This window comes from Triturus cristatus, chromosome 2_2 (genome assembly GCF_964204655.1).
Source record: "Triturus cristatus chromosome 2_2, aTriCri1.1, whole genome shotgun sequence".
Classification (NCBI taxonomy): Eukaryota; Metazoa; Chordata; class Amphibia; order Caudata; family Salamandridae; genus Triturus; species Triturus cristatus.
In genome coordinates, this window is record NC_140582.1 from 628115279 (window position 1) to 629150772 (window position 1035494).

The following is a 1035494-nucleotide window of genomic DNA, read 5'->3' on the forward strand; positions in this document are numbered from 1 at the left end:
TCTTACCCTGGTAAGACAAGCAATACTACATGTTAAGGAAAGTAAGTTATAATTAGATAAATTGAAAAGTAAAGTTACATTACATATGTGTTTTAGCACTACAAGAACACTACAAAGAAGAAAAGAAGATTGGCAGAACAAGCAGAGTGTTGGGAGCTGTCTCTTCTCTGTCCCATTCCCCTTTCCCCCCTTGGTACTTACCTACAATGGTTTATTGAGATACTAGCAGGGAGGTTCCGAGAGGGGCATTGGAAACTAGCGTCGTTCTGCTCCTGTGCCATTAAAACCATAGTTGCTAGCCTTGACAGAGTGAAGTGCCCACGTTGGTACTAGCACCTGAGCAGAATGGCGGAAGGATTTGAGTTAAATGACTTAGGAGACATTTTAGGTAATATACAAAGAGACTTAACGGCAGTCCGAGAGGAAAATAAAATTCTGAGTCAGGAAATAATTGGTTTAAAATCAGGAGACTCAGTTTTGGGGTCTTGTCAAGGAACCTCCTCCTTTGAAACTCAAAGGCCTAACACCAGTACCTAATCCTTTGCCCCAACACAAGTCATTCATTCATTATCCCCTGTAATCCCTCTCGCCCCTCCTGAGTGATTCAATGGAGACCCGCAGAAGGCGCAATTCTTTTTAATGCAATGCTTTCTACATTTCATGTGCTGACCAACGATTTTCCCCGATGCACAGTCCCGCGTAGCCTTCATTTTATCTTACCTAAGTGGTGACGCCGCCTCATGGTCCATGCCATTAGCAACTAAAGATGATCCTAACCTGTATAATCTAGATGACTTCAAAAAATAATTTCTCCACATTTTCGACAGAAGAACTGAATCTCAGGCCTCAGACAAAGAATTGTTAAAATTGAAACAGGGCAAACGAGAACGAGTGGCCTACCTAGCCCAATTCAATGAACTGGTGGTAGAAACAGACTGGCCTGAGAATAAAAGAGCGGCAGTATTCTGCAGAGGGTTGAGAGACGAACTGAAGGATGCGCTGTCACAGATTCCAAATCGTCCTACTGATATTTCAGCACTGGTGGGTCTAACCTTGGAGATTGCTTATCGCAAAATGAGAGGAAGGGAGAACGAAGAAGAGATTTTAGACCCAGTATTCCCCGGTTTGATCGAGCCAAATCGGAATCCACGCAGACGATAGAAGGAACTTCGGGAGTTGAACCTATGCAGATGGGTGTTATCCGAGGACCCCTCTCAAAAGAGGAAAAAGGAAAGAGAAGACTAAATAAGTTGTGCATGCATTGTGGAGGCAGTGGACGTTTCGTCAAAACATGCTTCAAGCGACCCAAAATTCCAGCCAAGGAGAAGGAAAACTAGCAGCACCACCAGTCAACAGAGTTGGATCGGAGGATGCTAACAAAGAAACAACTCCAATAAATCACCAACTGGCGAACACCCTACAAGTCTCCTCACCGCACTTTGTTATGTCTGTAAAGTTAAAATTCAGGGAGGTAGTTCTCACAGATATTATGGTCATGGTTGACTCTGGAGCAACCGGTAATTTTTGCGACCACAAATTTGCTAATCGAATTGGACTGCAAGCTATCAGAAAAGAGAAAAGTGGAGGAGCCAAGATTGCGACCGAGACGGCAGCGTAGACTCCCGGCTCCGTGAACCTCCGCATCCCGCACGGATATCCTGCCTGAGATCCTCAACCTGTGCTACGTGGTCGTGTTTCTGAAGGAGAGGGGCTCCCGACTGTGTGACTCCGAGGTTTCTAGCCGTGCTATCGCCGGAGAAAACTGCATCGGAACTTTACGGCCTGTGCGACCCTGGAGCCGGGACATCGAGTGGACGCCGTGGCCGGGTGGCAGTGCGACAACAGCGGCCGGTGGTGACTGGGTGGAGTCGGCCCACCGGAGCGGTGCCAAACTCGGCCTACATTTCAGCGTGGTCGCTTCTACTGCCCAGTGTAGCTGACCGAGTGCATGACCGGGGGTGCAAATCTTAGATCCTCCGGTGACTGCCCCTGCCTTGCTGGTGAGCTGCCCGGCCGCCGTCCGAATCCTGCCCCGATCATTGCGGGCCGCCCCCGGATTTCTACGGGAGCTGGTCCGTGGTGGGGACGACTGTTGCCCGTGACCACGGATAGTTTTTTGCCTGCCCCCGGAACCCGGTCACCCGCGACGTGGCCATCGCGACGCTTGTCCCGGGGTCCCGGCCCCGGTGAGGGTCGGGCATACTTGGCGGCCATCTTGGGTCGATGAAGCCTACCATCCTGTCCGCTGGGCCGCAGCGGGCCTGTGAGCGTACGATTATTGGGAGTGTGGCGGCGAGATCACAGAGAGCTGAGCTGGGGTACGGCGACCTCCTCGAGGCTCTTGGTACTCTTCACTCCTCCTTGGTTCATGGTTTCGTGATCTTGGGGAGTAAGCTCGATGGTGTGGCGTCGGAGTTGGGGCAGTGGCGGCCCGCCTGTCCGCACGAACACAGAGTCTACCCACACTGCGCGCAGGAGGACGCTGTGGCGGCCACCCCTGAGGTTAGTACGCAACTGGACGCCCCGGCCAGTGTGCTACAGTGTGTTCGACCTTCTGAGGGCCTGATCTGTCCCGGAGGCGTTGGACCTGAGTGGGATGTGGTGGCCTCATCCCGTGCATGCCCTCCTGCGACCCAGAGACAACTCCAGCAACTAATGTCTGCTTTGGCTGCTTCTGCCTTCCTGAACCTTGCGTGCAGTGCAGATCCTGGGGCAGCACTGGGAAGCCTGTTTCCTCACGCGGCGGACTGTGTTGATGCTCAGGGACTTCCACCCCGCCTGTGTGCGTCGCTTCTCTGTCGTTGTTGGACATTCCTCTGCCTAGAAACATTGGGTATGGTGCTGGGTCAAGGGGTTGGCATGGGCAGAATTCCACAGAGTGGTCAGGGATGAGGCTGGCCCCTCGGGGTGGTCGCCTAGTGGACGGGCGGGCTTGGGGTGGTGTGCTCTCCTGACATGGCTACTGGCACAATAGGTGCATAATGCTCCCCATCGTGGTTTGAGAAGATTGTTTTTGTGCTGTTCCTTGTTCATTTTAGGGGAACCTTACCGTGCGGGAGGGAGAAGCCGGGGGTCTGTTATGAAGGCCCTCCTCCAGTTTATAAATACTTTCTCTACCCCCCCGTCTGGTGGGGGTCCTTTCCTACTTCTTTTTCCCTATTCTCCTACATTTCGGGTCTGGTTCCAGGGCGACAGGCACACTGCTGGGGGGGGGGGCCGTACTCATCTGCAGAGGTGCAGGGTGGGGGGTTGGGGGAGGGGATTCTGTATTCTTTCATCTTTTTTCCATGGCCTCCTTTTTCTTCTCTGATTCTTTTTGTTTTTCTTTTTCTGGGATCAGCGTGATACACCTCCCTTTGCTATGCCTCGTTGCCGTTCCATGTGTTCACAACTTCAGGGGTGTTCTTGGGGAGTTCTGGCGGGGGACTGCGGGCGCAACTGTATACTATGTTTTTTCCCATCCTGATGTTCTTGTGTTTGCGCCATTGACCGAATAGATTGCTGTAAATCGCTAACGTTCATTACTCTGCATAACCGTGATCGTTGTTTTTTAAAATTGCTTGTCACCTGATCTTTCTGCTTTGTTTCATCATAAAATGAAAACCTCTTTCTCCTGGTGCCCTACTCACGCTGTTCACAGTATTAGCAGTATGATTTTGCTCCCCGAAGTGCTGCCTGTGTTTATACTTGTCGTTATTGCTATGATTGCTTAGCGGCCGGCCCTGGGGGGTTGTAGGCCCATACTTGTTCTTATTGAACTGTTAATAAAGGTTTTCAAAAAAAAAAAAGAGAAAAGTGAGACGGTCAGAGCCGTAGACGGTACTGATTTAAACTCTGGACCCATAACCAGTCACACAGAAGTTGTGCAAATGACTACCGCCCAAGGAGATCGAGAAACCCTACAATTTAATTTAATTGATGCTCCCCAATTTGAATTGATTTTAGGTTTACCGTGGCTAACTGAACACAATCTGTTGATGGATTGGGGAGCTCGTACTATTCAATTAAATTCTGCCTACTGCACCAGGAATTGTTTTCATAACTCGACTAAATTTTCTGAGCCCAGTGCAGCTGCTCAGCTGTGTGAAAATGGTAGTTCGGTATGTGTGATCCAAACCACTATGATCCCAGAAGAATATCAAGACTTTGCTGACATTTTTGACGGAGTTAAGGCTGAAACTCTACCTCCTCACAGGCCCTACGACTATAAAATTGATCTTGAACCTGGGGCAAACTTGCCGTGCAGTCGGATCTATGTCTTAACGGAAAAAGAAAACGTCCATTTGAAATAATATTTAGCCAAGAATTTGGAGAATGGGTTTATTAGACCATCTCAATCTCCAGTCTCTTCCCGCCTTTTTTTTGTGCCGAAAAAAGGGGGAGATCTCACAACGTGTCACGTTGGCCGGAAAATTCTCTCCTCAGGATGACGCTGAAGATAATGGGGTCCACCTCCCATCCGTCCCCAGTCCGGAGAACGTGTAACACACACGGACTATGGAGACAGGTGGGCGAGGGAAGGAAGGGAAGGAACAGCTGGGAGAGGGATCTGGAACGAAACAAGCACACCGTCAGACACCCGTCAAAATAGTGACCCACGTGTTGCCTCCTCCCTCCCGCTTTGCAGTGGTTTCTCACCTGTCACCTTCCCACCCGGGGTTTTTGAGGGTTCTCTGGCCTGGCCTGCGTGTCGTTCAGTTGAGGTTCGCACTGACGAGTCACCGCAGAGCCAGGGCGGATTCGTGGGATGAATCCGGAAGGGCAGAGGGACGCTGCCCACTGGGAGCAAAGGCCAGCACTTGAAGGTCAGTGCTTGATGCCCCCCAGAGCGCGTCCTGGATCAGGGTCACTCCTAAAAGAACGAGGAAATCGCCTCCCTGAAGGCTAAAGGAAAGAACAGGAACGGGCGCTGCTACTCTAAGCCCGGAACTCCATGGGCCGAGGAGCGCCCCAGTTCGCGCTTCCACTCTGGACCCGGTTCTCCGTGGGCAGAGGAGCGCAATAGTCCGCGCTACAACTCTGTACCCGGAACTCCGTGGGCAGAGGAGCGCGTGAAATGGATGAGGGAAGAAAACAGGAACGTGGAAGCGTCGGAGCTCACCGACGAGGTTTTCACCTTCGCGCTACCACTCTGGACCCGGTATCCTTGGGCAGAGGAGCGCTGATGTAGTGTTTCCTGGAGACTGGATACAAGGACTAGGGCAAGGCCGAGGATGCAGGGCTGGAACGTTGTTTCTGGAACAAGAGTACGAACAGGACTGGCTGGAATCATCGGCACCGCTTGGTGTTTGTTGGCGGTTTTAACCGCTGTCGCGCTCGGCGCCGAACACGTGGGGCGTGTTCTGCCGGGCGTTCTGGGAAACGTAGTTCCCCCACATGGCGGGGATGCGAGCGGTGTACTACCGGTTCTCGCCACCTGACAGTACACCCCCCCTCCCCACCGAGTCAAGCGCCGCGAGGAGCCCCAGGCTTCCCGGGGCAGCGGCGGTGGAAGGCAGCCACCAGGCGGGGGGCGTGGATCGCCGACGCCGGCTCCCAGGAATGTTCCTCCGGCCCATACCCCTTCCACGCCAGGAGGTACCACACCCTGCCCCGCACCAGCTTGGAGTCCAGCACCTTCTCCACCACGTACTCCCGCTCATGCTGCACCCACACTGGAGGAGGGACACGTTTCACAGGACACAAAGAGGGTTTGAGCAACGAGACGTGGAACACGGGGTGTATGCGCATGTGAGGTGGGAGACGGAGCTGTACGGCCACGGGGTTGACGTGGCGAACTACCGCATAGGGGCCTATAAACTTGGGATTGAACACACTGGGTTTCTTGAAGGAAATGTGTTTTGTGGACAACCATACTTTATCTCCCTTACGGTACACGGGATTGGGCCTACGGTGTTTGTCGGCCTGCGCCTTGTACCTGTTCTTTGCTATGCGGAGGTTTTCGCGGGCCGTTGTGAGGGTCGAGCGTATCAGCGCGAGTCGGTGTTGGAGATCGGGCAGAGTGACGCCAGAACGTGGGAGCAAAAAAGGGGTGAAACGAGGGTGATACCCAGAGGAGAGGTAGAAGGGAGTGTGTTTTGTGGATGCATGAACGGTGCTATTATAAGCTATCTCCGCCACCCATAACCACTCCACCCAGGCTTCTGAGGCTTTGTCCACATAGCAACGGAGGTACTGCTTCAGGGTTTGGTTGAGGCGCTCGGTTTGACCATCGGATTGGGGATGGAAGCTGGTGGACAGGGATGATTGAATCCCCAGCTCGGTGCACCAGACCTTCCAGAAGCGGGCTGTGAATTGGGACCCCCTATCAGACACGATCTCCAACGGAAGGCCGTGGAGCCGTACGATGTCCTTCAACATGAGCTTCGCCAACGGCCCCGCCGTGGGTATCTGCCTGCACGGGATGAAGTGCCCCATCTTGGTGAGGTAATCGATGACGACCACAATAGCCGTGCAGTTTTGATCTTTCGGCAGTCCCACTATGAAATCAGTGGAGATCTTTTCCCACGGAGTCATAGGGGTCGGTAGTGGACGCAGGAGGCCTTGTTGCTTGCAGTGGTCCGTTTTCATCTGGGCGCAGACGGTGCATTGCTTGACCCATCGTAGGACATCCGGTCAAACCGACGGCCACCAGAATTGTCGCAGTACTTTTTCCAGGGTCTTGGAGCCACCCATGTGACCGGCGCAGGGGGCGTCGTGGCACCAGCTGAACACGAGCTTTCGGAGGCGGAGTGTAGGAACCAGAACTCGGGAGCCACACAAGGGGATGCCTTGCAACAAACGCCACTCCTTGTGGCTGCGCAACCAGGACGACCAGGCGAACGATTTGATACCCCGTTTCACTCCGTCGAGGAACGATCCGGTTTCCACTCTCCCCACCACGTTGTCGGGGGTAACGATGGCTCGTTCGGCATCTGCTAAGGGGAGACAGGTCATACCCTGGCGGGATAAGGTATCCGCCTTTTGGTTCTGGGTTCCTGGTCGGAACGTGACGAGGAAGTGGTACTCCGCGAAGAAGAGCATCCACCGTTGTTGTCTGGGGGTGAGATGCCTAGCAGATCGCAAAAACTGGAGGTTGCGATGGTCGGTATAGACCGTGACCTGGTGTTGTGCCCCCTTCAGCCAGTGTCTCCATTCCAGGAAGGCTTCCCGAATCGCTAGCAGCTCCTTCTCGGCGATCGTGTAGTTCTTTTCGGCGGGGTTGAGTTTCCTGGACAAGTAGGCCACTGGATGGAGGTGGCCGGTGTCTGGATGCCGCTGTGACAGAACCGCCCCAACTGCGATGTCCGAAGCGTCCGCCTCCACTATGAACGGGAGTTCAGGTTTGGCATGGCGTAGGACCGGAGCGGTGGTGAAAGCGGTCTTGAGCTGCTCGAACGCCCTCTGTGTTTCGGGTTGCCAGGAAAACGGAACGCCTTTGCGAGTTAGTTTCGTAAGAGGTGCCACCAGTTGGGAGAAATGATGGATAAAGCGCCGGTAGAAATTGGAGAAGCCGAGGAAGCTTTGCACTTCCTTGACAGTCGTAGGAGGCGGCCACTTCACCACGGCTTGCACCTTCCGATCCGACATGACTTGTCCGGCGGGAGTCAGGAGAACACCCAGGAATTCCACTGTCGTCACGTGGAATTCGCACTTCGTGAGCTTGCAGTATAAACGGTGCGCGCGGAGGGCTTGTAAGACCTGTCTCACGTGGACGACGTGCTCCTTCGCGTTGGCCGAATAGATCAGGATGTCGTCGATGTAGACTATAACGGACTTATCCAGGTAATCCCTTAAGGCCTCGTTGAGGAAGAACTGGAAGGCGGCGGGGGCGTTGCAGAGCCCAAAGGGCATCACGAGGTACTCGAATAACCCATACCGCGTCTTGAACGCCGTCTTCCATTCGTCCCCTTCTCTCATTCGAACCAGGTGGTATGCCCCACGGAGGTCCAGCTTGGTGTACAGGGCTGCCTCCCGGACCTGCTCGAGCAGCACGGGGATCAATGGCAAGGGGTATTGGTTCTTTACGGTCACTGCGTTGAGCGCGCGATAGTCAATGCAGCAACGCAACTCGCCGTTGGCCTTTGGGATGAAGAAGAGCGGAGAGGCTGCGGGCGAACGAGAGGGGCGAATGAAGCCCAATGCGAGGTATGTGTCCAGATACTCTCGGAGGTGACTCGTTTCGGGTCCTGTGAGAGCATAGACACGGCAACAGGGGATGACAGCTCCAGGTTCCAGGTCGATGCGGCAGTCATATGTCCGATGGGGTGGCAGCTCTTCGGCCTTCCGTTTGTCGAAGACGTCCGCATAGGCGCTATACCAAGCCGGGAGCACTACGTCTTTCTCCGCCGCCGTGGCGATATGTTGCTGAGAGACCAACGGAGGGGGTGGAGGTGAGTCAGGCACCGTACAGTGTTGACGGCAAAAGGTGGAGCAAAAGGAAATGGTGTTCGCGGACCACTCTATGGTTGGTTCGTGTTTCCTTAACCAGGGTAGCCCCAGAATGAGTTTGCACCGGGGAGCTTTGATGATGTTTAAGGCCAACCATTCGCCGTGGGTCTTCCCGATGGTCATCCAGAGGGCTGGGGTGACATAACGGATGGGCCCCGAGTCCAACTCCTTCCCATCTACCGCATAGACGAGTTCAGGTGTATGTTTGGGGAGGAGAGTGACCCCCAGCTTCTGGGCTTCGGTCTCGTCCAGAAAGCATCCTGTGGCCCCAGAATCAATCATGGCCCGAATGGTCCGAGTGGTATGGTCTATCACGACTTGAAGCGTGAGGAAGAAGTGGTCCGGCTCTGCCTCAGCATCGGCTTCTACCGAAGGGATAGAGTGGTAGCTTGAAGGCTTCCCTTCGAGGTCCTTCAAGCCTGGGCGTTTCCCGCCTCCCCTTCTCCCGTCACTGCCGCGGCTTGGCCTGCGCGAGGCCTCCCGACCTTAGGACGGACGGGACATTCTCTGAGGTAATGGCCTTTCTTGCCGCAGTACAGACAGAGGCCCTGCTTCCGGCGGTAATCCTTCTCACTCGAGGTGAGGGACGCTCTCACGGCCCCTATCTCCATGGGTTCGGGCCGGGCCGGTCCGTGATCGGGTGCTCGTGCCAGATCCGAGGACGGAGGTGTTCTTTCCTTTTTTCTATGGTATCCTTTCCTTTCTCGGAGGCGGTATTCCAACCGCGAGGCAAGTTCCATCATCGCGACACAGGAGCGTGGTTGGGGATCTATTTGTGCTATGACGTCTTTCAAATCTTCCGTCAGCCCCCGGTAAAATATGGCTGACTGCTTTGCTTCAGGCCAGTCAGTTTCCGCTACCAGCCTCCTGAAACTGTTGAGGTATCCGAGAAAATCGGAACTGCTCTGTTTGAGGTCAAGGAGATCACGATCCGCGGAGAAGGTATCGGCTCTTCGGTCGAAGGTTTTCTCGAACTCTTCGCGGAACGTATCCCAATCATAGAGCAGGGCGTCGTCTCTCCTGACGATAGGCACCGCCCATTGGGCTGCGTCTCCTGACAGGTACGAGATGAGGAAAGCTACCCTAGCCTGGTTAGTAGCGAACAGCTTGGGTTTACAATGGAAGTTGAGGAGGACCTGAGTCATGAAGACCTGTACTTTCTGCATATCCCCATGGAATCGTTCAGGAGGGGCCAGGGGAACATGCGCGGGCATCTCTACCACTACCTGGGGCGTGGAGGCTGGGCCAATACTCCCGGCATCAAAGGGATTCCGTTGGATACGGTCCATCCGGGAGTGGAGGGCAGCGGTTTCTTGACGTGAGGCGGCTAGTTCCCCCTGGACAAGAGCCAAGGCTGCCACCACGTCCTCTAAGGAGGTCATCCCCTATGACAGCGTGATCGGGAGGAGCGATAATTCGTGGGCCGATGATTCTGTCACGTTGGCCGGAAAATTCTCTCCTCAGGATGACGCTGAAGATAATGGGGTCCACCTCCCATCCGTCCCCAGTCCGGAGAACGTGTAACACACACGGACTATGGAGACAGGTGGGCGAGGGAAGGAAGGGAAGGAACAGCTGGGAGAGGGATCTGGAACGAAACAAGCACACCGTCAGACACCCGTCAAAATAGTGACCCACGTGTTGCCTCCTCCCTCCCGCTTTGCAGTGGTTTCTCACCTGTCACCTTCCCACCCGGGGTTTTTGAGGGTTCTCTGGCCTGGCCTGCGTGTCGTTCAGTTGAGGTTCGCACTGACGAGTCACCGCAGAGCCAGGGCGGATTCGTGGGATGAATCCGGAAGGGCAGAGGGACGCTGCCCACTGGGAGCAAAGGCCAGCACTTGAAGGTCAGTGCTTGATGCCCCCCAGAGCGCGTCCTGGATCAGGGTCACTCCTAAAAGAACGAGGAAATCGCCTCCCTGAAGGCTAAAGGAAAGAACAGGAACGGGCGCTGCTACTCTAAGCCCGGAACTCCATGGGCCGAGGAGCGCCCCAGTTCGCGCTTCCACTCTGGACCCGGTTCTCCGTGGGCAGAGGAGCGCAATAGTCCGCGCTACAACTCCGTACCCGGAACTCCGTGGGCAGAGGAGCGCGTGAAATGGATGAGGGAAGAAAACAGGAACGTGGAAGCGTCGGAGCTCACCGACGAGGTTTTCACCTTCGCGCTACCACTCTGGACCCGGTATCCTTGGGCAGAGGAGCGCTGATGTAGTGTTTCCTGGAGACTGGATACAAGGACTAGGGCAAGGCCGAGGATGCAGGGCTGGAACGTTGTTTCTGGAACAAGAGTACGAACAGGACTGGCTGGAATCATCGGCACCGCTTGGTGTTTGTTGGCGGTTTTAACCGCTGTCGCGCTCGGCGCCGAACACGTGGGGCGTGTTCTGCCGGGCGTTCTGGGAAACGTAGTTCCCCCACATGGCGGGGATGCGAGCGGTGTACTACCGGTTCTCGCCACCTGACACAACGTGCATTGACTTCGGGCAATCAACATTTGACTTCGGGCAATCAACAGGATAACAATTAAAATTCGCTACCCATTGCCCCTCATTTCGGTCTTGATTGATCAGGTCAAAGAAGCAAAAATCTACAGTCGTTTAGGTCTACGAGGAGCTTATCACCTGATTAGACTCTGGGAAGGCGATGAATGCAAGACGGCGTTTAGGACCAAATACGGCCTTTACGAGTACCTAGTAATGCCGTATGGTCTTTGTAATGCGCCAGCGGCCTTTCAGTACTTTATTAACAATGTTTTGAGTGACTTTATCGACCAATGTGCCATCGTGTACATTGATGACATTCTTATTTATTCCAACTCTGTAGAAGAACATCAAGATCAAGTACGAGCTGTTCTACAATGTTTACAAGAGAATTCCCTATACGTCAAGTTAGAGAAATGCTTGTTCAACACTGATACAGTGGAATTTTTAGGATTCCTATTGTGACCCGCAGGTGTAAAAATGGACGAACAGAAAGCGAATGCGATTACAGACTGGAAATCTCCTACCTCTATCAAAGAGGTTCAAAGTTTTATCGGATTCTCTAACTTTTTTAGGCGATTAATTCATGGATTTCCCCAAAAATCCTTCCTCTTACTCGTCTTCTCAAAAGAGGTGTTCCATTCAAATGGTCCGATGAAGCGGAAGAGGCCTTTAACTTGATGAAAGAAAGCTTCACCACTGCACCAGTGTTGCTTCATGCAGATCCCTCCAAACCTTTTTACCTGGAGACAGACGCTTCAGATCTGGCCAGCTGAGGAATACTTTCACAAATACACAAGGACACAGGACAGTTACATTCAGTGACTTATCGTTCTCGCAAACTCAACCCTGCGGAATGTAATTATACAATTACAGAGAAAGAACTTCTGGCCATTAAAGATGCCTTCAAAGATGGAGGCATTATCTGATGGGAGCTAAACACACGGTCACGGTGTTTACTGATCACCGCAATTTGAGATTTCTAAGATCTGCTCGTACCCTTACTCCGCGTCAGCTTCGTTGGTCGCTCTATTTTGCAGACTTTGATTTTGTAATTACCTTTCGCCCAGGTTCTAAGAATGGAAAGCTGATGTTTTCTCCAGGCTAGACACAGAAAATCAAGCTCCTGTCATTGAGGATCTACAAATCATTCCTAAAGATAAGATTGTTGGTGTGATCTCTGTGGAGCCTTTAGAGACTCGTATTCGGGAAGTTATGACTGATCTAGACATGGAGAAATGGGCAACTGAAGATCTACATCGTTCTATTCAGAATGGTCTACCCTATCAAGGAACCACCCTATTTCTACCTACAAAGGAACTTCCACTGAAGGCGATGCAAGAATGTCATGACAGCCCTCTGGCTGGCCATAAAGACTGAAGACTTACTTAAACGGCGTTTCTGGTGGCCACCCATGTGTCGAGATGTTTGTCAATATGTTTTGGGATGTGGACTTTGTGCACAGGGAAAACCAGACAGGCAGGCCCCTAAAGGTCTCTTACAACCCATGCCAACCTCTCCCTATCCCTGGCACACTGTCTCCCTAGATTTAATTGTTGATTTGCCCTCCTATCATGGGTACAACACCATCCTTGTCTGTGATGACACATTTAGTAAGATGGCACATTTTGTACCCTTCAAAGGCACACCCACTGCCAAACATCTGTCCATACTTTTCAATCAACCTGTTATTCGTCTCCATGGTATTCCTAAAATCCTAATCTCAGATAGAGACTCTCAGTTTCTGTCGCGATTTTGGAAAGACTACATCAAAGGTCTTAACATTGACCAATGCTACTCCACCAGTTTCCATCCGGAGACTGATGGTCAGACTGAGCGCATTAATCAGGAACTAGAACAACATCTTCGACTTTACTTGTTAGATGAAGAGGGTGATTGGCCTGACCATCTGTGGACTGCTGAGTATGCTCATAATAACGCTTTAAATGTGTCCAATGGTTATTCCCCTTTCTTTGTAAATTCAGGCACACATCCTAATTCCCATGTTAATTTTGAGAATGTAGAAGTTCCTGCTGTACAAGACATTGCCCGACAGATAGCTAAAATCCCCCAATCTACAACTCAAAATTTGTCGATCCCTAAAGATCGTTACAAACACTTCGCTGATCGGAAGCGTAAAAAAGAACCTCATCTTCAGGTAGGGGACTTAGTTTGGCTTTGTACAAAAAATCTCAGACTCAAAGGCTCCCGTAAATTCCAACCCAGTTTCAGGGGCCCCTATCCAGTTGAGAAGGTCATTAACCCAGTAACTTACAGACTATCACTGCCTGACACAACTAGGATTCATCCAATCTTTCACATCTCTCTCCTTAAACCAGTCCAACCAGGTTTGCGGAGTGCTCCCCCTCCTGATCCTCTGATCCTTGATGGTGAGGTGGAGTACGAGGTGAAATGAATCTTAGATTCAAAAAAGATTCAAAACAAACTTTTCTACCTCATTGATTGGAAGCGTTATGGGCCTGATGAGCGTTCATGGGAAAAAAGTACTAATGTCCATGCCCCTTGATTAATCAGAGCCTTCCATGCTAAATTCCCTGCCAAACCACGATTGGAGTAAACCCCATTGGGAGGGGGTACTGTCAGGGCTCACGGTAGGTTTCCTCCTTATTTAACTCTGGCCACCATTTCCCCCTCACAAAACCATCAAAAAACATTAGATCCCTGGAGTTGGAGAGCAAGTTGGCATCGTAGAAATTCCAAGCAGTGGCGTAACGAAACTTGAGGGGGCCCCCCTGCAAGGTATGTAGAGGGGCCCCCTCCGGTCTCAACCAGGAGCTCCCGGGCTGGAGCACTGTGCTGAGGGGGCCGCTTGGAGCTTGGAGCCCCCCTGCACCGCGGGGGCCTGTGTTACGCCCCTGATTCCAGCATGGCCACCAACATTCCAACACTGCTGCAGCATATCGCTGTGTAGCAGTCTAGTCATTTAGGTTAATCACACTCTGGGAAGCATTCTCCAAGATTCCAATGTGCACTTCACCAAAGTACCTCAAGGAAGAGCAACGAATTTACATGGGCGTCGTGGAAGGCAGTCAGGGTGCTTTGCGTGCACACCAGGTTTAGATTCGACTGTTGGTAACATTTCCAGAGTCAAGGTCAGTGAACTGTTTAGTTCTTGTCATGTAAAAACGAAATACTTTGTGAAAAGCTAATAGCCTAGATTCTAAATATCACCGGGAGGATAGAGGTTAAATAAAAGTATTTAAAACTGCTTCCTCAGTTCCCCTCTAAATCCTTCGGTGAATTTTCTAATGCTTTCATTAGACAATTTCTGTCAGAACTGTCGTGTCCCCACAAAGACAAAGGACATAGTTAAGGGTTATCTCTCTTCTTTATTTCGTGCCTACGCAGCGCTGCTTGTGCCCACGTCTGCCCACGCTCCCTCGTCCGCTCGACTGCCCCTTCCCCACACCCTTGACCGGATGTGGTGTCCGGTTATCCTTGAGTCCACATTGTCCACTGCAGGGTCCTAGTGCCCGGTCCCAGGTCACTACATCTCCCCCCGTGTCACAAAGAATGACGAGAAAGTGACAATACACAGATGTGTCGGTAGGTGATAGATGCAGGTCTGTCATGGCATAGGTCAGTATGCTCCCCATCACTACAGTTCTTCTATTAGTCTCTTTGGGTGCCGGCACGTTCTTCGCGGGCCGGCCTCCATCCGTTGCTCTTCCTCTAGCCCCTCTCTATTTCTTGTTTCCTCCTTGTCGTGCTCCTGCTTTCCTTGTTCTGCTGTCTCCGTGTCATCTTCCTTTAGTCCTATGAAGTAGGAGCTATTTCTTGTTATCCTCTGATGCTCTGACTCTGCCGTGATCATTGGGCCATTCACTCTTGTTACTGTTAGCGGGTCTTTGGAGAACATGCTGTCGGATTTTCTTTGTTGCCGTTGACGCATAACTACCGTGTCTCCTTCCTTTATGTTCGACGGGATGGCGTGTCGCTTGGCATCTGCATATCTTTTCATTTTTTCTTTTGCCTCTCGGTCCATGTCTGCAATGCTGCTGTGATCGGGTGGCACTGTTGCTTCTATCTGCGGTAGCCTCGTCCGACTCTTTCTTCCCAGTACTAGTTCTGCTGGGCACCTTCCTGTGGAGTTGTGGGGTGTGTTTCTGTAATCACGTAGTACTTGGCACAGTGCTTGACTAAGTGATATCTGTGCTATCTTTGCCCTTTGAACTGCCTTTTTGATGTTCCCCATGAACCTCTCCACCATTCCATTCGCTTGAGGCCATAGCGGTGTTATTTTCCTGTGGCTTATCCCTAGATAGACCATGAATCGGCGGAACTCTTCTCCTGAGAATGGCGGGCCATTTTCTGTTTTTAGTGTTTCTGGTGAGCCCCATGCTGCAAAGATGTCATCCAATATCGGTAGTGTTGTTGTGGCTGACGTTGATGAGACCTGGCGTACTATCGGGAACCGTGAGTATTCGTCGATGACTACAAGCAGGTAGTTGCCTGTGTCTAGGGGCCCAAAGAAATCAGTTGCTAGTGTTGTCCATACCGCTCTTGGAAGATCCGACATTTGTAGTGGCTCATGCTTAGCCGGTGGTCATATCACTTGAAAGAGGTGGCATGTCGCTATAGTCTCTTCTACCATGCGATCCAGGCCGGGGAACCATACTTTCTCTCTTAGTAGTTTCTTGGTGGCTACCACGCCTCGGTGTGACTCATGAGCCAGATTGACCAGTTGTCTCCGGAGTGAGTTTGGTATCACGATTCTCGTCCCTCTCATCATGATCCCTGTGTCTGTTTCAGACAGTTCCTCATGGATCTTCTTGAGAGCCAGCACTTCTTCTTTGCATACTCCTGTTCCCCAGGTGCAGTTGTTGTTGACGTTCTTCCACCTCTGCTTTCTTGTTATGTCCATTGCTGTTTGCAGTGTGGCATCGCCCTTGCTCTCCTTTGCTAGTTCGAGTAGTATTATCGGCGCTGGGGTGTTTTGTTTCAGTATGAAGTTGAGGTATTCTTCCGCCATTGATGTTGTCTCGTGGACCTGCGGCAAGGGGTGTCTCGACATGTAGTCTGCCGGATTGTGTTCTTTTCCTGGCTTGTGCACAATCTTGAAATAATAGTCCATCAGTCTTATGCCCCAGCGTTCAATCCGGGGTGGCATTTTCGCTGATGGGCAGCCGTAGATCGTCACTAGTGCCTGATGATCAGTTATTATTGTAAATGATTTTCCATAAATAAACATGTGGTAGTGTTCACATGCCCATACCACTGCTAAGCTCTCCTTCTCTGGTTGCGAGTATGCTTTTTCAATGTCTGTTAAGCTTTTGCTTGCATACGCAACAATCTTCCTCTGTGAGTCTCTCCCTGGCAGGTGCTGCGCTAGAATTGCTCCTAGTCCTACTGGGCTGGCATCGACCATCAGTTCAGTGCATAGTAGCGGGTCGAAGTAGGCCAGGTGTTCCACCGTCATCACTGCTTTTCTTATTTCTTCGAATGCCTTGTGACATTCCTGGGACCAGATGAACTTCTGCCCTTGTTTGGTCAGTTCTCTTAGTAGTGTGCTCACTGTGGCGAAATCCTGTTTGTATCGCGCACAGTAGCTAGCGAGGCCCAGGAATGATCTTACTTCCGCAACATCTGTCGGAGGAGTTGCGTTCTTCAGTGTTTCAACCTTGCTGGGATCTGGCCTCATCCCTTGTTTGGAGAAAATGTGTCCGAAGAACACTAGTTCCCCTCTCCCCAGCTCACATTTCTCTCCATTTAATGTTAGGCCTGCTTGCTCAAGTTGTGTGCACACTTGACACAACGCTGCGTCATGCTCTTTGTCTGTTTTTCCAAATACCAAGATGTCATCACTGTAGTTGAGGCTGTTCCGCACTGGCCTTATCACTTGCCGTATTGTTTCCTGGAATATCTCCGCTGCCGATGAGATTCCGACGCTTAGCTGCTTATATCTGAACAGGCCCAGATGCGTGGAGAATGTTGTGATGTATCTGGACTGGTGATCTAGTTCTAGCTGATGGTATCTGTTGGACTCGGCCCTTCTGGTAGGTTCACCCCTGAAACTTTTTGCTTTTTATTGTGACCTGGTGTTAGTGATTTTTGGCTTCTGCGCACTTTACCACTGTGTCCCAGGGTAAAGTGCGTGCGTGTAGTGAGGTTGGCCTGCCCTCCCATAGGAATGCATGGGGGAATGTATGTGTCCCTGGTAGTTCCTGATGCGTGGGGAGTGCAGGTGCGAGTTTGGTATGTGCGGACTCGTGTGATGAAATGCTGCGCGATGATGTGTGCGGCGTCAATGTACCTAGTGTGGAAGTGCCACTTCTAGAAGTTGGCATTTCTGTGTGCAGTGTGAGATAAATGCCTTGTCTGGCGATTGGCTGGCTGAGGTCATGTGATGGGCTAGGGAATCCCCAGAGTCAGGATGAGTCACCCAGTGGTGAATGAGGAGATCAGCATCCAGATGGGTGGGAGGAGTACACCTGGGAATAGGGCTGGGCTTTCCCCACACAATGCGGGCTCCGCCCCCTGTGGTGCGACTGATGACCCTGGCCTGTTCTGTGAATAGGGAGAGGGGCTGAGCAAAACAAAGTGCTCAAGAACCAGTTGCATCTGGTTCGCCCCTTCCCTGCACCTTGAAACAAAGGTAACCTGTGTATAAAAAGGGGCTGTGACCCCATGTAAAATGTTCTTCTTTGAATCCTAATTGGAGGGGGGGGCCTGCTGCTGCTGCTGGGCGCCAGGAGAGACTGCCACTGGGGACTGCCTCCCTGCCTGGAGGGCCCTGTGAGCTGGCCCCTGGGCCCAGCCCTTGCCCCCTGCCTTCATCCCAAGACTTTCTCTGGACCTTGCCTTATGGGGAGGAGCGCCTTGTCTTCCCTTACCAAGGAGGGCTTTATTTTTATGGCTGGAGGAGCGCCTGTCCGTCCTGAGGAGCAGCGCTTCCAATTTTAGCTGCAGCACGAAGCTGCACCGTGTGGGATTCCTCCCCCCCAGTGGCTAATTAGCGAGCAGGTGCCCACCCTGCATCTCGACGCTAAGAAAACCAAGCGGGAGCCCACCCCGCAACGGCACCTTGGAAGCGGGTGCCCACCCCGTGTCCTGCCGCTTTATTGTAATTTCGGCGGGTGCCCACCCCGCTACTGAAGTGGTTTTATAGAACGCGGGAGCCTACCCCGCAATTGCCGATACCTCCAGCGGGTGCCCACCCCGCGCTATATTTTTAATCTTGAACGGGAGCCTACCCCGCGTCTAGCCGGAGATCACCGCCGCGACCCGGAAGTGGGAGAAGTCCCGCCTGGTGGTGGGCGGAGTATTGTGACTCGCGGCTTGCCCGGAGCCTCGTGGGTTTCCGGTCCGCCTTCCCCCGTAACTGGAGGAGAGGGGGGAGGCAAGCGCCGAACAAAGTCCTGGTCCCGAGGACGGGGACCGGGTGAAGCCAGGCGTGAGTGCGGTGTGGGGCTCCCAGGCTCGCAGAGAGCCCCACGAGTGGTGCCGCCGACTGAGGAGGCCACAAAACAAGCCCGCAGGGTAGTTCTTTACGGTCTTTCACCGCGCAGGATAGAGGAGCGGCGAGGAGCAGAAACGATCCGGGTGAGTGAAGGCTCAGGATAGGGCCAGTGTGGGGGCTTGGCGGCATTTCCCTGCACTCTCCTGAGTAGTGCACAGTGTCTGAGCGGCCCCACATGGCAGAGGGCCGCTCCAACATCTTGGGCATATGTTGATTTAAAGCGCCAGTGCTCTCCAAGAGGGGCTTACCTTGTCTCTGGGGCCAGAGGGGCTGGTGCTGTTCCCCGTGCCCCTACCAATTTGGGTGATTTTCCCAGCTGCCCCACCTGACAGTGGGCAGCTGCGCCGATGGGGGCAATATTGTGTAAGAAGCCCCAGTGAGGCCCCGAAGGCACAGATGTGCCAGGGCCCCTTTACTGTATTATCAGCTGCGCCGCACCAGCGCGGGCAGCTGCAACATTGTGCATATGTGTTCTAAGGGCACCGGGAGTGTCCAGGTCGCAGTTTAATATTCACAGCTGCCCAGCAAGTAGTGGGCAGCTGCAACGTTTAGGCCTGATCTTTGCACCCTGTGCGTTGCTGAATTTGCAGCTAGCCCTGACTCTGCTGGACAAAGGGCGTTTGAGCCCCTGAGAGGCCAGGTTGGCCTAGGGGACAGGTCTAAGTGATCTGTGCACGATTTGTCATTATTGCCTAATGTGATTTATGCAATGCTTTGTGTATCCCTCGAGATGTATTTTTATACCTAGGAGGTTGTGTTACCTAGTATAGTGATACTAGTGAGTTCATGGTTCCCTGCGTAATATTTTCCTAAGGTGGTTAGGGTTGCGTAGGTGGTACTTACCTGTTACCAGTGGTTACTGGTTGTGCGCTACATTTTCTAATTGGTGCTACAGTGATTATATGTGCTATGTTCTAAAGTGTTATTCTACAAAGTGCTAGTTCTAAAAGTGCTTATTCCTGACAGTGGTCCATGAGGCCCTCTCCCATGTAGATAATTCCCCTGTAAATTCTGCCCGTGCCAGTGGCACATTGTAAAGTGTGTATTTATTATCTAATGTGTTTGGTATAATACAAAGGCTATTTTTATATATAACCTTGTGAGGAGTTTCTTTTGTGGTGGGCCTTGGATGTGGACGCTTTACACATTGCCTCCGGAATAAGCCTGACTGCTCGTGCCAAGCTACCAAGGGGGTGAGCAGGGGTTATCTTTGGCGTGTAACTCCCCAGCCCTGACTAGAGTGGTGGTTTCTGCCTGGCTTTGGCGCAAGCCCTAGCCAACCAGAAATCCCATTTCTAACAGTATCCTTTGCACAAATCCAGCTTTGAGAACCGGCACGCTCCAGTGAGGCAGCTTATCATGTCATTTAGATGTGGCCCCGGGTGACGTTCCCTTGCGATTGCTGTATTTGGGATCCTCATGTCCACGCAGATGCGGATCATTGAGGTGTTTTTCTTGGGAACCGCCATGATCGGAGACACCCACGGCGTTGGTCCTTCCGCTGGTTCAATTATGTCTTGTAAAGTAACAACAAAAGAGGAAGGGTAATAACACGACTGATCCCCTCGAGGGAAATTGTGTAAACCAACGAAGTCAGTGTAATCTCAAGGATGCACTCACCATCCGTAGAAGCACTGGTCTCCAAGGTCAGAGCCTACCCAATCAATTACAGGGAGGAAAACAGACCTGCGGAGGTAATACAGATTTTGTATGAAAAGCCCTCACTCACCAACCTGGTTGGTGACATGCTTCATCATCGGGCCCCACCGGGCATGGCCGAGTGCCATCCCAGTGTGCTGCAACGCCAGGTTACTGCGGAGCGGGATTGTGTGTGGTGAAAGTGAATTTAAAATTCCCAATTGAGTCAAAAAAGTATTTTATTCGTTTTGCTAATTGGAAAATTAAAACATAATAAAAGGAGTGATGGTCAAAAAAATAACAGACCGGGTTCACTCCGTGGCGGTCAACATGTTTCTGCCTTTATGTGTAGTTTACAGGCTTTCTTCAGGACCAGAGTGGAAGTGTGGGTGCCCCGGTGGTGTGAACGCCCTAAGGTTCACCCTCCCGGATCCCGGGGGAGAGGTGCGAGCAAGTATGGCACACCGCCCTCGCTGCTCGGCACCCGTTAGGAACCTACACCGCCTCAAGCCACCGGGTCCGGTCCCTGAGGCGACGAACAGTCTAGCCTCACAAGTAAACTCGTTTCTCTCCACCATTATAGTTTTTGGCGGATTTTTCCCTGTGTTTCATATTATTTTTCACACAGCAGCCCACGGGAGGGTGAACCTTAGGGCGTTCACACCACCGGGGCACCCACACTTCCACTCTGGTCCTGAAGAAAGCCTGTAAACTACACATAAAGGCAGAAACATGTTGACCGCCACGGAGTGAACCCGGTCTGTTATTTTTTTGACCATCACTCCTTTTATTATGTTTTAATTTTCCAATTAGCAAAACGAATAAAATACTTTTTTGACTCAATTGGGAATTTTAAATTCACTTTCACCACACACAATCCCGCTCCGCAGTAACCTGGCGTTGCAGCACACTGGGATGGCACTCGGCCATGCCCGGTGGGGCCCGATGATGAAGCATGTCACCAACCAGGTTGGTGAGTGAGGGCTTTTCATACAAAATCTGTATTACCTCCGCAGGTCTGTTTTCCTCCCTGTAATTGATTGGGTAGGCTCTGACCTTGGAGACCAGTGCTTCTACGGATGGTGAGTGCATTCTTGAGATTACACTGACTTCGTCAATTATGTCTTGTGCCAGTAAGCTAGTTATTTCATCTTCAACTTGTGGTTGGAGATGTATTGGTACTCGTCTATGATGCTGAGCTACCGGCTTGATCGCTTCATTGATGTGCAATGTTATTTGTTTCCCTTTCAGCTTACCAAGACCTTTTAGTATGGCAGGGTATTCTTGTAGAATGTTTTTCGTTTTCGACATGTGGTATGTCATTGCTAGTAGCCCCATCATCTGTGCCGTCACATTGCTGAGCAGGCATGGTGCTGGGATGTCTCCTTTGAGCACATGTATTTCTTCTTGGTAGCATCTGTCTTTGTACGTCAATATCTCCGTGAATTTTCCCATGTTTTCTACTGGCCTTTTGGAACCCCAAGTGAACACATCTACTGTTGACGGTGATAGTTGTGGTTTCACTCTCATTTTCTGGTATTCTGACAAGCACACGATGTTGCATGTTCCTCCACTGTCAAGTACAAACTTAGCTTGGTGGCTCCCTTTGCCAATGTCCACCGTGGCAGTCTTCTTTAATTGTTGTTTTTCCACAAGATGAATGTGTTCTGTCTCTTTTCCTTCTCTTGGTGCATCTGACATGAGATATAGTCTTGCCTCCGACGCAGGAGTTGCCGTTTCTTCTGCTTCGTCGGAGGAGCTGCGATTTGCTGTTTCCATGTGTCGTGCGTACCTGTTACTGGTCGTCCTTGGTCTCATTGTTCTGCCTCTTTCACTTCTGAATTGTCTAGTCATGCACGTGCTTGAAAAATGGTTGTCCCTGTTGCACTTCCTGCACTTTTGACCCATAGCAGGGCAGGCACCGACATGTGGGAATTCGAGGCCGCATCGGTAGCATGTTTGTTTGCCCTTCTTTGGTACAGTCTGCGCCTGGAATTCCTTCTTTTTTAAGTTCCCAGTGACGCGATGTGCAACCGCTACTTTCTTCTCTTTTCCTAGCTCCATCTGCTTGGCGTGCTCTGTGGCCCTTGCTTCTGTGCGAGCCATCGTTAATATTTTTTTTAGCGTCGTTGGTTCCTTCAGAATGCGTGCTCTGAACTCCACCGATTGACAACCTTCGATGATGCGCAGTCTTATTGCTTGCTCATTGTCAAATTTGTCAAACTCGCAGTACGTGACCAATTTTCTTAGTCTTGTTGCAAAATCATCTAGACTCTCTTCTCCTTGTTGGCATGCGGCGTTGAATGTGTACCTCTCGAAATCAACATTTCGTTGGGGGTAAAAATTTTGGGTGAGACACTTTATCACTCCTTTATAATCCGCCGTTTGATCGGCGGGGAATGTTAACAATAAATCCTCTATTTCATCCCATGCAAGATTCAGAAGCAGATGTAGTTGCTTGCTGTCCGGGACATCAGTGGCACTCATGTAGCGCTCACATTTCCTGATCCATCTTTCCCACCGGATGTCCGCTTGTGGCTCCGATAGACTGAACGGTAGAGGCCTGCGGAATATGGCTTGCGTGCTCATCTTGTTATCATTTTCGCTCATTTTCCTTCTCTTGTCGTTCTTTTATTTATATTTATTTGTGTTTATTTATTTATTTATTTATTTTCTTTCTTTATCCTTTTGTTGCCACTGTATCCTGCTTGCTTTCGCATTTTTTTTTCTTCTTTTATGCCTTTTTTCCTCTCTTTTTCAGTTTTTTCTATTGACTCCAATGGCTGCCTGACTTCAAAATGGCCACTGCGCTGTTCTTTGTTCCTATTGGCCCGTTTTGCATGACTTCAAAATGGCCGCCGTAGTTTCACGATGTTTCTGTCTTCTCCCAGTGTGCCTGACCTTTCAAAATGGCCGCCGCACTGTTCTTTGTTCCTATTGGCCCGTTTTGCCTGACTTAAAGATGGCCACCTCTCTCGCGAGAGTTCCTTTGAATCACGCGCGGTAATCGCTAATTCTCTTTTAACACACCGAGTTTCCTCTCAGCTAAATAAAAAGGGAATATTCTTTAAACCAAATACTTTTCAGCCAGAGTCAGAGTTATTCGAGTGTGAGGATTAGCACACCATAAATCAAGACTCTTTTCAAGGACATGAAGAGCTAATTAAAACTAACATAAAAACGACATCCCTTAAACAAATAACTCCCTACCAGAGTCAGAGATATTAATGTGTAATAATTAGAGCTCCAGACGCTTTCCAAGCACAGGAAGAGCTTAAGGGAAAATACATTTTAAAAAAACACATTACTGCAAATTTATACTACGAAGCTAAAAAGCCTTTACTAAATCTGTGTTACAAAAAGGAAAGGCAGAGACGTGAGTTCCCAGAACCCCATTTAATACAGCCAGTTCAGTTCAACTCACTGTAAGTACACTAATAGAAATTAGAGGCACACCATTACAGAATTAAATAAATGAAACTGAGACTTACCTGTATCAATTCTTGTGAAGGAAGCTGAAACAGAATAGGCGCTGTCATCCCTAAAAAAGAAGAAAGAAGATTACTGAACTGCACTTCTCTTTATAAATAAAGAAGAAAACAAAAAAAGAAGTACGAAGGGAAGTAGGCTCCCAATCTTATCCTGGTAAGACAAGCAACACTAAATGTTAAGGAAAGTAAGTTATAATTAGATAAATGGAAAAGTAAAGTTACATTACATATGTGTTTTAGCACTACAAGAACACTATGAAGAAGAAAAGAAGATTGGCAGAACAAGCAGAGTGTTGGGAGCTGTCTCTTCTCTGTCCCATTCCCCTTTCCCTCCTTGGTACTTACCTGCAATGGTTTATTGAGATACTAGCAGGGAGGTTCCGAGAGGGGCATTGGAAACTAGCGCCGCTCTGCTCCCGTGCCATTAGAACCATAGTTTCTAGCCTTGACACCCATCAAATAGAACTAGATTTCTGTAGAAAGACCTCACAAATATACCATATTAATCTCCTCAAGAAATGGGAAGGTCATTTACCCGTATTGACAGGATTAAAAGCTGAAAGTACTCCCCTCTTCCTACAAAGTATAGACCCGGGCTTAAACAGGATTTGATAAAGTATCTACAACCCCGGACCAAGGTCTTTTCTCTTACCCCAGTAACACAACAGCAGTTGAACATGCTATTCATACCCCACCCCCCCCGGAAAACAATGAGACTAAAACCATATCGTATAACCGGAGACCTGTAGGGAGGTTATAAAAACAGAATTACGACTAATGTTACAGATGGGGAGTCATTGAGCCCTCCACTAGTGAGTGGAGTTCTCCAATTGTGTTAGTGCTAAAACCAGACGGATCCGTCCGATTTTGCATAGATTTCAGAGAAGTATATGCAATCTCACAATTCTATGCATATCCCCTTCCCTCGATAGATAAAATGGTGGAATGATTGGAAGAAGAGCAGTACATCAGTACCCTTGACATATGTAAAGGGTATTGGCAGGTGCCCCTCCGAACCCAAGATAAAGAAAAAAATGCCTTTTTGACCCCTGAAGGCATGTTCCAATTTAAAGTATTGCTCTTTGGGCTACACGGTGCTCCTGCCACGTTCCAACGACTTATGAATCGGTTCTTCGACCCTATACTCAATATTCCACTGCGTATTTTGACGATATCATCATATACAGCCATACCTGGAGCCAACACATAGAACATCTACAAGCAGTCTTAGACATCTTGAACTCCTATGGGTTAAAGATCAATCCCAAGAGGAGTTTATTAGCTGCTAAATCAGTTAAATATCTGGAGTATTTCCTGGGTGGCACAACACATAAGGCCACAAGCTGAAAAGGTGACATCTATTTAAAAAATTCCCATGTCCAAAGCAAAAAGAGAATTGTGAGCCTTATTAGGGCCTCTTGGCGTTTCATACCTTATTTTTCGCAATTAGCTACCCCTTTGACTGACCTTCTAAAAACGTCCAGCAAGATGGAAGCAGAGTTACAGCACCCCTCGCCTACTCTGATCAATACTTTTAATTCTCTCAAACATGCACTGTTGTCTCAACCAGTCCTCATCAGCCCAAACTATGACAAGCCTTTTATAGTTCAAATGGATGCTTGAAATACAGGGCTAGGGACAGTGCTATCCCAACAAGGTGAACATGGGGAAGAGCGCCCTATAACATATAGTAGTAGGAAGCTCTTCCCCAGAGAAAGAAAGTATGCAGCCAGTGAAAAAGAAGCCTTGGCCATTAAGTTGGCCATTAACACATTGCAATATTATTTAGAGGGCCGTGAGTTCACCCTCTTTACTGACAATGCCCCGTTAGAATGGATGGCACACAAAAAAAGTGATAATGATCGCATCCTCAGGTAGTTTTTGGCCTCCAACCATTTTGCTTCCAAACCCTCCATCGAAAGGGAAGTTAGCAAACCAATGCAGTTTACCTGTCCTGATATCCCCATGATAAATTTCTCGGTACCAAAAAAGATAAGGGAGATGTAAGGGGTTGTATCCCTGGGGGTCCTCAAAAAGATAAGGGAGATGTAAGGGGTTGTATCCCTGGGGGTCCTCACTTGCCTGTCCTTCACCTTGTCCTCCTCCTGATGGACTCCCTCGGCGTTGCAGGACCTGGAAGGAAAAAGAAAGAAAGGTCACCCAGACTCTCAACATGGTAACGCAAGCAGTAAAAGGGGGCTATCTCTAAAAACAGGCCAGAGGAGTTAACCGAAGGAGACTGCGGGGAGAATGCGGACCCGTGAACACCGGAAGAAGAGAGGAGGAACGAGGATGCGAACACCTGTGGAATCAAGACTGAGGCCGAGGAGGAAGAAAGCACTGCCGCTTGAACTTCTGCAGAGAAGGCAAAAGAACCTGACTGTACCGGAGACCGCCACAGTAGCCTCTGAACCAGAGAAACCTGAAGGACCTAATCTAGGAGAAGGCGAAGATAAGTCCAGCATGGAAGAGTGGCGAATTGCCCTAGAGGACGCTGGTCAGCCGCCGCAACTCTGGAGAGTTGTGGCATAGCGAGTGAGTACCTGGGGTCAAATTGTTGGTTTTACCAAGACAGGAAGACGGGGCATCGGTGGTGTTGGTGAAGGGTCGAGTGATTTAGCCCATTCTTTTCCCTTATAAACAGGAAGCTTCCTAAAACAAAAGTACACATGCATAATAAAAATACGAATCGCACAAGGGATTGGGGAAAAATATAGAAAAACAGAGATTTTAATCCGTATTACTTGTCAAAACCAAAAGGGACTATGTCAAGCGCGTGAATCGGATATTTAATTTAAACCCTTCCATGTTTATAATTCCTGAATAGCCCAAGGACTAGGGTATCTATTTCTCTTTTTTATATCTCAGCTAATGAAGAGAGGAATTGAGAGGAAAACGTATTAAATTTTACCAATATCAAGAGAATATTGAATGATAATTCAGTCACTGTATTCTTTAATTTTCCTTCACTTGTACATGCCTTCTTTTTCCCATTTTCTCACCAAAGGTATTGGTGACGGAATATCATTGTTTTGGAATATAAAGCGCTACTTACTGCTAATTTTTTTTTTGCCAAGAATACTGGGAGCCTAATTTTCCCTGCAATTTAGCTATGTCTTTTGGGTCGAAAATTAACGGAATAAAGTTAAATAAAAAGGTGATTTTCGGTAAAATAGTCATTTTTATAAGGTTTTTTATTTAACTCTATTCCGTTAATTTTCGACCCAAAAGACATAGCTAAATTGCAGGGAAAATTAGGTTCATTTATTTGGAACACTAAGTCACCGAGAATATCATGGAAAAAATTGACGAGGAAATTAAAAATTGGGGGTCTTGCCCTTCCAGATTTACTTATCTACTGTCATTCGTTCCAACTAAAAAACTTTAGACGAATGGCAGATAAGGCAGATACTACTGTTTTAGGCTCCCTATTTCAGGCTTTGCTACATAGTCTACCCCAGGGCCAGGAATATTTTCTGTTTAAATTTGGAGATCCCAGGTTTTTAAAAAAAGTCAGATTAAAGATTCTGATAGCTGCCCAAAAATTATTTTTCAGGAAAAAGCTGGGAATTCCCTATTACGCTCCCCAGGCCCCGATCTGGGACTCACCAGGGACCCCTGAGTGTTTAAAGGATCAGCTAGCTCGCCCTTTGAGGTTGGCCGGTATTACACACTGGGGAGATCTTCTAAAGGATACACAGCTTATTGACTGGGATTCTCTCTATACTTTGACGGAGGGTTCACTCACCAGGTTTAAGTATTATCAACTATCAGGTTGGTGGGCTACTCTCGCACCGGCGTCCTGTGCATCTAATCCAAGTTTCGACCTTGTAAATAGGAAAGGGACCTGGAAAAGAGAGCTGGCATTTTGGTATTGGGCTATGATGGGAGAAGAAGAAGTTCCGGAGATCGAACTCCTAAAAATATGGGGTGAGCAGGTTGAATTAGATCACAATAATCTTCAGGAGTTGTGGGTGGATTTCTTCACAATGCTACATACTGTGGTTAAGCCAGCTGCACTTAAAAGGAACCATCTGTTTACCCTGTATAGAGTATATATCTCGCCCAAGAAACTTGTAAGAATCACCAACCTAGAACATCGATGCCCTCGTTGCAGGCGAGAAATATGTAGGGCGTGGAAAAACGAGAAGGCACCTACTTTTTCAGACTGCTTGAAACACATTATTTACACATGTGAGTCAGATATCGCCTGTGATCCCTCAAGTGAAGTAAAGGTATGGGCACCCTTAATGGCCTGGCGGAACAGATGATGAAAGTATTCCGATGATTTCACCTGGGCACTGTTGGGGCTCAATCTCTAACATCGTCAAGGGACCTCTCAGTTAGTAAACGTTGGAGTGGACAGAGCAAACAGTAAATGCTAGAGGGGTTAGACTCTTCTCTCTCTCCCCCAGGGTCTTAACATCGGAATCGCATCTTATCTAATGGGGGTTGAGGGGAGGGGGCTTCCCCATCTAGATCGCCCTTCCCATCTGGTGGTATATGAGGAATAAAAAAAAAAATTTTTAAAAAAGAATACTGGGAGCCCAGCCACGCCTGAAAACCTATATGGAAAAGAGAAGAAGACTGTAATAATTTCAGAAGATATACTCATTGACACTTATGCATGTTGATATCGGATAAATCTGAATAAAAGACACTATTGTGAAAATATTAAGCCTCCTCACCTATTCATCTGGTCTAGTTTCCCACACCCAGTTTCCTACACAAGCGCCCCCCCCCCCCCTCTAGCCAACAGGCCAGGAGGCTCAGCCACAACCTGGGAGAGTCTTCCTAGTCTGTCAGGCTAGGAAGAGTAATGAAACAGGCGGGATTGTTTCAGTACCTACTCTGCCTTGCATTCTCCTGTAGGGCCACTCCTTCTGGGGGGCTGACCTATCTCAACAGTGTTGGGACTCAACATAAAATGCACCTTGTCTTCTTCATTGCCCAGTTTATTTTCTTTGTGATGAGAGGTGTCTATCTCTGCTAACCCTATCTTAGCCAGGCCAAACCCCAGCTTACCCAAAGCGGTCACCCACAACTTGAGTAACCCCATGTAACGCCCTGAACGTCTCAGGATCGTTTAACAGACACGACAATGAGGACGCAACCACTTGTGAAGGGTTAGTTCTTTTAATGAAGGCAAATAAAATACAAAGAACAAACAAAAGTTATAGTCACTGGAATCCTCCAGGCTAAGTACGTTACCAGCCCACAGCACGGATGGTCCTAACCGTCCTCTGCATATACGCCGATCCCGGCGTATGCCAACAGAGGGCAGAAATGAAATGGCCGACAATGCCAATCGGTAGGCTGTGAGGGGCACGAAGAGTGTTGGGGAGAATCGAGGAGTCAGGGAAACACCCAGCCGGGGTCTCTACCTGAAGGGAGCAGCCGCTCAACCTCTTCCTCAGACTGCACCGGGACGCGGAGTCACCTCCTGGTGATGCGTCACCGATACCCCAATCACAAGCAAGAAGACTGAACCGAGAGCAGCCGCTCGATCGATCCTGTGGACTTCCGAGTCTGTAACGCGGCAAACACCTCCTGGTGTGCGTTACAGCTGGCAGTCCCTGTGTCTCTGGTCGGGCTGGGAGTTACGACTCCAACCAGCAAAAGCGCCACTGCGCTTGGACTCAGCCGAGTCAAAAAGCGAAGCTCAATGGTTGACCGGTAGAGCTTCCGGGTCCTTCACAGGTGACGATGGGGCAAGACACGGCCCAGGGAGTAACGACTCGACCTACCTCCGTTCTTGCCTTACTGGAGCACCACTCCGGAACACTGCTCTTCACGAAGCAGGTACGTCGGTGTAAACACAATATCCGACAGCCTTGTACCTCCCGGTTCCTCCCTTTATAGGGCGTGTTTTCCTTGAGTTATGTAACAGCTCTCCTGTTTACATAAGGGCGTGTTTCCCTTGAGTTATGTAACAGCTCTCCTGTTTACATAAGGGCGTGTTTCCCTTGAGTTATGTAACAGCTCTCCTGTTTACATAAGGGCGTGTTTCCCTTGAGTTATGTAACAGCTCTCCTGTTTACATAAGGGCGTGTTTCCCTTGTATGACAGGAATTCTTGACAGTACATCCTCCCTCTCAGCGGCTCCCCACGGGTCCAGCGCTGGCAGGAAAACACCGATGGAACAAGGAGACCAAGCGCGGAGCATGAACCCCTTCAGCCGGTTCCCATGAATGCTCCTCCGGGCCATAGCCTTTCCACGCAACCAGGTACCACAGCTTCCCCCTGCGCCATTTGGACGCCCGTATGCCCGACACTTCATACTCCACCTCCGACTCCACGCATACCGGCCTAGGTGTCCCAGACGGCTTGGAGGGTGCTGGTTTGAGCAATGATACATGAAAGACAGGGTGTATCCGCAATGACTGGGGCAAGCACACCTTCACGTTCACGGGACCCATACACTTGGTTATTCGATAGGGGCCCATGTACTTGGGATGGAACACACTGTTCTTTCGAAACCTCATGTTTCTTGTGGATATCCAGACGTAGTCTCCAGTGCGGTACAGTGGCCCGGGCCTTCTCTTCCTATCTGCCGCAGCCTTGTATCTTCTCTTGGCCTCTATTAGGACAGCCCTTGAGCGCATCAACGTGTCTTTTATGTGTGCCACCCTGTCCGCTGTGGCGGGAATCCTGTCCTCTCTGAACGGATGTAGAAATGGCAAGAACCTGGGATGTTGGCCATAGTTGCTATAGAACGGAGATGACTGTGTGGAGCTGTGAGTGGCGTTGTTATAGGCTATCTCTGCAACCCATAGCAAGTCGACCCATTCTTCCCTGCCCTGGTCCACAAAACATCGCAGATACTGTTTGAGCGTTTGGTTCAGGCGCTCGGTTTGGCCGTCCGTTTGAGGGTGGTAGCTGGTGGACAGGGCGGTCTTAACATGCAGCGCAGTGCACCAAGTCTTCCAGAATTGCGCAGTAAACTGCGACCCCCGGTCCGACACGATCACCCCAGGTAATCCATGCAGTCGTACCACATTCTTTAGGAGTAGTGACGCCAATTCCCCGGCCGTAGGGACTCTCTTGCAGGGGATGAAGTGCCCCATTTTCGTCAAGTAATCCACCACCACCAGTATTGCCGTCATCCCCTGGTCTACCGGTAGGCCCACCACGAAGTCCAGTGATATGCTATCCCATGGTCTATCCGGGGTCGGAAGTGGATGTAAGAGCCCTTGGGTTCGGCCATGGTCGGCCTTCATGGTAGCACACGTAGGACACTCCTGTCCCCACCTCCTGACATCCACTCTCATGGTTGGCCACCAGAAATGCCGTCCCATGCTAGCCACCGTTTTTTCAAAGCCCAAATGACCTGCGCATGGAGAGTCATGGCACCAGATGAATGCTTGTTTCCTTAGCCTAGGCGTGGGTATCAATAGGCACCTGCCCTTCAGGGGTATCCCGTCCTTCAGCTGCCATTCTCTGTGACTGAGGAGCCACCTCCGCCATGCGAATGACCTGATCCCTCTCTTTATTCCCCTCAGGAAAGTATCCGGTTGGATAACCCCCAATACCATCCTCGGGGAAATGATGGAACGCTCGGTTGCAGGCAATGGTTCCTTAACTGCAGATTGACGGGACAGGGCGTCCGCCTTCCGGTTTTCCGTCCCCGGCCGATATGTGATGCGGAAGTTGAACCCCGCAAAGAAGATCATCCACCGCAGCTGCCTGGGAGAAAGGTGTCTAGTGGCCGTCATGAACTGTAGGTTCCGATGGTCCGTGTACACCGATACCACATGTCTTGCCCCCATCAACCAATGCCTCCATTCGGTGAAGGCGTCCTTGATTGCGAGAAGCTCCTTCTCCGCAATATGGTAGTTGCGTTCGGCGTCGTTGAGTTTGCGGGACATGTACGCAACGGGATGAAGCACCCCTGTGTCGTGGTTGCGTTGGGACAAGATAGCCCCCAGCGCCACATCCGACGCGTCCGCTTCCACCACGTAGGGGAGATCCGGATCGGGGTGAGCCAACACCGGCGCCTTACCAAAGGCGCTTTTCAGGGCCTCAAAGGCTTTGTTCGCTTCAGGGGACCAGACAAACTCCTTGGACTTCCTCAGTAGCTGTGTGATTGGGGCCACCACTCCTGAAAATCCATCTATAAACCGCCTGTAAAAGTTGGCGAAGCCAATGAAACTTTGGACGTCCTTCACGCTTTGGGGCACCGGCCATTCTTTCACCGCCTTGATCTTTCGTTCTGCCATCTCCTGTCCCTCTGGACTCAGCATCACTCCGAGGAATTCCACGGATGTGACGTGGAAGTCACACTTGCTGAGTTTACAAAACAGCATGTTTTCCCTCAGCTTTTGGAGCACAGCTTTGACGTGGTGTACGTGCTCCTCCACACTGGACGAATAGATGAGGATGTCGTCGATATATACGACCACGTAGATATCCAACTCCTCTCTGAATACCTCATTCAAAAAGTACTGAAAGGCTGCCGGGGCGTTGCACAGACCGAACGGCATGACGAGGTACTCAAAAAGGCCGAACCTGGTCTTAAAGGCGGTCTTCCACTCGTCTCCGTCCCTCATGCGCACCAGATGGTATGCCCCTTTCAAATCCAACTTGGTGTAGATACGAGCTTTCTTGACCTGTTCCAGAAGTACACTGATGAGAGGCAAGGGGTACCGATTTTTTATGGTTATCGCATTCAATGCCCTAAAGTCCACACAGGCTCTCAGCTCCCCATTAGCCTTCGGGATGAAGAAGAGTGGCGAGGCGGCCGGAGACTTGGACGGGCGGATGAATCCTAGCTTGAGGAGTTTATCCAGGTACCCCCGGAGATGCACGTTTTCAGGCTCCGTCAGGGCATACAGCCTGCCGCTGGGAACGCTGGCCCCTGGCACCAGGTCGATCTGGCAGTCAAACTGTCTATGTGGTGGTAGCACTTCCGCCTTCACCTCATCAAATACATCCTCAAAACTGTGATAAGCCTGGGGGAGAGCCACATCTTTTTCTGCCGCTGTAGCCACCGTCTGACTCCCGCTCTCATCTGCGTCAAGGGATTCCGTTCTTATTCCACAATGCAGGATGCAATACGGTGACGTCATTTCGATGCGATGTGTTGGCCAATCCACAAAGGGGTTGTGTTTCTGTAGCCACGGCAATCCCAATATGACGCCATATTGGGGCGCTCGGATGATGTTAAAATCGATTTGTTCCAAATGGTTCCTCCCATATCTCATCGGAAGGACCCCCGTGTGCTGTCCGATGGGCCCCGTCACCAATCGCCTTCCGTCTACCGCATAGACGTCTTCGGGTACTGCTTTGGGAAGAAGCACTAGCCCTAGCCTGCATGCCTCGTTGTGGTCCATAAACATGCCAGTGGCCCCTGAATCCACCATGGCCACAACGGGTATCCACTGGTCATGCACTCCCACGTGCACCGTGATAAACAGGTGTCGTTGTCCCTTAGTGACCGAGTTGGAAAGTGAAGGGATGGATGAGTGACTCCGAGATGCCCCTTCTCTGGTCTTGGAGTCCTCTAGTTTTCCGCCGGTATGTCCACCACGGCTGTTACCGACCGGTTGGCCCGATAACGTGACGTCTTCGGTTTGGCAGGGCATTCACGTACGTAGTGGCCTTTTTTGCCACAATATAGGCACAATCCTTGTTTACGGCGTGACTCTTTCTCCGTGGCTGTGAGGCTCGCTCGTATTGCGCTGATGTCCATGGGTTCTCCCTTGGATGCGGTGGAAGTTTCAGGACTTCCCACCGTCACATAGGATGGAAGGGATTTTCCTTTTCTCCCATGATCCCCCTTTCTTTCACTTAGCCTATGTTCCAGCCGTAATACCAGGTTGATAAGGCCCTCACATGTCTTGGGTTGAGGGTCAATATGAGCCACGGCGTCCTTGAGCTCATCGCACAGCCCTTGATGGAAGAGCGCCGTCTGTTTAGCAACAGGCCACTTGGTTTCCGCAACCAGCCTTCGGAACGCGTTGAGATACTGCACCAGGTCGTTGGATCCCTGTCTCAACTCAAGCATTTCACGGTCCGCCGTGTACGAGTCAGCCCTTCTGTCGAATACCTTCAGGAATTCTTCGCGAAAAGCACCCCAATCACATAAGAGGGGGTCGTCCCTGCTCACCAGAGGTACGGCCCATTGTGCCGCGTTTCCAGCCAAATAGGATATAAGGAAAGCCACACGAGCCTGACTCGTGGGGAACGCCTTTGGTTTGCACGATAAATGTAGCGCCACTTGTGTGAGGAATACCTGCACTGTGTTAGGATCCCCACTGTACCTCTCTGGTGTTGCCAAGGGGATGGCTACCGGCATTTCCACTACTACCGCAGGGGTCTGGTTCGTGAGGGAGGTGCTGGGCGTGAGCGGGTCCAATTGGATAGCATCCAGTCTGGCTTTTACATCGGCTGTTTCTTGCCTAGAGGCAGCCACTTCAACTTGCATGGCCGCTAAAGCAGCCAGCACATCATCAAGTGTTGCCATGTCTGTTATCGACCGGGAGACAGTTAGTGTTATTAAGGTCGGATATTTTGTAACGCCCTGAACGTCTCAGGATCGTTTAACAGACACGACAATGAGGACGCAACCACTTGTGAAGGGTTAGTTCTTTTAATGAAGGCAAATAAAATACAAAGAACAAACAAAAGTTATAGTCACTGGAATCCTCCAGGCTAAGTACGTTACCAGCCCACAGCACGGATGGTCCTAACCGTCCTCTGCATATACGCCGATCCCGGCGTATGCCAACAGAGGGCAGAAATGAAATGGCCGACAATGCCAATCGGTAGGCTGTGAGGGGCACGAAGAGTGTTGGGGAGAATCGAGGAGTCAGGGAAACACCCAGCCGGGGTCTCTACCTGAAGGGAGCAGCCGCTCAACCTCTTCCTCAGACTGCACCGGGACGCGGAGTCACCTCCTGGTGATGCGTCACCGATACCCCAATCACAAGCAAGAAGACTGAACCGAGAGCAGCCGCTCGATCGATCCTGTGGACTTCCGAGTCTGTAACGCGGCAAACACCTCCTGGTGTGCGTTACAGCTGGCAGTCCCTGTGTCTCTGGTCGGGCTGGGAGTTACGACTCCAACCAGCAAAAGCGCCACTGCGCTTGGACTCAGCCGAGTCAAAAAGCGAAGCTCAATGGTTGACCGGTAGAGCTTCCGGGTCCTTCACAGGTGACGATGGGGCAAGACACGGCCCAGGGAGTAACGACTCGACCTACCTCCGTTCTTGCCTTACTGGAGCACCACTCCGGAACACTGCTCTTCACGAAGCAGGTACGTCGGTGTAAACACAATATCCGACAGCCTTGTACCTCCCGGTTCCTCCCTTTATAGGGCGTGTTTTCCTTGAGTTATGTAACAGCTCTCCTGTTTACATAAGGGCGTGTTTCCCTTGAGTTATGTAACAGCTCTCCTGTTTACATAAGGGCGTGTTTCCCTTGAGTTATGTAACAGCTCTCCTGTTTACATAAGGGCGTGTTTCCCTTGAGTTATGTAACAGCTCTCCTGTTTACATAAGGGCGTGTTTCCCTTGTATGACAGGAATTCTTGACACCCCACCATGACCAACAGGGTCATGGGGCCTGGCTTGCCTTTTGACATGGGGTCAGACCACCATGCCAAGGACAGTGAAGCCATAAAGGCTAACACTCAGCAAAGGCTACTGACAGCTGTCAATGCCCAGCACCACACCTTTAGCTCTTCACTGGCAGGTGAAGGGGTTAGCTTAGAGGCTTCTTTGGGGTTTGGGTTGCCTGTCTGCTGCTTTAGAGTGGGGAGTTACAACACCCTGTAGCAAACACCTTCCTTCCACTCTCTCTTCTGTAAGCTGAGGAGCCCCCATCTCATACTTAACAGCTGTCTGACTTTACCAGAGCCAACTTTGGAGTTCTCCCCATTATTGGTATAGAACCTTTTTGGCTTACTGTAACTTTGGCTAAAAGTTGGTCACCTTTCATACACTCTCTGTTTCTTCTTTTCTATTGAGACCTACTTGTACTAACTGCAGGTTTAGCACCTCAAGAATCCGTGGGTGAGGACTGGCACTGGACCACTGCCTCACTTTGGCTCAGACTAGCCACTGGTTGGTCACTTCCAAGAAGACAGTCAAGGGGGAAGTCGGTACTGACTACTATCCTTCTCCAATTGAGGGACTCAGATATTTCTAGGGGTACTGAAGCCACAGGCCTAATAGTAACCTCCTCTGGGATAGCCCTTACTCTTCTATTCACACCAGGGATGTACTGGTTGGAGAACACCAACCAGTCATGCACAATTGTTTGACTGGCACAGGTATCTCTCTGGGCTGTGGTTAGGATTCAATTCACCAGTAGGTGATGGAAGTGTCTACTCCCTTTTGGAATCTCCAACTCACCTTTTGTTCCCACTTTCCAGTTGAAAGCTACAAGGACTTCCTCATCTGAGGAATCACCCTCAAAAGCTACACTGGCAACCCCTGGGGGTACACTAATGGGTTTGTTGTAGGACTGGAAGACAATGGCCTGGTTCCCTATCTGTTTACAGTTAAGGCACCAAACTTTTTTGAGGTCCCAGTTCTTACCCTGGTACCCACTTTTGTTTCGAGAGGTGTTTTGGTGCCCACCCTCCTGGACAGGTTTTTGGGAGCCTATAAGGGACTCCTTACTTTTATCTTTGTCTTCAGAATGGTCCACATTTTTCTCTTGAGGGGTTGAGGGCGGGGGCTTCACAATCCCTTTCCTTTGCTCACCCCCTCCGTGACTTGTCTTGGACACACTAGTGCTAACCAGGTATTGATGCAACTTTTCAGAAACACAGTTACTCAATAGATGTTCTTTCATAATCAAATTATACAGCCCATCATAGTCTTGCACCTGGCTTCCTTTTAACCAACCACCTAGTGTCTTTTCTGAAAAATCTACAAAATCAACCCTGGACTGACTCTGGGTTTTTAGAGTTTATCTTGCATTCGTCTCTCAGATAATACAGAATCTTCCACACGGTAGCTCAAACCCACAGGGCGAACCAGGAGACATAACACAGCACCTTAAGAAAGGGGTTTTATTTTACAAAATGCAAAGGCTCTCTTTATTTGAATAAGGCTTGGGGTTTTATTTTACACAATGCTCTCTAACAGTAAGCCTTTCCTAGATGCCAAATGCACAACATTCAAATACACAAAGAGATATATATGTTTATATGCAAGGAATAATAACACACTTGGTAAATGTAACAGTTAAATGCATGAGTAATATCATGAATAAACAAGCAGCAAATAATATGCGATAGGACTCAAGCAAATATACTGGGCGTCCTGCAAGAGATCAGAAACATATATACACTGAATACATCAAACTATTATTTTGGAGGTGCACCCTGACTCATTCACACATCACGAAGAAAACACATCAAATGATCAAAACCACTGGCCAAACATCACAATGGCAATAATCAAAACTCAACACTTCAAATGATCAAAGCCACTGGCCAAATATCACAATGGCAATAATCAAAACTCAACACTTCACCTGGTGCAAACACTGTATCTGCATCTTAGCCCACTCCTGACCAGGGGATTCAAAGCTGGGGATAAGAGCTCAGCAACCAGGTTCTGTACCGAAGTAAACGTGTCCGTCCCCATTCGGATTCCAAAATCCCAGTTTCAAAGTCAACAACCCTTAGCTTTATAATCTCAAAACACACTAGAAGGTTCAAGAGGAAACCTCCCCCCATGCCAGAGGAATCTTACTAGAACTGGCCAGCTTCCAAGCAAGCCTTCCAATGCAGGAAGGAGTTCCCACGTTCCCTTCTCGAATCTCGCATGTTCCAGCCTTTATCTTGACGAAGCTCACAAAGCCTTCCGGGTACATTAAACAATCTCTCACAAAAACAATCCTTGAACGTGATTAACCCAAACAACTTGCAAGCACTGCTGTGCACGAAGATAAAGCTCAAGCAAGGCAGAGTCAGAAAACAGGATGACATGAGGCCATGTCAAAGCCAATAGTAAGAAATTCATAATTCTACCAATGTATAACACAATGCACATTTGTGCACACACTGCTTATAGCATCACATACTTCATCTCTCAATGTCCTATAGCATCACATACTTCATCTCTCAATGTACAACACCGAGCACATTTGTGCATCACTGCTCTCTACACTGCACTTCGAGACCAAAAAGTACATTCCACACCTCTCTCTCCCTCTCAAGCTTTCAAATGAACATCCCACACATTCCGTTCTTGGCAAGGCTGTCCTGCTCCGTGACACCTTCCACTGAAAGACAGCAAGATTAAAAGAAAGAAACTTTTAAGAGAAGCAAGAATATGCAGGACGTTGTACATTCAGGCTAGGATAAAATAACACACCAAAGTCAGTTAAAATAATGGTAGTCAAAGGTCATCACAGGGTGTCAGACCACAAGAGTGCCTCTAGCAGTATAGAGTCCCCTTGAACTTAATTTGATACTCTTCATTGGTGAGACCAAAGGGTAGACATGGGTGCTAAACCCATGTCTACCCTTTCCCTTTCTGTAGCTAGTATCCTGTCCTCCAGGGCTATTCTGCGGACCAACCTTTCAAGAAGAACCTCCTCCTCTGAGAGTTCTTCATTGTACCTTGGCACATTGGGTTGGTTGCTGGGTACAGGTACCACAACCTCTCCTTCGAGTGGGTAATATCTGGATCATCCTCCTCACTTACTCCGCCCTGACCATCAGGGTAGGTGGCCTCATCTGCAGTATGGGCCAGCTCATACTCTGCCAACAGCTTCTGAAGTGTTGCAGTGGTAGGGTGTGTGAGAAGTTGGCCTGGTATATGATGTTCACTAATTAAAGTGACCACCTTGTACCATGCCAAGCAACCCCTATGGTGTGGTTGTAAGTCAACCTTTTCGGACCAGCTGCCCTAGTGGTAGCGTAGGCTAAGCAGTCTTTGAGGCTAAACTCGTTTAGGCATGTTAAGCAAGCTGTTTTACCATATGTAACCCCCCTTTATACCAATGAAAGGACACCACACAGATATATATTCAAAATATATATGTATTTATTACTCAAAGTATCCCCTACACTCTTTATGAGCACAGGAGCACAAATCGTTAAACAAGAAAGTATCACAATATACGAAAGTTGCACTTTATATGGATAGGCCCTGGTGGCCGCTCAAACCATATACTAAAATAGGGGTATAAGTACCACGAACAGGAAAGGGAGAAGGCCTAGGGCCTCTAGAATCACTGGGCCTACAAGGAGCTAACTTTAGTTAGTGACCAGGAGGTCCACGGGTCGCGTGTGCAGTGAGGAAAGTTACACGCGGGCGCCCATAGGTTTTCAATGGGTGCGTAAATGTTCAAAAGTTACTGCTAGAAGGGTCTTCTGGTTGGACTACGAATTCAAGACTTCAACCCTAGACATTAGAGATGTTACTCTACACTTGTGCACCGGAGTGCCAGCTTTACCTCACCCACAGGAAGCGGGTGCATAGGGCTCGAAGTACGTCGGGTTTCGTCTATCTGTTCAAAGGAGCCTGATGACAGAGATGCTGCAGGCGGTCGGTCCAGAAGAGATGCGGTGGATCCAAGGATGGATCGGAAGTGTAGAAGACCTGTAAGCAGAGGGGACAGTGTTCACAGTCACTAGCCCGTGAACGGCGTGGCACCAGGTAGGTACCAGGCGATGTCGGGTGCAAACAGGTGAAGAGGTGTAGCTTGTCTCTGCAGCCACGTGGTCCCTGAAGGTCGACGACATCCAGGCGTCGGTTCACGAGCTGTCCCACGCAGGCTCTCGCTGTCGGCGGTGTCGGCGACTCAGAAGAAGCAAACAAGCCTTGGCAAAAGCAGGAGTCGCAGGAATCGAAGAAAGCTGTTAGCTCTGACCAGCAAGGTCAGAGGGGCTGCTCCTTTGGAGGGAAGCAGGGGCCAGTCTGGAGCAACCAGACCAGCATCGTAGTTTTCAAAAAGGTTCAGCAAGATGGCCACTAGCCAACGGGCCAGGGCCGGGTAGGCGCGTCGAGTCGCAAAGTGCAGAGGGGCCCCACGCCGATCGTGGAGATGCTAGGGGGCTCACCTTTGGTGCAGATGCTGCTCGGATGTTGGGCTTCTCAGGACCCAAAGCACAACTCGGAGGGAGCCTCTGTTGTCGCGCTTGCAGCTTGTCAAGTGTCTTCCAAGATGGCTGGCTCCACGTGTCTCGGTGCCTCCACGGGTTCCTTCTTTGCAGGGACTGTGGATCGGGCTGTGAGAGGTCTGGAGGTCCAGTTCTTGTCGGTCTCTGGGCTTGGGCTCCGGCGGGAGGCGGCGGCAAAGCAGACGTCGATTCGCTGGTTGGTGCTTCCGTTAGCAAGATGGTCACTCCCTGACCATAGGGGAGATTTCCTTCAGTCTTCTGTGCAGCAGAACGTCGAAGTTCCCGTCTTCTTCTTAGTGTTAAGTTGATTCCAGGATGTCTAAAGTCTTTGGACACAGCTCCTACCTTTAAACGGATTCTAGGGGCCGGACTACCTGCTAGGTCCCTCCCTAAGGGTGGGACCAGGAAGGGGGGTGGTTACACCCCCAATCCTTTGTCCAGCTCGCCCCAGGTCTGGGGCTGGTGTGCCCCAGGACCGGTTTGAACTGGCATATGCACCGAGGCTCCTTGTGAGCCTCAGGCATGTCTGTTTCCTTTCAAGCCCTACCTGACCAATACACAAAATCCTGTCTGGGGTGGTGCTCGCACCTCCCCTGGCAGGAAACCCTTTGTCCATGTCTCCCAAGCTGGAAGGACTCCCAGCAGCAGGAGGGCAGACTTTTGTCTGTGGTGGCAGCGTCCATTTTGTGGAGCTGAGGCTATGTCTGATTTTACCCGAGTTTCAGGTTCTGTACATGTCGTGTCCCTCTACGAGGGTGGAATGCTAACCCCGTCGCCAGAATTGGCGAGGGGTTAGTATTCAAATTCGTATGACACCTTACTCGACATGTTTTGATAAAGCCAAACCAAAGATAGCATTTAACCGCGAGGTTCATAATGCACTTAAGAGTATATAGTATGGCGATATCTGGAAACGGTAGAAGGAAGTTGTTCCGACTACTGCAGACAGGCTCAGCTCATGCTAGAGCACCATCTCACATGAAACCAAGCACTCTGCCTTCAGGATTGTTAAGGCCTGCCATAGGAGTGACTTATAGGTTAACATGTGTCCCATTTAAGGTTAGGTATAGGCATACTACACCTAAGTAAGAGGTGGATACACCAACTTACCCCAGCTGAGTGATCAGCCAGTTGTGTCAAATTGTTAGGCCAGGCCAGGGGTGGCACAATACATGCTTCAGCCCCTGGTAGGCCTTAGATACACCAATGCCCTGGGTACCTAGTGTACACTGGTACAGGGGCTCACAGGGTGATCCAGTTCCAATGGGTCATGCACCTAAAGTGCATATTGTCAATTTAGCAGAGAGAACAGCAGGCTGGGGGTCTGATTAGCAGGCCCACAGCCTCAATACGTCAAAAACCAGTGAAGCAAAAAGCAAAAATTTGGGGTGACCATAGGATAGCAGACCCTACTCTCCTACACAACCCCCCCCAAACGCAGGGACATTAAACTAGCCTTGACCAGTCGCGTCTTCATGTCCTAAGTGGAAGTACCTGGAGAGACCATCTGCATTCCCATGGTCTGTACCTGGCCTGTGCTCCACTGTAAAGTCCATCCCCTGTAGGGAAATGGACCACCTAAGCAGTTTGGGGTTTTCACCCTTCATCTGATTTAGCCACAAGAGGGGCTTATGGTCGGTCTGAATCTTGAAGTGAGTGCCAAACAAGTATTGCCTCAACTTCTTCAGGGCCAACACCACAGCAAAGGCCTCCCTCTCAATAGCTGACCAATTCTTCTCTCTGGGGGTCACCCTTCTGCTAATAAAAGCAATGGGTTGGTCTTGACCATCTACATTAAGTTGTGACAGCACAGCTCCCACACCCAACTCAGAAGCATCTGTTTGGACAATAAACTCTTTGGAGTAGTCAGGACTTTTCAGGATAGGTGCAGAGCACATGGCCTTCTTCAGGTCATCAAATGCCTTTTGACAGCTTACTGTCCACTGAACCTTTTTGGGCATCTTTTTGGATGTCAGATCATTAAGAGGAGTCACAATGGACCCATAGTTCTTAACAAACTTCCTGTAGTACCCAGTCAAGCCCAAGAAAGCTCTGACTTGAGTCTGGGTGGTGGGAGGAGACCAGTCCTTGATGGAGTGTATCTTACTCTCCAGTGGTTGAACTTGGCCTCCACCTACAAGGTGGCCCAGGTACACAACCTTACTCTGCCCTATCTGGCACTTAGTAGCCTTGATAGTGAGGCCTGCCTTTTGCAGAGCCTCAAGTACCTTCTTCAGGTGGATCAGGTGATCCTCCCAGGTGGAGCTAAAGACAGCAATGTCATCAAGATATGCTGCGCAAAAGTCATCCAACCCAGTAAGGACTTGATTCACCAACCTTTGGAAGGTGGCAGGTGCATTCTTCAGACCAAAGGGCATCACCAAAAATTGGTAGTGCCCTCCTGGGGTTGAAAATGCTGTTTTGGCCTTAGACTCCTCAGCTAACCTGATTTGCCAATAGCCAGCTGTCAAATCAAATGTGCTCAAAAACTTAGCAGAAGCCAGTTTATTTATGAGCTCATCTGCCCTTGGAATAGGATGTGCATCTGTCCTAGTGACAGCATTGAGTCCTCTGTAATCCACACAGAACCTCATCTCTCTCTTGCCATCTTTGGTGTGAGGTTTGGGGACCAGAACCACTGGGCTAGCCCAGGGGCTCTCTGAGGGCTCAATGACACCCAGTTCCAGCATCTTTTGTACCTCAGTCTTTATACAGTCCCTGACATGGTCAGGTTGACTGTAAAGTTTGTTCTTCACAGGAAGACTGTCACCGGTGTCCACCACATGGGTACACCAATCAGTTTGACTAGTTATCAGTGAGAACATATGCTGAAATGATTGTAGAACTTGTCTACATTCAATTTGCTGATGCTCAGTGAGGTTGCCACCAAGGGTCACTCCTTCAACTGAACCATCTTCAGGGTTCTGAGACAACAGGTCTGGGAGAGGGTCACTCTCTTCCTCCTGTCCCTCGTCTGTAGCCATGAGCAAGCCCATGTCTGCCCTGTCAACATATGCTTTTAACCTGTTAACATGGAGTACCCTGTGGGGACTCCTGGGAGTGCCTAGGTCCACCAAGTAGGTAACCTCTCCCTTCTTTTCCAGGATTGTATGGGGTCTAGACCATTTGTCTTGGAGTGCTGCTGGGGCCACTGGCTCCAACACCCATACCTTCTGTCCTGGCTGAAACTCAACCAAGACAGCCTTTTGGTCATGCCAAGCTTTCTGTAAGGCCTGGCTTGCCTCAAGGTTTTTAGATGCCTTCTCCATGTACTCAGCCATCCGGGAGCGGAGACCAAGTACATAGTCCACTATGTCTTGCTTAGACTTTTTGAGAGGTAACTCCCATCCTTCCATCACCAGACATAGGGGGCCTCTTACAGGGTGCCCAAATAACAATTCAAAGGGGCTGTAGCCAACTCCTTTTTGTGGGACCTCTCTGTAAGCAAACAGAAGGCAGGGTAGAAGGATGTCCCATCTTCGCCTGAGCTTTTCAGGTAATCCTTTGATCATACCCTTTAGGGTCTTGTTGAATCTCTCAATAAGCCCATTGCATTGTGGGTGATAAGGAAAGGTGAACTTGTAGTTGACACCACATTCCTTCCACATAGCTGTCAAGTATCCTGACATGAAGTTGGTACCTCTGTCAGAAACTACCTCCTTAGGAAACCCCACTCTGGAGAAGACTCCCAGTAAGGCCCTGGCCACAACAGGAGCTGTTGTGGTCCTAAGGGGAATTGCCTCTGGATACCTGGTGGCATGATCCACTACCACCAGTATAAATCTGTGCCCAGATGCAGTGGGGGGATCCATGGGACCCACTATATCTATTCCCACTCTTTCAAAGGGAACCCCCACCACAGGTAGTGGTATTAGGGGGGCCTTTGTTGTGCCACCTGATTTGCCACTGGCTTGGCAGGTCACACAGGAGCGACAAAACTCCTTGGTATCTTCATTCATGTGAGGCCAGTGAAAGTGAGGGACAAGCCTGTCCCAAGTCTTGTTCTGGCCTAAGTGTCCTGCTAGAGGAATATCATGGGCCAAGGTAAGAAGGAAGCCTCTAAATTGCAAAGGTATAACCAACCTCCTGGTTGCACCAGGTTTTGGGTCTCTAGCCTCTGAATAAAGGAGCCCATCATCCCAATACACTTTATGGGTACCTTGAGCATTCCCAGCAGCCTCAGCAGCAGCCAGCTGTCTGAGGGGTTCAAGAGATGGACAGGATAACTGAGCCTGCCCCAAGTCAGCCCTAGAGGGTCTCCCTGTCCCCAGAAACTCAACCTGGTCAGGTTCAAGCTCTTCAGGGACAGTTCCCTCAAGGTTCTCAAGTTCATCTTCCTGGGAAGACTGATCATCACTTGGAGGCAGGGGGGAAGGCACAGCCTTAACCCTCCTGTTCTTCTTCTCGGAAGGTGCTTGGTCCATTGTTCCAGGATCCAAGACCTGAGGTTCAGTAAGGCACTTTTTGGCCTGTGACCTGGTCACAGCAAGGACATGTGGTGATATACCTAACATCTCTGCATGTGTCCTGTACTCCACTTCTGACCATAGAGAACTCTCTAGGTCATTGCCCAACAAACATTCTACTGGGAGGACTGCACTAACCACAACCCTTTTGAGGCCAGTTACCCCTCCCCACGAGAAGTTAACAATAGCCACACTATGGGAAGTAGTGGTATTGCTGGCATTGGTCACCAGGTAATTATCACCTGGTATGTACTGTCCAGGATCCACAAAGCCTGGTGTCACCATAGTGACACTGGCACATGTGTCCCTGTAGGCTTGAGCCACTTTTGTATTTATCAATGGAGTCTGTCTGTACTTGCCCAGATTACTGGGGCTCACAGTCAGGGACAAATCCATGTCCCCATCACAGATGAAGACTGCCTGTGTAAGGGTTCTGTCTAGGTCAGAATCTCCTTCAGTTCCCATAGTGATTCCCACTACACCCTTTGTCTGGGGACCAACACTGCTAACAGTACTACTGGGAGCAGGTGCCTTAGGGGCAACAGTGTTGGGGGCTCCACCCTTCTTACAATCACTAGTCCAGTGAGTTGTATTCTTGCAAGACTTGCACCAGGGTTTCTTTGGACCTTCTTTCTTCTTTCCTTTAGATTGTTGGGACCCACCCTCATTAGTACTAATTTGGGGCCCTGTTGAAGACTTCTGGTCTTTGGATTTCTGGTCATTACCTTTTTGGTCTGTTTTCTTCTGATCACCCCCTTGGCCCTGGTTCTGGTTCTTTTGCTTAACCCTGGTTCTGACCCATTTGTCTGCCTTCTTTCCCAATTCTTGGGGAGAGGTCAGATCCGAGTCAACCAAGTGTTGATGCAGTGGCTGTTTTTGACAGTTATTTAAAATCTGTTCTCTCATCATCAAATTGTACAATCCTGTATAATCTGAAACCTTACTTCCCAGCAACCAACCCTCCAAAGCCTTAGTGGCACATTCAATATATTCAGACCAGTCCTGAGTCTGTGTCTTCTGGGTATCTCTGAACATTAACCTGTACTGTTCAGTGGTTAAGCCTAACCCATTAACCAGGACACTCTTCAGGGCTCTGTAGTTTCTTACATCCTCCTCCCTAACAGTGAGGAGTCTATCTCTGCCTCTACCTTCAAAGGAGAGCCATAAGATTGCTGCCCACTGGTCCTCAGGAACCTGCTGTACTTTGCAGGCTCTCTCAAGAGCAGTCATCCACTTGTGGATATCATCCCCACTTTTGTAGGGGGGCACAACCTTGGACAGGTTCCTATTATCAAAGACCCTATCTTTGTCCCTCGGGACAATGCTGCCACCAGTGGGTATAGACCCACTCTCTCTAGGTTGCCTAGCCTTGTTCAGTTTCTCTTCCATCAGGGCTACTTCTAGCTCCTGTTTCCTGATCCTCAGCTGAGCTTCCTGCATTCTGGCCTCATGCTCCCTCCTCTGAGGGCTGGTCATCCTTCTTCTGGACTGACCCTGAGAGCCTCTAGAGGCATGAGAGGCATTAGAGTCACCTGAGTGATTCCTCTGTCTCCCAAGCCCCTGGTTAAGTCCACTGGGGAAACTCGATGGGGGGAACCCATTGTCATTCCCAAATAGTCTTAAGTTAGCTGGGCCAAGTATAACACTTGGCACTGGGCTATTTCTCCCATCAGAACCACTACTATTATCAGACTCATCCCCCTTGTCATCCTGGTCCCTATGCTGATCCTCATCATCTGTAGTCTGATTCTCACCTAAGGGGCGACTGTTAGGAAGGGGTGCTTCAGTAGCATCTTCAGAAGGAGGGCCTCCTGTTCCAGTCCCTGAGGGGCCTAACTGGGAGGCTTTCTTGAGAGCTCTCTGATCTTCATCAGTTTGAAAGAGTTCTCTGAGTTCAGCAGAGGTAGGGTTCCTGGGCTGTTTAAGGCCCCTGGAATTAGCCAACTGCCTGAGCTCATTCTGGTTTAGGGTAGCAAAGATGGATGGTGCTCTCTGGGGGTCACTCTCGACAGAGATGGGTACCTTGGACCCCTCTGCCCCAGCCATTGCTCTTAAGTGTGGGTGGAAGTGTTGCAACTACCTACACTTGGGTTTTCCTACTAAACCTATCTAGTAGTTGTAGTCAGGGTGTGCTACTCCCTTTTCTCTACGACAACTAAGTTCAGTAGAACTTAAGTATATAACTAACTTGTTTTATATGTACCTACAGGTACCTGTATGATCTTTCAATTGGTAACAAAGAGATTACAGAGGTAAAACAACAGCAAGCTCAAATCCCAACCGCTGCTCACCAATGTGAGAAGTTGGCTTGGTATATGATGTTCACTAATTAAAGTGACCACCTTGTACCATGCCAAGCAACCCCTATGGTGTGGTTGTAAGTCAACCTTTTCGGACCAGCTGCCCTAGTGGTAGCGTAGGCTAAGCAGTCTTTGAGGCTAAACTCGTTTAGGCATGTTAAGCAAGCTGTTTTACCATATGTAACCCCCCTTTATACCAATGAAAGGACACCACACAGATATATATTCAAAATATATATGTATTTATTACTCAAAGTATCCCCTAGACTCTTTATGAGTACAGGAGCACAAATCGTTAAACAAGAAAGTATCACAATATACGAAAGTTGCACTTTATATGGATAGGCCCTGGTGGCCGCTCAAACCATATACTAAAATAGTGGTATAAGTACCACGAACAGGAAAGGGAGAAGGCCTAGGGCCTCTAGAATCGCTGGACCTACAAGGAGCTAACTTTAGTTAGTGACCAGGAGGTCCACGGGTCGCGTGTGCAGTGAGGAAAGTTACACGCGGGCGCCCATAGGTTTTCAATGGGTGCGTAAATGTTCAAAAGTTACTGCTAGAAGGGTCTTCTGGTTGGACTACGAATTCAAGACTTCAACCCTAGACATTAGAGATGTTACTCTACACTTGTGCACCGGAGTGCCAGCTTTACCTCACCCACAGGAAGCGGGTGCATAGGGCTCGAAGTACGTCGGGTTTCGTCTATCTGTTCAATGGAGCCTGATGACAGAGATGCTGCAGGCGGTCGGTCCAGAAGAGATGCGGTGGATCCAAGGATGGATCGGAAGTGTAGAAGATCTGTAAGCAGAGGGGACAGTGTTCACAGTCACTAGCCTGTGACCGGCGTGGCACCAGGTAGGTACCAGGCGATGTCGGGTGCAAACAGGTGAAGAGGTGTAGCTTGTCTCTGCAGCCACGTGGTCTCTGAAGGTCGACGATGTCCAGGAGTCGGTTCACGAGCTGTCCCACGCAGGCTCTCGCTGTCGGCGGTGTCGGCGACTCAGAAGAAGCAAACAAGCCTTGGCAAAAGCAGGAGTTGCAGGAATCAAAGAAAGCTGTTAGCTCTGACCAGCAAGGTCAGAGGGGCTGCTCCTTTGGAGGGAAGCAGGGGCCAGTCTGGAGCAACCAGACCAGTGTCGTAGTTTTCAAAAAGGTTCGCCAAGATGGCCACTAGCCAACGGGCCAGGGACCGGGTAGGCGCGTCGAGTCGCAAAGTGCAGAGGGGCCCCACGCCGATCGTGGAGATGCTGGGGGGCTCACCTTTGGTGCAGATGCTGCTCGGATGTTGGGCTTCTCAGGACCCAAAGCACAACTCGGAGGGAGCCTCTGTTGTCGCGCTTGCAGCTTGTCGAGTGTCTTCCAAGATGGCTGGCTCCACGTGTCTCGGTGCCTCCATGGGTTCCTTCTTTGCAGGGACTGTGGATCGGGCTGTGAGAGGTCTGGAGGTCCAGTTCTTGTCGGTCTCTGGGCTCGGGCTCCGGCGGGAGGCGGCGGCAAAGCAGACGTCGATTCGCTGGTTGGTGCTTGCGTTAGCAAGATGGTCACTCCCTGACCATAGGGGAGATTTCCTTCAGTCTTCTGTGCAGCAGAACGTCGAAGTTCCCGTCTTCTTCTTAGTGTTAAGTTCATTCCAGGATGTCTAAAGTCTTTGGACACAGCTCCTACCTTTAAGCGGATTCTAGGGGCCGGACTACCTGCTAGGTCCCTCCCTAAGGGTGGGACCAGGAAGGGGGGTGGTTACACCCCCAATCCTTTGTCCAGCTCGCCCCAGGTCTGGGGCTGGTGTGCCCCAGGACCGGTTTGAACTGGCATATGCACCGAGGCTCCTTGTGAGCCTCAGGCATGTCTGTTTCCTTTCAAGCCCTACCTGACCAATACACAAAATCCTGTCTGGGGTGGTGCTCGCACCTCCCCTGGCAGGAAACCCTTTGTCCACGTCTCCCAAGCTGGAAGGACTCCCAGCAGCAGGAGGGCAGACTTGTGTCTGTGGTGGCAGCGTCCATTTTGTGGAGCTGAGGCTATGTCTGAATTTACCCGGGTTTCAGGTTCTGTACATGTTGTGTCCCTCTAGGAGGGTGGAATGCTAACCCCGTCACCTGAATTGGCGAGAGGTTAGTATTCCAATTCGTATGACACCTTACTCGACATGTTTTGATAAAGCCAAACCAAAGATAGCATTTAACCGCGAGGTTAATAATGCACTTAAGAGTATATGGTATGGCGATATCTGGAAACGGTAGAAGGAAGTTGTTCCGACTACTGCAGACAGGCTCAGCTCATGCCAGAGCACCATCTCACATGAAACCAAGCACTCTGCCTTCAGGATTGTTAAGGCCTGCCATAGGAGTGACTTATAGGTTAACATGTGTCCCATTTAAGGTTAGGTATAGGCATACTACACCTAAGTAAGAGGTGGATACACCAACTTACCCCAGCTGAGTGATCAGCCAGTTGTGTCAAATTGTTAGGCCAGGCCAGGGGTGGCACAATACATGCTTCAGCCCCTGGTAGGCCTTAGATACACCAATGCCCTGGGTACCTAGTGTACACTGGTACAGGGGCTCACAGGGTGATCCAGTTCCAATGGGTTATGCACCTAAAGTGCATAGTGTCAATTTAGCAGAGAGAACAGCAGGCTGGGGGTCTGATTAGCAGGCCCACAGCCTCAATACGTCAAAAACCAGTGAAGCAAAAAGCAAAAATTTGGGGTGACCATAGGATAGCAGACCCTACTCTCCTACAGGGTGTAAGCCAGTTTTTATCTTGTACCCTTTACAGAGTGTCCTCAACTGCAAGTATTTAAGCTGCAGATAAGGGGTATGGTCGAGCTCCTTCTCCTTTATCACACTAAAGTTGGGACCCTTTTAGAGCTGTTCAGTCCTAACAATAGTGAGTTTTAATTTCTAAACAGTTTTTTTTAATTAAATGTTTTTATTATTTTTAGCAAAGGTACAGCATATCCATTTACACATTGAATACAGTTTTAACCATGCGTATTTATCAGGAAACCTTGTTACATATATTACATTCGTACCATAGTATTTTGTACTTTCTCTTACTCTGCCCCTCCCCTCTATTCATCTGCATTGCTTTGCCTTTCATCCTGGGTGTCCCCTTGTGTAAATTCTAAACAGTTTTGAACTTCAGCAACTTAACCAAGGCCCTAACAGTTAATTTTAAGAATTTTGAAAAAAATCGACCAATCAAGAAAAATGCAATTTTAACTAATGGTGATTTTTCTGATTTGCTCATGTGTTCACTTATTGACCAAGTGGTATCAGTAAATGCAGTTTACTGATACCACTGATGCCACCAATGTAGTAAGCTGGCTCTCTATGTAGTGCACTAAAAAGACGTACACTGTGAGGAGAGTCCTGAGGATCCCCAATTGGCTTACAGAGGCTAAAGTAAATAATATTAACACTCTCTTTTGTGGTAGTGTGAGTGAGACATGAACATCACTGAGACCCACTTCATGAGTGGCCCAACTATTCTGATTTTGTCCCTACCAGCTGTTTGCCTCGTACTGCAAGGAGAACCTTTGCGCACCAGCCCAACCGTTCTAACCACTCTGCACCTGAGCCTCCTGGCCCTGTTACCAAAAAAACAGCTGTGCCCCCTTACTCCAAGACCCCTTGCGACTTAAGCCCCCTTTTGGGAGTTCTCGGACTTGTCCCCAAGTCCCCCTTAGCACCAGGTGACCCCTTTTCCACTGTAGCGCTCCCAGCTACAACCTCACAAGCACCCTGTTCCCAGTAAAACCCAGGCAGTGCCAGAAAAACTGCTGGTATTACTTTGGACCTTGCCTCGCTACAACTCCGAACCCTCCCCTGAAACCGACTGTACCTACCTTTATGCATCTCTGACTTTTCCTCCCATAGGATTGCATTGTGCGTAAAAGCACACAGGTTTGAATGATTTACTTACCTGTGAACATTTCTAACTAAAACACTACTTGCTTATGAACAAAGTTGTTCATTTACAAAATATATAAAAAGAAGTGTTATTTTTTAAATTTGGTCTCTGATTTATTGTTTGAGTGTGTCTCATTTATTGCCTCTGTGAGTACAACAAATGCTTAGTACTACCCTCTGATAAGATTAACTGCTCCCTTGATGGCTGCTCGGTCGTGGTGCAGTGGGAATCCAGATTTGACTCTCACTGTGGGTGTTTGGGGTTGGGTGTCCGGTACGCCAAGGGTTGGTGCTACATGGCTTTGGTTAGTCCTAGTGTCTTCACACACAGTGGGGTAACAGATCTGACCTTCTAGAGCATAAGAACCTTCTCAGCAGCATCGGTTGGGCCAGGGAGTGGCAAGGCAGTGGACCGAACTCTGCATGTTGGTGCCTGCGGACTGCAGTGGAGTAGCTCCTCTACTCCAAGGGAGACTGTAGGTGATTTTCAAAGTGCTGGCAAGTTACCTAAGGTTTTGGTAGTTCTTTAGCTTGCAGGACGAGTCCCTCTGGCATGATTGCTGAGAGAGTTGCGAGCAAGCAGGATTTCATGTTAAAAGTTCTCAGCTCTTCTGCTGTTCTCGCCAGGCAGTGACTCTTCTGTATCCTTCATCTTTTGATCCATCAAATCTAAGTTCCTGGGTTCAAGGACGCCACCCTAATACACAATTTAGAGGCGTTAAGGGGAGTGACAGGTAGTAGCCAATGGGCTACCTATCTTTAAGGTGTCTACACCCTCTATATGACCACTCCCTGTGGGAAGTGGACATAACCCTGACCCTAGAATACTAATCCTGCCCAAATCAAGATGGGGGGATCTGAAAAGTGGGGTCCAGATCAGCTGGTCCAGCTTAGGGGTGGTGCCAGCTGAAGGTGGCACACCTCCTGATCCCGACTGTCTTGCTGCCACAAAGTGGGGTCTGGACAGGGTGGTTGGCACCTCCACTCTCTGGAGAGACCTGGGTCACATAACAAAGGCGGCAGGGCCTTTGATGCTTCCCGCCCTGGAAAGGGTCATCCTGCAGGGAGGAGGTGTAAACACTTCCGCCCAGAACAGGCTTTGTTCCTGACCTCCGAGAGCGAAGGATCTTCCCTCAGGGGGGCAGAAACTTGTCTAGGCTGGCTAGCTGGCCGGGACCAGTCAGTGAACACACTAGTAGTCGGTAGGTTTTCAGGGGGCACCTCTAAAGTGCCCTCTGGGAGCCTTTCTTAATAAATCCAACACTGGTATCAGTGTGGGTTTATTAAGACTAGACACCTTGAGGTACAGTAAGTCCATCATGTAGCAGGAAAACTCATATTGACGAGTAACCAGTTGTAATCTACAGGCAGTTACACATTGTGAGATTGTGTATTGACCATTTACTCCATTCTTCTTTAACTACATATGTGAGCATGGTTTCATCTTGTGTCTGTCTGACCCTGACTTTCAGCTGCGAATGCAGGCAGGCCCAGGTTACTTGCGCACACACAGATTGTTTGTTTTCTCACTTCAACGAGCGAGAGAGATAAGAATAGATGGTGTGGGAAGTGTACAGTGTCTAAGGATGAGAATGTGAAGACATCTGCCTCAGCTCTCATCGGAGCCTGGCCAGCTCCATTGAGTGACCTCATCGCAGTGAGTGTAGCCAGCACCTACAGTGCAGATGAAAGGAGGGGGAGTTTCTAGAAGTCTCTCTCTGTGTTAGTAAAGAGTATGAAGACGGAGACCTCTTGGCACTTTGACAAGAACTCTCCTGGGAGTGGACCCACTGCCCATTGCTATTGTGCCCAGTTGAGACTCTCCTGCCTGAGACTGCCAACGGGTTCCCCAGTCATGCTGGCAAGGATGATGAAGCTAAACAGACTGCCGGTGAAGTATTCCAAGTTCTAATTACTAATTTCTGTTTATCTTTCTATGCATTTATTCTTGTATATATCCATTCACTATTTGCACTTATTTTACATGTGCATTATTGCCATTTCACATATGAGAACTTGCTGCAATAAATATTCTCCTTTACTTGGCAAATGAGTGTTGAGCCTTGTTCATGTTGTATTTTGGTATTCTAAAGTGTGTAGAGTCCTATTTTGAAGAGTGTTCGCATTGTGCCCTAGTATTTTGAAGTCTTGCTCAGGTGTTCTGATAAGAAAGCAAGACATTTGGACTCATTTGGGCAATAATCTACCAAGAAGAATATAAGAGGGTGTGAGAGGGGGTAGAGGGGTCACCGCTCCCCAGAATATAAGGACCAGGATACAGTAGTTAGGCCACCAGATATCAGCTTTATTGAAACAAGTTCCCAGGGTTATGAGGAGTCAGAGCACCAATGTAACAGTCTATGAGGAAGACGGAGTACTCGGGATTCAGTCGCTGTTCCTGTATGTTTGTTCTTGGTCACAGCTCGGTACTTCTTCCGTCTTGCGGATGACAAGGGTTCAGAGGTGTCTCTCGGATGGAAAGAAAACAGAACCCGGGGTTATTTACAACATCGGGATTTACGATGGTGAAAGGAAGGGGAGGGGAAGTGACGGGATCACCAGGGACCTTTTCCGTGCAACAATACGTTCGTGCCGGGGAGGTGTATTCTTATTGGAAGGTGAACAAACCCACCCAAACGTCTTGTGACTACCGTCACCCACCCCTACCGGTTCCCTCCCTGTGAGAAAACGAGTCCCCTTAATCGGGCTCGTACCTTGTGGTGCCACACTTCTCCAGAAGTGTGGCGGGGCGGAGCGTGGTCTCGTTGGCCTCCTGGCTTTTTCGTCTCCTGGTACGCCAACGTCTCCGGATCGTCTCTCCTCTCCTGCTCCGACGGCTCTGCTCCAACTACCTCCGTCTCCTTATTCACGAACACTTCGGCAACTGCTCCTTCCGGCTTCTCCTCTCCTGGCTGTGTCGCCCCGTGTACGTCCTGACGTCGTTCTTTTAACGGCAACCGGCCATCTGATTGGTGGACGGTCGGTGAAGTCAGAGGCAGCGCTCCTCCCTCCGATAATGGTCCGTCCCTCTTAAAGGGACCAGGGCTGTCCTGCAAGCGGGGCGGAAACGAACAGGAGTGAAAGTCCTCCCCCGGCTCGTGGCAAACAGGGACCCCCTGACACATCCCTCCCCCGAGATTTCCCCGATCGGGGGAAAAAGGGAACCGAGACAAATAATCCGCGTTCCCCTGCTCTAGTCCCTTCCGATGCCGAACCTCTATCTGAAAGGGTTGCAGAGCCAAGAACCATCGAAGAACGCGATCATTGTGACCCCTGTTCCGTTGAAGCCAGGTTAACGGGGCATGGTCCGTATACAAAACAAACGGTCGTCCCTCCAGGTAATACCGAAGTTTGTCCACTCCCCAACGAACCGCCAAGCACTCCTTTTCTATAGTGGAATACGCCATTTCCCTAGGGAACAGTTTACGACTGATGAATAGTATCGGCCGTTCCGAGCCCTCCGGATCCTCCTGTGACAGGACCGCCCCAATACCCACTCCTGAGGCATCCGTCTGGAGGATGAAGGGTTTCGAGAAATCCGGGGAGATCAACACTGGTGCAGTGGTGAGGATTGTTTTTAACGCCTCAAATGCACGAGTTTCTCTGGGGGTAGGAGCAGGTAGTCTAGGTGATGACTGAGTTTTCTTTAAAAGGTCTGTAAGAGGGCCAGCCAAGTCAGCAAATTGAGCAATAAACCTCCTATAATAGCCCACTAGCCCCGGGAAAGCTCGTAGGTCTCTTTTGGTCTTGGGATAGGGAACTGCAAGGATAGCCTTGACTTTCTCGAGCTGTGGTTCTATCCTACCATTTCCCAAGACGTACCCCAGATATTTCACCTTTCTGAAGGCTACTCTGGTCTTTTTAGCATTTATGTGGAAGCCTGTTGTCCTTAAACTGCTGAGTATGTTTTTCAGATGTGTTATATGGTCCCCCCACGTTTTACTGTAGACGACAATATCATCTAGGTACGCAGAAGAATAGAGAGTATGGGAAGACAATACCATATCCATAGCTCTTTGAAACGTTGCCGGAGCACCGTGCTGTCCAAATGGTAGGACTGTGAACTGATAATGGCCCGACGGGGTAGAGAAAGCTGTTTTCTCCTGATCCGCAGGGTTAAGGGGAATCTGCCAGTACCCCTTGGTGAGGTCTATAGTGGTGATATAACGAGCCTCCCCAAGGCGTTCTAGCAATTCATCCACCCTAGGAAGGGGGTATGCATCTTGTTTAGACACCCTATTCACTGCCCTGAAGTCGATACAAAATCGAATACTGCCGTCCGGTTTGGGGACGAGTACAACTGGAGAACACCAGTTACTGCGAGAGGGCACTATCGCCCCAGAGCGTAACATTTGAGTCACCTCTTCTTGGAAGGCCTGCCTCCTAGCTTCGGGGATACGGTAGGGCTTTTGTTTGCCCACCGTCCCCGGAGACGTAGGGATGGAGTGCATTGCTATGTTGGTTTTCCCTGGTTGATCAGAAAAGACGTCTGCATACTGGAGAAGAAGGGCTAGTATTTCTTCCCGTTGGTCCAGGGATAGATCAGGGTCGATAGGGGTGTCAAACACAGTATGTTCGGCTAAGGTAATAGAATGGACCGCTTGAGGAGGTGTTCCCAGCCATTTTTTTAGCAAGTTTATATGGCACATTTGTGTTTTGTTGCCTTGGACTTGTAGGAGGTATGTGGTTTTACCGATTTTCCTAACAATTTTAAAAGGGCCCTTCCATTCTTTCCTCATTTTGTGTGTTGACGAGGGCAGCAGAACCAAGGCCCATTCCCCAACATCCATCTCCCTCCACTTCTTACCCCTGTCATAAAACGTTTTCTGTTTTGTCTGGGCTATGGCTAGGTGCTCATGTGCCATAGTCCTCAGTTTGTGTAACCGGGTTTGGAGCTGTCGGGTGTAATCTAGCAAGGTTTCTGCTTCCTGTGCCCCTTCCTTTTCCCAACTTTCTTTTGTTATTTCCAACAGGGTTCTTGGGGTTCTGCCAAACAACAACTCGAAAGGAGATGTGTCTAAGCTAGCTTGTTTTTGGCTCCGAAGGACAAAAAGAGCCAATGGTAACAGTTGGTCCCAATTTTTACCATCCCCAGAGAGGAGTTTCTTCAGGGTGAGTTTTAAGCTCCCATTATACCGTTCGACCAAACCATCCGTCTGGGGATGGTAAACAGATGTTTTTATGTGAGTTATTTGGAGTTGTTTACAGACTTGTGTCATTAAGCGGGAGACAAAAGGGGTCCCTTGGTCAGTGATGATTTCGCGAGGAAAACCCATCCTGGCGAACACCTCAACGAGTTTTTGGGCGATGGCTGTTGTTGTAGCGGCCCGGAGTGGAAAAGCCTCGGGGTATCGAGTGGCATAGTCGTCTAAGACCAGGGCATACAGGTGGCCCCTAGCCGACTTAGGCAAGGGTCCGATAAGGTCCATGCCTATTCTATCAAACGGCTTGCCTATGATCGGTAACGGGTTCAAGGGTTAAGCCTGCATGTTGTTTCAGCCACCGTTGTGTCCCATACGGCAATGCTTCTAAAAACTGTTCAAGATATATTTTCTCCATTACTTCGGCCATATTTCCTTCCTGGGGTTTGAGCCAGAGGTCAGCGGCTGCCTTCAATTTGAAGAACAAAGTCTTTGGAAGGTCTCATGGGGAACCGCGTTCTTGGCGAAACTTGAGTCGATGGGTCTCTTCATCTACCCCTAGCCGGTCGAGTATGTACTGTTTAATTAAAGCATAACCGGAAGTACCGTCCTTATTCACTATCTGATAAGCGGCTTGCGCCTCCCCTGTTAAAAGAGGGGCAAGATAAAAAGGCCACCTCTCACCAGGCCAAGCGCTGGCCCTAGCGGCCCTTTCGAAATTCAAAAAGAAGGCCAAGGGATCATCCCCTTGAGTGAACTTTTGTAACTGGACTACTGTTCCTGGGAGAGGGGCACTGGTTCTCCCTTGTCCTAGTGCTGCCACACCCTCTGCCAGCTTCAGTAGGCTAGCAGACTGTGTCTGTATGGCAGAAGTAAACGCTGTGCGGTCAGCTTCCGCTTGAGTGGCTGTTTGTCCGATTGCCCACTCGAGTTTTTCCTGTCCTTCCTTCATTTGTTGGATAATGGTGTCCATCTTGTATCAGAGGAGGGTCTTAAGCTCCTATCTGGCTCGCCACTTGTGAGAGGGGGTAGAGGGGTCACCGCTCCCCAGAATATAAGGACCAGGATACAGTAGTTAGGCCACCAGATATCAGCTTTATTGAAACAAGTTCCCAGTGTTATGAGGAGTCAGAGCACCAATGTAACAGTCTATGAGGAAGACGGAGTACTCGGGATTCAGTCGCTGTTCCTGTATGTTTGTTCTTGGTCACAGCTCGGTACTTCTTCCGTCTTGCGGATGACAAGGGTTCAGAGGTGTCTCTCGGATGGAAAGAAAACAGAACCCGGGGTTATTTACAACATCGGGATTTACGATGGTGAAAGGAAGGGGAGGGGAAGTGACGGGATCACCAGGGACCTTTTCCGTGCAACAATACGTTCGTGCCGGGGAGGTGTATTCTTATTGGAAGGTGAACAAACCCACCCAAACGTCTTGTGACTACCGTCACCCACCCCTACCGGTTCCCTCCCTGTGAGAAAACGAGTCCCCTTAATCGGGCTCGTACCTTGTGGTGCCACACTTCTCCAGAAGTGTGGCGGGGCGGAGCGTGGTCTCGTTGGCCTCCTGGCTTTTTCGTCTCCTGGTACGCCAACGTCTCCGGATCGTCTCTCCTCTCCTGCTCCGACGGCTCTGCTCCAACTACCTCCGTCTCCTTATTCACGAACACTTCGGCAACTGCTCCTTCCGGCTTCTCCTCTCCTGGCTGTGTCGCCCTGTGTACGTCCTGACGTCGTTCTTTTAACGGCAACCGGCCATCTGATTGGTGGACGGTCGGTGAAGTCAGAGGCAGCGCTCCTCCCTCCGATAATGGTCCGTCCCTCTTAAAGGGACCAGGGCTGTCCTGCAAGCGGGGCGGAAACGAACAGGAGTGAAAGTCCTCCCCCGGCTCGTGGCAAACAGGGACCCCCTGACACATCCCTCCCCCGAGATTTCCCCGATCGGGGGAAAAAGGGAACCGAGACAAATAATCCGCGTTCCCCTGCTCTAGTCCCTTCCGATGCCGAACCTCTATCTGAAAGGGTTGCAGAGCCAAGAACCATCGAAGAACGCGATCATTGTGACCCCTGTTCCGTTGAAGCCAGGTTAACGGGGCATGGTCCGTATACAAAACAAACGGTCGTCCCTCCAGGTAATACCGAAGTTTGTCCACTCCCCAACGAACCGCCAAGCACTCCTTTTCTATAGTGGAATACGCCATTTCCCTAGGGAACAGTTTACGACTGATGAATAGTATCGGCCGTTCCGAGCCCTCCGGATCCTCCTGTGACAGGACCGCCCCAATACCCACTCCTGAGGCATCCGTCTGGAGGATGAAGGGTTTCGAGAAATCCGGGGAGATCAACACTGGTGCAGTGGTGAGGATTGTTTTTAACGCCTCAAATGCACGAGTTTCTCTGGGGGTAGGAGCAGGTAGTCTAGGTGATGACTGAGTTTTCTTTAAAAGGTCTGTAAGAGGGCCAGCCAAGTCAGCAAATTGAGCAATAAACCTCCTATAATAGCCCACTAGCCCCGGGAAAGCTCGTAGGTCTCTTTTGGTCTTGGGATAGGGAACTGCAAGGATAGCCTTGACTTTCTCGAGCTGTGGTTCTATCCTACCATTTCCCAAGACGTACCCCAGATATTTCACCTTTCTGAAGGCTACTCTGGTCTTTTTAGCATTTATGTGGAAGCCTGTTGTCCTTAAACTGCTGAGTATGTTTTTCAGATGTGTTATATGGTCCCCCCACGTTTTACTGTAGACGACAATATCATCTAGGTACGCAGAAGAATAGAGAGTATGGGAAGACAATACCATATCCATAGCTCTTTGAAATGTTGCCGGAGCACCGTGCTGTCCAAATGGTAGGACTGTGAACTGATAATGGCCCGACGGGGTAGAGAAAGCTGTTTTCTCCTGATCCGCAGGGTTAAGGGGAATCTGCCAGTACCCCTTGGTGAGGTCTATAGTGGTGATATAACGAGCCTCCCCAAGGCGTTCTAGCAATTCATCCACCCTAGGAAGGGGGTATGCATCTTGTTTAGACACCCTATTCACTGCCCTGAAGTCGATACAAAATCGAATACTGCCGTCCGGTTTGGGGACGAGTACAACTGGAGAACACCAGTTACTGCGAGAGGGCACTATCGCCCCAGAGCGTAACATTTGAGTCACCTCTTCTTGGAAGGCCTGCCTCCTAGCTTCGGGGATACGGTAGGGCTTTTGTTTGCCCACCGTCCCCGGAGACGTAGGGATGGAGTGCATTGCTATGTTGGTTTTCCCTGGTTGATCAGAAAAGACGTCTGCATACTGGAGAAGAAGGGCTAGTATTTCTTCCCGTTGGTCCAGGGATAGATCAGGGTCGATAGGGGTGTCAAACACAGTATGTTCGGCTAAGGTAATAGAATGGACCGCTTGAGGAGGTGTTCCCAGCCATTTTTTTAGCAAGTTTATATGGCACATTTGTGTTTTGTTGCCTTGGACTTGTAGGAGGTATGTGGTTTTACCGATTTTCCTAACAATTTTAAAAGGGCCCTTCCATTCTTTCCTCATTTTGTGTGTTGACGAGGGCAGCAGAACCAAGGCCCATTCCCCAACATCCATCTCCCTCCACTTCTTACCCCTGTCATAAAACGTTTTCTGTTTTGTCTGGGCTATGGCTAGGTGCTCATGTGCCATAGTCCTCAGTTTGTGTAACCGGGTTTGGAGCTGTCGGGTGTAATCTAGCAAGGTTTCTGCTTCCTGTGCCCCTTCCTTTTCCCAACTTTCTTTTGTTATTTCCAACAGGGTTCTTGGGGTTCTGCCAAACAACAACTCGAAAGGAGATGTGTCTAAGCTAGCTTGTTTTTGGCTCCGAAGGACAAAAAGAGCCAATGGTAACAGTTGGTCCCAATTTTTACCATCCCCAGAGAGGAGTTTCTTCAGGGTGAGTTTTAAGCTCCCATTATACCGTTCGACCAAACCATCCGTCTGGGGATGGTAAACAGATGTTTTTATGTGAGTTATTTGGAGTTGTTTACAGACTTGTGTCATTAAGCGGGAGACAAAAGGGGTCCCTTGGTCAGTGATGATTTCGCGAGGAAAACCCATCCTGGCGAACACCTCAACGAGTTTTTGGGCGATGGCTGTTGTTGTAGCGGCCCGGAGTGGAAAAGCCTCGGGGTATCGAGTGGCATAGTCGTCTAAGACCAGGGCATACAGGTGGCCCCTAGCCGACTTAGGCAAGGGTCCGATAAGGTCCATGCCTATTCTATCAAACGGCTTGCCTATGATCGGTAACGGGTTCAAGGGTTAAGCCTGCATGTTGTTTCAGCCACCGTTGTGTCCCATACGGCAATGCTTCTAAAAACTGTTCAAGATATATTTTCTCCATTACTTCGGCCATATTTCCTTCCTGGGGTTTGAGCCAGAGGTCAGCGGCTGCCTTCAATTTGAAGAACAAAGTCTTTGGAAGGTCTCATGGGGAACCGCGTTCTTGGCGAAACTTGAGTCGATGGGTCTCTTCATCTACCCCTAGCCGGTCGAGTATGTACTGTTTAATTAAAGCATAACCGGAAGTACCGTCCTTATTCACTATCTGATAAGCGGCTTGCGCCTCCCCTGTTAAAAGAGGGGCAAGATAAAAAGGCCACCTCTCACCAGGCCAAGCGCTGGCCCTAGCGGCCCTTTCGAAATTCAAAAAGAAGGCCAAGGGATCATCCCCTTGAGTGAACTTTTGTAACTGGACTACTGTTCCTGGGAGAGGGGCACTGGTTCTCCCTTGTCCTAGTGCTGCCACACCCTCTGCCAGCTTCAGTAGGCTAGCAGACTGTGTCTGTATGGCAGAAGTAAACGCTGTGCGGTCAGCTTCCGCTTGAGTGGCTGTTTGTCCGATTGCCCACTCGAGTTTTTCCTGTCCTTCCTTCATTTGTTGGATAATGGTGTCCATCTTGTATCAGAGGAGGGTCTTAAGCTCCTATCTGGCTCGCCACTTGTGAGAGGGGGTAGAGGGGTCACCGCTCCCCAGAATATAAGGACCAGGATACAGTAGTTAGGCCACCAGATATCAGCTTTATTGAAACAAGTTCCCAGTGTTATGAGGAGTCAGAGCACCAATGTAACAGTCTATGAGGAAGACGGAGTACTCGGGATTCAGTCGCTGTTCCTGTATGTTTGTTCTTGGTCACAGCTCGGTACTTCTTCCGTCTTGCGGATGACAAGGGTTCAGAGGTGTCTCTCGGATGGAAAGAAAACAGAACCCGGGGTTATTTACAACATCGGGATTTACGATGGTGAAAGGAAGGGGAGGGGAAGTGACGGGATCACCAGGGACCTTTTCCGTGCAACAATACGTTCGTGCCGGGGAGGTGTATTCTTATTGGAAGGTGAACAAACCCACCCAAACGTCTTGTGACTACCGTCACCCACCCCTACCGGTTCCCTCCCTGTGAGAAAACGAGTCCCCTTAATCGGGCTCGTACCTTGTGGTGCCACACTTCTCCAGAAGTGTGGCGGGGCGGAGCGTGGTCTCGTTGGCCTCCTGGCTTTTTCGTCTCCTGGTACGCCAACGTCTCCGGATCGTCTCTCCTCTCCTGCTCCGACGGCTCTGCTCCAACTACCTCCGTCTCCTTATTCACGAACACTTCGGCAACTGCTCCTTCCGGCTTCTCCTCTCCTGGCTGTGTCGCCCTGTGTACGTCCTGACGTCGTTCTTTTAACGGCAACCGGCCATCTGATTGGTGGACGGTCGGTGAAGTCAGAGGCAGCGCTCCTCCCTCCGATAATGGTCCGTCCCTTTTAAAGGGACCAGGGCTGTCCTGCAAGCGGGGCGGAAACGAACAGGAGTGAAAGTCCTCCCCCGGCTCGTGGCAAACAGGGACCCCCTGACAGAGGGTTTTCGCGTTTCCGTCTGAGACTGTTACTTGGCGAAACGCGCTTACCCATACTTCCTGTTCCTTGGAATCCAATTGGATGAGGGATTGAGGGGAGATGCTGGGGGCTCCAATCCCATTCCATGGATCCGGGAATTGTTGCAGAATTGCTTAATCAATGAAATAAACAAAGTGGGCAAGTCCTTTAGTAGGTATTAAGGTCGTAGTTCTTGACCTGTACCTTCGAAAAAGGAGCGCTAACAAGAGATTGTTGTTTAAGGAAACCCCTCACCCACCTACCTAGTAGGTGGCATGCTTCATCATCAGGGCCCAGCTGGATTACCGAGTGCAATCCAGCTGTGCTTCAACGCCTGAAGTACAGCGGAGCGGGTTGTCATATGAAAAGTGCAAAGTGCTATGTGAAGTGAAATTATGTGCTAAAAATATCTCTAGGAAGTACCCTTATAAAAGTTTTAATGGAAGGGTCCTAGGATATGGGTAAAAAACATCGTCGAGATACACATGAGGTTTTAAAATGAACCTCTGTATCCCTTTAAATATTACAGGTCTACTAGTTTCAGCCTTCATATGTGTTCAGGAGGCTTTCGTCAGGACCAGCTGAAAGTGCGTGCCCAAAGAAAAGGGGGCACTGTGGTGTGAATATCAGCATACAACCCTAAAGTGTGCTGTAAGTGTGGTGGGATCTTGTTACTCACAGATCCTATGCAGCGAGTACCTGTGAAGGAAAGAAGTTCCGGGAAACTGGAGGAGCAGCTGGGAGGCGGGAGGCGAGGGACGGGAGCGGCGAGTGGGCGTGGAGGGGGCGGGGGCCGCAGGGGAGGCAGCGGCAGGGACGGGGGACAGGAGACCGGCGAGGTGGTACAGAAGTGAAAACGGGGCAAAAATCAGGGTCACAGGCACAAAAAAGCACAAATTAAGGGCGCGGACGGCGAGGTGGTACAGAAATGAAAACGGGGCGAAAATCAGGGTCACAGGCACAAAAAAGCACAAATTAAGGGCGCGGACGGCGAGGTGGTACAGAAATGAAAACGGGGCACAAAGGGTCACAGGCACAAATTGAGGACGCGGACAGCGAGGTGGTACAAAATGAAAGTGGGCACAGAACAGGGCCACAGGCACAAAAAAGCACAAATTGAGGGCGCGGACGGCGAGGTGGTACAGAAATGAAAGCGGCAATGCAGCGGAGCGCCGAGCGAGGGGCAGGGGGCGCGGCAGATATAGGCACAAAACAGGGTCACAGAGGCGAGAAGGCGAGAGACAGCACAAGGCAAATGAACGAACCTAAGGCCACCACTGGCCAACAGGGATGAGGCGCAGGTGGAGGCCTGCGAGTGGTGGAGGGCCTCGACTTCTCTGGCGATAGCGGCGACAGCGGGGGTGCAGGCGGAGCTGCGGCGGGGGGAGGAGCGACCTACCAGAAGATCTCTGGTCTACCCTGCCAGACAGTTGCTAATCTCACTGCGGACGATATGACCCTATCTATCAAAAAACCTCACGAGAATCTTAACCCAGTGTTGCGGGTGATAACCAAATTTGGCGCCATTTCGGGAATACAAATAAATTGGACTAAATCCTCTGTATTCCCCCTCATGTCTAACACCCAGCAGCACAAATTGGACTATCCCCTGGTTTGGGAGAGTGATGAGTTAAAATATCCAGGGGTACATATAACCAGGGACAGGGACGCACTGATGCGCGCAAACTATGGTGTGGCTATTGATAAGACAGCTGATAGCATCACCAAATAGATCCATCTCCCATTGTCAATGGCAGGGAGGATATCCCTCATTAAGATGGTCCTACTTCCAAAGTTCTTGTATCTCTTCCTCAATATCCCCTATCATCCCGGGAGGTACTTGTTTAATACACTGAAAACACAGCTTATACGACTTATTTGGGGCAGGAAACAAGCGCGACTTAGCCTAGCCACACTGATGTTGCCGTACCAGCAGGGGGGGGGTACGATGTTCCCAATTTTGAACACTATTACTACTGTGCACAGGCACATTTAGCAGTTTACTGGTTCCACCCGCCTCCCTTCATGCCGCATCTGGCAGTGGAAGACGGCTATATGCCCCGACGCCCCCAGAAGGCTACTTATTCACTAAGGTGACGGGACGGGAGCGGGACCCCTCCACAGTGGATTGTACTCTTGCTGTGTGGGGCCATATAGCGTGTAGGTTAGGAGCACCCATGATGTACTCCCCTAGAATGCATCTGCTATGTAACCCCTTATTACAAGTCACATATGAAGGGATCTGCCTCAAACTACTTGATAGTTTGCAATACACCACCTGGGGGGACCTCTTTGTAGGGGGACAATTTCGATCTAAGACACAATTTTTTGACGGACATGAACCCACAACCATGGACACTTTCATGTATATTAGGCTCAGACAAAGTGTGAAAGCGATAACCCCAGCATTTCCTGATGAGCCGGATACGCTTGCTCCCCTCCATGACCTGTTACAGGCGGACATGTCATATCACTATTATATAAACACATTCGGAAGGCGCCACTTCCCCGGATTCCACAGGCCAGACGGGAATGGGACAATGACCTGGATGAACCACTGACAGACGAGCAATGGGAGCTTAGTTGCAGGCAGACGGAGGAAGTCACCGGTAACAGTAGGCTTCGCCTTATACACTTTAAGTTTCTGCCTAGATTATACTCCTGTCAAATTACACAAACTCCTACTGAGGGATCAGGATAACTGTGCACGATGTGGACAGCAGGGAGCGGATTTTATACATTTCGCATGGAACTGCTCTCAAGTGGCAACATACTGGACACAGGTCTTTGAAGGGATGTCCACAATGATAGGAATACAAATAGCCCTGGACCCACTCATGGCTCTATTAGGACTCACTCAGGACATAAAAATGTATTTATTATTATTTATTTAAAATATTTATAGAGCGCGGCTGTCACCTGGCAGGTATCCTGGCGCTGGTAACTAACTCCTGGGTTTTTAGACGGGGGGGTTGAACTATGGCTGGCGGGCTTAGAGGGGTGGAGGAAAGAGCCATGTTTTGATTCGTTTCCTGAAGGGTAGGAGATGGGGGATTTGGCGAATATCGGCAGGCAGACTGTTCCACAGCTTGGCTGCAGCTACTCTGAACGATCTTCCCCCAGTCCTGGCCTTCTTACATCTAGGTACTTTCACAAGGCAGGCGGTTGTAGACCTAAGTGTTCTGGTGGGGATGTACCACGAGAACAGACGTTGAAGAGGTCTGGGTCCTGCGCCGTGTAGTGCCTTAAAGACCAAGCAAAGGGCTTTGAAGGCAATGCGTTGCTTCAAAGGCAGCCAGTGCAGCTCGGCCAAGGCAGCGGTGGCCGAGGATCTCCTGGTCCAACCAAGAGCCAGTTTGGCTGCTGCCGACTGAACTCGTTGGAGTCTGTCCAGCAGTGTCGCTAGGGATTCAAACAGAAGGGCATTACAGTAGTCAAGGCAACTAAGAATAGTGCACCTGACTATCAATGCTCAGGCAGAAGGTGGTAGTAGAGGCCGGACTTTGCGCAGTGAGCGCATAAGGGCTCAAGAAATACTTGGCTATGGGTTTGCTCTTGGCAAAACGGCAGGTAGCATGCAATTGGGGACCGGGGTGGGCCCCTAAGTTCAAGGACTGGATAAATACCATGACTACGTGGCAAGATCGCATGAACTATTATGCTGAACTTTTACCCACGAACTCTCGACCGAAAAATATTTGGGGGCCACTGACTGCCTATCTTCTGGGGAATGCGGCAGTCCAGGGAGAGGGCCCGGGAGGGGAAGGGGGGGATCCGCAAAGGGGGACAGTACTGGCAAACACTTGGAACCCCCACAAAAAGACTTTGAGCCCTAATTGGGTTGCAATGAAAAGGATGCACATGGCTATTGATGCTGGCAAGGGACACGGGTGAGATTTTAGGTACCTGCCACAGTCGCGGAAGACCAAGCCAACCTGGCTGATGTCAACCGTAAATAGGAGGTCTGCATGCCGCTGAATCCAGAAGCCCCGTATTCTATGGAACGTTATACTCTCTGTAAGCTGTATTCCTGTGCTAACCTATGACCGGTGGGTGGAGTATTATATAGGCTGGGTAACGGGGGGGATGTTGATCCTATGTAATTAATTTGTACAGGAAGGTGTAAGATACAGACGCACTATTAATGCAACAACATTGTTGACTGACATTACACTGATGTACTGTGCAAATTATCAATAAAGGTTTTTGGAAAAATACAAAATAAAAAATCTTCCTCTCTCGGGTGACACAATCCAAGTAGTCGGAGTCTCAAATAGACAGATAAAAACTTATCTTACTGATCCTATAAGAGTCAAAATAAGGAAATTCACTGATATGCATCGATTTGTTGTGTGCGATACTAGCCATGTGAATTTGTTAGGGAGAGATCTGTTGTGTAAGATGAACTGTACGATTTTCTGTACCCCTGACGGCATAGCTTTTGAAACCCTTGATGAGGATGTACTATATAGAATGACAATAGCTAATCTGGAACCTGAAATTACTGAGGCATTTGCTGTATTTGACCCAGAGGAACTGCCTCAGGAATTAAAGAAAACAGTTAGACCTGAGGTGTGGGATTTCATGGTAGAAGATATGGGATTAATGAAAAGAGTAGACCCTGTGAAGATAACTGTAAAAGAAGGAGTAAGCTACCCGAATATTCCCCAGTATAAGTTGCCACCAGAAATAATTGCAGGAGTGACTCCTGTAATAGACAAAATGATTGAGCAGGGAATTTTGAGAGAGATAATGAGTAGTCCATGTAATTCACCAATCATGGGTTTGAAGAACCCTAACGAAACTTTCAGGATAGTGCAAGATTTGAGAAAAGTGAATAAAATTTTTGTACTTTGTTGTCCCATTGTACCAAATCCTTAAGTGATTCTATATCAGATTCCCCATGATGCAGAATAGTACACAGTCATTGACCTGTGTCATGCTTTCTTTTATATCCCATTGCACCCTGACAGCCAACAAGTTTTTGCGTTCCGGTTCGGCGAACGTACTTTGGCATGGTGCTGAATCCCACAGGGGTAGACGGAAAGTCCATCGATATTTAATCAGATATTAAAGAAATCTTTGGAAGATTTAAAAATGCCTGAAAGTTCAGTACTAGTGCAGTACATCGATGACCTATTGGTGGCATCGAAAACGCGAGAGGCATGTGTGGTGGACACAGTTGCATTGTTGAATCATTTGGCGGATGGAGGACTTATGGTATCCCCATCGAAATTACAATTTTGTAAGAAAGATGTACAATATTTGGGTCATAAGATTGAGAAAGGCCTGAGGAAAGTGACTGCAGACAGAATCAGAATAATCAAGGGAATGAGAGCACCAATGACTCAAAGAGAGGTGAGAATGTTTCTTGGAATGGTGGGATATTGTCGTCAGTGGATCAGCAACTTCTCGCTGATTGCAAAAACTCTGGTACGCTTGACAAAGAGTGATGTGAAAGACCCCCTTGAACTGAACAAGGAGGAGATGAAGGCATTTAGACAATTGAGAGACAGTTTGTGTGAAGCACCGGCACTAGGAATGCCTGACTATGAGAAGGAATTTGAGCTCTACTGTAGCGAGAGAGATGGGTGTGCAGTTTCTGTGTTAGTACAAAAGCATGGAAAACTGAGACGACCAATTGCATACTTTTCAGCTGTACTAGATCCTGTAGCTATAGCATTGCCTGGTTGTTTGAAAGCAGTGGCTGCTACCTGTAAGAGTTTGGAACAGAGTGAAGGAATCGTGATGGAATATCCTGTGAGAGTGTTTGTACCCCATGATGTTGCAATCCTATTAACAAGGAGCCGTACACAGTTCATGATGCATAGTTGTCTAACTAAATATGAGAAAGTCATTCTGGGGGCTACAAATGTAAGCCTTGTGAGGTGTCTGAATGTAAACCCCTCGACATTGTTACCTGATGCTGTGAATGTGGAAGTGAAGGATGACGTGGATCATGATTGTTTGGAAGTGCTTGATTTTTGCACGAAGCCACGTCCGGACATAAAAGATGTGCTTTTGAATGAAAGTGACTATGTGATGTTCGTGGATGGGTCATAAGTGAGAACGGAAGAAGGAATTTTGAGTGCAGCGTATGCAGTCTGTACTGTGGCGGCTGTGTTGGAAGTGTCTTGCCTTAAAGGAGTGAGATCAGCTCAAGTTGCTGAATTGTTTGCATTAACCAGAGCATGCAAGTTGGGAAAGAATCTGCGAGTCACTGTGATTACTGATAGTCAGTATGGATTTGGAGTGGTGCATGACTCTGGGCAGATTTGGTCCCAAAGAGGGTTCTTGACGTCGAGTGGAACTCCTATAAGGAATGCCGAAGTGGTTGGCAAGTTGCTTGAGGCGATACAGCTGCCTAAGCAAATCGCAGTGGTAAAATTTGCAGCCCACTCCAGGGGTACTGACTATGTGTCAGTGGGTAACGAATTTGCAAATGACAAAGTGCAGTACTGTGCGCGAAACCAAAACTCTGTCAATCGGAATCGGGAAAAGGAAATGAACTCATGTCCCTTACTCTTTACTAACACTGTGAGTACCTGGGAGGAAGTGAGACAGTTACAGGAAGAAGCAGGAGAAGAGGAAAGGAAACAGTGGATAAAATCAGGATGTGCACCACGTGAGATAGACAAAGTCTGGGTTTATCGTAATGGAAGACCAGTGATGCCTGATAGCATGATCTCTACCATGGCACGGATGTACCATGGACAAGCACACGTAGGTAGGGATACCATGATCAGACTTTTCAAACAAACTTGGTATTTTTTTTCTTTTACAGATTTTATTAAAACACCTCAGCCATAGTACAATAGGGTGTTGGAAACCGGGCAACCGGGTTAGCAGTCACCAGGCTCCCAGCACAGTGGTAGTTTGGCTCGAGCGGTTGGGGGTCAGGCACCGTGTTAAGCGTACGTCACACCCTCACAATAACCATGCGTTCATCCGTTCCAAAAACGACACTACACCGTAAAAATTATGAAAGAAAGTAGTTTGTCTTTATCTTATTTTCTCTTAGTTGCAGGGTTCATAAAATAAACACAGTACCATAAGATTTTTCTTGAAAATAGCAGGTCAAATAAATAATACCACAGTGGGGTTTCAATAAATAGGATCAGGTCATAAATAAGCAAGGAATAAATAGGGGTGCAATAAATACAGAGGGCAAATAAATACTGTCAGACAATAAATACAATGCAGGAATAAATACAGTCAGACAATAAATAAAGCACCTTCAATAAATAATATAAGCAATCAATAACAATTGCAAATCAGATCACATTTATGAGGTAGTTTGGTTTTACTATGCCCAAGTACAGCTTGTGGTCACTGGGGTGGCCTGGGACAGTCCCACCTAGAGTGGTCAAGGCTGGGGCCTAAGCTGAGGTAGAATGAGGGTAACCTAAGGTTCTGGCTCTCCCAACTTACACAGTCCCTACACAGGTCCCTGCACCAGTCTCAGTTCACCCCCTAGCATTCCCAGGCGGGTCCTAACACCCCTCTAGCCCCTAGAATGGTCTTTTAGGGCTCCACAGGGCCTCAGATGCCCTTTCTACCACTTACTGTCCCTTCTGCGAATATCGGCTCCGCTGGCGCCGAGTCGACGCCGTGAGACGGTTCCGGTTCGATGTTGCGTCGATCTGTTCCACTTGACGCCGTGTCGATGCCGTCTGGCGGTTCCGGTTCGATGTCGCTGGGCGGCCTCGGTTCGATGTCACGTCGATCTGCTTTACCTGACGCCGGGTCGGTGCCGTGAGGCGGCTCCGGATCGATGTCGCTGGGCGGTCTTGGCTTGATGTCGTGTTCCGGCGTCACAGGGTCACGGTCTCCCCGCTTCCGGGTGTCTCCGGAGTGCGATCTCCACTCCCGACCTCCTGCGCGCTTCACCTCGGGTTCCGGCGACTCCAGAGTGTGACCTCCACTCCCGACCTCCTGCGCGGTTCACCTCGACCTCAGGCGATTCCGGAGTGCGACCTCCACTCCCGACCTCCTGCGCGCTTCACCTTGGTTTCCGGCGACTCCGGAGGGCGGACTTCACTCCCCTGTCGACGCCTCACCTCGACCTCAGGTGACTTCCTACTCGACCTCCGGTGACTCTCCACGACCTCCGTCGGCGCCCTCTCTCGACCTCTGGCGGCTCCGGGTACGACGTCTGCTTTCTGTCAGCGCCGCTTCTCCACCTCGGGCTCCAGGTCTCCAGGCTTCTCGACGTCAGGACTCCAGGAGGACACTGCTAAACAGGTCAGGAACTTGCTGTTCTTCTTCTTTAAGGCCTCTTCACAATATTTAGGTCCTTAAGATGGTTTTTCTGGTCTTGATCCCACACAGGGCTCTAGGCTGGTCTTGGTCAGTAGGGACTAGCATCAAGGGTGGGTTTCTGGACCCCACTCCAAGCACTGGTTTCCACCCCTGCTGCCTTACTCCGACCTCCTTCTGAACTGCTCCTCTCTCCTCTCTAGTCAGATGCCAACTGCCACTCTGAGATGGCCTCCCAACATTCTAAACTGCCTCCCTCTGTCCCAGGGTTCTAGAATGTTGCGGAAGGTTCTGGAAGCCTCCAGCGGGTTCTGGTGATGTCACAGGTGACAATGGGTGGCCACCATTTTGTGTCTCAGGCCCTCAGACAGAAGTTCCAGGGGTAGGGAAAATGGCTCCCTGACCCTGCATCAACACTAAAAAGTCTGGTGGTTCCCAAAAAGGAAAAATTCTAACAGGGTTTGAGGCAAAAGTGGGACAAAATAAATAATGATGAGGAGGGACCACCCAAAGGGCTGACAGGTCTAACATAGGGACATTAGCGATACATATGGTGTTTTGTTTTTGATTTTCACAACTTATACATTGTACGTATTCAACAAGAGAATGAGTACTACTTTACAACATACTTCGTCATTCTTCCACCTTGCAGTAATGAAGTTGTTCTCACATTTCAAACAAACCTGGTATAATGCAAAGTTCCGGCTTGTAGCTGAGAGCCTTTGTCAGAGATGCCTTATATGTCAGCAATACAATCCAGGAAGAAAAACAGTGGTGAGTTTGGGAACCATAGGACAGGAGGGAGGTCCTTGCACCAGAATACAGATTGATTTCATTGAAATGCCCCCATGTAATCGGCTAAGGTATGTTCTAGTAGTTGTTTGTCTGTTTTCACGCTGGGTGGAAGCGTACCCGACCAGAAGGAGTGACGGGGTTACAGTAGCAAAACTCCTATTGAGAGAATTCATTCCTAGGTTTGGTTTTCCAGTGACTATTGAATCAGATAGAAGAAAGCATTGTCAGAATGAAATAATAAAATTGATTTGTGAAGCATTGAATGTACAACAGAATCTACATTGTGCCTATCGTCCAGAGGCTTCTTGAGTAGTGGAACAGATGAATGGCACCATTAAAAACAGATTGGGAAAAACGTGTTTGGCCACCGGTTTAAAATTGCCTGATGTCTTGCCTCTAGTGCTCATGACTATTAGATTGATTCCTGATAGGAATACTGGCCTGAGCCCCCATGAAATTGTTATGGGTAGAGCGATGAGACATGTTTTCATTCCTGTCAGCAAACTAATGCCTATATCTGATGACTTTGTGTTGGATTATTGCAAGGGGTTGGCTGATTCCGTTCATTCTGTATTTCATCAGGTTGGATCGGATGCAACCACCCTTGAAAAGAAGCCAGCTCATGATTTGAGTCCAGGAGACTGGGTGAGGATCAAAGTGCATAGAAGGAGAAATTGTCTGGTCTCACGTTGGGGAAAACCACGTCAAGTGATTCTGACCACGACGACTGCTGTGAAATGTGACAGGGTAAAGAATTGGATTCATGCCAGTCACACTCTCCGAATCCCTAGTGCCATAAACAGACCTGAGGAAGAGTATTTGGGAGAGTCTGATACCAGTTCGGAGTCAGAATCAGAAAAAACAAGAGCAAGACAAACTCCAAGAATGGGAGAATTGGAGCCGAGTCAGGTTGCGGAGCCAGAGAATTTACCATTAAGGAGACGACTGGAAATTTCCGATACTAGCTCCGAGTCAGATACTGAACCGGTGGGAATACAAGAAAAGGTAAAAGGGAACATTGAGGAAACTGACAAGGAAATTCTTGATAAAGAAGCCCCACATGCAAGCACAAGAGAAATTCCACCTGAGGTCATAGAACTAGAAGGTTAGGAATTAGATACAGAGAGTGAGGGTAAGATTGTTGCGGAAGACCCCTGAGGAGGTGTAGGGACTACACACATCCAGGTAGAAGAAGGGACAGTTAGTCAGCAGGAAGATTGCGTGGAAGAAACATGAGGAGGGAAAACTGTAGATAGGGAACCTGGGGTCTCGAAGGAAAAATCCAAAGAAGGCAAGGGTCACACAGATACAGAATCTGAAGAGAGTGAAGGAGAAGATCAAGGACGAGTTTTGAGGAAGAGGGCTTGGAAAACTGAACGGGGTGAGAAGGGAAATAAATTGAAACGACCGTCGAAAGGAGAAATTTGGCCCAATAAAATAAAAAGATTGAGATACCGATTGACGAGAGTAAAATTAACTAAAGCTGAACAAGTGAATGAAGTGTCTAGTCAAGAAAAATCAGAAGACACTGATCAGACACACTTGAAGAAAGACAAGAGAATCAAGAAACCCAACCAGAAGTTTAAGTCACCGGAATGGACGTATGTGGCATTTCCTGATATACAAGAGAAAGCTGACAGCCAGGAAAGTCTAGAGGTGACTGTACCGGAAGTGGTTGAAGAAGAAGAAGATTCGGAAATCCTGAGAGTTATCTTATCTGATATCAGAGAAGAGACGGATGATCAGGAAGTTCTGAAACAAGACTGTGAAAACAAGGACGAAAACGATCACATGCCAAATTGAAGTAACAGGAGAAAAATGCAGAGTGATTGAAATACCGGATGAGACATATAACCAAAAGAACCAAGTAGGCGCTTAGAGCCTTGGGTTTAGACAAAATCGTAGTTGTGAATAAAAGAGGCTAAGTCAAAAGACACTGATCATTTCCGAAATGGCAAACACAGAGGATAGAAAACCTACATGTGGGTTTCTCCGAAGATGGTGCAAGGTGTGTTGTTGTTGCACAGGATTACTAATGCTTCTATGGATCGTATTAGCTATAATAATTTCATTTAGAGTAACATTTGAAAGAATAGAGAACCACACTGAGAATTAGACTAATAGAGGAGAGGTTTATGACCCTCATGCGACTAAACTGGTAGATAGAACTGATTTACATAAGGATAGGTCTATAACTGATTTTTCTAATAATGTTTTTTCAAAGTTATTGTATGAATATGTAAAGATTATGGACGTTAGAGATTGCTATTTTTTATGAAGTTACCTGCATCAGTGTCAGAGGGTGTTACCTATCACCATCTTCCTGTGACATATGGAATAACATGTAGTGTATTAGCAAGTTTGTTCTATAAAACAGGGAAATTAGAATATTATTACTCGGATGTAGATAATGTTTTCGCACAGGTCCCTGTAGTCCCTGAACTAAATAAGATAAAACCTGGTAAATCTTTAGGTGAATATTTCTTAGAAACTAGAGAATTAACTTTAGAAGAAGTGTTTAAGAACAATCTTACTTGTAGTTTGAGAAAGGAAGAGAAGACCTTCTTAGACATGGTAGAAGAGAGAAGAATTAAGATGCAAAGAAAGGAACCTGAGGGAAAAAGGGAGACAACAGTTTGGGATGTTAAGAAAGAAAACCATTTAAAGGGAGAAACGAATCCTGCAATGGCTTTGGATTGGCCTCAGAGAGGGAAATTGTGCATTAGAAGAAATAAAACTGTTTATGATAATTATTTTGTAGGTGCAAGTGAGTGCCATGAAGTATATAGAATCATGGGAGGATGGGGATTTAAAGGCGGAAAAGATCCGGTATTCCCTGGACTATATTTCATCTGTGGATACAGGGCTTATTATCGGTTACCGGACCATTGATATGGTACATGCTACCTAGGCCTGGTCTTCCCAAAAATATTTCATGTGGGAAGGGGAGAAGACGGTGTGCACAAAATAGACAGACAACTAACCCGTAGAAGGAGGGGAAGCTGGTCAGAAATTGTAGGGGATATTTTTGGAGCACTGATACCAGCCATTGGAATATCTCTGAATGCACATAAGATTAGAAAATTGTCAACAGTAGTGGATCTTGATTTATGCAGGGCTGTCGGGTTTTCTGGAAATGGTCACCGGTGTCAACATTTTAAGTGAATATAATTGTATGTAAATTTGTGCCAAAGATATTCATTGAAAATACTGATTTGATAAAAATTCTGACTATGCCAATGAAAGTGAATTAATTAGATAAACCAAGCATTGATTAACAAAATGAGTCTGTGATTCTTTCAATAAGGTATTGATTAATCGAAAGGTTCCGAAGCTTTACATGTGTTTTAGCTGGTTCTAAATCACCATCAACCAGTCCAACTAATTGGTCCATCGACCAAGTGGTCAAGTGCCATGATGTTAAAGTTAGGATTCTATAGGTACTAATGTACATAATGTATATAATGTAAAGATTTTCCTCCAATAGGTAACAAGGTAACCCCCCACATGTCCAGCGCTCCTTTCCTCCTGTGTGCAGATTCGAAGTGAGACGTATGAGTGTTGGTGTAATGGGCCCCACCAATGAATGCGTGTGTGAATGAGTTAGTGTGACGACGGTTCTGTGACGCAGGGAGGATATGTCAATTTGCCCCTTTCCGCTGGAGCATGTACAGTGTATTTTATGTTTATAAAACCAGAGGCAGTCTCTGGGCAGCAGTGCTGGCGCTGCCCGAGATGTTCGTTTTAGGGTGCGGGCCACTTAAATTCAGCCTCGTAAAGTGCACCTCGTTGGGATATCTCAGGGCGCTTTAATGCGTGACTAATGCAGTTTAGTGTGGTGATGCGGATACCACAAGAGGATGTGTCAATTTGCCCCTTTCCGCTGGAGCATGTACAGTGTATTTTATGTTTATAAAACCAGAGGCAGTCTCTGGGCAGCAATGCTGGCGCTGCCCGAGATGTTCGTTTTAGGGTGCTGGCCACTTAAATTCAGCCTCGTAAAGTGCACCTCGTTGGGATATCTCAGGGCGCTTTAATGCGTGGTTAATGCAGTTTAGTGTGGTGATGCGGATACCACAAGAGGATGTGGTCCATGGGCTAGAATGCCGACTTTGGTGCTGGAAACCAGGGTTTGAGCCTCAGGGTCGCGTCCACATCCTGTGATTTTAGACAAATCACTTAATCTCCCCGTGCCTGAATATGTAAGTAACCGGTGCTCATGTAAAGAGCTCTAATATCTTCGGGTAGAGTTCGCACTATATAAATCTGCAATTAAAAAAAAAGCACTAAAATGTATTAGTCCAATCCCTAATGCGTGTTACTGGGCAGATCGGTGTGGGTACTGTTATTTATATGTTTCCCTCGAATGTATTGCTCGATTTTTCTCGTGACTAAGTGTCACTCATAGTCGTTGAAACGTCACTCATAATTACACTGAAATTATGAAACTGTCACATAGCAATCTGAAACCTTGACAGCTATGGATTGCACTGTGGCAAACATTGGCCTCGTGACGCGGTAACCCTCCTCGCCACAAGTCATTTTGGGAAGAAAAAACATTCGACAGCGGCCACAACTTCTGTGCGCCTCGTAGACTAATAGCAAAGCGCTGGGGTAGCACTCATCACCCCAGCAACCGTATAGCTGCTTTAGCTCCTGACGCCATCACAGCTGCGACAGTCGCCGCCCCTGTGTGCAGACGGGGAGGAGCTCTGGGTAGGCCCGCCTCCTGCCGCTGCCGGGGTGTCAGATGATGAGACCTTCGGCGACAAATCCACCAGTAGCCACGCCCCCAACAGCAGCAGCGGCCCGAGCTGGATGCTGGCGCCGCTTCCTGCAGGCAGCCCAAGGGAGCAGGAGGATGTGGGATTACCTGCTTACGGCAGAGCAGGCGGCGCCACGGCACAGGTGAGACCATGATGGGGCGGGAGGGGCGTGCAGAAGACGCCCCTATCCAGGGCACTCTGACAGGTAAGTGAGGAGATGTATACCATACCTTCTAGCTAAGGCACATCCGTGCGGCAGTGGGAGGAGGCGGGGTGCTCTTCAAAGCTGCCGACGGGCCCTTCGTCATAGAGAGGACCAGTGGTACATCCTGTCTGACCCCGCGCCCCATAGATCGCTCGTATTTGTGCCCTTGTGGAAAAAGCAGATTATTTCAACCTTTCTCCCATGGCCTGCTTGTTTATCGCTAGTTTTTCATTAGTACTAATTTTGAGTCTATTATTGTTTTTTTTGTTCATCTGAAACGACTGTCTTTAGTGGGAATATTGCGTCATCAGTCTGGTACTGTTGTAGTCGCTATAGCATAACGTTGTACCCTATACATTTGTGATGCCCATTCTTGTTTTATCTATCCATTTGTCACATCATTACTATCGGTTTCGGCGAATTAGATCACATTGATCAAGTCCTAAAATATTCCTTTATTAAACTTAAGACACAATCTCACGTCTTACTGTACACATGATCGTGTTTTTTCAAGTATCATCCCTTCCCTTGGAGGCATAATGTGGTTTACTACAGCTCTCATAGAGAATTGTTTCACGTGGTTGGGTATTAGGTATGAATAGCGACTCTTGTTTAGCTTATTTTATTGGCTTTCGGGTACTGGAGGCCTGCTTTAAAGCAGGAAAACAAAACCAAGTACAAGACTGCAAAAACATGACGATGAGCTGGGCGTAAATCGGAGCTCGACAGCTAAGGACATCAGGCTGTTAGTTGCAGTTTTCTTCAAGGTGCTACATTGAAACTCTGCTCTTTCTTGTCGTGATTTTTCCAAATCTTCCAAAGCCCTTTCTGTTCTCTAAAGAGCAGCTGATTCGTTTATATTTTGTGTGTTACATCTAGCCGCATATCAAACCTTAAAATCTTTATAGTAGTAGTAAAAACCTTATTTCGGCCAAGAGGCAATACAAGTACAACATTAAATGTAAAATGCACAAATTAACAGAAGTTGCTTAGACAAATAATAACACAATATATAAACGCTACAGGTTGCAATTATGGTAATGCATTTAGAGCAAAGGCAAATAAAATATATAATGATGTGACATCGTGTAGCAATAAAATATTATTGTCAAAATAACACCGTACAATCAAATACACACTGAGCCTAAATGTACAGTTAGTCCCCAAAAGGAATCTAAAACATTTATTAAACCAGTAGAATAAGTAATATCGTTGCAGCAGTTGGAAACATCGTGAACAAAGTGCCAGAATTAAGTAAATTGCATGTTTGAGAATAAGTCCCAGAAGGGAAAAGGGAAGGAGGACAAAAACCTCAGGTAGGGTGCTTTATTTGCTCTGACCGTTATAGTAGTTGGGACTAACTATCCTACACTTGGAGAGGAATTCAAACGTGGCAGCTAAGAAAACAAGCAGGATTATTGTGTTGTTTGCGACCTGAAGATGCAAACCACGACACGAAGATGAATGCCAAGCTGTCCCCCCTGCTTTGCTAACGATGAGGTGGAACTCACTAAGCTAAGGTAAGCAGTGAGAGTGTCAAGGAACTAAACTGCAGCAGTGCGCAGATGACCGGTTGATTAAAGGTATAGAATGGACAAACACACATCTACCATTATGGGATTAAATAAAGTGCTTAAAGGTCAAGTACAAAATCCAGCAATTCGTTTAAAAGAACACATTAAAAAAAGTCCAGTAAATTTGTAGGGATTAGATGGAGTTTGAGTTAGCAGAAGAAAGGAGTCTAGAACGTGTAGACCAGGCTGTAAATAGATATCTACTGATGGTAAGTATTCGGATCCTAGAAGGATCAGATATCGAAATAATATGAGCCACCAGGAGTCTATAAATGCCCAAATTGAGGCAAAGAGGACGAATATAAGCTTTTTGATAAGGAAGGAGTAATCTTGTCAAGGTAAGCCTCGAAATTAGGTGCAGGTTTTGAGGTTAAAAGCTGAAGTGAAAGGTAGCCCAAATAAGATGTTCGGGGCTACTGGGCTACTAAAAAGTCCAAGTAAGTTTTCTTTAGAATGGCCTTCGAATAGAAAAGTAATATGCTCTGGAAAGATGTAAAGGGGCCGCAGACCTACTTCTGTGAACCAATCTTATAAGTGGCAGAAGTCCTAAAAAATTTATTTAGTAGAATTTATAACCCAGATGGGGTTTGAGAGAGGAGAAGCGTGTTGTGTAGAAGAGGAGTGCAGGGATCTTAACTCTGGTCATCTTCGAGACATCAGCCTTCTCAACATCAGAATTAATGAAGCGAAAAAGTAGAGTGGGTGCATTGGGTAGGGGGGGTCTCCCGCATTTATCGCACCCTAGTTAACATCACCCCCACGTCCCTAGATGTATTGAGGGGTCAATGGGTGGATTGGGCGGGCCTCCTTGATGAGGTGGATTGGCGTGATGCCCTCATGGACCCCAGAACAGTCACCGTCTCTGCGAAACTCAAGCTGATGCAGCTCTACTACTTACGCGCTGCGTACCTCACCCCCTTACACCTGTATCGAGCGGGTTTGCGCCAAGATGTGTCATGTGCGAGATGTAACCAAGCAGCGGCCAACTTCCTACACATGGTTTGGTTGTGCCCCTGCTTAGGACAGTTTTCGGGATCTATTGAAGTGGAGTTAACAGAGGTACTGGGCTGGGAGGTCCCCCATGATCCACGTCACTCTTTGCTGGAGATCACGATGGGCTGGACGGATCCAGGAGTGACAATTTATTTTTTAATATAGCTATTATGGTGGCCAAGCGGGACATAGCGGTGGCCTGGAAAAGCCCTGACCCACCGGCCATGATGAGGTGGCGTAGAGGGGTGGATTGGTGCGCAACCCAAGAGAGAGCCCTTTATAAAGCCAAGGGGTGCGTCAAGAAATACCACCGAGTGTGGGGGAAGTGGTTGGGGAATGTGAAGGGTCTTGATTAACTTGGTCCCAGATCCTGTCTATGTAATTTTTATGGGGTTCGTGATTGGGGGTTATGTCGCTTTTGTGAATGGATTCAACTTCGTGATTTCCGTGTATTGGCTGAATTGTTTTATGTGTTGTAAAATCAATAAAAATTTGCTTATCAAAAAAAAAGAGTGGGTGCAAATACACACCCTTGGTGAACTCGAGGCCTCCCTCCCCTAAGATCAACATATGCCACGTAAAGGTGTTTTTTAGATAGGATCATGTATTCCCATACAATAAGCAGAAATCAAGCACTTGTCCTAGGGTGCTGATCTTGTGTCGAAACCCAGCCTGGAAAGGAGGCAGAATTTTGGCGTTATCCAGCCAGTTCTGGCGTTTGAGACTAGTTGGCCTAACTAATTTTGGATCGCTCCTGTCACCCTTTTTAAAGATGGGTAAGATGTGATCCCTAGCCCTGGTGGCAGGTAAATCAGCACCTTTGAAGTTTTCATTTGAAAGTTAATTGATATAGGTGGCCCAGATGTCAATATCGGATTTGTATAGATTGTCAGGAATGCCGTTGGCTACAGGGGCTTTACCTTGATGTAAAAGGTTAATAGCCAGTCTCGTGTCTACCATGGAAAAAGACTACTCATTGCACACATGAGTAGCGAACTGAGCAGTGGCAAGACCAGTGTTAGCAAATGAAGAATCGTCGTAAAGAGTTGAAAAATTGTCAACACAGGCTACTGGTGGTAAGAAGTGATCGGTTTGTGTGATGGATCGAGCATGGCTATGGGAGATAAATTGCCAGAAGATGGTCTCTTGCCTACTCTGAATAACGTCAAACAGGTCCTGTCAAGCAGATTCATCCCATTTACATTGCTTGGCTTTCTGAATATGCTTGTAAGATTGACGAGTGGGTCGGACAGAATCTGGGTTGTGTGCCTTGATCTACCTCAAGAGGTGCCTCTTGGCCCTACGGCAGTCTTGGTCATGCCAAGGGGTTGATTTAAGAGGTTTATTCTGCCATAATTTGTGCGTCCTAGATAGGAGAGCTTGCAGAGACTGAAAAAAGGAAGAATGATAAGCTAATATCAGCTTATGAGGGCAAGAAGAATTTTCATTGACCAGAAAATGAGTTTATATTTCGTCTAGCAATTTAGGGTTATTTGCTATGGGGGGCCATTTAATTCCCCATCCGTTATTAGAAACGAAAGGAGAAGGTAGGAGCTGTGCTGTCGGGACTGATAGATCGTGAAGGAAGTCACCTGAAAAGGTTAGTTCTATAGCATTATGGTCCCGGTCGTCTCTAGGAATGATTTTAAAATCACTTAGGTTATTCCAGAGTTTGATGTCAAGAATACAATAGTCTATAAAAAATCTTTATATTTTCCACTCTCTTTTCCATGCCTGCCACCAAGGTTCAGTGAGTCCTAATGCAAACAATAAAAAAATGGGTCCTTCGGGTCTGTAACTCAAACCCACAGACACCCACTTCAGCACCACTCATAAAACTCCCCAAGCATAATTTGATAGAGGTGGGCGAGCCAACAGATTTACAAGGAGAGCCGAGCAGGAGGCGAGCCGAGGGTCTGGCTAGGATCTTAAAGCCCGTGCATGAGCTGAGCCCTGAAAATGTTTGGTATGTAAATCCTACAACATACATCACATAAACTATGAAAATGTCTCTTCACAATTAAAACAGTATTTCCCTAACACGTGAAGCTTTGACATTAATGAATCCCATTACAGCGCTGCGCCGAGAAGTGCTTATTAAAAATGATCATATTTAAACATAAACCATTAGTGCACAAAAAAGAAAGACAGTTGTCATGTAAACACTGTATGTGACCTAGATTATTATAGAGCAACATTACAGTCTATTAAATCAAGCACAGTAGGTGTGTATACAACCGGTATTCTGAACTTGCTTAGTTGAAAGGGCTTTCATACGCAAAAATGGAAAAATAAAATATTTGACTAAGAAAACACAATTTAAGCAAGGAAGTCACAATTTATCCAGGTTTTCTGATTTCACTTTGTAAATATCAGCCAGAAAATAGATATCTATAGTTCTTTCCTAATGTTAAAGCGTTATTTTTAGCTCTCTGTGCATTTTTCTGCAGTTTTTATGTAGCAGGAACCTGACCCTTAGTTATTGGAGCGTTTTACATCAGCGTTAGCTCACATTCATTGTTTATGGGCACTGTGAGATTAAGTGATTTGCTAAGAAACACATAATGTTTAAGTCTAACCTCGTCGGCAGCTCTGGCCTTAATACCACATCCTGGGTAGAGGGATGGAGGCAGGAGCCATATAAAAGCTCAGCTTGTTATAGGCTCGAGGTTCCAATGGGACCTCGAGCTGGTCCAGAGCCAGGCTCGAGCCTTGCTCCAGCTTTCAGTGGCTCGCCTACCTCTATAAGCTGACATGGGAAATATGTTAAAAAGAGGATTTTGGCCGAGGTGAAAACTTTAAAATGATAATTAGCACTGCTTTCTCTTTGCTCAGCCAGATCATGCATCACTGTGGGTCTCCCCACGTTTGGGTAAGTACAGTGGCTTAAAGAGGATGTACACTTTTATTATGGTTGGGATAGATTTGCCAGCATTTTCTATAATGTGAGATCAGCGAACCTGGTTTTGGAATCTCTCTATGCTGCCATTTCATTTTACTGTTTTATTGGTGTCAGTATCCTAACTGCTAACGCAGTGCTAAAGTTTTAACACGTGCATCACTGTTTTTGTAATTGGATAGTTCATTGTTGTGTTTCCTGGATACTTACACCCACTCTGGCTCATTCTTCAAGCTTGTCACTACCGCACGAAAAGGCAACTACTGAGGTACACCACTGTCGACCAAGGACCAAATTGACAAAGTCAAAAAAGTAAGAGGGTTGATTATTGTAATGCTTGACTCTAATTCCTAAAACAGACTTCCAGAACACCGGAACCAATGCAACCTAGTACCATAACTCAAGCATCACATGCCAATACCTACCTACCTACCTACCTACCCCCTTGAGACCGCTATTCGACTCGCCTGTTTTTCCTACTCTAGCTCCATAGCCATTCTTTTTTTTTGTTAATATTTTTTATTGAACTTTTGATTAAATAAAGTAGAAAATAAAATAAAAAATTAACAAGCAGTACAAACCATAAGAACAAAGCATAGATACAGTCCAAACATAAACAGCCTCCTGTAACAGGTCCTATACATACATACATACAAAGCATATGCCATAGATTTAATCAAGCAATAATAGATAAAAAGAATTTAGAATGGAAACAAAAGAGTGGTCCCACCAGCTAAGCAAGCCGTAGCGCCCTATCCTGTGTATAGCTTCATAGCCATTCTACCAGAACTCAAGACCTAGCTGTACCCCATCCTACTCTACTTTAGAAAACAGTCTAAGGCTTCTTCTCCAAATTCCTCAAAAGACAGAGCTAAACTGAAACTTTCCGTGAAGATAGAGAAGTGTATTTGAAATTATAACACAACCTTCCACTCTGGGCAGTTTCCTCCTGTAGGGTGTCTGGGAGGCTGTTGTCTTCTGGTTTGAAGTATGTTCTCCAGTAGTAACAGAATAGAAAGTTATATTGAAAAGCTCATGAGGATTGCAAAATATTTTAAATGTACCATTGTTAAAATAATATTTCATGAGCACAAGGAAAGTTCAGAGCAGCTTATGTCAATAATAATCATTGATTACAAGGAGAATTGGTTGAATGAAACTATCTTTTTACGAAAAAGCCAAGATCACAATATACCAAGCAGAATAAAATATGCCACCAAATAGTTGTCTTTTATAAACAAACACATTCTAAATGTAACAGGATTGAGTGAAAGTGTATCCAAGTTGCTTTGTGTGGTAACTGTGCTGCCCTGCTGCAAAATATTCAATGTTATAAGTGTTGTCAAGTTGGTAGAAGAATATTTAATACCCAAGAAAGAGTAGGATTTTCCTTATGGTTTGGAATGCACTCTGAAGATGTGGCCCCTATACTCTCAATCCAGCACAGTGCACATGCACTAAAGGCTGACAACCAGCATATGCGAAGAAATGACTGGTTTCATCTGCCTCAGTGTTTCCCTTGTACTTATTTTCTTTCTGTGGGGTTTCTTTATTGCTTATTTCTGTACATTTCTCTTTCACATTTTCCACTCTTTTACATAATTTTGATTTTTTTCTGAAGCTTTCTTCCCTTTCCCTCTCTCTGTGTCTCTCTTTTAATTCTTCAGTCTGGGTAGGCGTCTTCCACCTATTTCCTATGTGGGCTTTGTACATGCTTTCTTTGTGGGGTAATTTCACTCTTTCTTTCTCTTTTTGCAAGCACTATTGTTTACTTCCTCTCTCTGGGCTTGTTCAGTATTTCTTGGTCTGAATGTTTCATTGATAATATTAAGCCTTGAGGATGGTGCATTAGTGGTTTCACCACTTTCTGCTCCCCTGTGGCTCTACCACAATTATTATCTGGGGCCTTGCTTCATCCCTCCCAGAGGCTTTTATTCACTTTTCTTTCATGGTCTATTTCAAGGGATTTCTTTCACTCCTGTAGGTTTTCTACCATTGCCCCACACTCGCTCTCTCAAGCACCATTCCACTGAACAACAACTAGCATCTCTGGCCTCTTTAATTTCCTCTGCGGGACATATATTGATTCTTGGTACAAGAAAACATTATTTCATTGCATTTCTTTTTACAATGCTCAACATTCATAAGCTCTCTTTCCATGGCTTATTTGTCCTTTTTTCCTCCCTCTCAAGGAGCACTCGTTTGATTTGAGTGTCTCTTTAACTCTTTATTCAGCTTTCTTTTACTCGTTCTCTTGATTTCTGAAGTCCCTTTCACATTTTCTTGTTGTTGCTCTCTTCCAACCTGTTGGCTTTGTCAATGCTTATTTTAATCTTTGTGTGTTCTTCTCTATGTATACATATATATTTATTGCATATGCCAGTGCTGGCTCTAGTGTAGTTATAGTTAGGTCTGACTGTCCACTTCATTGCTGCTCAATGAATCTGAATGCAACTTTCCCATAAAAAGTGCACTTACTTTGGCGCCCTTATGGAAAGTTTTGCACTGATTCGTCAAACAGAAAGCAAGAAAAAGGTGAGTCCCAAAACCTCGATTTTCCCATTGAAAACTTTTCTCTCATGTATAGAAAAAATAGCTGAATGCAATTACACCTAATGTAGCAGAAAGTTAGAACTTTGCTAAATAAAACATGCTTTTCGGTATTTGGTGTAAATCCATTCAATAGATTTTAGGTTAAAGTGTTTTCTAACAACATCTTGGTGACATTCGGAAAGCTTTCCTGGGAATGCATTCTGCCCTTTGTTTACCATTGGCTTTACGCTTTGTGACTACGACACTAGCACTCTACGACGCTGCACTCAATGCCATTGCCCTCTACTCTGAAACATTTTACTCTACACCGCTGCACTATATGTCACCCTATTCCACTCTGTGCCATTCCACTGTACACCACTGTAATCTACCCTGTGCCACTCCACGGCACACTGTACTATGCCGCTGCACACTTCACCCCACGCCAATGCACTCAACACCACTTTACTAAAAACCAATACACTCTTTGTCACTGCACTCTATGCGAATCTACTCTGCACCACTGCATTGTACGCCATTTTATTTCTGCCAACGACAATATCCAGAGTAAGTCTTTATTTCATAAGCCAAAACCCATAATATTGTGGTAATTCTGCACCTTGTAATTATCAAACCTGTCCTATTTTTAATTCTGGGTATTTCTGCATCAGTTTTCCACAACACCTCACAAGGAGGACCTAAATAGGAAATTTTAAAGAACACAATCCTGTTTTGAGTCCATTGTCTTGGATATCTATGATACATCAATATACTTTTTTGTCTAGATCCCTGTCTGAAGTACAAGCTCTCCCAAATCTCCTGTTGTGACATTGATCATCTCTGAAGATGCTCTCCTACTCCAAATGCAAAAAGAACTGATGATGGACGGAATGCTGAATTAATTAAACATTCACCACCAGTTACAGATCTGGGTTAAATCCATCATTATTTTTGCAAGCCACTCCAGTTTAGACACAGCCATATGCAAATAAGTCTTGACCCTGTTCCCCATGTGAACAGTCCAACCTGAACTGCCAGTCCAACTCCAAATAGACTCTGATCTAAGCAGAAAAAAACTTTCTTTTGACCTAAAAACCCCTTAGCCCTTGGATGACTCCCAATCCGTGTACACTATAATAATGCTATGGCGCTTTAGTAATTACAAGTGACTCTGTGGCTGAGGAACCGATAGAGTGAAAGTGTCCTGGAAAGCAGTATTTACAATTGTTCAGAAACAAGCTATAGTCTTGGTTCCAGATGTGGAGTAGGCATACACATTTTATTCAGTAATCTATGTAGCAGAAAATAATTAATTTCTCGGGAACATCAATTAGGAATGCAAACCTTATGTTACCAGGCAAAGCGAAGTTGCAACCGCTGGTTGTCTTTACTACTAGGGCCATGGCTTTGAAATAAGGCAGCTTTTAAATTTTTTGCTCCAGTTATATGCTAGCTATGGTCAGTGCTGGACCTGGCCATTTGTACAGGGTTATCCCCAAACTTTTTTCCTTCTTCCTCCTATTTTTCTGACATTTCTTGTTGGCTTAGGACTCTGGGCACGTTAACACTGCTAACCAGTGCTAAAGTTCATATGCTTTCTGTCTAAGTTATATTGGTGATTGGTTTATCCATGATTGGCATATTTGATTTATTAGTATGTCTCTAGTAAAGTGCACCAGATGTGCCCAGGGCCTTTAAATCAAACGCTAGTAGGAGGCCCTTAGCACTGAGTGTGCCACCCAACTGAGTAGCCCTGCAAACATGTCTCGGACCTGCTACTGCAGTGTCTGTGAGTGCAGTGGTAAACTCCCATTTTAACCTGGCAAGTGCACCCACTTGCCAGGCCTAAACCTTTTCTTTTACTTCATGTAAGTCACCCCTAAGGTCGAGGTAAGTCAGCCCCATGGGCAGGGTGCAGTGCATTTAAAAGATAGGACATGCACTGATGTCTTTTACATGTCCTCATAATGAAATACTGCTTACTTAGTTTTTCACTCTTGAAAGGACAATCTCTCCCATGGGGTAACATGGGGAATTGCCTTGAAATATCTTTTAAGTGTAATTTCCCATTGGGAGCAGATGGAGATTTGCAGTTTGGGCTTTCTGAACTCACAATATAAAAATACATCTTTTAGTGAAGTTGGTTTTTCAATTGTGTATTTGCAAATGCCACGTTTCAGGCCTCCTAAAAATGTTACTAGACCTGCAGGTCTAGTGACTTATATAATCTACTTGACCTAATTATAATGCTCTTGACCCATAAACTGGTTTCAAAGTTTGTGATCCTGGGCAAGTATTTTAATTCAATGAGACACCATTTTCTTCTTTTTCACATATGAGAGCACCTTCAAATATGTGAGTTCAGCACATCTGCTGTACAGAAAACTCTTTTGTTTGATTTAATAGACTAAACATTAGCTCCATATAGAATACAAATCTAGCCACATATAGGATACACATGGCCGCTGTCTTGCCTCTTAGTTCATTGACTACATTGTCATCAGGACGGGGGCAGGAATGTTTCTCAAATCACGTTTAAAAACAATCACTTTTAATAAATACATAACTAAAGCATAAAGTAGCAACACACTGTCATTTGCAATCAGCAGATTTTACATTGAAATGGCCACAGAATTTGTCACTGACATGTGGTTTTACAACTACAAGTGTACATTGTTTGGAAATAAAGTTAAATATTTGTCATTTCCACATCACCAAGATTTGAAGGCGTCTTAATTGCTCATTCACTTTCCGAATGAACAGAACACCTGTTTCTTCCAGCTTAAGTTTACTCGCCAGCACGAGTAAGTACTAAAAATAGCTAGTGGATTTTTCGAGGCAGCTTTTAGAAAGTGGGCATTTTCTTGCTTAGCCATTCTGTGCCTCTGCCTGTCTGTAGAATGCACAACTGGGTTGGCTGACAGTTGGGCTCTTGTGCATTCACTCTAGACGGTCACACAAAGGGAGCCGAGGTGTGCCTTGCATATCCTGATGGGCCGTCACCAGGTTGATGGGCCTTCCTGAGCTAGAGTGGTGGGAGGAGTTGTCACTGACACCTGAATACGTCTGTACCTGTCCTCACACACAGTTGTCTGCACCCCATGTAGTGTGTCTGGAGCCAGGTCATGGAAAGGCAGAGTCTTGTGCACTACAAAGATTTTCCTTTGAAGTTTGCTTTCTTCAATGACAGAAAGGGGTATAAGTATTGGACCTCTGACAACCCAAAACCAGAACACTTCTGGACTGCGGACATTCTGCCAAGAAGAGGAGCTGGATGATGTAGGAGGGACTGCCACTCTGCTGTTGCCTTGTTTTGCTGGCCTGCTGCTTGCTGCCTCTGTCCTGGGAGTGAAAGGGCTGGACTTTGCTTTCTACATCCTGCTTTCAAGGTTCTCCTAGGGCTTGTGGATGGTTGTCTCCTGTTAAGAAGTCTCAGGGCCATCAAAGACTTCACCTACCAGTGCCTGGGCTCTTCTGCTGAGATCCCTGACACGCCAAATTGTGTGCCACATCTGGAAGTACAGAGGAGGAGGTACCTGGTCAAGTACTGTTTTATTATCTAGATTTAATCATATCAATTAGCAATAGGCATCATCACTGCAAAACTGGTAAATAATATAGTTAAGAACTAATTGTTTCTCCAAGTTTTATTTGTAGTCTTTTATGCTCATTACAAAACAATCATGTTGCGCAGCACAGCCAACAAACATGTGCCTCGCCCCCTGTGGCTTTTTCAAGGCTGAGATAAAAGCAGTGAACAGACAGCATACAAAAAATACCAAAGAAGTAAAATCGAAAACCAAAAGTATGCTAGTTTTGGAGATATCATACATTTAACATAACCATTGTAACATTGTGCATTGGAAAAAACCCTGTGTCTTATTCAGCAATAAATGACATTTACATGAGAATAAGGTAACGAAAGAAAATAAAATAGACAAGAATAAAGAAAAAAGATTTGAGAGTGACAATTATAGATAGGAGGGATAAAGTCCATACCAGGCATCCATATATATAATATTAGTGATCGTAATAAGCAACGCACAAATAGCAGGAAATATTTAGAAGAAAATTAGAAAAAATAGATGGCAGGAATTATTTGAAAATAAAACATTATTAGATAATGTGCATAAAGGTAAAATATTAAAGTCAATACGGTGATTATAGCGTAGAACGAAATCCCAGCATTGAAATTCAAGTGAAACAGAGCAACGTACTTTTTCAACATTTAGCACAGCCAACCAGAGACAATTCCCGATTTGAGTACAAGAATGACCATTTTTCCGTACAGCAATTCAAGTATGGTGACCGTATACATACGTACAGTGATGCAATGCAAGTTTCGTCAATCATCAGTACAGTCGAAGGGGTCCAATATAAAACAGAATAAGAGGAGGACATATGACATTAGGGTTTTGCAATTTCAATCAGAAAGATCAATAGCAATCCATCACCATAGGCACCTTATAGCTTCTATGTATGCTATAAAGAGTCCTTACACTATTAGGACATGTTCCATTATCATATATCTCATGTTATAATTGCAAGTCGGTATGTAGGGCATTAAGCACTAAGAGGCACATGTAGGCCCTTGACTATTAGCACCACGTGACTTTGTGTGAAGTTGTAGACAAAGGGTGAAAAATGTACGTCCCCTTATATTGGTAGGCAAGAGCTCTTACCGGATGGTCCGAAGGACTATTAATTCTAAGTACGTGTGAGGTCGAGCGTCTAATAGCGAGCTGCAAGGGGATCAGAATGCAGAAAATCACATTCGTGCAAGTTAGACCAGTCTCTGAATTTATAGCGCCTAAGACACAATGTACTCGATATTAACCCCTTCCATGCGGGGCGGATTCCCCCGCTGTGCTGAGCGCCGCTTGCGCGGGCGTGGTCATGACGGAACGGTTCCGTCATGAGCACAGCTCAACCGACGCTCATGACGGAACCGTTCCGTCATGAGCGTCGAAGGGGTTAAATTAGAGTTTACAAAAATCTCTATCGTGTCCTACCTAAAATGATTCGATATTCGTGGGACTAAGAAGCAGAGGGAAAAATCCGAAGATACACAAATGTGTTCCGGAGGCAATTATCTACAGAAGAGAGTACAATAAGGTGACTGTCGTAGATAAACGTCTAAGAAAGTAACACATCTCTAAGGGGATCACGTCTCACCTACAAAACCTAAGCATCCTCTCCCATGTCCAGATCATTTGGCATTTGCAGGGATTGCTAGTTCCCGGTCGGGTTTAAAGATGCAGCGTGGAAGTGAGGGTTCTACTTCCGGGTGCGAAAGTCTGAGTCCGGACGCCACTCTCCTAGCATGGTGTGGATACGCCGTCTTGAAAAGGGTTCTGACCTACTCTTGCGTATGTATCGTCTCAGTGGTGAGATAAACAAAGATATCATAATTAAAGATGGAAAGAAATCAAACTAAAGCAGTCTCTAGGATTATTATTGCATGAGCAAAGCTCTTCTAAAAAATAATTGGTTTGGGCTCTGTTAATACAAATTATGTCGCTAAAGGTAGAATAAAATAAAATGGAAACTATCGGAAGTTGGAGTGTGCCAATAGATTTCTTTGTTTTTAAGCTGGAGAAAGGTCCAGCTACTATCAGGTTCGAATATAACATTTGGATTGCGAAGGGTTAGTGGGATAGTTTTTTTTTTTTTAAATTTCTTTTTATTTGCATTTCAACAACAGTACAAACACAATACACTGCAGAATGTATAGAATCCAGTATAGACGAGACAGTCACCTCCATATACAACGATGTCCATAATGCCAATAGGTATCCACACAATAGTGCCAGAGCGAGACACAAGAGCAGAATCTCCCCTCGTCTCAGCCCCCAATACCCCCCCAACATCTCCCACATCTTCAGCGTCAGCCGCTGCAACCCCTCAGCAATCTCGACATCTGTCTCCCCCCGGTCATCCGGCTCGAGGGTCAGCGCCCTACAACGGATCGAGCGGTGTTTGAAGCAACCACTGTGAGAAAGGGCCCCATATGTCCCGCGGGCGCGTGCGTGGTGGCAGGAGCTCCCAGAAGAGGGTGAGCTGCGTCTGGCAGTATACAACACTCTTAAGCCACTCCCTGATAGTAGGCGTTGTGGTAGCCCCCCAGTGTATCGCAACCTGGCGCTTAGCAAGTAGGAGGAGCATGGCCGGCAGTCGGCGATGTTTAGGCTTGACCATATGTAGGATCCCCAGCAGTGCAGTCTGAGGGGTACATGGAATCGGAAGCTCCGTAATGAGACACACCAGCCGCAGCACCTCTTCCCAAAAGGGGGCGATCATGGGACACTCCCACGCCATATGCAAGAAGTCAGCGCCACGCGCAGTGCATTTCCAACAATTGTCCGTGTCTCGTAAGCCAATACGATGAAGTCTGCGTGGGGTGCGATATATCATATGTATGTACTTGAAATGGATAAGCCGGAGTCTGTAGTTAGGGGATAATGTCTCAAGCATTCTGCAGCATAGGTCCCAGTGGGTATCGAGAATTTCAGTTCCCAACGCAGCGCTCCACAGATCGCGCGCCGCCGGGGTCACCACTGGATGATCGCTTTGCATGCGGCTATATAGACGAGAAATCAGCTTGCGCCCCGATTCCACCTTCAGGACATTTTCCAGAGCCATCAGACTGGGCGGCGGCTCCGGGAATGTCGGGAACAGTGCTCTACATGTGTGGCGAAGCTGGTGATGAAGCAGGGCGTCCAGCGCCGTCGGGGCCTCCGCAGCGCACATCTGCGGTAACGTGATGAAGACACCATCAGGAAAGACGTCTCCCGCCGTATGGAGACCCCGAGACGCTGCGCGTTCTCCCGTTTTCATGCTCTGTAGCGGGGGCCACATGGGGTTCCCGCGCAGAGGGATTGCCGACGTATAGAGAAGATCTAACTTGGCCCGGCGGCGCAGTCCGTCCCAGGCCCACTGAAGCGCACGCACCGTATCGATTTCGTTCCGCCTGCTCTTGTGCGGCGCATATAGGGCAGTGCGGAGCGGGAGCGGGTCAACCATGTCCGCCTCTATCGCCACATGTGGCTGATACGGCGTGGGGTGTACCCAATAGTGCAGGAACTGCGCCTGTGCACAATACGCATACAGCGCGAAGTCTGGCGCCGCCATACCTCCCTGTCTTTGTGGGAGGGTGAGCGTCTCCCATGCTACCCTCGGCTGTCTACCCCCCCACACCAGTTCGATCATGAGCGATCGTATCTTGTTCAAGAAGTGTTTAGGCAAGGGGAGGGGGATATTAACAAAGAGGTAGAGGAGCTTGGGCAGTATGACCATTTTGGTCACAGCTATCTTACCCGCCAGGGACAGGGGCAGGTGTTTCCATCGGCCTACCCTTTCCTCTATCCACTGCACAGCCCTCCCGTAGTTCTCCGTCCACAGTTCCTGCATGTCCGTGCTAATCCATACGCCCAGGTATCGCACCGGCCCGTCCGCCCACTTCAGCGGGCAATCCGGCGCGAAGCGGGGTGTCGCCTCCGTTAAGGGCAGGAGGACCGATTTCTCCCAATTAATAGTCACCCCTGAAAGCAGACCATACCTCATCAGTTCACTCGTCATTGGGGAGAGGTTAACCTGCGGGTCAGTCACATAAAGGGTGATATCATCCGCGTACAGTGAAATGGTCAGCGCACGGGATGAAAATCCAATTCCCCTGTTCGCATGATGTTGCCTGATCCGGGCTGCCAAGGGCTCGGTTGCAATCGCGAATAGTAGGGGCGACAGAGGGCAACCCTGTCTCGTGCCCCTACCGATGCCAAAGGGCTCTGAGACCAGCCCGTTCACCCTCACACGGGCAGTGATGTTGGTATAGAGCAGGCGAATATATCGGATGAACGCGACGCTTACTCCCATTCGCTGCAGCAGGGTGAACAGAAACGCCCATTCCAGGGAATCGAACGCTTTCGTGGCGTCCAAGAGTACCACTGCGGCCTTGACATGAGGAGCCAAGTAGTGTAGCACTCCGAACAGGGTCCGTAAGTTGTGGGTCGTGGAACGGCCCGGCACGAACCCCGATTGATCTGGGCGGATCATTAGTGGCATCACCGGTTGTAATCGCAAAGCGAGCATTTTCGCAAATATCTTTGCGTCTGTATTTATAAGGGACAACGGTCGATAAGAGTCACAGCTCTGGGCGGCCTTCTCGGGTTTTAAGAGGGCAATAATGAGGGCCTCTCTCATGGACGCGGGGAGTATCCCAGACTCAGCCGCCTCATCGTATACAGCCAGCAGCCGGGGGGCGAGGATGTCAGCGTATTCCTTGTAGAACTGTGCCGGAAGACCGTCCGGTCCAGGCGCCTTGCCAGGGGCCAAGGACCCCAACGCCTCCTTCACATCGTCAATGTCAAAGGGGCGATCGAAATAACCTTGTTGATGCGCATTAAACCAGATCAACTGAACCGTGTCTAAGTAATCAGCAACGTCTGCCGCGTCAGTCCCACCCCGGGAGCGGTATAACTTTTTATAGAAGGACCTGAACGTATCCAGTATCTCTGGAGGGGAGTGCACGGTGTCGCCCTGCGCCGTTTCTATAGAAGGAATGTAAGAGGAACCTCTTTGCGAGCGCAGCAGCCGGGCCAATGTTCTACCCGGGCGATCCCCTTCGCCATATCTGCGCGCCGTTGCGTGTCTGTGGAGAAATTTAAGCTCCCTGTCTGCCTCCGCCTGGTATTCCGTTAGGGCGGCGCGTGTTTCCGCTAGAGTGGTCGCTGAGGGGTGCGAGCTATATTGTACTTCTAGATTATGTAAGCGGTCCTCCAGTCTCTGGAGTGTATTTCTAATGGACTTCAGCACTCTAGCCTGTCCCGCAATGCAATGGCCCCGGATTACCACCTTGAACGCGTCCCATAGGGTGCCAGCCGACGCCACTGAGTTTGTGTTGAGTTCAAAGTAATCAAGTATATGTTGGTGTACCTCCTCGCGGAATACCGGATCTAGCAGGGCCTGCGTAGGTAGCTGCCACGTGAACGGGGCGATGTATGGTTTGGGGACCCGTAGCACCAGTTCAACCGGACAGTGGTCCGATAGAGTACGCGCTCTGTGTTGCACGTCAGACGTCCAGGCCTGAATATGTGGAGTTGTTAGCCAAAAATCTAATCTAGACCACGCCTTTCTGTGTGGGGTGAAGCATGTGCCCTCACGCGGCCGGGGTGCAGGATTCTCCACGAGTCCAACAGGTTATATTCTTCCATTAGACCGCGAAGAAGATTTGCTGTTTGCGGATGATGCGTGCGCGCCGCACCTTCCCTGTCATTTTCCAGCGAGAGTACGGCATTAAAGTCCCCTCCCCATATGTACTCCCCCGCGCCAAGGGATTGTGCCTTTAGCCAGACTGTCCGGAAAAAATCCGGGTCATCCGTGTTGGGACCGTAAGTGTTAATTAGGATTATCTGTTTATGGAACAATTTCCCCAGTATGATTAAATATCTGCCCTCCGAGTCGGCAGTTACTTTAAAGGTTTGCCATGGTAACCCTTTGCGTATTAAGGTGGCCACCCCACGAGAGTAACTGGAGCATCCAGACGTGTGCACCTCACCCCACCTAGCATGTCGCAATCGGTCTCCCGCTTTCTGTAACAGGTGGGTCTCTTGTAGAAGACATATGTCGATGTGGTGTCTGGCCAAGTGCGCATGCGTCAACCTAACCTTGCGATGGTCATTAAGACCACGTATGTTCCAAGTCAGACAGCGTAACTCGGTCAATGGAGCAGTGGATAATAGTCCCTACGCAGCAGTGTGCCAATGTGCGGGGCTAGGGGCAGGGCGAGCAGCCGGGTATCCAGTGTACCAGTCCCGACACTTAGCAAGAGAGCGTGGATGTGTAGAGGCAACACCGAGTCGTCCATCAAAAGTGTATGACATTTCTGCAGGTTAACAACAACAAACAAAACAGTCCCCCCCACCCAACCTCCCACTCCAACCCCCCAATTAGGTTGAGATGCCGTACCCCTCCCCGATTTAACCCATAAAGAAGTCAGTTTCACGGGAATCATCCCTTTGAGGGCGTGGGGTTACCTGCACACTCCCCCATCGGTGAACAATGGGGTGGCCGAACATTCCACCTACCAAAGCCCCAAGCAGATCATACACAACAGGCAACGACTTATGCATCACCCTCAGTATTAACGGTGTCACCCGTGGAATCTATGTCCAAACATGAGTCTGTGGGATCCCAGATGCAGCTAGTCTGTTCTACCGTCACCACCCACCACAGGCAGCAAGATATAAACATTCAAGTAAGTTATGGGTACTCATCCGCCGATTGACCTGACGCCATGCTGCACAGTAGTATAACAGGGGTCACAGAAAAGTCCGGCAGTTCATTCCACGTCGCTCAGCTTGTCCACCGGGGAGGTCGCACGACTTGCGCGCTGTTCCCCAGTCGTTCGCTCCGCTCTCCTGGCAAATTTCAGCGCCTCCTTCGCCTCCGTGAAGATCAGCTGCTTCCCTTTGTGGTGAATTTTTAACTTGGCAGGGTACAACATGGCATATTTGGTCCCCACTTTTTGAAAGAGTTTTTTGGCAGGTATGAATTCGCGCCTCGCTGCCTGCACCGCCTGTGTGAAATCGGGATATAGGGAAATGGCCATGTTCTGGAAAGTGAGGGCTCCCTTTTCCCGGGATAGCCGTAGTATAGTGTCTCGGTCACGGTAATTGAGAACGCGAGCCAGGATCGGTCTCGGTGGTGCCCCAGGCACCGGGCGAGGACCAAGTGTTCGATGTGCACGCTCAATCAAGAACATTGCCGACAGGTCTGCCCCAAATAAATCGCGGAACATGCCTTCCACAAATTGCTCCATGTTGCCGATATTTGTGGACTCCGCAATTCCGAGAATGCGCACGTTGTTTCTGCGAGAGCGGGCTTCCAAATCCTCATTGCGCCCACGTATTATATCCAAGACTTTGTCCATGTGCAGCAAACGTTCCCGGGTTTCCCCCAGGCCTTCCTCGCAGTCCGCAATACGCGTCTCAGCCGCCGTTAGCCTTTCCCCATGTTGATCGACTGTGCGCGACAGGCCCTCCATTCGCTGTGCCATTGTGTCAAGTTTGGAGTCAATTTCCCTCAAACAGCCCTTTAGGTCACGGAACATACCCTTTATGTCGTCTTCTTGTGAGGGCTCCATCTGTGTCTCAGGGACCACTGTCTGCGATGCCGGCCCCATTTCCACGTTACGGGCGGATTTTCGCTCGAACTGTAGCCGCGGCTGTTTATTGTCCGGCTTGCCCATGATCCCGCAGGGGAGATCAGCCAGGGGGATCCGATGTTGGGGGCGATCACAGGCAAACACACCTCGCAGTCAAGTGCCGCTTCCTCGGGAGGTCTCCCCTTGCAATTCCCAGGCCAGCGGCCGCGACGAGCGGCCCACCGCGCCGACAGAGCAGGACTAGGCCAGCCCCACCCCACGGAGAGCGCAGCTCGGGGCCGCCGCGTGGGCAGGCAGATACGTCGACACAAGGTATTAGAGGGAGCGGCCCATCATCCTCGACCAGCCCTACAGCCGGATCGCCAAGTCTCCCTGTCCAGTGGCGTGCGCCAACTCCACTTGGGCGCGAGGTACAAGGAGAGTGCCGCCCTCAGTGGTACACCGATCTTCGGCCGCGTCGCCACCAGGCCTGTCGCGAGTGTTCCTCCGGTAGCAGTAGGCAACAGCCCCAACCCCATACAGGGCCGGGAGAGCGAAGGACAGGCGACCCCCTCCAGCAGCCAGGCCAGCGCCGATCACTCAGGCTCCCCGGAGCGCTCAGGTCCTACCGGAGTCATCGTGGTGTCCTCGGGTCTCGAATTGCTTCCAGGAGCGGTCCGCACGCAATCTCCCCAGGCTTCCGATGCGGCTCACCGGCCCCACGGGCCACGATCTCAACAGCGCCGCAAGTCCTCTCCGCCTGGTCTCCCCACGTGTCCGAGCGAGGGCCCAAGCCGGGGACTCGCGCTACAGCGATAGCCGACCCTCGGCTCGCGGGTTTTCCGGCAGCACAGCGCAGGGCCAGCGCGGCCGCAATACTGCACCGATTTCCTCAGCGGAAACTGCCGCCAGGTCCCCAGGTCGTCAACACCACGTTCCAACCGCTCTGGCTGCTCGGGCAATGAGGCAAACACGGATGGGTTGACGGATGATGTGTTCGGCCGGCAGAGCCCCGTTAAACGGCGGCCATCTTGCGGCTCGGCCACGCCCCCCCCGGGTTAGTGGGATAGTTAGATTAGAGACAATCAGGAAATGGATTGTGCCAATAGACAACTGTATGTACATGTTCTATTTAAGGGCGACCATGAACTCTTGGACAAGGGTATCCAAGTCGTTTAGTAACCATTAACGGTCGAGTGTCATCAGGGAGGTCTTATGGCCATGTCTACGATCTAATGACAGTTGTTAAGTATCATCATGATGGAGGAAGGTATTGACTTGTCTCGTTAAGACATATTGACCCTGGTGGATGACCTTGATTACGGTATCAGCTACGTGTAGACGGTGTCAGCCAACCAAATTGGTGTTGTCGGAACAGTACAGGGAAATGGTCCTAATAGAAGAAGAAATTCGATGATCAAGACCGATTCGGAACAGTCCCAAATGCTGTGGATAGTAGATGAGGCCAAAGAAGAGTCAAGAATAGTCAAGGGGACCCAGAAAGGGGCCATCTTTGTAATTCACAGTCAAAAAACGATACCATCTTCTAGGTTTTGATGTAATAAATTAATGGCATCAATTTGGGGAAATTTGGGTACTTAGAAAGGAGGAAACATGAAGACACCATCGGAGTAAGGGGTCAGATCGGTCTTGGGGCAAATGTGAGTGAAGGCATCTATAAAAAGGCCATTCAGTTACCCAATTTGAACTCATAATGTTCTAGACAAAAGATAAAGTCCTATTACTAACGGAATCTCAAAGAATATATAATAGGTGTCCTCTCCAAGCATTTGAAAGATTTAATGCAGATGTATAAGTAGGGTTTATTATGTCCATTTTATGATTAAAGGTATCATGGACCTCTACTCTGTGTATAATCAAAACATAGAGGTAAGGTGTTAAAGGTCCATTTTTTTTCTTTGCGAGGGATATTAGGCTTCTGTCAATAGAGTCTTATTCTTGATCCATCCAGTATTGGAGTTCTGCATCTTTATTTAGTCCGCGCTTGGTAGCCCTATATAGTATGATTAGTTCATTCTCTCTCCTCCAGAGTCTGAGTTCCCGATTTCCTCCTCGTCTTTGTTTATGTATTACTTCAATGTCCATGAAGGTAAATATTTTATTATGAGGATGCGTTTCGTGGAAACGGTCAGTCAAGGGATGGCCTGTAGTGAGTTTATTGATGTTTCTGTAATGCACTTGAATCCTAGTTCTCAAAGGGCAAATTGTGCTCCCAAAGTAAGGGCCATTGCAAGAACAGAAGATTATGCAGACCACAAATTTGCTGTTGCAATCGATCCATTCTTTAATTGTTATGGGTGGACCTGAATTCATAGTAATATGTCTTGTATTGTTTTTGCCCAGTTTACAAATATTGCAGTTATGACAAGTGTGAGATCTGGCTGGTTTATTCAGAAAAGTTCTAACCGTTTTCCTTTTGTCAACAAATTCTGGAGAGAGTGAGAGAGATTGATTTTTCTTTACACATTGCCTCTGAGATCAGCCTAATTGCTCAGGCCAAGCTATCAAGGGGGTGTGCAGGGGTTATCTTAAATGTGTGACGCCCTTACCATGACTAAAGTGAGGGTCCCTACTTGGACAAGGTACAAGCCAGAAGTCACAGTGCTGATCTGAATAGATATGTATTCACATCATCCTATGGTTGGATAATCTCTTCTGCTCTTTCAGTTTGTGCTCAGTCCCAGATCCTCTGTTCTAGGAATAGAACGCTCTGGCAATTTCTTGTCTTCTCCTGCAGGGGTTACTCAATATACCTCATCACCTCCACACCTGTTCCACTCATGAATGAATTGAATTGAACTTATAAGGTACTGTGGCTACAGAGAGGATGTACTGGCACTAAAGACGCAGAAGGACACTACAGGATATCAGCAGATCATACTGCCACTTGAAAAAGCCAGGTTTTTATATTTTTCCTAAATAATTTTAGGTTAGAAAATTAGCGGAAATGAAATGTAAGAACTACAAAATTCTGCTGATGGGTAGGAAAAGGATCTACCTCCTTGTCTGCAAAGCTTGGTTTTTGGTACCACCACTTTGTACAGCGAAGTAGAATGCAGTTTACGGACAGGAATATAGAATAAACTTTTTTTCTTAATGTAGACCGTGCCAATGTTATGTAGGACTTTGTAGGTGAAACAAAGGTCCTTAATCATGATGTGTTAGCTTACAGAAAGCGTAATGCATTTAGGTGGGTTTACTTTGGGGCTGTAAGAAATTGGGCTGTTAGTTAACAAACAATCCATGTGTACGTGAGCTACTAAAGTGACTAAATTAACCTAAGCCCTGTGGTAGCAATGGCACAGAGCAGACCGGCTTAATTTAGAGGCAATGTGTAAAGTATGTACGCTGTACCACAATAGTAATAAAGTCTAAACACGACACAAGAAAAACCCCAAACCAATTTAGAAAAATTTAGTACATTTTAGTAAATAAAATGACACCACAGCAACAAAAATCCAATAAGATGAACTGGAGTTTGAATTTTTGAAGTTTCAAGTGCAAATATGTCCAAAAAGTATTAAGCACCAACAGTGGTCTAGGGGTCACTGTAGACTGTGACCTAGGCGTGATTTGAGGCCAATCACGATGGAGTGCAGGTTGAATGCAGAAAACTTGTTTGAAGTTTTACCATGAGATTTAGTCTCAAATTTAATTTGGAAATCTTCAGCGGGACAAGGCAACAGGCTGTAGCCGAGGAAGGCTCCACGAAGTTGGATACCCATCGGACGAGGTCCTGGTGAAGCTGTTGGTTTTTGGTGGGAAACCTCTGAGCAGGAGAAATTTTAATTTCATGCCCATGGAAGGTCCCTCTCTGGCCGGATATTTTTGGGGCGTTCACCTGGTCACGGTTTCTTGGTGCACACTTAGTCACTTTTATGGAACTTTTATTCCTTCAGTGGGGCAAAGCTGCAGGCTGGATACATAATCTATGAGGTCCTGCTGAATCAAACTTATTGCTGTGGGCAAGCTTTGAGCGGAAGGAACCTGAATGTTAAGCTCAGTGGCAAGGCACTGTGGTCAGATCTGCTTGGCAGATTTGTCCAGGTCCTCCGGTGGTCTCTGGAGCTAAACGTTTCTATGTCCCAGGTTTTTAGCGGGGGTAGGAGACTTCCAGCCAGACACAGTGAAGGGTTACAGGATCTCCGGAACAGTACTTGGGTGTGAGGACTCATTCGAGCAGAGGCCAACAGCAGGGTCCAGGATAGGTCAAGTTGGAACTGGTCAGATGGAAATCTTCGGGAAAGGCTTCTTGTAGCTTGTTGTGTCCCAGTAGTTTTACCAAAAGGGTCAGCCTTATGACCCTTGGAGCCTTTTGACCCTTGAGGTAGTAGGCACCAGGCATAAACATGCCATCCCCAGTACGCTCCTCAGAACACTACTGGACCTGGGGAAGAACAGAAGAGGACTGCACCTGCTACCGGTGACCTGAGAGGCGCTCTGAAAGACTGAACCAGCTCCCTCTTGTACCCTAGGTCTGGGTCTACAGCAACCATGGTCTATAATTGGCAGTTTGTGCTTCTTGGTGCTAATTCAACATAACACTTTTTTAAAATCATATCTCTGGTTCCCCTTATTGGATGTTTGTCGTTTTGGTGTCACTTTGTTGGTTAAATGTTACTCTTATCTTTATAATTTGGTTTGGGATTTATATTGTTTTGCATTGTGACATTATTGATGTTTTGGTACTGCATAAATACTTGACACATTGCCCTTAGTTAAGCCTGTCTACTCTGTGCCATAGCTACCAGGGAGTTGATCTCAGGTTCATGTACTGACTTTGAGGGTTTACCCTAACAAGGATTATGATTGTTCCTTGAGGAGGGTAGTCGCCCACCGCAAATAATAAAAACAATTTCTTACACATATGATTGAGTTTCGTTCCAGTTATGGTGCTTACCGGAAGTTGTTGACTCATTCTCTTATTTTCTCCCCAAGTATCTAAAAGACGTTAGCAGTCCGTATTATGAAAGCCCAGCAGCTGTGGTATTAAACCTTTGAGGTCTTCTCCTCAGTGGCTAGAGTTGTTGGAATCCGTAGTTCTGTGTTTACTGGAAGGTTCTCTGATTCTTAATCTGTTAAGCAATTGATAGTATTCATGCATGTCTTGCCGATTATGTGGTTTTGCTTAGTGGAGACATCATCAGATTTATTGTCATATAAAGTTTTGTCCCTTGTTGTGGTAACTTCCGTTTGCTGATTGAAAAATAATGCATCACAGGTCTAAGACCGACCATGCTTCTAAGCTTTCAAGATACTCTGATGTTCTGATCAGGCCTTTCTTTTCTATTAAATATGATACTTTTACTGTGTGTTCAGTTGCTGTTTCAAGCATCTTTAGGTTTGGCTGGTAAAGCAAGTTCATTAAATCAAACAGTGCTTTGTGCAGGTTTGTAATGCTGATTCAGTTTGTCCTATGTTTACTTTGCTTCCTAACCTTGAAAATGACAGGGAGCATCACCATGCATCCTATCCACTAGACAAAAAATAAAAAAATACTCTCTTTACTACATGTTGTTAGTTTTAGAAGAGAAATTGTCATGGGCCCCAGTGCATGTGCACAACAATGTGTACATACAAACTGGACACTTAAAAGTGTTTTCCTCCCAGTCTTCATGAAATATTGGGTGATAATAGTAAAAAATAAAAAGCAAACAATATAATAAACAAATAAAATGGGACAGGCTTGGAGACCCAATGCTGCATTATTCATAACGGGGCAGTTAAGGCCGCCCATTTATGAATGTATTTGTCTGGCCTGTTTGATAGTACAGGGAGGGATTTAAAAAAAAAAAGACAAGGACTTGCTCAGATACCCCAACACTTGCTAGGCCTAGGTGGTTATTAACACTCTTTCCCCTGCCTTGCCCAAGAGCTGGGGGGGTTAACTTACTTCCCCCGCTTTAGAGGGAATGGGGTCTATGTCTGCTCACTTCGCCCAAAGGCTGGAGGGCTTTCTGCAAGCCTGGGGAAGGGTCTAAACCCAAAGCATCCCTACAGCGTCCCCTAGATTAAAGTGGAGAACTTGCTCCTCACTCTCTACCGACACTGGTTTAGAGCAGATGCCACTCTGTTTTACACTCTTCCTCATTTTGCTCTAGTGTAAAAGAAGGATATTGGCCTTTTCTCCCCTCATCTTGCACCAGTTGCTGGCCATTTGGAAGCAGTTTCAGGAGCATCTGTCATCCACCACTGTACCCTAAACCATTTGCCAAAGAAGGACTGCAAGGGGTGGGAGGCCCGCACATAGCTAGCAAGTGATGGCAGATCACTATGTAGGGGCTACAATGAGGACAGGGACACACACAAGACACACAAATACATAGAGGGAGGCGAGGAATTCAGAGAAGATCTGCAGGATGCTGGGGGGCACAAAGAGGAGCTGCTAGGGCAGGTTGACACACAGCCTCCATAAGGGGTAATGGGCCAGGTGCACCTAGGGGGTCTGGAGGAGCGTTCATTGGCACACACAGGGCCTGCCGGGTGGCGAAAGGGGCCACATGAAGACACAGATAGTCAACAGGAGCAGGACCAGGAGTCACCAAGGGGCTGCAGGGGAACAGGAGCACACACAGGCACTGCAGGTGTGACAGGGTCTCAAAGCGGGGAGGTTGGGGGACACACAAGGCTACATGGCAGGACAGGACAGGGCAGTTCATGGTGAGAATGGACTGGAAGTACACAGGAGCTGCAGGGGACCTGAGGCACATTGTGGGTAGGTGGACAGGCACAGAGAGAGCCTGCGGTGTGGGCACATAAAAGGTCTGGATGGAGACTGAAAGGCACACAAATGGCCAGCAAGGGCAGTATAGGGCGGCACACAAAGGCCCCAGTGTTTACTGGGGTGCATATAATTAAGGTTTATTTTTTTATGCATGTGCTTTATATAGCCCAAAGCACCGAAAGGTGTAAGAGCGCTTTAGATAGAACATCAAGCTGTGTAGTTAACAGAGAACATACTGATTCTGTCAAACACATCTCCTTTTAAGCTTTCTAAGGTAATAACTGGGTGGGAGCTAAGGTTGACGTATGTCAGAATTGTGACACAAGGTTAAAATACATTTTTTGTTTAAAAAATTTTGGAGTTAAAAAAATTAAATGAAGTTGAAATGGCGTTAAGAATGACGTGGCTTTGCTATAAAAATCTTAAAGTTAAGATGCTATACTCACCTTGTGTTCATACCACTCCTTAATTAATTCCAGCCTTTGCATATAGCATTTGGCACATCGCACACTTATTTACACAAATAAACACCCTACATGATAAAAAAAATATCGGTATCATATCCGTGTCGTAATTTATACACCAACAACCCACCATCACACAGTTCACTCAATATATGACAGCACAACCACATTCATACTTCTATAAGCCCAACATCATACAAGGCTTCAGAAGGAACATTGTATGTGCACACTAAAAGCTATATATGACGACGTACTCCCTATTAAACAACCACACTGTTATGGTCATACACCTACTTCCACCAACATGGATCTTTATAACCAACATCACTTATCCACACAGTCATCAGCTTATACTAGCACACTCACCATTATACTCCAACACAACTACCTGCATATATCAACACATACTAGTTCGTACAACAACCTTAATTCTATAGAGTGTGACTTTAAGGCCTGACTAGGAGTTTATCAGTCTTACCGTCATACCACAGCGGCAGCGGTCCTAAGAAGACTGCCGCGGTCTCCCGCCCACTGTATTACGATGTCACTGCTGGGTGTTTCTAGCGGCGGGCAGTATTTTTTGATGTGTGGATGCAGGCGTGCATATTTTGATTGCGCACATGTTAATTGTACACATATGCACGACATTTGTGAAAAAATAACTACTACGAGTGCTTTTCCATTGATGGAGTCCGGATCATATGTGCCCAGTCCAGTCAGTGGGTAAATAGTGCAGAACAGACTTACCTGTATTTCGGTGCCAAGAGGATCTTTTTCTTCAGGAGTCAAGATGCTGCTGTGAAGGGGGCCCTGGAGGAAGGGGTCCAAGTGGGAGGTTGAAGGGAGGAAAAGGAAATGGGGGCGTATGCACCCCAATTCCTTCAAGTCTGCCGACTCGAAGCAGGCGGTCCTCCTGCCACAGTCTGCTCGATGGAAAGACAACTCATAATTCCGATGGCGGTAATCTTGTCTGTACCGCCCTCCGATAGCTGCATTCCCCCTACCGCTGTTGCAGTGGTCTGCGAATGGCTGGTGGTTTTGGGTGGACTTCGGCAGTCTTTCCTTCAACAGACCACCAACATCGTAATTTGGCGGGCAACTGTGCACCAGGGAATCAGACGCTGCTTTGATGGTGGTTCCCTTAATGCAGAACTCGTAATCAGACCCTTATTCGTATGTAATTTTACGCTCTTAAAAACATTTTAAACAATTGGTTCAGTCACATCATTTTGCATGTTTACGCAAGGCATAACAGAGGTGAGACAGTTGCAACATATACTCAGACAGTTGCAATAATGCCTCAACACAATTCCAAACACAGACACCATTCACATACGCACAACTAATTGCATATACCGGAGTTGCAACCATTATATACTATTGCATTAACCTCCGTTTTACAGTGCTGAACAGTGTCACTTTAAAAAATGTTATGATGCCATCATTTAATCTTTCACACAGTTAAAACACAGACTTTATCATGTAATAACTGGGGTGAGACTTCAGGCTGACTTAGTAATCGAGACAGGAGGTGAAGGTAGCCCTTTAACATGTGAATGTACCTTTTTTTTTAATGGCGCAGCCCATATTAAAACTTAGCTACCTTTTAACTTTTTCAAGAGAATATGTATAAATAATGCAGCAGCAGTAGTAGTATTTTAATCCATTTGAGCAAGAATGATTTTTTTTTGGGAACTCTGCAAATTATACTGCAAGTTGTGTGGCTAGTGTAGTAAAGCCATAATTATGCAGCTACAGAATTGCATATTATACTGGCCTTGACCATTGGCAAGGCTTTACAAAACGTCATCATGAATGGCATACAAAACCTTAAGATTCTGATTCCAATCGCTGACCATTGTAATGTGCAGCATGAAACGAACCACTTCAAAAATCTTTCTTTTGCAAACAAAGTGTTTTTTTTTACTTTTTAAAAGTCTATATTTTTAACTGCATAATTAAGTGTTGCTCTTTTTGTTACAGCAGATAACCAAACCAAGTAGTCCAGCATTTCACATACTATTTTCAATAGACATTTTCATTTCTTAAAAACACCTTTTGCAAACTAACGACAAAATAAGTATCTGCTATAAACAATATATAACTGGTAACATGTAATAATGGTCTTATATTGCCATCTCGTGTTCTAGTGACATTTACAAATCACCATGACTTCAGCCTCAAGTTTATGATGTCTTCCGAACCCATCTGTAGCAGTATTGGTCCATATTATGTGGTTACCTCGCTCATATATTGAAAAAAATGTAAAGAAAAGGAATGGTTAGGATTGGTTACACCCACGGTCAAACTGCAGTTCCGATTGTGAATTAAACTTGAAAGCCACTGAAAATAGAAAGTCATGGTTAGATGCGCACTCCATAACTCAAACAGCCAAGTAAACCATAACATCAGAGCAATGCTCATGACCGCACCCTTGATATGCATATGCAATTACAAATGTCATAAATAATCATACCGGTGAGATTACATATCCTATTATGTTTATTACTATGAGAAAGAGACGACTATGAATGTAATATTATTTATTGGTTTGAGTAGTTATTTAACTACTTTGACCTATTAGATGGTATTACTTATTGGTATAATTGTTGTGAGGTTCTCCGCATTGAGTGTGTTCTAGTTGTAGGAGAGTAGGATCTGCTTCTTATAGTTACCCCCACTTTTTGCTGACGTTTCACTTTTTTTCTACCTTAGTCTGGCTGGGGCCCTGCTAACCAGGACCCCAGCCTAGCTGCTTCCTCTCTAAATTGATTACCAGTACTTTAGGTACACTCCAGTCTCTTCGGCGGCATGGGTTCGGATCCCACCGCTGCCACCAGTGTGAGAAGTTGGCCTGGTATATGCTGTCCACTAGTTATAGTGGGCACCTTGTACCAGTCCAAACAACCCATAGCTACCACTAGGATAGCTTTCAATAAAGGTTGTCTTTAAACCTATCATCAATAAGGGTTGTTTGGACCGGTACAAGGTGCCCACTATAACTAGTGGACAGCATATACCAGGCCAACTTCTCACACTAGTTATGGTTTACATGGCTGTGGTGGGAATGATTGAATTGTGTAGCTGACGACTTGAAAATGTCAGTGGTTTTCCAGGTTAATTTCCAAACATAACTACTGTAATTACGCTTAATTACTCTGTTACCAGTCCTAGCCATAGCTTTACTTTAGTTTTAGTTTTCAGTGTATTGTTTTTCTTTTTTTTTAAATCATATACTGCATCCAACTTCTATAAAAATATTCCCTAATACTTTGAGCACAACATTTGACTGTTGGCAGCAGGAATTGGCTGCTTCACCTGGCCTGCTTTCAGGCTCTTCGCTGAACTGTCTGCACCAATCCTGTTAAAGCTGTGTTGGCGTTTTAGAAGAAAATCTTCCTATCCAGTGAAAACTCTACCTTCTTCTGTCCCAAATTCTTAAGTAAATGCGAGATTTGGCTTGCCCGTTACTGTTGTTTTTAGGATTTAGTGCAAGGAGGTTATTTACTGGAACCCAGTGGCCTTTTACAAGTCAACAACTTTTGAAAACTAAGGTTTGCCCACTGCATGTGAATGCAGTTCCAGCAGGTAATGCAATGGCATGAGCATGTGGAGCGGGATAGAAAATGAGCATTTGGAAAACCCCCTACCATTTGGGAGAGATGGACACTGTCTGGCATAAAACCATATGGAATTTCCATTGGTTACTTTTGAGAATCCTTGTGTTTGTTCATGCATAAGATTTTTTTCGTACACGAATATGCTGTGCATCAAAAATGCATAACGCTTTCTGATAGCCGTGTCCCATACCTGTGATATCACGCTGACGTAGAACTATTTTAATGAATTAATCCTTTCTGTCTTTTTTTTATGCTGGGCCCCCTCGCTTATAGGCCTCGTTACCTGTAGTCTGTTGTGTGGTACAGGGTTACTCTTCAACTGGAATCTCCAATTACAGTTGGTATTCCTGCACCAATTTAGAGGCATTTCAAGTTATTGTCCCTAGAATGGGGACTAATATGTGGCCCGTTGGTACTAGGGCCTTTTCCACGTGGCCTTCCTTATTCCAGGCTCAATAACTGGTCATTTAGTGCTGGTGAGAAGGGACAGGGATGGGTGAGGGCACAACGAGGCAGGGCATTGCTGGGGGAACGTTATCTGCTCTCACGTTGTGCAGGAGGGTGGCTGGCAGGGCCAGGGAGAGCGTTGTCCCGGAGTCATCCTGAATTTCAGTAAGTGCGGATTCCCTCCTGTTAAAACCAGGTCGTATGCTTCCGGACCCAAGATTGCGTGGTCGAACACACCTGGTCTCTCGTAGTTGGCCTGAGTGGTGTCCCCACCCAAGGGATGCTGGTCTGGGCTCTGGTGCTAAGACCCTACTTGAGCACATCTCAGTTAAGAGATCCAAGCACACCATTGGGTCAGTTGCTGTAAGTGTACTTCTGCCTCAGTTCTGTTATTTGTATATTTTCTGTCTAACTTGGCTCCTTACTCCCCTGGAAACCCCTTTCTTCTTTAGTTTTAACCTCCTTTTTTGTGTGCCGTCCTTTGCTGCACTAGTATCCATCATCAGCATGTCACCAGCAATCCCTCCTTCTCGACTATATTTTGGAATTACACCATCTATTTCGTTTGATCTTGTTAATGTATTACTTCTGTGTATACGTTTGTTGTCTTGGCAGAGCTCTCTTAGCACAGCTCCATTAAAGGCTTTGCAACACTTTGATACTTAGCCACCTTGGTGCTAAATTATTCACCAGTGACTAAAATAGGAGCAAAGAACACTTTCCATGAGAGCCTTTCTCTCTCCGTCGTATCACTGCTACGCCGGAGACGCCCGCCCGCTTCAAACATGCAAAAGGGGTTTCTTTCTTATGCTCTCATTAAACACCGATCCTTGTGGGCTGTACAATTCGTTCATTACTCTGAGCGAAGAGGGACTTTTTGTGTATGACTGCTTTGTGTGTAACAAGTGACACCACACAGCAAGCAGAAATCTTTGTTTTAACCCACCCACTCGTCAGCAGACGCACATGGATTGACTGGTTTATTTTTGAACAGCCTCGTGTTAAGACTTCCTCGTACTCTGCCTTGCCATAAGAATGCAGCGATTTTCTCTCTGATGTGGTTGCAGTTCAATGAATGTAATCTCGTGATGAGAACTGAGGTCATGCAACGAATCACGTGGGTCCAACGACCATTATTCCTTAACAAGAAGCTGGCAAATCTACCTCTCGAAAAGTATTTAATGGCTCAGGGCACGTATAGTTTCTGTTTAGTACTTAGTAGTTTAATGATTTCCAATACTATGTATTTCATCCGGGCAGTTGATTTGCTTTTATTAGTTCCGGAAAGGCATTAGGGGAGAGTTGGGGGCGTTGCGGTCAGAGCTGCCGATTTTGAAACTGGGGAACAGGTTCGAATCTCGGTGTCAGCTCCAACATCCTGCGGTTCTTGTTGCAAATCAGTTAATCGTCCTGTGCGTCAAAAATAGATGTGACCTTGTGTAATAAATGTAACTCCGGTGCTGGTGTAAAGTGCTCTGTAACTACGGGTCGAGTTCACGCTATATAAAACTGGGGAAAAAGGGCACAGTTTGGCTCTTATTTCACTTGTGCTACTAAAGATACATATGCACGGCACAAGCATTACATCTGGAAGCCGTGCAAGGCAATGGCCTATGTGATGAAAGCACCAAAATCGGGATAAGCCCCAGGACCCTGTAGGATATCGGGAGGAACGACCACATTTGATCTACTTGAGGCCCCTTTCTTACTCTAAGTATTTTGATCGAAACACCGTCATTTCAGATACCAGAATCATGGAAGAATGCTTTTGAGGTTATACTGTTTTAAATGGGTGATCGCAAAGATCCAACCTTTTTTCGCCAAAAATCTTTAATAACCATGATGGTATTTTTAGCAAATGTTTCATGACCGTTTCAATGAATGGGGGAAATAGAGAAAAATCACTGAACTTTGTCAATATAAGTTTCAAAGAGATCGATGCATTACATTTTTCTTGATAGCTTCACGAATGGGCCACAGTAGAATGTCTTTGTAGTGTATATAGATTTGAGTAAAGTTCTTCACTCTGTTATTAGAGCCAAATATACATAGAGAGCCTGAGTTGCCGAATTACACAATGATTCCTCAAAGTGATAACAGGCCAAGGTAAAGATATTGCCCCAATATACACTCCGCAAATGATATATATTTTTTTTTTATTCCACTCAGTGGTGTAGATCAGGGCTGCGTCCGTGTCTCACTACTGTTCATATTAAATTTAAATGATCTGGCAGAATGCGTTAGGCTAGTGTTTTCAGATGCTTCAATGGTAAGTGATATGAGAATTCCACGGCTATTTGTAGACCCTGCTGTGATCTTTGTTACAGAAATTACTGTTTTCTTTTGCAGAAGTAGGTATTTCGTATTAATGGTTATTTGGCAGAAAGAAAAAAAGGTTGGTAAGATGCTGTTGATGGATGGACAGCTTGAGACGTTTGAATTATAAGATTACTTCAACTCTGAATTGGAGTGGGGAAGGGGCTCTGATGAGTAGCGTGGCATATGCTTTTAGTAGAACTTCAGCTGTATCCTCACTGTCACAGTGCAAAACATCTTCAGTACTCTACCAGTCCACAACGGGTGGGTCAAGTGGGCAACTCATTCCCCCTCTGTCCACTGCCAGATGCCTTGAATCTGAGGAGGGGGCTGCATGGAAAACCTGGAGGTAGCTAAGAGGGTGTTGGGACAGTCACCCCCTACCAGCACCACAGTCAGAGATCCAATTTTCAGGTCTCGCTAGAGCCAGCGCATGTGCTGGTCTGGCGAGACATTTAGTAAGTGGGTTTTTCAAGTGCTACCATTTTCCCCGGCCACCAGCTTGCTATTACGCGCACAAGCGCCTCGCTCCGCCTCTTGACGCAATCACTTTCGGCCAATGCTTGTTCTGTTTTAGGCTCAGGAAATCACTTGCGCACACGCTTGCTCCCTCTCCTCGATATGTGCTCTCACTCCCCCTCCTTGGCTACAGCTGCTGCCTCTTCCTTCCTCCTGCTTGTTTTCTATTAACAGAAAGTAATCGCGGCACGCTACAATGTTGCGCTTTATCTTTAAATATAGTGGCAGCACCTTTTATTTGTTTATTTTTACTATGAATGTGCACTTATGTGGGTGCTTGTGTAGCAGCTTTATATGAACAAAAAGCTCTTGCGGCATGCCGCGATGTCACGCTTTAGCTCTAAATATTGTGGCAGCACAGTTTTTTTACAATTTACTACGGACAAACACTCTATGGTTTTTTTAGACTGCACAACACCTCGCTTTATCTTTAACATGGCGGCTGCTCGCATTTCATTTGTGCTGCGTGGATCACCCAGCTCCACTTTTAAAACATTATTTATTTTATGTTTGGCAGCACGCCATGCCGTGCTTTAACTTAAACAATGGCAGCCGCGCGACTTTTGTCAGCAGCTCACCGTCCCTTTAACATGCATGATTTCCTCCTAACCCACTCCTCCAATTGGCCAGTGCCTGTGCCTTTAAATCCTGACTTACGTCCTGCTGCAAAGACCACACACAGCACTTACAGCACGGGCTTCGAGCAGCCTGAGGACCCAAGAGTGCGGGAGGAGACGGGCGAGGGCCAACTCTTCCAGGCCTACTGCAGCTGGTAACGCTGGTGTGGCCTGTGAAGGGGCCAAATACAGAGCTGCGCACTTCGCTGCGCACTTCGCTGCATCAGTGAGTACAGCACCATGAGGGGCATCCATACAGCATTGATTTAGAGCCCACCCCAGCTTTTCTCATCTTACTTTAATCACTGCTCTCCGAAGCCCCTACCCCACCCACAGCCCCTTTGACTCATTCCCTAGTGGCACTTTTTAGCTCGGTAGTCCACCGTAGTCTACAAGCAGTCATGAAGCACAAACACAGCCTACACCCAGAGGGAACTTCTCTGGAGTACCTCGTTTGTCATTTTTATAATTTTCCTCAATTGAGTTGTTTGGATGATGTCATATTCAATAATTGATATTTATTTTTCATTTTAAAAAAATTTCAACAGTGAGACCGCAGTTCGTTTTGTGGCACTCTTAGCCAGTGACTTGGACCAAGGCATAAAATTCGAACCCAATGAGAGAGGCCCTGATTTAATGAGTAATGAGGTCCGTAAGTTCGACAGCAGCCAAGGACAGAGGCTTTATTTGGTCCCCCTTTGCTGTCTTTCATCTAGTACATCCATCCACTTCCATGTCCCTTCCAAGCAGTCTTCCTATGGTAGACTTCTGTTTCTGGGAAAGGCTTCAGAAGACCAGTAACAGAACACTGTCAAACAGGTTTATATAGATTTAAAGTTCTCGTTTTGTATGTACTTGAGTATTGTTTTTCTTCTCCCAAAATTGTTACATTCTATTTTGCAACTTTATTTTCTTTGTTGCTTTCTCTTTCTGTGCTTCAGCTGTGTATTCTTTGTACCTGCCAGGGTCTGGTTTTCACCCTGCTTTTGCGAACTTCCAAATGAGGGTGTTCTTTGGCTCCTCAGTGGCATTTTCTTATCCCATGCTCACCCAATATTTTTTGTTCTGACGGGTTGTCGTTTTTGCTTGCCTCATGTTATTTGGTCTGGAACACAAGCAACCCAGGATCAGTTTCACCCTAGCTAGGGCTCTACAGCCAGGTATAGCTTGGTTCCAGTGACAATGTGCGAGACTAGGACATAACCGGTTCCTGGGTTGCTTGGGCTCCGGTTCAGGGGGTGGGCTAGATGGTTCCAGTTGGAGCATGGTCAAGACTGATTTTCATATGGCTGGGTCCAAACTGAGGTGGCATGGTGTGCACAATAACCATGGACTGGGATGCGGCCCTGAGTGATTACAAGTGGCTGATATTAATTCAAGCATTCCATCTAAAACCTTTTGTATACTTTAGGCGGTCCTATTTTGGGCATTTTTAATCAGTCTTATTTTGAGAATTCTAGAAACTGACTTCACATCATGGATTTGTTGGTTTGATTTCCTTAATTCCCAGTGCTTTTACATACTGTAGTGTCTTCCTGAAGGATTTGTGCCTTCAGGCTCATGTGGTTTGTTACATTTTACCCTGAAAAGTGCAACTCTGGTAAGATTATGCTTCTATTCTTTTTGGGGTTGATGTAATTCTTTTCAGATGGTACTAAACTTGATTGTGGACATGTTCTTCATCAGTTGCTATCCTGTTTTCCACGATCTTAAAATGTATATCTTAGTTTTTAGTTGGCTGGATACATTTATATAGCATACATTACTGCGTGGTGACTCCTGGCGCTGTGATGCCAAGTTTCCTTCTATATCTTGGAGCGTAGTTGTCGAGTCTAACACCCGTATTAAGAAAAATCCTCATCTCATCTTATGCTTCCGCCATCTTTTGTTTGCCAGCAATTATTTTTACAGCTGATTGACGTTGTGTAGTGTGTCCTTGAGGACGGATTTTAAAAGCCACATACCCTGGCCCATTTCCTTTGTAAAGTTACATGTACCAAATTGGATCTTTGACTCCAGTGTAATCTTAAGCTACAAACTTGTGCTATGATCTATTTCCTATGTATTGTGAGATATGGGCATGTTATAGATGCCTGTTATTAAAGCGACCCCTGCATTTTGGACCATTTATAGTTTAATAAAAGGGAGTCCACCCAAAAGGCTAACAAAGCTAACTATTGCTCCAACCACAAACTGGCGGGAATGGACTGAGGGAAAGTGATTACTCTTCCACAGTACATACATATTGAGGAATATAGTTATTCAAACTCACGATTTCATGTAGTGCCCGACCAAGCGTGATCCCTGTTCTGACTGCTATAAAATCATTCATGGGGACAATCCCTTCATCTTGAACTGTTTGATCTTAAATTTAAAACTGCAGAATTTGTTTCTGTTACATCTCAAATCGTTCTGTTTGTGCTCCTGATTTCTATGTAAACTAATAATGCATCTTGAGTTAGTGGATTTAATTCAGTGGTTTTTTTTTTAACTGCCTTTGGCGAGTGATGTGCATTTTCACCTTCCGCATCTTTTCGCTTTCTCTTGCTGTTTGTGTTGTACTTTTCAACATTCTATTTGTTTCTTCTCAAATGTAATAACAATTCTGTTCACTGATAGCAAGTGGACGAAACAAAGGTAATTGATCATCTTGCACTTGTTTACTCTCCTCTTTAAGCTTTAAAGAGGAAGATTTTGCCCAGATAGCAGTAATACTGACAGTTAATGTAAGGTGGGAAGGGCGTTCGTTTATAAGAATAAACAAAGTCCATACTTGTTTAGGCCTAATTCAGACATGTTTGAATGACGGGGCCCGTCTCTATTACAAAATAGTTTTTTTTTTGTAATCCACGTTTTCATCAGACACTGTTCTCAAAGTTCAAAATGACTCCAAGCACTCAGTCAAGAAAACGAGTATGATTGTATGTAGAAGTGTCCAGTGTCTTTTATTCATACATAAGACTTTCTTTCAGGAATTACAATCCGCCGTACATGTTATTCAAAAGTTAAACCCATCTCCAAAGTATATCACCCGAGTTGTGCCATGGTGAGCTCTGATTTTGTCGCGTGGCCTATTACTCTTGGCCCATACTTATAAGTATGAAATAACCAAACACAGCAAGGGGACAGACTTGGAATACACTGGTTCTAGCGATGACTCAACACACAAGGGTGACCTATACCTATGGTTCTCTCGCTTGTTTACTCTATTTTCTTCGTTTCCTCCGCCATTTTACATCGGTAGCCATACCTTCCTGTTAATTTGAGTGGCTAACCGATAATCGCTACCATTTCACAAATAACGAAATACTGTGCATGGCACAACTCGGTTGATATACTTTGGAGATAGGTTTAACTTTTGATCCCATTACTTCCCACATTCCTTATGATGCCATTATTTTATTTTTCAGCCCTTATAAAGTCCAGTTATATTTAACTGACGTTGGCAAGAATCTGTAGTGATGTCAAGGAATAACCTTCTGGCGGATTGTAATTCCTGAAAGAGAGCCTGATGTCTGAATAAAAGACACTGGACACTTCTACATACAATCATACTCGTTTTCTTGACTTTGAGTGCTTGGATTCGTTTTGAACAAATTGAGGAGAAGTTTCTTTTCCAGTTGAGGAAGATTTGGTGGCTCTCCCTCATCCTTAGCACCAACTGAAATATATGTGTATTGAACCACGGACTTCCTACTGTACCAGTATTGAGTGTGCACCGTTTCCCCAGCCATCAATTGTAAAGTGTACTGTTCTCAAAGTAACAGTTCTTTGAAGAATGGTATTCAGGGCTTAAAAGAACCCTAAGCATTTGTAATCTTTATGTCTTAGTAAGAGACTTGCATAGAAGATTAGTGTACAGTACTGTTCTGTAAGGCTGTTTGTCGATCACATCTTGGTCAGCCCTGAAGTATTTCTCACCTGATGCTGTTTCTGCTGTTTGAGTGCATCTTTCCTAATCAGATGGAGTATGTACATTTCGTGCTTTACAACTGCAATCTGTGTCTCTTGAATCAAGTTGCTGAACTTTCCTCTTCCCCTCTTGTAAATGATTTTGATTACTACTACCTCCAACCCTCTCCCACTTTCTTGTCTCTTCTCATTCATCTAGCTCCTGATTCCATCTTGTTCCTTCTCTTTCTCCCACCACCCAGCGCCTTCCTCCATTTTGCTCCTCACTATCTCCCTGTCATCCCATCTTGCCCCTGACTGCCCCAAGAACGCCTTCTCATTAGTGTCAGCAGGACCTAGTAGCGTTCGTTTAGATCTGGTGTAAGTCAATTTTTTTATTTGAAAACATGTTTTATTTGTCAGTTTGCATATATTGCGCAGGGCTCTGCACGCCAGAATCATCTGCCAAATCAGACCTAATACAACCATGACAGCAATCGACTTTTGCAGGATCAGCAATACAGTATGAGAAAACATTAAATGATGTTGAACCCTTCCCCCCAACACCCTCCCTCTCCCCCCCCCCTAAAGATCGCACTCAGTCTATACAGTCTCGTCCACAGCATTTAATAAGAGATCAAAGAGTTCTAATCAAGGCACGCACACCCTCCCTGCTCCCCCACTCCCCCTCCAGCTATACAGGCCCAGAAACCTAATCCGGCAACGGAGGCTCCACCATCGCTGGCGGCTCCAGCCATAGGCCCTGATACTCTGCCCATCGTTTCCATATTTTATAGTGTTTGCGCGGGCAACCCCTGGCCACAAAGATAGGCTGCTCCAGCCCCATGCAAAAGTCCAGACCATTTTTCCAGGCGGCCACCGAGGGGGCCCGTGTCGCCTTCCACGCATTAGCAATGTCTTGTTTCGCCAGTGTAAGGCCTAAGAACAAGAGATGCTGTTTGTGGGCATTGCCACCCACCCCCTCCATGACATGAAGCAGAGCCAGCTGCGGTGTACGTGTAAGCTCCCAGCCCAGGACCTCGGAGAGACATGCGAATACCCCCCTCCAGAAGCGATCTAGTGATGTGCACTGCCAAACCGTGTGTATAAATGTACCCTCTTCCCGACCACAACGAAGGCACTCTGGGGAAACGATCAGCCCCGCCCGCCACAGCCGTGTCCTAGTAAAGTAGACCATGTGGAGGTATTTGAATTGGACTAGGCGGAGCCGTATGGCTATGGCAGCCGCCCACGGGGCTGCCAGGGCCTTCGTCCAATCCTCCTCCTCCAGCCAGTGTTAGCCAATTTTGACTAAAATTATACTTATGATATACTTGCATATAGTGACTTAAACCCAATCCTATTAATTTATTGGTCTTTTATTGTCAGTCTCATTTTGCTTTTACCCACTGCCGCGTGCGGCAGTGGGTCTGCCAACTTAAGTCATTGGATAACTTCGTTGTGAATGATGTCATTCCACTCTTATACAAAGATCACATCTACATACACAACAGTTCCCTACATTGCCAGGACTGCTGTGTCAAATATGTGCTTTTTGAGTACAAATATTTTTGGTTTTAGCCAAACATTGAGCGAGCCAAAAAGCTGGTAGCAATACCAGACACAATGGTTTTGATTTAATTGTTTTATTGAGGGTGGCACGGAAGCCCCTTGCCATCGTGTTGTCTTTTTCTTTTCTTTTTTATTATTTTAAAGTTAAAACAAGCAGTCTCTAATTCAGGCTTAATTAGATCTGTTTCTTTAACTGAGGTTTTTGTGGCAAAGGACCTTTCATTATTATCCTTTGTTTATTTCTATACCAAAGAAATGAAGGGACTAAAGTGGATTCTCCCTTGCCATTCGACCTTCATTCCACATGGAAACAAAAACTGGACTGTAACCAAGGAAAGGCAGACTTTGATGTAGAATGTCTTTCCTACATGAGTCTGGCTTTAACATGCTAAGTTTCTTTTCCGGGGCTAGCACATTGAATGTAGGCTGGTTAGCGTCTCCAATGCTGGTCTCTTTGTAGTAGAGTTTTCCTGTTAATTAGTATACTAGCCGTGGTCATATTACCATTAACTGGTGAGATTTTGCAACATAATTGAATTTTAGTCGCATATACCTCATAACCTTTGGTTAACTCTCCACCCCCTCCCCCCGCACCTCTTAACTTTTTTATTTTGCTGTATAGACTAGCACAAAAGTTGGCATGCCAAAATGCTAGGCAAGCGACATGTTTCTGAGGATTCATCAATAGGGGCCAAACCCCTAGGCAAAAGAAAAAGCCCTTAAAATTGTAATGGATCCTAAACCGTAAGTAGTGTTTCTGTTATTGTATTAAATATATATTACACCCGTTCAGTCATACCCGTGTGCTTGCCAATCTCTTAATGGATTTCGAGGGCACAGAAGTAGTTTCTGCATACCAGTCTCTGAACATGTTTGCAGAGGTGCTAGTGAAGGATCTTGGTGTGAGCTGCACAATCTATTTCTGTAAGTCTAATGACTTTGGCATGGCATTGAGCTCGCAGCAGCACTTGTTGCACAATCATAGTTTTAAAAGGGAGGCAGTAGAATTTTTAAGTAAAATGCTAAAGGCCATGAATAATTAACAGGCATTGAAAATGGCTGTAGATATGGCTTTAAAGGAATGTTATGTGGTAATGTGAAGTAATACAAGTAGAGAGCATGGGTCTGGATATGCATTTGTGTGGAAGCAAAGACCTGAAGAATAATACTAGCATAGGTTAAAATTTTAGGCGACAATTGCACTGTCAAGCTAGACCTAAAAACCTATGTGGGTTAATGACTGCCCTCCTCCAATCAGTGCTGTTGTTGGAAAAAACACAGTAACTTATTTAGTTATCTAAGGCACTTCAATAGCATTACAATGTCATGTGTGTGCCCCTGAAAGTTCAACCTCAGGCAGGGAAAGCTATTTTTTTGTGGAAGCACAACTTCTACACAGTCTAAACACATGCTCTTGGCTCCCAACATGAGGGCGGAGCCAAAGCCCCTCTCCTATGATGCTCACAAATTTGTCTGGCAACAGCTGCGCTGTCAGGTCAGACCATAAAAACTCAATACGGTCTCTGGATGTTAACATGCTGCATAACTAAATACTTCTAAGATCCCAAAAGCGAGACCTATTGGCTATGCCAATGCTTGTCCTCCAATGATAGAGTGCCCTAGTACGCTAATAGCGAGAGACCCATGTAGAAGATGTGGACAGAATTTGGCACCCCCTGAGGGTGATTGCATGATAAATCCTTTTGTGAGCCTGCGCTGGTGCTCCAGCATTGATGCTGAAAGTGCCTTCTCCTGCTCTTACACCATAACCGTGAGGCTGCCTGGGCTTTTAAGGCTTGCTGTCGGACCTCTGGCTTTGTCCTCTACTTTACGATTGACAGTCACATCTGGAAATCAGGCAGTCGCTGTCCTTTTTTGAGTGTCCATCTTTTGAGATGGTTGGCTACCACACAGATTTGCCAAAACTCAAAGAGCTGTATTAGTTGGTCCCATAGCAAGTTCTAACTCCGTGGAGAGACACATTGTACCTGAGCAAATCTACAGACACCTCAGGTGCAAGATTTTTACATACGAGTGTGGGTCAGAGCATACCAGGTGGGAAAGTTTGATAAAGCAATCCAATGGCTATTCTCTTTGCCAGTACTAATGCCTGCTCGGGCATATATGCATATTTATGCTTTGGTTTAGTAATGATATCCAGCAAGCCGCTTCCTGGAGAAAGTGCAATGTTTGCACCAGTAGCTATATGTAGTTTCTTGGACACCTCCCTCTGATAATCTGAAACTGTATCACATGTGCGGTGGAAGAAGGAGGCACACACCTTTCCTACATCTAGGGCATGCATTCGATCTACCAGGGTGGATTCTACCTAGCTGTATCAGAGTTATGTTATGTTTTGATGTGTTATGTTGATTTGTGGAGTGTGCACTTATCACCCATGAGGGTAATCGGGCGATTGAGGGTGTGTAGGGGTGTGGCCCCTGTGGATTTATTCAAAGAGTGAGGGGGAGGCTCTTATGAGGTGCGGGAGGTCATTCCATATTTTGGGTGCGATTTAGGAAAACAAGCTGCCTCCTGCTCTAGTTTTGTGGATGCAGGGTGTATGCAAATGAGAGTGAGGCTGAGCGTAGGTGTCGGGGAGGATTGTGGGATTGTATACGGCTGTTCAGGTATGTTGGTCCAGTGTTGTGCAGGGCTTTGTACGTGTGCATGAGGAGTTTTAATTGGCTGCCTTTGTGAATGGGAAGTCAGTGGAGCTCTCTCAGTGAGGTGAGATGTGTGTGCGGTGAGGGAGGTTGAGGAGGGGTCTTACAACAGTGTTCCGGATGGTCTGAAGTCTGTGCAAGAGATGCTTGGAGATTCTGGCGTAGGGTGCGTTACTGTAGTCGAGTCTGCTTGTGATGAGAGATTGCTTGAGGGTATGTCTAGTATACTGTGGCAGCCACTTTAAGATTTCCACTGTATTCACAGGGTGTGGAAGCAGGGAGAGCTCACTGCGTTGATTTGTGCTGCCATGTTCAACTTATCGTCCAGGATGATCCCTAGGATTTTGGCCTGGTCAGTAGGTGTTGGCCCTAGTTCTGTTGGCCACCAGGTGGCGTCCCACAGGGAGTTCCTATTTGCAAAGACTAGTACTTCTGTCTTGTCGGAGTTCAGTTTCAAGCAGTTGGTTCTCTTCCGTTCTGGAACACACACAGAGAAGAGTAGTGTGTTTGGTTCTATTTGACATAGGTGGCATGTGCTCTGTGGAAAAATGCTGCACTCACAAAATTGTGATATGCTTCATCATCGGGCTTGCTTCAATACACCCCTGTGCAGACCAATGCCTGGGGTGGAGCAAAAGGGAGGGGAAGACAATACAAACTTGAAAATAATGTAGGTAATGGATTCTGGGATAACCGAAAGATAGTCCTACGTGGCGGGTACAGGACAAGAGGTCCGGCGGAGCACCACCCTTAAAGTAAGTGTGACTACAGGGGGTCTCCATGCTTATACTCGCCAGTTTAAGCATACGCATATGTAAACTCGATTAACAGAAGTGTGTTACTGAGTGGATCCCCCTCTCTCTGCGAGCGACTGGTTCTGGGGACTCCAAACTCTGGGTACAGAGGGATCGTATGACACTGGATTCTGAGAGGTCTTGAGGAATGCTGTTGTGACCTTAAATTGTGGGCACGTGTCAAGCAGCAGAAACATGTCGACAATCTGGCAGTAAGGAGGGGTGAAGGAAGTCCTAATACATCCTGTGACCACCATCCTTCACGTTTTTAATCCTAGTCCGTGGTTCTAGGAATTAATTGTTTAACAGAGATACAACTGAACTAGTTTTAACCTTTACTGCACTTTTTCTTTCGGTGATCCCAGGATCCATTACCTACATTATTTTCATGTTTGTATTGTCTTCCCCTCCCTTTTGTTCTACCCCAGTTGTTGGTCTGCGCAGGATTGTATTGAAGCAAGGCTGATGATAAAGCATGTCACAATTTTGTGAGTGAGGGCAGTATTTTTCCACAGAGCACGTGCCACAACTCTCAAAGAGAACCCGACACACTACTCCCCTCTGTGTGTGTTAGTTGTGAATGGGGAGGCTGGAGGAGTGGGTTTGTTTTTCCTATCCCCCCTTCTTTTGTGTGATCTCTTCCATTCTGCTACCATGGGCATGCAGTTAGTGAAGTTTGTCCTGGTGGTGGTTGTCATGCCTGTCAGGGAGAGGATGCGTTCAGTGTCATCTGCGTAGGAGATGATGGTGATGCCTTGCGATTGGATGGTGCTGGTGAGCGTGATCATGTAGACGCTGAACAGGGTTCAGCTTACTCGCAAAAGTACCTTAAACAGCTTCGAAAGAAAAAAATTTACACTCTTGAATGTGTACTTATTTGCTGGCATTTCTAAAATTAATTTTGAGCGCATCTTTATTAAATGTGACTAACTACTTAATGATCAGATGATGGCAAGGGTTTGAATAAACGTGGTATTACCTCGTCTCTTTCCCATTGTGTGAGGTACTCACCAAGTATCAGTCTGGTCTACCATGAGACTTGGTCTGTAATCTTCATGTGAGATCGGCACAAAACTTTAATTTAACCCTTTGAATCTAGCAGGCTGATGATGGAGGGGCCTGCCTGGCGCAGAGGTACCCATGGACAACAGGGTAGCGCTGCACAATTTTGTAGAGCAAAGCAAATGTAACTTTCCAATAAAGACAAATGCTCTCAGAAGTTCACAGTAAACAGATCACTTTTATTTGAGCTTAAAGAGCAGTGGGGCCAACGTCAAATCTATTCCTATGGTACACAAGTTCCAGCTTTTAATTTATGTGAAGGACAACCCTCTCGGACTCCCCTTCCTTTACCCCCCCTCCAGATTTCGACTTAATAATGACCTTTTACTAGGCTATGTGGAGCTGAAATTTCAAACCTGTTAGGATAAAGTATTGAAATTGCAAGGTTTGTGGAATAATCAAGAGGTTGATAATTGTATCAGGTTTGTCCATCGTTGTTCAAGTGCAGTCATCTGTTACTATTGTTCTGCGAGGCAGTATGTGTTTTGGCAGACTCTGTTTTCTTATCTCATTTACTGCTCCAGGTGATGGGAGGGGAAGTGTTTCAGAGGCTGGGGTTACAGCTGAGATCTGACACCTGACTTGGTGTCTTTACATTATCTGTAAAGCTAACAGTAACAGTACATTTGCTTGAGCAGGAGCTCATGCTGGGATACGTCATATGAATTTGCAGTCACATCAGTTGACCCTTGGATTAGAAATAAAGCTACAGTGAAAATAAAAATGGCAATAAACATGAAATGGAGTACTATCTGCTCGTAGGGCACATTCAGTGTGGCCTTTACGTATGTTGAAGTCCATTTTAAACATATAACCACATGGCAGGTGTCCGTCTATCATCTCAACTTTTTGCTGTGGCAATTGAGTCATTTGCAGAATGGATCAGAAAGGACGCTCTGGTTCATGGGTTCTGATAGGCCCCAAAGTTAAACATCGCTTCTTGCTGTGCTGTATGGGTCAGGAAGCTTCTGTTTATTAACCCCTTCCCCGCTCATGACGGAACCACTCTGTAATGAGCCACGGTTGCGCTGTGCTCATGACGGAGTGGTTCCGTCATGCTGCGGCCGTTGGCGGCCGCTCCTCCCACGCGGCGCTAATTCCCCGCCTGTGCGGGCGATTAGCGCAGTGGGTGGAGTCATGATGGAACCACGCCGTCATGAGCACAGCTCACCCGTGACTCATGATGGCGTGGCTCCGTCATGAGCACAGTGGCACCGTCAACCCCCCAAACCCCCCCCAGCGCTGCGGCGGAATTCGCGCCACAGCGAAGGGGTTAAATAAACTTAGTGGTCTGGCCCCAGGGTGGTTAAGTACTCAATGTATTTTGGACATTTTTTGGTCTCCGCATTTGCTGACCGAAATCAATCTTTACCCATCTAGGGATGAGTCAGGGTTTGCCTGTCAATTGAAGTTTGATACCTACCAGATTGAAAGATCTAGGATCTGGGTATGTTTATTTCTGTGGATGAGGACACATACATTATTGAAATTGCTGTAAAGGGACCAGAACAACTGGAACAAGTTGCTTATTTTGATTGTCTTCATAATGGTTGCCCTTCACTGGATTGTATTCCTACTCCAGAACAATTTATACCTCCTAACTAGGCAGTTTTTCTAGCCACTGAAAAACTTCTTTCCACCCTTTGGGTGAGAGATGTGCCAATATTGTCTTAAGCAAAAGGCTTCTGCCGTATGTTTGATGGGGGTGGGGAAACTTGGCATGGCTAGTCATATAAGTAGGCAGCGAACCTTATTGCCCTTAATTATTGACTGATTGAAACCAGCGATTCAGGTTGAGCTCTGGGCCTTCAAGAGCACCAACTCATTACACTCTTTGCGTGATTGGCAGATTCTGGATGTACCCCCTCGGGTGACATAGACCTTGTTTTATTGCCGGCATTTAATTTTTGAGCAGTTGGGTTGTAGCTTAGCTCTGTCAGGTCTTTGATTTAAAAAATTTCATGGGGTGGCATTATATTGGTATTTCCAGATTGGCTGATGTGGTGGGTCTTTCAGGTCAGCTAGTCATGTGTACTTAATTGCCGAGCCATATTTTTTAAAAAGAGATTTTATTAATCACAGATCAGAAAAAAAGCCATCCTATAACATTTCCAGTAATTATGCAGAGTCAGAACTTTGGTGAATCATATTCTTATATTCCGTATCCCACAAAACATCCCCACTAACTCACCCCTTCCAAGAGTGAATCGCACACAAAGCACAGTAGCATTGTCTAATCATGAATTCTAACTTAGTGTCTCCCCAAAACCACCATCTTACGTTTTTTTGAAAGTCAAGCACTAGAATCCTGTGTAGTTGGATAAGGGTATTGCCAGATGCAATAATCTTAATGGGTGCCAGAGTTTCTCAATTTATCCTCTCATTTATTTTCCAAGTCAGTTTTTCCATGGCCAACAAGATCCACACTTTCCCTGTTCATTCTTGTTTAGTTGGAATCATTGTTGACTTCCACTTCTGTGCAAGCAGTTGCTTGGCTGCCTGCTGGCATTCTTCCCCAAAGGTCAATTCCTTAATGTTTGGGTGCTGTTGTACCATTGCTTCCCATGGTTCAGCAACAGTGGCAAAGAAGAGGCTGCGGCCAAGCTTTTGAAGATTTTGGTCGCAGCTTGTTGAGCTCTGCCATCCACTCCTCAGTCATCGGATACAATCTGGGTACAAGCAGGCTGTGGGGCCCCAAAGGGATGGGGCCTCTGTGGTGGAGCGTACCTGCTGCCGTGCTCAGACTGTGGCTCAGTGAAATACTAAGTTTGGCAGCGTGGCATTCCTCTTCAGCCTTCCCAACTGCTAATGGGGAGGCCATTTGCTGAGCCACACAATTGTATAATACTATGGTATCCCAGAAAGCATTCATGCTGCAATGCAGGATGGATCTCCCCTGCCAAAGAATGATCCAGGGTCCGCCCTGAAGCCATTTAGCAGAATTTTAAAGGGGCTTGGCATAGACCAGGAGGCCAGAGTGCACCAGCTGCAGGGCAGGCCTGGAGGCACTTGATAAGGTGCATCAGACCTAAACGATGTTGACTGACGTTGAGTGTACGCAGCCGGGGCCTCTTGGAGATGAGGACTGCCCTGACTGATCAGCACATGGGAGGAACGCAGCACAGAGCCGTGGGGCTGTTTGAACCTGATTGCTGTGGAAGAAGTGTGGACCCGCGTAGGAGACTGCTCTGGGGTCTTCTGGAGCTCTGAGGTTGAGTGGTGATGTGGATCCCAGTTGGAGCTCCAAGGAGCATTTGGTTGTAACTGGGTCCAGTGAATAGCAGAGTGACTGGGGGTGCAGCACATTGCCCGACCGGCTGTCAGATGCAAGTATTCGAAAGGGATTGGTTGTTGGTGGTACATGAAGCGCAAAAGATGCATGGAATTGAGATCAGCATCCCAGTCTGACCATTTGTTCAGTGGTCAATGCTGCTGAACTTGCCATACCTCCCCAAACCGAAACAGCACAGGGTACAGTGGCGCTAGGAGAAGACTGTGGTTGTGCATGGGCGAGCATGAAGAGAGGTATATCCTGTGACCTTGAGACAGAGCAGTGATACCTAACAATCTCTGTTGTGGGGTAGGGACCCCCTTGCCCTCCAGGCCTCCGAAGGCCTTGGATTTTGCTCATCTTGCACTTTCATGCTCTACCTTGAGGTCCCCTCCTGCCTGGCATTGATAGCCGCTCTGTTGGTGCCCACTAAGGGGCCGTAGTGGAGGACATGATTAGCTGTATCCTGAGGACAGCTCAGAGACCAAGGCTTTTTCTTGGTAATACACAAGAGCCTCTGACTCTCCTTGTGGGGGAAGATAAGCAGACATCCCAGCCCATGCAGGGGCGGATTGAAAGATTCACTTGGCCTGCACGGACCCCGGACAGAGATTTACTGGAGATGGCAACAGCATCCAAAGACCCACCCTCTGACCACTCAGCTTTAATCATACAAGCGATCCAAGATTCGAGGGCTTCCTTGGAAAGGAAGATCCGGAAACTCAGTCTTGACCTCACTCTTCTCCGACAAGACCCTTGGAGCACTGTTTATAGGCTCACAGAGGCTGAGAGACATAACTTGGGAGCAGAGAACTCCATTCAAGGGTTCTAGACTTTTTTGCTAGTCTCCAAAAACAGTATGACGACTGGAAACCCGTGTGGAAGATGGCAAGAAAAACTCCTGGTGTAGCAATATGGGGTTCATGGTTATTGCGGAGGGGTCAGAGGGTGCTGCTCCCATACAATTGATCATGCAGTAGATGAAGTCTTGGGTGCTGACAGAAAAGGTCTTGGTGTGCTTCCCAGTCGAACACGCCCACAGATCACTGGCCTCTTGTTTCCCACTGGGGGCACACTCCTGGCCCTTTATTGCTCTCATTTTTAATTTTTTCCAACAGGGGTGTGAACCTGCGGGCCCCCCCAAACTGGGCATTCTTATGTGTAGTTCCTCAGGAGTTATGGTGTTCCCCGATTACACACTCAAGTGTTGCTCCGTCCTTGAGGTTAAACAAAATATGAGGGCCGTACAAATCATATACTTGTTACTTTTCCCTGCCTGCCTTAAGGTATTCTTTGAAAACTTTATTTTTCGACACATCAGAGTGCTTGGGTTTGGGTAGAGGAACGTACTGGCTGGGGGGGACTAAATTCCCCTGCCCCTACCATTCCACAACAGTAGGCATCGGAGAGAGAAAGAGAGGAAGGACTTCCAGGACGACTTGCAGACAAATGTAATGCATGAGGCGCAGAAACAGACTTTGGCATCGCTCTGCAGAGGTGGCCATGAGAAGTCCTGAGCACCAATGTCCAGCCTCTAAATTTTGATGATTTGGGGGATGCCAGACTTGATACTCCCAAGCCTCAGATCTTGAAAGCATGCCTACTTTCTTGCTTGATTCAGTTAGCGCCTTTTCATTACCTTCTTTGTTTTAGATGTGGGGTAAGTTCTATTGGCTGGGGCTTGCTCCCAGTGAACTTCTTAGTGGGTTGAGTTATGGGACAGAGTTTTGTGATTTTGGATCAAGGGGACTTGCTCGTAGTTCAGTTGCCCAGTTGGCAATTGTCCCAAGGTAAATCTGTGACAGGTACCTCCTGTTTCAGCAGTAAGAAGTGGTGGGGAGTGTAAGCTATACATGTTATTTAGAGAGAGGCTACAACAAGCAGGACATTGTGCAGACACCTGATACCCATGACACATACCTATGACACATGGGACACCCACAGCTGCTCATCAGTTCTATGTGAGGACCAGAGTCGAAGATTATGCTCTGCTTTCTTCCTTTATTCTCACTCCAGCAGACTTCAACATGTTCGGATAAACTACCTATCCCATCAAGCAACGGAAAAGAAACTACAAACCTTTCAACCTGTCAACAGTATTTCTTGTAACTCATAACGATCGTACCCTTGTAGGACTTCTTCTTTCTTTCCTGCTCCAGCAGGCAGATAAGAGTTTCTTTTTCACTCTATTTATTGTGTGAAAATTGTATACTAATAAGTGGTTTTCCCCTGTGAATTGCTGCAGCGGAAGTGCGTGTCAGAGCTCCTTTCGCAGCGATTTAAATTGACGATACAGGGATGCATAAGTGTGATGAGCATGGCAGCCCACTGGGGGCGTACGGACTTGAGCAGATGCTTGTCTTGTTGCTCTGAGGGGTGCACGCTCATTATCAGACGTCCTCTGACGAGCCTTACGCCTGGAAGCCAGACTGCTCAGCAAGGATGGTATAATAATATTAAACTTAGAGCGGCACGATGCCCAATTGCATTCGGGTCTGTATTCAGGGAAAAGCTTTGATCAGTGTGTGCGACTGCGCTTTGTGCTTTGCCGCTAGAGGCTGGGTTCAGGCTGTTGACTTAACCCTATATAAATCTAACAGGGCGTGGAGTCCACAGGGCTTGACCCACTGCGCATTATCTAGCACGACCACAGTAACTTGTCTTTGTCCAGTGCCATATTGCAGCCCCAAGAAGCAAGAATGGAGGGTGAGTACGTGGAGGAGCTGTCCATCTCGGTCCTTCCTCTTGATGAATTCTGCGAGGCAGTGGACGCTGCAATTCACCAGGCGGTGGCCTCTGCTGTCAAGCCCCTAGAATGGCACCTACTTCAGCTAGTTCATTCCTGCCCCCTTCCCCTGAATAGGACTCTAGACTACCCCCATCACCGGGGTTCCCTCCCAGCATCTAGCCAAAATATGCAGCGCCCTCCTAAGTGTAAGGCAGACTCAGGGGTTGATCTGAGTGCGTTTGAAAAGTTAAAAAAGTTGTTCCTTTATAAGTCTTTCTCTAGTGGTCTTGATGGAGATCTGGCAGAGGTACTGGGCTCCCCTCCCGACATTATGACCTTTGCCCCCTCCTTCCCAGATGGGGATGACTATTCCCATGGAGATTCGAATGATGAGGCGGGCCCCTCTAGGCCCTGGAACCCATTCCCTATCGCTGCTCCTACCGTGCCCTCACGTGGCGCTCACGAGCCTGATGACCACTCAGTCATCTTAGATCCTGATGATCTGGTCCATCCCTGCTCTATGAATGGTCCCTCCTCCACCAAAGTGGCCAGGTATGTGGCGAATCGCCTCAGGAAAGTTCTAGAGAAAGGGGTGTGAGCGTGTCTCTGGGCTGAATGTCCGCATCTGTCTCCGGGCTGAATGTTTGTACCCATCTCCAGTGGGGAAAGTGGCCCTCACGCTAGACATAGGCAGAAGGATGGCCATGTTTCTGGCAAAATACAGACCTGACCATAAGAAGGGCATAAATAGATGATGGAGATCCTGCCATGATATGCTCCTGGATGTCATTGGGCCCCTAACAAAAAGCTTAGATCTGGTAGAAGGGAAGTCCTCGGGCACTCCAATTTCCTCATAGGTCCTTTCAGGAAGTGCCTAACATGCAGTGATATTTCTTGGTAATGGCAACTGAGCTCTGTCTACCGAGAGGTGCTGATTTCTCCTGATCAAAGTAGACCCCAAGCTGGGGATTTGTCTTCCGCCAAAGAGAACTGTTTGGGGAGCTTTCTCTAAATGAGTTGGTGAAATTTGTTATCACTTTCATGTCCCTCTATTAAGCACAAGATTCAACGAAGAAGATCTTCCAATCCTGAGTTTGTGTCGGAGCTGGCCGTAACAGTGGGCGCTCAGCCAGCCGTCTCTTCTCCCAAGGCCCTCTTCGAGGTTAAGGCTACCGTAAGGGCTCCTGGCAGGAATAGTCCCGCTCCAGAGAATTCTCCTCCTCCAGGAGAGGACCGAGAGGTCGAGGGGCACGAGGTTCCTTCAGAGATAGTGTCACTGGAACCAGTCAGATGAGTGTCGCCCTTCTTCCAGACAAAAGGCAGGAGGTCGGCTGGCATGGTTTCTACGCAATTGAGAGGTGTTAACTTGAGACTCGTGGGTCCTGCAGACGATTCAGGGTTTCTTCACATGGAGTTGTACTGCTCCTCAGTACAATGTCTCTGTCCATTGTTTTTTTCTGAGGAACATGTTACCTTGGTAGACCCAGAAGTGGCGATCTTGATACGCAAAAACACTATTGCCCCATCTTATCTCCGCCCAAGGGGTTTTCTCAACAACATCTTTTTAGTGGAGAAGTGAGATGGTGGTCAGCGACCTGTGATAAATCTCAGAGTTCAACGGTTGAGTGTTTACCACCATCTCAAGATGGAAGGCATCCATCTCTTGCAAGCTCTGTTGTGGTTGGACGATTGGATGGTACGCTTAGATCTCAAGGACTCGTATCTGACGGTTCCCATCTTTGCGCCCCATAGCAGATTTCTGCAATTCCTATGGAGGGTTCAAATATACAAATTCAAGACCCTACCTTTCACACTTACTTCGGCACTGTGGTGCTTCACCAAGGTGCTGAAGCCGGCCATGGAGGTCCTCCGTGCTCAGGGATACCGTCTCATCTTCTTGGACAGCCTTCTTCTGATGGATCTGTGTCCCAACAGATTGAGGGAGCAGTTGCAAACGACAATTCACCTGCTGGAAGGATTGGGTTTTGTCATCAACGAGATAAAATCTCTCTTGGCCCCATCCAAACAGATAACTTTCCTCGGTTTTGTCATCAACTCAGCAGAGAAGACCCTAAGTCTGCCCTCTTGGAAGATGGCCTTTCACCTTCGCAGGGGGCTCCAATATTCGAAGTCAATTCCTTTGGCCGAGGGAGTCTAGGACAAGATGAGGTAGTGGCTGGCTCACATAGAGGCGTGGAATGGCAGGGCCATCTTCTGATCTGACCCGGTTATTATAATAGAGTCTGATGCCAGCAAGTCTGGATGGGGACCACGATGTGGGGACTCCTTCACAGGAGGAAAGTGGTCTGCAGGAGAACAATGAATCTACACAGATTGTCTGCATTTGATGGGGGGACACTTTTCCGTCCAACGTTGATCCAAAGAGAGATTGAGTTGCTGCGTCCTCCTAAAATGGACAACATGTTGGCTGTCCGTTACATCAACCACCTGGGTGGACCCAGATTTAAAATTTAGTGGACCTAGCTAAGGAATTCTGGATGTTCTGTCTGTCCAACAATTTCTGGGTCACAGCGGAGTACATCCCGGGAGTCTCTAATGAAGTAGCAGATTGGTGCTCGAGAGAATGGTCGAACATGAGCCGATGGCAACTCGACCCGCAGATTTTCAAGCGGATCGACAGTGGGGTCTGTTCTCAGTGAATCTTTTTGCATCACGCCTGGCTCACCGAGTGGACAAATCTTTCATTTAGAAGCCAAACCCTCTGGCTGCGGCAACGGATGCCTTTCTACAGGACTGGTTTGTTGAGTGGGGATAAGACCCCCCCCCCCCCTCCCCCCCCCCCCCCCCCTTTCGATGATGGTGAGGGGACTCTGGTGCGGCAGTAAGCGAGGTTAGTCCTCATCACACTGTTTTGGATGTCACAAGTGTGGTTTCCAGTTCTTATTTTCTCCGTATAATCTCTTCTTTTCCCTCTGATAACTTTTTTTGTACTCCTGAATAGTACTTCTGTATTTAGTTTATTCATCTTCCCTATAAGTGGATCTCCAGATTTTTTCTTGTCTGCAGCATTTCTGCTTCAATCCTATTAACTTTTGAGTAAACCAAAGAACAGATGGGCTGTTTCTACATGATTTTATTGTTTTCTCTGGGACCTCAATGGAGGCTGCATCAAGTAGCTGCTTATTGTACACTGCCACAACATTATCTATATTTCCTGGGAGCGACGACCTTGAGGCCGTGAGGTGCTCTTCCATGTCTTCAAGATTCAACATGTTCCAAACAAAAAATATATTTGGTATGCCGGCTGGGTTGGCTGAGTGTTTGTGTGCTGTTAGGATTAGTCTAAAGTGAATTACGCTACGTTCAGACCAGGCAATGGAAGTACAGCTTCCACCTTTAGGATAGAGTAGTTGGAAAAAATACAGTCTAAAATATGGCCTGTGTTGTGTGTAGCAGAGATCACTAGCTGGTTTATATTGAAAAATCCAAAAGTTTCTAATAAGAGTGGTGAGTCTTTGTTTATTAGCTTCTTCTAAATGATAGTTGAAGTCACTTAATAGTATATACTAGACTCTATAAAAGTGCTTAGTGCATTTAAAAACGGAGCCTTGGGACCAGGTGGCCTATAAATTAACACTCCATGAAAAGTTTCTTGGTCATTTCAATTGTATTTAAATGATAATGCCTCGCTGTCTTCAAGTTTTAAAGGTTCACAAGTACCTTTAAAAGATTTTAGGTAGATTTTCCGCAATATCCCCGTTTGCCGATGCAATCTAACCTATTAACTTCATAACCGGCTGGAAGTGCGGCATTTAAGTCTTTCACAAGAGTCTGAGCGGATGTTGGCCACAGCATGGGCCGAAGGTACCACCAAATGATACAAACCAGTATGGTCGCGATGCCTTCATTGGTGTGTACAAAAAGGTGAGAATCTCTTGGAGTCCAGTTCATGAATTTCTTGGCTTCTCTGGCATTGCAGTGCCTAGCCTATACGACGATTAATACCTTTAGGTTGGCTATTTCCACAGGGCACGTTCTGATGCAAGGTTACCAGGTAGGTGAACGTCCACTGGTCAGTAAGATGATGAGGGGTATACGTCTGGCATTGCCCCAGAACCCAGATATTCCTCCTTATGGAAAGTCAATAAAGTCCAAATCTCTTCAGATCTTGGCAAAAAACAAATTTTTATCCCTCAAAGTGATTACGGGGTAACTTGCCATGCTGATATGTCTGGTTTCCTGCCACAGAAGCTCGGATGTATGGGCTCTTGATTGTCATCGGCAGAGTTTTTACCCCGAGGGAATTACTTTCCACATTTCCCGTAGAACAAAATCTAATACAGTGGTGGTCTGTTGCTGTTCGATAAATTCCCGAAACTTTGTGTGCTGAGGAACCTAAAGGCGTATGAGAGTATGACAGAGGAGTGAAGGCCTCCAGGTGAGAGGCAACTACTTATGTCCCTGAAGAAACCTTTCAAAGCAGTCTATTCTCCCATCATAGATTGGTGGATCATGCAAGAAGCGGGCATTGATGTGTTGCAATTTGGCGCTCACTCGGTTTGAGTAGCTATGGCTTCTAAAGCTTTTACTCTGAGTGCAAGGTTGGAAAACATCCTTAATGTGGCAGATTGGTCTTTGGACTCCATGTTTAAGAGGTTTTATTTTAAGCCTATCTTAGATATGACGTCCTTGGTGGGGAACAAGCATTGAACAAGCATAATTCTCGACATAGAATGAACAATTTCCTAGCATTTGTAACAGAAAGTTTCAATTCTTTTAAGGACACAGAGGCGATAATTATTCCCACCCAAGGTTTCGGGGAACCCTTCTCACACTTTTGGAGAAACTGGTTAAATATGATTTCTGGTCAATGATGAGCTTCTATGTACGGTATAAGTATTATGTCATTCTTATTTGCTGGGACTGCTGTATTTGTTGCCATAATGTTTCTTAAGATGCTAAGTTAAGAGTATGTTTCTCTGCTGCAGCTGTTTTTCTTTTTTGGAAGGAAGGAAGTAATATGTTCCGAATGTCAGTCTCCTTAAGTTATCCTGTGTTTACGGTTCTGACACTGCCAAAGGAGAATAAATAAATTGTCTTGAAAAGCTACTGGCACATGAAAGAAAGAGGAAGTCCTAGAAGGGGACGCTCATTATGAGGGACAAGAAAGACTGTTGATTCGTCAAACGTTGTGTAGTTCCTTTCTCGTTGCTTGTTGAGAAAGGTAGTTTATGTGAATATGTTGAAGTCTGCTTGAGTAAGAATAAAGGAAGAAGGCAGAGCATAATCCTTGCCTCCGATTCCTTAATAGTATTGAAACTTTCAGTTACGAATGCTAAGAAATTTTTCATTCCCCTCCTCATGGCAGAGCACGGTGAGTCCAATGTCCAGGGCCTGTCGGGTTTAGAACCTGGAATAAAGCGATAAAGCGATGAAGCCAGCCTGGCGAGCCGTCCAGACATACTTCTCCAGGTGACTCATTTGGTCTCCAATCGGGGATGTATGATGGAACCACTCATGCCTTTACCATGCATGCCTTTACCAGGCATGCCTTTACAACATGTGCCTTTACCATGCATAGACCATTCCATGCATGTATTTACCACAAATATACATATGGGTACATTATAAGTACAATTACTACATGTACTTTTACCACGCATACCATCACCGTGCCATGTTTTTGAAAAATATAAAGCTTTGCTTATAAATATGGTTAAAACAGTGTAAATGATATTTACATAAAAATAAATAATTATGGGGTGAAATACTTTAAAAAAAAAAAAAAATGTTATGATTAAACCACTTGTGAAGCATATCTGCACGCAACTGAACACTATGTAACGCAATGCAAATCGACGCAATGCATCTGAACCCTATGTAAATGTTTTAAATATAATACTCCAACGCAACTGATCGCAAAAGAACGGAACACAACGCAAAATTGTAAAACATCATTATATGATGATGCAACACAATGTAAAATGTATCAGTCCTTTAAATAATTTATCCCCACATCCCAATAAAAAAGTACATATCAACATGGTCTAGACATTTTATAGAACAGTTGAACTAGTTAAACATGGGTCTTTCTTTAATTTCTAAATATGCAGAGATCTATGTCCCCAACCAAGATGACTGTTACATAGTGCAAAGAAGGTCAAAAATTCGTTATTTTACACAGATCTAATAAATATACATCTTTCGTCACGATTTAATTCACAGGAAAAATTTACTTTCCAACGCTTATTTTAGTTTGAATGATCTATTGTCCCATAAAAACATATCTAAACAGCCCTCCACCATTTTGTCTTCAGTAGAACACTGCCTTCTGGCGTAACCACATGCACCACAGAGACCAGGAGAGTGAAGCCAGTTCCAAACACTGCCATCTACTTACATAAGTAAGTATAACCTTAACATTTAATGCCCTCTTAAACTATTTTCAGAAATTGTCAAGGTTATCTACAACCTACAGTTTTGGTAGAGCTTCAACTATTGCAACAATGCAAGTAAAAAAAATCAGCCTTTTTTTTGAGGCAAAAAAATAATAGCAATATTTTATTAAAAGAAATAAAACGGTATGACCTGCGTAGGTTTGGTGCTGCTCAGTATCTGAGATGGCAAAATGAGTATTATAACTCCGCCATGTACTTTCCTCAGGAAGGTGCTGGACAGTGACTGGGGTCAAAATTACTATTCTTACTCTGCCAAGTACTTACCTCAGGGAAGGTTTTGGACGGTGTCTGGGGGACATAATTTCAATTCTAACTCCTCCAAGTGCTTACCTTATAGAAGTTGCAGGAGAAGGGCTTGGGGTCAAAATTACTAATGTAGCTCTGCCAAGTACTTCTTTTTCTTGTCCTTAGAACTTAAAAAACAAAGTACACACCTTCTAAAAATTGAAGAATTCCAGTGAACCAAAACTAGATGCTACAAATTGAACAATCTTTGCAGAAAGAAATCAGCAGTATAAAAGTAAGTAATTGGGGTAAAAAAAGCCACTGGAAATGCAAAGATATCTGATACGCATGAAAAGCAGAAAATATTTTACAGTTTTCTTTCTAACCATAAATAGATATCCAACAAACAGACGCGAATACCTGCCCAATTCAAGCAATACCACTCAGAAATTTGTTTTACCTCACATTTTTTTTACCGTTAATATTTTTAAAACAAATATATACATTGCCAATGCTAACCACTTTCTTTTCACAGAGCACAACCCTAACCAGACTTTAATTTTTCTCCTTTCCAATGGCATAACTAAGCATTATTTCCTCTCAACAGACCTCATACATTTAGCCATAAATTTATTTTTTCTTATCGGGCAGAATTACCTCAACAAAATTAAACAACCTCATTATTACATTGCACTCATGTATTTTTTTTTCTCTTTTTTTTTCAACAGATCTTTGAAGCATGGAAAATTCTAAGCAAGCGATCTATATTCACTCCAGACGTGGCAATATTCTCCTAAAGTGTGGTGGCTACATTTATTGTAAGGAGAAATTAACTGAGCCCAGGAGTTGCTGGAGGTGTGTTGAGTATTTTTCATCGCATTTCAAACGCAGAGCTGTTACCTTTGGTGAAACCGTGGAAAGAACCGCAGATCATAACCTCTCTGCCTCTGCAATGGAGATTGAAATAGGAGAAAACATTCACCAAATAAAAATACTAGCAGCCACCTCCAGTGAATCCTGTGGCTACGTTTGAGGAAGGTAGCCCAAAACATCCCCATGCATGTTGGCAGTAATATGCCCAAAATACCAAATTTAAGGAGGATGGTTCAAAGACAAAAAACAGATGAGTAATCTCCAAAGAATACCTCAACAGTCATACTCTGACATTATCACTCCCTGAACCTTTCCTGTTATATGATAACGAGAACCCTCTCAAATGATTACTAATCTTTAGCACAACCCATAACTTAGTATTCCTGGAGAATAGTGAGATTTGGATGGTGGATGGATCTTTTAAGTCAACTCCCCATCCATTCACCCAAACGTACACTATTCATGCTAACATTAGCAACACTATAATCCCATTAGTACACAGTTTACTCCCTTTTAAGCAATCTTCAACTTGCACAGAATTTTTATCAGTAAAAAAAAAAACTGAAAAAAAGTCCTAGGAAAATTAAAATTGACTTCTAATTGCAAATGATTAATACAATTAGTGAAATGTATGCTATTACACAAATTCAAGGGTGTTTTTGTTCACTCTTTCCAGACGTATTGGCGATAAATTAAAAAAACATCCCTAGCTGAGGATTACATGTCAAGTAGTAAGCTGCAGTAAGAATTTAAAAACACAAAAAGCTTTGTGTTTTGTACCGCCTGAGTTTGAAATGAAAAAAAATTGTCTCCACTCCTAAATTATTTCTAAGACACTTGGATTGGCCATCTAAGCGGGTCAGGTCACAGAAGAAAGTCAGTGTTCGCCACTGACTGGTGGAACTGTTACTCGACCTGCTTAGAGGGATGTGCAAAAACAAATCATGCCGCTGAGTGTTGACATAATTTTTTCACCTTGTCCAAAGGCAAAACAAAGCCTAATTTCTTGGAAATTTTGAATAAGGAACGTTTACAGGAAATGAGAATGGTGAAATCATTGTCAGGTAGTCTGAATCCTTGTACATCTTAAAAAAAGAAAAAAGTAAAGAGCTGTCTGAAGGCTACTGGCAAAGATCCTTCAATTTCCAATGATGGGAGCTTCAGACTGCCTAGACAATATTGCATACATTTTAGACTACTAACATCAATCAATACCCTCTAAAATTACTCTCCTGTTTTGACCTCCTAATCAAATTCATTTGCCATTTAAAACATTTTTTAACAAAATTAAATGCTTGTGTTCCTACCTGTAGTTGCCTTCTTTCTTCGACTCTTGGTGATATTTTATAAAACCTGTCAATAAGAGTCTCAAGTATTCCAACAATTCAAATAGTTTACTCCAAAGCCAGATAAAACCTAAGACTCGTATCTTTAAAAAAAACAAAAAAACTCCTATGTCCCGTTTTTCGGAATTCCTTCAAAAATCAAATTCCGGAAAAAGTTCAGTTGCAAAAAAACTGTGAAAAAGCATCCAATTAGCAAAATAATAACCCCCAAAAAAGTCCAAAAGCTATCTATCGAGGAATTCCGAGATTTTCCTCTGGACGAGGTCTTTTTCATGTAAATTAGCAAAACGATAAAAAACGTGATGCAGAAATTGTTTAAAATACTGCTTTTTAAAAAAATCGGTTTAAAAAGTTGTATACTTGATTTTTTACCCAACTTTTTTAACCTAACTTGGAAGAAAAAAGTCCCGATGTGCTCATACGAGCACAACCTGCATTGAGAGAAAAAGTGGTTAAAACAACAAAAACATATTTTCTTTTAACTTACACCATCTACCTTCCCTCATCCCTTCTTACAATAAATTTAGGCACCAATGTATTTAAAACAGTACAGAACAATTTTCTAATCTGACGCAGCTTCTCTGTGCATCTTATCATGACTGCGACACTCCACTAACTGTAGAAACAGATGCAAAACCATTTGCATAAAGCCGGAAAGTAAAAACAAAAAAAAGACAATTTTTCAAGTTGAAGTCAATGGGAAACCGTGGAAAAATGTTAAAAAAAAATACAAATATGTATGTTATTTATACTTAAAAATTGTTTTTATTTTTATGAAATAAGTTATCTTTGTTAGTATTTTTACAAATTTTCTCAGATTTTAAAAAACTAGTTTAATTAAAAAAATTATTATTAAACTTGCAGTAGTTTTTTCATTTACTATAAAATTCTTATAATACTTTTTCTATATTTAAAAATTAATGTTAATAGTGTACTATTACCTAAAATGTTTAGCATGTTCTGTATATATCCCAAAGTTGCCCTGTTAGTAGAGACACACTCACAGTGGATGAATCGCCAGGATACTTTTATTCAAAATCGGCATTCCTTCCCCAATGTAATTCCGTTGCCTGACGCGTTTCGGAGCGGGCTGCTCCTTCCTCATAGGCTCTGAGATGCAAACCACAGTTCAAGTGAATCAACCCTTTCTTCCTTTTCTGCATGCTCGCGGTAATTGCCCTCTGGTTGGCCTCTCAGGTGAGTGATGCCTTTGCATGCTGGGAATTGGAGTCCGCTTCACTTCAATTCATCTCCTCGATTGGAGTCCGTGATTTTGCCACAGTCTTTGTTTCTTTAATTTGAACCCTCCAGTGGGCCCCAGGGAAAGACGGCCGATTCCAATTATGCATCCACTGCGCTGCCTTGGCTCCGACATTCAAAACCAGCAGCCCCAGACTCCATTCTCCCGGCGGTGCAGTCTCCCACGGCCGGACTGCCGTGCGTTATATATCTCAAAGTTGCCCTGTTAGTAGAGACACACTCACAGTGGATGAATCGCCAGGATACTTTTATGTTCTGTATATATATGTCTCCTGCTTGTATATTAGGTATGCGTTGAAATAAATCTTAAAATGAATACTCTGGTATTAGAATTAATACACTCCCCACCCATTACCCCTATATTCCTTGATCCCATCCCTAAAACTGTATTATTATTTTTCTAAAAAGAATTTAGGATTGTAAACCCTATAATTAGTTGTATTATGAATGAATACTCATGTATTAAAGTTAATACCTGAGTATTCATGCACATCCCCACCCAATACCCTTATATCCCTTGCATCCTTTCCCTAAAACTATTACGTTTAAAAATATATATTAAAAAGTTACTTAAGGATTGTAAATACAACATTTCATTTATTTATTTATTTATTTATTACTTACTGGCGGTCGCCAGTAGGTAGTTCTAGTTAGGTCCTAGTTTCCATAGGAAACATGTTTTTTGACATGCCTATATCCTTGACACCGTTTGACAAATCTTCACGAAGGTTTCCAAAAACAGTGTGCTGTTGACTCTAATTGTGCATGGAAAGTTTCAGGGTGATTCGTCAAGCAGGGGCTGAGATGTTATTCCCCATAGGGACTTTAGATACGACTACACCCCGAACCGCTGAATGGAATTGCACCAAATTTGGTTAAAAGGTAGACCTTGGCCCAGAAAGCAACCTTTTTGTGATTTGGTGAAATCCATTCAGTAGTTGTCGATATATTAACCGAAATCCAAATTTTTATATCTAGGGACGGGGATCCTCCTTGGATTCGCAAAGCCACATGCCAACAGCAATGCCATGATTGGCTGGCTACAGGAATAGTTATCTCAAGTAACGATGACTTGTGCTCTAAGGTAACTATAACTCCTGCTCTCGCCATGCACTGCTAATTACCCCACATAATTCATCATTTCACTTATGACATCATTGATAATATCAATACAGCATTTGCAGGGAAATTATTGCTAAGAAGACTGTGCATGGCGGGGGCGTGAGTTTTAGTTACCTTAGGGCACGAGTTATTGTTACGTAATTGCTAAAGTTATATGGTTTTGTGTGCATAAAACCTGAACCTAACGATAACGTCCCTGTAACTGTTTTTTTTCAGTATATATATTCACTGAAATAAATTAAGGTTACAGGGACGTTATAATATTTATATATATATCAGTCAAGCAAAACATAAAATAAAATTGAAATTGGAGATTACCGGTGTCTGTGCGTGGTCCCTTGGTGCATGAAAAAAGCGAAATTTGGAGAGAACGATATATATGTGTGTACAATAAAAAAAAAAAAAACATCTGACAAAAAAAACTGCCCATACTTAACTTTATTTACCTATATAGTTAAGCAAAAAATGTGTGCTAAAGGCATATGCGTGGTAAAGGCACATACATTGTAAAGGCTGCATAGTAAGTGTAATGCATGGTTAAAGTCTGCGTGGTAAAGTTTGTTTTCCCAATTGATGCTCCTTTCTTGCTCAGATGAAGTTTCAACAGGTATTCCTGACAGGTTTCTCTAGGGGTCAAAGAGGGATGCCATTGTGTTTCGTAGTCACATCTCCTTTAAAGCCTCATAAATCTGGCATGACAACTTGGGCAAATGCATAGCTGTTCCTGGATTTCTGCAGGGCACTTATATCCCTAATTAGCCTGGATATCCCATCCCCTTGTCCGCAGAACTTCTTAGTACCTTGAGCAATTTATTGTTGCAACTCCCTCAGAGGCTTTTACGTATAGGGGACACTTGAACGGTGTTGGAGATCTGTTGACGGGCAGATCCACTGATACATCGGGGAGGCATATGGGCCCAACCATAAGTTTCACAGATGCCTGGTGGCTTCTCCATCCTGGGTAGAAGGTACATTTTTCTCGGGGGCACACAAGGTGTTCTCTTGGCTGGATTACCTTATTTTTCCTAATCATGAGGCCGCCAGAGTGGTGGACACCCATACCCTACCCCGCAGTCTGTGTAATCACTCCCCAGTAATAATCACAATGAGGCTTGGACTGCAACGTGATGGGACCGGTTTGCGCTTAGTGCATGGCTGCTCTCAGAAACTGTAAGCAGAGCCATGTAAAGAAGGCTATTGACTTCTACCTAATAGTTAACAAGGGGTCAGTCGACTCACTGGAGGTGCTTTGGGAGGTGATCAAGGTCATATTGAGAAGGTAAATCATTAATTGCCATGCAGGTGGGAGGCAGTTAGCAGCAACAAGAAATCACTAATCTGGAGGCATGCATCTTAGCCTTTGAAACGCAATACTTGAGAACCTCAGAGCCAAGCTTCCTTGGGTACTATCTATATCGGCACAATGCTGTAGTTTCTTTTTCCCAAATATCAGCAGACCTCGGACAGCTTGATGCTTTCAGGCGTTGATTTTTATTCAGCAAAAACGCTGAGTTGGTCGGTGTTTTTGTTGAATAAAAATCAGCGCCTGAAAGCATCAAGTTGTCCGCGGTCTGCTGTTATTTGGGAAAAAGAAACTATAGCATTGTGCCGATGTGAAGAGGGTTGCCTCCTCACCGTGGACCACCATCACAAGTGGTAAGGCATTTATGGTGTGGTTGCACTGTTCTGCAGTGTGTGTGTGTGTGTGTGTGTATATATATATATATATATATAATCTACTGGCGGTCGCCAGTAGATAGTTATAGTTAGGACCGAGTTTCCATAGGAAATCTCAAAATTCTATTTTGAATAACTTTGGCGCCGATTGACGAATCCTCGCGAAATTTTCAAAACTAATGGGGCGCTCCGCTCCGCTCCGCTCCTACACTGAAAGTCTCGGGGTGATTCGTCAAGCGGGGGCCGAGAAAAAGGGGGGTTCCCAAAACGCGTTTTCCCCATGGATTTTTCCATAGGGACTTTAGTCGCAGCTACAGCCCGAACGGCTGAACAGAATTACGTGAAATTTGGCAGAGAGGTAGCCATAAGGTCCATGAAGTGCCTTTTGCAGGTTTGGTGTAAATCTGCTCAGTATTGAGGCTTGAGCCGAGAGCAGGATAGCGCTTCTCTATTAATCTTTGAACTACTGAATTACTGAACTGTATGCTTTGTGGTGACTGCCTGTATTTCTGTGCCATTTTTTAACTGTTTTACCGTTTACACGCGTATTTTGCACTCCTGCTGTATTTGCACATAAGTATCTTAAGATTGCCATTTTTAACCATTGGGTCAGTTACATAAATTTCAGTCTCCTACTAACCTGCCCGCAGCCATCCCAGTCCCGAGCAGGCGCTTTCCTGTGGATCGGGCTCTCGGGGTCACGGCGGCCATTTGTGGTGGGAGGTCAGGTGGGCGGTCTGTCTAGGCTGAAGACTATTTCTATGGCACTGAAGCGGTCGCGCAGCGTCCACTCGCTCTTGAGGCTTGAGCCGAGAGCAGGATAGCGCTTCTCTATTAATCTTTGAACTACTGAATTACTGAACTGTATGCTTTGTGGTGACTGCCTGTATTTCTGTGCCATTTTTTAACTGTTTTACCGTTTACACGCGTATTTTGCACTCCTGCTGTATTTGCACATACGTATCTTAAGATTGCCTTTTTTAACCATTGGGTCAGTTACATAAATTTTAGTCTCCTACTAACCTGCCCGCAGCCATCCCAGTCCCGAGCAGGCGCTTTCCTGTGGATCGGGCTCTCGGGGTCACGGCGGCCATTTTGGTGGGAGGTCAGGTGGGCGGTCTGTCTAGGCTGAAGACTATTTCTATGGCACTGAAGCGGTCGCGCAGCGTCCACTCGCTCTTGAGGCTTGAGCCGAGAGCAGGATAGCGCTTCTCTATTAATCTTTGAACTACTGAATTACTGAACTGTATGCTTTGTGGTGACTGCCTGTATTTCTGTGCCATTTTTTAACTGTTTTACCGTTTACACGCGTATTTTGCACTCCTGCTGTATTTGCACATAAGTATCTTAAGATTGCCATTTTTAACCATTGGGTCAGTTACATACATTTTAGTCTCCTACTAACCTGCCCGCAGCCATCCCAGTCCCGAGCAGGCGCTTTCCTGTGGATCGGGCTCTCGGGGTCACGGCGGCCATTTGTGGTGGGAGGTCAGGTGGGCGGTCTGTCTAGGCTGAAGACTATTTCTATGGCACTGAAGCGGTCGCGCCGCTGGCGTGCCTAAGGCAAGCCCGTCTGCGCCCGTCCGCGCTCGACCCGTGCTCAGTGCCAGTCATGCTGCTCGACAGCCCTCCCAACCGATTAGGCCCTGGACTCGTAACCAGCTGCTCGCCTTGTCAATGCCTCAATGTTCCGCGCCTATGCGCTGCGCTCTAGACACCATATCATTTACAGGCAGAGGACAGGTAGAGTTTCATTGTGAGTCTTGCAATTTTAAGTTTGATAGAGGTGTGGAGGCCAGGACACGTGACAGGGATATGGGGCCATCTCGTGTTGTCTTTCCACACAATCGGAAGGACGATCAGCAGATTAGGGCCGGTCTGATCAACTGCAGATCTCTCCCTAAACATGCTGCAGACATCTGGCTACTATTGAAGACCCACGATTGGGACATACTGTTTGTGACAGAAACGTGGCTAAGAGAATGCTCCAACCCGGATATTAGCTTAGCGGTCCCTATGGGCTATAGGCTGTGCAATGTAAATAGGAGAGACAATAGGTTGGGAGGAGGGCTCGCTATAATCCTAAGGGAAGAGTGGGATATGAACTACATGGAAACTGAAGGCCTGGGACCTATTGAAGCCTTGGCCTTTCACATCAAATTCTCCAACAAATCCTCAATGGCGGGACTATTGGTTTACAGACCCCCTAATACACTGGCCATGTATTGGCAAGTGTTATTTGACTGTATTGCCAACCTATCTATACGCTATTCTAATTTCACCGTTCTTGGTTATTTTAATGTCCATATGGACAATGTGAGCTGCCCTCTAGCCAACCAATTAGAAGAATCCCTAAGTAGTCTTAACTTAGCGCAAAAAATATCCTCTCCTACTCACGCAGCTGGTCATACCTTAGACCTTCTCTTCACTAATGATCCCCTTCTTACAGTTGAAGAGTTGCTTCCGGTTACATGGTCTGACCACATGGTGGTCCGGTTCAGCCTGAGTTATAGGTGTGCGAACAATCTCAGCAAACCTATGATAGAAAACCGGAGGAACTGGAAGAAAGTTACGCTGCAATCCATGAGAGAAGTACTCGACAAGACCTCCCCTACTTTGTCTGGGAATCCGGATCTGGACACCTCACTTGTCACTACATGGGTCAGGGAAGCCTTAGACTTATTGGCCCCGATTAAACCTTGTAAGGTGGTGAGGAATAAACCATCTGCACCCTGGTTCAATACGGAGCTTCGTTGCGAAAAGAGTCATTGTAAGAGACTTGAGCGTATTTGGAGAAAGAATTATGACTCCACTGCAAAAGAAGTTTATAAGATAGCCCTAAAAAAATTCCATACATTAAAACGTAAGGTTATGAGAGATTACATGGCTAAACAAATCATGAACACAGATAATCCTTCCAGAGAGATTTTCAGGATAGTGGAGGGCTTTCTGAAACCTATAGCCATTAAGAGTTCTATCACACCTTCCCTGGATCTATGTGAGCAACTGGCCACTTTTTTTCAGGACAAAATTCTGACGATCTATTCCACCTTTCCTTCAACCGGTATTCGTGATCTACCTTTGACTAGTACGGCAGCCAACTGGACATCTTTTCGCAGATTTGAGAAGGCAGCCTCTCTGAAGGAACTTCAGGAAATTAAGTCTGGCTCCCCTCTGGACCCCTGCCCGGCCAGAGTGTTTAAACTCCTAGCTCCTCTTCTTAATGATTCCTTGAATTCACTTTGGAATTCTTCCTTGGAAACGGGTATCGTCCCATCGGAATGGAAAAAGGCTCTAGTCCGACCAATTCTTAAAAAAGAAGGCGCTGACCCTTCGGAACTTAAACATTTCAGGCCCATATCACTATTGCCAGCCCCTGCAAAAATCCTTGAAAAAGAAGTCCAGAGACAACTCTCGGACTTCCTTGAATCCAATAATCACCTCCATGATTCACAATCAGGATTTAGGGCGGGTTATAGCACGGAAACTGCTCTACTGGAAGTCACCGAGTCGATCCGTGAAACCCTGGATCAAGGCAGATGTGCAATGCTGGTTTTGTTGGACCTATCCGCAGCGTTCGACACGGTTTCCCATGAGATTCTCCTACATAGATTACACCAAATAGGAGTGACGGGGACCGTGTTGAATTGGTTTCAGTCTTTCTTGGAGGGGAGGTCACAACAGGTTGCTATACACCCTCATGTTTCCAGTTCTAGATCCTTGGCGCAGGGGGTGCCACAGGGCTCGGCATTGAGTCCGACGCTCTTCAATGTCTATCTCGCACCCCTTGCTGACATCATTGAGAAATGGGGGGTACGAGTTGTCTCGTATGCAGACGACACGCAGCTGATCTTCTCCTTTAAGGAAAATAGTGACATAGCTTGTATCAACTTTAAGCAATGCCTATTAATCATCTCCTCCTGGATGACTGAAAATTGTCTTAAGCTAAATGCTGATAAGACAGAGGTACTATTCTTCAACCAACCTTCTCCTCCCCGGACGGAGCTGTGGTGGCCAGCAGAACTGAACCCGCCCCTAACGGCGGCTAGGAATCTAGGGGTCAGGTTTGACTCGCAACTGTCTGGCAAGGCTCAAGTCATGCATATCTCCTCCCAATGCTTTTGGAGATTGAAGACACTTAGAAGATTCCTACGCTTCCTTCCTATGAACTGTAGGAAGGCAGTGGTGCATGCCCTTATCACTTCCCAACTCGACTACGCCAACAGTTTGTATATTGGCCTTCCGGATTACTTGATGGGTAGACTGCAGCGTATCCAAAACGCTGCAGCCAGGCTGTTGAGGAATGTGCCTTTACGGTATCATATCTCGCCTCATCTGCAAAGCCTGCACTGGCTGCCGGTAAGGAAAAGAGTGCAGTTTAAGGCCCTTGTCTTGGCTCACAAAGCAACGAGAGGGGTTGGACCCTACTACCTGAGACAGAGACTTCAGAAATATCTTCCCTCAAGAACTCTCAGATCCTGCAACCAAAATCTTTTAATCATTCCGAGGTTTAGAAAGGCTAGGACAGGTGGGCGGGCTTTCTCAGTGAAAACTACAATGTTATGGAACACCCTACCCAATGATCTCAGACAGCTGGACAGGGAACTGCCATTCAGAAAGGCCCTCAAGACTTGGTTGTTCAGAATGCCTTAGAGATCGTTGCTATTCTCTTCCTGCTCTATCCCTTGCACCTGTAGAACGCTAGCGCCGGGACACTTCCGTCGGAAGTAGCTGTCGCGCTCTATAAATAAAAAAAAAATATATATATATATATATTTCCAGAGAAAATAGCATTTAAATCAATATATATATCTGTACGCGCGCAGCGTGCGCGGTGGGTACGCGCACCTTGCCGTGCGCGAGCGCAATTCTGATTGGTTGTTAGATCTTTGTAAACATTCGAATCGGTCGAAACCAGGAAGTGTCGGCCGCCATTTTGTCTCTCGCACTCTGAGGGGGTGAAAAACAAATGTGGAGAACGTGAAAAGGGGGCAGGGTGGACAGTTCCTGACCCCCTAGCCGTGGTCAGGGGGTCCCAGAAGGACCCCCAAGGGCAAAAATTTTTTTTATTTTTTTTTCGAAAAATCGCCAAAACGGAAAAAATTTGGCGAAGTTCGCGCAGCGTGCGCGCACTCCGCGATTTTTCGAAAAAAAAATGTATTTGGCCCTTGGGGGCGGAGCGCTCCGTGCCCACCGCGTGCGCACGGCACGAACTGCGTAAAGTGTGCGCGAAGCGCACCGCGTGCCCACCGTGCGCGCGCCGTGAAAAAGGTTTGTTTAAAAAAATATATTCATAAATACATAACTTAGCATTTAAAAAAACCGTACAAATTCACTGAAAAAACCATAGGTTTCACACACGTTATAGTTAGGAATTAGCATTTAAAAAACCTTGCAAATTCACTTAAAAAACCATAGGTTTCACACATGTTATAGTTAGCTGGGCATTTCCCTCGTAAAAAACCAATGAAATTCCCCCGTTATAGTTAGTGTAGGCAACTATAACTCACGCGACCGCAATCCGCTGCTGATGACGTCAGATATTACATCACTGATGACATATGTGTCTTTCTGAAAAAAAACCAAATGAAATATATGTATAGCTAAAGATGAATGGAAGAAGACATGGGTAAATAAGTGTCTAAATACAGTGATGTAATATCTGACGTCATCAGCAGCGGATTGCGGTCGCGTGAGTTATAGTTGCCTGCACTTACTATAACGGGGGAATTTCATTGGTTTTTTACGAGGGAAATGCCCAGCTAACTATAACGTGTGAAACCTATGGTTTTTTAAGTGAATATATATATATTACCTACTGGCGGTCGCCAGTAGGTAGTTATAGTTAGGACCACGTTTCCATAGGAAAACCTCAACATTCTATTTTGAATAACTTTGGCGCCGGTCGACGAATCCTCGCGAATTTCTCAAAATAGGTGGGGCGCTACGCTCCGCTCCTACCCTGAAAGTCTCGGGGGGATTCGTCAAGCGGGGGCTGAGATAAAAGGGGGGTCCCAAAACGCGTTTTTCCCATGCATTTTTCCATAGGACCTTTAGAACGAGCTACAGCCCGAACGGCTGAACAGAATTACTAGAAATTTGGCAGAGAGGTAGTCCCTAGGTCAAGGAAGTGCCTTTTGTAGGTTTGGTGTAAATCTGTTCAGTAGATTCTGAGAAAATAGCCTTTAAATCAATATATATATCTGAGCCCGCTTACGGTACGCTTACCGTACGCTTACCGTACGCTTACCGTAAGCTTACGGTGGCGTGCGCGATTCTGATTGGCTCTTAGATCTTAGTAAACATTCGAATCGGCCGAAACCAGGAAGCGGCGTCCGCCATTTTGTCTCTCGCACTGAGTGTTGTTTATCAAACATGATGGCCAAAAACATGTTATGGGGCTGTTTTGACAACTCCCTCCCACATAGTCATGTTGAGGGAGTCCCCAAACATCCCCCAAGAGCAAAAACGGTTTTATTTTTTTTTCGGCAATTTCGCGGGGTACGCTTACCGTACGCTTACCGTACGCTTACCGTAAGCTTACCGTACGCTTACGGTAAAAAAATAAAAATAAAAAAAACACTATCCACACTTACCCCACCCCCTGTGCTTTTGGTGGCCGCAGGCCACCAAATGTGCAGGGCTTATTAATAGAGAAAAAAAACGTAATTTTGGCAACATGAAATTATAAAATCGAAATAAAAAAAACACTATCCACATTGACCTCACCCCCTGTGCTTTTGGTGGCCGAAGGCCACCAAATGTACAGGGCTTATTAAAGTTGATAAAAACCGTGCACGGAACGAACTGCGTTAAGTGGGCGCGCACGCCACAAATGGCGTAAAGTAACTTAGCATTTAAAAAACCGTACAAATTCACTGAAAAAACCATAGGTTTCACACACGTTATAGTTAGGAAATAGCATTTAAAAAACCTTGCTAATTCACTGAAAAAACCATAGGTTTCACACATGTTATAGTTAGCTGGACATTTTACTGATAAAAAACCAATGAAATTCCCCCGTTATAGTTACTGAAGGCAACTATAACTCACGCGACCGTAATCCTCTGCTGATGACATATGTGTCTTTATGAAAAAAAAATATTTGTAATATATGTATAGCTAAAATTTAATGGAAGAAGATATGGGCAAATAAGTGTCTAAATACAGTATTAGCATCAGCAGAGGATTGCGGTCGCGTGAGTTATAGTTGCCAACAGTAACTATAACGGGGGAATTTCATTGGTTTTTTATCAGTAAAATGTCCAGCTAACTATAACATGTGTGAAACCTATGGTTTTTTCAGTGAATATATATATATACACACCCAATGCTAATCTTCATAAAAATTAGCGAGACACTTGCTCCGGGCAAAACAAAGGATTTAATGAGCAAATTCAGTGCTGTCCTTACAGTCCGTGAAACGCTTGCGCAGACGCGTTTCTAGCCGGAAATGGCCGTCATCAGTGCCGGTCTCACAGGCAGGTTCGTAGTCCCGGAACTCAAAGACCACTCCCTTTAAAATGGTTTCTCGACTCCTGCTCCCATAGACAGGTATTTTGAATGCGCTAAAGGCTCCAGGCATAATGCATGATGGTACATGCAGTCTTTCGAGGTTCCTCATTACAGTGAAGTGGAACTCTAAACATCAATGATGCTCCCAAATATTTGGCGTTGGACTGCATACCACCACAGAATTCCTGGATATGATAGTCCCGCTCACACCTTTGTTTAAACCCTTATCAGACAGCTCACTGCTGCCTCCTCTCTCCCCTTGCGAAAATAATCACCCAATGGTAATGTCATCAGTGATGTCGTGAGTGATGTCACTGACCATGTCATGAGTGATGCAATATGTGACGTCATCAGCAGTGCATTGCCAGCGCGCGAGTTATAGTTAGCTGAACTAACTGTAACGGGGGAATTTCAATGGTTTTGTACGACTGACAAGTCCAGCTAACTATAACGCCCCTGAAACCTATGGCTTTTTCAGTGAATATAAATAATATAAATATATATATATTCACTTAATAGACCATAGGTTTCACACATGTTATAGTTAGGTGGACATTTCACTCGTAAAAAACCAATGAAATGCCCCCGTTATAGTTAGTTCAGATAACTATAACCCGCGCGCCCGCGATCCACTGCTCATGACGTCACATATTACATCACTCATGACTTGGTCAGTGGCATCACTCATGACATCATCCTTGTAATAGAGTGGCGGTCGCGCGAGTTATAGTTATCTGAACTAAGTATAACGGGGGAATTTCATTGGTTTTTTACGAGTGAAATGTCCACCTAACTATAACATGTGTGAAACCTATGGTTTTTTTAAGTGAATTTGCAAGGTTTTTTAAATGCTAATTCCTAACTATAACGTGTGTGAAACCTATGGTTTTTTCAGTGAATTTGTACGTTTTTTTAAATGCTAAGTTATGTATGTATTATTATATTTTTTATATATTTATTTTACAATAAACTACGTATTAAAAAGTTTTTTTTTATTTTATTTTTTTAGGGTTTTTTCCCCCGCGATTTTTTGAAAAAAATTTAAATGTTTTTTTCTGCCTTCAGGGTCCTTCAGGGACCCCCTGACAAAGGCTAGGGGGTCAGGAACTCTCTACCCTGCCCCTTTTCACATTCGCCACCTTCCTTTTTCACTCTCGCACTCAAAACAAACAAAATGGCGGCCGACACTTCCTGATTTCGAACGTTGGCTGACATTTAACCACCAATCAGAATTACGCTCGCGCACGTTATGGTGCGCGCACATAGATATTTATGTCCTTTTAACTCAATTTTCTCAGGAACTACTGAACAGATTGACTCCATATATGTAAAAGGCACTTCCCTGACCTGAGGACTACCTCTTTGCCAAATTTCAAGTAATTCTGTTCAGCCGTTCGGGCTGGAACTTCGACTAAAGGTCCTATGGGAAAATGCACGGGGAAAACGCGTTTTGGGACCCCCTTTTTTCTCGGCCCCCGCTTGATGAATCCCCCCGAGACTTTCAGGGTAGGAGCTGAGCGGAGCGCCCCATTAGTTTTGAAACTTTTGCGAAGATTCATCAACCGGCGCCAAAGTTATTCAAAATAGAATTTTGAGATTTCCTATGGAAACACGGTCCTAACTATAACTATCTACTGGCGACCGCCAGTAGATAATAGATAGATAGATAGATAGATATCTATATAGATATATAGATAGGTATAGATCTATATATACACACTCACACACACACTCTCTATTCTCTCTCTCTATTTTCTCAATTTTCTCTCTTTTTTTCTCCTTTTTTTTCTCTCCATTCTCTCTCTTTTTTCCTCTCTTCTCTCTCTCCATTGTCTCGTAAACCTGATGAACAGAGTACGGACAGCATGGCTAGCAAATCTTGTTTACCAATGGGGAGACAAAACAATTAGAACCTTAAATCAGCTCTGCTCGAACATCTCTACCCGGAAACCCATTACCTATGTTGTAGTTGATCAGGAAATTAAAATTAGCAGGCTTTGGCAAATCCTTTGCTTAAAATGGTGGGCTTCTTGATTCATCCAGATAAGTCGGGCTTTATGCCCAACCGAGCTACCATGCACAACATCTGGCGAGTGCAAAATGCCATGGCAGTGTCTGCCAGACTACCTGGTGATCGAGAGTTGCTTCCGGTTGACTTCCACAAAGCTTTTGATTCATTGGGGTGGGGTTTTTTGTTCTCTTTTCGGGTCAGCTGCTTCCTCTTGGTAAATATTAATGTAAAGAGCATGAATCGCTTTAAGTTTATCCTCAATTTTTCCATGGGTGGTGCCTTTTTGGTGTAGGAGTGTAATGATTCGTCTCTTCAATGTCTGTAATCGTAGGCGTTTGGACATGAGTGACCCCGTTCTATTTGTATGCTCATATAACTTCTGCTTAAGCAATAAAAGTGCTTTTTCCAATCTCTCCGTGGCCAGAAGACCAATTTGTCCCCTACATCTCACATAATCTGCACCCTTCCCTTGGGGGTACTTTGGGCCTACTTTAGGGGTGCCTGACATGTAGCAAAAGGGAAGGTTTGGGCCTGGCAAGTGGGTAAACTTGCCTGGTCGACATGGCAGTTTAAACCTGCACTTGCAGACACTACAATGGCAGGCCTGACACATGTTTACAGGGCTACTCATGTGCTTGGCACAACCAGTGATGCAGGCCTACTAGTAGCATTTGATTCACAGGCCTTAGGCGCTCACACACAGTGTTAGGCACACACACAGTGCACTTTACTAGGGACGTCTCAGTCAATCAAATATGCCAATCATGGGGAACCACACAAGGAGCACTTACACGTTAGATACTGATCAGCATGTGGATCGAGCTCTGTCCTGGATACACCTCCTCATGACCTGCAAGGCTTACCCATTCAAAATGAATATTAAAGGAGAAGTCTCCCATCGGTAAAACAACTTCGGCCAATCAACCCAAATAAATCTGTAATAAACGATTTTGAGTTTAAGGCTGATCACCACATTCAGACGGTCATCTTCAGAAAAAGGCAGACTCTCATTGTGGGTCTTCGTTCACCAAATCTCGATTACCCTTAGCAAGGAAACAGCTTTGGACACGGGAAATAAATTCAAATTTAGTTGGTCGTCCTTGTGATCATCACTCGGGTTCCTTGAGCAGTGAGTGCTTTAGCAAGAGGGTCTGTGTTTGGTTTGATTGTTGTGACAATCCAGCCTTTTCTCATTTTCCTTTTGGCCGCCAACCGGGTTGCTTTCCTCTTTAGGTGGGGAGGACTGAAGTTCCTGGGACAGACTTAGGATTTCCTGAGCTTTTTCAACAGATGGGATTGCATATGATTTTGAATCTATTTGGGAGCAGAGAGCAAAGGGGAATACCCACCTATAGCGTATCTTCCTTCTATGTAGCTCCACTGTTACTGATGCTAGCATTTATCACTTATTCACTACTATTTGTGACAGATCTTGGTATATTTCAAGAGATAAATCCTGCAATGTTATATCCCAACCTTCCTAGTATCCCATATAATCCTGTCTTTTAGTTGGGAGGAACCCAACTTGGCTATTATGTCTGTTCGGCAGATACCCCCACCATTTCTCTGATCACCCACCCTGTGCGTATGTATTATGGGGATGTTGAATGTTCCTCCTTCAAGTCATACCGTAATAAGGTCTTGCAGTAATCCCTTTATCATCAGTCTTCCAAGTCTGTACATTTCTCCCTCAACGCCTTGGTGTCCTAATTCATGTTTGCTTGGGTTTCCTGCATCTTTTCGGAGTCTTGACTTATTGCCATGATGTTGTCGTTGCTAGTCACCATTTTTTTCCATTAAGTCAGAAAAGCCCCATGCCCAATCCACTTTTAAAGGTTGCATTTGTTTAGTGATCATGCTTGTGATCCTATCATGAATGTCCGCTAGGCAAGTCTGTAGATCTTCCTTCGTGATAGCTGCCCCCTTTTCTCCTTTTTGTGACGCCAAATCAGTCTACGCTTGAGCTGGTGATGCTGCAGTCTGTCCCCAGAGCTTGTTGAGTCCTTTCTGTATTTTAGGATGTTTTACATTGGGCAATCTGAAAGTATTGGGTTGTTTCAACTTGTAGTAAAAGCACTTCACTCAGCCTCCTATTCTGTGACAACAGAGCTCATCCAGGGTTGGGCAAGCTTGAACAGTATTCAGGCGGGACCACAATGAGACCCTTTGTCTCAATCATCATACGCCTTTTAATGCTTCTTGTCCGCGTCTATCAAGCGTGTGAGAGTGATTTGCATTCATCACCCTTGGATTGCTAATTACAAAACAAAATGTTGCCAGGAACAAATGGCCCAGTGAGGCATTGAAAGCTGGTGAGTGCATCAGGTGTATGGACAGATTCATGGATTATGGGGGCCCCATCTTGAACAAGAGGCTCCCCACAGAAGCTTGACCGATTATGGGGCCCAGAAATGTCGGAGCTTTAGGTTTAAATGTGTTTATTATCCGAATCAACATAAAGAAAAAAATCTGAAGAATAATTCCGAACAACTCTGCAGGTGAATACTCTCATAGGTTCCTGCCAAATAGTCCTTGCGGGCACCCAAACAAGGACAGAACTGGTATGAATTGAAATGATCAAATAAGAAGAGTTACCTCCTTCTGCCCTCGGGTCCATCCAGTCACCAGGCCCGGTAACACTGCAAAATGAACTAGCACACCAGTCTTTGGGACACAGCAAGGCATCCTGTGGACAGTATCATTTCAGGTCTTCCTCGATCTCCTGCCAGGTTCCGCAAAATGGATTCTATATCCGGACCGGAGGCTCAGATTATGCTTTTCCTTCTTCGCTTACTATATAACTTTTTTAGCAGCCAGAAAAGCAGTATTAATGATATTTCTTCCAACGCATACAGAAAAAGATGATTTAACAACATGAAAAAAAAAACAAGTCTGCGATCAGACTACAACTCCCATGAGTCCATAGGACACAACCAATAACAGTCCGTTCATAGTGTCCACAGCATGTAGAAGGTTCCTCCATCTTAGGTGTACTTCCTCTTTCTTTGCTGCTTCGCAGCCAGCTAAGTCACGTTTTTTTCTCTCTCTCATACTTGAGGATTGTATTGTATTGTATTGGTTTATTTGCGTTGTGTTCTAGCCCCGAAGCACAAGTTCCTTAATAGGACTGTGCCGGGGGAGATTGCCGTGTTTACTTTATTTTTTCCCCTTTAGATTCCTCACGGCCGCGAGAGCAGTTCAAAGTCCTACCCTTCGGCCTGCGTTCAGCCCTAAGAGTCTTTAACAAAATTCCTGGCCCCGGTGACGGCTCATCTCAGACTTCAAGGCATACAATTATACCCTTATCTGGACGATTGGCTAATAAAGGATCCTTCGTTTCAACAGGCTTCTCGAGCAACGTCCACTTTCATTCAACTATTTCAATCCCTGGGACTTTCCCATACCAATCAAATAATCCAATTTCTAGGGGCAACGTTGGACACTATTCAGGACAAAGCATTCTTGTCAAAAGAAAGGCAATCACGTCTGATTTCTCTGGCATCAGACCTCTTAAAAAGAAGGTTCGCTTCTGTGAGACTCATCAAGTCATTCCTAGGAATACTGTCTTCAGCAATTCTGTTAGTGCCTCACACCCATCTAAGGATGAGGCCAATCCAAGAGGAATTAGACAGTCAGTGGCTACAGATCTCAGGTTCGTTGGACGACCTAGTGAAGATAACTCCACTTATGCAAGAAGCGTATCTTTGGTGGCTGCGCTCCAAGAATGTCTCAATCGGGCTCACTTTTCTTCCTTCCGTACCGGAGTTCATCCTCAATTCAAATGCTTCCCTAGAAGGGTGGGGTGCACACCTTCAGGATCTTTGCATAAGAGGAAGGTGGTCTGCTGCAATGGAAAACATGCATTTCAATTTCCTGGAGCTTCGGGACATTTTCCTGGCGTTGCAATCTTTTCTCCCAAGGCTTCAAGGGTCATCAGTCCTCATCAGAACCCACAACACCACTTGCATGCATTACTTAAACAAGCAAGGAGGGACCTGTTCGCACATACTGTCTCGAGAAGCTCAAAACATTTGGGAATGGCTGCTGTCTCACAACATCAAGATAAAAGTGGAACTTTTGCCCTGAATCCACAACACTTTAGTAGACACTCTGAGCAGGACGTCAAAGTCATGTCACGAGTGGGAGTTGGACCAGTCCGTTGTGGATCACATTTTTCAGATGTGGGGCAAACCAAATCTGGATCTCTTTGCTTCCAAGAACAATCGGAAGTGCCAATTCTTTGCAAGTTGGGAACCGGAGAAGGGCTCGTGGGGGAACGCCTTCATGATGAGGTGGACAGGGATCTGTGCTTACGCATTTCCCCCCTTTCCGTTGATCCCAAGACTTGTACGCAAGCTCAAGATGGAACCATGTTGCATGATTCTCATTGCTCCGCGGTGGCCGCGTCAGCATTGGTTTACGGAGCTTCTCCTGCTATCCAAACGCAGACCATTCCGCCTGCCTGCAGTTCCGACCCTGCTATCAATGAGCAAGGGCCAGATTCTTCATCCTCGTCCAGTCCAATTGCATCTTCATGCATGGTTTCTGGATTCACAGAATTTAAGGAGATAGATCTGCCTCAGGATTGTAGAGATATCCTTGCTAGGGCTAGAGCTCATTCTACTTTAAAGACTTATGCTTTGAAATGGAAACAATTCTGTGCCTGGTGCACTGACAAGGATCTACATCCTGTTCACTGTTCTCCAGATAAAGTTCTGCCTTCTCTCCTTTCACTATCTAAGTCTGGTCTTATGTTTACTTCGGTCAAATTACATTTAGCTGCTATTTCAACATACAGACGATCTGCAGGAGCTGTATCCCTTTGCTCTAATCGATTGGTCAAACAATTTCTTAAAGGACTGTTCAGAACTTTTCCACCTGTCAATGCTCCTCCTCCAGAATGGAGTATTAATCTGGTGTTACAACAACTTATGACACATCCCTTTGAGCCTGTTCACAAGGCTGACCTAAAATACCTCTCTTGGAAAATGGCACTGTTAATAGCACTCACTTCTTCTCGGAGGGTCAGTGAGATCCAGGCCTTCACTATTAAACAACCTTACTTGAAATTCACCAACAATTATGTCCTCCTCAGGCCTAATCCAACGTTTATTCCGAAGGTTCCTTCTACATTCCATCTTAACGAGCCTGTTATTCTGCGTACGTTCTTTCCCAATCTGTCTTCTTCTGCTGAAAAGACGTTGCATACTCTGGATGTTAAAAGGTGTCTGGAATTCTATATTTCACGTACTGTGTCCATCAGAAAGTCGGATCAACTGTTCATTTCTTATGGTGGTCAAAAGCCAGGAACAGAGGTTACGAAATCCACAATTGCAAGGTGGATTGCATCCACTATCCAATTCTGTCATAATAAAGCCGGACATGCTTTATCTGCAAAACCCAAGGCCCATTCCACAAGGGCAGTGTCCTCGTCTACTGCTCTTTTTGCTAGAGTACTTATAGAGAACATTGTTTATTCGGTTTTCATGCTGTGCTTTTATAATATATATGATATTTTAACTAACTGAAAAAACCATAGGTTTCAGGCCTGATATAGTTAGGAATTAGCATTAAAAAAAACGTAGAAATTCACTGAAAAAGCAATAGGTTTTAGGGGTGTTATAGTTAGCTGGACATTTCACTCGAACAAAACCATTGAAATTCCTCCGATATAGTTAGTTGTACTAACTACATCTCGCGCGCCCGCAATCCACTGCTGATGATGTCACATATTACATCATTCATGACATGGTCAGTGACATCACTGATGACATCTCAAATGACATCACTGATGACATCATCCAGTGAATGTGGTTTGGTTCGTTATCTATATATATATATATATATATATATATATATATATATATATATATTACCTACTGGCAGTCGCCAGTAGGTAGTTATAGTTAGGACCACGTTTCCATAGGAAAACCTCAACATTCTATTTTGAATAACTTTGGCGCCGGTCGACGAATCCTCGCGAATTTCTCAAAATAGGTGGGGCGCTACGCTCCGCTCCTACCCTGAAAGTCTCGGGGGGATTCGTCAAGCGGGGGCTGAGATAAAAGGGGGGTCCCAAAACGCGTTTTTCCCATGCATTTTTCCATAGGACCTTTAGAACGAGCTACAGCCCGAACGGCTGAACAGAATTACTAGAAATTTGGCAGAGAGGCAGTCCCTAGGTCAAGGAAGTGCCTTTTGTAGGTTTGGTGTAAATCTGTTCAGTAGATTCAGAGAAAATAGCCTTTAAATCAATATATATATCTGAGCCCGCTTACGGTACGCTTACCGTACGCTTACCGTACGCTTACCGTAAGCTTACGGTGGCGTGCGCGAGCGCGATTCTGATTGGCTCTTAGATCTTAGTAAACATTCGAATCGGCCGAAACCAGGAAGCGGCGTCCGCCATTTTGTCTCTCGCACTGAGTGTTGTTTATCAAACATGATGGCCAAAAACATGTTACGGGGCTGTTTTGACAACTCCCTCCCACATAGTCATGTTGAGGGAGTCCCCAAACATCCCCCAAGAGCAAAAACGGTTTTATTTTTTTTTCGGCAATTTCGCGGGGTACGCTTACCGTACGCTTACCGTAAGCTTACCGTACGCTTACGGTAAAAAAATAAAAATAAAAAAAACACTATCCACACTTACCCCACCCCCTGTGCTTTTGGTGGCCGCAGGCCACCAAATGTGCAGGGCTTATTAATAGAGAAAAAAAACGTAATTTTGGCAACATGAAATTATAAAATCGAAATAAAAAAAACACTATCCACATTGACCTCACCCCCTGTGCTTTTGGTGGCCGAAGGCCACCAAATGTACAGGGCTTATTAAAGTTGATAAAAACCGTGCACGGAACGAACTGCGTTAAGTGGGCGCGCACGCCACAAATGGCGTAAAGTAACTTAGCATTTAAAAAACCGTACAAATTCACTGAAAAAACCATAGGTTTCACACACGTTATAGTTAGGAAATAGCATTTAAAAAACCTTGCTAATTCACTGAAAAAACCATAGGTTTCACACATGTTATAGTTAGCTGGACATTTTACTGATAAAAAACCAATGAAATTCCCCCGTTATAGTTACTGTAGGCAACTATAACTCACGCGACCGTAATCCTCTGCTGATGACATATGTGTCTTTATGAAAAAAAAATATTTGTAATATATGTATAGCTAAAATTTAATGGAAGAAGATATGGGCAAATAAGTGTCTAAATACAGTATTAGCATCAGCAGAGGATTGCGGTCGCGTGAGTTATAGTTGCCTACAGTAACTATAACGGGGGAATTTCATTGGTTTTTTATCAGTAAAATGTCCAGCTAACTATAACATGTGTGAAACCTATGGTTTTTTCAGTGAATATATATATATGTATTATCTACTGGCGGTCGCCAGTAGATAATTATAGTTAGGACCGAGTTTCCATAGGAAATCTGAAAATTCTATTTTGAATAACTTTGGCGCCGGTTGACGAATCCTCGCAAAATTTTCAAAACTAATGGGGCGCTCCGCTCAGCTCCCGGCCTGAAAATCTCGGGGTGATTCGTCAAGCGGGGGCTGAGAAAAAAGGGGGGTCCCAAAACGCGTTTTCCCCATGCATTTTCCCATAGGACCTTTAGGCGAAGGTACAGCCCGAACGGCTGAACAGAATTACTTGAAATTTGGCAAAGAGGTAGTCCTCAGGTCAAGCATGTGCCTTTTGCATATATGGTGTCAATCTGTTCAGTAGTTCCTGAGAAAATTGCAGTTAAAAGTACATAAATATCTATAGGCGCGCACCATAACGTGCGCGAGCGTAATTCTGATTGGTGGTTACATGTCAGTCAACATTCGAATCGGTCGAAATCAGGAAGTGTCGGCCGCCATTTTGTTTGTTTTGTGTGCGACAGTGAAAAAGAAAGGTGGAGAACGTGAAAAGGGGGCAGGGTAGAGAGTTCCTGACCCCCTAGCCTTTGTCAGGGGGTCCCTGAAGGACCCCGAAGGGTGAAAAAAACATTTTACTTTTTTTTCCAAAAAAATGCGGGGTGCGCGCACGGTAAAAAAAACCTTAAAAAAAAAAAAACATTTTAAACGAGCCATTCCATATTACAGGATACAGTCCATCTATAACTATATACATAGGTAGCTTATTGTAAAATAAATATATAAAAAATATAATAAAACATACTTAACTTGGAGGGGCGTGGCCAGCAGCATGGCCGGGTAGCTGCGTTTGTTGCGAGCTCCGCTGGCCCCACACTTAATCCTGTAAATATCCTGTTTCTCCTTGCTCCCTCCTACCTGTGCCGGTGGTCCGAGGGTGAGTTGAAGCTGCGGCAAAGAGTCCGGAGGTGTTTCCCTGGTCGAGGCGGAGATTTCCCTGGCGCAGCGGCCGACGTGTCCAAGATGGCGACCGGGACGGACTGATCGCGGCTGAAGGCTGTGGCTGTGGAGTCTCTGTCTGCTGTGCTGTTGGCGAGACTGGATTCCTGTCCATTGCGATGCGGAGAGACGCTGCCGCAATTTGATTGAGCTCCCTGCTCCGAGACGCCTGGCTGATGGTTAGTGGCTGCCCTGGGGGAGCGGTGAGGTGGCTCCGAGGCAGAGAAGAAAGGAAGCCGCTGAGGGATTGGGAGACCTTCCCCTCCCCACCCCCCATTGAGGTGCGACAGAGGTTGGCGGCTGCGGCGCCCGCTTTTGGAATTTGCGGGTGCCGCCTGTGAAGAGAAGAGAGTCCCGAGGTGCGGCCTTCCCCCCCCCCCCCCCCCAGTGCAGTGTGACGGAGGATGGCGGCTGTGTCGCCCCGGCTTTTGAGATATGCGGGCGCCGCTTGTGAAGAGAAGAGAGACCCACGAAACCTTACTTCCGTGGGCTGGTGGTGGACCCGAGTGAGTGCCAGTTGCGGTGAGGGTGCTTCGTGCCGCGACCCGGCCGGGTCCTCCGCTGGGGAGAGCTACACGGAGGCTCGTGGCGACTAGACGGCTCCAACGGCTGGTGCGGCGGTGCCCGCCACTGGGACTTGTAAACGCCGGTGGCAGAGTGGAGGAGCCCCCGGAGTGAGCCTCATGCTTTCCTGCGGCAGTGCATGGTGATGCAGAGCCTTCTCCCGGAGACTCGAGTTGCCCTGGCTGGGGTGGGAGAGCTTGGCATATGAGGCTGCTATGTTTATTTATCAAAGTGGGAAGCGATTGACAGTGGCAGTCGAATACCCTACATGTGCTGAGAGAGGAGAGGGGGACACCTGCGTAGTGCAGCGCCCAGATCCTTGAGCCTCTTGCTTCGCCCCAGACAAACACAAAGGTGCTGACACACGCCTGAGGGGTAACAAAAAATACAACAAAGTAGTGAGGCTGGACGTCCCTGGCGCCTCGACGGGCCACAACCGTGACATCCTGTGATCGGACAGTGGTGGGCTGGCACAGGAGGCATCTGCGGTGCGGAAAGGGCTGCGGGAGACCTGTGGTGAATCTCGATTACTCTGGGATAGCGGCGGGACCCCGGTGAAACCGACAGGCCGCACGTGGACGATCCAGTGGCAGGCGGCGGATCACCGCTGCACCCCTCCCCCCCAGTCTCCGGCGAACTCGGGTCGACAGAAGAACCCACCCGCACTGGCCACTATGGGAGGTAAGGGGCACCGTGGAACCGTGGAGGGACGCAAGCCAAACTAGAAAAGTTTGCATTCCAGAAGGAACAGGCGGGCTGCACCCCCCCCCCCCCCACCCCCCCGACAAGCCGAAGGAGATCATGTCCCAGATGCAGGTCTCAATAGGGACGATCTCCACAGACATCACGCTACTGAGAGCCGATTTCGCGAAAATGACTACGAGACTGTCGGAGGTGGAATCGACTGCGGCGACCCTTGTCAGCGAAACGGCGGACAGTAAAAAGAGGATACAGGCACTGGAACTAGTCCAAAAGCAGCTACTGGACAAGCTTGATGACCAGGAAGGCAGGTCCAGACGGAACAATGTCCGACTCGTGGGTGTGCCGGAGAGCGAACGGGGGCCGGCGCTGGACCTCTTCGTAGAAAAACTTGTCACGGACCAGCTGCAGCCACGTGGGCTGTCAAACTTTTTCTCCGTGGAAAGAGCGCATCGGGTGCCCGGGGGAAGGCCAAAACCTGGGGCTCCCCCACGCCCGATCCTGGCGCGCATTTTCAATTTCCGCGACAGAGACACAATCCTGCAGGCGGCGCGTACCGCCCCCCCTCGCTTAAGGTGGACAACTGCACGGTAACCCTCTACCCGGACTACACCACAGCAGTGATGAAGCAACGGCGCGACTTCCTGGCGGTCAAGAAGGAGCTGCGCGCTCGTGAACTTAAGTATGCGATGCTTTATCCGGCAAAACTAAGGGTGGAGGCGGAGGGACGCACGTAGTTCTTCACCACGCCGACGGAGGCCACGGAATGGCTGGAGGGATGGCGCCCGACGAGGGATACAGGCCGCACAGGAGGCGCTCGTCGGAATCATGCTGGATCCCCCGGGACTCGGGAAGACGCCGGCTCGGACGACAGGGAGCACGGGCCACTGGACTGAAGCAGAACAGGAGCGACTGGACGTTGTTGAATAAGGTGGAGTGGGGCGACTAATGCGCCTCGGCGGTCATTGGAGACCCGGACACCACAGGGGAGCTGCATGTCTGAACTTTGTTGTCTTCAATCACTGGTTTCTCACGCATGGACACACACATGGTGCAGGGAGCAGGCGAGGGGCAGCGAGCGGCTACTCCCCCACACGCAAGTACCAAGTTATGGGATCGAAGCACTCTGCTAAGTTGGGGTGGCGGGTAGTTCAAAATCCGCTGGGCAGGGAGGCAGGGCGGGGGGTGGGGGGACGGGGGTACCTTGGGACAGTTGTTTTATGTTATGTTATAAGTGTTGCACGTACACATTGGCGATTTCAGCGAGCTAGGCCTGTTATAGACTGGGGGAGGAGTACACAGGTTCGGTCACTTTGCTACTACCCTACATGACCGGGGAAACACTAGAACCCACCTTAGAGGCCACCGCTAGCTCAACTCAGGGGCATACGCAATCACCCGGCCCCATGTTCAGCAATGTGAACGGATTGGGAGACAAGATTAAACGGGGGCTGGTCCTACAATACCTCAAGCGCAAGGGGCTGGCGGTGGCACTCTTGCAAGAAACGCATTTGGTGGGCACGACTACGAAGGCACTGGATAGATGGGGTTTTAAAATGGCAGTACACTCTGAATTCACGTCTGGTTCCCGCGGGGTGGGCATACTAGTCAATAAACGCCTCCCCCTGATTATTACAGATTCCCGATGTCGCGGCGCTGACATGCCAGTGGGAAGGGAAAATGTATAACTTAGTGACGGTGTGCATCCCCCCGACACTCCATCATGATACTTTCCGGGCATTGGGAGAGTTCCTGTTGTCGCTACCGCACGGGGAGCTCATCATAGGTGGGGACTTTAATGCGACGATGGATCCATCACTGGACAGGTCGTCCTCCAAAGACCACGGCAGTGCCGCTCCCAAACTGCGTGAATTTACGGAGGCATTTGGCCTCATAGACGCCTGGAGAACTCTCTATCCGGAGGACAGGCAATACACATTTCGCTCGGGGGTCCATAACACACTCTCTCGTATAGACTACATCTTTGCACCTGCCACAGGGTTGAGGGGAATGAAGGAAGTAGCACACTTGCCCAGAGGCATTTCAGACCACTCTCCAGTACTCATTACATTTGCAACCTTCATCCCACAGAGACGTAGAATATTCCCGATTCACCCAGGCTATCTCAAGGTACCCAAAATTAGTAAAGCCCTTCAGGTGACAACCAAACAGTACTTCGCAGACAACAAGGACTCGGTGAACAGTCTGACGACGTTGTGGGTGGCGTACAAAACGGTCCTCCGCGGACAGGCGATCTCGATGGTAGCTGACCACAAGAAAACCCAACGATTAGAGATACTCCAGCTTGAGCAAGGGGTGACTGAGGCAGAAGCCGACCATGCCGTACATGCGAATGACGACACGGCACATGGGGTACTCATGGCGCAGCGAGAGTACAAGTCCTATCTTTGGGAGGCGGCGCGAGCTAGACAGGTCACAACGCAACATACGATCTACGAACTGGGGGATAAGGCGGGTAGATTGCTAGCATGGCTTGAGAAGGGGGAGCGTGCGGCGAGATGGGTGGCGCGGATTCAGTTGGACACGGGCGAGTTCACGTCGGAGCCGCGACAAATCGCAGAGTCCCTGTCGGCCCACTACAAAAAGATTTACACACCGGAGGCCTCGTCCACCATTGTGGACAATCTGGCTTTCCTTAAAGACATAGCTATGCCGGTGTTGGCCCCGTCCGAGGTGGCGGCCCTGGAAGCAGACCTGACGGCGGAGGAGCTCGCACATGCAATAGGCGCCCTTCACACTGGGAAGGCGCTGGGGCCCAACGGAATCCCGGTAGAATTCTATAAGAGAACCGCTACTCTTGTCGTCCCGCACCTTCTGAATATGTATGCGGACAGCCTGACGAAAGGGATTCTACCCCGGGACCAAAGAATGGCCACCATAGTGACTATCCCCAACCCTAACAAACCACCGCACGAATGAGCCTCCTATCGCCCAATCTCGTTGCTTAACGCCGAGGCAAAGATTCTGGCAAAGGTCTTAGCGACACTGCTGCAACCTCACCTTACTGCCTTGATACACCCGGACCAGTCCGGGTTTATGCCTAATCCCAATACCGCCCTGAATATAAGGCGATTGCACGGGGTCCTCGCGCACCGTTCATCGATAGAAGAGGATGCGGCCATCCTCTCGCTGGACGCCCGGATGGCGTTCGACCTGGTGGAGTGGCCGTTCCTCTTTGCCATTCTGCGACACGTGGGCTTTGGCCCCAAGCTATGCGCATGGATCCAGCTTCTGTATACCAAGCCTCTGGCACAGGTAGTCGTGAATGGACATATCTCAGAAGCCTTTCCGTTGGGGCGGGGGACGCGACAGGGCTGCCCCCTTTCCTCGCTCCTATTTGCCCTGGCATTGGAGCCGCTCGCGGCCTGGGTGCGGCAGGACCCGGTGATTTGTGGCCTCAAGTGGACTATGGGATGGGAGGACCGCATCTCCCTGTATGCGGATGACGTCCTGCTGTACTTAGCCTCGCCAGCGCGCTCGATAAATTGTCTCCTGGACATCTGTCCATCGTACGGGAGGGTGTCCGGGTATACGATCAACTGGGAAAAATCCTATTTGTATATGCTTCGGGGTTCCCCGCCGCGGCTCCCGAGGGGGTGTGAAATCCGAGTGGTAGAAGACCGATTCAAATACTTAGGCATCTATGTGACAGCAGACAGGGCGAAATTTGTTGCCGAAAACCTGGCGAAGCCCCTGATCAGGTTTCGTAGCGACGTCAAACACTGGCGTTCGCTACCCCTGACACTACTGGGAAGGGCCGCCCTATTTAAAATGATGGCTCTCCCTAGATTTCTCTACCTGCATCAGAATACACCCTTCCCGGTCGCTCCTACATACTTCGCCGCCATAAACGCAGAGGTGACTAGTCTGCTTTGGGAAGATAAGGCGCCACGGATAGCGCTCCACAAGCTGACCAGAGGCTGGTATGACGGAGGTATCGCCCTCCCCTATATAAAGCTATACTACTGGGCATCTCAGCTTATGGTAATAAATCAGTGGCTTCACGTGCCCGGGGATGACCCGGCGTATCGGATGGACCGACAATTGCTAGGGGCCGGGGGGGTCCTGGGAGCGCTCTACAACCATACTAGGGGCCTCTGTCCCATGGGTCCCACGGCACATACTTTGCGGATATGGTTTGAGGCGCTGCGTGCTCTTGGCTGGGCCGGGAAGATAACACAGGCCACACCACTGTGGGAAACGAAACAGTTGGGGGTGCTACGCACCACTAAAGGGTTCCTGCAGTGGGATCTGATTGGCATATTCAGGGTCGGCGATCTCTGGGGGAAAAAAGGTGACATTGTCACATTCGCCCAATTACAAGCGGACTATGACCTGGCTGACACTGAACGATTCCGGTACATGCAAATCCGACACGCACTCCGGGCGGCGGTCCCGCACGGGACCCGGCTGGCGGAGTCCTCGCCATTGGAAGGCCGACTCCTCACGGAGCATCTGACCAAGAAAGCGACGTCCCTGACATACCGAAAGATGATAAACAACCAGCCGGACCCATTGTCGGCGCTCAAGGCTAGATGGGAGACGGAGCTGGGGGTGGAATTTGACGAGACGGACTGGCAGGCGGCGCTTTCCTCCCCTAAGGAGGTGGGAATATCGTCCAAATTGAGGTTGGTACAACTAAAGATCCTACACCGCACATACTACACCTGCACGCTCTTATTTAAGCTTAAACGGGCTGACTCCCCGCTATGTCTTAGACAGTGTGGGTTGGAAGGTAGTTTTTTACATACCCTCTGGGAATGCCCCGTAATTGCCCAATACTGGAAGGCGATAATGCGCACAATCTCCCAGGTGACTAAGGTTCCGACACTCCCGGAGCCAAGGAGATGCCTCCTCAATGTATGGGAGCCCACAGATCACAGCCGTGTGGCGCAACTCTGGGTGACACTGGGAATCCTGCTGGTGAAGCGCAATATAGCCCAAAGATGGGGATCTAGTCAGACACCTACCCTCGCCCAGTGGTGCCGGGACATGGACACCACAATGGTTGTCGAAAAAACAGTATATATTCACAGAGGCTGCCCCAAAAAGTGGACCCAGATTTGGGGAGGGTGGAATGCCTACAGAGGGAGTGTATGTGAGCCCCCGAGCTCCAGAATCGGATGTGAGCGACTGAGACTATATGGCTTATTCATTGCTTGCTGATTAATGCCTCTGTTACTGTCTATACCATTACTGTGCCACTGCTTTGTGAAGATGTTTCCTGAGCTGGATACACACTCAAACGGTTGCTACGCTGATGTACACAATGCCAATGTACGTGGTTTTTTTCTGTTTGAATTTCACAATAAAAAGATTATTTTTTTTTAAAACCTACTTAACTTAGCATTTAAAAAACCTTACAAATTCACTTAAAAAACCATAGGTTTCACACACGTTATAGTTAGGAATTAGCATTTAAAAACCTTGCAAATTCACTTAAAAAACCATAGGTTTCACACATGTTATAGTTAGCTGGATGTTTCACTCGTAAAAAACCATTGAAATTCCCCCGTTATAGTTAGTTCAGATAACTATAACTCGCGCGACCGCCACTCTATCACAAGGATGATGTTATCAGTGATGTCATGAGGGATGCCACTGACCATGTCATGAATGATGTAATATGTGACGTCATCAGCAGTGGATTGCGGGCGCGCGAGTTATAGTTATCTGAACTAACTATAACGGGGGAATTTCAATGGTTTTTTACGAGTGAAATGTCCAGCTAACTATAACATGTGTGAAACCTATGGGTTTTTAAGTGAATATATATATATATATATTTATATTCACTGAAAAAGCCATAGGTTTCAGGGGCGTTATAGTTAGCTGGACTTTTCACTCGTGCAAAACCATTGAAATTCCCCTGTTACAGTTAGTTCAGCTAACTATAACTCGCGCGCTGGCAATGCACTGCTGATGACGTCACATATTACATCACTCATGACATGGTCAGTGACATCACTCACGACATCACTGATGATATCTCAAATGACATCACTGATGACATCATCCAGTGAATGTGTGTTTTTCTGAAAATTACATATGTTTTATATATGTATATCTCAAGGTCGATGGAAGAATAAATGGGTATATAAGTGTCTAAATGGATGATTTGTTTTTGAAAAATTGATTGTATAACTGACTGATTAAGTGTATCTTAGTGAATACATGGCTTAGTGAGTAATGTTTAAATATGTAAATATCTGTATCAGTCTCTCACTTTGTGTGTAAGTGGCTGCATGGGTTGGTGAGTAGCTACATGAGTGTCTATATAGGTTATTAGTTGTTTTTTTGAGTATCAGTATGAGTGTCTGAGTGTATGGTTCGGTGGGGGTATTACGTAGTGCATAGGTGCATGAATGAGTGACTCACTGTTTGTATGTGTTGAAGACAGCATGTGTGCAGGACTGTATGGGTGGATGAGTGTGTGCATGGGTGTGTTAGTGAGTGAATTACTGTCTCAATAGTGTCTTTATGAGTATCTACATATGTCTTAAACTAGTATATGTGACTATTGGTGAGTATATGTGAGAGTGAGAGATTGAAAGAGTTCCTGTATGAATAAGTATGTGTTTTGTATAAGTGATTGTTTAAAAGACTTAAGTATGTGTAAGTTTCTGTAGAAGTAAGTGTGGTGGTGTGTGTATAACTGTATATGCAAGTAAATGGATGTTTGATTCTTTATTAGCATGAGTGACTATGTGTGTGAGTAACTCTATGGATGAGTGGCATTGTGTAACAGGATGTATAGGTGTATGAGTACATATGATGAGTGAGTTTATGTATGAGTGACTGTATAGGACTGTTGGTGAATGAGTGGATGTGTATGTGGATCTTAGAATTACTGAATAGGTTGTTGTAACTGATATTGGTACGTCCATTGTTTGGAAAAGGTTAGTTTCTCTTTTTGAATGTGTGTATCAAAGGTTATATTAGGGGGAGAGGAGGTCTGCCACTCTATCACAAGGTTGATGTAATCAGTGATGTCATTTGAGATGTCATCAGTGATGTCATGAGTGATGTCACTGACCATGTCATGAGTGATGTAATATGTGACGTCATCAGCAGTGCATTGCGGGCGCGCGAGTTATAGTTAGCTGAATTAACTGTAACGGGGGAATTTCAATAGTTTTGTACGAGTGAAAAGTCCAGCTAACTATAACGCCCCTGAAACCTATGGTTTTTTCAGTGAATTTCTAAGGTTTTTTTTAAATGCTAATTCCTAACTATGCCTACAGAGATGGGACATGTGAAGAAGGGAGAAAAAACGCACAGAAAGAAAAAAAAAGAAATGCAGAAAGAAGCAACAGAAGTCCTCAAAGATGAAGAAAAGTGCAGGAAGAAGGATAACGTGCAGAAAGAACAAACAGAAGAGCAGAAAGAAGCCTTGTTGCAAAATCATCCTGTACCCTCAACTTTTTCAGACGGATAATGGTGGTAACTGAGTCTGACTAACCAGTCCTAGAGCCAGTGCTATGTTAAAAGACACTCAGAATACAGTGAAAACACCTACATACACTAGGGAACACTATGCGTGGGGTCCCCCTGTGATCAGCATGACCTCCTCTGTAAACCCCTAGTATATAATAGGGCAGGGGATTAAAAGTACCTCTTAAAACGTGCCACAGGGCGTGTTTGCACACGTCACAACAGGCCCCGTTCCCTCACTTCCCCACTGTGTAAACACGCCCTGTGGCCGTTTTAAGTTGGGAGATTAAGTCCCCTTGAAGCCTGAGGGTCCCTAGGGTCCAACTAGACCACTAGGTACCTCCAGTAAGCGCCACAGAGCTGCGTTGCAGAGAGATGTAAAAAGGGGCACGGCCTAGACCACCTCTGCAACGCAGCGCAGTGGCGCTTACTGGAAGCACCTGGTGGGCTAGTTGGCCCCCAGGGTCCCTCAGGATTGAAGGGGAATTATTTCCCCAACTTAAAACGCGCCACAGGGCTTGTTTGCACACGTTAACTCAGGCCCCGTCCCCTCCCTTCACCACTGTGTAAACACGCCCTGTGGCCGTTTTTAGTTGGGAGATTAAGTTCATTTGAATCCTGAGGGTCCCTAGTAGCAAAATAGCCCACTAGGTACGTCCAGTAAGCGCCATTGCAGAGAGGTGTAAAAAGGGGCACGGCCTGCACCACCTCTCTGCAACGCAGAGCAGTGGCGCTTACTGGAAGGACCTGGTGGGCTAGTTGGCCCCCAGGGCCCCTCAGGATTGAAAAGGAATTATTTCCCCAACTTAAAACGCGCCACAGGGCATGTTTGTACACGTCATCCCAGGCCCCGTCCCCTCCCTTCACCACTGTGTAAATGCGCCCTGTGGCTGTTCTAAGTTGAGTGATTAAGTCCCCTTGAATCCTAAGGGTCCCTAGGGTCAAACTAGCCCACTAGGTACCTCCAGTAAGCGCCACAGAGCTGCGTTGCATAGAGGTGTAAAAAGGGGCGTGGCCTCAGAACACCTGTCTGCAACGCAGCTCCCTGGCGCATACTGGAGATACCTGTTGGGCTAGTTGGCCCTCAGGGACCCTCAGTATTGAAGGGGAATTAATTCCCCAACTTACAACTGGCCAGGGGGCGTGTTTGCAGAGTGCTGCAAGGAGGGGGCGTGGCCTCCAGCATGATGCCGGTCTTTTATTTATTTAATTTTTTTAAGAAAGAGGGCTGTGAGGCCTCCCTTCTTTTTCTAATATACTGGCCCTGGGGACCCCATCGCCCAGGGCCTGCACCCTCATTTTTGTTGTTGAAAAAAATTAATTTGGCCCTCACAAGGCCTTAATCGGCCCCGGGGACCCCAACCCCCGGGTCATGGCCTTTTTAAAAAAAAATCTTTAGGAGGGGGCTGCGTTGCCCCCCTCCTCAGGCCACTTATGGCCCCGGGGACCCCATCGCCCGGGGGCGGCCTCTGTTTTTTATTATTTTAAAAAAATATATATTTATAGAAACACCTAGGACATGCTGGACAAACCATATGTACCTATCACCATGACGATTTGCGTGATATTCATTAAAAGGCGACTATGCATAGAATGAATCCACATGGAATGTATTTACACCGCTAGTGAAGCTCTGACGTGTCTGACGCCCTACTGTGCCTAATCCCGGCGCCCCCGCCAGTGGGTACTCTCCAAGTAGACACTTTTGTTGTTTATTTATACAAACATGGGTAGCTATTGACGGGCACGTTTAATATACACGCACACCAAGCCATTCAAATGGGATTTGACAAAAATTCGACCAAACTATGCAAGAAACCCCTCTCACGGTTAATAAAACACACATCCACTGCCGGATGTGTAATACTTTTTATTTTACTCTCTGGAAAGGAGACGAACCTCACTTGAGAGTCACAGCGTGCTCCTGGCTGAGCCCAATGCTGTGTTACACCCACCAGTGCCCGCCGAGTGCCTCACACCTCTGTGTTGTATTCCACCAGCTAGTGCGTATGCTATGACACTCTCTAGCCCATGTGCACTGTAACACCACCCCGTGAATATGTCATGCCACACTTGCCTTCGCACGGGTTATATTGCCCCATCTAACATGCCTTCCTCGATGCCTATGTTATAACGCACCAACAAACAAATGATGGACGGAATGCTGAAAATGCAGACATTCTCCCCCAGTCAAGAGATCTGGGTTAAATCCATCGTTCTTTTGCCCACTACACCACCCCAGTTTAGACATGGCCATATGCAAATCAGTCTTGACCCTGTGCCTCATGGGAACAGTCCAGCCCGAACTGCCAAGCCATGTCTTCCCTGGACCGGAATCAAGCATCCTAGGACCGGTTTCTGGCTATCAGCCGTCATCAGCCAGGATAGCTTGACTCCAGTGGCGTAGTGAGCACGGGTCCCACGTCTGGGAATACCCATCCCACTTAGGGTGAAAAGCGTTCCAACAAACAAATGATGGACGGAATGCTGATAGCCAGAAACCGGTCCTAGGATGTTTGATTCCGGTCCAGGGAAGACATGGCTTGGCAGTTCGGGCTGGACTGTTCCCATGAGGCACAGGGTCAAGACTGATTTGCATATGGCCATGTCTGAACTGGGGTGGCGTAGTGGGCAAAAGAACGATGGATTTAACCCAGATCTCTTGACTGGGGGAGAATGTCTGCATTGTCAGCATTCCGTCCATCATTTGTTTGTTGTAACGCTTTTCGCCCTAAGTGGGATGGGTATGCCCAGACGTGGGTCCCGTGCTCACTACGCCACTGGAGTCAAGCTATCCTGGCTGATGACGGCTGATAGCCAGAAACCGGTCCTAGGATGTTTGATTCCGGTCCAGGGAAGACATGGCTTGGCAGTTCGGGCTGGACTGTTCCCATGAGGCACAGGGTCAAGACTGATTTGCATATGGCCATGTCTGAACTGGGGTGGCGTAGTGGGCAAAAGAACGATGGATTTAACCCAGATCTCTTGACTGGGGGAGAATGTCTGCATTGTCAGCATTCCGTCCATCATTTGTTTGTTGTATGTTATAACGCACAGCGCTATGCCATACATATTACAATCTGGGATCCATATCTTTGTCACAGTGCATATGCAACGTTACACTCCCAGCACATATTTTATATTACAACGTTAGGTTACACAACACTGCCCTGTGCATATTACACTCCATGGCACATATCGCATAGCACGCGCTAGTGCCTGTGCTATCTTGCGCTCTCCAATGAATGTCATTGCGCACAATGTATTGCATATTATATTTCACACCCCGGTTCATCTTATATCACACTTTTTGGTGCATAGTTTATACCATATACTATATCTAGTTTTCATTTTCAATCGTGCTCTCAGGACTATGTTCTATATAACACTGCGTCCACCTACCCTTTTCACGGGCATTACATTTTGCGATGGGGGTGGAGGGTCAGGGGGTGTTTCTGCCAAGTGAGCTCGGAGTCACAGTCACAAACGTCCTCTTCTTCCTGAATAAAAGTGAGATTATGCTGCATACTTGTTCATATTTTAAGTAGTTCGCACAGGCACACATTTTAAAAACAATAAAGTTCCTAATACCCACCTTCTCTGAACAGTTAACTTGCTGCCCCATCCACCTCCTCCCTATCCTCTGTTGTCTGAATCCATGGACTAGCCTCCTCCCTCCTGCCATGCATGATCTGATGTGCTGTCACTGCCCTCCATTTAGCATGATGTACCAGTCCACTCCTCCTGCCCTCCATTGCGCAATTCTATGGCCCATCATTGACCTCCTGCTTAGCCTCTGTGCTTCTCCTTCCCGCTGCCCTCCGATGTCTTTGTGCATGCCCCTGCTCCATCCTTTTTGCCCACCATGTTACATGGACCTGCCACTCCTATCTACTCTGAGTGTTCTGTTGAGCTGCCACTCCCCTCCCACCTGCCTAGCATTGTCAGATGACTGTAACCTGTCCCTGCCACCTCCACCCTGCCTGTCCACATGCCATGCCCCTATCCCCTTCCTCCTGTCCTCCATGGTCCATTTTACTGCCACACCCTTCTGCTCTCCCTGGTCTGTTGTGCTGCAACTGCTCCTCCTTCCTGCCCCGCACGGTCTGTTGTGAGGCCCCTTCCCCTGAACTCTCTTTTCTGTGCCCAGGTCCTGACCCTCCCTTCTATCCTCCATGGTCCTTTGTGCATGCCCCTGCACCCTCCTTCTTGCCCATCATAGCCATTGTGCTGCCACTAACCCTCCCGCTTGCCATGCATTGTCTTCTGTGCTGCCATGGCCCCTCCCACCTTCCCTGTGTGGTCTGTGTGTATGCCATCATAGTCTCATTGTTGCTCTCCATGGTGTGTCTTGTTTCTAGTGCCCATCCTGCCTGACCTCCATGGTCATCTTGCTGCTCCTGCCCTGCCCCCTTGCCCCCAGCCCTCTGTTTCCATGTGCAGACCCCTATTCCCTCCCTCCTGGCTTGTCTGTTCCATTGTAATGCCCCTGATCCGTCCCTCCTGCCCTTTATGGTCTGTTATGCTGCAGCTTTCTCTCCTGTCTGTCCATTATGGTCAGCTAGCTACCATTGCCTCTTTCCCCTCTGTTCTCTGTTGTCCATGTGCATGGTCCTGTCCCCTCCCTATTGCTTTCTATGGATTGTTGTGCTGCACTCCCGTCCCGCATGCGCTGTGTGGTGTATTGTGCTGCTGCAAATCCTGATGCCTGCCCTGTAGGGTCAGTTTGGTGCACCTCTCCATGTCCCTCCTGTCCTCTGTTATCCGAGGAGTCCATGTCCCTACCCCAATTACTCCTGCCTACCATGATCCAATGTACCATACTTGCGAACATTTTGAACTTGGTATGAGGGAGATTTTGAAAAAAAACTGGGGTATTGATTTTCTCCTTTGAGTTATATTGAAAAAGAGGAGATTGTAGACAGATCAAATAAAGCCCATTTGAGCTTAAAAACATTGGACGTTTCCTGGCTGAAACGGGTCTGTTGGCATGTATGGTTGTACTACCACTGCCTCTTCCTTCTGCCCACAATGGTCTATTATATTGCCACAGCCTCTCTTGCCAGTCCTGTATTGGTTTGTTGCCCCTGCCCCCCTTTCCACTGCCCTCCATAGTCTGTAGTGCTGCCACTGCCCTTCCTGCCTGCCTAGTGTGGTCAAATTGTTGCCTCTGCACTCTCCTACCTGCCTTCAATTTTCAGAGTCCGTGCCCCTGGCCTATGCCTCTCAACAGTATCCCAATGAACAAGTAGATTGCTAACATTCTATATTTATTACAAAAGTGTGGAACGCCTGACGTCATCTTGATGTAATCAAAACTGGAATACCTAGAGTATTTCCTTTAGAAATTACATATATGAGAGGGTCTTATTTGCATCACAATTATGGTTAGTGCTCTAAAAAACTAAAATAAGGACATATTTTCTGAGTTTTCAAATAGCGACAAAGAACTTTTAAACTATTTGTAATCTTTGTTTTTTTATCCAGTTGACCACTTGATTAAATGTTGCACCTAGGGGAGAGGATGTGGTGTTACTTCTAGAGCTGCAGACTTTGCAACTGGGGAACCAGGTTGGAGTTTCTGCTTCAGCTCAACATTCTGTGATTCTGGTCAAATCACTTCATCTCCCCATGTCTACAACCAAAATGAATTGTATCTTGTGTGATGTAACCAATGCTCATGTAAAGCACTCCAATACCTGACAAGTCTGCACAATAGAAAACTACAAATACACAAAAAATAAGTGTTTTGCACACTTCTGTCATTAAGCTACATGTGGGCTACATCTGGGTGATATTTGTGATGCATTTGGGATCTTTTGTCTCTGGTGGCCATCTTGGGAGATGTATTTGTTATAAAGTTTCCTAATTTACTGCAGTCTCCTCAGTAGGAAATGCTTTCAGTTTTTTACTTTGATTCCATCAAGAAGGTATTCAGATATGTCACACATTTGCCATCAATTCTGAATGTTAGCACTCTAGTTGCTCATTAGATCACTGTAGTAAAGCTACTGCTCACCACAGAAGTCTGCTGCTGGTATTAAAAGTGCATTTTTCAGTCTGCATATCAGAATTTTTTAATGAAATAGAAGAGGATTTGAGAAGTCACTCAAAATGTGCCCTAATTTTTCTTTCTTCAGCACTAATCATAATTTCTTTCGCAAAATGAACCCCCTCATTGTGTTCCTTTTTAAATTAAATGTTTTAAGTGTTACCAGTTTATTCCAATCAAGATGGATTCAGGTGTGCCATACTTTTGTCATAAGTAAGACTGTTAGCGCTCTAGTTGTTCTTTAGAACACTCTGGGAAGCTGCAGTAGAACACAAAGGAATCAAATGACAGTCTCTGCCCTTGTTGGATGTACATGTTTTACTGAGAATGTCGGACTTCATTCTCACATGACTGAGAAAGATAATGTGAATTTACAGAAAATATGCTCTCCGTTTAGCTTCTAGATCACCTTCCAAACCTCTGTGGGAAAAGCATGAGAAAATAGTTTTCTCTCAAACATGATTCATGATATCACAGCAGAAAGCTTTTTCACATGGTAAAATCACCTTAGAACACACCACAATTCCTAAAATGAGTATGGTACCATCAACAAACGATTTATAATGTAACTAAAGTCTTAAAACCTTCTATTAACTGCAATGCTTTTTAATGAGGTGCTATCATGTATATTGGTCCCAAGATGGCTGCCAACACTTCTTGGATTAAGCCAATCAGATCTCACGATGAGATGTGTGGTTAGGCTCCGCCCGGATATATATATGTGATTTTACTTTTGATTTTCTCAGGAACTACTGAACGGATTTACACCATTTAAGCAAAAGGCACGAGTCTGAACTGAGGACTACCTCTTTGCCACATTTGGTGTAATTCCGTTCAGCACTTCGGGCTGTAGCTGCGTCAACAGGCCCTATGGGAAAATGCATGGGGAAAACGCGTTTTGGGACATCCCTTTTTTCTCGGCCCCCGCTTGACGAATCACAGGATAGGAGCGGACCGGAGCTGGCCAAAAGTTTTGAAAATTTCGCGAAGATTCATCAATCGACGCCAACGTTATTCCAAATAGAATGTTGCGGATTTCCTATGGAAATATATATATATATATATATCACTCACTTTGTCGGTTGTTGTGTAAACTGCTGCACCAGTTGGTTACTAGCTACGTGAAAGTCTATATTATTTATTGATTAGTTAACTGAGTATTTGTATGGGAGAGTGAATCTGTGTGTGGTTCGGTGGTGGTTGTGTGACTGCCCAAAGATGTGTGAATAGTTGATCCAATAGGTATCTGAAGTTAAACCTACATGTTATAACAGTTGTTTGGGTGAGTGAATATCTTTATGGGTGTGGCGATGAGCCAATATATGTCTCAATGGTACATGTCCAACAAACTAGAAAAATAAAAGCCAGTGTATGTGTCAGTTGTATATAAATAAGTATACATAAGACTCAGTGACTGTATGGATACCTGTATAGTTGTAATAGTGTTTTTATAACACACTAAGGATGAGTTATTATCTATATGAATCAATGAAGTGGTGTTTTTATAAGTGTATAGCTAAGTAAAAGTAAGTATGATCCATTGTTTGCATAAGTGAGTAGGATGACTTCATAAGTGATTAGGATGTGTGTTGGTGTGTATTGTCGATTTATAGGTGTATAGGTTTATAAGTATATTTGATAGTGTTCTATTGATCATTGACAGCATGTATGAGTGAATCTATAGGTAAATGATTAGATGTGTGTATAGATCTAGGAATCACTGAGTGGGTATTTAGAAACTTGTATTGGTGTGTCAATGGTTTTAAATCTGGCACTCTCTATTTTACAGTGAGTGATGAAAGGTTATACTAGTGTATGATGAGGTGTATCTGATTGTCACGTGGATGATGTCATCAGTGATGTCATTTGAGATGTCATCAGTGATGTCACTGACCATGTCATGAATGATGTAATATGTGACATCAGCAGTGGATTGCGGGCACGCGAGATGTAGTTAGTACAACTAACTATATCGGAGGAATTTCAATGGTTTTGTTAGAGTGAAATGTCCAGCTAACTATAACACCCCTAAAACCTATTGTTTTTTCAGTGAATTTCTAAGGGTTTTTAAATGCTAATTCCTAACTATATCGAGCCTGAAACCTATGGTTTTTTCGGCGAATTTCAAAGGTTTTGTAAATGACAATTTTTAATGTATTAATTGGTATACTGATTTTTTTATACTGATTTACTACATTGTTTAAACTGTTTATTTTTAGATATTTTATTTTTTTATTTACATTATACATTACAATACAAAATATACTTTCTCAGAATGAATTACTTTAGTTTAAATACTTTGCAAATAGGCAATAGACTTTCAAGTACAGTAGTTACAGTTGTTGCAATGGGCAACACAATTTCAAACACAAAGCAACATTGAGCTCAATGTGAATTTTTAGTCAAATGCAATTAGTTACTTTATGGATTACTTTTCTAACCACAGGACTGGATGCTAGATTCAGTCCTTGGACATCTCCTGTAAACAGTTGAGTAAAAGCGTTTTGGTTACAGTAGTGATTTTTAAGGATTATTATTGTATTTTAAAAGTTGACACTTAGAACATTTTTCACATAGAATCACCAATGTTATCCTATGGCAGAAAATTCACTTCGCAGGTAAGTAGTGTTATCGTTACTTTTTCTTACTCAGTGGTGGATCCTGGATCCAGCACAGGTGAATCTCTTGTAAACAGTTGAAAGAATGTGTTTAAGTCATACAAATGATTTTTTAGGAATATTGTTAGTTTGTGAAGATAGACACTTAGAAACTTTTCTACTTAAAAGCACACAATGGATTCCTATGGAAGGAAATACAAGTTACTGGTAAGTACGCTTAGAATTACTTTTCAGGGTCAGTGCTGGGCTAAAAGATGCAGCCCTGGGTTCTCTCCTGAGAACAGGTGAGTAAATCGGAATTCGTAGTTCGGCTGATTTTAGAGGAATATTTGTACGTTTCAAAAATGGACACTTCGAAACGTTTCTGCTGAAAACCACATAATGGATTCCTATGGAAGGAAATACAAGTTACTGGTAAGTACGCTTAGAATTATTTTTCAGGGTCAGTGCTGGGCTAAAAGATGCAGCACTGGGTTCTCTCCTGAGAACAGGTGAGTAAATCGGAATTCGTAGTTCGGCTGATTTTAGAGGAATATTTGTACAATGGTAAAGGAAGGGGACGGGGCCTGAGGTGACCTGTGCAAACACGCCCTGTGGCGCGTTTTAAGTTGGGGGATTAAGTCCCCTTGAATCCTGAGGTCCCCTAGCAGCCAACTAGGCCACCAGGTACCTCCAGTAAGCGCCACGGAGCTGTGTTGCAGAGAGGTGTAAAAAGGGGTGTGGCCTCATTACTCCTCTCTGCAACGCAGCCCCCTGGCGCATACTGTAGGTTACTGGTGGGCTAATTGGCCCCCGGGGACACCCAATATTCAAGGGGAATTAGTTCCCCCTCTGCAAACGCGCCAGGGGGAGCGTTTGCAGAGTGGTGTAAGAAGGGGGCGTGGCCTCTGTCCCGATCTTTTGTATTTTTTAGAAGGGGGGCTGTGGAGCCACCCTTCTTTTTCCATTTTTTTTGGCCCTGGGGACCCCATCCCCCAGGGCCTGCCCCCAATTTTTGTTGAAAAAAAAAAATGGGGCCATAATTTGCTCCGGGGACCCCATCCCCCGGGGCATAGCCCTTTTTTTAAAATTTTTATTTTTTTTAATTGAGGGGGGCTGCGTAACCCCCTGTCAAGAATTCCTGTCATACGAGGGGAGGAAAACGGTAACCAGCGAAAACGGACTACATCTCCCAGGATGCTTAGCGGTTGAGAGGTTATGTAAACAGGAGAGCTGTTACATAACTCAAGGGAAACACGCCCTTATGTAAACCGGAGAGCTGTTACATAACTCAAGGGAAATTCGCCCTTATGTAAACAGGAGAGCTGTTACATAACTCAAGGGAAACACGCCCTTATGTAAACAGGAGAGCTGTTACATAACTCAAGGAAAACACGCCCTATAAAGGGAGGAACCGGGAGGTACAAGGCTGTCGGATATTGTGTTTACACCGACGTACCTGCTTCGTGAAGAGCAGTGTTCCGGAGTGGTGCTCCAGTAAGGCAAGAACGGAGGTAGGTCGAGTCGTTACTCCCTGGGCCGTGTCTTGCCCCATCGTCACCTGTGAAGGACCCGGAAGCTCTACCGGTCAACCATTGAGCTTCGCTTTTTGACTCGGCTGAGTCCAAGCGCAGTGGCGCTTTTGCTGGTTGGAGTCGTAACTCCCAGCCCGACCAGAGACACAGGGACTGCCAGCTGTAACGCACACCAGGAGGTGTTTGCCGCGTTACAGACTCGGAAGTCCACAGGATCGATCGAGCGGCTGCTCTCGGTTCAGTCTTCTTGCTTGTGATTGGGGTATCGGTGACGCATCACCAGAAGGTGACTCCGCGTCCCGGTGCAGTCTGAGGAAGAGGTTGAGCGGCTGCTCCCTTCAGGTAGAGACCCCAGCTGGGTGTTTCCCTGACTCCACGATTCTCCCCAACACTCTTCGTGCCCCTCACAGCCTACCGATTGGCATTGTCGGCCATTTCATTTCTGCCCTCTGTTGGCATACGCCGGGATCGGCGTATATGCAGAGGACGGTTAGGACCATCCGTGCTGTGGGCTGGTAACGTACTTAGCCTGGAGGATTCCAGTGACTATAACTTTTGTTTGTTCTTTGTATTTTATTTGCCTTCATTAAAAGAACTAACCCTTCACAAGTGGTTGCGTCCTCATTGTCGTGTCTGTTAAACGATCCTGAGACGTTCAGGGCGTTACAAAATATCCGACCTTAATAACACTAACTGTCTCCCGGTCGATAACAGACATGGCAACACTTGATGATGTGCTGGCTGCTTTAGCGGCCATGCAAGTTGAAGTGGCTGCCTCTAGGCAAGAAACAGCCGATGTAAAAGCCAGACTGGATGCTATCCAATTGGACCCGCTCACGCCCAGCACCTCCCTCACGAACCAGACACCTGCGGTAGTAGTGGAAATGCCGGTAGCCATCCCCTTGGCAACACCAGAGAGGTACAGTGGGGATCCTAACACAGTGCAGGTATTCCTCACACAAGTGGCGCTACATTTATCGTGCAAACCAAAGGCGTTCCCCACGAGTCAGGCTCGTGTGGCTTTCCTTATATCCTATTTGGCTGGAAACGCGGCACAATGGGCCGTACCTCTGGTGAGCAGGGACGACCCCCTCTTATGTGATTGGGGTGCTTTTCGCGAGGAATTCCTGAAGGTATTCGACAGAAGGGCTGACTCGTACACGGCGGACCGTGAAATGCTTGAGTTGAGACAGGGATCCAACGACCTGGTGCAGTATCTCAACGCGTTCCAAAGGCTGGTTGCGGAAACCAAGTGGCCTGTTGCTAAACAGACGGCGCTCTTCCATCAAGGGCTGTGCGATGAGCTCAAGGACGCCGTGGCTCATATTGACCCTCAACCCAAGACATGTGATGGCCTTATCAACCTGGTATTACGGCTGGAACATAGGCTAAGTGAAAGAAAGGGGGATCATGGGAGAAAAGGAAAATCCCTTCCATCCTATGTGACGGTGGGAAGTCCTGAAACTTCCACCGCATCCAAGGGAGAACCCATGGACATCAGCGCAATACGAGCGAGCCTCACAGCCACGGAGAAAGAGTCACGCCGTAAACAAGGATTGTGCCTATATTGTGGCAAAAAAGGCCACTACGTACGTGAATGCCCTGCCAAACCGAAGACGTCACGTTATCGGGCCAACCGGTCGGTAACAGCCGTGGTGGACATACCGGCGGAAAACTAGAGGACTCCAAGACCAGAGAAGGGGCATCTCGGAGTCACTCATCCATCCCTTCACTTTCCAACTCGGTCACTAAGGGACAACGACACCTGTTTATCACGGTGCACGTGGGAGTGCATGACCAGTGGATACCCGTTGTGGCCATGGTGGATTCAGGGGCCACTGGCATGTTTATGGACCACAACGAGGCATGCAGGCTAGGGCTAGTGCTTCTTCCCAAAGCAGTACCCGAAGACGTCTATGCGGTAGACGGAAGGCGATTGGTGACGGGGCCCATCGGACAGCACACGGGGGTCCTTCCGATGAGATATGGGAGGAACCATTTGGAACAAATCGATTTTAACATCATCCGAGCTCCCCAATATGGCGTCATATTGGGATTGCCGTGGCTACAGAAACACAACCCCTTTGTGGATTGGCCAACACATCGCATCGAAATGACGTCACCGTATTGCATCCTGCATTGTGGAATAAGAACGGAATCCCTTGACGCAGATGAGAGCAGGAGTCAGACGGTGGCTACAGCGGCAGAAAAAGATGTGGCTCTCCCCCAGGCTTATCACAGTTTTGAGGATGTATTTGATGAGGTGAAGGCGGAAGTGCTACCACCACATAGACAGTTTGACTGCCAGATCGACCTGGTGCCAGGGGCCAGCGTTCCCAGCGGCAGGCTGTATGCCCTGACGGAGCCTGAAAACGTGCATCTCCGGGGGTACCTGGATAAACTCCTCAAGCTAGGATTCATCCGCCCGTCCAAGTCTCCGGCCGCCTCGCCACTCTTCTTCATCCCGAAGGCTAATGGGGAGCTGAGAGCCTGTGTGGACTTTAGGGCATTGAATGCGATAACCATAAAAAATCGGTACCCCTTGCCTCTCATCAGTGTACTTCTGGAACAGGTCAAGAAAGCTCGTATCTACACCAAGTTGGATTTGAAAGGGGCATACCATCTGGTGCGCATGAGGGACGGAGACGAGTGGAAGACCGCCTTTAAGACCAGGTTCGGCCTTTTTGAGTACCTCGTCATGCCGTTCGGTCTGTGCAACGCCCCGGCAGCCTTTCAGTACTTTTTGAATGAGGTATTCAGAGAGGAGTTGGATATCTACGTGGTCGTATATATCGACGACATCCTCATCTATTCGTCCAGTGTGGAGGAGCACGTACACCACGTCAAAGCTGTGCTCCAAAAGCTGAGGGAAAACATGCTGTTTTGTAAACTCAGCAAGTGTGACTTCCACGTCACATCCGTGGAATTCCTCGGAGTGATGCTGAGTCCAGAGGGACAGGAGATGGCAGAACGAAAGATCAAGGCGGTGAAAGAATGGCCGGTGCCCCAAAGCGTGAAGGACGTCCAAAGTTTCATTGGCTTCGCCAACTTTTACAGGCGGTTTATAGATGGATTTTCAGGAGTGGTGGCCCCAATCACACAGCTACTGAGGAAGTCCAAGGAGTTTGTCTGGTCCCCTGAAGCGAACAAAGCCTTTGAGGCCCTGAAAAGCGCCTTTGGTAAGGCGCCGGTGTTGGCTCACCCCGATCCAGATCTCCCCTACGTGGTGGAAGCGGACGCGTCGGATGTGGCGCTGGGGGCTATCTTGTCCCAACGCAACCACGACACAGGGGTGCTTCATCCCGTTGCGTACATGTCCCGCAAACTCAACGACGCCGAACGCAACTACCATATTGCGGAGAAGGAGCTTCTCGCAATCAAGGACGCCTTCACCGAATGGAGGCATTGGTTGATGGGGGCAAGACATGTGGTATCGGTGTACACGGACCATCGGAACCTACAGTTCATGACGGCCACTAGACACCTTTCTCCCAGGCAGCTGCGGTGGATGATCTTCTTTGCGGGGTTCAACTTCCGCATCACATATCGGCCGGGGACGGAAAACCGGAAGGCAGACGCCCTGTCCCGTCAATCTGCAGTTAAGGAACCATTGCCTGCAACCGAGCGTTCCATCATTTCCCCGAGGATGGTATTGGGGGTTATCCAACCGGATACTTTCCTGAGGGGAATAAAGAGAGGGATCAGGTCATTCGCATGGCGGAGGTGGCTCCTCAGTCACAGAGAATGGCAGCTGAAGGACGGGATACCCCTGAAGGGCAGGTGCCTATTGATACCCACGCCTAGGCTAAGGAAACAAGCATTCATCTGGTGCCATGACTCTCCATGCGCAGGTCATTTGGGCTTTGAAAAAACGGTGGCTAGCATGGGACGGCATTTCTGGTGGCCAACCATGAGAGTGGATGTCAGGAGGTGGGGACAGGAGTGTCCTACGTGTGCTACCATGAAGGCCGACCATGGCCGAACCCAAGGGCTCTTACATCCACTTCCGACCCCGGATAGACCATGGGATAGCATATCACTGGACTTCGTGGTGGGCCTACCGGTAGACCAGGGGATGACGGCAATACTGGTGGTGGTGGATTACTTGACGAAAATGGGGCACTTCATCCCCTGCAAGAGAGTCCCTACGGCCGGGGAATTGGCGTCACTACTCCTAAAGAATGTGGTACGACTGCATGGATTACCTGGGGTGATCGTGTCGGACCGGGGGTCGCAGTTTACTGCGCAATTCTGGAAGACTTGGTGCACTGCGCTGCATGTTAAGACCGCCCTGTCCACCAGCTACCACCCTCAAACGGACGGCCAAACCGAGCGCCTGAACCAAACGCTCAAACAGTATCTGCGATGTTTTGTGGACCAGGGCAGGGAAGAATGGGTCGACTTGCTATGGGTTGCAGAGATAGCCTATAACAACGCCACTCACAGCTCCACACAGTCATCTCCGTTCTATAGCAACTATGGCCAACATCCCAGGTTCTTGCCATTTCTACATCCGTTCAGAGAGGACAGGATTCCCGCCACAGCGGACAGGGTGGCACACATAAAAGACACGTTGATGCGCTCAAGGGCTGTCCTAATAGAGGCCAAGAGAAGATACAAGGCTGCGGCAGATAGGAAGAGAAGGCCCGGGCCACTGTACTGCACTGGAGACTACGTCTGGATATCCACAAGAAACATGAGGTTTCGAAAGAACAGTGTGTTCCATCCCAAGTACATGGGCCCCTATCGAATTACCAAGTGTATGGGTCCCGTGAACATGAAGGTGTGCTTGCCCCAGTCATTGCGGATACACCCTGTCTTTCATGTATCATTGCTCAAACCAGCACCCTCCAAGCCGTCTGGGACACCTAGGCCGGTATGCGTGGAGTCGGAGGTGGAGTATGAAGTGTCGGGCATACGGGCGTCCAAATGGCGCAGGGGGAAGCTGTGGTACCTGGTTGCGTGGAAAGGCTATGGCCCGGAGGAGCATTCATGGGAACCGGCTGAAGGGGTTCATGCTCCGCGCTTGGTCTCCTTGTTCCATCGGTGTTTTCCTGCCAGCGCTGGACCCGTGGGGAGCCGCTGAGAGGGAGGATGTACTGTCAAGAATTCCTGTCATACGAGGGGAGGAAAACGGTAACCAGCGAAAACGGACTACATCTCCCAGGATGCTTAGCGGTTGAGAGGTTATGTAAACAGGAGAGCTGTTACATAACTCAAGGGAAACACGCCCTTATGTAAACAGGAGAGCTGTTACATAACTCAAGGGAAACACGCCCTTATGTAAACAGGAGAGCTGTTACATAACTCAAGGGAAACACGCCCTTATGTAAACAGGAGAGCTGTTACATAACTCAAGGAAAACACGCCCTATAAAGGGAGGAACCGGGAGGTACAAGGCTGTCTGATATTGTGTTTACACCGACGTACCTGCTTCGTGAAGAGCAGTGTTCCGGAGTGGTGCTCCAGTAAGGCAAGAACGGAGGTAGGTCGAGTCGTTACTCCCTGGGCCGTGTCTTGCCCCATCGTCACCTGTGAAGGACCCGGAAGCTCTACCGGTCAACCATTGAGCTTCGCTTTTTGACTCGGCTGAGTCCAAGCGCAGTGGCGCTTTTGCTGGTTGGAGTCGTAACTCCCAGCCCGACCAGAGACACAGGGACTGCCAGCTGTAACGCACACCAGGAGGTGTTTGCCGCGTTACAGACTCGGAAGTCCACAGGATCGATCGAGCGGCTGCTCTCGGTTCAGTCTTCTTGCTTGTGATTGGGGTATCGGTGACGCATCACCAGAAGGTGACTCCGCGTCCCGGTGCAGTCTGAGGAAGAGGTTGAGCGGCTGCTCCCTTCAGGTAGAGACCCCGGCTGGGTGTTTCCCTGACTCCACGATTCTCCCCAACACTCTTCGTGCCCCTCACAGCCTACCGATTGGCATTGTCGGCCATTTCATTTCTGCCCTCTGTTGGCATACGCCGGGATCGGCGTATATGCAGAGGACGGTTAGGACCATCCGTGCTGTGGGCTGGTAACGTACTTAGCCTGGAGGATTCCAGTGACTATAACTTTTGTTTGTTCTTTGTATTTTATTTGCCTTCATTAAAAGAACTAACCCTTCACAAGTGGTTGCGTCCTCATTGTCGTGTCTGTTAAACGATCCTGAGACGTTCAGGGCGTTACACCCCCCTCCTCTGGCCACTTTAAGGTCCCTGGGACCTCATCCCCCGGGGCCGGCCATTGTTTTTTACAAAATGTATTTATTTTTTAATTGGGGAGGGGGTGCCGCGTGGCCCCCCTCCCAGGCCTCTTATGTCCCCAGGGACCCCATTCCCTGGGGCCTGGCCTCTGTTGGGGGCCGCGGGGGGGTCCCCAATCCCCCCACGGTCCCAGCCGGCTCCCCGCGTCCTGCGGGAGCCGGCATTGATTTTCCACATGGGGAGCAGTTAACATGCTGCTCCCCATGTGGAAAAGCAATCAGCTTTGCTTCATTGAAGCGAGAGCAGGTTTGCCTCCCTCCCTGTCATTGCAAACTACAGTGTCCCGGGGGTGGGCACCCCGGGACACTGCAGGAGCCGGCCCTGGGAGGTGGCGGTCCCCAGGGCCTATTCAAGGCTCCAGGAGGGGGGCCGCGTAGCCCCCCACCCACACTGACCAGTTGTCCCCAGGGCTGGGGGGGCTGCGAGCTCCCCCACCAATTTTCAATAAGCCCTGGGGTGGCGGTCCCCGGGGCTGCAAGGGGGCCGTGAGCCCCCCGCATATAGTATCTTTGAGCCCGGGGGGGGGGGATTGGGAACCCCACCCTATTTTTTAATTCTACCCCTGGGATTTGCCCCCCCCATTTACCAAAAATGTTTTTTTTTGGCCCTGGGCGTCCTTGTGGGACCTCCTGAGCAGGCCTAGGAGGTCAGGGTGTTTCTACCCTGCCTCCTTGTCGCGTTTTTCGTGTTTTTTTTATAGATTTCTTGTGCCTTGGTTCTACCGAAGCGGTACAAAAGGGGGTGGTTCTACCGAGGCACAAGATGGCTGCCAACACTTCCTGATCTGGAGTTCTGACAGCCAATTAGAATACAGCTTGTGCACGGCAGGGTACGCACTGGGTGTGGGGAGGGTGCGTGGATCCTCCGAGGCCATAGATATATCTATCTTTTTAACTCTAATTTTCTCAGGAACTACTGAACGGATTTACACCATTTAAGCAAAAGGTACGAGTCTGAACTGAGGACTACCTTTTTGCCAAATTTGGTGTAGTTCCGTTCAGCAGTTCGGGCTGTAGCTGCGTCGACAGGTCCTATGGGAAAATGCATGGGGAAAACGCGTTTTGGGTCCACCCTTTTATCTCGGCCCCCGCTTGACGAATCACCGTGAAATTGTCAGGATAGGAGCGGACCGGAGCTGGCCAAAAGTTTGGAAAATTTCGCGAAGATTCGTCAATCGGGGCCAACGTTATTCCAAATAGAATGTTGCGGATTTCCTATGGAAAATAGGTCCTAACAATAACTACCTACTGGCGACTGCCAGTAGGTAAAATATATATATATATACACGTTATACGTTATAGTTAGGAATTATCATTTACAAAACCTTGCAAATTCACTTAAAAAACCATAGGTTTCACACATGTTATAGTTAGCTGTACATTTCACTCGTAAAAAACCAATGAAATTCCACATTATAGTTAGATCAGGTAACTATAACTTGCGCGACCGCAATCCACAATGTGTAATTTCAGATGTCATCATTGATGTCATGAGTGATGTCACTGACCATGTCATGAGTGATGTACTATGTGACGTCATCAGCAGTTTATTGTGGGCGCGCAAGTTATAGTTACCTGATCTAACTATAACGTGGAATTTCATTGGTTTTTTACGAGTGAAATGTACAGCTAACTATAACATGTGTGAAACCTATGGTTTTTTAAGTGAATATATATATATGTGTGTGTATATATATATATGTGTGTGTATTACCTACTGGCGGTCGCCAGTAGGTAGTTATAGTTAGGACCACGTTTCCATAGGAAATCCGCAACATTCTATTTTGAATAACTTTGGCGCCGGTCGACGAATCCTCGCGAATTTTTCAAAATAGGTGGGGCGCTACGCTCCGCTCCTACCCTGAAAGTCTTGGGGGGATTCGTCAAGCGGGGGCTGAGATAATAGGGGGGGTCCCAAAACGGGTTTTTCGCATGCATTTTTCCATAGGACCTTTAGACACAGCTACAGCCCGAACGGCTGAACAGAATTACTTGAAATTTGGCAGAGAGGTAGTCCTCAGGTCAAGGAAGTGCCTTTTGTAGGTTTGGTGTAAATCTGTTCAGTAGATTCAGAGAAAATAGCCTTTAAATCAATATATATATCTGAGCCAGCTTACGGTGCGCTTACGGTGCGCTTACCGTACGCGTACGGTGGCGTGCGCGAGCGCGATTTTGATTGGCTGTTAGATCTTAGTAAACATTCGAATCGGTCGAAACCAGGAAGCGGCGGCCGCCATTTTCTCTCTCGCTCTCTGAGTTGGGCAGCAAAAACGATGCCAAAAAATGTCTAAAGAGGCAGTTTCTTGAGATCCAAACCACCCAGCATTGATATAGGGGTCCCCAAACAACCCCCAAGCCCAAATAAAAAATGTTTTTTTTTCCGGAAAATCGCCGATTATGCTTACCGTACGCGTACGGTAAAAATTAAAAAAAAAAAAACATTTCCACACCCTCCCCACCCCGTGTGCAAATGGTGCCCGAAGGGCACCATTTGTGCATGGCTTATTAATGGTAAAAAATAAACAAAGAATAAATTTCACAAAGATGCGCATAATATGTCCCCCATGTGCGCACGGTGCACGAAGCGCATCGTGCGTACATGGCCCATCCCGCATAACGTGGGCACCGCGTGACCACCGTGCGTGCACGGCACTAACTGCGTAAAGTGGGCGCTTCGCGCACCGCGTGCTCACTGTGCGCGCACGGTGCGCGAAGCGAACCGTGCGCACGGAACGAACTGCGTTAACTGGGCGCGCACGCCACGAATGGCGTAAAGTAACTTAGCATTTAAAAAAACGTACAAATTCACTGAAAAAACCATAGGTTTCACACACGTTATAGTTAGGAATTAGCATTTAAAAAACCTTGCAAATTCACTGAAAAAACCATAGGTTTCACACATGTTATAGTTAGCTGTACATTTCACTCGTAAAAAACCAATGAAATTCCCCCGTTATAGTTAGTGCAGGCAACTATAACTCACGCGACCGCAATCTTCTGCTGATGACATATGTGTCTTTATGAAAAAAAAATATTTGTAATATATGTATAGCTAAAATTTAATGGAAGAAGACATGGGCAAATAAGTGTCTAAATACAGTATTAGCATCAGCAGAGGATTGCGGTCGCGTGAGTTATAGTTGCCTGCACTAACTATAACGGGGGAATTTCATTGGTTTTTTACGAGTGAAATGTACAGCTAACTATAACATGTGTGAAACCTATGGTTTTTTCAGTGAATATATATATATGTGTGTGTGTATATATATATATATATATATATATATATGTGTGTGTGTGTGTATATATATATATATATATATATATGTGTGTGTGTGTATATATGTGTGTGTATATATATATATATATATATATATATATATGTGTGTGTGTATATATGTGTGTGTATGTTTATGTTTTTATTCATGCATATGTTATAATGCTTTCCCTTATTTGGGTTAGAATGTATTGGTATTATGAGGTATCTATTGTTTTTTCTAATGATACCCACCATCCACTATGCAAAAGGATTTTTTACTGCTAACTATTCTGATTCTAAGCATGTGAATCTATGAAAGATACCCCAATACTGGATAAGAAAACGAGTTACTGACCTGTAACTTTAGTTATCCAGTATTGGTATCTTTCATAGATTCACTTGCGACCCACCCTCCTACCCGGAGAGGCTTACCTTATTGTTATTACATACTACTGTCACTTGTGCTACCAAAATCTGAGGGTTTGCCTCTCTGTGGAAGGGTTCTAAGAGGGTGCTGCAGCCTGATTGGCTGTGTTCCAAGTTTGGTTCGTTTTACTAAAAGACTGAGATAGGCTAATGTAGTGACCTTACTGTCCATAGTAGCCTATGATATAATGTTTTTTATGACTTATTATGTATATATTTTATTGTACCGCGAGACTCCCACCTCGTCGGCGGGGATGATTCTAAGCATGTGAATCTATGAAAGATACCAATACTGGATAACTAAAGTTACAGGTAAGTAACTCGTTTTCTTATCCATCCATAATAAAACAGAGACACAAATAGAACACAAGAAGTTCCAATCAGATAGCTGCTGAATTCCATTGGTGTATTAGGGGTACAGTGTTATCCCGCTAGTAGTTTTTTAACAGCTTTCAAGTAATCATGAAACGTAGACTCTTGTTGTAGCGTTAACGTGTTGGGCCTCATGATCTAATTTGTTGTTTAATTTTCTTCTCAACCCAGATTACCATTAGCCATCATATCTAATCTCTTTGGTCCTCTGATGGATCCTATTCTATGATGAATGGGACTGGAATATTTAGGGAATGCCCAATTATCAAATGAGGACCAGGAATAAGATAATTGCGTACATACAATATTGAATAATCTCTTAAGTGAGCCCACCTCTAGTTTAAAATAACCACTAAATCAAATTGATCTTAGCCACAAATAAATAGTGAGTCAGAATCAGCAGAATACTGTATCTTAATTGGATTTCTATTTCTATTTAGGTTTCAAATGAAATAGCATACTGCCTAAATTCAAATTAAAGCAGGTTTAATAAGCATTAGCAAACTCTGCGAGATTCAAATGTTAAGGAGCAATCTTCCTTTTTACCCTGGAGAAAGTGTATTAGCAGAGAAATAAGTTTATTCTCATACCAAACCTTTAGGAAAGTTCAGTGAATTCCAAATGACCAGTTCCAGTTCTTAGACAGAGTCATCTGCCTCTGTTTGCACTACAGCATCAATATCACAGTTGCTTGACGTGAACCCTTTCAGACGAAAAGGTTCCACTACGCTAGCATACCATCCAGCAGCAGATCGCAGTATTTCGTCACAGCTCGCGTTGTTTCTGGAAGTCCCAAATGTCAGTCACTGTACCGCAAGATGGGTAAAGGGGAGGCGCCCATCACTTCAAAATTTAGTCAATTATACTCCATCGTTTCCAGGTTACACCCCTTGATATCACCAAATTTGTCAGACCACTCTGTCCCATTGCTCGCTCTAGATAGAATGAGATGATGAAGTAAGTAAAAGTATACAGATCCGGAAGAATTAAGTAATCCATTGCTCGCAATTTCCTTAGAGCCACTGTAGTTTAGTCAGACAATCACTTCTTGCATTTAGAAAGTAGGTGATTTCATGCTTTCATCCCTTGACTGTCCATTCTCAAGCATTTGCTCTACGAAGTAACACTTTTGTTGCAAGTCTAGTCAAGTAAGCTACGAACATCAAAGAAGGCGATTGAAAGTTAGAACACAAGTGGTAACTTTACGAAACGTTCCCATAGGCCTTAGACTATTTAGTTCATACTAGGAAAGGAAGCAAAGTTTAGATCTTCATGCAATACAGCTCATACACGATAAATTTGTGCTAGAATATGAAATGCACATTACATAGGATAGTGCATTAGTTCTTCAATTAAGCTTATTAATAATAATTCAATATGAATTGCAATTATTTCATGCAAGTATAGGGTACTCATAATTTTTTTCAATAAATCACCATCACTTGACATAATTTTGTGAGTCTCTTTTGTACTTTATATGTTATTACAGCATACAAGGTTTAAAGGCACATCAATGGTAAACTTTACGAAATGCAATCTTAACATAAGAATACTATTTCTTGTCATTATCCGTGTTCACGTCATACATTCTTTTTTTTTTTTAACCTTGTTTTTATTGAAAGCACTGCATAAGAGGATATCATTAACATTTGTCATATCTATAATTTTGCATCTCAACGACCCTTTTTGTTGCGATGAACACGTTATACATTCTAATATTGCTATCCATTATCTAGCACATGAAACATTTAATTCTCGAATTAAGGTTTTCTGGGTTATTGTTTGTCTATCACGTTTATCTAATCATAAAACACATGCCACTAAAAGGTCAGATTTCACAATTACTTATTGACTGATATGTGTTATCAGAAAACTATTTCAAACATTCTTCATGCTTTTACGATGCAGTATCTAAATCAGAACTTCATTAGTGAGTTTGGAACCTAATGCACATTTATGTAATTTCATGTAAAATAGTGTCACATACCATTTCTGTGTAAAATTGTCGTAAATAGATAAAAGGTAACACTTCTGCTCTTATCGCCCTCAAGGATGTAGAGTTGAGGACCCAGACGGATCAGGCCATAGGGACTTGCACCCTTCAACCAGAATGCCCATAACAAATAGCAGAACCTAAGAATTCAATACAGTACCCAAAACTTAAATTATCCGAGTAAAGGGTATAGTTTGTGTGTCCTGTGTGGTATTCATCAGGATCTGGATCCCTACAGTGTATAGATTCTGCTTGTGCATACATTTGTTCAGCACATTCAAACTAGTATACTTGACGAAAGGGAATAGTAGCCATTATTTGCGTTGATGTTGAACCCTAACATAGGGATTATATTGCCACATGGAGGAGGCGCTGGAGATCCCCTTGTAGTCACACATTTGTCAAAGGGTGATCCCCTTCCTTGCACCCACTTCTGAAGGCTTGTCCTAATACCTTTCAGATTAACAACCATACCCGTAAAACATTGAGCGCACGATAATGACGTTTGGTGTAACTCTCCCTAAACCACCCCTAATGTATATGGGGATGGAAGGGTACCAGATAACTAAAGATGTATTGAGGCTCTCATCCATTAAAAACCTAATCCGAAATCATGAAAATGAATCAGGTGAGTAAATGGGCCCAATTTGTTAGTCCTCACTCAAGTTTGAGCATGTGTACACCTTTAGATTGGGACTGGTCAGCATGGCACTTACGATCATAGTCCTAGGTATCCTTTCACTACTGGTTATTTAACTTCCCGGCTCTTGTCTCTGAAGCATCATGTCTTGTGTGTGATGCTCCATATATGCTGGTGATCTTCACTGCCATCTCCAGATAACTACTGCATTAGAGAGGACCCTCCATCGCACCTATGTTATTCTTTAGCGTTCTGGTGAGCTTTGTCTAATGGTTCTTTGTGACAGCATTCGAAGTGAAGACACCCTTCTTCCCTGCCTTTGTATCCTCGAGCTCCCTGCCTTTGTATCCTCGAGCTGCAGACTGCTTGCTGCGGTACCTACAACACTTGTTTGCACTCATTAGATTTAGGGCCAGATGCACAATCCTTTTTTCAGCCGCAAACAGGTGATAGGCCAGTTTGTGACCAGGCATGTACAAATGCTATTTTGCGAGTCGCTGACTCGCCAAATAGCATTGCGACTCTCGCTGTTATATATGTTCTTAGCCTATTGTGTCCAGGTATTCATTACATGAATGTTATTGTGATACTGCAACACATATGGGCTCTGTGAGGAAAAATGTTGAAAACGTCATTATGGTATTTTATTTGTTTTATATACACTATTGGAGACGGCCTGCGTGTTTTTTAGTCCCCGTGTTGTGATGAATTTGCTGAAGCATATGACAGAGAACTGCTGACCATGTTCAAACATTTTATAACATGAACAGTGAGTTAGCACTATTCAATTGCTCCCATTTACTCACTTGATATGTTTTTAGAGTTTCTGATTTTATAAGCTAAGGACCTAATTACATCTTTAAAGTATTGAGTACCCTTACAGCCCCATATGGATCATGGGTATTTTAGGGATATGTCACAAAACCTTTTCATGTTCCCAGTGTTACATGGGTATGGGTGCTAACCAAATGTTCTTTGGTTCACTCTCACTTATCTGAATCCTGTCATACGCAGGGAGTGAGTTCAGCAATGATGAGAAGCTGGGGACGTGATTGGCATTCTCACTACAGTCCCTCTTGGTTGCATCTGTGAGTTGTCTTTTTTAGAAGTGTTTTAGAGTGGGGATTTTAAAGATTATTGCTGCCTGTTTTATTTGGAAGCTATTCAGAAAATAATTAGTGGATTAGCATTGTATTCCTAATGGATCAATATATTTGAATCATAAGCTATCTGATTGGGATTTCGTGTTTTGTTTCAGTTTGGGAAGAGGGTTCCCATTCAGTTTCCCCTGTTGACTCCTTTGTTGTGGTTGTGACACTAATACAACAAGCATATGGAAAGTAAATTAAAAGAATAAAAGTAGAAAAAAAGGAAACAGTTCACCACTAAACTTGGCTTGGGCTTTCAATACAAAATTAAAATGAAACCTGGTAGCAAATGGCTGCCTTGTAAAGCAACAATACACTAAGTAAATACCATTACAATTCCAATATAGTAGCCACGTTTACAAGCAACTTGTTGATTATCTTGAAACGGTAAAAACAATTATGCACTATGCTCAAACCATTCCAAGATGGCTGTTCAATAAACCTCACACGAGGAGGCCGTCTTTGAATAAAAAGTGTATAGTTTATCATTGTTTTCATGATTCAAGGTGGCCAAAATAATGCTCCTAAACATGATGGCCATCTTGGAATGGTAGAACAATGATACTTTGTGACCAATGCCATTCCATGACGTACGCCTAGTTTAGGAATAGTGGCAGCATACTGTTCAGCACACTGTAGATGAAATAGGCTTCAATCGAGTGTCCAAGTTAGACTGCCTGAAGAGCTGCAGGACGCGCTTAAAAAAAAAAAAAAAAAAAAAATAAGGGGAAGGAAATACATGATGGGGAACCTGTAAAAAGAAAAAGGAACACTAAAGGAATGATCACCTCACATACACTGAAGCACACTAATTTCCAGGTAGATATGCAAATATAACATAACATAACGTGTATTTGTAAAGGGCACATCTTGGCGCTGAATAACAGATGTTTATTGTTACCCAACTCTGTGGTACTCATTTTATCGACCTGAAATGGATGAAAGGCTGAGCGGACCCTCCGGGATTTGAATCTGTGACCATGAGGTTGAACACAGGCCCCTGCAGTGGATGCATTAGTCCACCGAGCCACCAGACCCGGATTTATGATCGGGTAAAATGCCTTTACTTACAGGGCAATAGGGCAGAAGTGGTCTACAGCACTGCCCTATGCAGTGTGCTGTCATGGGGAGAGGGAAAAGCAGAATGTGAATGGCACTCGAGCAGACAGAAAAGGGCTGACCCTAATATTCTCTCTGTATCACTGGAGTCTTTTTTTTTAACAGGCAGGCAACTACACCTGTATCCGGATTTATATCGGTAAGCGGTCTGTGCGGTGTATGGGCTTATCTTACTGAGGACGAAAGTTTGTTGTTATCAGTATATTTGAAAGTTTGCTGGTTCGTTTTGGTTGTAGATACAGTGTATATAGCTAGACGCCGGTTACCCAACGAGAGATATAAGGTACTACTTAGCACCACATGTTTGGTGAGGTGTGTGGGCATAGGTGATAAATAGTGTATTCACAAAGTTTATATATTTAACAAATTTTGTGTTTGAGGCTGCTGTTTAAATAACAGCAACAAATAGACTCTCTCTTGAAACGTGAGTACCTTCATACACAGTATCATGTAAGCATGTTTAAAAGCACTGATGACACTTGGTTGAAAACCGGAAGTGGTTGAATAGGCTTGTGGCGGTGATGAGACACGGGGGATCTAAGATTCAGAATTCTTGAGAAAATGTGGTACCCTATCTTTCGAGATTGATGGCATGTAATGAATGCACACTCACCACCTTTAGGTTATCATTTATGGGTTTGCCACTGGAGTGAGGGTAGACTGACACTCTGTGCTGTAGGAAGACATTGGTAGCTATAGAAGTCATAGGGAACGTCTTTTGAATAACTATGGTTTTATTATTTTTTCTAGAGGCTGCTTAGGAAGGGACCTTTGTGTCCCGAAATGCATAGGGCAACACATGGATAAAGAAGGAGTCACGTCAAAATAACGTTGATTTTCAATATTATTTTGCTTTATGGTTGCTTTATTGTACATTGTGAATAAGTACTCGAATGTTAAATCACACATGATTTTGTATGCATATATAAAAATGTGGAATTCAAGAAGAATGAATACAAATGGACTAATGAGTACTTTCTTGTGATTTGTTTGGATATATATATAAAAGTATTATTTTGAAACTGTTGACATACTGTGAGAGGGAGAGCCCAGAGAGGACGACTACTTCCCCCTTCCCACTACAAAGACCAGAATCCCTCAGAACAGGGGAGACCTATTACAGGAGCGAACACCCACAAAAGAAAAGCACCTACTTTTCCTGTTTCCCCGCAGACCAGCACTATTCCTTGAGGTCTCGTGTGGCCACACCGAGCGACGGAGAAGAGGGGAGGAGCTGACCCCGGAAGTGAAGTGCCGAGAGAGGTAAAAGCAAGGCCCGCCCAGGAAGGGTCGTCGTTGTTGTTGGAAGGAAGCGAAGCCCGGAGAGAGGAATCGAGCATGGAGTCACGAATCGACTGACAGGAGAGAGAGCACGCTGACGGCGACCAGAGCGGAAGCGAGGAAGACGAAGCAGACGACCGCTGGACCGAGGAATGGTGGAGTCCTCCGGAGGAGGCTGAGGAGCGGCCGCAACTCCGGAGAGTTGCGGCGGGGCCGGTGAGTACCGCTGTGCAAGGGAACATTGGGGAAGATGTAGATAAGGGTGGCGGGAGGAGGGTGCTTATCGGAGGAAACGGGAGAGGGGAAGGCAGGTGGCGGATACAGGGAGGGGACAAAGACGATTGTGTAGACCCCAGACCTACGGGGATTGGTTTGGTAAACCCCCCACCATCTGGACCATAGTCAGCTGTGCCCTGTGGGCGAATTACCCTTTTTGGGAGGTCAATTTACGTTACGTATCGGATTATATATCACTATTTTCCATTGCACCTCACTATTACACGTACCCCCTCACTATTCCCGTGTCACCTCACCATTCCCTGTTTTGCACAACAGAACTCAGAATCACCGGGTGTTGGTGACGGCAGAGCATAACGACATTGCCACCTAATACGAACTCACAAACGGCCACCATTGGTTTTTTTCTTTCCTCTGAGCCTCCGGCCAAGACACCACGACGGACGGAGCTGAGCATCTATCCCGGGCCGCTGGCCATACAGTCGAAGAGACCGAGACCACCACACCGCCTTCCCACTTAGAGGACCCCGACTGGAAGGAAGAAGCAATCTCTGATACCTTGACCACCCCGTTTGTGCCACCTGACAATAAAACCACTCATGTTAGACAATATATAAAGCCTCCGCGTCTGTATATCCGACCCAGTCTCCCACACATACATAGAGCTGTGCACAAAGTTACACAAGTACATGTTTACTTGAATTTTTGTTTGGGTAACTACACCTACCAGGCCTGTCTAAGATGGTCTAACAAGGATTTTCACAGTTTGTTGAAGGAATTAACCATCACCAAAATACTTAGGATCTACAGTAATCTGTGAGGCCCCATGTAACAAAATGCCTCTCTTGAGGTATTAATATAGTGGAACCCCAATTCACCCGAAAAAGCACGTTGCCCTTGGTGTATGATTTTCACAGTAAATAAGTCAGGACTACGGCCTCTGTTATAATATTGCATAATAAACCATTTCGGCATGTGGCATCTGATATAACTTCCCTTAACGACTCAATCAGGACTATGCTCTTTATCACTGGCTCATTACCATAACCAACGTAATCCTACAATATTGAGCATGAGCTTTCCTAAAAAGTAACCATCATATATAGAATCATAAAATTTAGAAAAATGTACCACATTAGAAAGCTTTCCTACAACTCGACCATCAGGCATAAAATACTAAAAGTGAAAATACTAAAGAATTTACAAAAGAATTACTTGTGAAAAAAATTTGAATATCCTCCGTATGAGGTCTAACTCTGATTCTCAAAGTACAAATCTTCTACCCGAGGGATTTTGAAAGGAGGTAAACCACACATAATCCTTGACTACTTTGGTAATCTGTGGGTCCATGTAATAGAATACCAGTCTGTAGGTTTTAGCACAGTAGAGTAACTGTCCACCCTTTAATGCCAAAAGTTGTTAACGGGTGCATGTCACAACAAATAAGCCAGACCAAATGCTTTTGTCAAAAATGTTCATAGCAAACCGATCAGAACTATAAAATCCCACAAAACTCTTCATGATAAACGAATCAGACCTATAGCCTTATTATCTTGTCACTGTTAAAATCACTGGCCTGTTATATTGAGCACCGGTTTAGCCACAAAGCAGCCTCCGATATACAGTCATACAAATATGTACAAAATTACAATTGGAAGAACAATATACAACCGTTCCTAAAACATCATAACACAGATTCTCAAAGTGTAAATCTTCCACACCTATGTTTTGTTAAGGGATAACCAAACCCAAAACTCTTGTCTGTTATGGAAATCTGAAATTCCCTATAACAAATTACTTGTCTACAAGCTTTAGTCCATTGTAAGCACAATACACTCTTAAAGGCCAATTGGCTTTAACCCGTTTCTCACAATAAGGAATTCAAGTCTGCTGCCTTTGTCGTAACTTTTTATATGCAAACGATGTGGCCTAGAACCATGACCAATTATATTTCACCATAACCAACTCAGTCCCAGTGTATTGAGCAAAGCAAAAAGTGTCATACAAGCACTATTTTTCAGCAGAAGGACACAACTTCTGCTAAATCTTCTGCTAAAGTCGGAGCCCTCAGAAGGAGGGTAAAGGAAGAAAAAAAAAAAAAACGTGAGAAGGCTTTTATTTTTTTTTTATTTTTTTTTTTTTTTTTTTGCCAAAACCAAAAGTGAATAAACCTCAAGAATCTACAAGAATCTACAAGAAAACGAAAAGAGAGCAGGTATGGCGCCGAAAGGCAGAGGCACACGAAAAGCACCTACTGTGAATCCGAGCGTGAACAACACTAGTTCTAATAATGCACTTAGCGCTAGCAATCTCGCTAATGTTAATAATAACACCAGTAGTAACACCGGTGTATCTGGAAACATGGCTCCCTCCTCTAAACCAACCGACATGGCAGCCGCAGCGCCGACCGGAGGGGATGGGGCTGGTCTGAGTAGCAATAATGGAGCACATTCTGTTAGGAATAGCATGCATAATACTCCCATAATTCCTGTAATGCCTGGGAACTTGGACGCTGTGAAGGCACCTATGTTACATGCGATCTTTAGGAAAAAAAAGGGCGCAAAACTTGGCGATGGGGATGATCCTAATGGCTCGGCTCCTTCTGAGTGCAGTAATAGAAAGGGAGAAGGTGGTCTAAATGAGCAACGCATTGCGACAGCGGACCTGGGAGAGACTGACTCCGCTTTGTCTGATGGTAAATTCTATTCAATGCCGGACCTGTCTGTAGTTTCGGAAGATGACGCCAGTAGTCTTCATGGTGAATGGGGCGATGAGGTGGCACTCACAGATGATGAAGATTTGAATGAGGAATACGACGACCTGATACACTCACCTAAACAAACAAAGAGATTACTGGATCAACAAGGTACAATTCGGCGAAATCCCGAAACTGAAGGAGCTTCACAGGAGAAGACTCCTCTTATACAACCTACCTGGGAATCGGGGGGGAGCGGAGTCCCAATTACAGGATCCAGATCAAGGCGCTAAGGATGTCACCTTGGACCTAATATACCAGAGCATCATGGCCCATCGGGCTGAGACTAAGGCTGAAAGTAGCCGCACTCAAAGTGCAGTTCGAAAACTACAGAACACTATGCGACGGATGGTCAAGTCAGTGAATGAACTTACTAATCGGGTGACTGAGACAGAGGAACGAATATCGAGTACTGAAGATATCATTACCAAGCAGCAAACCGCGATAGAGACTTTACAGGCCACTCGAGAGGATATCGAATGGAAGATGACGGATCTGGAAAATCGCGCGCGACCCAATAACCTGCGCGTCCTTGGAATTCCAGAGATGAAAGAAGGGAAAGATGCCCGAAAGTTCATCATCGAGACTTTCACCGAAGCATTCCCAGAATTAGTCGAATGGCAGTGGGAGAAGGAGATCACCAGGGCGCACAGATATCCATTTGTTCTTCGTAAGACCCGCGGGGAATTAACACCCTTGGCAGGTTCCAAAGTGTTTCCACGAGCAATTCTAATTTGTGTAAATAATTTTGTTTTGAGAGAAGCACTATACGATTTGGCTCGCCCTGATAAACGACGCAAGGGGTCAGGGTGTGATTTTTTTGTTAGGCCGGACTACTGTTCAGCTACCGTGACCTTAAGATGGCAATTTCGACAATTATTTCAGCCATTCCAAGCTAAGGGTGCGCAGGTATTCCTTTTGAATCCTGCCAAACTCAAGGTGATTTATAAAAGTCAGGTTAAATATTTCACTTCTGAGGTACAAGCCCAAGCATATTTGAAGACCATCGCTTAATGTAGGGTGGATAACAGGCTTAGTAATATGCTGTTTAAGTAGAAATAGACAACATATAATGTAATGTAATGAGAGGGTAGCAGTCTGGCAGATTCTCTGCCGAGGTGGATCCTGCACACTCACATCACTAAGGACTATGTCCTTTTGCTCACAATGGGGTGTTGATCTAGGGAGGGGGTGGGAGGGGGAGGAAGGGAGGGAGACCTCGGGTTGGGGTCAGTGGGGGGGTCAGGGTGGGATGGTTAAAAAAGGGAAAACAGGGACCACGGGTATAATTTTGATTGACTGTGTGAAAATAATGCAGGATAGGTGGCAGACTATTTTTTCTAGAACTAGAGTAGATGGTAGTTAGAAAGTTAAGAATAGGTACACTAAATGTGAGAGGCTTGAATGCTTTAAATAAAAGGCAACGTGTTGCCTGGGAATTGCAGTGGCTTAATTGTGATATCATTGCATTGCAAGAGACACACCTTGCATGGTCTAAGCGAAAGTACTTAAGCGAGCTTGGGTATAATGTGCTGGTGTGTACTAAACAGTCGATTACATCGCGGGGGGTTGCTATTTTGGCTAAGAGAAATCTAATTGAAGGCGGACGAGCTTTAGAGGATAATGCTGGAAGGTGGGCAATCACTGAATGTAAAGTAGGAGCTTTCAAATGTACTGTCTGCTCCATCTATGGATCTAATTTCGATGAGGCAGCAGTCTTAGAATATTTGAATGTTGAATTAGCAACCTGGACCGCTCCTGTTATTCTTTGTGGTGATTTGAATATTAATTTCCACTCTGGTACAATAGGCAGTGATCAATATAGGTATGTAGGTAGGAAACCAAAGGTGTATAGGGCGTTAAGCTCATTGGTGAAAGCACATGGACTAACTGATGCTTGGGCCTATCTTAGAAAAACTGAGCCCGGTTATACTTTTTATTCGGCTCCCCACCAAAAATTATTTCGCCTAGATTATTTTTTAGTTACACATAACCTGCTTTATGACGCACAAATTCAGGTCTATCCCCGAGCAACATCTGATCATGGGCCAGTTGTGCTGTCCATCCGGGCTTTATTTCCACCCTGCAAACCCCGGGATTTTTCTTTTGACCGCAAGCTGTTGTTGGACGTTAAATTTCAAGAACATATGAATGAGTGGATTTGTGAGTTTTTTAATTTAAACAGGGGAAGCACAGGTGTTGGGATAGTTTGGGATACGTTTAAAGCAGCCTTCAGGGGGGAGGTGTTCAGCTATGGTTTGTATGCTCAAAAACAGATGCGAAAAATGCTAGAGGAGCTTTACCAGGATTTAGGTACCGCTGAAGAGCTTTTGTCACAAGACATTGCACATAACAGGGATACTTATAATACATCAGCCGCAGTGACGCGAGGTAAGGCCAAGGTTAACAACTATTGGAGTAAGGAAGCAGCAAAGACTTTTGAGGTCAAGAGACAGGTGTTGTATGAATACGGGGAGGCTAGTGGGAGGTGTCTAGCCCAGAGAATGAGGAACAGGGAAACTGCTCAGCGAATTAAAAGTATGAAAAATGACGCTGGGCATTATGTAGAAACCGAGAGTGGTATTTTAGAAGTCTTTAGAGGATTCTATGCTAGCTTATATGCTGCAGAAGAATATGATAGTAATAGTGCTTTGTCCTTTCTCGGACAAAACCTTGGGCCGAAACTGGATCAAGGACTGGCAGATATACTGGAGACCCCCATAGAGATGTTTGAACTAGAAGCGGCTCTTAAAGCGTTGCCAGTGGGCAAGGCTTCGGGTCCTGATAAACTTCCGCTTGAAGTATATAAATCTTTTTTCCAAGTTTTAAAACAGGATATGTTAGTTACATTCCGAAAGGCTCAGCAAGGGGAGTATCCTATAACATGGGGGGAGGCGAGTATAGCAGTGTTTAGGAAAAAGGAAAAACCGGCAGACTTACCAGGCTCATACCGACCAATTTCATTATTAAATACAGACGGGAAACTATATTCTAAGATCTTAGCTACCAGATTATCAGAAGTGATCACCCCTCTGGTTTCTATTTATCAGCACGGGTTTATCCCAAAGCGTGGTACAACCGATCATGTTAATCGGGTGATCACTATAATTGATCATGCAAAGGTGTCGGGTGACCCACTTAGTCTTATATTATTGGACGCAGAGAAGGCCTTCGACCAAGTATCGTGGGCCTTCTTATGGGACTTGCTGAAATTACAGGGATTCGGGCCAAACTTTATTAAATCAATACAGGTACTTTATCAACAACCTAGTGCACGGATTAATGTAATGGGTCATCAATCCGCTCCGGTATTAATACAACGAGGAACTAGGCAGGGATGTCCATGCTCTCCACTACTGTTTGCTTTGTATATAGATCCTTTTTTAAGAATGATTGAGCTGAGCAGTAGGGTACCTCCAGTTAGGATACAAACACAGCAGTACCGTGTATTGGCGTATGCTGATGATGTCGCTGTGCTCTCACCAAGACCGTCTATGGCTATGAATGAAATCGAAAAGCTTGCAAAGAGATATGGATCGGTATCGGGATATAAATTAAATGCTGCCAAGACTCAAATACTGTGTATAAATATCAAGTCTTTTGCCGATCCACGAGTCGTAGAAGAGGTTTCTTATTTGGGAGTACAGATTTGTGCTGGGGCTTTGGCTACGGTTGAGGCCAACTGGCAGAAGCTGACGCAGGGGGTTCGTAAACAATTGGACCAGTTTGAATGTTTACATTTGACTCTTGTCGGCAGATGTAATATTTTGAAAATGATGGTATTACCTAAGGTGTTGTATCTTTATAGATGTCTACCATTAGAGATTAGTTCTGTACGTATTTCACAATTGCAAGCAATATGTATGAGATTTATGTGGTCTCAGGGGAAAGAGCGACGGGCTAAGAAATATATGATGCTGCCTAGAGCAGTGGGTGGTTGGGCAGTCCCTGATTTCCTTTTGTATTATTATGTTTGTATGTTGCAGCGAATGAATATTTTATTAATTGGCCAGGGACCGGTGGAGTATGCACTACAACCTTCTATATACTCTTTGCTTCTAGGGACTGATGCTAAGAACTGTCTTTTTATTAACATAGACTGGAACTACTACAAACGTACAAGGTTTAAGGTGATAGCTGCCGCATATAAGGTTTGGAAAGTAATAAGGAAGCTATATAATATTCAAAATGAGTCTTTCTATACCCCTTTAATTGCATCGGTATTGCATCCCAATATATGTTGGGATTATATAGTAGTTAACTGGCGTTTAAGAGGCTTAACAAAAGTGGGGGATGTTTATACACCAGATGGGCTAAAATCTTTCTCCCAATTGAAGAAACAATACCTGTTACCCACTGCGCATTTTTTTAAGTATTTACAGTTGCGTGAGTATCTTGCTAAATTGAAAACTGTGATTGTGTCTAACCCCCTTATTGAGGCAAATAAAAAGTGTTCCCGTATAGGAGTATTATATAATATAATTATCGAGACAATGCCTAACGACCTGGAAACTCATCGTATGAGGTGGGAAGAAAGACTGGAGTGCTCTGAAATACCGTTGGAACTATCGATTGAACTGGCGTGCCGTCTATTTATGTCGGCTAATCTTAAGGCACAACACTATAAGACTCTGTTCTATCTTTATCGAACGCCCGATAAAATCGCAAAGTGGGGAGGAGATCCTGATGGAAAGTGTTTTAGGTGTAATACTTTACACGCTGATGTAGTACATATCTTTGCCACTTGTGTTAAACTATCGGAAGTGCTCAGACATATAAATGGGTTCTTATCCGAGATTCTAGGTGTCACTATACAAGTGTCAATCAGTGAGATCTTACTGGGTATAGATGTAGATGGAGTACGTACAGACTCTGGTAAGGAAGTCAGGTACCTGATATTTATGGCAGCCGCAGTGTTAAGGATCTGTATTGCCTCAGTGTGGTTACAAAGTGAAGCCCCCCCATTTGAGATGTGGAGAACTCGCTTCTTGTTTACGTATAATATTGAATATAACCTATATAGTGTTAAGGGGAAGCGGAAAATGGCTTTGGGACAGTTAATTTGGGGTGCTGTATGTACATATATGGACAAGTAGGATGGTCTTGAGTTATTTGGTGTCTTTTATTAACTAACTGTTTTCTTTTTCTCTGCAATGGACGATATAATGGAATTACTTCCTTTTCTTTTGGATATTAGATATATCAGCCGTCTCACAACTGTAATCTGCCGAATATTATTGTAATTCAAATTTACTGAATTGAACCTGCATTGTATAACTAATGGAATGTTGGGTTATGTTTTCTTTTTCTTTTTATTTCTTCATTTTTTTTTTTCTCTTTTGTACCCGTGATCTCTATCTAATAAAGAAATTTAAAAAAAAAAAAAAAAGGAAGAACAATATACAACCGTTCCTAAAACATCATAACACAGATTCTCAAAGTGTAAATCTTCCACACCTATGTTTTGTTAAGGGATAACCAAACCCAAAACTCTTGTCTGTTATGGAAATCTGAAATTCCCTATAACAAATTACTTGTCTACAAGCTTTAGTCCATTGTAAGCACAATACACTCTTAAAGGCCAATTGGCTTTAACCCGTTTCTCACAATAAGGAATTCAAGTCTGCTGCCTTTGTCGTAACTTTTTATATGCAAACGATGTGGCCTAGAACCATGACCAATTATATTTCACCATAACCAACTCAGTCCCAGTGTATTGAGCAAAGCAAAAAGTGTCATACAAGCACTATTTTTCAGCAGAAGGACACAACTTCTGCTAAATCAATATCTGTGCGCAAAGAAATCCGCATTTGGGAAAATCATAATGTTCCTTGCTTAGCAGTCATAAAATTACAAATATATTCAAAATTACTGTTGATGAAACAATGTTCAACCTCTCCTAAAATGGCTTAACCAGGATTATCAAAGTAAGATTTTTCTATCATGACAGTTTGTCACAAGGTGTATCGCTTGCTATTGCAGTGTGAGCGGTTCTCTGTGACAAAATATTGTCTACAAGCTTTAACACTGCAATGGCAGTCCACCCCTAAAGGCATATTAGCTTTAACAATTGCTTTTCACAATAAATAAATCAAGTGTACTGCTTGTGTCATACCTTTTTATATGCAGATGGTGTACCATGAGCCCCCCCGATCAATAACATTTCACCATCACCAACTCAGTCCTGTTGTACTGGTCATCCGCTTTCGTGCAAGGCAAAAAGTGCATTATAAGCACTTTTTTCAGTGGAAGTACATAAATTCTGCCCGGTCAAAAGTTGTGCTTGAAGAAACCAACGTTTGTGTCGAGCCAAATCCTCTCTCTTAGTAGTGCTTTGCAAAACTCCTTTTCTATTGATTGCATAATATCTCGTGACAGCTGGGCTGTCATGCTAGAACTTAAAAAGTGGTAAGTGGAATACTTGAATACAAAATTTCTTAGCTATTGTAAAGGAAAGTTTTGATTCTATTAAGGACGTGGAGGGGAGGATTAGGCTTTTCTTTCTCTGTTTATTTTGCTCCAGCAGCTTTACCAAAGTTAAATAACAGTAAGAAAAAACTACATTTACCATGATGGAAGGGGACAATGTGAGAGAAAAAAAGTCCAACAGCCATGAGCCAATACTGTGCCAGGAACACCAACAACTTCCTTTGTGGGACGCTCTATACTCCTCTTTCTTCCTGTGACCATATTAAGCCCTTCTTCGATTATTCCTGTTTGCCAGCGTCCGATCCTAAGTTAAAGAAGGATAGATGTAAACTTAAGAAAAGTAACCTTTCACGAACAATCTCAAAAGAACACTGGCAATCATAATCCAGAAAGATTAAACACCATTCAAAGGCATATGGAATCATCTAAAATGAAAATGCTTTACTCACCACAGATACAGAGGTGTTCTGGGAGGGTGCTACTGCAAGGATGGGCTAATCCTCGCCTCCGCGTCCTTAATAGAATCAAAACCTTTCTTTACGGTAGCTAGGAAATTTTGTATTCTATGGCAGGACTGAAGGCTTCAGATTAGGCTAGTTTAAAGCTTATCCACCACCAAAGAGGCCAGGGAAACCACAGGTTTAAAATAAAAACTTTTGAAGGTGGAGTCAGAGGACCAATCTGCGGCACTAAGGATGTCTTCCAGCCGCGCCCCTAGGGAAAAAGACTTAGATGCCATTGCACCCCGCACATAATGAGCTCCAAAACAAAGTATCTATACCTGCCTCCTGCATAGCGCAACGGACCCATCTCGCAATCGTGGGGGATGAGACCACCCCATGTGGTTTAGTGAGGGCTATAAAAAGTTGATTGACGCCCTGTGGACGTATGTCGATAGTTGCCACCTCATAGATCTTGAGTGCCCTGACCTTACATACTTTTGGGACATCAGGAAAGGCAGGGTAGGACACTAACCTTAAATTAGTCTTGGTTTGTTTAGAAATATGAAAAGTGACTCCGTCAGGAGTAAAAACTCTGCCTGTAAGATCCAGGACTCTTACATCAGAAACCCTGCGGCATGATATTAGACACAAGAGTTGTGAGTTTTGCCAACATTTGCTTTCTAGATAAGTACTTATTAGACGGGTAGGATTTGAACAAGTCCAGACCCTTATTAACATCCCAGAGGACCGAGTAATGAGGTTCGGCGGGCACAGATAACCTCATACCCCTTAAAAGCTTGCACACCAAAGGGTGTTCACCAAGAGGGCGGCCATCTACTGGGCTGTGGCCTGCCGAGATTGCAGAACGAAAGGCATTAATTGACCGGTCGGCCAAACTTTCCTTTGCCATCGAGGCTAAGAAATTAAGGATGTAGACAAAGTCTACCCCCATCGGATCGACCTGTTATCGAAGACTCCAACTTCCCCAACGGGACCAAGCGGAGCGGTATCGCTTGTTGGTGCTCTCTGCCCAAGATTTGGCGAGAAGAGAGGCAGCGTCTGCCAAAAGGCCTGGCACCTGCCAGCGTTGCCGGTAACCCGCCAGGACATCAGATGAAGTCTGCCCGTGGCAAGAAGGTGATGGGGATTCTCCTGAGGATCTCTGAGGAGAGCAGGACCTAGGGGTAGACGGATTCGAAAATCCCAGGAAAGTTCCATCACCACCGGAAACCAGGCTTGCGATCTCCAAATCGGGGTGATCACCACCAGATCCGCCTGTTGTCTCCTCACCTGGGTTGACAGATGCATTATCATCGCGAAGGGGGGAAAAGCGTACCCCTGCTCTTCGCTCCAATCCTGAAGGAAGGCATCCACTGCCAGAGGCTCCGGATCCGTACGCCAACTGTAGTACCTCTCCAGTTGGGCAGCCAGACGGGAGGCAAAGAGGTCTATCGAGAAGAGGCCCCAACAAGCCTGGAGTTCCAGGAAGACTGCGGGGTGAAGTTTCCAAAGACTGGTGTCCTTCCAATGGCGGGAGCACCACTCCGCCACCAGATTCGATGCACCTGGAAGGTGTTCCGCTGACAAAGAGATCTGATTGGACAGACAGTAATCCCAGAGATCTCGTGCAAGGCCCGATAATACTCTGGACCTTGTACCTCCTAGATGGTTGATGTAGCGTATCACTGCCACGTTGTCCATCTTGAACAATACGCAGCATTGAACCTTGTTCTTGGTCCAACATTTCACCGCGAAAGAACCTGCCATTAATTCCAGGCAGTTGATGTGAAGATCTTGTTCGTCGGAGGAGGACCATTTTCCGCCGGTAGAAACTTCTCTGCAGCGGGCGCCCCAACCGGAACCGCTGGTGTCTGATTCGATCACCAGGCCGGGTTGAGATCCGAAAATGGCCCGGCCGTTCTAGGCCTCCATGTGGGATATCCACCACTGAAGTTTGGTCTTGGCCTCCTCTGAGAGGGGTACAAACTGTGAGTAAGTGAGGCCCTTGCGCAAATGAAATGCCTTCAGGCGCTGAAGGGCCCTGTAGTGAAGGGGGCCCAGAAAGATGGCCTGTATGGAAGAAGACAGAAGCCTCACCACCCTGGCTAGGTGTTGTAAGGATTTGGTGGGTTTCGCCAACATCCGTCTCAGTTTGTGTCTGATTTTGGAGAGTTTGCGAGACTGAAGGGATAAAGTGGCGTTGACTGAATCTATCATGAAGCCCAAGAATTGCATCTTCTGGGAGGGAGTGAAGTCTGACTTGGACTCGTTGATCACAAATCCCAGTGACTCCAGAAGAGTCATTGCCTGTTGCAGCTGGGTGAGCAAGCGAGAGGGGCACTGATTCAGAAGGAGTATATCATCCAAATAAATTATCAGTCGTATTCCCTCCGCTCTGAGGTGCTCCACTACTGACTTCATTACCTCGGTGAAGCACCAAGGAGCGGAGGACAGACCGAAAGGAAGGGACGTGAATTCGAAGACCTGTGAATTCCATTAGAACTGCAGGAAACGTCTGTGAGGGGGAAATGTTGGCATCGTTAGATAGGCGTCCTTCAAGTCCAGACGCACCATCCAGTCCTGTGACTGTAGGAGGTCTTGAAGGAGGTGAATCCTCTCCATTTTGAAGTGGCGGTAAACGAGCCACTCGTTGAATTCCTTGAGGTTTATAACCGGACGGAAACTCCCGTCCTGTTTCTCCACGACAAAAATGTTGCTGAGAAAACCTCAAGGATGCAAGGTCGAAGGGAGGATTGCTCCCTTGTGCAACAGCTCCGAAACCAACTTGTCTATCAGATTCGCCTGGTGTTTTGAAAAATACACGTGTTACGGGCGGACCGATTGAGTTGGCAACTCGAAAAACTCTATGTGGAACCCTGCAACCGTCTGTAAGACCCAGGCGTCTGAGGTGAGAGAAGACCAATTGTGAAGAAAAAAATTGCAGTCTGCCCCCAATCTCTACATCCCCAAGTACTGAAGTCTCACCTTGCTGGTTGTTGTAGGAACCATTTCCTCTGCCACCTCTATGGCCTGGATAGGTTCTGGTAGGGTTGAAGATCCCATATTTCTCTGGATCTTGCCATTGTCCTCTACGCGGCTCCGATGATTTGAAGGAGGCTCGGTTGTAGAGACGGCCGGTCGAGCTGTTACGGGACACCGCGGCCCCAGTCGTGCTGTCAGGCGCTGACAGACTACAATTCCCATCAGCCGGACGCTCACGGTCACGTGGGGCGTCTCCAACGCGCGTCCCACGTGATGCGGAAGCAGCCGCTTAGGACGCGGCAGTCGGCGGAAGACGCTGCCGATTATTCTTGGATTACAGGCTTACCGCATTTCGTTGCTGCATCTCGAGGTTGGGTAAGGGTGTCCGTGACACCAAACCTTCAGTTGTTTCAGTGCTTGGGGCATCTTGTTCTGTCTTTGAATTCGGCATCACGCTAGGATTAACGCGTGCATCGCCAAGGGGTTCCTAACCCGCTTGCTTAGTCTTGACAATCTGCTTCCCGGGTTATCCGAGGGTGGCGAACTTTCCCTACGTTGGTGAACTCTTTCCTTGATTCCTATTCAGAGTTAATGCGAGGGAAAGGCCACGGCAGTGTCCGGTCTAGAGGGGACGCCCTCGGTGTTGAACTAGTGTGCCTTTGAACTTGTGTGCCTTTGAACTTGTGTGCCTTTGAACTTGTGTGCCTTTGAACTTGTGTGCAATTGAACTTGTGTGCAATTGAACTTGTGTGCAATTGAACTTGTGTGCAATTGAACTTGTGTGCTGTGAACTTAGGTACTTGGAGTACGAGTGACGTAACTCTACTCTTAGTGACTATTGCGGAGTGGTGCATTGGAAGCCACCATGTTCCGCCTTTGATTTTACGCGCTCTTTCAGGCGCTACCTCTGCTGAACGTTTCTGAAAACTATATGACCGTGGATTTTCCCGAATTGCAGTGCATTCACATATGGGCTGTTCTTTCCTCTTCCCCTGGGGGTGCTTTGCTGTACAAGGTTTCCTACCCAAATCTTTGGCTCCAAGAGGCCTGCGCTACACCCCTGAGGGTTGATTCATCCTTCTTTTCCTTTACAGGTTAGTGAGGGCAAGGGGACGGGAAAAGGGAGAGTGGGAAAGCAGGAGTGTAGGAAGGGGGTCCAGGTACTAACCAGTGTTTCTCTTGTGTCATCTACAGGTCTCCCTCCCTGCTGTTTCTATCCTTTCCTTCCCTCACTTAACCACGCTTTAGTCTGCGTTACCTTGATATCAAGACTTGGGGAGGTTGGGAGGGGGACCCCTTAGAGCATCGAACCGACTCCGAGGATACGTTCAGGCACGGGACAGAATAATCGGCCCACGAATAGATTTATCCTCCCGGTCGAGTCGATTCTACCATGGCCACCTTGGACGATATCATGGCGGCCTTAGCTACGGTGCAGGTGGAACTCACGGCTTCACGAAATGAAACCGCTGCGTTGCAGGCGAGAGTAGATAGATTGCAGCGCAACCCTTTTGACTATGGTTCTCCACCCCCTCCTAGTTCTATGGTGGTGGAAATTCCTACCCCTATCCCGCTGGCCCCTCCGGAACGTTTCACAAGGGACATACATAAAGTGCAGGTGTTTCTAACGCAGGTACTTTTACACTTTAACTGCAAACCAAAGCTTTTTTCAACCAACCAGGCACGTGTGTCGTTCCTGATCTCCTACTTAGCGGGGGATGCCGCTCAATGGGCAGTTCCATTGGTCCAACAAGACGACCCGAAGCTCTATGATTGGGATGCTTTCAAAGAGGAGTTTGAAAAAACCTTCGACCGGCGCAACGACACCTTTACTGCAGATCGAGAACTACTAGAGCTGAAACAAGGGAGTAAGGATCTCTTGAGTTATCTTAACGCCTTTAGACGGTTAATAGCCGAAACCCAGTGGCCGGAAGGGAAACGATCAGCGATCTTCTACCAAGGCTTGAGAGATGAGCTCAAGGATGCGATAGCCCAAGTGGATCCACAACCTCAGTCCTGTGAAGCCTTGATCGATTTAACGCGTCGATTGGATCACCGTTTACGGGAACGTAGAGGAGAACATAAGAGGAAAGACCGATTTCCGGTTCGCTTTGAGCGACCCTAGGCCTTGGAGCCAGGAACAGCATCTCAAGAACCTATGGAAATTGGTACTATGAGAGCACCATTGACCTCGGAGGAGAGAGAACATCGAAGAAGGGACGGTCTATGTCTCTATTGTGGTAAGAAGGTGTCATGCCCCGCGGTCCGGCCCCTGTGTGCAGTGTGTATTTAAACGGCGAAGGGCGTGCAAACGCCGCTTCGCGTTCTAGCACTGAGCCCCAGTTCCGTCTTGATTGTTGTTGCCTGACTTCCGGTTAAACGTACTTCCTGTTTTCCAGTGCGAAGCCGCGGACGAGTCGAAGCAGACGAGTCCCGGCTCCGGGGTTGTTATCGCTGTTCCCCCTGGTGAAGCGTAGAGGCGCTCCTTCCATCCGAGCGGCCGAGCGTGTTGGCGCTCCTTCCATCTGAGCGGCCGAGCGTGTTGCGCCTTGCCAAGTAAGGTCTAAGTGTTAATTAGCAGTGCGGAGGTCGCCCGTCACTCGTCTCTCCTTACCTCGGAGATTGAGGTTGGCTGACGGTTAGTGATTCCCCATCGCCTGCACTGCTCCTTTTGATATCCCTCTCCAGAATCAACCTCTCTGGCTAGAGTTGTGTCGTGTTGTATGTAAGCCTGCTAATTCCAAATCCTGCATATCAGGCTTGAGTTGTGTCGTGTTGTATGTAAGCCTGCTAATTCCAAATCCTGCATATCAGGCTTGAGTTGTGTCGTGTTATATGTCAGCCTGCTAATTCCAGATTCAGGCTTGTATTGTGTTGTGCTTACGCCTGCTGTTAAGGCGACTCCAAGTATTGTGATTTGGTTGGAGTCTTAGTTTGTGTTCTTACCCCAGTTCAAGTATCAGTGGCCTCTTTGGTGCATCCACTACTTGTCCCTACCCTATGTTCTCTTGAACACGCATCAGGCATCCGAGGGTGATTATTGCGAGGACCATTGAGCAGTGGATTAGGTTTGCCACCTTCCTACATAAGAATCACGGTACTTGTTCTTCCTACACATCATATAGGCATATGGGGAATCGTATCTTTCCATCATTTATGAACCCTGTCTTTGTTGTTCACAGCCTGTAAAGTGACTTACACTTAGTGAAACTGAGTTCTCCTCTGGGAATCGATCATAAGTGGGTCGTGCAGAGTTATTCCTACTTATTCCTGCAGGCCATAATCCAGGAGGCTGGCGTTAACCCCGGTAGGTGTCTGGGGGAATGAAGTGAAGAAAGCTCCAGGGTAGTGCTGTATTAATATTCATATACCTACCTTTGTGTTACAGCTGAGGGGCCCTATCATTCCTTCCTATCAAGAACCATCACCTTCCTGCTATTTCGCCTGCCAGAATCATCCGTCAAGACCTGCCTGTTCTCCCCACCTATCCTTGTTTTGTTTCCCTGTTTTCCCCAGCGGGTCCTTCGTACTCTAGAGTTTGATAGAGTCGGAGGAACGTGGGGTACGACTGTGGACTTTTCTCCAACGTTCCGGACGCTCCTGCAGAACATCCGCGATCATTACAGAAGGGCCATTTTTTGAAGGAATGTCTGGTAAAACCCAAGAGCAGCCGCCTTCGGCCAGGGACGTCCTCCTGGAACACTCCAAAGACAACGACGGAAAACTGACACGCTCAACGCAGGTTGAAGGGGAGGCGTCGAGCGGATTATGCATCCCTTCACTCAAGGATGGGTCCGAGGCAAAAAAGGACCACTTCTTTATTTCAGTGATTCTGCAAGTGCACAAAGAACCCTGTCTCACCCGAGCTATGGTGGATTCCGGAGCCACAGGGTGCTTCATGGATAAGAATACAGCCCGACGGTTAGGGGTCCCCTTGATCCTTAAGACATCACCGGAAGTGGTGTTAGCAGTGGATGGAAAACCTCTGGAATCCAGCCCCATCAGTCAAACTACAGAACCATGTATGATAGAATGTTTGCCCGGACATCAGGAATTATTAGCGTTTCAAATAATACACGCTCCTTCGTACGGAATGATTCTGGGATTGCCTTGGCTCGCCAAACACAACCCAGGTATAGATTGGAGTCGAGGAACCATAACATTGGATTCTGACTTTTGCAAAACCCACTGCTGGAAGGTGTCCACTCCTAGCACCAAGACATGTCTTCACATTGCCACTGCTGCTGAAAAAGAGACGCAACTGCCACAATGTCATCAATCGTTTCAGGATGTTTTTGATGACCAACGGGCGGAAGAGCTGCCCCCACACAGACCCTACGATTGTAGGATCGACCTAAAGCCAGGAGCAGTGGTGCCCTGTGGTAGGGTATACGCACTCTCCGAGCCAGAAAATCAACATTTACGTCTCTACTTGGATAAGTATCTGGCTTTGGGATTTATTCGACCATCATGTTCTCCCGCTGCTTCCCCATTATTTTTTTATACCCAAAGCCAATGGGGAATTAAGGACTTGCATCGACTTCCGCGCATTGAATGCCATCACCATACGCAACCAATACCCGCTCCCGTTGATCCCAGTACTTCTAGAACAGGTGAGGGGAGCGCGATTTACACTAAATTGGACCTGCGCGGGGCATACCATTTGGTCCGAATGCGCCAAGGAGACGAGTGGAAGACTGCCTTTAAGACGCGGTATGGGTTATATGAATACCTAGTGATGCCGTTCGGGCTCTGTAACGCCCCGGCAGCCTTTCAGTTTTTCCTCAATGACGTTCTCAGGCAATATTTGGATAAAATAGTGGTTGTCTATATCGATGACATTTTGATTTACTCCACACGCAAAGAAGAACACACACACCACGTCAATCTCATACTTCAAGTTTTACGCAACAACAAGTTATTTTGTAAGATCAGTAAGTGCGAGTTCCACGTGTCCATAGTTGAATTTCTGGGGGTAATGCTTACTCCAAAAGGCCAGGAAATGGCAGAACGGAAAGTGACAGCCATCACAGAATGGCCACCTCCCAAGACAGTCAGAGACATACAATGCTTTATGGGATTTGCGAACTTTTATAGACGTTTTATCACTCAGTTCTCCAACAAGGCGCCACCGCTCACGCGTTTAACAAAGAAGAACGTAAAATTCCAGTGGACACAAGAAACGCAGTTAGCCTTTGATACATTGAAGAATGCATTCGTAACGGCCCCCGTGTTAACTCATGCGGATCCCAAAGCACCCTTTATCGTAGAGGCAGACGCCTCCGATGTGGCGATTGCAGCAGTCTTGTCACAACGAAATAGTACCAACGGTCAAATGCATCCTGTGGCCTTCATGTCGAAAAAGTTGAATGGGGCCGAGCAGAACTACACAATCACCGAAAAAGAACTGCTGGCTATCAAGGAAGCGTTTAAGGAGTGGAGGCATTGGCTGATGGGGGCACGTCATACGGTTACGGTCTATACTGACCATCAAAATCTCCAGTTCCTAAAAACAGCTCGCCAACTCACCCCAAGATTGCTTCGTTGGATGACGTTCTTCGAGGAATACGACTTCATTGTGACCTTCCGCCCAGGGTGTCAGAACAAAAAAGCCGATGCATTGACCCGACAGGATTCCACGGTTATCCCCGATCTTCAACCTGAGAGATCGATCCTTAACCCGCAGAAGGTCATTGGGGTCATACAGGTGGACCAATTCCTCCATAAGGTTAAGAAGGGGGTGCAGACGCGGAAATGGAAAGACTGGCTGCTACATCATCCTGAGTGGAAAAACAAACAGGGGGTGATGATGAGAGGATCACAGATGCTCATCCCGTCGGTGGAATTACAGCAGCAAGTATTCCATTGGTGTCGCACGGACCCTAGTGCAGGTCATCACGGGAACGAGAAAACATGTGAAAAAATTCTGCGTCAATGTTGGTGGCCGGCGCTCAGAGAGGATGTCCCTAAATGGATCCGATTATGTGTGGTGTGCGCACAAACCAAGACTCCACCAGGGAAACCCCAAGGATTGCTGCAGCCTCTTCCCACCCCGGAAGCCCCGTGGGAAAGATGTTCCTTAGATTTCATCGTGGGACTTCCGGCAGACAAGGGCCATACAGTGATACTAGTCATAGTAGACTTCTTAACCAAAATGGGTCATTTCGTGGCCTGTAAAATGCTTCCCACGGCTGGACAACTCGCCAAACTATTAATGAAAAACGTGGTGAGGTTACACGGCTTGCCCAAGGTCATCGTGTCGGACCGAGGGGGTCAATTCACGGCCAAATTTTGGAAAGCGTGGTGTGCAGCCTTACATATCTCGTCCGCCCTGTCCACCAGCTTCCACCCACAAACGGACGGACAGACAGAGAGACTCAATCGTACTTTGAAACAGTATTTGAGGAGTTATGTGAACGCTAACACTGAGTCCTGATTGGAGTGGCTATGGTTGGCAGAGATAGCCTACAACAACGCCCTACATAGTTCCACGAAACACACACCGTTTTACAGCACATATGGTTTCCATCCCCGCTTTCTCCCGTTCAGTGCACCTGGTAGGAGCGATGCTATTCCATCAGTTCAGGAAAGAATAAGGCATATACAAAAAACATAGGTACACACCAAGAAACAACTAATGAGGGCTAAAACATTGTATAAACAGCATGCAGACAAACATCGCACCTCAGGGCCAGAGTATCAGAAAGGCGACCTTGTGTGGCTGTCCACACGTAACATTCGTTTCAAACGCTACAGCGTGTTTAACCCTCGATACATTGGCCCCTACCGGGTGGTAAGACACGTCAACCCAGTCGCGGTAAAGATCGCACTCCCCTCACACATAAGACTCCACCTGGTATTCCACGTCTCATTATTGAAACCTGCACATGGGCGTGGACCAACCAAACCAGCGCCTGTGGGGATAGATCAATCGGATGAGTACGAGGTGAAAAGGATTCTTGACTCGAAGATTCGCCGCCACAAGCTATGGTTCCTCATCGCCTGGAAGGGTTATGGCGCAGAGGAAAACTCCTGGGAGCCCGAGTCAGAGGTGCACGCCCCCAGGCTGGTGGCCGCTTTCTATAGACAGCATCCGGACAAACCTTGCGCCTGCCAGTGCTCTCCAAGAGGGGAATGTCCTGTTACGGGACACCGCGGCTCCAGTCGCGCTGTCATGCGCTGACGGACTAAAATTCCCATCAGCCTGACGCTCACGTGGGGCGTCTCCAACGCGCGTCCCACGTGATGCGGAAGCAGCCGCTTAAGACACGGCAGTCGGCGGAAGACGCTGCCGATTATTCTTGGATTACAGGCTTACGGCGTTTCGTTGCTGCATCTCGAGGTTGGGTAAGGGTGTCTGTGACACCAAACCTTCAGTTGTTTCAGTGCTTGGGGCATCTTGTTAAGTCTTTGAATTCGGCATCACGCTAGGATTAACGCGTGCATCGCCAAGGGGTTCCTAACCCGCTTGCTTAGTCTTGACAATCTGCTTCCCGGGTTATCCGAGGGTGGCGAACTTTCCCTACGTTGGTGAACTCTTTCCTTGATTCCTATTCCGAGTTCATGCGAGGGAAAGGCCACGGCAGTGTCAGGTCTAGAGGGGACGCCCTCGGTGTTGAACTAGTGTGCCTTTGAACTTGTGTGCAATTGAACTTGTGTGCAATTGAACTTGTGTGCTGTGAACTTAGGTACTTGGAGTACGAGTGACTTAACTCTACTCTTAGTGACTATTGCGGAGTGATGCATTGGAAGCCACCATGTTCCACCTTTGATTTTATGCGCTCTTTCAGGCGCTACCTCTGCTGAACGTTTCTGAAAACTATATGACCGTGGATTTTCCCGAATTGCAGTGCATTCACATATGGGCTGTTCTTTCCTCTTTCCCTGGGGGTGCTTTGCTGTACAAGGTTTCCTACCCAAATCTTTGGCTCCAAGAGGCCTGCGCTACACCCCTGAGGGTTGATTCATCCTTCTTTTCCTTTACAGGTTAGTGAGGGCAAGGGGACGGGAAAAGGGAGAGTGGGAAAGCAGGAGTGTAGGAAGGGGGTCCAGGTACTAACCAGTGTTTCTCTTGTGTCATCTACAGGGTTCCCTCCCTGCTGTTCCTATCCTTTCCTTCCCTCGCTTAACCACCCTTTAGTCTGCGTTACCTTGATATCCAGACTTGGGGAGGTTGGGAGGGGGACCCCTTAGAGCATCGAACCGACTCCGAGGATACGTTCAGGCACGGGACACGAGCACCCCCTACCACGACCTGCTGCGCCAAAAATACGCAGGGTGAAGATCCGCTTAATAGAGGTTTGGGCCTTATCTGATGAGTTGAATGTATTTACGAACTTGCCAAACTCTTTCACAAAGGGAATCTCCGAAGAGATTGCCCTCTGCCACTGGGCCAGGCTCTGAGGTGGCCAGTTCTCCAAGCTTAGCGTGTATTTTAATAAGTAAATACCTGCGCCTCTCTGTCGAAATTGATGAATTGGTGTTCCCCAGAAAGATGACCACCCGCTGGGCTCAGCTAGAGAGAATATCTGGGGAGATGAGAGTCCCCAAGGCCTTGGCATCCTCGGCCATGTCCAGGATCTTCGCCAAGGGACTTGCCGTGTCCAAAAGCTCATCTTGGCACGCTCTCCACGAGCGATCAATGCCTTTTTTGGGGTCACAAATGAATTTAGCCAGGAAAGTGGCCATCTTAGGGTCCACTTCCTGTCTGACTGCCACTTTGCCCTCTAGGGCTGGTCTTGGGCATTCCGCCTTCAGGCAACTTCTCACCTCCTTGTCTAACGGTTTACGTAACCGGGCGGCTATGTAGCCTTGGGGGCTGGAACCCACTCCGTGGGCCTCGGATGAAGGTCATCAGGATTACTCATGTCACTATCTACCTCGGGAATGGCTAACTGATCCCCCTTTTGCGGGGCGCCAGGGCCAACTCGATTCACCATCCCCATCAGACGTCTGGAGGGACTCTTTTGGATCACCCTCGAGCGAAGCAACCGAGAGACCAGAGGGTCCCGCCAGATCCTCTGGTGGCTTTATTGCGCTGAGAGGGGCTGGGCATCCATAATCGCCTTTTTTAGGCGCGCAAAAGCGTCTAAATCCACCCCATCCTCTTCAGGGTGTTTCCGTTTTGCTTCTAGGACGCTAGTGGAGGGCTCTCCCAGAGGGGCTTTTTAGACCCTGTCAAATCTTCCCTCGCATAAAGGGGTTGTTGGCATTGAGCCTGAAGTTGTTAAATTTTCCTCTCCAGGGGCGCAACCACTTGAGACACCGCCTTGAGGATAGAGAAGTGCATCACCTGACAGAAGTGATCGTCAATGGGCATATAGGTGATCTCCTCCCCTTCCTCCTCATAATATTTATCATTACTTTCCATAGCAGATCAATGCACGACTATGCACACAATAGGGGTGATGGTAGGGAGTAAAAACCCTTCAATAAATGATTGCCTGTAGCAATATATGGGAATTAAGCCCTGGGACCACTGCTCCCTACTGGTAATGAGGGGATGACTGCCTGGGCTGGTCCCGATATGCAAATCAGTATCTTACCCGCTTTGCGAGTGTTTTGCTCCAGGCAGGGCTCTCAGAAAACCTAATGCACAAGCGCTAGCGGCGCTAAACTAGATATTACTGGACTTCCCACTCGTGAAGCGATAGGCGCTGCCGAGCAAGTCTCCTCTCTGATCGCTAGCAGAGGAAACGACTTGCCGGCTACGCGGGAGGGGAGGGGGTAACGCGCTTCAAGCACGCGAAGTGACGGGCGCCCTGACACCTAGCTGCGGGAGGGCCGCACCGCGCTGAGAGCCTCTAAGCAATCGCGGCCGCGAAGGAGCGAGAGACACTCCAGCGGCCGTGATCCTGAAAAGAAAACCAGAACTGCAGGTGAAAATCAAAGCCTGTTTTTCACACAATGTGCGCACAAGCAGAAACTGAACGGCAGCACCGAAAAGTGCTCGTTCACATGAAATATGAAGAGCGAATCAAAACCACTTAACTGAACGCTGCTGGAGCAGCTAAGAAAGAGGAGTATGTAGCGGTCTAGTTGTGGTCACGTCACGTTGACGTGACGTAGGCGGCCATGTTGGCGCCGGGGTGTGCGCGTGGCATTAGCGCGCTGAGCAGCCACAGGGAGAGAGTGCCGGCCGGCGCTCCTCGGTACATTCCTAAGTGATATTAAATAAACATAGCGGTGTCCATACAACGTGCCTCGAGTGATCATTGAGCAACATCACAGTGGCGACGAGGTCGGGACGGAGACCGGACCGACGCGGGAACATAGGAGGAGGCAACACTCCACGTGGCCCCACGAGGCGAAGGAAGACACGCAAGTAGGTCACAAGGCAAAAAAAAAAACGGAACACCAGACAGGCCTGCCTGGAGCGGTGGAGTCACGGGGAACATCGGACGATCCGAGTTACGGAGCAACCGAGGAGCGTGGCAGTGCCACAGCACAGCACACGAGCTGCATATAAGCCACAGGGACGAAGCAAGCCGCTAACGGCCAAGAGCACACGCGCCACCTTCACACAATTCCACGCACTGGGAGCGCTGCGCTGGCTACCAAGGAGGAGGAAGTGGGGTCTAGTAATAAGAGCCCCCAGAGAATCAAGCATACAGGGAACAACGACAACACCCCAGGCAGCCCCCCGAGCAAAGCCACCGACGGAACGAGCGCCAAGGAAGTGAAGATGAGTACCCCGGCAGGGTACGCGATAGCACCCGTGCAATTCCTAACGAAACCCGGAGACCCACTGATGAAATGGGAGGACTGGAAGGAATATATAGACAACTTCATAGGGGTCCTGGAGGACGAAAATGAAGAGAAGTTCACTCCTCAGAGAAAGAAACGCATCTTGCTACTAAATCTGGGCCCAGAAGGACTGAGAATATACAAGAGTCTAGTACCAACGAAGAGAGAAGACACGGAATACGATGTGTATGCGCATGCGGTGGAAGACCTAGATGAGCGATACCGCCCCACCATCTGTGTTTCAGTGGATAGATATAACTTTCAGCAAAGGAAACAAAAGGTGGGGGAATCCATCGAAGAGTATGTAGCAGCGCTGAGAAAGCTAGCAGCCCCGTGTAAGTACGCACTGTGGGAAGATGAATTCATAAAAGACCAGGTGATCATGCACACCACTAGTGCAAACGTGCAAGACAAGCTGTGGGCGAGCGGGGACACCACACTCAAGGAAGTAATGGTCATAGTGAAGAGGGCAGAACTCTCGAGGAGGTGCGCCGAAGCTACCAAAAAGGAGGCGGTCACTCCAACCATGGTGAACAGGATACAGGAGGAAGATCACCGCAAGGACCAGAAAAACAAACTACCCACGGCCAAAGGGATTAGCAGATGGCAAGGGAAACAAGCGGACAGCGTGAACAAGAAAACGTGCTACAGGTGTGGAAGTTGGTCCCACGAAGCCCACGACAGACGCTGCCCGGCGTTCCGAGCCAAATGCCTGCACTGCGGCATCATGGGGCACTACGAGAAGGTGTGTCGGAAGAAACAACAGAAAGGAGTGGTGAAATACGTTGACCACAGCACAGAAGACCTGGAGGAAGCCCCAGAGGAAGAAGTGGTCACCGCCTTATGTATATACGATCAAGTATTGAGCGTAGACGACAAGAGATCAACCAAACCAGTCCTAGAGATGTCCATGGGCGGCATCACCATTTCAGTAGTGGCAGACACCGGATCCCCATTTACCATTATACAGAGAGCAGTGTGGGAAGGACAGTTCCAAACCAAGTTAGGCCCTGATCTGGAGAAACTAGACATACGACCAGTTACCTACAATGGGGATCGCATTCCCATGCTAGGCTTCCGACGTCTACTGTTCGAGTTCAGAGGCCGATCCGCGTGGTGCAAACTGTATGTGGCCGAGAAAGGACCCTCCGTCCTAGGATGGTTAGACCAGGGCGACCTAGGCATAAAACTCGACCCAGGAGGGAAGGAACAAATCCTGCTCACAGAACAGGAGGAATGGCCGGACATGAACAGATGGAAGAAGAACTACCCAAAAGTGTTTGGGGGCACTGTAGGGAAAATGGAGAAATTTCAGCATAAAATAGTGCTTAAGGACGGAGCCACACCAGTGGCACACAAAGTGAGGAATGTGCCCATTGCAGTAAGGGAAGCCGTCCAGACAGAACTCCAAGACCTGGAGAAGAAGGGCATTATAGAACCCATTACCTGCGCCGAATGGCTGGCGCCCTTGGTGGTCGTGATGAAACCCAACGGGAAGGTCAGGCTCTGCGTGGACCTGAGAGAACTCAATAAAAACATAGTGGTGGAGAAGTTTCCCCTTCCCAAGATAGAGGAGATGTTGGCAAAAACCAGAGGAGTTCAGTGGTACTCCACCATTGACCTTACATCCGCTTACCACCAGGTAGCTCTACACCCGGACAGCAAAAGCCTGACATCGTTCATCACCCCGTTTGGGTGTTACAGATTCTGTCGCATGCCGTTCGGGCTAGCCTCAGCGGCAGCCGTCTTTCAGAAGATGATGCACCAATTGTTCAGAGACTGCAAAGATGTACAGTACTTCCAGGACGATATCTTAGTGATGGGGAGAGATAGAAGAGATCATGACCGAAAACTAGACAAAGTACTACAGACACTGGAAGCCAAAGGTCTCACGGCAGAGTGGTCGAAATGTCGGTTGGGACTGCAATCGGTAACCTATTTAGGCCATGAAATTGGGCGACAGGGGATCACACCCAAGACGGAGAACGTGAAAGCTATCGCTGAAGCACCGCCCCCCAAGAACAAGGAGGAGGTCAGATCGTTCCTGGGGATGGCGGAGTACTATAGTAAATTCGTGGTACACTTCGCATCCAAAACCTACAACATGAGGAGGCTGACCAGGGAGAGCACGGTGTTCCAGTGGACACCAGAAGCCCAAGCGGAATTTGAAGTCATCAAAAAGGGAATCCTGGAAGCCATACCGCTCAAGGGGTACGACCCACAAGGCGCCACCATACTCATCACTGACGCCAGCGACAAGGGGTTAGGCGCTGTACTCATGCAAGACCGAGGAAGAGGGGACACGGAGACAATCAGCTTCGCCTCCAGAGCATTGACGGAAACAGAAGGCAAGTACAGTGTCATCGAGAAGGAGATGTTAGCGGTAGTGTGGGCCATGACGAGGTTCCGGCAGTTCTTATGGGGTACCCGATTTCGGCTCAAGACTGACCACAAACCGTTAGTGAAGGTATTAACATCGGGCGGGCACGCCAGCGCCACACCCCGGATATCGAAGATGTCCTTAAAACTGTTGGAATTCAGATATGATGTGGAGTACATCCCTGGAAACAAGAACCGAGTGGCGGACTACTTGAGTCGAGCGGCGGCCATGGAGCCGGGAGAAGAGGACCCAGCGGACAGAGGAGAGATGGTAGCTCTCGTAGAGGACCAAGAGAAGATAATCAGCATACAAGAGTGGACTGAAGCCTATGAAGAAGATTCTGACCTGGTGGAAGCAAAAGCGCACATCACACAAGGGTGGCCTGACAAGAAAAAGGTGAAACCCAACCTCAAACCATTTTATGAAGTGAAGGAAGAACTGACCGTAGGAGACAAGGGCATATTCATCTACCGGGGAGACAGAGTAATTCCCCCCACGAAGCTCATCAACAAGCTGCTGGACTTATTACACGAAGGCCACCTTGGCATAGGGAAACTCAAGGCCAGATCGAAACAGAACTACTGGTGGCCAGGTATGGACGTAAGAGCAGAGAGGCATGTCAGAGAGTGTCCCCAATGTCAAGGGGCCGACAAAACATTGAGACCACTACGTCCAGCCCTTGGAAAATTCGACACTCCCTCAAACCCGTGGGAAGAGTTGTCAATAGACATTCTAGGACCGGTGCTGGATGACCAGAGCATACAGAAATACGTGTGTGTCCTCATCGACCGTTATTCCAAATGGCCAGAAATAAAGGTGAGCGAATCCATGGACACGGAGAACATCCTGGAGTTTCTATCGGAAACATTCACCCGAGAAGGAATTCCCAAGTCCATCTTAAGCGACAATGGACCACAGTTCACGTCGGAAAGATGGAAACAATTCATGGGTAGAAATGGCATCTCTGTAAAGCACACGGCCATATACCATCCGGCAGGCAACAGTCTGGTGGAACGATTTAACAGAGTGGTGATGGGGGCCATACAAGCGGCCATCACCTGTAATAAAGACTGGAAGAAAGCGTTGGAGAACATGGTATGGGCCTACAGAATAACGCCCACAAGCACGGGGTACAGCCCGTTCCAAATATTGAGAGGTCGTGAACCCTTCACGCACGACAACAGAATCTGGAAGGAGAAGGTGGTGACCAGCGAATGGTCCCCGGCGGTAGTAAGAGCAAATCTGGAGAGAGCACAAGCCACCTACACCAACAACTACAACAAGAGGAGGAATGTGAAGGACACTCATTTAGAGAGAGGAGAATGGGTGAGAGTAAAGCTGGCGACCCTACAAAGGAAGGGAGACAGCAAGTACAGCAAGCCGATGCAGGTTAAGGAAGTCTATGATCGAGCGGCCCTGCTCAGTGATGGGAACGTGTGGTCGCAGGACCGCATGGCCCGGTGCAACAAGATATTGAGATGGGAACAGTGGGATCCGGAAGGTGAAGACATGGAAGACCTGGATGAAGAGAACAAGATGGGCGGAAGTGAACAAATGGGAGAAGCAGGTGCAGGAGAGGAGCAAGAAGGCGTGTTAAGGGGTGAGACCCCAGTGGTAGAGATGGACAGGCCGAGTGGCAATATGAACAGCGGAGGAGCGATGAGTGGAGGAACAGAAATCGAGGAAACGCAGAGCCAAGGGGCTCGAGGGAACATTGGTAAGGTGACCAGGAGCGGAAGGCAAGTTGTAAGGCCTTCCAGGTTCCGAGACTTTGAACTAACCTGCGAACTGTAAGTGACTTAATTTTGGTTTGGTAAAAGGGGGAGATATGTAGCGGTCTAGTTGTGGTCACGTCACGTTGACGTGACGTAGGCGGCCATGTTGGCGCCGGGGTGTGCGCGTGGCATTAGCGCGCTGAGCAGCCACAGGGAGAGAGTGCCGGCCGGCGCTCCTCGGTACATTCCTAAGTGATATTAAATAAACATAGCGGTGTCCATACAACGTGCCTCGAGTGATCATTGAGCAACATCACAGAGTATAGAGCAGCATCCCACGAAGGAAGTTGTTGGTGTTCCTGGCACAGTATTGGCACATGGCTGTTGGACTTTTTCTCTCTCACATTTTCCCCTTGCATCATGGGAAATGTAGTTTTTTCTTACTGTTATGTAACTTTGGTAAAGCTGCTGGAGCAAAATAAACGGAGGAAAAAAAGCCTAATTTGAAGCTCCGGTCCTGACATAGAATTAATCTTAACCAGTTATAATTAAACTGGGCTGCATTCAGCTCACTGTTACTACAGGCAAAGACCACAGATATGCAAGTGTGCCTAGGTCCTCCTGTCACCGCAGCATCCCAGGCAAACTTCTAAGCTGTATAGCCACTAAATGGGAACAAAACCTAACCTAGACCAGTTTCAACCTGTTGGGCCTGATCACTTAGAATCATCTTAAGGTCTGTAATAGAGCTAGCAGGGAACCATGTCTGTGTATACCCTTTGCATTTAAGGTGTCACTGAGAAAAGCAAACTGCATTAGCAAAAATGAATCTTTTTTGTCTCCTTTGCCTGTGACCTGTTTTTATTCCCCAAGTTTACAGTGCCATAAAGCAGGTTATACCCGGCACACATGGTCTATGTGAATTGATGCCGGCCTGCTTTTGTAAGCAGCAACGCATTACTGCATGATCTACTAGATTTGCCAAAGCTTGTTTTGGATGTATATATAAAACGCATAATGCTGCAAATATTTGTCAGCAGTGATTTTCCAGTGCAGTGATTTAATTGAATGGGTAGAAATGTTTGCAGAGGAAAAGTACGTTAAAGAAACGTACTGACAATAAAATGAAGGCATTCCTGTTATGTTCCCTAGGCTAGGAGTACTTGTAATAGACGGGAAACCAATGTATGATTTTCTTGGAGTCGTTCAAGCATGATAAAACAGCCCATCTTCAGTCTTTACTTGTGTATGTATTTGACAAATAGCAATGCACTTTGCGTAGATAAAAAACGATTGATAACTGTGACTCCTATTTTAACGATGTATTATTTTGATTTGTATGCAAATGTTTTCCAAAAAAAACTCCATTTAATTGAAATTGAATTGATTGTTACACACATGCAGTTTCTGAAATCTGAATATTCTGTCCACTTGTTAAGAGATAAATGTGCCAGCTTGCTGGAAACCTTGTTAATTAATGTAATGTGGGCCTTTTAATTATGACAAGACGTATATTGCATTTGCCGTTGCCCTTGTGTGCTCTGGTCCTACCTGCTGGCCCTGACTTTCCGCAACTCTCCAGCCTCTGCATAGTCCCCCCCCCCCCTCCCGCCGCCGCGTTTCGGATCTCGCGGCCGCAGCGCGGAGGGAGGGTGAGTGCGGACTGCATTACCCAGACTCCTCGGGGGCCTTCACCGGACACAGCGTCATCCACCTAGCGCCCGGAGGCGCATTAAAGTCAGCGTCACTCCCGGTGGAGCGGGTGTTGCATTTGCCGTTGCCCTTGTGTGCTCTGGTCCTACCTGCTGGCCCTGACTTTCCGCAACTCTCCAGCCTCTGCATAGTCCCCCCCCCTCCCGCCGCCGCGTTTCGGATCTCGCGGCCGCAGCGCGGAGGGAGGGTGAGTGCGGACTGCATTACCCAGACTCCTCGGGGGCCTTCACCGGACACAGCGTCATCCACCTAGCGCCCGGAGGCGCATTAAAGTCAGCGTCACTCCCGGTGGAGCGGGTGTTGCATTTGCCGTTGCCCTTGTGTGCTCTGGTCCTACCTGCTGGCCCTGACTTTCCGCAACTCTCCAGCCTCTGCATAGTCCCCCCCCCCCTCCCGCCGCCGCGTTTCGGATCTCGCGGCCGCAGCGCGGAGGGAGGGTGAGTGCGGACTGCATTACCCAGACTCCTCGGGGGCCTTCACCGGACACAGCGTCATCCACCTAGCGCCCGGAGGCGCATTAAAGTCAGCGTCACTCCCGGTGGAGCGGGTGTTGCATTTGCCGTTGCCCTTGTGTGCTCTGGTCCTACCTGCTGGCCCTGACTTTCCGCAACTCTCCAGCCTCTGCATAGTCCCCCCCCCCCTCCCGCCGCCGCGTTTCGGATCTCGCGGCCGCAGCGCGGAGGGAGGGTGAGTGCGGACTGCATTACCCAGACTCCTCGGGGGCCTTCACCGGACACAGCGTCATCCACCTAGCGCCCGGAGGCGCATTAAAGTCAGCGTCACTCCCGGTGGAGCGGGTGTTGCATTTGCCGTTGCCCTTGTGTGCTCTGGTCCTACCTGCTGGCCCTGACTTTCCGCAACTCTCCAGCCTCTGCATAGTCCCCCCCCCCTCCCGCCGCCGCGTTTCGGATCTCGCGGCCGCAGCGCGGAGGGAGGGTGAGTGCGGACTGCATTACCCAGACTCCTCGGGGGCCTTCACCGGACACAGCGTCATCCACCTAGCGCCCGGAGGCGCATTAAAGTCAGCGTCACTCCCGGTGGAGCGGGTGTTGCATTTGCCGTTGCCCTTGTGTGCTCTGGTCCTACCTGCTGGCCCTGACTTTCCGCAACTCTCCAGCCTCTGCATAGTCCCCCCCCCCCCCTCCCGCCGCCGCGTTTCGGATCTCGCGGCCGCAGCGCGGAGGGAGGGTGAGTGCGGACTGCATTACCCAGACTCCTCGGGGGCCTTCACCGGACACAGCATCATCCACCTAGCGCCCGGAGGCGCATTAAAGTCAGCGTCACTCCCGGTGGAGCGGGTGTTGCATTTGCCGTTGCCCTTGTGTGCTCTGGTCCTACCTGCTGGCCCTGACTTTCCGCAACTCTCCAGCCTCTGCATAGTCCCCCCCCCCCCTCCCGCCGCCGCGTTTCGGATCTCGCGGCCGCAGCGCGGAGGGAGGGTGAGTGCGGACTGCATTACCCAGACTCCTCGGGGGCCTTCACCGGACACAGCGTCATCCACCTAGCGCCCGGAGGCGCATTAAAGTCAGCGTCACTCCCGGTGGAGCGGGTGTTGCATTTGCCGTTGCCCTTGTGTGCTCTGGTCCTACCTGCTGGCCCTGACTTTCCGCAACTCTCCAGCCTCTGCATAGTCGTCCCCCCCTCCCGCCGCCGCGTTTCGGATCTCGCGGCCGCAGCGCGGAGGGAGGGTGAGTGCGGACTGCATTACCCAGACTCCTCGGGGGCCTTCACCGGACACAGCGTCATCCACCTAGCGCCCGGAGGCGCATTAAAGTCAGCGTCACTCCCCGCGTCGCGGGACGCCGGGCGAAGCCCGGGCCAAGGGCGGGCCCGTTTAAGCCCGTTAAAGACCGGGTAAGACTGGACTGGGCCCCCCCTCTTACATTTCAGACAGGTGTTTTTGCTCTGCCATCTTCAATATACACTTTAAGCGCCATACTAGCGATTTTTGCTTATTTGACTAGCTCTAGTTTGTATTGTGTACATTGTTAGTAGTTGTGATAGGATGCCGAGGGCTTCTAGGAGTAAAACTGCACATGGGGATGTTCATACATCTGGCCCAATTGACCAGTACATCACCAGGGCAAATGAAGCCATCAACCAAGGCATATTGCTCTTGGAGCGGAGGGTATCTCAGGATTTGGCCTTAGCAAGGCGATCCTCTATAGGCCCTTTGGCTTTAGCCAAGACACCCACTAGCCCTAGGGACCTTAGACCTCTTATCGAAATCCAGGCTGAAACTCATGGCGTGCCAAATACGGTCGATCTCTCGGCCTCATTGGCTCTTTCGGACATGCACTCAAGCGAAGCTCTTGAGAAGACGCCCGATCTTTTTATCAGCCCAAGGCAGGAGCTTCCCACTGTTAATCACTCAAGGGGGAAGAGGGAGGGCGCCATTCCAAAACGGAAGAAGCCTAGGGAGGTGGAAAAATGCAATGGTAAACCCAAGAAAAAAATCCCGCCTATTCGGGTGCAAAGCAAAAGCATATCTAATCAGAGTAACCTACCTAATTCAGCCACTGATATAACTGCTCCGCCCACAAACATAACAACTCTTGGTGACCTTGGTAGTTTGGGCGAGGGTTGCAAAGTCTGCGAGGCCAAAAACTTATTTTTGGCTAGATTAGAAGATCTTATCAAAGACTTTATGCAACCCATTGCACTATCCCTTTCTAACATTGAAAAACAGTTATCCTCAATGAATGTTTCCCCTAGGGTCCAGTTGGGCGTTGGGCTGGCTAATCTTGAGGAACCGCAACCAACCCCCACAACCTTGAGAACGGAGCGGCCAGTGGCAAATGCACCCTCTCATGTATTAAATACAAGATTAAAGCCACTGCCAGCTCAATTAAAGAAAGTTGTGGAGCCCCCTAAACCCCCCGGCCCTGCCAAAATCTCGGAAAATACACTACTCAAATCCTCAGGGCCAACACACCCTAATGATAAAATCAGGGGGGAGTACGGGCACCACATACATTTACCAGCAGATGCAGACCCATATGTTGTGATCCTGACCGGTGTTCCCGAGTTAAGGCCAAAAGCTGAGGAACCAACGTGGTCCTTAAAAAACAAGGTCCAGCATTGGCTCAATACCAACAGACCGCTCCCACCCTCCTGTGGTAGTAGGATCCTAATGGTGCGTAGGGTCCCTTGGGTGGGAAGCGAGAAGAAAACGAGCCAAGGGGACTGCATTATAGTTAATTTTGACAATCCACGTACGGCGGATTACATTTGCCGTCGTGGTATGTGGCCTAAGTACGATGGAATAAAGGTGAGAAGGCTTTCCTCCTTTTATCCTCCTACAAACTATTGGGCCGACACCCCCGATAGGAACATGCCACAAATAAACAACTGGAATATAAGAAGGGAGTGGAGCGATTGGCCAGATTACGAGGGCAGAGACGCAGCTTCCTCTGTTGGCTGGAGAGGTTTACCACTCGCTAACAGATTTAGCTGTCTAGAGGAAGTGGATTGACCATCACCGGGTTCAGTAAATGGCCCTGAGGTCATCGAACATGATAGTCCCAAATTATCCCAGTCCTTAGATAGTTTTGTCTCTGAAAATAGTATTGATTTCACCAAGACTGCTTCATCCCCGAAATTAATTGCTCAAGAAACTCCGCAGGCCTCTGCTCTAAGCCCATGCTCCACTGTGATCACAGGGCATGGGAGCATACCGCCTATGCTCTCCACTGAGCTTGTGCCCCCCGATTTATTCACGCCCTTTATTGTCCACCAAAGTGCCCAAAAAATGTCGTCCATGATCCTCTTGGTACTCTAAAAATTCTAAGTTGGAATCTTGCTGGCATCCACAGGAAATTATGCCTTCCGGAGTGGAATGCCTTAGTAGAGGCACACACGATTTGTTTATTCCAAGAGACCTGGAGTTTAGAACCTTTATACCGGGTAGGTTATGTCACCTGTTTCGTCCCTGCAGTTCTTGCTAGAAATGGGATAGGCCGTCCCTCTGGAGGCCTACTCATTTGGATAAGCATTGCTCTAAATCTTCGTATAGATGCAAAACAAATCAATTGTCCTGACATCCTAGGAATCTCCCTGAGAGGTCCCCAAAGGGGATTTATTCTTGATGTACTTAATGTATATGCTAGAGGTGCTAAGTGTGGCTCTACGTCTCCGACAGTGTCCATTCTTGACACGATATTGAGAGAAAATACAGTTGGAGCCCAAGTTCTGGTCGCGGGCGACTTTAATTGCACCTACGAGCCCCTTATACAGGATGACACTTCTGACCCGGCCGAGGATGACGAAAGATGGGGCATCCCGTCTTTGGCCATCCCCCCGGTTAAAAAATGGTCTGCAACTGCGATACAGTTGAATGCTTTAACGCTGGAGTTCGGCTTGAGAGCTGCCAATGGCCGCACACGCTCAGATCCTATGGGCGCGGCCACATTTAATAGAACTAACTGCACCTCAAGGATCGACTATATCATGTTAGATCTCTTTCTCTGGGGTTTTGTCCAGGATATGGTTGTTTTGTCTACCATTGAAAGCGACCATAATTCGCTTTCCTTGTCCCTTAGGAATCCCTGGCCCAATGATAGGATTAAAACATCTCCTAAGGTAGCTAACAAAATCTTTGTCTCCTCTTGTGGGAGACGTTTGAAGTGGAGTTTGGTCTCCAAGGATGAAACCAAACTCAACACTATACACACACTGCTCACTGCCTCACAAATGGAGTTGGACAACAGTGACCCGGCCTTCTCGACCCCTGGCCGGGTCACTTCCATCTTTGAGGAAACCCTTAGGTCTATTGGGAATGTGTTTTCTAAAGAGGAGCATCTGGTCAAGAACAAGGTAACTAGGAACCCTAGGGGGAAACATGACTGGTATACATCTGCCTGTAGACATGCAAAATCACTCTTGATTAAGGCCATCAAAAGCAAAAATCAAGGAGTAATTCAGGGAGCTAGGACATTATACAAGAAAACCCTTGCAAGCGCTAGAAAGGAGTGGGAGCTTGAATATTGGTGTTCCTTAAAAGAGGCCAGCTTGGGGAAAGATTCAAGGCGTTTTTGGGATGCAATTAGAGCTAAAACTAGACCCGACAGCGATCTCATCACATGTAATATTACAAGTCAAGCATGGGTCGATCATTTTACGAAATTGTATGCTAGTCACACTGGGGATATTCCTAAAACTTCCCCCATAGCTACTTCTAATGATGATCTGGTGCGGGGGGTGGCGTTAGCAATTCCCGACCTCCCAATAAGAAGCGCAGACTATGAAATCGACACGTTAGGCACAATCACGACACTCAATGACTGGGGGGCAGATTTGGCAGATTCTGCTTTTTCGATCAAAGAAGTCGAGTATGCAATTGGTAACATTAGGCCCCAAAAAGCAGCCGGCTTAGATGGTATCCCCGGGGATCTGCTGCGTTCGGATATTCCGAATTGGGGCAAATTCATTTGCTGTTTGATCAATGCCATTAGTAGGGGAGCTCCTATTCCGGCATCGTGGAAAGGGGCGGAGGTCGTCCCTATTTTTAAAAAGGGGGCCAGGGACGACCCGTCTAACTATAGACCTATAAGCCTGCTGGATATAACCCAAAAGGTAGTCGGGAAGGTGCTGCTGGTCAGATTATCACAATGGATCGACGAAACCAATATCCTTTCCGACTACCAGGCAGGCTTTAGAACAGGCACTGGTACCATTGAACAGACATTCAGATTGTTACTAGTGTATTGGAAGGTGGTGGTCCTAGGCAAGGGCAGTCTTTATCTCGCATTCATCGATTTAAAGACTGCCTTTGATTTGGTACCCAGGGAGACCCTCTGGAGAGTCCTTGTTGACATGGGGGTACCCCACTACTTACTCTTGTTAATTGCAAGGTTGCATGAAAACAACTTTGCCCAGATTAGATGGGGCAGTGATGGAGAGAGAACTAGTAGAATCCCGGTAGAGAGAGGGGTCCGCCAGGGATGTGTTCTAGCCCCCACCCTTTTTTCCTTATATGTGAACGGTGTGGTTGAGCATCTGCTGAACGATCCTTCAGATGAACCATCCCTGGCAGGGGAACGTATCCCTACCCTCCTCTTCGCGGACGACACCCTTTTACTCTCCAAATCCCCTATGGGCCTCCAAAAATTATTAAATAACTTCCAACTCTTTTGCGCTAAACGGGGCCTGGTAATCAACACTGACAAAACGAAATATCTTGTGATGAACCCCCCCAAAAAACTTGTGCGCCCTTTGAAATTAAATGCCGTACCTTTGGGGAGGGTGGATGTGTTTGATTACCTAGGGATCCGCTTATCTCATAATATGCAATGGGCCCCCCACTTATGCAAGATGTTGCTAGCCCACAAGAGGGTAACAGGGGCCCTACTGAAGGAACAGCGCTCCTGTGCTATTAGACCTATAGCCCCTGTTATGGAAATCTATGCAGCAAGGGCAGTCAGCTCTGCTCTTTACGGGGCTGAGCTGTGGGGTTCATGCAATATTAGCGAGTTGTCAAGAGCTGAGAGAAAGTTTTGTAGGGCCATCATGTCACTCCCTCAAGGTACTCCCACGACCCCACTGATGCTCGATCTAGGATGTCGTCCTATTAATGACCTGGCGAAACTTCGCCCTCTACTGCTATGGGCCCGACTATGGCGAGTCCCGGAACTAGCTAAATATGCCAAAGGCCTCTCCGAAGTTATGTCACTCCCCGGATGGCACAAGATAAAGTGGCTGAGCGACATGAAAATCCTCTTGTGCAATCTGGGGCTAAGCGCAGCATGGGAAAACAGGTCTTCCCCCCCGAAAGCTACGCTTAAGTCTCTATATTGGAATTGGATTGCGACCCAACGAAACACGAACTGTACATTGGGTAGACTCACGGAGGACTTTCTGGAATTCAAGGATCAGCCGATCCGGGAACTGTATCTTGACATTATCGAGAGTCCTTTTGATAGATCTCTTTACTTTAAATTTAGGACCGGGACTCTCCCACTTTATGTTTTTACTTCCCGGTGGAATCCCCCTGCCCAGACCACTGAATTTTGTCCTTTTTGTATATCTAGACAAGAGTCTGTGGCCCATTTTTTATTTGAATGCCCACAGTATGTATACCCAAGAAGAAGATGGCTTAAGCAATTGTGCCGTTCCTTAGGTACTAGGCACTACATTGAGGCGTTACGTATTTTAATGTCTGACTCCCGCCCTCTGTATGCTTGCGCCCTATCAAAATTTCTATCTTGGGCATGGCGCATCAGAAGCAAAAGGCTTAAAGAAATTGTTTAATCCGTTCTTAACATCTATTTATGATATGTCTTTCTCTTATTGAAAAATTTGGATTTTAACCTAAATGAATTTAAACTCTTTTTTAATTGTAAAGCTTTTATGATATATTTTTATCGAAATAAAGCCTTTGACTGACTGACGTATATTTCAGAAGCTGAATACATCGGTGATTCCGAGAGAAAACCATGAAGTGCTTTTTTCATTCTTTTTCATTTTTTTGTTCATAAAGGTAAGCTAAGTAGCTAAATGGAGTCTGAGCAGCTGTTCCATAGAACCTACTATCGAAACAGTTACAACAGTATCACCAGTGCAAGTAGCGATGAAGAACTTCTCGATGGACATGGAATTATTATGGACTTTCACACTTCCGAAGATGACAACCTGTTAGATGGTGATGCGTCAAGTGGTGAGTTGATGCTTTGGCTTAGTGTTCCTGGATGTTCTTGATACAGTTCTACAGAATGTATGATGTATCATCTCATACCGTTTTTATTTTATTCAACATTTATGCACAACATACAAAAAGAGTAATATTAAAATCATTGGGCTCAGTTGACGTATGCTATATGTATGCATATGGTATATACACTTAAAATATGTTTGACCATGCAATTAGTGCTGCTTTGAACACCTTGTCTGTCAGGTGCAAATGTGTTGTGGCAAGTCCGTATTGGTGTAGGAAATAGTTGATCCAGTATTTTCCTTTTTCAGTAGGTAAAACTGAAAACATGTCCTATTAGTACTTACTTTATAACATTGTTATTATTGTATATTTTAGCTAGAATAGTTTAATCTGTTGGGGTAGGCGCAAAGAGAACATAGATTTATTTTCTATATTACAGCTGCCTGTCTTGATTATATTGTGGTAGTAGTTAGGTCACCAAGTACAATGGGAAGAATAGAGAGGTAAATTATGGTTCATACCTATACCCCACTTCAAATATATACAAAGCAATTATAGTATAGGAACCTTATTTTTTATGTTTTGTAATAGTTAGGTCACCACAAAGTGTATATTCAGCTATTTTGAATACCACACAATGTGGTAGTCCGTCTTCAAACACCGTGCTTCAGTTTTGTGAATTGCAAATGCGTAGAAGCTTGCTGTCCAATGAAGTAATTAAACAAGGCATACGTATTAATCTCCAGTCGTCTTGTTTCTCTGTATGCTTATTTATAAATGTACTGAAGTCCTGTGCACTGAAATGTGTGCAGAACAGATATAGAAACCTGCTTCTGAGTATTATAGGTGGCAGCTTACTTGCATGATAAACCAACATTTCCGTACTACCCCACCCTCAAACCATGATGAGGATTCTAATCTCTGTAGATTAGCATCATTAGTCTCTCGCATGACGAACACTAAAACTGATTCTTTATTGTTCTCACTGTAGTTTGTTTTGTAGTATTTTACTGAATATAGGGGATAAGGGGGTGGAGTGGGGTTATGTTCCTTCATCTAGCCTGGATGGACTTTTCAGTAGATCACGGTAACAAATTAAGCAGTTTGGTTTCCCTCTTCTTCCTTCCCAACAGTTTTTCTCGGGCAGCAGGAAGCTATGGAGATATTCTGGGATTTTTGATGTGTAGGCCCTGAACACAATCCCAGATAATATTCATTATCGTCCTCATCTGGCCACACACCCTCCTGCTGATGTCAGATCTATTCTTCTCGTTTGCATGTTTCCACATCACTGTCCAGTACCAAAGAAGCAAAATCTTACTCTAAGCTTCTCATCTTTTTGAAGGAGCCTACTCCCAACCATCCCTAGGGTACAATCCCTAGTCACCTTTTCGAAAAACAAGATGAAGCACTATGCTGATACATGATTTTGAGCTCTGTCTTCAAGCGTGTTTCAAGAAGGCCTTGTACATCACAGATGCCGGCTGGAGGGCTTCTTTTACTCCTGATTACCACCCAGCTCCTTTACATGTTGCGTAGGTAACTTTTATTGGGCCTACATACTTTAAACTGAACCGTTGGTTTAACTGCTTTGAGTAGTGCGAGGAAGTCTTGCAGGCTTGTGCGGCCACAGCTCGAGGTGTGCAGTGCGCACACGCTGTTTCTAAAGCAAGCTCCATCGGCTGTGGATAGAACGTGTATGCGTGTACCGGTACACAAGCTCAACCAACTCTAAAAAGTTACATCTAACGACGCATGGCAGCTATCTTTGGGAAGACAACAGAATAATTACCGGCAGACATGAGCATTCCCTGCGCATTATGCGTAGCAATGAAATTGATTATTTAAACAGTTGACAGTGCAACGCACGCCTGGGATAGTACGTGCAGGCATTTCTTGTATATTTGTTTTTAGCAACAGACACGCTTGTGTAAAACAGTAATTTCACTTTAAAAAGCCTGTAGGGAATATATGCGATGGGCACGCTTGCTTAAAGTTGTGGTTGCTCTTCGTTTCAGATACTGTGGAAATAGTTCTTTTTGGTTGAATTTACTCAGGAACCTTTCCAATTATTATGGCCTCCAGAAACGTGTGGTATTTATCCCCTCCTCAAGCGTTTGTAGCAGCTAAAGAGGAGCCACTTTTAATATGGAATGAATGGACTGAGTATTTTGAAAACTGTATGTTCGAGACATATGAGCTCTAGAGCATATACTTGTGCATAGACTGCCATCTGGTGTTGGGCTCGGATGTTTGCACTTTGTTTTTGTCTTGGAAGAAGGGAAGAAGTTTTTGTAGTCACGAGATACGTGACTCCTCCTTAGGGTGATAGTGCACATGGGCATCGACTCCATCTCCAGATTGTTTTTTTCTGCCATCGGGTTCGGGTTTGTGATTTGCTGCTCTCTGGGTCGGTGTCGTTCTTGAACCCCCTTCGACGCGCAATCCCTCACCACTCAACGGTATTGTCTCGATCGTGTTTCCCTTTCAACGTGCATCTTCGAAAAATATAAAATCATCGACCTAGATCCTCGATGCGGGCCGTTGGGCCTAACCGCGCCGATCGCACCAGCAGTCAATGGAAAGAACCCCTGCTAAAACAATGCCCCAGGTGTGGTACTAAGTTCCCTCACATGGACTTACACCAGGTTTTTAATCTCTGCCTTTTCCCGGAGCACGAAGACAAGAACTGCGAGGCCTGTGCATCTTTCAGGTCGAAGAAAACCATCCGTGACCGTCAGGCTTGGCGTCACAAAATGTCCTGCGGAAGCAGCTCGATTCCGGAGATCTTCGGAGCAAATCCCAATGTCCAGCCAGAACAAGAAGTTGATAAAGGAGAGATCTCTGTCTCCAAAGCCTACGACTCCGACATCCAAGACGAGGCAGTCACACCAGCTCAGCGGTCCATGAGTACTGAGACACCTCTCCTAACCAACCCCAAACAAAAGGCTCCGGTAACACCTTTGCCCTCTGGCTCAGGTCGACGCTGGCAAAACATTTCAGACGCCCCGCCCTCGGGCCCGGCTATGAAACCGAAAGAAAAACCTTCCGGCTCGGGCCAACCCCGTCCCGGTGCCGACAAGTCACCTGCGGCACCGAAGCCCAAAACTAAAGATGTGCCACACCCTTCTTTGTCGGCACCAAAAACAGCCTTGACGCCGAAGCCCTCGACGTTGAAATAAACAAAGGACCAGCATTCGGAGCCGAAAAAACCTTCGGAGCCGAAAAAGGTCTCGGAGCCACAAACTCCTATACCGAAAGCTAAAGAGTCTAAGACCCCGCAGAAAGCTTCAGAAACAAAGGCAAAAGAAGATTCTGACCCTAAACCTTCGGCACCGAAAAAGGACATTGTACCCAAACAACAGTCTGTGCCAGATTTTTCGGATCCAAAGCAAAAAACACTACACATTGACCCAGAAACCAGGCACGTTGTCACCAAGCCTCTTAAAAAGAGGTAACTGGACACTTCAGAAGACTCTGGAATACCCATTAAACAGAAGGAAATGAGCACTAATACTTCTCCACATCTCTCTCCTTCTACAGCTGATCCTAATTTGTTAATTTCTCCAGCACACTCTTCACAGCATACATTTTCACCTCAACCACAGGATGATGAAGATGATTATACTGGTGGGGATGGGGATGGAGATCCAGATAAGGATGATGATGCACATACCATCCCACACTATACAGATCCTTGGGATGATTGTAATACAGATCCCGATCCACACAATGACCCGGACCTCTATCTCTCCAGACCATCACCACCAGATTATAATAATGGGTTTGCGCAACTAATTAATAGGGCTGCTCAATATCACGGAGTACAGTTACACTCTTATCTCTTAGGGGAAGACTTTTCATTGGAAACATTTGCACCTTCACAAAAGTCCACACACACCCTGCCAATGCTAAAAGGCATGCTGAAACATGCACCAGAAGTGTTTAAAGACCCTGTCAGAGCCATGATCCTTAACAACAGGTTGGACAATAAATATAAGGCAGCTCCCAATGGCCCAGTGTACACAGAGGTCAGGTCCCTTTAGATTCTCTTGTGGTGTCTAATACTCGCAAGAGAGCTAATTCACAGAGCACAGGCGATGCCCTTCCTCCTGATAAGGAATCACAGGCTGCAAATCATTGGTGGATTGCCAATGCCCAAGCTTTGTTAGCCAGATATGACAGAGCTCACTATGATGAGCTTGAAAAGCTTATGCAACATCTTCCTGAGCAATATAAAAACAAAGCTAATGACCTTATACAGGAGGGTAAACTAATAACCAACACATCTATAAAATGTGCCCTCGATGTGGCTGATACAGAATCTCGTGCTATTAATACCAGCGTTTTACTACGCAGGCATGCTTTGCTCCGGATATCCGGATTCAAGCAAGAGGTGCAATCCACTATTCTTAATCAACATTTCGACCAAGAGCATCTTTTTGGGCCCACAGTCGATACATCTTTAGAAAAGATGAAAAAAGATACTGAGACTGCCAAGTTCATGGGGGCCTTGCAATTGTCTTCCCCTAGAGGCTCTTTTCGTCGCTCCTTTTACAGGGCTGGCTCCAAAACCACTGGCTCAGAACATCCCTCTTAAACATATAAAAGTCCCATTCAAACTACCTCCTCCAGAGGATATTTTCGAGGAGGATACAGGGGTAACAACAATAAGGGTAGAGGCCGTGGTAACAACACCTGCGGCTCCCCTACCACCAAGCAGTGACTTCCCTTCACTTCCTCCCAATCATTCCACTCCTCCGCGCTCTCCTCCTTGTCTGTTGTGGTGCCTATTTTACATATACCGAGGTTTCTTCAAGGTATTTATATGTACATTTTACTGAAGATAAAGATAGGCTTATGGCAGTAATTGTGCTATTGATAATAAAAGATTTGTTATTTAAATAAGGTCTACTCATTGTGACTCCTGCTTGCAACAAAATGGCTTCAACCACAAAATTGTAAAAGAAAATCCACGTACTTTTTTCATCCTGTGCCGTGCGTTTACGAAAGTCTCCTATTTTATTGAAACAAGTCAATTGTATGTATTTTGCAGATGTTCAGTATATCCTACTCCAACGTTGTGCGTGCCCCACTGTCTTCTGTTACACGAGACACGTTTTTTTCTTGCAATAAAATAATTTTGTTTGTGGGCCCTCGGGCGAGAATAATGCATTCTAGGTTCCGCAGGGTGTTTTATATTTGTTTACCTGTTGACACCCCAGTCAGAAGAATGTTGATGTGTTTAGCAATCTAAAACTTGTCCATTATTAGGTTGAGCCTACCAAATAGTACAAACTGTTTGCGAAAGACCTATTGAGAATTTATGGTGGACTTGCTGTCCGTCCACCCATTGCATACTGTTTGTTGGCTTTGTCGCTCTCAGCTGCTTCCTTCTAATTTGATTTATTTGCCTTCTTGTGTTTATCCCTCTTTATGATCGTATTGATTGGCTGACTTGTGTTCTTCCACTGCTCACATTTAGGGAACTGCACACTGCACCCACACGCGCTGAGTTGCTCCCCACCTCTCCCATATTCTATGTAAAAGCACAGAAACTGATATTTTTGCTATGGTATGACTGAAGAGCAGTCTTTAAGGCTTATTTTTGTTTTATCTCCTGCATTCAACATATTGCATGAAAGCACAAGCTTCGGCACACAAAGGCTTCTATGGCACCGGGTAGAAGGTAATTAGCTGCGCTCACTCAGCTGACATCTGAAGCAGAAGGTGTTCTCATTATGACCCATTTCCTAGAGACCCATAAATCTGCTCCATGTTCTACTGCAGATGACCAAATGGTTGAATCCTCGGAGGAGTAAATGAGGCTTTGGCAAGCAATTCCCTTTGCATTCTGATACTTTATCATTTAGAAATTATGTTCAGTTTCCTGAGTGAAAAGTATCGGAAAAATAGACCATGACGTTTCTAAAGTTACGAAACATTAAATTGAGTGTTCAGTTTTGTTAAACCTTAAGATGATAGCTTTTCCTCCAGTATTGTAACTCATTTTTTTCTTTCACCTTTTTTTTTTTTTTTTTTTTTACATACAATACAGACAGACAAATATTGGCAAATTAAATTTGATTAATTTAATTAATTAATCACATTCATCTGATCCAGCGCAAAACCCTAGCAACGGGGTAATAACACGTACCGGTATCCTCCCCGCAGCACAGACCCAACGTCACACTAACTCATTCACATATGCAGTCATTGGTGGGGCCCATAACACCAACACTCACACGTCACTTCCACACCGGTCTTCACACACAGGAGGGATGAGTGATTCAAGCGCCAGACATGTGAGGGGAACACCTTATAACCTATAGGGAAGGAAAAGTCATTTACAAAATATACATTAACGCCCTTTCACCTACAGATCCTCAATCTCAAAACATCAAGGCACTCCTTCCACTTCGGTCGATCGGACCAAATTAGTTGGATTGGTTGATGGTGATTTAGAACCAGCTAAAACACATTTTAAGACTTCGGAATCTGTCCCTTAAATAAACTCATGACTCATAGATTCTCGTTAATCTAAAATTTCATAATGATTTAAATTCACTTTTGTCTCATCAAAGTATTGGAAAGTTTATCAAAATTTTTGTAAAACGCAGAACATCATATTTACCTAATCTGTCTATTTGGAGTCCTCTAATTCATTGGCTCTGCATGATCACATTTTCAGTCAATCGTCCAAAAGCAGGCCAAATCTCAAAGTTCTCTGCTCAGCACGCTAAAGGACCAAAAATATGCAAGCATCTATCATAGTCCATAGACTTTAAGAAGGGTTTGCAGTCATCAGATGGTCGAGCAGCATAAGGACCCTCTAAGATTCTGGAAAGCGGATAGATCCCTCTCTATTCTACTAAGGATTTTTATAATAAAATGAAGCAAAGATGATATTTTAGGTCAGTCGTGATTGGCTGGTTGTGATCGTCCGATTCTAAATCTTAGGGTTTCAGTTAAGTTCGAGGGGTGAGGTCATAAGTTAGTTTCGAAGTCAGCTTGTTCCGGTTTATTGTGAGGTCGATTGTTCTCGGTCTTGGCTGTTTTCCCACTGTGTCCTTGTTCAGGTACATGGTGTACACAGGTCATGACGAGGTTTGGGAGATTTTCTTTGCGCAAGCGCAGCACACCCGCGCCTCGTGGGACAGTGGCCACTTCGTCGTGTAGCGTCAGCGGCCATTTTTGATTTAGGCCCAAACGCCAACTTAAGCGAAACAAACACTAAAGTGTAATTAATACATAGAAATAATACATTTAATGTTAACCCCTTACTAATCCCTCTATGTGCTTGTATTTATCTAGCGTATAGCAACATTTAAAGCAATTATTTTTACCCTTTTGGTCCTCTTCTCGGGCCACATTACAAGACATTACAAAAGCAACATTTATCATGCAGTATTCTAATTACTACATATACTACTTGTTAGTATGCGTACGGATTTTAGTCATAAGGGTTATTTTGCCATGCAAAATGCAAATCCCACGTGTAATTCGAATATTAATAATGTTGATTAATAAACATGCAAACTCATTTAATAATATTATAGTTAATGGATTATTTAATTAATAATTTTCATGCAAAATGGGGGAGGTATACAAAATGTTGTACTACCCGCTCCATCAATCCCCCCTTTGGTGATTTTATCACCACACCATTCAAATTTAGTATCAATTTGTCATGAAAGCGAAATGAATTCTTTTAGATTAATTCGCAATTCTGTTTCCCCAATTTCTTCTCTTCTTGCTGTTTTATACATATTATCTTTCATTTCTTCTAATTCTACTTCTTCAAATTCCCTCTCTTGTTTCTTATTCTGTCTTCTTTGAAAATTTTCTCTTTTTCTCTTTTTCTGTGTTTTCTTGCTTTTATGACATAAACATCCTATTCTTAAAATTAATACTAGAAAAATCACACATGTTAATGGAAATAGCATTCTACCTATAAATGTACCACCTAAGTTTAATAAGAAATCTTTAATGGAAGAAAGTTTCTTTCCAATATTTTCCCAAACACTTTCAACCTCCAGTGGTGTAATTTCCTCATGCAATTCAGTTATATTTTTAATGTAGATCTTCAGATCTTTGCTTTCGCCCGGAATGTAAGTACAACAATGTTGAACTTTCAGCATTCCACAGACTCCACCCTCTTTTACCAATATTATATCAAGGGCAAGTCGATTTTGCATTACCATGGCACCCATTTCAGTATTTACCAATAAAAATCCTCCAGCGGTGCTTGTTGACAAGCGATCCACTACTGTTGATAATTTCCTAATTTTGTGTGCATTCAGAGATATTCCCACTGCTGGTATCAATGCTCCAAAAATGTCTCCTACAATTTCTGACCAAGATTCTCTTTTTCTACGTGTTAGTAGACTACCTAATTTATGTACACCATCTTCTCCTCTTCCCATGTGGAATATCTTTGGGAAAACCAGACCTACATAACATGTGCCATACCAATGATCTGGCAACCAGTAATATGCCTTGTTCCCGCAGATAAAATATAACCCAGGAAAAACTGTATCATTTCCTCCTTTAATTGGGGATGTTTTTGAGTAAGAGGGGGGAGTGGGTGGAGGGACTGATGTTCCAATGTGTTGTATTGGAAGATACATGTATGGTGGGCGGTAGGGTAATGTAGCTATCATATGGAATGGTAGATATGGAGCTAGGCTACGATTGTTGAACTGCTGATGATACTTCTTTTTGATCCTTGTTATCGTCCAGGCATTGGGCGACGGGGATGTGTTTGTTTTCACATGAAAATTAATAAAAGTCTGTTTTGAAAAAAAAAAAATCATTTCCTCCTTTAAATCCCCATCCACCCATGATTCGGTATGTATCATGGCATTCACTGTTACCTACAAAGTAATTATCATAGGCAGTTTGATTCTTTCTAATACACAACTTTCCTTTCTGAGGCCAATCTAAAGCCATAGTTGGACTAGCTTCTCCCTTCAAATGTTTTTCCATTTCAACATCCCAGACTGTCTTTTCCTCTCTTCCCTCAGATACTTTCTTTTGCATTTTCAATCTCCTTTCTTCAACCATATCCAAGAACGTCGTTTCCTCTTTCTTTAAACTGCAAGTCAGATTATTTCTAAATATATATTCTAATGTTAGGTGAATTTTTCTTAGAAACTAAAGAACTAACACCTTTGCAGGCTTTACTTTATTAAATGTGTTAACTGCAGGTACTTGTGAAAATATGTTATCTACATCTGAAAAATAATATTCTAATTTCCCTAGTTTATAAAACAGACTAGCTATCACACTACATGTTATTCCATAGGTTACTGGAAGGTGATGGTAGGTCACTCCCTCCGATACAGATGCAGGTAACAGCATACAGACGTAACAATCCCTCACATCCATTGTCTTTACATATTCATAGAGTAGTTTAGAAAATACATTGTTAGAGAAATCATTTATAGACCTGTCTTTATGCAGATAATTTCTATCTATTTTAGTTGGATATACTTTCTGAATCTTCTCTATATTAGTTTTATTTTCACTATGTCCTTCTATTGTTTCTAGCGTAACTTTAAATGATATCATTAAAGCAAATACACTCCATAGAAGCATTAGTAATCCTGTACAACAACAACACATTTTAAACCACCTTCTAAGGAACGTACATTTAGCTTTTCTACTTTCTGTATTTGTCATTTTCGTAAAAATGATCAGTGTCTTTTGACTTAGCCTCTTCTACTTCACAACTAGTTTTGTCTAACCCAAGGCTCTAAGCACCTACTTGGTTCTATCAGTTATGTCTTTTTCCGTATTTTATTGTCTTTCCACTAGCAGCATTTTTGTCTTATTAAGTTTGGCATTTGATCGTCTTTCACTTTTCTCTCATCATCTTGATACAGAACTTCCTGAACATCCGTCTCTTCTCCAATATCGGACAAGATAACTCTCAGGATTTCCGATTCTTCGTCTTCCTCAACCACTTCCGGTACAGTCACCTCTGGATTTTCTTGGCTATCCGCCTCTTCTTTTATTTCAGGCAGGGCCACATATGTCCATTCCGGCAACTTATACTTCTGGTTAGGCTTTCTCGTTCTTTTGTTTTCCTCTGCTGTAGTTATTTTCTCATTTTTCGATTTTTCTTGACTAGATACTTCATTCTCCTGTTCAGCTCTTGCTGAATTCACTCTTGTCAGTCGGTATCTCAATCTCTTTATTTTGTTTGGCCACATTTCATCTCTTGCTGGTCTTTTCAATTTATTTCCTTTATCATTCTTTTTAGCTCTCCATGCTCTTTTTCTCAAGACTCTACCTTCTGGTACCTCTTCATCACTTTCCTCTGATTCTGTTTCAACTTGCTTTCAACTGTTCTTCTTTCCACCACTTCTTTTATTTCCCCTACTTCTGTCCCTCCTCGTGGTTCTTGCACACAATCTTCCTGCTGACTTAACTGACCCTTCTTCTAACTGGATGTTTGAATTCCCTACAACTCCTCGGGGGTCTTCCGCAAGAATCTTTCCCTCACTTTCTGTATCTGGCACCTGTTCATCTACTTTTGTTATTTCAGGTGGAATTTCTCTCAGCTTCTCATCAGGAACTTCCTTATCAACAATTTCTTTGATTGTCTCTTCACTGCTTTTCTCTTTTCTCCAATGTACCTGTTCTTGTTCAGTCTCTGATTCTGAGCTGGTATCAGAAATTTGTAATTTTCTTCTCAAGGTAATATTTTCTGGGGCAACAATCAAATTTGGTTCTGATTCCCCCCTTTCAGGGTTTTGTCTTGTTCTTGTTTCCTCAGCATCTGATTCAGAACTAGTCTCTGACTATCCAAAATATTCTCCTTCCTTGTTATCCACTGGATTTGGAATTCTCAATGTGTGACTAGCATGAATCCAGTTCTTTATTCCAGCACACTTCACATCTGTTGTTGTAGTGAAAATCACTTGTCGTGGTTTTCCCCAACGTGGGACCAGACAGTTCCTTCTTGTGTGTATTTGATTCTCACTCAGTCTCCTGGGCTCAGATCACGAGCTTGCTTCTTTTCAAGGGTAGTGGCATCCTATCCAACCTGATGAAACACAGAATGAACTGCGTCAGCCAGCCCCTTACAGTAATCCAACACCAAGTCATCAGTTATAGGCAACAGCTTGTTGACTGGTATGAAAACATGTCTCATTGCTCTTCCCATGATAATTTCATGTGGACTTAGACCTGTGTTCCTATCTGGAATAGATCTAATAGTCATGAGTACTAGAGGCAAGATATCAGGCCATTTCAAACCTGTGGCTAAACACATTTTTCCCAATTGGTTTTTAATGGTGCCATTCATTTGTTCAACCACACCAGAAGCCTCTGGGCGATAGGCACAATGTAGTTTTTGTTGTACATTCAATGCTTCACAAATCAATTTCATGATCTCATTATGAAAATGTTTTCATCTATCTGATATCTAGGGATAAATTCCCTCAAAAGCAATTTTGCTACTGTGATTCCATCACTACTTCTTGTGGGATATGCTTCTACCCATCTAGAAAACAAACAGACCATCACTAGGACATACCTCAACCTGTTACAGGGAGGCATTTCAATTAAATCAATCTGTATTCTGGTGAAAGGCCCTCCTTCTCGACCTATTGTTCCTAGACTTACCACTGTTTTCCTTCCAGGATTGAACTGCTGACTTCCCAAGTATTCACAACGTTAGTAAACAGTAGGGGGCAAGAATCAATTTCCCTCTCTTTCGCCCTGTTGATCGAATTTTGATTACGAGCACAATATTGATCCACATCGTTGACATACTTATTACCAACTGCAACATAATCTCCCGTCTGAACGTGGGCAGCACACTTCACAACGGCCAATTGCTTAGGCAGCTGTATCGCCTCCAGCAACTTCCCAACCACTTCAGCATTCTTTATAGGAGTTCCACTTGAAGTCAGAAATCCTCTCTGCAGCCATATCATGCCAAAATCATGCATAACACCAAAGCCATATTGACTATCAGTTATCACAGTCACTTTCACATTCTTTCCCAACTTGCATGCTCTAGTTAAGGCTACAAGTTCAGCAACCTGGGCTGATTTTACTCCCTTCAGGTAAGATGCTTCCATTACTGCTGCAACTGTGCATACTGCATATGCTGCACTTAGAATTCCTTCGTCTGTTCTCAAGCATGACCCGTCCACAAACATCACAAAGTCACTTTCTGACAATGGTACATCTTTTATATCCGGAAGTGGTTTGGTACAAGAATCGAGTACGTCCAAACAATCATGATCCACTTCGTCTCTGACTTCTACATTCTCAGCATCAGGCAGTAACGTTGAAGAATTCACATTCAAGCATCTCGCAAGGCTCACATTCGTTGCACCGAATATGACCTTCTCATATTTAGTCAGCCGACTATGTGTCATGAACGTAGTACGGCTCCTTGTTAAAAGGATTGCCACATCATGAGGTACAAACACTCGCACAGGATATCCCATCACAATTCCTTCACTCTGTTCCAGACTCTTACAAGTAGCAGCTACTGCTTTCAAACAACCTAGCAATGCTACAGCTACAGGGTCTAATATAGCTGAAAAGTATGCAATTGGTCTTCTCAATTTTCCATGTTTCTGTATTAGTACCGAGAGTGCACATCCATTCCTCTCACTGCAGTACAGCACAAACTCCTTTTCATAAGCAGGCATTCCTAATGCTGGCGCTTCACACAAACTGTCTCTTAACTTTTTAAAAGCTGCTAATTCTTCCCTATTTAAGTCAATGGGGTCTTTTACATCACTTCTCTTCAGGCGTACCAAAGGTTTTGCGATCAGGAAAAAGTTACTTATCCACTGATGACAATATTCAACCATTCCAAGAAACATTCTCACTTCTCTTTGCGTCATTGGGGCTCTCATTCCTTTTATTATCTTGATTCTGTCTGTAGTTATCTTCCTCAGTCCTTTTTAGGTCTCGCCTGGCTATCGCGTAAGCGATCTCTCAGCGAGAGTTATGTAGGGGCTTCAGAAAATGCTCCCAAAGGCTTCCCAGGCGGATCGGGTGGCAGTTACGCGCACAAGCACGCGCATGCCATTTGCCACCACCTACTTCCTGCGCGTGCGCCGCCTCACGCATTCAGAGAGATTTAGTAAGGGGCACAAGACCTTAGGAATGCGGTTTATGGCCAGTGCATGTGAGGCATTCAAGCGCGAAGCTGGCATCTGGCATCGGACTTGAAAGCAGCAGACTGCTTTCGCCAGCGCGCGCTCGGCCTCACTTCCTGCATCCCCTCTTACAACAATTAACTTTCGTTATAACTCACACCCCATATGCTCATTCCCTCCCACCCTTCCTTTGATGTCCGCTTTTCTTGTTGTTTACAAACCACGCCACACACTGCTGCACGCCGCACACTACCGCACGGCACACACTGCTGCGCACACTGCTGCATTACACACTGCTGCATTACACACTGCTGCACGCCGCACACTGCTGCACGCCTCGCACTGCTACACGAAACACTGCTGCACGCCTCACACTGCTGCACGCCTCACACTGCTGCACGCCTCACACTGCTGCACTCCTCACACTGCTGCACGCCTCACACTGCTGCACGCCTCACACTGCTGCACGCCTCACACTGCTGCACGCCTCACACTGCTGCACGCCTCACTCGGCTGCACGCCTCACACTGCTGCACGCCACACACTGCTGCACGCCGCACACTGCTGCACGCCGCACACTGCTGCGCGCCGCACACTGCTGCACGCCGCACACTGCTGCACGCCACACACTGCTGCACGCCACACACTGCTGCACGCCGCACAATGCTACACGCCACACACTGCTGCACGCCACAAACTGCTGCACACTGCTGCACGCCACACACTGCTGCACACTGCTGCATTACTCACTGCTGCATGCTGCATGACACTGCTGCACGCCGCACACTGCTGCATGCTGCACACTGCTGCACTCCACACACTGCTTTTATGCGAGTTTATGCTACTGACATTGTAAATGACAATGCCTTTTATTTGTTTTAAAACCAAAACATAAATAAAAGGCATTGTAATTTTACAATGCCAATAGCTCAAACTCTTATAGATGCGAGACCTATTGCATTGCAAATGCTTGTTCAATTTTGTGGCCTAAATATTATTGTTCTTTCTGACAAAATTGCAATTTCGATGGGGATACCTTAAGTCCTCCATCTGCCAAATGATTTAGCAATGCTATGGTGTCCATTACACAGGCTTCTCGAGTCTTTGATGCCACAAGTAGGTCATCAATATATTGAACTAACACTGAATTCTCGGGCATCTCCTAAGTCTTCCAAGGACTTTTTCAATATCTGATTAAAAATCGAGGGGCTTTCTGTATACCCCTGTGGGATTCGGCACCAAGCCAAAATACGTTCGCCGAAACGGAACGCAAACATTTGTTGGCTATCATGGTGCAACGGGATGGAAAAGAAAGCATGGCATAGATCAATCACTGTATACCATTCTGCATCATGGGGAATCTGATACAAAATTACAGATGGATTTGGTACAATAGGACAACGTGACACAACAATTTTGTTTATCTTTCTCAAATCTTGTACTATCCTGAACTTTCCATTAGGCTTTTTCAGTCCCATAATTGGTGAATTACATGGGCTACTCATTATTTCTCTCAAAATACCTTGTTTAACCATTTTCTCAATTATAGGAGGAACTCCTTCAATTATCTCGGGTGTCAATTTATATTGAGGAACATTTGGATAGCTTATTCCTTCCTTCACTGTTATTTTTACGGGATCTACATTTTTCATTAATCCTACATCTTCTCCTGTGAAATCCCAGACTTCTGCTTTTACTGTCTGTTTCAATTCTATTGGTAGTTTGTCAGGGTTGAATACAGCAAAGGCTTCAGTAATCTCAGTTTCCATATTAGCCATAGTCATTTTATACAGTACGTCTTCATCAGGGTTCTCAAATGCTATACCATCAAGGGTACAAAATATGGTGCAATTCATCTTGCACAGTAAGTCTCTGCCTAAAAAATGTACAGGACTTGAATCACACACGACAAAGCGGTGCATTTCCGAAAATTTCCCTATATTAACTTTTATTGGTTCTGTGAGATAAGTTTTAATCTGTCTGTTGGATACTCCAACCACTTGGATTGTTTAGTCCGAGAGAGGAAGATTCTTACATCAGCTGACCTAACAGTTGATCGAGTAGCGCCAGTATCTACTAGGAAAGTAATATTTTCATCATTTTCCTTTCCATCCACAAAAGGGTCTGTCTGGTTTACTTCTAGAGTTGCGCCAAGTACGCACTCTTCTTCCTCCCTTGGGCACCGTCAATAACCTTCTTCTGACTCACTCATCGCGTTGTAGCCAACACTGCGAAACAGCGCTAGCGCGCTGCAGCTTAGTTACCTATTCTTCGTTGTAGAATCCTGTCTCATTGCTGTATTTCTGTGAATTTACGTTCTGTGGAAAAGGCGGTTTTGGCACCTGATTCTGTTGGGTAACGACCTGCTGCTGTTGCTGCGGTTGACCACTCACCTCTTTCTGCACCTGTGGATTCAATGATGCATTATCATTATTAGTATTAGGGGGAAATTTACACTCGGATTTCCAGTGCCCTATTCTTCCGCAATTATGACATGGCCATTTCTTTTTGGCTTCTTCTATATTGAATTGTTCCTTTCCTTTTCCAGCATTAAATTTAGGTTTTGGTCCTGCACTATTTGCTTGTTCAATCAACTGAGCTTCCTGTCTTTCTGCCACTTTTACCTCTGCCCACATAGCCTTTTCTTTTAATTTATGCTGCTTGGCCTCAATTTCATCACTAAAATATTTTGCATGTCTTAGTACTTCATCTATTTTCTTATTTTGCCAATCAACTGTATGCTGTTTAATCATCTCACTAATTTCAGGACGTAGACCATATACAAATCTGTATACAAAATGACTTAAATCCTTCTCACTCAAATTTTCATCACCACTTAACTGTTTAAAGGCAAGGATTAACCTTTTGTAGTATGCACGCACCGACTCCTTAGTTCCCTGATGAGTTCGGTCTATTTTTACCCAATCAGTCTCTTTAGGGGGTACCTTGTTTTTCAGGAAAACAATTACTTGCTCATATTTTTTCATAACTTCCGGGTCAGGGGCTCCTGTCTTTGGATCCCTAGAGTATTCCTGTGTAGGCCAATATATCATCAGCTTGCACTCTGTCCATAGATCTGCTGGTACTATTATGTCAAATAGACTATTTAGATCAATCCACAAAACTTTCGATAATTTTACAAACCTAACCACTTGCCTATACCACTCTACTGGCTTTTCGCGTAGTTGAGGGAAATCATTTGTAAATGACAAAATATCTTGCCTAGTCCAAGGAACATGTACATATCCTCCTCCTGGAATTTCTCTCATGGGACATTTTGTCACTACCTTTTCTTTTTCTCTTACAGGGAAAGCTGCAAATGTTTTATCTGAAGCATCATTTCGTTTTCTAAACCACCTACTTTTCCATTTATCTACATCTCCCCATTTCCTCAACAATATGATTGTCTTTAATCTGAGTTATTCTTCCTGTGGTGTTCAAATTTTCAATATCTTTTTCAGAAAAATCTACTCTGTAGAGTTTTTGTAAGGCTTTTACTCTTTCCATATCTATACCCATTTCATTTGCCACTTCTTCTAGTCTTTCATGTAGACTCTTTGCTCTCCATGTTATGCTTTTACATAGAAATAGTAATTGTTCATCCTGATAGATTTTCAGCTTTTTGTGGGGATAGTCCCTACTATTAATTCTTCCAAAACCATCCTTAGCTTGGCCACATCTATAGATTGGGATTCTCTGTCTTTTCTCCTTAAGCTCCTTAGCCATTCGCTTAATTCTTCTGAAGTAGGACCTACTGGTTTCTCCTCATTACCTCGTTCTGGGTCTCTTGAAGTTTCTGATACAGAATCTGTAGTCATTATCAGTCTTTCCACTAAACCTGGATTTGCTGTTAAATTTTTAGGCGTACTCTGTTCTGATGTACTTACTGTTTGTCTCCATGGGTTCTCGTCTGAATTTATCCTTGGCCTCTCGGTCTGTTTATTACTGTTATAAGGGACCGTTAGACCATGTTCATTATCTTTCTGTTTATCAAAAATAGGCATTACAGGACCTATAGTTACAGGAACAGTCATGGCTTCTAAGTTTTTAGTCAATTCCCTAATCTTTTCAGTTTACTCTAAAGTGGTTTTCGCTAATTCTGTCGAATTTTCATTGCTCATTTTACCATCCTGTTTCCTCTCTATTTCTCTGAAATAATTATTTCTCCCTAACTCTTGGGTTACTGGTTCAACTTTTATGTTTCGCAAAGTCTCTCTCATTGGGGCACTTGGTGTCAACATATCAGAATCTGGTTGATACGGGGTGGATTTTTATAAAACATGTCGTCAAGAACATCATCCTCTGATTCATGCACTCCATACCCTCCTGATTCTATATTATGTCTCTTTTCTGTACATTTTCTTCCGCTAACTTCTTCAGCATGTCTCACAGGAAACAAACCATCAGTCATATTTGCACTTCGCCATTTCCTCATTCTATCATCATGATTCTCCTGTCCATGTGATCTACCAAACGTGCATCTATACCTTCCGCCACTCCTCTGTCGTTCCCTATCATGCATCTCATCTTCCCATTCAGTCAATGCTTCGAACTGTGTTGGTCTAGGTCTCGGTTCTAGATTCATCATTCTCTCTCTCAAATTTCTTAAAACCGCTAAATTAAATGAACCATGTTCTGGAAATGCCAAAACTCCATCATCTTTTGTATACTTTGCTCAATTGTCCAACCAAATACAAGTATGATATCCGTATTTCGCAACCATAAAGGATGCGGGCGATTTCGGTGGAGGAAGCAACAGTCCCTCTCTAGTCTTAATCGGTTTGTCCTTTTTAAATAAACTCTTGATTTTCCCACACCAGGACTTTTTCTCTTTTTCTGGTGGATCGTAATACATAATTTTGTCTTCCGTGTATCGCTAGATTTTCCCTACGACTATTCTGTTGTTTTAACTAATCGTAGCGTGACTCACACTAACGCACCAATCAGCAGCGTCTACGTCACCCTGTAATTCTCCACTCCTAGCGCGGCATACACTAACGCACCAATCAGGAGCGTCTATGTTTCTTACTGACTAGCCAATCCCAGAGCGGTCTTTCTGATGTCAGCTTTTCTCGCTATTCCTGCTTCTGCTGACCCCTCCTTTACAAAATTTTCTCGGTCAGCTCCTTACGCTCTTTTAACTTACAAATCTGTTAGTAACGACATAAAAACGCCACCATTATCTGTTTCGCTAACAAAAGAATAGTTAATGACCTTTTTCACAAGAATTCCGTCTTTCCCGAGAGCAGCGCTTACCTCTGCCCTACTACGGAATCATTATTTTTGTTGATAAAGTAGCACATCCCTCTACTTCACCCTTCTAACAAGCATCAGCTAACCGTTTCTACAGAATTTAGACACCTAGTTGGAGACCCAATGCTCCTGAGAAATAAAACCAGAGTTTCACAATTAACCTGAATGCTATTTCATTCACACAGTTTTATATGGAAAATGTAGTTCATTCACACAGAATTCTGTCTTTCCCGAGAACAGCGAACAGTCTGCCCTACTACAGAATTATGACATTCGTTTATAAAGTAGCACTTCCCTCTACTTTATCCTTCTAGCAAGCTTAGAGAACACCTATTACCTTTCCAGTGATAAGCGTAATCAGAGTGCCTTTTGGACTCCTGGTACCTAAGACCAAAATTTCACAGGTGACCTTCGCTATCGTACACTTCTCTCATACAGAAAATGTCCCTAATGGCAACACACGACAATGTTACCGAATCGAACCCAGACAATGCGCCGTGCAACTTCAATCGTCACACGTTTTCCCCGTGTACCTACAGGGCAACAACAATTCCGTCTTTCCCGAGAGCAGCGCTTACCTCTGCTCTACTACGGAACCGTTACAAACTTCCGACTTCCTACATCCCAGAAGCCGTCAAACATAGAACTCGACACGACTCAACATAGAGTGTTAATACATAAACCGATACTTTCCCACAATCAATAATCAATAAGCAATTTACAAGCAATAATCACCAAACCAAAACAATAAAAACCATCTTGCTACCAGAAAAACTGATCCAGCGCAAAACCCTAGCAACGGGGTAATAATCCGTACCGGTATCCTCCCCGCAGCACAGAGCCGACGTCACACTAACTCATTCACACATGCAGTCATTGGTGGGGCCCATAACACCAACACTCACACGTCACTTCCACACAAGTCTGCACACACAGGAGGGATGAGTGATTCAAGCGGCAGACATGTGAGGGGAACACCTTATAACCTATAGGGAAGGAAACGTAATTTACAAAATATACATTAGCGCCCTTTCACCTACAGATCCTCAATCCCAAAACATCAAGGCACTCCTCCCACTTCGGTCGATCGGACCAAATTAGTTGGATTGGTTGATGGTGATTTAGAACCACCTAAAACACATTTTAAGACTTCGGAATCTGTCCCTTAAATAAAACTCATGACTCATAGATTCTCGTTAATCAATAATTGTTTATCTAAAATTTCATAATGATTTAAAATCACTTTTGTCTCATCAAAGTATTGGAAAGTTTATCAAAATTTTAGTAAAACGCAGAACGTCATATTTACCTAATCTGTCTATTTGGAGTCCTCTAATTCATTGGCTCTGCATAATCAAATTTTCAGTCAATCGTCCAAAAGCAGGCCAAATCTCAAAGTTCTCTGCTCAGCACGCTATAGTCCCAAAGATCGGCAAAGGACCAAAAACATGCAAGCATCTATCATAGTCCATAGACTTTAAGAAGGGTTTGCAGTCATCAAATGGTCGAGCAGCATCAGGACCCTCTAAGATTCTGGAAAGCGGATAGATCCCTCTCTATTCTACTAAGCATTTTCATAATAAAATGAAGCAAAGATGATACAAATTAATATTTTAGGTCAGTCCTGATTCGATGGTTGTGATCGTCCGATGTTAAATCTTAGGTTTTCAGTTCAGTTCGAGGGGTGAGGTCATAAGTTAGTTTCGAAGTCAGCTCGTTCCGGTTTATTATGAGGTCGATTGTTCTTGGTCTTGGCTGTTTTCCCACTGTGTCCTTGTTCGGGTACATGGTCTACACAGGTCATGACGAGGTTTAGGAGATTTTCTTTGCGCAAGCGCAGCACAATCCGCACCTCGTGGGACAGTGGCCACTTCGTCGTGTAGCGTCAGCGGCCATTTTTGATTTAGGCCCAAATGCCAACTTTTTTTTTTGAAAATTCTTTTTATTGGCATTTTATAATATGAGCATACATACATCACTCGTCGTGAAAATGGATACTTTACATTAGCGGGTAAATAGACCAACATCAATATAGAGAGCACGTACGTGTCTTGTTACGTGTGGAAGTGGTCTGTATGATTACCGAGCATAGCCTGTATAGAAAAACTGGGGAGGAGAACCAAACTGGGGAATGCCATGGAGTTCTGAGTGACTAGTTCTAGGCTGTGTCCCAAGTCTGCCATTGCCTGTTCGGCTATATAGCTGCCAACCATCTAGGGGGGGGTGGGTGCGTGCAAAGTCCGGGAAGAGGAGCCGTGGGGTGTATCAGGTGAGTAGAGGGGGGAACTCAGTCGGCCCGGGGGTGCTGTGGGGGGGTGCTGGGGGGGTCCCCCGCCGCGAAAACTCGGATCGCGGGAGGCGGTGCGGCGTTGGGGGTATTAATGTCGGCTACCAGTGTTGTTGGGGTCTGGGATTGTCGGAATTGGTGTAGTAGGAGCGCCCACTCTAAAGAGATTGGGGTTTTACGGGTACCCTTAGCCTCCTCCTCTCGTATTGCGTCCTCCTCCGCAGCAGCCCATTTAAGAACCGCCCCTACCCAAGCTGCAAGCGGGGGACCAGTAGGGGACCGCCAGTGCATTGCTATACAGCGTTTAGCCAATAGGTGGGCCAGGGAGACGAAGCGCATCGATACCTTGTGTCGTTTTCTCCGCCCTAGGATACCCAGCGCGCATCCCTCCCAGGTAGTCAAATGGGTCAGCCCAGTGAGGTCTCTGAGTGTTGAGTGGATAGAGGTCCAATAGTTCTGGATGCCCGGACAGGTCCAGAACATGTGGAAGAAGGCAGCATCCTGCGCCTGACAGCGAGGGCATAGAAATGTAGGGTCGGGATAAAAACGTTGAAGGCGCGCTGGCGTCAAATAGGCCCTATGGAGAATGTGAAACTGTATATTCTTAAAGCGGGCATTCCTGGATACTTTTTTGGGGAATTCGATTGCCCTGTCCCATTCGCTGTCGTGAAATGATCGTCCCGTCTCCTCCTCCCATAGGGCTCGGAGATGCACTAGCAGTGGGGGTGTTAGGTTCCCGATTGATTTATACAACCAGGTAATAAGGTGTCGACCCCTACCCAGTTGTAAGAGTGTGTGTAGGACTGGGTGTGTGGGAGGTTCCCCTTGCGTGAGGGCCCAAATGCCAACTTAAGCGAAACAAACACAAAAATGTAATTAATACATATAAATAATACATTTAATGTTAACCCCTTACTAATCCCTCTATGTGCTTGTATTTATCTAGCGTATAGCAACATTTAAAGCAATTATTTTCACCCTTTTGGTCCTCTTCTCGGGCCACATTACAAGACATTACAAAAGCAACATTTATCACGCAGTATTCTAATTACTACATATACTACTTGTTAGTATGCGTACGGTTTGGTCATAAAGGTTAGTTATTTTGCCATGCAAAATGCAAATCCCACGTGTAATTCGAATATTAATAATGTTGATTAATAAACATGCAAACTCATTTAATAATATTATAGTTAATGGATTATTTAATTAATCATTTTCATGCAAAATAGGGGAGGTATACAACATTTTGTACTACCCGCTCCATCACAGCCAACAGCCCTCCACTCGCGAGATGTATTGGCTCTGTCCATATTTATTTCAGTATAACTGTTTTGTAAGTTCACATGCTTTGCCTTGCCGTGCCATCTAGTGGTTCAATATGGAAAAGTTGTAAACTTTTGAACACAACTCTCCACTCAGGCCCAGTGCCAAGCTATTCACGCATCAGCTTTTTCGCATGCACAGACACTTTTACTATTTAAAAAACGTGATTTTCCGGTCTTAAAAAAATGTACTCAGACATACTTTCATTTGAATAAATGTTCTCTTGGAGGCAGGGAGTGGCTGTTTCATTGTGAGAATACTCTGAAAGTTTGGAAACATTCACATGTCCACTAGTTCGTGGTTATTAATCATTTTCCTCGAGCCATTCCTACCATAGAAACAGCCCTATATTTAATTCTATAAAGGGCAGAATTAAATCCCTTTTCAGGGTGGGAATGAAATGGAAACACCCCCAAAATATGTGGGTGTAAGGAAGACGTATACAGTCTCCGTAGGAAATGCCTTCACATTACCATAAATGGGAATTCTAAAACATTTTCTAGGAGTACTCTTGGCTGTGCATCTAAGCATGTATTTCAAATGTCTTTGTGAATTGGGTCATGTGAGAGGAGCTCTCTCTGTAAATCTATCCACTATCAGTGATAGAAACCTGTGGATTTTCCTGTGAGGGTGGCAAGATTTTTAATATGTAGGTGAACATTCTGTGTTAACGCTGTACTCCTTCGTGTAGTTGAAAGAAAAACTCGTGCAATGTAGAAAACTATTTTCCGGTTTTATTATTCAAATTGAGTACTTGCAGGTGTTTAGGAGGGAGGTGAAAATTAACTTTTTCAAAGAAACCGCACTGACAGCACAATATTTTATTGAGTGCTCTATGTAGTGAATGGTGCATTGCGCACGGGGCTTTTCACAGCATAAAACCAATGTTTTATTAATCTAGATTCAAACTTCACACCCAAAGGAAAAGCCTTAGATCGAGAAGAAACAGTAAAGACTGAAGACCTTTCGTGCTATTGACCCGAAAACTATGGAACACACTCAACAAGTGAATAAGGATGACAAACAACCACCTAGAATTTAGAAAATAATTAAAACTTTGGCTTTTCCCTAAAACAGAACTCATGCATTACAATACCATATAGTCAACCCATATCAAATTATCCAAAATCTTTGCATAACTATTTGTCAAATTCCCACTGGTCTACACACCCTGAGCAATGCATATGCTTATGTTTCTGAAAATCCATCCAATACTCCTTTTGGACTTACATACCTTGTGTATAGCATCCTTTATTCTCACATATAGGGCAATTTACAGCCAGCACACTTTCAGTCATCCACCTAAAGGAAGCCCAGGAAACTCATGAAAAATCCAAGCACTTCCGTGTATCTAATAGCTATGAAGTAGTATGCAAATTATACATACGGGTTTGCTACTTACTCCACAATTGAGAAATTGCTTTAGCGCTGGAAAGAGGTATGGGAAATACTATATAAATACCGATATCATAAAGGTTGATTGCACCTCTCCCTCCATTTCTCCTAGTAGAGATATTTGATGGTAGCTAGCATCCGAGTAGCTGTTTAGTTTGTCACCAACTGCCGCTGCTTTGGGCATAATCTTGTAAATGATACCAGTTCATCATTGACTTCGTGAAAGCTGTCTGCACCTGCACAGAGTAAGGATTGGACCAGGGGCAGGGTCACATACTACTGCCTTCCTTCAGACCCATGGATATTACCTATGATTTTTGATAAACCTGTGATTACTGATTGTGGAAAGAGAGAGGTAGACTGCTAAGCAGCACACACATGGCACAAACTCTTTTGGATTCCAAGGACCAGCTACTATTTGTCTGTCACGAGGGCCTGCTGTTCCTTGGGATTGAGGAGCTATTGACAGGACTGTGCTCCTGTCCTGTCCTACCATGATGGACTGTGCAGCCGTGGAAGTAGCTTGGAGTCTCCACCCACATTGAAGCATAGAATCTTGAAGGATTAGCCCAAGGAGCTCTGGGACGAATTGCTGCCATTGTGGATGCCCGAGTTGTTGTTCTCTGCTTGAGAGAAATTGCATCCCCCGTGACCCTATCAGTGACGTACTATGGGCAGAGTTTCACTGCTTGGGAGGTAGGCTACTTAAGATTGGGTGTAGCTTATTACTATTACACGCCCGCAACGTCGTCTTTTACATACTGCACTCTCCACAGATAAAAACTGTATCCTGCGACATTGGAAATCATCTAGTCCCCCCTACGCAGGAAGAATGGATGGTAGCAATGATTCAAACTGCTTCTCATGAACATATTATTTCTAGATTACAGGATCAAGAGGACATTTTTCAGCAAGTTTGGGCTCCCCTTCTACACAATCCTTGAATTCTTTTCGTTCCACTCTTATCATACGATATAACCTTATATTCTAATACTTCTTTAATTTATATATATATATATTCATTTACATATATTTCTACTTTATTGTTTATCTAATTTTTGTGTATTCATTTACGTTCTCTCTATTACCTTTTCCTTTTTCTACTCTACCAAACTTGTATTACTTATTTTCTAATATATATACTAAAATTATTTTCTTCCTTTCTCTATAATTTTATATAACCTATCTATTACTTATTGTTCATTATATATGATTTATTGTTACTTTGTATGAACACAAGTTATTTTAGAATAGTGTATGTATTCTTGTTTCTATGTATTGTTAATTTCTTGTTCTCAATAAATAAATATGGAGGGAAAAAAAAATGATGTTATGTTATGTTATAATATTTCTGAAGCGCAAACTGTTACCCGAAGGTGTCCTGGCGCTATCTACAAAGAACCTCCCGAAAAAAGCTCACCAAAAAGAAACCACGTATTGCACATTAAACATCCAGGTTTTTAAGGCTTTCCTAAAAGCCATGAGATCCATGTTGTTACGAAGTTGAAACGGGAGGGCATTCCAAGCTTTGGCTGCCCCCAACCGAAAACTCCTGCCTCCCCAGGCAGTTTTTTTGAAGGCTGGAACTGCTACCAATTTAGCTCCTAGGGATCGCAGTGGTCTATTTGGAACATACCACTTAAACTGCTGCTTTAGATGTTCTGGGCCATTCTCGTGAAGAGCTTTAAAAACGATGCAAAGTGACTTAAACTGCACCCGTTTCTTAACAGGCAGCCAGTGGAGTCTTCTAATGTCACCAGAAACCGAGGCAAATTTAGGTGTGCCTGTAAGTAATCTGGCTGCCTAGTTTTGAAGAAGTTGTAATCTATGCAACAGGCGCTCCTGGATATTACAAGAAAGGCTGTTGCAATAGTCCAGCCTGGTCATAGTCAATGCAGTCACTATAGTGCGTTGATTTTCCTTGGGAAGATACTGTAAAATTTTCTTACAGGTTCTCAAGACAAATGTGGTAGCCGAGACAACTGAATTGACATAATCTTCAAACTGGAGCCTATCGTCAATCAAAACTCCCAGATTCTTTACTTTCCTGGAGGGAGTTGGAAGTGAGCCCAGTGAAACCGGCCACCAACTTAGGGTCCAGAACTTAGGATCGTTCCCAAACAAAATGACCTCCGTCTTGCTTGAGGTCAGTTTTAAACAGTTCTGGGCCATCCATTTACCCACTGCGTCCATGCAATCATGAAAACGTAATTCTGTCCCCCTCTCTTGCCCTATTTGCAGAGACACCACAATCTGAGTGTCATCTGCATAAGATGTAAGATCAAATCCAAATGACCTGATCAAAGGGGCAAGAGAGGACACATAAACGTTAAAGAATGTTGGACTAAGCGAGGATCCTTGTGGGACCCCGCAAGGCAGTGAAAATGGTTTAGAACAGAAAGTGCCGAGAGACACTAACTGTTTTCTGTCTGAGAGGAAGGACTTCAAGAGTTCCCATGCTTTGCCTTGTACTCCACATTCCCACAACCGGTCCATCAACAAATCGTGATGGACCGTATCGAAGGCCGTCGACAGATCGAGCATGATCATAGCGGCCTTGCCTCCCTGATCTAATGCAATTCTAATTTCCTCTGTAGATTTTAACAACGCGGACTCGGTACTATGGCCCGCTCTAAATCCATATTGAGTTGGATCCAATACTTGAGCTTCCAGTAAGTATGTAGTAAGTTGTGCATTCATACTTTTCTCAGCTAATTTGGCTGGCAAAGGAATACGTGAAATGGGTTGAAAGTTATTAGGATCCTTCTGGTTTAGGTTAGATTTCTTAAGTAGCGGCAGGATTGAAGCGGATTTCCAGGCTATCGGGAAATATCCTTGCCTAAACATGGCATTTATGATCGTGGTCAATGATATCGTAATTGGTTCTGGGGCTAGTTTTAAGGCTGCTACTGGACATGGATCATAAGGAGAGCCTGATTTAGTGGACATCAATAACTTATAGGTCTCACTAGTAAGAAGAGGCGTAAATTCATCTAAACTAAGATATGAACCTACGCGTAATTTGTACCTCTCTTCAACATCTAGTTTCCCATCTGTTGTAGGGCCATTAAATGTAGTAAAAATAGTCTCCACCTTACTGTTAAAGAATTTGGCTATTATATCACAGAGCTCCTGGCTCGAGGGGATACTGGGAGGGCCAGGGTATGCCAGGCTGATTACTATTTTAAAAAGTTCTTTGGCTGAATTTATAGCAGAGTTTATTCGATTGGCGAAGAATGTTTTCTTCGCCGCTTGGAGAACTTGTTTATATGCCACTAAACTTAATCTATATGACTCTTTCTCCAAGGCTTTATATCCTTTTCTCCACTTCCTCTCTTGTAATTTGCATTTCAGTCTAAGCTCTTTTAATTCCTGTCCATACCACGGAGCAGAAGGCCATACTCTATTAGAATATAATAGTTTTTTCGGCGCTAACATGTCACCGGCAGCTTCAAGCCATTTAGAGTATTGGGTGGTCGCCTCTTCTATGTCTATCGATAAATGTGGAAGAGTAACATTCAATAGATTTTCTAACTCTTCAGCCTCAATTTTATTCCATGCTCTAAATGCCACTTGCTTCTTTGTCAATTTATTCTCCTCATGTTGACTGGAAAGTGCCAACTCGATGCAGACCGCCACATGGTCAGACCAGACCAGGGGAAGAAGGCCTGTAAACGAAAGTTGCGGGTTACTAGAAAAAATCCCGTCTAGAGTATGCCCTGCAGTGTGGGTGGGGCCAACAACCCGTTGATCAAGGTTCATACTTTGCATAATTTTCAAAAGATTCGCTGTATCAGGGTCAGCCGGGACCTCTAAGTAAAAATTTAAATCTCCCAGCATAGTAAAAGAACTAGCACAGATACCTCTTTCAAGCAGATTTCCCACTGAAGTTTAAAAAAGGCGTCCTAGGGCCTGGTGGTCTGTATAAAAGAACTCCCTTGAAAGTAGCCTGGTGGGAGTAATATACACAAAATTCAAGTGCCTCACAGTCTAAGATGGAAGCATTTTCAAAGGTTGCCTTAATGGTGGAGTGATAAATGACAGCAAGTCCCCCACCTCTCCTAGAAGGCCTATTTAGAGTATAACATGCATAGCCAGGGGGCGTAGCCTTAACCAAATCTGGACCAGATGCCTCGTCCATCCATGACTCTGTAATGAAGGCAACCATTATGCCCTTTTCCTCAATTAATCTGGCGCATCTATGCTGTGTTTTACCAGGGATCTGACATTCAACAGAATGCATTTCAGTCCCTGTAATTGTAGCATGACTGTACGAATCGGACTTGCGACAGAATTGGCTGATATAGCACTTCTGGAAGCATGACTTTGCACCTGGGACATAATGTGGGGCAAGTACGCGATCCCCTACCCAGGTTATGGCTATAACATCCTGCCAGTCTGCCAATCCTATTTAAACTTTTTAACTGATCACTTGACCAGTATAGACTTACTGGCTCACCCCCTCCGAAACCGGCATGGTAACGGGCGCTGGACAGGCACGGACGGGCGCAGACGGGCTTGCCCTTGGCGCGCGCGCGTACGCTGCGCGGTCGCGTCGGCATTTGTAATTATACAGTTAGGGGCGCAACCACTAGCCCGCTGACCGTACTTCCCCCAAGATGGCGGCCCAGTTAAAGCTCGTAACGTCCCCGGTTCAATCCCCAACCGGGCAAAGTGCCTCCCTTTTTTAAAATATACAATAAAAACAGATTTGCCCCTGATGACGAAATAATCAATTCTAAAACTGTGGTAAATCTTCAAATGACATTCGTTTCACAAGCAAAATAAAACTATGTTTAAAATTCACCTAGACTCACTTCTCTCAACCCGCTTCCTGTGCAAAGAAGCAAATAAATGTGCAAAATATAGCAATAGCAGCTCTCCCGGCTCAAGCCTCAGGAGGGTGTAGTTCTCATGTGTGTGCACCTGCGGATGTCCACAAGACTGGGACTACCTCAGACTGATGTCTGTGCAATTGTACAGTGTAGAAATTGCAATAATTATTTCCCTATACTTAATTTTCAGATCTCACTAACTACAGTAAGAGCGCTGTGAGAGAATGAGGTGATCATCTTATAGCCCTTTTAATGCTATTAAACCCGGCCTCTGCACTGTCTACCCTAATTGATTCAAGGACTGTGTATAAACCTTGAGGCATGAGTACAAGAACACGTATTATATGTTCAGCTGCTATAAACTTGTAACAAACTCAGTAACAAATGCGCAGGTGCTGCCTGTCCACTAATAAAGCACGAGTCAATTGTACGAACTTGCAAGCCCGTGCAGTGTACACATTCAGCGTGACCACGTTTACAAAAACTTTAACCCCTTCCATGCTCATGACGGAACGGTTCCGTCATGAGCCACGGTTGAGCTGTGCTCATGACGGAACCGTTCCGTCATGAGCCCGCCCGCGCTCGAACCCTTCAGCACCGCGGCGGAATTCGCCCAGCGCTGAAGGGGTTAAAAATGTGGAATACCTCATATACAGCCACATTGACCCATAACAAACTTTAAAGATAAGGGAACATAGCATTGAATGTAGTTGAATCTGCCGTTTAGCCAGACTCTAAACCTACAGAACCCTCCAAGAGCAAACCACCTCTGCTTGACATTGTTACCCCCTAACTAAACCCAAAAGGGAGGTTTTGAGCATTTCAGTGAGCTTCTCAGGGCCCGGCGTCCCAAAGTAACCAGTAGCACTTGCCAGTCGGATTGCCCAGTACTTTCAAGTCTCTTAGGATCTGGGGGAAAAAGGTCTGATTCCACAATAAGAGACTAAAGGGCAGGTAGAGGTCCAGCACTGGCCTTAAACTCAGCACAGTGATCCTAGCCTGAGACTCATGATAGCAGCACAGTTGGTATCTACTGCAACCCAAAAGTGTTCCAAGTCACCAACACTGCCAACAGCAGGACATTGACGCACGGTTTCAAGGACCGTGCCACGCCTAAACTAAGTGTTTGCCGTTTAAGAAGCACTCTTCATTGTTGCCTACATACCTTTAGCTAAAAACTCTAGAATTCTAAACAAGTCATAGTATTTGAGGCAAAAGAAAACAAAGATATTGACTTAATCTTTCTTGGGACGTTTGCTCAAGATTCTGAGAATTGTGGTTTTTCACTCTGGCCTTTTATTTCAGAAATGAAAATCCACGTCTCTTTAATTTACAGTAAGTTTAATTTACTCTATAAAAAAAATTTTTACATAACAAAATGCCCATTTTCAGAGCTTGGATTTGTTGACCAGTGCAGAGGGTGGGAAGCATGCTGGGGGGAGCGTGTGGTGGGGGGGGAGGGGGATGGGAGGGGTTGGTGTTAATGATTATAAAAAAACACTTATCTGGTGCTGCCGGCTGCCTTGTGCTCCTCTGCTGCAGTTCCTGTCCCAGGAGTCCCTGGAAAAGCTTTGCGACTCTCACCCAATCCCGCACTGCTCTCAAGCATAAGAGCAGCACGGGATGGGCCTGAGCAGACTGCTTTGGCGCGCCGCTGAGGACAAGGAGTCTGTGCTGCTTCTCCAGCCCTGCTATTCAGTACTGCCAGGTTGGATAAACTGAAGTGTGCATGTGGGTTTGGCCCGGACTGAGGCACCCGGCCAAACACACATGTGCACTCGGAAGTGCACAAACTAGTCTTCCTTCTCCCTCCCATGACCTGGGCCCGTCCCTCCCTGCACAGGCTGACTCCGATAGCAAGTTATAGTTTTATTTTTCAGCAGCTGCTGACCGTGAGCCAATGGGGCGGCACTCCTTTGCCATTACGGAGGAGCTGCTGCTGCAATTGAGTCAATTTATAAGGAATTTTTCTACCCTATGGTCTGGTTACCAATCCTGGTAGACAAGTGAGCAGTGTTTTAGGAATAATAGGTTATCAGCAGGACAGTGGCTTTTGATATAAATGGCAGGGCTTGTCCCCAATGCTCCTGTACCCGGGCACGTTCCCAGGCCAGATGCAGAAAGGTAGCACCAACATCGCTGCACCTTGTACATTTCACTCCCCTACCAGGATCCGTAGTTTATCGGGAGTGATATAAGTGCGGTGGAAGAAGTGAAAATGCAACAATTTTAAATCTGTTATTGCATGACACTTCCAAAAGCTAAAGTTTAAAAGGACTGAGAAGGAGCGGGACTTTTTCAGCATCTTTTCAGAGGTTCTAGCAGCATCTTACTCGTGGACCTGTAGAGCCTTTAAATGATAAACATAGCAGTGTTTTTTTTTATCTCTTTGTTGGTTTGCCTTGATACAGTGTGTACCTAACATGTCTGATATGGGACCTCTGGTTCTTACTGGTGCAGAAGGTGATACTTGTCTGTGTCTTTCTTAAGAGTTCTTCTGGAGTGTATATGCCCTGCCTGAAAAAATTTGTTTTTATTCCTATTCGCATTGGCCTATCTTGTCCAGTTTTCTGACTTGGAGGCACATTTTCCCCTAGCAGATGCAGTGGTTAGAAGACCACATTATTATTATTTTTTTTTAAAGAAACCTTTATTACACAATAAAAATACATACAAGGGCCTACAACCACCAAGGCCGGCCGCTACAGAGCCCGAGGGCCCGCAATGCAACGCCACACATTCAAATGAACCAGAGGCGAAGCTCCCGGCAGTTCGTGAGCACATGCAACAGGCCGTGGCCATAGGCCAAGAGCAATCGGAAAAACCTGTTTCATTTTCTATTAAATACAACACACACTCAAGGCAATGAGAGTCCGAAATAGCAGCGTGCGCTTCCCAGGACGGGGGACAACGTACAGTGTCCGAAGCAGCTTTTGACAGGAAGTGGTAGTGGGGGGCGATGGGAAGACAAAGCATGGAACACACCTTACACAATCCCGCAGAATGCGTGGAAGACTACATTATTGTTCATGACTACTTGTAAGGTGGCGCTGCCAGCAATGAGACTTCCACTGATGGGGCACTCTGCAAAGGCAGTTAGGATGGGGAGTACCACTTGTCTAAGTGCACTCTTTACCTCTATGCCCGCCCCTGTACACAGGTCATTTGTAATAACAAGTAGAGGATTACTGCTGATAACTCTTCTTTGCTTCCAATGCGGCAATATCACTCTTTTGATAATAGGCTTGATGTTGACAAGAAAGACTGATAAGAGATCTTATCGGATGCGCGTGGACTTCATGAACTAGTGGTTTTACATTCCCCGATCTTTGCCCATCATAGGGAACTGATTGATGCAAAGAACAAATGCAAAAAACATCCTTGGCAAGACAACCAATTTTGGGGTCATTATGAGGTCCTTGTAAAGTTCTTGAAGAGGCCACAAGAATTGGTTATTGCTGAAAGTGTCAGCAATTTTAGAGGAGTATAAATGAGTTAATAAATGAGAAACTAAAATGGACTATTGATTAGAAAAGCATTATCAGGAAAGGGATAGAAAAGCCTGATATATTTACTACCTCTATACAAATAAAAGACGCCAGACAATTGGTGTCACACGCTAAAGAACTTACAAGTACTCCTTTTTGCATTAAGGGACTAAAAATATGAATGTTTATAATGAAATATGCAACAAAGTTTTTATCTCGATTTTTGTTTTAAACGTGAATTCAATGTTGCATTTAAAATAAATCCTAATAACAGAGTGAATCCTCCACATAATAAGCAGATGTAATAATAATTTAGTTCTAGTTGTGTAAATGATTATATTTTCATTGACGGAATATGAGTACCATGATAACACGTTTTTTTTAGAAAGAGATTCTCTAATTTGTCCTTAGGAGACACACTTCATAGATGAACCCATCCGGGGTTCACGCCGCCTTGTACTGACCACCATTTTACCCTCTGACTAGAGGGCTACTGATTAAAACTCTGCACCAGACTGGATTGGTCCTGTCAGATTTCTGAAAATGTGTCATAGTATCTCGTGGGTCATATCTAAATTAGGGTTCTGCAGGTGGAGAGTTGGACTACTCGTAAGCAGAGGCTGACTTAAAGTTGGTATATGTTATTTCATTGTTTTGTACACAGGATGAACAGTGGTTTAGGGTACAAATTAGGATGCTCACTCTAGGACTGGCCCTGGAGAATGTTCTGAGGGGCTGATGTTGGCCAATGAGGGTCTTAAGTGTGCCTTAATTAAAGAAAAGTCTGCTGTTAATCACGCAGTAGACATTTTTGAACTTCTGGTTCATTGGCAACAAGACGTTCTTTTTATTACAGTTAAATTGGTCATTAGGCTCAAGTAGACTTGAGATAGAAGCAATGTGTACAATAGGTTTCACTATAATGCACCATTTCTGCCCTATCCAACAAGATGGTGGCATTTCTATAATTGTTGAGGCCAAATACTCGATAAGGGAACTAGACTTGCGAGATTTTCCCTATGCAGAGACCTTGCATTTGTTATCTCATCCTCATCCTTGTTTTATGGGGTTGTTTGCTATCGTCTATTGATTCCAGTGGATTTTTTCATTCATCCGTTTCTTGACATAGCACACCCACTTTCTTTAGTGCATGCCAGCTTCATTTTAGTTGGGGTCTATAAGATCTGTGCTAATTCTTTAAGTTCTTTGGCTGATAGATATTTTAGTAGCTTGGCCGGGTTAGGTATGTCACTCTAACGGCTGCACACTGAATGAATGAATGAAGGAACATTAATAAAGCGCGTGGTTACCCGGGAGCATCCCAGCGCTGTGGAACCATTTAAAACAAGCATTTGCAATGCAATAGGTCTCGCATTATTAAAGTTTGAGCTATTGGTGTTGGATTATTTAGCAATGCCAATAGCTCAAACTTTAATAATGTGAGACCTATTGCATTGCAACTGCTTGTTTATTCAGTGGACTCTCCGTTGGCAGAGAACTGCTGTTGCTAAAGGCAAACAAGCATTTGCAATGCAATAGTTCTCGCATTTTGCAAACTTTGACCTATTGGCATTGCAAATAACAATGTTTTTTATCATGTGCACTTTGTACTTATAAGCCTGCAGGTTTTGAGAAGACATAAATAAAAGCCACAGTCATTTAAAATGCCAATAGCTCAAAATCATGCAAATGCGAGACCTATTGCATTGCAAATGCTTGTTATATTTTGCCTGGATGTTGAGATCTAAATACTTGTCCCTTGCACAGCGAGAATTTTGCTGAATAGTGCTGCCACGACTGTAGTTGTGGCTATGGAAATGCACATTGTACTTTATTACATTTTAATGCAATGACAGTTTGTATGGTAACCTATGGCATTTGAGGTTTTTACAAATTTATTGTATTATAGTATTGTACGAGGTTTTCAATTTTATTATGCCGTGCCTAAACATTTTTAAATGATCTACATATGTATTATTTGCTCCACTTCATTTGTCACAAAAATCTAAAACTATGAAAGTTAGCCTGACGAAAACAAGCTGACAATATTTAATTTTAGAGAAAGGTAAAAATTACTAAATGCTGTCTTCACAACAGTATATTTTCGTGGAAAAGATAGAGGTATCAATAACGAGAGAAGGATGGCAACACAGAGAAAGGCATACCCTGCTGACAGCAAGAACCAGGACTCTTTTACTCCTTGCTCAAAACGGCTTGTCTGGAATGAAGAGGAACCAATGCATCCAGCTGCAAACACCAGTCCCGTACTGTAGAGGATATGACTTTATGGCCAGACTAGTTACCGGTTTAGGAGCAGAGCGAACTGGGTTCGAGTCTCGGCAGCACTTCAAGATTCTGTGATTCTGGGCGAATTACAATCTTATTGTTTTAAAAAAGGCAATTACTAAAATATTTGAGTTCGAGTTCAGAATGAATTCCCTCATATGATGCCGAACTTAAAATGCCTACATCTGCTAAAAGCAGCACCACGGTGGACGGAGGGCCATATGGCGTAACAGCCAGAGCTGCCAGCCACCTTTAGAGCTAAGGAACAGAGTTCGAGTCTCTATGTTGACTCAACATTCGATTTAGGGTGAATCGCTCGATTTGCAGAGCCAAATATAAATTAGTTGTTTGGGTAGCACTCCAATACTAAAAGTCAATGTAAAACTCAGAGGTAGGGAAACAAATTTTGAGAGATGCGCCTGCGTGTCCCTAAATGTCGCCTCAAAGTTCCGTTGTCAAGGTGAACAGCGCGATTTAAACCAGTGGTGCGCGCGCACCACAGAGGAGCTGGGGCGAGAGAACCTTTCATCTGTGCCGCGCTGATGCCCGTAACAGACACCAACGGGAATGGGCGGAGCAAAGGCGGGACATGCGCCCGTCTTTGCCCAATTGCGTGGTTTAAAAAAAAAAAAACAGGCTAAAGCCAATGGCAGCCGGCGAAAACCTGACCACACGCACGAGCGTGTGGTCAGCTTTCAGAACCCCGTACCAGAAGTCTTGCGCTGCGCGAGCAGTGCTATGCACTGCAACGCTAGGCGCGAGACCTAAGAAAACTGTGAAGAGATCAAGGAAAGAAAAAGGTTTTCAATGGTTTTCTGAACTTGAGATAGTCTGGTTCAGAGCGTATGTGGAGGGGAAGATTGTTCCAGAGCCTGGCAGCATTGTATGTAAACAGTTGGCCTCCACTACGTGATCGTTTGATCTTGGGAACTAAGATTAAACCTTTGTTCTCGGATCTAAGGGTTCTGTTGGGCACATCAGGGACGGATCAGAGACGAGCCCTTTCCAGAGAGTGACATATGGGTAATACACAGAGCCTTAAACTGAATTCTTTCCTGAACAGGGAGCCAGTGCAAGGTGTCGAGAGCGGATTTTGTAGAAGAGCGTCTGGAAATATTCAGCAGCATGCGGGCTGCGCAGTTCTGTGCTGTTTGAAGTCTTTTGATGGTGGCTTGGGGGGCTCCCAGGTATACGGCATTGGCATAGTCCAGTCCTGCTAGAATAAGAGCTTGGACTAGCAGCCGTCTAGCAGCAAAAGGTAGCAATGGGAGTATCCTTCTAATCATTCTTAAAAGGCCATAACAGCTAGCTGCCACTATGCGTGAAGGTGCCCTAAAGTCGAGGTTGCAATCAAGCCAGACCCCAAGACTTTTGATTTGTTTTTTAGGGACAGGGGGAGGACCAAGGCAGTTGAGTTTCAAAAATGAATCATTCATCCAGTTAAAAACTTTCTCAAGGCAGGTGGCTAGATCAGGGTCATGTTGGTTATATTGCTTCATGGAAATAACTAACTGCGTATCGTCAGCATATGTGACGATCTGTACACCAAATGGGCATACCGTTTCAGCCAGTGAACTCATGTAGACATTGAACATAGTGGGGCTAAGGGAGGATCCCTTTGGGACCCCACATGCCAAAGGTATTTGTTTCGAAGAATATTCTTCTTCAGAGACTGTAAAAATCCTATTTTGTAGGAAAGACTGTAGCCATTTTAAAGCTAATCTGGTCACTCCAGCCTCCCTAAGTCTTTGTATCATCAGATAATGATTTACAGTATCGAAGGCTGCGCTAAGGTCCATTAAAATAAGGGCAGCGCAGCCTCCGTCATCAAGGGTCTTCCTTGTTTCCTCCACCACAGCAAGAAGAGCAGTTTCGGTACCTGGTTGAGGCCTAAATCCTGTCTGCATGGGGTGCAGATGATTATTGTTTTCCAAAAAGGTCGATAAAATCGAACTAATGTACTTCTCCACCAATTTACTTACTCCAGGCAGTAAGGAGATGGGTCGATAATTTCCCCAGTTTTCTGGATCGAGATTAGGTTTCTTTAGGAGTGCTTTCACCCTAGCGTGTTTCCATTGGGGTGGCACGATCCCTGTCTTGAGTGATGTATTTTTCACGTCAAGTATAACTGGTGACACAACTCTGAGATCTGATGGAGAATAGTAGGAGGGGCGGGATCTAAGGGGGAGCCTGATTTTACCTCTCTCAAAAGCCCTTGGAGGGTAATAAGATCCAAAAGCGGGAATTCCTCCAGCATGACCTGAGTTTCAGGGGTGAATGTATCTATTAATAAGGAAGCCTGTTAATCTATGATTTGAGGGAAATATTTGTAAATGGTTTGTATTTTTTCTGAGAAAAATTGGGCGATGTGATCGCACACTGGATTTAATCTTTGTGACTGAAGAATTAAGACTGTAAGGATAGTGTTCTGCTGGTGTGCATGGACCACTTTCAGGTTCCTTTTACTTTTAAGCTTGCTTCTAGAGCGGACTATCGTTAAATACACAGGCAGAATGCACCTGCCCAAGACTTTACACTTCTGACTTTGTTCATAATTTGAGAGTCTCAAATCCCAGGAGCAACTAAGCATCATCAATAATAGATACACTGAGTTGGTAGAGACTGCTTTAGATGTAGTTCTGCCCATAAAACATCTAATATTGAGTGGCCTGCATCCACTTCCCCGTAGTGCATGCCCCCCTTAGAGAAGGTAAGTTGGGCAGCAAAAAGTTGGAAAGTGTATGGTGCCGGTGACTACTCTTGGTTGGCGAGCGAAGCATTGAAGAAAGCCTTGCGAGAATATTTTTTTAAAACATTGTCTCTGCAATGACTAAGTTTTTTCCATCACAATTCTGGGGGCTGAAAATTCTGTTAAGGAAATTTTCCAAATTGTCTGCAATTTTTCTTCTCCTAGATGTGCTGCTGTCGCAATTGAGAACATTCAGGAGCTGTCAGACAAATTATCAAACTTTTTTGAAGATGACATCTTTGCAATTCTAAATTCTCTTGCATCTGCTAACGAGATTTCTTGCTCACTTGAGCCTGTTTCTGAAGCTTTGCTTAGCCTAGGAGGGTCTTGGGCAAGGGGGGGTCTTACTACATTGACATTTTAGATCAGGGTCCCGCTGTGGACCATTGGAAGCCTCCATCGTTAGAACATTTTATTTCAATTGCTAGATCTATGTTGTCTGGCTCCCCACTAGGTCCTCTGCCTCCCAAACAGTGGAAAGCAGCAAGGTTGTCCCTCACACCAACATTACTTAATGTTTGCAATAGTTCCCGAATGACGGCTTTTTACAAGAGGTGTGGAACAAATCTCAGATAGTGCCCTTGCAGAAAAAATCTAACTCCTTGAAACTGTCAAATTTTTGACCAGTATCTTTGCTGCCTCTTGTGGCTAAGATTATGGAGGAGTATATGTCAACCAACTTCTGTCTGGTTTTCGGGATCAAGGTCAGAGACATCTGCTCTTGTGCTGTTAGTCTTGCTTGCCGCATTCAGTACAGTGTCCCACACCATTCTGTTAACCTGGCTGCAGGAGATTAGCTTTGGGGAGAAGGGACTCTAGTGGTGTAGATCTACCTCAAAGGGAGGTCTCAGGCAGTCTGTCTATCCTCATTTGTGGCAGAATAACAGACATTGCACCAAGGCATCCCTCTGGGGGTCAGGATTAAGTCTGAGGAGTTTTTAACATGTACCTTTGTCCCTTAGTTAAGTTGGTAAAATCTTTTGATTTTCACTAGATTAATTATGCAGATGATACCCAGCTTATAGTTAATATGGACAGGCTGGACTCTGCCTCCTTTGAAAACCATCAGTGCATGCCAGTGGTGTCAGATTGGTTACAACAAAACTCTTTGAAGTTCAACTCTGACAATATGGAGGTAATTTGGATAAGATACTCTTGCCTTTCTAGCCAATGTCTGCAGGACTCCCTCCTGGTCTAGTTTGCCTGATCCTACCTCTGCAGTAAATACATAGGTGTACAGCTTGAACTGGAGCACCTGTTAGAAAAGCAGGTCAAGTGCTGCTTCGTCTTGAAGGTCCTTATGAAGATCTTGCTTTTTCTACCGAAGAATACCCTTGCGAAGTAATCAAGGCCATTTCATCTAGTTGCCTGGATTACTGCAATTCCCTCTTCTTGGGAACGGATGAGGAATTTACACAGGGTTCAAATTGCAGTGGCCAAATTGCAACTGGGACTTCCATGATTCACCTCTGCCTCAGCGTCTGTAAAGATTCCTAGCTTGTTCTGTTGAAAAAACAGAATTGTCTTTAAATCTTTGTGTTGTGTTCAAAGCTGTTCACCATAAAGGCCCATTCTGCTTGAATAAACAACTGACCAATTATGTACCTGCACGTTGTTTTTGATTCTCTGAGGCCTTGCACCTTACTGTACCGAGAATCAGGCGGTCTTGCTGTGGTAGTAAATCATTCTTGTTCAGGGGTGCCAAACTTTGTAACAAGCTTCCTTGCATTCTTCGTAAGGTCCTCTTATTATCACACCTCGGGTTCATTTGCAATCAGGATTGGTGTTCTCATCGTTTTGCTCCTCTGGATATCGGTCACTGTGAGTCCGTGCTCATGCCTGTTCTCTCCCCGTGCTCGTCCTTGTGGTATTCGCTGCTTCGCAATCCCTACTATGACCTGTCTCCCTCCTTGTTTGCCTTTAGGCTTCCTGGTGCCTTACCCTGCTAATCACGGCAGCCGCCACTTGAAGATCGTGGCAGGGTATCCTGTTTCCCGGCCTTGGAATTCTCGGAGTCGGGCCATTCTTGGCTAGACTGCTGCTATTGATTCTTCGGGGAAGCCAGAAGGTGACTCACACTGTGCGGGGGGTGCCGGTGCGGTGCAGGGAAGGTTGAGGTTAGTGGCGAGTGGTCTCAGGGTCTGTTGTGATGGAATGGTAATGCAGAGCTCAGGAGTACTAGAACTAGTTGGAGAATTGTGTTTTGCATGCGTTTTGCCTGCATTTCGCTGCTTAAGCTGACTGCTCCTGTTGTACTGGGTGGGGCGAGCAGTGAGGCGGCAGACGTTTGCCTCTTCAAGGGATTTTGGGTTTATTTTACTTGCCGCTGGACGTTAGCTACCGGTCCAGTGCAGCCCCATACAGACACTGCTTCAGGAGTCGTCCACTCAACATATATATATATATATATCTATATATATCTCAATAAACTGATTTATTGTATCTTCAACTGGAGTCTGTGCCCTTGTTTGGCCTGCTGCGGTCGTTCACTGGGATTCTGGATATATATATATATATCTATATATCTCGAGTTATCTCATCTAATTATAGAACTAGTTTCTTTCACTGATACGTCTTGGGAGACTTCCATAACGCCGTTTTCCACACATTGACAAATGCCTCTATCTTTGCCCACACTTGATTACCTTTTAACACACTGCACATCACTGGAGTTACAGAATGCTTGGCCATCTGCACTGTTATATAGAGCACTAGTCTTTTGTCTGTGTCTGCCACTGAAGTTTGCTTGTCATTTTTGGGCCTAGTCATCGACTGACGACATGTTTTTACTGCATGCTGCAAAATTGGCACATTTTGCCATGTCACAATAAACATAGAAAAATCACTAATAGATACTATGTAACAATGTCCATTTTCAAAGCGCTCTATGTGATCAAGATCACAAGCTTGTGGCCGAAACGCGTCATCCTGACATGCTAAAGCAATAAACCGATTCATTGTATCTTCGACTGGAGTCCGTGCCCTTGTTTGACCCGCTGGGGTCGTTCACTGGGAGCCTTGGTGAGTTCAATTATATATTTGGACCCCAGTTGTCTTAAAAATTTCTCTCTATTTCCCCCACGTCTGAGTGGTGGGATGCAATCAACTACACAGTATTTAAGGTGGTCCAAGTTATTATGATGTGTTTGTTTAAAGTGCCTGGCAACAGGATATGCCGGGTCACTTTTGCTAATTGCTCTAATGTGTTGCAAGATACGTAGGTACACCTGGAGCTTAGTGCCCCTACATACCTGAGTCCGCAGCTGCAGGTAAGAATGAAACTGCGAATTCCGTTCTGCAAGTGAGTTTTTGTTGGATCACTATGCGTTGTCCTGAACTCCGCCGTGATTTGGGTGGTAACTCCAAATCTGCACGCCCTCCAGCTGCTGCACTTGAAAAACCCTTTGACACCTGATAACCAATTCGTGGTATTAGTTATTTCAGGGCTGTTTCTAACTACAGCATCATGCATGGAACTGGCTCTCCTATAGGTGATGTCAGGCCTAGGGGCAACCATGGGTCCTAGTGTGGAATCAGTCTTTCTGATGCCCCAGTGTTTGTTGAAAATGGATTTGAGTGCACGTGCCTCGGTGTTGTGAGTGATAATTAGGCGCGTGGTTACCCAGCTCTCAGTGGTGAGCTCTGGTTGAGTATCCGTGTTAGTAATGTCAGCGCATGTGCCCTGTAATAGCGCCTTTCTTGGAAATGAGTTAGCTTTGGTAATTGCTGCCGTGATCGTCTTTTCAGTGTACCCCTGGCCCTGAATCTCTTTTGAGACTCCAGTTGGCACTAGGTTAGGTCTGTAGTGTTGCTGCTTATTCTGCGCAAGCGCAGCATTTCCCCTTAGGAAATGCTTGCTATCAGGTGTTTCTGGTGGAAGCTGGTGGCGTGTAGGGTGGAGTTCCCTGCAGTGGTTTTTCTATGGAGGGTGGACTGTAGTGTGTTATCAGAGACATATACTTTTACATCCAGAAATTCCACTGATTCGGTTCTTATGGTGGCATTGAACTCCAAATTCTAGTCATTGCAATTGATCTCATTGATGAATGCCTTTGCACTGTCAGTGGAACCCTTCCAGACCACGAATATATATCGTCTAAATAGCGTAGCCAACAGAGGATGTTATTGGACCAAGCCTCTGAGTGTGTAACCCTGAGGACCCGCTCCTCCCACCAGCCCTCATGGAGACATGCGTAGCTGGGGGAGAAGCACGCCCCCATGGCCACACCCCTGAGTTGTTGGTATGTCTTGTTGTTTAACATAAAAAAGTTATGTTACAGACACCACTCAATGAGAAACATGATGAGGTATATATATATCTTTCTCAACTCTGAGGCACGCAGCATTTATTCAAGGATCACAAAGGCTGCACACAACAATGTCAACCCTGGCAACACGGGGACAGAGTTTCCCGTGATTGTATTGAAACAAGAAGGAAAAACGCCATAGCCCAAATCCTTTATTGCTGCAGCCGTAAAATCTAGTACCTCTGGTAATCAGAACACTTTCCTATCTTTGCTCAGGGGGATTCGAATAATCAAAATAATGGAACTGACTTACAAGCAAAGGGTGATTCCGGTACTCCAGGAGTAGTATCCAAAAAGGACAGGTACCGCATAGCTGGAGATGCAATTAATCAAACACTGGTCAACACCGAAAATAACCCATTAGGATTGCTCCATTGTATAGTCAAATTGTTGCAATGGTAACCAGCAATTCAGTTGACTAACCAAGCTCATATAACTTGTATAGTTTTCACAGGATATCCCATCCAGTACATCTGACGATTTAAGGAATATTGCAGATAGCCTGGCATTATTAGCCAAGGCAGCTTTTCATCCAGCTGACAGATTTGACTCCTTTCCAATTGGCAAATTTAGGAAGAATGGTTGTATAATGCCCAATGTTGCATTGAGTATAGAACTAACAAACAAAGATGTTGGTTTAGTTTGTCAAATCATAATCAACAATGAGAAGGCTGCAAAAGAGTTCGCATTCAACTTTTTGATAACAATAGTTTTGCCCCCAAACACCAGGGAGACTTTTTAGATCTCACAAAATTTGATCTAACCCCAAAGCACGAATCGGATGACAAACACGATATTCTGAATTGTTAAAACATTCTTAGATTGCTCAGCAATTTTAAGAATTACACAATATTGATTCCAGCTTTCTACGCAGGGATCAGTTTCTTCAACAGTTCCGTGGTGAGGCAAACATCACACGAGCACCATGGGTACTGGGTTAATCTCGTCTAGATTTTGGTATGGGTGAGCAGATTTGGAGGCATGAGGAATAACAGTCCAGTAACCCAGCTAAAATATCCCTACATTCTACGTAGTAACAGCCTTCGTCCTGATTCCTTAAGCCTTCACTGAATAAGAAAAGTTATTTCAAAGGTCTTTATAACCAGAATCAATTTGAAAACTTGATCAGCATGAATGGTTCCAGAGCAACTAATTGTAGTTTTCAGAGGCTACCTACTCCGGTCGTGCAGAATGAAAATGCACCAGAGTTGCTATCTTCTTCCTGATAAATTGTTTAATCCAGGATTTTCAACCTTAGAGAGTCTTGTAATTTGCTCTTAGAATATCACCAGAATTGAAAGACATCTTTCCAATAATTTGTCATTATTTTTTATGAAATTTCATGTAATGTGTATGCAAGAACCATTGAAAACGTAATAATTTTATTTGCCCAATTTTACAACCATTAAAATTCTGGTAACCAAAAGCGTGTGTGGTAGACCAAGCGTTGGATTAATTATCCTAGTCAGCTCCAGCTTGCAGTTGAAAACATATCCTCTAAAACTCAGCACAACCTCCAAAAGCTTCCTACCGGTACTACTAGAGGACAAAAAAGCGAATCAACTCCTTATTATAAACTTATGTTTTACGCCCTCATTAATAAGGAATTGAGCTCAATATCTATGCGTAACAATCTGGAGGAGATCATCGATCTTAATGGTAGTTGTCCTATAATTCCAACAGGGGATTTTAATCAGAATCTGTTATTTTTACCAAACAATGAGTCTGTGCTAAACGATCAGCCAGACAATGCATATTATTTCACATTAATATCCTCAACTACCATACCATCAGGAGGAATCTTAAACAATAGAAAGATATACTCTTGACTTGACTGCATAACATGGGTTATCGATCATTAAATAGAAGGATAGTGTGTGATCGACCCTCACTTCAACCTTCAGCAGTGGTCACCCGAAAACAACTATTGATTATTCTTTTCTTATACACAGTTTCGTCTTTGCAGGAGTTATGAAATAATGCACAGAAATAAAAGTGATCCTAATTTTCACGTAATTACATTAATGCAGAGTTTCAACCACTTTATTCCAAAAACTAACTCAATCAACAGCAACCTAATGATAATACAGAACAGGATCATTCAATGGGATGGAAACTTTACTTTAGTATTATCTCAGCTGAAACGCAAAATGGTTATAACCAAGTATTTAGAAAATCGAAGTAAACAGACTATGCAACAGAATATTGGCTAGAGATTTGGATTTTTTTAGGAAATGTTATGAGCTTTTTATCAGAAAACCGATGCAAAATACCTTTTTTCAGCAAGAATGGTGTTGATAATCTTGTGACCCAGAGGATCAGAGATGCAAAGCGGGTACATCAGAAGGCATTACAACAGTTATTAAAGCAACCTCGTACAGTGATGCATGATGTCAAGATTAAAGAAGCCAAATTGTGTTACTATTAGATTTCGATAGAAATTGAATGTTCACTTTCGATATAGCTTTGATTAATTTTTTTGAAGCATTTAAACCAATCCCACCGTTTTTGGTCTCTGGTCAGTAGTAGAATGAATGTTTACATTACTGAACACAGATTTCCGCTTCTGCGGCAGCCTGCAACCAGGTGCAGCCTCACCCGCTCCTGCATAGAGTGGTGTTAAAGAGCCAGGCCCCTGACGTTTCGGCAAACTTACTGGCCAGACTGGAAGCCCAGGTAGAAGCTGGCAAGTGGTAAGAGCTGCTGTCACCGTTGCTGAGACCCGGCGATCGGGCGAAGAGAGCGCCTGGTTACTCTTTCCCCAGTGAGAGTGTGCAGCTCGATCTTGCCCGGAAAAGTTCAGGAGGGGCTGTCATTGAATTAGAAGCGGATCATTGCAGCTCCAGGATGTTCTGACTCCAGCTTTTTGCTTCCCTGCCTTCACACCTCTGAACTGCTGCAGCCCTTGAAAGGGGCGTGAGGTGAGGGGGCACATAGTTTAGTCTGACGTTTCTTTTCGGAGGGACGTACCAGCCTGCAGCCTGGTTAGCGGTGTCCCGAATTGCGCAGCCCTGATAAGCGTGGGGGTGCATTCAGAGCTGAGAGTGAGCCTAATCCCCTGCAGAGGCAGGCCCAGCCAGGACCAGGTGCAGTCTGCTGTAGGTTTTGTGTGCTCCTACTTGCCCTTCACCGCCAGACTAACAAACAACAACCACTACTAGAAACAAGCATTCGCAATGCAATAGGTCTCACATTGACGTGAGTTTGAGCTATTGACATTGCAAATGACAATGCCTTTTATTTTTGTTTTCATTTTTAAAACCTAAATAAAAGGCATTTCCAATGCCAAAAGCTTAAACTCGCGTAAATGCGAGACCTATTGCATTGCAATTGCTTGTTTGTTTTATTAAAGGGTTCATAGGGGTCCAGAAGAGCCTCCCCTTCCAGCAGCTAACACGTAATTTTAGAGCAGTCGACATTAAGTATTAAGAAAGGTCAGTGCTTTAAATTGGAAGATGCTGTTCGGTTCCCGAGTGCCTAAACTTATTTAATTTGAAAGGGAGAATCCCTGCACTGCTGCAGTACATTTAATGTGAGAGTACCGGTACTTTACTAGAACAAACAGGTACTCTAAATTGTGTGTACTGTATTGCACGTCCAAATTTCGATTTAAAGCACCAAGAATTGTCCTAAAACGGTCAAAACTCAGTATAAAGCAGAACTTCAGTGATGGGCAGTGAAGTCCTGTGTAGTTACCACAGTGTGGCAGCCACGCGTCCCACGGCTCCGGTGCCTGCGCCCAGTTCCAGCACTGAGCAGCCCCAGAGTACATGCTGTGAGCATGGGTCGTAGAAATCCTCAGTCTGCAAGAACTTGGCCAGAACTAGCGCTTCATCCCACACAGCCAACGTCGCCCAGACCGCGCTGCCCCAGGCGCAGCACAGAGCCGTTTTTCAACTCAAGCTCTTGCACGAAGCCCTCCTGATGCGCACCTGCTACCATGGAACGAGGCGGACGGAATTCGATTTAAAGTAATCCTTTAGTCCATCACATTAACATGTCAGACTATACTTCAGTGCGCATGCTTACAGTCGAAGGTCTTGCCGCTGCCATGTTGGGTGTGGGTAAACACGGCACCGTATTAAACAAGCATTTGCAATGCAGTAGGTCGGATTGCATTGCAAAGTCTTAAGTTTAAAACTGAGCACGGCGCCGCTTGAAGGACACCGCGCTCGTTTTTTTTTTTTAACTTTAACACTGAGTGTGGTGTCCTTGAAGCAGCACCGCGCTTAGTTTTAAAGTAAAAACAAGGCGGAAGAGACGCCGTGCACGAGTAAAAGACGCCGTGCGTGAGAAAAATATCCAGTCCAGGTGGGCGAGCCGGAAAGGAGGCAGGGAGGGGACCAAAAAGCCTCACTGCAAATCAAAAGCGTGCGTTTAAGATAAAGTGTGACGTGCGCCAATGAAAAGCAGAGGCGGAGCTTCCACCCCACTTCCAAAAGCAACCCAACGACAATAGATCTCGTAGAGGGAGCAGCGCATGCGCTGCGACGCTAGGTGAGACCTAAAAAAGCACAGAAACAGAGGCATCTGGTGACCTTTTGACCTTTCAAGAAAGTAGGAGGAAAGGGGGTCAATCAATCAAGGCATTTATATAGCGCACTACTCACCCGGAGGGTCTCAAGGCGCTTGGGGCGGGGGGGGGGGGGGGTCCGCTACTGTTCAAACAGCCAGGTCTTGAGCTGCTTCCTGAAGGCGAGGTGGTCTTGGGTCAGGCGGAGGTGGGTAGGGAGGGAGTTCCAGGTCTTGGCGGCCAGGTAGGAGAAGGACCTTCCTCCCGCGGTGGCTCTTCGGATGCGGGGGACGGCGGCGAGGGCGTGGTTGGTCGATCGAAGCTGGCGTGTGGGGGGTGTAGAAGTTGAGGCGGCTGTTGAGGTATCTTGGGCCTTGGTTGTGTAGGGCTTTGTGTGCGTGGGTGAGGAGACAGAAGGTGATTCTCTTGTTGACCGGGAGCCAGTGCAGGTCTCTCAGGTGTCCGGAGATGTGGCTGTGTCGGGGATGTCGAGGATGAGTCTTGCTGAGGCGTTCTGGATCCGCTGGAGTCTCCTCTGGAGTTTGGCGGTGGTTCAGGCGTAAAGGGAGTTGCCGTAGTCCAGGCGGCTGGTGACGAGGGCCTGGGTGACTGTCTTCCTGGTCTCGGTGGGGATCCACCGGAAGATCTTGCGTAGCATGCGCAGGATGTTGAAGCACGACGAGGAGACGGCGTTGACTTGTCTGGTCATGGAGAGGGAGGAGTCCAGGATGAAGCCCAGGTTGCGTGCGTGATCTGTGGGATTGGGTGCGCTGCCCAGGGCGGTGGGCCACCAGGAGTCGTCCCAGGCGGAGGGTGAAGAGCCCAGGATGAGGACTTCCGTCTTGTCTGAGTTCAGTTTCAGGCGGCTGTTCTTCATCCACTCGGCTACGTCTGTCATCCCTTCGTGTAGGTTGGCTCTGGCGGTGGCGGGGTCGTTGGTGAGGGAGAGGATGGAGGAGGATGGCGGGTCTTAACAATTGCCATTGCAGAGTCGCAGTATAACTGTAGGTAGCACAATCATAGCCACAATCCACAACCACTGTCAGTTGCTTGTTTGACGTATTTCACTGCAGTTATACCTTTAACGTCCGACTGAATGTCTTCACTCGAAGCTCAGTCCATCCAGAGAATTCGGTACGATCATAGGACAGCCAAGGCCCCCAATCCCCCAATCGAGAAGTATCTAGGAGGTCATATCCTTTCCTCCAGGGATGGAAATTGTCACATAGAATATTTCATCAATGACTTGCCAATGTTACGGCAAAAAGGAGGGATCAAAAACCCAAGACACAGAGCTCAGATAAAAACCACCAGAAGCAATTGACATGCTGATGACAATTCAGGATGGAGCACGTACACCTCTTTCTCTTGGTGCCATGACCAGCCTCAATCTCAATAAGACAAGCCTACCAACTCTGGAGACCCTGGAAGTCATCAAACCTATAAAAGATGTAGCTTGTGTACCCGTTTCTATTCCTTTAACAAGAACATCTACATTCACATCTCTAGCAAAGGATTGCAAGGACAGGAAAAAGGCGAGTTTCATTAGCAATGATGGTACCTTAGAAACGGCAAAAAAAATATCAGTAGTTGATTATTTCTATAAAAAAACCTCCTCGGCAAGCTCATCTATACACTCCTGATTCAATCAGGAAAAGGGATCTCAATGGAGGCCCAGCGGCTACACCAGCCCCCACTGTAGATCTAATATCTCTCATAACACTGCCCACGAGAGCAAACGGTAGACACAATCTGGTGAATCAGCAATCAATAAATAGCACTGTAATAGACATATCGTCAGGAAGCTCTCCGGATAGCATGTTGGCAGAAATCAATCTATCAACTAATGTCATGGGAAAAGATCAAAGAGGCGAAAATGCTACCTACATTACAACCTGCCTTTTAACATCTATGGATAGCCTGTTGAAGGCCCATGCCCCGCTTAAAACAAACAACATAACTACGGCTGCTCAGAGCCACAGCCACAGGGAAAAAAAGGATGGCATCGGACAATATGGCACAGTAGGCCGCAGCCCTAGGGCAGCCCGAACAAGTAGATCCTGAAATCTTTAAAAGGGGTCAGTGGGGAACAGATGTAGGCCAGGGTCTATCTGAGGATCTGTTTTGTAGCACGTCAAAAACACAACAAATATCATAGAGAACGATGAAGCAATTGAGCAGCAAGAGCTCCAACCATTGCCAGACCACAGCTCCAAAGGGAGAACAAGCATTATGGAAGACCTTGTTCATCTGCTGTCAACAACAATAAAAATAACAACAAACAAGATAACCTGTTGGCTTCTAAAAATGCCACCTTAGCCACCACAGTAAACGCCCTGACATGGCAGTCTGACAAATTGGAATTGCAACTTGATCTAATCCAAGCTCTGGCCATCTCTTTCTTAGAAACAGAGGAAACAGTCAGCTGCGTGCCAGAGAGAGGAAAAAAAATGCTGGAGGCACACAAATCCCTTGCTCATCATGCTTCTGCCACCAGATTGCGGAGAAATTGTGTACCCTGCTAGATGCACTGAACCTAATGATAATGGATATAAAATCAGCCTTGCAACTACAAGTAAGAAGTACCTTTAGGAGGCCTGACCTAAAACATACAGACAAGGAAACCAGACAAACTGAGAAAAGAGCGACCTGCATATCGGAGCCTGCTGGTATGGTAACCTCATTATCCCCTTCGATGCTCATGACCGAATGGTTCAGTCATGAGCATCGGTGCTCCTGTGCTCATGACGGAACCATTCCGTCATGAGGACAGGAGCACGAAATCCCTCTGCTGCAGACAGCAGAGGGATTTCCTTTTCTCCCCCAAAGCCTCAGGAGCTGGGGAAGCTCCCGAGGCCCCGTCCCTGGTTTCTGTGAAATGACGATCAGCGCACATGTCGGGCTGTCGTAATTTCACAGAAACCGAAACTAAAATGAGCCTGTAGGCTCATTTCAGTTTCACTTTCTACGTGCTCAGGGGGCTATCACAGCCCCCTGAGCACGTAGAAAGACGGGAGAGGTATCATTGGAAAGAGGAGAATCTCAAGCAGGGATCCACCCACTAGACACCAGGGAGGGGGGAGCGGCCCCTTGGGCCAGGGCCTTTGCTCCCCCATAGAAATTTGGGCCAATTTAGTCTTTCTGCCCCCCCAGGGGGCAGATGGGGCAGTAGCCTCCAATCTGCCCCCCGGGGGGGGGGCAGAAAGCCCATTAGATACCAGGGATTTAAAAACAAATTATAATTAGGGGCGGGGGCTGACCAATATGGGCATGCCCATGCCCCCCGCAAAAACGACAGCCTTTCTGCCCCCCGGGGGGGGGGGGGGCAAAAAGCCCACTAGACGCCAGGGATTTGTGGGGGCTGCCCAAAATGGGCATACCAATGCCCCCACCCCTCCCCCACAAAAATTACAGTCTTTCTGCCCCCTGGGGGGCCAAAAGCCCAGTAGATGCCAGGGTTTTGTTTGGGCAAATTTTAATTAGGGTGGGGGCCGCCCAAAACAGGCATGCCCATGCCCCCAACCCCTCCCCCGCAAAAACTACACCCTTCTTGCCCCCCCTGTGGGGGAAGATGGGGGCAGTAGCCCACTAGACGTCAACGATTACGCTGGCTTTTTTATGCATGGGGGCTGCCCAGAATGGGCATACCAATGCCTTCACCCCCCAAAAAAATAGCCACAGTGTTTCTGCCCCCCTTGGGGGCATATCGTGGCAACCCCACCCCCGATATCACATCGAAGTCCAAAGCATTTTATCTCCACCTTCATTGTCTATCACCCATGCACAGAGGGTGCAACAATTATCAGACGGGGATCCTGTAGAAGCTCCGCGGGAAGTTAACTCACCCATAAAAGAAAATGAGGATCCACATGGAACATCGACCATGCTTGACCGGATTAGACCAACCTCAAATGAACATCTCCCCCTTGCCCAAACTCTCAACGAATGCCAAATTGAAAAATGTTCGGGCGAGGACCAACTGACTAAGCTGGTCCTCAGCCCATGCTACCCCTTGGAAAGGAGTCACGATGTTCTGAATTGCTCCAATTTATCAAGGCTGTTTCAGGCCATCCCTACCGAGGACATTGAGTGTAGAGTTCAAATCCACCTCGGAGTGTGGCAATGGGAGGCAAGCCACAGTCTTAACATTAAAAACAAATCCACTGGCAGAAGCTATACTGGAATGTAAGCCTATACTTGAGGAATGGGGCATTGGAATTTCTAAACTTTCAGCGCTCAAATATGCAGCTCCATTAAAAAGGTCACTTAATCTGCCCACCTCAAAAGCTCACCCCTATTGCATTCTAAGGGGGACTGGGCACTTGATCCGCCACTCACCATCAGAAAATATATAAATATAGCTTGCTCCTACTAGTCAACAAGGGGCCCCATCAAGAAAATCGCAACACGACAAATCGGGGGGAGCACACCAACCTGACTGGAGATGGGTGCTCCATATCTTCTCCAGAGAAGCAACCGCTTATTCCTAGCACCGAGAAGTGCCCACCAAAGACAAAACAACTCATAACGCTTCTGTCATGGAATGTGGCTGGGCTATCAAGACTATTAAATACAGAAATCGCAAAATCCCGGTTAATGGCATCTGATGTACTCTGTTAACAAGAAACATGGTCATTCACCCTACTTACAATCACTGGTTTCCAAGGGGTCTATCAAGCAGCAAAGAATAAAAACATCCTAGGGAAGCGATCAGAAGGCTTGTCAATCTACCTTAATCTGGGCCTGAAACTAATGATAACAAAATTTCCAACTCAAGACAAGATGCTTCAAGTGCTCTCGCTAGAGAGGCTTAAAATGACAGCTTCCCGAATTAAAATTCTCTTAATTAACGTCTATTTTAACAGCTTTGGCTCGGTGCTAGCTAAAAGACTGAGCCGGCTGAGCGACAATCTGGACCAAATGACAGCTTCCCGAATTAAAATTCTCTTGATTAACGTCTATTTTAACAGCTTCGGCTCGGTGCGAGCTAAAAGACTGAGCCGGCTGAGCGACAATCTGGACCAAATTCTTTGTGATCATGTAAACTATGAAATAATAATCTGTGGTGACTTCAACTTGCGACATCTAGGATTAACCTCCGACGAATGTCCATCCCTAAACCCTTCAAGCATACAACTAAATAAAATCTTAAGTAAACATGGACTGAAGTCCACAAAGACCACAGCCAACAACTTAAGACCATCACTACAGATTTTAAAACCTTCAGGGGGAAAAGCAGTATTGACAATGTTTTCGCCTCAAACAAACTTATGGAACACCTTGAGAGCTTCTAAGTACTTTCCTCACACAAGTGATCAGCTTCCACTCAGTACAATGTTTAACCTTAGTTCAAATAAAGGCGAAGGCCATGCGGTACCGGGCAACTCTTTTGATGAGGAATCTGCATTCTTAATCCGGAGAATAAAATGGGGCCTGGTTAATCTGCAGAAATTATCTTCATGGAAAGCCAGCACCGGACAGTCCCTGCAGGCCCAAAGTGGCGAATATTTATTAACCCATTGGGCATCTATAATTTGGGGCATCCATAAATTACTGGACCCCACCCCCTTCCAGGTCACAGGCGACTTCAGTCAAAACCTTCGAACAAATCTATTTTGACTATCTCACAGCTCATCTGTAAACTGACGGAGGCAAGCAACAAAACCCAGAATCTACAAGTCAAAGCTGCGTTGCAACTGGAACTTCAAGGCGCAAGAAAACAACACAAGCAACTAGAATGGAAAGTAAAAAATCAGCATAGGCATAAGGAATGGCAGGACGTTTACTCGATTATGAGCAAGTACACTCAGGTCGACTTATAGAGGCATATCAAAATCAAAACACGCCAGGATGCTACTACGAGTAATGTCATCAATGAAGCTATGTGGACATTGCACGTAAAAAAAGCTGTACGTAGTCGAACAACTGGGAGCTTTCTCACCTGAAATCTTAGACCCTGTCGTACGGCTGTATCCCCAAGTACACGACCAATAACATCCAAAAAGTGGTATGTAAAACATGAGCTTCAGGTGCAACAGGCCCAAATGGGCTCCCAGCCCATCTGTTCAAAGAAGACACTGCATTATTGTCTGCAATATTCACTCCACTGTTTACCACATGCTTCAAGTTCCATCAAGTTCCCTACAGCTGGAGAGGATCAATACTGCATCCAATTTTTAAAAATGGTAACAGACAGAATCCCACCAACTATAGCCTGATTGCCTTATTGGACATTGAGGCCAAGATCTACGCCACTGCTATTTTAAAAGACCTTGAGACATGGGCAACAACAAACACAATAATTCCATTAGCCAAACAGACTTTAGACCCAACTCCTCCACGCTTGATAACATAGTTACTCTATCCTACCTCGTCCACGAGGTGAACAGCCAGAAGTCCTCAGCTCTTTATGCATGCTTTGTGGGTTATTCGTCGGCGTTCCACCTGGTGGACAGGGGCATTCTGTGGCGCAAAACCAGGTGTGGGGCATCCACTGTGACCTGCTTAAAGCCATCATATCTTTGTATTCATCAACTTGGGTGAGGATTAAGCTGTCAGATTCTGCTTTAACTCAGAATATCTAAACCAACCAAGGGCTAAAGCAAAGGTATGTCCTAGCTCCAAGGCTGTTTATACACAGTGGATATATCTCTGGCACTAAAGAACGCCAACTTAATTCCCCCAAAAATAGGAACAACCAAGATCACGATATTGCAGTATGCAGATGATATTATTCTGCTTGACAACTCAAAAATAGGAATCCAGAGAACCCTAAATGCTCTTCACATGTAAAACACGGCAAACAAAATTATAGTTAATGCCTCAGAAACAAAGGTGATATAATTTAGAAGGATGCACAAGCAAACACATTGTAACTGGTCTCTTGGCCCCATAAAAATAACAGGAGAAAAATCCTATAACTATCTGGGCACATTGTTCTCGGCAAACGGTGCACTTGAAGTACACTTGCGTCACCTAAGGGATAAGGCTGCACTAATTACCACCAGACTCTGCCAACTGCTCTCTGCCCTCCAAAGCCCCACTTCAGCTCCAATTTGAAAAGTGCGTAGGGCCATATTACCATCTGCAATCACTTATGCCAGCGAGGCCTTCCTGGGCCAACTCATTAAAACTATAAAAAAAACTACACTACAAAGAAGTGTTAAAGTTGCCCTATTACACCAACATGAAGTCCACACCACCACTAAAGGCCCTGGGAGCCTCGTACAACGACTATCATGCTGGCCTCCAGGCACAATCCTATCTTAACTGTGCAGTCGGGAAATCCTCCGTAACCCAAATTTTGGTTGAAAGGATGCGGCATTACAAATAAAGACTTCAATCCAAACTGGCCACTCCTCTCCAATATCGTTAAGTGCAGGCTGTGCAGTTACAAATCTGAAACTTTCACAAACTTACTATGTTGCTGCCCGACGTTGCTCCACTTCCTGCAAATATTACTAAAGCCATTTTTCTTAATTCATGGCATAAGAACATGCAACAATGCCATGGATTGGCTTTTTACCACCATGGCACCCCTCGAACTGACAAGAATAGGCAACGTTTTTTAAATGATGCAGGAACTTCTTTAAAAAACACAACAAAGCCTAGAGATGATTGTCGACGGACACATTTCTCCACCTCGGACAATATCCACTTTACAGTCTGACATTTTAGCAGTCAAGTTTTAACAATTACAATGCATCCAATTTAACTGTAGAGGATCTTAAATCCTGCTTCTTTTCTTTGGATATTACAAGTCTGTCTGTGTTTGACTGCCCTACTATGACTTGCTGATTCTCACATTTTCTTCATTTTAATTGATTTTAAACAGTAACATTGCCTCAACGCTAACTAATGCAGATTCAGACCATGTGTTTTATCCCTCGATATTATGTGTCGGTTATGTTAGAGGGTCTTACAAGGACTTATCCATTTTGTTCTTTGTATAACATGTCTTTTAAATGATTTATATTGTCAAGGTTTTAATTAACCATACAAGAAAATATTTCAGGTAGTAGAACAGACCTGCAGAAGATTATTTTATTCACTTCAAGAAGATTGAAATACGTAATGCATCTCTCTATGCAGGCAATTTATACTCTTATCGAACAGCCATTCATACTTCAACTCAACTTTGCCCAAAAGCCGGTCTTTTCGGTCTTCTGGGCTGAATTGTCTGCCAATCAATATTGTATCACATATTTTCAAGAATTCTGCAGTCCAGATTTGTACTGCCATCTTGTAAAGAATCCATTATCCATCTGATCCATAAAAAGGTGGTAAAGACAATCCAAGGAACTAAAGACTCATTGCACTTCTTGATTGCAATGGTAAGATCTCCTTCAAAATATATGCTTTAGAAATTGCTTGCTTGGGCTACTATGAAGAATGTAATAACTTTCTACCAGTCCGGATTGCTTCCCGGGTGCTCTACCATCGATAATATTGCTATCTTGAGAACTTTTGCTCAGAAGGCAACAGACAGGCAGCGTTCATTGTATGTCTGTTACAATGACTGCAGCACGGCATTTGACAAGGTCAAACCACCCTCTCTTGTTGTCCAGGCTGCTAATTTGGGGAATTGACCGAGCTCTTCTTAACTTTATTAAGGCTTTTCATGAAGATGCATGGTTACAGATCGAATTATCAAGTGTAAATTCTCTTTCAACAAAAATTCATACCTAAAATGGTCTAAGCCAGGATGCATATTAGCTCTTCCTTTGATTTCTCTATATATTTCTGATCTCCTTACTCATCTAGAACATACAGATGGTTTACCTCCAAACTTAGGGAAACAAGAACACATCTATCCTATGCAGATGACTTGGTAACCTTCTCAGTAACAGCTAGAGGTCTTTAAACCCAATAATCAAGGCTAGATGAATAGAACATGAAGAATTTTCTCTAGTTAATCAAATGAAAATAAAATGAATGTGTTTTGGGGAACACAATAGGCAAAAAATATGGAAAATTGGCTCGGAACAAATTGACAAGGTAGGAAACTGAGTATCTTGGTGAGAACATAGATGACAAACTAAAATGGAGCCTGCACATTCAAACAAAGAAACAGAAAATTGGAGTAGTAATCAATGCTATAGAAAAGTTCATAAGACTATATAGGAAGGGCAATTGATCAGTCAATTGAAGTTTTTAATACAAAAGTAATACCATCATTGTTGTATGGATCACTGATTTTTAATTAAAAACAATCTTTAACATGTATATCATATATATGCAAGCAATATGATTGTTTATTTTTCTGTTAGGCAACTCCTCAAAGCTTGCTACATCTTGAATTGGACAATCCATCACTACGAGCACTTCATATGACAGCAATAATATATTATGTCTGCGTTTGCAGCACAACCAAAGCAAGCCTCCCTTAAGTGCCTTATTTTTGATAACCTAAATACAAACACAGAACCTTTTTCTCATTAAAGAACTTATCGGAGGCACAGAAACTACCCCAGGTTACCATTCTCAGTGGGATGCTCAAAGGTCTTCGGAAGAGACAAATAAGGAGCTCTACTGAACAGTACACATTTTTGTATCATTGAAATATAAACATGTAAATTTGCTTTAAGACTTCTGCGCCACTGAAAAACAAACATATATCACTTCAAATTTTGAAGGTCATATAAAAATGAAAATTTTAAGATTTTGATTAATGTATATACCAATCTCCTAATTTGAAGGACCGTGGAATATCACCTGCTCTATAGTATCGGGATTTATGCTATGTGGCTATGAGGAAGAGTCTATAGGTCACATAATCTGGCTGTGCCCAAAACTCTGGGACGTTCCGAAGAAGTACTTCTAGAACTATTTTAGATATTTTAACATGAGGACAATAAAAGAGTATGTAACATTTTTTAATGCTCACAGCAATTACTTTATTGGTAATCTTATGAAATCTCTTTTTCAAACGTATCTTTATATCAAACAAGTTAGACAAGGAATATAGTTTTAACTAATCTATTGATGTAAACTTTTGGTATAACTGTTTGGTCATTTTATAATTGCATTTGATCTGAACTTTTATAAAAGGGGGATATTTTTATGTACCAGGTTTTTAATGTAATCAATGACTTGTACAATAAAGTAAACTCTTGAAGACCTAGCTTTTAGGAGCTGAGTCTCCATCCATACCCATTCTGTAATTCTGAGTTCTGTTCAGCACCAGGACACCTCTTGAGGTATTTTGTCTTACTTACGAATTTGCATAACATAAATTAATTGACTATCCTATGTGTGATAAGCGCCTGCAAAACCCCTTTCATTCTTTTTCAAATGCTGTCTCCTTTCTGATGGGATTGGATGAATATTGACTGCTGCAGGGAAACCCTCTAGGTGGCCAGCTTATTTCCATTTGTTTCATCCTCACAGTGAAACGGCGTTAGCTCTGCTGTTTTTAATCAAACAACTTTTTCGAACATCTGTTTAGGAGGAATCCGTATGTACCTTAATTTGTGATTTGCTTGTGAATAGTTAACTCTCAAAATGAAAAAACTGTTTTCATTTAATCCCTGAGATCCATTTCAAGACTGTTTTCTTCCTAGTACATGTGTAACCCTTTTTCATGATAATGAGCACTTTTCCTATCCATGGAGCATTGAAGGATTTGATGATAAAGTATTCTCTTGGTAATCCTGAGACTTGTCCGTTTACGAAACATCCAACCTGGTCCCACGAAGTAGGGGTATTTCCTCTTCTACTGAGCAGAAAGAGGAGTTGGGTAAATAACGTATTAAGTTAAATCAACTGCTTCTGCTCATAGGTTATGACTAGACTTGGATATTGTGGCAGTCGTAAAGGAGCCATTAATTTACACCATTATATGCTACTTTAGATTGAAATCTTTGACACTACTTGCACGGCCAGTGAAGTATTCCTTAAACTATAGGCAGTCAATGAAGAATAGGTAATGTTTGAAAATAAAGGATAACCTCATGCATGATGGGTATTTCCTGTTGGTTGTAGTTACTTAATTACCTCATCAGTATTATCACAGATTTCTCAGGTCACCTAATCGAGGGCCTACGCAATTTCAATAATTCTCTCTCTCTGCAGGCAGTTAGTGAAGAATTGATAAGGTTATATATTGTGCACGTTCACTCCACATGCACGTTAAGTGGATATAATCTACTGGAACACACAATGAACACAGCCTTTCAGTTGTATCCAATTACAAACATTTACATACCGGTCTATTACTCATAGGCACCATCCTGTCCCTGGAGACCTTCTCTGCCTTTACCATCAGTCTTCTACACACAGTTTTACGGTTCAAACTGCTCAAACGTCCTCCAACATTAACTGCGTGCCTGATTTTCCGACAGGTAGTCTAAAGGTCTTGATGCTTTTGGTCGATATATCTTTTGTGCCACCAGCTCCGCCTACCGGTCCATTAACACAGCTTATGTTTTTGGGACGTTTTTCTCATGTGCTGTGGGATTGGGTCTCGCGCCTGCTCTCCTTCGTACCTGATGACTTTTGGGATACTCTTTATCAGCTGAACCAGGATGGCCACAGATTCTGTCTGACGGTCCATGGCCCTTACGGTTGCTCTTCGCCGGTATGCCTGGCTACATACCTCTGTTTTTCTGAGGCTTTCAGTCGGCCTTGGTGGACATGTCTTTCGAAGGACAATATCTGTTTGGCTCTCAAGCTGACTCTGCTTTACGCTGTTTCCGAGATAGTCGGAATGGAGTGAAATCTTAATATCTGATTGCCATACCGTCGTCTTCCCCTCCCCCCATACTTGGTCAGGCTGGTAATGTCTCCTCTATTACCTTCTGTGTGGACTCTTATAGGGCTGTGCCAGTTGGCTTCTTCTTTTCTCATGTCCCTCCACGTACCGTCCGTGTGATTTCCTGCTCCAGCAGGTATGTTCTTTCTGTATTTTATCCTGTCGATGACAGGCTGTGGCCCTTGGTTGTTCTCTTGGACGCATCTTATTTTCTGACCCTGTTGCTGTCTCTGCCGGTGGCTACACAGTCTTTCTTGCTTTCTACCTAGGTTCTGATTGGGGTGTTTTCATAGTATTGTGCAGAGGTACTGTTGCCTTGTTCCCTGTTCGACAGGGTATTTAGTCTGCATGCCTTACAGGTATTCCTCAATATGTTTCTGATGGCGTCATACCCCTCACAGGGGACTCCACTTGCCGTGCTTGGTGTAGTGTGCAAGTCGGCAGATGTTACACGGGGGTTCTTCTACCCACCCCCCTATTTATTGAGTGTTTTTTTCGCACTGGCCAAGGGGTTCGTCCCTTCCAGTCTGTTGGTGCCCTTCTTTCCTAGTGGATGCAAGTGAATGGTCATGGTTCTTTTTCTGGGTGTGCCCTGAGTGGTGTTCCTTCTTTCTCTGTTCAGGTGTTTGCTCTTCCTGTGTGCTGGTTCTTACTATACACGGGCGAGTCGGGCCCCTGCCCGTCCCCCTTTTTTCTCTCTTAGGTTCCTTGTGACCATCCCTTGTCCGTATCTTGGCATGACTGGCCTACTCGGCCACCCTACCTCTTTTTATACCGCTACATGGCCTGTTTTTTCCTCTGCTCCTGCCTTGTGCGAAGTTGTGATTGCTTTCACTTTTTCAATTGGAGCCGTTTCCATGACACCTCTGTGGCCAACCCAACATTCGTTACTGGGCTGGCTGTTCTTCCGAGGCGCCTTCTGCTCTTTTTGTGTTTATATGGCCAATGTTCCTCTTCCTTTCTTCTTTCTTCTCGGACATGTGTTCTTTGTCTATCCACTCCGGAGTGGATTGTACGGAGGTTTGTGATCCCTTAGGATTCTCCCTCCACTTCTTGTGAGCACGGTTGCAGTTCTTTCTCCTTGGGTGCTCGTCCCCCTTGTGCTAATAGGCTACCAAATCTGATCCTGGGTGGCATCAGGATCCTCACTCGCGTTGCTCCCTGGCTTGTTGGCCGTGCACAGCTTGCCCCATGCATACAAGGAGTTTCCTTTGCTTCTGGCCGTCCAGCTTCCTAGGGTGTGGGCCTTATCTTGCTATCTGTCCTTTCCTTCTTTACACTGGCCCTTTTGCTGCACTTCACTTCTGGGGTTGTCTGCACAGACTTCCCAGGAGTTGGCCCCGTCCACCTTGGTCCCTTTTTCCGGTCTTCCATTGTGGTCTTTATTTCTGTATTCTAGCCGGGTTGGTTCCCCCTTGCCTTTTCTTTTGAATTGTCTCTTGACTGCCTAATTGTACCGTCCTGTTGGTAGTTCTGTTTCTGTCTGTTCCCTTGGTTTTCCGGGGTGTGCACTTCCATCCCACCCTCTCCCTTTAGACGAGGCCATGTGACTGTTTTCCAGTTAGCCAATGTCTCGCCTTTGGACCATGGCGCTATTGTGGTTGTTGTATGTACTCTTCTTGGGCACCTACTGTTGTATTGTGTGAATTCTGTATATTTTTATGTTCATTCTATATATATATAATATTTTAATCAGGTCACCCTCAATCCCAAAGATAAGAGACGCGTTTCGGCTTACTAGAAGCCTTTATCAATCTATATATATCGTTTGCCAGTAGGTGATTATAGTTGGGGCCTAGTTTCCATAGGCAAAGCGTTTTTTTTATTTGCTAATATCTTTGGCGTCGTTTGACGAATCTTCGCTGAATTTTCCAAACTAATTGGGCGGTCAGGTCAGCTGCTGTGTTGAAGGTTTCAGGGAGATTTGTCAAGCGGGGGCTGAGAAAAAGAGGGGTGGGGTCCCAAAACGCATTTTTTTCTATGTTCCTTTCCATAGTAAACTTTAGACAGGGCTACAGCCTGAACTGCTGAACGGAATTACACCAAATTTGGCAAAAAGGTCGCACTTGGTTCAGAAAGCACTCTTTTGTTAAATTGTGTAAATTCGTTCAGCAGTTACTAAGAAATTTTAACATTATTCAGATATACAACTGGAAATGTGGAGGATCTGCAAACCCTCCTTATCTCATGCCTAAAACTGATTAGCTGCCAACACTTCAAACCAGGAAGTGTTAGTAGACATTTTGTGAACCGAGTCACAAGAAAAAAGATCATAAAACGTTAAAAATTAAGAAAAGGGTTCGGGGTAGAAACACCCTGACCCCTCTAGGCCTTGTAAGGGCGTCCCCCAGGGACCTCTAGGGCCACAAAAAGCATTTTGTTTTTAAAGGGTTTCAGTGGGATTCGTGCTGTATCTGTGAATCAGGCCGGAACTTTTTTTTTTTTAAATTAAGTGCGTTTTTCTTTAAGGACCTGGGTGGACCAGGTCCCGGGGGGAAATCAAAAAGGAGATGCTTGGGCCCCCCATGCCCCAGGGACTGCCACCTCCCCAGGGCTTATAGATTGAATACGAGGGGCTACGCGCCCCCCCAAACATCCCCGGGGGCCGCCACCTCCACGGGGCTTTATTTTAAAAAGAAATGCTTGGGGGGTGTCTTCTACCATTTTATAACAATTATAAAATAAAAAATGGGTCAGGCTCCAGGGGATGGGGTCCCCGGGGACGAAAAGGGTAAAGGGAATGGGGGTCTACTCAGCCCCCCCTTCCTAAAATTATAAAAAATAAATCTGAAGCCGGCAACTCGCTGGAGGCCCTTCCCCCTTACTCAACTACTCCGCAAACGCGCCTTCTGGCGTGCTCTTGGTTGGGGGATGAAGTCCTCTTCACTGCTGAGGGTCCTCAAGGGCCAACTAGCTCACCTGTTACCTCCAGTAAGCCCCACACAGTGGGATTGCTGAGATGGAGTCGGAGGCCACGCACCTTTTTCCACCACTATGCAAGCACGCCCCTCTGCACTCTGCTAGTGGGGTGATGAGTTCCCTTTCCTCTTGAGGGCCTCAGGAGTAAATAGACTTCTTCCCCCAAGCAGCAGTGCGCCAGGAGGCGCATTTGCAGAGTGGTGGAGAAAGGGGGCTTGGCCTCTGACCTCCTCTCAGCAATCCAGCTGTGTGGGGCTTACAAGAGGTAACAGTAGGGCTAGTTGGCCCTCAAGAGGCACATGGACTTCAGCTCCCAACAAAGAGCGTGCCAGGAGGTGCGTTTGCAGACTGGTGGAGAAAGTGGTGTGGCCTGCTATCAGAACTCTGCATTCCTGCTGTGTGGGACTTACTGGAGGTAACAGAAGGGGTAGTTGGCCCCCCAAGGACGTCCTTGGGGGCCAACTACCCCTCCTATTACATCCAGTAGGTCCCACACAGCCACGCCCCCTTTCTCCACGCTAATGTGCCTCCTGGTGCACTAGTAGTTGGGGGATAAAGTCCCCTCGGCACCACAGGGACCTTGGGGGCCAAGAAGCACTCCTGGTACATCCTGTAAGCCCTACGCAGCGGAATGCCTGAGAGCTGGTCAGAGGCCCAGCCCCCTTTCTCAATCACTTTGCAAACGCGACTGCTAGTTAAAAAAACTAAGAACGTAGGAAAGAAAACAAAGATTACAGGGACGTTATAGTTAGGAATCAGCATTTAAAAAACCTTAGCAATTCACTGACAAAAACACAGATTTTAGGGACGTTATAGTTAGGTATTAGCATTTTTTAAAAACTTAGAAATTCACAGGAAATTATGACATCACTGATGACATCATCCACATAATCTCTGAGGCACCTACTCACCCCAATATAACCTTTCATACATCCACTCAAAATGTCAGACTACCATTCTGGAAACCATAGACACACTCACTGATTCATAGGTCTGCACGCATCCACTCACTCACCCATACAGCCACTCATATACCCAGTCACACATCAGTACAGCCACTGATATTTTCACTCATACACCCATACAGACATTCACACACACCACCACTCACCCATAGAATTACTCACTCACCTAGTCAGTCACCCAAAGAGTCAATCACACTGCCATGTACTCACCTATACAGTTATACACATGTCACCTCACTTATTCATACAGGTACTAGCACATACTTACTCCCTTATACAATCACTGACACAAGCACACACTCATCCGTACAGCCACTCTCACAATCACTCACTCTTACATACAGTCACTTATATACTCCAACACTCTCATATATTGCGTTTCATCTATGCAGTTACTCACCCATAGAACGCTGACATCCATTCACTCACCAACACAGCCATACACACACTCACCCATACAGCCCCTCGCAGACGCATTCATGAATCCATACACCCAGTGAATCACCCACTTATACATCCATACAGAAAGTCACACCTCCCACCCACTCAGGCACCCATACAGGTACTCAGACAACCAATCAATAACCCATCTAGACACTTGTGTAGCTATTCGCCAACCCATGCAGCCACTTACACACCAACTGACAGACTGATGCAGCCATTCACACAGATTAGTCACTCACCTATACATTCACTGAGACACGTATAATCACTCACTCATGCACCCACGGAATCATCCATACAGACACTCATGCAACCATTCATTCTTCAGTACACCTTGGTGTGTGTGTTTGTGTGTGTGTGTGTGGTTGTGTATATGTGTATATGTGTGTATATATATATATGTGTATATATATATATGTATATATATATATATATGTGTGTGTATATATATATATATATATATATATATATATATATTCACTGAAAAAACCATAGGTTTCACACATGTTATAGTTAGCTGGAAATTTTACTGATAAAAAACCAATGAAATTCCCGTGTTATAGTTAGTGCAGGCAACTATAACTCACGCGACCGCAATCCTCTGCTGATGCTAATACTGTATTTCGACACTTATTTGCCCATGTCTTCTTCCATTAAATTTTAGCTATACATATATTACAAATATTTTTTTTTCATAAAGACACATATGTCATCAGCAGAAGATTGCGGTCGCGTGAGTTATAGTTGCCTGCACTAACTATAACGCGGGAATTTCATTGGTTTTTTATCAGTAAAATTTCCAGCTAACTATAACATGTGTGAAACCTATGGTTTTTTCAGTGAATTTGCAAGGTTTTTTTAATGCTAATTCCTAACTATAACGTGTGTGAAACCTATGGTTTTTTCAGTGAATTTGTACGGTTTTTTAAATGCTAAGTTACTTTACGCCATTCGTGGCGTGCGCGCCCAGTTAACGCAGTTCATTCCGTGCGCGCACAGTGAGCACGCGGTGCGCTTCGCGCACCGCGCGCCCACTTTACGCAGTTAGTGCCGTGCACGCACGGTGGTCACGCGGTGCGCTGCGCGCACCGCGTGCCCACGTTAAGCGGGATGGGCCATGTACGCACGATGCGCTTCGCGCACCGTGCGCACATGGGGGACATATTTGTGAAATGTATTCTTTGTTAAATTCATAAATGTAATATGCATTGCACAAATGGTGCCCTTCGGGCACCATTTGCACACGGGGTGGGGAGAATGTGGATAATTTTTTTTTTTTAATTTTTTTACCGTACGCGTACGGTAAGCGTAATCGGCTATTTTCCGAAAAAAAAAAAAATATTTTTTTTTTGGGCTTGGGGGTGGTTTGGGGACCCCTGTATCAATGCTGGGTGGTTAGGATCTCATGAAACTGCCTCTTTACACATTTTTGGGGTTCGTTTTTGCTGCCCAACTCAGGGAGCGAGAGAGAAAATGGCGCCCGCCGCTTCCTGGTTTCGACCGATTCGAATGTTTACTAAGAGCTAAGAGCCAATCAAAATCGCGCTCGCGCACGCCACCGTACGCGTACGGTAAGCGCACCGTACGATGGCTCAGATATATATATTGATTTAAAGGCTATTTTCTCAGAATCTACCGAACAGATTTACACCAAACCTACAAAAGGCACTTCCTTGACCTGAGGACTACCTCTCTGCCAAATTTCAAGTAATTCTGTTCAGCCGTTCGGGCTGTAGCTGTGTCTAAAGGTCCTATGGAAAAATGCATGGGAAAAACGCGTTTTGGGACCCCCCTTTTATCTCAGCCCCCGCTTCACGAATCCCCCCGAGACTTTCAGGGTAGGAGCGGAGCGTAGCGCCCCACCTATTTTGAAAAATTCGCGAGGATTCGTCGACCGGCGCCAAAGTTATTCAAAATAGAATGTTGCGGATTTCCTATGGAAACGTGGTCCTAACTATAACTACCTACTGGCGACCGCCAGTAGGTAAAATATATATATATATATATATATATATATATATATATATATCACTGCTACAGAACACCAGTCCGGTGCACTCTCAGGCGGGTGCTTCTTCATGCGGGGGTGTACCCGCAATCAATATTTGCTGCAACTCTCCTTCTCACAACACCGTCCAAAAGAGAAAGACAGCACTCACGGGGGCCGTTTCCAAAATTTATTTAGGTGGAAACTTTCACGAAAATAAACAGACGCGTTTCGGTAACAACCTTCTTCTATGTTTACCGAAGCGCTCGCCCGCCATGTTTTTAAATCAATGAAATATACATCAACACAAATGAAGGACCAACAACAATATTCAGGTCTCTTACATTCCTACCCCACTATCGGCGCCATCTTATAATGTATGATAGCCCACATGCCAGAATGGCAAACTCCACTTACAAACGCGATAGGGATGCGGGGAAAATCGAGAAATAATCCATAAATCACATAAATCAAGCCCGGGATGGGCATACACATGGAGACATTCTCCAACAGAAATAAAACATGGCTAGGGCTGCCTACTACTAGCCAAGGAGGACTAACCAAATTTAAACCCGTGTCACAATTCCTACCGCAAATGGCACCTGACGCTATTGAGGTCTTTTCGGAAGCAGTCACGAAGGATTTGATACAGCTCCGACGTAAGCAAAGATTCAAAAAAGCCACAACAAAGGAAAGTAATTTCTCTTTTAAACAACGAATGGCCCTTGAAGATCTAAGGAAGGATAAAGGTATTGTCTGTAAGCCCTCTGACAAGGGAGGCAACATAGTTTTGCAAACCAAAGAGAACTATGATAAGGAAGCGCTTCGCCAACTCTCTAATGGACAGACATATATTGCCATCGATACGAACCTCTATCATGAAAGTATGGAGAACTATTACTCCCTCATTTCCAAGTGGCACAACAAAAGTCTTCTAACAACAGATGAATTTCTATTTCTAAGAAGGCTGAATCCCATCATTCCAACCTTCTATCACCTCCCAAAGGTGCATAAGAATAAGGAAACACCACCTGGGAGACCAATTGTGGCATCCCAAGGGAGTCTCACAGAGAATATGTCTATTTATGTCGATTCATTCCTCTTGCCCCACGTGAAAAACCTGAAATCTTATATCAGGGACACGAAAGATCTGTTGGGACACATTGCTGTTCTAGAATGGAAGGAGGAATACAAATTGATGGTTCTAGACATTACCAGCCTATATACTTCTATAGCGCACTGTGATGGATTAAAGGCCATGGAATATTTCCTTAAGAAACGTTCACTGAAATATCTTGAACATAACGAACTTTTAATTGATTTTGCCAGATTCTGTTTAACTAACAACATTTTTCTGTTCCATACACAGTTATACAGACAGATCTCGGGGACTGCCATGGGTACCTGCTTCGCCCCCAGCTATGCGAACTTGTTCGTAGGCTGGTGGGAGGAGCAGGTAGCCTGGGACATATCAAATATCCAATGGACGGAAAAAGTGGTCGTGTGGTACCGTTACATAGATGACCTGTTCATCGTGTGGAACGGTTCACTCGACACTGCTAGAGACTACATTGATGTCCTGAATACCAACACAGTCCATTTAGAATTCACAGGAGAAATTGATGCTGTTTCAGTCAATTATTTGGATGTGAACATCTATGTAGACAAGGGGCAATTGAAAACTAAACTTTTCCGCAAAGAGACAGCGGGGAATTCTGTCCTTCATGCCTCTAGCAGTCATCCTACGAATCTGGTGAACAGCATCCCCTATGGGGAACTGCTTCGCATAAAGAGGAACAGTTCAGATGACAGTGAGTTTCTAGTGGCAGCTAATGAGAGCATCAGACGTTTTGAAGCCCGAGGGTATAACAAAGGGGTTCTTGAGAAGGCTTTCGGCAAAGTTAAAGCAATCCAAAGGACTGATTTGCTTAAAAACAAAGAAACCATGAACATGGATGACATCAAAGGGGGCAAATTCAGACTTATAACTACCTATTCTAGGGATGCAGGGAACCTCAAAAGAATTATGCACAAAAAAAAAAAAAAAAAAAAAAAAAAAAAAAAAACTGGCATATCCTGCAAACTGATGGTGTGATAGGGACTGATCTTCCATCCTACCCCCTTATCACATTCAGAAAAGCGAGGTCTATCAAGAACGACCTAGTGTGCAGTTATCTAAAGGATGCCCCCAAATCACCCTTTGGAGCTTTAGGAGGGTTTTTTCCATGTGGAAAATGTAAAGCCTGTAAAGGTAGCAAAAGAGTGCTTAGCTATGACATTCCCGTTATAGGCATCAATAAGACAATCAGGAAATTTTTGACATGCACCACACCCTACACTGTTTACTGTTTGGTATGCCCTTGTGGCTTACGCTACGTGGGCAGCACCATCCACCCTACAAAAATCAGAATCCTGGAACACATGCGGGCCATCAGTAAGGGAGACGAGACCTACCCCGTAGCACGTCATTTTGACAAAACTCACAATCGCAATCGTGATGAGTTGAGCTACTTTTGTTTGGATCATGTACCATCCAATCCTAGAGGGGGAGATAGGATACTGAAACTCCGGAGATTGGAGTCACGGTATATCATCGATCTCCATACCAAAACACCTTGGGGCCTGAATAGTAGTGAGGAGTTAGCTGTACACCTAGGGGAGTGATATTCTACACTGACTTCCCCTCCTTTACTATTTCATGATGTCATTGGTTGATGCCTCTATACACATTGTTAATAATGTACATAATGAACATAACTGTGGTATTTGTACATATTTGGATGGGATTCCCATGTGAATAATTGATGTATATACTTGAATAGTGGGGTGTGTATATATATTGGCGGGCATTCTGAATTGCATTTGAACCCGAGCAAGGATCCGTTGCGTTACCTTAGTTGCTTCCTGTATAAACATTATTTATAGCAAATTGTATTATAATGTATATAGTATCTTTAGATGTATAGGCAAAGTGGTTTGCTCTCCCACTCAGTTTTATTTAAATTGTTTTGTAGAATTCAGGAGTAGTAGGCAGCCCTAGCCATGTTTTATTTCTGTTGGAGAATGTCTCCATGTGTATGCCCATCCCGGGCTTGATTTATGTGATTTATGGATTATTTCTCGATTTTCCCCGCATCCCTATCGCGTTTGTAAGTGGAGTTTGCCATTCTGGCATGTGGGCTATCATACATTATAAGATGGCGCCGATAGTGGGGTAGGAATGTAAGAGACCTGAATATTGTTGTTGGTCCTTCATTTGTGTTGATGTATATTTCATTGATTTAAAAACATGGCGGGCGAGCGCTTCGGTAAACATAGAAGAAGGTTGTTACCGAAACGCGTCTGTTTATTTTCGTGAAAGTTTCCACCTAAATAAATTTTGGAAACGGCCCCCGTGAGTGCTGTCTTTCTCTTTTGGACGGTGTTGTGAGAAGGAGAGTTGCAGCAAATATATATATATATATATATATATATTCACTGAAAAAACCATAGGTTTCACACATGTTATAGTTAGCGGAAATTTTACTGATAAAAAACCAGTGAAATTCCACCGTTATAGTTAGCGCAGGCAACTATAACTCACGCGACCGCAATCCTCTGCTGATGCTAATACTGTATTTAGACACTTATTTGCCCATGTCTTCTTCCATACATTTTTAGCTATACATATATTACAAATATTTTTTTTTCATAAAGACACATATGTCATCAGCAGAAGATTGCAGTCGCGTGAGTTATAGTTGCCTGCGCTAACTATAACGGTGGAATTTCACTGGTTTTTTATCAGTAAAATTTCCGCTAACTATAACATGTGTGAAACCTATGGTTTTTTCAGTGAATTTGCAAGGTTTTTTAAATGCTAATTCCTAACTATAACGTGTGTGAAACCTATGGTTTTTTCAGTGAATTAGTACGGTTTTTTAAATGCTAAGTTTTTTTCCCTTATAATAAGCCCTGTACATTTGGTGGCCTTCGGCCACCAAAAGCACAGGGGGTGGGGTAAGTGTGGATAGTGTTTTTTGCCCTTAACATAAGCCCTGTGCTTTTGGTGGCCTTCGGCCACCAAAAGCACAGGGGGTGGGGTAAGTGTGGATAGTGTTTTTTTTATTTTTATTTTTTTACCGTACGCTTACGGTAAGCGTACGGTAAGCGTACCCCGCGAAATTGCCGAAAAAAAAATAAAACCGTTTTTGCACTTGGGGGATATTTGGGGACTCCCTCAACATGACTATGTGGGAGGGAGTTGTCAAAACAGCCCCTTTACATGTTTTTGGGCTTGATATTTTAAAAATCACTCTCAGTGCGAGAGACAAAATGGCGGCCGCCGCTTCCTGGTTTCGGCCGATTCGAATGTTTACTAAGATCTAAGAGCCAATCAGAATCGCGCTCGCGCACGCCACCGTACGCTTACCGTAAGCGTACGGTAAGCGTACCGTAAGCTGGCTCAGATATATATATTGATTTAAAGGCTATTTTCTCAGAATCTACTGAACAGATTTACACCAAACCTACAAAAGGCACTTCCTTGACCTAGGGACTACCTCTCTGCCAAATTTTGAGTAATTCTGTTCAGCCGTTCGGGCTGTAGCTCGTTCTAAAGGTCCTATGGAAAAATGCATGGGAAAAACGCGTTTTGGGACCCCCCTTTTATCTCAGCCCCCGCTTGACGGATCCCCCCGAGACTTTCAGGGTAGGAGCGGAGCGTAGCGCCCCACCTATTTTGAAAAATTTGCGAGGATTCGTCGACCGGCGCCAAAGTTATTCAAAATAGAATGTTGAGGTTTTCCTATGGAAACGTGGTCCTAACTATAACTACCTACTGGCTATCGCCAGTAGGTAATATATATATATATATATATATATATATATATATATATATATATATATATATATATATATATATATATATATATATATATATATATATATATATATACATACATACATTCTTAAACTTTTTAGAAAGCACTCAGGCACTGGTTGATGTCATCAGTGGTGTCACTGAACATGTCCTGAGTGATGTAATATATGACCTCATCAGCAGTGCATTTCCAAGGCGCGAGTTATAGTTAGCTGACTAATGGCTGAATTTCACAGGTTTTGGACAAGTGAAATGTCAGCCTAACTATAACGTTCCTGTAACCTGTGTTATTTTCCGTAAATTTCTAAGGTTTCTTTTAAAATGCTAATACCCAACTATAACATCCCTGAAACCAGTTTTTTCCAGTGAATATATTATCTACTGGCGGTTGCCAGTAGATAGTTATAGTTAGGACCGAGTTCCCATAGGAAATCTGAAAATTCTATTTTGAATAACTTTGGCGCCGGTTGACTTATCTTCGTGAAATTTTCAAAACCAATGGGGGGCTCTGCTCAGCTCCTACCCTGAAAGTCTCAGGGTGATTCGTCAAGCGGGGGCTGAGAAAAAAGGGGGGTCCCAAAACGCATTTTCCCCATGCATTTTCCCATAGGACCTTTATTCGAAGGTACAGCCCGAGGTGCTGAACGGATTTACACCAAATTTGGCAAAGAGGTAGCCCTCAGTTCAGACTCGCGCCTTTTGCTTAAATGGTGTAAATCCGTTCAGTAGTTCCTGAGAATATCAAAAGTAAAATCACATATTTATCTGGGCAAAGCCTAACCACACATCTCATCGTGAGATCTGATTGGCTGTCAGCACTTCATCCAAGAAGTGTTGGCAGCCATCTTGGGACCAATATACATGATAGCACCTCATTAAAAAGCATTGCAGTTATTAGAAGGTTTTAAGACTTTAGTTACATTATAAATCTGGGATGGGATGAGTTAACCGAACTAAAACGTGAACAGATAAAAACTTAGTTACACAGAATTATGATGACCGAGTATGTAAGGGCCAACATTGCACCACGTGGCCTAATAGTAAGGAATGAACCCTTCATTTTCCAACATGACAAACTTTTTAAGAAGGACTGGTCATTAATATCCTGGCACTGTACCAGAGACTGGTTGGTGCTAATTATAAAAACAGCTACACGTCTATCTGAGGAGATGAAAATTGGCATCCATGATCTGGAAATTCGTCTAAAAACTTACCAAAGTGCAGCAGAACTGAAAAAACGTTTGGAAGAACTTAACAAACCCATGGCTGAGTTTGAGATTGGCTTGAAAGACGCCAAATACATAAAAGTGAAGAAAGATCAGAAAAATTTCACACAAGAAAAAATTTATCCCTACACCAGGGAGGACTATATTCCTACAAATCGCAATCCAGGTTACAACACGGACAGCGATGGTTCAGACACTGGCTCTGATATCTCGGATCCAGGTAGCAATTACAACCCCACCAACAGAAACAGACGACCAAGAGGAGGACGTTTTAGAAACAGGGGCGGACCAAGATTTGGCTGGTCGCCGTATCAAAACATCCCACCATATGTTCTCCCCCCCCCCCCCCCCCAATTTTTCTACGGACCACCTCCATTCCACCAACCATACCCACAACAACCTTACCCATATTGGGATGAATCTCAGAACCAAGAAAAGAATCAGTCTTTTTTGGGAAGAGGAAAGACCCCGCAAAGAGGCAAAAACAGATGAGGCCAACAAGTGCAATGGGCCCAACCCCTGGAAACGGTGAGGAGTCACACACGGAGTATGGGTCCTCCGAGCATACCATCAACGAGCAGCAACAAGCCTAGTAGTCAACCTATCCAATCTCACTCTTACACCTACTCAAACAAATGTATTAGAGAAAGGACTAGGTTTTGTCCCAACAGCAACATTGGACAAATTTAAATTAATCTGCGAACTGAAAGAATTCATTCGCAGGATCAAATTGGAGGTTTACTTCAGAGATAAAGAACCAAACACCACGTCTAAGACGGGCACTGGATTACACAAAAAATCCAACTTTACTCCTCCACCTAATACCCTTCCCATTGAATTACTCGCTTTTGAAAAAGCGGTAATGAAGGAAATCACCAAAATGGATGCAAAAACTATAAGGGTGTTTCACAACACTAGTAAAATCGAACAGGAGGCGATCCATCAGCTTTCAAATGAAAAAAATCTCACCATCAAACCAGCTGATAAAGGAGGAGCAATAGTCTTACAAAATACTCCTGATTATCAGACTGAATGTCTCCGACTGTTGGCCGATACAAGAAACTATCTACCAATCCAAAAGGACCCCACAGAACGCCTACGGATAGAGATTGCAAATCTGATTGAGGAATCACTGATCAATGATTGGATAAGCAAGAAGGAAGCAGACTTTTTGGAAAACAAGAAACCCGTTATTCCTTATTTCTACACCATCCCCAAAATACATAAATCTATGGTGACACCCCCCGGCAGACCTATAGTGTCAGGGATAGGTTCAATCTTGGAACCTCTGTGTAAATTTGCAGATGCTTTCCTGCGACCTTTGGTCCAAGCTACAGAAACATACCTACAGGACACTAAAGCTGTCCTATGCTTACTGCAAGATCTGGAATTCGATCCCACGACAAGGATACTTATTAGTCTGGATGTGGAAAGCTTGTACACAAGTTTACCACACAAAGACACGCTAGATATCCTGGAGGAAGTACTCTTTCTTAACACCTGGGAATACCACACACCCAGACATGTGGTCCTCGAATGTTGTCGCCTGGCTCTAACGGAAAATTTCTTCCAATTCAATAACTCACTGTATAAACAAACGCACGGTACCAGCATGGGGAGTACCTTGGCGCCGAGCGTAGCGGGGCTCTATGTACACCACCTAGAGAAACACAAGATCCTCCATGAAAACAATCCGTACATCGACCATATCAAACTATGGAAAAGATACATTGACGACGTGTTTCTTATCTGGGAAGGTGACGAAGCGGTTTTTGAATTGTTCCAACTCTGGCTTAACCAACAAGACCCTTTTCTGAAATTCACCTACACCATCAGTAGGTCCAAGTTGGTCTTCCTTGACCTTAATATAATAGCACATGAAGGTCGTCTGATCACCTCCACACATTTCAAAACTACGGCAAGAAACTGCCTTCTAACATATGACAGTTTCCATCCGCGAAGTCTAAAGAACAATCTCCCATTTGGACAATGCTTGCGCCTGAGACGCAATTGCACCACACGGCAGGATTACAAGATCCAGGCCAAGGATCTCTCACAGAAACTAGTCCAACGACAATACCCACAACATCTAGTATCGAAGGCACAAAAAAGAGCTTCCAACAACAACAGGGAGGCCCTCCTTGAACATAAACCCAAGGATACAGAAAAGAACCTCAAAAGACATATCTGTATTACCACATTCAACATCGCCTCAGACCAAGTAAAAAAAATAATAAAAAAACACTGGCGCACTCTAAACAGTGGAGGACTGGACTTACAAAAACCCATGTTCAGTCATAAAAGAGGAAAAAACTTGAGGAACTACTTGGTACACACTAGACCCAACCCAGCGAAAACCGCTGGACCTATACGCCTGCTCCACCTGTTAAATGGTAGCGGCAGTTTCAGTCGATAACCCTTCAAGTATTGCCCGGCGGTAATCGCCTCTCATACCATTCGATAATTTACCAATGAAAGAGGCAGGCGCCGGAGACTGGAAGGCAGGAAACAAAGTTTTATTCCGTCGGAGCAGAACACATCAGATCAGACAGCAAGGTATCGTCACGAGGTGCTCTAACTGCATCTCTGAGGCCTGGCCTCTTATACACAGGTTTATGACTTTATTGCAGGTTTATTGTACATGGCACATTCTTGAGATTACTTTGATGTATAAAAGAACGTCTTCGGAATCCCCACTTCGAACTCGTTCCCACACATATCTACAGTGGAAGTCCCCACCCCATCTACAGTAGGAGATGGCTATCACGCAGCTGGACATTCCGCCAATTCCCGGGGGTGTGTGCAACCGGCCGGGTCTCAGGGGGTAGGGGCTTTGATCCACTGTAATCCCTTTGATGTGGGGTGTTTCCCTTACAGTAGGGGCAATAAACTGCATCCGCAGGGCTAGGTGATGGCCTGGGATCGGTTCGGACAATGGGGCGCAGAGGAAGGGGGTTATCAAAGAGAGGCATGACCATGTATGGGATGTCGGTCAGGCGTGGGATGTGGTTCCATGGCGGGGTCGCGCAGAATGAGGGGGTTTATGGCCCGTGTATGAGAGAGCGGGGGTGGCCGGCGCGCGGGGGATGCTCGCAGCGCCAGGGGAAAGCGCTGGCGATCGAGAATGAGCGGGGAGAGAGTGGGGTGCCTAAAATGGCGGCCGTGCGTTCGCTGTGCGTGGCGCTGGGGAGAGGCAAGATGGCGCAGATAATGTTCAGTTACAAGCTAAATTTCCACAGTCCTCCCTTTTAACATATCTCGCCAGCTTGTCTAGTTCGGATCTATCCCCATAATGCTACGAATTTCCACCTCATACAGAGCTTTCATTCGCTCTGTTTCAAAGTCCAAATTCTTAGGGCAGATGCAGTTCATAAAAAGCGAACATAAAGGTGGCAGACACTGAATCCCCAAGCAACATCCACATAGTATCACAATCGGTATTAGGATAAATGAAAACAGCCTCCATCCCCAACTTTTAATAGTGTCCCAAAACCAACTCCCCAGTGACCATTCTTCTTGCTCTTGATGGACCTCTGCGGATAGTCTGTGGAGGTGTTCAATTGCTTTGTAGACTGAGGGTGAGTTATCCGGTACGTAGGTACAACAGCTGGACCCAATGATGCGGCATGCTCCTCCACAATCAGCCAGAACCACATCTAGAACGAGGCGGTTCTGAAGAGCCACTAGGCGGACGGCCTGGAGCTCGGCGGTGTTGTTGGCGAGGATGCCGGCCGTAACGTTCATCGCCGTTTTGACTGCCTGGGTTAAGTGGCGGATGGCACGGCTGTTTGCCATTGGACCCCAGAGTGGAACAAGGCCTTTTACTGCGTCCATGAACAGCGCTCCGGCGGAGTCGGCTTGCACAATGTCTTTGGCCCGTTTCTGTCGGTGATGGTTTGCTGGAGCCACATATGTCGGAGGAAGGACAAAGGCGATGTAGCAGGTGCCTCCCCAACCTTTCGGAAGCCAGGTGTAGGCCTTAGTACCACAGACGAAGTACATATTCGGGGAGGCAACAAAGGAAGGCGGATCAACTGAGTCCAATGTTCGGGTGATGAGGCAGGAGCTGTGGCCCACCAGCTGCGCCCCCAGGCCTTCGAGGCATACAAATCCAGTGATGTTGACGACGGATAGGGCCACTGTCAGGTTTCCGGAGGTAAGAGAAGGTGGGTCTGGCTGGGTTGTTGAACACTTGCATTTCAACTCGTTCTTTGGCAGGGATGTCCATGTGAAAGGAAGTGTTTGATCTCAGAGGACAGAAGGGGGCAGAAGTTCTTCCAGTTTTGTTCAACCAGAACCCATGGTAAAAGTGTGACATGGTTCTGCTGGAAGTGGCATTGTCCTTGTAGCTTTCCTGCAGGAGGATTAACCAGGCGAGGCAGGAGCCATGGACAGAAAAAGGTGAAGGGATGAAAGGGATAGAGTGTCCAGTGGCATGTGGTAGTAATCCACAGATCCAGCAATTAGTGGCGTTGGCAGCAAGATTGTGGTGGTGGAGCAACTGCACAAAAGAGTTATTCCAGAACTCCTTACGCCTCTCTCGGAGTTGGGGTGAAAGTGAGATCAGATGGTGTTCTTTCATGGTGGTAGGTTGAACGGTGGTCAGCAATGTCTTATGAGCGGGTGTGCTCTCCTCCATGATCCAGAAGGTGACCACGAGGAGAAGGCAAAAGAGAAGGGTAATGAAAAGTGCAATAGTCTTTGAGCTGTGCATTCGGTCAGTCTTTGGGTTTTTGTAGTGGATCTTCGGACGTCCGGTTGCTTCCATCATCTTCATGTCGGGCGCTTCCATCACCTTCAAGAGACTCGGTAGCGGGCAGAACCACAGACTTTGTTTAGTTTCTCTCCTGGTGGCCTTTGAGGTGACTAGGCTACCGCTCTGAGATTTCCACTTAGCCTGTGGTCTGCTTAGCCGAAGTTCTCTCCTTTCGTCGCAAGTTATACCCTTCCTTGGATGGCACGGTGGGATCGGGATATCTTACTAACTCAAGTGTCTCTGTATCTGGGCAGCGGCTCAGGGATGGTCGGTCTTTGTCCAGAAGTTCTTCTTGGGCGGTGATGTTGTCCGTGGTTGTCAGGGTCGGTGATACCTTCTTGCAGTGGTGTGCATGCAGCCAATTGCGTTTCCCCTCCACTCGAAGAGCTGTTAGGGTGGTGATCAGGACTTGCAGGGGGCCCGTCCACCGGGGCTCCAGACTCTTGGTGCGCTGGAAGTTACGCACTAGGACGAAGTCACCGGGTTGGATGTCGTGTCCGGGGCCCCTGGAAACATCGGGAATGGCGTGCAGCACCTGCTGATGGATAACAGACAACGTTTTAGTTAGGTTATACAAATAGTCAGACATGAGGACGTCTGGGACGTCGTGGATGGATGTTGGCTTTGGAGCAGCCCAAAGGTTCATGGGCCGCCCGAAAACGACCTCGTAGGGGGTTAAGTGGTGTTTAGTGGGGGTGGAACGCATTGATAGCAATGCTAGCGGGAGAGCGTCTGGCCATCTCAGTCCTGTGGTGGCGACTATTTTTGCTATCTTAAGCTTCAATGTGGCGTTGTGTCGCTCAACCAAGCCTGCAGATTGGGGATGGAAGACCGCATGGAATTTCTGTTTTACACCCAACCCTTTTAAGATGAGTTGGATAACTTCGGCTACGAAGTGGGGGCCGTTGTCGCTCCACAAAATTCGACAAAGGCCGTATCGGGGGAAGAATTCCTTCAGTAGTACTTTTGCGGTAGTCATAGCGGTGTTGTCATGGGTTGGGTAGGCTTCCACCCACTTGCTGAAGGCACACACAACGACAAGTACGTACTTCAAACCTTGGCACCTTTCTAACTGGACATAGTCCATTTGTAGGACTTCAAAGGGGTGATTGGGGACCCCAAACCCTCCCCGGGGTACAGCAGTTCCTTTCCCAGGGTTGTGTTGGAGGCATACTAGACATTGTTGGACCAGACATTTGGCTGAGTCTGGGATTTTGTCGTTGTGCCAGACTTTGGAGATGAGTTCGATCATGGGGGCAGACCCTATGTGTGCGGGGGAGTGTGCCATGGTCAGCATGGGGATCAAGTATGAGTCTGGTAGCAACCATTTGTTCAAGTCTTTAGTTCGCCAGCAACCGTCATCGTCCTTCAATCCCACCCGGGCCCATTCAGTTAATTCGTGTGGTGTGCTGGCTAGTTGGATATCCCTAATCGTTTCCCTAGCATCCTTCCATTTCTCAGTTTGTGACCTGGTCACGTACATACGGGTCGTGGACCTATTCTCGGCTGTGGTTCGGGCAGTAATGTCAGCCAGTGCATTTCCCTGTCCTATAATGTCTGTCACCTTCTTGTGTGCCTGGCATTTGATCACAGCTAACCGTGTGGGGAGGAGGACTGCTTCGGTCAGGGCAGAGACTAGATCTCCATGCAGGATGGGTGTGCCATGAGAAGTCAAGAATCCCCTCTCTTTCCATAAGAGCCCAAAGTGGTGAACTACCCCGAAGGCGTACTGACTGTCTGTGTAAATGTTTGCGGTTGTCCCTGCTGCCAGGATGCAGGCTCGTGTGAGAGCAATTAGTTCCGCCGCCTGTGCGGATCGCTGTGTGAAGGCAGTATCCCGGAGGTCAACCCTACTCTTGGTTTGTTCGTCGGTGAGGGTCACGCAATCATGTATAGGGGACGCATTGGGGTCAGCGTCAGGGAGAGGCAGTAGAGAAGCTGGATTCAGAGTGGTGCATCGTTTCAATGTGATGTGGGGTGCAAGCAGAGTCAGTTCGTAACCAGTCAGTCGTGCGCTAGTCAGGTGTTGAGTCTTGGTTTGGTTCAGGAGGGTGTCAACCGCATGGGGTACCAATACTGTGAGGGGGTTCGAGAGCACGATCCCCTCGCTTTGCCGGATAGAGATAGCAGCGGCGGCTACTGCTCGAAGGCAGGCGGGCAAAGCTCTGGCTACAGGGTCAAGAGTGGCAGAGAAGTAGGCACAAGGGTGTTGCTTAGGGCCTATGGACTGGGTTAGGACAGACAACGCACATCCCTCTTTTTCGTGGGTGTAGAGGGAGAAAGGTTTAGTGTAGTCTGGGGTTCCTAGGACTGGGGCCGAGCAGAGGGCGTCTCGTAATTCTTTGAAGGAGGATTGACATTCGGGTGTCCAGGGGAGGGGGAAGGGGACATCTTTAGCCAGCAGGGAAAGCAGAGGTTTTATGATAAGACTGAAATTTGGCAACCATTGTCGACAAAAGGAGGTGAGGCCTACTAGGGACCGTACTTGCTTCTGAGTCTTGGGAACAGGGGTTTCTAGGATGGTCTGAATTCGGTCAGTGGTAAGTTTTCTCCCGTCTTTGGATAGTAGGTGGCCTAGATATGTTACTTGTGGTTGGCAGAATTGCAATTTCTTCCTGGAGACCTTGTGACCGTTCTCCGCGAGGAAGCGGAGGAGGTGAATGGTGGCTTCGACGGCAAGTGGAGTGGTGTCGGCCGCCAAAAGAATGTCATCGACGTACTGTATCAACACCACTCCATCGGGTAGTTGGACTGCATCTAGTTGCCTCTTGAGGGCTTGGCTATAAATACTGGGACTCTCAGTGTAGCCTTGGGGTGCCCTGCAGAATCTGTACGAACGGGCTTTTAAAGTGAAGCCGAACAGGTAGCGGCTGTCTGGGTGGATGGGGGTGGAAAAGAATGCGTTCTTGAGATCAATAACAGTAAAGGTGGTGGCAGTGGATGGAATCAGGGTGAGGATGGTGGTGATGTCTGAGACCACAGGGTACTGGGGTATGACTACTTTGTTAACCTCTCGCAAATCAACAATGAAACGGTAGGCTTTCTCATCTCCCTCGCCTTGCTTCTTTACAATGGGTAGGATAGGGCTGTTGCAAACATTACTGACTACTTCTTCTACCACTCCTGCCTCGACTAGGGACTCGATGATTTCCACCAATGCCTTCTCGCCTTCGGGTGATATCCGATACTGTGGAAGCTTTGGGAGCACTGCGTCCGGTCGGACGGTTATGTGTACCGGGTCGATCACCATGCGCCCTACATCTGAGTCGGTTTTAGCCCATAGATGTGAAGGTAATGTGTCGAGTAGGGACATGTCAGCATCGGTTATAGAGAGCATACGCCGTGTGTGACAGGGTCTGGACAGATCTGGGTTATCGTGTAGGATGACTCGAACTCTGTCTGGGGAGCATCTGATGGTAGCTCGAAAATGTTTTAGCAAATCAAGTCCCATAATAGCATCGGGGGTGTTGGAGCAGAGCAGAAAGGTCGTGTCAGTGGTGTTATCTTCTAAGTCAAAGGAGATTGGTGCTGATAAGGGGTTAGTGGAGGGCGTTCCATCGAAGCCTATTGAGGTTACATGTGAGCCAGACAAGGGTGCCCTAGGAATCAGTCGTTTAGATAACGCACTACGTGTCGCCCCAGTGTCTACCAGGAATGGAGATTTTGTGCCCAAGACCTTAGCAGTGACGTAAGGACCTTGCTGGTCAACACGGAGTTCGACTGGATCCCTCCCTTGCCCCTGGCGGTCCTATGCGAAGTCATGGGTGCTTTCATAGTCTGACTGTTGACACTGGTTTTGTCGGGGGCGATCAAAGGTGTTTGGTCTGCCTGGCCTGTCGTTGATGGCGTCGTTCGTGTACCCTCGTCCCTGTCCTCTATTTCTGGGGTCATATGCTGTGTCTCTGGGGTCCCTATTTTTGTTCATTTCCAGAAGGACCGGGCACTGGGATTTCCAGTGTCCGAACCCTCTACAGAACGCACATTGATTCCCATCTAAGTCTCTCCGTCCGTTGTAGGGTGCAGGGGTATGGTCTCTAGGGGGTAGCTTTCTAGGGGCGGTTGGTTGGTAATTCCCTTTCGGGGGTTCTCTTCCTATGGTCACCCCTTGCAACTGTGCTATCATTACCCTCTCCTTCAGTTCCTTTTTCTTCCTTTCTGACGCCCTATCATTCTCATTCTTTTGGTTTTCGTAGTATTGGGCCATCTGGAGGATAGCTGCGGGTTTGGAGGCTGCCCAACTACTCTCGCTGGTCTGCAGCTTCTGGGAAACTTCTTGTGACAGACCCTTCACATAATTCTGGACAAAGAGGTGATGTCCGGTTGCAGTGGTCATGTCCTGGCCACTATAATCGGAAAACACAGTCTCGAACCGAGAGAAGTATTCAGACACATCCTCCTGGGGTTTCTGGCGACAAGCCGTCACTATCGACCAATCTACCTTTCTTTCTGGGATTAGAGTCTTCAACTTATGTACAATCTTGTCTGGGAGCTCCAATATGGCTTTCGGGGGTTTCTGTCCTGGTTCTCGCTGTTTATCTATGGTATCGAGTTGTACCCAGGTATATCCGAACGGCTCAGCGTGGTCAACTTTCCGGATTTGTTTCCACACATCAGCCGGCAGACATAATCCGAAGAACAAGTCGATATCTGCTAATGTCATTATTGTTGAGCCTAAGGCTGTACCTAGTTCGGTGTAGAAGGCAGTCGGGTTCTTTCTTAAGTCGGGTAGAGTTTTTCTAAAGGTCAAAATATCTTGTCGATCCCATGGCTGGTAGACCCAATTATATACAACCCTCCCCTTCGCATCTTGGTGGTTGATGTCATGTGTTCCCTGACCTCGTGGGGGGACCTAGTAGGGGGCGGCCTCTTTGATGGAAATCATGGTATCAGTCCTTCCTTCCTGGGGCTTAGCCGCTATGGGGGTTTCTGTTTTGGTTGTCTGCCTGTGTTCTTTAAGGTGTCGATAGACCTCGAGTGTACGAGTGAAGAGGTTCGTCACATCGCCCTCTCCTTCCCCAATGTCTACCTTCCTATATAGGGCCGCTAAGCCTTCGGGACCTTTATCGCGGTACCTATCCTCATATGCATTCAGGGCGTGGTAACAAAGTCGTATGACAAAGTGTCGTCTGCGGCTGTCGGCATACGAGTTATACACATCTGTTATATACTCCTCACTTTCCTTTCGCTCCACCAGTGTCCCTACTATCTTGTCGATTCCTGCTCGTTCATCCTTTGTTAGTCGATTCATTCTGGTGGAATCTTTCTTTCTTATCTCAGGGTCATCCAACGTCGTTGCCGACGTTGTGTTCAGTACAAGAGGCTCGGCCGGCGCGGAGGCCGTGAAGACCGAGGCCCCTGTACTGCTTTCGCTCGTGTTTGGGGGTTGTGGGTGTTGCACTACCGATTGGGAGGGTGTGTATGGAGGGGGCATGTAAATGATTGGGGGACCTAATAGTAATTCGTCATTCGTTCGTTGCTTAGAGGACAACTCAGGGTAGAGCATAGAGGGGGTCCTAACAGCGTACTGGCCTGAGGTTTCGGGCTCCTGTCTTAGTTTAGTTTCCCTTCTCTCCTTTATTTCTTCTTCTAACTTTCTAGCTGCAAGGTGCGCTGCCTTTCGTAATTCCTTTTCTGCCTTTACTTCTTCCCTCTTTTTCCGTTGCGTTGCTTCTTTGCGCCACATGCCGATACTGTCAAGCATAGTAGGCGTCGTCTTATTGCTACGCAGAGCCATTTCTAGCACTTCTATCTTATGGTCGTCGAAGGATCCCATCAGTGGCCACTGACTCTCGGGGTCCTTCCTTGTATATTTATGCCATAGCTTGCTATAAGCTACGGCGACTAGTCCATATTTAGTGAACATGTCCTTATTAGGGGTGCCTTCCAGTGGAGCCGGATGGTCCACCTCTAATAAGCGGTCCGGGCAGAACCAACTACCAATCAGTGGGGAGAAGATAGGCATGACCGGTTTCAATGGGGACAAAAGTCAGCACTACCTATCTTTTCACTGCTTGCAAAGACTAGACAGAATATCTCTATTCCTCGTTATTTGTAAGCAGAGAATACCTCCAAAGAACCAATATCGAACAACTAGTGTTCGGACAATCAATCAATCAATCAATGGGGAGATAAAGATAGTCACGACGGGTTACAACGGGGACAAAAGTCTGCGTTACCTACCCTTCACTATTTGCAAAGACTAGACAGAATATTTCTATTCTACGTTATTTGCAAACAGAGAATATCTCAAAGAGCACTATTCTTCAAAACAATCAATGTTCGGACAATCAATCAGTGGGGAGATAAAGATAGGCACGACGGGTTACAACGGGGACAAAAGTCTGCGTTACCTACCCTTCACTATCTGCAAAGGGAGAGAGAGAGAGTATTTCTACTCCTCCCCGTTTGTAGACAGCGAATATCTCAAAGAGAACAATCAATGGGCAATACTAGTATTTTCAAAACTTCAAACAATCAATCAATTATTTCGCAATTTGTCGTGTATCACGACCTTACCCGGACCGCGTGGACAGTTTCTCGTCATCCGCCTCCAGCGCCCGATCGTCCTCTACTCTCCGTATTTGCCGCGGCACTCCTGATGGTTCCCAGTCAGGACCGTAGATCACTCGAGAGAGGTCTGCTCGGAACCAGTGAAGTTCGGATGATCGGCTGCCAGACGAGGGTCTATTGGGCAGGAGCTCTCCCGATCGTTGCAGTCGTTCACTCTGTCGTCAGGACCTCTCCCACTGGATCCACGTGTCTCTGATGGGCCCCACGTTTGGGACGCCAATTGTTAAATGGTAGCGGCAGTTTCAGTCGATAACCCTTCAAGTATTGCCCGGCGGTAATCGCCTCTCATACCATTCGATAATTTACCAATGAAAGAGGCAGGCGCCGGAGACTGGAAGGCAGGAAACAAAGTTTTATTCCGTCGGAGCAGAACACATCAGATCAGACAGCAAGGTATCGTCACGAGGTGCTCTAACTGCATCTCTGAGGCCTGGCCTCTTATACACAGGTTTATGACTTTATTGCAGGTTTATTGTACATGGCACATTCTTGAGATTACTTTGATGTATAAAAGAACGTCTTCGGAATCCCCACTTCGAACTCGTTCCCACACATATCTACAGTGGAAGTCCCCACCCCATCTACAGTAGGAGATGGCTATCACGCAGCTGGACATTCCGCCAATTCCCGGGGGTGTGTGCAACCGGCCGGGTCTCAGGGGGTAGGGGCTTTGATCCACTGTAATCCCTTTGATGTGTGGTAAATAAAAATTCCTTTACCGGGACTGAATTTGATACAGAAACATTATAAAATAGCTCAGTAAAATGAGAGGCAGAATCCGTGATATTAGAGTTTCGGAATGGGCTTTATTCCAGTGATCGATTATAATCGGATGCTCCAAGTTCCATCACCACGAGGGTTCAGGAAGTGAAGTACATACTTTATTGACAAGAAGTAACTTTTATAGTACATACATTATAATGAAGTGAATACAGTAGGCGTAACAATTGATAAGGAAATTGACGTTTTGTCTGCGTAACCGAAAATGGGTGTAATAATGAGTAAAAAGGAACATAATTGGTTATGATGTCATGTATAGGTGGATCTATAAGATAATACTTGGCATAGATGCGCGCGCAGCAGTATGACGTATAATTGACGTGTAACTAGGGGGTGACGGGGACTTGACATTTAGCTCTACATGTGGAGACGAAAAGTCTGGGGGGTCAAGTCAACCTAATCCCAAATCATATCTAACATCCTATGTTTAAAGAACTATGTTATCCACAAAAGAAGGACTCTCGGACAGAATCTATTCTATACTGACTGTGCGTGCGTGTACAAGCGTCTAAGTGTCTACACTGAATGCGAGGGGGTAGGAATATTCCATGGTAACAGGGCTATGAATTACTTGCATGAGGACAAAGAAGCCGGGCCTTTTGCTTGGTAACTGGAAGAATGTTTACTTAAACTACTAGGCAGGAATGCATCGGCTGAGGGGGAAGCAGATAATTCGAAGGTGAAATACAGTTCTTGGCAGAGAATAGGCTGATGTCAGGCTTCGTGAGCCGCGCAGAGAATGAGACAAAGTTCATGGTCACAGATGCAGGCTCGGACTGGAGCTTTCAGAGGCAGAAGGCAAGAGGAGTTTTAATGACAGAATCAGGGCCTACTTGCCTGGACTGTAAAGTGGCATAAGTGAACCATATAAAGCCGGTGGCCTTTCATATTTAGGAATGGAATATCCGGCCTATTCATGGCGGATCTGACAAAGGACATGTTGACGGTGGACGCACATGTATTTGCGTCTTCATAACTGGAACTGGAGGGAACATACATGTACTTGTGACATGCACATGGAACCGTTGGGGTCCAAGATAGGGGACATAACTGACCAGAAAAATCCATATTTCCACATTCCCTCCTTGTCCCCTACTTGCCCTTCAAGAGATATCAATCTTCATCAATCCATTGATCTGTTCATATAGCATCATTTGTTCTTCTTTCTTCTTCCGTGACGAATGAAATCTTGGTGGTGGAATACACGATGTGGCACACAGACCACAAATCGCTGGTCCACATTGTAGACATAGACAGCAACTGAATAGTATGAGAAGGCCAATACCTAGGAAGGATAAAACTCTCCATCCCCAGGCTGATACCACATACCAAAACCAACTGGACCAAGTCCAAGTGCCTGGGTTCTGGTGTATCTGGCTTACAATCTTATGAAGGCGAGTGATGGCTTTATATACAGATGGCGAATTTTCTGGTATGAATCCGCAGCAGCTTGATCCGATGACCCTACAAGCTCCGCCTCTATCAGCCAGGATGACGTCAAGGACAAGACGATTTTGAAGCACAACAATCCGCATAGCAGACTGCTCTTCCGTTAAATTGCCTAAGGCGGAAATAGTCTCATTCACTACTGCTTCAAGGGTTCTAGTTAATCTACGTATCAGCTTACTATTAGTAACAGTACCTATATAGGGAAAGATGCCTTTATTAAAATCTACATACTTGTCCCATGCCGTCTCAGTGTAATCGACAATGGGGAGATCTCTCCGCTCTCTGTTGTGTACTAAATGAATATTTCTGTAATAATCAGGAGGAGCTAGGAAAACAGGTGGCAAAAGGAATGCAATGTAGCAGGTACCATCCCAATCTAGAGGTAGACGCATATATGCAGTCTGACCACATATAAAGTAGGAGTGGCGAGAAGCTTTAAATGAAGATTTGCCTTGATCACTGAATTCTACTATAGTAGCGCATTTACTATGGCCCATATGTATGGAACCAACCTTTCTTACACACAATTCACCTTTCGCTGGGAATACTGACATGGTGGGTAAGACTAGTTCAATTTCGGATACGACATTTAGAATCATGAGATTAGGTGTAAAATTACCTAATCCATATACTTCATTTTCTAGATCAGTTCCTGTTCTTTTTGGGCGACCCTCCTTGTCAGGGTAGCAGACCTTGAGTAAAACTAGGTTCAGGTTTCCCCATACCCAATGATCTTGGTAAACTGCTGTGTCTGAGTCCATGGAATTGATTAAACTGAACCATGCTCCACAGGAGCCATTATGTGTAAATGGATGTGGAAAGAAAGGCAAGACTCCTTCATAATTCTGATAGGGAGGGAGTCGGCCACACACCCAACAATTGGTGGCATTACTAGTCTGATGGGAATGATGTAACATGCTAATGAAAGTGTTATTGCGCAGCGCAAGTCTATAAGACAATTCATGCGGAGGTAAGTCACTAAAAGAATGTTCAGCAGCAACATTATAAACATGTCTAGGAATAGGGTAATATATGTGCAACAACATACTTGTAATAATTATTATAAGACTCAATAAAAACAAAATTAATAATGTCACTATGCAGTGGCTACGCAGTGATTTACAATACGCCTGTCGTTTCAACATTTTTCGGGTATTTTCTCTACTCAGGTCCAAGGGATACATGTCAGAGACAATTCAACCGCTTCACCTTGGAGAGGACTTAAACAATCAAATTGCTCGACTTGTTGGGCCTAAGCTTTAGTTTGTAATTTTCAGAATTGTTCGGTTCAACAAAAGGAAGCTTTGTATCAGTCTGTGAGGGAGTGCAGGGCACAATGTCTATATCCGAGGATAGTCCATGAAATTTCTTGATATGGCTTGAATGAATCCAGCCCTTGCGGCCCTCGATCTTCACGGCTGTTCTTGTGGTCAACAGGACCAACTTGGGTGTCTTCCACCTGGGCTCCAGCTGAGTCTTTCGGTCGAAATTCCTCACAAAGACAAGATCACCCGGAACAACGTCATGGGGTTTCACCTCAGTGTTGTCGGGAAAGGCTGCAGCTACCTGTGAACGAGAAGATTGTAGTGCAGACATCAAGGAAGCCAAGTAATCTGTCAGCATATTACAGTCAATATCAGTTATTTTGCGTGGTATAGGCGTCCCCCACATATTCGGTGGTCTACCGAAGATCACCTCATACGGGGATAGCCCTGTTCGAGAGTGTGCTACCATTCTCATGTAAAAGAGTGCAACTGGTAACGCTACTACCCAGTCGACACCTTTCTCTCTGCATATTTTGGACATTCTGATTTTCAGTATCTGGTTATGTCTTTCTACGAGACCTGCTGCCTCGGGGTGTCGGACACAGTGGAATTTCCACTGATATCCTAACAGAAGTGAAACATGTTTCATTAGTTCGGATGAGAACGGCTGGCCGTTATCTGAGTGAACAGCACGTGGTAAACCGTATCGTGGGAAGAATTCTCGAACCAACTGTTTGGCAGTAGTCGGGGCAGTGTAATCTGAAACCGGGTATGCCTCTGTCCAACGGGACAGAGCGCAGACAACTACGAGAACATATTTGAATCCTCGACATCGTTCCATCTGGATATAGTCCATCTGGAGTACTTCAAAAGGATGATTAGGAGTATGAAATCCACCCTGTTCTACGGGAACGCTTTTTCCTGGGTTGAACTGACAACAGATCATAGAGGTACGGACCTTTTGTTTAGCTGCTGCTCGTAAATGTTTATTGAACCAAATGTGTTGAATGCTGTCTAGCATAGCTTTTTCTCCTAGATGTGCTGGACTATGTATAGTGTTAATTATAACTTGGACCATTGAATCAGGAAGGAACCATACAGACTTTTCCTTCATCATCCATCCTTGGTCCGTTTGGATCCCTCCTAATTCAGTCCATTTCTTTATTTCGTCTGGTGTAGCATGTGTCTGTATGTCAATTACGTCAAGAGTAGGATCTTTAACTGTCATACAATGTGTCGGTGTCGGGACTATTGTCTTTGTCATGTCGGGGGTTTGAGTTTGAGCAGTCAGTTTAGCTGTTCTGTCGGCTAGATCATTGCCTTGGGAAATGATATCAGTAACCTTCGTATGAGCCTTACATTTCATAATTGATATTGCAGTGGGTAGATGTATTGCATCTAATAAGGCATGAATAAGGGGTCCGTGCTGAATGTGGGCACCGTGGGAAGTTAAATAACCTCTCTCTCGCCACAGCACGCCGAAGTCATGTACAACTCCGAATGCATAACGTGAGTCAGTGTATATGTTGACTTTTTTATTCGTGGCTTGAATACAGGCTTGTGTCAGAGCAATAAGCTCTGCGGCTTGAGCTGACAAAGTATTTATACGATTAGTTTCAATGACTTCAGTATCTGTGGTGACTGCGTAAGCAGCCACTAACTCTCCTGTACTTGTTCTCATACATGAACCATCTACATACAATGTCAGGTCTGGATCTGACAATGAGACATCGGTTAAGTCTTGTCTGGGTTTTGTTGTTATTGTAATAACTTCAATACAGTCATGAGCTAGTGGGTCTGTTCCGATTACAGGTAAAAGTGTGGCAGGATTCAATGTGTTACAGCGTCTGATTTCTATATGTGGCTGAAACAATGTAAGCTCGTATCCTGTAAGTCGCGCTATAGTCAAGTGTTGTGTTTGCGTTCTATTTACAAGAACCTCTACTGCGTGTGGTACTTGAACTGTCAATGGATGTCCTAACACTATGGCATCGCTTTGTCTGATTGCTAAAGCTGTCGCTGCTACTGATTTCAGGCACGCAGGCAAAGCCTGAGCTACGGGATCTAATGTACTAGAAAAATAAGCACATGGTTTGTGTGCTCCTGCTTGTTCCTGTGTGAGTACTGACAAGGCAGTACCTTCGCGTTCTGTAACAAAGAGTGTAAACTGTTTTCTGTAACATGGCGTTGCTAAAACGGGTGCTTGACATAAAGCTTTCTTTAGGCTTTCAAAAGCTTGTGTGTGTTCCTGAGTCCAAGGGAGAACAGTCGATGTGGCTGCCTCCTGTGTGGTTAACTGAATGAGTGGTTTTGCTAGAAATGCATACTGAGGGATCCACTGCCTACAATATGAAGTGAGGCCTATGAAAGCTCGTACCTCCTTTTGTGTCTTGGGTATTGACATGTTAGCTATTAACTGAATGCGGTCGGGTGTAAGCTGCCTTCCCTCCTTGGACAGCGAGTGTCCAAGATAAACAACTCGCTGGACACAGAATTGCAGCTTAGAAGGGGACACCTTGTGCCCTTTTTCGGCTAGAAATTGTAAAACTGTCAGTGATGCTTTCTCACATTCGGGTTCACTTCTCGCGGTGATCAGCAGATCATCGACGTATTGAAGCAGAGCAGTGTTAACTGGCATGTGGATACTGTCAAGTTCTCGTTTCAGTGCTTGGCTATAGATGCTGGGGCTTTCTGTAAATCCTTGAGGTGCGCGTGAGAATTTAAAGCTACGTCCATTTAAACTAAATCCGAACAAATATTGACTTTCCGGATCTATTGGGACGCTGAAAAAGGCATTCTTGAGATCAATTACAGTAAAGAATGTTGCTTCGGAATCAATAGCTGTCAATAATGACGAGATATCTGGGACCACAGGAAATTGTGGCACAATGCATTTGTTTAACTCGCGCAGATCAATAACCAATCGATATACTGGCGGGGCTGTGGGATCTGTTCGTTTAAGAATCGGAATTATCGGTGAATTACATACATTGGAGTCTGTTTCTACAACTACTCCTTGGGCAATTAGCTCGTCAATGATTTGTAGTAAAGCCGCTACAGCATCTGGTGGTAACTTGTATTGTCGCATTCGTGGTAGCACCACTCCTGCCTTTAGTGTGACTCGATATGGTGTAATATTCATGCAACCAACATCAGTAGGGCCTTGTGCCCATAGATGTGTAGGTAAAGTCTGCAGTCGGGGATCCATGTCTCTAGACACATAGTGACCTTTAAAATCACGTAAAAATAACCTTACTCCTTCCGGAGAACAACATATTATGGCTCCTAGGGCTTTCAACGTTTTTATTCCTAACAAGTTTTCTGGACATGATTTAGTAAGCAATAAATCTGTAGTTCGGGTCAGAGGTCCTATCGTAAGTGGAAGAGGCTGTGATACTTCATTAACAATAGGTTTTCCTGAAAAACCAAGGGAAATATTCTGAGAGCCTGAGAGGGGTGCCCCTGGAACTTCACTACGTTTTATAGTTGTTCGACTTGCCCCTGTATCGAGTAAAAATTTTCTATCTTGACCTAATAATTCACTATGTACATAAGGTCCTTCTTGGTCTACTGGAATCTCGATAAGGGGTAAGTCAACTTCCCTCTCTAGGCTAGTTCATGCGTAACGCTGATACTCAGGATATTCATACTGTGCAGTCTGGTACATTTGTCGTGTTGTTGTCTGTGTGGCAGCAACAGGCAACGGTGGTGCAGCTGGCACAAACTGTATTGGCTGTTGTGCGGCTGGCATGGCCTGGGCATGCTGCATAGCTCCTTGTTCATTCTGATCTTGTCTTAGTGGCCGTGATCTTTCTTGTGTTTTACCTATGGCGATATTATGTTTTAAAACTGGACAATCGTGTACGTAATGACCTGGCTTTTTACAATAATTGCATGTCCCTTTTACAGGTCCTGCTGAATCGGAATGTGTCATACCCTTTTTATGTCCTTCAGCTGGAACTGTCTGGGAAACTAGCATTTTCATTTTCGTGTCTTTCATGCGTCTGTGTTCATGTTCTTGTTCCTCTCTAATTCTATTGTGGTGGTACTGTAACATTTGTAACATTTGTGTTGGAGTGTTACCTTGCCAGGTACTCTCGAATTGTAATACTCTATTCTTTACTGGGGGCAGGGCATTTTCCACTAATTTTGGTACAAACAGATGTGGGTATGATTCGCTACTTGCTTTTATGCCACTATTTATACCAAAACATTTCTCGAATCGAGCATAGTAATCACTAGTGTCTTCATCTTGCTTCTGTTTACAGGCTGAAATTGTACCCCAATCTTCCTTTTTCGTAGTTAATAAACGTGGCAGTACCTGTACTAATAAACCTGGTAGTGCTTTAGTTTTATCCCCAAGTCCTGCTCCTGCAGTTCGGGCCTTTTCTTCCGCTTCTAACACTGACCATTCTATCTTTTGGTCTCCTACCTCCCACTCTTTTTCCTTGAGTTTTTCATAAATGCCAGCAGGCATCAATACCTTTAGTATTGTCATAATGTCGGGATAGGTATACTCTCCCATGAGTAACATGTCTTTAATTTCTCGGTGAAAACCTGCTGGATCTTTGTCATGACTGGGTACCACTTTTTTCATTTGTAACAGTTCTATTTTTGATATGGGCGTATATACAAATACGCGCCTAAACTCGTTGTCCTCGCCTTTTATTGGGTGCACTTCTCGTAAGGGATTCTGTCTATCCATGTGATACGTGGTTCTTTCCTTGCCAGGCAATGAGACATGCTCTGAGCATACAAAAAGAATATACTGCTTTCTTGATACTAGAATTTCTTTAATTAATTTAGTACCTGGACCTCTCCATTTATTCATAAGCAATTCAGTCAATATGTCAGGTAAGGGACCAGGGTCCGAATGCTGACTCTGATATAGTATAATTAGTTGTTGAATCATATAAATCCCAGCTAACCTCTGTTCATCTGGGGTGAGATTCAAAAATGTGCGTACTACTGTCTCATCACTATATTTTCCGGGACTGTCCACCCAATGGACAGCTGCCCTTGCTAAATCTTGTTCATCCATAGAATCGAGAAAATGATAACCCCTTCGTTCTCGGAGTAGCTTGTCGGCGGTTTGAAACGAATGCTCGTTAGACCTTATATTAATTATGGGTATTTGGAAATTCCTGTCATTATCTGGACATATTGGACGTATTGAGTCAGTATGACATCTAGTCTGATTCCTATTACAAGATCTTCCTCTACCTACATAGGCTATGGTGTCCGACTGTCCTGCGGGCAGTCCTGACCCTTCTTCCTCGCTTTGTTCGAACTCGTCTGTCTCTAATCTCTCCTCGTGTAGGCGTTCTATTTCTTTACGGATCTTTCGGCACATGGCTATTATACAATTTTGCTTATCGTGTCTCCCTTCTGATATATTCTGGCTCCACCTTGTAAGAATTTGCATTGCATCCGGATCTACCCCCGGTCGGTCTTGATTTCTGATCACACAGTTTATGAGGAAACGTAACAGTTCCCCCTGTATCTCTACTTTCTGGTATTCCATAGCTCTGTAAATACATTCTGGATCTCGCCCCGTTTGGACAAAATGGTATATTTTATCTAGATGCGCAGTCATTCCTGGTAACTTCGCTAAATACGCTGCGGCTCGTCTGATACGCAAGGATGCCAGGATCATTTCGTCATCTATACTGGGCACCGGGTCATATCTACAATCTACAAGAAGTTCTTTAAGCGCACGGGCACTTACGAATTTGGGTGTACGTGAATGCGCTGACTCTTGAAAAGTAAGTTTATTTATTCTAGGTGGCGTAGAAAAAATATTGGTAGCACCTCCCGTGGCCCCCTCTGGGGCGTCGGGTGTGAAAGGATTCGTCGAACGTGACACAGCAACTATAGGTGTGGACTCAGCTATAGAAGTACCTGTAGGAACAGATGCAGAAACAGATGTGCTTGCCTGAACTTGTGACTCGATTTGTTGCTGTAGGGATACGGGTGCTGGATCTTGGCGTTGAACCTCCCTGGTATGCGGTCTATGTGGGGCGGAATTAGCATACTCGGGAGCTGCGTCATCTAAATATGAGGAAAGAAAAACATCTTCTGCGGTTCTAGGATGCCCCTTAGGATGTACCTTGATTGGGAATAATGGGGGTGGCAAGTCTTTCGGTATCTCTGGAGTAGCCTTAGGTAATCCTTCGGCTAGAAGGGGATACATACCATTCATAAGGGCATTTCTTTGCCTGTCTACTTGTTCTGATTTCACTCGGATTCCTTCCTCAATTAATAGATTTTCTTGAACTTTGCTTGAACTCTCTTTACTCTTCTCTTCCTGTCTACGTGCTTTTTCTGTACGTCTATGAGATTCTTTACGCCATAACTCGACGGCGTCTTTCTGTGACTGTCTGACTTTCCTTTTCCATAACTCTTCCTCGACTTTCATGATGCACTCTGCATCCCAGGTCCCCGTTGCGGGCCACCTCTGACTTTCTGGTAATCCCTTGGTGTAGTCTACCCATAAATCAAGAAATAATATAGCGTCTAAGCCATGTTTGTGATACATGAAGTGCCCTGGAGTATCCCTAGGAGGAATAGGGACGGCTTCTTCGAGTACCCCTTTTCTAGTAGTGATCTGTCTTAATTTCGAAAAGAGCGGCATATTGATAATCTGATCTGATACTTAATCTTGAACACACTTAATACAAAAGCACAATAATGAACAACCATTCATACCACAATATGCAGGACGTTTAACACATTAAACATAAAAACATTAAACCTTTAACTGAAACAACAATGATGATCGTCTGCATAACTAATCACCACGCTTAATTCTTGACACTAACTAGATACTTCGGAATACTTGATATACTGCTAAACAGTACAGATACACTGCTAAAACAGTGCAGACCGGATTTGTGTACCCAAACCCGTCTTGACCGGCACAACCTATGTGCACGTCAGAAATGCCTCCCCAGTAATGGTACTCACCGGGTAGCTTCGGAAACAGAAGGCCTCGGTAACTTGAACTTGAACCGGACTGGACTCGACTCGCCTCGTCGGAAACTGGGCTTGATTTCGAACTGGTGGGTCTCTGTATACCTCGGATCTTGCTCTCTCAGCTAGGCTCTGGTCGGGATACTTCGCACTTCTCACCGCCTCGTCTGGGTGTTGATCGCAGTCTCAGTCGCCCCCGCTTGACCGGAGGGAGATACAGGAAATCCTGCTGGTACGCGTTATTGTCCGTCCAGCTGTGGCAGGAGACCGGGCCTGCTACTCACCGCCGGCGCGTGAGATGAGAAAGTGTCCCTGTTCGGGCGCCATCATGTGGTAAATAAAAATTCCTTTACCGGGACTGAATTTGATACAGAAACATTATAAAATAGCTCAGTAAAATGAGAGGCAGAATCCGTGATATTAGAGTTTCGGAATGGGCTTTATTCCAGTGATCGATTATAATCGGATGCTCCAAGTTCCATCACCACGAGGGTTCAGGAAGTGAAGTACATACTTTATTGACAAGAAGTAACTTTTATAGTACATACATTATAATGAAGTGAATACAGTAGGCGTACCAATTGATAAGGAAATTGACGTTTTGTCTGCGTAACCGAAAATGGGTGTAATAATGAGTAAAAAGGAACATAATTGGTTATGATGTCATGTATAGGTGGATCTATAAGATAATACTTGGCATAGATGCGCGCGCAGCAGTATGACGTATAATTGACGTGTAACTAGGGGGTGACGGGGACTTGACATTTAGCTCTACATGTGGAGACGAAAAGTCTGGGGGGTCAAGTCAACCTAATCCCAAATCATATCTAACATCCTATGTTTAAAGAACTATGTTATCCACAAAAGAAGGACTCTCGGACAGAATCTATTCTATACTGACTGTGCGTGCGTGTACAAGCGTCTAAGTGTCTACACTGAATGCGAGGGGGTAGGAATATTCCATGGTAACAGGGCTATGAATTACTTGCATGAGGACAGAGAAGCCGGGCCTTTTGCTTGGTAACTGGAAGAATGTTTACTTAAACTACTAGGCAGGAATGCATCGGCTGAGGGGGAAGCAGATAATTCGAAGGTGAAATACAGTTCTTGGCAGAGAATAGGCTGATGTCAGGCTTCGTGAGCCGCGCAGAGAATGAGACAAAGTTCATGGTCACAGATGCAGGCTCGGACTGGAGCTTTCAGAGGCAGAAGGCAAGAGGAGTTTTAATGACAGAATCAGGGCCTACTTGCCTGGACTGTAAAGTGGCATAAGTGAACCATATAAAGCCGGTGGCCTTTCATATTTAGGAATGGAATATCCGGCCTATTCATGGCGGATCTGACAAAGGACATGTTGACGGTGGACGCACATGTATTTGCGTCTTCATAACTGGAACTGGAGGGAACATACATGTACTTGTGACATGCACATGGAACCGTTGGGGTCCAAGATAGGGGACATAACTGACCAGAAAGATCCATATTTCCACAGATGTGGGGTGTTTCCCTTACAGTAGGGGCAATAAACTGCATCCGCAGGGCTAGGTGATGGCCTGGGATCGGTTCGGACAATGGGGCGCAGAGGAAGGGGGTTATCAAAGAGAGGCATGACCATGTATGGGATGTCGGTCAGGCGTGGGATGTGGTTCCATGGCGGGGTCGCGCAGAATGAGGGGGTTTATGGCCCGTGTATGAGAGAGCGGGGGTGGCCGGCGCGCGGGGGATGCTCGCAGCGCCAGGGGAAAGCGCTGGCGATCGAGAATGAGCGGGGAGAGAGTGGGGTGCCTAAAATGGCGGCCGTGCGTTCGCTGTGCGTGGCGCTGGGGAGAGGCAAGATGGCGCAGATAATGTTCAGTTACAAGCTAAATTTCCACACACCCACTACCGGAAGGTCACCACCCATGTGGTAACTGCAGCGTGTGCCACCTAACCACTACGACCAAAACCGTTGTTTGCAATAATGGTACAACATGGAACCTCAGAGCATTCACAAATTACAACACGACAGGCGTGATATACCTTATCACTTGTGTATGCAATCTCCACTATGTGGGCATGACCACTAGAAAGGTGAACACCAGAATGATAGAACACCGAAGCAATTTCAGGTGTAAAAGAAACAATACAAAAATGACCACACATTTTCTTGAACACCATCACACACCTAATGACTTCTGTTGGGTCATTATTGAACATGTGGACAACCACCCCAATATTGAAAGGATATTACATGAAAAAGAGCAGCGTTGGGTTTTCAGGTTGCGGTCTGACATTAATGGTCTTAATGACGCCATACCGTGGGGACAATTCACTTCAAACTAGGGCCATAATGAGACCACTTTACCACCCTCATGATATATTTTTTCAAATATATGTATTTTTTCGAGATCGTGAATCATGCAACTTTATTGATAATGATCCTTTCACATTCATCGCAAGGGCATTTCCTGGAAAACATAAAAACCCTTCCTTTTTTCTCCACTCTGGTGAATGATAAGCGAGGGGTATATTCCAACCACTTCTTCTCCAGCTGAACCCTTTAGTGATCACATGGGATCACATATCCAAGCGACGCTTATTGCTGTAAACTCCAATCCTGATTCCACCTTGACCTCATTGATAATCTTACTATGTGAGCCCATAATCAATAGTAGTCCTTACGATCGCTCCACCGTTATGACACGAAATTCCCCCAATACTTTCTTCATCATCGGCGATTTCGCTCAACGAGCCTTGAGGATTTGGGCACATACACTGACCCTTTCCCCGTTCCAACATGGCCACCTTAGTAAGGACCTGCACCGCAGAGTCCTTTCTCTTTTTCCATGCGGAAATGCCAATTAAAATTAGGCAGCCCGCCCGTGACCGAGCAGTATGCGGTCCGAGAGGCTGGGCTCTAGTAGGTGTGCCAGAGTGCGGTTTTCCAAGTACAAGTAAGTTACCAGTCCCGGGGAAGTCGAGCACGCTCTCCGATACTACGGAGACATTACCTCTCGAGTCTCACTCTAACTCCGTTCTCCTCCCAATCGAAAAAGCTTCACCACAAGATACGGAGCCCATTTTTTTTTTTTTTTTTTTTTTTTTTTAAATTTTATTGAAACAATAAATCAGTTACAAGCATGGGCCTACAACCACCAGGGCCGGCCGCTAGATTCAGAAAGGATCGCACATTAGTCAAGGCAGTAGGCGACACCTGGGGCCCAGCCCCATAAGTGGCTCAGGATAGCTCGAGACAGGCAGGAGACATACATTTAACATAAATAACAACAAAAACAAAAGGCGAGGCATACGGGCAGAAAACGTGGGTCAGGCTACATCCGGGGGACTTTAACTCCAAGACTTCAATTAGCTATCAACAGGAGGGAGTACTGAAAGATCGGGGGGGGGGGTAACGGGAAAGGAACATCTATATTCGATTATCACAATCAGTTGCGAGGAACCATCAAGGGTCAGGGGGACAAAGCAATATCGGTGTCCACCAGGGGGGGCGTACAGATACCCCCACGATATACGTTCCATTGCCCCCAAATTCTACCCCATGCCCCGGGTTTACCGCGGGCCACATATACGGTCTTCTCCCTAAACATACACCAGTCCATGTTTTCCTTCCATACTGACACGGTGGGTGGCCGCTGGGAGCCCCAAAGCTGCGCTATATCCCTCTTGGCAATCATGTAGCCCAGGGCCGCCCACCGAGTCTGCGCCGCGTTATAATCATTGGGCTCCCACACATTCAAGACACAGCGACGCACCTCCGGCAGCAGCGCCACCCCGGTGACTTGTCCCATGACCCCATGAACCCGACGCCAGTATTCCGCCACCTCCCGGCACTCCCAAAGGATATGGAGAAAGGTGGCACTGAGCCCACACCCCCGCCTGCAGAGCCCATCCTCCGAGAACCCCATCGAGACCAGACGGGGGCCCGTAACATACACCCGGTGGAGAATCTTTAGCTGAACCAGGCGGAGGCGGGCTGGAATGGCAACTTCCTTGGGGGATGATAGTGCGGACTGCCAGTCCTCGTCGTCTAATTCCACCCCGTCCCCCGTCCACGTCTCCCGAAGGCGCACCAATAGGTCAGCCCGAGTATTAATGAGTTTTTTATAGATTAAGGAGATAGTACTGTCGGGAACATGACCATCAAGTATGCGGTCCTCGAGGGGCGAAGAGGCCGGGATCTTGGTCCCCTCCCCAAAGACAGAGAGCAGGGCGTGCCGAACCTGGGCGTATCGGAAGAACTCCTTTTCCGTGAGTTCGTATTCGCTCTGGAGCGCCGCGAAGGTCTTAACCGCGCCCTTCATCCATAAGTCTCCCACTCTACTGATGCCAATCGTGTCCCAACGGTCAAACCCCTTCGTTGTCCAGAGGCTTCCCAGTCGGTCGGAGGCAAATAAAGGAGTAGCGCATGTCAGTCGCTCACTCCAGCCCATGGCTACGTTGGCCGCCTTCCAAATCCGTACCGCGATCTTAGTGGGGCCCGTCAAGGTCCGTCCAGCCGAGCGGGAGTAAAGCGCCCTGTTATAGTTACCGCCGGGAAGCAGGAATTTATCCATCTCATACGCCGGGTTCAAGCCAGGCGCATACGTGGCGTGGTTAATGGCTGATAGCTGTGCGGCCCAGTAGTACCTGCGAATGTCGGGAAGCGCGATGCCCCCGTCGTACCAGGGGAGAGTGAGTTTGGCCAGGGCGATACGCGCCCGTCCGTCCCACACCAGTCTCCTCTGCAGGCTCTCTACTTCCCGAAAGTAGGCCACGGGAATGATGTCGAAGGAGTTCTGAAGTGCATAGAGGAACCTGGGAAGGGACATCATTTTAAACAATGCGGCCCGACCCAGTGGGGACAGGGGCAGCCTACACCACCGAGCCGTGTCTTCCCTCAAACGTCGAAGTGGAAGCAGGAGATTGTGCTCATAGCGAGCTACTGGGTCCAAGGAGATGTGTATCCCCAGGTATTTAAAGCCGGACAGAGATATTTGGATCGGGAGCCGAGGCGGCAGGAGAGGGGGGCCCCCGGAGATAGGATAGACACAGGATTTAGACCAGTTAATCGTGAGACCCGAATTTCTCCCGTAGGAAGTCAGAACATCGAAGAGAACGTTAAGCGACTGCCGCGGCGAGGTAAGATACAGGAGGATATCGTCAGCATATAACGAGACCCGATCCTCAAAGCCCGGGGCCCACCGGATCCCCTTGATCGAGGGCTCCCAGCGGAGCCAAGCGGCGAGGGGCTCCAGGGCGAGAGCAAAGAGCAGAGGGGACAACGGGCACCCCTGCCTCGTACCCCGACCAAGAGCGAAGGGCCGAGAGACCCGCCCATTAACCACCACCTGAGCCATGGGTCCCGTGTAGAGAAGCTTCACCCAGCCAAGAAATCCCTCCCCAAAGCCGAATTTGGTCAAAACAGCCCAGAGGAATGGCCACTCGATGGTGTCAAAGGCCATCGTGGCATCTAAAGAAACCAGCACGGCCGGTTCGGAGAGGTACTCTGCCCTGGCGAGGGCGCCATGGAGACGCCGCAAGTTGAGGGCGGTGTTGCGATGTGGGATGAAGCCGCATTGATCAGGATGAATCAGATCGCAGATGACGCTCAACAAACGATTGGCAAGGACTTTAGCCAGGATTTTAGGCTCTGCATTTAGCAGTGAGATAGGCCTGTAAGAGGCACAGCTGTCCCGTGGCTTACCGTCCTTGGGGATCACGACTATCGTGGCCAGTCGCTGGTCGACCGGAAGGGAACCGGCCTCGAGGGACTCCTGAAACATACGACGGAGGAAGGGCGCTAGTTTATCAGGGCGCAACTTATATAATTCGATAGGTAGACCGTTGGGACCCATGGCCTTGCCCGAGCGAAGGGACCGAATCGCAGTCGCGATTTCATCTACCGACAAGGGAGCGTCCAGCTGCTCACGGTCCTCGGCAGAAAGGCCAGGCAAAGCAATGTCCCTAAGGAGAAGGCGAGAATCTTCCTCATCCCTATCAGTCACCGGGGAGTACACAGTCCGGAGGTGGTCGGCAAAACATTCCACAATCTCACCAGGCTCAGTCACACACACCCCATCCGAGACACGCAACTCCGGGACCACACGATTCACTCTCTCCTTCTTATCCAGCCACGCAATCAGCTTTCCCGCCTTGTCCCCGGCATCATACAACCGACCCTGCTGCTCCCTATACATAGTTTTGGCCGCGTCAGTGACAAGAGATCTGTATGCAAACTGTTTCAGGTTGAGGGCATGGAGCCCGTCCGGAGTGACACCCGCCTCCAAGGCCGACTCCAGCCCCGAGATGTCAGTCTCCAGCTTCACCACCGCCTCACTCCTGAGCTTCTTAGCCACCACTATCTGGGAGAGGGCGTGTCCGCGGATTACGGTTTTAAAGGCTTCCCACAGGGACATTGCAGACAACACAGACCCCTCGTTTTCAAGAAAGTATTGGTCCATAGCCTTAACCAGACTCTCGCGGGTAGTAGGGTCTCGCAGGTACCACGGGTTAATGGGAGCTATCCGCCCTGCGGACCGCGACTCGGTGTCAAAGAGAAGCCACAGCGGGGAATGATCGGAGATACCCCTCGCCAGGTGCCTGACCTCTCGAATTCGACCCGTCTGCGCCGCGGGCATAAGGAAATAGTCTAACCTAGAGAGACTCCCATGTGCCCCAGAGTGAAAGGTGTATTGACATTGGGTCGGATGCATTAATCGCCAACTATCCACCAGGCCGAAGGTCTCCAACAGGCCACCTAGCCAAGCCTGGGCAGCGGGGAGGGCCCTGGGTGGGTGACGATCCAGGTCACCCGAGACCACCAAATTAAAATCCCCGCCCATAAGCAAAAGGCCATCCGGAAGTTCAAGCAGCATTCGACCCAAGTCCGCGAAGGTGGAGTTCTGGAGGCCCGGTGGGACGTAAATTGAGACCAGGGCAAGGGGATGCCCCTCCCACCTCCCAGTCAGACAAACATAACGCCCTCTGTCATCTGAGACCACCCTCGTGATCTCCAACGGAAGTGAGGATCGCAGGAGAATGCCCACCCCCCTGGAGCCAGTTGTGTAGCCAGAGTGAGCCACGAGGCGGTATCCCCCCCTGTTCATTGCATGGCAGACATTACCAACCAAATGCGTCTCTTGGAGAAACACCACATCAGGAGTCAGACGACGCAAATACTGCAGAACTACACCCCGTTTGATACGGTCCCCCAACCCATTGACGTTCCATGACATCAGCTTCAACCCGTCCCCCCCCCATCCCCTCCAATAGATCAGAGGTCCCCCCGCAAGTAGCACAAGTCCCAAAAGTGGAAGAAAATCAATACCTCGCCCTGCAAACAAAAACCACACTACAAAACAACCCCTCCTTCCCCCCCACCCCCCCCAACACCCAACTCCCCCCACCCTGCACCCCTGCGGGCCAAAAACCCCCCCCAAATTGCAGTGTGCCTGTCGCCCAACTAACCCCAGTCTACAAAAAGACCCCGGAGGAGGAAAGGGACCCGTCCCCGCCCGCCCCCCATACAGGTACTAGCAAAACACACTGAACCAAAGAAGTACAACCCAGCTGAGCAGTGCAAATTGGCAAAATCAAGGACCGAAAGTCACTCCAAAGGGGATCCGTCACCGTTGGCACCCGCAGAGGGCCCGGGGCGGCCACCTCTGTCCGGCAGCGAGTCCAACCAGTCACTCACGGCCACAGGAGAGTCAAAGAAGGCAGTCCGATCCTCATGTTCCACTCGGAGTTTGGCAGGGTAGAGCATAGAGTACTTTAGGCCCAGCTCACGGAGACGACGTTTCACCCCCTGGAATCCCATCCGCTGCTTCTGGACAAGTTGAGTAAAGTCCGGATAAAAGTTAATGGATGAGTTCTCATGTCGAACCGGGCCGTGGACCCGCGAGGCCTGCAGAATCACATCCCGGTCTCTGTAGTAAAACAGTTTGGCCACGATAGGCCTCGGGGGGGCCCCCGGCCGTGGCCGCCCGCCCGGAACTCGATGAGCCCGTTCAACGGCAAAAAATTTACTCAAGCCCGCAGGGGTCAGCTGTTGGAGGATGAGTTCCTCGACCAGGAGGTCAACCGGGCGGTCGTCGGAGGACTCCGGTACGCCGATGACACGGATGTTGTTGCGTCGGGCCCGTCCCTCGAAGTCCTCCAGCCGCCGGGCCATCTGCTCATTGACCACCTTGATGTCGCCAAGCGCGGCCTGCAGGTCCGACACATCCGCGCCCAGGGTGGAGGTCCGCGCATCGAGAGTTTGAACCCTCTCGTTTGTTTTGGAGAGGTCCGCCCGTATTAAGGTGACATCAATCGCCACCGTATCGATCTTGCGGGCCAGGGCCTCGTATTGCGTGGCGATGGTCTCCCTGATGCCATCAATGGCGCCCATGATGTCCTGTAGGGAAAGTTCCGAAGAGACGGATGTGCCACCACCGGCGACGTCTGAGGGGGGACCGGCCGTTCCAGGAGAGCCTCTGCCCTGAGTGTAGCGGTCCATGTTGTTGGTCTGGACCGATCCTCCACGGAGGGAGGATTTAGTCTTACGCCCCTCAGGGCCCCCCTTGCCCCCCATGCGGCCACGGACTCCGAGGGGGACTGCCGATCAAAAGTAGTTGGGGTACCGGCCCTGGAAACCAGCGCCTCACCCGAGGCCACAATATGGCGGTGCAGGGGGACCCAAGGCGAGAGGCACTCTAGTGGCAGGTGGAGACAAAGCTTTGTGCAGAGCTTAGGGAAACACCCCGCCACCTCAATCGCTTCACCGGCCAGCCCCCTGAGGTCTGAAAGTGAAACCGAAAGTGGCCAAGCGGCCCCTGGCACCGCGCCACAGCCGTTGTTGTTCAACTGCGACACGGCCCCACGGCTCACCTTCGCCCCGGGCACCTCCGACGGGTGGGTCCCAAAAGTTCAAACAGCGATATTTCAGGATTCCCGGGTCCGATTAAATTCCTGAAAAGAGATACGTGCTCAGCCGGTCGTCATCTCCCAGATTCCATAAACCAAATCAGGATATTGTCAGGATAAATTCCGAGGAGCAGCGAGGGTCCGGGGAGCCCTGTGCTCACGCGACCATCTTGGATGCGCGCTAGGCTCCTCCTTCACGGAGCCCATTTTTGAGAGACAACCAAGCCCATTAACTCGTATGTATATATATTTCTCTCTAGGTGTACGAGATCTCCACACCCCCTCCGTTGACCATGAGGCTTATTGCTTGCTTCAAAACATGTATGTAATGTTGTGTATATCTGTCAGTCTTGTATGTGTATTGTGTTTTGTCAGACGCATGTTTGTTGTTTGTTTTGTGAGCAGAAATTGCATTCACTAAACTTTTCACTCACCTTGTAGCACAGCGCCTGCATGGAAGAATTAATTAACGCTGCTTTGAACATCCACATAGCGACACATTAGAAAACTTAGTGTGCCCTACACTGGTGTATAGTGTGATTTTATTTTTTGCATATTGACTGCCTTGGATCCCTTAATATTTGTGTTTCTTTATCCAACAGATATTTCCCGACGTATACTTACGTTTGTATTAATTTTTACGCATGCTTAGTAGTTGCAGCGTCTCACTTTCTTCACCTTATTTAGGTCTGCTAGGAGTGGTTTCTCACACTGGGCCGGTCCCGGTGTGGTCCTGAGGAAGAGCTGGGGAAGCTCGAAACTAGTTGACCATATGCTAGGTACACCTATCCATTATAGTTAGGGCCTTTAGCATATTACCCCGTTTTTAACCAATTAGCTAGGAGCAAGAATAAAATATATTTGGCCCACTAGTTGATTATTTTAAAACACTTTGTCCCACTCCACTTCACTACACTTGCACTACACATAAACTTGTTTTAAGTGCTCCTACGTAATCCGCAAGTCGCAGCACGTCTCAGCCCGTAGAGAACTGAGAGGACCCTAATGATGAAGCATGTCACCAAGGGGAAACCCTGGTGAGTGAGGGGACTCAAGAAAGGCAAAGTTTTGCCCCTTTCTTTCTTTTGGGTGATCAGCGGAATCCTATTGTTTTTTCCGACACCCTCTGGTTAGGTTCTTTTACCTGTTCATTCAGGTTCTTTTTGATGTATTGATGGTACCATCCTCATTTTAGGAATTGTGGTGTGTTCTAATGTGATTTTACCATGTGAAAAAGTCTTCTGCTGTGATATCATGAATCATGTTTGAGAGAAAACTATTTTCTCATGCTTTTCCCACAGAGGTTTGGAAGGTGATCTATAAGCTAAACTGAGAGCATATTTTCTGTAAATTCACATTATCTTTCTCAGTCATGTGAGAATGAAGTCTGAAATTCTCAGTAAAACATGTACATTCAACAAGGGCAGAGACTGTCAGTTGATTCCTTTGTGTTCTACTGCAGCTTCCCAGAGTGTTCTAAAGAACAACTAGAGCGCTAACAGTCCTACTTATGACAAACGTATGGCACACCTGAAGCTTTCTTGGTTGGAATAAAGTGGTAACTCTTAAAACATTTCATTTAAAAAGGAACAAAATGAGGGGGTTCATTTTGCCATAGAAAGTATGATCAGTGCTGCAGAAAGAAAAATTAGGGCACAATTTGAGTGACTTCTCAAGTCCTCATCTATTTCATTAAAAAATTCTGACATGCAGACTGAAACATGCACTTTGAATACCAGCAGCAGACTTCCCTGGTGAGCAGTAGCTTTACTTCAGTGATCTAATGAGCAACTAGAGTGCTAACATTCAGAATTCATGGCAAATGTGTGACACATCTGAATGCCTTCTTGATGGAACCAAAGTAAAAAACTGAAAGTATTTCCTACTGAGGAGACTGCAGTAAATGAAGAAATTAGGAAACATCATAACAAATAAGTCTCCCAAAATGGCCACCAGAGACAAAAGAGCCCAAATGTAGCCCAAATATCACCCAGATGTAGCCCAAGTATAGCCCAATGCCAGAATGTCCCAGAGTGTTCTAACGAACAACTAGAGCACTAACAGCCTTACTTATGACAAAAGTATGGCACACCTGAAGCCATCTTGATTGGAATAAAGTGGTAACACTTAAAACATTTAATTTACATAGGAACAAAATGAGGGGGTTCATTTTGCCATAGAAATTATGATTAGTTCTGCAGAAAGAAAAATTGGGGCACATTTTGAGTGACTTCTCAAGTCCTCATCTATTTCATAAAAAAATTCTGACATGCAGACTGAAACATGCACTTTGAATACCAGCAGCAGACTTCCCTGGTGAGCAGTTGTTTTACTACAGTGATCTAATGAGCAACTAGAGTGCTAACATTCAGAATTTATGGCAAATGTGTGACACATCTGAATGCCTTCTTGATGGAACCAAAATAAAAAACTGAAAGTATTCCCACTGAGGAGACTGCAGTAAATGAGGAAATTAGGAAACTTTATAACAAATAAATCTCCCAAGATGGCCACCAGAGACGAAAGAGCCCAAATGTAGCCCAAATATCACCCAGATGTAGCCCAAGTATAGCCCAATGACAGAAGTGTGCAAAACACTTATTTTTTGTGTATTTGCAGTTTTATATAGTGCAGACTAGTCAGGTATTGGAGTGCTTTACATGAGCATTGGTTACATCACACAAGATCAAATTCATTTTGGTTGTAGCCATGGGGAGATTAAGTGATTTGACCAGAATCACAGAATGTTGAGCTGAAGCAGAAACTCCAACCTGGTTCCCCAGTTGCAAAGTCTGCAGCTCTGGAAGTAACACCACGTCCTCTCCCCTAGGTGCAACATTTAATCAAGTGGTCAACTGGATAAAAAAACATAAAGATTACAAATAATTTAAAAGTTCCTCGTCGCTATTTGAAAACTCAGAAAATATGTCCTCATTTTAGTTTTTTAGAGCACTAACCATAATTTTGATGCAAATAAGACCCTCTCATATATGTAATTTCTAAAGGAAATACTCTAGGTATTACCGTTTTGATTACATCAAGATGACGTTAGGCGTTCCACACTTTTGCAATAAATATAGAATGTTAGCAATTTAGTTGTTCATTGGGATACTGTTGAGAGGCAGAGGCCAGGGGCACGGACTCTGAAAATTGAAGGCAGGTAGGAGAGTGCAGATGCAACAATTTGACCACACTGGGCAGGCGGGAAGGGCAGTGGCAGCACAACAGACTATGGAGGGCAGTGGAAAGGGGGGCAGGGGCAACAAACCCAGGGGCAACAAACCAACAATACAGGACTGGCAAGAGAGGCTGCAATATAATAGTCCATTGTGGGCAGAAGGAAGAGGCAGTGGTAGTACAACCATACATGCCAACAGACCCGTTTCAGCCAGGAAACGTCCAATGTTTTTAAGCTCAAATGGGCTTTATTTGATCTGTCTCCTGTCTACAATCTCCTCTTTTTCAATGTAACTCAAAGGGGAAAATCAATACACCAGTTTTGTTTTCAAAATCTCCCTCTTACCATGTTCAAAATGTTCGCAAGTATGGTACATTGGATCATGGTAGGCAGGAGGAATTGGGGTAGGGACATGGACTGGGATAAGGGAGGACAGGAGGGACATGGAGAGGTGCACCAAACTGACCCTACAGGGCAGGCATCAGGGTTTGCAGCAGCACAATACACCACACAGCGCATGCGGGACGGGAGTGCAGCACAACAATCCATAGAAAGCAATAGGGAGGGGACAGGACCATGCACATGGACAACAGAGAACAGAGGGGAAAGAGGCAATGGTAGCTAGCTGACCATAATGGACAGACAGGAGAGAAAGCTGCAGCATAACAGACCATAAAGGGCAGGAGGGACGGATCAGGGGCATTACAATGGAACAGACAAGCCAGGTGGGAGGGAATAGGGGTCTGCACATGGAAACATAGGGATGGGGGCAAGGGGGCAGGGCAGGAGCAGCAAGATGACCATGGAGGTCAGGCAGGATGGGCACTAGAAACAAGGCCCACCATGGAGAGCAACAGTGAGACTATGATGGCATACACACAGACCATGGAGGGAAGGTGGAAGCGGGTCAGGGGCAGCTAGCTGACCACACAGGGAAGGTGGGAGGGGCCATGGTAGCACAGAAGACCATGCATGGCAAGCGGGAGGGTTAGTGGCAGCACAATGGCTATGATGGGCAAGAAGGAGGGTGCAGGGGCATGCACAAAGGACCATGGAGGATAGAAGGGAGGGTCATGACCTGGGCACAGACAAGTGAGTTCAGGGGAAGGGGCCTCACAACAGACCGCGTGGGGCAGGCAGGAGGAGCAGTTGCAGCACAACAGACCAGGGAGGGCAGAAGGGTGTGGCAGTAAAATGGACCATGGAGGACAGGAGGAGGGGGATAGGGGCATGGCATGTGACAAGGCAGGGTGGAGGTGGCAGGGACAGGTTACAGTCATCTGACAATGCTAGGCAGGTGGTAGGGGAGTGGCAGCTCAACAGAACACTCAGAGTAGATAGGTGTGGCAGGTCCAGGGAACATGGTGGGCAAAAAGGATGGAGCAGGGGCATGCACAAAGACATCGGAGGGCAGGGGGAAGGAAAATAGGGGCAGCAATATAAGCACAGAGGCTAAGCAGGAGGTCAATGATGTGCCATAGAATTGGGCAATGGAGGGCAGGAGGAGTGGACTGGTACATCATGCTAAATGGAGGGCAGTGGCAGCACATCAAACCATGCATGGCAGGAGGGAGGAGGCTAGTCCATGGATTCAGACAACAGAGGATAGGGAGGAGGTGGATGGGGCAGCAAGCTAACTGTTCAGAGAAGGTGGGTATTAGGAACTTTATTGTTTTTAAAATGTGTGTCTGTGCAAACTATTTAAAATATGAACAAGTATGCAGCATAATCTCACTTTTATTCAGGAAGAAGAGGACGTTTGTGACTGTGACTCCGGGCTCACTTGGCAGAAACACCCCCTGACCCTCCACCCCCATCGCAAAATGTAATGCCCGTGAAAAGGGTAGGTGGATGCAGTGTTATATAGAACATAGTCCTGAGAGCACGATTGAAAATGAAAATTAGATATGGTATAAACTATGCACCAAAATGTGTGATACAAGATGAACCGGGGCGTGAAATATAATATGCAATACATTGTGCGCAATGACAGATTCATTGGAGAACTAGCGCGTGCTATGCGATATGCGCCTTGGAGTGTAATATGCACAGGGCAGTGTTGTGTAACCTAACTAGTCTCTAAAGTTGTAATATAAAATATGTGCTGGGGAGTGTAATGTTGCATATGCACTGTGACAAAGATATGGATCCCAGATTGTAATATGTATGGCATAGCGCTGTGCATTATAACATAGGCATCGAGGAAGGCACGTTAGATGGGGCAATATAACCCGTGCGAAGGCAAGTGTGGCATGACATATTCACGGGGTGGTGTTACAGTGCACATGGGCTAGAGAGTGTCATAGCATACGCACTAGCTGGTGGAATACAACACAGAGGTGTGAGGCACTCGGCGGGCACTGGTGGGTGTAACACAGCATTGGGCTCAGCCAGAAGCACGCTGTGACTCTCAAGTGAGGTTCGTCTCCTTTCCAGAGAGTAAAATAAAAAGTATTACACATCCGGTGGTGGATGTGTGTTTTATTAACCGTGAGGGGGGGTTTCTTGCATAGTTTGGTCAAATTTTTGTCGAGTCCCCTTTGAATGGCTTGGTGTGCGTGTATATTAAATGTGCCCGTCAATAGCTACCCATGTTTGTATAAATAAACGACAAGGGTGTCTACTTGGAGAGTACCCACCGGCGGGGGCGCCGGGATTAGGTACGGTAGGGCGTCAGACACGTCAGAGCTTCACTAGCGGTGTAAATACATTCCATGTGGATTCATTCTATGCATAGTCGCCTTTTAATGAATATCACGCAAATCGACATAGTGATAGGTACATATGGTTTGTCCAGCATGTCCTAGGTGTTTCTCTAAATATATATATTTTTTAAATAATAAACAAAGGCTGGCCCTGGGGGATGGGGTCTCGGGGCCATAAGTGGCCTGAGGAGGGGGGCAACGCAGCCCCCTCCTAAAGAATTAAAAAACAAAAAAAGGCCATCATCCCCGGGGCCGATTAAGGCCTTAGCAGGGCCAAATTTATTTTTTTCGACAAAAAAAATCAGGGTGCAGGCCCTGGGGGATAGGGTCCCCAGGGCCAGTAAATTAGAAAAAGAAGGGGGGCCACACAGCCCTTCTTCTTAAAAATAAAAAATAAATAAAAGACCGGCATCGCGCCGTATACCATGCCCCCTCCTTGCAGCACTCTGAAAACGCGCCCCCTGGCCAGTTGTAAGTTGGGGAATTAATTCCCCTTCAATACTGAGGGTCCCTAAGGGCCAACTAGCCCAACAGGTATCTCCAGTATGCGCCAGGGGGCTGCGTTGCAGACAGGTGTTCTGAGGCCACACCCCTTTTTACACCTCTATGCAACGCAGCTCTGTGGCGCTTACTGGAGGTACCTAGTGGGCTAGTTTGACCCTAGGGACCCTCAGGATTCTAGGGGACTTAATCTCCCAACTTAAAAAACGGCCACAGGGCGTGTTTACATAGTGGGGAAGGGAGGGGACGGGACCTGAGGTGACGTGTGCAAACACGCCCTATGGCGGGTTTTAAGTTGGGGAAATAATTCCCCTTCAATCCTGAGGGCCCCTGGGGGCTAACTAGCCTACCAGGTGCTTCCAGTAAGCGCCACTGAGCTGTGTTGCAGAGAGGTGGTCCAGGCCGTGCCACTTTTTACACCTCTCTGCAACGCAGCTCTGTGGCGCTTACTGGAGGTATCTAGTGGGCTAGTTGGACCCTAGGGACCCTCAGGATTCAAATGAACTTAATCTCCCAACTAAAAACGGCCACAGGGCGCGTTTACACAGTGGTGAAGGGAGGGTACGGGTCCTGAGGTTACGTGTGCAAACATGTCCTGTGGCGCGTTTTGAGAGGTAGTTTTAATCCCCTGCCCTATTATATACTAGGGGCTTACAGAGGAGGTCATGCTGATCACAGGGGGACCCCAACGCATAGTGTTCCATAGTGTATGTAGGCGTTTTCACTGTATCCTGAGTGTCTTTTAACATAGCACTGGCTCTAGGACTGGTTAGTCAGACTCAGTTACCACCAGTATCTGTCTGAAAAAGTTGAGGGTACAGGATGATTTTGCAACAAGGCTTCTTTCTGCTCTTCTGTTTGTTCTTTCTGCACGTTATCCTTCTTCCTGCACTTTTCTTCGTCTTTGACGACTTCTGTTGCTTCTTTCTGCATTTCTTTTTTTTCTTTCTGTGCGTTTTTTCTTCTTTCTTCACATGTCCTATCTCTGTAGGCATAGTTAGAAATTAGCATTAAAAAAACCTTTGAAATTCACTGAAAAAACCATAGGTTTCAGGTACGTTATAGTTAGGAATTAGCATTTAAAAAACCTTAGAAATTCACTGAAAAAACCATAGGTTTCAGGGGCGTTGTAGTCAGCTGGACTTTTCACTCGTACAAAACCATTGAAATTCCCCCGTTATAGTTAGTTCAGCTAACTGGTCGAGGCATGTGGGCTGCTGAATTCATATCTGTGCATAGATCGCCGCCTAGTGTTGGGTCCGGATGATTGCATATTGTTGTCCTGTAAGAGTCTTCGAAGTATCACGAGATAGGTGGCTCCTCCCCTGGACTACAGTGCGCATGGGCATCCCCTCCATCCTTAGATTGTTTTTTTCCGCCATTGTGTTCGGATGTCCTAATCTTAGCTCTTTATTTTTGTCAAGCCAAAAGGCTTTTAAACTCGTTGGTATTGTTTTCGTTCGGCGCCAAGAATTTTTCTACAGTTGATTCTCTAGAAAAGCATCGAAGTTAGCCGTTTGCCCTTCGACGCCAGAGGCCCGATCGAGATCGACGATGGAAACATCAAATTACCCCTTTAAGCGTTGCCCTCTTTGCAACGCTAAGTATGCTCGTTTCGACGTGCACCCCGTGTGCAATAAATGCCTCTCTCCAACACACGACGAAGCCACCTGTATGGCGTGTTCCAGGTTCCGATCGAAGAAAACTCTTCGCATTCGTCGAGCAGCTCGGCTTGAGGCGCAGAAAGCGGCGCCAAACCCGGACAACATCGTCGGGACCGAAGATGAAGAAGTCGTGGACCTTGAAGTTCTGGAGGGACTATCGGATACGGATTCGGAGCGTGAATCCAACTATGATGCCGAAGACGAGCGTATCGTAGATGTCGAGGAAGATTATGCCGTCGATAGGGTAGGAGACGACGAAGAGGCCCTTGGGGCCGAGGAAAATGGCTCGGACGATGTGCTAGGCCCATGTGTCGGTGCAGGGCCCGAAGAGGCACTCGATAAGGCTCAGGTCGAGGGATCGCCACACGGCCTTACCCGAGATCTTTCCTCTCGTTCTACAGCCCCGCTTCAAAGCCCGGCTTCGAACTATCCTATGGAGCCATCGGTCTCGAAAGCGCCATCATCCGGTCAAGGAAAACCGAAACTGAAGGCACAGGCACCGAAATCAAAACCGAAAGAGAAAATGACTCTCAGTGGCGACAAGGCCTCAAGCCGTCGGAGCCGAAGACACAAAAGACGGCACCTAAGACTTCGGTCAAGGTGGTCAACCCGAAAAGATCGGCGTCGATGATCGTCGATACGGGAAAAAAGGGCAACCCTCAAGAGCCAAGCCCTTCCAATCCTCGTGCCGAGAAACAAACGTCTTGTACGGGGCTCGATGCCACACCAAGGACGGTCTCGAAGGACCATGTCAAGTCCACGACACCGTCCCCCTTCGTAAAGAAGACGGTGTCGGAGTCGTTATTACGCATCCAAGACCGGGCTTCGCTGCTCACCGCGACAACAGCCCCGCAGCCGAACACGGCCTGCGCGGTTCAGACCGTGTCGACGCACATCAAGTTCGGATTACCACCGGCGGTGCGACCAAAGATGTTCGACGCACAGAAGGGTCCCGCACCGAAGAAAGGTGTCGACACGAAGAACGCTGTCGAAGCGCCAAAAGGGGTGTCAATGGTACAAACAACTGCTGAAGTACCTCAAGAGGATGAGGAGCCGAGACCGTTTATCTCTTCAGGGACTGGTAAACTTTCCCTACATAAAAGAAAGATAGTGCCAGAGAAACCTATGGAACCATACAGAATTCCATTAAAGAAACAGAAAACCACATCACCAGTTCTTCTGGAACATGTTCAAGATTATAGACAGGAGCCTCAATCATTCTCACCCACACAGTCTGATGTGGATGCAGGAGATTATGGTGCTGATGACAGCACTTATCCATTGACCACTGACCCTGACGACCAAAACCAACCTTGGGTGGACACTATTGGTGCGGGGGACCCGCATACTGCTCCAGACACACAAGCCTATGAGGTGAAAACATCTCCAACTGAAGATGCTGCTGCCTTCAATGCATTAATTGAGAGAGCAGCTGAAAACCATGATGTACAGCTCCACACTGATCCTATTGAGGATGATTTTCTGATGGATACCTTCTCTACCTCAGAAAGATCTGTTAAAACTCTGCCCATGCTCAAGGGTGTCCTAAAACAAGCTAATGACATTTTTAAGGAGCCCACGAGGGCAAGAGTACTGAACCCTAGGATTGAGAAAAAGTATAGGCCAGCTACTGTGGACCCTACCTACATAAGAGGCCAGCTGCCTTTGGACTCGTTGGTGGTTTCCAATGCTCGGAAGAGGGCCAACTCACAGACAACGGGTGATGCTCCTCCCCCTGACAAGGAGTCTAAGGTCTTGGAAACATCAGGAAAGAGAGTTGCTGCACAGGCAGGTAACATTTGGAGTATTGCCAACACTCAGGCACTTCTTGCTAGGTATGACAGGGCGCATTACGATACCCTAGAGACACTGCTACAGCACCTCCCAGATCAATATAAGGAAGGAGCAGAGTCACTGATTAGAGAAGGAAAGCTCATAAGCAACGCTTCCAATAAGTGCGCTCTTGACGCAGCTGACACTGCAGCTAGGGCTATTAACACCAGCGTCATGTTACGACGACATGCTTGGTTAAGAATTTCCGGATTCAAACCATTGATACAAACAACTATACTCAATCAACCTATCAACCCTCACTCCCTCTTTGGCCCAGAGGTTGACACCTCCATAGAGAAAATCAAAAAAGATACAGAGACTGCAAAGTCTATGGGGGCTCTGCAATCACAGCAGTTTAGGAGTGGGTCCTTTCGTCGCTCTACCAACAGGGGACCATCTAGAGGCCAGAACTCACAGCAGTCGCAGTACACTAAACAAGGTACGCAGACAAACTATAATAAAAATCACAGAGGTGGATACCGTGGCAACAACGTCAAGGGTAGAGGCCGTGGAAACAACAGCTCCAGGTCCTCCGCCACCACCAAACAGTGACGCCTTGTCACTGCCCCCCGACCACATAACACCTGTCGGGGGGAGACTCCAACAGTTCCTGCCGGTCTGGAAATCCATCACCACAGACAGGTGGGTGAGAGAAATTGTCCAGTACGGTTATTGTCTAGAGCTCACATCCACTCCACCAAACATACCACCAAGACACCGTCCTATGTCCGCAGAGCACTTGCACTTATTGCACCAGGAAGTGCTCAGTACAACTCTCTGCATTGGTGGAATCCACAAAACCTTGCCAAGGGCCGACCGTTCCAAGAGCCTGTACCACAAATAGTACTGACGGCGGACGCGTCTCTCCAGGGATGGGGAGCTCATGTACTCAGTTACACAGTGCAGGGACTATAGACAACACAGCAGAGGGGGATGCACATCAACCTTCTTGAACTAATGGCGATCTTCTTAGCAATGAAGGCATTCAAAGTCCACTTGTGCAACAAAGTCGTGTTGATCCGGACGGACAACATGACTGCCATGTACTACATACAGAAGCAGGGAGGAACACACTCTCCACAGTTATCTCACATAGCTCAGAGCATGTGGAAGTGGGCTATTCGGAGAAACATCTTCCTCATGGCGGAACACCTCCCGGGCAAGGACAACCAAATGGCGGATCTGCTCAGCAGACACAGCCACCAGATGCACGAATGGGAAATACATCCATCAGTACTCCAACCGTACTTCCAGCAGTGGGGTCATCCAGAGATAGACCTCTTCGCCACAAGGGAAAACGCAAAATGCCAAAGCTTTGCCGCCAGGTTCCCGCATCCACAGTCGCAGGGCAATGCGATATGGATGAACTGGTCAGGCAGATTTGCGTACGCTTTTCCCCCAGCACCATTAATACCGCTAGTGGCACGCAAACTAAGGCAACACTAACTGACGCTCATCCTGGTTGCTCCCACGTGGGCACGCCAGCCATGGTACACCACGTTTCTAGAACTCTCCGTGGTACCGCATCAAAGACTGCGGCTGACGCCCAGGCTTTTAACCCAGAGCCATGGCGCAATTCAGCACCCAGATCCGCAACAGCTAAGCCTAGCGATCTGGCTCCTGAGATCTTAGAATTTGGCTACCTCAACTTGCCTCCAGAATGTATGAATATCATCAAAGAGGCAAGACGACCCACCACCAGAGCCTGCTATGCGGCTAAGTGGAAAAGATTTGTCATTTATTGTAAAAATAATGACATCAATCCGCTGGATGCATCAACTCAGAACATTATCTGTTATCTGTTACACTTATACAGATGCAATCTAGCATACAATTCCATCCGTATACATTAACCGCGCTGGCAGCATACCTTCAGAACAGGCAGCACCTCTCACTGTTCAAAGTGCCTGCCATCCAAGCCTTCTGGGAGGGGCTCAAACGAGTGATCCCTCCTACGCACCCACCTTCACCAATCTGGAACCTGAATGTGGTCCTCACCAGACTAATGGGACCACCTTTTGAACCTCTACACTCCTGTGAGATTCAATTTCTAACTTGGAAAGTGGCTTTCCTAGTAGCCATTACTTCATTGAGAAGAGTTAGTGAACTCCAGGCACTAACCATTCAAGAGCCATTTATACAGGTTCATGCAAACAGGGTCGTACTACGCACCAACCCTACATTCATGCCCAAGGTGATATCACAGTTCCATATGAACCAATCTATAGAACTATCCGTGTTTTATCCTAATCCTGAGAATGTAGCAGAGAGAATGCTCCACACACTTGATGTCAAGAGAGCTCTCATGTACTATATTGACAGAACACAAAATTTCAGAAAAACAAAACAACTGTTTGTTGCCTTTTCTCCACAGCACAAAGGCAACCCCATCTCCAAAGCAGGAATAGCTAGGTGGATCGTTAAGTGTATACAAATTCGCTATCAAAAAGCTAAGCGCACGCTAACGATTCCTCCAAGAGCCCACTCCACACGAAAGTTAGGGGCCTCCATGGCTTTCCTAGGGAATATTCCTTTGCAGGAGATATGTAGAGCAGCCACATGGTCCACTATACATACATTTACAAAACACTACTGTGTAGATGTACACTCAAGACAGCAGGCAGCTGTAGGACAGGCTGTTCTCAAAACTCTTTTTCAGACTGCTGCAGCTGGCACGGACAGCCGCCGCTAAATGGAGGGACTGCCATATAATCTATGCACAGATATGAATTCAGCAGCCCACATGCCTCGAACCGAATATGCTACTTACCAGTATGCATCTGTTCTTGGCATGTAGGGCTGCTGACATTCATATCGCCCACCCTCCTCCCCGGCGCCTGTGGCAGCTGCAGCATTCAGTTCTTACTAGTTAGCATGGTCATCATTTACTGTATTACACTCCATTTCTGCCACAATGGCGAAAAACAATCTAAGGATGGAGGGGATGCCCATGCGCACTGTAGTCCAGGGGAGGAGCCACCTATCTCGTGATACTTCGAAGACTCTTCCAGGACAACAATATGCAATAATCCGGACCCAACACTAGGCGGCGATCTATGCACAGATATGAATGTCAGCAGCCCTACATGCCAAGAACAGATGCATACTGGTAAGTAGCATATTCGATAACTCGCGCGCCCGCAATGCACTGCTGATGACGTCACATATTACATCACTCATGACATGGTCAGTGACATCACTCATGACATCCCTGATGACATCTCAAATGACATCATTGATGCCATCATCCTTGTGATAGCATGGCAGACCTCCTCTCCCCCTAATATAACCTTTGATACACACATTCAAAAATAGAAACTAAAAGTTTCAAAACAATGGACATACCAATATCAGTTACAACAACCTATTCAGTAATTCTAAGATCCACATACACATCCACTCATTCACCAACTGTCCTATACAGTCACTCATACATGTACTCACTCATCATATGTACTCATACACCTATACATCCTGTTACACAACACCACTCATCCATAGAGTTACTCACACACATAGTCACTCATGCTAATAAAGAATCAAACATCCATTTACTTGCATATACAGTTATACAAACACCACCACACTTACTTCTACAGAAACTTACGCATACTTAGTCTTTTAAACAATCACTTATAGAAACACATACTTATTCATACAGGAACTCTTTCAATCTTTCACTCTCACATATACTCACTTATATACACCAATAGTCACATATACTAGTTTAAAACATATGTAGTTACTCATAAAGACACTATTGAGACAGTCATTCACTCACTAACACACCCATGCACACACTCATCCACCCATACAGTCTTCAACACATACAAACAGTGATTCACTCATTCATGCACCTCTGCACTACGTAATACCCCCACCGAACCATACAGACACTCAGACACTCATACTGATACTCCAAAAACCAACTAATAACCTATATAGACACTCCTGTAGCTACTCACCAACCCATGAAGCCACTTATACACAAAGTGAGAGACTGATACAGATATTTACATATTTAAACATTACTCACTAAGCCATGTATTCCCTAAGATACACTTAATCAGTCAGTTATACAATCAATTTTTCAAAAACAAATCATCCATTTAGACACTTATATACCCATTTATTCTTCCATCGACCTTGAGATACACATATATAAAACATATGTAATTTTCAGAAAAACACACATTCACTGGATGATGTCATCAGTGATGTCATCAGTGATGTCATTTGAGATGTCATCAGTGATGTCATGAGTGATGTCACTGACCATGTCATGAGTGATGTAATATGTGACGTCATCAGCAGTGCATTGCGGGTGCGTGAGTTATAGTTAGCTGAACTAACTATAACGGGGGAATTTCAATGGTTTTGTACGAGTGAAAAGTCCAGCTAACTATAACGCCCCTGAAACCTATGGTTATTTCAGTGAATTTCTATGGTTTTTTAAATGCTAATTCCTAACTATAACGTACCTGAAACCTATGTTTTTTTCAGTGAAAATATAAATATATATATATATATATAAGTGGTGGGAACACAAATCCCTGACAAAGTATATTGAAGCAGGAAGAGTCCCGAGGGGGCTCAGAATTCTTTTGGCATCCAGTTACGAATGCCCCAACGCAGAGATGTTAAGGGAGTGGGGCGAGAGTACCTTGCAAGCATCGGCAAATCTGGTGAGAATATTGATCAAATATGCGGACATTGACAGAGAAATTTTGTTGCGGGAGATTGAACAGCTCAATGAAAGCTTGAGCAAAAAGGAACCAAATGATTTCATTAATAAAACAAGGGCAGAAATAAAGGAACGCCTAAAAAAGCAAGAAGAAAAAATAAAAGCACGCAAAGCCTTCAAATTCGGCAGGGACCAAGCGGATTATGAACAGGGCCGCATCTACACGTTCGCCCGCAAATATGAGACAGCAAAGCGCAATAAAATCAACAACAAAGGAAATAAAGAGAACCAACTGCCAGAACAGAGTTCAGACACCAACTCTATCCATGCAAGCAATGAACGGATAACAATATCGGATAACGAATCCCTCACAAGTGAAAATTCATCCGAAAGAGGAAGTAACATGGGGGATGAAATGCCAAGCAGAGTACTAAACCTAGGAGAGGAGGTGGATTTTTTAGCGCTGGATCGGTGCCAAACGCTACGACCTCGACAGCCAACAAGGAAAGAAGACGCAAAAGGAACAACATACGAAGGAGGCAAAGGCGGAAAAGCCACAAGCAAGAAGCCAAGAAAAACCTTCTGGCACAAAAAACAGACATAGATGACAATACTATCATCAATCTGTCCACCCTCACCCTCACCCAAGCAGAAAAGCAATTATTATCCTTGGGACTCTCGTTCTGCCCAGTCAGCGATTTCAATTATACCCGCACACAAATTGACATTTTCTGCTTCATACGAAAACTAACATTAAAAAAGTTTTTTGCCATCAAGGAGGGTCTAAAAGACACTCAAACAGAGGTGAAGGCAAATACAGAAAAAATACAACTACAAGCTAAGGATGTGTCTTCTCTCCTGACCTTACACCATCTATTTGAGAATGCCACTCAGGAAAATACTGATATAACGAATACGCAAGAGCGCCTAGCAGTTGCAAACATCAAACAGAGCAGAGCCGGTATAAGTCCATTCAAACCAAAATCACGATTTATCCCAATGATGCCGAAAGACGCCATTGACATTTTCCATGAAGTGGTAGTAGAGGACATCAAAAAACTACACCATCAAACCAAACATAAAAAACGGCACAAAAGTTACCAGGAAACAAAATATTTTGAGCTTATGAAAAAACTCGAGTCACATCATGAAATCCTGATAACCAAATCGGACAAAGGAGGCAATGTTGTACTGTGGCCTCAAAAGGATTATAAAATTGAAGCACAACGGCATCTGGAAGACACAACATGCTACGAAAAAGTAGACCACAAAACGTACAATACAGCCAGAAGTGGTCTAAAAAGTAAGCTACTACAATGGAAAAGAGATGGATGTATTTCTACTGATGAATTCAATTTTTTGTTTGTGGAACACCCAGTCTTACCCAGGCTATATTTCATTCCTAAGGTCCACAAAATGATCAATCCAGTGCCGGGGAGACCCATAATAGCAGCTATTGGCAGTATGGGAGAACATATTACACAATACATAGATTTCTTCCTACAAGACCTGGTTAAAGAACTCCCGACTTACATTAAAGACACTGGTGATCTTTTAAACAAACTTACCAACATTCAATGGACTGATGATTTGTTGCTCATCACGTTGGACATAGAGTCACTGTACACTAGCATTGAACATAAAACAGGACTGAATGCCCTGTCACATTTCTTGAACACAAGACCATTAGAAATGTACAACCATAATAAGATGCTAGTAGATTTAGTGACGTTGTGGTAAATAAAAATTCCTTTACCGGGACTGAATTTGATACAGAAACATTATAAAATAGCTCAGTAAAATGAGAGGCAGAATCCGTGATATTAGAGTTTCGGAATGGGCTTTATTCCAATAATCGATTATAATCGGATGCTCCAAGTTCCATCACCACGAGGGTTCAGGAAGTGAAGTACATACTTTATTGACAAGAAGTAACTTTTATAGTACATACATTATAATGAAGTGAATACAGTAGGCGTAATAATTGATAAGGACATTGACGTTTGGTCTGCGTAACCGAAAATGGGTGTAATAATGAGTAAAAAGGAACATGATTGGTTATGATGTAATACATAGGTGGATCTATAAGATAATACTTGGCCTAAATGCGCGCGCAGCAGTATGACGTGTAATTGACGTGTAACTAGGGGGTGACGGGGACTTGACATTTAGCTCTATATGTGGAGACGAGAAGTCTGGGGGGTCAAGTCAACCTAATCCCAAATCATATCTAACATCCTATGTTTAAAGAACTATGTTATCCATAAAAGAAGGACTCTCGGACAGAATCTATTCTATACTGACTGTGCGTGCGTGTACAAGCGTCTAAGTGTCTACACTGAATGCGAGGGGGTAGGAATATTCCATGGTAACAGGGCTATGTATTACTTGCATGAGGACAGAGAAGATGGGCCTTTTTGCTTGGTAACTGGAAGAATGTTTACTTAAACTACTAGGCAGGAATGCATCGGCTGAGGGGGAGGCAGATAATTCGAAGGTGAAATACAGTTCTTGGCAGAGAATAGGCTGATGTCAGGCTTCGTGAGCCGCGCAGAGAATGAGACAAAGTTCATGGTCACAGATGCAGGCTCGGACTGGAGCTTTCAGAGGCAGAAGGCAAGAGGAGTTTTGATGACAGAATCAGGGCCTACTTGCCTGGACTGTAAAGTGGCATAAGTGAACCATACAAAGCCGGTGGCCTTTCATATTTAGGAATTGAATGTCCGGCCTATTCATGGCGGATCTGTCAAAGGACATGTTGACGGTGGACGCACATGTATTTGCGTCTTCATAACTGGAACTGGAGGGAACATACATGTACTTGTGACATGCACATGGAACCGTTGGGGTCCAAGATAGGGGACATAACTGACCAGAAAAATCCATATTTCCACATTCCCTCCTTGTCCCCTACTTGCCCTTAAAGAGATATCAATCTTCATCAATCCATTGATCTGTTCATATAGCATCATTTGTTCTTCTTTCTTCTTCCGGGATCTTGAATGAAAATCTTGATGTGGAATGCACGATGTGGCACACAGACCACAAATCGCTGGTCCACATTGTAGGCATAGACAGCAACTGAATAGTATGAGAAGGCCAATACCTAGGAAGGATAAAACTCTCCATCCCCAGGCTGATACCGCATTCAAAAACCAACTGGACCAAGTCCAAGTGCCTGGGTTCTGGTGTATCTGGCTTACAATCTTATGAAGGCGAGTGATGGCTTTATATACAGATGGCGAATTTTCTGGTATGAATACGCAGCAGCTTGATCCGATGACCCTACAAGCTCCGCCCCTATCAGCCAGGATGACGTCAAGGACAAGACGATTTTGAAGCACAACAATCCGCATAGCAGACTGCTCTTCCGTTAAATTGCCTAATGCGGAAATAGTCTCATTCACTACTGCTTCAAGGTTTCTAGTTAATCTACGTATCAGCTTACTATTAGTAACAGTACCTATATAGGGAAAGATGCCTTTATTAAAATCTACATACTTGTCCCATGCCGTCTCAGTGTAATCGACAATGGGGAGATCTCTCCGTTCTCTGTTGTGTACTAAATGAATATTTCTGTAATAATCAGGAGGAGCTAGGAAAACAGGTGGCAAAAGGAATGCAATGTAGCAGGTACCATCCCAATCTAGGGGTAGACGCATATATGCAGTCTGACCACATATAAAGTAGGAGTGGCGAGAAGCTCTAAATGAAGATTTGCCTTGATCACTGAATTCTACTATAGAAGTGCATTTACTATGGCCCATATGTATGGAACCAACCTTTCTTACACACAATTCACCCTTCGCTGGGAATACTGACATGGTGGGTAAGACTAGTTCAATTTCAGATACGACATTTAGAATCATGAGATTAGGTGTAAAATTTCCTAATCCATATACTTCATTTTCTAGATCAGTTCCTGTTCTTTTGGGGCGACCCTCCTTGTCAGGATAGCAGACCTTGAGTAAAACTAGGTTCAGGTTTCCCCATACCCAATGATCTTGGTAAACTGCGGTGTCTGAGTCCATGGAATTCATTAAACTAAACCATGCTCCACAGGAGCCATTATGTGTAAATGGATGTGGAAAAAAAGGCAGGACTCCTTCATAATTCTGATAGGGAGGGAGTCGGCCACATACCCAACAATTGGTGGCATTACTAGTCTGATGGGAATGATGTAACATACTAATGAAAGTGTTATTGCGCAGCGCAAGTCTATAAGACAATTCATGCGGAGGTAAGTCACTAAAAGAATGTTCAGCAGCAACATTATAAACATGTCTAGAAATAGGGTAATATATGTGCAACAACATACTTGTAATAATTATTAAGAGACTCAATAAAAACAAAATTAATAATGTCACTATGCAGTGGCTACGCAGTGATTTACAATACGCCTGTCGTTTCAACATTTTTCGGGTATTTTCTCTACTCCGGTCCAAGGGATACATGTCAGAGACAATTCAACCGCTTCACCTTGGAGAGGACTTAAACAATCAAATTGCTCGACTTGCTGGGCCTAAGCTTTAGTTTGTACTTTTCAGATTTGTTCGGTTCAACAAAAGGGAGTTTTGTATCAGTCTGTGAGGGAGTGCAGGGCACAATGTCTATATCCGAGGATAGTCCATGAAATTTCTTGATATGGCTTGAATGAATCCAGCCCTTGCGGCCCTCGATCTTCACGGCTGTTCTTGTGGTCAACAGGACCAACTTGGGTGCTTTCCACCTGGGCTCCAGCTGAGTCTTTCGGTCGAAATTCCTCACAAAGACAAGATTACCCGGAACAACGTCATGGGGTTTCACCTCAGTGTTATCGGGAAAGGCTGCAGCTACCTGTGAACGAGAAGATTGTAGTGCAGACATCAAGGAAGCCAAGTAATCTGTCAGCATATTACAGTCAATATCAGTTATTTTGCGTGGTATAGGCGTCCCCCACATATTTGGTGGTCTACCAAAGATCACCTCATACGGGGATAGCCCTGTTCGAGAGTGTGCTACCATTCTCATGTAAAAGAGTGCAACTGGTAACGCTACTACCCAGTCGACACCTTTCTCTCTGCATATTTTGGACATTCTTATTTTCAGTATCTGGTTATGTCTTTCTACGAGACCTGCTGCCTCGGGGTGTCGGACACAGTGGAATTTCCACTGATATCCTAACAGAAGTGAAACGTGTTTCATTAATTCGGATGAGAACGGCTGGCCGTTATCTGAGTGAACAGCACGTGGTAAACCGTATCGTGGGAAGAATTCTCGAACCAACTGTTTGGCAGTAGTCGGGGCAGTGTAATCTGAAACCGGGTATGCCTCCGTCCAACGGGACAGAGCGCAAACAACTACGAGAACATATTTGAATCCTCGACATCGTTCCATCTGGATATAGTCCATCTGGAGTACTTCAAAAGGATGATTAGGAGTATGAAATCCACCCTGTTCTACGGGAACGCTTTTTCCTGGGTTGAACTGACAACAGATCATACAGGTACGGACCTTTTGTTTTGCTGCTGCTCGTAAATGTTTATTGAACCAAATGTGTTGAATGCTGTCTAGCATAGCTTTTTCTCCTAGATGTGCTGGACTATGTATAGTGTTAATTATAACTTGGACCATCGAATCAGGAAGGAACCATACAGACTTTTCCTTCATCATCCATCCTTGGTCCGTTTGGATCCCTCCTAATTCAGTCCATTTCTTTATTTCGTCTGGTGTAGCATGTGTCTGTATGTCAATTACGTCAAGAGTAGGATCTTTAACTGTCATACAACATGTCGGTGTCGGGACTATTGTCTTTGTCATGTCGGGGGTTTGAGTTTGAGCAGTCAGTTTAGCTGTTCTGTCGGCTAGATCATTGCCTTGGGAAATGATATCAGTAACCTTCGTATGGGCCTTACATTTCATAATTGATATTTCAGTGGGTAGATGTATTGCATCTAATAATGCATGAATGAGGGGTCCGTGCTGAATGTGGGCACCGTGGGAAGTTAAATAACCTCTCTCTCGCCACAGCACGCCGAAGTCATGTACAACTCCGAATGCATAACGTGAGTCAGTGTATATGTTGACTTTTTTATTCGTGGCTTGAATACAGGCTTGTGTCAGAGCGATAAGTTCTGCGGCTTGAGCTGACAAAGTATTTATACGATTAGTTTCAATGACTTCAGTATCTGTTGTGACTGCGTAGGCGGCTACTAACTCTCCTGTACTTGTTCTCATGCATGAACCATCTACATACAAGGTCAGGTCTGGATCTGACAATGGGACATCGGTTAAGTCTTGTCTGGGTTTTGTTGTTATTGTAATAACTTCAATACAGTCGTGAGCTAGTGGGTCTGTTCCGATTACAGGTAAAAGTGTGGCAGGATTCAATGTGTTACAGCGTCTGATTTCTATATGTGGCTGAAACAATGTAAGCTCGTATCCTGTAAGTCGCGCTATAGTCAAGTGTTGTGTTTGCGTTCTATTTACAAGAACCTCTACTGCGTGTGGTACTTGAACTGTCAATGGATGTCCTAACACTATGGCATCGCTTTGTCTGATTGCTAAAGCTGTCGCTGCTACTGATTTCAGGCACGCAGGCAAAGCCTGAGCTACGGGATCTAATGTACTAGAAAAATAAGCACATGGTTTGTGTGCTCCTGCTTGCTCCTGTGTGAGTACTGACAAGGCAGTACCTTCGCGTTCTGTAACAAAGAGTGTAAACTGTTTTTTGTAACATGGCGTTGCTAAAACGGGTGCTTGACATAAAGCTTTCTTTAGGCTTTCAAAAGCTTGTGTGTGTTCCTGAGTCCAAGGGAGAACAGTCGGTGTGGCTGCCTCCTGTGTTGTCAATTGAATGAGTGGTTTTGCTAGAAATGCATACTGAGGGATCCACTGCCTACAATATGAAGTGAGGCCTATAAAAGCCCGCACCTCCTTTTGTGTCTTGGGTATTGACATGTTAGCTATTAACTGAATGCGGTCGGGTGTAAGCTGCCTTCCCTCCTTGGACAGCGAGTGTCCAAGATAAACAACTCGCTGGACACAGAATTGCAGCTTAGAAGGGGACACCTTGTGCCCCTTTTCGGCTAGAAATTGTAAAACTGTCAGTGATGCTTTTTCACATTCCGGTTCGCTTCTCGCGGTGATCAGCAGATCATCGACGTATTGAAGCAGAGCAGTGTTAACTGGCATGTGGATACTGTCAAGTTCTCGTTTCAGTGCTTGGCTATAGATGCTGGGGCTTTCTGTAAATCCTTGAGGTGCGCGGGAGAATTTAAAGCTACGCCCATTTAAACTAAATCCGAACAAATATTGGCTTTCCGGATCTATTGGGACGCTGAAAAAGGCATTCTTGAGATCTATTACAGTAAAGAATGTTGCTTCGGAATCAATAGCTGTCAGTAATGACGAGATATCTGGGACCACAGGAAATTGTGGCACAATACATTTGTTTAACTCGCGCAGATCAATAACCAATCGATATACTGGCGGAGCTGTAGGATCTGTTCGTTTAAGAATCGGAATTATCGGTGAATTACATACATTGGAGTCTGTTTCTACAACTACTCCTTGGGCAATAAGCTCGTCAATGATTTGTAGTAAAGCCACTACAGCATCTGGTGGTAACTTGTATTGTCGCATTCGTGGTAGCACCACTCCTGCCTTTAGTGTGACTCGATATGGTGTAATATTCATGCAACCAACATCAGTAGGGCCTTGTGCCCATAGATGTGTAGGTAAAGTCTGCAGTCGGGGATCCATGTCTCTGGATACATAGTGACCTTTAAAATCACGTAAAAACAACCTTACTCCTTCCGGAGAACAACATATTATGGCTCCTAGGGCTTTCAACGTTTTTATTCCTAACAAGTTTTCTGGACATGATTTAGTAAGCAGTAAATCTGTAGTTCGGGTCAGAGGTCCTATCGTAAGTGGAAGAGGCTGTGATACTTCATTAACAATAGGTTTTCCTGAAAAACCAAGGGAAATATTCTGAGAGCCTGAGAGGGGTGCCCCTGGAACTTCACTACGTTTTATAGTTGTTCGACTTGCCCCTGTATCGAGTAAAAATTTTCTATCTTGACCTAATAATTCACTATGTACATAAGGTCCTTCTTGATCTACAGGAATCTCGATAAGGGGTAAGTCAACTTCCCTCTCTAGGCTAGTTCATGCGTAACGTTGATACTCAGGATATTCATACTGTGCAGTCTGATACATTTGTCGTGTTGTTGTCTGTGTGGCAGCAGCAGGCAACGGTGGTGCAGCTGGCACAAACTGTATTGGCTGTTGTGCGGCTGGCATGGCCTGGGCATGCTGCATAGCTCTTTGTTCATTCTGATCTTGTCTTAGTGGCCGTGATCTTTCTTGTGTTTTACCTATGGCGATATTATGTTTTAAAACTGGACAGTCGTGTACGTAATGACCTGGCTTTTTACAATAATTGCATGTCCCTTTTACAGGTCCTGCTGAATCGGAATGTGTCATACCCTTTTTATGTCCTTCAGCTGGAACTGTCTGGGAAACTAGCATTTTTCATTTTCGTGTCTTTCATGCGTCTGTGTTCATGTTCTTGTTCCTCTCTAATTCTGTTGTGGTGGTACTGTAACATTTGTAACATTTGTGTTGGAGTGTTACCTTGCCAGGTACTCTCGAATTTTAATACTCTATTCTTTACTGGGGGCAGGGCATTTTCCACTAATTTTGTTACAAACAGATGCGGGTATGATTCGCTACTTGCTTTTATGCCACTATTTATACCAAAACATTTCTCGAATCGGGCATAGTAATCGCTAGTGTCTTCATCTTGCTTCTGTTTACAGGCTGAAATTGTACCCCAATCTTCCTTTTTCGTAGTTAATAAACGTGGCAGTACCTGTACTAGTAGACCTGGTAGTGCTTTAGTTTTGTCCCCAAGCCCCGAACCTGGACCTCGGGCCCTTTCTTCTGCTTCTAATGCTGACCATTCTATCTTTTGGTCACCTACCTCCCACTCCTTTTCCTTGAGTTTCTCATAAATGCCAGCAGGCATCAACACCTTTAATATTGTCATAATGTCGGGGTAGGTATACTCTCCCATGAGTAACATGTCTTTAATTTCTCGGTGAAAACCCGCTGGGTCTTTGTCATGACTGGGTACTACTTTCTTCATTTCTAACAATTCTATTTTCGATATGGGCGTATATACAAATACACGTTTAAACTGATTGTCCTCGCCTTTTATTGGGTGTACTTCTCGTAAGGGATTCTGTCTATCCAGGTGATACGTGGTTCTTTCCTTGACAGGCAATGAGACATGCTCTGAGCATACAAAAAGAATATACTGCTTTCTTGATACTAGAATTTCTTTAATTAATTTAGTACCTGGACCTCTCCATTTATTCATAAGCAATTCAGTCAATATGTCAGGTAAGGGACCAGGGTCCGAATGCTGACTCTGATATAGTATAATGAGTTGTTGAATCATATAAATCCCAGCTAACCTCTGCTCATCTGGGGTGAGATTCAAAAATGTGCGTACTACTGTCTCATCACTATATTTTCCGGGACTGTCCACCCAATGGACAGCTGCCCTTGCTAAATCTTGTTCATCCATAGAATCGAGAAAATGATAACCCCTTCGTTCTCGGAGTAGCTTGTCGGCGGTTTGGAACGAATGCTCGTTAGACCTTATGTTAATTATAGGTATTTGAAAATTCCTGTCATTATCTGGACATATTGGACGTATTGAGTCAGTATGACATCTAGTCTGATTCCTATTACAAGATCTTCCTCTACCTACATAGGCTATGGTGTCCGACTGTCCTGCGGGCAGTCCTGACCCTTCTTCCTCGCTTTGTTCGAACTCGTCTGTCTCTAATCTCTCCTCGTGTAGGCGTTCTATTTCTTTACGGATCTTTCGGCACATGGCTATTATACAAGTTTGCTTATCGTGTCTCCCTTCTGATATATTCTGGCTCCATCTTGTAAGAATTTTCATTGCTTCCGGATCTACCCCCGGTCGGTCTTGATTTCTGATCGCACAGTTTATGAGGAAACGTAACAGTTCCCCCTGTATCTCTACTTTCTGGTATTCCATAGCTCTGTTAATACATTCTGGATCTCGCCCTGTTTGAACAAAATGATATATTTTATCTAGATGCGCAGTCATTCCTGGTAGCTTCGCTAAATACCCTGCGGCTCGTCTGATACGTAATGATGCCAGGATCATTTCGTCCTCTTTACCGAGCACCGGGTCATATCTACAATCTATAAGAAGTTCCTTAAGCGTACGATCACTTACGAATTTGGGTGTACGTGAATGCGCTGACTCTTGAAAAATAAGTTTATTTATTCTAGGTGGCGTAGAAAAAATATTGGTAGCACCTCCCGTGGCCCCGTCTGGGGCGTCGGGTGTGAAAGGATTCGTCGAACGTGACACAGCAACTATAGGTGTGGACTCAGCTATAGAAGTACCTGTAGGAACAGATGCAGAAACAGATGTGCTTGCCGGAACTTGTGACTCGATTTGTTGCTGTAGGGATACGGATGCTGGATCTTGGCGTTGGACCTCCCTGGTATGCGGTCTACGTGGGGCGGAATTAGCATACTCGGGAGCTGCGTCATCTAAATATGAGGAAAGAAAAACATCTTCTGCGGTTCTAGGATGCCCCTTAGGATGTACCTTGATCGGGAATAATGGGGGTGGCAAGTCTTTCGGTATCTCTGGAGTAGCCTTAGGTAATCCTTCGGCCAGAAGGGGATACATACCATTCATAAGGGCATTTCTTTGTCTGTCTACTTGTTCTGATTTCACTCGGATACCTTCCTCAATTAATAGATTTTCTTGAACTTTGTTTGAACTCTCTTTACTCTTCTCTTCCTGTCTACGTGCTTTTTCTGTACGTCTATGAGATTCTTTACGCCATAACTCGACGGCGTCTTTCTGTGACTGTCTGACTTTCCTTTTCCATAACTCTTCCTCGACTTTCATGATGCACTCTGCATCCCAGGTTCCCGCTGCGGGCCATCTCTGACTTTCTGGTAATCCCTTGGTGTAGTCTACCCATAAATCAAGAAATAATATAGCGTCTAAGCCATGTTTGTGATACATGAAGTGCCCTGGAGTATCCCTAGGAGGAATAGGGACGGCTTCTTCAAGTACCCCTTTTCTAGTAGTGATCTGTCTTAATTTCGAAAAGAGCGGCATATTGACAACTGATCTGATACTTAATCTTGAACACACTTAATAAAAAAGTACAATAATGGACAACCATTCATACCACAATATGCAGGACGTTTAACACCTTAAACATTAAAACATTAAACCTTTAACTGAAACAACAATGATGATCGTCTGCATAACTAAATCACCATGCTTAATTCTTGACAATAACTAGATACTTCGGAATACTTGATATACTGCTAAACAGTACAGATACACTGCTAAAACAGTGCAGACCGGATTTGTGTACCCAAACCCGTCTTGACCGGCACAACCTATGTGCACGTCAGAAAATGCCTCCCCAGTAATGGTACTCACCGGGTAGCTTCGGAAACGGAAGGCCTCGGTAACTTGAACTTGAACCGGACTGGACTCGACTCGCCTCGTCGGAAACTGGGCTTGACTTCGGACTGGTGGGTCTCTGTATACCTCGGATCTTGCTCTCTCAGCTAGGCTCTGGTCGGGATACTTCGCACTTCTCACCGCCTCGTCTGGGTGTTGATCGCAGTCTCAGTCGCCCCCGCTTGACCGGAGGGAGATACAGGAAATCCTGCTGGTACGCGTTATTGTCCGTCCAGCTGCGGCAGGAGACCGGGCCTGCTACTCACCGCCGGCGCGTGAGATGAGAAAGTGTCCCTATTCGGGCGCCATCATGTGGTAAATAAAAATTCCTTTACCGGGACTGAATTTGATACAGAAACATTATAAAATAGCTCAGTAAAATGAGAGGCAGAATCCGTGATATTAGAGTTTCGGAATGGGCTTTATTCCAATAATCGATTATAATCGGATGCTCCAAGTTCCATCACCACGAGGGTTCAGGAAGTGAAGTACATACTTTATTGACAAGAAGTAACTTTTATAGTACATACATTATAATGAAGTGAATACAGTAGGCGTAATAATTGATAAGGACATTGACGTTTGGTCTGCGTAACCGAAAATGGGTGTAATAATGAGTAAAAAGGAACATGATTGGTTATGATGTAATACATAGGTGGATCTATAAGATAATACTTGGCCTAAATGCGCGCGCAGCAGTATGACGTGTAATTGACGTGTAACTAGGGGGTGACGGGGACTTGACATTTAGCTCTATATGTGGAGACGAGAAGTCTGGGGGGTCAAGTCAACCTAATCCCAAATCATATCTAACATCCTATGTTTAAAGAACTATGTTATCCATAAAAGAAGGACTCTCGGACAGAATCTATTCTATACTGACTGTGCGTGCGTGTACAAGCGTCTAAGTGTCTACACTGAATGCGAGGGGGTAGGAATATTCCATGGTAACAGGGCTATGTATTACTTGCATGAGGACAGAGAAGATGGGCCTTTTTGCTTGGTAACTGGAAGAATGTTTACTTAAACTACTAGGCAGGAATGCATCGGCTGAGGGGGAGGCAGATAATTCGAAGGTGAAATACAGTTCTTGGCAGAGAATAGGCTGATGTCAGGCTTCGTGAGCCGCGCAGAGAATGAGACAAAGTTCATGGTCACAGATGCAGGCTCGGACTGGAGCTTTCAGAGGCAGAAGGCAAGAGGAGTTTTGATGACAGAATCAGGGCCTACTTGCCTGGACTGTAAAGTGGCATAAGTGAACCATACAAAGCCGGTGGCCTTTCATATTTAGGAATTGAATGTCCGGCCTATTCATGGCGGATCTGTCAAAGGACATGTTGACGGTGGACGCACATGTATTTGCGTCTTCATAACTGGAACTGGAGGGAACATACATGTACTTGTGACATGCACATGGAACCGTTGGGGTCCAAGATAGGGGACATAACTGACCAGAAAAATCCATATTTCCACAACGTGGTGCCTATTTAACAATTATTTTGTGTTTGGTAATGAAGTATATGTACAGAAGAGAGGCGTAGCGATGGGAGCCTGCTTCTCCCCTAGCTACGCATGTTTACATGTTGGGTGGTGGGAGGAGCAGGTCCTCAAAAGCACATTTCGGGATGACTATTGTACCCACATTATGCAGTGGTGGCGTTACATTGATGATGTCCTTATTATTTGGAGAGGGGATGAGTTAAGTGCAAAAAACTTTATTGACAAAATCAACAATAATGTCTATAATCTCAAATTTACTTCACATTTGAGCACAACACAAATATATTTCTTAGATGTCAAAATCTATGTGAAAGAGAAACAGCTGGCCACTTCCCTGCATAGAAAATCAACAGCAGGTAACACTAAGTTGCATGCCAGCAGCGCACATCCCCACCATACAATCAGGAGCGTACCTCTAGGTGAACTAACACGCCTTAAACGTATTTGTAGTACGCCTGAGGACTATGAAATATGCAAGCAAGAGACATTGAGAAGATTGCGCATTAGAGGATACAAGGAATCTATCCTTAATGAGGCAATCTCTAAAGTAGATTTAAAACCCAGAACTACACTTTTATCTTCCAAGAGCCAGTCGGAAGACAAGGATAACTTGAACAATATTCCTAGACTCATTACGGCGTACAACAGGCAGGAAAGACCGATTAAGGCAATTGTCAAGCGCAATTGGCCTATCATTTTGACAGATGGTGTATTAGCTCCTTTGATGCCAGCATATCCCACGATTACCCATAGGAAGGGCCCTTCCATGAGGACACAGATCGTGAAACCATTCCCTGAACTAGCTGCTGTGAGACCTTGGCTACAACCTAAATTGGGGTTCATTAAATGTTCCTCTTGTAGAGCCTGTAAATTCGGAGTGAATACAGACACTTATTCTACCCCTTTTAGCCCTAATCCGATAAAAATTCAGGGTAGATTCACTTGTAAAACAGAATTTGCAGTGTATGTACTGGCGTGCACCTGTGGGCTAAGATATGTGGGTAGTACTAAGCTGCAGGTGCACGTCCGAATCCTACAACATTTACGAGCCATAGTCAACAATGATTCTTCCTATCCAGTGGCTAGGCACTTCAAAATGGTACACAATAACGATCTGAAGTGTTTGACATACTATGTTATAGCACATGTACCCAAACTGCGACGTGGGGGAAACAGGGAAAGAATCCTAAGGCAACTGGAATCTAAAATGATTATTGAATTAGATAGTAAGACCCGAATGGATTAAATAACACAGATGAGATGTATCATTTTTTGTAAATACTAGAGAGTTACGTTTTTGGGCTTACTCAGTATAGAAGACACATTTTTTCTGGAATATAAATAACAATAATAATAATTTTTATCGATTTTTTTTTTACTAGTCTTTTTTCTTTTTAATTAATCTTTGGGAACTCCCGGAAACATGATTTAGGGTATATGATCTTCGATAATATAGTTAAAATGATTATAATCCCCTTTCCACTTTGCACATGAAAACATCAAATGGTTTTAGTTAGGTGTTTAGCCCGTATTTTAACTCTGTTGAATGTGGGTTTTAGCCTTCTTCTACTTGATATCATGTTGCTTTTATATGTTTACATGCACACTTTTTTTTACAGTTGAGTATCGCACTTGCACTGTATGGTGATCCATGGATGGATTAGATAGTTAGTATTTTTAACTTAGATGTGTAACACTGCACTGATCAGTCTGTTTACATAAGATGTAGTAAAATAACACAGCATTTAGGCTGACATGTTTTATTACGACCATAAGATGAATACTGATCTATCCTCTTAAATTGTTGCATTATGGTTATATATTTATATACCTAAGGGCTAAACAATTTTAACATACCTTGAGGGTCAAATATGTTTTTTATTATATAAATAACTTTTTATGGAAAGAAACTTTATTTATTAAACATATTTATTAGCTTTTAGAATTAAGCTTTTAAAATGATTTTTTAGTACTAATTTCTCTATTTGGTCGTATATTGTAACATAATTGTTAATTCACAAGCATTTAAGCAGTAATGTTTTAACATTTGTGAAGAAAACAGACTTTTCGCATTACCAGTGTTGTGAAGTAATTTGTTCCACTTTTTATGTCTATGCACCATGTGGTGTGGTCACTCCTATCACTGTTGAGCATTTAAAAATAATGACGAGAGTGCTTCAAGCCGACTTGTGAGCAAGGGCTTCTGTAGCCCGAAACGCGTCAGGTTCGAGGTTGAGAGAATAATAAACGCCATCTAACCTCATTCGACTGGGTCTGCTGTCTCTGTTCGCCATTTCTGTGGAGGTGCAGGGAAATCTTCGTTGTTTCTATATATATATATATATATATATATATATATATATATATATAATATGCGCATGTGTGCGTATGTATGTATTTGTATATGTATGTATTTGTATTTGTGTGTATGTATTTATATATATATATATATGTGTGTGTATGTATTTGTATATATATATGTGTGTGTATGTATTTGTATATTATCTACTGGCGGTCGCCAGTAGATAGTTATAGTTAGGACCGTGTTTCCATAGGAAATCTGAAAATTCTATTTTGTGGTGTCAATCTGTTCAGTATTTCCTGAGAAAATAGCATTTAAAAGCATATAAATATCTATACGCGCGCTCCATGCGCGCACTTTGCGCGCACGGTGTCGTGCGCGAGCGAAATTCTGATTGGTTGATAGATGTCAGTAAACATTCGAATCGGTCGAAATCAGGAAGTGTCGGCCACCATTTTGTCTGTCGCACTGAAAAGGAAAGGTGGAAAAAAGGTGGAAAACGTGAAAAGGGGGCAGGGAAGAGAGTTCCTGACCCCCTAGCGTTTGTCAGGGGGTCACAGAAGGACCCCCAAGGGTGAAAAAAACAGTTTATTATTTTTGGAAAAAATCGCGGGGTGCGCGCGCGGTGCGCGCATTGCACTGTGCGCCCAAAGCGCGGGCACGGTGCGCGCACGGTGAAAAACCTTGAAAAAAAAAATATTAATAAATACATAACTTAGCATTTAAAAAACCGTACAAATTCACTTAAAAAACCATAGGTTTCACACACGTTATAGTTAGGAATTAGCATTTAAAAAACTTTGCAAACTCACTTAAAAAACCATAGGTTTCACACAGGTTATAGTTAGGTGGACATTTCACTCGTAAAAAACCAATGAAATTCCCCCGTTATAGTTAGTTCAGATAACTATAACTCGCGCGCCCGCAATCCAGTGCTCATGACGTCACATATTACATCACTCATGACATGGTCAGTGGCATCACTCATGACATCACTGATGACATCATCCTTGTGATATAGTGGCGGTCGCGCGAGTTATAGTTATCTCAACTAACTATAACGGGGGAATTTAATTGTTTTTTTACGAGTGAAATGTCCACCTAACTATAACCTGTGTGAAACCTATGGTTTTTTAAGTGAATTTGCGAGGTTTTTTAAATGCTAATTCCTAACTATAACGTGTGTGAAACCTTTGGTTTTTTTATGTGAATATATATATATATATATATGTGTGTGTGTATGTATTTGTGTATATATATATATATTCACTGAAAAAACCATAGGTTTCACACATGTTATAGTTAGCTGTACATTTCACTCGTAAAAAACCAATGAAATTCCCCCGTTATAGTTAGTGCAGGCAACTATAACTCATGCGACCGCAATCCTCTGCTGATGCTAATACTGTATTTAGACACTTATTTGCCCATGTCTTCTTCCATACATTTTTAGCTATACATATATTACAAATATTTTTTTTTCATAAAGTCACATATGTCATCAGCAGAAGATTGCGGTCGCGTGAGTTATAGTTCCCTGCACTAACTATAACGGGGGAATTTCATTGGTTTTTTACGAGTGAAATGTACAGCTAACTATAACATGTGTGAAACCTATGGTTTTTTCAGTGAATTTGCAAGGTTTTTTAAATGCTAATTCCTAACTATAACGTGTGTGAAACCTATGGTTTTTTCAGTGATTTTGTACGTTTTTTTAAATGTTAAGTTACTTTACGCCGTTCGTGGCGTGCGCGCCCAGTTAACGCAGTTTGTTCCGTGCGCGCACGATGCGCTTCGCGCACCGTGCGCGCACAGTGAGCACGCGGTGCGCTTCGCGCACTGCGCGCCCACTTTACGCAGTTAGTGTCGTGCACGCACGGTGGTCACGCGGATGGGCCACGTTACGCGGGATGGGCCATGTACGCACGATGCACTTCGCGCACCGTGCGCACATGGGGGACAAATTATGCGCATCGTTGTGAAATGTATTCTTTAGTAATTTGACAGGTGTGATATGCCATGCACGAATGGTGCCCATCGGGCCCCATTTGCACACGGGGTGGGGAGAGTGTGGATAATTGTTTTTTTTTTTTTAATTTTTACCGTACGCATACGGTAAGCGTAATAGGCGATTTTTCGGAAAAAAAAAAAATTTTGGCCTTGGGGGTTGTTTGGGGACCCCAATATCAATGCTGGGTGGTTATGATCACAATATACTGCCCCTTTAGACATTTTTTGGCTTTATTTTTGCTGCCCCACTCAGAGTGCGAGAGAGAAAATGGCGGCCGCCGCTTCCTGGTTTCGACCGATTCGAATGTTTACTTAGATCTAACAGCCAATCAGAATCGCGCTCGTGCACGTCATCGTACGCGTACGGTAAGCGCACCGTAAGCTGGCTCAGATATATATATTGATTTAAAGGCTATTTTCTCAGAATCTACTGAACAGATTTACACCAAACCTACAAAAGGCACTTCCTTGACCTGTAGACTACCTCTCTGCCAAATTTCAAGGAACTCTGTTCAGCCGTTCGGGCTGTAGCTGTGTCTAAAGGTCCTATGGAAAAATGCATGGGAAAAACGCGTTTTGGGACCCCCTTTTATCTCAGCCCCCGCTTGACGAATCCCCCCGAGACTTTCAGGGTAGGAGCGGAGCGCAGCGCCCCACCTATTTTGAAAATTTCGCGAGGATTCGTCGACCGGCGCCAAAGTTATTCAAAATAGAATGTTGCGGATTTCCTATGGAAACGTGGTCCTAACTATAACTACCTACTGGCGACCGCCAGTAGGTAATGTGTGTGTATGTATTTGTATATATATATATATATATATGTGTGTGTATGTATTTGTATATATATATATATATGTGTGTGTGTATGTATTTGTATATATATATATATGTGTGTGTATGTATTTGTATATATATATATATGTGTGTGTATGTATTTGTATGTGTGTGTGTGTATATGTATTTGTATGTATGTGTGTGTATGTATTTGTATATATGTGTATGTGTATGTATTTGTGTATATATATATATATATATATATATATATATATATATATATATATATATAGATCTCCAAGGGTGTAGAATGGTTTAAGGAGTGGGTAGATTTTGTGTTGTTCACCGAGTTTTTGATGCTGGGGAAAAAAATCTTGCTCATGGCCCCTCACCCCATTTCGATTCCCAACCAAGATGTCTTTGTTGACCCTTCTGTCTCCAGCCCTCCCACCTCCAATGATTTTTTTCGAACTCAATACTAACCCATCATCGCCACCTACCGGGTCCGAGCAGTTCCCCATCATGTGCCAAACCAGTCCTCACGCCCAATGCTCTCCCAGAGGAGCCAACCCTGAGGTACACACCTCCAATAGTCTCACAATCACTCCTTCCTTACCCCTGTCCGATCACAACGTTATTGTTGATTCTACCAACGTGCCCAAAACCCTCATCATAGACTCATTGTCCTCATAACCTGCTACGGAAATTCCACGGCCAACAGACAGATCTTTCACACTCCAGAATCCTCATGTTGCCACTTACTGTGCCCTCCTCTTTTGACTGTCAAAACTCACTCCACTCATAACCGTTCCTCGCCCCAGAGGGCTCTCTCTGACCAACCTCTTTCCAGGAATATCCCTTGAACACTCCCCTCCCACACAACTTCCGGACTCAAGTCTCTGATCCCCACACTATCTCCTCATTTGGATCCAAGCTGGATGAGATCTCCCTGGCCATCCAACAACTCAAGTCTGATGTTAAAAGCATTCTACTCCTCACCTCTGATTTGGCGAATAAGAGGCGTCTAAGCAATTCTTTAGATAAAAACATCCATAACCTCGCCTTTCCCACATACCACTGCTCTAGGCCTCAATTTCGCCATCCTCTACCAATGAGCTCTCTAAATCTGAACCCCCCTCACCTCAAATGGAAAACCTTACCCCTCCCCAATGACTACCCATCCTATTAGATTAATTCATCCTCTAACTGACAAGGATATTCTCTCGCTTCTACGCTCCTATGACCCAACATTTGCTGACAATACATTCGATCTCTGTCATATTGAGAGAATTCAAGCCGACCCGTACAGAGAACCTAGGGCTAACCCTAGAGGCTTCAATAAAAACAACCTCACACTAGTCTCCACCTCTCACCGGTCTCTTGCCAACGCCAACTCGAAGCTTAAATGCATCCTTCTGAATTGCAGATCTCCTGTAAAACACGCAGCAGATATTGCTACCCTTATTCTCGACCATGAGCCTGATCTCTTAGTGCTGACTGAAACCTGGTTAAATGTCTTCTCTGCTCCTACCCATTTTTTTTAAATAAAATGTATTTATTAAATTTATCATAACATGTCATTCACAGCTTATGCAGTGCAGTAGGTACATATAAACATCTTCATATTGCATCGTGTCATATGTTATGTTATGTTATTGAGTTTTGTATAGCGCGACAAATACCCGGAGGTGTCCTGGCGCTGTCATGAAAACTGAAAGGGCTTAGGATGGGAGCATCAGTGCGGAGACGTGAGCCTATTTATTCCGGAACAACCAGGTCTTTAGTTCCCTTCTGAATAGTAGAAGATCAGTCGTGGTCCTAAGGTACGGCGGAAGTTCATTCCAAGCTTTGGCAGCCCCATAGATGAAGCTCCTGCCTCCCCAGCGCGCTTTCCTAATGCGTGGGACATGTGCCAGGTTGGCGGATTTTGAACAAAGACATCTCCCTGGCACATACCAGTGTAGTCTGTTCTTTAGAAATTCTGGACCTAGCCCATGCAGAGCCTTGAAGGTCAAGGTCAGGGCCTTAAACCGGATTCGGCTCTTGATCGGGAGCCAGTGCAGAGTTTTTCTTCCCTGGGAAGCAGAGGCAAATCTGGAGTTGCCCATGAGAAGACGGACTGCGGCATTCTGAAGGATCTGAAGTTTACTCAATGCTCTACATTGAGCATTGAGAAAGAGTCCGTTACAATAGTCCAGTCTAGCAAGTACCAAACCCCTAACCACGATATGTCTGCTATCTTGGGGTAGCAGGGGTAGCACTTTACTCAGCATCCTAATGGTGTACATGGTTTTGGATGTAACCTCCTTAATGTGGTAATCCAAAGTCAGTCTATCATCCAGGATAATGCCGAGGTTTTTTGCTTTTGCAACCGGAATTGGGAGCTTGCCCAAAGAGTCTGGCCAGCAGGCTGGTGTCCAAAAATTAGAGATATTACCGAAGAGAAGAACCTCAGTTTTGTCTGAGTTTAATTTGAGGCAGTTCTCGGCCATCCAGTTCCCAACTGCTAACATACATTCACGCAGACGCTCTTCCGTGTTATTCTCCCCTCCGGGGGTCAGAGAGACCACAATTTGAGTGTCGTCTGCGTATGACGTGATCCCGAATCCATAAGCGCTGATAACTGGTGCCAGCGTGCTTACATAAACGTTAAAAAGGGTGGGGCTAAGTGAAGACCCCTGAGGGACACCACAAGGTGTGAAGAAAGGCTTAGACTGGAATTCCCCTAAGGTAACCACTTGTCTCCTATCCGCCAGAAAGGATTTAATGAGGTCCCAAGCTTTGCCACCAATACCACGTGATTTTAAACGATTCAGGAGTAAGGAATGGTGGACCGTGTCGAACGCGGCCGACAGGTCGAGCAGGATCAGTGCCGCTTTTCCTCCCTGATCCACTGCCTCTCTAATGTCTTCTGTAGCCTTAATCAAGGCAGACTCCGTGCTATGACCTGGTCTGAAGCCGTATTGAGTGGGGTCAAATGCTTGGGTGTCGGCCAAAAAGGAGGCGAGTTGCTTATTCATAAATTTTTCGACCAATTTGGCCGGGAGGGGTAGCCTGGCGATCGGGCGAAAGCTATTGGGATCGTCAGGTGACAAATTGGCCTTTTTTAGCAGTGGTAAAATTGAAGCAAGTTTCCACTGACTTGGAAAAAGACCAGATGTAAACATAAGATTAAATATACTCGTGAGCCTAATCCCTATCGGGCCAGAGGCCAACTTGGCAATCCTGCATGGGCAGGGATCGAAGGGAGAGCCTGAGTTAGCTTCCATCAGACCATTTTGAGTGTCTAGGATAGAGACAGGCCGAAATTGATCGAAGGTAAGGAATGTGATGTCCTCTGATCTAAGGCTTTCCCCAAGGACTTCCCGAAAGCTAGAGCTTCCCTTGGTAAAGACCTCAAATATACGTTCTACCTTTGACAGGAAGAAATTAGCCAGGTCTTCGCATAGTTGCTGGCTAGGTTGGATCGGATTTGGTTTTGGGGATGCCAACGTCGTCACTGTCTTAAACAGTTCCTTAACCGAATCTTTCGATTCTAAGATCTGTGCTGCAAAATAGGTTTGTTTTGCAAATGCAATGACCTGTTTATAGGATTGTAAGCTAGATTTATAGGCTAAACGCTCAGCCTCTTTATAACCGTTCCTCCATGCGCGTTGAAGTTTCTTACAGTGAATCTTATGAGTTCTAATTTCCTCCGAATACCATGGGGCGGAAGGCTGTGTTCTCTTAGGTCTTAGTAGTTTAGTCGGGGCTAGATTGTCACAAGCCCGCTCCAGCCACTTGGTATATTGTTGACAAGCGCTTTCCGCATTGTCCGCCGCACAGTCTATTGGAGAGGATAGGATTTTATTAAGGGCACCCACCTCCACCTTGTTCCAAGCTCGGATTTTTATGTTGTTCTTTCTATTCTCCCTTTCTTTTGGAAGAGGGTCAAGCCGAATCTTGAATTGGACTGCTACATGATCGGACCAGGCCAATGGTAGGGGGCCCTGCACAAGCAGATTACTAAAGTTAGAAAAGATCCCATCCAGGGTGTGTCCTCCCCTATGGGTGGGCCCCTTAACCCGTTGTCTAAGGTCCGCTGACATCATGAGATCGTGCAGAGCAATAGTGTCCCCATCTTCGGTGGCATCGAGGTGGAAGTTAAAATCTCCCAGAACTGTGAAGGCCTGGGAGAGCAGTCCTTCCTCCAATAAAGTCCCTACGGATGCCAGGAACGACTTCCGAGTCCCCGGTGGTCTGTACACTAGACAACCTTTGAAAGATTGGTGGTTAGTAAGTGTGAAGTTAAAAAATAATGCCTCGCAGGTATCAATGGGGACGGGTTGGAAAGATGCTTTAATAGTATGGTGATATATTATAGCCAAGCCTCCTCCTCTCCTCAAAGGCCTATCCATGTTGTAGGAGAGGAAGTCTGGGGGGGTCGCTTTCACCATATCTGGCCCTGCGGAAGGATCCGTCCAGGATTCTGTTATGAAGGCTATCTTAATCTCCGAGTCTTCCAGAAGTCTAGCACATTACAGGCTATGTTTAACTAGCGACCTAGCATTTAACAACATGCAGGCTAGAGAACTTTCCTTCTTTCTCATTGCCTCACCCATCGTCCTGTTTATATTCACTATGGGGAGGTTAAAGATCTGCGGAATATTGGTAGCACAACCTGAGCAATAGTAGGGGGGGAATAAGGGTAATTCCTCTAGTGCCAGGCAGACGCAAGTTGGGATAGTGGCCTTTCGCAAAGAAAGTAAAGAGTGGGCCTCATATCTGATGGTTAACTGCCACCCCCGGGCGAAACTGCCAGGATTCCTGGCGCTGGGCGCTGAGCTGGCGCGGACGGGCGCAGACGGGCTTGCCTTAGGCGCGCCTTCGGCGCGCCAGCAGCGCACCCGCTGCGCGCTCGCGCCAGGGCGTCTTTTATGCAGAGTCAGGGACTAGCCTGCTGACCTGACCTGTATACGCCTAAGATGGCTACCGTAGTTAGGAGGCCGCCTCGTTACTCAGACTTGCCCCCCAAATATGTCACACAACCCACACAAATAAATAGCAGCAGTAGTGAAATTAAAATAATAAAATCACCGGGATGTGCAAAGATGCAAATGTAGCAGCAAAGTTTTTCAGCAAAATGACGGAAGTGCAAAAATGCCAAAGTTGCTTAAATTACTCACACTTCATACAACTAAGCTCCCGGCTCAAGCCTCAGGAGTTCATTAAGCATTACTGGTAAGTTGTGTCCTGATTATCTTATACATTTGCTTTGAGCACAGTTCAATTAGATGACCACATCCTATTGCTGTATATATCTATTGCAAACTCAGTTCACCAAAGCCTCAGCTATTAGTTCGTCCTCCAGTACATGGCTTGTTTAATCATGATGCCCACTAATGAACAGTGTATCTGACTTTACAATTATCCCCACGTCATCCCACCACATATTACGCATCTGCAGTGTTCTGTGTCCCATCTCATGTGGCCAGAAGGTACGTCTTTAAGGGTTCCCTTATATCCTTTGGTTTGGAAGTGGGTGGAAATAGCTCTGCATACGTGAGGGATTGTTCTTGCCATAGGAATAGATTGTGGATCCAGTCTTTAAATTTGGTAGCCCTTCCCCCGTTTTCAAGCAACCCTGCGCTTGGCTATCACTAGCCCCTGCGCCGTATATTTCTTGTGTGCTGTTTCATCCTCTGCTCCTATCTTTGACCTTCTTGTCCCGCCTCGCTATGACATTATTAAGTTAGACATATCCTGTGGGCAAGGAGGAGGTATTGCCTGCATCTACGGTGGCAATCTTGTGGTTAAACAACTTCATTCTGCGGCTCTCCCTGTGTGTGAATACCTGTGCATTGAGGTCACCTACAATACAAGACAAGTCTGCAAATTCCACTTGTTCTATCATCCCTCTGGAGAAAACCTTTCCTTCATCAAACAGATTGTGAAAATTATCTCAACCAACGTAGATCATCACGGCACTCAGATCTTTCTTGGAGATTTTAAACTCCACTGGAATGACTTGAATGACCTTTCCGTAGATAGTCTCAAATCTTTCCTTAGTGACTTCGATCTAACCCAAATATGTGACAGCCCCATGCACGTCAAAGGAGCTACCCTAGACCTAATCTTTGGCAATCCGAAATCCGTTCAGCTTTATTCTATTGTCCCTTGTGACTGGTCAGACCACCACTGCATCACCTTCCTCATCTCAGAATCTTTTAGTATGGGCAACCTCAAAGAAAAAAAAAACATTGCCAAAGAAAACTGCGAAATATTAACCTTGATGCCTTGACAACCCTCAGTAATAACATATTACCCCCCTGAGGCTATGACTGACGTCCACGATCTCACTGGACACTACAATGGGTCCATGACAAACATTCTAGACACGATCGCCCCTTTACAGTTAAAAAGAATACCTTCCAAAGTCTCCAAACCCTGGTACAACCGCAGTCTAAACGATGAGAGAAGAAACCCGAGACTAGCGGAAAGATTGTGGAGATCCTCGCCGTCCTTTGACCATCTCAAACATGTGAGATCACTAAGGAACATCTATAACAAACACATAAGAATTCTCAATGCTAACTTTTTCACAAATCAACTGAACCTAGCTAAATATCGACCAAAAAAACTTTCTCCACTTTCTTCATCAGAAAGACAACTAAGATGGAACTTGATCTGCAGACTGCATTGGAGCTCATGCCCGTCTTAACTCCTGTCAGATCACCCCCCCAATCTTTGGTACCGTTGCTCATTCCAGGTTCTACCCCCAAGAACATCGTATCTTGGAGCGCTTTCAATACCTTGGATGATAACACCATTCTCAAAATGTTCTCAGCACTGAAACCCTAAAAGGAGATCAAATTATCCCTACTCCCACTTTGGGCCAAGATAGTCAATGCCTCACTAATTCAAGGCTCTATCCTAGACTGTCTTAAAGCAGGACAGGTTACTCCCATTCTTAAAAAACGGCGGCGGATCAAGCCGATCTAAGCAACTTCCGCCCAATATCCAACATTTCGTCCATGTTCAGCTTTGTGATCACATAGAATGCTTCCAAATTCCGGACCAATTCAATCTGGCTTCCGTCAGGGTCATAGTACCGAATCTGCTATCACCCACATTGTTGATGATGTGCTCAAAATGCTGGATCAGAATGATTCCTGCCTTTGGATCCTCCTCGACGTATTCTCATCCTTCAATACAGTCAAACAGGATTGCTTACTCGACCTACTGGAGCTTAGGATGTGACTTTCAGGGCCCGTCCTAAATTGCATCTTTTCTCCACAATAGAACTCATAGATTCACGGTCAATCAATCTCTCTCTAACCCTTCCTCAGTCAACCTTGCGGTTCCACAAGGGTCCACACTCTCTCCAAGTATCTTCAACTTGTTCATGGAGCTTTTAACTGAAATCTTGAAACTATCCAATGTCCATTATCACATGTATGCCGATGATACCCAACTGTACCTGAAAGTCTCCTCCCCTGATGGTATCAGTTCCCTCAACACTATCCTGCTGAAAGCCCAAAACTGGTTGACTTTAAATCATCTCAAACTCAATGCCTGAAAACGGAATTCCTTTTGATGGCCCCACCTAATCATTTATCTGTCATCATTAAATGGATGAATCGGCTAAAAGCTCTTAACTGCATACCACACATCATTGACTCCACGAGTTCTTTGGGCACAAGGCTCGACCAGCGCCGGAACATGCAGAAACATATTACTGCCCTCACCAAGGGAACTAACTTCCAAATGAGCATCCTAAGGAAAATAAAACCCCCCACCCCCATGACTTCAAATCTGCGGTGCAATCTCTGGTGACCTCCAAGTTGGACTATGAAAGTGCAACCCTCTGTGGACTCCAAAGATTGAAGATCGCTCCACTCAGGGCCTCTCTTAACCCTGCTGCTAAACTCTTCATCACTGGATCAAAAAGATACTATATTACACGGGAGCTGAAATCTCTAAATTGGCTCCCTTATGAAGCAAGGATACAACTAAAAACTGCTTTCATGACTCATAAAGTCTTACATTAAAACACTCCACTATACCTCGCACAAAAACTTACATCATCCGGTGGCTCCAGATCCTCCAGAAGTGCCAGCACCCCTCTGCTGAAATTCCGAAAGATGAAAACTTATGATTGAGCTTTCTCAGGTATTGCCCCGAGAACCTGGAACTTACTTCCATGGGAAATTAGGATGTTCCCTCAACTGTTAATTTCAAAAAGGAAGTTCAAGCGCTTCTGATGAACAAATTCTTACACTAGAATCCCTTTGCCTCATACGCGCTAAAAGACTCGTCCCCTTTCAATTTTTACCTGTATTTTTATTGTATTTGATTGAGGCCCCCCTTTTATGACTTTGTAACATGATTCGTTTACTCTTGTTCCCTTTTTCTCCATGTCTGCTCTGACCTATTTTTTGCTTAGATTGTTTATGATTATGTATGCATTGCCGTCATTGAGCTTCTCTCCCCTGAGACTTATGACCACCCTCTTGTTTGTAATATAGGTCAGTTCTCTTTTTCGTTCATTTGTCAAGCGCAAATGAACCCAATGGGTCTTGTTCGTGCCATATAAAACTTAAAATAAAAATAAAATAGAAAAATCTTCAATAATGTAAGTTATCAACTGGTCTCTGTGCTGTTTTCTCAAACATCAATCAGATGTGACAGCACTTTCACATTCAACAATGTGTTTCATCTTGATTTCCATGTCCATCTCATAAGACAGAGTACACACCATTGAGATGTCAGATCCAAAGCATCAGATCGTCGCTGTACTCCCAGCACAGACTCAAAATAGTGAGGCAAAAGTTGATGTAAGTAGCATGACTATTCCCAATACTTAATTCTTGCCATCCAGCTGGACTGTGATTCGTATGTCCCTATCTATAGCTTGAGAGAGACTCCGTCCAACGTCCATATTCCAATCCCCCTTTTGTAAGAGAAGTAATTTGCACAATGACGAAACCTAGCATTGTTAGTAGGCAACAAATGTGTCTTCTTAACAGGGTTATCTGAATACTGTAAATTCAAAGACACACTATGTTTCTTTTGGAAGCACTTTAACCACCTAAAATTCCTAGTGACCATTTTCAAAGCATTAACCAAATAGGATGTATTTATTTACTTATTTATTTATTATGAAGTTCTTCGGTTTACTGGCGTCCTTTTGATTGGTTCCAAGTACTATCATTCATCCCGTCTTCCCTACCATGTTATCATTACATGTACTCCCGGCAGCAAGCAAAATAATTTTCAAATTTGTCAGTTTTCCCCACCTGAGAATTTCTGAACTTAGCCCAGTTTAGGTAGAGAGTTCGGTTTAAGATATGGCTCAGGTTGGTGGTTGAGGGGATTTCTTTTATGGATGAACGTGCCCTGAGCTTGCTCCTCTCCCAAAGTCAAGCTGCTGGTAATTGCTCAAGAGACCCTCTGGCTTACAGAGGGTCTTGTGTAAATCTGTGAGCTCAAGATCCAGGGGCATTTGTGCCCACAGGATGCTAGACCACTGTCCTATCTGGCACGATCAGGGGATACACAAGAGTGGCTCGAAGGCATTCTCCTTGTACCCAGACCAGAAGATGATGATGTTTAAGTGCTTCTTGGGTGTGGAATGAAGGTAAGGAGATACTGGGATGCTGCTGGTGGAAGAGCGCCAGAGAAACTAAGAAGCAAAGTTTGGTGGAGAGGCAAGCGTGATCACCAGACACAGTCATCTCTTCCAGGTTATAGGTCACTTACTCTTGGAAAAAAGTGTGTTGTTCACTTGTGAAGGGTGTTCAAGGTGCTTTGCGTCAGCACCTTTGGTATCTTGAGCCTGACTCAGGGGATATCCAGGCAGTAGCCAAAGTAGCATGAAACAATCACAAAGAGTGTCACGGGAGGCACTGCGGGCGGCTTTTGCGTTTAGGGGCTACTGGCAACACGTGAAATGCTAGAATGAACATCTGCGGACTTTGTGTTCTCAAGCTTGTGCAGTGGAATTTTGTAGAGACATTTGCACCGATCATAGAGTAAGGAAGCTTTGTTTGCATTTCCCTGCTGGTTTTGGTGGTTCGTTAATTACAGGGCCATCCTATTTGCAAGGTTTTTCTTTGAAGAAATATACAACGTTTGTTTTATGTAATAGAGGACCACATTTGAGGAAAAGTGATTCTTTCCTGCAGCCATTGGTCGCTTGGTCAGTGGTAAAATGCGTAACGTGCTCTTAGATCCCATCCCCACTTCACTTGCTTGTCCCCAGCTAGAGAGTGACCCTCCACGTGAACAACGACGCTAATAGCTTCGTCCTAAACAACGCCCTGTAATTTGGGACGAATGTAACCTGGGCCCGGTTTTAAAACGCAGCTTCTTCCCAAGTGGTTTATCTAAAGTGACATTTTTAGGTCCGTCGGTGTGGCTGGCGCAGGTGTTTACGGCAAGACCCGATAAAGCCGTGCTCACCAAACTTTGTAAATTTGAAAGCTGACTAACAAAAACATAGCTGCTTCACTGTGGCGCTCGTTTTTGTCTCCTTTTCCGCTGACCCTCACTCGCTCCCAAGCAAGCCCGGCCATCCCTTATCGTGGGTATTTTTATGCGAAAGCCATTGTTTGCCCTCAACCATGGGCGTAGGAAGTGTGGGGGACGCGGGGGATATATCCCCCCCCCCAGATTTTGAAGTGGGGGGGACACGGGGGACAAGGGTGGGGGGGACGAGGGGACAAAGGAATTTCCCCTCTCCCTTCTGTTATCGCAGGGCCATTAGCACGAGAAAGCGCTACCTAATGGCCCTGCACTTGACCTGCCTGGAGTCCGAGGCCACCCGCCCTCTGCCTTTTGTTCTGCTGCAGGAAGGCTCAGCCGGCCTGGGAAGGGCAGAGAAAGAAAAAAAAAAGTGTCTCTTTTCCTTCATGGCAAGGACCGTGTCCACTACTCCTGATCTGCCTCTGGCGGCTGCCCTCTCTCTTTATTCCTCCATCTCTTTCTGTCTCTGTCTCGCTCCTGCTTATGTGCTGATTTCAAGAGGCAGCTCTTAAGGTACTCTCTCTTGCCTCTCCTTTTCTTTATTTGTTCCCCTGTGAAATTGATCCAAAAAAGGCTGAACACTTTGGCTGTAAATGTCCTCATTTTCTGACCGTTTTCTATTGAAAAGAAAAACCTCGGAATGGAGAGAAAAAATAGTTAAATACCTAAATAAAGCAATACAGAGTGGACAGCAGACAGGCCAGACTGTTATTTACACCCACACACATTAGCGCCACTTTACAGAGTTTGCCAGTGAAGGCGCTACTTTCTTTTTATCTTCTTTCTTTGAACAACATTGTTTTCCCAGGGTGGGTAAGTGCGCCATTCCTAAAGGGACTGCAATACCTGGTTGATGGGTAGAGTGGAAACGTTTAATATAATCGTTTTCAACTTTTTAATTATCTTAGCTTATAAAATGCGGCTCTGTGTTTGGGGATGTGGTCTTTTTTAAACCAAACTGCATACATTTTGAAAGGATATAAGCAATGGACATTGAAAGGGGTCCCTTCCTGGTCCTGTAGCCATGTCTTGAACTTTTCAGGCAAAATCACTTACTGATTTCTGAATAATGAGTTTAAAACCGTTAAGGTAACCATGTTTTTTTCTGATTTCAGTTCACATGCTTTGCTTATTCTTGCATTCCCTATGAGTGTTTGCTTTTTTCAGGTTGTTATTCATTTTTTTCAGGCAGCATTTTACTGTTGTCTAGTGCATAATTTGAATTTAGTCGCACCACAATTGAGTTGTGCTGAAGGCAGTGCGAGTTTCTCTCAGTGGGGCAGTATGGTGTTCAGTGTGAGAGAGAATGTGGCACTCTGGCCAGAGCTGCTGAATTTGGAACTGGAGAACCATGTTCAGACCTTCATGACCAGTTCACCATACCACACTCCTGACGGAGCTTATTCTGATGCTACACCTTAGAAGGCCCGATAGACCTTAGAAGCCCAGGTGTCTTAGCACCCGCAGGTGGACCTGTCCACCACAATCCATACTGCAGTTCACTTCCAGTCTTACGGGCAGGCATATGAAGAAGCACATCCTAGATCGACAGTGAATCTGTCACTGAGGTCACAAGACCCTTGAGGCCAGTCCACCTCACCCATTGGTACCTCCATTGGCCTTTTTCCAGCACTAGCAGTGCAACTTGCCAGGGGTTGGCAATGTAGGATTTGCATGCACACCAACCTTAGGGGGTGATTATAATGGCAGTGGGACCGCCACGTCACCCCGTCGGTGGCGGACCCACCGCCATTGGTGACTGCATCACAGCCCGCCATATTACAATGGCGGGTGGTTACCTGGCGGTCGGAAAGACCAACCACCACGCACCCGACGGGCTTCTTGAGCCCGCCGGTGTGGTGGAGGGGCTCGTGGTTCCTACAATGCTGGTGGTGCCTACCATGCACCGCAGCAGGGATTACGATGTCCCTTACCCGCCAGCTTATCAATGGCGGTTCACCTGCCATGGAAATGCTGGCAAAAGGGACATTGGGGGCCCGTAGCAGGCCCCTTTACCCCTGGCCCCCAGACATGGGTCCTGGAGGGCATCTATGATGCCCCACAACATATCACTGCACCATGTGGCAGGCACCGATATATTTAACATGTTCCTTTTTTTTTTACTTTGCGGCGGATGATGCAGCCAGCAGCACCTGCTGCAATGTAAAAGATAGGCACTGCGAACAGCGTAGTGGCAGTCGCATTGTAATGCCTATCGTGGGGCCTCCACCTTGAAGGCCAGCGGTCCCATTCCCCGATTCGATGGCGGTGGTACTGAAGTCCGCCTGCCATCGTAGTCAGCCCCTAAGTTTGCATTTTATGAATATGATTCAGTGGGAAATAAATTGATGTTTGCAATTTAATTGACTTTGGTTGGCCTCTTATATATGAGATTTCCCTGTTAAATGTGCCTTTACATTATACATTTTCGGTTGTATGAATTGATTGCATACTACACTCTCCTACAGGTATTCATTTGAGTGTCATTAGGAGTGTCTGGGACCAATTGTTTTCTTAGGAATTGTTTCTTTACTAACCTTTGCAAAGGGCCCTAAACTTCACAGCAACGCAAGTCACATTTCTTTTAGTAATTTGGGATCCGTTTGAGCTACAAAATTGTTTTGGAGGAAATCGTTAGATTATGCAGCAGATGATGTATTATGTGGCAAATATGATACAGCCATAGTTAAGTGGAAAACATTTTTCCACTTAATTTTGCCCCAACATTGTAGTTGATCAATTTGTAAGTTCCCCAAACCCAAAAGTCGAGTTTGGGCACAATTTGCATTTTAAAAGCAGCCCTATAACACAGGGCTACTTTTAAACAGACTTCAGGCTTCAGCAGTGCACACATGCAAGCGCAGAAAGGGCTGCTGGCCTCTAAACTGCCATGCCTTATTATACTCTAGGGACTTAAAAGTAGTTCTAATCCCCCTGCCCTATTATGTACTAGGGCCTTATAGGAGAGGCCATGCCAATTATAGGGGTACCCTAACCCATAGTGCACCCTAGTGTATGTAGGTGTTTTCACTGTATTTTTAAGTGCCTCTTTCAGAATAGCACTGGCTGTTTAGGCAGAGGCCAGGGTCAGTCAGTCAGGTACCACCAGTACCAGTCAGCAAAAAGTTGGGGAGTGCCCAGGGCGGCTTTGCAACACTAGAGAAACACAAACTCAGAATGTAAAACATAACACCATGGTTGGGGGGTTCTCTTCAATAATCAGAATTGATTTCTATCCTAATTAACCCATTTTCCAACATTAGGATAGGGAAAGACTGGGGAAAAATCATAACGTTCTAATCTATACATTGAAGTTTTTATGCAGCTCTTTGATGACGGTTAATAGCTCACTGTTCAATGTTGGATTTTAACTTATAAACTTCAAATACCAAAAGAATATCTCAGACAAAAGCAGTAACTCACTGACCTTTTGAATTAAAACTTTCAATAGACAAGCCTTCGATCTCTCTCAAAAAAAGAACATTAATCACCAAAGTTATCTTCACATTTTTATTGTTGCCTGAAAATTGCTGGAGACCAGGAATGCAGCAGCAGGTACTTTTCAAACCATAATGCACTTGCAAACACGACGCCCCCACCCTAAGTCAGCGGCCTTTGTTTGCTTTGCGCATTAAGATGCAAGATTCATATATATGTTTTTTTTAAACATTTGGTCTCATTACTATATGAATGTAAATAACAATAAAGCATACATGCAAACTGTGACTACATGCCTGCTTTTCTCAATATTTCACTTCGAAAGTATGCAATTGTATTTGTTTAACGGGCGGTGATTTGTATAGGGTCACCGGAAAGTGCACAAGGTTGTCCCTGTCCCCCCCAGAATTTAAGTGTCTCCTACGCCCCTGCCCTCAACACGATAATAGCCTCCAGTCCAGTGTGCCAGACATCCGTGTTTGTTGGGAGTTAGCCCCGGGGCGAAGAAGTGCATTAGCAGTTTCTGGGAGTGCTTTAGCCCTTTGAAACAACTGATCGCTCGTTAATTATCGTAGACGTTTTATTCTGCACCAAAGTCCACACCAGACTGGAACGAGAGCAAGCCAAGGGCGTGGGCCCTGCTTTATTATACATTTCACCTCCTCCGTGTGCCAGAGCCGTAGCGCTGACAAAGACAAACAATATAGCACAAGGCGCGTTTATCCCAGTACACCGCTCTCTCCTGCTGATGTCTGTGGAGTGTGGACAGAGGTCCGTCATAGAGTTCCCCAAAAAGGCGTGCCTTCTAATTCGATATAATGTGACCACTGCCTGCGAAACTTTGAGATCTAAGTGGGCTGTATACTTTTTTAAAGAGACAATTAAAGGGCTAGAGTAAGTAAGCATTAGGGTGGGCGTTACGCCGTTTTTTTGCAATCCCAACATATGGCTATTTTTTTTAATTACATTTTTACAATTTTATATAGCGCGGACATGGCCCGAAGGCATCAGAGCGCTTTACAACAGTAGCATGATTCAAGGGTACAGCAAGTTAAAATTGCAATATTAACGTTCAGACATTTGCATCGGTAGCTGCGATCATGACAAATGCTGCCGTTGGACAAGGGACGTACACACTTCAGGCATCAATTAAGATGGTGGGGACACAGAACGAAGGTATGTCATTTCCTGGATAGAGTACCTGGGTATGGTTTAGGGCGGTTAACCCAGGTGTCCGTCAAATAGGAGGAGCTTGAGGTCCTTTTTAGGTCAAGCCTGGGCAGCGCATGCGCTGTTCTGCAAGGCATCCTGATTTCAAATATGGTCTTGAAGACCAGCCCACTCTCCGCGCATATTTTTCATTGGCTTTTGTCGCTGTCCTTTGTAAATACTGTCTTTTGATTGTTACTAGGCTTGTTTGTTCCTCCTCAGTACCGCCTTGTCTTTATCTGTAACCTCCCATGAGGACTGGCCCTCTCACTTCTGTTCTTACATGGTCAGTGCCGGACTGGGAACTGAAAGCAGCCCTGGCAACTTTTGCCAAAGCAGCCCCCGTCTGCGCGTAGCGAGCGAGCGTTGCGAGCGAGCCCAACCGCTACTAGGGTTTTTTTTTAAAAAAGACAGACCAAAATGGTAAATTTTACAGCCCATTTTTCATTACATATTCAATTGTATTAACTTTCAAAGCACAGTAAATCGTGGATGATGACCTTAAAGAGCACCAGGTTACCCACCCAGCCATATGTACCCATAGACATTCTTTCAGAGAGCACCAAAAATAGACCCAAGTAGTGAATCAGAGAGAACAAAGTAAAAGTGAGACCAGCCCCCACATGGCGAGCAACACAGTGAGCAGCCACTACTAGGGGGAGTTGTCCCCCCAAGAAAATTTTGGAGACAGAAAGGTCAAAACAAAGCATTTTTCAACACATTTTTCATTACATATTAGATTGTATTAACTTTTAAAGCATAGTAAGGGTCGCAGTGGTGGGAGAAGGGCATTTACTGTGGTATGGTAAATCTGGTCCCATTCTTGGACAGGCAGGAGTCCCGTCCTAAACCTTTCAGGAATTTAACAGAAACACACGAGGGCCGCAAGTGTTAAAACAAATGTGAGAGGGCGGGGTCATTTTTGAAGCTCCCACACCACAATAAAATATGAACGGCGTAGAGAATGTTGATACGTGCAAGGAAGGGCGTCTAAGCCTCCCCTTTTGAGGGTTTCCTGTCCAGTCGTCAACAAAACATTTTTTTATCTTGGCCACATAATTAATTACTCAAATGTTACCAAGAAAACATGCCAAACAGAATACCATTAATCGCTATGTTCTAAACTCAATGTACTCCTCCGGTTTCACACCAGCGTCCTAATATAAGGAGACACTGGGTTCAACGCGTCCTGTGTGTGCTGCTTAGAACACTGCAAAATACAGTAATAAGTGAAAGAGGCCCATTTGAAGACTGCTCAACAAAATACCCTCAAACTGGAATAAGCCACCCTGTCCCACTCTGCCAGGCCTGCACTCTGCCCAGTACCAGATCTCTGTGCAAACAAACAACTGCGTTAATTGAGTACAAACAGAGCAGCATCACCGGGTCCCACTTCCAGAGCTCTATCAGTGTTAAAAGGCCTCATATGGCACTGGGTCCTTCTTGCTAGAATCTGAGCCACCACCAGAAGGACAACTTTGATATAAAGGAATCACGCCAACACACCAACACCAGTCATTCAGTACCAGCTACTAAATAAGTTGTGAAAGATTCAGTGTAGAACATTAAGAGATTTCTCGAAACTTCATCCTTTTATTAGGTCTACTTGCTTGTATCCAAACAATACACTGCTGGCCGCTGCAGGACTGGAGACTCTGATGATTTCAAAAGTGCACATTTGCTAAAAACGCACTTCTGTCTGTGCTGCCAACATATTTATTGGTACAGTGAGTCCTGCCATCGACAACAGCTATGATCTGCAGTCCTCGGGACAAAATGCAGGCCAAGGCGCAACTCAAGTCCTAAAAGAAATAGTGGAGGACTAATAGGAAGTGTGCAATGACGTCAAGTGGAGTGACATCACGGAAAGCAATATCATTTCAAGAAAATAGATGTATCTTACATTTAAGGGTAAGAAACGGAGTGGTCAAGTAGGATCTTTTAATGTAAATGTACACACACACAGAGTACTTGCTAGTTACATGTAAATACTGCAGCTTCGTAGAGTAAACAAAATAAAAAAGTGCACAGTGTGTTTTTAGAGATGTTTGGTGTTCTTGCATTTCTTTTCCTGCAGTTGTGTTTAACCAACATGAAAGCCCAGATACGTCTCCTTTTTACATTATTAAGAAACACATTTGTAAATAGAGGGCAGTTAGCAGCTTAAAACAACTTTCTAGGCCAGGCTCATGACTCTGCCGGCGAAGTCACAGCTCTGCTGGTGCCGCGCCAGGACTGGGACTGCAGGGCCTGCTGTGGCGAGGCATAGATCTCCTGGCTAATGTCCTCGTGAACCTGTAAATCATGTCCTACGTGCACCTGAGGGCACATCTGTACTAGCTAAAACCTAAGAAATCTGCTTAGCTAGAGGCCTGTCAGTAAGACCTGACCTCGCTGACAGCCAGGTAGCAGAGCAAGTCATTGAACATGTTAGCCTGAGTGAGATGTGCCCAGATGGGTCCCAAACTCCCTCCCACTCAAACGAGTCAATTACAACTAATCTGATAAATTAAAAAGTGGGTTTAAAATGGGCCGTACTTTTAAGAAAGCAGCGTGACTTGTTTTTGAACACCTTAGAATTTCTTTTGCACACATAATAATGGCATATATAAAATGTTGTTACAAATTATTTGCAATAGTGTCAGAAAGAGCATGGGGTGTAAATTATTTGCATTCGCACTCAGTGAAACCGCATGTCTACTCATGGGGATGATCTCGGGCCATCGTCTGAATAGGCTTCAGTCCTCCCAGACCTGCACCTGCCATTAAGCGATCATAGAGTTCTTGCCATCATTCCATGCACAAGGGTGACCGGGCCAGTGACAGTCACATCCTTTGCATCATTCTAAGTGGTGCAATAGCATCATGGTTCAGAAACAATCAACTCCACTCTGACGCCGGCAGGGAATGGCCGACCAGGGACATCTGCATTTGGAGCTACCTCAAAATAAAAAAACGCCTTTGCTCAAGTTGTCTGATGCCAGTTCGGTCACCAGCCCAGGAGTCACTCTCCCCAGTGTGTGTGTGTGTGTCTGTCTCAGGCTCAGCTCGGGGAGTCAGGGCCGGCCAGGCCCGCAGCGAGGCCGAAGCCGAGATGGAGCGCAACTCAACTTAAGCCAGGCAGGCAGGCAGCACCACCACCCACCACCTTGCTCCGGCAGCCGGCTCGGCCTCTGCCGGGTAGACTCGTCCTTCCTTTCCCCTGCTCACCAACAGCAGGCCTGCCCTGCTCACAGTGTCACAATTTTAAATGCACACTCAGGGGCCCCAGGGGCCACTGGGCCAGGCGCTAGTGTGCTGCTGAAACAAAGGTATGGGCCAAGGCCCTGGCCCCTGGGCCAGGGGGTGGGGTGGGGGGGTCGGAGGGCCTCTACCTTTGTTTAATCCCATCCTGGCCCACAAACGACTGGACGCCGGGCACGGTTATTACACGCAGAGACAACAAAGGCACTAGTGAGTGACTCACCGGCGGGCGGCAGTGCATTCGGCAGCAGGGAGTGGAACAGGCAGAGGCAGGGGCTAGAAATAATTAAATTATGGGCAGCTCTCTCACGAAGGTGTTGACGTCGTCTTGGTCTCTGCTGGCTTACTTCAGGAATGCTCCTCGAGACCTCGACCTGGCCTCACCAGCGGTCACGCGCACTTTTTAATGCGCATGATCAACACCGGACGCCCCACCCTAAGATGGGTGAACTGAGGAGACTGCGCGCGCCGCGCAGACGTGGCGGCGGCCGCAGAGATATCAGCGCGCTGCGCCCGACCTACCCTCACAGTGCTCCAATGCAAATGCATGCCATTATTTATGCAGATTGAATGACTCAGTCAGAGATAGAATTGTGCCTGCTTTTTTTTCCCGGATGGAGCGCGGAGCGAGGAGACACTCATGCAGAGTGTGAGTGAGTCGTGACTCTTGTGAACTTCTCTGATTTTCTCATTTCTTTTTCTGACTAACGCCGTCGGCCGGACCAGAAATCGGCCCCAGCACCAAAACCGGCCCCCTGCCAAAAAACCGTCCCCCACCCCATCCAGCCTACCGGGGGATTGCCCGGTGCCCGGCATGGCCAGTCCGGCCCTGTACATGGTATGTATTATTTAGTCTGTAAGCACTATTTTCTTTAATGAGTTTCTCCTACTGCAGGCAAGACATGCTTTCCTGCAACATTCAGCGCTCCATGCGCGCTTTCACTTTCCAAGCAGCCCGGGAGAATGGTGGCTCTTTGAAATGAAATAGGTCTTGCATTTACAAGAGTTTGAGATATTGGCATTGTAAAAGACAATGCCTTTTATTCATTCAAATAAAAGTAATTGTCATTTACAATGCCAATAGCTTAATTTCTTGCAAATGCGAGACCTACTGCATTGCAAATGCTTGTTGAAGGTGGTTATGCAGGTTATTAGGCGAAGGGAGGGAGGTAAAGAGTTCCAGATTTGTGTGCCACTTCCGGAGAATGACTGGCTCATGTACCGTTCTTGACTGAAGGTGGTTGTTTTCAGTAGCGGGGATTGTGCATTTTTGGTACCCCTATTTGCTCCAGAGATTTTCAGTTTCTCACGTAGATAGGAGGGTGAAGAAGGGTGCAGCACTCTTTGGGTTTTTAAAATGGGCTTGACCTTCAATAGGAAGCCATTTGAGAGTTAGCCTGGTTGGGGAAATGTGGTCACATTACTTGAGACCTAACACAAAGCGAGCTGATGACTGTAGTGTTGGTCTCAGTGGGCCTAGATGAACTTTGGGAATGCCTCAGAGAAGGGCAATTCCATAATCTAGTCTGGAAAGGAGAAGAGACTGCACCACTGTTTTGAGATCTTGTTCCGGGATCAATTATCTGACTCCCCACAGCTGCCTGAGTTGGTGTTGTGCGCTTTTGGCTACGGCTGTAATGTGTCTGTGAAAGTTTAGATAACTGTCCAGGGTGATACCAAGGGATTTAGCACTCTGGAGAATGGCCAGGCACCCACCCAAGGCAGGAAAGTTGGCCATCCATTCCTGTACTGGGGTTTTTGCTTTCGGAGGTGAGATTAAAAGAAATTCTGTTTTAGTTGGGTTTAGTTTTAGATGATAATTAGACATCCAGTTCTGAATCTTTCGGAGCGTTATTGAAAGGAGGGCAAGGTCTTTAGGAGAAGGCATTTTCATGTATATTTGAGTGACTTCAGCGTAGAGGTGGAAGAACATCCCAGCGTTTCTGAGAATCACACATAGTGGGTAAAGGTTAGTGAGGGTTGGGGAGAGGATCGAGCCTTGAGGGACCCCTTGATGATCACTGACTGGTCACGATAATGAGCTGCTAATTTTCGCAATTTGTGAGCGGTTGGTTATGTAAGAGAACCAATTGAAGACTCTCCGTCCACAGCACATGCATTGTTTAAGAGTGTGAAGGAGGTCAAGGTGGTTGACAGTGTTGAATGCAGCAGACAAGTTTAGGAGGCAGGAGTTCCTGGAGTCGAGTATTCTAAGGGCGTCGTTGACAATCCGTAGGATCGCAGTTTCTGTACTGTGCTCTTGGTGAAAACCTGATTGAAGAGAGTCTAGGAGGAGGTTGTTTATTCAAATGTGTGAGGTGAGCAGGGAAACAACTCAACTTTCAATGACTTTGCCTAAAACTGAAAGTATGGAGGCAGTGGCTGTAGTTGTTCATGTTCTCCGTGCTGAGCAATAGTGTTTTTCAAGAGGGGAGAGACTTAACCCACTTTTAATCATTCTGGAAATAGGCCCTGTTGAAGAGAGGAGTTGACCATGATTGTCCATAGGTGTGCAGCAAGAGATTTGCTGATAGACCCTGGTATGGCATGTTGAAGGTGGTTTGAGGGTTTCACCTGGGAGATTGCCCTGAAGGTGGTTTGAGGGTTTCACTTTGGTAGCGTTGACTGTAAACATGTCTGGCAATTTGGTGGTAATTATGGCGTTTTGAGCAGGCATACGTAGGTAGAGCTGGAAAGTAGGGAGTTTGCACCGGATCCCGGTTCCAACAGCTGTTTTTGATCCTGGGAAACATGCTGAATTTGTCCTGGTGTCATAGTCCGACACCAGGACACATTTAAGCAGTGCACGCATGTTGTCTACACATACATGCCGATAGACCCTATTTAGGTGGGAGACTCCTGATTTTTTTAAAGCCAAAATTGCCGTATTTTGTCTGTTTCCCACCTGAAATTGCCTCTACTTCAATATACATAAATGGGGTGAATACATTCTTGTGATAATCTTTTTTTTTTCTCTACCACTTTCCTCGCATAAAATGTTGGAATGTATGTCTACATTCCGTTAGGAGCTGCAGGCCGCATGGGGATTTTGTTATTTACTCTTATAGCTGGGCCCAAAACAAAGTTTTGATTTAAAGGGCTATCAGCCCTCCTTTTATTTAAGATACTGGATGGGAACCACCAGGATCCTAACACGTAGATGTTAAGCAATGGAAGGAAACAAGTGCACAGCTTGTCATCACTGCACAAGAACCTAAGAGAAACTAGGACTTACAGGCAGGTTTTTAACAGGATATAAAACCTAATGCAGTGGTTGCGCTTGTCTGTACTAACAAGACTTTATTACTTCCCAAGGGAACCATTCTATGCATTCTTAGAATAACAGATAGAGAGGGGAAAAAAAGAACATAAAACATGACTTACAGTTTGCATGCAGCACATTGATACCGGAAAATAGAAAACTGCTATATTAGAAGGATTGCAACGTATGAACTGGAAGTAACAAAATTATCTTGGTGTCAAAAGCAGTGGCCCACTTACCTATCTAAATAAATCAAGAACAATCTGTGATCTGCATGTTACACAATGTTCTTTGCAGCACTCACATTAATCCTCCATGCTACTTTATGAGTCAAAAGTATGACTGGACAAAACAGAACTCTCCCAGAACTGTGTTAACCACTAGAGATATCTTACTGGTATTATAATCCCCTTAGAATCTCTGGGCACACAATGATCTCTGCAGCAGTTGTCTTAACCATGTACGGAATTTTAAAATGCAGACTCTGTGACCAATTAAGTAATATAGAACAGATTCCCTGTCACATTTGTCCTTGTAAATTTCTTTGTGGCAATGGGGAAAAAAAAGTATAAGTTGACAGTCAGACTCTTAGACACATGTTGAAAGGGAGAAATCTGGGTCTTTGTTGACCTGGCTCGCTAACCCATTTAAGCAGGACTCAGTGATTCTCGACCAGGAAGATGAGAGGGGCAACAGAGAGTACTCCCAAGAGGGGATTAATAATATATTCGCCCGATATTACTCAGCACATGTGATGACAACTAGGACCTTTTGTTGTGTTTTGATTTAGATGCCTGTACATAGGTTTCCCTGAATCATGTCCTTATATAGGCACAATTCGCATTGCCCTTATTTAGGCATAGAATCCCAGTCCTTATTTAGGCATTAGCCATGCTATCCAAATACAGGCATGGTCACCTACATCCGTCCATCCCACATCACAACGAGTTCTTAGAAACCAGACCATTAAGTCATTGGGACTTTCCCTAGCTAGGATTATTGTTTTCTCCAAGAACTCATCTATTATGCATAAACTACTATTCCTTAGGGGTTCATTCATGACGTCTTCCTCTGCCCGACTTTCGTTAATGCTAGCATTCCTAAGCACCTTCCAGGTATAAATATACCTTCCCTTACCATGGCAAGTATGATAAGGATCGCCACGGCAAGTTTGGAAGGAATTAGAGTCCCCGCCTGACGCACTGACCAGACGCTGTTATCCCTGCTTGCAGAGAATCCAGCTTCCAGTGTTCTGACTCCCTTCGCGGGGTGTTGGAGTTTGAGATTCGGAAAGAGATTCCCACCTCTCTCATTCTAAAGGTATGGAGCTGTCTAGAACCTAGAGGGACTCTTGGCATATAAACTTAGTACATACCATACTATAGAAAACAGCACCTACTTCTTACCTTGTACTACACTTAGGTTCGGTACACTGGGGTAGAACTATTTAGCAGCATCAGACAAGTATTCACTTTTTAGCCTGTGTTATTTATGTATGTATATATAAATTTGTCATAGCTAAAAGACAAAGCTATTGAAGTATTATTTCTTCTTACTGGTTACGCTGTGCGTATTATATCTTGCTTACTGTCTAATGATTGTAACAGCTCATATCTCTTACACGAGAAACAAGACTGTTCAATAAATCCTTATTATTGAAACACCCGTCTATCTATTTCTGTGTAACTCTGAAGAAACTAAGCATGCACGATTGACTGAGTGAAACTGTAATCTATTGTTTCCACGATTCTGAGACACGTTCCGATTCTAAAGGAAACAAAGTTGTCATGTTTATGCGGTTGTCAGAAACTACTCCCTTCTTGTTTATTCGAGAAGTTTCTAGTGACCTCTGGGTTAGCTGGCACACAAAGTAATTAAGTTTAATGTACTCGATAGAGGCATACTGACCTTAGTCCTATGCTATGTACATTATTCCAATGCGCAGAGCCTATAAGGGAAATAGGAACTACACTACACTTTGACAGAGCTCATGCTTCAGAGTCTAGAGGAGGCAAAGGTCCCAGGAGAGGATATCACCCCGCAGGGAATACTCTGCACAATTAAGCACATGGCACAAAATAAAACCTCTGGGACTGATGGCTTTCTGGTGGAAATATTATGCCACCTACTCCTCAGAGTTGTCACCTAAACTACCGGCTTTGTTTAAAGCAGCCAATACCACTGGTATTCTCCCTGACACCACAAGGGAGGAAGTGATTGTTCCCATACTGAAGCCCGGAAAGCTGGCACACAAATGTTTGGCATATAGAACTTTGTTTATATGAACATCGCTATATATCGACAATCTTTTGCTGTTCTTGCATGACATGGAGAAGGACCTGAGGGCGGCTAGGTCCTTCCTGGAGGAATTCGGACTCCTATCTGGGCTGAGGATTAACTGGCAGAAATTTAAACACTTTCCCATGGAGCGGAGGGAATGCACCCCAGTAAGTGTACCTATGAAATTGGTGAGCTCCACTGCTTGACCTCCCCGGGGGTTAAGATATACCACGACAATGATGATCTGTTTGAAGGTAACATTGGTTGTGTAATTGGATCCCTGAGATCCTTCATGAGATTCTGGTGAACGCTTCCATTATTGGTGATTGGAAGGCTAGCCCTTTTGAAGATGAAGGCACTGCTGCGACTCCTTTATTTGTTTCCAACACTTCCCGGATCACGGTTTAGAGAGCTAAAGAACCTGAGCACTGAGTTCATTCTGTGGATCAAGTCGATGAAGAATAGCATTAACTACTTACAACGTCTGACGGACAGGGGGAGCTGGTGGTCCCAGATTTTGAGTTTTACTACATCACAGCTGCAGTGGCTGATCCACAGTATTGGACTTCACCGCAACCGGATCGGACTCCTGGCCCCTTTGTGCCGCCGTTTCATGACCAGCTTGGAGTTCTCCTCCATGTAAGGCAATCTAATGCGGGTGACTCGCATGAGTTTCGTGTTATGGCAACATGTTCGAATAGGGGACTAAAGAGGTTGCATGTCCGGGCTCCTTACACAACGGAATTGCCTATTGACTTCTTACATGTATTGCCTCATGGGGGAGTTGTAGGGGCTTGACCCAGTGGGCCTCAGCAGGAGGAAAAAAAGGTGGGTGATCTGTATAGTGACTCAGGGTTTCTCCCGTTTGAGGACTTTAAAGCAGAATTTGACCTACCATATGGACACTTCCTGCTTCACAGAGGACTCACAACGGTACTTAAGGAGCACTGGGTAACGGGATCCATTGAAACGGCAACATCCCATAATTGTCAGTATATGGCACTATCAGCTTGACACACTTATTGACTTGAAAGACTGGAACAAGATTTTTGAACACATACCGAAAGTCTCTAGAAATGCACGCTTCAAACGTATTAACTATTACGTACTCCATAGGACGTATCTGATACCCGAGCGCATAGGAAGATATTTTCACATAACCAACACAACATGCCCCGATGTGGAGACACAGGAGCCCACCTCCTCCACTTGTTTTGGTCATGTCCCGTGATACATGCTTTTTGGATGGGAAGTTATATGCCCAATAGAGTAGAGTATTGAGAAGGAGATCCCACGAACCTTGAGTCACTGTCTTCTCAGTTGGTTTCCCCATCCTGCAAAATCAAAGATAAAGGGAAGATTTCAGGCTCGAGCATATATATTATATATATATATATATATATATTTTTTTTTTTTAATGTTTTTATTGATTTTGAGACATAAGCAAATACAACAAAGACAAAATAAAACAGACCACATTTTCAGCAGCACCGTTAATAAGATGCACATAAATGATAAGAGACGCATTGGCATACAACACAGTAAGTTGGCCTAGTGTATAGCAATATTACAATATTCAAGCAGCGGCAGATATATACATAGAGTGGCAGATCTTTATAGACAAAAGGCACAGTCAGCATAACTACAAATCTAGAGAAGGGCATATTCAGTGGGCAGTGGTGGTTACGTAGATAACATCCATCCAGCTCTTCATCATTGTGCTGACATAACCGCTGATATTGTGTGAAAAGCCCCCAGAAGCTCTTCCGCCGATTGCCTAGGGGAAGCAGTTCATTATAGACATCCGATTGGGAATTACAATACAACATGTCACTTTCCCATGCAGCCACTGTGGAAACTGGACTCCTCATCCACCACTTTGCGAGTCTACGCTTTGCCAGGAGGAGACCTATAGCAACCAGCTTGCGAACATTCTTTCGGAGGGGTTTCGGATAACCCAGCAGCGCCAATAGGGGATCCGCAGTAAGAAAGAGACAAGAGACAAAGAATCCCATTTAATACACTAACAATGTTTCTCCAGAAATTCTCTAATAAGGGGCATTGCCAGGCTATGTGTAAAAACCCGGCACCTGGCATGTCACATCTTTCACAGTTATCTGTGTCCCGCAGCCCATATCTATGCAGGCGCTGTGGAGTTTAATGTACCCAGTTTAAAAATTTGAAATGGGCTAACCTGTGGTGCCTTATGTGTAACTTCGCAGCAGTATACCCAAATTTCATCTGTGATTGGAATCCCTATGTCATTCTGCCAGGCCAGTCGTGCTTTCGTGAAGGGATTCGTCTTGGCAACTAGTGTCGAAGCATACAAATATGAAACTAGCTTAACAGGCGACTGTGAGCGCAATACTAAGGACAGAGGTGGAATCTCCATTGCCTCCAGAAGATCATTTCCCAATACATCGCACATAGCATGGCGAGTACGAAAGAAATGGAAGCACGTCAGTGCTGAGGGCTCCGCCATGCCAGCAACCACCTCCTCCCAAGATACCAGCCGCACATTTTTAAACAGACCGCCAATCTCATGTATATGTAGGTCATGTAGCGCGCAAAGAGTTCCACGCTCAGAACTGAGAGCAAACCACTGACACCATTCAACTCGCAACCGGGGTGAGTACAATTGTGCACCAGAAAATGTTTTAAGGAGTACATTCCAGGCATGGACCGTGGAATTCACTGAGTCTAAAACCCCACAACGCCTATCAGGTGCCTTAGTCAAAAAGCGAGGTAGAGGGTTCGGGGCAGCAGCAACGTTTTCAATCTGGAGGTGAGGCAGCTCTGGTGGACCATGAACCCAACTATGGGCATGTGAGGCCTGCACTATCCTGTAATAAAGCTCCAAATCCGGCGCTCCCAGTCCACCCACCGTATATGGCAACATAAGAGTGTCTAGTGCTACGCGCAGAGTTTTGCCAGCCCATGCCAGCTTATTCATCAGAACACACAACTCCCATAACATATGTTGGGGCACCACTATGGGAATATTGACAAAGAGAAAAAGAAAGGGTGGAAGCACCACCATTTTCATTAAGGAAACTCTTCCCGTAAGTGAGAGCGGGAGCTGGATCCATCTGTCTATATCATCGCCCAGTTTAACAATAGCCCTGCCGTAATTCGCCCTAAGCACCTGGTCAGCATTGGAGTGAACTCGGATACCCAGGTAACGAACTAGGTCAGACGTCCACTGGAGCGGGAAGTCAAGAGGTGTCGGCACCATGGCCAGAGTCAACGGAAAGAATATGGACTTTTCCCTATTGATCTTTAAACCCAAAAGACCCCCAAAGCGCAAAAATTCACGAATCACGGGAGCAAGATGTGTCTCAGGTTCACGAATATACAGTAGCATGTCATCAGCATAGACTGAAACAATTAAATTGTATTTGGGGAAGCGTAGCCCTCTGTGTCCATGATACTCCCATAGTGCCCGCAGCAGAGGTTCAGCGGCCACCGCATATAATATGGGGAGAGGGGACACGTCCATGATATTAGAATTGGGGCAGAGACCGTGTCCCCAATATGCACCGGGGCCATATTTGAGTTCTAAAGTACCGAGATCAATTGTAAAAAAAACCTCGCTGACTCCTATGCGAAGCAGTACAGCTAGCATAAACGACCATTCGATAGAATCGAAGGCCTTCTCTACATCTAGGAAGACCGCTGCTGCCTTAACCATGTGTCGGACATTTTGGAGGCCAACACGGTGCGAAGGTTGTACGATAGCGTGCGGCCTGGGATAAATCCAGCCTGCTCTGGGCCAATCAGTTGAGACAATATGGGAGATAGGCGGTTAGCAAGTATTTTAGCAAATATTTTGGTGTCCACGTTAAGGAGGGAAAGTGGACGATAAGAGGAGCACTTACATGGGTCCTTACCAGGTTTCAGCAATGTTATAATAAAGGCCTCACGCATAGAAGGAGGCATTATCCCAGCCCCTCCCATTTCTTGAAACAGCGTGGACAGATGGGGAATCAAAAGATCACCAAAACCCTTGTAGAAAGATACCGTAAGCCCATCCTGCCCCGGGGCACTACCTTCCCGCATAGAGTTCAGGGCAAGTCGTATCTTCGCAGCCTCAATAGGACGCAATAAGAATTTGCGGTGCCAGTTTTGCAATCAAGGGAGCTCAATATATTCAAGATACTGCAATATGTCGGCCTCACTAGGGTCAACCTTAGAGCTGTAGAGCTTGTGATAGTATCGGCGAAACTGGTTGTTAACATCCGCTTGGTCTGTCAGGAGAGAGCCCTCCTCATCAACCAGCTCAGTAAAGCTTTCAGGTTCCGACCTGCGACGGGCTAGTGCCTCCAGCACCGAGCCTGGCCTATCGGCCTCACCATAGAATCTAGCTGTAGCATATTTGCCCATATGTTTAACCTTGTTGTCTGCTTCTTTGTGGTATTCTTCTATCGTAAAACACACAAGATGATGGACGGAATGTTGCACATTGGCAAAACATTCACCCCCAGTTACAGATCTGGGTTTAATCCATCGTTATTTTGCTCACCACGCCTCCCCAGTTCAGACATGGCCATATGCAAACCCGTCTTGACCCTGTGCCTCATTGGAACAGTCCAGCCCGAACTGCCAAGCCATGTCTTCCCTGGACCGGAATCAAGCATCCTAGGACCGGTTTCACCCCTCTTCAGACAGGATAGCTTGACTCCAGTGGCGTAGTGAGCACGAGACCCACGTCTGGGCATACCCTTCCCACATAGGGCGAACAGCAAAATACACAAGATGGACGGACTGTTGCACATTGGCAAAACATTCACCCCCCAGTCACAGATCTGGGTTTAATCCATCGTTATTTTGCTCACCACGCCTCCCCAGTTCAGACATGGCTATATGCAAATCAGTCTTGACCCTGTGCCTCATGGGAACAGTCCAGCCCGAACTGCCAAGCCATGTCTTCCCTGGACCGGAATCAAGCATCCTAGGACCGGTTTCGGGGTTTCACCCCTCTTCAGCGATGGATTTATGCCCAGATCTCTGTATTGGGGTGAACGTATGACATTGTTCTGCATTCTGTCCATCAACTGTTGTTTTTGCAATTGTCACCCCGAGTGGGACGGGTATGCTCAGACGTGAGTCCCGTGCTCTCCATGCCACTGGAATCAAGCTATCCTGGCAGAAGAGGGGTGAAACCCCGAAACCGGTCCTAGGATGCTTGGTTTCAGTCCAGGGAGGACCTGGCTTGGCAGTTCAGGCTGGACTGTTCCCATGAGGCACAGGGTCAAGACTGATTTGCATATGGCTGGGTTCAAACTGGAATGACATGGTGAGCAAAAAAACGATGGAATTAAGCCCAGATCTCTGTACTGGTGTGAATGTATGACATTGTTCTGCATTCTGTCCATCAACTGTTGTTTTTGCAATTGTCACCCCGAGTGGGACGGGTATGCTCAGACGTGAGTCCCGTGCTCTCCATGCCACTGGAATCAAGCTATCCTGGCTGAAGAGGGGTGAAACACCGAAACCGGTCCTAGGATGCTTGGTTTCAGTCCAGGGAAAACCTGGCTTGGCAGTTGGGGCTAAGCTGTTACCATGAGGCACAGTGTCAATACTGATATGCATATGGCTGGGTTCAAACTGGAATGGCATGGTGAGCAAAAAAACGATGGATTTAGGCCCAGATCTCTGTACTTGGGTGAATGTATGACATTGTTCTGCATTCTGTCCATCAACTGATGTTTTTGCAATTCTTCTATGGTAGCCTTCAGTTGCTCCCGCTTCACAGGATCATTCCTGCCGGTGAGCTCGGTCTCAAGCCCGGCTATCCGGGATTGTAATAGAGCAAGCCTGTCTGTATGCTTATTAATGGCAATACCCCGAATATAGACCGTAAACTACTCCCACAGCGTGGCAGAGGAATCTACAGAGCCTTCATTGACAGCAAAGAACTCCGTAATTGCGACCTGCAGCTCTGACTTAAATACTATGTCCAATCGCGAATACGGTGGGAACCGCCACAGGAAAGGAGGTCCATGGGAAGGCACAGTTATGGCTAACAAAATAGGAGAATGGTCAGAGAACGTACGAGCCAATACAGAGCAGTCCTGAACCATGGGCAGTAGTGTGTGTGAAGTGAGCCAATAGTCTATACATGTGTGAATATCATGTTAAGCGGAGTAGTGAGTGAACCCCCCCTGTTGCTGGACCTAGCTCTCCAAACATCCGCAAGACCCAATTGCAAGGCTATGTCAGCAATAACATTCGCCGACGTGGACCAGGGTCTGGGTGGACCCCTCGATCTATCAAGCGCCGGGTCTAGGACGCAATTAAATTCCCCTTTCCCCCCCATAACAGCGGTAAGGGATGACAGTCCTTAAGAAGTGTAAAAATGGACTGGTAAAACTGTGGATCATCGTAATTAGGGTCATAAGAATTAACAATAAGAAAATTCAACTCTTTACCTAAGCATCTGGATATAACATACCTGCCCGCCATGTCAGTTGCACAGTGTTCTAAGCGAAGCCCCGATTTCGGGTTAACCCATGTCAATACCCCTCTGGAGTGGGAAGTAAAACACACAGCATGAAAGGGACGTGTTAATCTGCTGCCTGAGAGTAATGCACAACCAGGGTGAAGGTGTGTTTCCTGAAGCAGAGTGATGTCGACCTCTTTCCGCTTCAAATATGCCAGTATTTTCCTAACCTTTCTGTGATTATTTAAGCCCCTGACATTCCATGTCATGAGGCTCAATCGCTTAATACAACCCTGTTTAGTATGCTGACCTGCCATGTAGTGGGTGCTTACATACATTGTCGCTAACCTGTAGAGCTTTGTAGATTGCCCTGCCAATCATGATCAAATTAAGACATGTGGTCTGTGAAACAAAAAGTACAAAATCTCCCCAATCCAACCCCACACCCACGCCTTGCGTTCCCCAACTAGGCAAAGGTGAGTATCAGCCCGCCCTTCCTCCATTGAGACATACAACAAATGCAAATATATGGCATAGATAAAACAATGAAACCCCCAAAATACTGAAGAAAACAGCAGTAACGCATTGGGGCGGATGTTACCCAGCAATGACACACTTAGTGCACCCCCCGCCCCACCACCAAACATCAATCATTATGCTTCAGTAATAGCTAACAGCAACAAGTAGGAGACACCCATACAGCCAAAATCGCACAACCTGCCAGAATCAGATCCCTCATCAGAGCGCTCTGCAATCAGTTGCCCCAGCAGCAGAGATATGGACATCTCCCCAAGTGACCAGAAGATTGAAAAAATCAATAATGAACGACGCAGTATGACAGCAGTCCTCATAGTAAACTAGTGAAGCGCCCATCCCACCACAACATTCTTTAGAATAGAGCCCTAGGAGGGATCCGGCAGCTGACGGCCTACACATGAGCTGCCCAGGCTTTGTCACCAGGCAACCATACCTGACAATAGTTCGAGGAGTCATCAGCCCAACCCAAGCCGTGCGCATCAATCCCAATCCCATCCCCCAAAAAGGGTCTACTGCAGGGATAGCAACTCCGTAAAGCACTAGGCCAGCCCAACAGTATCTGAATGCCAAACAGGTAGGCACCGCAGAGCGCAACCATACAGTGCAGAATCAATCCCGCCCCCAAAAAAACTGTAGGACAGAAGACACATTACATGCAGCCCCAAAGACATTCGGGTATCACAATAAATTGATGGGACCCCCAAAAGTGAGAGCCAAAAACAGATTTAAACTTGTCCGGTACCAACACCAACTCATCAGTCATTTTCATCAAGGCCGCCTATTGCAGCATCAGCACTGGGACTGCCTTTCCATCCCGGCTCATGTCCGCCAGCCTTATCCCGGTCTTTTAAGAGCTTTATGCAGGGACTGCGGGTCCGAAAATATTTTAGCTTTCCCATCAAACACCTTGAGCCGTTCAGGGTACAGCATCGCATACTCAGTTTTCTGATCCCTCCGCTTCCGCTTCAGGGGAGTGAATTGTCTCCTGGCTTCCTGTACCCAAAGAGTGAAGTTCAGGAATAAGGAAAGAGATGACCCCTCATATTGCAAGCTGCCCAGTTCTCTCGCTTTCCTCAGTGCGGCGTCCATGTCGTGGTAATTCAAAAGCTTGGCGAAGATGGGCTGCATAGGGGCACCAGGCTGGGGCCTAGGGCTCAGCGATCGGTGCGCTCTCTCCACGACAAACATAGGAGAGAAAGTATCAGCGCCCAGCAACGTCGTAACTACATTTTCCACAAAGGACTCCATATTGCTCATCGCAGTGGATTCAGCCAGGCCTATAATGCGGAGATTACTACGTCGCGATCTTGCTTCCAGGTCTTCAGCCCTGTGGTGCAACGCAGTCAAGGCCTTCTCAACATGCTTCTGGGCAGCGTCGAAGTCGGACTGGGCCTCCTCCGATTCCGTGATGCAACTTTCCGCCATGTCTAAACGTTCTGTATGCTTGTCGACCCTCTCCGACATTCTGTCCAATCTGTTGGCCAAAGTATCAATTTCTGTGTCGATGGCCGACAGGCCCTGTTGCATGGATGTTATGATTTGTTTGTTATCACCAACCGGGTCCTCGGGCAGGCTGTCCGGCTCAGACATCGCAGATTCAGCTGTGTCCTCACAATGTCTAGATTTCCGTTGTTCAAAGTTTATTTTCGTCTGGGTCTTACCCGATTTGCCCATCGCAGCACCTCTAGCACGCAGGCCCTCCTGGCGTGTGTGTGCCAGCCTCTGCCAGGGGGAAGATTCCGGTCTAGGGTCTGTAAACGGCTTCTACTAGCTGTGCCAAGTTAGGTTAGCAGTGCACCAGGGCAAGAGGAATCTGCCGTGTAGAGAGAGGGTATGTGTGATCGTCGCAACCTCCGCACCCAATGAGGCACGAGTTGTCGCCAATGAGATCGGGCCGCACAACACAGGCGGAGACCAGGGCCCCGCTCCCAGGCGGTGCCGGGCGGTCAGGATACTGATAACGGGGATTGCGGGCCAACAGGAGAGGCAGGAGTCATCAGGCGCCGGAGGCCAAGGCAGAGTAGCGCGATTCTGCCTCCCACGTGCCGCCCGCCTACCAGGCCCCGTTGTACAATAAAATGGGCCGCGGGGCTCACCTGGCTCAAGCAGATCTCCGGAGCACCACCCTCTGTAGGTCTCAGTGCCGCTGGTTCCCCTCCAGGATATTCACCGAGGAAGGGCGCCACGCTCCAAGCTCTCACTCGCAAGCCGCGTTGTATTGGCGCCACGGGTGTCGTCGCGTGCGTCGGCCACGTAGGCAGGCCTCGCACCGGTGCAGATTCAGTCAGCCAGATCTTCGGCCGTCTTAGGGCAAAGCGTCATGAACTCACCACACAAAGGGCTCCATCCGCCCGGTGTCTCCACTGGAAGACGAAATGGTGAAAGCAACAAATACTTGGCGGATCGCCGGTGGCTGGCGGAGCTCGATTACGAAGCGGCCATCTTTAGGCCAGGCAAGCTCCGTCCATCCCTCTCGCATATATTATTGCCAAGCGGGAAATAGCGTGCAATTGGAAGGCAACAAGGGGTCCCAGTCTGACAACTTTGAAGAACGAGATGGTGAAATGGGCGAGAAGCGAGGGGCGGGTTCTCCTGAGGGAGGCGCAGAGGGGTATGGGAAACATGTAGGGAGCCAACCTGGAGTGCTTTATTGGACGTCCTGGCGAACCCGGAGCTGGCTTCTCCAGTGGCTTCCCCGACAGAGTCGCCTAGGTGAACGGTGTATATTACAATTGAGGTCCCGATGAGTGAAACATACTCCCCATTACGGGACACAGACCTGGATCACCCAGGGGGCAGATTACCCCCTCATCCCAGACTTTTATTATAACAGATCAACCTTCATTTCTAATGGGCAACCCTGGATTCAATGAGAAAACTTAATGTATTGACGTATGGGGGATAGAGGGGAGGAAATAGTTTGCTTGTTGTTTGTATCTGTCCAGATTAACATTGCCGGATTGAACTGCTCATTATAACCAGTTGTACTCTGGTACAGTACTGCGGCGTGGTTTTACTGCGTGTTTTGATTGCTTCTGAAAACTCAATAAAATCTATTTAAAATAAAAAAAATTGACAGACTCTGGTCTTTCAGCTCTGCCCCTCATGCCCCCCTTTCCTCTGCTGCTTCTTGATCCCTGATGCATGAGCTCCCGCAGTAAATGTTTTCCAATTTCAGCACTGTTAGTAGATACTTAACTTACCATGTACTGTTATAACTGCGATCTACTGATTTCAATCCACTCATGGCTCACAGAGGAAGTTTCTTCATCTACAGCACCACAGAGTGTAACAGGGACAATAATTCTGTGGATACGAGGCACCAATAAGCAACACCAATTTGGATTTCAGAATTGGAAATACTTTACTCTGGAAATCCATAAATTAGGGGTCAAGATGGGCAACAAAAAGCACTGGAGTTGCAAGGGGCGTAGTCATGAAAAGCAGTCCGACAGTAAACGTATACATTATTATTATTATTTTTTTTTTTAACTCTGTCACAAAGAGGTTGGCCCCAAGAAGAAACGTCACAATAAATATGTTCTGAAGTATTTGGTTACAAAGGCTGCAATTTAAAATATCTTATGGGGTTAAAGCACCTGTGCAGTGAGCTCTGTTTGCCCAGTATATCTCAGGGAATAATAATAAGATAACTCTGGTGGTTAAAGCACTTACTAGAGATATGTGTTTAATCACGTTACAGTTGTGACTCCTATATTAGCATGGAGGGAGGGTTAATGTGTCTCCTGCAAAGTACATTGTCTAATATGCGGGTGACAGATTATTATGTTATGTAGCTAGCTGAGTCACTGCCTTTGATACAGAGATCCTTTTATTATTCGCAATTTATAGATTGCAATCCTTCTAATATGGCACAGTGAGCTACGAACTGGCATCAATGACTTGCATGCAAACTGCAAGTCATGGGTTAAAAACCTTATTGTTTTTATCACTCTGCTCTTATAAGGCTGCTGAAAAAGGTTTATTTGTACAGTAAACCAGGACAACACCAATTGCTGTGTTACATTTTAAATCCTGACTGTGTTTTTTCCAGTCATAGAATCTTTGCATATAATCCCGAACAGTAAAGACAACACCTTGAAACATTCTTTGTCTTGTGCAACATCAAGGTCATTGATTTACTCAACAGAGTTTTATTTCCACAGATTTATAGTCAATGTATAACGTGTGCATATGATGTAAAGCGCTCTGACACCCTACAGTGGGATTAGTGTTCTTATTGCATCAAATAAAAAAAATAGCAAGTGCTATTTGAGTTATTTTTGTAAATATTTATACATACTTATACATCTGACATTCATACAGCGCATGCATATCTCTTACATATTGGGGTTTCACAAAGTCAAAAACCTACTGCCAAATCTCTTAAGTACTTGTGAAGTAATAACAAGCTGTGTGAATTTTATATAAAAACACCCTATATACCTGCAGATTGCTGCTGTTAGCAGACAACGTGCGGGAGCTGCTGAATTGTGTCCTACTGCTGGCAAATTATACGGGGACCAATTCATTTTATTTCACTAGGGCCAGATGGATCCCCGATCTGGCTGAATATTAGCTGCTGATCGGGAATTTGGCTGGTTTCCCCTTCATTCCTGAACTGTTTCAGACTCCTAATTCAGATGAGTACCCAATGTATAAATTGATGACTGACATTTTTAATAGCAGTAGCAACACACTTAGAAATTACAAGTTCTGTGAGGTTAATTGAAAGCACGAAAAAGTCCACAAACTGATATGCCTGATTAAAAAAAGCGAGGGTAAACATGTAAACGAAGGCGAGAAAAATGAGTTATAAGGCTGACTACAGTGTGATGTAAGCGAAGGTAGGTAGTAAGAAAGCATGAACACTTGTGTGTCTATAAAAGAAGGAGCAGCGCAAATGGGAGCAATGTATGTTCAACAGTACACCCTATTCTTGTTGGAGTGCCTCAGGGATCCATTATTGCACCATTCCTCCCCAATTTATTTACAAACTATATCACCACGGACTTAAAGAAAGAAAATCTTGCTCTTTATGCTGATCTGATGATGTTGCAGTCATCTGCCAATCCGTCAGCGAAAAGGAAGTGGTTAAGAACCTCAAAACCTCGTTCAGCAGACTCTCAGGATGATACAGCGACTGACAGATAACTCAACACAAGCAAAAGCACAGCAACATTATTCACCAGAAAGTGGATCAAAATTCATCCACAGATCCTCCTCAATGGAGAAGAGATCAAGAGGGAAAGCAACAGCTCCTACCTAGAGGTGACACTTAACTCCAAACATAATTGGAGATGGAGAAATCACATAGAGAAGACTTGTCAGAAAGCATCCACCAAACTGGCTGCATTGTACCCACTTCTGAGGACCAAGTTGATGCCCTTGTGAAGCAAGGTGCATGCACTCAATGCAACTATTTGACCAACAGTAACATATGCTTCACTGGTATGGAGTGGTTGCCATCCAAATATCGGAGAGACCTGCAGAAAGTACAGAGCAAGGCCTTACAGATAGCAGCAGGTGTTGCTTGCTTCACAAGAACAGGAGACCTCCACAGAGATCTAGGTGCTGAGATGTTGGACGACCATGTCCGCAAAGTCAACGAGAAATTCTACAAAAGGAAAGCCAACTTGCTTACATTTCTGCAAACCCATTTGACCGCTAGCTGCGGCCCATCACAGTGCTGACCATGTGAACCATATTAACCTGTGAAAAAGTGTCACAGATCAATAAGAAAACCAAAACTGCTACTAAAAAAATTAAAATGAATGTGGAGTAATGAGGCTGCTACCTCGGTATCCAAAACACACCACCGTCAGAAGGAGTCTGTCAGCCAGAGAAGACGACATAGGGAAGCAATTCGAAAGAAAGGATAGAGAAAGAGAATGAGATAAGTAATGAAGTAAAACTACAGTGAGTTGGAAATGGATAACTAAAGAAGTGGCAAAGGGAGATAAGTTGTGAGAGCTGGATAGCTATTGACAAGAATCAAGGGGGGTGTGGTCTGGAGCTAGGAAAGAAAAACAGTGCGAGGGGAAGAACGTATGAAACAAAACTGCATACAGAGAATGAGGAGAGATAGAAGTAGGGATGGAGTAGAGATGTGGATAGCGAGAAGAAGGTAGAAGCAGTCAACAGTAACGTGTGAATGCGAAGTGGAGCCAAAGAAAGAAATAGTCCAATATATCTGTCCTGTTAGGGGAAACAATTTGGGGACCTGTAATAGGTCATTTTGTGCAGTTTTTTTAAAATCCCTGTCAAGTTCAGTTATGCTCAATGCATTTCAATAGGGATTTGAGCTTTGCATTTTCCTTACACAAAGTACTGATCATTTTTGAATTTCCAAGTGTTTTGAAGTGGACACACGCTTGGAGAGTACATTATAGAGGTGCAAGTCACCTAGCACTGCAATACATCAAAAAGAGAGATGTGCCCCTGTTATGAACAGAGTGTCAGATTGGCTGTTATGTTAGAAGTTGTAGATGAACAAATGTAAGCCATAAGCGCTTGTGAAAATAATGTTGTCATTATTGCTACTTAGGTTTTTCTCTTCCCGATGAAGATTTTAAATGTCTGTCTAATCCTGTAGTCCGCTGATTTCAATCTGTTTATTTACAGAATTTATATTGGGTTTTCCACAAAAGAAAATATCAACACATTACAGTAATGGTGGTTATATCAATCTCATTGTGTATTTTCAATCGATTTGTGTAGTCAGCAGTTCAATAAGATATCGGGACAACATACAATTCCAGCCATTAATCTGTACTTTTCTTGCAAAGATTCCCAGACCCCCGAAACAGTACAACAAATCCTGAAACACCTGCCCCCCCCCCTTTCCTCCAACATCCCCTCTTCCCCCGTTCCTGGTCTGTCCAATGCGCTGAGATGTGTTACCACAATGTCATGGATCATCAGCAAATGTAGGTTAAACACTAGTCAGTTAAAGATCTGCTTGAGGGTGGAAACCCCCTCTCGCCTCTCTCAATGGGAGTTCTACTGTTTCATTGGAACATTCCCGGTGTTTAATCCCAAGCCTGCCTTGTTGTACATGAACCAATCATCTTGAGGGTGAACTAGCCGTAGAGGAAGAATCCGGGTCTCTTTTACTTTTCAACATCTTATCTGTTGCTCGTGCTATGCCCATGGATCCTCTCCCTCATTTTGTTTAATTCACCAGCACACCACTCTCATATTCCGTCCAACTAACAAGTTCCTTTTTCTATATTTAACCTTCTGGCGGCCTTCCAAATAAGTGTTACCTGGTGCTTCGCTCAGATCAAAGTCAGATCAATGAATCTGGTTGTGATCCTACATCTGGACGGGCGAGGGTACCATCCCAGCAAAATTGTTATTGCTTAATGTGAAATATTCTGTTGGGTAACATCATTAATGAAGTCGATAACCCCTGTCCTAAACTCTGAGAGGGGGGGATGCAATCCTATAACATATGGACCAATTCTGCCCCTTCCTCCCCACATTTGGGACATGCTGTTTGGTCAGTGTGGTTGAATTTTTTAATCCTAACTGGCGTAAGGTTTGCTCTATTTAGGAAGTAAAATTTTTTTCTTTTGAATCTAGCATTTCTAGAGACCTTTGGCAGCTGCTCTAATATTTCTAATCAGTCCACGTCAGCAATTGGCCCTCCAATGTCTGCTTTCCATTTATCCTGCAGTACTGACAGGGTGTAAATTATATCAGTTTGGAGTGCCCTATACAAGCCTGTTATTGCCTTATAAGTGCCTGTGGTGGTGCAGATGAAATGACAGCGCTGGTGTCTGAGTGGTTCCTTCTGTCTGGAACCTCGGTGGTTTTTGACCGACGCTACGATTACTCCGTACAGTATGATTTGACTAGCTGGTAGATCGAAATCTGACTGCTGTACGTTAGCTGCTCCTCTGCCCTTAACAAGGTCCCCCCATTCGTTCAGTGCCAAAGGCCTTCCACTCTAAGACATTTCCAATTCCATGTGTGTGGAAGCATCGACGTGTTGTAACGGTACATCAGGAGATTAGGTAGATTGTGTCCGGGTCGTGTATAAAGTTGTGTGTGTGTGTGTGTGTGTGTGTGTGTGTGTCTCTGTCTGTCTGTCTGTCTGTCTCAGTCAACCACCAGAGAGGGCCTCAAATAGTGTTCAAAAATAAAGCCCCAGTGGGTAGAGGTGCACAGGCTCAAATCCCCACTTGCATTCATGATCTCCAACAAACAGGCTCCTGACCCTTCACAAAACGGCGTCGGATGGCCCCACTCAAGGAGCGCCGGGGTTCTCTCCGTGGCTCAGGCAAGCCGCCATCCATCAACCACCAGGGAGTGCCTGCTGTAGAGAGACCACACGCCAGGTGAGTCTATTGTTACATTCGTTGTTTTGGAGCGCACAATGAGGAAAGACGCCTTGCATCACAGGAATATTGTCCATACTGCCGACGCGTTTCATGTAAAACACTTCTTCTAGGGCAACGGAATTCAAATGCAAAGCACGGCAGTATTTCGGCACCTTTTTATTTCCAATTCATACACTCCGTGGGCGTGGCCACCCTGTGGCCTGATGGTAGTGGTAGTGCTGGTTCCTACTACAGTGAGTTGCCGTGTCCTCGCAATAGTGTTCAAAAATAAAACCCCAGTGGGTAGTGGTGCACAGGCTCAAGTCCCCACTTGCATTCATGATCTCCAACAAACAGGCTCCTGACCCTTTGGCAGCTGCACTAATATTTCGAATCAGTCCGCGTCAGCAATTGGCCCTCCAATGTCTGTTTTCCATTTATCCTGCAGTACTGACAGGGTGTAAATTATATCAGTTTGGAGTGCCCTATACAAGCGTGTTATTGCCTTATGAGTGCCCGTGGTGGTGCAGATGAAATGACAGCGCTGGTGTCTGAGTGGTTCTTTCTGTCTGGAACCACGGTGGCTTTTGACTGGCACTACGATTACTCCGTACAGTATGATTTGACCAGCTGGTAGATCAAAATCTGACTGCAGTACTTCAAACGTTAGCAGCTCCTTTGCCCTTAACAAGGTCCCCCCATTTGTTCAGTGCCAAAGGCCTTCCACTCTGCAAGGCATTTCCAATTCCGTGTTTGTGGAAGCATCGACATGTGTTGTAACGGTATATCAGGAGAGTAGGTGGATTGTGTCCGAGTCGTGTATTGCTTCGCCCTCCCAAGTAATAGTAAATACCGCCCTTCCACATGGAGGCACAAACATGGCAAAGCAATAAAAACACCAGGAAAGGGATTTCACTCTTATAAATTGAGACACATCAAAAGATTGTTATCAGAATAAGGCATGGGATTTTATTTGTGCAACACTCTAACAAAAAAGCTTTCCCAGATGTCATATGTACAACATTCATGTGTGTGTGTGTGTGTGTGTGTGTGTGTGTGTGTGTTTGTGCGCGTGTGTGTGTGTGAGTGTGTGTGTGTATGTGTGTGTATATATATCAACCACCAGAGAGTGCCTCAAATAGTGTTAAAAAATAAAACCCCAGTGGGTAGTGGTGCACAGGCTCAAGTCCCCACTTGCATTCATGTTCTCCAACAAACAGGCTCCTGACCCTTCACAAAACGGCGTTGGATGGCGCCGCTCAAGGAGCGCCGGAAACCAGCGCTGGGGCTCTATCTGCGACTCAGGCAAGCCACCATCCATCAACCACCAGAGAGTGCCAGCTGTAGAGAGACCACACGTCAGGTGAGTCTATTGCCATATTAATTTATTTGAGCGCACAATGAGGAAAGATGCCTTGCATCATAGGTATATTGTCCATACTGCAGACGCGTTTCGTGTAAAACACTTCTTCTTGGGCAACGGAATTCAAATGCAAAGCACAGCAGTATTTTGGCACCTTTTTATTTCCAATTCATACACTCCGCCTCCGTGGGCGTGGCTACCTTGTGGCCTGATGGTAGTGCTGGTTCCTACTACAGTGAGTTACTGTGTCCTCGCAATAGTGTTCAAAAATAAAACCCCAGTGGGTAGTGGTGCACAGGCTCAAGTCCCCACTTGCATTCATGATCTCCAACAAACAGGCTCCTGACCCTTTGGCAGCTGCTCTAATATTTCAAATCAGTCCGCGTCAGCAATTGGCCCTAGAATGTCTGCTTTCCATTTATCCTGCAGTACTGACAGGGTGTAAATTATATCAGTTTGGAGTGCCCTATACAAGCCTGTTATTGCCTTATGAGTGCCTGTGGTGGTGCAGATGAAATGACATCGCTGGTGCCGAGTGGTTCTTTCTGTCTGAAACCATGGTGTTTTTTGACCGGCACTACGATTACTCCGTACAGTATGATTTAACCAGCTGGTAGATCGAAATCTGACTGCAGTACTTCAAATGTTAGCAGCTCCTCTGCCCTTAACAAGGTCCCCCCATTTGTTCAGCGCCAAAGGCCTTCCACTCTGCAAGACATTTCCAATTCCGTGTGTGTGGAAGCATCGACATGTGTTGTAATGGTATATCAGGAGAGTAGGTGGATTGTGTCCGGGTCGTGTATTGCTTCGCCCGCCCAAGTTATAGAAAATACCACCCTACCACACGGAGGCACAAACACGGCAAAGCAATAAAAACACCAGGAAAGGGATTTCACTCTTATAAATTGTGACACATCAAAAGATTGCTATCGGAATTAGGCATGGGTTTTTATTTGTGCAACACTCCCTAACAAAAAAGCTTTCCCAGATGTCATATGTACAACATTCAAGTATATATATTCACTGAAAAAACCATAGGTTTCACACACGTTATAGTTAGGAATTAGCATTTAAAAAACCTTGCAAATTCACTTAAAAAACCATAGGTTTCACACATGTTCTTGTTAGCTGGACATTTCACTCGTGAAAAACCATTGAAATTCCCCCGTTATAGTTAGTGCAGGCAACTATAACTCACGCGACCGCAATCCTCTGCTGATGACGTCAGATATTACATCACTGTATTTAGACACTTATTTACCCATGTCTTCTTCCATTGATTTTTAGCTATACATATATTACAAATATTTTTTTTTCAGAAAGACACATATGTCATCAGTGATGTAATATCTGACGTCATCAGCAGAGGATTGCGGTCGCGTGAGTTATAGTTGCCTGCACTAACTATAACGGGGGAATTTCAATGGTTTTTCACGAGTGAAATGTCCAGCTAACTATAACATGTGTGAAACCTATGGTTTTTTAAGTGAATTTGCAAGGTTTTTTAAATGCTAATATCTAACTATAACGTGTGTGAAACCTGTGGTTTTTTCAGTGAATTTGTACGGTTTTTGAAATGCTAAGTTATGTATTTTTTTATTTTTTTTTAAGGTTTTTCACCGTGCACGTATCGTACGCGCACGGTGCGCTTCGCGCCCACGTTACGCAGTTCGCGGAATTTTTCCGTTTCTACCGTACGCGCACGCTACGCGTACTCCGCGATTTTTCGCAAAAAAATTAAAGGAAATTTTGGCCCTTGGGGGTCCTTCTGGTACCCCCTGACAAAGGCTAGGGGGTCAGGAACTGTCCACCCTGCCCCCTTTTCACGTTCTCCACCTTTGTTTTTCACCCCCTCAGACAGCGAGAGACAAAATGGCGGCCGACACTTCCTGGTTTCGACCGATTCGAATGTTTACTAAGATCTAACAACCAATCAGAATCGCGCTCGCGCACGGCAGCGTGCGCATACGGTAAGTTTTACCGTACCCGCACGGTGCGCGCTTATAGATATATATATATATATATATATATATATATATGCTTTTAAATGCTATTTTCTCAGGAAATACTGAACAGATTTACACCAGACCTGCAAAAGGCACATCCCTGACCTGAGGACTACCTCTCTGCCAAATTTCAAGTAATTCTGTTCAGCCGTTCTGGCTGTAGCTTGGACTAAAGGTCCTATGGAAAAATGCATGGGGAAAACGCGTTTTGGGACCCCCCCTTTTTCTCAGCCCCCGCTTGACGAATCCCCCCGAGACTTTCAGGGTAGGAGCTGAGCGGAGCGCCCCATTCGTTTTGAAAATTTCGCGAGGATTCGTCAATCGGCGCCAAAGTTATTCCAAATAGAATGTTGCGGATTTCCTATGGAAACACGATCCTAACTATAACTATCTACTGGCGACTGCCAGTAGATAATTAATATATATATATATATATATATATATATATATATATATATCAACACCAACATCCCTCACCGTAGCAGAGGAAACAGAGAACCACGGGACACCAGGTGAGCTGCCAAATTCCATTTATTTCAGGCGTTGTGCATGACGCGTTTCGTTTTATGTAAAACTTCCTCAGATGCCGCCAGGAATCTCACAAGTGCTTCTCCCGCCCACGTTTAAAAGCTATGCATCCCGCTGCGATTGGTCAGGATACTGCTGGTTTCTTCGCGCTGGGTAGGTACAAACTCAGGGAACTGGATTTGCACGGAGCAGACATCGTAGAGTAAGTACTAACCCCAGTGGGCGGTGTCTGCTCCCAACTTCCCAACGCGGACCTTGATCTTTCTCCTGGGCGATGTAGCAGCTCCCCGTGTTCCTCACCCCACCGCTGGAAGTCCCGGTAAAGGTCCGTGCATACCGCCTCAGTAAGCAGCATGTCCACACGAAGTCGCAGTCCACTAGATAGCGGCCGGACAGATCTCGGGCATGCGGCGTGTCCAGGCGCTACCACAATGTTTGTAGTTAGTCCAAAGCTTGCCACCAAAGTCGCCGGACGCTCTTGGGGTGGGTTCTCTAAGGGGTGTTCGTGGCTGCACCCCAAAACATCAACACCAACATCCCTCACCGTAGCAGAGGAAACAGAGAACCACGGGACACCAGGTGAGCTGCCAAATTCCATTTATTTCAGGCGTTGTGCATGACGCGTTTCGTTTTATGTAAAACTTCCTCAGATGCCGCCAGGAATCTCACAAGTGCTTCTCCCGCCCACGTTTAAAAGCTATGCATCCCGCTGCGATTGGTCAGGATACTGCTGGTTTCTTCGCGCTGGGTAGGTACAAACTCAGGGAACTGGATTTGCACGGAGCAGACATCGTAGAGTAAGTACTAACCCCAGTGGGCGGTGTCTGCTCCCAACTTCCCAACGCGGACCTTGATCTTTCTCCTGGGCGATGTAGCAGCTCCCCGTGTTCCTCACCCCACCGCTGGAAGTCCCGGTAAAGGTCCGTGCATACCGCCTCAGTAAGCAGCATGTCCACACGAAGTCGCAGTCCACTAGATAGCGGCCGGACAGATCTCGGGCATGCGGCGTGTCCAGGCGCTACCACAATGTTTGTAGTTAGTCCAAAGCTTGCCACCAAAGTCGCCGGACGCTCTTGGGGTGGGTTCTCTAAGGGGTGTTCGTGGCTGCACCCCAAAACATCAACACCAACATCCCTCACCGTAGCAGAGGAAACAGAGAACCACGGGACACCAGGTGAGCTGCCAAATTCCATTTATTTCAGGCGTTGTGCATGACGCGTTTCGTTTTATGTAAAACTTCCTCAGATGCCGCCAGGAATCTCACAAGTGCTTCTCCCGCCCACGTTTAAAAGCTATGCATCCCGCTGCGATTGGTCAGGATACTGCTGGTTTCTTCGCGCTGGGTAGGTACAAACTCAGGGAACTGGATTTGCACGGAGCAGACATCGTAGAGTAAGTACTAACCCCAGTGGGCGGTGTCTGCTCCCAACTTCCCAACGCGGACCTTGATCTTTCTCCTGGGCGATGTAGCAGCTCCCCGTGTTCCTCACCCCACCGCTGGAAGTCCCGGTAAAGGTCCGTGCATACCGCCTCAGTAAGCAGCATGTCCACACGAAGTCGCAGTCCACTAGATAGCGGCCGGACAGATCTCGGGCATGCGGCGTGTCCAGGCGCTACCACAATGTTTGTAGTTAGTCCAAAGCTTGCCACCAAAGTCGCCGGACGCTCTTGGGGTGGGTTCTCTAAGGGGTGTTCGTGGCTGCACCCCAAAACATCAACACCAACATCCCTCACCGTAGCAGAGGAAACAGAGAACCACGGGACACCAGGTGAGCTGCCAAATTCCATTTATTTCAGGCGTTGTGCATGACGCGTTTCGTTTTATGTAAAACTTCCTCAGATGCCGCCAGGAATCTCACAAGTGCTTCTCCCGCCCACGTTTAAAAGCTATGCATCCCGCTGCGATTGGTCAGGATACTGCTGGTTTCTTCGCGCTGGGTAGGTACAAACTCAGGGAACTGGATTTGCACGGAGCAGACATCGTAGAGTAAGTACTAACCCCAGTGGGCGGTGTCTGCTCCCAACTTCCCAACGCGGACCTTGATCTTTCTCCTGGGCGATGTAGCAGCTCCCCGTGTTCCTCACCCCACCGCTGGAAGTCCCGGTAAAGGTCCGTGCATACCGCCTCAGTAAGCAGCATGTCCACACGAAGTCGCAGTCCACTAGATAGCGGCCGGACAGATCTCGGGCATGCGGCGTGTCCAGGCGCTACCACAATGTTTGTAGTTAGTCCAAAGCTTGCCACCAAAGTCGCCGGACGCTCTTGGGGTGGGTTCTCTAAGGGGTGTTCGTGGCTGCACCCCAAAACATCAACACCAACATCCCTCACCGTAGCAGAGGAAACAGAGAACCACGGGACACCAGGTGAGCTGCCAAATTCCATTTATTTCAGGCGTTGTGCATGACGCGTTTCGTTTTATGTAAAACTTCCTCAGATGCCGCCAGGAATCTCACAAGTGCTTCTCCCGCCCACGTTTAAAAGCTATGCATCCCGCTGCGATTGGTCAGGATACTGCTGGTTTCTTCGCGCTGGGTAGGTACAAACTCAGGGAACTGGATTTGCACGGAGCAGACATCGTAGAGTAAGTACTAACCCCAGTGGGCGGTGTCTGCTCCCAACTTCCCAACGCGGACCTTGATCTTTCTCCTGGGCGATGTAGCAGCTCCCCGTGTTCCTCACCCCACCGCTGGAAGTCCCGGTAAAGGTCCGTGCATACCGCCTCAGTAAGCAGCATGTCCACACGAAGTCGCAGTCCACTAGATAGCGGCCGGACAGATCTCGGGCATGCGGCGTGTCCAGGCGCTACCACAATGTTTGTAGTTAGTCCAAAGCTTGCCACCAAAGTCGCCGGACGCTCTTGGGGTGGGTTCTCTAAGGGGTGTTCGTGGCTGCACCCCAAAACATCAACACCAACATCCCTCACCGTAGCAGAGGAAACAGAGAACCACGGGACACCAGGTGAGCTGCCAAATTCCATTTATTTCAGGCGTTGTGCATGACGCGTTTCGTTTTATGTAAAACTTCCTCAGATGCCGCCAGGAATCTCACAAGTGCTTCTCCCGCCCACGTTTAAAAGCTATGCATCCCGCTGCGATTGGTCAGGATACTGCTGGTTTCTTCGCGCTGGGTAGGTACAAACTCAGGGAACTGGATTTGCACGGAGCAGACATCGTAGAGTAAGTACTAACCCCAGTGGGCGGTGTCTGCTCCCAACTTCCCAACGCGGACCTTGATCTTTCTCCTGGGCGATGTAGCAGCTCCCCGTGTTCCTCACCCCACCGCTGGAAGTCCCGGTAAAGGTCCGTGCATACCGCCTCAGTAAGCAGCATGTCCACACGAAGTCGCAGTCCACTAGATAGCGGCCGGACAGATCTCGGGCATGCGGCGTGTCCAGGCGCTACCACAATGTTTGTAGTTAGTCCAAAGCTTGCCACCAAAGTCGCCGGACGCTCTTGGGGTGGGTTCTCTAAGGGGTGTTCGTGGCTGCACCCCAAAACATCAACACCAACATCCCTCACCGTAGCAGAGGAAACAGAGAACCACGGGACACCAGGTGAGCTGCCAAATTCCATTTATTTCAGGCGTTGTGCATGACGCGTTTCGTTTTATGTAAAACTTCCTCAGATGCCGCCAGGAATCTCACAAGTGCTTCTCCCGCCCACGTTTAAAAGCTATGCATCCCGCTGCGATTGGTCAGGATACTGCTGGTTTCTTCGCGCTGGGTAGGTACAAACTCAGGGAACTGGATTTGCACGGAGCAGACATCGTAGAGTAAGTACTAACCCCAGTGGGCGGTGTCTGCTCCCAACTTCCCAACGCGGACCTTGATCTTTCTCCTGGGCGATGTAGCAGCTCCCCGTGTTCCTCACCCCACCGCTGGAAGTCCCGGTAAAGGTCCGTGCATACCGCCTCAGTAAGCAGCATGTCCACACGAAGTCGCAGTCCACTAGATAGCGGCCGGACAGATCTCGGGCATGCGGCGTGTCCAGGCGCTACCACAATGTTTGTAGTTAGTCCAAAGCTTGCCACCAAAGTCGCCGGACGCTCTTGGGGTGGGTTCTCTAAGGGGTGTTCGTGGCTGCACCCCAAAACATCAACACCAACATCCCTCACCGTAGCAGAGGAAACCGAGAACCACGGGACACCAGGTGAGCTGCCAAATTCCATTTATTTCAGGCGTTGTGCATGACGCGTTTCGTTTTATGTAAAACTTCCTCAGATGCCGCCAGGAATCTCACAAGTGCTTCTCCCGCCCACGTTTAAAAGCTATGCATCCCGCTGCGATTGGTCAGGATACTGCTGGTTTCTTCGCGCTGGGTAGGTACAAACTCAGGGAACTGGATTTGCACGGAGCAGACATCGTAGAGTAAGTACTAACCCCAGTGGGCGGTGTCTGCTCCCAACTTCCCAACGCGGACCTTGATCTTTCTCCTGGGCGATGTAGCAGCTCCCCGTGTTCCTCACCCCACCGCTGGAAGTCCCGGTAAAGGTCCGTGCATACCGCCTCAGTAAGCAGCATGTCCACACGAAGTCGCAGTCCACTAGATAGCGGCCGGACAGATCTCGGGCATGCGGCGTGTCCAGGCGCTACCACAATGTTTGTAGTTAGTCCAAAGCTTGCCACCAAAGTCGCCGGACGCTCTTGGGGTGGGTTCTCTAAGGGGTGTTCGTGGCTGCACCCCAAAACATCAACACCAACATCCCTCACCGTAGCAGAGGAAACAGAGAACCACGGGACACCAGGTGAGCTGCCAAATTCCATTTATTTCAGGCGTTGTGCATGACGCGTTTCGTTTTATGTAAAACTTCCTCAGATGCCGCCAGGAATCTCACAAGTGCTTCTCCCGCCCACGTTTAAAAGCTATGCATCCCGCTGCGATTGGTCAGGATACTGCTGGTTTCTTCGCGCTGGGTAGGTACAAACTCAGGGAACTGGATTTGCACGGAGCAGACATCGTAGAGTAAGTACTAACCCCAGTGGGCGGTGTCTGCTCCCAACTTCCCAACGCGGACCTTGATCTTTCTCCTGGGCGATGTAGCAGCTCCCCGTGTTCCTCACCCCACCGCTGGAAGTCCCGGTAAAGGTCCGTGCATACCGCCTCAGTAAGCAGCATGTCCACACGAAGTCGCAGTCCACTAGATAGCGGCCGGACAGATCTCGGGCATGCGGCGTGTCCAGGCGCTACCACAATGTTTGTAGTTAGTCCAAAGCTTGCCACCAAAGTCGCCGGACGCTCTTGGGGTGGGTTCTCTAAGGGGTGTTCGTGGCTGCACCCCAAAACATCAACACCAACATCCCTCACCGTAGCAGAGGAAACAGAGAACCACGGGACACCAGGTGAGCTGCCAAATTCCATTTATTTCAGGCGTTGTGCATGACGCGTTTCGTTTTATGTAAAACTTCCTCAGATGCCGCCAGGAATCTCACAAGTGCTTCTCCCGCCCACGTTTAAAAGCTATGCATCCCGCTGCGATTGGTCAGGATACTGCTGGTTTCTTCGCGCTGGGTAGGTACAAACTCAGGGAACTGGATTTGCACGGAGCAGACATCGTAGAGTAAGTACTAACCCCAGTGGGCGGTGTCTGCTCCCAACTTCCCAACGCGGACCTTGATCTTTCTCCTGGGCGATGTAGCAGCTCCCCGTGTTCCTCACCCCACCGCTGGAAGTCCCGGTAAAGGTCCGTGCATACCGCCTCAGTAAGCAGCATGTCCACACGAAGTCGCAGTCCACTAGATAGCGGCCGGACAGATCTCGGGCATGCGGCGTGTCCAGGCGCTACCACAATGTTTGTAGTTAGTCCAAAGCTTGCCACCAAAGTCGCCGGACGCTCTTGGGGTGGGTTCTCTAAGGGGTGTTCGTGGCTGCACCCCAAAACATCAACACCAACATCCCTCACCGTAGCAGAGGAAACAGAGAACCACGGGACACCAGGTGAGCTGCCAAATTCCATTTATTTCAGGCGTTGTGCATGACGCGTTTCGTTTTATGTAAAACTTCCTCAGATGCCGCCAGGAATCTCACAAGTGCTTCTCCCGCCCACGTTTAAAAGCTATGCATCCCGCTGCGATTGGTCAGGATACTGCTGGTTTCTTCGCGCTGGGTAGGTACAAACTCAGGGAACTGGATTTGCACGGAGCAGACATCGTAGAGTAAGTACTAACCCCAGTGGGCGGTGTCTGCTCCCAACTTCCCAACGCGGACCTTGATCTTTCTCCTGGGCGATGTAGCAGCTCCCCGTGTTCCTCACCCCACCGCTGGAAGTCCCGGTAAAGGTCCGTGCATACCGCCTCAGTAAGCAGCATGTCCACACGAAGTCGCAGTCCACTAGATAGCGGCCGGACAGATCTCGGGCATGCGGCGTGTCCAGGCGCTACCACAATGTTTGTAGTTAGTCCAAAGCTTGCCACCAAAGTCGCCGGACGCTCTTGGGGTGGGTTCTCTAAGGGGTGTTCGTGGCTGCACCCCAAAACATCAACACCAACATCCCTCACCGTAGCAGAGGAAACAGAGAACCACGGGACACCAGGTGAGCTGCCAAATTCCATTTATTTCAGGCGTTGTGCATGACGCGTTTCGTTTTATGTAAAACTTCCTCAGATGCCGCCAGGAATCTCACAAGTGCTTCTCCCGCCCACGTTTAAAAGCTATGCATCCCGCTGCGATTGGTCAGGATACTGCTGGTTTCTTCGCGCTGGGTAGGTACAAACTCAGGGAACTGGATTTGCACGGAGCAGACATCGTAGAGTAAGTACTAACCCCAGTGGGCGGTGTCTGCTCCCAACTTCCCAACGCGGACCTTGATCTTTCTCCTGGGCGATGTAGCAGCTCCCCGTGTTCCTCACCCCACCGCTGGAAGTCCCGGTAAAGGTCCGTGCATACCGCCTCAGTAAGCAGCATGTCCACACGAAGTCGCAGTCCACTAGATAGCGGCCGGACAGATCTCGGGCATGCGGCGTGTCCAGGCGCTACCACAATGTTTGTAGTTAGTCCAAAGCTTGCCACCAAAGTCGCCGGACGCTCTTGGGGTGGGTTCTCTAAGGGGTGTTCGTGGCTGCACCCCAAAACATCAACACCAACATCCCTCACCGTAGCAGAGGAAACAGAGAACCACGGGACACCAGGTGAGCTGCCAAATTCCATTTATTTCAGGCGTTGTGCATGACGCGTTTCGTTTTATGTAAAACTTCCTCAGATGCCGCCAGGAATCTCACAAGTGCTTCTCCCGCCCACGTTTAAAAGCTATGCATCCCGCTGCGATTGGTCAGGATACTGCTGGTTTCTTCGCGCTGGGTAGGTACAAACTCAGGGAACTGGATTTGCACGGAGCAGACATCGTAGAGTAAGTACTAACCCCAGTGGGCGGTGTCTGCTCCCAACTTCCCAACGCGGACCTTGATCTTTCTCCTGGGCGATGTAGCAGCTCCCCGTGTTCCTCACCCCACCGCTGGAAGTCCCGGTAAAGGTCCGTGCATACCGCCTCAGTAAGCAGCATGTCCACACGAAGTCGCAGTCCACTAGATAGCGGCCGGACAGATCTCGGGCATGCGGCGTGTCCAGGCGCTACCACAATGTTTGTAGTTAGTCCAAAGCTTGCCACCAAAGTCGCCGGACGCTCTTGGGGTGGGTTCTCTAAGGGGTGTTCGTGGCTGCACCCCAAAACATCAACACCAACATCCCTCACCGTAGCAGAGGAAACAGAGAACCACGGGACACCAGGTGAGCTGCCAAATTCCATTTATTTCAGGCGTTGTGCATGACGCGTTTCGTTTTATGTAAAACTTCCTCAGATGCCGCCAGGAATCTCACAAGTGCTTCTCCCGCCCACGTTTAAAAGCTATGCATCCCGCTGCGATTGGTCAGGATACTGCTGGTTTCTTCGCGCTGGGTAGGTACAAACTCAGGGAACTGGATTTGCACGGAGCAGACATCGTAGAGTAAGTACTAACCCCAGTGGGCGGTGTCTGCTCCCAACTTCCCAACGCGGACCTTGATCTTTCTCCTGGGCGATGTAGCAGCTCCCCGTGTTCCTCACCCCACCGCTGGAAGTCCCGGTAAAGGTCCGTGCATACCGCCTCAGTAAGCAGCATGTCCACACGAAGTCGCAGTCCACTAGATAGCGGCCGGACAGATCTCGGGCATGCGGCGTGTCCAGGCGCTACCACAATGTTTGTAGTTAGTCCAAAGCTTGCCACCAAAGTCGCCGGACGCTCTTGGGGTGGGTTCTCTAAGGGGTGTTCGTGGCTGCACCCCAAAACATCAACACCAACATCCCTCACCGTAGCAGAGGAAACAGAGAACCACGGGACACCAGGTGAGCTGCCAAATTCCATTTATTTCAGGCGTTGTGCATGACGCGTTTCGTTTTATGTAAAACTTCCTCAGATGCCGCCAGGAATCTCACAAGTGCTTCTCCCGCCCACGTTTAAAAGCTATGCATCCCGCTGCGATTGGTCAGGATACTGCTGGTTTCTTCGCGCTGGGTAGGTACAAACTCAGGGAACTGGATTTGCACGGAGCAGACATCGTAGAGTAAGTACTAACCCCAGTGGGCGGTGTCTGCTCCCAACTTCCCAACGCGGACCTTGATCTTTCTCCTGGGCGATGTAGCAGCTCCCCGTGTTCCTCACCCCACCGCTGGAAGTCCCGGTAAAGGTCCGTGCATACCGCCTCAGTAAGCAGCATGTCCACACGAAGTCGCAGTCCACTAGATAGCGGCCGGACAGATCTCGGGCATGCGGCGTGTCCAGGCGCTACCACAATGTTTGTAGTTAGTCCAAAGCTTGCCACCAAAGTCGCCGGACGCTCTTGGGGTGGGTTCTCTAAGGGGTGTTCGTGGCTGCACCCCAAAACATCAACACCAACATCCCTCACCGTAGCAGAGGAAACCGAGAACCACGGGACACCAGGTGAGCTGCCAAATTCCATTTATTTCAGGCGTTGTGCATGACGCGTTTCGTTTTATGTAAAACTTCCTCAGATGCCGCCAGGAATCTCACAAGTGCTTCTCCCGCCCACGTTTAAAAGCTATGCATCCCGCTGCGATTGGTCAGGATACTGCTGGTTTCTTCGCGCTGGGTAGGTACAAACTCAGGGAACTGGATTTGCACGGAGCAGACATCGTAGAGTAAGTACTAACCCCAGTGGGCGGTGTCTGCTCCCAACTTCCCAACGCGGACCTTGATCTTTCTCCTGGGCGATGTAGCAGCTCCCCGTGTTCCTCACCCCACCGCTGGAAGTCCCGGTAAAGGTCCGTGCATACCGCCTCAGTAAGCAGCATGTCCACACGAAGTCGCAGTCCACTAGATAGCGGCCGGACAGATCTCGGGCATGCGGCGTGTCCAGGCGCTACCACAATGTTTGTAGTTAGTCCAAAGCTTGCCACCAAAGTCGCCGGACGCTCTTGGGGTGGGTTCTCTAAGGGGTGTTCGTGGCTGCACCCCAAAACATCAACACCAACATCCCTCACCGTAGCAGAGGAAACAGAGAACCACGGGACACCAGGTGAGCTGCCAAATTCCATTTATTTCAGGCGTTGTGCATGACGCGTTTCGTTTTATGTAAAACTTCCTCAGATGCCGCCAGGAATCTCACAAGTGCTTCTCCCGCCCACGTTTAAAAGCTATGCATCCCGCTGCGATTGGTCAGGATACTGCTGGTTTCTTCGCGCTGGGTAGGTACAAACTCAGGGAACTGGATTTGCACGGAGCAGACATCGTAGAGTAAGTACTAACCCCAGTGGGCGGTGTCTGCTCCCAACTTCCCAACGCGGACCTTGATCTTTCTCCTGGGCGATGTAGCAGCTCCCCGTGTTCCTCACCCCACCGCTGGAAGTCCCGGTAAAGGTCCGTGCATACCGCCTCAGTAAGCAGCATGTCCACACGAAGTCGCAGTCCACTAGATAGCGGCCGGACAGATCTCGGGCATGCGGCGTGTCCAGGCGCTACCACAATGTTTGTAGTTAGTCCAAAGCTTGCCACCAAAGTCGCCGGACGCTCTTGGGGTGGGTTCTCTAAGGGGTGTTCGTGGCTGCACCCCAAAACATCAACACCAACATCCCTCACCGTAGCAGAGGAAACAGAGAACCACGGGACACCAGGTGAGCTGCCAAATTCCATTTATTTCAGGCGTTGTGCATGACGCGTTTCGTTTTATGTAAAACTTCCTCAGATGCCGCCAGGAATCTCACAAGTGCTTCTCCCGCCCACGTTTAAAAGCTATGCATCCCGCTGCGATTGGTCAGGATACTGCTGGTTTCTTCGCGCTGGGTAGGTACAAACTCAGGGAACTGGATTTGCACGGAGCAGACATCGTAGAGTAAGTACTAACCCCAGTGGGCGGTGTCTGCTCCCAACTTCCCAACGCGGACCTTGATCTTTCTCCTGGGCGATGTAGCAGCTCCCCGTGTTCCTCACCCCACCGCTGGAAGTCCCGGTAAAGGTCCGTGCATACCGCCTCAGTAAGCAGCATGTCCACACGAAGTCGCAGTCCACTAGATAGCGGCCGGACAGATCTCGGGCATGCGGCGTGTCCAGGCGCTACCACAATGTTTGTAGTTAGTCCAAAGCTTGCCACCAAAGTCGCCGGACGCTCTTGGGGTGGGTTCTCTAAGGGGTGTTCGTGGCTGCACCCCAAAACATCAACACCAACATCCCTCACCGTAGCAGAGGAAACAGAGAACCACGGGACACCAGGTGAGCTGCCAAATTCCATTTATTTCAGGCGTTGTGCATGACGCGTTTCGTTTTATGTAAAACTTCCTCAGATGCCGCCAGGAATCTCACAAGTGCTTCTCCCGCCCACGTTTAAAAGCTATGCATCCCGCTGCGATTGGTCAGGATACTGCTGGTTTCTTCGCGCTGGGTAGGTACAAACTCAGGGAACTGGATTTGCACGGAGCAGACATCGTAGAGTAAGTACTAACCCCAGTGGGCGGTGTCTGCTCCCAACTTCCCAACGCGGACCTTGATCTTTCTCCTGGGCGATGTAGCAGCTCCCCGTGTTCCTCACCCCACCGCTGGAAGTCCCGGTAGATAGCCAGTAGATAGTTATAGTTAAGACCGTGTTTCCATAGGAAATCTCAAAATTCTATTTTGAATAACTTTGGCGCCGGTTGACGAATCCTCGCGAAATTTTCAAAACTAATGGGGCGCTCCGTTCAGCTCCTACCCTGAAAGTCTCAGGGTGATTCGTCAAGCGGGGGCCGAGAAAAAAGGGGGGTCCCAAAACGCGTTTTCCCCATGCATTTTTCCATAGGACCTTTAGACACAGCTACAGCCCGAATGGCTGAACAGAATTACTTGAAATTTGGCAGAGAGGTAGCCATAAGGTCAAGTAAGTGCCTTTTGCAGGTCTGGTGTAAATCTGTTCAGTATTTCCTGAGAAAATAGCATTGAAAAGCATATCAATATCATTACGCGCGCAGGGTGCGCGCACCGTGCGATCACCGTGCGAGCACCCTAACGTGCGCGAGCGTAATTCTGATTGGTGGTTACATGTTAGTCAACGTTCGAATCGGTCGAAATCAGGAAGTGTCGGCCGCCATTTTGTTTGTTTTCAGTGGGAGAGTGAAAAAGGAAGGTGGCGAATGTGAAAAGGGGGCAGGGTAGAGAGTTCCTGACCCCCTAGCCTTTGTCAGGGGGTCCCTGAAGGACCCCGAAGGCAGAAAAAAAAATATATATTTTTTTTAAATCGCGGGGGTGCGCGCGGTGAAAAAAAAAAATACATTTTAATATGTAGTTTATTGTTAAATAAATATATTAAAAAAATAATAATACATAAATAGATTAGCATTTAAAAAAACGTACAAATTCACTGAAAAAACATAGGTTTCACACACGTTATAGTTAGGAATTAGCATTTAAAAAACCTTGCAAATTCGCTTAAAAAAACCATAGGTTTCACACATGTTATAGTTAGGTGGATATTTCACTCGTAAAAAACCAATAAAATTCCCCCGTTATAGTTAGTTCAGATAACTATAACTCGCGCGACCGCCACTCTATCACAAGGATGATGTCATCAGTGATGTCATGAGTGATGCCACTGACCATGTCATGAGTGATGTAATATGTGACGTCATGAGCAGTGGATTGCGGGCGCGCGAGTTATAGTTATCTGAACTAACTATAACGGGGGAATTTCATTGGTTTTTTACGAGTTAAATATCCACCTAACTATAACATGTGTGAAACCTATGGTTTTTTAAGTGAATTTGCAAGGTTTTTTAAATGCTAATTCCTAACTATAACGTGTGTGAAACCTATGGTTTTTTCAGTGAATATATATATATATATATATATATATATATATATATATATATATATATATATGACTGAACGACCACTCTGTAAAACAGCAATCCAAGGACTCAACGGGGGTTGCAAAGGAAAACCTTTATTCACTGATGGTATCTAGGCATGATGCATTTCGGCAACTCCTGCCTTCTTCAGATGCCGCGTACCACTGGTCTGAACCTTTTCCTTCCTGTGCTTTTGTGAGGCACTCCCGGTAGATGGAGGTCAGCTGTTCCTGCTTAACATCAGGCAGCTGTGATCAAGTGACAGACCACAACCCCCAGCATGCAATACGTTGGAAGTCCGTAAGCAGGAATAATTAAGCTGTTAAATAAGCACGACATTGCCTGTTGCAGGAAGGGCCGTGTAGTGACAGATACAGTCCAGAATTAAATGTGTTAGGCATTCCCTCGAGTCCCCAACGTCCAATGCCACAATTGCGAAACAAACCGGGCCGCGGAGAAAGCTGCAATGAGCCGTCCCCCCTGTAAAGTTACAGTCTGCCGGCTGGCAGCAGCCTTTGATGTGGCCCGTTCTTGTGGTGGTCCTGCGAGAATCAATCCCTTGATTTCTTTGAAAGTTCGATGCCAGAAAACTCCCAGGACGCTTGGATGGACGGGTCCTTGTAGCGCGCCTCTGACAGACGCGAAAACATGACTGAACGACCACTCTGTAAAACAGCAATCCAAGGACTCAACGGGGGTTGCAAAGGAAAACCTTTATTCACTGATGGTATCTAGGCATGATGCATTTCGGCAACTCCTGCCTTCTTCAGATGCCGCGTACCACTGGTCTGAACATTTTCCTTCCTGTGCTTTTGTGAGGCACTCCCGGTAGATGGAGGTCAGCTGTTCCTGCTTAACATCAGGCAGCTGTGATCAAGTGACAGACCACAACCCCCAGCATGCAATACGTTGGAAGTCCGTAAGCAGGAATAATTAAGCTGTTAAATAAGCACGACATTGCCTGTTGCAGGAAGGGCCGTGTAGTGACAGATACAGTCCAGAATTAAATGTGTTAGGCATTCCCTCGAGTCCCCAACGTCCAATGCCACAATTGCGAAACAAACCGGGCCGCGGAGAAAGCTGCAATGAGCCGTCCCCCCTGTAAAGTTACAGTCTGCCGGCTGGCAGCAGCCTTTGATGTGGCCCGTTCTTGTGGTGGTCCTGCGAGAATCAATCCCTTGATTTCTTTGAAAGTTCGATGCCAGAAAACTCCCAGGACGCTTGGATGGACGGGTCCTTGTAGCGCGCCTCTGACAGACGCGAAAACATGACTGAACGACCACTCTGTAAAACAGCAATCCAAGGACTCAACGGGGGTTGCAAAGGAAAACCTTTATTCACTGATGGTATCTAGGCATGATGCATTTCGGCAACTCCTGCCTTCTTCAGATGCCGCGTACCACTGGTCTGAACCTTTTCCTTCCTGTGCTTTTGTGAGGCACTCCCGGTAGATGGAGGTCAGCTGTTCCTGCTTAACATCAGGCAGCTGTGATCAAGTGACAGACCACAACCCCCAGCATGCAATGCGTTGGAAGTCCGTAAGCAGGAATAATTAAGCTGTTAAATAAGCACGACATTGCCTGTTGCAGGAAGGGCCGTGTAGTGACAGATACAGTCCAGAATTAAATGTGTTAGGCATTCCCTCGAGTCCCCAACGTCCAATGCCACAATTGCGAAACAAACCGGGCCGCGGAGAAAGCTGCAATGAGCCGTCCCCCCTGTAAAGTTACAGTCTGCCGGCTGGCAGCAGCCTTTGATGTGGCCCGTTCTTGTGGTGGTCCTGCGAGAATCAATCCCTTGATTTCTTTGAAAGTTCGATGCCAGAAAACTCCCAGGACGCTTGGATGGACGGGTCCTTGTAGCGCGCCTCTGACAGACGCGAAAACATGACTGAACGACCACTCTGTAAAACAGCAATCCAAGGACTCAACGGGGGTTGCAAAGGAAAACCTTTATTCACTGATGGTATCTAGGCATGATGCATTTCGGCAACTCCTGCCTTCTTCAGATGCCGCGTACCACTGGTCTGAACCTTTTCCTTCCTGTGCTTTTGTGAGGCACTCCCGGTAGATGGAGGTCAGCTGTTCCTGCTTAACATCAGGCAGCTGTGATCAAGTGACAGACCACAACCCCCAGCATGCAATACGTTGGAAGTCCGTAAGCAGGAATAATTAAGCTGTTAAATAAGCACGACATTGCCTGTTGCAGGAAGGGCCGTGTAGTGACAGATACAGTCCAGAATTAAATGTGTTAGGCATTCCCTCGAGTCCCCAACGTCCAATGCCACAATTGCGAAACAAACCGGGCCGCGGAGAAAGCTGCAATGAGCCGTCCCCCCTGTAAAGTTACAGTCTGCCGGCTGGCAGCAGCCTTTGATGTGGCCCGTTCTTGTGGTGGTCCTGCGAGAATCAATCCCTTGATTTCTTTGAAAGTTCGATGCCAGAAAACTCCCAGGACGCTTGGATGGACGGGTCCTTGTAGCGCGCCTCTGACAGACGCGAAAACATGACTGAACGACCACTCTGTAAAACAGCAATCCAAGGACTCAACGGGGGTTGCAAAGGAAAACCTTTATTCACTGATGGTATCTAGGCATGATGCATTTCGGCAACTCCTGCCTTCTTCAGATGCCGCGTACCACTGGTCTGAACCTTTTCCTTCCTGTGCTTTTGTGAGGCACTCCCGGTAGATGGAGGTCAGCTGTTCCTGCTTAACATCAGGCAGCTGTGATCAAGTGACAGACCACAACCCCCAGCATGCAATACGTTGGAAGTCCGTAAGCAGGAATAATTAAGCTGTTAAATAAGCACGACATTGCCTGTTGCAGGAAGGGCCGTGTAGTGACAGATACAGTCCAGAATTAAATGTGTTAGGCATTCCCTCGAGTCCCCAACGTCCAATGCCACAATTGCGAAACAAACCGGGCCGCGGAGAAAGCTGCAATGAGCCGTCCCCCCTGTAAAGTTACAGTCTGCCGGCTGGCAGCAGCCTTTGATGTGGCCCGTTCTTGTGGTGGTCCTGCGAGAATCAATCCCTTGATTTCTTTGAAAGTTCGATGCCAGAAAACTCCCAGGACGCTTGGATGGACGGGTCCTTGTAGCGCGCCTCTGACAGACGCGAAAACATGACTGAACGACCACTCTGTAAAACAGCAATCCAAGGACTCAACGGGGGTTGCAAAGGAAAACCTTTTTTCACTGATGGTATCTAGGCATGATGCATTTCGGCAACTCCTGCCTTCTTCAGATGCCGCGTACCACTGGTCTGAACCTTTTCCTTCCTGTGCTTTTGTGAGGCACTCCCGGTAGATGGAGGTCAGCTGTTCCTGCTTAACATCAGGCAGCTGTGATCAAGTGACAGACCACAACCCCCAGCATGCAATACGTTGGAAGTCCGTAAGCAGGAATAATTAAGCTGTTAAATAAGCACGACATTGCCTGTTGCAGGAAGGGCCGTGTAGTGACAGATACAGTCCAGAATTAAATGTGTTAGGCATTCCCTCGAGTCCCCAACGTCCAATGCCACAATTGCGAAACAAACCGGGCCGCGGAGAAAGCTGCAATGAGCCGTCCCCCCTGTAAAGTTACAGTCTGCCGGCTGGCAGCAGCCTTTGATGTGGCCCGTTCTTGTGGTGGTCCTGCGAGAATCAATCCCTTGATTTCTTTGAAAGTTCGATGCCAGAAAACTCCCAGGACGCTTGGATGGACGGGTCCTTGTAGCGCGCCTCTGACAGACGCGAAAACATGACTGAACGACCACTCTGTAAAACAGCAATCCAAGGACTCAACGGGGGTTGCAAAGGAAAACCTTTATTCACTGATGGTATCTAGGCATGATGCATTTCGGCAACTCCTGCCTTCTTCAGATGCCGCGTACCACTGGTCTGAACCTTTTCCTTCCTGTGCTTTTGTGAGGCACTCCCGGTAGATGGAGGTCAGCTGTTCCTGCTTAACATCAGGCAGCTGTGATCAAGTGACAGACCACAACCCCCAGCATGCAATACGTTGGAAGTCCGTAAGCAGGAATAATTAAGCTGTTAAATAAGCACGACATTGCCTGTTGCAGGAAGGGCCGTGTAGTGACAGATACAGTCCAGAATTAAATGTGTTAGGCATTCCCTCGAGTCCCCAACGTCCAATGCCACAATTGCGAAACAAACCGGGCCGCGGAGAAAGCTGCAATGAGCCGTCCCCCCTGTAAAGTTACAGTCTGCCGGCTGGCAGCAGCCTTTGATGTGGCCCGTTCTTGTGGTGGTCCTGCGAGAATCAATCCCTTGATTTCTTTGAAAGTTCGATGCCAGAAAACTCCCAGGACGCTTGGATGGACGGGTCCTTGTAGCGCGCCTCTGACAGACGCGAAAACATGACTGAACGACCACTCTGTAAAACAGCAATCCAAGGACTCAACGGGGGTTGCAAAGGAAAACCTTTATTCACTGATGGTATCTAGGCATGATGCATTTCGGCAACTCCTGCCTTCTTCAGATGCCGCGTACCACTGGTCTGAACCTTTTCCTTCCTGTGCTTTTGTGAGGCACTCCCAGTAGATGGAGGTCAGCTGTTCCTGCTTAACATCAGGCAGCTGTGATCAAGTGACAGACCACAACCCCCAGCATGCAATACGTTGGAAGTCCGTAAGCAGGAATAATTAAGCTGTTAAATAAGCACGACATTGCCTGTTGCAGGAAGGGCCGTGTAGTGACAGATACAGTCCAGAATTAAATGTGTTAGGCATTCCCTCGAGTCCCCAACGTCCAATGCCACAATTGCGAAACAAACCGGGCCGCGGAGAAAGCTGCAATGAGCCGTCCCCCCTGTAAAGTTACAGTCTGCCGGCTGGCAGCAGCCTTTGATGTGGCCCGTTCTTGTGGTGGTCCTGCGAGAATCAATCCCTTGATTTCTTTGAAAGTTCGATGCCAGAAAACTCCCAGGACGCTTGGATGGACGGGTCCTTGTAGCGCGCCTCTGACAGACGCGAAAACATGACTGAACGACCACTCTGTAAAACAGCAATCCAAGGACTCAACGGGGGTTGCAAAGGAAAACCTTTATTCACTGATGGTATCTAGGCATGATGCATTTCGGCAACTCCTGCCTTCTTCAGATGCCGCGTACCACTGGTCTGAACCTTTTCCTTCCTGTGCTTTTGTGAGGCACTCCCGGTAGATGGAGGTCAGCTGTTCCTGCTTAACATCAGGCAGCTGTGATCAAGTGACAGACCACAACCCCCAGCATGCAATACGTTGGAAGTCCGTAAGCAGGAATAATTAAGCTGTTAAATAAGCACGACATTGCCTGTTGCAGGAAGGGCCGTGTAGTGACAGATACAGTCCAGAATTAATTGTGTTAGGCATTCCCTCGAGTCCCCAACGTCCAATGCCACACGTTATAGTTAGGAATTAGCATTTAAAAAAACCTTGCAAATTCGCTTAAAAACCATAGGTTTCACACATGTTATAGTTAGGTGGATATTTCACTCGTAAAAAACCAATAAAATTCCCCCGTTATAGTTAGTTCAGATAACTATAACTCGCGCGACCGCCACTCTATCACAAGGATGATGTCATCAGTGATGTCATGAGTGATGCCACTGACCATGTCATGAGTGATGTAATATGTGACGTCATGAGCAGTGGATTGCGGGCGCGCGAGTTATAGTTATCTGAACTAACTATAACGGGAGAATTTCATTGGTTTTTTACGAGTTAAATATCCACCTAACTGTAACATGTGTGAAACCTATGGTTTTTTGTATTTCAAAATATCTTTATTGAAAAGTTTTATGAAACAAAAACATAGAAACAGTACAGGAGTTGGACTCAGGTCGCGGGCCCCAATATCCATGACTGTGTTTCACCGGATCAGCGGATATTTGTCCACATTAGACGATCAACATACCAAAGATGCCCTCCCGAAGCTCCAACTCCCGGAGAGAGGGAGGAAAGGAAAAGAAGGAGAGAGAAAGGAGAGAGGGTGAGTGAAGAGACAAAGAAGAGGGGAAGAGAAGAACAGGAGAGATGTCCGGCGCCTCTAGCTACACAATAAAATACCGTGAAGCAACAACAAGTAACCATCATAACAGCAACCTTGGTGTGATGACAAATTGCGACTTTTCTTCTAGAAAATAAAGTCATGGCGGCTTATGGGAAGCAAAGTAGTTATCCAGGGTAGACCAAATGTTCCTTGTGGGTGATTTCCAGGGTGACTGTTGTAGGACAATATTATCTGCTCCCCTGAGATGAATGACCCAGTTCATCCAGCACTTATACGAGACCTTGCTAGTGTCCTTCCAGTTGGTGAGTATCATTTTAACTGCAGAAATCAACAGTAGATCAAGGAGATCACGATCCCCCTCTGAATGCAAATCCTCCTGTAAAAAAGCAGTTACTACCGATGACAAGGACCTAGGAAGAAGACAGTTAAATAATGTATACAAAAACAGATAAACTTTATCCCAGAAGGGTTTCACAATAGGGCAGTGTAGAATAAGGTGAGCCAAATCCCCTTTGTCTTGCTTACAATTCCAGCACATATCGTCATCCCGGATCCCCACGGAGAATAGCCTGGCTGGTGTCCAAAAGGCCTTGTGTAATAGCCAAAATTTCGTTTGGGAGAGGACTGGGGAAATCTTATTACGTGTGACTGATCTCCATATCTGGGGCCAGGCAGCGTCAGATAACTGAGTATTGGACAGATCGTTCCAGTAGCTTACCACCTTAGAATTGATATTGGATGATTTGGGGCGCAGGAGTCGGTAGATTTGGGAGACATGGTGACCAAGCCTATTAATTTTTGCTACAAAGTTGGGAAGCGAAGGGGAGCTGGGAGACATTCTGGATTTCGCAATGGCAGCCCTTACTTTCAGGAAATTATAGAATTCGATATCAGCCAAGTGGAAGCGGGTTTGGAGCTCCCTGAACGTCAGAGGATATGTGCCCTCCATCAATTGGTGTGGAAAAAAGATACCTCCTCTGCACCAAGAATCAAGGAGTAAAGGTTCGCCATTATAAAGGAACTTGGAGTTAAGCCAGAGTGACTCCATATCGGATCCCCTCATACTAACCTCCAAGGACCTGTCCACTTTTAAGAGAGCCAGTTTAGTGTTCCTAAAGATGGATCTGGAGTGTGTGGCAGTAAGGCGGTTGGCCGTGAGAACCGACAGAGGACGTATGTTCTGTAAGAGAGCCCTTTCTACCTCTAGCCACACCGGCGTATAGTGAGCAGGAGGAGAGACCCAGAGCAAACCCTGTCTCGCCAGGAAAGCATGTTGGTATAAACGAAAGTCTGCAAGGTTCACACCGCCCATAGACTTGTCAAGCCTCAGTTTACGGATGCCGATCCTGGCTTTTTTACCACGCCATAAAAAGGACGTTAGGAGAGTATCTAGTTTATGGTGAAAGGAGTCAGTAAGTAGCAGTGGCAACATACTGATGAGATAATTGACTAAAGGAGTAACCATCATCTTAATAGTCTCAATTCTTCCCCACCATGTGATAAATTTAGGGGACCAGGTTTCCAGGAGTGTTTTAATTTTCTGCAAGAGTACCTTCTCATTCTGATACAGGGTTTCCAAGACGTTATTACCAAATTCAATCCCCAGGTATTTGATGAAACTCGGTTGCCACGCTAACCCAGAGTCCCCCAGTATGTTGCTAGTACAAAAAATGTTCAGTGGTTTAACCTCCGATTTATCTCTGTTAAGTTTGTAACCAGAGTGCAGAGAGTACTCTGCAATCGTCTCCATTAGAGCAGTAATGGAGGAGTCTGGACGCTCTGTAACAATCAAGATGTCGTCCGCGTACGCAGCCAGTTTAACCCGGATGCCAATGATATCCACACCCGCAATATCCCTATTTAGTTTGATAGCCTGAAGAAGGGGTTCTAACGCTAGAAGGAAAAGTGATGGAGACAGAGGGCATCCCTGTCTGGTACCCTGATATAGGGGAAAGGGTTCCGAGAGAGCCCCATTGACAGCTATACGCCCAGTCGGTTTTAGGTAGAGTGACATAATCATTTTAATAAAGTCGTTACCCAGCTTAAAAGAGTGCAGACAGCGCTCCAAGAATGGCCAGGAGACTCTATCGAAGGCCTTCTCGGCATCTAATGTGATGGCAATCGAGGGCTCAGTTTTGGTTGCAGCGTTTTCTAGTACGTGGCATAACAGTCGTGTGTTATCATTAGATAAACGGTTACGGAGGAACCCCACCTGGGAATTACTTATCAATTTGTGGAGGACCGAATTGAGTCTGACTGCGAGAATTTTGGCATAGATTTTGCAGTCAGCATTTATAAGCGATATTGGCCTATAGTTTTTTGGAAGAACCGGGTCCTTCCCCTCCTTGGGGATAACTACAATGTTTGCTTCAGTCATGGAGTCGGGTGTATGTCCAGAATCGGCCATATGATTAAAAACCTGCAACATCACAGGACCTAGCTGGGTTAAGAAAGACTTATAAAAGGATGCCGTGAAGCCATCCGGCCCTGGGGCTTTATTTTCCTTCAAAGACCTGACCGTCTTATCCAGTTCCGAACTACTGATTTTCATTGCTAGCATGGCAGAGTCATCGTCTGAAAGGCATGGGAGATTAAGGTCACGGAGAAAGGCAGAGCACTTCTCAATGTCGAAAATCTGGTTATTTGAGTATAGGTCCTGATAGAATTGTTTGAAAGTGTCAAGAATGGCCTTGTGAGATGTGTGGGTCCGGTTATTAGCGTCCTTGATGGAAGAGATAACGTGTTGATTTTGTCTATGCTTGAGGTATGAAGCCAAGAGTTTCCCCGCCCTGTTGGCCTCGCAGAGATTCAGTGCTTTAAATTTATTAATCCACACCCCCGCCCGTTCACTCAGTATCTTATTGTACTCATACTTCTTCTGTGTCAAAGTCAGGAGTAGATTGGAGTCATTCAAGGAGGCAATATGTGCGGACTCCAAGTCTCTAATTTCCCGTTCCAATTGAAGGAGTCCCTGGTTCAATCGTTTATTTATTTTAGTTTTTATCGCTATGATTGTACCCCGTATAGTGGCCTTAAGAGCGTCCCAGTGTGTGTTTATATCAGTGTCAGATACCTTATTGTGTTCCAGATATTCTGAGATGGCCTCCGTAATCCTTTTTTTATCTTCAGGGTCCGATAGGACATCATTGTTAAACCGCCACCGTTTGGGAGTTTGTTCTCTGTGGCTACCTGTCAGGGTCAGAGAGATGCATGAGTGGTCGGAAATCAATCGTGGAGCAATATTAGAGGACTCAATAAGGCTGGTGTATGCACCGGAGATAAGGATATAGTCGATCCTGGAATAAGAGTTGTGGGGGGGCGAATAGAAAGTATAATCCCTTGAATCTGGGTGTTGGAGTCTCCAGGGATCTTTAAGGTTACATTTTGAGCAAATAGAGGTGAGCTCAGCGTGCGCGCTTGTGGGGTGATATTGGCAAGTGGATTGTCTGTCAATTATCGGGTCCAGGGGAAGATTGAAATCGCCTGCCATTATTATCAAATCTTCTCGAGGGAGACCATCTAGCTTGTCTGAGACGCCTGACCAAAAGGTGGGATCATCTGTGTTGGGCCCGTAAATATTGATCACGTGGAATACGTCATCGCCCCTTCTCAAGTGAGTAAGCAAGAAACGGCCCTCATCATCGTGTTGGGAGGATTCTAGCGTGATGTTAGCAGATCTCGAGATTAAGGTTAAAACCCCTCGCTTCTTCTTAATTGCCGATGAGCATGCCAATTGCGAAATCCAGCTGCCCTTTACCAGATTATTGTCTACATCGGAGAGCTTAGTCTCCTGTAGGAGAACTATATCACTTTTGGTTTTGGCTAAGTACTCCAGAACCTTACGTCTCTTCACCGGGTGGTTAAGGCCCTTGACATTCAGGGAAGCTATCTTCAGATCATTCAGAAGGATCCCCTGCTTGTTATTGGTCATGAGTAATGTATCTACATGGTGAATTCAACAAGTATGGATCGTAACATAAGAACAAATGTGAAGGTACTAATGACACCGGCGCAGGCCCAATGTAGACGCCAATATAAACATACAACCATGACTGTATTCCACATCTGGAGAACGGACATCCCCAACCCGAGCAAGGCATACGGTACATAGGCCACTTGTCATAACTATAGAGTAGGAGGCGCCAGGCAGAAAGAGGAGACAGGCGGAAGGAGAAAAGGGAAGAGAAAAGAAAACAACAGAAAAGTAGAAAGAGAGCAATTGAGGAAGCAACTGCGGAGACCAACAAAATGGTCGTATAAACATGGGTGCTCTCAACCCCATTTCCCCCCACACCCACCCACCCCACCCCACCCTCAAAACCTAGCATGTGAGAGGTGCGACGACAGAAGCGTCCACCCGCCCCCCAGGGGAAACAACATGTCGAAATATAAACATAAACATAAGCATACCTTCCCAGTATCCCACTTTCAATGAGTCGTTGGTAAGAATGCAGCTCAAGTACAAATAACTATTGACATATCAGCATGGCAAATCCCACAAAGAAAGATCCATACCACCCATAGAACACAAATACCAAAAAAGCCAATATATCCCTTCGGACCGTCTAGATCAGGCAAGAGGAACAGAGGAGACAGTACATGTGTCACGCCGGGCCCGGTGAGGATTTTCTCTTACTGGCCATAAGTTGCGACGAGTCCATGTCCTGAGTAGGAGGGCCTTCCAAGTAGGAGGCCAGAGCACCAGGGTCAGTGAAAAAGAGGTGTCTCCCCCCCTCGGTGATCTTGAACCTAGCTGGGCCTACAAAGGAGAACAGAATGCCTCTGGATTTTAGTTTGTCTCTCAAGCTTAGGAACCCCCTACGAGTGTCTACAGTAGGTTTCGAAAAGTCTTGGGTGAAGATGATTTTGTTACCCTTCCAGCTGAGGTTGTGATTTTTCCTGGCATGGGCAAGTAATGCTTCTACGTGGCGAAAACGGAGGGGCTTACAAATGATTGGGCGGACACCCTGCCTAGAGGAAGATTTGAATGCAGGGATTCTGTGTGCTCTGTCCAATTCGAAGGGCTGGTCGAACGATATGCCAGTGAACTTAGGAATCCAGTCTTCCAGAAAGGCTAAACAGGAGCCCAGAGGATCCTCTGAACCCTCCGGAATCCCAAGAATTCGAATATTGCCCCTACGATTGCGATCCTCCAACTCGGCCGTCTGTCTCAGGAGCATGGAAGATGTGTTCGAGAAGGCTTTCATCTCCTTACTTGATTTGGAAACAATGTCCTCGACATCACTGATTCTCTGTTCAGCAGCGGAAAGTCTGTTATTTACTGCGTTCATGTCTGCTCTGATGGCTGTTATCTCCAGTTGTATAGTGTCAGTAGTTTGTTTGGTCGACTTGGCTAAGTCATGGACGTCGGCCAGCTTTTTCAGAATTAGTTCCAAGGTGCTATTAATATCTGGTTTCATTTTGACAGGAGAGTCTGACTGAGAAGGTTCACCTTTGTTTCTCTTATGCACCAGTTTAGATTCGCGGTCAGCCATTCTGGAGGCCGTGGCAATAAGTGGAGGAGAAACTGTGTAGCTGGCTTGTGAACCCGGTCTGCGATATAGCAATATTGACAGTGTTGGCTATGTTGGCTATTTTGACAAAGGTGACTGTCGACTTCCAACAGCGTCGAGCACTGGAGAATAGAAAGGCTGATTTTGAGGAAGACGCATGCTATCCGTGAAACCTGCAGACCAAATGACCACAACTCTGCAGACGGTCAACCAGAGACAGGAGTGTTGGAGGGTAAGCTACTAAAAGGCCGTATGACGAAGCCTCTGAGGCAGCAGGAGCCTTAATGAGGTGGCCAACTACCCTTAGCAACAGGGCCAAAGTCGCACCCAGTCCGGTGACCCAATCCTACCCTCCGATATAGTGTGATTGAGTCTCCTCAAGAGCGCATTGGACACGGGACCCAGCGCTGCAAAGGCCGACTCACAGGACCTGCATTCCCCCAGTCTCCAGCCCAAGAGCGTTTCCCAGCTCATGAATCCAGGAGTGGGAGCAGTTGGAGTCTACTTCCGTTGTTGTGCACTGCTGTCTGAAGCAAAACTGGACAGACAGACATCGATCATGGTCTGGGGTAGACTGGCACCGGGGTCACACTGGCAATTCTGTGAGCAACCCACTCTATGGCAGGTTTTGTCAAGATAACATTGGCTGAGGTGGTAAAATCCATGCTAGGACTGCTTGTGGTTATTGGGTTCGTTCCGTCTCGTCGTCACATCCGCCGCCATTTTAAGGTCAGGCATGTCGACTAGAGACGATCCGCCGTAGAGACAAAGGCGCCTATAAAATCGTGTCAGCAAGGCACCAGCAGTGAGAGCACACAGCCATACAGTCAAAGAAAGAAGCAGGGTACTTGCGGCAGACCACGAGACTATGATCGAGGAGATTTCACTCGGTTCAGCGGGGAGGCGCCATCTTGTCTGCTTCCCCTCGGATTTCACCGCGAGGCAGGATGATCCACAACTCGCCAATGCAGGGATCGCGGCTGGCGTCAAAGGGCTCCTCTTGTGCCCGGCATCATGCGCGGCGGGATAAGCTCAACCTGAGCCACAAACAATCCCCACAGGATACGGGAAGGGCAGCATCTTCCCCCGGACCAACGGAGCGTCGGAATCAGGCGGCCATCCCGACTGCCGTCCAAGCCACGCCCCCGAAAACCTATGGTTTTTTAAGTGAATTTGCAAGGTTTTTTAAATGCTAATTCCTAACTATAACGTGTGTGAAACCTATGGTTTTTTCAGTGAATATATATATATATATATATATATATATATATATATATATATATATATATATATATATATATATATATATATATATACACGTGTGTGTGTATATATATATGTGCAAGCAATAATAACACTTATAAGTAAGCAAATGCAACTGTTAAATTCTTGGAATAAAATACATGGAATGAAATACAAGCATAAAATAATATGGACGCCCACTGCAAGAAATCAGAAAGATATATACACTAAATACATCAGATGATTATAACCACTGGAGACTTGAATGTGCACATCGACTCACTCACACATCACAATGTCAATGCTCGAAAATAACACATCAAATGATTATAATCATTGGAGGCTTGAATGTGCACGGAGACACACTCTCACATCACAAGTCAATAATCAAGAAAACACATCACCCGCTGCAAACACTGCATCTTTGCCCACTCCAGACTGGGGGATTCACAGCTGGGGTTAAGAGCCTCAGCAAGCCGGTTTCCTAAACTAAAGTAGACGTGTTCATCAAACCTCACGTTCAAATCCCCGTTTCCAAGTCAACAAACCCCAGTTTTATAATCTTAAAGCACTAGAAGTTTCTGAGAGGCCCCCCTCTGCATCAAGGAAAACTTACCGGAGTTGGCCACTCTCCATGCAAGCATTCCAAACGCAAAAGAGTTCTCACATATTCTTCTGCGCTCTCACATGTTCCAGACCCTTATCTTAACGAAGCTTCAAAACAATCTCCAAAAGTACAGAAAACAACCTTGAACGTGGATAGCCTATACAACTTGAGTAATCTGGGGGCCTGCCTGTGCGCAAAGCTCAAGGTAGAGAGTCCAAATTCAAGATGGCATGTCAAGCCAATAGTAATAACTTAATAATACTTACCAATGTACAACATAAAGCACATTTGAGCAACATTGCTTGTAACACTGCACTCTGAGACCAAGAAGTACATTCCACACCTCTCTCTCTCTCTCATACTTTCAAATGCACATCCCACACATTCTGTTCCTGGCAAGGCTGTTCTACCCCGTGAAAGCACCCCCACTCTAAATCTACAAAGTGAAAATGCAGGAAAAATGATGTTGTACATTTAAGGAAACATCTAAAGTGAATTTAAATAATGATAGTCAAAGGTCATCACATGGTCCCAATATATGGGAGTGCCTCTGGCACTACTGGTCGTTTGTAAGCAGGGCAGCCAGCAGTTTTAAGCAACCATCAGTGTTCTGTGGCCCACTGGCTTTCTTTTGTGGGGGCTCAGTAGCAGTTGGAGTAGTCCCCGATATGCTGTAAGGGATACATCGTTTATCGCCCCATTAGTTTTCCTAGCATATATTCATTCATTGAACCAGTGTAGCAGGGCCGCCAAACAAGTACATCTCAAAATCTGGAGCTGCTAAACCGGCCTTTGTAAAGGGGCACTGAAGTTTGGACAACGCCACCGTGCGCTTGCCTGGACCCCTTATCAAATCAATTAGCAAAGTATCAATTTCCCAGGACATACTGCTAGGCAAGATAAGCCGAAATGCTGAAAAGTAATATAGCATTCTGGGTAGGACCACAATTTTAGCAATAGCTAAGTGACCTTTCACCTATATCAGTAGAGTTTTACAAAATTCTGTGCCAGACCGCATTGAATTCACTGCCGCTCCTACATTACCTGCAAGTAGATCATGGTTGTTCCCAAATACTTCAGACAAGTGGGTTCTCATACCAGAACTTGCAGAGCCGGGCCAATTCCAGTACTGCCCAAACGGGAAACAGGCTAGTTTGTTGACAATAAACACGCAGCCGTGACAACTCTCCAAAGCGATCCCACATCCTAACTGCCCTTGCCGGCTGTGAGTGCTTATCTTTGAAAGCTAGCGCCATATCATCTGCCTATAGGGCAATCTGGTGGTTTGTACCCTGTTCATAAAAGTCGCTTTTCGATTTCTACCGCCATCACCACAGCTTAACGGCTATCAAATGTGTCATCCATCAAAATATTTAGGAGCTTCTGTATTTTGTTAGCCGTGCTGCAACCTTGGTTAAAGCCTGCCTGCTCCTGATGTATCAGTTGTTGTAGTGCAGGGCTCCCGGATTTCTCCCTCTCTACAGTCCTGAGTTTCTTCTCCTGGGCCTCAACTTCTTGTTCCAGGGTCAGGCGCACCCCCACCATTTCAGCTTTGTTTTGCCCCTGGATTACCATTTTTAGGTCGAGCCTGTAACAGCACGCATGCGCTGTTCTGGCGAAGACTTTATGTAAGGGCTTTTGAAATCTCACCACACGCTCGATCGTGTGGTTTTGTTTTCGTGCCAGGCTATTGGGCTTTGCGTGCGTCTTTCTAAGAAAGACGGCACGCAATTGGGCAAAGGCGGGTGCATGTCCCGCCTTTGCTCCGCCCACGGCCTATTGCTTGCGGTTACCCGCACAGGCCACATCTGTTTTCAATGATCGTGCCCAGACACGGGCGTGATAATTGAAAACAGATCCTTTTAGCGCGCGCACGTGCACACAACTCCCGGGCTTAGTGCTTTCACCTGATATTGTCTGATTACATTACATTAGGCCACACCCGCTTGCCTGTCCCACATAATTATAGCGCAAACGTGAACCAAGGGCATTATAGTGCTTTACACGGAAATCAGCTCCCCTTACACAACAGTTTTTATACACAGTGTAACAAAGCGATTTGCACGGAATCACAAGGTGCTGTGCCTGAGCCGAGATTCTAACCTAGTTACCCAGTTCTAACATCCTCAGCCCTAGCCGCAACGGGTGTGATATTAGGAGATTTGTCATAAGAAGAAGCACACCCAGAGCTATGAATACGTAGTGCTTTCACTTGATATTGGCCGATTACATTACATTAGGCCACATTTGCCTGTCCCACATAATTATAGCGCAAACGTGAACCAAGGGCATTATAGCGCTTCACACAGAAATCAGCTCCCCTTACACAACAGTTTTTAAGCACAGTGTAACGAACTCAGCGCCACCACAGCATCACTCAGCACCACCACAGCATCACTCAGCACCACCACAGCCTCACTCAGCACTACCACAGCCTCACTCAGCACTACCACAGCATCACTCGGCACCACCACAGCATCACTCGGCATCACAACAGCATCACTCAGCACCACCACAGCATCACTCAGCACCACCACAGCATCACTCAGCACCACATCAGTATCACTCAGGATCGCCTTTGCACTAGTACACCACCACATCATCATCACTCAGCAACACCCGAGTATCATTGAGCATCACCTCAGCATCGTCTCCGCACCAGACACCACCACCACTACCACCTCAGCATCCCTCAGCACCACCTCAGCCTGCTCTCGGAATCTGGCATCTGTTGATTCTCCTCTAGCGTCTGGCCGCTGCTAGTGTTATAATACATGTACTAGTTCCAAACCTTCACCCTCCGATTGTTTATGCCCCCTCAAAAAAAAGCTTTAACAAACAACCATTGGAATAGGCAGAAACAAGTTGCCAGCATTGCAAGAACAAAAGAAAACTGAGGACATTTTTTATTGTAAATGCTTTTTTTAATATGGTTGTTCAGTTGTACATAATACCTTCTTGGTCATATATAAGGTAACAAAAATGCTTCTGACACTTTTTTATTAAAGCTTTTCAGCAAGCTGCACAGCAGCCACACTTCTCTACAGCACAGCTTAAAGACATGGGCAAAGTCAATAGCTCTGGCTAAACACTTATAAGGCCCCAAAGGCGAGACCTATTGGCTATGCCAATGCTTGTTAAAGCAGCCCACTCCAACTGAGCTGTTGTGGCAGCGTTCTCATTTTCTGCACAATAGTTCCTCATCCCTTCTCCAATGATATGTTGAAAGACCTGGTCCTCAAGAATTTCGACTTTCAGTCTCCAATTTGGTATGCAGGACTGTGGTATTACCCATGCAGAGGATAGCAGAACAGGCTTGTGATGTAATATTGTCCTAGACAGGTTTTTTAGCGTTCTGAAATGTTGTGTGAACATCTGGTGTGCAGAGAAATGTGTCAAGGCGGACATGCAACTCGTGTTCCAGAGACGAAAGCATAGTCTCTGTTTATAGGATGAGTAAGCCTTCATGTGTCTATGACCACCCCCCCCCCCACTACCCACCCACCCTCCCCATGATTCTGCCGCTCTATGAATTTCTGTGCTAGTTGTGTTACTGGGGTGTCGCGCAGGGGCTGATGGGATCCATTCAGCACAGGGTCTGCCACACTATTAAAATTCCCTCCAGTCATCACCATCTGTGACATGAAAGGTGCACTGTCCAATTAATCTAAGAAACTAGCTGGGTCTGTGTTGGAGGCAAAGATGTTGACTATGGTTATGACTTTTTCTCTAAGGCGAACAGTAACCACTACTACCTTCCAGCCATATCCACTACCTACCCAGTCACCTGAAATGGAACCCCGGGTCGCACTCAAATGGGGACACCCCTAGCAAATGTGGAGTAATTTGTGTGATATGTTTGGCCTCTCAATCATTTGCACAGTGCTAACCCTTCAGTAGCAATCAAAGGTGTTTCTTGCAGTAGGGCAACATGAACTCCCTGTCTCTGGAGGCAAGTGTGAACTTTATATAATTTAGACCTATTGTTCAGGCCCCTAACATTCCTGGACATGCTCTTATATCTCAGTGAGTCTGCCAATTACTACACATAGGCAAACAGGCAGTGGTGCCCTGCTGCCCCCTCCCCCGTTTCTCTCTTGCTCAGAGCCATGGCAATACCAGAAAAGATTGAATTGTGTGGCTGGACCATAATAGCATTCCCAACAGCCCCACTCTAGGATAGTAAAGCAACATCCCCCCATCCAAACTAGAAATGCAACGACAAACGTGCATGTCGGAGCACACTACCAACTTAAGTAGGGGTGGTCGCCATGATAAGCGGCCCCCCAGCGTCGCAACTCACCACTGGGCTACAGTATATAATCGGTTGGTTAAAGCTTCCCCTTCATATTCATCTTAAATTCTAGCAAGTGATGCTATCCGTCCGGTCCCTTTGTACTACTGCCGCCTATTGATGGCACCCATCAGTTCTTAGATAAGGTCATCTGCTGTTTGAGGTGTAATCCGAGGTAACACAGAGTCAGAGTACACCATGGAGATCGATGCCCGGTCCGAGTCCGTGTCATCCTCCGCTGTGATTGACTGTGGGCTTGCTTTTGCTGCATTGAACACACTACTTAAGCAATTGCTTTTTACTGTTAACGGTGCGCTTGCGATTTAGTGTATTGCCCCGGCCATGACTAGTGCTCTGTCTTGCTGCCATCTTATTTGAGTTTGGGAAGTTTTTATTCTGCAGCTTTTGCTCAGTCCACTCCCGTACCTCTTGCAGATTAGTGAAAAATTCTACTCCTTCGCCCTTGGATAGCCTGAGCCTCACAGGAAAGAGCATTGCATACTGGATTTCAATAAGGTGGATCCGTGTTTTGTCCTCTGAATGATGCATGTTATTTTTGTACCTCTCTGGTAAAGTCAGGGAATAACATTACTCTGCTGTTGTCCAGCATCAGTTCCCCTTTCTCATTGCCTTCCGTAGGATATCGTCTCAATCTCCATTGTGCAGCAATTTGCCCACCACAGGTCGGGGGGTAGAAGGGCGTCCCTAGCAGGGAAGGTATTGCCGGAACCCTATGGGCCCTCTTCAGTGCAAGAAAGGAAAAAGGCCGTTGGGTGCAATATTTGTTTTAATCCAGCTCTGCAAGAAAGATATCATATCGATTCCCTCATCATGCTCTGGCAGTACTATGACTTGAATATTGTTTCTCCCGGCCCTGTTTTCAGAATACTCAGCATGATATTCCAAGTCCTTGACCCTTTCCTCGAGGGCCGACATCTGCCCCCTTAAGGTCTGAACTGCATGGGATAGGTCCCCAAGATTACACTCAGTGGTTGTGACCCTCTCAGCCAACTTGCGCTGGTTGTCTTGCAGTAACCCCTATGTCTGCCACTACATTGTCCATTTCAAGTTCCAGAGCCTCACTTGTACCTCTGATAGCCCTGAGGCTAATGTCTTAAGTGGCCACCGGTGATCCTTTAGCAGTCCTGTAGAAGCTGGGTTCGCTGTCACTAGTCATGGGCGTGCAGTATGGCAGGGTCCTACCTCCTCCTTTTTCTTCGAATACTTACCCATTATTATAGAGGTGAGGCTGCAGCACCAAGGTTCACCACAGCCACCCATCAGATCAACACCACCTCCCCAAAATGCCTTCTCCGTGCATGTTTAGTTCCTATATGCAGTGCCACTCCACTGCAAGGTGTTTTTTTTCCTAGAGACACCAGCGCTGCATGCTATCGAACCTGAGAATGCGCAGGTGTCATGGGCAATCCAGTAAAGGGGCAGATTGGTCACCAGTCCAGCCCACATACAACAGTCAAGCTATAAACCAACACAGGGCTTTGGCTCAAAAAACCAGCAGGACTGAGCCCGAAATACTAAAGAACAAAACACATAGTCCTATCTGGATTTGATTAGGATAACCAACTGTTTTGAAAAAACTTTCATGAATTGAAACACAAAAGATAGGGCTTTAGGAATTGCCTATTTTTCAAAAAGTTTTTTATTTGTTTGTTTTAAACATTATTTAATTGTGTGATAAAGACAGACATTCCTGGTGCAAACATATATATATACACAATATGAATAACAATCAAAGACATTAACCGCACCCTAGACACATTAAACATTCAATCTTCTACCATACTTGGCCAATCCATTCATACACAAAACAACTGACTCATACTTCACTAAACTGAAAGGTCCTAACACAACTACTCCTTATTGAACACAGATAGTTTATCCGTGTTAGGCTTTTTAAGACAGTTAATTTCTTAATAAACACTTTTAGACCCAAAGAAAACTTCAAGGGCAGGACTTTTTATATATGGAGTGTGTAAAGGACCGACTGGTCGACTGGTCTACGCGTTTCAAACCTCTAGCATTATGAGGTTCTCATCAGGACCAATGTAATCTAAAAAAGAAATCAAAAAAAGGGTTTGAATTACTACTCTAATCAGTGAAAACAGAACTTAAGCCGGCCTCCATTCTCGACCTGGCATACCCACCGGAAAATATATGGTCTCAGCCTGCTTTAAATCCAAAGAATGTTTCAATCAGCTGGTGCCTGGAGCTGAAAATAACCAAATGTGACAGTAAACCTACTCGTCGAGTTAATTGGTATCTACATAAGACATACACACAAGGACAGGACAGCATGCAGGAGGGTTGCTCACCCTGCGATTTTAGCTGGTCAACGAGTATGGCGGGCATATGTTCCCTTTGATTTTTTCATCGTGGTCGGGCTGTGAATGCTTCTACCAAAAGAGGCTGTAACGACAAGCGAAGTCGGTGTCAGTTGCGCTTAGCTAATGTTCTATAGCGCTGAGACGTGATTAAAAGCTTCCCCTTCACGGGGAACCGGTGGTTCGTCTCCTACCTGGTAACGATGTCTTTACGTCGTTCCCACCGTCCAACGAAGCCATAAACAGGAACCGGGGGTATAATCCGTAACCAGGAAGTGAATTTTCGATCTTTTGAAGAAAGGTAAAGCGCATGCCCAGGAATCGTGGGATTTGTAGTTCTTTCCATGGTGACCATGGGAAATGTAGTTTAACATAGAGTTTTGGACGAAAACTTGGTTCAAGGTTATATGCTGTGCTCGTCACGAGAGGTATAAAAAATTCTGAATAAACCAATATGGAACCAACTTGGTGGACTGCTTTTTTGTAAAAAAGAACTTATATTGAAGGGAATACCCAAGAGGACAAATAACTTTAAAGGAATTTGGTGACCCGGTTGGACGAAATGTCACAAGTATACAGATCACACTCACGTCGTGAGTGGTCTATATATCTCAGCTATTTCGTTAAGGCCGTTGGTCGTGGTATTAAATTTCATAATTAGGAATGACTCCCTTTGGCTCAGGCGACTGTCTAAGTCCCCTCCTCGCGGATCTAGCTCAATTTTGGACAAAACTGTCCACTTTAGGTCTTCCTCGCGGTGTTTCAGTATGGTCCAATGACTCACCAATGGTGCGTTTTCAACTTTACGTCGGATCCTTGATTTGTGTTGAGTGATGCGTTGTCGTACTTCCTGTGTGGTCTTACCTATGTACAATTTGGGACATGGGCATGTGACTGCATAAATCACATTTTTCGTTCTACAATTGGTAAAAGCCTCATGTTTCCAATAGATGTTACTGAAGGTGAACGTATCACCTTCCACAGTTTGATCACAACAGATGCAGGACCCGCATCTGTGATGCCCGACGATTGGAGGCAGGGCTAGTAGCCCTCTCAATGTAGGGGACTGTTGTTTGGGCAAAGCTGCTCTTACAATGAAGTTGGCTATACTTTTTTCTTTTTTGAATGCAAATAGTGGTGGTGTAGAAAAGTCATTATGTAGACCGTCGATCAGATGCCAATTCGACAGGACTAGTTTACAAATTTGATGTGAATTGGGGCAGAATGTGGTGACACAAACAGGTCTGTTGGCCGTATTCCTCTTTTTGCTCACCAATAAAGTTTCCCTTGGTGTCCACCAAGCTCTTTTTAGGGAATGTTTGAGTAGTCTTCGTGGATATCCTCTTTCAAGAAGTCGGTCTTTAAGTTTGTTGGCGTGTGAAAAATATTCCTCTTTCCGTGAACAATTTCTGCGGATCCGCAGGAACTGTCCATACGGTAAATTCTGTTTTAAGCTCCGGGGATGATTGCTGGTGTAATGCAATGCCTTATTCCGATCGGTAGGCTTCCTGAAGAGTGTGGTCTCTAGTTGTCCTGATATGTTTTCTACTTGTACATCTAAAAATGTTATTGTTTTGTCTGAAGCCGTGCAGTTAAATTTGATGTCTCTCGTGCGCTCATTGAGCCATCCTACGAATTCGTCCAATTGTTGTTGGGATCCAGTCCAAATTAGGAAGATATCGTCTATATATCTCATATAGTTGGAGATATTAGCCGAATAAGGATTATTGTCGTAAATGAAATTCTTTTCGTATAGTCCCATAAAAAGCACCGCTAGCTCTGGGGCGAAAGGACACCCCATCGCCACGCCTTTGATTTGAAAGAAAAAATCTGAGTCAAACGAAAAATAATTTTTCGATAATGCAAATTTTGCAAGCTTCAGAATGAAATCCGACGGTACCTGGACTGGTCGTTCTCTGTTCTCAAGGAACCATGTTAGAGTCTCTAGTGCTTGGTCTTGGGGAATCTGAGTGTAAAGTGACACCACGTCTAGAGTAACCATTAGTTGATTTTTATTATCAAATTGTACTGTTGTTATTCGGTTCAAGAAAGCTGTGGTGTCTTTCAAGTGGGCTGGAATGTCGTTAATGAAAGGTTTCAGAAAGAAATCAATATATTGTGCAACTGGTTCAATGAGCGACTCACACCCTGAGACGATTGGTCTACCAGGGGGGTCCGTTTCGCTTTTATGTAGTTTTGGTATAACATAAAAGACTGGTATCCTAGGATTCTTGTTTTGTAAAAAAATTCTCTCCTTTGGGCCAACGAATCCTTGTGTATGACCTTCCTCGATGATTTGAAAAAGTTGGATTTGTAGCTCCTTGGTTGGGTCCCTTGCTATTTTACGGTAGCAACTAGCGTCCTCTAGTTGACGTAGCGCTTCTTTTTTGTATTTATTAAGGTCCCAAATAACCACTGCACCTCCTTTGTCAGCTTGTTTGACTACCACCGACCTGTCATTTTTAAGTGCCAGCAAGGCGTCTTTTTCTTGTTTGGCCAGATTGTATTTGATGAAGTTCTTCTTTTTTTCCATCGTTTGTATCCCTGAAAGAATGGTCTTTTCAAAAGTGTTAATTTCTTTAGGGATTTTTGGGCCAGATGGACAGAATACGGATTTTCTCTTCAAGCCTGTTGTCTCTATTGAGGAGGTTTCTGGGGTGTCCTGAAAAAATATTTTAAGCCGCAGTTTCCGGCAGAATTCGATTATTTCCAACTTCAGTTTTACAAAGTCCGTTTGCCGGGATGGAACGAATCCAAGTCCTTTTGATAGGACAGACAATTCCGCTCCTGTCAAGATTTTTTCTGACAAATTGAACACAGGTGACGGAGCTAGCTCCTGTAGTATTGACGTCGGGTTCTCATTTCCCATGGCTGTGAATAACGTAAGCGGCCTCTGCCCTGCCGCTGGCCTCGGGCTAAAAAATGCGACCCTTGATTGATTTGTTGGTCTTGGTTTTGTTGTTTTAACCTGGGATTTATGTTTGTCGTTGTATTGTCCTCCGACTCACCCCCCGAGGATGAAGATGTTGTGTCAGAGAAAGTGATGAATTTCTTTCTTGAGCGTCCTCTATAGTTTTGTAAATAATTTCTCGAATCGTTGTTACTATAAAAATCTTTGTTTAGGTACGGGTATGTGGATTCCAAAGAGAAGTTCTTTTTGTCCGCTTCGAACTTGTTGCTTTTTTGGATGACCGTGTAGTCTTTAAACTCAGATATCTCCTTTTCTACTTTTTCTGTCCTGTAGAAGCTGGGTTCGCTGTCACTAGTCATGGGCGTGCAGTATGGCAGGGTCCTACCTCCTCCTTTTTCTTCGAATACTTACCCATTATTATAGAGGTGAGGCTGCAGCACCAAGGTTCACCACAGCCACCCATCAGATCAACACCACCTCCCCAAAATGCCTTCTCCGTGCATGTTTAGTTCCTATATGCAGTGCCACTCCACTGCAAGGTGTTTTTTTTCCTAGAGACACCAGCGCTGCATGCTATCGAACCTGAGAATGCGCAGGTGTCACGGGCAATCCAGTAAAGGGGCAGATTGGTCACCAGTCCAGCCCACATACAACAGTCAGGCAGTGGTCCCTGGTTCAGCCCCACCAAGGCTCCTCACCGCTGGAGACTGGCACCACACTTCCAAGTCCAATGCCTGCAGCGCACTGAACACAACAGCACTAGAAACCCTTGAGCCGAGATACACAGTGCTCCTATGTCGCTGGACCCCAAAGCCTATTCAAAGGAGCTGCTGCCCCAGCTTCTCTCGTGGTTCTGCTCGACTGACACCTCTCCACTCATACCGGGCATCCAAGCACCTCTCCTCATCTGGGCACAGGCCGGCATCCAGTTGCGTCAAAATGTCACCACCAGCCACCTCCCACTGCAATATCATCCAAATGGGTCAAGGCGATCTCAACAGTCCCTCGCAGCTAAGGTCTTGCGGCCGCCAGCAACCACAGCCAAGCCGCTGCCATCTTGGCTAGTCGCTCCCTTGTGGACAGTTTCAGGTCAATTACAGCTACAAAGAGGCTAGTTTTTCGACCCCAATTGCAATGGCAGGGAGGCACTAATATTCAACACCCTGATGGTGCGAGGCAGGCCAGTATCAAGGCAGGATGGCGGTGTTACGCCCGGAGCTCCGCAACTCACAGCCTTCTCTATTGGGGTCAGCCCCCCCACCCCGTCCGCCAATTTCACGTGAGAGAATTTAACCGGATTCCAACATTTTTAGATCTTGCGTTACACACAGACAAACACAGACAGACACCCCCCACCTCCACCCCCGCCCCTTAGTTTGAATCTATTCTAAACAGGCAACTGCTATCTTCATAGTTGAACAGCAATCGGGCGGTTCACGTCCTTGTTTTTGATCATTTTTGCTTTGAACACTATATATTGGTCAACAGAATTTGAATATCGGGTCATTTTCCTTTGATATGTGAAAACGGAAAAACATACCGGACAAGGCAATATAGCACTGTTTTCTGTAAGATCCAATGTGCAACACTAAAATTAATATTTTTAAATGCTGATGGCACTTCCTTTCAGTGTCTGCCTTTGCCTGAGCAGGGTTATGCGGATCCTTTGCACCCGTAGACATGCACTTGAAAGGTACAGCAGCAGCAACTAGGGAAGGACAGCTTGACAGAGAAACCCCAGGATCATGTTTTATCTGTGTACATGTCCATGTCAGTTCCACTACAATAACTTTTTGTGTTGATGGGGCCTCTTGGTTGACCATGTGGTATTTGTTCCATATACAAAATAAGCGTACTGTTCAAGTAAGCAGGAGCCCCATTGCTGCAAACATCAGTTTTATGTCAGGTAATGCTAGACATATGTACTGAGCCTTTATTTTGGAGGGAGGCTTTATTAAAGCATATTTTACATTGAATTAGACAATCACAGCTTTATATACACATATAGTGCTGCATAAAAAGACTCCTTATCTATCCTTTAGCTAGCTTCCAATTTTTATTTATCTACCTATCTTATTTGGCAATCCATCTTTTATCTATCTTTTGTCTTTTATCTGTCTTAGCTAACTTTTATATATCTTATCTTTTATCTGTCTATCTGTTATCTGTCTTATCTATTTTCTCTTATCTATCTTTTATCGGTTTTATCTATCTGTTTCTCTTTTATCTATCATCTATCTAGCTTTTATTTATCTTTCATCTAGCTATCTGTCTTGTATCTTTCTATCTTTGATGTATCTATGTTTTACGTATTTAACTATATATCTATCTGTTATATATCTGCCTATCTTTTATCTAGCTGTTATCTGTTTTATCTATGTATCTATCTTTTATCTATCTATCCGTCTTTAATCTATCTATCTTTTATCAAACCTTCATCTGTCTCCATCCATCCATCCATCCATCCATCCATCTTTTTTTTTTTTTTTTTTTTTTTTTTAAAAAAATATACAAAGATGGGCCTACAACCTTCAGGCCGGCCGCTAGCAAGCAAAAGGAGCATGTGATACAAACAATAGCGCGCATGCCGCGGCAAAGGGAAATGCACAGGAGTTAGAAGCGGTGGTAGCCACGCCATCCGGACCCCACATAACGGTTTCATTTTAATATAAATAACAACAAAAAACAAATCCACAAGGCAACCCACAATCGGAAACAGCAGCATGCGCTCCCCTAGAGGGGGGACCCTACCAATCCATAGGAGTATCAAGGGGGGGAAAAGGTCAAGACGGGGATTAGGTGGACTCAGTGCCCGGAACCGGGGAGATAAGCTGGCTAAGGGGACGGGGCCGGTGACGGATCGGGCAATAACGGCGGGGTACAGATTCCCCCGCGGTAGGCGTTCCAGGGGCCCCATACGTTCACCCATGTCCCAGGCTTACCTCTCGCAACATACACCACCTTTTCCCGAAACATGCACCAATCCATGTTATCCTTCCATGCCGAGACAGTCGGCGACCTCTGGGAACCCCACAGTTGAGCAATGTCGCGTTTGGCCACCATATATCCCAGAGTCACCCACCGCGTCTGCGGCACCGAGTAGTCGGTTGGCTCCCACACATTCAGAAGGCATCTCCTCGCTTCGGGCAGCAGCGACACACGCGTAACCACCCGCAGGACCTCATGCACACCACGCCAGAATCGCTCCACCTCCGGGCATTCCCACAAAATATGGAGAAAGGTCCCCAACGAACCACACCCACGCTTACACAACCCGTCCACAGCATAGCCCATACGCAGTAGCCTTGGCCCCGTAACATAGACCCTATGGAGTATCTTGAGCTGGACGAAGCGAAGGCGGGCCGGTAGGGCCACCTCTTTCGGGGAGGCCACCGCAGATACCCAGTCCTCGTCATCCAGCTCCAATCCATCGGCCACCCATGCCTCACGAAGGTTAGTCAGCAGTCCCGAGCGGTCATTGATAAGTTTTTTATAGATTAATGAAATCGTGCTGTCCGGTACATGTCCATCTAGCACTCTATCCTCCAGAGGGGAATACTCCGGGATGGAGGCAACGTCCGGGAATACGGAGCATAGCGCATGACGGATCTGCATATACCGAAAGTACTCCCTGTCCTGCAACTGGAATTCTGTCTGTAGCATCTCGAACGTTTTGAATCCCCCCCTCGTCCAGAGATCACCCACCCTGCTGATGCCTATCATGTCCCACTTCTCAAAGCCCTTCGAGGTCCACAGGGAGCCCAACTGCTCAGATGCGTATAGTGGCGCCGCCCGGATCAAACGATCTTTCCACCCCATCGCCACATTAGCCGTGTGCCACACTCGTACCATGACACGCGTGGGGCCCGTCAGACGTGCGTCAAGCGAGCTGGAGTAAAGCGCTCGGTTATAATCACCACCCGGCAGTAACATCTTATCCATTTCAAAGGCCGGGTTTAGAGCGGGCCCGTACAGGCCATGATTAATCGCAGCCAGCTGGGAGGCCCAATAATACCGTTTGATATCCGGGAGGGCAATCCCCCCGTCATACCACGGGAGCGTCAGCTTCGCCAGGGCGATACGCGGTCTACCTTCCCAGAAGAGTCGGCGCTGCAAACTCTCCACCTCGCGAAAGTAGCGCGCCGGGACGACGTCCATTGTGTTCTGCAGAGCGTACAGGAAACGCGGCAGCGACATCATCTTAAACAATGCCGCCCGGCCGAGCGGCGAGAGCGGCAAGCGCCTCCAACGCGCGACATCCTCCTTCAGGCGCTGGAGGGGGGGAAGCAAGTTCTGACTATATCGGGCCTCCGTGTCCAGGGTAATGAAGACACCCAGGTACCGAAATCCCCGCAGGGCGATCTGGATAGGACAGCCCCGCGGAAGGATAGGATCCTCCCAGAGGACGCACGATTTAGCCCAGTTGATGACAAGGCCGGAGTTAAGACCAAATGAATGCAATACATCAACCAGTACTATCAGTGATTTACGTGGGGAAGCCAGGTACAGGAGAATATCGTCAGCGTATAGAGATACGCGGTCCTCATACTCGGGGGGGTCCAGCGGAGACCACGAATAGAAGGTTCCCACCGCAGCCACTCCGCCAGGGGCTCCAAGGCGAGCGCGAAAAGGAGCGGCGATAACGGGCAGCCCTGCCGCGTGCCCCTGCCCAGCTCGAATGGAGCCGACACTCTACAGTTCACAACCACCTGGGCCAGCGGGCCAGAGTACAACAATTTTACCCAACTGATGAATCCTGGACCAAACCCAAACTTCGCGAGCGTCGCCCAAATATAAGGCCATTCAAGCGTGTCAAACGCCATAGTGGCGTCCAAGGACGCCAAAATGGCCGGCTCTCGTATGAACGGGACACGTGCGAGCACCCCATGCAAATGCCGCAGGTTAAGCGCTGTATTGCGATGGGAGATAAAGCCGGACTGATCCTGGTGAATCAAGTCACACACTACGCCGACCAGCCGATTGGCCAACACCTTGGCGAGGATTTTGGGCTCCGCATTTAATAGCGAAATAGGCCGATAGGATGTGACCCGGTCCCGTGGCCTCCCCTCCTTATGGATAACCACGATAGTAGCTAGACGCTGGTCTAGCGGGAGGGAACCCGCCGAGTGGGCCGCGAGGAACATAGCACGGAGATGCGGCGCCAGCGTATCCGGTCGCAGTTTATACAACTCGATGGGAAGACCATTAGGACCCATGGCCTTGCCGGAAGCGACCGAACGTATGGCGAGGGCAATTTCTTCGGAAGTTGGAGCGGCGTCCAACGACGCTCTGTCCTCCTCCGAAAGGGGAGGCAGCGCGATATCCCTGAGCAGGGCATGGGAATCCTCTTCAGAGCGGGAGGACACCGGGGAATACACCCCACGGAAATAGTCTGCAAAGCAGGAGGCAATTTCTTCTGGTTCAGTGACACACACACCATTCTGTTTCTCAATCAACGGGACAACTCGACTCGCTCTCTCCTTTTTGTCCAGCCACGCAATCAATTTACCAGCCTTATCACCCACATCATACAGTCTCCCCTGTTGCTCTCTACTGAGGCCCCTGGCCGCCTCCGTGACGAGGGCCTTATAGGTCGCTTGCTTGAGTCGGAGAACATGTAATTTGTCATCCATCACCCCACAGTCTAGAGCACCCTACAACTCGGTTATCTCAGCCTCAACACGGGTCACCTCCTCCCGCTCGCGCCTCCGGGAATGGGAAATAAGGGACAAGGCCTCTCCCCGGAGTACCGTCTTGAACGCCTCCCACAGTGAGACCGCCGATGACACAGACCCCACATTATCGTCAAAGTATCGCTTAAGGGATTTAATCAGCTCTGCGCGAATGGTGGGGTCACGCAGGTACCAGGGATTAATCGGGACCACCCTACCCTCTCCCCTCGGAAGAATATCAAAGTGCAACAAGAGCGGGGAGTGGTCCGAAATACCCCGTGCCAAATGGCGCACCTCCCCTATCCTCCCCACATGCGCCGCCAGAACCAGGACATAATCTAGCCGTGAGAGACTACCATGAGCCCCTGAATGGAAGGTGTACTGTAGCTGCGTGGGATGTTTCAAACGCCAACAATCCACCAGCCCCAAGGTATCCAAGAGGCCAGACAACCACGCCTGGGCACGGGGGAGATCCCTAGGGGGGTGACGATCCACAGTTCCGGAAACCACAGCATTAAAATCCCCCCCCGCCACTAGAATCCCCTCCGGAAGGCCAAGGAGGAGGCGCCCCAGATCCGCAAAGGTGGTCGTCTGCAGCCCCGGTGGGACATAAACAGATACAAAAACGACCACTCTGCCCTCCATTCTACCCACCAAAACCGTGTAACGTCCCCTGTCGTCATGGAGCACTTCATCAATCTCCAACGGGAGCGAGTTCTTAACCATAATGCCCACACCCCTTGAACCAGACGTGAAGCCCGAATGGGCCACAAGGCGGTAGCCCCGTCGATTCATAGCACAAAAGGAGTTGCCAATGAGGTGTGTCTCCTGCAAAAAAACTATATCGGGCGAAATTCGCTTCAAGAACTGCAGGACCACACCTCGTTTTATCCTGTCCCCCAATCCATTAACATTCCAGGACAACAGACTCAGTCCCCTACCCCCCATCATAAACAGAAGCCATCACTCGTCCCCCAGAGAGCACTTTAGAAATAACACAACGATACTTTTGCCTTGTGGTATAAACGAACAACACCCCACCCCAGCCAACCCACCCCAACAAAACTCCCCCCTCCCTGCACCCCTGCATGAGCCCAGACAGCCCCCCCAACTTGCAGTGTGCCTGTCGCCCCTATATAATGAAACTAGCTAAACCCCCTAGAGGAGGAAAGAGTACCCCTTCTAGACCCCACACAACCTCCAAGGGAGGGGAAAGAACAAAGACAGAAGCTTGGTCGAAAGTGGCATCATAGTCGTCCAGAGTGAGGCCCAATATCAACCCCTCAGTCCCGATCCTGTGAGCCGTCTCCTCCCGCCGCCCCCCCCCCAACCATCTCGATCACTACCCCCAGGCATAGTGTCCAGCCAGTCCCCGGCCGCTTCGGGACGATCAAAAAAGTGCGTGCGACCATCCACCTCTACCCGCAGCTTGGCCGGGAAGAGCATGGCGTATTTTAAGTTCATGTCCCGGAGACGGCGCTTGACACCCAGGAAACTCAGTCTCTGCTTCTGGACCGCTTGGGTAAAATCGGGATAAAAGTTCACCTCCATATTTTCCAGCTTAATCGGCCCTTGCAGTCTGGAGGCTTGCAAGATCGCGTCCCTGTCCCGAAAGTTAAAAATCCGGGCAATGAGAGGCCGCGGAGGGGCTCCGACCTTCGGCCTTCCCCCGGGAATTCTGTGGGCCCTCTCCACGGCAAAGAATTTACTCAGTCCCCGAGGCTGGAGATGGGTAGCGATCAGGTCCTCTACAAAAAGATCCGCCGACGCCTCCTCCCGTCCCTCGGGTACTCCGATGATGCGGATATTATTCCTCCGGGCCCGACTCTCGGAATCCTCCAGGCGCCGATCCATAAGCGCACTCGCCTGACGAAGTCGGTGCACCTCCGTTTGGAGGGCCGCCACCTCAGTCGTGAGGCCCGACGTGGTTCGGGCCAAAGAATCAACCCGGTCGTTGGTCTTGGAGAGATCAGCCCTCACCAGGCCGACATCCACGAGGACCGCGTCGATCTTATGCGCCAAGGTGTCGAACCGCTGGCCCACCGAGGCCTTCATCTCAGCAATGGCGCCATGACGTCTTGCAGAGTCAGATCCGTGGGCAAATCCGGGGCATCAGGGGGGCCCTCAGAGGACTTGTGCGGTCCGCCGGGAGATCCCCTCTGGAGGGTTTAGCGGTCCATGATGTTGGCCTGATGTACGGCGCCACGCCGGGTCGACTTGGTCTTCGACCGATCTCCGTCTTGTTTCGTGGCCATCGCCACGGGTCACACACCCGCACCAGCTACGCCGTAGAGGGCAGGCAATCAAGGCCACGAGCTCCGGGGGGCCACCCCAGGTCGGCGGGGTGGGTCACAGCCGGCAGGCAGGCAGGGTCTCCCCGCGAGGCCACACCAACACAAAGAGCTCCGCGATCTCACTTGCAGAGACGGCAAGGGGGTGCGAAAGTGAAAGCGAAAGTGCGGGGTACGCGACTCGCCAGGCCCAGCCCGCCGTTGTTGTTCACTTTGCCACTGGGTCACCCCCCAGCGCAAATCCGGGGTCCGGCAAGAAGTAGGCCGCAAACTTCAATCGGTGCTCACTCCGGTACCCGAAGTCCGATTCGAGAACGGAGAACGGGTACCACCTCGGCTCAGGCTCACCGACACAGTCCCCTCAACCGAGGCAGGATGAAGACAGGATAAACGTAGGAGGTTGCGGAGGTCCTCGGGAGCCTCGCACCTACGCGGCCATCTTGGTTGCGCGCTAGGCTCCTCCCTCCCCATCCATCCATCTTATTAGTAATTTATTATGCTTATTAGTAAAAGCCTGAAAATTCGATGTTTTGGTCGCAGAGTGTTGCGACATGTACAACCCTAGCGAGAATAATTCTTAGAGAGCATGCTGCAATTGTAGAATAGGTTATTAGAAAATTGAAGTAGTGCACAACTGATTACTTCATTGTTGGGAAGGGGAGCAGAAAAAGTGTTCATCCCTGCCTATGGGACCAGAAATAATGAAAAATGTAACATAACAGAAAGTGTTTCAATTCTGTTAAGGACTCGGAGGTGAGGATTATGCTTTTCTTTCTTAATTTTTTTTTTGTAGCAGCATTTTAAAGATATCAAGAACCACTTTTCCCAGAAACCTCCAGGAAATCGCCAAACAAAGAAGAGACCACTATAGTCCAGTCAGCTCCATCCACCAGTCAGGAGTCAGGATCCTCGATGTAGTCCCTTGTCCCTGTTCTGGCAATCCTCTTTCGTCGTGTGAGCCACGCCATCATCCTTATACTACGTATCATGCTTTCCAGTGCCCCCACCTGGAACCAAACAAATGCAATCAATACTAGAAATGAACTCAAGACAGTCACAACCATCAAAGATGCATAAGGTCCAAATGCTCAGAGAAAGCTTAATAACAATTTTTTTTTAAACTCTTTCAATTGAACAAAAGCTTGACAATACAGTTATTCAATCATCAGTTGAGTACAGTCTCCATTGGAGTGTCTGGGACATCTTACACCTTCAACACTTGCCTAATTACAATATTACATTAGCAGAGTCAGTACTAGCCACAGTTCCACATCCTTTTTAACCCTGTAGGAGCGCCCTGTAAAACATTTCTACATAGATTTCTCCCATCAATACTTCTATGGTCCTACAGATCTCAAGGACCTCTATATGCCTTCCATCGGCCCCAAATTTTGTACCACTTCACTTTTACGGCCGTGCAGCACCAATCTAGATCTTCCTCCCATTCAGTGACCCCTGGTGGTTGTTTTGCTCCCCACGCCCTTGCTATATGTCCTTTTGCCACTATGTGTGCTATCTTGAGCCAGAGTGTTGAGTATTTGGTCCATCAGGCTTCACTCTTCACACATAATATGTGCCACCTGGCCTCCATTGGAACTGCATGTTCCACTACCTCAGTCATTACCCGCACAATCTCTTTCCGGTACTGCTGAATGCGGAGGCAGGCCCATAGTGTGTAGAAAAAAAGTGCCCCTCTCCCCACAACCCTGGTACACAGGTCAGTATCGCTGTGGCCCATTTGGTGTAAAAATGCTCTTGAGGGGTAGGATCTGTGAAGAATTTGTAACTGTATAAGGCAAAATTGTGCTTGTACTGCCACCTCCCGAGGGCTCTGTATAGCCTCTGTCCAGTCATCATACTCCATCTTACCTAGCTAGGCTTCCGACGACTCACTGAGGTTCTCTAGGGGGTCCGGCGTATTTTTCATAATTTGTTTATGTATGAGGAAAGTGGCCTTGTCAGTCATGGGATCTAGTAATAACCTGTCCTCAAGTGGAGTGTACTCTACTATGTGTTTGCTTTCTGGGATGTGGCACCGAGGTGCGCGTTTCAGCTGTATCTATCTGTATTGTTCTGAGTAGGACATTTCATATTCAATTTTTAAGTATTCAATTTTTAAGTCTTCAAGTCGATCACCTTTTGCCCCCTCCATACATCATCTAAATAGTCAATCCTCAGTAGTCCCCACTTATTGAAACCCTTTAATCTACCGACCTCCCTTAGGAGGTCACTATCCCACAGCGGAGTCCTTCCTGTAAGCTTCCCATCCCAGCCAAGTACTGTTGTTGCTTCCCTCCATATACGTATTACTGTTTGGGTATGTGGTGGTAATTGGGTCCCCATCTGTCTATGGTAAAGTGCCGCTGGGTAGCCCCTTTGTCCCATTGATTGATGATCTACCCTGTAGGCGGGTTCAACCTGTCCCATGAACACCCATGCATAAATTGTGACCAGCTGTGCCGCCCAGTAGTACTTTTTGATGTCAGGAATGACCAGTCCGCCCTCAAACACTCCCCTCTGTAGTTTGTGCAAGGCTATTCTAAGGCTTCCTCCATCCCATAAAAGCAGTCTGATTTTGCTGTCAACTTTTCAGAAGAAGTCTGGTGGCACCCTACAGGGCGTATTCTGTAAAATGTGTAAGAAACGTGGCGTCGCCATCATTTTTAAAAAGTGAGGCCTGCCCTATTAGAGACCATGCTAACTGTCTCCAGTGTAGCACATCTCTTCGGAGCTTGTCTAATTGAGGGAGTAAGTTATAGTTCAGGAATTCAGTATCTGTCCTTGAAATCACTATCCCCAGATACCTAAAATTGTCTTTTATTACTAAGGTATGTGCGCGGGATGGCAGAGCCGGTGTGGTGCCAGCGAGCGCATTGATAAGGGATTTGTCCCAATTTATCTGCTATCCTGAGTATCTCCCGAACAATTGAAATATATGGAGTATTCGGCCTATCGAAGACTTTGGGTTTGTGATGTATAGCAGTATGTCATCTGCATATAATGATATTTTTTCATCCCATCCATTCCCTTCCGGTATGCCCCCTATCATTAAGTCACCTCTGACCCACACTGCCAGGGTCTCTAGTGCAAGTGTAAAAAGCATGGGGGAGAGCGGGCGGCCCTGTCTTGTACCCTTTTGTGGTGCTACTGACCGCGACACCACCCCATTCACCCTCACCCTGGCCAGCGGGTTTGTGTACAAAAGTCAGACCCAGATGCAGAATTTTGGGCCCAATCCAACCTGTTCTAGCACTGTGAATAAGTATGGCCATTCAGTGTTGTTAACGCCATGCGGGCGTCCAATGGCAATAGCACAGCGTCATCTTTCGGCCTTTGCGGCACTAGTTTGTTTTAAAGTTCATTTGCTTGTGCACTTCTACATCCTTTTATATCTTTAAAGAGGCTTACTTGCACGCATCTCTGTATTCCTGCACTCTGCTGGTTGCGGGTCTCAGTTCCGGGTATGGCAGGTTGCCGATTCCCGGCTGAGGGACGTGGCTCCTCCCCCCTCCCCTCCGCTTTCTGTGGGCATGGTTTAAAAGCATCGCAGGTGCCCGGCCGCGTAGCTCCAAGAGGGCTGCAAGCAAAACCGTAAGCCTACTATTTTTAAATATTGTTTAATAGTGATTTTAGCGGCACTGGTTTGTTTTAAAGTTCATTTGCTTGTGCGCTCCTACATCCTTTTATATCTTTAAAGAGGTTTACTTGCACGCATCTCTGTATTACTGCACTCTGCTGGTTGCGGGTCCCAGTTCCGGGTTTGGCAGGTTGCCGATTCCCGGCTGAGGGACGTGGCTCCTCCCCCCCTCCCCTCTCTTCCGCTTCCTGGGGGCATGGTTAAAATCAACGTAGGTACCCGGCCGCGCAGCGGACGCACGCAGCGAGCGTGCCTGCGGCGCACCAAATGCAAGCCCGTCTGCGTCGGTCTGCCTGCCGGACACGCGGTTAGTCCGGCTTGAATGAGGTTGGTTTACTCTCAGCCTGAGCTGCTTGCAATTGGGAGGTGGGTGATGAAGTGCTCACAACCCCGGCTGAATGCTTTGGAGGGTTCTTTTGGGTGTTTGTATTGTGATGACCCTCCTCCCCGCTCCTTTGCGACTGTGTGTTTGCTTAACTGTCGCTCCTTAGTCAAGCACTTTGCTGATGTTCGTTGCCTCCTGGAAGACAGGTCCCCTAATGTTCTATTTCTTACGGAGACCTGGCTCTCAGAGGATACGGTAACGGAGCAGGTGCTTGCTCTTCGGGTGGGCTACATGATTCATACCCTTAATAGACCTACGAGAGGAGGAGGTATCGCGGTCATTTTTAAAGCTGGGTTTCCTTGTACTTTTACCCAACAGATTGTTACTGGTTGCGAATGTGCCTCTTTTAAAATTACTTTTAATCCTAACTACACTATGTCAGGACATTTGATTTATCGGCCTCCGGGTCCATCTACAGAGTTTCGAGCTGCTTTGTCCGAAACAGTTAATACCTTCGCAGTTAATGCTTCCAACTTTTCGGTGAAAGGCGACCTTAACCTACACCTAGAAAATGTTTCCGATCCGACTGTGCTATCCTTTCTGGCTGACTTGGCGGCCTGTCAGCTCGAGCAACGTGTCTCAGGCCCCCCTCATCTGACTGGACATCTACTCGATCTATTTTTAATAATATATCTTTCCTCATGGTGTTAGCTCCTGTCCATATGGACTGGTCTGACCACTTTCTAGTCTCTATGGTGATCGTTGACATCCTCCCAGTGCGCAAGCGAGCTAGCACCACGTCTTTTAAGCGCCCCTGGCACAAATTGAGCTGGCAACACCTTCAAAGCCATCTTGTAGCTACCTCTCCGGTTATTCCAGCTGACCCCAAAGAGGCTTATTCCGCTTTTTCCGATTGGATCACGCGGCCTCTGGATGCACTTATTCCTGTTAGGTTGTCCAAGAACCATCGCAATAAATCCAATCCTTGGTATAATGCGAAATTAGCGGCCCTACATAAGATCTGTAAGAAGCTGGAGAGAACGTGGCGGCTGGATTTTGATCCTTCTGCTAAAGTTCTCTATTGTGCGGCTATCAAGCGCTACCATAGGGCTCTTCATGTTGAACGTGATGCATTCTATGCTGAGCAGATCCGAGGGAGCTCAAATCTGGCTAAGACCATCTTCTCTATAGTAAGAGAGCTTAAAATTCAGAAGGATGCCGCAAGTTCAGTAATCACCTCTGACTCGCAGTGCGAAGATCTGGCTAACTTTTTTGTCAAGAAGGTTGATGACATCTATAAAAGCTTCCCTATGGCCTCCATAGGTCCTCATGAAACCTCTTGTAACCTCACTGATGGTGTTCTTGAAGCTTTTCCCCTTATAACGCAAGAGGTTCTATTGACACTCTGTCCTGAGGTTAAGTCGGGTTCTCCGGCTGATCCTCTGAAGCCGGACCAATTTAAAAAACTGTTACCTACTATCATCTATCCTTTGGAAATGGTGATCAATGGGTCCTTGCACGCAGCGGTCGTGCCCGTGGCCTGGAAACAGGCCAGGGTTCTGCCACTGCTTAAGAAACCATCTCTAGACCCGCATAAAGCTGATAGCTTCCGTCCCATTTCCCTACTACCCTGGATTGCGAAGATCACCGAGGCTTATGTCAACTCCCTTCTGATGGACTTTCTTACTGTTAACCAGAGACTCGATCTTTCCCAAAATGGTTTTCGACCTGGCCACAGCACTGAATCTGCGCTTCTGGGCGTGACTGAACATCTTTGGACAGCCTTAGACGCAGGGCAAACGTCGGCGCTGATCCTCTTGGATCTCAGCGCCGCGTTTGACACCGTGTCCCATACCATTCTTCTGAATCGTCTATCTAAGGCTGGAGTCACTGGCCGGGCTCTTGGGTGGCTGTCCTCCTTTCTCCCCAATAGGACGTTTCAGGTGGTTGCTCCCCCTTTTGCTTCTGGTGTCTTTCCGATTGGCCAGGGCCAGGGTCCTTGAGCCCCCTGCTTTTTAATCTTTATGTTCAGCCTCTGGCGGATGTAGCCAGGAGCAGAGGGCTAACCATGGTTTCCTATGCCGATGACACTCAGTTGGTGGTGGCTCTCTCGAGTGACCCCGAGCAGGACGCCAGGAAATTTCGGGGCGACCTCTCTGTGATCGCCGAGTGGATGTCCGCCAACTGTCTTCAACTGAATACCAACAAGTCTGAGGTGTTGCTGGTGGGAGGGAACCATGACTGCTGGAGTGAACTGTGGTGGCCTAAGAGTTTGGGGGTGGCTCCTACCCCTAAGCCTGTAGTAAAGAACCTGGGGGTCTGGATGTTTAGCTCACTTAGCTTCCAGACTCAGAAAAAAAAGGGTGGCAAGAACTTGTATCGGCCTGCTGCGCGGGCTCAAGCCTATTCTGGCATTCTTTGATGCCTCGACCAGACAGACTATCATTCAGGCTCTGATTCTGTCCAGATTGGACTATGCCTGCTTGCTGTACCTAGGAGCAAACAAATCCGAAGTTCAGAGGTTACAGAGAGTCTAGAATGCGGCCGTAAGATCACTTTTGGGCTTGCGCAGAACGTGCTCAATGACCAGTGCAATCCGCCATCTTCATTGGTTGCCTGTGGCCAGGCGAATTGAGTTTAAGGCACTGTGTATTGCCTTTAAAATCCTGAAATTGGCATCTCCACAAATTCTGTCTGACCTTCTTCTACCTTATACTCCTACACGATCACTTCGATCTATGGGACAATGCTTGGTGGTGGTTCCCCGGGTGAGAAGAGTGAGAGCTGGTGGGCGCTCGTTTCGTAGCAGAGCTGCTATTCTGTGGAACTCTCTGCCGGCTCATATTTGTGGGCTCTCCAACTATTTTCATTTCAGGAAGACTATTAAGACATTTTTGTTCCCCTCCTTGTAAGCTTTGGTGTTACTTGCATACGGCTCTTTTTGTTGCTTAGCGCCAGGACGCCTTTTTGCCGAGGCAGCTGTCGCGCTCTATAAACTCGCTAACATAACAACATTTGCGCCGTAAGATGCATTACTCCATATAGAAGTCGTAAATTAAGCCGGGTGCTCCTGTGTGGCATAAAACCCGATTGATAAGGGTGTATTATGGACGTTATGACTTTACTAAGTCTAGTCGCCAGCACCTTTGCCTCCATATTTAACAGTGAATTGGGCGATATGAATTACAATCTGCCGGGGGTTTGTCCTTATTAGGAATTCCCAAAATAGTGGCCAGCCGCTGATCCTTATGGAGATTACCTCGCTCAAGTGCTTCCTTGTACATATTCAAAATATGCATTTCCAGCACTGTCGCCATTCCTTTGTACAATTCGGCTGGGATGCCGTTAGGTCCGGCTGCCTTGCCTGGCTGTAGCTTTCTGATGGCGCACCCTATGTCCTCCACAGTGAGGTCCTTATCTAGGTCTGCATGGTCTTCTAGGGATATCGTGGAGAGTCTAGCATCAGGAAGGAGATCAACACAGTCTGATCCTGTTCTGTTCAAGGTAGACATATACAGCCTCTCGTAATGCACAGCAAACGCTGACGCTATCCCTTCTTCCGTCCTGCAAATCTCCCCTTTTGGGGTACACATTTTCATCACCCAACTTCTTTCTTTGTCTCTTTTCTCCAGCCAGGCCACCAATGTATTGGCTTTGTCCCTCACTTCATATATTCTTTTCTGGGTCGCTTAGGCCTGCGTCCTGGCCTTCTCTTCCACTATTTCCCTAATTTCCTGCTGCTTAATTCGGATTTGGTTTTTAACATGAGTATTTAGCGCCCCCCGTCTCCCTATCCATTGTTTCAAGTCTAACCAGCTCTGCCTCTATGGTATCATATTTGAGTCTCTGTTCTTTCCTTTTAACTCCAGCTATGGCATGCAATACCCTCTAATCGCTGTTTTGTATGCGTCCCTCAACACACATGCTGAATCTACGGTGCCAACATTTTCCTGGTAATACTGCTGTGTCCGCTCTCTCAATTTATCTCCAATTTGCTTGTCTTGGATAAGCCAAGGGTCCAGCCGTGATGGCAGTGTAGTATTTCTACTGGGACCCTTAATTTGCACCTCTACTGGCGAATGGTCTGCTATACTTCTCACCCTGTGAAGTGCCTCCTAAACCAGCCTGCATTGTTGGAATGTGTCATTAGGTAGTCCAGGCAAAAGTATCCTCCGTGGGACACTGAGTAGAATGTGTAGTGCCTGACCTCGGGTTCTGTTCCCTCCATAGATCTACTAATCTGAGAGCCTGGGTGAATACTCACAGAAGCTCCGCACGCATACCCCTATCTGAAGTCGACACTCGATCCTTGTTGGGGTCCATCGTATCATTCATGTCCCTGCTCACAATCAGGATGCCTATCGGTAGTTCTAGCAGTAATGCACTAAGAGCGAGTAATGTGTCGGCGTGTAATCTTGGTGGTATGTATACTGAGCATACATTGATGATTTCTCCCTCCCACACCCCCGTCATTGCCACGTATCTGCCCATCTGATCACACCAGACCTTGCCAGGTACAAAGAGAAGTGCGGTCCAAACTAGTATGCCTGTTCCTCAAAATCTCGACTTGAACCATGCATGTGCGAGGAGTTGATAGCCGCACCTATCTAGTGCTTTGTAATTATTACCCTTTGGGTGTGTCTCCTGTAGGAATACTATATCTGGAGTGTGTCGCCGGAGAAACCGCAGTACCATAGTGCGTTTTATTTTGTGGCCAAGGCCCTTTACATTCTAGGTCATTATTCTCAAATCGGCACTGGCATGCGAGCGTAAGGGAGGGAGGCTTGAGGAGCTCATCGCTTCAACCAATGTTGGCCCAAGGTGCGTTCGTCCCCTGGACATATGTGTCTGTACTAGTGAGTGTAGTGACCTTCCCCCACCCCCTTAGCAGACCGCACAAAGTGCTTTATGCTTGCCAAGCTAAACATCCTATATAAGTGTAGACCCAAGCCATCTTGAACGTGGCAACTTAACCCCCAAACACCCAGCTCCCCCCTCCCTGCTACCCTGCACTGTGGGCTCAGAACCTCCCACCACCCCAACCTAAAGAGTGCCTGTCGCTCCATAACAGTAATACCGTAAATAAGGTGGGCTTTGGCCACGCAAAGGTCTTCTGGGCGCCCCTGGCCCCTCCTTGTTATAGAACAGGTGCATTAGCAACGTATCCTAGAACACAGATCAAGCGCATAAATCATACAGTTCCAAGGTCTAAGCAGTTATATCTTGGCTTGATCTGCAAGACCACCAAATTGTCTGTGTTTCCTATCAGCGTGTTTATTCAGCTCACTCAGTGGTCATATGTACTAATACGTGATGTCCCGGTGCATAGATTCATTACATCCGATTCGTTGAGTGATCTGTGGTCGAGGAAGACCTTCCGTTTGATCTGGGGCTGGTTGTGTCTCGTTGTTGGCCATTGCATCAGTGTTTCTGTGTTTTTGCTGGGATTTTCCGGCTGTCCTCCAGCTGTCCAGCCAGTCCCATGCTTGTTTGGGAGTAGAAAAGCGCCAAACCTTTCCTTCCATAGCTATTCTGAGTGTTGCGGGGAAGAGCATGGAATATTTGTTTTCCTGTGCTCGTAGGGCTGCCTTTCCCCTTCAGAAAACTGACGCTGCTGAACCTTTAGGGCGAAGTCACGAAAGAAGGCAATTGTGGCGTTTTCAGATTTGAGCGGTGGGGCACTCCGAGTAGTCTGCAGAATCACATCCCTATTTCTAATTGAAGATTCTTGCAATTATTGGGCGCGTTGGGGCTCCCGGCCTCGGACAAGTACCCGGGAAATGATGCGCCCATTCCACTGTAAAATAGTTGGACAGTCCCTTGTGCTGAAGCATCTTGGTTATTCGTTCCGCCACGAATAGGTCCACTGCTGGCCCCTCTACTTTTTCCAGCAGCCTAATAATTTGGACGTTGTTGCACCGGGAACACCCTTCCTGGTCCTCTAGCTTGGCCTCTAACCATCTAGTTGCTGCCTTTAATTCAGTGACCTGCTGTTCAAGAGTTTTTGTGTCTATCATAAGGCCTGACGTAATCCCTCCCACCACTTTCACGCTGGCTCCCATATTGTGCATGTCCACCCTCAATAGGGAGACCCCTGTTGTTACCAAGTCTATTCTCCCAGTGAGGTCCACCTTGACCCCCTGAAAAGCTGTCATGACCACCTGCAGCATGGGTTCAGGAGCCGCAAGGGGAAGACCGTGTCGTTGCAGCCAGCTCCGCCACCAATGTGTCAGGTTCTCCCAGCGATCCCTTTGAAAGGGTGTAGTTGTCCAGATGGTTTGTTGTGTGTTGCGAGGGCCCCTACCCCCAGTTATTGTTGGGCCCTCGTGATCCCACGAGGTCCGCCAGAGGGTGTTGGGGAACTATGAGAGTGGTACTTTCCGCCGCCTGCCCATGCCAGTCCATGCTCGCCTATCGGATTTCTGGCCCTCAGGTACCCAAGATGGCCATCTTCCAACCACACCATCTAGCTTGGCTTCTGCGGCACCCTGCAATGTGTTGCTTCTGTTGTTGTCGTGGGCCATGGCCCAAATCGCCGGCCCACTTACTGACTGACCTTCTCTTCCTGCCCACCTCACATGTGGCCCCGGGTGTTGACCAGGTAGGAGCCGTAGAAGAGAAAGAGCTTCTCGGGTGGGGGATGCAAGGTGGGGATATTAGGAGGCCCCCTTCAGCCTGTGGGGGCTCCCGCCCCGCGGTATATCACGGTCAGTCGCTCGGCCTCCACCTCAGCCACGGGTGGAGTGCCACTCTGTGTGCTGGGGAGCCCGCTGCCCCCTTGTTACAGGCCCGAGGTGCGGTCTCTCTTGGACTCCGCTGTGTAGCTTCCTTGTCACCCATCCGATCTCCCAATCAGGATACGTAGGGGCCGGTTCTCGCTCTCTGGCCGATGCTCCTCTCCGCCTCCCAGGGCAGCTGGCACCACCCACCCCACGCGTATCAAATCTCAGACAGCCGGCACGTGAGGCCCGGGATCACCACAGGACTCGGGCCTCTCGGGCCGCCCCTTCAGCCCAAGCTCGATTCAGCTTAGTAACGCATTCCTGGCATCCGGGTTCCGAGCGACTCCATGGCTGGCCTCTTCTGTGTCACCTTTGGATGATTATAACGGATATTGGGGTTATATCAGGGCGATCCGGAAGAGCTCCTCTAAAAAGCGGCCATCTCTCTCCGCGGCAAGCCACGCCCCCCACCACAAATTTTAAGCAACTAGAACATCTTAAGTCAAACAGAAACGTATTACTTACTAGCTACAGGAGGGTGTCCCAGATCATGTATCCTCGAATCGGATAATCCTAGCCTCTGAGTCCTTAATAGAATTGAAACTTTCCCTTACGTTAGCTAGGCAGTTTTTTCATGTTATGTCAGGACCGAAGGCTCGGATTATGCTAGTTCAAAGCTTACTTTTACACTAAATGAGCCATATCTATGATAGACTTGAAGTAGAACCTTGTAAAGGTCGACTCTGAGGACAAATCAGCGGCATTCATAATATCCTCTAGTTGTGCACCTAGACTGCAAGCCTTAGAGATCATAGCCTCCCTAGTGGAATGGGCCCCAAACCTCTATAGGACTATGCCTGCTGCCTTCTGATCTGAGCGGAAGCTCTTGTGATCATTGCAAATGGCTGGAACGCATATGATGGCTCCTTCCCTCAATCCTGCAGGAACGCATCTTTGGCCATTGCTAGAGGATCCCGCTCTCCAACTGAAGAAGTGGGGTAGCTGGTGAACCATTCTGGTGGCAAAGAGATCGACTGAAAAGGGACCCTACTGGGTTGAAATGTGGCAAAAACATCCAGATGCAGCCTCCATTGGCTGTAATCTCAAAAATGACGAGAGTGCCAGTAAACTACCTGGTTTTCCCGACCAGGCAGATACTCCTCTGTTAGCGAAATCTGATGATCAAGGCAAAATTGACAAAGATTCATCGCCAAATCGGATAGAACCTCGGACAAGGTCCCGCCTAGGTGGTTGATGTACCTGACGGCCGAAACATTGTCCATTTTTAAAAAGACATATGATTGAATCCTGTCTTTGGTCCAACACCGTGTCACAAACAACCCGGCTAGAAGCTCCAAGCAGTTCATGTGCAACTCCTGCGGGGACCACGACCTGCTGGTGGAAAAATCTCCACACCGAGTGCCCCAGCCTGATCTCCTGGCATCAGATTCTATAACCAGGTCAGGAACCGAGCCGAAAATTGCTCTTCCATTCCACGCCTCCATGTGGGAGAGTCACCAACAGATTTCCTACCGTGCTTCGTCTGACAGAATTACCGAGTGAGAATATAATATGAGAGACCTCTCCTCAAATGAACTGCCTTCAGTCTCTGCAAATCCTGGCAATACAAAGGTCCCGGGAAGATGGCCTGAATGGAGGCTGACAGCAGACCAACCAGTTGTGCGATCTGTCTTAAGGACACCCTCTGCTTGGCCAGAGTCCTGCGCAGTTCATGTCTGATCTTTGATATCTTTCAAGAAGGAAGGCTGAGGGTGGCCTCAGTAGCATCTATGAAAAAACCCAAGAAGGTTGCCCTTTGAGAAGGCGCCAGAAGGGATGTCTTCCCATTTATCACAAAACCAAAACTTTCCAACACGTTTAAGGCCTGCTTGTCTCGCAAGTTGTTTGGCATCTTGAGCCAAAAGAAGTATGTTGTCTAAGTACGCGATAAGGCGCCCACAAGAACTCCATGACGGGCCGAAGCACCTCCATGAAGCAGCACGGAGAGGAGGACAGACTGAAAGGAAGAGTCGTGAAATGGAGCATCTGCTACCGCCAGACAAATTATAGGATCCTCCTGTGAGGAGGAAAAATCGAAATGGCTAGGACCGCATCTTTCAAATCTAGTCGGACCATCCAGTCCACTGGGCGCAAGACTTCCCGAAGGAGGTACATCCCCTCCATTTGAAATGGCGGTAAGCCAGCCAGTCGTTGAATTTGCGCATATTCAGAACTGGCCACTGTCCTCCATCTGCTTTGTTGACTAAGCCCATGTTGGTGATGAAACCCTGAGGGTAAGGGGAGGTAAGACAAATGGCTCCTTTCTCCAGGGGTGAGGAACCCTCTGTGTCCACCAAGTCGACCTTGTGTCTTGAAAACTGAATAGGCCTGGGACATGTCTCCTGACCGGGTTGACCACAAAACTCCATGTAAGATCCAAGCATCGCTCGTGAGTCTCCCCCACACATGTACAAAATATGCCAGCCGACCCCCCCACACACTTTTAAGAGGGAAGAAGAAGAGACACTTACCGGAATTTGAGGAAGCATCTGCCCCTCTGAAATCTCTGCCACCTGACCTTCTGGCACAGGTTGGATAGAAATTTCCATAGCAGGATTGATCCTGGAACTGCCCACGACTGGAGCCTTGCCCTTTTGGACTTTTGGAAGGACTGGCCGGGTTGGGCGGCCCCCTACCTCGACCGGCCCCACGAAAAACCCGGGAGGAAAACACCCGCTTAATAGAGGCATGGACTTATCTAAAGAAGTAAACGTATTCACAAACTTACCGAGCTCCCTAATAAAGGGCTAACTAAACAGTCCCCCTTGGGCCACCGCCCCTGTTTCAGAATCTGCCCAATCCCCTACTTGAGGTCAACCTTAATGAGGAACAAGCGTCTATGTTCAGTGGAGAGCGCACAATTGGCATTTCCCAGGAAAATCACTGCCCGCTGAGCCCAACTAGAGAGAGTCTTCAGGGAACTGAGGGTGCCTGAAGCTTTTGCATCTTCTGCTATATCCAGTATCATCGTAATGGGGCCAAGGATGTCCAAGATATTGTCCTGGCACGCCTTCCAGGATCTGCCTATACCCTTCTTTGGGTCCTTAATAAACTTGACTAAAAAGATGGTCATCGTAGGATCCAATGCCAGGATTAGTGCCACCTTGCCATCCAGAGAGGACAGAGGGCATTCTGTCCTGAGATGACTAGGGGCCTCTTTCCCCATTGCGGTCCTTATTCCGCTTGCAACATAATTTGCCACTTTTGTGCAAGGTGTCCACTCATATGATCTAGGATGAAGGACCAATTCCGAGTCCAACATGTCCGACCCATCTTCAGCTGCCTAGGGTTCAATGGGAACAGGAGGAAGAGAAGGGTGCCAAGGTCTGGAGGAGCTGGGTTCCTCATGTGTGTCCCCTTGGGCATCATCCCTGGGCTGATCGGCTGGAAGTGAAGGTGAGGCTGCCTTGGGCAAGGGAGCGGTGCCAAAGGGCACCACAAGAGACTTGTTCTGCACCAAAAGCACCTCGCGGAGATGCGCAAGAGCATTGTGATCGACTCCGTCTTCCCATGGGCGTTTGGGTGGGACAGGCTGGTCATCCTGAAGCTGGGCAGTAGCCGGTGGGAGGGTTGGGAGCCGAGATAGCTGGATTTTTCGCCCACTTACCGCAATCCTGTGCAGTTTGCTGCACCAGCCGCTGCTCCCTGGAGGCCATTGCCTCTTCTACAACTCTGTAAATGGACACACATACCGCATTGTAACTATTCATCACAGGGTAACTGGGCCAGGGGACCTTCATCCGATTGCATATCCCCCTGATCGGACATGCTGACAGCCCTAGGCGTGATCAAGTGGCGCTTTCACTAATGCTACTGAAGAAGCACTTGTGCAGTGTAATAGAATAACCACCAAGCACGGTTGAGAAATATAAAATTGAAGCTGGGTACCAGCAAAGCAATATAGAGCAGAACACTGTAAATTGTAATGCTGGGGTCCAGCGATCAATATGGGGCAGAGCCACCAGCCAGTAGGGGTACAAGCCCCGGGGACACTGCCCTCCCTGGCAAAATATACATTTATGATGGCCACTGTGCCACCTGGGAGCGTGTCCCCTCAAGGCAGAGCTACCTGCCAATCAATACAGACCCCAAGGTGTAGAACATATTCAAACTTACCCTGGTGCTGCGCAGTGTGTCTCAATACAAAAGCAGGCTTCACATCCTGTAAAGACCCTCGCCAAATGATGGTATCACTCTCCAGGGGTGGGCAGAGGCACGCAATTCTGGATCCTGACATAGAATCACTTCTGAAGGGAAGAAAACAATCACATAGATTATGACAGGGTTGATGTAACTGTTAAGAACAGTCACTCACTCACTAGGTGGTGATAGAGGGAAGAGCCTGGGCATGGTGCAACAAAAATGCTTAGAGTGAGCAAGAGGTAAGAAAGTGGGCACCCAACATCAGTTTTCCTTTGTAAATGGCTATCAATAGGAGCAGCCAATGACAAAACCATTATCCTTTTGCTGCTAAACAATCAAATAAACATCTCCACAGGAAAGTCGTTAACCTCTTGTCTCTTTTCGGCTGACGCCTGGCAGCCCATGTGACCACTGCCACAGTAAATTCAAATCAGTCTCCTCACTCCACACCACTCAATATATTTTCACTCAACTCCACACAATTCCATTCCACACCACATAATCCCACATCACACTACAACCACACATCAAATCCACAACACAGAATCCCACATCATACTACAAAATTCAACACCACACCACATAATTCCCCTCCATTACATGCCACTCCTCGGCACACAATACCACTGCACATAAGTACGCTCCATGACACACAATCCCACTCCACATAATTCCAATACACTCAATACCACATAATTACTATCCACACAATTTCACTACACACTGTGCCACATAATTCCACTCCTCATAACTCCACTCAACACCGCGCAATTCCATGCCACTCAATTCCACAAAAAACCATTGCAATCCAACCCACATAATTGTAATCCACACCACAAACATCCACTCCATGACACATGGCTAAAAGACATTGTCATTGACAACGCCAATAGCTCTCGAAATGCCGAGACCCAATGCTTTAAATGGGCTAGTAGTTTTTTTTTAGAGGGAGAGTGCCTGCACTTTTCAAGAGTGATGGAATACTTTTAAGCGGAGAGTACCGGCTCGTCTCAGAAACAAGCAGGTACTCTGGTACAGGGTACCTGCACTTTTTAGGTCTCGGCTCGAAGGCTGCGCTTGCGCATTCTCGATCCGAGATTTAATGACTTGGAGAAGGGGGGCTTGAACCCGCCCCTCTTCTCCCCTGTTCTCCATTGGCTGGCCTCTTCAATGCTGGCCAGCCATTGGAGAAGAGGTCCCGTCACTCCGATCATGCCCCGTCCTTTTCGGATCGGGGGGCGTGCTTTTTGCAGAAAGTCTAATTATCTCCTCCAGCCAATGGCTGGAGGAGATAACAGCAAAACACGCCCCCGAATCCGAAAACGACACTGCGTTTCTCCGAGGCATTTCTGCTTCGCCTCGGAGAAAGGCGGTGGTGTTCCTGGCCCTCACCTCGCCCGCTTCCAACCCCTCGTTCGCTTCCGCACTTCCTCCGGGTCTCTGCGCCTTCGCCAGGACCTCACTCGCCCTTGCCACCCCGTCTCTGGCCTGAAGTGCCCTGCGGCCTCGGCCAAAGCAAGGAAACTTACTGCTGTGGATTTGCCTGCGCACAACGTTAAGGTCCAGCTGTCTGGTGACACTTGTGGCGGCCCCTACACTCCCACCTCTCTACTCCTCCCCCCACCCCCTTTACTTCCTCCTCTCCGTCCCCAGGGACCGGGCTCGCTCCGCGCGAAGTCACCGCTAGGCTGCGGCCGTTCACGAGGAAAGTTGTGTCTGGAGAGGCCTGGAACACGGCCAGGCGCCCCTCCCTTTACTACAGGAACACAATCCTCTCCTTTCAGTCATAAAACCTTTATTCCGTTGAATGTGGACACAGGGGGCCCACGCCCACCCGTGCAGAGCGCACATTGGACGACCCCCAGCCCCCTCCGCCCAGAGCACGGGCGGGCCGTCACTGCCGCATTCCCGGGGTTACCATGGCTGAAGGAAATCCAGGAACCACCCCCCTCCAAAGACCCGCCCCAGCTAACCACAGCATATCAGTATCCGCCAGAGGGGAGGCGAGGCGAGGGCTGTCAAAGCAACAATAGGCATGGCCCCTCAAAACCGGTCACCCCGTGGGTTTAAAGTTTTCCTACAGCTCTTCGCTGCCTCCTAAGTGCAACCAGACACCCCTGAATGGGACACGGACGCTCTACACCCCATGCAACCCTATGCCTGTGTCCTACAGCTGCACCTAGTTTTACAAGCCCATGGGGCACTTGATGCAGTGAGGTTGTATCTGCTCCTATGGAACCCGTCGCTCAAGTTTAACATGAATGACGACTCCTTGTGATGGAAATCTTTACTGACGTCACTCTCTGCCACGGGGATGCACAGCAAGGCTAGCGGACTGCCAGACCACTCGGAAGCCACGGGGATGCACAGCAAGGCTAGCGGACTGCCAGACCACTCAGAATAGAGCTAGCCCCTTCCCCACCACAATCAATGACACAGACTTAATGCCGATTAATGTGTAATCCTAGAGTTAACACTGCGCCTTTGTTCCCGCCAATGTAAAACTTCTCTATTAATACGGAAACAAGCAAGATCAAAGTGACCCTGCTCCCTTCAGTTTCATGCAACCCCCCCTGTCCCCCCCCCACACGCAAGGGTTGTCAGGGCTTTACAATCACATCTGTGGGGCTCCCCCCTGTCTCCCCCCACACACCCTGCGCGAATGGACGCGGTCGCCATGGTTACCACGGTGTGTGCATATGGTGACCACTTCACTGCGTTTGGGAGTACACGAGATCGTGTGTGTGAGAAGTTGGCCTGGTATATGCTGTTCACTAGTTCTAGTGACCACCTTGTACCATGCCAAGCAACCCTTATGGTGTGGTTGTAAGTCAACCTTTTTGGACTAGCTGCCCTAGTGGTAGCGTAGGCTAAGCAGTCTTTGAGGCTAAACTCGTGAAGCGTGTTAAGCAAGCTGTTTTACCAATAGTAACCCCCTTTTATACCAATGAAAGGACACCACACAGATATATATTCAAAATATATATGTATTTATTTCTCAAAGTAACCCCTAGTCTCTTTATGACCACAGGAGCACAAATCGTCAAACAAGATTATCACAGAATACACAGAAGTTGCACTTTATATGGATAGGCCCTGGTGGCCGCTCAAACCATATACTAAAATAGTGGTATAAGTACCACGAACAGAAAAGGGAAAAGGCCTAGGGCCTCTAGAATCGCTGGGCCTACAAGGAGCTAACGTCAGTTAGTGACCAGGAGGTCCACGGGTGGCGTGTGCAGAGCAAATAGTCACACGCGTGCTCCCATAGGTTTCAATGGGTGCGTAAAAAGTACAAAGCTACTGTCAAGAATTCCTGTCATACAAGGGAAACACGCCCTTATGTAAACAGGAGAGCTGTTACATAACTCAAGGAAAACACGCCCTTATGTAAACAGGAGAGCTGTTACATAACTCAAGGGAAACACGCCCTTATGTAAACAGGAGAGCTGTTACATAACTCAAGGGAAACACGCCCTTATGTAAACAGGAGAGCTGTTACATAACTCAAGGAAACACGCCCTTATGTAAACAGGAGAGCTGTTGCATAACTCAAGGAAAACACGCCCTATAAAGGGAGGAACCGGGAGGTACAACGCTGTCGGATATTGTGTTCACACCGACGTACCTGCTTCGTGAAGAGCAGTGTTCCGGAGTGGTGCTCCAGTAAGGCAAGAACGGAGGTAGGTCGAGTCGTTACTCCCTGGGCCGTGTCTTGCCCCATCGTCACCTGTGAAGGACCCGGAAGCTCTACCGGTCAACCATTGAGCTTCGCTTTTTGACTCGGCTGAGTCCAAGCGCAGTGGTGCTTTTGCTGGTTGGAGTCGTAACTCCCAGCCCGACCAGAGACACAGGGACTGCCAGCTGTAACGCACACCAGGAGGTGTTTGCCGCGCTACAGACTCGGAAGTCCACAGGATCGATCGAGCGGCTGCTCTCGGTTCAGTCTTCTTGCTTGTGATTGGGGTATCGGTGACGCATCACCAGGAGGTGACTCCGCGTCCCGGTGCAGTCTGAGGAAGAGGTTGAGCGGCTGCTCCCTTCAGGTAGAGACCCCGGCTGGGTGTTTCCCTGACTCCTCGATTCTCCCCAACACTCTTCGTGCCCCTCACAGCCTACCGATTGGCATTGTCGGCCATTTCATTTCTGCCCTCTGTTGGCATACGCCGGGACCGGCGTATATGCAGAGGACGGTTAGGACCATCCGTGCTGTGGGCTGGTAACGTACTTAGCCTGGAGGATTCCAGTGACTATAACTTGTTTATTCTTTGTATTAGATTTGCCTTCATTAAAACAACTAACCCTTCACTAGTGGTTGCGTCCTCATTGTCGTGTCTGTTAAACGATCCTGAGACGTTCAGGGCGTTACAGCTACTGCAAAAGGAATCTTCCGGATGACCTAGGAACTTAAGATTTGGAACACAGGCACTAGAGATGTAATACTACACTTGGGCACAGGAGTGCCAGCTTTACCTCACCCACAGGAAGCGGGTGCATAGGCCTCGAAGTGCGTCGGGTTTCTTCTATCGGTTCCGTGGGGCCTGTAGACTAAAGTGCTGCAGGCGGTCGGTCGGGAAGAGATGCAGTGGATCCAAGAGTGGATCGGAGATGTTGAAGACCTGTAAGCAGAGGGGACAGTGTTCACAGTCACTAGCCAGTGACCAGCGTGGCACCAGGTGGGTACCAGGCGGTGTCGGGTGCGAACAGGAAGGAAGGTGTAGCTTGACTCTGCAGCCACGTGGTCCCTGAAGGTCGACGACGTCCAGGAGTCGAGTCACGAGCTGTCCCACGCAGGCTCTCGCTGTCGGCGGTGTCGGCGACTTGATCGAAGCAAACAAGCCTTGGCAAAAGCAATTGTTGTAGGCAAGGAGATAAGCTGATGGTTCTGACCAGCAAGGTCAGAGGAACTGCTCCTTTGGAGGGGAGCAAGGGCCAGTCTGGAGCAACCAGACCAGCGGTGTTTGTCGTAGATTTCGTCGCCAAGATGGCCACTAGCCAGCGGGCCAGCAACCGGTTAGGCGCGTCGAGTGGCAAAATGCAGAAGGGCCCCACGCAGATCGTGGAGATGCTGGAGGGCTCACCTTTGGTGCAGATGCTGCTCGAGGGTTGGGCTTCTCAGGACCCAAAGCACAACTTGGAGGGAGCCTCGGTTGTTGCACTGGTCAGCTTGTCGTAGTCGTTTCAAGATGGCTGGCTCCACGTGTCTCGGTGCCTCCACGGGTCTCCTCTTTGCAGGGACTGTGGATCGGGCGGTGAGAGGTCTGGAGGTCCAGGTCTTGTCAGTCTCTGGGCTCGGGCTCCGGCGGGAGGCGGCGGCAAAGCAGACGTTGATTCGCTGGATGGTGCTTGCGTTAGCAAGGTGGTCACTCCCTGACCACAGGGGAGATTGGCTTCAGTCCTCTGTGCAGCAGAGCGTCGAAGTTCCCGTCTTCTTCTTAGTTTTAAGTTGATTCCAGGATGTCTGAAGTCTTAGGACACAGCTCCTACCTTTAAGCGGATTCTAGGGGCCGGACTACCTGCTAGGTCCCTCCCTATGGGTGGGACCAGGAAGGGGGGTGGTTACACCCCCAATCCTTTGTCCAGCTCGCCCCAGGCCCGGGACTGGTGTGCCCCAGGACCGGTTTGAACTGGCATATGCACCGAGGCTCCTTGTGAGCCACAGGCATGTCTGGTTTCTTTCAAGCCCTACCTGACCAATACACAAAATCCTGTCTGGGGTGGTGCACGCACCTCCCCTGGCAGGAAACCCTTTGTCCACACCTCCCAAGCTGGAAGGACTCCCAGCAGCAGGAGGGCAGACTTGTGTCTGTGGTGGCAGCATCCATTTTGTGGAGCTGAGGCTATGTCTGATTTTACCCGGGTTCCAGGTACTGTACATGTCGTGTCCCTCTAGAAGGGTGGAATGCTAACCCCGTCGCCAGAATTGGCGAGGGGTTAGTATTCCAATTCGTATGACACCTTACTCGACATGTTTTGATAAAGCCAAACCAAAGATAGCATTTAACCGCGAGGTTCATAATGCACTTAAGAGTATATGGTATGACGATATCTGGAAACAGTAGAAGGAAGTTGTTCCGACCACTGCAGACAGGCTCAGCTCATGCCAGAGCACCATCTCACATGGAACCAAGCACTCTGCCTTCAGGATTGTTAAGGCCTGCCATAGGAGTGACTTATAGGTTACCAGGTGTCCCATTTAAGGTTAGGTATAGGTATACTACACCTAAGTAAGAGGTGATTACACCAACTTACCCCAGCTGAGTGATCAGCCAGTTGTGTCAAATTGTTAGGCCAAGCCTGGGGTGGCATAATACATGCTGCAGCCCTTGGCAGGCCTTGGGTACACCAATGCCCTGGGTACCTAGTGTACACTGGTACAGGGGCTGAGAGGGTGATCCACTTCCAATTGGTTATGCACCTAGGGTGCATAGTTTTAATTTAGTAGAGAGAACAGCAGGCTGGGGGTCTGATTGGCAGGCCCACAGCCTCAATATGTCAAAAACCAGTGAAGCAAAAAGCAAAAAATTGGGGTGACCATAGGATAGCAGACCCTACTCTCCTACACAACCCCCCCCCAAACGCTGGGACATTAAACTAGCCTTGACCAGTCTCGTCTTCATGTCCTAAGTGGAAGTACCTGGAGAGACCATCTGCATTCCCATGGTCAGTACCTGGCCGGTGCTCCACTGTAAAGTCCATCCCCTGTAGGGAAATGGACCACCTAAGCAGTTTGGGGTTTTCACCCTTCATCTGATTTAGCCACAAGAGGGGCTTATGGTCGGTCTGAATCTTGAAGTGAGTGCCAAACAAGTATGGCCTCAGCTTCTTCAGGGCCCACACCACAGCAAAGGCCTCCCTCTCAATAGCTGACCAATTCTTCTCTCTGGGGGTCAACCTTCTGCTAATAAAAGCAATGGGTTGGTCTTGACCATCTACATTAAGTTGTGACAGCACAGCTCCCACACCCAACTCAGAAGCATCTGTTTGGACAATAAACTCTTTGGAGTAGTCAGGACTTTTCAGGATAGGTGCAGAGCACATGGCCTCCTTCAGGTCATCAAATGCCTTTTGACAGCTTACTGTCCACTGAACCTTTTTGGGCATCTTCTTGGATGTCAGATCATTAAGAGGAGTCACAATGGACCCATAGTTCTTAACAAACTTCCTGTAGTACCCAGTCAAGCCCAAGAAAGCTCGAACTTGAGTCTGGGTGGTTGGAGGGGACCAGTCCTTGATGGATTGTATCTTACTCTCCAGTGGTTGAACTTGGCCTCCACCTACAAGGTGGCCCAAATATACAACCTTACTCTGCCCTATCTGGCACTTTGTAGCCTTGATAGTGAGGCCTGCCCTTTGCAGAGCCTCAAGAGCCTTCTTCAGGTGGATCAGGTGATTCTCCCAGGTGGAGCTAAAGACAGCAATGTCATCAAGATATGCTGCGCAAAAGTCATCCAACCCAGTAAGGACTTGGTTCACCAGCCTTTGGAAGGTGGCAGGTGCATTCTTCAGACCAAAGGGCATCACCACAAACTGGTAGTGCCCACCTGGGGTTGAAAATGCTGTTTTGGCCTTAGACTCCTCAGCTAATCTGATTTGCCAATAGCCAGCTGTTAAGTCAAATGTGCTCAAAAACTTTGCAGAAGCTAGTTTGTCTATGAGCTCATCTGCCCTTGGAATAGGGTGTGCATCTGTCCTGGTGACAGCATTGAGTCCTCTGTAATCCACACAGAACCTCATCTCTCTCTTGCCATCTTTGGTGTGAGGTTTGGGGACCAGAACCACTGGGCTAGCCCAGGGGCTCTCTGAGGGTTCAATGACACCTAATTCCAGCATTTTATGTACCTCAGCCTTTATACAGTCCCTGACGTGGTCAGGTTGTCTGTAAAGTTTGTTCTTTACAGGCAGACTGTCACCAGTGTCCACCACATGGGTACACCAGTCAGTTTGACTAGGTATCAAGGAAAACATATGTGAAAATGATTGTAGAACCTGTCTACATTCAGTCTGCTGATGGGCAGTGAGGTTGCCTCCAAGGGTCACTCCTTCAACTGAGCCATCTTCAGGGTTCTGAGACAACAGGTCTGGGAGAGGGTCACTCTCTTCCTCCTGTCCCTCATCTGTAGCCATGAGCAAGCCCATGTCTGCCCTGTCAACATATGCTTTAAGCCTGTTAACATGGAGTACCCTGTGGGGACTCCTGGGAGTTCCTAGGTCGACCATGTAGGTGACCTCTCCCTTCTTTTCCAGGATTGTATGGGGTCCAGACCATTTGTCTTGGAGTGCTGCTGGGGCCACTGGCTCCAACACCCATACCTTCTGTCCTGGCTGAAACTCAACCAAGACAGCCTTTTGGTCATGCCAAGCTTTCTGTAAGGCCTGGCTTGCCTCAAGGTTTTTGGATGCCTTCTCCATATACTCAGCCATCCTGGAGCGGAGACCAAGTACATAGTCCACTATGTCTAGCTTAGGCTTTTTGAGAGGTAACTCCCAGCCTTCCTTCACCAAACACAGTGGGCCTCTCACAGGGTGCCCAAACAACAATTCAAAGGGGCTGTAGCCAACTCCTTTTTGTGGGACCTCTCTGTAAGCAAACAGAAGGCAGGGTAGAAGGATGTCCCATCTTCGCCTGAGCTTTTCAGGTAATCCTTTGATCATACCCTTTAGGGTCTTGTTGAATCTCTCAACAAGCCCATTGCATTGTGGGTGATAAGGGGTGGTGAACTTGTAGTTGACACCACATTCCTTCCACATAGCTGTTAAGTATCCTGACATAAAGTTGGTACCTCTGTCAGATACTACCTCCTTAGGAAACCCCACTCTGGAGAATACTCCCAGCAGGGCCCTGGCCACAACAGGAGCTGTAGTGGTCCTAAGGGGAATTGCCTCTGGATACCTGGTGGCATGATCCACTACCACCAGTATAAATCTGTGCCCAGATGCAGTGGGAGGATCCATGGGACCCACTATGTCTATTCCCACTCTTTCAAAGGGAACCCCCACCACAGGTAGTGGTATCAGGGGGGCCTTTGTTGTGCCACCTGATTTGCCACTGGCTTGGCAGGTAACACAGGAGCGACAAAACTCCTTTGTATCTTCATTCATGTGAGGCCAGTGAAAGTGAGGGACAAGTCTGTCCCAGGTCTTGTTCTGGCCTAGGTGTCCTGCTAAAGGAATATCATGGGCCAAGGTAAGAAGGAAGCCCCTAAATTGCAGAGGTATAACCAACCTCCTGGTTGCACCAGGCTTGGGGTCTCTAGCCTCTGAATAAAGGAGCCCTTCATCCCAATACACTTTATGGGTACCTTGAGCATTCCCAGCAGCCTCAGCAGCAGCCAGCTGTCTGAGGGGTTCAAGAGAGGGACAGGATAACTGAGCCTGCCTCAAGTCAGCCCTTGAAGGTCCCCCTGTCCCCAGAAACTCAACCTGGTCAGGTTCAAGCTCTTCAGGGACAGTTCCTTCAGGGTCCTCTAGATCAGCTTCCTGGGAAGGCTGATCATCACTCTGAGGCAGGGGGGAAGGCACAGCCTTGACCCTCCTGTTCTTCTTCTTGGTAGGTGCTTGGTCCATTGTTCCAGGATCCAAGACCTGTGGTTCAGTGAGGCACTTTTTGGCCTGTGACCTGGTCACAGCAAGGACATGTGATGATATACCTAACATCTCTGCATGAGTCCTGTACTCCACTTCTGACCATAGAGAACTCTCTAGGTCATTGCCCAACAAACATTCTACTGGGAGGTCTGCACTAACCACAACCCTTTTGAGGCCAGTTACCCCTCCCCATGAGAAGTTAACAACTGCCACACTATGTGAAGTAGTGGCATTGCTGGCATTGGTCACCAGGTAGTTCTCACCTGGTATGTACTGTCCAGGGTCCACAAAGCCTGGTGTCACCATAGTGACACTGGCACATGTGTCCCTGTAGGCTTGAGCCACTTTGTCATTAATTAAGGGAGTCTGTCTGTACTTGCCCAGGTTACTGGGGCTCACAGTCAGGGACAAATCAATGTCCCCATCACAGATCAAGACTGCCTGTGTCAGGGTTCTGTCTAAGTCAGAATCTCCTTCAGTTCCCATAGTGATTCCCACTACACCCTTTGTCTGGGGACCAACACTGCTAACAGTAGTACTGGGAGCAGGTGCCTTAGGGGCAACAGTGTTGGGGGCTCCACCCTTTTTGCAATCACTAGTCCAGTGAGTTGTATTTTTGCAATGATTGCACCAGGGTTTCTTTTGACCTTCTTTCTTCTTTTTGGACTGTTGTTGGGACCCACCCTCCTTAGCAGTAGTTTGGGGCCCTGTTGAAGACTTCTGGTCTTTAGATTTCTGATCTCCACCCTTTTGGTCTGTTTTCTTCTGATCACCCCCTTGGCCCTGGTTCTGGTTCTTTTGCTTAACCCTGGTTCTGACCCATTTGTCTGCCTTCTTTCCCAATTCTTGGGGAGAGGTCAGATCAGAGTCAACCAAGTGTTGATGCAGTTGCTGGTTTTGACAGTTATTTAAAATCTGTTCTCTCATCATCAAATTATACAATCCTGTAAAATCAGATACCTTACTTCCCAGCAACCAACCCTCCAAAGCCTTAGTGGCACATTCAACATATTCAGACCAGTCCTGAGTCTGTGTCTTTTGGGTGTCTCTGAACATTAACCTGTACTGTTCAGTGGTTAAGCCTAACCCATCTACCAGAACACTCTTCAGGACTCTGTAATTTCTGACATCCTCTTCTCTAACAGTGAGGAGTCTGTCTCTGCCTCTTCCTTCAAAGGAGAGCCAGAGGATTGCTGCCCACTGGTCTTCAGGAACCTGCTGTACTTTGCAGGCTCTCTCAAGAGCAGTTATCCATTTGTGGATGTCATCCCCACTTTTGTAGGGGGGCACAACCTTAGACAGGTTTCTATTATCGAAAACCCTATCTTTGTCCTTAGGGACAATGCTGCCACCAGTGGGTATAGACCCACTCTCTCTAGGTTGCCTAGCCTTGTTCAGTTTTTCTTCCATCAGGGCTACTTCTAGCCCCTGCTTCCTGATCCTCAGCTGGGCTTCCTGCATTCTGGCCTCATGTTCCCTCCTCTGAGGGGTGGTCATCCTTTTCCTGGAGTGACCTTGAGAGCCTCTAGAGCCATGGGAAGCATTGGAGTCACCTGAGCGATTCCTTTGCCTTCCAAGCCCTGTGTTAAGTCCACTGGGGAGATCCAGTGGGGTGAACCCACTGTCAGTCCCCAATAGCCTTGGTTTAGCTGGGCCAAGTATAACACTTGGCACTGGGCTAGTTCTCCCTTCATCCTCACCACTGTCTGTATCCCCCTCACTTTCCTCCTCTGTAGTATGGTTTTCATCTAAGGGATGGCTATTGGAAAGGGGTACCTCAGTGGCATCTTCAGAAGGGGGGCCTCCTGTTCCTGTCCCTAAGGGGGCTAACTGGGAAGCTCTCTTGAGCTCTCTTTGATTCTCATCCTCTTGCAAGAGTGCTCTGAGCACAGCAGAGGTAGGGTTCTTGGGCTGTTTAAGGCCTCTAAGAGTTGCCAACTGCCTGAGCTCATTCTGATTAAGGGTAGCAAAGATGGATGGTGCCCTCGGGGGGTCACTCTCAACAGAGATGGGTACAGTGGACCCCTCTGCCCCAGCCATTGCTCTTAAGTGTGGGTGGATGTGTTGCAATCTACCTACACTTGGGTTTACCTACTAAACCTATCTAGTAGTTGTAGTCAGGGTGTGCTACTCCCTTTGCTCTACAACAACTAAGTTCAGTAGAACTTAAGTATATCTAATCTTGTTTTATATGTACCTACAGGTACCTATGTGATCTTTCAATTGGTAACCAAGAGATTACAATGGTAAAACACAGCAAGCTCAAATCCAACCACTGCTCACCAATGTGAGAAGTTGGCCTGGTATATGCTGTTCACTAGTTCTAGTGGCCACCTTGTACCATGCCAAGCAACCCTTATGGTGTGGTTGTAAGTCAACCTTTTTGGACTAGCTGCCCTAGTGGTAGCGTAGGCTAAGCAGTCTTTGAGGCTAAACTCGTGAAGCGTGTTAAGCAAGCTGTTTTACCAATAGTAACCCCCTTTTATACCAATGAAAGGACACCACACAGATATATATTCAAAATATATATGTATTTATTTCTCAAAGTAACCCCTAGTCTCTTTATGAGCACAGGAGCACAAATCGTCAAACAAGATTATCACAGAATACACAGAAGTTGCACTTTATATGGATAGGCCCTGGTGGCCACTCGAACCATATACTAAAATAGTGGTATAAGTACCACGAACAGAAAAGGGAAAAGGCCTAGGGCCTCTAGAATCGCTGGGCCTACAAGGAGCTAACGTCAGTTAGTGACCAGGAGGTCCACGGGTGGCGTGTGCAGAGCAAATAGTCACACGCGTGCTCCCATAGGTTTCAATGGGTGCGTAAAAAGTACAAAGCTACTGCAAAAGGAATCTTCCGGATGACCTAGGAACTTAAGATTTGGAACACAGGCACTAGAGATGTAATACTACACTTGGGCACAGGAGTGCCAGCTTTACCTCACCCACAGGAAGCGGGTGCATAGGCCTCGAAGTGCGTCGGGTTTCTTCTATCGGTTCCGTGGGGCCTGTAGACTAAAGTGCTGCAGGCGGTCGGTCGGGAAGAGATGCAGTGGATCCAAGAGTGGATCGGAGATGTTGAAGACCTGTAAGCAGAGGGGACAGTGTTCACAGTCACTAGCCAGTGACCAGCGTGGCACCAGGTGGGTACCAGGCGGTGTCGGGTGCGAACAGGAAGGAAGGTGTAGCTTGACTCTGCAGCCACGTGGTCCCTGAAGGTCGACGACGTCCAGGAGTCGAGTCACGAGCTGTCCCACGCAGGCTCTCGCTGTCGGCGGTGTCGGCGACTTGATCGAAGCAAACAAGCCTTGGCAAAAGCAATTGTTGTAGGCAAGGAGATAAGCTGATGGTTCTGACCAGCAAGGTCAGAGGAACTGCTCCTTTGGAGGGGAGCAAGGGCCAGTCTGGAGCAACCAGACCAGCGGTGTTTGTCGTAGATTTCGTCGCCAAGATGGCCACTAGCCAGCGGGCCAGCAACCGGTTAGGCGCGTCGAGTGGCAAAATGCAGAAGGGCCCCACGCAGATCGTGGAGATGCTGGAGGGCTCACCTTTGGTGCAGATGCTGCTCGAGGGTTGGGCTTCTCAGGACCCAAAGCACAACTTGGAGGGAGCCTCGGTTGTTGCACTGGTCAGCTTGTCGTAGTCGTTTCAAGATGGCTGGCTCCACGTGTCTCGGTGCCTCCACGGGTCTCCTCTTTGCAGGGACTGTGGATCGGGCGGTGAGAGGTCTGGAGGTCCAGGTCTTGTCAGTCTCTGGGCTCGGGCTCCGGCGGGAGGCGGCGGCAAAGCAGACGTTGATTCGCTGGATGGTGCTTGCGTTAGCAAGGTGGTCACTCCCTGACCACAGGGGAGATTGGCTTCAGTCCTCTGTGCAGCAGAGCGTCGAAGTTCCCGTCTTCTTCTTAGTTTTAAGTTGATTCCAGGATGTCTGAAGTCTTAGGACACAGCTCCTACCTTTAAGCGGATTCTAGGGGCCGGACTACCTGCTAGGTCCCTCCCTATGGGTGGGACCAGGAAGGGGGGTGGTTACACCCCCAATCCTTTGTCCAGCTCGCCCCAGGCCCGGGACTGGTGTGCCCCAGGACCGGTTTGAACTGGCATATGCACCGAGGCTCCTTGTGAGCCACAGGCATGTCTGGTTTCTTTCAAGCCCTACCTGACCAATACACAAAATCCTGTCTGGGGTGGTGCACGCACCTCCCCTGGCAGGAAACCCTTTGTCCACACCTCCCAAGCTGGAAGGACTCCCAGCAGCAGGAGGGCAGACTTGTGTCTGTGGTGGCAGCATCCATTTTGTGGAGCTGAGGCTATGTCTGATTTTACCCGGGTTCCAGGTACTGTACATGTTGTGTCCCTCTAGAAGGGTGGAATGCTAACCCCGTCGCCAGAATTGGCGAGGGGTTAGTATTCCAATTCGTATGACACCTTACTCGACATGTTTTGATAAAGCCAAACCAAAGATAGCATTTAACCGCGAGGTTCATAATGCACTTAAGAGTATATGGTATGACGATATCTGGAAACAGTAGAAGGAAGTTGTTCCGACCACTGCAGACAGGCTCAGCTCATGCCAGAGCACCATCTCACATGGAACCAAGCACTCTGCCTTCAGGATTGTTAAGGCCTGCCATAGGAGTGACTTATAGGTTACCAGGTGTCCCATTTAAGGTTAGGTATAGGTATACTACACCTAAGTAAGAGGTGATTACACCAACTTACCCCAGCTGAGTGATCAGCCAGTTGTGTCAAATTGTTAGGCCAAGCCTGGGGTGTCATAATACATGCTGCAGCCCTTGGCAGGCCTTGGGTACACCAATGCCCTGGGTACCTAGTGTACACTGGTACAGGGGCTGAGAGGGTGATCCACTTCCAATTGGTTATGCACCTAGGGTGCATAGTTTTAATTTAGTAGAGAGAACAGCAGGCTGGGGGTCTGATTGGCAGGCCCACAGCCTCAATATGTCAAAAACCAGTGAAGCAAAAAGCAAAAAATTGGGGTGACCATAGGATAGCAGACCCTACTCTCCTACACAACCCCCCCCCAAACGCTGGGACATTAAACTAGCCTTGACCAGTCTCGTCTTCATGTCCTAAGTGGAAGTACCTGGAGAGACCATCTGCATTCCCATGGTCAGTACCTGGCCGGTGCTCCACTGTAAAGTCCATCCCCTGTAGGGAAATGGACCACCTAAGCAGTTTGGGGTTTTCACCCTTCATCTGATTTAGCCACAAGAGGCGCTTATGGTCGGTCTGAATCTTGAAGTGAGTGCCAAACAAGTATGGCCTCAGCTTCTTCAGGGCCCACACCACAGCAAAGGCCTCCCTCTCAATAGCTGACCAATTCTTCTCTCTGGGGGTCAACCTTCTGCTAATAAAAGCAATGGGTTGGTCTTGACCATCTACATTAAGTTGTGACAGCACAGCTCCCACACCCAACTCAGAAGCATCTGTTTGGACAATAAACTCTTTGGAGTAGTCAGGACTTTTCAGGATAGGTGCAGAGCACATGGCCTCCTTCAGGTCATCAAATGCCTTTTGACAGCTTACTGTCCACTGAACCTTTTTGGGCATCTTCTTGGATGTCAGATCATTAAGAGGAGTCACAATGGACCCATAGTTCTTAACAAACTTCCTGTAGTACCCAGTCAAGCCCAAGAAAGCTCGAACTTGAGTCTGGGTGGTTGGAGGGGACCAGTCCTTGATGGATTGTATCTTACTCTCCAGTGGTTGAACTTGGCCTCCACCTACAAGGTGGCCCAAATATACAACCTTACTCTGCCCTATCTGGCACTTTGTAGCCTTGATAGTGAGGCCTGCCCTTTGCAGAGCCTCAAGAGCCTTCTTCAGGTGGATCAGGTGATCCTCCCAGGTGGAGCTAAAGACAGCAATGTCATCAAGATATGCTGCGCAAAAGTCATCCAACCCAGTAAGGACTTGGTTCACCAGCCTTTGGAAGGTGGCAGGTGCATTCTTCAGACCAAAGGGCATCACCACAAACTGGTAGTGCCCACCTGGGGTTGAAAATGCTGTTTTGGCCTTAGACTCCTCAGCTAATCTGATTTGCCAATAGCCAGCTGTTAAGTCAAATGTGCTCAAAAACTTTGCAGAAGCTAGTTTGTCTATGAGCTCATCTGCCCTTGGAATAGGGTGTGCATCTGTCCTGGTGACAGCATTGAGTCCTCTGTAATCCACACAGAACCTCATCTCTCTCTTGCCATCTTTGGTGTGAGGTTTGGGGACCAGAACCACTGGGCTAGCCCAGGGGCTCTCTGAGGGTTCAATGACACCTAATTCCAGCATTTTATGTACCTCAGCCTTTATACAGTCCCTGACGTGGTCAGGTTGTCTGTAAAGTTTGTTCTTTACAGGCAGACTGTCACCAGTGTCCACCACATGGGTACACCAGTCAGTTTGACTAGGTATCAAGGAAAACATATGTGAAAATGATTGTAGAACCTGTCTACATTCAGTCTGCTGATGGGCAGTGAGGTTGCCTCCAAGGGTCACTCCTTCAACTGAGCCATCTTCAGGGTTCTGAGACAACAGGTCTGGGAGAGGGTCACTCTCTTCCTCCTGTCCCTCATCTGTAGCCATGAGCAAGCCCATGTCTGCCCTGTCAACATATGCTTTAAGCCTGTTAACATGGAGTACCCTGTGGGGACTCCTGGGAGTTCCTAGGTCGACCATGTAGGTGACCTCTCCCTTCTTTTCCAGGATTGTATGGGGTCCAGACCATTTGTCTTGGAGTGCTGCTGGGGCCACTGGCTCCAACACCCATACCTTCTGTCCTGGCTGAAACTCAACCAAGACAGCCTTTTGGTCATGCCAAGCTTTCTGTAAGGCCTGGCTTGCCTCAAGGTTTTTGGATGCCTTCTCCATATACTCAGCCATCCTGGAGCGGAGACCAAGTACATAGTCCACTATGTCTAGCTTAGGCTTTTTGAGAGGTAACTCCCAGCCTTCCTTCACCAAACACAGTGGACCTCTCACAGGGTGCCCAAACAACAATTCAAAGGGGCTGTAGCCAACTCCTTTTTGTGGGACCTCTCTGTAAGCAAACAGAAGGCAGGGTAGAAGGATGTCCCATCTTCGCCTGAGCTTTTCAGGTAATCCTTTGATCATACCCTTTAGGGTCTTGTTGAATCTCTCAACAAGCCCATTGCATTGTGGGTGATAAGGGGTGGTGAACTTGTAGTTGACACCACATTCCTTCCACATAGCTGTTAAGTATCCTGACATAAAGTTGGTACCTCTGTCAGATACTACCTCCTTAGGAAACCCCACTCTGGAGAATACTCCCAGCAGGGCCCTGGCCACAACAGGAGCTGTAGTGGTCCTAAGGGGAATTGCCTCTGGATACCTGGTGGCATGATCCACTACCACCAGTATAAATCTGTGCCCAGATGCAGTGGGAGGATCCATGGGACCCACTATGTCTATTCCCACTCTTTCAAAGGGAACCCCCACCACAGGTAGTGGTATCAGGGGGGCCTTTGTTGTGCCACCTGATTTGCCACTGGCTTGGCAGGTAACACAGGAGCGACAAAACTCCTTTGTATCTTCATTCATGTGAGGCCAGTGAAAGTGAGGGACAAGTCTGTCCCAGGTCTTGTTCTGGCCTAGGTGTCCTGCTAAAGGAATATCATGGGCCAAGGTAAGAAGGAAGCCCCTAAATTGCAGAGGTATAACCAACCTCCTGGTTGCACCAGGCTTGGGGTCTCTAGCCTCTGAATAAAGGAGCCCTTCATCCCAATACACTTTATGGGTACCTTGAGCATTCCCAGCAGCCTCAGCAGCAGCCAGCTGTCTGAGGGGTTCAAGAGAGGGACAGGATAACTGAGCCTGCCTCAAGTCAGCCCTTGAAGGTCCCCCTGTCCCCAGAAACTCAACCTGGTCAGGTTCAAGCTCTTCAGGGACAGTTCCTTCAGGGTCCTCTAGATCAGCTTCCTGGGAAGGCTGATCATCACTCTGAGGCAGGGGGGAAGGCACAGCCTTGACCCTCCTGTTCTTCTTCTTGGTAGGTGCTTGGTCCATTGTTCCAGGATCCAAGACCTGTGGTTCAGTGAGGCACTTTTTGGCCTGTGACCTGGTCACAGCAAGGACATGTGATGATATACCTAACATCTCTGCATGAGTCCTGTACTCCACTTCTGACCATAGAGAACTCTCTAGGTCATTGCCCAACAAACATTCTACTGGGAGGTCTGCACTAACCACAACCCTTTTGAGGCCAGTTACCCCTCCCCATGAGAAGTTAACAACTGCCACACTATGTGAAGTAGTGGCATTGCTGGCATTGGTCACCAGGTAGTTCTCACCTGGTATGTACTGTCCAGGGTCCACAAAGCCTGGTGTCACCATAGTGACACTGGCACATGTGTCCCTGTAGGCTTGAGCCACTTTGTCATTAATTAAGGGAGTCTGTCTGTACTTGCCCAGGTTACTGGGGCTCACAGTCAGGGACAAATCAATGTCCCCATCACAGATCAAGACTGCCTGTGTCAGGGTTCTGTCTAAGTCAGAATCTCCTTCAGTTCCCATAGTGATTCCCACTACACCCTTTGTCTGGGGACCAACACTGCTAACAGTAGTACTGGGAGCAGGTGCCTTAGGGGCAACAGTGTTGGGGGCTCCACCCTTTTTGCAATCACTAGTCCAGTGAGTTGTATTTTTGCAATGATTGCACCAGGGTTTCTTTTGACCTTCTTTCTTCTTTTTGGACTGTTGTTGGGACCCACCCTCCTTAGCAGTAGTTTGGGGCCCTGTTGAAGACTTCTGGTCTTTAGATTTCTGATCTCCACCCTTTTGGTCTGTTTTCTTCTGATCACCCCCTTGGCCCTGGTTCTGGTTCTTTTGCTTAACCCTGGTTCTGACCCATTTGTCTGCCTTCTTTCCCAATTCTTGGGGAGAGGTCAGATCAGAGTCAACCAAGTGTTGATGCAGTTGCTGGTTTTGACAGTTATTTAAAATCTGTTCTCTCATCATCAAATTATACAATCCTGTAAAATCAGATACCTTACTTCCCAGCAACCAACCCTCCAAAGCCTTAGTGGCACATTCAACATATTCAGACCAGTCCTGAGTCTGTGTCTTTTGGGTGTCTCTGAACATTAACCTGTACTGTTCAGTGGTTAAGCCTAACCCATCTACCAGAACACTCTTCAGGACTCTGTAATTTCTGACATCCTCTTCTCTAACAGTGAGGAGTCTGTCTCTGCCTCTTCCTTCAAAGGAGAGCCAGAGGATTGCTGCCCACTGGTCTTCAGGAACCTGCTGTACTTTGCAGGCTCTCTCAAGAGCAGTTATCCATTTGTGGATGTCATCCCCACTTTTGTAGGGGGGCACAACCTTAGACAGGTTTCTATTATCGAAAACCCTATCTTTGTCCTTAGGGACAATGCTGCCACCAGTGGGTATAGACCCACTCTCTCTAGGTTGCCTAGCCTTGTTCAGTTTTTCTTCCATCAGGGCTACTTCTAGCTCCTGCTTCCTGATCCTCAGCTGGGCTTCCTGCATTCTGGCCTCATGTTCCCTCCTCTGAGGGGTGGTCATCCTTTTCCTGGAGTGACCTTGAGAGCCTCTAGAGCCATGGGAAGCATTGGAGTCACCTGAGCGATTCCTTTGCCTTCCAAGCCCTGTGTTAAGTCCACTGGGGAGATCCAGTGGGGTGAACCCACTGTCAGTCCCCAATAGCCTTGGTTTAGCTGGGCCAAGTATAACACTTGGCACTGGGCTAGTTCTCCCTTCATCCTCACCACTGTCTGTATCCCCCTCACTTTCCTCCTCTGTAGTATGGTTTTCATCTAAGGGATGGCTATTGGAAAGGGGTACCTCAGTGGCATCTTCAGAAGGGGGGCCTCCTGTTCCTGTCCCTAAGGGGGCTAACTGGGAAGCTCTCTTGAGCTCTCTTTGATTCTCATCCTCTTGCAAGAGTGCTCTGAGCACAGCAGAGGTAGGGTTCTTGGGCTGTTTAAGGCCTCTAAGAGTTGCCAACTGCCTGAGCTCATTCTGATTAAGGGTAGCAAAGATGGATGGTGCCCTCGGGGGGTCACTCTCAACAGAGATGGGTACAGTGGACCCCTCTGCCCCAGCCATTGCTCTTAAGTGTGGGTGGATGTGTTGCAATCTACCTACACTTGGGTTTACCTACTAAACCTATCTAGTAGTTGTAGTCAGGGTGTGCTACTCCCTTTGCTCTACAACAACTAAGTTCAGTAGAACTTAAGTATATCTAATCTTGTTTTATATGTACCTACAGGTACCTATGTGATCTTTCAATTGGTAACCAAGAGATTACAATGGTAAAACACAGCAAGCTCAAATCCAACCACTGCTCACCAATGTGAGAAGTTGGCCTGGTATATGCTGTTCACTAGTTCTAGTGGCCACCTTGTACCATGCCAAGCAACCCTTATGGTGTGGTTGTAAGTCAACCTTTTTGGACTAGCTGCCCTAGTGGTAGCGTAGGCTAAGCAGTCTTTGAGGCTAAACTCGTGAAGCGTGTTAAGCAAGCTGTTTTACCAATAGTAACCCCCTTTTATACCAATGAAAGGACACCACACAGATATATATTCAAAATATATATGTATTTATTTCTCAAAGTAACCCCTAGTCTCTTTATGAGCACAGGAGCACAAATCGTCAAACAAGATTATCACAGAATACACAGAAGTTGCACTTTATATGGATAGGCCCTGGTGGCCACTCGAACCATATACTAAAATAGTGGTATAAGTACCACGAACAGAAAAGGGAAAAGGCCTAGGGCCTCTAGAATCGCTGGGCCTACAAGGAGCTAACGTCAGTTAGTGACCAGGAGGTCCACGGGTGGCGTGTGCAGAGCAAATAGTCACACGCGTGCTCCCATAGGTTTCAACGGGTGCGTAAAAAGTACAAAGCTACTGCAAAAGGAATCTTCCGGATGACCTAGGAACTTAAGATTTGGAACACAGGCACTAGAGATGTAATACTACACTTGGGCACAGGAGTGCCAGCTTTACCTCACCCACAGGAAGCGGGTGCATAGGCCTCGAAGTGCGTCGGGTTTCTTCTATCGGTTCCGTGGGGCCTGTAGACTAAAGTGCTGCAGGCGGTCGGTCGGGAAGAGATGCAGTGGATCCAAGAGTGGATCGGAGATGTTGAAGACCTGTAAGCAGAGGGGACAGTGTTCACAGTCACTAGCCAGTGACCAGCGTGGCACCAGGTGGGTACCAGGCGGTGTCGGGTGCGAACAGGAAGGAAGGTGTAGCTTGACTCTGCAGCCACGTGGTCCCTGAAGGTCGACGACGTCCAGGAGTCGAGTCACGAGCTGTCCCACGCAGGCTCTCGCTGTCGGCGGTGTCGGCGACTTGATCGAAGCAAACAAGCCTTGGCAAAAGCAATTGTTGTAGGCAAGGAGATAAGCTGATGGTTCTGACCAGCAAGGTCAGAGGAACTGCTCCTTTGGAGGGGAGCAAGGGCCAGTCTGGAGCAACCAGACCAGCGGTGTTTGTCGTAGATTTCGTCGCCAAGATGGCCACTAGCCAGCGGGCCAGCAACCGGTTAGGCGCGTCGAGTGGCAAAATGCAGAAGGGCCCCACGCAGATCGTGGAGATGCTGGAGGGCTCACCTTTGGTGCAGATGCTGCTCGAGGGTTGGGCTTCTCAGGACCCAAAGCACAACTTGGAGGGAGCCTCGGTTGTTGCACTGGTCAGCTTGTCGTAGTCGTTTCAAGATGGCTGGCTCCACGTGTCTCGGTGCCTCCACGGGTCTCCTCTTTGCAGGGACTGTGGATCGGGCGGTGAGAGGTCTGGAGGTCCAGGTCTTGTCAGTCTCTGGGCTCGGGCTCCGGCGGGAGGCGGCGGCAAAGCAGACGTTGATTCGCTGGATGGTGCTTGCGTTAGCAAGGTGGTCACTCCCTGACCACAGGGGAGATTGGCTTCAGTCCTCTGTGCAGCAGAGCGTCGAAGTTCCCGTCTTCTTCTTAGTTTTAAGTTGATTCCAGGATGTCTGAAGTCTTAGGACACAGCTCCTACCTTTAAGCGGATTCTAGGGGCCGGACTACCTGCTAGGTCCCTCCCTATGGGTGGGACCAGGAAGGGGGGTGGTTACACCCCCAATCCTTTGTCCAGCTCGCCCCAGGCCCGGGACTGGTGTGCCCCAGGACCGGTTTGAACTGGCATATGCACCGAGGCTCCTTGTGAGCCACAGGCATGTCTGGTTTCTTTCAAGCCCTACCTGACCAATACACAAAATCCTGTCTGGGGTGGTGCACGCACCTCCCCTGGCAGGAAACCCTTTGTCCACACCTCCCAAGCTGGAAGGACTCCCAGCAGCAGGAGGGCAGACTTGTGTCTGTGGTGGCAGCATCCATTTTGTGGAGCTGAGGCTATGTCTGATTTTACCCGGGTTCCAGGTACTGTACATGTCGTGTCCCTCTAGAAGGGTGGAATGCTAACCCCGTCGCCAGAATTGGCGAGGGGTTAGTATTCCAATTCGTATGACACCTTACTCGACATGTTTTGATAAAGCCAAACCAAAGATAGCATTTAACCGCGAGGTTCATAATGCACTTAAGAGTATATGGTATGACGATATCTGGAAACAGTAGAAGGAAGTTGTTCCGACCACTGCAGACAGGCTCAGCTCATGCCAGAGCACCATCTCACATGGAACCAAGCACTCTGCCTTCAGGATTGTTAAGGCCTGCCATAGGAGTGACTTATAGGTTACCAGGTGTCCCATTTAAGGTTAGGTATAGGTATACTACACCTAAGTAAGAGGTGATTACACCAACTTACCCCAGCTGAGTGATCAGCCAGTTGTGTCAAATTGTTAGGCCAAGCCTGGGGTGGCATAATACATGCTGCAGCCCTTGGCAGGCCTTGGGTACACCAATGCCCTGGGTACCTAGTGTACACTGGTACAGGGGCTGAGAGGGTGATCCACTTCCAATTGGTTATGCACCTAGGGTGCATAGTTTTAATTTAGTAGAGAGAACAGCAGGCTGGGGGTCTGATTGGCAGGCCCACAGCCTCAATATGTCAAAAACCAGTGAAGCAAAAAGCAAAAAATTGGGGTGACCATAGGATAGCAGACCCTACTCTCCTACACAACCCCCCCCCAAACGCTGGGACATTAAACTAGCCTTGACCAGTCTCGTCTTCATGTCCTAAGTGGAAGTACCTGGAGAGACCATCTGCATTCCCATGGTCAGTACCTGGCCGGTGCTCCACTGTAAAGTCCATCCCCTGTAGGGAAATGGACCACCTAAGCAGTTTGGGGTTTTCACCCTTCATCTGATTTAGCCACAAGAGGGGCTTATGGTCGGTCTGAATCTTGAAGTGAGTGCCAAACAAGTATGGCCTCAGCTTCTTCAGGGCCCACACCACAGCAAAGGCCTCCCTCTCAATAGCTGACCAATTCTTCTCTCTGGGGGTCAACCTTCTGCTAATAAAAGCAATGGGTTGGTCTTGACCATCTACATTAAGTTGTGACAGCACAGCTCCCACACCCAACTCAGAAGCATCTGTTTGGACAATAAACTCTTTGGAGTAGTCAGGACTTTTCAGGATAGGTGCAGAGCACATGGCCTCCTTCAGGTCATCAAATGCCTTTTGACAGCTTACTGTCCACTGAACCTTTTTGGGCATCTTCTTGGATGTCAGATCATTAAGAGGAGTCACAATGGACCCATAGTTCTTAACAAACTTCCTGTAGTACCCAGTCAAGCCCAAGAAAGCTCGAACTTGAGTCTGGGTGGTTGGAGGGGACCAGTCCTTGATGGATTGTATCTTACTCTCCAGTGGTTGAACTTGGCCTCCACCTACAAGGTGGCCCAAATATACAACCTTACTCTGCCCTATCTGGCACTTTGTAGCCTTGATAGTGAGGCCTGCCCTTTGCAGAGCCTCAAGAGCCTTCTTCAGGTGGATCAGGTGATTCTCCCAGGTGGAGCTAAAGACAGCAATGTCATCAAGATATGCTGCGCAAAAGTCATCCAACCCAGTAAGGACTTGGTTCACCAGCCTTTGGAAGGTGGCAGGTGCATTCTTCAGACCAAAGGGCATCACCACAAACTGGTAGTGCCCACCTGGGGTTGAAAATGCTGTTTTGGCCTTAGACTCCTCAGCTAATCTGATTTGCCAATAGCCAGCTGTTAAGTCAAATGTGCTCAAAAACTTTGCAGAAGCTAGTTTGTCTATGAGCTCATCTGCCCTTGGAATAGGGTGTGCATCTGTCCTGGTGACAGCATTGAGTCCTCTGTAATCCACACAGAACCTCATCTCTCTCTTGCCATCTTTGGTGTGAGGTTTGGGGACCAGAACCACTGGGCTAGCCCAGGGGCTCTCTGAGGGTTCAATGACACCTAATTCCAGCATTTTATGTACCTCAGCCTTTATACAGTCCCTGACGTGGTCAGGTTGTCTGTAAAGTTTGTTCTTTACAGGCAGACTGTCACCAGTGTCCACCACATGGGTACACCAGTCAGTTTGACTAGGTATCAAGGAAAACATATGTGAAAATGATTGTAGAACCTGTCTACATTCAGTCTGCTGATGGGCAGTGAGGTTGCCTCCAAGGGTCACTCCTTCAACTGAGCCATCTTCAGGGTTCTGAGACAACAGGTCTGGGAGAGGGTCACTCTCTTCCTCCTGTCCCTCATCTGTAGCCATGAGCAAGCCCATGTCTGCCCTGTCAACATATGCTTTAAGCCTGTTAACATGGAGTACCCTGTGGGGACTCCTGGGAGTTCCTAGGTCGACCATGTAGGTGACCTCTCCCTTCTTTTCCAGGATTGTATGGGGTCCAGACCATTTGTCTTGGAGTGCTGCTGGGGCCACTGGCTCCAACACCCATACCTTCTGTCCTGGCTGAAACTCAACCAAGACAGCCTTTTGGTCATGCCAAGCTTTCTGTAAGGCCTGGCTTGCCTCAAGGTTTTTGGATGCCTTCTCCATATACTCAGCCATCCTGGAGCGGAGACCAAGTACATAGTCCACTATGTCTAGCTTAGGCTTTTTGAGAGGTAACTCCCAGCCTTCCTTCACCAAACACAGTGGGCCTCTCACAGGGTGCCCAAACAACAATTCAAAGGGGCTGTAGCCAACTCCTTTTTGTGGGACCTCTCTGTAAGCAAACAGAAGGCAGGGTAGAAGGATGTCCCATCTTCGCCTGAGCTTTTCAGGTAATCCTTTGATCATACCCTTTAGGGTCTTGTTGAATCTCTCAACAAGCCCATTGCATTGTGGGTGATAAGGGGTGGTGAACTTGTAGTTGACACCACATTCCTTCCACATAGCTGTTAAGTATCCTGACATAAAGTTGGTACCTCTGTCAGATACTACCTCCTTAGGAAACCCCACTCTGGAGAATACTCCCAGCAGGGCCCTGGCCACAACAGGAGCTGTAGTGGTCCTAAGGGGAATTGCCTCTGGATACCTGGTGGCATGATCCACTACCACCAGTATAAATCTGTGCCCAGATGCAGTGGGAGGATCCATGGGACCCACTATGTCTATTCCCACTCTTTCAAAGGGAACCCCCACCACAGGTAGTGGTATCAGGGGGGCCTTTGTTGTGCCACCTGATTTGCCACTGGCTTGGCAGGTAACACAGGAGCGACAAAACTCCTTTGTATCTTCATTCATGTGAGGCCAGTGAAAGTGAGGGACAAGTCTGTCCCAGGTCTTGTTCTGGCCTAGGTGTCCTGCTAAAGGAATATCATGGGCCAAGGTAAGAAGGAAGCCCCTAAATTGCAGAGGTATAACCAACCTCCTGGTTGCACCAGGCTTGGGGTCTCTAGCCTCTGAATAAAGGAGCCCTTCATCCCAATACACTTTATGGGTACCTTGAGCATTCCCAGCAGCCTCAGCAGCAGCCAGCTGTCTGAGGGGTTCAAGAGAGGGACAGGATAACTGAGCCTGCCTCAAGTCAGCCCTTGAAGGTCCCCCTGTCCCCAGAAACTCAACCTGGTCAGGTTCAAGCTCTTCAGGGACAGTTCCTTCAGGGTCCTCTAGATCAGCTTCCTGGGAAGGCTGATCATCACTCTGAGGCAGGGGGGAAGGCACAGCCTTGACCCTCCTGTTCTTCTTCTTGGTAGGTGCTTGGTCCATTGTTCCAGGATCCAAGACCTGTGGTTCAGTGAGGCACTTTTTGGCCTGTGACCTGGTCACAGCAAGGACATGTGATGATATACCTAACATCTCTGCATGAGTCCTGTACTCCACTTCTGACCATAGAGAACTCTCTAGGTCATTGCCCAACAAACATTCTACTGGGAGGTCTGCACTAACCACAACCCTTTTGAGGCCAGTTACCCCTCCCCATGAGAAGTTAACAACTGCCACACTATGTGAAGTAGTGGCATTGCTGGCATTGGTCACCAGGTAGTTCTCACCTGGTATGTACTGTCCAGGGTCCACAAAGCCTGGTGTCACCATAGTGACACTGGCACATGTGTCCCTGTAGGCTTGAGCCACTTTGTCATTAATTAAGGGAGTCTGTCTGTACTTGCCCAGGTTACTGGGGCTCACAGTCAGGGACAAATCAATGTCCCCATCACAGATCAAGACTGCCTGTGTCAGGGTTCTGTCTAAGTCAGAATCTCCTTCAGTTCCCATAGTGATTCCCACTACACCCTTTGTCTGGGGACCAACACTGCTAACAGTAGTACTGGGAGCAGGTGCCTTAGGGGCAACAGTGTTGGGGGCTCCACCCTTTTTGCAATCACTAGTCCAGTGAGTTGTATTTTTGCAATGATTGCACCAGGGTTTCTTTTGACCTTCTTTCTTCTTTTTGGACTGTTGTTGGGACCCACCCTCCTTAGCAGTAGTTTGGGGCCCTGTTGAAGACTTCTGGTCTTTAGATTTCTGATCTCCACCCTTTTGGTCTGTTTTCTTCTGATCACCCCCTTGGCCCTGGTTCTGGTTCTTTTGCTTAACCCTGGTTCTGACCCATTTGTCTGCCTTCTTTCCCAATTCTTGGGGAGAGGTCAGATCAGAGTCAACCAAGTGTTGATGCAGTTGCTGGTTTTGACAGTTATTTAAAATCTGTTCTCTCATCATCAAATTATACAATCCTGTAAAATCAGATACCTTACTTCCCAGCAACCAACCCTCCAAAGCCTTAGTGGCACATTCAACATATTCAGACCAGTCCTGAGTCTGTGTCTTTTGGGTGTCTCTGAACATTAACCTGTACTGTTCAGTGGTTAAGCCTAACCCATCTACCAGAACACTCTTCAGGACTCTGTAATTTCTGACATCCTCTTCTCTAACAGTGAGGAGTCTGTCTCTGCCTCTTCCTTCAAAGGAGAGCCAGAGGATTGCTGCCCACTGGTCTTCAGGAACCTGCTGTACTTTGCAGGCTCTCTCAAGAGCAGTTATCCATTTGTGGATGTCATCCCCACTTTTGTAGGGGGGCACAACCTTAGACAGGTTTCTATTATCGAAAACCCTATCTTTGTCCTTAGGGACAATGCTGCCACCAGTGGGTATAGACCCACTCTCTCTAGGTTGCCTAGCCTTGTTCAGTTTTTCTTCCATCAGGGCTACTTCTAGCCCCTGCTTCCTGATCCTCAGCTGGGCTTCCTGCATTCTGGCCTCATGTTCCCTCCTCTGAGGGGTGGTCATCCTTTTCCTGGAGTGACCTTGAGAGCCTCTAGAGCCATGGGAAGCATTGGAGTCACCTGAGCGATTCCTTTGCCTTCCAAGCCCTGTGTTAAGTCCACTGGGGAGATCCAGTGGGGTGAACCCACTGTCAGTCCCCAATAGCCTTGGTTTAGCTGGGCCAAGTATAACACTTGGCACTGGGCTAGTTCTCCCTTCATCCTCACCACTGTCTGTATCCCCCTCACTTTCCTCCTCTGTAGTATGGTTTTCATCTAAGGGATGGCTATTGGAAAGGGGTACCTCAGTGGCATCTTCAGAAGGGGGGCCTCCTGTTCCTGTCCCTAAGGGGGCTAACTGGGAAGCTCTCTTGAGCTCTCTTTGATTCTCATCCTCTTGCAAGAGTGCTCTGAGCACAGCAGAGGTAGGGTTCTTGGGCTGTTTAAGGCCTCTAAGAGTTGCCAACTGCCTGAGCTCATTCTGATTAAGGGTAGCAAAGATGGATGGTGCCCTCGGGGGGTCACTCTCAACAGAGATGGGTACAGTGGACCCCTCTGCCCCAGCCATTGCTCTTAAGTGTGGGTGGATGTGTTGCAATCTACCTACACTTGGGTTTACCTACTAAACCTATCTAGTAGTTGTAGTCAGGGTGTGCTACTCCCTTTGCTCTACAACAACTAAGTTCAGTAGAACTTAAGTATATCTAATCTTGTTTTATATGTACCTACAGGTACCTATGTGATCTTTCAATTGGTAACCAAGAGATTACAATGGTAAAACACAGCAAGCTCAAATCCAACCACTGCTCACCAATGTGAGAAGTTGGCCTGGTATATGCTGTTCACTAGTTCTAGTGGCCACCTTGTACCATGCCAAGCAACCCTTATGGTGTGGTTGTAAGTCAACCTTTTTGGACTAGCTGCCCTAGTGGTAGCGTAGGCTAAGCAGTCTTTGAGGCTAAACTCGTGAAGCGTGTTAAGCAAGCTGTTTTACCAATAGTAACCCCCTTTTATACCAATGAAAGGACACCACACAGATATATATTCAAAATATATATGTATTTATTTCTCAAAGTAACCCCTAGTCTCTTTATGAGCACAGGAGCACAAATCGTCAAACAAGATTATCACAGAATACACAGAAGTTGCACTTTATATGGATAGGCCCTGGTGGCCACTCGAACCATATACTAAAATAGTGGTATAAGTACCACGAACAGAAAAGGGAAAAGGCCTAGGGCCTCTAGAATCGCTGGGCCTACAAGGAGCTAACGTCAGTTAGTGACCAGGAGGTCCACGGGTGGCGTGTGCAGAGCAAATAGTCACACGCGTGCTCCCATAGGTTTCAATGGGTGCGTAAAAAGTACAAAGCTACTGCAAAAGGAATCTTCCGGATGACCTAGGAACTTAAGATTTGGAACACAGGCACTAGAGATGTAATACTACACTTGGGCACAGGAGTGCCAGCTTTACCTCACCCACAGGAAGCGGGTGCATAGGCCTCGAAGTGCGTCGGGTTTCTTCTATCGGTTCCGTGGGGCCTGTAGACTAAAGTGCTGCAGGCGGTCGGTCGGGAAGAGATGCAGTGGATCCAAGAGTGGATCGGAGATGTTGAAGACCTGTAAGCAGAGGGGACAGTGTTCACAGTCACTAGCCAGTGACCAGCGTGGCACCAGGTGGGTACCAGGCGGTGTCGGGTGCGAACAGGAAGGAAGGTGTAGCTTGACTCTGCAGCCACGTGGTCCCTGAAGGTCGACGACGTCCAGGAGTCGAGTCACGAGCTGTCCCACGCAGGCTCTCGCTGTCGGCGGTGTCGGCGACTTGATCGAAGCAAACAAGCCTTGGCAAAAGCAATTGTTGTAGGCAAGGAGATAAGCTGATGGTTCTGACCAGCAAGGTCAGAGGAACTGCTCCTTTGGAGGGGAGCAAGGGCCAGTCTGGAGCAACCAGACCAGCGGTGTTTGTCGTAGATTTCGTCGCCAAGATGGCCACTAGCCAGCGGGCCAGCAACCGGTTAGGCGCGTCGAGTGGCAAAATGCAGAAGGGCCCCACGCAGATCGTGGAGATGCTGGAGGGCTCACCTTTGGTGCAGATGCTGCTCGAGGGTTGGGCTTCTCAGGACCCAAAGCACAACTTGGAGGGAGCCTCGGTTGTTGCACTGGTCAGCTTGTCGTAGTCGTTTCAAGATGGCTGGCTCCACGTGTCTCGGTGCCTCCACGGGTCTCCTCTTGTCAGGGACTGTGGATCGGGCGGTGAGAGGTCTGGAGGTCCAGGTCTTGTCAGTCTCTGGGCTCGGGCTCCGGCGGGAGGCGGCGGCAAAGCAGACGTTGATTCGCTGGATGGTGCTTGCGTTAGCAAGGTGGTCACTCCCTGACCACAGGGGAGATTGGCTTCAGTCCTCTGTGCAGCAGAGCGTCGAAGTTCCCGTCTTCTTCTTAGTTTTAAGTTGATTCCAGGATGTCTGAAGTCTTAGGACACAGCTCCTACCTTTAAGCGGATTCTAGGGGCCGGACTACCTGCTAGGTCCCTCCCTATGGGTGGGACCAGGAAGGGGGGTGGTTACACCCCCAATCCTTTGTCCAGCTCGCCCCAGGCCCGGGACTGGTGTGCCCCAGGACCGGTTTGAACTGGCATATGCACCGAGGCTCCTTGTGAGCCACAGGCATGTCTGGTTTCTTTCAAGCCCTACCTGACCAATACACAAAATCCTGTCTGGGGTGGTGCACGCACCTCCCCTGGCAGGAAACCCTTTGTCCACACCTCCCAAGCTGGAAGGACTCCCAGCAGCAGGAGGGCAGACTTGTGTCTGTGGTGGCAGCATCCATTTTGTGGAGCTGAGGCTATGTCTGATTTTACCCGGGTTCCAGGTACTGTACATGTCGTGTCCCTCTAGAAGGGTGGAATGCTAACCCCGTCGCCAGAATTGGCGAGGGGTTAGTATTCCAATTCGTATGACACCTTACTCGACATGTTTTGATAAAGCCAAACCAAAGATAGCATTTAACCGCGAGGTTCATAATGCACTTAAGAGTATATGGTATGACGATATCTGGAAACAGTAGAAGGAAGTTGTTCCGACCACTGCAGACAGGCTCAGCTCATGCCAGAGCACCATCTCACATGGAACCAAGCACTCTGCCTTCAGGATTGTTAAGGCCTGCCATAGGAGTGACTTATAGGTTACCAGGTGTCCCATTTAAGGTTAGGTATAGGTATACTACACCTAAGTAAGAGGTGATTACACCAACTTACCCCAGCTGAGTGATCAGCCAGTTGTGTCAAATTGTTAGGCCAAGCCTGGGGTGGCATAATACATGCTGCAGCCCTTGGCAGGCCTTGGGTACACCAATGCCCTGGGTACCTAGTGTACACTGGTACAGGGGCTGAGAGGGTGATCCACTTCCAATTGGTTATGCACCTAGGGTGCATAGTTTTAATTTAGTAGAGAGAACAGCAGGCTGGGGGTCTGATTGGCAGGCCCACAGCCTCAATATGTCAAAAACCAGTGAAGCAAAAAGCAAAAAATTGGGGTGACCATAGGATAGCAGACCCTACTCTCCTACACAACCCCCCCCCCAAACGCTGGGACATTAAACTAGCCTTGACCAGTCTCGTCTTCATGTCCTAAGTGGAAGTACCTGGAGAGACCATCTGCATTCCCATGGTCAGTACCTGGCCGGTGCTCCACTGTAAAGTCCATCCCCTGTAGGGAAATGGACCACCTAAGCAGTTTGGGGTTTTCACCCTTCATCTGATTTAGCCACAAGAGGGGCTTATGGTCGGTCTGAATCTTGAAGTGAGTGCCAAACAAGTATGGCCTCAGCTTCTTCAGGGCCCACACCACAGCAAAGGCCTCCCTCTCAATAGCTGACCAATTCTTCTCTCTGGGGGTCAACCTTCTGCTAATAAAAGCAATGGGTTGGTCTTGACCATCTACATTAAGTTGTGACAGCACAGCTCCCACACCCAACTCAGAAGCATCTGTTTGGACAATAAACTCTTTGGAGTAGTCAGGACTTTTCAGGATAGGTGCAGAGCACATGGCCTCCTTCAGGTCATCAAATGCCTTTTGACAGCTTACTGTCCACTGAACCTTTTTGGGCATCTTCTTGGATGTCAGATCATTAAGAGGAGTCACAATGGACCCATAGTTCTTAACAAACTTCCTGTAGTACCCAGTCAAGCCCAAGAAAGCTCGAACTTGAGTCTGGGTGGTTGGAGGGGACCAGTCCTTGATGGATTGTATCTTACTCTCCAGTGGTTGAACTTGGCCTCCACCTACAAGGTGGCCCAAATATACAACCTTACTCTGCCCTATCTGGCACTTTGTAGCCTTGATAGTGAGGCCTGCCCTTTGCAGAGCCTCAAGAGCCTTCTTCAGGTGGATCAGGTGATCCTCCCAGGTGGAGCTAAAGACAGCAATGTCATCAAGATATGCTGCGCAAAAGTCATCCAACCCAGTAAGGACTTGGTTCACCAGCCTTTGGAAGGTGGCAGGTGCATTCTTCAGACCAAAGGGCATCACCACAAACTGGTAGTGCCCACCTGGGGTTGAAAATGCTGTTTTGGCCTTAGACTCCTCAGCTAATCTGATTTGCCAATAGCCAGCTGTTAAGTCAAATGTGCTCAAAAACTTTGCAGAAGCTAGTTTGTCTATGAGCTCATCTGCCCTTGGAATAGGGTGTGCATCTGTCCTGGTGACAGCATTGAGTCCTCTGTAATCCACACAGAACCTCATCTCTCTCTTGCCATCTTTGGTGTGAGGTTTGGGGACCAGAACCACTGGGCTAGCCCAGGGGCTCTCTGAGGGTTCAATGACACCTAATTCCAGCATTTTATGTACCTCAGCCTTTATACAGTCCCTGACGTGGTCAGGTTGTCTGTAAAGTTTGTTCTTTACAGGCAGACTGTCACCAGTGTCCACCACATGGGTACACCAGTCAGTTTGACTAGGTATCAAGGAAAACATATGTGAAAATGATTGTAGAACCTGTCTACATTCAGTCTGCTGATGGGCAGTGAGGTTGCCTCCAAGGGTCACTCCTTCAACTGAGCCATCTTCAGGGTTCTGAGACAACAGGTCTGGGAGAGGGTCACTCTCTTCCTCCTGTCCCTCATCTGTAGCCATGAGCAAGCCCATGTCTGCCCTGTCAACATATGCTTTAAGCCTGTTAACATGGAGTACCCTGTGGGGACTCCTGGGAGTTCCTAGGTCGACCATGTAGGTGACCTCTCCCTTCTTTTCCAGGATTGTATGGGGTCCAGACCATTTGTCTTGGAGTGCTGCTGGGGCCACTGGCTCCAACACCCATACCTTCTGTCCTGGCTGAAACTCAACCAAGACAGCCTTTTGGTCATGCCAAGCTTTCTGTAAGGCCTGGCTTGCCTCAAGGTTTTTGGATGCCTTCTCCATATACTCAGCCATCCTGGAGCGGAGACCAAGTACATAGTCCACTATGTCTAGCTTAGGCTTTTTGAGAGGTAACTCCCAGCCTTCCTTCACCAAACACAGTGGGCCTCTCACAGGGTGCCCAAACAACAATTCAAAGGGGCTGTAGCCAACTCCTTTTTGTGGGACCTCTCTGTAAGCAAACAGAAGGCAGGGTAGAAGGATGTCCCATCTTCGCCTGAGCTTTTCAGGTAATCCTTTGATCATACCCTTTAGGGTCTTGTTGAATCTCTCAACAAGCCCATTGCATTGTGGGTGATAAGGGGTGGTGAACTTGTAGTTGACACCACATTCCTTCCACATAGCTGTTAAGTATCCTGACATAAAGTTGGTACCTCTGTCAGATACTACCTCCTTAGGAAACCCCACTCTGGAGAATACTCCCAGCAGGGCCCTGGCCACAACAGGAGCTGTAGTGGTCCTAAGGGGAATTGCCTCTGGATACCTGGTGGCATGATCCACTACCACCAGTATAAATCTGTGCCCAGATGCAGTGGGAGGATCCATGGGACCCACTATGTCTATTCCCACTCTTTCAAAGGGAACCCCCACCACAGGTAGTGGTATCAGGGGGGCCTTTGTTGTGCCACCTGATTTGCCACTGGCTTGGCAGGTAACACAGGAGCGACAAAACTCCTTTGTATCTTCATTCATGTGAGGCCAGTGAAAGTGAGGGACAAGTCTGTCCCAGGTCTTGTTCTGGCCTAGGTGTCCTGCTAAAGGAATATCATGGGCCAAGGTAAGAAGGAAGCCCCTAAATTGCAGAGGTATAACCAACCTCCTGGTTGCACCAGGCTTGGGGTCTCTAGCCTCTGAATAAAGGAGCCCTTCATCCCAATACACTTTATGGGTACCTTGAGCATTCCCAGCAGCCTCAGCAGCAGCCAGCTGTCTGAGGGGTTCAAGAGAGGGACAGGATAACTGAGCCTGCCTCAAGTCAGCCCTTGAAGGTCCCCCTGTCCCCAGAAACTCAACCTGGTCAGGTTCAAGCTCTTCAGGGACAGTTCCTTCAGGGTCCTCTAGATCAGCTTCCTGGGAAGGCTGATCATCACTCTGAGGCAGGGGGGAAGGCACAGCCTTGACCCTCCTGTTCTTCTTCTTGGTAGGTGCTTGGTCCATTGTTCCAGGATCCAAGACCTGTGGTTCAGTGAGGCACTTTTTGGCCTGTGACCTGGTCACAGCAAGGACATGTGATGATATACCTAACATCTCTGCATGAGTCCTGTACTCCACTTCTGACCATAGAGAACTCTCTAGGTCATTGCCCAACAAACATTCTACTGGGAGGTCTGCACTAACCACAACCCTTTTGAGGCCAGTTACCCCTCCCCATGAGAAGTTAACAACTGCCACACTATGTGAAGTAGTGGCATTGCTGGCATTGGTCACCAGGTAGTTCTCACCTGGTATGTACTGTCCAGGGTCCACAAAGCCTGGTGTCACCATAGTGACACTGGCACATGTGTCCCTGTAGGCTTGAGCCACTTTGTCATTAATTAAGGGAGTCTGTCTGTACTTGCCCAGGTTACTGGGGCTCACAGTCAGGGACAAATCAATGTCCCCATCACAGATCAAGACTGCCTGTGTCAGGGTTCTGTCTAAGTCAGAATCTCCTTCAGTTCCCATAGTGATTCCCACTACACCCTTTGTCTGGGGACCAACACTGCTAACAGTAGTACTGGGAGCAGGTGCCTTAGGGGCAACAGTGTTGGGGGCTCCACCCTTTTTGCAATCACTAGTCCAGTGAGTTGTATTTTTGCAATGATTGCACCAGGGTTTCTTTTGACCTTCTTTCTTCTTTTTGGACTGTTGTTGGGACCCACCCTCCTTAGCAGTAGTTTGGGGCCCTGTTGAAGACTTCTGGTCTTTAGATTTCTGATCTCCACCCTTTTGGTCTGTTTTCTTCTGATCACCCCCTTGGCCCTGGTTCTGGTTCTTTTGCTTAACCCTGGTTCTGACCCATTTGTCTGCCTTCTTTCCCAATTCTTGGGGAGAGGTCAGATCAGAGTCAACCAAGTGTTGATGCAGTTGCTGGTTTTGACAGTTATTTAAAATCTGTTCTCTCATCATCAAATTATACAATCCTGTAAAATCAGATACCTTACTTCCCAGCAACCAACCCTCCAAAGCCTTAGTGGCACATTCAACATATTCAGACCAGTCCTGAGTCTGTGTCTTTTGGGTGTCTCTGAACATTAACCTGTACTGTTCAGTGGTTAAGCCTAACCCATCTACCAGAACACTCTTCAGGACTCTGTAATTTCTGACATCCTCTTCTCTAACAGTGAGGAGTCTGTCTCTGCCTCTTCCTTCAAAGGAGAGCCAGAGGATTGCTGCCCACTGGTCTTCAGGAACCTGCTGTACTTTGCAGGCTCTCTCAAGAGCAGTTATCCATTTGTGGATGTCATCCCCACTTTTGTAGGGGGGCACAACCTTAGACAGGTTTCTATTATCGAAAACCCTATCTTTGTCCTTAGGGACAATGCTGCCACCAGTGGGTATAGACCCACTCTCTCTAGGTTGCCTAGCCTTGTTCAGTTTTTCTTCCATCAGGGCTACTTCTAGCTCCTGCTTCCTGATCCTCAGCTGGGCTTCCTGCATTCTGGCCTCATGTTCCCTCCTCTGAGGGGTGGTCATCCTTTTCCTGGAGTGACCTTGAGAGCCTCTAGAGCCATGGGAAGCATTGGAGTCACCTGAGCGATTCCTTTGCCTTCCAAGCCCTGTGTTAAGTCCACTGGGGAGATCCAGTGGGGTGAACCCACTGTCAGTCCCCAATAGCCTTGGTTTAGCTGGGCCAAGTATAACACTTGGCACTGGGCTAGTTCTCCCTTCATCCTCACCACTGTCTGTATCCCCCTCACTTTCCTCCTCTGTAGTATGGTTTTCATCTAAGGGATGGCTATTGGAAAGGGGTACCTCAGTGGCATCTTCAGAAGGGGGGCCTCCTGTTCCTGTCCCTAAGGGGGCTAACTGGGAAGCTCTCTTGAGCTCTCTTTGATTCTCATCCTCTTGCAAGAGTGCTCTGAGCACAGCAGAGGTAGGGTTCTTGGGCTGTTTAAGGCCTCTAAGAGTTGCCAACTGCCTGAGCTCATTCTGATTAAGGGTAGCAAAGATGGATGGTGCCCTCGGGGGGTCACTCTCAACAGAGATGGGTACAGTGGACCCCTCTGCCCCAGCCATTGCTCTTAAGTGTGGGTGGATGTGTTGCAATCTACCTACACTTGGGTTTACCTACTAAACCTATCTAGTAGTTGTAGTCAGGGTGTGCTACTCCCTTTGCTCTACAACAACTAAGTTCAGTAGAACTTAAGTATATCTAATCTTGTTTTATATGTACCTACAGGTACCTATGTGATCTTTCAATTGGTAACCAAGAGATTACAATGGTAAAACACAGCAAGCTCAAATCCAACCACTGCTCACCAATGTGAGAAGTTGGCCTGGTATATGCTGTTCACTAGTTCTAGTGGCCACCTTGTACCATGCCAAGCAACCCTTATGGTGTGGTTGTAAGTCAACCTTTTTGGACTAGCTGCCCTAGTGGTAGCGTAGGCTAAGCAGTCTTTGAGGCTAAACTCGTGAAGCGTGTTAAGCAAGCTGTTTTACCAATAGTAACCCCCTTTTATACCAATGAAAGGACACCACACAGATATATATTCAAAATATATATGTATTTATTTCTCAAAGTAACCCCTAGTCTCTTTATGAGCACAGGAGCACAAATCGTCAAACAAGATTATCACAGAATACACAGAAGTTGCACTTTATATGGATAGGCCCTGGTGGCCACTCGAACCATATACTAAAATAGTGGTATAAGTACCACGAACAGAAAAGGGAAAAGGCCTAGGGCCTCTAGAATCGCTGGGCCTACAAGGAGCTAACGTCAGTTAGTGACCAGGAGGTCCACGGGTGGCGTGTGCAGAGCAAATAGTCACACGCGTGCTCCCATAGGTTTCAACGGGTGCGTAAAAAGTACAAAGCTACTGCAAAAGGAATCTTCCGGATGACCTAGGAACTTAAGATTTGGAACACAGGCACTAGAGATGTAATACTACACTTGGGCACAGGAGTGCCAGCTTTACCTCACCCACAGGAAGCGGGTGCATAGGCCTCGAAGTGCGTCGGGTTTCTTCTATCGGTTCCGTGGGGCCTGTAGACTAAAGTGCTGCAGGCGGTCGGTCGGGAAGAGATGCAGTGGATCCAAGAGTGGATCGGAGATGTTGAAGACCTGTAAGCAGAGGGGACAGTGTTCACAGTCACTAGCCAGTGACCAGCGTGGCACCAGGTGGGTACCAGGCGGTGTCGGGTGCGAACAGGAAGGAAGGTGTAGCTTGACTCTGCAGCCACGTGGTCCCTGAAGGTCGACGACGTCCAGGAGTCGAGTCACGAGCTGTCCCACGCAGGCTCTCGCTGTCGGCGGTGTCGGCGACTTGATCGAAGCAAACAAGCCTTGGCAAAAGCAATTGTTGTAGGCAAGGAGATAAGCTGATGGTTCTGACCAGCAAGGTCAGAGGAACTGCTCCTTTGGAGGGGAGCAAGGGCCAGTCTGGAGCAACCAGACCAGCGGTGTTTGTCGTAGATTTCGTCGCCAAGATGGCCACTAGCCAGCGGGCCAGCAACCGGTTAGGCGCGTCGAGTGGCAAAATGCAGAAGGGCCCCACGCAGATCGTGGAGATGCTGGAGGGCTCACCTTTGGTGCAGATGCTGCTCGAGGGTTGGGCTTCTCAGGACCCAAAGCACAACTTGGAGGGAGCCTCGGTTGTTGCACTGGTCAGCTTGTTGTAGTCGTTTCAAGATGGCTGGCTCCACGTGTCTCGGTGCCTCCACGGGTCTCCTCTTTGCAGGGACTGTGGATCGGGCGGTGAGAGGTCTGGAGGTCCAGGTCTTGTCAGTCTCTGGGCTCGGGCTCCGGCGGGAGGCGGCGGCAAAGCAGACGTTGATTCGCTGGATGGTGCTTGCGTTAGCAAGGTGGTCACTCCCTGACCACAGGGGAGATTGGCTTCAGTCCTCTGTGCAGCAGAGCGTCGAAGTTCCCGTCTTCTTCTTAGTTTTAAGTTGATTCCAGGATGTCTGAAGTCTTAGGACACAGCTCCTACCTTTAAGCGGATTCTAGGGGCCGGACTACCTGCTAGGTCCCTCCCTATGGGTGGGACCAGGAAGGGGGGTGGTTACACCCCCAATCCTTTGTCCAGCTCGCCCCAGGCCCGGGACTGGTGTGCCCCAGGACCGGTTTGAACTGGCATATGCACCGAGGCTCCTTGTGAGCCACAGGCATGTCTGGTTTCTTTCAAGCCCTACCTGACCAATACACAAAATCCTGTCTGGGGTGGTGCACGCACCTCCCCTGGCAGGAAACCCTTTGTCCACACCTCCCAAGCTGGAAGGACTCCCAGCAGCAGGAGGGCAGACTTGTGTCTGTGGTGGCAGCATCCATTTTGTGGAGCTGAGGCTATGTCTGATTTTACCCGGGTTCCAGGTACTGTACATGTCGTGTCCCTCTAGAAGGGTGGAATGCTAACCCCGTCGCCAGAATTGGCGAGGGGTTAGTATTCCAATTCGTATGACACCTTACTCGACATGTTTTGATAAAGCCAAACCAAAGATAGCATTTAACCGCGAGGTTCATAATGCACTTAAGAGTATATGGTATGACGATATCTGGAAACAGTAGAAGGAAGTTGTTCCGACCACTGCAGACAGGCTCAGCTCATGCCAGAGCACCATCTCACATGGAACCAAGCACTCTGCCTTCAGGATTGTTAAGGCCTGCCATAGGAGTGACTTATAGGTTACCAGGTGTCCCATTTAAGGTTAGGTATAGGTATACTACACCTAAGTAAGAGGTGATTACACCAACTTACCCCAGCTGAGTGATCAGCCAGTTGTGTCAAATTGTTAGGCCAAGCCTGGGGTGGCATAATACATGCTGCAGCCCTTGGCAGGCCTTGGGTACACCAATGCCCTGGGTACCTAGTGTACACTGGTACAGGGGCTGAGAGGGTGATCCACTTCCAATTGGTTATGCACCTAGGGTGCATAGTTTTAATTTAGTAGAGAGAACAGCAGGCTGGGGGTCTGATTGGCAGGCCCACAGCCTCAATATGTCAAAAACCAGTGAAGCAAAAAGCAAAAAATTGGGGTGACCATAGGATAGCAGACCCTACTCTCCTACACAACCCCCCCCCAAACGCTGGGACATTAAACTAGCCTTGACCAGTCTCGTCTTCATGTCCTAAGTGGAAGTACCTGGAGAGACCATCTGCATTCCCATGGTCAGTACCTGGCCGGTGCTCCACTGTAAAGTCCATCCCCTGTAGGGAAATGGACCACCTAAGCAGTTTGGGGTTTTCACCCTTCATCTGATTTAGCCACAAGAGGGGCTTATGGTCGGTCTGAATCTTGAAGTGAGTGCCAAACAAGTATGGCCTCAGCTTCTTCAGGGCCCACACCACAGCAAAGGCCTCCCTCTCAATAGCTGACCAATTCTTCTCTCTGGGGGTCAACCTTCTGCTAATAAAAGCAATGGGTTGGTCTTGACCATCTACATTAAGTTGTGACAGCACAGCTCCCACACCCAACTCAGAAGCATCTGTTTGGACAATAAACTCTTTGGAGTAGTCAGGACTTTTCAGGATAGGTGCAGAGCACATGGCCTCCTTCAGGTCATCAAATGCCTTTTGACAGCTTACTGTCCACTGAACCTTTTTGGGCATCTTCTTGGATGTCAGATCATTAAGAGGAGTCACAATGGACCCATAGTTCTTAACAAACTTCCTGTAGTACCCAGTCAAGCCCAAGAAAGCTCGAACTTGAGTCTGGGTGGTTGGAGGGGACCAGTCCTTGATGGATTGTATCTTACTCTCCAGTGGTTGAACTTGGCCTCCACCTACAAGGTGGCCCAAATATACAACCTTACTCTGCCCTATCTGGCACTTTGTAGCCTTGATAGTGAGGCCTGCCCTTTGCAGAGCCTCAAGAGCCTTCTTCAGGTGGATCAGGTGATCCTCCCAGGTGGAGCTAAAGACAGCAATGTCATCAAGATATGCTGCGCAAAAGTCATCCAACCCAGTAAGGACTTGGTTCACCAGCCTTTGGAAGGTGGCAGGTGCATTCTTCAGACCAAAGGGCATCACCACAAACTGGTAGTGCCCACCTGGGGTTGAAAATGCTGTTTTGGCCTTAGACTCCTCAGCTAATCTGATTTGCCAATAGCCAGCTGTTAAGTCAAATGTGCTCAAAAACTTTGCAGAAGCTAGTTTGTCTATGAGCTCATCTGCCCTTGGAATAGGGTGTGCATCTGTCCTGGTGACAGCATTGAGTCCTCTGTAATCCACACAGAACCTCATCTCTCTCTTGCCATCTTTGGTGTGAGGTTTGGGGACCAGAACCACTGGGCTAGCCCAGGGGCTCTCTGAGGGTTCAATGACACCTAATTCCAGCATTTTATGTACCTCAGCCTTTATACAGTCCCTGACGTGGTCAGGTTGTCTGTAAAGTTTGTTCTTTACAGGCAGACTGTCACCAGTGTCCACCACATGGGTACACCAGTCAGTTTGACTAGGTATCAAGGAAAACATATGTGAAAATGATTGTAGAACCTGTCTACATTCAGTCTGCTGATGGGCAGTGAGGTTGCCTCCAAGGGTCACTCCTTCAACTGAGCCATCTTCAGGGTTCTGAGACAACAGGTCTGGGAGAGGGTCACTCTCTTCCTCCTGTCCCTCATCTGTAGCCATGAGCAAGCCCATGTCTGCCCTGTCAACATATGCTTTAAGCCTGTTAACATGGAGTACCCTGTGGGGACTCCTGGGAGTTCCTAGGTCGACCATGTAGGTGACCTCTCCCTTCTTTTCCAGGATTGTATGGGGTCCAGACCATTTGTCTTGGAGTGCTGCTGGGGCCACTGGCTCCAACACCCATACCTTCTGTCCTGGCTGAAACTCAACCAAGACAGCCTTTTGGTCATGCCAAGCTTTCTGTAAGGCCTGGCTTGCCTCAAGGTTTTTGGATGCCTTCTCCATATACTCAGCCATCCTGGAGCGGAGACCAAGTACATAGTCCACTATGTCTAGCTTAGGCTTTTTGAGAGGTAACTCCCAGCCTTCCTTCACCAAACACAGTGGGCCTCTCACAGGGTGCCCAAACAACAATTCAAAGGGGCTGTAGCCAACTCCTTTTTGTGGGACCTCTCTGTAAGCAAACAGAAGGCAGGGTAGAAGGATGTCCCATCTTCGCCTGAGCTTTTCAGGTAATCCTTTGATCATACCCTTTAGGGTCTTGTTGAATCTCTCAACAAGCCCATTGCATTGTGGGTGATAAGGGGTGGTGAACTTGTAGTTGACACCACATTCCTTCCACATAGCTGTTAAGTATCCTGACATAAAGTTGGTACCTCTGTCAGATACTACCTCCTTAGGAAACCCCACTCTGGAGAATACTCCCAGCAGGGCCCTGGCCACAACAGGAGCTGTAGTGGTCCTAAGGGGAATTGCCTCTGGATACCTGGTGGCATGATCCACTACCACCAGTATAAATCTGTGCCCAGATGCAGTGGGAGGATCCATGGGACCCACTATGTCTATTCCCACTCTTTCAAAGGGAACCCCCACCACAGGTAGTGGTATCAGGGGGGCCTTTGTTGTGCCACCTGATTTGCCACTGGCTTGGCAGGTAACACAGGAGCGACAAAACTCCTTTGTATCTTCATTCATGTGAGGCCAGTGAAAGTGAGGGACAAGTCTGTCCCAGGTCTTGTTCTGGCCTAGGTGTCCTGCTAAAGGAATATCATGGGCCAAGGTAAGAAGGAAGCCCCTAAATTGCAGAGGTATAACCAACCTCCTGGTTGCACCAGGCTTGGGGTCTCTAGCCTCTGAATAAAGGAGCCCTTCATCCCAATACACTTTATGGGTACCTTGAGCATTCCCAGCAGCCTCAGCAGCAGCCAGCTGTCTGAGGGGTTCAAGAGAGGGACAGGATAACTGAGCCTGCCTCAAGTCAGCCCTTGAAGGTCCCCCTGTCCCCAGAAACTCAACCTGGTCAGGTTCAAGCTCTTCAGGGACAGTTCCTTCAGGGTCCTCTAGATCAGCTTCCTGGGAAGGCTGATCATCACTCTGAGGCAGGGGGGAAGGCACAGCCTTGACCCTCCCGTTCTTCTTCTTGGTAGGTGCTTGGTCCATTGTTCCAGGATCCAAGACCTGTGGTTCAGTGAGGCACTTTTTGGCCTGTGACCTGGTCACAGCAAGGACATGTGATGATATACCTAACATCTCTGCATGAGTCCTGTACTCCACTTCTGACCATAGAGAACTCTCTAGGTCATTGCCCAACAAACATTCTACTGGGAGGTCTGCACTAACCACAACCCTTTTGAGGCCAGTTACCCCTCCCCATGAGAAGTTAACAACTGCCACACTATGTGAAGTAGTGGCATTGCTGGCATTGGTCACCAGGTAGTTCTCACCTGGTATGTACTGTCCAGGGTCCACAAAGCCTGGTGTCACCATAGTGACACTGGCACATGTGTCCCTGTAGGCTTGAGCCACTTTGTCATTAATTAAGGGAGTCTGTCTGTACTTGCCCAGGTTACTGGGGCTCACAGTCAGGGACAAATCAATGTCCCCATCACAGATCAAGACTGCCTGTGTCAGGGTTCTGTCTAAGTCAGAATCTCCTTCAGTTCCCATAGTGATTCCCACTACACCCTTTGTCTGGGGACCAACACTGCTAACAGTAGTACTGGGAGCAGGTGCCTTAGGGGCAACAGTGTTGGGGGCTCCACCCTTTTTGCAATCACTAGTCCAGTGAGTTGTATTTTTGCAATGATTGCACCAGGGTTTCTTTTGACCTTCTTTCTTCTTTTTGGACTGTTGTTGGGACCCACCCTCCTTAGCAGTAGTTTGGGGCCCTGTTGAAGACTTCTGGTCTTTAGATTTCTGATCTCCACCCTTTTGGTCTGTTTTCTTCTGATCACCCCCTTGGCCCTGGTTCTGGTTCTTTTGCTTAACCCTGGTTCTGACCCATTTGTCTGCCTTCTTTCCCAATTCTTGGGGAGAGGTCAGATCAGAGTCAACCAAGTGTTGATGCAGTTGCTGGTTTTGACAGTTATTTAAAATCTGTTCTCTCATCATCAAATTATACAATCCTGTAAAATCAGATACCTTACTTCCCAGCAACCAACCCTCCAAAGCCTTAGTGGCACATTCAACATATTCAGACCAGTCCTGAGTCTGTGTCTTTTGGGTGTCTCTGAACATTAACCTGTACTGTTCAGTGGTTAAGCCTAACCCATCTACCAGAACACTCTTCAGGACTCTGTAATTTCTGACATCCTCTTCTCTAACAGTGAGGAGTCTGTCTCTGCCTCTTCCTTCAAAGGAGAGCCAGAGGATTGCTGCCCACTGGTCTTCAGGAACCTGCTGTACTTTGCAGGCTCTCTCAAGAGCAGTTATCCATTTGTGGATGTCATCCCCACTTTTGTAGGGGGGCACAACCTTAGACAGGTTTCTATTATCGAAAACCCTATCTTTGTCCTTAGGGACAATGCTGCCACCAGTGGGTATAGACCCACTCTCTCTAGGTTGCCTAGCCTTGTTCAGTTTTTCTTCCATCAGGGCTACTTCTAGCTCCTGCTTCCTGATCCTCAGCTGGGCTTCCTGCATTCTGGCCTCATGTTCCCTCCTCTGAGGGGTGGTCATCCTTTTCCTGGAGTGACCTTGAGAGCCTCTAGAGCCATGGGAAGCATTGGAGTCACCTGAGCGATTCCTTTGCCTTCCAAGCCCTGTGTTAAGTCCACTGGGGAGATCCAGTGGGGTGAACCCACTGTCAGTCCCCAATAGCCTTGGTTTAGCTGGGCCAAGTATAACACTTGGCACTGGGCTAGTTCTCCCTTCATCCTCACCACTGTCTGTATCCCCCTCACTTTCCTCCTCTGTAGTATGGTTTTCATCTAAGGGATGGCTATTGGAAAGGGGTACCTCAGTGGCATCTTCAGAAGGGGGGCCTCCTGTTCCTGTCCCTAAGGGGGCTAACTGGGAAGCTCTCTTGAGCTCTCTTTGATTCTCATCCTCTTGCAAGAGTGCTCTGAGCACAGCAGAGGTAGGGTTCTTGGGCTGTTTAAGGCCTCTAAGAGTTGCCAACTGCCTGAGCTCATTCTGATTAAGGGTAGCAAAGATGGATGGTGCCCTCGGGGGGTCACTCTCAACAGAGATGGGTACAGTGGACCCCTCTGCCCCAGCCATTGCTCTTAAGTGTGGGTGGATGTGTTGCAATCTACCTACACTTGGGTTTACCTACTAAACCTATCTAGTAGTTGTAGTCAGGGTGTGCTACTCCCTTTGCTCTACAACAACTAAGTTCAGTAGAACTTAAGTATATCTAATCTTGTTTTATATGTACCTACAGGTACCTATGTGATCTTTCAATTGGTAACCAAGAGATTACAATGGTAAAACACAGCAAGCTCAAATCCAACCGCTGCTCACCAATGTGAGAAGTTGGCCTGGTATATGCTGTTCACTAGTTCTAGTGGCCACCTTGTACCATGCCAAGCAACCCTTATGGTGTGGTTGTAAGTCAACCTTTTTGGACTAGCTGCCCTAGTGGTAGCGTAGGCTAAGCAGTCTTTGAGGCTAAACTCGTGAAGCGTGTTAAGCAAGCTGTTTTACCAATAGTAACCCCCTTTTATACCAATGAAAGGACACCACACAGATATATATTCAAAATATATATGTATTTATTTCTCAAAGTAACCCCTAGTCTCTTTATGAGCACAGGAGCACAAATCGTCAAACAAGATTATCACAGAATACACAGAAGTTGCACTTTATATGGATAGGCCCTGGTGGCCACTCGAACCATATACTAAAATAGTGGTATAAGTACCACGAACAGAAAAGGGAAAAGGCCTAGGGCCTCTAGAATCGCTGGGCCTACAAGGAGCTAACGTCAGTTAGTGACCAGGAGGTCCACGGGTGGCGTGTGCAGAGCAAATAGTCACACGCGTGCTCCCATAGGTTTCAATGGGTGCGTAAAAAGTACAAAGCTACTGCAAAAGGAATCTTCCGGATGACCTAGGAACTTAAGATTTGGAACACAGGCACTAGAGATGTAATACTACACTTGGGCACAGGAGTGCCAGCTTTACCTCACCCACAGGAAGCGGGTGCATAGGCCTCGAAGTGCGTCGGGTTTCTTCTATCGGTTCCGTGGGGCCTGTAGACTAAAGTGCTGCAGGCGGTCGGTCGGGAAGAGATGCAGTGGATCCAAGAGTGGATCGGAGATGTTGAAGACCTGTAAGCAGAGGGGACAGTGTTCACAGTCACTAGCCAGTGACCAGCGTGGCACCAGGTGGGTACCAGGCGGTGTCGGGTGCGAACAGGAAGGAAGGTGTAGCTTGACTCTGCAGCCACGTGGTCCCTGAAGGTCGACGACGTCCAGGAGTCGAGTCACGAGCTGTCCCACGCAGGCTCTCGCTGTCGGCGGTGTCGGCGACTTGATCGAAGCAAACAAGCCTTGGCAAAAGCAATTGTTGTAGGCAAGGAGATAAGCTGATGGTTCTGACCAGCAAGGTCAGAGGAACTGCTCCTTTGGAGGGGAGCAAGGGCCAGTCTGGAGCAACCAGACCAGCGGTGTTTGTCGTAGATTTCGTCGCCAAGATGGCCACTAGCCAGCGGGCCAGCAACCGGTTAGGCGCGTCGAGTGGCAAAATGCAGAAGGGCCCCACGCAGATCGTGGAGATGCTGGAGGGCTCACCTTTGGTGCAGATGCTGCTCGAGGGTTGGGCTTCTCAGGACCCAAAGCACAACTTGGAGGGAGCCTCGGTTGTTGCACTGGTCAGCTTGTCGTAGTCGTTTCAAGATGGCTGGCTCCACGTGTCTCGGTGCCTCCACGGGTCTCCTCTTGTCAGGGACTGTGGATCGGGCGGTGAGAGGTCTGGAGGTCCAGGTCTTGTCAGTCTCTGGGCTCGGGCTCCGGCGGGAGGCGGCGGCAAAGCAGACGTTGATTCGCTGGATGGTGCTTGCGTTAGCAAGGTGGTCACTCCCTGACCACAGGGGAGATTGGCTTCAGTCCTCTGTGCAGCAGAGCGTCGAAGTTCCCGTCTTCTTCTTAGTTTTAAGTTGATTCCAGGATGTCTGAAGTCTTAGGACACAGCTCCTACCTTTAAGCGGATTCTAGGGGCCGGACTACCTGCTAGGTCCCTCCCTATGGGTGGGACCAGGAAGGGGGGTGGTTACACCCCCAATCCTTTGTCCAGCTCGCCCCAGGCCCGGGACTGGTGTGCCCCAGGACCGGTTTGAACTGGCATATGCACCGAGGCTCCTTGTGAGCCACAGGCATGTCTGGTTTCTTTCAAGCCCTACCTGACCAATACACAAAATCCTGTCTGGGGTGGTGCACGCACCTCCCCTGGCAGGAAACCCTTTGTCCACACCTCCCAAGCTGGAAGGACTCCCAGCAGCAGGAGGGCAGACTTGTGTCTGTGGTGGCAGCATCCATTTTGTGGAGCTGAGGCTATGTCTGATTTTACCCGGGTTCCAGGTACTGTACATGTCGTGTCCCTCTAGAAGGGTGGAATGCTAACCCCGTCGCCAGAATTGGCGAGGGGTTAGTATTCCAATTCGTATGACACCTTACTCGACATGTTTTGATAAAGCCAAACCAAAGATAGCATTTAACCGCGAGGTTCATAATGCACTTAAGAGTATATGGTATGACGATATCTGGAAACAGTAGAAGGAAGTTGTTCCGACCACTGCAGACAGGCTCAGCTCATGCCAGAGCACCATCTCACATGGAACCAAGCACTCTGCCTTCAGGATTGTTAAGGCCTGCCATAGGAGTGACTTATAGGTTACCAGGTGTCCCATTTAAGGTTAGGTATAGGTATACTACACCTAAGTAAGAGGTGATTACACCAACTTACCCCAGCTGAGTGATCAGCCAGTTGTGTCAAATTGTTAGGCCAAGCCTGGGGTGGCATAATACATGCTGCAGCCCTTGGCAGGCCTTGGGTACACCAATGCCCTGGGTACCTAGTGTACACTGGTACAGGGGCTGAGAGGGTGATCCACTTCCAATTGGTTATGCACCTAGGGTGCATAGTTTTAATTTAGTAGAGAGAACAGCAGGCTGGGGGTCTGATTGGCAGGCCCACAGCCTCAATATGTCAAAAACCAGTGAAGCAAAAAGCAAAAAATTGGGGTGACCATAGGATAGCAGACCCTACTCTCCTACACAACCCCCCCCCCAAACGCTGGGACATTAAACTAGCCTTGACCAGTCTCGTCTTCATGTCCTAAGTGGAAGTACCTGGAGAGACCATCTGCATTCCCATGGTCAGTACCTGGCCGGTGCTCCACTGTAAAGTCCATCCCCTGTAGGGAAATGGACCACCTAAGCAGTTTGGGGTTTTCACCCTTCATCTGATTTAGCCACAAGAGGGGCTTATGGTCGGTCTGAATCTTGAAGTGAGTGCCAAACAAGTATGGCCTCAGCTTCTTCAGGGCCCACACCACAGCAAAGGCCTCCCTCTCAATAGCTGACCAATTCTTCTCTCTGGGGGTCAACCTTCTGCTAATAAAAGCAATGGGTTGGTCTTGACCATCTACATTAAGTTGTGACAGCACAGCTCCCACACCCAACTCAGAAGCATCTGTTTGGACAATAAACTCTTTGGAGTAGTCAGGACTTTTCAGGATAGGTGCAGAGCACATGGCCTCCTTCAGGTCATCAAATGCCTTTTGACAGCTTACTGTCCACTGAACCTTTTTGGGCATCTTCTTGGATGTCAGATCATTAAGAGGAGTCACAATGGACCCATAGTTCTTAACAAACTTCCTGTAGTACCCAGTCAAGCCCAAGAAAGCTCGAACTTGAGTCTGGGTGGTTGGAGGGGACCAGTCCTTGATGGATTGTATCTTACTCTCCAGTGGTTGAACTTGGCCTCCACCTACAAGGTGGCCCAAATATACAACCTTACTCTGCCCTATCTGGCACTTTGTAGCCTTGATAGTGAGGCCTGCCCTTTGCAGAGCCTCAAGAGCCTTCTTCAGGTGGATCAGGTGATCCTCCCAGGTGGAGCTAAAGACAGCAATGTCATCAAGATATGCTGCGCAAAAGTCATCCAACCCAGTAAGGACTTGGTTCACCAGCCTTTGGAAGGTGGCAGGTGCATTCTTCAGACCAAAGGGCATCACCACAAACTGGTAGTGCCCACCTGGGGTTGAAAATGCTGTTTTGGCCTTAGACTCCTCAGCTAATCTGATTTGCCAATAGCCAGCTGTTAAGTCAAATGTGCTCAAAAACTTTGCAGAAGCTAGTTTGTCTATGAGCTCATCTGCCCTTGGAATAGGGTGTGCATCTGTCCTGGTGACAGCATTGAGTCCTCTGTAATCCACACAGAACCTCATCTCTCTCTTGCCATCTTTGGTGTGAGGTTTGGGGACCAGAACCACTGGGCTAGCCCAGGGGCTCTCTGAGGGTTCAATGACACCTAATTCCAGCATTTTATGTACCTCAGCCTTTATACAGTCCCTGACGTGGTCAGGTTGTCTGTAAAGTTTGTTCTTTACAGGCAGACTGTCACCAGTGTCCACCACATGGGTACACCAGTCAGTTTGACTAGGTATCAAGGAAAACATATGTGAAAATGATTGTAGAACCTGTCTACATTCAGTCTGCTGATGGGCAGTGAGGTTGCCTCCAAGGGTCACTCCTTCAACTGAGCCATCTTCAGGGTTCTGAGACAACAGGTCTGGGAGAGGGTCACTCTCTTCCTCCTGTCCCTCATCTGTAGCCATGAGCAAGCCCATGTCTGCCCTGTCAACATATGCTTTAAGCCTGTTAACATGGAGTACCCTGTGGGGACTCCTGGGAGTTCCTAGGTCGACCATGTAGGTGACCTCTCCCTTCTTTTCCAGGATTGTATGGGGTCCAGACCATTTGTCTTGGAGTGCTGCTGGGGCCACTGGCTCCAACACCCATACCTTCTGTCCTGGCTGAAACTCAACCAAGACAGCCTTTTGGTCATGCCAAGCTTTCTGTAAGGCCTGGCTTGCCTCAAGGTTTTTGGATGCCTTCTCCATATACTCAGCCATCCTGGAGCGGAGACCAAGTACATAGTCCACTATGTCTAGCTTAGGCTTTTTGAGAGGTAACTCCCAGCCTTCCTTCACCAAACACAGTGGGCCTCTCACAGGGTGCCCAAACAACAATTCAAAGGGGCTGTAGCCAACTCCTTTTTGTGGGACCTCTCTGTAAGCAAACAGAAGGCAGGGTAGAAGGATGTCCCATCTTCGCCTGAGCTTTTCAGGTAATCCTTTGATCATACCCTTTAGGGTCTTGTTGAATCTCTCAACAAGCCCATTGCATTGTGGGTGATAAGGGGTGGTGAACTTGTAGTTGACACCACATTCCTTCCACATAGCTGTTAAGTATCCTGACATAAAGTTGGTACCTCTGTCAGATACTACCTCCTTAGGAAACCCCACTCTGGAGAATACTCCCAGCAGGGCCCTGGCCACAACAGGAGCTGTAGTGGTCCTAAGGGGAATTGCCTCTGGATACCTGGTGGCATGATCCACTACCACCAGTATAAATCTGTGCCCAGATGCAGTGGGAGGATCCATGGGACCCACTATGTCTATTCCCACTCTTTCAAAGGGAACCCCCACCACAGGTAGTGGTATCAGGGGGGCCTTTGTTGTGCCACCTGATTTGCCACTGGCTTGGCAGGTAACACAGGAGCGACAAAACTCCTTTGTATCTTCATTCATGTGAGGCCAGTGAAAGTGAGGGACAAGTCTGTCCCAGGTCTTGTTCTGGCCTAGGTGTCCTGCTAAAGGAATATCATGGGCCAAGGTAAGAAGGAAGCCCCTAAATTGCAGAGGTATAACCAACCTCCTGGTTGCACCAGGCTTGGGGTCTCTAGCCTCTGAATAAAGGAGCCCTTCATCCCAATACACTTTATGGGTACCTTGAGCATTCCCAGCAGCCTCAGCAGCAGCCAGCTGTCTGAGGGGTTCAAGAGAGGGACAGGATAACTGAGCCTGCCTCAAGTCAGCCCTTGAAGGTCCCCCTGTCCCCAGAAACTCAACCTGGTCAGGTTCAAGCTCTTCAGGGACAGTTCCTTCAGGGTCCTCTAGATCAGCTTCCTGGGAAGGCTGATCATCACTCTGAGGCAGGGGGGAAGGCACAGCCTTGACCCTCCTGTTCTTCTTCTTGGTAGGTGCTTGGTCCATTGTTCCAGGATCCAAGACCTGTGGTTCAGTGAGGCACTTTTTGGCCTGTGACCTGGTCACAGCAAGGACATGTGATGATATACCTAACATCTCTGCATGAGTCCTGTACTCCACTTCTGACCATAGAGAACTCTCTAGGTCATTGCCCAACAAACATTCTACTGGGAGGTCTGCACTAACCACAACCCTTTTGAGGCCAGTTACCCCTCCCCATGAGAAGTTAACAACTGCCACACTATGTGAAGTAGTGGCATTGCTGGCATTGGTCACCAGGTAGTTCTCACCTGGTATGTACTGTCCAGGGTCCACAAAGCCTGGTGTCACCATAGTGACACTGGCACATGTGTCCCTGTAGGCTTGAGCCACTTTGTCATTAATTAAGGGAGTCTGTCTGTACTTGCCCAGGTTACTGGGGCTCACAGTCAGGGACAAATCAATGTCCCCATCACAGATCAAGACTGCCTGTGTCAGGGTTCTGTCTAAGTCAGAATCTCCTTCAGTTCCCATAGTGATTCCCACTACACCCTTTGTCTGGGGACCAACACTGCTAACAGTAGTACTGGGAGCAGGTGCCTTAGGGGCAACAGTGTTGGGGGCTCCACCCTTTTTGCAATCACTAGTCCAGTGAGTTGTATTTTTGCAATGATTGCACCAGGGTTTCTTTTGACCTTCTTTCTTCTTTTTGGACTGTTGTTGGGACCCACCCTCCTTAGCAGTAGTTTGGGGCCCTGTTGAAGACTTCTGGTCTTTAGATTTCTGATCTCCACCCTTTTGGTCTGTTTTCTTCTGATCACCCCCTTGGCCCTGGTTCTGGTTCTTTTGCTTAACCCTGGTTCTGACCCATTTGTCTGCCTTCTTTCCCAATTCTTGGGGAGAGGTCAGATCAGAGTCAACCAAGTGTTGATGCAGTTGCTGGTTTTGACAGTTATTTAAAATCTGTTCTCTCATCATCAAATTATACAATCCTGTAAAATCAGATACCTTACTTCCCAGCAACCAACCCTCCAAAGCCTTAGTGGCACATTCAACATATTCAGACCAGTCCTGAGTCTGTGTCTTTTGGGTGTCTCTGAACATTAACCTGTACTGTTCAGTGGTTAAGCCTAACCCATCTACCAGAACACTCTTCAGGACTCTGTAATTTCTGACATCCTCTTCTCTAACAGTGAGGAGTCTGTCTCTGCCTCTTCCTTCAAAGGAGAGCCAGAGGATTGCTGCCCACTGGTCTTCAGGAACCTGCTGTACTTTGCAGGCTCTCTCAAGAGCAGTTATCCATTTGTGGATGTCATCCCCACTTTTGTAGGGGGGCACAACCTTAGACAGGTTTCTATTATCGAAAACCCTATCTTTGTCCTTAGGGACAATGCTGCCACCAGTGGGTATAGACCCACTCTCTCTAGGTTGCCTAGCCTTGTTCAGTTTTTCTTCCATCAGGGCTACTTCTAGCTCCTGCTTCCTGATCCTCAGCTGGGCTTCCTGCATTCTGGCCTCATGTTCCCTCCTCTGAGGGGTGGTCATCCTTTTCCTGGAGTGACCTTGAGAGCCTCTAGAGCCATGGGAAGCATTGGAGTCACCTGAGCGATTCCTTTGCCTTCCAAGCCCTGTGTTAAGTCCACTGGGGAGATCCAGTGGGGTGAACCCACTGTCAGTCCCCAATAGCCTTGGTTTAGCTGGGCCAAGTATAACACTTGGCACTGGGCTAGTTCTCCCTTCATCCTCACCACTGTCTGTATCCCCCTCACTTTCCTCCTCTGTAGTATGGTTTTCATCTAAGGGATGGCTATTGGAAAGGGGTACCTCAGTGGCATCTTCAGAAGGGGGGCCTCCTGTTCCTGTCCCTAAGGGGGCTAACTGGGAAGCTCTCTTGAGCTCTCTTTGATTCTCATCCTCTTGCAAGAGTGCTCTGAGCACAGCAGAGGTAGGGTTCTTGGGCTGTTTAAGGCCTCTAAGAGTTGCCAACTGCCTGAGCTCATTCTGATTAAGGGTAGCAAAGATGGATGGTGCCCTCGGGGGGTCACTCTCAACAGAGATGGGTACAGTGGACCCCTCTGCCCCAGCCATTGCTCTTAAGTGTGGGTGGATGTGTTGCAATCTACCTACACTTGGGTTTACCTACTAAACCTATCTAGTAGTTGTAGTCAGGGTGTGCTACTCCCTTTGCTCTACAACAACTAAGTTCAGTAGAACTTAAGTATATCTAATCTTGTTTTATATGTACCTACAGGTACCTATGTGATCTTTCAATTGGTAACCAAGAGATTACAATGGTAAAACACAGCAAGCTCAAATCCAACCGCTGCTCACCAATGTGAGAAGTTGGCCTGGTATATGCTGTTCACTAGTTCTAGTGGCCACCTTGTACCATGCCAAGCAACCCTTATGGTGTGGTTGTAAGTCAACCTTTTTGGACTAGCTGCCCTAGTGGTAGCGTAGGCTAAGCAGTCTTTGAGGCTAAACTCGTGAAGCGTGTTAAGCAAGCTGTTTTACCAATAGTAACCCCCTTTTATACCAATGAAAGGACACCACACAGATATATATTCAAAATATATATGTATTTATTTCTCAAAGTAACCCCTAGTCTCTTTATGAGCACAGGAGCACAAATCGTCAAACAAGATTATCACAGAATACACAGAAGTTGCACTTTATATGGATAGGCCCTGGTGGCCACTCGAACCATATACTAAAATAGTGGTATAAGTACCACGAACAGAAAAGGGAAAAGGCCTAGGGCCTCTAGAATCGCTGGGCCTACAAGGAGCTAACGTCAGTTAGTGACCAGGAGGTCCACGGGTGGCGTGTGCAGAGCAAATAGTCACACGCGTGCTCCCATAGGTTTCAATGGGTGCGTAAAAAGTACAAAGCTACTGCAAAAGGAATCTTCCGGATGACCTAGGAACTTAAGATTTGGAACACAGGCACTAGAGATGTAATACTACACTTGGGCACAGGAGTGCCAGCTTTACCTCACCCACAGGAAGCGGGTGCATAGGCCTCGAAGTGCGTCGGGTTTCTTCTATCGGTTCCGTGGGGCCTGTAGACTAAAGTGCTGCAGGCGGTCGGTCGGGAAGAGATGCAGTGGATCCAAGAGTGGATCGGAGATGTTGAAGACCTGTAAGCAGAGGGGACAGTGTTCACAGTCACTAGCCAGTGACCAGCGTGGCACCAGGTGGGTACCAGGCGGTGTCGGGTGCGAACAGGAAGGAAGGTGTAGCTTGACTCTGCAGCCACGTGGTCCCTGAAGGTCGACGACGTCCAGGAGTCGAGTCACGAGCTGTCCCACGCAGGCTCTCGCTGTCGGCGGTGTCGGCGACTTGATCGAAGCAAACAAGCCTTGGCAAAAGCAATTGTTGTAGGCAAGGAGATAAGCTGATGGTTCTGACCAGCAAGGTCAGAGGAACTGCTCCTTTGGAGGGGAGCAAGGGCCAGTCTGGAGCAACCAGACCAGCGGTGTTTGTCGTAGATTTCGTCGCCAAGATGGCCACTAGCCAGCGGGCCAGCAACCGGTTAGGCGCGTCGAGTGGCAAAATGCAGAAGGGCCCCACGCAGATCGTGGAGATGCTGGAGGGCTCACCTTTGGTGCAGATGCTGCTCGAGGGTTGGGCTTCTCAGGACCCAAAGCACAACTTGGAGGGAGCCTCGGTTGTTGCACTGGTCAGCTTGTCGTAGTCGTTTCAAGATGGCTGGCTCCACGTGTCTCGGTGCCTCCACGGGTCTCCTCTTTGCAGGGACTGTGGATCGGGCGGTGAGAGGTCTGGAGGTCCAGGTCTTGTCAGTCTCTGGGCTCGGGCTCCGGCGGGAGGCGGCGGCAAAGCAGACGTTGATTCGCTGGATGGTGCTTGCGTTAGCAAGGTGGTCACTCCCTGACCACAGGGGAGATTGGCTTCAGTCCTCTGTGCAGCAGAGCGTCGAAGTTCCCGTCTTCTTCTTAGTTTTAAGTTGATTCCAGGATGTCTGAAGTCTTAGGACACAGCTCCTACCTTTAAGCGGATTCTAGGGGCCGGACTACCTGCTAGGTCCCTCCCTATGGGTGGGACCAGGAAGGGGGGTGGTTACACCCCCAATCCTTTGTCCAGCTCGCCCCAGGCCCGGGACTGGTGTGCCCCAGGACCGGTTTGAACTGGCATATGCACCGAGGCTCCTTGTGAGCCACAGGCATGTCTGGTTTCTTTCAAGCCCTACCTGACCAATACACAAAATCCTGTCTGGGGTGGTGCACGCACCTCCCCTGGCAGGAAACCCTTTGTCCACACCTCCCAAGCTGGAAGGACTCCCAGCAGCAGGAGGGCAGACTTGTGTCTGTGGTGGCAGCATCCATTTTGTGGAGCTGAGGCTATGTCTGATTTTACCCGGGTTCCAGGTACTGTACATGTCGTGTCCCTCTAGAAGGGTGGAATGCTAACCCCGTCGCCAGAATTGGCGAGGGGTTAGTATTCCAATTCGTATGACACCTTACTCGACATGTTTTGATAAAGCCAAACCAAAGATAGCATTTAACCGCGAGGTTCATAATGCACTTAAGAGTATATGGTATGACGATATCTGGAAACAGTAGAAGGAAGTTGTTCCGACCACTGCAGACAGGCTCAGCTCATGCCAGAGCACCATCTCACATGGAACCAAGCACTCTGCCTTCAGGATTGTTAAGGCCTGCCATAGGAGTGACTTATAGGTTACCAGGTGTCCCATTTAAGGTTAGGTATAGGTATACTACACCTAAGTAAGAGGTGATTACACCAACTTACCCCAGCTGAGTGATCAGCCAGTTGTGTCAAATTGTTAGGCCAAGCCTGGGGTGGCATAATACATGCTGCAGCCCTTGGCAGGCCTTGGGTACACCAATGCCCTGGGTACCTAGTGTACACTGGTACAGGGGCTGAGAGGGTGATCCACTTCCAATTGGTTATGCACCTAGGGTGCATAGTTTTAATTTAGTAGAGAGAACAGCAGGCTGGGGGTCTGATTGGCAGGCCCACAGCCTCAATATGTCAAAAACCAGTGAAGCAAAAAGCAAAAAATTGGGGTGACCATAGGATAGCAGACCCTACTCTCCTACACAACCCCCCCCCCAAACGCTGGGACATTAAACTAGCCTTGACCAGTCTCGTCTTCATGTCCTAAGTGGAAGTACCTGGAGAGACCATCTGCATTCCCATGGTCAGTACCTGGCCGGTGCTCCACTGTAAAGTCCATCCCCTGTAGGGAAATGGACCACCTAAGCAGTTTGGGGTTTTCACCCTTCATCTGATTTAGCCACAAGAGGGGCTTATGGTCGGTCTGAATCTTGAAGTGAGTGCCAAACAAGTATGGCCTCAGCTTCTTCAGGGCCCACACCACAGCAAAGGCCTCCCTCTCAATAGCTGACCAATTCTTCTCTCTGGGGGTCAACCTTCTGCTAATAAAAGCAATGGGTTGGTCTTGACCATCTACATTAAGTTGTGACAGCACAGCTCCCACACCCAACTCAGAAGCATCTGTTTGGACAATAAACTCTTTGGAGTAGTCAGGACTTTTCAGGATAGGTGCAGAGCACATGGCCTCCTTCAGGTCATCAAATGCCTTTTGACAGCTTACTGTCCACTGAACCTTTTTGGGCATCTTCTTGGATGTCAGATCATTAAGAGGAGTCACAATGGACCCATAGTTCTTAACAAACTTCCTGTAGTACCCAGTCAAGCCCAAGAAAGCTCGAACTTGAGTCTGGGTGGTTGGAGGGGACCAGTCCTTGATGGATTGTATCTTACTCTCCAGTGGTTGAACTTGGCCTCCACCTACAAGGTGGCCCAAATATACAACCTTACTCTGCCCTATCTGGCACTTTGTAGCCTTGATAGTGAGGCCTGCCCTTTGCAGAGCCTCAAGAGCCTTCTTCAGGTGGATCAGGTGATCCTCCCAGGTGGAGCTAAAGACAGCAATGTCATCAAGATATGCTGCGCAAAAGTCATCCAACCCAGTAAGGACTTGGTTCACCAGCCTTTGGAAGGTGGCAGGTGCATTCTTCAGACCAAAGGGCATCACCACAAACTGGTAGTGCCCACCTGGGGTTGAAAATGCTGTTTTGGCCTTAGACTCCTCAGCTAATCTGATTTGCCAATAGCCAGCTGTTAAGTCAAATGTGCTCAAAAACTTTGCAGAAGCTAGTTTGTCTATGAGCTCATCTGCCCTTGGAATAGGGTGTGCATCTGTCCTGGTGACAGCATTGAGTCCTCTGTAATCCACACAGAACCTCATCTCTCTCTTGCCATCTTTGGTGTGAGGTTTGGGGACCAGAACCACTGGGCTAGCCCAGGGGCTCTCTGAGGGTTCAATGACACCTAATTCCAGCATTTTATGTACCTCAGCCTTTATACAGTCCCTGACGTGGTCAGGTTGTCTGTAAAGTTTGTTCTTTACAGGCAGACTGTCACCAGTGTCCACCACATGGGTACACCAGTCAGTTTGACTAGGTATCAAGGAAAACATATGTGAAAATGATTGTAGAACCTGTCTACATTCAGTCTGCTGATGGGCAGTGAGGTTGCCTCCAAGGGTCACTCCTTCAACTGAGCCATCTTCAGGGTTCTGAGACAACAGGTCTGGGAGAGGGTCACTCTCTTCCTCCTGTCCCTCATCTGTAGCCATGAGCAAGCCCATGTCTGCCCTGTCAACATATGCTTTAAGCCTGTTAACATGGAGTACCCTGTGGGGACTCCTGGGAGTTCCTAGGTCGACCATGTAGGTGACCTCTCCCTTCTTTTCCAGGATTGTATGGGGTCCAGACCATTTGTCTTGGAGTGCTGCTGGGGCCACTGGCTCCAACACCCATACCTTCTGTCCTGGCTGAAACTCAACCAAGACAGCCTTTTGGTCATGCCAAGCTTTCTGTAAGGCCTGGCTTGCCTCAAGGTTTTTGGATGCCTTCTCCATATACTCAGCCATCCTGGAGCGGAGACCAAGTACATAGTCCACTATGTCTAGCTTAGGCTTTTTGAGAGGTAACTCCCAGCCTTCCTTCACCAAACACAGTGGGCCTCTCACAGGGTGCCCAAACAACAATTCAAAGGGGCTGTAGCCAACTCCTTTTTGTGGGACCTCTCTGTAAGCAAACAGAAGGCAGGGTAGAAGGATGTCCCATCTTCGCCTGAGCTTTTCAGGTAATCCTTTGATCATACCCTTTAGGGTCTTGTTGAATCTCTCAACAAGCCCATTGCATTGTGGGTGATAAGGGGTGGTGAACTTGTAGTTGACACCACATTCCTTCCACATAGCTGTTAAGTATCCTGACATAAAGTTGGTACCTCTGTCAGATACTACCTCCTTAGGAAACCCCACTCTGGAGAATACTCCCAGCAGGGCCCTGGCCACAACAGGAGCTGTAGTGGTCCTAAGGGGAATTGCCTCTGGATACCTGGTGGCATGATCCACTACCACCAGTATAAATCTGTGCCCAGATGCAGTGGGAGGATCCATGGGACCCACTATGTCTATTCCCACTCTTTCAAAGGGAACCCCCACCACAGGTAGTGGTATCAGGGGGGCCTTTGTTGTGCCACCTGATTTGCCACTGGCTTGGCAGGTAACACAGGAGCGACAAAACTCCTTTGTATCTTCATTCATGTGAGGCCAGTGAAAGTGAGGGACAAGTCTGTCCCAGGTCTTGTTCTGGCCTAGGTGTCCTGCTAAAGGAATATCATGGGCCAAGGTAAGAAGGAAGCCCCTAAATTGCAGAGGTATAACCAACCTCCTGGTTGCACCAGGCTTGGGGTCTCTAGCCTCTGAATAAAGGAGCCCTTCATCCCAATACACTTTATGGGTACCTTGAGCATTCCCAGCAGCCTCAGCAGCAGCCAGCTGTCTGAGGGGTTCAAGAGAGGGACAGGATAACTGAGCCTGCCTCAAGTCAGCCCTTGAAGGTCCCCCTGTCCCCAGAAACTCAACCTGGTCAGGTTCAAGCTCTTCAGGGACAGTTCCTTCAGGGTCCTCTAGATCAGCTTCCTGGGAAGGCTGATCATCACTCTGAGGCAGGGGGGAAGGCACAGCCTTGACCCTCCTGTTCTTCTTCTTGGTAGGTGCTTGGTCCATTGTTCCAGGATCCAAGACCTGTGGTTCAGTGAGGCACTTTTTGGCCTGTGACCTGGTCACAGCAAGGACATGTGATGATATACCTAACATCTCTGCATGAGTCCTGTACTCCACTTCTGACCATAGAGAACTCTCTAGGTCATTGCCCAACAAACATTCTACTGGGAGGTCTGCACTAACCACAACCCTTTTGAGGCCAGTTACCCCTCCCCATGAGAAGTTAACAACTGCCACACTATGTGAAGTAGTGGCATTGCTGGCATTGGTCACCAGGTAGTTCTCACCTGGTATGTACTGTCCAGGGTCCACAAAGCCTGGTGTCACCATAGTGACACTGGCACATGTGTCCCTGTAGGCTTGAGCCACTTTGTCATTAATTAAGGGAGTCTGTCTGTACTTGCCCAGGTTACTGGGGCTCACAGTCAGGGACAAATCAATGTCCCCATCACAGATCAAGACTGCCTGTGTCAGGGTTCTGTCTAAGTCAGAATCTCCTTCAGTTCCCATAGTGATTCCCACTACACCCTTTGTCTGGGGACCAACACTGCTAACAGTAGTACTGGGAGCAGGTGCCTTAGGGGCAACAGTGTTGGGGGCTCCACCCTTTTTGCAATCACTAGTCCAGTGAGTTGTATTTTTGCAATGATTGCACCAGGGTTTCTTTTGACCTTCTTTCTTCTTTTTGGACTGTTGTTGGGACCCACCCTCCTTAGCAGTAGTTTGGGGCCCTGTTGAAGACTTCTGGTCTTTAGATTTCTGATCTCCACCCTTTTGGTCTGTTTTCTTCTGATCACCCCCTTGGCCCTGGTTCTGGTTCTTTTGCTTAACCCTGGTTCTGACCCATTTGTCTGCCTTCTTTCCCAATTCTTGGGGAGAGGTCAGATCAGAGTCAACCAAGTGTTGATGCAGTTGCTGGTTTTGACAGTTATTTAAAATCTGTTCTCTCATCATCAAATTATACAATCCTGTAAAATCAGATACCTTACTTCCCAGCAACCAACCCTCCAAAGCCTTAGTGGCACATTCAACATATTCAGACCAGTCCTGAGTCTGTGTCTTTTGGGTGTCTCTGAACATTAACCTGTACTGTTCAGTGGTTAAGCCTAACCCATCTACCAGAACACTCTTCAGGACTCTGTAATTTCTGACATCCTCTTCTCTAACAGTGAGGAGTCTGTCTCTGCCTCTTCCTTCAAAGGAGAGCCAGAGGATTGCTGCCCACTGGTCTTCAGGAACCTGCTGTACTTTGCAGGCTCTCTCAAGAGCAGTTATCCATTTGTGGATGTCATCCCCACTTTTGTAGGGGGGCACAACCTTAGACAGGTTTCTATTATCGAAAACCCTATCTTTGTCCTTAGGGACAATGCTGCCACCAGTGGGTATAGACCCACTCTCTCTAGGTTGCCTAGCCTTGTTCAGTTTTTCTTCCATCAGGGCTACTTCTAGCTCCTGCTTCCTGATCCTCAGCTGGGCTTCCTGCATTCTGGCCTCATGTTCCCTCCTCTGAGGGGTGGTCATCCTTTTCCTGGAGTGACCTTGAGAGCCTCTAGAGCCATGGGAAGCATTGGAGTCACCTGAGCGATTCCTTTGCCTTCCAAGCCCTGTGTTAAGTCCACTGGGGAGATCCAGTGGGGTGAACCCACTGTCAGTCCCCAATAGCCTTGGTTTAGCTGGGCCAAGTATAACACTTGGCACTGGGCTAGTTCTCCCTTCATCCTCACCACTGTCTGTATCCCCCTCACTTTCCTCCTCTGTAGTATGGTTTTCATCTAAGGGATGGCTATTGGAAAGGGGTACCTCAGTGGCATCTTCAGAAGGGGGGCCTCCTGTTCCTGTCCCTAAGGGGGCTAACTGGGAAGCTCTCTTGAGCTCTCTTTGATTCTCATCCTCTTGCAAGAGTGCTCTGAGCACAGCAGAGGTAGGGTTCTTGGGCTGTTTAAGGCCTCTAAGAGTTGCCAACTGCCTGAGCTCATTCTGATTAAGGGTAGCAAAGATGGATGGTGCCCTCGGGGGGTCACTCTCAACAGAGATGGGTACAGTGGACCCCTCTGCCCCAGCCATTGCTCTTAAGTGTGGGTGGATGTGTTGCAATCTACCTACACTTGGGTTTACCTACTAAACCTATCTAGTAGTTGTAGTCAGGGTGTGCTACTCCCTTTGCTCTACAACAACTAAGTTCAGTAGAACTTAAGTATATCTAATCTTGTTTTATATGTACCTACAGGTACCTATGTGATCTTTCAATTGGTAACCAAGAGATTACAATGGTAAAACACAGCTAGCTCAAATCCAACCGCTGCTCACCAATGTGAGAAGTTGGCCTGGTATATGCTGTTCACTAGTTCTAGTGGCCACCTTGTACCATGCCAAGCAACCCTTATGGTGTGGTTGTAAGTCAACCTTTTTGGACTAGCTGCCCTAGTGGTAGCGTAGGCTAAGCAGTCTTTGAGGCTAAACTCGTGAAGCGTGTTAAGCAAGCTGTTTTACCAATAGTAACCCCCTTTTATACCAATGAAAGGACACCACACAGATATATATTCAAAATATATATGTATTTATTTCTCAAAGTAACCCCTAGTCTCTTTATGAGCACAGGAGCACAAATCGTCAAACAAGATTATCACAGAATACACAGAAGTTGCACTTTATATGGATAGGCCCTGGTGGCCACTCGAACCATATACTAAAATAGTGGTATAAGTACCACGAACAGAAAAGGGAAAAGGCCTAGGGCCTCTAGAATCGCTGGGCCTACAAGGAGCTAACGTCAGTTAGTGACCAGGAGGTCCACGGGTGGCGTGTGCAGAGCAAATAGTCACACGCGTGCTCCCATAGGTTTCAATGGGTGCGTAAAAAGTACAAAGCTACTGCAAAAGGAATCTTCCGGATGACCTAGGAACTTAAGATTTGGAACACAGGCACTAGAGATGTAATACTACACTTGGGCACAGGAGTGCCAGCTTTACCTCACCCACAGGAAGCGGGTGCATAGGCCTCGAAGTGCGTCGGGTTTCTTCTATCGGTTCCGTGGGGCCTGTAGACTAAAGTGCTGCAGGCGGTCGGTCGGGAAGAGATGCAGTGGATCCAAGAGTGGATCGGAGATGTTGAAGACCTGTAAGCAGAGGGGACAGTGTTCACAGTCACTAGCCAGTGACCAGCGTGGCACCAGGTGGGTACCAGGCGGTGTCGGGTGCGAACAGGAAGGAAGGTGTAGCTTGACTCTGCAGCCACGTGGTCCCTGAAGGTCGACGACGTCCAGGAGTCGAGTCACGAGCTGTCCCACGCAGGCTCTCGCTGTCGGCGGTGTCGGCGACTTGATCGAAGCAAACAAGCCTTGGCAAAAGCAATTGTTGTAGGCAAGGAGATAAGCTGATGGTTCTGACCAGCAAGGTCAGAGGAACTGCTCCTTTGGAGGGGAGCAAGGGCCAGTCTGGAGCAACCAGACCAGCGGTGTTTGTCGTAGATTTCGTCGCCAAGATGGCCACTAGCCAGCGGGCCAGCAACCGGTTAGGCGCGTCGAGTGGCAAAATGCAGAAGGGCCCCACGCAGATCGTGGAGATGCTGGAGGGCTCACCTTTGGTGCAGATGCTGCTCGAGGGTTGGGCTTCTCAGGACCCAAAGCACAACTTGGAGGGAGCCTCGGTTGTTGCACTGGTCAGCTTGTCGTAGTCGTTTCAAGATGGCTGGCTCCACGTGTCTCGGTGCCTCCACGGGTCTCCTCTTGTCAGGGACTGTGGATCGGGCGGTGAGAGGTCTGGAGGTCCAGGTCTTGTCAGTCTCTGGGCTCGGGCTCCGGCGGGAGGCGGCGGCAAAGCAGACGTTGATTCGCTGGATGGTGCTTGCGTTAGCAAGGTGGTCACTCCCTGACCACAGGGGAGATTGGCTTCAGTCCTCTGTGCAGCAGAGCGTCGAAGTTCCCGTCTTCTTCTTAGTTTTAAGTTGATTCCAGGATGTCTGAAGTCTTAGGACACAGCTCCTACCTTTAAGCGGATTCTAGGGGCCGGACTACCTGCTAGGTCCCTCCCTATGGGTGGGACCAGGAAGGGGGGTGGTTACACCCCCAATCCTTTGTCCAGCTCGCCCCAGGCCCGGGACTGGTGTGCCCCAGGACCGGTTTGAACTGGCATATGCACCGAGGCTCCTTGTGAGCCACAGGCATGTCTGGTTTCTTTCAAGCCCTACCTGACCAATACACAAAATCCTGTCTGGGGTGGTGCACGCACCTCCCCTGGCAGGAAACCCTTTGTCCACACCTCCCAAGCTGGAAGGACTCCCAGCAGCAGGAGGGCAGACTTGTGTCTGTGGTGGCAGCATCCATTTTGTGGAGCTGAGGCTATGTCTGATTTTACCCGGGTTCCAGGTACTGTACATGTCGTGTCCCTCTAGAAGGGTGGAATGCTAACCCCGTCGCCAGAATTGGCGAGGGGTTAGTATTCCAATTCGTATGACACCTTACTCGACATGTTTTGATAAAGCCAAACCAAAGATAGCATTTAACCGCGAGGTTCATAATGCACTTAAGAGTATATGGTATGACGATATCTGGAAACAGTAGAAGGAAGTTGTTCCGACCACTGCAGACAGGCTCAGCTCATGCCAGAGCACCATCTCACATGGAACCAAGCACTCTGCCTTCAGGATTGTTAAGGCCTGCCATAGGAGTGACTTATAGGTTACCAGGTGTCCCATTTAAGGTTAGGTATAGGTATACTACACCTAAGTAAGAGGTGATTACACCAACTTACCCCAGCTGAGTGATCAGCCAGTTGTGTCAAATTGTTAGGCCAAGCCTGGGGTGGCATAATACATGCTGCAGCCCTTGGCAGGCCTTGGGTACACCAATGCCCTGGGTACCTAGTGTACACTGGTACAGGGGCTGAGAGGGTGATCCACTTCCAATTGGTTATGCACCTAGGGTGCATAGTTTTAATTTAGTAGAGAGAACAGCAGGCTGGGGGTCTGATTGGCAGGCCCACAGCCTCAATATGTCAAAAACCAGTGAAGCAAAAAGCAAAAAATTGGGGTGACCATAGGATAGCAGACCCTACTCTCCTACACAACCCCCCCCCCAAACGCTGGGACATTAAACTAGCCTTGACCAGTCTCGTCTTCATGTCCTAAGTGGAAGTACCTGGAGAGACCATCTGCATTCCCATGGTCAGTACCTGGCCGGTGCTCCACTGTAAAGTCCATCCCCTGTAGGGAAATGGACCACCTAAGCAGTTTGGGGTTTTCACCCTTCATCTGATTTAGCCACAAGAGGGGCTTATGGTCGGTCTGAATCTTGAAGTGAGTGCCAAACAAGTATGGCCTCAGCTTCTTCAGGGCCCACACCACAGCAAAGGCCTCCCTCTCAATAGCTGACCAATTCTTCTCTCTGGGGGTCAACCTTCTGCTAATAAAAGCAATGGGTTGGTCTTGACCATCTACATTAAGTTGTGACAGCACAGCTCCCACACCCAACTCAGAAGCATCTGTTTGGACAATAAACTCTTTGGAGTAGTCAGGACTTTTCAGGATAGGTGCAGAGCACATGGCCTCCTTCAGGTCATCAAATGCCTTTTGACAGCTTACTGTCCACTGAACCTTTTTGGGCATCTTCTTGGATGTCAGATCATTAAGAGGAGTCACAATGGACCCATAGTTCTTAACAAACTTCCTGTAGTACCCAGTCAAGCCCAAGAAAGCTCGAACTTGAGTCTGGGTGGTTGGAGGGGACCAGTCCTTGATGGATTGTATCTTACTCTCCAGTGGTTGAACTTGGCCTCCACCTACAAGGTGGCCCAAATATACAACCTTACTCTGCCCTATCTGGCACTTTGTAGCCTTGATAGTGAGGCCTGCCCTTTGCAGAGCCTCAAGAGCCTTCTTCAGGTGGATCAGGTGATCCTCCCAGGTGGAGCTAAAGACAGCAATGTCATCAAGATATGCTGCGCAAAAGTCATCCAACCCAGTAAGGACTTGGTTCACCAGCCTTTGGAAGGTGGCAGGTGCATTCTTCAGACCAAAGGGCATCACCACAAACTGGTAGTGCCCACCTGGGGTTGAAAATGCTGTTTTGGCCTTAGACTCCTCAGCTAATCTGATTTGCCAATAGCCAGCTGTTAAGTCAAATGTGCTCAAAAACTTTGCAGAAGCTAGTTTGTCTATGAGCTCATCTGCCCTTGGAATAGGGTGTGCATCTGTCCTGGTGACAGCATTGAGTCCTCTGTAATCCACACAGAACCTCATCTCTCTCTTGCCATCTTTGGTGTGAGGTTTGGGGACCAGAACCACTGGGCTAGCCCAGGGGCTCTCTGAGGGTTCAATGACACCTAATTCCAGCATTTTATGTACCTCAGCCTTTATACAGTCCCTGACGTGGTCAGGTTGTCTGTAAAGTTTGTTCTTTACAGGCAGACTGTCACCAGTGTCCACCACATGGGTACACCAGTCAGTTTGACTAGGTATCAAGGAAAACATATGTGAAAATGATTGTAGAACCTGTCTACATTCAGTCTGCTGATGGGCAGTGAGGTTGCCTCCAAGGGTCACTCCTTCAACTGAGCCATCTTCAGGGTTCTGAGACAACAGGTCTGGGAGAGGGTCACTCTCTTCCTCCTGTCCCTCATCTGTAGCCATGAGCAAGCCCATGTCTGCCCTGTCAACATATGCTTTAAGCCTGTTAACATGGAGTACCCTGTGGGGACTCCTGGGAGTTCCTAGGTCGACCATGTAGGTGACCTCTCCCTTCTTTTCCAGGATTGTATGGGGTCCAGACCATTTGTCTTGGAGTGCTGCTGGGGCCACTGGCTCCAACACCCATACCTTCTGTCCTGGCTGAAACTCAACCAAGACAGCCTTTTGGTCATGCCAAGCTTTCTGTAAGGCCTGGCTTGCCTCAAGGTTTTTGGATGCCTTCTCCATATACTCAGCCATCCTGGAGCGGAGACCAAGTACATAGTCCACTATGTCTAGCTTAGGCTTTTTGAGAGGTAACTCCCAGCCTTCCTTCACCAAACACAGTGGGCCTCTCACAGGGTGCCCAAACAACAATTCAAAGGGGCTGTAGCCAACTCCTTTTTGTGGGACCTCTCTGTAAGCAAACAGAAGGCAGGGTAGAAGGATGTCCCATCTTCGCCTGAGCTTTTCAGGTAATCCTTTGATCATACCCTTTAGGGTCTTGTTGAATCTCTCAACAAGCCCATTGCATTGTGGGTGATAAGGGGTGGTGAACTTGTAGTTGACACCACATTCCTTCCACATAGCTGTTAAGTATCCTGACATAAAGTTGGTACCTCTGTCAGATACTACCTCCTTAGGAAACCCCACTCTGGAGAATACTCCCAGCAGGGCCCTGGCCACAACAGGAGCTGTAGTGGTCCTAAGGGGAATTGCCTCTGGATACCTGGTGGCATGATCCACTACCACCAGTATAAATCTGTGCCCAGATGCAGTGGGAGGATCCATGGGACCCACTATGTCTATTCCCACTCTTTCAAAGGGAACCCCCACCACAGGTAGTGGTATCAGGGGGGCCTTTGTTGTGCCACCTGATTTGCCACTGGCTTGGCAGGTAACACAGGAGCGACAAAACTCCTTTGTATCTTCATTCATGTGAGGCCAGTGAAAGTGAGGGACAAGTCTGTCCCAGGTCTTGTTCTGGCCTAGGTGTCCTGCTAAAGGAATATCATGGGCCAAGGTAAGAAGGAAGCCCCTAAATTGCAGAGGTATAACCAACCTCCTGGTTGCACCAGGCTTGGGGTCTCTAGCCTCTGAATAAAGGAGCCCTTCATCCCAATACACTTTATGGGTACCTTGAGCATTCCCAGCAGCCTCAGCAGCAGCCAGCTGTCTGAGGGGTTCAAGAGAGGGACAGGATAACTGAGCCTGCCTCAAGTCAGCCCTTGAAGGTCCCCCTGTCCCCAGAAACTCAACCTGGTCAGGTTCAAGCTCTTCAGGGACAGTTCCTTCAGGGTCCTCTAGATCAGCTTCCTGGGAAGGCTGATCATCACTCTGAGGCAGGGGGGAAGGCACAGCCTTGACCCTCCTGTTCTTCTTCTTGGTAGGTGCTTGGTCCATTGTTCCAGGATCCAAGACCTGTGGTTCAGTGAGGCACTTTTTGGCCTGTGACCTGGTCACAGCAAGGACATGTGATGATATACCTAACATCTCTGCATGAGTCCTGTACTCCACTTCTGACCATAGAGAACTCTCTAGGTCATTGCCCAACAAACATTCTACTGGGAGGTCTGCACTAACCACAACCCTTTTGAGGCCAGTTACCCCTCCCCATGAGAAGTTAACAACTGCCACACTATGTGAAGTAGTGGCATTGCTGGCATTGGTCACCAGGTAGTTCTCACCTGGTATGTACTGTCCAGGGTCCACAAAGCCTGGTGTCACCATAGTGACACTGGCACATGTGTCCCTGTAGGCTTGAGCCACTTTGTCATTAATTAAGGGAGTCTGTCTGTACTTGCCCAGGTTACTGGGGCTCACAGTCAGGGACAAATCAATGTCCCCATCACAGATCAAGACTGCCTGTGTCAGGGTTCTGTCTAAGTCAGAATCTCCTTCAGTTCCCATAGTGATTCCCACTACACCCTTTGTCTGGGGACCAACACTGCTAACAGTAGTACTGGGAGCAGGTGCCTTAGGGGCAACAGTGTTGGGGGCTCCACCCTTTTTGCAATCACTAGTCCAGTGAGTTGTATTTTTGCAATGATTGCACCAGGGTTTCTTTTGACCTTCTTTCTTCTTTTTGGACTGTTGTTGGGACCCACCCTCCTTAGCAGTAGTTTGGGGCCCTGTTGAAGACTTCTGGTCTTTAGATTTCTGATCTCCACCCTTTTGGTCTGTTTTCTTCTGATCACCCCCTTGGCCCTGGTTCTGGTTCTTTTGCTTAACCCTGGTTCTGACCCATTTGTCTGCCTTCTTTCCCAATTCTTGGGGAGAGGTCAGATCAGAGTCAACCAAGTGTTGATGCAGTTGCTGGTTTTGACAGTTATTTAAAATCTGTTCTCTCATCATCAAATTATACAATCCTGTAAAATCAGATACCTTACTTCCCAGCAACCAACCCTCCAAAGCCTTAGTGGCACATTCAACATATTCAGACCAGTCCTGAGTCTGTGTCTTTTGGGTGTCTCTGAACATTAACCTGTACTGTTCAGTGGTTAAGCCTAACCCATCTACCAGAACACTCTTCAGGACTCTGTAATTTCTGACATCCTCTTCTCTAACAGTGAGGAGTCTGTCTCTGCCTCTTCCTTCAAAGGAGAGCCAGAGGATTGCTGCCCACTGGTCTTCAGGAACCTGCTGTACTTTGCAGGCTCTCTCAAGAGCAGTTATCCATTTGTGGATGTCATCCCCACTTTTGTAGGGGGGCACAACCTTAGACAGGTTTCTATTATCGAAAACCCTATCTTTGTCCTTAGGGACAATGCTGCCACCAGTGGGTATAGACCCACTCTCTCTAGGTTGCCTAGCCTTGTTCAGTTTTTCTTCCATCAGGGCTACTTCTAGCTCCTGCTTCCTGATCCTCAGCTGGGCTTCCTGCATTCTGGCCTCATGTTCCCTCCTCTGAGGGGTGGTCATCCTTTTCCTGGAGTGACCTTGAGAGCCTCTAGAGCCATGGGAAGCATTGGAGTCACCTGAGCGATTCCTTTGCCTTCCAAGCCCTGTGTTAAGTCCACTGGGGAGATCCAGTGGGGTGAACCCACTGTCAGTCCCCAATAGCCTTGGTTTAGCTGGGCCAAGTATAACACTTGGCACTGGGCTAGTTCTCCCTTCATCCTCACCACTGTCTGTATCCCCCTCACTTTCCTCCTCTGTAGTATGGTTTTCATCTAAGGGATGGCTATTGGAAAGGGGTACCTCAGTGGCATCTTCAGAAGGGGGGCCTCCTGTTCCTGTCCCTAAGGGGGCTAACTGGGAAGCTCTCTTGAGCTCTCTTTGATTCTCATCCTCTTGCAAGAGTGCTCTGAGCACAGCAGAGGTAGGGTTCTTGGGCTGTTTAAGGCCTCTAAGAGTTGCCAACTGCCTGAGCTCATTCTGATTAAGGGTAGCAAAGATGGATGGTGCCCTCGGGGGGTCACTCTCAACAGAGATGGGTACAGTGGACCCCTCTGCCCCAGCCATTGCTCTTAAGTGTGGGTGGATGTGTTGCAATCTACCTACACTTGGGTTTACCTACTAAACCTATCTAGTAGTTGTAGTCAGGGTGTGCTACTCCCTTTGCTCTACAACAACTAAGTTCAGTAGAACTTAAGTATATCTAATCTTGTTTTATATGTACCTACAGGTACCTATGTGATCTTTCAATTGGTAACCAAGAGATTACAATGGTAAAACACAGCTAGCTCAAATCCAACCGCTGCTCACCAATGTGAGAAGTTGGCCTGGTATATGCTGTTCACTAGTTCTAGTGGCCACCTTGTACCATGCCAAGCAACCCTTATGGTGTGGTTGTAAGTCAACCTTTTTGGACTAGCTGCCCTAGTGGTAGCGTAGGCTAAGCAGTCTTTGAGGCTAAACTCGTGAAGCGTGTTAAGCAAGCTGTTTTACCAATAGTAACCCCCTTTTATACCAATGAAAGGACACCACACAGATATATATTCAAAATATATATGTATTTATTTCTCAAAGTAACCCCTAGTCTCTTTATGAGCACAGGAGCACAAATCGTCAAACAAGATTATCACAGAATACACAGAAGTTGCACTTTATATGGATAGGCCCTGGTGGCCACTCGAACCATATACTAAAATAGTGGTATAAGTACCACGAACAGAAAAGGGAAAAGGCCTAGGGCCTCTAGAATCGCTGGGCCTACAAGGAGCTAACGTCAGTTAGTGACCAGGAGGTCCACGGGTGGCGTGTGCAGAGCAAATAGTCACACGCGTGCTCCCATAGGTTTCAATGGGTGCGTAAAAAGTACAAAGCTACTGCAAAAGGAATCTTCCGGATGACCTAGGAACTTAAGATTTGGAACACAGGCACTAGAGATGTAATACTACACTTGGGCACAGGAGTGCCAGCTTTACCTCACCCACAGGAAGCGGGTGCATAGGCCTCGAAGTGCGTCGGGTTTCTTCTATCGGTTCCGTGGGGCCTGTAGACTAAAGTGCTGCAGGCGGTCGGTCGGGAAGAGATGCAGTGGATCCAAGAGTGGATCGGAGATGTTGAAGACCTGTAAGCAGAGGGGACAGTGTTCACAGTCACTAGCCAGTGACCAGCGTGGCACCAGGTGGGTACCAGGCGGTGTCGGGTGCGAACAGGAAGGAAGGTGTAGCTTGACTCTGCAGCCACGTGGTCCCTGAAGGTCGACGACGTCCAGGAGTCGAGTCACGAGCTGTCCCACGCAGGCTCTCGCTGTCGGCGGTGTCGGCGACTTGATCGAAGCAAACAAGCCTTGGCAAAAGCAATTGTTGTAGGCAAGGAGATAAGCTGATGGTTCTGACCAGCAAGGTCAGAGGAACTGCTCCTTTGGAGGGGAGCAAGGGCCAGTCTGGAGCAACCAGACCAGCGGTGTTTGTCGTAGATTTCGTCGCCAAGATGGCCACTAGCCAGCGGGCCAGCAACCGGTTAGGCGCGTCGAGTGGCAAAATGCAGAAGGGCCCCACGCAGATCGTGGAGATGCTGGAGGGCTCACCTTTGGTGCAGATGCTGCTCGAGGGTTGGGCTTCTCAGGACCCAAAGCACAACTTGGAGGGAGCCTCGGTTGTTGCACTGGTCAGCTTGTCGTAGTCGTTTCAAGATGGCTGGCTCCACGTGTCTCGGTGCCTCCACGGGTCTCCTCTTTGCAGGGACTGTGGATCGGGCGGTGAGAGGTCTGGAGGTCCAGGTCTTGTCAGTCTCTGGGCTCGGGCTCCGGCGGGAGGCGGCGGCAAAGCAGACGTTGATTCGCTGGATGGTGCTTGCGTTAGCAAGGTGGTCACTCCCTGACCACAGGGGAGATTGGCTTCAGTCCTCTGTGCAGCAGAGCGTCGAAGTTCCCGTCTTCTTCTTAGTTTTAAGTTGATTCCAGGATGTCTGAAGTCTTAGGACACAGCTCCTACCTTTAAGCGGATTCTAGGGGCCGGACTACCTGCTAGGTCCCTCCCTATGGGTGGGACCAGGAAGGGGGGTGGTTACACCCCCAATCCTTTGTCCAGCTCGCCCCAGGCCCGGGACTGGTGTGCCCCAGGACCGGTTTGAACTGGCATATGCACCGAGGCTCCTTGTGAGCCACAGGCATGTCTGGTTTCTTTCAAGCCCTACCTGACCAATACACAAAATCCTGTCTGGGGTGGTGCACGCACCTCCCCTGGCAGGAAACCCTTTGTCCACACCTCCCAAGCTGGAAGGACTCCCAGCAGCAGGAGGGCAGACTTGTGTCTGTGGTGGCAGCATCCATTTTGTGGAGCTGAGGCTATGTCTGATTTTACCCGGGTTCCAGGTACTGTACATGTCGTGTCCCTCTAGAAGGGTGGAATGCTAACCCCGTCGCCAGAATTGGCGAGGGGTTAGTATTCCAATTCGTATGACACCTTACTCGACATGTTTTGATAAAGCCAAACCAAAGATAGCATTTAACCGCGAGGTTCATAATGCACTTAAGAGTATATGGTATGACGATATCTGGAAACAGTAGAAGGAAGTTGTTCCGACCACTGCAGACAGGCTCAGCTCATGCCAGAGCACCATCTCACATGGAACCAAGCACTCTGCCTTCAGGATTGTTAAGGCCTGCCATAGGAGTGACTTATAGGTTACCAGGTGTCCCATTTAAGGTTAGGTATAGGTATACTACACCTAAGTAAGAGGTGATTACACCAACTTACCCCAGCTGAGTGATCAGCCAGTTGTGTCAAATTGTTAGGCCAAGCCTGGGGTGGCATAATACATGCTGCAGCCCTTGGCAGGCCTTGGGTACACCAATGCCCTGGGTACCTAGTGTACACTGGTACAGGGGCTGAGAGGGTGATCCACTTCCAATTGGTTATGCACCTAGGGTGCATAGTTTTAATTTAGTAGAGAGAACAGCAGGCTGGGGGTCTGATTGGCAGGCCCACAGCCTCAATATGTCAAAAACCAGTGAAGCAAAAAGCAAAAAATTGGGGTGACCATAGGATAGCAGACCCTACTCTCCTACAGTGTGACTATGCCATGCCTTTGGAATGAAGTGATGTTGCAGCAAGAGCTCTTTTCAAGACGTATGCGATTCAGTCTCCTCTGAAATAACGATGCAGGAGCAGGGCCAGTACAAACAACAACCATGGTGAGTTCCCCGACGAATGCCCGCAGAGACCGGTGCACGAATTTTCTGGAGGGTGAACTTTTAAAAAGTCTATAATCATTATGACTACATAGCTTCATCACCTCCTGAACAAAGACTTTTAAATGCTTAATTTTTAGTGATAAATGCAAAGATCTAGAAACAACGGTGCCACTTCTGCTTTGGCTCCCTAGATCAATGTGTATGTGTCTAGATGTATGTGTGTGTGTGTGGTTCTGTATGTGTGTGTGGTTCTGTATGTGTGTGTGGTTCTGTATGTGTGTGTGGTTCTGTATGTGGCTCTGTGTGTGTGTGTATGTGGCTCTGTGTGTTTGTGGCTCTGTGTGTGTGGCTTTGTGTGTGTGGCTCTGTGTGTGTGGCTCTGTGTGTGGCTCTGTAAGTGTGGGTGGCTCTGTGTGTGTGTGTGGGAGGCTCTATGTGTGTGTGTGTATATGTGTGTGCCTCTGTGTGTGTGTGGCTCTGTGTGGGTGGCTTTTTTTGTAGGTGGCTCTATGCGTGGGTGGCTCTGTCTGTGTGTGGGTAACAGTGTGTGTGTGTAGGTGGCTCTGTGTGGGTGGCTCTATTTGTGTGTGGGTTGCTCTATGTGAATAGCTCTGTGTAGGTGGCTCTGTGTGTGTGGGTGGCTCTGTGTGTGTGGGTGGGTTTGTGTGTGTGGCTCTGTGTGGGTGCAAATGCAATAGGTCTTGCATTTGAGAGAGATTAAGCTATTGACATTGTAAATAACAATGCAGTTTCTTTAAATGTTTTAAAAACAAAAACATAAACAAAAATAATGTCATGAGCAATGCCAATAGCTCTAACTTTAACAATGCCGAGACCATTGCATTGTAAATGCTTGTTTTCCATTTCAAGCACTGCTGAGACCTATTTGCTTTGCCAATGCTTGTTACGGTTGATTTTCCTGATCTTAAAACAAACATTGCCTGTAGCAAGCACTAATGCCTCACATACATTGCAAAATAGTTATACAGCCTGCCTTTAAACGTTCTAAAACTGCCTTGATTTGCAAGTGTGGGCCACTTTTGTAGCTATCTGATTCGCTAATAGATGCCCCTTTTATTTTGATACCCAGGCTTATTTTCTGTCCCAGTTACGCCACCGCACCTCTCCTTGAAGTGGTTTCCCAGACCGAGACTTTCCTGGTACACTTGTAGCTTAGTCATCTTCACACGCAGCAGGCCTGTTGATTGATGATCTCTGTTCCGCCTTAAAAGCCCGGCTAGATTGTAGCCACTAGCAACAGGGCTGCAATCCTTTCCCTCTGGTGACATCATCAGCTGTGGCAGCGCTGGGTTACTGCAAGCAGCAGCACCCAGTGCATCGACTGCTCAAACATGGCAGCGGCCCTCCTTGCTGGCTCGGACACGCAGCGGTTGTCCACATCGAACTAACACCACTGCTTCTTTTTTTCTGCAGTTCCTATGGATATCTCATCCGACCCCTACTTGCCCTACGACGGGGGTGGAGACGGTATTCCTCTCAGGGAGCTACATAAAAGAGGTACGCCGCGTAAAGTGCCGAGCTCAGCTGCTTGTATGCCTTGCCTGTGAGCTACCGAACTGTGATGTTTACTCTTTAACGAGGGTGTTTTTTAGAATCATTTTAGTGTTTAAATACGCTCGTCACATATTCTAAGCGGAAGGCTTCTCTCCCCCATTAATAAACCACCCCTTATCTGTCGGCGATTAGTGCTGCTTCACATAGCAGGAGCCTGAGACTCCATCTTATGCGTAAAGCTGCATGACATTTCCAGCACCCTCCCCCGTCCGTCCGTCCGTCCGTCCTTCCTTCCTTCCTTCCTTCCTTTTCAGTTACCCAGGGAATACACGTACACTCCGATTATTCCCAACCGGTGACGGTTCGCCTCGCATTCCGATATAGTAATTATCTGAAGAACGTCGAATCTATTTTCAGTCGAGACCCGTTTCCTTTTCGGCCACCCTCACCTGTCCCCCCCACCCCCACCCCCCCTCCCACTGACCTCGGTGAATTGAATTGTGTGTAGGTATATGATATGGAATCATGCTCTTTCTTTTATTCGGTATAGATAGCGGATTAAGGATATAATCTAATTGGTTAATGTGCTGCCATTGCACATATGTAAATATGATATATGTTTACGTATGAGGAAATGTAAGTTTGTGATAATATTTATTTTCGTTTTCCGAGAAGTACTGTTTTTTCCATTTTAATACAAAATTACACAAATTGTGCAATAAGTGAAAAGGGCTGGCGTAGTTGAAAGCCTGTCTCAGAAACCTGCCCGACGGGTTGGTTGCGAAACGCCAGCGCACACCCTTGTGTTGGAGTTTAAAGGTCTTTGTGGAAGTATCTGTGTGGCTTCTCTGCAGAGGCGACGTGGAGTGACACTGTTAGTTTGAAATAGAGACACCCACGCATTCCTCTATGGCGTCTTTAAACTGCCGACCGATATTATATTCATTTTTTCTCGCCGTGTTTGGCTCACACGCTGTTCTTGTGTGCACAGATTCCTTTGCTCAAACACTTTCAGTGGGTGTTATAAAATGTTTCCTTTACGGCATGTGAGCTACTGCTCCAGGTTGTTCATTCTAAATTATTCAGGCATTTGTTGTAACAGTCTGCATTTGCTGCCTGCACGTTGGTGATCAGTGTATTTAGCCTTTTAACGACCGTGGCATACTTTGATAATTCAAGGTAAACTACGCCAGTGTGCGCTGTGCTCCTTCTTCTTCTTCTCGGTAAGGCCGCTTTTACAGGATTGACCACAAACAGGGGCCCTGGCCAACGTTTGATCTGCTCCTAAGTCTATTCTGACTGGGGTCCCCCACAGGGCTCGGTTTTGAGTCCTACTCTCTTTAAGCTGTGTACGGCACATTTTGCGTACCTATATGTTATGTTATGTTATGTTATATAATTTTATATAGCGCACGGATGCCGCAGCAAAGTGGCGTCCCGGCGCTTTGGAGAATAGTAAACACAACACGACAGAAAAATGAAAAAGATGGGCCTAAATTGTGGTGAAAAGGAAAGTTTTAAGAGCCTTTCTAAAAGGAAGCAACTCAGGGATGGAACGCAGAGGGGCAGGCAGAGAATTCCAAAGAGTAGCCGCCAACACTGAGAAAGAGCGTCCGCCCATCCTAGATTTTTGGAAACGTGGCACGATGGCCAGATTAGATCCAGCAGAGCGAAGAGCTCTGGCAGGAACATAGTGCTGAATAGTCTGTGCAAGGATGGGAGGGGAGGCTGCTTTGAGAATCTTAAAAGTTAAGCAAAGAGCTTTAAACTTAATTCTCTGCCCCACCGGCAACCAATGAAGATCCTGAATAGTCCGACGGGCCGAGACAAACTTCGGAAGGCCAACAAGCATCCTAGCTGCCGCATTCTGAACTCTCTGAAGACGAGATAACTCGGCCTGATTAAGACCCAGAAACAGGGAGCTAGCATAATCCAGCCTGGTGAGAACCAGGGCTTGGACAATAATCTGTCTGGTCTCCGCATCGAAGAACTTAAAAATAGGTCGGAGACACTGCAGGGTACCGAAGCAGGTACCAGCCACACGTTTTGTGTGGGAAGTAAAAGAAAGCTTATGGTCGAACCACACCCCAAGGTTTCTAACCTCAGTTACAGGGGAGGGAACGGGGCCAAGATCGGAAGGCCACCACTGATCTCCCCATAATTCACTATCCCTACCAAAAATAATAACCTCGGTCTTAGAGGCATTCAGTTGGAGTCGATTGTTCGCCATCCAGCCAGCCACAGCTGTTAGAGCTGACTGAAAGGTGGGGGCATCCATGTTGTGGTCACCATTGAGAGCCACCGCCAGCTGCGTGTCATCGGCGTATGACACTAAGGAGAGACCAAAACTATGGACTACCTTCGCTAATGGCTGAACATATAGGTTAAACAAGGTAGGGCTCAGGGCCGACCCTTGGGGAACACCCTGGAGTATGGGGCGTGAAGCAGAAACAAAAGGGGGTGTGGAAACCTTAAAGGCTCGATCTTTAAGAAAAGAGCGAAACCACTCCAGTGCCACCTCTCCCACTCCTGCTTCCATCAGGCGGTGTAAAAGAATCTGGTGAGACACCGTATCGAAGGCGGCACTGAGATCCAACAGGATCAGTGCCGCCGTCTGACCCCGATCTAGCAGCTGCCTGATGTGTTCCACCACAGCCAGGAGGGCAGTTTCTGTGCTGTGGCCAGCATGAAACCCATTTTGGGAATTGTCCAATATATTAGCTTCCTGCAAGTGAGAAGATAAAATAGCGTTAGCATGAGCTTCAGCTAATTTAGCAGGCCAGGGCAGAAGGGAGATAGGTCGGTAGTGTTCGGGCTTGGTGGGATCAAGGGCGGGTTTTTTAAGAATTGGAATAACCGTCGCCTGTTTCCAAGCTTTAGGGACACTACCCGTGCTGAAGGACAAATTAATGAGACCATGAAGAGCAGGAAAGCAGCCTTCAGCGAATTCCCGGAATTGAGAAGGTCTCATGGGATCATCCGGGGAGCCGGATTTAACTTTAATCGTCAAGGCAGAGAATTCATCCAAGGTCGGACTAGGAATAATCAGTAATGGTTTATGAACCAGTGACGTATGGCTAGTCTCTACAATAGGAAGCTGGGCAAATGACTTATAGATAGCCTCCACCTTTTCGACAAAAAATGAGGCTAAATCCTCACAATGCGTCATAGAGGGTTGAAGGGCAGCAGTATCAGTCCTTTTACTGGTAAGGTCCTTACATATCCTGAAAATGATCTTGGTGGGATTAATGCTATTCTTGATCTCCTGGGAGTAAAAAGCCGCCCTGGCCGCACATATGGCCCGATGATACACTCTAGTGCAAGCCCTATAGGCTGCCTTGAGGTCAGTATCATACGTTTTACGCCACGCGCGTTCTGCCTTTTTACAGGAGATTTTAAGAGTTGTGAGTGAATCATTATACCAGGGGTTAGAAGGGCTAGATCTGGTCTTACTCCACTTAGCCGGAATAAGTGAATCCAATGCGTTATTTAGCCACTCGCAAAAGCAGTCATAGCCGCGGGAGACTTCAGAGGGGGGTAGGGGATGAAATTTCATCAAGAGCTGATGGAAATGCTCTAGATTTAAGTTTCTCCAAGGGCGTCTAAGACTGACTGAGGGATTGTTTTTAGATGGAGAGCAGGAGGTTGTAATACGAAATTCAATGAGATGGTGGTCAGTCCATGCCATGGGTCTGGGATGGAGCACTGAAATATTCGTAGAAAGGTTTGTCAAAACAGGATCCAATAGATGGCCACCTATATGAGTAGAGGATTGTACCATTTGAATCAGTTGGAACGCCTCAAGATCAGCAAGCAGGCTAAGGATCGAGTTGGAAAGTGGCGCGTCCATATGCAGATTGAGGTCGCCGACAATCGTAAAATTAGCAGATTTTAAAGCTAAGGAAGAAATTACCTCCGGAAGGCTTTGACGGAAGGCGGCCTCAGGCCCAGGAGGTCTGTAAATCAGAAGTCCTGTGAAGGTAAAATGGGGGTTCACTGAGATGCTAAATAGAGCACTCTCGCAACCGGCTATGGCGATAGATTTCCATATGCAGGGGTAGCAAGATTTTACTGCAACTGCAATGCCGCCACCTCTGGTCTTGCGAGGGAGAGAGTGCATAATGTAGCCTGCAGGAAGGGCTAGATTAATGACCGCCATGGACTGGTCGTGCAGCCAAGTTTCCGTAAAGAAAAAAATATCCGGATTATCATCAGAAATCAGCGAAAGGACTTCTTGGGAGTGACAAGACAAAGATCTGACATTCAGATGCATAACTTTGAGGATGGATTGATTAACTGTGCCTATGGTAAAAGTTGGTTGAGTGGCCACCGAGGGCCTCCACTGGAGACTATTAATACACATTGGTGTAGGGAGTTTAAAAAGACAAGTGGGGCATTGAAAGGGACCACTGAGAGGATCCAGGGAGCCGGGGCAGCAGTCACATACCTGGTGGCGTAAAAGACGCAAATTATAGAGTCCTTCTGACGACACTCAGCTGCTTGTTAGACTGGACAACAATCCAAAACCGACTGCACAGAATCTCAAGGACTGCCTGTAAGGAGAATCAAGGTGGATGAGTTTGAATTCACTGCTCTTTAAAAACAGTAAAACGCAAATCGAGGTTTTTGGTGCGGTCTGCACCTTGTCAAAGGACTGGTAGCTGGAGACGATAGGGAAATAACCCTCCCCTGTACAGCAGACACCAAATCTAGGAGGGATTGTGGACTTTGATCTGTCTTTTATGGAACATATTAAAACCGTGTGCTCCTCGGGGTTCTGTCCTTTGAGCATAATTAGAAAAATTGTCCCTTTCCTTCCTACTTTGGCTAGAAAAGTTATGATTCAAACCCTTGTCCTCATCAGGAAGTACTGCTGGTGGTATTGCTGAAATATATTTGTTATAAAATGCAGATCCTTCAAAATGCGGCCGCCAGAATGATCTTCTGCTTGAAGAAATCTTTGTCAATTTCCAATAAGCTACATTGGCTCTCTGTCCAGAAAAAGATGTTTGTTTAAAGCTCTTTGCCAATGCCCCAAACCATGTACAATCGTGGCCAGGATTCTTAGGTGGGTTCATTATTCTCTTGGTAAAAGCCTCCTTGCACACCCTGATCCCAGTCTGCTTATCTGGTAAAGACCCCAAAGTTTTGAAAAGTTATAATTGGGTTGTGCTTTCAAACACTGGTTATGACTAAAGCCTAAAATGCATTACTGCCACCCTTATGAGCTCAAGGTAACCTGATCTTATTTAAACTACAATTAAAGATCTTCCTTCAGAATGCAGCAGCAGACGATCTTAGGTCTGAAGAAATCCTCGTTAATCTCCAACAAGCTCAAGAAGAACCTACGTTTCCTCCCTGTCAAGAAGAGATTTTTTTTAAAGCCCAGAGCTTATGCCACAAAACCATCTACAGTCGTGGGGCGGGTTCTTACATGGCCTTGTTAGTATTCTGTATCTGCCTGCTTGCACACTCTGAGACCAGTCTGCTCGTTTGGTAAAGATCCCTAATTTTAATAAAAGCTCTAATTCTACCATTAGTTACTACCAAACTTGGAATACATTAGCGACACCCTAGGGAACCTGACCGTATTCAGATGACATTTAAAGACTTTTGTCTTCACAAAAACATTGTAATTTCAGATGTCTTTTTTGAGTGACTATGGGTCGCAGTTGTCTCTCTTCCTGGTTTAGCTCTAGGACACTTCTTTCTTGAAGTACCTGATAGTACTCTAAAAAATTCACCAATACAAGAATCAATCATTTTCATGTTTGTGCAGTCTAGCACCATTCTTTTGTGTGATGTCAACAATTTGAGTGCTATACTTATCATTGTGATTGTCCAGGTATTTTAAACTCAAACTTAATGTTTTTGGTTACAGTGTTTCTAAGGTAATCTATGCTTAGTGAGTTTATTCTGCCTAGTATTACAAAATTTGTTTAGGTGGGGGTACCTAGCACTGCATCCCCAGTCTCTCAGTGAAGCATCTGGAGTGTGTCGAGTAGCCTTAAGTTTGTGTGCTGTTTAGGTAAGCCATTTTTAAGAAAGTAAGTTTCAGAGCTTTAAATTGTTAACAATATGGAGATGCTGAATCAATGCATGAGAAAATAATAAGAAAAGACATCACAGTTTGTTTATCTAAGTCAAAAAGCAAGATCCTTTTGTATTTATCTCGCATTTTTTTGGGAAACATTTTATTCTTGTTATAATACACATCGAGTAGAGCAATTCACAATCATGACCGTTACAGAGAATGATTGACATAGTGTAACACGCAATAAGTCCGTACACAATTAATAGAAACATGAATACAGTTGTGCCCACCCCATCGCCACCTTTTGTATTTTATGTCGTATTACTTTATTGGCATTTTAAAACATATTACATTATACGGTGCATCACCAGCAGTAAGGAGTCCCTTGGCAACAAGAATATGCCGATATTTAAGTCAAATACCGGTTCAACAACAAGGCAATCCAGCATAATATAGATAGAGCACAGTCAGTGAAGGAGGAGGATAGTTGCTTTTCTTTGAAGCCTTTGTGTGTGACATATCCTAATTTCTGACATCTTAAGTGCTCAGGCAAGTTTACTTCATGTTGACTGTACAATGTGGTGATTAGTAAAAGGTGTGTATTATTTAATTTTGTCACATTTTCATTTTGAGTGCTGAAGTATATTAGGTAACATTTTTTAATTGCTATTTGAACAGTAGAATCACTTCACCTACCCTTTCACCCACCCTGTTGTTGCTTCTATAATATTGTTGCTAATAGTTACGTTTAAAGCAAGTGTGTTGTTATTTAGCTTCTAGCTGAGAAAATCACCCATCTGAAGGCTCAACCATTCCATATGATCATTCACATCGATAGCTTTTTCACAGGAGTCTTCAACTTACAATAAAGTCATACGTTTATTTGATTTTGCGCAACTTGTTGAGAAGATCAAAATGATTATAACACTTGCCTACCTTCTGAGCCTAACTATAATGACCCTGTAAAGTGAGGTAGGCTCACATTTTACACGTACAAAACCACAGATATTCAGCCGTTCTAGTTACCTGAGCTAATTGTAACTTACGCCCCCACAACGCACTGCTTATGACCTCATATATTTCATCACTTATGACATGGTTGGTGACCTCACTGATGACTTGACTGATGACATCTCAAATAACATCACTTATGACATGATCCCTTGAGTATAAGTGTTTCGTAAACGTTCCTGACACTTAAAGATATATTTTAAGCTACAGCATGAGTTAAAGTTCGAAGCATGTGGGCTGCTGAATTCATATCTGTGCATAGATCGCCGCCTAGTGTTGGGTCCGGATGTTTCCTGGGATAGGTGATTCCTCCCCTGGACTACAGTGTGCATGGGCATCCTCTCCATCCTCAGATTGTTTTTTTCCGCCATTGGGTTCGGATGTGCTTCTCTTGACTCAAGTTAGGAGAAACTTTTTCCAGGCCAAAAGGCCTTTAGTTCGCGTCGGTACTGTTCCCGATCGGTATCGATAGTATCTTTGTTAGTTTACTAACTTCCAGAACCAACTTTTTCGCCTCTTACTCGACCATCGACCCGGCATCGACGATGGAATCGAGGACACCATTCAAGCGGTGTCCTGTATGCAATGCGAAATATCCCCATGTCGACGTCCACCCGGTGTGCAACAAATGCCTTTCACCGGATCACGACGAGTCTACATGTATGGCCTGTGCCCGATTCCGATCCAAGAAGACTCTCCGGAATTGACGAGCAGCGAGACTCGAAGCGCAGCAAGCGGCACCGGCCCCGACCAACATCTTCAGCGCCGAGGACGAAGATGTCGAAGACGTGGAGAACCTACCCTCCAGCCCCGCTTCCGAACACGACTCAGGATCGGAGGACGTCGAAGAACGACTCTTTCACAGAGATGAAGCTGACACCGAGGTAGGAGACTACGATGAGGCCTTAGGGGCCGAAGAGAGTAGCTCCGGTGACGAGCAAGGCCTACCCGTACAGACTGAGGATATCCCAGTGCGCCAGTCTATGGCTCCGGTCGAGGGATCGCCTTCGGGCCTTACCCAAGACCTATCCCGCAGTTCTTCGGCCCCGCCCTCTGGCCCGGCCTCGGACATTCAGCGGCAGCCATTACTACCCATAACGGCTGGTTTCCCTTCTTCGAAACCGAAACCGAAAGCTGTATTGGTTCACCAGAAACCGAAACCAAAAGTGACGCTGGTCGGATCGAGGCCCACCACACGTTCGACGCCAGCAAAACCCGTCGGCACCGACCGCACCAAACGAGACTTCGGTGCCGAGCTTGCAGCAGCCGACGTCGGCGCCGACACACGGAAAAAGACCTTCGGTGCCACCAAACCTACTCGGCTCCCGGCACCGAAACAATCGGCTCCGACCCCAAAGGTCAAACTGCCTGCTGCGTCTCACACCGCTTCGACAGCACCACCAAAGGCACACTCATCGACTACGTCGACGGCCACTACCGCTCCTCGACGACCCACTGGCGCCAAAGAAGTCCACGCCCGCCTCTACAGAACCGGTCGGCGCAAAAGAATCGATGGCGCTCCAGGTGCGGCCGGTTGCTGCGCAACGCGTCAAACACAAAGCAGTCCTCCAGGACACGTCAGGCTCCGAGCCGATAAAAGCTCCAACAGCCTCTTCGGCACCAGCCAACATCACTTTTGGCCTGCCGCCATCCACGGCCCCAAAACTGTTCCAAATCAGAACACGGGTCACCCACACCACGATCACGCCTGCCGAACGCTCTCCTGCAGAGACGTCACCATCACACATCATCGACGCCGACACCGGCAGGATGATGCTCCACAAGAGGAGAATAACTTCCGAGCCAGCTTTGGACTCTTACCGGATCCCGCTTAAGAAAAAGCTGCCAGTGGCTTCGGAACCAGTTCTTTACGAACCTCTCCATTCCTCTTACCAAGATCCACAGTCCTTCTCTCCCACACACTCCGAAACAGACGTTTTGGAGGACTACATAGGTGACCACGTCCCCTACCCCGGAGAGATGGACCCTGAAGGCCAACAGGACCCTGACCAAGCTTGGGCTGACCCTGTAGACTCGGGTGCACCTATGGATACACAGGACCCGCAACTCTATGGAGCAAAAACGTCTCCCACAGAGGACACTGCCGCATTCAACGCCCTCATTGAACGTGCTGCGGCCAATCATTGGTGTGCAACTCCACTCTGACACCGTCGAGGACGACTTTCTCATGGATACTTTCGCATCCTCAGAAAGGAATATAAAAACTCTACCCATGTTGAAGGGTGTCCTCAAACCAGCAAAGGACATCTTCAAGGAACCCACCAGGGCAAGAGTAATAAACCCCAGGATCGACAAGAAATACAGGTCGGCGCCTGGGGACCCTACCTACATTAGAGGCCAGTTACCTCTGGATTCCATAGTAGTTGCGAATGCTCGCAAACGGGCACACTCGCAAACAACAGGTGATGCTCCTCCCCCGGACAAAGAGTCCAAGGTGCTAGAGACCACCGGCAAACGGGTTGCGGCCCAGGCAGCTAACATATGGCGCATTGCCAATACTCAGGCGCTCCTCGCTCGCTACGATCGAGCACACTACGACACATTAGAACAATTACTCCAACATCTCCCTGACCAATTCAAAGAGGGAGCAGAGATCCTCATCAGGGAGGGACAACTCCTCACAAACGCATCCATTAAGTGTGCACTGGATGCCGCGGATACAGCTGCCAGAGCCATAAACACTAGCGTCATGTTGCGACGACACGCCTGGTTACGAATTTCCGGATTCAAACCTGAGGTACAAAATAACATCCTCAACCAGCCTGTCAACCCCGACTACTTATTCGGGCCAGAGGTTGACACCACCCTAGAGAAAATAAAAAAGGACACAGACACTGCAAATCCCATGGGGGCTCTCCAAACGCAGTCCTTTCGGAGCGGCTCCTTTCGTCGCCCCGGAAATAGAGGAGCAGGTAGAGGACAGGGGTCACAGCAAACCTACAACAAGGGAAACACACAAAGTTCCTACGATAAAAACACCCGGGGTGGTTATCGTGGCTCAAGCACAAAGGGCAGAGGACGCGGATACGGCAACACCAGGTCCTCCCCCAAGAACAAACAGTGATGCTCTCTCCCTTCCTCCCGACCACATAACACCTGTCGGGGGAAGGCTACAAAGGTTCCTGTCCACGTGGAACTCCATCACCACGGACAGGTGGGTCAAAGATATTGTCAAACACGGTTACTGCCTAGAATTAACCTCGACTCCACCCACAATACCTCCAAAACACCGTCCTATGTCCTCAGAGCACTTAACGCTCTTACAGCAGGAAGTGCTAAGTATGCTACTAAAAGGCGCAATAGAGGTCGTACCCGTCCACGAGCAAGGTACGGGGTGTACTCCCTGTACTTTTTAATACCGAAAAAGGACGGGTCACTCAGACCTATACTAGACCTGAGACCCCTGAACCGCTACATTCTCTCCGAGCATTTTCACATGCTCACTTTACAGCAAGTCCTCCCGCTGCTCAAGCAGGGAGACTTCCTGGCCACACTGGACCTCAAAGATGCGTATTTCCACATACCCATTCACCCCTCACACAAAAAATACCTCAGGTTCACTGTTCAGGGGCAGCACTACCAATTCAAAGTCCTTCCCTTCGGCGTAACAACAGCACCCAGAGTTTTCACAAAGTGCCTAGCTACTGTAGCTGCACATCTACGGAGGCAGCACATACACGTCTACCCTTACCTGGACGACTGGCTTGTTCAAGCAAAGTCAGCCCAGCAATGTGCCAGCCACATGTCCCGCACCATTCACCTCCTTCACAGTCTGGGGTTCTCACTAAATTACCCAAAATCCCATCTCCAACCCGCACACGTACAACAGTACCTAGGTGCGACTATAGACACTCTGGCGGCCACAGCTCAGCCAAATTTAGTGAGAATCAACAGCATGCAAATGCTGATTTCCAAGTTCAAACCACAACACTCCCTTCCCGCGCGAGTGTTCATGCAGTTGATAGGCATGATGGCCTCCTGCATTTTCATAGTCCCACACGTGAGACTACATATGCGCCCGCTTCAGGAGTGCTTAGCACGTCAGTGGAATCAGGCTTAAGGACAGTTGAAAGACCTAGTGTTGGTGAGCGGTCGGGCATACAACTCTCTTCATTGGTGGAATCCACAAAACCTTTGCAAGGGCCGACCGTTCCAAGAGCCTGTTCCACAAATAATACTGACAGCGGACGCGTCTCTCCAGGGATGGGGAGCTCATGTACTCAACTACACAGTGCAGGGACTATGGACAACACAACAAAAGAAGATGCACATCAACCTTCTGGAACTGATGGCAATCTTCCTGGCTATGAAAGCATTCAAAGTACACTTGTGCAACAAAGTCGTGTTGATCCGGACGGACAACATGACCGCCATGTACTACATACAGAAGCAGGGAGGAACACACTCTCCACAGTTGTCTCATCTGGCTCAGAGCATGTGGAAGTGGGCCATTCAGAGGAACATGTTCCTCATGGCGGACCACCTCCCCGGCAAGGACAACCAGATGGCGGATCTGCTCAGCAGACACAGCCACCAGATGCACGAGTGGGAGTTACACCCATCAGTACTCCAACCGTACTTCAAGCAATGGGGTCATCCGGAGATAGACCTATTCGCCACAAGCGAAAACGCAAAATGCCAAAGCTTTGCCGCCAGGTTCCCACATCCACAATCGCAGGGCAATGCGATATGGATGAACTAGTCCGGCAGATTTGCGTACGCTTTTCCCCCAGCGCCGTTGATACCGCTGGTGGCTCGCAAACTCGGACAACACTCCCTGACACTCGTCCTAATTGCTCCAACGTGGGCACACCAGCCATGGTACACCACTTTTCTCGAACTTTCCGTGGTGCCGCATCAAAGGCTGCGGATCAAACCCGCGCATTTCACGCAGAACCATGGAGAGATTCAGCACCCAGATCCGCTACAGCTGAACCTGGCGATCTGGCTCCTGAAGTCCTAGAGTTTGGCTACCTAAACCTGCCACCATCATTAAGGAAGCTAGAAGACCCACTACCAGAGCTTGCTATGCAGCCAAATGGAAAAGGTTCATCATTTATTGCAATAATAATGACATTAACCCGCTAGACGCATCCATCCAAAACATAATTTGTTACCTCTTACACCTATACCGATGCAATCTGGCGTACACCTCTATGCGTGTCCATTTGACCGCAATATCAGCCTATCTCCAGAACAGGCAGCACCTCTCTTTATTCAAAGTGCCTGCCATCAAAGCATTCTTGGAAGGACTCAAACGAATAATTCCTCCAAGCCACCCACCGGCTCCAATGTGGAACCTCAACTTGGTCCTCACACGCCTGATGGGTCCACCCTTTGAACCTCTACACTCATGCGAGATTCAATTCCTTACCTGGAAAGTAGCTTTCCTAGTAGCGATCACTTCTTTAAGAAGAGTTCGTGAACTCCAGGCACTAACCGTTCAAGAGCCATTTATACAGGTTCACGCCAACAGGGTCGTACTACGTACCAACCCCAAATTCATGCCCAAGGTGATATCGCAGTTCCACATGAATCAAACTATTGAACTGCCTGTTTTCTTTCAAAACCCACAAACTGTCGCAGAAAGAGCACTCCATACACTAGATGTGAAGAGAGCCCTCATGTACTATATCGACAGGACTAAGATCTTTAGGAAGACAAAACAACTTTTCGTTGCCTTTGCCCCACACCACAAAGGTAACGCTATCTCCAAAGCAGGTATAGCCAGATGGATCGTTAAATGTATTCAAATTTGCTATCAAAAGGCAAAACGCACATTAACGATTCCCCCACGAGCCCACTCAACACGTAAGTTAGGGGCCTCCATGGCTTTCCTAGGAAACATCCCTTTGCATAATATATGTAGAGCAGCCACCTGGTCCACTACACACACATTCACCAAACACTATTGTGTAGATGTGCAATCAAAACAGCAGGCAGCTGTAGGACAGGCTGTTTTCAAAACTCTTTTTCAGACCGCTGCAGCTGGCACTGGTAGCCACCGCTAATAGGAGGTACTGCTATGTATTCTATGCACAGATATGAATTCAGCAGCCCACATGCCTCGAACTAAATATGCTACTTACCAGTATGCATCTGTTCTTGGCATGTAGGGCTGCTGACATTCATATCGCCCTCCCTCCTCCCCGGCGCCTGTAACAGCTGCAGCTCTCAGAATTACTGTAAGCATGGTCATCACTTTCTGTATCTACTCCATCACTGCCACAATGGCGAAAAACAATCTGAGGATGGAGAGGATGCCCATGCGCACTGTAGTCCAGGGGAGGAGTCACCTATCCCAGGATACTTCGAAGACTCTTCCAGGACAACAACGTGCAAACATCCGGACCCAACACTAGGCGGCGATCTATGCACAGATATGAATGTCAGCAGCCCTACATGCCAAGAACAGATGCATACTGGTAAGTAGCATATTCATTACTATTCTTTCAGTACTAGTAATTAGTCATACTATTTCTAACATATCTCATCTGAGTGCCTATTTGACTGTCTGAATGACTGTGCCAATGGATGTCTGATTGGCCTTATGGGTGTGAGTAGCTGTATGGATGTATTGCTGTGTATGTGAGTAACTGTGTGGGTGAGTGAGTGGCTGTATCGGAGAGTGAGTGGGTGTGTGAATGGCTGTATGAGTGAGTTAGTGGTTGTGTAAGTGGCTGCATAGGTGGCTGTATGGGTGAGGGAGTGGGTGCTCGAGTGGCTGTATGAGTGAGTGAGTAGCTGTTTTAGTGTGTGTATAGGTAAGTGAGTGGGTATGAGTGGCTGTATTGGACACTGGCTGTGTGAGTGGCTGTGAGGGTGAATCAGTAGGCGTGTGAGTGGTTGAATGGGTGAATGAATGGTTGTGTCAGTGGCTGTATAGGTAAGTGAGTGGTTGCGTTAGTAGTTGTATTGGTGAGTGGGTGTGTGAGTGGCTGTAAGGGTGAGTAAGTGTGTAAGTGTTTGTCTGTAAGACTGGATGTGCGAGTGCCTGTATTGGTGAGGTGGTGGGTGTCTTGAGTGGCTGCATAGGTGAGTGATTGGTTGTGTGAGTACTGTGAATGGGTATGTGAGGGGTAGTGTGGGAGTGGGTATATCAATGGTTCTATGGCGTGTGAGTGGATATGTTAGTGTTTTTGTAGATTATGTCATCAGTGATGTCACAGACCATGTCAGGAGTGATGTAATATGTGAGGTCATAAGCAGTGCATTGCGGGGGCATAGCTCAGGTAACTATAACTGCTGAATTTATGTGGTTTTGTACAAGTAAAATGTGGGCCTAACTATAATGTAAACGCACAGAGATGATGGACGGAGTGCTGAAACTTTTCAGACATTCACCTGTGCTCCGTCCATCATCTCCTAGTGTTTGCTTTGTTCTCCCTAAGTTGGCAGGGTATGCCCAGATGTGGGTCCCTTGGTCACTTTGCCATTGGATTCAAGCAAGACTGGCTGATGAGGGGTGTTACCCTGAAACCAGACCCAGGATGCTTGTTTCCATTCCAGGGAAGACCTGGCTTGGCAGTTCAGGCTGGACTGTTCCCATGAGGCACAGGTCCAAGACTGATATGTATATAGTTGGGTCTGAACTGGGGTGACGAAGTGAGCTAAAGAACGATGATGGATTCAACCCAGATCTGTGGCTGGGGGTGAGTGTCTGAAAACTTTCAGCGCTCCGTCCATCATCTCCTTGTGTTTGCTTTGTCCGCTCTAAGTTGGCAGGGTATGCCCAGATGTGGGTCACTTTGCCACTGGCAGATGAGGGGTGTTACCACAAAACCTGTCCCAGGATGCTTGTTTCTGCGTGAATGTCTTTCTGGCTTTGTCAATGGTTGTATCATAGCCTGTGTGTATCTATGAGTGACACTGTGAGTGCTGCTTTGGATCTTTCAGTGCATAGGTTAGTGAGTTTCTGGATGTACAGTTGGTTGTGTGAGTGATGCTGTTGTTTTTATGCATTTCCATACTTAGTGTATTTAAAGGACTTAACCATGTTCTCTGGTCTTAGGAGGAGATGTAATTAAAGTATTTCGTTGTCACACTCACTGAAGTTCAGATTTTACTCCAATGTATTTTTGATGTATTCAATTTTGCTATTGATTGTAGATCATTTTTCAATATGGATTTTTGAAGGGAACGTTTTTGATTTCTATTTGCCCAGCCTAAGAAGATACAATCATTTCAGTGTTTCTCAAGTGGAGGTTTACCTGGGGCATGTGCTATGCTTACATTTCTGAAGGTTTCTTGTTGAGGTTCAATTGTTCTAAAATGTAACATAACGTTCTGATTGAAAACATTTTTTTTTTTTTTTTTGAAAAGATTTTATTGTGCATAAAAAGGGTTACAAACTCGGGCCTACAACCATCAGGGCCGGCCGCTAGTAGTCGAAGTGTTCCAGCATATCAGAAAACAATGACTGGCCCACAGGGGCTCCGCACTATCACAGTGGATCAGACTGCACATAAGGAAAATCAGAATACACACTTTTAATATAAATAACAACAAAAAAGAAAAATACAAAAATACAACAATCAAGGCGAAATGACTTATGAAGGGCGGCGAACACCAGCCGGGGGAGTCAACATCCAACCACCCGAGGGCGGTCAATAAAAGAAGACCTGAGAGGGAGGGGGGGGGCCACGAGAGAACCAAATCTGTACTCCAAAGTACGAGATACACAAGGAACCCTCAAGGATCAGGGGGACAAGGCAACCCCGGACGTATCCACCAAAGGGGGAGCACAGATAGACCCACGATACGCGTTCCACTGCCCCCAAATTCTACCCCAAGCCCCCGGTTTACCACGAGCCACATACACCGTTTTCTCCCTGAACATGCACCAGTCCATGTTCTCCTTCCAGACGGACACGGTGGGAGGCCGCTGGGAACCCCAAAGCTGTGCAATATCTCTTTGCAATCATGTTCCCCAAGGCCGCCCACCGAGCCTGAGCCTCATTGCAGTCATTGGGCTCCCATACATTCAGCACACAACGACGCACCTCCGGCAGCAGAGCGACCCCGGAGACTCGTCTCATAATATCATGCACCCGGCGCCAGTATTCCGCCACCTCGCGGCATTCCCATAGGATATGGAGAAAGGTAGCACTGAGCCCGCAGCCACGCTTACAGAGTCCGTCATCTGAAAACCCCATCGAGACCAGGCGGGGGCCCGTCACATATACACGATGGAGAATCTTAAGCTGGACCAGGCGGAGACGGGCCGGGATGGCCACCTCCTTAGGGGATGACAGTGCAGTCTGCCAGTCCTCATCGTCCAGCTCCACCCCATCTCCCGTCCATGCCTCCCTAAGACGCACCAAGAGGTCAGCCCGATTGTTTATCAGTTTTTTGTAAATCAGGGAGATAGTACTGTCTGGGACGTGACCATCGAGTATGCAGTCCTCGAGAGGCGAAGAAGAAGGGACCGTGGTCCCCTCCCCAAAGACCGAAAGCAGGGCGTGCCGAACCTGTGCATAACGGAAGAACTCTCTGTCACTAAGCTCATACTCGCGCTGAAGCGCCGCAAAGGATTTAACCGCACCTTTAACCCACAGGTCCCCCACTCTGCTGATGCCGATCGTATCCCAACGCTCGAAGCCTTTCGTTGTCCAGAGGCTTCCCAAGCGGTCTGAGTCGAATAGAGGAGTGGCGCACGTTAAACGCTCACTCCAGCCCATCGCTACGTTAGCCGCCTTCCATACACGGACCGCAATCCTGGTAGGGCCCGTAAGGGCCCTACCAGCAGACCGCGAGTAAAGCGCTCGGTTATAGGTACCGCCGGGGAGCAGGAATTTATCCATCTCATATGCCGGGTTCGAACCAGGAGCGTACGTAGCATGATTAATGGCAGACAGCTGGGAGGCCCAATAGTACCGTCTAATATCAGGAAGCGCGATGCCCCCGTCATACCTGGAAAGAGTCAGCTTGGCCAAAGCGATACGCGATCGCCCGTCCCAAACCAGTCTCCTCTGCAAACTCTTCACCTCCCTAAAGTAGGCCGCAGGAATGACATCGAAAGAGTTCTGGAGTGCATAAAGGAATCTGGGAAGGGACATCATTTTAAACAGCGCCACGCGACCAAGCGGAGACAAGGGCAGCTTACACCACCGAGCCGTATCTGCCCTCAAACGCCGGAGTGGAGACAGGAGATTCTGCTCATAGCGGACCGCCGGATCCAACGAAACGTACACCCCCAGGTATTTAAAGCCGGACTGAGATATTTGGAGTGGAAGCCGAGGCGGCAAGAGAGGAAGACCACCAGAGATAGGATACACACAAGATTTGGACCAGTTGATTATCAGACCCGAGTTTTTCCCGAAGGAAGTAAGGACATCAAAGAGAACATTGAGCGACTTCCGCGGTGAGGTGAGATACAAGAGAATATCATCCGCGTACAATGAAACCCGATCCTCGAAGCCCGGGGCCCACCGGAGCCCTCTAATCGAGGGCTCCCAACGGAGCCAGGCAGCGAGCGGTTCCAGGGCGAGAGCAAAGAGCAGCGGGGACAACGGGCACCCCTGCCTAGTTCCCCTCCCGAGAGCGAAAGGCCGAGAAACCCGCCCATTGACAACCACCTGAGCCATTGGTCCAGCATAAAGGAGCTTCACCCAGCTAAGGAACCCCTCCCCAAAACCAAACTTCGCCAAGACGGCCCAAAGAAATGGCCATTCAATGGTATCAAAGGCCATCGTGGCGTCTAGGGAAACCAATATGGCCGGTTCAGCGAAGTACTCAGCCCTAGCGAGGACGCCGTGCAGACGCCGTAAGTTGAGAGCGGTATTACGATGTGGGATGAAGCCACATTGATCCGGATGTATCAAGTCACATATGACGCTCAGCAGGCGATTGGCGAGGACCTTAGCAAGGATTTTGGGTTCGGCATTTAGCAGGGAAATAGGCCTATAGGAGGCACAGCGGTCACGTGGCTTACCCTCCTTGGGAATCACCACTATAGTAGCCAGACGCTGGTCGTCAGGAAGGGAACCCCTCTCGAGCGATTCCTGAAACATATGACGGAGGAAAGGCGCGATTTTATCCGGGCGCAACTTATATAGTTCAATCGGCAGACCGTTGGGGCCCATAGCCTTACCCGAGTGGAGGGAGCGAATTGCAGTAGCTATCTCTTCGACAGACAAAGGGGCATCCATCAGCTCGCGGTCCTCGGCGGATAAGCCGGGCAGGGCAATATCCCGAAGCAGAAGACGAGAGTCGTCCTCATCTCTATCAGACACCGGGGAGTACACTGCACGGAGGTGGTCAGCAAAACACTCAACAATCTCACCAGGCTCAGTCACACACACTCCATCCGACACCCGAAGCTCCGGGACCACACGATTCACTCTCTCCTTCTTGTCCAACCAGGCAATCAGCTTACCCGCCTTGTCTCCGGCGTCATACAACCTACCCTGCTGCTCCCTATACATAGTCTTGGCAGCATCAGTGACGAGAGACTTGTATTCAAACTGCTTCAGGCTGAGGGCATGCAGCCCATCCGGGGTGACACCCGCCTCCAAGGCTGCCTCCAGCCCCGATATTTCAGTCTCCAGCGTCACAACCGCCTCTCTCTTAACCCTCTTGGCCTCCACTATCTGGGACAGGGCATGCCCGCGGAGCACTGCTTTGAAAGCTTCCCACAGGGACACCGAGGACAACACCGACCCCTCATTCTCAGAAAAATATTGATCAATCGACTTAATCAGGCTATCACGGATCTTGGGGTCTCGCAGGTACCAAGGGTTAATAGGAGCGATCCGCCCAGCGGACCGCGACCCGGTGTCAAAAAGCAACCACAGTGGGGAATGATCAGAAATACCCCTGGCCAGGTGTTTGACCTCTCGAATCCGAGTAGCCTGGGCCGCGGGCATAAGGAAATAATCCAGTCTGGAGAGACTCCCATGGGCCCCAGAGTGAAAGGTGTACTGACACTGTGTCGGATGCATTAACCTCCAACAGTCCACCAGACCGAAGGTCTCCAGGAGCCCGCCCAGCCACGCCTGGGCAGCAGGGAGGGCCCTGGGCGGATGACGGTCCAGGTCACCCGAGACAACCGAATTAAAGTCCCCACCCATAAGCAAAAGACTGTCAGGAAGCCCAAGCAACATACGACCCAAGTCTGAGAAGGTGGAGTTCTGGAGGCCCGGGGGAACATAGACCGAGATCAAGGAAAGGGACTGCCCCTCCCACCTCCCAGTCAGAGCCACATAGCGCCCTCTATCGTCTGGGACCACCCTGGTGATCTCCAACGGAAGTGAAGCTCGCAAGAGAATGCCCACCCCTCTCGAACCAGTGGTGAAACCTGAGTGGGCCACAAGTCGATATCCCCCCCTGTTCATAGCCCGACAAACATTGCCAACCAGATGCGTCTCCTGTAAGAACACCACATCAGGAGTCAGACGACGCAGATATTGCAGCACAACACCCCGTTTGATACGGTCCCCCAATCCATTGACGTTCCAAGACATCAATCTCAACCCGTCCCCCCCCATCCCCTCCAGTAGATCAAGGAACATTTTTTTTTTAAAGAAGAGTCTACAGTTTTGTGGAAAACGTGTACTCTTCTTCTTTACTTTGTACTGTGAAATTACTTACTATTCTGTTATTGTGCAAATGTCTACTGCATAATATATACTACACCTGCATAATAGACCACCCATTTTTGTATTTCTCTGTGTCCATCTTTTTCATTTGTTTCAATTCATTATAAACTATTTTTAAAAAAAATGTGAATCGTTGAGAGTTCGTCACAATTTATTGCAATACGTGTGTTCTGGTTTCACGGAAAATTTACGAAGATCGTGTGTTTTTCAAAAAGTGTAAAACACATATATGCAATTTTTAAACAATATTTGAGAATAGCTGTTAACTAACATACTGTTTAAACCTCTCTATCTGCAATAATTTTTAAAGAAAACCACTTTTAAATTGTATTTCCTGTTTTCAGGCTGCCGCCGGTAGCCGGGATTATGTAGGTAGTCGCGAAGATCATGTGACCATGTAAGAAAGACATTTGATTGGACAAGACAGTTTTTATTGATCTTTATAGGAATTCTCCACCCATTTTTGTGTTCTTGAATCTTCCAATTATTTTTGTTTATTATCAAGAATTAGCCTGTGCTTTTCTTATTATACTGTTTGGTGTTTTTCATTGCTATTGTTTGCAAACAGAATGGCAACAGGAGGAGATCATTAATTCAGTCATAAATAATTAACTCGATTTGAAAGAATCAGAAAAGCATACAATAAAACATTAAAATATCCATTCAATATACTGGTCTATGTACAAAAGGAAATTCATTATAATATTAATGTCCAAATAGAGTTCTTCAGGCAGAACTAAGACCGTAATCATAACAATAAAACATTTAATTCAATGAAATTTAAAACATCAAAGTTCATCATTATTTTCCTACATTTTATAGCATGAGCAAGAAATGTATAAACAGTAATACAAACTTGATCCATCTGGAGCAGTTACAAAAACTCTAATGCCTCTTTACATTTCCTGATATTTAAAATTCTCAAAAGTGGCTTTAAAAACCAATTTCTTTAGTTTTTATAAAGTTCACAAGAAAAAACATATGCAAGTGGGATTGAGGGGTAACTGCATCACATGGACATAAACCTAGTTATTTCTCAGAACTAACATTAGAAGGTTAGGGCACCCAAAAATGTGCCAAACCCAATCTAAACCTTAGCAAAAGAAATCTCAGATGGCGAGGCACCCTCAAGTGGTATGACTCAATGCTCGGCGTAGTACACAATGGGATATCCATCTTCACCCTAGTCTTCCTCCCCTCACCTTCCCATCTCTTATCCATTGTACAGTCCAATAATTCCTTTTTCACCAGTAACCTGGTGTAACTATCAGTAGGCATCGGGGTTGTTAAACAGTTCTGTTATATCAATTGCATAAAGTTCACTCTTTACACAAGTCTCCCACTTGATCTTATGAGCCTTGGAAATTTGTAGGCAATCATTAATTATGGACTTTGTCAGTGCAGCCTCTGGTCTTGACAAAATTGAAAGGCAAAGTAAAGTAGGTGCAAATTTTATAGTATCCTTAATGAATTGCAGACCAAATTCCATATGGGCTAGTGATGAGGGTGTACTGCAAGGGAGTGACAATCTGCGCAGAAATTTATTTTCACAATTCTGTAACACTATGGAATCGGTGTACCCCCCCATACACCAGCACTATAGATAGCTATTGCAATAGGGCTTGCTTTATAAATAGTGAGTGCAGTGTCCAGCGGCATGGACTCTAATTTAGAGCCAAATTAAAAAGGGCCACAATCGCCTGTTACAGATGTGTGACCCTTACGCTTTTCAGATGCACCCATGTACCACTTGAATCAAAAGGAATCCCTAAATACGTAAAGATAGGAAAAGTTTTGTGGACAGACCTAAGCCAGACCTAAATAAATTCCACAAAATGATCCAATAGTTCCTGTAGTCCCCTTCCTAGTTGAGCCACAAGTGCACAGTAATCAGCGTACATTAAAACGGGGAGATGGCGTTCCCCTATCCTTGGAGGATCTATATAATTTTCCAACTCATTAATGTAAAAACTGAAAAGAAAACGTGGCCAACACACAGCCTTGCCTAACCCCTTTTTTAATCTTAATAAAAGGGTTGCATTCGCCATGTGGCACAAACCTAATTCTTCCTTCCACATCTGTCTGGACTTGAGAATGGTGATAGACAATTTTAGGATTAGCCCCCTTACTCAATAACATGGACCATAGTTTCCCCCTCAGAACATTATCGAATGCTGCACTTAATTCCATGAACGACCGGAAGAGACAACCCTTCCTGGCGGTTACATATTTATTAAGGACCAAGTGGAGAGTAAGGGACTGATCCACTGTCCCCAGCGCTTGTGTAAAACCATATTGCGCAGATGAAAGAATCTGATTTTCCTTTGCCCATATTTCCAAGTGATCTAGCAGAATTCTACCCAGTACCTTTGCAGAAGAGTCTAATAATGATATAGGGTGATAACAGTTAGGATCGCCCCTATCTCCCTTTTAAGATAGGGACAATTGTCGCCTGTGGCCAAGATTTAGGAGGGATGTCCTAACTCACGTTCCTGAGGATGATCACCAAAATCGGGGCCACAATGCCAAATTACCCTTAAAAATATTAGCGGGAACGCCATCAGGTCCCGGAGCTTTATGGTTTTGATATCTATTTATTGCAGAAATAACATCCCCAAGGGAGATTTTAAGATCTTCTGGACTAACCAGGCTCCCTATAGCATTTAAAGTACGACCTGTGGTATGTACTTGCTCTACAGAGTCATATCGTTTTTTACAATGCGCAACCCATTTATGTTCGGCGATGGTAACCTTAATGACAACTCTGGGTTCAGTTGAGAAAAAGGAGGCATTAACTATTTTCCAAAATTAAACGGCGTCATTTTGGCAGAAGGACTGGCCAGCTGCTTCCACGCTTCCTCTCTAATTTCATTTTTCCTACATGTAAGGGCAGTTTTAGAGGTCCTAATATCTGATGGAATGATGAAACCCTCGGGACAGCTTTCAGAGCATTTATTATGTTTCTGTGGACTCTTGAGCATAGTTTGTCAAACTATTTGTTCTGTTTCTGGGAGCTGACACCTTCCGGTACTGCTAGTTTTGCCCATGCATGTCAACAGATTTTTGAAAAGGCCCCCAGAACTGCCTCAGTGTCCGGAGTATCGCTGAAACAGATCTCAATCTCGGCCTTACGGAATCCCCCCATTTTTAAGAGTACTTAATTGGGCAAACTATTATATCCAAAGCAGCCCGATTCAGCCCAAGAGTTAAACCAAGAATTAGGGATTATCTTCACTTAAGGCTGAATTTTTGATATAAAAATTACCTACAATACTAGCCCAAGATATAAATACTAAAAAAATCAATTAATGAACCTTTGCCTCTACCTGTGTCATCTGGTGCGAGGCTTCAAATATCACCAGGCCATGGCTGAACATAAGATCATACATAGCCAAATCCTGTTCAGCTTTGCTCCACATGGATTATGGTTAAAATGTAGAAAATTAGAATGATCATCCTCATAGGTACCACAGATATTCGCATCAGAAATAGGGTAGAGTTTAAGATTAACCCCCCCCCCCTCCCCCCCCCAATGATCACACAATCCTCCATTAGAGCTAGGGAAACCATCTACAGATCCTGTGCTAGGGAATCAGTAATTTTGGTATTACTGGGATCAAAATTATGATAAAAATTAATAAGAATTATCAAGGGTGCCACAGACGCAAATAATTTGGTAAAAAGGTGAGTTTATCCAGGACTTCACCACCCTTACTGCCAAAATAGTGCTTATAAGGGTTAGAAGACCTCCCCTGTGATGCCCTGAGAGAGATAGAATAGCAGTGGTAAACACTGACAGGACGCCATTTACATGTATTGTGGACCTAGACAAAGTCTCCTGGAGACACACAATGTGGTGAGATGAGATTACATTTACACACCTACTGTCCGTTAATTTGTTACGCACCCCTGCAACATTCCAAGAAAGTAATTAGATGTTGGGTAATGCAATCCCCCCTGCTAGATTTAGTCTCAACTTTATCAGCCCTCCCAGGTGAGCTAGTAGGCGTAACCTCGCCCTTTGAGCCTGGGCCACTCAACTTAGTGTGATCCGTCCCAGCACACATTACCGCTAGTTTGGATATAAATGATGGAAATTTATCAAAGTCCAACCCCTGAGATTCGACGTCAGGTAACATAGGTTGCTGTATCGAGCGCAAAATAGTATTCGGTAAACTAAAACTATATTTGACTCGCTTGCCACATCTTTGATTTTCTGGGCCTTAAGATCAAAACCCCACTTCTCTTGATAGGATGATCTAAAAGAGTATGTTTCCTCCCACTGCTCTTTCCCGCATCTTTTTTCTTCTTACTTGAAAGAGACATTAGTAGATCTGAATTAAGGCTTTTATCTTGGAATGGCTGATGGTCCGTCATCACTACAGCAATATCAAGCTCTCCAGTGAGTACAGAACAATTCCCTGGTTCCTGTGGGTTACCACTCAAAATACCAGGTTCGCTAACAACCCGTTTGAGACTCCCGCCTGCACCAGCTTTCTCCAGGGACTCAAACTGGTCATTAGTTGGCAATATAGCTAAACATTTCCTTGGGGCCCCCAATCTCTCTTCCACAGATTCTAACTCAAGATTTATCGCTGCCATGGCGGTGGTAAAGTAATTATCGATTGTGCCAGCCCTCAATTTATGCATTTGACCAGTAACATGAGTTTTGGCTTTACGCCTATTTATTGTCCCACATGCCGAGATAGTTTACAGAGCAAGATCTTTGGGCCAAGAGGGGTGCCCCAGCCCAGCCTCTTCCAGACAGTGCCTTATAGGCATTGCTACAGGTCAGCTGGTAGTGATTCAGCACGGGGGTTGTGGGACATTGAGTTCTCAGCCGCTACGAGTTGGTCGCAGTGGCTCCCCCCGCCACAATGACGATGATGCTGGCAATAACGCTGGCTCCTGCCAGTAGCAATCCTGGTTGGAACGATCTCTGAGAAAGGATCCAATATCACATCCTGTAAAAATGTCAGAGTAGCATGTCCCACGGTGCGGAACTAACAGATGCGCTGCTACAGGTCAGCTGGTAGTGATTAAGCACAGAGGGTTGTGGGACATTTTGAGTCCCAGCGGCTACGAGGTGGTTGCAGCGGCACCTGCTCCCTGCCACGACAATGATGCTGGCAAAAACACTGGTTCCTGGTTGGAACGATCCCTGAGGTGATCCAATATAGCAGCCTGAAAAAATGTCAGAGTAGCAGCTCCCAGGAGGAGATCATCAAGAGGAGGTTCAGAGAGGAGCAGGAGCAGAAACAAGAAGAGTGCTGATGAAGAGTCTGCGCCAAAAAAGCAAAGCATTGCTTGGGAATTTTCACAATTCCCTCAGGAGAATCCAGGACGGTTGCAAAATTGGTCAATGCCGCTTGTTTGGGAAGACCCTCTCTAGAGGTACCAATAAAAAATATTCATGTGGCACAACTTCCATGTTGTACCACTTGAAAATGTACCACTTAAAAAGTTTGAAGAGCACAAGGAAGGAGAGAGATGGAGAGGGGCCCTCTACATCTTTGGCTGCTCCCTCTGTACTAGTAGAGAGAGTTTCCAGTGAAGTAGAGAGCCGGTGTCCCAAATAGCTCCTCAATTGAGGCGTGTAGGTACGTATTGCCTGGACTGCATTTTTTTTACTATTTTATTGGTGCTTGTTCTAATGTTTTTCTCCCCCTCATTTTAATTTTGTTTGATTAAAAATACAACATGTTAGAAAACCACAAAAAACATTATAGAAAAAAGAAGACAAAAAAATTCTTGTCAGAACCGCTTTTTGTGGTTAAAAAAAGATAGTGTGCGCTATGAGTGAGTGACTGTGTGACTGGCTACATAAGTGAGTGAGTGGCTACATGTGTGGGTTAGTGAATGGGTGTGTGAGTAGTGGTGTGAGTGCTAGCGTCAGTGGCTGTATTTTGAGTGAGTGGCCTTGTGAGTGAGTGCTACTGGGAGCGACTATGGATGAGTGACTGCTAGTGTGAGTTGCTGTATGAGTGTTTGAGAGGGTGTGTGAGTAGCTGTATGGGTGAGCATTTGGTAGTCTAAATGGCTGTATGGGTGAGTGAGTGACTGTGTCACTGGTTGTATGAGTGAGTACATAGTGTATGAGTGGCTGTATGATTGAGAAAGTATCTGTGTGAGAGGGTGTATGGGTGTGTAAATGCTTATGTGAATGCCTGTATGGGTAAGTCAGTGTCTTGTCAGTAGCTGTTTGGGTGAGTGAATGGGTGTGTTAGTCGGCTGTGTGAGTGAGAGAACACATGTGTTCGTTGCTCCATAGGTGAGTGAGTGCTAATATGAGTGACTGTATGAGTGAGTAAGAGGTTGTTGAGTGCCTTTCATGGGTTAGTGTGTGCTAGCTTAAGTTGCTTTATGGGTGAGTTAGTGGGTGTGTGAGTAGTTCTATAGGTGAGCCAAGGGAAGTGTAAATAGCAGTGATCGCCGGTGCAGGTAAGAGCAGTCGAGGGGTAGTCGACAGACTGGATATAATAAAAGGAAACCACTTACCTTGCACTCGCTGCAGCGCCGATAATGACAGTCACCTGTTTAATTCTCTTTGTACCTCTATTGTACCCTCTCTTGGACTGGAGACTCCACACCCCTGAATTTTCCCCATGCCTTGGGGAGGCACTGCTTGACTGACCCTGTAAGAAGTGCGCACTGTGGATTCCTTGAGTAAAACAATGCAGTGTGAAAATCTTGTAGCGGTTGCCAAAATATCCCCAATTGCTGCCTGTGTTATGTTCCCTCTGTGTCTTCAAAAGGAGGGGTGGCCCCCATCGGTAAAAGGGAAGCTTAGTACAAGCAGCTGTTTTGAAAATATGCACTTTTCAAATTATATAGCTGGAAAAACTTTGGTCACAATCAGCAGTTCTTATGATGGCAGATCTTTAAATCATTTCCCCTCAGAAAATCAGAACTACATTTGGTGGTTTCAGGAGGTGTTTTCACTTTTATTGCTCCCAGCACTGAGAAATTCCACCCACATTCAGAGGTGTCCAAATGTTCCATATTCGGTCTCAGGAATATTAACATGAAGTATCACGCTGAGACAATCTGCACTGAGGCAGCCCAGGACCCCTGAATCTGTCCCTTTTTCACAATGGACAAGAGAATTTGAAATACTCTTGCTTTACTTTCTATGCATGCCTACTACCAGATTACTGATATTATGCTTTGAAAAAGCCCCAGGCCTGCATGCTACATGGGCGAAACACTTGTCAGCTGCACATTTTCGCTTGCTTTACGCTTTGGCTCAGCAAAAATCACTTGGAGTAAAAATTGACTAACTAAACTCCACCCTGAAAAGACTTGTCAACTGTTTTTCATTAGCTATCCATTGAGAGAGAGAGGATTGACTATTATACTTTGTTACCAGCTCTGTCCTTCATTCCAACCTGGTTTCTTTTGTTGAAAGAAGAGTGGCGCTTGTAGACCTGATGTGAATACTACCTTTTTTCACAAATCATTTTACGGGCAAGAAATTATGCTCACTAAATATTGTCACTTGCACAAGTGACTGTTTGGTTTATGTCTTAATCTGCCCTTGCTCTAAAATGTACATAGGTAGTACCTTCTTACCTGTACACAAGAGTATCATAGTATCCGAGAGTTATTAAAAATGAGGACAAATCATATCCAGGATTCTAGAAATTGCACAATGGAAAATATGAGGAATTTGTATATTTAACAATATACTTGGTACACCCCAATCCACTTCGAGAGGATTGTAGGGACGGGTTGCGATGCCTCAAATCCAGATATATTTCGTTACTTAACAGTAATGAGCCTTCAGGATTAAACGTGGATGAAAAGCTTTATGTACACAGAGGTTAGACCTATATCACACATATCAGTTCATTTATACCTGTTATCTGTGGTGTTTTTGCTTTTTAGGTCTCGCTCTCGAGACCTATTGTCGCCGAGATGCCTCTCAAGGGAGACAGACCGGGGCACGCGCAGCAATTGGGGTCGGGGTCTGTGGACGCGCTTGCGCAGACGCACAGACGCGCGCGCGCACACCCCGCCGCTGCCGACCCCCTCACCGCATCCGCTGCTGCCTAACGCGCGCGCGCGCACACACCTCGCCACCGCCGCCGCTCCCCCTGTACAAAAAGCGTTGGCAAAGCCAATAGGTCTCGCCTTTGAGACTATTGGCTTTGCCAATGCTTGTGTTAAGCAGGCATTGTCAGGGTGCAGAGCGGGGCTGCTGGTTCCTCTGCAGGCAGCAGCAGAAGGGGTTTGCTCGGTGGAGAGGGTGCACACAATAGAAACAGGACATCCACGAGGGTGCACGTACATCCTAACATTCACACACATCTCGCTCCCCCATTTTGCAGCAGCAGCGCGCCCAGCAGCCCCCTCACCATGACCACCAACGACTCGGTGTAGATCCAGTTCGGTCTCATCAACTGTGGCAACAAGTACCTGACGGCGGAGACCTTCGGCTTCAAGATCAACGCTTCGGCCACCAGCATGAAGAAGAAGCAGATCTGGACGCTGGAGCAGGGGCCCGAGGACTCGACGTCCGTCTTCCTGCGCAGCCACCTCGGCCGCTACCTGGCCGCCGAGGAGCCGGCCCCGAGTGCCGCTTCGCCATCGTGGCGCACGACGACGGCCGCTGGTCGCTGCAGTCCGAGGCGCTACCTGGGCGGCAGCGAGGACCGCATCAGGTGCTTCGCACAGACCATGGGCACGGGCGAGCGCTGGAGCGTGCACCTGGCCATGCACCCGCAGGTCAACCTCTACAGCCTGAGCCGCAAGCGCTACGCACACCTGAGCGCCGCGCGCGCCGTGCCCTGGGGCGTGGACGCGCTCATCACCCTGCTCTTCCAGGAGCAGCGCTACAGCGTGCAGACGGCCGACCACCGCCTGCTGGCGCACGACGGCAGCCTGCGCGACGCCCCCGACCGCGCCACCGGCTACACGCTGGAGTTCCGCGCCGGCAAGGTGGCGTGTCGCGACTGCGAGGGCCGCTACCTGGCGCCCTCGGGCCCCAGCGGCACGCTCAAGTCCAGCAAGAGCGGCAAGGACGAGCTCTTCGTGCTGGAGCAGAGCTACTCGCAGGTGGTGCTCAAGACTGCCAACGACCGGAACGTGTCCACCCGGCAAGGTGAGGTGGTGACTGGGGACGCGATTCTTCCACTTAATCCTACAACCGCTGAGGACTCCTGAAGCTAGCATATTTTTTGTCAGAACAATGAGTGATTACCCACGCATTGCCACGTGAAAGCCAAGCCTGCTGGCTTTGTCAATGCCTATTTATAGTTAGAACGGTGCTGTGCTGCTCACTGTTGGCTTCAAACAAGTCGAGTCCGTTCATACCTAGGAGATGTTCAAAGACACTGTATTTTAAGACCGTCACCTAATGCACAAACAGACTATGCAGGTGTGTGGCACAATTCAGAGGTTGTTTCATACGCAGTACGGCTTGCTCCGTGCACATGTGACGCTTAGGAAGTACCGATGACAAGCGGAACAATGGCGCCCGCCCTGGGGGGTGTTTCAAGAGTGGCTGAGAGCCGGCCTTCATCTACGCGATTAATCTTCTTAGTCAAGTCATGGACAAACATGGCGCTGCAGTGTGAGAACAAATACTCCACTGTACGATGATTGTTGTAAAGAATAGGGAAACTTTGTCAGGTTATAGAAGACTGCACACTTCATTTATGACAGCCTGCATTGATAAAAACTTTAATATCGGTGTCGGCTCAACATCCAGTGATTCTGGGTAAATCACTTAATCTCCCGTGCCTACCAAAGCAATGAATGTGTGTGTCCTTGTGTAAAGGAACTGGTGCTCATGTAATGTGGTCCAATACCTTCGGGTCGCGCTATACAACACAGAAAACAAGCATTTGCAATGCAATAGGTCTCGCAGTTACACGAGTTAAAGCTATTGGCATTGTAAATGACAATGCCAATAGGCATTGTTATTTGCAATGTCAATAGCTCAAACTCGCGTAAATGCGAGACCTAATGCATTGCAAATGCTTGTTTCGTGTGGTTGTCAGTCTTGTTTGAGAAGACATTTTGATTTTCATTCTTTCAGATTCTGATTGTAGACATGGTCATAGGAGGTAATAGCCTTTTTATTAATCTTGACTGTATTATTGGGATGCCAAACTAGTTTTCTATTATTTAAATGGATCTCCACCGTCCCGTTGTAATCTTCCATTGACCAGTCATTTACAATTTCAGGTGTTACTCCCATTGTAGTGAAAAAGGAGAGCATGCGTACTCTAAAGAGTGTCTATTTCATAAAAGTGAGATATTAGATGGAAAATTGAATAAAATGTAATCGTATAGTCATTAATAGAAGTGCTAGAGGGCCCACGTCTAGTTACAGTGGCTAGGATGTTAGCATATGTTCGTCAGTTTAGTGGGAACATTCCCAGCTGATTTATTTCTTCCAAAAGAAAAGCACCACGTCTGTGACTTATAATGCATTTGGGTAAAGAAGACTCTTTTACATCCCAGCTTTCCTCAAGATCAGTGTACTGGTGTAGATTCAACAGCGCGTTAGACATTTCTACATTAAAGTCTCCTGTAATTAGAAGCCAATTAGATTTTACTTTCTGTTGTATTTCCTTTATGTTCGCAAACATTTCTATAAATATTCAATTGTTCTAACTACCCGGTGGCGCATATACATTAACATTGATAAAGAATTACTGCAATACTGTGGTGGGTTTGGAAATGAGATCTTTAAGCATTGAAATGTTTTACGTAAGGCGGAATAGTTTGAGTTTTTCAGTCAAATCAGTAGAAACTAAAATGGCCAAGCCCCCTCGGCATGACCTCTATTTGTTGGCATAGCAGGGCAATTAAATACATAGTAAGATATGGCTGTTAATGTTTCTTTAAGCCATGTTTCTTGGAGGCAAATCAAAGCAGGATTGTGTGATTTAAGGTAATTTATTTTCCTTTCCTCTATCCCTGTCCTATTCCGTGAGAAAATTACAGTGTTGTATCTGCTAAACAAATCGTGAGCTGGCCTAAAAAAAAGCATTAACTTGTTACTAGACCTGCAGGTCTAGTAACTTGAATAATCTACTCAACCTAACTTAAATGTAGTTGACCGGTAAACCAGTCTCAAATTGTGGCATCCTAGGAAAATATTTTATTTTATGGAGCCTCCTTTTTCTTCATTATCACATTTAAGAGCACCTTTCAATATGCGAGTTCAGCATTTCTTATGTAGAAAAAAAAACACTTTTGTATGTGATACACTAAGCGTTTGCTCCATGTATAATACGAACCTAGCCCACATATAAGTTACACAGGACTCCTGACTTGCCTCTTAGTTCACTATAACATTATCATCAGGGCTGGGGCAGGAATATTTCTCAGTTCATGTTTAAATACTCGCTTTTTATAAATATATTACCAATTCATGGTGTGGTAGTGCATGGTCATTTACAGACAACACATCTTTCATTGAAATTGCCACAAACTTTCCCTCTTCTAACGTGCAGTTTTACTGATAAAACTATATAGTGCATGAACAATCAGCAAACCAATGTATTATTTGCACATCTCCAAGTGAAGTGTTCTGATTTGTTGTCATCCTGTGCAAATCTTTTTTCGCCACACAGAATAACAAAAATGTGCTTTCATAACTACTGAAATATATTTTGAATATTTGTGCAGTTTACTTATTAGCTATTTAAATGTTGTGTAAGAAAAAAAGCCAGACATCCTACAATACAGCCTTTCTTTTCACATGCTTTTCACAACACGATTGTCATACAGTTCAGTTTACAAAATCCTCAAACTTTACAGTCCAAGAAGGAAAAGTAAATGAAAGAAGACAAACTGACTTTTGACCTCTGTCTCTGAATGTAGAGCAAATGTGACAAAATAAATACAAGATTTAATGGCATCTTTATTGCTCATCACTTTGTCAGTGAATAGAACACCTATTATTTATCAGCTCCCCAGAAGTCTAAAAATAGCTCTCCCGGAGGAAAACTGATTCACCGTAGCTTGAGGGCGAGTAGATTTCTTGAGGCCTTGTGAGTTAATGGTGAGGGTAATATTGCAGCTCAGTACAAGGTCTTTCTATGGATACTGGACCGGATATTGTTGTTCTTGTGTTTTAATGGATCTTCCAATTGTGCTCACTTCTACAGCTCACACAAATGTTTGAAAGTCTCTCAAATAGGCTAGACAGTGTGTATTGAGATAGGAGGAGCTGTTTCTGAAATTATAAATCATACTATCCTGCTTCCCCACTGCCAGAAATGTTAACCTCCAGGTCCTTCAGCTCATTCACTTTGCCTTATTCATTCATATAACAAATTTTGGTTAATTTAGATAGTTTGTTCTAGCATCTCTGGATGACATTAGTATAGAGGGTGCAGAATAATTATTCATGTATTGGTATAGTGCTTAGGAGTTAAGACAATATGTCATTTATTTTTCATGTGCTGTGATTCGCTGATGAAGTGATACATTTGCTCACACCACAGTGTTTCTGCAGTTTCTGTTAATTTAATCTGTGAAAATAATGTATAAAAATACTTGAATTTTGGTGTGAGCCAGAAGACTTTCTTGTTCTACTAGGGATGCTGTCTATTAGCCTCCCAATGTTGCTGCCCACTTGGGGAGAATAGTTTCAGATTTTTTGTTTTCTCTGTTTTATTGAGAGCCTTGATAGCATTGACTTTGTACCTCTTTACTTAAGAATTTTGTATAAAAACCTTTAACTTTCTGTTGATCTATGTTAGACCTGACAGCCTTAGGGTGGTCTTCCCTCAATTTTTTGCATGCCTACCTCAGTTTTTCTGACCTCGTTTTTGCTGGCTTAGTACTCTGTGCGAATTAGCACTGCTTAACTGTGCTCTCTCCCCGAAACATAGAAATACTGGTTCCTTCCCAATTGGCATATTTAATTTACTTATAAGTCTCTAGTATAGTGCACTACATGTTCCCTGGGCATGTAAATTAAATGCTTCTAGTGGGCCTGCAGAACTTATTGTGCCACCCACATATGAAGCCCATTAACCATGCCTCAAGCCTGCCACTGCAGAGCCTGTGTGTGAAATTTTAAACTGCCATGCTGACCTGGCAATAAATCCTCTTCCAAGCCCTAAACCTTCCCTTTCTATACATATAACTCACTCCTAAGGTAGGCCCTTTATAACCCACAGGGCAGGGTGCAGTGTATTCAAAAGTCAGGACATGCACTTTTAAGTTTCACATGTCTTGGCAGTGAAAACACCCAATTTCGTTTTTCACTACTCCAAGGCCTTTCGCTCCCATAGGATAGCATTGGGATTACCTTATTACATCTTTTAAGTGTAATATATATGACGAGATAGACTTTTCAAGTTTAGTGTCACTGGACTTACAATTTTAAATCCCAATTTATGGTGACGTTGGATTTTAAATTCCAGTTTAGAAAATGCAATTTTTAGAAATCTGACATTTACTTCATGTACCTCTTGTAAACATTATCACTTAGCATGTAAAGCGCTCTAATACCTTCGGGTCTAGCTTGCGCTATTTTAAACTCAAAATAATAATAATAAATAAAATTATTTTTTTCAAAAATGTCAATATTGAATCCAATATGCCCTGTAATACAAGAAGGGCATCAAACTTCATCCCTGTTGAGGCCATCACTGGATCGGAATGCCTTGCGTTCTCTTTAGCGCTGGCGCACCATCATTCCGTAAAAGGACTGTTAGTCTATAGACCCCCTGGTCCAGCTGGCTCTTTTTTTGATGAGCTCCAGTCGTTAATTACCGTGCTTGCTCTGAGAGCTCAGCACTGTATTCTGGCTGGGGACTTCAATTTCCATATGGATGATGGTTCTGATCCCGACACGATGAAGCTCTTAGATGTTACGGCTCCTCTTGGTCTTGCTCCGTATCTCACAGGACCTACACACGATAAAGGCCACACCTTGGACCAGGTTTTTTCAATGTCTCCCATTGAAGTTTGTGTACTTCTCCCGTTGATTTGGTCTGACCACAGGTTGGTCAAATTCCATGTATTAGGCTTGAAGAAACCTGTTCGTACTGGTCCTAGATATCAGGCATTTTCATCTAGAGCGTACCATCGGGTGACTCCCGATATGCTGACTCGGGCATTTTACGATCATCCGTGCTCCTTTACGGGTGATTTGGAGAGCGACCTCGAATCTTTGCAGGTCTGGCTAGCCGGGAGCCTGAACGATCTGGCCCCTGAGAGGGCCCCCCGGTGTTCATCCAAACGGGCCTCGGCCCCTTGGTTTTCTGCTGCTCTGTCGGCGTCTCGCCGCTTATGTAAGGTAGCCGAGAGGGCTTGGCGGTCGCAGTACGATCCGGCCGCCAAGCTGACGTACAGGATGACAGTCAAAGCATATGATCGTGCTATCTTTGTGGAAAAAAAGGACTATTTGGCTAAAAGGATTGAGGTCGCCTCTAACTCCTGTAAGGAGATCTTTACTATTGTTAGAGAATTTATGTCCCCGCGACAAACTGTGACGGTGGCTGTTCCCTCTGAGTCGTGGGCTTCTGCCCTAGCAGACTTCTCTGTCAATAAGATTAAATCGATTCAGGATACTCTTCCGCGGAGTATCGTTAAGCCTTGTCCCAGTTTCGAGTGTGACATGGATCCGGGGACTTCCTCGGGCCCGGTTTTGGCAGCTTTTCCGCCTCTCTCGACTGCATCGTCTTTGGCTCTTATGGCCATTCTCAAATCTGCTCGCCGCTAGATCCGTGCCCAGCCAAGCTTTTGGCCAAGGTGGCGGAAGTCGTTAATCCTTTGGCTAATCCTCTTTTGAACCTGTCCCTTAGTCAGGGTCTGGTTCCGCGGGCTTGGAAGCAAGCGCTGGTGATTCCCCTTCTTAAAAAGCCTGGTCTGGATCTAAAGACTTTGGCCAATTATAGGCCTATTTCTCTGCTTCCGGCTCTGGCCAAGATTGTGGAGAAACATGTTCATTCGGTGCTCTCCAATTTCTTGGAATGCCATAGCCTCCTGCACCCGTCGCAATCCGGCTTTCGCCCCAATTTAAGTACAGAGACGGCGCTTCTGGAGGTGTCTGAGGCTATAAAAGAGGTGCTGGAAGCAGGTGGCAAGGCTATGCTTGTCATGTTAGATCTGTCGGCAGCCTTTGACACCGTCCCCCACGAGGGTCTCCTCGCTAGACTTCATGACATCGGTCTAAGGGGGACGGTGCTCAGGTGGTTTAGATCTTTTCTGGAAGGCCGTCAGCAAACAGTTTGGGTTCCCCCTAGCTCCGCTGCGATGCCGCCGCTGGGAGTAGGAGTTCCACAAGGATCTGTGTTGAGCCCTACTCTTTTTAACATCTTTATGACCCCTTTGGCGGCCCTGGCGGAGTCTCGGGGAGCTCAGATCGTTTCCTATGCCGACGACACTCAGCTCCTCTTCACGTGCAGGAAAGGTGATGACTTTGATGGGGAGAGCATCCGTGAGTGCCTTGGGGCTGTCTTTGAATGGTTTCAGGGTAACAGTCTCAAGTGCAACTCAGACAAATCTGAGGTGCTCTTCTTTGGTTGCGTGTCGGACCCGAGTTGGCAGGAATGGTGGCCTGTGAGCATGTTTCCTCCAGCGAGCTCTTCCCAGCTTGCTAAGAATCTGGGGATTAAGTTTGACAATGGGTTGTCATTGAAAACCCAGATTCTAGGTCTTACTGGAACCTGTTTCGGCCTCCTGAGAATGTTACGCAAGTTTCTTCCTCTTCTTTCCGAAGAGCACAGAAGGACGACGGTGTTGGCCCTGATTGGCTCAAGGCTGGATTATTCTAATATCTTATATCTGGGCCTACCGGAGTATCTTTTGCAACGGCTCCAGGTAGTCCAGAACTCGGCCGCGAGGGCAATCTTCGGCCTGCATAGGCGAGCCAATGCTTCCTGCCTCTTACAGTCATTACATCGGCTTCCGATCCGGAAACGGATTATGTTCAAGGCCCTGACGCTCACGCACAAGGCTCTTTATGCCTCAGGTGCGAAATATCTTCAGAAGAGGCTCGTTTTCTACCATCCGGCCCGAGCTTTGAGGTCCGAGTCTCTTTTTTTGGCCGTAGTCCCCCGTGTTAGGAAGGCTCGCATTGGGGGGCGATATTTTAGGTTTTTGGCGCCACAGCGCTGGAATGCGCTGCCTTTGGCCTTGCGTTGCACCGCCAATCTGTTGGCCTTTAGGAAAGGCCTAAAAACCTGGCTTTTTACTCTTTAGTATGGTAGTCTTCCTCTTATGTTATGTTTCTGCTTTCTGTCTGTCCTTGTGTCTGCTGTCTTTAGGCGGGTCTTTAATAAATGCGCCGGGGCACTCTGTAGAGTAGCCGTGCGCTATATAAAACCCTTTTTAACATAACATAACAAACTACATACTCTCCAGGTTAGTAGACACCAGCATTTATTGGAAGGTCGAGGGTGCTAGAGAGATCTTCCAGGGGAAGGAGACTACTTTCAAAGAGGGCCAATGTCTCCCTTGGAGAGGGGTGTAGTGTATGCTCTGAGATGTGACTATCTTTAAACTATTAATGGATAAAAGCTTTACAGAATCGATGTTAACATCTGGGTGGGTATAATCCATCTTGTGCCCATTTTGACTGGTTGAGACTATCCCCTCTATGGATTTTGTTTTTAGGGGATACTTTTGGCTGTAATATTTTCCCCCGTAGCTGATTCAGGGGATTAGATAGAATTGGTTTCAACAGGGCTTTGCCTTCAGGGATTAGCTAACTCCACTGGCTGGTTATGAGGTATAATTAGCAGAGAAACAAGCGATCCTTAAGTGAAAAAGGTTGGAATTTGTAGCACATTTTGCAATGCTGCAATATGTCCACCTTGGTTGTATGTTTATAATTACCTGACTTATGTGGAGAACTCGCAACAATGTTTCTATTTCTTAATTGTTTTACTCTTTCACTATTGTGTTGCTCTAGGGAAAAGTAGAGGGAGAAGGACGCAAAGAAAAAAGGTCTTCATCAATAGAGCGGTCAACCAGCCGTACTAAATCCTCTACCAGGCCAACTTGCGAAAGCAAGATAAAATCCCAGCTGTATGATTTTTGAGGATAGCAGTTACAGTTCAAATGGTGTGTGTATCCCCGACCACACCATACACCACCCCTTATCAACTGGCGTGGGCGCTGCCCAGCACTTTCCCCTCATTTTGGTGCACCCAATCCTTCGTCAAACATAATGATTTCAAGGAGAAAATGAGGACTTGCATCTGATCCTGAATAGTCTGTATGTGTCGCAAGCCGCACCACGTGCCGCCTCTGCAGCCACTGAACCTACACATTTATTGCCCAGGATTCACTCTGCACAGTTATTACCATGCCCTTTTTCCACCTTAGGAGCTCTCAACTCTCTGCCAGAGAGCAGCCGTCTAACTCCACTGCCCAACCCCTGTAGCGCCCGCTCTTCGGATAGCCCACCAACTATTTTTGTCAAGGATAGAGAGGGACTCTGGCAGGATGACAAGCATGGAGGGCTGCCCAACTGCTTGCACAGTGGGGAAGCCCACTTACAAATACTTACCATCCCTTGTGTCCCTTCCGACGTCAAGTGGCGGCAGGTGTCTCTCGAAAATAGTGAGGCAGTCATAGTATACATTTTTGTTGTCACAAGGCCATTAGAAGCACCACGCAGCTGCTACAAATGTTTGTTTTTTTGCCAGTATTTACATAGAGCAAACTCAGACTGACAGTATAGGAGCGCTTTACGTGAGCACCAGTTACTTTTACATTACACAGGACTCAAATAATAAAAAACAAACACCTTACCTTTTCTTCTTTCCACACCCTTTCTTCTTTCCACACCCTGGACCGACTTTCAAATCCCACTCGCTATCTGCTGCACTGAAGAGCTGTGTATACTGTGCATGGGGAAACTAGCACCACGCACTAAAGCCAATGAAAGCAGTGCTCTCATGTGATTTATAATAGTAAACCGCATAAGAGCACTGTGAGGATTGGCTGAGATAGACTAAAACAACGCTCCATCCAAGGCCAATGGGGCTGTGTGTCTGGTTCCCCCATCTCCCTGACAGCAATGTCTGGGAAAGCCTGAACTGTACAGGTCAGGCTGGCCACAAGTAAAATACTAGACAACTTGCATGCGGAGTCCAGATACACAGACCTAGCTGGTCACTGCAATAAATCACCCTTCGCAGCAGTAAACCTTCTGTCTGCCATCATAATGTGTGAAATATAATTGCTGGCAGGCAGGGGTCAACACTCCCTCGCCCCTATGGAGAAACCGCTGCTCCCGATGTCCCTCGATTAGAGCTGGGTCCTGGATGCGGCAGACTGTCTGCAGGGCTAGCATGGGAGCCCTGCAAAAATGAGGGCTAGGAGGGCCAAGAAAATCCTAGTTGAAGAGGTGAAGCTCCGTGGCGGCTGTGGTACTTCCCATTGCCAGCCAAAGGTTCGAGCATGCACGGCCGCTTCCTTGAACATGGCCACAAGGAGTGTCAGTGTCGCTTCAATCTCCATCAAGCTCAACCCTAGGCAGCTGTAGCTTAGAGCAGTCAATTTGTATCATACTAGCCAGTTTATCATACTTTGTATTATACAGCACCCCAATTTTCTGCTCATTTGATTTAAAGTGTCCAAGTCATTCGTCTATAATTGGAGATCCTACGCCTTGTTAGTATTCGCGCTAAAATATGTCCATGTTTCAGTCTAGCTATTTTATAAACGAGACAATATATATGCGTTAGGAGCAGGGCCGCCTTTATGGTGGTGCGACCGGGGCAGCTGCAGATGGCGCCGAGTTCAGAGGCCTGAGTTCAGGGGGCGCTATGATAAGAAATAACTTCCCTTGTCTAGTGACCGTTTTAAATTTATAAGGTAGCGCAGGGGGTTAATATGTCTGCTGCAAAGAGTGTGTACCATGCAGATCACAGAACTGTATTTATGTGGATAGCTCCGTGGGTTACTGTTTTTTTTACACGTTATGTATCCCCCCCCCTTTATTTCAGTAATCTAATGTTGCTAAAAAAGGGTTGGTTTGGATAGAAATGCATTCTTATTAGTAAAGCCAACCCCAACCATTGTGGTACGTTTTAAATCTTAAGCTTATGCTTTTTCGGACCAAACACTCTGCCTACTAGTATGGATTAAAAGTTTTCTACACATTATAATAGTCATTCTTATGTAACATTTCATATAGACTGCTTTACACATGTATGATTCATTGTCTCTGTATAGTTTGTCTGATATAAAGTGCTTTAACACCCTACACTGGTATGAATAGGGATATAAAACAAATTAAATGCATTTGCAAGAGGGGCTGTAAAGAGATATGAGGCACTGTTGGGTGGTGGTAGTGAGGGAAAAAGTTTGTATCGCCACTAACGCTAATGCCGGCTCTGGTTACGTGTGCATTTGTAGTGACGTGTGGGAGTTGGGACAACTTTATTGGAACAGCTGTTTCAATTGTGTGCATACAACTTTACAGAAATTAACAATATGTGTTAACCGGCCACAACCACACCCTGTAAAAAACACTGGGGTCTCTCCTGTTGTGGCTTTCCTTTGCGAAGGGAGACGAACCATGTGCGCACCCGGACAGGCGATGTGCGCGCGCATGGCGTCTCCCACCGCGCACTTGATTTATTACGGCCCGGCCGCTCGCTCCCTCACTGTGCACGCTGTTTGCCTGCTCGCGGTGGCTTTCACTTTTGTGGACTGCCTCATGCACTTCGAAGGCTCGAGCCAAAGCTAAAAAAATAAAAATAAGTTAAAGCAACCCCGAGCAGGCAAACGGCGTGCGTGCAGAGAGAGATGGTCCAGCAGAGGTTCAGTGACTGAGTGCCCAGGAGACCGGCTCTGACTGACAATGCTCAGCCATCTGGTGATTGAGGGGGCTCCAGGCCAGGTTCAGGGAGAGAGACATGCCCCTCTCCCCCATGTGTGCGGAACTAGAGGCGGGGCTACAGCTTTGGGGGTGTGCCTTCTTTCCTCCTAACCTTGGCATGTGCCTTGTACTCCCAGGGGTCGCCAAACTCTGGGAAGAATGGATGCCAGGGTGGTGGCAGGTGATCGTGAATGCAGAGTTCATTCATAAAACTTGACTTGTAGAGCGGGCTGAAGTCACGGAGGCACGGAGGAGATGCGCAGCACTTTATAAATCTTCTACCTAAAGAAAGCATTAAAAAACACATTAGAGCAGATTTCAAACCTGATAGTGACTGAAGGGGCCGTACAGGAATCTAGCATTGACAAGCCATGATGTCCTCAAGAGGGACAGGCGCTTCTCCCTATCAGTAAGCTGGAATTACAAATGCCAAGGGCATTGTGGCTTCCTGCTTCTGTGTCAGGCTCCATCTCGGTGCCATTTACAAAAATCAAGTTTAGATACTGAAGTAATTGAGCAATAAGATTTTAGAAGCGCGTGCGAATCAAGCCAAGGAGGTTGTGTCCAGTGCAGAGATGAATGTTTATTCACGCCTTCCTCGAAATGTAGTGGTGGAGCCGGTACTGCACAGTCACCAAGTAATACAGCATTATGCAAGTGCTATGGGGGGGACCGCTTTCCAGGGACAGGCACAGTACAGGGAACTCTGAGCCCCAGCAATACACGTAAAAGGACGAGCTTCCTTTATCTTTGAAACATATTTACCTTGAACTATTGAAGACCCTTGAACTCTTATGCATTGTGCTGAAAGGATGATGTGTCTCTGAGAGTGAATCCTGTGATGGTCAACCCGAGGGTTGTATCAGGGGAGCTGCTGCTTTGTGTACATTGTCTCTGCTTAGACTTTACTAACCGTGTTCGAGGAGGGACGCTCGACATCCTGTGATTCTGGGCAAGTCGCTTCATCTCCCCGTACTGAACAAAATGAATGTTTCCGTCTGTAACGCAACTGGTGCTTATGTAAAGCGCTCCGATACCTTCGGGTCGAGTTTGTGCTCTATAAACCCCCCTCCCCCCAAAGACAAAGTTATTCTGTGCTAACTGACACCCTTCTTAGAGCCCTGTAGAGAGACACTCACGGAAACCAGTGGGGTCTGTACTTGGCGCTATGTAGGATCGGGTCGGGTGTAAGAAAGCCATAAGTATACGCACTATAAATGAAGCCTTGGGAGCCCTTGTTGTGCTCTTCTCAGACTCCGCCTCATCATTCAGAAGCAGAGCGTGAAATAGATCAGTTTTTATTTATTCAACAGCGTTCGTACCCTGCAGTGAAAGGCTAGCGTGCTCGAAGATAACAAGCATTTGCAATTCAATAGGTCTCGCCTTTACGAAACTCTTGTAAATGCCAGACCTATTGCATTGCAAATGCTCTTTGAGGTTGCTGACCACTGGAGACGCCCTGGTTTAGCAGGAGCAGGTTCGAGGGTTAACTGGTCGGTAGGGCTGGGGCCAAATCAGTTGGTGTCTTCCTCTTGTTAGCAGCTGCACGGCAGGTCTTCTTGTTTCTTGATCTTCTTGCTTGTTTCGGAATCTGGATCTGAGGAAGGAAGGTTCAGGGTGCCCCTAAATACTAAATTTAGGGGCGTTACAGGTAGGTAAAGGGCAGGGACCAATGGGTCCCTTCCTTGGGGTGGGTACACCCCCTATCCTGCCACTCTCCTGTGGGAGGGGGGCAGTAGCCTAATCCTGATTGGGTAGGGCTCCCCATCTTCAAGATGGCGAGAGCCCGGAGATGTGCTTCACCTCGCCTCCCCCACCTGAGGGATGGGGTTGGCAGAGGCTGGCACACCCCCTTTCCTTACTTGGGGTTTCCCGACAGTCTTCCCGCCAGAGTGGGGGTCAGAACTGGTGGGGGCCAGTTGCTGAGTACAGCAAGTGGCCTGGAGAAGCTCAAAAAGGCGGCATGCCTTTGAAGCTTCCCCTGCCCATCCTGGGGGAGGAGACCTAGCACCTCTCCCAGGATGTGCATTGTTGCAGACCCAGGAGAGCGGATGGCTCTCTACCCAGGGGTCCAGCAACATGTTTGCTGTGTGGCAGCCCCTTAGACAAGACGTGGTTTGTAGGTTAGGTTCAGGGGGCAACTCTAAGTTGCTCTCTGTCGTGCATTATACATTAAATTCCACACTGGCATCAGTGCAGGTTTAATGTGCTGAGAAGTTTGATACCAAACTTCTCAGTCTTCAGTGTTGTCATCATGGTGCTGTGGAGTTCGTGTTGACGATCTCCCAGCACCATATACTCTTAATGGCAGCACTGCACTTACAGTGCCCAGGAATGGACCTGGGTACTGTAGGGGCACAGGGCTCATGCACCTGTACCTACACCACTGGCATAGGGCACCCAGCTAAAGGGGTGACTGAGATATGCCAGGACAGTGTGTGTTGTGTGCATGGCACACAGGGATGTGTGCCATGTCGACTCTCTGTTTTGTTCTGCTCCCAGACACTCAGCCTGCAAAGGCAGTGTGTGTGTGTCAGGGTACAGGGCCACTAAGGGTGGCACAATAAGTGCTGCAGCCCTTAGGGGCCTTCTCTGGTCACAAGGCCCTGGGTACCTAGTGTACCATTTACCAGGGGCTGACTTGTGGCCAGAGATGCCAATTGGGTTTAGGCTTCAACACAGTTTTAGGGAAGGAACATAGGCCCGAGTACCTGATTGGCAGGAGCCCAGGGCACACTCGGTCAAAGTACATCAGCAATTCAGCAAAAAGTGGGGGCATACCATGTAAGAAAGATGGCACTTTCTCACACACTCCCATTGCCGTGTGAAAGCAATGAGCCCCACCCAGGGCTTTAAGTGGGAAAAAATACTGGGGGGTCTCTGATAGGGGGGGTGACCGATGCAGTTGTGGGCGTGGCTTAAAACACCTGAGCTAAAAAACTGTGCTTAACATGAGCTAAAGAATGATGATGGATTCAACCCAGATCTGTGACTGGGGGTGAGTGTTTGGAGAGTTTCAGCACTCCGTCCATCATCTCCTTGTGTTTGCTTTGTTTGCCCTAGTTTGGCAGGGTATGCCCAGATGTGGGTCCCTTGCTCACTTTGCCACTGGATTCAAGCTAGCCTGGCTGATGTTGGCTGTTAGCCCGAAACCGGTCCCAGGATGCTTGTTTCTGGTCCAGGGAAGACATGGCTTGGCAGTTTGGGCTGGACTGTTCCTATGATGCACAGGGTCAAGACTGAACGAAGGACAAAACGGAGGTCCTCATCCTCGGCTCCACCCCCTCAGCCTGGGACGATTCCTGGTGGCCGACCGCCCTGGGAGCAGCACCAATGCCCACCGACCACGCACGCAACCTGGGGTTCGTCCTTGACTCAACGCTCTCCATGACCAAGCAAGTCAATGCCGTCTCATCCTCCTGCTTCAACACCCTCCGCATGCTCCGCAAGATCTACAGGTGGATCCCCACCGACACAAGAAAAACAGTCACCCAGGCCCTCGTCAGCAGCAGGCTGGACTATGGAAACACCCTCTATGCGGGAGCCATGGCCAACTGCTGAAACGACTGCAACACATACAGAACGCCTCTGCCCGCCTGATCCTCGACATCCCTCGACACAGCCACATCACACCCCACCTGAGAGACCTGCACTGGCTGCCCGTCAACAAGAGGATCACCTTCAAGCTCCTCACCCACGCACACAAGGCACTCCACGACACCGGACCAGCATACCTAAACAGACGACTCACCTTCTACACCCCGAACCGCCAGCTCCGCTCCGCGGACCGCACCCTCGCCACCGTCCCCCGCATCCGAAGAACGACCTCAGGAGAACGATCTGTCGCCGACCTCGCCGCCAAGACCTGGAACACCCTCCCCATCCTCCTACGGCAGACCCAAGACCTACTAACCTTCAGGAGGCTACTCAAGACCTGGCAGTTCGAGCAGTAGAAGCACCCTATCCCCCCCTAGCACCTTGAGACCCTCACGGGTGAGTAGTGCGCACTACAAATTTCCTGATTGATTGATTGATTTGCATATAGCTGTGTCTGAACTGGGGTGGCAAAGTGAGCTCAAGAATGATGATGGATTCAACCCAGACCTGTGACTGGGGGTGAGTGTTTGAAAAGTTTCAGCACTCCTTCCATCATCTCGTTGTGTTTGCTAACATAGTGTGCCACCTGACTGGCATTTTGCTACTTCTGTGATTGAATCCAGATATATAACACAAAAAGTAAGATTACGTACAAGTTAAGGCTATTGCCTTTGTTAAAGGCCGTGAGCTGCATAAGATACATAAAGCAACAATGATGGCTTTGTTGCATATAATATTGAAAATACTTCCGCTCTGAAATGATGAGACTTTAAAAGAACTATAACGAGTCTCTTTGAAGTTACCTCAAAGGCAGTGAAGGGGGGGTACTAGTACTGCTGCAGAGTTAAGATTTTTTTTCACCAGGAGGGAGAGGGCGAAAATGGAGAGACCGATAGAGACATTTTCTGCATCTGCTTTTTAGAACTAGCACCGGCAAGACCTAGCCCGCTTAAAGCCCAGGGTCCACCCGCTTGCATTTGTGGCAGTTGTAAGGCTTCCTCTTTCTATCCCATTTGTGGAGCTTAGTATGTTATTACTGCAATTTGAAGGCCCGCGCCAGTTTCTAGTTAGGAGTGACAGTTTTGTAGATTATTCTTTCAGATTCAGGCCTTTTTGTGTGAATATTTTTATAGCGCAAATTTAGCTGAGCTCAACGTTGCATTGTAGGAGGGAATAGGTAAAACGAATGCAGTCAAAGAACGTTACCAATGTGAAGGGGATTGCAGAAATAGAGAAGGGGTGGAACTTTCTGTGGATCACCTGATTTGCCGTGTATTTACTTAGTACACTTTAAGGTAAAATGCAGTACTCGTCTTTTCAACCTGCGTGTTAAAATTAGTTATAGTGTAGTGGCGCGCTAGCCAAGTCTTATTCTCAGTTTGTCTGTCTCTCCTGCGCGCTCCAGACGCCGGAAGTTGTTTCTGATGGGCCCAGCAGGTGTCAGGAGGCGGGCTAATGCGGCAGGGTCATTACACTGCGCACTGAAGAGTCAGAGAGGGGAGGTGTTTATATTACAGTTTATTTTCCTTCGAAGGCTGGGTAGTATGGTGTAATTATTCCTGTGTATGCAGTATAACAGTGTATAAACGTACTCGCAATCGCATGCCTAGAACCTGACTGTTAAAGAATCTTTTTAAACAAATATCCCGTTCGCTCCAGCACACCTGCTGTTATCGCACGCATCTCATGTTGCATAGTGGTGCGCACTACAGTGACGAATAAATATTTTTCCCTCAAGTGTAAATATTTTGTGCCTTTCCAGCGCTCGTCTTTCTAGGCTGGTGTGAATTGTGGTTTCTTTTGATATTGCAGGAACTCATTACACAATGACGAACGGAGGATCTGTAAGCAGCACGACACACCTACTGGACCTTCTGGACGAGCCTATTCCTGGGGTTGGAACGTACGACGACTTTCACACCATCGACTGGGTGCGCGAAAAGTGCAAAGACCGCGAGAGACACAGACGGGTATGCAGCATCAATAATTGAAAGGTTATTTAATGCGATTGTATTATAATGGAGACTGTTGCTAGTGGGTACCAAAGTTGCTCACAGTGGGACCTCGGTTCTAAGTCTAACGTTGGCACTAGCCTAAACATAGTGTGATCTTTGAAGGACATTATCACCCTGATGTTCAAATACTAAATATATGTAAGGACACTATGTAAATACAAATTGTACAGTGCTTTGTGTCTACACTTGTCCCACATACACTATCCACACCTGTCACATAGGTCATGTATTCGGTCTAGGCCCTGCATATCGTAACATTAAAAGATGTGAGGTGCTCTTATTGCACTAAACTATTCTCTGTAAATTGACGCATACATCCATCGCAGTTTCTAACATTAAAGCACACAGCAGATTTTCTGTGAAAAATAAATGCTGCAGCGCACTTGGAACAAGGCGACTACTGACTAAGCTAAACTGGCATATTACAGTGTGGCTGTGAGCATTTTGCACATGGTATGTGAAAAGTACATTGACACAGCCCCATGGCTCTGCTCTTTGTTGCAAGAAAGGAGAATATCAATATTTGGTTACTCTATAAATTAAAATTATCTTGCTGTTTCAGTAGGTTTTTTCTCTCATTCTTCCGGTACATTTGTTTCGAAGGTGTATTTAGATGTGGTAGGTAGGGAAATCCGCCGTAGGCCTTGTTTACCTCATGTTTTTTTTGTGTTTCACCTCATGTTTTTAGTCTGGGCGTATTGAGTATTTTGACCTTCGCAGCATGCTAACCCGATCCAGCTACACGTGCTTCCAAAATACACGTGTGCCTTGAAATTGCTGCAACTGTCACTCATAAAGCCGCTGTGCTGTCTCTGTGCACATTTTCTGTACAGATATGGAAAGTAGGAGTCCATGATTTATTTGGCCCACCTAACATGTGGCTTTATAATGCATGTTTTCTTGGCAGCCTCTTCCATAGGACCTCCTTCATGCTATATAAAATATAATGTGAGATTGTTGTTTAATTAGAAACTGCTATCAAAATACAATTTACAGTACTTGGCTAATTTAGGCAAAAAAATCACTGCTAAAGTTAAATTCTTCTTACTAATTACCTTAATAGCACAAATCAAATACATTTTGCCTGGGATCAGATGTGCATTCTAGTGTCCTACATTTCTGCCTGATATAGTACTCACTTTATGATTAGTTGTTTTTCTTAGATGAAAACAATAGCAAGAAAAAAGTATCTGCATCACAATTGGCCGGTTCATTACACTGAACCATAATATAATAATAGCATCTATTTTGAAAAGATATATGCCTATGAGCAATATTATCATATTGCCATTCTTCTCGAGTCCTGTAGAGTGAAAAAATAGCAGAGAAACATCTGATCAATTATAAACAACAAATTAGAAAGCTGCAATGTGCCTGGCTCAAAACAAACCCTAAACAAGACAAACTTCACCTACAGAAACATAACAGATTATACAAGTCACCTATCACAAAAGCTAAGAAAAGGTTCTTTTCAGACAGAATTCTAAATTCTATATGTGCAAATAAAGAATTCTGTACTCTCAATGAATTTCATAATCCAAATTTCCTAGTAGGCTTATTTTGTTACTCATTATTTCACAGACACACTGACAAATCATTAGACTGCCAAAGCAGACACGTTGGGCTCCTATTTAAAAGAAAGACAAAGCACCAGCACCGACCCTTTTCCAAAACAGCAATTCAAGACTACTCTAATTCAGCCTCTCTGTTCCTTCCAACATATTTCACACAATGAATTTCTGGACCTGGTCAAAGCAAGCAGGCCTGCTGGCAGCTCTTCTGACCCGTGTCCACCGCAAACCTTCAAGAGAATTCTTCTAACAACCTCTGCTGCCACACCAGTAAGAAGAATCATCAACAATTGCTTAACTACTGGAATTTTTCCAGTAGAACTGAAAAAGGCATACATACACCCAAACTGAAGAAAATAAACTTGGAACCGCTGAACCCCGACAACTAAAGAGCAATTACAAATGGACCTTTTCTGGGCAAACTAATAGAAAGAGCAGCCTTCCCCCAGATGTCACAATTCATTGAAGATAAAGCCACACATTCTGACTTCCGGGTAGGATTTAGTCCAGGAAGAAGCACAGAATCTGCCCTCTTTGTCATCTGGTATTACCTGAATAACACAGTTGACCGCAACGGGGTTGCTGCACTACTTCTCTTAGACCTTACGGCTGCCTTTGACATGGTTGACCATGACACTCTGATGCAAAGACTCTACGAAGCCAGCATAGAGGGGACTGCTCTAGACTTAATCACATCCTACCTTCCCAACTGAAATTATGTCATCCATACTCCCCCTTTTTTGTCCAAACCATACTTCACAAATGCAGGGGTCCCTCAAGGCTCTATCATCTCGCCTATGCTTTTCAACATCTACATGAATTCATTACCGCCACTGATCAATCAATTTCACCTCACATGTTATAACTATGCAGATGACATGCAAATACTCCTTCAACTGAAATGCCCCAAAGACGTTGGAAAGTCACCAATTTTCAGTTGTCTCAGAGCCGTGGATCAATGGATGACGTGGAGCCATCTCAAATTTAAATGCTTCCAAAATGGAAATACTCGTGTGGTGATTGTAAAAATTATGACCCGCTTGCCGTATGGCTGATGATCTGGGAACACAGCATAAAGTATCGAAGGAAGTAAGAAAACTCGGAATGACCGTGGACTCCAAGCTATCAATAAATGCCCAAGTGGACAAACTAGCAAGATCAGGTTTTGTTACTATAAAAACTCTGCATCAAATCTTCCCTCTATCTGGGATTTCCACACAAGGTCCAGGCTATCATCGCCCTTGATCTGTCCAAACTTGATTACGGCAATAGCCTCTACCACTTATCGCCTTTAATGACTGTGAAAAGATTACTATGGACTCAGAACTCGGCTGCAGACTACTTTTACATATAGAGGAGGAGCTAGCGGTGTGCGCTCCATTGCGGTTGTTTACTTTTACATATAAAGCCACATTACCACATCTCCTCTGCCTTGAAAGCCCTGCATTGGTTTTCGGTTGTCAGAAGATCCACATTTAAGCTGCTTTGTATCACCCACAAAGCCATACATGGAACACAACCCCTCTTCATCAAGAATAAAATCACCAAACACATTCAACAAAGGAACTTCTGCTCTAGAATGGCACCTCGCCTCAAAATCCCATTGTACCAGAAAAAAAACCATGGGTGGCACGTCCTTCTCGGTTCAAGCAGCCAAACTATGGAACTCTTTACCCCCCAACATAAGATCCACGGATAACCACCTTATCTTCAGAAAACTACTCAAGAATTGGCTCTTCCCCACATAACCACCACATGCAAACCGAAATGTACAGCATATCCCTCTGTATATAGGCATTTATTTGGACTATAGATATGTACCTGTATATGTGTATTGCTTTGTATAAACATGTATTATAATGATGTTTTAAAAATATAGACATGTGTTAATTGTCCTCAACTAATGTAGATATTACTGATAGTTAGATTATTCCATGTTTTTAACATGTATATAAGTGACTCCATAAATAAGTACATCTTTTATCATAACTGTCATTTGAGATGTCATCAGTGATGTCATGAGTGATGTCACTGACCATGTCATGAGTGATGTAATATGTGACGTCATCAGCAGTGCATTGCGGGCGCGCGAGTTATAGTTAGCTGAACTAACTATAACGGGGGAATTTCAATGGTTTTGTACAAGTGAAAAGTCCAGCTAACTATAACACCCCTGAAACCTATGGTTTTTTCAGTGAATTTCTGAGGTTTTTAAATGCTAATTCCTAACTATAACGTGCCTGAAACCTATGGTTTTTTCTGTGAATTTCAAAGGTTTTTTAAATGCTAATTTCTAACTATGCCTACAGAGATAGGACATGTGAAGAAAGAAGAAAAAATGCACAGAAAGAAAAAAAGGAAGTGCCGAAAGAAGCAACAGAAGTCCTCAAAGACGAATTAAAAGTGCAGGAAGAAGGATAACGTGCAGAAAGAACAAAAAGAAGAGCAGAAAGAAGCCTTGTTGCAAAATCATCCTGTACCCTCAACTTTTTCAGACGGATACTGGTGGTAACTGAGTCTGACTAACCAGTCCTAGAGCCAGTGCTATGTTAAAAGACACTTAGAATACAGTGAAAACACCTACATACACTAGGGAACATTATGCGTTGGGGTCCCCCTGTGATTAGCATGAACTCCTCTGTAAGTCCCTAGTATATAATAGGGCAGGGGGATTAAAACTACCTCTTAAAACATGTCACAGGGCGTTTTTGCACACGTTAACTCAGGCCCCGTCCCCTCCCTTCACCACTGTGTAAACGCGCCCTGTGTCCGTTTTTAGTTGGGAGATTTAGTTCATTTGAATCCTGAGGGTCCCTAGGGTCCAACTAGCCCACTAGGTACCTCCAGTAAGTGCCACAGAGCTGCCTTGCAGAGAGGTGTAAAAAGTGGCACGGCCTGGACCACCTCTCTGCAATGCAGCTCAGTGGCGCTTACTGGAAACACTTGGTGGGCTAGTTAGCCCCCAGGGGCCCTCAGTATTGAAGGGAAATTATATCCCCAATTTAAAACGTGCCATAGTGCGTGTTTGCATACGTCACCTCAGGCCCCGTCCCCTCCCTTCACCACTGTGTAAATGCGCCCTGTGGCTGTTCTAAGTTGAGAGATTAAGTCCCCTTGAATCCTAAGGGTCCCTAGGGTCAAACTAGACCACTAGGTACCTCCAGTAAGCGCCACAGAGCTGCGTTGCAGAGAGGTGTAAAAAGGGGCTTGGCCTCAGAACACCTGTCTGCAGCGCAGCTCCCTGGCGCATACTGGAGATGCCTGTTGGGCTAGTTGGCCCTCAGGGACCCTCAGTATTGAAGAGGAATTAATTCCCCAACTTACAACTCGCCAGGGGGCGCGTTTGCAGAGTGCTGCAAGGAGGGGGCGTGGCCTCCGGCACGATGCCAGTCTTTTGTTTATTTTAATTTTTTAAGAAGGGGGGCTGTGTGGTTCCCCTTCTTATTCTAATTTATTGGCCCTGATGACCCCATCCCCCAGGGCCTGTCTCCTAATTATATTTTTTTGACCCCAATCCCCAGGGCCGGCCACTGTTTTTTATTATTTTAAAAAAATATATATTTATAGACACACCTAGGACATGCTGGACAAACCGTACGTACCTATCACCATGACGATTTGCGTGATATTCATTAAAAGGCGACTATGCATACAATGAATTTACGTGGAATGTATTTACACCACTAGTGAAGCTCTGACATGTCTGATGCCCTACCGTGCCTAATCCCGGTAGACACCCTTGTCGTTTATTTATACAAACATGGGTAGCTTTTGACGGGCACATTTAATACACATGCACACCAAGCCATTCAAAGGGGATTCAACAAAAATTCGACCAAAACTATGCAAGAATCCCCCCTCACGGTTAATAAAACACACATCCACTGCCGGATGTGTAATACTTTTTATTTTACTCTCTGGAAAGGGGACGAACATCACTTGAGAGTCACAGCGCGCTCCTGGCAGAGCCCAATGCTGTGTTACACCCACCATTGCCTGCTGAGTGCCACACACCTCTGTGTTGTATTCCACTAGCTAGTGCATATGCTATGACACTCTCTAGCCCATGTGCACTGTAACACCACCCCGTGAATATGTCATGCCACACTTGTCTTTGCACGGGTTATATTGCCCCATCTAACGTGCGTTCCTCGATACCTATGTTATAACGCACAGTGCTATGCCATACATATTACAATCTGGGATCCATATCTTTGTCACAGTGCATATGCAACGTTACACTCCCCAGCACATATTTTATATTACAACTTTAGAGACTAGTTAGGTTACACAACACTGCCCTGTGCATATTACACTCCAAGGCGCACATCGCATAGCACGCGCTAGTGCCTGTGGTATCTCGCGCTCTCCAATGAATCTGTCACTGCGCACAATGTATTGCATATTATATTTCACGCCCGGTTCATCTTATATCACACTTTTTGGTGCATAGTTTATACCATACACTATATCTAGTTTTTTTTTTTTTTCAAAAACCTTTATTACAATTTCGAAAAGATACAAGTATGGGCCTACAACCAACAGGCCGGCCGCTAAACGCAGTGTAAACCTAGGCACGATTTAACATGCACATCAATGAAGCAGCAAAAAAGTTACTAAAGTGCTAATCATAGCAGTCAGCCACAGCTGCAGTCCCAAAACAAGCAGAAAAGGTTTCGTATCTTTGAAAAACAAAAAACATCAAACTCACAAGGCAGAGGAGGTCAATGGCAGAAACACGTGCTCCTCGTATCGAGGGAGTAAACCAACCCGGGTAGACAGAGGGGGGGGGAGGGGGGCAAGGCAGAAGCGACAAAGTCGCCTGTCGCAGGAGCATACAGGAATGCGGGGGCTAGGGAGACAGAGCGGCATCCATCTCACGCGTCTGGGGCGGGGCGCAAATACCTCCACGATAGGAGTTCCAGGGACCCCACACCTTAAGCCACTTCCCAGGCTTGCCTCTCGCCACATACACCGTTTTCTCTCTAAACATACACCAGTCCATGTGGTCTTTCCACTCGGAGACCGTTGGCGGCCTCTGGGAGCCCCACAATTGTGCGATGTCACGCTTCGCTATCATATAGCCTAGAGTCACCCATTGCATCTGCGTCACATTGTAATCAGTCGGCTCCCAGACATTCAGCAAGCATCTACGTGCCTCCGGCAACAAGGCAACATGCGTGACTTCTTCTAACACCGCATGCACTCTGCACCAAAACCGAGTCACCTCCGGACACTCCCACAAGATATGGAGAAAAGTCCCCAGTAGCCCACAGCCTCGCTTACACAAACCATCCACCGAATACCCCATACGCACCAGGCCAGGCCCCGTGACGTACACTCTATGCAGTATCTTAAGCTGGACGAACCGCAATCGGGCCGGGATAGCCGCCTCTTTCGGGGAGGCCACCGCTGACACCCAATCCTCGTCGTCCAGTTCTATACCGTCTGCAATCCATGTCTCCCGCAACGAGGCTAGCAAACCCATTCGATCATTGATAAGTTTTTTATAAATCAACGAAATGGTGCTATCCGGCACATAGCCGTCCAATACTCTGTCTTCCAACGGGGAATGCTCCGGAATGGCCGCCACGTCTGAAAACACGGAACACAAGGCATGATGAACTTGAACATACCGATAGTATTCCCTATCATTCAACTGGTATTCCGCTTTCAGCATGTCGAACCTCTTAAATTTCCCTTTAGTCCAGAGATCCCCTACCGTGCTGATACCAATCGTATCCCACTTCTCGAAGCCTTTCGTGGTATACAGACAACCCAAACGCTGGGACGCGTACAATGGCGTAGCCCGAGTCAAGCGATCCCTCCACCCCATCGCCGCATTTGCTGCATGCCACACCTGCACCGCGACCCGCGTCGGGCCCGTCAACCGCGCATCAAGGGACCCCGAGTATAGTGCTCGATTATAGTCCCCGCCTGGCAATAGCAATTTGTCCATCTCAAAAGCCGGGTTCAAAGCAGGGCCATACATCCGGTGATTGACGGCAGCCAATTGGGAAGCCCAGTAATATCGCTTAATGTCGGGGAGGGCGATCCCCCCGTCATACCACGGCAGGGTCAGTTTGGCAAGAGCAATCCGCGGCCGCCCATCCCAAAACAATCGACGCTGGAGACACTCCACCTCCAGAAAATAACGGGCCGGCACTACATCCATAGTGTTCTGCAGGGCGTACAAAAAGCGTGGTAGCGACATCATTTTGAACAATGCTGCCCGGCCGAGCGGCGAGAGCGGCAACCGCCGCCAACCCGCCACATCCGCCCTGAGGCGCTGAAGGGGGGGGAGAAGATTCCGCTCATACCGGGCCACTGGATCCAGGGTTATAAAGATACCCAAATACGTGAATCCCGACTCCGCAATCTGGATAGGGCACCCCCGCGGAAGGGGGGGGGCCTCCCCGGAGAGAACGTATACACAAGACTTAGCCCAGTTAATTACCAATCCAGAGTTGCGACCAAAGGAGCTCAGCACGTCTACCAATACAATGAGCGATTTACGCGGAGAAGCAAGATACAAAAGGATATCGTCCGCATAGAGCGAAACACGATCCTCGTATTCCGGCGTCCATCTAAGGCCACGTATCGAGGGGTGCCACCGCAACCATTGCGCAAGGGGCTCCAAGCAAAGCGCAAAGAGTAGAGGCGACAATGGACATCCCTGTCGGGTGCCCCTACCCAAAACAAAGGGAGCCGACACCCGTCCGTTCACCACTACCTGTGCCAGTGGTTTGTCATAAAGCAATTTCACCCAACCGATAAACCCCGGACCAAACCCAAACTTCGCCAACGCCGCCCAGATGTATGGCCATTCCAAGGTGTCGAACGCCATGGTAGCGTCCAAGGACGCCAAGATGGCCGGCTCTCGAATGAACGGGGCGCGAGCAAGGACGCCATGCAGTCGCCGCAGGTTCAAAGCGGTATTGCGATGGGGTATAAAACCGGATTGATCCTGATGAATCAGGTCGCCCACAACCCGGATCAGACGATTGGCCAGTACCTTGGCGAGAATTTTGGGCTCCGCGTTTAGCAAAGAGATAGGCCTGTAAGAAGTACACCGATCCCGCGGCTTCCCTTCCTTATGGATAACAACAATAGTAGCAAGACGTTGGTCAGAAGGGAGGGAGCCCGCCGCCTGAGCCTCAAGGAACATGTCCCGGAGATACGGGGCAATCGCATCTGGGCGCAGCTTATACAATTCGATGGGGAGTCCATTGGGACCCATGGCCTTACCCGAGGCATTGGAGCGAATGGCCAAAGCCATCTCATCAGGCGATAGGGCCGCATCCATCAATACTTTATCCTCATCTGATAGGGAAGGCAGAGTAATGTCTCGGAGCAGCAGTCGAGAGTCTTCCTCCGATCGCTCTGAGACCGGAGAGTAGACTCCGTGAAAGTAATCCGCAAAGCAATCAACAATGTCACCGGGGTCCGTCACACGCACACCATCCACCCTCTCAATCTCCGGCACCACTCGACTCGCTCTCTCCTTCTTATCCAACCAGGCAATCAACTTCCCTGCCTTATCACCCATATCGTACAACCGCCCCTGTTGCTCCCTGCTCATACTCCTAGCAGATTCAGTAACCAGCGCCTTATAGTCGGCCTGCTTAAGCTCCAGCACATGCAATCTGTCATCCGTAACGCCTTGCTCCAAATCACTCTCCAACTCGGTGATCTCATTTTCTAGCCGAACAACTTCCTGCGCCTCGCATTTTTTGGTGTGGGAAATGAGGGATAGGGCCTGGCCCCGGAGCACCGTCTTAAAGGCCTCCCAAAGGGAGACGGCGGACGACACCAACCCCACGTTATCATTAAAATAGTGTTCCAAAGACTTGACCAGGTCTGCACGAATCGTGGGGTTCCGGAGGTACCAGGGGTTGATCGGAGCCACCCTCCCCTCAGCCCCCAGGGCGATATCCAGGTGCAGCAAAAGGGGGGAGTGATCAGATATACCGCGCGCCAAGTGTCGCACCTCTCCGATCATCCCCGCCTGGGCCGCAGGCGCTAGCATATAGTCAAGCCTCGAAAGACTACCGTGGGCCCCGGAGTGGAAGGTGTATTGCGCTTGTCCAGGGTGTTTCAACCGCCAGCAATCTATCAGTCCTAGGGTATCCAGAAAGCCTCCCAGCCAGTTCTGGGCCCGAGGGAGGTCCCTAGGGGGGTATCGATCCTCAACACCGGAAACCACTGCATTAAAGTCCCCCCCCAGTACCAGCACCCCCCCCGGGAGCCGAAGCAGCAGGCTCCCCAAATCAGCATAGGTGGCCGTCTGCAGGCCCGGCGGCACGTAGACCGTGACCAGCGAAATCAATCTACCCTCCCACCTCCCCACCAGCGCAGTGTAGCGCCCTCTGTCGTCGTGGAGCACCTCATCCACCACCAGCGGGAGAGAGGTCCTGACCAAGATGCCCACTCCCCTCGAGCCAGAGGTGAAACCAGAATGGGCCAGGAGGCGATATCCTCGTCTGTTCATGGCATGAAAAGAGTTCCCTATGAGGTGCGTTTCCTGCAAGAACACAATGTCAGGCGAAATACGTTTCAAGAACTGCAGGACTACCCCCCGCTTTATCCTGTCCCCCAGCCCATTCACATTCCAGGAAAGAAGTCTCAGTCCATTACCCCCCATCCCTCCCAGCACAAAATATCCCCCTCCCGGGGAGCACAATCATAATAGCACAGAAAAAAAATAGCACCCTGCCTTGTGAAACAAACAAACAAACCCCAACCCCCCCCCCCATCGACCCCAACAAAACACCCCCCTCCCTGCACCCCTGCGTGAGCCCAAACAGCCCCCCCAACATGCAGTGTGCCTATCGCCCCAATATGAAGAAATGACAAGAAAAAGACCCAGAAGGAGGAAAGGGCCCCAGCAAGCCCCCTGCAACCTCCAAATACCACGGGGCAAAGCGTCACAAACTGGAGTCCAGTGCAGCCACAGGCGCCAAACGTTACCAATACAGTCCATCACCAGGATCACAGTTCCAGTCCTACTCTGGCAAACCTTCTCCGCTTTCCGCCATCCGACCCTCCCGATCCCGACTCCTGGGCAGGGCATCCAGCCACTCTCCCACCGCCTCCGGCCGGTCGAAGAAGTGGGAGCGACCATCCAACTCGACCCTCAGCCTAGCCGGGAACAGCATCGCATACTTGAGTTCCATGTCTCTCAAGCGCCGTTTGATGGCCGAGAATCCCATCCGTTGCTTTTGAACCGCTTGTGTAAAGTCTGGGTAAAAGCTAACATTAGAGTTCTCAAATCGTAATGGCCCAGCCACCCTCGACGCCTGCAGGATAGCGTCCCTGTCCCGAAAATTAAAAAGTCGGGCAATGATAGGCCGCGGGGGGGCACCCACCTTGGGCGCACCCCCCGGAATCCTGTGGGCCCGTTCCACAGCGAAGAATTTGCTCAGCCCTTTGGGTGCTAGATGAGTCACCACTAGATCCTCCACAAAAAGATCCACAGCAGACTCCTCCGACCGTTCGGGCACGCCGATAATGCGGACGTTATTCCGTCTGGCCCTGCCTTCGGAGTCCTCAAGGCGCCGCTCGGTCTGGTCACTGGCGAGCTGCAACCTCCGCACCGTCGTCTGCAAGGCGGCCACATCTACCGTCAGGCTCGACGCTGCTTGGGTCAATGAGTCGACCCAGTCGTTGGTTTTCGACAGGTCCGCTCTGACCAAGGTGACATCGATCAGCACCGAGTCCAATTTGTTAGCCAGAGTATCCAATTGCTGGTTCACAGTCACCTTCATCTCCTCAATGGCCCCCATGACATCCAACAGGGTCAATTCGGATGAGGCGCCCGAGGCCTCCCCGGGCGGCTCAGGCGATTTACGCGATCCACTAGGGGATCCCTTTGGCTGTGCATAGCGGTCCATATTGTTGGCCTGGGAATAGGCTCCCCTCCGGGTAGATTTGGGTTTCAGTTTGTCGCCGTCCACTCTCGTCGTCATCGTCAGCGATCAGCAAGGTCAGCACCCTCCAGCACCCGGAGGAAGGCCAGGAGATCCGGGCCGCTGACTGGGAGAGGCCTGTTTACAGTTCAAGACTAGGCCTTGCACTCCGTACTCCGCGCCGCTCTTCGAATGTCCCACGCATCAGTCTCGGTAGCGCAACTCGAAACCGAAAGTGAAAGCACGGGGTCCGGGGCAGGCCCAGCCTGGCATGCCGCTGTTGTTCAATTCGCAGCCGGACACCTCACCAACCCGAGGTCGGCACCAAGGCCGGAGAAGGCCGCAAACTTCAGATCGCCAAAAAACACGTTCCCGGAGTCCAATTTCAGTTTGTAAAACGAGTGGCACCTTAGCGCAAGATCATAAACAAAAGCCCATCGAAAAAATCAGGATTATGACAGGATAGACGTGGGAGGTTGCGGAGGCCCTCGGGAGCCACAAGCCTACGCGGCCATCTTGGTTGCGCGCTAGGCTCCTCCTAGTTTTCATTTTCAATCGTGCTCTCAGGACTATGTTCTATATAACACTGTGTTCACCTACCCTTTTCACGGGCATTACATTTTGCGATAGGGGGTGGAGGGTCAGGGGTTGTTTCTGCCAAGTAAGCCCGGAGTCACAGTCACAAACGTCCTCTTCTTCCTGAATAAAAGTGAGATTATGCTGCATACTTGTTCATATTTTAAGTAGTTCGCACAGACACACGTTTTAAAAACAATAAAGTTCCTAATACCCGCCTTCTCTGAACAGTTAGCTTGCTGCCCCATCCCCCTCCTCCCTATCCTCTGTTGTGTGAATCCATGGACTAGCCTCCTCCCTCCTGCCATGCATGGTCTGATGTGCTGCCACTGCCCTCAATTTAGTATGATGTACCAGTCCCCTCCTCCTGCCCTCCATTGCCCAATTCTATGCCCCATCATTGACCTCCTGCTTAAACTCTGTGCTTAGCTTGCTGCCCCTATTCTCCTTCCCCCTGCCCTCCGATGTCTTTGTGCATGCCCCGGCTCCATCCTTTTTGCCCACCATATTCCATGGACCTGCCACTCCTATCTACTCTGAGTGTTCTGTTGAGCTGCCACTCCCCTCCCACCTGCCTAGCATTGTCAGATGACTGTAACCTGTCCCTGCCACCTCCACCCTGCCTGTCCACATGCCATGCCCCTATCCTCTTCCTCCTGTCCTACATGGTCCATTGTACTGCCACACCCTTCTGCCCTCCCTGGTCTGTTGTGCTGCAACTGCTCCTCCTGCCTGCCCCGTGCGGTCTGTTGTGAGGCCCCTTCCCCTGAACTTTCTTGTCTGTGCACAGGTCCTGACCCTCCCTTCTATCCTCCATCGTCCTTTGTGCATGCTCCTGCACCCTCCTTCTTGCCCATCATAGCCATTGTGCTGCCACTAACCCTCCCACTTGCCATGCATGGTCTTCTGTGCTGCCATGGCCCCTCCCACCTTCCCTCTGTGGTCAGTTAGCTGCCCCTGACCCCCTCCCACCTTCCCTCCATGGTCTGTGTATATGCCATCACAGTTTCACTGTTGCTCTTCATGGTGTGTCTTGCTTCTAGTGCCCATCCTGCCTGACCTCCATGGCTATCTTGCTGCTCCTGACCTGCCCCCTTGCCCCCAGCCCTCTGTTTACATGTGCAGACCCCTACTCCCTCCCTCCTGGCTTGTCTGTTCCATTGTAATGCCCCTGATCCGTCCCTCCTGCCCTTTATGGTCTGTTATGCTGCAGCTTTCTCTCCTGTCTGTCCATTATGGTCAGCTAGCTACCATTGCCTCTTGCCCCTCTGTTCTCTGTTGTCCATGTGCATGGTCCTGTCCCCTCCCTCTTGCTTTCTATGGATTGTTGTGCTGCACTCCCGTCCCGCATGCCCTGTGTGGTGTATTGTGCTGCTGCAAACCCTGATGCCTGCCCTGCAGGGTCAGTTTGGTGCACCTCTCCATGTCCCTCCTGTCCTCTGTTATCCAAGTCCATGTCCCTACCCCATTTCCTTCCATGATCCAATGTACCATACTTGCGAACATTTTGAACTTGGTAAGAGGGAGATTTTGAAAAAAAACTGGGGTATTGATTTTCCCCTTTGAGTTACATTGAAAAAGAGGAGATTGTAGACAGGAGACAGATCAAATAAAGCCCATTTGAGCTTAAAAACATTGGACGTTTCCTGGCTGAATCGGGTCTGTTGGCATGTATGGTTGTACTACCATTGCCTCTTCCTTCTGCCCACAATGGTCTATTACATTGCCACAGCCTCTCTTGCAAGTCCTGTATTGGTGGTTTGTTGCCCCTGCCCCCCTTTCCACTGCCCTCCATAGTCTGTTGTGCTGCCACGGCCCTTCTTGCCTGCTCGGTGTGGTTAAATTGTTGCCTTTGCACCCTCCTACCTGCCTTCAATTTTCAGAGTCCGTGCCCCTGGCCTCTGCCTCTCAACAGTATCCTAATGAACAACTAGATTGCTAACATTCTATATTTATTACAAAAGTGTGGAACGCCTGACGTCATCTTGATGTAATCAAAACTGTAATACCTAGAGCATTTCCTTTAGAAATTACATATATGAGAGGGTCTTATTGGCATCAAAATTATGGTTAGTGCTGTAAAAGACTAAAATAAGGACATATTTTCTGAGTTTTCAAATATCGACAAAGCACTTTTAAATTATTTGTTATCTTTGTTTTTTTATCCAGTTGACCACTTGATTAAATGTTGCACTTAGGGGAGAGGATGTGGTGTTACTTCCAGAACTGCAGACTTTGCAACTGGGGAACCAGGTTGGAGTTTGTGCTTCAGCTCGACATTCTGTGATTCTGGTCCAATCGCATAGTCTCCCCATGTCTTCAACCAAAATGAATTTGTTCTTGTGTGATGTAACCAATGCTCATGTAAAGCACCCCAATACCTGACAAGTCTGCACTATATAACACTGCAAAAACACAAAATAATAAGTGTTTTGCACACTCTGTCATTGGGCTATATTTGGGCTACATCTGGGTGATTTTGGGCTACATTTGGGCTCTTTTGTCTCCGGTGGCCATCTTGGGAGATTTATTTGTTATGAAGTTTCCTAATTTCCTCATGTACTGCAGTCTCCTCAGTAGGAAATGCTTTCAGTTTTTTACTTTGATTCCATCATGAAGGTATTCAGATATGTCACACATTTGCCATAAATTCTGAAAGTTAGCACTCTAGTTGCTCATTAGATCACTGTAGTAAAACTACTGTTCACCATGGAAGTCTGCTCCTGGTATTAAAAGTGCATGTTTCAGTCTGCATGTCAGAATTTTTTAATGAAATAGAAGAGGATTTGAGAAGTCTCTCAAAATGTGCCCTCGTTTTCTTTCTTCAGCATTAATCATAATTTCTACGGCAAAATGAACCCCCTCATTGTGTTCCTTTTTAAATTAAATGTTATAAGTGTTACCAGTTTATTCCAATCAAGATGGCTTCAGGTGTGCCATACATTTGTCATAATGAAGACAGTAAGCGCTCTAGTTGTTTTTAAGAACACTCTGGGACATTCTGTCATTGGGCTATACTTGGGCTACATCTGGGTGATATTTGGGTTACATTTGGGCTCTTTTGTCTCTGGTGGTCATCTTGGGAGACTTATTTGTTATGAAGTTTCCTAATTTCCTCATTTACTGCAGTCTCCTCAGTAGGAAATACTTTCAGTTTTTTACTTTGATTCCATCAAGAAGGCATTCAGATGTGTCATCACACATTTGCCATAAATTCAGAATGTTAGCACTCTTTTTGCTCATTAGATCACTGTAGTAAAGCTACTGCTCACCAGGGAAAACTGCTGCTGGTATTGAAAGTGCATGTTTCAGTCTGCATGTCAGAATTTTTTAATGAAATAAAAGAGGATTTCAGAAGTCAAAATGTGCCCTAGTTTTTCTTTCTGCAGCACTAATCTTACTTGTTATGGAAAAATGGACCCCCTCATTTTGTCCTTTTTAAATTAAATGTTTTAAGAGTTACCACTTTAATCCAAGCAAGATGGCTTCAGGTGTGCCATACGTTTATCATAAGTAGGACTGTTAGCGCTCTAGTTGTTCTTTGGAACACTCTGGGAAGCTGCAGTAGAACACAAAGGAATCAACTGACAGTCTCTGCCCTTGTTGGATGTACATGTTTTACTGAGAATGTCAGACTTCATTCTCACATGAGTGAGAAAGATAATGTGAATTTACAGAAAATAAGCTCTCAGTTTAGCTTATAGATCACCGTCCAAACCTCTGTGGGAAAAGCATGAGAAAATATTTTTCTCTCAATCATGATATCCCAGCAGAAGGCTTTTTCACATGGTGAAATCACCTTAGAACATACCACAATTCCTAAAATGAGTATGGTACCATCAACAAATGATTTATAATGTAACTAAAGTCTTGCTTTTCTAGGTCTCCTGAGGCGGAAAGCCGGGAGGGTGTTTGTAATACCATTTTTTTAAAAAACCTTTTAAAACTATTTGAGAGTCACATTTACCTTGTGTTCACCACCTATTTTCTCGTGGCACTTTTAGCACAGGGCTCTCAACTCCTCGTCGAGAGGTGCACAGCGGAGTTTAGCGCTGCCGCCATTCCTGGCGTCGATTGAGGCCACGCCCCCTTTTGTGAGGCCACGCCCCCTTACCGAAGCAAAACAACAACCTCGGAGCATATATAAGGTCGCTGACGACAAGCGCCGGTTAATTGCTTTTCTAGGTCTCCTGAGGCGGAAAGCCGGGAGGGTGTTTGTAATACCATTTTTTTAAAAAACCTTTTAAAACTATTTGAGAGTCACATTTACCTTGTGTTCACCACCTATTTTCTCGTGGCACTTTTAGCACAGGGCTCTCAACTCCTCGTCGAGAGGTGCACAGCGGAGTTTAGCGCTGCCGCCATTCCTGGCGTCGATTGAGGCCACGCCCCCTTTTGTGAGGCCACGCCCCCTTCACCACTTCTCCCGCCACTATAAAGTATGTGTATATTCCGGAAGCGCAGCGGACGGGCGCAGCGGGGGCGCCGTTTGCGCGCCGAAGGCGCGCCTAAGGCAAGCCCGTCTGCGCCCGTCCGCGACGGGACCGCGACCAGCGCCAGCCACGCTGTAGGTAAGAGTAGGGACGCTACGCGGATCGTTTGGTCTAGGTCTGCATTACTAGCTCTGAATACAGACAATCACTGTCATGCGCTCAGGTATGACCTGGCCAACGCTACACCACCGCGATCATGTCCGGTGTGCTACAAGACACTTCGTGACGCTCCGCCCCCTAAGACAGCATTTTTAAATTCCAAAACAGGCTCCCCGATTAACCACCCTGATATTACTATTAAAGCCGCCCTACTAAATTGCAGATCCCTCCCTAGGCATGCGGATGATATCTGGCTGCTACTAGAGGACTCCGATTGGGACGCCCTATTTCTTACAGAAACATGGCTGTCTGTGGATAGTGTAGCTTCTATCTCACTGGCTGTCCCACCAGGCTACAAAATGAGTGTCTCAAACAGAGAAAATGATAAAAAGGGCGGTGGGGTAGCGATTATTTTTAAAGACAAATATACACTGTCATCCTCAACGCCTACCTCCATCCCAGGCATTGAGGGGCTTCATTTCTGCTTTCAAATTAACCCCCATTTGTCCCTAGCCGGCCTGATTATCTATCGGCCTCCGGATTGCCATACCAACTATACTGCCGAACTGATGGACCTTATAGTCCAAAGCTCAATAGTTCACCCCCATTTTATTGCTGTTGGCGATTTTAATGTTCACATTGACAGTCCAGACTGCCCCCTAGCCACCCAACTTATTTCTACACTGGAAGCGGCGAACCTATTCCAAATTATCTCGGAACCAACGCACAAGGCAGGCCACACGTTGGACCTGATATTTTCCAATATCCCAGACTGTTCAGCTAAAACCGCACAACCATTGCTTTGGACGGATCACTTTTTAATCCCTTTCTCTTTCTCCCTCCCCTCCCACCACCAGACAAAAGGGAGACGATCCTATGTTCGCAGAAACTGGGCTAATATATCAGCAGAGACTCTCTGCCCTGCTCTTTCAGCTACTACTCCAACTCTGTCATTAGATGTGAACACGGACGCTGTGGCTCTAAATCTTTGGATAGGTAATACGTTGGATACCATCGCGCCTGCAAAAATCGCTACATCACGCAGAGAATCCCCTTCGGCCCCATGGTTCTCGACTGAGCTATTGGCTGAAAAAAGTTATTGCAAAAAACTAGAGCGTCTCTGGCGGATAAACTATTCCATATCAGCAAAAATTTGCTACAAAGAAGCCTTGCGTGTTTTCCATAAATCCATAAAAAAAGCAAAACAATTGTTCTATGTGTCCTCCATTCAGCAAGCTGAGCAATCTAGCAAAGAAGTTTTTAAAATTGTTCAATCCTTTTTTAAACCTCGGGCAATTGAAACTGAAGTGATTCCGTCGGAGAAACTCTGCGAGGACATCTCGGTCTTTTTTGATAAAAAGATCGAGAAAGTCTACGACACCTTCACCAGTCCCGAGCCCACAATCATGTCCGACACAAATGATAATGTGGCATCCCTCCCCGCCTTGGCTCAATTTCATCCTATTTCCCTCGCCGAGGCCAAAAGGGAACTACAAAAATGTAAATCAGGGGCTCCTGATGACCCATGCCCGCCCAAGCTCTGGAAAATGATGTCGGACTCAATTACCACCTCACTGTTACATATCTGGAACACATCCATTGCAACAGGTCTATTCCCCGATTGCTGGAAACATGCCACACTCCTGCCTTTAAAAAAGAAACCAAATGGCGCCCCGGATGATCTTGGCAATCTCCGGCCAATCTCCCTGTTGGCAGCCCCCGGCAAAATGCTTGAAAAACTGATACAACGCCAACTAAACAGGTTCATAGAAGAAAGAGACATACTGCATGAAACCCAGTCAGGTTTCAGGGCGGGCTTTAGCACCGAGACCGCTCTGATAGAAGTGGCTGAGTCGATCAGGTGGTCTTTAGATTCAGGAGCATCGGCTATGTTGGTGCTCCTGGATCTATCTGCCGCTTTTGATACTGTGGATCACGGGAGGCTACTGCTAAGGCTAAAAAATTCAGGCCTGGAAGATAAGGCTCTGGGCTGGCTACAATCTTATCTCACTGATCGCACCCAGAAAGTAGCCTTGGGCCCCTTTTCTTCTAAACCCAAACCCCTCTGGTGTGGTGTCCCTCAGGGCTCGGCCCTCAGTCCATTACTTTTTAATATCTATCTGGCTCCACTCTTTTCTCTTATTGCTAAATGGGGCGTCAAGGCGATTTCATACGCCGATGACACACAACTAATTTTCCCCTTCTCGGATGTTTCAGAGGCAGCCTTCAGCAATATGAAGGGATGCTTGCGAGATGTTGCCAATTGGATGAATACAAACAAACTCAAACTGAACGCGAGTAAGACGGAGGTCATCTTCTTTGGCAAACATACTCGGCCCCCCCCTAGCCTGTGGTGGCCGTCCGAAATGGGTTTCCCTCCTCTACCCAGCACCAATGCGAAAAATCTGGGAGTAAGATGGGATGAGAGTCTTTCCTTCTCTCCACACATACAGCAGGTCTCTGCGTGCTGTCTCCATAAACTAAGAAACCTACGCAAATTTCTGTCCCTTCTGCCTGAAGACTGTCGCAAGACGGTGGTCCATGCTACAGTCACTTCCAGACTGGATTACGCAAACGGCCTCTACCTTGGCCTACCCAAATATCTGGTGCAACGATTGCAGATCGTGCAGAACGCGGCTGCGAGACTGCTAAAAAACATCCCTTTTAAACAGCATGTCTCTCCGCACTTGCGCGATCTGCATTGGCTCCCTGTAGCCTGCAGAATCAAGTTTAAAGCTCTAACTCTGGCGTTTAGAGCCCAAAAGGGGACCTGTCCTAACTATTTAAAGCTTAGACTCCCCAGATACTATCAGGAGAGATGTTTGCGCTCTAATTCACGACACCAGCTTTCTATCCCCCGCGCCAGGAGAGCCAGACTCGGAGGCAGATCCTTCTCTGCCTGCACGGCGATACTCTGGAATGCTCTACCGGCCAACATCCAATTGGCTCCAACGGAAGCCAGTTTTAAGAGGCAGCTAAAGACTTGGCTCTTTTCCCAGAATAACTAAACACTCCCTCCCCTTTTCTCCGCCCATCTTTTGCCTGGAAAAAATGATTACTCAGCGCCGGGACACCTCCTTGCGAGGTAGCTGTTCGCGCTATATAAATATCGGTATTATTATTATTATTATTATTATTAAAACCTTCTATTAACTGCAATGCTTTTTAATGAGGTGCTATCATGTATATTGGTCCCAAGATGGCTGCCAACACTTCTTGGATGAAGTGCTGACAGCCAATTAGATCTCAGGATGAGATGTGTGGTTAGGCTCCGCCCACATATATATATGATTTTACTTTTGATTTTCTTAGGAACTACTGAACAGATTGACACCAGACCTGCAAAAGGCACTTCCCTGAGCTGAGGACTACCTCTCTGCCAAATTTCAAGTAATTCTGTTCAGCCGTTCGGGCTGTACCTTGGACTAAAGGTCCCTATGGAAAATTGCATGGGGAAAACGCGTTTTGGGACCCCCCTTTTTTCTCGGCCCCCGCTTGACGAATCCCCCCGAGACTTTCAGGGTAGGAGCGGAGCGGAGCGCCCCACCTATTTTGAAAACTTCGAGAGGATTCGTCAACCGGCGCCAACGTTATTCCAAATAGAATGTTACATCACTGTATTGAGACACTTATTTACCCATGTCTTCTTCCATTAATCTTTAGCTATACATATATTACAAATATTTATTTTTCATAAAGACACATATGTCATCAGTGATGTAATATCTGACGTCATCAGCAGAGGATTGCGGTCGCGTGAGTTATAGTTGCCTGCACTAACTATAACGGGGGAATTTCATTGGTTTTTTACGAGTGAAATGTCCAGCTAACTATAACATGTGTGAAACCTATGGTTTTTTAAGTGAATTTGCAAGGTTTTTTAAATGCTAATTCATAACTATAACGTGTGTGAAACCTATGGTTTTTTCAGTGAATTTGTACGGTTTTTTAAATGCTAAGTTATGTATTTATTAAATTATTTTTTTTTCAGGTTTTTCACCGTGCGCGCACCGTGAATTATTTTATTTTTTTTTAAATCGCGAGGTGCGCGCTTGTACGGTTTTTTTAAATGCAAGTTATGTATTTAATATTTATTATTTTATTCAGGTTTTTCACCGTGCGCGCACCGTGAATTTTTTTTATTTTTTTTAAATCGCGAGGTGCGCGCACCGTGCGCGCTCTGTGGGCACTCGGTGCACCTCGTGATTTAAAAAAAGAATTTTTTTTTTCTCCCTTGGGGGTCCTTCTGTGACCCCCTGACCAAGGCTAGGGGGCAGGAACTGTCCACTCTGCCCCCTTTTCACGTTCTCCACCTTTTTTTTTAACCCCCTCAGACTGCGAGAGACGAAATGGCGGCCGACACTTCCTGGTTTCGACCGATTCAAATGTTTAACGACATCTAACAACCAATCAGAATTGCGCTCGCGCACGGCAGGGTGCGTGCACGGTGCGCGCGTATAGATATTGATATGCTTTTAAATGCTATTTTCTCAGGAAATACAGAACAGATTTACACCAGACCTGCAAAAGGCACTTCCTTGACCTTATGGCTACCTCTCTGCCAAATTTCACGTAATTCTGTTCAGCCGTTCGGGCTGTAGCTGCGACTAAAGGTCCTATGGAAAAATGCATGGGGAAAACGCGTTTTGGGACCCCCCCCTTTTCTCGGCCCCCGCTTGACGAATTACCCCGAGACTTTCAGGGTAGGAGTTGAGCGGAGCGCCCAATTAGTTTTGAAAATTTCGCGAGGATTCGTCAACCGGCGCCAAAGTTATTAAAAATAGAATTTTGAGATTTCCTATGGAAACTAGGTTGTAACTATAACTATCTACTGGTGACCGCCAGTAGATAATATATATATATATATATATATATATATATATATATATATATATATATATATGTGTATGTATGTATGTGTGTATACACACACACACACACACACACACATATATACATAAATGTACATACATATACAGGTGTATGCTCAGAACATAAAGTAAATAAAGACTTTCAACCCCATACACCTACATATGTATGCATACCTACATATATGTAAATATGCAGCCCCATCAAACAGTGTAAAACAAATAGGGCAAACAGCCAAGATTACACCAGTTTTACTTATATAACAATAAGTCTCTCAAGACTGCTCGTAATAGAGACCATAAACTATAATGGTTTCAAACAAGACTCCTTTATTTTCCAAAAATAAGGAAAAACCGGTAATTGCAGGCAGTTTGGCCCATAGGCTGCATAAGAATAACTGTCTTAGTACCGAAACGACAACTGGCACCTTGCCTTTAAGGCGTACAAGCATCTACGCACTTTGCCTTTAAGAACCTCAGGGAACACTCTGCTCCTAGCATGCCCCACAGGTGACATGTCAGTTGTTTTTTCCAGCTCCTTCTGTGAGGATCCTGGAGCTTGAGCTCGACAGTTTTCTGTCAGGAATTGTTTTTTCTTGTTTTTTTGCGGTTCTCCTGTGCTGATTGAAGTTTATCTTCATTTCCTGACAGAAATTCTTCATCTTTTCCTGTCAGAATGCCGTCTCTTTTCCGCAACTGTCCAGCCTGTGGAAAGAAGATGGCCATTTCAGATCCACATTCTGTCTGCATCGCCTGTCTTCCTTCTAGTCACAAGATAGACTTGTGTTATCACTGCAAAAGGTTTCCTGCGAGGACTCTACGTGATAGAGAGAGGATTCGCCTTCAAGCTGTGCTGGAGAGATGATTAGCCCGGTTGGAAAGAGGCCTTGGGAGTCAAGAGCCCTCCTCTCATCAGGAACATCGATGCCAGCATCAATATGCCTCTTCAACGTCGAAAAAACGGCAGGTTCCAGACTGTTCGCCGTCGATGACGTTACCGCCGTCGAAGAAAAGGCCTGCACAGTCTCCGATGTAGAGATGGCGTGAGTCTCCGTCGCCGAGAAAGGCTACGACGTTGAAGCGGACTACCTCGGGTTCGAGGTATGTTCAGGATGTGGGTCAATCACCGTCTAAGCACCCATAGACGTTTAGACACCCATCAACGTGGAGGCATTCTTCGTCGCCTCACCGTAGGTCGACGTTGAGAAGTTCGCCGACGGCAAAGAGACCTCGAGATCGGTTGACGTCGAGGGCATTGAAGTTGACGTCGAGGAGGCGAGAGCACTCGCCGTCGATCACCACGACGCCATAGACGGTCGGCATTGACGTCCCCGTTGAAGAAGGTGGAGTCGCCGTTGATGACAGAGAGGTCCTTAACTCCTTCCATGCATCGCCCCATGTCATGGGAGAAGCACGGGTCGACATCAAAGGAGATGCATACGTCGACGTGGAGGCCATCGACGTCTAGGGACAAAGAGCCTGCTGCTGCCTCAGTGGAGGGTGGAGCTGCATCTCGTTCGCCCTCAAGGACTACGTCGCCAGGACTCCATATTGTCTAGGATTCCCGGAGGGCTCTCCGGTGATTGGCGAAGAGCCTCTGCATAGAAAGTCTAAAGCCCAGTCACATACTGGGGCTCCACAGAGAACACCACGAAGGTCAAGATCACCAACAGTGGTGTCTTCTAGAAGAAGAAGTCCACGCAGATCGCGCTCTCCGCGTTCCCGTCATGTCCGTTCAAGGGACAGGTTTCAGTCTTATCACTCTTTACCGAAGAGAAGGCAACAGAGGTCTCCCACCTGGTCTTCTTCTTCTATCAGGTCTTCGAGGAGAGATTACTCTCGAATTTTCACATCTACGCCTCCACCAAGGGTGTCTCCAATTGATGATCTCATCACCTTCAATGAGGTACTCTTTAGAGGAGCGAGTAAGTTAAACATTACTATGTCGGTACCTACTGTTTCCTCCTCGGTGATATTTTAGACTCTCCATCACCGTTCTTCAGTCAGGCCTTTACTGCCTCTTGTCTCTGGCATTATCGAGCTTGCTACGCAGACTTTCCTGACACTAGCAACGGTGGGTTCTGTGCCCTCCCGGATAGCGAAGAAATACAAGGCTCCTGATCAAGATCCACTGTTTCTTCGCTCTGATCCTCCTCCAGATTCCATCATTGTGGCAGCGGCTAGGAAGATGCACTCTTCTATGTCTTCCTCCTCTGCACCTCCAGATAGGGACAGCAAATTGATGGACTCTATGGGTAGAAAAATGTGCAACACATCAGCATCTTTCATGAAGGTCGCCAGTGCCTCCGCTCTGCAGGGGAGATATGATAGATCCTTATGGGATTCTCTGGGCCGTTTTGTGGACAAACTCCCTAAGGAAGATCAGCAACATTTTCGGGAAATACTGCAATAGGGAGGTCTTGTGGCGAATCAGATTATTAGTGCTTCCGCTGATTCGTCTGATCTGGCTGCCCACGGGTACCCCATGGTATCTGTTCAAGGCGTTCTGCATGGCTACGGTTGACTGGCCTTATGCCTGAGGTACAGCGGAAGATTACCATTCAGTGGGTCTTCTCTCTTCGGTCCGCATGCGGACGATGAAATGGCGAAGATGAAAGCAGAATTGGACACAGTGAAAGCTGGAGAGCTGGAGAAAAAGAGAATGTCGCAGGCGTTTTCGCTCCTACGATAAACGTCCATTTCAGTAGAGGGGTCAAACCTCTCTGGTCGTCGCAGGGTCATCAGCAGCAACATAGGTCTCGTTTTCACCAACGAAGACCAGGTAGAGTAAGAGGGAACAATAAGCAGCAGACCTCTACCTCAAAGCAACCATCAAAGCAATGAGGAAGTGCTTCCTCTAAGCACGTTGTCCACTCTGATAGGAGGAAGTATCGCTGGTCATCTGGAGGAGTGAAAACCGACGACAAATGGGTGTTGAATATTGTCAAGAATGGATATCTGCTACGATTCAAGACCCCACCACCATCGATTCCTCCTAGCGAGGACTCCGCTTGTGTCATCCCATTTTACACGAGGACGTAAACAATCTTCTGCGGAAGAAAGCCATAGAGTATGTTCCTGTTCATCAGAGGCGCCAGGGGATATACTCTCGATATTTCCTGGTCGAAAAAAGAGGTCCTTCAGTGGGGTACAGACCAATTCTGGACCTACGCATCTTGAACAAATATATCAGCAAATAAAAGTTTTGGATGCTTGCTCTGCACCAGATCTTCCCTCATTTACATCAAGGATACTGAATGTGCTCCATAGATCTGCAGGACGCCTATTTTCACATTCCAGTGTCCAGAAAACATCAGAAATGTCTCTGTTTTCAGGTTGCTCGGCGCCATTATCAGTTACGAGTTCTACCATTTGGACTCAAGTCAGCCCCACGGACTTTTTCAAAGTGCATGACAGTGGTGGCGGCTTTTCTTCGCAGGCGAAGAATATTTATTTATCCATACCTGGACAACTGGCTTCTAAAGAGTTCCACTTCAGCCCAACTTCAGTTGCATCTCTCCTACAGTCTCCAGATTCTGCACAAGCTGGGCCTACGAGTCAATTTCAAAAAATCGATTCTCAACCCGACTCAGAAGATTCACTATCTAGGATCGTCGCTAAACACCGTGGAGGCAAGCGTGTGTCCTTCGGTGGAGAGATTTTCATCGATCAGGATGAAATGCCAAGAACTCCTACGGCCTTTCCACCGGAAGGTCAGACAAGTGTCCTCTCTCCTGGGGTCCATGTATTCCTGCATTTTCATCGTCCCCAATGCCCGATTGCACATGCGTCCCCTGCAACGGGCTCTGGAAGACCAATGGGTGCAGGCGTCAGGCAGTTGGGAGGATCGGATTACTCTTCCCCAATCTGCCAAGGACTCCCATCAGGTGGTGGACAAAGAGGTCGCATCTAATGAAAGGTGTTCGACTCGGACCATAGTTATGGATGCCTCCCTACAGGGTTGGGGTGCTCATATAGATCACCTTTAAGTGCAAGGGCTATGGTCGGACACAGAGAGGGGATATCATATCAATTTACTGGAGCTGATGGCCATCCAGCTAGCCCTTATGTCCTTCTTCCCGTCTCTTTGGTCCAACTCCCTCTTGATTCAGACCGACAACACCACGACGATGTTTTATCCGAACAAGCAGGGAGGCACCAGGTCCAGAATTCTGTCCCAGGAGGCACACGCAACTTGGAGGTGGTTACTGGAAAGACACCTCCCCATCACGGCGGTCCACGTCCCGGGCGTTCTAAACGTCCAGGCAGACTTCCTAAGCAGAGAGTTCGTAGATGCGCACGACTGGGTGCTAAACAACAAGGTAGCTCAAGACATCTTTCGAAGATGGGTGGTTCCGGACATAGACTTGTTCACAGACGCAAAAAACGCCAAATGCCCCGTCTATGCATCCAGGTTTCACCAACCAGGTTCAAGCGGGAATGCTCTATTGATAAGATGGTCTCAGAGCTTACTCTACGCTTTTCCTCCGCTACCTCTCATCCCGGCAGTGATCACCAAGTTCTACAAGACCAACTCCAGGATGATTCTGATCGCTCCGGAGTGGCCGCGCCAGTGGTGGTACCTGGACCTTCTACAACTCTGAGGTCCCACACCGGAGGTTGCCTTGCCGTCCGGACCTGCTATGCAAGAGCCAGGGGAGAGTGTTTCATCCCAACCTTCCTTCGCACAGGCTGACAGCATGGCTCCTGAAGTCTTGTAGTATGGACACCTAGACTTGCCGGCGGACTGTATGAACATCCTTAAGGAAGCTAAGAGACCTTCTACCAGGGCTTCCTATGCTTTCAAGTGGAAGCATTTCTACATATGGTGCTTGAATATTGGTCATGACCCGGTTAGAGGACAAGAACAGGTCATTCTGCCGTATCTTTTATATCTGGCTAAGTCGGGCCTGCAATTCATATCTATTAAGGTACACTTAGCAGCAATTACGGCATATAGGTAATCACCTACGCAGGGTTCTTTTTTCAAGATGCCAGTGGTGAAAGATTTTGTTGATGGGTTGAAAAAGGTGCATTCACCAGTACGAGCCCCTTCTCCTCCGTGGGAGCTCAATGTGGTCCTTACCAAACTGATGGGAGCACCTTTTGAACCAATACACAAGTCCTCCCTGCAGCACTTGTCTTGGAAAGTAGCCTTCTTGGTGGCTATTACGTCTGCTCGGAGAGTCGGCGATTTGCAAACATTGTGTTGTAAGGAACCCTATACTGTGTTTCATTCAAATAGGGTAGTTTTAAGGACTCATCCTAGTTTTCTGCCTAAGGTTGTCTTAGATTTCCACATTAATCAGGGAATCACTTTACCTATGTTTTTCTCTAATCCTTCTACTCCCCCTGAAAGGGCCTTACACTCCTTAGATCTTAAGAGAGTGTTGAAGTTTTATCTGGACAAGACTCAAGATATAAGAAAGACTGACCGACTATTGGTCAATTACGGCCTCATTAATACTGGTTTAGCAGGGTCTAAGAGGTCCATTTCAAGGTGGATAGTCTCCTGCATTTCTTTAGCCTATCAGTTAGCTAATAAATCTCTTCAGGGAAAGCCTAAAGCTCATTCAACCAGAGGAAAGGCCTCTACTACAACACTCCTCCTGAACATTCCCATAGCAGAAATCTGCAAAGCAGCTACATGGCGGTCTGTTCATACTTTTTCTTGCCATTGCTGCTTAGATTCAGATGCTCAGGCAGATGCTCAAGTAGGTCGGGCATCTCTGAGGAATCTATCGCTGTCCTTTTATTTCTAGTGCTGAATTACTCATCCGCGAAGTGTTGGGTATGGGTTTGCTATTCTATTCACTGCTTAGGACTATTGACGGGTATCCCCTGGAAGAGAAGGATAAGTTACTTACCTGTAATCCTAGTTCTCTTCCAGGGGTATACTCATCAAAGTCATAAGCACCTCTCCCGCCTCCCCAGACGAGCAATGTGAGTACAAGATTTAAAGTGTTTGAGTACGCCTTTACAAAAAGAACTGACCTAACTGTCACCTGTGGGGCATGCTGGGAGCAGAGTTTTCCCTGAGGTTCTTTAAGGCGAAGTGCGTAGATGCTTGTAAGCCTTAAAGGCAAGGTGGCAGTTGTCTTTTCTGTACTAAGACAGTTATTCGTATGCAGCCTATGGACCAAACTGCCTGCAATTACCTGTTTTTCCTTATTTTGGGAAAATAAATGAGTCTTGTTTGAAACCATTATAGTGTATGGTCTCTATTACAAGCAGTCTTGAGAGACTTATTGTTATATAAGTAAAACTGGTGTAATCTTGGCTGTTTGCCCTATTTGTTTTACACTGTTTAATGGGACTGCATATTTACATATATGTAGGTATGCATACATATGTAGGTGTTTGGGGTTGAAAGTCTTTATTTACTTTATTTTCAGAGCATACACCTGTATATGTATGTGTGTGTGTATATATATATTACCTACTGGCGGTCACCAGTAGGTAGTTATAGTTAGGACCTATTATCCATAGGAAATCCGCAACATTCTATTTAGAATAACTTTGGCGCCGGTTGACGAATCTTCGCAAAATTTTCAATACTCGTGGCCCGCTCCGGTCCGCTCCTATCCTGAAAGTCTCGGGGTGATTCGTCAAGCGGAGGCTGAGAAAAAAGGGGGAATCCCAAAACATGTTTTCCCCATGGAATTTTCCGTAGGGACCTTTAGTTGCAGCTACAGCCCGACCTGCTGAACGGAATTACACCAAATTTGGCAGACAGATAGACCTTGGTTCAGAGTCGTGCCTTTTGCTTAAATGGTGTAAATCCGTGTTCCTGTAGTTACTGAGAAAATCAAAAGTAAAATCACATGTATATCTGGGCGGAGCCTAACCACACATCTCATCGTGAGATCTGATTGGCTGTCAGCACTTCATCCAAGAAGTGTTGGCAGCCATCTTGGGACCAATATACATGATAGCACCTCATTAAAAAGCATTGCAGTTAATAGAAGGTTTTAAGACTTTAGTTACATTATAAATCATTTGTTGATGGTACCATACTCATTTTAGGAATTGTGGTATGTTCTAAGGTGATTTTACCATGTGAGAAAGCCTTCTCCTGGGATATCCTGAATCATGTTTCGGAAAAAACTATTTTCTCATGCTTTTCCCACAGAGGTTTGGAAGGTGATCTATAAGCTAAACTGGGAGCATATTTTCTGTAAATTCACATTATCTTTCTCAGTCATGTGAGAATGAAGTCTGACATTCTCAGTAAACATGTACATCCAACAAGGGCAGAGACCGTCAGTTGATTCCTTTGTGTTCTACTGCAGCTTCCCAGAGTGTTCCAAAGAACTAGAGCGCTAACAGCCCTAATTATGATAAACGTATGGTACACCTGAAGCCATCTAGAGAGGGAGTAGTAGAGAGGGAGTAGTAGAGAGGGAGTAGTAGAGAGGGAGTAGTAGAGAGGGAGTAGTAGAGAGGGAGTAGTAGAGGGAGTAGTAGAGAGGGAGTGGTAGAGAGGGAGTGGTAGAGAGGGAGTGGTAGAGAGGGAGTGGTAGAGAGGGAGTGGTAGAGAGGGAGTAGTTTAATTTAAAAGAAACACAATGAGGGGGTTCATTTTGCCATAGAAATTATGATTAGTGCTAAAAAAAGAAAAATTAGGGCACATTTTGAGTGACTTCTCAATTCCTCTTCTATTTATTAAAACATTCTGACATGCAGACTGAAACATGCACTTTCAATACCAGCAGCAGACTTCCCAGGTGAGCAGTAGCTTTACTACAGTGATCTAATAAGCAACTAGAGTGCTAACATTCCAAATTTATGGCAAATGTGTGACACATCTGAATGCCTTCTTGATGGAATCAATTTAAAAAACTTGAAAGTATTTCCTACTGAGGAGACTGTAGTAAATGAGGAAATTAGGAAACTTCATAACAAATAAGTCTCCCAAGATGGCCACCAGAGACAAAAGAGCCCAAATGAAGCACAAATATCACCCAGATGTAGCCCAAGTATAGCCCAATGACAGAATGTCCCAGAGTGTTCTAACGAACAACTAGAGCGCGAACAGTCTTACTTAAGTCAAAAGTATGGCACACCTGAAGCCATCTTGATTGGAATAAAGTGGTAACACTTGAAACATTTAATTTGCAAAGGAACAAAATGAGGGGGTTCATTTTGCCATAGAAATTATGATTAGTGCTGCTGAAAGAAAAATTACGGCACATTTTGACTTCTCAAATCCTCTTTTATTTCATTAAAAAAATTCTGACATGTAGGCTGAAACACGCACCTTGAACAGCAGCAGACTTCCCTGGTGAGTAGTAGCTTTACTACAGTGATCTAATGAGCAACTAGAGTGCTACCATTCAGAATTTATGGCAAATGTGTGACACATCTGAATGTCTTCTTGATGGAACCAAGGTAAACAAGCAATGAAAATGCAATAGGTCTTGCCCTCGTTTAAGTTAAAGGAATTCAGTTTGTAATTAGGTGGCTTTTTAGCTTTGCTTGCATTAGTGTTTTTCAAACTTTCATGTACATAACCTGCATATGTTTGCATATACGTATATGTATGCATGCATTTATATTTGTATTTATGTAGATATGCAGAATATATATATATATATATATGTATGTATATATATGCACATATATATAAATGCATATATATGTGCATATGTGTGCGTGTAGAGGGGTAGAGGTAGAGGTGGAGAGGTAGAGGTGGAGAGGTAGAGAGGTAGAGAGTGAGTAGCAGAGAGTGAGCAGTAGAGTGAGCAGTAGAGTGAGCAGTAGAGTGAGTAGTAGAGAGTGAGTAGTAGAGTATTAGAGAGTGTAGTAGCGCGAGTGTAGTAGCGCGAGTGTAGTAGCGCGAGTGTTGTAGTAGAGAGTAGGAGAGTGAGAGTAGGAGAGTGAGAGTAGAGAGGGAGTAGTAGAGAGTAGTAGAGAGTGAGAAGTAGAGAGGAGTAAGAGACTGAGTAGTAGAGAGTAGTTGAGTGAGTGGTAGAGAGTGAGTAGTAGAGAGTGCGTAGTAGAGAGTGAGTAGTAGAGAGTGAGTAGTAGAGAGAGTAATGGAGAGTGAGTAGTAGAGAGTAGTAGAGAGCGAGTAGTAGAGAGCCAGTAGTAGAGAGCGAGTAGAGCGAGTAGTAGAGAGCGAGTAGTAGAGAGATCGTAGAGAGATCGTAGTGGAGAGTGAGTAGTAGAGGGTGTGTAGTAGAGGGTGAGTAGTAGAGGGTGAGTAGTAGAGAGTTCTCAGTCAATCCGTGTCAGTCAGTCAGTGTCAGCTAGAGCAGCTCTGCTGACCTGGTTCTCTCCGTCTAAAGCAGCTCTGCTGACCCGGTTCTATGGCTCTAAAGCAGTTCTGCTGACATGGTTCACTGGCTCTAGAGCAACTCTGCTGACCTGGTTCTCTCCCTCTAAAGCAGCTCTACTGACCTGGTTTCTCTGGCTCTACAGCACCTCTGCTGACCGGGTTCTCTGGCTCTAGTGCAGTTCTGCTGACCTGGTTCTTAGGCTCTAGAGCAGCTCTGCTGACCTGGTTCTCTGGCTCTAGAGCAGCTCTGCTGACCTAGTTCTTAGGCTCTAAAGCAGCTTTGCTGACCTGGTTCTCTGGCTCTACAACAGCTCTGCTGACCTGGTCCCTTGGCTCTAAATCAGCTCTGCTGACCTGGTTCTCTCCCTCTAAAGCCGCTCTGCTGACCTGGTTCTCTCCCTCTAAAGCAGCTCTGCTGACCTGGTTTCTCTGGCTCTACAGCAGCTCTACTGACCTGGTTCTCTGGCTCTAGAGCAGAGCTGCTGACCTAGTTCTTAGGCTCTAGAGCAGCTCTGCTGACCTGGTTCTCTGGCTCTAAAGCAGCTCTGCTGACCCGGTTCTCTGGCTCTAAAGCAGTTCTGCTGTCCTGGTTCTCTGGCTCTAGAGCAGCTCTGCTGACCTGGTCCATTAGCTCTAAAGCAGCTCTGCTGACCTGGTTCTCTCGCTCTAAAGCAGCTCTGCTGACCTGGCTCTAGAGCAGCTCTGCTGACCCAGTTCTTAGGCTCTAGAGCAGCTCTGCTGACCTGGTTCTCTGGCTGTAAAGCAGCTCTGCTGACCTGGTTCTCTCCCTCTAAATCACCTCTACTGACCTGGTTCTCTGCCTCTTGAGCAGCTCTGCTGACCTGGTTCTCTGCCTCTTGAGCAGCTCTGCTGACCTGGTACTATGGCTCTAAAGCAGCTCTGTTGACCTGGTTCTCTGGCTCTAGAGCAGCTCTGCTGACCTGGTTCTCTGGCTCTAAAGCAGCTCTGCTGACCTGGTTCTCTCCCTCTAAATCAGCTCTACTGACCTGGTTCTCTGCCTCTTGAGCAGCTCTGCTGACCTTGTACTATGGCTCTAAAGCAGCTCTGTTGACCTGGTTCTCTGGCTCTAGAGCAGCTCTGCTGACCTGGTTCTCTGGCTCTAAAGCAGCTCTGCTGACCTGGTTCTCTCCCTCTAAAGCAGCTCTGCTGACCTGGTTTCTCTGGCTCTAGAGCAGCTTTGCTAACCTGGTTCTCTGGCTCTAAAGCAGCTCTGCTGACCTGGTGCTCTGGCTCTAAAGTAGCTCTGCTGACCTGGTTCTCTGGCTTTAAAGCAGCTCTGCTGACCTGGTTCTCTGGCTCTAGAGCAGCTCTGCTGACCTGGTTCTCTGGCTCTAAAGCGGCTCTGCTGACCTGGTTCTATGGCTCTAGAGCAGCTCTGCTGACCTGGTTCTCTGGCTCTAAAGCAGCTCTGCTGACCTGGTTCTCTCCCTCTAAATCAGCTCTACTGACCTGGTTCTCTGCCTCTTGAGCAGCTCTGCTGACCTGGTACTATGGCTCTAAAGCAGCTCTGCTGACCTGGTTCTCTGGCTCTAGAGCAGCTCTGCTGACCTGGTTCTCTGGCTCTAAAGCAGCTCTGCTGACCTGGTTTTCTCCCTCTAAAGCAGCTCTGCTGACCTGGTTTCTCTGGCTCTAGAGCAGCTCTGCTAACCTGGTTCTCTGGCTCTAAAGCAGCTCTGCTGACCTGGTTCTCTGGCTCTAAAGCAGCTCTGCTGACCTGGTTCTCTCCCTCTAAATCAGCTCTACTGACCTGGTTCTCTGCCTCTTGAGCAGCTCTGCTGACCTGGTACTATGGCTCTAAAGCAGCTCTGTTGACCTGGTTCTCTGGCTCCAGAGCACCTCTGCTGACCTGGTTCTCTTCCTCTAAAGCAGCTCTGCTGACCTGGTTCTCTCCCTCTAAAGCAGCTCTGCTGACCTGGTTCACTGGCTCTAAAGCAGCTCTGTTGACCTGGTTCTCTGGCTCTAGAGCAGCTCTGCTGACCTGGGTCTCTGGCTCTAAAGCAGCTCTGCTGACCTGGTCCCTTGGCTCTAAAGCAGCTCTGCTGACCTGGTTCTCTCCCTCTAAAGCAGCTCTGCTGACCTGGTTCTCTCCCTCTAAAGCAGCTCTACTGACCTGGTTTCTCTGGCTCTACAGCAGCTCTGCTGACCTGGCTCTAGAGCAGCTCTGCTGACCCGGTTCTTAGGCTCTAGAGCAGCTCTGCTGACCTAGTTCTCTGGCTCTAAAGCAGCTCTGCTGACCTGGTTCTATGGCTCTAGAGCAGCTCTGCTGACGTGGGTCTCTGGCTCTAAAGCAGCTCTGCTGACCTGGTTCTCTCCCTCTAAATCAGCTCTACTGACCTGTTTCTCTGCCTCTTGAGTAGCTCTGCTGCCCTGGTACTATGGCTCTAAAGCAGCTCTGTTGACCTGGTTCTCTGGCTCTAGAGCAGCTCTGCTGACCTGGTTCTCTGGCTCTAAAGCAGCTCTGCTGACCTGGTTCTCTCCCTCTAAAGCAGCTCTGCTGACCTGGTTTCTCTGGCTCTAGAGCAGCTTTGCTAACCTGGGTCTCTGGCTCTAAAGCAGCTCTGCTGACCTGGTTCTCTGGCTCTAAAGCAGCTCTGCTATTCTGGTTCTCTGGCTCTAAAGCAGCTCTGCTGACCTGGTTCTCTGGCTCTAGAGCAGCTCTGCTGACCTGGTTCTCTGGCTCTAGAGCAGCTCTGCTGACCTGGTTCTCTGGCTCTAAAGCAGCTCTGCTGACCTGGTTCTATGGCTCTAGAGCAGCTCTGCTGACCTGGTTCTCTGGCTCTAAAGCAGCTCTGCTGACCTGGTTCTCTCCCTCTAAATCAGCTCTACTGACCTGGTTCTCTGCCTCGAGCAGCTCTGCTGACCTGGTACTATGGCTCTAGAGCAGCTCTGCTGACCTGGTTCTCTGGCTCTAGAGCAGCTCTGCTGACCTGGTTCTCTGGCTCTAAAGCAGCTCTGCTGACCTGGTTCTCTCCCTCTAAATCAGCTCTACTGACCTGGTTCTCTGCCTCTTGAGCAGCTCTGCTGACCTGGTACTATGGCTCTAAAGCAGCTCTGTTGACCTGGTTCTCTGGCTCTAGAGCAGCTCTGCTGACCTGGTTTTCTGGCTCTAAAGCAGCTCTGCTGACCTGGTTCTCTCCCTCTAAAGCAGCTCTGCTGACCTGGTTTCTCTGGCTCTAGAGCAGCTTTGCTAACCTGGTTCTCTGGCTCTAAAGCAGCTCTGCTGACCTGGTTCTCTGGCTTTAAAGCAGCTCTGCTGACCTGGTTCTCTGGCTCTAAAGCAGCTCTGCTGACCTGGTTCTCTGGCTCTAGAGCAGCTCTGCTGACCTGGTTCTCTGGCTCTAAAGCAGCTCTGCTGACCTGGTTCTATGGCTCTAGAGCAGCTCTGCTGACCTGGTTCTCTGGCTCTAAAGCAGCTCTGCTGACCTGGTTCTCTCCCTCTAAATCAGCTCTACTGACCTGGTACTATGGCTCTAGAGCAGCTCTGCTGACCTGGTACTATGGCTCTAGAGCAGCTCTGCTGACCTGGTTCTCTGGCTCTAGAGCAGCTCTGCTGACCTGGTTCTCTGGCTCTAAAGCAGCTCTGCTGACCTGGTTCTCTCCCTCTAAATCAGCTCTACTGACCTGGTTCTCTGCCTCTTGAGCAGCTCTGCTGACCTGGTACTATGGCTCTAAAGCAGCTCTGCTGACCTGGTTCTCTCCCTCTAAAGCAGCTCTGCTGACCTGGTTTCTCTGGCTCTAGAGCAGCTTTGCTAACCTGGTTCTCTGGCTCTAAAGCAGCTCTGCTGACCTGGTTCTCTGGCTCTAGAGCAGCTCTGCTGACCTGGTTCTCTGGCTCTAAAGCAGCTCTGCTGACCTGGTTCTATGGCCCTAGAGCAGCTCTGCTGACCTGGTTCTCTGGCTCTAAATCAGCTCCACTGACCTGGTTCTCTGCCTCTTGAGCAGCTCTGCTGACCTGGTTTTATGGCTCTAAAGCAGCTCTGCTGACCCGGTTCTCTGGCTCTAGAGCAGCTCTGCTAACCCGGTTCTTAGGCTCTAGAGCAGCTCTGCTGACCTAGTTCTCTGGCTCTAAGCAAGCTCTGCTGACCTGGTTCTATGGCTCTAGAGCAGCTCTGCTAACCTGGTTCTCTGGCACTAAAGCAGCTCTGCTGACCTAGTTCTCTGGCTCAAGAGCAGCTCTGCTGACCTGGGTCGCTGGCTCTAAAGCAGCTCTACTGACATGGTTCTCTGGCTCTGAAGCTGACCTCGTTCTCTGGCTCTAAAGCAGTTCTGCTGACCTGGTTCTCTGCCTCTAGAGCAGCTCTGCTGACCTGGTTCTCTGGCTCTAGAGCAGCTCTGCTGACCTGGGTCTCTGGCTCTAGAGCAGCTCTGCTGACCTGGGTCTCTGGTTCTAGAGCAGCTCTGCTGACCTGCTTCTTAGACTCTAGAGCAGCTCTGTTGACCTGGTTCTCTGGCTCTAAAGCAGTTCTGCTGACCTGGTTCTCTCCCTCTAAAGCAGCTCTGCTGACCTGGTTTCTCTGGCTCTAGAGCAGCTCTGCTAACCTGGTTCTCTGGCTCTAAAGCAGCTCTGCTGACCTGGGTCTCTGGCTCTAAAGCAGCTCTGCTGACCTGGTTCTCTGGCTCTAGAGCAGCTCTGCTGACCTGGTTCTCTGGCTCTAAAGCAGCTCTGCTGACCTGGTTCTATGGCTCTTAAGCAGCTCTGCTGACCTGGTTCTCTGGCTCTAAAGCAGCTCTGTTGACCTGGTTCTCTGGCTCTAGAGCAGCTCTGCTGACCTGGGTCTCTGGCTCTAAAGCAGCTCTGCTGACCTGGTTCTCTGGCTCTAAAGAGCTCTGCTGACCTCGTTCTCTGGCTCTAAAGCAGCTCTGCTGACCTGATTCTCTGCCTCTAGAGCAGCACTGCTGACCTGGTTCTCTGGCTCTAGAGCAGCACTGCTGACCTGGTTCTCTCCCTCTAAAGCAGCTCTGCTGACCTGGTTTCTCTGGCTCTAGAGCAGCTCTGCTAACCTGGTTCTATGGCTCTAAAGCAGCTCTGCTGACCTGGTGCTCTGGCTCTAAAGCAGCTCTGCTGACATGGTTCTCTGGCTCTAAAGCAGCTCTGCTGACCTGGTTCTCTGGCTCTAGAGCAGCTCTGCTAACCTGGTTCTCTGGCTCTAAAGCAGCTTTGCTGACCTAGTTCTCTGGATCTAAAGCTGCTCTGCTGACCTGGTTCTCTGGCTCTAGAGCAGCTCTGCTGACCTGGTTCTCTGGCTCTAAAGCAGCTCTGCTGACCTGGTTCTATGGCTCTTAAGCAGCTCTGCCGACCTGGTTCTCTGGCTCTAAAGCAGCTCTGTTGACCTGGTTCTCTGGCTCAAGAGCAGCTCTGCTGACCTGGGTCTCTGGCTCTAAAGCAGCTCTTCTGACATGGTTCTCTGGCTCTAATGAGCTCTGCTGACCTCGTTCTCTGGCTCTAAAGCAGTTCTGCTGACCTGGTTCTCTGCCTCTAGAGCAGCTCTGCTGACCTGGTTCTCTGGCTCTAGAGCAACTCTGCTGACCTGGGTCTCTGGCTCTAGAGCAGCTCTGCTGACCTGGGTCTCTGGTTCTAGAGCAGCTCTGCTGACCTGCTTCTTAGACTCTAGAGCAGGTCTGTTGACCTGGTTCTCTGGCTCTAAAGCAGTTCTGCTGACCTGGTTCTCTCCCTCTAAAGCAGCTCTGCTGACCTGGTTTCTCTGGCTCTAGAGCAGCTCTGCTAACCTGGTTCTCTGGCTCTAAAGCAGCTCTGCTGACCTGGTTTCTCTGGCTCTAAAGTAGCTCTGCTGACCTGGTTCTCTGGCTCTAGAGCAGCTCTGCTGACCTGGTTCTCTGGCTCTAAAGCAGCTCTGCTGACCTGGTTCTATGGCTCTTAAGCAGCTCTGCTGACCTGGTTCTCTGGCTCTAAAGCAGCTCTGTTGACCTGGTTCTCTGGCTCTAGAGCAGCTCTGCTGACCTGGTTCTCTGGCTCTAAAGAGCTCTGCTGACCTCGTTCTCTGGCTCTAAAGCAGCTCTGCTGACCTGATTCTCTGCCTCTAGACCAGCACTGCTGACCTGGTTCTCTGGCTCTAGAGCAGCTCTGCTGACCTGGTTCTCTGGCTCTAAAGCAGCTCTGCTGACCTGGTTCTATGGCTCTTAAGCAGCTCTGCCGACCTGGTTCTCTGGCTCTAAAGCAGCTCTGTTGACCTGGTTCTCTGGCTCAAGAGCAGCTCTGCTGACCTGGGTCTCTGGCTCTAAAGCAGCTCTTCTGACATGGTTCTCTGGCTCTAAAGAGCTCTGCTGACCTCGTTCTATGGCTCTAAAGCAGTTCTGCTGACCTGGTTCTCTGCCTCTAGAGCAGCTCTGCTGACCTGGTTCTCTGGTTCTAGAGCAGCTCCGCTGACCTGGTTCTCTGGCTCGAAAGCAGTTCTGCTGACCTGGTTCTCTCCCTCTAAAGCAGCTCTGCTGACCTGGTTTCTCTGGCTCTACAGCAGCTGTGCTGACCTGGTTCTCGGCCTCTAGAGCAGCTCTGCTGACCTGATTCTCGGCCTCTAGAGCAGCTCTGCTGACCTGGGTCTCTGGCTGTAGAGCAGCTCTGCTGACCTGTGTCTCTGGTTCTAGAGCAGCTCTGCTGACCTGCTTCTTAGACTCTAGAGCAGCTCTGCTGACCTGGTTCTCTGGCTCTAGAGCAGCTCTGCTGACCTGGTTCTCTGGCTCTAGAGCAGCTCTGCTGACCTGGTTCTGTGGCTCTTAAGCAGTTCTGCTGACCTGGTTCTCTCCCTCTAAAGCAGCTCTGCTGACCTGGTTTCTCCGGCTCTACAGCAGCTCTGCTGACCTGGTTCTCGGCCTCTAGAGCAGCTCTGCTGACCTGGGTCTCTGGCTCTAGAGCAGCTCTGCTGACCTGGGTCTCTGGTTCTAGAGCAGCTCTGCTGACCTGCTTCTTAGACTCTAGAGCAGCTCTGTTGACCTGGTTCTCTGGCTCTAAAGCAGCTCTGCTGACCTGGTTCTCTGGCTCTAGAGCAGCTCTGCTGACCTGGTTCTCTGGCTCTAAAGCAGTTCTGCTGACCTGGTTCTCTGGCTCTTAAGCAGCTCTGCTGACCTGGTTCTCTGGCTCTAAAGCAGCTCTGTTGACCTGGTTCTCTGGCTCTAAAGCAGCTCTGTTGACCTGGTTCTCTGGCTCTAGAGCAGCTCTGCTGACCTGGGTCTCTGGCTCTAAAGCAGCTCTGCTGACCTGGTTCCCTGGCTCTAAAGAGCTCTGCTGGCCTCGTTCTCTGGCTCTAAAGCAGTTCTGCTGACCTGGTTCTCTGCCTCTAGAGCAGCTCTGCTGACCTGGTTCTCTCCCTCTAAATCAGCTCTGCTGACCTGGTTTCTCTGGCTCTAGAGCAGCTCTGCTAACCTGGTTCTCTGGCTCTAAAGCAGCTCTGCTGACCTGGTTCTCTGGCTCTAGAGCAGCTCTGCTGACCTGGTTCTCTGGCTCTAAAGCAGCTCTGCTGACCTGGTTCTCTCCCTCTAAAGCAGCTCTGCTGACCTGGTTCTCTCGCTCTAAAGCAGCTCTACTGACCTGGTTTCTCTGGCTCTACAGCAGCTCTGCTGACCTGGCTCTAGAGCAGCTCTGCTGACCCGGTTCCTAGGCTCTAGAGCAGCTCTGCTGACCTAGTTCTCTGGCTCTAAGCAAGCTCTGCTGACCTGGTTCTATGGCTCTAGAGCAGCTCTGCTGACGTGGTTCTCTGGCTCTAAAGCAGCTCTGCTGACCTGGTTCTCTCCCTCTAAATCAGCTCTACTAATCTGGTTCTCTGCCTCTTGAGCAGCTCTGCTGCCCTGGTACTATGGCTCTAAAGCAGCTCTGTTGACCTGGTTCTCTGGCTCTAGAGCAGCTCTGCTGACCTGGTTCTCTGGCTCTAGAGCAGCTCTGCTGACCTGGTACTCTCCCTCTAAAGCAGCTCTGCCGACCTGGTTTCTCTGGCTCTAGAGCAGCTTTGCTAACCTGGTTCTCTGGCTCTAAAGCAGCTCTGCTGACCTGGTTCTCTGGCTGTAAAGCAGCTCTGCTGACCTGGTTCTCTGGCTCTAGAGCAGCTCTGCTGACCTGGTTCTCTGGCTCTAAAGGAGCTCTGCTGATTTGGTTCTATGGCTCTAGAGCAGCTCTGCTGAGCTTGTTCTCTGGCGGCTCTAAAGCAGCTCTGCTGACCTGTTCTCTGGCTCTAAAGGAGCTCTGCTGATTTGGTTCTATGGCTCTAGAGCAGCTCTGCTGACCTTGTTCTCTGGCGGCTCTAAAGCAGCTCTGCTGACCTGTTCTCTGGCTCTAAAGCAGCTCTGTTGACCTGGTTCTATGGCTCTTAAGCAGCTCTGCCGACCTGGTTCTCTGGCTCTAAAGCAGCTCTGTTGTCCTGGTTCTCTGGCTCAAGAGCAGCTCTGCTGACCTGGGTCTCTGGCTCTAAAGCAGCTCTGCTGACATGGTTCTCTGGCTCTAAAGAGCTCTGCTGACCTCGTTCTCTGGCTCTAAAGCAGTTCTGCTGACCTGGTTCTCTGGCTCTAAAGCAGTTCTGCTGACATGGTTCTCTCCCTCTAAAGCAGCTCTGCTGACCTGGTTCTCTGGCTCTAAAGCAGCTCTGCTGACCTGGTTCTATGGCTCTTAAGCAGCTCTGCTGACCTGGTTCTCTGGCTCTAAAGCAGCTCTGTTGACCTGGTTCTCTGGCTCTAGAGCAGCTCTGCTGACCTGGTTCTATGGCTCTTAAGCAGCTCTGCTGACCTGGTTCTCTGGCTCTAAAGCAGCTCTGTTGACCTGGTTCTCTGGCTCTAGAGCAGCTCTGCTGACCTGGGTCTCTGGCTCTAAAGCAGCTCTGCTGACCTGGTTCTCTGGCTCTAAAGAGCTCTGCTGACCTCGTTCTCTGGCTCTAAAGCAGCTCTGCTGACCTGATTCTCTGCCTCTAGAGCAGCACTGCTGACCTGGTTCTCTGGCTCTAGAGCAGCACTGCTGACCTGGTTCTCTCCCTCTAAAGCAGCTCTGCTGACCTGGTTTCTCTGGCTCTAGAGCAGCTCTGCTAACCTGGTGCTCTGGCTCTAAAGCAGCTCTGCTGACCTGGTGCTCTGGCTCTAAAGCAGCTCTGCTGACCTGGTTCTCTGGCTCTAAAGCAGCTCTGCTGACCTGGTTCTCTGGCTCTAGAGCAGCTCTGCTAACCTGGTTCTCTGGCTCTAAAGCAGCTTTGCTGACCTAGTTCTCTGGATCTAAAGCTGCTCTGCTGACCTGGTTCTCTGGCTCTAGAGCAGCTCTGCTGACCTGGTTCTCTGGCTCTAAAGCAGCTCTGCTGACCTGGTTCTATGGCTCTTAAGCAGCTCTGCCGACCTGGTTCTCTGGCTCTAAAGCAGCTCTGTTGACCTGGTTCTCTGGCTCAAGAGCAGCTCTGCTGACCTGGGTCTCTGGCTCTAAAGCAGCTCTTCTGACATGGTTCTCTGGCTCTAAAGAGCTCTGCTGACCTCGTTCTCTGGCTCTAAAGCAGTTCTGCTGACCTGGTTCTCTGCCTCTAGAGCAGCTCTGCTGACCTGGTTCTCTGGCTCTAGAGCAGCTCTGGTGACCTGGGTCTCTGGCTCTAGAGCAGCTCTGCTGACCTGGGTCTCTGGCTCTAGAGCAGCTCTGTTGACCTGGTTCTCTGGCTCTAAAGCAGTTCTGCTGACCTGGTTCTCTCCCTCTAAAGCAGCTCTGCTGACCTGGTTTCTCTGGCTCTAGAGCAGCTCTGCTAACCTGGTTCTCTGGCTCTAAAGCAGCTCTGCTGACCTGGTTTCTCTGGCTCTAAAGCAGCTCTGCTGACCTGGTTCTCTGGCTCTAGAGCAGCTCTGCTGACCTGGTTCTCTGGCTCTAAAGCAGCTCTGCTGACCTGGTTCTATGGCTCTTAAGCAGCTCTGCTGACCTGGTTCTCTGGCTCTAAAGCAGCTCTGTTGACCTGGTTCTCTGGCTCTAGAGCAGCTCTGCTGACCTGGTTCTCTGGCTCTAAAGAGCTCTGCTGACCTCGTTCTCTGGCTCTAAAGCAGCTCTGCTGACCTGATTCTCTGCCTCTAGAGCAGCACTGCTGACCTGGTTCTCTGGCTCTAGAGCAGCTCTGCTGACCTGGTTCTCTGGCTCTAAAGCAGCTCTGCTGACCTGGTTCTATGGCTCTTAAGCAGCTCTGCCGACCTGGTTCTCTGACTCTAAAGCAGCTCTGTTGACCTGGTTCTCTGGCTCAAGAGCAGCTCTGCTGACCTGGGTCTCTGGCTCTAAAGCAGCTCTTCTGACATGGTTCTCTGGCTCTAAAGAGCTCTGCTGACCTCGTTCTATGGCTCTAAAGCAGTTCTGCTGACCTGGTTCTCTGCCTCTAGAGCAGCTCTGCTGACCTGGTTCTCTGGCTCTAGAGCAGCTCCGCTGACCTGGTTCTCTGGCTCGAAAGCAGTTCTGCTGACCTGGTTCTCTCCCTCTAAAGCAGCTCTGCTGACCTGGTTTCTCTGGCTCTACAGCAGCTGTGCTGACCTGGTTCTCGGCCTCTAGAGCAGCTCTGCTGACCTGATTCTCGGCCTCTAGAGCAGCTCTGCTGACCTGGGTCTCTGGCTGTAGAGCAGCTCTGCTGACCTGTGTCTCTGGTTCTAGAGCAGCTCTGCTGACCTGCTTCTTAGACTCTAGAGCAGCTCTGCTGACCTGGTTCTCTGGCTCTAGAGCAGCTCTGCTGACCTGGTTCTCTGGCTCTAGAGCAGCTCTGCTGACCTGGTTCTGTGGCTCTAAAGCAGTTCTGCTGACCTGGTTCTCTCCCTCTAAAGCAGCTCTGCTGACCTGGTTTCTCCGGCTCTATTGCAGCTGTGCTGACCTGGTTCTCGGCCTCTAGAGCAGCTCTGCTGACCTGGTTCTCGGCCTCTAGAGCAGCTCTGCTGACCTGGGTCTCTGGCTCTAGAGCAGCTCTGCTGACCTGGGTCTCTGGTTCTAGAGCAGCTCTGCTGACCTGCTTCTTAGACTCTAGAGCAGCTCTGTTGACCTGGTTCTCTGGCTCTAAAGCAGCTCTGCTGACCTGGTTCTCTGGCTCTAGAGCAGCTCTGCTGACCTGGTTCTCTGGCTCTAAAGCAGTTCTGCTGACCTAGTTCTCTGGCTCTTAAGCAGCTCTGCTGACCTGGTTCTCTGGCTCTAAAGCAGCTCTGTTGACCTGGTTCTCTGGCTCTAAAGCAGCTCTGTTGACCTGGTTCTCTGGCTCTAGAGCAGCTCTGCTGACCTGGGTCTCTGGCTCTAAAGCAGCTCTGCTGACCTGGTTCCCTGGCTCTAAAGAGCTCTGCTGACCTCGTTCTCTGGCTCTAAAGCAGTTCTGCTGACCTGGTTCTCTGCCTCTAGAGCAGCTCTGCTGACCTGGTTCTCTCCCTCTAAATCAGCTCTGCTGACCTGGTTTCTCTGGCTCTAGAGCAGCTCTGCTAACCTGGTTCTCTGGCTCTAAAGCAGCTCTGCTGACCTGGTTCTCTGGCTCTAGAGCAGCTCTGCTGACCTGGTTCTCTCCCTCTAAAGCAGCTCTGCTGACCTGGTTCTCTCGCTCTAAAGCAGCTCTACTGACCTGGTTTCTCTGGCTCTACAGCAGCTCTGCTGACCTGGCTCTAGAGCAGCTCTGCTGACCCGGTTCTTAGGCTCTAGAGCAGCTCTGCTGACCTAGTTCTCTGGCTCTAAGCAAGCTCTGCTGACCTGGTTCTATGGCTCTAGAGCAGCTCTGCTGATGTGGTTCTCTGGCTCTAAAGCAGCTCTGCTGACCTGGTTCTCTCCCTCTAAATCAGCTCTACTGATCTGGTTCTCTGCCTCTTGAGCAGCTCTGCTGCCCTGGTACTATGGCTCTAAAGCAGCTCTGTTGACCTGGTTCTCTGGCTCTAGAGCAGCTCTGCTGACCTGGTTCTCTGGCTCTAGAGCAGCTCTGCTGACCTGGTTCTCTCCCTCTAAAGCAGCTCTGCCGACCTGGTTTCTCTGGCTCTAGAGCAGCTTTGCTAACCTGGTTCTCTGGCTCTAAAGCAGCTCTGCTGACCTGGTTCTCTGGCTCTAGAGCAGCTCTGCTGACCTGGTTCTCTGGCTCTAAAGGAGCTCTGCTGATTTGGTTCTATGGCTCTAGAGCAGCTCTGCTGACCTTGTTCTCTGGCGGCTCTAAAGCAGCTCTGCTGACCTGTTCTCTGGCTCTAAAGCAGCTCTGTTGACCTGGTTCTATGGCTCTTAAGCAGCTCTGCCGACCTGGTTCTCTGGCTCTAAAGCAGCTCTGTTGACCTGGTTCTCTGGCTCAAGAGCAGCTCTGCTGACCTGGGTCTCTGGCTCTAAAGCAGCTCTGCTGACATGGTTCTCTGGCTCTAAAGAGCTCTGCTGACCTCGTTCTCTGGCTCTAAAGCAGTTCTGCTGACCTGGTTCTCTGGCTCTAAAGCAGTTCTGCTGACATGGTTCTCTCCCTCTAAAGCAGCTCTGCTGACCTGGTTCTCTGGCTCTAAAGCAGCTCTGCTGACCTGGTTCTATGGCTCTTAAGCAGCTCTGCTGACCTGGTTCTCTGGCTCTAAAGCAGCTCTGTTGACCTGGTTCTCTGGCTCTAGAGCAGCTCTGCTGACCTGGGTCTCTGGCTCTAAAGCAGCTCTGCTGACCTGGTTCTCTGGCTCTAAAGAGCTCTGCTGACCTCGTTCTCTGGCTCTAAAGCAGTTCTGCTGACCTGGTTCTCTGCCTCTAGAGCAGCTCTGCTGACCTGGTTCTCTGGCTCTAGAGCAGCTCTGCTGACCTGGTTCTCTCCCTCTAAAGCAGCTCTGCTGACCTGGTTTCTCTGGTTCTAGAGCAGCTCTGCTAACCTGGTTCTCTGGCTCTAAAGCAGCTCTGCTGACCTGGTTCTCTGGCTCTAAAGCAGCTCTGCTGACCTGGTTTCTCTGGCTCTAGAGCAGCTCTGCTAACCTGGTTCTCTCCCTCTAAATCAGCTCTACTTACCTGGTTCTCTGCCTCTTGAGCAGCTCTGCTGACCTGGTACTATGGCTCTAAAGCAGCTCTGCGGACCTGGTTCTCCGGCTCTAGAGCAGCTCTGCTGACCTGGTTCTCTGGCTCTAAAGCAGCTCTGCTGACCTGGTTCTCTCCCTCTAAATCAGCTCTGCTGACCTGGTTCTCTGCCTCTAGAGCAGCTCTGCTGACCTGGGTCTATGGTTCTAGAGCAGCTCTGCTGACCTGGTTTCTCTGGCTCTACAGCAGCTTTGCTGACCTGGTCCTCTGCACTCACGATGCACGCACCCGACTTCGTGAAAATATATTAAAAAATAATATAAGTTTATTATAAGTACAAATATATTATTTTTATGAATATCTTAGATAATCTCTTGCCCTAATATGTATATTAAAGACACATACATTTCATTTTAGAACATAACATTTTTTTGTGGGAGTCGCGCACCCCAGCACGTGAAAATATAAATATATTAAAATAAAGAATGAAAACAAGAAAATTAATCAATATTTCAGTTTGAATTTTTTGTTGTTGCAATTTTCCCAAAAATATATAATGTTATTTAATGAATAAAATATTTATAAATAGTTAAACTGTAGAAAATCAGTACAAAAAATAAGTATAACTACTATCACACTTAAAAATTAGCATTTAAAAAACCTTTGAAATTCACTGAAAAAAAACATAGGTTTCAGAGACGTTATAATTAGAAATGAGCATTTAAAAAAGCTTTGAAATTCACTGAAAAACCATAGGTTTCAGAGACGTTCTAGTTAGAAATTAGGTTTTCAAAAACCTTAGAAATTCACAGAAAAAAACGTAGGTTTAAGGGGTGTTATAGTTAGCTGGCCATTTCACTCGTACAAAACCATAGAAATTCCTCCGTTATAGTTAGTTCTGCTAACTATAACTCGCGCGCCCGCAATGCACTGCTGATGATGTCACATATTGCATCATTCATGACATGGTCAGTGACGTCACTGATGACATCATCCAGTGAATGTGGTTTAGTTTGAAATTTAAATATGTATTATGTATATACCAATCTGTATTGAAGATTGAGTGGATATAGAACTGTCTGGATGGAGGATTTAGTAGCTGTCTGACTGTCTGTTTAAGTGAGTAATTAAAAGTGTCTCACTTAATACATGGATTAGTAACTAAACTATTTGAATGTGTGCAGCACTGTCTCTGTTGTATAACATGCTGCATCAGTTGGTCACTAACTACATGAGTGTGTATATTAGTTATTGATTAGTTGGGTGAGTATTTGTATGGGACACTGAGTTTGTGTGTGGTTGGATGGGGTGTGTGTAACTATGCATAGATGTGTGAATGGTTGATTGACTAGGTGTATAGGTTTAAGAGTGCATGTGGAAACAGCTATTTGGGTAACTGAGTGTATTTATTTGTGTGTTGGTGAGCGAATATATGTTTTAGTTGTACATCTTCAACAGAGTAAAAAAATAAAAGGCATTGTATGTGAGAGTTGTATATAAATAAGTATGTGTGAGAGTCAGTGATTGTGAGAGTAACTATATGAATGAGTGTATAATTGTAATGGTGATTTTGTAACATATTAACTATGAGTTACTATGTGTTTGAATAAATGAGGTGGTGTTGGATAATTGTGTAAGTGACTAAATGTAAGTGTGTTTACATTTTTTCATGAGTGAGTAGGATGACTGCATAACCGACTAAGATGACTGCTGATGTGTCAATGTCTATATATGTGTATAAGTGCATTTGATAGTGTTCTATTAATTAGTGACTGCATGTATAAATGATTCTGTTGTTGAATGGGTAGTTGTGTGTGTAGACTTAGGAATCAGTGAGTGGGTATGTAGTAACTGGTATTGGTGTGTCAATGGTTTCAAATATGGTACTCTGTATTTTACAGTGAGTGATGAAAGGTTATACTAGTGTATGATGAGGTGTATCAGATTGTCACGTGGATGATGTAATCAGTGATGTCATTTGCGATGTCATTAGTGATGTCACTGACCATGTCATGAATGATGCAATATGTGACATCATTAGCAGTGCATTGCGGGTGCGCGAGTTATAGTTAGCAGAACTAACTATAACAGAGGAATTTCTATGGTTTTGTACGAGTGAAGTGGCCAGCTAACTATAACACCCCTGAAACCTATGTTTTTTTCTGTGAAGGAAAAAAAATATATATATGTGTGTATATATATATATATATATGTATATGTATATACATATATATATATATATTCACTGAATAAACAAAGGTTTCAGGGGCGTTATAGTTAGGAATTGGCATTTAAAAAACCTTAGAAATTCACTGAAAAAACCATAGGTTTCAGGGGTGTTCTAGTTAGCTGGACATTTCCCTCGTACAAAACCCTAGAAATTCCCCTGTTATAGTTAGTTCAGCTAACTATAAGTCGCGCCCCCGCAATGCACTGCTGATGACGTCACATATTACATCACTCATGACATGGTCAGTGACATCAATGATGACATCTCAAATGACATCACTGATGACATCAATGATGACATCATCCATTGAGTATGTGTTTCTGAACAGTTTTATTATGTTTAATATATATAGGGAAAGGCCTGTTGAAAAATAAGTGAGTGTACAAGTGTGTGAATGGATGATTTTCTAGGGGCGTAACTAACTATAAGTGAGTCATTAAATGTATCTTACTGCAGACTAGTGACTAAACTGTGTGAATGTCTGTATGTGTCTGTGTGTTGGTGTGGAAGTGGCTGCATGGTTTTGTGAATAGCTATAGGAGTGTCTATATGGGTTATTGATTGGTTGTCTGAGTATCTGTATGGGTGCCTGAGTGTTTGTGTGGGTAGGGTGTGTGTGACTCTGTGACTAGATGTGTGAGTGGGTGATTCACGGGGTGCATGGTTTTAAGAGTGCATCTGTGATGGACTGTATGGTTGGGTGAGTGTATGTATGGGTGTGTTAGTGATTGAATGTATATCTCAGTTGTACATGTGTCAGTAACTACATATGTGAAACGCAGTGTATATGTGTGTAAGAGTATATAATTATCTATATGTGAGAGTGTGTGATTTTGGGAGTGGCTGTATGCGCCATAGTGCAAGGATATCTGTGTCATGTGCTGTTTGTGTTTTTGCAGGAACACACAGAATTTGTTAGTATTTTTATGAGCAAGTGAACTTGAGTGTTTTTAACTGTATAGGTGAGTAAATTTGACTGTGATTAATTATTTGCATGACTGACTAGATGTATCAGTACCTCAATGGATGATTGGCGGTGTGTGAGTGTCTATATAGGTGTATAAATGCACAGAGTGACTGTAAGTATGAGTGACTGTACAGGTGAGTGAGTGGAGATGTATGTAGACCTAAAAGTCAATGAGTGGGTGAGTAGTTATTGGTATTGGAGTATCTATGGTTGTCAAAATGGCCTTCTGAAATTTTGAGTCGGTGTATCAAAGGTTATAATAGGGTGTGAGAAGATGCACTAATTTATCACATGGATGACGTCATCAGTGATGTCATTTGAGATGTCATCAGTGATGTCACTGACCATGTCATGAGTGATGTCATATGTGACGTCATCAGCAGTGCATTGCGGGGGCACGAGTTATAGTTAGCTGAACTAACTATAACAGGGGAATTTCTAGGGTTTTGTACGAGGGAAATGTCCAGCTAACTATAACACCCCTGAAACCTATGTTTTTTTCAGTGAATTTCTAAGGTTTTTTAAATGCCAATTCCTAACTATAACGTGCATGAAACCTATGGTTTTTTCAGTGAATTTCAAAGGTTTTTTAAATGCTAATTGCTATCTATAACTTATCTCTGAAGATATCATGATAAGCATTCTTTTTTAAAAGTAGGGTGCACATTAGTTTTGTGGAAAAGCATCTTTGTGATTGGTTAAGAAAAAGCAGTTTCAATGTGGAGTACATATCATAGGATAAAATTTGCTCAGCTCAACCACACCTGCTACTTGCATTTGAAAGGCACTGTTCGAACTTAAAACAATCGTCAAATTTTAACCTGCACGTGTCATTAAATGTTCAAGAAAATGTTACAAAAAAATATCGTAAAGTTTTAAAAAATTGATGAACTTTTAACCTGCACGTGTTGTAGAATGTTCTAGAAAGTGTGTTGATAGAATACGTTGCACTTCTGACTTCTATGTGTTGTTGAATATTAAAAAAACGGTTCATATGGAAAATGAAAAAGAAACCAATATAGAAATTTTGAAACCTAAAAGAATCAAGGAACTATTCTAATTTATTCTTTACATGTATTTATGTGTGCAGCAACAAAATTATAGACACAACAGCACCAGGAAGAGGAAGAAGCAGGGAGTGGGGGGGATGAGGGGTGATGGGCAGAATGGCACACATGCACAATTAAGTACAGCACAAGTATAGACAAACAATGGCCAAAATGAAACACACCAACAAGGAGCACAAGTCACACAACCCGCCAACATCACACCACTGAACGAGCATGGAAGTGAAAACCATGCTGCATTCATACAGGATGTGTACAAAGGCCAGTCGTTGGTGTTGTGGGATGTCTGCGACCGTGGTCATCATGGATGAGATGCCCAGCATGTGGCACATGGTCGAGTTCACTGTGTGTTATGTTGCCAAATGGCTGCTCCTCCCTCCCACGAGCCCCCACACTTTTGTACGGTGAGCTGTTGTATCTCGTGCACTCGTACGGCTAGCCATTGTAATGCCTATTTGTGCATGTCCTGCTACATTCCAACAACAACATCACAGTGCCGTTTGGAGGTGGTACATGCCACTTTACAACATTGACTGCTGCGGCTCTTGTAACAGGCCACACCAGAACACAGAGACACACTTACCACACTTCCTGTACACGGACATGTATGAGACACCCCGTTCCTCTTGCCGGATAGGCACACCCCTCCACTGACCTGTGAACCCCAGACCAGCACACGCCAGTTGTGCATGCAGGAGGATGCGTAGTAAGCTACACATCCAGGCTCACTGCCAACGCTGAGGTGACAGCACACTGTGATGTTGCAGGGCTCGTGCCTATCATGCTAAGACAATGACCACAGTGACACACTTACTAAGATATGGGTTTGGGGGGTATTGGCAGACCTGGAGTTGTTGAGATGAGTCTTCTGGCCCTCATGGGTATCCCTGTATCATGCTCATTGACTCTATGGCACCTGTGGGTGTTCTGGTGTGGCTCTTGGCTGTGTTCCCTTTCATGGTGCAGGTAGTTGTCCTGCTTAACACCAGCAGAAAGCAGGTGTAAAATCCCTGGTGCTAACGTGTCTTATCGCCGGAATTTGTTTCGCATTGCAATTAGTGTGAAAGTTGTGATGTGATTTTTTTCGGATGCAGAACAATATACGAACTGAGCAGTGTATCTCGTCAAGATCCAGCACCTGACGCACTATTCCCAATCAATATAGATACAATGAGATTTCTTAATAGATTTCGTGTGTACACTGTAAGTGCAGCCAATACCTCAGTGCAATAATAAATATATAAACGATAAGCTATTTTCAAACTTTATATTTTTATTAACATAAATATCAACAATAAACTAATAAACAAAATGTAACAACAATAATACAAAACAACAAAGCAGAACACTCCTGTGGGAACCACGGATGTCAACGACAGACCTGGAAAATCAAAAAGATTGTTAAAAAAACAACATGGTATTCTTAACAAAATACCACAAGAATCAAATCACAGATATATAAAATGTATACAGCTAACAACATTTTATAAGTTTAACTTACAAAAACTGTAAATGTTGCCGCTTTAAAATATTTACCGAATCTGAGGAAATATTTTTGCAGAAGGCACCACGCCCACAACGTTTTTCATCGGTGGTGAAGAAATTTTTAATTTTTTCCAAGGGGCAAACCAAGACCAATGCCACCTTTTTCATTCGCAAGATTTACCAAAGAATTCTGTTACGAGGGGATCCTAACATAAAATACTCGTGCGGCACAGCAAGTATGATGAAACACCTAAGGACCCTTCATCCAAACAATCTTGCACGAGAAGAGTGCAAACAGATGAGAAACACTCCTGTTCTGTATCTGTAAAAAAGAATCCCAAATAAATGTATATTAATAACTTTCAAATTTATACTATTCCATTACTGTCACATTTTATATAAAAACTGACTAAGAAACTATAGCCCTGAACCACAAGTGTGGCGATCGTTAAAACACTACATGCATAGTGCATACTACTTTGAAGCAGTTCATGCCCTAAAGCCTACCTCACTAAAAGACTACATGCTAACTGACTAAATGATTACAGTACTATAAGGAGACACACAGGGTGAGTGACAGGGTGTTTGCTAGTACAGTATGAATACTAACTAGAGAATTGAAGTTGTGAAGGACAACTGTGTAGGTGGTTAGAGGCCTGCATCAATACTGCATAGGCATTTAAAGCAGCCCATGTGGTAAGGCCTGGCTCACTGCATGACTACTTGGGTACTGACTGAATGATTAGAGTACAGCAAGGAGAGTGCCTAGGTGAATTTATAAGTGCTAGGATTTTTGCACAGGGAATGGATTAGAACTTGGTACTGAATGAGTCACTAGAGGAGTGCAAAGGCAGTCACAAGTGCTGGACTGTATGGATACTGACTAGGAAATTGAAAGTGTGAAAGACAAGTGTCTAGGTGGTTAGAAGACTGCATGCATAGGGCTTTGAAGCAGTCCATGTGCTAAGGCCTGGCTCAGTGTATGAATACTTAGGCACTGACTGAATGATTAGAGTACTGCAAATATAGTATCTTGGTGAATTTATAAGTGTTTGGGTTTTAGCACAGTGAATGGATTAGTACATGGTGCTGAATGGGTCACTAGAGGAGTGCAAATGGAGTGACAGGGTGTTTGCTGGAAGTGAACGGATACTGACTGGGGAATTGAAGGTGTGAAAGACAAGTGTGTAGGTGCTTAGAGGACTGCATGCATAGTGGATAGGGGTTTGAAGAAGTCCATATGCTAAGACCTGGCTCTGCATGAATTCTTAGGCAGTGACTGAATCATTAGAGTACTGGAAAGAGAGTGTCTTGGTGAATGTACAAGTGTATGGGTTTTGGCACAGTGAATGGATTAGTACATGCTGTTGAATGGGTCTCTAGAGGACTGCAAAGGAAGTGACAGGATATTTCCTGGAAGTGTATGGATACTGACTAGGGAATTGAAGGTGTAAAAGACAAGTGTATAGTATGTTAGAACACTACATGCATACTGCATAGACATTTGAAGCAGTCTATTTGGTACTTAGAAACTGACTAAATAATCAGACTACTTCTAGGACAGTGCTTAGGTAAAACTTTTAAATTTTCAGTTCTGCCACAGTGAACAGAATAGTACATGGTACTGCACCTTAGTGTCAAACCCTGACTCATTTTATCAATGCATAAGCAAAGACTAGCTTCTAATGCTACTAAAACTTGACAACATGAGAGGTTTTAAATTAGTTATCTGTCAGCAAATACACAATGTTACCAAATGCCTCTCTCACAGTGGTTCTCTAATGCACACAGACTCACAGTGTGATTCTAGACAAGCACCACTATCCCTAGGACTTTACCAAAACTCATTCACTACAGTGGAAGTGGTAAGCGAACTGCACACAATCTTCATATTTCAGGACTGTACTTTTATGTCAAAGCCTGACTCATATAATCAAAGCATAAGCAAAGACTGGCTTCTAATGCTACTAAAACTTCACAACATGACCGGTTTTAAAACAGGTATATGTCCGCAAATACATGATGTTACCAAATGCTTCTCTCACAATCCTTACCCAAATGCACACAGACTCACAGTGTGATTTTAGACAAGCAACACTATCCTAGGAGTTTACCAAAACTCATTCACTACTCTGGAAGAGTCCATGGTACTGCACATAATCTACATATTTAAGTACACCACATCAGTGTCAAAGCATGACTCATTTAATCAACGCATAAGCTAAGACTGGATTCTAATCCTATTAAAACTTCACAACATGACACGTTTTAAAGGACTTATCTGTCAGAAAATACACGATGTTACCCAATCCTTCTCTCACAGTGATTCCCGAATGCACACACACTCACAGTGTGATTCTACACAAACACCACTATCCCTATGAGTTTACCAAAACTCATTCACTACAGTGCAAGTGGTAAGGGAACTGCACACAATCTACATATTTCAGAACTGCAATTTACTGTCAATGCCTGACTCGTATAATGAAAGCATAAGCCATAACTGTCTTCAAATGCTACTAAAACTTGACAACATAACATGTTTTACAACACTTATCTGTCAGCAAATACACAATGTTACCAAACACTTCTCTCACAGTGGTTCCCAAATGCACACAGACTCATAGTGTGATTCTAGACAAACAACACTATCCCTAGGAGTTTACCAAAACTCATTCACTACAGTGGAAGTGGTAAAGGAACTGCATACAATCTACATATTTCACAACTACACTTTAATGTCAATGCCTGACTAATTTAATCAACGCATAAGCAAAGACTGGCTTCTAATACTACTAAAAACTTGACAAAATGACAGGTTTTAAAACAGTTATCTGTCAGTAATACACGATGTTACCAAATGCTTCTTTCACAATCCTTACCCAAATGCACACAGACTCACAAGTGTGATTTTAGGCAAGCAACACTATCCTAGGAGTTTACCAAAACTCATTCACTACTCTGGAAGGGGTAAGGGGACTGCACACAATCTGCATATTGAAGTACAGCACATCAGTGTCAAGGCATGACTCATTTAATCAACATATAAGCAAAGACTGGATTCTAATGCTACTAAAACTTCACAACATGACAGATTTTAAAACACTTATCTGTCAACAAATACATGATGTTACCAAATGATTCTCTCACACTGATCCCAAATACACTCTAACTCACAGTGTGATTCTAGACAAGCACCACTATCCCTATGAGTTTACCAAAACTCATTCACTACATTGCAAGTGGTAAGGGAACTGCACACAATCTACATATTTCAGAACTGCAATTTACTGTCAATGCCTGACTCGTATAATGAAAGCATAAGCCATAACTGTCTTCAAATGCTACTAAAACTTGACAACATAACATGTTTTACAACACTTATCTGTCAGCAAATACACAATGTTACCAAATACTTCTCTCACAGTGGTTCCCAAATGCACACAGACTCACTGTGTGATTCTAGACAAACAACACTATCACTTGCACTATACCAAAACACATTTCTTCATCTAGAAGTAGTACTACATTTTAGTATAGAAACATAACATAACTCATTTCACAAATTCATAAACAATGACTGGTTTCTAATTCTACCAAAATATAAAAACAGCACAGTTATCTGTCTACAAACACATGAAAAACACAAATGCTTATCACAGAATGGTTTCTACATGCACACACATTGTAGAGAACAAAAGTACTCCCTACACTTTAGCAGGAAAAATACATTAGTCTGATTAAAATCAAAATAGTCTACATACATCCCCTCACAATTAAATAACATCTTTCAAGTTCTTTTGTAGATTAAGAAGTATATCAATCACTCACCATATTTTCTTTTACAGAATCTCTGCACTGTGCACCTCTCAGCAAAAGCAAAGAATGAACAAGTTTCCCTTTCTTTTTCCACACATATACATGTAAACATAAAATCACAATCCTTCGCACATAAACTCAAAAGCAAACACACATTTCTATTGGTTAAACATTTCAACCCTTTCCAACTGAAATACATTTCAACCCTTCCCCCAATCTGCCTTCTGCCTGTTACCATAGAAACAGGTCATGGAACACTGCACTCAGTTCACAGGTCACAAGTTCAGCACACAATGTTCCTACACAAGACAGGAAGTGTGCTTGACTTTTCAACATATCAGCTTATCATATATTATGTTCCTTACAATCTGTTTTTGTTAACCAATAACAATCATACCTTTAAAAAACAGAAATATTCACCCTACCTTTCAGTGTAGAAAGTTGTCATACAACCAATGATTTCTTGTCGTTTTTCAAAAAACGTTGCCGTGGATCTGTGCACTCACCGCGAGAGAATCCGTGCATCCAACGCGATAGGATGCGCGCACCATGTGCGCATTTCGCCGTTTAAAAAAAAAGGGGGGGGGCCCAGGGGGTCCTTTTGGGACCCTCTAAGCACCTCTAGAGGGTCAGAGTATTTCCACTCTGCCCCCTTTATATGTTTTACACACTTATTCCCCTTGCATCTTCAGCCTCGCTTCTACCGAGGCAGAAAATGGCCGCCAACAGTTCCTGGTTTCGAATGTAGAAAGACACTTGACAGCCAATTAGCATTCAGCACGCGCTCGGTTCGGGGAGGGTGCGCACTCGGTTCGGGGAGGGTGCGTGCTCGGTTCGGGGAGGGTGCGCTTACGGTGCGTGGAGGGTCCGCGGATCTTCCGCGGCCATAGATATCACTAACTTTTTTACCCTAATTTTCTCAGGAACTACTGAACAGATTCACACCATATATGCAAAAGGCACGAGTCCCAACTGAGGACTACCTCTTTGCCAAATTTGGTGTCATTCTGTTCAGCGGTTCGGGTTGTAGCTGCGACAACAGATCCTATGGGAAATTGCATGGTGAAAACGCGTTTTGGGACCCCCCTCCTTTTTTCTCGACCCCCGCTTGATGGATCACCGCAAAACTTTCAGGGTAGGAGCGGAGCGGAGCTGGCCAAAAGTTTGGAAAATTTCGCGAGGATTTGTCAACCGGCGCCAACGTTATTCCAAATAGAATGTTGCGGATTTCCTATGGAAAATAGGTCTAACTATAACTACCTACTGGAGACCGCCAGTAGGTTATGGTATATATATATATATATATATATACCGTAACAACATCAGACTAAGGCATAGCCGAAACGCGTCATGTTTTCCATGCTCGCTATGCAATAAATGACCTAAGAACTGCAGAAGTGTCCCGTGAGTGCTTTCCTAAGTTTGTGATGTGACTGGGACTGAGCGCGCATATATATATATATATATATAAAGTGCCAAGAAGCTTTTTGAGGGCACTCGACAGCTCACCCACCATCCGGCGTACTTGCATCACACTCGCCCTTACTCCTGGTGCTCTTTTGTTGCCACTCTTTATATTGCCGACGCCTTTCAAGGCTAACGCCTCTTCTTCCTGGGCAGTGGGGCAGTGATGACAAACAACAACACAGGCTCGCTAAATCAGCATTTCCGGTGCTTTTATTCACAAGTATTCATGCTAATTTACACAAGTGATTCTGGGACATGTAGTCCTATAGCGAGTTACGATCTCCCCTGAGTGGGTGTGTTGCTCTTGTCGACGGTTTCCACAAATTAAAGTCCTTTAGTAGGATCCAGGCCTTGGGGGCAAGTTAAATTAAAAGCGGCTCGCTGTGCTGAAAAGCGGGTTTGAATTGGTTTCAACCCACAGCCTCCCATATTCGTCTTGGGATGGTGCTCCTCATCGTGGTCCGGCAGCCACGCAGAGTATGAATAAACAAAGTGCCAAGAAGCTTTTTGAGGGCACTCGACAGCTCACCCACCATCCGGCGTACTCGCATCACACTCGCCCTTACTCCTGGTGCTCTTTTGTTGCCACTCTTTATATTGCCGACGCGTTTCAAGGCTAACGCCTCTTCTTCCTGGGCAGTGGGGCAGTGATGACAAACAACAACACAGGCTCGCTAAATCAGCATTTCCGGTGCTTTTATTCACAAGTATTCATGCTAATTTACACAAGTGATTCTGGGACATGTAGTCCTATAGCGAGTTACGATCTCCCCTGAGTGGGTGTGTTGCTCTTGTCGACGGTTTCCACAAATTAAAGTCCTTTAGTAGGATCCAGGTCTTGGGGCACTTTGTGTGTGTGTGTGTATATATATATATATATATTTTTTTTTTCTACTGGCGGTCGCCAGTAGATAGTTATAGTTAGGACCGTGTTTCCATAGGAAATCTGAAAATTCTATTTTGAATAACTTTGGCGCCGGTTGACGAATCCTCGAGAATTTTTCAAAACTAATGGGGCGCTCCGCTCAGCTCCTACCCTGAAAGTCTCGGGGTGATTAGTCAAGCGGGGGCCGAGAAAAAAGGGGGGTCCCAAAACGCGTTTTCCCCATGCATTTTCCATAGGACCTTTAGTCGAAGGTACAGCCCGAACGGCTGAACAGAATTACTTGAAATTTGGCAGAGAGGTAGTCCTCAGGTCAGGGAAGTGCCTTTTGCATATATGGAGTTAATCTGTTAAGTAGTTCCTGAGAAAATTGCATTGAAAAGCACATACATATCTACAGCCGTGCATCGTGCGTGCATGGTGCGCGCACCCTAACGTGCGCGAGCGTAATTCTGATTGGTGGTTACATGTCAGTCAACGTTCGAATCGGTCGAAATCAGGAAGTGTCGGCCGCCATTTTGTTTGTTGTGGATGCGAGAGTGAAAAAGAGAGGTGGCGAACGTGAAAAGGGGGCAGGGTAGAGAGTTCCTGACCCCCTAGCCTTTGTCAGGGGGTCCCTAAAGGACCCCGAAGGGTGAAAAAACTTTTTTTTTTTTTTTTAAATCGCGGGGTGCGCGAGCGGTGAAAAACCATGAAAATAAAATAAATAATTAAACAAAAATTAGCATTTAAAAAACCGTACAAATTCACTTAAAAAACCATAGGTTTCACGCACGTTATAGTTAGGAATTAGCATTTAAAAAACCTTGCAAATTCACTTAAAAAACCATAGGTTTCACACATGTTATAGTTAGGTGGACATTTCACTCGTAAAAAACCAATGAAATTCCCCCGTTATAGTTACGTTAGATAACTATAACTGGACCGCCACTCTATCACAAGGATGATTCCAGTGATGTCATGAGTGATGCCACTGACCATGTCATGAGTGATGAAATATTTGACGTCATGAGCACTGGATTGCGGGCGTGCGAGTTCTAGTTATCTGACCTAACTATAACGGGGAAATTTCATTGGTTTTTTACGAGTGAACTGTCCACCTAACTATAACGTGTGAAACCTATGGTTTTTTAAGTGAATTTTTCACTGCTTATGACTTTGATGAGTATACACCTGGAAGAGAACTAGGATTACAGGTAAGTAACTTATCCTTCCTCTAATATATGATAATGAGAACTCACCAAACCATAACGAAATGAAGCAAATCGGAAATGTATTATTTAACAGTGCTATACAGAGCTTATGCACCCAAAACTTGTTTCAGTACTCTTTACCCAACAAACAGATGTATTTAACTAAGGAAAGACAATGTGCTGTATCTGGCCTGAAAATACTATACAAGTGGAAGGTGAACATAACCAGGGGGCAAAGGGAGTGGTTTGAGTAGTCTGGTGCATGGCACCAAGGAGATTATCTCGAGTGCAGTTTGAACAAGTAGATCTTTAAGCCCTTCATGCAGGATAAGCATGTCAGGTCACTTTCTCAGTTCTGTTAAGAGGGTGTTCCGATGGTTCTGGCTGACCATCAAAGGTTTGCTTCAAAGCCTGTGACGATCTGCATTTGGGCTTAGGGTTTTCGCGTTTTAATGAACTTTGCTTCTTGAAGCTCTCACCCCCTGATATGGTAAACTGACAGGTTAACGCGGTTTGTTTTGGTGAATTGGTGCATACACCCGGCAGTTTTTTAAAAAAAATCTAATCCTTGCTTTGTAAGATAATCAGTGAAGAATGGAGTGATGCAGATAGCCTTGAGAGGAGCTAGAGTGTAGCTGAGGAGATCAACGGGGATGGCAATAGCGCAGGCAATTCTTGAGATGAGTAAGGCATGGGTAGCTGCTTTCAATTTATTTTTTGTAATGAGGTGTTCTATTATACTTAGAAAAATAAGTTACTAATTTCTCATTTGGACATTGTGTGCATGCATGAAATAGTAGAAATGGTCTGGAGTGAAACCCAGTGGTTTTTCCACTTTGGATAATAATACTTCTAGATACTCTGTACACCTAATGTTTAATATGAGGGTAACTAATAACACAAGTCTGACTTTTAGCATTTAGGAAATATAATGATGTGCCTAATTCATCTTTTCAAAGAATAAATTATTCATTGACTGTCAAGATCCTTCTCTTGTGTAGGGTTACTGTTCTTTGAGTTCAAATGTTGACTGTGGTGAGTGTTCTAAGTAAAGCAGACTATAATTTCGTGAATGTATTCTTCTAATTCCAGATTAACAGTAAGAAGAAAGAATCCGCCTGGGAGTTAACAAAAGGATTCTATGATGCATGGTCTGGGTGGCTGGTAGTCACACTAACCGGATTAGCATCAGGTAAGAAAAGTAAAGACCGCTTTTCTCTGCAGATGGAGCCATTCTGCCCTTGTTGTATAACAGCTTTCATTTGATTTGCATAACACTTGTTGCATGAACTGAATTGCTCAAAACATAATGTGCTTGCAGCCACCACTTAGCATACCTTTTGCTTTTTTACAGAAAGTTTTTTTAACTTGTTTATTGAGGTCAAGTATAGAGCGTGCACCTAGCCCCTGGGGTCAGTGGAGCAGCTTACACAGGAAGTCGATACGTAGTACCCTACAAGATTCTGTAACAGCGGCCAGCCAGATGGAACAAAGGACATCCTCGTATGACCACCCTAAAAAGGCCAGTTGGGGAATATCGTTAATGTACAAATGGAGGGCATTCTTCTATGATGCAGGTGGCATGAGTTTCCTCATACTTCTTTAACCCATATATTCCTTTACATTTTATCTACACATTTGGTGAGATTAGGTTTCAGCCAGATTGAGTTTATATTGGGATACCATTCCCTGTTTTGTGAAGGTGTGTCTGAAGTGTGTTATAGACCATGTCATTTATTCAGTATTTAATTGTTATACAGGACAAAAACAAACTCTGTATAGAACATAATTTAATTTGTTTAATTTGGTATTAATGTTTGTCTGTCCCACGTAAAGTAAATCATGTTTAATAAATCTAAACCGCTCACATTATGGTACTCAGAGGACATGGTCCATTGAATGAAAAACTGATTCCTTCATGCTAACTTAATGATTTCATAGCTTCCTGAGCCCAGTCACTTGGGCTAACTGCTACCAGTGCGATGAAGAGTAGCAGGCAGTGTGAGAGTGTTGTGTGCTTGCCAAACATATAAGACCAAAGGCTGATTGAGTTACAGCAATGCAGGCAGAGCGGGCCAGGGATTGCGTGTCCCCCTGTTGAGGGGTTTGGAAGGTGCAGGTGGTGTACACGAATGAATAACACCATCGAATGGCCACCAAGGACATCTTTAAAGATTTGATAAATTGAATACCATAAATATTGTATCCTCTAAATGGGGTTTGTTGTCTTGTATGCGTAGAGCAGAACAAGTAGAAAGTAAAAGTACAAATATAACATTGTAGCAAGATATAACGTGGGATACCAGGAGCACTGCTGGTTGAACATTTCCAAAACCAACAGCACACTTAATAATAAATGGTGGCAAGTGGTCGAGAAGGTTGTTTCCAATGCACGTGGTGGAGACGGATCTGCCATCTATAACATACTAGAATGCAAATGGATAGACATTATGGACTCCATTGCTTAAGGACTAAATGAATATGAAGGATGGGGAAGATTGCACAGCACTTCCCCAAGTGGCGAATGCTCATTGATTATGTATTGTCAACATTCGCCACTCCAGCACAAATACGTGGGCCAACCAAGATGCAAAAAGCACTCTTATTTTGAAACATAGGGCAGCTGCTACTCTAAAAATTGCAAGCAAGACCAACTCACATCCACTTTCCCCTCACCTTGAAGTCTGGAGGGCCGAAGCTGTGGCTGCTGCTACATATGGAGCAGAACTTTGAGGCCATGGCAGTCTAAACAGCTTGGAAATAGCCGAGAACAAATTCCTGAGAGCAGGCCTCAAACTACCCCAAAGTTCTCCATAAGTCTTCCAACAAGATCTAGGAATACGGTCTATTGCTTCTGTAATCCGCTTGATACCAATTCTCTATTGGTGTCAAGTATGGTCTACCTCTACATTGGTGCAGTATAGGGATGGGTCTAAGCAATGCTTTGAATAGGTCTCAGTGTGGGATGAAAATTGAGTGGTTGACTTACGTAAACCAGTTTTTTTTTTGCTAGGGGTGTGCAAGAGTATTGGCGTGGTCCAAGCACTGTAACTTCCAATGCCATAAAAAAGCAAAAGCATGCCTATTGGGAGTATGAGGAGGCTAAATGATGAAATCCGAAACGCATGGAGCACTTGATCATAAACTTCCTTAAGTTTAAGCCCCTTCCCGTGTTTGAGAATTATATAGATGAGATAGACCCTCCATTCACTAAAGCTCTTTATGTAAGATTTAGGTTCGGTTCACTTCCTTCTGCTGTATTTACAGCTAAATGGAAAGGTGACCAAAGAGGCAGTAAATTGTGTCCTGCAAGTGGTTGTGGTGAAGAAACGTCTGATCATCTATTGTTCTTTTGGCCCATCTACTGCAAACAGTGGAAACACTGGATAGTTCCCTTATGTCGCTACATAGGTGTCCGCCAGTATAAGATAGCCACGAGGATCTGCAGAGCAGACACGTCTCCTGTCATAGTTTCCTCTTGAGCGTATCTGACCTATTCAGCGTAAAATTCTCACCATCCCTGCTCCAGACTCCCTTACCAATCCTTTTTTTTTATTTATCATTATTCCGACATATACAGTCAATGTTGTCGTAACAGTTGTTCCTGCTGAAATACGTTAACAGTTCTACTCATATGACACTATCATATATATTTGTACACAGAAATAAAACGGAGAAAAATACAAAGTTTCAATATATGACCATCACATGTTAATCTTTGTTCTAGACACATCATCCAGTAGCAAGCAAATCTCCCACCACCTAATGAACATTATGCAATGGTAACCGTGCAAACATCCATGCAGTCTATTCAACCCACGCCTGTCGGAACTATGCCATCGGGAGTTCGGGTAGGGGCCCTATGGTCCAAGTTCTGTAAATACGTCTTGAGTGGGCCCCAGATATCTTTTGGTCGGGACTTGGGTGGAAGTAGTGTGGCACATAGTTCGCAATTTGTGTTGCAAAAAGTGAGACTGGCAAGCCACGCATTCTTAGTAGGAATTAGTTTACTGCCCCATCGAAGTGCTATCTTGCGTTTAGTTAAAAGCAGCGCAATAGCAATACATTTCCGTAATATCTTGGGCATGTTCTAGACGCGTCCCCAACCTCCGGGAAGAGGGCTATTTCCATCTGTGTCATTCACGATGGTGTTTCAAAGACGGATACCCAAAACTCCACTATCTTGGGGCAGGTCCATGCCAAATGGGGGAAGTCAGCATAAGGGCTGTTACATTTCCTACAGTTGTGAGGCCGGGAAGGATCAATGGAGTTTGGCAGGGGTCATGTATGCCCTCCATAAGTATTTAAAGTGTATCAATTTATGCCTGCTATTGAGGGAGATTCCCCTAGTTTGTGCAGAGCAGAAGGCCCATTGGTCATCGAGGATAGGATGCCCTAAGTCCAACTCCCAAGCAGCCCGAATCTTAGTATCGTGGCATGGAATCAGAGTCATGATAGCCCTGTATAATTTCGATATCAATCCAGCCACATCGGTGTTTGCTATAACAAGGGACAGAGGTCCGAAGGATTGCTGCTCAAGCAGGTATTCCGGTATTTTAGCATGCAGCACCCTGCGTACAGTAGTAAAAATAAACCGGTCCTTAAAGGTCAGTCTCATCACCCTACTAGCATTGTCAAATGTATGCCCACCCGGGAACAGGTCGCCAAACTTCACCATGGAATGGGATTTAAGTACCTGCAACACCAAGTTCTCTTCTGTAATAGGGAAACGCGTCTGCCAAAACGTTTCCAGTTTGAAGGCATAACCCGTGCTGTCAAGTGTGGAATAAATCCTGTTGTAAACCCCAGCATATGTCGGGCTCATTTGTAGGTACGAGTGAGCATTGGACTTTATGTGAAGCCAGTATTGCTGACACTGGCCACCGGCATGCCCTCATGTTCAGGTGCAACGCACATTCAGCAAGAAACTTTGGACTTTATATATGTGTATATATATATATATATATATATATATATATGTGTGTGTATATATATATATATATATATATATATATATATATATATATATATATATATATATATATATATATATATATATATATATATATATATATATATATATATATATATATATATATATATATATATATATATATATAGCCATCCAGTCGCTGTTGTGCCATTTAAGGCGTCTATGGCGCTGACATTTACCTCCTCAAGCCATACCATAGCGATCTCATCTAAATAGGCCCTGCAATCGTCCTCATCTCGCTGTGCGCACATTGTGTAATATCGCCAAAACTCATCCCTAATCTCAGCTGTGTCTGCGTGAATCTGTCCGTCAGTAGAACGAAGAGATGCAATGGAAGTCTTCCCCACACAAGGTCGCAACAACTGCGCTAGTGTGCGTCCCAGCCTGTCCCCCTCTCCGTACTGCCTGACAGTGACATACTTCCCCAGGAAGTTTGCTTCGCTATCCGCCGCCTCCCTGAATTCTGCCAGCAGCAACAGGCAATTGGCCTGCGTGGTCTGGTCTTAGTGCTTTAGTTGGTCTGCATCCAATGCTTTCAGATGGTCCTCCAAGCGAGCAAGTGTGCCCCTCAATGATTTTAGTATCTCGGAGTGTTTCGCAATACATTCCCTCCTTATGTACGCCTTAAATGCCTCCCGAACAGTTGCCCACATGCTGACAGAGCCCACATTGAGATCAAAATAAGCCACTATGGACTCTCGAATTTCAGCCGAGAATACCGCGTCGTTTAAGGCTTGACCCGGGAACCTCCACTGCCGTTGAATACCCTCTGGCCTGGGAACCCGGATATGCATACTGACCGGTGAGTGATCGGAGTACGTTCTAGGCTGATGGGTCATAGTGCAAAACCAAGGAGCCATGGTATGGGATACAAGCAAAAAGTCCAGTCGTGTCCAAGTGTCGTGGGGAGCTGAATAGTGAGTGTAAGCAGTCGTTGGGGCTAGGCATGCGCCTTTTCCCCAGAAACCTTAAAGCATGTGTTGTAAATAGAGTACAATAGGGCCAGAGCTCACAATTTGAACCATCATGGATAGGAAAATCTGAAAAGAAAACATAAAAACAAATGTACTTTGATACTTATCAATTTACGCCGTGGAAAAGTCCTTCAACTCGCTGAAAACAATTCCATACTGGAGCCAGAGTTCGGCATCGAGGGAGATCGATCTGGCATGGGCGAATTTCTCAGCGTTGGAGCGGAGTCTAAGAAAATCTTGGGCCTCAGCTGAAATTTAAAAAAATCTTGGACCTGACATTGATGTCAACTCTCAGTCGAGCTGGGTACAGCATGCCATATTTGAGACCGGCCTTGCGTAACATGGATTTAACCGTTGCAAATTTACGGCAGGCCTCCTGGACCAACGATGCAAAGTCCGGATACAAAGAAATGGAAGAACCCTGCCAGTCCAGCGATCTGGGTTCTCGTGCCATCTACAATGCAGTGTCCCTGTCTTTAAAGTTCAGAAGTCATGCCAAGATGGGGTGAGGTGGAAATCCTGTGTTGGTTTGGGTCGGGGACCAAGGGTTCTATGCGCCCTTTCCACCACAAAAGTGGCAGTGAAGGACTCCCTTCCAAATAAGCCAACTAGTAGGCCTTCAACAAACTCATCCAACCGACTCGTGTTTGTAGACTCTGGCACGCCTATGATTCGAACGTTGTTGCGTCGTCCCCTGGCTTCAAGGTCTTCGTTCTTCATGGCAACATTCTTTAGTAGACCTTCCATCCTCTCTAACCGTTTTCGTTGCTTGGGCTGCGCGATCTTCCAAGTCATAGATCCTACCCTCCGCAGTGTCCAGTCTTTTGTCGTGCTAGTCCAATCGTGCCCCCATTCTGTCAAGGCATTTGTTGGGGGTGTCGAAGCGAGAGACTAATGCACGGAAAGACGCCATAAGTTCTGCCAAGAGCGCTTTATTTGCCTGCACGTTGGTCTGAGGTGGGGCAGTAGTCTGATAGCCACCTTCCGCCGTCGTAGCGTGTGTCGAATCCACACCACCATCAGTCTTTTCAAAGGTGAGTTTCCGCTGCTTCGGGTCCCCCTTGCCCATGGCCTTGGATTAGAGTCACAAGGGAATGTGTCACAACAGCCGTGGTGCCATGTAATCTATTCGGCTCACACTTGCCAAATCTGGTAATAGTCCGTGAGGATGAAAGCATGCTCCCCAATGCACCACCACGCAGACTTCAAGCAGGGCCCCCAACGAGGTCTTCTGGCCTGTATGTAGCAAGGCTACCATGCCTCTCCCGCGGTTCTGCCAAGATCCGACCGCAGCCGGGATTTCACCGTGAGAGGGGCCGGCCCACAACCATTCATCTCAGGAGCGCAAGTAGGCCCACAGTGATCACAGGCTCATCGAGCACCCCCAAGTCGTGTCTTGATGTAATGTACTAGCGGGGGAGGGGGATGCGCTGTGGCCAGCAAGACGTGGAGAGAGAGCATCCATCAGCAGGGCCACCGGCATCAGATGCACCCTTAATATGGAACTAGGTGCGCTGCAGGCTGTAGAAATACAAACGCGGGCTTACCCACTGTCATCCAGGTAGTCCGCTGAACAGGAGCACCATGCAGAGTCTACAGCAGCAGGGGGCCAACGCGACTCCTGTGTGATTCCCGCTGCCACCAGCCGCAACCAGCATGGGCGCCCGCCGAGTCCATATATATTAATTCTTTATGAATTGTTTTTCCTTTTTTAATCGAAGGTGTATTTGTATTGATGTACTGTTACTTTTAGGGTCAATGACCGAAATAAAGTATGAAATTGAAGTATTATCAATCAGTGTTGTCTTGATTACGAAAAGTATCATTATTCTAATAAGTAATTTTCTGCATTGTTTTCTACTACCTTGTCTTTTAGGGTATAATTAGAATTGTTGCATTTTATCCCCTTCTAAATATTCTTTTTTGACTATGGACTACATTGGACTTCAGTGCCCTTATGTAGCACGGGCCAATGGCTGCTCTGAATCTATATGTTTTCCTGTTTGGCTTTTGCATGTTCATGTGCACATATGATTTTGATTCAGTTTTCTAAGCTTTAAATTACGATTTTTGGGATGGCTTTGCATCCATAGCCTCCGCGTGCATGCTATTTCGTGCCCTGCAGCTGCTTTATTTAGTTGGAAAAATCATGTGCTATGCAGTATGTGCCGCTTTTTTCCAGTTGAGGGCATTTCTGGCCTAGTTTCTTTGTTACATTTTGAGCTGATTTAAGTACACATTTATTTTTTTCCTTTCGCTTTAGTAATTGTATTGGGAGTATTTTTGACCCAATCGGTCCTCCAGAATTGGTAAGCCATGGTGATGTCTTTTCTGCTGCAAGAAATTTCACGTTCACCCATTGCAGTGATAGGGCATCATGCATCACTATTTTTCTCTATATTGTTGTAGTTTACAGAATCGTGGGTATTACTTGCCCCTCTCTGATTTGATGTGAGATAAATAACTTAATTATGATTAATATATGTCACCTCTGAGTGTGTGCTTGACCCTACCCAAAGCTAGACTTTTTTACCTAATCCCCATAATGTTTCTACACCAAATTCCACTTTTGTTCTTTGTCTTGTTGATTTGAAATCATATCATCATACAAACATTTGTTATGCCTCAGTCCAGTGATGGTATTATTTAAATAAGGATACCTTGATTACAACCCCCAATGACCTTTATCTTTCTTTCTAGTTTTTATTGCATTAGTATCACAAAGATGGAGGTTGAATCTTATTTTGTCCTGATTGAGCCCCTTTTTTTAGGTCTCGCCTAGGCAGCGCACATGCGTTGCCCTAGGAGGGCCTTTAGCCGCCGGTCTTCACTTTTCAAGCACTGCACTAGTGCTTGTGGCGGCATCCAACATGTGGGAGCGAGCAGTGGCGCACCACAAGCACGAGTGCAGTGCTTGAAAACTAAAGACTGCGCGCGCACGCACCACTCCCGGGCTTTCCGATCCTGCCTATGCGCTGTTTCAATGCTCATTACCCTCCCTTTGCTCTCCGGCGCTGATGGGGCAAATCCACTGTTGTTTGCAATTGTTCGAACTACAGGTGTGTCCGTGTTATTTATACCCTATCTGGGTATAGTATATGTGGGGTGATGCAGGACTTAACTTTGCTGCAGCGGCTACTATGTTTCCCACCTTCGTGCCTGGCCCTGGAGGGCTGCGCGGCATTGCAGTATGTTCAGTACCCGCAGTATGCTGGAGCGGGCATTGCGATACCTCGCAATGCCTCCGGTTGGCCTTGGTTCTCTCCAGCCGCCTCCCACACTAGTTTACTTCTGCGCACCGACCGGTTGTTTACTCCAGCTCGGGCCCCCGGGTCACTCGCTGCTTTCCTAGGCTAGTATGTCTGCACGAGCGTGACCACCTGCTAGCCTCTCTCAACTCGGCTGTACGTTGTTCCGGGGTCTGCTCGCTTCTCTCCGTAGGCCTCTTCTGCCGCCCCCGCTAGTTCATTTCTGCTCACCACTTGGCTTTTCACTGCGGTTCGGGCCCCAGATGTCACCCATCGCTTTCCCTGGTTGGTGCGTTTTCACTAATGTGGCTGGTGCTTGTCTCTCCCACCTTGCCCGTTCGTCACTCAGGGGCCCGCTCGCTTCTCTGCGCAGGCCTCTGCTGGTTTCTGGTGTTTGTGCTTGATGTTGCACCCAGACTTGGAAATTTCGTGTTCCCTGGTTAGCTGTGGCTATTACCACACCTCCTAGTCTGTTGTGGGGAGTTTTACATACAACATGCCCCAGGTTTATTTTGGATATTCCTTCTTTGATTTGACAGTATTGTTATTATTGAACTGCTTTTTATACACTGTGCACTTAGAGGACGAAAATGGAATATTGCAATCATCCCTTTGTTCAAATGCGCCTGTAGCAGTCAACAGACTGTTACCCAATCTGAGTTGACTTTGTACATTATATATTGCTTAAATCACAGCTCTCGTGCACTGCACCATCATCTATTTGTTTTTTGGAGCACAATGTGTTAAAATCACTATTAATTGATTATATGTTGGACTTTGCCTATTGTTACCCAGAAGTGATTATTTGAAGAGGATTGATTCAGACTCTCTGCGCTTTGTAAAAGTTTTTTTTTTTTGCCTAACAATTCTAAAAGAACCATTGTTTTACATGTGGAACACTACAGTATATTCTTGCTTGATAGTGAAAGTTGTATGTGAAGTTCTGGTATTCTTGTTGGTGTAGTATTGCTGGATTATCATTACATACACAGAAGATATACATTTATTGTGGCAGTGGTTTTCCTCCGACCTTCCGCAAGTCACCATTGTACACAGCTTGTCTATTGTTTCTTTGTTGTGTCATGAACATAAACAGTTACAGATACTAATTAATTTGAATGCTACTGTATATAGTCTGTTATGTTCGCTGGATTTGTAAAGCGCAACAGATAACCAGAAGCGGTCTTAACAGCGCTAATTGGCGGTAGTAACAGAATATGTAAAACGAGCTGGAACATTATCTGAAAAGATGGGCTTTTTAATGTTTTCTGAAGCTTAGTAGATTGTTGTTGGACCCAAGTTGTTCATGAATCCATAGTTTGGCAGCGAGGTATCCAAACGCGCGACCTCCTCCTATCACCCTTTTGATTTTGGGCACTGCCACTAGGGAGAGATTATTTGTCTGAATGAATTAAATATGGCTATTAGAGTTTTCCTGTATTTAGCGAGCAATTTGAAAGCTGTCTCAGTTCACTGCTTGCCAAATTAAAGTTTATTGGTCTATTCTGCGTCGAAAAAGTGGTTACAAACCAAAATAGATGGTGATTTATAATGTAGGTCAGAAGTAATGTTGAGACCGCAACACGGCGCTTAATCTGCGGCGCTTACATGGGGTGCTCGCGCGTGTTCCATTTGTGCGGGAGCCGGCCATCTTGGCGTCCTTGGACGCCACCATGGCGTTTGATACGCTCGAATGGCCATATATCTGGGCGATGCTGGCGAAGTTTGGGTTCGGCCCGGGTTTCGTCAGCTGGGTCAAATTGCTCTATTCGGGCCCGTTGGCGCAGGTGGTGGTGAATGGGCGAGTATCGGCCCCGTTCGCGCTGGGGCGGGGCACGCGACAGGGTTGTCCCCTGTCGCCTCTCCTGTTCGCCCTGGCCATGGAGCCCCTGGCGGAGTGGCTGCGGTGGCACCCTTCTATCCGTGGTCTCCGCTGGACCCCCGAGCATGAGGACCGCGTGTCCCTCTATGCTGACGATATCCTTTTGTATCTCGCCTCCCCGCGCAAATCACTGATCGTCCTGGTTGATGTTTTGCGCTCCTTCGGTCGCAACTCAGGCCTGGTCATCAACTGGGCGAAATCCTGTGTCTATGTGCTTTCCGGGGAGGCTCCGGTCCTGCCACGGGACTGTCCGATCCAGATTGCCTCCCAGGGTTTCCGGTACCTGGGTATATATATCACTCTTGACCCGGAGGCCCGCTATGAGCGGAACTTGCTGCCCCCCCTCCAGCGTTTGAGGGAGGACGTGGTGCGCTGGCGGCGTTTGCCGCTCTCGCCGCTCGGCCGAGCGGCCTTATTTAAAATGATGTCCCTGCCGCGCTTCCTCTACGCCCTCCAGAATACCATGGACTTGGTCCCGGCACGCTACTTTCGCGAGGTGGAGGGCCTCCAGCGGCGCCTGTTCTGGGACGGGAGGCCGCGCATTGCTCTGGCTAAATTGACGCTCCCGTGGTACGATGGAGGGGTCGCCCTCCCGGACATCAAACGGTATTACTGGGCCTCCCAACTAGCTGCAATTAATCATGGCCTTTACGGGCCCGCCTTGAACCCGGCATTTGAGATGGACAGGATGCTTCTGCCCGGTGGCGATTATAATCGAGCGCTCTACTCTGGCGCGCCCGACTCCCGTTTGACGGGACCGACGCGTGTCATGGTGCGTGTCTGGCACGCGGCTAATGCAGCTATGGGGTGGAAGGACCGTTTGACCCGAGCGTCTCCGCTGTATGCATCTGAGAGGTTGGGCTCCCTGTGGATGTCGAAGGGCTTCGAGAAGTGGGACACGATCGGAATCAGCACGGTGGGAGATCTCTGGACGAGGGGGGGATTCAAAACTTTTGAGACGCTGCAGGCGGAGTTTCAGCTGCAGGGCAGTGAGTACTTTCGGTACCTACAGGTCCGCCATGCGCTGGGCTCCGTCTTCCCGGATGTCGCATCCATTCCGGAGTCTTCCCCCCTGGAGGACAGAGTGCTAGATGGCCATGTCCCGGACAGCACGATCTCCCTCATATACAAAAAATTGATCAACGATAGATCGTGCCTGCTGACTAGTCTCCGCGCGGCTTGGGTCGCCGACGGGCTGGAGCTGGACGACGAGGATTGGATTTCTGCGGTGGCCTCTCCGAAAGAGGTGGCCATCCCGGCTCGCCTTCGTTTCGTCCAGCTCAAGATCCTTCACCGGGTCTACGTGACGGGGCCAAGGCTTCTACGTATGGGTTTTGCCGGTGATGGAATGTGTAAGCGTGGCTGTGGTGCGTTGGCGACTTTCATGCATATACTGTGGGAGTGCCCGAAGGTGGAGCGATTCTGGCGTGGTGTGCATGAGGTTCTACGAGTGGTTACGCGTGTCGCGCTGCTGCCTGAAGCGAGGAGATGCTTGCTGAATGTCTGGGAACCTAACGATTATTCGGTCCCCCAGACGCGGTGGGTGACTCTGGGATACATGATAGCTAAGCGTGATATTGCTCAATTGTGGGGATCCCAGAGGCCCCCTGCGGTGTCGGCCTGGAAGGAGCATATGGATTGGTGTATGTTTCGTGAAAAGGTGGTGTATGTGGCGAGGGGTAAGCCTGGGGCGTGGATGAAACTCTGGGGCCCCTGGAACGCCTACCGCGGGGGTATTTGTGAGCCGCCACTGCTACCGGCTGCCTCGCCTGCTCCGTCTCCCTAGATGGCCCCCTCCCTCGGCCGCGGGCGCGCGGTCCCCCAGTCCCTGATCTACTCCCGTCCCCCTCTTCAGAGTTTTGCTGCTGTTTGGATCCCCCACTTATGGAGCACGTGTTGTCACTTTGGATCGCGGGTTGCCTTGCGGTTGTGGTTTGTTGATGTTGTTTTGTTTTAAGAAAATGGAACCGTATTGTGGGCATGGAGCTATGTGGCCTACACCATTGACTACCCCTGTTTTCCTACTGTGCACCGCTGAGAGACTTTTTGCTGTATGTATGTAATATGCTTCTGCTGCTCTAGCGGCCGGCCGTGTGGTTGTAGGCCCATACCTGTAACTTTTATAAACTGTAATAAACGGTTTCAAAAAAAAAAAAAAAAAAAAAAAAAAAGAAGTAATGTTGAGGAGCTTTGATAATGAGCTGCCTAGTGTTTTTCTTTTGACCATATTTTAAATTCTCGTCAGTTCCCCATTTATTTTCACCACTATTTCTGTTGTTTGTTGACTCCATCTGCTCTAGTCCTCTCTCCGCTTGGCATCTAGCTATGTCAATAACATAGGGTGATGCAATTGGAGGCGAGCTGTATTCACATCACTTGTCCCATGTTTATATTTATAGAACCGGTTCATATTCCATCACTTTGCAATTACGTTTTTTTAAAGTTGAGCATTCTGACTGTCAAGATCAAGATTGACTGACTGATCAAGAAAAAAGCCTTTGTCAAAATTGAAATGTGGGAATGCTATACAAGTGGTATATCAAGTAATGCTTCTGGATGGATTTCTTCCCACTGGAAGTTGACGTTCCTTGATTTTCAGGAGCTATCCACTTTTCATTTGCTCTGCTTGTTTGTTTCATTACTGTGACATTTTCTAATATTTTTTTATGCATTTTAAATTATAACCTTTTGTAACGTGAATATATTACAATAGCTTTATATATTCTCTATAATGCTACAGTTTTGTAGTAGATAACTTTCCAGAGAAAGAACATTGTAGACCAAATGGGAAAGAGGTCTTATCAGAATCTCCATCTCATACTAGTCTGAGAATGGCAACCTTAGTTGGTGCTGTACAAAAATGTATTCGTCTCTCATCACCTTCAACTTTGATATTAAAGATACTTGTAGCACTTAAAATTAACAGATACATTGTCCTATTAAAAAAATGTACTTGCATTCCCATCAAAAAAGAAAAAGACTGTTTCTTATCACTTATACCAGAGGGTTTGCAGTATTTCTTAAAAAAAGGGCATAGAAACCATCCGTAGCCATGATATATTTCGGAACACAGTCCACCCTTGATCACTGCTTAATGTGAGCCCACAGTTGGGAAAGGTGTGTGCAGTAGACACCCACACAACACATCCAGACTTGCGTTCGGTCAATTGAAATAAATTCCATGTGACATCAGTGTAGAGCAGTGCCATTCTCGGACCACAAACAGCGTGGTGAACATTTTTATTTTCTGTAAACAGATTTTTGAGTTTTGTAGACATAAAAACATCTTACATAGCTTGTTATGATTCTATAAAGTCCATCTGACAACTTAATACAGTTAAACATAGTAATTGCAGGATAATCAGTCGCTTTCCATTGTTCGTCCCACCCATGAGCTCTTTGTCCTGTACCGCATCACAATGTGTTCTATTGGTCATAATGCTCCGCAGTGTTCTACTTCTCAATTAATACCCAACAACTATCCCCCCTCCCCATCTCCTGCAAACACCCACCCTTCCCTCCCCCCAGGCATGTCGCTGAGCTATCAACTCTTCCGTGTATAGGTGTTGTTCAGTTGAACAGTGCACTGCATATTCTATTCCATTGGGCGCGCCTTATTGTTAAGATTGGGTATGCTGTCCAGCGTGTTGATGAGTTCTAGCATGTGGTCAGCTCTCAGGGTCGTCTGAGTCTTCCTGAGGTCAGACTCCTGCAGTCAGGTCTTCCCCATCAGGGTTGTCATTATCATCGTCTGTCGGGGTGTTTCAATAAGTCTACTAATGCCACCCATGCCCTTGCTGTCTCCAACGTCTTATCGTTCCCAGTCCTTTGGGCCATTTGCAATCGGAAGGTTCCTTCACATTCCGCCCACTTCACTAGCTCCCTCATCCATCTTACCACGCTAGGGCCATTTTTCGCCTTCCATTGGCTAGTAAGTTCCCTTTTAGCTAGCACCAACCCCAAGTCTATGAACTTGTTTATGACCTTATTCTTGGCAGTGTGAGGAAACCAGTGTAATAAGCAATATCCTGGTGTCAGTGCTATTTCTCTCTCCGTCGTGGTCGCCAATGTGGTTGTCACCCCTCTCTAAAATTCCTCCAGTTGTGGGCAATCCCAGAACATATGTAAAAACCCCGCACCCTCCAAATTATACCTCGGGCAGGCGGTCAGGGCTCCAAAATATTCATTAATCTTACTCGGGGTAAGGTACGCCCTAAGTAAGAAATGAAAGTTAATCAACTGGAATCATGCGTTCCTAGTGCTCTTCCTGGCCCTTTCTACAAGTGCTTCCCACGGCTTCTCATCAATGGTTTCTCCTAAATCCTCCTCCCATCAGAGACGGAGGGTCGTTAGGGGTCGGCGTATCTCCTGCATGAGGTTTTTATAGAGGCAAGTGACCGCCTTAAAGTTCCAGCAGCCTGCGGCGTCACTATGGGGGTGCAGGGGTTGCGGACCGCACCGGGTGACACCCTCACATGGGGTGACACCAACAGGGCCGGTGTGCGCCTAGCAACCTAACCTTTCAGGAGGAGGAGGTGCCTGTGCGCAGCGCGCACTGTCTCCTCTCCTTTCTTTTATTTGCTTCCCTGTGAAATGGATCCAAAAAAGAAAATCACTTTTGTCAGAAATCAATGTCGTATTTTTCTGATATTTAATTCCAAAGTGCAGCATCTGGAATAAAAGTTTAAAAATATGAAAAATAAATAACTAATTAAAGTAAGACAGAGTGGTAGCAAACCGGCCAGATTTATTTTATTCACACCCAAACACATTAGCGCCACTTTTACAGAGTTTGCCAGTGAAGCGCTATTTTTGTTGTCTTGGCTATGTTTTCCCTGGGCTTGGAACTAGTGCACCAATCCTGGAGGCACTGCAATGTGAGGATTGAAAAACAAAATTTGTACTGCTGCTCTGTATCTAGGGATGTTGTCTTTTTTTTACCATACTGCTTACGTTTTGTAAGGATATAAGCAATGGCCATTGAAATGGGTCCATTCAGGGCCCTGCTGTCATGTCCTTAACTTTTCAGGCAAAAGCACTCACTGATTTCTGAACAGTGAGTGTAAAAGCGTTAAGGTAACCATGTTGTTCCTGCTTACATTTCACATGGTTTGCAAAATTTTGCACTCCCTATGATTGTTTGCTTTTTCCAGGATGCTGTCACTTTTTTTTGTAGGCCACATATTGCTCTTTCCCAGTGCGTAATTTAAATTGAGCCGCATCCAGGTGTTTATAGCCGGCAACAATTGGGTTGTAGTTGAAGGCAGTCTGAGTTTTTCTCAGTGGGGCAGTATGGTGTTAAGTGGGGGAGAGGATGTGGCACAATGGCCAGAGCTGCTGAATTTGGAACAGGGAACCAGGTTCAGCCTTAATAACCAGTCCGCCAGACCACTCTCCTGAGAGAGCACTATCTCATGCTAGACCTTAGAAGGCTTCGCAAGCCATTAGAAGCCCTGGTGTCGTAGCACCAGCAGGTGGACCCTAGCATGACAAGTGTAGGTTAACCTTCAAGGCTTGTCCACCACTATTCATACTGAAGTTCACCTCCAGTCTTGCGGGCAGGCCTATGAAGCAGTACACCCTAGAACAACAGTGACCCTGTCACTGAGATCACAGGGCCCGTGAGAAGGGCCAGCTCTAGGGCGGTGCAACCGGTGTGACCGCACCAGGTGCTGACTTTAGGTGGAGGCATCATTTTTGCAAGTATATTATGGTTCTAAAAGCACTTGCTGCCTCCTTCTGGCCTCCAGTAATTTTTGGTAACAATAAAAATGTCATGATGACTCTGATGATTAATGTTCTTCCTAGAGAGAGATCGGAATTTTGTCTAATGGAAGATTTGACTCATGGAAAAGTAGCTCAGAGGGTTAATGTACCTGCTGCAAAGAACATGTACCATGCAGATCACAAAGTGCACATCATGTAAATAGGCCAGTGGGCTACTGCTTTTGTCAGAGAGATCCTTTTGTTACTTGCAGTTTATAAGTTAAAATCCTAACATAGAACAGTGAGCTATTAACTGTCATCTCCTCCGCAGCAACACAAGTCACATTTTTTATTAACTTTTGATACGTTTCAGCTACAAACAATTTATTAGTTTAAATGGTCAGATCATGCTGCAGATCTTGCATTATGAGTCAAATATGGCAGAGCCATTATTATTTAGAAAACATTTGCAAACTAGGATTTTTAGCCATTCATGTTTGAACTGCTGATTTGGAAACGGTAGAAGTGCTGATGACAGAAACTCCATGGCTCGGAGACAAATGGCTTGTGCTTCCACATTTTACCGTATTTGGGGACATTCTGTGATTAGAAGCATATCCCACTTTGTGAATACATTTTACTGTCAACTCATTATAACCTTAAATAATCATGTGTATCCATTGGTTGATAAAACTGGGCAGTGAAACCAAACAAATACAAAAAATTGGGATGTTTGTGCATCCTAGCCACGCCTCTGGCTCTGCCCACTGATCCAATCCTTGGGTTATTCCCGCCCTCTGATTCTCCGCCCAGAGTTCCCCTACTTTTTTTCCCCCCACTTCGACCACTGATATATCGTGTTGCTGGATAGTGGGAACACCACACCAGTAAAAAGTACCATACATTTGATATTATAAATTCCAATAAACTGTTGACTAGCAGGTAGCCCACTGTACAACATGATTGAGTCAAACAGGCACATTTTGTAAATATAGGACCTACATTTACAAACCTTACTAAGGATTCTGTATGGTCCCGTTATTTGCTAACTGTGTCCACTGGCGGACTCGGAGCGGAGGAGGTCCATACGGTAAGTCGTGAGGGGGTGACACCAACCCTAGTGACGCCACTGGCAGCAGCTATCACTATTATTGACATGTTGTGGAGGTCTGGGGTTCTACTATCCCCTCTTGCCAATGCTTACGGATAGCTGCTGTCAGGGCGGCATGAAGGAGGAAATCCCCTCTTTGGAGGTCGTAGCGCTCCCAAAGGTCCTTAAAAGGGAGCAAGATGGTTTCCTCATACAAATCCCCTATAGTGGAGATCCCTGCCTCTTTCCACAGCTGTAGTCTATGCCAGCCCCCCCCCCATTGGGTAGTGCCTCACATACTTCTAATGGGATATCTGACGTATATGGGGATCGTATCTGCGCTCGTCTAAGTGACCGATCCCTCATAGGCAGACGCAGTAGCACCAGGGACATGAGCCGCAGGCTCGGGTCTGGACCTCCAAGGTTCTCTATATTTTTGAGCCGCCCTGCCATCCATTTCATGAGCCTCTGTAACTGTGTTGCATGATAATAGGCCTCGAAATCTTGACAGCGCAAACCCTCCCTCCGCCCTGGGTCTCATCATAGTGGCAAGTGCTACTCTCCACCTTCCAGTGCCCCACAGGAACCCTGTAATTAGTGTATTGAGTTGAGCAAATATTCTGTGCGGGATATAGAGTGAAAGTGACCCGAAATAGTAAAGAAGTCTGGGCAGCGTTACCATTTTTAATAATGTCACCCTGCCCGCTACAGACAGTGGGAGGGTCCCCCAGAACTCAAAATTTCTTTCGGTGCTGCGTATTGCACGCCCTATATTACCCTCTAATAGATAATAAGGTCATGGTATATTGGAGTACCCAAATAGGGCAGACAACTGTTTTCCCAATACACGCCCTCCGTTGCTGTTGCCTGTACGAGGATGTTGGAAAAAGGCACAATTTGGTCCAATTTACTCTAAACCCTGCGACTCTTCCCAGTACAGCCAGCAAATCCTTGGCTCCTCGTAGGGCTTCTCCCGAGTTAGCCAGGAACATTAGTATGTCATCCGCATATAACGCTATATATTGGATTTGTCCCTTCACCTCCAGTCCTTGATAATATGGCCTGATCTAGCATGCACAGCCCTAGGTTCCATTGCCAGTGCAAACAACCGGGGCGACAGCGGGCAGCCCTGCCTCGTTCCTCTGCTCACCATACAGGCATCTGATATCAACCCTCCCGTCCTAACTCTGGCAGTAGAATGTTTATATAAGATCGCCGTCCATTCTACGAAGCGTTCCCCCATTCCAAACGCCCTCAGGACTCTAAAAAGATACGGCCACTCGAGGCTATCAAAAGCTTTCTCGATGTCGACTGTAAAAATACATGCCTCCTCCTTACAATAGGTGTTCGCTTCTAAAATTCGTAGTAGCCTACGTATATTCATCGCTGTGTTCCTGGTTGGGATAAATCCTGCCTGATCTATATTGATTAGTGTTGGCATGTAAACCAGCAGTCGGCTGGCCAATATACGGCTTAATATCTTATAGTCTAAATTAAGCAGGGCGAGGGGACGATATGCAGTCCGGTCCCAGGCCGGTTTGCCAGATTTTAAAAGTGGAATGATTACCGCCTCTCTCATAGAGGCAGGTAGATAGCCCTCTCGCTTTGCCCTGTTGTACAGCGCCACTAATTGTGGACCTAAGGTGTCAACATATGTTGATTAAAACTCTATGGGTAGCCCATCCGTCCCCGGGGACTTATTTCTTGCCATATGCTTGATGGCGCCACATACCTCCCCGATCTCAACGTCTCTACCTAGTGCTGCCACTGCCTCCTCATCAACTTTAGGCAGTTCCACGACTGTCAATAAGCCCAACTCGTCTGCGACTGCAGGGCCAAGCTTACTCTGATATAGGGAAGTGTAAAACTCCCAAAACTGGTCATTGATATCTTGTTGACCATAGTAGACCTCGTCCTTCTGTCCTCTCAGCTCAAGTATCGATGTCCCTTTGTGCGCTGGGTTTGGCCAGCCAGGCCAACAATGCCCCAGATTTATCTCGCTCAGCATGAGCCTGGGTAATATAGGCCTTATAGTCAAAATAGCGCAGCTTTTCTACTTGCGTTGCCAACATCTCTCGAGCCGCGAGAAGGTCGTCCTGCCTATCTACCTGCTCCGGCCTCTCCTTCTCAATCTCCCAGAGCTGGTGCTCCGTGTTCTGCACGTCCTGAATAAGAACCTTCCGTACACCTACCACTTCTGCTATACATTGGCCTCGTATAACCGTTTTAAAGGCGTCCCTTTCAATGAGTGGACTTATCGCTGTAGCGGCATTAACTAAAAAGTAATCTTCAATAGCGGATCCTATTGTGGTCCGAAACACTGGATCTTCCAATGTGTCTGGCATCTGACGCCAGCTAGGTATTTTAGGCCTAATGCGTATCCAATCTAATGACACCAGTAACTGGATATGATCAGATATCGTTCTAGCTAAGTATTCACTTATTCTGACCCCTCCGTGTCTATCTGGGGAGCATAGAATCGAGTCTAATCGAACATGTAACTTGTGTAAAGCAGAGTAATAGGAATAGTCCTTTTCCTCTGGGTGCTGAGCTCTCCCACGTATCTGTCAACCCCCAGTGTTGTTGCGAATCACGTCTGACCTCTGCAAGTCTGTGTGTGGGAGCATCTGGAAGTGGTGGGTGGGATCGGTCCAGGTCAACATCAGTAATACAGTTAAAATCGCCCCCTAGCAGTACTGATCCTGTTAATACTGACGCTAGAGTCCTTGAAAGTTGCGCTAAGAATGCAGGTTGGTCTATTTTAGGGGCGTAAAGGCTCCCTATCACTATATCCCTTCCGTCTAAGCGCCCCGAGACCACCACATACCTGCCCCCGGATCGATTATTTGTCTAGTACACTGAAAAGGGAATCCTGCTCGCACCCAGATCAAAGTTCCCCTAGCATAAGCCGAGTATGTAGTATAAAACACCTGCCCTGTAATGCAATCCCTTCATTTTGCGTCAAGTGAGTTTCCTGCAAGAGGGCGACTTGTATTCCTCTCCTAACCAAATATGTATGTATTTTATGACATCGTACCATACTGTGCATCCCCTTAACGTTCAAGGATATACATTTAAGACCTATGGCGGGTCCCATCGTGCTGACTGTCAGTCCGTTATCTATCTCTCTCACAGCGACATGCCTGGACCCCAACAAAAACCCCTCAACAATAAGAACTCCCCCCTCCCCAGGACAGGTACAAACCAAGTAGTTCCCATCCAAACTAAAGCGTGTGAACAACTCTTCACAGAAAGTGGGAGGGGGCGTAGGCTGACCTTGCCGGATCCAGAGCCCCCCCAGAACATCCCCCATCCCGCAATGTAGGTGGTAGCCCCAATTTCAAAATCAATACCATCCAGTTGCAGTTATCAGTCGGCAGTCATATCAAAAGTCAATTCTCAATGCCATAAAGCACAGTTTCAAACGACCTGATGTGCGAGCTTCAGACTATGTCGTCCGCTGTTTGAGGAGTGACGTCTGGTAGTTCAGTCTCAGAGTCTCCGTTCTTGCTTCCTGGATGCGAGCTTTCAGATCTGTCCTTGCCATGTTCTCTGGTGGTCGAGTTCAGGCTCGCGCCCCCATGACTAATCTCTGTAACTGCCTGCAAGGCTTTATGCCGCTTCTGTTTGCTTTGGGGGAGGGTGCTCTTGGAGAATGCGGAGGAGTTGTCGTAGTCCGTCGTGTTAGGTCCGGTGACAAAGAACACGTTCCGGTCCTCTGCCGGGTCTCCAGCCACTGCCTTGCTTCCTGCGGGGTAGTAGAGAAATGTGTCTGAGTTACCAATCACCCGAAGATGTGCCAGAAATAGCATAGCATATGGAATCTGCAGTTGGCGCAGTTTCCGCTTGATGGTCAAGAAGGGAGCGCGTTGGCGTTGTACTTCTCTGGTGAAGTCCGGGAATATCATCACTTTAGCATTTCCAATCTGCAAGTTCTGTTTCTCTCGAGTTTGCCGCAGAATGTGGTCCCGGTCCCGGTAGTGAAGCAGCCGCACCACCAGCGGTCGAGGAGGAGCTCCAGGTTGGGGTGCTCTAGATGGGACCCTGTGTGCTCCTTCAAGCGCATAGGAGGAGAGACCATCCGGGGCTACCTCAGTTCTAAGCCATGTCTCCAGGAAGTGTACAGCGCCGGTCCCTTCCTCCCGTTCTGGGACCTCCACTATGCGTAAGGTATTTCTGCGGGAGCACCCTTCACTGTCCTCCGCTCTCATTTCCAGCACCTTGACCTTGGTTTCTACAGTTTTCAGAGTGCGCTGTAATGTGTAAACTGCTTCCGGGATCTCCTCCAAGTTTTTCTCGTTCAGTTTCACTTACTGTGAGCTTGCGGTGGTCATCTTTTAGCAAGTTGAGATCTGCCCCAATGGAGTCTATTTTTGTCTCCAGAACTTCTCTGGAGGAGGTGATGGCTTCCATAATGTCTGCCAGGGTGGGTCCCTCTGGTGTATCATCTTGGCGCCTCTCTGGCGTCTCGTCATCTGAATGGCGCCCTGCTTCTTCCGCGTTTAAAACCGCAAACCCCTTCTTCTTAAACACTCTCCCCATGTTAACGGCTTGCGTACGTCCGTGGAGTGTTTCAGGACAGTGTCAACCAGTTGCTTAGATCACTGGTGACAGGTTCAGCAGCAAAGTAGACTAGAGCTCAGGATTTGACTACAGGAAGTTGCAGCGTCTATCTGCCAGGCCCTCTGCAGTATATACAGAACGCCGGGGTACTATGTATTTATGTAGGTCAGCAAACAGTACTTAGTAAGAATTTGTGTGGTAGCGCTTCAGTCCCACGTTCCTGCCATGTACGTTCAGGAGAGAATTCTGGGCCCCGGGGTGTTCAGCGTGGTTACCCCCTCTCTTCTATGCGCTCCCATCCAGATCACAGATGTAGGGAAATATCTCTGTTTTCCCACAGTTGCTCCTCTGCATCAGTGGAGCCCAGGGGCGCAGCAGTGTGCTCCAGCTAGTTTGTGCCTTGTATGGGCTTTCAACTCAGTCCTGGCCTAATTTAGTGGGGTCTCTCCCACGCGCCCCCAGCTGCTCTCAGCTCTGTGGGCTCCTGCCCAATTTCCCTCTCGTAGCAGGGCCGCCTCTGTCAACTTCCTCCCTCCTAGCGCCGCATCACAGCACACAAGTCATGCGCTCCAACACTTCCCCAGCAGTCAGTATGCACGGTCCCATCTGCAGCCAACACCTCCTCTCAGTGCTGGTCTTAGGCTGTCTCTCACCTGCACTATCGTTAGGATGCAGTACCGCAGCCATGTTGTGGCTGGACCGCAGCAACACGCTGTACCCAGGCGCAGAGAAGCGCACTCTCCAGCCTACACCCATAGGGCTGCTATACTCTGTGTTCTCTGCCTCGAGCGTGTTCGTTTCATCCGCCAGGTAGCCTGTACAGTTAGTCCTGGTTCCTCGTGTCGGGACTCGGCGGCGGCCGTCGTCTCAGATCCCTGCTGACATCTTGGGCGCTCCGCACCCGGGACACCTGCGAGAGAGAAACGGCGTTTGCAGCGCCGTAGAGGTTCTCCCGACCAGTGGTCGAAGTGGGGAAAAAAAAAGTAGGGGAACTGTGGGCGGAGAATCAGAGGGCGGGAATAACCCGATAATGGAGTCAGTGGGTGGAGTTAGAGGTGTGGCCAGGATTGGCAAAACATCCCAATCTTTAGTATTTGTTTGTCATTTCACTGACCAGTTACAGCTTATTATTATTATGAAATCTGTTTATTGGCATTTTAGGTTTAAACAAGTTACATGATACAGCTTAAGATCTGGATGACTAACATTTGAAATAGACCCAGTGGTACATCTCCAGTTGTGCATACATTTATGAATGGGATCGGGCTCTACGCCCCCTCTCTAAAGGAGAATAATATTTCGGGCCTCTCAGCTGAAACCATTAACACAACATCCCCTTCGCTAACTTGTCGCTGAGGGACCTCACCTGGGCAAGCCGCTAGTATTTCGCCCGCTCATCCCCTCCATGCTCCCATCAACAGTGAACTAATCATAAGGAAATGGGGCAGAACAACAAGTGCCCCGACAAAACAACAGCAGCAGATTCCGGCCTTCGCTTTAGCATCCCCTTATTATGTCCCCTGCTCCGACCCCTCCCGCCATCTCCGTGCTCCCATGTTCAGGTTGTTTGATCGACATCTCTAATCCCCCGTGTCCCGCCCAGGCAGCCAAGCCCTCAGTGTGACACTTCATGCCCCATCCCGACTGTCGCCCCTCCCCTCAGCAAGGGCACCCCCATCGCGCTCCCCGCAGAGCCCCATGGTGACCCCGTCTAGTCACGTCATGGCCTGTATGAGTGTCTCCCATTGACTCGCTATTGGTGTCCGTCTGAGGCCTAGTGTTTCCTCCCGCAATAGGGCCGTGCTCTCCGCCCTTGTCCACACCAGTAGCGAACCCCGCCATGCTCGCGCATGTGGAGGTTCCGCTGCCTTCCAGCGCTTGGTGAGCAATCGCTTCGCCACCACCAGTCCCAGGTCGAGAAACCTAGATTCGACCTTCATGGAGGGAGTTCTGTGAAAAAGGTGCAGCAAGTAGACCGGCCACTCAAACGGGAATTGACGGCCCGTACATGTACTGAGCGTCCATGAACCGCCCGCCAGTACGAATCCAGCGCGGGGCAGCTCCACAACATGTGGACCAGTCCAGCATCCAGTTCCCCGCAGCGAGGACAGCCTGCGTCTGCGCGATGGAAATACCGGTTGACAGAGTTGGGCGTGAGATATGCCCTATGTAGAATAAAGTATTGTGTTTGGCGAAATCGCATGTTCCTGGGGATCCTCGTTGGGCCCTGCAGCGCTCTGTCCCATTCCTTGTCGGCCATGGGGCGGGTCAAGTCCGTTTCCCATTTACGGCGCAGCGGGGTCAGATTAATCGCCGCATGTGTGTGCTGCGAAGCTGCGAACCACCGGATCATGTGCCTCCCACGCCCCATTGTGAGAAGTTGGCCTGATGTATGATGTCACTAGTTCTAGTGTACACCTTATATCAGTCCAAACAACCCTTATGGTGATTGGTTGTAAAGTCAACCTTATAGACCAGCTATCCTAATGGTAGCATGGACAAGAGCAGTCTTAGGCTAAACTCTGAATGGCATGTGAAGCCAGCTGTGATACCATATATAATCCCTTGAATACCAAATGAAAGGACACCACAACAGATATATATATAAAATAAAGTGTATTTATTCTAGTCAAACCCTCAGCACTCTTTATGAGATTCGAGGTAAGTACAACACAGTCTTATTTAAGCATACATTAAGTCACACAGGTAAGTAATATAGTTAGGCCCTAGGGGCCACGCAAACCATATACTAAAGAAGTGGTATAAGGACCACTGTCACGGAAATAGAATAGGCCTAGGCCTAGGGAATCGCTGGGGCTACACTACACTACCAACAGTTAGGAAGTGGGAGGCCCACGAGATTCAGGTGCAGAGCGGAAACACTCACGCGTAATGCGTATAGTCGATAGAAATAGTACAGTTCTGGAATAAGCAGTTTTAGGACACTTCTGAAGCAACTAGGAAGTCGAGACTCGGAAACTAGAACCTAGGATAGTCACTACCCTTGTGAGCACCGAAGTACCCAAGTTACCTAGCCCATGGGCTGCGGGTGCATAGGTGTGAACTTGTGTCGGGTTTCGTCGTGGACTTCTATGGATGCCTGAAGGAAAGTTGCTGACAGGCAGTCAGTGCAGAGTGTCCGGTGGATCCCAAGGCCGGGATCAAGAAGGAAGGGTACCTGCAAGCAGAAGGGACAGAGTCCGGGTCACTAGCCAGTGACCACGTGGAACCAGGAAGGAACCAGGCGATGTCGTGAAGATTGCAGGTGAAGGGTGAAGCTTGTCGCTGCAGCCACGGGTACCAGGAGACGTCGAGGACGACCAGGACCAGGAGGCGAGCTGTCCCACGAAGGCTCTTGCTGTCGGCGGCGTCGAAGTCGAACTAGGACTCACCAAGCCTTGGCAAGCGGAACCCACGAAGAACGGAGGACTTGCTTCTGGTGCAGACCAGGAAGGTCTGAGGTGCTTCTCTTTTGCAAAGAAGCGGGAGCCAGTCTGGAGGAGCCAAACCAGCGGTGAAGATTTCAAGATGTGTCGTCACAAAGGCCGCTAGCCAACGGGCAAGCAACCGGACAGACGCGGCAAGCAGGAAAGGGCCCCACTCAGGACTCGTGGAGTGTGGGGGGCTGATCTTCAGTGCAGATGGTGCTTGGGGTTGGGGCTTCTCAATCCCCGGTGCACAACTTCGAGGGTACCTCAGAAGCTGCGCTGGAAGATACTCGCCACTTTTCCCAGGTAGCCGGTCCCACGTCTCTCGTCGCCTCCACGGATCTCAGCTCGGCTGTGGATGTGGATCAGGGTCGGAGAAGTCTGGAAGTCAAGGCTCTGGTCGGGCTCTGCAGTCGGTCCCTCGTAGAACTTCAGCAAAGCAAAGGGTAGTCTCTTGATGGTGCCTGTTTGCACAGGGTAGCCACTCCTTGGCCACAAGGGAGATTCTTCACTCTTCTTCTTTCGTCGAATGTCGAAGGTCCAGAGTTTCTGTTCAAGTTGCAGGTTCAGGATAATCTAATCTCCTGGGGCCCAGCTACCACTCTTTTACTAATCTGGGGGGCTGGGTTGCCTGCTAGGTCACGCCTTATGGGTGGGACCTGGGAGGGGGGTGGTTACACCCCCTTCCCTTTGTCCAGTTTCGCGCCAGGACTGGGGCTGGTGTGCCCCAACACCGGTTTGAACTGGACTATGCATGGGACACCTTGTGTGCCCCAGGCAGTGTCTCGTTTCTTTCATCCCTCCCTGCCCCAATTCACTAAGGCCTGTCTGGGGTGGTGCCCGCACCTCCCAAGGCAGGAAACCTATTGTCCAAGCCTCCCTTGCCGGGATCACTCCCAGCAGCAGGAGGTCAGAGTTGTGTCGTGGCAGCAGCATCCATTTTGTGATGCTGGGGCTCTGGTTAACTTTAACCGGGTAAGTAGGTTACAACATGTCTTCTCCCTCTAGAAGGGAGGGATAATATCCTCATCCCCAGAAATGGGATGGGGGTATTATTCCAAAGTGTTAGACACCTTACACGACATGTTTTGATAAAGCCAAACCATAGTTACCATAACCGTTTAAGATTATAAGGCACTTTAAGAGTATATGGTAGGCTATATCATAGAACAGCTATAAGGACATGGTTCCGAAAGCTGCAGACAGGCTCAGCTCATGCTAGAGCACCATCTCACATGTTACCAAGCACTCTGCCTCCAGGATTGTTAAGGCCTGCCATAGGAGTGGTTCATAGGTACACATGTGTCTATATATAAGATAGGTATAGGAATACTACACCTAAGCAAGGAGTGATTACACAACCCTGCCCCAGCTGAGTGATGTCATAATGGAAGGCCAGGCCAGGGGTGGCATAACACATGCTGCAGCCCCTGGTAGGCCTAGGATACACCTATGCCCTGGGTACCTAAGGTACACTGTACAGGGGCCAATAAGTTGATCCTATCCAAATGGGTTATGCACCTAAAGTACATAGTATCAATTTAGAGAGAGAACAGCAGGGCTGTGGGTCTGATTAGCAGGCCCACAGCCACATCTAAGTCGAAAACCAGTAAAGCAAAAAGTGGGGGTGAACATAGAAAGCAGACCCTACTCTCCTACACCCATGACATGGAGGTATTGCATCATGAGGTGCTGTTCTGGCTCCTCTCTGAGATCACCCCACCGGCTCGTCAGCGACGCTATCAGTGAGCGGTGACGAAGGAAGTGGCCAGGCGGCAACCCTGTCTCCTCCGCCAACGAGGTGAATGAGAGGAGAGCACCGTCCCGGTAAAGGTCCCCCAATGTGTAGATGTCTGCCGTGTGCCAGTCTACGAGTTCAGTAGAACGCAGCACCCTCCGTCCACTAGGGGAGCCCTCTATCGGTATGGCTGGGGCATATGGGATACAATTCCGAGTTAGATAAAGGGCGCGGCGATAACATTTGTAGGCCACCTTGACGAGGAGGGGCCCCGGCTTTAACACCTTTGCGGTCGGATGGAACGACTCGGTGAGATCAGCCAAGGAAATGGGGGGCGCTGCGGTCACCGTGTCGTCTCGTTCTCTATCCGCCAACCACCTTGCTACCCACTGTAGCTGTGCCGCTAGATAATAATGTGCAAAGCACGGCATCGGAAGTCCCCCCTGGCCAGAGGAGAGGTATAGTTTGGATAATGCGACTCTGTGGCGTGCATTACCCCACACAAAATCCCGTAGTGTCGCTCTAGGGCTGCAAAAAAGGATTCTGGTATTTAATGGGCAAATTAGCGAAATAGTATAGAAGCCTGGGTAGAATCACCATTTTGATTTAAGCGATTCGCCCCGTGACCGTGAGAGGGAGGGTACCCCAAAACCGCATCTGAGCTCTGGTCGCTGTTACCGCCTTGCCCAGATTGCCCTCCACCAGATCAGCCGGTTGCCGATATATTTGGTTACCCAAATAACGGAAGGTGTCCGGCTGCCACTTGACCGGCACGCCCCCCCCAGATGATATTGGGGGTCCCGGGTCTCAGCTCGGAACGCGTAGAGACACGACTTAGTGGCATTCACCCGTAGACCGGAAAGCGCTGTGAAGTCGGACAGGACTCCATCCAGTTCCCCCGGGATGCGTGTCACATCTCTGATGAAGACCAGGAGGTCGTCCGCATATAATGATACCTGGTGGGTCGCTTCACACAGGGGAATGCCGTCTGTCAGTACTCTACGTAGCGTAGCAGCCAGAGGCTCTATTGCGAGCGCGAAAAGGAGGGGCGAGAGAGTACACCCCTGTCTGGTGCCGCGGCCGACCGGGATGGTGTCGGAGATGTATGGACCGGTTCTTACCCTCACCACAGGGTTCTTATAGAGGAGTGCCGCCATCTGGAGGATCCCGAGGCCCAGCCCATAATGTGACAGTGCCGCCACCAGGTACCCCCACTCAAGACAATCGAAGGCCTTTTCGAGGTCTAAGACCAAACAGCCCGCCATAGGCCAGTGTTGCGACCCATCAGTAGCAACCCGAAAGAACCGTCGCAGATTAAGGGAGGTGCTGCGCTTTGGCACAAACCCGTATTGGTCCCTGTGCACCAACGCCGGTACCGTTGGGGCTAGTCGCTCCGCTAATACCTTGGCCAGAATTTTGTAGTCCGCGTTAAGAAGGGCAAGGGGGTGATAGGACCCCAGGCTGGTAGGGTCGCGCCCCGGTTTGAGCAGGGAGACCAAATAGGCCCCCCGCATGGAGGCAGGCAAAGTGGACTCCTCGAGGGCTGCAAGATATAGAGCATGTAGCTTGGGCACTAGGGACTCCCGATAGGCCTTATAGTACTCCGCTGGGAGTCCATCCGGTCCTGGCGCCTTTCCAGAGGCCAGCGAGGTCACCGCATCTCCTATCTCCTCTACTGTGAGGGGGCACTCCAGTGACTCCTGGTGGTCATCTGGAACTGTGGGCAGGTGGGCAGCCTCCAGAAACTGATCTACCTCCTGCGCCTGTCGGCGCCCTGTTGAGCTGTATAGGGCCGCATAGTGTGTCGTCAGTATTTGGTGGATCTCCCATTGCGTATGGACCAATGCCCCATCCTGCCCACGAATAGATTCTATCGGGGCATGCACCGTCTCCTGCTTAAGCAACCAGGCCAGCAACCGTCCTGTCCTATCTGATGTGGCGTGAACCCGAGCCGAGTAAGCCGCGTAGTTGTGGCACCGTAATCGCTCGAGTAGCTCAGCATGACGCGTCCGGAGCCGCGTCTGCCGAATCGAGTCCCGGCCTCCTCCTGCGCCGTGGCGTTCATACGACAGTAGGCGAGACTCCAAGGCAGTGAGCGACAATGCAAGTTGCCTACGAATATTCCACGCCGCCCCCAGACAGTGTCCCCGTATGGTGGATTTGTGCGCGTCCCATTCCGTCAACGCACTACCTGTTCCCTCATTCAGGTCAAAGAACTGCTCAACCGCCGTGCCCAGAGAGGCGCCGAATTCAGCATCCTCCAAGGCCGCCGGCTGCAGTCGCCACGTGGGAACGGGAGGTCTTCCGGGGTCCCAACGCAGACTAAGAGGGTTATGATCCGAGTGGGTCCGGCCCAAGTATTCTGCCTGGCCTATCATGGGAGTCAAAGAGTGAGAGCCCACCACCCGGTCGAGTCAGACATGAAGGTCGTGCACCGCCGAATAATACGAATAAATGCGGTCACTGTGATGTAAGCTGCGCCACACATCCCGTAAGGCCCAGCGCGACAGCCTGTCAGTGAGGCTCTTCGCAGTCGAAATCGCCTGTGTGCTACGGAGGGGCGGGTAGGACCTGTCTAGATGCGTGTCGAGAACTGCGTTAAAATCCCCGCCTAGTAGCCAGGGAAGGCCCACATATGGTGTTAGTACCACAGATAAATGGTCCAAGAACGACGATTGGTCTACATTCGGGGCATAGAGGGAGCCCAATAGCATGTGCTGTCCATTAAGCTTCCCACAGACCAAGGTGTACCGCCCGGCGAGGTCAACCACTGTGTCTGTGCATGTGAACGGTGTACCCGCCCTTACCCAAATGAGTGTGCCGCGGGCGTGTGCAGAATATGCGATCCCAAAAAGCTGACCCCTCCAACGAGTACGCAGTTTATCGAGTTCTGGCCGTGTCATATGGGTCTCCTGAAGGAGGGCAATGGCTGCCTTATGTCGCTGCAAGTAGGCGTAAACTGAATAACGACGTGCCGGTGTATGCATACCCCTTATATTCCATGTAATTACCGTAGTGTAAGCCATCGGGGACATGCAAGGACTGTATAGGGCTCAGGGCCAGGGTCGGGTCGGTCGAGGGGAAAGACCTCGGTTGTGGATGTCATGCCGGTCTGCTGTAACAACATAGCAAATAAGAGAACTGCGGTGTGCTGCAGGGCGCACCTAACTAAAATCAAAAACTGCGTAACTGACAGGGCAAACCCCAGAACGGGCATTCGTCCAAACTTACAATCCAAGTGTCTATAAAAAGCTAAGCCAGGTGGTAGTTATCGGGTGCTCAGGGCGAGTGTACCGGTCACAAGTTACTATGACACTGCGCTACCCCCGCCTTCACCTTATGTGCCTTCTAAGCTGCTAGCGGTGCGAAGCACGCGCAAGCGGTTAGATTGTGCCTGCCTCCGCCACCCGCTGCCCATAACATGTGTGTCCCCCCCTCTCCTTCCCCCCACCCCCCCGGGAAGGGGAGATCCCCGCCGCTCCCAACCCCACCCATCGAAGGCGCCCCGGCCGGTCCGCACGTCAGCGCGAGGAACCGCACCATATCAAACCGGGGAGTGGAGGGGTCTACAGCCCCCGCACCCAGCTTCACTCATTCCCTCACCATCGCCTGTACACATCATTGCCCCAGTGTGCCAATGTTCACACAATAATGTCAGCTGTTTGAGGTGTCACCACTGGTAGCATTTGGTCGTCTGAAAGCATGGCAGCCGGAGAGGAAGATCTACTAGTCTCGGGGTCGCTATATTCGCGAACTGCCACGTCCCCTTGGCTGCTCACAGATCCCAAGGGTGCTACCGCCTCCAGGACTTCCTGTCGTTCCAGACCCATCTTCTCCGGACTGGGTTCCACGGCAAGGCTCGACCCCGTCTCTCCACGGGTTTCCCTCCGCTGCCTCCTTCGTGGCCGTCTCTCTTGCTGCCTGCCAGCACCCGAGTCCGTGGGCTTCTGACCACTGTGTAGCCCCGCTTCCTCCAGCCAGTCCCAGACATCGCACGGGGCGTCAAAGAAACGTGTCCCCTCCTTCGTGATCACTCGGAGGCGTGAAGGGAGCAGCAGAGAATATGGAATCTGTAGTTCGCGTAGCCGTTGCTTCACCACTAAGTAGTTGCTCCTCCGCTTCTGGACCGTCGCCGTATAATCTGGGAACAGCATCACCGGGCCACCCCCTACTACAATGGTGCCCAGTTTCCTGGTTTCTCGGAGCACCACGTCCCTGTCACGGTAGTTGAGGAGTCTGAATAGAAAGGGGAGCGGCCGGGCCCCGGGGGTAGGTCTCCGCGCCGGAACTCTGTGCGCCCGTTCCACCACAAATTGTGGAGAGAGCACCCCTAAAGGGAGAATGTCTCGCAACCATCCCTCAACAAACTGTTCTGGGTGCCGCCCCTCCTCGCCTTCCAGCAGGCCCACCACGCAGACGTTCTGGCGCCGTGAGCAGCCTTCCGGATCCTCAGCACGGTCCTCCAGAGTGTTAACTCGATCGATCAGGTCCTGTAAGGTTGCGGTGTGGCTGCGCACCACCGGTTGGACGTCTTGAAGCGTTTGGCACTGATGAGCAACGGTGTCCGCCAACTTGCGGTGGTCAGCATGGAGGAGAGTGAAATCCACTGTAACTTTGTCAATACGGGATTCCAGGGAGGTTCTAGTCTGTTCCAGGGTGTTACCCAGTCGATCCACTGCCGCCAGCATAGCGTCCATTTTGGCTTCCAGGGTCTACGCCGGCTGGTCCGCACCCCCTCCAGAGTGACCTGGTACCGGGCCGGGGCCCTCCACCCTCGGCCGCCCCTCACTCTGCTTGTTCCGCAACCGCCCCATGGCCAACTGTTGTGCTGACGGCATTCGCGGTCTCCCCAGGTGCGTGTCAGGTAGGTTCAGTCCCGGGCACCTCTGCGTCAGGGCATCAGAAAATGAACTTCCCCTCACCACCACCAACGCCAGAGAGGGCGAGGGAAGGGAGCCGCGGGACCCCCTCAGCATCTGTCGTCGTCCCCGTTGGCCCAGTGTCCTCTGGCCAGCGCCTCCAGATGCCCAACGCCGCCAAGACAGCCCCGTATTGGACTCACAATATAACAGTGTCTCCTTCCAGGCGCCTCTCCTCGGCACCGGCAAGTGCGCCGTTCATCAGCAAAGTCCGACAATGTGCCACCTCAGCCACCAGCGCACATCGCTTGTGGGCTGCCAGCCAGTGTGGCCCTATCCACCTGACAGCACCTTCGGTATAGGTCCGGCAGCTCGCCAACTGCAGTTATGCTGTGATCCACCGGTCCTTCGCCCTCAGTCGGGACCGCTCCTCTACACAGAGCTCTCGTCAGTCGATCACTGCCAGTCCCCGCCGGTTGACTCAAGGGCCTCTCGTCGCTTCCTGTAGGCTTCAAGTGCAAAGGGATCGGGTCCCCACCACAACCGTGGGGGGGGGCCACGTTGGCTACAGGCTTCTTTCCCGCTTCGGAGTGCCCGCGGCTCCACACTCCTCTGTGACCGTCCGTCACAAGGACAACGTCCGTCCCCAATCCACCTTACACTCAGGTTTTGGGTCACAGTGGCGCACTCCGCAGCACCGGGACGGTCCGCCTCCCTCCAGATGCACACAATGGAGTCCACCGGGCCGGCCTCTACAGCTCTGCGCATGGGGGGCTAGCTCCTCTTCCCAGGCCTCCCCGTCGCATTCGTAAAATTCACCCTCGCGTCGGGTGCCGGCCCCACATGCCTCACCTGGGCCGCTCCGACAGGCGGTCAATTAGGCCTCACCGGGGGGTTCCCAGGCCCGGTCAGGATGTCCTGCTTTTCCTCGCCACGGTCGCTGCATGCTTCCCCTCCAACAACGCCGCCACAGTCCGCAGTCCTCAGCGCCTCCCGTGGATGACACCTATCAGGGCGGGTTTCACCGTTCCAGCGCGTCTCTTGTGTGACGCTGCAGCTCGGGTGATCGCCAGCCTCGCCGCACTTCGGTGTCTCCTGTGTGGGCTTCAATGCCTTTGCAGGCCGCCGTCAGTTCATGTTCCTCCCGCCTTGTGATGTGCGGCCTACGCGGCCCAGTCGCCTTGTGGTGAGCCGCGGCCTGGAGTGTCCCTCGCAGCCGGCCGACACTCTCAGCGCGTTCCGGTGATGGGCTGTCCCCGGCCCCGAAATTTCCCCCCAAGGCCGCCGGAGTCCTTCACGTAGCAGCGGGTGGAGTCTGCAGCCCCGTCTCGTACTGCGGGTAGGAGAATTGAAGGAGAATAGCACCAGGCTTCGGGAGCCTTATGCGCTAGCAGCCATCTTGTCTGCGCGCCTCCACCAGTTACATCTTATTATGTTATGTAATTCAACCAATGGATACACATGATTATTTAACGATTAATATGAGTTATTGACATTAAAATAAATTCACAAAGAGGGATATGTTTCTAATCACAGAATGCCCCAAATATGCTTAAAAATGGAAGCACAAGTCACTTGTTTCCAAGCCATGGGGTTTCTGTCGTCAGCGATATAAACAGCGACAATCAATTTTACGTGTGTAAATCACTGTATAGGAAATGTTACATAAGACAAAGGACTACAGGATGTAGGAGTCACATGACAACCATATTAGTAGGCAGTAGAGTTTAATAGTTATTGATCTGGAGAAACACAAACTCAGAATTTAAAACTTAATACCATGATTGGGGGTTCTCTTTAATAATCATTATTGATTTCTATCCAAATAAACACTTTTTGCAACATTAGGATAATCAAAGGCTTAGGGAAAAAAACATAAAGCTCTAGTTTATACCTTGCAGTTTGTATGCAGCTCTTAGATGAAAGTTAATAGCTCACTGTTCTTTGTTAGGATTTTAACTTATAAACTGCAAGTAACAAAAGGATCTTACTGACAAAAGCAGTAACCCACTGACCTATTTACAATATGTGCACTTTGTGATGGGCATGGTACATTTTCTTTGCAGCAGGCACATTAACCCTCTGCGCTATCTTTCCCTGAGTCAAAACTTCCACTAGACAAAACTTCGATCTCTCTCTAGGAAGAAGTTTATTCACCGGAGTTATCATGACATTTTTATTATTGCAGAAAATTGCTGTAGGCCAGAAAGGAGGCAGCAAGTGCTTTTAAAACCAGAATTTACAACGCCCCTACTCAAAGTCAGCATCCGTTGCAGTCACACCGGTCGCACCACCCTTGAGCCAGCTCTTCTCAGGGGTCCTGTGACCTCAGTGACATTCACTGTTGCTCTAGGGTCTGCTACTTCGTAGGCCTGCCCACAAGACTGGAGGTGAACTTCAGTATGGATTGTGGTGGGCAAGCCTTCAAGGTGAACCCACACTTGCCTCTGCTAGGGTCCTCCTACTGGTGCTAAGACACCAGGGCTTTTCCGGTTTTGCAGGGCCTTCTAAGGTCTAGCATGGCAATGTGCTCCCTCAGGAGAGTGGTCTGGGGGACTGTTCATGAAGGCTGAACCTGGTTCCCTAGTTCTAAATTCGGCAGCTCTGCCCCCAGTGCTACATCCGCTCCCTCACTGAACACCATACCGCCCCACTGAGAGAAATTCACACTGCCTTCAACTACAATCCAATTTGACATGATATAAACAACTGGATGCGACTAAATTCAAATTGCGCACTCGGCAAGAGCAACATGCTGCCTAAAGGAAAAAGTAACAACATCCTGGAAAAAGCAAACACTCATAGTGAATGAAAGATTAAATAAAGCATGTGAAATGTAAGCAGAAACAACATGGTGAACTTAACGCTTTTACATTTATGCAGAAATCAACGAGTATTTTTGCCTGAACACTACAGGGCCCAGAAAGGACCCATTTCAATGTCCACTGCTTATATGCTTACAAGACGTAAGCAGTATGGTTTAAAAAGACCACGGGGCATATTATCAAGGACGGCGTTAAAAATTATCGCCGGTTTAGCGGCAGAAAACTGCGGCTAAAGCTGCAATAATGGGCTTGATAATATGCCCTTGAGAATTCCAATAGAAGCCCATGTTCTGGTGTGAACCTGGGCTTCTATTGGAATTCTCTAGGGCATAATATCAAGCCCATTATCACCGCTTTAGCGGCAGTTTTCTGCCGCTAAACCGGCGAGAATTTTAACGCCGTCCTTGATAATATGCCCCCCAATTCGTGAACACAAAGCCGCCGTACACATTTTGTTTTCCAATCCACCCATCAACCAGGTATTGCAGTACCTCCAGGTTTGGCGCACTTCCCCACCGCGGCAAAACAGCGCTTCACTGGCAAACACAGTAAAGTGACGCTAATGTTTTTGGGGTTTGAATAAAACCAATCTGGCCACTTTAAGAACACTCCATCTTGTTTTTTTTATTGATTTTTCATATTATGAACCTTTTATTTCCGAAGCTGCGCTTTGGAATAGAAAAATGTAAAAATGGCATTTCCAGCAAAAGTTTTCTTTTTTGCATCCATTTCACAGGGGAACAAATGAACAACAGGAAGAAAGAGAGGGTGAGAACCATTTCTTGAGTCATGGTTTTCGGTAAGTGAGGAGGAGTTAGACAGACAGAGAGTGAATAGGAGTAAGAAAGAGGGTGGGTGGGGGGGGGCAGCAGAAGCGGACACTGTCCTTGTCTTGTCTGGGCAGGAAGCAAGAGACGGAGACCTTTTCCTTCCCTGCTCCCCACATGTCCTCGAACAGCCACTAATGTCAAGCCTTCTCTAAAGCCGTGGATATTTTTGACGTCCCGGGACGCATGTTCAAAATAAAAAAGTAGGGGAACGGAAGCTATAGAATTAAAGAAGTAGGGGCACGCCATGCCCTGCCGTTCCCGCCCACTTCGACCACTGCTCCCGACTCCCGTTAGTCGTTCAGTCAGGGCACCATTGCTTCCGCCACTGGGACCGCAACAAAGGGCCACTCTATATTATCAGCATCTTTGCTGGTTGGGGGAAGCCGCCGACGGAACTCTGAAGTCCGCTTCCCCTAGCCACGCCCCCCATCATCATCATGGTGACCATGTTAGCCGAGCGATTCTTAACCTTTTGACTTCTGCTTATTCTCAATGAAGCCCTATCTGATGCAGAGGAACCTGGTCAACGCAGTTTCTACAATTTGAACCTCAGAACAATACACACAAATACGCAGTAGTAAATACACAGATGATGAAATATTTATTTTACAAAGAAGAACAACCAAAATCAAATGTTTTATTTTAATGGGAAGGTCGGAGCTTTTTGAAATGTGTTTTATTTCTAAAAGACAAAGCAGTATGCTAGACTGAATTATAGGTGATTTTAATTCAAATCTAATGTTTCGAGGCCTTGAGGATGAGTTTTATTGGGATCAAACCCAAATTTTGAACTTTCAAGATCAAGGTGCTGTTCCTTACAGAAAAGACCAATTGGGCTACAAACTAAAAACCATACAAGATATACTGAATCTATGAATACTTAAGGACCGAAAGCCTGATGCTACCCCAACAGCATTTACCTTATAGCAGACTCAAGGTGTGCTGTCCTGTAGTTAATCAATTTTCTAGCTTCAAAATTTAACAGCTAGAGAGTGACCACTTTCATCAAACAGTGCTACTGACTATAGCTAAATATAATACACCCAATTTTAACCCATTAGGGCCACTACAGGAAACAGAGAAATTGGTCAATATTAAGTGGTCTCCAAATATTGACAAGTAAATGACTAATTGGTTACAAAAGGTAGCTTTGGATGGTGGGAATCCATATAATAATGATTTGTGGTTGTCAAGAAAAGATGGAACCAGTAACATGGAGCAACCTAAGAATTCAGCTGAATATCGAATTGCGGTACCCACATTCCATTATCAGTATTTTAACCTACAAATGATTAGTATTCCCTGGAGCTTCTCTTCAAGAAGAAGGAACTTATAAACAAAGCTAAAAAAATATTAAACAACAAATGGTATCCTGGCAGCATTCATGGAACTGAAAACTCTTAGAAAAAAATATTTAAAGTATTTGGGAATCTAAGAGTGCTTATAAAGAACATCTGTTGATAGATCTTGTACAAGGCCCGCTGTTCCTAGACTACTATATTCTTTTGTTCATATGTATACAAACATTCCATTAGTAATTTATCTGTAATTTCTAACAGCGTAACAGCTGATAATTTGTTTGCTCATTGCACGTTCAAGGAAATCTGAAAGATTTAGTGAAAAAACCTTGCACAGATAAGAGAGTCATCATTAACCCCGCTGTGGAGCCCCATATAGACTCAACTATTTTACAAGCATACAGTAACCCAAAGGCCGTTCTGGCAGAAACTAAATGGACAAGCACTAGCCAAAATTTAAAAATAACTATCAAAAGTAGAAAAGACTCAGCCCTTGGCCGTAGTGGTATGCTGTCCTGCAATTTTGAAATCCGATCTCAAATATTGGGCAGAATAAATGAAAGCTCTTTTTAATACTTGTTGTAACATAGGTGTAGTACCTTCTTCATGGCTAGAAACATATTTCTATCCACTCTACAAAAAGGCAGTACACAAGATCCATCTGGTCACAGAATTGTTACCTTATTGGACATTGAATCCAAATGGTATGCATCTTTCCCGTTAGAAGATATCAAATCATGTGCGCAAGAAAAAAATAATACCATGGTTTCAAACCAGTTTCCAAGCAAATTGCAGTATGCAAGATAAAGTCGTAGCATTAAGTCTATTAATCTACGAAGCTAACCAGGCACTAAGCAAAGTTTATGCTTCTTTATGGACTTAAAGAAAAAACTCGATTCCATTAACCGGAACCTTCTCTGGACGAAATTAGCCAAGTGGTAACTCCCAGAGAAATTCCTGAAGGGCCTTAGAAGTTTTTATTCATCTAACTGGATTCAGGAAAAATAAGACAATAACAGTTTTTGGCACAAAATGCTAATAAAATGAAGGATTAAAAAACGATTTAGTCCTGCACCTACTCTCTTTAGCCTGTATGTATCTGACATTGAGGAGTCTCTTAATAATCCAATAGCCTGTTCGCTGAAATTGAATGACCAGCGAACAACTATTATTCAGTGTGTAGATGATACTGTCCATTTGAACCACAAAAATATTGGACTATAACATGCCTTAAGAAATATATTTTGTTATTGTGATCAAAATCAACTGCAGACCAATTATGAGAAAACAAAACTTAATAAATAAATAAAGCAAAGGCCACCTTTTGGAAGGTAGAAGGGCAGTTGTTGAACAATGTAGATTCATGCACCTTCCTGAGAGTCACCCTCTGTAAGACGGGTGACCACAAAGCACACCTTAGAGGTATTAAAAAGGAAAGAAACAGTACTGAAGTTTGCTTTTATGAAATTATCAAAAATGTAGATGCCCACTAATTAAGCCTCTGCTAAATGTGATGAAAGTTAAGTATTTGCCATCCTTACACTGTGGTGAATAAGCATTTCCAGGTAAGCTGCATGTTTGGCAAAACATGGCACAAAGCAAACATTTGTGATCAATGTTTGGCCTCCTCTAATCAACAAACCCAGCACAAGTCCATCTCGGCCAAAAGCTAAGAGTTAAAGGTGCTTTGTTAAAATATTTTTTTACCATGAAAAGAGCTGCTCCAAACGGCCTTCAAGGGCATTTTGTGTAAAGAATTTAAGACTCTAATTTTACCCAAAAAACTCCATGGCACCAGACAGTAGAGCACGTCTTAGAAGAACTGGATCTGGCTAATCCTTGGGATTGAGACATTTCATACTCCAGCCTTAAAGCTGTGTTTAAAAAAAAAAAGCATTCTTAAATTCATTCTTGTGCCAACGATTTAAGGAAATGTATCCCTGGAATCATTCTGTTTTTTGGTTAAAGACACAAATCTAACTATTGCTCTGCAGATAATGCCTCCTTTCTTCCTTGGCAACAAAGTATAAAATACTTGCGCCTCCAATTTTGCCTTTATGATGTAGGACAATTCACACAATCATGGAAAATTAAGAGGGCATCACCAGTGACACTAAAACGGGCATTTTACCATCTGAAGCATACCACTCGGCTATATCCATCTACTTGAAAGATGCATGAAAATCACCCATGAAACCATAGGAACTTCCAGGAACAAAGTTCTGTACACTTTAATGTAAGACTTTTTTTTTTAATAAACACATTTTATTTGCATTTTAAACAATGCAGCAGTGCAAAACCCACTCCCTCCTTCTCTTCCTGCCGCCCTCCTCCCCGCAATAATAAAACAAAATCTATAAAGTGACCCATCGGGCCATCGAATTCTGCCTTGCTTTTCAGTCCATAATAGTACCACCACTTACCCCATACCCTAGCATGTTTCTGTGTGCAGCCTTAAGATGTTCTCTTTTGACCTAAAGCACCAGTACATTGCCCTTCGCCATTCAGAGATCTCAGGTGGAGTTGGGGAATTCCATTTCTGGAAGATATCATGCTTGGCAGGTCCAAAGCAACACTCGCCAATGTCAGCTCACCCGTTCCCTCCTATATCTGCCAGTAACCCCAGGAGACCCACCCTGGGCATGAAGTCAATGAGTCTCCTAGCACCCGTGCAGCTATTCTAGCTATGCATCCTCAAAATGGCACAATATCAGGGTATTGCGAAACTACGAGAAAGAAATCTGCATAAGTCCGTCATAAACATTTGTGTGCGCGAAGGCTTCCTGCCCTCCAGTGAAGGTGGGGAATCAGGTATGTCATGTGGAGATAGTTTAATTGAACAAGGGGCAGCCTGGACAGTATAACCGTCTCTCTGGAGGCCATAACCATATTGCACCAGTCTACTTCATCAAGTTCCCCAACCTAGCCCTCTCATTTCTGATTCAGGAGCCCGAGCGTATGCGGGCATTATGTATGAGGAACCTGTATATTTTGGATACGCCCCAAGGGCGATGCTGCCCGTCATCAAGCACCCCTGCAGTGGGCTGTATTCAGGGAGATTTGTAAGATCTGATCAGTGAGCGACCAGTGCATGTTGGACCTGCGGGTATTTGTGAAATTGTGTGTGTCGAAGCTGAAAATACGTCTGTAATCCAGCGGACGGTATCATGTGAGCACCACCCCACACATCACCTAGGGACGTGATACCAATCTTGCCCCACTGACCGAATCCCCCAAGCTGGGACATATGGGGTCGGGTTCATGAGTTTCTGATCCCGATTCATGAAGCGAAGCGCCGCTTGCTAGCATAACACCACCACGTTTGTGGGGTCCAATGTGTGGGTGGGGATGGGACAGCTGTACATGTACCCCAGGACCTTGCCCAGGCGGCCCAGTTCCTTCCTATAGGCAAGGTCACTCCAACCCCCAGTAATTCTATTGTTGATGGCCAATAGCTGAGACGCCCACTCATAGAGCTTAACATTGTCCAGCCCAATTCTCCCACTAAATGGTGAGCAATGGCATGTATCCCGCGCGATCTGTGGTGAGCACTCCTGCCATGGATGAGCGTATTATGCTGTTTAAATTAAGTAGTGGGGATTGGGAGCGGAAGGTTCTGCAGGGCATAAAGATATTTGGAATAGACCCACTCTACCAACCGTGTTCAACAGAAAATCAGACCAGGACTGCAGTGCTCTTTTGCAGTCTGCGATCAGAGGAGTGAAGTTGTGATTATGCGCTAAGTCTGGTAGGAGCGATATGTAGACCTCCAGGTATTTAAATCTCAGACGCTGGACAGCGATTGTGCTCAGCCATCTCACTATTGCTGTGTCAACCTTCAGCGGCACCAGTTCGTGTGGAGGCAAAAGGCCTCCTCAAAGACCCACAGGATGTGAAGGACTCTAGGGCCCGACTTCTGTGGGTGGGCCAGGAAGAGGAGCACATTGTCAGCATAGATGGCAATCTTGTCCTCTGTACCGTTCCTCCATTTACAACCCCACAACAGAGTATTGGGTCGGATAATTGTGGCCAAGGGTCCTATCGCTAGGGCAAAAAAGAGGGGTGAGAGAGGTCAGCCCTGCCTAGTGCCTCTGTGGATAGGGAAGGGATTAGAGAGTGCTCCATTGATGAGGACTCGAGCATAGAGTTCCCTTTAAAGAAGTTGTACATGCCTGCGATACTTGGGGCCGAAGCTCATGCAGAGTAGGGGCTGGTCTAAATAATGCCAATCCATTGTGTCAAATTCCTTCTCTAAATCAACTAACAGAAGCACCCTGAGATCCGTTATCTCACACTAACAAGCAGGTGCAACATTAACTCGCCTAATGCAATGACGGGTAACTTGCTTGGGCATAAAGCCATATTGATCGGCGTGAACAAGGTAAGACAGCACAAGTCTTGTAAGGTCGCCTCTAGTTTGTCTGTTGTGATGGCAAACTCATGGTCTGCTCTTTAGGTTGCTGTAAGTCTAATGAAGGTTTCATCCTTGAGAAGTGGGCCGCGACGCCCCCCCTCAGACTGAGGGTGGTGGATGTAGATACCTTGGTAATACGCAGAAAAGGCCTCTACTATATCATCAGGGCTGGTGACAAACTGTCCCATTGCGCTTCTGATACCAGTGATTATACGTGATCGCAACCCGCTCGTGGGAAGCCAAATTGAGGAGTTTCCCATTTTTATCGCCATGCTCATATACCCTCTAGGTGGATGCTCTCCAGCACTGGTGGGCCTTGTCCAGCGCTGGCTGGCGCAGCGAGGCTCGGTCGACCTGGAGCTCATTATGTATCCCCTCGGGGCCCCGGCATAGCAGCATTTCTAAAGTTTCAGTATTCAGGATTCCATGTGAGCAGTCTCCTCATTTTTTAGCGTTTCCACCTGGCGGAGGTAGGATTTGGCGATTCCCCCCGATTGTGGCCTTGCTGGTCTTTCAAAATAAAAAATGAGTTCTGTCTGGATAGGGTCCTGAAATTGCTTATCGGTGAAACAATAGGCATTGAGCTGTCACATCAGGAGTTGAGATCGGGCAGGAGACCCTTGGCTTACGATCACCAGGGAATGGTCAGAAATACCTCTTGGGAGAATAAGTGCTTCTGTTGTGCGGAGCATGTCAGTGGCTGGAAGAACGTGGATATCAATGTTCGAAAACGTTTTGGTCAAGGATGCTGCATGCCTGTATTCCCTATCGGTGACATGTTGGGCTTGCCACGCATCACACAGGCTCAGGGAATCCATCCAGGATCTCAATTGTCGTGCCCCTCTGTGTCTGTATTCCGACTGGGGGCCAGACAAATCCAGCTCAAGGCAGGGCGTTGCTTAGAAGCACTCCCAAGGATAGTGGTCCCATGGGAAAACCCAAAAACTACCACTGTGGGTGCTGTAAAAGTCACCTCCAAGGGTGATGTTTTGTGCTAAAGTTTGCCCACGCCCCTAGATCCCTTGACGTGCCCCCTGTGATAGGCCGGATTGTAGCCAAATATACATAGAAAAGAGCAGTTGGTGCCCAGAAGATGGGTCTCCTGCAGCATCAATACTGCAGGATGGGTTTGTTTGGCATAGCGAAGGACAGCCGTTTACTTGATCCGGTCCAGCAGGCCATTGACTTCCACTTCATTACTTGAAAGCTAGCCATGCCGACACGGGAGTGATCTAGGCCCAGAGTCACAGTGGGGGAACCGCAGGTGGCTCCAAGTCTTGCTGCGTGTGGGTATGGAATAGCCGCAGGTGTGTGTACATCAGAAACGTAAAATAATGAGACAAACGCGAACCATATGACATCCCATACCCCCTACCTCCCTCTCCCCACACTTCCACCCTATAAGCATTTGTCGCCGCAGCATAGTCCCATAACCACAACTCTTATCACAAGAACAATGCATTAGAGGTGGACTTTCTCCTAGGCTTGATGTATTAGTCAATAATCGGTTCCGTGTGTGGTGTCATGTCCTTGTCTTTTACCATGTGGCTCCCAAGTTGTCCCAGCCTCCCCCCAACCACCCAGGGGTGGAAATTCAATAAGCCTGGACTTGTACCACCCCCTCCAGAGTAACCTCCCTCCATCCGATGAGTCTGAGGAGTCACAGGCTACGACCATAGAGCAGAGGATGTTCCAGAGTCAAAGGGTCCAGAAAAGCTCACCTTCTGACACAAAGCACACCCCGAGTCACTGCACTCCAGCAACAGTCCTCTGAGGGCCAGCCGGGGAACTCAGCCTCAGCACCACCCCCCAACAGGAGGGCCAAATGTATGATGGAGAAGACCACGGCCCAGTTACCCACCAGTCGCAGCAGGGCAAAACGAGAAGCTGGGGCTTAACTGCTCCCGGTCAGCAAGCGTAGTCTACATGGTAATATGCCACAGTTGGGGGGGTGGAGGAGATAGATAGCCCACTGCAGGTGTCCCAAACGAGGCCCCTGGCAGCCACAACACGCGTGGGCCACTGTAGGTCGCCTTGGGCCCGAATGCGGCACAGGTGGGCCCGTCACGGGGGGCTACCAGAAGAACTCCCGGGTAGCCAAGGAAGAGGCAGGTGTCGCAAAGCCACCAGGAGACCTGCAGAGGCAGCAATGGCACGGCCGAGTACAGGCCGATACAAGACGCAGCACCACGTGGCCAAACACAGAACTCTTGCCGTAGACTGAGGCATCAGGGGGCAGCCCAGGGCCCCAACTGCACCAAAGGGGACACCAATGACTAGATCTGAGGCATCACGGCCACGCCAACTAGACCCAATGCCAGGCCCTCCTCCAGGCCACCTTCATACACTGCTCAGGGGAGTCTGACATCATGGCAGTCTGCCGCACAATCTGGCGAACACCGTCCACTCCTCCGGGGCCTGCAGAGTACATGCAAGCTGCCATGGAGTCCCTAGAGACGTCTGGAACCGGCAGGAGGCAAGGATGGCCGAAGCTGGTGGTCTGGGAGTCCGGATGGCAGAGGAGGTCTGGAGCGTTTCTAATACAGGTCCACCATCTTGGCCTTCCCGGCCACGCCTTACTTCAATGTGAGACATTTTTCCATTAGTGTAAACAAAGAACATCTTTCCTTAAGCAGTAGAGAACACTTGTGTAACCCAGGAATGCTCCCTCTTATATCAGCCCATGTAAAGTTTGATATAATAGGAGCTAACCTGGTACATAGACTTTATCTAGTCAAATCTTGTCAAAAAACAAAAGCAAAACATTTTTTATATAAGTGCAATAATTTGTAGATTAATTCAGTAACGTTGAAAACCTCTAGTGTGTCTTTAATATATCTGTACTGCTAAAATATATGTAACCTATAAGTATAAATTGGGACATATTTTGTACCTCGAGTGTCACTAAAGTATATTCTGGAAGATATGGTATATCATTTAGCCTGTCAGTATTTCCCCCAGAGTCCTGTAGTACCTACATTAAAAAAAGAAATATATCAATTTATTCTTACAAAAGGTCAATCAAGAACCTACTACCTGAGATGATAGGATGTGCTATTATAGAATTTATAGGCCAATTTATTTTGGTTAACAGGTGAAGAATAGGGGTGGCTGGATTGATATGTTGGACCGTTGGTAGCTGAAGGTGCACGTTCTAGCCACAGGGTACTCGAAAAATTGCCTTTCTTTTTCTTGCCGTATAGTTTATTAAGTTTACATTTAATAAGCTCAGTTTTGACCAGCAAATGCCTTGTGGCATCAAAGAATATGAAGAGGTTGAGGGTTAGAATGTCTTAGTAACAGCCTTATTTTGTTATACTGCCCATTTTCACTCTTTACAGAACTGTACGCTAGTTTATAGTTCTTTGCTAGAAATTGGATTTTTGGTCGGCTAGGGCATGTGCCAAAGTCGGGCAGAAACCATACTAAACAGTTTTTTCCTACCTAATTCCCCGGGCCAGTTATGTTTATAAGATGTTATAAACAAACTCCTCATTCTGTCCTATGGGGAATAGTTAGCCTTGCAATAGCGAAATTGGCCGTAGTTCACTATCGGGACATGCCACACACACTGAGGCATGTCCTACCTTTCACATACATTGCACCCGGCCCACAGGGGTACCTTGGGCCTACCTTAGGGGTGGCTGACATGTAAGAAAAGGGAAGGTGAGGGACTGGCAAGTGTGTGCACTGGCTAAGTCGACATGGCAGTTACAAACTGCATGCAGACACCGCAATGGCGGGTCTGAGTTACCTTTTACGGGCCGTTCGTGTGGGTGGCACAATCCCGTACCGCAGGCCACCAACAGCATTTGATTCGCAAGCGCAGTGCACTTTACTAGAGACTGACACATAAATCAAACAGGCCAATCATGGAAACATAAATCCATAACGCATTTTACCACAGGAGCACTTGCACTTTACCACTAATTAGCGGTGAGAAAAGTGCACAGAAACACTAAGCCAGCACAGAGTCAGAACCGGGAGGTCAGAAAGCAAAAAAACTCAGGGGAAACACTCCAAAAGATGCCAAGTCTAACATTCTTATAATAGTAATTGGAGGCAATGCCACAGTTTTGCTACTTGGACAGAAAATAAAGTCAAGCGAATGCAAAGGAGCTGCAGTCTTTACGAAATGCACTCCCGCGGCACCAGGGCATCTCAGTCGGACCTGAACGTTGCCCTTAACGTGTGATACTTACATCCCCCTTATGTGCGCCTTCTCGGCCGCCCAAGCACAGGCACCGTCACTGGAGAGGACAACACGGAGGGGAGCCGGAAACGGACATGCTAGAAGCAGAAGAGTGATGGAGCACAGCCGAAACAGGCAGAGCAAGGCTGCAGATGGCAGTGTTTGGTGGGCAGCTTGAGATCACGCACCGCAGGCAGCGCGTGCAGCTCTGGAGCACACACTCTGAGGCAGGAGAGGGGCGCAGAACCCCGTGCTAACCCGACCACAGCAGAATGAGGGAAACCTGGCCTTCAGAAGGGAAACAAACCACTATCTACAGAGATTTACAGTTCAGCCTCGTGTTTTCCATGTCTGAAACCATCCAACCACCTTTTAAAAATATATATATATTTCATAGACACATTGCCCATTACATGTTTTTCAGACATACAGATATCATCCAAATGTAAACATTTAAAGAGTCGGGAGACAGTTGCAGACCGGAGGAGTTTGGACGGGACTCCAAATCCCAGCATTCCTTGCGGCCCGAGTGCCGCCAACCCGAACTTTTGACCTTTTGCCCACACCCGGAGGCGCTTTTAAGGGGCCAGGACCTACCGCAGTGCGGGAGACAGTTGCAGACCGGAGGAGTTTGGAGCGAGACTCCAAATCCCAGAATTCCTTGCGGCCAGAGTGCCGCCAACATTACCTTTTGCCCACGCCCGAAGGTGCTTCTAAGGGGCCAGGGCCTCCCACAGCGCGGGACGCACACAGGCATGCCCGGGCCGCACCCATTAGTACCCCGGGCCAAGGGCGGGCACGTCTGCGCCCCTCAGAGCCCGGAGGAGGCTGACCTGGCCCTCCTCCCCCTAACGTGTGCGGCTCAAGCAGCGCAGGTGGCCCAGGTCATTTTTCTTAGATGGGGTAACCGAAAACCGCCATATCAACGCACAGAGGTGAGTCCACGAATACTTTAGACTCCTTCCTTTTAAGAGCCACCGATGTATTGGATAAGGAGGTCCAATCCGTCGAACGCAGGCTATCCAAGGGAGATATGGGGGCATCCGCCCATCGTTCTGAGCCCCTTGTTGTTGCTGTACCAGATACTTTACTCTCCATTCCAGAGACAGCCACCACTCGGTCCAAATGTTTGATTTCCCGCACAGACAATGTCCCAATGTGAACCCCCCCCCCATTCCTCCCCCCTCACCCTGGTACCTTCAGAACCTCCCTCAAAGAAGAACAAGCATTTGCAATGCAATAGGTCTCGCATTTACGCTAGTTTAAGCTATTGGCATTGGAAATTACAATGCCTTTCATTTACGTTTTAAAAACCAAAACATACAATAAAAGGCATTGTCATTTACAATGCCAATAGATCAAACTCGTGTAAATGCGAGACCTATTGCATTGCAAATGCTTGTTATTTTTCAGAATCTGGCCCACAGCAAGAGTAAGAAGGAGGAAAAGACAGCTACCAAATGGAAAAGAAGGGATGAAAAGAAACTACAACACTGAGCTAAAGAGACTTAGAATTAGCAAACTACGCCAAAGGTCTCGCAGAAGTAATGTCACTACCCGGGTGGCACAAGATTAAATGGTTGAGAAATATGAAAACTCTCCTTTGCAATCTGGGATTGAGTTCAGCATGGGAAAGCAGGTCCTCCCCACCAAAAGCGACCCTTAAAACATTTTATTGGAAATGGATTGCAGTACATGAGAATACTACTTCTCCTTTGGGCAGACTCACGGAGGATTTTCTGAGTTTTAAGGACCTGCCCCTCCGAGAATTATACCTGGACATTATAGAGAAGCCTTTTGATAGGACCCTTTATTTTAGATTTAGGGTTGGGACTCTCCCACTCCACGCTTTCACATCTGGATGGAAACCCCCTGTACAGACGACAGATCTTTGCCCTTTTTGTACATCTAGGCGCGAGACTGTAGCACACTTTTTATTTGAATGCCAAGTGTATACTCTCCCTAGAAGAAGATGGCTTAAAAATTTGTGCCGCTCATTAGGCACTAGACAGCACGCTGTCGCGCTACGTATTTTAAAATCTGATTCTCGTTCATTGTATGTTTGCGCCCTCTCGAAATTTTTAGCCTGGGCGTGGCGTATCAGAATCAACAGGCTTAAATTAATTGTTTAATCTGTTTCTTAAACCCTATTGATGTAATTTCTTATCTTTTATTGTATTATATGGCTTTTATGACCAAAATGAACTGACATTTTTTATTGTAATGCTTTTATGATAACTTTTTATCGAAATAAAGCCTTTGATTGATTGATTGACTTATGCATACTATGGAGGAAGAAAGTAGCATGTGTTGCAATCAAAAGTAAGTAGCCTTACTGCACCGCAACTGTGGCAGTCTGCAGCAGCGGCGGCAAGCTCCTAAGAAGCACTTTGGGGCCCTTCATTTATTATTTATACACATGAAGGACAGTGTGAGGCTACGGTTGCAGCAGGATTGGAGTATCAGTAGGTCAAGGACTGCAATGCTTTGTGTCCACTGCTCGCAAGCTAGCTTGGTATATGAAGCAGTTAAATGGGCAGACTCTGGAAGATCTACAGATCTAGGATTCAGACAGACTTGGAGGTTCAGGAAAGTAAAAGAGCACCGATAAGTCCAGGAGGTAGAGGAAGACCACATATCGAATAGGCTGAACAGTGACAGGTAGGTAGGGGTGGACGAAGTTAAACACCATGTCTGTGAGGTTAAGCATAGTTGAGGATTTTCATACTCTGCAAAGATGTGTAAAGACACTTAGTTTCACCCTGGACACCAACCTCACCCTCAAGGAGCGCACCTTCAAAAAAAAAAAAGTATGCTCTGGTACCAGCTCTCTCTCTTTTAAAGAAAGTCATCCAATTTCATCCATAAAGGGACTTCAGAAGTGCTGTTCAATGCCCCCTTACTCTAACATATGGATGGTGGTTCTGTCCTACTCGATGGCCTCACAGACTCCACACTGGCACCCATTAGTTCTATCCTACATGGTGCCACACCTCTCATTCAAGACCTGAAGAAATATGATCACATCACCCTCACCCTGATGGAACTTCATTGGCTCCTTTGCAGACCCACACCATCTTCAAAACAAGCTGCATCTGAAATTTAGCAGGGAAACACAATAGCTTTAGCTTGAGAACGTCATTGTCTCCCTATTCCCCTACTGTGGCAGCTTCCACACTGGGACTTCTGGCAAACGATAAACGAGATGTGTCCACAAATGCTGCAGAAACAGTAAATGGCTGCTAAGTGGCAAGCTTGCAGCACTACATACAGTGCTTAATTTGAGCCGGTGGTTTCCTGTGCTCGGCACTGGCACTTAGCTCATAGCAAGTAAAGTGCAAGTTCCCTTTGGGACAAGTCTAGATGGCATGTACCATATACGTAACACAGGACAAATAAAAAGGAGCAAACTAGTGAATTCAAATTCAAATTTACACAAAAACTAAAAACATATTGCACATTTTTCTTTTAATTATAGTTACATAAAAGGGTGGGAGTAGGGGCCAGGAAGGTCGACGCACAATTCCGCTACTACTCACATACCTCTCCGGCCGTCTCCGCTGCCCCGCAGATTGTACCAGCAGGCCCACCTGAGGGCCACTCCGTTCAGGGACCGCGCCCAAGACGCACCTTCTTGCAGCGGGCGCACTCCTCCTCTCTCGCTCGCCCCAGGAGGGCTTCAGTGCGCGGTCCAGGTCTCATCCTGCTGTCGCAGCGGCCGCAGCTATACCAGGTACGGTTACACCGTTCCCTGCTCACGTCTTCACCTCCCCCTCAGCAGCGTTACATCCTTGTTATACTCCGGCCTCTGCATATAAGTGTAGGATTATCTTGTCTGGGCGGCAGAGCCCTCTTAGCGAGTGGCCATTTTGCTGCCCGGCTAGACCACGCCCCAAGATAGTAACCAACTTTAGTGGATAAAAGGATGGGTCATATGATAAGATAGACAGTGCAGGTGGAGGCTAGAAAATGTAATCAGATTTTGGAGGGCATGTGTTTTCTGAGTTTTCCCTGGAGGTACATGGGGCCAGAGTCATAGAATGTTTTATGTAACGCACAAAGAAATGTACATGGAATTCTCTTCTACATCGATAGGCAGTGGACATAGATTTAAAAAAAAAAAAAAAATGTATTGAATAGTTGGCACATTCCAACAAACATACAATACAGTTGTAGCTGAACAGAGGCAAATATCAATAATAATCCAGGTATGTGTAGACATGACATAACATCATATACCGGAACCCCTACTTTGCCAGCCCTTCCGTGCCCTTCGGGTGTAACATTGTGCGGCAGATCCTGCCTCAGCATTTTATATAAATCAGTCGCTATCATCAGACTCAAATGTCGCCCCGAAAGTGATTCTACTTGCCCCAGATTCATGTCCATTTCTTAGGGCAGCCTCTATGTATGTAGACAGATTTTTCCGTCACCATTGTGTGATCCATATCACGACACCACTGCTGAGGCGTCGGGGACTGTTCAGAACCCCAGCACTGTGCTATGTTGCGTTTGGCTAATGTTATTCCCAGTGTTACCCAGGCTCGGTCTGCATGATTTAAGTCTGTGGGTTCCCAGATGTTAAGCAGGCAGCATTTTGGAGTGAGTGGGACAACCACGTTAGTAACTTGGGGCATGGTGCCTAAAATAGAGGTCCAGAAAGAAGCGACTCGCGGGCAGTCACAGAGTGTGTGCCAGAAAGTACCCTCCGCTCCACCTTGACGGAGGCAGAATGGAGTGTGCACCTTACCTATCTTGTGTAACAGGGGCCTTGTGTAATAAATGCGGTGTAGAATTTTTAGTTGGAGTCACCTAAGGGCAGAAGGTATGGTGACCTCCCTCGGGGACATTAGGGCCGCTTGCCAGTCCTCCTCATCCAGATCTCCCACCTCTGCCTCCCATTTTCTCTTCAGGGCTATTATTGGATCTTGTTGATAGTTTATAATTTTGCGATAAGTCAATGAGATGGCTTTCGTTTGGAGGTGGTCCGTGAGTAATCTGTCTTCTAACGGGGAGGATTCAGGCAATTGTGTATTCTTCGGGATCGCTGCCAGTAAGGCATGTCTTATTTAGGTGTATCTATAATTTTCAGAGTGCGCCAGCTTATATGATTTTTGTAACTGTTTCAATGGTACCAACACCCCCCCCCCCCCACCTCCCCCACCCCCGTTTGCCACAGGTCCCCCACCTTGGAGATCCCTATTAGGTCCCACTGTTGGAATCCATTGGTGTTCTTCAATTTTCCAAGTTGCAGGGTGTCCCACAATGGTGTCACCTGTGTAAGCCTCCCCTTCCATACTATCGCCCTCTGTGCCTCGTGCCAGATTTGTAGTGTATGGGCCGTGGGGCCCGTGTATTGTAATTTCTTGACGTTGTTATATAATGCTCCCAATATCCCATCGACAATATCTCAGCAGGATGTACTGAATTATTTAGAAAGGTATGTACAAGACATTACAAGGAACACAAGAGAGGAAACTCAAAGTTGTTCTTTCAAAGCGCCAATAGGCGTCATATATTTGGCAGATCAAGAGAATTGCAGTAATAAGAGCACAACAGGGTATAAATACTCTGGCAACCCTAGTGAAAGTGTACAAAGTGCTCGTGCTAGTGAAACAACGGCGCTAGTGACAACGTGAAAAACCACAACAGACGGCGCAAAAAGGCAATATATACAATACAGGGTCCATATAACAATTTACTCGATAGTATAATTGGTATTTTTCTTAGTTTCAATGAACCAGGTTTGTGTGCGCCAAGAACGTTTAGGCTGGTGGATAATGGTCGACGGCGTTTCGAACCTGTCAGTTAAGGATCATCATCAGGACCTGGGTCGCCTAAATTGGGAGTGCTCTGTAAAAAACAATTACCGGATCAGAGCGGCGGTCAGGAGGAAAGAAGAAAGGAGAGCTGGGGCAGGAAAACGACAGGAGGGATGGGGCGGGTAAAATGGAAAACAAAAAGAAAAAGGAAAGATGGGTAAATGAGAAGGAAAGAAAAGGAAAGACAAAAAGGAAGAGTGGGGGGGGGTTTCTCGTGGGTGTGAGAACAAAGGGGGTGGGTGGGGCTGTGTGGCTGGAAAAGAAGGAAGGGAAAAAAGGGGGGAGGGGGGAAGAAAGGGGGATGGGAAAAAGGGGAGGAAAAAGCAGGGAGAGGGTAGAAGTGGAACAGGCAATGACTGGAAGCCTACCTTGTGCATGGGGAGAAGGGTGTTCAGCAATGGGTGAATGCTAGAATGAGCAAGGGGAGAAATACCTCCCTCGGAGTTCTGTGGAAAACGAGGGATACGAGAGAATTAAGAGGTGGAAGTGGAAAAATTACAAGGAAAGGGAGGCAGCAAGGCTAACAGCGACTCACCGAAGTTAGGGATTAAGGAACTTCGCAGGAAGGGCAACCGATGCAGGGGGAGGACCGGTATGCAGCCTAGGAAAAAAAGGGGAGCATGAAGTTACCGGCTGTACAACGGGGGTAGGACTTAGAGCAAACAAGGACCATAAGAAGCTTACCCAAAGCTTGATGGAGCAGCAGTCAGGGCTCTGGTCGCGCAGTCAATTGGCGATCAGCAGCAGAACAGGAATCAATCCAGAGCGGCAGAAATTACCGCGGGGTCAAGAGGAGCCAACTACGTGTGCAACCCCTAGGTCGATTAGTGACAATGAGGTGAAGGACGGAGCCTCCTAAATGAAGGCGGAGTGGGCGTGACGCGGAGCCGTCGTCTATAGGACGCCGGTGACGGGAGGCGGGGAATGAGTCAGCGATCTGGTAACTAGGGTTGTGGGAATGCAGCCCGGTTGCTAAGGACGCTAAATACACGGGGAAAGAACGGAAGGAAAGGGAAGAGTTGAACGGGGCTGCTGGGGATCGAACCAGCGGGGTGAATGGCAGGAAAAGAAAAAAGGCAGAGAGGAGGGCAGACAAGGGGGAGAAAAGGAGCCAGGGGCGAAAAGACTTGTTTACGGGTAAAAGGGCAGCATGGAAAAGGAGACAGGAAGGGGGCAAAAGACGAGGAAGGAGGGAGGGAAAGCAGGGAGAGGGGAATTCCGACCTTATGAACACTACAATTGTGGTAAACAACAGTGTTATGAAGATAATTATGCAAGGACAAACATGGAGAAAAAACAATTCATTAGTAGAAAAAACAATGTTTTAAAAACATGAACTACCATTCAGGGTAAGAGGGCAAAGAATTTCTGGATCTGTAAGAACAAGGAGGAGACGGGACACGGGACACGGGAGTGCAGAATGGCCAGGATATGGTGTAGATGGCGCCAGGAGGGACTGAACATCAGGTGGTATAATGAATGGTACCGTTCCACTCATCAATCGTGTTCAAGCCATGGTGTACAGAGTTACAACGAGTTATCCATTTGCATTCACTTTTGTCAAGGAGAGCTTGAAGGTTGCCTCCTCTGGGAGGCAGGCGAGGCTGGTCAATAACTTGCCATTTCATGTCCAGAGCATCGTGATTTTGTTCCAGATAGTGTGAGACCAAAGGTGCTGTAATGGTCCTACAGTTAATTCTGCTCTTATGTTGAATGATTCTTTTCTTAATCATCTGAGTAGTTTGTCCAATATAGATGAGATGGCAAGGGCACTCGATGGCATAGATCACATTCTGTGAGCGGCAGTTGGTAAATGTGTTCAGGGTATGTGATTGGTTGTTGAACTTAAAATCCTTGGTATTGGTTGTTAATTCGCATACGCTGCATGATTGACATTTGTAGTGGCCCAGTATGGGTGGTAAACCCCAACTCGAGGTGATGGTATTGGTTGTGGTCGATTTGATAGCATGGACAAGATGGTTCGATAAATTGTTGCCACGTTTGTATGAGAAGAGTGGCGGTTCTTGGAAGGATTTGTTCGTCCGCAGGAGTGTCCAATTGCGAGTAATAATTTTCTTGACCTGGTTACTACTCGGACTGAACTGGGAGACAAAAGGGATCCGGGAATTGGTTTTCTTAGGTTGAGGTGTAAGTAAGAGATCACGATGGCAGTACCATGCCCTCTTTCGAGCACGTGAAACCAATCTTCGTGGGTAACCTCTGTTTGTAAGTTTCTTGCATAGGAGTTCCGATTCTCTGAAATAATCTCTGCGCCATTTGCAGTTTCTCCGAATCCGGAGGAATTGTCCATAGGGTAGCCCATCTTTGAGCCCACGTGGATGATAACTAGAGTAGTGCAGCAGTGTGTTTCTCTCGGTTGGCTTCCGGTATAGTGATGTTCCGATTAGACCATCTTCAGCGTGTATGGTCAGATCTAAAAAAGGCAAGTCATTGGTTGTTTGTTCACATGTGAATTTCAGGTGGGTTTGGGAGTTGTTCAACCAATTAACAAAGGAGGTCAAGGTGGCGGCACATCCTTTCCAGAGTAGCAAGACATCGTCGATGTATCTGCGCCACAGGGAAATTTGATGTCTGAATGGGTTGATGGGTGAAAGTATAAGGGAGGTTTCGAGTCTGTGAACAAAGAGAATGGCAAAATTCGGGGCGAAGCATGCTCCCATCGATACACCTTTGGTTTGCAGGTAGAAGTCTTCTTTGTACAAAAAATAATTATTTTCTAGGGCAATGTGTAATAAGTCCATCACAAATTCTGTAGGAATGCGGGTAGGTTTAGGTCTGGTTTCTAGTAGTTCAAAGATGGCTAAAAGTCCTTCTTCATGTGGGATGTTCGTGTATAGGGACTCTATATCCAGACCAGCCATCAATTCCGTCTCTACATCAAAAGGTCTGTCTTCAATGATCTTGATAAGATCCATGCTGTCTCTTATGAAAGTGTCAGTAAGCGGAACGAATTCTTTAATGACAGAGTCTATGTATTTCCCCAAAGGTTCCAGGGCGGAACTGCAACCAGACACAATGGGTCTTCCAGGGGGATTTTGAAGGTCCTTGTGGATCTTGGGTAAGACGTAGATCACTGGTGTACGTGGGTGGGCATTGTTCAGGAAAGAAAATTCCTTAGAGGAAATAATATTGTCGGTTTGGGCTTGTTTTGTAATGTGGTATATCTTTTTCTTTAAGTCAGGAAGGGGATCACAAGTGAGCTTCCGATAATGGGCCACATTGGAGAGTTGCCTTTTAATTTCCAAGTCGTATTTTTCATTGTCCATGATGACAATTCCACCTCCTTTGTCGGCCGGTTTGATGGTTAGTTCCGATCTATTTTTCAGGCTAAGTAAGGCCTGTTTTTCAACCAGCGGGAGATTGTAAGGGACATATTCAAACTTTTTTTGTACATCTGTAATCTCATGGAGCACCAAACGTTCAAAAGACAGTATTTCAGGAGGCATGGTGTGTGAGGGGGGATGGAAGGTGGAAGGGAGGTGGAAGCGTGGGGCATCATACGGCTATAGAGCACAGCCAAAAAGAACTAGAAGAGATTGCTGAGATTGAGAAACTCATTTTGGAAGACAACTCTATACCTGAAGCGAAAAATCTTCTGGAGAAAATCAATTCAACTATAACAACTTTCAATACCTTTGAACTTAACAAAAAAGTTACCAAAATACAAAGGGACATTAAATATTACAGCATAGACAAAACCTATCCATACCTGAAAGACGAATTCTACAATACCCCCTACAACCCCCCTATGACACGCAACTGGGGTAGATTCAGGAATAACCAGCGCATCACCTTCTCAGACTCCTCCAACACCTCAATTGAAGATTCGGAACATAACGAAGAGCCCAGCACCTCTAGGAACCAACACAAACTTCCATCCCTGTTGCCACCCTGTTTTTTAGAACAAGGCCGCGGACGCGGCCAGAACCGTCCACGCGCACTGAACAACTACCAAAACCAATACTCCGGCAAAAGGCAAACCAGAAACAAGTTTTACCGTTGGGGCCCTCAACAATAATTACCCCAAGAAACACCATGAATGTACCTGTCATCGCCATGGAACCAAATGACTCTCAATCCAGCACTAACCCTGAGGTGATTCCCATATTCAATCTTCCCAATCATATTCTCTCGGAAGAAGAAACCAATCTGCTCAGTAGAGGCTTGAGCTTTGTACCTACGGAACGCAGCAACTTTATTGATTTACATGCACATTTACTACAGTTCTTCAGACGAATCAGACTACGACAATTTTTTGCAGACAGACCGAATCCTTTCCAAACTGATGCCCCACGCTTCCACCTCCCTTCCACCTTCCATCCCCCCTCACACACCATGCCTCCTGAAATACTGTCTTTTGAACGTTTGGTGCTCCATGAGATTACAGATGTACAAAAAAAGTTTGAATATGTCCCTTACAATCTCCCGCTGGTTGAAAAACAGGCCTTACTTAGCCTGAAAAATAGATCGGAACTAACCATCAAACCGGCCGACAAAGGAGGTGGAATTGTCATCATGGACAATGAAAAATACGACTTGGAAATTAAAAGGCAACTCTCCAATGTGGCCCATTATCGGAAGCTCACTTGTGATCCCCTTCCTGACTTAAAGAAAAAGATATACCACATTACAAAACAAGCCCAAACCAACAATATTATTTCCTCTAAGGAATTTTCTTTCCTGAACAATGCCCACCCACGTACACCAGTGATCTACGTCTTACCCAAGATCCACAAGGACCTTCAAAATCCCCCTGGAAGACCCATTGTGTCTGGTTGCGGTTCCGCCCTGGAACCTTTGGGGAAATACATAGACTCTGTCATTAAAGAATTCGTTCCGCTTACTGACACTTTCATAAGAGACAGCATGGATCTTATCAAGACCATTGAAGACAGACCTTTTGATGTAGAGACGGAATTGATAGCTGGTCTGGATATAGAGTCCCTATACACGAACATCCCACATGAAGAAGGACTTTTAGCCATCTTTGAACTACTAGAAACCAGACCTAAACCTACCCGCATTCCTACAGAATTTGTGATGGACTTATTATACATTGCCCTAGAAAATAATTATTTTTTGTACAAAGAAGACTTCTACCTGCAAACCAAAGGTGTATCGATGGGAGCATGCTTCGCCCCGAATTTTGCCATTCTCTTTGTTCACAGACTCGAAACCTCCCTTATACTTTCACCCATCAACCCATTCAGACATCAAATTTCCCTGTGGCGCAGATACATCGACGATGTCTTGCTACTCTGGAAAGGATGTGCCGCCACCTTGACCTCCTTTGTTAATTGGTTGAACAACTCCCAAACCCACCTGAAATTCACATGTGAACAAACAACCAATGACTTGCCTTTTTTAGATCTGACCATACACGCTGAAGATGGTCTAATCGGAACATCACTATACCGGAAGCCAACCGAGAGAAACACACTGCTGCACTACTCTAGTTATCATCCACGTGGGCTCAAAGATGGGCTACCCTATGGACAATTCCTCCGGATTCGGAGAAACTGCAAATGGCGCAGAGATTATTTCAGAGAATCGGAACTCCTATGCAAGAAACTTACAAACAGAGGTTACCCACGAAGATTGGTTTCACGTGCTCGAAAGAGGGCATGGTACTGCCATCGTGATCTCTTACTTACACCTCAACCTAAGAAAACCAATTCCCGGATCCCTTTTGTCTCCCAGTTCAGTCCGAGTAGTAACCAGGTCAAGAAAATTATTACTCGCAATTGGACACTCCTGCGGACGAACAAATCCTTCCAAGAACCGCCACTCTTCTCATACAAACGTGGCAACAATTTATCGAACCATCTTGTCCATGCTATCAAATCGACCACAACCAATACCATCACCTCGAGTTGGGGTTTACCACCCATACTGGGCCACTACAAATGTCAATCATGCAGCGTATGCGAATTAACAACCAATACCAAGGATTTTAAGTTCAACAACCAATCACATACCCTGAACACATTTACCAACTGCCGCTCACAGAATGTGATCTATGCCATTGAGTGCCCTTGCCATCTCATCTATATTGGACAAACTACTCAGATGATTAAGAAAAGAATCATTCAACATAAGAGCAGAATTAACTGTAAGACCATTACAGCACCTTTGGTCTCACACTATCTGGAACAAAATCACGATGCTCTGGACATGAAATGGCAAGTTATTGACCAGCCTCGCCTGCCTCCCAGAGGAGGCAACCTTCAAGCTCTCCTTGACAAAAGTGAATGCAAATGGATAACTCGTTGTAACTCTGTACACCATGGCTTGAACACGATTGATGAGTGGAACGGTACCATTCATTATACCACCTGATGTTCAGTCCCTCCTGGCGCCATCTACACCATATCCTGGCCATTCTGCACTCCCGTGTCCCGTCTCCTCCTTGTTCTTACAGATCCAGAAATTCTTTGCCCTCTTACCCTGAATGGTAGTTCATGTTTTTAAAACATTGTTTTTTCTACTAATGAATTGTTTTTTCTCCATGTTTGTCCTTGCATAATTATCTTCATAACACTGTTGTTTACCACAATTGTAGTGTTCATAAGGTCGGAATTCCCCTCTCCCTGCTTTCCCTCCCTCCTTCCTCGTCTTTTGCCCCCTTCCTGTCTCCTTTTCCATGCTGCCCTTTTACCCGTAAACAAGTCTTTTCGCCCCTGGCTCCTTTTCTCCCCCTTGTCTGCCCTCCTCTCTGCCTTTTTTCTTTTCCTGCCATTCACCCCGCTGGTTCGATCCCCAGCAGCCCCGTTCAACTCTTCCCTTTCCTTCCGTTCTTTCCCCGTGTATTTAGCGTCCTTAGCAACCGGGCTGCATTCCCACAACCCTAGTTACCAGATCGCTGACTCATTCCCCGCCTCCCGTCACCGGCGTCCTATAGACGACGGCTCCGCGTCACGCCCACTCCGCCTTCATTTAGGAGGCTCCGTCCTTCACCTCATTGTCACTAATCGACCTAGGGGTTGCACACGTAGTTGGCTCCTCTTGACCCCGCGGTAATTTCTGCCGCTCTGGATTGATTCCTGTTCTGCTGCTGATCGCCAATTGACTGCGCGACCAGAGCCCTGACTGCTGCTCCATCAAGCTTTGGGTAAGCTTCTTATGGTCCTTGTTTGCTCTAAGTCCTACCCCCGTTGTACAGCCGGTAACTTCATGCTCCCCTTTTTTCCTAGGCTGCATACCGGTCCTCCCCCTGCATCGGTTGCCCTTCCTGCGAAGTTCCTTAATCCCTAACTTCGGTGAGTCGCTGTTAGCCTTGCTGCCTCCCTTTCCTTGTAATTTTTCCACTTCCACCTCTTAATTCTCTCGTATCCCTCGTTTTCCACAGAACTCCGAGGGAGGTATTTCTCCCCTTGCTCATTCTAGCATTCACCCATTGCTGAACACCCTTCTCCCCATGCACAAGGTAGGCTTCCAGTCATTGCCTGTTCCACTTCTACCCTCTCCCTGCTTTTTCCTCCCCTTTTTCCCGTCCCCCTTTCTTCCCCCCCCCCCCTTTTTCCCCTTCCTTCTTTTCCAGCCACACCGCCCCACCCACCCCCTTTGTTCTCACCCCCACGAGAAACCCCCCCCCACTCTTCCTTTTTGTCTTTCCCTTTCTTTCCTTCTCATTTTCCCCATCTTTCCTTTTTCTTTTTGTTTTCCATTTTACCCGCCCCATCCCTCCTGTCGTTTTCCTGCCCCAGCTCTCCTTTCTTCTTTCCTCCTGACCACCGCTCTGATCCGGTAATTGTTTTTTACAGAGCACTCCCAATTTAGGCGACCCAGGTCCTGATGATGATCCTTAACTGACAGGATCGAAACGCCGTCGACCATTATCCACCAGCCTAAACGTTCTTGGCGCACACAAACCTGGTTCATTGAAACTAAGAAAAATACCAATTATACTATCGAGTAAATTGTTATATGGACCCTGTATTGTATATATTGCCTTTTTGCGCCGTCTGTTGTGGTTTTTCACGTTGTCACTAGCGCCGTTGTTTCACTAGCACGAGCACTTTGTACACTTTCACTCGGGTTGCCAGAGTATTTATACCCTGTTGTGCTCTTATTACTGCAATTCTCTTGATCTGCCAAATATATGACGCCTATTGGCGCTTTGAAAGAACAACTTTGAGTTTCCTCTCTTGTGTTCCTTGTAATGTCTTGTACATACCTTTCTAAATAATTCAGTACATCCTGCTGAGATATTGTCGCATTTACAAGTATTTACCCAATCTCAGTTGGGTCTATGGGTATAACTCCTGTGATTATTCTACTCCCCAATATCCCATCGGCGTCAAGGAGATGGCGATCCATACGGAATGCGGGTTTGTCCTGCGGTGTGTGTAGCCATTGGTTTATAGCAGTGAGCTGCGATGCCCAATAATAAGTCTGGATGTGTGGAAGCGTGATTCCTCCATCATATTACCCCTTAACGATTTTTTTCATGGCTATGCGTGCCGTTTCGCCATCCCAGAGGAGTTAAGTTACCTCGACATTTAACAGAGTAAAAAAGGAGGGATAGACATGAAAGGGGGTGTTCTGTAGGACATACAAAAATCTGGGCAGTGCCATCATTTTGAATAGCGCTGTTCTGGCCAGCAGCGTAAGAGGGAGAGAATGCCAGTGCCTCACATCACGGCGGAAGCAGGCCAACGGTTTCATGAGATTTTCTTCTATGAAGTGTGCAGCCTGTGGGGTGATATAGATACCGAGGTACACAAAACCCCATTTTGCCATTTGGATATCACAGTTTTGGGGGGTTGCCGTGGAGGATATAAAGCAATGGTTTCGACCAATTTATGGTGTAGCCCGAGGTTCTGCCATAGGCCGCACAGATGTCAAGGAGGCAATTAAGCGACCGGACGGGCGATGTCATGTAGAGTAGGATATCGTCCGCATATAAGGATATGCGGTCCTCCCATTCCATCGTCCACTTAAGCTCTCTGATAACAGGATCTTGACGGATCCATGCCGCCAGTGGTTCCATTACCATCGCCAACAATAGTGGGGAGAGTGGACATCCCTGTCTCGTACCCTTGCCCAGGGGGAAGTCTCGCGAAGTGCGGCTGTTCGCCACGACATGTGCCCTGGGTTTGTTGTAGAGAAGTCTTACCCAGGCACAGAACTTGGGGCCAAATCCCATGTGACGGAGCACCGCAAAAAGGAAGGGCCATTCCACAATGTCGAACGCCATGCGGGCGTCCAAAGAGAGGATGGCTGCATCCTTTGCAATAGTAGAACTCCGAGCCATGACCCCGTTGAGCCTGCAGAGATTCAGGGCCATGTTGCGGTGGGGTATGAAACCCGATTGGTCAGGATGGATTAACGTAGTGAGATATGGCTGGAGGCGCAAGGCCAGTGCCTTGGCCAGTATTTTGGCCTCGGCATTGATGAGGTAAATTGGTCTGTAGGAAGCACATTCTTGCGGCGACTTTCCTGCTTTGTGAATTGCAACTATTGTTGCTAGACGCTGGTCCCTGGGAAGCTCACCCATATCTAGACTGGCCCTGTACATATTAAGGAGGTGCGGCGTGAGATGCGTCTCCATTTTCTTGTAGAGTTCTATCGGTATACCATTCGGGCCCAGTGCTTTCCCAGGTTGGAGTGACGCAATGGCAGTGGCAGGTTCATCTTCGCTGAGGATTGCCTCATCTGATAATACGGGCATGCAAATATCTTTTAGGAAGGCAAGGTTGTCTTCTAGCATGTTGGTGGCTATCGGCTTGTATATCTCCTGATAGAAGGAGACCATGGAGTCCACTATTTGCTGCGGGTCCCCAGTTTGCTCTCCGTATTCCATACGAAGTTGAGCTATCCACCTACTTGCTCGATCGTTTTTGGCAAGCCAGGCAAGAAGCTTGCCTGCTTTATCCCCTGCTTCATAGATGGTGTGTCTTGTAGCCGTAAGTTGTGCCTTCGCCCCCTCCCACGCAAACGTTCTGTATGCCTGCTGTTCCATACTCAGTACATGTGTGGTGTCGTTGGTTAAGACAAGGGCATGGTTTGCCTCAGCGACCGCCACCCCCTGCTCAAGGTCTTCCATCTGTTGTTTCTGCAACTTCTTGTGTCCGGCTCTCAGGGATATCGCCTGTCAGCGCAGCACTGTTTTGTAGGCTTCCCAGAGTGTTACATTGAAGGACACGGAAAGCGCATTTTTGTTGAAATAGTGTTTTGTGATTGCAAGGAGTCCCTTGCTTATTGTAGGGTTTTGGAGATATCCTGGGTGTATAGGGAATACTCTCCGTCGTATGACAGCTACTTTCTTAATGCACTTGATCCCACGAGCAAAATAATCAATAAGTCCAAGATGCACATTGCTACCATAGTTCAAGGGTACGGATATCAAAGGGTGCACCTATCAATGGAGTGACAATAGAGGTTGAATTTGCCTAATTTTTTTATGTTAAAAAAAGCAGGTTTTAATCTCCTTTCTTCCCGTGAATTCTGTGATGGCTAGATAATTGGAGGATCTGTTTATATATAACACCAGTGTTAAATGTACCTATGTTTTATAAAACAATAAATATTTTCAAATTTAAAGAAGCAGGTTTTAAACATCGGATCCATTTGACAAGTTTAGTATGAACTTGATTTGATAAAAACAGTAGAACACATAGTGTTTTTGTTCACCTTTCAAGTAATTGAACTATTTTAAAGACACATGGCTTTGTTATAGCCTTAAAACTGTTCTACTGGTGTTTTCAGCAAAACACATTTTCTCCACTCTTTGAACAAAGTGGCATTGTCTTTGCATTAAAGATGTTGACTAGAATTTATTGTTAATTATTAACTTATTTTCAGGGATATGTTGAGCTTACAGATTTTTGTTACTTACCTTAAAAGTATCCAATTCTGATTAGGGATCATACGTTTGGGTTAGACAAGTTCTTCCTTAACTTGCAGTGATTCAGTTTCAGAGAGCTATAAATGTGATGTTTCCAGTTTTCCAGTTAAGCAAGTTGATAGGGACGAAGGGCACTGTCACCCAATGCTTCTGTGTTTTGAGGTCAAAATATTAAAATGTGTTATTTACAATTTCTCTTTATTTTAAGAGAAAACACCCACTACAATGATGTTACTTTGAATTATGTTCTTGTTGCATCATGCATGGTAAGCTGTCTGGGCTATTATGTTTGCTAAACATTTGCAGATATTCCTTTTAAGATATTATTACAAAGCAACTATATCTGTTTTTAGCTGAAAATAATTTTTGTTAGTATATTGAAGAAGTTCCTGATAAATAATAACTGCGAATTTCAACAGAACTGTTTAAGTGGGTATAAACACCAAAACCTAAAAGCTTGATTGGAAATAACTGTTTGTGTTCTGAACTTTTGTCTACAGGAGCTCTTGCTGGGTTGATAGACATTGCTGCAGACTGGCTCACCGACCTGAAAGAAGGGATTTGCCTGGAGAAACTGTGGTTCAACCATGAGCAGTGTTGCTGGGGATCCAATGAGACTTTTGTGGACAGAGGCAGATGTCCGGAGTGGAAAACCTGGGCTGAACTTATAATTGGTGAAGAACATGTAAGTTTACGCTGAACAATAGAGTTTCTTACATCTTATAAGACAAACTTTGGAAAACAAAAGTGCACACATTCATGAGAGATCAGAGAATAGACCAAATGTATATGTTTACAAACCCCTACCCAGCTTTGTGCATTTTACAAAGCCCTCCACTCCATCTCTGGGCAGCCCAACTTCGCAGGCGCGTCTTGGGGTCCGGTGGACTTGGCTCGGGGTTCTAGGCTTTCGATGCCAGCAGCTCCGGCCCTGCAGGGCCCCCAAGGATCCAGGCCTGGATCTGGATCAGCGCTGGTTGACCTCACAACACCTTCCCTGGCACGATTCCTCTGACGACTCCTCCGACGCCGGTTGTGTCCCCAGCCGGTGTTGACCCCGGCCTCCCCTTCAACTTGGGAGCCGGACCGGCGTCAACCTACGCCGGTACCGGCCGGCACTTTTATACCACTGTTCTATTCTGGCATTCCTTTCCACCCTTAGTGGCAGCCAGAGGAGGGTGAGGAGGTCTGGGAGGGGTCTGTGGACCCTTTGGCAGACCAGCTAGAATATCCGGACTGGAGAGAGGAGTTGGGTGATGCCAGTGGTCTGGACACCTCCCCAGACCTTGGTATGCTTTCTCCCCCTACCGTGGCCACGGAGGAGGAAGCCTCCTACGCTGTGGTGTTGCATAGGGCTGCTGAGGCCATGGGCTTTTTAAAGTAGATTGACAGCAAGTGGACACTTGTCATGGAGTAGCAGATTAACATGTTGTTTCTAGCTAGGGAATATAGCTTCTGTCTGGCTTTCTTCTAGGTGATTTTATCCATATCTGGTGGACCTGCCCCAGCCTGGTGATATTCTGGAAAGGGGTCCTCAGTCACTTTAAGGACACAGTGGACCTCCCCATAGCCAGCTCTCCCATGGTGACCCTACTAAGCATTAGACCTTCTCGGCCAGTTGCCATGACCCACTTTATCAGCTTGCACACAGAATAGGTAATACCCTTTTATATTTATATTTAAAATTCCATCTGTGAAAGTGTTCATGTAGGGCCTTAAGAGTCATCCCTACGAGGTAGTCTCATAACTCATTGGGGCACTTCTAAGTTGATGCACTCATATGCATTAACAATTTCTTTCTTGGAAAGTGGCTTTACTTTTCTCTTTTTATGAAGATTTATTGAGTTGCATGCCGTAACGGTGTAGGTGCATATAGATCGGGTTGTCCTTAGTACAAACTGCAACTTCTAATTAAGGTCATATTAATTTTGAAGTCCGAGACTCTTTCAAAAGAGCGGAGAAGGGAAGCAAGCGCTAGTAGGGAGGAGTCAGCGGCTGTTAATGAGAGAAGAAGGTCATCATCAAAGAGAGAGGCCTCATGCTCATACCTTCCAAAGGGAATACCAGATATGTCTGACGATTGGCATATTGCAATCGCCAGGGGTTCTACTGCCAAGGCAAAGATGAGGGGAGAGAGTGGACAGCCTAGCCCGGTACACCTGTGCACGGAGTGAGCCGGCCATTGATATGGATCCGCTTGGTCAGGCGGACATAAGGTGCCATTAATTTAGAGATCATGACCCTGCCCAGGCCTATTTTATATACCTGAAAGAGACTATTAGTTATAGATTTCTTACCTTAGAATTATCTCCAGGCGTCAGACTGGATCAGGAGAATGTTTTCTCAGCAGTACCCCTGCGCATCGGTAGGTGGCGCAAATTAACCGTCGCGAGCAAGGAAAAAACTCTGCTGCACATCGCGAAGCGGAGTTTTCTGCACTGCGCGAGCTCCGCGGAGTGCAGAAAACTCTGCGAACGCAGTGAAGTTAACTTCCCAGGCCTACATTCTTTCCTTAAATCTTTGTTTCAAACATCATCTGCTTGCAGGCCACCACTTATGGAGGAGGATACTGCTTTTTGATCTGTGCAGCACATGCTTCAAACGGGAAAAAAAATACTTACCAGTAACAAATTAGTTTGCCGCTTGTAGTGCTACATTCACATTTGTCCTCCCCACCTCCCTCGATGTAAGCTTATAGTACAATGTTTGGGATATTAAATCACATTTTTGAAGCATCAATGCTCATTTTCTGCTACACATCCTTTCTCTCACCCGTATGGGAAAAACATAATCTAAGAAGTCTTTATCCCTGTTCGTTGTGGTTTTCAGGGAGGGATCACGAGACATTCAAACCTGAAACCTTTTCTTCGAGGCAAAACGGCTTATAACAACTGCGCCCAATACTAGATGGCAGGAGTGTGCAAACTTTTGATCTACAAGCTGCAAACCAACTGCAAACATTTTCCCTATAGCTGTTAAGCAAAGCTGTGCGCAGTCTGCTCGTGCATTAGTACACTCTTGGCCTATAAATGTGGATTGCAACTTGCTTCTTTCACACTTATGAACTTTCTACTCAAGAGCCTGACAATGTATTGTCTCTCAGGTGTTTAGTTTCTCTCTGTGCTATCTTGGAAGCAGTGTGAGAACAAGTTCATGTCTTACATATCTCTTTGAACTTCCCCAAGTTGGCATCGTTTTGGAAAGAATTCATAGGATTTGGGCCTCCTTATCCCATTGGCCTTAAATATTGTTTGATTAGGCCTTCACAATTAGGAATTAAGAGCAATGCCATAATGTGACAAAGGCCCACAGGTTCAACCCATTTAGTTCTGATTAAACTGGCTGATAACCAAGTTCTGCACATGTAAATCTTTAATACTTAACAAAATGTAATTCATTCAATACAACACAATATGTTGTCTTCTTACAAGGCACCCGTTCCTCCTGGAGAAGATATATTTCAAAGGAAGGGATGCCTTGTTAGAAGACAACATATTGTACTGAATTAATTACATTTCTCCAGTATTAAAGATTTACATGTGCAGAACTTGATGTTCAGCCAGTTTCTTCAGAAATAAATGGATTGAGCCTGCGGGCCTACTCGTGATTGTATGTCTTGGGACAGGTTAGAGGTTTCTACTACCAGCATTGCTACAAAAAGATATTGTGACATTTACTGGTAATAGCGAAAAAAGGATAGCCGCTCAACGGAAACAAGCATTGGGTCCTGTGCCCCATGGATTGAAGAGCTATGCCAAGAGCACATGCTGGGATTTGCTGGCCACACTAATAGCATGAAAAGTTAAAAAAAACAATAGTCTCAGAAAAAAAATATGTGGCCTTGTTCGCCCTTATCATGACAGTGGGCTTGTACATTAAATAAGAAATCACTGGGTTCTAGGTGCAGGTGGAACTCAACGGATCGGTTTGCAGCAGGCTTGTAATATTTCACAGAGGTTCCTGAGCTTGGACCAGGACCTCAAACATTGTGAATTAAAGACCTTGAAAATGTGACTACTAGTCACACACTTCACTTGTCTAAGCACCTATACAATCCAGCCGAATATCTGCAGTTTTATGAACTATGGACAAAACTTGCCATGGTTAAAGAGAAAACATGTATTTTTACAATTCCCTAGGATTGTGCGAAACTGCTTAGTATTTTTCTAGAAATTCGAAATACATTTCACAAAATGACACTTTTTGTGCGAAGAGGTTTGCCAGTGCCTTGCATCATTTGCCACGCGAGTGCACTATTTGGTTGTAATACATAAGGCATTAACACACTTGTAAAGACCTGAAAGCAAATTATATCAGACGCCGCTGCATCCGACGCCGCTAGAGACACATATTGTCTATCAACCGGCTCCGATCATTCCTCCTGTTTACCAGGAATCGGATGACGGGGGCGACTGGGAGGGGTCTGATAACCCTATGGCCCTTCAGAGCCAACTTGCACAGGACTGGGCAGATGAACTGGGGGAGGCCAGTGGGTTAGATACCTCACCAGACACTGGATTCATCTCTCCTCCGACTGTGGCTTCGGAGGAGGGTGCAGCCTTTTCTGTGGTGCTGCGCAAGGCGGCCGAAGCCCTTGGGCTCGAGCTGCCTGCCGTGGCTGTGAGGACTAACATCCTCACTGAGTTGCTTCAGTCTGCCGCATGCTCCACTGAGCCTCTGCTGCCATTCAATGAGGCCCTCACTGACGTTCTGCAGGGCACCTGGTCCAAGCCCTCCACAGTCCCTCCTGTGGATAGGAACGTTGCCAGGCGCCACCGCCCTGCTCCGGGCGACCCCAGTTTTCTGTCCCAACACCCCACCCCCGAGAGTCTGGTTATCCAGGCCTCTACCTCCCAATCCTCCTTCCCGTCCGTTCCTCCGGACCGGGATTCCAAGAGACTGGAACAGTTTGGTAAGAAGCTGTTCTCTTCGCTCAGTTTGGGCCTGAGGTCTTTGAACACCGCCTGTCTCTTGGACCGTTATTCCCACTCTCTGTGGGATGCGGTGGAGGACGTGCTGCCACTGTGCCCGGAGGAGGCCTGGGCGCGGTTTTCCTCGGCCCTGGCCGATGGGAGAGATGCAGCGCGCCATGCAATCCGATGTGGGCTTGACACTACGGACTCGCTGGGTAGGGCGATTTCTACCACGGTGGCGCTTCGACGTCACGCCTGGCTGCGGTCCACGTCCTTTTCAGGGGATGTCCAGAGCACCCTCATGGACATGCCTTTTGATGGCGCTCGCCTTTTTGGTGACAAAGCGGACAGTGCGCTGGCTCGCTTCAAGGACTCCAGGGCTACGGTCACGTCCTTGAGCCTCTCGGCCCCGCGGCCACAAACTTCCGCTTTTCGCTCCTTTCGTGGCCAAGGAAGGGACTCCTCCTCACGTCCGCCTAGCCACCGGCCGCAGAACCAACCTGCACGCGGTCGCGGACGTGGTTTCCGCCGAGGCGGTACTGGAGGACGACGCGGTCAGTCCACATCCACCCCGGCAGCATCCGCCTCAAAGCCTTCCTAGTCCGAGCTTTCACGCCCATTCCACGCCAGTGGGCGGCAGAGTTCGCCATCACCTGCTCCACTGGCGGTCCATCACATCGGACAGGTGGGTGCTGCAAATCGTCCAAAGGGGCTACTCCCTCCCCTTCGAGACGACCCCTCCAGCCATGCCACCGCAGCACCACCGTATCTCGGGGGATCATTTGAATCTTCTCCACGAGGAAGTTTCGGCCCTCTTGGCCAATCGGGCCGTCGAGCGCGTTCCGAGCCCAGAAGTAGGTCGTGGTTGTTATTCCCACTACTTTCTGGTTCCCAAGAAGGGCAAAGAGGGCCTACGCCCTATCTTGGACCTCTGGAACGTCAATGCCTTCCTCCGGAAGGAAAGGTTCAAAATGTTAACTTTGGCTCAGGTTCTAGCTGCCCTCGACCCTGGAGACTGGATGGTAGCGTTGGACTTGCAGGACGCATATTTCCACAACCCCGTCCTGCTGGCCCACCGGCGATACCTGCGGTTCACGGTGGGTCAGGAGCACTTTCAGTTCACCGTGCTCCCCTTCGGCCTTACCTGTGCCCCTTGGGTGTTCACGAAAGTGATGGCGGTGGTCGCAGCTCATCTGCGCAGATCAGGGGTTCCAGTCTTCCCCTATCTCGACGACTGGTTGTTGAAGGCGGGCTCGCCCCAGACAGTCGTCACCCACCTCCAGACTACGACGGATCTCCTGCATTTGCTGGGGTTTTCCATCAACGTGCCGAAGTCACACCTGAGCCCCTCTCAGAAGCTCCTTTTCATCGGAGCGGTTCTCGATTCGGCGCAGTTCCGGGTTCATCCACCGGAACAGCGGGTTTCGGGATATACAGGCCCTGATTCCCATCTTTCGGCCTCTATCCTGGGTTTCGGTCAGGCTAGTGTTGTGGCTTCTGGGGCTGATGGCCTCCTGCATCCTACTAGTGCATCACGCCAGGCGGCGCATGCGGGCTCTGCAGTGGGACCTGAAGTTTCAGTGGGCCCAGCATCACGGCAACCTGTCCGACCATGTCTTGATCTCGGAGGGCACTGCACAGCAGTTGCAGTGGTGGCTCACGGACCGCGATTGGGTCACGGGCAAGAGCCTCTCCCTACCCCGACCGGAGCATGTCGTAGTGACGGATGCGTCCCTCCTGGGATGGGGTGGCCATATGGGAGAGGCGGAGATCAGAGGCCTCTGGTCTCCGGCGGAGTCTCGCCTCCACATCAACTTGTTGGAGCTGAGAGCGATCCGACTTGCACTGAAAGCCTTCCTTCCCTCTGTCCGGGGAAGTGTTGTGCAGGTGTTCACGGACAACACCACCGCCATGTGGTATTGCAACAAACAGGGCGGGGTGGGGTCGTGGACCCTCTGTCAGGAGGCTCTGCGCCTCTGGACATGGCTGGAACACCAGGGCATCACCCTGGTGGTTCAACATCTGGCGGGTTCTCTGAACGCCAGAGCAGACTAACTCAGCCGCCGGTGCATGATGGATCACGAATGGCGTCTGAACTCCGAGGTGGCGCAAGGTCTCTTTCAGCAGTGGGAAGAGCCTTGGTTAGATCTATTCGCCACCGACGAGAACACGCAATGTCAGCGGTTCTGCGCGTTGGAATTTCCAAGGCGGCACTCGCTCGGCGACGCTTTTCGTCGCGAGTGGAGTTGCGGTCTATTGTACGCCTTTCCGCCTATACCACTTCTGCCCAGAGTGCTGAAGAAGATCAAGCGCGACCGGGCCCAAGTCATCTTGGTGGCTCCGGATTGGGCACAAAGGTACTGGTATCCCGAGCTACTCAGTATGTTGACCGATCCTCTGATACGTCTGCCCCTTCGGGAGGATCTTCTGTTGCAGCAGCAGGGGACGGTCCTCCACCCGAACCTGTCCAGCCTCCACCTCCATGCGTGGAGATTGAGCGGCGGCAGTTGATGCCATTTGACTTGCCTCCTGAAGTCTGTGATATCATTCTGGCAGCCAGGCGTCCCTCCACAAAGACGGTATACGCCTGCCGGTGGAACAAATTTGTGGCATGGTGCACAGCAAAGGCTGTGGATCCCCTTTCCGCCCCTCTTTCTGAGGTGCTCCTCTTTCTTCTTTCTTTGGCCCGGCAGGGCTCTGCCCTGGGCACCTTGAAAGGTTATCTTGCTGCTCTCTCTGCCTTCTTACGGCTTCCAGATCAGCCCTCTCTTTTCAAGTCCCCTGTAGTGTCACGCTTTCTTAAAGGCATTACTCACACGTTCCCTCCTGTCCCTTTCGTAATGCCTCAGTGGGACTTGAATCTTGTCTTGACATTCCTGATGTGCGCTCCCTTTGAGCCTCTTCACAATTGTCCTCTTCGTCTTCCAACTCTTAAGAGTGCTTTCCTGGTAGCCATCACCTCGGCTAGACGGGTGAGTGAGCTCCAGGCTCTATCGTCCAAGCCTCCTTTTCTATCTGTTCATCCGGACAAGGTTGTCCTTCGGACTCGTCCTTCCTTTCTACCGAAAGTGGTGACCCCCTTTCATCTTGGGCAATCTGTCACCTTGCCCACCTTCTTTCCGCCTCCGCATCCTTCCAAAGAGGAAGAGCGGCTCCACCGTCTGGACCCAAAACGTGCGCTCTCCTTTTATTTGGACCGCACTAAACCGTTCCGGGTGGACGACCAGCTTTTCGTTGGCTACGTGGGTGCAAAGAAGGGAAAAGCTGTACACAAACGGACCATATCCCGGTGGGTCGTTTTGTGTATAAAAATCTGTTATTCCTTGGCAAAAAAGGACCCTCCTGTTGGGCTGCGCGCCCATTCTACTCGGGCCACAGCGGCTACTACTGCTTTGGGACGGGGAGTCCCTTTGCAAGACATCTGTCAGGCGGCAACGTGGGGTTCGCTGCACACGTTTACCAGGCATTATTGCCTGGACAGCCAAGTCCGGAGGGATGGCTTCTTTGGCCGTTCTGTCCTCCAGGACTTTCTGGTGTGATCTTGGTTCGCAGACCCACCACCGGGGTTGGTATTGCTTGGGTATCTATTCTAAGGTGAGGAATCTAACTAACGTGTTTCTTTCAAATGAACAAGTTACTTACCTTCGGTAACGATGTATCTGTAAGAAACATTAGTTAGTTAGATTCCTCACTGACCCACCCATCCTCCCCGTTCTGCGAACTGACATCTAGGGTTAAGGCTATCCCTTTCAGGGCCCTAGAATTTTTTGGCACCAGTGTCGGTATCTTGCATGGCTCTGCGTTCCTGGCGCAGAAGGCTATGTACAAGAACTGACGTCAGCGCGCGAGGGCGGCGTCTAAGTACTCCGACTACGTCATTCCGGAGCACAACGCCGACTACGGACGCGGAGCCGCAGACGACGCCTAGCGACGTGCAAGGGGTATTGCTGACGAAAAATCTTCCGGATCCAGTCTGACGCCTGGGGTTATTCTAAGGTGAGGAATCTAACTAACTAATGTTTCTTACAGATACATCGTTACCGAAGGTAAGTAACTTGTTCTACTACGGGACTCTCTACGTTAGCGACCCGCCCGCGGCGGAGCTGATCTCTGATGCCATAGACATATGTCACTGGGAGCCGTTGAGCGAGCACCAATCTGGGCTATTGGAGGACTCTATCACTCAGGCAGAAATAGCTGGTGCCCTACGCGATCTCCCGCTCGGCAACACGCCTGGCCCGGACGGGCTCCCGGTGTCGTTTTATCGCGCCTTTCTGCCGCAATTGCAGCCGTATCTTCTGCGTCTCTTCAACTCATTCGCGGAGTCGGTTGGGCCCTCATCGGACATGGCAATGGCCGACATAACCCTTATTCCGAAGCCCGGGAAGGATCACACTTTGTGCTCCTCTTATCGGCCCATCGCCCTGTTAAATACGGATTTAAAACTGTACACTTAAATCCTTGCTAAACGGCTTAGTACCCACCTACCCAACCTCATCGAGCCCGATCAGGTGGGGTTTATACATCAGCGTCGGGGCGCGGATAACGTGCGCCGTATAGCGCATATCGTTGGGAAGGCTAAGCACTGGAGGATACCGGCCTGCCTACTATCGCTTGATGCTGAAAAAGCGTTTGATCGGGTGGACTGGAATTTCCTCCGGGCGGTTCTGCAGAAAGTGGGTTTGGGCCCTAAGATGGTGGCGCGTATTATGGCCCCCTATATTTCGCCGGTAGCCCGGGTAAGAGTCAACGGCCAGCTCACGCAAACTTTCCCCATCTGTAGAGGCACTCGGTAGGGCTGCCCCTTGTCGCCCCTGTTGTTCGCCCTTGTGGTGGAACCCCTTGCCATTATGATACGGCGGTCCCCTGATATCTGCGGTATATCTCTCTTCGGCGTGCAGCATAAGATCGCTCTCTTCGCGGACGATCTTCTCCTCACTCTTTCTGATCCTTTACGCTCGCTGCCGGCGGTGCACTCGTTGCTCCAAACCTACGAACGCGCCTCCGGGCTTAAAATTAACCATTCGAAGTCCTGGGCCCTCAATATTACGATCCCGGACGGGGAGCTTCCGGCGATCCAAGCTTCTGTTCCGTATCAGTGGGCGAGCACATCGGTGCGATACCTGGGTCTTAACTTGACCCCAGACCTGACCACCTGGACGCAGGCCAACTGGCAGGAATACAAGCTCTCTGTCCTGGCCGACTTACGGGCGTGGAAGGCCTTACCACTTTCCTGGCTTGGCCGACTCAACACAGTGAAAATGTCTATACTGCCGAAGATCCTCTATCTTTTTCAAACCCTGCCGACACCTATTCCGGAACATCAAATCCAGGGGCTTCAACGCGAACTTATCGCATTTGTATAGGGGGGGGGGGGAAACCACGCTTTTCAAATAAAATCCTGAAACTCCCCCAGGATAGGGGCTGACTTGCCTGCCCTAATCTCCTCGATTACTATTGGGCGTCGCACCTCCGCTTTGTACTAGAGTGGGGAGCATGGGAGAGTGAAAAGGTGTGGTTTCAAATGGATAGGGCAGTCACTTGTCGCCCGCAGTGGGACCATGCTTGGCTGCCCCGGGAGGCACGTCATCGCAGCGCTTACATGGCCGTCCCTACCAAAAACGGTCCTTGAGATCTGGGACAAAGTGGCAGTTCGAAGGGGCCTGACCACTTTTCCATCCCCACACACCCCGATCGCTCGAAACCCGCAATTCCCACCGGCGTGTCTCCCACCCCACTTCGCAAACTGGACGGAATCCGGATGCAGGACAATACGGGACCTATTCCTAGGTGACCATCTTAAATCCTTTGCTCAATGCAAGCAAGAGTTCAGGCTCCTAGAGAGAGACAAATTTCAGTATATACAATTGCGCCACTGGATACAGGGCTTTTCCCTGACGCAGGCAGCCACGCGACCTTACACCCAGTTTGAGAAGCTGGCACGCACTTTCGGCACCTACAAGGGGCTGATATCTCGCATATATAAGGTGCTCTAACACTCACAGCGGTCGGACCCTCACTGTCGCCAGGCCTCGGGAGAAGAGGAGGGGTACGAGGCAACCCTCATTGATGACAGTTTTCCACCTCTCATGCAGGGTGCTGGCGGCCCCTTTAACGCCGGCTGGCTCATCGCGGACGAGTTAACACCCCCTGTGACGTCAGCGGCAGGGAACCAATCAGCCGCGTCCATCCCCCGTAAGACGGAAGCCCGCGAGGAAGCCAGCGCGAAAGCCCATGGAGGAGAGTCAGGAGTAGCGGAGAAGGCGAGCGAGGAGAAGAGTGGAGAGCGAGAGGCGGTGGTCGGTAGCGGAGCAGAGCGAAGTACGAGTACGACGGAGGAGGTGGAGCAGTCCGGAAGAGGCGACTCGGAGGTCCATACCAGCCGGGACGGAAGAGGTGCAGAGCCAGGAGGCCAACTTCACGGCATCTCGCCCCGCCACACGCCCGGAGGAGTGTGGCTGGGAAAGGTACGGGGCCGGATCCTGGGGCTACTGTCCACAAGGGGAGGGAGTTAAAGAGGGAGGATTTTTGCTTTTGTGTGGGGAGGTCACGGGGTGTCTTGAGGGGGAGGTTTGGGGTATTTTTTTCTCTTTCTTTTCTCTGTGTGTTCCCAGTACCCGAAACACTCACAGAGCTTCCCCCCCCCCCTTGATCATGTGTGTACAGTACGGTGACGGACCCCCGGTGAACCTTCACTTCCCTTTCCCCCTCAAATCCCTGACGTATCAGGATAATCACCTAACCCCTGATCTTACCTTCCCTTTTCACATTCCGCTGAGGCAAGCCCCCACCAGAAACGGGACCCCGCCGAGGTGAAGATAACCGAGACGGACAGGACACCATCCTAACCGGGACACCTACTTGTGGGACTGCAACCTCCGCCTTCCACCATCTTGAGAGAGAGAAAGAAAAGAGCACATCCGGACACTTTGTTTCCAATAAAATCTCAACACTATCAAGTCGTCTAGTGGCATTCTTATCAGAGACCCGGAGGGGATAGAGCCTAGGTGACAAGTGGCGAGCCAGATAGGAGTTGTTGGATCGTGAACCACCACCCGATACAGGATGGATGCCTTCATACACCAAATGAAGGAAAGCCAGACGAAGATGGAGTGGGCAATAGAGCGGAGTTCCTCCCAGGCTGAAGCAGATCGGGCTGTGTTCACCTCGGCCATCCAAACACAAGCCGATAACCTGGTAAAACTGGCCGAAGGACAAAATCTTATCGTGGCCTCCCTGGGTCAGGTCAGAGCAGCCGCGCCTCCGGGAACGGTGGTCCCCCTTCAGAAGCTCACCCCAGGAGAAGATCCGTTGGCCTTCTTTCTAAATTTCGAAAGGGCCGCCCGTGCTAGTGCTTGGGCAGGAGAGAGGTGGCCCTTTTACCTTGCCCCTTTGTTGGTTGGAGAAGCACAAGCGGCCTATCAGGCCGTAAATAAAGACGGGACCGCTACCTATGCACTTGTGAAACAATATATCCTGGACCGGCTTGGAGTAGACGAAGAGACTCACCGCTTACGGTTCAGGCAGGAACGCGGGGCTCCTGGGGACATCCCCAAGACTCTTTTTTTTAAGTTGAAGGAGGCGGCTGATCTGTGGCTAAAACCCCAAGAGGCCAACATGGAGGACGTGATGAATAAAATTTATCTTGAACAGTTCCTTGAAGCCCTCCCCTACTCGAGTCAGCGCTGGTTAAAACAACACGCTGGGTTATCCTTGGAACAGGCCGTAGAGATGGCCACATCGTATGCTAGAGCTCAAGGTCGACCCAACCCCAAAGAACCAGAACGGCCCCTAAAGCATGTGTCCCAAGGAAGGGGTGACCGGAAGCCGGCTAAACCCGTCCCAGAGCCCGTACGGTCCCGAGGAGCCCGGCCAGACCCTATCCCTTTCTCGGGGCCCCAATGTTATGACTGTGGGGAATGGGGACACATAGCCCGCTTTTGCAGAAAGAAGAGGGAGAAAGAGGAGGAACCCATGGATGTGAGCTATGCACCCCACTCCCTCCTGTTTGCTCAAGAAACGGGTCCCGTCTTTTATGTGAGTGTAAAGATACAGGGAAAAGGGGTACGAGCCCTATTGGATTCAGGCTGTAAGCACTCAGTAGCCAGGCAAGAGCTCATTCACCACTCCTGGGTCCTACCGGGTAAAAGGGTGGGTATCAGGTGTGTCCACGGGGAGGTTAGAGACTACCCTCTGGCTACCATCCAGCTCCAAACACCCACAGGGGCCCGCATGGATGCAACAGTAGGGGTCCTTCCACACCTTCCTGAACCTGTCATCATAGGGACCGATAACCCCTGTTTTTCCGCTATGATGCAGGAGGTGCTCAGTTCCCCGGCCTGTCGTCAGGTCTCGGTGTTGACCCCAGAACCGTGGGCTAAGGATACTCACTTCCGTACTGCCCAATTGAACGACGCCAGTCTTGTCAATGCCTGGAACAAAGCCCGGGCAGATCAGGACCAAATGGCTAGAGTCTACCCCACTTTTGTTGAGCGTAATGGCCTCCTCTATCGGTTAGCTAAGGAAGACGCCCCTCTTCAGTTAATAGTTCCCTCAGACTTTAGGGATCAAATACTTTTTTTCGCCCATGCCCACCTTTTGGCGGGGCATGTTGGGGCAGAAAAAACAGGACAAGCCATTCTGCAACACTTCTTCTGGCCTGGGATATATGCTCAGATACAAAGATATTGTCAGGAATGTCACATCTGCCAACGGCGCAATCCATATGTACCGCCTGCCGTCCCCTTGCAGCCTCTCCCCATCATAGGGAAACCGTTCGACAGACTAGGAATGGACTTGATAGGTCCCTTGCCCAAATCCAGTAGAGGACATCAATACGCCCTAGTCTTGGTGGACTATGCGACTCGCTATCCCGAGGCTTTCCCCCTTAGAGCAGCTACATCCACGGCTATAGCTCAGCGCCTGGTGGAAGTATTTTCGAGGATGGGTTTCCCAAGGGAGGTAGTCACTGATCAGGGCACCCCGTTTGTCTCCAAACTTATGAAGCAGGTCTGTCTCCAGCTCAACATCCGACACATAAAAACATCGGTGTACCATCCCCAGACAGATGGGTTAGTTGAGCGCTATAATGGAAGCCTTAAACTAACCCTGAAAAAACTTCTGTCTGGAGACGGAAGAAACTGGGACCAACTGTTACCTTTGGCCTTGTTTGTGTTACGGAGCCAGACCCAGTCCAGCTTGGGGGCTTCCCCATTCGAGCTCCTCTTTGGTCGGAAACCCCGAACTCTACTGGAGATAACAAAAGACAGCTGGGAGCAAGAAGGGAAACAAGAAGCAGAGGCTCTGCTTGATTACACCCGCCAGTTGCAGTCCCGACTCCATAAACTGAGGACCCTTTCCCATGAACACCTAGCCGTCGCCCAAACTAAACAAAAGCACTTTTATGATAGGGGAAAAAAATGGAGGACGCTCGATGTAGGGGACTGGGTCCTGGTGTTGTTACCCATTTCTGCTCAGAAAATGAAGAAGGAGTGGCAAGGTCCCTTCCAGGTCATTAAGAAGGTGGGTAGGACCTCTTACGTTCTACAGATATCGCGCACAAAGACCCAATTGTATCACATAAACATACTAAAAAAATGGTTAGGAAAGCCTCCGAGTACACCCCTAACTGTCTCCTTTACCGCACCTCTGGCGCATACCGTCAGGGACCTTCCTGTCAATCCCGATTTGCCCCCTCATCAAAGGGAGGCTATAGACTCTCTCCTCCTTCGGTTTTCAAGTGTATTTTCCGATCTACCGGGGAGAACCCACTTAGCTGAACACACTATCCCCACCCCCGTAGGGGTTACCGTCAAACAAAAACCCTATCGGATACCTGAGGCACGGCGGGCGGCCTTCCAGACAGAAGTACAACAGATGCTAAAAACCGGAGTGATCATTCCCTCTCATAGCAACTGGTGTTCCCCCGTAGTCTTGGTGCCGAAACCGGACGGAAGTATCCGGTTTTGCATAGACTTCCGTGCCGTCAATAGGGTCTCCAAGCAAGATGCTTACCCACTTCCTAGGGTCGACGAACTAGTTGAGCGCCTTAGTGAGGCCAAATACATAACCACTATCGACCTCACCAAGGGGTATTGGCAGATTCCCCTAGCTCCTGCCGACCAAGAGAAAACAGCCTTCTCGACTCCCTCAGGTCACTTCCAGTTTACTGTCCTCCCTTTTGGCCTACATGGGGCTCCGGCCACCTTTCAACGGGCCATGGATACCCTACTAAAACAACATCTTCCTTATGCTTCTGCCTACCTGGACGACATAGTTGTCTTTAGTAAAACGTGGCCAGAGCACCTCCGACATCTGGGCAGTATACTGGAAAGTATAAAAGAAGCAGGCTTCCACATCAACGCAAAGAAATCCCGGGTGGCATTTCAACAAGTGAAATATCTGGGTTTTCTGCTTGGAGACGGTAACATTAAACCTCAGGCAGACAAGGTTGCGGCGGTTCAGGCTTTGCTGTACCCCAGAACCAAAAGGGATCTTAGGGCATTTTTGGGGTTGGTAGGTTACTACAGGAGATTTATCCCCCAATTCGCCAATCTGGCTGGTCCCCTCACTGATCTCCTCCGCAAGACCCAGACTTCTCCCCGCCTACGGGCGCCGACGGCCCTGGAGTCTACTGCTTTCCAGGCTCTCAAAGATGCTCTCACCTCCTCCCCAGTGTTAGTGACCCCTGACTTTCAGAAACCCTTTATCCTGCAGACGGATGCATCTGGGGTTGGGATAGGGGCAGTGCTCTCCCAAGAGGATTCGGAGGGCTGCGAGCGTCCTATTTTATACATTAGTAGGAAGCTTTTCCCCCGAGAGCAGGCTTACTCCACAGTGGAGAAGGAGTGTTTGGCCGTACGTTGGGGGGTGGAGAAATTGCGCTATTATTTGGAAGGCAGATCCTTTATCCTCTTTACGGACCATGCCCCTTTGACCTGGCTTCAGCGTAACAAAGGCCACAACGAGCGCATCCTCCGCTGGTTCTTGGCATTACAGCCTTATCGCTTTGAGGTACGACATCGGAAAGGGCTGGATCAGGGGAATGCGGACTTTCTCTCCCGATACCCCATTTCCCCCGATCGGGAAAATCCGGGGTTGGGGATGTGTCGCCAGGCCTCGGGAGAAGAGGAGGGGTACGAGGCAACCCTCATTGATGACAGTTTTCCACCTCTCATGCAGGGTGCTGGCGGCCCCTTTAACGCCGGCTGGCTCATCGCGGACGAGTTAACACCCCCTGTGACGTCAGCGGCAGGGAACCAATCAGCCGCGTCCATCCCCCGTAAGACGGAAGCCCGCGAGGAAGCCAGCGCGAAAGCCCATGGAGGAGAGTCAGGAGTAGCGGAGAAGGCGAGCGAGGAGAAGAGTGGAGAGCGAGAGGCGGTGGTCGGTAGCGGAGCAGAGCGAAGTACGAGTACGACGGAGGAGGTGGAGCAGTCCGGAAGAGGCGACTCGGAGGTCCATACCAGCCGGGACGGAAGAGGTGCAGAGCCAGGAGGCCAACTTCACGGCATCTCGCCCCGCCACACGCCCGGAGGAGTGTGGCTGGGAAAGGTACGGGGCCGGATCCTGGGGCTACTGTCCACAAGGGGAGGGAGTTAAAGAGGGAGGATTTTTGCTTTTGTGTGGGGAGGTCACGGGGTGTCTTGAGGGGGAGGTTTGGGGTATTTTTTTCTCTTTCTTTTCTCTGTGTGTTCCCAGTACCCGAAACACTCACAGAGCTTCCCCCCCCCCTTGATCATGTGTGTACAGTACGGTGACGGACCCCCGGTGAACCTTCACTTCCCTTTCCCCCTCAAATCCCTGACGTATCAGGATAATCACCTAACCCCTGATCTTACCTTCCCTTTTCACATTCCGCTGAGGCAAGCCCCCACCAGAAACGGGACCCCGCCGAGGTGAAGATAACCGAGACGGACAGGACACCATCCTAACCGGGACACCTACTTGTGGGACTGCAACCTCCGCCTTCCACCATCTTGAGAGAGAGAAAGAAAAGAGCACATCCGGACACTTTGTTTCCAATAAAATCTCAACACTATCAAGTCGTCTAGTGGCATTCTTATCAGAGACCCGGAGGGGATAGAGCCTAGGTGACACTCACCCATACCAATTGAGATGGCAAAACATTACTGGCTCAGGTGTTACCCCTTCCCAGTGGGCCAGACTCTGGGGCGACATCCCCAAAATCCTGCGCAGCATTCCCCAACAGGAGTCGGCTTACAAAGTGATGACCCAATGGTACTACACCCCCGCTAGACTTCAAAAAATGTTCCCCAAAACATCCCCCCTATGCTGGCGTTGCACCCAAGCGCTGGGAGACTTTATACATATCTGGTGGACATGCCCTATCCTGAATACCTTTTGGAAGGAGGTCCTTAGCCATATAAAAAAGGTGCTTGGGTACCCTCTTCCGGAGGATCCGCTTGTAGTTCTTTTGGGCATTAGACCAGTAACCCTACGAGCTATGACGGGACGTGATCGACACCTTAGCCTCCACATGCTGGGTGCTGCAAAACAAACAGTGGCTCTCTATTGGAAGAAACCAGACTCGCCTTCCATAAACGTGTGGTTTGCCCGTCTATGGCATGTGGTGGCGATGGAGTTTCTCGCGGCACGTCTACAGCTCCGAGACGCCAAGTATAGGAAGCTCTGGAAGCCTTTGGTGGATTACCTGGGGCGACTGGAACATGTTCGATTGCAACCACCACGGCTCCGGGCCTTGAAGCTTTTTGATGATGTGATAGCTCCTACGGAACCAGGGGGTCTCTGGAGACCTGCGGATGGTGTACAGTATACGCCCCTTGCAGCCACCCTTCCGGAGGAGAGGACCTCGCCTCTGGCAGATTAAAACCCACAGCCTTCACCTGATAACAGTAGTGGAGCCCACACCCCTTCCTCCCCGCCAAGCTTGCTTCCTTCCACCCTGTACTCCCTCCTCTCTTTTCCCTTGTTCTGACCCCCCTAGTTGGTTGGTCGCCTCATTGGCAATCTTTGATGCAGGAACTATAGCGGATTGCCTGCCCTAGCGCTGCCGCAGTGTAGTAAGGGCAGAGCGCTCAATCTCTTGTTGTTATCTTGTAGTGACCTGCCTGCTGGTGGCCGAATTATATAGCGCCCTGTATGTCATTGATGAATGCTATTGTGCCTACACAGCACCAAACCTGGACAATATCAGCCTTCTCAAGCTGTGCCTGTTGCAGTACACGATTGGGGCGCCGTTGAGGGCTCATTTATGCGCTGCCCGTTCGGCTAGACTGTGAAAGTTGTGGCACACTGCCTGACACGATTGTCTTGTCCTCTATACCAGATGAAATCAGTGCAGGCACAGCTCAGCCCTAATGGGAAATGTATAGCAGCCAGGATGCCTGAGATCTTTATGATAAGGGGACAGGGGCTCGCGAGGGTGCGGTTGGTGAAGTTCAATCTGTACAAGCTAACTTGGCAATGGTGCAACTGTTTAAGCATGTCTGCCGGGCGGGAGGCCTACGTAGGGCAGGGTGCCGCTAAGGCGGGAGATTCTGTTTGTTGATAACTGTACATGGACTTGCTTCTGGGTTACAGAAAGTTCTTCTTGTTCTCCTTTATGTGCTTTTGCTTCTGGCAATAAGTAGTCTACTACTGCCGGCCTCTATGGTTGTAGGCGAGTAAGCTGTGTATGGACTCTTGCAAGACCTTTAAAATCAATAAAAGTTGGTTTAATAAAATAAAATAAAAAACATTGACTCATCAGGATTTGTTTCTAAAAGGAAGGAATCCTGAAGATTAAACTGTTCTGTGGCATTTCAATGTTTTGTATGCTTTACAATACTGCTGTGGACATCGATTTGCAACATAATGAAAAATTTGTTATGAGGAGTACCACAACAGAACAGTAGAAAAACATAGCGCCTTTCATTTTCTTATAAATGTAGCCCTTTGAGGGGGGCTGGTGAATGAGAGGAAGGGAGGGCTCAGGGTCTGCGGATGCCTGCTGAGAGGGTGCACGAGATGGCAGGCAGGCAGCGCGTGCTGGTAACAGTCAAACTGGTGATAAAATAAGGAGGTCGAGCTGCGCTTACCTAAGACGAAGCCCGCCAGAAGGAGCAAGGCTAGAGCGGTTCCTCACACACCCATGGCGGCTGAGCGTGTGATTTACGAGACCGGCTGAGGGGTCTGAAAGTGACGGTGATATGAAATAAATAAAGGCTCTTCCCCATGCTGTGTTGGGAGGGCGGAGGGATCTAAAAGCGCCAGCGATGTAAATAAAGGCACTTCGCCATGCTGTGTTGAGAGGCGAGAGGGGTCTGAAAGCGCCTGTGATGATAAATAAATAAAGGCGCTTTCCCAGGCTGTGTTGGGAGGTGGGAGGGGTCTGAAAGCGCCAGGGATTGTGTAATATTTTGTCCTTTCAACATTAATACACCAAATGCTGCAAGAAGAAAAACACTTCAAATGCACATTTTTTTATTTCATCTGTGAAATGTTTCGCTCCCACATCCTCTATTTCATTGCTACTGCATAGCGAGTCAGTTGAGTGGCATTCTTTGCCTTTCTCACTGTGCCGCCCCCAAAAGAAATCACTACTTTGCAACGGTTACCGTGAAAGCATGCATTCTTTGCAATCCAAACTAAGCAGCGTGTTCAACGGTGGCGGAGCTGCTGCTTACGCATTCCACCTCTCAGCAGCCGGAGGAGCAATGCACACGAAGCAGCCACGTCCCTCTCCGTGATAGAAAAGGTTAAAAAAAAAAAATCTGATTCCACTGACCACGACTGGCATAAAGCAAAGCGCTGCAGCTGAAGTCCGGTACTGTATGATGAATCATTTGAGCGGTATTCTTTACCTTTCCCACCGCGCCACCCTCAAAATAAAACAAGATGGGATTCCAAGGAAAGAAAAGCATAAAGCGAGCAAGAGACCGAAGAAAGGAGTAAGAACAAGATGTTGAGAAGATACAAGGAGAGAGGTAAAGCAAGAGCTGGATACAAAGAGTACGACATAAGGGCAAAAAAGCAACAAATGGACACAAGAAGAGGGAATGGTATAGTGACAGCGCAAAGACATACACTGGGAAAGAGGTAGGGTAGAGAGAGCGGCCAAGACAGACACAAGGAAAAGTAGAACAAGCACTCGTGCTTGCGGGAGCGAGGAGCTGCGCGTGCAGTTGCCAGGGGAGCGGGTGAAAACACTGTAGGAGAGGGAGGTGAGGTAGGGTGGGGAAGGGTAAGCGGTTTTCAAGCATTCGTGCTTGCGGGAGCGAGGAGCGGCTCGCGTGGCCATGCTAATTGAAAACAGATGGTTGGTGCGCCGCTGCTCGCTCCTGCAAAGTGGATGCCACCACAAGCACGAGTGTGCTTGAAAAGGAGCTGATCGATTTCTAGACCTAAAAACGTTCTGCGGAAGTCATGCGGTATGTCTAAAAACTCTGAACAACAAGCAATGGAACAGATTACACATCAGAAAAATAAGGCGATCTGGAAATCTTAACTTAACTATATTTCTGAAATTGAAGGCACTTCACGTGTCCACAACGACAGACGGCACAGAAGTTGTTTATGTGGAATTGGGGAAAGAAATGCATTCATAGATCAGCCAAGTTAATAGCAAAACTTTGGTGGCCACAGGCTGCTTCCTTTTGTGATGCTTAAGAAAAAAGAGTTTCCGGATGAGAGAGATTGTTTGTGAAGGGTGTAGGAGAAGGCATTACTATATATAGGTTTCATTTTCATTTCACTGATTTATCTTCGTGAGGACCCTCATGATTCCGTGATAATTTGGCTTTTTCATATGTTCAATAAATATGTTCACAACAGAACACTTTGGTGTTGTTTCCAGTCAGAGGGTATCCACAGTTACTGCCATTTGTGATTACCTAACTTTAAATTGCATGCTTTTGAACAGTCATTTGAAAACATATTTTTGCTAAATAAGTGTTTTTTGTGTTTATTTTCTGGCATTGATTTACGTGTTATGTGATGTGAAGCACTATTGCAATAGATTCTAGTTTACTTCAATTTTTTCAATTTAGTTACTAGTGCTAGTCCTGTGGTCGACAATATGCTTCAGTCTCTGTCCCACATTTGTTACATTGTGTCTAATTGCAATTGTTCACTGATGCATTGTGTTACGACCTCTATAAACATATGTTTAGGTTTGATGTAAATGGGACTATTAATTTGTCAGTTAAATTGAGTTAGAAATTATTTCTCCTTACTATAATATTACATTTCAGTTTTGAAAGTTTGTTAAACTGATTTTTTTTGTTTGATATTTTAGGGCCCGGGATCCTATATCATGAACTACATTGTGTACATTTTCTGGGCCTTGAGCTTTGCCTTCCTGGCAGTCTCCCTTGTGAAAGTGTTTGCACCTTATGCGTGTGGTTCAGGAATTCCAGAGGTATATTTTTCAAAATTGTTTTCCATGAACGAAACTTGGTACTTGGAATGCGTCGCAGAATTAATGTACCTAACACTTTATTGCAAACCTCAAAATGCCAAATTCTCCACCCTTTACCTGGATTCTGATAAGCAGATCATCTTGTTAAGAACGTCATTGTCTACTTAGTACCACTGCACAGTTGTCCTACCACTATTGTGTGCAAACGTCTCACCTAACTGCACAATAGAAATATTAAATACAGAAAAATAAACAATAGGGTCAGATAAGTTTCTTTTTTTGAAGAGTTTCAGTGCTAGCTATGAAAAAGATTCATTAACAGGAGGTTTGAGGTACTTGTATCTAAAAAACAATCTGAGATACAGGATCTCCAACCAGTTTTGGGCTGCTCTGTTGGGTGGTCTGTTACTTTTGCACTACCAGGTGAGCAGCTGGACAGGGCCAGTGTGTAGGTCAGTTTTTTGGTCCTATGAGCTATGTTAAAAAAATAAAACAAGTCCCACATGCTTGCCCATTAAAACTGGCTCATCTAGCAGTGACATGGTGTTCAACTGGCCAGTCTAACACTGTATGGGACTAGATATTGGTGCAGGTTTCAAAGGCTTCATTATATACTAGTATGAGCCCAAACATATTTTGCAGCAAACAAAATTTTTCGAGGTGAAAATGTCTTCATCTAAAATATTGCTAAACTAAATTTAAGGAAGCACTGAAGTCAGCCTTGAAACCCATAAGCGTATTATATGCAAGTCACTAAAAACAAACAGTCAGAGAACAGACCAACAGAAACTATAGTCCTCATGGGTGTGAACATTTATAAAATATCTACTTGTCCAAGGGACGCAATGCTGCAGAAACTTACTTGGCTGCAGAATAATCCACTTTTCTCTTATGGTGCCATGTATTGCCATGACAAATTTGACCGCATTTTAATTTGATCAACATTTTTGATAATAGTATATTGCTGAGTTTATCTATATGGTTTCCAGCAAAACTGCGATGTTGTCATCTTATCTCAAATTTACACATGGGGGCTAGAAGCAGGCCAGAAGTGGTAGTTCCATGCTTCGTTTGCCTTGCGTGTCTGTGCACACCAATACAATTACATGTTTGAGGGTATTCATTCTTCTCCAATCTTTTCCCACAATAGAAAAGTTTGGAAATTTACAATTTACTCCTAGCATGGGTAAGCTTAAAACATTTTCCAGGGTGGAAAAAAAGTTGTGTGATGAAGTGATTTTGAAATCAAGGAGCAGGTTTTCTCTTAAGCAGATTGACACATGTATATTTACTCATACGGAAATTGAAATCACAGATGTTTGCTAGGAATATGGTTTCCAGGCCTCCTCCTGTAAAGTTGTGTGAATTCATGAAAGTCCCGAATTTGTACCAATGGAAAGGCAAGTACACGCAGGTTCATTTTTGTGACTTTTCTTTAAGAACTGGTCCCCTAATTTATTTTCATGTTGCTCATAATGCCTTTAATTTGATTCTCCATTTTTAATCTTTTTGTAAATATTAGCAGCATTACACACCTTTTACTAAATGATGTAGGGGAGAAATGGTACTTAAAATTGTACATTCATTTTATAAAACATGTTTTTCAATTTGCAAATTACTTGTGTACATTTTATTTTAAAAGCAATCAATCACCGATCTTGCTTTTATGTAATGTGGGATCATTATAAGTAGTTTCAAATTGTTACATTTTGCGAACATGCATACACATTGTTATTGTACTGGAACCACGGTCAGTGACACAAGCTGAGCTAATAGTGCACTGTAGTTCATAAAGCACTTGCCTAATAGTGAAGGCTTTGCATTATGAATCCTATACATAAAGTTTGAATAACTTATTTATGTGGATACAAATCTTGCCTTAATTGCAGAGAACCCTTTTTCACAGATCCAAACTGTGTTATTGAAAAGTAGCAGCCAAAGGATTTGTGCTGCAGAGGCTTTGGCCTATTTATCAAGTGGATAAAATATCCATGAAGGCTTTTCGTCCTTGACCCCAAACAATACGTTCTGGGTATCGGGCAATAGGAATTTTACACCTGTGGTTCCTTGTACCATTACAAAATGTATCTAAAAGCTGCTACTCTCAAGAGTCTGAGACCTCCCATTGCAGTGAGCCTTGAGAAGAGGCGACACAAAGGTATGAGAATTTTAACATAGGTTATAGGTAGAACCCAAAATATGAGGCTGATGTACCTGGCTTGTGTCCCCATCTGATATTTAGGCCATGTTGAAATTATTGAGATGGTGGTCAATATTGACATGAAGACAATCCTAATTTGCCATAAAGACACAGTCTCTTATCTCACTCATGGTATCACATGAGGTAAAGCCTTCAAAGAGACTTTCAAATGGCTGGATCTAATCCCCATGTCATCCCATATCTTTAGGAAAAATAGAAAACTGCGCTGTCTAATATTATTTGCATTGCCTATTCGTCACCTCTTTTATTATCACAATTGCATCAAAACCTTGTGCCTATCAGTGATTGGCAAAGGAGAGTAAGAAGTTGGGGAGTATCATTAAGCTGCAACACTTCTTCCAAAATATAACTTCATCCATTTGAATGAGCTTGAATCTCAAATTGATCATCTACCTGAGGCATACTTCAAGAAGGCTCAAAAGAGGATTTAGCGATATGTGTTTGAACCAGGCAACCAGGCATACACTTCTGCAAGCTAGGTGGCTACTGGATTGATCTTGAGCCTCCAGTTTTTCCCCCCCCTTAAACTTGCTCCTTTGTTGCCAATAGAAACATGGCTTGGTATGCTTTACCCAGCATCCTATATGTTCGTAGCATGTGTAGCTGTAGATACACATGCTCTGCATTCTCTTAACTTCTAGTATTTGCCTCCGACATTTTCAACTTGTTTTTTTTAAAGAATAAGTCTTTTGAGTAATGGGGGGGGGGCATTTAGCGGAACTTGTGGCACTTACCTGACGCCCGGACGCTCTGCTGCTCAGTTTGGCATCTTCCCTGGGTCAGTGACGCTGTGGTCTCCCTCGCCGCCATCTCCTTTGCTGGCCGCTGTGGGGGGGGACTACAGCCCCCAGAGTCCTTAGCGGCACTTCCTGGTTCCGCCTTCCTGCGCGCCCGGAGGCGCTTAAAATCGAGAGGCTCCCTCGGTGGAGCGGGGGCATTTAGCGGAACTTGTGGCACTTACCTGACGCCCTGCTGCTCATTTTGGCATCTTCCCTGGGTCAGTGACGCTGTGGTCTCCCTCGCCGCCATCTCCTTTGCTGGCCACTGTGGGGGGGGACTACAGCCCCCAGAGTCCTTAGCGGCACTTCCTGGTTCCGCCTTCCTGCGCGCCCGGAGGCGCTTAAAATCGAGAGGCTCCCTCGGTGGAGCGTGGGCATTTAGCGGAACTTGTGGCACTTACCTGACGCCCGGACGCTCTGCTGCTCATTTTGGCATCTTCCCTGGGTCAGTGACGCTGTGGTCTCCCTCGCCGCCATCTCCTTTGCTGGCCGCTGTGGGGGGGGGGGACTACAGCCCCCAGAGTCCTTAGCGGCACTTCCTGGTTCCGCCTTCCTGCGCGCCCGGAGGCGCTTAAAATCGAGAGGCTCCCTCGGTGGAGCGGGGGCATTTAGCGGAACTTGTGGCACTTCCCTGACGCCCGGACGCTCTGCTGCTCATTTTGGCATCTTCCCTGGGTCAGTGACGCTGTGGTCTCCTCGCCGCCATCTCCTTTGCTGGCCGCTGTGGGGGGGGACTACAGCCCCCAGAGTCCTTAGCGGCACTTCCTGGTTCCGCCTTCCTGCGCGCCCGGAGGCGCTTAAAATCGAGAGGCTCCCTCCGCGTCGTGGGACGCGCGCGGGCGGAGCCGGGCTAAGCCCGGGCAAAGGGCGGGCCCTCTGTGGCCCTCAGAGGACCGAGTGAGGCCGTTACGGGCCACGTCATTAACCTCTCAGGTATATTTACCGAGATTAGCAGGACTCGATGAGTTGTACATCCCCATGAACTGTGTTGTTATTGTGCAGGTTACAATTAATTCATTTTGGCGTTTCAGTATTCTTGTGTGTGCTGGTGATATCACAGCCTGCTATTGTTTAATTATATTTTAATGAACTCCGAGGCATCTTTGACTATGTCGAAATCCACGTTAGGAAACAAATCTACCACTGCTTCAACACTAGATAACTACTTAGTAAAAGTAGTTACTAAAATTAACAGTGAAAGACGCAAATCCTTAGGTCAGGGTTCCACCCCGTCTACTATCTCCCCTTCATTGATAAGTACTCCCACTACATTATCCTCTCCATCCCATGGTGCGAACAGTTGCATTGAAAACCATGATTTGGTAACCTTGGGTGATCTAATTCCTATTGAAAAAGAACTGCCTGAAGTAAATAGGGACTCCCTAAAAGATGTAAATGAGGCCCCATTAGAGGTAACCCCGGACCCGATAACACAGAGAGTTCTGAGACCCCGCAAACATATTCAATCTAAACGGGGAGGTATACGAAATACCCATAAAAAGCAAGTTCTATGTCTTTAACTGGGGACACCTCGAGGGAAGTCTCATCTAACAATCTTATAACAAAGATTGATTCTGACCAACTAGACTCTTTGGTAGGCATTCTGGAGGCTAAAATTTTAAAGATAGTTGAACCCTTAATAACCAAAATTGGTGAATTATCGGCAGAGATTGCAAGTCTACGAAATCTCGTGGGCCTTCGTAGTACTCACCTGCGAAAGTTAGTGTAGTGGGGGGTTCATGCGGACCTGTTGATTCACACAAGTCTGTAAAGGAAACCCAAAATCGCGTTGAACCCTCAGATGTTGTACCTATGACTAATGTGAATAGAACTACACCTTTAGATAGTTGCCCATGGAGCAAGAAGGAATCCAGGCCTACGCACACAGGAGGAGCCCAACCAGATTTACCCCCTGATTGTGCTCCCTTTGTTGTAGTGTTAACAAATGTCCCCCCCCCTGAAGGATGGTGACCAGAAAAACAAATTAGAATCCCACGAATCTCTTAAAAATAAAACTGTTTCGTGGTTAAACAAACAGTGTGGATTCCCTGTGCAATTATCACATGAGATATTAACAACCAGAAGAGTCTCATGGATAGGGCATTCTTGTAAGAACACAAATGGGGATTGCGTTATAATAAACTTTAGTAATCCTTCTTTAGTTAATAATACCCTATTAAAAGCTACCTTGCTCCCTCGTACTGATCAGGGTATTACCCTCCGACCATTGGGATACTTCTATAGGCAACAGAAAAATCCACCCATTAGTGACCCTCTGAAGGGTAGAGTACTTTGTCATGGTGTCGTCACATCAAATCGTTTTCAAGCCTTGAGTAATCTAGACTCAAATGATTGACTTCACCATGATGGGGTCCCTCCTATATCTATTAGGGAAGCTTCAACATTGATACTGGAGGAGGATCAGGGAATAAGTGGAACTCAGTTAAACACGGGGGTGGAGGGTTCCACAAATGTTATGATTGTAGTGAGGAACGAAATTGATGACAATGTGGATAGTACAGCTGATGTCCCATCACAGCCTGCAGGTACAAGGGTCCTTAGCTGGAACATAGCCGGCCTTAACAGTAAAATGCATGATCCCTTATGGAGGGACTGTTTATTAAGCTGTGAAATTATTGGGCTCCAAGAAACCTGGGACACTGAAAGTATCTTCATGTTGGACGGGTATTCTGCTTTCTGGTCACCTGCGGTGGTCTCTTCTAGGGGGAGGGCAAAAGGTGGACTTCTCACCCTCATCTCACTGACACTTGAGGGCAATTACAGTAAAGTGGAGTCAGGCTCGCCTCACTGTCTTGCTGTGGAAATTGAAACCAACTCTAACGGGAAATGGCTTATTGTTAATTTTTATAATTCTTTTACTAAGAGTACGCCAAATGAACACTTAGTCAGTCTTCATGACTTTTTGCAAATATATAATGATAACAATAAGAATCCTTATTCGGTTATAGTGCTCGGTGATTTTAATGTTCATCGTTGTCCAAGCAACTGTTTTGTATGGGACAGTTTAGGTCCGTCAAACCAAGGAAACACACATTTTGAACATACACTGCAGGGTATGTACCTAGATGAGCTCCTTGCTGGTAATGCCTTGGTTCACCCCGTTAACATTTCAAATGATATTCCAACTTATAAAGGTAGTGGTTTGGGCTCGACCATTGATTACATTTTTGTAAGCACAACCCTAGCTGATAATGTAAGTCGGTACAAGGTCAATTGGTCTATTTATAGTGATCATAATCCTGTCCAGATAATCCTGTCTGACGATCTAAGGAAAAGAGAATTAACAATTCTACAGTCAGAATTCTGGACATTAGGCCAACGGACCAATCACGCCGCCTGAAATGGTGCCGAGAGGTACCAAAGGACTTTAACGAAAACTTGTTGGGAACGGTTGGGTATGAAATGTATACGTGTTTGCAAGACGGAATTTTTGGTGAAGTGGTCCTGACAGCTTATGGTAAAATCTGTTCACAGGTAAATAGTGACCTTAAAAAAGTCTGTAAGGCCAAACCCATAATCGGGGAGAAATGGTTTGACCATAGCTGTTCATTAGCCCAACGCAAGTTAATGAGAGCCTTGAAAGCTGTCCCACCTGACAAAGCAGAAATCGCTGTATTTAGGAAAGCCTATAAAATGGCCAGAACAAGCGTAAAAATGAAATTAGGGAAGAGTCATGGAATTAACTTTTATCTATTGATGTTATTAAAAATAGTGCCAAATTTTGGACCGTGGTAAACAAGCCCTTTTTTAATGATAAAAGCAATAATGAGCTTGACTGCGGTATTCAAGAAGATAAGTGGTTTAACCATTTTAAACACGTGTATGATGGAGATGGCTCTAGGGTGACGCCTACACTAAACTTGGAGAACTACACTCTGTCTTTAACAGAATTAGAGGTCACACATGCCATCTCGCAAATGACTAGTAATAAGGCACCGGGACCTGATGGAGTCCCGGCAGACCTTTTTAAATCAGATATAATAACCTGGTCTAAAATTTTATTCAACGTCTTCGTTAATGCATGTCAACTGGGTCTGCCTCCGACTTGGGCGAAATCTGTCATCATACCCATATATAAAAAAGGCGATAGAGGTGATCCGAGCTGTTACCGTCCAATATCCCTAATAGATTCTTCAGTGAAAGTACTGGGGAGGGTTGTCCTTGCCCAACTGACCGGTTGGCTAGAGGAAACAGGAACACTCTCTAAGGTCCAGTACGGATTTAGAAAAGGGATGGGTACCATAGATCAATGTCTAAACCTACAACTATTAATAGGCAAATACACGGTGGCCAAGAAGGGAACCTTATTGGTAGCCTTTATGGACTTGTCATCGGCCTTTGACCGTGTAAATAGGTCAAAACTGTGGTCCTTGCTCCTATCCTATGGAGTAGACAAAAACATCGTCTACTTCTTAGCTGATCTACATAGGGATTTATCGGCTACAGTAAGGTATGATCAACTGGGCAATTGCACAAAAGACATCCCTATATCAAATGGAGTTAGACAGGGGTGCATTTTGGCACCACTGCTTTTTACTCTTTACATAATATCCTCCATGCAGGGAATTGCCTAATCCCTGTACTCTTATACGCCAATGATGCCGCATGAAAAGGCTGTGGGAAATGAACATCGTGTTCCTGATGGCAGTGCCTGAGCACGCACCTCCTCCATTTAGGATCACGATTCTGACTGCTGCCGTGTCAGGATCTGTAGATCCTGGCACAGGCGGCGGTCTGGCCCCCGACAGAGAAGGGAACGACTTAGTTTGCAATACATCATGAGAACTGGCTTCATTGTTAAATTGTCTTTTCTTCTGCCATCAGGTTTGGATGTGTACTAATTGGGCCTCTACCAGAGCTTTACAGCCTGAATCACCTTATTGCTCAACTAACGTACCAGTGGAGAATACTCCCTGTGATGGATCCTCGACCCCATTTTTTGGCTTTACTTGATGTCCACAGAAAACTGACCTTCTCTCGACACCGCTCTGGCTGGGCCTTGAGCCCCTTCTGGGCCCCTCGGTGCTCAGCACGGCAACCGCATCAATGAGAATGCCCGGACAGTGATGGAAAGGATCCCCTTTCAGTACTGCCCGAGTGCCACTCTAAGTTCCCCTAGACCGAAGACTATAAAATCTGCCTCTCCACCAAGCATAACAACGCCATGTGCGAGGCTTGCATCTCCAGCCGGTTGAAGTAGACTCTTCAGTACCAACACAAACAGAGGTGGGCCCATCGGAGAATGCAGAGGCAAGAGTCCAACGACATCTTCAAAATCCTCAGGGAACAAGGCGAAGTGGAGGAGGAAGCCAGTCCCTCAGAGGTGAAGCTTGTCTAGTCCAGCTCGAAGCTGAGCTCCGCGGGAGAACTACAGCGAGACAAGACCCCAGTGCCTCGCAACCACTGAAGAAAAATTCAACCATAAGTATGACCGTCACCCACTAACAACCTGTGCTGGTGCATGGGCCGGGTATAGAGGCAGACCATGAGCATAGAGCCCAGAGCCTAAATTACAGGCTGCCTGGTCACCATTGCTTTTTGGCCGTGATCGGCACTGACCACAGCCTTTGGATCCAAAAACCATCCTCCGGCCACAAAGATCTTGCACAAGCCTCCAATCCCTGCAAAGCTGGCCGGGCCCTGTAAACCCACATATGCGTCAAAACCCATATTGGGGCAGAAATCTGCCTCAACGGGGCAGACTTCCATGGCATCAAGATCGCTTTTGAAGGTGAAACCACCGTACACGGGCAACTTCGAGGCTTTGGAGACATTTATTCTCCAATTGCAGCAGGAGGAGCTAGATGCCCTCAAAAAAGCATCTGATTATAAGCCTGTAGATGGGCAAGACCCACGACCACATCCAAACCCAAGGGAGAGGAAATTGACTTTTCAAAAGCTGATTGCTTTGGAGCTTCCTCCACCTCCCAAGCATGAGGCACAAGGTCAGGGGCTCTAGCCTTCTCCCTACTCAACCTCCTCAACTACCTCCTCTGCTCCTCCCATCACCACCCCCACCTCATACCTTTCTTCCTCCATATTCATCGTAGGGGTCACCACACTGGTCTTATGGGGGAGGCGGAGTAGCCCACTTCGCCCTGCCATCCCCTGTGGCACACCTTATGACTCTGAGCATAGGGATGACCCTTGGGATGATTACAACGTTGATTCCCTGGGTGATACAGACACCAATCACTGCTGCTGCATTATGAAGTGAGCTTGGGTAAGGACAAATCCTGGGGAGTCTGCACGCCATCATACTGTGCACTGAGTCGCCCACTTTACTGCCATGATCGGGCCCTTCGCAATATTCTGACACTATTGGGTTCTTGCACCAGAACAGGTCTGGTGTCATGCTCTCTCCTCTGGACTTCATTTGAAGCAAGTACGCCGACTTGACTTGCCAAGCTCTGCTGGTCCTCAGGGCCCAAACCTCCATTTTGCCACTCTGACTTGGCTCAATTACAGAAGATGCCTCCCCCTCTTTCAGAAGTTCACCTGAACTAAAATAGGACTAGCAACCTCCTACACACAACCCTGGTAAAGTGGCGTCCATCTTTGACCGTCTATAACTTTTAGGAAATAAGGTAAATAAGGGAGGGAAGAGATAGGGTGAAGGAAGAAATCGGAAGTGATTAGATGAAAGGGGGGGTAAAAGAAGGAAGAGAGAGAGAGAAATAAAAGGGAAGACGAGGAGTGAATGCCTATCCCTCCCTTCTCTCCCTCTCCTCTATGTGCTTATTCTCTCCCCAGTGACACCTTCGCCCTTCATATAATGGACACAAAGCTAGATCCCACAGGTCCCCAAGCCTTCACTATTAACTACCCTCCTAATCTATCAAAACATGCTGCTAAGTAACACAAATATCAGCTAATCAAAACCCGCTCCGAAACACTTATCTCAGATATATATTTCTGCACCAATAAGGGTAAACAAACCAATGACCTCATCTTCTACTCCAGAAAACGTGCATGATGCAGGAATGTCTTTTACTCCATGCTTCGTATCCCTTTCACCAGGAAAACTCCTTATGGCCTCAAACTATTTGCATCGCCTTCGCCATTCTACAATGCAAACGCTACCATAGCCCTTTACAACAACGGTACTATCCTAATACAAGCTTTGAATGATAATTTAGTTACAATGGGTAAGATCTTCCCTATCCTCAAGAAAGCGGTAAATAACAAGTTCTCATCCCCCCTCTAATCACCATGATTACCATGATGGCACTCACCTCAACTAACACCTCGGGTGACTCCAGCATCACCTAGCCCTCTCCATACCTTAAGCGGTCTTTACCCCAACCAGTCTCCTGACCTAGCAGCGCCAGAGCCCTCTCCCCCAGCAGGGCCTTTGAATCAAATGGTTAGTTGCCCTACTCTGACACACACCCCTCCGGCCCCTATGTGGATAAACTACGGGTCCCCCACCGTTTTTCCCTCATCCGCTCTATTTCTCTTCCGTGGAACTGTCTTGCAAGGTTAATCCAGGCACGTCTTGAGCCAGTACCAATGCTGGAAGCTACCTTTAGTGGAACCTATACCACCCAAATCATTCAACCTCTTATCGCCTATACCCTACTCGCAGCCCATATGCCCCCCTACCCTCCCCCAACCCCTGCTCCCTTCTCCTGACAGATTGCTCCTCCATAAGACCTACATGATTCACTCGTTCTCCTTGACCATAATAATGCTGCCTCTGCTCAACCAGTTCTCTCACGCATCCTCTCCCCCTACCGGAACTCACACCACAACCCTTAACCAACTGTCACCACACTGACCGGGCCATACGCCTGGATGAGATCTCTGCCTGAGCCACCTCACGGACGAACTCCAGAACATGACAGCCATCACTATCGAGCTTCTGCCCATGCGTAGGCGTACTAGTACCCTGGGGACCTGGCCCCGCTCCCAAACAGGCTTATATCTTGCCCTAGACCCGCACACCTCTCACCTTAACTCAAAAACGTTACCCTTCCCAAAATATTTCTTGCGCCCCAGAAGACTGAAGGCTGATCTATCCAACAGCGACATCCGCGACCTACTCCTCTCTTATACCAACCCAATAGACACTAACAAGATCTACCGGGGTCAAATTCAAGCCATTCAAGCTGACCCCTACAGAGAATTCTCTCACAATCAGAGGTATTAATAGCGTTAACCTCAAGTGCATTAACATACCTCGGAGTCCCACTATACATTCTACTAGCCAGCTGAAATGCGTACTTCTCAACTGCAGATCAGCTAGTAAACATGCACCTGATATCTACGATCTAATTCTAACCAATGAGCCGGATATCTTTATTCTCACGGAAACCTGGCTAAACCGCTCCTCCATTCCTATACTTGACCTACTAGTCCCTCCCAGCCACGATATAATTCGGCTTGACAGAACTTTGAAACAGGGTGGAAAAATTGCTTGCATACACCGAAGCGCACACTCTGTGTATCAAGCAGAAACCGTCACCTTGCCCACCAGTGAATATCTCTGCCTCAACATCTCAAGCAATAACAGCCTCATTATCAAACTACACACAAATCTTTCCTTCGTTGAACAATTCATGGAAATCATCACATCTAACGATGACACTCAAGTGACCCAAATCTTCCTTGGAGACTTCAACCTCCACTGGAATAACCCGAACAGCCACGCAGTGAACTGTCTAAAAACCTTCCTATCTGACCACGAGCTGACCCAATTCTGCAACAGCCCAACCCACAACAAGGGTGAAACACTGGACCTTATATCTATAAAAGGAACAACATCACACTGGAATCCATTATTCCCTGTGACTGGTCGGACCACTACAGCATCATCTTCTTTATCAACCTGGAGGTTACTCCGAAGAGGGTCCAAACAAAACAATGGAACAGGAACCTCAGAAATAATAATCCCAAAGACTTAGCAACCCGATGTAACACTGCCCTGACTCCCCAAGCAGTCATGATAGATGTACATGACCTCACAGACTTCTATAATGCCTCTATTTCGGACATATTTGATTCCATCGCTTCAGCAAACAAATGTTTCAACCAAAATCTCCAAATCTTGGTTCAATGACAACCTGAACTCTGAACGTCGCTGTCTAAGGTCATCTGAAAAAACTTGGAGATCCTTTCCCTCTACCAAACACCTTAGATCAGTTAGGTAGTCTTATAACAGAAAAATCAAAGATGCAAAAGCCACAGTCTTTGGAACTCAACTTAACCAAGCCAAAAATCGTCCCAAAAACATTTTGAAATTGTCAAGCAACAATCGCTCAACGCACTTAACCTGCCAGACCATGATGACATCATTCCCCCAACATGCAAGGAATTAGCAGCATTCTTCTTGGAGAAAACAAAAATCCTTGAAATCGACCTAGAATCAAAGAGTGATCTTCTCCCCACTACAGGGTTCGCTTCCCCACTTGCCTCTCTGGGATCTGACTGGATCGGTCCCCCTGGAGATGTCCCCAAGAACAATCCCTCCTGGCACACTTTCACTCCCCTCAACGAAAGTGACATCTATAACTTTCTTCTAGTGATCAACCCATCTAACCACTTCAGCGACCCACAACCACTTCCAATCTTCAAAGAAATAAAAGCTGCCATTCTTCTCTTATGGTCTAAAATTGTTAACGCCTCACTAGTGCAAGGCACTATCCCGCACTGTATAAAAGTAGGGCAGGTTACACCCATTCTAAAAAAAACTAATGCAGACAGTTCTGATCTTAACAACTTCCGCCCTATTTCCAACATCCCCACTCTGGCAAAACTTCTAGAAAAATGCATGCAAATTCTACTCTGCATCCACATTAAGAACTTCCAACTCTTGGATCAACATCAGTCAAAAATTTGACCTTCAGACCATTAAAAAGGATCTCTTTAACTACCTTAAGGAGGTGTGCAGAGATATAGACAGCCTGGGGGACGGGGTCTCATCATTCGAGTACCCAGAATCGAGTCATGATGAAGAAATCGAACAACTCCATTAAAAGGTCCTCCGACTCCATGACCAACACCTAGACCTTCAGGCACATGCAGAAGATTTAGAAAATATATTGAGACACAATAGCATTCGCAATAAAGGGGTCCCCTCGGATGCGGATGGGTCTGACATCACACTATTTGCCACTGAACTCCTTTGCTCGATCTTAGAGGTCCCCCTAGAGACTAATGATCAAACTGGATTGGACCCATGGAGTGGGCCCCAAAAGACCAGCTTTGGCCCCTCCTGCAGACATATTAACCTGTGTGCATGAGCTCCCATTAAAGGAGCAAGTCCTCCAAGCAGCCCGAGACAAGCATCCAATATAATTCTGGGAAATCATCCCAATGGTATACCAGGACCTTGCTGCCTCCACTCAAAAGAAGTTGGGTCATCCTTTCAACATTGTCTTCCACCTGGCTGGGAAACTTAATCGGCTTTGTTCGCTGGAGGAAGCCTGACAACTGCTGGTCGTTGACGAACGCCCACCCGAGCAATCCTGAGCTGTGCGGAGTGAACGGGGAAAACGGAGAAATCGTAATTGACAGATCACCAAAATACCTCCTATAGAACTGTGCCCAGATCCAGAGACAATAGCAGAGGAGCGCCAGGCGGTGCTGGAATCACTCACTGGAGATCTGACTGAGGCAGCGGGGTCATGAGGCTGGCTGTACCTTTCTTCCTTCCTCCCCATTAGCTATGGGGCCCGGGCGGGGGGGAGGGAGCATTAGGCCACTACACACCCTCTCTTCTACTTCACTAATTGGGCGCTAAACCCTTAACATTAACTCTATATGAAATGTTAATGGTTACTTATTTTGTTTTTGTTGTTCTTTGGTTTTCTTTTTGGGAACCCACTAGCAGCAGTATTATCTTGGCTGTTACTTCCTTTACTACTGGTTGCCTTCCATTATATCTTGCGAGCTTCATACCCATCTCGCTGTCCACTCCCGAGACCTTTCCATAGCCTTCTATCTTATTCTGTATCATGTCACGCAACCTACTGATTCTCACCCTTAATGTTAAGGGCTTAAATAATTCCACTAAGCGATGTGCTTTATTGTCTTACTTGGAACACTGGGGCCCACAGCTGCCTCCAAGAAAAGCACCTACTCACCAGTGACGCATATAGGTTGCGGTTCAAGACATTCCCCCAACAATCGTTTTTGTCAAATCCTCCTAAAACCGCAGGGCTAGCGATCCTGGTCTCTACTTTCTTTCCAGGGAATATAGACCCCGAACAAGCCGAAATTAGAGGTAGACTGCTGGCTCCGTGACAGTGGGCGCCCATACCTTTTCCCTAGGGTTCATTTACACACCTAATAAACGGCAGGAACCTTTCCTTCGCGGTGCAGTTACCGAGTTACTGAACACCCCAGACCGGCTGATTCTTTTGGGAAGGGATTTAAACCTAATCTTTCTCGAGAAGGGGTGCTCCGGTAAGGGTAAGTGGGGTTATCTGACATTTGCTGATCAATATACCCATGAACACAAGACTATACATTTTATTCACATACACACAAAACATGTGCTCGATCTGGACTATTTTTAGGCTCATCTGGTGTCAATTCTATGGCCTCGACTTCTGCGATAGAGCCCCGCTCCTTAACAAATCAGGCCGTGCTCTGTTACCCTGAAATTCCCAATGCTACAACCCACTCCCACAAGATCTTGGTGACTAAGAGAAACCCTGTTACAATGCCCTGAAGTTGTTAAATAAAGTACCAAATTGCTGGGAGATTTTCTGGCTATCAATGATATGTCTCTATCTTTACATTGTGGGAGATGCCGAGGGCAGAGGTGAACTGATCATAATCTCTGCGGCCGACAGCATGCTACATAATGACAAAAGGAAGCATTTGACCCAAGAACTAGAGCACATTCACAGGCGCCCCCCCCCCGGATATGGGGGCAACTCAAATCGACCCACTCTCAACTGGCAGGGATCGACTTAGACCGAGCTAAATACGTGGCTCTCCGGCTTCGCCACATGTATTATTTTGGAGGAGACAAATGTTGATGTCTGCTAGCCAATAGACTAAGAGTACGTCAGACGCAGGAGTCTAGGCGGTGTTTGATTCTAAGGGTCTAGAACAGAGTAAAGATCCACAAATCGCGTCAACCTTTCAGGACTGTTACAAAGATTTATATGCAGAGGAGCAGTTGCCCACAGATGGACCGAGCCATTTCTCCTGGATGCCCGCACCTCAAAACTAACATGGGAGCAGGTTGCAGGCATGGATCGTCTGATTCAAAAGGAAGTGCTGATCTCCAGCATAGCCCAACAAAAACTCCTCAAATCCCCGGGTACGGATTGCTTTACAGCGTTTCTTTTTTTTTTTTTATATAGAACATTCTGCGCGATTGTGGCCCCCCCTACTTACTAGATTGTTCAACACAATCAACAACTCTTATTCAATATCGCCCACTCTGTTAGCGCATTCTATAGTTGTGATCCGAAACTTTGCAAAGACGAGCGCTACTGCGCATTATGCCGGCCCATCCTCCTCCTAAACGTTGACCTTAAACTTTTTACAGGCATTCTAGTAGCATGCGTAGGCCCCCTACTACCATCTTTGCTCCAGACCAAGCAGGCTTCATACCCCACCGCCAATGTAGTGATAACACTAAAAGTTACTGCACCTCATTGATAAAACCCAGAGTTCGGACCAGGAACGCATTCGATTTGCGCTGAAAAGGCAAACTAACAAGTTCATTGCCCATATCTGACTGCCGCATTTAAACACTTTAGTCTTGGCTAACGATTTTGCTCGTGGGTCCTCAGTAATTTTTGTTATCCGGCTGCAAATAGTGAGTGAATGGCTACATTTCAGCTTCGTTCCCAGTCTGTAGAGGCACGCGCCGGGCTGCTCACTCTTGCCCCTATTATTTGTGCTACATATGGAAACCCTGGCACAGAGAATTCGAGATAATCCTGCTATTACAGGCATCCTATTTGGGGGTGAGGAATACACCATCAGTCTCTATGCCGACGACGTTCTGATGGCATTGGATAACCGATCTATTTTGGCCAAGCTGCAGGATTTCGAGTAAATGTCCACAAATCCCAGGTCCTCAGCCTATCCCTCTTGTTACCGACGCGGAAAGACTTGACACACCGATTTCCCATACAATGTATAGCATCTACATCTATTCCATACCTGGGGATTTAAATGCTCCTCTTAACTATAGGAGTCTGACACACCAGATAAAATCGGACTTGAATAGATGGAGGCTCTACCACCTCTCCTGGCTTAGCCAAATCGTAGCTGTAAATATGTTGATTCTACCCAAAATGCTGTTCTTTTTCCAGGTACTCCCTGTAAAGCCTCCTCCCAGGACAATTCAGACCCTTCAAAGTAAAATAAACTGCTTTGTGTGGGCTGATGGTCGCCCTTGCATGCGGCGGAAACTTAGCTACAGACCCCCAGACTAGGGGGGCCTAGGCATCCCAAATCTATTACGCTATTACCAAGTGGCCCAATTTAGGTTCCTGTAAAGTGGTCCAACGAGGAGTCTGAAAAGCACTGGCTTTTCATGGATAGGGGGGTGGCGGGACAACTCCTCTGGAGGTTTCCTTTTCTCTAAAGGAGTGCACGCCCTAAAAGCCTTTATTTGTCTATCATTAGAACCTTCCTGGTAGTTTTGGACAGAGTGGCGAGCGTGACGACTTCACCTAGTTTCCTTGCCCTCAAACGCCAATTGCTGATAATGAAGATTTTACCTCAGGTCTGAAACTCAGAGCTTTTCAACAGTGATGCCAGATAGGACGCCTTTTAATCGGCCATTTATTCGACGAGAAAGGCCCAATTCCCTTTGACTGCCTATGTTCTGATCACGCCATACCTGAATTAGAGCGGTTACACTATCTTCAAATAAGACACTGGGTGATGCATCCCTCAGCTCACCCTAACGCCCAAAGATTCCTTACCCCCTTCGAGAAATGGCTGCTCTTCAATAAGTCAAACACGCGCCTTTTAACAGAACTATACAGCTGCCTTCGCTCCACCACTACATAGCCTAAACCTGCTAGTCAGAAACGGTAGAAGACAGAGTTGGGCCGCCCGTTGACACCGAGGGAATGGGGGGGACATATACTACTGTGCTAGACTCATGGCCAGTAACATTGCAAGTATCCAAACTGTTACCAGGATCGCCATATTTTAGTATCTTACACCCACCCGTCTACACAAAGGCAATACTGCGCAAAAAACGGTTTGCAGGCACACTGTACACTTATTATGGGATTGCCCGAAACTCACCTCCTACTGGACACACTTGCTGAACGACACTGATATTTAGTTGAACACACAACACACTCGCTTCCCAGCTTATATCATATTGGTATTACCCAGTGCACTTATGTTCCCTCTCAAGTCCTGTTGAGGAAGACAAATTGCATTAAATCTGGGGGCAGCACTGCAGAATATCCTGTTACACTGGAGCACAAGTCCGTTCCCTACTTACCAGGGGTGGTTACATCAACTTTGGTACATTCTGGGTATCGAACGTCTGACCCTCTCTCTCTTGGCTAAGGATGCCTCCTTCTCTGAATTATGTCTGCCTCTTTTGGCTTTATTATATACAGAGTTTCGGCAGCTCATCTGCCCTCAATATCTGTGCCTTCTCCGACTAACAGAGCTCCTCATAGTTCCATACAAGCAAGCGTTGTTTGAATTGACACTTTTACACCCAATAAGCTACACTTTAATCCTTTTTCACAAGTTACATGCTTCCTATGGGAGCTGGAGCAAGTTTGGGCTTTTTTAGGTACACAATGTATGCATCATATCATGAGGGCTGAATACCCATTTATCGCAGATTTTTATCTCTTGAAAACAATAAAAAGATTTTAACCATAAAGCACCCTTCGCTTTAGCCTTGGATAAAACACCTTGTTTTTATCACTTGTATTGAGTGATGATAACTTATATTTAACATTAATTTTTTGGTGGATTAGTGAATGTATCTTGTTTTTTTTGCAGATCAAAACAATTTTAAGTGGATTTATCATCCGTGGATACTTGGGCAAATGGACCCTGCTCATAAAAACGGTGACTCTGGTGCTGGCCGTAGCATCCGGATTGAGCCTTGGGAAAGAGGGGCCCCTGGTACATGTTGCTTGTTGCTGGGGTAACATATTTTCTTACCTCTTTCCAAAGTACAGCACAAACGAAGCTAAGAAAAGAGAGGTAAGTTTCTTGCAATGCTTTCCCTGTTTAGCTGACATTTTTCAGAACAGATAATGAAAAGTGTCCAGATTTGATCATCTTTATTGATGGAAAATGTGATTAAATATTAAGGAAAGCTTGTTAGTAGAATATTAAATGCAAAGGACATTTCGTCCTCACTACTTGTGGCCAAATTTTAGACAAACGCATTACATGTTGTGTAAGCTTTCATGCATCTGCTAGCCTCCACCTTTGTAAAGGGTTCATTACGAAAACACACAATTTTTCATTTAAGCATTGCATAGTTCGCATTTGCATTATTGAATGAGCTTTGAACAAAATAATAATTCCAACTGTAAGAACTTCTAAAATATTCTAAATCTCCTAGAAAAACAATTTTATTGTATTATTTAAATTGAAGAATACTTTATTTTCTCAATTTAAACTTGGAATAAGTATGGTCTTGGGTGGGAAGTATGGTTTATTCTGTTGAATGATCCTATCAATTTCTTTGCTATCTAAAGTAATATTTCACTTGTGCGGAAAAAATTGGCTATTGCCCCTGTAAAAGGCATTTCACTTTTAGCAGAAATGTATTCATTTTGCTAGAATTGTGTGAACAAATATTCCCCTATAGAATTTTTTGTCAGTGTTCCGGGATATATCAACCAGCAAAAGTATTGAACGCCCACAAACTTGCAGATTTGTGGTTGTTTATCAAACCTTTGCAAGTAGTTTCCTACCCTGAAATTTCTTTTGCTTTGAGGCACAGAATAAATCCTTTTTCTAGTGGGTATTTGGAAATAACATCCACAAAGTTGGTGGGTCTGTGGAAGGAAGATTACTGCAGTGGGATTATGATTTTCATATGGAGTTTTAAAAGTGTTAAGGCACTTTTTTCCTTCTTACCTCTGCATGTAAAATGCCCACCTATTTGTTCTTTGATATCCAGGGTAACTCCGTAACTTGTTTCTCTAATCCATTAAAATCACATCTTTGATCCAGATGTAGGTGCAAATCTATGGTGGTAATTTTCCAGCATTTATTATTAGTGTTTATGAATTGGGCTATTTGACCTCTAATTGTTCTATTTAATAGAACTGTTTCATGTATTGGCTGCTCACCCTCTCCAATACCCCACCTCCCCCGCTTCCACCATTAAGTTTGATTGAATTATTAGTATGCTTCTACCTTTGATGTCAGAGAACCAATTTTCATTATGCATGCTCCTCTGGCTTTTTACTTTTAGCACTGGAGAGAACAACACCGTGCTTTTCCTTTGTCTTGTTTGTTCCGTCTGTGTGCTCACTTCTACTGCTCCCTCTTTCCCCCGATCTCCCCTGCTGTTCCCTTGTCATAGCAAAGCCAGTAGATCGGCCTTTTTGGGCTGAGACGTTTGGCTTTTTGCCAATGCTCACTTAATCTATATTGTTGCACCAGTTCCAAAGAGAAGTTCATTTGTTCCATGAAAGCAAAAAATCTACAACTGCAGTCACCAAAGCAGTGTATGACACAAGTTGCATTTTCCTTCATGCTAGCCCCACTGCGAATGCACCCCTTATTTTTATCAATCTTTGCTCCAGTGTACGCTACCCTGTGTTCTGCTGCACAGGACACTGAACTTCCTTGATGCCGATACACTGTCCTCGCTGCTGTACAGTACCCTATGTTCATTTGATGCTCATTACCCTGCACTCATCCCAGACATAAATCCCTTTTCTCCCCAGCTTCATAGCCACCTGTGCTCGCCAAGGACAGAACTTCCTATGCGCCATGGGTGCAGAACCCTTTGGGCTCCCCTGGTCTACTGGTCCCATAGACACAACCCCTTTGCTCCCTGGTTACACAATCGGCCCCTTCATCGCAACCTGTGTGCTTCCAAATTGCACATCCTGTAGTACCTCCACAGTGCAAATCTCCCTGTAGTTCCCCGGTGCACATCCCCCTTGCCCTCTCCTGATTCAAATGCCTCTGTGCTTCCCTTTTGCACATTGCCCTGCACTTCCCTGCTTCCACCCCTTTCCAAGGAGGCCATTTGTGTGTGCCCCCTAAAGAACACCTGAGGTTTTTTTTAGGTCTTTGTGTATTGTTCCCTTTTAACGGTTAACCTGATAACATGTGCCTGTATTTGTGCTGCATGTTTCTAGGTCACATGCTATGCTCTCCTGCTATGTAGTTTGGGTTCAGCAAATCATACATTTGAACCTGGCTGATAAAGGGGGAACACTCAGAAGCTGTGTTATAACAACATATGACATGCAATGCACCTGATCCACAAATTAGGTTTCAACGTCTGTATAGAGAATTTACCTTCCCAAATCACACAAACTCAAACCTTTCTTGAAGCAACATTCAATTTGAATGTCACACTGGGGCACAAGCCCACCTGACACAAGGGAGTACTTCAACATTGTTTCCCTTTTACCTGAGGTCGCATACTCTGACCGTGAAGAAATTGTTGGAACGGATCCCTTTCTGCAAAGCATTAGATCCAAATGTCTTTTAAGGAGTGTCTAGCTCAATAGTGACCACTAGCTATAAGTGTGTGGGAAGATTTAGGTTGGTAGGAATAGGGTTCTACCCAACTGTAGTGGTGGAATCAATCAACTTTTAATAGAAGGCAGACCATTTTTTTACCACCTATCTGCAAATCACCTTCAATACAGGGGCCTTCCTCATAGGCTAGGGAGTGTACACCTGGGAGTGATCATCCAAGGCTGTTGGAGTCCCCAAGAAAAGAAGAAACCCATCAGTTGGTTAGAGCGTAGGAGACTACAAATGGTGTTGGTAGCGTTCTTTTGGGCACTGTACACCAAGGTAGTGCTAATTTGCTCGAAGAATATTATAACTAAAGCAAAGTGCTATGCAAACATTACTAACATCATCTAAAGCTGCCAACAGTTTTACTATCCTATTCCACAGACAGGTTCAATGCCGTCAACCTTTTATCAAGTGACAAAATACAGAAAATCTGAAAGCACAAGCCTGCTTCTCCTCTTAGACCCACCCCTTCTCACCCCTTCTCATAGCATACCATATTGGTCATCTTTTAAAGCCCTTTCTCTTGTAGATCTCATAGACTTACCTAATTCCTTCAGAGCCATGAAGATGATCTCGTCTTACCCTCTTTCTTTATCAAAGCTCTCTTTGTAGGAGCTCCTTCGCCCCTACTCACCATTGGCAATGCCTCTGTTACTCAGAGCTTCATTCCATAAGTTCCCAATGCAGTCCAAATCGTCCCCCTTCTAAAGAAGCCTACACTAGATGCTAATGACCTCGTTAGCTACCAGCCCATCATTCAGATACCCGTCATCAGCAGGATCATTGAAACGCCAGTCTACCCTCAACCCCAAGGTAACATCCGTGCCAGCCATCACCTACACGACTTTCAATCTGCCTTCAGATTTCAGATGCTCACCTCCAGTCACTATTAGATCTGGTTTGAATCCATCATTGTTCTTTAGCTCACGTTTCCACCCCAGTTCAGACCCAGCCATATGCCAATCAGTCTTGACCCTATTCCTCATGAGGAACAGTCCAGCCTGATCTTCCAAGCTAGGTTTCCCTGGATTGGATACAAGCATCCTGGGACTGGATTTGGGGTAACACCCCTCATCAGCCAGGCTAGCTTGAATCAAGTGGCAAAGTAAGAAAGGGACCCGCGTCTGGGCATACCTGCCAACACAGGGTGAACAAAGCAAACGCAAGGAGACGATGGACAGAGTGCTGAAACTTTCCAGACACTCACCCCAAGTCACTATTAGATCTGAGTAAAATCCACCATCGTTCTTTAGCTCACTTCGCCACCTCAGTTCAGACCCAGACATATGCATATCAGTCTTGCCACTGTTCCTCATGGCAACAGTGCAGCCCGAATTGCCAAGCCAGGAGTTCCCTGAATGAAACAAGCATCCTAAGACCAGTTTCGGGGTAACATCCCTCACCAGCTAGGCTAGCTTGAATCCAGTGGCAAATCCGGTGGCAAAGTGAGCAAGGGACACATGCCTGGGCATACCCTGCCAACTTGGGGCGAACAAAGCAAACACAAGGAGACAATTGAAACAAGCTACCTTACACATCGAAGGTAGCACCCTCATGACCACTTATGAAGATGACCTCTACTTCCTGATATTGCTGGATCTCTCAGCTTCCTATGATACTGTCAACCACCCCAATCTCATGAGATTTAATGGAAACATCCTTCAGTGGGTCTCCTCCTATCTTTTCAACCAACACAAATGTGTTCACATGGGCATCTCCATGTCGCAAAAGGTCCCTGTAGCCAGCTGTGTGTTCCAGGGTTCCATGTTGTCCCCTGTCATCCTAAACCATTATATGGATGACTTGCTATAAAAATTCCCAGTATGCCATTGATAAAGAAATCTTCTTAAGACTCCTCTACTCCAGACATCCAGTTCCTTAAATACTGCCTGCACCTCATTTAGACTTAGATGGCTCATAACTAGGGCTCCCGGTTTTATGGTATTTATATTTTTGTCATTTCCATCTGTATTTATCCATATTTATTTTTTGCTAATTTTACCAGTATTTATTCATTTTTATTTTAGGTTTTGTGAAAAAATTGAGCTGAAATGTGTATAGTTCTACATTTATTTAACAAGTTAACGTACTCTCGTGGCTGAATGCCTGACCGGTTTCAATGATATATATACACACTCAGGTGATAAAATATGCAGTTATAAGAAAGCATGCAAATTTTAGTATCTAGTATCAAGGTTGTGCAAATCAACTGCTGTTTAAGGCTCTTTATTAAATTTCCTATATTTTTTAAATCCCCTCGCCTGTCAATCTGCATAGCTATTGGCCTGGCAGTCATGACTGATATTTAGAATTAGTCAAAAACAACCCAATTTCTGTTTTTGTCCACTTTTTAAAATAAATACAGACGGGAAAATAAATGGTTTTCTGTCTGTATTATCTGTAAAAATCAGTAAAAACGGAAAACAGGCAGCTTTACTCATAACCTACCTGAAGCTCAACCCCACCAAGAAAGAATTTTTGTTATTTGCCTTGAAAAACAAATAAGAAATAGTACAAACCTGGCTCACTGACTTGAACTTTGCCTGCTTTAAACCCCAGCTTCAACCCAGTGCCAAGTCACTTGGAATCATCCGGGACACCAATCACACTAGGGAATACATTGTCAAGAGAACAAAGACTGACTGTGCTGAAGAAAGTGACAATGTTCCTCTCAGAAATTCCCCGAACTTAAGTACTGGTGTTCAAGCCCTTGTACACCTGTGTTTGGATGGTGGCAATGCCTATCTGATAGAGACTTCTAGCTGCAGATTCTTTACCTTTGAATTTCTGAAAACCTTTGCTGAGTAATACCCCTTGCGCGTGACGTAGGGTGGCTCCATTTGGTTCCACGTGACGTCGTTGGCGCCGGTAGCGTCTGTTAGGACGTCGTGGTGCCTACATAGGCGCCACCCAGGCATGCGGACGTCAGTTCTTTTATTTCCGCGCCAGTTAAGTGCCCATCCAGGAAGAGCTACCCCTCTGCCGCTATTTGGCAGGCTTTTTTCTCGACTTTTGTCGATATTTTTTAGTTTAAAACAGGTTTTAAACCATGCGGGACTTGTCCCTGCCTGATGTTGGTTACCGAGCCCATATATCTGTGGTGTCTTGAAAGCAACCATGATTCGAACTCGTGTTCAGACTGTCGGGTGATGGCTCCGAAGACCTTGAGGGAGCAGGCGATGAAGTTGCTTGCGGCCCGGCTGTCGACACCGTTAAACGAGACTCGGAGGAGGTCACGGTCCTCTTCCTCCCATTTGAGGTCATCTGGACACTTGGGGAAGAGGCACAAGAAGAAGAAGTCCAAACGGACTTCAACTTCACCTCAACTGGCGTCCGTCGTCGAGAGAGGTAAGGAGCACCTATGCTCTAGGCACGGTTCTGCGAAGCCGAGGCCTGAGTCGACTTCGAGACTCCCTCCCTTTCCAGGAGCCGGATCGACTCCCGGTCAAATTAAAGATTTTTACGAGGCCATGCGATGCTTATTTGAGCGGAACAACCCCGTTGGTGAGCCCTGAGGCTCTGCGGGGTCGGATGGGGCCCCATCGGGTTCAATGCAGTCGGCTTCGGCCACAGCACCGGTGGTGCCTCGGGTATCCGATCCCGGTTCGACGCCGGTCATGCCAATGCGACCTTCCCGGGCATCTAACCCGAAGTCGGTGCCTGCGACGTCACTGGCGCAATCCCCATCCTCATTCTCGACGACACGGAGCTGGAACGGCGTCGAGCGACGCTGATTCCGACTGAACCCCGGGGTTCTATGTTGTCGCCTGAACACTTTGTGGATGTGCTGGGCTCAAGAGAGGAATGGGAGGAGTCTGGAGACCCATTAGAGAACCAGGATGTCTCTGAGGAGACTATGGACTGGTATGGGGAACTTGGGGATGCCAGTGGTCTGGATACTTCCCCAGACACTGGCATGCACTCTCCACCTACAGCGGCTACGGAGGACGGTGCGTCCTATGCCATGGTGGTTAAGAGGGCAGCTGAGGTCCTTGGACTGGAGCTGCCCTCAGTGCCAGTCAGGACTAATCTCCTGACCGAAGTGCTTCAACCTGGGGCTTCCACATCTGAACCCCTTTTGCCCTTTAATGAGGCACTTACGAACGTCCTTCTAAGAACATGGTCCAAGCCTAGCACAGGGGCTCCTGTGAATAGGACGATTGCACGCCGCCGTCGCCCAGCCCTTGGTGACCCAAAGTTCCTCAGCCAACACCCCACCCCAGAAAGTGGCAACGGAAGGGGTTTACAGCCACGTCAGGCCTATCCTAGCCACCGTCCCGCTTAGTCTACCCAAGCTGTGCGTGGACGTGGTTCATTCCATCCTCGGAATGGAGGCCAGAAGTCTTAAGCCACAATGCCCCCAGCAGCCACAGCCTCCAAGCACTCCTAGGCTGATTCTGCTAGACCACACTACTCCAGTGGGTGGGAGAATTCGTCATCATCCCTCCACTGGAGATCTATAACAACAGACAAGTGGGTCTTACAGATCGTCCAGGAGGGCTATTCTCTTCCTTTCCTTTCTTTTCCTCCTGCTATTCTGCCAACTCAGGAACGGCTGGTGGAGGATCATTTGAAGTTGCTCCAAGAGGAAGTTACAGCTCTTTTGGCCAAGGGAGCTATAGAAAGAGTCCCAGCTTCAGAAGTAGGTGGTGGCTGTAATTCCCGCTACTTTCTGATTCTGAAGAAGAACAAGGGGCTTCGGCCCATTTTAGATCTTTGGTGCGTCAATCTTCCTCGAAAAGGAGAAATTCAAAATGCTCACATTGGGTCAGGTCTTGCCTGCCCTAAACCAAGGAGACTGGATGGTGGCATTGGACCTGCAGGATGCATATTTTCACATTCCCATCCTGCCGGGCCACATGCCTTACCTGCGGTTCAAGGTAGGCCATGAGCTCTTTCAGTTTACCGTGCTCCCCTTCGGCCTTACCAGTGCCCCTCGGGTGGTTGCTGCTCATCTGCGCAGGTTAGGGGTTTCAGTCTTTCCCTACCTAGACGACTGGCTGTTGAAGGCGTCCTCGCCCCAGATAGTCGTCTCCCACCTTCAGACTACGGCGGACCTCCTGCATTCGCGGGGCTTCTCTATAAACGTGCCAAAGTCACACCTGACTCCTTCTCAGACGCTCCCTTTCATCGGAGCAGGTCTGGACACAGTGCAGTTTCGGGCTTATCCTCCCGAGCAGCGAGTCCAGAATATTCAGGTTATGATTCCAATATTTCAGTGTCTATCCTGGATTTCGGTGAGACTGACTCTGAGGCTGTTGGGTCTCATGGCCTCCTGCATCCTGTTGGTAAGACACACAAGGTGGCGTATCCGGGCTATGCAGCGGAACTTGAAGTTCCAATGGGCACAGCATCGGGGAAGTCTCACCTACGTGGTTCAGATCTTGGAAGGAACTGCGAAGGATCTGCAGTGGTGGTTAACGGACCGTGATTGGGTCAACGGCAGACCTCTCTCCCTTCCCCAACCAGATTTTCACAGTCGTGATGGATGCGTCGGCCCTGGGATGGGGCGGCCACATGGTAGAGGCGGAGATCAGGGGTCACTGGTCTCCAGCGGAGACGGGGCACCATATAAACTTGTTGGTGCTTCGAGTGATTCGGTTGGCATTGAAAGCATTTCTTCCCTCTGTCAAGGGGAAGTTAGTGCAGGTGTTCACGGACAACACCACCACTGCAACAAGCAAGCGGGGTGGGGTCGTGAACCCTTTGTCGAGAGGCCCTGCGTCTCTGGGCATAGCTGGAACTGCAGCGCATAACCCTGGTGGTTCAACACCTGGCTGGTTCTCTGAACGCCAGGGCAGACGACCTCAGCCGTCGATGCCTTCAGGATCACAAATGGTGTCTCCAGTCAGAGGTGGCGCAAGGTCTCTTTAAGCAGTAGGGAGAACCTTGGTTAGATTTGTTCGCCTCCGAAGAGAATGAGCAATGTCAGCAGTACTGCGCGCTGGCGTTTCCAAGGCGGCTATCACTCGGTGACTCGTTTCGTCGCAAGTGGAGCTCAGGCCTGTTGTACGCCTTTCCGCTCATACCACTCCTGTCCAGGGATCTGAAGAAGATCAGGAGCGACCGGGCCCAAGTCATCCTTGTGGCGCCGGACTGGGCAAGGAGAGTCTGGTATCCAGAGCTTCTGAGCATGAGTGTCGATCCTCCGATCAGGCTTCCTCTTTGGGTGGATCTTCTGTCGCAGCAGCAGGGGAGGGTTCTCCACCCGAACCTATCAACTCTGTGCCTCCAGGCGTGGAGATTGAGCGGCAGCAGTTGATGGCTTTTGACCTTCCTGACGAAGTCTGTAATGTAGTGGCTTCAAAATTAATGCCTTGTGGCTTCAACGCTTGTCTTTGGAAACCAACGCATCCCCATCAACGTGTGTGTGAAAATAACTCATCCCCTTGACTGCGGGAGTTACTTGATGCATCGAGCCTGCATCTTGGGTTTGCAACCATGATCAAGGTACTATGTTACCCGGCCCTGCGTGGCTCCTGTACCCGCCTGCACTCCATTGTGGTCAGATTGAATTGTTGACTTTGCCACAGTCCAGAGTGACCTCAAGTAACTATCAAAGCGCCATTTTTCCCCTTATTCTCTTAAAATTCTCAACTTGTATTTAGTGCATGTTTGTCATTTTGGTCTTGTTTTACTCAAAGAAATATAATCTATTTTGCTAACCCTGTGTGGAGTATGTTAGTGGTGTATTCATTGTGTTACTGTGTGTGTGTCTGTGTCAGTGTGTTGCCTCTCTCATTTCTTTGCATTGGCTTCCCTTGGATCGACGAATTCTGTTTAAGACCCTTTGCCAGTCCCACAATGTCTTCTACGGCCTAGGCCCGACTCCATCAAAGGGCTGTTTCAGCACTATGTCCTTATGAAGCAGCTTAGGTCCGCGAGTAAAAATCTGCTGATAGTTCCAAGGTTCAAGAAGGCCAGATGGGGAGGCTGGGCCTTTTCTGTTGCCGCTCCTAGGCTGTGGAACTCGCTCCCAGATGATTTGTCAGTACAAGTGTCCCATTCCCTCTTCCGTAGGGCTTTGAAGACCTGGCTCTTTACACAAATATCAGTTTGAGCATATTTTTTAATTCTGTTAATTGTCTCCTCCTGCAGCGCCTTGACGCCATGGGGCTAAGTTTGCACTCTATAAATCTAATATACATTCATTCATTGCTCAGATACTTACCACATTGCCTCTTTAGATAAACCTGACTGATCTGTGTCAAGCCAGAGGGTGAGCACAGGTTATCTTCTAGTGTGTATCTAGCTTACCCTGACTAGAGTGGTGGTTCCTGCTTTGACAAAGTGCATACCTCTGCCAACCAGAAACCCCATTCCTAGCATTATGTTTAGGTTTACGTTTATTTTTGAAACAGCCCTTTGACCATTGGCCACCTTATCTTCTGTATTCCTTTGCAGTAATGTGTGTACTTTAAGGCAAAGTGACTTTTGGAAAGTAACTGATTTCCATACTAAGAGCAGGATAATGTGAGATAACTATAGATTAGGAACAACATTCACCATTCATGCTATACTGACAGCTCACAAGAGATTCCACACCCCTTCTAAATGTATTAAACAACAAGGTACACCAGTGTATGCAACTGCACTCTGAAGTGCCCTTGAGGCAACGTGTATTAGTCCACTAAAGGTTGACATTTCACAGTATCTTACAATTGCATTTCAAACAAAAAAATGATGGCAAAAATCTACCTCTATTTAGAAATTTTTATTTATTCCAGGCAAAAAAAATATTCAATTTCATTGTTTTTTGTTTCTCTGCAGGTACTTTCAGCTGCTTCTGCTGCAGGAGTTTCAGTGGCCTTTGGAGCTCCAATTGGGGGAGTTCTTTTTAGTTTGGAGGAGGTATGTACCAAACAAGAGCAGAGTGCTTTTTGAAACGGTAGATAAATATCGTACGAGTTAGCAATATGTTTGTCACTGAGCAGGTAGCAGGTACCTAAGCCTTTCTAAGGGGCCTTAAACGGATTCTTTTAGCAAGAAATGTTTGAAAAAATGCATAGGTTAAAATGTTTTAGGTTATAAAAAGAAGTTTGAGGGATGTGATGAAAGCATATTTCGACAACCTAATTTGATCGAGTCTTTTACGGTGAGGCCATTGGAGAATGCGGAAGCTGGAGCCGGGGCTGGAGTCGCGGGGCTTGAGGACACCGAAGGTTTGGTATCCGGGCAACCCGCGGATACAGCGTTGCAGGCATCTCCCGGGACAGACGTGAGTCAGAGCGAGCAGAGCGCTGAGCCTGCTGCACCATCAGGCACGGCTCATGATGTGCAGATTACCGAGGTAGGAAAACCCGGCCCTGGCCCCACTAACAAGATTGGGGGAGCCGAGGGGGTGCTTGCTTGAAGTCAGGCTGTACCCGAAAAGGCCTTCCTGGGGGATTTTGTGATTAGCCAGGAATCGATCCCCTTAGCAACCTCCTCTGCACCCATGGATTCTGAAACTCTAAGACAGTTACACGGGTTAACCCAGGACAATGGGGCTACTGCTTCGCCTGATGGTGATTGCTTTTTTTCTCTTAATGATGACTCTGATTCCTTCCTCTCAAGTGAAGGAAGTTTATTTAGCAATTCTGATTCTGTGGAGAGCTCATCAGTCCAGAAAGCCCCGGCACTCCATAGGGGCACTCACCAGAAAAAGAGGGTTAAATCAAAGTCTAAATTGCCAGATAGCCCCTCAAACACTGGGACTGCCAGGAAGGTCTTGTGGGACGATTCAGCCACATCTCAGCTATATCAAGATGATAGTGGCGCAAATAATCAGGCGGGGCAGAACAACCCAAGTAGTCTGCCTCAGGCTCCGTCACTGGATCTCCTCTATACTACCCTGAAGCAAATGCAGAGAGAGGCTAGGATAGAGAGCAGACAAGCCAAGCAGGCTACAAAGAAAATACAGAACTCTCTGAGGAAGATGAACAAACTGTATGAGGACATGGCAGACAGGGTCACCCACGTGGAAGAAAGAACAGAAAGACTGGAAGATGACGTTAGCAGATGACAGACTTTTAAACGGGCACAAGAAAAAGCGGTCAAGGACGTTCAGTGGAAATTGGAGGACTTTGAGAACCGCCAGAGGTGGAATAACATAAGATTGCTGGGGGTGACTGAAGAGGCGGAAGGGCAGGATGGCAGGCTGTTTGTTATCAATGTATTGAATTGTGCCTTCCCCGAGCTGAGTGCTTGGAACTGGGAGAATGAGGTGCAGCAAGTTCACCGGTTTCCTCTGATTCAAAGGAAAAGTCATGGGGCATCTCAACTTGAAAGACCTAGGGCAATCCTAGTCTATATTGGCAATTATCTTCTGAGGCAAGAAGTTATGGATAAAGCAAAGCCCGAAGCTAGGCGTACTTTTGACGATATTACATTCTTCGCCCGACCTGACTTTTGTCATGTTACTGTTGAAAGAAGGTGGAGGTTAAGGCAGTTGATTGCTCCTTTTCAGGGTCTTGGCTCTGAGGCTTATCTTCTGTACCCTGCAAGGCTTAAAGTGATTACCAAAGGGCAAGTCAGAATGTTTTTCTCCGAGATTAAGGCCCAACAATACTTGGCTGAGCTGAAGGAACAGAAGGGTGGATGAGGGTGGGGACCTCTGGCTGAGAATAGGTTTAACTAGGGGATTTGTTCCTGTTGGTGCCCTTATTGTTTATTCCGTTTCTTTTTTTTTTTCTCTGTTTTTTCTTGGATATCTGAAATTAAGGTGTCACTACGGGACATAAATGCTGGAAATAGTGGAAGGGGGGGAGGGTGCGACTCACTACGGGCTAAGAGCTGTCACATATAGGTCATGAGGGGGGTTTTAGCCTGTGGGGAGGAGGGGGCGCAATACAGTATAGCACAGCACGGTATCTGAGGTGGGGGGTTGGACACATGAGGTGTAGCAAGGCTGGGGAAAGAAGGAATACAGGAAGAGTGAAGAGGAATTTGATTTGCTGGTTAAATGGTTGGGACAGGTATTCGATGTGTTCTAATGAGTGTGCGGATTCCTTCTGTTAATATCTGTCTGCTCAATGATCACCTCAAAAGACAGCGAGTAGCCGCCATTTTGAGATCAATGCTATTAGACTTTGTCTGTCTAAAGGAGACGCATGTAGAGGGGACAAGGGGTTATTTGTTGGAGCAACTGGTTTTTTTTTTGGTAGCCCATACAAAACAGGGGATTAAGACCAGAGGGGTAGCTATATTGTCAAAAAAAAAAACAATGTCATAGTTAAAAGAAAGATCGAAGATCTATGGGGTAGATGGGTGCTTCTTGAATGTATAATTAATGGTGAAGTATTTACTATAGGATCGGTGTATGGATCTACCGAGGATGACCCTGATATTTTTGAGTTTCTGCATTTAGAATTAGCCTTATGGCCTGAGCCGGTAATACTATGTGGAGATTTTAATATAAACAGGCTTGGAGGGCTAGGTTCGGAAGTAGGACATCGTTATATCGGTCGTATAAAAAGAACATGTCGCGCAGTAGTCAATTTGGCTCGGCATAATTCTTTAACTGATGTGTGGGCACGATTAAATCCTTTAGGCACCGGTAGTACTTACTACTCAGCCCCGCACAAGGTTTGGGTTAGGTTAGACTATTTTTTATCTCTAACTCCCTGATGTCAAGAGCTCAGCTTGAGAAACTGCCTCGGATTGTCTCTGACCATAATCCGTTGGTGTTAACATTAAACGTTATAAGGGCAATTAGGCGGGAGCAGATATGGACCTTTGAAAGAGGATTGCTTAAGGATGAAAATTATATTAAGTATATGAGGGATTGGATTGTAATTTATTGGGAGATTAATAGAGGAAGTACTTCCTCTGGGGTAACTTGGGATGCCTTTAAGGCAGGCATTCGTGGGGAGACACTGAGTTTTAGCCTATATTAGCAGAAGCAAGAGGAGTTAAGATCAAAAACACTTGCTAAGGCAGTTACTGATGCGGAGGAGGAACTGAATTCAGCATTTTTATCCAGGGCCCCTCTTGACCAAGCACTCCTTAAAGTTATATGTACAAAGGCGGAAGCAGTTGAGAGTATAGCCAGTAAGGCGACTGCTAATTATTTAATAAAAAAGGAGCAATGTCATGAACTGAGTGAGCGTGTGGGGTATACCCTGGCAGTCCGCACAAAACAGAAGGCGGCCTCTGGTGAAGTCAAGGAGATCTCGGACGGCAAAGGGGCCACAGTAACTGACCCTGATGAGATCCGTGAGGTTTTTAGACAGTTTTATGCTGGGTTGTACAGCGAGGATCATCCAAAGGATCCTACAGTTATTCAAGGGTATCTCATGAATATCTCTGCTCCACTGCTCTCTGAGGAGGATAGGGAGGCACTCGAACTACCTTTGACTCCTGACGAGATCGCTGTAGCACTAAACAATCTTCCTCCAGGTAAAGCTGCGGGTCCTGTTCAGATCCCTGTCGAATTCTACAAGGTCTTCTATGAGGTTATCCGTCAGGATCTAGCAGATATGGGATGCAGTGAGGAACATGGCGGCCGTAGCGTAGTCGGCCGCCGGCTCGCTCCCTCGGGCACCTGATGGCGGCTGTTGGAACCAAGGCTCAGATGAGTGCTTGTTTTTCCCCGGTGATGCGAGGGGACTTGCTGGGGTTGCGAGCCGATTCCCCTGTGGCCGTGTTCGACGCTCTAGGTTTCCTGGGCATGGGCGGAGCAGCCGCCGGGAGACTGTGCTGGAGGTGGAAGGCTGCAGCGCTCGAACGAAGACGCAGAGGTCTCGATTCCCTGCTGCTGCGGTGCACTGGAAGAAGAGTGTCCCATTCAGAGTGCGACTCCCTGGGCTCAGGGCAGGTAGGGGGGGCCCGGTCTTGGCGCAAAGCTTTGACTACAGTCCCCAACGGTGTGAGTTATTTATTTAGAGACCAACTGGCTGGTAGATTAGTTTGAGGGACTCGGAGATAAAGAGAGGACTCAATATCTGAATGTTAGCAGGGGCAGTAGTGCAGAGGGGGGGGCCTGGGTGTTTCATTAACTGCATGGAGACGAGTGCCAAGACTCAAGAGGGTTTATCCCCCCTAAATTGAATAGATATACACTGCGTGTGAGGGCAGCTCACTTGACAGCTAATAAGGCGATAACCCACTCTGTTTTGCCTCAACGGGTGTCCCCTCCTGTAGCTGAAGTTAGAAATTTTGTACCACGACAGCGCAAGCAGGGGGCAGGGACTCCTGGGTCTGCTGGCTGTGTAACCCCAGATAAAGCTAAATTACAAAAGGGCAAGACTAAACTACAAAAAAAAAATCTGTAATAAAATCGAAAATTACCCCATCTTTGAAAACCTTCTACCAGGTTATGTCACACTCTTCAGCAACCAAATCGTCCCAGTCATCATCTATTTTAGCGAATAAAAGCATGCTTAATTCTACGTCTGGGACTATTTCACCTCATTCACCAGTGTCCATGCTACCCTTGACTTCCACTCACACTCCTTCACCTTTGGAGTTAAATGAGAAGATGACGGCGGAGAAGGGTTCTGAGCTTGTACAATTAAACCAAGACGAAATCTCCCAGCATTTAGGATCCGTCGAGGCCACTGACGTAGAACCGGAGGTCCACCCTGAGATCAGTCTTACTAACAGATATTTAGTGCTGGGGTAAGACCTTGATCAAGATCTGGGCCAAGGGCAGGGAAAGAGTCGTGCGGAGCATGAGGGGGATCAGGATCTTGTGCGAGTGGCGCGGACGGAAGATGGGGGGGTTTGGCCTTTGTCTATCCAAATTTATCAACGTCAAATACACATTCCTTAGCAGATCTACTCTTGGCCATGAAGGAAGAGATGGTATGTAGATTCACAGTTTCTGAGACGAACCAAGCAGAATTGGCTAATAGGTTTTCTGTCTCAGAAGCAAACAGGCTGCAATTTGGACATCCTGTGAGGTCCTTGCTAAAAAATTGGAGGAAGTCACGGCAAGGACTGAGGCAATTGAAGAAGAAATTCCGACATTGAAAGAATCGATAGAGACTACCACTTCCCATTTGGAGAAACTCTCCTCCCAGAACAAAGAACTGAGGGATGACCTAGAACGACTAGAGAACCATTCAAGGAAAAATAACCTGAAGTTTCTGAATGTCCCGGAAGCTGTGGAGGGGGAGGACATAAGGGGGTTCCTGATCACGTTATTGAAGGGCACAGACATTGAGTCATCCAAATATCGATCTTGGTAAATTTCCTTTCATATTCTGTAAAGGAGCTTATTTTGACACCTGCTCTAAAGGAAGGGGTTATCTCTTTCTCATTCTCAGATCGACCCCCCCCCCTTCTCTTTTTCCATAAGGTCCGACATCTCGCATATAACTACCACAAGACAGTGGGAGTTGGGGAAAAGATTAGAGGAGCTAAATAGTCTCCGTTCTACAGAGGAAGTTGACACTCTTATTGAAAAACAGGGAGGGAAGTAAGTGAAGAACACGGAGGTCATTTCTTGAGAGCTTGTTTTTTCTTCAGCCCTTGATACATATTAGGCTTTAAGCAATGGAATATAGCCAGAGGGAGCAGTGTCTGAATAGGCGACGCCTATTGGAAGGGAGGGTTCCTCAGGGTGAAGGGGGGTATGGGGACTTTAGGGGGCACGAAGGGGGGAGGGGGCGGGGGAGCACAGGGTGGGGAGCAGAATGGGGAAAAAATAGATACAAATATTCCTCATCACACCGGTTTAATAACTACCATTACAAAAACTTACAAAAACTTAGTAAAAGACATCCTAACCTATGATTTTTGAATCCAACTGAGCTACAGATAGTTTTTTCTAAAATTCCTTGGATACAGTGTTTTTGTTCCTCACAGCAATCAATAAGCAGTCGTGGGGTAGCAATTGTAGTAAAGAAGGGGGTCCCTTGTAGGATCAAGTCAGTTCAAACAGACCAATCAGGTAGATGGATTATAGCTCTTCCTTACTTTGAGGGGACGGAAATGAATTGTTCATCTTTCTATGGTCCAAATACAGATGACCCGGCCTTTTTAGTTAAACTACAAGAAAGTCTGATTATGGTAAACCCTCCCTTGGTAATAGGAGGTGATTTTAATGTCAGGCTTGACCCAGTCAACAATAGATCTAATTTGAGCCATACAATAAGGACCCCAAAATCACGTAGGGTTATGAAAAACCTAATATCAATCTAGTAGATCTCTGGAGGTCCAAGATGGGCGATGTCCAAGGTTTTACCTTTCACTGTAAAAAGTATCACCATTCCTCTAGGATAGTTTGTGTTGGTTAATAGAGAAGTTCTTGATAATTTTATTAACATATCGATCTTGCCGAGCCATTTATCTGATCACGCTCCTCTCTTATTTTTATATTCTATTGGCGGTAAGTGCCCTCAATCAAGATGGACGTTGTACAGAGTAATGTTATCAGACCTAGGAATTGCTCAGCCCATTAGTAAATCATGTCTTGAATTTTTACCATTAATCTAGGATCTACTTCAATAGATTATCTATGGGATGCCTATAAGGCTAATTTGAGATGTACGTTACATACCCTAATAAGTTCCAAGAACCGAATAAAGACTCTGGAATTACAGGCCCTTGAGAGCAAGATATCCGCTTTAGAACTGGAAAGGAGTAGCACAAACCCTGATGATATAGGAAAACTAAAGCAGATGGGAAGGAATCTGGAGGAGGCTGGGCAGGATGTTAGGTCCTTTTTAGATCTGGAATGTAAGACCCAATGGCAAGTCAGAAACATGGACATTTTTGAGTATGGGGAAAAGGCAGGGGCCCGACTGGCTTGGAAGACCAGACTGGATTGGGCAAAAAATAATATCAATGAACTTATCATTGATGGCAACGGGAAATAAACTAGTAAGCCGGAAGTGATGCAAAAATGCCTTCTATCTCTTTTCTCGGATCTATATAGGGAACATTTAGACCCTTCCCAGGACCAGATATTCTCCTGGCTAAGGGATAAGTCCTTACCCTCTCTCACTGAAACCTCCAGAGATACGTTAGATGCACCCATAACTATGGAGGAGATTAGGAATCAAATAAAAAGATCGAAAAATAAAAAAGCTGCTTGTCTCGATGCCCTCTCCAATGAAATATATAAGCTGTTACTTGATGAACTTTTACCGGTGCTTCATATACTATTTAATTTAGTTTATTGTTCTAATGGGGTGATGCCTAGATCCTGGAAGGAGGCCACAATAGTTCTAATATTAAAGCCAGGAAAGGACCCCTTGATGGCTGATTCCTACCGTCCGATCTCCCTGCTGAACGCCGATTATAAGATCTTCATGGGCGTTCTAGCAGGGAGATTGGCGAAACCGGCACCAAATTTAATTAACTTCAATCAGAAAGGTTTCATGGTGGGGAGAGCAATCCAGGAACAAACCCAATTATTGATCGGTAATATTGACCTGGCGGAGATAAGGGCGGATCCCTTGGCAGTAGTGGCCTTGGATGCTGCTAAGGCCTTCGACCGGGTCTGTTGGAGGTACCTTTGGGGGGTATTGGAGGTCATGGGTATGGGTCCTGTTTTCGTACAGACTTTAAAGCACTGTTACTTGGGTGCATCGGCGAAAATTCTCCTGAACGGTTCCTTGACTCCAAGCTTTGGCATTCAGAGAGGGACAAGGCAGGGTTGTCCCCTGTCCCCCCTCTTGTTTAACTTTTAAATCGAGCCCTTAGCCCAAACTATCAGACTGGATAACACTATCACTCCGTTTAAATCATCAAATTATGAGTGCAAATTAGCATTGTATGCAGATGACGTGATAGTATATACTAGTGATCCAGAGCTGGTTATTCCACAACTTGAAAATAGGCTGAAAGAATTTGGTTTGGTCTCGGGGTACCTCGCCAATTCGGCAAAAACCGAAGTAATGTGCTGGAATACTTTCTACAGAGGTGGCCTCACCAGTAAAGAATTTAGATACCTAGACATAAAATCGTTAAGGACCTGTGCACAATTCCCCTGATAAATCTGGGGGAAATTAAAAAGGAGATTGATTATCTTTTTGCTAAATGGAAAAACCTCCCTTTGACCATCTATGGGAGGGTAAATCTTGTGAAAATGCCTGTTTTACCAAAATTGACGCACATTTTCAATGCAATCCCTTTAACTTTCCCTCCAAAGAGCATAAGTAAGATTCAGGGGAAAATTGTTAGTTTTATATGGGGCCAAAAAAGTGCTAGGATGTCATGGTAAAAACTAAGAAGGAAGCTCCTAAAAGGTGGGTTGGCCCTCCCGGATGTTAATTGGTATTTGATGGCTTTCCAATTCAAGGGCATTAGGATGCTGTTGACTACTCCAGAGGAAACTAAGTGGGGTAGAGTGCTGGGGGAAATGGTGCTGGCTGATGGAGGTAGCAGACAAGGAGGGTTGCTATATGAATTTGGGGCCCCATCTTTTAAACAGGTTCGCCTTAAGGTTCTCAAGACAGCTTTGACTACTTGGTATAAAATCAGGCGCATTCGGGGTATAGGTTATTTTTCTGACTTTGCCCCCATTTAGGATTCTCCGGGGACCCCTCCTTGTCTGTGTGACAGTCTGGCCACCCCGATCAAAAGTGCCAGTCTAGCGAGGTGGTCGGATTTGGTGGATTCAGATGGGATTCTCCCATGGGAGGTTTTACAAGCAAAGATAGGCACCAGATTTTCCAGGTTCAAGTTTCTCCAATTAAGATCATGGTACGAGACAGAAGCGCCCGAAATCATTGGGAACTGGGATCTTGAACTATTACTACAAGACTCTCGGCCTAAAAAGAAAGAAATATCTCTTTGGTACACAAGATTCTTAAAAGCAGAGGAAATAGAGGCCCCCTCCCAAATATCAGTTTGGAATCAAACATCACTTGCCAACGGCATAGAAGAATTCTATGAACCATCACTTAAGCTACTTTATAAATATATAAAGCCTGCCAGTCTGAAGAAAAATCATTTTTTTGTGATTAATAGGCTTTATTAAACCCCGGCCAAGATAGCCAAATTCGCCCCGGCGCCAAGCTGTCCTAGATGTAAACTCGCCAACACCGATGATTTTCACATTTTTTTTGAATGCCCGGAGTTAATCCTTTTTTGGAAAAATGTGGGAGATATCTTAACATCTATTTTGGAAACCAACATAGAGATAGATCTCCACTTGGTGATTTTTGGTAAGAACGACTCTACCAGTGGGGTTCTCACACAGATCCAAATGGGAGATCTGCATAAGATGGAAGGCCACAACTCCTCCGGGGAGGGAAGATTAGCTTAAAGCCGCCTTTAACATGGCACGCTTAGAACAAGACGACAGAGAGGAAAACCTACTTAACACTTGGCTCCCATTGTTAAGTTTGGGTCGGCACTTCCGTCTGATAAATGGCTAAATACAGGTCTTCCCTCCGGGTCCTATGATTACACCAGACCTCAAAAACGTGAGGAAGGCCCGGTAGGCCTAGACGGACGCAGTTACCCGAAGGGCGCACCATAATAAATGAAAAGTCGGCTTGTTAAATCTGCTAATGTCTTTGGTGAGATGAGGACAAAAAAAAAAAGGATCTAGCAGATACGATACTACAGGCTCAGATTGGATATTCTATACCAAGTTCCTGGGCAGATATTGTGGTAATACTGAAAAAGGGTAAATCACCCCTAGAACCAGGGTCTTATAGACCTATTACTCTTATGAATTCAGATACGAACATTTTTTCTAAGGCAATGGCTTTAAGACTTTTTAGAATTATAGGGGATCTGGTCAGCCCCAATCAACATGGTTTCAACCCAGGGAGGGGTACAACACAGCATTTTCGTAAAGTCATCACCCTCTTTGATGCAATGAAAGTTTCAGGAGACCCTATGGCGGTTATGCTGCTGGACGCAGAAAAAGCATTTGATAGGGTCTCCTGGAACTATCTTTGGATGGTCTGAGGTGGGGGGGTATTGGCGAGGGATTTATCAGAGCAGTCCAGGCTCTTTATAGAGCTCCTACAGCCCGCCTCAGAATTAATAGAGGTTATACTGCGGCCCTTCATATTAAGTGCGGGACTCGTCAAGGGTGCCCATGCTCGCCACTTTTATTTGCGCTATATATTGACCCATTGATCGTAAGCTGGAGGCAAATGATAAGATTCTTCCAGTAAAAGCCCATGGTCAAGACTTTAAAACTCTGGCATACGCAGATGACATTGCTATAGTGACCCCTTTGCCCGCTAGCACTATTGTGGAGGTTGAATTGGAAGCCCAGATATTTGGTCAGGCTTCAGGCTATGCGCTAAATGGGCCTAAGACCCAGATAATTAAGAACAAGTGGGCAGTCTGTAATGATGTACGAGTGGTTGACTCCGCAGTTTATTTAGGTATTAGTATTTCGGCAGATCTGGATAAAATCGTTGACAGTAATATCAAACCTATAATATCCAAAGCTAAAAGGGACCTTGATAGGATGCATAATCTCCTGCTGTGTTTAGTCGGACGCTCCAACGTGGTTAAGATGATTATTTTGCCCAAGTTTCTTTATTTATTTAGAGCAATACCTCTGATATTTGAGGCTAAATGGTTCTTGGTGCTGAAACACCTAATTAACAGATTTATCTGGGCACACTGTAAAACCAGGAGGGCTCTTCGCTTTATGACTCTTCCTAGTGCTTGGGGTGGTTGGGCGGTTCCTGATTTTAAGATGTACTATTGGGCAGCCGCTCTCCAGTATATGCGTGGTTTACTAGGTGGGGAAGTGATAGACCCAAAGGTTAAATCAGGGTCTATTGATATATACGCTATACTTATCGGCGAGGAGGCAGAGAATTGTTTTCTTAAATACACTGATCCTAGCTACTTTAAAAGAACCAGATTTAAGACCCTGATTGCTGCCTATAAAATATAGGGGTCCTTCTGTAAAAAACATCGGCTTGGCAGATTCAACGCATAAACCTGCTTGATTAGGAATCCATCCCTGCCAGGGGAAATATTTGCAGATTTGGTCATGGTCTATTGGGGTAGACGGGGAATTCAGAAACTGGGTGATATGATGGGGGTTAATGGACTTCTTCAATTTTCTGAGATACAGGCTGCTTATGGCGTTGGCAAAAGAAGCTTTTTTAAATATTTACAAGTTCAGAGTTTCTGCGCCAATAAACGGGGAGGCGCCGCCGGGTTTAGCAGTAATAAGATACTGGATGTCATTGAGGGCGAGCAGACTGTACTATCCGCAGGTTTTATTCAGAGCTTTCTGTAAACAAGGGTGATGATTTGGGAAAATATGCCAGTAAGTGGGCAGAGAAACTTGGGATAGATCCAGGCTGCTTCCAAGACTCACTCGAACTGGGACAGACCATTCTATGCTCTGTAGGGCTTCAGGCTCAGCAATATAAGACGATTTATTCTCTGTACTATACACCCACAAGGATAGCTCAGTGGGGGGGAACCGTAGGTACTAGCTGTCCCCGGTGTGATAGCTCAGAGGCAGATATAATCCATATTTTCGCTTCCTGTCCTCAGCTGCAGTTACTACATAAAGCTATCGAAGCCTTTTTGGATAGATCCTTAGGAATAAAAATCTCCCTCACACGGACTTGGATTATACTTGGGGTAAGTGGCAATCCCGAGCACTGCCCATCACAGCATTTCTTATTTATGGCCATGTCTGTTTTGCGAATGTGCATCGCAACAGCGTGGTTAGATAAAGCGCCTCCAACTTTGCAACAGTGGCTTGCTAGGTTCCTTTCTGTGTATAATCTCGAAAAAGGGATTTATGCGAGGAAGGGAAAGAAGGGGAGAACTCTTGGGAACTGTATTTGGGAACCTATTTCGAGGTGGAAGGAGAATTTATAATGTTTTGTTATTCCTTTTTCTTTATTTTGGTGCTATGGTAGTAACCTTTATGATTTGCATTTACAACTTAGATGTGTGTTTTTCTTTCTCCCATGTATAGAAAGTGGATTCTTGCTGTGCTATAACATGGAAATTCAATAAGTAGACAATATACCATACCCAGTGATACAAACAGTGTAAGGCCATGTGCTCAATTAGGATTATCTCTATACCCCTAACAGCTAAAAAGAGAATTTCAATGGCTCTGGAATCAATAAAACCTCCCCCAGTCAATGGAATAGACACCAGTGGTTGAAGAAATCTATCTCCACTAGGCATCAAAGAAAGTACGAAGGGCATGATGATGGTTGTAATGGTGCAGGCTTATCCTTCTCGATTCTCGAAGGCAATCGACCTTTGGCTCTCTTTCAATATATCAGGTACTTTTCTTGGGTTATGTTATGTTGTATGTTACTGACACAAGGGTATCCTCGTGCTGGTAAACATGTGCTTTACAGGCTGTCTGTGCAGTGTCTAGGTGAAGAGCCAGGTCTTCAGTTTCTTGCGAACTCCGGTACTGAGGAGGAGTCTCTGGTGGGAGGGGAAGGTTATTCCAGGCTTTGGGGAGTTAGGTAGGGGAGGGAATGACCACTGGCTTTAGTTCTACATATGTAGGGGACGTGGGCGAGTAGGCAACCGGCTGAGTGGAGGTGTTTGATGGGTGTGTGGAAGTTGATGCGACTGTTGAGGTTGGTAGGGCCAAGGTTATGCAGAGCTTTATACGTTCGTGTGAGAAGTTTGAAGGGTGCACGTTTATGATCGAACAGCAAATGGAGGTTTTTAAGGTGCAGGTTCATGTGAGTGTAGGGATGTAGTCTGAGTGTGGCCACTGAAATGTGTGTGGTTTGAAGTGTTCTGATCAGTTAGGCGTTGATTCTGACATAGAACGCATTACGGTAGTCAGTTTTCTGGTGATGATGGCCTGGTTGATGGCTCTGTGTGTGTTGACCGGTAGGAACTTGAAGACTTTCTTGGGCATTTTGAGGATGTGCAAGCAGGAGGCTGGACACTGCCTTTACTTAGCCCGTCATGGCAAGCTGGTTGTCGAACACTATATTGGTTCAAGTTCTGTAGGCTAGGAAGTGTAGTTCCACTGCTAGATGTCGTTGCCGAAAAGTAATAATTCAGTTTTGTTTGTGTTGAGTTTTAGACATATGGTCTGGGTGCTTGGTGTTTTATCGTAGAGGGTGAGGATGAGTTGAAGGTCCTCTGTGTAGGAGATGTTGTTGGTTTTGTGGGAATGGACGATGCAGGCAAGACGGTGGAGAGTCAGGGGCTGAATGATTTTCCTTAGGAACTCTGCAGAGGAGGTTGGTGCCAACCAAAATGAAGGACATCAGGCTAACTGACTTGGTGCGGTTTGTTTGGAAGGATCAGATCCAGTGGACCACAGGACTTTGTATGTTGCCTTCATGAAGGTGTTGAATGATTTTGTGGTGAAAGAACGTGTAGTAGGATGAGGACAGCATGTCCCCTCTGTCCATGATCAGTCAGATGTTGTCTCTGTCAGTGATGAGGGCGGTCTTGGTGCTCGGCCTGAATCCAGATTGGGTGATGGCACGGAGGTGAAGGTGCGTGACTAGTCATTTGTTGATGATTTTCTCTGACATTTGCCAGGTAGGGTCGCAGAGAGATTAACTGGTAGTTGGCTAGCGTCTTGGAGTCAGCTGTGCGTTTCTTAAACAGGAGTAGCACTGTGCTGTGCTTCCAGATGCCAGGAAAGGTGGCTGTGTTGATTCAGTCATTCAGTATCTGTGTTAGGAGTGAGTTGATGGTGTTCAGTTATTTAGCGAAGATGTGGTGTGAGCAGGTGCTCATAAATTAATGTACCTCATGGTTTCTTGTCTGGTGATGGTTGGCCACATGGTAAAGATGTGAGTCCTGACAGGCAGGAGTCCTGCAAGAGATGATGGGTGTGGCTGGGGCTCAAAATTACTCAAGATGTCGCTGCTGAAAAAGAGGGCTAGCTGGGTGCAGAGGACCTGTGAGGGGATAATGGTAGTGGAGCCAGCTACTGCAGCAGAGAAATCCTCCACGAGGGCGATGATTTTTTTAGTGCAGTTGTTGCTGTTTCCGATGCAGTCAGTAAGAGCAAATCTTTTAGTGGTTCGGAGTTGTTGATGGTAGTTCAGTATTTCATGCATGGAGGTAGGTCTTACCTCCTTCCACAGGTAAAGCACGAATACAACTGCAACAACTTTTCAAGATGTAGGTCCAGTCCATAGGGAGAATTGCAAACATTGGCTCTTGTATTCCTTTGTTCCATTGATGTACAAATCTCCAGATTGTTGAGTTAACAGTTATGAACCGGGTATCAGTTGAGGCAGTACCAGGTATCCTCATCTGATGGCCAAGCCTGGCCGGTCAGGGAAAGTGCATTTTTCAGATGACCGTGGCCAAATTCACAGACTTCTTGCCCTGCTGTCTACATGTCTAACAATTTTGACTGATGCAGACTGAGATGTGCATCAAGGCTGTCTGCAGGAAAATTGCCATGGTAGATGACCACAACACTGTAAGTGAGGGAGAGGTGGGGTTAGGCAAATGGAGTAGGCTTATTTCTCCATCCCCCAGATACACCTCGTTTCAAGGAGGGGACAGGCAATGAATACATGCAGGTTGGCACGTTATTAAGCACAGCATTAGCCCTACACAAAGGAGACCACCTCCCTGCAACATCCATATGTAGAGTACAGTGTACTCGAGTACTCACCAGTCCATTCACCACACAAACACACACCAATAGCATACATCCTTCATGCCTGTTTCAGACAAGAGGAAGGCAGAGAATCCCAGTTAACAACAATGAACAAACCTTTTACTGCTGGAAGTGAGTAGACAGTCTCCAATAGGCTACATTTTAAAACTTCTTTGTCTCAGACTATAAAAACACTGCCAGTACTATCTATCACTGCATACATAGCCTTTTACAGAAGGCTATAGCCACTCACACAAAAGAGTGTTTGTGTACATTTTGTGTGTCTCAGCTCTGGTATAACCATAATAACATCCAGTGGGGCTATAGCATCGTCAACCTTATTAAGAGAAAACATACAGGGATGTCCAAAAACATACAAGGGCACAATAACAAGGAGAAGGTTTTTGTCTCAACTGCTACTTAACTTTGTTAGTTGAAGTTGTCAATTTATGAGTTATGGGTGAATATTCTTGTCATTGGTTGGGCTAGACCATACCAAATCTCTTGCATATCCTAGTATAATGGTTTGAATGCCCATTGGCAGCAGACGTGCTGACATATGGAAGGCAGTTGGTGGTAAGGGGTATCATTGGGTTCTGTGACTGTCACATTCCTCTACACATTAATTTCCTCTCATACTATCACCTTGCCCCACAACTGACATTTTCTATTTTTTCTGTCTGCCTCACTTATGCTCCTCTTTCAGTTTTGTAATATGCCCCTCCATGTTAACTTAGTGTATTAACAGACTCTCATCAATATATAGGCATAACATTTTAACGTGTTCTATTAATCCCAGAGCACATCACAATGAAAAATTTCATAGCTAATGTAAAGGAAAGTTTCAATTCTATTAAGGACACGGAGGCGAGGATTTGGCTTTACTTCCTGAACTTTTATTACCATAATCAAACTTCAGCAACCATTTCATAAGGCTAAACATGAATACAAAATTCCCATGAATTCACCAATCAGGATCAGGATCCAGCCCACAGTATATTGTCGCTTGAAGCCTCTCTAGCCCCCTTTTTAGGTCTCACCTACGCAGCGCGCAAGCGCTGCATAGGAGGGCCTTTAGCCGTCGCTCTGGTCATTTTCAAGCACACACTCGTGCTTGTGGCGGCATCCACCTTGCGGGAGCGCACAGTGCCGCGCCACGAGTGCAGTGCTTGAAAATGAGCAGACTGCGCACGCACGCACCACTCCCGGGCTTGTTTAGGTTGCGCCTCATTTTTTCCCCTCTGCTCCCTGTATAACCCTCTCCGCCCTCATTCCCACCAACCCTCCCTCCTCCCAGTGCTCGTTAAGTATGCAGAATCGGCACTGCATTTCCCCGGGTCTCCCCTTCTGAGCTGCCCTTCCTCTGCAGCTGATCCTTGTGTGCGGCTGCAGCCTGGAAGCGCTCTGCGCGATGACAGCCTGGCAGCCCAGGACCGATCACGGGGCTTCCCCATGGCCTGTCCTAGGACTGCTGCGTTCCCGATCCCTCCTTCGGCAATGCAGGGGTGCCCCCAGTGCAGCCAGGGACTTCTGCCACGCCTCCTAGGGAAACGTTCTAACTCTGCGGCGTCCTGTTCATATCTGTCCCAGGGAACAGTATGGGCAGAAGGAATTGAATGAATAATCTAGCTGGAAAGCAGCGCTGTGGCAGGGGGAGCTTAATGCGTAGCCTTTTCTGTATCCCAAACGAGCACAGGAACCCAGGACGGCTGTATAATTAATGTGCGGCTATTGATCCAAATGCCCGATTGAATATGCGCCCTGCGATTACAATACTCCGATGTAAGCGTAACTTCAGAGGAGGCCGCCCCCAGAATTATGCTTACTGGTCAGCAAGAATCAAGGGCGCAGGGCGCAACCCGAAGCTCTGCTCCGTAAATCAGAGATTTTACCCATGGCTTGACATCCAGCGTCGGGCAAACACTTACAATATTATTACTGTACTCACCTTTGACCTGCCTCACCTGGTTTACTCATGATCAATTGGAATAAAACACTATATAGTCAGTTGAAAACCTCCCCTCACTGGATACATAAGTATTATGTCTTTGTTTTTATCTTTATTTATCCTCATGTCCTGCGATGTTATGCAATTTTTTCTTTTCCTTTGTGTATGTAAAGCGCTCTGATAACCACGGGTCTTGCTAGCGCTATATAAAACTTTATAATAATAAATAAGCCCGCAGCCATGCTGCTCCCATCCATGCTTCTCTTTAGGGATGTTTGTCTGAGTGAGAGGACATGTGCAGCTGAGCAGGAGGATTGCTGCTGGAAGCCCGAAAGCTTTACCGCGTGCTGCTACCAAGAACTCCTCAGCTCCTCGCGCACATGCCTCCCAAATGAATGGCTTGCACTGCAGCCCGGCTGCTCACGTTGTACGGGATCAGCCTACCCGATGCACAACAGCCAGTGGACACGAGCGGGCTGGAGATTAGCACAGCGCTTGCACTCTCACACACGAGTTCAAAACATCACAGGCAGGATTGGTGATATAGGCTAATTTACTGCACTTAAATATCGCTTTGTACATCTGAGGAGACACCTGGGTGCTTCTTTCGTTTTTTGAAGTTAGTCAGTATTGTGTGATCCTGGACACATTTGTCAATCCCTTTGTTGTGTATCCTCTTCCCCTGTTCTGACCACATGTAAGAGGCTTAAGAACACAAGCATTGGCCTAGCCAATAGGTCTTGCCTTTGGGACCTGCTACATAACTAAATACTTATAAGGTCCCAAAGGCGATACCTATTGGCTATGGCAATGCTTGTGTTCTATCTGCGTCGGCTGCCATCCTCCAGAAAGGTCACTTCTGTTTATTGGACTCTGCCCCTTGGGACAAAATAACACATTATTGCCACCGAACCGGACAAATGCATCACAGAATATAATACATGACAGAATCACAGCACTCAAATGCAGTATAAGAACACAGCCTTGTAAAAACAATACTTAATATAACACAACAGATCTCAGTGCATGTCACTGTTGACCAAAAACCTCCCTGAATTCACACATCTTCTGTAATGGGAGGGGAAGACATTTTTTAAGAAAACATTTAATAGGGTTGGCTAATCCTTGCCTCCATGTCCTTAATAGAATTGAAAGTTTCCTTTACATTAGCTAGGATATTTTTCATTCTATGACAGGTAACGGAGGTGGGGCATAGGTTAGTTTAAAGCTTATCCACCACCACGCTTGCCAGAGATGGAACTGGTTTAAAATAGAAGGTCCTAAAGGTGGAATCATTCGACCAATCTGCTGCTTTGAGGATATCCTCTAGGCGAGCACCAAGACAGACGGCTTTAGAAGCCATAGCCCCTCTCACTGAGTGGGCCCGAATACTGGAGGTGTCAATTCTAGCTTCTTGCATGACCCACCTGACCCATCTGGAAATCGTAGGCGATGAAACCTCATTGTGGGGTTTTGTGAGGGCAATTAACAACTAGTTTCCCCATGTGGACGGACTTCGTCAGTCATAGACTCATATACTTTAATGGTGCAGACCACACACAGCTTTGGGGATTGCCTCAAGGACGGGTAGGAAACCAATCTAGAACCACTTTTTCTTCTACGTAAAATGTGAAAGGTTACCCCCTTCAGTGGTGAAAACTACCTGTTATGTCCAGGGATCGGACATCCGAAACACGGCGACAAGATAACAGACAGAGCAACAGTGCCAATTTCACCGACAATTGTTTCCTGGAACGGTACTTATTAGAGGGCCAAGATTAGCACAGGAGAAGAACTTTGTTAACATCCTAAAGGGAAGTGTATCTGGGTTCAAGAGGAACCGAAAGCCTGTTACCCCGCATTCATTTCCTGACTAGCGCGTGCTCACCGACTTGGTGTCCATCACCGGTAGGTGGCCTGCCGATATTGCCAACCTGTTGGTGTTAATAGACCGATACATGAAACCCTGAGCTGCCAAGTCTGTCAAAAAGTTCACAACCAGGATAATGTCCGCCCCCAAGCGATCAATCTGGAGTTGGAGACACCAACTTAACCATCTTGACCAGGCAGAGCCACATCGTTTATTGGTATTGTCTGCCCCGGCCTTAGCGAGTAAGGAGGAAGCTTCTGCTGAAAGGCCTGGGACTTTCCTATGATGCCTGTAACCCTCCGGGCTATGAGGCTGAGATATCCCGCTAGGACCAGCGGGTGAGGATTGTTCTGGGGATCCCTGAGGAGTTTGGGAAACAGGGGTAGCTGGATTGGAAATTCCCAGGAAAGTTCCATCATCGCTGGAAACCAAGCTTGAGATCTCTAAATCGGTGTGATTACCACTACCTCCACCCCCTGCCTGCGCACCTGAGCCATCAGCCTTGTGATCATTGCGAACGGGGGGAAGGCATAGGACCGCTCCCTGCTCCAATCCTGGAGAAAGGCATCCATGGCTGTCGCATGAGGATCTGGCCTCCAACCGCAATACCTGCTGAGTTGGAAATCCAGCCGGGATACAAAGAGATCTATGGAAAAAGGACCCCATCTGTTTTGGATCAGCCAGAAGATCTGAGGATCCAGTTTCCAAAGGCTGGAATCCCTCTAGTGGCGAGAGTGCCAATCTACCACCTGGTTGGAGCTCCCCGGGAGATGCTCCGCTGATAAAGATTTTTTAGTTGGCCAAATGGTATTCCCTCTAGGTCCGACAGGGTCTTTGACCGTGTCCCTCCTAGATGATTGACGTAGCGCACTGCTGCCACATTGTCCATTTTGAGAAGGACCGAGCATTTCCCTGTCTCTTTGTTCCAGCAACGGATAGCGAATTACCGTGCCATCAACTCCAGGCAATTTATGTGCAGAGATCGTTTGGTGGAGGTCCACTTTCCGCCAGTGGAGAACTCTCACATTGCGTGCCCCATCTGGAGCTGCTGGCATCCGACTTGATTGTGAAATCGGGTTGAGAGCCGAAAATCGCCCTGCCGTTCCATGCCTCCATGTGGGCCAACCACCAGTTCATCTCTTTGATTGCTTCGGGAGTCAATGGAACCACTTGTGAATATGAGAGTCCTTTCCTCAGATGTTCGATCTTTAAGCACTGGCGGGCCCTGTAATGAAGGGGTCCGGGAAAGATCGCTTGGATGGAGGACGAAAGGAGACCCACAATCCGTGCCAAATGACGGAGCGATACGTGCAATTTGAAGATTGTTCTCCGTAACTCGTGGCATATGTTGGCCAATTTGCGCGGGGTAGGCTGAGAGACGCTTCGACTGATTTTACCAAAAAAACCCTGGAATTCGATTGTCTGAGATGGGGTGAGAATTGATTTCTCCTCGTTTATTACGAACCCCAGAGATTCTAACAGGTCTACTGTCGCTTGCAAATGCGCTGCCAGACAAACCGGGCACTGGTCCATGAGCAGTATATTGTCGAGGTAAATGATGAGTCTTATACCCCGAGCTCCTAAGTGTTCCCCCACTGGACGCATCAGCTTGCTGAAGCACCAAGGGGCAGGCGACAGACTGAATGGGAGGGCGGAAAACTCGAAAACTTGAGACTCCCATACAAACTGAAGGAAACGCCTGTGTGGAGGGAAGATTGGAAGCGCTAGGTAGGCGTCCTTCAGGTCCAGGCGGATCATCCAATCGGAAAGCTGGAGAAGATCCCGTAAGAAGTGAATACCCTCCATTTTGAAGTGACGGTAGAGGAGCCAAGAATTGAAATATCTCAGATTGATGACCGGACGTTGTCCGCAGTCCCTCTTCTCCACCACAAAGAGTTTGCTTACAAACCCCCTGGGGTGGATCTCTGACCTCACTATTGGCCCTTTCTGCAAAAGGTTGTCCACCTCCTGTCTCACCAAAGTCTTTTGCCAGTGCGGAAAAAACTATGGGAGTAGATGGGTGGGTTTGAGTCGGAGTGCTGTAAAAGTCGATATGGAACCCCCACCGTCTCGATCACCCATGTGTCTGAGGATCAAAATCCCATTCGGGCCCTGTACTCTTACCTTGGGATTTTTTTTTTAAAGTTGCCCCTGTGGCCGCCTCTGCGGCGACGTGGATAAGACTTAGTCTGGTAGAAATTACCAAACTTCCCGGAGTCCTGCCACTGACCACGTCTGGAGTCACCACCTTTGTAGGCTGTCTGGCCGGACGAGCGTGCCCTACCTCAACCGGCTGCGGCAAAAACACAGGAGGTTAAGATTCTCTTTATAGAAGATTACGCTTTGTCTAGGTAATTGAGCTTATTAACGAATTTCCCAAGCTCCTTTATAAAAGGATCCCCAAATAGGTTTCCCTGTGCAATTGTTCCTGCCTCCGAAGTGGACAGCTCCACCAACTTCGGATCAATCTTAATGAGTAAAAACCTAAGCCTCTCTGTAGAGATCGTGCAGTTGGCAGTCCCCAGGAAGATGATGGCTCTTTGGGCCCAGTTAGACGACAACCTCCAGGGAGATCAGGGAACACTAGGCTTTAGCGTCTTCCGCTATGTCCATGATCTTGGCCAGTGGACCGGCGACATCCAGGAGTTTATCCTGACATGAACACCAGGACCGGTCGATACCCTTTTTGGGGTCGCGGACAAATTTGGCAAGGAAAGTGGCCATCTTGGGATCAATTTCCGGAGTGACGGACGCTTTCTCCTCCAAAGAAGGCAAGGACATTTGACCTTCAGACAACCCCTCACTTCCTTATCTTGGGGTTTCCTGAGACGGCTGGCCATGTAGGCTGCCACCTTGGGCGCAGGGCACCAATCCGTGGATCTGGGTTGCAAAAGGTCATCCCAGTTTAGCAAATCCCCTTGCGCCGTGAGACTGAAGTAATCAGAAAGGGCCTGATCCCTCTAGAGGGGCGATCACCAGACGCCACGGTCGAGAACCGTCCCCATCCCCGTCAGAAGTATTGGGGAAGTCATCCCCATCCCCCTGGTCCCACTGTGGTGGAGCCAGGGGAGCTGACCCCGAAGGGCCCGGTGTATGTGTCCAAAAAGGCCTTTTTTAACCACACGAAGGCGTCGAGATCGACCCCAGGGTCGTCAGCTTGTTGGCGCTTGTCCATGCTCTGGGGTGGGGTAGCCTGCGTAGCTAATATCTGCCCTGAAGTTAGTGGGGCCGGGGACCCATTAACATCTTCCCTCGGTTTGAGGGGTTGCTGGCACTGCGCCTGGAGTGCTGCCAATCTCTTCTCCAGGGGGCTACCACCTGCGACACAGCCCTGAGGATGTAAGCATCTATTACCTCACAGAACTGGCCATCAATGGGGAGGTTAAGTAACCTCTTCCTCCTCCAAATAATCTCAAGACTCATCGTAATTCATGGACTCCATTACCACCAAAGAACAACCAAGTCCACAGAAAACTAGGGATTTTACAGGTAAGTACCAATTAGGAATTTTAACAAAAATAGTGGGACTGCCCCCTTGTACTCTGAGGGGTTAATGGTGCTTGGGGTGTCTCAGAAAACGACAGGTCTTACCCCGTAGGATTTTTGAAAAACATTTTTTAATTTATTTTTCAATTTAAAAAGAACATATACAATCAATTAAGCTGTAGCAGTTGATAGGACATCGACAGTTCTTACAATTGAGTTGGCAGGATGCATCCACCATAAATTAGATGACTTTACAGACAGACAATCTCTTGATAGTAATCAAACATGCAATCAATTGTGACACCAAAGCATTACATTACATCAATGACGTGAGCAATTAGATATCATTTACAGTCAGCAGATATGCAGTAAGTGGGCCCCAAATATCACAAGGTTTGGAGGTGCTAGGCAATTCTTCAGCGTAGCACGTGAATTGATCTCGGGAATATACCAGGTCTTGCAACCATTGTTTAGTTGTTGGTGCTGGTCTGTCCATCATCTTGTGTGTTTTGTTGGTCTACCACCCCAGCATATCGAAACCCTACGTTAGTAGCGCCACTGCTACATACTTCCTATGAGAGGCTTTATTGTCAGTAACCTTGCCCAGTAAACATAATTGGGGGGTACATGATATAGGGAAACCTACCATCAGTTGTATAGTGCTTGTGACTGATCCCCAGAATGAAAAAGCCCTTGGACAGGCCCAGGCTGAATGGTGGAAGTCAGCGCTGGGCGAACTGCATCGTTTGCAATCAGCAGTGGCTCGTAAACCATACTTATAGAGTTGAGCTGGTGTGTAATACATTGGATGTAGATATTTCAAATGCACCAGTCGTAAGTTCCCATTCGCTGTGAGTTGCCCTGTCATCTGGCAGCAGCTAATCCAGTCCTCTTCAGAGAGCGGATCAGATAGTATTGCGCTCCATTTGTCCCTTGCCATTGTCCCCACAGTAGTCACCTCCTTCTGTGAAGCATGATATAGACTCGTGACCAGTCTGGCTCGTTAGGGGATAGTGTAAAGGAGTTGCAACGCTTCTAATGTTGGTGGTTCTGCTGGGAAGTGAGGATATAGCGCATAAATTGCAGATATTAGCCGTGTATATACAAATGTATGCATTGCAATATTAGTGTGGTGTAATAGTGGCATGTTTGGTGCATAGAGTGGCAGTTTGTGCGCGCGCCTCCCGAGCTCTTGCCATGCCCTAGTAGAAGTTTGCACCGTGTCTATCTCCCCTTTTTCAAAAACGGTAAGCTTGTTTACTATCATGGCCTATCATAGCATTCAGTGGTATCGGATATACTGCTCCGCTACATGGGGAATGTGGGCTGGCTCTTGTTGCCAATAATAAGTATAATGGGCCTGCGTGCAGAGATAATATAAATGGAAGTCAGGGGCCGTGAAGCCTCCCTGTTCATAAGGCAGCGTTAACATTTCCCATTTAAGTCGTGGCATTTTTCCGCCCCATGCAAGTGTGACTAACAGAGACCGAAGCGTGTCAAAGAAGTGTCGCGTGTACGGGGATGTTCTGGAATAAATATAAAAATCGTGGTAGGACCACCATTTTCATTAGTGTTATTCTATCCGCGAATGATAACGGTAGTTTTATCCATCAGGCTATTTGTTCTTCGAAGTGTGTGATGGCTTTACCATAATTTGATTGGACCACCACCTGTGAGTCTCAATGGAGCCACACTCCCAGGTATTTCACGGAGTCTGTGCACCATGTTAGTGGGTAATCCGAGGTGTGCTATCCGTGAGGGGTAAGATGACAGACTTCGACCAGTTTATCCCAAGTCCTGAGAACCATTCAAACCGGATATATTCCCTAATGAGCTGCGCTAAATGTGTATTGGGATCGCACACATACAACACCATGTCGTCGGCATACATGGAGACTGCCAGGGGTCGCTGGTAAAATTGTAGTGCTGCTTGTGCATGGCGCTGTCGCAGAATACATGCTAATGGTTCAAGCACCAAAGCAAATAACAAGGGCGATAACGGACACCCCTGTCGTGTGCCCCGCTGTATCCGAAAAATATCCGACAGATGACCATTGACTCTCACACGTGCCACCGGGTCTGTATAAAGCAATTTAATCCAATTTGTAAAAATGAATGGCACACCCATGCGATGCAAAATAGCGATCATATGTGCCCAGGAAATAGTCAAAGGCCTTAGCGGCGTCGAGTAGGACTGCCACTGCCGGGAGGGTGGGTTCAAGGACGTGTAATACTGCAAAAAGCGTGCGCAGATGATGGGAAATGGAGCAGTTGGGGACGAACCCCTATTGATGGAGTACCATAACTGGATGAAGTAGTTTCAGCCTATTCGCCAGTACTTTTGCCAATATTTTTACGTCAGTATTTATTAAAGACATAGGTCTATATGAATCGCACCGGTCTGGGGCTTTGAGTTTTAACAGAGCTATTACAAGCGCTTCCCGCAGAGTGGGAGGTAAACTCTGGGTCTCATATGCCTCCATATACATCTCAAGAAGGCAGGAGGCCAGAATGTCGATATATTCTTTATAAAATTCAGCCGGTAGGCCGTCTGTACCCGCCCCCTTCCCGTTTGGCAATGCAGCAATGGCCTCACGAATTTCATTTAGCGTTAATGGATGCATTAAAAAGTCTTGCTGATGGCGCGAAAGCCACACTAGTGCAACGTCGTCTAGGTATAGCGCTATTTCTGTCTCGTCTGCCCATTGCTGATACTTATAGTTCCTGGTGTAGTATTGTGCAAATGTTTTAAGTATGTTAGGTGTATCACAGTGTGTGGTGTCCTCATCTGTAATGGCTTTAACCATATAATTCTTCCCCCAAGGTTCTGCTATTCTGCCAGCCAGCGTTCTTCCCGGCCTGTCTCTCTCCCCTTAGTATTTGGCTTTACTTCTGCGCGACATGTGGCATATTTCCTGGTCAGCCACGTCATTATATTCTGTAATCTTTATTTTAATAGTTGCTAGCGTGGCAGGGTTAGCCGTGGTGATATATTCACGCTCAAGATCGCCCAGCTCCTGTTCCAATCTAGTCATAATGCCCCATAAGGATTTTAAAAGCCCCGACTGTAAACCCATGCATGCACCCCAAATAGTCACTTTAAAGGCCTCCCAGAGTGTCCCTATATTTTGCATGATCCAGTATTATGCAGGAAACAATCCGATATAGCCTCTCGAATCCCTTCGCGAAACAATTGATTAAGTAGGGAAGAGGATTGCAGACGCCATTGAAATTGGGAGGAGATATGTGTCGGTAGTGTTATGCTTAAAAGTACCGGGGCATGATCAGATAGGGTCCTGGGTAGGTGCTTTATCTGTACAGTCCATGTATTGACATCTGTCGTGACCAGCCAATAGTCAATATGGGACCAGGATTGATGTGCATATGAGTGACCTGTACCCTCACGCGTGTCCGGGTGTCGTAGCCGCCAAATATCAAGCAGCCCCCGATTTAGCATACCGTGATGTATGGAGGTTGTTGCTTTTTTCAGTGTGGGCTCGGCTCGGCTAGTGAACTTCTATCTATTGCTGGGTCTAACACAGCATTAAAATCCCCTCCACATATATTGGCAGACGGGGGCAGCTGGCATATTTTCCCCCATAGCGTTTCATAAAAACCAGGGTCGTCAATGTTGGATCCTTATATATTGACGATGAGTATCGTCTTGCCGTACAGTGTACCTTGTACCAGTATATATTGACATATCTTATCTTCCTCCACATGAACTGGTTGGAAGGGGATACCTTTCTTTATTAATATCATAGCCCCTTGCGCATAACAGGAATATGAGGCTAGACGCACCCCTGCCCATCTGGTGGCCACTGTGGAGGCTGCCTGTTCAGTAAGGTGGGTTTCCTGCAACAGGTCTATTTGGATGTTGTGCTGGTCCAAGTAGGAAAGCACTTGTCTTACCTTCTTGGGGTTGTTTAGACCCCAATGTTCCAAGTCACCCATGAGATTGTGGGTTCTTTAGTCCTTGTCATGTTTTGTGTTGACAAATATTATAGCGTGCCATCGTACAAAATCTGTCATTAATCGTGACATGGTCTGCTGCTGTTGTGTCCCCAACACTACATTATTGATACATAGTTCCCCAACAGTTCCCCCCGCCCACTTCAGCATTTGAAACACGCTGAAGGTCCCAACCCGCAGAACAACACTACTACCATACAACCGCATGTTGTAGTTAGAAACCAATGCAAGCACCAGTTGGTGCTTTAGCACAATAGAAAACTGTTGTGGGGTATTCCCTTTCTGAGGGTTGCTAGTAGTCGTTGGCCCCCGGCTGTTACAGGGGGGGTCGAGGTGAAGATTATCAGACTTACCACCCTCTGGCATAAAGGGCTAACAGTAAACATCAACTCGCAGGAACACACATTCTTCAATATTATATAGATAGTACCAAATGAGGACAAGTAATTATCAATAGCGCACATTATGCATTACGACGTGCATAGCATACATGGGAATGCAGTCATTGTAGGGCAGTAAATCGAGACTGGACAGTACAAGCGACACACTAATAATGTGTAGTGTTTATACCAGCAGTCTGCGAATAAGGTTTTAATTCATGTATACCAGTTAGTACAGGCCTCACGTGTTCAGCCCTCTGCATCAGCATCTACATCTTCCTCCGTCTCTCGTGTCGATTCCCTCCGCTCAATCTGCCGCACATATTGCAGGGCTTCTTTGAGTGTCGAGAAGATGCGGGCTTTCCCTGCATGCTGTATTCTTAATCTTGCAGGATATAACATTGCATACTGTATGTGCAGTGCTTGTAACTTTTCCTTTACGGAGTGGAATTCCCACCGTGCCTGCTGTAAAGCCATTGTGAAGTGAGGAAACAGCTCTATTCTCATGCCTTGATAGGTTGTGGTCCCTTTTTCCCGAGCCAGACATAGTGTCTCGGTCTCTATAGTTCAGAAGTCGAGCTATAATGGGGCGTGGAGGTGCCCCTGGTATAGGTCTAGCTGCTAAGGATCGATGAGCTCTCTCCACGATTAGCACATTAGAGAAGTGTTCAGCTCCCAGCATGTCTTCGAGCAAAGTTTCCACGTACGTTTCCATGGCTCCCGTGTTGGTCGATTCTGGAATGCCCGTAATTCGTAGATTGTTCCTGCGTGAGCAGGCCTCAAGATCCTTGTTCTTCGCTTGGATCACTTCAAGTATTTTTTCCATGCTGGAGCACAATGCGCTAACGACCTCCATTTTGTCTTTTGTTGTGGAGATACGCTGTTCAGCTTCAGCTGTCTTCGCACCGTGTTTGTCGATTTTCGCCACCATGTTGTCCATGAGCAAGTTGAGATTGTCAATTTTCGCATCAATAGTGTGCAGACGTTGTTGCATACTGAGCATCAGGCGCTTCAGCTTGGCATTTGGGCCTGCTTCCAGCTCTGGCTCAGTGTGCGAAGTAGCTAGGGTTTGAGATTTCGTGAGTCGTCGTGCTTCGAAATTCAATTTGGCCTGTTGCTTATCTGTTCTACCCATGATTGTGCTTGATAGTAGTGGGACGGTGTGTACAGCAGAGTCAAATTGTATTGGTGCAGGGGCACCTGCTCTATGCAGACAGAGTGGTCCTGCTTTCTCATACTCCCAATGGTCCCAGAGCTTTGGTTGTGCAATTTATGGATAGTTTAGATCTTGAGATGACAATCTCCCAAACCAAGATTATGGGACTAAAGTGTGCAAAACAAGCCCCATCCGATTACAAAGGCAATCCATTGAGATGGTCGGCAACTTTCCTTATTTGGGAATTATTCAGGATACCTATAGCACGTGGTTGCCTTGTACTATCAACAGGGGGTACTCTATAATTTCCTGTGCAGAATGGGTAAACAATCGATCAGCCTCTTATGGTCTGGGATATTTGGGATGTGCCTGCAAACTAGGGGAGAGGAGTTGGCCTAACGGCTAGGGCGCTCGACCTCGAACCTGGGGAACTGGGTTTGAGTCTCGGTAATGACGCTGAACATCCTGTGATTCTGGGCAAATCACTTAATCTCCACGTGCCTAACAAAAAAAATGAATGTGTGTCCTCATGTAACGTAACTGGTGCTATGTAAAGCGCTCTGATACCTGATTGGATTCAGGTCAAGTTCGCGCTATATAAAACTCATTGATTTTGGTGGTGCTTATTCGGCCTTCCGCAATTCTCCCCACTCCCCCATTTTTTCCTTGCCTGAGGAACTGGGTATACTACTTGCATAGCGGGTTTAATCAAAATGGCTTCCTTATTGCTTTGGGTTTCTTTTTGGGCTAACACATATACATGCTTCAATTAGGCTGTTATTTTAGATTACTTGGCCTGTGATAAGGGCTACATGATTCCCTGGCTTAAGTATGTGGAAGCCTCTTCTAAATTGATGCGCAGGAGTGATTAGATCATGACTACTCACCTGCTGACTAAGGCGGATATCAACCAAGTCAACAAAACATTCTTGATATTTTGTAAGGTCCTCAGGGAAAAGGTAGAATTAGGGAAGCCAATGTTCAAGGACTATGGGGGGTGATTACGATGGCGGAAGGCCCGCCACTGCCAGCCGTTCTGTGGCAGGCCCTCCGCCATTGGACAGCAATTTCCCCCGCCACATTAATTACGATGGCGGGGGGAATCGCTTCCCGAACGCAGCGGACGCAAAGACCGTCCGCCACAGACAATCGTACCAATTGCCTGGTGGAGCGGTCAGCATGCCTAAAATGGTGGCAGTGCCTAGCCGACACCGTCCGCTAAATTACAATGCTGGCTGTAGCCAGCCTTTCCATAGCGGCAAAACCTGACATGGAAAGGCTGGCGGGATTGGTTTTGGGGGCCCATTGCGGGCCCCCCTTGTGTTGGGGAGGTGATGGTTCACTGAGGGGGTACCCATGGTACCTCCTACATTTCCATGCACTAAGTGGCAGGCACCGCATGGTACCTGCCACGTAGTGCAGGTAAATGCACTACATGTATTTTTGGCATTGCGGCGGGTGCTGCAGCCACCAGCACCCGCCGCAATGTTAAATTGCTGGATGCGACCTCCATGGTGGCGGTCCCATCTTAGTGTGGAGTGCGAGACCGACGCATGACAGGCGAGCGGTCCCAATATCCGTCCGCCCGCCCGCCATCGTAACCACCCCCAATGTCATTGTCCAAACTTTACCAAACCTGGAGCCGTATTTGGCTTGGAATAAGAACCCTGGGGAAATGCAGCGTATGGTGAAATTTCGGCTGAGGTCTATAATGTCACATCTCTGTTTTCCACTAGGGCAATATGATGCTGTATCTGTGTCAGTGTGTCTTTCTGAAGAGTCTTCTATGCAAACGCCAGAGCATTTTATTTTATTATTTGTTCTTATTACAATTCATTAACTAGGAAATATCTAAAAGGGTGTAGGGTGCTTTTAAAAAAAATGGCTGTACGCAAACTAATCTCAATGAATTTGAGCATTTATCTTTGTGTTGTTTTACTTAGTATCAATGTTTTTATCTATTTATGTTTTAATTGCTTATATGATTGTTTTTTAATGAACGAATAAAGCTCAAATGAATGAATGAACTTTAAATATTTTTACTACATGGTAAATAAATGCAAATTGAATACATTAAGTGGGATATTTTATTTATCCCTTGAACAAATATTAATGTAATTGAATATTTTAAGAGAATTAAATCTTTACGTTCTACATTTAAAATACATATTTTAAAATTAATTTGCAGTAATATTAAACATAAAAATAGTTTTACAATCTACATTTTTACCTTTAGTAATCTTTCAAACTTTTCCCTACTTTTTCATAGGGAGCTCTCAGCCCTGGTGATTGAGATCTCTGCCTAAGTGTAAAAAATTGTTATTCTCATAAATTAAGATCCAGCATGTGTCAGTCCACACTTTTGAGTAACTTTACACTCTTAAAAGGTAAATAGCCTCAAATAGTAAAGTTACCCAAATGTTTGAGTAAACTTGAATGTGTATATTTACTTAGGTTTACATTTGTAAGTGGGCCACATAAACTTAAACTATCAAATAGGACTCACTTCAAAAATATTTCAGTGTTGTCAAAATCAATCCTAAATAAACTATCAAAGCAAACTGAGAAATTTTACATAAACTCTTTTTCAATACCCAAGTATCTTCTCTTGACCTTTAAGGAGTCCCATAATATAAATAAATGTCCAGTTTTTTTGTCAGAGAAAGATGCAACCCTTCCTCTGATATACATCAAGACCTATTGCATTGCAAATGCTTGTTTATGTGTGGCATAACAGTGCAGATGTCTGCAAGTCCTTTTGTTTCTAGTATACAGACACTGGGCTTTGGTTCAGTCTCCTTCAAGCACTGAAACTTTCAGCCACAATGTGTATTGGCAAAGGGCGCATACATCACTCACCTGTTTGCTGTATTATTCTACGTCCTAGAAAGATTTTTAATCCCAGTGCATAAATTGTGTTCCTCTATTAGGCGGCAGGGACTAAAGCGCTAGGGCGGTCGACCTCTAATCTGGGGAACTGTGTTCGAGTCTCGGCAAGGACGCTGAACATCCTGTGATTCTGGGCAAATCACTTAACCTCCCCGTGCCTAACAAAAATGAATGTGTCCTCATGTAATGCAACTGGTGCTATGCAAAGCGCCCTGATACCCGATTCGTGTCAAGTTCATACTATATAAAACTGTTTAAAAAAAAAAAAAAAGTATATGTGTGCAGCCATTTGAATAACAGTTTAAAATGATCACCAGCATATCAATGGAACGGAAATGAATGCAGCATTTGACATACATATTTCATCGAAAGGCAGAAAAGTAACCCAATTCATTCTTTCTGTGTCAAGAATCCAAAATAAATACAGGACAATTTTACAGTTCTTGAGGAGGAAGCAAATAACTTTTCCATAGTCCACTACAGCACAATCTTCTGACAATTTTGCTCATCTTAGACCATCCACACACTTTATTGGTATAACCTAATTAAGTCCTCTTTGTTGCAAGGCAAGGTCCCTAAATGTCTCAAAACAGAGCCGTCAAGATGCCTTCTGGTTTAAAAAATAAATAAAAATGACGTTCTTTAAGACATATAACACTTTCCTCTTTGTGAGAAGTCTGTTTCTTAAATTCAAATGTTGTTCAACAACACAGCTCAAGTAAAATATTTACAAAATATCTATATTTGAATGGCCTTTAATCTTGTGTCAAATAAGTGAAGATTACTGAGAGCTCTATCTGACAAATAGTAGATGATAGTAGCAGATGGTATACTTGCACTGCAGCCTCAAAAATGGGGACTAATGGCCACTATTCCTCCTGGACCTATCAGTGTCTTTTGGTACAGGTGGCTATGTCATAGTAATAGAAATTCCTGAAAAATATATAGGATTGATTGGTGCAGTCCTTAGTTGGTTCACCTCTTACTAAGAGACTTGTCGCAAAAAATAAAAATTTGCAGCTCTGTCTGAACTTTCTTCTCTTCAACAGGTAGTGCCTCAATGTCTTATTCTTTCTCTGACTCTTTTTATTCTCTACATTGAATACCTTGTCTTTCTACTCAGACATACTGACATTAATATCTTCTGTAGACTAAGGATACACAGGTTTATTTGAAAGGCTCTTCTTTGGAAGACATCTCCCTCATTATGCAATTTATTTCAAGACATTTTGGTTTTTATGTTCTATTGTCATCTTAAATTAAATTCTGTCAAACGTAGATTCTGTGGATTTCCTTCCCCTTCCTATACCCCCTTAGAGGTATAGCTGCAAAAATCTTGGCTTGACGCTCTCATTGTTCTGGAGTTTAACCCATCAACATTAACTCAGACTTTTACATTGGATTAAATTCTGTATATCTGAATCTGGTTTCAATACAGTGTTATAGGAGGAAGTGGACCTCACTGGCTCCAGAGTGGTCTCCCTCGTTCAGAGCTCCAAACGGGAGCTTCAGACCTGACCTACATGAGAAGGGTTGAATTGTAGACGTCAACAAGTACGTAGTATCACAACCGTGAAAGAATCAATGAGGGAGTTGACTCCTTTATTTTGACAGCCTTGCACAAGTTGAAGGACATGACAAAAACTATTGAGGCAGGTATTACTTCCATTGATGCCATCCTTGCGTCTGTCTCAAACAGAAGTGAGTTCCTGGGCGCAGCTAATTGGTCTTGTAGGGAGGCTGTTCTAGCAGACCTAGAGCCAGCGTTTGAAGCCTGCATAGTTCCGGCATTGATCTGGATGGAAACAGATGAAGTATGGAAGATACATACTCTCAGAGCTGAAAACATACATCCGTTTGGCGTCCCACTGTTGAGATTTGAACATAGCTTCCTCTGGCAAGTGATCCAGAATTTTTTGTAAGGAGAAGTCTTACCTGCAGACTCCCCACAATAGATAACTATACTTAAAGCCTATAGACTGATCCCTATTCTGTCCAGGCAATATGTGATGCTTCCACTTCAGCCTAGATAGGTAGATCTCTTTAGTCGTCCTATGCTTGGATTGCAGACAGATTGTTATGGTACTGTGATTTGATCTGCCAAACAGTTACTGCAATAAGATTTTTGAAGCCTAAAGCAGTAGTATGCGTGTTTGTTTTACCAAGACAAGATTATGGCAATTCTCTATTCACACCTTACTTCTTGCAAGTCTGTTCTACACACAACAGCGCTACTGATTTTAGCATTAAAATGCAGGGATCGTATCTCTCTTCAGTGTGTTGCCATTCAAGCATATTCAAAATGGCCTGAAATGTTCACAAAGATATTCACTCTTGAGCCTGGCTAAATAACCTTTGCACTCAGGAGTCTTCATTCATTTTTAAGTACACCCTTCTTCTGGAACAACCAGCTTTCAAAATACAAGGTACACAAAGCCATTATTTCTCAAGGAGTGCTTTTAAGATCTAGAATTCTGCTCCACACTTAATTCAGTTTAATGCGGCTTATGAAGTTTAAAAAAAGATCTGAAATGACTTCCCTTTCAATTCCCTTTTTAGGTCTCGGCTAGCGAAGGCTGCGCTTGCGCAGTCTCGCTCGCGAGATTTAATGACTTTGAGTGACTTTTAGAAGAGGGGCTTGCTCCCGCCCCTCTTCTTCCCTGTTCTCCATTGGCTGGCCTAGTAAATGCTGGCCAGCCATTGGAGAAGAGGTCCCGTCACTCCGATCCTGCCCCGTCCTTTTCGGATCGGGGGGCGTGTTTTTTGCGAGAAGTCTCAGGGAGGAGACAACAGCAAAACACGCCCCCCAATCCGAAAACGAGGCTCCCTTTCTCCGAGGCATTTTCTGCTGTGCCTCGGAGAAAGGCGGTGGTGTCCCGGCGCATTTGTTAATTTCCAATACTTTGCCTATGGGTTTTGTGGACAGCCTGCTGTGAATAGACTCGCTTGTGAGCTGGTGCTCTTGTTGGTCCAGTTGAGGGTGGGTCTTGATGCGTTCAGAACAGCTGTAGAATCAATCAGGCCTCAATGACTGTGAAGGACTTTCAGAATTGTCGAGCAGCAGCTGAGGTTTTATCTGTGCTCAGCACGCAGCCCTTACCTCGGAGAACGACCCCTTTGAAGACATTGCTCAGGGGGCTTTGGAACTTGCCAGCTCGGCGCTGCTGAGCATCACAAACCATTAAAAACAAGGACTGTCCCTTTAATGATTTACCTCATACACGCCCCGTTTTAACCGTTTTCAGGCGCTCCCGATTCACAGCCGAGCGACTGGTGCCAGGTAGGAGAAGGGAAAAGTGGTGTGTGTCCCAATATAACAATGTGTCAGCGGCTGACCAGGGACTTGGGAGCCAAAACTTCCTGTCTTAGAAGCATTCACCGGAGCCTCACGGCTTTGTGGTCGTCCACTCGCAATTAACAGTTTAATAGCGAGAATTTTTTTTAGGCGCACTTCGTGGTTTGTTAATTATATCGTCTAGTGGCTCGTAGGAATGTAGCGCTAAAGTCACCCGTGTTTGCAGTTCAAGCTATTGGATGCCTCCATGTCGCGGAGTGGGGTGGAGGGGCGGGGAGGGGGACGCGTTAATGAGCCACTCCGGGTTTTTTGCGCTGTAATCTGGTACTTGAGTCTGACGGTCCATTTGAAGTGACAACAGACATGGCTGGGCTGTTTCGCATGTTCTCAGGATACCTGCGTCAGAGATCCATTAATTACAAACGCCTGAAACCCTCAGCACAGGTAGATTAGGTTTTTAAACGTGGACTATTTTGCTGCCTACTTTTAAAATTTGGGGTTCGTCGATTTCCTAGGTGTTAAAATAGTTATTCGTTATGGGGACATCTTTCGGCTGGTAAATACAATTCATTTTAAACCATCAGCGCTTTATCTGACAAGTCTAAATGAAACCGGGCCATGCTGGTCTTGGCGTTCCTTTAATAATAAGAGCTCAGCTGTTGTAGCTATTGACATGAAAGAAGGACAATAGGTGTACTACTGAAAAGATACCTTCTTCAGATTGCCTCATTGCTAATATAATATTTAAAGAGCAGCAAACTGGAAGTTACTCGCCAAAAACTGATCTGAGCAGATAGCGGCATAGTCTAGTGCATCATAAAAGTTTCATACTCATTCATTATTTCTTGTATATTAAAAACACAATATATGCTTGATGGAAGATCAGTTACAAACACAAATGTATATGTGTATTTTGTAACATGCTGTAAATTGTGATGAATCTTATAGAAGCGTTGGAAATCTAAAGTTTCGATCTTAGTAGTACATATTATAAGACTTTGAAGTAGATGCAGCACTGGTTTAAGATGGCCGCCGCTATGCCTCACCCCATAAGGGACACCTCGCCAGTCGACGGCTGCCTCAGACCACAGCTGAGCGATGCCGGAAGTTCCGCTGGTGGTGGTTGTCCCTGCAGCCGAGGCTTGTCATGTGATGTTGCCCACCTGCTAGGGGCGCTAAAGGAGGACCTGAAGTGTGGTGCTGTAAGAGCTTGTGAGTGGTCCCGGCCTTGGGGGACAGGCTGCCCCGCCATGGGGTGTTGCTACAGTAATGAGAACGAGGGAAACGCGCAGGTAAGGCTGGGCGACCAGGGGGTGCAGGGGAACCAGGCTCTTAAATGAGGTTTAGGTGGCAGCTACAAACATGGCATAAAGTGGATACGAGTGTTGCCTGCAGTGTTTCAGATGGTGCTAGGAGGAAGTGGACATGGTGGGACACAACGTGGTTGGCAGATGCTAGGAGGAAGTGGACATGGTGGGACACAACGTGGTTGGCATGAGAGGAGAATTGTAAATAAGATGGAGATGCCAGCAAGGTACAGCGCGCAGGAGCATGTATTTTTTTCCATTTATTTATTACTTCTATTAATTGCCTCTGGCAGTTCCAGGTGTTGATTGTGGAGTTGCTAGTGGGCGGGCAAAAGGTTTGCTATATGGTTCAAGATTAGACAGTGAAGTCAATGGAAGGGAGGAGATAGTAGCATAGGGGAAGTACGTGATCCTTCCTGTAAGTGAAGGAGGAAAAGAAGGGTCTCAATTTTATGAAAGAGGGGCGTGGCCACTAACTAGAGCCAATGCTGTGATGATCCTGGAGGAAGTGAGGTAGAAAACGGAAAACCAGTGGTAAATAAAATGGATGAATTTGGTGTCGACACAATAAGGAAGATATTATATAAGGAATGGGAAAAGAGTCGCATTCAGAGAAGCCCAGCGGTTGCATAGTATTTACTACACATCTAGACAGCACAGGTAGATTAGGTTGTTAAACGTGGACTATTTTGCTGCCAACTTTTAAAATTTGGGGTTCGTCGATTTCCTAGGTGTTAAAATAGTTATTCGTTATGGGGGACATCTTTCGGCTGGTAAAAAATACAATTCATTTTAAACCATCGGCGCGTTATCTGACAAGTCTTTTTACAGCTGGTAATTCATGAAAATGAAAAGATGTGAACACTTTAAAGCTTATCTTCAGGCAATAGCTGCAATGCCTTTGTGTCTACTCCTTCATTAGTTCACTGACATTACTGCCAACTTTGCATCTATTTAGTGACAATCAATGATAACCATCTTCCTTATTAGAAACATGCCAGCCTAGGATTCTAGATGGTAAAATCTTGATCACCCTCGACCTCCTAACCTGGAGTTTCTGACTTTCACTTTTTGGGGTCACCCTCTCAAATAGCATACTTCACCCATGCTCACAAAACAGCAAGTTTACAGATATGCAAGGATCTATTCTGCACATATTAGTATGGTAGAATAATTAAAAGCGTGGCCAGGGTTTGGTCTATCTCTATTTTGTCATGTTCAAAGTAATTGCCTGAGCATAGGGACTAAAACAACCCTTTATCACTTATCATGAGGGCAGATCACTGCATACTGAGTGCCGTACTACTTGAGGAATTAAAAAACCACAGTGAAGGAGGGGGAACAGCAGTCACATTGTATCTTTGTGTCACTGTGGAGTACAGGATCCTGTCCTCCAGCTCCCTTATCCCCTTTCTGTAAGGTGTGAGTACAAAGTCACTTCAAGAAGCTTGTAAAACATGATTCCTTAAAGTGGGAAATTCAGCATGCTTCCAATTTGTTACACTGCGTCGACCTTCTTTGGTTGGTCCTGATTTCGCCATGCCTTTTGCTTCAGAGTAATGTTGCCCTTGGGACAAGACTGTAGTCCCAGGTATTCACACTCCTATGCCAGAGCGTTCATTAGTACACTAATGTTTCACACTTGCATTGCAAATTCCACACTGTATTTGCAGTATGACTTCCAGTACTGGTAACTGTGTCACACTTGGGGCTCAGTTGAGCTGGAATTGAGGAGCAGTTAGGCCATTATATGCATGTCTTAAGGTAGTGCAGAATATCTGTGCTATGCACAGTTTTAACCTTTAAGCTTTTTTGAATCCTCCATCCAACATTGTTGTACCATAGAGCAGTTCCTTGTATTATGTAGTGCTCTTATTTGTCTTCGTGTGTGTTTGCATTGTGTCTGTGTGGGCACTCATCTATACAGATTAGTGTGTTTGTACGGCTGTGTGTGTATGTGTTCATGCCTATTCATGTCTGTGTGCATGTGTGTGCCTATTCACTCGCGGGTGCGTGTTTGTGTGTGCCTCTTCATTCATATGAGTTTCCAGAGTGTGGGCATTGTGTTTGTGTGGGCACTCATCTATGCATATTAGTGTGTTCGTAAGGATGTGTGTATATGCGTCTGTGCCTATTCATGTGCATGTTGTATGTGCCTATTCATACGCGGGTGTGCATGTCTGTGGTGTGTGTGCCTATTCATTTGTGTGTGTTTGCCCGAGTGAATGCGTAGTGTTTATTTCTATGTGCGCCGCAATCATCAATGCAGATTAGTGTGTTTTTGAAAGGATGTGTGTGTGTTTATTTTCTATATGTGTGTAGTTACCTTTATGCGTGCCTGCGTTTGCACAGCCAAAATGCATTTTTGCTTGTGTCTGCGCTAGTCTTTATATACGAGTGTGTTTTTAAGGCATCGCATGAATAAATGTGTGTTTTCAGTGCCTGTGTGTGTATATGTGTAAGATTGTGTATTTGTTAGGGCTACACTAAAATAAACATGTATGGAACTTGCCGACAATGAAAAATACGACACTTACTCCCCAAGCCTTGTATACTCGTAATGTTCCTTTCAACAGTGTCATTTTGTGCCTACAGATACCCACTTCAACGTGCTCCTGCCACGCATGGCATTCAGACTTTGTAGGTGTAGTAAGCCTGTCGTATTTAGCCATCCCCTGCTGCACGTCAGCGTAGAGTGAAACTTCCCCGCAGCCACAGATCACCTTTTTGGCCCACTGACAGCCACTGCGAGAAACTCTCATTGCTTTCAGCCTCAACTCTGGATCTCTTAATTGTTGCTGTTATAAACACCTGGAGGCGACATGTTTCAAAGCGTGCACTATACAAGAGTAAAAAGCTGAAAAAAAAAAAAAAAATGAGTGCCGGTGAGTGCCACCTGCAACCACCGGTTCACATTTACCGGTGTGTGTGTGGTGTCAGTGTTATGCCGTTATGTGTGCTGCGAAATGCACGCATGCGTTGTGGTTGTGTTAACTATTGTGTTAGGATTATTTTGGATATAGAAAAGCGTTTAAGCGTTGAGCCCGGTTCCTTATGCCAACAAAGGTGCACTCATATGCAGAAATGTGCGTTTGTTGAAGTTTGTTTGCGTTTCTTGTGCGTGCTTGTGAGGCTGTAAGAAAATAAAACTTTATTAAAGATAATAAAAACCCTAATGTGTATCCGTGCTTTCCGGCAAATGGCTATACCGGTTGTGTTTGTGTATTTATTAGAGCAGACGATTGTCACGCCATCATAAACACCTTTTAATTACTCTGTGTGTGTGTGTAGGTGCCTCTATTTGTGTGTGGGTTGCTATATGTGGGTGGCTCTGTGTGTGTGGGTGGCTCTATTTGTGTGTGGGTGGCTCTTTGTGTGGGTGCAAATGCAATAGGTCTCGCATTTGAGAGTGATTAAGCTATTGACATTGTAAATAACAATGCCGTTTCTTTAAATGTTTTAAAAACAAAAACATAAATAAAAATAATGTCATGAGCAATGCCAATAGCTCTAACTTTAATAATGCCGAGACCATTGCATTGTAAATGCTTGTTGAATTTGTCCTGCTGTCTGAATTCTTCCCTCTTGAATTGTTAATATTACATTTAGTTGACAAAGTATTATGTTCAGTGTATATTTATAGTTTCCATTTTATTTGCTGTGTGGAAGTTCTTCTGTGTTTTCCAGCTCCATTCTATGTTCATTTCTACTGGTTGTTGAAAAATGTACTTGTGTACACTTTATCACTTGTAAATCCCTCTGACTAAATAATTAAAGGTACATCTCCTCTTCACAGGAGTAAAAGCGCGGAGGAAGGTTTTCTTAGCAGATTACATCCAGTGCACACTTGTGGGAAAGAAAGTTAAAAGCTTATTGTGATTAGATTTATTAGCCACAGAGAAAAACACTAAGGGGCCGATTCCAATCCTGGAAAAAGGCTGTACGAATCGTTGTACGGAGCGTTTTCCCCGTACGACTCGTACCCGGTAAACTTTTCGTAGTACGATTCGTACAGAAAGCCTATTTCCGTACGTTTCGTACAAAAGCCCGTACGGGTAAAAAAGAACTACGATTCTGATAAGGAACAGCTTGTACGCGACGTCCGGACGTATTAAGGCAGCGGTTTCCGGCCCAGCAAGTACGATTCATCCCTACGTCACTCCGTACGGCTCTTTTTTTACGGGAGTTAAACACAGCCGGAAAAGCAGAGTCCTACGCGAACCGCTACGCAACGGAGCCCCGGTACGCGACGTACACGCCATGAACCCCGTCGTACGTGTCCTCCCGCTTCTCTTGGCCTACGACCTGGTGCACCGCACCCGACGCACACGCCGCAGAAGGTGAGAACAACACCCAGGGGCCAGGGTGGGGGTGAGGGGCAGGAAACAAACCCCATACTCAAAGCCAAACCTATAATATGGAGGCCATACATTACCACCAGGGTCTGGTCACTTGGGGGGGCGTGTCCAGCAACCCCTGCGTACCGCAACAACGGAAGTGGACGTGTACGGTGCGTTTCACACGTACCCCTACGGCACAGTAGAACAGTGATACGGACCGTACACACGCAATGAATGCGTGGGTACGGTGCGTACCACACGTACCCCTACGGCACAGTAGAACAGTGATACGGACCGTACACACGCAATGAATGCGTGGGTACGGTGCGTACACCGACATTGCTATGTACGGTGCATACTACAACATTGGTGCGTACAACAACATTGCGTATGTAAGGTGCGTACACCGCCATTGCGTATGTACGGTGCATACACCGACATTGCTATGTACGGTGCGTACTACAACATTGGTGCGTACAACAACATTGCGTATGTACGGTGCGAACACCGACATTGCATATGTACAAGTCATTCCCCGTGTACGGGACGTTTTCCGTACGATTCGTAAATCGGACAGCCGGTCCGGATCGTACTTGTACGGTCGGACTGTATTTTTAAGCTTCGTACGGAAGAGTGTCCGGGTCCATCTCGTACAACTCTTCAAGATACGATTCGTACGGATCAGGCAGATCCGTACGAATTTTTCCAGTCCGAATCGTACTTCACGGGTCGGATGTGACTTGTACGATTCGTACGGAAAAAATTACGCATACGATTCGTACGGGGGAAAAAAATACAGTGTCGGAATTGACCCCTAAGTATCTGGAATTTGAGCGCTATCTGGGGGGGTGAGAGATGCTGTTCTTCTGGAAAGGTTGAGACAATTCCTCTGTGCATTTTGCCATTTCCCCTGTTCATCTTAACTTTGATAAAACACTGGATTGTTTACATTCCTGTGTTAACTGATTGCTTCTTCTAGGACTCTCAAAACTACTCCAGCTTTTGAAGAAACCGCATTCTCCTGCTTACTCTAGTTCCAGATCTGCTAGGACAGCAAATACGCTGAGATTGCTGAACCAGAGAGCTGGTATTATACCAGATTGTTCAGATATTGTCACTGGGCATTGGAGGAGTCCTTGAATCCTCTAAAGGCACCTCTAAGTAGTTTTCGACATTCATGTTCCCTTACCATTCTGGGAGGAAGATTGATTTCTAATACCTGTCATCCATTTTTGTGTGCTTACATACACATGTCAACACATTGCGAGTCACAATTTCAATGGTATTCTCCATCTTCACCCTCCTATAAAGGTTTCTGCGCATGAACAGGACCTGAATATGGATTTGCCTTTACTCGTGTACAAGCCATTTGACCCTATAGCTCATGTAATGTAGGGCTTGTGATGTAAAAGATTTCTTTGTTGCGTCTGGCCGAAGTTAAAGGGTTTGTGATCCAAAAAAGGTTATCTTTCGGCCTTCTTGCTGTGACTTGATCAGCCCTCTTTGTTTAAGTGATGCATTTTTAAAAAAAGGCTGCGACATATGTTCCCATCTGTGTTTGTGATGCCCCAGTGGGACCTCAATCTTGACTTCTGCATGTGATGTGTACTCCATTTGAGCCGCTCCACAGTTGTCTTTTATGACTCCTCACCATCAAAACTGTATTCCTAGTTGCCATATCATCTGCACAGCTTGTGAGTGAGCTTCTGATTTTGTGTGTTCATCCTCTGTACATCATCTTTATACCCAACAAGCTGATTCTACGTACTAGGGCACCCTTTCTTCCAAATGTTATGACGCTGTTCCTCGTCAGCCAAACCATAACTCTGCCGGCGTTCTGTGTTCTACCTTGCCCCTCTAAGAAGGAGTAGAGGCTCCATCGTTTTGATCCTAGGAGAGCACTCAGCTTCTACATTCAACGCACCAAAGACCAACGGGTGGACGATCAGCTCATTGTGGGGTTTGCTGGATTGAAAAAAAGGCAAGGCTGTGCAGAAGCATACCATCTTATGCTGGATTGTGATCTGCATTAAGATCTGTATGCACATGTGAAGAAGCAGCCTTCGAAAGGATTACATGCCCATTCCACCAGTGCCAAAGCTGCTACCACTACATTGGCATGCAAAGTTTCTGTCTTAAACATCTGCCAGGCAGCTATGTGGGAGTCCCTCCATACATTTCACAAAGCACTATTGTCTGGACAGTGTAGTCCGCCAAGAACACTACTTTGCGTGCTCAGTCCTGCAGAACTTTCTAGTTTGAGTCCATTCACAGCCCATTTACCTTATTCACTGCTCTGGTATGTATTCAGAAGGCGATTAATTTGTAGCTAAAAGTCTCTGTCAGAAGAACAAGTAACTTACCTTTGATAACGCTCTTCCTGGTGAAGCCTCTGTAAGACTTTTCCTAAACAATATGATTCTACCCTACGAAAGTGAAATTTATTTAATATTTTATGGTTTTCTTAGTGATAATAAGTAAAGAAAAGTGCTCCATGAATTGTCATGGAAAGGCACTAAGTGTTTTTAAAATACCCCTCACACACTATGAATCCCATAGTGTCATGCTTCATCATGGGGTCTTCCCGTCCCTCTACAGGGCGGGGTGTGCTACGACCAGCGAAATACGTGGGAGCACTGTTGTTATTGAAGGAATAGGCTATGTGTAATGTGAGGGTGCGAGTGGTAGGGGTAGTGAATAATTATAAAAATTAAAAATTCTCTGGCTAGTGGAAAAAACAATTGTATTCGTTTTCCCTGGCTGAGAATATTAAAATGGGGGAAGTATAGTGGGTGTATCTTAATTTAATACTCCCTACTGGGTCAACATGTTTCGTAAGCAGTCCCCACTGCTTTACTCATCAGGACCTAGTGTGATCCCTACTGCACTCAAAAAGTAACATTTTCATATGTAAATTGTACGCCTATTTTTCAAAAGCCAAAAACTGCCAAAAATGTGCAGGTCTGGAGAAGGTGTATAAAGGTATAATGACCTCTATAACTTGAAATTACCGAGTTGGTACCCTGTTGTGAAAAATAATCTGGCTTCATGATCTCGCACCAGAGGGAAGGATGCCTTGTGATAGTCAATGTAAACGGGTCGCTCCTCGCCTCTGTATGCCTCCGTGATGCTCCGTGCGATGTAGCCTCAGATTCCTCACCGTTCCTCCCATCCACCCCGGTCTTTGTTTTGACTCTACATCTTCATAGGCTCCGAAGTCTAGGAATCAGCACACTGGTATACCAATTTGCTTTTGGGGCTTCATCAGGGGTGTGGAAACTAATAAAATATCTACTTTTCCATGGGATAGGTCGCTTCATAAATTTACTTGTCCTATGAAAAAATCCACTTGTCCCTTTAATGCCAAGTAGCACAGTGAATAATTATGGCAGCAATCTCATTATAAAGAGCTCTGATAATAGTCTCTCTAAATATGCCAGTGCTCATACTAATAGTAGGATTTGAATTCTAGTAATTCACGCATTTTGCCACTTTTCCACAGAGCTACATACTGGGGCTAGACGTCGCGTTAAACAAGAGTTCCAGGGTTGGAATGTGCTTTGAAGACTGTGCAAACCTACTAACTTAATTGCTGTAGGTGTTTTTCTCCAGCTCTTTTCTAATCCTTTTCCACAATGAGAAAGGTTGGAAATTTACTCCTGACTAGGGCAGAAATAAAATTCATGTTTAGGGGAAAAAAGTGGTTGGAGGGAAAGTGAACTTGTAAATGCTCAACAGATTTTCACATGAGGGAAATCTACACATACATTTTTATGCGCGCTAAAATGCAGTTCAAAATTTCCCTGACCTTCTTCTGTGAATTATTGTGAATGCGTGAAAGCTGTAATGACATTCTGCTCTTTCACAACAGCATATCGGCAACAAAGTTGTTTTGTTCAGTGCCAGAGACTACTGTGGCAATGTGTGATTTAAAAAAAAAAAATTTAAGACCCAAAAATATTATTTCTTTTTGACAATGTTTGTTATAATGGTGAGGGCATGGCAGTTACCACAAAAATAAAGTTTTACAAGAACCATATCAAAACAAAACACGCATTGACAATACCAAAAGGCTGACCGCCAATATCGGACCTTTCGACTGTGCCAATGATTTTTTATTTTCAGGTTACCCATCATCTTGTTGGAACTGGTTGCACTGATTTTCCATTATGAATATTGTTTGGGAGTACTAGCATGCATCAACACATTTTAGTAGATGATCCTTCAAAGAAATGGTACCTAAAATGTCACAGTAGTTTAGCAAAATGTTTTATTTATTTGGTGATTATTTAATTAGTTATGTTATTTGCACTTGTAGAGCGCGCGGTTACCCTAGGGTGTCCTGGCGCTAAGTACTGGTTACCGGGGAGATTGAGTGTATTCTACTGAAGAGCCATGTCTTCAAGCCCTTCCGAAAGGAGAGGAGATCCGGGGCATTCCTAAGATGACACGGAAGCTCGTTCCAAGCTCTAGAGGCACAGAGAATAAAACTCCTACCTCCCCAAATAACTTTTTAAAAGTGGGGACTTGCACTTGTTTGGCACCCATAGACCATAGCATTCTACCGGGGACATACCATTGGAATTTACGCCTAAGAAACTCTGGACCAGTTCCATTGATGGCCTTAAAAACGGTACATAATGCCTTGAAACGAGTTCTTTGTTTTACAGGGAGCCAGTGCAATTTCTTAAGCTCTTCTTTCACGGAAACAAATTTCGGCGTTCTAGACAGCAACCTGGCCACTGCGTTTTGGACTAGTTGAAGCCTATTCATATGTTGTTTTTGGACATTTAAAATATAGGCCATTGCAGTAATCCAAACGCGACATTATAAGGGCTGTCACCACTGTCTTGAGATTGCTTTCGGTCAAAAAGATCTTAATTTTTCTTATGATTCTAAGAACCATAAAGGAGGCTGAAATCACCATGCTTACTTGATCACCCATGGTAAGTTTATTGTCCACCAATACCCCAAGGTTTTTCGCTTTCCTTGTGGGTATGGGGCAAGAACCAAGGTCCTCCGGCCACCACTACGGTGTCCACACCCGAGGATTATTCCCAAACTTTATGACCTCGGTCTTGCTGGAGTTAAGTTTTAAACAATTGGAAGACATCCAGCGAAAGAAGGTGCTCATACAGTCATGGAAACGTTCCCCTGTTTCTTTTTCACCTCCCTCAGTTAATGACAACACTATTTGCGTGTCGTCAGCGTTGGATGTGAGCTGGAAGCCAAAGGACCTAATAACTCCTGCCAGAGGTGCCACAAATATATTAAAAAGCGTTGGGCTGAGTGAAGAGCCCTGTGGCACCCCACAAGGGAGTGAAAAAGGTTTGGACGTATTACCATCCAAATCCACGGTTTGCGATCTATCAGATAGGAAGGTTTGTTGGAGTTTCCATGCTAAACCTTCAACACCGATCTCAGACAAACAGTCCATCAATACTTTATGATGGACCGTGTCAAAGGCCGCAGACAGGTCCAGTAGAATCAATACGGCATTGCCTCCCCTGTCTGCGGCCTCTCTGATTTCCTCAGTGGATTTCAACAGAACCAGCTCAGTGCTATGGTATGCTCTGAACCCATATTGCGATGGGTCCAGAGAGTTGTTGAGATGAAGAAATGCACTGAGTTGGATGTTCATTGCCTTTTCCAAGATTTTGGCAGGGAAAGGAAGCCGTAAGATCGGCTTGTAGTTGTTGGGATCTTTGGGGTCCAGTGTCTGCTTCTTCAGCAATGGAAGAACAGAGACTTTCTTCCAGATTTTGGAAATATGCCAGATGCAAAGACGGCATTCAGCAAGGGGGGTCAATGCCATTCCAATCACTTCTGGAAGTTATTTAATAACCCGGACAGGGCAAGGATCATTAGGGGCTCCTGATCGGATTGAGTTCAGGACCTTATTCGTCTCAGATAACTCCAGGGGTGAGAATTGGTCATATATCAGTGGAGAGCCACGACTGTCCCGTCCCTTTGTATTAGAGCTCATCTGTGCCATTGTATTAGCTTTAGTAAAAGAAGAAAAAATTATTTCAGCTTTGTTTAAAGAAATCAGCAATTTTGTTGCAGAATTCTGGGTTGCCCTGGCTCTTAGGAGCATTCGGGGTAGACAGTTTTCTAATAGTTTTGAAAAGTTCCTTTGAATTAGATTTGGCTAGTGCTATTTGTGTTGAAAATAACTTTTTTTTTTGCTTCTAATAGCGATAGCTTATAAGTAGTGATGCTAAGTTTGTATCTTTCCTTATCCGCATCAGCATACTTTTTACGCCATGCCCTCTCTAATTGCTTACAAGCCACGTTTTTGGCTCTAAGCTCGTCAGAATACCAAGGAGCTGAAGGTAAAGCTCGTTTCGGAGTCCACTTTTTTTAAGGAGCTAGTTGGTTACAAGTTTTAACTAGCTATTGATTATAAGCAACCGTGGCATCTTCCACTCCCAGCGGAAGAGGGCACATCAAACTCCTCAGGGAATGTTCAAATTTTTTAATGCCCAGTTTTCCCCAGGCTCTGGTTACCTGGGCCGGTTTAGTACTGGCTAAATGGACCTCGTGGCTGTTCAATTCAAACTGAATGGCACTGTGGTCAGACCATGAGATCGGGAGAACTGAGGTGCAAGCTAGGTCGCAGTTATTAGAGTATATACCATCCAGGGTATGTCCTTTTTCATGAGTTGGGGCCTTCACCTACAGTTTAAGGCCTCCTGCCCCCATAATTTGCTCTAGCCGATTGGTATCCGGATCAGAAAGGCTTTCTAGATAGGAATTCAAATCACCCAATACCGTATAGGACTCTAGGCATAGTCCTTCTTCAAGTAGGGTATCTACTGTATCCAAAACCTCACTTTTAAGTCCCGGTGGGCGATATAGTAGTATACCTTTGAAGGTTCTATGATTTACAGAATGACTATTAAAAGCTAAAGCCTCACATACCATGTTGAAGGCAGAGAGAAAATTGGGTTCCACTGAGTCATGATAAATGACTGCAAGCCCTCCCCCTTTTTTATGTGGTCTGTCCAATGTAAAACAGTGAAACCCAGGGGGAGTTGCCTTCACTAGATCAGGTCCAGAAGCATTGTCTGTCCATGATTCAGTAATGAGGACCAGCTTTACATCAAGTTCCTCCAACAATAAAGCACATTCCGTGCTATGCTTAAAGATCTGCCATTGAGTAGAATACATTTTAAGGGCCCTACATCAGTGGCATTGATCTTTTTACCTAACATAATGCTTGGACCAAATGCTGGTAAATTAAGGATACAAGGAAGTTGTTGTCGGCAGCTAACGCAAAGAGTGCTCTCCATGCCATTGTTGACTGTATTTAGGGGCATAGAGGAACAGCATGGCCTACCCTTACCATGGTTCAGTCTGTGCAGCTCCTCATTAGTGTACCTCATGATAATCGGGGAAAAATGGCCAGGGGGACTGGCCCTGTACCCGGCCGGGGGGCAGACATGCTGGTCTTAGGCGCGCCAGCGGCGCATCAGCATGCGGGCTAAATAGCCCAGGGTTTAACCACTAGACCGCTAACCGGTGGAATGTCGGTTCGGCAGTTCGATCCCCTCCCTCCTTCAATTCCCCTGTGCCAAATCCATGTGCAAATGAGAGCAAGCAGGTAAAAATAATATCACACAGTTAAAAATGAATTAAAAGCAATGTGGAGCTTAGATTTGAAAAGATGGTCTCACCTGGCGAGCATTCAACACAGCTTCACCCATGGAACCAGCGCTGCGCGTCTGTGTCAGCATGTGGGCTAAATAGCCCAGCGTTTAACCACTAGACCGCTAACCGGTGGAATGGCAGTTCGGCGGTTCGATCCCCTCCCTCCTTCAATTCCCCTGTGCCAAATCCATGTGCACATGAGAGCAAGCAGGTAAAAATAATATCACACAGTTAAAAATGAATTAAAAGCAATGTGGAGCTTAGATTTGAAAAGATTGTCTCACCTGGCGAGCATTCAACACAGCTTCGCCCAGGGAACCAGCGCCATTTAATTTGAAAGCAAAGATTCATCAATCTTGCTTTCAAGCTTCTGCAATTATTTGCACCTATTCAGAGAGCATTCTGGGAGCATTATACGTAGCCTCATATTGTTAAACTTGGCAAATGTGTGTCCACATGTATATACTGGGACAACTGTCAGCAGTGCAGTCTGAGCTTAACAACATTTTCGAACAGCACTAACATGGAAACAACCTTACCTGCAGACAATGTCCTTCCCTGATCCATAATGTGGAACTGTAAACTGGCTGCCAAAGGGTTTGTGTTGCAGGGGGTTGGGCCTAGTTGTCCCAGCGACAAAATAAACAAGAAAACATGTTCTTGACCCCAAACAAAATGCACTGGGAGTCGGGCTATAGTAATTCCAAAACGCTGCTCCATGTCTGGAGGCATGGGTAGTCTCGAAAGCAACTGACATCAGCCCGCTGGAGTGGCGCCTTTATAAGCTCATCACGTCACTTCAGGAGTGGAATGGCACAAGTGCGGAGCTGCATGGCACCACGTTCCGGCACACAGACTAACGATAAAAACGTTTCTGGATCTAGTCTAACGCCTGGGTAATATTGAAAAGGTGAGGAATCTGCAACTAAATAGTCTCTATCAGAAAGACTGTTACTGAAGGTAAGTACCTTGGGGCCCGATTTAGATCTTGGCGGTTGAGTTACTCCATCACATTTGTGACTGATATCCCATCCTCCACAATTTAAATCGCATTATATCCTATGGGATTTATATTTCGGCAAATGGGTTATCCATCACCATTGTGACGGTGTAACCTGTCCACCAAGATCTAAATCAGGTCCTAGTTCTTCATGCTGTTCCTAGAAAGGGGTCTTTTAGCAAACCACTGCAGCTGTTCATTTTCAGTATGGTTCAGTAATATGGCAGTGCAGGAAATATCCCCATACAATGTTAGCGGTAAGGGATCCAGTGAGGGCCTATTCAAAGTTGACATACCCACTAACGATCTCAAGCCAGAAGGGACACAGATGATTAATGGTTTGTCCGTATGTGCCACATCATGGAGTGACAACATTAGTTTTTTACATATCTTTAACAGAAGGTGACAGTGGGGAGAGCCCGAGCTTCTGCTCACTTAAATTGATTAAAAATAGTACATGGAGTGGAAATGTTTTGCTTTCTAGGAGAGGAGATTGACATTCATGCAGATATTTTGTCAGCTTTGTGGAAGAATTAGATACCAAGGTTCACACACAGATCTAAATATGAACTAATAGACTAGGTGCAGCTATTATAGTTAACATTTCTTTAATTATTTTAAACTGCTCATATTAGATGGTAAAATATTGGAAAAGCTGCTCATATATGTTTATTTACACATTTCTAATGTGGTTACATTTTCTTATTGGTTTTCTAACTAACACTCAAACATATGTTGTAGCTGTCTCATTCGAAAGACCTTGTATGAACCAATACAAAAGTAATGGTGCTGGATCAGATGGACACACTAGTATGATCACAAACGCAGTTTGCAGAGCCGTCCAGTGAAGTGCTGAAATTGAGAGCTGTTCCTGTATTATGTCATCATGCAGTGTCTCTAGTCATCAATTTTCAGACCTAATCCAGGTTGCTTTTGGGAGCTGTTGAAAATTATTTGGTTCTGAACATAGAATAACAAAGAAACTGCCAGATAGGTAGGTGGGTTACGTTGCTGTGTACCAGCACACAACCAAGTTTCCAGTTAGGGCGTTTCTGGTTTAGGTCAGGAGCTGTATTTGTTTGAGCTATTGTAACACGCCAAAATCATAATAATAATCAACCGTTCATGGGAGATGTAATGGAGAGCCAGCACCACCTTTCACTGCCGAGATCAGCCACAGCTGGAAAACCCTTGCTGACTTATGCATTCTGTTGAAGGTGGGCACAAGTCATAAACTGTTTGCAGTTCACCCAACCATACCATTTGATCTTGAAACACAAAAAAGAGATGGCATGTAAAGATCAAAGGCAGTGGCTTTGTTTATTTTTAAAAAGCTGACTTTATCACTCTAGTAAGTTGGATCTCTCTCGTTGAGCAATTACACATGCCATAGTTTACAGGCAACAGTGGGAAGGCTGGAGGTTTCATGTGTGGGAACAAGATTCATTTCCAAGAACACATCTCACTCCTGAATGTAGGTAAGTGCACTGATGTTTATAGGCTCAGTAAACAAAAAAACAGTCATCAGGAAAATTGGACATTGGAGACATAGGCTATAATGTAGTGTGATATTTGTGAATATATGCAACTGAAATGTACTAAAATGGCCCACATATATAGCTGTTATTTCTGACTGATACAATGAAAGGTGGCAGCCAGTGGAGGAGAGGGAGTCGTAGAATCGTGGAAATTTGTGGCCTGTGATGTGTGCTAATTCATAGGAGTTGAAAGTAACCATATGCTTATTCGATTACAAAAGCTGTAGGCTGAAGTTTTATGATTTACGTTAGTCAAACTGACAAGTAACGAAAGTCAAAAGGATGCTCCATCCTCTACAGAAGAGTCATGAACACAGAAGGAGAAGGAATAACATTTGGTTTAATTGAAAATATTAATAGCTCTATTTCAAGTTATTAATCACTGTAAGCGTAAGTGTCTTTATGGTCCTAGACTTCATCTTCGAGATGTCTGCAGTCTACACCTTTCTAATTGTTAACATTTCATTTATTTGTAGGTCAGCTATTACTTTCCTCTAAAGACCTTGTGGCGGTCATTTTTTGCAGCATTGGTTGCTGCATTTGTTCTAAGATCCATCAATCCATTTGGCAACAGCCGCCTGGTCCTCTTCTATGTGGAATATCATACCCCATGGTACCTTTTTGAACTGCTTCCCTTCATACTCTTGGGAGTATTTGGTGGACTTTGGGGAGCATTTTTCATCCGTGCAAATATTGCCTGGTGTCGGCGACGAAAAACCACCAAGTTTGGAAAGTACCCTGTCCTAGAGGTTATTCTTGTGGCAGCAATTACTGCCGTTATTGCATTCCCTAACCCATACACCAGGCTCAACACCAGTGAACTCATCAAAGAACTATTCACAGACTGCGGGCCTCTGGAATCGTCATCACTATGCGACTACAAAAATGACATGAATTCAACCAAGTCAGTAGATGACATCCCTGATCGGCCAGCTGGCACTGGTGTCTATTCAGCCATTTGGCAACTGTGCTTAGCCCTTGTTTTTAAAATTATCATGACAGTCTTCACGTTTGGTATCAAGGTAAGCTTGTTACTAATAAATTGATTGTATTTTATGATTTACCTCGACTCATTGGTGCACAGTGAAATTTTGTTGTGGTACAGAAATGTAATGCTTTAGGTAAATCATAGATACCAGTGTGATTTAGAAATATTGCTTATATACGTTAATAAAAACCGCAAACCGATAACCATCTGGGACTGTAACAACTAAGACACTGTCACTCTTAATTGGAACACTGCATGACATTTTTTGAGTTTGACTATAGACTCAGCAGTAATGGTTCTTGAGCGTAACAGGTTAGCAGGATTTGCCTTGGCACTGGATCTAATCACCTAATGAATTTGACAATTTCCAGATTTGCGCATGGGGTGTTTTTTTACCCTCTCTCCAGAAGGTCTAAATAAAGATAAGAAAGGAGAGCACATACAGTAAAACACATTTTCCGGACTTTCTCTATGCAGTTTTTAGGTCACGCCTACACAGCGCATGCGCTGTGCTGCGAGACTTTTTGTTTACTATTCCGTGGGCTTACAACCACCCACAGCATACCATTAGTTGTTTTCATTGCTTAGGTCGTGTGGGCTTCCCTTGCTTTCAGGAGTTAGATTCTCTCTCGGACATGGGACATGGACGAGGTACGTGTTCTTCATGCTCTTTGTTCTTTCTTGTCTTTTTGCAACACACTAATTTTTTTATAAACCTTTCTGTATTATTCCTAGAAGTGGAGTGTGCTTTCCTTCTTTTAACACTGGCATATGGCTTTTTATTTATGTTTATGTTGCTTTCACCCTATCTGCCATTGATGGTTTATAGTAACTTGCACCCACAACTGTACTACTCCACACCACTCCACTCTACGCCACGCCTTTCAACGTCATGCCACTCTACACCACTCTACTCTACTCTACGGCACTCTATGCCACTCTACGTCACTCCATTCCACTCTCGCCACTCCATTCCACTCTCGCCACTCCATTCCACTCTCGCCACTCCATTCCACTCTCGCCACTCCATTCCACTCTCGCCACTCCATTCCACTCTCGCCACTCCATTCCACTCTCGCCACTCCATTCCACTCTCGCCACTCCATTCCACTCTCGCCACTCCATTCCACTCTCGCCACTCCATTCCACTCTCGCCACTCCATTCCACTCTCGCCACTCCATTCCACTCTGCCACTCCATTCCACTCTGCCACTCCATTCCACTCTGCCACTCCATTCCACTCTGCCACTCCATTCCACTCTGCCACTCCATTCCACTCTGCCACTCCATTCCACTCTGCCACTCCATTCCACTCTGCCACTCCATTCCACTCTGCCACTCCATTCCACTCTGCCACTCCATTCCACTCTGCCACTCCATTCCACTCTCGCCACTCCATTCCACTCTCGCCACTCCATTCCACTCTGCCACTCCATTCCACTCTGCCACTCCATTCCACTCTGCCACTCCATTCCACTCTGCCACTCCATTCCACTCTGCCACTCCATTCCACTCTGCCACTCCATTCCACTCTGCCACTCCATTCCAATCTCGCCACTCCATTCCACTCTCGCCACTCCATTCCACTCTCGCCACTCCAATCCACTCTCGCCACTCCAATCCACTCTTGCCACCCACTCTGTGCCAAACCACTCAACTCTACGCGACTCTACATCACCCTACATCACTTCACCACTCCGCTCTACACCACTTCACGCACCTTCACTTTACTCCACTCTACACCACACCACCCTACCCCACACCCTCCATTCCACGTTACGCCATGCCCCTTCTCTATACACCATCTATGCCACTCCACTCTGACTTTCTACACCACACCTCTCTACACCATTGTGCCCCACTCCACTGAACAGCACTTTACTCTACTCCCCCCTATACTCCACTCTACGCCGTGTCACTCCACTCGTTGCCACTCCACACCACTCTACTCTAAGCCACTCTACTGTACGCCACCCCTTTCCACTCTGTGCCAAACCATGCTACTCCACTCCACGCCTCTCTACTCTACACCACTCTAATCTATACCACCCTATGCCACTCTACCCTATCTCATTCCACTCTATCACTCTACTCTGTACCACTCTACTCCACTCCACGCACATCCACTGTACTTCAGCCCACACAGTGCCATTCTACTCCTTTGTACTCTACACTACTCTACCCTATGCCGCTGTACCCTACACTGTTCCATTCCACTCTACGCCACTCCCCTCAACACCACTCCAATTACTCCACCCCATTCTCCTCTATGCCACCCCATTTTCCTCTATGCCACCCCACACAACTCTATGCCACTCCACTCCACTCCAGTCTACTCCATGCCACTCTGCCATTCCACTCTTTGCCACTCTACTCCTCTCTACTTTACACCACACAACTAACTTTTAGCCAAACTGCAGAGCAACTATGCAGCTGTGCAACACGGCTAAAAGACATTGGCAAAACCAATAACTCTCACATAGTGGAGATCTATTTGGTTTTGCTAGTGCTTGTTACTATATACGAGAAAATGTACACCCGGCTGGACATTGAAAGGATATTCCGAGTCCCAACTATTTATGTGGCCTATAGAAACAGGAGGCTAAGGGCTGGCTGCTTTTTATAAGGCCATTGAACTCCAAGGTGAGCTATCATATTTTTATAATGTAACAAGTTGGTGGTGCAATTTGCTGTGTAATTTGTGGGCGCATTATTGCTTGCCCTCTCCTGGTTGAAAGACTGAGCCATGCAGGTGCCCTACCATTCTTTCAACAGATTCTAGCTTGTGTCTTGCCTCACATTTGATGTCTTGCGTTGCATCTGGAAGATGAACTGTCATGTGCATCCTGTCCTGTCTGAGAAGCCTCTCCAAGCTAGTGTCACAGCATTCATCAACCTCTCCTGTTTTTAAGGCCATGCCTGCTGGCTGCCTTTGGGTGGCCGGACTCTCATGCCTCAGAGGCTGCAACAGATGGCTGTCAGAGTGTGGAAGGACTCTTGCCTTTCAGAGGCTGTAGCGTATAATTGGGATACTTGCACATCCCTACCAATCCTTGCATGCTCATACTACCGAGATGTCACCAGTTGCTTGTAACAAGTTGTGACTAGTAGCACCATTTTCTTATTTGACAGCAGCATGCCCTATAACAAGAAAATAATACCCCAGTGATTATAGGGAGGCTAGTATATCTCATAAATTATATTATTATATACAGCTAGTTGCCGAGGGCTCGACCAGTTGTTAGTCCTTGTACTCAAGTTTTTTTTTAAATTATTTTTTATTGAATAAGAAAAACAAAAATATGACAGCGTATAATAGTGACACAGTGCATTCGTACCTTAACCACCATCAATTTGTCAATACATTCCAACATTACCATTACATTACATATCGTCAAGTTTACATTGTGACCAGTAATTCACAGTCATTCATTCCTGTACAGAGGGATCAATAAGCGGTACACATAACATTCCCCCCGCTTTGTTCCATTCCCCCCAGATCTTGGTCCATTTTCCAGGGCAAACTCTCCCTTCATTGATCACCCTTTCCGTCTGCATACACCAGTACTTATCGGCTTCACAGTCCAAAGTTTGGGTGCCGTGTCTCCCCTACAAGCTCTGGCTATTTTACGTTTTGCAACTATATTTCCAAGTGAAACCCAGATCCTTTCTTTAGCCGTCAAGTCAGTCGCATCCCATATGTTAAGAAGGCAGAGTCGGGGGGGTGACTTCCATACTTTTCCTGCAAACTTCCCACATTTTTTAGGTTATTTTCTTCCAATATAACTGTATAGTTGGGCATTCCTACCACGGATGTAAATACGTGCCCACTTGGCCACAACCCCTGGGACACTGTGCAGAGCTTAATATACCCATCTTGGCCAACGCTGCACCAGTATAATAAACTCTATGGAGGAGCTTAAGCTATACTCAAGTTTTAGACCTGAGCAGCAAACAATAGTTTAGATAGCGGAAAAGAACCTTAATGACCAGTCTAACCCAAGGTAGAAAAGTTATAAATAATGCCATTAGAACATTCCACCCACCGGGGATAGTATATTATAATTTCCACAGGGAGAAAAAAAAAAGACACGTGTGAGAGCACAAGGCTCCTATATCAGCCATTCATGGCTTTTAGTCTTTCTTCTATTCACTATCCCCCCTGCTCTAACTGCTCTTGTGCACCTAAAACACAGACCAGGGCCCAGAATGAGTAGAGATACATAAAAGGCTTTAATTATCCCTAAGGTACAGGAAAGAGGGCTATTAGCACATCGCTCTTCTCTCGAGATTTATTAAGCTCACTGCGGAAAAAGGACAAACAGGTGGTCGCCACCACATCTGTGTAGCTCAGGTTGTATTTTATCAGAAACCTCTCTACCACGTTGTGCTGACCACTCCTTTTCATTTGTTAAGAGGTGAATGTAAACCCAACCATCATAAAAAACGTAAACTAATATCAGTTTGTTTATTTTGCGTTATTTTCTGTTTAATTTATAATGGTTTAGGGCTTAAATCTGTAAGTGGCTCAAACCGTTATTGCATTCTTTCAGGTCTTGTACCCAACCACTGACCTGAAAACGTAATCCTTTTTTAAAATCATTTTTTAAATTAGTGAACTTCCTGAAACTCATTATTCCAAACTCTCAAATTATTTGTTTGAAAGCTTGTTTTACATGAAAGTGTCTTTTAGTATTGTAATCCAGTACTCTGCCCTTGAATCTTGCTTACAGTGGTGCATTTTGTGTATATTAACTAGCTATTTGTATTTGCAATTTCGCTGAAACTTGGTCCCGCCAGATCGTGAGGCGCAGCTGACCCTAGAGGGACAACAGTTAATAATCTCCATCACCCTTCTCCCTGCCCCCCATACCCTCCTCCCGCCCTGGGGGGCGCCCAGGGGGCACAGCAACAGAAAAGCGCAATAAAACGAGTTGTCAGCAGAGTGACCAAGAACAAGTTATGCTTTGCCAATCCAGGCAAAGGAGGCGTGATCTTGACCATAGCAAAGGGCGACCGGGCAAGGCAGCCCACATCATTGTCGCCTTGAGGAGAGCTTATTGTCGCTGGTATCACTACGGAGGACGGAGGAAGATTCACCACCACCCCGCCCCCCATACCTCACACCACACCTCCACCACCACCAAGAGTATCTTAACTGACTGGGAAAAGCAGCATCAGAACAGGTGAGGAAGCGAGGTGATCAGCGACGGCCCACGGGGAATTGCAGCGGAGCAGGCAGACCCCATAGGAGGGAGATCGGGGCCTGAACACTCCCCATACCTCCGTTGAGCAAGGTGGCGAGGTGCAAATTGAAGGCAGCATGAGCAGCAGATATTGGGGACACTGGTGCTGGAAGAGTACATAGGGAACTGATGAGTACGATAGGGCTGCTCTGCGCTTCTTTTAAGGGCGCAGGATGAACTTGCATGCTGCAGAGCCCAAAGAAACTGAAACTTAAAGGGGCAGGAGGCAATTGCGAGCGTGCCTCAATGCAAGGAGTTTGTATCTTATTTACCTGTGGGGCTCGACCAGTAAGATGCCAGTGCTAGAATCTAGGAGTTTTCTCATTTGGTTTTTATTGGCTGCAGAAAGTGTGTTCGGTCAGCAAGTGTGCCGCATTACTTTAATCTACGCTAGTCGTCAAGGAGTAGAGCGCAGAGGACATCCGTGCAGCTGCCGGGGTACACGTGTACAATGTGTATTACCGGATACGACAACCAGTGAGGCTGTACCAGAGACTGTAATAAGATGGGAAAGGCAGTAAGCGACTACCCCACACAAGCAGGCGGGCAATAAGAGCAACACAGCGCCGAAACAGCCCCCACAACACTTCTTTACCACCAGGAAGGGCATCACAGAGCGTCCCCTCCACCCCCCCCCCCCCCCCCCCTCCCCGGACACAACAGAGAAAAGACCCTCAGAAAGCCTGCCAGGTTAAGGAATGGGCCAGAGACACTGCATTGGAGGCGGTAACCAAGACAATGAAACCAGCCCCCGTCAGTCGGTGAGGAAAAACGCCAACCGCACCTGAGCCCACAGAGAACCAGGAGTTCGTAGACATTGAGCAACTATTGCAGCAGATGAGGAAGGTGGCGTACATGCACAGGAGCGAGTGGCTGATAAAGCAGGTCCTAGGCCTGTAAGGCAGGCCAAGGCAAGAGAAAGCAAAGCAGCAGCGGGGTAAGAGGGACAGAAGCAGCAGCAGCCTGGGGAGAGTCCCCCCTATGGGGTACAGAAAGGCGCGAACACCAGCACGCCACAGGAGGGAGTCTAACATCAGTAGGAGCTCAGGGAGAAGCGGATACCGTAGAGGCGCAAGCAGCAGCACAGACTTAGCAGCAAGGGGGCGTGCAGCCACATCGCGGCCCTACGTAGGCGGAGACATCCAAGGTCACCAGAGGACCGTGAGGATTGGCACATCAACGAGAGGGACCCATCTCCAAGGAGCACCCAGCAGGTACATGCAGCCTCTACTGCGGTGCCCGACCGAGACCTGAGAGCACATGCAGTCTCCACGGCGGTGCCTGACAGAGACCAGAGAGCGCATGGGGGATTCCCTGCAACAGATGGTGAGAAACACATGGACAGGTAGTAGGGCGGACGCCAAGCCAGCACAGAGCATACTGCGTATGCGAGTGGGGACAGGAAGGGGACGCACAGCAGAAGACAGGCCACAAGGGTACAGGACATGGGCTAACCATCTATGGGACGCAGGTCGGGACAGTTAACACGGTGAGCATGTCACCAGGGCAGCACACGGGACGAGTGAAATACATGCACCCCCTGCCCCCCTCCCCTCCGGACGTGGTGGACGTGGAACAGGGCAGGAGGTTTGGGGACATCTCCCAGCCTCCATGTGCATAGCCGGGCATTACTACGGGTCATGACAGGCGCAGGATGTCGGGCAGGGCGGCACAGCATGCCCGAGCGTGGCTAAAAGTGCCAGGTTGCCTACACCAGGGCAGGCTCAGCCACCACAAGCCTGTTGACCAGCAAGGGGCCAAGCAGCAGGAAGGAGCAAAGCAGGACATCCAAGAGCCAGGGTTGCGCTCGGGAAGCAGACCCACCAGTAGCATGGGGAGGCAGCACCGCAATGGGCGGGGCAAATGGCAAGCCAGCCTGTGAATATATTTGGCTTTCGCCAGGGGACCCACTTATAATAGCACGCAAGACTGGGCTGGCAAGCTTGATTTCATTGGCTGTGAAGGAGCGAATATGGCGAATAGGAGTTCATAGATATATTTTCACTGCTGGAGGCCAGACAGGACTGGACCAGGTGCAGGAAGACACAAAAGATGAGGACAGGCGAGAGCGGCGTAACCCCAGGCTAGAGAGGTCAATTGAAAATTGATTGCATGCATTCCGCACATTGCCTTGTGTGTTGGTTGTACGAGAAGAAGGTGCATGCCCACGCAGTGAAAGCACTAGGGGGATGCATGGTCAAAGTATGATGAGAGCTAAAGGGCAAAAATGCAGACATTGCCCATCGTAGATTGGGCCCATCAGGACGTAGCGGAGCTCACTAGACAAATGGTCAAGGGGGGGTATAGACACAAGCAGTCCTTTCGTTCATATGGGAGCAAGCGGAGGACAGAGTGGTACCATCAGGGCTTCAAAAGGAGGCAATGTAAAGGTAGTAGGTAGACCGGGTCACAGCCTGCAACGTATTGGAAGTTTGAAAAGGATGAGTAGAAATTGGGCGTGGCTTGCAAATTCAAGCACGCTTGCGGCAGGGGAGTGATGGAAAAAAAGGTCCCCTTCAAAAAGGAACGATGAGCTAAAGAAGGGGAACACGGGGGTACAAGGCCTAGCACCCACCCCAATTCAATGCTGATCTCTGATAAAGTACCCAACCATTAACGTAAAAAAGACCATGTACACAGCGAATGGTTTCAGGAATGTCTTCTGCATACTTTACGTGGTGCAGGTGAAAGAGAGATTCTGCAACAACCTTAAATCAGTCATGGACAATGCTGAAGTGGCTAGAAGAAAGATGGCCAAGAAGCTACAGCGGGGCCCATTCAGAAAGCCACCCCTAGACTTTATAGTATCCCCACTAGTGGTAGTCACTAAAAAAGAGCTGGGCCAGTTCTGGTTCATCCACCATCTGTCCTACCCGGTGGGAGGATCAGTAAATAATGGATTAGACTAGGAGAGATTCTCAGTATCGTACGCCACGCTGGACGAGGCAATTGACCTGTTAAGGGCAATGGGTAATGGATTCCTGATGGCAAAAGCAGATATAGAGTCCGCCTTCCACGACCTCCCATTACATCCAGATAGTCACTATCTCATGGGTTGCCAATTACATTGAGCCTTTTGCAATGATAAATATCTGCCCATGGGCTGTGCAATATCATGTGTGTACTTCGGAGCGTTTAGCACATTCTTGGAATGGGCACTAGGCGAAAGGTGGCCATAGGAGGGAAACTAATTATCTGGATGACTTACTTTTTGTGGGCACACCAGACACTGAGCAATGCAGTCTATTTTTTTTTTTTTTGGTAAATATGTTTATTTGCATTGAAATCACTCAAAAAACAGTACAATCAACAACTATCTCTTGTCTGGGCATGCCAATATTCAACTCCCATCGAATTAACTTCCCAATTATAAGTCCACAGTATATGGGGTAAGTCGGTGCCCCCCCAGCAACCTTGCAGGGGTTCCCTTAGAGGCCCAGCGTCCGCATGTAGGCTTACCATATACTCGCAGAGCGCGGAGTCTCCATTCAGGGGGTTCCACCGTGCAATTGGAGCAACCAAACAAAAGTCAAACAACTACCCCATGCTACAACCCTCCCCCCAACCCGCCCCCCCCCCCCCCCCGGCACGACTACTTGACAGGATACATGGCAAGACACTCAAGTCTTTAACTCTACATCTCCGACCTTCCCAACACAGGACCACCGACCACCCAAGTGTGCCGTTTCCTAGTCCCTCCGCTCTTCTCTAATCAGATGCAGGTGAGGGCAGGACCTGCCCCACCTCTGCCTCAGAGGCCCCGTCCCCATCAGTGTCAGTAACTTTTAAGAGTTCCACCAATATACCCCAAGCTCGGGCCGACTCCAACGCCCTATCACTATGAGGTGAGCAATGCAGTCTAATGGTTGAGCAATTCAAAGTATTGACAGAGCAGCTCCGGGTCCTGCTAGCGCAGGAGAAGACGAAAGGCCCTAACACACGTCTGACATTTCTGGGAATCGAGCTCGCCTCAAGGGGGGTAAGCAGGCTACCCGACAAAAGAAATAGCAGACCTAAGGCAAGATAGAGATGGGCTAATAGACAGAAATAAGGCAACACTCCAAGAAATACAACTATTCTAGGGAAGCTCATCTTTGCTGCCAGGGTTATCCCAGCAAGGGGCACGTTTGCGAGGTGGCTGGCTTGGCTGGCAAAGAGCATTACACAACAGCATCACAAGGTCAGCCTGACCGCGGGGGTTCAGTGGGACCCTGGTATGGTAGGAACCGGGGGTGATGGCAAAGCAGCTGAGCCTGTATATAGATGAGACAGGTAGCAAGGGTTTCAGTGCCATTTTGGAAGCGGCATGGTGCGCCGCCAAGCGGCCCAAGAGCTGGCATGAGGCAGGCCTGACGTAAAATATGGACTGCCTGAGTTATTCCCAATACTGCTGGTATTTACACTGTGGAGAGATCGTCTGGTAAATAGACAAGTGACACTATGGTCAAACAACCACACGATGGTCCAAGCAATACATCTAGGGGTGGCACAGGGCTGCTCGAGTGCCTAGTGGGATGCCAGCTGGAGAGCAACATAGCAATTAAAGCTAGGCATGTGTCAGGATGTGACAACGCAATGGCTGACTCTCTCTCTCGCTTTCAGTGGGAGAGGTGCCACAAACTGGCACCATGGGCCGACGAGAGGATGACGGCACTACCAGCAGACATATGGGATGCAGTGGAACTGACTTAACGGTACTCGTTGACAGGGCCCGCGGCCACTTATTGTAAGTCCTTGGAACGGTTCAGGAGTGCGACAGGGGGAGGATGCATGAACTTGCACCAGAGACAAGGTAGAGGGGTTTATACAGTGGGCCTCTTAACAGGGCAAATCCAGAGCTTGGACACATTCACATCTGAGTGCTGTAGTGTACCACACAGAACTGTACAGGGGAGTGGACCCAGCAAAAACATTTTACTACCACGCTGCAGTGAAGGGCTGGGTCCGCATGCAAACAAGAAATCGAGACACCAGACTATCAGTTTAATTTTCAGAGGCTGAAGGCGATCTTCCGGGTCTTTTTATATAGTGCTGGCTAGACCCAATGGTATCAGAGTGCTTTACATGTTTTGAAAATAAGTTTCAAAAAGTGCATGACAAAAGTCAAGTGGGATTTACAAGCAGTCACAGAAAAATATAGCTCAACAGAGCAGTAAAGGAGACCACAGTAAGGATACAGTAATATATATCAATCAAGCAGTTGGGTCCTGGGGAAGGGGATATAATTCTTCATACAATGAGGTCATGTGGCTTATTACAAAAGACTATGGAGAATCCCACTAAAACCCTTACCCCTCCCCCCAACATCCCTGAACCGATGAAAATTTAGAACTTAAGAACTTGCACGGACAGAGTACTAATATGTGGTCGATAGGAGCAGGTGCTATGGGCTGTCTTCACTGAACCTCTGGTGAAGCTTGGCTAGAGGATTTACAAGGAGAGTAAGGACTCAGGTCTGGAAAAGAGGGCGTGCCCTCATGTGTGTGGGGCATGAGAATAGGGGAAGACCCACTGACAAATACCTCACCAGAGGTCCCCATATATAGACAAAGCCCTTTCGGGAGTCCATTAGTTTACCTGTCATGCTTTCCATGGTAAGACTTAGCCAAAGGCGGGCGGGCCATTTGGACATGGAGGGGGCTTTCGGTTTCTTCAAGACAGCTGCCAGAGCTATCTTGGCTTCAGCTAAACAAAGACACTTAATGGATCTGTCCCCAGCTGTTTGATGTTTAACCGAGAAGTCACGCAGCCCCAGCAGGGTAAAGTAGGCGATATCCCAGGATGTCCTTCATTTCATTTCAATATAGACAATTCGCGGGGCAGTCCCACCATATGTGACGGAAGTCACCCAAGAGTCCACAACCATTCCAACATCTGTCAGAGGTTTCCGGGTATATTTTATGTAGTTTAGCAAGGTGCACCATTACAGAAGTCTGGTAATACGTATAACTAGGCACGGTGGTCCATTTCCGCAGATGCACTCTGCAAGGTCTGTTAGTGAGTTTGAGATTGCAGGATCTGGCTGATCAACAAAGAGCGTCCAGCACCTCCCATGAGAGCAGACAACGGGACAGTATTGATTTCATCAGTCTTCTGGGCCTGAAATCTGATTTCAACCTGGAACGTGCTTCCAGACAGTTTGGGGCCCTTCGACATGGGTCAAGACCAGTAAAAGTCCCTCCTCCAGACTCTCATATGGAGGTTCAGCAATGAAGTTCCAAGGCACATTTGCCATTGTCTCCTCTTTTGCCACAGCACCGTCCCCTATCCTGCTGTTGCCAATTTCCACCGGCCTTGGCATGGGGACGGTCCAAGGAGGGTTCTTCCCGTGCCCCATTGCATTCCTGTGCGGCCGTGACCTCAAAACCCAACAGCGCTGCTGCTCCTTCCAAGTCAGTGAAGTGGTGCTGCTTGTTCCTAAACTCAAAGGCTATGCCAAAGGGATATGTCCATCTGTATTTCACGTGTTCTTTCGAAGGTGACCAGTTTAAGGTGCATTCTTCTCTCCAGGGTAGCGGGAGCCATATCTTGGAACAGGGAGTAGAATGCTGCCTGGAACAATACAGAATCTCGTTTGGGAGCCGCTAAGAGGATCTTCTCCTTAGTCTTAAAGGAGTGTACCTTAGTTAGAATGTCTCCAGGTTGTTTACTTCTCCATTCATCAGTGGCTCAACCCTGTGGGCCCTCTCCAGTCGCGCCTCAGGATGGTTATCGCCTAGGAGATACGAGAAGTTGCTCACCATGAACGTCTCTAGCCCTTCGGATGCAAACGTTATCACACCTGGAGCGATTTTCGAAGTCTTCAAACTTGAGGAGTGCCGTCTGTATGTGTTCTGCATCCGCCTCCAGTGGGGCCATGCGCTGATGGAGGTTGCGTCACTTTACTCCTAGGTCCAGGCCCACAGAGTCTACATCACCCTGGAGGCCAGTGTTGATGTCCTTCCTCAGGGTTTCCAGCGATGAGGCTTGGTTTTTAGTTCCTACCTGAGTTCCTTATTAAAATCTCTGAGGTAGGTTAGGAGATCTTTCTGTCAAGATAATGTCTCCTTCTGCATTTTCCTTGATAGGCGCTGCTGCCAGGGTGAAGTAGCAGGTGACTCTATTAGACTGTGTTCTCTTTGGTGGCATAGAGGCAATTAACGGTGAGTGTTCACCAAGTGACCGACCTGCGTCACCCACGACCAGTGGTGAGGAATGCTCTCAACAGGCCGTCACCGATGGAAGAGATGTGGACCGCCTGACGCAAGACTTAGTGTGAGGGTCACTTCTGCCGGCCAGCTGAGCAGGCAGTCACCATCTCCTCCCACAGCGTAGTCCAACCTGGTCTCTGATGGAGCCACCAGTCAAGGGAACCAGACCACTCGGTGGCCCCTCGTCCTGCTGCAGAAGCACATAGGGCTCCCAATGGGCCTGGGGCGCAGGGTGCCGCAAGGGTGTTAGTCACTGCAGGCTGATGTCCAAGCTGGTATCACACAGCTGTGAATGTAAGTGGAGGGCCCCACTCGCTGTGCAAGACAGATGAGGGAGCCGCCGGAGGGTCCACAGGCAGGCTCGAAATAATCGAGGCTGATAGCGCAGGTTGCACCTGTCTTTTCAGAGTGGCAGGCCCACTACTGGCAGCAATCAGCGGGTTCACTCTGGCCTCACAGCATGGCGCTTGAATAGAGGAGCATACAGACGGTGGCTCACCTCATTGCTGAGTGGTTTGACAACCCCGGCTGCGCATTGCCGAGAATCTGAGAGTTCCTTGTGGCTGGTGCCATGCTGGGGCCAGGTAGTCGCTCTAAAGTTGGCCCCTGCTGCAGCAATTTACCTCCAGCAGCCGCCAGACTCTCCTGGAGACCCCACAGGTCGAAGGTGTGTGAAGCACTTCCCCGGTGTCCTCCGACACGCCTCACTCTGGCCTCCAGACTCTATTCTGGCGCCACGGCTGCCATGCTGTTGCAACGTCTTCACGGCCGCTGCCGCAGACTACATTTGCTGCAAGTCTCCGACAGCATGCTGGGCCAGCCCAGGCTTCCCCGATCCCTAGATCCAATCTGGCACGTAAAGCTGGTGATCAGGGAAGAACCATAAATTGAAGATTTGCACCGTGTAGTGCGGAGCATCTGTGGATTATGTCCACTCAGCCATGACGGTTGGCCACACTAAGTTTTTCTAGTTCTTGTGCCTGACCTGTTGTTTGTTATTCTATGATAAAGCCTACAAATAGGTATTTAGTTACATGGAAACTCAAAGATTACTGTAGAAGTGAAGGGTTTTTGCATTGGTTACCCTGAGTCACAAACAATGCATATCAAATATTTTTTCTGTGAGAATCCTTGTAAGGCCCTCTTAATAGATATAGTATTATGCTTCCCAGTTATAATCTTGTATACTTATCTAATTTTATGACTGTGTGCCTGATGGTTACTTTGTGGTGAAGTTTGCACCTAGTGTTTACGCTTAATACTGTATGCCTCACTTGGTTATGGTGGCAAGCTGTAGACTTGATTTTGCAGTGGAAAGCATTATGTCCGATGCTATAGGTCTGGTATGCTTATTATGAAATGTTATGACAAAGGCAATTGGTCTATTTAATTTATTTTGAAAAGCATTTGTTAAAACCAGGAAACCCCAGTCTACAGTCCGGTACTTTATTACATGTGATCCCACAGATAACTGTAGTAGATAAGGGTGTTGGTCACAGTGATGATTCTTGTTAGTCTTGTAAGGCTGTGGTATATATATATATACATTTAGTTATTACGACCACGTTTCTTGATGGACAATATATGTGAAATGTATTAGCTTGTGTAATTAATATCATTACTGCTTTGTTTCGATTGTCAGTTGGCACTTTAATTTTAAATGTATTCACATTTCGCAAACAAGTGGTTACTGCACAAGTCACTACACATTCTTTGCCCCCTCTTTTTTCGTCAAGATGTCAATGTATTATACAGATATATGTATGTATTCTATACCAGTTACGATACATCAACGAGAAAATCTGCTTTCTATGTCCATGAATATGATTTTGCACGTGACCTTGCACTAGCACTTTAAAAGTTCAGGCTTCTAACTATGGCGCCATGTGATCAAGGCCTCTGGTAGGCCGAAACGCGTCATGGCGGTGGTGCGTGATTATTGAACTGAATAAAGAAAACTAGCACCTACTTTTGGGTCCGTGTTCGTCTCTTGTATGAGGATATAGTGCAAGTTGTGAGGCGATTCCTTGAGGCGTTTTTCATTTCACCGTGAGGCTTCGACGGTGTGTCACGGACCCCTTCTTCGATCAGGGCCGAGCAGCAGGAAGCACTATTCTGGTCACCCGGAAGTTCTACGAGTTCCTTGTCGGAGCATCTGCAGCAGCCCCCGAGCAGCCGGAAACTATTCCGATCGTCAGCCAGAAGCAAGCCTGCTTGGATTGCAGGCGGCCGTGAAGACTGCGAAGGTAGGATTCAAGGCATTTGACTCGGTGAAGAAGTGTTTTCTACATTTGCACGCGCACCGCTATTCAGCGCTGCTCAGTGCAGGTGTAACAAGCTTTAACAGTATTCCAATAACAAAGCGCCATGGCCGCCAGCGCTGTAAGAAGCCGTGAGGAGGCGGCAACGGAAATGTTTGATGACTCTCCTGTAACAGAATCTGAATTAACTATTTCTTCGGAGGCCCCCAGGGTGGGCAATACGGATTTAAAAGAACTGTTCAAAAAATTGGAAAAGGCCATGCGAACCGAGACTTCTATATGGTGGGAACACCGCTCTTTGTCACGATATCTGGAAGTGGGACGCATACCACGCGGTTTGCGTATCATGCTGGTGCCCAGCTACGAGAACCCAGATCCTCAGATGCTGGCAGAATGGGCCGAGTGTAATTTAGAGTCCTCGGCGAAACAACTGAGAATTCTGGTAAAATATGCAGAAAGTGATAGTTTAAAAACCCAGATCAAAATAGGTGAACTGAATGACCAGATCACCAAGTTAGGTCCTTCAGAATTGGAGAAAAAATACCGAGAGGAGATGCTTGTCCGACTGGCTAAGGAAGAGGAGTCAATAAAAAAGCCAAAGGCCTTTTAAGTTCCAAAGGGACAAACTTGATTACCAAAATGGCCAAATTTTTACGTTCGCAAGGAAATTTGACTCTTTGAAAGAGACAGCACAGTTTCCAAAGCACCGCACCTCTCAGGCATGAGGGATATTGTGCAATCCTCGACCTCTGTGTCTGACCTAAGTTCAGTTCCAGGCAGCGAATCAGAAAATGAGCAAGTTGCGCCAATCACGGAACTGGGGTTTACACGATTTACACTGGCGCAGGAGGTGGATTGCCTACGCCAGGACAGACGACAAACCCTAAGGCCACGCTCTCAAAAAACAGACAACAAGAGAGCAAACGTTAAGCGAAGGGAACGAAGGCAACACCGCAAAGACAAGCAGCGGATACAAACCACAGAACAAGAGAGGACAGAAGCGATGGATTCGCAAATAGCCAGTACTATTTCCAAACCCCTTACTATCATTAATCTTACTGAAATGCAACTGAGCCCCAATGAGGAGAAGATTCTAGACCTTGGTCTTTCATTTTGCCCTGCTGACAACTTCAATTATGCGCAAACACGCATAGATTCGTACAAATATATACGGAAATTGAAGCTTCGCAAGTTCTTTGAGATCAACAAGGTTGAAGCGAAACCAACCCAAGGGAAAAATCCCCCCCATGTATCCAGTCCACCGGTAGGTGCCGTAGGGGACTTCAACCTTCTATGTGACCTGCAAGATCTTTACGAAGAAGGCCGAGTGGAAGGCACAACTCAAGGGGAATCTTTTCCAAAAACTAATAAACCGGGCAAGACGCCTTTCAAACCAAAATCCACGTACAACCCTATAATGGTCCATGATAATATTGAAATCTACAATGAAATGGTGATGAGCCAGTTAAAAACTTTGCACAGGTCCATCAAGTGCTATCGGCAGAAACAACAACATTGGAATCATGGGTATGGCCAATTAATGAAGAAGATACAGAACAATGACAATGTGATTGTCCGTCAATTGGACAAAGGAGGGAACATTGTTCTCTGGCCCCGTCAGTTGTATGTGGAAGAAGCTCTTTTGCATTTGTACGACAGATCTTCCTACAGAAGGAGCGAGTGGAAAGTGGTCAAGGCAGCATGGGGCGATTATTTCAACAAATTGTTGGCTTGGAAGAGTGCGGGTCTACTTAGCTCAGATGAATTTAAATTTCTGAAAGTAATCCATCCTGTTATCCCGGTTTTCTTTTTAATCCCCAAAATTCACAAGAACACAACGAAACCTCCTGGCAGGCCTATCATCTCGGCCAGGGGCAGCATCATGGAAAAGACCTCTTTGTACATTGATTTTTTCCTACAGGAATATGTGAAACGACTGCCCTCTTATTTGCAGGACACTAATGATTTCCTGAGGAAAATTGAGAATCTCGAGTGGCAGGAAGATTACTGGATGATCACTCTGGATGGAACCACGCTGTATACCAGCATACACCATCAAGACGGGATGAAGGCGGTGGAACGCTTTCTCAGAACCCAACCAATGCACATGATGGAACATGGCAAAATGATCTTGGCAATGAGTTCCTTTTCTCTTGCCTCTTTTTGTCTTCACTTTTTGTATCTGATATTTTACATGCTTACTTCTTAAATTAACTGTTGGAGCAATTGCTGAGTGGCAACCTTCTTGAATTGTATCAAGGGTTGCGATGTAGACCTCGGATTTCTTTTTGTATCTGAATGATTTCTATATGTCTTAACAACAACTACTTTTTATTTCAAAATGTAGTATTCCAACAGCTAAGAGGCGTGGCAATGGGGGCTTGCTTCTCCCCAAGCTACGCGTGTTTGCACATGGGCATGTGGGAGGAGCAAGTCCTCCACAAAGATTTTTTCGATATCATGGCTAACAACATCATTGTCTGGTATCGCTATATAGACGATCTATTCTTGGTTTGGAAAGGTTCAGAGTCAGCTGCCTCCAGCTTTATTCAGGACATCAATGTTAACCAGTTAAACCTGCAGTTCACAGCACAGATGAGTCAAACCAATGTCAACTTTTTAGATGTGGAAATTTTCACACTAAATGGCAGACTTGAAACCAAACTCCATCGCAAAAAGACTGCAGGTAACACTGTGCTCCATGCAAATAGCCATCACCCTGAGCACCTCATCCGCAGCATCCCCTATGGAGAGATGCTGCGCATCAGGCGCATTTGCAGCATTGATGAGGATTGCTGGTCAGCCCAAGAGGAGAGTAAATCGAGGTTCTTAGCTAGGGGATACACCTCATCAGCAATAGACAAAGCCATGTCCAAAACTAGAGTTCTATCAAGAAGCCAAGTTCTCAGTTTAGAATCTGATTCAACACTAGCCATCAGCCAAGGTTCTATTCAAGCAGATGCACCCAGACTGATTCTAATATACAGCCGCCAACAAAACACATTGCGTAGAATCTTTAAGAAAAATTGGGCTCTGATACGCAATGACCCGGTGATAGGCGGGACTGTACCCAATGCCCCTGCCCTAACATTTCGAAAGGCTCGCTCAATGAGCGATATGTTAGTGAAGAGCAGCCCGAAATAGGCACTAAGGCAGGCAATTGGATTCAAGGGTGGTTCAAGTGCTCCACCTGCAAGGCTTGTACACTGGGCAAAAGCACTACATCTTATGCTTCCCCATTTTTTGAAACACCATGTAAAATCACCAAAAAACTAACCTGTAAGACTGACTTCGCAGTTTATGTGCTGGAGTGTACATGTGGCCTGCAATATATTGGTAGCACCTAATTGCAGGCACACAAACGTATACTCCAGCACATGAGGGCCATTACCAACTATGACGTCTCCTACCCAGTAGCCAGACACTTTAAGGAGAAACACAAAAGTAGCCTAGAACATCTCAGCTACTTCGTCATTGACTCAGTCCCACCACTCAGATGTGGGGGTGACCGAGAAGCCCTACTGAGGAGATTAGAAACACGCTATATTTTGGAGCTTGACTCAAACGCCGAATGGACTAAACTCCAGTGAAGATTTTTATACGAGGCTATGAGTTTTACGGCCACCGGCAGTCTGACAGTATTTACTCAGGGTTGGTTCAACCAGTTGCCCATTCTCCCAGAAATATGTGCATAAATTTGCACAGTTATTTTCCCTTCCCCTCTTCCTCTCTTTCTTTCTCCCCCCCCCCCCCCCCCCTCTTTTTTAGTCACGTAAACTTTTAGTGTTAAACTTTTCAGCACGAGCACTTTAGGACTTAGTCAAACGCAGCAGGCCATAGTGACATCAGCAGGATACTGATTTCAAGCTCAGGTTTCCATTAACAGGGATTAACCCATCCATGTTCAGGGTAAAAGGAGGACAAACTAAGGGACAAAGTGCAATGATAATCCTTACTCTATACCATACTTGGAAGGGATTTTGTTATCTTTCACCATAATAGGGCTCAGTACAACTGCCATAGAATACAATACTCACTTGAGATTATATCATTTAACATTTGTAATCAACCATTGTTATTTACTGTATTAATCCCTTCCTTGACAGGCAGCAATTTGATGCTTACCTAGTAAGCACACTATTATCTTACCTTTTGTTTGTCCCTATATTTGTCTATGCCCCCGAAAGGAAACAAGAATGAATTGTATTGATACATATACATTTAGTCATTACGACCACGTTTCTTGATGGACAATATATGTGAAATGTATTAGCTTGTGTAATTAATATCATTACTGCTTTGTTTCGATTGTCAGTTGGCACTTTAATTTTAAATGTATTCACATTTCGCAAACAAGTGGTTACTGCACAAGTCACTACACATTCTTTGCCCCCTCTTTTTTCATCAAGATGTCAATGTATTATACAGATATATGTATGTATTCTATACCAGTTACGATACATCAACGAGAAAATCTGCTTTCTATGTCCATGAATATGATTTTGCACATGACCTTGCACTAGCACTTTAAAAGTTCAGGCTTCTAACTATGGCGCCATGTGAGCAAGGCCTCCGGTAGGCCGAAACGCGTCATGGCGGTGGTGCGTGATTATTGGACTGAATAAAGAAAACTAGCACCTACTTTTGGGTCCGTGTTCGTCTCTTGTACGAGGATGGTGTGCAAGTTGTGAGGCGATTCCTTGTGGCATATATATATATATATATATATATATATTCAAGCTCCACTATTCCCTCGTATTCTAGAAGGAAAACGGCACTCACGGGACTTGATTTCAGCAAGGTTTAATCGTTAAAACCGAATGCAAAACAGACGCGTTTCAGAGTAAATCCTTCTTCAGTGTTTGCATTTCGCGCTGTGAGGCGCCATTAAAAAGAGACACATTGGTCGGCATGAACACAAACAGGGGACTTTGACGCACTGTATTTCCATGTGCCATTTTGGAGTGGTAATTTATCCATTCATCAATATGTTACAATTGGTAAATACAACGTTAAATTCTATTAAATTTCATCAATTCATTGGAACATATAATCATGTCATAAATGCCCAAAATTTGATAATAATCTTGCCGTGTATCGGCTGTTTGCAAACAATAGAACATATTGCACATGCCCCTAACTAACTATAACGGGGGAATTTCATTGGTTTTTTACGAGTGAAATATCCACCCAACTATAACATGTGTGAAACCTATGGTTTTTTAAGTGAATTTGCAAGGTGTTTTAAATGCTAATTCCTAACTATAACGTGTGTGAAACCTATGGTTTTTTCAGTGAATTTGTACGTTTTTTTAAATGCTAAGTTATGTTTGTATTATTGTTTTTTATATATTTATTTAACAATAAACTACGTATTAAATTTTTTTTTTTTTATTGTTTTTCACCGTGCGCGCATGGTGCGCGCACGCCCCGCAATTTAAAAAAAATAAAAATTAAAATGTTTTTTTCTGCCTTCGGGGTCCTTCAGGGACCCCCTGACCAAGGCTAGGGGGTCAGGAATTCTCTACCCTGCCCCCTTTTCACATTCGCCACCTTCCTTTTTCACTCTCGCACTGAAAACAAACAAAATGGCGGCCGACACTTCCTGATTTCGACCGATTCGAATGTTGACTGACATGTAACCACCAATCAGAATTACGCTCGCGCACGTTAGGGTGCGCGCACGGTGCGCGCACGGATATGTATGTGCTTTTAAATTAAATTTTCTCAGCAACTACTGAACAGATTGACTCCATATATGCAAAAGGCACATCCTTGACCTGAGGACTACCTCTCTGCCAAATTTCAAGTAATTCTGTTCAGCCGTTCGGGCTGTACCTTCGACTAAAGGTCCTATGGGAAAATGCATGGGGAAAACGCACTTTGGTACCCCCCTTTTTCTCGGCTGCCGCTTGACGAATCCCCCCGAGACTTTCAGGGTAGGAGCTGAGCGGAGCGCCCCATTAGTTTTGAAAATTTCGCGAGGATTCGTCAACCGGCGCCAAAGTTATTCAAAATAGAATTTTGAGATTTCCTATGGAAACACGGTCCTAACTATAACTATCTACTGGCGAACGCCAGTAGATAAAATATATATATATATATATTTCAAAAACATGGTAGCCCCATGAGTTGCACTCGAATCAGAGAGAAGGTTACCAGCCTTTAATCTCGGTATGGACAGGAAGGTTCGCCAGTGTAATGAACAGCCCTTCCGTTGCCTGACGCGTTTCGATGGACTTTCACCATCTCTTCAGAGGCGTTTAGGAAAGGTACGCGCTTGGTAGGCAGCTACTTCCTTTTATGATGTCACGACGAATGTCTTCTGGGAATCGTAGTGCCATGATTATTTCCAACCTTAATAACGGTGCGCTGATTCCTGAAAAAATTCAGCCCAAACGTGAGCCCCAGCTTGCCTGCCAGTCCTTAATCCAGGCTCTCTGTTCCACATTGAGCGAGGTGTATCCTCTCCCGTGGCCCCCTGGGAATCATGGGGTGGTGCAAACTCGGCAGATGGGCGTCCGCCTTAACATTTCAAAAACATGGTAGCCCCATGAGTTGCACTCGAATCAGAGAGAAGGTTACCAGCCTTTAATCTCGGTATGGACAGGAAGGTTCGCCAGTGTAATGAACAGCCCTTCCGTCGCCTGACGCGTTTCGATGGACTTTCACCATCTCTTCAGAGGCGTTTAGGAAAGGTACGCGCTTGGTAGGCAGCTACTTCCTTTTATGATGTCACGACGAATGTCTTCTGGGAATCGTAGTGCCATGATTATTTCCAACCTTAATAACGGTGCGCTGATTCCTGAAAAAATTCAGCCCAAACGTGAGCCCCAGCTTGCCTGCCAGTCCTTAATCCAGGCTCTCTGTTCCACATTGAGCGAGGTGTATCCTCTCCCGTGGCCCCCTGGGAATCATGGGGTGGTGCAAACTCGGCAGATGGGCGTCCGCCTTAACATTTCAAAAACATGGTAGCCCCATGAGTTGCACTCGAATCAGAGAGAAGGTTACCAGCCTTTAATCTCGGTATGGACAGGAAGGTTCGCCAGTGTAATGAACAGCCCTTCCGTCGCCTGACGCGTTTCGATGGACTTTCACCATCTCTTCAGAGGCGTTTAGGAAAGGTACGCGCTTGGTAGGCAGCTTCTTCCTTTTATGATGTCACGACGAATGTCTTCTGGGAATCGTAGTGCCATGATTATTTCCAACCTTAATAACGGTGCGCTGATTCCTGAAAAAATTCAGCCCAAACGTGAGCCCCAGCTTGCCTGCCAGTCCTTAATCCAGGCTCTCTGTTCCACATTGAGCGAGGTGTATCCTCTCCCGTGGCCCCCTGGGAATCATGGGGTGGTGCAAACTCGGCAGATGGGCGTCCGCCTTAACATTTCAAAAATATGATAGCCCCATGAGTTGCACTCGAATCAGAGAGAAGGTTACCAGCCTTTAATCTCGGTATGGACAGGAAGGTTCGCCAGTGTAATGAACAGCCCTTCCGTCGCCTGACGCGTTTCGATGGACTTTCACCATCTCTTCAGAGGCGTTTAGGAAAGGTACGCGCTTGGTAGGCAGCTACTTCCTTTTATGATGTCACGACGAATGTCTTCTGGGAATCGTAGTGCCATGATTATTTCCAACCTTAATAACGGTGCGCTGATTCCTGAAAAAATTCAGCCCAAACGTGAGCCCCAGCTTGCCTGCCAGTCCTTAATCCAGGCTCTCTGTTCCACATTGAGCGAGGTGTATCCTCTCCCGTGGCCCCCTGGGAATCATGGGGTGGTGCAAACTCGGCAGATGGGCGTCCGCCTTAACATTTCAAAAACATGGTAGCCCCATGAGTTGCACTCGAATCAGAGAGAAGGTTACCAGCCTTTAATCTCGGTATGGACAGGAAGGTTCGCCAGTGTAATGAACAGCCCTTCCGTCGCCTGACGCGTTTCGATGGACTTTCACCATCTCTTCAGAGGCGTTTAGGAAAGGTACGCGCTTGGTAGGCAGCTACTTCCTTTTATGATGTCACGACGAATGTCTTCTGGGAATCGTAGTGCCATGATTATTTCCAACCTTAATAACGGTGCGCTGATTCCTGAAAAAATTCAGCCCAAACGTGAGCCCCAGCTTGCCTGCCAGTCCTTAATCCAGGTTCTCTGTTCCACATTGAGCGAGGTGTATCCTCTCCCGTGGCCCCCTGGGAATCATGGGGTGGTGCAAACTCGGCAGATGGGCGTCCGCCTTAACATTTCAAAAACATGGTAGCCCCATGAGTTGCACTCGAATCAGAGAGAAGGTTACCAGCCTTTAATCTCGGTATGGACAGGAAGGTTCGCCAGTGTAATGAACAGCCCTTCCGTCGCCTGACGCGTTTCGATGGACTTTCACCATCTCTTCAGAGGCGTTTAGGAAAGGTACGCGCTTGGTAGGCAGCTACTTCCTTTTATGATGTCACGACGAATGTCTTCTGGGAATCGTAGTGCCATGATTATTTCCAACCTTAATAACGGTGCGCTGATTCCTGAAAAAATTCAGCCCAAACGTGAGCCTCCAGGCGGGTTTGTTTAGGATCCGAGCCCGTTGTCAGTTGGTGCATATATGCCGGTAAACCAGAAAACCGGCAAATCTGTATAACTCCAATTGTACGTAAACAAAAGCACACTCAGAGTCACGGGTAATCCAAAGTGGCAGTAGTTTATTCTTCGCTACGCGTTTCGACACGCAGAGTGATCAAGACACTCTGCGTGTCGAAACGCGTAGCGAAGAATAAACTACTGCCACTTTGGATTACCCGTGACTCTGAGTGTGCTTTTGTTTACGTACAATTGGAGTTATATATATATATATATATATATATATATATATATATATATATATATATATATATATATATATATACATACATACATACATACATACATATATGTACATACATACATACATATATATACGTACATACATACATACATCCTTCCTTCCTTCCCTCAGTAGGTAGTTATAGTTAGGACCTGGTTTCCGTAGGAAAAGCGTATTTTGTTTTACCAATAATGTTGGTACCGTTTGATGAATCTTTGCGAAATTTTCAAAACTAGTGACCGGCTCTGGTCAGCTCCTGTCTTGAACGTTTCGGGGTGATTCGTCAAGCGAGGGCCGAGAAAAAGGGGTTCCCAAAACGTGTTTTCCCCATGTTATTTTCCATAGGAAACTTTAGACAAGGCTACAGTCCGAACTGCTGAACGGAATTACTCCAAATTTGGCAAAAAGGTAGGTCTTGGTTTAGAAAGAGCCCTTTTTAGGTCTCGCCTACGCAGTGCGCATGCTCTGCATAGGAGACCTTTAGCCGTCGTGCAGCTCTTTTTACAAAGCACATACTCGTGCTTGTGGCGGCATATGCCTTTCGGGAGTGCGCAGCGGCGCGCCACAAGCACGAGTATGTGCTTTGAAAAAGAGCACACTGCGCATGCACGCATACATGCACACACAACGCGATCGCCTTCGCGGCCGCGTCGCTTTTACGGCCGTGACCAGATTACAGGTGGGATGCATATCTCTAATGATAATAATTCATGGCATCAACCCTAAATTATTTACTACATATGCTGTTTTGTCACTTATGGAAATTACTGATTACATGACAATGTGATTTATAAAATCATTGATATTTGTTGAATCTGTGTGTATACAATTTGATCGACTTAACCAATGGTTGTGATGAGTGTTTTTATAACATGTGAGATTTGAGCACGGTTTCCAAGTGATGCACCAATGTCTTTCTGATAACTGTTTTCATGTTTGATTCACACTTGCTCATTCCATTTGGGCACTAGACTTTTTTTCAAAATACCTTAAATATTTGAGCAATTGCATTGTTTTTGAAAAAGATTCACTGCTTCAGAGCTCCAGCGTACTCGTACCGTGTTATTACACAGGTTCCAATAAATGTTTGCCTTGTTACCATTCAGTCTCATCTTTCTTTTAAAAACCACCATTTTTGGGCAATAGGTGGATTGTATTTGGACTACAAATCAATACATTCCATGTGATCGGTGCTTCTCAAGTCGCCACGCAATGAGGCTAATAGGTTTCTCCGCCACTGGACTCCAGTAAACACGGACCAGCTAATAAGTCCACAGGTGCTAATCATGCATTACTAATTAAGTGCCTGCCTTGTCATCACGTGCAGCTCCTAAATACCCGCCTCCCCCTCAGGCGCTCGCGTTTCATTCAGAGAGCCGCGCTGAGGGAGGCAAGAAACGTTAGCAACCCACGGGGCATTCTTTTTGATTCAATCCCTTTGCTGTCTGTGCGTGTGATCCCTCACATATGGTTGTGAAATCATCTCTGCTGCGGCATAGGTTTTCCGGGGTCTGGTCTACAAGCGTTTCTCCCAGCGCGATTTTTCCCGCTGCTGAATTCTTTCACATCGCACATTTTATTTTGGTGGCCTACAGGTGCCTGGAGTCACTCCACGCTCTGTCAGCCTGTCTCTAATGTTGTTTACTCGCGGTGCCCAATTAACAATGGGGCCTCCAACCATCTGTTGACTTTCAGGTGGCAGGAGTTACTCTACGCTCCGGCACTATTTCTACACGCTTACACGCTTTTTTCTCTGTAAGATGAGCGCAGAATGTATTATCTTTAGTGCCGCTTCACTTTCTCACATGAGGTGTTATTCAAGGCACATCACCTCTCCCCCTATAATTTATCTCAGGACTCTTACCCACTTAAACCTCACTTTGGTCTACTAAGCACTGCAATCAATGGCCGATTTTACCATTTGATACCCTGCATCCTTTCTTCTCCATTGGCAGCAATTGAACCGTGAGCTGACCGTCCCTTGATGTGATTCAATCGCATTACGCATTAGGTAAATATTCAATTTTCATTGCAGTTTTGATGAGTGACAGGAGACACCGCGTTAGCTGCTTTTCATATTCGTGTACCCCCCGCTCCCCCCCTTTTTTTTTTTTTAAACAGAATCCTAACCCTGGTGGATCAGGTTATGAAGACTATCATTGGAACTCAATACCTCCTTTTCTGGTAGGTCTCGCCTACGCAGTGCGCATGCACTGCATAGGAGACCTTTAGCCGTTGTGCAGCTCTTGCTTGTGGCGGCATACGCCTTCCAGGAGTGCGCAGCGGCGCACTACACGCACGAGTTGTGCTTTGAAAAAGAGCACACTGCGCGCGCACGCACGTATACACGCACCGCGATCGCCCGTGCAACCGTGCCGCTTTTACGGCCACGCGGCCAACTCTTGTCCTTCATGGGTTTACAATCTTCCCCTCCCGCTTCTCTCCGCACTCCTCCATGTATACAAGCACCCCAGGTACCAAATCAACACTCACCCATCTCTGCCGGTGTTCTTTCCTTTCCCCACGTCATGTGGTCAATATGTCGTAAAGAGACGGCAGCCCAGAGAAACCATACAAAGCCAATGCGCGAGCTGCTCCGAAGTAAGCCGAACGTTTCCGATATATTTGGCATCTCATTTAGTTCGGGATATCCGTTAATCTATTTCCTTTACCCGCGACTCCCCGCTCTCTTTTCTTTTCTTCTCGCCCCCTCTTCCCCACCTCACGCCCCCCTTAATCTGCCTTCCTTTCAATGGTTCTACATAAAGGTCAAAAATATCAAGGTGGGGGGAGAATGGACCACTTGTCCTGTGCACCAGGGTCTTAGTTAACGTGGTTGGTCATCGTTAAAAAAAAACCTCATATATGTACACAGGCGTTGGGCGGTATATGTTGATTCTCCGCCTTCGTGTATCGTAATAGCATGATCATTGGGCTTTTTTTTGTCCATATGCTAACCTCCCCAAGGAGGAAGACCAACTGGTTGTGCAGTAGTGGTCAGAAATATTAAGACAAGGGTGTGCTCGGGCTCAGTGAACTGTGATATTTAAAATTCCTAATGTCAAATCTCGTGTCCTTTATTCTTGAGATGCATGACAGGGGGAAATTAAAAAATGATCGTGCATGTAAAAAACCTGGTTATTGGTTTAATGCACTGGTAAGGGTCTGGTGTGATCTGGTCTACATGTTTCAGCCTCGTGCAGAGTCTAGAGGCTTTCGTCAGGACCTCACCTTGAGGATTCTGGGGGTGGATATTTGTACTCACCACCTTTGTTGTAAGGAGTCAGACCAGTAGTATCTGTTCCTGCGAAGAGAAATCGTGAATATTATCACATCCTAACAAACTACTTGTATTTCTCCTAGATCTGTGCTAGAACGATTTTCAAGTGTTATCATCCCTGTTTAAACCAATCTTGGTATAGGATTATGGTGCGCATTACTGGCGCCTTTATTATACAGCAAGGAGTGGATATTGTCAATGGAGTTAAAAACGGAGGTTAAGCAAACGCTATATCGGCTTTCTTTGAAGTCAGATTCATATTTACCAATGTATGTTAAGGCGAGCCGCTATAGTTGTATGTCAAGTGTGTCATTATCTCACGCATGTGTGGCTCGTTGCGTGATGATATAAACATATTTGGTTGATGTTGTGGGGAGTGAGACTTTGATTATATTTAAACTCGTGTGGACTCGCAGTGGCGTGGTTTGGCTACGGTGAGTAATTCGAAAAAATGGGGGTCAATTACCTTTTTTTTTACAAATGGGACATCTTCCTTCAGGGTGTCCGTCAGTTAAATGAGAACCTTTTGCTGTTGGAAAGGGGGGAAACGATTAGATTCTTTTTACTCACTGTTTGCCGCGACGTAGGAAGCAGCTTCGGCGTGGCTTACCGGTTTCTCTGGCAGACTCGCTTGTCTACATAAAGGTCACCATTTCCTTCTTCTAAGGCTATATTCCGCTTTCACTCACTCTCCTTTTCACTTTCGTGCCCCCTGTTTGTCACACTCCATCGCTTTTTTTCTCTTTCCTTTCTATCTTCTTCTCCTTACTTTCCCTCTACTCATTTATGCACCCATTCTGTGTTCTAATCTATCGCTCCATCTCTGTCCCTTCATCTGTTTTCTTTCGATGCACTCTTTTCCTCTCCCCTCTCCCGCAATACGCCCTTCGCATCTCTCAAGTTTTTTTCACTCGTTCTATTTCCCATTTTCTCACAATCTTCTCTCGAACTGTCTATATTTTCCAAGATATATCTTGTATCAATCTCTTGCTTTCTGTAGCCCCTTCTCAGCCTTCATGTCTCTATTTATTTATTTATTCATTTGGGGATGTGAATTGGCGTGGCCCAGGTGTGCATCAAAGTGCTAAGCCATATCAGTAATAAACAGCTGTGAAAGAAAACTTAAAGAAACGTTGCTAATAAGAGGTATTTTAGGTTAATATAAGATAGAAAAGTTACGGTTTTCAGGATTCAGGAAGAAATTACAACCACTTTCAGCTTCCTTCCTCCGAGTGTGGCCCGGGCTGCAGTGGGAGCGGATACCGCCTCCCTGTTTATCTTCCTAATCTCTCTTTCTCTGGACGTCCAAGTGCTGTTCTAGGTAGCCGTGTGTGCTAGTTTTACAACCTCATGCAGGGCGCAATTAACAACAAACAAGCATTGGCATAGCCAATAGGTCTCGCCTTTGTGACCTTATACATGTTTAGGCTTGCAACAGTTGTTGCACCAAGGATATTGTGCTGCATAACTAAATACTTATAAGGTCCCAAAAGCGAGACCTATTGGCTATGCCACTGCTTGTTGTTAAATGGTGTAAATCTGTTCAGTAGTTCCTGAGAAATTTGAAAAAGAAAAAGTTTCTATATCTATGGCCGCGGTGGGTTCGCGAACCCTCCCGACCACGAGCTTCATTCTAATTGGCTGCCAACACTCCAAACCAGGAAGTGTTGGCAGCCATCTTGTGACTCGGTAGAACAGAAAAAAGAGGTGAAAAAACAAGAAAAAGGGGCAGGGTCGTAACACCCTGGCCCCCTAGGCGTGCTCAGGGGGTCCCACAAGGATCCCCAGGGCCAGAAAAAGCATTTAAAAAAATGATTTTGGCAGAAATCGCAATGGGGTCCCGAATCCTGCCCAAAATTTTTTTTTAAACGGAGCGCGGGCTCCCGTGCTTAATTTAAAACAAGCCTCCGGGTGGGCCAGGTCCCAGGTGCATTGCAAATTCATTAGCGGGGGGCTCCGGGGCTTTATTTGGATTTAAAATAACCTGTGGGGGGGGGGTCTTGAGCCCCCCACACGCCCTGGGAACCACCACCTCCCCAGGGCACTAAATATGCAAATGCTGGGGTCCATTACAGACCCCCAAGCCCCGGGACCACCACCTCCCCAGGGCTTTGTAATGCTAGAGAGGGGGGCCGCACGGCCTCCCCCTCCTGGAGCCCTTTATGGCCCTGGGGACCTCCAACCGCCCAGGGCCGGCTCCTGCAGTGTTCCCGGGTGCCCACCCCAGGGACACTGCTGTTTGCTTTGGCAGGGCGGGAGCAGATTGCTTTTCCACAAGGGGAGTTGCATGTTGTGGAAAAGCAATGCCGGCTCCCGCAGGAGGCGGGGACTTGGCGGGAAGGTGGGGTAATTGGGGCTCCCCCCACTGACCCCAATGGAGAGGCCAGACCCCGGGGGATGGGGTCCCCGGGGCCAGGAGTGGCTTGCTAGGGGGTCACGCTGCACCCTCCGGGGGGCATGGCCAGGCCCCGGGGGATGGGGTTCCCGGGGCCATAATTGGCTTTTGGAGGGGGGCCACGTGCTCTTCCTCCGCATAATAATAAAAAAAAATCAAGGGTGCTAGGCCCCAAAGAATGGGGTCCGCGGGGCCAAAAGTGGCCCAGGAAAGGGGGGCCACGCAGCCCCCCTCCCAATTTCTTTTTTTAATTTTTTTATTTTAGAAAGGAACTGGCAAATCGCCGGAGGCCTCGGCCCCTCCCTGCACCACTGTGGGGGAATTAGTTCCCCTTGAATCCTGAGAGTCCCTGGGGGCTATCTAGCCCACCAGGTACCTCCTGTATTCGCCACAGGGCTGCGTTGCAGAGAGGTGGTCCGAGGCCACACCCCTTTTTACACCTCTCTGCAACGCAGCTGTGTGGGGCTTCCTGGAGGTACGTAGTGGGCTTGTTGGATCCAGGGACCCTCAGGATTCTAGGGGACTTAATCCCCCAACATAAAACGCGCCACATAGGACGTTTGCACAGTGGTGAAGGGAGGGGGTGGGGTCTAATGTGACATGTGTGCAAACATGTCCTGTGACGTGTTTTAAGTTGGGGGATTAAGTCCCCTTGAATCCGGAGGGTCCCTGGGGGCCAACTAGCCCACCAGGTACCTCCAGTAAGCGCCACAGAGTTTTGTTGCAGATAGGTGTAAAAAGGGACATGGCCTCGGACCACCTCTCTGCAACGCAGCCCCATGGCGCTTACTGGAGGTTCCTGGTGGGCTAGTTTCAGGCACGTTATTGTTAGAAATTAGCATTTAAAAAAACTTAGAAATGTATTGAAAAAACCATAGATTTCAGGGACGTTTTAGTTAGTTGGACATTTCTCTCGTGGAAAACCATAGAAATTCCCCCGTTATAGTTAGTTCAGCTAAATATAACTCGCGCACCCGCAATGCACTGCTGATGATGTCACATTTTACATCAATCATGACCTGATCAGTGACATAACTGATGACATCACTGATGACATCTCAAATTACATCACTGATGACATCATCCACGTGAAAATCTGATGCACCTCCTCACAGTCTAATATAATCTTTGATACACCCACTGCAAAATACAGACTTCCATTTTCGAAACCATCGACACACCAATACCAGTTACTACATACGCACTCACTGATTCCTAGGTCTACACACACATCCACTCACTCACCCTAGCTGAACTAACTATAACGGGGGAATTTCTATGGTTTTCTCTGAGAGAAATGTCCAACTAACTATAACGTCCCTGAAATCATTTTTTTCATATTTTCTTTTAAATCTTTATTTGTCTGTGTGTTTGCAATTCAATAACCATGCATGATGGTTGCCAGTTTTTGTACACCTGAATAGATTGCCAATAGCTTTACACCTTAGCCAACACCAAAGGGTTTATATAGGCTTCATCGGTTCTTTGGGAAAAGGCATGACAGATTCCATAGGTTTGATCTGTTTATTAAGAAACTTCATGACGAAGCCAGTAGGCCTTGTATTGTGAAAAGCATATGTTACTTGCAGTAGGGTAGGTTATTAAGAATGGATTGTTATTACAATATGCTAATGCCTGTAGGCAGGTATTTTGTTGCCTGAAATCTCAGATTACTGTAGTGGGCAAGGCTGTTGGTGTTTGTGTTACGCCAGAGCAAACTGTGGGGATAGAAGGTATGCACTCTAATAATTCTTGTTCAGCTTTTTTAAGAGGATAGCATCTTGCTTTGCCAACTGTAATTTAGTATGCATTCGTATTTTTATGCCGTATGTTTCCCTCGTGAAAGGTTTATATTCAGTGCAATAGTCTTGAGTTGGTTATGGTGACAAGCCAATTGTAAAGGCTGTAGGACGGATTATTTATTATGAAAATTTAAAATACAGGAAGTAGCCTGACATATTAATTGTGCAAAGCATATGTTCATGTCATTAGGCATTTAAGGATGGATTGTTATTCCTCTGCAATAAAGTTTACAGATAGGTCTTTTGTTACATGTAATCTGACAAAACATGGCTAATGAAGTTTTGCACTGTGAGAATCCGTTATTAACAGAACAATCATGAATACACTCGCAGTAGGAAGTGCACACATAGTTACATATCATTGTTTCCCATTTCCATTCTCCCTCCACCCCACGACGGCACTGGTCACCAAGTGAACACCCACAGTATGTCTCTCGCCATGCTCCGGTGGATTGACCCCATCACGGGTAATGGCATTATGTTGGGGTCTCATCTCCTGGTGGGTCGCCAGGGTCAACGGTTAGTCCATAATATGTCATCCATTTCCCCCACACCTTTTCAAACATTCTGTGACAGTTTCTGCTTTCATAAACCACTTTCTCCTCCTCCATTCAACGATTCATTCCCTCCCATCACAGGGCTCCGAGGGATGGGCACAGTGCTCCATGTGTCCATCACCCCGAACCTCCCCCCCCCCCAAATCTGGACAGGTCTCTCTTGGCTACAACAAAACCCAGCATGCAGAATAGTAATTGTGTCTTTGGGATATCCACATCGTTTGGTATACCTAGAATAATCAGTTGGGGTGTCTTGGGAATGGCAACTTCCACCACTGCTTCCAACTCACTGACAATTGCTGCCCAGTATGTAGCTATCCTCCGGCAGCCCCAGATCGTATGAAGGAAGGTGGCTTTGTGTTTCAGCAGAGTCACATCGGATTCTCCACTTTCCCCATTTTATGGAGACTTGACCCGTTATAGTAGGACCTATGAAGGACGTTGAACTAGATCAAGCTTTGCCTGGCCTTAATGGTGACTTATCTAGGGTGCATCTAATTAGTCTCCTGTCTTATCTAGGTGCAAACTGCCCTTGACCAGGGTAGTTTGCGCTACCTAGTTGCCTGGTGTGATATTTAGTACAGTGCAGTACAACCTAGAGACCGCCCTGTGGGTAAGTTTGTCTCCCAGGACCCAGCTCTCCAATGAGTTATGTTCCTGGAGGTACAGGTCCAGTATCTGGTCTCTCTTCAGGGCATGTATCAATTGTAGGTATTTAAACCATTGAGTCTCGGCCAGGGCATATCCTTGTTGCAGTGTCTCAAAGGGTATGAAACTGCCATAACTATGTCCCCTAGAGTTTCAATCCCAATGCATTCCCAGCCACAAAAACCTGCAAGTGTCCCTGTTTCGGTCAGTATGGTGCCTTTCCAAAGTGAAGTGGCCCGGGTGAGTTTCCCTTTCCAGCCTAGGTCGACCGGGGTTTCGTCCAAGGCCTGTTAACTGTCCTGGTCAGCTCGGACAATCGCTCCCTCTACCTCCTCCTGTAGATATAATGACCATGAGTCACCACTGACATGGCCATCCATTCTATTCTATAAATGGGTTAAGTGTATGGGATGTGCCCCATTCAATATGTGTAGTTGTGTATCTCTGTGGTACGCTCTAGTGGCCGGAAGCGCAAGACCTCCATTGCATACAGACCTGTCCATGGCCTTATGAGGTATTCTCGGAGTGACCCCATCCCAGAGCAGGGTGAGGAGCGTCTTATCTAACTTATTGGGTAGTTATCTGGAATAATAAATGGAGTATTCTGTAATATGTAGAACAGCAGGGCTGCCCTGCCAATAATCGTCAAATGTAGTTTGCGCCGTTTGTCAGCATGTTCGCGAAACTCTGCAATACTCTAGGTTCAGCTCCTGGAACCGGCCGCGGTCTGTTGTAATATCATTGCCTAGGTATTTGAAGCCTTTTTTTGTCAAGTGGATGTCCCTTGCCACACCCTCCAGTCCCTCCCAGCATCCCACTTGGATAATTATGGACGTGCCCCAGTTAATTCAGAACCCTAGTAGGTCTTGAAGGCGCAAAACACCAAAAACATAGTAGGGATCAAATGTTCCGGGTCCTCTAGGTAGACCAAAGCGTCATCCGTATATAGCTAAATCTTCTCTGGCTTCGTCGAGACCTTGGGAAAGCCCACAATGTCTGCCCTACAGTGCACTCAGCATGTCAGCGGCTCTAGACACAAGGCAAATAGGTAGGGCAACATGGGGCATCCCTATCTTGTTCCCCTCCCCAGGGCAAAAGATTCAGAGACTGTCCCGTTGATCCTCACTGCCTCTGTGGGCTGTTTATAGAGGAGAACCACTCGGCTGCAGAACTGGGGCCCAAAGCCGAACTGCTTCAGGGTCTCAGATAGGTAGCTCCGATTTATAGAATTAAACGCTTTCTCAGTGCCAAGTGACATTATCACCCTAGGTTCGTCATCTGCCTTTAGTGTGTCGAGCCATAAGTGCAGATGTTGAATGTTCAGTCATGTGGCTCACATTGATATAAAGCCAGTTTGGTCAGCATGTACAAGGTCGGATATCACTCCTGCTAGTCTGGATGCTAGGATTTTGGCCAGGATTTAGCTTTCAGTATTCAACAGGGAGATAGGTCTGTGTGATGAGCATAGGTTAGGTAGCTTACCTTTCTTTGGGATAACCACAATAGTGGCATGTTTGAGGTCCGGAGGCAGGTTTCCCTTCTCCTTTCAATTCCCTGATTGATTGATTGATTGACCGGTGAGGACACCGATAGGTCGTTTTCATTAAAATGCAGCGTAGGGGCGTGGCCAAGATGGCGGAGCGGTAAGACGTGTTTTCGTCGGCTCCTGCCTGCCGCTCGCCCGGAGAAGCACAGCGCGGCCTGTGTGGGGTGCTACCAGCTTGTCGGGACCTGGGTTCCCTGCCTGGGATGTCCCGGTCCTGCGGTGGGCTTTCGGCGGTAGCAGAGAAGACAAGGGCGAGAGGTTCGGCGGCGCCGAGCAGAGCCAGCGCCGGCCTCCCCGGTACGGAGAGGCCTCAACACTGCGGTGGGCCCTGACGGGCTGCATCGAGGCCGGCTTCGAGGCTCTCGGGAGGCCGCAGTGCTATGCCCTAGCGACGATTGCCCCTCCGGAGCTTGGGCGGCACACGCGCCTGAGGCAGCCTGCCTGGCCAGAAGCATTAACGGAGTGAGCAGCGATGCCCCCGTGTGGCCGGCGGGGCCTGGGCGGAAACAGCGAGGCCTGAGCACTGGAGATAGCGGCCCTGGGGTGCTGTGACGGTAAAGGAGAGGGCGCTGATCGGGATGGACCTTCGGCCCCTTGGAAGGGGCGGCCTCAACATTGCAGTGGTGACGGCTCCGAGGACACTGGAGAGGCTGGGATCCGCGATGCTCCAACGCGGCCCATGAGGCCTAGGAGGCGGTGACGGGGCTCGAGCGGTGGAGACGGTGCTGGTCGAGGTCTTGGAGAGCGGCGGCTCCGGTGCAACAGCCGCAACAGGTACAGGAGTGCTGTTGGGACCAGGAGCTGGGGGCAGAGACTGAGAGGCGGCGCGGGGCTGCCCTTGTGATGCGACGCCCCCCCCCACCTCCTTGAACACTTGGCTCCCCTTGGATGTGCCCTCGTGAGTGAGGCGGAGCAGAACCGGAGTGATACTTCCCCGGGTGGATGCCGCGGGACGCAGTTGTGAGTGGTTGAGGTGTATTGCGCCTCAGTGCTTCTCCGGACTGTGGTTGTCGGCACCCCGGTGGGGTTCGTGGCCCAGAGGATCGGCGGCGGGAGTCGCGCGGCAGGGCGGTGCAGCCCCTCCGGCAGCAACGGCGGGGACACCCTCTCTGTGGTGCCTCAGGGCGCTGGCCCGGCCTCTAGGGCTCCTGCTGCAGCCTGGACTCCACTGACTGTGCCCCGGGCCGCACTCTGGACTTGGCTGGGGTGGGCCCTGCTGCTGGGGCGTCGGGCCAGGAGCACGCGCCCACCTAGGGGGCCCTTGATTGCGCTCTAGCGGACTCTCCCGCAGACTCTTCCCGGCGACGGCACCAGTCTCCGAGGGAGCTTTGCCCTCCCTGGTTGCGCGCCCGGGGGGGACCGGCGGAGGAGGGTGAACATGTCCAAGACCAGGGCCTCCAAGGTGAAGCCTCTGGAAGATATCTTCAGACGGCCCCAGTCGCCCGCCTCCATGGCTGGCGTGACGCCTGACACTGCGCCCTCCGGACCTCCTCCGAGAACCGGGGAGGAGCCCATCATGAAAGCTTTCTTGGAGTCCCTGTTTCTTACCTTACGTGAAGCCATCCAATCGGTAAAAACCGAATTTGCTGCCGAACTCAAGGATCTGCGTAGGGATGTTGATGGAGTTGGAGATCGGGTTGCCACCCTCGAGGAGAAAAGTGATACGGCGGTAAATGACACAGCTATGCTTCAACAAGAAATCCTCCGACTGCGGGATCAGAACATGAATATCCAAACAAACCTGGAGGACCTCTAAAACCGGTCTTGAAGACACAACATCTGCTTTCGCCACGGCCCTCTTCCGGCACATTCTGGGGGGCGGTCTGGACACGGTTGTAGTCTTGGACAGAGCCCATAGAGTGGGCCCGCCCCGGGGCCCCTATGCCCCACCAGCGGACATCCTGGTGTGTGTGCAAGACTTTAAAATCAAAGAATCCATCCTCACCAGGGCTCGAGCCCTCCATCCTATCTCCTTCCAGAGCCACACTCCTGTCTTATATCAGGACCTGGCCCTAATCCCCCTCCAGAGGCGACAGCAGTTCCGCCCCGTCACGGAGCATCTCCGACAGCGGGGGATCACCTACTCGTGGGGCATCCGTTTCGCCTCATATTTCGCCATGAGGGCAGGCTCCACCAACTGCGCTCTTTGATGGATGCGTGCCAGCTGCTGGGCTTGGCGGCGCCAGGAGACGTAGACGATGGCGGAGAAGTTGCATCGGGCTCAGAGACTCCTTCATCTGGATGGCGGAGGCAGACTAGACGGCGGCGCTCTCGTAAGCCGGCCCAGTCGGAGATCGTCCAGAGTCAGCAGGCGGCACTGACCGCAGCAACAGAGGCGTTTGCGGGGAGCGACGACACGGCCACGTGAAGCTGGAGTGCGCCTCTTGGGAGAATGCACTCTCTCAGCATCTGTGGTGGCTCTGGGTGGGCGGCGGGGGTGGGGATGCTCTCCCGGAGGCTACGATATGGACCCCTGTATTTTGACTGACCAGTTGTCCTGGGACGACGGACTATGTTCACTGTTGTGTATGTTTGGTAGGTTGCTTGGGTTATGGGGGATGATGTCCTCTTTTTTTGTTGGGGCTTTTGAGTTGCTTTGGGGTTTGCTCTTCTCGTCCATCCTTCTTCCCTCCACAGACAGATGGATTTCTGGTAATGCGCTATGTTCCGAATGCCTCAGTGTTGTATCCCAGCATACGCACTGCGCGCTACGCCTTGGCATGTCTCTCCTCCGCACACTAGATGCCCCAGAAGCCACTTAACATTTTGACCCTTGATGTGCGGAGACTTAATAACCCGGTCAGGCATAGGGCGGTCCTTTACTTCCTGGCACACTCAGCCGCAGACATATGCCTCTTACAGGAAACGCATCTCACCCCTAAAGACCACCACAGGATGAAATTGCGCGCCTTCCCAACGCAACTCTTCACTTCTAATCCCACCAAATCAGCCGGGGTTGCTATCTTGGTCTCCCGTTCCTTTCAAGGTAGGGTCCTTCGGAAGGAGGCTGAGATAAGGGGCCGCTTACTTACCTATCAGTTCCTGGTGGCCGGGGTCTCCCTCATTGTGGGCTCTGTTTACGCCCCAAACGAAGGTCAGGATACATTTTTCCACGCCGTCCTTACTTAAGTCACGGCCAACACGGAGCGCCGCCTGTTGCTGGGAGGGGATTTGAACTTAGTCTTCGACAATTTGCGTGACCGCTCGGCCCAGCGGACGTCTCAGATGGGAGCTCTCTCTCAGGCGGGGTTGGCTCGCCTTGGTGATCTTGGCCTCGTTGATCTGTGGCGCCACTTTCATCCCCGCAGCCGAGCTTACACACACTTCTCGGGGGCACATAAAATATACGCTAGAATTGACTATTACATTAGCTCCCTCCCATTGCAGGCACTCGCGACGGGCTCCGAGATCCTTACTGCATCACTCTCAGATCATTCCCCAGTTGTGGCCACCTTTCATTTCCCCCGAGTCCGGCAGCCACTGCGGCATTGGCGGCTGCGCGACACACTGCTACACTCTGCAACTAATGTCGAGCAAATCAAGGTAGCAATTGCCAACTACCTCACCCTTAAAGCGAACTCTGATACGTCTCTAGCGACTCAATGGACAGCCCTTAAAGCCGTCCTGCGAGATGACTTTATAGCCATCTCGACAGCCAGTAACGTGGAACGCAGTCGCAAACGGGCTGAGCTCACCCAGAGGGTGGCTGAACTGGAGCAGATGCACCAACGCACCAGCGCAGCCAGAGCATGGCGACGGTTATCTGTGTAGCGGAAGCAGCTAGCGGCGCTAGACCAAGATAGAGCCGAGTATGCGGCTCTTCGGCTGCGCCAGTCCTTTTATGTTGGCGGCAATAAATGCGGTGGTCTACTGACCCATAGGTTGCGAGCGACCCTGCAGCGCCAGGGGGTGCAAACCATTCGCCGGGGCCCGGGGGGAGACCTCACATCAGACGATGGGGCGATTGCGGTAGCTTTTTGGGATTTCTATGCGGCTCTTTATTCAAGCGACTCCCTGGACCCGCTCCACTGCTCCGCCTACCTGGAGACCGCGCAGATACCGGCTCTTACTCCAGCGCAAGCTGACTACCTTGATAGGGATATAGGGACGGAGGAGGTCATTGAGGCAATCTCGCGCCTAAAATTGGGCAAATCGCCTGGTCCGAATGGTTATTCGGCAGCCTTCTACAAAACCTTTTGTGCGCAGATGGCTCGCTTACTGAGAGACCTGTTTAATACCTTCTACCAGGACGGTGCCATCCCGGTGGAGATGCTAGAAGCATCAGTCGTGGTCATCTCTAAGCCTGGGAAGGATGCAACGTTTTGTGGTGCGTGCAGGCCGATCTCCCTACTCAATATCGATCTTAAATTGTACACTAGCATCCTCGCAACCCGACTTGGGCCATACATGCCCCAACTCGTGGAGCCGGACCAGGCCGGATTCATACCACAGAGGCAAACGAGTGATAACACCAAGAGAGTCCTCCACCTCATTGAAAAAGCGTCGCGTACGGCCGGGGAATACATGTTATTGGCCATAGACGCAGAGAAGGCCTTTGACAGGGTAGACTGGCCATATCTAGAGCAGGTGTTGCGGCGGTTTGGCTTGGGGGAGAAGCTGCGCACACGGATCCTGAATTGTTACCGGCTACCCATGGCCACAGCCCGGGTGAATGGACAGACCTCTTCCTGGTTCCCCATTAGCAGAGGTACGAGACAGGGATGCCCCCTCTTCCCCCTCCTCTTTGCGCTATATATGGAACCGTTAGCACTCCGGATCAGGCATCACCCCCGTATAACGGGCATTAAATTTGGCGGAGATGTACATACCATCAGCCTCTACGCGGACGATGTCCTATTGTCTCTCTCCGATCCAGTCGCTCAGAGCGCTTTTCATCGAACTTCATAGTTTTGGGCAGGCTTCCGGTTTTTAAATCAATATGGAAAAGTCGACGGCACTTAATATCTCCCTTACCCAATACACATTGGCTAGTCTACAGGAGGAGCATTCGATACAGTGGGCGGCTTCCACGGTCCCCTACTTGGGAGTGCAATTAGGCCCCAACATCCGAGACACAGACACCGCTAATTATGATCGGCTCCGTACCCACATCCGCAGCGAACTGGGTCAATGGAAGCATCACACCCTTTCTTGGTTAGGCAGAATCGTGGCTACCAAAATGACCATCCTTCCTCAGATCCTATATCTTTTTCAGACGCTCCCTCTTCGCCCTCCGACTGGCTGGATTCAGCAAACTCAAGCAGATCTGGCGCAGTTTATCTGGCAGGGCCGCAAGCCCAGATTTAAGCATGCAATAGCAATCCTACCGCCCGAGCGAGGAGGAGTGGGGGTTCCCGATCTGCAGCTTTACTACTACGCCACACAGCTCCGCTACCTTGTGGAGTGGAGTCGTTTGGAGTCCGAGAAGCACTGGTTGTTCCAAGACCAAGCGGTAGCGGCAACGACCCTGCAGGGTGTCCCCTTTCTGCGTAGGGCACATAGGCCACAGAATCTCTATGCTTCCTATATTACGGGTACGATTTTGGAGGCGTGGGATCGTACCGCCGTCTCATATGCTCTGACAACCTTTCCCTCGCCCTTAACACCACTCTTTAACAATCCGGACTTCCAACCTAGCATGACGACTAAGGCCTTTGCACAATGGCAGCCTTCTCCGTGTAGATGCCTCGGGCACCTATTTGACACGGACGGCATTCTTCCCTTCCCACAGATTCGTACAGACTATGGCCTTCCAGAGACCGAGAGGCTCCCATACCTGCAGCTCAGACACTGGGTTCTGCAACCCCAAGTGAAGCCTGGTGCCCAGCGCTCCCTCACTGCTTTTGAGAAATGGCTTATTAATAGATCGTCAGATAAAAAGCTTATCTCTGATCTTTACAAGGACCTACTGACTACTAACACACACGCGTACAATGCGGGCCGGACACGCTGGGAACGCGAGATTGGCAGATCCCTCAATCATAAGGAATGGGATAACATCTACTACAGGGCGCGACATTCCGCACATCACGCAGGCCTTACTGAGACAATGACCAAGGTAGTTACTTACTGGCGTCTCCAGTGCTTTGACCCCCGCCAGAGTGCTCTCTGTTGGAGGGGTTGTGGAGAGGTGGGCACCTTAGAACATCTATTGTGGAGTTGTGAGCACATTCAGCCGTACTGGGCCCAAATATTGGACGAAATAGATACTCATCTGGACACATAGCTCCCGCGCTTCCCTGCCTACATACTGATGGGCCTACCAAACCCATTGATGTACCCTCTCAAATCCCGACGGGGGCGCCTGATCGCCATAGCCCTGGGAGCGGCCACACAGAACATAGTGGCGCACTGGCGCTCCCCCTCGCCCCCGCCCTGCTCAGGATGGTTGCATAGACTGTGGATGGTACTGGGGATGGAGAAGCTTACTCTCACTCTGGCAGGCAGAGGATCTGAATTCCCGGAGCTCTGGCGTCCCTTCCTCACACTCCTCAGAACCGAATTCAGGGAACTAACATGCCCCCGCTACCTTTACTGCGTCTGGTAGATACACAGATTCCACAGAAGGCCCTCCCACGCAGATTTACTAGGCTGAGATGATCCGCTGTGGTCTTAGGTTCTCCTTTCCTATCCTGTGGGTTTAGAGTTGATGGACGAGAGGGGTAGGGGGCGGAGGGTGGAAACGTTTGGGGAATTTTCGGGTTTATGCTTTCGAAGGGTTATCTTTTATTCTTTCCAATATTCTGTTTCCTAATTTGCTCTCTCTAGTAACCTCGCTCCATGCGTCTTACCTTGGTAATACGATTAGTAGCGGCACTTGTGTCTGTTCTACATTGTATTCAGGAAGCCGGGATCTGACTTCTCCTTTTCTATGTTTGATATGAAAATTAATAAAAGATTTAAACCATAAAATGCAGCGTAGTGCCGCAATGTTGGGATCCCTCAAAGCCCAGGCAGATGGTCTAAGCTCAAGAATGTTTGTCTATGAGGCTGTCGGAAGCCCAGTCAGATCAGCAGGGGGGAGTGATCTTATATCCCGTGGGCCAGGTATAGGGTTTCTTTCACCCATGGGAATCTGTATTGTGGGGAGAACGGTGTAGTCCAGTCTCAACAAGATCCTATGGGCCCTGAAGTCGAACTAATAATGCCTCTTGCGCTCGAGCAGGTTCCTCCAACCATCAATGAGTTCCAGCGTGTGTGTGAAATGTGCAGGTTTAGTGGACTGTCTGGCTGGTGCTTGTTGGGAAATGCTCCTATCTAGCTCCCAGTCTGGAACTTCGTTGAAGTTCCTTCCAATGATATGGAGGTCATTAAGGATAGAACCCAAGCTTTCCAGTGTCGTCCTCTAAAATCTAGGGGGACAGTGGCGTAATATAAGCCCTTGCGGTGCAGGCGAGGCCCGAGCTCCAGAGGACCCCCTCAACATAAGTGGTCACGGGTACGCTGGAGAGAGGGGGCCCCCTCCTTGTACTGTGCAGGGGTGCCACCCTCAAGTTTTGTTATGCCACGATAGGGTGGGCGTACGTGTTTATAGTAACAGCCCTCCTTTGACAACTGCCTTTTACGGCCACTTAACAGACTTTGGGGTCAACCCTTGTTTTCACCATTTGAAGGAGGGTTCTCTTAGCTAGGATTGCTACCCTTCAAGTGATCCTTGTAAATCCAGTGTGCACCAGCACTATATATTTGCCACTCTGCAAGTTTTTCCAAGCAAGTTCATCCCTTATAGGAGCATCAAGTCTGGGGAGTGTTTGTGGATTTACTGAGTGATGATCTCCCGACCCAGTTCAGGTATGTTCCACAAGACCACCACCAATGGCTCAATGAGTGGAAACGTCATAGATGTTGATGTCCGAGCTCCCACCTCAGGTTTCAAGGGGTACATGCCTGCTGTTTAACCTTTTGTGTGTACTGTTGTGGCCTTGTGATTGCGCATCATACTTAATCCCCTTAAAAAATTTGAACATAACCCCAGCGGTACCCTCCACCCCAGTTTTCCCTGACATGGGTACTGAACTTCCCACATTCCCAACTCGGGAAATGCTTGACGCCCTCCTCGCTTCATAAGCAACACGTTAAGCTTTCCCCATTTGCAACTGCAGGTGAGTGCAGTCTCCCTCTACCTCCTTGGCACTCAGATACATCTTGGTCTCCGCCTGATGATAGCCATTGTGTAGCGGTGCTCAGTCGTTTGTGTCTGAAGTCCCCCAGGCCAGATTGCAGGCGAGGGGCGACTGGATCATCCCTAAAATCCGGGTTCAACCAGTTGTCCTCCAGTGCCTATACCCGCGGGCGGGGATGCTTAATTCCCTTCGAGACCCTGATCCCTTCCAAAGTCCTCATCTGTTTGCCCTTTCTCTCCAGGGTTCTTCCGTGTTCGCTGTTCCCCTTCTTAGGGGCAGGGGTCTCTCTCATTCGCTTTGGTAGTCTTTCCTCAAACCATTCCCATGTCCGGGTGGTCAAACAGGAAGACTTTGGCGTGGAAGAGTACTTTAAGTTTGGCCGGGTATAACATCATGTATTTAACATTCAAGGCTCGCAGTTTCTGTTTCTCCAAATGTTTTCCTTAGTTGCTGCACCAGTTTGATGAAGTCTGGGGAAAAAAAAGATCAGTGCGGACTCGTATTTAACCTCTCCCAGTCCTCTGACATTATGGAATGGAATGGAATGGAAAGATCATTTATAGAGCGCGATAGCTACCCTGAGGCGTCCCAGAACTATAAACAGTTGAGTATGAGGAGACGGAGGGGGGACCTAGTCTGGTTTGTTGAACAGCAGGGTTTTCAGCCTTTTCCGAAAGGGTAGATGATTGGGCTCAGAACGTAGGTGTAGGGGAAGAGAGTTCCAGAGTTTAGCCGAGTTGTAGAACTACCGGCCCCCAGATCTAGCTCTCTTGATCTTAGGCATTGTGACCAGAAACGAGGAGGCTGATCTGAGTTGTCTATTGGGTAAATAGGGAGAGATTAGGGAGTGATTAATAATGGCGCCCGTTTTCCAAAAGGCTCGGTGGGCAATACACAGGCTCTTGAATAGTATTCTTTCCCTGATTGGGAGCCAGTGAAGTTTCTTCAGTTCAGACTTGACGGACAAGCGGCAAGGGATCTGAAGGAGGGTTTGTGCTGCACAGTTCTGGAGGACCTGGAGCTTGTTTAGGGTGGCCTGGGGGGCCCCTAGGTAGAGGGCATTCCCGAAGTCCAGACGAGATAAAACAAGACCCTGAATCATAATTTGTCTGGCTTTAAGGGGTAGTAGAGGAAGAATTTTCCGGATGAGCCTAAGTATACCGAAACAGGTGGCTGAAAGTTTGGCTACCTGGTAGTTAAAATTAAAAGATTTGTCTAGCCAGATGCCCAGGCTCTTGATTGAGTCCTTGGGAGAGGGGGTTGGTTCGAGACACACTGGCCAGAGGGAGTTAATGATGTTGTTAGGGGAGTTACCTAGGAGCATCAGCTCTGTCTTGTGTCCGATTAGTTTGAGACAAGACCATGTCATCCAAGAGGTCACCGCTTCTAGGCAGTCCCTCAAGTTGTTGGTTAAGGTGTGGGGTTGGTTAAGGGCCACCACTAACTGAGTATCGTCCGCATAAGTAATAATTTTTATCCCGAAGGGGCGGACAATCTCAGCAAGGGGGCTTATATAAACGTTAAAGAGCGTAGGGCTCAAGGAAGAGCCCTGCGGCACACCACATCCGAGCGTTTGCTAGAGGAGGTGACGTCGTCCTCAAATACTTGGAAGGATCAATCAGACAGGAAGGATTCAAACCATCTGAGTGCATTTGTAGAGATTCCTAGGTTTGATGAGTCTTTGTAGTACGATGTTATGATTTACAGTGTCAAAGGCGGCACTTAGGTCCAGGAGGAAAATGGCTGCAGTGCCTCTCTGATCCATGATCCTCCTTGCCTCCTCTGTCACAGCGACGAGGGCGGTCTCAATCCCATGCATGGGTCGAAATCCTGTCTGGGAAGGGCCGAGCAAGTGGTTACTCTCTAGGAACTCTGTCAGTGTCTTATTGACTTGTTTCTCTAAGATCTTGCTGAGCCAGGGTAGTAGAGAAATTGGACGGTAGTTCCCAGGGTTGTTTGGGTCCAGGTTGTTTTTTTTTTTTGAAGGGCTTTAACCATAGCCCGTTTCCAGGGGGTACGGACTATCCCGGTGGCTAGGGAAGCATTAGGTAGATCAAGAATAGTGGGTAGAATATGTGTGGTGACTAACAGCAGGGAACGTGGGGGTGCTGGGTCGTTAGGAGAGCCTGATTTAACCTGAAGCATGATGGACTGTAGCGTGGAACAGTCAAGAAGGGGAAGGTTGTCAAGTGTTGCTGGGGAGTGAAGCTCTATTTCAGGAGGTTTAGCGGATGATATGGGGATCTGAGTGTGAGGAAGGAAGGTGTAGATAGTTTGGATTTTATTGTAGAAGAACTCTACCAGATCATTGCAGCGAGATTGGGCATTAAGGGGGTTTGGGGTTTTTTTCTGGGAGTTTGAGAAGGGTTTTTGTAATTTGGTAGATTTCCCTAGGCTTGGAGGCTGCTGCATTGATCTTGTTTTCATAAAAAGCCGCTTGCAAGATTTTAATTTTATTTTTATAAGATTTTATCGCGGCTCTATAAGCGATTTTTCTGGGAAGTGAGTAGTCCAGACGCCATTTCCTCTCAAGTTTTTTGCATTGACGTTTACTTTCTCGAAAGTCTTGAGAATACCAGGGGGCAGTCTTAGTGCCGCGCTTAGGTTTAATGCAATTTACGGGGAGTACAGAATCTAATGAGTGTGAGATCCATCTGTTATAGTTTTCATTGGCTAGGGTAGGGTCAGGATTGCAGGAAGGTCTAGACATTTCGAGAGCCAATGCCCATTCAGCCTGGGTAAGTTTTGACCAGTTACGTTCCTTCCGAGTAACTATAGTGGGGGAAGGAAGGGTATATGCAGTGGCCCAAGAGATGGGGATCAGGAAATGGTCCGTCCATGGCAAAGGGGAAGGGTTTCCCACCAGGAGATCTGTGCAGTTGCTAAAGATGGGATCCAGGAGATGTCCCTTGGAGTGAGTGGGTTTCATTACTAGTTGTTGAAGTTGTAGAGCAGCAAGGCTGGTAGTCAAATCTGAGGCATTGTGATCCGTAGAGTCATCGAAATGGATATTAAAATCCCCTAGGAGTGTGTAATTTGCTGACCCACATGCTAAGATGGCTATCGAGGAGGACAAGGAGTTAAGAAATTGTCCCATGGTCCCTGGTGGACGATATACAAGCGTCCCCGAGAAGGTGCTGGTGGGGTAAAATCAAGAGAGAAGGCGAGGCTTTCGCAGTTGGGTGATGGGTTAGAAAAACTGCGGCAGCTGTAGCAGTCTTTGTAAATAATTGCTAAGCCACCCTCTCTCCCTGTAGGGCGGTCTGCGCGTAGGATTTGGTATTCTCTGGGTAGGGCCTGGATGATATCAGGTTCTGATTCGGAATGGAGCCAGGTTTCTGTCAGAAAGATGGCATCTGGATTGTGTTTGCTCCCGCCCCGACCAGAGCTGTCTCAGCTACAGGAGTAGCCCCTCAAACACCTACCAGCGTTGCTGACCGGCTAGGAAGCCCCAGCACACCTCGTGGCCGCAGAGGAGGGAGAGGCGCTGGCCCCGGGACTGCGAGGACCAGCACACAACAGCTCCAGCTGGTCCTCTTCCCGCGTGAGCCGCGCCCCCTCCCAGTGCCACGCCCCCAACCGAGCGCAATAACTTCTCGAGGCACCCGCTTCGCGGGTGCCACTCGCAAACGGACTGTGTTTGCTCCCAGCCCGACCAGAGCTGTCTCAGCTACAGGAGTAGCCCCTCAAACACCTACCAGCGTTGCTGACCGGCTAGGAAGCCCCAGCACACCTCGTGGCCGCAGAGGAGGGAGAGGCGCTGGCCCCGGGACTGCGAGGACCAGCACACAACAGCTCCAGCTGGTCCTCTTCCCGCGTGAGCCGCGCCCCCTCCCAGTGCCACGCCCCCAACCGAGCGCAATAACTTCTCGCGGCACCCGCTTCGCGGGTGCCACTCGCAAACGGACTGTGTTTGCTCCCAGCCCGACCAGAGCTGTCTCAGCTACAGGAGTAGCCCCTCAAACACCCACCAGCGTTGCTGACCGGCTAGGAAGCCCCAGCACACCTCGTGGCCGCAGAGGAGGGAGAGGCGCTGGCCCCGGGACTGCGAGGACCTGCACACAACAGCTCCAGCTGGTCCTCTTCCCGCGTGAGCCGCGCCCCCTCCCAGTGCCACGCCCCTACAACCAATCACAGCGTAAAGGCGACCCCTGTAACGCGCATCGCGGGACGCGCGCGGGGCGCATTCCGGGGCGAAGACCAGGCAAAGAGCGGGCCGTTTGAGGCCGTTCGAGGCCCGGAGAGACCGAGAGACTGGACTGGGCCCCATCCTTTGTAAGTTATTACTCACCCTTACCGCATACCTACTATCCAACTAATACTTATTCTAGCCACGGGAAATATCACTGACTACATCGTCTTATAACATCACAAGATGGTAGTTACAAGAGGGACAAAAACACTAGCTCCAGGAAGCGTTAGGAAGTTATTGGGTCCTATGGACGACTTCCTTGCAAAAGCAAACTCCCTCATCGACCAAAGTATTACCCTTATGGAAAAAAGAGTTTCATTGGACTTAGACTTTGCCAAACGATCTTCCCTGGGAAACCTCGCAGAAGCTAGAACCCCCGTCCTGGCAAATAAAACAGCATCAGGAGCTGTGAACGAAGGCAGACGCAGCCTCCCAAATAATGTAGATTTATCCGTATCTGACCTTGCAGATTCACCCTCATCCTCAGAACTAGAAAAAAACCCTGAGCTACCCCCTCGATCCCCCACCCAGATATCACCCTCGGTAGATATCCAAGCTAGAGGAAGGAGAGAAGGAGCAATTAGCAAAAATAAGCTTACCCGAAAAATCCCAACTATACCTAAAACCGCTCCCCCTCCGAATACTTCTGAGGCTCCACCAATTCTCCTACCAATTTCTTCACCACCACCACACTTAGAACTTGCTACTGCAATTGTTCTTCACGGCCAACTGGAAGGTACTACTCCTATCCTATTGGACTCACCAACCCAACCACCCACGAAAAAGGCCCCGGAAGATTACGAGAATCTCATTTTCATAAACAAGATAACAGAAATCTTCAAACAACTCTTAAGACCCGTAGAACAAAAGCTGACAAAGATAGAACTACAGATTTCGAAGCTTATCTTGCCCCCACAACACATCCAGGGGCCTCCCCCAAAGAAGAAAGGGAGCGCAAATCCTTCTCATAACGCCCTCTCAAACTCTCTGGGTGTTAGCGCAAAATTTTCCATCCCCCAAACAGTTATGCCTCAGACAGTAGTACCTACCGTACCGCTCCCTATCCCAACACCCCCAGTTACCATGACCCAAAGCATATCAAATACTACTACTGTCGGTTCAACCACTTCAAAACAAAGTAAAAATTGACCACCCACAACCACTCGGCCACAACCAGCTCCAAGAAAAACTATTCCTTTAAAGACCCCTCTCTTCCCAACCAACCCAAAGAAACACCCAAAGAGGGAGGGGTGAACCTAGAGCCCATACTGAGCTTCCTCCTGAGGCCGCCCCTTACGTAGCAGTTATGATCGGAGTAACTGAACTACCTTCTAACACGGCGGAACCGCCATGGTCCCTAAAAAACAAAGTACACCATTGGTTGCAGACAAATCGCCCCATGCCACCAAATTGCCATGGTAGGATTTCCTCTCTTTGCAGGACCCCGTGGGTGGGGAAAGGCACCAAACAATATCCAGGGGACTGCATCATCATTACCTTTGAGGACCCATGGGTGGCAGACTATGTCACCTCTTGGGAACAACTGAACCTAAATGGAAGCATTAGAATTAAACCCCTCTCATTTTTCTATCCTCTCATTCAAACCTCAAACAATAACTTCTCTGAGGACCCCGCTTTTCCTTGGGTGGAACCACCTCAGCACCAACCAACTTTCTATGACAACAGACAATATGGCTCCTCTCGCTTCCGGGAGCAGGAAAACCCTTGGCAAATAGTTAATCCACGTCATCAGGGAGTAAACTGGGGAGAATGGGGATACCAACAGCAGAGGATGACTCGCAGAGAACCGCCCAGATGGGATCCCTGGTACAACATTCCAACAACAAATAGATATAGTCCTCTAGAAATGGTGGATTGACCATCAAGGGACCTAGAATATATTACCCCAAACCTGCCACACTCCCCTTCCCGAAGTAACAACATTGTCACGACCCCACCAATTTCAGTCCCTAAAGTGAATCCCCACACAATACCTTTTTTATTTTGGAATGTGGCGGGCCTACGAACAAAGATCGAAGACCCCGTTGCCGTTAATTTCTTAGAACAAGGCAAAATAATTTGCCTTCAAGAGACCTGGGCAACCTCAGAGCTCCATTTATTGGGGTACAAAACTTACTCCTCATTTGCTACTCAAAGCGCAATAGGTAGACCCAAAGGAGGCCTGACAATCTACATCGCCAACACCCTATCACAGTTAAAAGTGACCAATCTTTCCACCGATTCTAACTGTCAGATATTCTCCCTCTCCTTTGCAAATGAGGACACTATTACCCTTGTCAACTCATATAACAACCTAACGGAAAACGATTTCCTGACTTTTGTCCAAGATATGCAGGAGAGACTAAGATCCCTTCAACACAAGGAGGACAACTCTAAAATGATCCATCTTATTTGGGGAGGTGATTTTAATATTCATCCCTGCCAAATGGCAGATACCCAATGTTGCGGATTTGCAGACGACAACGACGTTCCACTAGCCCATTTCGTCCACAATAAATCTGGCAACGCTCTGAATAACACACTGTCAGAGTTTGACTTATTTATTGCTAATTCCCTGAAGGCGGAGAAAAATCAGTTTAATCCAACTTACGTGGCTAGAGGCCACCAGACAACAGTGGACTACATCCTGCTGTCCCATGGTCTCGCTACAAAAGTCACAGATCACCAAGTAATTGGCAATACACTAAGTGATCATTATGCACTAAATATTGAATTCCATACATCTGAATACAGATCTAAGGTCACTGATATAGCAACTGCCCTCGCTCAAGACAGCCTGCAACTGCGTAAACATAATGGTTATTCCATAAAATGGGAAAAGATCGACCCACAAAATCTCACAAAAAAACTAGTTAACCAGGCGTACCCATATATTCTTAATTGTTTGGACCTAGCCCTAAATCATACGGAAGTCCTACTGAACTTCGCAGAAATTCTGACAGTAGCCAAGAGACTACTCACGGGGAACATAACCAACAAACATACAGAAAGGAAAGGTTGGTTTAACCACAACTGTACGAGAGCCCTAACTGATCTAAAATCTGCCCTCCACAAAAAACCAAGAGACGTGGGCCTTATTCAATCTCTAAGAAGAAAATATAAACTGGAACGCAAACTAAAACTACAACAAATGAAAGAGAAACTCTGGAATGACCTAGACAAGAGCTCCCAATCAAAAAACAGCAAGGATTTCTGGAGAACGATTAGATCCCCATTCCTCTCGGACAACAACTCTCCCAAGATAGAGGTCGCTATAGATGAGGGAACTTGGATTGCCCACTTCGAAAATATATTCAAAGACCAAGGAACCACAGACCATCCACCTCACTTCCATAATGAAGTACAATATCCAATCCCAATTTCTTTTGACATCTCCGAAATCTTGGCGGCTTTGGAAAAAAGTAAAACAGGGAAAGCCCCGGGGCCTGATGGCGTCCCTGTGGACCTTTTTAAATTTAACCAGGAGCTCTGGGCACCTATCCTGACGAGAGTATGCACAGCAGCAGCCAGTGAGGGCATTTTGGACTCCTGGACCAGATCAATCATGGTCCCCATCTTTAAGAAAGGGGACCGACAGGACCCAAAATGCTATCGTCCCATATCCCTCCTGGATTCCCTTGGCAAACTGGTGGGGAGGGTCATTCTGGAGAGACTACATCACTGGAGTGAGGAAAAGCGTATCATCTCGGACCTACAATTCGGCTTTAGAGAAGGACTCGGGACAGTAGAGCAGGCACTTAACCTTAGCCTTATAATGGCCAAATACACGCATGCAAAGAAATCGACGGTATACATGGTCTATGTGGACCTGTCTGCCGCTTTCGACTGCGTCGCACACTCCAAATTATGGACAGTCCTAAGAGCAATGAACGTGGACCCCTCACTGCTGGATCTTCTTAGAGAGCTCTACTCCGGGGCCTCGGCTAGAGTTCGGTTCGGAAAGAACGGTGAGCTGTCGGCATCATTTGGCGTGGAGCGAGGAGTTAGGCAGGGCTGTGTTCTGGCCCCCCTTCCTTTTCTCGCTCTACACAAATGGCCTGGAGGAGGAGATGCTGAAGGGGGCTCAGGACCTCCCAAAAATGAAACAGAGACCGATTCCAGCGCTCCTCTACGCGGATGACGCTGTCATCCTGGCCCGAACGCCGCGCGAACTCCAGCTCTCACTAGATAGATATACCACCTTCATGAACGCCTTGGATCTAAAGGTTAATGTTAAAAAAACGTTCGTCATGATCACGGGGGGGGCAAAGAAAGGAAAAAAAAGTATCTTTCTCGATAGCCAACCATTGGAGGTCACCACACAATACCCATACCTCGGGATCATGATTGATGATAAGCTAACCTGGAAACCAGCAGTGGAAGCGAGATGCCACCTTTTTAAGTGCTCAATAGCAGCCCTGCAGTCCTTCTCGAGGAAATTGGGAAGGAGGCGGCCAGCAGAACTGCTAAAAATTTACAACGCCAAGTGCCAAGCGATTGCTCTCTATGGAGCAGGGGTCTGGGGCCATATAGATGTTGGAGCCTTACAAAAAATTGAAAATCAATTTATAAGATTCCTTCTTGCTACCCCAAAAGGGTCACCAACCTACGCCTCCCATATGGAACTGGGAATTCCGTATTTGCAGGATCTCCTTAAAATTCAGCCATTGCTTTTGTGGAGGCGTATATGGACTTCGGATACTAATACGCTATCACAGTCGATAGTGGCTGACACAATGTCACTCGATCACGCCTCTAGATTAAAATGGCTCTGCTACATCAGAAACTTTTTTACAGACATGGGCCTTGAAAAGTATTATCTCCACCCAGAATCGATTGTTGCCCTCCCGAAAAAGGAGCTCAAGGAACTCACACTACGGCATCTGGAAACACTAAGACTGTCAACTGAGGCTGCAAAACCCTCAGTGGTTCACGCGAACACAGTCCAGCTAACTTTTGGCATTCAACCATACCTTACTCTGCATACCAAAACATATGAGAGGATGTTGCTCACCAGGCTCAGACTGAACCTCTTTTTTAGACTGGTTGCTTTTCCTCTAAATAAGGCCTGGGACTCAAAGCTGCCTCCGTGTCCCTGTGATGCGATATCAACTCAATCAAATATCCACGTCATTATCTTTTGTAAATTTTACCAACCACACAGAAAATTTTGGATACTTCCGCTATGCAGGCGATGGGGCCTAAGACAATGTCGACCGGCCTTCCTTAGACTGCAAACCTTAGAGTCTGAAGAAGTCTGTTACCTGGTCCTAAACTTTTTAAAATGTATTATGAGCCATAGAAAAAACCTTTAACAAACTGCACTAGGAAAAAACATTGATTCTCAGAAGCAAAAAATTCCTCTTCTTTTTAAACAAATGACAGCTGTTTTTTCTTTTTTACTGTACATGATTGTTCTCTTTTATGGTTTTCTTCGTGACAAACCGAATAAAGAATTATTATTATTATTATTAATTCATGTAAGAGCAAGGAAATCTCTGTGGAGTGTTTAGGGAGCGATCTGCAGTTCAGGAGGTACATGCTTCGCTGGATGCTTTTGATTGGGGGGTCGAGGGAAAGTTGAAAACCGCAGTGTGGGCAGACTGAGCCTTGTTCTGCTGGGTTACAAATGGAGAGGCATAGGGGTGAGACCTTTCCTCTTAGTTTGTGTAGAGAGTTAGAGCTGTGCCTTCTAATATGGGTGGTGGGACGAGTAGGGGTCATGGCCCCTGGCCCCGGCCGGCTGCGGACGGGCGCAGGCTGGCTTGCCTTTGGCACGCCTTCGGCACACGCGCCCATTGCGCGCTTGCGCCATCACCCAAACTATAGTGTGTGGGAGTCAGACGCTAGACTGCTCCCCACGCTACTTCCAAGATGGCGGGCGCTCTGAAAAGTAGGTCATCTTTCCACTTATAGATTTATGTAAAATCGGCTACAGTTAAAAGCGTCCTGGTTTAATGCGCAGTAAAAGAACCCATAAGAAACCCCAGCATAAGTAAGATAAAACACTGTGAGAGATGACAATAACAAAAGTAAAAAGTAAAAGCTACCGTTTTTTAAAAAAGGAAACTAGTTAAATCGTTTTCAATGCTCAGCAGGCAATCGCCCTCCGTCTCCCGGCTCAAGCCTCAGGAGATGTGTCTTATTATGAAGCACGAGGCCGCCGAAGCAACTTCTGCTCCTTGTCCCCGTCTCTCCCAGGGCCCTGAGGTGCTCCTAATCCTCCAGTTGGGTGGTATCATTTACACTCCTCTTCCATCCATTACAACTTACTGCGTAGGGTAATGGTTCAGTTCACATAAGTCATTGGCTCTCTTGCCCTGTGAATGACCACATTTTCTGATCACATGTATGCATCCACCTGAAAAGGAGTGTGCTTCAGTGTCAAGGCTGGTTGGCCAGTCCTTTAGTTTTCAATTTTCTTCTTTTATATTTCCCCTTTCATTTCTTCAGAGGGAACTACAGTGTTCAGGGCAGTGCTATTAGGTTGCTTGCTTGCCACTCTTTTCATGCAGTGTGCCACATCCCACGTGGCAAATTCCTACGAACCAAGAGACCATTTTGGAATGCTGTTGTCCATACTGTAATAAAAAAAAGCTCTGTTGTCCAGTGGGACTCACTCCAGGATAACTATAGTTTAACCTCAAGGTGTAGCGTCCTCCCCAACCTGTTAGCAAATATTTTTTGTCATCTGCTTCTTCTAATGCGTCGATGAAGTCATCAAATATTTCAATCCAGGCAGTTCATCTGGCGCCAATATTCTACTTTTTGGCGGTATCGAATGAAAGTGGCAGTTTCAGGTAAACTGTGGTGTCGTAGCCAATTATGGACCTCACTGACTTTGAGAGAGGGCCTTCTCCAGCACCGTCTACTGCCCACTTGAACTGGCACCTTCTGTAAGCACCAGCTGTGTGCTTACATCATTGTTGGCGTGGCCAATCTGATTTCGTATGGCCTTTTTTCGTCTTTGGCGGCGAGTGACTGTTTTGTCTCTTGTAAGCGGTCGTCACCATTTTCAGTCTTTTGCATTGTACTTGGTCTTCACTGCCTTTAGCGTTTTTTGATAAGGGCACCTGAATGTTGCTGCCTTTGGCACACTTTTGCATCTGGCTGTCACAGCCTTCAGTGCTTCTCTGTACCTGGTTGTCACTGCCTACAGCATTTCTCTGTACCTGGTTGTCACTGCCTTCATCGTTTCCGTTCTGTATGTATGAAAGCTCAGTGTTATGTTGTGGCACAGTACCTCTTCATTCGACCTTACCAACAGGTTTCTGGCCCACTGTGACTGAGCTTTTCCGTAGGGACTTCACCTTCTTCAAAGAAGCCTTGCATTGGCTTGAGTGGCACTTTGACTCCACATATGCAAACCATAGACTGCTGACCTTCGGCTGAGGTGCACATGGCATGCATGGGCGGTTTGCTGGACCTCGGTAAACTATCAGGGAGAGCACTCCCTGGTTTTTGAGTTGCATATCCCCTATCTCGTCGTCAGTTGTAGCGTCCTCCCCAGCCCTGTAGCATGCAGATGATCACACCACACACGGAGATGTATAGTGTATGATTTTATTCTTCAGAGTGCAACCGTTAACTAGACGTATTGCGTCATCAACTTTATTAACCACACCCAGAGACACCCAACTGATTATGTTGTTTTCTACCGAGTCCTTCAGGGACCAGAATGGTCCTGTTATACATACTTACAAGACACTACACAAAGTACTCAGTTAAATTGTATGATTATTAGTGTTATGTTGATCTCTAATCATACATTAGTCAAAGCCCAACATTCTCTCATTTGTAGAAAATATATTGCTTTTAATATAAGATATATATATATATATATATATATATATATATATATATATATATATATATATATATATATATATATATATATATATATATATATATATATATATATATATGTTAGGTGCAAAATGTTCAATGGAAAAGTGCAGATGACGCACTGCTGGTGTAGGTGAATACATGCATGAGTGAAACAAAATACACTGCCTGTATCCCTGGTTATCAACAGTATGTAACAAAGTTTGTGTTGGAGGATTATATTAACTTTTTCCCACTGCCCTAAACTTGCAGATTCCAAGATTGTGGATAAAATATAATTTAAGCCCTTCTCCAGCAAATCGCATTTCAAGAAAAAGTGTGATTCATGGAACTTGTAAGCTTTGTGCTTTAAGCGCTTAATTTTATCCCTTTGAAGCCTGTGCAACACCTTTTTCAAACAGATATCGTAAAAAACCTGAACCGATTGACATCAAACCCCAAAAGCATTCTTTCTGAATGAACTTGTACTTTCACGCCAACTTAAATGTAAATCTGTTCTGCCGTTTGTGCAGTAGCGAGCAGCAAGATTTTCCTATGGGTGTTAAAATACCTTTAACTTTTTCCACAGCACAGTTCTGTATGAAACTTAAGAAACTGACATTTAACCTGACGCAATGGTGTGCCAAATTGCAGATTTGTCAAACAGCGACAAAGTTAGAAGCAAACCAAAAATACTTCTTCAAAGGAAAGTACGGCTGAACCATAAAAAAAAGTCATTTTTGACAAATCTGTAAAATTGATGTGTTAGGCTAAATCTATAGCATCTCCAACTTGCAAGTGTCTGGAATAATAGTTAACGGTGTTGTAATACATGTGAATTGCAAGGTCACATAAAGCGAGTTCACATCACAGAGTGTTTGGTTGTCAAATTTTGATCAATCCAATTTGCACGGTAAAGTGTTTTTTTATTTTGTTTTTAGAAATAAACAATGGAGTGTAGAGACGATGAGTGTGTTTATGAGGTTAATATTGCGTATTGGTCTCTATTCTTATAGGTGCCCTCAGGATTGTTCATACCTAGCATGGCAATTGGAGCCATCGCAGGAAGGATTGTAGGCATTGCAGTGGAGCAGATGGCTTACTATCACCACGATTGGTTTATCTTTAAGGAGTGGTGTGAAGTTGGAGCGGATTGTATTACACCAGGACTCTACGCCATGGTTGGGGCTGCTGCTTGTCTAGGTAAATGCAATATGGAGTGCAAACTGGTATTGTTTAACTGAAAGATGCTTGCATTCATCATAAAAAGCACAATGCAACAGGACACATTGGCCCTCAGAATTGTAGAAATGTAACACCTGTTGTCATCGCTCTAAAGGGTATTTTCTGCATTAAACTTTAAAAAAAAAAACTTAAAAACACTAAGAAGTATTGAGTATGTAGTTTAGGACCTTGAAAAGATCGATTAGTATTTTAATACCCATACATATTTTTCAGCTTTGTGAAACTTGGTCTGGAGCATACATGTTTGGTAACAGTACATACTTGGGAACTAAACCTTTTAAAGGATAGATAGACTTAATTCCGCAATTATTGATTGCTAGACTACAAGATCAATACTGCAGACAACACACTTCCAACGTGATGGGATAAAGTTCATGCTTTCATATATTTTCTGACTACATTTGATTCAGGCAGCAGTCTGTCGGCTGTCGATCTGACATTAAACTGTTTAGAAACAATAAGAAAACAGATAATATCTGCAGTATGCAAGATCATTCTGCTCCTAATTGGGTAGTGAGAAAACAGTATTTGCCATTACAGCACGAGTATTGTTTCAGTAATTGATACTATGGCGTTTCAAAATATGTTTACGCAATTCTATTGCAGTACATGTTTCATTTGAGATATTGCTTTTGTCGTATTGTTTCCCTTGCCTATATTGCTACCTTTTGTGCTCTAAATGCATTAGTTTTGTTAAAGTTCACTATTCTCACATTGATTTTTGAGACCTAACTTATTTGATTGCAATGCGCATTCCTTTTGTCTTCATTTGTTCAGTCAAAAATTCATTTTTATATATTGTTACCTTTGCTTGATTTTTAACATTTCTCACTTAAATTGTGTTTTTGCTGGAGCATGGCCTATACGGCAACATAGAGTACACGCAGCAAGTGAGCTACAGCTCCATGCCCATAAATACTCCTTTCATTATTTTCTTTCCCATTCAACCTAGAAAATCTGCTTCCAGCACACCTTGAGTGGCTTTGACTAGGCACTTATCTATGGATCCACGAATCCCTGCTGTGGCGTCCAGAGCAAGGCAAGGCAAACATGGTATGCCCTTTCTGGATTAGTGTACTGGTGGGGTTGGTCTTGTGGCTTTCTCCTATTGAGCCTTGCTCTGTCTGCGGCAGCGGAGCCTTTCGGGACCAGCTACAGCTGCCTTGGGGATGTTATATGTGACCATGGAATTGCTACAGAGCTTCACAGTTTTAACATAGCCTTAGCTGGGTGACCTTTATCTGCTGCTAAGAAAACCGAAGACAGCAACCCTGGTCTCGCCCCACATAGTGGGCAAATGCGGCTTGTAGCCACCCGACCTGCTTGCCTTGGCCTGGATGATAACTGACGTCGTTGAAGGAGGCCTGCAGGACCAGAGCAGAGTGATGACAGTGATGATGGCATCTACCTCGGACTCTTGACTGCCCAACTCCCCATGTTTCGGCAGGGGTGTAGACCTGCATTGTGGGGGGGGGGGGGGGTGACTTTCTCCAGCCTGGGGTCCCACGGATGAATGGCATCACCTTTGTGATCTTGCATTGGCAGGGTGGAAAACCAGCACCCCATAAAGAAGCTCCATTGAAGCCTGCTGCATAGATCTTGCCTCTGGCCATGCACATTACAGTATGTGGTGATGTGTTGTGGCATCAGGTGATAGGGGAGCAACATGCAATCCCTTGGGTATCATGAAGTGGCTGGTTGCTAAGAGTGCATGTACTCGACTAATCCTGTTGCCGGGTAGCCCTAGCAAGATGGCTACTAGGACGTGTGCCTAAGACGCTCATGCATCCCCGTTAATATTCTGCACAATCCTCCGTTATTTTACACATCTCAGACATTGAAGGAGCTGCCCCTAATGCAGCGTCCAGTGACCGACACACTGCATATAACAGAGGCCTGTGAATTGCAGTGTCTGATTTCAGGAACAGGAGGCTGTGACTGCCACATGCGCAGATCCTGGAGGCGCCCTCGGGTGGAAAGAAACCGCCAAGGGGGTGGGGGTTATGCACCTGGCATGAGCATAAGAGAGTGGCCTGGAGCCCTTGCTTCGCTGCCGGTGGGGAGCAGAAAGGGAGGCGGTCGCCGGGAGCGGTGAATGGCTCTGACCGGGGAAGATGCTTCAGACTGGCGTGGCAAAAGCCACGGGAGCAGGGAAGATTGCGCGGAACAGCAGTTGCTGGCATTGCTGGACAGGACTTGAGACGTGGTCGGCGCCCAGCGGGGACCCCTAGAGTGGACACAGACGTCTTGGTGCCCTAATTGGAATGAGGCCAACCTGTACCATTGCTGAGTGGCTCAAGAGCTGAGCCTGGTCTGCACTAAGAAATGTGTTCAGCCCTGTGGGGACATTGTGCTTGATAGAGGGCGATTGGATTTTTGGCTGCCCTCTTTTAGGAGCACAGACAACTTACTTGGCAATGGCGGATTGTGGTTGACCTAGATACGGAGGAGCATGCCGGGGAGGGCTGTTTTGACGAGCCAGCCCCTCATCTGGATCCCATTTCTTGGATGTTGTTTCCCATGGTGAGTTTTGGACTTTGTTACGTTGTGGTGGGTTGTTGAGGCCATATCTACGCCTGGACTGGTGCCGTCAGACCCCCGCTTAGCTGTGCACTGATCTCAGTGAAATTAGAGTGATGGAGCTTAGACGCTCGCGCATGTGGGGGAATCTACTGAGCTCTGGCCCCCTACTCTCCTTGCTGTTGGCCTCCAGCCTGGGGGTGTGTGGTTGCACATGCCTGGCGGCTATCTATATGGAGGTCCTGGTGATTGGGTAAGCTCCTGAGGTGATGACGGCTAAAGAGATATGGGTAAACATAAGGTGCCTGGGCCCCAGCAAAACAACACTATCACGCAATATACGGTCACCTCAGCACTCAATCTAGGAAACTTGAGACATGATGAACCCCTGCTTGACGGTGTAGGTGCACTGCCACAGGGCAGACCTGGTGGCTGCCAAAGAGGGCTTGAAGGCAGCCCTGGAGGGAACTATAGTGGCACTAGCTGTAGATGTCAACTTGCTGTGGACAAGCCTCCAGAAAGTGACTGCAGTGGAGATGTCCATCACGAAGCTCCAAAAAGAAGCCACAGAGATGCAGGAGCTCATTGCATAGTTGGAAACACTGAAAAAACTCTGGAGGCCTGGGCTGAGGATGTGGTGGGGCTCTCAATACGTAATAACATCCAAGTGTTAGGGTTTCCAGAGGGGCCTGAGCCGCCATCTCCTAAGCATTTCCTGGAGGACAGGATCCGTCAAACGCTAAAATCATGGGCGCTCGCAGCAACGTTTACGTGGTTACGCTTGGCTCCCTCCGGCTGCTCCGAGAGTGATCATTGCCTGCATCTTTCATTGCAAAGTCAGATACTGCAGTCTGAAAGCAGCCTGGGAAGCTGGAACACTGCATTACGAAAATTGCACCATTGTCATTTATCCAGACTATACAAATGCGCTACAGACTCAGTGGAAGTCTCACCTAGAAGTCAAGCAAAAAACTCAAAGCTATGGACTTGCGATATATACGGGGATGTAGCTTGGTGAGCCAATCTGGCGGCAAATGCGATCTAGTAGGGCTCCGCCAGCTAGCTCAACCATACCCATCCTTCAGGGCCATAGAGCAATACCTGCTGGCACTCTGGCACCAGTGGTCCACTTGGACCCTCCTCTCCACGTCTGGCACCCATAGAATGTTCCAGACAGATGTAGCGGTGCCAGTACTTACCGGGAGTGGTGACTGCGCTCAACATGGCGGCAGCGTGAGAGGCCGTTGAGAGGGGTGGACTGACCAAGTGCTGAGAGAGCCATGCTGAAGACGAGCCTTCAGTGCTGCACCCTTCTGTGCCGCCTTCGGCTAGTGGTGAATCCTGCTGCTGGCACCTGGGCACTAGGAGTGGTGCAGTAGCCTCCCCGTCCTCCCTCCTGGGCCGAGAAGCCGCAGTGAGGTGATGGGATCTTTACAGGTGTGGTGTGGCCTCCAAGAGCTGGGGGCGTAGGCCCACAAGGGAGGGGGCCTCCCCAGCCGCATAAGACGAGAGGCGTCGTTGGTGCTGGCCCTTGACCCGGCCGGCTGTGAACCCCTGTGGTGTCCGGCCAAACGAACAGTGAGCGGCCGGAGCTCCGTGTACCGAGCTGCAGCTACTGCACCACGAAGGCGAGCTCCGGCCCATAGCACAGGAGCAGCAGCAACAAAGTCCTGAGGAGAACTGCGTGATTTCCCTCCTCGAGGCAAGGTGTTGGCCTTCCGAGGTGAGGGGTGGCGTGATTATGGGGGGCTGAGCAGGCCGCATGAAAGAAGTGATTTCCCTCCCCCATGCAGCTTGAACCACCAGGGCAGTTGGACTGCGGGCGAGTCCCTGGCAGAGGGCGCATCAAGAAGAGATGGTGATGGTTGGGGGTGAGAGGCGGCCCGGGCTGGGTGAGGAGACCGCTCAGATGGAGTAGCCTTGCTCTACCCTCTCTACCCTACTCTGCCTGTAAGCTGTTGGGCCTGTCCTACAGTGAGTGGCCCTGCCAGACCTCGTAACACTCTTCCCTACACCTGGCTGCACATTTCACCTTGAGCCTGCTGGGTGGTGGGGAAGAAACCCTAGCTGGTGTATCTGCCCCCAAACCAGTGCTTCAGGAAGGGATCCACCCCGGTGTCAGGATCCGTCCAAGGCCATATCGCTGCCAGTCACCCGTTGGGTTCGCCCCTCACTGTGGGTCCACCATGCTTGGGCTTCCCTTAGTGCCCGTGCAGCTACAGCATTAAACAGCCCCAGTGAGGTGACCTCACACTGCCGAAGTGGGCGGCCCCTCATCTGTCGAGAGTGTTGGAGGCCCACGTCCGACTAAGTTTGCTGACTGAAGGGGCCTGGGGGGGGGCGGGGTCCCTGACTCGCTTGCACACCCTCAGCACCATATCACATTGGAGCCCCTGACACGGGCCTGGTCAGTGAGATGGGAAGGCTGGGGTCCGCTTCTGGGGCCTGGCATCAACGGGCCCGCAAGCTGAAGTGACTGACGTCCTGTGGGAGGATGGCGTCTCATCCCTCACCACGTCAGAGAAACTGGACAGGGTCCCGTCGACAACTGGGGACTCCCGCATCACGATGAAGGCCCACTTTTGGTCTTTTGCAACTGATTTTGCGCTCCTTCGAGATGACCAACTCAAACTGGCTGACATGGTCACCGATGCGGACCCTTGCGGCACTGCAGCGGCTCGCTAAGGAAAACCACTCTGGCATTGCTGACATACAAACCTGAGTTGCACAGTTGGAGAACAGGGCGGAGGATCTGGAGGGCGACTCCCGTAGAAGCAACATTCATCTTCTAGGTCAACCAGAGGGTGTTGAGGGATCGAATCCCCTCGCCTATCTGGACTCCTAGTTCCACTCATTCACCCTGACATCTGAACTCACCGCTATCTACTCCCTAGAACTTGCTCATCACATCCCGGCGTGGCACCTGCCCCCGGGCTCCCCTCCTCGCCTTATGCTGGTGAAGCTGCTGCACTTCAGGGACAGAGATTAAATACTCCAAGCGGCCAGATCGGCGGGGCTACTTTGAGTGGAGGACAAAGTTGAAATGCTATTTCTAGATTACAGCGGAGCCATCCAACTTCAGCTCTCCTCTTTCCTGGAGGTCAAGCGTCATCTCTGGCAACAAGGAGTGCAAAACTCAGTACTGTTCCCCATCCGCCTCAAGATAATATGCAATGGAACCACTGTGTGTTTTACAGACTCCAGGGATGCATGGGATTGGGCGGAGCGTCGTTGGGAGGCCCTGTGACAGGCCCCACTGAGCACTCGGGAGAGTTCGTTAGACCAGCTGAACAGACGTGGGAGAAAGAGAAACCGGCAGGTAGGGGGACTTTGCAGTCCTTATCACGGATTTTCCCACCAGATCCCTGACCTAGAACAGATCATAGCAGACCACCGGTAGGCCATCCAAGCAGCAGCAAATCTGAGCCCCTACGATTCACAACGTCTGTCGATGGTATCTCCACAGGCAGCGGACACCCTCATCTAAGCATTCCTCCAGTATCCTCCATCTGGTGCTAGCGCCGGCTGCCTCGTTGCTGTTTGTCGATTATTGTATGGCCAACAACATTATATTGGTCTTTGATGGGCTCACAGCCTCTCTACAAGCATAGACGTTGTCACTTAACTTTTACCTACACCCCAAGACACTCTAGAGCTCCTAGTAGATCTTTGGTTTGTGCAAACCACTGTTTGCGATGGGCTCGCAGTATTTGGATTCTAAACTACCCAGTTACAGAAGTTTTTTCCCACACTCCCTTCCCGTATTACCTCACCACATGGTAGAGCGGACACTGCACGGCACCAGGGACACAGACAGGACGGCTGCTCTTCAGCCACTTCCTGTCACAAGCATACACCAATTCAACTTACTTAGTGTCCATACTTCTGACATTCTGTATCTTACCCTCAACATCTGCGGCATGCACGCAGCTAGGAAGTGCTATGCTATTTACTCATACATCAAGAGGAAAAAGGCGCAGGTGACCTTCCTTCAGAAGACGAGGAAACTTTGCGCCACAACATACTCAGCTTATGCGTGGGGGGGTGTCAGTGTGGCTTCGCCCTGGAGTCCACTTCCAGGAACTCAGCAGGGAAGTATATAAGGATGGGTGCCATGCCTTCTTGGAGGATAGACTGGACGGGTAGCCCATTCTTTTTGGTTGTAAGTACACCCCGAACACTTAGCCAGGGAGCTTTTTGGGACGCACTTGTGCACTACACAACACTACATAGGGTCTTGGGAGGGGACTTTAATTGCGTTCTTGATACTAACCTTGATCGTTCCCGTCTCCCGCTTCCCCGGTCTCCTCCACATGTGCAAGCCAAACGCTTTCAAGCCTGAACGCACCACTGGTTCCTTGCAGATATGTGGCACACACATCACTCCACTTCTCAGCTCTATTTCTTCCACTAAGCCTCATACGACCTGTTGGTGCGCCTGGATCGCTTTCTCTGCTCTCAGTTGCTGGTTCCCCTTCTCCAACATGCGGGCTACTTGGGCAGGATCATTCCTGACCACGATGCACACATCATGGCTCCCCGATGGGCTCCTTGCCTGCCCCATACGCCGGCTTGGAGGCTACCAAGAGATTGCCTCGAAGATCAGCTGTTCCGGAGACAACAAGAAGACTGCATCAAGCAGTACTTCACGGACAACCACAATACAGCATCCACCAGAAAGCTAGAATGGGACGCCTTTTAGATGGTCGTTCAAGAAGCCGCTTGTAATCGTCAGATTGCTGGGGCCTGCAGGACCCTCAAGAGGTACATTGAGAGAGCTGAAGATAGGCTTGCGGACCTCAGTAAGGAGGTGGACACGGACTTCGCCCTCACTCTACAACTGGCAGAGGCAAGACTGGCTCGCGCGGCCCTATTGGAAGACCTGCTTCGCTAGAATTTTTCCACCTGCGCTGCAAAGATGCATCGTGAGGGAATCCGGCCTGGCCATCTACTGGCGTGGCTCGCTCGCCAAGACACAGAACTCCAGCCCATCACCAAACTTGTGTCCAGACAGGGTATCACACTCCGCTCTCAAGAAGACATTCTGCAGTCCTTCTCAGACTATTACAAAACCTTATATAGTGCGCAACAAGATTTAGGCACAGTCTGACCGGGTGGCTTCCTATCTTGCGTCATGCACCCCTGAATCTCCGCTGCCACGAGAGTAGCTTTGGAGTCAGACATCACTGCCGCAGATGTAAATCAGGCGATCTGTGACCTTGCCTGCGGTAAAATTCCCGGCCTCGGCTGGCTGCCTCTGAAATACCGCCATACATTAATGGCCCTCCTGTCCCCCAAACTGGCTGCCATGTACACAGTGAAGGGGGGGTGGGGGGGGGGGGTACTCCAGATGGAGGCCCCACACGACTTGCCTTATATAGGCCTATCGCCATACATGGAGCTGACTACAATATTCTGGGCAAGACGCTTGCCGCTCAATATGGCCAGATACTTTTGGGACTGGTGCATTCTGACCAGAGTGGATTTGTCCCTGGTCGCAGTACCTCACAGAATCTTCGCTGCCTTTTTCATATACAAGACCAGATATGCGTTAAGATTCCTTTAGGCGGCATGCCTTATATTAGACTTAGAGAAGGTGTTCAATACCTTATCCTGGTGCTATCTCTTTGCTGTGCTAGACCGCCTGGGGATCGGCTCTAGGCTCCTGGCCTACAAAAAAACATTATACTCCAATCCAGTCTCCTGCCTGGATTGCCTATTTTCGGCCCGATCTTTGTTCACCGGGATGGGGGGGGGGGGGGGTTAGGGGGCATGGCAGGGATGTCCCCTATCCACTTTTAACTGTTCTCGCTCGCAATGGAGCTGCTCACAGTGCATCTCCGTAGAGAGGGCTAGGAATGAGGTATCCCACTGGCAGATAGGACCCACGCAACATCTCTATACGCCGACAACTTACTTTTCTATGTATGGGACATTGCAACTGATCTAACACCTATCCGGGACACACTGTCGGAGTTTGCCTCCGTGGCAGGACTCCGGGTCAACTGGGAGAAATCTGTCATCTACTCTCTCTACCCTGAGCAGATCCCGCAAGAGGTGTTCCTGTCACCTCCACCTCCTCGCTATCTGGGAATCCACCTTTACCACTCTGCTGCCAACCTCTATGAGGAGAACCTCAGTTGAGCTCTGGCGTTTATCCAAGCCCAGGTGTATTTCTGGAGCACCTTGCCTCTGGCCCCTATAGGTAGGTTGGCCCTGGTGAAAATGGTGTTGCTTCCTCGCCTTTTCTACCATTTCGCAAACCTCACTGTTGTCTCCTCTGCTCCGTTTTTTTACGGAACTGGAGTCCCTCCCCGTCGCCCTCGTCTGGAGGTCTGGTCACCGTCAAGCGGCTCTATCCAAATTACAATTGCTGACCGACCAGGGCGGCCTCAGGGCACCATACTTCGAGGCATACTTCTTGGCGGACAACTACAGTGGTTGTCTCGCTGGATGTTACCTGGGGGGGGCTTCTGCAGAGGCGCGCCCCTTGTCCATTCCTGCTCTCTTACTTTAGTGAACCTGAATACAACTATCTTAAAACCAAACCCTAGAATACCGACCATCTATACCCTAGCCAAGATTCAAAAGAATTTAACCCATCCACCAGGGAGACCCATCGTTTCCGGATGTGGCTCAATTCTGGAACCACTAAACAGGTACATAGACAATTTTCTACAGCTTTGGGTAACGGAAACCAAGTCCTATATACGTGATATGATGCATATCATACAAATAGTGGAAAACCAACCGTTTGATGGTACCACCCAGTTTCTGGTAACTATGGATGTTTCATCACTGTATACCAGCGTCCCGCAAGATCAGGCAATGGAAGTGATCAAAGAAGTACCGGACAGACAATCAGCGTCACACCGAATTCCCATCGATATTTATTTATTTATTTATTTATTTTTTGGTTCAATTATTGAGTATCGCCATGACTAAGAACTTTGCTTTTCAAGATGTTTTCTACTTCCAGTGCAAAGGAGTAGCGATGGGAGCAGGCTTTGGTTCTAGCCTAGCTAATCTCTTTATGGACAAATATGAAGATGAGAAAATGTACAGCATGGACAACCCATACATTGACAACATAAGTATGTGAAAGAGATACACTGATGATGTCCTGTTAATTTGGACCGGTACAGAACATGATTTGAAGAACTTCCACACTTGGTTAAATGCAAGATCAACGGATATTAAATGGAATATAACAACAAATCCATTAACTTCCTGGATCTAATGTTAAAAGTTGAAGACGCAAGGATTTATACTACGCTGTTCAGGAAACAGACGGAATGCAATACGCTCCTAAAGTACAATTCACACCACCGAAGGAGTTTGAGGGATAGACTTCATCAGACTGGATCCGCAAACATTTCGATCAGTACTTTTACATGTCACTAGGTGGCATTGTTCAGCCCTGCTTCAGTGTCGTCAACGGCAGAAGTGACGTGTGCGGTGCCTTTATATGCACCGTCCCAGCGTGCTGACCTCAGATCTTTTCTTTCTGTGCCTGTCAGCACAGATCCAGTGAGAGCTACCTCAGTTCGTTTTTAACTGACTTTTTTTGCTGTTTTTTTTCAAAACCTTCATTTGTAACATTGTCTCCTGGTTTGATAGGGATGTCCCCTAACGAGCCTACGGTGTGCAAACCCTGTCGTGCCTGTCACAAGCAGATGTCTGCAGCATACTCACACTTGGTTTGCTTATGGTGCTTTGAGCAGGACCACGACTCCAAAGCATGCCACACCATGAACCCAAAGGCATTGCGGGAGCACTCCCTGAAGCTCCTTGTCATCCGATGCCACGGATTGGCATACGCGATTGTATTCCATGAAGTTTAGCTTTAAATACTTCGATATGCATTTGCACTTCTCCTAGTAGAAGTTGGAAATTCCATATGAAACCCTTATTAGTTACATCTGTTGAAACTTGGAAATGGAATCCACTCCCAATATCCATTTTGGAGATTGTGGCCTTATTTAAGGTGATTGCTTTTCCCTAGCTGCTACATGACCCGGGAAACTCCCTGATGGTGTGGTAACCGAGTGTCTCATATGGTAAGACTTTCTGGTTTCTACCCTTGGGACTAAAAGTTATAAGAGAGTTATGGGATTTTTGGTAAAGTAACAATATGGAGTCCTTTGAGAACCTAAGGGCAGACTTTGAGCTGCACAAATCTCAGTTTTATAGATACCTTCAGCTACTTCACGTCTGTCGCATTGTCCAGATCTGAGAGTCCTTCCTGAATTTAGTGCATTAAAAGCCAAATTGGTGGTTGTTAGGATGGGCACAAAAAGTATATCCTGCTTTTCTATGCATTTCTAGGACCTTGCTATTTTAATGCCCCAACTTGTTTGGGGTGCTGCAACAATGCTTGGGAAGGACATGGGGCAACTTGATGAGGATGAACTTATGACTCCTCCTTGTGAATTGCCTATCTCATGTACATTTGAGTTAATTTATCTAAAATATCGTAACCTAGGATATTATACTCCAGAGTGGCTCTGAAAAAGAATAAATGTCTGTCCATGCTGCCTCTGTTGCCACTTACATGTCCTTGAATTCTTACAAACATGGTAGGAGTGTTATGTGTAAGGATTTCTGGGTGAACTTTCTGGGTGAAAGTTGATTGCTCCCTAACCCAGATTTAGGGATTGAAGGTGAAGTTCATTGCCCATCCTAGAGCGTGTCTGCATCATGGAAGACTATACAAGAGGGGCTTGCTGGATGGTTTGAATAAGGCTCCTACTGGAAAAAATGAAATATTGCTAAATACTTCATTGTTTAGCAATTCGAGAAATGGCTGTGATGGATACATTGGTGTTCGATACTAGATGAAGCTCTTTACTAGTCATGGTGTTGTTGCTCGCAAGCATTCCAGGATTCTGGTCACTACTGGAGCAAATTATACATTCCCCTATGATGCTGTGCAACAACAAGGTGATGGATGGAGTGCTTGAATTAATCTCAGCCAGTGGCAATCACTACGGTCGCACTCTAGTCCTTTGTTTTTTGCCCACAATGCCCCCTCAATTTGGAAACAGCCATATGGAAAACAGTCTTGACCCTGCCCCAATAGGAACAGTCCAGCCCGAACTTACATGTCAGTCCCTCCATGAACCGGAACACAAGCAACCCAAGTCTGGTTTCGCTTTGATTGGTGCTCCTTAGTCGGGTGTAGCTTGGTTCCAGTGGTACCGTGAGCCTGGGACCCACGTCTGGGCATACCTGTCGCCCTTAAAGTATCAACTGCACATCTCCATATGGCTCAGTGTAATGTATTTAATTGCAGTCATGAATAGGCCCTCTGTTTTGGTTGCCTCATGAGTACGGTGATGTGTTGCTGGATTGGTCTTGTATCTTCCTGTCGTTTGTCATGGACTGTTCTGTGACTGCTGCTTGCTTTACCAATGAAATGCAATAAAATTGATTATTAAAAAATGTCTATGCTTCCTTATCTTTGGCAGTTTTGTAACTTATTTATCTTTTTTTTAGGGCTGATCTTCTATACTACATTATTCTGCCGCGTTTAATGAGCTGTGCTTGTGGGAGAAGTTCAGTATTTATATATGTGTAGCTTGTTTTTTTCCCCTCTAGGTTTCAATACTAGGCCTGGGGGAAATTTCAATTACGCCAGAGTAATAGGAGGAAGGTAGTTCTGAGTTACTCTTAGACAATAACATGATTACACCTGCTTGTGTAATTAAGAGTAAGGGGGGGGGGCGTGGGGGTTCCTACTGACATGGCACAAGTGGCTGTTTGCACTGCTGTTTATGTTCTGTTGCAATTAGCACTATTTCGTAGCGCTATTGCATGCTGGTGTCCATTTTGGACGTGAGGGGGCATTTTAGTTAGAAGGAAATAGCGTTAAATGCCGATGTACTTTTCTCACGTAATTCCAGGTAATCTCATAATTTTTTTTTTCATTCTGAGTGATAATACTAAACTGATTTACCCGAGTTACGCCCACTCCTATTCAATATCCACCATTATACAGTGATTGATTAATTCATCCTATGTACTCTGAGAACGACTTGCTGTGATTTCGGCCTCTCGTAGTGGTGATGCCGACTTTATCCCATGGTCAACACAAGCACCCCTATGAGCAGACAAAGAGGAAGTGTATTGTTTGCTTATCAACCATTTTAGCCCCATGATTGGTTTCGCACTGAATTTTGCTCCTTTACAGTGCACAAAATTCCTACAAGTGGCTTGATCTGCGCAGGTTCTTCAACTGTCCTAAGCTCTAGAGAGGCATAAAATCCTTTTAGAAAACAATGTAATTTTTAGGTCTTGCCTAAAATAGGTCAGCGCTTATGCGCAGCATAGGGGGGACCTCTTGTAATTGGTTCGGTTTTTGGCCCAAAAACGTTCACGCGTTGCATTGCTTTCAATGGCAACGCGTGCACGTTTGGCGATTCCCTTGCAGGAGCGAGCGGCGCCATCTGTTAGCAATTATGGCGCTCGCTCCCGCAAGGTAAACGCTGCGCGACCCTGCAGTCGGCCGCCCTTTCCCCCCCCCCCCCACTTGTTGTCTCTGTTTCTGCTATGATAATGTGAAATTAGGGGCTAAGTCTTATGATCTGTGAATCCACGCCCCTCCCCCATCGTGCCTCTTCGGAAATAAGACTGGGTAGTATCTGGGTTAAAAGAGAGCCACCAAATGTCCTTAAGAAGGCAAATGGTGAATGCAGCTCTCAACACACTAATTTAAAAGCTTACTTTATTAGTCACTGGGCTTAAAAGTAGAATAAGCGGCTTTTGTTAGATTTCAAAGGTAGGAACTTTATGCAAGTAGACCGCTATGGCTAAACCTTGTCTTTATTGTGAAGATAACATTTGCTTTGGAGGAAGGGATCGCTTGTTTGATTTTATAATCAAATGCTTTAAGAATGTTGCCTGTTTGATGACTGATGAATAAGATCAGTTGCTGATAAGTCGTTATTTCTCTTTAGGTGGTGTGACGAGGATGACCGTCTCGCTGGTCGTCATTGTATTTGAGCTCACTGGTGGGCTGGAGTATATTGTGCCTCTTATGGCAGCGGTGATGACTAGCAAATGGGTAGGTGACGCCTTCGGCAGGGAAGGTATTTACGAAGCACACATCCGCCTAAATGGTTATCCCTTTCTGGATGCAAAGGAGGAATTCACGCACACAACCCTGGCTCGTGATGTTATGAGGCCGAGAAGGAATGAACCGCCTCTTGTCGTACTGACTCAAGACAACATGACTGTGGATGATATTGAAAGTGTAATAAATGAAACCAGCTACAACGGATTTCCAGTCATCATGTCGAAAGAATCCCAGAGATTGGTAGGATTTGCATTGAGAAGAGACTTGACACTTGCAATAGGTGAGACGTTTTGTGTTCTATTGTACACTGATTTGTTTCTAACATAAGCATAGTATATACAATTTGAAGCACCAGTATACCTCAATTACATTGCTCATCAGGACAAAGATGAGGCTAAAACGTTGGCTTCTTTCTTGCATTCCAGTGAATTCCATTGTATTCGTAGGAGGTTTTGTCGGTCATAAATTGGGATGCTTTAGGGTTTATATTTTTTTGTTCTGAGACATCGTTGTTGAAAAAATAACCTGTCACAACCCTGAAAAAGCCATTGTGTGAATGCATAATAAGCACTCGAAGAATAGTTTGGGGGAAGAAGTGAGTCAGATTTTTTTAGTGTCTCAGTTTCAGGAACTGGAATGTATCTAAAAAGGAGACCCAAGTTAAGAATTTCATTTATTAGCTGTGTAATATTTTAATAGTATGAAAATGGAAACCATAAAATGTTGGTAGTTGTACCCCAACATAGTTCATACTGGATGCGCCTGAGTTGACAAAACTGTTAGCATGAAATGCATAGACATGCTGGCACAGAAGACAGTATTATACCAGGAGCTCACTAGTGTATATTTGTATGAATTTACTTCCTTTGTTTTTCAAAGTTAACACCCTTATTGTTTTTTTTTTAATTAAATCTTCGTATACACATAAAACAATGTCTAGCTAAAAGATCTGAATGATTGTGACTTGTGTGGCATTGTTCTTACTTTTCTAGAAAATGCAAGAAAAAAGCAAGAAGGTATAGTCGGAAGCTCCCGAGTCTGCTTTGCGCAGCATACACCCTCACTGCCAGCAGAAAGTCCTCGCCCACTTAAGCTGCGGAGCATTCTTGATATGAGCCCTTTCACGGTGACTGACCACACGCCCATGGAGATAGTAGTGGATATATTCCGTAAGCTGGGGCTAAGGCAATGCCTTGTGACACACAATGGGTAAGTAGAGAACTAAAGTAAAACAAAATTCACTGCCTGCAGGTTTATGCCATGGAGGTCAGGGAAAGTTTAGGCATGATACTATTTGCATTCTGGAGTGGGTGACAAAGTGAAGGCTAGTACAGCAGTTCACAATCCTTGATTTCACTATGAATACCTCTTAGAGATAATTAAGAAGTTTGAAGAGCGGGCCCATGACCTTATTTGTATACTAATTTACCAGGACTATCTCCTTATAATTCCTCCCATTGTACAGTTAGGGAAACGTGAGGACTGGAACACTAAAATATGCCCAGTCATACACTAATTAGCAGGTGGCAGACCTGAGAGTATAAAAAAAACAAGGGGCAGATATTTTATTAGAAGGTCTGAAAAGGATGTAAAACACCTGTTCTACAATTAAATATTAACACACTCACACACCCACACCCACACATATCTTAATAGTTAATCTACGGTTTCAGGTGCATCGCTCTTCCCATAGGATTGGTATTTTTGAAAATCTTTAATAGCTTTGATGGTGTTTAAGAAAACTATCTTAAAGTTTAATTCATCCACGTTGATTCGATTGTGGATTGTTTCACCCATTTTTGTCTGGGTGAAATAGGTGTTTAGGGAAGTGTTGAACCCCACATTAATTTCCAGTTGGAAAGTTCTATAGCAGCTACAGCAACAACTGCTGGATGACTTTTCTCCAAACATAGATGTGGTGAAGCGGCTTGATCAAACTTGGAATCCTAATTTGGTTTTGTGAACATATGTCAACCTTTTTGTACTAAAAATCCGAAAGGAATAATGTTCAAATTAGGTTAACAAAATATATAGGTAGCTTGACAGTTTAGCCACCATCTTAAATTTGGCAAGTGTGGCAATGAAACATTTGTTAAACGAAAATGAAAATCTTATTGGCTAGGCAAATTTGGGCTTTCTGGTGACCAGCCAAATGTGATATGTGTTGTGGCACCAGTTCAGGGTCCCTGCATCTTTAAAACAATGTAGGGAGGGGTTAGTGGTACCACCAGGGAGGAAGTTGAGAGCTTTAAGAATCCCAGAGGGCACTCTCTCCAAACACTAAAAAGTTGTTTGTGCCCTGGAATTGACTTGTGCACTCATAGATTCACAAATCCTGAAAGGGGGACATTTTGTTTTGGATTTGTGGCTCCCATCCGAGTCCATTAATTTTCCAAAATCCGCATTGTTTTTATTTTCAGCTGCGAATCCTGGAAAAAACGCAGCACAAATGTGCAGGGGTGAATGCTCTACACAATGGAGCACTGTGGACACATAGGCTAAGAGTAGGACACAGCTAGTGAGGGTTTGATGGGTGCTGGGTCTTGACATAGACCATGCCTTGTTCCCAAAGCATGCCTCTTGTGACCTTCAGCTGTGTTTAGATGGCTTTGGTGGAACAGCAGTGGGTCGTAGCCAAGAGCATCCTTTCTGTCAACAAATAGCGTTAGCTTAAACAGGTTTGGCATTATGTAAATGCAGCCCAGAGTAATTGCTAGCGTCCATGATTATTTCTGATATTCTACCTGCCATTTGTTGTTTTATCAGTGAAAATCTTTTAGCCAACGCACCTCTTTGGTTGATATTGATATAGGTCAAAAAGAGGAGCTGTAGAGGGAAGACGTGCCAGAACACCCTCCAATCATATACTACTTAAACAAACAAGAACTGGCACCGCGTAGCACATATTATTTTGTGTAATCTGGACTGGGTGGAGGAAAGACAAGTTGATCAAAAACCTCCAACATCCATTAAATCATATGGTATAACCCCATCCAGTGTGCTACCAATACCTTAAAATTTCAGAACGACAGAAAAGGTAGAAACAAGAAAGTGAAAAGTCAGTCCTCAAAGTAATTCAACAAATAAACTCACTCTACACACACCCATATTCTTTGAAAAATAGGTGAAAAAATGTGTAAAGAAAGAGAAAGTATCTCACGTGCGCACCACCAGAGGAGCTACTGGTAGGTTCTCACCAGCTTGCCCACGTTTATTTCATCATTGATAACTTTCTCATGAGAAAAAAGAGTGATGTGTCCAGTGCAAAGAGAAAAACGAACACAACAAATGAATGTGCACCGTGAATACAAAAGAAAAAATGTACCAACAGAGACGAAGAAGGGGTTAGACTCACAATTACTCTCTTATTTATTTCAATTAGGAGTCTATCCCACTGGTTAAAAACACAGCATGTTGTATACCTTATTAATGACGGCCAACATGTTTCATTGCCAATATACTTGTGGCAAATTCATCAGGGCTATTGAGGTCAAAAATCACCTCCCTGGATACACAACAATAACAAGCATTTGCAATGCAATAGGTCTCGAATTTACGGGAGTTTAAGCTATTAGCATTGTAAATGACAATGTGTTTCATTTATGTTTCAAAAACCAAAACATAAATAAAAGGCATTGTCATTTACAATGCCAATAGCTCAAACTCGCGTAAATGCGAGACCTATTGCATTGCAGATGCTTGTTTTTGTCTGTGTACATCAAGGTGACACTGGATTCTTGGCTGCTGCTGATTCATTATGACATTCAACATTCTCTACAAAATCTTCTTTACAAAATGGCAACGGATTGTCTACGAACTGCTGAAGAAACAACATACATTTACCTGCCATCATCAAGATAACTCCAAAGACTAAAATTGAGAGCATACTGAAATATCGTGAGTTTGCATTTTCTATAAATCGGATTGTATCTTTTTAAAAGCATCCTTTGCGTGGATAGTCCTGAGCTCTGCAAAACAGGCTTCAACATCTAGGAACATTAGTAACCAAGCCACTCCTGTTGATGCTTTTAGGGAACAATCTTTCAGTCCTGGGGCAGGATTAAACAAGGACAACACTGGATGTTACTTAAATAGTAAAGGGCTATTGCACATTTAGCATGCAATTTCTCAGCAGAGCACAAGCCAGCCATTTCTGTAGGTATTGTAATCCCACTCCCCACCTGCAATATTAGATCCAATCACAGCATTATCCACAGAAGCCGATTGAAGACTAAAACAGACATCAACAGCACCATCACAGTGAGTCTCAAAAACCATTTGAAAGTGAATGATCTCGCACACAACACCAAGGCAAACTCGGAAATAATGCAGTCTGACATAACAGGGATCCACCAGGAAGAAGCTCAGAAGCTGAAATCAGAATATACAATGTTGGATACTCAGAAGCAAAAATAAGAAAAGAGTAATTGCTTTGTCTAAATCCTTATGTTTATCTCGTCAAAGAGACTTAGCTGAGTTGGAAGTTCGCAGCTGCTTGTGGTGTTTAAAGAGGACCCTAAATCAAGCGTGGAATTTCTCGAAATGTGGTTCCCGAAGGCACTAATAATCAACGTAAAAAATGACTTTGAACGTGAAGTAGCCCACACACTGTCAACTCCTAAGTCTCAAAATTCCAAGGACCATTGTATACAAAGTCCTCCGATACCAACAGGTAGAAACTTTTTGGACTATTCGTGATATAACAAACAGATCCTGTGGGAAGGAGTGAAGGTCAACATTTTCCAGGAATACTCCAAAGACACTGCCCTCCTTCGGAAAGGCTTGTGCGCGCTCACCCCGAGGCTGAAAAGTATCAATTTGCCATTTTGCATTTGTCAGCCAAAATGTGTGTCTTTCTAGGAAAAATCTCGGAATCGGAACTGGACATGAAAGCACAGAATGCAAAAGTACTTTTTCATAAAATCTGTTTTTTGTCTCCAATAGTTTCGTTAAAATTACTTCTACCAAAATGCTATGAAGTCCCAAAGCTATCTGATGATGGTTTCTCTCAGCTACGCCATTTCTCTTATTGTTGCCTTCTTGAAATGCTCCTTTTGTCCTATGAATGATTTTCCAATAGTTTTGGCATTATACTGAAAGAAATGTTAGTGTAGGTAGGTTAAGTAGTGTGACACCTAGAATTATTTCAATAAGTTAATCAGCAGCAAGTAACTTTATTTCGGTTCGTTGAACCATAAAAGTGCAGAATACAAGTATTAAAAGGTTCTCTTGCTCCACATTTTATCCTCATCTAATGATTTCATCTCTGACTTTGGTTTGTGAGTCATAACCCGAGACGATAATTGATAAAGCAATGTATTTAAACATTTTAATTGCTTCACAAAAATATAAACAAAGTAAACAACATTTTAAGGCATCACTTCTGAAGCACAGGTTAATGCCACATATTTCATTTTTCATTATATTGCTTTTATCAAACAATCTGCTTATACATGCACAATTACTGAAAAACGTAGTAGTGGACAACAGCGCTGGCTTAATCTTTATGACACGCTAACAAAAGATGTGCCTCCAACAAATTCTTAACTATCATTAAGGAATAAGCTGATCTCAGAGGGTTACAGAGGGCGCAGCATCACTATATAAACACAGCTAAAGTGTGGATTGCAATAACGAAGAGGGTCGTCCCTGTTCAGATATGATTCATCAGTATTACAAAAAAGACATATAAAAAATGTAAACATGTGGGAATTATGAAGCTTTTTCTTTTAAATGAACAAATTGGATGAGGTATTGTAAGTTTAACAACTCGCATGAGTTGGAAGGAGGCAGAAAAAGGGTAACTATCCAAAGCAGGAGACGCAAGCAAGGAGGGACAGGGTAAGGCACCAGCAAAAAAAAAAAAAATAACGAGCACCTTATTCTGGTGCCATGCGCTTTTTTCAGCTGTGCTCCCCTGCTACTGCTCAAGCAGAACCCGTCTAAACTTACTTTTGGTCGCAGAGGTCAGGTTCTTCTTGCCCTCTTTCAGCAGCTCTTTAATAAACTTGTTGGTTTTTTCCAGCTCCACCTCGTGAGCTCGTATCGTTTCCAGCAACCACGTACTGTCCAGGTAGCAGTCGCTGAACTCCCGTGGCTGCAATCCCATGATTAAAAAGAGTTTGATATCTCCGATTGACTCTGCCGAGCGAGATGCCGGCCCTGCTCCCGAAGTATGCTCAGCAGCAGCACCCTCTATAAGGGGGTGTGGAGGACAGATGAAAGCTCTGTTGGTGAAGGGACAAGGGAGAGATAGCAGCACTGCCTTAGAATTGGGATAGCAGCAGCGATGGCATCGGAGCAGGCCCAGCACCCGGCCTCCACCACATCCCCAAAACAGTAAAGTAACCTCGGCCATGCAGAACCCCAGGTGTCCCGCAAGTGGTGTGCGGAGCTAAAAAATAATTTTTTTAAAGCAGGCATCTCGGAACGGTGGCGGGGGCGGGCAAACACGGCACAGGAAGACGTAATATAAATGAGACAACAGCGTAAGTGGTGTGTGTGTGTACTTGCGCACTGAAAATAAAAACAAGCATTGGCCAGAATTGGGATAGCAGCAGCGATGGCATCGGAGCAGGCCCAGCACCCGGCCTCCACCACATCCCCAAAACAGTAAAGTAACCTCGGCCATGCAGATCCCCAGTTGTCCCGCAAGTGGTGTGCGGTGCTAAAAATAATTTTTTTAAAGCAGGTATCTCGGAACGGTGGCGGGGGAGGGCAAACACGGCACAGGAAGACGTAATATAAATGAGACAACAGCGTCAGTGGTGTGTGTGTGTACTTGCGCACTGAAAATAAAAAAACAATCATTGGCCACGCGGGCGAAATTGAGGCAGACGCGGTCGCGATTCACAAAAGCTTTGAAATAACAAAAGCATTAACATACACAAGCTTTGGCAACGCGGCCGCGAAAGTGAAAGTGACTACGGTGCTACGGAGGAAAGACTCATGGCGCTGCGCGCGTGCACGTTCACGTGCACTGCAGCTTTAGGCCACGGCAGCACTTTGAAAAGCCTGTATACAAAATGTCTCGGCCAGATCAGCGCAAGCGCTGGATCAGGTCGAGACCTAAAAAAGGACTAGTGGGAGCCATGGGCCCACATACCAACTCCCAAACCAGTCACAAGGGCGTGTAAAATGTCTGCTATCACGTCCCTGTCCGACAAAGCATACTCGTTGCTAGTGCCTGCGTCGTCTATCTTCACACACGGGCGGTAACTCAAAGAATATGGGTGTGTGTAGAGTGAGTTTAGTTGTTGAATTACTTTGAGGACTGACTTTTCACCTTCTTGTTTCTACCTTTTCTGTCGTTCTGAAATTTTAATGTATTGGTAGCACACTAGATGGGGTTATACCATATGATTTAATGGATGTTGGAGGTTTTTGATCAACTTGTCTTTCCTCCACCCAGTCCAGATTACACAAAATAATATGTGCTACGCGGTGCCAGTTCTTGTTTGTTTAAGTGATATTGATATAGCCCAGTTTCCATTTCTACATTTCTTTTAAACATAAAGGGAGCAGAAGCAAGGTGCAAAAACTGGTTACCAGGACGCATATACATTTTTATCCATTCTAAATTTAAAATGTTAAGAGTACACGTTGTCTGAAAATTTAACTATTATTTGGGTCAACTTTTGTTTGGGCTTTTTGTCAGATGTTATCCCCAACCAGTTCCTGAAAGCAACAGTTTAGTAACTATCAATATAGAGTATTTTATTTCTATTCTACATTATTACTAAGGGGTTTACATATTCTGATTGGTACACATGCTCTTTCTCAGACTTGTCAATTTTCTATGCATATGAATTCACAGATCGAAAATAACAGAATCACCAGTATAGGGCTTAGTAAGACACACATTCAAACGGGTAAACCATGCTCAGCTCAGCACCTATCCCCCTTCATATATTTGATTTATATGCTTCTCATCATGGGAGACTTCCGAATCCTGTTCCATATCTTATTCCGTGTGTGTTGGCTGTTCTTCTGTAATCAGCCAGCTCCGGAGAAAAATGATGTTCGAGGCATATGAGCTGCAGATTGTACACTTAGCATAGATCGCCATCTGGTGTTGGGCCCGGATGTTTGCAGTTTGTTTTTCTTCTTGGACAGTCTTTGGAAGTCACAAGTTTGGTGACTCCTCCTTCGGTCCGTACTGCGCATGGGCTTCGGCTCCATCCTCAGATTGTTTTTTTCCGCCATCGGGCTCGGATGTGATACTTCGTGCTCCGGCTTCGAACTTCTACGGTTCCAGCCTCGACGGAAAATCCTCGTTTCTTCGAGTTTCTTCATCACCATCTTCATCTCTCGAAGCGGCACTTTTCTCCATCCCGTACATCGGCACCGGCCTTCGGGCCCTCCTCGACTCCGGTCCCGGCCGATGGAAAGGACTCCGTTCAAAAAGTGCCCAAAATGTGGGTCTAAATTTCCCCACACCGACCTCCATCTGGTGTGTAATCTTTGCCTCACTCCAGAACACGAGGCCAGAGACTGCCCCGCCTGTAAGTCTTTTCGATCGAAGAAAACCATCCGGGATCGAAAAGCTCGACGCACCATGGCGCACTCATCGTCTGCAGCTCCACCGGACATCTTCGGAGACGCCGCAGAAGCTTCGGGGTAAACACACACCGAGCAGGAAGAAGACGTCGTCAGCGCTTCCGAGGCCGACGACTCCGACGTGGAGGGCATCACACCGGCGCAGCGGGCCGTGAGTACTGTGCCCCCTCCCACCCCCGCGCCCAAAACCAAAGAGACTCAGGTTACTCCCTCGCCTGCCGGCCTGGGCAAAACCAAGACCAAAGCTTCGATCACCCCACCTTCGGGCTCGGTGTCGAAGCATCCAAAGTCTCACGGCAGCTCGGGATTGAGCCAGCCGATGCCCGGTGCCGAAAAACAGCATCCGGCACCGAAGAAAGCAATATCCAGCTCGACTCCGAAGCCACCGGTGCCGAAGCCTGGACTCTCGGTGCCGACCAAACACAAACATAAATCTGTCGGCTCCGGCGCCGAAAACTCCTTCGACGCCGAAAAAACTGGAGGCCCCAAAAAAGCATGGCGCACACAAACCATCGAAGTCCTCGGTTCCGAAATCACCGGTGCCGACGGACGATTCGACGCCACTGGCTCTGTTTACACCAGACCCTCTACAAAAGACTCTGTCCAAAGATCCAAAGACTGGACTATTGACTTTAATTATCAAGAAAAGACGCCTTGATACTCCGGCTCCTCCTCCACCACCCAAACGGAAGGACTCTGCTACTTCTCCCCTCAGAGTGCCCTCCCCACTACCACCTCCCCTACCTCCTCCACCCCCTCCCCCTCCCAGGTCTCCGCCACCTTTACCTCACTACTCTCCGGCCCCGTCCCCAGATCCGGACGACGGGGACCCGGACAATTACCCGGCGGACGCCCCAATGGATCCCACTCCACCAGGGACCCCAGACCCGTGGGAGGATTACAATAACCCTGATGTACCCGGTATTCCTCAGGACGACCTATACCCATCCAGGCCGTCTCCTCCAGAGGACTCCTTAGGGTTCCATCATTTAGTGCAGAGAGCAGCACACTACCATGGGGTGGACATGCACACTGAACCAGTGGAAGACGACTTCTTACTGGATACATTCAACATACAGGACAAATCCACCTCTATCTTACCCATGCTTAAGGGTGTCACCAAGCATGCCGCAGAGGTGTTCAAAGACCCTGTCAGGGCCAGGGTACTAAACCCTAGAATAGAGAAAAAGTATAAGGCGGCACCCACAGACCCTGCATACATTAAGGGCCCTGCTCCCTTAGATTCCCTAGTTGTCTCTACAGCTAGAAAGCGGGCTAACTCCCAGTCCTCAGGAGAAGCCCCACCGCCAGACAAGGAATCCAAACTCCTAGACGCATCTGGCAAGCGCACCGCCTCTCAAGCTGCAAACATGTGGCGCATTGCAAACACACAAGCGCTACTTGCGCGCTATGACAGAGCACACTACGACGAACTTGAGGCTCTTATGCAGCACCTCCCCGAGAAACACAAGCGTAGGGCTCATGAGCTAATACAGGAGGGTAAACTCATTACAAACACCTCCATTAAATGTGCCCTTGATGCAGCCGACACTGCTTCTAGAGCCATAAATACCAGTGTCCTGCTTCGTCGCCATGCCTGGCTCAGGATCTCAGGGTTTAAGCCTGAAGTCCAGGCGTCCATACTCAATCACCCCTTTGACCAACAAACTCTCTTTGGGCCCAAGGTAGACGAAGCGTTGGAAAAGATGAAAAAGGACACAGACACAGCAAAGTCTATGGGGGCACTCCAAACACAAGCCTCTAAACGTTCCTTTCGACGCTCCTCCTTTCGTGGCACAGGCAGAGGCTTCTCCACCGATAGCACCTCTACCTCCTACAAATCTCCTCCTCAAAATACCTTTTCAAAGGGCAACCAAAGAGGTGGTTACAGAGGCAACAACAATAAGGGCAGGGGCAAAACTAACAACACCCGTTCTGCCACCCCGCCCACACAATGACTTCCCTCCGCTCCCCCCAGACCATTCCACTCCGGTCGGGGGCAGACTACAAAACTTTATCCACGCATGGGAGTCCATAACATCGGACAAATGGGTGACCCAAATCATTCGGTCAGGGTACTGTCTCGAGCTAACATCTACCCCGCCCAATATCCCACCAAGGCACCGTCCAATGTCTCAAGAACATTCCACACTGCTCAAACAGGAGGTACTCTCCCTCCTCCAAAAACACGCAATAGAGCAGGTCCCCATCAATCAGCAAAATCTAGGGGTTTACTCCCTATATTTCCTAATACCAAAGAAAGACGGTACCCTCAGGCCCATTCTGGACCTCCGGCCTCTAAATGCCTACATACATTCAGACCATTTCCATATGGTCACCCTACAACAAGTCCTCCCGCTCCTCTGTCAGGGAGCCTTTCTCACAACCTTGGATCTGAAAGACGCATACTTTCACATTCCAATACACCCCTCTCACAGGAAATACCTCAGGTTCGTGGTGGACGGGCAACATTACCAATTCACGGTTCTCCCCTTCGGGGTCACCACCGCACCACGGGTGTTTACCAAATGCCTAGCGGTAGTAGCAGCACACCTCAGACGTAAACACATTCACGTCTTCCCTTACTTAGACGACTGGCTGATAAAAGCCGCGTCTTACCACCAATGCGTGCAGCATACAAACAGCACCATCCAACTGCTCCACCAGCTAGGCTTCACGGTGAACTACCAAAAGTCCCACCTCATACCATCTCACACAAAGCAATATCTCGGGGCCACTATAGACACCTCCAAAGGTATTGCCTATCCAAACACAACCAGAATCACAAGCATTCAAGCCTTACGCAAAACATTCCTTCCCCAACACTCTCTTCCAGCAAGAGTGTTCATGAAGCTCATAGGAATGATGGCGTCTTGCATCTTTATAGTGCCCCATGCAAGACTACACATGCGTCCACTTCAAGAGTGCCTAGCACAACAGTGGAACCAGGCCCAGGGTCAGCTGACGGATCTGGTGTTGGTGGACGGCCGCACACATCACTCTCTGCAGTGGTGGAACACCACAAACCTTTCCAAAGGGCGGCCGTTCCTGGACCCGGTTCCTCAGGTGATTCTAACAGCGGACGCATCGCTCTCCGGCTGGGGAGCGCACCTCCTACACCTCACAATGCAAGGTCTATGGACGCCACAGCAAAAATTGCTCCACATCAACCATCTGGAGCTCTTGGCGATCTTTCTAGCCCTAAAATCTTTCCAAAAACAGATTTCGGGCAAAGCAGTCCTCATTCGCACAGACAACATGACTGCAATGTATTATATCCAAAAACAGGGGGGGGGACACACTCTCCCCAGCTCTCCCGCTTAGCCCAGAGCATATAGAGATGGGCAATTCCCCAAAACATCTTTCTCCTGGCACAACACGTTCCAGGCGTACAAAACACCATGGCAGATCTGCTCAGCAGACAAACGCAACAACTACACGAATGGGACCGCATCCACAAGTTCTTCACCCATTCTTCCAACAGTGGGGGCACCCTCAGATAGACCTCTTCGCCACCCACGAAAACAAAAAATGCCCAAGCTTCGCCGCCAGATACCCACACCCATTGTCCAAGGGCAATGCGATATGGATGAACTGGTCAGGCAGATTTGCATACGCCTTTCCACCTCTCCCACTAATTCCATTAGTGGTCAGGAAGCTACAACAGCACTCCCTCACACTCATTCTAGTAGCTCCGACGTGGTCCAGGCAACCGTGGTACACCACGCTACTACAACTATCAGTGGTACCACATCAAAAACTGCACCTATCCCCATGCCTCCTAACCCAGAACCATGGAGAAATCAGGCACCCGGACCCAGCTCAGCTCAACCTGGCGATCTGGCTCCTGAAATCCTAGAATTCGGATACCTTAACCTTCCCCCTGATTGCATGAACATCATCATGGAAGCCAGACGTCCTACCACTAGAGCATGTTATGCCGCAAAGTGGAAAAGATTTGTTATTTACTGCCGTAACAATACAATCAACCCTTTAGATGCATCCATACAGCACATCATATGCTATCTGCTCCATCTTCACAGGTGTAACCTGGCATATTCATCCATACGCCTACACCTAGCAGCGATCGCTGCTTATCTACAAAACAGACAGCATTTATCTCTCTTCAGAGTGCCCGCTATTAAAGCCTTCATGGAAGGCCTTAAACGAGTAATTCCTCCCAGGGCACCACCTTCCCCTGTATGGAATCTAAATTTAGTTCTTACACGACTAATGGGTCCGCCCTTCGAACCAATGCATAAATGCGAGCTACAGTTTCTCACCTGGAAAACAGCTTTTCTCGTAGCTATCACTTCCCTTAGAAGGGTTGGTGAAATACAAGCGTTCACTATACAGGAACCCTTCATACAAATACATCACAGCAAGGTCATACTTCGCACAAATCCGAAGTTCCTGCCCAAGGTCATTTCCCCCTTCCATCTCAATCAATCGGTGGAATTACCTGTCTTCTTCTCGCAACCTCAATCTGTTGCAGAAAGAGCCTTACATACACTCGATGTAAAAAGGGCCTTGCTATACTACATACAAAGAACGCAACCCTTCAGGAAGACTAAACAATTGTTCGTCTCCTTCTCTCCACCACATAAAGGCAACCCCATTTCTAAATCGGGGATAGCTAGGTGGATTGTAAAATGCATACAGATTTGCTACCAAAAGGCTAAAAGAACATTATCTGTTCCGCCTAAAGCCCATTCTACAAGAAAGTTAGGGGCTTCTATGGCCTTTCTAGGGAATATACCCTTAGATGACATCTGCAAAGCAGCCACATGGTCTACACCGCACACCTTCACAAAACATTACTGTGTAGATGTGCATTCCAAGCAGCAAGCTAGAGTGGGCCAGGCTGTACTAAAGACACTATTTCAAACCACTGCAACGGATACCGGTGGTCGCCGCTAGGGTTGGGTACTGCTATATAATCTATGCTAAGTGTACAATCTGCAGCTCATATGCCTCGAACGGAATATGCTACTTACCAGTATGCATCTGTTCTTGGCATGTAGAGCTGCAGAGTTGTACACGCCCACCCGCTTCCCCGGCTACCTGTATCCGTTCCAGTACATCTTATTTAGATACTACACACATGGGTTTCTCACTGTGATTACCAAGCTCCATCATTTCCCTGTTGGCGAAAAACAATCTGAGGATGGAGCCGAAGCCCATGCGCAGTACGGACCGAAGGAGGAGTCACCAAACTCGTGACTTCCAAAGACTGTCCAAGAAGAAAAACAAACTGCAAACATCCGGGCCCAACACCAGATGGCGATCTATGCTAAGTGTACAACTCTGCAGCTCTACATGCCAAGAACAGATGCATACTGGTAAGTAGCATATTCCTTGCCGACCATAACAAAATGTAAGAGGACAGTGTGCAAACATTTGGAGTTAATGAATAGTAGTGTACAGTCATGGCACTCGCTTCTGACCCTAGCATGGCTAACTAATTCTCTGCATGACTAATGCAACAAGCCTGGCAATGTCTGTTTCAAGAACAGAGTGCTTGCCTTTTTCTGTCACTGCATTTCTTCAGCAAGTGCATTTGCCAGGTTCTTCTCATGTGCATGAACATTTCATACTGGTGTATGTCTATGTCAGTGGTACCAAAAATGGGTCTGAGAACCAAAAAGAATATAGCCCATTTTTAGCAATTTTTACTTTTTTTGTAATAATGCTTGACTAGTACTGGGGTTAGCGAGGCTAAGGAGATTAATCAGCGTTGTCATAGAGGTAACAGTGTGACCAAAAGAGTTCACAACATAACTAAGTGTAGGCAGTGAATGTATGAGACTGTGTAGTGCACATATTAAAGATGTGATTGTTAATGTGGTTCTGGCTCACTTTTCAAAATTGAACATGGACGAATGTCATATGTCTTTCTTTAGAAAATAATTAATGCAATGTCTCATGCAGAGATTGTAAGTGAAATGCACAAAGCAACAAGTAATTTATTTAACAGATATGCCTAACTGAGCCATTGACATGTTAACAAACTACTTTTGGCTTGGTACATATAAAACACATCTCCTTGAGTGCAAATATATCTCAACAGCAAACAGAACAAGCAACCCTGCCTCGTCCTTGTCACCCCACCAGCACTGTATTAGGCCAACAACGTACTCCACCTTCTCTTTTCCAATTAATGCTTCCAACTGAAGAGTCCTAACCCTTAGAATATGCCAAGTGCCAGACAACAACCAGAAGATTTAAATAGTGTTGCTCTCGCACACCAGTAGGAGGCATCGTACAGCTCCAAGCAGACTTCATTGTGCCCCAGAAGTGATGAATGAAGCCTCATATAAGTGCCATCCTCTGCGCACTGTGATCATTTCCTTTCTTTCTGTGTCATCTTATGCGGATCCAGAGCTCCCTCCCAAACATTTCTTTGGCAGTTGACAAAATGTTTGCTCCAAAATTCTTTTGTTCGAGACATATGAGCTGCAGATTATACACTGTGCATAGATCGCCATCTGGTGTTGGGCCCAGATGTTTGCAGTTTGTTTTTCCTCTTGGAAAGTCTTTGGAAGTCACGAGGTCGGTGACTCCTCCTCTGGATGGTATTGCACATGGGCTTCGGCTCCATCCTCGGATAGTTTTTTTCCGCCATCGGGCTCAGATGTAATACTTCGCGCTCCGGTTCCGAACTTTTCCAGTTCAACGATCGACGCAAAATCCTCGCTCATCGAGATTCTTCAGATAAATAAATCATCTTAATCACCTTCTCTTCGGCACTTCTTCGATTCCGGTCGTCGACGGCGGCCTTCGGGCCTATCCCGGCTCCGGTCTCGGCTGATGGAAAGAACTCCCTTCAAGAAGTGCCCTCGATGTGGGTCCAAATTCCCCCACGCCGATCTTCATGAGGTGTGCAACCTCTGCCTCTCCCCTGAACACGAGGCTCGAGACTGTCCCGCCTGCAAGTCTTTTAGATCGAAAAAGACTATTCGAGATCGAAGGGCCCGACGCAACATGGCACACTCCTCGACCTCCGCTCCAGTTGACATCTTCGGGGACGACGTCGAAGCTCCGGGACAGCAGAACATCGAAGAAGATGACGACGATCTCTTCAGTGCTTCCGAGGCCGACGAATCAGATGTGGAGGACATCACCCCGGCGCAGAGGGTCGTGAGTACTATACCCCCTCCCACACCCACGCCGATACCCAAAAAGGCTTCGGTCACCCCTTCGCGCCAAGGCAAGACCAAGGACACTGCTTCTAAAAACCCCACCTTCGGGCCCGGTGAAGAAGCCAAATAAGCCTTCCGGCGGCTCGGGCTCGAGCCAGCCTGCCAGCGGTGCCGAAAAACACCCTTCGGCACCGAAGAAAAAATGGGCCTCCACCTCCGCACCGAGCCCAGCAAAGCCCTCGGAGTCGAAACCCGCCCTCTCGGTGCCGACCAAACATCATAAGGCCCTCGGCACCGACACTCCTGTGCCGAAGCCTCTCGGCACCGAACAAAAAATCGAAGGTCCCGAAAAAGCACGGCCCAGACAAGCCTAAAAAGCCGTTGGCCCCGAAAACCTCGGCGCCGACCGAACAACCAGTGTCGCAAGAACTTTTTACACCAGATCCTCTACAAAAGACACTTACCAAGGATCCAAAAACTGGACATTTGACACTGTCTTCAAAAAAGAGACATTTGGACAAACCAGCTCCACCTCCACCTCCAAAGAGCAAGGACACTGCTACCTCCCCTTTCAGAGTGCCTTCCCCACCTCCTCCACCCCCTCCACCCTCCCCACCCTCCCCACCTCCACCCCTGCCTCATCGCTCTCCGACCCTGTCTCCAGACCATGATGATGAAGGGGACCCTTACTATGATCCAGCAGATGTGCCACAAGTCCCCACCCCTACTGGATCCCCAGACCCATGGAATGACTATAACAATCTAGACATCCCAGATGTCCCACAGGATGACCTTAATCCATCTAGGCCATCCCCACCAGAAGACTCGTTAGGTTTTCACCACCTACTACAGAGGGCAGCACATTATCACGGGGTAGAGCTACATACTGACCCAGTGGAGGAAGATTTTCTCCTAGACACCTTCGATTCTGCACATAGGTCCACTGCGATACTACCTATGCTAAAAGGAGTAATCAAACATGCACCGGAGGTTTTTAAAGACCCAGTCAGGGCTAGGGTCCTAAACCCTCATATAGAGAAAAAATATAAAGCAGCCCCCACAGATCCTTCATACATTAAAGGCCCTGCACCACTGGATTCCTTAGTGGTATCTACAGCTAGGAAGCGTTCAAATTCTCAGGCGTCAGGCGAAGCACCACCACCTGACAAAGAGTCCAAGCTCCTAGACGCATCAGGGAAGCGCACTGCGTCACAAGCCGCCAATATATGGCGTATCGCCAACACTCAAGCGCTATTGGCCAGATACGACAGAGCGCATTATGATGAGTTAGAGGCCATCATGCACCATCTCCCTGAAAAATATAAGAATAGGGCTAATGAATTGATCCAAGAGGGAAAAACTATAACTAATACCTCTATACGCTGTGCCCTAGATGCAGCAGACACAGCCTCCAGGGCCATAAACACCAGTGTCCTCCTTTGTCGCCACGCCTGGCTAAGAGTTTCGGGTTTTAAACCTGAGGTGCAAGCCTCCATATTAAATCACCCATTCGATCAACAACATTTATTTGGTCCAAAAGTTGATGAAGCCCTCAAAAAGATACTGATACGGCAAAATCCATGGGAGCCCTACAGACACACACTCCTAGGCGCTCCTTTCGCCGCTCTTCCTTTCGGGGCACCGTTAGAGGCTACTCCTCAGATGGCGCATCCACGTCATATAAATCCCCTCCTCAGTCTACCTTCACAAAGGGTTATCAAAGAGGTGGCTACAGAGGCAATAATAATAAAGGCAGAGGCAAGACAAACACCGCCCGCTCTGCCACGCCACCTACCCAATGACTTTCCCCCGCTCCCTCCAGACCATTTCACTCCGGTCGGGGGCAGAATACAAGATTTCCTTCACGTCTGGGAGACAATCACCTCAGACAGATGGGTGACCCAAATTATTCATTCAGGGTACTGCCTAGAACTAACATCTACCCCCCCCCCCCCCCCCCAAACATTCCACCCAGGCAACGCCCAATGTCTCAAGAACATGCCACGTTACTAAAACAGGAGGTAATCTCCCTCCTTCAAAAACAAGCCATAGAGCAAGTCCCCATCAATCAACAAAATTTAGGGGTCTGCTCCCTGTACTTTCTGATTCCAAAAAAAGACGAGACTCTACGACCTATTCTAGATCTCAGGCCTCTAAACACTTACATACATTCAGACCATTTTCACATGGTGACCCTTCAACAGGTTCTCCCACTCCTCTCCCAGAACGACTTTCTCACCACACTGGACTTGAAAGACGCATACTTTCACATCCCAGTACACCATGCTCACAGAAAGTACCTCAGATTTGTAGTGGACGGGCAACACTACCAGTTCAAGGTGCTCCCGTTCTGGGTCACAACAGCACCAAGTGTATTCACCAAGTGCCTATCAGTAGTGGCGGCACACCTCAGAAGACAGCACATTCACGTCTTCCCATATTTGGACGCCTGGCTAATAAAAGCCACGTCCTACGACCAATGTGTGCGCCATACCGCTGCTACAATCCAACTACTTCACCAGCTAGGTTTCACGGTGAACCACCAAAAGTCTCACCTGGTACCATCACACACAAAACAATACCTCGGTGCCACCATAGACACCTCAAAAGCCATAGCCTATCCCAATCCTGCCAGGATTGCAAACATACAGGCTCTGCGTCAAAAATTCATACTTCAACACTCTCTCCCAGCAAGAGTGTTTATGCAACTGATAGGGATGATGGCCTCTTGCATTTTTATAGTGTCTCACGCAAGACTCCAGATGCGTCCACTCCCAAGAGTGTTTAGCGCGCCAGTGGAACCAGGCCCAGGGGCAACTGACAGATCTGGTGTTGGTAGACGGTCGTACCCATCGCTCTCTGCAGTGGTGGAACACCACAAACCTTTCCAAAGGTCGACCGTTCCTGGACCCAGTCCCACAAATAATACTAACAACAGACGCATCGCTCTCCGGCTGGGGAGCTCATCTGTTACATCTCACAGTTCAGGGCACATGGACGCCGCAACAAAAGTTACTCCACATCAACCATTTGGAGTTACTGGCAATCTTCCTAGCCCTAAAATCCTTCCAGACGCAGATTTCAGGCAAGGCAGTCCTCATTCGCACAGACAACATGACTGCCATGTACTACATTCAAAAACAGGGGGGCACACACTCTCCACAGCTCTCTCAATTAGCACAGAGCATATGGAGATGGGCAATTCCGCAGAAAATCTTTCTCCTGGCCCAACACGTCCCAGGAGTCCAAAACACTGTGGCAGATCTGCTCAGCAGACAGACGCAGCAGATCCACGAGTGAGAACTTCACCCACAGGTTCTTCACCCGTTCTTTCAGAATTGGGGGCATCCACAAATAGACCTATTCGCCACCCACGAAAACAAAAATGCCCAAGCTTCGCCGCCAGATATCCACACCCATTGTCCACAGGCAATGCGATATGGATGAACTGGTCAAACAAATTTGCATACGCTTTTCCACCTCTCCCACTAATTCCATTAGTGGTGCGAAAGCTACAACAGTATTCCCTCACACTAATCCTAGTAGCTCCAACATGGGCCAGACAACCGTGGTACACCACACTGCTGGAACTCTCAATAGTACCACACCAAAAGCTGCACCTCTCACCACGCCTCCTAACCCAGAACCATGGAGAAATCAGGCACCCGGACCCAGCTCAGCTCAACCTTGCGATCTGGCTCCTGAGGTCCTAGAATTCGGATACCTGAACCTTCCCCCTGATTGCATGAATATTATCAGGGAAGCTAGGCGCCCTACTACTAGGGCATGCTATGCTGCAAAGTGGAAAAGATTTGTTGTTTACTGCCACAACAACACAATCAACCATCTAAGTGTGTCCATACAGCACATTATATGTTACTTGCTCCATCTACAAAGGTGTAACCTAGCATATACATCCATCCGGTTACACCTCGCAGCAATTGCTGCTTACTTACAAAACAGGCAGCACCTATCACTCTTCAGGGTGCCTGCCATCAAAGCCTTTATGGAAGGCCTCAAAAGAGTAATTCAACCCAGGCTACCACCCTCACCTGTCAGGAACTTAAATATAGTTCTCACAAGGCTAATGGGACCCCCTTTCGAACCATTACATAAATGTGAGCTGCAGTTTCTCACATGGAAAACAGCTTTTCTAGTGGCCATCACTTCCCTTAGAAGGGTTAGTGAAATACAAGCACTCACGATACAGGAACCTTTTCTTCAAATGCATCAGAACAAGGTTGTACTCCGCACCAATCCAAAATTTCTACCCAAAGTCATTTCTCCCTTCCATCTAAACCAGTCGGTAGAATTACCAGTCTTTTTCTCACAACCTCAAACTGTTGCGGAAAGGGCTTTACACACACTGGATGTTAAAAGGGCCTTACTTTACTACATCCAAAGAACACAACCTTTCAGAAAAACCAAACAACTATTTGTCTCCTTCTCTCCACCACATAAAGCCAACCCTATTTCTAAATCAGGGATAGCTAGGTGGATTGTAAAATGCATACAGATTTGCTACCACAAAGCAAAGCGAACGCTATCTGTTCCCCCCCCAAAGCCCACTCTACAAGGAAGATAGGGGCTTCTATGTCTTTTTTAGGTAACATACCATTAGATGACATCTGCAAAGCAGCCACATGGTCAACACTGCACACTTTCACAAAACATTACTGTGTAGATGTGCAAACCAAGCAACAAGCTAGCGTGGGCCAGGCTGTACTAAAAACACTGTTACCAAACAACTGCAACGGATGCCGGTGGTCGCCGCTAGGGTTGGGTACTGCTATATAGTCTATGCACAGTGTATAATCTGCAGCTCATATGCATCGAACGGAATATGCTACTTACCAGTATGCATCTGTTCTTGGCATGTAGAGCTGCAGATCTATACACGCCCACCCGCCTCCCCGGCTACCTGTATCCGTTCCAGTCTATCTTATTTAGATACAACACACATGGGTTACTTTACTGTTACTACTACGCTCCATCTTTCCCTACTGGCGAAAAACAATCTGAGGATGGAGCCGAAGCCCATGCGCAATACCAACCAGAGGAGGAGTCACCGACCTCGTGACTTCCAAAGACTTTCCAAGAGGAAAAACAAACTGCAAACATCCGGGCCCAACACCAGATGGCGATCTATGCACAGTGTATAGATCTGCAGCTCTACATGCCAAGAACAGATGCATACTGGTAAGTAGCATATTCCTTTCCAGTAGGCAAGAGAAATATCCCCTTCTTCAAACTACAGGGTTGAAGTCTTGCAAGGACTGTGGTAAACAGATCTCTGTGACAGATCTCCACGAGGTCAGTCTCTGATGTTTGAAATAAGCACAACACCTAATCCTGCAAAGTGTTCAACCTTATGAACCCAAAAAGTATTTGAGAATGCAAAGGTGTACACCTCTGTACACTGAAAGAAGCCTCTGAAGCCCTGCTCACAGTAGAGCGCACAGACCCGTTCCTGCTTATAAGGATGTTCCAGCGACAGGTGTGTGTCGAGGTCCAAGTCTTCTGGTAAGTTGGATTTGAATCAGAAGCACTTGAAGCTCAAGCGTCATTTGTCCCAGTCCAGATGCTCTGAGAAGTCACAAGAATGTCAGGGTGCCTTGCACTCTCAGTCCCCTACCAAAGTGCCGGGTCTACAAATGATCTTGAGGCAGCCCAAGTTTCCAGGTCCATTGGTGGTCCCGACAGATTGAGGCATTTACAGAGGCCATGTTGTGAATTGTCGGCACCCTTACAGCTCGCTTTGTCACGCCTGTAAGCCCCAAGGATCCGCGGAGGCCTCCAACTAGGATACCGCCAGCTAGTCCACCCCTGGCAGTGTCTGTGCCTCCAGAACCCACCTCTCATTCCGCTCTGATGCCTGAGCCGACTTCCATTCCAGCACCACAATGCCTGCTGGCCCCTGTATTATCGACCCCAGCACCGATGCAGTGAATTACTCTTCCATTAGTCCTCTCCGACTCCAAGCCAAGTCCATCTTGGCCCGGACCGAGGTAGTGTATCGATGCCATACCAAAGCATCCAGCTCCAGATCAATCTGGTTCTATAGAAGCATACTTTTACCTCAAATCCACACCCTACTGCTCAACTAACGTTTTGGTTTGGATCAGAGCCAACCTGCCTCAGGGAAAGATAATGGTGAGGAAGTATTTTCCACAACATTATGAAGATAACAATTTATGCTTGGATTTGCCAGGGACCAGTGGTTTGGACACTTCCCCAGACGCTAGGTTGTGTTCTCCCTTAGCCCAACTACGGAAGAGCATGCCTATTTTGCATTGGTAATGATACTTGCAACGGAGGTCTTGGAGTTACAACTGCTGGTTGTGGAAGTGAAAACGAATGTAGTAATAGACGTATGGCAGCCTGTACCGTGCCGTGTCAAATTTATTACTGCCATTTAATGAAAGCCTGACTGACACACTTATAGGCACCCAGTCTAAGTCCTGAATTTGTCTGCCAGTGAACAAGCAGCTTGGCAGACTCCGCAGGCCAGTGCCAAGTGACCCTGATTTCTTGGCGCAGCACCCAACACCAGAGAGTGGTTCAAGCTTCCACCAGTGGAGTGAACCCCAATTCTTTTCCCGCAAATCCTCCTGACAGACAGTCAAAATGTCTTGAGACATTCAATTCAGGAAGCAAATAATTTCCTCTGCCAGTCTAGCCCTCTGGTCAGTCAGTACCTGCTGCTTGCTGAGGAGATATACCCATGTGTTATGGACATGGTTGACCAGATCTTGCCAGTATCTCTCTCAGAATTTCGGGCCAGTTTGTCTCAAACTATACACGATGGTCAGGATGCCGCAAAGTACATCATCTGCTCTGGACTTGACACTACTAACTCCTTGGGCAGAGCAGATGGCACTATTGTGGTGCTTTGGCGGCATGTATGAATAAGATTTATTGGTTTCTCTCAAATTAATTCGATTGGTCTTGACTTTTGGTGAGAAGAACAATTTGGCGTTGGAACATATAAAAAAAAAAAAGCTGGGGCATGGCATGTTTTCTAGGGCTTTCGACCACTGCCAGACAGTTTCCTCAACAGTTTCGCCCCTTGAACGGCTACCCCAGAGAGTTGACATACTGCCTACGCCAAGTCTCACGGCCTCCGTTAATTTGCTTTTAGTAACACACAACTACATTATAGGGTGCAGGATCAGATGTTTCCTTCAAGGGTGGCAAAATTAAATGTCCGACAGGTGGGTCCTCCAGATTGTCCAAATAACTTATGCCCTGCCATTTCTTCTTGACATGCTTCATCTTCCACACTTATCAGAACATCGTTCTGAGGAGCACCTGTTCATCTTGCTCCAAAAGTGCAGGCTCATTTGTCCAAATGAGCCATAGAGAGGGTTTTGGCCTAGGAAACAGGGACTGGCTCTTACTACAATGATTTCCTTGAGACAAAGAAGGACTAAGGCCTTTGTCCCATTTTAGATCTCCGCCCAGAATGCATTCTTGTGGAAGGACAAATTCAAAATTCTCATGCTGGCCCAGGTTATGTCTGCCCTGGATCCAGATGACTGGATGGTGGCTTTGGACCTGCAGGACACCTATTTTGATGTACCCATTCTGCAGTCCCACAGATGCAAAAGCAATCCAGGAGCATTTTCAATTTGCCGTGCTCCCTTCGGCCTCGCCGGTGCCCCTCGAGTGTTCATGAAAGTGGTGGTGATGGCTGCAGTACATCTTCGGGGTTGGGGATTCCAGTTTTTCTCTACCTCGAGGGTTGGCTGTTGAAGGCAGGCTCTCCACAGTCAGTCATATACCACCTCCAGATAACGGCAAACCTCCTAACAATGCATGTGTTTACTCTCAATGTGCCAAAGTCATACCTGAATCCTTTGCAGAAGCTCCCTTTCACAGGAGCCTTCCTGTGTACGGTGCAGTTTAAATCCTTCCTTCCACCACAATAAATCAAGGGCATTTTGCCTGTGATCCCATAGTTTCAGTCTTGGGTCTCAGTGAGAGTGGCTCTGAGGCTTCTGGGCCTCTTGGCATTCTGCATAGGCTCAGGTGACATATACGGGCTCTGCAAGGGAACCTGAAGTTCCACTGAACCTATCGAAATCCATTGGGTTTCTGAGGAGTCTGAAAAAGACCTGCAATAGTTGCTCAACTGCAGTTAGTCCCAAGTCACTCACGTTTCTTTACTTACCATTGGTCAGCACCTGTTCCTCACCTCAGCTTCCTCCTGGGGGTTCTCTGTGTGCCGTGGAGCATGGCCCAAATTCAGATTACTGTGGCTAGCGTCCTTCCACTGGTCACAGGCTCCTATAGGTACTCTTTTGTTACTTTTGCGCATATCTCCTTATTGAGCGCATTCCCAAAAGTAACTGTACTTCATCCCATCCATGTTTCCTCTCCACCTCAGCACTCCATTGTTTTTCCCTCATTCCCGCCCTCCTTACGCTCTCTGATGTGTTACCTCTCCCCCAACACCCTCCCACTGTTTTGTTTTTACATGTTGCATAACAGTGCAGGCTGCTGTGCAGCATGAATTAAAGGGAAAAAAAGCGCTATGACATGGTTAATGCTAGCCACGTCAGTGCACAAGTCATGTTGCACAGCAACTCTCAAAGCTGTGCAATATGTAAAAAATATATATACTTGTTATTTAAAGAGTGCACAATTCCTTCTGCCTTTTAACCCTTTCTCATTAGTGAAAGGGTAAGAGGAGGATTACGAGGAAAAGGATAGCTAAGTTTGGAGATCTCTCACCCTCTCTGCTCTAGGAAGGTAGAATCCTTGCTCACCACCCCATCATAAGTCTGGGATTAAAGGCGCGCCTCGGTATTTCACAGTCTTACAATTCAGGTGCACTTTAAATAAAAGCTGTTATAACTTAATAACTAGAAGGGGTTAACTGTCATCAGATTAGAAGGGGTTAACTGTCATCAGATCATCTGTTACCAAGAGCATTGGGCTTCATTCCTTGCATTTCTGTTTACACCTTCTAACCTTCCTCCAGAGGAGAAAGGGGGGATTTTAAAAGGACCTAACTGGAGTGTCTCTCTATATACTATTTTAGGACACTAGTAATGAAAGCCCTGTGCCGCTACCCCTGTAGATGTTTGAGAAGGGCTGATCAGTGTAGTTGTGCTCTGCAAAGCTTTGCCATTCAAAGTCACGCAAATCTGGCCCTCCTAGACTTTCCCATTCTTACTTTATGGATGACTGTGATTCAGCCTAAGTGTGCCTGGGTCAGGGCGGCCCAGGCAGATCGGTGGTGAAAAAATCTACCCCAGACTAGCCTGTGGCTTGGGCACCACCGGCATTGCACGATTGGCTACTTGACAGTATGACTTTGTTATATGTTCCATATTTACTAAGAGAAAACAAGATATCCTTTCAGATAATCTTTTGAAGTATGACCCAAAGAGATCAAACTTGATCAATGTTGGTTTTCCGTATTATTTTTTTGATTCAGCTATCATTCACAGCAGACACACAGTGCTAATACGTTTTCTTTCAGTGGGACAAAATGGCTACCGTCACTTAAGTTAGAATGTATTACATCAACTCCTCTCAGTAACATTTTGGCTTTCCCAAAGGATAACTTTAAGTCGCTGTATGTTCCCCATGCTAATTAGGAACAGTGGAATGTGAGTGAGGATTCAAAAATTATAGGCATCTTTGTTTTGTCTCCCCTTCATGGCTCTTTAGAAGGCAGTGCGAAAATGGCACTGCACCTTTTACTGCGTTTTTTCAAAAACTCCTGTTCTTTCTCACGATCTCCACAGACATATATATTTTCTGAATATTTTGTTGGGCGTTTGAATTTTAAAAAAAATATTTAGCTAAAAATGCATGCTGACAATACTCAAGTAATTTATTCTCACGTTATACATTTGACCATAGTTTGCATTGTATGGGATTTGAAGCTGTTGGTGGCAGGTAGAAAGCAACATTATTCATAGGAGAGTAACATAGATTCACCACAGATCAAAGACCCAATTAATTTCCATAGTAGACTGTGGGATGGCACAGAATGTTCCATGGACCAAGGGACTGGGAAGAACTCCGAAGTAACAAGAAGCAACATCTTTAACATGTAACTATTAATGAATGGTTATTTATGTTACTCTTCAGCTGTCTTGTTAAATGATGCAGACAATGGGATTTGGTATGAGGCATCCTTGGTTCATGTTGTATATGCTTATTGACTTGGTTCCATTTAGAATGTGTTTGTCATGTGACTGTGTTTTATGAGAAAGGTTACTCTTTGTGAACTCTTTTTGACCTCTTTAATTATCTGCTAATGGAAGACGTGCAATTACTATGTTTATTGTACTACCGTTTGTTCAGCTCACACTCCTTGTGGTCATAAACAGTTCAATCAATCAATCAAAACGAGCTTTATTCGATTTTGAGCATTAAAATCATAAACAGTTAATAATCCACCTACTCTACATGTGTTTTTCATTTATCTGGCCTTCTCTCAATTTTAAAAACCTGCACACGTTTGTGCCAGCTAGAGAAGCATAAAAAATCGGAATGACAGTCTGGGTTGGCAACCACTATTAAGTGTGTCCTCCTTGACCCTGCATGACTTTTGAGGCAGAGGGTGAGTGCTTTTGTCCTTCTCAGTTGGTTCATCCATTCCAAATGCCTTCCACAGGAACTTTGAGGGAACTGTTCCAAACAGCAGAGAACTCGTCAGTGGTCCCTTGCTTGAATTGTGTGGCAATTATTTTAACACTAGGTGTCTACTCCAATCAGCAAGTCATCGCAGTTAGACAGATAAGTTACGCCAGTTCCTGCTTGAGCCCTTCCTTTTCATAGTGCACCTATTTGGCAGATGTTGTATTATATTAATGTAGGAGTTTTGTTGCAGTTATGGAATCCTAATCTGTGTTTCAGGTATTGTTGATGTGCTCTTGGAAGCTTTCCATATTTTCAAGGCAGGAGCTGCTTCTGTTTCTGAAGAAAATAATAGCTAATAGTAGCGATTCTGAAGTAACTAACTACATGTAAGCACATAAAGATAGTCCTCCCAAAATCATACTGGGCGTCTTACATAAAGGCCTTGGAGAAAAACTACTAAGGGGACTGTGGATGTCAAGGGCATTCTCCTAGAGTCTGACCCGCCTCCTAAAAAGTCAATCTTAAAGGAATATGTTTTTAATGAGATGGCAATAGCTGTAGATATTTCAATGCCTCAAGATAACTATTGTATTCACAGAGAGAGGTCTGTGTCACCGGAGGGTAAACCATTTTAATCTATATTCTTTTTGATTACACTTTCACTCACTTTTTGTACATTTCTGGAGAGCCCTCCTGCTGTACTGAGGTCTTTTAGCCGGACAGTTACTAATTATCAGTTACCAACAATAGACCTCATTAAATCACTTGTTGAGTGTAAGCCCCATTTAGTCTCCTCTTTACTTAAAACCAGGACTTCAAGAGAATAGATGTACTTAAGGAATGAGATTGCATCTAAAGTGACCCGTTTGTGCTAAATTGACACTTGTTTGTCTAAGCTCATAACCACCTGCCTTCTGAGTCAAATAAATAGACCTTCACAGTTGTACAGTGTGCAAAGCTGTCAAAACCGGTGTTCTCAGATGTGCATGGCTCCTGTTGAGGTGAAAAGATGCTCTAGTCCAAGAGTAGCTTAGAATGCAGGTTAAAGTGCTAAATGTACCCTTTAATATTTAAAGCCAGCTTCCTAAAATCTCTGTCCAGAACTTTGTTGGGACCATGTTTCCAATAACAACTGCTCAGATTTGACCCCATAATTCCGTAGTAATAGGAATATAACCTGGCCCAAAGATATCAGATGGAGCTTGTGAAAGTTACAGCTTTGTCTTCACTACAAAAGGATCTAAGATGTGAAGCATGGAACCTGTGTCCTCTCCCACACATATTCTAAGGGAGATTCTCCAAGAAATTGAATGTTCAAGGATTGATGGCTAGATGTGTCCTTAAATTGAAATAAAAGACTGATAAAAATTCAGGATACCTCCAAAACAGCATATTAAGTCTTTGTGATTTGAATATGAAGACACAAAAACGTAGATCAAAACAGCTCGAGATTTGTTCTGAGAGAATTGAAAAGAAAATCCCCTCAGTGATTGATTTCCATCAAAGTCTGGGTGCTACATTAATAGAATTTGTGTGAAAATAATAGATTTTCCTTGTTCAGGAGGTATAGAAGCCCTCCGTCATCGGCATATTATTGCACTTTGTCCAGAAAAGAAGCAGCCAGAGTAATAGCTGTGGGTACTTACCATGGTCCTGCTGCATAGTAGTACACCATAACACCATATTCTAGTCATTCAGGCAGTGGTAATTTTGTTGGGGGTGGGGGGGGGGGGTCCTAGAATGTGAATTGGTGTTCATGCTTCAGAGATGCATCGTTTAAGTGCTCTGTATGAGGGGTAAGTTGATGACCAATCAATCAATCAATCAATAAGTCTTTATTACGATTAAATTCATCATAAAAGACATTTGAACAGAGATTAAAATATAATAAAAAGTACACTTCCATTAAGATCAAGCATTAAAACTCCGTAGTTATAAATAAAATTAAAATCAATACAATGAGGGTAAAAAAAACTGGATAAAAACAGGACACATTACTAGCAGGATGACCTCGCTCTTATAATCCAAACCCAACCTAAAAATTTGGCCACAGCAATTACAATGGGTTCACTCGTATCGTGTCTCAGTAGTCTTAGGGCCACTGACCCCACTCTGATGCCCATGTTACGGCAAATTGGTTTCAGCCATTTCGCCCGAGGAACTGTATAGGCAGGGCATTCGAAGAATATATGTCCAGTTGTTTCTCTGCGATTAATACACCAATGACAAGATTCGGACTCCGCCCCCTTCCAATTTTTAGTAAATGATCTAATTGGTAGGGAGCCGACCCTTAGCTGATGATAAAGTTTCCTGTCACTGGTCTTGCAGATAATATCCCAATATTCTTCCAGTAAGGGGTCACTTTTACACAACAGAAACATACCGGTCAGAGAGGTAGCCGAATATTGACTAAAATGTTTCTGCTGGATTTGAGACCAATATAGACTTTTAAGTCATTTTTTGGAGGGGAAGGGATTGTTAGCAGGATTAGACCACAGAATTCCCAAGCCCATAGACTCCAGGAGCAATCTAACTTGTTTAAACCATACCAGGTTTCCCGAACCCAAAATGGAACGGACATCCTGGATGGCCTTAGCATATGGTGCTAGTTCTGGTGTGGTCCAGGTTCTTCTCCATAGCGCCACTGGTTTAAACCGGGCAATATAATCTATTGAGTGACACCCAAGATCCAATAATAGTGGTTTCAGGGGACTTGAACTAGGAAGACCAGTAATTTTCCTTAGAAATTTATTTTGGGCTTTAACCAAAGAAGAAAGGTCGGCAAACCCCCAGAGGTCCGCACCATAAAGAATCGCCGAGCTGATCCTAGTGTTATAGATCTTCATGGCGGGACCTATCCTCTTAGTCTGAGACAGACTCAGCTCTTTGGCCAAGCACCCGGATAACTGTGCAAACTTTAAAGATAAAGTGTCAATTTGGGGCTTCCAACTCCGTTTGCTTTCAAGGACAATACCCAAATAGGTCATAACGTTAGTTTGTTCCAGCTTCTCATTGTTCATCTTAACGTGACCTACCACTCGTCTACCCTTGTTAAAAACCATAGGCTTTGTTTTTGAGACATTGACTTGAAGGTCATGATCACGGCAAAATTCATCAAACTTATTTAAAGCCGCTTGTAAACCCATCTGCGTCTGCGATAATAGAAGGATATCATCCGCAAACATAAGTAACGGAAACTTGTTTCCACCTAGGGAAGGGGCGTCTGTTGAAATAGGTAAAAAATACTGCACAACCCTGTTAATGAATAACAAAAACAGGGTTGGCGCTAAGACGCACCCTTGCCTGACACCCCGTGTTACTGCAAATCTATCAGTGACCTGCCCTTGATTCCCCCATCTTACCCGTGCAAAATTCGCATCGTGTAGCCTGTTCACAATATTCAAAAGATCTGGGGGCATCCCTAATCTACCTAGAACCCCCCATAATTTAGACCTGGAGACTAGGTCAAAGGCTGACTTAAGATCAACAAAAGCGGCATACAAAGTGCCACCGCCCAGGTAAACCGTTTTCCACACGATCAGTTGAAACCTAAAAACCTGGTCGATGGTACTGATGCGTGATCTAAACCCAGCCTGAAGGGGGGATAAAATCTCCTCCTGCTCGATCCAAATCTGAATTTTAGCTAAAACCATCCTAGCAATGATTTTTGGGATCGAGTCGATCAGACTAATCGGGCGATAATTCCCAGGGCATGAACGGTCACCCTTCTTAAATATAGGCAGTATCTCTGCGCCTTTCCAAGATTCGGGGATAGCAGCCCCCCTGGCTATTGCGGTAGCCAAAAAGGCAATATATGGTACGCAGTTTCCTCGGTCGAATTTGAAAAGGTCCGCCGGGACACAATCCATACCAGGTGCCTTTCCACAGGGTATCTATTTTAATGCTGCTTCATCCTCGCTGCATTCAAATGTAAGGTTCTGCGTGATAGTCATATCACGGGACTTATGAGCGATAATTTCATCAATCACGTTAGAACCTGAAAACTGGGACTCAAAATGCTCTACCCATAGTTCGGGAAGAACATGATTAGTCGGAACATGTGCTTTCAGTGAGTTACCCCACTTTACAATATGCCAGAACTTAGTCGTATTTTTGAGTTTACTGGCAGCTAGGAGCTCAAGCCAGAAGTTGTGATCCCAGGATTGTTTGGCCAGGGTTTTGGCTTTGAGGTAATTACGCCTAGCTAATTGAATGTCACCCATGATCTTAGTTTTAATGGCAAATTTCAATTTGCCATAAGTCTCACGCCACGATTTATTGTACCAATGATTACGCTTTGGTTGAATAGTTTTTTTTGCTTGGGTGGGTTTGGAAAAATAGGTTTTTAAGCCCAGAAATAGGACCTCGTGGGTTTTTGTAATCTCTCTATTTACATCTACTTGGGAAGAGAGGGAACGCAAGCCTTTCAGGGCACAAGAAACTTTTAAACTGATCTCCTCTAAAGCACCAGTATCAATTTCTACCCTATCCCAGCGTACTCTACGTAAGTTATTAGTAAGAAGGGCATCAGCAGTGATTATCTCGGTTTGCACAGCACTTCTGTGGGCAATACAAGGCAGAAGGGATAAAATCAGGGGGTTGTGGTCGCTCTCGGGGCGATCCAAGATCACCATATCTCTAAGAGTAGACCAAAACTCCACTTTAATGAGGGCATAGTCAATTCTACTATGTTGAAAGCCATCGTCAAATGTGTCCCGACTCATTTTATCAGAGTCAGTCCGTCCATTAGCCGCCCTAAAGCCACGCCCCGGGCACAAACTCGTCCACTGAATAGCGGACTCAGTCCACTTCTTGACAGGTGGAAGGTCAAGAAAGGGAATATTCCATAGGGCATCCACATCTGTCATAAATGTTTCCCCATTTACAATCAAGGGCTCAAAACAACAATTAAGGTCCCCCAATATCAGTACATTAGTATCAGGTTTAACTGTTTCTAGAAACCCATCAAGAAGGAGAAAAGTGTTAGAACCGCGCCCACCTGGCTGGCCTCTATTATAGACATTGATAATCATTATATCGGGACTGTCCTGTAGATGCAACAATAATATTAAAAGATCAGGGCTATCTATAATCAATTCTATGGGTCTACACTTGATGGTTTGCTTAACCCAAATACTAAGACCACCTGAGGGTCTTCCCTTTGTCCCTCTGATAGCAGCTTTATGGAAGTTAAGATAGCCAGATAGGTAGACCGGGTCCACTGACCATGTCTCCTGGAAAACCAGGATGTCATATTTTTCCACCCATGCAGACCACTCAACTATGGGGATTTTACTCCTAAGGCCAGCTATATTCCAGGAAACAATAGTAAGCTGTTGAAGAACACTAACAACAGACAACTGTTGCGGGGCCAAGACCTGGGGGTTAATCAAATTGCTATTCTTGCTAGAAAGTAAAGACCCTATCTCATGGGCACTTTGTTCCGAGCAAGTATTGTTAGCCGTGTCACACTGGGCCTCACTAACATGGGGAGCTGGCACTAAAACGGATGGCTTATTGCAAGGTAGGCTTCTACCTTGTGAGTGATCAGGGGAAATAGGTGATAGAAGAGGTGAATCTAATTTATTTGCTAGCACAAATAGTATAGGAGGTGGGGTACTTCGTTGTTCGCACCCAACTCCCAAAAAAAAAAACCCCGAATTACCTCTACAAACTACTTGCTCCACCCTGCTAGTGCTTCCATATCCCCTATTTATTTCACAGTCTAGACCCATGTTGTTATCAACCAGTCAGTCCACCCCCTCCATACCACTCAGTGGTCCAAATCGAATGTACAAGGGAAATGGAAAATCCTTTCTGATTTGGCCATATGAACGTCCAGTAGCCCTTTCCCACCCGTCATTCTGAACATTGTATATATCATGATGGAAGGAGGGGTAGAAATAACACAAATCAAAGGTAAGAATCCCTCTGGTACCCTGAGTATTGGGTTGACTGCAAATATAACTAACCACTCTTGGGTCCCTAAAATGTGTGATTATACAATCACCCTCCACGTCCTTGTTTTTGGTGCCTAGCCAGCTCACTCTTCTAACAGACAAAATTTCCGTATTCATATTGGGAGGGGGAGACCTATTCTTGTTGAGCCAATGTATGACTCAGACTTATCACGGGATAACCCCGGAACACCTACCATAATAACCGTATACGGTAGGGATTCGGGGGGTAAATTAATACACGGGAGTTTAGAGAACAAACCATCACTCTGGGGCACAGTAATCCCTCCGTTTTTGGATTGGGGTCCCGGATTTTTATTGGCCGTCTTCAACCTACCCGTTCCATCGGACGTTTGGCCTGCTGCCCTTGTAGAGTCCAAAACGGGAGGATTTATTGACTCAATGGGCAAAGTAGAAGTAAGACCAGGTTGGAGATGACTAGGCAAGATTGAATGAGGGGTGGCAGTCAAAACGTTCTGGGCGTTTGTCACTATACCTAGAGTAGTTGTTAGGCCATGGGCAGCAGTGGACTCAAGAAATTTATTAAAAGTAGCCGTGTTGGCCAGCACAGTGCTTTCCAAGTTCCCAACATTAATGCTGAGTTGTTTGACTCTCGAGTAAAGGAAGCAATAACGATTTTAACAGTTGCTGAAATGACTCCAGAAAATCATTTGGGGGCTGATTTGCACAAGACTGGGAGGATGTTGACTTATTTGATCTAAGATTAGGGGCGGCTAAAGATATCGTAGAAGTGGTTGGGGGGGGGAATACTTTCGGGGTAATGTCAGCTTTAAACACTTTAGCACATCTTCCCTTTTGGATCCCACCTCCACGTTTTTTCTTATTTCTTTTACCCACAATATGCTGGGACATACTCCCTTTTTCCGGGTTAACAACCGATGATATTATAACAGGAGGCAAAGGGGGGTTGATGATGGGTTTCACGGCAGGTGATCTATTCTCTAGAATGGAAATACTTTCAAGGGTAGAATCTAAGCTGCTATGATTGGTTATATCCGATTCCACGAACTCAATACTTGAAACCGGATTTCGCGCTGGCGCGCGCTCAGGGGAAACAGCAGACATTATACTACCAAGTGAAGATCTCTTAGCCAGTATTTCTAGGGACAATCTTTTCTCCGTAAGGGTAATTTCGTGCTCGAGAACACTAGCCGCTCTTGTAAGGAAATTAGCTAAGGTCCCATACACAGAACCCCCTATACTGTCCTGGGCAATCTTTCTCCCTGACCTTAGAGAAGAAGCCATATTTATTATTTAGGACAGCCTATCTTTTGATGGAGCACACTACGGCCACGTGAAAGCAGGCTGCTGAGGGCTTGTTAATCACACAGGGAAAGTCTCAGGCACATATGCTGGTCAAAACACCCCGGGCTTAGTCACACACTACACCACAATAGTCTCGTAGATGACGTTAGTCACACGAAGCACAGTGCAAGTTCTAGATTACCAAAGGTAAGGGGGGTGGCCCGTCGCGTCCTCCTTCGTCCCCTGACGGCCTCAGACGGCCCGCCCTTTGCCCGGGCTTAGCCCGGCGCGATCCCGCGACGCGGATCCTTTCGTTGTTTTATAGCGCCTCCGGGCGCGTGACCATCGATTCGGGGAAGCAGGGCAGGCTGGGAGGTGAAGTCCCCCTCCTCTCTGCGGCCGCTAGATGTCCAGCTGTGGCGGCGGGAGGGAAGACGCTGATGGCGGCGGCAGCAGCAGGCAGGTATGAATTTCCCCAATAGTAGAGCACACGCTCCACCGAGCCTTTCGCTGTTTTATAGCGCCTCCGGGCGCGTGACCATCGATTCGGGAAGCAGGGCAGGCTGGGAGGTGAAGTCCCCCTCCTCTCTGCGGCAGCTAGATGTCCAGCTGCGGCGGCGGGAGGGAAGACGCTGATGGCGGCGGCAGCAGGCAGGTATGAATTTCCCCAATAGTAGAGCACCAATCAGATTCGAGGTCAGTCAAAAATCCAGAGTATTTTATAGTGTATTTAAGGATTGTGGTTCAATGTATACATTAAAACATCACAAATACAAGTTTTTAAACACAATGTTAATGCCTTTGAAAAATTGTTTCTTGGGAAGACTTTTCCACAAAGACCAGGCAAACAAAGAGCAAACAAACCCTTATTACATGAAACAAAACCTGTATTGCGAAGTATTTCTTTAACGGTAAGTAAGATGCCCTCAGAAGGTTTTCATGGGGTCAGTATTCAAAATTATGTAATGTAATATTTAAAATTAGATAATATGCAAGAGATCTATTTTCTTTGGTAATTTTTCAAAAACACCAAAGATTTTTTGTAAATCACTTTTTTCACTATTCTTTACCATTCAGTTGAGAGTTTAAGTACTTAAAATAATATTACAGTGGTAGTGATTTTGTTGTAGTGCTTGTGGACAAAATATGTAAGACATGATAAATTGCAGTAAATCACATTACCGTCATAGTCTTGTTTAACAGCTAATAGTGAGCTGTCGTTAGTGGCGCAGAAAAGTTCAGTAGCCCTGTGTTGATGTATGCAGACTTAAACAATGTTTAACACAAAGCTGCCATCCAATTTAATTTGAGATTTTCAAAGGTGATCAGTAATGATCCTTGGTTTCAAAAACATTTGGGACTGTTCATAATTACAACTGTTATTTTTTCCCATTCTTTAAACTATAATTTCCGTATTCGCATTCCTGTTCTTGTTTATCATTCCTTTCTTCTGAATTTTTGTCTGTGTGATTGGATCTTTATTTAATTTGTTTCTGCATTTTCGTTCCGACACAATTATTAGCATAACGTGATCTGTTTCAGGATTGTCTTGGGGATCATCACAAAGAAGAACATATTAGAACATCTCGAGCAACTAAAGCAGCACATCGAGCCCCTGGTGATTAGAACTACAACGTCTCCTTTTCCTCCTACTTCTCCTCCTCCTTACTAGATACATTAGAAGTCAGGATGCATGAAACTTGTGAACTGTTCAGTTCCTTTGACATCAGCTGAACAGCATGGACCTGGTGCCATGTCGTTAAGTTACTTTATGCAGCAAGCATATCCTACAGTTCTCTGAATGTAATTATTTGTAGGAATGGGACAAAGACTGTAACTTAACTGTGCAGCAGTTGAACCAACGATTACGTCTGTTAGACAGACTTGCCAAATTTTCTGCTTTGAAAGAAACTGAAGATGTAGTATAAGCTTCATGTATTCAGAATTCGATTGGAAAGGGCTGTAGGAAATACAATTTGTTTTACATTCTAATAACTTCATGAATTGATTTACAAGTTTGTCTGTTGCTGTGTTTCTAACTAGACACATCAGCTGTGCCCTCTCATATTTGATAGAGAATACCTAATTTGAAAAATAATGATATTTCATCTATACTCCTCACTCGACCTTTCTTAAAGAAACAAACCAGTAGGAGAAGCTGCATTGCAGTAGACGCCATTGACAGTGAGATGGGCGTTAACAGAAACAGTTATTTGTTTGTATTGCTCTTTTCCCTCATTTTTGAAGGTGAATAGGACTATCGGCAATCATGTTCGAGTTGTTTTCCTAGAGAGTGCTGTATGTTGCAAACCAGTCCTTAAGTTAGTTAATATTACTTTAAGTTGCATCTGAGGTGAGGAAAATGCACCCCACCTCAAGGCAGAAAAACTCGCCATTTTATCAGTAGATCACACTATATTTTTATTAGAGCCTATTATGTTAGCCATGCAATTCTTGTTCCTATCAAACTGTTGCAGTCCCAGCATTGCATAGAATGAAACCCAGAATTGAAAATGTGTGTTTTTGCTCCTAACTTTAACTGCCTTCTTTGTTATGCATCCATGCAAGTCCAAGGCTGTGCCTTTTAAAGGTGAGCCCAGTGTTTTGTTTTACTATACAGTTGTACGGCAGCACATGCCATGTATGTCTAAACCATGCATGTGCCCCTTAGCAACTTAAGTGCCTGTCAATAATCTGATATGGGGAGGGTAAGTCAATGCATGGGCTAGCTCTCAATGTAGTTTTGAATAATTCAAAATCACAGGGGTGTTGAGGCAGGATCATGTGAGCACCATTTAGTTTCAATCAAGTTGAATTAGTGTATCTGATCGATATTTAACGAGACATACACGAAGACTTAATGAAACACATATAGGCTAAGGTATCACTAAGTGGCAATATTTCTTATAGTTGTTACTATACCTGCATTATAAACACAGAAGATGTTTTCATGGACAATTAATACATCTGCTCTACACTACTTGTAATTGAGTATTTTAGTGCTGTTTCTTCCCTTTTAAATAAGTAGTCGGCAGCAAAATATATTTAGATACAGAAAAAACACCCCTATTCCTCACAGATGTTTATCAGTAGTTTGCATATATGTAAGTTACTCAGTGCCACAGCCATTTTTTGATCCGACATAGAGCTTGGTAAATTAGAATGTTTGTTGTGTTAATAAAATATTCTTATAGATGTTCAGTTTTAGGGTACATTAAAGATTGGCTTCATATGCAGATTTTTTTAACTATAAAGAAAATCCTAATTTTACTCAGTAATTGGAGGCAAATAGTGTACAATAGCAAAAGAACACTCGAGTAAACTTTTTTGTATGGATCATAGAATGTTGAACATTCAAGTCTACATTCATGGCATTATATAACAATGAGTACTGGCTTCCAAGGTTCCTCTTACTTTGATGTCAGAAATTAAATTAAATGTGTTTATTATTAGAGGAAATCACAGTTATTAACCTGTCTAGACACTGGTGACCAGTTTACACCAACTGAACACACACATTCAACTTATCAATGCAAATGGCTTTTTCTTTTACCCATGTTTTAGGTTTACATAACATGGATTTAAACTTGCAAAATCATTTACTTGCACATTATATTTTTGGGTGAGTAAATTTTCTGCCAGAGGCTTGGACTGGCCATTCCAGGATGAGTTGCACTTGAAAAAATCGAGAACACACTTGGTTGTGTGGGTATTCACATTCATTTTGACAACCGAGGACAGGAGTTAATCCATTTCCATGGTGGGACTAGGAAGGGAGCATGGTCAAAGTTAGTGGGGGAGTAGGGTACGATTTTAGCATTAACAGGGAACAATATCTTTCCTCATGTAGGAAAAAACATCAAAGTGCAAGTGAAGTAATGTGTAAATGTACAGTTTGTGCTCATAGGTTCTCTAAAATGGCTTCAAGTTGTTGTAAATAGCAATTCACAAATATTTTCTTGGGGTGCGTTTGTGAATCTGGGATATTTTGTGAAATAACTAATTGTACATTTGATCCAAACATAGGAAGAAACTCTCTACCCAGCTTTGTCTTTTACTGAAATGAGGATTAAAGCTAACATAGACCATCCACATTTTATGTCCAGCCGGCAGTAGTGCGGAAACCTTAAACTTAATTTTTAATTATTTTAAAACTAAATGTTTTATGTATAGATTCCAAAACACCAGTCAGCAGAATAAAGCTTTTCTTTGCATATTACCCTTCCTAGATGGGTAGGCCTTGAAAGCTTCATTTATTTTTGCCTGTTTCATGAACTAATGTGCACACTTTGCCAAAAATGGAGGTTAAAAAACTAGATGGTAATGATGCTTATTGGTAACTAGAAATTGGTATTTCAGCGGATGGTAGTCTGGAGTATTTTAATTTTATTTACTTTTTTAGGTTTTAGATTCCATACAAAAAAAGGCAAAATTCACACAATTTATAGAGAAATCATCAATTAAGTAATTTCCTAACTACTTAATTTTATAAATATGCTGCCCCTGTGCGTTCTTATTTTACTTTCAAGAACTTCAAGAAATCTTAATGCTTATGCTACATAGTACTACAAGTATGTGTTGCTTAAATCATCCACGCTTTGCAACCCTCCCCATCACTCTGATAGAAAAATGCCCATAAAATTACCCTAGGCCTTTAGAAATGTGCACTGTGCCCCATTCCTTAAAGCATATAGCCTTTTAAGCCTGCAAACCTGCAATGTTTTATTCCTCCTCCTCCTCGCGAAAACTCGTGGCTGATCTGCCTTCTATCCAGCTTTCTAGGGGAGTGTGCTTCCAACGTGCTAACTATTGTCATTTTCCAATGGCACATGGCCAACATGGGAAACGCTACCTAACAGGACTATTATAAGGTTAAGGGTTGTGAAACCTTTCTCTGCTTGCATTGTAAACTTTATGCCAATTAATTTTGAAATCTCTGGAAAAGCGTCAAGAAAATGGAATTGAAAGTACTAGAAATGTGAAAGTAAACTTCTTGCAGGTGAAGGATTTCTTATCCAGATTTCATGTTTTAATGCTAAAATACTTTGAAGTATAAAAAAGTACAGATCCAGATTGTAAGAAAATTCAGAAATAAATGTAGGATTATAATAGAAAGCCAGAAAAACAAATCCCTTAAAACTTTCTAAATTCAATACTCCCCAAAAGGCGATACAGCAGTGGGTGCATTAAGCTGAATAAGGACTAAGGATACTACCTGTCTTATCAGCTGAATTGCAGGGGAAAGCACATCCCCTTTGATTTTTGGCTATATCAGGCCGATACCGTTCCAGTGTTCCACTTCAATAGTGATCACAACCATATCTAAAATCACTTAAATCCCTTAGCTACTGGAATTTTAACATTCTCTTATGTTGCTTCCCAGCCATCGTGACGATGGAGAGTATACTCCATCTATGCTTTGAGCAGTTAGGATGGCAAATGTCATGTTCAGTCACGCGAACCTCCACACAGTTTGTGCTAGCAGGTAGAAAATGCTCTAATATCAAACAGGCCATGGACTTGGGTTGTAGGTTCATATGCTATGCTTCCTTTATTAGTTATGGCTGAGTATTATGGGACTCCACTCTCTAGAGTACAAAACATTTCCCCACTTCTCTCAGCTCGGAAATGGAATCCCACCAAGCGACCCTGGCTATGTATTAGAGTTGGCAGTGCAGGTGGACTTGACACTAGCTTGGCTATTGAGGTGAGCCTCTTCCCCTCAACTAATGGTAAATCATTATTATGGAAAATACGAGCAGAACACAATAACTGAAACACATCATCACAAGCTATGTCACAATTCATTTTACAACAGTAACCCTGGAGCTAGTTGGAAAGTCACTAAACCCACTAGAAGGCTATGTTAGTAGCAGCCAATGTGCTCCAGGAATGCCTGTAACATATCACTGTCCTTGTACCTGAGAAGAAACACTGATCCTAATCTATAAAGAAGCTGTGTGAAACACATTGGAGAGCACTAGAGTATACATTGTGGGCCATTACATTTTAAAGGTTTCCCTGTTAAAAGGGAAATTGAGCTGGTTTTAGAGTAGTGAAAAAGCAGATAAGCATGTTTTTGTCTTTTATTTTAGTCAGGCCATCAAACTGCTGAGAGTATGCCTCTTAAGAGGTGATGAGCTTATATTTTGATTTTTTTTCTATTTTTTTTTTAGCAAAATAGCATTTCATTTTTGAGTATCCCTTAATCTTTCCTCTTCAGGGAGAAGTATAAAGGAGTTCACTTATCTCTGGGGGAAAAAGATCATTTAGTTGCGCTTCAGATGGTCTTCCCATGTTCAGAAAATGGAAAAGCATTGGGAAAAAAACAATTTGGCTGCCTGAAAGAAAAGGCTCTGTTGCCAGATCTGCCCTTTCTGATCTTGGGGATCTTTATGAGATGAATTGAAGCAGAACAAAGAGACTGTGATGATTATTTCTTCGTGAGATAGATAGGGCTCACATTATGCAGCACTCGTGTAAAGCAAAGGGTATTAACTAGGATGCTCTTCCATACTGTAAGCCAGTGTGGGTCATGAACGTGAGTTTTAGTGGAAGAAAATATGGGTAGACCCTGAACGAGTCTTATAGCCACCTTCTGCATAATCTGTAACAGTTGCAGGAGCTACTCTGGCCCCCAGTACAAAGAATTACCATAATCAGTTCTTGAAGCGATCAGTGCTTGGACCACTATCTTATGTGAAGAAAACAGAATAAGTGAGAGAATCTTAAAAAGCAGGTTGCCGCCACGTAATGTGAGAGAAAAAGCTGTATTATTAAACGTGATGCCTAGATTTTTTGCTAAAGCAGCTGAGAAGGAGGGAACGGCCAAGTTCGGAGGACCACCATTGGAGAGAGGAGCCAATTAAAGGTTTCTCAAACATAAGTACCTCTGGCTATTTCTCTAAGTTTAAACAATTGGACCATATCTCAACTTCTGTCATGAGCTTTTATTACTCCAGCGTTTTCAGCTATTCAAAAGGTGTTTCATCTGCATATGTTATTAAAATTGTAGCCAAAGGATTTGACAATAGAAGCCAGTAGAGAGTTATAAATGTTGAACAACTAGGGGTTCAGCTAGGACCCCAGCGGTATTTCACTACAGATGGAAAAATGGGAGACTGGTGGCTAAGAAATCTGTATTCTTTCTATGAGGATAGTGTATTGTCTACAGTTTCTACATTTTGACAACCTTGTTAGACGTTCTGAATGGGAGACAGTATCAAAGGTTACATAGAGGACCACAGCAGCCAACCTGCTCTTTTCCAGAATAAGTCTGGGATCATACGTCATGGCGATGATACTGATTTTGTGCTGCAAAGAGGACAAAGAGCCAAAGAGTTTGGGATTCATTTTACGGTTTTCAAAAAAGAACTGCTAGCATGTTAGTGTGACTTGAGGAAAAACCATTGTAACCAAATGTATATCTTTCATTACCTCGGGTGAGAAAGCAGTGCAAATGTAGTCTCTGATTTACTTTAGGATCTGATCTGGAAATGAACAAGCAGGAGTCTGATTCTTTTCACTCTTTCGAGAAATCCTTCCATCTAGTGATTGTCCATGATTGAAAGTTGTGTTCTCTCTGACAAACTGTAAGATGTTCCTTGCTCCTCAATTAATTCAACTTCAAACAAAAACACAACCGCTGATGATCCTGTTTCATAGGTAACCAAATACAGTCTTATGAGAATGTATTTCTTTCCCTTAGCTGAAAATGCAAAATGTATGTACATCGTGATATTAAATATTCAACCTATAATTATGTTGCTTAAGTCTCCTTTGTCAAACGGAATATTTTTACCAGAAAAGCTGGGCCTTTAACATAACTTGTCCTGACATAACTTAACCAGTCTATCACAACCGTTCATTGAGTCCCTATTAAAGAAACTCAAAAAAGCAATACATTTGAAACTTAGTTCAGCTTCAGAAGTCACCTTACTCTACCTTATGGATTCAGGGATATCTAGCTAGACTTATTTCTTGAATCTAACTTTAAAAATGTATTGAACGTGTTCCCAAATGATTCGTTACCTGGTCATATGGAGTCCGTTTGGGATGTTTGAATTTTCCGGAATCAGATGGAGTTTTGCGCTGAGCATCTGCAGTGCAGAGTGTTTAATGAGCTTTAGGGACTTCCCACTGAGGTCATTGTTATAGAGTCTTCTACTTTAATTTCACTGATTGTTTAAACCTGAGGTGAGGCAAGGAAAAAAGTAAGATTTTCCTAGCTTTCGCAAACATGGATTTTCAAATCTGTTAAGGACAACAGCCAGAAAAAATGCACATTTCAACCTTCATGGGTGTCCAATAGTGAAACTATGAGGCATGCAGCTGAAATTAACATTCACAACCAAACAAGTCCATATCCTTCTTGAGCTTCCACTTCCACTCCTTTTTCTTGCCGCAAAGGAGTCACAATGTCTCCTGTCAGCAAAGTCCGCTTTCAGAGCTTAGTCCTGCTTCTGAGCTGCCCCTAAAGTAGAGGATAACAATGAGATGATGGTCCCCAATTAAATCAACACTACTACGGCATAGTCACCAAAGGAAACCAGCACTGGCATTGCCAGTGCTCCTAGCTTGCAGTTTATACTTGTACTATAAGACACCTTTGTGCCATTATCAAATGCAGGTGAAGTCATGAAGTAGAAAATTACTTTTAACCATATTATCAGTGACATAATGTTGTAAGTGGCAGTGTAACCATCCGCAATGTACAAGTCTTTTTGACCTCATTAGCTGAGGCAAAAGAAAGCTGAAGCAGTCGGTAAACAGACACTCAAAAGGCAGGGGATGCATGAGAACAATGTATCACAATAAATATATGTTCCTTTTAGAACTATAAACCTTAATAACCAATAGTAGAAACAACAGAATTGATTCCTAGATGGGATAATCTTTGCTCCCACATCCATAATAAAGTTGAAGATTCTTGTTTGCAGTAGTTAGAAAATTTTACATTTTATGTCAGGTCTGAAGGCGATGATTAGTCTATTTAAAGGTTATCAATGACCACAGAGGCCGAATCCTCAATGGATAGAAAAGAAATCCATTTAAAAGTAGATCTGGTCAACCTGTCACCCAAATGCATAATATCCTCTAATCTAGTGTAAAGGACTTAAAAACAATGGTTTCCGTCCTTGAATCCACTCCAGTGGAACTAACATCAGTACATTCTTCAGCCATGATTTTGCCAATTCAGCGGGCCAATGTTGGGGTGAACACATGCGGCTTGTTTGTGAAGACCTTACATTTGTAGTCATGTTCTCATAAGCTTTGAGACAATGACGTACACAAAGTTTGGGATGATCTGGAAAACTAGGATATGTAATGGATCTGGTGCTTGACTTGGTTCTCTTAGACAGAGGGAAAGAATTACAGTCTAGCATGAATACTGTACATGTTCCGTCCAGAGCCTTCATTTTTGACACACTTCTACAAGAAATCAGATTAAACAGCAACATCAACATAGCCTTTGACTTAGTCTAACATAAACTATGGTATCTAGGTTTAGATGTTATCAAAAGTTGAATGTCCACTAGAGCATTAGCTACTGGTAAATGATAGCAGAAATGGCAGACCTATGAGAGTTGATGGCCAAATGAAGGGGGCTGGACATTCCAAAAGACCAGGTGTTGCCAGGTTCCTGGAACGTTTCCAGCCCACCAGTTCATTTTTGGAGTAATGGAGACTGATTGGGGTTTTATTGGTGTAAACGTATTAGCAAACCCACAAAAGTTCCATTAGAACTGGATACCATGCTTCAAGCATCCAAAATGGGATTATCAAAATGATGCCCACCACTTGCCTCCTGATGTGAGATGTCACCCTGAAAATATTGGCAAACGTAGGAAATCCATAGCATTGGTTCAACTTGTAGGAAAGCGATGTACGGTAGAGGTGCTGAATTTGACCTCCAGCTGGAGAAGATGGGAAGTTGGATGCCCAGCCTTTAAAGAAACAGATTCACCTTGCACGGACACCTTTGAGATATCGAAGCTTGAAAAACAGATTTGTCTAGCTTCCATGTTAAGAAATCTGAAGGCCACTTAATTCTCCCTTTTTATAGTAGGTATTCCACCATCACTGACAAGTCTTGTTCAAGGCAGAGGTGTAAAATTCACTTTTTGCCAATAGCTTGAACTTTGTAACTCCCAGGTGATTTACTACTATTGCAGATACATTATCCATTCGTAACAGAATGCTCCTATGTGTTAAGGAAGAAGCCTGAGATCGAATGGCGAAAGATCCCGCCAGCAGTTCAAGGTTGTTTGTGTGGTACCAAAGTTCCTTTGGGATCCAATTGCTTCCCATGATAAAGTCACAGCAGTGAACCCCTCCGTCACACCAGCTGGCATCTGTCTTTCACGACATCTGATGATGAACTGAAAATGTCCAGGCTTTTCCTTATGTTTCAGTCACTATTGATGTTTCTGTTAGACAGGCCCCTGTGTAAGTCAAAAATCTGAACTTATTGGGAAGATGGGATGAATAGTAGATTCCAATAGCCACACTGTCCTTGCTAGCATTATCAGAGATATCTGGGCTCTCATCCGTACACTCCTCTATTCCAGTTTAATCAAAACCAACTCCCTTTATGGAAGTGAAGGGTGGTGGAAACTGCATCTATGGTTATACTCAAGAATTTAATCTGAACATTGGGCTACATGCCCAACTTTTTTGCTTTGAAAATCAACTACAGATCTTGGAGAAGGCAGACCTTCATATGAATTGCTGCAAGAGAAAGTGGCATGAGAATCTAGTCTGCATAGATGATAATTGGAACCATGCGCTATCTTTGAAATTTCATCAGTGGAGTAAAAAGCCTGGTCAAACACAGATGAGTCTGAAGGGGGAACCGTGAGTTTAAATATGCGGCCCTCCCACTGAACTGCAGCCAGAAAATGGCATAGGAAAGATAGTGATTGAGGTGCAGGCAGTCCATACAATCTCCTTCTATGAACAGATTCCATAGAAGAAGGGGCCCTGTATATTGAAATGTCTGTAAACAATTCAGTGGATGTAATCACACAGATTGTCTAAGTGGACATCTTTCTCTTCTTCTCAGCAAACAAATATAGCTTCTGATGCCCTTGGGGTGACAGAAACACTCCTGAAGGACGCCTTTCATTACTTCTCCTTTGACCAACAGAAGTTTGCTGATGAGGAAAAAAAAACAACTGTATCATAAGATGTGTGGACAGGAAAGTGTAAAGCTACATATGCAAACCTGAAATGTCACCACAACTCAAGTGTCCTATTACACGTAGTGCCGGTTGTGGAGAATCCTCTTGGTCCTGCCTCCCAGACTTATCTATGGAGAAACTATTATATTCACCTTGGAAACCAGAGTAGAAACTAGCTACACTGTAGAAAGAACTTCTTGTCTTGTCCTTACGCACCTCTGGGATGAGAGGGGAAGGCGAAGTTGAGCTGATGATGGACAGATCATACCTCAAGGGTGTAACTGGAAACAACTCTTTAGAGCGTTGCGGATGTGAACCATCAGCTGAATAGAGCATACCCATCCTAACCCAGCCTTCATGAAAAGGCCTTGGCTGGAAACCTTATTCAACCTGTTAATTGTTAGATAAATGTGAACAAATCTGTCTAGGTCTTTCACAAAAAGATCACCAAAAGGGTATCCCTTCACCCCATAGTGAACGTCTGCCATAGCAAACTCAGAGTTTGGGTTTAATCTGCAAAGGAAGGAAGCAATGAAGTCCTGCAGAAATCGCACAACCCACATTACACAACAGATTGCAGTTTGCACATAATTTCACATTCCTATGCAAGATCCATCTTCTTGGTTGTAAGGGCCAGATCCAAGATATTGGTGAGGAGTTCTGAAAGACTGGTGATATGGTCTTCATAAGCTCACCGGGGCAGATTAATCCTTTTTTTGGATCACATCAAATTTGCTTATAAATGTGTGATAATGTTCTGGTCAGTGTACAGGTTAGACGCTATGTTGCCCTCCATGGAGGGTTTGAGGCATTGTGGCCTAAGAGTATTTTGGATCTATTTGCAAAGGGCTTCCTGGGCATACCACTGGTGACAAGGTCCACCCAGAAGATCTAAAATAGACAATGCGGTCATGGTTAACCAAGACTTGTATATGGAGTTCTTACTTCTGAGGCTGTAAGCTGGATGTGCCCTATCTGCATCATCTCGTTTTCTTATACCACTGGGGTATATCAGCCTATATCAACCTATATCTCAGAGCACAGTCTTTATCCACAAGAATGGGTCAAGAAAGTGATACACCAGCAAGCTGAGGCCTGTGGCTGTATCTTTTCACCTTTCCTCAAATTCTTCAGGAGGTCCTCTAAGATGGCTGATTTAAACCATTTAGAGGCATTGTTGTGAGAATGTGGGCCCGCCTATATTTTGAGGCTTTCCTCCCACATGGGGAGGGAGGTAATGGGAGCTGATATATAGGGAAAATAGACGAGCCCTTAGAAAAATGCAGGAGAAAACACTCCACTGGTCAAGGCTATTTCACTGCAGATGTTCACATTCCTTCTTAGCGGCTGTAAAGATAAACATTCTTGTATAGCTGTGTTGTGCGGTCCACTTGTGCCTCAGCCACCATCCCTCCTGGTAAACAGATGCTGGGCCTTCACAGTTACTTCTACACTGTCCATGTTCACAGTGTACAGTGTTGCACGAGGAACATCCTGTCGACATGAGCCAGGCATCCTAAACTGCTGCTGCCCTTGACCACAGTGCAGATACCTCGCACAAATAGAGTTCCCTCCGTTATGGCCTGAATAATGGTTAAGTAATTATTGGGTGTTACAAACAATAATTTTGGGCTCAAATATTTCTAGAATTTGTCTGACGAAGGTGTGATAAATATTCAAATTTTCTAAAGAGCACATATTTAATTATAAAAATTCTGATCAGAACCAGTAAAATTAAAACACTCGTTATTATACCATCTTCGAAACCTAATTTTAGGGTGTTTCTACATGATTACATCGTCCACTTTAACACCTGGAGGTAGTCCATAGTGTCAACACACTCCATGTTGTTTAGGCAAGCCTTTGTTCTTACAAACTTGAGAAGAGTTCTTCAATTCACATTAGTCATTTATTGACTCCTCCATAATTGTAGTCAATGTGTTTTGGCCATTAATCCATAAAGGCCTTCTAAGAGCAATTACACGGAAAGGGTATACCAAGAGCCAGGTATCTGTCGTGATTCTGAATGGCATGAATCAATTTAAAAGTCTCAGTGGAGCTTAATCCCATCATGGCACCTCAGACGGAGGCTGTCGGCATGTCTGAATCTTAAGGGAACAGTAAAGAAACCCGTGCCTGCAAATAGAGCTACTTACGGGTCAGAGTGCTGGAGGAAGAGCAAACACTTATCTTACTCACTGTACCTCCAAACTGAATATCAATGAAAGATTTTCAATATTTATTAACGGCACAGTTTGTTATTAAGCAGGAACTCCAAATTCAATGTAGAAAGCCTGTTGCTTTAGATCCAAATTAAAAATAACAGCGAGGGTTAGACGCAGCCACTTAAAAGAACCGCTGCCTGAGCCCATCAATAAGGAAGTGTCATTAAAACGTTTTCCAACGCCTAACTTACTTTTCGCAAGACACTGAACTCGGACTAGTTATTTGGTTCTGTACATCACCCAAGAGAGCAGATTTATGGGCCTCCAGGAGAAGGCACATCTCCTTTTCAGAGGTACATAAGCCTGGCTCTCCCCAGAGCCATACAAGCTGGCTTTGTAAACGCTGGTATGGCTTTTGATGTATTATGTGGAAAACAGGAGATAAAAACAGAAGCAAACTTATAGAGTATGCCTTTTTGTCAAAGCACATCAAAAAATATACCTGTTAATGTGCTTTTACAGACGACCTGGGAGAAGGTTGGGGAGCATACCAAGAGCAATGGGGCGGAGGGAAGCAGCACATGGGGGAGATTAAAATAACGTGTGCACTCCCATGGAATGCTCAAAGAAAGAAAAAAAAAGTAGCTTCCCAACATGAGCTGTGGAAGGGTACAAGCCATCCAATAAAAAGTATAGTAAAGAAGCTGTGCTCAAGGGGATGAACGTACACAAGAAGAGGAAGGAAATTTTAAAAAAAGAAGCAAGCAAATGAGTGACAAGAAAGCCAACCAGTGGTGGGCAATGAGCTGACCCAAAGCCCACTGTCAGTATTGTTTTTTTCCACAGTAAGTCTTTAACAACGGATAGCTAAAAGCTGTCTGTAGACGAGATCTAAAAAAAAAGATAACCAAAAGAAAACACTATTTAGGGGTTTGGGGGTTCCACATAATAAAAGGGTTGTGTGAATTGCTACTTGTCAATTGCATGCCCACAAGGAGAAAAAGATTTGTGTGTCTAACCATATTCCTAACAATACAGACTGCTAAGGTATCAAAGCAGTGGGCGAGTCTCAAAATACACATGATCTGGTATTTGTTTTAAATAAATACAGTGATAATGAGGTGCCTCTCGAAGCAGCAAACAAAGGAGCTTTCTAAACGAGTACTCATTGTTCAAAAGAGCCATGAATGCAGACAGGCACTACTTATAAATTCTTGTCAATTGAAGTTTTATATCTTTTCGTTTTTTCTGTTGTTGCCGAAAGTAGTAAGAAAATACAACTTTGCGTATGCATTTTGGGTGGTCCTGGTCTAAACATAAAATTAGGTGTGACTTTGCATAAAGATTGTTGACTGTAAGTACAACATGCATAAATCTTGGAGAGAGTTCTTAGTGAATGGTCCACCAGTCTCAGCGAATATTTTCTGTCTCTCGTGCATTTCATGTCTCTGAAGAGAAAATGATGCATTTGAAGCCATGGGACAATACTTCTGCTGTAATAGCAACCCATTTTGTTATGTAGTTGACCTAGAAAGACCTTAGAAACAGAGCTTATTAGGGATTCTGATAACCCCCTTGATGTTTTTGAGATGCGTCAGTATCACAACCCCAGTACAAATACCAGAGATCGTGCAGCAGAACATGATGATGCAGGGCATTGTCACTTTTTCTAAAATTTCACAAGTATTTCATGCCTCCTTTCAGCAGTAATCGTACTAACCAGTATAACATGCTTCAGCAGTTTGTTCGATTTTCTTTCTGCTTCTTCTGTATTACTCCCTTGTTAGGGCTGCAGCTTTCACCACTTCAAGGTGCCTCACATAACTTTTTATTTTTGCATCTACCGATTTGATTTCTTCTGGGCACTTTGAATGAGCACCTCTCTTGAACACAGTTCATTTTAACTGTCACAGAGTGATCCTTTGGCAGAGTTTACCCTCTGTGTGATATTGACTGTTTTGAATAAAACCACAGCACAGAATCTGAAGTGTAGTGGGGCAAAAAAGATAAGGGTTATTGCATTTGGGAGCTCGCAAGTAAAAGTAGTAAAACAAAACAAAAAAAAATGAGAGATAATTTTGGTTATTGGTCAATTGTAATAGATGGCTGTAGACCTTCCTGTAACATTTAGTCATTTGTGAAAGGGTATTTGAATTAAATTATGTCATGCACTTAACCCCTGGTTGAAGTACACTGAATACAATGTATTTTAAGAGGGGGTAAATAAACTGACAAACTGTAGAACCCAAAAGAGGGTCTTCCATTGGCAGGGTACACATCTTTATTTTTTGTTGGCAGAATTTTGCTTGGTTTTCCTTTGAAATAGGTTCAATATCACTCTCTACCTATACTGATCACATAGCTTTTTTTCCAACTTTGCCGCCTTGCTTTTTTGTTGGCATATCTATTGATCAAAAAGCCACCTTTAATCAAGATTAGAAAAGCTTTTGGCATGTACCCGCTTTGATATTATTACACACTTTGTACTTAAGCTGGTTTGTGCTTTAAAAAGCACAGTAATGGCACTTTTTTTTATACACAAGAAATTATAGACTGTTTTATTGTCTCTTTACTAACAAACTACCAAATTTCTTATGTTTTAATATTTATCAACTGGTTTACCTCCCATTAGGCGCCTCCTTGGCATTATATCAAAAAAAGATATCCTCCGTCATATGGCCCAGATGGCAAACCACGACCCAGAGTCCATAATGTTCAGCTGAACGCTATTGCAGAGGAGAGAGAGGAATCAGAAGAGGAAGTTCACTTGTTAATGAGGACAGCACAGTAGCCGGACATCATCTCCTGACAGCAGAAAAACAAGTCAAGATTTGGTAGCTCTTTGCACAATCGTGCTGCACTAATGCAGCAGCTACTGGGGAGTAAAAGTGATGTACTTTTCGTATTTATTGTGGGGTTGCCACTCCTGCCCTGCACTGGATACAATACGCAATGATGGTGCATTGTTGAGAGATGGGGCTGGCCTGTGCCTGAGGAGCCTTCAAAAGACACACTTGTTTTGGATTTCCACTGGGATTACAGAGTTGAGCTATCTTGAAGAGTCTGCCTGATGCCACCCTTTGTATTCCTGCTAAATTGATATACGTTTATTTATAACATTGTGCAGGTTATCTGTGTAACATTATTACCTTTCAACATTCCAGATGGGCTCATACGTTGTTCTTCTTTCTCTCTCTCTCTCCTGAGTCGCATTGAAACCTCTTTACGGTGTATTTCTGAGATTTTCAGTTTTAGGTGTCTTCTCTTTAGTTCTTGTTTACTACAACAAAATGAGGCATATTTTGATAACGTCTGCAAAAAAGAAACTACTTTTGTACACACATTGATCTTGCTGCTGCTGCAACCAATTTCATCCTAGTAGGTACTATTGCATGCTCCCAGACAACCCAATCCAATATGCTGAATGAATTCAGCTCACAGAATACCACTGAAGACAAACCTGTCTGGTTTACAAACATAGTATGTTTTGCAAATAAATATAAATTAAGAACCTTAGCAAAGTATAGAAGTTTGAATATTCCATAAGTCATCTCACTACCAAACCTGTATGTACAATATACCTTAACCAGACGAATCCAGTGAAACAAAAGCAAATATATTTTTGAAATTTTTGTCACCCTTCTGTTTGACATATTTTTGATCTTGTGGATCTACGTTTTGCGCTGTTTGTTGGTTTCTAGTGAATGTGTCATACTACTTTCTCAGATGTTATTGTGCCAAAATAATCTGCGATACCTCACAGCCTCTTCTTACATCAACATCTCTGTACGGTGCTTACTTCATTCATTTGCACCTCTGTGTCATAGAAATCCCTATCTAACTGTGTGCACAGCTTGCAGCACTCACGTATGCACGGAAGGAGTTAATATAATAACATTGGGAGCTTAAAGTAAATTAAAGCCACTCAGTTTAGCAAGCAACTGACATGTTGACTACACTGGCAAACAATCCTCATCCTCTTGTAATACAAACCCTGTCACAATACACGTTTAGCATCACTCCCCATAGATTTAACAGTACAGCCATCAAACAAAGGCAAGAGAATGATGAGTCCATGTTGGGTGAGGTAAATGCCTTGCTCAAGTTTTGAGTTTGTCAGTCATGGTTAATTGATTTCAGTTTTGTGTTGATCTATATCTGGTACATATTGGTTTCTGATCAACCATTTGAAGTCTAACTATTTTCCATGTATTTGTCAGCAGATTTATGGATTATTTCAAGAGTTTGCTCTCAGGCCTTTGTTCGTATGCCCTGGAATTCAGTAGTACGGTCTGGGTAACATACAAAGTGCCAAAGGCTAATTTCGAATATGCCTCGTATTGAGTTTGCCCAAAGGAAATATCATTTAGTTGCCTTTTTTCCTCCACAGTAGTAATCTGGCATCCTTCAGAATCTCCTTCACCACAGACACTTTCTCCAGTCTGTAGGTTACCAGTGTGATTTGATAGAGACAGTGTTTCCATGCTTATCATGTACTGTTGCAGTGTTTTTCTCCTTTCATTCGCAGCATTGTCAATTTATGCAGTTTTCTTCCTACACTCCATTGTCATTCTTTTTCTATAAAAATGAAAAATCTCAGAAGTACACCTTGCAGTAAGGTGTCCCTTGAAGCAGAAGTTTCTCATATTGAGACACACTGCGGAACAGAAGGGGCTCTTGGGTGCCTCGCAACGGGTAGTTTATATGTTGGGGGAGAGCACGGGGCATTATAGGCAAACTGTATGAACTCTCAAAGATCAAATGATGTGAGAGCCATGTTTAAAACTGGATAGCATTTTGAATCACAAAAAAAGACTTGTTTTGATCTTTTTTTATTGTTTTACTTTGGATTGTTCATGTTTTTGCATTTTATGCTAAGTCATAACGTGGCATAATACATACTTGTTTTACAGCTACCTGTGAATGAAAACACTATAATGCACTTCAGTGTTCTGCTGGTTTATACAGACTACTAGTGATCTTAAATAATGTGAATAAATCCTTGAATTCATTAAATCTGTGTTATACTAACTGCATGCTAAAATTCATTCATAATCTTATTTTTCTGAAAACTACAGTTTCATCTCTTCTACAAACAAATCAAACAAAAATGATAGTGCAACTCTTGGCACTGACAAAATATGTTTCATATCTTGCACTAAGTTATATATTTTTCCCTAGGCCATTAAATACCTTATTTCTGTTTTTGAAGAATTTAAAATCTATACAAATATAAGTCAGTTTATCATCTCATTCTCTCATCTGTGGTTTGTTAGGTAGAGACTTTGCAAATCCCACCGATACAGCCAATGAATTGGCAGTTTACTTGAGAGAAAAAAATAATCACTTGAATACCTGGATGGTCCACTCTCTACTTATATCCTTTTCTAGATATGGACTCCTAATTAGCATGAGAACAACCTGTTATGCTGCTCAGCTGGCACTACACAAGCAAAGTATCCTAAAGATGTAAAACCTATAGTTACATTTGGACGGGGGGGTGGTCATGATTCAGAGCCTGGGGAATTCTTTAGGCAAAACAAAAACAGCATACTGTCCTCAAAGGCTTTTATGTTCTGTAGCACTCACAGTTCTTAATTCAGTCTCGGAAACCATTGTAATTAGAGATTGTTTTTATTGGTCTACACCAATGGATGTGATACTTGCAAATGAGTATGCCTTTGGATTATCCATTGTTGTTACCCCATGCATAACTGTACAGATGACCACAGTGAAAAAAATAGAACAGTGCTGTCACATTAAGCAACAACAATGCTTAATGTGCTTTCCTGCTTGACATGTAAGACATGTTGTCTGGTTGTTGTATAGTAGATCCCTGACAAGGAAAACGGTGTATACGGTACGTTCATCTGAAGCGTTCTGGTGTGCCTAAAATGTACTGTTCAAAGGAATAAACTAATGTTTGCAGATGTGGCAGGAGGACCCAGTGGTTATCTTTTTGTTCATTATAGAAACTGTTGGTTTCTCAAACATGCATAGTTTGTTAATCTGTGGATGTTGCCTAGAGCTGTATTTAATATTGATATGTGTTTTTTTTTATTTATTCTAGTATGCTAGAGCTACAATTGTTACAGACAAGCGTTAGAACTGTAATGATCAAAGTATAAAATAAGATATAAAATGTAATGTATGAAGAAGAGTCTATTTGCCTCTTTAATCACCATTTTTTTCAGATCTAATTGAAATCCACATTGTATTTGTTTTCTGATCGTTAGGTTTTATGTAGCCAGTGTTGTCATATCCCTTATGGTTGGGTGTCTCTCTCATGCCTCTGCATAAACACCAATATTTTTCTTTCAATATGCTTTATACTATTCCGTAGATTTAAGCCTTCTGACTACTTATCCTATGCAAGGACACTCCTCTTGTCCCCGTGAACCTTAGATTGATGATAAGGATGGCCACAGGACTTTGCATGTTCGCACAGTTTCCAGCCAGCCACAATATGCTTCCGGAAAAAATCCTTTAGAATCTGTTGTATTAATTGGACTTTTCAGTTCATAATGGGATGTACAGAGAAATCTTTTACATATATTCCTTGTGAAAAATTGTTGTAACACAGCTTGAGTGTTAGAGCGATTCAGACAGTCATCATCACGATGATTAAGTGAGCTATTTGGAAGGGAAACTTACGTTCGAGGCTGTAGATACACATGCTTTGCATAAGTCCGCCATCTTTTGTTGGGCCCGGATGATTACAAGTTGTTTTGTTCCAAGACGTTTTCTTCGAGTCACCAGGCTGCGTGACTCCTCCGCTTGAGAATACTGCACATGGTTATCAACGCCATCTTCGGTCTTTTTTTTTTTTTTTTTTTTTGCGCCAACGGGTTTGAATGTAGTATCTCGTGCTCCAATTCGAGTCTCCTTCGGTCCAGGGATATATATATATCTCGGCGGTATTGTTTTGATCGGTATGGTATACATCTCATACTAGATTTATTAGCAGGTTTTTGACTCGTATCTTTGGCCTATGGGTCACACCCAGCCGGGCAACACTTCTCTATTTCGAACGAGATCGAGAATGACCTACTAATGGAACGCACTCTGTTCCATTTCCGTCCGGAGTTCCACTCAAACTACCCTCAAACCGACCAACATCCCGTTTGCTACTTAAGTCTCTCATCAAGAGGACACCTGTGAGGCCTGTAAGTCTTTTCGGTTTAAAAATACTCTTAGAGATTGAATGTACGATGTCCCCAACATCTTTGGTGGACAAGAAGAGGAGGAAGAGGCTTCAGCGGCACAGAAGAACCCTTTCCATACATGACTCCATCTCTCAATCAGAAGAGGACTCGGCCATTCTTGAGGTAGCACAAAAACAATATACTGTGAGTACTTCTACCCCTACTCCGAAATCCAAATCCTCAACCTCCACTGAGAAAACTGCTCACAGGCCGCCACTGCACACAAGCCATGACATGCACCGAAAACATGACTTGGAACCCTTGCCATCTTGCTCGGCTCCGAAAGTTCAGCCTACAGCAGCAGCCTCTGTATCCTTTCCATCTGAGACCAAAACATCTCACTGTTCGGTCTCGGCACCAAAAAAAAGACTTGCTCCATCAAAGACTAAGCTTCCTCCACCGAAATGCTTTGTTTTCGGACCGAAATCTCCCCGGGAGCCAATTCTTGAACAATTTCATTAAAAGCTCTATCCGAAACAACACTTCAAATTCAGCCTGGAACATAGAAAAGTATTTTACAGCCACCAAAATTACAAAGTCCTAAGAAGAAAAGAAAGGATACTGCAACTAGTCCATTGCACATTCCCATTCCTTCTTCACCTGTACCACAATCAACACCTCCACCACCCACCCCACCGCCTCACTCACCACAATTGTCTGAGGCTGGTAATATGTCTTCTCAGTCAACAATTGATGAGGATCTAGACATCCCAGATGACACACAGCCAGTGGTTTCTTGGGACGATTATATTATTGATCCTCATTTGACACTGATCCTGATTTATACCCTAGCCGCCCATCACCTTTATATAAGGACTCAATAGAGGAGAATTTCCTCTTTGAAACTTTATCTAATACACAAAAAGGGAAACCATACTTACCACGTCTAAAGGGAATGACACTTCATGCAGATCAAATTTTCAAAAAAACAGTAAAAGCAATAATAATGACTCCTCGCATTGATAAAAAATGCACACCACCACCTTCAGACCCCATTTTTATTCGAGGTCAATTAACTCCTGACTTCCTAACTCTTTAGTAGTATCCAATGCGAAGAAAAGGGCTAACTGCCAAACAATTGGAGAAGCACCACCACCAGAAAATGAATCCAAACGTATGGATGTCTCTTGTAAAAGAGCTGGGGCACAAGTAACTAATCATTGGTGTATAGCTAATTACCAGGCATTACTAGCAAGCTATGACATAGCCCACTGGGACTAAATGGAGGGCCACCTCCAACATCTCCCAGAGGAGCACAGAAAAAGATGTCAAGAAATTGTAAATGAAGGCACACTTATCGCCAACAATTCTATCAAGTGTGCATTACATGCATCTGACACTGCTGCTAGGAGTATAAATATTAGTGTCCTAATAAGAAGACGTGCATGTTTAAGGGTGTCAAGTTTCAAACCTGAGGTACAACAGACCATATTGAACCTCCCATTTGACAAGGAACATCTCTTTGGCCCCCAGGTGGACACAGTCCTGGGAAAAAATACAAAAGGACACAGGTAGCAAAATCAATGCGAGTTCTACAAACAACTATAGAAGTTCCTTTCATGGGCCCAATTTTAAACAAGGGGCAAGGACAGCTTCCACAGATACCTCTGGTTCACTATACAAAGCTCAAGGACAAACGCAACAACTAAAACCACTACACCAATAGCCATAAGCCCCTCTTCACTTAACTACCTAAAACCTCACGGCCCAAACTCCTTCTCCATCATTTTCCCCCCAAACCTCTCCTCAAATGCGAGAAGAAACTTCAAACATAGTCTGATTAGGCAACACTCAGGAACACCATTCGCTGACATATTCCACTGCTCCTCCAAAGGCCAGCTGAAAATGGATCTCATTTTTCACACAAACAGACCGAAAAATTGGAACTCCATTCTCAGATCACATCTCCACATATCCAAAACAACTAACACGCCCCTCAGCTGCAAACTGACGACCTCGCTCCCTAACTGCCCTTCCCTCAGAGGCAACACCTCTGTGACCATCTACCCCAACGGCACAGTCATGATCCAAGCGAACAGTGACGACCTTGACTCATTCGACTCCCTCTTCCCCTCGCTACGCAGCACTCCCTCCCACGCACGTCACCCCCTCCAGACCAACTCCCTACCCTTTGACAGATCGACCCACCACGAAACACAGTGAACCAATCCCACAACCTATGCCAACAACGCCAACCTCTCCCCACCCCAAACACACAGCACATACCCCATCTGCAACGCAAACCGGTGGTAAGACACAACTGAGGCTCTCCAACCCCAGGCCGACTGCTGCCTACCCCCTCCCCCCTCACTATACAACCCCCAACCAACCATTTTCGCCACCTACCCCCAATCAATGACTCCCAGCACCCCCTCTTTACCCACACGCAAGAGGATGCCAGCATCACTTAGTGATTCCTCAGTCCCCTTGCCCACGGCCACCCATACTGATAACACGGACATCATGTGCACCAATTTCCAGCATAACACTGACAAGCTCTCCCCTTCTCAAGACCACCCCGCACAGAACACCCCAACCCCCGCCTCTAGTGAGACGACGCAGCGTCTCGCTCTACTAGAAAGCCAACTAGAAACTATAATCATGGGCCTTAACGAAATCTTACTGAACCTTGACACTCTTCGAGAGCCCAGTCCATGCCCTCACCAGACTTGCACTTTCTCCAGCACCAAACCTCCAAGGCCTTTCAAGGCTCTTGGACCTAGTTGCAACTCATCCCCCCTCCTAAACCAGAGACAGAGACCCAAAAGAACAAGAGCTGCTACGTCCACGAGCGAAGCATTGGACCTGGCCTCCTCATACGGCTCTCCCCCCACTATCACCCCAAAATCCAAGATCCAGGTCTTCACAGGTCTAAGAAGAGACCACCCCCCCACCCAGAGCTTCAAGACCCCCAGCCTGCCTCACTAACATTCCCAGTGCCCCACTAATGATGAACCACAAAAACGGGAGGACCTCCACCAACTGCATGCTCATAAACTGCAGATCAGCCACCAAACATGCAACAGAGCTAGCAGAAACCATACTTACCCATGACATCGACATCACGTTCATCACAGAGACATGGCTTTATGACTTCTCTCCAATCATGGACATGCTGATACCCCCAGGCTTTGCAATCATCAACAAAGACAGATAAAAAAACAGCAAGGTGGGGGTGTAGCAATCATACACAAGAACAACATCTCCATGCCGGAAACCAACACCTTGAATTACAACACCTTTGAATAACCACCAACATCAAGACAAGCGACAACAAAACACTATTCTGCCACCTCCTCTACCATCCACCTGGCAACACCTCCGCATTCGGAGATCACTTGTCCGACCTGATAACTCACTGTTCACTCCGGGACTCCAACAACCTTATTCTAGGGGACCGCAACCTTCACTGGAACGAGGAAAACGACAAACTAATCCAAACCCTGAACGAGCTCCTACACAACAGAGGATCAACCCTGGGTGCCATTATTGCCCAACCGGACTCAGTCACCATCGACCATATCCTGCCCGTTGACTGGTCTGACCACCACATCATCTTATGCCACATCAACCAAATGATCCCAAACCAGCCCCCTACACAAGATCCTCCCCCCCTCCTTCCCCCCGCACTGGGTGAGAAATCTAACTCAGATTCCCCTGGTTGACTAGGAGGAAAGGTTAAGCTCTCATCTTCCCACCTCCACAGAGGTTCTCAACACAACAGAACTCACCTCTCACTATAACATATCTATGACAGACATTCTAGACGAAATAGTGCCCCTGAAACTAAAAAGAGCCAGGAACATCCCATCTAGATCCTGGTTTAACACAGACATAATCTCTGAAAGAAGACAGCTAAGAGCCGTAGAAAGACTCTGGTGGAACAACCCGTCCACAATCCTCTGCGACCAGCTCAAATCAATATGCAGGAAGTACAAAAAACACATCAAGAACGAAAAGACTTTCTTCTTCTGCAATGCTTTGGACAACGCAAAAAATAGGCCCAAGGAACTCTTCAACCTTATCAGACAACAAACTTCCAAACCCCCTTCATCCTCAGTTCAGGCCTCCAGAGACCTGTGTGAGAACTTCACCAACTTCTTCAACGACAAAATCACCAAGATTGAGCTCTTTCTATACGACAACCACAATCTCCCTTACAAAAGCGTGTCTTCAGGAAGAGAAGCCTCCACACCCAAGCTCCCCCCAAAATAGGGAAATCCTTCAACCCCATCTCCGAAGCAGAGATACTCAAAATGATCTCCATCTCCAAACCCTCATGCTCCTTAGATGCTATACTGGCCAAGCTGGCCAAAAAACTCACTCTCCCTAGCCTCGCTCTGGACCAAGATCATTAACAGTTCCCTAAGAACCGGAGTCGTACCGGACTGCCTCATAGTTGGCAAAGTCACGCGATTACTGAAAAAAACGGGCTTAGACACTAGTGATCTGAATGACTTCTGGCCCGTCTCCAATCTTCCTCTCCTAGCTAAAATCCTGGAAAGGTGTGTTCTCCTCCAATTGACTCAACACCTAGACTGCACTAACCTTCTAGACCCCCATCAATCAGGCTTCAGAAAAGGCTGTAGCACGGAGACAGGGATCCTCAATGTCATTGACGATTTACACAAGTCTCTTGATACGGACCAATGCTCCTTACTCATACTCCTGAACCTATCGGTTGCATTTGACACAGTTGCCCACAACTTACTCATCAAGGTACTGCAAGAAAGAGTAGGTGCAGAAGAGGTGGTTTTAAACTGCTTCTCCTCTTTTCTCCAGAACCGCACCCAAAAAATAAAAATCAGAAACTTCTTGTCTGACCTACACCCTATCAACAAGGATCTGTTCTCTCCCCACAACTGTTCAACATCTACATGGAACCCCTCACCTCCATACTCAAAAACATCCCCTTCCACCTATATGCAGACGACACCCAGATCTATCTTGAAACCTCCTCCATTGATGACATTCACAGACTCAATGACACTCTAAGAGAAGTCCAACACTGGCTATCACAAAATCACCTGAAACTCAACAAGGACAAAAACAGAAATCCTCCTCATCTCCTAAAAAAAAAAAGAAGAGAACCTCCAATTCGCTGAATGGATGAAAGCAATTGATGCTCTCAACGGCAATCTCACCCTGACGGACTCTGTAAAATCGCTGGGAATCACCCTGGACCCAAAAATAGACATGTACAAACACATCAAGAACACTGCAGAGCGCGCCTTCCTCAACCTGAAGCTACTCAACAAAATAAAACCCTTCATCCTGCCCAACGACCTCAAACAAGCTACTCAATCCCTCGTGCTGTCGATACTAGACTACGGGAATGCTTCCCTCACAGGTACAGCAAAATCCCACTTAGCTCGCCTTGGAGCAACTCTCAATGCAACAGCCAGAATGGTCACTGGAGTAAAGAAATATGACCACATCTCCCCCGCACTCAGAGAGCTAAAATGGCTCCCAGTTGAAATGTGTGCCAACTTCAGAACGGCCTGCCTCACGCATAAAGCCTTGCACACAGGGAAACCCGCTTACCTGGCCTCCAAACTCAAGAAGGCCGGCCAGACACTCTACTCCTCATACCTCCAAAAACCTGCAAACAAAAAAACGCTTCCCGTTCCTTCTCTGGTAACGCACCCAAAATCTGGAACTCCATCCCAGTCCATATCAGGACTACCCCCTCCTTCATACATTTCAAAAGACAGCTCAAAGACCTTGGGGTTGCCTCGTCCCCCTGATCCTTGAGGGTTCCTTGCTTATCTCGTACTTCGGAGTACAGATTTGGTTCTCCCGTGGCCCCCCCCCCCCTCCCTCTCAGGCCTTCTTTTATTGACCGCCCTCGGGTGGTCGGGTGTGGTCTCCCCCCGGCTGTGGTTCGACGCCCATTTCAAGTCGTTTCGCCTTGCTTTTTGTTTTTCTTTATTTTTGTTGTTATTTATATTAAAAGTGTGTATCCTGACTTCCCTTATGTGCAGTCTGATCTACTGTGGCATAGCGGAGCCCCTGTGGGCCAGTCATTGTTTTTTGATCTGCTTGACCACGTTAACTATTAGCGGCCGGCCCTGGCGGTTGTAGGCCCGTGCTTGTAACCTTTTCTCTGCACAATAAAACTTTTTTTCCAAAAAAAAAAAAAAAAGACCTCCTCCTCAACCACTCTCTCCAGAAGGGATAGCTGTTGCCGAAACGCACAAGCCTGCATGCTGCACGACACAGACACTTTGTCAGTAAGACTTCTACCTCATCCTCTTTCGGACTCGTCCCTCTATCCCCCCCGCCCTAAAGGAGGCATGGCTCGAGTCTATGCGCTTACTAGTGCGACATTCCATGTCTTATTTGCCCTCCATGTTGTTTAGCGCGCTCATTATTGTATCATTCTGTGTCTTCCGTGCCTTCAATGATGCTCAGCGCACAGCGACTTCCGATGCGCCAAGAAGCAATTTGTATACTACTGCTAAACTGTGTGTTTTTCCCCATGTTGTAAAGCACTCTTATACCTTCGGGTCTGGCCAGCGCTATATAAAACTCCGCAAATAAAATTTTAAAACATTTAATAATTCCCCCTAGACTTCCACCTGCCCCAGCATGGAATTTAAACATTGTCCTAACAAGATTAATGGGTCATCCTTTTGAACAATTACATACTTGTCAGTTGCAATATCTTTCATGGAAACTTTCAATTGCTATTACTTCTCCTAAAAGAGTTAGTGAAATTCAGTCATTAACCCTAGACGAGCCTTTCTTTAAACTACACAAGGATAGGGTAGTGCTTAGAACTAACCCTACATTTCTACCAAAAGTAGTTTCCAGTTTTCACATTAATCTATTGATTTACCTGTGTTTTTCCCTCAACCTGGCACAGTTGCAGAAAGAGAATTACACACTTGAGATGTAAAAGGGGCATTAATGTATTACATTGGCAGGACTAAATCATTTAGGAAAACTATACAATTCTGTCTTGCCTTTGCATCTCCTCGTTTAGGGAAAGCAATTTCTAAATCGGGCATTACAAGATGGATAGTTAAATACATACAGACATTCTATGCATGGCTAAACGACTTTTACCTGCTACACCAAAGGCACTCTCCAGTAGGAAAATTAGGAAACATTCCTATTGCTGATATTTGCAAAGCAGCAACATGGTCTACTCCACACACTTTCACAAATTTATTGTGTGGATGTATTTGCATGCAAATAAGCCAATGTTGGTGAGACAGGACTCTTTTTCAGACAACTGCAACCCCACAAGTTAACCACTACCTAGGGAGAGGGACTGTTATACAGTCTATGGAAAGCATGTGTATCTACAACACACATGCATCGAACGGAATATGTTACCCTGTAAGCATCTGTACTTGGCTTGTTGTACTGTAGATTCACATGCACCATCCCTCCTCCCCAAGCTTTTGCGTCGGTTGCAGTTCAACGCATGGCCATCTCAGTGCTTACATACACAGCATTCTTTACATTTACACCTACGCACGGCAAAACAATCTGAAGATGGCGTTGATAACCATGCGCAGTATTCCCAAGAGGAGTCGTCACACAGCCTTGTGACTAGAAGAAGAATTCTTGGACAAAAATAACTTGTCATCAACCGCGCCCAACACTAGATGGCAGACTTATGCAAGGCATGTAAATCTACAGCACTACATGCCAAGAACAGATGCTCACAAGGTAAGTAAAATAATCCTTTCTCTTTGAAGAACTGCTCCAGTGGTTTAACAAAGCAATAATTTTACCTTCACAGTGTAAGAGATATATCTTTACCACAGCCTGTCTTACTGTCTCTGTAATATTTAGATTGTGTCAGTAAACTCATTTCATCCGGGAGTCCTTTCACACTGACATTCTTTCTATGGCTAAAGGAGAGGATCATGACTTTATCAGCCTTATGTCTCTTTATATATTGTTGTAAGTAGTAAAGTGGAATACTTTTCATCAAATTAAAAGTAGGTGTGGTGTGCATAATGTGACAGGTGGCTATGCCTCAAAGTCCCTCCCCAGTAGTGTTCTCACTTCCATCCTATGTGACCAGAAATAGATGTCACCTGTGACCCCTGACCTGCAAGTTCCACACCGGAAATTAAGTCATCAGTAGCACCTGAGGCGAAAGAAAATTATGTTGCCCATGCACCTTCCCTGCCTGTCGTGGTAATGTCTCTTCCAGCCCAGGTGACCAGGAAATGAAGTCACCCGTGACCTCTGACACTTTCCTCTCCTCAGTAGTGATGTTACTTCCAGAATGTGACCAGGAAGTGGAGTCCTCATGACCCCTAACCCAGAAGTCCTGCTGATGTCACCTAAGGCGCCTGACCTGGAAGTGATATCACTTGAAACCCATATCACCATACAGTGCACAGGGGCTGGACATAGATGGTGACCATCAGGGTTCCAATAGCCCCTATGATTTTTAACATCAAACGGTGATGGCCGCCAGCTTCAGAGTCCCAAAGCTCAGAAGCTTTCTAACCCCACCTGCTCACCTTAAACACAAACCACCATGTAATGTGTAGGAAATACCGGAAATAGTGGTTTTCAACATAAGGATTTCAATGGACATTCATATCGCCAATGTGTTTTTCTTTTTTCAAAAAGTTATAATTTGCTTATGAACTGGCAACAACTTTTATTATGGAAAAGGCTGCTTAGCAATTTTGATCAATTGCATTTTTGAAAGGAAAGAGAAATATATATAGTAAGGAATTAATTGTTTTTGCGTGTGTTTGTGTCGTGCATGCTTGTGCATATCTTATGTGTACGCACATGTATATATGCGTGAATGTCTGTACATGCAGGCACGTATGTGCATATTTTGTGTGTGCGTACGTGCCTGGGTGTGTGTTTGAGCCTCCCCATATGAATCTGTGTGTGCATATGCATGGGCATGTATATGTGCGTACGCATGAGTGTGTGTTTGTGCCTGCCCATAGGTGTGTGTACATGCGATATGCATGAGTGTGTATGCGCATGCATGTGTATTCAGGCATTCATTGACATTTTTGTATCAGTGAATTTGTGCATATAGTGTGTGTGTGTGTATGTGGGTGGGTGTATGTCTGCATAGCACAGAAAAACGGCAGTTTTTGATAGTGAATTGAGAAAAAAAAACATGATCCTTTCTGTCGCAGTGCATTTAAAAGAAAAAGTACAAGAAGTTTCACCAAGAAATAAATTCAGGATTTTGTTTTTTAGCTGTCCTGGGCCTTTTCCTTTTGTTTTTTTCGGACATGAATCTGCCACGAATAACTCGTAGCTCACAAAAACGAAATAAGCAGTAACGTTTGAACACAAGAAATGAGGCCTTCTTTCTTTTGGCACTGGCTCTGTCTTGGATGACCTCATTGCTCACAAAAATAAAACTACCATTTGCAATGCAATCGGTCTCCAAAGTTAGAGCTATTGGCATTGTAAATGATAATGTTTTTTACTTATGTTTTTTTGTTTGCAGTCGAGTAACATAACCGGTAAATCAGCTTACTTTGGAATTGGTGAACTAAGTTTGAGTTTTAAGATTGATGAACCTTATTGTATGCACGGCAGGTGAAGCAGTTCAGCTCTTGGTCTGTTGAGCCTAATGTTTGCATGTGTATACTACTTATGTTGCATGTTCTAAATGAAATCTCTCTAAACAAGGGTAGCATTTAGTATGTATGGAAGAATGCGAGTGGCTAAGGTCTGAGACACTCCTGGTTGCAACTGCCTTTGGAGAAAGAAGGTTTAAAGAGAATGGGAGAAACACAAGAGCGCTTTGCGTTAGGTTTTACATACGCTTATGATTTATGGTTGTGGCATTTCTCATTTAGACAGACTGTACATACGTATGCTGACTGCATGGAGAAGTGTTAACTCAGAAAAGACACCACTGTCTAAAATAGACAAAAACACCACAGCAAGAAGGGAAGTATTTCACACAAAAAATAGCTTTATTCTCAATGCATTACTATCTAAACGTTAGAAATATTTAACATGCCCTTCACATGGCACGTGCAATATATGCAACTGCAGATGTCTCAAAGAATGGAAGAGTCCGTACTTTTAAAGAAAATGCCCATTCTAAACAATTACATCTGTCGCTGGAAAGATTTCCACATTCAGTGACTTATGTCAGATCAAAAAAGATAAGAAAACCAAAACGGCTGACGTATCAAATCTGAACTTTCCCACCCATGCCATGCACAAACTCCACATGTGGCGCATTTGCTTATTTTTTGCCCTAGTTGGGCCACCAAGATCCAATATGTTTATCAAAACAGGCAAAGGGAATCTGAGAAGTGGGTCATGCATTTTAATAACTCAAATTTCTCTAACTCTGAATACCTTAAGGAGAGCAGAAGAGCAAAGATTTTACAAATGTTAATGTCTGGGTAGCATCGCATTTTACATATACCCAAGGCCCCTATGAAAACGATATTACACAAACGGGTTAAAAAAGAGATAGAAAAGCGGGGGGTCCTACTGTGGTCACATTAAGCAAAACACATGATATGCTTCCTGCTTCTCAACAAAGGCAGTAGTGATGCTTCTAAGAGCAACACTGTACATTTCTTTAAAAATGATTTTTTTAAAGGGAGGCACAGTGGTGGGGGAGGGTGCAGCAGATTCTCCATGCATATCCTACTCTTTTAACCTGAGCTGACACCTAAGAGAGCAAATTTGTGGGACTGCAACTGATAACTGGATGTCCAAGTTAAGAGAAAATATGTTGGCATCTCACAGTACCACCTGTGAGCAACCATCGCTATTGTTAACCCCGCCTTTTAATTGGCATCAACGACTACCGTCAACCTCATGCAGCTTTTCAGATCTGGTTCATAGATTTGGGTATGTAAAGCAAGTATAGAAAGGACACCATTTTTTTTTTCCGGGTTAAGGACCAAAATCATTTTATTGAAACTAATACAAATGTTGTACTGCGGTGATGCGATCAGTTTGACTGGAATCAACTACATTTGAAGGATTTGACTATTGCTAAAAATCTATTTGTAATCAAATGCCGAAGTAATCCTTGAGAATTGTCACTGTCCGTTAGCTTAGAGCATCTAATATTTCTCAAGCTCTACCAATTACAGTACGTAGGGTAACAGATGAGTAATAAATCATCAATGGGCGTGAGCAGTCTAAGCTGGATGTTAGCAGCTTTCCCTGAAGGAACAGACATTCTCCACTATCCTGTGGGAGCGCACAACAAATTTATAGCATATCGCCTCCCCAGTAAAAAACAGAAAAACAAGGCAAACTTAAAACTTCGAAGTTGTCGGTAGGCATAAAAATCGTGCCAAAAGAGCTACTAAGCCACCTTTCTGCACACACCATCTCAGCAATAATTACAATCCGGCTGAATGAAAAATTATATTGCTTTAGTTAGTTATGATGCATTTTTACGGGCACATGACCTCATGTAATGTTTCAAGTGGGTTCTTCAGTCTTATATATATATATATATATATATATATATATATCTGTGTTTTTCTTGACAGTAGAGCAACAAAATGAATAACAATCGGAAACCTGGCGACTAAAGCGGAGTGATAAACCTAGGCTTACCATGAATAGTGGACGCGGATAGCGTGTTCGATAGCTGCTGCCCAGCAACACTGTTTGACAGCGGAAGTGTTTGCCGCTGTGCTAGTTTAAAACCTATTGGCCCACCGTGAGCCATGTGTGTGCGTCATGCACAAGAGCCAGAAAGATTTAAAGGCCCCTTCACCCAATCATGTAAAGACTGCGAAAACCGATACAAGGCTTTTTATTTGATCCACCATGCAGGTCGTTAAAAAGGCGCGCGGACTTCTAATAACAAATATTTGCGCTGACTCCAAAAGCACACAGCTACCTCCTCTTCTAAACTGAAATTAATTGCAGTTATCTTATCGTATTATAACCGCAGAGTCTATTAAACGTCCGGGAGTCTGAAAACTGCAGTGTGTCAGTGAGCTTGGTGCAGCGGTAATTTAAAGCGGAGGCACCCCGCGTATAACTGTGCACATTGTTGAAAGTATCAGCAGAGGGGGAAAAGGTTAACAGACCTGCACATGCCGACACCCGAAATAAACAGAAGCAGATAGCGGAGTGGTGGTGAGGGGTCACCCCATTGGGAGAAACGACCCTCCCATTTATTGTTTATTTTTTTGATCTGCCATGGAATGCGTGTCGTTCAAAGGCACGCAGCCTTCAAATAACAAGCAGGGAAGAGGAAGCCGCAGCTGAGGAGATGGAGCATGCACCAGTATCAGGGGAGCATAAGAGAGCAGAGAGAGGAGAGCAAGAGAGGGAATCAGCGTGGGCGCGAGCGAGTTCCTGAAGCTAAACAAGTAACCATTAAAAAAAAGAGTCCCTGTATAGTACTAAATTACATGAAGAGTAACAGCAGATGTAACTGGGGCAGTCCTCATGGGAGGTTACAAAAGTAGAGACGGAGGGACTACTGAGCATATTACCCAAAGAAAAGAAGCCATTTAGGTAGGACAGTAAAAGAGCCAATTAGAAAGATGGGCAGTGCTTAAAGCCCATATTCTAGATCGGGGGTCTCCAACGAGTAGCTCGGGAGCTACTGGTAGCTCGCCAGTACCTTCAAAGTAGCTCTCTGAGGTGAAGTCAAGCCCAGTATCCATTTCAGAGTAGGTGTCTATTAAAGAAGGCAGAACTGATCATCTCAAGACCCTAAGAGTGACAGCCAGTCAAACTTATAACAGTAACTTATACTAACACTCAAACACACACTTTGCAGCTTATAGGACCTGCTACATGATAGTCTGTATCCAATCTCAATATAATTAAGCCACAAGGAGATTGACCATGTTGCAGTCCCTCCTTTATCAGTCACAACATGTGTGTGAACCGTGCACCATCAAAGTATGGCAGCAGTAGCCTGAGCTGTAATCAGTGCTGACCCACCAAAGTGCGTGACTGCAGGAGTCAGAGTGAAAATGTGTCAGTTAGATGCATGATCAGCTCAAGACCTGAGGAGAACAGGGTATGATCCAGACCAGAGAAAATTAAGAGATTCATCAACTTTATGTGTGTCCAAAATAAACACTACTGCTTCCTGAAACTATGCCTGGTACCAAGAACCGCCAAATATATATGCTAGGCCCATCATAAGAGTGTTATATTTGGCATATTTGTGTACATTCCTGACATAATAGTGTTAATGGCATAATTATGGTCATCCTTGACTATTTTAGTATTTTTGGTCTAGTTGTGGTATGCTGGCAGCCATCATAGACCTACTCTGAGCATGACTTGCCTATATGTACCTTATCCTGGCATATTAATGGTCATGACTGGTATGTGGTCTTATCCCAGATCCTTCTGGTTTCCAGCCTTGGCACAACTGTGACCCTAGTATAATGGTGGGCATTACTGGCATAATCCAGGCATCCGTGGTGCTATGGTGAGCATCCATTATGATATAATGTGGTAACCCACAATTGTCCACGGACCTGGATAACGATTGGTATAGGAAACAACGGTCCTAGACTTATTTAAAGCTACAATTCAGCTATGAAAAACATTCATTAGTCAAAGGACATCCGGTACATATAGTCACTATTTTACAGGTATAACATTTTCTAGTAGCTCAGGAAGACTTTCCTTGAGCAGAAGTAGCTCTCACTACAGAAAAGGTTGGAGACCCCTGTTCTAGATACAGCATGTCTCGAAGAGACAGCACATGCGCTGCCTAGACGGGACCTAAAAAGCAGTACCTTTTCAACATAGGTAATGCTAAATCATGGCTCAGCTCATAAGATGGTCTGTTTTTAAGGACTCTTGTTTTTTAACTTTAGCTAAGGACAGGAACTGCTAACTCGTGAATTAGCTGAAAAACAATCCATATTTAAGACCTAGTGAAAACAGCTAGACAACACTAAAACCTAATTGCAATTCCACTTTTGATACACACAAAAGAAAAGACTTTGAAAATTGACACGTGTTATCTTCAGATAAGACCTTCTTGGCCTGCATGTTATCTAAAGACACGCCCTTTGCAAACATATTTATTTATAAAGATTTATATAGCGCAAACAAGATCCCAAAGAATTTCGGAGCGCTTTTTCAAATGGATGGAAGGAAGGATAAAATGCAATATCGACATCAAGTATTAATAATAACAGTAATTATCGCATAGTTCAAGTTAAATGAATCAAGAAGAGTAATACAGTGAACAGTTATATAGTGGGCTACGAAGGGTGGCACACTATGCGATAGAGAAGAGAAGCATCAAAATAATGGTAACACGGTTCTAGGATCAATGACTTCAGGCAGGTGAGCCTGGCTGGATTAAGGTAAGAATTTATTCATTAGGAATCTTTTAGCTTCCAGTTTGAAAGCAGTCTTTGAGGAGGTTCTGCGTACTTCCGGTGGAAGAGAGTTCCATATCTTTGGGGCAGCGCCGTAGATTGCCTGGTGACAAGTTCTCTTTTTGCTAAGGATGAGTGGTTTCAAGAGGAGAGTGTTAGCGCTTCTTGAGGCTCTACCACCACAGGATAGTTCAAGCTTTTGTGCTAGGTAACTGGGAGTTTTGAAATGCAGGACTTTGTGCATCAGAACGGCAATCTTTAACTGAATTCGAGCTTCGTAGGGCAACCATTTAAGAGATTTTAGGACTGGGGAGATGTGCTCATTTCGTTTGGTACCTGTAACCAGTCTAGCCGCAGCGTTCAGTGATGCCCTTAGTGGAGCCAGGGTGTATTTTGGAAGGCCACAGAGCGTAGCGCTGATGTAGTCTAGCCTCGGCAAGACAAGCTCTTGGACCACCTGCTTGAAATCAGAATGTGGGAGGAATGGTTTGATATTTTTAAGTGTCTTTATCAAGTGGTTAGCTCCCTTACACACATTGCTGATGTGATGTTTCATATTCAGGTGCTTGTCCAGGGTGATTCCAAGAGATTTGGCTGAATCAATGATGAGGGGTGCAGTTGAAAGCAGAGATTCAGCCAAAGGTCAGGCTTGGGGATGTGGTTCGGAGGAGAGATGAGAAGGAATTCATTTTTGGAGGTGTTGAGCAGGAGATGGTTCTCAGTTAGGCAATTTGAGTAGACGTTAAGGTAGTGTTGAGTGAGATGATGATCTGCGGGGATGAGATTTTCAAATAAAGTTGCGCATCGTCTGCATACATATGGAAGAGAATTTATTTATCTATTTAAAACATTTATTAAGCGCTACTGTTACCCGTGGGTGTCCTGGCGCTGTGTGAGATCTACCCAAGGCTCTAAGCCGAAGTGAAATTATTCTGTAAACAGACAGGTTTTTAAAGCTTTGTGAAAAGCCAACAGGCTGGTCAACCCTCTGAGGTGTAATGGAAGATTATTCCAAGCTTTGGCTGCATTCACTACAAAGCTTCTTCCACCCCAGGAGGCCTTTTTGGAAAAAAGGCACATAGACCTGCTTAGCTGCAGATGAGCGCCGTGATCTAGTAGGAGTATACCGAAATAGCCGCTCTTTTAAGTAAGCTGACCCTGTTCCATGAATCGCCTTGTGAACGAGACACAAAGCTTTAAACTGGGAACGCTTCCTAACTGGCAGCCAATGAAGCCTCCGTATCTCCTTAGAGATTGATGCATATTTAGGGATACCCGACACCAACCTAGCGGCAGCATTCTGCAGGAGTTGCAACGTATTCATTATTCCTTCCTGGATATTGAAATACAGGCTATTACAATAATCCAGCCTAGACATAGTAAGTGTAGTGACAACTGTTTGGTGACACTCTACAGGTAAGAGAGGCAGAATTTTCTTACAAGCCCTAAGAGCAAAGGACGTAGCGGGAGACACTGAATTCACTTGGTCTCTAAAACTGAGCTTATTGTCCACCCACACTCCTAAGTTTTTTACTTTCTTGTTGGGTGTGGGGAGAGGACCCAACGTGTCTGGCCACCATTCAGGGGTCCAAAATTCAGATCGTTGACAAAACATACCGCCTCCGTCTTACTGGAATTCAATTTAAGACAGTTTTTGACCATCCAAATCCCTACGGCATTCATGCAGTCCTTAAATCGATTTGCCGTGCTCCACCACTCCTCTGTAATGAGACCACAATTTGTGTGTTGTCTGTGTAGGAGGTCAAACTAAACCCGAATGAATGAATAAGGGGCGCCAAAGAGGACACATATACATTAAATAGTGTCGGGCTTAGAGAGGACCCTTGCGGGACCGCACAAGGTAATGAAAAGGATTCGGATGAAAATGCCCCCAATGACACTGACTGACTCCAATTTGAGAGAAAGGATTTCAGAAGTCTCCATGCAGAGCCCTGAACTCCGATCTCCCGCGGCCGGTCCATCAACAAATCGTGATGGACCTGATCAAATGCTGCAGAGATCTAGCATGATCAGAGCAGCCTTGCCCCCTTTATCTAAAATAGTTCGAATCTCTTCGGTAGATTTCAAAAGAGCCGATTCAGTGCTATGGCCCCCTCTGAATCCATGCTGGGTTAGGTCCAATGCTTGCATCGACTCCAGAAAGTAACTAAGTTGCATGTTTAAATTCCTTTCAACAAATTTTGCATTGGAATTTAGTGAGTTAGCTAATGGTTCCAAGAAAAGGTTGAAGAGGATAGGAGATAGGGCTGACCCTTGATGGACACCTATGAGTACTGGAGAGGGCTGGGAGAGGGCGTGGTTTGCCTTTACTCTTTGTGATCTGTGGTGGAGGAAGGACGAGAACCATTGAAGCACCCGACCCGAGAAACCCATCCTGTTCTTCAGAATGGATAGGAGGTTATCATGATTAACCGTATCGAACGCGGAGGAAAGGTCAAGGAGGATTAAGAGGCAGGATTCATTTTGGTCAAGCATTTTTAAAATGTCATCCATAACATGGCTGAGAGCAGATTCAGTACTGTGCCCCTGACGAAAGCCGGATTGATGCTGGTCTAGGAGTTGGAAGTTCTCTATGTGAGCACAAAGTTGGGATTGAACGCATTTTTCTAGGAGTTTGGCTAGGGTGGGGATGTTGGAGATCGGGTGGAAATTATTGAGGTCAGCTTTATCCGCGTTAGGTTTTTTTAGAATGGGAGACACCTGAGCTGCGTTTAGGGAGTCAGGGATCGAGCCTTGTGATAGAGAAGAGTTTACAATCCTTGTCCAGGTGGGGATGAGTACATTCTTGATTTATTTGAAGATGGCCGGGGGCAGAGAGCAACTGAAGTGGTTAGATGGGTTGATATTCAGAAGAATCTTGTTTGTCTTTTTCGCTGTATAGGGTAAAGAAGCCCCATGACGCATTGTTCTTAGTGATCAGGCTGATAGGCTTGAATTTTTCTAAGAGGTCAAGGGGTTGTGCAGATCCAGAGGATGGCAGGGAAGCCTTCTTAGAGGCGAGTTCAATGGTGATGAGTCTTGATTTCTCAGTAAAGAAATCAGCAAGTTTGTGGCAAGAGGGTGGACTACCTCCAGAGTCAGAGTGGTTTGAACCAACAACAGATTGCCGTTTGACCAATTTGCAAAGTTTCTTGGGGCGGTTTGCGGCTTGATCAAGTTGGTGTCTGAAATAGTCGGCTTTAGCGCTCTTGATTTATTTGTTGTAGAAGCTCCTAACATCTCTAAGGAGTTTTAGTTGGTCCAGAGAGAGATTGGATTTCCAGGAACGTTCAGCTGCCCTGAGGTTGCGGCATCCCATGTTTAAAGTGTCGTCGTACCCTCCCGAGAACAATATATAAACTTCAGAGGCATTTGACATTTGTAATAACACTAGGACGATAGTCCAAGGGAGGAAAGTGACACGACAGAGAATTCAGAATGAACTCCACCACAGTCAGTAGGTAAATAATAAATATATTTTATATATATATATATATATACAGAGTCTGCTGTTACTTTAGTTTTATTTTATAATATATTTAGCTTTTATTCTTTTCAAATAAAAGTTTCCTCTAACCATTCAGTAATTTTATTTTGGGGATCAACTCATCAAGGTTATTCCAATTTTCAGGTAAGCCTAGAATATCTGAAAAACCGTCATTAGGAGTAGTATGACATGGCGGTGTGATCTATTCTGTAAAAAAAAAGTGAATCAATTGAAATTTATTTTTAATAAAAAGGTGCTAACACATACTAGGCCTTTTTTAACAGAATAATTGGAGTTGGGCTGTTACAGATGCTGAAAGACATCCACATAAACACTAATGCACAAATTCACTCACACACAAACCTTTATGGATGGCTATATTATTAAACATTCATGCACACACACACGCATGCGTGCACACCCACAAACACACCAATGCATGCGCGTGCACACAAACTATGCACATGCATGCCTGCATGCACCACACACACACACACACATAACAATACATTGCTTCATATTCAAATGTTTCTTTCCTTTCACAAAGGCAATTAATTACAATTGTTAAACGGCCCTTTTCATAATACAGGTTGTGCCCCGCTCATAAATAAATTATCATAATCTTTTGGAAAAAAGGTATTGTGGACATGCATGGCCCATGCAGCGTTGGCCATGGAATCATATGTTGAAAACCACTAGTTAAAATAATTCCTACACATTACATGGTGGGATGGGGTTAAAGAGTAGCGGGTGGGGTGGGGAGATACATGAGCTTTGGGACTGCGATGCTGGGGGCCACCACCTCTATCCCTTTCTACGCATTACATTACAGTTTGATGTTAAAGATCATAGCCAGGGATTTTTGGAACCCTGATGATCACATTCTAGATCTTTCCCTGTGCATTGCTTGGTGGGATGGGATTTCAGTGATATCACTTTAAGGTCAGGAGCCTTAGGTGATGTTAGCGGGACTTCTAGGTTCGGGATCATGAGGGCGTCACTTGGGTGGGAAGTGACATCACTTGCAAGGTGGGGCAGGAGTTAGGTAACAACACTTTATGGTCACATGAACTGGAGGTGAAATCCCACCTTGGTCGGTAGGGCTTCTAGGGGAGGAGTCATGGGTGACTGGTCACATGGGCTGGAAGTCATAACACTATTGGGGCGTGTGAGGATGGTGCAGGGGCAACATAATTTCTGGCTCGGGCCATAGATGGTTTTATTTCTGGGACGGAACTAATGGGTCACAGGTGACATCCCTTCTTTACCTTATGGGGCAGAAGTAACATCACTCCCAGAGAGAGACGTCTGGGCCGTAACCGTCTATCACATTATGCAAACCTTGCCTACTTTTGAGTGTGATGAAAGGTATCCCAGTACTGTCATGGTTGCGGCTACTCTAGCTTAGCTCAATATCTGCCAATGGTCACCTAAGCTGATAGTAGTGACCATTAGGCAATTCAATACTTTGTACAAATACATTGGTAAGGGAATTTCATTGGAAAAGGAAAATGTGCTACTTACATTTTAAGGAAAACATTATGGAGGACTCCTGGAAAGTAGAAGAGCTTAAAAAGAGTTTGAGTGGAGGAAGTGGTACATGGGGGGGAAGGGTTAAGAGTCAAGGAAGTGTTAGTTGAATAAGGAGTGAGGATGTGAAGAAACATTGGGGGAAGGACTGGGATAGGGAGTGAAAGTGATGAAAAAAGACATTGAAGAAAGGGCATGCCGCAGGAAAAATGGAGACATAAAAATAATAGTGAAGAAATAGGTGAGAAAATAAAAGGTAGAAAAGTGTATGGGGGAACTGTAGAAAGGTGGAGAAAGTGCAAGACCAGAGAAAACGGACAGTAAATCAAGGAAGATATCCATTGTCTACTTTTCTGTTCACCCACACTTCTCCATCACGCAGCCTTCTAATTCCCATACTGTCTGTTTCCACTTGTTTCTTTAACCAACACCTTTTCCAACTCCTCCCAATCAGTCTCGTCCATTTCCAGCATTGAACCCCTTTTTGCTTGCCTACTTTACTCACACATCCCATTTTACTACATTTTCTTCATCCTACACCTTTACACACTTTAAAGCTCTTCCACTCTCCCATTGTCCCCCTTCTCTTACCATTTTCTTTGTGTTCACCCTTTTCTCCTGGGTCCCTCTTCCCCCTCATTCTTTGCGTTTATTCACCTTTCAAATTTAGTCATTGTCTTTCTTTCACAACTCTCTTCTCAATTTCACTTCCCTCTTCACCAGTCTCTGCCCTTTTCTGCACTTTGCCCCTTTCTTCACCCTTCCCGTTTGTCTGCTTATTCAGTTTTTTTGCATTCTGCGTGGTGTAAACATTAACTTGAACCCCTTTGAGAAGACTGCTTGCCACTCGTTTTACTTTGATCTCATTTTTTTCTCTCTGAACAATACAATTTACTAGTTTTCCACTCTGTGTTTAACGTCTTAGGAAAACTCATTCTTCTATAAAAATAGACACTGATCCCCATTTACTACTGGGTGATTGGTTCCACTGTTGAGTTCTTCTGCAAGTCGTCATTTCCAGTACTCATTAGCTGAGATAAGAGGAATTGTTTTTTGGTCTATGCGCCTAACCATGGTCTGATAATGTAGCTACATTAAATACCCTTGCTCCATTATTTTCCAGCTATTGGCCTTTCTTGTTAGTGAGACTTTGGACGACAGTTCCAGTAATGCCATCAGCACATTGGTTAACGTGGTTGATGTGTGAGAGCACCAGTTAGGAAATATTATTCTTCGCTTTAAGATAAGTTTTTTATGTTTTAAATGAAATAAAATTTGACATTTTGTAATTATAAAGAATACTTCTCACTGAGACATCTGAGGGCATCACCCAGTTTTCAATAGAGGATCTTAAATTAAGCATCAAGTAACGGAGACCTCAACTCATAATATTCCCATCATTTCCCTCAAATCCGTTCGTGGTTACAGGGGCATCCCTTCACTTTGTAAAAGGGTTCTTCCAGTTTCGCACACCAGCCCATGCCCGATTGCCATTCAGCCATCTTGGGTGGACTAGCAGTTTTGCATTTCTGAGCTAAATCTGTTTTGGCTATCATTGGGGCCAAGCCAATGAAGTACCTTCCCCTCCGGTGTTTCCTAGGTTGTCCAGTATTCTTAAGAGAGGGTGTATGTGCGTCAATTCAAGGGGTAGCCCAGGACCTGAGTCAGGGAGTTAGCTATCTCTCTCCTTTAAGTCTTTATCAGGGGGCATTGCAACATCCTATGGAAAAAGTCGGCATCTGTGGTAGGACAGCAGAAGCAGATTGGGCTGGGTAGTTTCCCCAAGTGTCAGTTTCAGGGGAGTGACGTAGGTGCTATATAAGTAATTCAGCTGGATTAGTCTTAGTCAGGAAGATACAACAATTGCACGCAAATCCATACGAGCGAGTCACCAGACAGTCATCCAGAGGGCCAATCCAGCTCTCCCACCTCTGCCTCAGGGGGTGAAAAAATTAGGGGCATTGTCAGGGAGCATGAGGTGCCACACCAGCCAAGTTTACCCATTAGCAGCTTGGCTTCCTGAGAGTTGCATTCTGGAAGCTCTTCAAGGCTGTCTTTATACATGGCAAGGGCATGTCTGAGTTTCAGATATTTATGGAACTGGGTGTTAAAGAGGGTGCATTGGGCCTGGAGGTCTTGAAATTACCTTATATGGTTCATCTGACAGATGTACGCCAGGGTTGTGATGCCTGTTCTGACCCCTGCTTGGAAACCTTGAAGGCCAGAGGTATAATGGAGCCGATGTCTCTTCATAGTGGGGTCTGTTGAGTGAGCTTGTTGTGCCAACCCATGGAGGGCAGTGCAGTCTTCCACTTCAGGAAAATTACCCAGGTGACTTGAGGGAGTAGCCGTGGGCGGGAAGTCTTCATACAGTAGCATCCTCACAGATTGAAGTCCAAGAAGGGAGGGGTCCGCCGGGTATTCGGGTTGTCCCACCCCATCAGCCAGTCATTAACCACCAGTATTTGCATAGACTTATAATAGAACGTAAGGTCCGCAATTCCCAGATGCCCGTCATATACCTACAGTCGACATTTAGCCCAGGTTGTGCGGGTGGATGGTCCGCCCACAGGAAGGCCCATATCATGGCCATAAAGTCTCTTTACTAATTCTCTGGCATTATCGGTAAGAAATTCTGGATGACATATAAAAACCATGGTAGGCTCATTATCTTGAATAGGGCCACATGGCCCAAAATGGCGAGTGGTAAGATTGCAGATCTGCTTACATCGCGGAGATGAGGGTTGTCATGTTGAGACTCAAAGTTAATTAGGTAAGACGAGAAGTATGAATTTCAAGGTATTTGAAACTTAGGCGTTTGATAGGTATGGATGACTGCAATTGCATAACTGCAGTGCCCCCTTGATTCGTAATAAACAAGGATTTGCTCTTGTTTACCCAGAGTCCCGATGCCCCTTTGTAGAGTTCAAGGAATTTGAGGCATCGCAGACCTGTAAGGCACTGGTTTGCTAGGAAGTGTAGGACGCCCGTGTAAAGCACTAGTCTTTTTTTTTTTTTTGTAGCGTTCTCCCATTTCCATCCTTGTAGTTGGGCTTCGCATCGCACCAGACTGGTGAGGGATTCAGAGGGGAGAAGTGGCAGCCCTGTATGGTCCCTCTTCCAATGGGGAAGGGAGCTGAAAGTATCCTGTTACCAAACACCCATTGTCTTGAGAAAAACAGGTCCAGTACACCGAGTCAAAGGCTTTCTCAAAATATAGATGTAAGAGCGCACATGGGTTAGTCAGTTTATGAACTTGGGACAGAATGATCTGTAGTCAGCATATACAGGGCCGGGTACTCCGGTTGGGTATAAATCCACATTTATCTGGTTCACCTTGCTGTGTATAATTCGTTGGAGTCTATTGGTGATGATCTTTTCAAAGATCTTGACCTCCGTGTTTATAAGGGATAGAGGTCTGTAAGATCTGCATTGTGGTGGTGGATGGACTGCCTGGAGAAAGACAGCTAACATAGCTACATCTAGATCTGGTGGGTAGTGACCTTTCCGGGCCGCTTCTATATATAGGTTAAAGAGGTGAGTGGAAAGGGTGTTGCAGAATGAACAATAATATTCCAAAGAGTATCTGCCAGGGCTGGGTTTCTTCCCAGGGTTCAGATCTGATATTGCTTCATAAATTTCTTACGCAGATAGGGGTGCATCAAGATCGTTCCGCTTGACAAGGGATAGTTGCAGGAGCGGGGTGTCTGCCAAAATAGGCTGCTGTTGTTTGCGACTGTGTCAGGGTCTAGTCATGGATTACAGTTGTATTCAGCACCCACAGCTTCTATGTCAGAGGAGTTATATGTAAGAGAACCTGTTGAGTCTAGGATTTCAGGAATTTATTCTGGAGTCTGTATTCCTAGAGGCGAGCCAGTAGAGGAGTGTACTAGGTTTATCCTTGTATTTGTACACTCTGTGTGTGGAGGCCCTCCAACATTGGTGTGCCTTATTCAGAACCATCTATTTGATCATAAACCTGGTGTGTGCCATTTGGTGCTGTTTCCTCAGTGAGGTTGCGGCTGTATTGCCGATTCAGAATAACAATACGGGCCTCCAGGGCTGTCACTACTCCAGCCGGTCTTTTTCGGCCCATCGTACGTGACCTTTGACCACTCCATGTATGTTGGTGTTGCCTGCAGCCCAGAACATGCCTGCAGAGTCCACTGTCCCTGTGTTGGTACAAAAATAGGCCTGCATCTCGGCGGCCAGGGGATCCATGACAGGGTCGTCTTGGAGGAACCGCCAAAGGGGTTGCGCTGCTGGTCCATGGCTCCTGAACATGCTGAACGTCAGTAGGTGGGGTGCTAGGAGGAAGTTTAGGTGCAAGAGCGTTTTATGTGTGACTAAGGTATGGATGTATACCTTCTCCCATGAATGCCAGAGTCGCCATATGTTAAGAGTTCAGCCATTCCTTGAGCTGTTTAGCCCTTATCAGGCGGTATGTTGTGGAGGCAGCTGTGATGTCCATTACGGGATTCAGGGTAGTGTTAAAGTCACCTCGATGATGGCCGTGCCTATGGGGAAGTTCATGAGCACCTTGTAAGGGCCCCGTAGGTTTGGGACATCAGGTGAGTAAGGATATAAACACGATGTTGTATGGATGTCCTTCAAGGAGGCCTTCCATGCTTTCAACTCTAAGAATATCTTATTAGCATTTTGCTAAGCGTATTCCTCAGATATGAACTTAAATTGATAGAAATTATTTATTTTCTTCTATCGAAGCACATCACTGACACTTATAGTTAGAACAGAACGCAGAGTAGGAGGAGTATAGATGGAGTAATTTAACAGCATCCAAAACAACCTCTTTAAAGCCCTTTTGAGCTACCAGTTGTACAGTGTAGAAACCACCCACAATGAGTATTAATCATGGTCCCTCTTGTCTAAAGATATTTAATAGAACATGAAATGTGTAAACGCTTATACGCTTCCCAAGTATTTGCATTCCACTGTTGAACACTTTATCGATATCTTTCTCTCTAATCATGTCGTCTACTCTTATGCAATGTTGGGAATTCTCTACAACCACTGTCTGAACAGATCAGTATTCTATTGTAGCACCACATTAAATTTTGCTTTGCTTCTTTGAATTGTCACGTTATATCTGGGAATATGAACAGTCGCTGGTTGTTAGGTAATACATCCTTTTTTATGTGTCACAGCTGTTTTCATTTCTTTCTGTTAACATAAGACTGTTTCTCATATTTCACGTTTCACCTCACCTCCTGGGAGGTAGCCTGGATGCTTAATAACTCAAGGGTATTTTTTCTCCGTCAGTGGTGAGGAACTCTTCCAGGAATGTTTTCATCTCTACTTTCGAGTTGGATCTCCCCATGAAGGACCCGAATTCAAGGAGTCCAAAATTGCTACTCTGATTTTTTCCAGAAACTCTATGCTCTCTAACTGCACTAGAGAGCCACAAGCATGTTTTTGAAAATCCATCTGCTTTTCCTGATTCTCCTCCTTATTTTATTGCTTAAAGCTTGTCAAATGTTATCTACCACCATAATTTTGACAGTTAGTGACTGTGTGGACAACCCTGCTAGCTCTGTTGTAATTTGCACAATGCCTTCTTGGAATTAGCACCATTTTCTTGTTTAGAACCAGAGGCGACTGGCATGATCTTTATACTGGACCATGTAGTGACCTAGAAGAAGACTCATGTGTAATGCACAAAGATTTAACAATCATTTATTTGCTTATCGTCAAACTGCAGATTCCTCACATTAGAATATTTCCCATGTGCTAGACCGGATCCGGAGAATTTTGTAGCATTGCTCCCACATGCCCTTAGGTGGCGATGTGTGGCTTTTCACTGGCTCCCTACCACCCTGGAAGTGATGGAGCAGAGCCACCTAAAAAGCACCACCTTTGTTTCCTGACATCAGTTCGTCTTTCTATTCCTTCTGATGCAGATCCAGAGCTCTGGTCCTGAATTTGTCAGTTTTCGGTCAACTTCTAAACTTTTCCCAAGTGCGCTAGGGAAAAATGTCCCCACCTAAAACGACGGAATTCAAGGTGCACTGTGAAAGCATGAAGCAGATGTCGGTAATGGTCCCGCAAGAAGTGTGCCTTGGTGCCTGGCCCTGTTTGACTTAGCACTTTCTGCAGGGTTATTACCACACTTTTTGCCTTCAACCTCTTGTGTTCTGAACCAGTTTTTTTGGGCTTGAAATGAAAATGTGATTTATAGAGCGCACTAATACCCTGGGGGTGTGTACGCGCTAAGCTCTGAAGAAAGCCTACTGGAGCGGAGGGGGCTACAGGCAAAAAAGGAACTATGAATTAAAAAGACAGGTTTTCGGGACCCTCCTAAAAGCTAGCAGATTAGTCTTTCTTTTCAGTTCAAGGGGGAGGGAGTTCCACCACTGCCCATTATAGTGAAATATATAAATCAGTGGTTCAGGCAGCCCCAGAAGCACTGGAGGCATACCTGTCTCAGTTGCCCATACCTGCGATTTACGATGCTCAGCGACTTGAACTAAACAAACCCATAACGTTGTTGAAAGTGCAACTGGCGATTAGGTCATTAGCCACGGGTAAGGCACCAGGCCCTGATGGGCTGCCAGTGGAATATTATAAAGCGTATCAAGTCTTACTAGCTCCGAAACTGCTTTCATTATATACTGGTGAGCAGGACGCGGCCGTCTTGCCACGATCGCTCCGTGTGTCCCTGCTGGTCTCGCTGCCCAAGTCGGAAAGGTGCTGAGCTCCTGGGCTCGTACCTCCCGTTGGCGCTGCTAAACTCGGACAATAATATATTTGCCAAGATATTGGCGAGTAGATTGGCCCCAGTGGTTCCCGGACTGGTACATGAAGACGAGAATGGGTTCGTCGCAGCACATCCCTTAATCTGAGAAGGTTCTTTTGAATTGCCCACTATGCTAGGAAGCACTGGCCACACTCAGGGTGCCTGGTGTTAGACCTTGAAAAAGCGTTCAACGCACTTGAATGGGACTTTTTATTTGCCACCATAACCAAATACATCTTAGGTGCTGATTATATAGGGCTAGTTAAACTGCTCTTTACCCACCCCACCGCGCAGGACAAGAAAGGCCCCTATGTTTCCAAACCTATACCATTCAGCCGAGGTACGAGACAGGGCTGCCCCTTTCCCCACTCCTCTTTTCCCTATCCATAGAAGCGCAATGCTGCCGCCAGCGGAACACTAAGGAAGACTGGGGAATCCCTCTAGGAGACGGGGTACACGCGGTTTCCCTATATGCCGATGACCTCCTGATATATCTGCGTGATATTCGCCAGCCCTGCGATGTCATAGCAAAGGCGCTGTCTGATTTCGCCGCACTATCCAGGCTCTGTGTTAACGGGGGAAAGTCGTGCCTCTATCCCTTTAACGAGACCCCGCAGACCCGGCAGTAAATGGTGTCTGCTGGCAACAATCTGCATTCAGATATCTGGGGATTCGTATATATAGTGAATCGGCTGACCTATTTGAAGGTCATTACACCAGAACAGTAACAGCACTTAGATTGCAGATGATGTTTTGGCACACACTGCCTGTTGCCACTATGGGCAGAATAGCGCTCCTGAAGATGGAAGCACTTCCGCTACTCCTATATCACTTCGCAGATTTACCAATTTATATCAGGCCAGCGGTGTTCCATGCATTTGAAGGAGACATGCGGCAGTTCATATGGCATGGAGGCCGGAACAGAGTGGTGCTATCCAAACTCTACCTGCCCATGGATGGGGGTGGAGTAGCAGTCCCAAACATGGAACACTATTATTTAGCAGTGCCCGTTGGCTTAGTGGGAGGCAACTTGCTGATACAGCCACGCAACAACCGGGCTGCACCCAGGCACAGGTGGTCTCCCTATTTCACCCGGGTAGACGTGGCCCGAGTCCCACCCAGAAACTAGAGCAAGTAGCGTATACTTGTTTTCGATGGGTCCTGTGGCTCACCAAAATTATCACCACATATGCACCCTCTATCCCACTACTGGGCACGCCGAGACAACAACAAGTGACTACAGTGACAGAATTGCGCGCTTGGGAGGACGCGGGGCTTCTGTCATTGGGAGACCTATACCAGGATGGGCAACTACTCCCCTTTGACACACTTGTAGACGAGTTTGACTTGTCGAGGGGCCACTTTTTGTTACATGCAGCGCTCATTCGGACGTTGGGGTGACGTGTCGGAGGAGCCGAAAACACACCTGGCGCTACAAGTTGTGGAAACGCGTAACTGCATCTGCTGAATCACTGGCAACGGATACCAATTTGGGTGTCATTAGCCTTCAGGCCTCTGCGCACTTTACCAGTGCTACAGTGCTTGTGCTCTCTCCCTAAAACATGGTGAAATTGGCTGACGCCCAATTTGCACATTAAATTATTTACTTGTAAATGCATGGCTTCATAGCATGACTTATTGTAATACCACAATCGATGACTATGTGCAGTTGCAGCCACCGGCCTCTAGACCTGTAGACATCTGGCAACCCTTCCAAACGTACTTGTTAAATGTGCAGGATGGTAACAGTGCCTCAACACAGGAGCCGCCTGTATCTAATGTACCTGGGGACGCCCAGAGACCAATCTGTACTAATTGAGTCGAATGTGCATTGGTCTCTGTTTTGTGTATTGGTTTAATTCAAATGTAACAACTGGGTAAGGAGATACCCATGATATTATGTGGGGGCCGCGGAGGCCACCTTTGTCACTTGTCTGCTATGTCGCATTGTAAGTTTTATTTTTCTGCCATTGACATGTATGCTGTGCTGCTCAGCCCTTTATTATTTTTGTTTTATTGTCCTAATGTTTTAGTGTACCTATTTTTGAAAAATTAATAAACAAAGTTTAAAAAAAAAAGATTTACTTGTACTGTACCATCCACATAAGTAGCCCTTCAAACATGTCTCAAGCCTGCCATTGCCACCTCTCTGTGTGCAATTTAAACTGCCATTTCGACCTGGCAAAATAAAACTTTTGCTTTGCCTAAACCTTCCTTTTTACTGCATATGCCCAGTGGGCAGGGTGCAGTGTATTTAAAAGGCTGGACATAGACTCTGTTAAGGCTTTCCTTGATTCCTTTCCTTGGGACCCTATTGATCCCTACTTCACGAAGCTGCTTGATGATCCTATCTCACATGAGGAAGTTGTTAAAGAGCTAAAGCAGCTTCTGACGGGTAGAACTCCGGGCCCTGATGGCTTGCCGCTTGCTTTTTATCGAGTTTTCTATCCGCAACTACAGGAACATCTGCTCCCCCTCTTCAATAGCTTCACGATGAACGATGCGGAAGTAGTGCTTATTCCCAAGCCTGGGAAAGACCCGACTCTGCCCGCCTCCTTTCGTCCTATTGCCTTGTTAAATACTGACGCCAAGATATTTAAGAAAATCCTGGTGAATCGACTGGAACCACATCTTCCGGGTCTCATTGACCCTGATCAAGTAGGTTTTATCCATCACCGCCAGGGGCCGGACAATATCTGCCGGATAGCCCATTTAGTGGAGAAGACGCGCATCAGAGATATCCCTGCCTGTTTAGTGGTTCTGGATGCCGAAAAGGCATTTGATCACGTGGATTGGGGCTTTCTCAGGGCGGTCCTCCAGAAAGTTGGGCTGGGGCCTTGGATGATCTTTAAATTGATGGCCCCATATGCAAATACCACCATACGCATCAGGTTTAATGGCTCTCTCACGGCTCCGATTTCTATTCATTGTGGTACTCGTCAAGGGTGCCCACTATCCCCCCTTCTTTTCGCCCTCATGGTAGAACCCCTGGCTATTGCTCTGTGCCGTGATCAAGCCATACGTGGAATCCCAATGGGTGGATATGAGCATAAGGCCTCTCTCTTTGTCAGCTCCATCGACCTCCCTTCCTGCGGTGGCGACACTTCTGGAGTCTTTTGAAACTTATTCGGTCTTACAGTATTCTCAGCCACTTCTACCTCAGAACTATCAGACACGTTGGGCTACTGACCTGGTCGCTGACATCTCCCCGGAGGAGTGGGCCCGCTCATGGAGGGACATTCCTAAGGTCTACCACAGTACACCTCAGCGCGAATAAGCATACAAACTAATGACGCGCTGGTACTATGTCCTCCCTCGCCTTCATCGGATGTTCCCGAACTCCTCTTCGCTCTGCTGGCGGTGCCAGTGTGATAGAGGGGATTTCCTGCACATCTGGTGGTCTTGCCCTGGCCTCGCGCTGTTTTGGAAGGAGGTCCTCAGTCACATCAAGGAGGTGGTGGGTTTCCCGGTCCCCTCTACCCCGTCATTAGCGCTTTTGGGCATTAAACCTGTCACGATGAATGACTAATGCAGAATGGCACTTGATCCTTCACTTGCTGGGGGCAGCGAGACAATCCATAGCTGCCTGCTGGAAAAAACCTCATCCTCCTCCCATTGCTGCTTGGTTTCTCCGGCTGTGGGATGCCCTGGCCTTAGGATTACTCATGAGGCACAGGGTCAAACTGATTTGCATATGGCCATGTCTGAACTGGGGTGGCGGAGTGAGCTAAAGAATGATGGTGGATTAAACCCAGATCAGTTGACTGGGGGTGAGTGCTTGCAATGTTCAACATTCCATCCATCATCTCCTTTGGTTTTGCTTTGTTTGCCCTAAGTTGGCAGGGTATGCCCAGATGTGGGTCCCTTGCTCACTTTGCCACTGGATTTAAGCTAGTCTGGCTGATGACAGCTGCTTAGCCAGAAACCGGTCCCAGGATGCTTCTTTCCGGTCCAGGGAAGACATGGCTTGGCAGTTCGGGCTGGACTGTTCCCATGAGGCACAGGGTCAGACTGATTTGCATATGGCCATGTCTGAACTGGGGTGGCGGAGTGAGCTAAAGAATGATGATGAATTAAACCCAGATCATTTGACTGGGGGTGAGTGCTTGCAATGTTCAACACTCCCCTTTGGTTTTGCTTTAGAATTACTCACGGCACGGCTTAATCACACAGACACACAATTATGATTAGAGCCCTTCTCTAGGGGTCATAAACCAGACTCCCTAGAATGACTCCCAACACCTAGCAGACAGGTCTCTCGGCCCCCGAATGTCTCGGCCCCCATCTTGGGTCTCGCCTCCCCCTCCTCCGGGGGACAACTTCATTTGACTTCTTTTTCTCTCTTTCCTCTGTTGTCTATTTTTGTTCTTTTTTAATATGGCAGCAGTTGTTTAATATTATTGCATTGTGTGGTATCTTCTTTCCGTGTGGTGAGGGTTTCATAGTAGCTTGGGCACTGCCCATTAGGATCCTTCTGTACTCATAGCTGTGGTATTACCCCACTCTTCCCCTGGGACTCTGGACTGGCTTTTATACCTGTGTTCCTCCACTATGCCTCCACTAGGCCTTGGCCCTTCGCTCCGGCTGTGTATGACTTGAGAGGGTCTCATGCTTTCTATTGCATTTGTTTACCATAATTTGGAGGTGGGGGGGTTTGCCTTGATGAGTCGCTTCTACACTGGAGTCTTACTGTTTCAAGCCAGCTTATGATGCCTAATCACCGTTGTTCTTACTGCGCCATGTGTCTTTTATATGCTTGATTTCAATAAACAGATGTTAAACAAAAAAGGTTGGACATGTATTTTTGACTTTTACATATCTAGTGATAATCTCCTAATTCTTTCCGCCTACTGAAAGGCCTACCTCTCTTATAAGATAACAGTGGGTTACCTTGTTACATTTAATGTGATGCCTTTCAATTGGGACCAGATATGATTGTAGAGTTTGGTGTAGAAAGAATGGAAATGTAAAACCCTCTTTAATAGTAAAGTCAGGTGTTAAGTCCCAATTTTGAAAATGACACTTTTAGAAAGTTGGCTTTTTTTGGTCCCAACTACTTAGTGCCTGTATTATGGGTCACATGACTAAGTGTAGCTGGCAGTTGATCTTTGTGTATTGCTCGCAGACAGTGAGACAAGGGGAAGATAGGTGTTAACTTATTTATTTATTGCATTTGTAGAATGGACCTGTTGCCAAATTGGTACCCTGGTGCTAAAGTTACTTTAGGTACTATACTGTTAACGGGATGCACATGCATCTGAGCGGGGTCTGGTTACTTGGGAAAAAGCCAGATCTTCAAGGCTTTCCTAAAATGCACCATTTCTGTTGAAGACTTAAGGGTTGTAACTCACTCTACAGCTGGGTCCCTTTGACTGTGAAGGCCCGACCACCTTGTCTGGACTTCCGAAATGTGTGTATGCAAACCAAATTTGCAGAGCTAGAGCAAAGATATCTCCCAGGAGTATATGCTTTCAGTCTGCGTTGTAGAGGTACAGGGCCTTTTCCCTCTAGTGCCTTGAACACAATGCACATGGCTTTGGAGATGGTCCTCTGCTTCAGAGGAATCTAGTGCAGAGGATCTGTTCAACGCCAGTTCATTCGCTGTCACTTGTATTCTATACAATCTCTTAACCAAATATTCAGGCGCTCCAAGTAGCAGGGCATCGCAGTAGTGTAATCTGCTGAGTATGACACTACACACAACAAGAGATTTGGCTTGAATAGGCAGTAATAGTAGCACCTTCCGTAGACTGGGAAGAAGTGTGAAGCAAGGGCCTGCTATTGTAACATGGCTCTCCAGAGATAGCTTGTCATCAAACAAAACCCCTAGGTTGCAGACTGTGTTCCACGGCTGCAGCTCTTCTCCAGATGAAAGGGGCAAAAGTTTTGGGGAAGTGTCATGGGTATTCTGATTGCCAAGCAGCATAAGAATTCAGTTTTATCAAATTTACATTCATCCAGTTAACAATGTCTGGCAGGACTTTCTGAAAAGCCACCACTGCCTCATCCTGGTTGTTAGTAAGAGATGGGATCAGTTGGGTGTCATCAGCATAATTGACCAGCCTGATTTCATGTTCCTTTATGAGGGTAATGAGTGGTCTCATAAAGATGTTAAATAGGACAGGGCTGAGTGGCGAGCCCTGCTGGACTCCCTGATGTAGGCTTTTGTACTTGGAGCGGTAAGGGGGCCGAGCAAGAGCCTGACACCGGTACGACAGGTAAGGTTCCATCCACTTCAGTACGATACCCCCACTACAATTGAGGCTAGTCCTGACATGAGGAGGAGCTGTCACCTGCTACACTTACACATCACAAAGGCTCTGCATTGGCACACTCAGAAAGGGTTTGACACTTGTCTTTTAGGCATGAAATTACACACACCTCTGGGAGTTAAAACCTCCAGAACCTTCTCCTAATTCAAAGCTGGCACCAGGTATAAATATTGGACATTCAGACCCAACTCTTTAGTACACTTCTGGACCTGTGGAAGACTCAGGACTGTTGTTTTGCTTTGTCAGAAGACCAGCTACTTTGTTGGCCTGCTGCCTGAGTGAAGGGACTGGTCTGGCATCTTGAACCCAGGACCTCCAGAGTGACTCCAAGGGCTTGTTGGCTGGCATCTTGATCAGAGCCGCAGAGACAGAAAAGGCTCCAACCACCTTGACCCAGCCCCTGGACTCTGCTGTGATTTATACCCTGCCCCCTCCGGGCATGCCACCCCAGTCCTGGACCCTTGGAAGTGGGGCTAAAGATGCTCTGCCAGCCCTGCTGTGGTCCTGTGGTTAGAATGATGCTGCGCAACACATCTTGCAGATCCATTTTCGAACTGCAGCCATGTTGCATCCCTGATGCTGTATCTCGCATCGCAGCCCGTAGTCTCCTGGGCAATGTCACTGAACAACATATTCTTGACACAGACCTTCGCGTCGCAAAATTCCTCATCAACAGCCGCCTCGACAACGCAGGTTTCCGTATCACAGCCCCTCAGCTTCCTCTGAACTGCCGCTGCGCATCACATCCTCAATGCAGGATCTTGCAAAGCTCCTCAAAGTAGGATTTAAGGTACTTTGATCAGCAGGCCTAACTTGGACCCTGTATCCAGTTCATGCTCCATCACAGTCGGCCGGAACTTATGACTTTCTCTCAGTCGGTCACTACCAGATAACCACAGTTGATGCTTTGTGCTTCTAGGCAATATTTTCACCAAAATCTTTAAAATTAAATATTTTCGGTTCTACTAATTAGATTTTTGTCATTTTGATCTCAAATAATGTATTACATTTTACTCTGTTCTAAATTGGTGTGGGATTTATCTGTGGTTTTGCTTTATTATTGTGTGAAGTGCTGCATAAATACTTTGCAAATTTCCTCCAAGTTAAGTTGGACTGCTTTGGGCCAAGCTTCCAGAGGGTTAAGCATAAGTTATTTTGGTGTTGGCTTGTGACTTTACCCTGACAGACACTGTGGGTACTGCTTGAGTATGGTGTTACCTTCCTCAACCAGTAACCCAATTTCCAGCATTGGTGGCATTTGTGGGATTAGGACTTTTATTTGCCATTCAGTGATTTTTTTGTTCCACAAAAATCCTAGATAAATAATTTGAGACCATTGCTAGTTTTTTTTTTTTAATTTTCCTTGATTGGCTCAGTTAGCTTTTTCCAAATCCACTCTCATTCTACCTGACTGTCTTTGACCATACCTGCAGAGTTGGAATTCAAGCTCTTCAACTTGGAGAGTTACTTTCTGGTTGAGCTCAAGCAGTTCTGTAAGGAAAGGGGACTGCCAACCATGAAAGGGACCAAGACGTTGGAGCTTCAGGGAGCTCTGAGGGCCTGGGCGGAGGTTCACCAGTTGCTGACTGCAACAGAGAATGGGAATGAGAAGGCTGATGTGGAGGAGCAGGGCATGGATGAAAGCCCTGAAATGCAGCACTCAGAAATTGGAACTCCCTTATAGAGCAGAGAGTGTGTCTCAAATTGGAGGAGAAGAAAGTTGAGCCAGAGACAGCCTTGGCAAAGGAAAAGGCTGAGGCTGTGTTGTCTTTGGGCAATGAATAGAGGACAAACTGAGGGTTTTCTTCCACCAGTATTTTATTCCATGGGGAAATTACAGAATAAATGGTGTAATAGGTCCCATGAAGTCTTGGCGTCAGTCTATGGCCCTGGGGTTGTAGGGAGACAGGTGTGTTTTCCTCCAGAGTTCTCTCGGATCACGTGCGTTGGTTCAATGTCATTAATCGGGAGCAGAAGAAAAAAATCTGGTAAGGAAGGGTCCTCAAAGGGGATAATAGACGCTCGGGAAAGGGAGTGTGGGGATGTAGACCGGTTTGCCCACCACCAGTGATGTCTACGCAGCGTACGCTCCTTTGCTAGCGTCTACTACTTTATGGCAATGCACTTACTTCTGGGGCCTTCCCCTAACGGGAGGCCTCCTTTGCAGAAAGGTACAAATATGCTCACGTAGCCACGTTCTACCAAGAACGTGGCCGGCTTGAACATGGGGCCGGCTTGAACATGGGGCCAATTGGTGTCTGCCTTTCCTCCCTCAATAGCTCGGTCACCCTTGGGAGTCTCCGGGGACGTTTCTCGACATGGCGAGGTGTCTGCTTCCGTCGTTACCAGCGTCGGACAGCTAGGCAGCTCCACTTATTCTTCGGTCCTGTCACGGGGCTCTTCGGCGGCTTGTGTCTCGGCCGAGTCCATTTTCACTTCCGCTGAGAGCTTTCCTCCGATTGGCGCATGTGACCAGGTCACCTGGGTTGAAGGCGGTTCCCAAGCACCAGTCAACTTAAAGGGATACTGTAGCTCCTGTGACTCGAAGCCCGACGATGACTGAAAATAGAGCAAAGGGGAAACGTGAGAGGGAAACTGCTCCGTAATGTCATCTCTCCAGCTGTCACAGGTAGGATCTTCGTGACACATCCCAACCCCAGACTATACCTGCTCGGGGAACACGAGAAAGAAAGTCCGCATTCCCGTTGTGAACACCCCTGCGGTGCCGAACCTCGTTGGAATAGGGTTGCAAGGAGAGGAACCACCGCAGGACACTGGGGTTGTTGCCCCTATTGCGGCTTAACCAAAGCAAGGGAGCGTGGTCCGTGTATAAGAGAAAATGGGAGCCCTCAAGCAAAGCTTGTCTATCGCCCATTTGATGGCCAGGCACTCTTTTTCTATCACGGGATATCGTTGCTCTCGGGGAAATAGCTTCCGACTAATGTATAGTATAGGGTGCTCTATACCGTCGTCTGAGGTTTGGGATAAAACGGCTCCTAGGCCTTTCTCCAAGGCGTCAGTCTGGAGGATGAATTGTTTGGAAACGACAGGTGAGCACAATGAGTTCCACTCTTCTCTCTTGCTTAGGATATATAAATATGTATATATATATTATTCACATACACAAGTTTAGCTCAACAGTTTATCCTTACCTGAAATAAAAATATAGAGAATGTCAAATGTAGTCTTCAATCAGACGTATGCTATTACTTCTGTACAGTCTTTGTAGAAGTAAATTTTTGTAGCTCCATTTAGCTTTAAATAGTCTTTAATGCAAAAAAGTTCTATGACTGATTTACCACAGTTCAAATATTGTTCCATATAAAATGTTAACTCATTAATAAAACAACAAGATGAGTTTTGTTACCATCGTAACCTGAAGGCAAACTTTGACTTTGAAATTCGTATCTAATGAACACTGGGGTCCAGTTACCCAAATCAATAACCAGCTGTGATTCATAAATGTCCATTTCCTTCAAGCATTTGCGCTCTCTTTAAATAAATCAAAAGTCATTGAAAACGAGGTTGCTTATTCCTCTCCGTAACTCATGACGACTGTTAACAGCACATGCAATGGTAGTCTCTAAAAGCGGAGAGCAATAATGATTCAGCTGTTTCTTTGTAAAACAAAAATAAACCGGAGCCCTTTATTTCCTTGAAACACGAGTACAGTAGTAAATATGCTGAGAGTTTTACACATGAAAGAACTGAACTGCCGTCTCTTACCTGCTGCCAAGATTAATGGAAAACCTCACCGGAATTTGAATTGCAGGAACGAGACGCGCTGATGATGACTTTAACGATTAGGACTGGAAGAGGCCTCCTGACACCAACGCTGATACGAGAATAATCCGCAGGGTGCGGCTGGCCGTGGCTGCCTTTATAGGCTGTGGCTAAGCTACGGTGGCTGCAAGGTGACATAATGAATAACGTAAAATAAAAGAAATTAAAAATAAATAGAATGGTACAGGAAAAACAAAGAAACGTTTAGCGCACCATGCACTGTTTGCCTGAAATAAAAAGACAACTCTAGTGTGCCAATGATAGAAGTTCACTGCTTAGTGCATACATGTAGTCCTGTGCACAATACGAGTCCAATGCACAATGTACACATGCAGTTACAGGTTTAGGGTGCACATAACATGTGCCTAGCGCCATGAAAGTCTGTGCGCAACGCATGAAGGTCTGAGCGCAGCAGATGAAGGTCTGAGCGCAGCAGATGAAGGTCTGAGCGCAGCAGATGAAGGTCTGAGCGCAGCACAAGTCTAAAGATACAGTAAACACCACAGGGTGAGCTGAATACGCAATGGACCAATGGGACATGACAGTTCCCCCCCATCAAAAACAGAAACACCACCTTCAGGAAGGAGCATTAGGATTGCGTTGGTGAAACTGTTGTAGTAATGGTGGAGCATGGATAGAATTGCAAGGCTCCCAGGAATCTTCCTCAGGTCCATAGCCTTTCCAAGAGACTAGATACCATAATATTCTATTCTGTACCTTAGTGTCCTTTATTTGACATACTTCGTACTCCAACTGGTCCCCAATAACCACAGGAGGTGGTTTGGGACGAATCGCTGCTCGAGCAGGCTTCAAAAGGGAAGTATGAAATACCGGGTGAATTCTCATAGTCTTAGGAAGTTTAAGTTTAAATGCTACTGGGTTAATACATTTGAGTATCTTAAAAGGTACAACGAATCGTGGATGAAAGACATACCTTTTTTTTAAATGGAGATTTTTTGTAGACAACCACATTTTGTCCCCTGGTCGATAAATAGGACCGGGTTGTCTCTTTTGATCAGCAAATTTTTTGTAGTTACTTTTTGCTTCCATCACATTACGTCGAAGTGTGGACAATAGATCTTTCATTCTACGTAATTTGGATGCTACGTGTGGGACCTGCATGTCATTATGCTGCAAGAGAGGTAAAGATTGTGGATTCCATCCCGGAGTGGCATAAAATGGTGACATCTTTGTTGATGCATGTATTAAGTTATTGTAAGCAAACTCAGCCTCCCATAATAAATCCACCCAGGAAGCTTGTGTGTGAGCTAAATAGCAACGAAGGTATTGTTTCAATATCTGATTTACTCGTTCCGTTTGTCCATCCAATTCTGGATGGAAACTTGTTGATAAATTTTGTTGTATTTGTAATGCATTACACCATTCTGTCCATAGTTTGGAAGTGAATTGCGACCCCCTGTCTGTGGTTATGGATCGTGGTAATCCATGCAATCTTACAATGTGGTATAGAAGTAATTCCACAAGCTGAGCTGTTCTGGGTATTCCATCACAAGCCACAAAGTGCGCCATCTTGGATAAACGATCAACAATTACCAATATAGCGGTCTTGCCTTGATCTTGAGGTAAGTTTGTGATGAAGTCTAATGAAAGCTCTTCACAAACGTGAGTTGGAGTTGGTAAGGGAAGCAAATAGCCTTTCTTGAGTGAATGTTCTGGTTTCGCTCTAATGCAGGCCTCACAATTGTTTACATAAGTGGTGACGTCCTTTTGCCACTGTGGCCACCAAAAGTTACGATGTACTAACTCTAATTTTTTAGTGCATCCTGGTTGGCCTGCCATAGGATGCATATGACACCAAAGGAAAACTTGTTTTTGTAATTTTTTTGTTGGGACGTAAAGTAGGTTTCCGTGGAACGGAAGGCCATCTTTCATGGTTCTTTTTGTGTCTAATTGTTTCCATGCAACATCTGATTTCATCCAGGAATTGTCCTGACATTGTTATGCCGATGATATGGTCACACGGGATCATTGGCCTGGCTTTTTGTTCTTCTTCAGACTTATTGACAGGTTCATCATAACGAGAGAGGGAATCTGCCTTTTTGTTGGCACTACCAGGTCTGAATGTTATCGTAAAATCAAATTCTGCAAAAAAAAGGTCCATCTTAGTTGTTGTGGTGTCCATGCTTTTGCACATCTGAGGAATTGCAAGTTGCGAGGATCTGTGTATACTGTTATGGGATATTGCGCACCTAGCAGATAATGGTGCCATTCTTTGAAAGCTAATCTTATAGCTAACAACTCTTTTTCTGCTATTGTGTAGTTCTTTTCTGCTGGTAGATACTTTTTGGATAAGAAGGCTACAGGATAAAGATGGTTGGTCTTTTGATCACGCTGTGACAAGATTGCTCCAATAGCTACATTGGAAGCATCCGCTTCAACAATGAAGGGTTGTGCTAGATCCGGTTGTTTGAGCACAGGAGCAGTCATAAACGCCTTTTTTAGATCCTGGAAGGCATTCTCAGCTTCGGAAGACCAAAGAAAAGAGCGTCCCTTTTGCAATAATCGTGTGAGTGGGGATGCTCTGGCAGAAAATTTGTGGATGAATCGCCGATATAAATTGGCGAAGCCTAGGAACCGTTGTAGATCCTTTACTGATCTTGGTTCTGGCCAATCTCGAATTGCTAGAACTTTTCAATTTTCCATTGTAATGCCCTGCGGGGAGATGATAAAGCCTAAATATTCCACTTGACACACGTGAAATTCGTATTTCGTCAATTTGCGATAGAGACCATGTTTTCTTAAGGTGGTTAGAATAGTCTACATGAGTTTCATGATCATTCAGGGAGTTTGAGTAAATAAGTATATTGTCTATATAGACGATGACGAAACAATCCAAAAATTCTTTTAAAACGTCATTTAGAAAAAACTGAAATGCCGCTGGGGCATTGCATAATCCAAAAGGCATTACGCAATATTCGAAGAGACCATAACGAGTACGGAAAGCAGTCTTCCATTCGTCGCCAGGACGAACTCTTACAAGATAGTATGCCCCTCGCAGATCTAACTTTGTATAGATGGTAGCTGTTCTAACTTGGTCAAGAAGCACTGGAATATGAGGTAGGGGGTTGTGCAAGGTATGCCAGGGCATACCTAAAATCACACCAAATTGAGGTGCGTCAATTAAATCGAAACAAAGATCTCAGTATGTTTTTGTTCAGCTGTCAACAGAACCATGGTTACATTAGCTGTGGTATGCGTGATTAGGCCTGAAGGTAAGGTTTGTACCATCAACAGCATGTACAGATTCAGGTTTATTTTCTCTCACAGTTGGTATCCCTAGTTTGGCACAAAACGTAACCTCAATAAAATTCCCAGTGGCTCCTGAGTCCACCATAACTACTACATTTCTTTCAAGGATTCCAGGTTTGGAGAACACTGCATTTTGAGTCAGATGTGGGGAGGATACTTGAAGAGTGTTGGCAATAATCTGACCAGAGATATCTTGGGACTTACTCGAGAAATACCTCTGTTTAAACCCCGAGCTGATTAGTTTTCCTGTTTCTTTCAATCTGGGAGTTTATATTGATTTGGTTTACTTGGGCAGTCTTTAACAAAATGTCCTTTTTTACCACAATAAAGGCATTGACCAAGTTTTCGTCGTGTCTCTTTCTCTTCTTGGGTTAACGGTTATCTTATCCCACCAATTTCCATTGGTTCACCTATATCGCTATTTGCTATGGTACTCCTTTCTCTGGAACGTATAACATGTTTGAAGTCTGGCCTTCGTCGATCTCCTTTTCTGTCGGATAAGCGATGATCGAGCCACAGAGTTAGTGCTATTAGTTCTGCACAATCTCATGGTTGTGGATAAATAGGAGCTATGAGGTCTTTCAGCTCATCTTTAAGCCCTAGGTAGAAAAGGGCAGTTTCCGCGATGAGCCGATTAAACTGTGTTAAATAGCTGATAAGATCTTTATTACCCTGTCTGAGTTCAAGAAGTTCTCGGTCTGCTGATCCAGTAATGGTACGCCTGTCAAAAACCTTCTCAAATTCCTGTTTGAAGGCCGACCAGTTGTAGAGCAAAGTGTCATCAGAATTAACCAAAGGAACTGCCCACATGGCGGCATCACCACTAAGATAAGAAATGAGGAAGGCACTCCGAGATTGTGCGTCAGGGGAGGAAGCTGGCTTTACCATGAAATGCAGTTGAATCTGAGTGAGAAAGGTTTGAAACTTGGCAGGATCTCCAGAAAAGCGCTCATGAGATGCTAAAGGGACCATTGATGGTACGGTGACTGAAACAGTGGGAGTGGGTCCTGCTATTGCGCCTCCTGTAGTAGAAGAACTTGTCGTAAGTACTGGCATCTGATTTTGTATTTGGGTTACACGACTGGCTAACGTTGCTGTTTCTAGTCTTGCGGCAGTCAACTCTTTTTTGCATGTTTCCTAACATCTTGCAAATGTCGTCCAAGGTAGCCATCTCAGTTGTACTGCTCGGGAGAAACAAAATCCGTGGGCGGATTATTCTGTCAGTGTGTGTAGTTCCTCAGGAGCAGCACCCTCAAGAGGCCCACCTTCAGGCAGCTTTGACTCTGAGTAGAATAACACACCAGAGGATCAAAGTGGCCAGATGAGGGGAGGGGAATTAGGGAGGGTACTGCGGGGAGGGAGATCTGGAAACGACAGGTGAGCACAATGAGTTCCACTCTTCTCCCTTGCTTAGGATATATAAATAAATAAATATATTTATATATATATATATATATATATATATATATATATATATATATATATATATATATATATATATTATTCACATACACAAGTTTAGCTCAAAGGTTTATCCTTACCTGAAATAAAAATATAGAGAATGTCAAATGTAGTCTTCAATCAGACTTATGCTATTACTTCTGTACAGTCTTTGTAAAAGTAAGTTTTTGTAGCTCCAGTTAGCTTTAAATAGTCTTTAATGCAAAAAGGTTCTATGACTGATTTACCACAGTTCAAATATTGTTCCATATAAAATGTTAACTTCTGGTTTTCCAAGTTGTAAGCACTCATTAACAAAACAACAAGATGAGTTGTGTTACCATCGTAACCTGAAGGCAAACTTTGACTTTGAAATTCGTATCTAATGAACACTGGGGTCCAGTTACTCAAATCAATAACCAGCTGTGATTCATAAATGTCTATTTCCTTCAAGCATTTGCGCTCTCTTTAAAGAAATCAAAAGTCATTGAAAACGAGCTTGCTTATTCCTCTCCATAAATCATGCACATGCACTGGGAGTCTCTAAAAGCAGAGAGCAATAATTCAGCTGTTTCTTTGTGAAACCGGAGCCCTTTATTTCCTTGAAACACGAGTCCGGTAGTAATTATGCTGAGAGTTTTACACATGAAAGAACTGAACTGCCGTCTCTTACCTGCTGCCAAGATTAAAGGAAAACCTCACCGGAATTTGAATTGCAGGAACGAGACGCGTTGATGATGACTTTAACGATTAGGACTGGAAGAGGCCTCCTGACACCAACGCTGATACGAGAATAATCCGCAGGGTGCGGCTGGGCATGGCTGTCTTTATAGGCTTTGGCAAAGCTACGGTGGCTGCAAGGTGACATAATGAATAACGTAACGTAAAAGAAAATAAATAAAAAATAAATAGAATGGTATAGGAAAAACAAAGAAACGTTTAGCGCACCATGCACTGTTTGCCTGAAATAAAAAGACAACTCTAGTGTGTCAATGATAGAAGTTCACTGCTTAGTGCATACATGTAGTCCTGTGCACAATACGAGTCCAATGCACAATGTACACATGTAGTTACAGTTTTAGGGTGCACATAACATGTTCCTAGCGCCATGAAAGTCTGAGCGCAGCAGATAAAGGTCTGAGCGCAGCGCACAAAAGTCTGAGCGCAGCACAAGTCTAAAGATACAGTAAACACCACAGGGTGAGCTGAATGCGGAATGGACCGATGGGTCATGACAAATACCTGCTGACAGTGGTGTAAGTGCAGGTCCCAGGTAGGACTGTAAACGACAATGTCGTCCAAGAAAGCGGACGAGTATTCCTGATGGTCTAAGAGCACCTTATTCATGAGCCGTTGGAAAGTTGCAGGTGCCCCATGGAGACCGAAGGGCAAAACGGTGACCTCCTAGAGACCCGAAGGAGTAAAAAAAGCAGTTTTCTCCTGGTCTTGGACCCTGAGAGGCACCTGCCAGTAGCCGTTGGTAAGATCAAAGGTAGTTATATATTGTGCATCACCGAGTTTTTCTATCACTTCATGAACTCGTAATAAAGGGTAGGAGTCGAATTTGGAGATGGCATTAACAGCACGAAAGTCTATACAAAACCGGACAGACCCATCCGGTTTTGGCACCAGGACTACGGGAGAAGACCATTATCACCCCCATGTCCAGCATATTTTCGACTTCTCTTATAATAGCTTCCCTACGTGCGGCGGGAATGCGCTAAGGCTTTAGCTTGACTACTTTTCCGGGAGGAGTAGTTATTGTGTGTTCTATTAAAGTTGTTTTCCCAGGAAGGTCACAAAACAGAGGTGAAAAAGGAAGTAAAGTAGTATGGAGAGCTTCTTTTTGTTTGTCGGATAAGGTGTCGTTTAGTACCAAGTGTTCTAAGGTACTGGTAGGCCTGGGACAGGGAGCAGCAAGCTGTACCGTTTGGGGCAAAGGACCCAACCATTTTTTTAGAAGATTTATATGATATAACTAAGGAAGTTTTGGTGAGAGTTGTAACATATAAGAGGTTAGACCAGCCTTTTTGACAATGCAAAAAGGTCCTTTCCATTCGGAACGGCCCTTGGTTAGATTGGGTGGAAGATGTACAAGTACCCAGTCATCTATCTGTAGATGACGCCATTACTTTCTCTTATTGTAGAAAAGCCGTTGTTTGTCTTGGGCTTTTTCTAAATTTTCATTGGCGAATTCCCTTAGTTTGTGTAGTCTGGTGCGTAAAGCTAGGGTATAGTTAAGAAAGGATTGGGTCTCTTCCTGTTTTTCGTTTTCCCATGCTTCTTTGGTGATCTCCGATAGATCACGCGGTCGTCTCCCATATAGATATTCGAAGGGAGAACAACCTAAACTGGATTGTATCTGGCTCCTGATTACAAAAAGAGCCAGAGGAAGGAGTAAGTCCCAGTCCCGCCCTTCAGCAGTAAGCATTTTTTTGAGAGAGAACTTTAAGGTGGCATTATACCGCTCACACAGGCCATCAGTCTGTGGGTGGTATACTGAGGTCTTGATATGTGAGATATCCAGTGATTTACATATCTGGTTCGTTAATCGTGAAACAAAGGGGGTCCCTTGGTCTGTAAGAATTTCTTTAGGGAACCCTACACGGGAGAAGAGTTCGAGAAGTTTGTCACTGATGTTAGTAGTCGTGGGAGCCCGCTAGGGGAAGGCTTCGGGTTATCGGGTAGCATAGTCCACTACAACTAACGCATATTGGCTACCTTTCCTAGTGCGGGGGAGTGACCCTAAGAGGTCCATCCCAATGCGTTCGAATGGGCTTCCAACGATTGGTAGGGGTTGAAGGGGAATAGCTGGGGGCCGGTATGGATTCTTTTGCTGACAAATTTCGCACTCTTGGCAATACCTGGTGACGTGCAAGTATATTCCTGGCCAATAGAAATGCCATAAGATCATGTCAGTGGTTTTTTGTGTGCCTCTATGTTCTGCAAGTAAGTGGGTATGTGCAAAAAACAAGATTTGTTCTCGAAAGGCTTGCGGCACTAACAACTGTGAGGAAGTAGCATGGTCACCTTTTCTATATAAAAGACCGTTCTCTATGTGAAAGAGGGGGTAGAAGGGTTGTGGGGCGGTGGCTGACTGACGTGCATGGGTCCACACTGACTGGAGATTTGGTTCATGCTCTTGGCTATACCTAAAACTCTTATCAGAGACCCAGGGGGCTTGGGTTAGGAGAGAAGCCGGCTCTTGGGGCTTAGGGGGATGCATTTTAACATCAAGCAGATGCATGAACAAAGGATTATCCAGGCCCAGGATCAATTGCTCCGGGAGATGATGCAATACTCCTAGTTTAGCAAACCAGGTTCTGCCATCCCCGAGGGTAATGGGTAATTGGACTACATGGGTATACGCTCCTCTGTAGAAAGGGCTGATGGTGTCACTAAGGATTCCAGGATGACGGACTGACGACATCCAGAGTCTAGCAGGGCTTTTACCTTCTTTCCCTCTACCTGCACACTTACCTAAAAGCAAGGTCCCATTTCTTCGGTGAATAAGACAGTACAAGGTATGCAGCTAACGTCGATGAGTTCTTCAGTTGCCTTTTTATGGGGGCAGAACCGGGCGATGTGACCCCAATCTCTGCAATCAAAGCATTGGGGTCCTTTGGATAGAGGAGGATCAGGGCGGGAGTGGGGTCGAGGCGGTTCAGAGGGTTCTCTTTTCGGATTTATGAGGGGTTATGGCTGGACGGCTCCGGTCACTTTCACCAGCTACCGAACGGGGTTGGGCCCTGGCGAATGTGTGGCCATGTCTACAGCTTGTTCCGCAGTTAAGTGTGAGTGTTGCTTTAGCCATCTCTGTGTGGGGTATGGTAAAGCCTCTATATATTGTTCCAGGTAGATCAGTTCCATGATCTCCTCCTTGGTTCTCTCATGCAGTCGGAAAGCGTCTGGATCCACACCAGGGACGCATTTTTGCAAGAATATATTAGGGCCAGGGGGATGAACGTCTGTTCTTATCTGGGAGGTTATCTGGGTCTGGCCACCGTCGATTTTCTGTATACATTCCACTTGTTGATTCATGGTTTCTTTGAACATTTCCCTATCTGCCTGGGCTGTCGCCATTTGTTTGTCCATTGCCCATTCCAGCTTCTGTTGTCCCGCAATCAATTGCTGAATGAGGTTCTCCATATTGTCGCTATGGAGTTACGGATGCCCGTATTCTCCACCACGTGTCATTTTTGGGCAATGAATAGAGGACAAACTGAGGGTTTTCTTCCACCAGTATTTTATTCCATGGGGAAATTACAGAATAAATCATGTAACGGGTCCCGTGAAGTTTTGGCTTCAGTCTATGGCCCTGGGGTTGTAGGGAGACAGGTGTGTTTTCCTCCAGAGTTCTCTCGGATCACGTGCGGTGGTTCAATGTCATTAATCAGGAGCAGAAGAAAAAAAAAGAAAAAAATATGGTAAGGAAGGGTCCTCAAAGGAGATGATAATAGATGCTCGGTAAAGGGAGTGTGGAGATGTAGACCAGTTTGCCCACCACCAGTGATGTCTACGCAGCGTACGCTCCTTTGCTAGCGTCTACTACTTTATGGGAATGCGCTTACTTCTGGGGGCTTCCCCTAACTGGAGGCCTCCTTTGCAGAAAGGTACGAATATGCTCATGTACCTCTTGTAGCCACGTTCTTCCAAGAACGTGGCGGGCTCGAACGTTGGGCCGATTGGTGTCTGTCTCTCCTCCCTCGATAGCTTGGTTGCCCTTGGGAGTCTCTGGGGACGTTTCTCGACGTGGCGAGGTGTCTGCTTCCGTTGTTACCAGCGTCGGACAGCTAGGCAGCTCCACTTCTTCTTCGGTTCTGTCAAGGGGATCTTCGGCGGCTTGTGTCTCGGCCGATTCCATTTTCACTTCCTCTTCCGCTGAGAGCTCTCCTCCGATTGGCGCATGTGACCAGGTCACCTGGGTTGAAGGCGGTTCCCAAGCACCAGTCAACTTAAAGGGATACTGTAGCTCCTGTGACTCGAAGCCCGACGCTGACTGAAAATAGAGCAAAGGGGGAAAAGTGAGAGGGAAACTGCTCCGTAATGTCATCTCTCCAGCTGTCACAGGTAGGATCTTCGTGACAGGCTGAAAGGGATTTGGAGGAAAAGAGACTAGTCATGGAGGAAAGCAGAATGGCCCATGTGCTAAGTTTCTGAGGGCTGGCCATCAGAACTAAATAAGTGGAGTCCAGAAACAATGGTGGTAATATACCAACAGAGGGGGGACATACCTAAAGATATGGTGCCCAGCTATGTGGTAGGAGATGACATAGACAAATGACTTTCTGCCTATGAGGTGGCCCCGAAGATGACAGGCCCCAGAAGAGTTGGAGTGGGGCATCACACTGGAAATGTATGTCTACATTTGGGAGGGATACCTTGCTTACACTAGAAGTGGGGGACCAGATGAAGTACATTCCTTTAGAAACCAGCCTTGTCACCAAGTATGGACTCACTCCAGAGAAGTACTTTATTGGGTTCAGGGATAGCCAAAAGATGCAATAGCAGTCTTGGGTGGATTTTCTTGATTACGCCAGCAAGGCACTGAATGGTTGGGTGTGAGGCAGCAAAGCTGAGGATTTTACTGGGTTGTTTAATCTGCACCAGCACCTGGTTGACATTAAGTTTACTGACCCCCAGAGAGCTTGCAAAGGCAACAGACTTCTTGATCAATACCAGAGTGTCTAAAAATGTACCTGGGAGTGACCCCAAGAAGGGTGGGTCAGGTCCCCCCCAACAGAGTGAGAGGAAGGTTAAAAATGAGCAAGACAAGCCTCAGAATAAGGTGGAGGGAAAGAGTTCCCAAGCCTCTTCTGAGAAACCGGGAGGAGGTTCTGGTGGGAGGAGGTCCAGGACGCCCAATTTTTAGTCCCCATGCTATGATTGTTCTGACGCAAGCAGAGGCACTCTGTCTGTCCAAAGAAACCACCCACTGGTGGGACCTCTACAGGGATGGCCTTTGTGGTAAGTAGTCCCCAGGGCAGGTCCCTAAGGGTGGGGATCGTCACTAACACCAGGTGAAGGTGAATGGAATCCCTGTCAATGCTCTGAGGGACCCAGGGGCCAGCCAGACCATGAAAAGGCTGGTTTCTCCAGAGCAGTACACCATCCAGGTGTTACGGTCACTCAGGCCCAAGGGTAGGAATTCTTCTGCCCCTGGTATCCCTGGAGTTAGGTGTGTGGAGGTGACCCATACAAGGGTCATAGTTAGTCCCCAGATGCCCATAGACTGCATTTTCTGGTAGGACTTGGCCCTTGTATCAGGAGGGGTGGGTGGGACAGCTGGCCAAGGCACCGTGACAGTTCGGTTTTCTGGGAGGTACCACTCACTAGCGGTGAGTACGGGAGCCCAGGTGGAGGGGCAGGGTGAGGAAAGACTCACCCTTGTCCTCTGTTCAGCCTCAGGTTACACACCCTGGGCTGAAGGGCCTGTCTCAGGATACCACTCCAGGACTGGTGGGAGGTAGAGTGGAAGTAGGATGCCTAAAACCCGGAGCTGCTGACCCCCACTCTGAGAAACTTCAGATGTCAGAGAAGCCCAAACCTGGATGAGAGGTCTAGCCAATGTGGTCCAGGGCCTGGGTCTTGATAATAACTGTCTGTGGCCTCTGTTGGTTGTTGTCTTTATGGGCAGAATTTTCATTGGGTTGTAGAGAGAAGCCTGATCCATGGAGTGGAATAGGCCACATCATTATGATGGTCATGGTGGTACTGTCAGCCTACTGGGATGCATCTGTGAAAAAGTTCAGGTTAGGAGCTGCTCATATGGGGTTCCCAAGTGAGGGGTCAACCCAGTGGCTCAGGAGAGTGTACACAGCAGGATTCAACTGAGTACAGAGAAGCGTTGAACTGACAAGTGCCCCTGCATATCAGGACCTTCATTTATGTTCCATGGCCTAAGCAGAGAAGCCCTTCAAGGTTTTGATTAGTCTGCCCTGGCTTTTGGCTGGAGGGTGGGTCTTGTTGGACTTGACCCTGTCTAAAGGGTCATCATCAAACATTTTGCCTTCACTGTTCTGTTTTCTGAATCCGTTTTGTTGGCCTTTAGGACTCTGCACTTTACCATTGCTAACCAATGCTTAAGTGCATGTGCTCTCTCCCCAAAACATGGTTAAGTGTGGCTCAATGATTAGAGCGGCAGACCCTGATGCAGGGTTCAATTCCCCGCCTTGGCGGGTCTTGGGCTCAAAAATTCCACGGACCCGATAATTCTCGCCTCGGTGCCATTCCAATCATGGAGTCCCACTCTGCAACTCTGGGCAATAGCTTGCTTAATCTCCACAACGGCCCCCACAACGCTAAGGATGCCTGGCCTCCACCTTGGGGGTGCCCAGGAGTGGACGCCTCACAGGGAAAGCCAGGATGGGTTCCACAGCGGTATTCGTACAAGCGCCTTGAGACCCTTGTGGGTGAGTAGTGCGCTATACAAGTATCAATTTACATTTACATTTAAATTGGCTTACACCCAATTTGGACATTTAATTTACTTGTAAGTCCCTAGTAAAGTGGCACTATATGTACCTAGGGCCTGTAAATTAATTGGTAGTAGTAGGCCTGCAGCACCTACTGTGCCACCCACTTAAGTGGCCCTTTAAACATGTCTCAGGCTTGCCATTGCAACCTGTGCTTGATGTTTAAACTGCCATTTTGACCTGGAAAAATAAACTTTTTCAATGGTGTTGGTTGCCTAGCATGGAGTTAGCAGTATATTGGCCCAGCTCCTCTCTGGCCCAGGGTAGCTTCTACAGCAAACCCAGTGGATCTGACCCCTCAAAAATACAGGGAAGAGACGAGGGAAGCTTGGGGACCTGCTGATCTGCAGGGGCATTCCAGTGGTCACGGAGGAGAGCCCGAGCAGCAACCTATTGCAAACTGTGTCTGATCGTAGCCACTGTCTTGTAGGATGCAAGTCCGTAGCTGACTGAGGGAGCCCTGCTCGGAGCTTGGGTGACAGCTTTGGGTGCATGCAGCAAGGAGTGAACGCTGCATGTAGCCCATACAGCGGCCCGGCAGGAACTTCTTTACAGAGTTGCTGCCATCTTGAAAGAGGCAAGGCTGCAAATGGGGGTGGACTCATTACCACTGTGCCTGAGGTGATCTGATGCTGTGGAGGGAGCAGTGGATGCAGACAGTGTTGCATGGCTGCTGGAGCGGGACCCCCTGGGAAGCAGTATTCAACCCTGCTAGTGAGTACAGTTAGCCCTGAGTCAATCGCCCAGTGCACCTTGCCGGTATAGCCCTGCATCTGGACTTGACCTGAGACGCCCCAGGAGGCACACAGGTACTGCCTCGGTTGAACACCTCCTCACCTTCTACAGAGGCCATATAGCAAACCCCAGTTTTTCGATACGTGGAGGGTGGAGAGGATCACGCACAAGGCCCTTACAGCGGTCAGAGACCCAGCGACCCATCTGTGCCATTCGACTTGCCTGGGAGTTAGCCATTTGACAAATGGGGCGCCTTTACAGCCCGGCCTGCAAGTTTATAGTGACAGGTCTACGGTCAATCTGGGCCCCCAACAAGCCAGATTGGGGTGCACAGTGTCAATACAGCAAGTCTACCTATGGCACAACCACAGTTCCCCTGCTGCTGCACATACACAGCCCCGTGAGCCAGTCCCAGCAACTCACCTAGCTGCCGGCTTTGAATGCGCTAGGGTAAGAGTATCCTGGCTTGATTGAGAGAGTGCCCTAGCAACAGCCTCTCTCTGCCCGAAGTGCCAGCATGGTTAACAGCAGACTCCCAAGGGATGACAGTCTTATTGATTTATGAACACGCAACTCAGCTGGCGAGGGGTGTCGCAAGACGACGGTCCCCCTCACTGGGGGTGAATTGATCACCAGTTAATCCTTTCTCGTAGGGATATATGGACACATTCATCACCGAAATCAGGGGCGAGATTGGCTCTATTAAGACTGAGATTAAAGCCTGCTTGAGAGATCTTCACAAAGAGGCTGCAGACCTAGGGGAGCAGGTGGATGACCTAGAGTGCACCTCCGACTCACAAACATATGACCAGGAAATGATCTGGCACAGGCTTACAGTGCTTGAAGAAAGAAAAAAAAATAATAATAGAGTTATTTGTATAGCGCAAACAGCTACCTCAAACAGAGGTGTCCCGGTGCTGTGCGGAAAGTCAGGTGAGCAAACTGGACCTCACAACTAGCCTTGACCGAAGAGCCATGTTTTCAAGTTCTTATGGAACTCGGATTCAGAGTCCGACATGCGTAGATGTAGTGGCAGTGCATTCCATAGCATGGCGGTCCCGACTGTGAAGGACTTTCCTCCTTTCCTGGCTTTTGCGAAGCGGGGAACGCGCGAAGAGGGAAACGCAGAATAGAAACTGGGAATTAGATCTCAGTGTTCGGGAAGATTGGTATGGGCGAAGCCTATTTCTAAGGTATCTAGGTCCTATGTTATGCATGGCCGAAAAGCTAATGTCAGGGATTTGAAATCAATACGTTTTGTTACTGGAAGCCAGTGTAGAAACCTGATGTGAGGGGTGATATGGTGGCAGAAGGGCACTCTCCGAATGAGTCTAGCAGCCACATTCTGCATTATCTGCAGTCTGTGGATCAAGTATCTTGGTAAACCCATGTACAGACTGTTAGCATAGTCCCGCTGAGATGTCACCGTGGCATGAACTACTGTCCTGCGGCTGTCCTCCGGCAAGAGGTGTAGGAATTCCTTTAAAATTTTCAATTTCAAAATCGACGAGACAGGACGTATATGAGTTTCAAAGGATAAGTCTGAGTCCCACTTGATGCCCAGATTCCCCTCGGTCTTTGCCGGAATTGGCGAGGTACCCAGCTCAGCAGGCCACCAGAGTCCTTTAGGGAGGGGGTAAGGCAGACTAGAGAACAGGACCTCAGTCTTGTCTGTATATAATTTCAGTTTGTGGTTATTCATCTAGCTGGCAATGTCCTTCAAGCACCCCCTTAATCTAGTAAATGAATCCTTCTAGTGATCCTTAATGAGAACACCAGCTGGGTGTCGTCTGCATACGAGACAGCCTTCACATTCCAGGTGTCAATGACATTGAAGAGAGGTACCAGTTAGGTGTTAAAAAGTAGGGGACTTAGTGCTGAACCCTGTGGTACACCACATCTCAAAGGCTTAGGCGATGATTAATGTGGTGGGAGAAACACACTTTGGGAGCGGTCATTGAGATAGGACTAGATTCACGCAAGTGCTGTGCCCCGAATTCCAAGTTGTTCGAGTCTGTCTAGCAGAATGGAATATGCAACTGTGTCGAAGGCCACAGACATCCAGCAGGATCAGCATAGCAGATGCTCCAGCATCCACCGACATTCTTACAGACTCCGCCACCTCCACCAGAGCGGTTTCAGTACTATATCCTGTCCGGAAGCCTGATTGTGTGTCATGTAAGATGTTATGTCTGTCAACAAATTTGGCGAGTTGACGTTGTGCCAATTTTCTATTATCTTAGCAGGTGCCGGTAGCAGAGAGATTGGTCGGTAGTTGCCGAGCTCCGCCGGATCGGCGATAGATTTTTTTAGGAGAGGCAGTAGGAATGCCTGTTTTCAGACATCAGGGAAGATGCCAGAGGACAAAGACACATTCAAGATGTGATTCAGTACTGGATTGATCCAGTGAGCTAGTAATTTGAAGTTCTTGGGTGGACAAGGATCTGCGGGAGAGCCAGATTTGCATCTTAAGATTTCAGCCAATGATTCCTGCAGTGTTACATGGGTGAACACTGTGAAAGCACCTGTAGACTTGCTAGTTGGCAGTGCCTGTGGTACAAATTATGGTTCTCCCATCGTAAAAGAGGAGTAGACTTTCTGAATCTTCTCCTCAAAGATATTGGATAGATTTGTACACAAGGCTAAGAAGGGAGGAATTTTCCCTTCAACAGCTGATGGATGTGTGAAGGATCTTACAATCCTAAAAATCTCCTTGCCTGACTTCTCTGCACCATCAATCCACTTAACAAAATGCACTCTTATAGCTGCTCCTCTCCCATCATTTTACGTAGCTATGTTAAGGCCTCCTTGTAGGCTAACTTTGCCTCTGGACATAGTCTTTCCAATCTCTTACACCCATTTCTTTCAGTTCTTAGATCTGCAGAGAACCATGGGGCTGATGGTGGATCTCTCTGAGACTTGGATGATTTTAGAGGCACCACAGCATCGAGGAAGGCCGTGATCCTGACATTAAACATAACTGCATCCTCATTTGGATCACCCGTGCATAATGGGCCACCTTTAAGGAGCAGTGGACCGATATTGTCTGCATATACTCTTTTCCACTTCCTGCTTAATGCTGAAAGTTTCTTGGCAGTGAGCTGTATATTCCCTATGTTAAAGGAAAAAGGAACTAGATAATGATCTGTCCATGTCAGACAATGAGGGTCTTCAGCTTTAATAGATTCGATATTTGAGAAAATAAGGTCTAAAGTATGGCCTGCTTTATGTGTGGAGGCAGATACATGTTGAGTGAGGTTTGATCCCTTAAGGGCTTGCACAAGCTGTGAAGCCTGTGGACAGTATGGGTCAGCCACAGGTAGATTGAAATCACATAAGTCCATAAAGGTGGCGTATTGAAGTGATTTCTGCGCAATAAGATCGCTTAGTTCCAAGAAATACTGATTTGGGCAGTCTGGTGGTCTGTATATTAGTAAGCCAGCGACAGAGAGGGTTGGGGAAATCCAAATGCAAAAATTAATGCTCTCAATTGGGCCCATATCACTCAAATCAGAGGAGACAATGTCCCAGGCTTCCTTCAGAATAATGGCTACCCCACCACCACGCTAAACTCCTTTCCTATTAGCACAAATAATTCTAAGGCCAGTGGGGATCGCTAGGGTCAGCGAGTGTCTTCTTTCAACTATGTTTCCGTAAGGAACAATATGTCCCACCCATTATCCACCAGCAGTAGCCAGATATCATCAGCATGCTTGGGTAACGACCTGCAATTGATCAAACTGGCTCTTGCCCCACTGCTTAATGTTCTCTGTACCCTGGGAGGCTTACCTCTGCTGCTTGACATCCCCCCAGCCCCGGGCTCCTCAGAGTAAAGTTACACATCCTACAATGATAGCTCGAATCAGGGTTCTTCAAACGATCCCCATGGATATCAGTACATTGATTATTCCTCAAGGCTAGGAGGGATTCCCGTGGCCAGTGTAATCTCTTCCCGCTACCAAAACGAGCAGCATGGCTGGCGCTGGTTGCGGGCCGGATGCAGACAGGCGCAGATGGGCTTGCCTTTGGCACGCTGGCGGCGTGCCTAATGCGTGTGTCCGCTGCACGACGGCGTATCGGTGTACATTAAGTAGGCACCCACCTGGGAGCAATCCAAAAGCTGGACTGCTCACCTCCCCAAAATGGCGCCTATGAATGGTCTAACCAAGCGGAGTAAAAATGGCACTCCGCTCGGGAATATCCGATAAAGTGCGAGTGCAGAGGAGCAACCAATGCGAACTTACTGTAGGTAAGAGACAGCAAATACCAATAAAAAGTTAAAAACCGGTCCCCCCAATTCCCTGTAAAAAAAAGGACTCGGCTCACCCTGCAACACGCAGCAGTGAGCCACTCCGAGCAGAGCCCTGTAGCAGCAATAGTATCAGGTTCAGTGTATGTCCCAATTAGCACCGGACGCCACATTATAATTATTCAAAATATTGAATTGCAACTCAAGCACGAGTACCTTGAAAACAGAAGCCACCTGTAGCAACATACAAATCAGAGGCATTATGAAGGGAGCAAAGGGGGATGACTAAATGACCTTTGTGGCCAACCTACTCCACTCCATTAGTGGTTAGACAGCACCGCCTCTACCACCCAGCCCCCTGAATCTTGACATAGCTCACAGGGTCTTCTGCTGTTCTTCTGAAGTGGGGCATACCCCTGACATCCTAGCACGAGTACACTATTTTGAGGAAAAAGAAGCAATAATGTAAGTGGCCCGAGGCAAGGCGGACTTAAACTTCAGGGAGTCACAGTCCAGCTTTTTCAAGACTTGGGGGCAGATTGATGTTTCCTGGCGCATCCCTGCAAATCAGCAGGGATGCTCCAGGAAAGATGCGTCACGCAAGTTTACCATTGCGCCACCACAGATGCGCCGGATTTACAATGCAGCGCATCGTGGCGCAAGTATAAACCGATGCGTGACGCATCTGATGGCGTAAGGGCGGCGCATTGCTGGAGTCGTGTCGCAAGCACGACGCAACTCCAGCAATGTTTAGGGGCTGGCCATACCTAACATGCTGCGTCATGCCTTACGCCTGCTTCAAGCATGCGCAAGGTTTTGACGCAGCAGCGTCGGAATAGTGACTGAGTGAAATCTTGTAGATTTCACTGCGTCACTTTTCCGAGGCTTTTTCCGATGGAACGCCCACCCTGCATACATTAAACCTGGCGCAGGGCTTTACACCGTGACGCATCTCCATAGATGCGTCACGATGTAAATAGGGCGCAACGTACCGCAGGGTTTACGCCGCCGCTGCGTCACAAAAGTGACGCAACGGCGGCGTAAAAGTGGCACAAGTCTAACATAAATCTGCTCCTTGGTGTTCTCGACCCTCAGGATACATAGAGGCTTCGGCCCATAACAGCAGCCCTGCAGGAACATAATATCAAATACCAGTGGGGCTACCCCCTCTGCTTGATGTTTAAATGGAATGGCAAACAGAGAGTGGTGTGCCCTCTGCAGGAGGGAAGGACACTGTTGGGCCTCTCTCCAGACAAGGCACCTGAGGAACAAGCACAGGATCGCTGGCGAGACAGAACCAAGCTATGCTCAGCATGGCGCACCCAACTCTGATGGAATCGCACACTGATGAACGGGATGGGCTCCTCGGAAGACGCCAAGGCAGAAGTGATTTCCCCTCAGCTGAAATTGAACCAGGGCTTCCCACTCCGGGAAACTATCTGGAGGAGTCCTTCCTGGAGGGAAATTAAGCCTTGTAATGTCCTCCAGCTGGGGAGCTCCGCAGGGCTGTGAGATGTGCAAGTAGACAAGAACCTGAGTTTGTTATTCAGGGTAGTGTCCCATCAAAGAGGCCCTTCATAGTGCTCCGGACCTTCACAACACTACCCCCACCCTTCTGACACAGAGGGGGTGACAGCCCTAAGGAGCATGAAGGGCACTTCAACCCACTTCATGGAAAGACTCACGAGACTTGACTCAGTTGGCCTTTGGTAACCCTTTTTCTTTGTCGATGTTTGCTTTGTCTGATCCTCTTCCCCATCCTCCCCATCCTCCCCGGGACAGGAAATTTGGCAGGGACTGAGAGCACAACAAAAGGCACTCCTCTCTTATCTGGTACTCCAGGCATGGATGCAGTAGGCAGATCTCACCCTTTATCAACTGAACGCAGTGGCTATGGCTCACACATTTAAACTATTCTCACTTAATGTATGGGGATTAATGTCCCCAAACAAGCATAGGCAAATACGGAGCTATCTTAGTCAGAAGGACTCTGATCTCATATTCCTCTAGGAGACGCACTTAAACCACAGGGGTTGCAATACTACGCAAGATCCACGTAGGGCACACACCTAATGCCAATGTTTGAGATCTGGAGGGTAGATTCCCTAAGCTGGTAGTGAAAAAGGGTAACACTACTCTCACACTACTGAAAATCTATGCCCCGAACTCCACCCATGACACCTTTTTACAGACCACACTCAAAAACTTCCTGGAGGATTCCACAGAGGATATCATCACTGGCAGGATTTTAGCTTGGCCTGGGACCCAGTCAGGGCCCGAAACACTAACACCAACCAAGGGACGGGAGCAATGTCTGCCCTCTTGAACACGTAAATAGAGTAACTGGGCTTAGTAGATGCTTGGCGCTATCTACATCCTGACTTGACTGACTACCGCTTTTATTTTCATGTGCATTGACAACCTCATCATACCTCACTCGCTTCTGTTCTTCCTCCTTTCTTTGTTTCTTTCTTTGTTCCTTCTTCCTTTGTTTCTTTTATTCTTCCTTCTTTATTTCTATACTTCTGTTCTTCCTTCTTTCCTCCCTTTCTTTTTTTTTCTTCCTTTCCATATTGCCTTCTTTCTTGCCTTCTTCCATTCTTTCCTGCCTTCTTTGCTTTCTTTTTTCATTCTTTCTTTCTTTCGTTTGTTTCTTCTTTCTTTCCTTCCTCTTTTCTATCTTTTTCCATCTTTCTATCCTTTTTTATTTCTTCCTTGATTTCGGCCTTTCTTTCATTCTTTTTTACTTTTTTCCTTCTTTCCTTCGTTTCTGCCTTCTTTCTTTCCTCCTTTCTTTTTCTTTCTTTCCTACTTCCTTTTATTCACTTTTTCCCCCTTTCCTGTTTTCCTTCCTTCACTACGTCTTTCTTTCCTCCTGTCTTTCCTTTCTATTTTCCTTCTTTCCTTTCCTTCCTTTTTTTAATTTCCTTCTTTCTTTTCTTCTTTTTCCATTCTTTCATTCATGTATTCCTACTTTCCAGTTTTTGTTCCTTCTTTCTTGTTTTCCGTCTAACTTTTCATCTTTCTTTCCTTTTTTTGTTCTTTCCATCCTGTCTGTTTGTACTTCTTTTTTCTTTCTTTAGTTTTCTGTTTTTCTTTCCTTTGTTCTTTCATTCTTTCTTTTATTACTTCTTTTTCAAAGGGAAGAGGCTGGCATGCAATCACCTTTTTAGGTCTGTGTTACCGAAGACTTTTTGATTTTACTATAATTAGGTGTGTGATGTAATTACTTATAGGGGTTTTCAGCCACACTTCATCCATTTGTCTTTGGTTATGTCATTCACGTTTTTCACCAGTCCACTAAAACATGCATCAAAGGACAATGTGTCAGTCCACCTCAGCCACTGGCTGATTTCAGAATTAGTTACAGCAATCTGTCCTTTCAAAAAGGAGAACATTCACACACACACACACTGTAGTCCCCTTCAGTGCCAGAGATTGCTATGGTAATGTGTGCTTTTTGAGATAACATATTTTTGGGGACCTTAGTCAAATTTAGTTTTTTGATTGACCCAGCTTCCTGAACAATAAAGTTTCACAAAAACCATGACAAAATATAACAAGAATTCCAAAAGACTTGCGGACAGCGCAGCCTGGCCTATTGGCTTAGCCAATACTTGTTTGTTACTGAAATCATTTTGTTACTTCCAGTTCATAAGTTATCATTAAGGCTCCCAGTTTTCCGTTTTTACTGAATTTTACAGATAAATAAAAACAGAAAACCATCAATTTTCCTGTATGTATTTATTTTTAAATGCAGAACAATACGGAAAATAGGTTTTACTTTAGACAGTACTCACTACTGTCAATCGGGAGGGCTAGGTCGATAGGTGTTCAGATGGGAGGGAGGGAGGGAGGGAAGTAAAACAAAAAATGAAAAAGAATTCCTAATGATTAATTAACTTCAGCAGTACAGCTGTTTAAGCTGTTCTACAATGCAGATGGTTTCAACTGACTATATTGTACTGTGATTAGCTAAAATCCATTGGACATTCAAACATAAGCAAACATTTTTTGCTTAATAAATGTGGAAATATACCCTTTGCAGCTACAATTTATTTTAGACTAAGCGCTAAATAAATATGGATAAATACTGATAAAAGCAGCAACAAAAAACATGGATAGAGACAGAAATGTCCCAAAAAATAAATACCATAAAACCTGGAGCCCTTGTTACAATCCTTCTAATACAGCACAGTGATCTATGTACTGGCCTCAAGGAGCTGCATGGAAACTGTAAGTCATGGGTTTATATTTGTGCGTTCCAAACTGTTTAGAACCATGCCGCATTTTTTTGTAACAAACGTTTGCGGCCCACCCGGTTTTAAGGGGCGTGAGGCAGGCGATTCCTTAATGCGTCTAAAGAATTGTGTTGCAACGCACTGTCATTTACAGACAACATATTTTCTATTGAAATGGCCAGTATATTTACAGACATAGTTTTATTTATAAAACTATATTGCACACAAATGATAATGCATGGCATTCGGGTTTCAGCGAGAAAAAAAATATTTGTGTCTCACCAAGTAAAGTGTCTTGATTTGTTTAGATCCTATTAAAATCTTTGCTTCCATCACACTTCTAAATTGCAAAAAAATCTGCTTCATTTTTGCTTTCCTTACTGCTGAATGTGTACAGTTTATTTACAAGTATTTACATTGTATTGTGTTACAAAAAAGTACATCCTACAGCCTCTCCTTTCACACTCTCTATACCCCAGCAAGATTGTCACATAATTCACTTTTTTCCTTTCTTTCTCTGTCTGCAAAACTGCAAAGGAACAGGAAACACCAATCCTCACAGTAAGTGCAGCAAATGTGACAAGGTAAATAAAGAACTGAAAGGCTTCTTTATTGCTTTACCTTTCAAGATCCACCAAAAAAATTGCTTCTGACCCACAGTTTGGGAAACACTGTTTTAGATCCTTATTGTTTTTTCCTCAATCTGTTGTTATTCTGAGATTGCAAAGAAGGAGTCATTTATGAAATAATTACTTCTTATTAGTACAGACAACTAAAACCACTTTGTTACATTTTATATCCAGACTTTGTGTTTCTCCTGGCCATTCACTCAACATATAGGGGCAGATTTATTGAGGATTTGCATTGGGGTTGCATCACTTTTATCACAGCCTGACACAAAATCCTTTTTGGCATTTACTAAGCCACACAAAGCCTCTTGGTTTAGGAAATACAAAATAACGCAAGACAGTGCATATCGCTGATTTGTGTTACTTTGCATCAGGGAGGCGTTCCAGGGTGGAGCATGGGCGTTCCCGTACATCCACCCAAGGATTTTGGTGCATTCCCAGATTTGCAAAGACCGGTAAACCTGGGAATGCATCAAAAAGCTACGCCTCACTGAAGTAGGCGTAATTAGGAGAAATGTCTTTATTTCTCATAGTTACTTCCTCCTCTATGCATTTTGTGTTTTGCAGCACACCTAGAAAGAGGAAAATGCCCTTAAGCATTATTTTTGTGCTTTTGGTTCCTTATTGCCCTCTTAGGCATATGTGACATTGTCATTTATATAATATTGTATATGCATATGCTCATTCGCGGGTGTTTGCAGCATTGAAACCTAGTAGGCATTCAAACATGAGTGCATATTTACCGGTTAAATAAATGTGGAAATATACTAATTTCAGCTTTATTTTTTCATAAAACCCAAAATAAATATGGATAAATGCAGATAAAATTAGCAAAAAATAAATATGGATAAATACAGATGGAAATGTCAAAAAAATATATACCATAAAACTGGGAGCCCTAAATGTGATGCAAAGAGCTTTAAAGATGACTCTTTGACAGGCAGCCAAAGCAGCTAAGTGCTGGTGAGACAGATTTACATTTTGGAATGCCCAAACGCAGTTGAGCAGCAGCAATCTGGAAGGATCACAATTAATTTATATGTTATTGTTGCATATTGATGTATAGACCATTTCAGTAGTCAATTTTGGGAAGAACCATGAATGTCACTACTGTTTTTTGAAGCTTCAATGGCATAAAAAACAGAACTTTCTTCAAAGTACTCAGAGTGTAGAAGGAAGATGATGTAACTGCATTGATCTGAGTTCTGAAGGTGAGTTTGTCATCCAACAACACTCCCAGGTTACGAACCTTTCTTACAGGAGTGGGAAGAGATCCTAGTTCAGGTTGCCACCAGGAAGGAGACCAGAGTGATTTTCCAAATAGAATGACCTCGGTCTTTGCGGAGTTGAGTTTCAGGCAGTTATTAGCCAACCACTCATTGACTGCTTGCATGCAGTAATGGAATCTCATGCTAGTGTCCTGCTCACTCTTGGTCAGAGAGACTACGATTTAAGTGTCGTTGGCATAGTATGTGAGTGAGAATCTGAGAGATCTAATTAACTCCACTAGACCTGAAAAATAAATATTAAATAGTGTCGGACTCGACAACGATTCTTTGGGAACCTAACAGGGAAAGGAAAAGGAGCCTGAGGTGAATTAGTTGAGTGCCACCGATTGCTTTCTATCATGCAGGAAAGAGCTTAATAAGGCAAGAGCAGGTCCTCCAATCCCGATGTTTCTGAGGCAGCCAAACAAGAGACCGTGATGGACAGTATCAAAGGCTGCTGTAAGGTCTAATAAGATAAGAGCAGCATTTCCCCCTTGATCAAGGGATTCTCTGACTTCTTCCATGTGCTTGATAAGGGTAATTTCAGTACTATGGCTACTATGGAACCCATATTGAGTGGGGTTCAAGAGTTCATTCTTTGTTATGTAGGTCGTAAGTTATCAATTCATTATTTTTTCAACAATCTTAGCGGGGAAAGGTAGCCGAGTAATGGGCTGATAGCTGTTGGGATTGGTAGGGGGAAAAGTTGGTGTTTTTTCAAGGGAAGTATTGATACTTTTCCATTAATTAGGAAAATATCCTTTTGCAAACATCTGGTTGAATATGATTGTTAGATGGGCAGCTATGATTTCCGGTGTTAATTTTGCTACCATTGGAGGACAAGGGTCCAACAGTGATCCTGACTTCGGGCTTTTTATAAGCTGAGTGACCTGATCAGTGGAGGTATGTGTGAAATTAAGAAGAGGCTGAGACACAGGGCTGATGGGGGAGATGGCCACCTTTTACTGGAGATTGTAATTAGGGGAGGAAAATCAAGAAAAAAATTTGGCTGAAGCTTGCCAGTGTGTCAAAATTGTTGACTACTGGCTGCAGAGTTGTTGCTAGGAATAGCTGTTAGCTTGTTGATCGTAAGAGAGAGTTCTTTGACCAACTTATTGACAGCCTCGATCTTTTGGGTGAAGTAGATAGATTTACTTTTAATGAAGAGTTTTTTTTATTTGTTCATGAGTTGCGTATGTAGCTCTTTTTTTTAAAGCCGGTAGGTTTTTCTCCATTTTTGTTCTTGCCGTCTGCACCATTGTTTTAGAACTCGGAGTTCTTCATTGAACCATGGTGCAGAGGTAGTCTTTCTTTTAGGAAATTCATTTTTCCAGAGCCAGGGTATACACTGCATTGTTGATACAAGATGAGTATTCATCTATCCTTGTGGGCATAACATTTGTTAGGGCCTGATGAGATGTTATGCCAAGGGCAATATTTAAGCGCCGTAGTAGGTGAAATACGTAAGTCTTCTTTAGGTGGCAGATATAGGTCCAATAGAACTGCATGATGATCTGACTACGTTAAAGGCAAAGTATTAATGTTCTTTAGCTCAGTATTGTTTGAGAAGATACAGTCTAAACAGTGACCTGCAGAGTGAGTTGAGCCTGACACTAGCTGATTGAGCCCAGTGCTAGATGGTAAGTCTAATAGGGCTTCTGTATCTTTGTCTGAGAGGTCTTCCAAGTGATAGTTAAGGTCTCCAAGTAAAGTCCTTTACTATTGTGCCTGATACCAGTATGGTTCTCGGGTCTGGCAGAAAGGTTCTTCTATGGCCTGGCGACTGATGGATCAGAACACCGTTTAGAGTTTGGGCATTGGAAATTCCAGTGGAGAAAGAGAGAGCCTCGCAGTTAAAAAAAGAGCTAATTAATAGCCATGTTGGTGCGGTAAATTATGGCTAGACCGCCACCTCTTTTCTTCAGTCTATCCATCCTGTAATTGTCGTATCCCTGTGGACATGCTGAAACCATATCTTGTCCTGACGTAGGGTCAGCCTAGCTTTCCGTGACAAAAAGATCTAATTTTTGTATTTCAATGAAGTCAGCCGCTTCATATGTCTGTTTTACTAGGGATCTAGCGTTAACTAATGCACTTCGTATTTTGTTGTCTGAGGTTTTCTTAGTATTGTGCACGCAGGACTTAGTGTATTGAGACAGTTCTTCTCTGCTGTTGCTGGTAGCGTGCTGTCCTCCTTAATAACAAAGCCGCACCTCCGACATACAATGGAGGAGTCATCCGCTATAGCTAATGAGTTTACAAGCATTCAGTGTCCTCACCTGGGCCCTTGATAGCGGTGGGTTGATAATCCGTAAAGCTTAGTCTGCGCAGTGATGAGGACCAACAGATGTAAGAGGCCTGGCGCTAGGTGGGATCCGGGCGCCGGCAGGCTTACCGTGCAGACAAGCTCTTAGGGGCTTATTTATGAGCCCCTTGTGCCAGTTTTGTGCCACCGTTGCGTCACTTTTAGTGACGCAGCGGTGGCGTAAATAATGCGCCATGTTGCGCCATATTTACGAAGTGAGGCATCTAGGCAGATATATATATAATGTATGCAGGGTGGGCGTTCCCCCGTAAGAAAGGGTCGTAGGAGTGGCGCAGCGAAATCTATGAGATTTCGCCGCGCCACTTCTAGGACACCAATGCGTCACAACCTTACGCCTGCCTCATGGCAGGCGTAAGAGTGACACAGGCCCTTTCACATTGGGCTTACCCCATGTGAAAAGGACATTCCTGGAGTTGTATCGGGCTTCTGACACAACTCCAGCAATGCACCACTTTTTGCGCTGACCGATACGTCAGTTATACTGACATATCTGTCCTTCCTTTTGACATGATGCGTCATATTGTAAATATGACGCATCATTGGTGTCGCAAGGAGGGCGCACTGAGAAGTGGCGCATCGCTGTTTTAACGCAGCGATGCGCCACTTCTCATAAATGAGGCCCTTAGTACCTTCAAATAGCCCACCATGGCCAGGGGGTGTGTCCTCAGCGCTTGTTGGCGCTAGAGAGAGGCAGAAAAATGTAAGAGGGCAAAGTAAAAGGTTAACGGGGGTCCAGCAACCCCAGATTTTTTTTAACAGGCTCCCCTGTTAGAAGGAAATAATCATGACATAACACAAACTAACAAAACAGTGAGGAAGAAAACCATAAAATCAATTAAAAAGGGATTAAGCCTTTGATAAGATGGCGCCCACGTTATAGGAGCCACCCCCCTCCCAGTAAAGTGCACGCTGTTGTGCTACAAGGAAATCAAAATGCGTTCACTGTCAGCTGCCACATATATGCTGATGACACTCACTATCAGACTGGAAGAAGGATACAGAGTTCGCCATCAGGTAGCAAATTGCTTGACGATAGTCCTAAATTGAATGCACAGTAATTGGCTTTGTCTGAAAGTCAGTCCTTTGAAATCTCGCTTGTGAGCCCACTTGACCCTTCACCCTTCCCCTTCGTTCCCCCAGACATCATGAGCCCTCCCTCATTGCCAGGCCAGGTTTGTAATCTGGGTGTGACTTTCGACAGTGTTCCTGCTCTCACAGGACATTCACCTTCATTCACCAAGCGCGGTCTTTATTATGTACATTTGTATCAGGACATCGTCTCCATTTTGTCTTATTCTGCCAAATGATTGTGCAAATCCTTGCCCAAGTGTTATCTCACCTGGGTTATTTTAACAGTATTTTTACTGCGCTCCCTAAGAACTTGTTACAGAGTCAGCAAATAGTTCGCATTGAAACCTATGATGCAACGATTGTGTCCTCAATATCACTATATTGGCTACCAGTACAAAGACATCCATCCATCCCGTCAAAGCTGTGCGTTGTGTTCAAGTCTTTTCATGGCTGTGCTCCAAGTTACCTGATCGGGCGTCTGAGATCGGCTTCAAACACAGTGGTTCCCTAAGCATAAGAGAGCAGATAGTAGATTTCTCTGTGGACAGGGCTCCTCACCCAGGGACTCCCTCCCCAGACTTTCAGAATGATAAAGTACTTCGTATAGTTCAGACAAGGCCTACACATTCATTCACTTTCAGGGTATAAAGGGGAAATAACATACATGTTGCATACAATGCATACAATATTTGAATCGTGGGGTGATGCATTATAAACTCATGCTGTGAAATTAGAAATACGTTTAGAGTAGAGCATTGCTGGTTATAATTTCATTATGAAAGGGAGTAGTGAGAAAAGGTAAAAGACGAAGGGGAGGGGGCAAGGGGACGCAGAGAGAGGAGGGTGTAGGAGAAATGTGAATTCAGTGGCCTGAGCATTGTGTAGGTGAGGGTAGTGGTAGCGCAAGTCTGCATGGTTTAGTGGTTGCTTGCTGTAGTACATAGGTGGTTTGTATACCTCAGTTTCCGTTGAGGGTATGCTTGGAGGTCTGTTAAGGAGATGTCTTAGGGTGGCTTAACTTTTTGGATATGTAGATCTAATTTATTCCATACTTTGTGCGGGCTCTGGGATTTGAAGTTGGTATTAAGTAAAGAGTTATCCGTAGTTATACCAGGTATGGTGGGTTAGATTATGGAACAAATTCGACTCACATAGACTGTGCTTAATTTGAGCCGGTGGTGTCTGGTGCTCGGCACCGTCACTTAATTATCAGCACCGTACCTATGACAGTCTGCCACATTATTATTAATATTCTTAAAAAAGAATTATAAAGCGTGCAGTTACCGAACACGGGTCTCCCGGCGCTGGTGGTGCTCTTTGTTTAATTTAGAGACAAGCACAACAACATTTATTTGTTAATTCAATATACATTAAGAATGACTAATACCTGCTGCCAAAGCCATTCTTTTAACTTTGGGGTCCTGAAATTTTCAGAATTGTCACACTTGTAGGAGTGTGACAGTTATTAGTTAGGCTGTTACTGTAATTGACAGTGGCAATGGGCAGTGCAAGCGGAAGTGGCCTGCTAACTGGGGCCCTGGCACTTATATTTGTTTTACAAATCAAGCACTGCACATAGAATAGTTTTCACTCCCAAAGTTAGTAGGAGGTCTAAGGGACTCATGTCCTCAGAGTTTAGCTTTATTCCGTGGTTGCGAGACCCAGGGCCCAGTGTCACTGTATGGAAGTTAAGAGGAATCTCAGAGTCGAAAGTTTCACTTATTATGTTTTGGTTTTCCTTCCAAAATATTTTTAGCACCTTACAGTTGAATAGCATGTGGTTGAGGGTGCCTGGGGATTCGTGACAGTTACAGCATTGGTCTGACTCTAGGAGACATTGTCTAAAGAATTTTTCTGGTGCCCTGTGAGCTTTATATAAAGTACAATATTTGCATTGAGAGGATGGGAGAGATTGCATTCTGCTCGGTAAACTCAGTAAAAATAGTATTCAACGGGAGCGATGATGGAGTCAGCGTGAACACACGCGCTAATCAGCCGCTCACGCCAGCCGCGTAGTTGATTGCCTAGGCGCCCTGCGATGCTCAGACCGACGCACCGATTGACAGCGGGAGGATTGTTAGTGCCCGGGTCGCGGTCTCAAAGAGGTACAGCAACATTGGCAGTCTGCCTCCTAAACTCTGCGGATCGTCGGGTGCTGTCTGCCTGGAGCCTGCTAGCTCAGCTCTTATGGATTATTTCACTTTTGGCCTTTGATCCGCCCGTATTTACCGCCTCAATCTTTACAACGCTTAGTCTTCATGGACACAAGGGAAATCGCCAGCGGCAGCAGCAGTATCATCGTAGCTCCCTGACCATGAGCAGCAGGGGAGCCAAGAAGGGCAATAAATCGAAAGCTGCCACTAACATCGACTCTAGAGATGCGGTTCCTGAAAGCACTTCCAGATCCAGACATGAGGTTAGTGGGAATAAAAAACTGCTGGGGCGACCAGGGGGAGCAGGGGCATCTAAAGATGTAGCTGGCGCTCAGCCACCACTCGCAAAAATGTTTTTGTGCGCCAAGGGACAGCCATCCACCGCAAACGCCAAGACCCCCTTATATGCCCCCTCCCTCGAGACCACCCCCCTGGAACCACTAACTTCCCAACCGCCCGTGCTAAAACAGAATCAAGAGACTGGCTCAGCAGAATCAAACACAGTGGACGTGTCGCAACCTGGCGCAGGAATTACTGCGGACTTACAAGGCTCAGCTAAAATGCTGAGCAATTCCCCTTGCCTTTCTAAAGCCAATAGTGGCCAAAAGGCGATCGTACTGGAAAACCAGCCAACTTTAGCTGCCACAATGTTAAACTCTGGAGGCTGCCCCCATCCGAGTAGTCCTGATACTCCCTCTATAGCCCCAGAAACCGTTTTCGCTAACTACATCCAGGGCCTGGAAGCTGCGGCCGGTGCACAAGCACCTTGGACCCCGGAAACTGGGCCCGAGAACTTCTACTCGGTATCTGATGGTACAGAAACCACCTCCGATGAGGGAGGGACTGACTCAAGCGAAGATGACAGCGAGGAATCAATCAAAGACACCGGTACGGTGCAGCGGCCCAAGAGAATAAGAAGCAAGGGCAAGAGACGTAGTCAACTCAAGTGGGATTATTCTGATTCACAGATGTCTTATCCCTTGGATTAAGACGACTCTCATCTAGCAACCTGGGAAAAGACAAAGAGCTTACCAACGGTCACCACTGAGCCCTCACTAGCATCAATCCTAGCCTCAATTGAAGAATTCCAGGAAGAGGTTCGGGCAGACAATCGAGCAGCTAAAGGGGCTGCTAAAAAGTTGCAAGGAGGCTTAAGAAAATTGAATAAGACATGCATCGACATAAGTGATCGTGTCTCCATGATCGAGGGTCGCACCGAATGCTTGGAAATAGAGACCACGGCTGTTAAAAGACAGAGCGAGACCAATGCCGCTTGTCTAGTGGATATCATGTCAAAAATGGAGGAGCAGGAAATTCGCCAACGCAGGAACAATCTTCGCTTGCTTGGTATTCCAGAAGGGAAAGAAGGCGAAGACCCTAGGCGGTTCATTGTAAAACTCCTTCAAGAATCTTTCCCTGAACACCCAGGCTGGGACTGGGACCGTGAGGTGCAGAGGGCACATCGCTACCCCTTCAACATAAGGAGACAACGCGACGGCAACAACGCAGCAGGCGGACAACCAAGAGTGTTTTTGGTATACTTCGGGAACTTCCTATTGAGGCACCTGATTTAGGACCAGGCTCGCCCAAACTCTAAGAAGGGGGCCAACGGAATAACCTTTTTTGCAAAACCTGACTTTTGCCATCAGACAGTGGAGCACAGATGGCGTTTGAGGCAGTTAATCTCCCCATTTCAGCAGTTAGGAGAAGAAGTTTACCTCATGAACCCTGTCAAACTTAAAGTAATCTTTAATGGGGGCTTTAAAATATTTCTGTCCGAAATCAAGGCTGGGGAATACTTGGAGGAGATCAAGTCCAAGAAGGGTCCAAGATAGAGAGACTACCACGGACACAGGCACAAGCACAGGCACAGGCACAGGCACAGGCACGGGTACGGGTAGTGCAAGGGAAGGATGGGGAGGGCTAAATAAATAGGGATTCCTATGTCTTTTGGCTCTTTCCACCCCTTCTTAACCTTCTCATCTTTAATTTTCTGGGAGTTCTTTATATCAGCCTGGTCTCAGGCGAAGTACAAAGTCTGTCGATTTAGTAATGCTCTACTTTAACTCTTAAGAGCAAACTAGCCGAACATACACCTAACTTATTTAGGCGTGGTTAGCGGCTGAGACTCACCACTGACCACCATCATTCAGGTTTTTCCTGATTGCTCCAAGGAAGGGGGGGGGTGGGTTGGCGGGGGGAGTTTTTTTTTTAGAATGACACAGAGGAATCAAGGACACCTTCTCACATACAATCACTCACTCACTCATATCAAAACACCCAAATGGCTAAAATAAATACTCTCAGGTTCATTTCCGCCAATATTTGTGGGCTAAACGATGCCTTAAAAAGACAAAATGTATCGCAAGGTTTACACTCTTTGGGGGGAGATATCATCTGTCTCCAGGAGACACACATAGAGGGATCACAAAAACACCTATTAAACTCACTAGGGCTTAAGGTTATAGGGGCTACTACACAAGGAGCCAAAATGAAAGGGGTAGGAATTATGGTCGATAGGAGACTTCCTCTAAAAAATCCGCGTGTTAAATCCGATTCACTGGGTAGATGGGTAATCTCCGAATGCCACCTCTCCCCTAATCCCCCTTTCACTTTATGCTCTTATCTATGGCAGCAACGCTGATGACCCAGGGATCATTAATTTGATTTCTGGGGAGCTAGCTCACTGGCCCACTCCAATAATCATCTGCGGTGACTTTAACATTAATTTGCCCTGTGATTGGAAAATAGACAGCAGGTGGAAGTATAAAGGCAGGAAACCCTTAGTGTTTCAAGCAATAATTAATCTAGCCCAAACCCATGGGTTGAGCGACGTCTGGTCTAAGCTTAACTCCACTCAACCTGGCTATACCTACTTTTCTGCACTGCACCGGTCATTTGCTAGACTAGATTATTTTTTGATTTCATCCTCCCTATTAGGCAAATGTACCATAGACACGGCACTGCGTTTCATGTCAGACCATGATCCGCTTATTTTGAATATCGGGGGGCTAGAGAATTGGAAAGAAGCACCAAGATGGAGTTTCGAGAAAGCACTTTTGCAAGATGTAGGCTATCGGGCTCATATGCAAGCTTGGATTCAGGAGTTTCTGGAAATAAACACCGGAACGGCCTCAACCATGGTAGTCTGGGATACACTAAAAGCGGGTATTCAGGGAGAAACCTTAAGGTTCTCTATTAGGAAAAACAAGAAAGATAAATTACAAATGATCAATCTCCAGGAAAAGCTAAAAAATTCAGAAACGAAACTAGCCCAAATGGTTCATACCGGACAGGATGTTGAGAACACACAAAATGAAGGAATACTTATCAAGGCTCAAATAGGGGCGGTATTTGTTGAAAAAACTGCAGCCAAGTGGGCAGCAATGCGAGAAATAAACTACGAATGTAGCGACCGCATCGGTCATCACCTTGCTGTCAAAACCAGACTGCAGGACACAGAAATACTTGCGATCCAACTGCCAACAGGGATAGAAACCAGTGATCCTATTAAAATACAAAAGGGTTTTCGAGATTATTACACCAAGTTATACTTAGAGGAGAATAGTAGGTCAGCCGATTCAGGAGAACTTGAAATGACCAAATATTTAAAAGAGGTAGAGCTAAGACAGCTCAACCAGGACTATTGCGAGCAGCTAGAAGTTACCCCGACTTGGGATGACATCTTGGAAGCCCTAGCCAGTCTTCCAGATGGGAAAGCCACGGGAATGGATGGCATTCCCGTGGAGTTCTATAAAATATTCGCACCCCAAATCAAGTCCATTTTTCTTGCTGTAGTAACCGCCATATTCAATGGGGCTTCCCCTCCTGCCTCCTGGTCCAATGCCAACATTTCTATATTTCTTAAAAAAGGCAAATCACCTTTAGAGATGGGCTCCTACAGGCCAATCACACTCATAAATTGCGATTCCAAAGTCTATTCCAAAATACTCGCTACAAGAATATCTACTGAAGTTGAATCCCTGGAGTCAGAATGGCAACACGGATTCATTCCAAAGAAGGGCACCACAGAACACATTAGGCGGGCCATTACTCTGTTTGACGCAGCACAGGTGACAGGAGACCCGATGTCTCTGATTCTACTAGACGCTGAAAAAGCATTTGATCGGGTCTCCTGGCGGTTTCTGTGGTGTGTCATGAAGAGGATAGGATTTGGGCCAAAACTCACGCAGGCTGTACAGGCTCTGTACCAGAGCCCGACGGCCTGTGTGTCGATTAATGGGAGGTTAACCAAGCAATTTAACATCTCTCGGGGCACTAGGCAAGGATGCCTCTGTTCCCCTCTGCTCTTTGCCCTCTACATATATCCGCTAATTAAGAAAATCGAAAAGAATCCAGCAATTTTGGCAGTAAGCATGCAGGGAATCGATACCAAAATTATGGCTTACGCTGACGACCTGGCCATAACCACTTCTGAACCTAAGAGTGCTATTTTGGCATTGGAACTGGAGGCACAAAAATTTGGAAAAATCTCGGGATATGCATTGAACAAAAACAAAACCCAAATAATAACGAATAATGAAGTCAATTGGATTGATAGCCGGATTGGTACGCAGGCCAAATATCTGGGAGTCACTATTACTGCCAACATAGATGAAATTGTAACCGAGAACCTATCCCCCCTAATTACCGAAACAAGGAAAGCCCTCAAACAAATTGACAACTTACACCTGACTCTTGTAGGCAGATGCAACGTAATAAAAATGACCTATTTCTCGAAATTGCTATACTATTTTTGCTCCATCCCACTGGAATTTAGTAAGGCCAAGCTCCAGAAATTTCAACAACTTTTTACGCAATTTATCTGGGCTTATTCACAACCTAGGCGGGCAGTAAAGCAACTGTCTCTCCCCCGGAAGCGGGGTGGCTGGGCTTTTCCTATTATAGTACTTTATTATTGGGCCTCAGTTCTGCAATACAGCACTGAATTGGTGAAGGAACACTCCCTCTCTCCCTCAACCGGTCTTCCTTCACCATTTCGGCTTTTATTGGGAGAGGAGACTCGCGGCTGTCTGTTCAGGCAAGTATCCTTTGGATACTACAAGCGCGTTAGGTTCAAGACGCTAATGAACTCTTTTAAGGTCTTTCGCAATATCCGCAAAAGTCAAATCTCTGTATTTTCTGCAAAGTAAAAAAAGAAAAAAAAAAAAAGAGAGGATGGGAGATATTTTATTTTTGTGGGAGAAGGTCCAGATTTTCTTCTCTGTTTGTTCTGTTATGGTCGTGCGATCAGTTGAAGGGTTGTGGATTGACCCATCTGTTTTGAATCTCAGCTGTCAGTTTATTGTTGCCGTGGTGTGAATTTAAGATTCTATAAGTCATGGCTGCTGCATGAGGTAGTTTAGATAGTTTTGTGAAAAAGTTTATAAGTCGACCTTGAGTTTGAGGACATTGTAGAAGTCAAGGTTATCTAAGTTGTGGGTGGCCTATACGCCTGCAAATCATATGGGTATACCTGCGGAGCCTAGGTCCCTAACATATAGAATGCTTTTGTTGGCCATGACGTCCATTTATCAAGCTTTTTAGGGGCTGCTATGGTATCGCTGAATATAGTCTGGCAGTGTTGTATATTGAGCGGTTTCATATTTAGTGTTTATAATAGGGAGAAGGGTTTTGTGAGGTGTTTCTCGATGTGCAGCCATAGAGGTTTGTCATCAGCGAGGGGGCAGTGCCACTGAGAAGCTTGTTCGATTAGAAAGGCAAGTTGGTATTTGTGGAAATTCGGGATATTCAGTCTGCCATTGCGCTAGTCTAATTTTAGTTTTTCAAGAGAGATCCTACCTCTTTTCCCTTTCCATGGAAAATCAGATAGTAAGGAGTCAATGCTGGTGACAACGTTGGGCGATTGCTTCAGGAGTAGCATGGAAGTGATAACATGTATTTGGTGGGCTATCATCATCTTTATGCATTCTGCTCGACCCCACCATGTCATAAATTTAGGGGTACACGATGAGAGTAGGTCTTTAACGTTTTTGATGAGATTTTCTCCAGCTAATTTTTATGTGTTGTCTTGGTTGTTTTTTAACTGAATCCCTAGTTATTTCATTTGGGATGGTTGCCAACGTAGTTCTGTATTGTTCACTATGGAGGGCATGGTTAGGTTGTTTAGTGGAGGGCTTCTGTTTTTTCAAAGTTTAGAGAGTATCCTGAAACTGTCGAGTCTGATGAAGTTTCTTCTAAGATAGCAGTCTCAGCAACGTGTAAGAAGATAAAAACATTGTCTGCATAGGCAGCGATTTTGCATTTGTCATTGCGAATGGTAGTCCCTTTATGTTTATAATAGGTCTGATTGCTACTAGAAGGGGTTCAATGGCTAGGAGATACAGTAGTGGGGATAGGGGATAGACGTGTCTTGTCCCCTGAGCCAGGTTTATTTTGTCTAAAAGACATCCGTTGACTTTAATGCGGGGTGAAGGTTGTACATATCGGGTAAAAACTTGGTGAATTAAGTTCTCACCTAAATGTAGTTTGTGTATTACTCTGTGTAGGAATGGCCAGGAGACCATGTCAAATGACTTCGCGGCATCCAAGGCCATGGAAAAAGTGGAGGATAATAGTGATATTGCTCTTTCAATTATGTGGCAGAACAATCTGACATTGTCAAATCCTAGTCCGCTTTTCATGGAACCTGTTTGGATTCGGTGTATGAGGGATGAAAGGATCTTTTCCAGTCTCATCGCTAAGATTTTTGGGTAGATTTTACAGTCTACATTTAATATGGAAATGGGCCTGAAGTTGTTAAATTCTAGACTGGTCTTTCCCATCTTTGTGCTTTACTGTAATTGTAAAAACAACAATTGATGGACAGAATGCATAACAATGTCATACATTCACCCCAGTACAGAGATCTGGGCCTAAATCCATCGTTTTTTTGCTCACCATGCCATTCCAGTTTGAACCCAACCATATGCAAATCAGTCTTGACCCTGTGCCTCATGGTAATAGTCCAGCCCAAACTGCCAAGCCAGGTTCTCCCTGGACTGGAAACAAACATCCTAGGACGGTTTTGGGGTTTCACCCCTCTTAAGCCAGGTTAGCTTGATTCCAGTGGCCTGGAGAGCACGGGACTCACATTTGAGCATACCCGTCCCACTCGGGGTGACAAATGCAAAAACAACAATTGATGGACAGAATGCAGAACAATGTCATACATTCACCCCAGTACAGAGATCTGGGCCTAAATCCATTGTTTTTTTGCTCACCATGCCATTCCAATTTGAACCCAGCCATATGCAAATCAGTCTTAACCCTGTGCCTCATGGGAACAGTTCAGCCCGAACTGCCAAGCCAGGTCCTCCCTGGACTGGAAACAAGCATCCTAGCACCGGTTTCGGGGTTTCACCCCTCTTCAGCCAGGATAGCTTGATTCCAGTGGCATGGAGAGCACGGGACTCACGTCTGAGCATACCCGTCCCACTCGGGGTGACAAATGCGAAAACGTGCAACTCCGTAAGTCTGTCAGGACCACTGTTTCGACTCTGGCAGATGGCGGTTGGAGGTGGTGCTGGCGATGGTGGCGTGTGCCTCCTGCGGTGATGTGACGTCCGGGCCGGTAAGGACTCGATGTGGTGTGTGAGCCCTGGTGGACCGCAGTTGAGGCTGGAGGCAGCGGACAGCGCAGGGCCACACACACATGGCGTTGATGACCCTAAGGCCATCGCCTCAGAGGCCATCCAATATCTCAGAAGAAGGGGTCGCGGACCTGACCAGCACAGAGTTAGTGGCCCCGGATGCACAGCGGCCGGCACAGGCACCCTGCCACAGGACAGTGACTTCCGGTGCACTGAGGAAGGTCCACGCGCAGTGAGCGGGTCCTCATCGATGTTGAAGGTGAATGTGGCAGAGTCTTAGAGGGGACAGAGGAAGGTGTCCTCAAGGGCATGATGCGGAAGGTCTGATGTTATCCAGAAGCAGCAAATGGTGGAGTGGAAAGCGACAGACTCTCTTTCACCACCAATTCGGTATCGGCTACATGAGGATGAAAACTAGCCCCTAGTCCATTGATTCAGATGCCACAAATGTACGACCAGAGAGTGTCCATGAATGTCGGGGAACAGACTAAGTGGCACCGGTGCAGAGAGGGAATGCAGTCTGCGATGATGCCGGTACACTGATATGAACTCCGCCATCGCTGAATCAAGACTCTGTGACCTACTGGACCGCAGTGTAGGCCGGAGGCAGCGGTCAGCAGTGGCCCACACCCACCTGTCGTTGGCTCGCGATGCACAGAGTTGGTGACACCAGGGCAGTTGTCGGTAGTGTTCGATCACCTCCGTAACGATGATCCTATTCGCTCCGGAATGCAACGCGTCATCCTCTTACGCCTCGCCTTGCGTGCGATGATATGTATTATGCCTTTGAATAGTCGATGTTCAGTTCCAATTCTGTGACCTACTCATGCGCAGCATTGGCCAAGGGCAGTAGTCCGCGTAGGCCCACAGACACGTGTGGTTGTAATGCTATGCACAGACTTGGTGGCACCACATCTAAGGGAGTATAGTAACATGAACTCTGCCTTAAATAATGTTCACCTCCATGGTGTAATCAAGACTCAGTTCCAAATGTGTGACCTACTTGACCGTGGTGTAGGCCGGAGTCGGCAGTAGAGTACGTCAACGAGAAAGGGGTAAAGCGGGCCTGTGTAGTGGAGGCTGTGATGGTCTGAGAGGCTGTCAAGGTCGCGGGCCTTGGGCTTGGAGCTTGCGCCGGCACGTGATGGGCCCTCCTTGACACACCCTGGTGTCGGAAGGTGATCAGTGTGGCCTTGCTGGGCAGGAGCGGGCCTGACGGTTCGGGGTCCAGCGGGCCGGGTTACGGCAGGTGCATAGGATCGCAGGCAACTCCACTCACGAGAACGGCGTCGGACTCGTGGCCTGGTAAGAGGCGCTGCCCTGGCAGAGACGTTGGGCTTTCCGGAAGAGGACCACACCCAGGGCTACGTGCTTTTTATTCACACCCCTACGCTGGCCTGGCATACACCGCGCCATCCTACTCCGCTCACGCTTATGGGGGGGACGTAACAGGCAACTTTTCCGCGAACTCACCCAATGGCTGGGGTGACATGGTTGCGTCGACTATCCACTGCCCTCCATACACCAGAGGTGTATGTCGCCATGGATATGGGTGTGTTCGGCATACTGCGGTCTGTCCAGCACATCTCTGACACTCTTGGCATTGTGTACTTTCCCAATCATGGTTATCCTGCATCCTTCACACATGCCTGGTTGCCACCTCTCCCCACATTGGGCTAGTGTGTGGCTGAGGTGCCATGCAGTTGATGGCTCGTGTTCACGGCTTGCCCAGGTTACCATTGTGAGTTGTTCTGTCGTGTCTGGTGGGTGGGCATGTTGTTTTGCATGTTGGATGTGATTTTGTGACGTGTGCATTGCCAGGGTTATGAGTTGCATGGTTGTTGAGTTGAGGTGAGTGGGGTGTTCATTTGGAACTTGCCAAGGGGCTGTGCATTTCCCTTGGTGCCATCCTGGGAACGCTGGTTGCACATTGATGTGAGACGTGTGCTTTCTGTTGCGGTGATTGTGTGCTGTGTCACCAGGGGGCACAGGTATGACATGTGTTATGTGGATTGCCCCCAACACATGTGTGCATCCAGCTATGGCGTATGGTCCTTGCTTGGTCTCCAGCGGATCCTGCGCATTGTGTTGGACGTATAGGGACTGGGGTACCAGGCTGATGGTGATGTCCAGGACAGGTGTGAGGGACTTGGATGTGGCTGGCTGTGAGACTCATCCGACTCTGGCGGGTGTTGGTTGGGGGGTACCAGGGGCCAACAGGTGCAGCACAGCCAGCAGCTTTGTGTGGGGTGGGTTGTTGGTTGTCCACTGTGTTGTTGCCATCAGCCTGTTGGACGATGTTGGTCAGGATGCGTAAGATGGTTGTCCTTTTGTGCCTGTAGTGGGCAATGACATTGTCAGGTGTTGGGTCTGTGAGGCTGGTGCATTTCCTGGAGGTCCGCTGTCTTTGTCTGCGCAGCCTCTGTGGTGGTCCGGGGGGGGGGGTTCCGGGTGGGTGTTGGGGTCCTGGGGTGGTGGCGGTGGGCGCTGTGGCCCACTTGGGTGTCCAGGCCGCATGACCAGTGGCTCCGTGGCATCTGTTGCCCTTCCGTTGTGGCTGTGGGCTGGGCTCCTTTTGTGGTGCAGGCTGTGGTCCGACTTTGCACCAGATCAGAGCAGGTGTTATCTTCCTGCTGCTAACGCACCTTATCACCTGTTTTGTGTTCTTATCGTAGTTTTGGGTTGTCGTTGTGAAAGTTGTGGAGTGGTGTTGACGCCGCTTTTTGCACGGGAACGCCTATTCTACATCTCATTAGTGATAATTGCGGGGGTCATCTGTGGTGATGTTTTTTGCGGCTGCTATCGCGGGTAAACTGGTGTTGTGGGCTGTTAACACCAGCTTGTGTTTGGGGCGATAAGTTTATCGCAACTTTGGCTGCGATAAAGTGCCGTTAACTCGGCCATAGTTCCTTGTGAATATCCCCATAGTCTTACGACACAACATCTCCCTCCTTTTTAGATAGAAAGTATAAACAAACATCACATCATATTTCTTTAATAAGGCATTGAGGTGCTCGCACTAGCGGTCAGATCGAGTGGTATGAGATGGTAGAGATTGCACACCGATTGCACAGGTTCTGATGCTTGATCTGGACTGTCAGATAGGGTCGCCTCATTCATGATTGCAGTAGCTGATGACCTTTGAGGTAGGTGCTTAAACTTAAACAAGTCCCGTGTGATGGACTTTCCAGGACGATGCGCCGTCACCATATGTCCATTGCACATCACAACCCTCAGAAGATCCACATCAAACAGAGTGTCTGTTTTCCGCTTTCATTTCTGCTTGACCAGGGCCCAGTCACCTTCATTGAAGGTGGTTTCCTGAGCTCGTCGACAACGATCGGCATATGTTTTCATCTGGTACTTCCGAGAAGTGTTCATGACATGAAACTTATCAGCATTCAAGAATTGGTCTACTGTCCACTGTTGCAGTTTGATTCCTATAGCTCTCCCAAATAGCAAGGTGGCAGGATTCTCACCAGTTATGGAGTGAAGATTTGAACAATAGGCACGGACGGCTTGACACAGGGTATGGTTTGACTTGATTCTTTCAGTCAATGCTCATTGAACTACCTGTTTGAGGGTACACATGAATCATTCCACAACACCATTAGCTTGGGGCCACAAACGTGTGCTCTTTTGATGCTTAACATTTAGTCTGACCAGAAACCTCTTAAATTCTTTGCAGCGTGGGTTATCCCCGCCATTCTCAAATCTGACAATGGTCCACCGTTCAATAGCAAAGATGTTATCCAGCCGCTCGATGAACCTGTCATGGGTAGTTGACAAAAACTCATCTACTAAAGGAAAACGTGAATACTCATCAACGACTACCATGAGATGATGTCTGTTTTCTAAAAGTCCAAAGAAATCAATTGCAATTCTTTCCCACGCATGTGCAGGAAGGTCAGACATTGTCAATGGGTGTTGCATCACTTTGGGAGAAAGACAGTTGTAAAGATGGCACTCTTTCAGTTCCCTCTCCACACACTCATCTAGGTGCGGGAACCAACTTGATCCCTTAGGGCTCTTTTGGTGGCTACGATGCCACAATATCCTTCATGAGCTAGTTCAATGACTTGTAGGACGATTCATGAGCCTCTTAATACAACACCTTCCTTGGTAACAACAGTTCACATTCTTAAATGGTTTTAATTCAACTTTGTCAGCAAAAGGTCGAGCATACTTCTTCCACAATCGAGTTGAAATTATGTCTTTGAAGATAAGCATGTTCTTATTAGCATTAGATGCAGCAATGATTTGCTCAATGGATAGGGCTGCTGGTGTGCTGGACCTCACAATGAAGTTAATGTACTCCTCAGCCGTTTTAGATATTGAACTGTGCCGCGGTAACGGTACTCATGAAAAGTAATCAGCAGGGTTCTGATCTTTACCCAGCTTGTGTACAATTGCAAAGTCATACACTTGCAGTCACAATCCCTACTTTTTAATGCGAGGGGACATCTTGGCTTTCCAAAAATAGTAAGCAGTGCTTGCTGATCTATAAATATGGTGAAATGTTTTACCGATAGAAACACATGAAAATGTTTGCAGCACCACACAACAGCCAGGCTCTCCTTCTACGGCTGAGAATAGGCATGTTATGTGTCAGACAGGCTTCTAATGGCATAGTCTCATGATCAAAGATGAATAAATCACTTGTATTCCAGAGTCTCAAGAGAATTTTATCGGAGACTCTTGACCACACATTCACAGTATGCGGTATATATTTATTCTCCACTTGTGTGGTTAGGTGGATAGTATCATCATTGGGTATTATTACTTTAGTATTCGGTCCGCCAAGTGATCGACTGTTATCCACCAAAAGGGATACTATCTGGGTAGTGACAGTCGTGAAGGGAATTAAAAAATTATACTTTCCTGTGTAGTCATTTATTGGTCAGGAAAGAGATAAGAGTAAAAGAAACGGCCTTACTGGAGTGGATAAGTTGTCGGTTCACCACACCTAGTGAGAAGTCAACATGTTTCGGCCATGGAATGCCCCATTGGAGTCAGGTGATCTTCATCAGGACCAGAGTTTAAGTGAGTGGTCTAGTGTTTAGATCACTCGATATATAGTATGGGTAAGTTGATTCACTTACCACTCTTCGTCAATGAGCACAGTTGCTCGAAGCTGACATGGTTTATAGGTGCAGACTTTTGCGTATAACTTTAAATAGAGGCTGAATATCCGCCATGGAATGCAGGAAGGGAAAGGAAGATCCTTAATGATGGGCGTCTCTACAGGTACTGCTGCAGTCCTCCTCCCTATCCGGGGCGAGGAGGATTGCACAAGTGCCTTCAGAGACAGTCGTCATTAAGGATCGTCCATTCCCTTCCTGCATCCCATGGAGCATATTCAGCCAAACCTACATGTGCCTGTCATTACTTGGTCGCTATCATCATCTAACATCCATCTTCTTCACTGTTGCTCGAAAATTAAGTTGATGAACCTTTGTAGAATTAACTTGATTATGATCGACTTTGTCTGGTTTCTACTTGTCGTAAGCATTTTGGCCTTCTGGGTGTGGCGGGAATGCTTCTGGAACCTTCTGGTGTCCATTTTCTCTTCTTGCTGTGACATAGTTAGTCTCTTTCGCTTTGCAAACCGTTATGGTTTTCTTTACTGCAACTTTTTTACATTTTTCCTATGGCTGCACTTTTGCCTTCATGGGGAAATGAAAATCCACATCGGAAACAGCTTTTTCTTCTTCGGAGGAGTTGACTTACATGCACCTACCTTGTTCTTGTGCTTGCTTTTCATGACCACACTGATTAATTGTTCACTGTTCCAGCTTCCATATCAGCGGCTTGGCGATCTGCTCTTCCTTGGCTCTTGCAACCATTAATACTTTCTCTATGCTGAGTGTCTCTTCCAACATGTGTCTTCTAAAAGAGTCTGACAGTCATCCATCGATGCCTTTGAGAAGCATGTCTTCACCATTAAATTAATTAAACTTGCAGTTTTCAATCAGCTCATTAAGTCTTTCAACAAACTTTTCCATCGTTTCACCAGCTTGCTGTCTCACTTGACTGAAAATGTACCTTTCATAGTTTACACTCAGCATCGGATTGAACGTGGCTTCTAACGCTTCCTTGATTTGATAGTATGATATTGAATTGGTCTGTGAGATTTTCTTCAGAACTTCTTTCACCCCATCACAGGCAAGGTTCTTTAAATATTTAATGATTTTCTTATCATCTACTTCTTCCAGGGCATCTATAAAGTCATCAAACTTTTCGATCCATGCAGTCCACCTGACGCCAATATTCTTCTTCTAAGCGGTGTTGAATGGTGGAGGTGGTGGTTTCAGAAATACAGCTGCATTGTACTCTTTTCTACTGATGTCGAGAGCATATGCTCTTCAGACGATGACAGCTGTTATTCTAGGCCGGTACCTTCGGCAAGCACTGGCTGTGTGCTTGTACTTGGATTATCACGCCCGATTGGCGGTCTTAAAGAGCCACCTTCGATCGATCAATCAATCAGGGGGTTTGTAAAGCACGAGCTACTTACCCGTAACGGGTCTTAAGGTGCGGAGGGGTAGGGGGTTCCGCAGATCCTGCAGTTTTTTACTGAGTTCCATCAAAGAGCCAGGTCTTGAGGTCCTTTAGGAACCTGGGGAGCGATGCGGCCTGTCGGGGGTGGAGAGGGAGGGAGTTCCATGTCTTGGCCGCGAGGAGGGAGAAGGAGTGCCCTCCTGTTCTGTTTTTCTTGATCCAGGGTACTGTTGTGAGGGAGAGACGGTAAGTAACAGTTTTGTCCCTCGTGCTTGTTCATCACTGCCTTTAGCTTTCTGCATTGTACATGGTTGTGGCTGCCTTTAGTGTTGCGCTTTGTATCGATGATGGCTTCATGTTAAGCTGTGGTGCAATATCTATTCTTTTGGCCTTACTAGTGGGTCATTTTTTGTGCTTCTCTACAGAGCCTTCAGCTTCTTCAAGGGCCATATATGGCGCGGAGGGGTAGGGGGTTCCGCAGATCCTGCAGTTTTTTACTGAGTTCCATCAAAGAGCCAGGTCTTGAGGTCCTTTAGGAACCTGGGGAGCGATGCGGCCTGTCGGGGGTGGAGAGGGAGGGAGTTCCATGTCTTGGCCGCGAGGAGGGAGAAGGAGTGCCCTCCTGTTCTGTTTTTCTTGATCCAGGGTACTGTTGTGAGGGAGAGACGGTAAGTAACAGTTTTGTCCCTCGTGCTTGTTCATCACTGCCTTTAGCTTTCTGCATTGTACATGGTTGTGGCTGCCTTTAGTGTTGCGCTTTGTATCGATGATGGCTTCATGTTAAGCTGTGGTGCAATATCTATTCTTTTGGCCTTACTAGTGGGTCATTTTTTGTGCTTCTCTACAGAGCCTTCAGCTTCTTCAAGGGCCATATATGGGCTGGAGTGGAGCTTTGACTCCACACACGCCAATGTCTCATCGACTTGGGTGCATGTAGCACGCACAAGCAGTTTGCTGTAGTGTTGCAAACTGTCAGGGAGAGCAGTCTTATTTCTTCAGGTAACAGATCCTATCCTTGTCACCAGCAGTAGCGTCCTCCATAGCCCCGGGAGCATGTAAATAAACAATCCTACCCAACTATCCCCCCTCATCTTCCATCCCCTGCATAAGCGTTCTAACATTTATGATAGGGGCCCACCACTTATGTCCTGATGGCAACGTATTAACCCCTGGGCATCCTTCATTCATGTCCAAGAACACTCAGGTATCCCCAGGGGTATGGTCAGAAACTATGGAACTATCGGGGGAATCAGTATCAGATGCTTTCAGACATTCCACTAAGGTGTTCCAAGCTCTGGCCTCATCTATTGTGCTGCGCCCCGTCTTTACCTCTTGGAATAGGACTGCACTTTCGTATCCAGCCCATAAGAGTAGGACCTCATTCCATCTGTTAACCTGGGGGCTCCTGGTGGCCTTCCATTTCATCGTACTCTCATTTATTGCAAGTATTAGGGTAAGTCCACAAATTTAGAAGTGACTGGCTGGTCGTGGGAGCCCCAGAGTATACATGCTAGTGTATTGCACAGGATCATCCTTTCCGTGACTTCATTTATACAGGTCATTATCCCCTTCTCAGAAATTTCTCAGGGCACAGGGGCATGCCCATACCATGTGGAGTATTTCTGCTCCCTGGTCCCCACATCTGGGACCTGCCACATCTATTGCGCCAAAAGTCTGCATAATTTTGCCCAGAGTGAGGTACACCATTATTAATATTAATTTATTTTCTTGAATCTGGCATTGCGAAAAAATGTAGGAGTATTAGCCAGTATTGTAGCCCAATCAGATTCTGTGATCGGGAGAGCCACATCCTCTTCTAATTTTCGCCACAGTTCCTCCAGAGGCATATTTAGGTCTGCTTGGATCGCTTGGTATAGGAGGGTGACAGCCCGGACCTTGCAGATGTGGTGCAAAGTGCTCGTCTACTTTGAAGGGGTGGGGTTCTGCCATTCTGGTTCTCCAGTGGTTCCGGAGGGACGTCATCACTACACGATGCAGCAAGAACTGTCCCTGCGGTATTTCACCGATTTCCAAGATCTCATCGAAGGACAGTAATATGCCATCCCTTTTAAAACTCTCCCACTCGGGTAATGCCAAAGGCTACCCAGTGCTCCTGTATTATGTATGGCCACCAGTCTCTGCAGCGGGATGTCTGGGTTCTGGTACGCTGCAGGCAGCGCAGCCAGCTGCGCTGTATAGCTAGCAGCATCATGGAATCGTCTGTCACAGGGCACCCGGGAGTCAGGAGGATCTGGTATACTGTGTTAGAACCCAGGAGTACCATCTGGAACATATCTCTTGGGATGCAATCTGAAGTGTAGCCAGTGACTGAACCACTGGATGTGGGCTGCCAAGTAGTAGGCCTCAAAATAAGGTGCCGCCAGTCCCCCATCAGAGGCAGGTCTGCACAATTAGGACAGTACCACTCTGCACCTACCTGATCATTGAGCTTGAGGGTGCAACTGTCTTCCCGGGTTCTGTTGCAGGGAAGTGGGGTACTGTAATGGTCTTAGAAATAACTATGCTTTCAACCATTTGGGTAGAGTACTGTCAATCCCCCCCGTGGGTACAGCAAAAGTAAAAAAATGAAATAAAATGGTAATAAAAACTTTATTACCATTTCATTTTTTGCTGTGCCAGCTGCCGGAGCGGAGTGTGAAGGCATTGTTGGGCGGGCCATTGCTGCAGTGCAGACTGGGAGCAGGGAGGAGTGGTGCCTGGCTACAACAGATTAAACTGCGCATGTCACTTTGGCCTGCTGTCTTGTGACAGCCAGCCTGACATGCACTGTTTAAACTTCTCCAACTCGTGACTGCGTTAGACAGCTAGTTGGCTAGACAGCACAGGCCCCTAGTGCCATTATGAGCACTAAGCCCACAAGCTCCAACAAATCTTGGCTCTGCTTTCATGCTGGTTAACAGCATGAGAGCAGCATAGGAATTGGTGAGGGGAGTTTGCTCTGGGGACCTCACTTTGGACTTGTTTGGAGGACTGGAGAAAGCACCAGAACCCTAGTGCTGAGCTCTTGTGTGCTTTACACGCTCCGGACATTAGTTCCAACTCACCATTCATCCTCACTTGGTTTAGAGGAAAACAAATGGTTGGTGCCATCAAAAACAGGAGGTAGGTACTGCACATTAAACCACTCAGCCTAGATCAGATATAGAGCTTTATAGACCAGTATAAACTGTGAATGACAAATGCAAACTGCGCACTAGTGCTTGTCTCGGTGCATAAACCACATCGCGCTCGATAGAAACTGTCAATAGAAGCTGCATGTTGGCATCTGTGCTTTGCGCTTTACATAATCCGCTCAACCGAGATGGAAAACCCTGTTTTATAAGTTTGGATGAAACAATAAATGGCAGGCACCACCAGATACACTTTCAGTGGAAGTTTTCATGTCCCACCACTTTGAAATGTCGCCGATCGCCATTGCTTTCAACGGCCTTCTGAAGTGTTTATACTCTTGAATGCTGACTGGTAGTGAGTTCAAGAACATATTGGCTTTTACTGAGAAAGCAGTGCCTCCTACGGATTTCTTATTGTAGGGTGGTATGATAAGTGGTGTAAGCCTGGAGTGCTGTGTCCTATTTTGTTTGTGTTGCTTGAATTTAACTTGTAGGTATAGCGTTCCTTGTCCTTGGGAGGCTCTGTAGACAATGCAGTGTATTAAACATTGCCCTTCTAACGGTAGGCAGTGGATAGATTACAATACTGGAGTCGTGTTCTCTTGGGTGAAGGCAGAATAGAACTCTTGTGGCAGAAATTTGGATGAATGAGTTGTATACTTTGCGCACTATGAATACCGGTGCACCAAGGTATAGACTGCATTGTCAAGCTTGGAGATTATGAGTGTGAAGATGGCTTGCAGTTTCAACTCACATCCAAGGTGTGGGAAGATGTGTCAGTGTTTTCATTTTTGTAGGCCGCACTATTCTCAATTGTGCCCATTGTGTCCTCAGTCGTCGGAACAACTGACTACAATGGTAGTTAGCGTGCAGATGCTGCTCATAGATACAGCACAAGAGCCTAACCCCGGGCACCACAGTGTAAACAGTGTAATTATTGGATAAGCTGCCATAGACCCCTACAGATATTATCAAAGCTTTTTGGGTCACATGCTATGTCCATTTGACTTACACAATTTGGCAATTTTATCCAATCAGATGCTATTTGGGGGATATTCAGAGACCCATGTCTTGCAGGTGTCTCTCCTTGCCAACTGGATTAAATAAAACATCACTTATGTGGGGGCTTATTCAGTCGACCACACATCAAAATTAAAAGATGGTTTACCTTAATCTCCCACTGCATCCATTCACTTATGTTTGTGCATACTGCCTCCCAATAAGAATGCAAAATTGGGCAATCTACAGCTTACATTTCTTACACCACAATCTACTTTAGAGTTAGCTTAGCAAGTCTTTGAGGAGTCCAATATACCCTCTGCAGAGTAAAGCAATGGTTCTTCTTTAAAGAAGCAGCCTTTACTGTAAAACAAAGTAAGCTCAAAGATACTTGCCATAGGTCTTTTTCACAAGTCTTCTTTCCATACTTGATACAGCTCTGCCAGGTGCTTGTTCTCCGGTGAGAATTTCCCAATACCAGAAAGTTAGCTCCTTCTGCAGCCTAATTTTTTTCATTAGTATGTTGTCATGCTCCTATTCATTCTCTTTTGTCCACATTTGCTCTGACCACCATGACAGTATATCAACCTTGATAACTTTCTTTCCATATTTCTGAAATCTCATCCCAATCCACCAACCAAGTTCAGTTCCTAGGATCGCCCCAGGTATGTAGCCTGCTTGTCTGCTCAATTTATCCCATTAACATTCAGGCATCCCGGGTGAGTCTCATATCAGAGCTAGGGAAGTATAGTAATGGATGTCAAAGGTCTTTACACCAGAGCCTTAGATCTGCTAACCAGACCTTGAGTTTCACTTTTTTTTAAAAACATTGTGGCATACTCTCAAGGACCTATTGCAGAGTTATCGTTACCTTATTGTAGCCAAAGTCGCGATAAATGTATTGCCCCATTCACAAGCTGGTGCAAACAGCCCACATCACCAGTTTTCCAGTGATAGCATCCGCAAAAAACATTGCCACATATGACCCCGGCAACTATCGCTAATGAGATGCAGAGTAAGCGTTCCCGAGCAAAAAGCAGCGACAACACCACACCTGAACATTCTCAACGACCAGCCAGATCGGCGATAAGATCACAAAACATGCGATAAGGCGCGTTAGCAGCAGGAAATTAACACCTGCTCTGACCTTGTGCAAAGTCGGACGACAACCCACACCAGAAAAGGGAGTCCAGACCACAGCCACACCTGAAGACCAACAGATGCCATGGAGCCACTGATCATGCAGCTCGGAGCCCCAACAGGGCCCCAACACCCACCGCCACCACCCCCAGGACCCCCCCACGGACCACCACAGAGGCAGCGCAGACAACGACAGCGGACCCTCAGGAAATGCACCAGCCTTACAGACCTAACACCAGACAATGTCATTGCCCACTACAGGTTCAAAAGGACAACCATCCTATGCATCCTGACCATCATCGCCAAACAGGCTGATGGCACCAACACAGCGGACAACCAACATCCCACCTCAGACAAAGCTGCTGGCTGTGCTGCACCTGTTGGCCTCTAGTACCTCCCAACCAACAACCGCCAGAGTTGGATGAGTCTCACAGCCAGCCCCATCCAAGCCCCTCACACCTGTCCTGGATGCCATCAGCCTGATACCCCAGTACCCATACGTCCCCCACAATGCGCAGGAACAGCTGGAGACCAAGCAAGGACTATATGCCATAGCTGGATTCACGCACGTGTTGGGGGCAATCGACAGCACATATGTCCTACTTGTGCCCCCTGGTGACACTGCACACAAATACCTCAACGGAAAGCACACGCATTCCATCAATGTGCAGGCAACAGTTGACCACTGGGGAATTGCCACCAACGTCGTCGCCAACTACCTAGGCAGTGTGCATGATTCTACTTCTACCGACAGACCATCATCAACCAGTGCTACCAGGATGGCACACATGGAAATGCACTGCTCGTTGGTAAGTACCAAATGAACACACCTCAACTCCACAAGCATGCAACTCACAACACTGGGAATGCACACGTTACAAACTCACATACAACATGCCCACCCACCAGATACGACAGGACAACTTACTGAGGTAACCTGGGCTAGCCATGTACATGAGCCTTCAACGGCATGGCACATCAGCCACACAATAGCAGATTGTGGGGAGAGGTGGGAACCAGGCATGTGCGAAGGAGGCAAGTGACCCATGAATGAGAATGTACACAATGCCAAGTGTGGCGTGAATATGGTTGCCAGACTGCAGTATGCAGACCACACCCATATATCTATGTCGACATACACCAGTGGTGTATGGAGTGTAGTGGATAGTGGACACAACCATGTCACCCCAGCCAGTGGGGAAGATCGTGGAAATGTAGCCTGTTACGTTCCCCCCCCCCCCCCCTTCCTGTAAGCGTGAGCGGAGTGGGCTGGCACGGCATACGCCAGGCCAGCGTAGGGGTGTGAATAAAAAGCACGTAGCCCTGGGCATGGTTCTCTTCCAGAATGCCCAACGTCTCTGTCAGGAAGGCGCTTCTTACCCTGCCATGAGGCCGACGCCATCATCGTGAGCGGAGTTGCCTGCAATCCTGTGCAACTGCTGTTCCCCGGGCCGCTGGTCCCCGAACCCGTATTGCCCGCCCCTGCGCAGCCAGGCCTCACTGCTCACCTGCCGACACCGGCATGTGTTAACGAGGGCCCACCACGTGCCGATGTAACCTCCAAGCCTGAGGCCCACAACCTTGGCAGCCTGCTCAGACCATTGCGACCTCCTCGAGCAAGGCCCGCAGTCCTACTTTCTCGTTGACGTACTCCACCGGCATACACAGCGGACAAGTAGGTCTCACATTTGGAACTGAGTCTTGATTACACAGTGGCAGAGTACATATTTATGGCTGATTTTACGTCACTATACTCCCTTCGATGTGATGCCACCAAGTCTGTGTATGGCATTCCAACCACAAGTGTCTGTTGGCCCTTGATGACTATGCCTTCGGCCTACACTGTGGTCCAGCAGGCCTCACACCAATCCAATCCAGTCCGTACCAGGCAGGACACGGCATAGTCGCTGACTGAACACCCGCTCAGCTCTGGTGCTTCTACCTCCGTCAACCACAAGTCACCCCCACATGCCATTTCAACGTCGTGTGTTAGAGTTCCAGGAGGAGCTCGCTGAACAGCGGTTGGCCCGAGCTGACCGCTGCCTCGGGCATACACTGCGGTTGAGTAGGTCACACTTTCAGAACTCAGTCTTGATTCATTAATGGCATATTTTATATCATTGTACAGGCCTCATCACAGACTGCATCCCCTTTCAGCTCCAGTGCCACTAAGTCTGTTACCCGACATCCATGGACCCTTTCTGGTTGAACTTTGGTGGCAACTGAGTCTATGGACTGGGGGTTGTCATCATCATGTCGGTGATACTGACTTGGTGGCAAAAACGAGGCAGTAGCATTCCACTCCTCCATTTGCCGCTTCCGGACGGCTTCTATCATGACCTGGAGGACACCTTGCACGGTCCCCCACAACCCTCCGCCACATTCACCTTGGACATCGATGAGGACCCGCTCAGCTCACGTGGCCCTATCTCACTGCACCGCAAGTCACCGTCCTGTGGCGGTGTGCCTGTGCCGGCCGCAGTGCATCCGGGGCCACTAACTGTGCAGCTCAAGTCAGGGACCCTGTCTGCTGAGATATTGGATGGTCTCTGAGACGATGGCCTTGGGTCATCAACGCCATGTGTATGTGGCCCAGCACAGTCCGCTGCCTCCGGCCTCAACTGCGGTCCACCAGGGCTCACACATCAAACCGAGTCCTGACCGGCCTGGACATCGCATCACCACAGGGGGCACATGCCACCACCGCCAGCACCACCTCCAAACGCCAACCGTCAGAGTCGAAAGTGTCTTACTATCAGAGTTGCTCACACCTGTTGTGGATGCCATCATCTGACTGATACCCTGCTCAGCACTACAGGTGCCACTAACTCAGTGCACCACAGCTCATAGACACTTCTGTTTGCTCATTGGGTGACCTCTGTACTTGCTCCGGCTACCACCATGATGCTCCGCAGTTGTCTCTGTAATGCTGGTGTTTTCTGTTTTGTTAGTGTTCACTGTTGTAGTTGTTGCCAGCACCAACAACTCCTTGCGGGCTGGCTTACACTCACCCCACACACATCCAGCACAGGCGTCACTGTACATGTGACCCTGCCAATAAAGGGGCCGGGGGCATGTGCCCGTAGCCAGTCCCACAAACTATGTGCGTATGTCCGTGTGGTCATAATATATGCATGAGGGCCCCAGGCCCTAAACATTACATTGTGCTGTGTACAGCGAACACAACCATGTCCCCGCTGGCAGCGGGTAAGACCTTGGACATCTAGCTTTGTTGTCACCCACTCAATACGTAAGAGGAGTGGACTGGGCTGTCCTACGGAGGTCCGGCGTGGGTGTGTGAATGATGATTCCGGGGCTCGGGGTGTGGTTCATTACAGGACATGTGCAAATGCATGTGTCTCTGTCGCAGTGTGGGTCTCCTTTGTTGGGTGTAGTTGGCCCCTGATTGTACTTAGACACCCACGTATGTGGTCCAGTTCAGCTTCCATGAGCTCAGGCCCCACCTGCACCTGTTCGACCACCTCCTTCTGGCATTCTGACACCTGTCATTGGAATGCGATGTGTGCCTCACTGGAGTGTTGTGAGACAGCCGTGGTGGCGGGTGATTCCTGCTGTGTGGTTTGTGCAGGGGCTGGGGTCTCCTCTATGTAGCTTAACAGCCCTGCTCCTGGGGGTGGGTTGCCTAAGATGTCCATGAGCTGTTGTAGGGCGTCGGTGTCAGAGGTGTGGTGGTCCTCTCCAGCATCACTGATGAGTTGTCTGATCTGCTCTGTTGGAGGTGCTGTTTGTCCATCTGCAATGTGAAGGGGAGATGCATGTTGACATTGTGTTGACATGTATGTTGGCGCATTGTTCTTCTTTACATGCAGACTGTATAACAATGTACATTGGAAGGTGCTGAAATTTGAGGCGGGACAGTGGGCATTTGGACTACATGATGGATGTGGGCTTGCACACATACATTTCAATCTCACAGTTTCCTGCTATGTTAGATGTGATTGGCCTCATTCTGCGCATATGTGTGGACCCAGTTGTGTCCTCTGTTCTGCAGTGTCGGTGTTGCACTTTGTACCACATTGTCGTGAGATGTGCTGTGATTGCTGTGTGTGTGCTGCAGTGTGCCACAGGGATCAGGGAAATGATCCTGGGTCATTGTGGGTGTGCAGTGTGCTACACATCGTTGTGCATGTGTGCCCATCTCCCCCCGTCCCTGGTCGTTGCTCACCCTGTTGATGTTATGTCAGGTCCTATCGAGCTGTGTCCGTACTCCCGACTCCTTGCACCGTTTCCACCCTGATGACTGTGGCCTCCATTTCCGCCAGCTCCTCCTGTGGCGAATCCCACCTCCTGTTGCTGCTGCTGCCTTCCTGTTGGCAGCGGGTTTGTGCTTGGTTTGGATTTTCACATCATGCCAGCACCTCTTGACCTCCTCGACACTCCAACAGCATTCATGTTTGTCAAATTGGCGTTCAGTTGATGGTAGTGTTCTGTCACCTCCGTGACGCTGATCTGGTTTTCCTGCAGACTGCACCCCGTCTTCCTCTTCTCCGTGCCCTTCCCCGACCCCAAGGTTCCTTGCTGTTAGTCTGTTGGGCTTGTGGGGTTCGCATTGGCCTCTGCACTCGGTCCGGGTGCATCCATGGTGCTACGCAGTTTTTTTTCTCCCTTTTTTTTTTTGTTGCTTTTATAGTGCATTTTCCCACATGACATGTAGGGATTGCAGGCCTGTGGCTGCTTTTCGCTGATTTTTGTTTTGCGATTGGCGTCAGCCGCTTTTTTCGCGTTGGTGTTTTGCATTTTTGCAGCATCGCGGTCATTTGATGCACTATCGTGGGTCTATCGCATGGTACCGCCGGGTTGAGAATACCACGTTAACACAGAGTTATGTTCCTGCGATAGACTGCGATGTGAAGAGTTGCATTAAGCTACATTTGCAGTAGTTATCACACGTTCTTGCGAATATCCCCCTTGTCTCTCCAAATTTGTATGAGAACTCTCCTGTCCGTATTCCCCCCAACTTTGCAGTGTACACTTGTCAAATATGTGACTTGTCTGGCTTGATAGCCATTCTACAATTCTTAAATTGAAAAGCTTGGTAATATATCTAGAAGTGGTAGCCTTCTTTTGCTTCTCCCTCAATTCCTTCGACGGAAGCCTAACTCCTTTAGGAGCCCATAATCAAGCTTCTCACCCTTCCCTATATATTTTTGATGAGATTCTTAGGAAATGTCAGGGGTATTGTATTCGAAAAAAAAGACAGCTTTGGGAGAAGCATCATCTTAATCAAACTGGTTCTCCCATTTCCTCAAAAGGGATCCTATTTCTCCATGAGCCTTATTCAAATTATGATTAGACAGGTGTTCCGGGCTTTGTGAAACCAAAATCCTGAAGTATCTAATCTGCATCTTGACACCCCAGTGCATCTTCCTTTTTAGCCCATGTCATGACTTTGGTAATCTCCTTATTTATTTGATAGCCTGAGACGCTCCCAAATGTTTCAGCGTGTACTTGAAGTTTAGGAATCGAAGATGTTGGATTGACAGCATACAATAGAATGTCATCCGCATAATCTTAATAACCAAATGGCATGAACACAGGACATGATGGTTTATAGTGGTTGAGCGAAAACGGTGATAGAGGTCAGGTTTGCCTAGTCCCTCTAGTGATAGATAACTAGTTAATTTCCCATTTATTAATATTATGGCAGTGGGGAGGATCAATACAAGGTTTGAATTGCATTAATAAACTTTGTACAAAATCTCTAGACAATTAAAGCCCTCCATACGTATGATCAGATTTCAGGCTTTGGTAGCATATAAATTTACTGTTGTCAATGGGCTTGTGTACATCTCTGCCATATCTATGGCTCCAATTAAAAGAGGAGTTAACTCATTGAGCTACCTGCCTGGAATAAAGCCTTTTTGATCTGGATTAATTATTGTCCCAATTAAAATTGTGGCTAGCTGCCAAGAGGGTGGATCTCTCTTCTTTCTAAGAATATTTGGTTAAAAAGAATTTTCCAAAAGAGGACTAATAAAAGTAATAGTCTTGTATAATTCTCCAGTAATCCCATCTGGGCCTGTAGCCTTGCTAGTCTTCCCACTCGTTCCAGTATTTCCTCTGTAATTTCTCTTTCCAAACCTGCTATTTCTTGATTCCCCAAAGCTAATAAATTCTTATCTGACAGGCATTCTCTAACATGCAGTGGGTCTGACTTAATATCCCCGTATAAATATGTGAGATGTGCGTTAACATAACTACTTGTATTTCCTGATCTCTCTGGGCCATTCTCTGGGTCTCTCAATGTGCCAATATAGTTTCTGGCCTTGTCAGACTTCATCTTCCACGCCAGGAGTGTCCCACTTTTTCTCCACCATATTCAAAGTGTTGTGGCTTATTGGCTTGCCATCATTCCCGAATCCTTTTTCCAGCGCCCACTGGAAACTGACCTTGCAGCTCTAATTCAGTTCTCAAATTACTGACCCCAAGAGGTGACATACCTGAAAAATTCTTGATCTCCTTTTTCTTAGCAATTTCTGTCAACAAACTGCCTTCTACAGATGGTCTCCCCTTCCTACGCTGATATTAAATTTTCATTATTACCTCTCTTACGAAAGCTTTGATTGTATCCCAGACAATCCCATGCCCAAGTTTATCTAAAAAAAAATTCCTTGGTTTTCTCCTTAGGATGCTTAATAAAACCTTTGTTCTGAAGTAGGGTTTTATCTAGAGTCCATCTAACACTGCCCGACACTGCAAGAAATTCTAGGGATAAGGCCACTGCAGAGTGGTCTGATAATATTGCTGGAATATGGGTCACAAACATGAACAATTTCGCCGGTCTATGAGGAAGTAGTCATTAAGTAGTGCCCATTCTTTAAACAAAAAAAAAGCTTTTCTGCCCACCAACCATTGTTCGCCAAATATCTACTAGCCCTAGATCTTGTATAATATTCCCTAGATACACTCGTTTTTTGGAGTAGGTATATAATTACATTTGGAGGTTCAATCCAGCTCTTTATCTAAGATAACATTAAACCACTCCTTCCCCTTGTAATCAGGTCTGTTTCTTCTAGCTGTTGGCATTGTAAAGCATTTAGGAACGATGGATCATCAATGTTAGGACCGTAGTACCCCCACACGGTGGGGGGGGGGTGACGGGGGAATTAACTGTTGCATTCAAGTGTCAATTAGTGGTGGTAGTCCATTAGGGACCTGGAAGTGCATAAGTGTCTCATGCATTAAATTAAACATCAGTGTTTACCCTACATTCAATCATATATATATATACTAATCAGATTAGGGGTTACGCTTTATTTTCTTAATTAGCTCATCAGCCTCCTTCTCTGAGATTGGTCACTTAGTTTTTCCACATCACGTTCAGGAGGGCTGGAAACTTCTTGCCCCTAGGCTTTTCACCTCATCCACTTTAGTACTTACCTCCCATTGTTTTAGAGCAGTAATCCTTCCAACATCTGATCTAATCCGATAGGAAACTTTGTCAAAAGTTTATGAACTCTTTTAATGTGTTGCTTATGATTAGATCTTTTATAGCAAAGGTTTGAAAATTAAGACTCTCCGGGGAGATTTTCGATCTCCACTTTGCTTATAGGGCGCTCTCTGTATTTTAGCTTCTATATTAACATCATGTCTGTCTTTCAAGGGGCCTTGTGTCAACACACTGGCTACCATTTTCTTAAGGTTGCTGACCTCAGCGCTCCCTGGTATGCCCAGCATTCAAATGTTTCTTCTTGAGTGTAATGCACAAGTTACTACTTGTGTAACGATATATCTGTAAGAGACATTAGTTAGTGATAGATTCCTTACCTTAGAATATCCCCAGGCATCAGACTGGATCCAGAAAGGTTTGCTAGCAGTAACCCTGCGCGTCAGTAGGTGGCATCGTGCGGCTATGTGTTTGTCGCTGGCGTCGTAAGCGCCGAGATGACGTCATGGAGACTACTTTGGCGCCACCCATGCACGCGGACGTCAGTTCTGTACATGACTTTCTGTGCCAGGAACGCAGAGTCATGCAAGAAACTGACCTCTGGTGCCAAAAAACTAGGGCCCTAAAAGGGATGACCTTAACCCTAGAAATCAGTTCGCAGAACGGGGAGGATGGGTGGGGCAGTAAGGAATCTATCACAAACTAATGTCTCTTACAGATATATCGTTACACAAGTTGTAACTTGTGCATCTGAAAGAGACACGTTAGTGATAGATTCATTACCTTAGAATAGATACCCCAGCAATACCAACCCCGGTGGTGGGTCTGCAAACAGATTACACCAGAAAGTCACGGAGAACAGAACAGCCAAAGAAGCCGTCTCTCCGGACCTGACTACCAAGCATTACTGCCTTGACAAACGTGTGCAGCAAAGCCCACGTAGCTGCCTGACAAATGTCCTGCAAGGGGACGCCGCATCCCAAGGCAGGAGTGGCTGCTGTCGCCCTGGTAGAATAGGCACGCAGCCCACGAGTTAGCCAACGAGTAACAGGCCTCGATGCAGGGAACGACCCACCGCGAGATGGTCCGCTTGTGCACAGCCCGACCTCTTTTGGCGCCCACGTAGCCAACAAAGAGCTGGTAATCCACCCGGAACTGTCGTGTGCGCTGCAGGTAGAAAGAGAGCGCACGTTTTGGGTCCAGACGGTGGAGCCTCTCTTCCTCTTTCGAAGGAGGCGGTAAGAAGGTGGACAAAGTGATGGTCTGCACGATGTGGAAGGGCGTGACAATCTTTGGCAAAAAAGAAGGACGGGTCCATAAAACCACCTTGTCTGGATGAACAGAAAGGAAAGGAGGTTTGGAAGAAAGAGCCTGGAGCTCACTCACTCTTCTGGCAGAGGTGATAGCTACCAGGAAAGCCGTCTTGAGAGTGAGAAGACACAAAGGACAGGTATGAAGGGGCTCAAAGGGAGCGTACATCAGATATGTCAAGACAAGGTTTAAGTCCCATTGAGGCATTATGAACGGCACAGGAGGAAACGTATGCGTAATGCCTTATAGGAAACGGTTAACAACCGGGGGACTTAGAAAGAGAAGGGTGATCTGGAAGCCGTAAAAAGTCGGAGATAGCCGAAAGATAACCTTTGATAGAGCCCAGAGCAGAGCCCTGCTGGGCCAAAGAAAAAAGGAACAGAAGGACCTCGGAAAGAGGGGCAGAAAGGGGTTCCACAGCCTTTGCTGTGCACCATGCCACAAATTTGTTCCACCTGCAGGCATATACCGTTTTAGTGGAGGGACGCCTGGCTGCCAGAATTTTATAGACTTTGCAAGATCAAAGGCTGACAACTGTCACCACTCAATCTCCACACGTGGAGGCTGGACAGGTTCGGGTGGAGGACCGTCCCCAGCTGCTGCGACAGAAGATCCTCCTGAAGAGGCAGTCGGATCGGGGGATCGATCGCCATGCTGAGTAGCTCGGGATACCAGTATCTTCGAGCCCAATCCGAAGCCACAAGGATGACTTGGGCCCGGTCACATCGAATCATCTTCAGCTCTCTGGGCAGAAGTGGTAATGGCGTACAACAGACAGCAACTCGACTCGCGACAAAAAGCGTTGCCGAGCGAGTGCCGCCTTGGAAATTCCAACACGCAGAACTGATGACATTGCGCGTTCTCTTCAGTGGCGAATAGATCTAACCAAGGCTCTCCCCACTGCAGAAAGAGACCTTGCGCCACGTCCGAGTGCAGACACCATTCGTGATCCATCAAGCACCGGTGGCTGAGTTCGTCCGCCCTGGTGTTCAGAGAACCTGCCAGGTGTTGAACGACCAAAGTAATGCCTTGATGTTCGAGCCATGTCCAGAGGCGCAGAGCCTCCTGACATAGGGTCCAGGGTCCAGGACCCCACCCCGCCCTGTTTGTTGCAATACCACATGGCGGTGGTGTTGTCCGTGAACACCTGCACCACACTTCCCCGGACTGAGGGAAGGAATGCCTTCAGTGCAAGTCGGATCACCCGAAGCTCCAACAGATCGATATGGAGCCGGGACTCCGCCAGAGACCAGAGGCCTCTGATCTCCGCCTCTCCCAAATGGCCTCCCCATCCCAGGAGGGACACATCCGTCACCACTGTGTGCTCCTGTTGGGGAAGGGAGAGGGATCTGCCATTGACCCAATCGCGATTCGTGAGCCACCACTGCAATTGTCGTGGAGTGCCCTCCGAGATCTGGACATGATCGGACAGGTTGCCCTGATGCTGCACCCACTGGAACTTCAGGTCCCACTGCAGAGTCCGTATTTGCCATCTGGCATGTGCCACTAGCAGGATGCAGGAGGCCATCAGACCCAGGAGCCGGAGGAACATCCTGACAAACCCGGGATAGAGTCTGAAAGATCGGAATCATAGCCTGAATATCCTGGACTCGCTGCTCGGGAGGATAAACCCGAAACAACAGCGAATCCAGAACCGCTCCGATGAAGGGGAGCTTCTGAGAGGGACTCAGGTGCGACTTCGGCACGTTGATGGCGAACTCCAGCAAATGCAGGAGGACGGCCGTAGTCTGAAGGTGGTTGACGACTGCCTGGGGCAAGCCCTCCTTCAGCAACCAGTTGTCGAGGTAAGGGAAAACTGAAACCCCTGACCTGCGCAGGTGAGCCGCGACCACTGCCATCACCTTCGTGACCACCCGAGGGGTGCTGGTAAGGCGAAGGGGAGCACGGCAAACTGAAAATGCTCCTGGCTTACCCATGAACCGCAGGTAACGCCAGTGGGCCGGCAGGACGGGAATGTGAAAATATGCGTCCTGCAAGTCCAACACTACCATCCAGTCTCCAGGGTCGAGGGCAGCCAAGACCTGAGCTAGAGTCAGCATTTTGAACTTCTCCTTCGGGAGGAAGCAATTGACATCCCTGAGGTCCAAGATGGGGCACAAACCCCCCCTTGTCCTTCTTGGGGACCAGAAAGTAGTGGGAATAACAACCATGTCCTACTTCTGGCCCAGGAACGCACTTGATGGCCCCCTTGGCCAAGAGGGCCGTGACTTCCTGCTGGAGAAGTGCCAAGTGTTCCCCCGACATGCGGTGGTACCGAGGTGGCATGGCTGGAGGGGTGGACTGAAAGGGAGGGGAGTAACCCTTGCGGATGATCTGCAACACCCACTTGTCCGATGTGATAGCGTGCCAGTGGGGAAGGTGATGGCGGATCCTGCCACCCACTGATGTGGGGTGCTCCACAAAGTTCAGATTAGGAAGGTTTGGAGGTAGAAGCAGCAGGGGCGGAGGTGGACTGACCCCAACGCTGATTTCCAGAGCCGCCCCTGCGAAAGCCGCGTCCGCGACCGGGCTGAGGCTGGTTCTGCACAGGCTTGCTGAAGGAACGTGCCTGGGCGCCCCTGCCTTGCCCACGAAAGGAACGAAAACCAGTAGTGGCTGGGCTCTTCGCGGAAAGGCCTAAGGACTTGCCCATGGCCCGCGAGTCATTAAAATGCTCCAGTGCACTGTCAGCCTTATCGCCAAACAGGCGAGTGCCATCAAAGGGCATGTCCATTAGTGAGCTTTGGACATCTGGCGAGAACCCGGTAGATCTCAACCAGGCGTGGCGACGAAGCGCCACAGTCGTAGAAATCGCTCTACCCAGTGAGTCCGCGGTGTCCAAACCACACCGAATGGTGAACTTAGCCGAATCTTTACCCTCAGCAATAGCTTGGGACAGCACAGCTTGGGCCTCTTCAGGACACTGAGGCAGCACCTGTGCAACTGCATCCCACACCACGTGGGAATAGAGGCCCAATAGGCAGGCGGTGTTCACCGACCACAGCCCCAAGCTGGCCGAAGAGAACAACCGCTTACCAAACTGCTCCAGCTTCTTAGAGTCCTTATCGGGCGGAGCCAAGGGAAAAGCACTCTGTGACGTCGAGGCTTGGATTACCAGGCTCTCAGGCGTAGGATGAGTGGTCAGGAAAGCGGGGTCACCAGGCGCCGGGCAGTGACGCCTGGCGACATTCTTATCCACAGGGGCCCCACTGGCTGGCCGTGACCAAGTGCCCAGCAAGACATCAGTGAGGGCTTTGTTAAATGGCAGCAGGGGCTCCGACAAAGTGGACGCCGCCTGGAGCACCTCAGTGAGGAGATTTGTTTTGAGGGCCACCGCAGGGAGATCAAGGTTGAGGACCTCAGCTGCCCGACGGAGCCCCATCGTACAGGAGGCGCCCTCCTCCATGGTAGGCTGGGTAGAGGCAAACCCCGGGTCAGAGGAAATGTCGAGGTCGCAGGCATCCTCCAAGTCATCCGCCCAGTCCTGCTCGGAGTCACACTGACGGGAAAGAGGGTCCTCGGACCCCTCCCAGTCGTCCTCCACCTCCGTCGCAGGTGGAACAGGCCGCAGTGGCAGAGCTGGAGAAGGAGAAAACGGCGTCGGGAATGGCGCCGGCTGGGGAAGAGCCAGCACCATGTCCCAATGCGGATCCCAGGTACGAACAAAATTGTCCTGGAACCTGGGCAAGGGCGGAACAAATGGCACCCTCTGCGGAGGCGGAGCCAAGGGTGGCGCTGGGGCCGGAGCCGGCAGTGCTGGACCTTGTGGCGCCGTGGTCGGAGCCAACGGCGCAGGATCCGGAGGCGCCAAAGCTGGATCCGCCGGCGGCCCAACAGGATCCGAACACGGGACCTCGGGCCCAAATGCGCGCCATCAGGAGCCCAAGGCCTAAAGAGGCGGTCCATGGTAGCAAGAAACTCTTGCACCTGTGCGGGAGTCGCCGACGGACCCGGGTAAGGTGGGTAGGCCGCGGGACTCCCGGGCTCCGAAGGAGCTGCCGGGACAGAACCTCTGTCCCCCTCGTCCGCATCCAGGGACCGACGGGGGGACGTCAGAGAGCGAACACGCTTCTTCGACTTCTTTTTGTGTCATTTCTTACCCAAATCCGAGGGTGAAGACTTGGAGTCCGAGGAGCGGTGACTGCGGTCCCTGGAACGGCCCCTGGACCGAGAACAGTGCTGGGACTAGTGCCGAACCTCCAGCAGCATCCGGCGCCGCTCCCGCAAGGCCTTCGGGCCATGGCTCAACAGTCCCGACAGGACCGGGAGTCGTGGTCCGTCTCCAGGCAGTAGAGGCAGACATTGTGAGGGTCCGCCACCAACATATTGCGATGGCAGGCCCCACAAGACTTAAATCCAGGCATCCCTACGTGCACCAAGGAAACCAAAATTGTACAGGAGACAAAAGTCTCAAAAAGGGTAGTCAAAAAGTGACTAAGGTACGTGCTCTAACCGGATCTGCGCTTGCTGGTGCAGAAGAAAGAACTGACGTCAGCAAACATGGGTGGCGCCTAAGTAGTCTCCGTGACGTCATCTCGGCGCTTACGACGCCAGCGACGGACGCGGAGCCGCACAACGCCACCTACTGACGCACAGGGGTACTGCTATCAAAACATTCCAGATCCAGTCTGACGCCTGGGGATATTCGAAGGTAAGGAATCTATCACTAACGTGTCTCTTTCAGATTTGAGCCTCTCCAAGGCCTCCATTAATTGCCTATTTTGTCATTTCAGGCCTTCTATCTGCTGTGTGTTATCTTGAAGGCTTAGGTTTTTTTTAAACATATTTTCTTCCAGAAGTCTAGTATGCTCTGCTAGATCATCTATTTTAATATCCATTCGGGCCTTCCCCCTGTTAGTCGGTGAGCCTAAAGAAGGACTTTAAGGAAGGTGTTGGTTTTTTGTTATCTTCCTCCTGGTTTCAAGATTTGCTGGTTGCACTTTCCTCACTGCTGTGGAAGTATCTTTATTTTTCTCCTCGCTCCGATAGTCCCCTAATTCAATGCCTCTTGAGGCTCCTTCTCAACGACTTTATTCATAGTGGTATGCCCTTTATTCTCCAAATCAGCCTGCACTCCAGGTATATCTGTAGGGCTCCAACTCTCTGTCCTCGCACAAGAGGTTGTGACCAGGGGGACGTGGGGAAAGTTATTTCTAGTCACAGTAAGGGCAGTTGCATGCAAATTTGACTTTACCTTTTATGAGTCTCCCTGTCCCAGTCATTCGGTGTGTCAACTGAATGCCCTGTGTGGTTATCCTCCAACCGCAGTCTCCTCTTGCTCTACTGCAGTATCCTGCAGCGGGTTCAGTCAGCATGCTTGTGCGGACCCGGTTGACGTTTCCCCGGATGTGAATCCTGGCTGTTGTCGCACGGCCAAGTCTTAGAGACTTGGCCGTCCGACAACAAATTGCATCCTAAGAAGAACCGTGCCTGTTGAGGTACAGCCGAGACACTTGTCGTCTCATGCATATATATGATTCTTACTATATATAAATAAATAAAGATTCCTAACTAACAAGTTACAACTGTTCTGTAAGGCTTTATCTGGTAGAGACAATATCTAACTGCGGATTCCTTACTTATGAATTCCCCCAGGCGTGTGATTGGATCCTGAAGATTTTTTGTAAGCAGTACGCCTGTGTGCTGGTAGGTGGTGTCGGTCAGCTCGGCGTGGCGCAGTCCGAAGTGACCTCCGTGATAAGCTCCAACTCGGCGTGCTGACTTCCGTTATTTTTCATGACTTTCCATGCCACAAGCGCAGAGCTATGAAGTGCACGGACACTAGTGTGTCCAAATTAAGGCCCTGAAAGGGATCATCCCCTACCCTAGACATCTGACCACATAGCGGTATGTGGAGGAGTGTAGAAGGTGCACAAGGTGACAGATTGGCCCACATGAAATGGTGTCACCACTTTCAACATGAAAGAGGCCCTAGTGCGAAGCACAAGTTTGTCCAGATACTGAGAATAATGGCGGCTTGGAATATAAAGCCTGCAGCTCACTCACCCTCTGGGCCGATATAATTGCCACAAGAAAAGCTGCTTTGATGGTGAGTTGCCCGAGGGGACAATTGTGAAGAAGCTCGAAAGGAGAACATATCTAGAATGTGAGGATCAAATTAAGGCCCCATTGAGGCATATAAAAAGGAGAAGGGGAGGGGGTGTGTGTGAACATATGTACAAGACCCTTCAAATATCTATTTACAATAGGGGTCTTAAAGAGGGTTGGTCAGGCAGACCAAGAAGGCAGACAGCAGAAAAATAGCCCGTCAGAGTGCCCAAAGCAGAGCCCTGCTGGGCAAGGGTAAGAATAATAAGCAAAATATCAGAAAGGGAGGCAGAAAGTGTGTCAATGGACTTTTCCGTACAATTCTACTAATCGCTTCCAACAGCAGGTGTATACCGTTTTGGTGGAGGGACACCTGGCTACCAGAATAACATTGCCGACTTTGCAAGGAAGGTCGAAATCTATCACTGGCTGCCCCTCAATCTCTTTGCAAGAAGGCAGAGAGTTGACAGGTTTGGGTGAAGGACCCCACCCCTGCTGCTGCAACAGAAGATCCTCTTTAAGTGGTAGCCTGATCGGAGGATCAAGAATCATGTTCAGAAGCTTGGGAAACCAGACTCTCCATGTCCAGTCTGGAGCCACAAGGATGACTTGGGCCCGATCGTTCCTGATTTTCTGGAGAACTCTGGGCAATAGTGGTATGGGCTGAAAGGCGTACAGGAGGCCTGAGCTCCACTTGAGACAAAAAGCGTCTCCGAATAAGACCCGCCTTGGAAACCCCAGAGGGCAAAACTGCTGACATTACACACTTTCAGCGAAGGTGAACAGATCTAACCAAGGCTCTCCCCACTGCTAATACAGACCTTACACCACCTCTGGGTGGAGACACCATTTGTGATCCGCTAGGCATCAACGGCGGAGTTCATCCTCTGGCATGCATAGAACCTGCTAAGTATTAAACCCTCAGGGGAAAATGCCCTGCTGTTCCAGCCATGTCCAGAGATGCAGTATCTCTTGACAGATAGTCCAAGAAACCCACCCTGCCCTGTTTGCTGCAGTACCACATGGTGTTGTCCGTGAACTTCTACACTAGCCTTCACTTGGAGGGTCGAAAGGCTTTCAAAGCTAGTCAGATTGCACGGAGATCCAGCATGTTGATCTGCAGTCCGGATTCTGCCGGAGACCAGTCTTCTGATCTTCACCTCTCCCAGGTGATTGCTCCATCTCTGAAGTGACGCATGTGTCACTACTGTGAGATCTGGTTTGGGAAGGGATAGGGTTCTGCCGCTGACCCAACTGCAGTTCGTTAGCCAGCACTACAGGTCCTTTGCAGTTCCCTTCGAGATCTGGACCATGACAATAGAGATTTCCCTGATGCTGCACCCACTGGAACTTCAGGTCCCACAGCAGAGCATGCATGTGCCACCTGGCATGCCTCAACAGCAGGATGCAGGAGGCCCAGCAGCCTCAGAGTCCGCCTTATCAAAACCCAGGATGGATTCTCAAACATTAATATCCTAGCCTGAAAATCCTGGACTCTACATCCAGGAGGATAAGTCAGAGAATGCACTGTGTCCAGAAAAGCTCTGATGAAAGGGAGTTAAGTATGACATCAGCAGGTTGATCGTGAAATCTAGTGAATGCAGAAGGTTCACCGTAGCCTGGAGGTGGGAGGCTACAGACTGGAGGTGGGAGACGACAGCCTAGAGTGAGCCCACCTTCAGCAGCCAGTCGTCGAGATAGGGGGAAGACTGGCCCCTCTAACCTGCGCAGAGGAGCTGTGACCACCGCGGTGACTACCACCACCTGGACTAGACTTCTAGCTATCCAACCCACGAGGCTGGTAGGAACCGCACCCTCTTCCACGCAGAGGCTGGGAAGCTTGCGTGACTCGGTGGCTGGGATAGGGCTGGTGCAGTTGAAAGCTCCTTTCGTGGCTGCGAAAAACAGACTGCAGACGTGGGGCAGCCGCGATTCCTTGGAGTGCTCCAGCACAGTCTGCCTTCTGTCCAAAGAGACAGGTGCTAACGAAGGGCATGTCAATGAGGGAAGCCTGGACATCCCCGAAAAAGCCTGATGTTCTCAACCAGGTGTGGCGTCCGAGGGCCACCGTCATTGAAACCGCTCTGCCCAATTAGTTGGTCATGCCAAAGCCACAGTGTATAGTGAATGTTGCTGTGTCTCTCCCACCTGTAACTGCTTGGGAAGAGAATGGCCTGGGCCGCCTCTGGGACCTGTGGCAGGACTTGAGCAACCAATTCCAACAGCATGTGGGAATAGCAGCCGCATAAGCATGCGGTTTTCACTGACTTCAAGGCTAGCGGAATAAATACATTTCTTTCCCAAGCTGTCCAGACTCTTGGATTCCCAGTCTGAGGGAGCAGCAGGTAACGGCCATGGGAAGTGGAGGCTTGGACCCACCAAGCTCTCTGGGGTAGGGTGTTGAGCGAGGCAGTAGCAGAGGGCAATCGTCCTATTCACATGAGCCCCTGTGCTGGGTTTGGACAAGGTCCCCAGATGGACGTCAGTGAGGGCTTCGTTGAATGGAAGTAGGGGTTCAGAGGAGTAGACTCCAGGTTGCACCTCCTCCTTCAAGATGTTCGACCTTCAGTTCCCCTTGGTGGCAGGTAGGGCCATTTGTAGAGGTCATCTAGGCCATCTATTTTTAATATGATCTGGGTGTCACCTGTATAGTTGTCACAGAAGGTTGAATGATTTATCATGTTAGGTAAGGGCTTTAGGAAGATATTGATAATAGAGGGGATATGGTGGAAGGTGCCGATGTGAAAGTTTGACCAACCCTAGTTCGCAGTCACAGCTGAGAGGCGAAGAATTCAATGGCATTAGCTGAACGCCCTTCTCACATATGGTATGTCAAACAAGAATGTACTGTGCAGGACAGTCATGTTGTTCTTAAGCCAGTAACTATCATGACCTTTCCCATTCCCGTTAGGAAAGTGGTTGCTACTACCTAAACTTACCAGCCAAGAGCAGTGTCCAATTAGGGAATCACCAGGTAGAGGATGCCACCTAGAGGATTCTATGCAAGGAGTCCACTTCCAGAATTATAGACATTCCCCTTTCTTTCCTCATGTAGTAGAGTACTCTGTAGCATCCAAATGGGTACTACCAGGGAAGCAGCATCAAATAGAGAGGTCATCACAGCAACATCCTAGATGCAAAGCGTGAAATCACCAACCTTTTCTGTACTGAGAACTACTTATGTTCAATGAAACGCATTGACAGTTACTAATATTAGTGCTGTATAATTTCTATTTCTTTATATGTATAATTCAACCAAGCGAAACCTTTCTAATTCAATAAGCTGGGCTGCACATGATTTAGAGCCTTCGAGGCAGTGCTGCTGCCTGTCTATCTATGGCTCCTCTAACTGGCAATGGAATTTGCGTCCTCCGCTAGGCCACAGGTCTCAAATGGACCTATCTCAGATTTGCACAGTCCTCTATCCTTTATTATGACTACCTGTGTTGCTGGTCGTTGTCTCAAGGTGGTCAACTTTTATACAGCACCTTTTCCACAACCTGCCTGTTACTATGAGTGGTGTATGCCAATGTCAGAGCCTGCTATAAGTCCAAGCAGTCTTGAGTGCTTTTGATCAAATCTAAGTGAACTATCCATCTTTTGTCATTACCTCATAGTGATATTAATTGTGGGACATTTCCAACTTACACTGTAAAATGACATGTAAGATTTCCCCATTGTTGCAGCCCTAAAATGTTTAAAACGCACTCTTCAAACAAATAGAACTATTCCAAAAATGTGCACTCTTCAGTTCTGACTTGTTAACTAAAATTTCCAAGTGCTGTAGTGGTAGTGCTCCACTTCAGGCACTGATAAACGTCTACTGAATGACATCACCTTGAAAAGGGGGAGTCCCACTATGAACTCATGATCAGCTACTCAAAGCCTTTTTTATTCTTAAAAAAGATTATACCACAGGGCGTGGCTTACCGAGCCAAGATGGTGGATGCACCTTGAGAGTGCTCCCTGACCCCTCCGCCATCCGCTCAAAATCCTGCCCTGAATTTGGTTGACTCCTCGGCGCAGCACCTCTGGCTGCGCGGAGTCCTGCGCTTCACCGCCTCGCTGCTGCCGATCGGCCGGCCGTGCCTCGCGGCCAAGATGGAGGCCCCCCTCACCCTGACTGCAGCGCCTGCTGCCCTTGGGAGTGCTTTGCCTGGCCTCTTTCCCGCACATCTGAAGGGGCGGAGAGGCCCTCCTGCTGCCAGATCGCCCAGAAGAAATCACCAGCCCGTGGTGGTACCAGTGTCCCTCTCCCCGCCTCGCCCAGCCAGGCTCGAGCAGGCGCGGCTGAGGCAGAAGCTTCTTGGTTTCACCCGCTGGCACTGGAGGGAGCAGGCCCGGCGGCCTGTGTCTGCGACGACGGCTGTGGTTGCGCCCCAGCCCCCCCCCCCCAGCTTCACTGGCTGCCATATCGGGCAGCGGGGGCTGGAGGACGGCGGGGGTCTGCCGTGAGACGATTCCGATGACTCGAGAGCCGAGGCGTTACAGACCATCAGGTGGGTGAGACCTGGCAGAGGGGGTCCGGGGACCTTTGTTGGAGGGGCCCCCCCCCGCGCACGGGAGGCCAGCTGGTGTGGGGTCACCTGTGGTTTGGCCCAGCTGGGTCCCCTCCCCCTCCTGAACTCTGGTTTCTGGGCCTGCTCCCCGGGCCTTGATGACATCCTGAGGTGGCGTCCTGTGTCAGACAACGGACTCCTGGCTGGGGGTGGTCTGAGGGAGGGGTGATATTGGCCGCATACATCGAGCGGCGAGGAGCCCATGGTTGGGTTCCTCAGCCGCCATCTTGCCCCCCCGGTCTATCGCCACCTGGCTTGAGGAGAGAGCCGGGGCTGTTGCGGGGGGCTATCCCCCTGGCCGGACCCTAAAGCCCTGGTTCCATCCCACCATCTTCAGAGACTGTGATACTGGCAGCGGGGGCATTCAGCTGCACACCTCGAGTGGCGCCCAGCTGCACGTGACGACCTCCCATCAGTGGCCCCTTGTCCTGCATCTATTGGGTCCACGGGCCAGTCTCGCTGGGGCCGGGGTTCCGGAGTGGCCCCCTCACCCGTATTGCTACTCCTCGGGGTTGAGGCCTAGGGGGGTGAAACAGAGCACAGGCCTCGAGCGGCGCGGGGCCCGCAGGGGCACCTCTTCCACTGGCCCCTCCGCAGCCACCCTGCCTGAGTGACGCCTGGAGTATTCTGCGGGCATTGCGGGCGGGAGCCTCCCTGCGGCTCTGGTCTGGAATTCTCTACCCCCCCTTTTTGTTGCTGGAGGGCCATCCTGCCTGAGGAACTGGTATTGGCTGCGCATACCAAGCGGCTACGGGCCTTAGTGGGCTTCCTCCTTTGCTCCGGCTGCCCCCCTACCTGATCTTGGCCCGTCCAGGGAATACCACCGGCCCTCTGCTGCAAGGCCCATCTGCAGAGACTCTCGAAGTCCCCTGCCCTGCGGAGTGCCACCATGGGCAGAACGGACAGACCCCTTCCACCCAAACCAAAATGTACTGGTTCACCACCACAGATGTGGGGGCGACCGGGGGGGTACCACGGACCAGGAGCCTCCACCGCCCGCGGATTTGTCCACTATTCTACAGGCCATCCACGCCTCACAATCCTCGGTGGAGGGCAAGATCGCGGAGGTGCGAGTGGACATGACGTTCATCTGGCAGGACCTCCGAAATGCCAAGGCCCGGATCAAAGAGACTGAAACCTGAATTTCCACTATGGAAGACGACGTCCAGCAACTTAAGGGGCAAGTGGCTCGTCTCCAGTCGCACACCCCGGAGTTGCACCGCCGGGCGGGTAGAGGATGCAGAAAACAGGTCCCGGAGCAACCTCTGCCTGGTAAGGCTGTCCGGAGGGAGCCGAGCAGGGCCGCACGGTGGACTTCCTGGAGAGGTGGTTGCGATCATGGGTCCCTGAGGGCTCTCTCTCCCCATGGTTCGCGATCAAGCGGGCCCATCATTCTCTTGCCCCTAAACCTTTACCAGGTGCGGCCCCCTGACCGGTCATAATGCGGGTTCACAACTTTAAGGACCGTGGCGCTATCCTGGCGCAGACGGCGTGGTCAAAGACTCCCTGTTGGGCCCATTTCGACAGCCAATACTGCTTTCCGAAGAATCCTCGGTCAGAAGGCGATCCGGCTCGTCCGGCCACCTGGACTGCGGGGATACTTTGCCCCTGCCCTCATTGCTGGACCTCCCACAAACGGACCTTTCCTGTAGCCCGACACTCCTGAGAGACTCTGCTTGAATTGGTCTCTGCCTGTGCTTGGACTCATTGTTATTCTTCCCAACGGATTATGTACATCCGGTCATGAAGAGGGTCCCTCCACGCTTTCCCGTTCCCAAGCGTTCTAGTTTGGTCTTTAGTTCATTTGTTCATTGTTAGGGCGACAGAGGCTTCCATTCCTGAAGTGAGGGGTGGGGGACGGGATTGGGGGGGGGGTGGTGACCGTTGTCCTGAGTTCTCTTTTTAGTTTGTTTCAGTTGTTTTTTGGGATGTGATGACTTCCCTCTGGACACCTAACCAGGCCTTCTGGTGACCCAGTTTGGGGCCGGGCCTCCCTTTGGGATTTAGCCGCCACACTGACACCCTGCCACTCTGCTTGACACACCTTTGCTAGGTGCCTCCCTGCGCTTCATGTCCTGGAATGTTAATGGCCTCCTGGACCGTTTTGATCGCATCGCTGTATTACGTTATGCACAACGCCTTGGGGTAGACATCCTACTGCTAGAGGAGATGCACTTGTTGGGTAACCACTGCCCCTTTTTAGCACACTACGGTTACAATAGGATTTGGCACTCGGGGATCCCGGGGGGTGGCGATCCTGGTGAAACGTTCTCTTCCACTCGTGAGTGCGCAGGTCGTTCATGATGCCCAGGGCACCTTCGTGGCCCTTAGTGGCACACTGAACGGTAGCCCCCTCAATAGTGTGTCGCTCTATTCTCCTCCCTCAATGTTACCAACGACCCAAGCCAAATCCACCAAACTCTTAGCATCCCTACCTCTGGGTCCCATTTTCCTCGCCGGCGACTTTAACGCAGTCTCCTCACCTGCCCTAGATACGACCGGTCCCCCTTCCCCTAGTAGACTTGAACAGGCAAAACAGCTGACGACTTGGTCCGAATCGTTGGGTCTATGCTATGCATGGCGTATTTGGAACCCACACTCTAGACAGTTCGCACACACCTCAGCGGCGCATCATACGCAGGCGCGTATTGACACAGTCTTTGTCCCATCGACAGTCTGTCTCATGATTCGAGATGTCTATCCTCCCCCGTGGCATTTCTGACCACTCCAGGTAATTATTCACACGGGCTCCCCTCCCGCCTCTATGCGTCGGACGTGGAGGTTAAATGCTTGGTTCCTTCAGGACAAGGAGTTCCGGAAGGTGGTGGGACGGGAACTCAAACAATTCTTTCTGTCCAATGACTGGTCCGTATCCTCCCCGGGCACCCTGTGGGAGGCTGGCAAGGCCATGATTAGGAGGAGGGGGGGGGTGTCGCCAAGGTCCAGCGGCAGGCTCAACTGTAGCAAATTACCTCATAGGAGGCGCAGGCCCTGCGCCTTGATCGTGCCTCCGCCCGATCCCTGGATGCATCCGAAGCGAGTTTTCTTGCCCATCAATTGGCAAGCAATTGTCGCTGGAAGCGGCCAAATTCCTCTGGCGCTCATCCGTGGCCAGGGTGTATGGTTGGGGCGACAAAAATGGCTCACTCCTCCACCGCTTAGCCATATATCCTAGAGCAAACCGCATAATCCCTGAAATTGTGGCCTAGGATGGTTCGAAGTGCCTCTCCCCAGCTGAGATGGCCCGTGCCTTTGCTTCATATTACCGCCATTTATACAAGGCTAGAACACCAACCTTCTCTCTCACGGGTCTACTGGAGGTCGGGAATGGCCACCTTCCTCACCACTGCGACACACCAAGTGGACACACACTCTGACCAAGTGTACACCCTTGTGGCAGGGGACCTGGATCAAAGAGGTTAATAGGCTGCGGGGTTTCCCGGGCATGGGACCTTATAGGAATCTTACAACTAGGTGATGTATGAGTGGGGATCACATGCGTTCCTTTAAAGACCTTCAAAGTAGATACTCCCTGCATCAGTCGCAGTTCTACAGGTACCTGCAATTGCGACATGCTCTCCATTCGCACCTCACAACGGGTACACAGCTTCCTGACCATAGCCCACCTGAAGCACAGATTATGTTTGGGGACCTGGGGAAGGGTGGCATCTTCCGCATGCTGATAAATAATACCCCTACTTCCCTGGATCGACTGCGAGCTCAATGGGAGGAGTGGGTGGGCATCCTGGAGGAGGAGGATTGGCGCAGTGCCCTTATGGCCCCTAGGACGGTCACCGCCTCAGCCAGGCTATGCTTGGTACAGCTCTATTATTTACATGCAGCCTACCTCACCCCGGTGCCCCTTCACCGAGCGGGATTTGCCCGACCTCCGCTTGTACTAGGTGCGGCCACGATCCAGCTGATTTCCTCCACATGGTATGGGCATGCCCCCGCTTGACGCGGTTCTGGGGGGGATATCAAGGAGGAACTCACCGAGATATTGGGGTCGGAGTTTCCCCATAATCCAAAGCACACAATCCTGGGTATTACTGACGGGTTGGACGGGTCTCAGAACGAGAAGTTGTTTTTCACCCCAGCAATGGTGGTAGCCAAAAGGGGCATAGCGGCCTCCAGGAAATGCCCTGAACCCCCGGGTGTTGGACGCTGGCGGACTGGGGTGGATTGGTGTGCCACGCAAGAAAAAAAATAATGTATGAGGCACGCCGGTGTCCCAAGAAATATCGTAGGGTCTGGGGGAAATGGTTGGGGGGTATGGTTTAGTCTCGAGGGGAATGTCCAAATCCATGTTGCTTTGCATTTATTAGTGTCTGTAAACTGGGTCGCAACAATCCTTGTATGTACTCCTGGACTTTCATGGTGTCGTGATGACTGGCTGGTGTCTTCTGTCAAATCAATAAAAATGTGTTTATCAAAAATGTTGTTTCAAAGTTTGTTTTCCTTGATATTGTTAATTTTCTAGAACCGTTCTCCAAATAATCCATGCACTAAAAAGGTCTTCTCCAAAAACATCATCATGTTGCTTTGATCCTTTGAAACAATAAAACAAGGAATCCTTTCAACATTATTCACAAATGCCACTCTAATCTAACCCCAATGCAATTCTGGCCTCTGAGCCCTTCCTCAGAGGAGATTTCTGTAAAACCAAAATCAATATGATCAAAATAAAGATGTGTATGCATCTGAATACAAGAGAGATCTGCGAGACCATCTATTTAGTGTCCAGCAATCACATGACTCCTTACGTGTCCCAATGCACAAAAGCATCACCAATGTTTACAAGAATATACCTACACAACAACCTTCCATCTAGTAACACCTCTGTGCTAACCCACAACCGGATGGGCAACCTTGCATAACCAAACTGTGGAAAAAAACATTAGTGAAGCAAGAGCTCAGAGAGAACAATCCTCATGTGCGTTCAGTGCCTTCACCTGAACAATAAGCTGGTGTATCCCCTTCGAAAGGATGCACATACTGAAATGCCTCTGGAACTCGTGCTGCGATACACACTATAAACACTTCACGATAACATGAATCGATTAGCAAGCAGCAAATTCACTTGTCACAACTACAAGTGTGAAGTACAAGTTACTTACCTTCGGTAACGGTGTATCTGGTAGAGACGATTCTAGCCGCAGATTCCTTAATGTAGAATTATCCCCAGGCGTGAGACTGGATCCAGAAAATCTTTGCCACAGCATTTCTGATTGCCGGGGGCGGAACCAAGCGACCCCGCCTTGACGTCGTCCGCGGACGTGACATCAGCGAGGTCACGCGCTGACGTCAGTTTTCTTCGGAGAACTTTTCTGCGCCACAACGCGGAGCCATCACAAACAAAAGTGTATGGGAACAGTGTGCGAAAAAAATCAGTGAAACAAAAAGGGAGAAGCGAATGGTGAGGAACAGCACCATTACTGCGTTACTGAAAGTTATGGAAAGGAAAGAGCATAGCACCGCTCTGAGAAGCAACCCTGCCAAGCGAAGGCGATAACCACCCTGGAGGCAGAAAAAACATGTTAAAAATGACGTGGCAGACGACAAAGTCTGCAACCACAATCTATAATAGTGAAGGACAAGTCCGGAACAGAGGAGTAACGACAAAGTACCCCAAGACAACACCATCAAGGAGTGTCATATCCCCTGTAAAAGCTAAGGGCTGAGGCACAGCCAAGAAACCCCAACCCAGAGGATTGCGGAGGAGATTATGAATAGGCCCCACACTGGAAGAACCAGGATGCAGGGATGCAAAAGTACACATGAACCTACCATCCAATCACCAGAAAAGAAGGAGTGGAACAATTAAACAGAACGAAGCATCCTGCCAGGGAGGAAGAGAAAGAGGACCCGCAGAAGACAAATGCCACCCGAAGGGAGGCGAGTGCAAAAGACCAAGCTGAAGGGTCCTCGCAGAACGGGGAGGAAGTGCGGGTCGTGAAGGAATCTGCGGCTAGAATAGTCTCTACCAGATACATCGTTACCGGAGGTAAGTAACTTGTACATCTGATAGACTACTAGCCGCAAATTCATTAACGTAGAATAGATACCCTAGCCATAGGGAGGAGGGTCTGCGAGAGAACTTCACCAGCTTGGAAGAACACAGGGCCCCAACAGGGGATGTGTCATGGGGACAGGAAGGACAGCCCAGCCCCCACCAAGGAGAACGGAAGGTCAGGATACCACATGCCTACCCGAGGAGCAAAGGGCGTCTGCCAGAAAACCCGGAAGGCAGAAGGCACCCCGTGAGTACCAGAGGAAGAAAATATCCACCCTCAAAGCCAGGGAAAAGAGAAGGAACGGAGGCAGAGTCTGCCCCAGGAGAGAAAACAAACACTGAATACCTGCGGGGAAGAGATCTAAAACTGGGAGAAGAACCATGTCTTAAGGTGTCTCCTAAAAGAGGTGAGGTCGGAGACGCTTCTCAGAGCGAAGGGCAGATCATTCCAGGCTTTAGAGGCACCATAAACAAAGCTTCTACCCCCCAGTTTGTCCTCCTAAAAGAGGGGGTTTTCACCCGTTTAGAGCCTGTAGACCTTAGATTTCTGCTTGAAATATACCATGAGAACTTCGTTTTAAGAAACTCAGGACCCATTCCATTCACCGCCTTGAACACAATACATAGCGCCTTGAAGCGAGATCTCAGATGTATTGGAAGCCAATGTAATTCTTTAAATTTTTTCTTAACTGAGATAAATCTGGGTGTCCCCGTCAGCAGTCTAGCTGCTGCATTCTGGACAACCTGCAGCCTATTCAAATGTTGTTTTTGAATATTAAGAAATAGACTGTTATAGTAGTCAAGACGCGACATAATAAGTGCTGTCACTACCGTTCGCAAACTCGCTTCAGTCAAAAAAAAAAAATTCTCCTAATTATGAGCACCATGAAGCATGCGGAGGTCACCGTGCTTACATGGTCCCCCAGGGTAAGTTTGTTATCTACCACTATACCTAGGTTTTTAGCTTTTCTGGCTAGTGTAGGGCAGAGGGCCAAATTATCAGGCCACCAGTCTGGTGTCCACATTAAAGGATTGTTACCAAAACTCAGAACTTCAGTTTTGGCTGAATTGAGTTTTAAACAATTGCTGACATCCATGTTGAGATGGATCCCATGCAGTCATGGAAACGTGCACCTGCTTCCTTCTCTGCTCCCTCCATCACCGAGAGCACAATTTGTGTGTCGTCGGCGTAGGAGGTAAGCTGGAACCCATAAGATCTGATAATGCCTGCCAGGGGTGCCACATAGATATTAAAAAGTGTAGGGCTGAGCCCTGTGGCACCCCCACATGGCAAGGAAAATGGTTCAGATACATTACCATCCAGATCCACTGTTTGTGATCGGTCTGTCTCAAATGAGTTCAACAGCTGCCAGGCCGAACCACATATCCCTACTTCCGACAACCGGTTCAGTAAAACCTTGTGGTGAACCGTATCAAAGGCTGCGGACAGGTCAAGGAGGATCAACATTGAGTTCCCTCCCCTGTCCATGGCCTCTCTGATTTCCTCAGTCGATTTTAGTAACGCCAGCTCAGTCTATGTAGGGCTCAAAACCCATATTGTGAAGGATCTAAAGTTATTAAGATGGAGAAAGTCACTGAGTTGACTATTCATTGCTTTTTCCAGCACTTTGGCTGGCAGAGGAAGTCTAGAAATAGGTCAGTAGTTTGGGTCGGTCGGATCAAAAGACTGTTTCTTCAGAAGAGGCAGAACCAAGGCTTTTTTTTTAAGTTTTGGAAAAATCCCAGAGAAGAGAACATCATTAAGCAGAGGAGTTGGTGCCGTACAAATAGTATCAGCAATCGGTTTAATGATCCACGCTGGACAAGGATCATTCGGTGCGCCAGATTTAATGCCATTCAGCAGTTTCAATGTATAACCTTTCTCCAAAGGAGCAAAATGATCCAAGGTTATGTCTAAGGGACTGAAGCTTTCCAATTTATTTACATTCAGACCGGTCTGATTTTTGTTAACTAGTCCCAAAAGAGAAGAAAATATCGTCTCTATTTTAGACTTAAAAAATTCAGCAATTTAATTGCAGAAATCAAGGTCAGCGTGATTTTTAGGCATATTAGGCTTAGATAGCTTAATAACCGTTTTAAAAAGTTAATTAGAATTAGATTGAGCCTTGGTTATTTGAGACAAAAATATTATTTTTTGGCTGCCATTGGAGCTTGTTTATAGTTAGAAATGGTAGTTTTAAACTCCTTTTTGTCAGACTCTGCGTAGTTTTTGCGCCATTTTCTTTCAGCATATTTACAAATCAATTTCTTGGCCTCAAGTTCTCCTGAATACCAAGGTGCAGTAGGGGTAATCCGTTTAATGGTCCATTTTTTAGGGGGCACTAGCTGTTTGCAAGCATTGGCAAGCCATCTATTATAAAGAATCGTTGCTTCTTCAATGTCCTGCGAAGGAACATACTTCGACTTAGTAAGTGACCTTTCCAAACTATTAGTGTCCAATTTACCCCAGGCTCTAGTGATAACTTCCTTAATCTGCTTGGAGTCTGAGCAGTGGGCAGACGAGCTCTTTAGCTCAAACTTGATCACAGAGTGATCTGACCACGTGATTGGAAGAACTGTAATATTGACAAGATCCTTATTATTAGAGTA

At 46.8% G+C, this 1035494-nt stretch overlaps 1 protein-coding gene and 1 pseudogene across 5 annotated transcripts; both read left to right on the forward strand.

Annotated features, from left to right (window-relative positions):
- The first annotated feature begins 75115 nt into the window (after positions 1-75115).
- Positions 75116-921920, forward strand: CLCN3 (Cl-/H+ antiporter 3). 5 transcript variants are annotated; one of them, XM_085641816.1, is made up of 14 exons: positions 75116-75253; positions 228248-228424; positions 580270-580427; positions 638414-638513; positions 700554-700738; positions 721225-721347; positions 739324-739530; positions 749821-749901; positions 799850-800395; positions 855286-855472; positions 868993-869391; positions 870104-870320; positions 904180-904255; positions 918618-921920. In XM_085641816.1, the coding sequence occupies exons 2-14, from the start codon at positions 228265-228267 to the stop codon at positions 918774-918776; spliced, it is 2598 nt and encodes an 865-aa protein (XP_085497942.1). In that variant the 5' UTR covers positions 75116-75253; positions 228248-228264; the 3' UTR covers positions 918777-921920. The 5 variants fall into 5 exon arrangements, with proteins under 5 accessions (XP_085497942.1, XP_085497945.1, XP_085497943.1 ...); XM_085641817.1 differs by having other exon boundaries at positions 75222-75316; XM_085641819.1 differs by lacking the exon at positions 904180-904255 and having other exon boundaries at positions 75125-75253.
- LOC146862597 (fascin pseudogene) lies at positions 563409-564215 on the forward strand (annotated as a pseudogene).
- Positions 921921-1035494: the final 113574 nt, after the last annotated feature.

Bases quoted from the DNA above. Each gene is read 5' to 3' on its own strand.
- CLCN3 (XM_085641816.1), top strand. From the start codon at position 228,265: ATGGAGTCTGAGCAGCTGTTCCATAGAACCTACTATCGAAACAGTTAC. The intron at 700,739-721,224 runs GTAAGTTTACGC...TTGATATTTTAG, and splicing joins TTATAATTGGTGAAGAACAT to GGCCCGGGATCCTATATCAT. The intron at 800,396-855,285 runs GTAAGCTTGTTA...CTATTCTTATAG, and splicing joins TCTTCACGTTTGGTATCAAG to GTGCCCTCAGGATTGTTCAT.